Source organism: Saimiri boliviensis, chromosome 2 (assembly GCF_048565385.1).
Source record: "Saimiri boliviensis isolate mSaiBol1 chromosome 2, mSaiBol1.pri, whole genome shotgun sequence".
NCBI classification, from domain to species: Eukaryota; Metazoa; Chordata; class Mammalia; order Primates; family Cebidae; genus Saimiri; species Saimiri boliviensis.
The window spans coordinates 35,111,246-36,264,678 of NC_133450.1; the positions used below are offsets into that span (position 1 = coordinate 35,111,246).

Genomic DNA, 1,153,433 nt, shown 5'->3' on the forward strand with positions numbered 1-1,153,433 from the left:
CAGTTTGCTAACTCTCAGAGCTTGGGTTTTATCAGGCCAAGAAAGAAAGGGAATGCCAGGGGTCCCAGTGGCGGAGGTGATCTGCAAAGCCCTCTACTGTGGCCCCGGAGGGTTCAGATGTAGGGACCGTTAACCTAAAGCATGCAGTCCTCCCTGAGACTGCACCTGCCAATGCCTGCCGAGCCCTGTGGGCTGCCGATACCCAGGCTGTTGGATAATGAGGACTGGCTCCCATGGGATCAATTAAGCAGTACATATTCCCAGTCTAGAGTTTAATACCCTAGACATGGGTGGACATGGGAAACTCAAGGGCCACCAGCATGCTGGCCCAATGCCAAAGTTTAATTAGGCCCTAAATCTCCAGTGATTACACTAGGGGCCCAATCCCCTGAGCCAGCCACAGAGAGAAGCATCCCAAACAGCACTGCATCGGCCGCCTTTGAGTCTTGCCCCTCAACTCATTGTTTGCTGAGACGTTGCTTGTTAGTGCAAAGAATCCCTTCCGAGTCACTGAGTAGCTGTACGGAAAATCAGAGGGCCACTGCCTAACGATCTCAGCCGTCTCCTCAGGTAGGCTGTTTCCCACACCTGCCTGCTGCATCCCGTGGAACCAGGAGTCCTGCAGGGGACAGGGGACAGACGAGCACAATCACACTTCCATTCTTGGGTTTCCATGGGTGTTTGGTCAGAAGTCAGCAAAACTATGACTTGCTCAGAAAACAGAATGATTAGGCTCTTTGGGAGACCCCAAAAGCCCAATCGCTCTGCAAAGCCGGGGCCTGGTACCTGCAAGTGAAGCCTAATCTTTTTGGGAGCCCCTGGGGAGGAAAAGGGTTGTATGAAGTGGTTCTGAAAGGAGGAAGGACCTGAGAATTTCAAAGAACCTCTGTCTTTTCCTTCCTGTCTCTACCCTTCTTTCGGAGCCCCGGAGGGGAGCATTCCAGCTTCTTAAAATTCTGCTGAAGAGGGCCAGCACCAACATGTCACTCAAGGCCCAGGCCCATTTCATGATCTGGGTGGGCATGGGTGAGAATAACATTTCCACAGAACTGATTGATGAAGGACATGGGTACAAGTTTAACGTAGGTGGGGCTGATCTGAAGGAAGGTCGTGAGAAGAAAACCTTTCTTGTCTTTCTCCGACTTTGTTTTCATTTGAAGGGAGCAGGATTAAGTTCTCAGGTCTTGGAGTCACATGGCTGGAGTCTGCAGCCTGGAGGAGACCACCTGGCCATCTGGTCTTACCCGTTTGGGCGCCTACTTACTCACCCCGTCATTCCTCTGCTAGCAATGAGTTTCCTAAACAGGGCATGGCCAGATTCCTACCTTGTGCAACTTCTGCTGTAGCTGGAGAAGGAGCATTTGAGCCTCCTTGGTGTTCATGAAATGAGTTCTGATACGTTAGAATAACGTCCGTCACATAGTATGTTTTGTATGGCAGCATCCTTTCCCCCTCTTCAGTGGGGGGGTTGGTTGGCTATGGAGATTTGCCCACACTGCCACAACTCCTGGCAGCCCCCATGTTCATAGAGTGTGGGAATAGGGTACGGGCCGATGTCCGACGGTCAGCACCACAGTGGGCCATAAAGCAGCAGCAAAGGGAGCAGCCAGCTCAGATAGGGCGCAGGAGATGAAAGCCAGCCGTGTTTTCCTTTCTAAAGTGCCGCCGTGTTCCTGAAGGCCTGCCGCTTCCTCTGCCCTGCTGGTTTTTTTTTTTTCCCCTTCCCAGTTCCTCTCAGTGATATCTTAAGAGGCAAACTTCCAGCACTAACAGGAGGTCCTTTGTTCTCCTTTTCTCAAAGTGGACTTTAACCCAGTTACTACAGACTGAGTCACTGTAAAAACAAACAAACAATAATAATACTCCATTTTCTTAAAGGCTCTTCCATGCCTGCTGACAGAAAAGGGGAACCTGACGCCCTGGGCCTGTGGGGCGCCTCCCTGCCTCTGCCTTCTGGAGGCACAGCCCACGAGAACCTTCCAGAACACACTGGAACCCAGCACCGTGGAACTCTTCAGCTAGGCTCTGGCTCGTTAAGAATTTCATCTGACTTGGAGGGGCCCGTGGACTCTGAGGAATTTGGGTCTCAACATAGTCTGGTGGGATTTACCATAGACAGAGGAATGGTTGTTGCACTCCTGGATCTGCCACACTCTAAATTTGAGACTTGTGTCCCTTCTCCACCCTTTAGTTACGTTATATGTATGTGGATCAGGGTATTAGACACTCCGTGATTTTATCAGAAAGGACTTTACAATGGTAATATCTTCCTACTCTGTAAAGGATGGGGGGGCAAACTGAGCATGCGAGTGCGGCCTGAATCCATTTACTAAACGTTTCACCAGGCACTTAGTTAGGCACTGGGGTGACAGAGATGAGAAAGGCCCTCTTCCTGCCTTCGGGGAGACAGACCTGCACATAAATGAGCATGGTGATTTCCCATACAAGTAACATGGACGTGCGCTAAGGGTGTGGGTACAGCAAGAAGAGGGTGGCCATCTGGCTGGGGAGCGCTGGAAATGTCCTCTTGGAGGAGATTGCGTTTGAGCTGAGTCTTGAACCATGAGTAGATGTTCATGTCTAGGGCAGATTGAGGGAGAGGGGGCATAACCGAGGGATGAAGGCCATGGTAAGCTGGGACCTGCCATTGTGCAAGCCCTCCCAGGCGTTTTTGCCTCCATGCTTGGGTAAGAGCTGGACCTTCAATTTCCTTAGGAGGAGCAGACCCCGATGAACATGCTACTGGCTTCAGGACTCCGGTCCCAGATGTTAATGACATCAGACATTAAGATCTGCTTTGGGCCACGACCCTCTGGACTCATGCCAAAGAGCATAGCCATGGCTCCGAATGGGTGCCGTTGCTTGTGTTCTCCAATAAGTTGTCACCTACTGTGTTCCTGACTCATTGGAGCGCAAATGCACAGTGCAACAATTCATGTCTGCAATGGAAAACCAGTTCAGTTGCCTGGAAAATGCCTACTCACCTCCAACCCCCACTTACAAGTCTCCTTAACTGCGAAGTATCCCCAGAAGCTGTGGGCAGAGTTAGCAGCACTCCCCCCTTGTGCTCCTGTGGCTCGTTCTTCTAACCTTGACTCAGGCTCTAACTGTCATGTCACCTGTGATTTCTCCTTTTCCCTGGGTACGCCGCCTCCTAGCTGAGTTCCTGGATAGGGAATGACACCTAACACATTTCTAAATTCTTGGTCTTAAGCATGGTATTTGGTTCATGGACATACAAGGTGTCCAGTAGACATCTGTTAAATGGACACATAAATGAATGAATGAATGAGGTTTGAGTCTGTGTACTGTGCTTGGTTTGACCATGATATCAACAGGAGGCTTTGCTTCATCATCAATAATAAAATGGTAAGGCTTAGCTTAAGGAATTCTTACTGATACCACCTCTTTATGTAGAAGTAGATTTCTCTTCTTGGAAGCCACTTGTACTTGAGAATTTAGATTTAAAGTCAGACCGAGACCGCCTGGGTCTCTAGGACACTCATCAATTTTTCTAAGCTAGTCCCCACTTTAGCAAATCCCAGGAGTGAAAGCAGAAGGATCTTCATTTACTCTGTTAGGTTTGTGCCCCCGAGATACAGTCCTTTCCATTTCAGCATCAATCATTTGAAAAGTAAACACCTCGCCTTCTTGTGACCTGGCAAGAATAGGGTAGACTTCTCTCCATCAGGGTCAATTTACATCTGTGTCCTTTTTTTTTTTTTTTTTTTTTTTTTAACTTTTAGGTTTGGAGGGTACATGTGAAGGTCTGTTACATAAGCAAACTTGTGTTACAGGAGTTTGCTGAACAGATTATTTCATCACCCAGGTATTAAGCCCAGTACCAAATAGTTATCTTTTCTGCTCTTTTTGCTCTTCCTCTCCCTCCTCCCACCGTCCACCCCTGAGTAGATCCCAGTGTTTGATGTTTCCTTCTTTGTATTTATAAGTTCCTATCATTTAACTCCCACTTATAAGTGAGAACATGTGGTATTTGGTATTCTGTTCTTGAGTTAGTTTTGTAAGGATAATGGCCTTTGGCTCCATCCATGTTCCTGCAAGAAACATGATCTTGCTCTTTTTTATGGCTGCATAGTATTCCACAGTGTATGAAGTCTTATCAAAGACAGGGGCAGTGGGAGTCTCATTTCATAGGGAAAATGTTCCTTGGCTGGTCCTTCCTTCCCAACTCTTCATTCTGTCATCCTCAATGTCCCCTAACAACCAGGAGTGGATGACAGTAAACAATTTCAGTGTTGGGACTGAGTTGGCCACGCCCCGCTGGGTATGGTTCCCCAGACAATGCACAGCTCCTGGCCTAGCCTCAGCTCATTTTTCTGCTGTGGAAGAGCACAGGCCCCATCCTCAGATTGCCTCTTCCAGATTATAGCTTTAAGAGGAGTAAAAAATTCCAGGAACAGGCTTCATCTCAATGGCAGTAGTTGGTTAATTTCTTCTGAGAAAATGGAAACCTTGGTCTCCTGATGTGTGCAATGACAGGCACAAGAGGAATTTTCCAATACAAGATGGGAATGAATTTTCTAAGGACAGCCTGGCCGAGAATAGCCGCCATCTGACCATGAACCAGAATTGGGTAATGTGGCACCCTTGGAGCAGCAGAGGTGACCGGCTGGAACAGTCAGCCAGGAGGACAGCTGCACTCCCCACCACCTTCTGGGTGTGTTGCCAAGGTCTGCCACTGACCGGATTAGTGACTTCAGGACAGCTGGAACATTCGCAGTTTCCTAATGGTGGGAAGAGACATATCTTGATTCTACTTCTGTAGGAGGTGGTAATGAGGAGTAGCTGAAAGCTAGATGGGTTCTTTAAAACCTGTGGCAGAAATGGCACACACCAGGATTATCTGTTGTGTCGGAGCTTTTACAGCAGCCCAGCTGTTTCCTTCTATGAACTCATTTATTACTCCCTTGGTCCACTCATTGGGCCCTACTCTACAGGGAACACGGTCCTATGACCCAGAAAAACAAAGCTGAATTGTCTTAGTCTCTTAGTTTTGTTCTTCCCAATTCCCTTCATGGGGCCATTGTTCTCCCTAGCCCCTTTCTTTCTCATCCCATTTTCAAAACTCTGAGCTTAGGATAGTGTGAAAAGGCCTAGGAGAAGGGACGAATCGCCCCCGTGGTTGAAAACCCACTGAACAGCTGTCAAAGTTTATAATTGTCCTCCAGGAACCCCTGGAAACCTTCTAGGACCCCTTGGAGATGCTCATTACCGATTGGTAAAAAAAGTTTTGGTATGATGGATTCTCAGTGCCAGGTAGAAACGAAACCTTTCCGATGCTGTTACTGTTGGTGAGAAATTCACCCTGGTGGTGACATTTAGGATATCAGATACTCTATGCCTCTTGCCCCATAAGTATCTGTTGTGGAAAGGGCTGAAGAATTTGAATCTCCAAAATAAAATGGAGAATAGACATGGGATAAGAAACAGGAAACACAGCTGCTGGTCTCTCAGATCATCTTTTTTTCTTAATGTATTTTTTCCCCTGATTTTGGAAAATGCATGTTGACGACAGGAAACTTGAAAAAAAAAAAAAAAAGATGATTCCACAAAAGAAATAAAAGTCCAGTATAATCTTATTGCCCAGAGATAGCACTGTTGACATTTTGATACATATTTTTCCAGTTAAAATGTACATAATACTTTTTTTCTTACAGAACTGCTACATTGTATGCATATTGCTTTATAATCTGTTTTTTCTCTTTAATGATGTGGTGTGATCATTTTCCCATGAGACTAAACCTTCTCCTGACACATAATTTTAATCACTACCTAGTATTCCATCATATAGATGTTAATTTAACTAATACCATATGGTTGAACATTTAGGTCGTGTCCATTTTTGCTACTATAAATAGCACGATGCAGACACTGGGGAGACTGACTCAGCCTGCTCCCTTGTTCTGGTCATAAGTCACTTAGTCCTTCCTTAATAGTCATTGGCCATTTGATGGGCCAGATAAACTTCACAAGCCTTGCTCTGAACACAAGGACAAATTTAATCTATTCGAGCCAGGAGTGGCTTTGGATGTTCCTTTAATTCCGCAGAAACACTGTTGTAAAAAGACAGTTATACTCAATTCATTTATTCATTGATGCCTCATTTCAGACAAAACAGGCTCCCTTGACTGATTTCCCTTTGGCCCTGGCCATCTTTTCTACAAGAGAGGCAAGCTTATTGTAACAGCAAAGGAAGCGAAACGTCTTTAGCATGGTAAACCTGTAGAAGCAACTGGAAACATGTCTTCTAGGGTGAATCATTTTAAAATCATCTTCCATGTTCAGGATTTTCCATGTAAATGTTCTGCTCCATTGGAGCAGATGATTGGGAGGGGAAGAGAATAAAAGTCCCAGCGCTCCTAGTATACTGAGGTGTTTACCGAAACGCTGTGGTTCGTCTAGGCAAAGGGGAAGGCATCGGCTCAGATGCGCTGAGCAAGTACTCAGCGGAGAAACGGGGGCAAAATCTAGGCTGCTGGGTCCTAGTTTGTCTCAGCCTCAAGAAACTCAAGCTGCTACAGAGGGTGTGTTGGGGGGTGCCTTAGTTCACCTCCTGTTTCGGCATCCCTGGTCCTTTAGCCCAGCAGCAAGCCAGGGAGAAAATGTACTCCACCGTGGAGGGGCACGGGCCCTGTGCCTGGGACATCTGGTCTGGGGAGGGGCATCTGAGCAGGTCATCTGTCACTTCATTGCCCCCTTTCTCATTCTTGTAGCCGTATACACATCTCCAGCAGTCACTGGATGAGACTGCTAAGGACAACATTCTCATTGGACTGCCAGAATCTTATGCCTGTGACCCGAGTGCTTTGGGAGGCTGAGGTGGGTGGATTGCTTGAGGCCAGGAGTTTGAGATCAGCCTGGGCAAAGTCATGAGACCCCACCTCTACAAAAAATTTAAAAATTAGCTGGGCATGGTGGCACACCTGGAGTCCTAGCTGCTCCGAAAGCTGAGGTGGGGGGATTGCTGGAGCCCAGGAGTCCAGCCAGTTCAGCTTGGGTGATAGAGCAAGATGTCTCTACAGGAGAAAAAAAAGAAAGAAAGGGGTATGGCGTAGGAATGTGCATAATGGTAGACATGTGCAAAAAAGTATGGGTGGGGAACAAATACTCATGTGCGCACACACAGACTCTCTTGCTCTCTCTTTTCCTTTCTCTCTCTCTCTCCCCGACCGCCTCACTCACTCATAGTTTAATGGGGTTTCTGGGAGAGGAAACTGCCGTCTTAAATGTGTATGAAAAGTCCTGCAACAAGCTCTCAAAAGCCCGTGGGGGTGGGGAGCAGGAGGAATCACAAGATTGCCCTTAGGCAAACATTTCTGTCCCACCTCTCTTTTCAGCTGCGCTAATGTGTCATCAGACACCCCTGCCCAGCCTGACAGGCCCACATACACAAACCAAGTGCCCCCGTGAGCCTTTCCTTTCCCAAGCCGCTGAGGGGTCTTCTGGGAGTTGGAAAGGATTCTTTCTGAGCTGCTCCGGCTCTGGCTGATGAGCTCAGCTGTCTCCTCTTCTAGGAAAGATTTACTGCAGCAGAGCACGGCTGCCTTCCAGCCCCTCCCCAGTCATCTTTCTTCCAAGCCAGAGACTGAGGCTGGGGAAGCTGACAGACGGAATGCTGGGAAGAGATCAATATTTCTTCCTTGGGTGGTTGAGGAGCTGCACAGACAGGGAGAGCCTCTCTTCATGCCCATAATGAGACAATAGTGGCATCACTATAAATGCCAGCTCTGATACATTCTCCACTTCTAGCCAGCCCAGGTGCCAGGCACCTGCATCTTGGCCTCTGGAAACTAAGAAGGAAGGGCCCCATGCCCATTTGCCAACCTTTTATACTAATGATGTGAATTCCCTCTTGTCCCATTGGATTTCGTCTCTCCCTCCCCATCAAACCTATAGAGACAGGCCCTAATCGGCTACTACTACTATTTTCTTCTCTCTGCCACGAGGGCAACTTGGCCCCTAGCTGCAGCTTCTGCCCCCTCAGCATCAAAGGGCCCAGTGATCATCAGCTGGTGAGAGCTAGAGAGCCCTCTGTAGGCCCAGCCCTGTTCCAAGGGCCTCTCACGTATTAACTCATTTAGTCCTTAGAACAATTCCACGAAGTGAACAGTTACTATCCCAGTTTTCTAGATGAGATTCCTGAAACCCAGAGAGGTTCATTAACTTGCCCAAGGTCCCACAGCTAAAGAATAGAAAATCTGAACTTAACAGCATAGCTCTGAAGTCCTGCCCTCAAGGCTATGCTGTGGATGGGAATAAAATGGTTCCAGTTCTGCCAGCCCTTGCTGCTGGCCCAGTTCTGACCTGGGGCCTCAGTCTGACCACAGGACTCTGTCTTGCTTCTGTGCCTAGATTCCTTCTCTAGAGACCTGGTGTGTTCCTCTTTCTAGGATACCCTAGGATGCAGGATTCCTACCATCCCTCGTTTCAAGTTCTGGAATCCCACCTTGAGTCCATTCTGATAGCCATGGCTATGGACCTTGCTGATAGAGCGTAGACAATAAGAATGACATCTCACTCAGTCCTGTATCCCACGCAGAGCCGAGAGCATGGTACCCTGCACACCCACAGGAGCTGTTCAAATCACCTTTGCTGAAGGAAATCAATGCCAAAATGCTCTGGGCTTCAGTTTCCCTATCTATACAATGAGGCAATAAGAATAAATCCAGAGTTTTGTGAGAATGGATTAAGTGAATCTGTGTTTATCATGTGGCCAGTGAACAGTGAGGGTTGGCGGTTACCATTATTGATGTAGCGGTCACTTTCATTATTTATGGGCAGAAGAACTTTGAGCTCTAGGATTCTAATCCTGGCCCCGCCACTTCTCAGATCTATGATGTTTGGCAATTGAACCAACTTTTTTCCCATGCATGTTTTCCCATTTGAAAAGTTGCATAGTGATACTTGTACCTCACAGAGATTTTGAGAATTATGAGATAGTATGTGTGACGTAGGGTGCCTGGCACAGAAAAAGATCTCAACAAATGATAGCAAAAGTTACTAGTATTATGATTGTTATCTTAAAACCAGGGTGCATATGCTTACAACATTTGGGGCTACTCAGTATTCCCATGACAGACTCCTCTCTTTGATACACACACACACACACACACACACACACACACACACACACACATATCATTATATACACCTTTGCACTTCCCTGCTCACATTTATGGTGCAAGTAAGACACCCGGGGTTTAGCCATTCCCCATCAGCCCATGAAAGCAGGCCTCTTGCTGCAGGGGAGGAGGTTTAGGAGCTTGTATCCATGGAAAGCATCCATTCTCTCCCTTCTGATACTGAGGGGACACAATATCACAGCCATCAGGAAGGAATGGCTTCACCAGATCCTTCAGGGACTAGGACCATCAGAGGACAGGGAGTGCGAGCTTCTCTTTGACCACCTGGAAGCCACCTGCCTCCTGAGCATGCCCAGCTCCACACAGTCCTAGGTGGTGAGGCAGTTTCCCAGCTCTCCATTCCTCCAGCAGGATCCAGAAGTGAAAGGAGAGAAGAGGAGTGACAGCAGGACTGTGTGGCCCATCCAGGCTGGCCAATCACTTCCACATCCCAGGGGCTCAGGACTGCAAGTCCAGCGGCTGCTCCAGATCCCTAGAGATCTCTCCAGGCCTGCCAGAGCACCACATGGTAGCAGGACCCCACCACTCCTTAGCAACGGGGTGAGAGATCCTTGTTGCAGCTGGTTGTGGGGAACCTTTCATTTTCACTGACTTAAATGAAAAGAAGCAACTCCCCCACCCGACCCGCCACACACACACACAGGGGCCCTGGCTCTGGCAAGGTGCAAATGCCCAGGGAAGAAGACATCAGACACACAGGGCTCCTCAAGTTGATTTCATTTTAATCATTGGAAGGATATCAATTTATTATATCATCATATGGTTGTTTCTTGAGAAACATCCAGAGCATCCATGTTGGGGGTGTATATTCAGAGGGATTTATTTACAGATGGAAAAGCCAGTGAGGTGGCTCCCCTCTTTGTCTTTATTAACGAACATGTGACAAGTATAGCAAACAAGAGGTGTCCTCATGTCTCTAGCATGGCTGTTGTTCAGCGTGTCCAGCGTCCCTGGCAGAACTCGGCATGGAGGACATCATTCTTCTTGCTCCTACTTCTGGGACTTCTTCCAGCTTCCATTTCCCACTGTCCTTGTGTGTGTCACTATGCCACTGGGGACCCAACTCACTCTGCTGTTGCTGTCTTCTCCAGCCAGCCTCCCTTAGCCCACTATGGGAAAGATGCTCCACCTCAGCCACCCAAAACCTGAACTAAGAAGAACCGGAGTTTTGTTTAAATAGGAAGAGGCAAGAGACCGGTCACTGGTGAAACTCACAAGGCCAAACCATCATAATGAATCTGAGCTGGGTGGGGAGTGGGGGAAACTTGGCTGCCTGACCCATCTCAGGTAGGGGCAGTCGCCTAGTGAGAACTTCATGGGGCCATCTAGAAAGGCCTCTCCAGGGTGAGGGTATTGAAGAGGGACATTCTAGAGATGCCACTCTGCCCCGCCACTCATGGTCAGCATTGGGAGGATGATGGGCAGATAGAGTAGTGGACAGTTGGCTGAATTATGAAAATGCCATAAGAGGCGAGTCAGCAGCATCACCCTCCTAGGAAGAAGGGCTGCAGAGACACAGAGAATTTGAGGTTGGATGGCCCCTTGTGGGTAATGGGTCTAACCCCAGATAAGACAGCCAGGTGGTGTCAACATTTAAGATTCCAGATCTATTTATACCCTCAGTGAGAAGTTCAGTTCCAGTCCTCAGGCTTAGGAGGTAATAAAGAGGCCCCCGCCCCAGGCACCTTTGCTGTAGATAGACTAAAAGCTGAAAACCTGACATCGCCCCGCCGGGTTTTCTTTACTCTGAGAACCAGACTGATGATGGGACAGGCAACCCCCAACGCTGCTGGGGAGGTGACTGGAACACCCTGCCATGCTGGCAAGCTGGGGGGAGTTATAGATGTAGATCCAAGACGTGGCCAGACTGGTTTCAAGCCTGCTCATGAAGAACTGGTTCTATTTTTTTAACAACTGTCAACTTGGCCCCCTGAGCCTGGGTAGACTGGCTGGCCAGGCAGAGCTCGAGGAGATGTGTGGTAATTGGAGTCTCAGCACTCGCTCCATCCGTCAGCCCAGACCTCCTTGGAAGCACAGAGCTGGACTGGTGAGTTAGTAAGGCTCTTCACATCTTGCTGGAGACCGAGGCCAGCACTAATTTTTAGAATCAGCATTTGGGTGACACCCCAATCGGCTGCTCAGGGTGACCTGCGTGAGGCTAGGCAGAGGATGAATGTGAGGTGTGGGGGGGAAGGCTTTGAAATGGGCTGGGTCTGAAGTGGCAATAAATGTCAGTGCAACATTAAGAAATACACACCACAGGTACAGACCTGAATGCATATGGAATGTGTGTGTGGTGTGTGTATATGTCTGTGTGAGCTCACGCAGACATACCCAGCTTGATGAGCAAACAAAAAAGCCAAAAACTGAAAAAGGGGGCGGAAAAAAGCCCTTTCTATCCCTCTAACCATTAGAAAGAAAATAAAGTCCAAATTGCGTTCAGGGCTGCTGGGACAGAGGAAGAGAGAGGCAAGAATGGAAAAAACAGGCTATAAAGATGCCAGGGCTCCTTAAGCAGAAACATCTGTTGAAGTCATAAGACTAGGGGCCTGGTCAGGCTTCTAACAAACCCAGGAAGAGGAGAGTCTGTACGGGATCAGGAGTACCCTCATCTGCCCTGTGCAGGGCCCCTGGGACCAGCATACGTGCAGAGGAGATACCTTCTCCAGGGCTCAGCCAAGGCCTGGCTTCCAGCAGCAGAGAAAGGGAGAGGGAGGAAGAGACGTCCCCAGGTCAGGAGGGGCCTGTGGCAGTCAAGGAGGCGGGGATGTGATAGCAGTTTTCAGTGTGTATTTATTTAAAGCTTTAACTCACCGAGGCAGCCTGGTGAGCCACATGTCTCCACTCCTGTAGCTAAAGAAAAAAAAAGTGAAGATGGGGGAGGGGAGGGTCAGTTGCTGACCTGCACAGGAATGGGTGGCTATGCTTGCTGTTTGCAAATGTAGGCCACTCTCTTGTTTGTAATTTTCAGCAGAGGCCAGCTGTTCAAGGCTCACCTCTTCTAAAGACCACAAAAATGGCAGCTACCATATTCCACTCTCTGTACCACGTTCCTTGTATCACTTCACATCTGCCAGTAATTCTGTCATCCCCAGAATGGGTGGAGACATGCATGGCTGTCTTCAAGGAGAATCTCACCTTAGCATTATCATCCCAGGAGGAAACAGGTTTAGAGAGGTTAAGGGACTCACCCCAGGCCACCCAGTCAGTACCCGGGAGCTCACCCTCCCTCCTTTCCTCTACAAAACTTGAAAAGCAGCTTTAGCCAAGCCCCGCTGGAAAGCAGCTTTGCAAAATCAGCGCAGCATTTATGGAGATGTCAAGGTCTCTGCAGACCCTCGTGGTTTGTCCATCCCTGTGTTCCCTTCCATTAGCTTGGAAAGCAGGAGGGACTGTAGTGACAGAATACACCAACCCCAAACAAAGGAAAGCCAGTTAAAACTCCAACCCCCAGGACAACGAGAGAATCCTACTGTCTCTCAAGGAAACTCACACAGTGAAAGAAATGAAATCCAGACTCGATACTACTTGCTTGCGGGGAACCGCCAAGGGGCTATTTATCCATTATGAAAGTTAGATGTTGTATCTCCTCTTCCTGGAACACCCCTGTCCCCAGACCTGACCCTGCCAGACCACATTCATTCAGTTCCTTCACCCACAGTGATCTGTTCTACACGAGACTGCTGGGTCCCTCTAGGGGCACTCTGGATCTTAATTTCACATGGGGGTAGCTGGAATGAAAAGCTACCACTGTTGGCTCTGGGGTTCATGGTCAGGGGACTATAAGTCCCCCAGAAAATAAAAAAGTGAAATGGCAAGAGGACTGACTGAAGCTGCATCTCCTGGGAAATAAAGGATTTTGATGTTCCCTGAGCAATCATCTCTGTGCCTCTAACATTGACTGGGGTAGGAGCCTGCTGGTACCAGGCCAAGCCTCACATCAGCCCTTTATAATAGGTTACATTATCTCTGCTGTAAAGGGGAGGAAACTGAAGCTCAGAGAGGGAGCTTAAGTTACCTAAAGTCACGTATTACTGAGTGACAAAGCTGGCATTAGAATCCACAAGGCTGGGCTGGGTGCGGTGGCTTATGCCTGTAATCCCAGCACTTTGGAGGCTGAGGTGGGTGGATCACCTGAGGTCAGAAGTTCGAGACCAGCCTGGCCAACATGGTGAAACCCCATCTCTACTAAAAATACAAAAATTAGCTGAGCGTGGTGGCGGGAACCTGTAATACTAGGTACTCAGGAGGCTGAGAAGGAGAATTGCTTGAACCTGGGAGGCAGAGGTTGCAGTGAGCCGAGATCAAGCCACTGCACTCCAGCCTGGGTGACAGAGCAAGACTCCGTCTCAAAAGAAAAGAAAAGAAAAGAATCCACAAGGCTGGAGATGAAAGCACCCACACGTTCTTTCCTGTGCTCCACTCTGCCTCAAACTCTAATGTGCCTGTGTCCGCTGGCCATCTTGTTAAAACCTAATCTCTGATTCAGTCGGGCCTGAGATTCTGCTTCTGTAACAAGGTCCCACTCCTGCTGCAGGTTCCAGGCCCGCACCTTGAGGGGCGAGGATCTATACCACACTGCCTTTTTAAATGCACCCTGTCTGCCATTTGGGCTGGCATTTCTCTGCCCCTTCAATGCAGCTTTCCCACCAGAATGCCAGAACTGACCAAAAACCACACTCTGCAGCCCAGTCAGCTCTGCTATGTGCCCAATTCTTGTAACTCTTACTCTTCCCTAGGACTTGGCTGAGTGTTAAAGACCCAACATTAGCCTTGGGTAACAAAGGCTGGTGGAGGCCTGCCTCAGTGCTGCTCAGAAGCTATGGAGGAGGACGCTGCTCTATGGGGCTGGGGTGGGACTCAATATGGTTCTGGATCTCGGAGGGAGGAGGGGGATGGACGTGATGAAATCTCTCTCATATGGCCTCTCCCACAAGCTGATAGGAATTTCCTGCTCAGACCAGAGAAATTAGGGGTTTGCTCCTCCAGGGCCATGCTCAGTGGGAAAAGTAGGAACAAGCAAGAAAGCAAGGGGCTGGCTTTGTGTGAGCCCAGCTGTCTTGGGTTCCTGGTTCTGCTCCATTTATAGCTGGGGGAAGGATCTTCTCCAGCTCATAGTTACAACCTGAGATTCTGCATTTTCCCAGGGCTTGCTCAAAGGTTCTGAGTACAAATCTTTCAGGAGGGCTGGGGTGATCTGCATTCCACAGTAACGAGGGGCTGGGAAAGGCTGGGGCTCAGGTTTGCTTTCCAGCACAAAGGCAAGCTAGAAAGACAACCAGAAAACCCGACCCCAACCTCTGCAGTGCCCTGACCACTCTCCCTGTCCTTTGTGTTGACAGAGGGGTTCCTTCTTTCAAGACACTACTGAGGGCACCTCATGTGCAGGCGCTGTGCTGGATACTGACATAGAGCAGAGTGCAGGATCACTGGCTTCTGGCCCCCACAGCTCAAAAGCTGGAAGGAGCCGACTTTTTTTTTTTTTTGAGACGAAGTTTTGCTCTTGTTGCCTAGGCAGGAGTGTAATGGTGTGATCTTGGCTCACTGCAAGCTCCGCCTCCTCGGTTCAAGTGATTCTCCTGCCTCAGCCTCCCAAGTAGCTGGGATTACAGGCGCCCACCACCATGCCCGGCTAACTTTTGTAGTTTTAGTGGAGATGAGGTTTCACCACGTTGGCCAGGCTGGCCTCAAATTCCTGACCTCAAGTGATCCACCTGCCTCGGCCTCCCAAAGTGCTGGGATGACAGGCATGAACCACCACCACCGCGCCCCAGCCATGGAAAAAGTCAACTTTTAAAGGGGTAACTGGATTTCCATTAGGTACATGCTGAGAATGGGAGTGTCCGTGAAGCCGAGTTATGTGTTCTGTGCATATTCCCTACCTGGCTGTGTTGATCATGACACCTGGCCCTCCTGTTTGGGCCCAACATAGGTCTCCCTTACTCCCTGGCCTGCCCCCACCTCCCCTGACATCACCCTTTAGAACCCACTGGACACCTTGGTTAAAACCAGAGAAACGCATGGGCTTGTACTTCCATGGGCATCTGGAACCGATCGGCACAAGGGCTGGTGAGGTTGTTCCTTGGGAGCTGTGCAAATGTTTGCCTTGGTCAAAAATAAAGGTGTGTGGAGGGGAAAGGTCAGGTCAGGCAGGGAGGTGACAAGAATGGAGGCTGGGTGTGCACCATGGGAGAAGACCGAGCTGGGGAGTTGCCACAGGTCCATCTGGTTACTCGGGGCTCAGGACTGCCCAGCTCTGAACAGTCCTCAGGGCGAATCACTGCCCCCGGAACAGGACTATCACAGCTCTGCCTCTCCACGACAGACTCGGGGAGTTCTGATTGCAGTTTTTCACACCCCCCTCCCCCATCTTTAATTATCTTCTCTTCCATAGGCTGGGAGGTAATGGGGGTAAGGGGAGTTGGAGGAAGACTGATTGCAGCCGATTCACAGTGAAACGAAAAGCGTAGCGTGCCATGGATGCTCTGCAGGGCCTTGATGAGATCTGCAGCAGATGAGCCGTTGCCTTGGCGACGCTAATGAAAAGCAGGCCTCAGAAAGGTCCAAGCACCCCTGCGGGCTGAGTTATCTCCCCCCTTTGCAGCTCTCCTTGCCTCCCCACCAACAGCCTCAGATCAAACTCCCCGAATATTTATAAAATCTCTACCAGAAACAGAGAAAGTCAGCCGCCCAGCCAGGCGTCTGCCCACGTCTTTCCGGAGCTGCTCGGGTGACACTCTCCAACGTGTCTCATTATTCTGTTTTTCATCCTTGCAGTGAGCAGGACAACCCGGGGTGGGGTGGGGGGGCGGTAGGGGGGTGGGGGGTAGGGGGGTGGAGAGTAGGGGGCGGGGAGGGGACCTGAAGAAAAAAAAATGTTTGCTTTGCCCTGTTCCAGCTGATTTTGACTTGGGGAATTAGCATTCAGGGGCCTTACCTGGGACAGGTCATCCCCAGCCCCTCCCTACCTTTCTGCCCTCTAGTTTGTTTTCACTTTATCTCACCTTTGTTAAAGATGGGCTCTGACTTACAGCCTGCTGGGCTATTCCTTGGTTGCTTGTTTAGTCCATCAGCCTCCTGCCTGGGGCTCCTCATCAGCCCCTGGGAAAGTCTGAGGGGAAACTCACTAAGAAGCTCTCTGCACTTCCACAATGGAAATGCCAGGGATGATGGGGATTGGCAGCAAAAGGAGCCAGCCTCCCTGCCATGGTGAACCAGGAATTGGGCTTATTTCCTCTAAAGAAAAGGGAGTTCCTGAAATTCACCATGGGGAGACAGCAGGGAATCGAGGCTGGTCTGAGAAAATCTAGGTGACCATCGCCTTTTTTTGCCTGCTGGTTACTAAAATGCAAAGAACGTGAAAAACAGAGCATACAGAGATGGATGCACCTCTCTGGGCTTTGTCCTGCCAGAAAATGGGAAGACTCCATTTGCCCAGCTGAGTATGTCCCGAGACTGCCCTTTCCTGACCACTGCATCCTATGGGCGACACAGACTTCTACGTAGAAAGGCAGCCGGGGCTTGTGGGTAAGTCCTGGATTGGGCTAAGAGGGTTGAGTGTAATTTGAGTGTAACGCCCAGCTCTGCCAAACCCCAAGGGCTCAGCCTGGCAAGTTACAAAACGTTCCCCTCTCTGTTTCCTCATCTTCAGAAAATGAGGATGGGAGTAGGTCGTCTTTAGGATCTCTTCTAGTTCTATGATTTTTATGTAACAATGGAAGAATAAAAATGCCCTGTGGTATGAAGCACTAACATGGACAGAAATCATGGGCCAAATGTGGGGTCCAGTTGGTAAATAATACAGGTGATAAAGCAGCAGAAGAATTGATGAAAGTGTTGGGAACCTTTTGTGGAGGTGAAACCTCAAGTCACCTTGAAGGATGAAAGGGATTTGGACAGAAATAAGAACAGTTGGCTGGGTGCGGAGGCTCAGCCTGTAATCCCAGCACTTTGGGAGGCCAAGGTAGGTGGATCATCCAAAGTCAGGAGTTTGAGGCCAGCCTGGCCAACAAGACGAAACCCTCATCTCTGCTAAAAATACAAAAATTAGCCAGGTGTGATGACAGACACCTGTAATCTCAGCTATTCAGGAGCCTGAGACAGGAAAATCACTTGAACCCAGGAGGTGGAAGTTGCAGTGAGCTGAGATTGTGCTACTACACTCCAGCCTGGGGGAATAGAGCAAGACTGCCTCCAAAAAACAGTTGGGTAGGTGCAGATGAGCAGATGTTGGGAGCAGGTAAGGAGCACAGTGGAGAAGGTGAGCTGGCTGGAGGTGAGGAAGCATTGGAAGGTAAGGTTCTCTAGGGAAGGCTGATCAGGGCAGGGGGGCGGTGCTACATGAGCATGAGCATTAGAAGCAAAGAGGCTTGATCGAGTGTAATAGCTCCTGCTTAATGAGTATTAAGATTACGATGAATGAGTCTGCTTTGAGTGACTCCCACCAATACCCTGGCTTAAGAGGTGGAAGGAAACCATATCAATAACAAGATAAAGACCCTCAGCTGCTGGCTCACGTGGCCTGGGTTCCTGCAGCTGAGGGATATGACTCTCCAGAGACATGTCCTTTTGACACCTTTCTGCCAAGGAGGCCAGCCAAGTGGCACAGGCTGGTGGGGATTAGAGTCGGGGAACGTAAGAGGAGGAAAACAAACTCTGCACTGTGTCGGGAGCATGAGACGGTGACACCTGAATGACCCTGAGGCATGAGGTGTTAGACAGACACCCAGCTCCAGCATGGGGGAGGTGCCTGGGCATCTGGAGGGCTCTTCTAGGAAACTGCCAAAGCGACTCCCTCCAGTTTTTACTGGCTAAGCTCACCCCACCAGGTCCCTCAACTGGTGTCTGGAGTGGCCAGTGCTGTGGCCTACACGTTAGGGAGTCTGCTCTGGCTCACCTCCAGCTGTGATGACGTGTCCACAGGTTAAAGGAACATGGCCCCTGAGCCCCACACATGCCCTGCTGCTGGACGTTGGACCATGCTTTGTGCATTCTGATCCTGGAGTTCCCTGGTCAGTTCCCTGAGCCTAAGCCCAAGGCCATGGTGCGGGCGGACCATGTCACTGGTATGCACACCCGTAGGTCTCAGGAGGTGACCAGGGATGACTTGGAGGCACTGCGGAGCTTGGACATGTGAGCTGAGTGCTCACACATGTGTGCTCATGGCCCTTCCTAGTGCTAAATGAAGCCAGTGTCTGAAGCCAGCCCAGGTGGGCTCCTCCTAGCCCACCAAATTCCAGCGCGGAACTCTGAGGGATCCATGGGTTCTAAATTCAAGCTTGGCCTTCACCATATCAGGAAGGTGCGTTTGTCAAGGCAAAAGGAGAGAACATTCTATGTAATAGTTTGTTACATAGTAATAGTCTGTTAGCTTGATCTGTAACTTTCAAATATTTGGACATATGAAAGTGGTCTACACTATACTCTTACCTGGACCCCCAAGTTTATGGGGAGTCTCTATATCCTAAACTCATTCTACAGCTTCTCCACCCATGTACGTCACTATTAAGGGATCGCCCTGTCTCCGAAGAGCGTCACCTACTCCTGGCAGGTCTGCAGGTGCTGCAGACAACCCTATCAGGTAAAGCCAATGGACCTGAGGCCTCAGCGAGCCATAGCACCTGCCACCACCAGCTGAGGCCGGACATTTTTTTCTTTTTTATTATACTTTAAGTTCTGGGATACATATGCAGAACGTGCAAGTTTGTTACACAGGCATATATGTGCCATGGTGGTTTGCTGCACCCAGCAACATGTCATCTACATTAGGTATTTTCCTAATGCTATCACTCCCCTAGTCCCTCACCGCCCCCCCGACCCCAACAGGCCTGGGTGTGTGATGTTCCTCTCTCTGTGTCCATGAGTTTTCATTGTTCAACTCCTGCTTATGAGTGAGAACATGTGGTATTTGGTTTTCTGTTCTTATGTTTGCTGAGAATGATGGTTTCCAGCTTCATCCATGTCCCTGCAAAAGATATGGACATCCTTTTTTATGGCTACATAGTACTCTATGTTGTATATGTGCCACATTTTCTTTATCCAGTCTATCATTGATGAGCATTTTAGTGGGTTCCAAGTCTTTGCTATTGTAAACAGTGCTGCAATAAACATACATGTGTATGTACCTTTATAGTAGAATTATTTATAATCCTTTGGGTATATACTCAGTAATGGGATTGCTGGGGGCAAATGGTATTTCTGGTTCTAGATCCTTGAGAAATTGCCACACTGTCTTCCACAATGATTGAACTAATTTACAATCCCAACAGTGTAAAAACGTTCCTATTTCTCCATATCCTCTCTAGCATCTGTTTTTTCCTGACTTTTTAGTGATCACCATTCTAACTGGCATGAGATGGTATCTCATTGCGGTTTTGATTTGCATTTCTCTAATAACCAGTGAGGATGAGCTTTTTTTCATTTGTTTTTTGGCCGCATAAATGTCTTCTTTTGAGAAGTGTCTGTCATGTCCTTCACCTACTTTTTGATGGAGTTGAAACAGCATACTAGGTGCTTCTGGGAGGTCTCTAGAAGCAGAAGTGACCTGCCTTTAGACCCTGGAATTTTCAAGGTGAGTGAGGCCATGTGTGCAAGGGGAAATTGGTGGTGACCTCACCATCACGGAGAGTCAAGAGGGCTGAATTCAGCATCAGTGACTGCCAGGAGACCCTTCTGGACCCTAAGGTGTGCCCTACCTCTTTACTCTGCACAGAACCATGGAAGGGATCAGAGAAGAAGCCACTCAGAGTGGATGGGTAAGGCCAAGCAACTTATCTAGGCCCACAGAGTAGGCTAGAGGGAAAGCAAGCCTATGACCCAGCCCCTTGAACCCTTGAATACTTCCAGAGAGCTAGGTCTTGGGAAGGTTGAATGGCACACCCATTAGCTACCCTTGAGCATGCTCTCCTCCTCTGTCTCGTCACCTCTCTGTCTGCCACGTGTTAGAAGGCGCATGGATCTGGGCAGGGTGCCTGAGTCCAGACCACCTTCCCTGAAATTCCATTCTGGATTTTGGGCTCCATCCTCCTCTGATCTATTCCTTCCAACTTGGCCTCCTTTATATCATTATAAGGGCCCTTTGCCTGTGAATCAACATATGCTTCAGAGAGAGGTTATCCAGGGACACTCAGGACCTGGGCCTCAGCCGTGAGGTGTGTTCTGTTGTTTGTTTCTTTTACGCTAATTGCATAGCAGGTCATGTATGAGGTGGGCTGGCAGATTCGGAAACCTCCATGAAAGCTGCCATGTCATATCACCCATGGAGGGAAAGTTAACTTTATCTTTGCTTTGCTTTCACTTCTGTTAGCAATGAGTTCCAACAGCCATTGCCACATAGCATTGTGTAGGCAGCAACCTGTTTGACAATGTGCCATTGACAAGCACATACCATGGAATCAGGAAGACCAGTAAGTCTTTCAGGAGTTGCCTGATGGAAATGACTCAAGTCTGGGGCCAGCCTGAAGTTCTACAAAGCAGTACTATGTACACCCACCATTCTCCTTGATATGAACCTACCCTTGGGGACATGTCTGATTTCATTCATTCATTTAATGGGTAGTTATTGAACACCCACACCATGGCAGGTAGGATTCGAAGTGCTGGGGATACAACTTAGGGAAAACAGACCAAGTCCCTGCCTTTAACTGTGTGTGTGTGTGTGTGTGTGTGTGTGTGTGTGTGTGTGATGAACGAGGTGATCAACACAAGTGTATCTGGTAACAATAAGTGCTATATAGAAAACTAAAGCAGGGAACAAGAGATGGCAAGTGCTTGGGTTGCCCTATATAAGGCAAAAGGTCTGTCTTATATAGAGGTGAGAGAAGGCTTTTCTGATAAGGTGATGTTTTTGGAGATCCTAAGTGAGGAAGTTAGACATGAGGGTTAGGAGGTAGAGCATTCTACTGCAGATAGGCAGAGGGCTCAGCAAGGACAAGGGCCCTGAGGCAGGACCATGCCCATCTCGTTGGGGGAACAGTGTGCCTAGCACATGCAAAGGGAGAAGAGGTGGAGGAGGAGTAGGGTCACATTATGCAGGGCCTTGTAGCCGTTGTAAAGACATTGGCCTTGACTCCAGGTGTGGTTGGAAGCCCTTGGAGAGCTTTGAGCAGAAGTGGATACGACTGGCTTCTGTTTTTAAATAATTGCTCTGGCTGCGGTGTTGAGAATCGACTGAAAGGCGGGCATGGGAAGACTGGAAGCTAAGACCAGCTGGGGGGTCTTGCAATAATCTAAGCAAGGAACGTGGCTGGCTTTGGCCAGTGAGGTCATGATAGGGGTGGTGAGAGGTTGCTGGATTCTGGATTTATTTTGAAGGAGCTGCCAACAGGATTTGCTGATGGCTTTGGTATGGAATATGAAATTCCTAGAGGAAGTAAGGATGACTCCAAGACTTTTGGCCTAAAATTTGGAAGGATGGAGCTGCCATTTACAGACATGGGGAGACTGAGGGAGGAACGTGTTGTGGGGAGGATGGGAATCAGGAGTTTGATTCTGGATATGTTCATGTGGACATGCCTGGTAGCTATTCCAGTGGAGATGTCAAACAGGCAGTTAGGCATACAATTTTGGAACTTAAGGGAGAGGTCCGGGCCAGAGACCCAATTTGGGAGCCAGCAGACAGATGTCATATAAAGCTACATGATGGCATGAAACCCTGTAGGAAGTGAATGAAGACAGAGAAGAGATGAGGTCTGAGGATGGAGCCACGAGCTCCTCTGCCACTCACTCACCAGCAATACTGCAGAGCCATGCTCAGGGTTCGGTGGCGAGCCAGCTCACCCACAGCAACAGCTACTGCCTTTTCGGTGCAGGCCACCTACAGCACCTTCTGGGTGCGACTTTTAAAATCAAGAATAGGCTCCAAAATAATCTCTAAGATGAATTGTACACCTGTTCACGTCCCTGAACAAGGCAGTAAGGGAGATGGGCAGATCTTAGTGTCTCTGCGAACCAATAAAAAATATGTATTTAGTCTTTATCTGGTTACTGGTACACAGCTCCTAAAAACCTTAGGATCTCCAGAGTTATGAGTGTCTTTTGTATGTGAATGAGATGCCTGGTGGCCCCTGAATAGCTTTAGGATGCAAGCCGGTAGCCAGAAAGACCAAGGTGTGATTAGAGGGTTGGGACTTTCAGCCTCACCCCTGAGCTCCAGGGAGAGGAGAGGGGCTAAAGATTGAGCTGATCACCGATGGTTCATGTTTTAATCAATAGTGTTGACACAGCAACATTTCCATATAAACCCTAAACAACAATAGGGCTCTGAGAGATCCCTGGTTGGTGAAAACATCAAGGTGCTGGAGAGGCCATAGAAGTTCTGGGCCCCTTCTCCTACACATTTCTGTAGGAATCTCTTCCATTTGGCTGTCCCTGAATTGCATTATTTATAAGAAACCAGAAATAGTAAAGTGTCCTGAGTTCTGTGAGTCTTTGTAGCAAATTATCGAACTTAACGAGGTGGTTGTAGAAACCGCCAAATTTATAGCTGGCTGGTCAGTGGAGGGGGCAACGTGGGACTGTGGCTAGTATCTGAAGTGGTGGCAATCCGTGGGACTGTGCCCCAAAACCTATGGGATCTGGCCCTAACTCTGGGCAGTGAGTGTCAGAATTGAATGGAACTGTAGGACACAGTTAGTGTCCAGAGTTGGAGAACTGATTGGTAGAAGAAGAAAACTCACATATTTGATGTTAGAAGTGTTGTGAGTAAAAACAATTCAGACCCTATAGCCAAGGTTTCACCCAGAGAAGCGGGTGGTGAGACTCCCTCTGCATACCAGAAAGCCAGGCTGCATGGGCGGGAGTCTGTGGGCATCGCCACATGAGGAGCTGATTGTGTGCTGGTGACTGACCCTGGGGCCTTGTGAACCCGAGGTGAGGGGTGGGCCAAGCAATGTCTAATGAAGTGGGTCCCAAGAGGCCGAATGCTTCAGTGAGGTAGGGAAGGGTATAGGCAGATGAAATAAGAGAAGGCAGAAAGGACCCTTTCGATGTGGTGGTTAACACAGTGGGCTTTTTAATCAGACAGACTTGGCCTCACTCCTTCAGCAAGTGACTAAATCATACCATAAATAAGGAGCTTTGGCCAGGCCTGATGGCTCATGCCAGTCATCTCAGCACTTTGAGGCCAAGGCAGGTGGATCTCTTGAGCTCAGAAGTTTAAGACCAGCCTGAGCAACATGGTGAAACCCTGTCTGTACCAAAAACACATACATACACATACAAACATACATATACATAAATACATACACAGACACACATACATACCTATATACATATAGAGAAATGAGAGGCAGGGGGAGCAGGGAGCAGCAAGGGAGCTCGTTATGTAAGCCCCGGCATCAGAAAGAGTTTGAATTCTGGCCCTACCCTTTAGAAGCTATGAGAACTGGGGAAAAGTCACCTAACCACTCAGAGACTCAAGTCCCTCATTTTCCAATTGGGAATAAAGAAACTCCATATCCTCTAGTATTGCAAAGTCAGTATTTTTGACAGAAAATCCTGACTGAGGAGCCCTCATTGAGGAGTGCCATCTGAAGGGCTTGGCACAGTGCCTGGCCTGCCAAAGACGTGCAGGAAATGGGACTTGGTATTATCTAAGTCCATCTCCATGGCTTCCTGCTAGAGAAACAGTCATTGTGGAGAAGTTCCTTGGATGTATGAAGGCAATCAGAAAACCAGTCAATGACGTGCTTTCCTTTTCTCTAACCTCAGAGTGGACTCGGATGAGAAGACTGCTCACCCCCAACCTCTCTTGCTCCTGGGCCTATTTCCCCAATCCCCCTACACCCTCCATAGTTACTTGAGACAAAAAAAATCCTTGCTAAATTGGCAGGCTTTCCCCCTTGTCAGGAGCTCTTGGAATTGACTAACGAGGTTCCCACAGGCGCTGCCTTGCTGCCAGCCATGAAAAAATAAAAGTAAACTATTCTCTGTTGGAGAAGTGTGATGGGGGACACATGCCCAGAACTGCTACTGCAAAGATCTCAAACCACAGGGCTGTTGCAGTAATACATTTCTGCTTTGCTGGACCAAGGTCCCTGTCCCATTAGAGTGGGCCTGGTAGATTCAAAGTGGAGGCATGGGGGCTCCAGATGTGGTGCTGGCCCTCTGGGTGCCCCTACACAGGCTGCTAGAGCAGTGGGTGGGAGGACAGAGCTATCTTTTTGGGAGAGATCCACAAAGATGTCTCAGTTGGATTATGTTTAAATAATGTATGTTGGGCTGGACAGGGTTTTAAGGGCTGAGAATTAAGACCTCTGTGTTCGTTGCATAAAGCTGTTAGTGATGAAACGGCTGTGGCTGGGTGCAGTGGCTCATGCCTATGATCCCAGCACTTTGGGAGGCCAAGGCAGGAGTTCTGCTTGAGCTCAGGAGCTCAAGACCAGCTGGGGAACACAGTGAGACGCTGGCACATGCCTGTAGTTCCAGCTGCTCCGGAGGCTGAGGCAGCAGTATTGTTTGAGGCTGGGAGTTTGAGGTTGCAGGGAGCCAAAGTTGTGCCACTGCACTCCAGCCTGGGTGACAGTGAGACCCTGTCTCAAAACAAAACAAAACAAAACGAAGTAGCTATTTCTCACCCTCAGCCTGCTGGAGTTGGGGTGGGGGTGGAGGGTAGAGCATCAGTTCCTTCAACACGTGAGTGTGCACGCCCCCCCCCACACACCCCTACAGCCCACATCCCCCCCACACCCCCCCCACACCCCTACACCCCTCCACACCCCCCCACACACCCCTACACCCCCACACACAGCAGTCAATGAGAACAAAATTCAAGCGGAGCCCAAACACATGTGCTGCATGTTCTTGTTTGCTAAGCTCTGTAGAGGGAACTGAGCACCAAGGTGACGCTCAAGTTTTAATCTGTGGGCTGAATGGAAGGTCTGCCTCCTTGGGAGGCCCAGGAACAGATATAGGTTGGATGGTGGCCTGGAGCCTCCCAGAACCATAGGCTCCTGAGGGGAGTCCTGGGGCTTCATCCACTCACTCATTGAACAAACACCTGCTAGGCACTCTACAAAGTACTGGACACAGATCAGGGGGCAAGGGTGCTGCCCTCCTGAAGCTTTATTCCCCGTGGGAGAAACAGGTCATAAACAACACAGGCAGCTCTTGTGTGTTATTTGGTGACAAATATATGGAGAAAAATAAAGCCAGGTAAGGGGGATAGGGAGACTTTGGGAAGGGATGTCAGCAAAGGCAGGTGTTAAGTTTCTCAAATGTAGAGCATCAGCAAAGATCCCGCTAAGAAAAGAACGGGTCAAGTATGGGCAGTGAGGGGGCAGGGAGCCATCCAGGTGGAAGGCATAGCAAGTACAGGGACATGAAGGCAGGGGCGAGCCAGGTTTCTCTGAGAATCAGTAAGGAGTCCAGTGTGGCCAAGCGGAGGGGAGCGCGAGGGGGCACAGCAGGAGTTTGGGCACAGAAGCAGCAGGACTCGACCACGTGGGCCTGCGGGCCACATCAGCCTCTGGCTTTTACTGAATGAGGTGAGAGCTGCTGGAAGGCTCTGAGCAGTGGAGGACTAATCCATTGTACGCAGTTCACCCTGGCTGCTGGGAGGTGACTGGAAATAGGACAGAGTAGTATGAGGTGACCGTAGCAGAAATCCAGGTGTGAGGGATGATGACACTCCCCGGCCTGGGTTTGAATCCCGACTCCATCACACACGACCTGTGGCACCATGGGCAGGCTGTTTCATCTCTCTGTGCTTCTGTCTCCTCATGTGTAAGATGGGCTCTTACCCATTCTTCATAGGGTTCTTTCTAGGACTGATGAGGATTAAATGAGCGAATACGTGTACAGTGCCTGAGGTGTAGTAAGAGCTCAAGAAACAGTAGCCATTTTGCTGTGATGCTGTTGATACAACACTGGCAATTTGGAGATGGAAAGTCAAGATCGGCAGGGGCAGAGGATATCAAGATTGAAGTCACCACCTGGAAGGTCAGTGATAGAAGCCAGGATACACTGAGAGGTCAGGACAAGCCAGGGGCCAGGGAGACGTGGACAGTCCAGGATCAGGTGGGAGTGGCCCTCGCCAGTGATCTGTGGGGCACCCCAGAAGTTATTGTGGTGGCTGACTGGAATCAGAAGCCCCAGGCAAAAAAAAAAAAAAAAAAAAAAAAAAAAAAGAAAGAAGGAGTTGGGCCTCAGGCAGAGTAAAAACAAGGGGCTTTGCCAAGAAAGCAAACCAAGGAGCCCCCAGCTGTAGGAGCGGCTCAGGACAAGTAAGCAATGTGAACATCTTATTTCAAGCGATTTCATGGGCTCCTTAAAAAGCAAGTTTAGGTTTCTAGCAAGATAGGAAGCAAGGCAGTTGCTGAACAGTCCAGCCTGTAAGATGTGACGTCTGGGAGGCGGCTGGGAAGGGCCCATGACACAGGGTTGGGGCTGATGCCTGGGAGAGACTGAAGCCCACCGTGGGTTTGAGAGACACTAGGGGACCCATGGACACTTAGCAGAACCCAATAGTGTATCTGGATTAGAGATTACATCTCAAAAGGTCGGCCAGACAACCTTTAGTCTGTAGATTACCAACATCCTTACTTCTAAGCCAGAGGACAAGAGACAGAGAACAAGGACTTACTTGCACGGAGTGTGAAACAGCCATGCACTGGGATCTGTGGGGGTCCATGAGCTAATGCTTTTCCCAGAATGGCGTATGCTCTGACTCTGGGGATTGTGCTTTACAGATTGCTAATGTTGGACGGTGAAATAAAATCGATGCCCACTTTCTGTGCCGCCTCTTGCAGCTCCTTCTTCCCCGTAGAGGCTGCTCACTCTCATTTATCTCTTCTTTTAACAAACTTGATCATCTGGCTCTCAGATAAGAACCTGAGCCAAAGAGATTCTCAAAAAACAACAACAACAACAACAACAATCTGCCAACACCAACCAACCAATAACTGAACTAACAATCAACCAATTAACTATACATGGTAGGGAGAATAACAGCCCCTCAAAGGTGTCCACAGCCTAATTCCTGAAGCCTATAAATATGTTCCCTGACAGGGAAAAAGGTATTAAGGCTGTTAATTAACTAACCTTAAAGCAGGCACATTGTCCCGGCCAATGAAATCACAAGGGGGTCCTAACAAGAAGAGGGAGGATGAAGAGGAATCCGAGTCAGAGGGAGGAGTGGCAATGGAAGAATGGCCGGAGAGCTGAGATGTTGCTGGTGTTGAAGATGGAGAAAGGTGGCCATGAGTCAAGGAATGCGGATGGCCCCTAGAAGCTGGACAAAGCAAGAGAACAGATTCTCTCCTGCACCTTGCAGAGGGAACGCTGCCCCGATAACACGGATTTTAGCTCAGTGAGACCCATGTTGGACTTCGGATCTCCAGGATTATAAAGCTAATTGATTTGCACTATCGAGGCTACTAAGTTTGTGCAGCAGCAACAGGAAATGGACACATTAACCGACCACACTGGATCTGGTTTGAGCTGACATGGTTGAGTCCGGTGCTGCAGCAGGCAAGGCCTTGAGCCTGGTTGTGTCGTCTTAGCTCACAGGGTCTCCTGACACGTGTTCCAGCCAATCAGAAAACTTACTGTGGGCTGACAGTTCCGGCCTCTCCCCTCTGCCAATGCTCTCTTTCTGGGAGGGTTGTTAGAACTTACATGTCAGGCTTGCAAAGCCCCTTCACTGATTGAAGTTTAAAGGAAATGCTGTGCATGGGAGCGGTCTGCAAACTGGAAAGCTCATGAAGACGTGAGCTGGTATGTGATTTGATCTGATGTCTAAGTGTGTGGCTCTCCAGCCTTTGAGTCCAAGGCCCCTGAATGTCCTCAGGGCCTTTTCCTTTAGGTTACTGATCACAGTGTCTTCAATTATCATTTCACATATGCACATGTTATTCTCTTACTAGATTTGCAGCTTCTCTGAGGGCAGGGCTCTGGTCTTCAGTGTTTACCCTGGTAGCCCCCATAGGGAGAAGCTTAGCTGGAGGTAAAAATGAGGATAGGGGCTGAAAACAAGAGGGTCAAAAGGTGACAGCAGGCTGCCGAGGGCGCTGGGCCGCGCTCCAGGCTCAGCTGCAGCTCCCAGACTTAAGACTCCCTGATGCTAGGACCTGGCCATGCTTCTGTCCCTTTAAATAGCGTAGGGCATTTAGTAAACAGTTGAAGGGACTGTTTCTCACAGTACCCTCCCCTGGTATTTTTAAGGTCCTACAGTGACCTTCAGATGCCTCCAATCTTGGCTGCCACTGGCCTATCCTATGCAAAGTGACAAGGCGGATTTCTCATTGCCTTGTTTGATTTCAGACCTTCCAACCTTGCAGTCCAAGGACCCCTGGGAGAGAGTCCTAATTCTGGGCCCTCTCCTCATCGCAGGCTCCCCGCACCGCCAGGTCCAGCCAGTGCTTAGGTCCAGGCGGGACAGCCCTCTGGGTAGTCCTGTTCCCACAGGTGGGGCAAACAGATGCAAGACAAGGCGCTCAGGGCAGAGGGACCCAGGGTATGGGGACCCAGGGGCCACCGGGGAGGCTCATTCTTCCCTCTCGCTGGCACAGCCTGTCCTGTTACTCTGGACCACATTAGGTAAACAGGGGAAAGAAAACAATGTGTGTCAGCTACAAAATGAGCCCGTCAGGAAAGGAATGTTATTGCCAAGTGTTCTCAGAGGGCAAGACAAACAAAGAAGGTGAAACCTGTCTTTAACATCAGGCCCGGCTCACAGCCATGCCCTCCAGCAGCCTTTCTATGAGCAAAGGCCCACAAAGAGGGACCCTTCCTACCTGCCTCTCCTCACTTCTGCAGGGTTAGCTTGGCTTACTTCCTTAACCCCTGGGTTGAGGGGGGGCGCTCCCTACTGAACAGCCAGTGGGGAGGCAGAGGCTGCTGGGATGCAGGCTGCTGTGAGGCCTGGCTCCATGGCAAACCCAAGAGCCCATGGTGCTGTCGGCTACTAGCTGGGCCCTTTTAGAGAGGCATTCCCATCTCCAAGGAGGCAATCACATCAATAAGGGACGTTCGGCATCTTGCCCTCTCTGCGGGCAGAGGTGTCCCATAGCAACTGGGGCTGTGATCTGCATATGACAGCACATTGCAGCTATTCAGGACTTGTCTTTCCCCTGCTTTCTTTGAAACAAGCTTGCCCTATATCCAAGTTCCCTGTGAGCCCCATACAATGAAAACAGCAGTTGACAGGTTCCCTGTAACTTGTGAAATTTGAGTGCATCCAAGGGGAGAAAGAGTGCTCATTACTGAAACACAAAACGAGCCTCTTTCAAGGCGTGGTGCGTTGGCCCTTCGGTTTGCTGCCGCTGACCCTGTTGCCCTTCTGAGCACAATAAGCAGAGGGAGGAGAGGGAGAGAGAGGCCTTTACTCCTTAAGTTGCCAACTGATCACCCTCCTAACCCCTATGGGGGCTGCTTCTCCTAAACAATTTGGGTGACAGAGGTCAGGGCTCTGGCCCATTCCTCTGGGGAGATCCTAGCTCTCCCTGCAGGGACTTTCCCAGGTGAAACAAAGACAAGCTCCAGAAGCCTTAAACAAAATCCTGCTGATGACGCAGAAGGAAAATACAGAAAGGGGAAACGAGAGGTGCCCAGAACCACAACATTGGGCCTCAGCTGCTTTATTCAACCAGACCTCAAAGCCCTTTACACACTCTGAGGCTGGGCCATGCATTGTGGAAGCCCAGCCACACCTACATTCCAACATGGTGGCCAAGGACCACTTAGCAACTGGGTTGGGGAGAGGAAGCCATGGAGGGGGAAGAACAACTCTGTTTTTGCCCACACTGGATTTTATCTAATTAACTAGACTTCTTACATCCAGAGAAAGAAAGACAAAGAGAAGGCAGAGGAAGAAGAAAGGGAGGATGAGGAAGAAGAAGAATTGATGCGGTAGGCCAAAAACAGTGCAAGCTTTGAAGGAAAGCCCGTTGAAAATGGCTGCCCATTCCTGAGGTTGCCCAGTGAGGGTTCTAGAGGGACCCAGCGCCCCTACTTGAATGGTACATCCTATTGTGCACAGAGCAACACAGGGTAGTGTACATGAAAAAAATGCAAGGAAGATCTGTGTCTTAACTCCACCCAGCCTTTGGAAGAGCAAGGGATGGCCAGGAAAGATCGGGCTCTATTCTTTCCTTTTGATTCCAGAAGCAGTAAGTGCAGGTGATACATACAATCCTGTGGTGCCAATGATCGGATACAGGTTTGCTTTGGGATCACGGGGAATTTAACCATTGGGCTTCTGGTTTTATCATCAGAAAATAAGCTGTTATCACTTGCAGCTCTCTGAAGGTACCATGTACTTTCACTTTGCCGATGATGTCCCTTCTTGCTGGAATGCCCTCCACCCACTCATCTACCTGGCAAATTCCTGTGGATCCTTCAGGCTGTGTATCCAGTGCCATCTCCTTTACCCATGTTTCTATCTTGGCACTTTTCACATTGAGTTACGGTGGACTGTTTGCTTACTTTTCTGTGTCATAAGACTAGTTTCTTAGAGGGTAAGAATAACCATTTCATTCATTTTTGTTATCATTGGTGGTTAGTACACAGTAGCTGTTCAATAATCACCTGAAGAATTGAACTGAATCATGATCACAAGAATTGTTTCTTTTTCAGGTCCTGGAATGAGTTTTAATTAATCACCAACGACTTGTGAACAGGGTTATAACTTCTGTAACTCCAGGGGCCCCATTCATATCGTGTGAACAGGATCTCTGGAACTATGCAATATGGCAGCTCTGCACATGAACCCTTGCCATAGGCCAGGCAGCATGGTACCATCCAAGTCCAGGAGCTAGAAATCTAGTTACAGAGGCAGGGCTAATATGAAAGGAGGAGACAATAACGGCACCGCCAAGGGAGTTCTTCCTGTGGGTACAGCAGGGATCCTGGGAAGGGGGCGGTCTATGCAGACTACAGTCATTGGGAAAGACTTCATGAGGGAGGTAGAATTTATATTGTCCATGGTGACTAGGGTAGAAAACAGATGATAAGAAGTGGGTATACAAGAGCACAGAGGATTTTTAGGGCAGTGAAAAACTACCCTGTATGATACTACAGTGGTGGATTCGTGGCATTACCATGTTTCTCCAAACCCATAGAATGTACAACACCAAGTGTGAACCCCAACATAAACCATGGACATTGGATGATAATGATGTCAATGGAGGTTGATCAGTTGTAACAAATGTACCACTGCGGTGTGGGGTGTTGATAGTGCGAAAGGCTGTGCATGTCGGGGGACAGGGGTATATGAGCACTCTCTGTACTTTCTGCTCTATTTTGCTATGAACCTAAAACTATTCTAAAAAATTAAGTCGGGCCCGGCATGGTGGCACATGCTTGTAATCCCAGCACTTTGGGAGGTTGAGGTGCATGGATCACCTGAGGTCAGGAGTTTGAGACCAGCCTGGCCAACATGGTGAAACCCCGTCTCTACTAAAAATTCAAAAAATTAGCTGGGTGTGGTGGCGCATGCCTGTAATCCCAGCTACTTGGGGGCCTGAGGCAAGAGAATTGCTTGAACCTGGGAGGTGGAGGTTGCAGTGAGCTGAGATCACACTATTGCACTCCAACCTGGGCAACAAGAGTGAAACTCCATCTCAAAATAAATAAATAAAGTCAAATTTTTAAAAAAGAAGGTATAAGCCTATTGGGGATATTAACAAAAACAAGCATATTTAAAAAAGAAGCCAGCGAAATATATAGGGAAGGCAGTAAACCATGGCCTGGCCATTGCTGGCTGAAGGGAGAATACACTGAAGAGTAGCAAGAAAGAAGGTTCGATAGGCAAGTTGGTGCCAGATAATGAAGACTCTTGAAAGCCAGGCAGAGAAGCTGGGATTTGGTATTGGAGAACACAAGGAGGTCTTGTAGCTTCTAGGGCTGAGAAGTGACATAATGAAAGTGGGATCTGATGAGACTTCAGAGACTAAAGCGATCCAAACATGCCCCCAGTCATTGAGGCACCGGCGAGTTTCTCCCAACTTGGTAGGTCCATGCTGTGAGCCCTGGACTAGCTATGAACAGAGCTGTGGAAGACAATGGTCAATCTGGCAGTGGTGATGAGCTCCTACAGTGCTTCCTGAGTACAGCTTCAGCCATTGGATCAAGGTCACAATTTGAGTGAAGCTGGCGTAACAGGGCATACAAGACAAGCAGTGCTCAGGCTTGAGGGGTTTGCCTGGATTTGCTGCTGACTTGCTGTTAGAAATTTGACCTTGATGTTCTTCTAATTACTAACAAAGGTGATGAATCAGACAGTTCTATGGGAAATAGGCCAGGTTCACCTTATTAATTCTCCAGATTTTTATCACAGAGTGTGAGAGCTGAAGATGGGGTTTTATCAGCTACATCTGGGAAACCAGTCAGCAGTCATTCATCAAATATAGACTCTGAGGACAGGGCAGCAAAGAAAACAGACACACTCCCCGCCCTCACAGAGCTAACATTTTAGTAAAAAAACATGTAACGTTGGTTTCTTATCAGGTATATAGAAGGATGAGTCCCAGAACCGCTTCACCTGGAGAGATCAGGAGTGAGGGTGAAGGGTGACAAGGCCCAGGGAAGTGAGGTGGCTTGGCACCAAGAAGAGGGAGCAAGTTTACCTTATTCTAGAAGAATGGTCCTCAAACTTTCTACTCCAACATCCCCAAGGAATATAAGCAGACACGCTTCCTTCAGTGTGGCTTGTGGCCATACTGGAGCCAGGGAGAAACGAGAGTGGCCAGATACCTCCAGGGAAAAGATCCAGATACCCTCCCCAGTTGCACTGAAACAACCTGATGGAGTGAGACACCATTCTCCAAAATGCATCTTTTTTCGGCAGTGTTTTATAAGATAGTATCGACATGAAGATGTTAAGTCTCTCATGAAAACACATTAGGGAGAAAACAAGAGTCGGTCTGTTCTACATGTAATCAATGTATTAATGATCAGGCATGAGACACAGACAGCAGCAAGGGTTGGGTAAGGGAGGTTAACTCCCTTTCTGTGCCTGCTCTCCCTGGTATTGGAACCTGGCTATACTACTGTCCAGCTCTGGAGAATTATTACAAACTGCATCAATGAATTAAAGTCATTGAGTAGCAGATTCCACCTCAATGTTAGGCCTTTTCTTTTTTGAGACAGAGTCTCACTCTGTTATCCAGGCTGGAGTGCAATGGCACCATCTTGGCTCACTGCAACCTCCACCTCCCAGGTTCAAGCAATTCTCCTGCCTCACCCTCCTGAGTAGCTGGGATTACAGACGTACACCACCACGCCAGGCTAATTTTTTGCATTTTAAGTAGAGACAGGGTTTTACCATGTTGACCAGACTAGTCTTGAACTCCTGACCTCAGGTGATCCAATCGCCTTGGCTTCTCAAAGTGCTGTGATTACAGGGGTAAGCCACCATGCCCAAGCAAGAAAGAATTTCTTGAGGATGAAAAATTTCAAGGAGTGGCTCAGATATCTTATAAGGCAGTGAGCACCCATCCTGGAAGAATGCAAAACCCAGGATGGTCATCTGTTTGAACATCCTGTACTGGCAGAGATATTAGACTCCGTGAGCAACCAGAGCCCTCTGGTAATAGAAGGCAGAAGTTCGAAGAGAAACAGGAGGAATCTGAGGGCCAGCCTTAACCAGAGCCCAGAGAAACACCTTTCAATGACAGTCATAGGAGCCCCAAATCGAATTCTTAAAACTGAATGTCAACAGAATTCCCTGCTGCATCTTCAACTAGGGCCATTCCCTGCACCATTATTCACCATATAGAGACATTTCAAAGATTACTGCAACTGAGATGTGAGACAGTGAAGGGCCTGGTCTAAAGGAGAGACTTGTGTGGAAATTAGACATATTGAGGTCTCTTCTCAAAGGGCTGTACAAAACTCAAACAGAAAGGCTTGGCTCTGAGTGAGCCAGATCCCAAGCGCCCCAGGGTTAGAATGAGCCCCTCGCATTACTGAACAAACACCTCTAAGTCACCTTTTGCTGGAGGAAGCTTGGTCCTTGCAGGAGGGCCTTAGATCGGGCCCTGATAAGGCAGCGCATCCTGTCTGCCTCCCTGTCCACACCCTCACAGCTGGGCCTGCTGCGGTTGCTGCCGACTTCAAAGCACCACTTCCCTTGGATCTACATCAAGGATTGGAATGAGAAAAGGGTCCTCTGACCTTCTTATAGTGAGTGCTTAAACCTTTGTGTTGTGTGCATGTGGGTGTGTGTGTGTGTGTGTGTGTGTGTGTGTGTATGTGTGTGTATTTTTCCTGTCACTATTGTGTTTTTATGCACTGGATGGAGAATGTTTGAAAACAATGATCGGAAATTGTCTTTCACCTATGGTCAGAGGCTGGAGTCTGGCCCAGTGATGGGAGAGGCCGTGTTCACCCAGTGGGAACCTGGTGGCCCACGTGAAGAATGTCAGTAGGGTGGATGGCAGGGCCTTCCCAGCCCCCGCCCCAAACACTGGTGCTCTGAGGTCCCCTCAGCCAGCCAGGCCACGGGCACTTGCTGAGGGTATCTCTGTGCCCCAGCTCTCTCAGTGGGAGACGCCAGCCTGGAGGCCAGACCTCATCCTCAGGCCCATCATCTGCCTCACTCTCAAGGTTTTTCCATTTCAGCTTCAACCCAACCTGATCTTCAACACCATGCCAGGCCTGAAACCCAGTCCTCTCCTGGGCTCTTGGGAAGGTGCCCTTGGGCTGGTGGAAAGCCCCGTGAGGTGACAGCAGCTTTTCCACCCATCCCAAGGTTCAGGCTGTGGGTGCTGGTCATGGGAAGCTGACGAACTCTGTGGCCATAAGTGAGGGACAGGGAAGCTCCTCCAGCCCGAGCTGCCCGCTCAGGACTGCACCCGGCCTCCTCTCTGGGGAAGAGGAACACAAGCAGCTCCTTGTCACCGGCCTGTCCCCTGCTGGGATGCATCGCCCAGCTTCAGGGGCCTCTCATTACCAGAAAGCAGCACAGCAGTGCTAACAGGGGCCGGCCAGGCCTCTGCGGCGTGACCTCTCCCAAAAGGAGCCCAGCCAAGCTGCGGGCCAACACCCACAGGCTGAAAAGGAGACGGGGACTGTTGACGAGGGAAAAAATGAGAAGCGGGAAGATTTGTGCTGAAGGCATATTGGCCGCAGAGAGCCTCTCCTCGGGCTTTCTCAGCCATTCTCGGTAGGCCCTGAGGTTTAAAGGATCCAGTGCAGAAAAATCAGGCCCCAAACTGATTAGGGCCTAGCCTTCCAAAAAGACACAAATCACCCCTTTCCTGCCCCAAACACCAGGCAGAGCAAATGCTATTAATAACCCCAGCCTCTCCCCGGCCCATGCAGGCCCTCTAGTGCGGCCAGCTGTTCCGAAACAGGTTTGGGAAAGTGCTCCTTGGCACATAATGAAAAGGGTGTGTATGTGTAGGGGAGCACCCAAGAGTTCTCTATCAGGGCCAATATTATTTTTAATTGCCGAGAATCAGCCTGTGGCCGTTACTCAAGGCTGCAGAGCACAGGCTTGCCAGGGATCAGAAACCAACTTCAAGAGGAGGTGAAAAAGCGCGTTCCAAGCACTGCTCATTACCGGGCTGCCGTTTCTTATGGAAAATCAGGTTACGCCTCAGAGTTGACACAGTCCTCTCCCCACCACCTTTCCCTCTTTTGCTCCCATTTAGAAAAGGAGCAGTGAATTTGAGCAATCTGGGAATTTTGGTTTCTGCCCTTCCCCCGAAGCATGACCGATGGCCCATTTTTCAAGCCAAATCTCACCCCTTGCAGGCAGCTGTCAGGAAACCACAGAAGGTGCTTGAAGGCACACAAGAAATGGCTGGTTCTAATCTGGAGAAAAAAATGAATTAACAAGGCAGCTACTTATGGAAGAATGTTTTCTTTTCTTCAGCCCCAGCCTGCATATTTTCACAACATGTGTACTCTGTTACCTTGTCACTTCCCTGTTTTCTTTGGGTAAATAACTGGGCTCTGGACTTGCAAGCGGCGGGGGGAAGAAAGAAAAACCCAGCTTGGAGTATCACTGGGAAGGCCTGGCTGCCTGAGCTGGAGGGGAAGAAGGAGCATGCCTGGAGGAGAGAACAGGCCCATTGCAGGCTCAGCTTGGCCCACGCTGGATGGGGCTTTTCATTGAACTCTGCAGGTAATGATGTGGGAATCAGAGACGGAGGAGAAAACTGCTCGCCTCAGCCCCAAAAACTGGGCTTGGCAGACCTGAGGCTCGGGGAAATAAAGAACTTCTCTCCTTCGCCAAGTCAAATGTGAAGCCCTCTCTGAACCCGGCAGAGTCAACAAGGCAGACTGAGGCTTTTCTGCCAGCTTCTGCCCTCCCACTGGCTAGGGTAGCAGCCAGGGTGAGAGAGGTTGGTCTCTTCATGCCCAGCCGTGAACTCTGGAGGGACTGGCAGCAGCGCGGAACTTCCGTGGAGCACAGGAGTAGGATCTTCCTTTGTAGCAATACGTGGTCTGTGTTTGGATGGGGAGGCAATGGGCTCCGTCCAGAAGATGCCTGGAGGTTTCTGAGTTCCTCTTTCCCAGAGCTGCAATGGAGAACTTCACTTCTCCGGCCTTAGAATACTTGCCTTGTGATGTCTGTACCATGCACTGGATGGGTATCTAGCAGGGCATCTTTTAGATATGCCCTAGTGATGAGGGCACCAGGTGGGGGAACTCTAACAAGTCAGTGTCTTTCTCCCTAACGCTATAACAACTCTCCTTTGCTCAGGTGCTCACGGCTGATCGCTAGAAGGGAGAATCAACAATAATATTGCTGCCTCGTTGCTCCTAAGACTGCACAGCACACGAAGGTAGTTTGCCACGTGCCAAAACATGGCTGTGAGTGCTGGTTCCACCCTGCAGAGGGAAACTGAGGCAGAGAGCACTCAGAGGCTGAGACGAGCACAAAAGCCCCCACAGCTGACTTGGCAAAGGCAGGACTGACTGGGTGCAGTCTGGGCCTCTGCATATGTCCATTTCCTTCCTAGATTTGCTCAAGAGCCTTTGGGTCCCACCTTGGACTCCCTGTCTCACCCCGTAGATCACACAGCCTTCGTCAGGCAGAGGTTTGGAGTTCAAAAGCAGCATTTTCAGTTGCAAAGATCTGGTCCCCATCTCTTGAGTGGTTCTTTCAGTATTGCTGGAAGAGCCACAAATGTCTCGTGAGGCCAGGTCACTTGGAGAGGAAAACGGATGCTGTTGTGAGCGTTGCCTGTTCAGAACTGGCACTTCCAGGGTGACAAAGGCTTTCTTAGGGTGAAAAAGGACACACCAAAAGCTTTCTAGGATAATTATGGGCTCTTCAAATTATTCATGTGGTCTAATTCTGCAAAGACAGCCCCAGAGATGTGCTGTGAGGCAGACAGGAGCAGCTCTGAGGATAGAGACAACAGCTCGTGTACATTGCTGTCACGAGGACCAGGCTGAGAACTTTGCACACATCACCTCATTTCATCCTCTCACTCGCCCTCTGCGTGGAAGACTGTTCTCCTTTTCCGGGGGAGGAAAGTACAGAGACCAGACAAGTTGGGCCCCAGACCCACCAGTGTGACTCCAAAGCCTGTATGTTCATTCACCAAGCTGCAGTGCCTTTGAGGACAAAGCTGAAGGGGCTCCAGTCTCAGAATGATGCCATTTAGCTCGAGGGCCTGCTCCCTCTAGCCTGATGACCTGTCCAGAAGGCTCTGCCAGTGTCCAGATATAAACGTCTCTCCAGGAGCGTTGCCACATGGAACCCTCCCACTGCTGGTCCCTGAGAAGCCACACTGGGAACTTGCCTTCCTCTGTCCTGCTCCCAGGCGTACCTGGTTTATATTTATACCTCGGCCTGAATCCTCACATTGCTAGTCTTTTCTTCTTCCTAGTCACCTCCCTTAAGGGTCCCCAGCAGTGCTTTGCAGAGCAGAAGCCCCAGGTGAGCATGCCCGATGAAGAATTAAGCTGTATTTCTCCAAGGGGGCCCTCTAGATGCCTAGCATCAGAATCCCCTGGGGGTGCTCCAAGAATGCAGATTCCCAGACTCTGCCACAGACCTCAATAAGACTTTCAGTGGTGGGAATAGAAATCACTATTTTTCGTAAGCCCCCTAAATGATCCTTAAGTTTGAGGTCCACAATTAAGGCATTCCAATGAATGAGGATATGTTGATCACCAGATGCTGTGGAAATGGGCACTGTGCAAAGAGCTCATTGTGTATTTGGTATCAGCAGGGCAGTTCTCAAGTGAGGAGGCTGGGGGTGAAGGGAAGATGGGAGCGGCAGAGGAAGGTGTAGGAGGCTCGGCAGTATTTCCGCCAAACTGTTTGGAACTCCCGGATGGGTGAAGGCCCTGGCAAAAATATTCTCCAAAAAAGTTCCAAGCAGAAGGTTTCTAGAGCCCTATTTCAGGCATTCCTGAATCTGGCCTATTTCCTGCTGGGAAGCAGTATTCCTGTGTTCCCTGCTGGATGATCCCAGTGAGCAGGAGGGAGAGAGAATCGGGCCCTAGGGCTTCCAGAAGTGAAGTCAAGTAGCCTTGTAGTGTGGAGAGATCAGGGTGGACACTGAGAGAGGAGGGCAGCAGAGTTGGGGGGAATGGGGTATGAGGCCAGTTCATTGCTTCTAAAGGTTATTTTCAAGTAGATTTAGGGGAGCAGCAGCCCCCAACCCCCAGACTCATTAATAAAAGACCTCCCAGGTGGGCCACCGTGTGCCGAATATGAGATGAACCTTTTGGTGAGTCAGTTTGGAGTCTCAGAAAATGAAAACAAAAATCCTTTATACAAATGAAAAAGAAATATTTTTTCCCCGCCTCACCAACAACTCCAAAACAACTGAACACAAAGTACTTTAACCCTGGCGTGTGACAAGATCTCCACAAAAAATCGTTTCTCAGCCCATTTGATGGGAAAAGAGTGCTATTTTTGTGACTACCTATAACATCTGGGTATGTTCAGCAGAAGTCACTCCAAGGAAGAATCCGATTATTAGTTGGAAAAATGGGGCAAGAAGGGGATAGAGAAGGAAGTGGCTCTGCTGGGTGTGTGGCAGTGTGACTTCTAGAACTGTCTATGTGGACTTGGACAGGCCACTTCAGGACTCTGGGTCTGGGTCTTTTCATCCAAAACGAGGTAGGGAAGAGCCGCACAGTCAGCAGAGCTGCTGCCTTCAGCACTGGAGACCCCGGGGCAGATACGGGGCTTCTGCCTTCTGCCCATTCCACACTGGAGTCCTCCTTGGGGTACAGCCTGGCAAGCGCGGGTGTCTGTGGTAAAGACATCCTGCCATCGCTTTAGTGGAAAAATAGCAGAAAAAGGGCTATAAGCAGCTCTGCAGTCTTCCCTGCTGATGAATGAAATCGGGGCATTACTCAGCATTGTTCCTGGGGCAAGGCATACTGGCTCACACATGTAATCCCAGCCCTCTGGGAGGCCAAGGCAGGCGGATCACCTGGGGTCACGAGTTTGAGACCAGCCTGGCCAGCATGGTAACGCCTTATCTGTACTAAAAATGCAAAAATTAGCCAGGTGTGGTGGTGGGGACCTGGAATCCCAGCTACGTGGGAGGCTGAGGCAGGAGAATCACTTGAACCTGGGAGGCGGAGACTGTAGTTAGCCAAGATCATGACACTGTACTCCAGCCTGGACAACAGAGCAAGCCTCCTTCTCAAAAAAAAAAAACCAACAAAAAACAAAAAACAAAAAACTCCTGGGATGTGTATTAATCACAGGTATTAATGACTGACACATTCATATAGTGTCATATGTATGACAGATTATATTTAGATATATTTATGTCACAGGTATGACACTATGTGAATACAAATTACAGGTGTTTGTAAAGATAATTATGTATTTATTACAAATAAGTATTATAAGTATACATAGGTAATTACCTACTATTTTATAGGCATTTGTTTCTATAGATACATATATGTACAGGTTTTTTTGTGTGTATATATATATGCACACATATGTATAACTATATCAGTACAAATCACAGGTATTTGTAGACATATTACAAATACTTATTAGAGATATGTATTAGTAAGTGTCATAGGTATTTATATTATATACACATGTAAATATATAGGTATTTGCGTGTATATGACACTATATAAATACAAACCACAGGTATATATTTACGCGCAGATACAGAGTAACCCAAGGCTCTCCTGTAAGGCCATGGACAATAAGCATTTGACTCCTATAGTGACCTGAATTGTGTCACCCCCAAAAGACAGACTGAAATCCTAACCCTAGTACCCTAGTACCTGTGAATATGACCTTATTTTTGAAATAAAAATATAATTGCAAGTGTAATTACAATGTAGGTGGAGATGAGGTTATTCTGGAGTAGGGTGGGCCCTCAATCTAATATGACTCATGTCCTTATAAGAAGAAGCGAAAGGAACAGAGACAGAGACTGTCATCCACAAGACCATCGCGTGAAGACGCAGGTGCACAGGGAAGGGCCGAGTGAAGACGGCAGCAGTGAAGGGAGCAGGGCAGCCACGAGCCAACGAATGCAGAGGAGTGCCAGCCACCACCAGAAGCTGGGAAGAGGCAAGGAAGGACCTTTACCCCCAGCCTTTGGGAGGAACATGGCCCTGCTAAAACCCCGATTTCACACTTCTAGCCTCTAGAACGATGATGTAATCAATTTCCGTTGTTTTGAGCCACTCAGTAAAGTACCCACTTGGCTAGGGCAGCCCTTAGGAAGTGACTACAGCTCTCGTAGCCAAATGGGACAAAGTGCAGCCTTCAGGTCAGCGTTGGGTTTGCAGCTGCTGAGCCCCCTAGATGGTGGCCCCTCTTCCCAGCTCCCTCCCCGGGCAGGGGTGGGGTGGAGATATTCAACTATTTCCAACTGAAACCAACACTTGGAAGGTTATGAAGGCCCTTAAACCTCCTGCTCTTCCATAGTGATGGCTGACAGCTAAAGCCACCCTGCCACTACCCTAAGCCCACGCTTGATCACCTGGAAATGGGGACTGAGAGAGGGCGAGAACGGCACAGCCTTTGAGCTCTCATGGGGTGGCGTAAATTTACGGTCAGTATGCCTCTGGATCAGAGGTCCTGCTGTTAGAGAGTTTTCTTTTTGTACTTTAATGGTACACAGGAATTCTCCCCCAGCCCCCTCAAAACACTCACACATCTTTTTAAAATTTGCACCTTTTTTTCAGTCTAGTTTCCTATGGTGAAGGGGAGGCTAGGAAATGCCCAATAAATCATCTGTCTGTCCTCACTCAATTGAAAGGCAGGAAATGCAGAGAACAGTCATGCTACCTTTCCACTTTGCATATAACAAGAGCTATCAGGACCCGTTCCTTTGAAGCGGAGGCCCTTCTGACAGCAATATTAAGTTTTCAAGGCCACTGGAGTTTGTTTCTAGGGACCAGACCCAAAGTGGGCAGGCATGCGGCATGCTGGCTGTTTCCCCCTCCAGCCACTTCTAAGAGTAACTTCTTGGGCTTGCCCTGGGAAATTACTCAGTCAGCCATGATTTAGGAGCTCCATGTGTGCAGCAGCATTGGAAGTTTATGCAGGATTAAAGGAATTCTACTCTTGAATCCTAATTTTTAAGGAATGTACATCTACAGACAGTCCTGGACTTACAATGATTCAACTAAATGATTTCTTGACTTGATGATGGTGTGAAACTTGCAATTTTGACACAACGTATAGTATTCAATAAACATGAGCTATTCACTACTTTATTATAAAGTAGGCTTTCTATTAGATGATTTTGCCCATTGTAGGCTAATGTAAGTGCTCTGAGCACGTGTCTGGTAGGGAGGCTAAGCTACGAGGTTTGGTAGGTTGGGTGTATTAAATGCATATTCAACTCACAATATTTTCAACGTTCGATGGGTTTATTGGAACTTAACCTTGTCGTGAGTGGAGATGCATCTTTAGTTGGTGAGACAGCTAATTCATGTACATCAAATAATGACCCCAGACAAGGAAGTTTATAAAAAGTGTTCCCCTCAAAATGTAGAAAGGAGCAAAAGTGCGTCCGGGTGGCCAGCCAAAGCTCCTCGGAAGAGGCAAAGGCTCTGGGCTGAGGCTTGAAGTCTAGGTAGGGCTCCAGTGCCGGGGACTCCTGAGGGACACCACGGAATGGGGTGTGAGGAGGCTTATTCAGAGAACACTGAGAAACTCAGGGTGTGTGGAGAAGGTGGGGCAGGGTGGTAGGAGACAAGGCGGGAAGGGTATGCGGGAGCCATCCTCTGGGATGTTTTGCGGATGACAGATTAAAACTGTGCGTGCGGTCGGGTGAATGGGGCCAGCCCTCCCTGGAAGATGGCCTCCACTTGGTCTTCCATTCACAGAAACATATGTAACTGCAAACACTTTCAGGCCTAATGTGATCTCCATGGTAGGGTTTCTTGAGGGGCCACACAGGGGTTTCCTGCAGTGCATTTCCCAGTGAACCTTTCCTCAAACCTTCTGGGACGTTTGCTCCTCAGGTTTCACACCGTTAAAAAGATCCCTCTGTCTTGTTCTTCTTCCCTTTCTCTTTCTAGCCACCTCCTCTTCTCAGGCCATCCTATCCCCATCCCCCAGGGGTCTCCTCACTTGTCCTCTGGGCAGCCTAAGCTGTACTCCACCTGATGGTTTTAGGAGCCATCTGGGAGGGATCGGCAGGGAGGAAGGGCATGCTGAGGCGGCTGCAGACAAGGTGAGAAGCTGGAGGCTGTTGGTTCTATAGAGAGGCCTGAGCAAGGCCCTGGGAAGGAAGAGAGCCCCAAGATAGGACAGGCAAGTCGGGGTGCCCAAGGTTGGATCTGGTCTGGGTGGGCTTTCACGTTTGAGGTCTGTCCCCCTTGCCTGACTGTGGGGCCATGTGTTGTTCTCTGCTGTTTCCCCATGCCTAGAAGATGTCTAGAACATAGCAGGTACTCAAAAAGTAACTGCTAAGTAAATAGCAGCTGAGGTATTAGAAGAAATAAAAAAGCATTTTTAAGAAGAACACTAGTACAGTGACTTGGCTCATAATAGGAAACCAATGTGCCAATTCGCTTTCTCTCTTCCCTTCTGTGTTAAATGTTTTGTGCTCAGCACATCCATCTTTAGAATTGTTTTCAGAAAAGACAGCACTCTAAGCCCTCACATCTAGTCCATGAAGCAGGTATCACAGCGGAAAAAACCCACACTGGCTCCCAAGGAAGTGGGTGAGTTGTACACAGAACAAGCCAGAGTCTCCCTGTGTGTCTAAGGGGGGAATGGGATGCATGGTCTTGGAGGGTATTTCCAGTGCTGTCTTTGATTTCACCCAGCTGTCAATCAGGGTCATGTCTGTCTTACCCAGCTCAGCACTGAGCACACCGGGACATCTAATACGTTTCTACTGAAGAAATGAATGCTGGGATGGATGAGTGAGTAACTTAGCAGTGTCCTGGCTGAAGAGAAGGGATCCTTTGCAACCGCATGGCTGTCAATGAGCAGACAGCCCAGGGTTCACCTACCCTGCTGTCCCCAAAGGCAGGAACACCAGCAGGTGGAAGAGGGGAGACTACGATCCACCTGGGTCCCTCATGCCTGTTTCCAGTTTCTGCCTACCCTGATTCACAGCTGGAAATACCCTCCAAGATCACGTGTCCCACTCCTTTAGACAGACAGGGACACCCTGGCTTGTTTTATGTACAACTCACCCACTTCCTTGAGAGCCAGTGTGGGTTTTTTCCCCTGTGATACCTGCTTCATGGACTGAATGTTAAGGCTTAATGTGTTACCTTTCCCAAAAATACTTTAATTCCAAAGAGGGCTGTGCTGAGCACATAACATTTAACACAGAAGAAGGGACAAGAGAAAAGGAACCAGCACATACAAATGTCCTATTATGAGTCAGTTACTGTGCTAGTGTTCTTCTTAAGAACACTTTTTGTGCCGGGCGCGGTGGCTCAAGCCTGTAATCCCAGCACTTTGGGAGGCCGAGGCGGGTGGATCACGAGGTCGAGAGATCGAGACCATCCTGGTCAACATGGTGAAACCCCATCTCTACTAAAGATACAAAAAATTAGCTGGGCATGGTGGCACGTGCCTGTAATCCCAGCTACTCAGGAGGCTGAGGCAGGAGAATTGCCTGAACCCAGGAGGCGGAGGTTGCGGTGAGCCGAGATCGCGCCATTGCACTCCAGCCTGGGTAACAAGAGCGAAACTCCGTCTCAAAAAAAAAAAAAAAAAAAAAAAAAAAAAGAACACTTTTTGGCCAAGCACGGTGGCTCACGCCTGTAATCCGAGCACTTTGGGAGGCTGAGGCAGGCAGATCACAAGCTCAGGAGTTTGAGACCAGCCTGGCCAACATAGTGGAACCTCGTCTCTACTAAAAATACAAAAATATAAAAACAGCTGGGCGTGGTGGCAGGTGCCTATAGTCCCAGCTACCCAGGAGGCTGAGGCAGGAGAATTGCTTGAGCCTGAGAGGTTGAGTTGCAATGAGCCGAGATTACACCACTGCACTCTAGCCTGGGCAACAGAGTGAGACTTCGTCTCAAAACAAAACAATGAAACAAACAAACAAAAAAACTTCTTAGTTTCTTCGAATACCTCGGCTGCTATTCATTCAACAATTGCTCAGGTACCTATTATATTCTGGACATCTTCTAGGCATGGGAAAACAGCAGGGAACAAACAGACAAAAATTCTATACTGTCACACTGACATTCTGGTGGAGAAAACAGAAACAAGATAATGAATGAAATACTAATATATTAGAAGGTGATAAATGCCATGGAAGAAAATAAAGAGCAGGAAAGGAAGACAGGAAGTGCTGGAGGAGGGAGTTGGCTGTTGCGGGGTGTGTGGGGGGATGCCATTAAGGTAAGGGGGCCAGGGAAAGCACCACTGGGAAGGTGACTTTGAAGCAAAGACTTGAAGAGGTTAAAGAATAAGTTGTGTTGGCACATGGAGGGAAAGAGTCCAGGTGTAGAAACCACTTACCAAGGGAAAGCTCCAGCAGGAGGATTGTGAAGATTTCAGAGAACAGCAAGGAGACCAGCCTGGCAGTAGGACACTGAGATCACTCTTTTCTCTTTTTTTTTTTTTTTTTTTTTTTGAGATGGAGTCTCGCTCTGTCACCCAGGCTGGAGTGCAATAGTGCGATCGGCTCATTGCAATCTCCGCCTTCTGGGTTCAAGTGATTCTTCTGCCTCAGCCTCCCGAATAGCTGGGACTTCCGGTGCGTGCCACTATGTTGGCTAATTTTTGTATTTTTAGTAGAGACGGGGTTTCACCATGTTGGCCAGGCTGATCTCAATTTCCTGATCTCATGACCCACCTGCCTCAGCCTCCCAAAGTGCTGGGATTACAGGCCTGAGCTACCATACCCAGCTTGAGACCACTCTTTACATCTAGGAAGAACTGGCTTTTCCCGTTAGCTAGCTTGGTTAATTCTCTTTTTTAGGAGGTCGAGGTCACAGGTGTGATCTTTGTTTTGTGACTTTTGTTTTCCAACAAAAGTCATCTTGCAAGGACAGAAGAGATGGTCACATTAATAGATTAATTATCACAAATCTGTCCTTGGAGCTGGTCTGGAGCCTGACTCCACAGCCGACTACCTATTTACACTTATACATATCATCACCCTTTCTGAACCTCAGTTTTCTCCTTTGCAAAATGGGGGACCCACTTGGCAATACCCTATGAGATTGGACTCATGTATTGTAGAAAGCACCTTGTAACTGTGATCTGCTGTAGAAAGTGTTCATTGTTGACATTATTATACCATGGAAGTAACTCAGAGTCTATGTCCAGCTCATGTTGGGTCTGTAAAGCCATTTTAATAGACAAAGCTCATTTCTTAGTTCTGTTTGCTAGGTTGCAGAGATGATTTTTACTTATGTGTTATAGTAAATATTATTATTTTGGGTGGGAAAAGATTTCATGAGGCTCTCACCAGCCCCTCTGACCTTTGCCTGGATCTGTCAGGCCACTTCCCGAACCTGCGATGATCTTACTATCCCCAGCCTTCCCGGTCACCCCCTCTCCACCTCTGCTTTTGACTCTCAGCCTCACTTGAGAGAGCTGCACGTCTGTGCTAATGGCTTCTATTACTAAATCATACAGCATGACCTAGGCGCTCAATGCTGCCAAACAATTTTCATCCTTTGGTTAAGCCCTTGTTTGCTTCCGGTGCTGGGAGCTCCAAACGACTCCACCCTCCCCAAATCCCCAGCCCTACCTCCCCTCCTTCTGCTCGCAGCAGATGGCTTGTCTTCAGCGGCACTAGAGGAGCCAGCTCAACAGTGTGAATCTCTTCCTGCCTGGAAATGCCTTAACCAGACCTCAGTCTACCCTTGACTCTGCCCATCTCTCCTAGGACCAGGACTAATAACATCTCCCCTGTGGAGAGGATGGTTTCACCCTACACTGGCTACCATATTATTCTTTCTATAGAAATCATCTGAGTGATGCCAAAAGGTTTATGAATAAAGAAAGTGATTGCTGTCCTATTGGTCATAGTATCAACTGGGAAGCCACCATGTGTTCAGCAAAAGGGGACTGGTTAAACCGATCATGGTACAGCCACGCAATGGCAAGGAGGGCTTTATCCATAGTACGACCCCGATGTTCTTAGAAGCAAAACGAAATCAGCAACAATAAACGCAAATATGTGTGATTGGGGAAAAAGACTGGAAGGAAATATACAAAAATAGAAATAGTGATTATCTTCAGAGAAGAGTATGAGGGACTTTTACTTATTCTTAGCACTTTACCGTACTCTGAAATTTCTCCTTTAAGCACATAGTATTTTTATACTTAGAACAAAAAGCAAATATATTAACAACACTATTTCTCCTTAGACAAGCTGCATGTGACTCAGTTCCTCTTACTTATCCTTTTAAATGTAGTGTTTCCTGGGGTGGTGCCTGGCTGACAGCTGCACATGTAAGGACTGGAAGCAAAGAAAACCATAACCAATTAACATTACAGCGGGAACTGAGGCGTGGAGAATGGAAATGCCTCCACAGGAACATGTTATTACTAACTTTTTTTTTCTATCATGGGACAGGTGTTAAAGGGAATGCACGAAATTTGCTTCAGATAATTTATATTTTAAAAATACTATGATTATTGCATTGTTCTGCTTCTCCTTTCATGGGAACTTTCAACATGGGAACGATTTGGTAATGGATGTTGCATTTTAGGTCTTTTACATCTATTTAAGGGAGGCCCTACTATGTGCCAGCACTGGTGAGACAAGGGATTATCTGCCAGTGGGTCTTGAAAGGGAATGGTGCAGCACCCCTCACTGGGGGGCTTTGCAGATGTTTGGGGGAGTTTCCGACTGTCAATATGACTGAAGGAAAGGTGCTGTTGATTTAGTGGGTGGGGGCCAGGGTTGCTACACACTCTGCAATACATGGGGCAGTCCTGTATAACTAAGAATGGACCCACCCCAAACGCCGGTGCCTGGGAGGTGAAACACAGACCTGGACAGTAGAGTGCGGAGGATGCACACTCCAATGCTCCCCTACCCCCAGGCCAGGTAAGCAGAGGCTGGTGGTGCAGTGAGGACAGCTGTTTCAAGCAGTGGCCAGCATCCCTACGTGCACATCCAGCATTACTGTATCTCCCAGCCTTCCCAGCAAAGTCAGAAATGTAGATGTAGATGTAAATTTTCCTGATTAAAAACAAACAAACAAACACAGAACGGGACAAACAAAACATATCTATGGGCCAGATTTGACCTTCAGGTGTCCACTTGCAGCCCTGCCTTAGGGAAAGGCATAGTCCCTGTCTTCGTGAGAGGAACAGAACAGAACCCTTATGCGTTCAAATTCAAGTCCTAGAGGGGACAAAGATGGGTTCAAATCGCAGCTCTGTCATTTACTACCTATGATCTTGGCAAGGGAGGTCCACTGAACCCTGCTTTCCTACCCCGTAGAATGGAACTGGTGGTAACACTCTTTGGTTTGTGCTGAAGACGAATTTGGGGAGAGACCCCGAGAGCCTGCACATGGAAAATGATTAATAAAGCAGAGATATTCTTATTATTAAGGACATCACAGTCTAAAATAAGCATCTGCTATGTACAGCATTCTGTGTTAGGTGCTGAGGGGTTGTAAATAAGTGTGAGAGAAAGCCCTTGACCTGAGGTGTCTCCGTTCTAGAAAAAGAGAGAAACCCTGGGTGTAAATATTGTGGGCTGGTCAGATGTAAGAATATGACTGATGTCAGACACTTGCGACCAGAGGCAGGCACTTCTTGGGAAGAGGGAATCCGGCCAAGCAGAGAGGGAGGCAGGGGAATAGCCTAAGCAAAAGCAGGGAGACAGATGACAAGATCATAGTAACTGCGTGCTTATCACAGCCAGGCACGCTCTGAGTCCTACGTGGGGGATACATCTGCTGCTTGGGCATCAAACCTGTGAGGGATGTGACATGGGGCTGGAAGGGGCCCTGGAGCCAGGTCAAGGGGCTGCTGACAGCCAGGCTAGAGCATGGATATTTACTTGTGGACAGGGAGTGGAAACAAGGAAGTGAGCTGTAGGGACAGTGATCTAGGGTCCAAGGATAACGTGGAAGTAGAGATGGGGACAGTGGCCTTACAGGGAGAGCAAGCATGAGGCCTGGGACTGGGTAGGGAGTAGTGAGGAGGGGCTTCCCCAGGCCTCTGGGAGAAGGGCATTTGGGGGTGGTGGGGTAAGCTGTTAAAACTGACTGCCTGGAGGATCATGGGGATTTTATACAGGGAAAATGATTTTAGTCTCTTGAACCCCTCCATGCTATTCTGGCTTGCTTTCTCCACCCTCTGCCAGCATGTCCATTCAGCGGCACGTTTGTTTGCTCTGTCGACTACTCCTCATGGTTATAAATGCCTCTCTTTAACTATTTTTTAAATTTTTGGAAGGAACTCCTTCTCTGGAAAATGTGCTGTTATTTCCCAATCTCTAGAAAATCTGGACTCATCCCCCACGCCTGCCTCTCTAGAACACAGAACACAGCTAGGGTTATTGATGGATTGGGTACAGCAGAACTTCCAGAGTTTTCCCCCATCTAGGCTGACTGATAAGGAATCCCATATTGCATCCAAAGGAACGATGTGCTTAGCAAAGACTGTGAAACAACATTTGCAGGGGAAATTGCTAATCCACTAAAAGAACAAACTGTCTCCAAGCACCCCAACAGCATTCATTTACATTCCAACAGGCAAAATGCTGTTTACACAAGAGACGCATCTATTTTTAAAAGTAGACCAGGCACACCTCTCCTAGGGAAGATTCCGTAAGCTGTGACTCTGATGGATTCTGCAGGATAAAGAGTAACAACGACTGTTTTGCTGGGGATGTCCCATACCTGAGATTCTTCAGACCATAAGCAGAATTGGTCCAAACCAGTGAAGTTTCGCTGCGCTGCATCTTTAGCATGAAAGATCCCATGAACAATCACCTAAGCCCTCCCAGCAGACAACTGCTATACAAGCACTGGAGGGTACCTACACCGAAGGACTATGAACTCCTCCAGGAAGGAAGCCTTTGCTTTGAAAGTCAGTATAATACCCTCATGTCCACATTTCCAGAAGGAAAAGTAAACGAATACAAGTGTGCAGTGACTGGCACCTCAGGGCCAGGCGGGAGCGGGCGCAGCGTGTGCACAGGAAGTGAGCACTCCAGTGAGGGAAAGGGGGCAGAGCCTGTCTGCAGGGGGGCGAGAAAGTCTCTCCCTGCTGCTCCTCCAGAAGAGTCCTGCTAGTTCTTATTCTGTAGCGGGACAACCTATGCTCTCCTTCTGAGCCCCCCAGTCCCCTCCTCCACTGCTAAAACAGATGTTGGGGGACAGCTGGGAAACCTGCAGCAGTGAAGAATTTCTAGACAATGGTCAGAGCTGACCGAAGCTTTAAAAGGCTGCCTTGTAGATGGCAAGTTTCCTGTCACCAAAGGCAACCAAACGCCAAGTTCACCATCACTCAGCAGGGAGAGTGACAGGATTTCGCTGTAGCTTCCTGCAGGACTTCGTAGAAAGAAATACCTAGTAGACTTTTTTTTTTTTTTTCCCTTCTTCTGGATCTTTCTATAAAAATGTGTCCAGGGCAGAGATGAAACACCAGATAAGAGCTAACATTCTTGTGGTTAGCTGGACCCATGATTTGATACAAGCCACTCCTCATTGGTCAAATGAAGTCCGAGGCTCAAAGAAATGTGAGTTGCGGCCCCCAGCCCTTTTCCTCCCCCATCCCTCCCCCTGGAACATTCTGTGACTACAGACAGTGGCTCAAAAATGGAGATGTTCCAAGTCTGGCTCAGTCACCAGCCTTGGAATTAGGGTTGTCCTGAGGAGATGGGACAGACAGCGGGGAGCCTATCTGGTGGCTTTTGAAGAACCTGACCTACTCCTGGTGCTCAAAACCCTCAGCTCCCATTCTGACTCCCAGGGCCTGAAATGCTAGCCTTACAGTCACCCCCTGGGGATCCGAACACACCCCTGCCCACTCAGGGGTCCTGTAATCAAATGCAAATTAGGTCTTTATGCAACAAAAGGGTGGGAGGAGGGATTAGCTGACAACCCTGGGAGTGCCTGGCAGAAGGCCCTGGGGACTGATGGCCCCCCATGGAGGGAGGTCAGGAAAGAAAGAAGAGAAAAGGGAGAGATCTCAGAAGGGGTCAGAGGCCTTGGGCAGCCCCCTACTTAGTCCCCAGTGGGCCCTAGGTGGGGAGCTAACGCTGGGTCATCAGCCCTGGGCATTGTCTCAGCAGGGTCAGGACCCCCACCCTGTGCTTCACTGACTACACTTCCGGCCTCCTCGCCTGTGACGCTCTGTGCTAAGCAGCAGTTCTCCAGGCCCGGGACCCAGAGACATCCACTCTGTCCCTCTCATTTCACCAAGACCCCAAGAAGTCAGGACTCAATGCCAAGAGTGGGGCCTGATGGGGCACAGCTTGGAGAAGAGGCATGCACAGAGGGTGGAGAGCCATTTTGGAACCAGCTCCTGCAGAGTAAATCAAACTGCCCTCCTCCCCAACAACCCACTCTGCAATCCTTTCCAATCAGGGAGTCTAAAATTACCATATTTACAGCATCTGCAGCCAAGCCAAGCACTAAACAAGATGAATAGTGGTGACGCACCGGCCTGAGTGGGGAGCCTGGGTAGAAGCATGCAGCCGGCTGGGCAGGGTTGGGCAGGGCTGGGCTGGGCTGGGCTGGGCCCTTGGGGCGAGTGAGCCACAGAGGGAGAGAGTGAGGACAGTCCCAGGCAGGGGTCCTGAAGGGTGAACTCACCCAGCGCTAAGGGGAGGGAGAAGGGGGTGGTGGGTGAGGAAGCCTTGGTATCTCAGCCTTCTGGAAAAAGAAGAGAGGAGACCTAAAAGAGGGAGAACATGAGAATACACTGCTGACTTCCTCCTCTGCCTCCCTCTCCTTAACTCTCCAGGAGGAACCCACTGAGGCCTCCTAGATGGGATGCCTTCCATGGAGTTTCCTTGTGTGGATGTGGGGTGGGGCACTTCCAGCAGGGTTTTACTCTGAATTCTTCCAGTGGGGACACCCATGCGTGCCTTGTGAGTTCTCTTCCCAAGCAGCCTTGTCCAAGGACGCTCTGTCAACCTACACAGACCAGTGACTTTATTCCTAAAAAGGGCCTGCAGGTCTGGGTGCTTTCATTCTGGAGGAGACTGAGGCCAGGAACAACGGGGAATGTTCTGCTTCAGGGTGTCCCAACACTTTCGTCCCGCCCTGGCTGTTCTCTCCCCTGGAGGAAATACGCCCAGGAAAAGAGGCTGGTGACTCATGACCTGCTCACTTGCCCTTGGAGTTTCAGAGCTAGGAGGGAGTTACAGACAACAGAGAGAGGGAAAGAGACAGGGCCAAGGAACGGGGCTTGCGGAGGCTAAGGCCAGTGCTGTGACCCCTGCCCTGGTGGTTCACCATAGAGTCTGTGATGCTCCTGGGTGCTGAGGAGTGAGCAGGGCTCCTGGACCCCAACACTCCTTCCTTCAGCCATAGCATCTCTGCTTTGAGCTGTTTTGTGGACTGGGCTTCTCTTTATGTTTTCATTTCATTTCCCCAAAATGTTCAGTGACTACACTGAAGTAAAGTCACTGACCTGTATGAGCCGACGGGAAGTGGAAGGTGACAGTGGGTGGCTGGAAGGAAGGCAGAATGAAGTATCTTTAGAAACAGCTGGAATGCAGCAGGGATGCCGAGAAAGGAGGTTAATCCCGACACAAGGTCACGATCAGCACTCACGTGTGAACCAGCCCCCAGAAGAAATCGTCTCCCCTGAGAGATTGACAGCCAGAAGCCACCTGCACTAATCCTGCTGGGACCCGAACCCAGACCCTAAAGTGTGGGCTCTTTGTTAAGCACCGATCTAATCCATGACAGCCATTTGTGATAGGAGGTGAGGAGAGTCTAGATTTGCTGACGCCTGGAGCTGCGTTAAAAAAATGTTTCCAAGCTGAGGACATCCTGAAATAGGCAGACCATTCAGTCCATGACTTAATTCTGGCCTCACCCTCAGGGTGTCCTAGAAGAAGAGTGTCCTGATAAACTACACAGAGGTGTTTCTGCTCTTCTTACTTTCCCAGAAATTTGCCAAGAGTTTGCCATTAACATTAAGATGGTAAAAACTGAGTGGAGTTGGTCACCCGAGATGGCAGCTCCCACTCCCACTGACCTCTGTCCTGTCCTGGGTAGCGCTCATGCTGTTCCATAGTAGCCAGAAGTCCACCTCTCTTCCCTGCCGCCTTTCAGAGCACACCTCGGCCTCCTCCCCCGGCTCCGCTTTCCCATCCTCAAATGGTAGTCCTCCAGTTTGGGGCTTCTATTTTTAATTCCAACTCTAGCTGCTCTCCTTGAGTGACTTTACTCTTGGTTGGCTTCGTTTATCACTGAAAACCTGTGACCTTGGCCCCGGCCATCTTCCAGAACTGCCCACATATATATTTCCGACTGTCTACTGGACATCTCCAGTTGAACATTCTATGGTTGTCTCAAGTCACACATGTCCGAGACCGGTCTCCTTGTCTATGCTCTCTTGCTTCCCATGACAAGCCCCTCTTCACCTGAAGGTTCCTACCCTATCTCCTCTCTCTCAGTCACTGAAATCACCAGCTACTCAGACATCCAAATGGAAGCCTCTAGGCCCTCCCTCTCCCTCACCAGGGCCTGACAATGTTACCTCTGATGAATCCTCTAAATCTCTCCCCTTTCCATCTGTTCCACCGTAGCCCCCATTTAGGCTCTCAGTCCCTCTCTGCTGCCACCAGTCCTTCCTCCAGGATCTCCCAGCCTCGGATCTCCCTCCGTTCTACAAACTGGAGACAACTGTCTAAACACAGATCTGATTATTCAGTAAGTAAAATATTTGCTGGTGACCCACTGTGTGCCAGACTTTGTGCCGAGAACTGGGAATACAGCGGTGGATATGACTAGTAGGGTCGCCATCCTCATGGAACTCACATCCCAGTTAGAAACCAAAGAAACAAGTTCAAAAACAGATACATGAATAAAATACTTCTGAGTTGCAGGGTAGGAAATAATGGGGTGGAGTGGCTATCTGTGCCACCCCTTGCAGAAAGACCTCGAGGCTCCTTATTACCTACAGAACAAAGTTCAGACTCAACCGGGAAGCAAAAGTCTTAGTATGGCCCAATCTATTCTTCAACTCCCTCTCCCACCCCTACCTTCTTCCCCCGAACTCCCTACTCTGTGTTCCATATTCTGTTCATCTCTGAATCCCAAGCCCTTCACTCTTGGCAAATAACAAGCAGATAATGAATATTTAGGGAAATCAATGCATGGACAAGTGGGTGATGGATAGGTGTCTATAGGCACGCCCTCTCCCCCTTCTTACATCTACTCTGGTGAAACTTCTTTACAACGGCCCCTTCCTTTGGGTCTCCAAAATGTTTCTCTCACTGTTTCTGCCCCAGGTACTCATAATAATGTCTTTCCTGCTAGACAGTTAAGGCATTAAGGACAAGGGCAATATTGTTCCATTCTAGAAAAAATGCCTGGCACACAGCAGGTGCCTGAAACATGCCAGTGGAGTTGACTGTGAAGAGTCTGAAGCAAGGAGAAGTGAGTATTGTCTTTCTTTTTTTTAAGACTGTTTCCTACAAATACTACAGTGGCCATCATACTTGGGTGGAAAAAAGAAATGCGAAGATATCCAGTGCCAAGTGGGCAGACAGAGGCATACACCTGAACAGCCTCAAAGAGCCCACCTTTGTGTCTGCCTTCAAACATACTTTTGCACAAGCAAAAGAGGAGAATAATGAATGGGATATATGCCCATGGAATCTGGTGCTCAAAGATATGCCCTTATCCATCTGAACAGAAACTCATGTGGATTAAGAGTTGGTTCTGGGGCTAACCTTATTTCTTCACATCATCTGTGAAGAACTAACCCCATTCATCCTAGTGACAGAATATTTATTTATTCCCAAGGACCTTAAGTGAAACATAATTCCTTTGCTGCTCCCACATCCCATCCCTGAAAACTCCTTAATCATTATTCTCTAAGTCCAGAATAATTGAACACAGGGGTCTGCTGGTTTTTGGCAAACACATTCGGAGTCCCTGCCTTCTTTGGCAGGAGGGGAGGAAGGTAGACAGGTACCCAACCGTGAAAAAACTTCGACTAAAAAATCTGATTAAGGTAAGAATAAAAATAAGAGGTAGATTTTGTGAATTTTTTTAGGCTTGGTGCCTGCTCTCTGAAAAGTACTGGGCACGTGCCAATCTTCCTGGCTCCCCTAGGTCATTGTTGACTCTTGAATTTCACACATGGTCACCTAGTCCTCCTTTCTTTTTCCAGTCTCACCAGAAAGCACCCCACTGCTGACCTGAGCATTTCATTAGTCCTATCTCTTTAGGGGCCATTTAAGATTTCTTGACAGTCTTATTTTATTCACTCTGGTTCAGTGTCGCCAACCCAGTAATTCTCAGCCATGCCTCCAAAGGAAATCCGATCTGCTTGCTGCGTCAGATCACTTGGAAACAGACACAATTGGCTTGGAGTCACTCCATGCGGGGCTGTAAAATTGTTCTCTCCTTCTAAGTGGGTTGGGTTAAGCCCAAGCTGAGGCAAGAGATTTCCAAGGAATACAGAGCACAGGACTGTAGTTAATGGTGGTGATTCAGTCAGTGGTCTTCTTGCTTCTGGGTCAGTTTTAACCTTCCTCCAGCAGCAAGGATGCGTAGGCAGCCTTCGCAGTCAAACAAAACAGTGAGGTCTTCAACACTGGGGTTCATGAAACAGTTTACAAGAGTAGTGGGGATGCAGGCTTAGTGTAAATCTCCTTATTCTTGCCAAGTTCTAGTCTAAATTTTTGTGTTTCCAAGATAAATGAAGGTTAGTTAAATTGATTTCGAGACATGTATCTCATACAAAGTTGGCAGGGTGTCCACACTTCCATTAGGCCAACTCCACCAAATACCATTGAAATTCTGATACACATTTGTCCGAAGGTCTTCTTGGACTTTCAAATGGGGTTAATTTATTCTTTAACTTAATTTTTCAATGTGTCGATATTGTTCTAATTACCTGAGAGGCTGTCTGGTGTAACAAAAAGAGTCCTAGATTAGGAATCAGAACTCCTGGTTATATCATTCACAGGCAAGCCATTGAATGTACCTCAGTTGCCTTATCTACAAAATAGGAACTGTGCTACTTACTTTGAAAACCATAAAGCATCATACAAATGTAGGGAACAGTTGGCCCCAGCGGTGGTTGTGTGGTTGAAAAGGCAGTGATTCTCCTGGTCCCACTGAAGCTGTGGGCCAAATCAGTGTGGCAGGAATATGAACATGGGTGGTCAGGTGAGCAGGACACTGACTGCCCTTTTAAAGGACCTAGTTCCAACTCAAGACAAATCCTTCCATCTCATTAATTTGTATTCTTATATAATCTTTTGTATTAGATAAATTTTAGAAGTACCCAACAGAAGAATTTTTCATCATTTTTTCCACCAGGAACATAATGATAATTCTTGATATTCAATAATATTCCTTTATTGAATCACTTCTAGTCCCAGATTTCTAGCTTCTAGGGAACAGGAATAAAAACGTTTGACCTCAAAGAATTTAGTCTTTTGGCAGGATGTGCTTGTAAATAGACAATCATGAAGAAATGCCAGAATGGCAGTAGTAAGAGTGACAGGTTCTCTAAGGCAGGGGTTGGTAAACTACAGCCCAAAGGCCAAATCCAGTCCACTGCCTATTTTTGTAAAGACATTTTTTTAGAACACAACCATGCTTATTTGTTTACCTATCACCTATGGCTGTCTTTGCACTATAATGATAAAACTGAGTAGTTGGCAGAGATAATATGGCTTCCAAAGCTTGAAATATTTACTATCTAGCCTTTTATAGAAAGTTTGCTGACCTCTGCTCTAAAGGAATCAGGAATCTTACAAAGATTTACCCTGAGTTAGAGAATGGGAGAAGGGCATTCCAGTTGGCTGGAATAGTAAACACAAAGGAATGGAGTTATTAAAAAATATTTCATGGGCCGGGTGCGGTGGCTCACGCCTGTGATCCCAGCACTTTGGGAGGCTGAGGTGGGTGGATCATGAGGTCAAGAGATCGAGACCATCCTGGGTCAACATAGCGAAACCCCGTCTCTACTAAAAATACAAAAAATTAGCTGGGCATGGTGGCGCGTGCCTGTAATCCCAGCTACTCAAGAGGCTGAGGCAGGAGAATTGCCTGAACCCAGAAGGTGGAGGTTGTGGTGAGCCCAGATCGCACCATTGCAATCCAGCCTGGGTAACAAGAGCAAAACTCTGTCTCAAAAAAAAAAAAAAAATTTCATAATTAAAAAGCAATGGGAAGTCTCATTGGTATAAGACAGGGAGCAATGGGAGATGAGGCTGGAAAGATGGGCTGATTTTGGGTGGAGAAAGACCCCGTAAGTCAAGGCTAATGCGTTGGAAATTCATCCTGTAGACCTTTGGTCTCCAAATGGGATGCATGCCCCAGAGTTCCACAAGATGATCCACTAGAATTTAGTAGTCAGGAAGTACTAGAATTTTAACTTTTTTTTTTCCCTAGGAAATAAAAAACACGGTCTTCTAATATCTGACATAAATATTGACAATGGGGTCCTCACATCCATTGTCATGTGTCATGAATTGTTCATGAGATATCCTGTGGCACGATGAGGATCTGCACATTGCAGAGAGGGCAAAGGGTGGCCTCAGTCCTCACTCCCCTGGGGTTTTCAACGATATAGGAATCACTACAGCTTGCATGTTCCTGACTCATTGGGTTATGGATATTATCAAATTTAACCTAACATACACAAAATGGACAAGTGGATTAAAATATTCCCACATGGAAACAATAGGTCAAAGGTGATATCAGTAGCATAAGTATAAGCAAATAATAAGAATGATAGCATTGACACTGCCCTTAGAACAAGTTTTCTTCAGCTATATTACAAGGTGAAGAGAACGACCAAATATTCGCATGTGACAAGAAGTCAAGCCAAAACAATTAGAAATTTTCATAAAAACTATTAGATATAAGGATTTACATCATTTGTGATGGCTCTCCCTGACATATACATTGTGCTTTGAGATATTAGCTAATGACAATACAAAGCCTTCAAAATTGACATTTTAAGCTACTGCTTACTTCATCTTTATCTCAGCCTTTAAAAAATTAATTTTGTGTCTGTTTTATAACATACATAATACATTAGTAAAGTAATACATGTGTATAATTTAAAAAGAAATATATGCATATTGGGAGTACTGATTCAAAATTTTTTACTGATAAGGTGTTAAATCACAAAAGTTTGGGAACCACTTCCATCCAAAATAGAGGACCAATGGGGATCTCAATAAATAATGAGATGAGGTTTGTTTATCTCACAGGCTGCCACGTAAAAGATAGACTCCTGCAGGGTGGCCGCTTAAATCCTTTTTTAAGTGGCCGAAGATCTTGGAAAAAAAGTTGTAAATACTAAGAACTGTGATTGCAAATTCCACTTTGCCAGCTCTTTCTTCTTTAAGAAATGAATGGCTCCTTCAGGCTCACACAAGGCCCCAGAGGACAGCACGGACAATACCGCTTTGCTACAAGCAGTTAGCTGGGTGGCATGGGCAAATTTCCGGGATGAGGAAACATACCCAAGGAATACCGCGTGCCATCTAGACTCAACTTTCCCCTCCGACATGCATGAGTTTCCAAGGCAAAGGGGTCTTCAGTCACGAGGGCTATAGCCAGTGTTTCAGCCACAGGGGCCATTCCTCCTCCTGACAGGCATGATTAATTGATTCTGACACACAGACACACTCTGTGAGGACTGTGCATATAAGATGTGGCTTCTGGGAAGGACCATGACAATTCTCCTCTGGAAAGGGGCCAGGTAGGCCATTAGCCTGTTATAGCCAGTTCTCCTTAGTCACCTATTCTTTGCCACAAAGAACCCAGTGGTCAGACTTGAAGAACTTATTAACCAATATCCTGTCAAATCTTCAAGAAAAGAGGAGCCTGACCTGAGCGAAGCCGAGAAAGGATTTGCAGCCTCTCCCTGGGGATGTAGCTTGGGCAGTCCCAGGAAGGTACCAGCACTGGTCTAGAGCCAAAACCTACACAGACAGCTTCTTTGGGAACTGTCTGTGTAGGTTTAGGAAACATCACAGACAGCTTCTTTCTCTGTGCTCCATGAATGAGGGCATACCCTCTTCTTTTCTGCCTGTCTTCTTCAAGAACTTGAAGAGGGGGCCCGGGCACGGTGGCTCACGCCTGTAATCCCAGCACTTTGGGAGGCCGAGGCGGGTGGATCACGAGGTCAAGAGATCGAGACCATCCTGGTCAACATGGTGAAACTCCATCTCTACTAAAAATACAAAAAATTAGCTGGGCATGGTGGCGCGTGCCTGTAATCCCAGCTACTCAGGAGGCTGAGGCAGGAGAATTGCCTGAACCCGGGAGGCAGAGGCTGCGGTGAGCCAAGATCGCGCCATTGCACTCCAGCCTGGGTAACAAGAGCGAAACTCCGTCTCCAAAAAAAAAAAAGAACTTGAAGGGGAAGAGTGAAAACAAAAACAAATGACAGCAACAACCACCACTTTTTATGGTCCAAGATGCAGTACAGTTGTGAGTGAAAAAAGCATGTCCTGCCTGTTTTTGTAAACATCACATCATCTGGCCCTACTCTTCACTCAACCTTCTTCCCCACATGGAGCCTTCATTACAATCAAGTCTGTTTCCTTCTCTCGAATATACCATCCCAATCCATTCTTTGATCTTTGTTGAAATTATACTCAACCTTGGGGCCCTCACGAGCTGTCATTTCTTCACAAAGTGTCCCTCACTACCCCTAAACCCACCCTCTCTCTCATCTGCTTGGCTAGAGAGATTCACATCCAATTAGGGTCCCCTTGTGTGTTTCTCTAATTGTTTCCAATCTCCCCAGCTGACTTTCTTTGGGTTGGGGGTGTCATTATATATTTGCATAGCACCTAGAACATGCTAAGCCCAGTTTTGCAAATACTTATTGTTTGACAATCCCACTAGTAGCAATAAATAAGTCATTTCCACGTGAAGAGTCAGACCTTGGGAGGGTGGCAGGTAAATCAAATTGAGTAAGGGAGGGCTGAATAAGTCATATGTAATGACTTCCATGGTTCATGTAAGTGGACCTTATCTCAATTGTCAAGGGTTTCTAGCTAGAAGAGGTCTAATGGTCCAACAGTGCTGCGGAGTGGTCTGCAGTAGAGTCCTAGGCTCTTGAGCCTTGAATGGGGTGCAAGGAACGCGGATGAGCCTATGTTTGCCTCAAGCAGATCATCTGAATTCTCTAGATCCTGTATGTTTTTAAGGAGCAGGGTAGGATTCCCTCATGTCCTGGAGGCATCTGGAAAGGGGCTGAGCATGGGCAGCTCTGTCTAGTGGCTTCTCTCTGTCCCTCTGTTGCTTTGGTACAGCTGCTCACAGTGGATGCCAGCACAGACATGCTCTTCTGAAGACACATCCTGCCAGGATGACAGGCCCTAAAGGAGACACTGACACAGAAGAGAATCCTAACACTCTTATAGCATCAATAAAGAACAGCAAACACAGGAGCCAACAGCAGCCTGGAGGATGCTGCCCATGAGAGGCCATAGTTTAGCATCCTTTCACCCAGAGGAGGAAGAAAAGTCCCTCCTTTCTCACCCCTTCCCCAAAATTAAAACAATGAAAATCAGTTCTCATTATCCCGATAATTAAGTCCCATTCAGCCAGCTGACAGCGGCCAAAGAATGATTTTTCTGTGCAGCACTGTGTGGCTGCCCTCCATGGCCTCATTCATGGGCCACTGTGTGCATTTAATCACCCTTAGCTGGGCCGAGCTAATGAAATGCTGGGGCCTTGCCCTGCCCTGACCCTGCTGCTATTTCTATCTGAGCTCAGCACGTCCTTTGCTTGACAGTTGCAACCGAACAAGCAGATTTTTCTCTCCCATCTATGGAGTGTAAAGGGCCTATTTTGGCAGCCTGTGGGGCAGGAAACCCCTCTGGAAACTCAGTGAATGCCCCTGGAGGTTAACGTGCAAAGCTGTTTTCCAGACTGAGAGGCGGGCGGAGGAGGGGTAGAGGGCTGGTGACTTGGAGGCGAGGAGGCTGTGGCTGGGGGCTTTTCTGGGGCAGAAGGGGAAGATGAACCTGGAAGAAGCATGAGGCCATGAGGTGAGGCTGACTGAGCCATCTTGTCGCAAACCTGAACAAAAGCTCTTTGTCAGTTATCAAAAATCTCCCTCCCTCACTGGGGTCAAAGTGAGAAAATCCATTGCACTAGGTTTCCAGTTCGCATGGCATGGAGAAAGGGGGCATCCCTGTGGAGAGAGACTGCTCTCTTGAAGTTCCTAGCTGCTGTTTTAATGATTTCCCAAGATTCAGAAGTTAGGGAATAAGATGGCAAAATTATAGGCATTTATCCTTATTAAAATGTAAGGATTTTCACTTAGCTAATGGGAAAAAAACCCTTTCTTTGAGGGAAGTCATAGAAAAGAGGCAAAAACAATGTGTTAAATGTGATGGCATGGTGGCTTTATATAGAAAGGACATAGCTAAAGAAGAACTTAAATCAGGGGTGACAAACTCAAATGCCCTCAGGGGCCAGAGAGATCAGAGGTCACCGAAATGAGAGAAGGGAGACAGGTGGGAACTGTGGCCAATTAGAAAATGCTGGCCCAGCGCCACCCAGGGCAGGCTGATGCTGCTCAGCCCAGCTCTTTTTTGCCATACAATCAGGCAGGCCCACGATTTTCTGTAATTTTAAAAAAAGAGAAATCAGAAATCTCTATTCTTATACAAAATCTCCCAATTGTTGATGTTAGAAACTAATTTGAGATGTAAAAAAGAAAAGCAGCGTGCTAGCCAAACAAACCACGTGTTGGCATACTGCAAACCTACCCCTAACGTTTGCAGGGCCTGGGGCAGCAGGACAAACAGTGGCCCCCATATCATATGTCTAAATATTTCAAAGGTATAAATCAATCCTGCTAACTGTTAAACCAAATATATTCTGTCTGCCTACAATGACAAAAAATATGCCTTCCTAAAGACTTGGAAGCCAGGTGTGAGAATTCAGAGTTCTGGGACACCTTGGGGTTGCACGCAGACACAAGGCAACAGAGAAGAGCTGGCTCCTGACCCCCAGCCCTCCCCTTCCCACCCCAGCTCCAGCCTGCACACCTGTGGGAGTCAAGCTCTGCCTAAACCCCGACACCTCAAACAGCCTCCCCTTCGCTGCCCCCCTGACTTAATGCTACTCACATCAAAGGTACAGACTGCCCATAGGAGGCCAGACTCAAATGGATGTGGGGACATTTGACAGGACTCTGGGGATCTGGGACCCAGAATGTGAGATGTCTTGGCATTTTGGCCCATGGGACTGGAAAGAGCCGGAGTTAGGCTCTTTAAAGTGTGGGGTCCAAGTTAGGTCCCCTCCTAGCAAGACCTAAATGTGTTACTGGCCCCAGTTTGAGATCACTGACTTAAATAATCAAACACCCAGAAATGAAGACGTCTTGATGCTTAGCCTGGTTTGTTGACCAATTAGCTACATGACCTTGGGAAAATCATAATCTTTTCATGAACCAGTTCTTACACAAATGGGGATAAAATCTCTTCTAACCAATTCATTTGAAAACTAAAATGAGATTACACATGAAAATATTTTGAAGTAATAATGAAAGAAAGAAATTAAAAGGCTGATTAAGAGAAAGACTGCCACAGACATAAATTTTATCAAAGGGAGCATATATGTGAAGGTCTCACTCAAAATATCCTATTAAGAGTCTTTTTGGCCGGGCGCGGTGGCTCAAGCCTGTAATCCCAGCACTTTGGGAGGCCAAGGCGGGTGGATCACGAGGTCAAGAGATCGAGACCATCCCGGTCAACATGGTGAAACCCTGTCTCTACTAAAAATGCAAAAAATTAGCTGGGCATGGTGGCGCGTGCCTGTAGTCCCAGCTACTCAGGAGGCTGAGACAGGAGAATTGCCTGAACCCAGGAGGCGGAGGTTGCGGTGAGCGGAGATCGCACCATTGCACTCCAGCCTGGGTAACAAGAGTCAAACTCTGTCTCAAAAAAAAAAAAAAAAGAGTCTTTTAAATCTCAAGATATGGGCTAAGTCTAGAAGGACTAAAATGATAGTACTTTTCATTAAGCGTTTTTTCTCTTTATTAACAGTCCCTTAGGATGGGTCTCCTATCACACTAATCTTAAAAGGATACTGCAGAGGTAAATAAAAACAAAAGCAAAACCTGTTTCAGTAATTCATGGCTCCTTTTTAAGAGCAACCCCCTTTAAACATCATGAAGGTAGTATCTCTGTTTAGGGACATGTGCTATTATTGTGGCAGTCATTCTAAAAATGTTGGGTGCCATTTATTTTATTTTATTTTTTTGAGAAAGCATTTCAGTCTGTCACCCAGGCTGGAGTGCAGTGGTGCAGTCACAGCTCACTGCAGCTTCTACCTCCCAGGTTCAAGTGATCCTCCTACCTCAGCCTCCTGAGTAGCAGGGACACAGATGCTCACCACCACACCCAGCTAATTTTTTCAATTGATTTGTAGAGACAGAATCTCTGTTTTCAGGCTGGTCCTAAATTCCTGGGCTCAAGTGATCCTCCACCATGGCATCCCAAAGTGCTGAGATTATAGGTATAAGCCAGTTGCAGTTGATCTTGCAACTGGCTGGGTCACAATTTTTAATGAAATCAAACCAATATGAAAAATAGCAAAAGGGAAAAAAGACTATTTAAAAGAGTAATGAAATACTATAGAAATTCCACAAGGATCTAAATCAATAACAAGACCGAATTTTATTTTTAAAGACTGAAGGAAAATTAACTTTAAGCCGCAGAGTAGACAAAATTTTACAAAGGATAACTTGAGCCACCAGGAAACATGTGTGTGACAGTAAATTTAAGAGTTCTTTCTAAAGAAAGACAGTCTGATATAGATATCATGCAAAGGCATGACTGGCCTCATACTGAAAGACATCCTTCCATTTAGACCAGTCTAGGGCTCTGAAAGTACAGCTGGAGAAGAAATACAGTTCTATATATTGTTTAAAAAAATGCAATCAGCTTTCTCAGGTTGAAATGTTTTCTGTATTCTTAAACACCTAGGGAGGGGTTGGGAATGGCGGCTGTCAGAATGCCTAGCACTCATCTCCCTCCTAATAACAATCTCATTTCCTGTTGGAGGATTTTCTTTTCCCAGTAGAATATAGTCTGTGGATATTGCTGGCAGTCAGGAGGTTTTTGACCCAAGTTGGGCCAATCAGATGTTCCCTTCAATGGAAAGTGAATTTTGAACAGAGGGACAAAGAGAATGGAGATGTCAGAAGTTTCATCCCATCCAAGTGGAGTGTTCTGACCAGACCTGTGGGACTCTTGTGACCCTTGTGGTTCCTGCTTCTTAGTTTCTGGAATTTGCCTGCTTCTTAACCATTTCTAAGACTGGTTCTTCAGCCTTTCCTTAATTCTGTGGGACCCCCTTCATCCTTCTTTTAATCTCTGGCTTATGTTAGCCAGAGGGATTTCTGCGGCATGCACCTAAGAACCTTAGCACAGACAAAAGCTACAGTGCACTGTGGTCCAAATCACCAAGTGCTCCTGGAGGCCTTTTGTGTGCCTGACCCTAGCGAGCATGTGTCTCACTGAGGGAATGAGAGGCTTCACACAGAAATAGGGGTACTATCCCAGGCTTCCTCCATCCAGTTATACATGTTCATTTTTTTGCCTTGGTTTTCCTGAAATGTTGGAATGTTCCTTTACTTTTCCACTTGATAGTATGAGCTGTTCATAAAACAGCCAGCATAATCCTAGCACTTTGAAGGGCACTCCCAGAATGACTTTGTAGTTGGAATGCGTACGATAGTGAGTCAGCTTGGTGCTCCTAAGGCGTCCTGTAAGATCGATGTGTCAGTATCACATGCTTCGAAATGAGGTCCCAATGCCCCAGACTGCCTTTAAGAGAAGTCAGTGGAAAAGACTGGCGGATGTGCCAGGTGTCGGGATGGGGATATGCAGGAACTGAAAATAACAAAGAAGAGCAATATGCAGGGCGGAGGGGGGGATTAAAAAGATCTGGGAACTGATAGTAGCAAGTGCCGGGTCACAATCACAGTAAGAGATAAACAAGGGTATAGGACATTAGAGGCAGCAAATGCCCTAAGCTAGCTTTTAGACTAACTTTTGAAATCAGAAATATTATAAACAATTATATTTATTGTTTAACTTTCACTCATCACCAGAGGTCAAACCTCTTTGGTCTTTTGCCATTACCTGGGCTTCTACCTTGAGATTTTTCTGTACGTCCACTAACCATAGGAAGGTGGGGTAATTTGGAATTTAAGAATACAGAGGCTGTAGAACCAAACCACAGCTGGAATATGTTTGAACTTTAGCTCTACAACTTGTTAGTCCTATGGACTTGGGCAAGCTATTTAACCCTTCTGTGCCTCAATGTTCTCATCTATAAAATGGGGGCAGTAATAATAATAACACACATAAAGCACCTAGTAGTAACCCTGGCACGTTAGTGCTCTATAAATATTAGCTACTATTAATCAATTGAAAAATATGTATTGAACATCCACAATGTTCCAGGCACTGTTTTAGTCCTTGGGATATATCAATGAACAAAATAGGCAAAGACCTCTACCCTTGTGGAATTTACAATCTGGTGGGGGTGGCAGTGGGAGGACAGATGATAAAGTAACTTGGTAGTGTTAGTAATATCTGACCCAATATCCACGCACTCCACTCAGCTTTCTGGAAATCCTCTAAATCTTTACCTTCTTCTTTGAACATTCTGTTCATCCTTGTGCCTTCACTGAAACCTGATTCGCCTTGAAGACGTGGTTTTCCCCATAGCACCGAAAAGTGTGGTTGCTTTTTTATCTCACTGTCCCATATCCCAGAGCCTGTACATAGGAAAATGGGCTTCCTTTCTTTCCACTGCTACTTCCAAACCCTTTCTCCTCTAAAAAACACAGCCATTTGGATGCTCATTCCTTCACATTATCTAACTCTTCTCCCACTGAATGGCTGTCATCAACGACCTATTATTCATTTATTAAACACCTGAGCACATAACTCTTCTGTTTCAATCCTATTTTTGCCATCGTTCTTGGGGATTTAAGTATCCTTGGTCTCTGAGTTCCTTGACCTTCTCACTTCCAATGATCTATTCTTCCCCTTTCTTCAGCGATGTTAAAAATAGCCATCGCCTAGCCTTGTCATCACCACCTTTCAAGCTGAGATTTCAACTGTCATATGCTGACCACCATTTTCACCCTTCCAGCCAATCTTCTGTAGTATTTCTACTCCAATAATTTTTTTGACCTCAACAATCAATTAAGCTCACTTGCTTGTCTGTTTTTTATTGTTGTTTTACTTTGCTTTGTTTTGTTCTATTTATCACCTCCTCTCATGTCCTTGTTTTCCCTTTACCCATGATCAATTCCATGGTCCACTATTATCACTGCCGTATACCCCTTTGCCCTCTGTCCTCATGCCAAACTCTCCAAGAAAAATCTTCAAATCTGGTTAAATCCAACTGTTGGCTTAGGCTGAAATAGTCCTGAGGCAATTTAAGACTAAAGCTGAAAGTAATTCCACTGAGTTGACTGATTACACTTTAAATCCATGACTGCAGTCCTCAAATGAGTACTCAACATTGCTCAGAAATGCTACGTTTTTTTTTTCCCTAGTAAGTTTAACTTTTCTAAGGTCACTGTTTATCTCTTCTCCCCTCAGACCTCCAATGATCATCCCTTCTCAACTGATGATCTCAGTTCATGTCTCACTGAGAAAAACAGAAATAATCAGACAGAAACTTCCTCATCCTTCCGCTGCAACATCTGTAAAACTATTGGCATAGGAATTGTCTTCCTTCCCACTGCAGTGGAAGAAGCAGCTCTGTTCCTCCTAAAGGCAAACACCTCTACTTGTGCTTTGGATCCCATCCTCTCTCAACGTCTCCAGGACTGATTCCTAAGGTCATCCACCTCTCTTTTCTGCACAATCAACTTCTTTCACTCTACTGAATAATTCTCAACAGCAAACGAAGTGCTCAGGAACCTCCCATCTTTTAAAATCCTACTTTGATACATTCCCCTCCAGCTACAATCTCAGTCTCCGTCTCCCTCCCAATTAGTTTTACCTAGTGCTGTTAACTTTTGTATATTGACGTTGTATTCAGCAAACTCAATGAAATCTCTTATTATTTATAATAATCTTCCTATCCAATGGATTTTCTGTGTAAATAATCTTACTATTTTTAAAGAAAGATGGCTTTGTCTGCTTTCAATTCTTATACCTCATTTCTCTTTCTTTTTTCATTGCACTGGTAGGACTATCGAATAATAGGGTGACAGTAGGTATCATCTTTTTTCTGATTTTAATGAGAATACATATAAAGTTTTACCATTGAGTGTGTTGTCTATAAAGGTATTGATTATATATTCTTTATCAAGTTAAGGAAGTTCCTGCCTATTCTGACTTTGCTACATTTTGGTGGCTTCTTAAGTACTATCTTCCTATTCACTAATCCTCTCTTCACCTATTTCATGTCTAGAATTTATCTTATCTATATATTTTACCTTTTCAATTTGTTCTTTTTTGTATTTGCCAGTTCTTATTTCTGTCTGCTTTATTTCACAATATCCTTTTTAAAGTAGATGTTATTTCTCTTTGAGTATTTAGACAAATTCAGTTTAAAGTTTTAGTCAGATTGTTCTGTTATTTAAATTTCTTTGGACAAAATTAATCTAGTGAATGTTGATTTTGTTGACTGGTTTTCTTACTGTTGAATATTTTTGCTTGGATACTAATTTTGAGAATGAGTATCTTCTCATTTTCTTCCATCCTAGAGGTTTTGTAGAGGTCTCTAGTTCAGAATCAAGTGATGATTTGAGATCTTTCCCAGCCATGGTGTTAGTGATCTCTCCCTCAATAGTAAGAGCATCCTAGTCTCTGTTTGCTGGGCTGTGATTATTTCTCCTGCCTCCATAGGCCTACAGTTTCCTATAAGCGATAGTCTCAGGTATGATCATCAGCAGCTGTTTTTCAACGTTCTTTCCTAGTAATAAAGCTTTACCTTACAGATTACCTGAGGTCAAATGTTTGAGACCAGCCTGGCTAACATGGTAAAACCCCATCTCTACCAAAAAATATAAAAATTACCCTGGTGTGGTGGCACGCGTCTGTAGTCCCAGCTACTGCTGAGGCTGATGTAAAAGAATCTTTTGAACTCAGGAGGGGGAGGTTGCAGTGAGCCAAGAAAGAGAGAGAAAGAGAGAGAGAGAGAGAGAGAGAGAGAGAGAGAGAAGGAGGGAGGGAGGGGAGGGGAAGAAGGGGGGAGGGAGGGGAGGGAAAGGAGAGGGGAGGGAGGGAGGACGGGAGGGAGGGAAGGAGGAAGTGGGAGAGGAAGGAAGCCCCACTTCAATGTTTCTAATTTTTTTTTTGAGATGGAGTTTTGCTCTTGTTGCCCAGGCTGGAGTGCAATGGCGCAATCTCGGCTCACCACAACCTCCACTTCCTAGGTTCAAGTGATTCTCTTGCCTCAGCCTCCCTAGTAGCTGGGATTACAAGCATGAGCCACCATGCCTGGCTAATTTTGTATTTTTAGTAGAGATGGGATTTCTCCATGTTGGTCAGGCTGGTCTGGAACTCTTGACCTCGGGTGATCTGCCCACCTCAGCCTCCCAAAGTGCTAGGATTACAGTTGTGAGCCACTGTGCCCGGCCCAGTGTTTCGTTTTAAGAAGTGAGCCTCACCTCAGTAATACACTGCACTTGAAGCAATTTTAGTCCCTGTCACTCCACAGGAGCCTCTAGCTGTGCTTCTGGATTTGGAACACAGCCAACCTGTAGCTTCAGCCTGGTTCACCATTTCAACATAATCTACCTAGAAAAGGAAAACCTGTATGTGATGAAACAGAATAGGGTTATGAATGCCGCGGAGTTGGATAGACCAGGGTTTCTTTTGCAGACTTATCACTTACTAGCTGGGAGATTGGGAGCAAGCTATCTAACTTGTTTGAGTCTTAGTTTTCTTATTCTTCAACTAGAAATGATAATGCCTACCTCACAAAATTAAGGGGATAAAATTTTAAACTGTGCCTGACACCCAACAGATGCTCACAGGACACAATTAGAGTAAGTATTAATAGTAATCATTTTAAAAGGTAAATCATGTTCTGAACAAATCCATATTTTCCAGGATTTTTTACCCCCTAAATATGGAGCTTGACTCAGAAGCCTTCTCCTTGCATTTCATGCCTCCCTCCTGACATTTACTAGTCAAGATGTTTAGTATATGAATTTTAACAGGCTGATCATGGGTTTTTACAACAAAATACATCTTCATTTATTTATACTTTATGATTTATGTCCAACTTTTAAAGTGTACTTGAGGTAGTTTACAATGAAAGTCACATATTCAATAAATTAGTTGAATAAGAAAGAGAAAATTAAACCATAGAGGAAGGAGGGAAAATAATTATGCCCAAAATCTGAGTTAATTGTTGTTACTGTAATTGAGCATTACATTTGTTTAAGGTTTCCTGGCAGCTAAAGGGAAAGGAAGAGGAAGTGTGACGAGTGACATCATTCTCAATGGCTGACGTTTTTCTATGAAATCGTGTAGCAAGGTTATGATGGGCTAGAAACCATGCAGGGTTATGCTCCATTCAGGATGTACGATGCAAAAGAGCAGAAGGGATTCTTTACTGGTTGGTGTCAGTTTTTTCTCATGGCTTTAGCAACAGGTTGGACGACTGTGGTTTTAGATGGCTTAGTGCAATAGGACTGGCGCCTGCAAACTGAGATTGAAAACTTAAAAAAAAAAATAAAGTTTAAAAAATTTTGGGTATAAAAAATACACATTTACTAAAGATTTGGAAACTTTAAAAGAATATAAAGGAGAAAACACAAATATCCTTACAATTCCAGTGCTCAGAAATAATCATTGTTAATATTTAGTAAACTTCCTTCCAGGCTTCTTTCTATGCATACTTTATTAGCTGACTTGTTGAAGTTCTTTCTGGCTCGATGATTCTACAAGTTAGGTGGCCTTTGTTTTATTTAATAATGCAAATAGCTACTGCTCATATATCATACATCTGATGTGCTCCAGATACTCTATTGGTGCATTACGTCGTTCCAGTCCTTCCAAGGAAGTTTTCCCTATTTGCAGAGAGGTTATGTAATTTGTCTAAATCACATGGAATGAAAGGAACAGTAAAACACAAATCTGGGTGTATCTGTGCAGCGTATTCTCTTTCTCCTACAATGTGTGACTTCTCTGAGACGCAGGAGTGTCCCTGATCCCTGCCACTTTTTGTGACTCCTGGAAGTGGGAGTGCAGGAGTCTGACATCAGCTCAGTTGGTTCACGGGCCTCAAATGGCCAGTCCAGAAAACAGAAGGAGCTCACTCCTCCCCTCTCACTCTCTCCTTTTGTCCCCCTCCCCCACAGGCCAGAGGTCAAGAAGCTAAACTGTCTAGGTTCCCAGGTTAGCTCAGGCAGCTGTTCAGATGGTTTTTGCTTTGATAAAATATTGCAACTTAAACCTCTTTCATGGGGATAAGGTTAAGAAAAAGTCAAGAAACCCAGTTCCATTGTTTTCAGTCCCAATGTTACCAAAGGGCATGTAGGCCTTTTGTTGTTATTGTTTTATTTTGTTTCCGTTTTTGTTTTGCTTTGGCCATCGTTATTACTGTGGTTTATAATTGAAACTTAGTGCGGATGTAACTTTCTTCTCTCCTGAGCTCCCTGTTCTGCCCAGAAACTTCTCTCTTGGGCAAGTCACAGACCACAGTCTTGCAGCAGTCCCAAGCAGCCACTAAGAGTCACAGATCCAGGCCACACTGTTGTCAGGGCAGGCTGGCTGCCATACCCAGAAGGGGCAGCCTGTTGTGAGTGGCCTTTCTCCAATGCAAGCAGTGTCCAATGTGCCAGGGGCCACTCCTGGCTGAAAATGAGCTACCCCTCTCCTTTATCACTTTTGGGGACGTAAGAACTAAGTCCAGAAGAACCAAGAAGAGGCCTGAATCTCAGAGGCTGTCGGTGGGCCATGCAGTGGGCTAAGATCCTTCGAGCAGAGGTCTCCCATGCAGAGAGCTCTGCAGCAGTCTGGATGAATCAGGCTGGGTTGCCAGTGGGCGTGAGTCAGCAATAAGATGCCCTCTCCCCACTACACTTGCATAACTCTAAACATAGGCTTTGTCTTCCCTAACAATCACTCATCTGGCTGTGGTACACCAGAGGCTACTTCCTGAAGGACATGTTCATGGGAAAAATATTTTAAAAGAGGGTGTCCACACCTGAGCTTCAGTACTGTGTGCAACGGTAATTCATCTCAATTGCTGGAAGTATAATACAATCACTTGTCACTTAACAACCAGGACACGTTCTGAGAAATATATCAATAGGTGGGTTTGTCACTGTCTATCTTAGAGTATACTTACCCAACCCAGATGGTATAGCCCACTACACCCCTAGGCTGTACTGTCCTATATGTGGTCGGTTGTTGACCAAAATACTGTTACGTGGCACATGACCGTATGTAGCAAACCATGAACAAGGTGGTTTTCCAAATGACTTGCCTCAAGATGTGGGACCCATTTAATAATAACAACAGGAACAACAGCAACAATGACAAGTACTTGTATAGCACTGGACATGTGGCAGACAGCTCACTAAGCACTTGATTGATATTAGCTCGTATATTTTCCCCATTTTACAGATAAGAAAACTGAGGCACAATGGTCTTAACCAACTTTTCCAACGTCACAGAGCTAGTAAGAGCCTGAACCAGAGCCCAGGAATTCCAGTTTCTTAACCCAGCTCAGAAGTTTGACTTGGATGCTCATGTTATGAAATAGAGGGGGATGGAAGAAAATTGTAAATCACACGTATTTCCCAGCTGATAACCTCTCAAACCTGAGGAGGGCTCAGGTTGGCTCTTGGCACTCGGCATGTCATGGTTCCATCATGCAAATTCCATGTTCCAGAGCTCACAGAAGTTGTGGCTGGCTATCTGGAAGGGGAGAAAAATACCCCAGACCCTATGCTAGCTGGAAATGTTTGGCATTTTGGGAGAGTCAGGGTGTGAAAAGCAGCCTGTTGTAATGCTAGAGGATGTCTGGACCACTCTGAGGAGGGGATTTGGCAACACTGCTCAGAAATGAAACACCATTTGTCAAGAAGAGACCCCACTGCAGATGTGGCTTAGCCTGGAGAACCATGAGAATTTCCACATGGTCAGTGGGAGGATGCTAAGGTGGCCACCAGGTTTTTCACTTTTCAGCTCACGGTCCAATGTCCTCCAGATCCTACGACCTGGGGATTGAAAACCATGGTAACTTTGAATGACTTTCTTGTTGCTGTTGTAACAAGTTACCACTAACAGAGTGGCTTAAAGCAATGACAATTTATCTTATAATTCTGGAGAACAAATGTCTCACATGGGTCTCACTGGGCTAAAATTAAGACATCTGCAGGGCAATGTTCCTTTCTAGAGGCTCTAGTGGAATATCTATTTGCTGGCCTTTTCCAACTTCTAGACGTGGCCCTCGGTACTTGGTTCATGGCCCCTTCCATCTCCAAAGCTGATACTGGCCCACTGAGTCTTTCTTACACTGCTTTACTGACATTGACTTTTCTGTCTCTCTCTTCCACATTTTGGGACCCTTGTGATTACACTGGGCCAAGGACAAGCTGCCTATCCTAAAGTCAACTGATTAGCAATCTTTTTTGCTTCCTTAATTCACCCTCACTATGTAACATATGCACAGGTTCCAAGGATCAAGACTTGGACATCTTTGGGAGGCCATTACTCTGCCTATCACAAGCCACAGATGCAAAGGGTGGAAACCCCTATAATGAACATTCTTGGCCCAGTTGAGGGCCTGATAAGCAGCTGGTGGTCTCTGCCACATGCTGGAGAGAAATCCCTGGGGACCTGGCTCAGAGAAAAGACTGGGAAATCACACAAACGCCTTTTAAAGAACTACAGATATGTCCATCTTCTGGAGAAAACCCAAAGTCAAAAAACTCATTTCTGCTCCCTGTCAGAACCTAAAAAAGAACCATCCTGTGGGGTCAAATCATTGACACAGGCAGCCTGGAATCCTTCTGAACAGTGACCACAAGGGAGAGTTTGTAGGAGAACGTGAGTTAACTCAGTTCTAAAATCCCAGAAGAACGCTTCCAGAACATGCCTTCATTGTGCACCTTGGATCTGTTAGGCACAGCTTCAAAGCCATTTCAAGCCTGTGGGTGTGTTTAGCCTGTGTGTACGACGGCAGCACACGTAGAACTCACAATGTGTTGTGTTTCTATTTCTTGGTCTTGAAGCAACCTGTCAGGAGTGTGGAGGAGTAAGGCCCGTGATTCAACCCTGTCAGGGTTTACTCTGTCCATAGATTTATCTGTCATACTCTGCTCTGGCCATCTCTCAGTTTTAGTCTGTCCAGCCTGAAACAGTTTAATTTTTAAATTTTTATGCATCTTTTTATGTTTTTTAAACTTTTGACGTGTGTAGCTCACGTGGGGATCGCAACAGCAGCTCTCCCTGTCGGTCAGTCAGGAGCAGTGCACACGCCATGCGCACCCTTGGGAACGTTGCTTGACCTCTCTCTGTCTCAGTGTCCTTGTCTGCAATGTGAGAATAATTACAGCACCTACCCCCTAGGGCTGAAGTAAGGAGTGAGTGAACCATGCAAAGTCCTTAGAACAGTATCTGGTACTTGGTAAAGCTGTAATACCCCATAGCTGTTATTATTATAAAAAGATTAAATAAGACGTGAACCTCTTCTCTTACTGTCACAGAACTGGCCATTTTGATGCCACCAGAACATTCACATTCACTCCATTTTGAGCCTGGCAGATGCATTCTTAAGCAATATGCTTCTTCATTTTGCTTTACAGGAATATAGTTGACCCTCGAACAACATGGGTTTAAACTGTCTGGGTCTACTGTCTAGCCTGAAACGGTTTAATTTTTGAATTTTATGCATCTTTTTATGTTTTGTAAACTTTTGAGATGTGTAGCTCATGTGGGGATTGCAACAGCAGCTCTCCCTGTCAGTCAGGAGCAGATTTTTGTTTGTTTGGTTGGTTTTTTTTTCCAATCAAACACGGATTGAAAATACAGCACTTGCCGGATCCGAACCTGTGTGTATGAAGGGCAACTTTTCCTATACAAAGGAACAGTCCCCCACTTACGCTAAGGGGTATTCCCACAAAGGTGGTTTCTTGTAGACATCAAGGCCCACTGTTGAGTGGGTAAATGACAGGCAGATGGAAAGCTGGGCACTTACGCCAGGGCCAAGAGAAAGCTCCTCTATCCAGCTTGGGTTAGGGACATAAATAAGGCAGAGTGGGTTCTCCCAGGGCTCTTTGGTGCTTGCTGTCTTCCTGACCCAACCCAAACCCAAAAGGGAACCTCCCAGACAGTGTTATGTTACCCTGACAGTCAATCAACTCCTGTTCATCCAAAAGGCCGCTTCGGACATAATGAACAGATCTTGGCCAAGTCCATTCTAATCCAGCTTCAACCTCCCGTGCCCCAACTCCACTTTCCGCTCTGTGCTTTGTGGCAGTGTTGAATATTATGGAACTGTCCTTGGGGGTCTGTTAAGAAGCCTTCAGGCTTCCCATCCCACGGCAGGACCGCTTGCTGGCCTCTGCCCTCAAGCCTGGAATGTGCGTTCCGCTCTCATCACAGCCTGCCTCTGAATGGCCAGATTCTCCCACCCAGGCTGGAAGAACTTCAGGGACCAAGAACCTTAACTCCAAATGGAACACAGGCCACAAAAATTCCTCAAATATGTACCCCAAAAACAAAAGGGTCCCCGGGGATTCACTTTATCTTACCAAGTTTCGGCTGAGGGGGAAACATTGTAATGGTGAGTATGAAAAGCTGTCAGAGAACTGTTCTGTTCAACAGCGATGCATTCCAGGCCTTATCTAATCAGGGAGCCCTCTTCACAGCTGGCGCAGAGGGTGTTCCTGCAAACTGTTCCTGAGTCAGGGAGAGGGGGCTTGATTTTAAACGCAAAATAATGGTCTTTTGGCACAGGCAAAGTTGGTTGGCAGTTGGGGGTTTGGGGTGACCTCTGACCCTCTCCCACAGTTCCGCCCAAGTCCCACTGCACAAAACTAAGCCACCCTCAAATCCCAGGCTCTAATTGGCTCTGGTTTGTTTTGCTTTTCTCTTCTATCCAGAGCTTCAAAAGGCACTTCGATAATTGTTTGAGGCATGAAAAAGGCAGGTTTCGGCTTTCCTAACTGGAATGGAGGTAATTACCATCTTCCACACACGAGCTGGTACATGCTTCAAATCAGATGGCTCTGGGTCGTTTTAGAAAGTGTAGCTGGGCCTCTGAGCCAGGAGAGGGAGGATTATGGAGCCTTCCAACAGCTCCATTCCAGAGAGGGAGGAATTCAGACATCCCAGAAACAGTGAGGGAAACTTCCAGATTCTTTTGCAGTCTCTTCAAGTCTGCCTGAGAGATTTGGCCTGAAAAGATTGTGCCTTCAACCTCATCCTGGAAATTCAGGTAGCATTTTTTTGGTTTTCTCTCCCAGGAGATGGAAGCTGACACCCCACATGACTCCCATCTTGTCTGTAATCAGCAACCAGGGCTTTGACCTGGGCTGTCCTCCTTTCCAGCCTCAGAAAGGGGTCAAACTGAGCCGGGTCTAGTAAGAGCTGCCTCAGAGAACCAGAACATGGATTTGCTTTTGTTCTCTCAGGACAGCAAACCCAAGTGGGGGCAGACTCAGACAGACATCCCACTCACGCGGTCCTCAGTGTGGACTGGGAGCAAGACTCCGCTTCAAATTTCAGCCTGCCAGCTGTGGGTCCACAGGCAGCTAACACCCATCTCTCATCCTGCCGCAGCCTCACCCAGAGTAGAAGGGTTGACCTCACAGCAACTCTGTGTTAAACTATGTTAAGGTTAACTTCATTTAACATAGGGTTAGCACAGGTTTAATATGAGGGGCTAACAATTACATGTAACAATTCCATATAAATGTTAGCTACTGCAATTGTCAGAGACATGGCCACTGGTGCCAATGGAACCACTCTGAAAATTCTGGACATTTTCAAGACTCTGGAGATTCAGAAAGGGAGGAAGAAAAGAAGCTGCTGCAGCAACAGAGCAGGGAAGCTAGAAGGGAACAGGGTGGCAGCCCCAGCTCAAAAGGGCTGCCCTCTCAAGGGCACACCTGAAACGTATTAGGTTGCCTGCAATTCCACAGATTAGAGATTTAGTTTTGCTTCTTCACAATAATATATCTCAAAGAGAACTGGCTGGTTAGACATTATTCATACATCTGTGTGAACTGGTTTATTTGCTCTCTGCCCAATACCTACACACTTAAAAGCTCGAGAGAGCAAAGAGCTTGGGTCTGAGTTAGGGACTAGGAAAGGAACAGAGAGTAATAACGTGGAGTCACGAAGCACTGTCCAAGACATAGCCAGCTGTTCAGATTCTAGAGCCCCAGTTCAAATCACTGTTTGGCCTGCAGACAGCCTGCCTGGCTCATGAGAAGAGAGGAGGGGGAGGTCAGATATGTCCTGGAGGGCCTGAGTTGCTTTTCTGATGTTGGTACTTTCACGTTGCCCACTTGTACAATATCCTTTGCAAATGGTTTCCGGGACTCCCTCTTTTTTGGGAGTGCCTCCTTCCTGAGCTCTGCAGATGGGTGGCCCAGGGAGCAGGCCCCAGCTGCTGCCTCTCCTCAGACATTCCATCCCTATGACCTCATCCAGGTGCAGGGTTTGAGTCACCTCTCCACTCCAGACTCTCTTGATTTGGCTATTCAGTGGCCTACTTGACAGCTCCCTTTCAAGTACGTCACCCAGAACTCTCCATGTCCCCTTACCCCTACCCCATGCCACCCAAAACAATCCAAACAAAAACCCCATCAGCACGGTCTCCATGGACATGTTCTTGATGCAGTCAACCTTTCAGGGCTATTGACATTTCTCCCTGTACCTTGTGCTTTTTTTTCACCGCCCTTAAGACAATGCATAATCACTTACTTATTTTCATGCTGACTTGTGTAATACCTGTTTCCCAATAGACTATAAAATTCATGAGACCAGATGGTTAGTCTCCTGTTCTTCCCCACACCCTAAGTAGCACATAGTAAGTCCTCACTATGTATTTGCTGAATGAACAGTGTTAAAGTGGAGATGGGTCCTGGGGTAAAGAAGAGTTTCTGGGCACAAAGAAAGGCCATGAAACCTGGCAAAAAATATGTGAGCTCATATCTTGTTTTCTTAAAGGGTCATTTGGCTTCTTCCTCCTCCCATCCGATGAAGTTTTATGTTTAACTAAAGCCCTGAACAGTTGGAACAAATGTATAGGAAATGACCACATGATCATGAATTTAGCAAACTTCTTCAAGCATAAGTGTCTAATATGAGGAGTGCCTAAATTACATGGATCAATATGGTTGCCTCTCAATTATCCATTCCAGTGGATAATCTAATAGCCAATAATCTAATCATTTATAATTTACTTGCCTATAACTCCATAAGTTTTACATGTGGCTTTGGATTATGTTTCTGAATTTGTATCAGAATATAGGGGGCTCTGATGGTTTAGGAATTCACAGTACTTGGAGCATATATATGTCCAATGTCACTACCCTAGTTGGCCATTAAGGATTCCTCTGTGTTCCAACTGCATGTAGAAAAAATACCGTATTATACTTGGGAGGAAAGTACATCGGTTTTTGTTTTTTAATTTTGTTTTGGAGACGGAACCTCGCTCTGTCGCCCAGGCTGGAATGTAATGGCATGATCCTGGCTCACTGCAACCTCTGTCTTCCTCAAGCAATTATTCTGCCTCAGCCTCCTGAGTAGCTGGGATTACAGGCGCATGCCACCACATCTGGCTAATTTTTTCATATTTTTGTAGAGATGGGGGTTCCATGTTGGCCAGGATGGTCTTGAACTCCCGACCTTATGATCTGCTCGCCTTGGCCTCCCAAAATGTGGGGATTACAGGTGTGAGCCACCACACCCAGCCTCATTGTTTTTTTTTTTTTGGACATAAAAATTGGGGTCCAAACCCCAGCTCTTGCACTTACTAGCTCTGTTTTCACACTACCTGTCCCAGTCTAAACCACTCCCTCAGGCAGGTGCAGAACAAGTCAAAAACAGAGTTAAGCTCCTTATGAGATTTCTGTTTTACATCTAGGCAAAGAAACTTTCTCTCTTCTCCTTTTCCTCTCTTTTCCTTTCTGCCTTAAAAAACCTTCTCTTCCAGTTCAGAGGGATGAAGTCAGCAAGGTGTTTGTTTTACAGAGTCATGCCTGGTTGTGAAAGCTGATAATGTCTAGACAAATCTGCAAGAAAAACACTGTCCTGGGCAATCGAATATGGAAAACGGACTCTGTCCTTTCCCTGGGCTCCACTGGCCCCACCAATGGTGCAAACGATGGTGACTTTCTCCACGTAGTACATACATCTGGACATTTGCTCATGCTGTCTTGGGTCAAAGTCTCAAGTTGGAAAATGGATTCATCCTGAGTTCCAAGGCAGAACCAGTCGTGTTGTCAGTGGGTAGCTGAGACCCCAGAATTCCCACCTCTTTTTCCTGTCATGAAGTTTATATCTCGAGGGAAAACAGCTGTCCATTCTCAGGCCAACTGGGACTGAAGCCGGCTGTTCCTTCCAGATGCCAAGAGTCAGATGCACACCCACTCTTTTCTCCTACTCCCTAAGGCTGAAGTCTCAAACTTTATTGAATTTATTAATAACCTTAGGGACTTGCTAAAAAGCATTTCCCCCAGGCTCTACCTCCAGAGAATCTGATTCAGTTAATTCAGGTTGGCCAGGAAATCTGCATGTTAAATAACAACCCTCCTGCCCCACCTTATTTCTGATCTCTAGGAAATTCCTAAGTAATTGGTCTGAGAATCATACTTTGAGTGACAATAGCTACAGTGGAAGCATTGGTGTGCCCATAAATGTTTAACAACCGGCTCTGGAGGTGGAAAAGCATGGTTTATAGCTTGCTGGTTTCTGTGGTATAAATATTCCCACCTTGGTCAACTCAAGCTACAAATAGGACATCATGATTGTGAAATCGGGAAAAGGTTTTGTGCAATCAGCACACCCACTGAGTGGAAGTGGCCGGATGCCTTCAAATGCTAGTTCCTAGGCTCTGGCATAGAAGGGCCACTGTCCAGTCCAGAATGTCACATCTCCGAAGTTTTTCCCCTAAATCCTTCATTTTTTGAACAGTTTGTTTTGCTTACTGGCTCCCAGAGACCGAGGAAGGGGGAAGAGGAGCTCCAGGAAAGAAAATGCAATTAGTGTAGGATGTTGGCCCGAATTACACTGCTAACCTTGTTCAACCCAGCTTTCAGCAGGGAAGGGGTTTCAAACACCTGCCTCTGCCTTCATTTGATAAGCTTTCTGGTCAACTCACATTAACCTGATCCTGCTGACCTGGAGAAGGATGAAAAGGCTGAGTGTCGGGGACCTGAGGGGATGAAAGGGGATGGGGGAAGCCTGGGGGGGCGCTCATATGACCCAGGGTCGCCATCAGCTTAAGGCTTCCCCTTTGTCTCCCGGCTCTGGCCCCATGTTTGAAGGTTCTGGTGATTTCCTCCCGCCCCCGACTAGGCGAACAGATGTGGAAAGCTCTCCAGTTCCCAGGGCTCAGGACACAACTGCCTGTTGTTTCCCGCCTGCAGACCGAGGCCAGCAGTCACAGGCGGAGCAGCTACGCAATCACTCGCTGAAGAGCTGAGCCCAGTCAGGTGTGGGCACAAGCCTACTCTGCCTGTTGGGAGTGAGGATGTGTAAGCCTAACTGAACAAGAATGGAAAACAATCATGCCCCCGCCCTGTCTTGCTCCAAGTCCACTGTGTAGGAATTTGGAGGCACTTTAGCAGAGGCAATGGCTTGAGCTCTTCACGGCAATCCAATGCTCACAGGTGCCGTGACCATCTGAACAAACGCAGCCTTCTGGGCCAACGGCTTCTCTTAACCCATATTGCAGGTACTGCTAACATGAGAACTTTGATCACTTCTAGACTGGAGTTGAGGGAACCCTGCTCCTCTAAAAAGCGTTTTCCTCAGCCCACTGAACTTTCGGGGCTCACTGGATCAAGGCGGTAGAAGAGTTACAAAGGAAGGGGTGTAAGTGTTGGCTTCCCTATGTACCTTAATTACTCAACACTGACAGTTTCAGAAATGGCTTAGAGCCTAGCTTCCTCACCATGCATATACCTTTGACAAGTGGGACAAATAAAAGCATAAACATATATCCCTTAAATGAAATACCTGTCTCATATCTAGTCCATCTACAAGAATAAGCTGATACCTAACGACATGTTTTCTAGTTTATGCAATGAACAGTGGTGATTACAATTTTGCATGAAGACCCGGTACATACACATCTTAGCATAGAGCACATTGACCTGTAAATGCTACAAGTAGTAGAATGGCAGCCATCTCCTAAAGCACTGATTCTCCAAGTGAGGTGTGCAGTCCCCAGAGATCCCCAAGACCCTATCACAGGTGTCTGCAAGCGCAAAACTATTTTCATAATAATACCAAGATGTTACTTGCCTTCTTCTCTGTGTTGCCGTCTGGTTAACATTGCTGGCGCTGGACTATACTGGCGTCATGGTATTCTTCACTGCTACAAACTTACAGGGGAGAAAAAAAGCCAGTTTCACTGAAGAATAAAATGAAAGGTTTTTGCTTTACAAAATCATGTCTGATTGTGTAAATTAGACAGTAAAAATTATTACTTTTATGAAATCTTGCCCAAAAGTGTACTCCTTCCTCGCTTTTTTTCTTCCTCCCCCCTCCCTCTCTCCCTGTTTCTCTTTCTCTTTCTTCTGTGTGATGACTTGGAAAGAAAGTATCAAGTATTTCTGGTGCATCCTGAAGTATGATGGTCATCGGGAGGAAAAGCACTTGGTCAGTGTCCCGAGCTGTGAGCGGCACCAGCCACCTGCATGGAACACAGCGTTTACCCAAAAGGACCAAATAACCCATGGTTATTCAGATTTGGTTACTTGACAGGCATTTTCTCAAAAATGAACAAACTGAGCTCATGACTTCAAGAAATACAGTAATTGACAGTATTTTCTGCCAAAATAGAAATATGAAGCAGAAATTAGAAGTTTTAAAAACCTGTCTCTGCCATAGTGAATGTAACACCTTCCCAACACTTATAGAGGTTTTTGATGAGATCAGTGGTGATATTAACAAAGAAGAACTTTTAGTTTTCATCATGAAATATATCAAATTAGAAAAATTTGCATGACTTAGTGAAGCAATATTTTCCAAATGACCCATGCATAGTATTACAAAATCATGCATAGGCAAAGATCTATTCAGAGTACAAGCCAGACAAATGAATTTTAACATAACAGCATAAAAAGTTCATTGATATAGTTTCAGATTCCACATTGCAACTAACCTTAGTAATCTACTATTAGTTGGGTTTTGGTATAATGTTAAAGAATATTCACAATTATCTGAAAAGACTATTAAAATACTCCTCCCTTTTCCAACAACATATCATGTGAGGCTGGGTTTCCTTCACATACTTCAACCAAAACAACACTATCACAGCTGATTGAATGCAGAAGCCGATATGAGAAACCAGCTGTCTTCTATTAAGCCAGACATTCGAGAGATTTGCAAAAATGTAAAACACTGTCACTCTTCTCACTTGGGTTTTTTTTAAAAACACAGTTATTATATAACAAAATGCTATTTTTAATGTTTAAATGAATTAATAAATATAGGCATTTTAATAAATTACTAAATGTTAATTTATTCATTAATCATAAATAAATATTAAATGAACAAATATTATTTTTCGGTTTTAGTTTTTAATATGGTAAATTATTTAATTATCTATTGCTGTATAGCAAAGTGCCCTAAAACAACAGTGGCCTCAGGCAACAGTAATCACGTGTTATCTCTATGGTTGCTGTGGTTAAGCAAGTCAGGGGTGGCTTGGCTAGGCAGTTCGGGGCAGGCAGTCTCTCATGAGGTTGCAGTCATCTGAAGGCTGAACTGAGGCTGGAGGATCTGCCTCCAAGTCAGGCCAGTGTTGCTGGCTGTGAACAGGAGGCCTTGGTCCTTCCCCATGTAGGTCTTTCCCCGGTGTACTCAAAACACAGGAACTGCTTTTCTCTGGAGTGAACAAGAGAGGCCAAGTAGGAACAAGCAGTCTCTTTTAAAGCCTAGCCCCTGAAATCATTTACCATGACTTCTGCCATTTTCTACTTGTCACACAGACCAGCCCTGAGTCAATGTGGGAAGAGACTACACAAGGCCATGAATACTAGGAGATAAGATCTTTGGAGGCTGTTCTAGAAGCTGGCTACCACGGGATCTATCAATAGATACAACCCACATAAACCAAGGCTCTTCAGGATCATCATTAACTGTTAAGGATATACAGAGGTCCTTAAAGCCAAAATAATTTAAAGTTGCCAGCCTAAAGAAATTGGGTGTGGTAGCTCATACCTGTAATCCCATCACTTTGGGAGGCAGAGATGGGACGATCACTTGAGGCCAGAAGTTTGAGACGAGCCTTGTTTTAGAGGTGAGTGAGACCCCATCTCTAAAAAAAAAAAAAAGAAAAAAGAAAAAAAAAAATTAGGCATGATGGTGCACACCCGTAGTCCCAGCTACTTGAGAGGCTGAGGCTGAAGGATCCCTTAATCCCAGGAGGTTGAGGCTACAAGTGAGTTGTGATTGCATCACTGCAATCCAGCCGGGATGATAAACGGAGACCCTGTCTCTCTCTAAAAAAAAAAAAAAAAAAAAATTATTGGTCCATATCTCTAAAACGCCTTTGCTGTCTATCTTTGTCCTGTTTCTCACAGTTATACCATCATTTAGACAACTTCTTGCCCACTCACCCTCCACAAGCTTGGACATAGGTCCTTCTAGCTCTGTTTCTTCTGAACTTGAGTTTGCTGGAGACTCCTTTATGGGTTTTAACACTCCCCATAACCTTTGTCTGATTTGTACATAGAAAAACATCTCCAAAATTACAAATAAATTATTAAACTAAAGGTCAGTAAGATTACTGGACATAAAATATTTGAAAATAAATTATATTTCAATAAGATACACAAATAACCGGCAAACACATAAGAACTATCTTTAGTTAAACTTGCTCTCTGCAGATTCCAGCCACACCTCCCCAGGAACAGAGGTTTCCCGGGCTAGGTCAGGCCCCCCTCCATTACCTGCTTTATAGAAGACAGGGAAGAAAATTACTCACTGTCTGTAATTTTATTTAAGAGAGTGCAAGAATGTCGTATTTGAGCCTTTCACTCTTTTTTCTTTGTATTTCTTATCGGAAATGAAAGAAAACAGCCAGTGGAGATAGGATCTCAGGTCTAGAATTCCTAGCAGGTAATTTGGGAGTTGAAAACAAATCTCCCCTGAAATGCATTAAGCAGGTGAAGGGGATTCCAGTTTCAACTCTTAAACCACACCTTATCCTGGCCTGGCAAATAACTTCCTTCTAGCCCCAGGCAAACCCCAACTTCCACCCTCCAAAAGCCTGCAGTTAATAAACGTTTAAACAACAACAAAAACCCCTCGTGGAAAAAGGAAGACTGACTGGAGGCAGAGATACTAGAAGGGCTGCTTGAGAGCCCCTCTCTGAGAGCCACGCCCACAGGAGGAAAGTTTAGCCAGGGAAGCCAGGGCCTGGAGCCGAGGGACCCAAGGCATGGTGTCTTTCAGAGCATCAGAGCAGGGTAAATATCTGACTTGAATCAAATGATTATTTTTCTTGATCAGATTTGTCCACTTGTTTCATTAGAACTTCATACCGCTAACCCTGGTCAGACCCTTGAAAATGGCCAAAATCTCCAGGTTGCATGATTGAGCTACAGTATGTCCTGCTTCCCGCTAAGTGCTGCAAGACTAGAGTTTCTGAACCCTGGTCTAGATAAGTCAGCTGAGGGCTGGTAAGGAAGTTCTCATGTGTCCAGACAGAACTGAGAAAAACAAGGATCATGTTGTGGGAATGTGCTCCGCAGTACTTTTGATTCCCATTTGACGTATCAGAAAATGGAGGCTCAGAGAGCTTGAATAACTTGTCACAAAGTTAGTCAGCAGCAGAGCAAGGATGGAGATTCACACTGTCAATCACGGTGACTACCCTTTGCTGAGCACCTGTCATGAGACAGGCAAAGCACCTTGTGCTTTGTGTGTGTTAACTTGTTCAGTTCTCATGGATTGCTTCCTATTTTAAAGAAGTGAAACTGTTCAACGGAGCTTCCTGCTGCAAGGGAAATCTTCTTCATCTCACTGTCCAATAGGTGACCACCAGCCCCATGTTGCTATTGAGCCCTTGAAATGTGGTGAGTGAAACTGAGGGACCAGATTTTTAAATTTTATTTCACTTAAATTGATTTAAATGTAAACAGCCACACGTGGCTGGCAGCTACTGCACTGACCGGCAAGCTCTAGGAGGTTCAGTAGCTTTTCCAAAAGCCAGCTAAGTGATGGGGTGAGGGTACTGTTGTGGGGCTGATTGAGCCCCAAATCCATGCATTTCCCCTTTTCTCTCTGCTCCCCTGTGAGGTGGCCTGCCTTTTCCAAAGTGAAAGACCCTGGAAGGAAACTGACCAAACAGTAAGCAGCCAAAAATTAAGCCAGACCCTCTAAAGGTGGAGTCCGTATTTGAGCCTTCTTCTGAATATGTCTGGAAGCCCCCATGGGTGGCCAAACAACCCAGCTGGGGGCTTGAGACCCTGCACCAGTAACCTCCCAGAGCCCACCATGGCCCGTTTGGCTGAGGGTTCTGTGACTCACAGATTCCAACCCTGCAATTTAAACAGTAGTATTTCCTTTTTCTGGGCTTAACACTAATTGGTAGAGAGGTGGTGCGCTCCCAGGCCCAGCCTCACCCTGTCAAAACATGTAGCTCTCAAACGTTCCTACTGGAGGCACCACCCATGAGGCATGGCTACCATTGCCACGTGTCTAAATGCCAGTGCTTAGCCCAAGCTGGCCCCCTGTTTTTCCGTGAGCCTCTCTACAGCCTCCGAATGTTCGTCTTTGCTGCATCACTCTCCTCCAAAGCCTCCAAGGACATCCTGTGAAGCTCAGAACAAAATCCAAAGTCACCACTTCCATGGCTGGCCCCTGCCCCCTGCTCTGACCTCATGTACCACAGTTGTCCCCTTTGTTCACTCTACTCCAGTCCCTGGCTTCCTTACCGTTCCCAAACACATCACACTTGTCCCTGTCGCAGGGCTTTGCACTTGCTACTCCTTCTGCTTGAAATCTTCTGGGTTGAACACTGCTTACTCTCCCTTCATCCAATCTCTGCTCAAATGTCACCTCTTCAGAGAGGTCTTCTTGCGTAAAATAGTGCACCCCTCGCTGCCATCTCTTACCCTGCTTACTTTTTTCAAGGCACTTATCACTAGTATGTATGTTTGTTGATTTGTTTGCTTCCTATCACCCATACTAAGATGCAAACAGGGTAAGAAGGAACAGTGTTCTTTTTTCACCCTGTATCTCCAGTTTCTAGAATAGAGTCTGCCACATGTGTGCTCACTGAATATTTGTTGAGTGAATAAGTGAATGCATGCATGCATGACTGCCTACACAGAGTGTGGGGGCCAGGGGCAGAGGCAGGCTCAGGCTGTCTCCCTCTACACAGACCCGCACTTCCATGATTTGGACGCCAAACCATGAGAAACAAAGAGATTTGCCAGTGTAATTTCTTTTGCCCTGGGAAAGTTAAAGATCACAGATAATCCAGAACTCAGTGCCAAGTTCTCTGATTTATAATCGAGGAATTATCCACACAGAGGTAAACAAGAGCAAAGGACTGACAAGCAAACTGTAGGAGGAGAATGATGAGAAACAGACGGAGAGACCCATGCAATCTGCAGCCTTCAGCTAGCCTGGGTTCCCGCCAGCTCTCACTCAAATTTCGATCCAGAGAATCTCTGCTGATGTTCACTTCCAGATTCCTCTGGGCCACACGGCCAGGTGGCAATTGGGCGCAGGGGTCACTGCAAGTCACCTCTCTACCTGACAATGATATTTTGCACTCATCTTAAAGGCACACCCAAGAGGGCAGGCGTTTCCCAAAGATGCCCCAGGCCCACAAAAGTCACCAGACTTTCCCCAAACCTAGATTTTGGAGGGAAGTCCTTTCCTTCTTTAATGACAGAAATGTGTCTCTTTTATTCCACCACTAAAAACTTCAAAGAAACTAAATTAGCAGTGCCTAGAAGCATCTGACACATAGGAGGCAGTAAAAACTGAATGAATGAATGATGGTATCAACCCAAAAGGGGAACAGTGGTCTCATGAAGAATGGGATAGTCAAGCAAATCCTGGGCTCCCTATGCCTGCTAGATCACTTTGGATATGCCCTGAGGCCTCAGTTTCCCTATTTATGAAATGAAAGCCTGGCCTCGCTGAACTCCAATTTCCCTCCCAGCTCTGACACTCTCTCATTCTCTGAACACGCCTTCAGAGCTTCTTTATTGTAGACTAGTTCTTACACGTGTCCTGCTGAGAGCAAGGCCCGCTGGTCTGGCCTTGTTTTTAAGAACCAGAGGTTATTTAATAGCAATTCTCTCAGAATATTTTTCATGTCTTCCATGAAAGAAGGTTCTGGAAGGCAGCCATCATCAAAATAGGAAGTAACGCCAGGTTGGCGTGCCATTTATCAGATAATACGGGCTTAACCAAAATTCCTGTCACCCCCTATGGTGATTCTGGGAGCTTGACCAGATTTCAGAGGTTTCCTATTCAAAGTGGTGAGAAATCATCTCTGTGGCTTGTGGGATTTGATACCTGTTTCCCTTCTTTCCAGGGCTCAGGGCTGTGGGTGCCAAGTGAAGGCTCCAATAACCCATCTCTTCCTCCTGGGGTCTCAGGGCAGCCCTTCCAGTCTCAGAGCAGCGTTCCGTCCTGTAGGCCGTGGGAATGCCCATGCGGGCCCATATCATTCCTATCTACTTCACATTTCACTTTATGCTGTCTGAATATCTGAGCATTTCTTCCACTCCTAGAGGTGTCCCAAAGCACTAGTCCAGCAGAATTCAGACTCCTTTCCCTTTCCCAACTCTACTCACAGCCTCGACTCACCAGGAAGAGAAAGAGCATCTGACCGAGAGTGGGACCAGGATTCCAGACCGGCTTTAGATGAGCATCTCTCTGGGCCTCAGTGTCCTCGGATGGGCGACACGTGGGGACTGGGTGTGGCTGCTTGTCCTGCCCGTTCCAGCTTTATGATTTTCCCCAGCCCAGAGCCGGAGCTGGCCCCTCTCCAACAAGAAAGCCATGGTTTGTATGTGACGTAGCGGCTACAAATGCAGGGGCATTTTTTTCCTTTTGTTTTTAATGATCCGAGGTACTCTAGGAAGAGACAAACATTTTTATGATCCCAGGAACCAAACAACATAATGAAAATCATGGCAACCATCAGCCCAATAAAACCATGGCAAAAGCCTCCACATTCTCAAACAAGACCCTGGGAATTTAAAGCTCTCAGAAGCTTTAAGTGGCTCAGGCCTTGCTGAAGGCCTCCGGACGCCAGCTGATGGCTGATGAAAGGATTTTAACGCGCCACTGAAATTCTCTTTTCCTGAATAACCACTTTGAAACCTGTTAATTACAGACACACAACCAGCCCTAGCCCCCCAACAGGACCCAGGGCTTCTACCAGGGAGAGCCGGGCTCCAGAGGCTGGCCGCTGCCTTGGCGCTGCACACGCTTTGTGTTGGGTGACTTTGCTTCAGGAAGAGAATCCAAAGTAATGAAAACCACATGGCCACTCCCCCGCCCCCAGCCTCCTACTCTACCTCCCTCCCCTGGAGACAGAGGCCGGCTCAGTCTAATTTGGTCCAGTGTTTTTGTTTCCTAAAATCTGTCTTGGGCCCTGGGCCATTAATAGGTTGCAGCTGATTTTAATCTACATGAATCAGAGACTTCGCTGCTTTAGTTTTAAGGAGATTACAAATTGTGTGTCCCGCAAACTCAGGATGGAGGGGAAGGACCTGGGTGGGGTGTGCAGGGTGGGGGAGGCGGAAGATCCTGGAAGGCACAGAAATTGCTCCCCACTCAGCAGCGGGCTTGAAGGAGCCGGGGATCACTCAAAGCTGGGGGAGGGGGGCTGAGGGGAGGGGAGGTTTTTGCAGCTGTGACTCAGTGGCAAGAACACAGAATCTGGTCCTGCATAAACAGAGTTAAAATCGAGGATCTGGACTGGCAGAGGCCTCTACTCACCTATCTTCAACAAATTAATTTCCCAAGTGCTTGTTGGGCACCCCCCACAAGCTAAAGCAGGGGGAAGCAAACCATGGCTGAACTGGTCAAATCCGGCCTGCAGCCTGATGTAAATAAAGTCTTCCTGGAACAAGGCCATGTTCATTTGTTTACGTATTGTCTGTGGCTGTCTTGCAGTTGTAGAGACCCTGTGGCCTGTAAAGCCAAAAATAGTCACTATCTGCCCCTTTTCAGTAAATGTTTGCTGACTCCTGGGCTAGAGAACTATCTGAAATCTTACTAGGCAGGAATTCGACTTACAAGCCTGTTAACACGGGATGGATTTCGGATTTACTCCATGCCCACCCCATAGCAAAGTCTAGGTTTCTTCCTTCCAAACATCACTCTTCAGGGAAGTATCTTCATGCTTATTTGAGCAATGACAATAAAACGGAATGCCCACACCATGCCACTCAGCTAAGCTTCCAAGTACTGGCCCTGACAGCCCTACACTCCCATTTCACGGATGAATAAACAGAGTCACTGAGATAAAGCAACTCACTGAAGTTCTCTCACGGAACAGCACAGTTAGGAAGACCTGAGCCTCTGAGTCATGGCATGGTCCTCTGTCCATGGGATGTAACGAAGGGAGCTGGGGAGCTTTAACACAGCAAGGCTCCCTTACGTGTGCCACACGGCCACTTGACAACCCAGTGAGGGGCTCAGGGCAGTGTGTCTTCATTTTCAAGGTGAAAAACATAGTACTATCAGGGAGTAGGGATGAGAATCAGAGAGGCCAGACTACACTCACCCCTTGAAAATCCCTTTATCCAGGCCCAGTGGCTGGTGAGCCCAGGCCTTCTGGCCCTAGGCAGGCCCCCACTCAATCAGGACCCGGGGCCCCCTCTTCTCCCAGTGTACCTCTAAGACAGCTCTTGCCTTTCAGGCGCTTCTAGGCTAGTGGGGCAGAGACAAGGAAGGGGAGGATGGTGACCGCATGACAGGCACAGTCATACAGAGGCACATGTGGTGCTTTAGGAAGACAAAGCAGGGTCACCTTGCCCTTCCCTAAAAGCCAACCTTTGTAGGGAACCCTGGGTGAAGAGCCTCCAATGCAAATGCTATTCACTAGAAACGTAAGCAGGCACCCTCATTTCCAAGGCTTTCAGGGGCTAAAGAAACGTTGGGGTCATTCTGGGGACAGGCAGGGAAGCCAGAGAAACTGGTACCCTCCGAGGGACAAGACTGGCAGGTAAACTGATGCACCAAGGAAGCTGCTGTCTTGAAGCAGTAGGAGCTCTCCCTACGGGAACCATTTCCCAGAGGACCAGGCCTGGGGTGGAGACCTTTCCAGCCAAGATAGGATGTCACCCCAGGCTGCAATCTCAGTGGTCTGGATCCCCCCCAGAAGGCTGGTTATGTCTGGGCCTTGAACAGAATCGCAGACCAGTAGCATGCCGTGCTGGCTTACATAGAATGTTGACTCTGAAAAGGTCTCTAGCTAACAGGAGCTGAAAGTGCCTATAAAGGATAGTGAGTGGCCTGTACCTCACTGTCTCTATTTCCACTGCTGCCCTGAAATCCCCTTTCCTTGGTAAGTTTCTCCTCGAATTTTAGGCAGCACCTCAAAACAGTTTCAGAATTCATCGAGGAGCCATGGGTCCCAGTTTTTAGAGTTTTGCTTTGTTCAGAGGTCTCCAAATGACTAGAGGTTGTGAATTGCCAGAGGGTAGCAGAGGACTCTGACTGAGCAGGGACCAAGTATAAAGCAAACTTCCATCACCCTCAGCAACTGAAGCACTGCACTGGACCAAGGCAAAGCCTGGGAAATGACCCCATCAGCATCTTTGGGTCCCCTCATCATGGGGACTCTGCTCAGAAATAGTCTTCAGCAGGGTTAAGCCCTTGGCCAGATGGAGAACATGGCAGGGCACCTCTGGCTTCTGCCTCCCAGGGAGCCTCCAGTGCATCCCCTGGTACCCTCTGCTGCTGGCAGCACAGGCTTGCGGGTATAAACCTCAAAGCTCTGTTGTGTCTAGATTTGGTTTCCAGGTGGATTCAGGCTCTCTATTCCATGGAACCCAAGAGCTAGGAGATTTCTGCTATTGCTTCCTTGAGTCAAGACTGGAAGAAGAGCAGAGGCTCATGACTATCCCACAAATGTGAACCGTGGACCAAAGTGGGTGTTCAGGACAGCTGATTGGACAAGGTCCCAAGCTATGCTGAGGAGTGACGCTGGCACTTTGTAATGCAGTGGAATGAAACGTACCATGGTGAATTAGCAGTCACTGAGTGTCTATTGTGAGCTGCTCACCATTTGGATGAACAAACTGGCAAGGAGACTCTGAGGTGGTCACGTGCCCAGGAGTCTGTTTAGAGAGTGCAGTTTCTTCCCATATTGAGGTGTGCAGAATTTTCACTTGCAGGTGTGTGATCACGAGGTTGGGTCAAACTCCTCAACTTTCCTATGGAATGCCACTCCTAGGACCCTCTGCAATCGGAAGCCCTCACACAAAGAACAGAGGATTTATGTCAAACTCTACCCTTCTGCGCTACCAAACAAAGCTGAGTCAGAATAAAGCAAAGTGAAAAAGCTCATAAACACTTCCTGGGGCTGGGCTTACAAATTAAAGCTCAAAGCAGAGCCAGCTAGATGCGTTTCAAACCCATGAACACACACAAGGACACCCGAGCTGCCACTGGCCCGTGCAGATTGGGTGCTGAAACGGCACCGCAGCAATGAAGGGCGGCGTCATTCTAAAATTAGAGCTCTGCTTTGTCTCCCCTCTGAGCATATATGGGCGGAATTATGGATTACTGTTGAAAATCGATTTCCTTTGTACTTCAAGGGCACCTCGGCGTGATGCCCACACTCCTTCCCCAGCCCCTCTGCAAACGCACTCGCCCTCAACTCACCCCGGAGACCTGGAGCTTTTGCTGCCAATCACATTTTGTGTCCTGTATAAACAAGGCCCGGTAACTAGCACAGGAAATGAACTTCACAAGCACTGAATGTGTACCCACCTGTGGTATGGGGAGTTGCCAGATTTTTTTCTGAGATTGTTCACAGAATCTCGAAACTTTCTTTCGGCTTCCACCTCTGCACACCGGAGTGTGGGCACCTGCCATGCATGCACACATACCCAAGCACAAAATTTCCCTCAGTTTTCCCCAAGACACATCAGCAGTGAGATTTGCCCATACATACACAGGCACACAGCTGTTCCCAAACCTTCTTTTTGTCTCCCCACCCACATTTCGATATATAAACAAGAGCACCTAAGTGTGCTGGGGCTGCGTCTCCCCGCCTTGGATCCGCGCAGAACTTGTGCCTGCTCAGCACAGTCCGGCACACAGGAGCTGGGGAGCCAAGGATGTTTATATTCCCATGTGTGCGCCAGCGTGCACGCACACACGCACACTCACAGCCACATTCCAGCTGAGCCCAGCACAGCTGTGACAGGCCTGGGTCTGTTTGCCATTGTTTTCCTTTGCTTCTAACAGGCATTCATGCAACAGAGAGGGGGTCATGAGAGGTTTCCACCCCATTTTATAAGCATTTACCTCAAGCCTGAGTGCTGGGGAGGTGGCTTTTGAGAATGAGGTATGGGCGGCAGGGTGGAAAGCAGAGAAAAAGGCATTCCTTCCCATCTCCTGCCTGAGCTTCACTCGGTGATGTGCACTGTTCGGGATTGTTTGGAGCTTGCTTTCTGTGTCACCCTGTCTGAAACCTGGCTGGGAGAACGGAGGCTCAGCTAAAGAATCTCTGCAAGTTCTGTCTCAAAGCTCTGCTTTGTCACCTCTTATTACTACAGTTGTTCTAGGCCCAGCCTGCCTGGGGACAAACTGTGTCCTGAGAGCCAGAATGGGAAGCCCCAGCCACATAAGCAAAGACAAATTTGGGTAGAAACTGAAGGAGATAAAAATGGACCCTAAGTGGGCCACTATTCCTCTAGGAATTTTGGCCCACAATAAAAGCTGGTATATAAAGAATTCCCCACCCAACCCTCAACAGCAGCGAATGCTCTCAAGATTCCCTCAGCAGTGCATACGCAAAGTGAACACTATCTTTGCATTGACAATAAGAGTGGCTAATCTGCAAGCTCATTTGCTATTTCTAAGAGCGAGATGGGACTTAATGCCATCTAAGATACTAACAAACCCAGGGTTCTTACCATGTGGATCTGGACCAAGAGAATGTCTCTGTTGCATCACTCACACACCACAGTTCCCTCATAGTGTATACCCCGGGGCGATGTACACTATGAGGGAACTGTGGTGTGTGACAGATTTCTCGTCGTGCCCCACGGAACTGTAGCAAGGGACTGGCTAGAAATACATGTAGTTTGTCTGCAGCCGTTACTTGCAAACTCCATCCTACTCACCTCCCTGGTCCTTTCTTCAAATAAAATCTGACTAGAAAGCCCAGTGTACAGAGTTGATCAAAACAGTCTCTCTGGTTACAGGGATAAGTTAGCTGTGTGTGTGCAGGGATGGGGTGTCACCATCTGCTCCTGCTCCATCCTCGTGCTCCCCCATCTATACTTCAGGGAATCTCTGAGGGGGTCCTTGGATCCCAGGTTGAAAACCGTGATTACAATGCAGGCCTTTCCTTTTAACAGTTGTCAAACTTTGTACCCAGGAAAGCACATAATGACAAGGAGCTGCTAGAAATTTGACAGCCTTTCAAATTAGCCAGAGTTTTATATACTATTGATTTCAGCTGCTGCCCATGTTTGGCGTGGCATTCAGAGTTATGGACCCCTTGCTGAAACTCCCTGTTCTCTAGCAGGTCTGCAGTTCAAAAACTGGGGATAACTGTACAGAAATTAAGAATAAGAAATGAGACTGGAGTCCCAGATGGAGCCAAGTGTGGAGACTGAGCTCCAGCGTCTAGTGAAGAAATTAGTGCTTAAATAGTATTTTGCGATGGAGAGCCATTTAAAAGCCATATGCTATTATTACTATTAATTCTTTTTTAGGCCGGGAAACGATTGAAAATGAACTAGCAAAACAGAAGATGACTCCTTTGCAATTTAAGTTCCCTTTCCCATCTCTAGCTGTCTGAGCCTCCATATCCCGGCCGCAGAGCGCACTGGGAGAGTTTCCCTCCTGAGAGTCACAGTGGGCCCAGCCCAGATGCCTTTCTCCAGTCTTCACGATCGGAGGCACCAATGGTCTGGTGTGGCCTTACCTAAAGTGAGTGGCCAAGCTCAGGCTTTGGCACCCTTGTGACTGAGCAAACTCACTGACGTACGCAAATGAACACATGCCTAAATTAAAGAATGTGCAGATGGGTGAACAAAGCGGGAATTTATATGGTGTGCAGGCCAAAATGGAGACCTTATTCCTTGGTTTTGCCTATCTTCTTTCCTGGACCTTCAGATCTCCCTGCCCCCAAATATCTCAATGAAGTCCTTGGTTTCAGCTGTGGAGTCAAGACATACAACTGGAGGTAGCATGGAATGCTGGCTTGGAGAGTCATTGCTCCTGATCCAGCTCTGTACTCTGCTTGCCTTGGGGGGAACTCCTGAAGCTTTTGGTACTGGAACGTGTCCATACCTAAAGTGAAAGGTGCTATTAACGTGCATCTACCAACTTCAGAAGGGACTGTAGGGATGAAGATATAATTAAAGCCTGTGAAGACTTTGTGCTTCCTGATGAAAGATAACACCACCACCATGAAGTTTTATTATCTACCGACACTGTTTTTAAAATGGTTCCAATTCCTTTCTGTTTTTCCTTTTGGGGTCTGCATAAACTTTATTAGCTATTAATTTAAAAAAAAAAAAAAAAAAGGTCTCCTGGTACCTCAGAGCATGATTTTATTTAGCACCTCAGAGAATTTCTTTCCATATCCCAGACCCTCAAAGGATTCCTCTTGGTCAGGGTGGAAGAGGCCTGCCTGTGTTCAGCTGCTGAGTTCAGTTCAATTTAATAAACGTTTATGGAACATCTACTAACATCTTCTTAGCCCTGAGAGGCAGGGAAGGGCTGAAATGAGTAGGAAAGGTTGTGAACTTTGGAGCCAGGCTGCCTGAGGGTTGAATTCCAGCTCGACACTTCTGCATGGGTCCACTTCCATATGAAGAGGCTCAGTCACCTCTCTGAATCTGTTTGTCAACTGTAAAATGGAGATAACCCCATTTATCTCCCAGGGTAAAGTAATAAAGAGACAGAAATCTATTGAGTGGTGGGTAGGTGCTCAGTGAGGCCTTGCCGCCTGCTCTCTAGCATCAGCCTCTGGAGGAGGGTGAAGGGAGATGCCTCTTCCTCAGCAATGTTTCTCCTCCCTGAGGCCCTCTGTCTACTCTTAAAGACTTGTCCATCATTTTGGAAAGAATGTTAGCCGGTTAAACCAGTGGTTCTGAAATGTGCTCATGTCAATTTCCCCTGTGCTCTGGGCGACCCATTTCCTTCATACACACCCTCTTCCACCAAAGTACCTGCAAGGCCTCTCCATCATTACATCCTCCACCCTCCCTCCAAACCCATTCCCAAGGAAGAGAGAAGAGCTTTCCTATTCTTTTGAGACAGCGAGCAGTGCAGTGGAAGTGGCTTTGCTGTCTGTCTCCACTTCAGAAAAGATAAAACTGCAGGGTCCATGAAGTGTCAGTCCTCCAAAGGAGGCTTCAGGCCACAGGGAGGAGGGGTGAGCCCAGGCAGGGTGGGCTGAGGCTGTCCCAGAGGGACCCGTCCAGGCAGAACCAACACTGCCTTCCAAGGTGCCCTCGCAGGGGCCCACCTCACCCTGGATCTAGCCTGAAAGATGCCCCCTAGAATGGTCCCTGGCAGATAATGGCTGTCCTGTCGGAGAGAACCATGATAAAGGAATCCATACAGGATCCTCTCCTTTTCTAAATGAGATTCTTTTCTCCCGGGTTCCCAGGGAGGAGAGCGGATGCAAAGGGGCCCTTGAATAGGCACCGCAGAGGCCAACACACTTTAAATTAAGCTTCCGATGCTTAGAAGGGGCCACAGCTTCCCCAAATCCCCTGGTGCACGGAGCTTTGAGGCAGAGTGTTCAGTCCGTTTGTTCTTTCAGAAGTGTGCCTTGGAAGCCAGGAGTTATTTGTTTCCGAAAGGTAGGCGCTCATCAGGTGGGTGGTCTTTGCATTTTTTGTGTGCTTTGATTCCCTCCCTTTTCTTTTCAGGACTATTGAGGGGTTTATTTTTCCCTCTCCCAGCAGTGCTCAGGGGTTTGGCTGCGATGCGCATCTGTGCTGGGTTTTCCCACAGGCCCCTGCAAAGGCAGCCCTGTTGCCTTCAGAAAGTCCCCGGCAGCCCGGGGGGGTAGTTGGAGCTGCAGCTGTGTGCCCCCTCCCTTCTGCAGTAGGCTTTGATCAGTTTTCGTGGCGGCTGCGTGCAGCCTGACCTCCCATCTCCAGCGTCTCTCAGGTGGAAAGTTCTGTTCAGCCTGTCTGTGGCTTCAAAGGCCCTCCCTCCTTCAGGCTGGGATGAGACTGATAATGGCTCTCATTTTGTTGTCTGATCTCCCAGCAGCCCACATCTTCCCATTGACAGGCTTTTGCTTATTTGGTTGGGCTGCTTTGGCCAAACTCAAACCACCTTTCTGGTTGAGGAAGCACATTGACGTCCTCTCCCATTGAGGCTCCTTTGATGGCTCAGACATGGCCTTCCAGCCCAAACAAAGGTGACCAGGCTGCAGCAGCCAGGCACCTGGCGAATCAGAGACTGGGCGTTGAGCAGGACAGATGTCTTTCCGTGAGCCCGCAAGTCTGTGAAGAGGAACATTTGGCTCCGCCCTTTCTACCTTTGAAGCCTGAGGCAGCCCAGTGCTTTCTGCTCTAGTTCCTTGCAGGAATCCAGCCGTGGTGGCCGATGTCACACATCACCCTATGCCTGTGCCCGAACCTGGACTGGACACAGGCGAGGCCAAAAGCCCCGATGTTGACAACATTTCCCAAGGGCTTGAGCCATTCACTGTCTTCAGAAGTGGGCACCCGGCCAGCTGAGCTTGGGGAGTCCCTGGTCTGGCCCATTATTTCCAACAGTTGTGGCCTGACAGCCTTAGTTCTCAGGCCAAGGGGCTAACAACAGCAACCTCAGTTGCTCCAGGGCCTACTTCCGGCTCTGGCCCCAAAGCGCTGCTGACCCGGTGCTTGGGCCTTCCAGCCTCCACGATGTGTGTAAAAGGACAGGGCTGCACATCCAAAGTAGCCGTCGGCGGGTTTGTGCAGGGGCTGCTGCCTCACCCAAGGTTCACGGGGCTTCGGCCTCGGCACGTCGCTCCCCATGATGTGGATGGGGTTAGGCTGCATGTTGCCCTTCGGTTTCCTCATATTTAAAATAAGGGTGGCCAAGGGCAACAGGAGCGGTCAGGAGAGCATCCTTCTTCCTCGGTCTGATAGCACAGTCTCTTCCTTCCTTTTGATCATACTCAAAACAACTTCAACAGAACAATAAGTCTGGGAGGAGCCAGAGGGGGATTTATTATGCTGTTGTGCTGTGGCAGAGCCTTGCCTGACTTTATCTTGCACTGAGGTCTGCATGGGAGGAAATCTGCAGGCCTGTGGATTGTCTCCCTGAAGCTGAACTCCCTCCAACCTGGAATCTGGGAGGACAGAGGAGACGCTGCCATGTTGGCCACACCCCAGGGTGAACCACAGCAAAAGGGAGACCAGCGCAGATCTCCCAAAAGTCTGAAAACATGACTGTGAGAGGCACAGGGACCCTAAACAGTCAGAGCCCACCTGGGTTTAGCCCTGTAAGAGGAGACTCCAGAAACTGTGAGTTTGCCCCAGAAGAGGCACTCATGAGTTTTCTTAACAGCCCGTGTCCTCTCTTCCGATTCCAGCAGGAGAGGGAGTTGTGTTGGGAGGTGCCCTCTGTTTGTGGCAAAGCGGAGAAACCTCAGCAGTGGACTGTGAGCTTCTCACACCAGAGAGATCATGTGGAAGGGGGTTCTCTTTCCCCAACGGGGCTGACAGCCAAGAAAGGGCCTCAGAGCCTTGGTGCTGAGAGAAAGTTGACTGGCCCCAGTTTTGACTTTATCTCCCCCTGAATGCAAATGTTTTGACATCCATCTGCTGTTAGCAGGATCCACCAGGTCATCTCAGCAACCTTCACCTCAATCGACCCCATAACTCCAACCCTCACTGACAAAGAGAAACTCTAATGTCAGTGCTGCTAGTAAAATGCATACATAAATAAATACATCCTTTCTCATCCAACAGCTGAGTGCTACAGGATGCTGGCCTGACCATCTCTGTGGAGCTAGAGCCTTTTCTAATAGTGTGGATCACGCACAGGCAAACCTGGGGTCAAGATCTGGTTCCACTAGCATTTGCCAAATGACCTTGAGCAGATTACATGACCTCCTAGAGCCTCAGTTTCCTCCTCATCTGTAAGAGGAGGATGAGTATAGCAACCACATCGGATTGTTGAGAGGATTAAATAAGATAATGTATGTGACAGACTTAGCACATGTTAAACATTCTATAGAGTGTGCTCATTATTATTGCCACCATTTCAAATCGATGTGAGGATCTGATCGAACTCCCTTGGTCCTGAGTAGTGTCCTCAGGCGAACTGTGAGCCCCATCTCTGCCATGAGCAGTTAACGCGTGAGGAATGCAAGAGGAACGAAGCTCCGCAGTATAACGTTTAGTTCACCGCAGACCCTGGCAGCAAACCCAGGGGATGAATTCTGTTTTCTAAATGACCAGATTCTCTTTCTCCAGTCATTTCTTCTCACTGGGCAACCTCACTGCATTAGTTTTCTAGGGCTGCAGCAACAATCTGTCACAAACAGAGTGGCCTAAAACCACAGACATTTATTCTCTATAGTCCTAGTGGCCGGAAGCCCCACATCAAGATGTCTGCAGGGCCATTGTCCCTATGAAGGCTCCCAGGGAGACTTCTTCCTCGCCTCTTCCAGCTTCCGGTGGCTCCAGGTGTTCCTGGGCTTGGGGCTGCTTAACTCCAGTCTCTGCCTCTCCACGGTCACACTGCCTCCTCCTCTTTGGGTCTTTCCCCCTCCGTGTCTCTCCAGGACCCTTGTCATTAGATTTAGGGCCCACCTGGGTAGTCCAGGGTGATCTTATCTCACCATCCTTAATTACCTCTGCAAAGACCCTTTATACAAATAAGGCCACATTTACACATTCTGGGTGTTGGGACATGGACATAGATTTTTGGGAGCCACTATTCAACCTACTGCATCCACTAACCCTGCAAAATAGCTCGTTGGATTATGACCTGGGGCGGGTGAAGGGCTCACTCCTCTCCATGGTAATATCACTGGTTCTCTGCTTAGTCTCAAGGAGGGGTTATGAACTAACACCTTCAAAGAAAAGAAAAATCTAGCTCTTCAGTTTTTGCTCACTGGCAGCGAGTGAAAATAAGTTCTTTCCACTTAGTGAAAAACACGTACCCACTACATCCAATGGGGTACTCAAATTCAAGCTGAGTCCCAGGGCTTCCTGTCCTTAGCTGGAAATGTTGGGATTTCCAAGCCCATTGTGACCCTTAGGCTTATAAGTGCAAAAACTCATGTGTGATAAGCTCCCTCTGGCAAAGTCCCACAGGAAGCATTCATTCTCTCAGTGCTCAAACCCTTCACCTTCTCCTCTTCTTGTCAACCTCCAGACGCCCCAGACTCACTGAAAAGGGGGCACAGCTCCTGTCTTGTCTCAAAGGCCTCCCCTGGCCTTGCTCTCTGACCCTTGTTGTCTGTTTCCTCCTTCAGCCCCTTATTCAACCATAAAGATCCATGTCTAATAGGAAAGACATTTCCCAGGGGTTCTCAGTCCCCTGTCAGGAAGGCCTTTCCTCCAAAATTGCTGACAGATACACTACCAGACTGCAAGGGAAGACAGATCCGAATACAGTGTGTTTTGTCCTTCCAATCAAATCATACTTACATATAAATTTAGTATAGGGCTCAGCTCCTTCCAGGTGGTTTTAAGAAAAAAAGCCAGTGTTGTGCCCTTTCCCTGTGCTGAGTCTAATTGCATGGGGCTCAGGTGGTGGCCCTGCTTTACCCCTCAACAGCGTCTATGAATAACTTTGTGTTTGTAGGTTTCTTTTTAAAGGTGTTCCTCCTATTTCTGGCTCACAGATGTTGACGGGTAACACGTGTAGAGTTCAGTCTGGGATTCTGAACACAAATCTGGGATTCTGAACACTAGATCACATATTCACAGAGTCCTTCACCACTGGAACCTGGCTAGGGGTGGGGAAGTCACCATAACCCTACAGTCCTGTGGAGAGGGTAGAGTAGTGGGGACTAACTGGAAAGAAGTGAAAATAAGACAAAGCAGCCAGTGGAATTCCGGTCTGCCTCTCGCTTAGCTACAGAGAGCGCAGCAAGGCGAAGGGTGACGTCCGCTGCTCTCTGAACCAGCCTTCAACTTACATGCTGAGGGCTCCATTGTCTCCCCTTTCTCTGCCTACAGGTTTGTACAAAATTTGGGTCTTCACATGGAGACTATGAGTTTTGTGGGCATGGAACACAGCCCTCCAGAAGGGTCTTGTGCCACTTTGAAACGTGACTCCCCAAAAATCTGACCTGTGCTCATACATTGCTGATGGAAATACAAAATGGTTCAGCCTTGTGGAGAATAGCATTGCAGTTCTTCAAAAAGCTAAACATAGAATCACCATATGACTAGTAAATCTGCTCCTAGGTACATACCTAAAAACATTGAAAACAGGTAATCAAATAAATACGTGTGTACACAAGTTCATAGCAGCACAGTATTCACAATAGTTGAAGGGTGGAACCAGCCCAAATGACCACTGATGGATGAATGAATAAAATGCAGTATATCCTGACGATGGAATATTATTCAGCCATTAAAAAGGAATGCATGCTACAACATGGAGGAGCCTTGAAAACATACTAGTGAAAGAAGCCAGACACAAAAGGTCACATACTATATGACTCCATTTATATGAAATATCCAGAATAGGTAAATCCAGTGACAAGGCAGATTGGTGGGTTTCCAGGAGCTGGGAGGAGGGGGAAATGGGGAATATTTGCGTAATGGTTATGGGTCTTGCTTTTGGGATGATGAAAACATTTGGGACTAGACAGAGCTGCTGGTTGCACATCATGATGAAATCTACTTGCCATGGAATTGCTTCCTTTAAAGTGGTTAATTTCGTCTTATATAAATTTCACCTCCACAAAAATGAAATGTTTTAAAAAGACAGAGTTAAAAGAAAAAACATACCTGTGTGTTCCACGCACACAACCCAACCCCTGCTCTCGTTCCCATTTCCTGTTCCCTTCCTGGTTAGACCTGTGTGCCATTGTTGGTGCCATGGTTTCAGATCAGCGTACGGTGCAGATTACTGTTGGGCTTGTCTTGATCCCTCTTCTGAGACACATCCTCTAAAATTCCATGACTAAAGCTGAGTCTACATAGTAGCAACCAAACGTTTTAGCAGAGAACAATGGGTGTGGGTGAGAAGACCTTCACCACCAGACTGTTTCCCAACATTTTGCTCTGTGGCGGTAAAGCGGATTTTTCTCAGCAAGATGAACAGGTTTGCACATTTCTCTGTCTCTAGGAATTTCCACAGGCTGCAAGAAGAAAAAGAACACAAGAGTCATGATACCTAGAAAAAGATGTTCAAGGCTTGCATAAAACCCACTGAGACTAAAATTGCTGTTTATCAAAGTTATCGGGGGAAAAATGTTCATGCCCCCATTCTATTTGTTCCAACCTCATTTGAACAGTTGAGACAGAACTCGTAGTTCTGTGTTTCCAGAACAGAGAAGATTTGGAACTTCAAAAAGAAAAATGCCCAAAGGGAGAACTGAGGACGTGGAGACACCCTACATTAACTAGGGTGGAAAGTTACAGTCTGTTGATGGAACTGTCATTCGCTCGTTCACTCGAACCCTTGAAGTCATTCATGACGGTTGAAATCAACTTCTTCCGAACTCCTGTTTATGTTGATATTTTGATCTCCTTCCATGGATCATGAATATTCTTAATGGAATTCATTCATTCACTGCATATGGTCCTGCCATGTGCCAGCAGGCAATGGGCCAGGCCACCAGCGGGAGAAGACCCTGCCCCTACCTTGCTGCATAAGCACCTCAGTGAAAAAGTGTGGCAGACACACCAGGAACATCACAACCATATGGCAGGTGCTCAGACAGAGGTATCAGGCCATGGGAGCACCAAGGAGTCACTGCCTCTGGGCCCTGTCAGAGTTGGGGACAGTGGACCCCAGCATTAAAGGAAGATGGTGACAGGAGATCAGCGTTGCAGGCAAGTAAGCAGAGCATCTACATCAGCCCAGAGGCATGGACACAGGTGGCATATCTGGTGAACATTGCTGTAGAGGGTAGACGGGAAGCTGTCCAGGCAAGTTGGGGCCAGGCTGGGAAAGGCCTTCCATTTGACCCATTTTTTTCTGCTGACTTTTTTCTTTTCATAGGAACGATAGCCAAATATTTGTCATACATCATTTTCCTTCATTTTCTCAATAGCCCCCCTTTACCAATGAATACACTGAAGTTCCAAAAGCTAAAGTAATTCTAAAGAGGGATGCCCCCATCGCCGGAACACTGCTTGTCAATGACTGAGTGGTTGCTGCTGGGGAAGCCCGGATGGAAGGATGGGCCAGAAGGACAAAGGCGGCTTTAACTGCATCAGTAACATTTCATTTCTTAAGCTGGGTATGGGTACATGGATGTTCTTTGTGCCTTTTTGTTTGTGTCAAATTTTCATAATGATTCTTCAAGCCACTGGACTCGTGCATTAGGGTAGCATCTTTGCTTGAAAGGAGGCAGTGTCTGAGGCTGAGGGTCCCTTGAGAACACAGGGGCTGCCCTTAGTGTCCAAATGCTTTACGGGTTTTTCACTGTGGTAAGAGGCAAGTCACTATTTATTTCACCTAGTTGAGGCCACAGAGCTGACACTTCTACAGAAAAGGCAGGACAGACAGGTTTGACCCTCCTGGTTCCCTTGGGCAGGAACTGAAAGTTTCCCATCTAGGGGCTTATGAGCAGAAAGGAAGGGGTCTCAGCTCCACAGTGAGTCCTCAGTTACCGCTTCTACACGGCTTAACTGCCTGTGCTCCAAGTTCCTTTTCAAGCGCATTTCCCTTTAGTTAACACTGTTTGCTTCCTCTGCCAGAGCATCCTGCCCCCTCCAGCGTAGCCCTGAGAAGGAGACCCAGCCCCCTGCCTTCCTGGCATGCAGAGCTTAAAACAAGAGCTCTCTGCCATCAGACATCCTTACCACTTCCAGCTATTGAGTGTAATCAGGTGTGCCAGGATCTGATTTCAAAGCCAAAAGTAAAGGGACTTGGAGGAATCCTCTCTCTCAGTTGCGCCAGTGGAAGACAAAGGGGTCTGAACAAACAGGATGCACTGAGAGCTGTGGAGAGCACTCCCCAAGTGGGGCAGGCGGGATGCAGGCTGGGAATAGTTGGCCTGTAAGCCTGGGTGTTGGCATGCGATGCAGTCGTGCCCAAGAGAAGCAAGGCAGGGCATGACCAGATGCTGATTCATCTGACAGCCTATCTGGAGGGTTCCTGATAGACAGTCATGCTCTTCCAGGGCCCAGAGAGTCATATAATCCCCACCCGGTTAGAACCCAACTCTGGCCGTTCACTTTGCAGAGAATGCTGACATTTCTAGAAATCAGAGAAAACCCACTATGCCTTGTAGGGCAGATGAGTAGTACTTAGGAATCTGCAAGCAAGTCAGAACTGATGCATTGTGAAGGTGGAGAAGACCCACCAGTTGCACCCCAATGTCTGGGTCCTGGTAGATCCATTTATTTCTGTCCCTGTTTCCATCTCTTATCCCATACTCTGCTTGTTGGGCTTGGGAACTTATATCTAGTAAACTCTCCTGATCATTAATTGGATAAAAAGTTGAAAGTCATTCCAGAGAACAGTGCCCTTATTGGAAGGCTATGAGCTGAGGGGAAATTTCAGTATTTCCTTTCTGCTTCCCATTGTCCCCATTTTTATATGGCAGGAATCAGAGATTTAAAAAAATGTTGTATCACGCCTAACTTGAAGGCAAACAAAGATCATCAAAGGCAACAAAACTAGGAAGCAGCTTACAGTGGGAAGGGGGTGCCCATCTAGACTGACCCCTCACTGATTGTGAAATTCAGTGGTGTTTGCCCCAGTTCACCATCTTTCAGAGATAGCCTTGCTGGTGCTTTTAACCAGGAGTGCTTGGAGTACTGGCCACAGGCACCTCTGGCTGTTACAGCGCCTGGGGGGAATGCTCCCGGCATTTTCTGGATAAGGACAAATGTCCTCCAGTACACAGGACAGTCTCACACAACCAAAGAACTACCCTGATCTTTTTCTAATAGAGCAGTACTGATGAAATTGGTCATTTCTTTTCTTTCTTTTTTTGAGATGAGTCTCACTGTGTTGCCCAGGCTGGAATTCAATGGCGTGACCTTGGCTCACTACAACCTCCACCTCCCAGGCTCAAGGGATTTTCCTTTCTCAGTCTCTCAAGTAGCTGGGATTACAGGCACATGCCACCATGCCCAGATAATTTTTTTTTTTTTTGTATTTTTAGTAGAGACAGGGGTTTTACCATGTTGGCCAGGCTGGTCTCGAACTCCTGACTTCAAGTGATCTGCCCACCCCGGCCTCCCATAGGGCTGAGATTACAGGTGTGAGCCACTGCGCCTGGCCAGAATTGGTCATTTCTGACACTCAGAGGAACCCTGAGCTCCTCCAACCTGGAGCCTTTGAACATGAAACCTATAGCGAGTCTCTGAACAAAGAATCCAATTCTAAAGGCCACTGTTGTTTCTAGATGAAATAAAAAGCACACAGAAAATGAAAACCTGCCTGACATCTATAGTTCATCAATTGCCCTTAAAGGAAACTCTTACACAAACTCAAAAGTTCCCAAGAGAAATTCTAACCTGGCATAAAGCATTGAGAGATTTATGGAGATGCTTTCTTCAGGGATAGACTTTTGGGAACCGGAGACTCGGAGGCTGCCTCTTGGCTTCTATAAAATAGATCTGGCACATACATTAGGTGGTTTTGTCCCTATACAGTGTAAATAGCTGGCACGTGACACTTCAGCAATTGCTAAAAAATAAAGTCCCAGCTACTCATGGGTTTATGGAAAGCACAACGAGTGCAAGTTGCAAACGATTTCTATCTATGTAAAATGGCAACATGATTGCGGCTCTTCTGTAGCATGACCAGGGTGGAAGCTGAGTATGAGGTCCTTGGGGGCATTCTAACTACATGAAGTTGACTAAGTAGGGCTGGGTTTTTGTTTGTTTGGTTGGTTTTTTTTCCCTTGGAGTAGGCAGGGGGAAACCAGCAGATATCATTCAGATTTTTCTTAAAAGGAGAGACTTGATGAATCCATCATTGTACTCATAAGCCAATGCCTTTCACAAAGAATTTGAATTCTAGGGAGATTTTGAGCACAAAGCTGCAATGTCTTTGAGAACTTGATTTATGATGCAAGATGAACTGCTGTTAACTCTGGGGTCATTCAGCCAGTGGGGATGGGAAGGGCAGCCCCATTAATCAAAAGGTAGCAGGAGACCCCTCCAGGTGAGCCAAATGCACAAAGGGAGGAAGTGAGTCCATGTGGAAAAAGAGACCCCTCCCCTCATCGCTGGTGTGGTCGGCAGACAGCTCTACTTCAGGAAAGCTCAGAGGGATGGTCTAATGTACATTCTCGCAAAGAATCAGAGAGGCTGCAGCTGGTCTGAGAAGAATTTACATCCTGGCCCCAGTACTCGCAAGCTGTATGGCATTAAGCAAGCTATCTAAATCTGAACCTTGGGCCCTTCCAAGACGGGGATAATAGTGCCTGCCTCAGAGGGTTGTTAGGAAAATAAGCAAGCATTTACTGAGTACCTAATACACGCCAGGCTTGGCAGGAGGTTCTGGGGAGACGGTGGTAGAAGAGCTGAGAGTTTCATGAAAGCACTTCTACAGTGCACTAGGCACACACACTGCCTATCATTTGCAGCTACTCAACAGATGTTACTTCCCTTCTCCTTACAATCTGTACCCGTGGGGACCTGCTATGTGTGAGCTATTGTGTAGGCCCTTGGACCTGGCATCAAGTAGCAATTTGTAGCTTCAAAACTGGTTTTACATATGAGAACAAATGTCAGTGGTTTTTGCCTTTGCTCATGGAGAGATAGCAGGAGGGGTTTGGAGCTCACAAATCCCTTTAGTTGTAGCAGCCCTCCTTTAATTGATGTTATATCCTGGACTTCTTAGAAAGATCCAACCTACTTATTGATGGTCATTAATATATCTGACACTGCTCTAGGTGCTTAAGAAAAAACTCAATGAATAAATCAAAGATGCCTGCCCTACAGAGCTTATATGGTAGCAGAGAAGACACAGAACGAAGGGTAAACATTGTGAGCTGTTGATTATTTATTACCTTGTATGGAGATAAGTGCTTTGGGAAAATATAAGTTGAGCAGATGGAGGTAAGCAGAGCAGGCTGCAATTTTAATTAAGTGGGGTAAGTCTCACAGAGAAGGTGATATCTCAGCAAAAACTTACATGTGAGGGAGTCACCTACTGTGTGAAGAAAGGAGGGGAGGGAGTCAGCTATGGTACTTTGGGGAAAAGGGTTCCAGCAAAGGGTTCAGAAGTGCAAAGGCCCTAAGGTGAAAGCATGCCTGTGACAGGGGTCAGCAAGGAGACAGTGTGGCTGCAACAGGTGAGCAAGTGAGGAGCAGTGAGAGGCTGGGAAGCAGGTGCCACTGGAACCAGGGCTGGTGGGATAGAGGGAGCTTTCTAGACTTATGGAAGGACTTTGCTTTCAGTCCGAGTGCGAAAGGGTCACTTGAGAGTTTCGAGCAGAGGAATGGCATGATTTATGTCTTAAAATTGGAGAGGAGATCACAAAGTTAGGCTCAGGCCTTCCATGAAGGTTGGAAAACCATCCATTTATCTACCTCCTCATCTTCACAGGCCCCCTGGCATAAAGATTAGGCAGATTATTTCTAGTCCCATTTTACAAACTGGGGAAGTGGGAAGGCTACGCACGTTCTCTGAGGATCCAGGGCTGGATGGTGATAGGCTGGGGACTGAATTCTTGCAGTGCCCCCCGACTTGGACTAAGATGGGTTTCTGGACACAGCGAGCTGTCTGCTTCACAGTGTTCATGGGGGTTTTATGCATCCTTGAGGATTGTTTCAGTGGAGAGAAAAGACCATCTGGGGCTACTTTGGTTTTTGAAAAGTTACACATGGAAACAACTCAGTTTTCTTTTAGGCTTTAAAGTTCATCTTATAAATCTTATTACATTCTAGTTATAAATCACAGATGGTCAATGAGAGTTTGTAGATGATATCCCCACATTTCAAAAGATCCTTCCTTACCTTATGCCTCAATAACAAACACGATGCGTTGCACCTAGTACATCCCATGTCATACATCTCAGAGTCAATCACACCAGGAAGGAGGAGGGGTCACTGCTGGGGGCCCAGGGTCGGGGTGCAACTTGGCCAGGCACTAATCCATGACCGGGGCTCGGGCTCCTGGCCTCAGGGTCTGTGGGGTGGGCTTACTGGCAGTCACTGGTCGCAGGGCAGGGTGCCTAGGGAGGTGACTGAAGAGGCGCCTGAATGAAGGGAGAAAGGGAATGTTTTCCCTTTCCTTATCTGCTACCTCCCTTTTTAGCCTTAACTCTGGAGAAAAATTTGTGACTACAAAGTTGTAGGTTGGTTTTGCTTCTACCATGTTGATGAGCAGAGGCTCAAGGGGCAGTTTGACAGTGTAAGGCCCCTCCGAGGAGGCCTCCCATTGCTTACCTCAGGCTTTTCCTAACTCCCCGCCCTCCCCTCGGGCTCTCCGTGGTCGGTCCCTCTTTCTCTCTGCTGTCCTTCCTGCAGCATTCCTCCCCACCCCACTTCTTTTGGCCTTGGGAGCTCTCCACCCTTCCCCTCCCAACCCTCCATACCCCACGCTCTTTGTTGCTGGATTCAAGGTTCTCAATACAATAAAGCTTTGATGATTTGCCCCAATTGAGAAGGAATGTCAGCTGAAATTAATGAGGAGTCTGAATAATAGAATTTTAAAGCAAAGTTTAGTTGCTTTCACGTTAAGACATCCTTTCCAGAGAGAAGAGTTAGCATTTAAATGCAGTAAGAGTTGATGTTGAGAAACGGGGCAATATGTCTTAAAGAATCTTTTCAATAATTTACCAGAAACGCATTGCTTATAATTAGCATACACTTTCTTTGAATCAGAGTGTTTCTGTGTTGAAAACCTTTCATTTTTAGTGACCAACATCTTTAGAATCACTGATTTTTACCAGACTTCTCTCAGATCCACAAGTTTCAACTCCCGAGTTCTTCATGGCAGAGACATTTCCACATTGAAAGTCTCTCTAGAAATTTTTAATTTTCAATGACATAAGCAATGCATTAATATATTCCTGCAAAAAATTAATACCTTAAAAGGAACAAATTAAAATCACATAAATAAAATCATTTTCGGTTATCCCATTTATATTACTTTCTTTAAGGTGGTAACAATGTATTCTCTATAACAAAGCATTCTGCACAAAAATCCCTTCTCCAGGGTCCTACCCAAAAGGCAACTCTCCACACTTGATTGGATCCTACACATTTAAAAAGTAGTGGATGAGGGAGTCACAGCTCTCAGCTTCCCAGTCAATATCTTCATTCCTCAGTTCTCCCCACTGCCTTACCACATCTCTGCATGCTCCATATGCATGTATCTGCCAGGAAATCTCACCTGGTGAAGCACATCTGGCAAATGTGAATAATTCGGAAATCTAGATGAGGGCACTTGGGTGTTCATTATATTATTTTCTCTACTTTTCCGAATATTGAAAATTTTCATAATGAAAAAAGAAAGAAAGAGGAAAAACTCACAAAATTCTAAGAACAACAAAACAGCAAATGACCCCGGGAAGAAGAAAGGACCAGGTTCTAGTTACCACTGTTTCCCTCTTCCTGGAGAGCCCCAGCCCTGCACTGGGAAAGGCTGTGCCTCACCTGTGGGAATAGAAACATAGAAATGCCTGGTGTTTTTCTTAGTAAAACTGGCTGCTTTTTCAAGCTCTTTCATACTTGTTCTTCTTTTACTTGCACAACAAGCCTTTGGGGGTAAAAAAGGCAAGTGGGTTTCCCCTATTTGACGGAAATGATATTATTGGAAACCAAGAGGTTTCATGATACTAGCTAATAATACCAGCTCATAGTTACTGCTTTCTTACTAGACCGCGGGCACTGTTCTAGCTACTTATGTGCACTGAATAATTTTAACCTTACAATAATTTTAAGAAGTATGTGCATAATTGCCTGAGATCACAAAGCTAGTAAGTGGTGGATTGCAGTATGAACTCAGGCAGTCTACTCATGAGTCTAAACTCACAAGCACCTATGTCCTCATGTGATAACATTACAGATGTCTTTCTAGCATCCCAAGAGTGGAAATCTGGCAGCCTTCAGGGTGCATTCAGACTATAAAAGCATTTATTTGGCTTACACAGTATTTTATAATTTTTGAATTTCAAGATGTATTTAAAGAGATTTTATCTGAAAATCCAGATTTCTGGCTTCCCTTGTAAAATCAGACGTTCTGGCAACGTGAGGCCAGCATCCCACAAGATAACAAGTGATTGGAGCTGAGACTGTGAAAGAAAAATTTTCACGAAACTTGTTAAAGACTTTGAGGAAGACTTTATTCAAGAAAGTATACTGCAATGGGGTTTTGCAGTGCTGGAGAGATGGGCTTAACTCAGAATACATCGAGGAAAAGTGGGAATTGATAGCCAAGGAGCAGGGTGGATGTCAGTGGATGACTAAGAAACACCAAGGCTGGGGGATTCTGGCTAAACCGCCATGGCAGGATTCTTACTGAAGGCAGACAAGGGTGACAGGACATAAAGGGAGGGGGCTGAGGAATTTGATAAGCTATTGAGAGTGATCAAATACCAAGGGTGAAGAATTTTCACTCAAGTGACTTAGCAGGATTCTTGCTAAAATTGGACTAAGCAAGCCAAGGACAGAGCCCAAAGTCGGGGTTTAGTCAGAAAGAGGACTCAGAGGAGCCTGACTCAAGTTTGATCAAGGAAGAGTCTGTCAGTAACTGCTGCCCCTTTACATAGGGTATGTTCTCTCTAATCCATCAGTCCCTACAACTCCCTATTATTGCACCTGGACTCTTTTTGCAACTCTTTTTACCCATCTAGCATGAGCATTTGAGTTTGTAACCCCTGTACTATTTAAAAAAAGACAAACCCTAATGAAGCAGAATGTAATTTCTGTCCTGGTACCATCAACACACTGCCTAAGTCATTTATTCATTCATTTGTCTTTCCATGTAATAACCATCCATTCATGTATCCATCCATCCACCTTTTCATTCTTCTTGTCTCATGCACCCTAGCTTAGCAATTGTTAAACTGAACAGTCATACCTGAATTTCTTGGCCAATATCTACTTTTCTCCAAATCGGATAAGAAGGGCAAGATCAAAGGGTAAGGAAAACAGTTATGGTAGGTGTTATGAACTGAGCTATGTCCCTTCAAAATTCATATGTGAAGTGCTAACCTCCAATGAGACTGTGTTTGGAGATAGAGCCTTTAAAAGAAGGTAATCAGTGGCCAGGCATAGTGGCTCACACCTGTAATCCCAGCACTTTGGGAAGCCCAGTGGGGCATATTACCTGGTGTCAGGAGTTCAAGACCAGCCTGACTAACATGGCGAAGTCCCATCTCTATTAAAAATACAAAAATTAGCCAGGTGTGGTGTTGTGTGCCTGTAGTCCCAGCTACTTAGGAGGCTGAGGCAGGAGAACTGCTTGAACCAGGGAAGTGGAGATTGCAGTGAGTCAAGATTGTGCCACTGCACCCCAGACTGGGCAACAGAGCGAGACTCCGTCTCAGAAAAGGAAAGAAAGAAAAGATAATGAATTGTACATCATGGTCAGCAACAGAAAATAAAATAAAAGGATGTAATTAAGGTTAAACAAGGTCATAAATATGAAGTCCTAGCCTCATGGTGATCTCAAACCAATAAACATAGAATGGACACACAGAAAATAAAAACCAAGAAGATGAGGTTCCATACAATGGAACTAGTGTCTTTATAAGAAGTGGACAAGATGCTAGGAGCTCACACACACAGAACAAGCCATATATGGACGCAGAGAGATGATGTCCATCTGCAAGCCAAGGAAAGAGGCCTTCAGAGAAACCAAACCTGCTGGAACCTTGATCTTGAACTTCCAGCCTCTAGAACAGGGAGAAAATAAATTTCTGATATTTAAGCCATGCAGTCTGTGGTATTCTCTTATGCAGCCTGAGCAGGTGCATATGGCAAGGAACTACTGTCCAGGTGCCCTCTGCCTTTTCAATCCCTCTCACCCTCTCCACTTTCCCTGAACAAGCAGTCACCTAACATCCAAGGCCATATGAATAGCTACAAAGAGAAGGTGTTGATAATCCCAGTTAAAAAGGTCTATGGTTTCTCCAGGGGTGTGACTGCACCACCATCAAGATGGGCTTTGAGGGTGGGAAAGGGCTGGGGAGATGCCACTGAAGAATTCTACCAGCGAGATGAACTCAGGCCATTTCACTAAACCCTGTGTGCTTGAAATGGAGAGTTGTTGCTTAATGTGTACAGACTTTGGAGTTGGGGTATGGGCATGAAAAATATTAGCAAAACCCAAGGTAGCTCAAGGAACACTGAGAGGTATAGGTTCAGCCAGCTAGTTGGTTGGGTTTAGCAAGCAGGTTTTGTCTGGAGATCCTGAATCCAGCTTAAACAGTGATGATCAGAATAATCACTGCAAAATTTGCTTCATTTTAAGCCTTCCTCCGGCTTTCCAACAGGTGTTCTAGTTAAAGAGGCTCATGGAATTGACACAAAGGTAGGTGGTTGTTGATTAACTCCAGAGGGGCACAGAAAACTGGGAGAAAGCCAAACTGGCTCTGCTTTATCTCTGCATCCACTTTCAAGCTGTTAGATTGGTAATGACTTTGGGGTTTGGACAATGGTGGTGGCATGACAGGCTGGACAAACCCCCTGTGGGTTCCTGGTCAGCCAATGGCAATACACTTCAACCTCCCATTCTAAATAGAATGGGCAGGGATCTGGAGGTGCTCTGGAGGAACCCCATAGTAGCAGCTCTGGAAACACTGTCAGAATTACCTTCTTTGCTATCATAGGCTCCTAGGAAAATGCTGCAATTTTAGTCACTAGATAAAAATGTCAGTCACAAGACAAAGTTTGATGATTTAATCACCATTGACATACTCGGAGGTCAGGAAAGGGCAAGGAAACACAGACATTTAGACTAGCCTCACTCCTAGACTCATGTCCACTAAAAATAATGTGGGCAGACTGAAATTTGAATGCAGATGGTTTGGGTTTGGCTTTTAGCCATCTGATGGGTTACAAAGGTAATGGTATTTCATGAATAAATGGTAAAACATACTATCACAATTCAGGTTTTCCCCTAAGCCTCTGGTTGATGCATGAATTTCATATAAAGCACAATTTCTCGACTCAGTTGAAATAGGGAAAAACCACACATGACTAGTCTTCCAAAAACCATCATGAAGATTTGTGAATAACTTCCAATAAAGAGCTTTGAGCACTGAGAACACAATTGGCAAAAACTTTATCCAAACCGAATCCTTCCCTTGTGTTCTAAAATCTTAGTTTGAAAGTTATTTGGGAATTGTTAATCAAGAATCTGGGCTTTATGAGACCTGAGGGTGGGGGCTAAAGAAAGGTAAGGATCAGGGATCGGGGCGAGGGATCTTTGCAGGGGCCAGAGAAGACCTTGGGGGTTGATGAAGAAGGAATATCTTCCCACTTGCTTGGTTGGGGTTCCTCAATGGATGTTCCTCTGACTTCTGCTGATACCTGTTTTTTGGGAAAAGGAAGTAACTCCAAAAACTGGGGGAAGGAGAAAAGGTAGCTGGGTCCCATGGTGGGAACACAATTTTCCTTAGCTAAGAGAGGATTTTATTTCCATTCCTTTTTTCATTACATACCTTCTCCAATCTTCTTTATATTCTTAAATAAATCTCAACAGCGCTTCCTTCCCACTCACGAGTCCTATACCTCTGTGATATGGGCACTTCAACAGGGTGAGAAGTAAAATTTTGGAGTCAGGGGCTGGAGGTGAGCAATGATAGGAGATGTCTACTCTGTGACAGTATAAGGGGACCACGTCTACAGTTATGAGCAAGAAGCAAGAGAGAATGGGTATGCTTGCGGCAGTCCAGTTGGAGGGTATACAGCCTGCCCTGGAGTTCATCACTGTCTTGCCCTCCCACAGCCCCTCTATGAGAAAATGCCGGCCCACACTTCCTGCTGTTTGGGCAGCCATGGTTTCAGGGATTGGTTAGCTAGTGACCAATGATGTTGTCTGAGACAAAACACTAAGATAAGCCCTAGATAATGAGATTCTCTCTTCAGAATTGTAACCAAGGAAAAAAGCCAATGGGAACTGAAGTTGAAAGGCTAACGGGTAGGGAGAAACACGAGGATAAACCATGTGCAAACTGAAGTTTTGAGTAAACAGAACTATACAGCATGCAGGACAAATCTGGGGCGAGAGGGAGAACAGCCCTGGGCAGACACACAGAGAAAAGCAGAGACCCCAGGCTCATGAATTTCCAGGGCTGCCTCCCCTCTGGAAGGCTTTCCAATTCCACCTATGTCCTTACCAGTATGTGTCCCCTTTTACCGGAGACAACTGATACTCTTCTTCCCAGTGAAAACAGCCCAACTGTAATAGAAGTTTGTATATGTTCCATGTAGGTAGGTTGAAAACCGAATTATTATCTGAAGACATCAGCAGAAGCAAGAGGATCTCCCCATCTGGAGTTAACTGGAGTAGGCTGGCTCTCAGCAAACACGGCCTACCACCGTAGCTTACTTGGAAGCAGCTTGTGTACTTGAGATTAGGTTTTAGGCAGGAAATAGTGTGACCTAATTTCTCCCTTGTTCTACATCATGTCAGGTTATGCCAAGTCTATGTTTGACATCTGAAGAAAGGAAGTCTTGGAATCTACAAAATATTAGTTTGGTCTGAGAAAGTTAAATCCCTGTTAAGTCACCAAAATCCAGGTCCACAAACCTCTCTGAGAAAAGCTTTAAACCCGTGATTTTTTCACTGGTTGAAAGGAGCAAAGAGGTGTGGTGGTCATGTTGGTTCACCAACAAGACCTGATGAATCATTTGTTCTCTCCCATTTCAAGGCTCAGGAGGGCTAAACCGGAAGGAAAACCAAAAGCAGCTCTTGTCAATATGAGACCTCCCTCGTCTCTCATGTCCACAGCCTTGGAAACGTCCCCAGGCAAGGCTGCCATCAGCACTTGACCAAAAACACATGCAGGCAGCCCATTCAGATCAGGAATTCATTATTGAAAGAATAATAAGGGAAAGTTTTTCTCTCTCTCTCTTGCAAGGAGAGCTGCTTTCTGGAAAAGTCACAGGGCTTTGAAGGAACGTGCATCATGTCTGGTAACAAGGGGCAGAATGGAAATGAAAGGGCACATTTCCAAAAGCCTCTTCACACAGGGCGTGATGGTCTGGGGTCACTCAAAACTAGTTGTTCTATCTTAAATGTGTTATTGAAATCTGGCCATGACTCCCTTTAACCCACTCTACCTTCCCAGAGTTATTTGTGTCTGAAAGCTCTAGAGCAGGCGTCCCCAAACTATGGCCTGCCGGCCGCATGCGGCCCCCTGAGGCCATTTACCCGGCCCCCGCCGCACTTCAGGAAGGGCCACCTCTCTCATTGGTGGTCAGTGAGAGGAACACAGTATGTGGCGACCCTTCAACAGTCTGAGGGACAGTGAACTGGCCCCCTGTGTAAAAAGTTTGGGGACGCCTGCTCTAGAGGAAAAGTACCCAGAGTTAATTAAAGTTAACTGGTCTTTCCTGGCTACCTCTCTATTTCAAAAGGTCACCTGTGGACTAAAATGGGCTGCAAAACTGTTCGGTTTTCCTTACACTACCCCATAAATCTTTGATGTATGCCACGTAATCTGAGGGAAAAGTATATAAGCGTGAATATGGGAGAAGGAAACATTTGCAAGCCCAGTGGGTATAGCTGTGCATGACAAACATTGCAGGTGTTTATCAGTATCCAGTTCCCCTTCCCTTCTGAGTACAGAGTAGGTGGTACCTTCTTGCCTCCTGGAAGTTAGGAGTAGCTGCATGGCTGCATGGCCATGAGAGTAGAAGTAATGTATATCATTTTTGGAGGGAAGAACTTAATTACCAGTACTCAAGTTCTCTCTCCTCCTAGCCACCTCTCCCTTCCCCTACTGTGGATTGTGGCAGTGCATGCTACCACTGAAGTGCAATACTGAGTCCTATACGGAGGGGGGCTTATCTGGAGAGGCTCAGACATACATGGATTTTGCAAGTCACTGAGATTTGGGGGGACTGTTTGATAGGCAACAAAACCAAGTGTGTCCTGACTTACGTCTAGTGATTTATTGGTTTTCTCTCCTCCCAGATCGATTTGGAGTTTTGGAAAATTTGTGTTCCATCTGAACCCTGCCCTCACTGAAATTCAGAAGTAGGCAGTGTGTTTTCTCTCACACTTCGGATGTTTGGCTGAGAAGTGTGATGAGTGCCTTCCCTCCATTTGTGCAAAAGAAGCCTCTTTGAATTCTGGAGTGGAATAAAGAAAGCCCTTTCACAGCCACAGGAGCAAAGTGATGGTGATGATATTGAAACCAAAACTTGGAAAAAATGACCCTTCCAAATGGTTCCAAGACCACAGTTTCGAGGCCAGAATCAGATCTTTTGCACTTCTCCTTGCCTTCGCTTACTTCTCTCCCATTACCTAATCCTTGTCCTCCCTTTCCAGAATTCTCCTTTGGCAGTCCTGGTTTTGCTGGACAAACTTTCACAGCCCTGTCTCTGAGCAGTAATTTTGCTTTGTTCACAACACACAACCTAAAAGACATTATGCACAGAGTTCAAGGCTCTCTGGATTAATCCAAAACGTTCCCCCTGTGGGCTGACAGGGACCACACATTTCTGAGTCTTCACCAGGACTGCAATACCTTCATAGGCTAGCTGGAAGGCTAACATAATTAGGGAGACAAAGTTGAACTCTGACACAGTGAGCTGCAGTCAGCTGTGACTGCACTGCTGCACTCCCGACTGGGAGACGCACGCGCGCGCACACACACACACACACACACACCCCTAAAAAGTCTCTGAACTACATCACTAATTACTTTCAATAAAAGTAATTAATGATACAAGATGCCTCACTAGCATCTCGTGGGTGGTACCAGCTTGGCAGATTTTCAGCTCACAGGGAAGAATGCTACCTGTGTCCTTCTTTCTCATGAACACTTCCTGGGTCAAGTTTCCTGTGCATGCCTTCTAATCGTTAGTAATGATGCCAAGAGAAGGCGGTGATGGAGCCTCTACTATATTCTGAGCATCACTGCCCAGAGTCCAAGATCAAACCACTAGCATTGTTCCTGGTGCTTCTTTTATTTAGAAACTACTCACCGAGTTCTTCACTGCTGTGAGTGTAGTATTGTGCTGAGTACTTGAGTGAATTGAGGCTGAGAGTTGTGATCAGAAATCTTACATGGGCAAGGGATGAGAGACAAAAGAGAGTGGAACTGCCTGAGTTCACATCCACATTTCATCCTTCCCGGTGACAGATGAACCTCTCTTGTTTCAGTGCCTCATCTGTAAAGAAGGAATAATACAAAGTTCTACCTTGTAAGATGACTAGAGGCATTAGAGAAGTCTGTGTATGTAAAGTGTGTGTCAGACACGCAGGAAGTGCTCCGTATCAGAGGCAGTGCTTAGGGCCTGTCCCTGCAGCATGGTGCGTGGCGAAGGCCTGGACGGCCTTGGGTAGGAGAGTACGGCACTGGTTGCTCAATCACTGCATACAGGGCACTCTCTTACTGTTTCTTGGGGTCAAAAACATAGTGTCAAGGAGGAGCCACTTAATTTTTGACATTTGGGATTGGGATATGTCTTCCTCTTACTTTTTTCAGATGCATTTGAATGATCCTTTTTAAGTGTGAACAATTTGGCTTTTTTTTCTTGGCAGACAGTGAAAGCAAAGAGAGAACAAATTAAGAGTTGCAGAGAACAGACATCTTTCCCAATGTAAATGAGAAAAAGGAATATATTTTCCTCATCTATCTCAAGGTTCATGGCTGAGATCTCTATAACAAAATACCGATTAACAAGAGAAAAACATATACATTTACCTTTTTCTTCTTTGAAATGGAAAGTACCTACTAAGTGATTCAGAACCAAAATCAAAACCATGACTTCACCATGGACTAAGAAGGGTTCTCAAAAGAGAGTGCAAAAAGAAGCAGCCCTCCCAAATCCAGAACCACCCCCAAAGACAGTCAGAGATACAAATAAACCTCCCAAGAGCTGGCGATAGTTGGTACGATAGCCACAAACAGGGTGCAACCCACATTTCTCTCCAGCCATATTCTTGAGTGCCCCTCCCCTGAAGTTGGTTGGGGAACTCAAGACAGCGTGTATGTCCCAACAGGGAGAAAATCAAACCAAGTTATCAGGAAAGAAATTGAGACAAACAAACAGAGAGACAGCAGTTCCTGAGAGGGAAGGGATCAATAACAAATGGGTAACTTAAAGCCAGATTTAGCCAGAGAGTCACAATACAGGGGGTGTGTGTGTGTGTGTGTGTGTGTGTGTGTGTGTGTGTGTGTGTGTTTCCTGCTAATCTGAATTTGGGAAGGAAGGTTCAAGGAGAAATTTTTACCTTCTCTCTCGACCAAGCACTACAGAGATGGGGGAGAGCTGATCTTGATAAGAATTCTTATTTTTCCAGCTCTCTTGTTGTTGCCCCCAGATTGCATCTGCAAGATCCAGAATGAGTGGGGTGTCTCAGCCACCCCATATTGGGCACCAGAAGCTGTAGGGGAGAAAAATAGTATCTTTTCCTTACCTATGGCAAGGTTCATGGCCAAGACCCCTATAACAAAAGACAGATTTACAAGAGAAGGCCAAGCTCACACCTGTAATCCCAGCACTTTGGGAGGCTGAGGCAGGCGGATCCCCAACAGACAGGAGTTCAAGCCCAGCCTGGTCAGCATGGCGAAACTCTGTCTCTACTAAAAAAAAAATAGAAAAATTAGCCAGGTGTGGTGGTGCATGCCTGTAATCTTGGCTACATGGGAAGCTGTGGCAGGAGAATCACTTGAACCTCTGATGCAGAGGTTGCAGTGAGCCGAGATCACGCCACTGTACTCCAGCTTAGGCGACAGAGTAAGACTCCATCTCAAAAAACAACAACAACAAAAACATTTACAAGAAAAGCATAAACTTTATTTAATGTAAATTTTATGTGACATGAGAACCATGTGAAATGAAGAACTGGCTGGGCATGGTGGGTCATGCCTGTAATCCCAGCACTTTGGGAGGCTGAGCCTGGAGGATCACTTGAGCCCAGGAGTTCAAGACTTGCCTGTGCAGCACAGTGAGACAGTCTCTACAAAAAATAAAAAATTAGCTGAGTGTGGCAGTTCTAGTCTGTGGTCTCAGCTACTTGGGAGGCTGAGGTGGGAGGATCACTTAAGCCTGGGAAGTTGAGGCTGCAGTGAGCTGTGATTGTACTGCTGCGCTCCAGACTGGGAGACAGAGTGAGACCCTGGCCAAAAAAAAAAAAGGAGAAGAAGGAGAAGTAGAAGAGGAGGAGGAAGAGGATAAGGAGAAGGAAGAAAGACCCCTGCAAACCAGGGAAATCTGTATTTTTATGCTTAAGTTTGATGAAGAGTAGATAGTCATGCAGAAGTATGGTTGGAAGACTAATGAGTATGATCTGGGGGAATAAACTGGCGGAAATTTAGCGAGGCCTGTTTGTTCAGATTATTCTCTGTCCCCGTGTCTTCAGAGATAAGGATATTCCTTTCCTCTGGATAGAGAGTGAACACTTTAGGAATGAACATTTTACAACCTGTTTCAGGAGAGGAGAGGAGAGAGGAAGGTGACAGTGGCCTTCCTGCCTCTGCTGTTTTTTCAGGTGCCAAGGTGCCAGATTTTGGAGTAGCGTATCCTGAACCCCACCACCAACTTCTCAAATAGTCCCTTGATGTTTGAAATTAGCCAATTCATGTCATAAGAATCCACAGGAAATGTATATTTTCTGATTAAACTGATTGCGAATTACCTTGGTTTTCACCAACGTTCTATTGCATATCCCAAGTTCTCAAAATGTACCTCACTCAGAGAGAGACACGTGGTCACAGCCTGGGATATCTGTCTGCTCTGCCTCTTCCGGGTCTACCCAAATCCTTCTTGCCTTCTGATGCTCAGCACACCAACACCTTCCCTGATTCACTCCAGCTGAGTAAGATGCGCTTCCTTTCGCCCTTGCTGCCCGGGGCTTGGATGTGCTTCTGCTTTATATTATAGTCAATCGTTTGTGAGTCTTTTCCCATTCCTTGGAGTACATTTTTGGAGGGCAGGCACACATTGAGCTTTGTTTTCAAGCTTTACCTGAGCACTCGGTATGCGCTCAACAAACACTGAATTGTTAAAGGACTCAGTCGTTCAACCATTCTTCATCAGTCTGCACCTACTTGGTATACTGCACTCTGTTGGGCTCTCACAGGACACGTGAAACAGGACGAGACTTGATTCTAGCCCTCAATGCACTAAAAATCTCTGATGGAGGAGCAGGTACAAAGTGATTCTACACAGCACAGCCTGAGGTCACTAACAACCTGGGTAAGGCGGGTGGCAAGGCCAAAGACTGGAAAGATTTAATGCCTGGCTTTGAAGGGGCTGAAGCCCCCAGACCTTGCCCTGAACCCAGCCTGATGCTTCAATCAGAGCCTCATGGCAGTAAGAGCGAGTAGGCTGGGTGTTCTACTGGAAACGACTAAATTATCCTACGGGTCACCAACTGATTTATTTGCTAATTGACTGGCGCAGCTTTGGGCTTTAAATCTAAAGAAATCATTTCATCCTTTATTAAATACTGCATGAGTCTCACTCTTTGTTCAGCAGGGCTATACACAATATACCAAGGAAACTTGAATTTACACTACAATAGTTATGCCACTAATGACCTACAAATGCCACTAATACCATACATGCTCCACTTCTCAGCTGGATCTGAACCTGTCAGTGAATTCTGAGCCCATCGACCTCCCTCTGACACAGAGCCGACCCCCAGGCCCATACCCGCCCCCAGCCTCCCCCATCATTCCACAATTTCATTTCTGAATCGGTTACTATTTGGAGACTCCAATTCCTTTACACCTACTCTTTTTATTTGGTAGACAATACTTTATTCGGAAATGTTCCCTCCTGTAATTACAAATCTTGTTAGTCATCCTCCTCCTCTCCCCAGGGGGATTGTGGGCTTTAATTAATTAATGTGGTTAAACCCCTTTGAGGTGCCTGGTTGAAAGGTGCTATATAAGTGCAAATTATTATTATTATGGCTGTTGACATCCCATGGCGGCAAAGCTCTCAGCCCTACACATCTAGAGACCTGAACAAAGGCTTCTTCATCTTCACCTTCCCTGCTAGGTCTGAAATCGCAAGCTCAATGGTTTAGGGGCAAATCTGTTACCATCTCAACAGCAATCAACTAATTAATCCCCATTATGTCAGCTTCCGTTTCCTTCTTCCAAGCAGTACGGTCCTGTTTTATTTCACAAATCATGCCCCCATCAACTCTAGACAAAGGTCGCAGTATCCCTATGGCCTCTGCTGGCCTCAAAGAAAAAAAAAAGGAGAGAAAGTAAGTTTGAAAAAAGAAATTGTTATGAAATGCACTAACTTCCCACCAGCAGCCTAAATGGAACTTTCTTCCAACACTGGTCCTCTTCCACACCTACTGCCCACAGCGCCATTGGCCTCGAAAACCAGAGATCCAAAAACACAGCGAAAGTGCAGGTTAGGGTCCCGCAGCCCTGGCTTGACTAAGGAAAGCTGTAGACAAAAGGTGTTGCTGCGCTGGGTGAGAGGTCATCCACAGAAGCAAGCACCCCTCTTCAGCTTTGTCTGTGACCCCCAAGTTTCCCCTGAGAGAGCCAGCTGCCATCTGTAGCTGGGAAGCCCTCACAAAGGCAGGGGACCATGATTTAGATGTTTTGTGCTACACCTAGCACACCACAGCCCTTAACAAATGCCCAATACTTCCACTATGATGGCAGCCATTGAAAGTAGTCCTGTGCGGGAGACTTGGCCTCTCATAGGGACACTGCTGACCAAAACACTCCTTACAAGGTTGTGCCTCAGAGCCTTTGTTAGTGGATGTGGGCAAGCCTCAGGGGGTCATGTCTTCATCTGCCTTCATTTATCCTCCCTATTGAAGGGCTCCTTCAGGACATCGGTCAGTCTCTGTGGGAAATGATTTGGAGAGCGACAAAGGAACTTGGGCTCTTTGGGGGGCCTTCAGAATTCAGTAAACATCTGGACATGGAAGGCCAGGTTCTCAAGCAGTCTAGCGGGGGAGATGTCAAAAGAGAGAAAGAGCTGTGTCTGCAATGCAAGCCCTTAGTTCTGTGGCGACATTTGTTGTAGAAAGACACAGACACCCCAGTAGGTAAATCGGAAGATTTTTCAAAAGCTCCTCTATTTGTTGGGTTTTGTGAGTTCAGTGCACTGTTTGTCAGTTCTCAGGGTATGTGTGAGGAAACAGAAGTTTCGCATGGCTGGCCAGCAGCATGTGATGGATGTTCTGACTCTGTGTGCACTACGAATAACCCAAGGTTGTATAAGCCTGTCCTGGTAGGTTGCTGTTAAGTGTGTCTACTATCCTTGAAGTTTGTAAAGCCCTCACGAGTCAAGATGACTTACTGGATTCTCGTCCACGAGCACATTTTAATTGACAAAAAAAATTAAGCAGTAAGTGGTGAAGTGATTTACACTTCATCGGTGAAATCCAGGATCTGAACTCTTGACTCTCAACGTTCCCTTTATTGTTGACTCAATCCATTTAGAACACATTAGTCAGCATGATTCAACATTCACCACTAATCAGCATTAGTGATGGAACTAATCAGCATTCCCCAGTGTCCCCGAGTCCATCCTCAAATAGCAAAAGAAATTGGCTTCTGTCAAGAGACAATGGAATGCGGTTTTTGTCAGTATTCACATGCTGACGTCCAGTCCAAGTCCCACATACTCTCAGGAACCTTCCTTCCTCAGTCATCCTAGTTGAAATGAGCCTACCCTCTTTATCCTTCCATATTCCACTGTTTGAACCTTGGCAATAGGTACCACAGTTTGCTTTTGATTAAACTTATTTAACTGCATCTCTCCTAACTAGATTCAGGGCTAGTAAAAGGAAGGAACTTTTTTTTTTTTCAGCCTTATATCCCTTGGCCCCTGAACACTATGCTTTGTAAACAATAGATGCTCAACAAATATTTGCTGAACCGAACTCACTGAAATGCAGCTTAAATCATATTCCAGAAAGAACATGAAGTTCTTTGGGAGACTTTCAAAGAAAATCAACAACCTGAATTGACTGAACATATTTTGGTGCTGTTACCTGGCCATTTTTGCAAATGCAAATTGTTAACTTGGCAAAGATAGCCCAGTGGCTTCCAGGTTCTAAAAGAAGAATGTAAATCCAGCCTAACTATAGTCCAGGCCGTGGAACAAAGTTTTTCTCTATAATGTTATTCCAACAAATGTTTTGTTCCATATATATATATGCACATATTTTTTTTTTAAGTAGAGACATGAAAAAACATTTTCCAAAAAAAAGTGTTTGGTCTATGACTTTGGACTCAAGTTCACGTCCTGCCTTGTGCCATAAGCACTAGTAGCTCTCTCATTGACGTTTCTTTCTTGCATACTGCCTACTAGCAAAACATACTGAAGATCCTGCCTGAAGGAGATTCTGTTTTGGGTGAGCAGAACAAGATTTTTGGGTGCTCATCCTTGGTGAAGTGATAATCTTTCTCTTCTATTTTAGAGTCTGGAACCAAAGAGGGTCCTGATGGCACTTTTTAATACATAAGATATTTATGCTGCATTTTAAAAGTATAACTCTATTATGCAACAAGCCCAGCCCTTAGGTCTCTGTACTATTGCATCTTATCTCTGCAACTGGGCTCCTCTGAAAGGGCTGTGTCACCAAATATTCATCATCTTTTCTTTTCTCATGATAACAGAACTCCCAAAACTTAGCTGGGTATAAGGCCACCCAGATTAAGGACTACATTTTTAGGCTTTTTTGTCATATATTTACAGACTTGCCAACATTGTATAAGCAGAAATAATGTATATAACTTGTGGTTAATGTCCTTAAGGGAAGGGGGATGCTTTCCCTCCCACCACCATTCTCTATCTCACGCACATCCTGCTACGTGCAGAGATGGAGAGCCTGATGCTGAACCATTCTGGAACATGGCAATAGCAACCTCCCAGGTGTGATGGAACAAAAAGCCAATGGCCTGGCCTCTTGGAAAGACCCGTAGAGCTGAGCTGCTATACCAGCTCTGGACTGCATTCCTCCTTGGTGCTACATGAGGAAGCAGTACATCTCTATCATGTATACCACTGTTAGTTTAAGTTGTAGTTACACCTGGCCAAACTTATAATCAACCTGCAGTCAAGGAGTTCCTTGAAGGATTGTTGTATCAGTGTGACCCATCCATTTTGGCTTAGGATTTCCAGATTCAATGTCTCAACAGAGGCTCATGAAGCCTGAGAGGTAAGTTGCCGTAGGGGCTGCCATGATGGAAGGTGAGAGGACCAAAACACATTTCTGATTTTCTAAACTCTTAGGAGCCCAGGCTGAGGGCTTAGAAGGGGTTACAAACTGAATTTTGAGGTAGTGAACATCACTTCGCCTTTCTGGAACTCAGTTTCCTCAAGTGAGAATCAGGGTGATGGATGAGACTAAAAGTTCACTTTCTGGGAAGTATTATGTAGTTAGCTTTAGGGAAATGAAGACATTTTTTTCAGAGAGAGAGATGGAGTTTTGCTCTGTCACTCAGACTGCAGTGCATTCCTAAGAACGCATGAGAAGACTGCCTGTGGCAAGATGACAACAAACTTATGATTATGTGAGGCTGCAGAGAAACGGGTCCACTATCTCCAGAACAAGTATAAATTGGTAAAAGTCTTTGGAGAGCAATTTGGGAAGATATAGTAAAAATGAAAATATGCAGAGACTCTGACCAGCCATTCATTTTTTTATACATACCTAGAGAAACCCTCATACCTAAATATCAAGAAACACACGTAATAAAATTGTACAAACAATCAAAATTTCCGTAAGTAGGGGAGTGGGTAGCATGTGGCATATTCATACACTGAATGGATGTGGATACCTAAAGTGAAACAACATGACCTGTGTATCATGTGACCTGTGTACCACGTGACCTGTGTATCACATGGCTACATTACAAAAACAATGTTAAGCAACAAAAGCAAGTTGTGAAATTGTGTACAATAAGCCATTTACACAAATTTCAGAATGCACTCAAAATCAATCATCATCCTATGTGTGGATTCACATGTATGTAGAAAAGTTTTTAAGAATGGAGAGGAAAGATATAGACCAATCTCTGAGAGTTTTCACTTTTGTGGAGGAATGTGGTAAGGAGGGAATGGACCAGGGATAGGTGTAAAGGAGTTCTAAAGTTTGCCAATTTTGTTCCTGTAATTTTAAAAAATGGAACAAAATTTTACTAATTGTTTATTTGGGATGTTAGATTCACATGTTTTCTTTTATGATTTTCTGTAATGTTTTGTATTTAGAATGTCTTTCATATATTATAAAATATTTCCAAATTTTGTAAAATCCCTCTTCAAGGCTAGTGGCCAGAGGAAAAAAAGGAAACAAAGCAGAGCGCCTATGTGAGAAGATGTCACAGAAGGAGGCGATGTACAGTGAATGTGGACAGAGGAGAACAGCACTGGGCAGATGGGAGTCCTTCCTCTCCTTCCTCATCTTCCCGGGAGGTCCCACACTAAGAGGCAGGCAGAAGCAGCAAAGGGCAGTGCCTTGGCCTAGACAAACTTTCCGAGGCTGCAGTGGCACCTGGCAGGCTGGAGACAATGTGACAGACCTGCTCTGCCTTCTTCTCCATGACCTCTGGGAGACGAGTTCACTCTCTTTGCTCCATTGAGTTCCAGGGCTCTTTGCCCTGCCACAAGAATGCCAGGCCGTGCCAGGTGTGGAGGTGGTATTTACCAGAGACACCTCTGTACCTGGATGGAAATAAACTGAGAATCTTCTGGGTCACTTGGAGTCCAGCAGCATAAAACATTTTGATAGGTTACTGATTTAAACTGAAATCTGGTGAACTCAGAAGGTGGTATTTGGGGGAAATTTTTTTTCAATAAATCATCCAGTTGGCTCAGTGACTAAGAAAATGGGGTGGAAGAACTTAATGCAAGTTTATGACAAGGGAACAAACAGAAGAGATTAATGCCTTTCCCGATACGCTTCAAAAGGTGATCAAACCATTCTTGATTGCAAAAGCAAAGCAATAAAGATGAGGCACAACACTTTCCAGCTCCAAAAAAGATCGCTGTTGCTTTTTCTGTTTTCTTGTGCCACCCTATGCCAAGTGGTTGGAGATAGGGGAAACTAATTTCATCTCTAGCACCTTCTCTGGACCTGTCTCAGGGTGCCCTGGACTCCCCAGCTCTCACTCCACGTTTTATGCTGCTCACTCAAACCTACACTAACAGATGACAGCACCAGGATCCAAATTCAACCTGTCATACCTGACCTTGATTTTGCAAATATGATATAAAAAACACACTTCTGTCTTCTTGAGGAACTAAGCCACTATCTTCTGTCCTCAAAACAACCTGGCTTTTCTTTTTCAAATCCTCCCCAGATTCCTGAGGAAGGGAGTAAAGGGGAGGCTGTGCTGGATCAACCCTTCATCCCCCCGACCTCCGCTTGCTTACGTTCTACTTCACCAAGTCTGCAGGTGTTTGTGCCTATGAGACCGTGAAAACTAGGAGGGCTCCCAGACCAGGACCTGAGTTTTCCTCTAGGCCTCCTGCAGCACCAGCAATACAGCCCGGCTGCTTTCAACGACAGAATCTTTATTCCTGGCCTTCAGTCCCAGCTGTGTTCTGGGTGACACATTTGCAGCTTGCTAAGGGAACAGAGGACAGGACCAGAAAAGCCGTGGGTCAAGCTGGAGTTCACTGGAAACTCTCCCTTTCCTTTCTGCTGCCAGCTGCTTCTGCGGGTACACCCCATTAAAGCTGATTCCCAGAATCAACTCCTACTTTTCCCTCTCCACTGGGCCCCAGTGCACCTGAGCATCACTCTAAGAGGCTAGCTAATCCTCTGAGCTTTTTCACTTGGCAGGCACCGAGACTTGCATGGTGAACTCTGGGAGACCAAAGAAAAAAATAGACTCATGAGATCCCCTCCCACCCCCACGTTTCCCACTTCATTGCACAAAGAGGCTCAACTCTCTCACTGCCTGGGATCTAGCCCCCTCTCAGAGTCCAAACCCTCAGGAAACTGGTGGCTGTGAGCTCCCTCTCCTTTGAGGTCTAAGTATTTCCAGCATCCAGGGCCCAGCATCCAGAGGCCAGGATCAGGATCCCAGACAAATGCTGGACAGACAAAGAAGATGCAAACAGGACGGTATTACCATGTTAATGGCCCAAGTTGAGGCCTCCTGAAGATGCTGGGAGAAGGGGGTTCTTTCATTTACTTTTTCCTTTCTTTCTTTCTTTTTCTTCTTCTTCTTTTTTTTGCAAAAGGAGAATAGTTCTGCTTTCTATTTTACTACAACAATAGCATGGACCGGCTCCTTCAAGTGTTTAAAAAGCAGCCTGAGAAATCTCTAACCAGCCCCTCAGTCTCTCCAGCCTGCCGCTTTATTGTCCTTCCCATCCCAGGGAACAAAGCGGAGGGAAGGGTAGAAGGCCCCCAGTTGTTGACTGTTCTCAGCGTCCTAATCCTTGAGAAACGGTGAGAGAAATGGCCTGCGGAGCTGGTAAATCGAATTCTGCCCTCACCTTTTATTCCCTCCCTCTGCCTGTGCACTCCGGAGTTCTTCAGGTATTATAAAGTCTCCTGGCTAGCAGGCCAGTAGGCATCTGGGGGCTCGCTAAGGGATAAAAGGCCCTGAGGGATCATCCCCTACCCCCACGGGTAGCCTGTGTGGTTGGCTTGTTCCCACCATCCAGGCGGCTCTATTGAAGACCGAATGTCAGCCACAGTGGCTGGCAGCCTCCTTCTAGTTGGCAGCACAGGGGCTGCCCTGTCTGTTCCAAGTCCCTGGACATGGGCTGTACATCCCACCCAGAGCTCCAACTTCCATGCCAACTTGGGACTAACCGGCCAGTGCAACTCCTCATGTAAGGAAAGTTACTTGGCCTTGACTGGTGGTACCTTTCCAAGTTTTCCACTCAGGGACCAAGGGTTTCTTTGCTTTAAACCTGGGGAATTGTGCAGGTGTCTTTTAGCTCAGTCATCTGGCAAGAATGTGGGGGGGGATTCGTTTTGATGTTGCAGTATGTGGAGATCTCAAGGGTACAACTGGGCTGAGCTAAGGGAATGATGAGTACATCCTCTCCTAGGAGGATGGGACAAAGTGACGTGACAAGGCTGTTACAGATCCTGCAGGCTGGTTACAACGATCCACATCAGAAAAACGTTTTACACTGCAGCCCCAGACAAACTCATAATGTGTGCGCACATTCACACACAATCACACAGCAAATATTTCATGAAATGATAACAATACGTGTGATGCAACCTGACACTTTTTACTCTCTATTTCTTCTGTCTTCTCTCTCTCTCTCTCTCTGTCTTCAAATGCTGCTTGTGACTCATCAATTTCACTTCACGACCCACCAGTGGGTTGCGACAGTATTCAAAGCCTTGAATCAAGGTTAATATTTTCATTTTCCAGCTGACAAAATCAAGGCCCAGAGATTTTCTCAAAATGATACCAAAGCTGGAAGTAAAATCCAAAGGTTCTTTCTAATAAAGGAGGGACCTGTGTTTTCTGGGGACCTGCATTTTTTGTTTTCCCAAAGTCTTTGGGAGCACACAGCAAGAAAGCACGGCATACCAAGAGGTTTGTTTCAGGGGCTCTGCTGGTAAAAGCAGAGGTGTTCCACTGCTGCTGGGAAACCTCTGAGGGGGCTGTGTCGCTTGGGGAGTGGAACAGAGAAAACAACGTAGAAAGCAACCAGGTGAGGTTCTGAGGTCTCTTAACCAAGCATTTTACTTACCGGTTGTTGTTTTTGAAGCATAAGACATTTTCCTGAATTTCTCTCTCTCTTTCCTAGACACAGCTCCAGGTCAGCCTCCTTTAGTGATCCACTTTCTCCCCCGTTATCCAACTTTTTTGAAAAGTCATTCCTTGCAGTTTTTTAACCTCTACCAATTCATTGTATTTTCAGTCTCTACTTTCTGTAAATAACTGTCTTCCCTGTTAAAATCATGATCCTAGCAATGAGCATCAGAGAGACAACTCAGGGAATCTTGTTCCCACAGATGTTATCCCAAAAGTTATCCAAATTTGACCAGGCTTACAAATGCTATTTAACAAAATGCCCAGTGATCAGGGTATGTGTATCACATCAAGACTCTTGATACAGGTCATCTGAGTAAAACCAACTCTTTTCCTCCTGAAATTATCTTGTAATCTTCCATAGAATTTCTTGAAATCTTCATCTAAATTTGCTACTTACTCTACTTCTAATCTTTCAGGAAAGCCTTCAAAATTGAAGAGCTGAATTCCACACTGTGCACTGGGTAAATAAAAGTCCAGCTTTCTGATTGCTTATTAGCTATACACCCTTAGAGAGTATGTAACAAAGAGGCCTGCTGTTTGCTTTGCTTAATCTGGTCTTAAAATCTCTGTTCCTTTGTCAGAAAACACTATTTGCAATTGTAAAAAAAAATATTTACCAAGGAACTTGGATAGCATAAGTCAAAGGCTAAGAGCCAAAGGTCAGTAGTTCTCACCCCAAATTTTGTGGACCTGAGAGTTCCTGCTGTGGAGCTCAGCTACACCAAACAAACATGCAGCTTTGTGAGTCCATTAAGAAGCAGACATTTTAGAAGGGGAAGGAAAGGGGAAGGCTGCAGCCCATTCCTCAGTTAGAAGCATGGGCTGCCTAGCCTGCCCCACATAATCCCTGCTACATCTTTGCAATGCAATGTGTCTCTACAGGGAAATCACAGGAACTGCCCTGTTTCACAAACCTGGGAAAGATGCTTAACTTATAAAATCCTTCAGGATAGGACTTCTCCCATGGACAGCAGTGACAATATGCTCCTCTAGGGCTCAGGCCAGATGTTCACCTAAGCATCTCTGTGGGTGCGGTCTCCTGCCTGACAGTAGGGGAAAGATATGTATCCCGAGCACTTCTGTGGGGATCCTTCCTCATCCACAAAGCAGTTTTGGATATCTGATTTTGTGGGCTGACTCTTTTAACAGCACTTGAATTTACCCCTTCATGTGAATTGTTTTCTGGAAAGACCTGTAACTGGGTGCCTTTCCTAACCACCAGTGTATCTGGTATCTGGCATCTGGGAATGAACTACCATTATAGATCAGTGAGTTCTAGCCTCAGGGTGCTCGACCCTAAGCAAGAACTCAGCTCCAAGTCCTGGGTTCAGGTCACAAGGTGCAGGTTCTAAAGGTCAGGTCCTCCGCAGGAAGACCGTGTCAGGGCTTAAGCACAAGAAAACGAAACAAGAAAACCAGAAGGAGTGAGGGAGGCAGGGCTCAAGGAGCCATGACACTGCACCCCAGAGGCTGCCAGCCCAGGTGGCTCTTCAGCTTGTTAAGCAAGAAGACTCTGGGGTAGCACTGGCTCCTCACCTCCACACTGGTGTCATATCCATTGCCTACCACGCCATAGGATCTGCAAAGAGGAATGGGGTGGTAGCAATTCCGAGCCTTCTCGGTTTGATCCTCATGTTTTGATCGTCTCATTCTGTTATGAAATTCTGTAGGTCTCCCTCAGCCCTACCTCAATTTTCTCTGTTAAATTCTTGCCACAACTGCTGATCTCTTGCTCTCTTTAGGGTAAATATCACTGGCCAATGCATGTTGGCTTTTGATTCCATCCAGAGCCAGCTTCTGTCAGAACCATAGTAGTAATTACCACTAGCAATGGGTGGCACTGCGCATAATCAGCTTAAAGAAATAGCTTAATCTAAGGATCTTACCTTGAAGAACCAGGCCTTCCTCCTTGATGGTGTAGACAAATGAGGTGAAGGGAGCCAGTGGGGACTTGGCAATGAGAATCTGCACATAAAGCACATTTTTCTAGGGTTAGTCAAAGGATCAGGGATGGGCCTCTATTCACTCTCCGTCCCACTTTGAGACAAAGTGGTAACATATGACTGTAAGTCACAAGTCTTATTTAAAAAAAAATTTATAACCCAATGTTTAAATGAGTGTTATCCTTTCAAAGAGGTCATCTTAAAAGGCTACACATTTATTCCAACTTTTCTGCCATCAAATACCATTCTTGAATTAATTCTTTTAGAAATAAGTCTCATTATTTTATAACACATGCTTAAATTGCTGCCTTTCTGCCCCAAAATAAACCTAACTTGATGCTCTACTTTTATTTATAAATTTAGCTGTTTTACTAAAAAATATTCAAAGCTACATTTAAAAGATTTACTATCACTGCAAATATTCAAAATAACTTGCTAAAGACAAAGCAATAAAAGGTTTCTTTTTCGGCCCTGGTCCTTCACCAAATCCTTTACTATGTGACTACATTTTCTCTTACTTAAGGTGGAGAGCATTTTCCACAGCCCTTGACTGTGGATTTGGGCACGTGACTTGCCAGGTTGCACGACACAGGTTGTGCCGGTTCCCAGTCAAGGCCTCAAAAAGCCTCAAGTATTTCTAGTTGTTCTCTTAATGTTTGTGCCATCATCAGAGAAAAATATGTCCATGCTAGTCTGCTACCTCAGAAGGAAGACAATAGATACCTGAAACAGCTGGCCAGGAAGGCTCAGGCTAAGGAGTTGACCCCCAGAGACCCACATATACACAAGTTAAATATTGCTGTATGCCTCTGAGATTTTGGTGGTGGTGTCATGAAGCATTATTACAGCAAGAGTTAACTGATATACCAGCCAAAATTTCAAAAATGTTTTCAGCAATGGCATTCTGCTAAGAGGACACCTATTTTAAAGGAGATGGTTATTTGGTCATTTAAAAACCAGTATAATTAGGCCATTATCATATCTCACATGGCTCTACAGAACCTCTAACAATTGGTGGATTGTTTTATTATAGTATTTCTACTGAAGGAAGATTAACATCAGTTTCCTGTTTTACACATGAAAACATTATCAGAAACAGGGACAGTTTGAACTCTGAACCATGTAGGTAATCAGGGAGGCAAGAGAGAAGGAAGAAACAATTTCAAATAATCGAAGGGCGTAACTATAATATCTTGACTGTCTCAATTCAACAAATATGTACTGTCAACTATGAGAAGTGGTGGGGAAATGTGATGAAAAGATCGCAGGTTTTAGTGATAGGCTTGGCATCCAGCTCTTGCACTCATCAGCTAGGAGCCTACGGCAAAGCCCACAATTTTCCTCTGGTAGCCATTCCCCTTCTTCCCTTTAGTAAAGAGCTCCCCAACTTTCCACATTTCTCTGCTTCTTTTGCAACTAGGTGTGGCTATGGGACTAAGCTTTGACTAGCAGAATGTGAGTACAAATCACAGGTAGAACTTCTGGATTACATTTTCATGAGAAAACTGCTAAATAAATAACTTGCTAAAGGCAAAGCAATCGAAGGTTTCTTTGTTAGCCCTGGTCCTTCACCAAATCCTTTACTATGTGACTACATTTTCTCTTACTTAAGGTGGAGAGCATTTACTTAAGGTGGAGCGCCCTTCACTTTCCCTTTCACCCTTCCCAAGACAGGACCCAGCTCCAAGCACAGGGGTGTGGACAACACCCTGGGGATGACAAAGCAGAATGAGAGAGGGAAGCTGGGTGGCTTCAGAGAACATTAGTGTCTCCTACCCGGGGTCACAGTCCTCTCAGGACAGAGCCACTTGTCTCTACCACTGTATTTTGGTATCTTTGTTACTACAGTGCAGCCTGAACTCTAAAACCAAAACTGTGACCCTGGACAACCTAAACTATTTAAGTCTCAGTTTCCCCACATGTAAAATGGTAACAAAAATACCTTCCTAAGTGGGATTATTATAAGGATTAAATTAAGTATACAAAACGCCTGTCACTGTATCAAACACAAAATAAGTTCCTAATAAATAATAGGAACATTTTCAACTAACCCATCACATATGCTTCCCAAGTACCCCTTCACCCTCACTCACCAAACAACAATATACTTGGCTTCTACCAGAAGGAAGTCTCCAGTTGAATTTCAGTAATTTTTACAAGTGTTCTAAAGTTATTTGGATAAACTAGTTCAACATTCTCAGAACCAATGAGAAGGAAGTATAGGTGGGCACTTACACTTTCATGTCAAAAATATCTTATTTGAAAATTAAGGTGGATCCTGGATCCCTTTCTGCCTGAGATAGTTTGGAGACAGTTCAATGTGAATTTTAAGAATACCCCTTAGAAGGGGAATGGCATGGTAGAAGAAAAGACTTGGTTCTTGGTTTTAATGTGAGTTTGCCTCACCGGTGGGTCTGCTGACCTACACATTCCGATTCTGTAGGTTTTGAGTGGAGCCTGGGAGAGTCTGCATTTCTAACAGGCTCCCAAGAGACACTCATGCTGTGGTTCACAGACTACATTTTGAGTAGCCAGATTCTAGGCAATGAGCCTGATTGAAGAGTCTAAGACAGAGAGGCGAGAGATGGGAGCTGTGGGGCCAGTTAGGGGGTGACTCCAATAAATCAGTGATGAGATGATAAGGGCATAAACTACAGCTGGGTCAGAATGAGGGGGGAAAAGGAAATAGATAAGAGAAACGTAAATCCTTCAGATCAAATAGCAGTAAAAATAAACTAAACATATCCCAAATCTCAGATCTTTGTTGTCTGTATGTAGCAACTAGACATGAAACCAAAAGGGCATAAATAACTAGCAATAAATAAAGTATTATGCCATATTTTTAAAAATATTACCATTTTTATTTTATGGACTGCAGAAGCTGAGACTCAGAAAAAAAGAATGCCATCTGAGCCGAAGCCTTCTGACTCTGTGGTGCTAACTCCACCTTCTAATAGCCACTCTGTGAACCCCAGCTAAGAGGATCTCACACCTGGAGGGGCCTCCCTGCAGGAAATCAGAGAGTTTGGACAGGTCACTGATTAATGCACTGTCCTTCTAGAGCAGAGTTTAAAATGAGTCATCAAAAGGATGATCCGTGTGCAGTTAGAAAAAGGAAGTGATAAGTTATGTCAGATGAATTCCATTTCCTTTCTTTGGAAAAGAACTTCCAGATTGATAGATCAGACGGCTATCACCAACACAAAATATCTGACTTCAGCAAAAAATGTGACAAACTCTCTTGATAGTCTTCTGGATAAAGTGAAGATAAGTTGAGTTGGATACTAATGTTACTAAGTGGACTTGTGAGTGACCAAAAGGTCAATAGTAACCTGGTGGGGGACAGCAATCTCTAGCAGAATGTACTGAATTCTAGCCTTGGTCTTACTGACTTGAATAAGATTGCTGATGTATTCAAATACATTCATACAACAAATATGAAATCCAGCAGGAAATGGAACTGACAAAAACTGTTGCTCTAATAGAGCTTATATTCTAAAGAAAGACAAGAAGTATAAAATAAATACAATTATATTATGTTCGATGAGTATACATGCAATGGATGAGAAGATAAAGAATATAGAAAGTGTACTGGATTGAAGGTGGGGGTGTCAATTTTGAATAGAGTATCATGAGATCTCACTGAAGAGGTGACATTTGGACTTATGAATCACGTAACTAAACCCACTGATGGAATGCTGAATTGATGGGAAGGTAACAGAAGACAAGGAGTTTAGAGAAAGAGTTCATATATTAGATTAGATAATCATGATATCAAAACAAATCTCAATTTGGTTGGAATGTTGGAACTAACCATACTCATTGTTTGGGATGCAATTTTATTAAAAAAAAATGAAAGGTCTTGTCCTTGAGAACAGAGCACCAATGATTCATTATGGAACAGGAGAAATAAGACTTAGTATTCAGAAAATGGAGTGTTGGTTAACTATAGTTCAATATTAGTCAGCTGTGAGATGTAAATTCTCAAGAATCTAGCATGTTCTCAGGTTATATCAATGGAGATACAGTATGTGGAACAAGGGAGGGGATAGTCCTGCTTTCCTCCTTATCCAGCAAACCATGCCTGATGCAATGTGTTTGGACTGGGGCCCAAATTCCAAAAGAAAAAAATGACAAAAAAGAAGGTAGTTGGATGCCCAAAGCAATCCATGCCCACAAACACTTCAGTGCCAACATCATGGTAAGAGGACTGAGGTGAAGATGCATATTGCTTTTGAGTTTTCTAATCTGAAGATTCTGTAATGTTATATACTAGTATTATATACTATTACATACTATGTGAAGATACATATTGCTTTTGAGTTTTCTAATCTGAAGATTCTGTAATGTTATATACTAGTATTACATACTATTACATACTATGCGAAGATGCATATTGCTTTTGAGTTTTCTAATCTGAAGATTTCTGTGATGTTATATACTAGTATTATATGCTATTATATACTATGTGAAGATGCATATTGCTTTTACTTTGAGTTTTATAACCTGAAGATTCTGTACTATTATACACTAGTGAGGGGAATTGTAAATTATATTTCAATATATTTCAGGAAAAAAAAGTGATGCTTTCCATGTATCTTTGTGGATATATATAGATTCCTCCCTTTTTAAAATCCAAATTAATGCCCCATGACCTTCTGCCATGCAAACTATAAACTATCCTCTTCTAAAGCAGACAACCCCCCAGCAGATAATTTAGGCTGTGCTAGTTCAGATGTTCAGCCATCCCATAAATCTGGGATGTTCTAATCATTGTCTGACTTAGGCGGTTTTCAAGTATCATTCAGTCTTTTCCAACACATGATGCCCTGCAGGGAGGCCTAGCTGCCTAATAAAACACCAGGGCCCTAGTGAAAAATTCTGATCACACTCAAACCTGTGTGCAGTGTGTGAAAGTTGGCTTTGGAACTCTGAGGGTTCACAGAAATATGTAACTGAGCAAGAGTGAGTGTAGACATATGTGGCTCAGAAAGCCTGGGCTTCATGTGGTAGGTATGTGGTATTGTGAGTGGTTAATCCCATCTCCCACAAATAGCCAGACTATTTCTTCTTGAATATTTCCTTCATATCAGACCAGCGCAGCTTTAACTGCATTCTAATGAATATACTTTCTCCTCTTTTTACCTATCCTTGCAAGGAAAGTGGTCACTCACATTTTAAAATTCTTTGGAGGGGTTGGCCCTGTAATCTCAGCAATTTGGGAGTTTGAGGCAGGAGGACTGCTTGAGGCCAGGAGTGTGAGATGAGCCTGGGCAACATAGTGAGACCCTGTTTCGATTAATCAATCCATTGATCCATCCATCCATCAATTCTTTGGAGGAACATTTAAGGTATATCAAATATGTTCAATGCTGAATCCCCAATCCCACTACCATCTGGAAATAATTCTTATTTGTACCATCCACCCACCCATCCATGTACTTTTCAATACACAAATATGTACTGGGTCTTTTCCTCTGTGTTCAGCACTGATCTAGGTGCAGGAGATAGAGCAGGGAATGAGACAAAGAGGTCGCTGATCTTACAGAGCTGACATTCTGGTGGCAGAAGGCAGACAATACAGGGAAGCCTTTGGGCTTTTTCCACTGTGACATTCTACAATGTGCTCCTCACTCTAGGGCATTCAATCCGTCCATCAACAAACATTTATTGAGTACCACACTCTGGACCAGGTAGATTGAATTTATACTCTATAAATTTGCACTTATTAAAATACTACCACCTGTTTCTAACTCAGTTTATTTCTTAGAGACAAACTCTGAATTCTCAGTGGAACTCAGAAGATCTGGGCATTTTCTGTAATCTCACTCTGTTCCCTTCTGCAGGGCCCAGTGTGGTGCTTTTCAGCTGCGGGCTACTAGAATGATGGGCAGGCACCTTCCTCACTGTTCTTCATTTCACCCCTGTGCTGGTATGTGGAGGTTTCTCTCCATTTACAAGTGGAAACACAGAGGCCTAGGTGGTACTCTAAGTAAACCGTGGAAGGAAAATTGGCCTTTGGGGCCCATGGGCTTCTCCCTGCAAACTCTCTCCTCCTTTTATGTCCCTCCCCCCAGGCTTCTGTTTTGCTCTCTGTAAATAAGCTGTCAGCTAATTCTCTCTACCCCTAAAGTGAGGGCTGGTAAACCTTCCCACGTCACCCTTCTCAGGTGTGTCTACATTGTAATACAAGACTCTCAAAAAGAGAAACAGTTCTGTAATGATAGAAAGTGCAATCGAACTGCAGTGGGTAAGGGGGACTTCCAGAGTTCCTACACTAATACTGCTCATGAGAACAACAACAACCAGCAGACATTCATCTTCACAGTCATCCTCGAAGGTAGGTGCTGAAGCTGGGTTCCAACCAAGACTATCTGGTTCTGTACTACCTGGTCTTTGCTTGTAACCACCACGATGGCAGCTCCCAATCTGTCACATACAACTCCACCCACTTTTCTGGGATTATACATCACATGAGGCAGCATACAGAACAGCAAATAAGGACACTTTCTTTTCGGCATGGATATTGCATGACTCAAGACAAAGAAGGGGGCCGGACAGGGTATCCATGCCAGTTGCCTCAGCTGTTCGCAAGCTTCCACGCGGGCAGTCTGCCTTCTACCTTTCCTCTCTGAAAATCCAAATACAAATGTCACCTATTCCAGAAGCTTCTGCCGATTTCTCCAGCCTAAAGTCATCTCTCTCTCATCCCCCCGCACTTTATCCGTATTCTCTAATTACTAGTTTTCTTGACTGCTTGACGGTTCATGTTACCTGAATTAACTATAATCTATTTGACCACTCTCGTTGTTGCTGCTGCTTCTGGTCCCAAAAACCTCTAGTGTGGTGCTATATACGTAATGGAACCTTCATTAGGAAATGCAAGAATGAATGAGGGAATAAATGCACAAGTTGATGAACCACAGAAGCTCTACTGATTCATACCCATTTTTAGGACTTATCTGGCTCTCTCTTCCCAAAGTTAGGGAACTCAGAAAATGCCATAGAAAACGGCAGGGTTCCCAGTCAATCACTGCCAAGACTCTCACATTGGCCAGGCCCAAAGTCAAGTCTTTGGTTTCAGCTTGCTATAGCATCACATGTTTTTCCTGGCCTGATCCCACTTCCAAGAGGCTCAGTAAGTGGAAAAGGAGCCACAGAACAGAAAGTGCTGGGCATAGGAACCTCAGGCCTTCTCCAGGATGGTGACACCTTCTAGGGATAGTGTCTGGGTCCTCCTTTTAAAGTATAGGTGTGGCCCTCATCTGAGGCAACCAAGCCCACCCCTTCTCCATGGGTGGCTAGGAAGGCCAGTGTGGAGCAGACAGCACAGAGATGTCAGGAACCTTGGGCACAGGCTATCCTGGAGGCTGCTTTTTCTTTTTGAGACAGCGTCTTGCTCTTGCTACCCAGGCTAGAGTGCAATGGTACAATCTCAGCTCACTGCAACCTCTGCCTTCTGGGTTCAGCCGATTCTCCTGTCTCAGCCTCCTGAGTTGCTGGGATTATAGGCACCTGCCACCATGCCCAGCTGATTTTTTCTATTTTTAGTAGAAATGGGGTTTCACCATGTTGGCCAGGCTGGTCTCAAACTCCTGACCTCAGGTGATCTACCCGCTTTGGCCTCCCAAAGTGCTGGGATTACAGGCGTGAGCCACTGTGCCCAGCCTGGAGGCTGCTTTTATAGAGTTCTGGTCCTGGCAGTTTACATGAGTTCCTGCAATATAGCCCCAACCTTAGGAAAAAGTGAGTTTTGCCTTTGTGGCCCAGGAAAGCAGACATGAATGGGCAGCCATGAGCTGAGGGTAAGCTGGCACTTTCTCTTCTCTAATTCCTGTGCCAGGAAGGCTTCCTTTGACAGCAGTAAGGAATCCTTTCTCTCTTCTATTTCCTTCCCCTTCCCACCCACAACCCCAAATCTCACATTAGTTGGAGGTGAAAGGAAGAGTAAAATGATCTGGCAGAGGAAAAGTATAAGCAGAAGAGTTTCTTCCTGTAAGGGCAGGTGGTAGGACTGGCTTTCTTTCTATCCCTACTATCTGCTATAAAATGTGGGGCCCAGAGACAGTGTAATATGCTCAGCAAAGAAAAGTACAGCAAGAAGCAACTGAAATAGACAGCTCAGAAACATGACTTTGCATCCATCCACAATTTCCTGTGCTGCTAGTTTTTTAATCCTGTCTCAGTCTCCCTCATGATCAGCAAGATTATGTGGTTGTTGATAAATTCAGTGGGGATTTCCTTGTTGAATGTGTCTGATACTTTTATCTTCATGCAAGGGTCCTGCCGAGAAATTAGGGAGGAAACCCACTCACTGAAATGTCCTTCTACAGGGACCCTATTCTCTGACTTCGGCTGGAGACCTGGGCTAATAAAACCCATTGCTAAGTTAAACAAACCTTTCCTCTAGCTATGCCAAGTGTCTGCGACAGAAATCCTTCATGCCAGGGTTTTCCTCCTTGTCCAAGACTTAGAAAAAATTGTTTTCTCAGCTGCTTTGAAGCTCAGGAAGAGAGCCAGGGAGGCAAACAAACCAGTTAGTCTTGCATCAGATAATTCAACAGGCTCTTGATAACCCCAAGTCTTCTGTCCCTTCCCAGGTTGAGCTGAACTCTCCAAGCCAAAGGACAGAAGGGCCGGAAATGCTCCAGACAGGAAGATCTGTGACTGGAGCGAGGCCATAGGATCAGGGGAGCTTGAAGTGTACCCAGTGATCCTCACAGGAATTCCCCATTGTGTTGCGAGAGCTGGAGGGAAAGGTGGCAGAGGTCCAACTCTCAGTCTGTATTTGGATCTTAGACTGATTAGAATCTGCTTCATCACTTGGAAAATCACTTTGCATGGAACACTGAAGCCTCAACACCAGCAGCCTTGCAGGATTATAAGGAGAGAGCAGAGAATGAGTTTAGTGGCATCTAAACTGCCTTCTCAAAATAGAAGAGCAAGATCTGTAGAAGTAATATAGTGCTGGAAAATGGCAGGGTGGAAAATGCATTTATTAATTTGTCCACACATGGCCTACTTCACAACTTTTTCTACAGAAATTAGGGGGCATAAAATAAGCTCATCTGAATCCCTAAAAATATAATTCTGGTCTCTGGGAAGAGTTTCTTAGGAAGTTTGCCCCTGGGATTATAGGATCTTATTCCCTCACAGAATATCATTATGCTCTTGTATAATATCTCTCTGGTGACTGTTTTCAAAATGTTTACCTATAATATAAATATACATCAGGTTCCCAAAGTATAAGAAAGTATTGCCTAGAGAAGAGCAAGCTCCTTAAAGAAAACATTAATTTCTTCTGATCAGTAGGATATTAACTTAGTAAATGATGGAATAGCAAATAGTTGAGGGTCGGAATGACATTTTGAGTTTACTGTTTTTCTCCCAACATTTTATTATGAAACTTTTCAAACATACAACAAAAGTATAAGAATTTTATTGTGACTATCCATAAATATATCAATCGGTTCTACCATTAACGTTTTATTGCTTGAACCCAGGAATTTGAGGTTTTAATGAACTATGATTAGTTCTCCAGCCTGGATGACACAGCAAGGCCTTGTCTCAAAAAACAGAAACAAAAACCAAAATCATTTTAATACACTTGTTTTTATCACATATATATTTATCCATCAATCCATCTTATTTTTTGTTCTGGTGTTACTACATGTCAAAGTAAATTGCAAACATCAGTACATTTTTCTCTAACTATTTTAGCAGGCATGTAATTAACTACAAGCTTAATATTTATTAATACAATTTAAAAACCAGGTTGGTTTTTTTTTCCAGTGAACTTTACATGTGGTTTGAAAATGTTAGTAATTCTTCCTGAATTATGCCACAATCAGAGAAAATTTATTGACTATAAATACATGGTAGTATGCAAATTTATACAGTCAAAAATATGGGCCACCAATTCTACATTTATGTCAGCTTTATTTAGGTATAATTTACATGCAATCAAGTTATTTTTTTAACATAAGCATTTAAACTATCTATTTCCCTATAACCACTGCTTTAACTACATCACATAAGTTTTGGTATGTTGTATTTCTGTTTTCATCTTCATTCACTTCTAATTTCTCTTGCGATTTAATCTTTGATCTATTGCTTATTTAGGGTGTGTCTGTGTGAGTGTGTTATTTAAATCTGTACACATTTGAGAATTTCCAATTTTTTTTTTTTTTTGAGACAGGGTGGAGTGCAGTGGCTCGATCCCCACTCACTGCAACTTCCGTTTTCTGGTATCAAGCAATTCTCCTGCCTCAGCCTCCCGAGTAGCTGGGACTACAGGTATGCATGACCACACCCAGCTAATTTTTTGTATTTTTAGTAGAGATGGGGTTTCCCCAGGTAGGCCAGGATGGTCTCGATCTCTTGACCTCGTGATCTGCCCGCCTCGGCCTCGGAAATTGCTGGGATTACAGGCATGAGGCACCACACCTGGCCTCCAAATTTTTCTTTTGTTACTTATTATTAATTTCACTCCAGGACTGGGTATGTTGGCTCCCACATATAATACCAGCATTTTGGGAGGCTGAGGTGGGCAGATCACTTGAGACCAGGAGTTCAAGCCCAGTCTGGCCAACATGGCAAAACCCTGCCTCTACTAAGCATACAAAAATTAGTTGGATGTGGTGGTGCATGCCTGTAAGCTCAGCTATTCAGTTGGCTGAGACACACAAATCACTTGAACCTGGGAAGTGGAGGTTGCAGTGAGCCGAGATGGTGTCACTGCAATCCAGTCTGGGTGACAGAGTGAGACTCTGTCTCAAAAAAAAGAAAAAAAAATTCATTTCATTGTGATTGGAGAAGTTTGTATGATTTCAATATTTTAAATTTATTGAGGCTCACTTTGTGGCCTAATTTATACTTGAGAAGAACATATATCTGTTGTTGTTGTGTAGAGTGTTCTGCTGGAAATGGCAGGGTGGAAAATATTTATTAATTTGTCCACACACGGCCTACTTCACAACTTTTTCTACAGAAATTAGGGGGCATAAAGTAAGCTCATCTGAATCCCTAAAAAATATAATTTTAAATAGGCCAGAGGTCTACTTAGTGTAGAGTGCTATTTGAGCCTTCTATTTCTTTTCTTTTCTTTTTTTTGAGACTGAGTTTCGCTCTTGTTACCCAGGCTGGAGTGCAATGGCACGGTCTCGGCTCTCCACAACCTCCGCCTACTGGGTTCAGGCAATTCTCCTGCCTCAGCCTCCTGAGTAGCTGTGATTACAGGCATGTGCCACCATGCCCAGCTAATTTTTTTTTGTATTTTTAGTAGAGACGGGGTTTCACCACGTTGACCAGGACGGTCTCGATCTCTTGACCTTGTGATCCACCCGCCTCGGCCTCCCAAAGTGCTGGGATTACAGGCTTGAGGAGTCTTCTATTTCTTTGTTGAATTTCTATCTAGTTGTTATATCCATTATTGAAAGTGGGGTATTGAAGCCTCCAGCTATTATCACTGAATTTCTATTTCTCCCTTAAATTCTATTAGTTTTTGCTTCATGTTTTTTGGGGCTCACTTGTTAGGTGCACATATGTTTATAGTTATGTCTTCTTGATGGAGCGATCCTTTTATAATTATAAAATGTCTTTTTGTTTCCAGTAATGATTTTTGTCTTACAGTCTATTCTGTCTGATATTAGCATAGCCATTCCAGCTTTCTTTACTGTTTGCATGACATACATTTTTCCATCTTTTTACTTTCAACCTATCAGTGTCTCACTCAAAGTGTGTCTCCTGTAGACAGCATATAGTTGAATCATATTGTTTTTAAAAAAAAATTATTTTGCCAATCTCTGCCTTTTGGTTAGAGCATTTAATCAACTCATGTTTAATGTAATTATTGATGAAGTAGAATATATGCCTGCCATTTCAGTATTCGTTTTCTGTGTGTAACTCCTTTTTGTTCCTCTGTTTTGCCATTACGGTTTTCTGCTATTACTGCATTGTGTTAGATATTTTTCTAGTATACAATTTTAACTCTCTTGTTATTTTTTTCACTATGCATTTTTGAGTTATTTTCTTAGAGGCTCCCCTAATACTGTCATTCATACTTTAATTTAAAACTAGTTCAGATTGATACCACCTTAATTTCAATTGTTTCCAAAAATTTTGCATCAATATAGCTCTATTCTCTTTCCCTCCCTTGTACCGTTGTCATACAGATTACATTGTTATACATTATAAGCCCATCTACACAGTTTTATAACTGCTTTTTGCAGTTATCTTTCAAATAAGATAGTAGAGGAACAGACTTACAAACAAAAATACATATATTGCCTTATATTTACTTATATATTTATCTTTACTAACACACTTTAGTTTTTCATATGGACTCGAGTTACTCTCTAGTGTCCTTTCATTTCAGCCTAAAGAATTCTTTTTAGTATTTTCTATATGGTAGGTGTACTAGTGACAAATTCTTTTAGATTTTGTTTTTCTGGGAATGTCTTAATTTTTCCTTCATTTTTGAAGGATAGTATTGCTGGGTATAGAATTCTGGATTGACAATCTTTTTCTTTCAACAGTTTAAATATGTTATTCTATTACCTTTGCTTCTGTGGTTTCTGATGAGAAGTCAGTCAGTTAATTTTACTGAAGATCCCTTATACATGAAGTGACTTAGTGGTCCACTAATCACACAACAGATTTCCTTTGTGAATCAGTAAATCTTTCAGTCTGTCTGTCTGTCTGTCTGTCTCTCTCTCTCTCTCTCTCTCTCTCTCTCTCTCTCTCTGTGTGTGTGTGTGTGTGTGTGTGTGTGTGTGTGTGTGTGTATGTGTTGGGTCATGCATTCAATACCCCATCAAGCCATATACCTCTGTTTTGTTTAATTCCTTCTTGCACACAGCCTCAAGTGCAGCCAGAAGTGAGAGCTTCAGGTTTTCTCAGCTCTTACAAAGCGCTGGGTATGTATGTGGCCCTCTAGATTCTTTGGTATATGTAAAAGCTTTACAAAACCCCCTGTAGCCATCTTATTCCCCCAGATTGATTTTACATTTTTTTGGTCAGCCTCTTATTGGCCCTACCTGGTAATGGAGCCTTGGGCAGCCATGATGGTAAGCAATTACCACTGATTGTTTTCAACAAATGCTCTGTGGGTAGTGCTGTTCACACTGACCAAGTTCCGAATCTAGATCAAATAAAGACAAGCCCTGAGAATGGAGCTTTTTAGCAAGCTGTTAGGTCAAATAATAGCAAGTCTCTGGGATGGGGTTTTTGAGGTGCTCCAAACCTGTTTTATCCTATCCAGTGGCTGCTACCATGCTGGCTTTCAAAGATGCTACAAATAAAGACTATTGATGTTCAAGGTTACTATAGCACTGATGAAAAGAGAACAGAATTAGGGCGGTTAAAATTCCACAAGTCTTGCTGTTCTTCCTGAGAATCACTTGTTTTGTTTGTTTGTTTTTTCCTCACATAAACACTCCTTAGACTGTTGTGAGCCTTTATTTAATTTCAAGAATTCTGAAGAAGTTTATTTTGACAGTTTTTGTCAATGTTCTTGTTACTTTTATGGAGGTGTAGATTTTGGGAGTGCGTTGGTTCACCATGCTGAAAACAGAATCTCCTAAGTCAAAATTTAAACATCCTGATTTATTCAGTATCTATCTTGGTTATCTCCCCTTTTAATTCTGACTCATCCTTTTTCTGTTTTAAAAGTTTTCACAGCACTAGACAACTGACATTTTTAAATCAACTTAATGTTTACACATAATTTAAAATAGCAAATAATGCCACTTTTAAAATTATCTTTCAGCTCTTTAGTTGAATCTGTCACCTATCATATTATTAATTTCCAGGTACTCTTCCTTGTCTTCCGACCATTTCTAATTCACTGCTTCCTATTTTTGTTCTTATGACATTTTTAACTCTGAGAAATTAATTACACTTTAAGTTTTCTTCTGAATCTTACATTATCTCTAAATCCTCACAGCTCTTTTATTCTGTTTTCTTCTCTCCTTGATATGACAGGCATTTTCCAAAGTCTGGTATTCCTTGGTTTTCAATCATATTTAAAGCATCAAATATTTTTATACTAAAAATACAATTAAAAGCACTGTGTATACATACAGCATTTGTAAACTGGTGGGATCCACTGTAGAGTCAATAAATGGAGACACCTTCTTAGAAGTGGACTGATATTTAAAAAATGAGCTCTTCACTCTCTTGTTTGGTTGCTACATTCTAGAAGCAGGGCAGAGAAAGAGGCTATAGACTCACCATTTGGCAGGCATAATCCTCTGTTTTAACAAAATGCCCATTTTTGTCCTTTGCTTTGTCTAGAGTCCCAAGTCTGTCTCCAAAGATAAATTTTGGCTTTTATCCTGGGTTGGAGATTTGTCACTTGCCTTTCTTGCATGAAAAAGGAGGTTCAGCTACTTTATATATTTCATGTAAAATTTTAAACCAATCTGCTGTTTTTGTCTTTTCTGTATTCTTTGATATCTGGTACTTCTAAGTCCTGAAGAACTCTCGCAAGTGTTCTACTCCTACACTATTTTGAAGGCACCAAAATGTCTCTGTTCTTTCTTGCCAATTTTGTATCATTTCCTGTATTCTATTATTTGCTGAAATCTGTTGATGTCTTAAAAAGATTCACACTCTCTTTGTCTTTTTGGATTAACTTTACTATTTTATCACATGGAAATAATTTCAAATGAATCATGAGAAAGAATGAACATGTGGTCAAATCTCCACATTAAAGTGAAGGCACTCTTTGTGAACTTTAGTTTTTCTATCTTCAATTAGGTAGTGATTTAGTAGTACTGTCATAATAGCAGTTTGAGAGTTACGCACGTGCACACAAGTGTGCACACAACACACATCCTACTGTACATATGTACCAAATAGCTCCTCTTAAGGCTGCTCAATACTATTTTTTAGCTATTATCAAATCATGCTTATAGAGCACTAAAAAAGGTGGCTTGGGGCCAAGTACAATCAACATTATTACAAAATGTAACACATCTTAGATTTTGCCAAACATGTCTTCAAATCTTGGCTATATAATGTTGGGTACTCTAAACTCTTTAAGCCTTATTTTCCTCATCTCTAAAATGAATACAATATCACTAATCTCATAGGCTTATTGTGAGGATTAAAGAGATGAAATTAGTGAAAAATGTGGCACATCATAGGAACCTGAGAAATAATACTTTCTTTGCACTATGATGAGAGAATCTTATGGGGATAAAAAAAATGCAGAAAAGTTGGTCACTTGCTCCATTTTAAGGCTAAAGAGTTAGCTGAATGGTCTAATTGCCTTTCCTTGCTGTCCATGTGAGAGTGCCTATGTGTGTAAGGCTAAAGTACAACTTCATACACAGGCTATCGAACTGTACATTTAGGTTTAAAATGATATTTCTAACCATTACTAAAATTGTTAATGTTACCATTTGTTAATGTTACCATTGGGTACTCTGAAGGAAGTAAGAACTAACTTTATTGCTAGTAAGTTCATCGCCATCAAATACTACATTTAAATTTTATTTTTACTGGTTTTTTAAAAATAAAATGTTAATGTAAGTATCACCAACTTCAACTTTCAAGTAAGTATAAACTGGTTTCATCATGATCTGAATTTGGAAACTTAAATCTAATGCCAATTAAAGCAAACGAATACTGTCAGGCAATTTCAAGCAACAGGAATCCATTCCCTTTCTCTACCCTAAATCAGGAGTATATAAATAACCAAAAAACCAAGATGCACAAGAGCTCTGTCCAGCTGTAAATCCTAAGCTCTCTGGATATCCGGTTAGGCAAGTCTGACTTCCCAGCACCTTCCACAGACCCTTAAGAAACAAGAGTTGGGTCCTCCTGTTCAGGCCTGCTAGAAAATGCAGCCGAAGCGAGGCAACTCTGGCTTTCAAGGGTCACAGAAGGAAGACTGTGGCTATGTGATTATTACAGCAAAAAGATGCCAGGAACACGGAGGGTGTGTCTTGAATTCTGAAGCACACATCCCTGTTACATCATGCTTGGGCCACACGGGACTTTCTTTAGTCTCACAGGAACCGATTCAAGGAAGGCAACATGTTTCTGTGTAAAGAGGCTAAAATGTGGGCTTGACACATTCAAAAACAGCTGGTCAAATGGGACTGGTTTGTTTAATGTACCACATCCCTGGCGCTGCTCTGATGGGTGGAGGAACCAATGCTAGTGAGAAATCAGCATGCTCTTTCTTCAGAGCATGGTCAAATTAATTCTCTCTGTTACTGCGGCATTCTTACTATTTCCCTGAAGTCCTCCTCCAGCAAATGCAAGGGCAAAGGACAAAAAGAAAACACAAGACAGGATTTCAGAGGAGTTGAAGGGTGTAACAGAGAGACAGCAGGGCACCCTTCCCAGCTTTTCCTTTAAGCACAAACTAAATCTAGTTTCAGAAAGATGGAGGAGAGCTGGAACTTTATACAGTAACTCTCTCCAGTGCTGTCAGGGTACAACCAGGAACCTGCCAGCTTTGTCTTTTGTATTTTCAATGTTTTTAATGTGACTGTGTCTAAATCTTACACTATATATAACCATCGAATGACTCACTTATCAACTATTATAGGGGAATTAAGGCATCTTTAATTCACAGAAATAGGCTCACAGACTGAAATAATTCAGGAAACAGGTACGTATATGCACCAGAAGGATCTCAGAAAGAACTTGGTAAGAAGAGCCTGACAGCAACCAGATTGGATATGTAAAGAGTTTAAAATTCTAAAAGTCTCATTAGAATCACCTGTTTGTGCTCAATCTGTGTCTTCAGGCAGTCTACCTACTTAACACACATACCACCAGGCTGAGCATTCTACAGAAGGAGTGAATAGGTTATCTTGCCCGAAACACAGGACCCTGAAGCTGAGAATGCAGATGAATACTGACCATCAAAGGAGTCAAAAACTGTCCAATATAAGGCGTTCCCTGGGCTGAGAAGTCTGGATAGGGCCTTTGTGGGGTGCAGCATGGCCTGGCACTGAGACCCCACAGTCATGCTAAAAATGAAGTCTGCTCAGAATCCTCCCGGGCCTTTTACAGTATCATAATCCCATATTCCCTTCTTACTGTTAATGCTGACTTGACTACACTGCGAGACTATTTGCCAGTCTCAACAAACAATTGATTTTTCTCTCTTTCCCCATTGGTACACTATGAATATGGCTTTATGTTTTTCTGGTAATACCACAGGTTCACCATAAACAAGTCAAGCAAAACAGAGTCATGAGGAATAAAGAAACCCAACCTCCTTCAGTGGTTCTGAGTGAGAAAAACTATGTGAGGAACTACAGAACAGAGTGTGGGGTCTAAGCTCCCTCTCTCCCTGAGGGCCCTTCAGAGGTGAAACAGGAGGTAAGTCCAGAAGACACAGTCTTTAAAATAGTCCTGGCTGGGCACAGTGGCTCACGCCTGGAATCCCAGCACTTTGGGAGGCCGAGGCAGGCAGATTGCCTGAGGTCGGGAGTTTGAGACCAGCCTGGTCAAAATAGTGAAACCCTGTCTCTACTAAAAAATATAAAAACTAGCCAGGTGTGGAGGCATGTGCCTGTAATCCCAACTGTACTATTCGGGAGGCTGAGGCAGGAGAATCATTTGAATCCGGGAGGCGGAGGTTGCAGTGAGCTGAGATCGCGCCATTGCGCTCCAGCCTGGGCAACAAGAGTGAAACTCCGTCTCTCCCCACCCCCCCGAAAAAGTCCTAAGCTCTTTTGGGGCCTTTCTGATGTCAGCTTCATTCTGTCACCCCTCTGCTCCTGTCCTCCTACCAGGCAGGCAACTGCCTCCTGGAATGACACACAGCAACCTTGGGCTTAGTCTAATTAGGAGGCCTAACAATGGGAAAATCCTCTTCTTTGTTCCCCTAGGGTACCCATCTTAAATAACTTTCCGTTTTCTCCCCTCCTTTCCAAGGAGTTAATCATGTTTTAGAAGTAAACTAGAGCTCTGCCTAATTACTATGGAACAGAAGCTTTTATCACAAAGACAAGAGTCCACATGAGTTTTCTTCAATACTCAGCCCTAGTTCTTCTAATCACAAGGAGGAAGAATAAATTAGAGATAACTACCCTAATGACACTGCGGATTCCAGTATGCACAAGCAGGCAGATTCATCCCCAGGGGAGTCAGCCAGAACTCTAGGAGAAATGAGACGCTGAAGAAGCAAGAGAAAAGAGAATGGAAACAAAAACAAAAACAAAAACTAGCTTTAGCAATACGAGAGCCTGGAGGCCTCACTCCTCCTCAGGCACAGCGGCAGGATCTCCAGCTCGAGGAGGGAGACGCAGGAGGAGGGAGGGTGATCTTGGGGATAGCTAGGGGGATGGCCTTAAGGTGTCTCATTGTTCAGAACTTGATATTTTATTTGGTGATCTGGAGCGGTTTTCTGAGCCATCTACCCCTTTCAAATCAGGATCTTAAGAGAAAGGCTCAATGAAGGTGGGCCTTACTAAAAGACATTTAAAAACAACTAGATTTAAAGATCCATTCAGTCCAGATCAGCACAGAATACGCTTTGAGGAGTCTTTGTAAAATGTTTACCATGCTCTTTGGTGTCCCTAGGTAGAAGGATTAGACAAAGTTAATGACAAAGCAAAGCATGGCTATAATATTCATGCACTAAGTTAGCTATTTCTAAAACGAAGCTATATTGCTACCTCTTTGGTTCTTTCGTTTAAATCAATTTTTTTTTTTTTTTTTGAGATAGAGTCTCGCAGGCATGTGCCACCACGCCTGGCTAATTTTTTTTTTTTTTTTTAAATTTTAGACAGAGTCTCACTCTGTCACCAGGCTGTGGAGTACAGTGGTGCAATCTCGGCTCACTGCAACCTCTGCCTCCCAGGTTCAAGCGAGCCTCCCGCCTCAGCTCCCAAGTAGCTGGGACTACAGGCACGCACCACCATGTCTGGCTAATTTTTGTATTTTAGTAGACATGGGATTTCACCAGCCATGTTGGCCAGGATGGTCTCGATCTCCTGATCTCCTGATCCACCCGCTTTGGCTTCCCAAAGTGCTGAGATTATAGGCAAGAGCCACCATGACTGGCTGTTTTTTAAGTAATTAAAAATGAAAGTTTTTAAGAAACACAAAATTTCATTCATTTTTGTGTTATGCTCTTAACTACAATGCTGTATAGCCATACCATGAATACTATGCTGCTATGAAAAAGGATCAGTAATATGTATATTTACATGAAAAATTATCCATAATGTGTAGATCATTTTTAAAGTAGGTTATATGACATTGTATATGGTGAGTACATAAATCTTTTGATATATGCATAGAAAAAGCCAAGAAGATTATATACTAAGCATAGAAGATAATATATTATATTCCCTCCTACTATATCACTTGATTTTTTTTCACAACTAGCATGCATTACTTTTTTGTTTTCCATTTCAGAATAAACAAACAAAAACATCCCCTCTCTTATACATGGAAATTCCAGTTAAAGACAGAGTATGTGCTCTGCCATTCTCTGACAGCAATCAAGCCAGGATATGCAATTCGGTACTCCCAGAGATTTTCTGTTGAGCAGGCAAATTCTAGCTGGGTGCCACTGAAAGCAGACTACACCAAAATGGAAACACAAGACCTAAAAAGGGCAGACATACTTGGAAATTATATAAACCATATTTACAACAAGTATAAACAATGACTACTCAGAACTGAATGATTTATTTAATGTTATATTAATTCAACAAATATTTACCGAGTACCTCCTATATTCTAAGTACTGAGTTAGACATTAGGTAAAACAAAGATGAACACAATGAGGTTCCTGCCCATAAGAAGCTAAATGGCCCAGGTTTGAGGTAACTCAAAAAGACCCAGGAATCCAGGAGATGACATGATAAAAAACACTCGCTTCCTTGCTTAGGGTGAACTGTAGTCTACAGCTTCGGTGACTGAAATGCCTGTACTTCCAGCTTTCTGATTATATACCAAGCCTAGAAGATAATATATTATATTCCCAGTGTATATGAGAATATAATATATTATGTTATATGTATATGGTCAGTGTATCAAAGGGATGTCCTGGTAGACTGTATGGATCATATATTCACGTATCTTAAAGTGAGTTTTCTCCGTCAGACAACTAAGACCTTTGTATATGATCCACAAGGCCACACCAGTGGATTAGCACATTTTTCACTTCCTGAAGACCATCCTCAGCTCCCTATAGTATCTACTTTCCAAAGCCTTCAGTAGGTCCTTCTCAATATGGGCCACTGGCTGCTGCAGTCTCCACCCTCACCTCTGCCCCTCCTGCTCACTCACAATTCAGACTTGCTGATCCAGCTAGATTTTGAAAATTATGTTTTATTCATCTTTGCTTTTTCCAGAGCCTAACCTAGTATACAGTAGATGTTCAGTAAAAATCAGCTTGCTGAATGACCACATTTCCAAAATTATTACTAATTTCATCTTAGTTACTTGTTTGATGCCACTTTTGAAGTGGAAAGAATATTTTACAGCTCATCATTAATGATTAAGTGCAACTAACCCAGAAAAGGTTGCATTTTTGTCGTGGAAGCAATGACATCAAAGCTTAATATGTGGTTTTCTTTTTTTTTAAAAAAAGGCCATGCATAGAATGGCTAAATAAAACCCCAAAATGATTTTGTAATTGCTTTTAAGTCAATATTTTTAACTTACTCTTCATCTGAAACTTTTTCAAGAGCTTTATAAGCCAGAAAAGCTGTTTAATGTAAGTGTCAGGCTTTTTTTTCTCTCTCTGTACTGTGATGGAGGTGAATAATGAAAAGGCCAAAAGGAAACCAGTAAGACAAAGGGCAAATGCCTAAGAAGGAAGAGGAAAAGAAACAGATGGAATCATATAGGAACCAGGAAAGTAGACCCTGAATAATCAGGAATTATCTCTACTTAATGGGAGAAGAAACTCTTTAACTTAGCAATACAGGTTCTCATTATTAGAATTATCCGGCTCACATTTGTATGTAACGATGAGTATCCAATATGTGTATTATTTAGTATTCTTTCTGTTACAAGTAACAGAGATGTGATTGAGACCAAACACAAAGGGAACTGATTGGCTCACTTAACTGGAATGTTCAGGAGCAACTGACCTTAGGCATAGTTGGATCTAGGGCCTCAGATGAGGACCTCATAATCTCCCCTCCTTTCACCTGGAACATTCTCTCAATCTCTTTTGTTTTATTCTAGGTTGATTTATTGTCATTCCCAAGTGGGTTCCTTCATATAGTGGCAAAGACAGCTACAAAGAGCTCTAGGCCTATATACCACCAAATTAGCAACTCTTATTGTTCAGCAAAATTCTGGGCTTACTCTATTCAGGTTAGCTTGGGTTAACCAACTATTGCAAACCAATCTCTGTAGACAGGAAAAGCGATCCTTCCATTGGTCAGACATGAAGCCAGTGGGTATAATCAGCCCTAACTAGACAACATAGGCTGAAAAAAATTGAAGAGGCATGTTTCCTTACAGGAAAATCATGGTGTAGGTATGAGAGAAAAGATGAACAGAAATACCAGATATCTATCACACCGTTTATGAGGCAAGACAACCTAGCAGCTGTACCTCACTTTAGAGTCTCTTTTCCACCATTTACTAGTTGTTTTAACTTCAGAGTACTTCATAATCTCCATAACCCATTTCTTCCATCTGTAAATACAGGGTAATAATACCCACTTCATAGTGTTATTGTAAAAACCCACCTCACAGCATATTGTAAAGATAATGTTTGTATAGCTCTTACCATGTGCCTGGCACAAAAATGGCAACTGATAATATTATCATCAGCATTCCCTGGAGCAGCTGCTATAGAAAGCACAGAGGATACAGAAACTGGTAAAGAAAGAAAGTTGCATCGCTATAACCTAGATGTTAAACCATGACATGCAGCCCCTCTAGAGTCTATTGGTTTATTCTTGGCACTTGAACAGAATCATTGCCTCCAATACCTTAAACCGTTCTCAGTCCAACACCATGTTCGTTTCCACTCTACTGCACAAGTGCTGTAGGACAGTTGATCCCATTCATTCACCAAGTCAATCACTTTCTTTCTTTCTTTTTTTGAGACAGAGTCTCACTGTCACCAGGCTGGAGTGCAGTGGCATGATCTTGGCTCACTGCAACCTCTGCCTCCCGGGTTTAATAGGTTCTCCTGCATTAACCTCCCGAGTAGCTGGGACTACAGGTGCACACCACCACATCCAGCTAATTTTTTGTATTTTTAGTAGAGATAGGGTTTCACCATGTTAGCCAGGACGGTCTCAATCTCTTGACGGTCTCAATCTCTTGACCTCGTGATCCACCCGCCTTGGCTTCCCAAAGTGTTGGGATTACAGGCGTGAGCCACCATGCCCAGCCAAGTCAATCACTTTCTGTATACCTGCTCATGACTTTAGAAAAGTCTTAATTTTAGATTTCCTGATAAAAGGATGATATTACTTAAAACTGGCCAAGACTCAGTTATAGTTTGAGGTGGGTTAACAATTAAGAATGTGCTGATTTTAATTATTTTATTATCTGTGGCCCAGTGTCATAAACTGAGGAAGGTGGCGTTCAGAAAAACCAGTCAATTATAAGATATATCTGTAAAATTACACCTTAAATTGGTAAATAATTATTAAGATCAACAATAACTAACAAGTAACCTCTTTGGGATTGAGTTCCTTTACATATAAAATGGGGATAATAGAACTTACCTTACAAAGATGTGATAATAAGTACATAATTAATAATATATGCATAGCATTTTAGTACTTGGCAAATGGTTAAGTACTTGATAAATGTTAGCTGTTGTTGTTACTACTGTTGTTTTTAAATACTATTGAATTGGAAACCAGTACATTAGTAATCTTACACAGAATCCTTTTTAAGTAAGAGATTTTTTCCTTCTGAAGGAAATAAAGTTTAAGAGGTCTGGCCAATCCTACAGATTTATAGACATGGGAAGCTGAGAAGAGAATTCTGCAGTCTCTTCCCCTAAATTGTCCCTTTGTTGAAAGCCTTGTGGGTTAGCTCTTCAGCCTGCAAGCAGAGTGTGAATGTGGGAAGACATCCTGTAGTTTTAGTTTGCTGTTGGCTTTGGGTTCCATAATGAAGGTCTCTGCCTACCTCTGGACCTCATAAACAGCGCCGTGGGAGGAAAAATTTGCCAAAGTTGAGTTGTATATCAAAGAAAGCCACAGAGCCAGAGAGCTCCCTGAGGACCCACACAGCTGCTTTGTCTACTGCCAAGCCATGGCCCTAATGCACGGATATGCCTGTGAGCCAAGAGCCAAAGCCACAAAGTTCTACCAGTTCATTTGGCCTTGGCATTTCAGTGTACTGAGGGATCTGTTATTTGGGCTGCGTCTCATTGTTAAGCGGTAAAAACAGAAACATGCCCCCCTCACCAGAAAACTGGTTTACTAAAATCACCACCACTACCTCCGCCCCATCCCAGCCCCTACTGTGAGAACAACTCTACTGTCTTGTGTGACAAAATGTAGCAAATGCCAGTTTTTCCCACTGGTGACCCCTGATCACTTTGTGGTCATTCTTTCCCATGGAGCTGACTTGGATGGGCCAGTTTCTGCACCCCAGGGTAGGTGCAGGCCTATCGCCAGTGCCACCACTGCTGAGTCTACCGTAATTCCTCTCCCTCTAAAACACTTTTCATGGTTTAATTCCACTGCAATAGCTTTTCAGATTTTTCCTAAACATCTTTCACCTCCACACACACAGATACACACACACATACACACAACTCACAATTCTTTCCACCTGTGGGATTTGCTTATTTCCTCAAACAATGCCCCCAAATCCAGTGGCTACAACTTTTCTCCCTGGAAGTCATGATAATTTGAGTTCTAGAAATGTCCCTGAATGAAGAGCTATGTAGAGGACTTTGCACAAGAGAATCCTGAAGTTACAAATAGTAGCTTGTCATCTTTGGAGTTTATTTCATTTAAGTCAACAGATGCAAGCTGGGCATCTGCTCTGTGCCAGGCACTGTGCTACAACTTGCAGCTGGCATAAAAGGGAGGTAGTCAGCAGGTAACTGAACTTAAAACCATGTGCAGTGAGAGTCCAGAGAACGCCAGTTCTTCACGGTGGCTGACAAGAATGTAAGAGAGGGAATCACCAAGGCCATGCCATGGAGAACATGCTGAAAAGTTCTAGGCATTAATACACACTGCAAAGACATACTGGAAGCATACAAATATGAGTACATAATGCTTTAAGAGTTAAAAAAAAAAAGGTACCTAGCACTAATATTTCTTATCCATGAATTCTGTTTGAATACTCAAAATTCGTTCCTCAGTAGAGCTTTTATTCTTGAAAGCACAGTTTTTTTTTCTTTAAGACAAATTTCTGTTTTTATATAGGAAAATGCAGTCCTTGAGAAAAAGGCACTTATCCAAGACTAGGCAAAGCTCAGTGTCCCGAAGGCTGAAGGTGGCCAAGCTGGGGCAGCTCTCACAATTCCCATCTTCTACATTACCATCAGACCACCCTGCCATAATAAAACCAAGCCCACGTCTTGGTTTTGGGCATTTGAAAAATGGAGAGAAATGTGACATTTTCCATTTGAAAATGGAAAGAAATGTGACAGGAAATCTTAGATTCCCTGGCTTTCTGATTACTTGCAAATCCACGTAAGGCTCACATATCACCCTCCTCTCATTTTGTCAGCATCTGAATTTTTTGGTCATCATGTGAGTGATGAAAACTTAAAAGCTACAGTGATATGTAGAGCATGTGGAAAACCACTCCCAGGTTCACTCTGCCCTGGAAGAGCCAGAGGCACATGTACACATTTCTTATACACCCAAACAGACCTATTTGTCCACTTACGAACAATTCAACATCATCAGACACTCGTTCAAAAAACAGCATGCTATGTGCTGACTTGATGGGAAGCCACAGGCTAAGTTCTCAGACACTGGCCAAGAAGAGATGGGATCCAACCCATCCCTAGACCACAGGAAAAATACTTTCGACCACAGAGCTGGCCACAAAATATTCTTTTTGTAGGAAACAAAATGTTTCCAGCCCTGGGATTTTCTTTTCTTTCTTTCTTTATTTATTTTTTCAGTCCTTTCACTGTTATTGAGGAGGAAAGGCAAATGCTTAAGCAAGAGGCCAAGTAAACATCGAAAGAAACCAAAACCAGGGCTCCTTTGCTGAAAGAGTGGAACACAGGGTGAATGAGCAGTGTGCTGGATATGGCCCAGGCCTTGTGAAGCTTGAGGGGAGCAATGACCCAGGCAATTCTTTATGTGTTCATGGCCCCAGTTTCATCCTATTTCACTGCAGCTCCACTTATTGACTCAGTGGGCCTGGGCAACTTAAGTTTTCTGAGCCTCCATTTTCTTAAGTGTTAAGTGTAAATAATAATAACAATAATATCACAGGTTAGCATAAAGAATAAATGAAGTGGCTGAGCGCAGTGGCTCACGCCTGTAATCCCAGCACTTTGAGAGGCTGAGGAGGGCAGATCACAAGGTCAGGAGATCGAGACCATCCTGGCTAACATGGTGAACCTCCATCTTTACTAAAAATACAAAAAATTAGCCAGGCATGATGGTGGGTGCCTGTAGTCCCAGCTACTTGGGAACCTGAGGCAGGAGAATCACTTGAATCAGGGAGGCAGAGGTTGCAGTGAGTCGAAATCGCGCCATACATTCCAGCCTGGGCGACAAAGGAGACTCCATCAAAAAAAAAAAAAAAAAAAAAAAGAATAAGTGAAACATACGTAAAAGCTGCACAGGCCAGGTGTGGTAGCTCACGCCTGTAATCCCAACACTTTGGGAGCCCAAGATGGGCAGATCATGAGGTCAAGAGATCAAGACCATCCTGGCCAACATAGTGAAACTCCATCTCTACTAAAAATACAAAAATTAGATGGGCATGGTGGCGTGAGCCTATAGACCCAGACTTGGGAGGCTGAGGCAGGAGAATCACTTGAACCCAGGAGGCGGAGGTTGCAGTGAGCTGAGAATGTACCACTGCACTCCAGCCTGGTGATAGAGTGAGACTCCATCTCAAAAAAAAAAAAAGAAAAGAAAAGAAAAGAAAAAAGCTGTGCAATGCCTACTACATAGTAGGCTCTCAGGAAATAGGATTTGTTAAGGTACTTTCAGTAAACTACCTTAATTTGTTAAGGAGGTTTTCACAGGTTGCTAGGAACCTATTTTCATGACCTGTAAGAAAACAAAGATTCCTTAGAGATTAACACTCCAGACCCCATATTTCATAAATAAGAAAACAGTCCCAGAGAGAGAAACGTTGTGACCAAATCTTCCAGTCGGTAGTAGGCCCTGGGCTAGGACCCTGCAGACTAGACGCAAAGAGTAAAGAGAGTTAAGGTAATTCATATCATAGAATATTTTAATGCTATGTGCTGTTGACTGGCCGTGGATATCAGGCTTTGTGTCTCCATAACCGCCCCGCAATATAGAAATGCAGATTTCTAGTCCCGCCCCCGAGAGCTGCGGATTTAGTCTGGGAAGTCCAGGTATCTAAATTTTTAACAAGCTCTGTAAGTGGATTCCAAGAGGTAGTCTCTGACCACCTGTCAAAAAGTATTACAAGAGGAAGTCATCAGCCAAATAAATAACTGGGCAGAATGCTAGGTTTGTATCCCAAGGTTTAGCACTAACAATGTGGCCAGCCCCCACTGATAATGAGGCTTTTCCCTTTGTACAAAATAGTAAGTGAGATATAGCATGGCATTGTTTCTTCTTCATAGAACCAGAAAGTGAAATCATCTTCTAGATCATGTAATTCTCTTATAGAAGAGGAATCTATGATTCAAAGTCATTTGTCCAGGATCATATACCTAATTAGGCAGAGCTAGAACTTTATTCTAGAATAACATTAGCTTTTTTGCAACGGAAAAATTTTTTCAGGTACCCAGATATGAAGATAGTAGTTTATGTATGTATGTTATATACTAGAATCCTTAAATTAATCTTAACCTCTGAAAGAATTAAAAAATCATGACAGCTTTTTTATACACTCAAATGCAAAGTCTTCTCATGTTATTTCTGGTGCTGTGATTCACTTCATAGGCTCCCTTATAGGCTAATGAAGGAAGCTTGGTCGGAAGAAAGAACTGACAATGTCATACAAAGCTGAACACTTCAGAGACACAGAAACTATAGTTACATTGTTGCACATAACCTACTTGCTCTTCATGAAAATCCTGCTCTTTTTATATAAAACATATATCTGATCCCAAGGTCTATAAAGTTATGTGAGTCATCAAACAATCACGTAAGTATCCTGGTTAGTGATTACTGTGTTAAAGCATTTGCGGACTTCCAAGACACATACCAAACAAATCAATACTGGCTTAGATTCAAGTCCAATTCTCAAAAGGATGAGGTTTCAGCTGTTCCCTATAGTATTAGAACATGTAATAATTTCTTAGCAATTCCTGGAGTTTGATTCCCCACAGACCAGAAATTATGGTTACTTTCCTTTCTTCCTTTCTCTCTTTCTTTCTTTCCTTTTTCATATGGAGTTTCGCTTTTGTTGCCTAGGCTGGAGTAAAATGGTGAGATCTTGACTCACCGCAATCTTCACCTCCCGGGTCCAAGCGATTCTTTCACCTCAGACTTCCAAGTAGCTGGGATTATAGGTGCCCGCCACCACGCCTGGCTAATTTTTATATTTTTAGTAGAGATGGTGTTTCATCATGTTGGCTAGGCTGGTCTCGAATGGCTGACCTCAAGTGATCCACCTGCCTCGGCCTCCCAAAGTGCTGGGATTACAGGCGTGAGCCACTGCACCTGGCCGAAATGATGGTTACTTTCTACTCTTGGCCCAATGCTGAAGAATCTGAGAAGGCACAAGCATAGTTCTTCTACTTCTACTATTCTTTGATGAATGCTTTCAGATAGCAATAATCTCCATCCCTCAATACAGTTTGTTCTGAAAGTTGTCATGAAATGTGGGCAACATCGCAAAGTAAAAGCTACGACCTGCTTGATAAAGAATCAATAGTGCATTCCGCAGTTTGATAAATGCCTATCCTCACAAAAACCTCAGAATGCCTCAATTCATGAAGTCAGTAAGTAACCTTAGACAAGATTTATTATGATTTAGATCAATCTTACAACCATTATTATCAGCCAAATAAGGCCAAAAGAAGGGGGTTATGGAAGTCTCTTTACAGAATCTGAGGTGGAATGTGAATTAGAATCCAAATACATCACTAACCACGTAATAATCCTTTCCCTCCTGGAGAGAGTTCTGGCCTTTGGAGCTGTTCCTCTGCTCCATGTCATTAGGGCATTCAGAGAATGCCAACTCCTCTTCTATGACATGAACCAATTAAAGGGTGGGAGCCTGCCATGCTTTCAATAAGGGAAGGGCAGGCTTGGATGTGTGCATACAGACTCTGGAATATTTCAACACACCTCTTTTAGAGAAGGTTCTGTTGGTTTCAAACCCCCAACTCCCATGAGACATTGTTTCCAGCCATTAAAATGTTTCCTGAGCTTAGATACATCTGGAAAGTTTTGGAAAATCCTACAGGAAGGAGGCTAGGCCAAAAGAGCTCCTTTTCTCATGCCACTCAGGAAGCACAGCACAAATGTTTGCCCTTCAAGACAGTCCAGGCCAGTAGCCCAACTCTCAGGGACGGAGAACCAGAGTAGACAGAAGAGTCTTTTGGGGGAACCGGGCCAATGGAGAACAGATTGCGGGGGTCTTATATTAACCATGTACCAACCAGGGAACTTAGGTAGACCCGTATCTGTCAAGGTCCATTAGTAAAACAGGACTTAGCTCAGTAGTTCAAGACAGAGCATTTCATTTGGGGAGTTAGTTACAAATGTGTTGGAAGAGTTGAAATGAAAATAGGGGACAGCGCTGGGCGCGGTGGCTCAAGCCTGTAATCCCAGCACTTTGGGAGGCCGAGGTGGGTGGATCACAAGGTCAAGAGATCGAGACCATCCTGGTCAACATGGTGAAACCCCGTCTCTACTAAAAATACAAAAAAATTAGCTGGGCATGGTGGTGCGTGCCTGTAATCCCAGCTACTCAGGAGGCTGAGGCAGGAGAATTGCCTGAACCCAGGAGGCAGAGGTTGCAGTGAGCCGAGATCGCGCCATTGCACTCCAGCCTGGGTAACAAGAGTGAAACTCCGTCTCAAAAAAATAAATAAATAAATAAATAAATAAATAAATAAAAATAGGGGACAGTGAGTCAACCCAGAGATTAGCAACGACGAGAAGCTACCACCATCCCCAGGGCTGGAGGAATCAAGGAAGAGGTGCTGTTACTAGAGCCCAGGGGCTGGAGCTGCTCAACTAGAGTTGGGAGAACAAAGGGATCTTGGAGAGGAACTAATGTCACTGCCTGGGATACCACTGGAAGCAGGGCAGAGGCATGAGAGAGAGAGAGAGAGTGAGGGGGGGCAGGGGAGAGAGACAGAGAGAGAGAGGGGGAGAGAGAGAGAGAGAGAGAGAGAGAGAGAGAGTATGTGTGTGTGTGTGTGTGTGTGTGTGTATACAAAAATACATGGCTTCTCTCATATTTCTGCTCTTCATCCTTCCTCTCCAAACCAACTGGACTCAATGGAACGGGAGAATAGAAAATGCAAATTGTAGGGTCAGTTCTCTGTGGTATCAAGTAGAGCAGGGGAAGGGCAGGGAGTGGATCTGAAGGCAAACAATCTGCTGGCTGACATGACCCACTAAGGCAAGGATTCCTGATTCCCATTTTGTAGATGTGGGTCTTTCAGAAAACTTTGAAGGCTGAACTGGTATTTCTGCAAATTAGCTACTGCTGCCACACCCCAGGACTTTACATTTGCTAGAATTCAGTCAAGAGGGAGACACAGCTCTTCATAGGGTCCTCTCCTCCTTGAGCTCAGGGGCTTTACTGAAAATAGTTTGCACCTTCCCTTTCTGCAGAAGGAGTCTCTTAACTTTTCATTTTCCGCACATTCTGATAACCACTGTCTCTATACAGAAGCCAGGGATCCAAAATAAGGAAAGGGCACTGAGAGTGGAGATGGGGTGATGAGCTGTAAGCAGTGGCAGGAGGCAAGGGAAGAGAAAAGTTTGACTCAAGATTCTGTGCAATTATAAATCCTTTCTGATCCCCAACCTAATTCCTGATGGCAGTCATGAGGCCTGGATAGAAGAATGGAAGAAGCCATAGAATGTCCACATAAGCAGGAAACCGCATGTTCCAAGCAGGGCCAGCTCCTGCCTCCCTCCCAGGCCTCCTTCTTCTCTTGTACCAGCCTGTTTCAGTGAGTAAAACCTCATCCACTCACTCCTTTGCCTCAGTAACAACCCCCTTCCCACACCCTTACAGATCTCCTCTCTGTGTTGAAATGCTGTGGATCCTGCCTCCTTACCATCTCAAAACTCTTCCCTCTTTTCCCTCTCCATATCCACTGTCTTGGCTCAGGCCCTCATTTATTTGCATCTTATTTGAAATCGCTCCAAATCTATACGGAAAACTCTTGTCAAAGGGAGACCTGTAAGGTACAAATCTGATGTCACAGCCTTGCTGGGAGTTCTTTAGTGGGGCTTCTGAAAGCCAGCAGGACTGCATCTGGTGTGTCCCTCCTTTCCTTGCTTTATCTTTAACTACATACAGGCCCCATCCTCCCCCATCCCCACCCATTGTACAGACACATACTCTCCCCTGTAGCACTAAAGAAGGACCATTTGCAGGCCGGGCGCGGTGGCTCACGCCTGTAATCCCAGCACTTTGGGAGGCGGAGGCAGGTGGATCACGAGGTCGAGAGATCGAGACCATCCTGGTCAACATGGTGAAACCCTGTCTCTACTAAAAATACAAAAAAAAAAAAAAAAATTAGCCGGGCATGGTGGCACGTGCCTGTAATCCCAGCTACTCAGGAAGCTGAGGCAGGAGAATTGCCTGAACCCCGGAGGCAGAGGTTGCGGTGAGCCGAGATTGCGCCATTGCACTCCAGACTGGGTAACCAGAGCAAAACTCCGCCTCAAAAAAAAAAAAAAAAAAAAAAAAGAAGGACCATTTGCAGTTCCTACCTCAGAGCCTTTGTTCAAACGTCTTCCTTGGTCTCCTACCTCATCTACCTACAAATACCAATGCACTTTTCAAGTTTTGTTTCTAGTATCACACCCTCTTCTGAATCTTTCTCCGGCCATCACTTCCCTGTGAGTGTTCTGACCATCTCAGTAGTGATGGCTACACTGTCCTTTTCCACAATTCCCTCAATTCCTTCTTGAATTTATTTACCTGTCTCCTTCCCTCATATTAACACTAGGTATTCTATTCTACTACTATGGCTTTTCAGAGCAGGAAACTGAGCTTCATTTGACTTAATTTTCCAGGCATTTGCAACACATATGTACCCAGAAAAGATATGAAGGATAAGAAAATGAGGCAGGAATGAAGGGAAAGGGGAGGTGTTCAACATAAATAACACTTAGCTGTCTTGTCTAGATAAAAATAGAAGAGTTACACTCTACAAAGCCAGCATCAGTGTGAAACAAAAACTTGGCAAAGATACAACGAAAAAAGAAAACTTCAGGCCCTGATGGAAATATATGTAAAAATTCTCAACAAAATATTAGCAAACCAAATCCAGTAGTACATAGAAAAGTTAATTCACCACGATCCAGTAAGCTTCATTCCTGAGGTGCAAGGTTGGTTCAACATATGCAAATCAATAAATTTGATTCACCACATAAACAGAATTAAAAAGAAGAACCATATGATCATCTCAACAGATGCAGAAGACGCTCCTAATAAAATCCATATTCCCACATGAAAAAAAATCCTCAATAAATTAGGCATAAAAGTAACATAACTCAAAATAATCAGAGTCATCTATGACAAACCCACAGCCAACATCATACTGAATGGGCAAAAGCTAGAAGCATTCTCCTTAAGAACAGGAATAAGACAAGGATGCTCACTCTCACCACTCCTATTCAACATAGTACTGGAAGTCCTAGCCTGAGCAGTCAGGCAAGAGAAAGAAATAAAAAACATCCAAATAAGAAAACAATAACTCAAATTATCTCTCTTTACTGACAATATGATATACTGAGAAAACCCTAAAGACTCCACTAAAAGCCTCCTTGAACTGATAAATGACTTCAGTAAGTTTCAGGATATAAAATCAATATACAGAAAGTTAGCAGCATTCCTGTACATCAGTAATGTTCAAGCTCAGAGCCAAATCAAGAATACAATCCCATGTACAATAGTCACAACAACAAAAAATACCTAGGAGTACAGCAAACTAAGAAAGTGAAATATCTCAACCAGGAGAACCACAAGTAACTGCTGAAAGAAATCAGAGAGAACCCCTCCAAAAACATTCCATGTTCATGGATTAGAATAATCAATATTGTTAAAACAGCCATACTGTGCAAAGAAACCTGCAAATTCAACACTAATCCTATCAAACTACCAAGATCATTCTTCACAGAGTTACAAAAAAAGTTCTAAAATTCACATGGAAACAAAAAGCCAGAAGCATCACATTACCTGACTTCAAACTATACTATAATGCTACAGTAACCCAAATGCCATGGTACTGCCACAAAAATAGACACACAAATCAATGGAACAGCATAGAAAACCCAGAAATAAAGGTGCACACCTACAGTCATCTGATCTTCAAAAGAGTTGAGAAAAATAGGAATGGGGAAAAGACTTCCTAGTCAATACATGGTGCCAGGATAGATAGCTGGCTAGCTATATGCAGATGAATAAAACTAGACCCCTATATTTTACCACATAAAAATATTAACTCAAGGTGAATTAAATACTTAAATGTGGGCCCTCAAACTATAAGAATCCTAGAGAAAAATCTAGGAAATACCATTCTGATGTTGGCCTTGAGAAAGAATTTATGACTAAGTCCTCAAAAGCAATGGGAACAAAAACAAAAACTGATAAACAAAACCTAATTAAAGAGCGTCTGCACAGCAAAAGAAACTATCAGCAGAGCAAACAGACAACCTACAAAACTGAAGAAAATGCTTACAAACTGTGCATCTGACGAAGGTCTAATATCCAGAATCGACAAGGAACTTAAACAATTCAACAAGCAAAAAATAAATAACCCCATTAAAAAATGGGCAAAATACATGAACAGACCATTCCCCAAAGAAGACAAACAAGTAGCCAACAAACATATAAAAAAATGCTCAACATTACTAACCATCAGAGAAACGCAAATCAAAGCCACAATGAGATACCATCTTACGCCAGTCAGAATGGCTTTATTAAAAAGTTAAAAACAGATGCTGTTGAGGCTGTGGAGAAAAGAAATTGTTCTACCAAAAAAAATAAACACACACACACACACACACCAAAACCACACACACGTATCTGTATGTTCACTGCAGCACTATTCACAGTAGTAAAGATACGGAATCAACCTAGGTGCCCATCAATGGTGGACTGGATAAAGAAAATGTGGTATATACACAGCCATAAAAAAGAATGAAATCATATCCTTTGCAGCAACTTGGATGCAGCTGGAGGCTATTATCCTAAATGAATTAACATAGGAAGAGAAAACCAAATATTGCATGTTCTTGCTTACAAGCACAGGGTACCCATGGACATAAAGATAAGAAGAACAGACACTGGGAACTAGATAGGGAAGAGAAGAATGGGTGAAAGGGTTTAAAACAATACCTATGGAGTAGTACGCTTACTACCTGGGTGATAGGATTATTCATAATTCAAACTTCAGCATCTCATAACATACCCATGTATCAAACCTGAACATATGTTCCTGAATCTAAAATAAAAGTTGAAATTGTATTTTTAAAATTGCAAACTTATCTCAAAGAGATATCTGCACTCCCATGTTCATTGTAGCATTATATACAATAGCCAAAATATGGAAACAATCTAAAGGTGTATCAACAAAGAAATGGATAAAGAAAATGTGGTATAGACATACAATGGAATATTTTTCAATCTTAAAAGACAAGAAAATCCCGCCATATGCAACAAGGATGAACCTGGGGGACATTATGCTAAATGACATAAGTCAGTCATAGAAAAACAAATATTGTATGAGTCCACTTATGAAGTATCTAAAATAGTCCAAAAGATAGAAACAGAATAGAATGATGATTTCCAGTGATTGTGAGAAGCGGAAAATGGGGAGTTCCGTTTCAAAGGATCTACCATTACTGTTGCAATGTGACTAAGTTCCAGACATCTGCTGCATGACAGTGTGTGTGCATACAGTTAATATGACATGGTGTTCTTATACTATTTGTCAAGAGGATAGATCTCATGTTAAATGATCTTGCCACAAAAAATAAAAATTAAAAAAAATTAAAAATGCAAAAAAACTGGAAGAGTTACAAGAGGATTGTGTCTGTGGTTAGAGTACATGCAAAGGACTGCTATAACAGTCTCTAGAAGATTTATTACTAAAGATTTTAAGCTTTTAATTAAAATCTTAATTTTAAGATTTTAATGCATACTATCTTAGTTCATTTTGTGATGCTGTAACTGAATACCATAGACTGGGTAATTTATAATAAACATAAAATTTATTTCTCATAGTCCTATATGCGGGAAAGTCCAAGATTGAGAGGCCATCACATTGCCAGGGCCTTTCTGCTACATTATCCCATGATGGAAGGGCAAAAGGAGGGTGAAAGAGACAAAAGGGGGCCAAACTCATCTTTTCATAAGGAACTCACTCCCATGATAATAAACTCACTTTCACAATAATGGCATTAATCCATTCATGACGGATGAGCTCTTATGACCTAAATCAATTCTTAAAGGTCCTACCTCTTAATACTATCACAATAGCCATTAAGTTTCCAACACATGTATTTTTTGGGACACATTCAAACCATAGCATTCTGGCCCTGGTCCCCAAAATTCATGTCCTTCTCACATATAAATACATTTATTCCATCCCAATAGCCCCAAAGTGTTAACTCATTCTAGCACCAACTTAAAATTCGAAACTCCAGAGTCTTACCTAAATCATATATGAGTGAGACTCAAGGCATGATTCATCCTGAAGCAAATTCCCCTTTGGTTGTGAGCCTATAAAATTAAACAAGTTATGTTCCTCCAAAATACAATGATAGGACAGGCATAGGATAGACATTCCCATTCCAAAAGGGAGAAATAAAAAGGAAGATGGAGTAGCTGATCCCAAGTTAGTCCAAAATCCAACAGGGAAAACAACCTGAAATCTTAAGGCTCCAAAATAACCTCCTTTTACTGTTTCCACTTTCTGTATACACTAGGGAAAGGGTTGCACCCAGAAGACCTTGGGCAGCTCCAATCCCATGGCTTTGCTAGTCTCAGACCTCACAGCAGCTCTTATGATTAGTCTTGCTCCTGCAGCTGTCCCAGGCTGGGGCTGCACATTGGTCGCTCTACAGTTCTAGAGTCTCAGGTGGCTCTGCCATGACAGCTATACTAGGTGTAGAGGAGACTCTTTGTGGTGGCTCCAACCCCACAGTTCCAGTGAGCATTGCCATAGTTGGGGGTCTCTGCCATGGCTCTGCCCCTGTGATAAGTTTCTGCCTGGGTGCCCAGGCTATCCAACATATTCTTTGAAATCTCGGTGGAGGCCACCATGGCCTAAGTGCTCATACATTCTGCATGCCTGCAGAATTAGCACCATGTGGGAACCACCAAGCCTTACCACTTATATCCTCCAGAGTGGCAGCATGAGTCACATGTGGGCCTGCTTGAGCTATGACTGAGTGGCAGAAAAATGCTCCTCCGGGGATGTAGAAGGCAGAGTACTGAGGTGGCACTGGAAAGTCAGCCTGTGGATGGTACCCTGGGTCTGTCCCCGGAAACCATCTGCCCTCCTAAAGCTCTGGGTTTGTGATGGGAGGGGTAGCCTCAAAAAATCTCTAAAATCCCTTCAGGGTCATTCTCCCATTGTCTGGATGAATAGCATCTGGCTTTCCTCTATTCATACTAATCTCCTTATCAAATGGTTGCTTAGCCATACATTTCCTCTCCAGAAAATGCTGTTTCTTTCTCTACCACACAACCAGGCTAAAAATCCTTCAGATCCTTTTTAATTATAAATCCCATCTTTATTTTTCTCTTCTCTCATTTAACTGCATGCAGTTAAAATAAGCCACACAGGTTCTTTGATGTTTTGCTTAAAAATTTCTTCTCCCAGATATCCTAGTTCATTGCTCTTAAATTCTGATTTTTGCAAGGCCTCAGGCATGGATGCAATTCAGCCAAGTTGTTTGCCACTTCATCATAATCATGGCCTTCACTCCAGTTTCCAATAAGGGATAGTCATCTTTTCTGAGACCTCATCAGAATGGCCTTTACTGTCTCTATTTCTACCAACATTCTGATCACAATCACTTATGTAATCTCTAAGAAGTTTCCAATTCTCTTCTTCTGAGTCCTCCTCAGAATTGGTTAATGCTCCTATATTTATAGCAATCTAGGCTTTTGTTACTGCTACTCCAAATTCTTCCAGCCTTTACCCATCACCCAATACCAAAGCCACTTCTGCCTTTTTTTTTTTTCTTTTTTTTTTTTTGCGATGGAGTCTCGCTCTGTTGCCCAGGCTGGAGTGCAGTGGCATGATCTCAGCTCACTCCACCTCCTGAGTTCAAGTGGTTCTCTGCCTTAGTCTCCTGAGTAGCTGGGATTACAGGTCCCTGCCACCATGCCTGGCTAATGATTTTATCTGGCTAATGATTGTATTTTTAGTAGAGACAGAGTTTCACCATCTTGGCCAAGTTGGTCTTGAACTCCTGATCTCATGATCCACCCTCCTTGGCCTCCCAAAGTGTTGGGATTACAGGCGTAATCCACTACACCTGGCCCACTTCCATATTTTCAGGTATTTATTATAACAACCACCCCACTCCTTGTACCAATTTTCTGTCTTAATCCATTTTGTGCTGCTATAATGGAATACCACAGACTAGATAATTTATAATAAACATAAATTTATTCTTTACATTTCTAGAGGCTGAGAAGTCCAAAATCAAGGGCCAGCATCTAATGAGGGTCTTCTTGCTGCATCATTGCACGGTAGAAGGGCAAAAAGAAGGTGACAAAGAGAGAAAAGGGGGCTGAACTTTTCTTATAAAGAACCTACTCCTGAAATAACAAATTTACTTCTCGATAATGACATTAATTCATTCATGATGGCAGAGCCCTCATAGGCTGATCACCTCTCAAAGGTCCTACCTTTTAATAGTTTACAGTGGCCATTAAGTAAACTACTACTTAACATATGCTTTTTTGGGGACACATTCAAACCACAGCATATACCTTTTCATGAGGAAAAATATTAGATTATTAGGATATGAAAAACAGTGACCAAGGTGTCATAGTGACTGCTATGGTAGTTACTCATCCAGCTGATCTCAGTGGGTTTTCTTTGAAAATACTTGGCCTTTGAACAACCACAACATGTAACAAGATTCCCTACACAGAGGGGTCTTAGAGACTATTGTTTAATTCAAACTGAGATTATAGGTATAGTCAGGTGCTATGGCTCATGCCTGTAATCTCAGCCCTTTGGGTGACCAAGGTAGGAGAATTGCTTGAAGCCAGGAGTTCAAGCCCAGCCTGGGCAACACAGTAAGACCCTGTCTCTACATAAAATTTAAGAATTAGCCAGGTGTAGTGATATGTGCCTGTAGTCTCAGCTACTTGGGAGGCTGAGGTGGAAGAATTGCTTGAGCTCAAGACTTAAGGCTTCAGTGAGCTATGACCATGCCATTGCACTGTAGCCTGGGCAGCACAGCAAGACCCTGTCTCTAAGTAAAAAAAGAGATTACAGTGGTTCCTGAGAAGGACTGGCCTCCTCAAGTCAATGGGATCAAATGCTGACACAGTCAGAAGAGCCAGTTACAAGGATCTTGGAGTCAAGGGATTCTTTGAGCAAATCTACATGAGAAAAGCAGAGATGAGAAAGCATGGTATAAAAAGGAAAAGCTAGTGTCAGAATGGAGTCACAAGTAGGAAATAGAGATCAGTCACAAAGAGGAACCTAACATTTCAAGGCAGGTCAGGATGGAACAGTGTATCTGGAGAGAAAACTGTATAAATAGTTACAAATAAGAGAGAACAGCTTGGCATAGGCACAGCTTTTGAAGGGTCAGAAGCCATGCTGGATCTTTATAATAAAATCTTTTTATTATCAAGAGGCACCAGTAAAAACAAAACAAAACAAACAAAATAACAACAACAATCAAAAAAAAAAAAAAAAAACCACAAAACATAGTACTGCTAGAGAGTTTTCCCATTTTATTAGACATTGAATCTTCATTAGGATGCTGGGATAATACTTTCAGAGAAGAATAGACAACTGAGAAAGGATTTAAAGATAAACTGTGAAGTGGATTACTGTATGGAAAAGTGACTTTGCAAGGAAAAAATGAAGAAATAGATATCATTTAAATGTCATTCTGTATCACCCATGAGGGAAGGGATGTATCTACGGGATGCACCACTATGCCTCCCGGGCCCTTAAGTTCTCACTGGAGGAGAGAGATGAACACAGGTCCGTCCCCACTATGGGCAAGATGCCACAGAGACCTCTCTTTCTTCTTTGACAATAAATGCCAGAACACTGAAATCAAATGCAGAACACAGAAAAGGTGCTTGCTGGAAAGGCCAGTACTTGGAACAGAGAGCAAGGGCCAGAACTTCCCCTGACTGAATGGTGAGATTCAGAAGACCATGTCCTGTAGAGCTCATTCTTCCTCAAATGTGTTCAGTTGCCACACAGAGCTACACAGTTATAAGAAATAACGAATCATTACTTAATAACTGAGATGGAAATAGTTCTCCCAAGGCAATGGATCATTCCACTCTTTGAAGGAAGTATTCCACTCAGTATAAGCACTGAAGGTGACCACACCACACGGGTTGAAAAAAATTTTTTCTGCCATTAATTCCAAGTAACGTGCATGAATAATCTTAGATGAACATGGTATTCGTTGTAGAGTCAAGGTTAAGAACTTAGGGATGTAAGAGAGTGCATGTACGTGATGGGGAGGTAGAGGCAAAGGAAAAGGGAAGTTCTGGCTTTGCCCTTACAAGCCATGTGATTTAGAGTAAAACTTTAAAACTCCATAAACTTCAGGGTACTCCAACTATCAAGTGTATCTAGTAGTACCCACCTCACAGAGTTGTCGTGAGGCTTGAAAAAGAAAATGCCCACAAAGCACTTGGCAGAATAACTGGCCCAAAGTAGACTCTCAATAAATGGATGAATAGACTCAGCAAAGCAACCAGAGAGACAGGGCTGCGGGGGCTTTGGGTGGATTGTCTTCAGTCCCTCCCAGATATACCAGGTGCCTCCGCTCTGATTTTCTAAGGTTTGTAAAGATGTGCCTCTTTCTGGAGTTTGACTCTCAGAGAATTCTGTTGGAGAATCACAGATCATAATCCCAGCTCGATCTTTCATTGCCAAATCTGAATTGAAGATTCAGAAAATGGGCCGTGTGATACAACCATGGCAGCTTGGCTTTCCAAAGTGTTCTCAAAATCACAGTCCCTTCGGTAACAGTAAAATGAGAGTCCAACAGTCAAGCACACACAGTTTTTGTCTGAGAGGCAAGAACTCTTAAGTTCTGCCAAGGTAAGAAGAGGACCTTCCAGAAAGAGATCCTCAGCTAAAAAAAAAAACAACAAAAAACCCCTCTGCTTCAAGCATTCTAAGACAGTTGCCAGGAGCCACTGGCTGATCTAGGGAAGCTTGGTGGCAGGGAGGGGACAAGAAGGTGAAGGTTAAGGGAAGGAAGGAGTGACTATGTCAGCTTTGCAGTAACTAAAAATTCCAAATTATTTAGAGTGGCAGAAATCAGAAAAGCTCAATGATTTATATTACATTTGAAAATTAATCATCCATCAGATAATGTGTAGCATATCATAAAATGTTATGGTAACACAATCGGACTAACATAAATTCAAACAGAATGTTAGAGACTTATTTGATTCATTTCTCCTGAAACCTCCATAATGTAAGCCTTTTGTCTGCTTCCATTCCAACACCCCTAATTTTAGAAGCTATTAAGAATTTGGAAGGGCCTGAGGCTCCCCACTCTATTCACTGCACCCATCAGTGACATCAAGAAAGGACTTGAAATACAAACCAGCATTGTATCATGCTGTGTACCTCACAGCCACAACTACCCTAGCAGAGAAGCAGAGGCCACAGGCCCAGGTGGGGCAGCACCTCACAGCAGGGATACTCCCCCAGCAACAGCAGCCAGATCACTAGTGCTCCAAGCTGGACCTGCGTTGGCCACATGTGTGACAAGCTTTCAAATCACACACACAGGAAGAGGAAGGGGCATTTCAGAATCACAGGCATATGCCAGGAGTATTTCTAAGTCAAATAACGCCTACAGCAAGAGAAAAAAAGCAAGAAGCAGCCCATCATCTCCTTGCTTTCATGTTCCTGCCCCAGAGTGGGTGGAGTTATTCTAATATGTAACTCAGTAAGTTTTACAGGTAAACCAAATGACACTCTAGGTCTAGTCGTGTTGGGAAAAAGAAAGGAAGATAATAAGGACCATTTGTTGCAACCCAGCAGAATCATCACTAAGTCAGGGCTGTATTCCCAGGAGGTTAAGCATTCTAAGTCACTGAGACAGGAGGTCAGAACAAGATACAGGTCACAAAGACCTTGCTGATAAAGCAGGCTGCAGTAAAGAAGTTGGCCAAGGCCCACAAAATCCAAGATGAACGTGATCTCTGGTGTCCTCACTGCTCATTATACACTAATTATAATGCATTAGCATGTTAAAAGACACTCCCACCAATGCCATGGCAGTTTACAAATGCCATGGCAACATCAGGAAGTTACCGTATACGGTCTAAAAAGGGGAAGAACCCCCAGTTCTGGGAACTGCCCACCTCTTTACACGAAAACTAATTAAATAATACACCTCTTATTTAGCATATAATAAAAAAATAATCATAAAAATGGCGAACCAGCCCCTTGAGGTTGCTCTGCCATGGAGTAGCCATACTTTATTCCTTTACTTTCTTAATAAACTTGCTTTTACTTTATTCTGTGGACTCACCCTGAATTCTTTCTTGCTTGAGTTCCAAGAACCCTCTCTTGGGGTCTGGATTGGGATCCCTTTTCGATAACACAACCACCACCTTAGATCTCAGAGAACATGGTACAGGAAACAGAACTGAGGGTCTGGAACCATACAAACTTGGTTTCAAATACTGATGCTATCACTGAACACAAGTTATGTGTTATTAGCTAAGTTCCTCTATTTGTAAAAATAGAGATGATCAGATCTATGCTGAAGGATTATGGGAGGAATGGATAGAAACAAAGTAACGAGGGTAAAAAATGATGCCTGCCAACTCATAGGTACTCAGTAAAGGCTAACTCCCTTTCATCACTAGAAAATAAAGAGGGGAGTTTAAATTAGTATCACCTGGTGCACAGGAACCAAGGAAGGGTGCTGTCCATTATCAACTATGGGACCCTGGGATGGCAGGAAATGGGTTCCCACACAGGCTGCTTCCTGCCCTCAGCCTCTCTTCCTCTCTCTGTCCTGCCCTGCTTTTTCAAAATAAAAATTCATTTACTCAAAAACGTGATAACCAAAAAGCTTCTCCCATGCTCACAATATCAGACGTAGTTGGTTCTCCTATTGCACACCTTTAGCCTATGAAGATGGGCACGAGGAAGCCAGGATTTAAGGGGGCTATCCATGAGCACAAAGGCCATCTGTAGGAGAACAGTAGCACAGCTAGCCCCGTGACAAGATGTTGTCTCTAAGGAAAGTCACTTGACTGGGGAGTTCATGCTCACTGTGAAGTTCAACTTGGAAAAACTCATATATTCACATTTGGGTTCAAGAATTTAAAAGATGATTTTTATCTTGTAATTCAATGCATGTGGGGGAGATGGTGCTTACCTTTTTTTTTTCTTTTCCTGCAGAGTTCTTTAGGATCTTTTTATGAACCACTGTAAGTCATGGGAGACATAAATATATCACCTGCAAACCCAATAATTTGATTGGGTTTGGAGACTTTTTTGCCTACAGTCTTTCTACTAAAAGTTACCAGAGTAAAGTGAAAATAGCAACAAATTCAGAATTGAAAGAATTGGATTTCTGCTATTTCCTAGTTGCGTAACCCTGAATAAATCACTGAATCTCAATTGCTTACCCCCATCTGTCAAACAAAGGGGTTAGAATGGAGTAGGAGACTGAAGATCACCTATGTAGGAATCATCTGAAGAGCTTGCTAAAAATTGCAGATTCTAGGCTTGGCCTGAATCCAGCACTGGGGATGGGGCCTGGGATATTCGTTGTTCACAAATACCTGGGATTTTTATATTCACTGTACTTGGGACTCACTGGAGAAGATGATCTCTAGACTGTATCTCAGATGGGCACTGTCATATTCTAAATGCTTTTTGTTCTAGTGAAAGTGCTGATTCATTTGTAAACCAGTTCATAGTTTAGGCAGGTATTGAACCCTTCTTTCCTTTTCAGTTTCCCTAGCCAATGAGGTTGCCCATTTTCTTGTCACTCACAGCTAACCAACTAAGGCTAAAATACAACATCCTGTCCAATCTTCATTCTCAAATGAGCAAAATAAATTTCAAGGTCCTTGACTCTCAGGCCAGCACCTTGTCCAAGAGATCTCATAGCTGTTTCCGATATTGTTTCCCAGCTGAAAATATTTTCCTTCCCAAGCCAGACAACAGAGTCTTCAATTTGGTTCCAAAGCCCTGTGTCTCTTCTGCTTCCTGCAACTGCTCAGATTTCTCTAGAAATCTCTTGCCCAGGTATTTGGCCTAGTTTACTTAGCAAGTTAGAGCAGGGAGGGTCCCTGCACAAAGGGATTTGATACCAGACAAACAGTCTATAAAAATAAAACAAGTCAGAGCTGGAGGAGAACAAGAGATGATAAAATGCTGGTGAAATGAGTGGCTCATTAAAACGTAAACCACCTAGGTGCTCTGTAGGAGGACCGGTCATTTGTCCCGGGATGCTCAGAGCTCATGCTCCTCAAAGAGAGAAGGAAGGACATGTGCTAAGTCTGCCATAAAAATAAATGTTTTCAGTTTAAATACATTAATACATGTATTCTTTATTCATAGATAGGTCCTTTCTACTTTTTGAGGTTAAAGTACCTTTACCTTTTTGAAATGGTGGTAACAGTTAACTTTATAACTCTATTCGATTAAAAATAATGTTTAAAACATCATGGTGGTTCTCTCATCCTTATTTTGTTTTTATTTTATTTGCCTCAAAATCTCCTAGGAAAGACTGACTCTCCCCCTCAGCAAAGGTGCATGGTCTACCATGGTCAAAGCATGCAAAAGAGGGCCCTCCACCTGCAGTGTGGGAGCCATTGTACCTATTTTCAACTGGCAATTTCCAATGGAACCCTCTTAAAAGAAAGTTCTCTCTACTTGAGCTCATTCAGAAATAGTGATTTCTTGGATACACTGACTATTTTCAAAGGAAACCCCATGGGTTTGCTTGTTTGTTTGTTTGCAGGTGGTAGGAAAGGTACAGGTATTCTTATCTCGAATGTGGAGATGGAAGTAGGAGATGTCCACTTGGGTATCTGTGTTGTCCTTTCTCAGTCCCTGCACTGCGAGTACCAGCTTACTAATCATTCACTGGGACTGCACACTTTCAGTAGGATCTCCTCAGATTTTAATACATTCGCCTAGTGCCCTGAAAAAGGGGATCATTTTAAAGTCACCATTCTGGGTTCCCCTTTTATTCATTTCCCCAGTCCACTCAATACCTGCTAGAGCACGTCTATTGGAAGAATGTGGGCAGGGGCGTGGATTTCACACTTGAGCAGCTCTGGAAAGCGAGGGAACGTTTATACCCAAGGCAATGTACTTGACTAGATTTTATGTTCCCTTTGCTATTTCTGCAGATATTTATGCTTAAAAAGGGTTTTTACCGACCCCTAAAGCACAGTCAAACTTCTCTGGTGGGATCTAGTCACACACACACACTCACGTAATTCTCCTTGCCTAAAAACAGCCGATGAGCTGGAGTAGAAAACAAGAGAACAAGTACAATGACCTGGAACCATGCCACCAAGGAGAGGGGTACCGAGAGTCAGCTCGGCTGCAGAGATCCTCGCCCAGGTGGCACTAAAGGAACTGAGAGGCAGACACTCAGATAGAACAACAAAGTGGGTCTACCTGAGGGGCCAGCAGCCTTCCAAGCTGAGAGCCTCAGGGGGAAGACAGCATTCCAGGCTGAAGGCCTCGAGCAGACACTGATCCACACATTTATTATCTTTGAACAGGTGATCATTATTAACAAACAGATGTTCCATATTTTCTCATAACACAAAATATGCCAAGTAGGTAGCTGATGCCTGCTTACCACTGATCACAGAAAAACTAAAAAGTACTCTCCACAAGGGAGCCACAGGGGCAGGGCCAGATATCTTAAAGAATTGTTTTATCTGGTATATGACATTTATACATTGTCCCGCCACTTTGGAATGCCCCAAGTAGTTTTCTACTTGCGGGGGTTGGGAGGGGGATGCAGCTAGGTTTTCCCGGCCATTGTTCTTCCTAGCAAATAATGTATTTTATCATATACTCGGTATTTCTCAATATTTACAAACTGAACATTTCTCAACAGAGGATTTCCTTTTGAGTTAGGGCAACTAAGCCTGAATCCTTCTTTGGAGGAATCTAAAAGTAGGGAGATATACAACTATGACTTACATCAGGTAAAACATCATCCTCAATATCTTTCTTTGGGTGAATATGAATGTAAGCCTGACATGCTGCCCCAAATCTACCCTTCAGCTTATCTGAGGAAAAAAATGTACCAACTTTTCTTTAGTTATTCAGTCTTTCATTAAGCCTGTCTAACCAGAGAGAAAAGTTAAGACTTGTAGAAGACAGCAACAAAGATTTCCTACCCTCCGACTGAAGTCCTCATGCTGTCTGGTCCCTGAAAGCAGCTGCAGAATCCTTTGCTCCCTCAGCCTGGGTCTGTGTTTAGGGCTCTGGCTTACTTACACAAAGGCTATCCCATAAGATTCCAATGGAAGCCTGACTCCCATCCTCCCATAGACTCCAGCAGGCTGGTCTTCAAGAAGTATTCCTATATTCAGTATTTCTATTTAGGTATCTGCTTATAATTCTCAAGGTTTGATGCTAACCCTTTAAACCGACAATTACTAACATTTTAAAGGAATGGTTAAACTGTAAAACTCAATTTCTATGAGGAAGAATGATTTTAAATAAGCAGTCCTTCATCCTTAAGACTGGGTTCATGAATAGCTACAGGAGTATGTTTCTTCTTCTTGATTTCTCTCTCTTTCAAAATAAATGTATTTACTGGGTAAGTGTCAAGCACTGCCCTTACATTTGAGGGTACACAGATAAATTCAGTCATAAACCTCAAGGGGCTCATAATTCAGGGCTCAGAAGTATAAGAAGAGAGACAAGGGCCAGGTGCAAGTGTGGGCCAGAGGGAAGAGGGATGGATCACCGCTGGTGTCAGGGAAGTCTTCGAAGTGATGATATTTGAGTCTTTGAAAATATAAAATGGACACTGAGAATCCCATCACCAGAAAGGAAATACTGAATACTACCAAGATGCAAAACAACCTGGGGCTTTGAGAAAAGCCTGTGGATTCAAGCGTGGATCAGCAGCTTGAGTGATATTGGTTCTGTCAACAATTTACTAGGTATTTTAGACTGGTGCCTCAAGTGTCCCATAATTTCAAAGTGCCTCCTAAATAGAAATGAAAATATTATTAGAGAGTTCATTTAAATAAACCTCCTTTATGGAAAAAAAAAATGACCTCTTTCCAATTTGTTGAAATAAGAGAGTCATAATATTTATTTCATCAAGGGGGCGTGAGGCTTAAGTCAGGATTCATTTACTTCATTACTCCTTCCAGGGCACTTGAAAATTTATATAATCCCATTTGTGGTTTGTAAGACCAGACTTCATGAGGATTTGAGGAGAAACTGTATAAATGTGAATGTTTTTGTCGAGCTTTCCATCCTTCTTTCAAGTATAACCAGCCCTCGCTAGACAGCACTTGGATTCCCAAGTTAAGGCCTCGGCCACTCCTCGGCGTGCTCTGCCTCATTAATCGCTAAAGAACCTTCCTTGGTGGCAGGCCCCCACGTCACCTACACTTACTTCATTCACTGTGCTCTTACTGCAAGTCCTGTTTCCATGCCTATGTTTCCTCAAGTAGACTGTGAACAACCACAGGGTACCAACCATCTCTTACCTGTTTTTCTGAATCTCCAGCAAGTAGTTACACAGTGACTAGCAGAGAAGAGGTGATTAAATAAAGTTTGTCAAATGACTAAGAGCTCAAAACCTCTGCTCTTGTTACAAGGCAAAACCTAGCCCGTGCCCTCTGACAATGCAGCCTATCCTCCTGTTCTTCAGCTGCTGCTCACTCCAGCCCTGCACCTCCCCTTTCTGAGTACCTGAATTTTATCTCTTATTTAAGGCAGAGGTTCCCACCCTTGGCTGAACATTAGAATCACATGGGGGCACTTTACAAATCAACACTGATGCTCAGCTCTACTGGTGGAGATTCTGAGTTTACTGGCCAGGCTGGGGCACTGGCGTTGGTATAAATGCTCCTGTAATGAGTCTTAAGTGCAGCCAGGTTTGAGAACCACTTTTTTTCTTTTCTTTTTTTTTTTTTTTTTGAGACAGAGTCTTGCTTTGCTGCCCAGGCTCGAGTGCAGTAGTGCAATCTGGACTCACTGTCATCTTTGCCTCCTGGGTTCAAGCAGTTCTCCTGCCTCCACCTCCTGAGTAGCTGGGACTGCAGGTGGGCACCACCATACCTGGCTTTTTTTTTTTTTTTTTTTTTTTGTATTTTTAGTGGGATGAGGTTTTACCACGTTGGCCAAGCTGGTCTTGAACTCCTGACCTCAAACAATCCACCCGCCTTGGCCTCCCAAAAGTGCTGGGATTATAGGCGTGAGCCACTGTGCCCAGCTGAGAACCACTGATTTTAAGGTAATACTCAAGTGTCACCTTTTCCTGAAAAGACTTAATATGCCTCCGATGATGTTACCTTCCTTTGGATTCAAAGCAGTTACTGTTTTAAGCACTCATTAGACAACCAATCAAACACCGCCTTGTGACAGTACCTCAGTATTAGTTTGTTAGGACCTCGAGGGCAGGAACTACTCTTCTTCTTTATATCCCCATGCCTTCCACAGGGTAGACCAAAATATATTTTTGATGGTTTTAAACAACAACAACAACAAGTAGGCGAGGCCATTTGAATTCTACTCTAAGAACATGTCTTTGGTAAGAATTAAAATGTTGCAAAAAGGGTGGGGCAGGATTGAAGCAGAGTAGGAAAAGAATAAATAAAAGTCAAATGGAAAAAAAGCTAAATTAGTCCAAAAGAAAATGTTTTCCAGCTTCTTAAGAGGGTTTTTCAAACATTGAAGCAGAATAAGCAAGAGAATTAACTTGGCTTGTGCCCTGATAAGGAGATTTCTTTCTTGGTTATAAAATTTTGTAAAGTTTCCAGAGTGTAAAGAAAATGATCAGCCAGGGAGGACTCCTTCTCTCGGACAACACAATTCAGCTCTTGGGTTAATCGGCTTTAAGGTCTGCTCAGCTTGACCTGACCCCCTTCCAGGCTTGTGATCTCAATCTAAGCCTCACATTCAAGAGCCCTGGTGTAGAGCTCAATGTCATAGAAACAGGATGAAACATAATCTTCATCCCATAGCCTGGATCCCTGGGTGTAGTGGCCCCTGCTTGGGCATTGGAAAACCCTAAAACACAAAAAACTATACCTGTTATCTTCTCCAGGTGGCTGGTGTCCCAGAGGTGTCACTACCCTAGAATGATCCAGACATGTTCTGCTACTACGTGGTGTTATAAGAAAGTACTATTTGGTGCAGTTACCTTAAAGATTAGCTTTAAAGTATTGTTTTGTGCACATATCCCAGAAAAGACTTAGCTTCATATGGCTTCTATAGTTTGTTACAAAATAAGGACCACAGGAAAGACTCAGGGAATCACTAAAGCACACCCTCTGCTAAGGCAAGATAAGGTCACCAGACAGAGACATGTTTTTTACATCAAACTTTATTCTAGTTATTAAGTTACAAATTTCACAACTGGTCCCAAAGGGTATGCACATTTCTATAGATTAATTGAATGTATGTTCTTTGCCTGGGTTGGCCATTTTAACACTGGCCATATTTTACATTAATTTTTAATTATTGTTTGATTAACATGATTCCAAGGCATTTAAGTCTACTCCTTATTGATTAGTAATGACAGTAACAAGTTGTCTTTTGTAAATTAAGATAACATGACTGACCCATCTAATGGGATGTGAGTTGATGAACTGTCACTGGTCCACCCACACTCTGCTCCTCATTCTCCTTGCCACATCTGGGCTGCATTTTACCATACTAGCCAAAAGCCAAGAGCCACCAACATCCTTCAGTCACCAAAGAGACATTAAAAAAAAAATAGGTTTGTCTCACCAGCTACTTCCTGTTGACACTGACTGGTTAATTTATTAAAACAAAAGGAAAATAAAAATACGGCTCTGACTTCTTTATTCACTTATAAATTCTAACTGGAATTAGTAAAACTAGGATTTGGGAGCTTTGAATCCATGATACCATATATAATAGATGAAATCATAAATTCCATGTGTAACAGTAAGAATGGCTTCTAAAATCTAAAACCTAAAACAGAGACAAACTACAAGTTTTCAAGGAGTGGGATCTGATTCACAAGGAATTTTGCTTCCTCTGATAAAGTTTATGTAGGCGTGTTTGACAACCCTTAACGATATCCCTGAAAGCTGCAGTACAGCTATTTAACATGATTTACTACCAAAGATCATTAGGTTCTCCAGGAATATTCTGGAATGTATTCCACTAAAAAGAGAAATAATAGCTTCAGAACCTAGGATACCTGACTCATCAGGGAAAAAGTACCATTGAGGCAGTCCAGGGCCTGAAAACTCAAGAATGTTTCCCTGAGCGGAAACACGCAGCTCCATCTTCTCAGGACATGGCTGACTTGACCACCAAGCTGGAATGCTATTTACACAGTCCAAAGCGAACCAAGAAGAACTCGCTGGTCTGTAACCAAGGGCATGTGAAAAATTATATCTAGAACAGGCGATAGCTCATGCCTGTGTTTGATGATTCCTGCTTCCTTGAAAAAGAGCCAGTTTACCTCATGCAGGTAAAGGCAACAACACCTTTTCTGCCATCTCCTCCAGAAAGGATAACCAGTGTGATATTTCATGCCTCTGTATCTAAATAGCCTGGAGGTGATTTATATTTAGCAAGGTGGGCAAATCTGGCTTCTGAATTCTGTCCTCTCCAAAAAATCAAAATAATCACTCGTCTTCTTCTTCTTCCTGCTTTTAGGAGAAACTGTGATTGAATCTGGTCCTACAGTAGGATAAAACTGAGGTTCGACACTCAGAAATTTTGTCTTATGAAACATTTTACCAAAGAGGTCAGACAGTGGTGTCCTTTTCTTTGGAATCAAGAGAGAAGGCTTAAAAGGAGGTAGAAAGTAACCTTTCTGGATGTAAGGGAAGGATTCTCACTGGGACCAGTATAGAAACCATAAATAGGGAACTCTGAGAAAGTGACCAACCATTTGGAGGTCTCTCTAGTATCATTCAGTACTTTACACTATAGGTGTATGCGTTAATGTAAAAGTACCGAGTATCTGCTGAATTGTTTATTCACTTGGCAGCATCTGTCTGGCCTAAGATTTTCAAAGTACACATACTCCAAGAAAAAGCGCCATCATTATTTAATTCATATGCAAATTATCTAGTCCTCAACAAAATACAATCTAAGTGAAATGATCATTTAGAGACAGAGAATTGGATATCCTTAGAAGTGTGGTCCTTGGTCGCGTACAAATATCAGAGAAATGCTTACTCTGTGGGATCAATTCTTATGTTTTTCCTGTGTGTGATTTGTCTCCCCACTTTATTATAACTGTTGTTGAGACAAGCAGAAATGCTGGTATCTTTATGCCTGACTAGTTTGGCTGGCCCAGCACAGACCATGTGGCCAGGATTTTCAGAAGATGCTCAGGTTGCTGTGTACACCTCGTTTCCTGACCTTCACAGTCAGAGAATACTGTCAAAGCACTCACCTGTCTTCTCTCTGAATCAAGGTACTGGAGGATCAGCCGGGTATTCACACAGTGACTCCAGGTATTTCCTAGTGCAGCTGTCACACAGCTGGATCCAGAAGTGCCTGAAATGAAATGGTAAAAGCATGCTTTCAGATGCCCTTTCTTGAGATGGCATTTCACATGAAGTCCAGTCACCACTCATTGCTCAGAGAATACTTGGCAGCTGAGTTCCTTAACACAGAAGTTGATGAAGTAGGAGAATGAATATAAGATGAATATCAGAATAAAAACCAGCATGGGTTTCCTTCAGCCTCAGTGAAAGTAACTACCACTGGGCCAAACAATAACAGAGTTACATCTCAAAAAGAGGTTGCATTGCAAGACAGCTCAGAGCCATTGCTAATAATACATCTAGCCATTCAATATCCAAGGCATAATGCTACTCCACAGAACCAGTTATGAAATAGTCTTAGTTTAATAGAGTTGTTAGACATTTTTAGCTTGACAAGAGTCTCAACTCAATTTTCCTTATCAATATAGAAATAGTGGCATATACATATAAAATTCCCTTGTCCTCCCACCTCCCTCCCCATATACACACACCCAAAAAAAAGGAATCTGGAGATCTCAACATTTCATATGTAATCTGTTTTAGACATCCCTGTTCCAAGAGAAACATTCCTTTACCTTCTAAGACTTTCCTTTAAGGAGGAGGGTCTGAAGTAAACTTTATCTGAGTCCCTAGTCTCCTCCAAGTTGCATCTTACGTCTCCAAAGCTTTACTGACCCTTCTTGATATCACCAGGAGAAAACCTTTCTGCTCCCTACCCCCTTCTTCCCAGTTGAAGGCGAGCCAACAAATCCTGCCGCATAGAAGCCAGCTCCCGCAATCACGTCTAGCACATCCCGAGGCCTCCTCTGAACGCCTACGGCCTGTGCCTGAGGCCACCTCTGTACCCACTTTGGCTGTGGGCCATGACAGGAATCCTAACCTTAGGAGGGCACAGTTGGACATTTACTGTGCCTTGTAGCCTCCAGATAGGATCATTTTTCAATGAGGAGACTACATACAGGTTGGAGTCCACTGAATTAGCCAAAACACAGTAAGGCCTTGAGTGTCTCATCTGTTGCCCCCTTATGACATTATCTGATTTGTATGCCTCAGTTTGGAGTAGGAATGGGTCTTGTTTTCCAGGGCAGACACCTTTCAGGGTGGTCTACTAACTGTACATGGCCTAAAGCACCTGGGTCCAAATGCTACGACAGACAAATGCAGTTCAGTGGTTCTTGGCTGAAGGGTGATTTTATTGGTAAAGTCTAATTCACAGTGTTACTGGCATCTCGAGGGGAGAGGCTGGTGATGCTGCTAACCATTTTATAACGCACAGGACAGCATCCTATAACACCAACAAAAAAATAACCAGCTCAAAATATAACAGTGCTAAAGCTGAAAACCGCTGAGTCAGATAACACCAACCATATATATATATATTTCTTGGTTCAAGCAGGAACAGGAATGAATGAGATGGACATCAATAACCAAGGTCTCAACAAGCCTGGAGATTTCAGATTGAAGGAAATTTTGTGTAAGAAAGAATAAAATTTGGGGTTACGTCAGTTCATCAGGCACATAATTCAAAATATGCACAAATTAATGTGAAAACAAATAATCTAGATTGCTCTGATCTGGCCATATCATTCCCTTACTTAAATGCCTTCAATAGTCCTTCATGCCTGAGATTAAACACTATCTCCTGAACAACGCTCTCTGAGCACTTTGTCAGCTGCCTCTGCATCTCTCTCTGGCTTCACTTCTCTGAGCTCTCTCACTGGATGGTCTCCCATGACCTCCTGACTGCCCTGGCCCCATCCTCCTTGACCTCTTGTCAGCAGTTGATAAAGCTTCTCCCTTCTTTGGCATCTAATCTACTGGCCTCTTCTGCTTCTCCTTTTACCATGTTGATTATTCCTTTCCTTTCTCTGCCTTTGTTTTCTCTTTCTTCTTAGTTGTGGGTCGACCTTAGGGAGTGGGGCGTGACCACATTTTTTTCTTGTGTAATACCAGATGCTTTCAGTGTCCAGGAAAATAACGTACATTAGTAAAGAGGCCAGGTGCTTGCATATTAACATGCAGAAATTATTTACCCCAACTAAGAGAAACAGTCTTTACCATTTTTCTTGAAATTCACAACCCTCTCAGTCTAACATTTTCCCTTTATAGAAATAGATTTACAGAAAAGTATTTTCTACTATAAGAAAACCGACACTGCAAGGGCAATAGCAACTACAGCTGCATTTTAGAAAAGCGGCTCTATTGAGATAATTTACCTATCATACATCCTCCTATTTCAAGTGTCTAGTTCAGTGGCTTTTGCTATATTCACAGAGATGTTCAACCATCACCGCAATTAACTTTAGAAGACTTCATCACCCCAAAAAGAAATCCCACACCCACTGCTCATCAGTCCTCAAGGTCCCATTCCCTGCCCACCTCCAGCACTTGGCAACCATTAACCTATTTTTTTTCTCTATATATTTAGTAACTGACTTTCAATTAAAGCCTTATGAGATGAGGGGAAGTGGTGAGTACTGTGGTGAGTTCAAGAATTCATCCAGGATCTCAAGGGGGCAGTGTCTGTTTAGCTCCGGCTGTTGTTGTTATGTGGCAACGTGAGTTCACAGTTAGTCAAATCGTATTTATTTATTTATTTAAAAAAATTTAAAAACTTTCATAATCGCATATTTCAATGTTACGATTTTTAATTGCGCTAACATCAAAGTACAATTTTGATTTTTAAAAGGGAAGCCAGAAATCAATGCTTTAAGTATCATTTCCTGATTTTAAAATGTTGGTTTAATATTTATACTTTTAAAAACACAAATAAACATGCTTTTGAGCCAGATATGCTTCATTCCTATCAAGCTTACGGTGTCTGCTCTACACAGCATGGCTACACTCTGAAAAGGATGAGAGCTCCTTCGACAAGGTGGATGGTTTCTAAGCCTTTGTCTCAACCTCTGGCTTGTCTCAACACCTGTCTTCCACTTTTAACCACAAGAACTGCAAGCCTACATCATAAATTTTAGCACTGCAAATTCGGTATCATCAAAGCAAGCTCGTATTTTCCCATATAAATCTACTTCTCTATCTCTGTTCCTTCCTTTGATCCTCCAGTTAAGCTGGTTTAAAACCTCAGCTCCATTTTAAAATGTCTCCTTCTCTCATGCTTCTCACTTGCAATAAATTGAAAGGTCTTATTGATTTAACTGTAAAATCCTACCTATACCCATCCATTCATTTCTCCTACTTCACCCTTAGACCCATTCCCAATCCCCCATTCTTCCTAACTCGGCCTTAGACCCACGTTAGCCTTCACCTGGTGTGACTGCTTTAGTTGCCTGTTGTCCACGCTACTGTCACTTTCTCCCTGTTAAAGCCATCCTCTATTTTACTACCTGATTAACCTCCTCCAAGCACACACCTAAGCACACCTCCCTCCCATTTACAACCAGCATGCTCAAAAACTTTCAGTGGCTCCCAATTGCCTTCAGAGAATTCTAAATTCCTAACACTGGCATTCAAGGACTTTCTACCCTGTGCCCACCTGCCTTTCCATACTTCTTTCCCCCACTCCATTTCCCACATCTGTGTTCCTACTTAATCACTTATTCCCCTTGTCCCTCCCTCATCTGGAATTCCCTTATGTCCACATGTTTCAAATATACCCTGCCTTTAATGCTACTCCCTACGTGCCAGTTTCTCTAATCTTCACAGAAATAATGTCTTCCTCCTGTAAACTTCTAGAATACCTTATTTTACGGTCTCATATAACAATCATTTTCTACTGTGGTAAATTATTTGTGTGCTTTTCTTATCACCTTTAATACAGAGCCATGCTCTGCATAATGATGTTTCAGCAAATGGCAGACTGCATATACGACAGTGACCCCATAACGTTATTATGCAGATGATAAATTCCTATCCCCTAGTGATGTCATAGCAGTGGTAACATCACAGCGCAATGCATACTCACATGCATGTGGTGATGCAGGGTAAATAAACCCACTGTGCTGTCAGTTGTATAAAAGTGCCCGTATAGAGAGATGCAAATCAAAACCGCAATGAGATACCATCTCATGCCAGTTAGAATGGTGATCATTAAAAAGTCAGGAAACAACAGATGCTGTTGGTGGGAGTGTAAATTAGTTCAACCATTATGGAACACAGTGTAGGGATTCCTCAAGGATCTAGAACCAGAAATGCCATTTGACTCAGCAGTCCCATTACTGGGTATATACTCAAAGGATTATAAATCATTCTACTATAAAGACACATACACACATACGTTTATTGCAGCACTATTCATAATAGCTAAGACTTGAAACCAACCCAAATGCCCATCAAGGATAGACTGGATAGAGAAAATGTGGCACATATATACCATGGAATACTATGCAGCCATAAAAAAGATGAGTTCACGTCCTTTGAAGGGACATGGATGAAGCTGGAAACCATCATTCTCAGCAAACTAACATAAGAACAGAAAACCAAACACTGCATGTTCTGACTCATAAGTGGAAGCTGAACAATGAAAACACACGGACACAGGGAGGGGAGCATCACACACGAGGGCCTGTCGGAGGGTGGGGAGCAAGGGGAGGGATAGCGGAATAGCATTAGGAGAAATATCTAATGTAAATGATGAGTTCACGGCTGCAGCAAATCACCATGACACGTGTATACCTATGTAACAAACCTGCATGTTCTGTACATGTATCTCAGAACTTAAAGTATAATAAAAATTTTTTTAAAATTATAGCACATACAATTATGTATAGTACGTAACACTTGATCTTATTATATGTATTTACTATACTTTTTATCATTATTTTACTATAATTTTTATCATTATTTTGTAGTCTACTTATAATAACCAGTTTAGTAAATACAAAAACCAGTTTATGTATTTACTATACTTTTATGTACTATGTATTTACTATACTTTTAATCATTATTTTAGAGTATATTCTACTTATTTTTAAAAGTTAACTGTGAAACATCCTCAGGCAGATCCTTCAGGAGGTATTGCAGAAGGCGTTGTTATCATAGGAGATGGTAGCTCCATGTCTGATATTGCCCCTGAAGACTTTCCAGTGGGACAGGATGTGGTGGTGGAAGACAATGATATTGATGACATTGATGATATTGATCCTGTGTAGTCCTAGGCTAATGTGTGTGTCTGTGTCTTAACTTTTAACAAAAAAGTTTAAAAAGTTTTTTTTTTTTTTGAGACGGAGTTTCGCTCTTGTTACCCAGGCTGGAGTGCAATGGCACGATCTCGGCTCACCGCAACCTCCGCCTCCTGGGTTCAGGCAATTCTCCTGCCTCAGCCTCCTGAGTAGCTGGGATTACAGGCGTGTGCCACCATGCCCAGCTAATGTTTTGTATTTTTAGTAGAGATGGGGTTTCACCATGTTGACCAGGATGGTCTCGATCTCTCGACCTCGTGATCCACCTGCCTCGGCCTCCCAAACTGCTGGGATTACAGGCTTGAGCCACCGCACCCGAAGCCAGGCACGGTGGCTCACACCTGTAATCCCAGCACTTTGGGAAGCTGAGGTGAGCGGATCACCTGAGGTCGGGAGTTTGAGACCAACCTGACCAACATGGAGAAAGCCCATCTCTACTAAAAATACAAAGTTAGCTGGGCATGGTGGTGCATGCCTGTAATCCCAGCTACTCAGGAGGCTGAGGCAGAAGAATCACTTGAACCTGGGAGGCAGAGGCTGCAGTGAGCCAAGATCACGCCATTGCACTCCAGCCTGGGCAACAGGAGCAAAACTTCAGCTCAAAAAAAAAAAAAGTTAAAAGAAGAAAATAGAAACATTTCTATTTTGAGAATAGAAATATTCTCAGCCAGGCACGGTGGCTCAAGCCTGTAATCCCAGCACTTTGGGAGGCTGAGGTGGGTGGATCACGAGGTCGAGAGATCGAGACCATCCTGGTCAACATAGTGAAACCCCGTCTCTACTAAAAATACAAAAAATTAGCTGGGCATGGTGGCGCGTGCCTGTAATCCCAGCTACTCAGGAGGCTGAGGCAGGAGAACTGCCTGAACCCAGGAGGCGGAGGTTGCGGTGAGCCAAGATCGCGCCATTGCACTCCAGCCTGGGCAACAGGAGCAAAACTTCATCTCAAAAAAAAAAAAAAAAAGTTAAAAAAAGAAAAGAGAAACATTTCTATTTTGAGAATAGAAATATTCTCGGCTGGGCGCGGTGGCTCAAGCCTGTAATCCCAGCACTTTGGGAGGCTGAGGTGGGTGGATCACAAGGTCGAGAGATCGAGACCATCCTGGTCAACATGGTGAAACCCCGTCTCTACTAAAAATACAAAAAATTAGCTGGGCATGGTGGCGCGTGCCTGTAATCCCAGCTACTCAGGAGGCTGAGGCAGGAGAATTGCCTGAACCCAGGAGGCGGAGGTTGCGGTGAGCCAAGATCGCGCCATTGCATTCCAGCCTGGGTAACAAGAGCGAAACTCCGTCTCCAAAAAAAAAAAAAAAAAGAAATATTCTCAAAAATAGAAACAAGCTTACAGAATAAGGATATAAAGAAAATGTTCTTGAACAGCTATACAATGTTTGTGTTTTATGTTACTGCAAGATCAAAAAGTTAAAAAAATTATAAAGTAAAAATGTTATAGTAATCAAAGGTTAATTTTATGATTGAAGAAAGTAAAATGTCTGTATCAATTAGTGTAGCCTAAGGATGCAGGGTTTATGAAGTCTACAGTAGTGTACAGCAATGTCCTAGGCCTTCACGTTCACTCATCATTAGGTGCACTCACCGACTGACCCAGAGCAACTCCAGTCCTGTAAGCTCCAATCACGGTAAGTGCCCTACACAGGTGTACCATTTTTAATCTTTTTACTTTATCTCTTCTGTTTAGATGTGTTTAGCATGTGAAATACTTACCACTGTGTTCCAATTGCCTGAAGTACTCAGAACAGCAACATGCTGAATGGGTTTGTAGACTAGGAGGAATGTGTTGTACCGTATAGCCTAGGTTTGTAGTAGGCTATACCATCTAAGTTTGTGTAAATACATTCTATGATGTCCAGACAATGTCAAAATTGCCTAATGATGCATTTCTCAGAACCTATCTCTATTATTAAGTGACACATGACTGTATATTATAAAGAGGCCAAACCCACGTCTGATGTATGCCAACATGCCTGAGTCACTTAACACAAGGTCTGAGACACAGAGGATGCTTATAAATACTGACCACATGACTAATTAAAAAGTTATTTCCACTAAATTTTGAATCATATTATACCCTTGTTTTGGCAGTAAATGTACATCCTTAATTCTATCTTGCTTAGCTAAAATTAAGAGGTTTACATTTTTCAAGTAAACTCTAAAAGTTAGCTGCTTATGCCTTCTAAGTGATGGGATGAAGTGAGGCTGAGCTCTGAAGTTTGTCAAGAAAAAGGTCCACGTGAATAATTGGGAGTTGCTAGTTAAGCACTCAAAGTTTTGTTTTTTTTTTTTTGTTTTTTTTTTTTTGGTGATAAACTGCAGGAGTTTCTCAGGTCTAAAGGAAGACACAGGGTGTCTACAGAGGTCAGAGCCACATTTGGACCAGTAGCAACTATTTAAAGGACTCCACGTTGCCAAACCAATAAGAACAGTACAAAAAAGTTCCCATGTATTTGGTTTTCCAGAGGAAACCCTGAGTGAGCAAGCTTGACTGCAGTCTACTACAGACTTTAAAAATCTCCATTTGCATTTTTAGGAGGGCTTATAAACATTAATCTACCATAAAAGTAATAACAGCAAGGCCTGGAAAGTTAATGATAATGAAAGGCAATTAAAGGTTTTTGTTTTTGTTTTTGTTTTTGTTTTTGTTTAGACAGATTCTCCCTCTGTTGCTCAGACTGGAATGCAATAGCATGATCATAGCTCACTGTAACCTTGAATTCCCACGCTCAAGCAATCCTCCCACCTCAGCCTACTGACTAGCTGGGACCACAGGCACATGCCATTACAATTGGCTAATTTTTTTATTTTTATTTTTGTAGAGATGCAGTCTCATTATGTTGCCCAAGGTGGAAAGGCAGTATTTTTTAAGGTACTATATGATAGACATTATGTAAACTTAAATCTGGTTGAGCTTCGTATCTTAGTTATATCTTTTTTGATCCTTTCAACAATCTATGAAGTAAGTAATATTAACATCCCTACTGACAGAATGAGGCTATGAGAAACTAAGTCACTCCAGATCACACGGTTAGTTATTGACACAGCCAGTGATCGAAACCAGGCCAAGTGAGTCTTAACCACTACTCCAATTAGCTTTCTCTGGGTTTGTCACGTCTCTCGTGTCAAGTAATGTGTTATTCTGCTAGCCCACAACGGCCTTGAGAGCTCAAAGGCCCATCTCTGGGAGGACACTGATGGAGGTGTGTCATGAGGATCTTATCACTCATCTGAGCTCTGCATGTCACTCAGGCTCCATACTCGGCTTCCTCTGTTCTGATGTACAGTGATAACCCAGGGCAAGGGGTTTCCAGAAACACAGCACAGGCTCTGGCTCAGCAAGTTACTTCACCTCACTCAACTGGTCCAGCAGCTGAATTCACCCAAGTTGGGTGGCCTGGAACTGACCCTCTCTGGTTGTAGGATTAAAAATCTGGTCAGGATTGGAAAGATAGTTCACTTAATAGGGCCTTGAGTATAGGAAAGCAATTGAAGGGTGACTGCAGTAATAGGATCACTTGAGAGAGGGCAGTAGGAAAACTGTTAGTGACTATAAATTTGTAACCTTATTTTAAGCTGGAAAACTGAGTGGTCTCTTACGTCTTTGAACTTTCTAGCATTCCTGTGAGAGAGCTGGCATAAATGATTGTTAATGCTGTGACGGGAAATTTAAAGTAGGAGGAATCTGCTATTGGCTTTTAAGAAAAGGTGATTTCCTGCTACATGACCTAATTGGGCAAGAAACAGATAAGTGAACCTTCTCTGTGTTCACTTTAAGAGGCAGTTCTAAAAATTGAGGTGCTTGCTCCCTCTCTCCTTTTTGATGATTGTGATACTGAGACCTGCCAAAGCAGTATGACTTCATTGTCTGGAATTTGGTTCATTCCAATACAAATACAAAAATTAAATACATGAACTGAGCTTTGAAAATATTTTCATTTTTGAGGATTTTCATTGTTATGGGATTGAGCCTGTAGAAGTCTCTTGGTAAGCTACATAGAGCGAATCTAATTTATTCACACTGAAGTCAGGGCTCTCTATAAAAGACTGTGGGAACATTCATTCTCCACTCTCTCAGAGACTCTTTTAGGTAAGTCAAAGCATGTTCTCTTTCTGTGATTGCTAACCCATCTGTAAAATGTGAATAATAATTCTTGCCTCCAGGCAACCAGAGGTTCTTGGTGACCCTTAGATGAAGATATTTGATATGTGTAAGTGACAGGAACAATGATGATCAAACACCGAAGATGAAATTCTAGGGAGGAAAGAAGTTTAATCATTATCTCCCACATTTTTCATCCTGTTAACAATGAGGCAAGATAGTAAATCTTGGTTGCGAAGTGGTTAAAACAACATGATTTGGATTCTGGAATATCCTTCATAACTATCTTTTGGATCCAATTCCTTACTCATTTGGTGTGGGAGTTGGCTATGAAGATGAATTTCTCGCAAGGCAAGGAGCTCTCTGCTCGGTATACATGGGGTGTGGCCCTTGTGCAATCAGACTGGAGGAGGATAACCAGGTTGCTATGTAGCCTTGATTTCCAAAAAGGTGATGGGCTTCTGGTACCAATCCGTGTCAGTATTTAGAAGAGGCCTGTTGGAAAGCTCTTAATGAGGTAGCTCCTTCTCTGAAAACATTTCAATTTATGACTCCTATGCTAAGCATTTCTGGGAGATCAAACTGAATCTCTAGTGCATAACAGAAAAGCGTCTGCCCTGTAGCAAAAGGGTCAAGTTTAAAAGAATACTTTTCCGCGTTTAAAAAAAAAAAGTCAAAAAACAAAGCAATGACTCCCAGAATAGGAAGAGAGAGGAAGGAAAGGTTCACGGCCTTAGAGGACTGGATATTCTGGATATGTGGTCCCTCTAGTCCCTGCAGATGAAAGCCCACTTATTTAGACTAGAAAGAGGAAATTAAAAAAAACAAAGGAATAACAATACCTACAAATGTTTTCAGGACTAAAATAAATCCAGGGAAAAAGATGGTATGTTACCACTGGAACTGCATTCTCCCCTTCTTATCTCTTGTCCTCACATCCTGAAGCACATTCTATGTAATGCATGACAGCCTGTGGCCAGCTGCTGGCTCGGAGGCAGGACCCTCTACTTCTGACTCCATTGTGGGCTTTTGATGAGACCAGGTGGGAGAAGGAGAGTAGTGTCACAAAGAACCTCAGAGCAGACCTCGGTAATGAGTAGTTACATAACCTCATTAAGCCTCAGTTTCCTCATCTGTGACAAGAAGGGGTAAATGACTTCAAAACTTCCTGCCTTATTAAAAAAACTTTGAGTTCTACTGTATTTTGATGACATGAATGAGCTCCTCATTGAGAACCTCACTTGTTCCAGGAAGTCCGAGAATTCTCCCCTTCATAAGCTGTCTTCGAATTGCTGTGCCCTACCTGGCACCCATTTACACTTGAAGACAGCACACACATGGGTTCTTTTGCTGTTAGCAGATTTCTCTCCAGATGAGAGATATTCTTAGTCTACCCTACTTAGTAAAACTTTATGATGGGTAAACATATACCAACCAGTGGCCAAGTCCCAGCAAACACAACTTCATTGTTACAAAGCTTAAAGACGGGAGTCTGAGTGCAAGACTAGGGATCAGAAGAGGGTTATCATCCATTCAGTTCAGCTTCTCCTGTTTAAAACAAGGCCCTGGCACTTGCTGAGCTTCAGCATGGTTCTTTATTGGATCGTTCATTTGAAACGGGGAAGTGACTGAGAACCTGGGTTACCACTCTTGTCAGGTCATCAGTTCTTGTCCCGTACAATGCAGAGTTTCAGCAACAGAAGGTGAAGAGGGTGAATGAGTTTTTAAAGTAGGGAAACTGCCTATAATAGGCTATTTTTAGAATAAAGATTCAAGATGACCTACAAGCTCTATGAGACCACAAGACAAAGGTGTCAAAGAAAAGAGAATGGGATAGGATCAGACATTTATCCTCCAGCAAAATTAATTTCCTTGGGGGCTTGTGGTTCAACTAACTGAACCTGTAAACCAGCTGTCTTTAGGGCGCATTCTACTTCCTTTGGTCTCTAAAACTGACAATGGTCTATAGGTCAAGTTCCAACGGAAGTGATATTTCTGACCTAGCTCTATAAATAGAGCACTGGAAAAAACCCATCAGCTGCAATGGCTCAGGGATCACACACTATCTATTAAGTAAGTAACCACAGTATTTGTGCTGCCATTTTAGACAAGAAAAAAAATATCTTTTGTTATTTATAATCTCCAGAGCTTTGAGATTCTCAAAATTATTAGTTGCTATTCAGATTTATAATATAAAGGATCTGTGGCATAAAACTATGAAATAACTGCTTTAACCAATACCATCTGCCCACCGAGGAAGGCATTTGGCTGGTAAAGAATGGGCTGCTTCACTTCAGTAAAGCAGAAAGTTTCATTCCTGAATGTCTCTTGGCTGGAGGTGAAAGGAGTGAATGTAGTCCAGAGGCTTGACTTGCACAACATACCTACGCTGATCCAAGCCTCAGTAAAACTCGTTACTGAGAAAGGTAAGAAATGTGAAGCAGAAAACAGGAAGAAGTGGGGGCAATCAGAGCATCTGGAATGGAAAAGTTAGGGATGGATCCTCCATAGCAAAAGGTAGGGCCGAGGCAGGGGTGAGCCATCCACTAGGCTAGCGACTGGTATGCACCAGCACAAATCACTCAACAGCTCCACTGGCGCATGGATAGGGAGAAAATACCTTCAGTTTCCCAGAGTCTAACAAAATACTTTAAGTTCTCATCCAACCAGGACATTTCTGAAAATGAAATGAGGACATTTTAATAGTTATACTGGAATAACAGAGATAAACTGAGATTGCTCTGAGAAAACCAAGACATATGTTATCCTACAGAGATACCATGTAGGAACTGTACAGAATCAAGTGAGAATGCTCACTTTCTAAGAAAAGCTTCAGTCTGGAAGCGGGGGATGCTGTACTTGGCTTGTCTGCTGTGTCTGCAGTGTTGATCATCAAGGTCTCAAGATGGCTAGGAAAACAATAGTAGGCATAAGAAGAACAGAACTAGATTGTCTGAATAAAAAGAAGCAATCTCCTCCCATCAGCTCAACTTCCAAATTCTCTAGGAGGCCACGCCCCTGAGCCTTTTCTTCTCCAATAATACAGCTTTCCTCTTGCTACCTTCTACTTAAGGAAAAAAAAAAAAAAATCCTGAATGGTGACCTGTAGTTAAATCTCCTGACCCTTTGCAAAGAAGTTTTTAATTAAAAATAAATTCACTCATCACAGAAAATACATATTACCCTTAAGTAAATACTAGCATAATAAAGAAAACAAAACCCCAACCATTTAAAGAAATCTGTGTCACTTTCTCTTTAAATTTAGGCTTCATTCAAGACAAGCCAGAAAGATGCTTGCATAAAATATGAGATTTTTTTTCCCCCAGAATGTGTTCTATCTGCAGACCACATCTTTCAGCAGTCCTGGTATGAGCTTTGCTTTTCTGCTAGAATCAGAGGCAGAAGGAAGATACCAGATTTGGATCCTCGTAAGACTTTTGTATTATAAATGGTTACCATCTTATTTTTTGACCACTTGATGTTTGTTTCATGTGGTACTGGCTGAGGTGGAAGGAATACAGCTGCTTATTCTGATCTCACACTGGGTATAGCTCTGAGCGAGGGAAAAAAACAACACCCTCGGAAGTGTGCATTCAGCCAGCTACCTTTGGAGAGAGCTGGGGAGAGTGCAAAGTGGCATGTCCTTTACCAGTCACTCTTTCTGGTGAAGATTCAAACTACAGTGAAGTAACATTTGATAGCTTTACATATCTAATGAAGTGCTTTGGGATAAAGAGAAATCTAGGTGACCACCCACCTGACTGAAAAGCAAGGGGACACACTAGCAGTCATGTGGTTTGCCTTCAGGAAAAGGGCTCACAGGGCAAACCCAGGACTGGGAGAGGGTCCTTTGCCCAGGCCTTAGCTGGTGGAGAATCGTGCCTGGGTAAGCCTGCTCTTGCTTCAGGCCCACATAGAATCACTAGCTCTTTGCAAGCAGTGAGGACCGAAGAGAAAAAGAAATGTGGTTTGTTTATTAGGAAATAATGCTCTTGAAGAAAAATATTTATGGAAGAACATCAATGGCTTTAAAAACCATTAATGCAAAAAGACATTTCAACTAAATGCCATGTCTAATCTTGGACTGCATCCTGGAAAAAATTGCCGTAGAGTACATCATTGGGACACCTGGCAAAGTTTGCATATTGCCAGCATATTAGATAATAGTACTGTATCAATACTAATTTCCTGGGTGAGATCACCATACTGTGGTTATGTATGAGAAGTTCTTGTTCTTAAGAGATAAATGCTGAAGTATTTGGGGATGAAGGGATATGCTATCTGTAATTTACTGTCAAATGGTTCAGCAAATTACAATAGGTTAATATTATAAAATAAATTGGTAACTAATATACAAGAGATAAAAACAAATGAGGCAAAATGTGAAGAATCAGGTAAAGGGTATATGGGGAGTTCAATGTATTTTTCTTGGAACTTTTCTGTAGGTTTCAACTCTCCTTCCCCCACCAAAAAAAAATTAGTGTGAAAATGTAGATTGGCCTTCTCTGAGAGATTACTTGGTCACTGATGTAAAATCAAGACATGGGATTGGATCCCTGGAGAAATTACTAGGGCATTCATATGTTTCTATGCAACATAATCATCTGTTAGCTTTTAAAAATGCAGAATCCTAGGCCCCATCCTGAACCTAATGAATCAGACTCTCTTCTCTGGAGGTGATGCCCAGGAGTCCCTATTTTCAAACCGCCCACCCCCGCCCCAGATGATCCTAATATATGTTATCTGCTGTTTCGCTTGCAATTACAGACTCCTCAGATCCTGCAGATGGTCCATGTCCCATCACGCATGCATTTCTATTAGAAAATCTCCACCTAGTAGTATCTTGTGATGTGACTCTGTGTCCTTTTAATCTGGAAGACATCATTCTGGAGAATGCCCTTTGGCCCAGTTTTTAAGACTGACTTAATCCCCCACCCTACTTCCCAAGAGGAACAGAGAGAAGAGATGTAAATACCCTTTAGAACTGCCATAATTCATCTGCTTGGAGTTGTTGTCCAAGGAGACACCCAAAACTAATTCGGAGAGGCTTGGTAGGAGGGGCAGCTGACAGCCTGGGCATGAAACAGGCCAGGGCTGGTGACCGGACCCAGGTCCTCACTCAGAGACCCTCGTTAAGGCCCCTCCTCAGTCATGCTCCCTGACCTGCATTGCTTCAAGACACCAAGCATGGCTCAGCTTTCAGGGTTCACACACTCCTTTGTTTCCTCAGTGAAATTCAGCAGGAGCAGAATGCAAGTAGGGGGACAAAAAGAATCAAGTGGGACAGGAGACAGAAGTGCCGAGGTGCTCTGAAAGCTCCAGAGTGCCTAGGCGCACCTGATGGATTCCACTTAAAGTGCTTCCTTTGATCCCACAACATGGATACAATCCTTATTACCATTTCATAGGCAAAGAAGTGACTTGACCACCAAAATCCACCAGGTCAGCGGAAAGCTGGACCCAGGCCCAGGCCTTCTCCAGCTTTAGCTGTCCCAGCTGCCTGCTGCCCTGGCACTAGGGAGCACATCATGGTGGAGAATGCTTTCAATTATCACCTTACCCAGAGTGTGAGGATTTATGGTTATGCTTTCCTCCCCCTCCCCATCTCCCTCAGCCTCTTTGGGAAGCAGAGGATCCTGATAGGAATCAGCATATGTTCCTGCGTGGGAGGGAATGGAATGCTGGCCTCACATATGTTTGCTGCCCCCGAGGCTCTGAGAAGGGGGTGGGGGAAGAAGGAAAATGTTGACGTTTGGTGAAGGCAATCCCAGTGTCCTTTGCTCCCAGAGCAAGAACCCGGAGGGTTTTCGTTTCCCACACTGGTGAATTCACTTTGGCTGCCGAGTTCCTTCAATGCAGCTTGTACTTCCTTGACCATCTGGAACAGGGCTTTCTGAGGCAAGGCGGAGAGAAGCCGCCACACTTCTCCTTTTGGGGGCCTGCACACACACACATACACACACACACGCACGCACGAGGGGTGTCCCCACGCCACCATGCCAACACAAGGCTCACCACAAACTGGGGCCACAGGAGGGAGGAAAACTCCATTTGTGACGGGAATTCTCGGCTCACAAGTTTCCAGGTCCAAACAATGTGCAGATTACCAGGGTGTGGGGCTTAGGCAATGGAGATGACCTCGCTTTAACTTCCTCAAGGATCTCTGTCACCAGCATGTCCCAATCCCGGAGGAGGGTGGGGTAGGGGAGTCAAGTACTTTCAGCCAGCCGCCTCATGGCAGGACAGGGAACTCATGAACAAAATGTGCTGAGGCTTTCAGGGTTATTTTAATTGGGGGAACTGGTTTTGGTGGCAGTAGACAGTCAGTTCACATCTGCAAAATATGAATTCTTAAGCAAAGCAATTTCCTTCTTCTTCGAAGGCCAATGCTTATCCAGAAACGGGACAGAACTATGGGTTTCCTGCAAATGACCAGCATCAGGGAAGTGATCAAGACCATCAACTTTGGGTAATGAGTCCCACATCTCAGATGTCAGTTGATATAAGACATTACAGTAAAGAATTATGAGGTAACATTTTGGGATAATTATTGTGTTCCAGGCTAAACACCGTACATGCATTATCTCTGTGAGGGAGGTACCATTATCATACCAATTTTCTAGTGAAAGGAGCGGGGCTACAAAGAAAGTGATTTGCCCAAGGCCACCTGGCAACTGGCACAGTCAGGATTTAAACCCTAGAGTCTGACTCATTATTTTTCTTCTCATTGTTTCTTTTGGCCATTTAGAAAGTATTATGAGAATGACCATTAATCTCCCTTTCTAGGAGGGAAAACGCATGGAAACCACCCTCCCCCCAGTTTTCTGGACATCTCATTCATTTTCTTTTCCTCATTCAATTAGAATGTTCAGTTTCTTATTCGGAGTCATCTGGGCCTTTCTAGAAAAGCATATTTTAATAATGTTTTCTCCCTATTGTTGGGAAACTCTCAGTCATATGAAAGGTTTCTAGAAATTGATACCAAAAGAAAAATAACTCTCCAGGTTTTCTCCAACTGAAAATATGTAACGTGATCCTAGTTGCCAAAATCGTAACTGGCTTTCCTTCTATGACGATAATCTCCACATCTGGTTCACCTTCTTTGCCAGAAGTGCATGATCATATATCTTCTGCTATCTTAGGATGTTTCTCTACCTTATGACATTTACAGGTAGAATTGCTGTGTTAATCATCATTATAATCTGATAATTACATTATTTCTTTTATCAGTGTTCATTCTACAATGAAAATATAAAGCGGCAGAAGGTGGATGTGAAAGAAGAAGAGTCCTGCAGAATGCCCATTAGCCCATTGTTTTCTTCTGTAATGTGGTTGTGGGATGGGAAGAGGGAAAAACCACATAGTGCCGACCAGGTACCAGAAACTGTTCCAAGTGCTTTACATGATAAAAATCTCTTAATTGTCTCAACAACCACATGAAGTAGATACTAGCGTTGCCTCCATTTTATAGATGACAAAACCTTACCGATATCTATAGCTAGTAAGCAGGACAGACAGGATTCAAACTGTCAGCTGGACTCCGGGATGTCCCTGACCTGTGATCCTGATAGGCAGCCACTGCCAGGAGTCCTTGTTTTAGATATTTCCCATGTCTGCCACTGAACTAGACCCTAACAGTGGATGTGTAGTACACCCTTACCCAAGGATGGCCCATAAGTTTTCATGACATTACCATGGACTCATCTTGCTTGTGAAACCAAGTAGTAGTACAAACATAAGTATCATGTGTTAAAAATTTTTTGAAGTAAAAGATTCTGTCATCATTGTCCTTAAAGAAAGTGATGTGCCCAAGGTCACACACTTAGTCACTGGGTCAGTCCTGGGACAAACACCCCTTGATGTCCAGCCCTTAAGTCAAGACTATTGCTTCCCCTAGAAGGCACCATGGACACTCTGCCTGAATCCAGGAACCTCTGGAGTTGTATATGGCTCTGTCCAAGACAAAGGAAGCCGCTGTACCAGCTCCATAGCAGCCCTGGCTCTAAATTAAAAACAGCACAACAACAACACTGTAGCAACAACAACAGAATAATAAAATAAAAGGTGAAAAGTCCTCCAGAGCATAAAAATTTCCTTAAACCGATCATCAAGGAAGGGAAAGGGAGGGCTCCTTCTTTAAAGAGGCAAGTGCCTGCCAGCAGAAACCTAAACTCATTATTATGCTGTATTTTCTTTTTTCATGACTAAAAAGTTTTTCTGTCCTCCCCTTCCTAGCCCTATCAAAAGAATACCGCCCCCCCCCCCCCCGCCAAGACAATCACAAACTTTAAAAGTAGCAGGCCCTCACTTCAAACAAATGTAAAAATAAAAATTCAAAAACCCATAGTGTTTGCAAAACAGTTTTGTATGGAGGAAGGGCAAATTTTATCTTAAGAGAGGCTAATTTCATAGGACTGGGCAAAGAGAGGAGAGGTAGAAAGGGCGGGAGCACAGAAGAAGGGGAGGCGGGAGAGGAGGGGATAAAGGAGGAAGAATCGCTGGCTTTAAAAAGCAACATTGTCCAGAGAGGTGAAAGGGAACAGATGGCCGTGGAGAATGTGGCCCTCAAAGCCTGAAGAAAGGGGCGATGCCGACAGATCTTGCTGTTTCCCATTGATGCCTGAATGTTCTGGTGTGGGGAGCCGAGGCCAGTGCAGGGGACGGACCTCTGTTCCCAGCAGCTCACTGGGGCACTGGCGCTGAGGCTCACTGAGAAAAAGAGCAGGCGGGGGTGAGGGGGCTGGGAAGCAGCTGTGGCCGCAGAGGGAAAGGGCAGTGGGCAGCAGTAGGGACGTGCGGCTTCCACCGCCTTCTCTTCTGGCCCGGCCCAGGGAGGTCAGCCCAGTGCTGGTCTCTGCCCTGGCAGAGGTGAAGGAAAGGACAGGACCCAGGGCCCAAGGCCTCAGCATCCTCCCCCTCAAAACCCACTGGGGGAGGCCTGTCTAGGATAAAGCAGATACCTTGGGAGAGGGAAATAAAGAAAATATTCCAAATGCTTTCAGAGGATTGAGACATTCAAATTACAATAAACAAGAAATCTGGGTCTCTGAAAAGGTCAGAGAATCCTGCCAAGTAAAGCTTACATTATTTCATGGAGTCTCAAGGCAGAGAAGTGATTTGCTGAGAAAAACAAAAATGAGTAGGTGGCAGACCCAGGAAGGAATCCAAGAGTCAGTTTCAGAGGACTGAGTCAGCCCCCAAAGAGGTGTAGGGTTCAAGGTGGGCCTGCCCGGTCACTGCTCATAGCTGTGCCATACTGGAGGATTGTTACTGGAGACTCACAAGTCAGTACAGAGCAGCACTAATACAGGAACCTCTGGCCAGCTGGTGAGCCCATTATTCCAAGAGGGAAAAGCCCAGCAGCCCCCTGCAGATTCAGGCCTGAGAACTGGGGAAAGCAGGGAAAGGTTTGCAGAAGCAGCGATTACAAAGAGGCCCATAAACTTTAGGGAACAAAGATGTAATCAGTGTAATTTCCTTAACTTAACTTTGATCACAAAAATGATCGTTCCAAATGACATCTTGACCTCTCCCTACACCTGCAGAAGATGTCGATAAAATTCAGCCCTGCTCCTGCCCACTACAGAGGGAGCCACATTCCGCCTGGCTCACTGTTCAGTCAGCCTACAAAGACTGCACAAGTTCAAAACAAAATTCCTCCGGTTCTTATCTTCCTCTCTCTTCTCCCCTGGCCCTAAAAATGAGAGACACCTGAATTTGAGGCAGATAGTCTTTCTAACAGTGGAGCAGCAGTTTGCAGAGACAGATCCCTCATCAGAACAATCTTTTGGAAACATTTCCACACATTTCCGGCCCCCATAAACATCTCTTATCTAACCCTCTATGAGAGTCAAGGAAGTTAAAAAGGAGCCCTAAATATATTTAGGGACCTGGCATGTTCACCTTTACCTGGGGCTAGGCCTCACTTGCCACGTCAAAGAGCCACCAAGCCCCACGTTCTGCACTGTACATGCATCAGAGTCACTGAGAAAATTCCCATGGAGCGGCTCAATAAAAAAAGATCAACCATGATAAAGACCTTGCCTTTTATTTCCCTGCTTCATCCAAATTGTTTCCCAGGCGCTTTAGATTTAGCAGCTCTACTAATCAACCTTATAAACAGCTGCCCAGCCACTGCATAGAAATTACTTTGTATAGCTCCTAAGCAAAATTACCCCAGGGGATAGAAGATGCCCAAGGCTTTAACAATCATAACACAACACAGCCTCAGTATAAGAATAGAAGACAAGCACACTTTGACATCCCAATTGAAACTCTGGGCTGAATCCGACATAGAAGAATGTAATTACCTTTCCTAGTTTGACGGTGCACTGAAGAAATTGGAGAAGCGGAATACCTATTAGGTCCCCACTAATCCTCCTCCTAAATTCAAAGGAGGGCTAGTCCCTGGAATTCATTTCTGAGTATCCTTGCTCTCCACTATTGTTAAACAGCTCAATTGATAAGTGCTTCCAGCTAATAATGCTTTCTACTGAGCTCACCCCCTCCTCTTTCCCAGCGGCTCAAAGCACTTTACAAATATCACCTCATTATTCTTTATAACACTCAAGTGAGCCTGATAGGTGGAAAGGTTCATTATCTTCTCCTTTCCCAATAGGGGAAATAGACAAAGGAAGGAGAAGTGACTCGCTGAAGCCAACAAAGCAGAGGCAGAACTGGAACTAAAACTCAGCCATTCTCCTGACTCCAAATGCACACATGTCCTATGTCAGCGTGTAAAGCTGTTCTGCTGACAGGGCAGGATTTTCTCCTCGTGGGCTGTGTTGTAGTCAACAGGTCCACAGAACTGGGGCACCAGGTTGGAGGGGAAAGGGCATGAGTTGAAATAGGAGGCCCCAGTCAATGGCCCTCACTAGTGTGGACCAGTTTCTTCACCTCTGAATCCCAGCCTCCTCCTCGGAAAAGAAGATGTGTAGATTATAGGATCTTTCAGGTTCCTCCCAGCTCTTAGGTAATTGGTGAAGTGAGAGTTTCAAAAGAGGGTTCTATTTTTCACCAGCCCCTTGTGACCATCTGGGCCTCATTCCTCTTCTAAGCCTGAAATAGCGTCTTTGTTTATAGAGGGCTCTGTGTCATCTACTGTCCACCCAGTGGAGATCAAATCATTCAGTTCAAAGTGGCAAATGAGAGAGACAGTCCTGTAGGGCATCAAGGCCAAGCACTAAAGAGATATGGAGACAGGCAGGGAGCAGGAAGACAGAAGACTGGAAGGGTCATAAAAGGAAGAATTGGCGAACAACATCTTGAGCTGTGCCTTGATCCTCGCCAGGGCACTCCCTACATTCCAAGGAACCTATGACAAGCCTTCCAAAGCGTAAGAAGGTCCCAAAGAAACAGGGTTTGCTTGGGTTTTTCTAAACACAGGATTTACTTGCCAACCCCCAAACCCATGTGAACAATGCCCCAATGTACCCTGTAGTGGTGGTTTTCCATTTAAACAGAATTTGATTTTAATGAAATAGCATTGATGTACCTTCCTCAAGTTAATTAAAACCAGATTACACACGTGGTTCCATAGTTGATAGTGTGTATTGCTTGAGCCAGATAAACCGGAGTCTTTAGAAAATGTGCAGTATTTCATCTCTCTGATTTTCTACACTTTCTTTTCCTAAATGATGCTTTACTACTCCTCGTTTGCCGCAAAAGAGTTGAAGAGAGAGGACATTTAGTAAAATCAACATTTATTCGTAGGGGAAGCAGCCCCCGCAACCAGAATAATGGCCTTGGAAACAGTTTTGTGTGACGGGGCGATTGCAGTGACTGGATATAAAGGACTGACTGTGCAGCCGCCAGAAAGAAACACATTTTTGTAATATCTGAGTTGTTTCTGTTGGCCTGATCTGCCTTGCATTCACCATGGGAACTGAGTCAACAAGTTTGCTTGCTTTTCTTTCATACAGAGCATTTTCTTTCCCACATACAGGGTAAAAGGAATAAAGAATAGATATACCCTGAAAGGCAAAGGCTTCATGATAAAAAAAAAATGGGTATAATGTTATTTTTCTCCAAGTCCAGCTGTAAAGCAACTGGTCGTAAGCTCTATTTCATCTGCTCTCTCTGAGCACCTCAGCCTGCCCTTGTGGAACCTTCTTTCTGGGAAGTTAAAGAATTTCCAGGATTAGCTCAAGTGCTGAGGCTGCCAACTGTGACAATCTACAAAGGTCTCTTAGGTAATAATTCAGATCCCATTTCTGCTCAAGGCCAAGATGGTCCCCAGTGATTTGGAAATATTCTCATTTCCTGGACCTAGACCATAATGTGAGTTGACCTTCTAACATCTTGGAAGAGCAAGCTCAGCATCTCTGCATACTAAAGACTCAACAACTGATACATCTGTGACAATGCAAATGAAACAGAACTTAAAAAGCAGGGGTTAAGAGGTCATCAGAAACAAGTTTAAAAAGAAATACTACATGAAAAGAAAGAAGAAGGAAAGAGAGAGAGAGAAAGAAAAGAAAGAAAAAGAAAGAATGACAAGCCTCATAAATTTAACAACAATTTATCTCCCACCTAATTCTAGAGGAAGATATCTTGTGAACATATCCTGAACTGAACTTTTGAGTTCTCCAAAAGAAGGCCAAGTTTCCAGTGCTAATTAGATCAAATGCCAAATTCCTCTCACCATTGCAATCCCAAGTTGGGGAAGAATGAATCAATACGCTCAGCTTGTCAGGTATTGTGGAGACAAGTAGGTCTTTAGATCCCATGAGGGACTGTATTAGTGTAATGGGGTCTAGAGGACACCCTAATCCTTCCTCTGATACTCTTTCTCTATATTTCTTAGTAGTGCAGACATCTGAGTACTTGGTGAAACACTAAAGTAAGCTTCTAACCCAGCTCTGTGACTAACTCATTCTGTGACCTCCTTAAGCCTTGGTTTCCCCAACTGAAAAATAAAGTATGACCACTGGGTTTCTGATAGCCCTTCCAACTCTAATATATCCTACTCTTGTAACTCTGCATGGACTGGCTCCAGCACTTTTCCTAGCCACAGTATATTCTCTACCTTTTAGTTTCATTCGGTGCCGGTCTACGTCTCCAAGGGTCCCAGACAGTAAGTGTCTAGAGTCTCACGCTATAAATTCAAGCTTTACCGGCCAATAGGAATATTTATTTCTCTCACCCCTGCAGTATAAACTCAATGTGAGAATACTAGTGTTCCAGGTGACCTCACTCAGGAAAACCAAATGGCATATGCCAATAGATACAATCCAAAATGGGTAAGGATGAAGACCCCACATGTGAAGATTTAGCAAGTAAACGAAAATGATAACAGGCTAAGCTTACAGTACAAACACCTAGGAGTAAATGAATAGGTTTTAATATAAATGACCAGAATTTCAAGGCGTAGATTTTTCCACTACTCAAGATTTACAATCTGGTTATGACCTAGCTCAGCAACTATATCCACAGCAATGGATTTCCACAATGTTAGTTGAGGAAATTTTAGGACCAGTCAGCAATTCCAAAAAAACTTTTCATTCAAGGACTCAAAAATGTTATGTAAGTATTATTTCTTATGATCCCAAACCGAGGTAGAGATAAGGCTCTTCATCTGAGAAATAAGGAACATTGTTTACAGACTTATCTCAGATTATAGAGTAAGCTAGGAGTTGAACGAGTTGAACAGAGATTCTAACAAGCCATTCTCAGAACTATTCAGTTCCTAATCTGTTACATAGCAGCAGAATACCTAGGTTTAAAATAGTAGAGTAATTCAGACGATTCATTGAGAAACAAGGGTCCCAACTTGGTCTCGATTACCAGATTTCCCTAGCAATCAGTGATCCATTTGTTTGCTACCTTTATTTGGAAGTCTTGGAAGTCTGACTGAGTTAGAACAAATCTACATCTGACAAAATGATTAATATAAATACTAACGTGTGTTTAAAAAATAATTTTCTACTTTTCTATATTACCTATTGGTCAATTCAGAATATAGCCTTGTGACAGACCAACATTTAGAACACACTGGTAGATCTGATATATTGAACAACACAGCAAATCACAAAGTAGTATGTGCACAACTGTCTAATTTTTGAAAAAATAATTAATATAGGTATACACATAGAAAAGTGGCTAGAATGACAAACACTGACTGACACACACACACACACACACGCACACACATTTTTGAGGTGGAGTTTTTGTTGTTGTTGCTGCTTTTGTTGCCCAAGCTGGAGTGCATAATTTCAGCTGACTGCAAACCTCCACCTCCTGGGTTCAAGTAATTCTCCTGCTTCAGCCTCCTGAGTAGTGGGATTACAGGCATGCGCCACCACGCCTGGCTAATTTTGTATTTTTAGTAGAAATGGAGTTTCACGATGTTGGTCGGGCTGGTCTTGAACTCCTGACCTCAGGTGATCCGCGCACCTCAGCCTCTCAAAGTGCTGGGATTACAGGCGTAAGCCACCATACCTGGCTGACATATTATCTTAATGTAGTATGATTATAATTTTTATTTTCCTTTTTAGAAGCCATCTGTATTTTCTATTGACTAATAAAACAACATGAATAAACTTCATAAACATAATAGTGAGTAAAACAAAACAAAACAAAACAAAACAAAACAAAAACAGTACCAAAGAGAACCTGCTATATGACTCCATTTATATAAAGTTCAAAATCAGGCAAAACGAATCCATGGTTGTAGAAGTCCAGATAGTAGTTACCTTTGGGATGAGGGTGGAGTGGTGGGGTAGGGATCATGACAGGAAGGGGGAGCGTCATGGGGGTGCTATTAATGTTCCGTTTCTTAATCTGGGTGCTGGTTACACGTGCGCTCAGTGAGAAAGTTCATGGAGCTATACACTATGATGTACACACTTTTTTGTTTACATATTATACTTCATTTAAAAAGTTACTTAAAAAACAAAACAACAACTGAATCCAGAGGCTTCCTCACACATTGTCAGAAAGTCTAGAGGAAGGGCTCTTTTTGGGGGGTGGGGAGAGCCATATTTCCATAGCTCCATTTCTGGATTCTGGGATACGGCTCCACAGAAATGGGAAGAGGAATACAAATTTACATCGTTGAAGGCTCCTGAGTTGTGAATATCAGCATCCTTTGCCATCTCCCTTGACAACATATTGGTCTCAGACAACATGGTGACTCTGAAAATCCAAGTTTTCGTTCAACTCAGACTCATGATAAAGGTCAGTCATTCAGCCTGGACCACATGCAGCCACACTGAGGGGTGCACTTCCCATATCAGGGCTCCATTAATGAAAACAAGCTGAAAGGGCCTGAATCTGCTGGAACAGAAGCTCTGTGAGGGCAGGGTCTTTGTATCCCCACTTCCTGATGTAAGATCTAGCATAGAATTGGGGTTCAATAAGTATTTTTGAAGTGAGCAAATACAGTATTTTCACTTTCAAAAAGAAGAAGTGTGTGTGTTCAGCTCATGTAAAAATTATGATGGACACTACAGAAGAGAGAAGAAGATGAAGTAGAATGGTATATATTTGCTTGGTGATATATATCTCTGATTGTCCCTTCAGTGTTCCTCAACTAAGTTAGGCTAACTAAGGCATGGGGAGATTTATGTTGCTATAGATGTTTAGTAAAACAAGCTAGAAAAACAACAGTGTCCAGGCTGGGTATGGTAGCTCACCCCTGTAATCCCAGCACTTTGGGAGGCCAAGGTAGGCAAATCACTTGAGGTCAGGAGTTCGAGACCAACCTGGCCAACATGGTGAAACTCCCTTTAGTAAAAACACAAAAATTACCTGGACATGGTGGTGTACGCCTGCAATCTCAGCTACTCGGGAGGCTGATGTGGGAGAATCACCTGAACTGGGGAGGCAGAGGTTGCAGTGAGCTGAGATTGTGCCACTGCACTCCAGCCTGGATAACAGAGAAAGACTTAGCCTCAGTTGAAAAAATAAGAACACTGTCTGAAAGAAATACAAGTCACATATGTAAGTTAACATTTTTTTAAAAATAATTCAGTCTTCTTAGAGACTGTCAAAAATTGCCAATGCCGACTGTATTTCAAGTCGTCATGGCGGGGTATTGGGAAAAGTTTTCAATTAGCAATAATCGTGTCTTAGATAAACTTCATTGGCTACGATACTGCCACTGTGCAAAGCTAAGTTAACATTTTCTAGTAGGCACATAAAAAAATAGAAATTGGTAAAACAAATGTCAAATATATTTTAGTTAACACAATACATCCAAAACATTATCATTTCAATGTGTAATCAATAAGAAAATTAAGACATTTTATGTTATTGTCCCTCATACTGTCCTTGAAGTGCGTATCTTACGGCACCTTTTATGTGCTGAGTAGCTGCATGTGGCTGGTGGCTATGTAGTGACAGTGCAGATCTAGGACAGTTACCTGGTGGTTGTAGTGTGTGTGTGTGCGTGTGTTTGTGTTTGTGTGTGTAAGACAGTTGATGGTATTTAACGCTGGTTCCATCTGTTCCTGGAGTCAGCTGCATCCCAGTCCTTTTTTTAGATATGCCAGTATCCTTGTGATAATTTTACTTTCTGCTTCAGCTACTTTGAGTATGGTTTCTGTCACATGCAATAAAGAGACAGATGTACAGAAAACATGCCAGTGGGTGCATCCTGCTTTAGAGGCGCAATGCCTGTCAAACAGTAAACACTAAATTAGCATTGTTGAATTTGTCAATCAAGAAATACAGTTATTAACAAAATTGTGCCACCATCTTATTACTGAAGGTTTTATGCCACCTGCTGTAGGTTGCGCAGTCAATTTGTACATCCCTTTTGAGAACAAATGAACCAAAGTCTAGTTCTTACTTTAAGTATTCCAGGTGCATTTTAGCGGTAAATTCTGAATCAAACAGGAGTTTAATAAGATGCAGGCGCTACAAGTTACCTGGATACTATCCATCTGAGACTGCTGCAATGTAAAAGAAATTAAAATAACAGCCTTTCTATCAGCCAACATACCTCCTGCTTCATCTCAGGGTTTGTCTTTCTGCCAACACACATTTATTTCCGTGTGTCTTCAGTTAAACATGGAACTGGAATTTGAGAGGAAATGGTTCAGTGGTTTGACTTTGCTGAGGGGAAAGCAACAGCCATCCCTGATCTAAAAACCCAAATCACTTGGTGACTTAAATACATAAATAAGTTTGGTATTTCAGTATTGTTGTTCATTCCACTCTATTAGGACCAGACTGTACAGCAGAGGTGCTATCAATGAATGTACAGTTTCATCTCAATTCCAATTTTTCTATGTCACAAACCAGTATTTGGGCATCCTGAATTTCATCTGCTACCCCTGTTTCTGCGATAGCTTTGCAGTGGTGTGCCATCAATAAGTTGGCAAGACTAAATAAGAGGCAGAAACAATCATCTTCCTTCTGCTTGACGGAAAACCCTTCCTGGGACTGGGAAGAAAGATACTCAATGCCATTAGGAGAAGTTCTTGCTTGGCTTTCCGAAACTCCAGTGCAAAAGGCACATGCAATTCAGTGAGATTAGAGGAGAGAGGAAGGGCCACTTGGGTACTAGGCAGTATCAGGGCAGAGACAGAGAGAACCAGAGAACAAACTCTCTGTCATCTCCTGCTGCTAAAATTCTTGGGTAAGCCCTGCATGTGCTACATGTGGGAGGGCATTTGCAGAATTTGCTGTAACTCCTGCTACTGAGAGAGGTGTAAGATATTCAGCAGGTGCCTGACAGCACAGAGAGGACTGGGGAAAGGTATGTTATTGCTACATTTGTATGAATCATTGGTTTGTAATGCCTTTATAGTGGGCATAGATCATTTAACATTTGAGTTGGAAACTTAACCCAATTGTCTATGGAGCTGTTTCGATTTGCCTTGGTTGAAAGGGGTAAGCAGGTCATATCTGAATTTTCTACTCATCCTAATTATGACACACAGCAGATGGAACCCCCAGCACAAAAGCTGGACTCCTGGGTTCTGCCAATAGCTTGTATGTGGCCTTTCTAAGTCCCTGCTTTTATCTTAAAGTGCCCATTTGTAAAAAAAAAAAAAAAAAAAAAGGAGGGGGCAACAATAACCTCCAAAGAATACTGCCCAAAATGTTGATGAGATCACATTTAAGAACCTGCAGACTCTGGAAAAGAGACGGTAAATACAGCAATGAAGTGATTAAGGGACCATCTAAAGTGACAGGTGGCTAAGAGCACAAACTCTGGAGCCAGTCTCTGGGCTGCCACTTACTGCCTTTGCCCTTGAACAAACAACCTCTTAGTGCGGGAGTTTTTCATCTGCAAATCAGAGATAGTAACAGTATCTGCTTCCTACGTACCATTAAATGGTTTTGCATATGTTAAATGCCTAAAGCAGTATCTGGCAACATATAAAATTAGCAAATCATTTTCATACTTAAAGCTGAAAAAGACATCACAAAGTATCTAATCTTTCTCAGAAAATACCCTTTCACAAATGAGAAAGCTGAAGGCCAGAGAGATCAAAATAAATTGATAGAAACAATTTGCATATCCCAGTCTGCTCACCAGCACAGACAATGATGTTTATGAACAACTATTCTCAGAAAGCACCATGAGGGTCATCACTGGATGCTCTTAATGCTAGATTAGGTCCAGAAGTAAGACTGTCCTTCTGGTCTAGTCTTGGGGGACAAATTAGGCCTCACTCATCGGTTCTTAGCTGCCAGATGGGCTCTTCCTCTGAGAGACACAGAAAATGTGACAGCATTTGGCTGGTGGTACTCAGTACCATCAAACTTCCATGAAGGTCAGCCTGAAATTGCCAGTTGCCTTGAAGGGGTACTGGAAGGGAAGGGAGTGCTGGGGGGTGAAAGGCGAAAATCTATCCCACTGCCTAGAAAAGTCTTTTGGAAGAATGAGCTAAGTCCAAAGGCTTCAATTTCTGTTGCCAGGGGCTGGGGAGAAGACTTCAACTTCACCTTGATGTGATGTGGCAGCGAAGGTGGCAGGCCTGCCATGTTGTCGATGCAGAGAAGCTGCGGCCCAGCTGACGGGAGGGTTGAGCTGAGCAGTCTCACTGTTCCCCCGGGACCTGGACCAAGCTCAGAGCCAGGGGAAGTGGGGATTAACACAATGTGGTGTCCGAACTAATGAGTTAGCAAAACAGAGACAGATGGCAATTGAGTAACTTAACTCGCCCATCTCTGTTTGCAATGCACTTCCATAAGCTTCTCCTCTGTCCTCGTGCAGTGTAACTCTGCCCAGCTCTTTCTGTTCATCCCAGAAGATCATGACCATAGAGTAATCATCCTACATAAAAGAAGCTATAACATTACTTTCTAAACACAACTGTCACCCAAAATGGGGGTATGCTGGTGGGGAGGAGGTCTTTCAGATACCCTTGGTGAGATACCTCTGGTTCTGGAGAAAAAGCAGTTATTTTAAAGGAATTCTTGTTATTTTATATTTAAGATACAATTCATATGACGATTGCTTAAAATGTAGACAGCTGTGTATGGGAATGCTAAAAAGGGGTATAACTTGCAACCTGGAAATGAAAACAAGAAAAAGGAACCTTAATTCTGATCCCAAGACAAGTTTCCTTCAGTCAGATCTTCAGGATTGTGCAACAGTTTCCTTCACAGGCAGCAGAGAGAGATGCTGCTACCAGAGGGTATGATAAATGACGTGAGTGGACACTCAGGCCAGACACACCAGCCTTGCCACTTCGGGAGGCAAATGGCTGCTTCACAAATTATCTACTGCACTGTGCCTCCTGTAAGGTTTTTTCCTGGCTTCTTTTCCAACGGTCATTGCTTCCAGGTGGCATTACTGTGCCAGCTAGCAACAAGGCCAGCCAGGAACATAGGCATGTGGGGAAATCCTGCCTTGTACTTTTGAATGTTGGTTCATTTTTATAACAATCTCTGTGATAATAAAGTTCCAACCACGTAAACAACAAGATTTTCCAGAAGAAATGAAGGTTAAAAAAAATTCCTGATTTATGCATTTTGTTAAAAGGTTTATGTTTCCCCTCATTCTTTCTTATTATTTCATTCTGAGGTCATAAGAAAAAAATTAAAATAAACTTCATTGATGCAAATGGATTTCACTTTCACAAAATGAAAAGCTGATTTGAGAAGAAACTTCAGTGGTTACTGAATTACTCAATAGAACAGAACATGTACCTTGACAAAGAAGCCTGTAAGTGGAAAGTGTACTCCCCACTTGCAACCACACTCCCAAGCTCCCCTACCCAGTGACCCTCTCAGGGGCTACCTGCTCACTTCTATCTTCCTTGAATAGCTCCTTGGGATTGACACATCGTAAAATGTGATCAGACTCCGCAGCTTACTAGCTGGCAGTATCAGCTTTGGACTCAACGATGCCTGGGGACATATTGATATTCCACCCTGATTCTAACTCTGATATTGCAGGACAGCAGAATGCACAGGTGAAAAAGGCCCTGAATACTGAGTGCTGACAGCAACACTTGGGGAAAACCACATATGACATTCTTGGAAGTAGAAATTCATTATGTTTTTTTTTTTTTACTAGCTGCTTTGGGAATGAACACACTTTCCAACTCTAAGGCTTAGCTGACTTTCATGGGAAGTAACTAGTCACAATCTCCTTGTTAAAAGAAGAGGATATCCTGAAGACGTGAAACTGGTAAGTGATCAGCATCTACTTCAGTTACGCTTCCGCCAGCATGTACAACTGTGTTATACACCACGTGGTTTCTCAACTTTAGCACCCTGCCAATTTGGGCTGGGTAAGTCTTGGTTAGAGGGACTGTCCTGTCCATTGTAGGATGCTTAGCATTGCCCTGGGTAGACACCAGTAGCATCCCCCGACATCTGTGACAACCAAAATGACTTCATTGTCAAAAGTCCTCTGGGGGCAATACTGCCCTGGGTTGAGAACAACCGGTACACTGGTACACACAGTAAATTCTGAAAAAGCCTCAGTGAGGGATGTTACAATCTTCTGTTTGATACTTTTACAAGTTATATAATTAGCTTCTATATTTTTATGTTGTTTAATGAGAATTCAACTGACACATATCCAAAGAGATTAAAAATACTGAAAGGAAATTCGCACCAAATTACAAGAGGTATTGGTACCTTCTAATGGGGGGAAATTTATGAGCAAATTAAGAATTAATTGATTTTTCCAGTTGTGGTTTCTCTTGTAGAAAGAAGAATCAAGATAAGCTAAGTAACTACAATGAACATAAACAAGGCCATGTGTTACCAGGCAGTACGGTGGTTTGAGTCTACAGGGGGCTGCACGCAGCTGGGACAAAGAAAAAGCCATGTAATACTATGCTAGTGATTTACCAAAAAGTTTTTTTTTTTTTTTTCACTTGTCTCTAAGAGTCCTTTCAGCTTCAACCATGCTCACCTTCATATCCCAGGAAACTATCAACATACCATCAGTAGGATATGTTTTTAAAGTGATTTTTAGAGTAGCCAGGATATATCTGTGCTGGTCCAATCAGTGAAATAGTTGGTCTGAGTTAAAACCAGGTAAGGGAATACCACCTCCAAGTCTTAACTTCATTAGCATTGGTGAACAAGTCAACTATATTGAGTAGAATTTTTAAGAGTATTAAGTTCTAAGTCTTTGTGGGAAGGTTCTGTCTTTTCATCTAGACTTAGCTGAGTGCCTGACATAGTGTCATCTGTAATAACTGCTATTTGAATGAATGAACAAATAAATAAATAATTTGTATGTGCAGTAGATAAGGAATATCTGGAGTAGGCCCTAACTTTTTAGGTTAAGAATTAGAAAGTCCACTCTGTCCTCTCACAGAATATCTTACGGTGCTGATGTCAAAGATCAGTGATTGAGTGAGATCAGTGATTCTCATCCAGAGACAATTCTTCCTTTCTCTCCCCTCCCCTGGCCCCAGGGTATCTGTTAATGTCTGGAGACATTTTTGGTTGTCACAAATGGAGGGATGCCTTTAGCATCTACCCAGTGGGAAGAGGTAGGAACGATACTAAGCGTACTATAATGCACAGGATAGGTCTCTACAATCAAGAGTGATACAAAATGCCAGTGGTGCCCAGGTTGAGAAATGTCAGGCTAGATAAACCAACTGGCCAGAGCCAGATAGACTTTGTCTCAGAATGTGTTTTCTGCCAGTCCCTGTTTTGTGCTTCCTCAGTCCTTTCTCTGTATATCCATCCCCCTTGAGCCTCCTAATCCCAAATCTTACTTTATATGTATTTTGCATCCACTGGCCATTACACCTGATTGTTTCAGAGATAATCTGAAGTAAGGAAAGATGGAGAGTTCCACGCAGGAGAGGTCTGGAGCGGACAGAAACAGAGCAAAAGGTGTTTCCTCCTAAATAAGAACAACCGGAAAGGGTTTGGGGTGGAAACGCAACCGATGATTTTCATTTTAAGCCAGTCCACTTATTGTGGCACTGTTACTGACAAAAAGGAAGAAGTAGTGTTAGAACATCATTATAGAGGCCGGGCGCGGTGGCTCAAGCCTGTAATCCCAGCACTTTGGGAGGCCGAGGCGGGTGGATCACCAGGTCAAGAGATCGAGACCATATCCTGGTCAACACGGTGAAACCCCGTCTCTACTAAATATACAAAGAATTAGCTGGGAGGCTGAGGCAGGAGAATTGCCTGAACCCAGGAGGCGGAGGTTGCGGTGAGTCAAGATCGCGCCATTGCACTCCAGCCTGGGTGACAAGAGTGAAACTCCGTCTCAAAAAAAAAAAAAAAAAAAAAACATAATTATAAAGAAACTCTATGGCTTTGCACCATGATCAATTTAAGGGAATTAGGAAATAGACCAATACTGCTTTAAGTGAAGCTCACGTAAGTAAATTCTCCTAAGAAATAGGTAAAAATACATTTCCCAGGAAAGACTCTCTGGCAAAGTAGAAAGACTGGAAATCTGGTGAGTCAGATTCTAACTAGCTAACTAGCTGTGTAACTCTGTAAAGTCACTTACGGTCATTAGGACTTGGTTTCCTAATCCAAAATAAGAGATCATTTCCAGAAGCTAAATTTGACAATCGACAGGATAAAGAAAACAGGATATGTGGGGAAATGGGAAAGAATGATGGATTTGGAATAAATGTGAACATGATTTCATGGCTAAGACTGATGGCTCTATATTCTGCTCTTTTAATTTAGAAACCTATCAATAGATGCCAATTAAACTGTGCTCACCCTACTGATTGATCTAACTTAAAATATTTGAAGTGCCCACCTCATCTATTTTTACAGGACTGAAGTCATCACTCTTTTAAACTGAAGGTTGTTTTATGTGGCTGTACGCAAATCACAGCCTTGATGAACATGGAATTGTATTCAACAGTTGTCCTTTGCAATCCACATGGTCTAAGCTAATACCAAAATAGTGAGAACCCTGAGATTGCAACAAAAGATTGGGATTACATTTTCACTGAAATGACACTGAGGTGATGGTGCCAGCCAAACTTCTGAGTGAGTTATGGCACAGACACAGCCCAGAGACTTGGCATTTTTCGGTTTCTATTTTTTTTCAACTGATGACTCTTGCTGAGACTGTAAAAGCCAGCGATCCTTCATTCCCCCACTCCATCTCTCTGTGGGGAATTATAATATGATTAAATACTCCTAATTATACACACACTCTGACATCTTGAGGAAACTGATGAAAACTACCTGGCAGAAAACATAGGTGTATATTAACTCTAACCATCTGGGGCCTGCTGGGGCACTAACCACAACCATTGGCTTTTACTCCCCAAGTGAGATGTCATTCTGAGACCATGTGTGTGGTCAGTTAACCAGGTGTGTTTCAGTTTGGCTGGATGAGCAGGCTCTGCAATTTTACTTTGGTTCATCAAACATTCTTAGCTATTCAAGATGACCAACGACCTCTGTCAGAGAGGAATAATTTGGAGGAAAAGTAAGCTCCTCGTTGGTCAAGTGGAGTCAGATAATTTTACATGGTTCCCAGAAGGTACTTAGGAACACACTTTAAGCAAAAGAACATCTCTAGAACCCGGATGCTTTGAGAAAGAGGCAATTTAAGAGAATGACAGCAAAATAAAAGCCTGGAATTTCAGGAAGTGGTTAAAGGAACAATGTGTATATAAAAATGAAGTAAAATCACTTTTTCCAGGCAATCTACTTTCATACACAAAGCAATTGTATGACAATAACTAGCATTTATGAGTATGTGAGTACACGCTCTATGTTTATAGATACCACAGCAGCCGCCAACAACAGAGGGTGAGCGGATTCCTTTGTGACTAGCAGCCTCACTCTTTACCCTGCTAACTTCACCACACCCATGGGAGCCTTGCTTACCAGCCCAGCAAGAGTTGCCTTGATTAAAATGTGATGTCCCTGGTCACTAATAGGTCTCTTGAGAAATAAAGGGAAACTAGCCAAACCATACTACGGGAGGAGCAGACAAATCTCTCTCCCCTTTCCATTCAGACATATCCTGACCACAGAAATTGTCTTCCCACCAACTTTTCTGCTCTCCGTCCTACCTTCCAATGTGATTACATTTGTCTGCCTTTCTACTTAATCTTCATACACCTCTGTCATTCCTCTCTTCTCTACAGTGGGAGTAGGTATTTTGGTTAACTGTAGGCAGACAAAGTGTTACCATTCCCCATGTCCACTCTGAGGCCTAGGATACCGATCATAGATAGGAAGATGGATGAAGCCAGAAAGGGGATTTCTTCTTCTGGTCTGCAGTCACCCCCCTCTCCCAGCAGTTTCCCTATTTTTTGCCTCAAAGCACTTGGCAGTCGCTGAGCAAATCCTGCTGACTTGGAAGCTGAAAAATTTCTGGTAAAAATCTATTAGCAAAAATTATCTCTGATATATAAATTTTAATTAGAGAGATAATTTATTTTAGATTTATTTATTCACTCAATCATCCAATAAATATTTATTGAGTTCCTTTATGTACCAGGAACTAGACTGGGTAAGTATTTTAGCAAATAATGACATGAGACTTATGTCAGGCTGAGCAAGGCCTGGCAATATCAGTTTATCCTTGAATTAGAAGCTCCGCTTGCTATTTCCCGGAACAAATTACAATGAAGCAGCACATATGGCAAATAACAGGCACCTAGTGTACATTTGCTGCTGTAACTGGATGAAGAAGCATTGTTGGGAAGAACAAGTAGGCCAAATCAGAAGACACAAAGCAAAATTCCTGGGCCTGAGTATCTCATCTGTAAAATGGGGATCATGCTACCTACATCATTTATTAGACAAGACTGTAGTGAAAATCAAATGAGATAATGTATATGAAAGCACTCTGTAAATTATGAAAGTAGAATGCATACATAAACTACTGTGATTCTTCTATCTCGAGATTACAGATAAAAGTAGTATAGTCGAGGCCGGGCACGGTGGCTCAAGCCTGTAATCCCAGCACTTTGGGAGGCCGAGGCGGGTGGATCACGAGGTCGAGAGATCGAGACCATCCTGGTCAACATGGTGAAACCCCGTCTCTACTAAAAATACAAAAAATTAGCTGGGCATGGTGGCGCGTGCCTGTAATCCCAGCTACTCAGGAGGCTGAGGCAGGAGAATTGCCTGAACCCAGGAGGCGGAGGTTGCGGTGAGCCGAGATCGCGCCATTGCACTCCAGCCTGGGTAACAAGAGCGGAACTCCGTCTCAAAAAAAAAAAAAAAAAAAAAAAAAAGTATAGTCAACCCTCTGTATCTAGGGGTTCCCCATCTGCCGATTCAATCAACATGGATTGAAAATATTTGGGAAAAAAAAAGCAATGAAAAATAACAATATAAGCCAGACGTGGTGGTTCACACCTGTAATCTCAGCACTTTGGGAGGCCGAGGCGGTTAGATCACCTGAGGTCGGGAGTTCAAGACTGGTCTGACCAACATGGAGAAACTTCATCTCTAATAAAAATACAAAATTAGCTGAGTGTGATGGTGCATGCCTGTAATCCCAGCTACTCGGGAGGCTGAGGCAGGAGAATCGCTTGAACCGGGGAGTCGGAGGTTATGGTGAGCCAAGATTGCGCCACTGCACTCCAGACTGGGCAACAAGAGCGAAACTCCATCAAAAAAAAAAAAAAAAAAAAGAAGAAGAAGAAGAAAAAATAACACTGTAACAATAAAAATAATACAAATTTTAAAATATAGTACAACTATTTATATAGCATTTACATTGTATAAAGTATTATAAGTAATCTAGAGATTATTTAAAGTATGTGGAAGGATGTGCATAGGTTACATGCAAATACTATACAATTTTATATAAGGGACTTGGGCATTTGAGGATTTTAGTATGGGGCTGAGTCCTTGAACCAATCCCTCATGGATACTTAGGAATGGACCACGTATCTCCTCACTTCGACCAACAAAGAAACCTTAATAGAGGAAGGTGATCTCAATTAACCAGGTTGGCCACTAATACATGCAATGATTTGAGTCTTAAAGGGAAAGGGAAAGAGCTATTGGGACAAACATGCTTTTTATAATTTAATATACAGTGATTGAAAACAGGAATCACTATATATTAATGAAAACAAAAGAAGCTCATGTGCTAAAAGACTTAAACATATTGAAGTAGTCCAAAAGTAATTAGGTTGAGTAGGGTAAGGATAAGAAAGTTAAAGCTAATGTTTTATCCTACCTCTACATTCAATTTCTGAGTAGATGAAAACTGAACTGTTTTCACCTACTGGTGTCTTTAAAAAGACTCCACATACCACTCAAACCGGAAGATACGTGGAGTCTTTTTAAAGGGACAAATTGAGACTTGCAAAACTGTTAAAAAATCTCTAGGAGACCTTAGATTAAGTTTCAGAATCACCAGCTTAAGAAACTTAGGACTTATTTTTTGAAAATGACTTTTAATTGCAAAGTATTGTCTTTATGATTTAAAACAATCTTCATTAAAAGTTTAAAATCTCATTGAACTTGCAGACCTCAAGAATCTACAGCTCCCAATTTGAGAAGTATTGATTTTGTCTCACTCCCTCCCTTTATAGATGAAGGAACTCGGGCCTGTGAAGACAGTGACTCCCTAAGCCACAGATGGCTATTAGCAAAAAGGGCGCATAAGCCCAGGCTGCTTGATTTTGTGAGCAGAGCTTTTCCCTTCTTCAGACAAGGCCTTCTCTGTTTGTGGCAGAGCTCACGATCTGCTCCAGACAGATACTGGTATTGTCCTACACCAGAGACAGGGAAGCAGATGGAGGCGAGAAGGTTTGAAGGGGAAGTGATGTGGGTGTGGCTGATGCAGAACGTCATGCAGCTGGATGAGCTATTTGAAAGAAAGGTATTTCCAAGGCTGGATTCTTCTGCTCATCATTGAAACAAAGAAACATTGGACAGGAAACAGTTTTAATAGCGGGCACATTTCTCCCTAACAAGTTTGGGCAGAAAGTAGGAAGAATATGGTCCTGAGCTAAAAACTGGAGAGGAACTAGAGAAGGTATGAGGTTATAATTCAGGGTGGCCAATTTAATCAGCTCATATTCATTAAACACCCACATACACATGGTGCTTTACAACAAACCCTTCCCTCACTCTGAAGCATCCACAGGCCTGTTTTAAATGGGCCACCCTGTACATGTTGGGAATCTGGCCAGGGTGTTAAGGCAACTGCTTCCCTTCCTAAGAAAAATAGGGTAGATTTTTAGACAACCACAAGTAAAGGCTAAAACCTCTAGTTTCACATCCCATCTGAAAGCTGGGAAAGACTTGAGGAATCTGTTTTCCAAGAATCTGTTTGCAAAACTCAGTAATATATTAAACCCTTCTATTTCAGACCTGTAACATCCTATACTATCTACATTCCAGGACTTTTACCCTGCAATTTCCCTGGGTACATTTGCCCTCTTTATTGGAGCTGAACTCAAGTGCTTTATGAATATTCCCACATAATGATTGAAGCATTATGACCCTTGAGTTATGTATAATTAGCCAATCAATGATTTTGGTCACTTCCGGCCCTTGTATAATGGATTCATTGTAACTACAAAAAACATGTTCTTACCATTGCCTGTGTAAGCTGCCAAGAATATTTTCAGTCTTACTGATTTATCAAGCAACTTTTGATTGCAATCTGAGGAGAGGACTGCCTGGGCCTGTTCCTTTGACACTCCCCAGGAGCTGGGCCCAGCAAGCTTCAGGTACTACGTGGTCTCTGAATACCAGGGAGGAATGTGGCACAAATCACCCCACTTGGGTCCTTGCCCAACTCTGTCGACAGGTGCTGTGACTTTTACAAGAAATCTTATACTTCCAAAGATTGTAACCCACACAGAGGGCATGAGACCATTAGGAAAGACTGAAAAGCTTCCTTGACATCAGGCCATTCATTCTTCGATAACTTTTTCATTCTTACATGATGACATCCACTGGGAGATCTCAGGAAGCTAAGGACAAGACTCAAGGTATTCTAATTACAGTTTATAATATAAAGCAAACAGTAGGTGCTCACTTAAGCACTGCTGGGTGGAGGGCTGTTTTCTGTTTTTAATTTGGCATAGTTTCAACGTGTGGTTTAGGGGGAGAAATGGGTTCGAGAGGTCGTAGATACAAATGGGAAGCCAGGATGGTTTGTTCAAAGTGGCTCTGCATGTCTCCAAATAGGTGAGCAAAGAAAAATACAGTATTGTTCAAGGTAGTTAGGTGAACAATCATAAGAGCTGTAAAGTAATAAGCCTACTTTAATAACACCCTTACATTTTACAAAATCCTTAAGTAGCCCCAACAGCTTTGCCTTGGGTGTACATGAAATAAATAGCAAGTGGCTTGTTTGGCATGTCCCTCCAATTCAGGAGTCAGTCTGAGGCCACTGGGTCCCTAGGAGTCCTCCAGCTTAATAAATAGAATGTTATCAATATTCTGGAAGCCTCTTGTGTAATCCTTCTCCAACAGCATCATAGTCTCTCCTACCCAGCATGAACCTTTATTTTAAACTTGGTGATTTTCATTCAAGCTGTTGTCAATGTTTCAAAAATCCTATCAAATGTACCCAGAATAAGGCTCCCCAAGCCAATATAAGGGCCGTATTTCTTTATATTTTTCACTAGAATTAATCAGCTTAATCTAATTTTCACTAGAATTAAATCAGAATGAAAATCAATTTTCATTTCATTAAAAAATGACTTTATTAATTCATTCACCAAATGCGTATCAAGTGCCCACTGTGTATCAAGCAAAGACTTAGGCACTAGAGAAACAGCCATGAACAAGACAGACATGGCCTCCATCCTCACAGCCTAAACATGCAAACGGTTACACAAATAATCAGTTAGTTATAGTTGTGAAAAGAGCTCTGTGGGTGAGGTGCAGCATACTCTGGAAGTTTAACTGTCAGCCACAACCCACGAGCAGGCACAGGGTCTGGGAAGGCAGCCCCGAGAAAGCACCTCTGGAGGAAGACATGAGGCAGAGGATGCAGCATAATGACACATCCTAGGTATCAATGAGAAAATAATAAAATCGTGATTTAACCATCACAGTTTGTTTAGTAGGCTCAAGCCTTCAAAACGCGGGATCTCTAAAGAAAAACAGAAGGAAAAGTAAAAAGTATGGAAGCCACAGCTCCAGAGCGCCCCCCCCACCCCCCACCGCCTCAGGCACCCCAGCCACTGAAGCTGAGAGTCCGGAAGGAGGGTGTTAGGAAAATTCAACTTTACCATTACATACAAAGAGATTAAAGGACATCCTTGCACCCTGGCTCCTGAAGCTCTGTTTCTTGAGATCAAGCGGCAGACCCTTCCCAAGTTTAAATAGGGTAGTGCTAAGTTTTGGTTGTTGAAGCAATTCCATCCGCACTAACCTTTACGAACCATGACTGTGTCAGTTTTTCCAAGCAGGAGAAATGGATGGAAAGCCAGGCCACATCTTAATAGGGCCCTGGTGAGCTAATGGGTGTGATTATTTCATTGTCTCGGATTCACGCCAGCCCAGGCTCATCAGATACAGGCACAATCCAGGAGAAACATGACCTCACTTTCGACATGGGACTGTGCATTCAGATGCCAATAGGAATTTAGCGATCCCTCAGTGCAGGTAAAACTGAGCTCTTTATGGTTTGAGCTAATGAGAAACATACCAAAGTTACCTAAAACAGTAAAGCTAATATTGACATTAACATACTAGATACTGTTAGGGTATGGGAAGCCAGGAAAAACTTCTGAGACCATCTGTGCTAAGTGTGTCACAACTATAATGAGGCGTGTATTTAAGATAAATTGCCATCTCTTTAAATGATTAAGTACCAGATTTATGGAAAGCTGTAACCCCACCAGGACTACAGGGTTGTTAAGTGGTTAGTGCTATAAAGGTGAGAATCTCAAGATTTCAGTTGTGCCACAAATTGTCCACTGACTTGCAAAACCTTTGACAAGGAAACTTTGCCTCAGTTTGCCCAATGAAAGAAAAGGAAGTCTATCACCTATGGTGCATAGCTGTGAGAAGGGCAAAAGTTTTACAGTCAGGAACATGCATGCATTCACTGATTCGTTCTCATTATATCACGTTGACATCCATTGGAAGACATCAGAAAGTAGAACACAAGGCTCAAGGCATTCAAGTTCAGCTTACAGCACATTTGCTCATTATTCATTCAATAATTTTTTTCTGAGTATCTATTATGTGCCTGTTTGAGACCCTGTACTAGGGACTAGGAATATTAGAATTAAAAACAGACTTGCACTCTGCCCCAACAGTGCTTAGAATTTGTTGAGGGAAAGTGCCAGGATTGACTATTAACTCCTTTGTGAGCTGTGTGGTATTGGGCAATTTACTTAATTTCTTTGTTGAGTTTCATTTCCTCATCTGTAAAATGAAGATAATAAAACCTGTCTGGTATGAAAGTGCCTAAAATTACATCACACGCAAATATAAGGAACCCAACAAATGTTGGTTTTCTTCCTCTCTCCAGATTACAAAGTTAAATCTTACAGAGTTTCAGCTCTTCAAATAAAAGGTGCTTCACAAATGCAAAAGACCAAGCCATTATCATAAGAGGCAGTGTGGTATAGTGAAAAGATCTCTGGCTTTGGAAACAAAGACTGAACTTAGAATCTTTTTAAAATTATCTTATTTTGCTTTAAGTTGTGGGACACGTGCAGAACATGCAGGTTTGTTACATAGGTATACTTGCACCATGGCGGTTTGCTGAACCCATCAAGCCATCATCCAGGTTTTTTATTAGGTATTTGTCCTAATGCTCTCCTTGCCCTTGTTCCCCACCCCCTGACAGGTGTATGTGATGTTCCCTTCCCTGTGTCCACGTGTTCTCACTGTTCAAATCCCACTCATGAGTGAGAACATGCGGTGTTTGATTTTCCGTTCCTGTGTTAGTTCGCTGAGAATGATGGTTTCCAGCTTCATCCATGTCCCTGCAAAGGACAGGAACTCATTCATTTTATGGCTGCACAGCATTCCATGGAGTACATGTGTCACATTTTCTTTATCAAGTCTATCATTGATGGGCATTGAACTTGGAATCTTGACTCTCCCACGTACTAGATCTGTGGCCTTGAACAAGCCATTTCAACCTCTCTGGCCTCTACGTTCTCATCTGTAAAACGTCAATGACTGAGCAGTTTTGAGGATTAAATAAGATCATCAATGCAACATACCTAGGATAATCAGTAAGCAGTGGGAAATAGCTGGGTGATTAGCCAATAACGAGGACACACGCACAGAGCCACTCTCAAAGGAGCTAGTTTAATTACTATAGTACTACCTGCACTTACTTTCATTTACTTGTGAGATTCACAGAGATATAAAAGCTAGGCATATCTCCTAGCTCTCCCAGGGGCAGGCTGACCCAGCTTTTTCTGTCCCTTATTGTGGTGCTTAGAGACACTTACCACACTAAGTAAATCATCACCCTACATCCACACTATGCTTCTTTCGTATTTGTGAAAGAGCTCTTGACTCACACATGCATGTACTACAGACCCAACAGTGAGAGCTAGGGAAGAAGAATGTTGATTAGAGAACTTCCCAGATGGTATTTATGTATTATGTTCCCTCACATGTATCTGGATTCTACTCAAATGCTGTTACTTTTCTGTGGTTAATTGAAAATGTGATATTCTATCACATTTTGGTATTCTGGTAACTAGAAAGTTAAAAAGTTGGGTTTATGAGTATACCTTAACTTTTCTTCTGGAGTCCCTGAGAGAGCTAAAGAGAACTTTCTTCCCTCTTTAAGGTGGTGACATAAGTTTTTAACAACCTCTTTTCTGTTTCTCTCCAGGAATCCTGCTGTGATGTACTCCATTCTTAGGGTAATGAATTTGCTTTTGTATCTCTTCATGCAGTCTTCCTTCAGCCTAAGGCCAGCCCTTACACTTGGAGCAGCATCTCAATCCCTTCCTTTACCTTTGAGATCTTTTACCAATGGTTACCTATCCTCTTCCTCTCCGGCATTACTACATGTTCTGTTTGTACTGCATTATGTACATCAATATCAAAATGTGAAATAAAAAACACTCACCTTAAAAAAATACAACCTCCTTTGACTTCCCCAGCCACCACTCCGCTTCACTGTTTCCATATGTAGTAAAAAACCTTAAAGAGCTGAATACCCTGTTTCTCTCTTTAACGTACCCCAGGCAGGCTTATATGCCTTCCACACCACTGAAATCACTCTTGTCAAGGTCACCATTGACTGTATCTGCCAAACCCAAGGTCAAGTCTCAGTCCTCATCTTACTTGACCCCTTAGCAGCACTGGACCTAGCTCCTTGTTTCTTGAAATGTTTGCTTCACTTGGCTTCCAGAAAATCACGCACTCATGGATTTCTTCCCACCTTATCCTCTCCTCTCTGCCGGTCTCCTTTGCAGGTTTCTCCTATTCTAAATGTTGATGCAGATCTAGGATCAATCCTCTGCTATATTCTCACCTACAGCTCAGCCCATTCTCCTGAGCACTAAACAAAGACTCATTTATTCAGCTGCTTTGTCATTGCCCACTTGCTTATCTTTCTCTTTTCAATTATGTATTTTTTGAGACAGGGTCTCACTCTGTTGCCCAGGTTGGAGTACAGTGGCACAATCAGGGCTCACTGCAGCCTTGATTTTCCAGGCCCAAGCCATCCTCCCACCTCAAGCCCCCAAAGTAGCTGGGACTACGGGTGCACACCACCAGGCCTGGTTAATTATGTTTATTTTTTAATAGAGACAGGGTCTCACTGTGTTGCCCAGGTAACTAGTCTTGAATGCCTAGGCTCAAGCAATCCTCCTGCCTCGGCCTCCTAAAGTGCTGGGAGCCACTACACCCAGTCACTCGCATATCTCAAATGCAACTTTTCTAGAACAGAACTCTTAATCCTTACCCTGCTCCTCCCACCCCAATCTGTTCTCTTCAACATTCCTAGATTTTTTTGGCAAATAACTCTAGGAATGGAAAAAATGATGCCATTCTCAATTATTCAAGATAAAAAATACACAATTCTTCATTTTTGTTTTAAATTTTCTTTTCTTTTTTTCTTTTTCTTTTTTTTTTTTTTTTTTTTTTGAGACAGAATCTCACTCTGTTGCCCAGGCTGGTGTGCAGTGGCACAATCTTAGCTCACTGCCTCCTGGGTTCAAGTGATTCTCCTGCCTCAGCCTCCCGAGTAGCTGGGACTACAGGCATGTGCCACCATGTCTGGCTAAGTTATTTGGTATTTTTAGTAGAGATGGGGTTTCACCATACTGGGAAGGCTGGTCTCGAACTCCTGACCTCATGATCTGTCTGCCTCAGCCTCTCAAAGTGCTGGGATTACAGACTTGAGCCACTGCACCCGGCCAATTCTTCATTTTTTTTTTAATGCACTGCATATTCAATCTACTTGCAGATCTTGTAAGGAATGTCTTCAAATTTACCTTGAATCTGACCACTTGCCATCCCCTATGCCACACCCCCCAGTCTGAGCCACCATAATCTCTCTCCTGGATTACTGTTATGCTTCCTGACTTGTCTCTAGGCTTTCATGTGGCCCCCTTAGAGCCTATGCTCCTATAGAGCAGGCCAAATAATCTTTCTAAAATGTTCATCAAGCATGGCCATCGCTGGCTGAAAACTCTGCACTATGCTTAGGATAAAATCCAAGCTCTTTACCTAGTCTGACATACCCTTGACCTCTCCAGTCAACTTACAGGCCTTACTAGGTTGTTGTGAATACAAAACTACATACACAAAGGAAATTTAAAATTATTAGGTGCCATAAGTAGATGTTATTGTTGTTGCTATCATTATTATTGGATCAGTTGCCTCTTGGTAAAGAGTTTTAAACTTGTCTTCTAAATGTAAACTGTAACTTCTGCCAATGGTTACACATCACTACAGACAGATCTTGTAACAGGAAAATCCTTTCCTTTCTTGTTAACCCATTTATGCCAGAGGTTGCAATTTTTGTGTATGAAAAATCAGAACTTGGTGATGACCTTGAGCAGTAGGATATAAATAACTCCCACAAGCTTAGTGTTCCAATAATGGAACACTAGGCATAAATGGGTTAATAGGTTCAGTCATTATCCTCCTACCATATATTAATTTTGTATTTTTTCCCTTCTGGATGTGAGATGTTCCTTGCAGGAAACAGCAGCTGTGCCACTAACCCTGGATATTGTCCAAGGCCATTTCCATATCCTGTGAGAGAATCATCCCCTCTAAGTTTTGTTTTTTTTTTTTTAGCACAAAATAGAAGATCAAAGAAAAAAAAAATATATATATATATATACAGATATAGACATATAGTATGTAGTACTTTTTGTCCAGAAATGACCTCTGTGCAATCTGAAAAATGACTAAGCCATGGTCTCCAACTCAGCAATTGTATTGAGCTAGTCATTATGATTATTCCATTCATCACTTAAACACAAGAGGCTCTGGAATAAAACCTAGCAGTCAGACATAACGTATGATGTATTGATAGGGAAAATGAAAGATGTGGCACCTATTATAAAGAATAGGAGGAGTTTGTGAAAGAGAAATGTCATTGACTGAGTTGCAACAAAATTCCAAAGCCAAGCAGCAAACACTTTGTCCCTTGAGAAAGGTAAAACCCCAGTTTCACATTTTACCCAAGAAGAAACCATGGTATAAGACCAGGACAGAACCTTAGAGGACACAGCAGTGCTTTGTGGATCACCAATACTACTTCCAGAGTGCTCTCATTTTCTTATGGAAGGTTTCCAAACTCAACTCAGTGGACATAATCTGTGCAAGAGCTGGTGTGCTGAAGGGCAATATGCCCAAGCGAATATAGCACTAACAAGATCCTGACGATGGTTTCCTAAATGGTTTTCTAGGTTTTACAAATGGCCAAACTTACAGCCACTAGGCTATTTGCCTTAAGTAATCTTTATTTTTAAATGAAACATCAAACACATAAACAACTGGAGACTCAAGCAGTGAGCAAGCAGTGAGCCCAGTGGGTAATGTCAATATGGAACCATGTCACATCTCCCAAGAGGGATGTATCACCAGGCCTCTTCAGGACAAGCTTCAGGGAAAAGAGCTGGGTACTCTATAGCCAAGAGATTCAGGAAGGCTGTTCGTTTTTTTGTGGTTGCTATCTCACTGCGCAGATGGGGGAAAACCCTAAATAATAAAAACAACCATGACCAGGTTCCGGCAGCTACCCTGAAAATGAGCCACAAAATGTCAACTTAATTTTGTAGTCATGCCTCAGGTGTTTGCAGTCTACTTCATTTAGTCTTATACTTCATTTTCCCTCCTAATTATTAGACTGCAAATCTCTCTTAGAATTTCGCTGCTCTATTTCTTTCTATATACAGCAGCAGAGTGCTTACTACTTTGGGAAGTAGGCATGGCTTTCTGGTGTTAGGACTTTAGATAATTTCCCTCATTCACCACTTTAAGAGTGAAGTAAGATACTAAAGCGGCAGCCTTGGTAGCAGGGATGCAGCACTTGTACCACCACTGCCCCATCACAGAGCATATGGGAGTGGCTGCTGAGCAATTACATGACAGCAGTCCTAGCAGCCACTGCAGACCATCTGGAGTTGAATGGAAGATGAAATCTATTTGCCCTTTCTGGCTAGAAGCATCCAGGCATTATAGGAAAACCACCACAAAAAGAACGAAGTACATCTACTTTATAGGAAGAAAAACACAGTCAATAACTAAACTAAAACAAATACAACACAATTCAAATATTCTGCCTTTACTATGGCAGGTGAACATTAGCTTGAAGACTTAGCTATGATAGGGGGAGAATGGAGGATGAAAGGGACTTGGGCCTTACCATGCACTGGCTGTGGGATTCTGAGCAATTAACTTCTTTGAGGCTGTGTGCTCATTTGTAAAAATGGAGGAAAAACACGTGCCTCACAGGGTTTATATTAATATAAAAATTAAAGGAGAAAAATAAAAATATGTAAATGACTAAAGTTAATTCCTTTCCCATTTAGCTTTCTGGTGTTTTAGTTCTTAGATGCACCTCTACCTAGCTTTAGTAATAGTTCCCTAGTAATAAAATGTCACCTGTAAGCTGATTCAGCAATAAATAAACAGCAGAATTCTATGAATTCTTTTTGGCATCCAGACAGGCCTATAGCTATTAAGATAAGAATCAATTCTAAAATGTTCCCCACAGGCTCCCTTTTCTAAGTGACTGTCAGAGGTCTCAGAATGTCCATAGCCATAAAAATACTTGTCAAAACATTTTTTTCAGAAGCTTTCTCTTGTTTCCCTCCCTGTTTCTACCACAGCTGTGACACCAGCACTTTCTGTCCATCACTAATAATCCCACTTCCTCAGGACCCAACAGAACTGCTTCTTGACCCTTCTTCTTTAAAAGAAGAAAAACAATGTTAACCTACCACTTTTATCTGGGCTGATTAATCACCAGGCTAGCTTTTCTGGGTAACTTTTTCAAGTATTGTATCCTCCTTCTCTATAGAGAATACTCTTCTCTATTTTTCTGCGCTGTCAACTCATTTCTCATTACCTCCTTTAGTCTCCTCTGGATTTTCCCCACTCCTAAGAAGTCATGGTTCCCTTCCTATGTGTTTCAGTCCTCATGAACCTGCATTTCAAATGTCTGTCAGCCTTGCTCTACTTTATACATTTTTATATCCTCAAGTCTGATATATAGTAGGCATTGAATAAATACTGAGTGAGCAAATTAATATAAATGAATTTAAAATTCTCAGCTTTTCCAAAGGCCCCTTACCACTCACACATAAATATGTTACTCTGTCTCAAGTCTTGGAATCCTCATACTCAACTGTAAGAAACAGGAAGATGGTGAACTTTCAAGTTTATAGGTACATAAAATTATTACTAAGGAAGTGAATATCAAGTACAATTTGAAAACATATCATTGTCATCATCTTTTGGTCCCCAAATGGTATATTTCATGAACAGTTTTATTAAGTGGCCATTTTGCAGAGGCTTTCAGGTTGCCTGCCTGTCAGACTGGACCATGCACAATTATAAGGATTCCACAGTAGTCTGCCGTCCCTTCCTGCATTTTATAAAGAGCACTTCAAAATGCTCTGAAAAAAATCTGTTATGTCCTGAAGCTCCTGAGAGTGAAACGTTACAGTTGGAAGCCGCCTGAAGCTCATTTATACACTGAAGTTATTAATCCCCTTCTTATATGTTTGATATAAGCCCTAGGGCACTTGGGAGGGTGATCCAATTACCCAATTCAGAGAATTGCCCTTTTCTTTCAACCAAGTTCAGAGCTCTGAATTTTTGTTCCACCAATGACTTTTTGTTTCAGTCAAACAAGGTCACAGAAGAGGCCAGTATCTGCCAGGGCCAACAGGGGTTTCATTTACATGCCCACTAATGCGAGCAACATAAGAACCTCTTGAGAGCATTAAACTAGGGTGTGGGACAACAAGCCTGTTATTTATTTACCAGTTCCCAAAGCCACCCCTGCCAGTTTCTTGCTATTCAACTTTTTGGTTACCATTTTGGATTTAACGGAATTCTCCTCTGTGCATCTGGAATATGTGGTGGGATTTGTCAATAGGCAAGAAATCTCTAGGGAAATGTTGAGATAAGCCTTCAAAGGCTACTTATTCCAGGGACACGAGGCAGAGTAGGCATAGTCCAAAGTTAGCTTATTTACGGCCATAGGGAGTTTCTTTTGCCATCCATCATCTGTCTCAGACCTTTATTAGTTATTATGTTGTTGTTTCCTTTACAATGAATACTAAATAGAGTTAGTCTTGCTCTAGCTAAGACTGGTACACTTTTATCATGGTCAGAGAAAGGATGGTTTGGCCAGTGTTTTATCACTGTCAGAGACATAGGCTATCTGTTAAAATTGACTATGGTATGTTTATTACTTGAAGCTGATGAACAGTACTTTAGCTGAGAATAAGCATTAACAGATGGTCCCGAGAAATAAGGCAAAATGTTAATTCATTTCTCCAAAATTCCAGTACTCCCACTTCAGAATTTGTGAACAATTTAAAATTAAACTAAGATTGTTAAGAGAAGAGTTAATCTTAGGAATGTTTATTAAAGTCAAGAATAACTAGTTATCAAAAAAAGTATCTTTATCAAAAAGTGACACTAGTCTTTGAATTGTTCTATGTTTGCAATCATCAACAGAAACATCTGGAAAACTCACCTTCCTGCCTAAATATTTCACAAATATATTCAGATTATCACCGAAAAAAAGTCAGGAAATGAAAAGGTAAGTGAAAACATATTATATTTCTTCTAGTGGCCCAATCATAAAGCCAACACTTTTTGAGTCTGATACACGAAAGAGATAACAAAGTTTGTAAACAGTGAAAGATACGATTTATAAAAAGTAAAAAAAGACAGGTTAAAAATACAGACAGTCATACATTTTATACAGATGAATTCTTCTGACACATACTGTTCAGATGAGAGAATGAAAATGTCTTGATTGCCTTAAAATTTTGTTTCTTAGAACATGGAGAAAGAACTTGTAGATCGCACTGCTTAGTTAATAATCTGAAACTAGGAGATCTGGGTTTTAATCGCAAGCTTTGAAATTAATTCATCATCTGGTTTTGGAAAACACTTTAATCTGCCTCATCTCAGTTTCTCCAGATGAAATATCTAGATTGTATGATACAGTATGATTCATCAAATAGGAAGCCCTTACAGATAATGTTTGCGCATGTAAGCTCTAAGGTTGGACTGCCTTCAGCAGCTTGAAGACTTTAAAAACAGGACAGAGCAATAAGACAAACAGGACAGTTCTTTGCTTCCAGCAGTGTTATCAGTGGTAAGTAGAGATCACTTCACATCTTTCCTCTCTGGGCAGTTGCATCAGACACAGAACCTGACTCCTCTTTATTCTACTTATAGGCCTTTTTCTTTCTGCTCATGCCCATGAAGCTCTGGCATTAAAGCCGATAGTCTATTTCAAGGTGGGCCACAAAGTACTTCTCCCTCAGCCTCCACTGTCACTTTGCTGTGAATCCCAGCCCTAGCCACCAGTGCCCTGTGCTCTCCTCAGACCCAGGACAGGATGGGAAATGTGCGGGAGGACCAAATTCCTGCCACGCTAACCTTAGCTCCCTCACCAAAGCTGAGGGCAGTAGAGGCCAGCACCCAGACACGGGCACCTCTCTGTCCCTAACGCCTGCCAATTCCTGCCTGAAAACGATTGAAAGAATGCTGGGATCCAGGGAGCTTGAGCGGGAAAAGGGTAACTCGCAGAAGGGAAAACACAATCCTGGCCTCAAAGCAGCAGTAAAAATAAAATTAAACCCTCACACACACACATAAGATTCTTTATGTCTTCCATTGAAGTTGCCAGAGTACTTCACACTGGAACTACGTGCAAGAGGATTTTCTGAAAAAACAAACCACACACACAACAGACCTTACTGCTCCCTTGAAGGGGCTTATTTAAGGCAAAACAAGGCCTCCCATCATTCCTGTGAGAGATCATTGTCCCCCTTGTTGCCACAGCGCCCTGTGAGGCTGTGGGAAACAAATGACCTCAGAGGCACTGCAGTATGTGTCACTGCAAAAGAAAAAGAGAGTGGAAGGGGCTGGGGGAGGGGGCTGCTGGCGAGCGGAGCCCTCCACCGCGCGGCCGTCCTCCAATGATATCCCTCCAGGCACAGCGGGAAGGAGGCTGGCCGGCCCCAGGAGTCTCCCTCCAGCCTGTAACGGGATTAGGCTCCCGCTCCCTAGAAGCAAAGCGTCTTTCTAGATGTCCTGCTGCTCACCCTGGTCAATGTGTCCTCTAATTGGCCCTCCCCACAAAGTGCCCGCTGACTGCTAGTGTCTGCCTCTGTTTCATGGGTGTCTTGAGTGGAGAGAGGGCTCCCCCGAGGCCCACGAAGAGTGGGCGCAGAGGGAGGGAGGGAGAAGAGGGCGGCCGGGGATGACAGGGGTGGCTGGGGGAGGGGACACAAACAGGGGCCATCGGAGAGCAGGGGGGATGGGGGCGGGAGGAGAGAGGGTTGGGATGAGCGGACCAGGAGGGAAGATGGCGAGGCAAAGCCGAGAGAAACACTCGGCAGCAGACCCTTCCGTGGCCACCCACTGCCCGCCCGGGAGAAGGAAGCCCGTGTGGCCTCGCTCTCACTGGGGTGCGTGTGAGAAAACAAGCCTGCAGTCCAGCCAGAAGCGGCCTTCCCACCACACAACTTCCTCCTGCGGACGCCAACACCGACCGATGCGGCCCCTTCTCCGCGATCTCTGTGAAATGGAGTGGCTGATGTGACTTCCGGCCCACGCAGGGGCGCACAGAAGCACAGTGGCTGGGGGCGGACTCTGAGTCTCACGAAGTGGGCACCACCACCTTCACTGCACCCGCACACGCGTGCGCACACACTCCCACTCCAAGCCGGGAGAAAGACTGTACAGCACCGCATGTGTGCATTTTGCATTCAAAGACGATACCGGCCCCGCCCTCCTCCTCGAGCCACAGAGCTATGTTAACCACAAGGTGGCAAACCAAAACGGCGAAGGAGGACAGAGTGGGCGCCGCGGGAGAGCACAGCACAGTCGATGAGGCTGCACACCTAAAGATGAGCCTACCTCCATAGCGGGAGACATTGAGAACACACTGAAAATAAAACATGACATATTCACAAGTATATACATATATATCATCCAGTTTATCTCTAAACTTCCTTTTATATATGCATATATTTTTTATGGAAACAGGTATGCATCTCTTTTTATTGTTTAACCACTTACGTTAATTCATCAATTACTTTATGCACAGGACAAACTTCTGAAACTATCAGAGTTTCAAAAATTCTGTTGATCCATAGAATTTGTTTTGGCTTCTATAAAGCAAGGAGAAAGTTTGCTGCATATGAAAAACTATCTTGTACCCCAAATTGTTCTTCATGAAAGTCTCAGCTGTGGCAATGCAGATTTTTGCACCAAGTTTGCAACTGGGAAGTACTGCAGTTTGAAAGTAGTTGGGTTCAGGGCACAAAGGCTCTGTCTATTTTCAGTTGTTTCCCAGGAACACCAATGTCTCTAGGCTGCTCCCTCTCCTCCCAGTGGTGCCCAGGACCTTGCAAGAACCCCAGAGGCATTTGCGTTTCACAAACACACTCATTCAAACTAGAGATAAGAGTGAGAAAGAACTAAATACACAGCATTGCGTTATGTTTCTTTTAGGCCTGGTGCTTACTCTTTTCAGAGTAGTGATGATTATGAAGGAATGTAGGCTCTAGAACCAGAAACTTGATGCCAAGCTCCCCAACTCCACCTCTCTGTTTTTGCCTCCTTATCTGTAAAATGGGGCTGATAAGACTCACATCATCAGATTGCTAGGAAAATCAGTTAATAATGAATTAATCTATGAAAAATCCTTAAAACAATGGCTTGGCCATAGTAATAAATATTGGTTGCTGTAATAATTAACATTTTTCTTGGCTCACTCTCATTTAGGAATTTTAGTACCCCAGTCAAAAAAAATTAGTAACAATAACGACAAGAGCTAATATTTTTATTTTTTGTGAGTTAGGCACTAGAGGTCCTTTATATGTATCATACGTATTTAATTCTCACAATAATCCTGTGAGGGAAGTTTGTAGGTATCTTTGTATAACCTTTAATAGAGGTACTGCATTAGTTTGAACCATATGCTATGGCTGATATTTAGCCACCTTAGATCTATAGAAGCAGTGACTTCTTTAGTTTAGCCTAATTTCTTTGGGGCAATTATAAAGACTTCAAGGGGCCAGGTATGATGGCTCATGCCTGTAAACCCAGCACTTTGGGAGGTCAAGGCAGGTGTATCTCTTGAGATCAGGAGTTTGAGATAGCCTGGCTGATGTGGTGAACCCCGTCTCTACTAAAAATACAAAAACTAGCTGAACATGGTGGTGAGCACCTGTAATCCCAGCTACTCAGGAGGCTGAGGCAGGAGAATCACTTGAACCTGGAATGTGGAGGCTGCAGTGAGCTGAGATCGTGCCACTGCACTCCAGCCTGGGAGACAGAGTGAGACTCTGTCTCAAAAACAAACAGATGATCAAAAGACTTCAAGGAAACAAGGACCAGGCCCAGGGAAGAAGATACATGGAACAAGCACTAGGAGATTCTCCTCTTTCTCCATCCTTACCCCCCATAGCTAAAACATGATGAGAGGATATGATTCAGGAAGAATGCAGTCGACATAATGATACTGAGTGCGGAAGAAGAGAAACTAACCCTCCAGGGAGGAAGGGGGGAAGTGTAAAAGCACTGGCTCTTGAAATTCCTGGCAACAGTTCCTCGGCCTTAGAAAACAATTTCAATGCCCTTCATCACTCAGTAGGTACTTATTGAGCATCTAATCAGAGTCCTTGAAACAGGGTGGAAATGAGTAAGACCTGGATTCTGACTTTGGTCCAGCCATTTGCTAGCTATATGACCCTCGGTGAGTTTCTAAACTTGTAAGTGCCAGGGCTCAGAAAACAATATCCCAAACTATGGTGCTTTGGCAAGGTGATTATTCCGAACTAAAGGAAATTAGGTAGCCTCAGAGCCGCCTCAGAAGCAAAGTCTCTCTCTGACCTTCTCCTGCCCTCCTTGTCTCCCATTTCCGTTGAAGGGAGTCACAGAAACCAGAATTCCTCTTCCTCAAGACAGGTCATAGAAACTAGAACCCCTCTCCCCCAAAGCAATCCATAAAACATAGAAAGGTCATTCTCTCCTTTCTCCCTAAAAACCCTCATTCCAGGAGGGTCCTGCCCCCTACCTGGAGGAAGGAACGCTTACAGAGAGGCCAAGAAGAATCTGAACAGACAGGCTTTGCTGTGTCTACCCCTTCAGTCTACACCCTTAGACCATACCCTCTGTTGGCCAGTCACATTTCCACACAGCTGCCCATTCTTCATCAAACCAAAGCACAGAAACGGACCATCTTCCCTGGGCCTTTGAGTCTACATTTCTGAAGACTCCCCTGTCATGTAAAATTTTGATCAAATACATTTGTTTTGCTTTTCTCATCAACCTGTCTTTTGCTAAAGGACTGTCAGCTGTGACCCTCATGATGCGCGAGGAAAGGTATCACATCTTTCCACCCTAAGTAAGTCCCAATTTCCTATTCTATATGAAAAACAGGTAATATCATATATGATATAGAGTTGTTGGGAGGATTAGAGACAAGTATGAAGAAGACCTAGTACACGGCACATGCCCAGTAAGAGTTATTATTACTGCTGCTGGCAATACTAACACTACTGCCGCCACTACTGCCACGGGCACTGTGTTAGCCACTTAAGGTTGGGCCCTGCTGTCACGGATGTCAGCCAGTGAAAGGAAGAATTACAGAAATAATGATGATAAGATGTGCCTAGCGAGGAAGGTCAGTGCATTTAGGGCAGCCTTTTATGGCAAGGAGGACTTCAGCCAGGGAAGGGTGGGGAGAAGGCATTCCAGGAGAGGGAGCGGCAGCTGCAAAGACACAGAAGCTGCAAAGGCACGTGGTGGGCTCTGCGCTGGGAAGCAGCGCAGCCTAGTACATCTGGGGAAGAGGAAGTACAAGGGAAGGCTGGAAGAGTGGCTGGGCCGCAGAATGGAGAACATGGTCTCCCGGCCTTCACCAGGAGTTCAGAAATGAGGAAGACTAGACACAGTTTTAGGAGATTCTTCTTTTAACTGCCAAATATATCATTTTGATTATTTAAGTGTTTGTTGTTCAAGACTCAAGGAGCCCAGCCCAGGCTGACTAGGCCGTTTCCCTGCAAACACTGAGAAAGGTTAAAAGCAAAGTGAAAAGTACCCAGACCAAAAGCAAAGTAGACGAAATTTTTTTCCTTTCTTTCTCCTTGATTCAGTATTTGAAAAGACTAGTCTCTAAAGTCTCTATGTCAAACAAAAAGAACAGACAGTTCCAGCTTCTAAATCCTGGCAGAGAACTGCCACCACTCTTTTTGGAGAGAGAAAAAACACCCCCCCGCCATGACACACAACTTTCAGCAACGTTTTTTGCCAGGAGCATTCCAAATGATTCTTTTGAGGTAGCCAAGAGGAGCCCTCAAAAGGTGAAAGATCCCACAGCTCTGCCCGGCTTCAGAGAGAGGTAACGGCCATAAGACCTGTGGGCCCTGCCTAATGGCTGCTGACCTGGTGTGGCTGCCCAGCATCCTGCAACCATGATTTCAGGCAGCAGCTGTTTGCGTCTACCGCTCACTACCTTGAAGCAAGAAGAGAAGGGACGCCCCCCAACCCCAGTGGTTGCCCCCCTTTCCATTCTCCCTCTCCCTACCCCCGTGATTACCATACTTCTTTTCCCAGCTCTCTCCCAAAACAAAACCAAAAAAACACCCTACTTGCCCCTGAGCTAAAGGAATCCAATCACCCAGAAAGGGAGACTTTATGAGCTTTCTGGGGTTCTGGGCGGATGGAAGGGATTAAAGCAAGGTGTGCTTTATGTCTTTTGTAGTTTACTCTCCTGCTGCCTTATGGAGTAGCCAATTCCCCACTGTTGGACAGGTCTGCTTGTTCCTCTTGGTGGGTTCTGTTTTTCTTTCCTCCCTCGTGGTTTTTCGTAAGGTGGTGGGAGGATGCAGTAAAACTCCATTTCAGATGCATCATAAAATTCAGAGAGGCTGGCCTGTGGCAGCTCCAAGCAGGTGGGGTGTGCTCCACTGTGGCAGCTGCTCCTCTGTAGGGTGGTATGAATTAGGAGAAGTTTCCAACAATTCTGTCATTCTGTGCTGGGACTGAAGCAGAGGGGCATGGCTCAGTCCTACCTTCTCTTCAGTTAGCATGGTGAATTTCTTCTTTTGTTAAGGATACTCAAACTCCATGGTATAGTTAATCATAAAATAGGATATTTTAAAAACATTTTTCAAATAATTTTTAATAATTTGTTTACCATAGGCTTTTATATCATACGATCTGACTGAAGAATAATTTACAGTCCAGATCCTGCATTCCATGGACCAACCAGACCATAACCTTCCAAGAGTTTTCAGACAGGACCTATTGTATTTCACAATAGGAGAAATATTATACAAGTGGGCAATAAAAATACAAAAAGGCGCTTCATCTCTCTAGTAATCAAAGTAAAGCAAACATAAATGACAATAAGACATCGTTTCACTCAAGAGATTCATGAAGACTGAGGAAAAAAATTAACTGCAGTGTAGGGAATAGTGTGGGGGATCAAGAATTCACAAACACTACTGATGGGCATGCAAATGGATACATTCCTGACAGGTAGTTTGGCAATACATATGAAAACTGAGAAATGCCTAGGACCTGTCGATCATTAACATCACTTCAGTAGTACAGGCATGCCTAGTTTTATTGTATGTCACTGTATTGCACTTGGCAGATCCTATGTCTTTTACAAATTGAACGTTTGTGGCAAACACGTTGACAAGTCTTTCGGTACCATTTTTCCAACAGCACGTGCTCACTTCATGTCTGTGTCACATTTTGGTAATTCTCACACTATTTCAAACTTTTCCATTATAATTATATCTGTTACGGTGATCTACGATCAGTGATCTTTTATGTTACTCTTGTAATTGTTTTGGGCACCATCAACCACACCTCTGTAAGACAGTAACTTAGTGTGTGTATTCTGACATTCCACCAGCCAGCCCTTCCCCATCTTTTCCTCTCCTCAGGCCTCTCTATTTCCTGAGACACAACAACATTGAAATTAGGCCAATTAATAACCCTACAATGGCCTCTGAGTATTCCAGTGAAAGGAAGAGTCACGTATTTCTTACTTTAAAGCTACAAATGATTAAGCTTCGTAAGGAAGGCTCACTAAGATGTTGAAAGATGCCTGTCTGTGTTCTAGAAATGGAACGACAAAGTATGGATGGCAGCACATCTGTTTGTAGCATGGTTTACTGAATATTTTAAGCCCACCATTGAGACCTAGTCCTCAGAAAAAAAAATTCTTTCATTCTTTCAAAATCGTACTACTCATTGACGATGTAGCTGGTCACCAAAGAACTCTGATGAAGATATACAAGGTTAATTTTTCATGCCTGCTGTGGCCCATGGATCAAGGAGTAATTTCAACTTTGAAGTCTTATTATTTAAGAAATACAATTTGTAAGGCTATAGCTGCCATAGATAGTGATTCCTCTGACGGATGTGGGCCAAGTAAGCTGAAAAGCTTCTGGAAAGGATTCAGCATTCTATACGCCATTCAGAAGATTTGTGATTCCTAGGAAGAGGTCAAAACATCATCCTTAATAGGAGTTTGGAATAAGATTCTAACCCTCATGGATGACTCTGAGGTGTTCAAGGCTTCAGTGGACGCCGTTACTGGAGATGTGGCAGAAATAGCCACAGAATTAGAATGAGAAGTGGAGCCTGAAGATGTGACTGAATTGCTGCAATGTCATCACAAAACTTGATGAGGACTTGCTTCTTACGGATGAGCAAAGAAAATGATCTCTCTTGAGATGGAATCTACTGATCAGGATGCTATGAACAATGTTGAAATGACAACAAAAGATTTAGAATATCACACAAAGTTGACAAAGCAGTGGCAAGGTTTGAAAGAACTGACTCCAATTTTGAAAGAAGTTCTACTGTGGATAAAACGCTATCAAACAGCATGGCATGCTACAAAGCAATCTTTCATGAGTCAATCCATGTGGCAAACTTCATTATTGTCACTTTTTAAGAAATTGCTACAGCCACCCCAACCATCAGCAACCACCCCCGATCAGTCAGCAACCTTCAACAGAGGCAAGACCCTTCACCGCAAGATTATAAGTTAACGAAGGCTCTAATGATCACTAGTATTCTTTTTTTTTTAGCAATTAAATATTTTAAATTTAGGAATTCGGCCGGGCGCGGTGGCTCAAGCCTGTAATCCCAGCACTTTGGGAGGCCGAGGCCGTTGAATCACAAGGTCAAGAGATCGAGACCATCCTGGTCAACATGGTGAAACCCCGTCTCTACTAAAAATACAAAAAAAAATTAGCTGGGCATGGTGGCGTGTGCCTGTAATCCCAGCTACTCAGGAGGCTGAGGCAGGAGAATTGCCTGAACCCAGGAGGCGGAGGTTGCGGTGAGCCGAGATCGTGCCATTGCACTCCAGTCTGGGTAACAAAAGCGAAACTCCGTCTCAAAAAAAAAAAAAAAATTTAGGAAATCGATATTGTTTTGAAAAAATATAATATTATTGCACACTTTTAATAGAGTACAGTATAGTGTAAACATAACTTTCATACACACTGGGAAACCAATGAATGTGTATGTCTTGCCTTATTGCAATGGTCTGGAACCATGCCTACAATACCCTCAAGATATGGCTATAAAGCCTAAGGAGATAATTAGACAAATTTCGAAATCTGGATATAAAAGGATGTTTATTGCAATTTTTAAATGAGAGTAAGCAATAAAAAACACCAAAATGAATAATAATTGGGAAATGTATAAATAGATAAACAGCATAGCTGTTTAATGGAATATTACATATCATCACTATAATTAATGGTGCCATTATTTATGGACATAGAGTTGTCCACAACGAGAAAATACAGGATGATCTTGTTTTCTAATAATGGCGCAGGGCAGTATAATATGCACATTCTGAGAGTGATCTGGACAGTGGCTCACCAAAATGTTATTTCTCCCAGAAGTATGATTTAAATTAACTTTTCCATTTTTCCTTTGTACTTTTAATCATTTTAAAATTAGAAAACAACAATAACAATAATTCTATTTTCATTTTGGTGGGGGAAAAAAACCCAAACCACTGAACCCATCTCCAACTGTGACCAGCAAGTCTCATGAATTTTATTCAGTCTGGTTCCAGAGAGGTATTTGCCAGAATGACAACCATGGCCAATGGATAGTTAGAAAGAGTTTATTAATATCAGGAATAGATGGGAGAGACTAAATTAGAGAATCTAATAGACCCGCAAGCCCCCGTTCCACTTTACTGTCTTTGGTTTCCAAAACCAGAATGAAGCCAGTAACAAAATGAGGAGCTAAACCTTCTCTAGGCAAATCCTTTTGGGTTCCAGGTAACATTAAGGTGAATTTTAAAATGCTCAACCTATTTTGAGAATATTGGAGCTAATCTACCACCCAATAAAATTTGTATTGATGTTTTCTTTTTGAAACTCAAAGAATTAACAAAAAAATATGTCTCCAAAAATAGGCAACATAAGGAATGGGACATGAAAAATACATCTGTACTAGTCCCACCAAAACAAGAGTGCCATCTCTACAGTTTGGGAGCTCCCACTGGGTGGCTGCCTACACCCCTCCAGTGACAAGATGGGATCCTCTTTACTGTGCTTCACGGTGCCGTCTACAGCTAGAAAGCTTACTCACTAGAATTATTCCTAAAAAGCCTGAAGGTGCTCAGATAGTACTCCAATACTAGAATTACCTTCTCATTTCACAGAAAGGGAAATTGAGTCACAATGCAGCCAAGAGGCTTAAATTTGGCATTTCAGACCTCAGAGCTTGAAATGGGGCTCCTATGTCAAAATTCTGTCCTGAGTCCACTATTTTTCTTTTTGCTACTTAAATCATGAGTAAGTCATAGTTTCCCAAGGGTTACCTTCCCTACCTAAAAGTATAAACTCTTTGGATTCTTAAAATTAAAAATATATATATTTTGTAGAGACAGGGTCTTGCTTTGTTGCCCAGGCTGGTCTCGAACCCCAGGCTCAAGTGATCCTCCTAACTTGGTCTCCTAAAGTGCTAGGATTACTGATGTGAGCCACCATACCTGGCCAACTCTTTCAATGTTTACGCTTTGAAAGTGACAAACTTCATTTTACTAGTCTAAAACATTATTGAAAGACACAAATTTCTTATAATTGGCACACTACCTATGCAGCACCACAAAGAGTAGTGACTACAGCTCCTTTTTCTAATGTGCTTTACTACTTTATAAGTAATCTCTTTATCAAGAAAACATTGCTGCTATCATCAACAGTTCTAAAATATCTTTGTTTCGTGGAAGTGGTGATGAGAAAGGATCATATTTGTTTGCCTAACATCACAGGTGGAACACGTACATGTGATTTAGGCACAACCATTAGAGACTCATGGGCTTGAGGGTACCTACCCCACAGGGTTCCACCACTTGGTTAGCCTGAATTGCTCAGAAACCTCTAATAGAAGCAGAGTTACGTGGAGGGGGAGGTCTTACTGAGCCCTTTGCCCAAAGTGGCAACTTTTTAGAAAACTTCTAAATGAGGGAGAGAGATCCAAGATGGCTGATCACTAGCAGCTCGGGAGTGTAGCTCCCAGTGAAAACGCAAAGAACGAGAGGACGCCACACCTTCACATGAATTCTTGTTGCTCACGCACCAGGAGATTCCCAGCGGAGGAGCCCCACGGGTCGCCAGCGCGACTTTTGTGACCGGCGAGGCAGTTTTGCCGGCGGGCGCCTCAGGGCGTCGGTTCTCGGTGCAGAGTCAGAAAAGCACCACCAATCTTAACGCCGCTGATTTAGTTGGTGCAGTGGGTTGCTCAGATTTCGGCACTGAGAATCAATAAGTTGGACGTCCACTCAGAAACCCAATTACAGAGACGGTAATTATAAAGACCACAGATGGATACATCTACAACGAAGGGAAGAAAACAGTCAAAAAAGGCTGAGAATACCCAAGATCAGAACGCCTCTTCCTCAGCAGGGGATCCCAGTTCCTCATCAGCAACGAAACAAGGCTTGATGGAGAACGAGTGTGTTCCAATTACAGAAGCAGGCTTCAAAACGTGGATAATAAGAAACTTCTGTGAATTAAAAGAACTTGTTCTAACACAATCTAAAGAAACTAAGAACTTTGAAAAAAGGTTTGACGAAATGTCAACAAGAATACAAAATTTAGAGAGGAAAATAAGTGAATTGATGGAGCTGAAAAACACAATACGAGAACTACGTGAAGTATGCACAAGTTTTAACAGCCGAATTGATCAAGCAGAAGAAAGGATATCAGAGGTTGAAGACCAATTTAATGAAAAAAAACTAGAAGACAAGATTAGAGAAAAAAGGATAAAAAGGAATGAGCAAAGTCTCCAAGAAATATGGGACTATGTGAAAAGACCTAATCTACGCTTGATAGGTGTACCTGAATGTGACGAAGAGAATGAATCCAAGCTGGAAAATATGCTTCAGAATATTATTCAGGAAAATTTTCCCAACTTAGTAAGGCAGGATAATATTCAACTCCAGGTAATACAGAGAACACCACAAAGATATTCCTCAAGAAGAGCAACTCCAAGGCACAGAATCGTCAGATTCACCAGGGTTGAAATGAAGGAGAAAATACTAAGGGCAGCCAGAGAGAAAGGTCAGGTTACCCACAAAGGGAAGCCTATCAGACTTACAGCAGATCTCTCAGCAGAAACCCTACAAGCCAGAAGAGAGTGGGGACCAATATTCAACATCCTTAAAGAAAAGAACTTTCAACCAAGAATTTCACATCCAGCCAAACTAAGCTTCCTAAGTGAAGGAAAAATAAAGTTTTTTGTGAACAAGCAACCACCAGGCCTGCTTTACAAGAGCTTCTGAAAAAACCACTACACATAGAAAGGAACAAACAGTATCAGCCTTTCTAAAAAATACCAAAAAGTAAAGAACATCAATATAATGAAGAATTTACATCAACTAATGGGCAAATGGCAGTATTAAACTCACATATATCATTATTAATTCTAAATTTAAATTGACTAAATTCCCCAATTCAAAGACAGCCAGCCAATTTGGACAAAAAACTAAAACTGTATGCTGCATCCAGACCCATCTCACATTCAAGGATACACAAAGACTCAAAACAAAGGATGGAGAGAGACTTACCAACTAACCAGAGAGCAAAAATAAATAAATAAAAAGCAGAAGTTACAATTTTTGCCTCTGATAAAATAGTATTTAAAGCAACAAAGATCAAAAGAAGCAAAGAAGGACATTATATAATGATAAAAGAATCAATGCAACAACAAGAAGAGTTAAAGGTCCTAAATATATATGCACCCAATACAGGAATACCCAGACACACAAGACTTATAAAGAGACTTAGACTCCCACTCAATAATAGTGGGAGACTTCAACATTAATATTAGACAGATCAATGAGACAGAAAATTAACAACGATATCCAGGACTTGAACTCAGATCTGGAACAAGTAAACGTAATTAACATTTATAGAACTCTCCACTTTACACAAAATATACACTCTAATCAGTACCACATCATATCAACTTAGAAGTTTAAACGAAATGTTGGTTGGCTCCTTGTTTGTTACTCTCTTCCCTCATTTTCTTTCATGTCTCCATTATTAAGGACAATTATAGGCATACCCATATTTAGACTGCATTCTAGCCCGGGCAACAAAGCAATACCCCCATTCTCTCTCCCTCTTCCTCCTTCTCTTCTTTATTCTTTTTCTTATTATTCTTTTTCTCTTTCTAAAAAAAAAAAAAAAAAATTATACAATTATATTTCATGGCCACTTTACTAAATATTGAACGATTCACCTAAAAAAAAAAAAAAGAAAACTTCTAAATGAAATGTTGATACTTCTGTGCCCCCTTCCCCCTACTGCGACAGCTAGACAACCATGGCTCAGGCCCCAACCCCAACACCCCGCTCTGTGCTGTTATGACTCAAATGCACCTCCGCCTCCGTGTTTTTATACTCTGCTGTGGATGCCACAGTGCCTGCAAATGCCAAAGTGCCAGTCTGAGACTTACATGGTAGATCTCGTTACTGAGAAAGAAAGATAGACATAGCTCTGTGGCAATCCTCTAGCCCCAATATTCCAGCACTTCCCATAAGTCCTCCCCTCTGCTACCCCATCCCTAACACCTGCACACATAGACGCCCAGTCCAGCTGTTGGGACAGAACACCAAAGAAGTCCCTTGCTGGCTCATATCTTCTTGTTAAAAGGCAGATTGAGATTATTGCAGTCTTTTGTAAATCCACTATTACCACCAGTGCATTACTTTGTTTTTCTTTATGGGGTTACGTAGCATGAGCATAACTCAATGTCTAAACTTTTTAAAGGTGGTACTATTGGCAGTTGTGACAAGATGACAGTTGCAAACCAGGACTGTCCTCGGAAATTGGGATATGTGTTCATCCCGGGCATGAGGAAAACAACACAATATAAGAAAAGGCTAGGGAACGGGCCAAGAGGGGGCTGTTTTGCTTTTAACTTGCTTTTTGACATCGCTAATAATAAAAATCCTTAGAAACTTACAATGGGCTGTGTGCTTGGTTCAGGAGTCAGAATGCTGAGGAAACATTTTATGACTATACTCTGTAGGCTAAATATGGGAGGAAAAATAGTACCAGCATCACTTTCCCCATCAAACTACCCCCCATCACCATGCCAGACTCCTATCTGCTGAAAGTAAAAGCAAGGGACACAGACAGGCCAATTCTTGGGGTTCTCAGAAAATATAAGAAGGGAATAAATGAATTCAAACACAGACCTAGAAGAACCTCAGGGAATTTATACTGGTAAATGTCCCAGAAACCCCTGGACTCCCTCTCTGAAGTCGTGAAGCCCTTGCCAATGATAACAAAGTGATGATTCCTGCTTTCCAGTGCCTGGCAAGTGGGATGGGAGGAGTCTAGGGAAGAGTCCAGGCCTATGTCCTAGGCATCAGTGGGCAAATAGGTTGTAACATCTCAAGGTCGTATTGAACACAATGGCTCACAGAAAGGACTTTGGTCAATTCGGGTCTATGGTGGCATCTCCCTAGTAAAGTAGGAGCTTCTTTTGGGAAGAGAGTTCTACAATCCAAACAACCACCTTCTATGTGAACTCTTAGAGCCTACCCACTGGTAAGGTGGAAGAGTCAGGAGACATGTTTCTATGTGGGCAAGGGGGTGGCCTGGTCACTTCCTAGGTTCCTGCTGGTTTTCTGAATGTGTCCATAGGAGGCATCAGAGCTGGCCAGAGGGAAATCACGTTGTCCATTCTCACAACTGATAAGTAACAGTTACAGAAATACAGTACCACAAAGCTGTTTAAGCCCTCTTGTTACTTTCTGCTCTTTCCTCACCCAATATCATCCATTCATTAATTCTTTCATTCATTCAACTAATATTTATTTATCCACATTTATGATTCAATTATCACCTATCTTCTTAGTTCATCAAACTTAGTGTCTCCAAGGCCAAGTTCATTAACAGCTCTTAAACATATTCCCTTTTCATCCCCATCCTCACTACTCCAGTGCAAAGAAACCAGAATATTTCCCCTGGTCAATTTCATCCACTTTCTGGCAGGGGTCCCTCTTCACCCATCTAATTCATTCTCTACACAGCGGCCAGTGGGATGTTTCCAACTAGCAAACCTCATTACCTTACCCTGTCTTTTGCTAGAAACAGGTCAATGGCTTTTCTTTGCTCTTAGAATAAAGACCAAAACCCCTACTGTGTTCTGCTCCCTGGCTGTGGTCTAATCCTGCACATTCCCTCACTCTTGCAGCCTCTTGCACGTGCTATGTCCACAATGACTCCTCTCCATGGGGCGCTCTCCTCTAATCAATGCCTCCTCCCTCTTCAGGTTGCAGGACATCTCTTCAGTAAAGGCTTGTGAAGTATGTTCCATTCTGCAGTAATGTACTCTCTTAGTCAATGTACCCCTCTCCTTTGAGGTAAGGATCAGGCCTGTAATTTGTTACTTACTTTGGGCTTCTTTGATTCATGGCTGTTCCTCCTCTAGACTGCAGGCTTTGTGTGGGCAGGAGCCGTGTCTGTTTGGTTTACCGTAAGCAATCATCAAATAATTATTGAATAAAGAATAAAGGGAGAAAAGGAAGGAGAGAGAGGAATGATTCCTGTTCTCTCAACACTTTGGGTCTTTTCTACTTTTAGTAAAAAAAAAAGCAGTGCTTTTCTACTTCTGGTCTTTAGTTCATGCTGTTCCCTTAGTCTAGCAGATCCTTCTCTCTCCCACTAGTTGAAACCCTATTTCTTATTCAAAATGCCACTGTCCTATGTCTGCCCTTCATTTCTGGCATTCTTTGAGTCTGGTCTGGATTAGTGTGCTTTATGTACACAGTCACCTTTTGGGCAGAGTCTATGTCTTATTTGTCTCTGTATCCTACCACCACCACTGTTCCCAACCGCAGGGTTTAGGGCAGTACCTTCTACAAGTTTATTGAAAAGAAGTGAATTCAGTGGAGCCACTGACAATAAGGCTAAAGCCATGAGGGAAGGATTCCTTTCCCAGTTAGGGGATACCATGTTGAATAGTCACACTATTGCCTGGTACCATCCTATTTGTTGACTTTACTGGAGTTGTACCGGTAGTTCTGCTAGACTGGTTCACAAAAGAAGTCAAACAGATGCAATTGCTACCTTCCAGTATCCCACTATCTAAAATGAAGAATGATATTAAGGCAAAGTGAAGGCAAATGTGTTCAGTGGGTTTGATGAATAGAGGTAGAGGGAGTTAGATATCCTGGGGCAGCCACCATCTCCCCTTCACTAAATCAGGGAAACTGTCTATCTTCACTTAATTCTATTTACTTAACACTACCCTAAAGAAAACTTGTTTTCATTTATCCATCTGTCTCATTTTCAAATGAAATTTCTAAATGCAGACCACACACGATACTTCAGTGGACCTAACACTGATTTATGCTAAGACTGGGGGAAGGGAGGCACTCTGAAGAAAGATGCTTCAACAGCAATATTCTGACTGTCAGCCTTTGCTTGCTCTGCTATAGTAACATGCAGATGCAGTTTAGTGTCTCAATTACTTCTGGATTTGGTCCATTCCAGAGCCATATCATCTCTGCTATACCAAGTAAGCGTGAAAGTCAAAACTGTGATTCCTGACAACCATGGTGATAGAATATAAATTAAAAGGCCCTTGCTTGCTCAGCCATCATTCTGAAAACATCAGAATGCAATTTGTTGGACAGATTCTATAATCTGCAGATGAAGGCAGTTATAGGGCTCAAGTTTATCCAGCGTTAACAAGCCCTAATAGTCTAGTTCAGCTCAGACATAACAAACGGAAATGGCTTTAAATTATCCTTCCCTAGAGACATGATTTCATAAGAGAACAAACTCTATATGCGCACAGAGAGATTTCCAATGTAAACATGTGGTGGAAGCTAAAAGCTGCAGCCGAGTTTCAAGCCTGGATATGCCAATGGCAGGGTATTTGATTTCAAAGACACCGATTTCCTCCCAGTGCGATAGCATGTATGCTTTTTTTGCTGACTACACTTTGAACTGCAGAATACACACAAGCTTGCATCTATGTATAATTTTATAGTTTTCTTTCTAGCTAGGATATTAATAGATTTTACTTAGCCTTTCCATGCATAAGTATGACTGGGATACAGATGCTTAAGGCATACGGTTCCTCATAGAAAACACAAGGCTCCCTCATCACCTGGGCTGTCTGAAACACAAACTAGCCTTTAAGGCTTTGGAAAACACAGGGTAAGCAGCTTGGCTCTTCCATGTTCAAGCAGGATCTCAACCAAGCTCCCCACGAATATAAAAAAGTAGGAAAGCCAGGCACAGTGGCTGACACCTGTAATACCAGAACTTTGGGGGGCTGAGGTGGGTGGATCACCTATGGTCTACAGTTCAAGACCAGGCTGGCCAACATGGTGAAACCCCGTCTCTACTAAAAATACAGAAATTAGCTGGGCATGGGGCACACGCCTGTAATCCCAGCTTTTAGGGAGGCTGAGGCAGGAGAATTGCTTGAACTTGGGAGACAGAGGTTGCAGTGAGCCGAGATGGTGCCACTGCACTCCAGCCTGGGCGACAGAGTGAGACTCCATAAAAAAAAAATAATAAATACATAAAAATAAAAAATAAAATAAAAAAGTAGGGAAAGGAGAATTCATTTGCCGTATAAAGAAAACAGAACATCCTAGTTTATTCCTTTTAGGCAAATCAAGTCTAAAAGGCCAAAGACCAAGATTTTATAATGACAATCAGCCAATGTCCATTTGACCTATATGTCAAATGAGGTCTGTCTCTTATTTTTATATGGCCCATGAATTCAGAATAGATTTTACGGTTTTAAATGGTTGAAAAATAATATTTTGTGACATGTAGAAATTATATAAATTTCAAATTTCAGTGTTCATAAACAAAGTTTTATTAGAACACAGCTGCGCTCATTTGCCCACGTGTTGTCTCTGGCTACTTTTGCACTAGAGTGGCAGAGCTGTTTAGCTGCGACACAGACCACATAACCTGCAAAACCTAAAATAAATAAAGGCCTAAACTATTCTGGCCCTTTACAGAAAAGGTTTGTTTATCCCAGATCTAAACTATGAGACAAAGTCAATGTTAATCTTCAATTGCTTTTTTTTGTGTTTAAACAAACATATGCATTATGCCCATGAGCTCCCAAGTGAGTTAAATATCCTTTGCATTTATACCAGAATCCATTTTGCCAAAGTTGAATGCGTTTGTACAATTTTCTTTCAAACCATCAAGTCTTGCATGAACCGTTTTGACCTGAGAGCACAAGGAAAGCACAAATAAGAAATCTTAATTTTTTATTTAAAATTTCCCAAATTTGAAAATACTGTATGACTCCACCCCAGAGGGCACCAGCTTACAATATGTAATTTAGTCCACGAATATACCATAGATTCTTCACTTTTCAGTCATTACAAACTGTTCTTGCTACCAGGGCACACCTAAGGAATTTGTTGGTGCTTTGAAAAGTACCAACATTTTTTTAAATGTTTATGTCATTTTTTAAAAATTAGTCTACATTTATCATCAAAGCTTATCACAGAAGATGTATTACTTTCAGTGACATTAAAGCTTTGAACTGCAAACTCTTTGAGGGAATGTCCTTTGCATTTAATTTTTCTCATGCCCTCCCAGAACATGGTCCATACAATGGTCAGTTGGTACCACTGGTGCCAAGATAGGTATGTGCTGACCTTACCAGCATCTTTCATTTCTTGACTTCTCTCTTGCCCTGTTGATGTTCAGGGCCCACAAGGAATATTCAGAAAATTCATTACTTCATCCCTGCCCTGGGGTAGTGCATATTTAAACTACTTTAAAAAGATGAGACTATCACTATTTATTTATTTAGAGATGGGAGTTTTGCTCTGGTTGCCCAGGCTGGAGTGCAATGGCGTGATCTCGGCTACTGTAACCTCCGCCTCAGGTTCAAGCAATTCTCCTGTCTCAGCCTCCCAAGTAGCTGAGATTACAGGTATGTGCCACTACGTCCGGCTAATTTTTTGTATTTTTAGTAGAGACAAGGTTTCTCCATGTTGGTCAGGCTGGTCTTGAGATCTGCCTGCCTGAGCCTCCCAAAGTGCTGGGATTACCGACATGAGCCACTGCGCCCAGCCTTCTCTATCATTTTAAAGTCCTCTCAAACCACACAGATATTTTCTGCCTTGGATTCCCAAGCAATCTTACCGTGTGTGGGTGTTTCAATAAAGATCAAAAGTGACCAGCAGCCCTCTGCACTCTATGAGGAACAAAGATGGCTAGTAGTAGTAGCCGAAACTGCTGATGCTGTTCATGAGCCTGCTTCTTTATTTATTATTATATATTTGTTTGTTTATTTTTTGAAACAGGGTCTCACTCTGTCATCCGGGCTGGAGTGCAGTGGCACAATCATGGCTCACTACAGCCTTGACCTCCCAGGCTCAAGCAATCCTCCTGCCTCATCCAACTCAGGAGGCGCATGCCACCATAGGTAGCTAATATACATGGTTTTTCATAGAGACTGGGTCCTAGCACATCGCTCAGGCTGGTCTCAAATTCCTGGGCTTAAGTGATCCTTCTGCCTTGGCCTCCCAATATGTTGGTATTATAGACATGAACTATCATACCCAGTCGCCTACTTCTTAAAGTCAAATCTTTGCAGTACAGGGGACCCCAATCATTTTGTGGGTGCTAAATCTATTTCCCCATGCTGATAGGAAGTAAAGGAATGCAGCTAACAAACACTCTGAAACTGTTAGTCTTTCATGCACAGATAAATATGCATTTAGTCAATAAACATTTATGAAATACTGCTAAAGTGTCAGCAACGGTAATAGATATTAGAGACAACAGAAGGAACATGACTTGGACTTTGTCCCTATGATTTTTCAGTCTAGTGAAGGCAAACAGTGTTGCAAACAATTCATTAAAAAAAAAGTGTTGAGGATTACAGACATGGAAGGGAAGACAAGGAAGAGAATGTTTCATTCTTCCTGAGGGTGAACCATGAGAAAGGCTTCAGAGAGGTGGTACTTTGATTGAGTCTTAAAAGCTGGGCCAGCTTTGGGGGGTAGAGGGAAAGCAAGTGGGGAAAGGATAAATTATAGGCAGAGGAGCAGCAAAAGGAACAGAAAAATATGAACTATCCTAGACCATAAGAAGTACTCTGAGTAATAAACAATGGTTCTAGTGTATGTGTTTTAGGGGAGGAGGGGTGATGGAGAAATAAGACCAAGAGAGAAACCATTCAGAGAGATACGGCTGGAGAACTGAGCAGCTGCCAGACCCTTGAGGTCCCTGTGTGTGTGCTAAGGAGTCTGGAATAAATCCCAGAGACAGTGAAAAAGACACTGAGGGATTTCAAGTACGAGAGTAACACAATCACATTGTTCTGCTAGGAAGTACACTTTGGACATGGTATAGAAGAGGGACGAAAGGACTACAGAGTGGGACTGCTGGGCTAGTCCAGGCAGCAGCAATCCACGGTGTGAACTGAGATCCCAGATGCAGGGTGGATATGCAAGTTATCAAGGAAGAAATCTTGATGATTCAGTGGTTGTTTGGAGGGACAACGGAACAGAGGGAAAGTTGATTTCCAGCTTGTTGTTTGGTGGCTGGGTGACTAGCTATTCGTCATGTGCAAAGAAATAGAAGAGGAGGAATAACATATTTTTTTGCTTAAAAACAACAGTAACAGAAAGAAATCAGGGCCTTCCTGATTATACTCTAGGCTAGGAAATCATATCAAATGAGGTTGTGCTTCAGGCAGCCTCAGAAAATTCTTTTTCTGTCCTTGTGGCTTTTGAATGTCATGGGTTGGATTACTATGTCAAAGATGAAGCCACTTTAAATCTGTTTTGGAAAAAGAAGGGATATAAATATGTAATATAGAAAACATCAAGATATTTATATTTTAATCTGTTCTCTGCACGTATCCAAAGACAAATATAGGATCTTTTTGAAATTCTTCTGTGAGATTTGAGGGGACTATTAAATTATATACCTTTTCCACAACTGAATTCTGAACCCATTTGTGTTAGTCTGTTCTTGCCTTGCTGTAAAGAAATAACTGCCCAGATGCAGTGGCTCACACCTCATGCACTTTGGGGGGCCAAGGTGGGTGGATCACTTGAGGTCAGGAGTTCGAGACCAGCCTGGCCAACATGGTGAAACCCCATCTCCACTAAAATACAAAAATTAGCTTGGTGTGGTGACACATGCCTGTAATCCCAGCTACTTGGGTGGCTAAAACATGAAAATCACTTGGAATCGGCAGGTGGAGATTGCAGTGAGCTGAGATCATGCCACTGCATTCCAGCCTGGGTAACAGGGCAATACCGTGTCTCAAAAAAAAAAAAAAAAAAAAAAAAAAAGAGAAAAGAAAAGAAATACCTGAGGCTGAGTAATTTATAAAGAAAAGAGGTTTAGCCGGGCACGGTGGCTCAAGCCTGTAATCCCAGCACTTTGGGAGGCCGAGGCGGGTGGATCACGAGGTCGAGAGATCGAGACCATCCTGGTCAACATGGTGAAACCCCGTCTCTACTAAAAAGTGCAAAAAATTAGCTGGGCATGGTGGCACGTGCCTGTAATCCCAGCTACTCAGGAGGCTGAGGCAGGAGAATTGCCTGAGCCCAGGAGGCGGAGGTTGTGGTGAGCCGAGATCGTGCCATTGCACTCCAGCCTGGGTAACGAGAGCGAAACTCTGTCTCAAAAAAAAAAAAAAAAAAAAAAAAAAAAAAAAAAAAAAAAAAGAGGTTTAATTGGCTCACAGTTCTGCAGGGTCTAGAGAAAGCATGGTAAGGCCTCAGGAAGCTTACAGTCATAATGGGAGGCAAAGGGAAGCTAGCATGTCACAAGTTGAGAGTGGGAACAAGAGGAGGGGGAGGTGCCACACTCTTTAAATAACTACATTTCATGTGAACTATCAGAGCAAGAATTCACTTATGACCAATGGGATGGCACTAAGCCATTCATGAGGGATCTACAGATCCCCCATAATCAGAACACCTCTCACTAGGCCCCACCTCCAACACTGGGAATTTTAACATGAGATGTGGAGGGGACAGACATCTAAACTATATCATTATTGCTCTAGATCCCCAAATTTCATGTCCCTCTCACATTGCAAAATACAATCATCCTTTCTTAATAGTTCTCCAAAGTCTTAATTTGTTCCAATACCAACTCGATCCAAAGTCCGAAGTCCCAAGTCTAAAGTCCAAAGTTCCATCTGGAGATGAGTTCCTTCCACCTATTAGCTTATGAGATCAAAAATAAATTATTTACTTCTGAGATACAATGGTAATAAGGGCGTTGGGTAAACATTCCCATTTCAAAGTGAAAACTGGCCAAAAGAAAGGGGCTACAGGTCCCATGCAGGTCTGAAACCCAGCAGGGCAGTCATTAAATCTTAAAGCTCGGCCGGGCGCGGTGGCTCAAGCCTGTAATCCCAGCACTTTGGGAGGCTGAGGAGGGTGGATCACGAGGTCAAGAGATCGAGACCATCCTGGTCAACATGGTGAAACCCTGTCTCTACTAAAAATACAAAAAAATTATCTGGGCATGGTGGCGCGTGCCTGTAATCCCAGCTACTCAGGAGGCTGAGGCAGGAGAATTGTCTGAATCCAGGAGGCAGAGGTTGCGGTGAGCCGAGATCGCGCCATTGCACTCCAGCCTGGGTAACAAGAGCGAAGCTCCGTCTCAAAAAAAAAAAAAAACTTAAAGCTCCAAAATAATCCTCTTTGGCCGGGTGCGGTGGCTCAAGCCTGTAATCCCAGCACTTTGGGAGGCTGAGGCGGGTGGATCATGAGGTCGAGAGATCGAGACCATCCTGGTCAACATGGTGAAACCCCGTCTCTACTAAAAATACAAAAAATTAGCTGGGCATGGTGGCACGTGCCTGTAATCCCAGCTACTCAGGAGGCTGAGGCAGGAGAATTGCTTGAATCCAGGAAGCGGAGGTTGCGGTGAGCCGAGATCGTGCCATTGCACTCCAGCCTGGGTAACAAGAGCGAAACTCCGTCTCAAAAAAAAAAAAAAAAAATCGTCTTTGACTCCATATCCCTCATCCAGGGCACACTGGTGTATGGGCAGCCCTGTGGCTTTGCAGGATGCAGCCCCCATGACGGCTCTCATGGGTTGGAGTTGAGTGCCTGCAGCTTTTCCAAGCTCAGGATACAAGTTGCCCATGGCTCTACCATTCTGGGATGTGGGGGGTGGCGGCTGCCTTCCCACAACTCCACAGGCAGTGTCCTGGTATGGATTCTATGTGGGGGGCTCTAACTCCACATTTCCTCTCCACGCTGCTCTAGCAGAGTTTCTCTGTAAGGGCTTTACCTCTGCAGCAGGCTACTGCCTGAGCACCCAGGATTTCCAATACATCTTCTGAAATCTAGAGGGTAACTGCAAAGTTCCCTTCACTTTTGCACTGGGTGCATCTGCAGGCGTAGGATCCCATGGAAGCCCCTAAAGCTCGCAGCTTGTACCCTTCAGGGCAGCAGCCCAAACTGTCCCTGGGGCCCTTTGAACTGCAGCTGGAGCAGCGTCTCAAGTCTGAGCAGGGCAATGACCCAGGCCAGGACCCTGAAACCATTCTTTCCTTATAGGGCTCTGGGTCCGTGATAGCAGAGTCTGTCTCCAAGATCTCTGGTATGCTTCTGAGGCCTTTCCCCCATTGTCTTGCAAATGAGAATTTGGCTCCCTTTTAGTCATGCTAATCTCTCTAGTAAGTTGTTGTTCCACAACCTGCTTTTATTCCTCTCCTAAAAATGCTTTTTTTTTTTCTTTCTCTGCCACATGGCCAGGCTGCAAATTTTCCAAAATTTTACACTCTGCTTCCCTTTTAAATATAAGTTCCAATTTTAAATCATTTCTTGGCTCCTATATCTGATTGTAGGCTGTCAAAAGAGATGGGGGAAAGTATACAACATTATTCTGGGCAATTATTTTTTAGAACTGACCCTAAAAGTTCACGCAACAAAAGCAAAAATAGAAAAGTGGGATTACATCAAAATAAAAAGCCCCTGTACCACAAGGGAAACAACAGCAGCATAAAGCAACAACCTGTGGATGGGGACAAAATATTTTCAAGCCATACATGCAATTAAGGTTTAATATCCAAAATTTATAAGGAGCTCAAGCAACTCTATAGACGGGTAATATGTTATCTTATTAAAAAATGCAAACTGAACAGACATTTCTCAAAAGAAGATACAGAAATGGGTCTTCTTATATGAAAGATACACGAAAAAATGCTCAATATCACTAATCATTAGGGAAGTACAACTTAAAACTACAATGCGATATCACCTAACACCTGTTAGTTAGGATGGCTATTGATAAAAAGATGAAAGAAAAGGGTTGGCAATGGATGTGGGGAAGAAAAATCTCTGTACATTAGTACGGTCATTATGGAAAACCGCATGGAGTTTCCTCAAAAAACTAAAAATAAAATTACCATATGATCCAGCAATCCCATTTCTGGGTATTTACCCAAGAGATGTAAAATCAGTATGTTGAGATGTCTGTACTCCCAGGCTCATTGTAGCAATATTCATAATAGCACTGTTATAGAATCAACCTAAGTGTCCATCAACAACTGAATGGATTTTAAAAATGTGGTGTATACACACAATGTAATACCATACAGACCTGAAAAAAGGAAATTTTGCCATTTTCAACAACATGGATGGAATTGGAGAACATTATGCTAAGTAAAATAAGTCAGGTACAGTGAGACAAATAGAGCATATTCTCATTAAAATGTAGAATTGTATAAAACAATTGATCTCAAAGAAGCAGAGAACAGAATGGTGGCCACAAGAAGCTGGAGAGTAGGAAGAAAAAGGAGACAATGGCCGGGTGCGGTGGCTCAAGCCTGTAATTCCAGCACTTTGGGAGGCCGAGGCGGCGGATCACGAGGTCAAGAGATTGAGACCATCCTGGCCAACATGGTGAGACCCCATGTCTACTAAAAAATACAAAAATTTGCTGGGTGTGGTGGCACACACCTGTAGTCCCAGCTACTCCGAAGGTTGAGGTAGGAGAATTGCTTGAACCCAGGAGGCAAAGGTTGCAGTGAGCCAAGATTGTGCCACTGCACTCCAGCCTGGTGTCTGGTGACAGAGTGAAACTCTGTCTCAAAAAAAAAAAAAAAAAGAGGATATGATGGTCAAAGAGATAGGATGGTCAAAGAGATATGATGGTCAACTTCAATAGGATGAAAGTTGTTTTTTTTTTCTTTGAGATATATCGTGTGGTGAGTATAGTGAAAAATTATGTACTGTGCATTTCAAAATTGCTAAGAGAGTACATTTCAAATGTGCCTACCACAAAACTAGTATGTGTTTGTGGTGATGGATATCTTCATTAGTTTGATTTAATTATTCTACATTGTATTCATTAATTATAACATTACATTATGCCCATAAATACATACAAGTATATTTGTCAATTTAAAATTAAAAAATAAGTAAATAAAAAGGCAACAGAAATGGAGACCAAGGGCTACATATACTTTAAAGATAAGGAGCAGGTAACTCTCCAGGATTTGTTGCCTGAGTGGATTTGGGGCCGATATCCAGAGGACAACAAAAACAGAAAACCGGGTTACTCATTGCTATTCACCTCAAACTGAAAATTTCAAAAAGTTCTACAAATATAATTAGGTCAACCATGGATACGTGTGAATTTACAAGATGTAGAAACCACAAGTACCAACAGTTACCAAATGATCTGCTCCTCTAAGTGTCCTTCCACATGGTGACGAGGATAAGCCTTTCTGTGCCTTTCTACTGGCTTTCACTTGACGGGCTTTACTTTATGGTAAGGAAATCTTTTGCTCATTAACTCCAAAGCTAAACTCTTCATTAGAAAGACACACACACACACACACACACACACACACACACACAGAGAGAGAGAGAGAGAGAGAGAGAGAGAGAGAGAGAGAGAGAGAATGAGAGAAGGCATGGGTGCACGGCAACAGTGAGCTTCCCCAAAACTGGGTTAGGCACTGTCCCTATCCTGTCCCTCTATGTCTGGAGGAGGACAATATCTGAATGTGAGAAGTTCTTCCTTATCTCAGACTCACCAGTTAGATAAGCCATTCCACTTTCCCTAAGAGCAATGAAGAAGTACAAAGGCCAAGAGTGGCTGAGGGGAAACCCTTCCTCCTAGAGAACAAAGACTTTCCCCCTAAAGCCCTTGATGAGTAGGGGATTTTTTCTTTCCTAACTTAAGCAGTAGATAGGATAGAAGTCAGTAAGACAGTAAGCATTAAGTGGCTTCTGTCTTCCAGGGACTGGACTAGGCACTGGAAATAAAAAGATAAAAGACAAAGTTCTGGGCCGGGTGCGGTGGCTCATGCCTATAGTCCCAGCACTTTGGGAGGCCGAGGCAGGCGGATCACCAGGTCAAGAGATCGAGACCATCCTGGTCAACAAGGTGAAACCCCATCTCTACTAAAAGTATAAAAATTAGCTGGGCATGGTGGCGCATGCCTGTAATCCCAGCTACTCGGGAGGCTGAGGTAGGAGAATTGCTTGAACTCAAGAGGCGGAGGTTGCAGTGAGCTGAGATCGTGCCATTGCACTCCAGCCTGGGTAACAAGCGCGAAACTCCATCTCAAAAAAAAAAAAAAAAGACAAAGTTCTATCTTCAAGTGTTTTCATCCTATTTTTGCAAGATAGGCCTCTAGAAGGAAGACAAACACAGACAGTGTCAAGCCGTAAGCAAATTACATGGGGGGCAAATAGGAAGTACTAATTCGTTGTAACCTAGAGAATTAGAGTGAATATTAAAAAGCATTTAGGCTTTTTTTCTTACACTGTATACAATATTTCAAGCCATCATTTCCTTTTCATTAGTGAAGGATTTTTGTTTGCCACAGGATGTGAAAGTGAATTAGATGCAGTTGTGTGATATATTGGTGGACATATATTATTTCCACCCCTTTTCTAATAATTGAAGCCTTCCTTTCCTTTGGAGAACTGTTCCTGCCCCATCTCTGAGGCCTGTCTTCCTGCCACTGGGGTAGACAAACGATCTAGTGGGCCAACAGGGCTCCTTTTGAGGGTACTGACAAAGTTGTAAAGAAAAAGGCCCTTATGCCTTATGAGATCCTAAGCGATAAGGACCAGAGACTGCTGCTTTGCTACCTACCATATGGCAAAACCTGCTGCAAATAAAACCCAACAGGAGGAAAGCAGAGCAGAGAGATGGAATTACAGCAGAAACGATGATGACGTTGGAAACCCAGTTCGATCCACTCCTTAGACTTCGCAATTACATTGGCCAATAAATTCCACTGGATCTGTCACTTGTATTTATCATAAACTTAGAAATCACTTTATTAATAAAATATTACTTATAAATTGCTTTTACCATACCTCTGACATAAGAAATTAAGGTTCAGACTTCCAAAAAACTTTATGAAAACCCTGACCACTTTAATCCTGGGAATTGCCAATGATTCCATAAACGACATAGTGTTATTTAATGATGAAGCTACTCTGATACAGCATCAGATCAACCATCATTTTAGTGTGAATTTTTCCTATAATATACTTGCATATAACTTAACCCTTCATATTTCTATGATTTATTTTATTCATCATGCATTTTTTTTTTACATTACACATAACTGAAATACAGTTACCTTGATTCTTGTCCTTTAAAGAGATTAAATTCATTTTCAGTTCTAACTTAGTTATTAACACAGTGCTTTGCCTTAACATTCTCTCTGCCAAGCTCATCTTAGTGGCATCTTCAAGGTAAAATCAACTTTGATATGTGAAAATTCTTGCTTCTCACCTTCCCTGAAGGGGAAAATATCAGCAAAATTATAATTTTAAATTGTTTAAATTGTAAAGAACTCTATTTCCCAGCTTCTTAACCTGTAAGGATGAAACAGGACAAGTGAAAACATGAGATCGCTAAGCGCCAAAGGCAGACTGCTCCCCGTTGCTTTCATATTTTACTTCTCTAACCAGATTTCAATCTCTTAGAGAGCGAAGTGTCATGATGTCTTGGGATATCTCAAATATGCAGGATGGTATGGGAGACTAGGGAAAATCTCCCCTTGACCTGCTGAATGTTTACTGAAAATCAACTGACAAAAGACAGATTAATAGGAGAAGAGGCATACAAACATAACTAACTTGCATGCATGTGTATAGGAGTCATAAAAAATAAGAAAAACTCAAAGAAAGGGTCAGATAGTTGAAGTTTTCATCCCGGGGTTACAGAAGGAATAGGAGCGTAGGGCCTGGCAAGACCAGTTATGGGTGAGAGAGAAGAAAAGCATGGCTAGCAAAGGCAGTCTTGTAATGCAGATGAAACCTCACAGGTAACAGCCCTCCAAAAGAGTAAGTTTTCTGTTAGATCCCTAAAGGTGTCAAACTCTCAGTTTCTCTCTCCCAGGAGCCCATCTGTCCTAGATCCAGACAAGTCGCAGCACAGAAAGGCTGGCTGTTTATTTCAGCAATGTAGATTTTCTCTACAGATGCAAATCTCCTCCACAAAAGGCAGATTTACAGGGCTATTCCTGTTTGCAGGCCCTCTGAATAGCCATCTCAAATATGTCAAAGAAGTAGATTTGAGTGTGAAATATTTTGGTTTCCTTTAATGGTAAAAAAAGGAAAGAGGAAAAATTTATTTACCTTCCTTGGTAATTCATGCTATTGGTCCAAAGCCACCTGAAAGTTATTTCTGATAAATACTTCTAAGTAAACACTATAAGTAAAATATTATTGAATACTAACCATGTGCCAGGCACTATGTTATATTCCTCCTAAAAACATTTCTTCTTTCTTTTAACCCTTGTGTAGACAAAAGAAAAAGTAGCAGCCTTCTCTCTAAAAGACTATTAGACAGTCCCATCTCAGCACTGTCTATGATTAAATTACCACAATTTCTTTAAACATACTTTATTGTGATGATTAAATTATATACACTGTAGAAAATGACTGTGCCATTAGAATGCTATCTTACTGTACTACTTTTCAACTTGTATTACTTAGGAGAGGCAGTTTTCCCTAGCCTCTAATTTTCTCAACATTTAGACTGATTCATATTTATAAGAGGAAGAACTAGGCATAGAGAGAGAACAGTACATTCAGTGTTCATCTTAGTGGAATCCATAAGGTTAAATCACTCCTGACATATGAAAATTGTTGCTTTTCACCTTCTTTAGCAGCAAAATAATCATCAATAAAACTGAAATCAGAAACAAAGTTATTTGGTATAATGCTAGATGAAAAATATGGCAAGCACAGCTCTCTCCTCCCGCCACCCAAGATGCCGAAAGAAAAGATCAGGCCAAGGGAAAGAAGGTGGCTCTGGCTCCTGCTGTCGTGCAGAAGCAGGAGGCCAAGAAAGTGGTGAATCCCTTGGCTGATAAAAGGCCTAAGAATTCTGGCACTGGACAGATATCCAGGCCCAAAGAGACCTCATCTGCTTTGTGAGGTGGCAGCAGCAGAAAGCTGTCCTCTGTAAGTGGCTGAAAGTGTCTCCTACCATCTGCCATTAACCGGTTCACCCAGGCCCTGGACTGCCAAACAGCTACTCAGCTGCTTCTGCTGGCCCAAAAGTACAGACCAGAGACAAAGCAAGAGAAGAAGCAGAGGCTGTGGGCCCCAGCCAAGAAGAAAGCTGCCAGCAAAGGGGATGTCCCCACTAAGAGACCACCTGACCTTTGAGCAGGAGTTAACACAGTCACCACCTTGGTGGAGAACAAGAAAGCTCAGCTGGTCGTGATCGCACATGATGTGGATCCCATGGAGCTGGTTGTCTTCCTGCCTTCCCTGTGTTGTAAAATGGGGGTCCCTTACTGCATTACCAAGAGGAAAGTAAGACTGGGACAGCTAGTTCACAGAAAGACCTGCACCACTATTGCCTTCACACAGGTTAACTCAGAAGACAAAGGAGCTTTGGCTAAGCTGGTGGAAGCTATCAGGACCAATTACAAAGACAGATACAGCGAGATCTGCTGTCACTGGAGAGGCAATGTCCTGGGTCTCAAGTCTGTAGCCCACACTACCGAACTCAAAATGGCAAAGGCTAAAGAACTTGCCACTAAACTGGGTTAAATGTACACTGTTGGGTTTTCTGTACATAAAAATAATTAACTTTCCTTCGAAAAGAAAAAAGAAAAATATTGCAAGCATAAAGATACACTTTGAGATAGCTAAATAGCCTCCAATCTTAACCCACACATGGGTGGACCCTTGGCAGCCATGTTGTTTGGCTGGATTACGGGCAGACATATCACCTGTGCCAGACTGGTCAGATCCTCTAACAGGAATTTAGACTCATTGATGCGGGTCTTCCTGGGTTGGGAAATCTAAGGACATACAAACGTAGGTACTAAGGATGCACCACGTTTGGCCATGTGCTCACCAAGCAGTAACAGTGGCTAGCTGAGAAAGAGAAAAGAAAGAAGGCAGATATACAGAGAGAAGCAGAGATCTGAATTCACAAGACCCTAAAGGGAGCCAGGCAGACACAGAGATAGAACCGGGCCACAAAGACCAGTAGCCTCGGTCCTTGCAAATGCTCCAGTTTCAGGCTCTGGTCTCTTATGAATCCCAGGTATATTTCATGCTGTTGGGTTCTCTGGGTGTCCTGATTTCTTATGGTACATTTTTTTGTTGCTGTTAAGAGAGTTTGAGTGGGTTTCAGTTATTTTCAAATAAAAGATTTCTAGGCCTGGCATGGTGGCTCATGCCCATAATCCCAGCACTTTGAGAGAATGGGGCAAGAGGATTGCTTTAACCCAGGAGTTCAAGACCAGCCTGGACAATATAGTGAGACCTCATCGCTAAAAAAAAAAAAAACACACACACACAAAACAAAACACAAAAACAAAAAAATTAGCTGAGTGTGGTGATACATGCCTGTAGTCCCAGCTACTAAGGAGGCTGAGGTGGGAGGATTGCCTGAGCTGAGGAGGTCGAGGCTGCAGTGAGGTGTGATCACGCCACTACACTCCAGTCTGGGGGACAGAGTGAGATCCTATCTCAAAACAAAACAAATAAAAATTTCTAACATAGGAAATAAGCGAGTGGTTCTTAATTTGGGTTGAATATCAGAATGCCTTGAAGAGGGTTTAAAAACACAAAAAAACCCTGCTCTGTCCCCAGGGATTCTAATTCAGTAGGTCTGGGATATAGCCTAGGCAAGTGAAAATTTTTAAAACCTCTACCTAAGAATTATGACCCATGGAATGGCAATAGGTACATAGCAGAAAGCTAGACAGCAAAGGAAAAAGGACATTTCGGATCAAGATAACAGTGCCAATAGGGAAGAAAGAACCACAGGATTCAAGAGCACAGCCACTACCACAAAGCTGCATGCTACAATGGCTAATTTTAGCATCTACTTTCACACTGCAAAATTGTGGTCAACTTTAGACATCTGTCTTGAAAAGAGATGTAAAGTTCTGAGGGGGTATTTCAAGTTTAATTCATGTATCAATAAACTATCCACTGCAGCTTTAAATCTGAATCATTTTGGTAACTGGAAGAATCAAATATTTTTTTAAAAATTATTTAGCTGGACAATTATAGGTTGCAACGGGCTAGGATAGGCACCAATGAAAATAAGACGTGGGTGTGTGCAAAAGAGGTAATTATGTGGGAATTTGGTACACAGAAATTCTCCCCTGCACAGGAAGAAATTGAGTCCAAAAGCTGATTGTATTCATCTGACAGCAAGATTAACACTCAAATTATGGAATAAATTAGTAAGCAAACTACAAATGAAATCATTCTCTTACTAGTTTGACAAAGGAATTCATCACAGTTAGAACATGGAACTTTTCTGAGGTAGATGACAAAAATTACTGTAATATTTGTTAAAAATTTTGTAAACAACCATAAAAAGGAAATGTATAGTATCCTACTCTATATAAATGCATCTTTTAAGAACTACATTATTTGGTTAAAAGTATTGGGAACAAATTTTTTAAAAATGGTTAGCTCCCCTGCAAACCCTGGGAATGAATTCTCCACCACTGAATGGGTTGGTGTCTAAAAGTCACATCAGATTTAACATACAATAGCATTAGTTTCAAGAAACTGATACAGAGACAGAAAATATGATTTGGGCCTTAGAAAACTCCACTATTTAATAGATGCATTGATGGCAAGTAGAATTCTGTCATCGTTTTATATTAAGGTTCAAAGTACTTTTGTCAAAATGTAGGAATTTGGAGTGTAATTTGTTTAAAAACTTGAAGAATTTGCTGGTAATTGATTGGAGTACCTCATAATAACAATCTATGTACTGGACAGCAAGACCCCCGGGGACTGAGTGACTTCTTTGGTCAACTAGATTGCTTTACAACTCAAACGGGTAGCCCCCATGTATACCAAAAGGAATGAATAAGTGTTGAGTGAAATATAATGAAAAGGAAATATAATCATTATTACACATTTATGACATCATTCTAGGCAAGTAAATGATCTTACCATTTTGAATTCTGCTTTCTTTACTGTAAAACCAAGATTCATCCACGTTAAATACAAAGGAAGATATGACAATTTTGAGAGCTAAGTAGTTTAAAGCAAAAGACGGCAGAACCATAATTAAACATTCAGTTTCCTTAATAGTTTCTTCTCCAAATGATATAGTAACAGCTAACATTTCCTCAACACATTATATATTAGACATCATTCTCACATATTTAACTTTTTTAACTCTTTTAACTCTCAGAATAACCCCTGAAATAGGCACTATTATTATTCTCACTTTTATAATTAAAGAAACTGTGGCACAGAGAGGTTAAGTAACTTATCTAAGATAAAAGAGCCGGAAGTGGCAGAGCCAAGATATACACCAATGCAAGTGTGTATAAACTTTCTGATAAACTTTCTCTCAGCCTTTATGCATTACCACTTCTTGAATGTAGTGACCACACAGATTTTTCTTTCTTTTTTTTTTTTTTGAGACAGATTCTCGCTCTGTCATTCAGGCTGCAGTGCAATGGCACACTCTCGGCTCACTGCAACCTCCGCCTCTTGGGTTCAAGCAATTCTCCTGTCTCAGCCTCCCAAGTAGCTGGGATCACAGGTACGCGCCACCACACCTGTCTAATTTTTGTATTTTTAAGTAGAGACAGGGTTTCACCATGTTGGTCAGGCTGGTCTCGAACACCTCACCTCGTGATCTGCTTGCCTCAGCCTCCCAAAGGCCACCTGACTCCACACAGACTTTTAACCTTTCCTTCTCTCTTAAAGTATTGCTAACCTAATGACTATTTCCATTATACCAAATCCATAGTGGGTGCCTGATTGTCCATTGGGAAGGCTCTGCAGAACTTTCTGCTCTTATTACTAAAAAAATCAGTAGCTACAGATTCTAACGCTACCTTTATTTAGCTTGGTGCATCTGAACAAGCCTCTCAAGGCCCCAATTTCTTCATTTAAATAAAGAAATTATATTAGATGATCCCTGAAGCTATTTTCCAACTGTAAAATGCTATTAAAAAAAGTAAAAGATTTCAAGCCTCTTCTACCATTCCCCACATTGTCAGACCTTACCAGCACTGCCTTCACCGAGCTTAGATCCAGGAAGGCGAATTGGTTGCAATGAAACTTATTAGTATCATAGAGGAAAGCCTGTTTAGGGACAGCAAAGAAGCAAATAAGAAAATTACTGAGAGACTAAAGTATGCTGATCATACTAATGAACTGAAAGAGTGGCTATCTTCTTTTTTAATTTTGAGAAAAACGTAAATGCAGAAAAGTACGGAGAAAAAAATAACATATTTTCTGTTTTTTTTTTGTTTTGTTTTGTTGTTTTTTTTTTTTTTGAGACAGGGTCTCACTCTGTCACCCAGGCTGGAGTGCAGTGGCACGATCTCGGCTAACTACAACCTCTGCCTCCCGGGTTCATGGGATTCTCCCGCCTTGGCGTCCCAAGTAGCTGTGACTATAGGAATGCACCACCATGCCTGGCTAATTTTTGTATTTTTAGTAGAGATGAGGTTTTTTTACCATGTTGGCCAGGCTGGTCTCAAACTCCTGATCTCAAGTGATCCGCCTGCCTCAGCCTCTCAAAGAGCTGGGATTACAGGCATGAACAACCGTGTCTGGCCAACATATTTTCTTTATTTTCTTCAGCTCGTCATATATATATATATATATATATATTCAGGAATTTGGAGAGATTATATGTATTACCATGTTATGGAAGCACTATTCACAATAGCCAAGATATCAAGATATGGAATCAACTTAAAGGCCTATCAACAGATGAATGGATAAAGAAAATGTGACCTATATTCATAATGAAATACAGCTGATGCTTGAACAACACAGGTTTGAACTGCAAGGTCCATTTACATGTGGATTTTTTCGATAAAGTTATTCCAACCTGCCTCTCCTACCTCCCATTCCACCTCCTCTACCTCTGCCACCTCTGAGACAGCAAGACCAGCTCCTCCTGTTCCTCAGCCTACTCAGTGTGTAGATAATGTGGGTGAAGACTTTTACGATGATCCACTTTCATTTAATGAATGGTAAATATGTTTTCTCTTCCTTATGAATTCCTTAATAACATTTTCTTTTCTCTAGCTTACTTACTGTAAGAATACAGTATATAATATGTATAATATACAAAGTATGTGTTGACTGGTAATGTTATCAGTAAGGCTTTCAGTCAACAGTAGGCTATTAGTAAAGTTTTGGAGAAGTCAAAAGGTATTGGTGGATTTTTGACTGTGTAGGGTTAGCACCCCTCGTCCCTGCATTTTTCCAGGGTCAACTTTATTATTTATTCAGCCATAAAAAAAGAATGAAATCCCACCATTTGTGACAATATGGATGAACCTGGAAGACATTATATTAAATGAAATCAGCCAGATGCAGAAAACAAAATGCCACATGATTTCACTTCTATGAGGAATCTAAAAAAGTTGATTACATAGAAGCAGAGAATAGAATGGTGGTTACCAGAGGCTGGGGTGTGGTAGAGAGGGGGATGGGAAGATGTTGGTCAAAGGATACACAATTGCAATAAGACAGGAGGAATAAATTTCAAGAGACCTATTGTACAGCAAGGTGACTACAGTTAAGGATATATTGCATTTTTGAAAAACATGGAGAGTGGATATGCTCTTAGCACAAAATGGTAACTATGTGAGATAACACATTTGTTTAATTAGCTAGATTTAACCATTCTGCAATGTATGTATACTTTAAAACATCATGTTGTAGGCTGGGCACAGTGGCTCATGCCTGTAATCCCAGCACTTTGGGAGGCTGAGGCAGGTGGATCATGAGGTCAGGAGTTTGAAACCAGCCTGGCCAACAAGGTGAAACCCCATCTCTACTAAAAATACAAAAATTAGCCAGGTGTGGTGGCATGCACCTGTGGTCCCAGCTACTCGGGAGGTTGAGGTAGGAGAATCATTTGAATCAGGGAGGCAGCCTGAGAAACTCCAGCCTGAGAAACAGAGCAAGACCCCATTTAAAAAAAAAAAAAAGTTGCATATGATTATAAAATACAATGTTATCTAATAATTTTAAAAAGAAAAAAATTGGTGCTCATCCTCCTGGCCTTTTTAAAAATAAATATAGCCTTTTTTGGTCATTTTATCTGTGAAGCAAAAGGCATCTCTAAGGCTCACAGCTAGAAGTGTAGGTATCAGGTCACAGTGCTTGGGCCTGTTCACATCAGACTAGAGGCTACCAGATAGTTCTTCAAAGTGACTGTACCAATTCCTCTCCCATTAGCAGTTTGAGTTCCTGTTTTCTTATATGCTCACCAACATTTAGGGTTTTTGCTTTCTTTTGCCAAACTGATGGTTAAGAGTGGTATCTCATTTTTGTATTAATTTTTATTTTCTTAATGACTTGTGAAGTTGAATGCCCAGGTTTCTTCTAAAAATCACCAGTTTATATCCTTTGTCTGTTTTTCTTTTTTTTCTTATTGATTTGTAGGCATTCTTTACATATGATGATGACATGAAGATTCCTAACTTCTTAAGGTTAGAAGGTCCTAGATTATAGGAGTCCCGGGATGGCCCCAGTTGTGTCAAGGGGACACCGATCTGATGAGTGGCTCCATAGCAGAGACTAAACGTAGACGCAGAAAGGGTGAGAGCACTTTATACAGGGACCAGCTAACTGAGTCCTAGCTGGGTGGGTGGGTTGTGGACAGGGTTCTCTTGTTCTCTTTCATCTACCTATCCATTGTCCTGGCCCCTCTGCTACTCTACAACTCTATTTTCTAGTCAGTAGGAAGGAGAAATATGAATCAGCCATTTCAGCATCACTGATGGAATCACAGAATGAAGAAAAAGTGTAGACTCTCTAAAACAAGGTTTCACATAGATGAGCTGATTTAAAGATGTTTCTTCTTAGCTCACAAAATATTAAAGAAAAGAACAGATGAAACTAAACTGAACTGGAAAAAGAAAGATATCTATCTTTATTTCTCTCTCTGCACTTCAGTTTTTTCTTCTGGGAAAGAGAGGGAAATAGTTTTGTTTTGTTTTGCCCCATGGCTAACTAGAGACAGCCTAGAATTAGAAATACAACAGATTCAAAATCTTCTCTTGTATGGGGTGAGTGAATATATAGTTATAAGCTCCTTCCCCAAGAGAACTTAGATCTTTTAACATGTAGGCCAGGAGGCTGCTCCATGGTGCTGCCCCAAACTTTCTCAGTAGTTAAGAGCCGTGCACCCTATAGAGGTTTAGAAAGAAAACAATACTATGAATGGGAGCTTATTCTCCTTGGCTTTTCTTGAAATAATGATCTCTGTCAAGCTTCAACTGTTAAAATGAATTGTATTTTGATTAATTACCTTTATTCTGTTAAAAAAAAATAAATGACCAAAGTATGTGTTTATATATGCAGAGATGTATAATATATGTGTGTGTGTGTGTATCTCATTTGTGTTTATGTGTATATACCAAGAGTGAAAGAGCCAGCTGTTTTAGCCATTTATATTTGGGGGATGGGTGGGTAATACAGTAAGTTCTGTTGAAAGGAAATTATGGGAGAGAATCTGATATCCTGAATCTTTCAACAAGACAGGGTTCAGAGGGCAAGTGTGGAAATAAACTTAGAAACCAGCTTCTTGTTTCCAGATCAGTTTTTAAAAGTAAGCCTATAATGTGAACTCTTTGGAAGTCAGGGTTCTGCTGCTGTTGTTTGGGGATTTTTGTTTGCCTGCTTGCTTGGTTTTGTTTCTAAGTTAATTTTTCTTGCATGATTCAATTGGAAAATGCGTATGAATGGGATATTGTTAAGATTCCTTTCTGTCAAAATCACCATCTTCAGCAAACTCCCCCAATACTTTCTTTTTTTTTTTTGAGACGGAGTTTCGCTCTTGTTACCCAGGCTGGAGTGCAATGGCGCGACCTCAGCTCACCACAACCTCCACCTCCTGGGTTCAGGCAATTCTCCTGCCTCAGCCTCCTGAGTAGCTGGGATTACAGGCACGCGCCACCATGCCCGGCTAATTTTTTTTGTATTTTTAGTAGAGACGGGGTTTCACCATGTTGACCAGGATGGTCTCGATCTCTCGACCTCGTGATCCACCCGCCTCGGCCTCCCAAAGTGCTGGGATTACAGGCTTGAGTCACCTTGCCCGGCCCCCAATACTTTCAATAACCAGTTTGCAGAATTGATATTCTTCTCCCGTCCCAGTTTTTCCCTGTAACTTCAAAACTACAAATATATAAATTATCTCTAGAATCTATGCAGGATAACTGATTGTGAAGTCAGACAACCTCTGTTATTAGCAGGCTCACTTAAAAGCTGGAAAGCCTTCTGGATAAATTACTTTTAAGTGACCATGTGGGCTCCATGAAGGGGAAATGACTGCTTGAGCAGAACATGCGGAATCTGTCTCAGCAATGTGGCCCAGGAAATTGCAGAACCCAGTTGTGGAGCTAATTAGTAGATATGTGGATGCATGAGCACTACAGTCACAGGAGCTTGTACTTACACAAAACATCCTGACTCACCACATAGCAGAACTCAATGAAATGGCCCAAGAAAGATGTGGAGCAACGTATGGGCTTTAGGTTGTTTTTTAAACTTTAAGTTTTAAATAAGTATAGATCTGTTGAAACCACAATCATGCCAAAGCTATTGTTCTTTAGAATAGCTTTTCCGCCGGGCGCGGTGGCTCAAGCCTGTAATCCCAGCACTTTGGGAGGCCGAGGCGGGTGGATCACGAGGTCAAGAGATCAAGACCATCCTGGTCAACATAGTGAAACCCCGTCTCTACTAAAAATACAAAAAAATTAGCTGGGCATGGTGGCACGTGCCTGTAATCCCAGCTACTCAGGAGGCTGAGGCAGGAGAATTGCCTGAACCCAGGAGGCGGAGGTTGCGGTGAGCCGAGATCGTGCCATTGCACTCCAGCCTGGGTAACAAGAGCAAACTCTGTCTCAAAAAAAAAAAAAAAAAAAAAAAAGAATAACTTTTCCATGTATAAAACCAGAATTGTTTTTAAAACTATATTTTAAAAGTAAAATATAGCCCTTTGAGTCTTGGTTTGTAGTCTCTGGATCCAAAATTATACCAATCAAGTTGTAGTAGGAAATACGCCAGATCTATACTAGAGTTGACATTAAATGCTCCTGACTCATTATGGAATACTTAATCCTACCCGTCCAAACACACTGCCACCAATACTAAGCTGTCCCATGATCTGGCTCACTTATCATATCTAGTTAATGAAGAAACTAATTATAAATTGCTAATAGCTAAACTGAAAGAGTAGAAAATAGAAATCCTCTATTTTATCATTACTTTAACACTAGTATTCCTTTGTTTTGTTTTGATTTTTTTTCTGATATGCTGTTTGTCTATATACAATAGTTACTTCTTCAAAGGCATGTTATGAACGTTGGAAGTAACTCCTGGGCAGAATTGCACTTAAATCAAACCAGCCAGTGTTTCTCATCTTACCTTTTACAATGTACAGCAAGTGGTTAGCAGCTCTTTTGATAAGTACATCCTCTATCGGGTAATCACAGAATCTTAGTGAAGAAAAGTCTTAAACGTCCATCTAGTCCAACATCACACCCAGTACAAGAATCCTATCTGCTTGAAAAAATTCTTCTTTTGTATAAATGAAATGTCTAAAGCAATTTTCTCTTAATATACTCAGTGGAAGAAGGAAACATCTGGCCACCTTTTTCTTTATAAGAACTCTTCCCATACTAAAACATCATTTATTTTCTCCCTTTAATCTTCTTTTCTTTTAGTTAAATAGCCTACTTTCATCGCTCTTTAGAGATCGGATTTTCCATGCTTTTAATCATTTCAGTTGCTTTCCACATCCTCTGAACACGCAGAAGCTCAACCTGGGCATGGCAGCTGAATGATTGCTTTGCTACTGTTTTACTAATGCTGATTATGGTGACTCAGTTTTTAATGCCAGGCTCTTGTTAACATAGCCTAGCATCATGTTAGATTTTAAAGTTTTTTTTTTTTCTTTAATGTAGTTGATTTTTTTTTTTTTTTTTTTTTTTTTTTTAAGAGACAGGGTCTTGCGATGTTGCCCAGGCTGGAGTGCAGTGGTGATTCACAGGCATGATCCCACCACTGATCAGCATGGCAGTTTTGATCTGCTCCGTTTCTGACCTGGGCCAGTGCACCCCTCCTTAGGCAACCTGTGGTCCCCTGCTCCCAGGAGGTCACCATATTGATGCCAAACTTAGTGCGGACACCCGATCAGCATAGTGCACTACAGCTCAGAACTCCTGGGCTCAAGTGATCTTCCCATCTCAGCCTCTGGAGTAGCTGGGACTACAGACACACGCCACCACGCCCGGCAATTTAGTTGATTCCTTACTTCAAAATTTCTGTTACCAAAAGAATATTTTTAACATTAACCTGCTTAAAAGAAAAATCCTCAGATTACCTAGAATGATTGTTTTTTTAATTGTACTTTAGGTTCTGAGGTACCTGTGCAGATTGTGCAGGATTATTGCATAGGTACACACCTGGCAATGTGGTTTGCTGCCTCCATCCCCATGTCACCTACATCTGGCATTTCTCCCCATGTTATCCCTCCCTGATCTCCCCACCCTACCCCATTGTCCCTCCTTGCCCCCGCCAATAGACCCCAGTGTGTGATGCTTCCCTCCCTGTGCCCATGTGTTCTCATTGTTCAACACCCACCTATGAGTGAGAACATGCAGTGTTTGATTTTCTGTTCTTGTGTCAGTTTATCGAGAATGATGGTTTCCAGATTCATCCATGTCTCTACATAGGACACAAATTCATCATTTTTTATGGCTGCATAGTATTCCATGGTGTGTATGTGCCACATTTTCTTTGTCTAATCTATCGTCGATAGACATTTGGGTTGGTTCCAGGTCTTTGCTATTGTAAACAGTTCTGCTATGAACATACATGTGCATGTGTCTTTATAATAGAGCAATTTATAATCCTTTGGGTATATACCCAGTAATGGGATTTTTTTTTTTTTTTTTGAGATGGAGTCTCGCACTGTTGTCCAGACTGGAATGCAATGGTGCAATCTTGGCTCATTGCAACCTCTACCTTCCGGGTTCATGAGATTCTCCTGCCACATCCTCCTGAGTAGCTAGGATTACAGGCGTGCACATCCACACCCAGCTAATTTTTTGTATTTTCAGTAGAGACGGGGTTTCACTATGTTTGCCAGACTGGTCTCGAACTCCTGACCTCGTGATGTGCTGGCCTTGGCCTCCCAAAATGCTGGGTTTATAGGCATTAGCTACCACACACAGCCTAGAATGATCTTTTTAAAGGTAAAAACCATCCTCCATAGGGTTTTAGCAATATTTAATCACAGATGCCAGACACAGTTGGTAATATACCCTGTTATCAGTACGATGTTTCTTCCTTTACACATACATAATTCTGGAATTCTTTATGTATACATCATGCTCTCTGGAACCAAAGAAAAGGAAAGGTACCTTCTGTAGATTTCTGGAATTCTCAGCTAAAGCTGACATTAGTATCATTTTAGTAGCTTGTAGCCTCCACGGGCTGTGGATCCCAGAAGTTGTTGAATTCTCAGATGTGTTAGTATTTTACTCAGGAGTTGGGGTTGTAAGTGACAGAGTGCACGTTCAAGTTGACATAATAAGCCTGGGTGTGGTGGCTCATGCCTGTAATCCCAGCACTTTGGGAGGCTGGGCAGGCAGATGGCTTGAGGCCAGGAGTCTGAGACCAGACTGGGCAACATAGTGAGGCCCCATCACTACAAAAAAATAAAAAAAATTAGCTGTGTGTGGTAGCACATACCTCTTTTCCTAGCTACTTGGGAAACTAAGGAGGGAAGATCACTTGAGCATAGAAGTGTAAAGTTATAATGTGCTATGATCATGTCAGTGCACTCCAACCTGGGCAACAGCAAAACACCTGTCTCAAAAAATACACACATAAATAAAAATAAAAAGTGACATAATAAACAAAATAATTGGAAGGGCTGGGGGTAGATTTAATGCGTCATATGACCAATCAGTCTCTTTCCATCTTTCAGCTCTTCGTTGGAGTGTGTTCATTGCCTGCAGTCTTAGGCAGGCTTCTCCAAAGTGGTGGCTACAGGCTTATACTGTACCAATTTAGTGACCCTAGGTTACAAAGGCTCCGCTTCCCCAGCAGTCTCAGCCAAATTCTTATGGTTGGATTCTTACATGCTCAGCTTGGGTTGCATATTCATTTCTAAACCAAGCACTGAGACTTGTTTGGTCTGATCCAGGTTCAGAGCCAACCTCTAGAGCTGGAGGATGGTATCAGCTCCATGTGAACCACAGAGATGGAGAAGCAAATTGAAGTTCTGTTTCCAAAAGCCAGGGGAGCTGAACAGGGGAGAACACAGAGCTCCTCTATTCCCAGCTCTGTCAACGTCTCCTCATGGCTGCCATGGAATCCACAAATGGTATAGTCCGTGATACGGAGTATGGAACCTGTAAAGGCTTGAAGAACAGATTCACTGGCTAGCTTTGTGACCACTGGCTCATTACCGGCACAGGACCTCAAACACTTAAGGACCACAGAAGCACTGCGTAGCAATGCACAGGAGAAAAGTTGGGTAGAGATGGAAGGAGAGGTGGAGAAAGGGTTAAGAAGATACAGTACTCTCGGTGTAATTTCAGGGAGCAAAACCCAAGAATTAGAGAAATTGTTCCCATAGATCTTAGAAAAAGTATATATTTAAAATCTGTAATAAGCATTGCTTTGTCCCCTGGTTCAGTAATGTTCTAATTGAAATTTTGCAGTGACTTTAAGGAGCTTACTCAAACAAGCAGAGTGGCCACAGAGTAAGGCTGCATAAAGGTGCATGAGTTATATAAGAAAAGAGGGGTCAACAGGGGAGTGAGTGCCCATGGGGCTCCCGGCAGAGGTAGGTTAGCTGGTCCAGTAAATTACCTACCTTTTGACAATGATTTAAAGGGTTTCTTGCTGAATGATAGTAAAATAAATACATATTAGTGAATAATTAGAAGACAAAATCCTATTCTGAAACACAAATACTGTGTTGAAATGTGCCAGGACCATGTTTAATAAGGCACAGTGATTAAATTTTAAATTCTAGTTTATTTTTCCTTTTATAGTTGCAGATATTCCTTTATACTTATAAGTCAACTTTAATTTATGAATATTTTATACTGTGTTTTAATAATACATTCTCAAAGATTAATACCTACTCATAGTGGTCAGAACTTGAAATAATTACAGTCTGTTTATCTTTGGTTCCTTGTTGAATCTTAAGTTAATTATAAAAATATTTGTAAGTAATAAAAATAACCTCATTGGGTAATATGGGCATTGGTATTAAAAGCAAAAGAGAACCAGGAAATTTCTTTGGATTCCCAGAGGAGTTTTTGGCTGAGAAAGGTTTGGGAAGCACCATGCTAGTTAGATGCCTCCAAGCGTAATATACTCTTGGCCTAAGCATAGAAGGAGAAAGCAGTAGACAGAAAAAGGGAAATGGAACAACTCTTTGTAAACAAAAAAAAAAAAAAGAAAGAAAGAAAGAAAAATAATCTCTGAAGAATAGCATTTTTATTCTCTGTATGCCCTGGAGGAAATTTATACACAATTTCTCAACCCTCCCCACCTAAAAAAAAAAGTGTCAGGCGGTCAAACTAAAGACACTGAGAAAATATCTGACATCATCAAATTAATGGTTTAAGAACTATGGCAGAAATACTTTAAATCTATTAAAATTTTAGCTTTCTAAAACAGGTAAAATTAAAATACACACCCTTACCTCTAAAATCAAGTGTGAAACATGTTTTCTTCCTGTGTGTCCCTCTAGATTTACTTGCAATCATTCTTCACCTGCTCTCTGCCCTGGGACCTGGCCTGTGTGTGTCACATCAACAGGACTCTCCTGGGTTGGGCCACTGTGGTGTACCAGCAGGAGACTGGAAGGAGCAGAGTGACGTTTGGCTACAGCCTGGCTGTGCCTCTTGATGGAAGGTCTTGGATCCTGCTAGGCAGTCTTGTCCACACAGCCCCCTCTGTCTCCTGCTTCCAGAAACCAGCCTGTTCCCTCACCTTCTCAGTCTAGGGGCACTAATGGAGCCCCACTGCAATTAGCCTCGGAACACTAAAGTGTGCCATCTCTTTCCTGATGGCATCCTGGCTGATACAATATGTAATGTTTCAGGTTGAAAAAAAATGTCGTTAGGCTATAGAGAAAGTTCTAGTGGCAACCTGTGCTCATTTTATGTCTACTCCTAACATTTACTGCTGTTTTTGATTAGAGTTGAGTGTGGGCCAAGCATAGGCATAAAAAGGTTTACAATCAAAAAGGCTTTAGTTCTCTGTTCATGATCTAGTCATAGATACAGACTGGGCTGGAACAAGAACTACTTGGCTTTTATCACATTGACATAGCCTGTGTCTCCTCTCCACTTTCCTCAAATCCCTACACGTCCTGACAACCTGTCACCTTTTCTTTTCACTGGGTAGTAGTGGGGCAAATAGCACTGTAGTAGGAGTATCTTGGATGGTGCTAAACACACCGTAAGTTCACTTGGGGAGACATGTTTTACTTAAAGAATAATAAAATTATTCAATTAGTATTTAATACAAGATGAAAATAAATTGTTACAACTCAGCACCTCAACAGCAAGAACCTTGTCTCAATCATTTTTCTATTCCCCAGACATAGCACAGTACTTGACACTTAGTAGGGAGCCATTAAAAAACATTCAGATAAATTACAGTGTTAAATTCTAAGGTAGAGTAGGATGGTAAGTACTATGGGTGGCCACAGTTGTGTATACTGAGTGTACATTTATACCGTGTGCCTGGGTTCCCTTTAACTCGTCTTAATAGAACATCACTGATGTCTCCCTTGGCACGTTTTTTAGCCTATTTTGGGTCATGGACTTTCCCACTGAGAATCTGATGAAACAATATACCTACACACCAAAAGACAAATATAGGTCAAGAACTAAAGATTTAAAAAAGACGCTTAATCAAGATGTTTGACATAATACTGAAGGAGACAGAGTCCCTGTGTAGAAAAAGGGCAGGGCACGCAGCACTCTATGAGGAATCTGAAGAAGTTCATTCCAGTCTGGACTTCACAGGAGTATAACCTAGAGAAACTTAACTTTCTATATCAAAACCCCCAGCTCCTTTTTTTTTTTTTTTTTTTTTTTTTTTTTTTTTTTTGAGACGGAGTTTCGCTCTTGTTACCCAGGCTGGAGTGCAATGGCGCAATCTCGGCTCACTACAACCTCCGCCTCCTGGGTTCAGGCAATTCTCCAGCCTCAGCCTCCTGAGTAGCTGGGATTACAGGCACGCACCACCATGCCCAGCTAATTTTTTGTATTTTTAGTAGAGACGGGGTTTCACCATGTTGACCAGGATGGTCTCGATCTCTTGACCTCGTGATCCACCCGCCTTGGCCTCCCAAAGTGCTGGGACTACAGGCTTGAGCCACTGTGCCCGGCCCAAAACCCCCAACTTCTAATAATGGGTACCTATGATGGTGGTCGTTGATGGTAGCTCTCACTACAGGCCAGGCATTGTGCTAAGTGTTTTATATATTTTAACTCATTTAACCCTCAGAAACATATGTTCATTCATTTAATCCTTACTAGGTAGGTACTATTATTATCTTCATTTTAAATATGAAGAGGTTGGACCCAAGGAGAACTAGCAGACGGCTCAAGATCATAAAAGTAGTTAGTGAAGGAGCCAGCATTAAACCCAGGTTGTCTCACTCAAAAGACTTGAGCTCATACCTGCTCCTAACTACCTCACTCCACTAATGGAATTTATTAGAACATGAGGGTTGAGTAGCTAACGGAGCGTAAGGCACTGCGTTAGTTGCCATGGGAAACCCAGAGACATATACAACAGAGTTTTCCCTGAAGAAGGCACAAATGCTAGGGGAGGGGATAGGCAGGTAAAGCCTCATTTGTATTAATAATGCCACATGGTACAGGTGCGGAACAGCTGGGGCAGAGCATCAGGACTACTGAACTAAAGCACGAGTAGATCGGTCGAAAGCAGCCTGGGAGGTGCTATCAATCTCCAGATGAAAGGAAACTTGAACAGGAATCCAGAGACTTTGAAAAACTAATGGTACCAATGAAAATTTGAAAAAACTAGGAGAAAAAATAGTCACACCCTAGAAAAAAACCTTTATATTAAACATTAATATACAACATGAAACACAAAAGTTTATCTCTTAAGTATATTATTTATATAACATAAAAGGCAAAACGTTCTAGAGAGGTCTTTCATGTCATTAGAAAGTGCCGACTGAAAGCCAGGGCACGTGAGGACTGAGCCCCGGGACAGTCCTGGTTCTTGATCCCGTAAGCCAGGAGTCAGAGATAAAGAGATGAACAAGATAGGAGACCTACCCTCAAGAAGCATGCAGTTTATTGGGACAGACAAACTGCTATGCAATTTACTATAAAATGTTGTGGTGCCCATGACAACAGGAGACGAATAGAGTCTATGAGAGGAGGCCTGAATTGCTCAGCAAGTGTCATCCTTGCCCAGATGTGCAGGTTGGGCGTAGATGGTTTGTTGAATCTACCTGGGCTCGAATGGTCCATTATTGAGTGGGCCTTAGAATGTAAAACAAGAGATTACTAGATAACCACCCAACTGTAAGTAAACTACATGCCATTTACTGATAATGCCAGCCACTTATAAATTATGGCATGTATACCTGTGAGTGTGGCTTTATTTATGATCCTCTAAGAGATTTACCCTTCTAGCCACTAGTAACTGGAGGTACCTGCCCTAGCTTTTATTTTCAGCTTCTTTTCCTGCTTTCTTGAACATTTTGCAGCTTCTAAGGCCTCACAATGGTATGCCCTGTTTAACATGTCCTCTGGGCTCTTTTACACACCCTCTTGGAACCTGAATATCACATTTGAAGGTGAAGCTTGAAACCCAAAAAATGCCTCCATTCCCACTTCCATTCTGTGTGTCAAGCATCTGTGCATCACTTTCTCTGACGCAGGGCTGGGTCTCCCCAGGAGTCTCACTTTGTCATCCAGGCTGGAGTACAGTGGCATGATCTCAGCTCACCGCAACCTCCGCCTACCAGGTTCATGCAATTCTCCTGCCTCAGCTTCATGAGTAGCTGGGATTACAGGCGCCTGCCACCACACCTGGCTAATTTTTTTGTACTTTTATTAGAGATAGGGTTTCACCATGTTGGTCGGGCTGGTTTTGAACTTCTGACCTCAAATGATCCACCTGCCTCGGCCTCCCAAAGTGCTAGGATTACAAGCCTAAGCCACCGCACCCGGCCCCCAGTTCTTTCTTGTTTGTACTGTACCTCCTGTCTGGATGGCCTCCCAGCCCTAAGGAACACCACCCTTAGCTGCTAAGGCCTCAGACTCAATGCCCAGTGAGGTCACAAGTGGAGGCTCAGCCCAGTATCTGGTACATAATAAGCACTCAGTAAAAGTTTTTCTGAATGATGAAGGAACAAATAAATGAACGCTCACATCTTCAGGTCTCTAAGAAACTCTGCCCTCGGCTGCTAGCAGCAGTGCCCAGCTGCCACAGACTGACTGACTGACTGTCCAGCCTGTAGCTAATATCAGTCTCATCCTGGATACTTCATCCTTACAATCTGCTCTCACTCCCAGATCCCAGGGCCTCCCTGGGTGCTCCTGTCTTTGGGTCAGGAAGGCATATATAATTTGACCCTGTGTTCTTTTTGGGAGAAAAACAGTTCTGGGCTGAGTGCGCTGGGAAGGCTGCCCCTAGAAACGAGATGTTTTCCTCTGTGTATCTTCTTGCATCCCATTTTGAATTCTCATAGTCACAAATCTACTAGTCAAGGTTATTATTATTATTATTATTATTATTATTATTTTATTTTGGAGATGGAGTTTCGTTCTTGTTACCCAGGCTGGCGTGCAATGGCGCGATCTCAGCTCACCGCAACCTCCGCCTCCTGGGTTCAAGCAATTCTCCTGCCTCAGCCTCCTGAGTAGCTGGGATTACAGGCACGCACCACCATGCCCAGCTGATTTTTTGTATTTTTAGTAGAGATGGGTTTCACCATGTTGACCAGGATGGTCTCGATCTCTTGACCTCGTGATCCACCCGCCTCGGCCTCCCAAAGTGCTGGGATTATAGGTGTGAGCCACCGCGCCTGGTCCTAGTCCAGGTTATTAACACCATGCATCTAACTAACATCTAACTGTCCCTTCTTAACCAACCGTTTAAGGTGCTAGCTAAAAGCATTCCTGGTAATTTTGTGAATTCAATGCCTTAACCTTTCTGCTTGTAGGCAACCCTCTTTTCACCTCACAGTCAAATCCCAGTAGACTCCCCCACATTCCCCTAACTTAAAGGTGGCTATCTCTACTCAGGCCGTCCTAGCTTTTAGGCTCGTAATAATGACAAGAGACAATGGCCTTTCTGCACAGTGCATCTATGAGGCCTGGAAGGCAAGATTCTATCAGATGCCACTTAGCTCTAGGCCAACTATGTCCTAATCTGCAAAGCCTCAAATCAGCCAATCAAAACACATGGATAGAGTACCACTTATGTACGGGGCATGGGAATGATACACAACCATCAGAACCACAGGCCTCGTTCCTCAAAAGCAGCTTATGAATGAGAGAAAGGTTTACTTAAAAACCCAGCATTACAGGCCATACATGCTGACAGCCAACATGAAGTAGAGGCGGCAAAAGCAATTGATACATGTGGAGGGGATGGGGAAAGAAATTTGGATGGCTGTTGGAAGGGGAAATAATTGGGCAGTCTGGCCAAAATACAGGTAAGAAGAGTTCCATCAAGCTCGACTAATTATCAAAATCCCGGAGTAAAATTACGGAATATGCTATCTTATGGTCCTTCAAACTTCCAGTTGGATTTATTTTGGAACCCTTCAAGATATCATATAGAAATCAAACAGTTCTTCCTGCATGAATTAAAAGAAAGACACTATTATTATTTCTTCATTTTATACATTAATTAAATCTAGTGCTTACTACATGTTAAGCACTGCTCTAAGTGTATTATAAATATTAAGTCACTGTGATGGGCGTGGCGGCTATGCCTGTTAATATTAGCACAAAATTTTGGAGGCCAGGGCGGGTGGATTGCTTGAGCTCAGGAGTTTGAGACCAGCCTGGGCAACGTGATGAAACCCCGCCTCTACCAAAAACACAAATATTAGCTGGGTATGGTGGGGCATGCATGTGGTCCCAGCTTCTCAGGAAGCTGAAGTGGGAAGATCACTGGAGCCTGGGCAATTGAGGCTGCAGTGAGCTGTGATCACACCACTGCACTCTAGCCCGGGTGACAGAGCAAGACCTTGTCTCAGATAAATAATTTTTTTTGAGATGGAGTCTCACTCTGTTGCCAGGCTGGAGCGCAGTGGCACAATCTCGGCTTACTGCAACCTCTGCCTCCCAGGTTCAAGCAGTTCTCCTGCCTCAGCCTCCCAAATAGCTGGGATTACAGACGTGCGCTACCACACCCAGCTAATTTTTGTATTTTTTTTAGTAGAGACAGGGTTTCACCATGCTGGTAGGATGGTCTCGATCTCCCGACCTCGTGATCCGCCTGCCTCAGCCTCCCAAAGTGCTGGGATCACAGGCGTGTGCCACCACGTCTGGCCTAATAAATAAATAAATTAATTAATTTATTTATTTATTTATTTTTGAGACGGAGTTTCACTCTTGTTACCCAGGCTGGAGTGCAATGGCGCGATCTCGGCTCACCGCAACCTCCGCCTCCTGGGTTCACGCGATTCTCCTGCCTCAGCCTCCTGAGTAGCTGGGATTACAGGCACACGCCACCATGCCCAGCTAATTTTTTGTATTTTTAGTAGAGACGGGGTTTCACCATGTTGACCAGGATGGTCTCGATCTCTTGACCTCATGATCCACCCGCCTCAGCCTCCCAAAAAGCTGGGATTACAGGCGTGAGCCACTGCGCCCGGCTCAAATTTATTTTTTTAATTAAAAAATTAACTCATTGAATCCTCACAGCAACAATGTGAAGTCAGAATTATTATTTTGCCTTTTTTACGGAAAGGGCAACAGAAGCACTGAGTTTAAGTAACTTGCTCAAGTTCCACCCTTGTGCTGCCTCTCTGGGTACCAAGAAAGAGCAGATTACGGATCAAATGCTGCTATTTGCTAAGTCTCTAAGACACCACAAAATGCTAAGAGCAGACACTCATCAATGATGTCTTCCCAGAGCTTCTGAAATCTTTCAAGTCTATCACTTACTAAATTGTTTCTAAAAGCCCCTGTGGCACCAGCATTCCACACCCAAAGGGAGGGAAACAAAACCTTTGCAAGCTTGCCAAGTGTATAAATTGGGTAAAGTAGACCTGAAGTGGGGAGATGAGTTGGAAAAGAACAGGGGAATGTACGGAGGGAGAATAAAAGGGGAGTGGGCACTCTAGTCTTGGAGAACAGAGCAAGATTACTTTTTTTCAGATGTATAGAGCTAAGAGAGAAGATTATAACATTATACCTCCTACTGTGGCTTTTTCCCCCTAGTTTTACTTTTGTGTGTGTGTGGGGGGGGGGGGCAGTTAAATTTCCTTTTCGAATTGGATAGACTTCATTTTTAAAACTGTGAGAAGTGAGTGGTTAAAGGAAACAGGAAGTAAGGAGAAATGTGGCCCAATGGGGACTTGGAGACAGATGAGGAGAGCGCTGAGGAAAAGAAAAGAGATTTTCGGTACTTCTGCAGGGAGGAAAGAAACATGAGAAGTGCGTTGAGAGTTGGAAGAGAAAGACTGGGAAAGCTTTTAACCAGAAGGAGGCAGTGTTCTAGTGTGACCCTATGAAAGCAATTTTTCCAGACCTTTGGGTCTATAACCCACAGTTTAAGATATGCTATTGGGATACTTGGTAGATCACACCCATAGAGATAGTTCATACTTAACAACTGTGGCCACAGCAGATGATGGGATGGAAGGGCTTAACTTCGTGAACTTTCCCGTTTGGACGAAGTAAAACTTTTTATTTAATGAGATTGAAACACTGACAAATCATTTTATAGAGGGAGTGAACCAGGAAGAATATGTGTTGCTTCTAAAAGAAAACGGTGTTGGCAGTATATTTTCATCACTAACCGAGAGGAAAGCAGGGAGGAGGAAGAGAGGAGCAAGGCTCCTTGCCTTTGGCAGGCAGCGGTCTGAGCACTACAGCAGCTCTGCAGAATTAGAACAGCCATCTTGGAACACGAGCTATGTAAGCTCATCTCAAAGCTGTTAGCTATTTACGGTCTAAGGCTTGAGAGTCTCCTCAGGCTCTTTAAAGATATTAAAATGATGACACATTTTAATATGTCAAATTTAATATTACAAAAATGTTGTAATAAAGTTTCAGGGCTTTCTTTCCCCATTGGTTTAATCATATGCATATAAAACAGGAGGCATCCAAAGTTAACATCTTCTAGTGCCCAGATTTCTGCGTCTACTGCATTGCTGTGTGATACAGATCATGAACAACGATTCTTTAAGGCCAGTTCAGACCAAAAGTACTCTATAAATTCTAGTCAGTAAAGAACAAGGAGAGAAAGGGATGATTCCAATATCAAGCCAAACTGGGGGCTTGGGGAGGGAGAGGAAAAGTGGAGAATCTGAGGGCACTACATGCAGTAGTAAAGTGGTTACTGAAAGGGTTTTGGAGTCAGAGTGATTGGAATGCTTATCCCACCTCTACCTTTCAATGGTTCTGTGACCTGCAGAAAGTTATTAAACCTCTCTGGGTCTTTATTTCCTCATCTGTAAAATGGAGATAACAGTATCTGTCTCATAGGGTTGTTAGAATGCGGTATGAACTCATGTTGGTAATGCCGGAAAGGCACTGGCACGTATTAGGCACTCAGTAAATGCTAGCTATTATTCTCAGAGTCATGTCTAGTGAGATTCCACTTCTCTAGGCTAGGAAGATGTCTTACAGAGGAATTCAAGAGGGTGCAGAGTGACTCTAAAGCAGCTAAGCACTTTAGCTTTCAAAGGGAACCTCAGTTCTGACCTGATCTTCTGAGTTAAAGCTGGAATACAGAAGCGTCCAGGTGATCTACAAGGTATACCTCTGAGCTATAGTAGACCTAGCTGCGCCATTCCCAGTAGAATTGGGTCCCCAGAGCTGGCTACAAGAAGATAAAGGAATGGGAAAGGATTCCCTTCACCTTGGTATGACTGGACTTGATTCTATTTTCAAAGCTTTATCTCATAGATTGTTGGGGTTTTTTTAGGTTTAAAATGGATAGTGATTTTCAGTAATCATAAAAGACCCCAGTCCCTTTGGATAGTTTTTTTTTAATTTGAAGTAACAAAGCATTGCCAGCTTTAGCAAAAAGAAACACAGGGCCCAGTTAAATTTAAATTTCAGGCAAACAATGAATAATTTTAAAGTAGCCAGTACTTTACATTTTTAAGTATCCCAGTACAATATTTCAGGTGTACTTGGACAAAAATTGTTATTTATCTGAAATTCTAATTTAACTGGACATCCTGGATGTTTTTGGGAACCCTAAACAGTGACCAAGAACTTGCCCTTTCTAACATGCAGGGAGGCAAAACAGTCACCAAAACAACAAAAACTCCTCCGTTTCCAGGGCCGTTACTTCTCAACAAATGCAGCACTAGATTCTCAGACTTTTTGTTTGTTTGCTTTTTAAAGATCATTTCTGTACAGAGAGGGTTTTTTTTTTTTTTTTTTTAAGCATCTCAGTCTAGAGAAAAAAATAACAATGGGATGGGACTTCCCCTCTGATGGCATCTAAATGATTACTGGTTGGCTGACGATTAGGCATGATACTTGTGAGAGTACTGACCCCTTGCTTTTTTAGCTTTTCTAGCCAAGGCCAATAGGTTAAGTTATGTTCTTCCAAAAATGTCTCTTCTTTTATTCTTCATGAAAAAAATACACATACAGAAATTATGTTCTCCCAAATGAAACAGCATTTTCTTTGGCAGGTTCAATGCCACTAAATACTACGAAATTAACCTTCGGGCTTAAGGGGCAAGGCCCAACAGTGCTGGCCATTGTCTCTAGCTACAGCTGCAGCCCAGCTATTCACACTGACTCCAGAGAGGGAGGTCCACCATGTCGTGAACAATGCCACATGGTAGGTAAACTGTCCATGCAAACAAATAAATGCAAAACTCCCTGTTTCTTGGTAATATCAAAACCAACTGAGTTCTTTCCTTTCTGATGGACAGTCAGTAATATTCCTTACTTTCCAAAATATCTCCAAACAACCCCAGGTTCAGGGTCTTTAGCAACTTATATTTAGAAACAGGTTTAACCGATAAGGCCCTAGGGATTTTAAGCAAATAGTACCACTCTTCTTCCTCTTTTTTTTTTTTTCTTTCTTCTCAGAACTTGTATTCATTTCCTAAGGATACTCAGGTGCAGTGACTACTTTTTCAAAGGTTAGCAACCAATGTTTCAAGGAGTTGCTGGATTTTTAATCTTCCTGAAAGTATTACATTAAGCTTTTGGGTCAGGTTACAGCAGCCTATGGCCAGGTTGAACTGGACAAAAATAGAATTCACTCCAGTTTACCAATCTGGCACAAATTATGTGCTGGTCAAAAATGCTTTTTAATCACAGGAATCACTAGTGACAATCCACTGGTGCTTTATGTGGCCCAGCAGGTGTGACCACATGATTCAGAAAGAAGAAACTGAAGAAGAAAACTAATCACGTCACCTTGGTGTAAAGCATGCATAATAAACAGGGTGAAATTAACTGTGTCTCTAGGAAGCCTTCATTGATAAAGGTAAAGCAGAGCTTGTGATTCCCCTAATTCCCTTGTTTCTGACTTAACTATATAAAAATAGCTAAACTATGTGAGACACGTGTCAATCAATTTTGGATTACTCACTGTTCTCAGAACACATCCCAAGTTTTCCTGTCCCTGAGCCTTTGCTCACATCTTTCTTCTAGACTGCTTCCCACTCTTACCCATGCCAGGCAAAAGCCTATCTGAGTTTTTAAAAACTCAGCTCAAATGCAATTCTTCCCTGAAATGTTCTCTCTTTCTTTTCCAAATTCCAAGCATTCTTTGCTTTTTCCATCTTTTCACAGATACCTAACTGGAAGGTGTGATGGACTTGTTTCTCTCATGAATGATAAAGCCCCCTGAGGCAAGGACTAGATATCACAGAGCCTCATCCAAACAGAGCAGAGGATAGGTACTCAGTCAATGTCAGCAGGACTCGTGAGCTTATTAACCATGCCATTGATTTCTTAGTAACATCACCTCTAGAAAGTCTTTACTGATGACCTTCCTGATATCACACACAGCACTTTACCACAGAATTTATGACATCATATTGAAATTTCTTATAAACCACTGGACTATTAGTTCTTAAGAGTAGAGACATCGTCTCACTATCCATGTGTCTGCAGTACTTAACACAGTACTTGAAAATGAGAGGGCACTTAAATAAGTATGTGATGAGATCTTCAAAGTGAACTATAAGCTCTTTGAGGGGAGCTTAGATTCCGATCTTCTCCTTCTCTTTATAACCAAGAAACATTAATTGATGCTGACACATGAGGTAGGTTCTGCAGCAGCTTCTCATTTTTTCAAGTAGGTTATACCATTTGGTGAGCAAAAATATAGAATATGTTCTGAAATATAAATGCTAATCTCAAAGTTTCATGTATTTTGAGAAGCTTGAGATTTAATTGTCTCCAATGGCTTCCTGAGTGCGCCTCTTCCTTAACCCAAGATAGCGTCACAAATTTCTTTTTCACTTCAGCATGACCTACATTCCAATTATGATCATTATTTGGTATTTTCAAAATAACTCCAACTGAAGTTCTAAAACTGGATTATACAATGACATGACTTTATAAATTTATGATACTAAAAATCATGGAATTGTATATTTACAATGGGTGAATTTTATGGTATGTAAATTATACCTCAATAAATCTGTAAAGAAAATTAGCTTCGACTAGTCATCAACAGAGAATCCTCTTATTTTTCACTTTAACCTCCAAGGTCTACCATAGTAAAAGATAGCATGGCTGTTCCTCATTAACCAAGAGGTGCGTCCACTCTGGCAGGAGTGTTCAGGCGGGTCACCAAAAGTAAACAGCTCTGTAAAGGTCATCACAAAGGCGCTGTTGTTCTGTCTCACAGCCGAGAAGGAAAGGAGAGTCGCCACAGAATATCTGCTCTTTCTTGCATCCTAATTAGAAACATGTGGAAGAGGGCCCACCCACAGGTCAAATCAGCCAGAAAGGCCCCATTTCTTCTACCTAATGTTGCATGTTGGCTAAAGTAAGACCTCTCCCTGGGCCTGCCATGGGAATGGTTTCAAATTATAAAAGTATCTCCAAAGGCCACCATCAAAGCACCAGTAGATTTTCACTAGTGGCTCCCCATGATTTGAAAAACACTTCCTTGACCAGCACATAATTTGTGCCAGGTTGGTAAACTGGAACCAATTCCATTTGTTTGTCTACTTCAACCTGGCCAAGGGCCTATTGTACCCTGGCCCAAATTACACACTCCCAGACTCCCTTGGGTAGGTGAAATGCAGAACTTGCAAAGTTTAAAAGCTCCAGGCAGCATCTTGGCAATACATATCGTACAAATGTCTGTATTCTTTCTTGTAACCCACTTAAATTGAGCTTAATATTTGATTCTTTCCATTTTACAGATGGAGAATATAGCAGCAATACCCAAACTATCTCGGTGAGCTATCAAGTAAATGAATAATAGGATATATAAACTCTATTAATGCTCTATAAAGAAAATGCCATGTAAGTCTAAGATGATATTTATTACAACACTACCAAAAAAGCAATGCTGCTGTTCTCATTCAGACAAGCCCTAGTTAATAGTCACATTTCTTCAAACTCTGGGAGACAGTAATTTGTTTTAGTAGTAGAAAATTGATATAAAGTCAGTTCAAGTGAAACTAAAGTTTTATTTTGGGCCTAAGAAGCTGCAAACGCTGGCAGACCTTATTATTTACACACACTAAAATGATAATGTTGTTGTTGTTTTTAACATAGAGAGCAATACATGCAAAGACTGTTGTGCTGGCCCATCGTGGGGCCTTCCGTAAAGATTAGATAGTCCAAGAGGCACTTTCATCTGACCAAAGATGGGTATTTAATCTCCTATGTGGAAGAAAACTATAGTTCTTAGATTAATTACCCAGCTACACATCTGCTGCCAAACTGCTCCAAGTCGCTCCTCCTAATGTGAAACAAAATGGCCATTGACTTCAAATCATGTGGTAGAGCCAGCTCATGCCAGAGAATATGCACTCCTCCTTCCCTCATTTGGATACGTAAAAGGTCAGTGCTTTGGGAGCTCAGTCTGTACTCTGAACTTCATTGTTTCTTCTAAGTTTGCCAGACACAGGATGAGAGACTGACAATAGGTAGTTCTCGGAAAGAAACTTTGAAAACTGAAGGGAGTTAATTTTACATGTAGAGAGCTGATCTTCTTGGTTGAGATATACAATTAAAATGAGACAAAGACTGAAAGGTCTTCTGGTGAACCCACGCAAAGTGTCACTAGCTGCCTTTTCACAGAAAACCAACTGGGTTCTGGCAACTGGATGGTGGTGGCAGTGGGTGGGAGGGGAAGTCATAATTAAGAACCTATGGTTCCAGTTAAATTGGTCTCAGGCTCCATACAGAAGCCAGTCTATATTCTGAACCATCACTGATGGTCATAGGAGCCAGAAGATCAAAACTTGGACTCAGTGGATGATCCTGAATGAATGTCTGAGCTTCTCTGTGCTGCCTCAACTCTTAAAAATAAATAAATAAGACCCGTCCACTTTGGTGTGAATGAAGTGGCACCACCGTTTGGGCATCATAACCAAGATATGTCCAGTTAATATGACTCTGCTCCATAGACTCAACTGTGTGGAAGCTTTGGGCTTCCAATGTATGAACAAATACCAGGGGCTGAATGATCAGCAGCCAAATGTGAAATCAGATTTGCTGAAAAGAGGCAAGCATTTTAAGTCTGCCTTTCAAAGACCTGCAGCCCCACCTGACTACTGAGTTCTAAATGGAAGTGGTTAACACTGTTTGGCTGCATTTTCTTTAGCTGGCTCATGCCTTGTTGATCACTGAGAGACATTTGGGCAGAATGAGGGATCAGAATGAGTGCCGGGGTCAGAGGGGTGCAGAGAGGGACGGGAGAGGACACAGTAGAGCAGGAGTGAACTGGGCAGTGGAAGTGCCCTTTGATCAAATGCTTATTTTCCTTGAGGCAGGGCAATTATAGTGAACTTGCTATCGGCACTCTTGGACCAATTTTTCCAGATACTTCTCTGAAGACAGAATGACTCTGATCAAATCCTCCCCAAGCCAGAAGTTGAGGAAGCAGGAGGAGGAATTTTAAAAGTGGGTAATGCACATAGAATTCTTAATAGGAAGCTAGATGAACTGCTCTGGCACACAGCACTTTTCTAGCCCCTAAGCTGAAGCTTCCAGGCCTATAGAGGCTATAGCAATCAGAAGCCACAGGGGTCTTTATGCTCCTTCCTCCTAGATTTCAAAATAGTCAGAGAAAAAAGAGGAAGCTAGGCACAAGAAGCCTAGTACTGAACAATCGTAGCTATTGTCCCCCCATTCCAAATGTGTTCTATCAGAAAAACCATTTATATCATTCAAGACCGATGCCCAACCCCCAATCTCCCTGACTGCCGCTCAACCTATGACAGTTCCAGGGGAACTGCAAGCCAGAGGTGAAGGATGCCTTTGTTTGCATGTCTGTGATAGGGTGACATGTGGTCCTGAGTGCCAAGGTACTAAGATAAGAGGGTTGCCCAAAATGCCCAGATGGCTGGAGAATGAAAACCCAGAGAAGAGAGCCAAGTTTGCACAGCAGACAAGGACCACTGTGGCTGGGGCTGGAAGTGGAGTTCTTGTCGTCCACAGACAGCAGCGGAACTAAAGGAAGCCATCCCCCTACTCAGCTGGTGGGAGTTGGGCGGCTTCCCAGCTGGAAGGGGCTCTCAAACACATCCCTGTAAGCTACCCATGAAAGACAGAGATGCCGTTAAAAACAACAAACAAAAGGAGCCGCTAATCAAGAGGAACTTCAGACTTAAGAATGGGATTCAGTCATCCTTCCAGAAAGATGCATGCCTGGGCCACAGCCCAAGAGAATGACATTCAGCTGCTGTACCCCTCTTTGGGGCCCAAGTTTGGAGGCACTGAAAGGAGAAGAGATTCACAAAGGAGGCAGATGGGACGGCCCCCACAGACATGCAGTACAGTTCCCATACAGAATATTATAATTCACCATGTATAAGCAGTTGCAATTGTGATCAGCTGCTTGAAACCGAAATAACGTTTTGCATAAGAAGTAGCAAAAACCTCAAAATTCATATCATACCCTTTCCCCATAAACTCTGAAAGTTATAATCATTTGGTTGTTGACGCACAGTGCTGGAAATCAGCAACCAGTCATCTTGGCCACCCCTAGTTCTAACTACTCAAGACAACCCAACCAAGGGCTTTTTCTGTGGTTAGGAAAATGAAGATATTTTGCATCAATAGCCCAAATAGGCTTAATTCTTCTTTTCCAAGCTAAATACATAAAACCAGGTTATTTTGCTAATAATGGCTGCTCCCTCTATTTCTTTCCTAATATTTTCAATACTAACCAAATTGCTCTTAACAACATTTTATCTTCCACTAGTTCTTCAAATAGAAAGGCTATAACATCACCAGGTGAACCAGAAAGAACAAGACAGTAGAAAAGAGAAACAATTAAAGTTTGATAATTATGCTGGCAAAATCCATAAACTGTGGGAAAAAACTGAGTTGGGACACTTTAGTTTAATTGGGCTTTGAGAACTATTTGTATGATTACCAGGGCTGGTCTGTTTTTTTTCCCTTGAAAGCCTAGCTGCCTTTGTTCAGTGAAAAAAAGGGAGGTTATACCTGTTGACCCAGCTGCCCTCAGATGACAACAGGGTTAATACTGGAGGGAATCTGCAGGTCTGTGAAGATTGAGCCTTCATCCCACCCTTGCCTTAATAGCTAGATAGGTAAAGCAATAGCATCTTCTCCCTCTGCATTTCAGTCTGCAACATGTTTTAAACTAGAGGACAGCAGGGCAGCAGAAGAGTGGATTATTCTACATTCTGCTCTGAACATGCGTGGATATCACACAACTGAGAGACTCCAGGGAGCTCATTTTTGCTCTTTCCACCTTTTCGGAAGTGTCAGTGCAGGCTAACTGAGTCAATCTTCATAATCAGGAACAGCTTCTATATTTATAAGTTAACCTTGGATACAATACCTTTCATCAGCCCTAAAAAACAAAATGAAACAAAAACACATCTCTCCTCCGTTGTGCTACTATCCCATATGCTACTATCCCACTTGGGCCTTTGTAGAAGGGGAATACTCAGTTATCCCTGAAAAAGGGGAAATTTTTATTTAGTTGATTTGTACAACATGAATTGAAATAACAGTGCTCAGTTTCAATATCCAGTTACCTTTTATTTAAATCTTGTCCTCCTTACAAATCACATCAAGATCTATGGGTAGAGTCTTCTTAACGGCACTAGTGCTGTTTCAAGTATGACAACAGAAGGAAAAAAGATGATCTTGAGCTGAGATAGCTTAAAGATTGCAATAGGAACAGGATTCCCTTTGAAAAGAGAATGCAAGCTCTTCAGAAGAACAGGAATTCAGATGTTCTAGGTCACTGCTGGTGGCATTGTCATTTATCACTAGCTGCAGAAATATGGTGGCCAGATTTCCTGGAAATTTTTTAAAGGCTTTTTTCCTGAATTTTCTCCCCATGTAAACCGTTATTTATTTGCAAGAGATTAGGGGGCGGGGGGGGAAGGCATATACATGTATTAAAACTTCAAGCCTTTAAAATAGCCGTTGCCTGCTTCCCAAATGGCCTATTTAGTAAGTCTCATTCTCTTGCAATGATTTCCTCTTCAGACAAAGTTGCCTAGGGGTAGTCTATTAAATTGATTTTATTGGCTTTTCTTTTCTTTTTTTAACTAGATTACATGTTGGACTGCAGTTAACGACATAGACATGGCACCCACAATCTACTCTGCACCCTCCACTTACAGAAACGTTCTGGAGAGACTGCACTTCATCCTCGCAAAGATGAGGTGTGTGGGGTTTGGAAAATGGGAGCTGAGGAGGTGAGAGGCAGTGGATGAAGGACCACCATCTAAACAGGTTCAAAGGTGATCTGCTTTTTATTTTTTATTTTTATTTTATTTGTTTATTTATTTATTATTTGAGACGGAGTCTTGTTCTCCGTCTCAAAAAATAAATGGAGTGCAGTAGGGTGATCTCTGTTTATTGCAACCTCCGCTTCCCAAGTTCAAGCAATTCTCCTGACTCAGCCTCCTGAGTACCCGGGATTACAGGTGTGCACCAGCACACCAGGCTAATTTTTGTATTTTTAGTAGAGATGGTATTTCACCATGTTGGCCAGGCTGGTCTCGAACTCCTAACCTCAAGTGATCTGCCCACCTTAGCCTCCCAAAGTGCTGGGATTACAGGAGTGAGCCACCATGTCCAGCCATGACCTGCTTTTTAAAAAGACTGCCGCCTTACCCCTCATATCCTGCATCAAGCACTCATATCTATGATGGTGATTCTGACAACAGCATAAGGTTCTCCACTAATATTGTTGTGATCGTATCTGTGGTGTGGTTTACAGGCTCCATGGTTTTGTAAAAAACACAAGCACAAAGAATGAAATGGTAGAACAGTTGAAAATTCATCAGGTGATAAGAGGAAATCAGGTTTGGGTGCCTGAGGAGAATACAGGCCACAGAGCTTTGATGTGATCCCTTCCATCCTACAGTGAGCAGGGTATCTGATCTTACTTCTACCCAACACCACCCAAGAGTGAAGCTGCCAGAGTAAAGGGCCTTTTACACAGGAGAGAGGTGGGCACCCTCGTAAGGCTCTCCAGTCTTCCTAGGAGCCGTCTATCAGACAACTGATTGATTCAAAACCAATTTATTATTAAGGCCTTGAACTACAGAAGACAGGAATATCAATGAAAGTACTCCCATGCCTGAAAATGGCTGCAAACTAACATAAAAAAGCAGAATCAAATAACACCTTATAATCTTCTGTATTCCTCAAATTATGGTTCACATGACAATTTATATGTATCACCGAATATGTCTAAGAATATTTCATGTATAAGGCCATTGCATTCTACTGAAATTGCCTAAGTGTCACAGCTGGAATAACCACTTCCCCATGATTATTCACTTCCTTTGTCTAGAGGAACCAGCTCTCCCAGGGTCCAACACCAGCAGCTCTGTGGTGGTTCCTTCATCATGTCTTTGGCAGACATCCAGCCTCTACCATTAGTTGGGACGTTTTACAGCAAACAACGCTGCATTTAAAGATGCTTATTAGGGAGATTTAATTAAAGTGATTAGCATTATTATTATTATTGTTATTATTAAAATATTTTGGAAGTTTCCAAGTACAGAATGAGAACTCCATGCCCCAGTAATTTTCATCTCCCAAAATAATAAAAGTTAAATCTAGCAGGAACTGTTTGGCTTTAGCGTCTCAGAAGATACAGCGTCTCAGAAGATACAGTGTTGCTTAATGTCTGCTGGATTCATCCTTGGCCCTTCACCTTTCTCTACCTCTCTGTGATTTTTGTTTCTTCTCTACTTGAAAATAAACATTCTTTACCTTCAGGCCTCTCATTTGCTGATACTTGAGTTGTGATCCTCTGTGGATCATTCCACTGCCAATACCAGTGCCATTGACTTGGTTTTTACTTTAAAAACTGGGAAGTAGGAAACAGATACCCACACTTCATGAGGCTGCTCTGTCTCAAATGCTTCCCATCAGACAGATAGAAACAGAGCCTCCTTTCTTGGTAGAGAACATGAGCTATCTTTTATGCCTTCTTAGTTAATGAAGGGTCTTACTGTAAGAATGGCTTTTCCAGTCCATAAGGAAGTAACTCATGAAAAAATCTGCTAACATTTCTAAGAGCTAAATATGAAACACCCATCTTTAAGTGACACAGAAACATCATCAAATAGCGTGGTGTTGCATCAAGGCTAACGTTCATAGGTCTAATACTGAAATAACTGGCATTACGACATAACAGCAAGGACTTTTCCCTCTGTTTTATAAAAGCCTTCTCTCTCCGTATTGTCCATGAGCTGAGAGCAAGGGCAGCCTTTCCAATAGAAAGTACATTTGGTTTCAATTCACTTTCATAACAACAGACACTAACCCTTAGGAAGATGGAGAACATTAAGCTCCATTGTTCAGGCTAAGGACGAATGACTTGGGTGGCAGAAAGCTAAACAGTCTCTTTTTTGAAGAAGAAAATGCCTATGGGTATAGCAAATCTCATTCTCAAACAGCCTCCTTTAAAAAAAAAAAGACATATAAAAGACAGTTAAGGAAAATTAAAGAATCAACTCAAATCATAGAACTGGGAAGGGACCTCAAGAAATTATCATTTGATTCAGCCTCCTCTAGAAAGTTTTGTTTCTTAAATAATTTTATAAACATCAAGACATTGTTATTTAACAAGGTATAAGGGCAGAGAAAAGTATTTTATAAATTATTTTAGTAAGATGCTGGTAGGACCTTTTATTATCTTAAATAATGACTAAATGAATGAAATTCTTGAGATTTGGCAGTTTTAAGGTTGTATAGGTTGTTAAGAGGTAGAAATAGGATCCATGCTGTGTTCCTTTGGCAAAAGAAAATACTCATGCCACTGGTTCATGTCTCAAACAACCAGAACTCACTCTCCATCTTTATAATTTTTCAGAAATAACCTGTCATGTACATTTCCTTTTCTCTCACTGACAGAAAGGAAAGCATATTGGATAAGTAAATACAATGGAAGAATTCTGACGCACAAAATGTCCTAAAAAAGTGTCCTTCAGGGTAAAAAATACTCAAGTTGGAAGTTATGTAATTCTATCCTTGATATTATTTAGAAAACAACAGGGGAAAACACCATCCACTGTACATTCCTCGAGAACCTCCAATCAAAGGCTCTAGCACATTTCCTGGCTTCAGACTGGCTATAAATAAATTTAATAGGGACGGGAAAAAAATCACTGCATCATTTACAGTTCTCTCTTGACTCCAGCTGACAAAAATCCAGTCCAGATGTTTATGTTGCAAGAGCAACAGTAAGAGGGTGAGCCTCAATCATGAGTGTGAAAGCCCAGAGAGAGTGAGTTTGAAGAGAAAGGGCGAGCTAGGTTGGCAGGGAGGGTGTAGACAAACTTGATTTGATACTAACTTATAGAAACACAGTAATTAATTTATTTTGTGTACAAGAAATTCAGTTTATTAGCCTTTCCTCTGCCTCATCTCCCTCTTCAAAGCCACAGGAGCTTGGCTGGTGAAGCTTGAAATGGTTGTTCCATAACCTTTGCTTTTAAATTAAACAAATGACTTCAGATTTTGGAGCAGTTGTTGACTCAGGGGAAAGCATGCCATTAAAAGTGTGCCAGAGACAGATTTAATTGGTACAAGTCCCAAAAACTGCTCGAAAGAGCACAGGCTTCCCGCATATAGATTTCAGGAAAATTACTCAAAGGCTACACAGCTTTGTCAGAATTTGAGATGTGAAACAAGGCAGCTGAAAGACTCCATATCAAAAGAGTAAATTCGATTCAGGAGATATTAATCTGATTACCTAAGTAAGGCTGCAAATCGGATATGCTCCATTGTGTGCTCTCGTTCAACCTGGACAGCTGGAGGAGCCAATAGCTTCCTTTTCTCTGACATATAATTAAGTTTTAAGAGACGATCAGGTTACGGATGCAAAGTTTTAAGAAATATTTCATTCAGGAGTGGCATTTACAGTGCTTGCCTGTTGCAAGAGACATTGTTCACTTTATTTCCTTGAGCCACACTGGAGAGTGTGTGGATCGGGGCCTAGGGGCTTGGTGTTTGTGTTTCAGGCTACAATAAACGCCCTCTGTGCACCTGCCTGGAGGAAAAACCAGTCCAGCCGCCTCCCAAGACAAAAGGGCCCTGTATTAAGTGCCGAAAACCCAGACATGAACTGACCCTGTCAAATTCCAGCTAGGAAAAAAAATCAATATTTTCATCCAATCCAAGAAGCGCTGTCATGTAGGTTTCTGGACTTCCTTTTTCATCTGCACTGAGTCTGAACAACGATGACCTGTCAACAGAAGTCATCTCCTTTCTCATGAGTCTCCTTGTCTTTCTAGATTACTTCCCTGATGGCACAACATGTTCCCTGGCATGCCATAATCTGCCCTCCAGAGGTCAACACACATTCTCCCACTCTTTCTCTACCAGGTCCTTCCCACTGGAATCTCACTTCGGCCATGCCAGTTCATCTTCTAAAAGAGAACATTACTAACTGATGTGTTTTCAATGAGTTTTCCAACACACACTTGTCACAAACTCTAGATACATTTAGAACTGCAAGGATGTTTATCAGGCCAAAGGATCAAGGTTATATTTCTTCCATGCTCATTGTGGTTTCCAATGCAAACTGGTCAAAAGATATGTTGGGTCACACAGAACAATTTCAGATGACTTCCTCTGAGAGCCGTTCAGCTTGGGTTTGTTTTAATTCATGTGTAGAATTAATCATGCTTGTCTCAGCTGCACTGCACATTCTCATGGAGAAAAAAATGATTTCTCACAAATATGAAACCCAGATAGGTGAAGTTTCATTTGTGAATTTCACCAGAGGCATGGGCAACTTTATAGCCTAAGTCATGGGTAAATAAACAGAAAAGAACGAGGTGATTACCTGAACTTGAAAGTGCAAGTTGGTTACAAGACCAGAAAGGTCTTGTGAAATGCAGTCTCCTACTTCTCTAAGCCAACCCTAAACAGAGGGGAAAATTAATGATATTTAAAACTGCCACAGACAGTAAACCTTTGGCTACAAACATTTTTTAATATATTTGATGATGAATAGCTAAACTTTGAAGGTTAACAGTTTTCTCAAGGTTCTTCAATAGCTCCTCCAAACTCTGGCCTAGTGGTGAGGGAAGAACGTGGGAACCAAGATGATCATCACAAGAAAGCCAGTTCCCTAACACGACCATTCCACTGGGATGTGCTGAATTGTTTGTCTGAAGAGAGGAGAGAAACCAAGCAGCAATTTACCTGATTGGCTGCTCATTAAACAGCTAGCCAAGAAAAACAGTCACCCACCACAGGTACTAAGCCACTCCAACCTATACCATGCTACCATGGCCAGCCTGGTGAGTTCTCAGTGGAACAGAGGGCTGGTTAATAGCCTGCCACTTTGTAAGTGGGTCTAACTCAGTGATGGAGGTGGTCTGCTGGCTGATATCCAGGGACTGTAGACACAGTGAATCAGGACAGACCAACCAGGTGGTCCACCTTAGTTCTGCCCTGACATCCTAAGGCAATGGTCCAAGCCTCCATCACAAAGATCACAATGATCTCTCCTTTCTATGAATGCCTCTGATATTAAAAATCTGCTTCTCTTATCCTGGCAATTCATTAGATGCTGTACTACAGTATGACTTTCAGTGTTTCATGTGTGTGGGTTTCATGTTCTGGATTTTCCTCATTTTTGTGACTTTTTTTTGTCTTATCCACTGTATTGCAAGACATATAGCCAGTTTCAAGTTTAGCTTCATTACAATATGCAAGAATTCTAGGGTTCCAACCAGATGAAGCTGACAAACACTAGATGGAATTAGCCTTTATATTTGAGAGGGCAGGGACCAAGCCTGGTATTGTTCTTATGGCCTCCTGAAAATTCAGCAAGCATTTCACATTATAGGTGCCTCATACTTAATGTGCAAACGAATGAAGAATTGAATGAATGGGCCCAGTGCTCAAATTTTGTTTTCAGTCTCACTCTACTTGAGACAGTAAAGAGCTCTGCAGTAAAAACAAGGAAGGGAGAAATTTGAACTATACCAAGTGGTGGGAATACATCACAATGATTCAGTGGGATGTGGGGAAAAAATATTAGAACCTACCTCATATTTTTAAAATTCTAATTCTGGTATGTTTTATACAACAGCAGCAACTTGCCATATTTTGGGGTAATATGGTAAAAAAAAATAATAGATTATAGTCAAAGATTGCTGCTCTAGATCCCCAATAGCATAACAGTGTCAGAAGGAATGTGCCAAAATGCTCATAGATGGGTTGCTTTAGCCTTCTTTAAGAAGTGAACAGAGAAGCCTGTTTGAGGCTTGAAAAAGAACATACGAATTTGCTCACTGAAAACAGAAGGTGACAGAAGGAGCAAACTGAAAGGCCTGCAACCTTCCCCTAATGCTTGCAGGATAGCTGAGGGAACTGAGGTCCAGAGAAGTAAAGTGCCTTGCTCAAAATAGTACAGAGGGTTTGTGGCAAAGCTGGCCCTTGAACACAGGTCTCCCGATTCCAAATGCAGTGCTTTAGTGTCTGTTAAAATACATTGCTTTTCTACTGACTATCAGTATAGAGATTTCAGGGCACATATGAAAAAACAGCCACAATTATACTGATGCATGGAAACCTCTCAACAGAAATATGTGATCATAAGCTACAGCCAGATTCTAGGTTTTGAATGCCAACTAATTACTAGTTCTGTGAGCATCAGCAAGTTATGGAAATACTCTGCACTTCAGTCTCTTTGTTTCTAAATTGAGGGTAGTAATTGAACTCCACAAAGTTGTTGCATTTTTATGTGCTTCCAGCTACAAAATGATTCTGTCACTTCCCTATTTCAATGGTTTCCTATCACCCTCAGGAAAAAATTCAAACTGATTAGCACGAGGAATAAGACCTTTCACAGTCAGGCCCCTGCCTGGCTCTATGCCCTGCCTCGATTCCATGACATGGGCTTTTCCCTCTGCCAGGTGCGCATTCCCCTTCTCTCCGTCCTCTTAGGAACTACTGTTAATTCTTCAAGATCCAGCTCAAATTCCTCCTTGTTGTAAATTTCCAAGACAGCCTCCATCCCCAAGCCAGGACTCCTATCTGTTCCTCCAGAAATATTCCAAACCTAGTGCCATCATGACACCAAGTGTCATCTGCTTACTCGCCCATCATGTGCCACGCCGCTTCCCCTTCCCTGACCGTGAGCTTCCCAAAGAGCAGGAACTGTGGCTTTTGTCTCTGTGTCTGCAGCACCTGCCTAACACATGATCTAGTAGACAGTAGGTGCCTAATAAATATCATTATAGTATATCACACTGTGCTACTCAGTCACGACCCTTGTGTGAATGTGGGAGATTACGCCTTCAAAAGTTGAACTGTTCCGCTTCTGTTCTTTCCTTTCTGACATGGTTCCCTGTATTGCCTATTGCCATTCATCATACAGTATTTATTATCATCAAGTATTTATTAACTGTTATTGTCAAGCACTTGTCTAAGATGTGGGGATCCAGCACTGAACAAAAGTGACAAAAATTCCTGCCTGTAAGCATTTACATTCTGGCTGGGCAGGGTGGCTCACTCCTGTAATCCCAGCACTTTGGGAGGCTGAGGCAGGTGGATCACTTGAGGTCAGGAGTTTGAGACTACCCTAGCCAGCATGGTGAAACCCCATCTCTACTAAAAATACAAAAAAATTAGCCAGGCATGGTGGTGTGTGCCTGTAATCCCAGCTACTTGGGAGGCTGAGGCACGAGAATTGCTTGAATGAGGAAGGCAGAGGTTGCAGTGAGTGGAGAAAAAGAAAAAAAGAACTTACATTCTAATGACCCGAAGACAGGACTTTCTGCTGATTTTCCTTAGTTTTGTATTATCCAGTCAAAGGGCAAACTATTTCTCGCAGTTCTAGTTTGGTCCCTGAAGGAGCAAAAACCTTCTTTCTGGCTGGCCTTGGACCCAACCCTTGGTCTCTGGCAGCCACTTATTCACTGTTGTTCGTTTTCTGGGATCTACATTTAAAGCTTTCAATTGCTTATTCTATCTCTGGTCTAGATTTCTACTCAGAAGGAATTTATTTTGATACTTTTCTAGCTTCATTTACCTAAATATCATATTTTAAAACAAAACAAACTTTGTCTCCTTAGCCCTGTCCACTGGGATTTCATTCATCATCTATAGCTGGAGATGAAATATGATTATCTTAGCCAGGAAATGTGATTATCTTAGCTGCTCTGATGAGCCTATTAGATGGAAGTATGGCTAAAAAAAAAATCAACATCATAACCTAAAAAGACCTTCTATTAAACACAGGAGCCTCCACCCTCAACACACACGCAAACACGGCATATATACACAGACACATCTGCATTTAACCCATAAAACTCAGACACTCCCCTGAGGGTAGAGAGTAATTCTGCTCTAGCATATTGTAAATCACGGAAAGGATGTAACTAACAGACACAGAGTTCTCCACTGCACATATTTTAGTTATCCAGCTGCCCTCTTAGCTTCTCTAGCTTCCCTTGCTCAAGCAGTGGATAGATGATGGCTGACCATGGGCTACAGCCTGTGCTAATGCGCCTCTATTATATGTCCCTGAATATGAGGTAATTTATACATGGTTAAATTTAGGCCTCATATCTCACCCGATAGTAATAGTTTAGAGAAGACAGTGGATTTGGGATAAATGGAATAGACATCTCTCCCTTCCTAAAGACAAATTCAAGGGCTGATTATTGGTATAAAGAAAATTAGATCGAGGAGGAGCCAGGTTATCTGGGGCTAAAAAGAAAATGTTTTTAAATTTCATTTTTAAAACAGTATATTGCCTTGATGGCATGGACTAGTGATAGGTAACTTCTAGCAAAATTTTGATCTGAAAGGAGAGGGCTGGGCATGGTGGCTCATACCTGTAATCCCAGCACTTTGGGAGGCAGAGGCGGGATGACCGCTTGAAGCTAGGAGTTTCAGAGCAGCCTGGGCAAGATAGTGAGACCCTGTCTCTACAAAATGAAACTAAAAAAATTAGCCAGGCATGGTGGTGCTTGCCTGTAGTCCCAGCTACTTGGGAGGCTGAGGTGGAAGGATCACTTGAGCCTGAGCCTGGGAGGCCAAGGCTATAATGAAGGTAACAGAGTGAAACCCTGTCTCTAAATAAATAAACAAACAAACAGACAGACAAATGGAAGAAGGAGAAGATGCTTAGAATGAAAATGACTAAAGGGATCAACAGAGCTACACGGTCCTGCTTAATAAACTTACAATGTCTGCTCAGCTGAACAAAGTGCTTCTATTAGATGTTATGTTTGGGTACTTACCTCCCTTCGAAAAGAATCTGTCCTTCATATACAGCCCCTTATAAGGGGAAAATGCCCCCCATCAATGGACCCTGCTGGAAGGATATTACTATTATGGCCGAATGGATGAAAGGACAACCCATGAACAGAATTTACCAGATATGAAAGATAAAATGGGTCAATTAGATCATAAAGTCAACTGTCAGTGTCATGGAAAGGCACGGCAGAGATGAGATAAACGAAGAGAATAACCTAAGTTTCAACCTTCCCAATTCCCATGTGATCTGGCAGTATTTTAGTTCCTATTTATACATAGTCATGATAATCTCAATTGTATCCTTACAAAAGAGCTTAGTGGATAAAAACGTACCTCTGGAGGCAGTCTCCCTGGGTTGAAATCCTGACTCTGCCACTAACTGTGTTGCCTTCTAAGCCCCAGTTTCTTCATCTACAAAATTGGATAATTAATATAGTTATCCTTCACAATCTGTGGAGGATTAATTCCAGGACCCCCTGCAGATATCAAAATCCAGGGATGTTCAAGTCCTTAATGTAAAACAGCACTGTATTTGCACATAACCTATACACATCCTCCTGGATATTTTAAATCATCTCTTATTTACAATACCTAATACAGTATAAATGCTATGTAGATAGTTGTTATACTGTATTATTTAGGGAATAATGACAAGGAAAAAAGTCTGTATGTGTTCAGCACAGACACAGCCATCGAATTTTTCCATACTTACTATTTTTTTGATTCACTGTTGGTTGAATCTATGGTTGCAGAACCCATGGATAAGGAGGGCCAACTGTGCTATCCTCAGCGGGTGGCTGTGAGGACTAAATGTGATAATAAGCATACAATGCCAGGCACGCAATATATGGTCCATCATGTGTGTATTAATATGCCCTCCAGGTGATTCTGATGCGTACTGAAGTTTGAGAAAATGGAATAAAGGTTTTGGTGGAGAAATACAACCACTCCATATCTTTGACTGAAGAACAGTCCTCCTCTGTCTGGGGAAGATCATCCATCTTCTTTGATCAAACATGCAGCTTTGGAAGGGATAGATATCAGAAACCAGGTCGGACCTCAACTGGGCCCTCCTTGGGCTAGACTGCCTTGCTAGACCTTGTTACAATCCTTCTCCAAATCCTAGTAAACATCACAGATCTGAAGAGACTTCATGCCACATTACAACACAAACTAAACATCATTGGGCATCACCCCTAAAAACCAGCCATTCTTTTCCTCTTTACAATCTGTGACTCAAGAGGCCTCTTGCCCTTCATAGAGCATTCTCTGCAGTGATGGAGAACAGGGATCTCTTCTCAGAGAGTCCTAACTTGAAGGCCTCTGGGATCACACCACCTGTTGGCATCCCATTCTCTCGGCTCTTGGCCCTGGCGTCACCTCTCAGGCTGAGGCGCTGACAAACACGCCTTGGTGTTTTTGTCCCTCCAGCCTTCTTGACGTCGAGAGCTTAACACAAACAGTGCAGATTTGAGAAATCAGACAGTAAATCCTAGACGGTAAAAAGACTTGAGGGTGAGGGGAACGTACTTTCAAAGCTAGCCGAGCTCTCACACAAACTACCTCAAGGACTGTGGCCCAAAGAAACCTCGCTGGCTCTCATCTAACTTGATTGTAATGCATCTCGTGCGTCAAACGTGCCTCCTTTTGGCAAACTACTACCAGCAAAACAAAGCTCCTGACAAGAAGCACTTCCTGGTGGTTGACTTTAATGCTCCCTTTCTCCTTTTGATCTCCCAGTTGAGGCTATATTGCCCCCTGGCCTCCAGGCTGAAAATCCTCAACACATTCCTCTCCCTTTAGAGATTTACAGCTTTTCTGACATTTGTAGGCTGTGCCCATCTCCTCTCAACTCTAGCCTCCCCTCCCTCGCATAATATTTAGGCTTTCTTTAGCCAAATACCACACATTTTTTTTGGTGCTTTTAATCTTTTTCTATAAATCAGGCCTTTCATGGCATCTGAACAGCTGCTGGAAGACATATGCCCAGTCAAGTGCCATGGTCTCCTGAATACCAGGGAAGTAGAGCACTGGTCGGCATGTGCCCTTGTGAATAGAACCATATAAAATCGTGTGTGTTGATAGAGTCTGTGGCTTTGGAAACAAAAACCGAAAGGTCACCAGGACACTTAAACATTTTTATCCAAAATCCACTCCTAAGAGGCAGCAGTAAACCAAATCTAAAACTTCACAGAAGCGGCTCTGACTTCTGTTCCCAGCACACAACCTTGCTCTGTGTGGCCATTCAGCAATTCCCTTCCCTCCTTCATGCTTCAGTTGCTTGAGGTAGATTAAGAAATTCATCATTTTAAGACAATTAAAAATACTATGGAAACGCTAATGTTAATAATGTTGATCACAGTTGTTAATATTAACTTTGCAGTCACATGGTGACACCTTAGGCTTTCAAAGAACTAATTATAGTCAACTTGCACCATATCTCCAAGGAGCGGATTTTTAAAACTGTTCCACTCATATGCATTGGTACATGGCCCTACACAAACCAATGAACATTAAGTTTGAGATTGGGCTGTGGAACGCCTTGGAACTAAAGCGTGTAGAGATTTCTGCTAACTTGACCAACCCACCCCAAAGTCTGTGGTTAATGGATTACAAATTTGGGTAATGAAGGACAATAAATCACAACTATAATAATAAAGCTGAAAGTACACACAATTTAAATAGAAACACCAGTGTTTTTTATCGGAAATGAAAGAAACCATTGATCATAGCAACTGTCTGAGATTAGCAGGGAGCCACATTTTCAAACATCCTGCAGTAAAAGAGCAGATCCAGCTGGAAAGCAAGAAATAAGACTTAAAAATTCATACCATGCTTTGAAGTTTGCTTCTTTCACAACCATGCGTCTCTGATTTCTCCCAACCATTCTGAGCTGCTCTTGCTTGCTGAACTTACTTTAAAAAAGAACACAAGCCACAAACTTGCATATAATCTTTCAAATGGACTCTAGCTTTTTGCAGGGATGGGTTGGTAGGGAATATGAATCCCCAAATACTTTCTTTTGCACATGAAATCAGCCATCAGTTCCCTGACTCCAACCAGAATAGAAAGCCTCCCAACAAAAAAACTAGAAACCACTCTTGGTTCTAGGAAGTACTGCTATTTCTCTTGTGTTCTTTCCTTGACCTATCCACACATTTTACATTTTCAGTTTTCATGTGCTATGATCTATCGAAAACAAGTAACGGCAGTTAAAAGGACACAACATGCCAGATGCTGAGAATACCAAGATGGCAGCCTAATAATGTCTTCTTTTCCATAAAGCCATGTGGAACTCCGAAGTGGGCCACGTCGCCATAGTGAAGTAACTGCTACTCTGTTAAATCATCAGAAGAGAGCAAGCCAATGGTCTTCAGCTTCAGTCTTGCACAGGGCTCACTGTTACCATCCGTCAAATCTCACCTACCACTGTGTCACACTAGGTGGGCACTCACCCAGTTCTGCTCAAATCCCAGGTGACTTCAGAATAGGGTATGGCATCTTAGGCCATTTGGACTGTTAGATCCCTTCACTATTAATCACTATGGGGAAAAGAGATATCCCCTAGGACTAAGGTCCAACAATCCTTAGTATCTCCAATGACCATAAGGAAGAATTCGCAAGGACTAAGAAACATGTCCTTGGCCACAGAACAGTGTCAATAACTAAGCACAGAACTCTACAATAAACTCTACATCTGAATTTCTGTCAACAACATGAAATGTAAAGAAGAAAATACTGTGATTCAAAGTGCCTAGTCTAGAACAATATAGAATATACAACCAAAAAAATCCTTATTTCTACCCCCATCTCTTCTGTTAAATGACAGATTGGATGACTAGAAGATTGCTACCGTCTTTTCCAGCGCTAACAATTAAGATCATAAGGTGGGTCTGAAGATCAGGAACATTCACCCAATGATAGGGTTTAATTCTGATTTACAGAGTGGGAAGAATGAGTGTGTTGCTGATGTTACCCTAGATTAAACACAATAAAAAGGACCTTCAGAAATCTTCGCATTGGTACTTTGGCATACCTGCAACAGTCTCCCCTTCCTATATTGCTGTCTCTTTCTCACTCTGTATACACTTCACGTCTTGCCTCTTGCTCTCTCTGCCTCTCTCCACACAAAGGTATACAAAATCAGAAGTGTGTGCAAACCAGTGAGCACGAGAAACACACTGGGATGGGTGGGCCCGAGGTCTACCCTGTCCTGTAACAGATTCCAGCTGCAGTGCACAGTGCACTGCTTAAACAGTGCTCCCTTGAAAACAGTTGTGGGGTGAGAACAAGCAGCCAAGAGCGCCAGTGATAAAATGATCTGAGTTGACCTGAGAGGAGTAGTACCCAGCAGGGGCTGATCCAGGGAAATGAAGTCCCTTCTGCTCTGATGCAGAGGAGGGAATACAAGTGACCTGGCCCAACTGAGAGATCTCTTCCACCCCAACAGATCCTGTACTATTAATATCTGCCAGCTGCAGGCCCAGAGCATCCCCCTGCTGAGATCAAAAGAGCTCCTATCTTGGCTGGAACAAGGTCATCCGCACAGGGCTGTAAAAAGCGAGCCCTGGCTGGCTGCAGGGACGTCTATGGGGGAGGAGAAGTCAGGAGATGGGAGGTGCTCTCTCACGCTCCTTTAATCTCGGCTGACCAGCTGTTGCCCTCCCAGTGTTTGTAAAGTTGAGAGTTCTTTGTTTTTGTGTTGCTGGGTCTCCCCGCCCCCACCTTATTAAATGTGTGGCCGAGTTGTTGGCTTGGATTAAGTAGACTCATGTTCACTGCTTGACATCATGGTATAATTCCCTTCATTGAGGTTTCATTCCACTGTTGAGTTATCCAGCTCCCAGGTGGGAGAGTTGAAGAAGGGAGAAGTACACCCCAAAGGCCAAGGACTTCCCCGGCACTGCTCCTGCCCTGAGCTTTGTGCCTTGAGAAGGAATGAGAGGACACACCGAATTTTCTCTATTTACTTAAAATACTTCCTCATACGTGCAGTGTGCTTGTCAGTCTGCAGCCTGCCTTTCACAAACTATTCCATTCACAAATTAGAGAATGGAACTTTTGGGACTTATGCAAATTGACCAGAGTTACAAAGTCACCCCATCCCAGTGTGTTTCTCATTCTCACTGGTTTGCACACACTTCTGACTTTGTATGCCTTTGTGTGGAGAGAGGCAGACAGAACAAGAGACAGGCAGATAAGATCCGAAGTGTACACAGAGTAAGAAACAAAGCACACATGAAGGGAAGGCTGCTGCATGGTATGCCAAAGTTATCAGGGCTAAGATTTTGGAAAGATCCTTTTGATTGTGTTAACCTAGGGCAACATCAGTAACATGGCGAATCTTCCTACTCTGTAAATCAGAATTAAAACCCCATCAGTGGGTGAATGCTCCTGACCTTCAGACCTACCTCATGATCTTAGATGTTAGAGCTGGAAAAAAGGCTTTAGCAGTCTTCTATTCATCCAACGTGTCATGTAGCAGAAGAAGAAACTGAGCCCCAAGTGATCGAAAGGCCTGCCCAACATCACAGTTAATAACTCTGTGGCAAAGCTGATACAATGAATGCTTGAAACAAAACAGAACAATTTATATATGTGTGTGCATGTGTGTGTGTGTGTATGTAAATCATAGGAAGTTAACAACCATTGCAATATATTTGTATGGGTATAAATGTTCTAAGACAGTGTCCATTTTAATCCACTAATAAAAACCTTCATTACAGACTTTAGGAATATATTTCCATAGCCTCTTTATCTGCTCAGCTATACAAAAAAAAAAAAAATCTAGAAAAACCAATTGTTTCCATTCCTCCTTGGATTTCTGGGAGGATAAGCTGGTAACTCTTCCTTCGCCGTGAACACGATGTCAGGAGTTTCTCGCGGCAGTTATACTGCAGCCTCAAAGTAATTTCTTTTCTATGTGATTTGCTCTTCTTCTTTGCTTAAGGTAAACCAGGAAGGCACCCCAAAGAAAAGTACTTACTGGTTTTCAAATAAGGAAGAAGTTTATTCTGGTCTCCTCCTCAGAGCTGAATAAATGTGTGTGTGTGTGTGTGTGTGTGTGTGCGTGTGTGTGTGTGTGTGTGTGTGTGTAATAATTATAACAATTTTTAACAATGTTCATAGGTGCTTTACATGATTCTCATGATCACTGTTCTTCCGAAGTATTTACTGTGATACTCATTTGGCACTTACTTACTGCCTAGTATGTGCTTAGAATTTTGCTAGTCACTGGATAACAACATGGATACAAAAGAATACAACATGGTTGTATCTTTAAAATCTGCCAATCGCCGGGCGCGGTGGCTCAAGCCTGTAATCCCAGCACTTTGGGAGGCCGAGACGGGTGGATCACGAGGTCAAGAGATCGAGACCATCCCGGTCAACATAGTGAAACCCCGTCTCTACTACAAATACAAAAAATTAGCTGGGCATGGTGGCGCGTGCCTGTAATCCCAGCTACTCAGGAGGCTGAGGCAGGAGAATTGCCTGAACCCAGGAGGTGGAGGTTGCGGTGAGCTGAGATCGTGCCATTGCACTCCAGCCTGGGTAACGAGAGCGAAACTCCGTCTCAAAAAAAAAAAAAAAAAAAAAAAAAATCTGCCAATCAGACGGAAAAACATAAAAAGTTACATTAATTTTCTTTTCTTTATATAGTTCAGCAGATAGAGCGCCCAGAGAGGAAAAACAGAGAGTGAGACCACAGGCAAGGGGGTTCCGTGAAAGAGGCAGTCTTTAAATAAGCCTTGAAGGAGTGGATGTGGGATGAGAAGAGGCAGTGGAAGTGAAAAAGGGAAGTGCTGATCTGGAGAGGGAGAGCTGTCTATACACAGGCATGGACCTGGGAGTGGGGAGGGGCAGGCAAAGAGCAGCACGCTTGGCATAGGAGCTTCACCTAGGATACTGGCAGGAACTAAATTTGAATAGAAAGGAAATGACAGATTATGAAGGGTTAAAAGCATTAACTTTATTTAGTGGTGTTCTGGAAACCAGTCTACCCAAAGGAGAAACAAAACAAAACAAAACAAAACCACCTGATTTTTAGCATTTGCTGATTTCCATGGTATAAATACTTTTACCATGGCTGATTTCAAGCTAACAAACCCCAAATCCCTAAATATTTTAAAAACAGCTTACTGATTTTAGTTCATTCTCAGGGAAAAAAAAAAATTCTAAGATTTCTGAATAGGAGAGCAACATAGTAGAACAACGCCAGATGGGGAAGTTCAATTTGGTCGTGGCAGAATGGAAATGGTAGAGGCTATATTGGGAAGGTCAATCTGGATGTTATTAAAATAATCCACTTGGGAGTTTAGTAAACCAGCTGATCACAACACACATTACAAAAAAGAGGGGACCAAGGAAAGACATACATGGAAAGAAGTACTAAGCAGATTTGATTACAAAAGTTTCAGGAGGGAGGGATATTTGATGATTCAGGTTTTCAGCCCTGTTGATTGGGGTTATGATGACATATCCTTGAATTTAGAAGGAGGTACACAACATGTTGTACAGTCTTCATAAATAAGCCATTAGTTTTCACCCCTAAGGTCACCACTAAGAAGCAGAGGTGTGGTTCTTGCAATTTCTAAGACCATCAAGCAAAGTTGATGGGCAGAAGACCACCTGGGCAGTCAGTCAGGAGCCTTGCTAGACCTAAAAGTCTCCTGTATTCCATCGTGAACAATTCTCAGGAAGTGGAAAGGCAGAAGGGGTCTGGAAGAGTTATGCACATCTACTCAGGCCTGCAGAAATCTGCATGAAAGATACTAGAGTATAAGGAGAACAACTCAGAAATGTCAAGTAAGCACTTTCAATAAAACTAGAAACCACCCTCTGGTTTACTGATGTTATTTCCCCAGCTACGTAAAGCTTATTGCCATCGAAACCATAGCCAGCCTGACCTTTGCTAGCAGGGGGTGGAGAAAATTTTGCAGATTTACCAACGTGGAGATTTTTTTCTTAATCTTCTGTAAAGCTGATCAGGAATGTCATATCTCTGGCACATGAAGCTGATGTATACTTTTTAGTCAAAAGGAGCTCAGCACAAAGAAAAGGCTAAATTGCTATGGGATCACTGGTAAAGCCAACCTTTGAGCATCAGTCTCAGAAACAAAATCATTTAGCAATTCATCAGCCCTTATTCTGAGGACCTGAAGTAGCTCACAGAGGAGTGATTGGCCTCCAACTGGATCTCACTTATAGAGGCAGGGCAAGAGACTCCCCAAACATAAGATCAGATGCCAGGAAAGGTGGCCAAACCTAAATCAACAGGCTCTGGCTGGGTTCACCAGCCAGGGCCTATTAGCCATATCTCCCAGCTCTCAACAGGAGGTGGAGAAGCAGTAGGGCTGTATGTCAGTGTCAAGTTTCAGCCTCTCTAGGACAGATTCCTTACCTTCAGACAGGGACAAATCATCAGCTGGAGACACCAGGTCTGCCTGAGAAGCCAGGGCTCCACTCAGATGGGTTGTAATCTGATTCGTCAAGATAACCTGTGAACAGACAGGGAGAAGGGAGGGGTAAGGGAGAATAAAGACAGAAAAGACCAAATTAATTATTAGAACTATCAAAAGGTAGACTGTGGTTTAGGAGAAGACTGATAAATACAGAGGTAGGAAAACCCCAGCTCTGACTTTCACCAGCTTTATCTTTAGACCAGAATATCTGGCAAGGCCTAGCAGTTATTCAAAACCCAGAAAACTGAGGAAATAGAATGACTTTTTTCAGAGTAAAGCCTCTATCAATTCATTCTAAATGCTGTGTAAGTTGGGACTAAGGCGTGTTATCCTATCAGTTAAATAATAGACAGCTAACCACAATTAAATTCACATGTACACATTTTATCAGACTTTAATTTTTAAAATTATATCTGCCAGGCACGGTGGGTCATGCCTGTAATCCTAGCACTTAGGGAGGCTGAGGTGGGCGGATCACCTGAAGTTGGGAGTTCGAGACCAGCCTGACCAACATGGAAAAACCTCGTCTCTACTAAAAATACAAAATTAGCTAAGTGTGGTGGTGCGTGCCTGTAATCTCAGCTACTTGAAAGGCTGAGGCAGGAGAATCGCTTGAACCCAGGAGGTGGAGGTTGCGGTGAGACAGGATCGCACCATTGCATTCCAGCCTGGGCAACAAGAGCGAAACTCTGTCTCAAAAAGAAAAAAAAGAAAAAGAAAGTCAGGGTTTTATTTGCAAATTTGTGAAACAGGAATGAGTTTGACTCTAAAGAAATAACACTCCTCTTTTAAATAGTTGAATTCTTTTTTTTTTTTTTTTTTCTTTTTGAGATGGAGTTTTGCTCTTGTTACCCAGGCTGGAGTGCAATGGTGCGATCTCGGCTCACTGCAACCTCCACCTCCTGGGTTCAGGCAATTCTCCTGCCTCAGCCTCCTGAGTAGCTGGGATTACAGGCACGCGCCACCATGCCCAGCTAATTTTTTGTATTTTTTAGTAGAGATGGGGTTTCACCATGTTGACCAGGATGGTCTCGATCTCTTGACCTCGTGATCCACCCGCCTCAGCCTCCCAAAGCACTGGGATTACAGGTTTGAGCCACCGCGCCCGGCTAAATAGTTGAATTCTAACAAAAGAAGTTCAAAGTCTCACTATGTATTTAATACGCAAATTAACATAATCCTACCTGTACAAAAAAAAAGTTCACAACATTTAAAATTCCTGGAAAGGACTTTAAAATTACCTAATTAATGTGATCCAGTGCCACACAATATTTTCAAATTTGTTATAGTCAAGAAACTATTCCTAAAAAATCCTCATTTGTAAAATCTACCTTATTGTTTAGAAGCCTAGAGGAAAAATAAATACAGATTCTTTCTTGGAAAATTATAACATAATGAATACCACAATCATTTTCCAAGGTTTAGATGTTCTCATCATGGGAAGAAACTATGAGCATCTTGGTCACTCAGAGGCAGTGTCCCTTCTGAAAAGGGCACTGGGCAGTTCGTACACAATTCAGTGCTGGGAATATTTGTCTAGCTGGACTGTGCTGGTCTGAACCAAGGGTCAGCTATGGTTATTGCCACCCTGATTTGAGCAGAAATGGAAATCACCTCCATTCTTTATTATCCAGCTTTTCAGTCACACCTCTGTCACTGTATCCTGAATGGACCAGTGACACATTATAAATCCTGTATCAATGGCAGCTTAATAGAGGGCTGAGAGGGAGCAGGACAGCAAGGTCAGGTAAAGAAATGAAGTACTCGAATAGCGAAGACAACCTTTTAAGGTCTGCGTGCCCACTGGGCTTGTGAGCCTCCAGTCACTTGACAGTAATAATCAGATATTGCAGGATTCCACTCAGTATTTGCTAATCTTATCTCTCATATTCTTTTTTATTGCTACTTTCCATCAACCGGTGAGAATCACCTATGTCTTCAGTTAAAATGGCTGGAAATGGTCAAGTAGCCTCCGTGAAACAACTATTCACTTTAAACAACTATTCAACTATATGAGTATAAAGAAGGACTTGTGTTCATTTCTCTCTCTCTCTCTCTCTCTCTCTCTCTCTCTCTCTCTCTCAGACAGGGTCTCACTCTGTTGCCCAGGCTGGAGTGTAATGGCACAATCTTGACTCACTGCAACCTCCACCTCCTGGGTTCAAGTGATTCTCCTGCCTCAGCCTCCCAAGTAGCTAGGACTACAGGCCTATGCCACCATACCCGGCTAATTTTGTATTTTTAGTAGACATGGGGTTTCATCATGTTGGCCAGACTGGTCTTAAACTCCTGACCTCAAGTGATCCACCCCACCTTGGCCTCCCAGAGTGCTGAGCTTACAGGCATGAGCCACCATGCCCAGCCATTTCTCTTTTATAATATAGGGTAAGAGCTTTGGAGTTCAGTAAAACTGGGTTCAAATTTTGATTCTGACCCTGTGTACCTTTGAGCTTCATTTGTTTATAGGTCAAATAATATCTATCTTTTAGAATTTTTATGAGAATTAAATGAGATAATCAATGTAAGGTACTTAAAGTATCTGGCACATAGCAAATATTCAATAAATAGAAGCAACTGCTATTATTATTTCCTTCAGAATGAGGATATACAGGTTAATAAATTAGTATATGTCATAGGCTTCCGACAGTTGGTTCTAACAAAAGAACACTAAATCACAATTTTCTCTATCAGGATACACTTTGGTACCTGATCATTTGTACCTATTTTAGTCCTTCCTAAGTTTGACTTCTTTTATTTTTTATCTTTATCTTTTTTTTTTCTTTTTTTTTTAAAGACAGGGTTTCACCAAGTTGGTCAGGCTGGTCTTGAACTCCCGACCTCAGGTGATCCAACCACCTTGGCCTCCAAAGTGCTTGGATTACAGGCGTGAGCCACCACGCCCGGCCCTAGGTTTGATTTAACTGCAAAGAATTTGTGTAAAAATCTTAGTAAGAAAAATATATTCATTATTTAAATCAAGGCCAATACGATACTAACATTGCTCTGAAAAATGCTATGTGCTTTACCTACCAATGAACTAAATAATATATTTGTCTATCTTAGTAAAAAAAAAAAAAAAAAAAAAATGTGGAACTTCTGAGAGATCTAAATATGTTAGCTCTAGTATTTTTGTGATTCTTCTTAAATGATGGCTTGGTGAAAATGACTGGGACTCCAATGTTATGATTAATAGTAATGAGAAAAAATTTCTTACTTAATACCTACCATGTAAAGCATGTCACCATATACATGGGGGAAATCAAGATATAAAGGTACTGCATGTCTCTAGAAACTTACAAATTCAATGATGAGGCATTGACTAAAATATTTAGACCACTCTTTCTCAATTCACTGGTTCTGTAATGGAAACTTGCACTGAGATGATGGTTTTATTGTACAGAACTAATGAAATGATACCCTACAGAACATAAAACTGAACTACAGATGTACTTCAAAAGATACCCAGCATAATTTCCGCTTCTGGTGAAACAGTAGACAGGGAAGAAAATATTTTCACTCCCCAATGGCAAAAGAACAAGCTCCTAACTGATTTTGCTAATAATCCTCTCCCTTTTAATTATGAGTCTTAAAGCCAAATCGCCAAAGGGATACATAGCAACCAAACTCAAGGCTTTGCTAATCATGCCATCTTACTGAATTGTTGTGGCTTTCTAAATATTTTCAGCAAAAAGGACAGAATGAAAACATTTCCCAAAACAATGATTACAATCATCACAACTTGAGCAGAAGACTATAGGTATATTTTCCTCTGAGGCAATTAGGACACTTGAAAACTCTACTCTTAAAATAACATGAAATCCTATTACAAATTATAAACAGAGTCTTACCAAGATCTGGTTTCTAAAAGTGAATTCTAACAGACACTTCAGGGGGTTTTCCTGTTGCTTTGCTCCATGGGAAAGACTGAGGCTTCTGATGCTCAGTACTAAATTTGTGTAAGAGTAATTTGCACAGTGTTTAGGACAAGGGCTTTGGAATCAGACCTGAACTTAGATCCTGGGATCTACCATTTACTAGCTGTGTGATATGGAGCAAGCTTCATAATCTCTCTGGGTATGATAATACTTAGCTCACATGGTTCTGAGGATTCAGCTGGATAATGCATAGAAAGTCCTTAGCACAGTACCTGGCCTATGGCAAATGTTACTCCATCATTGTCATTAGTTATCCTTTGCTGATTTACACCTTGCTTGTTTAGATATGAAACCCATGCCTGATTCCATTTTATACAGCATATAGCCCACTGCTGACAAATAACAAACATTTGCTGTCAATATGTTCAAAAACAATACAAATTTAATTGGAAGTACATATGCTATTTTTGCTATTTCCCTAAAATATGGCTTATTGAAAACATACAACACACCCCCAACGACACACCAGCAACTACAATGCAAGACTAGAGTGGGATTTTTGGACAAAGGAAAAGATATATATTTTTAATGGTCATGATTAGGTCTGAAGCCAGGAACAGACAGAATCCAACTTAATCAGCTTCTCTTGAGGAAGGATACTATCCACCGACTAGAAGGAACAAGAAACTCTAAAAGTTATATAAAGTAACTTCTGTCTCAACTCAACTTTATCTATGAGAGACTACTTACTCCTAAGCTTCTTTGCATTGCCCTCTTAAACACTGGTTGCTTACAGAGGTGTGTACGTGTATATGAAATGGCCTTTCATATGGTGTCACATAGACCTTGAGTCCCATTTTTAATACTTTCCCACAAGGGAAGATGGGGAGAGATTTCTCCCTTCAAAAGCCATGCCCCGAGGTTTCCAGTTTTCCTCTGCATTATGTAGCTTCTCTAAATACATCTTACTTAACCCTTCTGTGTACTTCAGTCAACTGTCTACACTTAGTTTAAGAGAAAAATTTAAGATCTTTAAAAAAGAAATACAGGTTATAGATTCATAAACAACCCAGCAGGTCCTTCTTTCACAGACAGCAGGATGTATAAGCTAGAGAAAAGAGAGAAAGAGAGGACCAGTTAACAATGAGATGAATTGGTAAGGCAGAAGGCTACGAAATCGGTGTCATTTTGGTCAGAAGGCAGAGGTTCCTGGCCATGAAAAACCAACCCAAACACACATAAACAAAAGTACATGATTTATTTCCACTAAGTATTTAAAAAGGTAGCTTAAGGCAGTAATTAAGAGAGAATAAGCAGAATGAGCTGGTCATTGGTCAGGGGACTGGGCCAATTGAGCCTAATTCTCTGCTAGTCTGTGTGCCCAATGCAGACCCTCTGCCTTTAGTTGACCCATCTTTCTTTAGCTATGCTATGACTAGACTATACCCAGACTACACCTACCTTCTGCTCAGGCTTACTGTTCCTGGTCTTAAGGGGCCACTGTACATGTCTATATTGACCTACTCTACATCGAAGGTTAGAAATATCTTTGCGGGGGCCTCCATGAATAGCCGTTTTGCATATTGGAGCCTTCCGTGAGTACTAGAATGCATTGGTGGAGAGAAAATGAGATAGCCCTGGAGGCCTGAGTGGGAAACTGCCAGGCCTGAAGGCACAGCCCTTGATGGAAGCAGCTCATTTTACCTGACTCTTGGTGGGTGACAAAGAGGAAGTCTGTGATCAGCCAGGGATAGGACAGGTGGGAATGTGATATCTGGCCCTGTTTGGTCAGCAGAAGAGATATTCATGATCAGCAATATAATTATTGATTAAAGTCAGATTTTTAAAGGACCTAAGAATTTGCCAAATGCCATCATCGAGCTTTCTGTGGGGGCAGCTGAGAAGCAAATTTTGTAATACCCATTTTCCACCAAGTGAACTGGTGTCCTCTGTCTAATGCCAATAGTACAGATGAGAGGAGGGCATGCAGGCCTCTCTGCCTGCTCTTCTTCCTAAAGGCAACATGGGACAGAGGAGAAGAGAGAAACTCTCAGTTCAGACCTACTGACAGGTGACTTCTCCAAGACTTAATCCTGCTCTAGAGAATTCCATCTATAAAAGTAATAATGTGGCCGGGCGCGGTGGCTCAAGCCTGTAATCCCAGCACTTTGGGAGGCCGAGGCGGGTGGATCACAAGGTCAAGAGATCGAGACCATCCTGGTCAACATGGTGAAACCCCGTCTCTACTAAAAATACTAAAAATTAGCTGGGCATGGTGGCACGTGCCTGTAATCCCAGCTACTCAGGAGGCTGAGGCAGGAGAATTGCCTGAACCCAGGAGGCGGAGGTTGCGGTGAGCCGAGATTGCGCCATTGCACTCCAGCCTGGGCAACAAGAGCGAAACTCCGTCTCGAAAAAAAAAAAAAAGTAATAATGTCCAGAAATACACTAAAAGATGATCAAGATGCTATACTGTAACAAGACCAATCTTGTGATAAGACTCTTTTCAGACTTTGCTAATAAATATAAATCAAGCAGGTCATTAGCTTCCGTTTCTATGAAAGTCAAGCACGTGAGGCAATCTTATATGAATTCTGACAAATTTTTGGTGGTTTTCAGTGGCCCTTGATAACATGTGGTTATCATTTCCGAGGCCCATGGAAGTTTTGAAACTAAAGTTTTTCATGGAACTCATGTCTCTGTACAACAGAGTTGAAAGGGTAGGCTGGGTTAGGGGATTCATGAAGAAACCTCAGGCATCTCAGGGGCATTTCTAGCCCATAAAACACCTGCTTCCTCCTCCCGTCCACTCACTGGCAGAAACCTGCCACAATTTAATACACATCAGGAAGTTTCAAAATCACTTTAACTGGGCCAGGAGAGCGAGTTGCAGTGAGAGTCCATCCTGGTACTTCCAGCTCTCAAGTAAACAGCAGCCCCTGGATAATCTGGGCGGCGAGAGAGAGATAGATTGAGAGAGAGCGAGAGCGAGAGCGAGAGCGAGAGAGCGAGAGAGAGAGAGAGGCAAAAAGAGAATGTGGGTGCTGACTCTTACTCACCAACCTGCCTGGCACTAAATCCAATGCTTTCAAAGTGACAAGCCACCACCTATCATAATTCTGAAGGCATAGTTAATCTTTTTTTTTCCTTTTTGTACTAAAAATGGTCTCTCTGCTTAATGTACAGCTTTAAAAATGTTACTTTTGTATCTGAAGTGATCCTAATTGCCATATATGACAGTGACCTAGCCTTTCTATCCTTCTATCTGCCTGGAACAGTCAGAAATTCACATTTTAATCCTGGCTCTGTTAAGGGTTACTGAATACCTTGCTTTTAAGGAGACAGAGACCGGAACTTTCCTGTGAGAAATTGTTCAGGTCCATTGAGTCCTTTCATCACCAAGGTTTGAGAGAAAGGCCTGGAGTGGTTTCCCCATGCCATCCTCCTGCTCCCCAACCATGACGGTGTCTGCCCAAACCTGTCTGCTGTGGTAGGAGCTGGAGGTGAGATGGAGACAGGAGGAAGAAAGAGAATAAGGAAAGCAATGAGGGCAAGAGCCAGAAGGAAAAAAGTGGGAACAGGGTAGGTCTAGAAAACCCACGCTCCCAGACACATGCCTTTCCCCACCCCAAGCCCTACCCGTCCATTTTCAGCTTTGGAAAGAGATACCCAATAGCTGTTATGAAGAAAAGTCACATAAAATATTTTGGAATTTGAGCATCACAAAAACAAATCTGGTTTTACTATTTGCTAGCTTAGTTTTGCCAAACTCTAGAAAATAAAAAATCATTCCACAATTTAAAAAAAAAAACAACTTTTATCTTAGCTTCGGCTCAGAAAATATCAACTGTCAGTTCTAGAATAAAAAACTGATAAGGTTTCAATATTCCAGCCTGCCATTTCCATCTTGAAGGACTGCACAACAATTGTTTTCTGGGAAAATCTGAGAGGCTGCGGGGAATTTTTCTTGTGAAATTGTAGAGAAGAAGCCAAACTTCAATTTTGCTTGAAGAAAACATGGGTGTGGGAGTCAGGCAGCCGTTTATTTCTGGCTCTGTCACTAACCTGTGCAATTCTGGGAAATTCTCCTAACCTCTCTGTACCTAAAAGATATGCAGAGAATGAATGTATTACAACTGTTAATGTGTCTGTTTAGAATAAATGTTTCATATATTTCACTCACATTAGGATGAGTGCTGTACTAAAAATTCCATCTTTGCATTGCTTCTTATCTTCAACCTTAAGAAACTCGTCCCACACAGAACGAATTGGCAGCAGCCAAGGAAAAGGGGGTAGAAAAAGGGATGAAGGAACAATCTGAACTAATTTGTGTTTATGGTGAGAATACTTTCAATCTTAATAAATTCACACCTCTTATCATCAGCCCTGAGGAAAATGCTCTTCTGTCGATTTCACTGTGAAATCCATAGGCAAAGCTAGAGAAACCCTCTGCCTAGTAGGGGAGTCCCTAAAGAAGAGAGTGGCTCAATCTGAGGAAATGCAGATGGAGGAGGTGAAAAAAAACTCCTCAGTTCTGCACAAGCACACACTCAATCACAGAGGGAGCTTACGCAAGCAGTGCTTCCACCCTACTTTTGACCACTGAGTTCAGAAAAAAATGCGTTGAAGCAGAATTACGTCTGCCGTTTGGCAAAAGAATTACGTCTGCCACTTGGTAAACACACAAGATAAGCATGTGGCTCCCTAGGGCAGCTTTCTCTTTGGCCTATTTCTCTTGGGGTGCACACACAAGGGGATGCAGTGGAAACTGTGGGCGGGCAGCTACCATGCCATAGACATAGGTGTGGAGAGCTGGTTCCACTGCCGGCTGCTCCACTGGCCCCAGTGGGCTGAGGTTAGCATGTGTTGGTTCCGGATCTCAGATGGGGCCAGCAGTTGTAAAGAGGCCACAAACAGTAAGCTAACGTGCTGTTTCCACCTTCGGCACAACCTCGGCGGCATCCTGTCAGTGATCTTGGGCCCACTGCAGGAAGTAACATGCACAATTGGTGAACTGTGACAATGCAGCCACAGTGGCATCCAATGGTGCATTCACCAACTGTGTGCAATTCTGCAATTAGTATGAGGCCAAAAAAGTCTCTGGCCAGCCAGAACCTGGAAGAGAACAAGGCCAACAGTCAGCTGACTCTGAGGTTCATATGGATGTGAAAGAAACTATCCTACCAGCCTTCCGCCACACTGTACATGTCCCGTGGCCAATCTGCATTGGCACGTAGTGAGTATCATTTTCTGCTACCTGATCACTGCCCACTGAGTCCCACAGAAAGGCAGAGGAGGTGAATTTCCAGTGCCCCCCCACCAAATTTCTACTGACCTTTTTAGGTGTTCTTATTACTTGATGGTGCTTTCTATTCATGTGTACGCCTGGGCTCTGGGGATTCCCCTCCCTTTGATTTGCAAGGAGGAATAGAAAGACACAGCTTTGTGATCGGTCTATCACAGACGACTGGTATTAAGTGATTTCCCCTCTTTAGACTAATTTGAAACCAAGAAAACCATTCTGTTGAGTCACTTGCTCCTTGCAGGTATGAAAACATGGCACTTGGGGGGTCCAACCTGATAAATACCAACATGGATAACCTTCAGCCTCAGCTACACTTCCAGTGGCTTACAGTAGAGCAGAGTTGAAGCAGAGGAGCCTTGGGTCCCACCCGGCCTCTGACAAACCTCCAGCAGAGGCTGGGCACCTCTGGGCTGACTCCTTGTATCTCTGTGCCACCAGCACAAATGGCATCCTAACCACCAAGGGCTCTCCAAACTCAGTGTTGGGAGAGGTGCAACCAATTCTACTTCCAGAGTTATTCTATAGCATAAAATGGGAGCAAAGGCCACTCGCTGTGTGTTCAAACAGAGGTTAACAGGTCTGCCTAGGAACAAATTTCCAAGTTAGCTACCTCATCATTGAATAAAAGTTAATTATTTGATTTCCTCAAGGAAGGGATATTGTGTAAGGTTTTATTTTTAAAAGGGGAGTGGGGGCAGCTGAAGCAATGCTATCTGTGTCTGTACTTAAATAAATGACATCAATATGGACACACAATAATAACCTACAATTCAGCAGAGTCAACACAGGAGAGACAAAAGAAGACTAGGTCCAGAACAAATACATTGAAATGGCTAAATATTTACACGGTGAGTACGGGCAGGCTTCCTCCCATGGTGATGCCCTTGGAGTGGAGATCTTCAATTATGGTTACCAACATTCAAACTCCCAATCATGTGGTACGAGCCCATTAAAAAGGATGTCCTGAGGTCAGGTGCAGTGGCTCATGCCTGTAATACCAGCACTTTGGGAGGCCGAGACAGGTGGATCACCTGAGGTCAGGAGTTTGAGACCAGCCTGGCCAATACGGTGAAACCCTGTCTCTATTAAAAATACAAAAAATTAGCTGGGCATGGTGGCGGGTGCCTGTAATCCCAGCTACTCAGGAGGCTGAGGCAGAAGATTGGCTTGAACCCAGGAGGTGAAGGTTACAGTTAGCTAAGATCATGCCATTGCACTCCAGCCTGGGCAACAAGAGCAAAACTCCGTCTCAAAAAAAAAGAGTATGTCCTGGTCAAAGACAGATAACACTTGAGGCACAAGCCCTACTGCCAGAAGCCAAACAAGATTTTAGTCTCGGATACTCACTCTGGTGGCTTGGAAATGGCCTCCTTGAATACTCTCCAAATGGGAAATGTGAGGCTTTCAGGACTCAGAGTCGCTAAAGATGATGGTGAGGCACAAATGCTGCGCGTTGCCTGAACCTGCCCAGTACAACGGCCTGTGGGGGCCACACTGTAATTTTTCTCCCTCATTTTCAGGTAGCTATTTGTCGTCTCTCATCTGACGTCTTTAATAAGAATAACCATGTCATTTTACACATACATTTTACTTCCCAGGGTATGTTCACAGAATGGTCTTAGCTGATCCTCAGTGCAGAATGAGGGAAGCTGGGAAGTGACCAAAGCAGCTGTCCTGGGTTAGGAGGGTGGCCTCCAGAGTCAGATCCCCTGGGTTTCCATCTCAGCTCCACTGCCTACTAGTTGTAGATTATTTACTTCACATCTACTTAGGTATATTATTTAATCTCTCTGTGCCTCACTTTCTTCAACTGTATAATTGGCATAGCAATCCTACCTATTTAAGGATAAATGAGTTAGCATATGAAGCATTTAAGACAGTGCCTAACACCAAATAGGTGCCTAACAAATATTAATATTATCCTTTTACTTACTATTCTATGAATTCAATTCTTCCAGTAGGAAAACCAAGAGTTGTAACATTCTCATTCCAATTTCTCTACTTCTCACAGTTTACCCATCCCAAATGTCCCAGTTGGAAATAGCCTCCTTTACTCTGTAAGTTTCCATCTTTGAGGGGCCAGTTCAAATCCCATCTCTTCCATGAAATCTTTGCTAACTATTCTAGCTCTAATTTTTCTCTCACTTCTTAATACTCATACTTTATTTATTTTTATTTTTTTCAAATATTTTTGAGACAGGCTCTTGCTCTGCCACCCAAGTTGAAGTCCAGTGGTGCAATCGGGGCTCACCACAGACTTAAACTCCTGAGCTCAAGCATTCCTCCCGCCTCAGCCCCCAGAGGCACATATGTACTACCACACCTGGCTAATGTTTTATTTTTCTGTAGAGACGAAGTTTCCCTGTGTTACCCAGTCTGGTCTCAAACTCCAAGGGTCAAGTGATCCGCCTGCCTTGGCCTCCAAAAGTGCTGGAATTACAGGCATGAGCCACCTTGCCCTAGCTAATACTCTGACTTTAGATTCAATACCAAGTAATTTAGTACAAGACATTTTATATCATTTGCAGTAGTATACATTTCATGAGATTTTTATGTATTTCTTCATCTCTGACCCCATTCTAAAGGATAGGAGGAAAAAAAGAAACTCATGTTCACTAAGCGTTTCCTACGTGTTAGACCTTCATCAACTGCTTGAGATATGTTGGCTTATTTCATCCTTACAACTTAGGAGGTAAACATTATCATCCTGGTTTTGAAGATGAGGAAACAGGTTCAGAGAAGTTTTCTGAGATCCGATAGCTGGCACATGGGAGAGCCAGACTCAGACCAGGTTGCCTGGCTCTCTAGGCTCCACAGGTTCCATCACATAAAAAGATTCCCAACATGAAAACTCACGGTTCCATGGATATTTGTGGATTAATTTCCTCAGCATAAGGCATTTACTGATATTGGATTAACCAAGTCCCATGTGTTTAAGGCAAAATCATTCATAAAGAAAAAACTGTATAAAATGTTTAAGTATAAAACAAATTTTCAGTAGCAAGAAGAAACCAGTCAACTGTTAGAATTCTGTTTGTTAGAATTGGAAACACTGAGTCTTCAGGCAGGAGGAACCACGCTCCAATAGGCACAGCAAGGGAAAGGACACAGACTCCTGGGTTCTATTTCTGTCTTGGCCACCAACCACTCTGCTAATGTTTTCACTTCTGCTGAAATGTGATGACGAGAGTTTCAGAAGAGAATTTGTCACATAAGAACAGAATAAGAACAAGCAGTTAGCTGGTTAAATGTGGTAGAGACACAAACAACACTGGGATCTGTATTAGGGGTTCACAGGTGGGAAAAAATCCATTTGTCTTCTCAGTTTCACTTCAACGCACAGAGAGCAGCACCACTGGGTCTGGAACAAACCTTAAATATAAATGATAGTAGTCTCTGTGTTTTCAGATGCATGTCTCTAAAACTAAAGGTCTTCAGCTTAATAAATGTTTTCTTGCTTTTCCTATTTGAAATGATATTTGTATTTATTTTTCAGATTGGTTACTCTGTACAATAGTAGTGCTAAATAAGAAAAAATGATTCATTCTTAATATATTTGGGAACCAGCTCATGAAGTGTATTAGTGCGTCTGTAACGTGATGGAGGCCCTGGCCTTATGGTAAAGACAGAGCTAGGATGGAGGTCGTAGGGCGAGGGGTTTGTCTTTGGTCTTTGAAGTCACCTAGCCAAGAGGCCAGGCTGTTTAACAACAGGTAACCGAGGAGGGTTTCTGACTGTTCCTGCAGTCCTTCAAGGTATACCATGATCCCTTTGAAAAAAGGGACACAGAACCTGGAAACGCTGACTACCAATCCTATATACCTAAAGTCCCACTGAATTCAGAATCCTGGATTCTGAGCAAGCATCATGGAAGCCGTCCCGCTTCCATCATGGCCTGGAAAGGGGTCACTGCTGAGAACAGATGCCCAGGTGCTTAGGAATGAGAGGACAAGCAAGCTTTTTCTGTCTGGTTATTGACAACATGGTGTTCCTTCTCATGGACTCCTCCTGCCCTCCCCAGGACCACACTGAAATGACTAAATCTGCCTGTTGGCTCCAGTGAATCCAGTCAAATAAGTCAATTCTCTTTAAGTTTGTGGTCTCAACTCCTTGTTGGTTTATTGCAAAATTAAAGGGCACACAGAGTAGAACCATCAATCAGTAACCAGCAGAGGAATAAGCTCTTTGTGGAATGTACCAAGAAGCAGGAAAGAAGAAAAAATGAAAAGAAACCTCATGAAATGGTCATTTGTTAGGAGGACAGAGAAAAAATCTGCATTTCACATGTAACATCATTTAGGAAAAGTCTTATTAAAGGTTTCCTATCTCACCAGGAGAGCAAGCAGAGGAACGCAAACAAAAATCCCTCAAAATGACCTGCCATTTATTAGTGCTGGTTTTTTGTGGGTTTTGCTGTATTCCATAGACACAGCCAAAGATCATGTGGCCCAAGGGCTGGAACAGTGACTCAGCAGGCCCAGGACCAGAAAAAGGAGATGAGAAGCCACTGTTTATTACAAAACAAAACAGACAAACAAATGTAACTGGCTCTTTCAGCCCTCTATCTCCTGCTGACCTTCCCTGAGCTCCTCTTTATTTAAAGTACCCAGTGCCATGTCTCACTTAGAATTTTTAACAAATGCAATTTGATCAGGGTGAAAACTGAAAAGCACTATACAGTCTAGACAAAGAAAACTGACATCTACTGGGTACCCAGTGAGTATCAAACACCATGCTCAGTGCCTTACTTACCTCCTTTCATCCTCATCATGGCCCTATAAAGTATGTGACATGACTCCTCTTTTAAGGATAAAGATACTGAGTGATTTGCCTGGCTTGCAGCAGGCAGCAATATCAATGTGACTACAAAATCACTTCTTTCAAATAGAGTCACCATTTCAAGCATGGCACCAGGAAAACTGCCATGTGGCATTCTAAATCCCTCCGGAAGAAATGAAATTGGCAGTATTGGAAAGAGCCTAAGGGTAACTCACCAGCTGTGTCTATCTTGCACATTGTTCTCTCTAGATAAGTTTCTTCTCTAGGGAATCAGTATTGTCTATTTCACAGGGGAGAAAAGCAAGATGCCAAGAAGTGTAGGAAATTTCTGGCACTGGTAAGCAAAAGAGCCAATAGAACACAATATGTCTTTTTTTTTTTTTTTGAGACGGAGTTTTGCTCTTGCTACCCAGGCTGGAGTGCAATGGCACGGTCTCGGCTCACCGCAACCTCCTCCTCCTGGGTTCAGGCAATTCTCCTGCCTCAGCCTCCTGAGTAGCTGGGATTACAGGCATGTGCCACCATGCCCAGCTAATGTTTTGTATTTTTAGTAGAGACGGGGTTTCACTATGTTGACCAGAATGGTTTCGAACTGTTGACCTCATGATCCATCCGCCTCGGCCTCCCAAAGTGCTGGAATTACAGGCGTGAGCCACCGCACCCAGCCAATATGTCTTTTTTAATCATGATTACAAAAAGACTGATACTTTTCTGTTACCAAAAAAAGAAGTAAAATGAGTATGCAAATGAGCTATAATGAGTAGCAAATAACCGGTGAAAAGAGGGATGCATGGGAAATTAAGAGATGGGAAGGTATGACTTCTCACTGGGGGACTCAGGGAAAGCATCTTTTGATCTGGGTCTCGAAAGAAGGGCCCAATTTGGACATTAAGAGCTATGGGGAAGGTCAATCTAAATGGCAGAGGAGGCCCTGTATTATAAGAATTTGGATCTGCAGACTATTTCAGAGGAGGAACTCTGGAATACTGGAAGTCATTAACAAGGTGACCAATCTTTGTCTTTCTATTAAAAATAGCACAGGTATTATACCAGGGATTCATCTGTCTCAAAAAAGGAGCTCTTTGAAAAGCATGAAAACAGGCACCCAGCTGGGAGACACTGAAGATGACTTCCTTCTCCTGTTCACCTGCATTTATGTCACATGACCCAACTTTCCAGGAAGTAGAGGCAAGATGTCTGCATAATCTCCTCCTACCACTGAACTTGGTTCCTACAGGACAGGTTCTTGCAGTAAGGAGAAAAAAAAATAGAAATAACATGTTAGCTCAGAGTTCAAGGGTAAGAGTGTGTGTGTGTGCGTGTGTGGGGGGGGAAGAGAGAAAGAGAGACAGAGAGAGAGAGAGAGAGAGAGAGAGAGAGAGAGCTGAGTTTCAAACTGTATTTAGAAGCTAAATTCTGCTAAAACACATCAAAGAGTATTAGGCCCCATTACAGACGAAAGGAAAAGCCCTAATTCACATGCAACAGGGTTTAGGAAAAATTTTTGTGAAAGACTTCTCTAAGGTGGTAAAAAACTAAAACAAAACAGCAACCAAAAAGTCCTCAAATGACTGTGTGAGTGGGTGTCATCAATGCGTATCCTGATAGCTTCTTGCTAATTCCCTCACAGGCAGGAGAGACCCCACTGGACTTCAGAATTTTCCTACCCTAGAGAAAGGAGGCATTATAAACCAAAGCAGAGTCCCTTTACTTGTTCCACTACTTTTTTTTAAAAGACCACATTTTCTGCCAGTTACTTTTCAACATGATTGACAAGAATGCTTTCCATTTTTCCATTATGTTTTCAAAACCAACAGCAAAGCTCAACTAGAAGTTCAGATAAAAATGTTAATCAATACGACTATAAGAAAGTGACTTTCATATACATTTAGTCAGTTATTAGGTAGTACATGAGGGTCACAGAGAAGCCCCCTGACTCTAACAGAGACTTGGAAATGAAAATAAGATGGCCTTACGGAGTTAAACTGCATAATTAGCACTCACTGGCTCAGGACAGAACTGCGGAATGAAAGGACAGAATATGTGCCTCATTAAGCAATAGATCAAGGCAATGATCATCAATGGGTGCCAAAAGAATTAGGTGAGAAGTTGACATAACTCTTGGCGATAGGAAGATCAAATTGCCACCATCCTGAACCACTGATCAATTTAATTGCCATTAAAGGTGATATAGTCAGACATTATTGCCTTGTGACATGATAAGATAGGAAGTACTAACACCACCTATCGAGTATTTTTGCCTAAAAAGAAAAACAAACAAAAAACCCTCTAAATCCTAATCTAATAAAACCTCAGCAGTAACCCCCAGTTTATAGGAAATATAAAATCTAGAATAACAAGTTAAAGGACATGGTGAAGAAGCTATCAGCCAAATCTAGAATGTGGGGCATTCAACATCCAATTTCTCCAAATAATTAATGTCACAAATAAAGGGAGGGTAAGGAAGTAATTATTGTGACATTAATTATTAATTATTTGTGACATTATTTATTTATGACATTCTGGGAAGTACTCCAGAATAAAAGAAAGTAAAAGGATATAACAACCAAATACAATTTATGGACCTTATTTAGGTCCTTATTTAAACTAACCAACTGTAAAATGATATCTTTGAGACAATCAGGGAAATTTGATTATGGGCCGAGTATTAGATGATATTAATGAATTGTTAATTTTGTTAGGTGTGGTGAAGGCAAGAGATTATGGTTTCATATGGCCTTAGTGATTTAAAGATGGGGATGTAGGTGGAGAAATGTGTGTTCCCGAGAGAAACTTAAAAATACAAGGAGGTGGGCCGGACGCGGTGGCTCAAGCCTGTAATCCCAGCACTTTGGGAGGCCGAGGTGGGTGGATCACGAGGTCAAGAGATCGAGACCATCCTGGTCAACATGGTGAAACCCCGTCTCTACTAAAAACACAAAAATTAGCTGGGCATGGTGGTGCGTGCCTGTAATCCCAGCTACTCGGGAGGCTGAGGCAGGAGAATTGCTTGAACCCAGGAGGCGGAGGTTGCGGTGAGCCAAGATCACGCCATTGCACTCCAGCCTGGGTAACAAGAGCGAAACTCCGTCTCAAAAAAAAAAAAAAAAAAATACAAGGAGGAAAGGAAGGAAGGAGGGAAGGAGGGAAGGAGGGAAGGAGGGAAGGAGGGAGGGAGGGAGGGAGGGAAGGAGAGAGGGAGGGAGGGGAAAAAGAAGGAAGGAAGAAAGGGAGGGAAGGAGGTAGAAAAGGAAAGAAGGAAGGAAGGAAGGAAATGTAATCATGGTACATTCTGTAGCTCTGCCATGAATGCTTACATTGTCACAGTAAAGCAATTATTAACTGAATATTATGATCCAATCCAGGCGTCCCCAAACTTTTTACACAGGGGGCCAGTTCACTGTCCCTCAGACCCTTGGAGGGCCGCCACATACTGTACTCCTCTCACTGACCACCAGTGAAAGAGGTGCCCCTTCCTGAAGTGCGGCAGGGGCTGGATAAATGGCCTCAGGGGGCCGCATGTGGCCCGTGGGCTGTAGTTTGGGGATGCTTGATCTAATCATACTGGAAGAAACCAGGGGAAGAGTGAAACAGGAGGAGAGAATGGTGTAAATAACTCTATGGTCATCATCCACAGAAAACAGGAGATAATGTTTAAAATTGAAAAATTAAGAAATAGCAATTCAAACATATCAGTTAGAAATGTGGCGGTAACTAGTAGAATCAACAATAAGAGATTTGAAGTGGCTGCTTCCAAAGCATAAGAAGCAAAGGAGAGTGGGGAAATTGGGGCAAGAAACCATTGTTTTTCAGTAAAAATCTATACTACTATTAGATTTGTAAAACAATATACAGGTTTTACTCTGATGAAAAATAAAATTTAAATTAAAAATAATATGTATAACAGGATATGAGGAGTAAAAAATTATACATAAAGGATAGCTTAGTATGGAGGCTCACACCTGTAATCCCAACTACTCAGGATGCTGACGGGGGAGGATCACTTGAGCCCAGGAGTTCGAGGCTGCAGTGAGCTATAACTGCACTACTGTACTCCAGCTATAAATGACAGAGTGAGAGCCCGTCTCTAAGAAGAAAGAAAAATTATACCCGTGCTTGTTCCAAACCTGACTAGAGTGGCCAGGAAGCCCAGTGTGCCCACTCCAGTGGTCACCTGACACACATATCTGCATGTGGAGGGGAACAGCAGGCTAACAGGGCCTGATAACATAAGCACTGAATCACTTAACTCCCCTCTCATCGATTCTGTACTTACCTTGGTAACTGTCAATAATGTGACAACTGTCCAATAATTTGATTTGTCTTAATTTACTTTAAAGGAGAACTTAGGCAAGCTTATCCAGTGCTCAGAAAAACTTAATTTTGCACTATAGAATTAATAATTTGGCATTCTGTTTTTATAGCTCAGCCTGATCTGGAGCTTTGGGACCAAGAACAGGGCCAGGTTCATCTGAGAATGATAGGCTTTTGGCCAAAAGCTGATCACCAGGCAAAAACCACCTTGGGAGACCTCCTGACTCTAAATAGCAGCCTCTTCCTGCTCAGGAGCTGCCCTAACCTTAGTGTCCTCACCATGTTGCCTTAAGTAAAATCAAAACCACCAGTTAATCTTGGTTATTTCCCTACATTACACTAAATAACGGAGAGACAATTGTATCTGAGCACTTTAAGGAAGACACAGTAGTCTCTCGTGGCTCTTTTCAAGCAAAGATATTCTTTAACAGGTGCTTTCAGGACCCCACAGGACATCACGGGCAGAAGCTACGGTTCTAGAACTTTTAAAATAAAGAGTTCAAATGTTTAAAATATCATGGTAATAGAATGTGTAAGGTTTTTTTTAAATAAAGAAAACATAATAATAAGTATTGAGTACTTCCAACGTGCTCTTTACATGCAGTATTTCATTTAATCTTCACAAAACCCTATAGTATAGGAACATTCTATTTGTCATATATATTTATTTATTTATTTATGGAGAAGGAAAATAAGATATGGCAACACTGAATAATTTAGCCAGGGTCACACAGCAAGATGGAGCAAGGACTCACACCTGGGTTGTCCGCTTAGCGGGTGTGGTTCTCAGCAGCAGTGAGTCTTACTGAGACTCACGCAGCAAGTGAGAAGTAGAGCCAGGAAGAAGTAGCTCTTGTCTTTTGCTACAAGTCAGCAGAAGGAAGTGGAAGCCAATGAAACCCTTGAGACATTATCATCTCCCCTAACTATAGCCACTGCAGCCAGTTCCATTAGCTCCAAACCAGCTGAGTAAATACCTGAGTTATATTAAGCCCCCACAGTGATTGCCTGAAGAAGTGCCTCTGTGCAACTGAATCCAAAAATTAGAAATTAAGTTCTGAAATCATAACAGAACTGTTGGTGACAGGGCAAAGAAAAAAGTATGGCACTTAAAAATTGCTTGCTGTTTCATATTCGAGTTGAAACAAGTATCTCACAAAGATAACGCCAAGCAATTGCCTTACTTCACCCTGGAGAAAGGAGAACACAAAGAAAATGGCAAATTTAGGAGGTTCCCAGAGTTCTAGCAAGCTTGTCCTTCATTTTTAATCAAGGCTACCGTTTATTGAGCAATTACTATGATGTGTGAACGATAAAGCTAAGCACCTTTCAAACATTATCATCATCGTTGTCTTCAATTAGTTAGTCCCTTGCTATGAGTTGATCAGTCTGCTAAACACTATGCAAAGATTACCTCCTTTAATCCTGGCCACTCTCCTGTGAGGCAGGCCATAGTATTTTACATCCATTTGACAGGTAAAGAATATGAGCATAGGCTGGGTGCGGTGGCTCACGCCTGTAATCCCAGCACTTTGGGAGGCCGAGGCGGGTGGCTCACGAGGTCAAGAGATCGAGACCATTCTGGTCAACATGGTGAAACCCTGTCTCTACTAAAAATGCAAAAATTAGCTGGGCATGGTGGCACATACCTGTAGTCCCAGCTACTCGGGAGGCTGAGGCAGGAGAATTGCCTGAACCCAAGAGGCGGAGGTTGCGATGAGCCGAGATCGTGCCATTGCACTCCAGCCTGGGTAACAAGAGTGAAACTCCATCTCAAAAAAAAAAAATAATAATAATAATAATATGAGCGTAGAGGGTTTATAATAATTGTACAAGGTAATGCGAGAGCCATAACTTGAAGCTAAAAAGCCCAGAACCCATATCCATTGGAATATAAAGCCTTGCTTCTTATCTACCATGCTGTATTACCTATTTACTTTTTTTTTTAATATTCACAACACATTTTCAGGGTGCTTTAATGTTCATTTTACAGACGAGAAAAATGAGTCTCAAAGAGGTTAAATCACTGTCTAAAGACACACAGCTGGTAAGCAGCACAGCTGGGATTCCAACCCAGGCTTGTTTCACTCCAAACCCCAAGCTCTTCATCAGTACACTACAGTGTCTGTCTTTTCATTGGGATGTCAGTGTGTTCACTTAATACACATTTATCAAAGGCTTACTCTGCATCAAGCACTGCTATAGGTACTTGGGATACAATGTGAATAAAACAGATAGAAATCCTTCCCTGTAGGGTTTACATTCTAGTGGTAGGAGACAGACAATAAACATAATAAATGACAAATGATACAGTATGTTAGAAAGTGATCATTGCTATGGGAAACAAACTAGGGGTAAGGGAGATATAGTTCAAGGTGTGGGAATAGGTTGCAATTTTAATAGGTTGCAATTTTAAAGTGGGCGACAGAGGTTTCATGGGAAAAAAGAAATATGAACATAGAGTTAACAGAGCAGAGGACAGCACACATATGAATATCCAGTCAGTTTTATATCCTTTCAACAGAAATCTGTAAAGAGAAATCCTTTAACATCTTATCTCATGTATAAATACCAAGGAAGCAGAAAAGTTAAAAAGCCAAGGCCCTAGGCTTTGTCCCCTAACTTGCAAAAATGCATACTGCAAGAAGATAAGAAAATACGCACACAGCTCATCTGCTATAAAAGATGGAAATGGTAAGGTTTGTAGCTGTGTCTAGACAAAGAAAAAAAAAAGAGAGAGAGCTAAATATTTTACCTATCAAGAATTAGCTCCCAAAGTCAGTGGTCTTTCCCAGGCAATCTGGGTGATATCTTCATCAAGCTCTCAGTCTACAGATGTTAACATTATAAAACTATTCCCATAAAATTGCACTGCTTAACAGCCAAAGACTGGCTGAACCCCTGTGACCCAAACGTGATATCTCCTGAAAAACCAACAAGGCAAGCTATATTACGCTTTCCACGAGTACACAAAGCCTAGACTATTCTGAGTAAAAGTTCATTACATGGAGAGTTCAGCCTAAGACTGTGGGAAATTACAGAAATCATCTCTTCATCCAAATAAAAAAAGACTTCCTTTATTAGGAAAGATCCGGAGAATACATCCTTCTATTCCAGACTTTCTAATAAGGAAAAGTTAAGGCTAGACACTGAATTTTGGTGCTTTATCTCCTCTGTGAATGGCCTTCAATGAACCATCTTCTCCTTACAGGTCACAAACAAGTTTTCTTGGCCATATCTGAGGATACAACAACATATATTCTATAGGGCTTCTCCTGTATCGGGCTGGATTGCAAGGCATATAACACAGTAGAGGAACTAAAGAAGGAAAACTGTCTAGTGAGCAATGGAAGTTGAGGTTGCAAAGCTATTCCTACGGTTAATATTAGTAAAGTATTACATGACTATGAAATTTATTTCTATTTTTGATTTCCTTGTTGACCCTTTGGAAAGAGGGTGGTTCTACAGAAGATGTTTCCAGTTGGCAGTTGTGTATGACCAAAAGCTTCAGATCAAGTGAGTCAACCAGGACCTTGATCCAAGGCCTGTGTTCCACGACTGGACCACAGCCCTTTTCATGGTACAGGTTTCACAAAAGAGAGACAAAGGAAGAGAGGGAAGGAAAAGCCAGAAGAGAGGTGATAACTTCCAGTTCAATCCCTCATTGAGTCCACATAGGTTTACTGAGCAACTATTGGAGGACAGGCATCGTCCCCGCTTCTGGGTAGCAACAGAGAACAGGACTAAGATGACTTCTGTCTGCCTGTGAAGATGACTTCGCACTGCCTGTGAAGTGAGACCCCCTAGTTAGGGCCCAACAGTAAACAAGAAAACCAGGCAATTTCAGGTCTGATGAGTTATATGAGGAAATAAAATATTGGGTGTAGATACTGATAGGACAGTCAGGGGAGGCCTATCTGAGACAGGACATTTAGGCTGAGATCTGAGTGATGATCCTAGGGTAGCACAGAGTTCAGGGTAGAGTCCCAGGCAGGAGAGATGAGTAGAAAGGTCCTAAAGATGCTTAAGATGCCCGGGGAATCCAGCAAGACCAGCATGGCTGGAGTTACTACAAGAGGTGGTCAGAGCAGTGGGCAGGGCTGAGCCAGGCCGTGCCTTGGAGGCTGGCACCCGGCCTAGGGCTTGGTTGCAAGAGCGGTGGGAGGCCACTGGTGGACTGAAGCAGGAGACTGACATGATCTGGTTTATGTTTTAAAATGTGCTGATTGTGAGGAGTCAAGAGCCAACATTTAATCCTTCCACGAAGGCACAGCTTTTGTGTTCTTTGTAATACGCTTAAAATATTCATGAGTGCTCAATCCCTCTTGGCTGGGGGAAAAAAAAAAAATTATCCACCAAAGCTCTTCTTCTCCAGGCCACTGAGTGTTGGGAGAAGTAGAGAGACAGAAACACTGGGCCCAGAAGACATGCTGGTGGGCCACCCCCCACCTTCTCAGGGTGGCCAAGGCTGATGCCTGAGGGGAGAAGGTGTCTGATCACACTGTGGCTGCTATAGTTGAATCTTAACAGTAACAGTGGCACCAAAGCAGAATATTTCTAGTTGGAAACACTTTCAAATAGAATTCCATTTCATCCAGGGCAGGATGTGGTCTCATTCTATCAGTCGGTAAGTACTTATTACATCTCTACTAAATGCAGTATAGGAACAAACAAAGATGAAAAAGTGAATGCTGTGTAAATTAAAGATGCTCTGTGACTTTGAGGATTTGAAAGTCTCATGGAGAAGAGAAGACAAAAGAGGGAAAATATCCAGTGGTACACAGAACTATCTTCACATATACGTAGATATTTAGACACAGAGCTAAAATCCAGATCTTTTGATTCCTAGTTCACTATCTCAGGTAAACAAATCCACAAAGCCCATAGTTTATGATTCTAATTGTGATGAGATGTGAACATACATTCTGTCAGGAATCTGTAACTCCCACTATTACCCCCAATAAGACAAAGGTCATCCACAAACAGCCACTTGGCAGAATCCACTTCAGCAAATTCAATCTCTTCCAACCCACCATGAGTTTCACTTCCCTGTGGGAAAGATACAAAATGTACATGGGAGGAAGTGAGAGTGACGTGCTGGTGATCAGTTGTCTTTTCTGTAAAAGTGCAATCTACACAATGATATATATGTATACACAGAGGTAAATGGCTGTGTGATGTATACGTATGTGTGTATGTGCATACATATATACATTTTAATAGCTAATCCAAGAAAAATAAGCAGGACTTGGATATGTTAGGTGTGTCTACAGCGTGTCCAAAGTGATATTGCCCAGAATGGTAGGACAAAATTGACGTGGCTTCTCTAGTCAGCAGGAAATGCAATTCTCTTCTTGCTGCTCAAGGAGAAATGTTAGAACTCCAGAGGCTTTATGTTAGTCTCTCCTATCCACTCAATTTCTAATAAAAATGGCATTTAGGTCACTTACTTAAAACAACAATGATTTATAACTGCAGCTGGGAACTGCATGGAATCTGCAGCACATTACTTGACATCTGAAAAGTTCAGCTTTATCTGTGTAAAATAAGAACCATAAAACTGACAATCCCAGAATCAGAACAGGGGAGCTTCAGCGTGAAATCAATTGCTTAATTATGACAAAGCATGGTGAAAATAGCAGCCACTAACATTTTTATATGATATTCATACAGAAAGTGATACGACTGATCTGATGTTAATTCAGATATATCAGTCCAATAGATTATAATCCTCTATTGTGAGCTAGATAGACATCAAACTGAATTATGGGCCCTTAAGCAAAATATTCTTAAAATAAGTTCCCTTACATGTTTGAGGACTCTCCTTCAGTGGTCTTATACATACCACAGGAGTTCTGACATAATCCCTCTACAAAACGGTCCATATCTAGAAGTACTGTTCTTTTCACTAATGTTAAAGTTTGCCGAATAATCAATCAAACTCTACACACAAATTCTTTCATTTGAAAGGATTCTAGAAGACTACTTCTTTCATTTGACTCTCCCAGTGGTAAACACGTTCTCTTTGACATCATCCCTTTGACGTTAAATGCAATGACATCAGACTATGTTTCTAGATTTGCATAAAGGAATTTTTTTCATATAATACCGTATGTATTTGTCTTATCCCAGTTGTACAAATTGAGGTATGTTTTTACTATCTATGGTTGTCACAGTTTTCCTATTATTAGGGCTACTCTGGGGATCTGAATCAGCTGGATTGTTCACCTTCAGAGCTCACAACCAAAAGAGCAAGAATTTCCAAAGAGCAAAAGAAGTAACGTCTTTATGGAAAGCACAATACTCTTCCCCTTTTCAAATTGCTTTTTACCTATCTAAAGACCAACAGGCCATCAGAGGCAGTGCACTGGGTTAGACTTACAAGTCAACTTTTCAGGAGAAACAGCACCTAGAGAGAGCTCAAGGTTCGACCTCTGACTTTAGACCTGATTCAGAATTCTGATTCTGTTTTCCGAGAAGATGAGCCCAACATCTCTGTGACTTTTTGTGCAATGTATAGAACTACAAAAATAAATGGTGTGCTGATGTTTTTGATAAAATAATAACATATTTTTATGACACTTTACAAAATGTTTTCATATTTATTACACATTTGAGGCACAGCCTTGTAAGGTTGGTACTACTATTATTCTTGTTTTATAGAAATATCAGAGTCACCAGGAATATATGTAATTTGTCAAAAGACACTCAGCTCTTAAGTAGTAGAGTCAGAATTTGGTCTCATAGTCTGTCTTCTATTCATTTGTACCTCATTCCCTCTGATAACTTTGCTTAGATAAAAAAGCCATTGCCCTTCCAGGGAAAAGTTGGGGCTCAGAACAGGATACCCCAAAATATGGCACCCTGGCATATCAAGTATTTTAAGCTAAAGGACATTAGAAAACCACAGAAGCAGGAAGGTCACTCTCTGACCTTCTCCTGCCTTTCCTTCTGAAGCAGACCATAAAATAATTTTCTGACCTACCTTCCCTAAAAGGAGGCCTTAAGACCATCATTCCAGAGCAGTCCTACCCTATACCTGGAAGCCAAGAAGAATCTGAACAAACAGGCCTTGCAAAGTTCTCCCTAGTTTCTTACCATTAGATCGTACTCTGTGGTCCATCAGTCACACTTCTGTATGATTATCATACATAATCATAATCACACTTCTGTATGATTATCCGTAGAAACACACATTTTTTCTTGGGCCTTTGGGTCATTTCTAAGGGCCCCAGTGTCACATACAACTCTGTTAAATAAATTTGTTATGCTTTTTGCTTGTTAATCTGCCTTTGCTCTAGAGTTCAGTAATGAAGCTCGCAAAGGGTGAGAAAAAGACATTACTTCTTCTAACCATACAGTTTCTGGTGCCCAGACAGGAACCTAAAGCCTAGCCCCAATTGTGCAAAGACCAATCACTTTGCCAGGCAAAGACTGCTCAGGAGAGGGATATAAATAAAGAACAAATGTGATGGGAATGTCCATCTATAAATCCAGTGCATATACTTAATCCAATTTAGTAGTGTCACATCTTATTAAATGTGCATTTCCTACACTGCTACATTTATAATTCACATTACAAATGAGCACAATTATATTCATCTCTCAAAATGCCAACCATCTACTAGAGTGAATTGTTTTTTTCTCTGTGGTACTTGATTCATACCAGTTAATAGCATTTATCATATTATTATATTAAACAGTTACTTCATTTGTATTTTTTTGAAACACAGTCTTGCTCTGTCACCCAGGTGGGAGTGCAGTGGTGCGCGATCTCGGCTCACTGCAACCTCCACCTTCTGGGTTCAAGTGATTCTCCTGCTTCAGCCCTCGAGTAGCTGGGATTACAGGCGCATGCCACCACGCCCAGCTAGTTTTTGTATTTTTAGTAGAGATGGGGTTTTACCATATTGGCTAGTCTGGTCTTGAACTCCTGACCTTAAGTGATCCACCTGCCTCAGCCTTCCAATGTGCTGAGATTACAAGTGTGAGATACCACACCCAGCTGGCAGTTAGTTATTTTTACACCAGTCTGCCCTACTGGTCTGGGAGCATCTTAAAAACAAGAACCATGTCCCATTCATTGCCAGCATAGCACCTGGTATACCTTAGATCCTGAGGAAATGATTGCTGAATACTCACTAGGGGACCTACTGAGTAGGGGACTAACACGTTTATTTGTCATATACTTAGCCATAAATGAGTGATAAATCTTAAGAGACCAAACATTACTAAGGCCAGACCACCATCTGAAACATACAGTAACTCTGCTATTATAATTCTACCTCTGAATTTGGTTTAAGAATTCTGCTTGTACTACTGATAAATATTATCATAGGTTCATAAGTGTCTATTCACTTCAGACATCAAGGTAATAGGAAGCTCTAATGGTAAAGTGAATTGGATATGGGATAGGAAGGTGAAATCTAAGATTATCCTACTCATTCCAAGACGTCTGGTCACTTGGCCAGTATTCTACCTAAGCCACTTGACATGTACTATCACATTTATTTCACATCAAACCCTGTGGGAAGTATTATAAGCTATTTTAGCAGTACAGTTCTAAGAGAAAAAGAGACAGTTCCCAGAATATGGAGATAAAGACTCCCTATTCCATGTTTTTCTACTACCCAGTGCCACCTCTATGCATATTCCTTTAGTTTGGAATAGGTAATATCCAGGCAAGGCAGATGAGACATGGTAAAGAAGGAAATCAGAACACAATGCTTACCCCGCTCTCTCACTCTCTGCTGTCTACTTTTCTTGGATCCTAAAAGCTTCTGACATCTCATTCAGCACCCTCTAATCCCCTAAATGAGTTTCTACTAATCTCTTCTCTGATTAAAATAATCCTTGCACAACCTCCTGCTCCTTATAACTATCTCAAGGCTCCATAAAAGTCGTAGTAACAAATTTGTATCTACTTCACCTTTACTACCTTTCCTAGCCTCCAGAAAACTAAATACCCTAGGAGATGCCTCCTGTACTTCAAGCATTCCCCCAAAATAAATGAGGTCCCAGATACACCAAAGCAACTCTCACTGGCTTACCCCAAATATTGTCACAAACCCCCGGCCATCCAAAATACTACCTACTCAGAAAACCGTCTCTTCTACTCTGGTAAATTCTATCACCAAGCCTATAAACCTTGGATACTGCCAGGAGTCTGGCTCCATTCCTGCCTGTAAGTCATCCTTAACCCCAGCCATCGAAATCTTAGAAATCTAGAAACTTCTTAGGTATTCCTATTTCCTTTAGGATAGTCCCAAATGGGATAGGCATGTTGACCAACATGACAGCCCCACCCCTGACTACCAGCTTAATTAAAACAGTCCTACTAATTTAAGAGCCACAGTCCTGCATAAACCCGATCCTCGCCCCTGTCTGAAGCAATAGGATTTGCTAGAGCTCCTCTGTTCTCAGTGAATTCGAGGAAGTGGCAAGGAAGGACCATGGACTAGAGGGTGTGTTTACAGAGGCAGCTCAAGAGTCTGGCAAAGTGGGATGATAGCTCACTTCTGTGTTTTGGGGGCCTTGGCTGTTCCCAGAAGAGAAAAGTGTAAGGCAGTTAGAAGACAAGCACCAACACTGGTGAAATTTACCTATAACATAAATTTGTTGTTGACTCCTCTTTGTATATTGCTATTTGGCATCCCTTCAACCTACTATACATTGTTTGTGATTTTTGCATTCTAGTTTCTGATGATCAAGGCTGCCATTAGTGCTTATTTAAACCAGATGTTTTCCACAAGAAAATGTCAGATGAGGGGGAAGGGCTAGACCATTATGAAAGAACATAGGCCTTACAATTTTCCTCTTCCCAGAGACTGCTGATTTGACTCAAGTTTCCGGATCGAAAGTCTGACATATTCATTTTTACTTACAGAAAAGTGTAGCTTTGTGTGTTCAAACAAGACTAGTGTCAGAAAAAAAGCATTGTAAAATATACTTATCTTTACTGCATATGCAACTAATGTTAATTACATAAATCTAAAAATGTGAAATTACAATTAAGTACTGATAATGAATATAATTATGAAATAAGATTTAAGTTCTAAGACTTTGTTTAATTTTTTTGTTGAAAATATGTTGCTAACATCACTGGGACTGTCTGTCCCGTGAGCCCTCACCTGCCTTGTCCCTTCTATGTGGTGATTTTCCTTTTCACTCCTTAGGTCTTCCTTGGCTTCTATAAAACAAGAAATTCTGCTTTTTACATCAGCTTCTTAGAATAGAGTTTTTGTCATTTGTAACAGAGTCTTGAGTAAAATGTTGTACTAAGTATTAGAATTTTTTTATATTCAAACTCTCTTGATCGTTTGCAGTTTGTTGACAGGTAATTTGCAAAAGTTGTGGGAAAATGTTTGCAGGAATCCTGTTCCTTTCAGCCCTCCCAATGCATCAGTGTGGTAGGTATTATTTCTGATGCAAAGGAGGAAACTGAGGCTAAGACACTTGCTCAAAAAACAAACAGCTACTGTGGGAGAGGAAAAGATTTATTTTTCCGCGGCTGAGCCTCCATAACAAAAGCCAGATTACCAAGAGAAAAGCATAACAAATTTATTTATAAATTTTATGTGACACAGGCGGCTTCAGAAATGAAGATCCAAAGAAACAAGTAAAGATTAAGTATTTTTGTGCTTAGGTTTGATGAAGATATGGATAGTTGTAGAGAAGTATGATTGGGAAAAGGGGGTATAATCTAACGGCAGTTAACAAGAGGGAATTTAGCAAGGTCTGTTTGTTCAAACTCCTCTCTGAGTTCCTGTGTCTTCAGAGATAAAGACACTCCTTAGCTTCAAGAGAGCAGGGCAAGGGGAAAGTGACCTTCCTGCTTCTGCAGTTTTCACAAATGCCAAGGTTTCATATTGTGGGGTAGCTTGTCCTGAGCCCCATCACTACCAAGAGTTGTGGAGAGAATGCCAACCCAGGCAGATGTGACTTAGAGTTCTATTAGCCTCCTAAATAAACTGGGTTAGATGGCAAGTGAAAAATCCCACATCCATGAATACAAAAATTTCAATTGCACCTGGTAAAAACCTTAAGTGTGGCATGGGGATGTGTTGTTTACCTTTCTTTATCACCAAATCAGAACATTTTCTGCATCTGATTAAATAAACTCTGCCTTGGGGTGATAGAATGGGTGAGAAGAGCACAAGGGAGTGCCTCCCCAAGGTAGCAGGTGACAGGGGCTACAAGGGTGACCTTCCTTCTCTCACGTCAATATCTCAGGTCCCCTCATCCATTTAATGATACTGCCCCAGCCACAAAACAAAAGAGAGACCTTGCTCTTAAAACCTTGGATGCTAAATCTTCATGCCTTCTCCTCTTTCCACACTGCTACTCTTTCCTCCTATTCTGTCTACATCACAAATACACATGTGTGCACACACGTATACACACATGCCACAGTATTCACATGGAACAACACACAGTAAACATTTCTACAAGGTAAAGAGACTCTAGGGAAACAGGGCTACTATCCATCCAGCGGGGGTTACTCCTATTTACAAACTCTACCAGCTCCATGGCTAGCATGCCCTGAGTCCTGCATTTACTAAACCAGTCTCACCCAAGGACTCTCTCTCAGCGTCCTTCCCTGCCTGACCTGGAGTCTCCAGCCTACTGCGTCCTGCTGCAGATCTCCTTGCTCCTCTGTCAAACCTCATAAGCTCCTTCTGTCTCACCTCTTTTCTTCTCACAAAATCCAATCACAACCTTATACCTGTTACTGGTTTGGGAGCAAGGGGTGAATATGAGGGCAGGTTCTGCTCACTTTGGGATAGCAGGGATTTAAAAATACCGAATATAGAGGATTACATTTTACAGGGGGATTGTATTCTAGAGTTGGCATGTAAGGCAAATTTTACATAGTCAAAATTACCCTGGAAAATCCCTTAAACCTCCCAATACAAAATACCTGGTTTTGTAGTTGCAACGCTGCACAGTATCTGGGTATATAGTAATATGCATAGCATATAATTAAAAGTACAAGTGCAAAATACAATTCTGCAGTATTTTTAATTAAATAAAAGAAAGAGAGAGTACATAGTTGAACTTGAATACATTAAATGGGGCGCTGATGCTACTCTTCTGTATCTTTCACCTCAACTCCCACAGTCTTTTCGCACACTTCTAAATAGGCTTAAGGGCTCCATTTACATGAAAAGACAGACAGCTCCGGGAACCTTTGAGGCCTTCTCTTAAGATACACAATCACCACAAAAGGAAGAGGGAGAGCATTCTTTCACACAGATCTCTTTTCCTGTTTTTGCCTTGTGGCAGGACAAAAGAAGGTTTCTGAAAGAGAAAGCCGGTAAAAACTGCAGGCCAGTAACTTCTACACTAGGCTGTGAAAGATGCCCTGTTTCAAAATGCTTCCTTAAGCTGCAACATCCACAGCACACAGCCTCGAGGAGGTGCAAGGGTCTTCGTGACCAACTGGCCTAAAATCTTTGAAGGATATGAGGCCTTAAGAAAAAACGGAGTCTGTGAAATCATGCAGAATGAATTAAAAGGTGCATTCTAGCTGAAATCTGAGGTAAAACAAAGGTTAGATTAAGCCTTTCAGAATTAATGGAAGAGTAACAATTGTTCTGAATGTACTTACTGTTTTTTAAGAACTTATTATCTAAGTATGTCTTCAAATATAGTATCAGGTAATTGTTTACGTTAGCTGTTCAATGTTCCTCTAAATGTGAGAAAATCAGCATGATGGAGTACAGAAAATGCTACCCCCAAATACGGAACCTTGGCATACTGAGTATTAAGCTGAAGGAAGTTAAGAAAGCTGCAGAAGCGAAAAGGTCTCTCTGACCTTGTCTCTTGATGATCCTCATGAGACAGGTGTCTTATACTCTACCCAGAGGGAAGGAATGTTAAACAGAGAGGCCGAGAAGAATCTGAACCAACAGGCTTGGCTGAGATCCCCCCAGTTTATTATCATTAGGTCACACGTGCTTTTTATCCAGCTATACTTCTACATGACTATCCACTCTTCATCAAACCTAACCATAGAAATACAGCTTTCCTTGGGTCTGAATCTTGATTTCAGAAGGCTCCTGCATTGTGCAAAACTTTGGGTAAATCAATGTGTTATGCTTTTCTCTTGTTAATGTCCTTTGTTATAGAGGTGTCAGCCATGAAAACTGTGAAGTGAAGACGTCACTCCCCTACGACCTCTACCCCACTATCGTCCCCCCTCCCCACATAGGTACATACATGGTCTCTCAGCCACACTGGCCTTCTTTTTGTTCTAGAATACACTAAGCTTTCTCCTATCCCAGAGCCTTTGCACCAGCAATTTATTTCTATTTGAATATGTTTTCCTCAGTTTTCCCATGACCCATGGGATGCTTCTCCTGACTTAGGCCTCAGCTAATGCAAGTCCTCCTCATAGAGGTCTCCTCCGACCACCCATTTGATAGCAGCCAATCTCCACACCTTCCATTACCACTTTCTCTAGCTTTACTTCCCTGGTCAAATATATTGCTGCCCCAAAATACCTTATATATTTGTTATTTTGTTTATTATCTGATTTTTTCCACTGAAATGAAAGCTCCTTGAGGACAGGACCTCTGTCTTTTTCAACACTTTCTCAATGCCCAACACATTCCTGGCCCAGAGTAGATGCCCAATAAACATATGAGGGAATAAATGACTCTCAGGCAAAATAGTGATACAGCCATAGTCACGTGGTTGTAAGCCTCCTGCTTGGTCCATAGCATCATGGTCAAGACACCATGCTTACCTGGTACCTGCTACCTAAGCACTAGAAAAGGGGCTAGGAAGGGAAATAAAGCATTACAAGCTCAACTTGCAGATCTGTGTTGACCTTTGATCTGCTGTCTATCTTGCTTTGGGATCTTAGGAAATTATGGCTGTTTATAACCACATGTTGCAGATTACAACTGGTTTTACACAGTTAACCTTGTCTAATTCTTCTTCAGCCCCTGAAAAAGATAAATGCCATCTTGTTAAATCACACATGATAACCTAGGCAAAAGCTTCTGAGTGCTCTATTTATGCACTGAGAGCTTTTAAATCATCCTCCTTTGCTTCGCATTTGGTTGAAGAACAGGAGCCATGAAGGGGCAGAGCTCTGTGGAAGCTGGCACTGGAGGCTGGACTTCTGCCCCAGGAATTTGCAGAGCCTCATTCACTGACATGTCTCACAAATATGTCTAAGCAGCTTCTTTCAGGCCCACCTGCCACTGGCAAATTCTCCCCTTACTTTCTGCCCTTGACTCAGTTGCTTAATTCTAGTCTAGTTAACCTTGACTGGGGACACGTCACTCTGGTCTGAAAAATGACTACTTAGGTCACTGGCAGTGGAGGCTCCAGAATTTTTACATAGGAAACCTCCTGCTCTTGATTTTCCAGAAGATTCTTCTTTCTTTGCAGTAAACTTTCTTGTCATCTGAGTTGGCTTGAATGGGTTTTTATCCCTTAAGACCTCAAAAGTCTAAGTTGAACAATACAAGTGTGTGACAGAGGAAGAATAATGCTCTCTAGTAACCTATCTCATGGGGATGGTCATGACCTGCCCCCAAACAACAAGCAGTCTCTGGGAAATCCTTGAGCGACAGTATGTTGGAAAAGGTGCAGTGTTCATTGTTTGATACCACACACACACACACACACACACACACACACAGCGCCCACTTTATTAGTCATGAACCCAGCAACTTCAAATTTTATTAAGACACAAAGCCCATCACAACGTTCTTAGGTTATACTAACATATTAATGGTTAAAGATAGATGTTTCTGGAAAAAGAAAAATCAAACAAAAACAATAAAAACTTGGTTTCAAATCCTGTGTGTGTGTGTGTGTGTGTGTGTGTGTGTGTGTGTAGAGACAGGGTCTTCCAGGCTGGAGTGCACCAGCACATATGATCACAGTTCACTACAACCTGGACCTTCTAGGCTCAAGAGATCCTCTGGCCTCAGCCTCTTGGGTAGCGGGGGCTACAGGTACACATCACCATGCCCAGCTAATGTTTTACTGTTCATAGAGACAGGGTCTCACTATGTTTCCCAGGCTGGTCTCGAACTCCTGGCCTCAAGTGATCCTCCCACCTTGGCCTCCCAAAGTGCTGGGATTACTCACCTGGCCTCAAATCTGACTAATCACATCACCTCACACAGCTTACTTATGTTTCTGAATCACAGATACCTCGTCATTAGAAGGTGAGTAGTAAGAAGTTTCTCTTGGGGTTTTATAAATATTCAAATGAAACAAACTAAACATCATAATGTCTATCTCTTAGTAAGTGTTCAAAAATGTCAGTTCCCATGCTCTGGTTTGACTTACCTTCTCCATAACTAATAAACCTATCCATTAATTAAAAACATGAATTATCTGCTTATGGTTCTCTACCATTTTAAAAGCATGGGTTATGGAAGAAATAAATGATATGGACTCCACTTCTATAAAGCTTACAATTGAGTTAAGATGTCAAAAACGGGCCGGGCGCGGTGGCTCAAGCCTGTAATCCCAGCACTTTGGGAGGCCGAGGCGGGTGGATCACGAGGTCGAGAGATCGAGACCATCCTGGTCAACAAGGTGAAACCCCGTCTCTACTAAAAATACAAAAAGTTAGCTGGGCATGGTGGTGCGTGCCTGTAATCCCAGCTACTTAGGAGGCTGAGGCAGGAGAATTGCCTGAGCCCAGGAGGCGGAGGTTGCGGTGAGCCGAGATTGCGCCATTGCACTCCAGCCTGGGTAACAAGAGCGAAACTCCGTCTCAAAAAAAAAAAAAAAAAAAAAAAAAAAAAAGATGTCAAAAACAATTACAGAGAACAACACTATAAAACCTAACATATTTATATAATAAACTACAGAGTTTTATAATACTGTTAAGGTAGAAATCTTTCCATTAAAGAATTTCTCAATCCTGCTACCTTAGCAAGTCAACTCTTTTCACTTATTCATGTTCCCTTCTCACCTTGCTCCACAGATACACATTTTTATAATTTTATGTTTTGTTTTTATTGCTTAACATTATGTAAACATTCTTAATATATAAAATAATCATTTATTTTTAAATTATCAATTAATGTAAGCAAAACCAGTATATTATATATGTCTTAGTTTAATTCTTCCATTATTAGACATTGAAGGAATTTTTCCCTTTACAAATAATGCTGCAATTAATTTTATTTTTATTTTTAATTTTTGGTTCCATTAATTTTTTAAATTGTGGTAAAATATATAGCAAAATGCTTATAATTTTAACCATTTCTGAGTTTAGTGACATTAAATTAATTCATAACGTTATATAACTATTACGATTATCTGCTCAAAATATTTTATTATTCCTAACATAAATTCTGTACTCATTAAAAAACAGCTCCCCATTCATCCTTCCCCAAGCTCCTGGAAACCTCTATTCTACTTTCAGTATCTATGAATTTGCCTATTCAAGATAACCACATAAGTAGAATCATACAACATTTATCCTTCTATGTCTCATTTATTTCACTTAGCATGTTTTCAAAGTCCATCCATATTTTAATGTTGCAATTAATTTGATTAGTGCAGTGGCCATTTTGTACTTGCCTTTTTTAAAATTTAAATTTTATTCCTTTTTCCTGGAACCTAACTCCAGACTTAAAATGTTAAAATATGAACTTGCTCTTGAAATATACTTATATATGATCTCTTTAACTTTATTATCCCTTATATGAATAAATCCAGATTTTATGTTTATGACTTTAGTATTTATCTGATTCTATTCTATTGCTTCCTGTGCCAAAAGTTTTTCCTTTTGCATCAGGTGTCAGATCTGCAAAAGTTTAGGGGCAAGAGAGATTGGTGAAGTGAATAAAACAACAGGAAAGGCTCATGAAAGGTGGTATTTAACCTGGGGCCTTGGAAATACAGTAGGTTAGGCCTCAGAAGGAAAGCAAATTTTACACAGAAGGAAAACAGCTTGAGAAAAAATACTAGGGAGTCATGACTGACCAATCAGTGTGACTTCAGGCCTCTTTCACTGAGAACAGTAAGGCTGTTCCTGGGGAACCACTAGAATGAGCCTGATGAGACAAGAAGGAACATACCATGGAAGGACCGGAAAGCCAGAGTTAAAAATGGAAGCTTTCCCAACTGCAACTAATTCAGAGTCATAGTCATCAAATTAGATGACACCTTTAATGAACTTTCTGGTAAGTCTTTTCTGGGTGCTACAAACACCCAAGTCTACCTGGAAGGATGAAGACAGATCCTTTAATCCTTTCTTAATAGACCACTGAGCAGACATCAGATGGTCAGCTGCATAACAAAAATGACCAGTGAAGGGGCCACCCAGCACCAGCCCTGGAGAGGTGACAATGATTTCTAAGGGATATAACTATGGTGACTAGTCTTCAGATTCAACACCCAAATTGGGTAAATCTGTATCCCCTTGTCAAGCTCACTGTGTCACCTGACCAAATCTAGTCAGAGTTAAGGTGCAGCACATATTTCTTCTGCTGACCACAGTGTAATATCCTGTATTCAGATGGATTTTTGTGTGTGCAGTATTTATTATTCTAATAAACCAAATGGAATGTTTAGAGATGACTAGAGCAATCTGATTGGCAAATGTACAGGGCATTAATTCTTCCAAGGTGACTGGTGCATAAAAAGTGAAACTATAGCACTCATGTAAACAATCCATCTGCCTCATTTCCCTCCCCCAGGCACCTCTAATTTTCAGCTTATATTAGCTGTAAGACGAGCTAATGTTTTCAGTGTAGAAAAATGGCATCATCCCAGACATAGAAATTACTTTAAGAAGGAAAAGCTATGTAGCAACACAGATTGTATAAATAGGCATCCAAGAACAATGACTATTACACTGTGGCAGATAGGTGAGACTATGGTACCAGCAGTTGAGAAACTACTAATTTATTACGGGTATCAAAAGTTCCACTGTAGGTGAGATAATTATGTGGTAACTTTTGTCCATAAATATGTATTTTTTTGAACTAATTCCAAAGAAATGACTGTAACTCAACAATACAGTGTAATTGTCTCAAAACAAGTCCTTCCCTGTAGAACTTTGAAAATTAGTGTCAATGACTGTCTTACAAAAGGAATTAGACAACTAAGTTATGAACGTAGGACTTGGAATTATGGGACCAGAACCAGGATACAAGAGCTTTCCCAGGGGCCAGACCAGCAAACCAGGCAGGTGACCTCTAAGGTCAATTAGTAACTATTTCCAGGTAATTACTTTATATTTATCTTTGACAAATCTTGCTTTCAACTTCTTGCTGATATTATTAACTTTCTGTCAACTTTTTGTTTCTGTCTTTGAATTTTCTTAGACCAGAAAGAGAAAAAGGTTTTTTGAAAATAGTTGAAACACAAAAACTCCTTAAGTTAATAATGTTTTATAGTTGGAGAGGGAAAAAGGAAGAGGAAGAAAAGGGAAAAAGAACAAACTGAAGGAAGAAGAGTGAGAAAAATAAAAAAGGGAGAGTGTGAAAGAAAGAAAATACTCGTGAAAAAGGGGAAGAGGGAAGGATGAAAGGCGAAGGAGATGGAGAAAAAGAGAATACGTAGTTCTCTTTAGGACTTTAAAGAGAATTATTCCAGAAGTGAAAGAATCAAACCATTAGAGAGGAATATACTGGACTATTTTCCAGCTCCTCCTAAACTGCCTCTTGATTACTCAGTACCCAGTGAGTAACTTACAAGGCCCAATGGTACACCTTGCATTCAAATAGACAAGGACTCTTCACAATGCTGATCATGGATCCCTTTGGTGATTTGGTGAAACCTATGAGCCCTTCTCAGAAAAATGTTTCTAAGTGTATAAAATATATACACTTTTAAGTATATAAAACACAGGATTACAAAAAACCAATTTTATAGAAACACAGTTTCCAAAAAAACTTTGAATATTTGAAATATTAATGAATGTGATTCTTAATGCATGAATAGCAAAACCTAGTGGTGGATCAACTTCTATATTGTCAACGTATTGATGAGTATAAAAAAATATTTCCAGGTACCTGGAACAACTGAAATGCAAGATTAACTATCTATAATATGAAGAATCTGTGGTTTAAAGTCCCAGGTACAGCTAGCTAAACCACTACTGTGGTTTTTTGCCCACAATCAAAATTGAAGGAAATAATCCATTTCAGTTAAAGGTTAGTGAAAATGGGCCAGGCTCAGTGGCTCACGCTTGTTGTCTCAGCACTTTGGGAAGCCGAGGCGGGTGGATCACGAGGTCAAGAGATTGAGACTGAGACCATCCTGGTCCACATGGTAAAACTCCGTCTCTATTAATAATACAAAAAAAAAATTAGCTGGGCATGGTGGCGCACGCCTGTAGTCCCAGCTACTCGGGAGGCTGAGGCAGGAGAATTGCTTGAACCCAGGAGGCGGAGGTTGCAGTAAGCCGAGGTCACACCATTGCACTCCAGCCTGGGTAACAAGAGCGAAACTCCGTCTCAAAAAAAAAAAAAGGTTAGTGAAAATGGAGATATAGCTTTCTTCTCATCCAAGTTCATGGATCCCCTGAATTTGGAGGGTTGGGAGAGAGATGCTGATGCTAGGATCAGAACCTCCTGCCCTATTCTTATGGAAAGAATAAAACAACTTGAAGAGATAGTGCATCTTTTTTTAAAATGAATCTTTTAATCTAGGAGCAACATGAGATTCCATAAAATCATTCAGATCAAAGAAACCAACAACTCTGAAGAAATAAATAATTGCAGAAACAAGTAACATGAAGTGGCACTCATTACAAAGGCTTCTTCGAGAAGGCAAGTCCTTTCCAAGTTCCTAAAGATGTGCTAATACATTGGGAACACTGACAAACTGAAAAATTAAATATGAGCTTCACACCTCACACCACATATCAAGATAAGATCCAGACAAAATAGAGTTAAATATAAAGCTATTTGAAAAAAACTAGAAGAAATGATACAATTTTTCTTGTTTTTAGTGGTTGCTAAGACAGAGTAGGATAATACTTGAGGCCAAACAATAATAACAGTAAAATATAGAGCAATATATTGAGTAAGAGTATTGTCCACAATCCCGACCTTGAATCTCATTTATGTCACTTCTATCTGTGACATAACCTTCCCCACGGGGAGGGGGTGGGGGGGTGGTTACTGTAAAGCATAAATAAATATAGATTTATAAGCTGTAGTAGTAATAACGGAAACTTTTAAAAAATCACTTATTAGCTACGATTTTATGTGTTTTACAGAAATGTATTTTGCTCAAAATAAATTATAAAGAAAAATACTGACATATTTGATTACAAAAAAGTAAGACTTTTGCATATAAATGACTGCATAAACAAAATTAAAAGGCAAATGAGAAACTGGGAAAAATAACTGAAACAAATGTGAGACAAAAGGTTAACAGCCTTACTATGTAAGTCAATATAAAAACACACATTAACATTCCAATAGGAAAGTGAACAAAAAACTAAAGAAACATTCACAAAAGACAAACTGCAACATGCAGAAAAATTTTTCCGAAAGACTGTTTTAAGGATGTGAGAAAATACCTAAAGTATAATATTAAATGAAAAAAATGATACAAATAGCATGATATCAATTTTGTTAATACACTGAAATATACTGAAAAAAATCTGGAAATACAATACTACAATATTAAAGGTATCTCTGGAGAGACAATATGACTCAGTGATTTTTATTTTCTTCTTTATGTTTTTCTGCCTTTTGGAATGAAGAATTTGACCAAATTTAAAATGAGGAACATTCATTTTTAGTAGAAAAAAAGAACATAACACTATAACATTGCTTGAAACAGTGAAACATTAGAAGCCACCTAAATATCCATCAGTAATAAATGGGTTTGTATATATATATATATTCAGTATGACTTAATAGGCTACTGTTAAAAAAGAATAAAGTATACTTTTTCCTGCAATGTTGTTACATAAAAAGAAACAAGTTGCAAAACAGTTTGTATAAGTATGACCCTATTAAAATGCCATATGCATTTCTCCATTATATGGCAAAAGACACTTGTGCACATCCATGTATGCATGAGTGATGGAAGGAAGGGTGGTGAAGAAGTAGGGAGGCTTGGAGGAGTGTACTGAATTTCTAGAACATAAGCTAGGACCATATTTAAATGTAAGTTCAAAAATACACATCCCAGCCAGATTTACATAATTTTAGATGGCTCTTATTTCTCCCTCTTCCATTCACATAATTTCTGAAGCAGTTGGCATAAGCAACAGGGAAGACCCACATTTGAGTCTCTATACAGAGAGTATTTCCAGGAAAACCAGAGCCTAATCATTCTTTAAAGCTCAAATTTCCACAGCTAAAGTGTAATTTAAAAATTCACCACCTTGCTGTTTTCCAAGTTTAGCTGCCTGGCTGTACGTATACTCAACTCCTGAAGGCTGTAGGATTAAAAGAGGCATGTGGGTTCATTCTCTTTTGTAGAAATTGCGAAAGATCCTTTAGAAATAAGGGACTCAAAAAGAAAGGCTATTGGTTCTGAAAGACATTCCTCTTAAATCTCAATTAAGGCCAGTTCCTTCCTGCACCTTACAGGTTATCAAGGCTTCCCCAGATGGCAGACAGGTCAATCCTGATGTGCATGACTGAGATAACACGGCTGAGTGATAACTGTGTTCAGTCATAACAGACACTGTTGTTTTTCCCTACATTAAAAAATGGAGCATTTTTACATAACTGTATTAGCATGTCATTTCTAAACAACACTATTCTCTCTCACCATCAAACAAATGGTATTTCACGCTTTGCCAAGGGCTGAGCTGGAAAAGTACAGCACTAAAGTTGGAAAAAGTTCAGTAGAGCAATGAGCAAAGATGTTGGACCCAAGCAGACATGGAAGCAACTGAAATCAGGCTGTTCACCCAGAGGAAGAGCTGTGACACCTGCAGGATGCTTCAGACTAAAGCTTATCATGGGAAAGTCTCTTTTCTTAAAATTATTTCCTTTATTTTGTTTTCTTCAACGTTAAGAGTCAAAGGACAACTCCTCCACATTCTTTCAAAAGCTTTAACAGGTTTCAAGTTGTTTACCAGCATTTAAAATAGAAAAAGGACTGGGACCTCTTTCCTTGTATAGCTACACACTCCCCTTTAAAAAAAACACATGCTTGGCTCTTTTCACCTCATGCTTTTAAGAAGGAATTTTAATGGGCCAGGGCTCATCGAGGTGCATAAACTCAGGAGGGAGGAGCACAATGGTAAATTATACCTTGCAAAGAGTCAGAGCCCACTCCTTGCTGCCAGTGATGTTAAGTCCATAAACAAAATCTATTTTTTTTTTAATTCCTCTTTGAAAGGTGTAACAGAAGAAGATGAATCACTTCTTTTTTTCTCCTGGATCTGTCATACAAGAATCAAGGACTTGTCAATGACTCCAAACAGCAGGGCCTTGACAACTAGTCAAAGACAAAGTTGTTTTGTCCAACATCTCTCCTTTCTCTGGAAATATTTTCCTTGCAATTAATATAAGTTATGAGGCTGTACTGAAGAGCTCAATAAACTGACACTCAAGGACATTAGTTGGCTTTTTTATACTAAAAACCATGGTAAGCTGATACATACAGCTTGTGTCCGTGAGGGTAGAGGTGCTGGAACTTCCGGTAAGCCCTGGCTACATCACTGCTGCTGCTCTGGGGCAGTCACTGTTTGCTGATATTCTCTCCCTTCCTGGGAATGCTCCCTAACCCTCAGCTCTTCTTTCCTATTTATTTCTGTTAGACCCCAGACCCTCAGGTCTCTGGTTTGAGTAGTCATTGAGACGTACAAATGAGGCCCTCACTGAATTAATCCTGGTTGTCCTGGGGCCGTGAGCAGGCCTGTTCCCAGGGAATCTAGGGGAAGCCAAAACAATAATAATACCACTCCCACCATGTTGTTCATTTTGGAAATACAAATCCAAAGAATTCTATAATACTTGAAAATGTCTACTTAAAGGAATTGACTAAATTGTAATTGTCTCCCTTAAAAGTAAACTATACAGCTTGATATCTCAGGCATTATAGTAAGAAAATTGAGCTTCTTGACTCAGAAACAAATATAGAAACAAGCTGTGACTCATTTTTACCATCATTCTACTCCAGAAACTTAAAAGCATAGCCTGCATAGTGAAGATCCACAAAAAAATGCAGACACATTTGCTGCACTGCTAAGAGCAGAAGATAGCAATTAATTAGAGAAGTGTGAAAATCAAGACAGGACAAATGAGAGGGGCTGGTAAGGAGAGAGGAAGAAGTGACAAACAACAGCAAAAATATCATAAATAAATAATTCAGAATGAATGCTAAATACAAAAGTGGGAGCCAAGACGGGGTAAAGTTCAGATGCATCTAGGGTTACTTTGCGCAACATATTTATTCACTAAAGCGCCAAAGCAGCTATTAGAGGAAACAATAAAGAGGCCCTCTCCCCTGGAAATTTGAGTCCTGCTTTGGAATTTTTATGACATTTCTTCCTTAACAAACAAGAAGGTCTCACCACCTTCTCCTGGCTTCAAAGCCTCACTATGGTGGTAGCCTGTGATTAATATCCTTAGTCTGATTTATATATGTGGTTTGAGGTATTTTCAAAAGTCATGTACTTTATAAAAGCACTGCAGCTCTAGCAGGCAAACAAACAAAACAAGATCCCCATATCCCTAACCTACAGATTGCCCTGATTACCGTGACTCACCTTGGTCATTTCAACAATGCCCTTTCATGTCACCTGGGCTGTGTGTTCAAAATTAGGATACTACCTGAACCTCCAGCTGAAACCTAAAAGATCCCCTAGGATTCTCAGTCGGAAAGTGGTATGAGGTGTGATGTAAGTGTATGTGTAAAACTACAGGACAGTTGGTTTTTGTTTTATATAACAAGTGGGTTCCTGAAAAGTCAAGATTTAAATACTTTTTTTTGGTAGATGAAATCATTTACAATTCACATCAGAAACTCACTAATGAGATCTGATTGTGGTTTCAGTTATAAAGTAGAGGATGCTTTTGTAATTAAAATAAAATCTTTTTGTTTGATCAATTTTATACATTCAGACTTGGTTTTACTGGGGTGTAGCATATACTTAGAGTATTATTACTAGTTGGTATCGTTTTACTTTAACACTGTTCTTTTCTTTTTCAGCAAAAATCCAAAGAAGTATTTCCATAACTCAAGTTGATACTCTTCACAACATGAAAGACAGAATTTGCTCTGCTTTATTTAGCTTAGTGTGTCCTGTGGCATGTGAGGCATCCAGGGTAGTAGACACCAGGAAATTGTTAGGAAGAAACTGAGAGGCAATGTCCCACCGACCGTGCGGCAAAGACCTGAACCAGGATCAGACTGCTCTTTAAAAACACCTGCTCTGTAAACCTGAGTTGGTGAGGGCAGCATTTTCCAGCTGACTCCAGACCAGCCACTGCTGCCTGTCTGCCAGAGGGGCTGGTGCCATTTGGACAAGGGCTCAGGTGCCTTACCCCCTTCCCCCCAGACCCTTCATGACCCACTGGCACACAAAGGCAAGAAAGCCAGCACCAATGGACACGTGCATCCCAATCTGCCATTTCAAAGCAGCTGCCTGCAGGCTGTGTCCACCCTCTGCTAGCAGAGTGCAATGGGGCAGACCAATTAAAATCCAAGGGAGCTGGGGAAAAAAGAAAGATGGAACTCTTCAGACAGTATCTTGGAAGCATATGTTTTAGAATCACAGCAGCCAGTTCCCTGTCAAGAAAATATTGGCCATGTTGGTTGGTCCAATCTCATGTAGCCACAGATGGTTTATGCCTCACTATTCAGGTCCCTACTCCCCAGGGTAGTGAGAAACAAAGGATGTGGTGCTTTGTGGTGTAGTTATTCTGCCACCTAGTGTTATGTGTAAAAACAAACAAATAACATTTTTTAAAAAATACAGGCTGTGTTAAAGAGTAAAAGTAGAATCATGAACTTCACTCACTAAATTGCATTTTTTTTTCTTTCCAAACATGAAGATTCTTCACTTACACTGGTGGCCTGGGGAGATATTGTCAGAAACTGCAACAGCCCTTCTCACTTGAATGGAAGGCCAAAGAGCATAAGGTCTGAAGTTTAGGATGTGAAGGAGAAAAGAACATAACCTCAAAAACCCATCTGAATGATATTTAAAAGGTCTGTTCCCTCCAGGTAAGGCAAATGCCATGAATACAATAATACAAACTGGAACAGGACAAGGAAAGCTACAGTTTCTGCCCTGGAGAGGAAAAAGTAAACATAAAAAAATGAGGATTGCTTTTTAAAGCATTATTACTTCTGCAACTTGCACATTATGAAGTAAGAAAATGAGCTACAGGCTTAGAGTGAAAGTCTGAATGTGAGTCCCAATGCAGTAGCTTCCTCGCTATGCTGGTGAGCTGTGCAGTATCTCTGAGCTTCGATTTGGTGTTCTGGAAAACAGCTGTGCCTACACCCATTCCTCCTTTTACAGTACTGCCCTGAGGATCAATTAGGAACATACATGAAGGCATTTTGTAACTATAAAGCACTCTGCAGCACCCTGAAGACCATTTCCCTCACTATATTATTCTCTTTTTTGGGTTATGGCTGCCATTTATATGTATGTGGCTTTCAGTATTGAACTTGTCCTAGACTGCTAGTGTTCATTCTCAAATAAATGCTTTCAGGGTCAAAAGAAGTATTAAATAAGAAAATGTGCATATATGTCACGCAACATGTGAAAAAACATCCCCCCAAAAGACTAATAAAGAATTAGCATTACAGTTTAAAATTAGATTGTTCCAAGTGTTTCTCCTTAAAATTATGTTCCCTTGAGAATGATAAGCAATCTTGATTAGTTGTTTCTACTAAAATTAGTACATTCATGAAAGTTCTTAAAATTATAGGGTATCTCAACTGAACTTTCCTTCTTGTGGGCAGAGCCTTCCATTGTGATAAACCAGGCATCATAAAATAGTTTTTCATTTCTGTTCCTGCACTAACTAGCTATATAACTTTAAGCAAGTCACTTACTGCTCTCAATTTCAGTTTCCAAATGGGCAAAAAGTTAAGAGGTAAACAAAATAATCATGCCTTCCAGTTCTATGATGACAAGTTGTTGTTCTGCTTTTGATAGCAAACTTTAAAGAAAACTCAAAATCCATGATAGACTAGCTATAATGTAATTTTCAGAAGGGTCCTACAAGTGATAAAAATTTTTAGTCACAGGATAGAAAAGACAGCATTAGGTGAGATGGCCACTGAGGCACGGGTGTGTTTGTGTCCTTTATCAGAACTTAGAGCTGCTCAGAAACCACTGTGGGCTAAAACAAACAGTCTGCAGGAAAGTGCTTACCCAGCCACCTACCTGGCCTTTCCAAATTGCAAAGAAAGACTTTACTTCCACTTAGCTCTGAAAACACCCTTTGCTCTTTTTAGTAATATTTTTAACAATGCCAAGAAAAGAATTTTATTTATCCAGATTTCCTCTCTCCTTAGAAATGTCAACATTACTCAGGAGTAAAGCAAAAAACAGCCTGGAGTTTTCATGATGTGAACGTCAGACCAAAGTCACTCTGTGGAGAGATTAAACTTGGAACATGATTGCCAGTAAAGACTATAACTCATGCCTAGAAAAAGCCCAGCTGGTGACTTCTGTTACAGAGTTCACAACCACACTGGGTTCACAAGCCTTTCTTCCCATATGGAAGCCCCCTTTTCTTAAACGTCCCGGAATCTCTCTCCTTTAGGTTGATGCCAGTGCCTCTTCTCATGAAAGTGCTCAGCTTTGCTCTAGCTCCCTCATTTGTACCAACCCTGGCGTATTTTGGCCTAGAAGACTTAGCCCTTTTCTTTCCCCTGCCTACTGGAAGTTCTACTCTCTTTTGTCAAAGAGATTTTTTTTCAAGTCTTTCCAATAATCTGCTGGAGGCCACAGAGACAGATCTAATCACGGTTCTCATTAATCTTTCTCCACTGGCCAAACAGAGCCAGGAATGGTGCTGAATTCTTTTTTCTCCCTCAAGACATACTTCTGTCCAGGGAGTTAGGGCCCACTGTGTGTTCCTGGGAGCTAACATTTGCTGGGGAATGTTCAGGGATTTCACATTTACCCTAAACAAAATAACATATAAAACTTTAAGTCTAAATTCCAGAGAGCTTTTTAAAAGGAGGGGCCATGTCTCTCCTTGGCTTACAGCAGCCCTGAAGGCTTGCCGTATCTCATTCATTCTGGCCATTTTCCAGAGCAGCTGACAAACTGAAAATAAGCACACTGCTGTCTCTCCTTCACTCCCCGCAATACCTTCCCCTGCCCCTGACAACCACCTCTCCTCACACACACAGACCCATGAGGGTCAGCCCCGTTCTCAAAATAATGTGAAGATGAACACTACCTCCACCTCATTGCTCAGACTTTAATACCGATCTTGAACAGTCTTGGTTTGGGATTTCAAATGTAAGTCATTCTTGGCCTAAATCAGATTGTGGGATTAGAGCCCTATTCAACTTGTGAGAGCAGGAATTCGCCTTTTAGGGATATGTGTCTAAAGTCATAAATCGCCTTGGAGACTTGCCCACCTCCACTTCTAAACTGCCTGTGAGTCTCAGTCCTTTTAGATAAGTAACAGGAAAGAGATATAAGGTAACTTATGTTGCATGATTTGAACCAAATATTTGAGGCAGGCCTCTTGGTGCTTGGGAAGCTCTGGTAGAAAGCTGACTTAAAGGAGGGTAAAGCATCACACACTAGCAGATCATACCAATATCATAAAAATCTAAGCGAGGGGCTTCCAGTAGGAACTCAGGGCCCTTACATGAGGCACCACTTCCATGTATTACCAATACATCACAAATCTGATCAACCACAGGTGCAAGTGTATTTGATTCAGAATTTAGCAGCAGCTCCAGTTCCCCAAATTAGCGAGGAAGAGGCAGGCATTCAGCTTATAAATCTTTCCAATGAGAACCACTATCTTTGAAGTACTAAATTTATAGCCACCCCAATTTGTTGGACCCCACCCTGGCTGGGCCTCTTCTAGATTACAATACAAATGGGATTAAGACTCCTAGGACCAGGACAGGGCCTAACTGGTCTGAAGCAGATGGAGGAGACAATGAAGACCGAGGTCATGGTTTTGCGTAGACATTTTCACCTTGGTATCAATGACACATCTGAGCTATTTAGTGTTAGGGCATTCTTTAACACTCCTTCTAAGGGAAACATCATGGGCCTTTCCCACCATGCCATTCATCTACCCAAATGTTAGGACATAGTTTTCTTTATGAAGTGTATGATTAATTGCCAAGACAACACCTGTGCCTTGCCATTTGTGTTAAGGGAAATAGTCTAGGGAATCCATGTATGAGACTACCCAGATATTACCCACCCAGTGGCTTGGAATGCAGTGTGACCAAAGGCATTTCCAGAGAGCTCACAGGACACAATGGCCATGCATGGGTGGATTTGCTGGATGGATCAGACAAACCAACCACAACTTTTCCATCTTTTGTTTCGACTCCTTCCAGTAGATTGGCCTTGTTACCAACACTGATGCCAAGACTACCAATTGCTTGCAACAAAGAATTGCTGTTAACCCCTACCCACTGCTTCATTCACTCTAATTATTCTCTAACAATACAGTGGCTTCAAAAAGCCTCCAACCGTCCAGCAGACACTATGGGCCAGAGGAATCGCTGAACACAAGCAGCCTATCAATAGAAGACAATACTGAAGCAGCTTCTGTCTGAGTGTTTGCTCCATCTTCTCTGAAACAATGGGAGAGAGAGCTCAGGAGAATAAAAAGGAAGTCCTGCCCTACAGATCTTTTGTTTGTCTGCCAATGCTGTATCTGTTCCAACTTCTTGGGCGTATCCTTCACCACTCCCAAATACAGGAAAAAGCCTCGATTTCCTAGGAAATGCAGCTTCTATGTTTTTAATGAATTCTTATTGTACCCAAATCAGACTTCAGTGAGGACTCTGGTTAAGATTTTTTTTTTTTTTTAACTCCTATGGTCAAAACATCTTATATAGTAGGTAGGCTGTTGGACTAATTCACAGCAACAGTAACAATACAAATAGATCTTTCTGTAACATTTTAGATGGCAGCATAGAGCCCACCAACTTATCAGTGGTTGTTTGTTTTTTAACACATAACATTGGTTGACAGAGTCACTGAATAGAAAAGTAATACATTGGAAGCAGGTCATCGTGAATGAAAAGAGAACAGTTTAACAAAATTGAAATCGATACAATAGTCTTGGAGGTTTCCAAACAGAGGGAATATAAAGTCAACAGAAAATTATATGAGAGGAAACCTCTTTTCATTACAAATCAACATATAATTAGATTGGGATACATCCATGATGATGAGATACCAGCAGAAATGAAAGATCAGTTGTTTCCAGTAGGGTGATGCTGTCAGAACCGTGTTTAAAGGAAACAGACCAACACAGTAACCCAGAATCTCAAAGAATCCCAGAATAAAGGGGATTCATTATAGTCTATTTGAGTCATCAAGTAGTGTGAGTTCATATGTAAAGGGAACATGGGGCCTGGAATGTGTACAGTGTGTCAGTTGCTACCAAGCAATTAAAGCAATAAAAACCAAGGCTCCAAACCATACCCACAGCAGAGCTATAAATAAGTGAACAAAGGGAAACTGAATTCCCCAAGGAAGGAAAAGCCTGGATCAAAAAAATAAGCAAGGTCTAAACCTCAGAAAATACAAAATAACATTGACCATGACAATTTAAATAGTGATGTTACTCAATAATTCTTACATGCTAGATGACTTAACCAAAAAGATAAACTATTAGAAGCATTACCGTGTAGAAAGTTGTTTCTGCCTAAAAGTATGCACAATATAAAAAAGTTTACAAAAGGAAAAAATATGAATGCTTTATTTTTTAACCTTTGCAAGTTTAAAAATTTTAATCATCTTGAAAATATTTCCCTATCTAAAAAAAGGAGAGAAATATCATTGATTATCATATGTGAAGCAAAACAGTGAGTGATCTGAAGGCAACAAGTACTTATTTCTCTTAAAATTTCTGTTATAAATAGTCCCAGGTTTTAGATGTCAATTAACTCTGGAGAGCATATCTTAATAATAGTAATAAGTAATACATGATGCTTTTGGTATTATTAGTAGCGTATACATTAAAATGTTCTGCCAAGAGTCTCTTTCAAGGAAGGACTTGCTGTCCAGCTATGGGAGTATGATCAGCAGACAGCCTCTAGCATCAGCTCCTTTACGGTGAGCTTAAGCTTTCTAAGGGCCTCCATGCCTGAGGTTATGTCCTTCCAGGAGCAGATCATATCCCAAAACTAAGAGGCTCCACCACTTACTAGGTAGGTGATCTCAAGTAAGTTACTGACTTCTCTGACCTAGAGCTTGGATAATAACATACTGATAATAATAATATTTTCTTCATGTGGTTGTCATGAACATTAAATGAGATAACATATGAAAAGTACTTATTTAGCATGGTGTTTAGTACCTAGGAAGGGCTCAGTAAATTGTAGCTATAGTATTATTCTTAACCCCAGCAATTAGCAAGCAGGTACTTGAAAAGTATATGTTGATGAAGTAAGGCAAAGTCCTGCTATATACTCTACTTTCTTCTGTTTGAACTTAGAGGAACTACTGAATTCAAAATGAGGAGATAAAAAGGAGCTTTCTTATGCATTTGTTCAACAAATATTTATTATGCGCTGACATGTAAGAAAAACTAGACTTTCTACCTTCAAGGGGCCTACAACCTGTAGCAGGAAACAAGATGTGCTAATATCTTCTATTTCCAGGCAGTCTGTTATAAGTGCTGTCCAAGCATAGACTACCTAGGGGTTCAGAGGTTGGCAGTCACCTCCAAGCACTCCCCGGGTAGGACAGCTAGGGAGAAGGGTACCTTGAAGTATGATGAGAAAAGAATTCATTCTGGGCCAACAGGATGGACTGAGCCAGGTCTAAAGTGAAGAAAACAAATGCATCTTTATGGAAATCCTACTACTCCAGGCTGGCTGGAGGACAAGGGTTGATGCTGAAGATTAGCGAGAGACAGGTCTGGAAAGGGTAGTGTGGAGTAGCCTGGAAGGGGCTCAGATAGCAAGGCACAGGTGGCAGAAACCAGAGACGCTTCAGACTGAGGTACAGCCAGGCTGAGACAAACTGATCTGGCAGCTGTGTACAGGGTCAACATGAGCAGGGGAAGTCTGGAGACCAGGCAGACACTGCCAGAGTCACTTAATCCTCATAACAACCCAGTAAGTATCCTCAGATGGGGAAGCCGAGACAGTGTAGGCCCAAGGTCACACAGCTCAGAAGAGACTGGAGTGGGACCGAACCTCAGTGTGGCACTAAAATTCATGAAGGGAGAAATGACTGGGCAGGGGAGTCATTTGAATGGTCTTGGGAGTGGTAGAAAAAACATACATGAGCTGGACTGCTTGTAGGGAGACTGCGGGGAGATGGGCAGAAACTACTTTTTAAGTATTTAAAAAATATAAAATCTGAGAACTAAAAAATTTTAAATTTAGATGGAACCTATATTAATTAGACTTAGCCAAAATGATGAAGCCAAATATTTTATCATGAAACCATGATTGACAATTTAAAAGTGAATAGGTTTTTCTCACAAGAAAGAAAGAAAGAAGAAAAATAAGGAAAGAGAAGAAGTTTTTTGATTCTAGGCTCCAAACACTTCTTCCAAGAGGAAAGAATATGCACTTTGGGTTTTTCAGCATACCAGAGCCATATTTTAAAGGGAAAGACAAGAAAAAGTAATTGACTAGACCCAGGTAGACTGGGGTGAAAGCTATGATAACATCCAAACAGCTGCTGGCTAACAAATGATAAACAAGTACAGATGGCAGGCTCGCTGGAATTGCTTTTCTTTGTAGACTTGTCACATGTGAATTTGGTTTTATTTTAGCTTAATAAGATAATATATGTAAAGTGCCTTCCCTACCACCTGAGGCAAAGAATATGCTAGCTCCTTTCCTTTTCTTTCTCAACTTCTTCCCTATCTACCCAACAGAAGGGTAAGATAATTTTTCTTTCTTTGATAGCATAACTTGGAGAAATATAAAATAGTCCAATAGTTCAAGAAGACAAACATCAAGGCAGATTTCCTTGGCTTAACATCCTTGAGTCTGGCATTACCTATGAGTGAGTATTAATGGAGATATGGGTAAGAGGAGGGTGGAAAAAGTAACAAGTAGAGGGAGGAGTAGTATGGGTTTTGTGCTTTTGAATTGTCACTTTAGTACTATTAGATGTGGGAAATATTGTTACTGAGATGGAATAAATTAGGCATATATAAAAGTATACGTTGAGTAGAGAGAGAAAAGAATATATCTATATAGTAGAAAAAGTACTGTGGCCATTCAGATGAGCTTCAGGTTATATTGGCACGAGGAAAAGAAAGCCCACGCTACTTGTGGACACCATCTTCGTTTTCTCTCTGCTTTTCCTGAACAGACAATCCCCAGAAGTTCCTGTTTATTGTCTGTTTTCCCCTAAGTGGCTGTATAAGGAAGTGGAGTTAAGGCTGTTAAAGGTTTCCAGCTCCTGGGGTGAAAGGCGCTGTTCTAAGTCACTGCAGTCATTACATACACAACAGGCATGGGCTGTGGCTCCAAATGGTCACAATGAGGTCTGTTCTGAGATGATCTGAGGCAGATCCGAGGCAGTCTCTATTATTGTAGATATAACACCCAGGGTAATAGGGACGCCCTATAAAAACCTCAGCTGCTGACAGACCGGGGCTGTGGCTCCTGGACAGTGTCAGTGTCAGTGTCACACTTAGTGAGAAGGTCTCTTGGCTCTGATGCCTTCATGGATGTTCTCATGGACAGAATGTGGCCTTCTGGGTGGATAGACTGTGTAAAAATAAAGAATATTGTGGGCCAAAACAATGTGACTAATGTAGCTTTTTCACATCCAAGCTAAGACCTTTCACTTTTTAATTCAGATATCAAATTATAGTTATACTGGCCAAATTTTCTCAACTAAAAACCAGGGCCCTTGTCAGCAATGTATATATATATATTTTTTTGAGACGGAGTTTCGCTCTTGTTACCCAGGCTGGAGTGCAATGGCGCGATCTCGGCTCACCGCAACCTCCGCCTCCTGGGCTCAGGCAATTCTCCTGCCTCAGCCTCCTAAGCAGCTGGGATTACAGGCACGCGCCACCATGTCCAGCTAATTTTTGTATTTTTAGTAGAGACGGGGTTTCACCATGTTGACCAGGATGGTCTCGATCTCTCGACCTCATGATCCACCCGCCTCAGCCTCCCAAAGTGCTGGGATTACAGGCTTGAGCCACCGCGCCCGGCAGCAATGTATATTTAAAGGGACAATAGAAAGTACCTGAAATGAGATTGTTGGAACATTTGATAGTTCTATCAGAGCATGCTAGATAAAGAGGCCTCATATAGTTCTTTTGGCTGGTAGAGATGATAAAGGAAACTCCAGGGTCTCAGAACTGAGGCAGTACCACAGGGCTGGGCTGATGAGATGGGTGAGTGAAAGATGACAGAGAACAATGAACAAAAGAAGAGGGCTGTGAGTTGAAGAAAACATATCAAAGTCAGGCACTAGAGTAGAGTCCCGGTGCCCAGTTAAAAAAAGAAAAAGAAAAAAAGACTGTACAGAAGGGCAGCTTCTTGGGAAGCAGGCGCTGAGGCTGGAGCAGGATGACTGCTTCCCTCTCTGGAGGATCAGCGTGTGATGAGAACACTGTTGTGACCTCCATGTCAGGCAGAAAGCAGGGTAGTAAGTGTTCTTGGGCTGACTTGACACACTGAGTACCTCCAAGAGTGGCTGTGGTGCTATTGGTGACACTTTGAGAAAGGGAGTCAGAGAAGGGGCAAATGAGTATGGAAAAAGCCACAGGAAGGCCATGTGTCCACCCACACCCCCCAGGTGCCCATGAGGGAAGTGCAGAGGCATTTTCCTCGGATAACAGTTGTGTCTTATCTTCAACAAGTCTGCCCCAGGAGGCTGTTATTTCTACAAGGACAAGGACCACAGCTTAGTTATCTATGTGACCTTAGTAACCAGCATCGTGCCTTATATGCTGTGACTATTTGATAAATATTTGTGATTTTGTTGTTGATGTTGTTGTTGTTAAGGTGCCAAGGTTTCTGCAGAACTAGTGTCTTCTGAGAGTGGTTCACAGAATGCTACTATAGAACATCACAGCTGAAAAGGACACAAATATCACCATGTCGAGTTCTCTAATGTAGATCCAGAAACAGGCTAAGAGGAGCAATACATCTCGCCCAAGGTCACACTCTATCCCCTGATAGTCTGATACCTGGTAGAATGCAGGAATCTGTTAAAAAGCATCACATCAACCCTAAATTTACAGAATTAAGTGCAGGTGTTCTGCAGACCACAACCCAGGGATACATTTCATTACATTATATGGCCTGGTTTTAAGAGTTGAGACCAAGCTGAGTGTCACAGTGACAAATAAGGGTTAGCATACTCTATCAACAACTTTTCTTTTTTTTTTTTCTTTTTTTTTTGAGATGGAGTCTCACTCTATTGCCCAGGCTGGAGTGCAATGGCACAATCTTGACTCACTGCAACCTCCCCCTCCCAGGTTCAAGTGATGCTCCTCCCTCAGCCTCCCGAGTAGCTGGGATTACAGGGTGCGCATAACCACACCTGGCTAATATTTGTATTTTTAGTAGGGATGGGATTTCACCATGCTGGCCAGGCTGGTCTTGAACTCCTGATCTTGTGATCCATCCACCTTGGCCTCCCAAAGTGCTGGAATTACAGGTGTGAGCCACCATGCCCAGCCATAACTTTTCCTTGTAAAAAAAAAAAAAAAAAAAAGGAATGTTGTTGGGCACAGTGGATCATGCCTGTAATCCCAGGATTTTGGGGGGCCAACACAGAAGGAACTGCTTGAGGCTAGGAATTTGAGACCAGCCTGGGAAACACAGTGAGATCTTTGTCTCTACAAAAAAAAAAAACAAAACTGTAGTCCCAGCTACTTGGGAGACTGAGGTGAGAGAACTGCTTGAGTCCAAAAGTTCAAGGCTGCAGTGAGCTATGATTGTGCCACTGTATTCCAGCTGGGGTAACAGAGCAAGATCTCATCTTAAAAGAAAAAAAAACAACTAAGGAATTCTATTTTGTGAAAAATGTTTCTGATCAAAACCACCATGAAATACCACTTCACAACTACTAGGATGGCTATAAGACTGACAATAAAAAGTTTTGGCAAGGAAGTGGAGAAACTAGAACCCTCAATATATTGACGCTGGGATGTAAAATAGTGCGGTCACTTTGGAAAATGATTCGGCAGCTCCCCAAAACGTTAAAAAAAAAAGAGTTAACATATGACCCAGCAATTCTACTCATAGATATATTCATAAGAGAAATGAAAACACATGTCCATGCAAAACCTTGTAAATATTCATAGCAGCATTATTTATAATAGCTAAACAACAGAAGGAAAAAACTCAAATCCATAGAGACAGAAAGCAGTGTTTGCCTAGGGTTGGGATGGGGAGTAAGGAGGAGAAGTGCAGAGTGACTGCTAATGGGTACAAGATTTCTTTTGGGGGTAAAAATGTTCTCAAACTTGACAATGACAATAGTCACACAACTCAGGGAATAAACAAAAATTACTAAATGGGACATTTTAAATAGGTGAATTTGATGGTCTGTAAATTACGTTTCAATAAAGTTTTTAAAACTATTTTGAAACCAAGGCTCCTAAGTTCTAGTACATCGCTAGGCCTCATCTTGTGATACTTAAAACTGTCTCTGGACTATCTGGATTTGTTTATTTTTCATTGCTTCAGTTAACAGCAGGAAGAAATAAACTCATGGTTTCTCAATGTGCTTATGATCCTCAATTCAAGATGCAACTCATTCTTCCAGAGTCAGGAGGGAATAGACACTTGAATCCAGGTGCTCTGTAGGCTGGAAAAGATTCAAATCCCTGAGTTGGCTCCACAGCAAAAAAAATTTTTTCCAATAATTCTCTTCTGAAGAAATTTCCCAGGACAGAGATTTTTGAGGCATACATTATTGCTTACATAATTGAAATAGCAGGTGCATAAAGGCAGGCAGAGTGTGTCAGCTGGTTTGATGAAGGGTCATACAGGTGTCCTTGAAAATAGGCAAGTGCTGGGGAATCAATTTTGTACTTTCTCAGAGGCTTAAGGAACAGACTGTTACTATTAGTTAAGGGGCTGCATACAAATGACACTCCTTTGTGTGGATGTCTGCAAATCTATATAGAGGAGCCAGCAGTCAATTTAGAATCCAGGTCAGCCAGGGAAAGCTGAGCAGGAGCACGTGTTTGTGTTTCAGAGAACAACTCCCCAATTCCTCCTCAAAGTACACACAAAGATAATGGCCTAGAAGTGGCCAGTGTCTTACTAGCCTTTGACTGAGGTATCAAACCTCATTAAAAAGTCTGTTTAGTCATATGTAGAAGAAGAACAGAATCCAAAGTGTGTTCTGTCATAAAAACAACAAACATGTTGTAAAACCCTGTTAGTGAACTCCTAAAACTCTCTCTATATAGCACGAATAGATTACTTGATACACAATCAGGACAGAATACACAGTCATCAGGCATGGTGCTAGCACCTATAGGTCCAGCTCCCAGAGAGGCTGAGGCAGGAGGCTTGAGCCCAGGAGTCTGGGCTGTAGAGCACAATGCTGATCAGGTATCCCCACTAAATTTGACATCAATATGGTGACCTTATGGTAGAAAGGGACCACTAGGTTGCCTAAGAAGGGTTGAACTGGCCCAAGCTGGCAACAGAGCAGGTCAAACTCCCATGCTGATCAGTAGTGGAACCACACCTGTGAATATCCACTACACTCCAGCCTGGGCAACACATCAAAACCCTATCTCTTATTTAATTAATTAATTTTTTAAACTTTTATTTTAGGTTCCGGGGTACATATCCCAGTTTGTTATATAGGTAAATTGCCTGTCATGGGGTTTGGTGCACAGATTATTTTGCCACCCAGGTAAAATGCATAGTATCTAATAGGTAGTTTTTCTATCATTTACCCTCCTCCCTCCCTTCCACCCCCAAGTAGGCCCTGGTGTCCATTACTCCCTTCTTTGTGTCAATATGTACTCCATGCTTAGCTCTCACTTATAAGAAATAACACATGGTTTGGTTTTCTATTCATGTGTTAGTTCACTTAGGATAATGGCCTCCAGCTTCATCCATGTTGCTGCAAAGGACATGATGTCATTGTTTTTATATGGCTGTGTAGTATTCTACGGTGTATATGTATCACATTTTCTTTATCCAGTCTACCATTGATGAACATTTAGGTTGATTCATTGTCATTGCTATTGTGAATAGTGCTCCAATGAACATACACATGCCTGTAAGACCTCACCTCTTAAAGGAACAAAACCAAAACAGAATACACTCTCTATACCAGGCGTCCCCAAACTACAGCCTGCGGGCCGCATGTGGCCCCCTGAGGCCATTTATCCGGTCCCCCGCTGCACTTCAGGAAGGGGCACCTCTTTCATTGGTGGTCAGTGAGAGGAGCACAGTATGTGGTGGCCCTCCAACGGTCTGAGGGACAGTGAACTGGCCCCCTGTGTAAAAAGTTTGGGGACGCCTGCTCTATACTGTCCTTTGTCCCCTCCTCTTCTGCTTGATTAATCTAATCGGCTGTCTTAGCTTCAAGTATAGTTATGTGCTGCATGGTCAACAATATAATGGAGCTGAAAAATTCCTATCATGTAGTGACACTGTAGCTGTCCTGACGACATAGTACAAGATATTACTCATGCAGTTGTGGTGATTCTAGTGTAAACAAACCTACTGTATTGTTAGTCATATAAAAGCACAGCATATACAATAATGTACAGCACAGAATACTTGATAATGATAATAAATGACTATGTTGCTGGTTTGTTTTTACTATGCTATACTTTTATCATTATTTTACAGTATACTCTTCTTACATATTAAAAAAAAATTTTTTTTTTGAGACGGAGTTTCACTCTTGTTTTTTGTTGTTGTTGGTTTTTTTTTTTTTTTTTTGAGACGGAGTTTCGCTCTTGTTACCCAGGCTGGAGTGCAATGGCACGATCTCGGCTCACTGCAACCTCCGCCTCCTGGGTTCAGGCAATTCTCCTGCCTCAGCCTCCTGAGTAGCTGGGATTACAGGCACATGCCACCATGCCCAGCTAATTTTTAGTATTTTTAGTAGAGACGGGGTTTCACCATGTTGACCAGGATGGTCTCGATCTCTTGACCTCGTGATCCACCCGCCTAGGCCTCCCAAAGTGCTGGGATTACAGGCTTGAGCCACCATGCCTGGCCCATATTAAAAATATTTTATTGTAAAACAGTATTCTGTGCAATGCCAGCACAGCTCAAACATCTCCTGTTTACCTCTTGATTATATATAATTTTCTCTTGTGCTTGATTTGTTTTATTACAAAAAAGTCAAAAAGTTAAAAATAATTAAAAGTTTATAAAGTAAAATAGTTACAGTAATTAAGTTTATTATTGAAAATTTGTAAAATAAACTTAGTATAGCCTTAGTATTTATAAAGTCTACAGTAGTATACAGTAATATCCTAGGCCTTTAAATTTACTCACCATGCACTCACTGACTCACCCAGAGCAACTTTCAGTCCTGCAAGCTCTCTTCATGGTAAGTACCCTTTAAAGGTGTGCCATTTTTTTTTATCTCTTATACCATTTTTTTACTGTTTAACTTCTATGTTCAGATATACAAACACTTGGCATTGCGTTCTAATTGGCCATAGTATTCAGTACAGTAACATGCTCTACAGGTTCACTCCCTACGAACAATAGGCTGTACCACACAACCAAGGTGTACAGCAGGCTATACCATCTAGGTTTGTGTGAGTGCACTCTACGACGTCTGCATAATATTGAAATCACCTGGCTGGGTGCGGTGGCTCAAGCCTGTAATCCCAGCACTTTGGGAGGCCGAGGCGGGTGGATCACGAGGTCAAGAGATCAAGACCATCCTGGTCAACAAAGTGAAACCCCGTCTCTACTAAAAATACAAAAAGTTAGCTGAGCATGGTGGTGCGTGCCTGTAATCCCAGCTACTCAGGAGGCTGAGACAGGAGAATTGCCTGAACCCAGGAGGTGGAGGTTGCGGTGAGCCGAGATCACGCCATTGCACTCCAGCCTGGGTAACAAGAGCGAAACTCCGTCTCAAAAAAAAAAAAAAAAAAAAAAATTTGAAATCACCTAATAACTCATTTCTCAGAACACATCCCCATCATTAAGTGATGCATAACTGTAATTCACATACTTCTCAGCTTTCTTTCTTGACCCATACTATTGTCATTCATTGGACTTCTCCACCTGAATGTCTCTGCTGCTCATTAGTGCCTTAATTTAAACTTAACGTGTTAAAAAATGACTTCATCATTCCCCCAAGGCTGCTTTTCCTCCTCATTTCTTGTTGAAGGCAGCATGACACATCCAGACATCTGAGTTCCTAACTGGAGGTCCCTCTCAAACACCCACCCCTGTATCCAACCAGTCACTGCAGTCTGCTCAACTGACTTCCGATATGCATCTCAAATCTGTCCCTTCACCTCTTCTCCTACTGCTACCACTTCCAGACTATACAGCAGCTTTCCCACTGGTTCGTTTGTTACCACCTTTCCCACCCTACACTATCATCAGAATTCTCTTCCTGAAAAAACAAATCAAATGAAGTTACTCTCTTTCCTTCAAACCTCCATAAGCCCTATTACTTACACAATAATGCCTTGTATGCTATGAGACCCATCACAATCTTAACACAATTTAACCTATTTAGGCTCATTTTCTACTACAACTCATAAAAAATGTCCTTTTTTGCCCCAAATATACTATGCTCTTTCACACCTCTTTGTATTTCCACATGCTGTTCCCTGTATTAATAGGCCTCCTCCCATCCTTGTTGAATCTGGAAAATGTTGATATATTCTTGAAGTTTCAACTCAAATATTTTCTCTTCTCCTTTGCAGAAATATTTGCTGCTACTTCTGTGTTTCCTCAAGTATTTTACTTATACCAATCACTAAGCACAAAATGCAATATACAACTTCAGGTCTGGGGTAACGCCTTAGTTAAAACTGCATCTCCAGTGACTAGCATACTCAGGTACTTAATGAATGTCCATGAACCAAATCAATAAACCAGGAGACTAAATTACTATAAAAGCAGGAGAATGGACCTTCTAGTATGACTTAAAAGTATTTTTAAAAATCTAAAAATGAACAATTCCTCTAAAATAAGCTTCATGATAAGGCATATTAGCCAAACAAAATAATGTAATCAGCATATATGGCTTTGGCTCGGACAACCAGAACTGACATTTCAGTTCTGTCAATGTGGCCTCTTCATGCTTAACTAGTAATAAGCACTATCTGTGTGTTTACTGTTGTTCTTGTTAGGAGGTTATAATCTGGCCCGTACTCCATCTGAATAGATATAAAAATAAGTGATCACAATAAAATTCTATCACCTAAACAACCAGCCTACGATATCTAACATTACATTAAGAAATGAACATACCTAGGTCTCCTAACACACACAAAAATATTCTGCTTCAAATACATGAATGAGCCAATGGCCTGTGGCTCTAGCCCACATCCCAGTATCTGAAGACGGTATGCTTAAAAGCTTTTGGCAATATCTTCTAGATTTTTCTATAGACCAATATCAAGCCAATTTATCTGAACTCCTTGATCTACATAGGCCTTCCAGTACCTACAGCTATTTTTCTAGAGGCCTGAATGAGTCAGAACAAGAAAATGATTAACCAACTTGGAGAGATTTGAAAGCTGGAAGGGAGCCATCCTGTGAGTAAAAGCTCAGAGCTGTGGGACTTTAGCAGTTGGAAAGTTAGGGGATTTCCATGGTTGAAAACATTTGGCTGGCTTGCTGTGGTCCTCTGACCTTGCAATAAGACAGACCAGACCGAGCTGGTGATTTACCTCTGACAATATCCTATGTCTGCTGCCTTTGGCTGTTCACTCTGACTCGACAAAATCAAAGTCATTCCCCCCTGAGCCTTATGACTTTGGAACTGGCTCAGAAAATTTTCCTGTTTTTTCCTCCCAATGGATATAATTCTCAGACCTTGGCTTCACTTTTACGTATAGCAAGGCTTAAATTAAAAGTGTATGCAATGCACCTAGCACAGTGCTTGGCAAAAGAGTTAGGTGGGTCTGCTCCTTTTTAGGCCAGGTTGATTTCCCAGCACCCAGGGGATATAGCACCATCTTCCTTTTTTTTTTTTTTTGCCAGTTGTTAACCTGCCAGTACCATTTAAAATCACTTTTCCTGCTTAAGGTTTGTATCGCTTGCCACTGCTCCTTATTTCATCTATTCAAATTCTTCCAATTCCCTTTACTGGAGACCTGATTTCCAAAGTTGCTTATTTTAAAGAAACTACTCTTGTATTATCTAACTTGTATATTCCAAAAGTACTACAACCCACTGTTGTTGTCCTTTGTTTGCTGTTTAACATGTAATATTTTACTGATGCCAGGAAGGCTTCTCATATTTCCCAACTATTTATCTCTATCAGTTATGCCTCTACTTCCGTTTCCTTGCCCTTTTACTTTGTGTACACTGTCCTCTTTCTTCTTTCTTTCACTTGAGCATACGAATCACTTGGATTATATTACCATTTATTACCATCTCTTTCTTTCCTGGGTCTTATTCTGTTCCACCACTGCATTTATAATACATTCCTGTGTCTATCATCAATAATAAGTTCAGCAAGATAGTCTAATGCCTGTTTATTGGTCTCCTGTCCCTGTTTCTCTCTTTAACATCACTTATGTTCCCTATATGACTTTTCCACTGACTTAATAAAGAAATAGGTTTAGGCTTTCTGCTTTTCTTCTCTACTAGAAAAGATCCAAGTCCTCCATTCAGTAAACATGGTCATATGTCTCATATATATATACAAACATATACATGTAAACTTTCACTGTGAGAATTCTTATCCATTGATTCGTAGATCACAAGGGACTTGTTGAGCAATGACAGCTGCTGCTTTTCAATGCACTGGCATGGTTGGGAGGGTGCTGGGGATTTTGCCTTTTGGCACACAAGTCAGTAAACACATTGGAGATTAACAGTGAAGAGATAAGAAGCTTGGGGTTGGGGAGGACTAGAACGATGGTTCAGGAGAAAAGGAAAAAGGAGGGAATTTCAGGAAAAGGAATAGAAATTATAGATCCAACGACCAGATAGCAAAAAGAAGGGGAGAGATTCAATAAGGTTGGAGGAAAGATTTAGAGAGAAAACAAGATTGGAGGAAGGAAAGTGGAGTGGTTAAGGATAAGAAAGAAATTAGAAACAGAGGCAAAGAGAGAAGAAAAAGGTGGCAACCAGCTGGTCATCCACTTGAAAAAGAAAGCATGAAGGAAAATATTTAAGAATAAGTAAATACAGATGAGAAAACATTCCAAATCAATGTGTCATCCTCCTTTTAAAATCCCCTTTGTTATTATAATATACTATCAACAATATGGCTTCTTGCTACAAATCCCTCAGTGGATAGAAGCAGAAATATCCCTCTTGCTAATTCGTTTGAAGTCAGTTACTCTAGTCAAAGCCCTCAAAGACTCAAATCCCCTCAATCTACACAACTCGTAAGTGAGAAAGTAACTGGGATATCCTTCTGACAGTTTACCTCCACTGACTGGCCCTAATGTTGACCTTCCATGTGTGATAATAATGATGGTAATTTTTCTCACATCAAATAATTTTTAAAATGTATTCTACTTCAGGCAACTACAATGACCAAAGATACTTCTTGCTAGTTACTGATTTACATTTTAAAAGTACTTAGGAAACAAAAGGATACTAAAATCACAGCTAAGAACTCCTAAGCCGGATAAGGGTCTTTTTGGCAACTGCTAAGAATCAGAAATCTCTGCATAGCAGTCCGATTCTTTAGCTGTAAGGTTGAATCTATTCTCTCACTGTAGATTCCATAGAACAGATTTTGTAGTAGACATCTGTTGCCTTTGAATATCTTTTTTTGGTAGTAACACTAAAAGTGCTTGGCTTTGGGTAACCACCCCGACCTTCATTATGGACAGTGCTGGTAGGACTGTCATCTAAGGCACAGGGCCTTCCCTGGCTTGGCTTATAATCCAAACCAGCCAGTTGAATTCTCTGCTGGGAATCTGAATGATTAATCAAACAATAAAGATGTTTAACAGAATATGTCTGGAGTGAACTCATCCGTGGTGGTGCCTTGATGTGACTATTAGTTTCTGTTTCCTGTACTCCCAAAGCTGTCCTATTCTGGAAATGCTTGTTCTACTTTTCCTTCAATTTTATAACATACTCTATATATATCCAAAAATTACTTCTTTCCCTTTCAGTTAGTCAAATTAATTTATATTGCTGGCAATCAAAAAGCATCAACTAATATAATCCACATTACACTGAATGAGAAAGTCACCTGCATATGATTGTCCTACAATTTGATACTTTTCGTAACCTCTCAGCTGGCTACAGGCCGGGTCTCCTCTGTGCCTTCTCAGTGCTGGATACCTAGCTGAAAAAGTGTAAATGATTCTGAAGAGCAGGAGTAGAATTCAGTGACATGCTAGAAATGATATGAATTGCTTCAATCTAGTTAAAGTGAAAATTTTAGTATGCGATGAAGAAGGCAGCCTAGCCCATGATGGCATCAGTAAATAATCAAAGACATGAGGCAGTCTTGAGGGCTACATAGGGTACAAAAATACAATCGATCTATGACACAGCTCTGATCCTGTCCCCTAAATTGAGGGCTTGCCTAACTAAAAGGACAGGACAAATCCCAAACTAGAGCCAGGATCTTGCCCTGTTGTTGACCATTTTCAGGGCCATGCCCTTTGCCTGGAAACAGGGTGACATGCCTTTTGTCTGGAAACAGAATGACTGACCAACTGAACAGGTAGCACTGTTCAGTACACGCCAAGGGCCTTGTAGGGAATGTAGCTAAGCCTAGGCCTAGAGACCAGGGTCTAGTCACTCCCGGTGCCTTGGAGACTGCCTACTCCAAAACTGCGAGCACGTCCTTCTCATTCTACAACATATAAGACATTGACAATGGCAAATTCCTGTCATAATGAAGATGAGTAAGCCAGAGGCATCTTCTATAATGTCACAGTTTCACTTGCACTGGTTCCTAGCACATACTATTCTAAAATGTAATGTGCTACTCATCTTATCCACAGAGGCCCTCCAGAAAAGAGTTTTATGAGAAAACCTAATTGCCAAGAGTTCCATAGGTGGTCCAAGAATACAGTTAGGTCAATAGTGACCAGGTTTTCCAACTCCGGGCTATCAAAACATGTTAGCTTGACCAGCAAGATGACTACAGGTCAACACAAAAGATTAAAATATACACAACTTAATGCAAGATAGAACAATCACTTCTCAGCTGTCGAGAGAAACTTGTTTCCAAATGAACTTTCAAAAAACTTTCAACTTATGAATTTTCATAAATATAGAGCTAGGTCTTTTTGCTGGTGGGCAAAATGTTAACTTTACCCACCAGCAAAAGGTAATAATAACAGTTTCATGAATACTGCCTTTTGGACCTTCTTTTAGAATCTGTAAGTTAAGAGCTTCATTTTTAGAGAATATTAGGTTTTCTTTCCAAATCTGCCAATTTCTGGGTCCCAGATGAGTCACTGAGAAAATCAGACTTTATTCCCATGTTCACAGTCTACAGGAAGCTGCAAAAGCTGGGACCTGAAAGGAACCTTAGGAATCATTTAGATTAAACCCCATCATTCTGCAAAGGATATATTGCATGTGAGGGCCAGTCAAAAGGAGTAGAGACTTGACTTGATGTAAGTCACATAGTTGGTCAGTGCCAGGCTAAATCTTGACTTGTGTCCCTGGCTTATTTCACTATATCAAGTGCTTTAAGTAAAACTGTTTTTAACCAATAATGAATTCTCATTCATTCATGTTGTTCAACACAAATTTATAAAGCATGTCTTACATACCAAGAGCTGTTTTAGGTATGCACACAAAATGATGAATAGCACTAAGTTCTTTTTTAAAAAAAAATATCAAAGAAGTTGGTTTCTAAAAATGGCATCTCTCAGTTTTTCAGCAAATTTTCATACTGTGTTAAAGGCAAGACAATGAAATAGGTTGTATAAATCTAGTAAGAATAATGATTCAACATTTATTTATTTATTTATTTATTTATTTATTTATTTATTTATTTAGACGGAGTTTCGCTCTTGTTACCCAGGCTGGAGTGCAATGGCACGATCTCGGCTCACTGCAACCTCTGCCTCCTGGGTTCAAGCAATTCTCCTGCCTCAGCCTCCTGAGTAGCTGGGATTACAGGCATGTGCCACCATGCCCAGCTAATTTTTTGTATTTTTAGTGGAGACGGGGTTTCACTATGTTGACCAGGATGGTCTCGATCTCTCAACCTCGTGATCCACCCGCCTCGGCCTCCCAAAGTGCTGGGATTACAGGCTTGAGCCGCCGCGCCCGGCTGATTCAACATTTATTAAGCAGAATGTGAATTATTTTGCCAGCAAGAGAAAATATTTTCATTAAGCTAATGAAAGTTTCATTAAGCTAATAAAATTTCATTAAGCTAATAAATATTTTCACTAAGTGAATCATATTTTCACTAAGCTAATCATACTAGTAAGGCCAGAAAACCATTATGATCTCTACCCCCCAACCCAGTGGTAAGACCATCCTGACTAACATGGTGAAACTCAGTCTCTAACAAAAATACAAAAATTAGTCAGGCATGGTGGTATGTGCCTATAATCCCAGCTACTCAGGAGGCTGAGGCAGGAGAATCATTTGAACACGGCATGCAGAGGTTGCAGTGAGCCAAGATCACACCACTGCACTCCAGCCTGAGCGACAGAGAGAGACTCCGTCTCAAAAAACAACAACAACAACAACAAAAAACATCAGAACTTGTGAAACTTATTCACTATCAAGAGAACAGCATGGGAAAGACCCACCCCATGATTCAATTACCTCCCAACAGATCCCTCCCACAACACAAGGGAATTATGAGGGCTACAATTCAAGATGAGATTTGGGTGGGGACAGAATCAAACCATATCAAATGAGATGCTCTATAAGATAATATGTGAAGAAGTCTTGCTCTGTGCCTGTCCCAGGAAAGGCTTTTAGCTTATGTTTACTGAATATTACACTTTCTTACTTTTAAACTCCATTTTGAGCCATTTAGATTGGCTCCCTCATTTTACAGATTAGAAAACTGAAGCAGAGAGGAGTTAAGTGACAAGAACACTCAACTAACTGCAGTACACCAGAGACAGCAATCAAGTTCCTTTGCCTCTCAGCCTAGAGCCCTTTTCTCCACATCACACTGCCCGTAACTTGATTGGTGTACTTGCTCCTCTCTGCTATCTATGAAGAAGCTTCTAAAAATAGTGATATCACACAATGAATGTATTTCCAGCAAGCCATCAACTCTAGGCCAATGTCTTTGAGCAAGATTCATGTTAAAACACTCAAAGGGAATAGAAAATATACATTTTCAATCCTCAGAGATGAAAATTCTACCATATTTCTCAGTAGTCCACTCCAATTTTGCTTGTTAGTAGATACTTTCTTATGCCTATCCCAAATCCTTCATATTGCAGTTTAAGCCTCTTGTGTTGTCCTCGGGTGAGATGGAAAACACTGGTCACTATGTTCCGCTAAGCTTCTCTGTGTACATAAAGACTGCTATTAAATTGCTCTTTATCTTCCTTTCTTTCCAAGCTGACTAATCCCAGTTTCTTTAAATTCCCTCATAGTTCTTTCCCACTCTTTTTATCACCTCTGTGGCTGAACTCTCAGCCACCTCTGGATTCAACCCCTACCTGTTAATTACAAATTGCAGACCTGAGCACAATTTCCAAATATGGTTCTAAATGTTGACTAGCAAGCTGATTGTGTCATGGTTTCTGCAGTATAGTTCCCTAAATTAGCAGCCCATGATCATGCTTTGGTTTGTAAAACTATAGGCCACCCGAATTTAGACTGAAAGTAGATTATTTGTAGCTTCTTCACAGCAAATTTAAACTTGAAGTGCCTACACCTCCCAGTTCTCAGCATGTTTCTAATGACCTCTCCTCCAAGCATAGCAAAGAACTAACTTTAATAAGAATCCAGATAAGACATAAGTAAGAAAGTAAATACACTGAACAGGAATCCTAAAATGTGTATCAAATATAAATATAAATAGATTTGTGTAACAGTGTTCCTCGATTGGTGCAAATAATTCAATGGTATCTAAGAAGCAATGAGTTGCTGAAGTACAATTTACTTATCATATATTGTCCCTACAGTGTTTTCTGACTCTTTGCAAAATTTTTCCAAATTTACAATATTTTAGGAAAAAATTTCTCTGAATTGAACTTTATGTCTAAATTTTAATATCTGGTATGTCTAAATTTTTTCTTAACAATATTTTTTCTCTTGTATTTTCTAATATGTGCTGTTGAGGCATAAAAATAAACTAGCTTTTTAAGATGTCTTTTGTTGTTTACATTAAAAATTCATTGTACTATAAAATTAGCAATTTCTTAAGCCATATATTAACATCAATTTAATATTTAGCAGACATCTACTATGGATACTATACATACTAGAAAACTTAATAAATATGAATAGATCATTAATAATATGAACTGAAAGGCCTTTCACAGAAGGTAATGTTTAAGGTGAATACTGAAAACTAAGTAAAATTTTGACTGCCACTTAAGGTAAAGAAGATATGCCAATCAGAAGTAATACATGAGTGAAAAGAAGGCAGAGCTACATCACTTACACAGCTAATGGACCACTGGCAAAGCAAGCGACAGGGAGAGAATAAAAGTGGATTCCAGAGAGATACTGTTGTACAATAATTTTTCCAAAGTGGTTCTTGAAAAGTTATCCAAGAATTCTAAGAGTCATGCAATTTCAGTGCAATCTCAGGACCAGAAAACAAATAACAAAACAGGCTTCATGCAGAACGGAGACTGCATCAAAGGAGGTGGTATAAAGATTCAGGAAACAAAGTCATTTGCTTTTTTTTTTTTTCAGATAGAGTCTTGCTCTGTTGCCCAGGTTGGAGTACAATGGCATGATTTTGGCTAACTGGAACCTTCACTTCCGAGGTTCAGGCAATTCTCCTGCCTCAGCCTCCCGATTAGCTGGGATTACAGGCGCCTGCCACCACACCTGGCTAATTTTTGTGTTTTTAGTAGAGATGGGGTTCCACCATATTGGACAGGCCAGTCTCAACTTCCTGACTTTGTGATCAGCCTGCCTCAGCCTCCCAAAGCACTGGGATTACAGGCGTGAGCTGCCATGTCTGGCCGTCATTTACTTTTTATAGTTTAAATAATTTCACCTTCCACAGTTTCACCATTTTTTCCTTCATTCTACACCAAGATTGTTTGGTCCCACTCCGCAAACGTGGAACTTCTTTGTGCATGTGTGTTTCTCAGAAGAAGAACAACAACAAAAATGTGGCTGAGGTGGATTTGTAAGTTTTCACTGTGGCTTTCAATTGTGGGTGATATCTGCACAGCTACAGAAATTGGGTTTGTCAGTTAAGCCTCCCTCCCTGCCGGCTAAGCAGTAGAGCATGAAACATAAACCATAAAGAAACAATAGCAGGTCTCAGGGGTTATTTGTTGTTGTTTTCCAAATGCATCTTAGTGACAGAATGGAAAATGGTCAGCTGGGAATCTAAACTCAACAAGGCCAAGATTCTCGTCAAGGCCAAGCTAATTTCATAAGGTAGGTTTTTATTTTCCTTCCTTTTAAAAAATATTTTAAAAAATCTGTTAAGAAAGGAGAAAGAAAATAGTTGAGAAATGTCTGAGAAGGGTTTGGCAGAATGGGATATGTGGCTTAACTCGCCAGAAGGAGCAATGAGTTTTCATGACAGAATTCTCAATCCACATCCCCTTAACAATTACATATGACTGTAGCTTGTGCCATACAACAATCTCACAAATAAACAGACAGTGAAAGGACTCAGTGACCTTGGACGAGTTGGATGAATACTACATATATGTGCTTCCAGGCACACATGTGTTTGTGAGTATGTCTATGTGTGTGTTTCTCAACAGAAAATTTAAATCTACAAAAATTCCTACTCATTAGACATTTACTAAAAACAAACATATTCTAAATCAAGGCTTGGCCTAGGCAAGGCTAATAAGTAATGAGACAGAAACAGTCTTGAAGGAGTTCTGAAACCAGAAGGAGAAAGAGGAATGTAAGCATGTTTGATTAAAAATGGGAGGAAAGGAAGAGGGAACGTTTTTATGCCTCAAAACTGTCATTTAGGCAACTGTGTAGATAATGATTTTCCTATTAGCCAAGGTAGGGGAAGTGCAAGAGACAGCCATTTTGGAAAGAAATACTAACAGTTTAGACTTGGGCATTCTGAGTTGGAGTTAGCATACAACATCTAGTAGGAGATTCTCAGCAGACACTTTGGGACACGTGGGGCTGCAGCTCAGGAGAAGAGCCTGCGCTTGGAGGCAGAGATCTGCAACTGGTCAGGGTATTGTGCTTTCCACAGGAAGGAATGAGAGCTCACCCAGGGAAAATATACAATAAGAAAAGAAGTATAGATGCTATCTAAAATTCTGTAAGAGATAACTATTCAACAAATACATCTTGAGTAACCACTCTGTTAAAGTCATTTTGTGAGGTATTTCCAGGCATAGAGAGGTGAAGAAAATGGAGTTCCAATCTCAAGAAGATTACTTCGCCTATGGGTATTTATTATTTATTTAATAATAAATTAAAAAATAAGCATTTATTTATTTTTATTTTTTATTTCAATAGGTTTTTGTGGAACAGCAGTATTTGGTTACATGAATAAGTTCTTTCGTGGTGATTTCTGAAATTTTGGTGTGCCCATCACCAAAGCAGTGTACACTGTACCTAATGTGAACTTTTTTATTGAGAAAAAGTCTCGTTCTGTTGCCAAGCTGGAGTGCCATGGCGCGATCTTGGCTCACTGCAACCTCTACCTCCTGAGTTTTTTAAGCGATTTTCCTGCCTCAGCCTCCTGAGTAGGTGGGACTACAGGCGTGCATCACCACACCCAGCTAATTTTTGTATTTTTAGTAGAGACAGGGTTTCACCAAGTTGGCCAGGATGGTCAATCTCTTGACCTCGTGATCCACCCACCTCGGCCTCCCAAAGTGCTGGTATTACAGGCGTGAGCCACTGCACCCAGCCTAATGTGAACTCTTCTACCTCTTGCCACCCCAGCCCTTTCCTATGAGTCCCCAAAGTCTCAAGTATCATTCCTATGGCTTTGTGTCCTCATATCTTAGCTCACATATATGAGTGAGAACATTCACTGTTTGGTTTTCCATTCCTGAGTTATTTCACTTAAAATAATAATCTCCAATTTGATTGAGGTTGCTGTGAATGCCATTATTTCATTCCTTTTTATGGCTGAGTAGTACTCCATGGTGTATATCTACATACATACCACATATTAGATACCTAGTACTGGAATTGCTGGATGAAATGGTAGATCTACTTTTAGTTCTTTAAGGAATCTCCACATTGTTTTCCATAGTGGTTGTACTATTTTACATTCCCACCAGCAGTGTAAAAGTGTTCCCTTTTCACCACATCCATGCCGACAGCTATTATTTTTTGATTCTCTGATGATGGTCATTCTTGCAGAAGTGAGGTGGCATTGCGTTGTGGTTTTAATTTGCATTTCCCTGATGATTAGTGATGTGGAGCATTTTCCCATATGCTTGTTGGCCATTTGTAGATCTTCCTTTCATAATTGTCTATTCATGACCTTAGCCCACTTTTTGATGGGACTGTTTGTTTTTCCTTGATGATTTGTTTGAGTACTTTTAGATTCCAGATATTACTCCACTGTCAGATGTATAGATTGTAAAGATTTTCTCCCACTCAGTGGGTTGTTATTCTGATGATTATTTCTTTTGCTGTGCAGAAGCCATCTATTTATCTTTGTTTTTGTTGCATTTCCTTTTGGGTTCTTGGTCTTGAAGTCTTTGCCTAAGTCAATGTCTAGAAGCGTTTTTCTGATGTCATCTTCTAGAATCTTTTTTCTGCTTCTTTGATTCTACTGCTGAGACTTTCCAGTGCATTTTGCATTTCTTTAAGTGTGTCCTTGATTTCCAGATGTTGTGTTTTTTAAAAATTTATGCTATCTATTTCAGAGAAGAATTCTACTACTTTCAAATCCTGCATCATGCTTTTAATTTCTTTTATTTATTTATTTATTTATTTATTTATTTATTTATTTATTTTTGGACGGAGTCTTGTTCTGTTGCCAGACTGGAGCACAGTGGCGCAGTACTGGCTCACTGCAACCTCCACCTCCCGGGTTCAAGCAATTCTTCTGCTTCAGCCTCCCAAGTATCTGGGACTACAGGCGCGTGCCAAATGCCTGGCTAATTTTTGTATTTTTAGTAGAGATGAGGTTTCACCATGTTGGCCAGGATAGGCTCGATCTCTTGACCATGATCCACCCATCTCAGCCTCCCAAAGTGCTGGGATTACAGGCGTGAGCCACCGCACTCAGCTGCTTTTGATTTCTTTAAGTTGGACTTTACCTCTCTTTGGTGCCTCCTTGTTGATTAACTTAGTAATTCACTTTCTGAATTATTATTATTATTATTATTTTGGCAATTCAAAGATTTCATTTTGGTTTGAATCAATTGCTGGTGAGCTGGTATGATCTTTTGGGGGTGCTGAAGAACCTTGTTTTCTCATATTTGTCATGTGTACCAGAGTTGTTTCTCTAATTCCTTCTCATTTGGGTAGACGGTGTCAGAGGTAAGATCTGGGATTCAAGGGCTGCTGTTCAGATTCCTTGGTCACATGGAGTGCCCCTTGATCTGGTGTTCCCCTACGAATGGGGCTTCCTGAGAGCCAAATTCTAGTGATTGTTTTGGCTCTTCTGGGCCTAGCCACCTAGTGCAGCTCCCCGGTTCTGAGCTGGTACTGGGGAGTGTCGGCAGGGTCCTGTGATGTGATCTATCTTCTATCTATCTTGCAGCCAAGGATACCAGCACCTGGTCTGGTGAAGGTGGCAAGGGAGTTAAATGGGCTCTCAGGATCCTTGGTTATGCTTTTGTTTAATGCACTGGTTTTGTGTTGGTTGGCCACTGGCCAGGAGGTGGCACTTTGAAGAGTACATTACTCCTATAGGGAGGATGCAATTGAATGGGATAAAAGAAAAGAAATACTAATGAAAATAGTATTGACTATGAAAATAGATGAAGTCTATCAGGTTAATGTTAAAGTAAATCTCTTTAAAATAATTCCAGTTTCCTAGTGGTTTCCTTCATAGACGGTCCTCATGGGAGAAAAAAATTATCAAATTTTCCTGCTCCAAAGGAACTGAGAAGCTTTGATACACAAGATCATGGCGCTCTGTCTGCAACACTCCTCTGCTGGGAGTTGTAGTTAGTTAGAAGTTCCCTTTCTCTTTATTAATCTTTTCAGTATTTTTCAGGTTTTCTCTAAATCTGAATGTATCTCTGCTGTCAGACTTATATCCATCTACCCAGTCCATCAGGTTGCAGAAATTTTCCAATTGCCCTGTTGTCACCAGACTTGGTATTTTACCAAACCATTCCTGCTCCCATATCACTGTCCATGACAACATTTTTGGCTGCATAATCTATAATATCTAATAGTGTCAGGTTGCAATATTATGCCTTAATAATACAGATATACACTTCCCACTGTCTAACACAGCATACCTTCCATTCATACTGAAAATTTCACAAATTTTAAAAATTTTAGATTCCAGATATTACTCCACTGTCAGATGTATAGATTGTAAAGATTTTCTCCCACTCAGTGGGTTGTTATTCTGATGATTATTTCTTTTGCTGTGCAGAAGCCATCTATTTATCTTTGTTTTTGTTGCATTTCCTTTTGGGTTCTTGGTCTTGAAGTCTTTGCCTAAGTCAATGTCTAGAAGCGTTTTATGTTGTAGATTATGTTGTAAAATTATCTTAATTGCCTATTTTTTCAGCAGAGATGTGTAAGTTTTCTGATATAATCAGGGCAGTTCTTCACAGTTTTTAACTAGATGTTTTTCATCTCTAAAGAAATACACAGATATTGCTATCATAATTATGCATTTGAAGTTTCTGTCTTTTGATTAAATAAATGTAAAATCAATGTTAATGCCACATCAATAACATTCACATTCAGGTAATAGCAAAATTAAGTCATCACATAGACATTAGCAGGCTTTTCAACAAGTAATCATCTCTAGTGCCCATCCTCAGAGTATCAAAAATGTTACTGACAGCCACATAAACTGTTAATGAAATGTAGTGCCAACTGCCAATGATACTTAACAAAAAGTAGGCATCTCACACTGCTGAAGCCAGAATTAAAGTTAGACCAGAAATGAGCCAGGCAATATTACCTCTTTTTCCTAACCCCTGGTACTCACTTGGAAGGGGGATAGGAGTAGGAGGTTAACATCAAACAATCTTTACAAGTCAGAACATAACAGGTCTTAAAATTGTTTTTGGCTTCATTGCCTCTGGGTCAGCTGCTGAAACAGAAGTCAAGCTGTGACTTATAGGCTTACATTAATTTTCCTTATGCTGCTTAATTTTAGTAGCATAGTTTCCACATACTCTAATTTCTTGTTTTCAGTGTTGTATGACATGTCTTGTAAATAGTGTGAAGTTGATTTAACTGTATAACATTAAAGTTATATCCCCACTAGGTCTATAATCTAAAGACCTGTTACTTGAAGATAAGGAATAATTCTGACCTCTGTAACTACTGAGAATTATGAAGAAATCCAACGAGGCCCTCTTACTTATTAGAAACTAATCTTAAACAAGAAGGTTTTGCTAAGGTTGTCCTTTCAAAGTAAACTAACAAACACTTCATACTCTAGACCTTGAGTCTTCCATGACTTTCTCTGTTTTGGGAAAATATTCTACATGAGTACGCAACTCGCTGCTCCAAATTCTTCTGGTTTCATTCTTCTACAAAGACTATGAAAGTCAGGGTTATATTAAATTTCATTTGGCCCATAGCCACACAAGTCCCATCAGGAAAAAAATCTTGAGAATGCCACTTTAGGGCAGAGACTTTACATTTTCAGTGTTCAGAACCTCTTTTTTTTTTTTTTTCTCCACAGTTCTTGACTCTGAGTGGGTGAAGACCTCAACTCTCAGTCAGCCTGATGGGGCTGATCCCACTTACCAAGGACTGCACCCCTCATCATATAGTATTGACTAATGAAAATAGCAATTTATGTTCTTGATCAAGAGGCCATTATCCACTTTCTTTATAAAAGAACCATAAACTCCATATTGATTGGCCAGAAAGATATACCTTTACACTGTGTGGGATTAGGCTCATAGAGGTCTATACATAACTGATAACATGAGATTTGAAGTGGGGCGGGGGCAGCTGGATTTAGAGATGGGGAGATGAAGAAAGGTCTGAAAACAGCAGTGGGGAACAACAAAGAGGATGCTTAGCCCACCTCCAAGGCCTTGTCATAGGAGACTGGGGAAGATAACATTGCCACCACTTAGGAAGTCAGCAGGGGAGGATGCATGTTTAGGTGACAGCTACAGTTTAGTCTAGAGTGGGAAGGTGAAAGGACTGTTCTGAGAAGGGGTTAAGACATAGGAGGTTTTGCCAATGGCAGGCTCGGAATCTCAGGGGACACAGGACTTGGGGAGCAACGGAATAGAACAATTAGAGTTTGGGCGGTAAAAGCTTTCCTACAAGTCAGACATCCGAGAGTGACTAATCTAAACATTGATCAAAGACCTCATGAGATGGGATTGTTTGAGGCAAACAGTGGTGATTACGCTGATAAATGAGTCAAAGAGGCATTACTGTCCAGGCTCCTCTTGACCCCTGTTGATGGAGGTGAGGAAGTCCAAGGATATGGTGACTTATCCAAGTATTTACACCCCTCTTAATCTCTGCTGATGGAAGAGATGATATGTAAATCCACAAAACAGAGGAATAGTATATACACTTTGAAATACTTCTTTATAATTCTAGACTTAATTTTATAGCATGAAATAAAAAGATAAAGGAACCACTGGGATAACAGAACTTAAATGGGATTCTTTAAGAAGACCTTGACAGCCTTATTTCAGAAATCTTTCGGGGAAACTTAAGGATATTTCATGGCTTTGGAGAAACTGAAATGACATATTTGATTTGTTATCCTCTTACCTTTTCCAACACTTCAAGGTAGAGTTCCCTTTAGGAAAGTTATCACACGTCCTTAAGATTCAATTTCCTTATCTGTCAGGAGGGGATAATAATACCTATCTCCTAGGGCTGTCATGAGGATTGAGTGAAGCAAACACAAGCACAGCATCTACCATACAGTTCATTGCCAGTAAACACTTAACAACCTTTTTCGTTTGTCCCCTCAAATAAACCCATGAGTCAAGTGTTACCTCTAGTTTAAAATGTAGAAATAGGTTTTTAGAGAGATTCAGTAACTCATTTAAAGTCCCTCTTTTAGGAAGAGACGGAGTTGGGGTTTCTAACTCTGCTTGGGCTGATGCCGAAGATTGGTCTGAGCTCCTTCCATTGAACCTCACTGACTTTCCCATTTGTTTTTCTGCTGCAGTTAATAGGAGGACTTATTTTCTCCAAATTAGATGAGAAACATATTGCCCTTATAAATGGTAAAAGTAGTAAAATAGGTGTACCTGGCATAAGCCCACATGTGAATCACTATCAGACAAGAATCACCTGCATTTACTGATGGTAAAGAATAAACAGAATATGAAAGAACATTGGGCACTTAACAAAATCCCATAAGAGCTCAGATTATCCTTGGTACTGAGTAAGTTCCTCTATGTTATAAAGGCAAAATTTGGCTTAGCTTTCATTTGTTTCCTCTTTTTGTACTGAAAAACCCCAAAGTTAATGAAAACGAGTGAAGCAGCTACAGGATCTAGAAGACGTGCTTAAGCAGTCTAAAGACATAGGTTCTGGCCCTGCCTCAGCTACTGGGCAGCCAGTGGCTTTGGGCAGGTTCATAACCTCTCCAGTGTTAATAACCTAGTGATTAAGAGTATGGATTTCAGAAACAGAAAGCCCGGTTCCAATTTCGGTCGTTCTAGTTATTACTGTGTGACCTTGGGCAAATAACACTTTGAGCCACAGCTTCCCCATCTCAAAATGGGGATAATAGCACCTAACTCCTGGAATTATTATAAGGATTAAATGTACTACCGCAGGTAGTTGGAACAGACTGGTGCTCAGAGAACATCTGTTCATTGTTCCCACCATCACTCTCAGTTCTATTCTCCTTGTTTCTGAAATGGGTACAATAATATTTGTCTTGCCTCCTCTTCCCTACCTTCCAAACAGGATTATTTGTGATGATTATTGTGTGTAAAAAAACAAAAGACAAAAACCAACAAGGAAGGTAAAGACAACCTTTAAATATTAACAGAGTTATATGATGAGAGAGAGTAGACACTACTGGTGTCTAAGAGGGTCAAAAATTACTTTCTTCTCATTCCCTATTGAGAAACTTCAAAAAATATAAAAGGCCATATTAAGAATATAGGGTTATTGTGATGATAACTCAGGAGATAATTGAATATACTATTTTTGCTATTTGAGACAATGGGGATAATTAATCTTCTTCAAGTTTTTTGAAAATGATAATAAAATCCTATAAGTCCTAAATACCTAGCTGAGGAAAACAAATTGTTCTGCAGCTTCTCAGAACATCAAGTTCTTTTTTCCATAATATAATTAGAACCCCCAAGGATTCATTTAATTCACAGTATAAAGGCAAAACAACAAAGTTGAAATAAAGGAAGGCTGGTTTCACAGACTGCCCACAAAACTGGGAATTTTTTACTACAGCACAACGCAATAAAGAGGTTTACAAATTGAGTCCTGGGGGAAGAACACAGCTATATTTGTTGCATGTGGATATAAGAGGCCAGAAGTTGGGCTTTTCCATTCTGTGAAGTGCCATGTGCATATATTTGTAGATTGTAATTCCCTTTAACTCAAAACACTGGTGAACTAACAGTTGGAACAAAGCCACCTCCAGAACATGATGAGCCATAGCACTTAGAACACTGATAGTCTCTCACTGCTCCAACAAATTAAGCCTTTAAACTACTGGTGTACTTTACTTGGAGTTTCTGTTATTTTCTAATGCACGTCTTAACTGATTTCAAAAGAATCTTAGAGAGTGGGGGGCCAAAGAAGTAATCTAGACATCCCTCCCCCAACCTCCCAACTTTTTAAGACTCTTTTTCACATCATTCTGTACAGAGGCCAAACATTTCAGGAATAAGAGTGCCCCATTGGCTTGGCTGCCCTACTAAAATTAAGGTTGATAAGAACCAGGGGTAACACAATTTTCCTGCCTAAGGTTTTCATGAGTGGCCTCCTGCTAGAGTAACATTTTGACTTTTTTTCTTTGCAGCCCTCTTCAAGGATTCCAAGAAGAATTTTTGTGCAGATAGGAGCTAGGTTCCATCCTGTCTTATTCAGGGTTGAGAAGTCAGGTGCACCCCTGTCTCAGGATGCACACCTTCTCCTTCACACAAGAACTGCCCTGCCTCTACGAAGAACAGTTGCCCAGGGCCTTGCCTGACTCAGAGTGTGTTTAACTGGGGAAGGGTATAAAAAGCCTGATTGTAACTACAGATCAGGCCATGTTTTCTAATATGGTTTGACTGGAATAAAGCTGACACTTTGTTCTCCATCAATCTGATACCAGAGTCCCTTTCTCAACAGGGAATGAGAAGTGATTTTTGTCTCTCTTAGTCACCAATGGCATCTACTCTCTCTCATCATATAACTAGGTTGTTAATATTTCGAGGTTGTCCTCGTATTCCTCTTTAGTTTTTCTCTTTTCCAGGCTGACATTCGTTCACCATTTTTCCTCTTAGGATGTAAATCTAGATCTCTTATTCTCCTGATTATAATGGTCAAGACCTCCTTAATGACTGACCTGACCTAGTACTCTGGACATGGACTCTTAGAGAAGAACTATTGCCACCCATGATCCATGATGCTATATTCTAATAACGCATCCTCATATAGTTGCTCTTTTTAAAAAGTAGGTATGTTAGTATTGAATCACACTGTTTCCCATCAACTAATATCCCTAAATCTTTTCCTTGTTACTTGCTATCAACTGAAGCTCCCTCCTTCAAGACTTAACATACTACTTTGCTAACCTTAGCTTAGGACTTTACATTAATCCATGTAAAATTCTGACTCACTGGTTCTAGTAGCATAATTCAGTGGTTAAGAGTATGGGCTTTGGTGATAGACAAATGGTTCCTGTGCCGTCTGTGCCTCTTACTGGCTGTGGGACTCGAGTAAATGACTTAACATTTCTGTGCCTCTACTTCTACCTATAGAATGGAATATTATTAGTATATACCTCAAAGGGTCACTGTGAGGATTAAATGAGGTAATTCATATAACACACATTTAACATTTTGCCTAGCACACAGTAAGTACTCAATAAATGCTACATTTGGTTGTTATTAGCAAATCCACCCATCAACCTACACAGATCTTTAAAAAATCCTATCTCACTCACTGCAAAAGCACATTATTTGTACTTTCGTCAGAAATTTTTAATGAGAAACTTGGACAGAATAGCATCAGTAGACAGGTTCCTGAGGCTTACCCTGAGGACCCCTCTTCAGAAGGACTACATCCATCAGCTCAAAACTGCCAGTGGACATTTGTGCAACCAGCTATGAATCTACTCAGCTTCAACAAGACAAGAACAGTATCATAAAAATCTTAGCCAAACTCCTCCCAGAAATAAAAATCTACCCCTTGACATTCCCATAACCAATAAGATGAAATGTGAAAGACTTTAAGGACACTAGAAATAGGAAAAAGTTTTGTTTTCAATGAGCTCATATTGACTTCTGATAATCATATTTTTCTCACAAGCAATCATTTAGTAATCCACTCTAAAATTCTGCTGAAGATCAACATCCTGCACATTCTAGAACATGTCTTCTTCACTCAATTTTTTTCAAAATTAGGACAGTGACTAGTGCCATTTTCCATTACTATGGCACCAAACCATGGCTATCATTTCTCATAAATGATGCTACAATGGCAAATTCTGTCACTACCCAATGCTGTGGGTCCAACGGAAAGGCCTCAGTAGTGAGTTAGGAGAGTTCTAAACCAGTCCAAATTGGTCAGACTGGTCAGAGTTCTAAACCAGTCCAAATTTGCTGACCACCTAAAGGACACACAGGGCAGTATTTACCTTGCACTAATGCTGCTGCTGCTGCTGCTGTTAACAGCTCTATGGAAGGCTCTGAGCCAAGTATTTTACATGGATTATTTAATTTAATTATCAAAACAACCCTTGAGGTCAGTGTTATGATAACATCCTTTTTAGAAAGGAAAGTAGGCTTAGGTGTCATACAGCAGGTTAAGTGGCTGATCTAGTATTCAAATACTGTTCAATCAGTTTCTAGAGCCCAAACTTCCAACCAAATGCCATATTATCTCCCTTTTTTACTAAATGGCACTATTTGGCTATACAAACTGTACAGCTTGGGTCCAGAACCAGCCTTGTAGGCACAGAAACTTGACCTTGTCAGCGTCCCAGAGCTGAACAGACCTAGGCATGATGCCTCCCCCTGACAAAGTTCACAATAAACTGGTGGAGCCACCAAGAATGCCAATGTGTTGACTTACAAAAGTTATGTATCTATCACACAAACCAGATACTCATAACAGTCTGACCAGAGCATTTTTCCCTTTGGATGGTTCTACTTACAGAGGCAAACTGTAAACACAAGACATCAGAAAAGGAGGAATTTGCTACAGAACTTGAATGTTAAATTGAATCTCCAACAAAGGATTTTTGCCAGTGACGCTGAAACTTTGAAGACTACCAGCATTCGCATTTCTATGGACAGTTACTGTGGGCAGAGTACACAACCAGCGTTTACCTCTGAGCGCTTCTGATGTTGACCAACACCCTTTCTGACACAATGGTGTATTACTTATGTCCAGGCCAGTCTTTGGCCTAGAGACAATGACTTTCCTTAGGTGACTTTCCACAACTCTGCTCTGATATATTCTCTGATGGTTTTATATATTAATTTATTTCCCAACCAAGTTGTTGAGTAACCTCCCCCCTCCCCGTATTTAGTCTACAATCTACAATATAATTAACTCTGGCCTAAGGCTTTTAATTCATTTAAGACAGCTAGGAGCTCTCCTACTTTATGTTATTTCTTTTTTCAACCTTAAAGTCACGTGTACCAAATTCAGTTGGCAATACAAAAGAGGTACTACAAGAGCAAGGGTGGTATGAAAACAGGACCTGAGATGTTCTTTTCATTCTTCTATCTTTTCCAAACATTGGTTTCAATGGGGAAAGCGGGTACAGGGAGAGCAATGTCATTAGAGAAATTCTTACACAGAGGGAGCAAGGCACTTGAACTAAAAGTGGAAGTAGCCTTATATTCAAATAAATCAGTCACTAGGCATTGGGTGGGGAGGGTAAAGGGTCATAAGGAATGTTCTGAGCTAGGCCACTTTCTGATTTCAGACATGCCTACCTAGGAAATGCACCATGTGGCAATGCTCTCGTTCTGACCACAGCACATTAGTCAGGGAAACATTCTCAGAGAGAGGATCAAGGAAGACAAAGCACATGTTTAAGTATGGGAACACAACTGACACTAAGTGAAGCTTGAGGACTTGAAAATGAAAGTGACTGGAAATGAAGTGAAACCATTCTGTTAGTAAAGAATGGAATGTGAAAATGAAATGAACATTTTAAATTGAACACATTGCTTTTCATTTTGCTTGATGACTCAACCTGGGAGTTTTTGTAATATATACAGAATTCTGTTTGGTGAAGTGACCTACTTGCTCTTTGTGGGCAACGTTATCATGAACAACTAGGGAGTAACTCACTCCATGCCATCATGATACTGATCACAAGTGCATTTCCTTGCTTTTGTAGAGTGCTATGGAGACTTCAAAGCACTTTCCCAAGTATTTTCTCCTTTAATTCTCACACAAACTCTGCAAGATAGTTGTCCATTTTGTTATGGGTAAGGAAACTGTTTTAAGTTCAGTGTTTTTTCCATGATACTACAGCAGAGGCAGTTACTACTACAGCTCACCCAGACTTCACTGAAGGCCACCAAGACATACACAATGGTCATTCCACTACCCTTAAGTAGCCCAAGGCCTGGTCATTTATTTATTTATTTAAGACCGAATTTCGCTCTTGTTGCCCAGGCTGGAGTGCAATGACGCAGTTTCAGCTCACAGGAAGCTCTGCCTCTCCGGTTCAAGTGATTCTCCTGCCTCAGCCTCCCATGTAGCTGGGGTTACGGGCATGCGTACATCCGGCTAATTTTGTATTTTTTGTAGAGACAGGCTTTCTCCATGTTGGTCAGGCTGGTCTCAAACTACCGACCTAAGGTGATCTGCCCTCCTTGGCCTCCCAAAGTGCTGGGATTACAGGAGTGAGCCACCATGACTGCCCGCCCGGCCTTTGTCATGTATATACATAGAAGGGTATGTTGTCTTCCCTAACATCTTTAAGATCAAATCCACATGTACAAGAACATGTTTAAGGTAGTCCTATCTATTTGGCTCCAGAGTATTTGAGTACTGCAACATAAATACTAATCACCTTTTTTGCTTCAAGCATGGTATATAAAAATTGCAGTCCCATTGAATAAATCCCTTGTTACCTGGTCTCAACATTCCTGACTATAGCACTATTCTAAAGATATTCCTGGCTAGGTGTCGTGGCTCACGCCTGTAATCCCAGCACTCTGGGAGGCCAAGGCAGGTGGATCACCTCAGGTCAGGAGTTTGAGACCAGCCTGGCCAACATGGTGAAGCCCCATCTCTACTAAAATACAAAATTTAGCCAGGCATGATAGCACATGCCTGTGGTCCCAGCTACTCAGGAGGCTGAGGCAGGAGAATCACTTGAACCCGGGAAGCAGAGGTTGCAGTGAGCCGAGATCACCCCACTGCACTGCAGCCTGGGTGACAGAGTGAGAACCCATTTCAAAAAAAAAAGAAGAAGAAGAAGAAGATATTTCTAAAGTGTGTTTCACTCGGATTAATACAGTCTGATGAAATTCCAGTGCCAAATAATGAAAAAGATTGTGTGCTCATGGAGGAATATTTCTGCCTGGCAAGAAGCTGCCTTTAATACCACTTAAAAAGATTAGCAGGAGGAAGAAAATCAAGGTTACAATAAAATAACTATTACTAAAATTCCTCAGTGTAATTCCTTTCTTTGATGCCTAAACACAGTACCTTCTATTCTAGCAAGATGGTAGTTAAGGCATGTATATCCAAAGGGCAGGAAATCCCTAAGTGGGTACAGAGTATCTTAAAATCACCTTCCCAAAAGTAGACTTAAAGTGGACTAGTGCATTTTTCAGATCTAAATATTCTCCTTTCTCCTCGCCCTCACTTCAGCTCTTTCAAATGTTGGAGAAAAATAATAATAAAGTGAACAAGGCAACAAAGACAATTTTTAAATGCTTTTAGTGAGGCTGAGCATGGAAAATCTCATCTTCTAGAAGGGAACCTTAGTGGGAGGAACAACTCCTCTTAGAAAGTTATTAGTGAAGCTTTGAAAATACGAGGCCCTGGAAGCCAGAGGTATCACCCAACAAGGCTGTAGCAGGAACCATCAGCAATGGCTGCTGTACCTGCTGTCACTGTCTCAACTTAGAAACTTCGTCAGCCTCATGGTACCTAGCATGGTGCCTACCTCACAGAGAGTTCTATAAATAATTGCTGAATGAAATCAGATGAAATGGAAACAGGTTCAACATGTCCCGAAGTATTAGATACTTGAGTGCTACAGTAGAATTGTTCTCTATTGGAAGAAAAGAAAAAATACATATACTATTTTGAATTACATGTCTTCAAGGCTTGCAATGTGAAGGATGACAGAATCTTCCTGATCCCCAAATTGGGTCATCTATCATGAAAGAAGAAAGCACTTCTGCAAAGTGCTACATCAAACTATTCAACCAAACAAGATTTCACCTCAAGGGAAGCCTATCAAAGATCCCCACAGATTCCATTCAGTTCAGTAAGGATTTTACTTTCAGATTGTCCACAGAGGTTGCCTGTGGGTGCTGGCTACTAAACTGCTGCTGAGCACAGGGCAACTCTATTATAACGCAGCTTGTCATCCCACAGACATGACATCCAGTAGGGTATAATATATAACCCCAACGAGTTTTACTGTTGAATAGAAATGCCATAATGAACGGTGCAGCTACAGACCTGTGTGGAGGATCAGTTAACCTGAGTTCAAGCTCTACCATTTTCCAGCTGTGGGGCCATGGACACATTATTTTATCTCTCTGAGCCTTGCTGTTTTCCTGCGGAAAATAACGAACTTAAAGCGGATAATCTCAACGATCCTCTCTAGCTTCTAATGTTTGTAATACTCCATGACTTTGTAAAGAAAGGCAGCTAAAATTAAACATTTATTGTTTATATATTGCATAGAAAACAGGTCGATACATCAAAAGGTCACACAGACATGATCCTATTAGAAAAGCTCAGCCCTTTTTCTGGCTGAAAGGAATGAGAATATCTTGGCTTTCAAAGTGGGCAAAGATTTGGTTTGGACTTCTCTCCAAAAGACAGCATGTCTCAGCAGTGGTGACGCCAGTAGCCGCAAGCTAGGTCATTGCTTTTAGTGAGGCCCAGCAGGCACAACACAAATTTCTTAATTACCATTACCATAACCTTCACCACACCTTGTTGTTCTTTAATCTGGATTAGATCCAACCCAATTTATGAAATTTGAGGCTTTTCCCACTGTAGGTAAGATTACATGCTATTTTAAGAAACCTCTTGGGGGATGAGGAAATATGTTGTTTTTCTTTTAAATATTATACTGTATATCGATTCCAAATGCTAGCTGAACTTTTAAAGAAAAATATAAGTTCCCCTAAAAATAGTCTGTCTACCATTCCTCTTAGACTTGGGCACTTTATATACATAGTATAACTTGCTTAGCATGTGGTTAGAAATAAAATAATATTTAGTGAACACATTTAAAAGGTTAAGAAAAGCTAAATGTAAATGTCCCAAAGCATTAAACATTAATTAATGTGAGCTGAGTTGTTACTTTAAAGTTATATTCTTAAAAACAAAAAAACAAACAAACAAAAACAACCCAAATGAATTCTTAAATCCAGATTTAAAAACCTTTGGTAACCAAATATCAAATCCAAAGGCCCAGTCTCAGTCTTCAGTCTTCTCTGACCACTCTGCAGTAGTGGACTGCTGGAATTTTTTCTAATCCTGACCACCACGACTCTACCTAGCATTAGCTCCCCTCCTTCTTTGACTTCATTCTCTACATCTCTTTCCCCAGGCTATTCTTAATTTATCACCTTCTTCTTCTACCATAACTTTTTAATGTATCAGAAAATGCAGAGCCATAATTTGCTCTTTTCTCTTTTTGTATTTTTTTCTTACAGTCTTGCCTTTGGATTTGGCAAACTCTAGTTGTATTTACTCCGAACTCTGTGTGGATGACTTCCTAATCTTAATCACTACACTTCACCTTGTCCTGTGAATTTCAATTTTCTATCTTCCCCCACTGCCTGCTGAACATCTCTACCATTTTGCCGTACTATTTCAAAATCAGAAGCCATATAAAACTGACTGAGCAAGTAAGAAACCTGTGGGAATGAATTAAAATTGGATGAATACATTCATGATTTCTAAAATATGTGTATATGTCTATATGTAGGGGTGTGTGTGTGTGTGTGTGTGTGTGTGTCTGTGTGTCTGTGAATTCTCTCCCAGTTCAGTTGAACAAAAGAGCCAAGAGCCAAGATACCTCAATAGTAATGAGCACACCTATGCCCAGAACATGGTCTTTAATACTATTTCCACTAAAATAGAACTGGGGTTTCTTGGGAAAATGGGTAATTTGAAAGCTTAGGCAGGATAGGTACAAGATATGCCTAGGATAACTTATGCCAAAAATCAAGGAAGTGGATCAAAGATGATGGAGATATGACACAAGATCATATGGGCTAAATCTAAGACAGTTTAATTACCAAAATGATTTGGTACAGTATCAACCACTGAAAAGAACAGAGGATTCCATCATCAGTACAAACAGGTAAGAGATGCATGTATAGATGGAGAAAAGAAAAAGCTCATGCTTATTAGAAAATGTCTACTGTTGATAGGCAAATGTGGAAGGAATGTCAGAGTTGGAAAATCATGATTTTTCAGTCATCTTATAACGTTTGGGCTGCACAAGAATCATCAATAGATAATAAATCTAGGGGTAGTGATTAAGAGCAAGCTATTTGTTTCCCACTGATTACTCAGTGCTTGCAAAGGAAAAACAGTAACTATGCAAAGGAAAAATTAGACACTGCCTGGACCTGGTGATTGAAATTTACATCACCAATGAGTGGGAGATGGACACTATGTGCCTGCAGATAGGATAACTTGAGGACAAAACATCCCCTGGATGACAAGGCATAACCTGATTCTAATCATTAGGAAACAACATACAAATTTTTAAAAAGCCAAGCGGGGGGGGGCTTACATTCTTCAAAAATGTCAATGTCATAAAAGATAAAGAAAGGCTGTAGACATGTTCCAGATTAAAGGAGACTAAAGGGACATGACAACTAAATATGACAACTTATGGCAATACCTAAGCCTAGGCTGGATCCTGCCCTGGAGGGAAAAGTGCTATAAACAACACTATTGTATCTTTGAGCCAACTGATGAAACTAGGATATAAATGGTAGATTAGATAGAAGTATTTAACCAAATTTACTAAAGTTTATAGCTCTACTAAGGTTATATAACAGAATATCCCCTGTCTTGGAAATACCACATCGAAGTGTTTAGGGGTAAAGAATCATGATGAATGTAATTTAGCCTCAAATGTCTCAGAAAAATATTATACATACATATGCATATATAGATAGTATAAATTATAAAGCAAATGTGTTAAAATATTAGCAATAGGTGAATATGGGTAAAAGTATTTGACTGTTATGTGTACTGTTTTTATTCTTGATAACTTTTCTTACTTCCAGATAAAAAGTTAAAAAATAAAAATGAAAAAAAAAAAAAAAAACAAAAAAAAACCCACAAAAACCAATCCAAAAAGCCTGGATTGAAACCTTTTATCCCAGTGCCCAAACAAGCTGTCTGTATCTTTTCTTGGCTTTATTCTCCTAAGTAGGTTGAAATATTGTCCTTGTTCTTAAAGAGTCTTCTCTCTCTCTCACCTCTCAGAGCCATTTCACCACCTACTGCCTTTTCCTCCTTCATAACGTTTCACATCTATCCCTTCCTTTGAATTCTTGCCACTACCACCCTATTTCAAACATCTATCATTTTGCAAAAAATTGTTACTACAATTTATCACTCCTAAAATAGGCTATGTCTATTTGAAAACGTCTTACACATATTGATCAGATTTGTCTGCAACCATATTATTTTCATTCTGTCATTCATCTCAGATTTTCACTATTGACTGTATAACACCTAAAATAAGTAAGTGCCCACCTTCTTAGAACTTAAAAAAAAAATAGTGAAATAATACAGTTTTTGGTAGGAAAAACTTGAAAACACCAAAGAGCACACTTGCCTCTCAAAAATCAAAATAGCTCATGGTCTCAGAGTATATATAACCACTGCTAATGACTTGTTATGTATCTTCCTTGATTTTTTTCATTATCATAAGTGTAAATATACTTTACAACATGGGGACCATACTATACATTCTGTTTCATAACCTACCTTTTTCCAATTCTTCCTGTATCATATTTCCCCATTTGAATAAATATTTTTATACAATATGATTTTTAATATTGATACAGCAACACAGTGTATACTTGTAGTATAATTTCTAAATTATTTGGAAGTTTTTCAATTTTTAATTCTTACAAAGAGCACAAGCAAAAATAATTTGTAGACACATATTTGTACTCATGTCTTAATAATTTACCTCCAGTAAATGGCTATTTTGTTGTTGTTTGTTTGTTTGAGACAGAGTCTCTCTCTGTTGCCAGGCTGGAGTGCAATGGTGCAATCTCGGCTCACTGCAACCTCCATCTCCTGGGTTCAAGTGATTCTCCTGCCTCAATCTCCCAAATAGCTGACACTACAGGCATGCACCACCACATCCAGCTAATTTTTATATATTTTTAGTAGATATGGGGTTTAACCATGTTGGCCAGGATCGTCTTGATCTCTTGACCTCGTGATCTGCCTGCCTTGGCCTCCCAAAGTGCTGAGATTACAGGCATGAGCCACCACACCCAGCCATAAATGCCCTTTTTTTTTTTTTTAGATGGAGTCTTGCTCCATTGCCCAGACTGGAGTGCAGTGGTGCAAGCTCAGCTCACTGCAGCCTCTGCCCCCAGGGTTGCAGCGATTCTCCTGCCTCAGCCTCCTGGGTAGCTGGGATTACAGGCACATGCCACCACACCCAGCTACATTTTGTATTTTTAGTAGAGATGGGGGTTTCACCATGCTGGCCAGGCTGGTCCCAAACGGCTGTTTTTAAAAAAATTAAATCACATCTTCCTCCACTTAATGTATGCAAACATGCTAGAGACATACCTTACTTTATTATACTCCACTTTATCGTGCGTCACAGATACTGCAACTTTTACAAATTGAAGGTTGTGGCAGCCCTGCATCAAACAAGTCTAATGGTGCCATTTTTCCAATAGCATGTGCTCATGCATGTCTCTGTGATATTTAGTGATTCTCACAATATTTCTAACTTTTGAATGTATGATTATATTACTATGATGACCTGTGATCAGTGATCTTTTATGTTACTCTTGTAATTGTTTATGGGTGCCATGAACTACACCCATATATGATAGCAAATTTAATTGATAAATATGTGTATTCTGACTGCTCCACTGACCAGCCATTTCCCATCTTTTTCCCTTTCCTTGGGCCTCTCTATTCCCTGAGACAATACCATAATGAAAGTAGTTCAGTTAATAACCTTACATTAGCCTCTAACCATTCAAGTGAAAGAAAGAATCACACTTCTCTCATTTTAAATCAAACGTTAGAAATAATTAAGCTTAGTGAGGGAGGAATGTAAAAAGACAAATCAGGCAGGAAGCTAGGCCTCTTGTGCCAAACAGTTGGCCAAATTATGAATGTAAAGCTAAAGTTCATGAAGGAAATTAAAAGTGTTACTCCAATGAACACATGAATGATAAGAAGGCAAAACAACTTCATTGCTAATAGGGAGAGTTTTAGTTGTTTAGCTATTTGACTAAACCAGCCTCAACATTCCCTTAAGCCAAAGCCTAATCCAGAGCAAAGGCTTAACTCTCTTCAATTCTATGAAGACTGAAAGAGGTCAGAAAGCTATGGATGAAAAGCTGGAAGTTAGCAGGGGTTGCTTCATGATGTTTAAGGAAAGAAGCCACCTCCGTAACATAAAAATACAGAGTGAAGCAGCAAGTGCTGATGTAGAAGCTGCAGAAATTTATCCAGAAGATCTAGCTAAGATCATTGGTGACGGTGGCTTCACTGAAAAACAGATTTTTCACATAGACAAAAATAGTCTCATATTGGAAGAAGGTGCCATCTCAGATTGTCAAAGCTCAAAAGCAGAAGTCAATGCCTAGCTTCAGAGCTTCAAAAGACAGACTGACTCTCTTGGAAGGGTTAATGCAGCTGATAACTTTAACTTGAAGCCAATGCTCATTTACCATTCTGAAAATCTAGGATCCCTAAGAATTATGGAAAAACTACTCTGCCTGTGCTCTAGAAATGGAATGGCAAAGCCTGGATGACAGCACATCTGTTTACAATATGTCTTACTGTATTTTAAGCCCACTGTTGAGACCTACTGCTCAGGAAAAAAAAATTTCTTTCAAAATAGTACTGCACATTGACAATGTACCTGGTTACCCAAGAGCTCTGATGGAGATACATAAGATTAATTGTTGTATCATGCCTGATTCTGTATCCCATGGATCAGGGAAAAATTTCAACATTCCAGTCTTATAATTTAAGAAATAAATTATTGTGTAAGGGTATAGCTGCCACAGAGTCCTCTGATGGATCTTCACAAAATATATAGATTGAAAACCTTCTGAAAATGATTCACAATTCTAGGTGCCATTAAGAACATTCATGATTCATGAGAGGGGGTCAAAATATCAGCATAAACAGGAGTCTGGAAGAAGCTGATTCCAACTCATCCCGGAGGATGACTCCAAAGGGTTTAAGACTGGATGAAGTCACTGCAGATGTGATGGAAATAGTAAAAGAACCAGAATTAGAAGTAGAGCCTAAAGCTGTGGCGGAATTCCTATAATCTCCTGAAAAAATCTTTTGAAAAGTTGCTTCATATGGATGAAAAAAGAAAGCAGTTTCTTGAGATGGGATCTAAACCTGGTGAAGGTGCTGTGAACACTGTTGACATGACAACAAAAGATTTGAATATTACATAAACATGGTTGATAAAGCAACAGCAGGGTTTGAGAGGACTGACTCAAATTTTGAAATTTCTACTATGGGTTAATGCTAGCAAACAGCATGACATGCTACAGAGCAATCTTTCATGAAAGGAAGAGTCCATCGATGCAGGTGAACTTCACTGTTTACTTGTTTTGAGAAACTGTCACACCCACTCCAACCTTCAATAACCACCACTGTGATTAGTCAACAGCCATTAATATCCAGGCAAGACACTCCACCAGCAAAAGATCATGACTCGCTGAAGGCTCAGATAATTATTAGCAATTTTTAGCAATAAATTATTTTTAATTAAAGTATATACATTGGTTTTTTTAGACATAATAGTACTGCATACCAGAGTCTACAGTATAGCATTAACATAACTTTGATATGCACTAGGAAACTGAAAAAAGTTGTGTGAGTAGCTTTATTAAAATATTCGCTTTTTCTCCATATGCACTTTATTGTGGTGGTCTGGAACCGATCCCTCAATATCTCCCAGATGAGCCTGTGTGCGCTTCAACACCCCTCCGCTTTTACTCCCTTTCTGATGTTGCCTTCATGCCTTCTCTATGCCAATTCAAATCAGAAGCAGGCAACATATCTCAAATGTTGTTTTATCAATAGTCTCAAAAAACAATCATTGACTAACATCCTATATATTCTTTTAAGCCTTATTCAAGTCTCTCCTCTACCATAGAGCCTTTCCTACATCCTCCACAAGCCATAGTCATCACTCTCCTTCCTCCTTATCACTGATATAAAAAAGACTGATACACAGTATTTTTTCCCATTGACGGGTGATAAGTGCCTGCATCTCCACTTGACAGATAGAAGAAACATGGCATGAAAAGGTGACTTACTTGTCAATGGTCCAGTTCTAGGACATAGTTCTAGAGCCTATGTCCTAAGATGAGCCATGAGAAGAGTAATCCCTGGGAAAGTTTTTGTGATACCAGAACTGTCCCTGTTAGGTCTTAAATGTCTGATGAAAGTGAAAGTTGATTAGATTAGCTTAAGGTGAAAAACAAATGGTTTTTAAATTAATTATATGCTTGAGTTCTTCAGGTTAATGAGTTCTCTTTCCAGAAATATCACTAAGATTCAAAACTGTCCTTTTCATTCTTTCAGGTAGATAAGTTTACTTAAAAATAAAACTGCTAAAAGCTGTAACTGAGAGATTTATAGAACTTGCTCTCATAAGATGCAAATCATTTACATTTATAAATCAATAAATTGCATACATACTCTTAAAGTGTATAACAGTACATGAGAAAAAAATCTTCTCTTAAATAATTTCAATATGAAACTCCTAATTTGATTTGTGTTTTTAAAAAGATTCATGAGGGATTAAAATAGCAATGAAACTCTACTACTTAAGCAAAGTAGCCAGGACTACCTTGGACTTTGGGAGAGAAATCTTAGTATCACCAGTAGCTTCTGGGGATCCAGCTGCTACCTTTGTACAATTGTAAAGAAAATCATTTAGCTGGGCATGGTACCTAATACCTGTAATCCCACTTTGCGGGGGGGCCAAGGCAGGAGGATTGCTTGAGCCCAGGAGTTGGAAACCAGCCTGGGCAACATAGCGAGACTTTGTCTCTACTAAAAATAAAAAAAATTAGTCAGGTGTGGTGGCACATGCCTGTGATCTCAGTTACTCAGGAGGCTGAAGTGGGAGGATCACTTGAGCCTGAAAGATTGAGGCTACAGTGAGCTGTGATCACACTACTGCACTCCAGTCTGAGTGACAGAGTAATATCCTGTCTCAAAAAGAAAAAATATATATACTGATTTATTTTCAATAAAATAAATCAATTTTACAAGTAAAATTGTATGTATACATTAACTTAGTTTTGCATAAGCCATCACTAAAGCTGTTTTGAGGCTTATGAAAGGAAGGGTCTCTGAGGATATTAAGTTAGACGAAAATACACTTGCAAAATTTTATTCGTCAGCTTTTTTTTTTTTTTGGTCTATTCAAGAATTTTCCCAAAAAAAAAAAAGAAAGAAAAAAAGGCCGGACGCGGTGGCTCAAGCCTGTAATCCCAGCACTTTGGGAGGCCGAGGCGGGTAGATCACGAGGTCAAGAGATCAAGACCATCCTGGTCAACATGATGAAACCCCGTCTCTAGTAAAAATACAAAACATTAGCTGGGCATGGTGGCGCGTGCCTGTAATCCCAGCTACTCAGGAGGCTGAGGCAGGAGAATTGCCTGAACCCCGGAGGCGGAGGTTGCAGTGAGCCGAGAATGCGCCATTGCACTCCAGCCTGGGTAACAAGAACAAAACTCGGCCTCAAAAAAAAAAAAAAAAAAAAAAAAAAAAAAAGAATTTTCCATAGTAAAATGTTATGCACTTTTTCCTCAATTTTTTAAAAAATGAAGTTTTAATGGGTAATACTTTAAATAAAAGCAATGACATAGCACTGTCTACTACCTTCTCCAGGAATGACAAGCTACATCTTATCAAAGAGAGGTAAGAAGGAAGTGGTTAATATTGTTGTAATAATCCCCAAATCAAAGCCACCATTTGCACTGCCTATGTTCTTGGGCTTCCCCATGCCAGATGCTGAGATTGCCTTCATGGACAAGGAAGGTGCCACAAAAGAAATGATTAAAAACAACTAGAAGACGATTACTCCTTTCTGTCTCCTGCCTGAGAGCCTGAAATCTGAGCAGAATTCATCTCCGTTTCTCTAATGAATTCCTCTGCTGCTGTCATGCGGTTAATTCTCCGCATTTTCTACTACCCTGATTATTAAAAAAAAAAAAAAAAAAAGGAGTAAGAAAAAGGAGTCAGCCAATACAAACATCAAAGGGTACTCCCACTTCTGTGGCCTTCAGATATTTTCCAGAGCTCGACTGTGGGGACAAAAGAGATTGGGGGTTGCTGGGGAGTTGTTTTCTGTTTCCTCTGGGAGACAATGGGCCAAACCTGACAGACAATGCCACAGTGCAAGTAGGTGGCATATCACTAGGCAGCAAAGGTTTTCTCAGTGAAGCTGGATGTTCCCTTGGCTTAGCCAAGACAGACTCCAGCTATTATTGAATGGCAGTGGGTGGAAGATGAGAGCCAGGCCCTCCCTAAAGGGAGACTGGCTGCAGACATCCTCCACTGGGCCTCAGACCAAAGCACCAAAGGGGGAGGACGGCATGGGATGAAGGAGGGAGGCAACTGCAGAAACTTAAAACCAGCACAACGTTTTCATTTCCTGAACCTAAAGCAAATAACTGTTTGTGGTAGTCACTGGAGTTTGAGTTTTTTCTTTTGTCAAGCCTATAGAGACTTGACAAAAGACTGACTAGAAGATTGGTCTGAAGTTCATGAGACTGAATGGAAATAAATGTAAACTCTATTACATGAATATAAGAAGGAAAACTATTACATGCCTAAGTTCAGGATGAAAGAATGACCAGGCTGAATAAGAGTTCATGTGAAAAAGATCTAGGGGTTTTAGTTGACAGTGAACATTACATGAGCCAACAGTGTGACTTGGCTGCTGAAAACCCTGATGATATTTAAGGCCAGATTAGCAGAAGTATAGTGTTCAGAGTAAGGATAAAATAGTCCTTCTGTGCTCTGCACTGGTCTGGCCACAGCTGGAGTGCTGTCTCTATTCTGGATGCCAAGTGTTAAACAAAATACAGAAAACTGGAGCATGTCAAAAGAGTCACAGCAAGAGAGAAGATACAAAAATCATGTCACACAAGGAGTAAGTAGAGAAACTAGAATTGTTTCAACAAGAAAAAAGAATTCATTGAGCAGATTAGCTATCTACAAACAGCTGGAGGATATTCTGCAGGAGAGAGGGCAAACTTATCTCCATGACTCCAAAGGGCAGACAAACAGGCAGAAAACTAGCTCAACATAAAAAGAATTTTTCCAACAATTCAAACTGTCCCCAAATGGAAAAGGCTGTTTTGTGTAATGGTTATTTCTCCAATATTGGAAGAGTTCAAAGTCTAATGAACATATGCCAGGGATGTTATAATTGAGCATTCCAGCATTAAGTGGGAGACTGGTATCAATGTTGTATTCAATTCATTCAAACTTCAAACCTGAGAACTGCATAATAATATAGAAATAACAATAAAAATCAAAGGCATCTATTATTGGGTTAATATAGCAGCAAGAAATTTATTCATGGTCATTCAAAATACCACTGCAATCCTCTGCATTGAGAACCATAAGCTATTTCTGAGTGAAATTTTAAAAGACCTAATAAATTGGGAGAGAAAACATGATCATGGTCATGGAAAACCCAATATTGTTAAAGATGTCAATTCTTCCTGAGTTCAATCCAGATTCATTACAATCCCAGTGAAAACCTCAACAGTTTTTTCTCAAAATTTTTAGGCCAATTCTAAAATTTATATGAAATGCAAAGGATTTATGCAAAAAAAAACTGATTTTTTAAAAAAAACTCACAAAGTCAGAAAACTCTCACTACCTGATATTGAGACTTAGTATAAAACCTCAGAGCCTAGACAACATAGGAGTGGTGTAAAGATAACAAATCCTGCTGTGGAACTAAATGGAGGGTCCAGTTAGATTGAAGCATATGCGGTAAATTGATAAGTTTTTACAAAGGCTCCAAGATAATTTAATAAAAAGAGAAAACCATTCAAAGATAGCTAGAGAACAACTGGAAAAACACATAGGAAAAAAATGAACCTTGATAGCTACCTCATGATGCACTCAGAGATTAATCCAAGATTGATCATAAACGTAAGAAACAATAAAGCTTCTAGAAAAAAGTACAGAAGATTTCTGCAACTATGGGGTTGACAAAAATTTCTTTAAAAGGATATAAAAAGACCTAACCATTTTAATTAAAACTTTCTCAACAGAAGACATCAGCAAGAATGTAAACAGACAAGCCACAGACTGAGAGAACCTATTTATAGTACGTATATCTGAAAAAGGACTTACATCTAGAACATATATAAATATATATTTAAAAACCTCTAAAACCAACAATAAAAAGACAAACAGCCAATGAAACTGATCAAAAGATTAAGAAACACTTCACAGAAGAATATGAGTCCTTAATAGGCACATAAAAAGGTACTCAATTATCATTAGTCCCCAGTGAAATAAAAATTAAAATCACAGTGCAAGACTATTTCAAGCTTACTGGAATGTCTAAAATTAAAGAAAAAAGCTCTTAGCAAAATTGTAGAGCAAACATAATTATTTTATATTTCTGTTGGTAATGTAAAATTTGTAAAACCTACTTTGGAAACAGCTTGGCACTTTCTTCTAGAGTTAAACATTTGTCTACCCTATGACCCACAACTTCAAAAACAAAAGAACTTGTACAAGTGTATTCATAATGGCAGTATTTATAATAACCCTAAAGTGGGACTGGCTCACATATCTACCCCAAGAGAACGGCTAATGAGTAATTGTCTTTTTACAGTGGCGTACTACTCAGCACTGAAAAAAGGAATGAACGAAAGATACACGCAAAACCTGGATACATCTAAAAAGCAATGCTGTCTGAAAGAAGCCAGGTATCAGTGCTTGATTTCTACTTATGTGAGTTTCAAGCACAGGAAAAACGAATCTATAGCATTAGAAATCAGAAAAGTGATTGCCTGAGGAGGCTGGATATCGACTGGAAGGGAACATTATTAATAGATTTTTCAAAGCTCATTGAATCGTCCACTTAAGATCTGTGCATTTCACTCTCTAGACATTTTACCTCAATAAAAAATAATATCTCTGCTTCCAAAATCATTGCAGTTCCTTGAGTTAGAATTCTGAGTAAATAAGGAAAACTTCCCTCCAGTGAGAGTCTTAAGCTGAAGAAACCATTGTTTATAGGAATTCTAGCATTCTAATACCCTTTCTAAGATGCTTATTAACCTGTTTTATCTTTTAGATACCTGTCTTCTAACAAGGTATACTACATATTGAAAGAGTAGAACTCCTTGAGAGTAAGGTCTATGTCTTATTCACCTTTGTACCCCAAAGGGCAAGCATAGCGTTTGACACAAAGTTCATATCAAAAACATCTGCTGACTATGCTAGGACTACTAGGTACTGTAGATATAGCAATCAGCAAAATAGAGCTGGTCTTAGATACCAGGGAACCTGTAATCTAGTGAGAGCCACTAATATTGAACAAAAAGTCACACAAACACATAATTTTAAATTATAATAAATACACTGAATAAAAAGAGGAAGAAGAAGAATTATAAGGGGAGATCTAATTTTCTTAAAGGAGTGATTTTTACTCCAGAGATCCAAAGGAAAACAGCAATTGGCCAGGTGAAGACTGGGGAAGGAAGACTATTATTCCATGGAGAGAAAAGAACCTGTGTGAAGATGCTGAGAAGTGGGAAAGAGTGAAGAGGAGGCAGAGTGGGACCATGCAGGACTTTGCAGGCCCTGTGATTATTTCTATGTTGAATTCTAGGGGTACAACCAAAAGCCAATGAAAGTTTGTTTTTTTTTTTGTTTTTTTTTTTGTTTTTTTTTTTGAGACGGAGTTTCGCTCTTGTTACCCAGGCTGGAGTGCAATGGCCCGATCTCGGCTCACCGCAACCTCCGCCTCCTGGGTTCAGGCAATTCTCCTGCCTCAGCCTCCTGAGTAGCTGGGATTACAGGCACGCACCACCACGCCCAGCTAGTTTTTTGTATTTTTAGTAGAGACGGGGTTTCACCATGTTGACCAGGATGGTCTCGATCTCTCGACCTCGTGATCCACCCGCCTCGGCCTCCCAAAGTGCTGGGATTACAGGCTTGAGCCACCGCGCCCGGCCGAAAGATTTTTAAGCAGGGAAATAATATAAATCTATCACCCTGGCTACTGTGTTTAAAAGGATTGGAACGGTACATTTCAAGTCATTAATGGATCATAAAATGAATTTAATTTATCATGCCCAGCAAGAAAAAGACAAAGGAATATAATTTTAAAGTGCATCATACAGCGAAAATATACATATTATTTTGTGAATCTTTGATTTTAGATTTACTTATAGATACATAGCAACACAAGTATATGTACTGGGAGTATCATGAATGTATTTTTTTATTGTGGATCATGCTCAAAAAAGTCTGAAAGCTGTTAATTAGAGGCAAGCAAGAGTGGAAACTGGGAGACCAGTTAGGAAGTGACTGGAGAATTCAAGATGGTAAATATGTTGACACACTCAGTGCTCATTCTGGAGACAGACATTTGAAAGGGTTGGAGCAACAAAGTGGTTGTTTGCTTTTGGAGGGCAAATGAAAGGGGCATGTCAAGGATGACTCGGTTTCTAGCACCCATTAACTTGAAAAATGAGCGAATGGGAGTGAACAAATGAGTAAAGATGCCATAGTAAATCTAACTAAAATTAGTTTTCTTCAAATTTAACTGTAAAATAAAATCTATCCTAATTATTTAAAATAGTAGAAAGTGTTTTTCCCCTTTAGCTTCCCCTCACAAGGTTTTTAGAGATATGGCCCAGGTCTTCTTCAACTTCATATCCCAGGTCCTGTCATAGGGCTTGCCAGGCTTGCCACCAAGTATAAACTTATTTATTATGAGCTGAGTGAATTAATGAATGGAGTAAAATAAAAATGAAAAAGTAGTCAGTCTTAGGAGAAAATAAAGTGTTGTACAGTTCTTAAAGTCAAGGAAGAGGAAATCCACTTAGAATAGACTTTTCTTGGAAGTTGCCACTTAATGATCAAAAGTCACATTTTATAAAACTAAAGGAAGAATAATTACTTCTGAATATTAATACATCTCAAAAGTCCTCTTTTACCACACTGTCATATCTCATCCTCACTCTGTGTTTACAGATTTGCAAAAAGTTCTAAGTTCACGTTTATAAACATTACTTAGATTATTCCTGTGTATTCGGTAGATGGCAGATATAATTCTCTCTTTAAAAGAAAATAAATAGGTCATGGATAATATTCAAGAAACCTAAAGCTACATAGCAGCAGAGTTCACAGTAATCTGTCCCTGGCCTCCTGGTTTGTAGTTAGCTGTGTGGCACTTTTATCACTCCCTAACTAACACCATTCTTTTGTTGATCCTGATAGTTAAGAGTTGTCTATTCAATTTTCACTCCCTCAAGGGCAGACACCATGTCTTCTACTATTACTGTATTGTCCATAAAGATTAGCAGTCCTGAACAAAGCAGATACTTAATATTTCTTGCCTGGACTAGCAGTAAAATTAAAACAAACATCTTCTAATTTAGAGGTTAAACTAGACTCTGCTCCCTTCATCAAGCTGTGTTGATCTTGAATGGAAGTTTTATCTCTAGCGGTCCTTGCCTTCCATTACACAATAGCAATTGTCTCTTTTCAAAATGAAAAACGTTTTCCATTGTAAGTTACGCTTGCAGCTATGAGACGTTGAAATGTTCCTTGAGTGACAATTTTTATCTATACTGGAAAGGAAAAAGTATAACTCATAAGCTTAATTCTTAAAACAAATCCAATAACTGTCATTGGTCCTAGACGACTGTCTTGGCTTGTTTGTTTCTCTCAATGTCCCAAACTACTTCCCCCAGAGTTCGTGGTAGTAAACAGTCCGATGAGTGCGATCACAAGAGAGACAACTGCTGGTATAACGAATGTGATCCCTATTATTTCTAACAGATACCGTGCCATCCTGCACACACAAAAAGCATTGAAAGGTGGTAGAGGGGAAGTCAGAGGTTAAGAAGCTTGAAGGAGGCCTAAACAAACATGTTGAATCGGAAAAGCTTGTTCCCAGCATTCTTGCCTCAACTTGACTTGGTCAAAACAGACTGGCAAATGAGATTAGCTGTACCATCTTTTATTCTGGCTCACTGTTCATCTTAAGTTTTGAGTATCTTTGAAAATCACATATTGTTATAACACATCGGTCACTAACAATTTGATGTAATTATTTTGAGAACAATACTGACTACCTTAGACAGTATTTTGAATTTTGCCAACTGTTTTTCTATCCCTTTAGCGCTTCCTTGTAGCAGTTCTGATAAATCTAAATATCATTGTTTCCATCTATTTATGAGAAAACAAGAGATGTATGCAACTTTGTGCCAAGCCAATTATCTGAGCCTGCTTGAAGATATGGTCCCAGATCTCAGTAAGTTTGCTTCTTGTTGAGGAAAAAAACGTGTACAAAATCAATTAAAACACAAGGTACAGTGAACTATGTGCTTCAGCAACAGGTCAGATAAAGTGGTACAAGGAGCAACATTTAAGTCTAAGTATAAATGAGGGAGGAAATTTAATGACAGAAGTAGCATTTCAGTCTTGTCTGGAAGGATATCAAGTATTGTCATGGAGATGAGAAAAGAATTCTAGTCTGGGGTAACAGCACTATCCAAGCTAGAAAGGATATATACTATATCCAATATAGTAAGTACATGCTATATTCAGGGAACCACATGAAACCTGTGTGGCTAGAGCAGAGGGGTCACATGGGAAAAACAAGTAAAGAATAAAATTTACCTGAATGAAATCCACAAAAATGTTGTCAGTGGAGAGAGATCCAAGATGGCTGATTACTAGCAGCTCAGGATTGTAGCTCCCAGTCAAAGCGCAGAGAAGGAGAGGACGCCACACTTTCAGACGAATTTTTGTGGCTCACGGACCAGGAGATTCCCAGCGGAGGAGCCCCACGAGTTGCCAGCATGACTCTTGCGGCCGGTGCGGCAGTTCTTGGTGCAGAGTAAACGAGACTGGGTCCCCTTTTGGTCGACGTTTGGAGCTCTGGGAAGGCTGAGTCGCCTATTCAGCTGACTGAAAAAGGGACTCAAGAAGGAAACCAGACCAGAGATTTGGGCAGAAAAGCACCACGAATCTTAATGCCGCTGTTTTGGCTAGTGCAGTGGGTTGCTCAGATTCCGGCGCTGGGAATCAACAAGTTGGATGTCCACTCAGAGGCCTAATTTGAAAGTCTATCATTACAAAGATGACAGGTGGATAAATTTACAATGATGGGAAGAAACCAGCATAAAAAGGCTGAGAACACCCAAAATCAGAATGCCTCTTCCTCTACAGGGGATCACAGTTCCTCATCAACAAGGGAACAAGGCTTGATGGAGAACAAGTGCGTTCCATTAACAGATTTAGGCTTCAGAAGGCGGATAATAAGAAACTTCTGTGAGTTAAAAGAACATGTTCTAGCCCAATGTAAAGAAACCAAGAACCTTGGAAAAAAAGGTTTGACGAAATCCTAATGAGAATAGACAATCTATAGAGGAATATAAGTGAATTAATAGAACTGAAGAATACAATAGGAGAACTCCACGAAGTATGTACAGGTTTTAACAGTTGAATTGATCAAGCAGAAGAAAGGATATCAGAGGTCGAAGACCAACTTAATGAAATGAAACGAGAAGACAAGATTAGAGAAGAAAGAGTAAAAAGAAATGAGCAAAGTCTCCAAGAAATATGGGACTATGTGAAAAGACCTAATTTACGTTTGATAGGTGTACCTGAATGTCATGAAGAGAATGAATCCAAGCTGGAAAATATTCTTCAGGATATTATTCAAGAAAACTTTCCTAACCTAGTAAGGCAGGAAAATACTCAACTTCAGGTAATACAGAGAACACCACAAAGATATTCCTCAAGTAGAGCAACCCCAAGACACATAATCATTAGATTCACCAGGGTTGAAATAAAGGAGAAAATTCTAAGGGCAGCTAGAGAGAAAGGTCAGGTTACCCATAAAGGGAAGCCTATCAGAGTCACAGCAGATCTCTCAGCTGAAACCCTACAAACTAGAAGAGTGGGGGTCAACATTCAATATCCTCAAAGAAAAGAATTTTCAACCCAGAATCTCATATCCAGCCAAATTAAGCTTCATAAATGAAGGAAAAAATAAAATTTTTCACAAACAAGCAAGTACTCAGAGATTTCATCACCACCAGGCCTGCTTTACAAGAGCCTCTGAAAGAAGCACTATACACAGAAAGGAACAACCAGTATCAGTCATCCCAAAAACTTACCAAAACGTAGAGTATCTCCATAATGAAGAATCTACATCAACTAATGGGCAAAATAGCCAGCTAGCATTAAACGACAACATTAAACTCACAAATATCAATATTAATCCTAAATTTAAGTGGATTAAATGCCCCAAGCAAAGACACAGACAGGCAAATTGAATAAAAAGTCAAAACGCATCGGTTCGCTGTATCCAGATCCATCTCACAAGCAAGGACACACAAAGACTCAAAACAAAGGGCTGATGGAAGACTCACCAATCATATGGAGAGAAAAAAACAAACAAAAAAAGAAAACAGGAGTTGTAACTCTCGTCTCTGACAAAATAGACTTTAATAGTAACAAAGACTAAAAGAAACAAAGAAGGACATCACATAATGGTAAAAGGATCAATGCAACAACAGGAGTCTATGATCATAAATATATATGCACCCAATACAGGAACACCCAGATACATAAGACAAGTTCTTAATGACTTATAAAGAGACTTGGACTCCTGCATAATAATAGTGGGAGACTTTGACACCACATTGTTAATATTCGACGGATCAACAAGATAGAAAATTAACAGGGACATCTAGGATTTGAACTCAGACCTGGAACAAGTAAACTCAGTGAATATTTATAGAATTCTTCACCCCAGGTCCACAGAACATACATTTTTCTCAGTATCATATTACACCTATTTTGAAAGTGACCACATAATTGGAAGTAAATCACTCTTCAGCATTTGCATAGCATTTCACAGACTTAAATGAAATACTGGTTGGCTGTTTGTTATTTTCTTCCCTTATTCTTTCCTGTCTCCACTGTTAAGCACAATTATCAGCATAAAAGAGGTTTTTATTTTTATTTTTATTTATTTATTTTTTTGAGACGGAGTTTCACTCTTGTTACCCAGGCTGGAGTGCGATGGCACGATCTCGGCTCACTGCAACCTCCGCCTCCTGGGTTCAGGCAATTCTCCTGCCTCAGCCTCCTGAGTAGCTGGGATTACAGGCACGCGCCACCATGCCCAGCTAATTTTTTGTATTTTTAGTAGAGACGGGGTTTCACCATGTTGACCAGGATGGTCTCGATCACTTGACCTCATGATCCACCCGCCTCAGCCTCCCAAAGTGCTGGGATTACAGGCTTGAGCCACCGTGCCCGGCGCAAAAGAGGTTTTTAATACCTATTTTTAGATTGCATTCCAGCCTGGGCAATAGAGCAAGACTCCTGTTCTTTCTTCCCCTTTTTCTTTTTCTTCCTTTCTATTAAAAAAAAAAAAAGTGTGACTATTCCAAATGTTGGTTAAAAAAAAATGTTGTCAGTAAAAAGTAAATATGAATTTAAAGTTTGGAAACATTTTGAGTGTCTCAAAGAAAAGCGCTACACCAACTTTAGTGTTATATACCCAGTTTAGGATGAAGCTGACAGTTAACAAATTTGAAAATATAGCCTATCACTAAATTATTTGATCAGAAAAATCCATTTATATAATTAATCTTTCCCAAAATTCATTCATAAAAAGATCCTATTCAAACTCCTAGGTATGCCAATATTTTAACAAGGGTAACTCACAAGATGAGTTCTCATAAAATAAGGTAGGATATAAAACCAAAGAGTTAAAAAAGGAGAGAGAGATTGACTTACATTTAAGATCTCATCCATCAGGTTCAGGGCCAGTAAACAGAGCTGCCCAGTAAAAATAGCTCTGGTCTGTTTACCTTAGCATCAGCAGAGACATATAGTTACAAATAGCGCGAATTCTGGATAGGAAAGTCTGTTTTCAGAGAGCCAATACATAACTTTTGATTGCTGACATTTGAGATTTAATCAAGCTTGGGGCCAATTAAAAGAAATTGTTTGGAAAGCACAGGCTTAGTGTTTCTATTGTCAACTGCTGAAATATAAAGGTTATAATTTGATCTTTCAATTTTGAAGTTGAAAAATCTGTTTTCAGAGAGCCAATACATAACTTTTGATTGCTGACATTTGAGATTTAATCAAGCTTGGGGCCAATTAAAAGAAATTGTTTGGAAAGCACAGGCTTAGTGTTTCTATTGTCAACTGCTGAAATATAAAGGTTATAATTTGATCTTTCAATTTTGAAGTTGAAAAATCTGTTTTCAGAGAGGCCAATATATATTTTTAATAACTTTTGCAAGTCATATGAACTTCTCTTCTTTTCCCAGTGAAAGAGGAAGGAGCGCCCAAAGAGAAGGCCTCATGAAAGGCTCCTTTCAAACAGTGGCCCTTGCTGTGTCCTCTGGATTAAGGGCTCATAAATAAAAGGACACAACAGCTGCAACTTATGATTAACCATGGTATAGTATTTCAACCAGTGAATAACATTATAGTTATTAGAACCAACAAAACTCCTTATAGTCGTTCAACACATGACCTTGGCTTTGTCTGGCCTGTGGTTGACCTGAATTGAAGAGAGATGTCTGGGTTAAAATTTAACTCAGTGTCTGAAAAGCTATGTCACATGGCTGGGAAGTTTGTAACGTTGCAATTTCAGGAACGCCCCTCCTTTAAATGTGATTTTATGGTATGAAGGTGAATCTGAGTGAATCATAAAGCTAATTGGTCAGTCTTGGACAGCCCTTGAATGATGTCCAAACATTTGTGAACAGTCTGAGTAAACCACTCGGGTTATTCTTACACAACCAAGGTAACTTTACTGCCTGCCGTGGGCAAGCGCTCACTAGATTATAGTTGTAAACAGTTCTCAAGTGATTATGACACATATTCTTTCTCTGCCCTCTATTGAGGGCAGAACTCTCTTAAGGAAAACAGAAAAGGGCTTCACCCGTTTATTTACAGGCTAAGACCAAAGAAATCTGAGTTTCCTCTGAGTATGAGAACCTACTCTGAGTAAGACCTGGGCTTCCAAGAGAGACCACAGAAGACAGGAAGAAGGGGTCTTCCTTTATCTCCTTCCCTCGAAAGTTTACCTGAGTGAAATCCACAAAAATGTTGTCAGTAAAAAGTAAGTATGAATTTAAAGTTTGGAAACATTTTGAGTGTCTCAAAAAAAAGGGCTGTAGCTTTAGTGTTATAGATCCAATTTAGGATGAAGCTGACAATCAACAAATTTGAAAATATAACTTATCACTAGATTATTTACTTACATAATTAATCCACTTACATAATTAATCTATTCCAAAATCCATTCATAAAATGATCCTATTCAAACTTCTGGATGTGCCAATATTTTAACAAGGGTAACTTGCACTGAGAAGTCGCTAATGTCCCTCAAGTATCAGATGGGTTCAGGACAGAATTCTAAGAACTATTTTCCCCATGTCCACAACAGATGAAAACTCAAAGAAGAGGATGACTTTTCTCATTTTAATTGATAAGTAACCATATCACTTAGTTCTTAAGTACTTTCTTATCACGAGGCCTCAAGTAACCTTTAATTGGGTTGTCCCACTAAATGACCTGATCATATAATGGTTTCAAACTCTGTTATAGAGAAGCTCAAGTTTCCATAAAGCAGATCTACAGTCTCCACAGAAACCATGATCCAAGCACATATGCTTAATTTTTGTCTGTTTATCACCAGTTCATATGTTAATACTACAATAGAAGATGAGTTTCCAAGCATGAATACTTAATTATTTAAACAATTACATTTCTACTCCCAACTCTGCCAAGAAACCATGCAATTTCTCTAAAAATGAACAATAACATTTAACACAAATACTTATTATATTTATAACATTCTTTTAAGAAAGAATATTGTCTTTAAAAAAAAGTCTGTAGTAATATAGCATTAACTAATAGTATTTAGTGAATTAATGTTGGGAAATAAGGAGATACATATTTCTCAGGAAAAAGGAGTTTGCTTGAATCTTCCATTTCATTGTTACTCATAAAATGTGTAACACTAACCACACAAAGAACTTAAAATTCATTAGATATTATTTAAATCAATGGTATAAACTGTTATCTTCTAGAGAGATTACAGATTATAATATTGAGCAGTACTGAGCATAGATTAGATCCTATATGGACACCTGTTGAATTGAGTCAATTAACCATAAAAAGTAAAAACTAACTTTTTAACAATAGAGTCAAAAAAAGTTTTAATCTGAACTTTTCATCTTGATGTCTCCAGAACATAGAGTATATAGAATATAAAGCAAATAGAATATAGAGTGCCTCAGATATAACAGGAATCAACAATGACTGTTTATGTCAGACTTCCCCAAACTACGGCCCTCGGGCCACATGCGGCCCCCTGAGGCCATTTATCCGGCCCCCCGCTGCACTTCAATAAGGGGCACCTCTTTCACTGGTGGTCAGTGAGAGGAGCACAGTATGTGGCGGCCCTCCAACGGTCTGAGGGACAGTGAACTGGCCCCCTGTGTAAAAAGTTTGGGGACGCCTGGTTTATGTGAATGAATGAGTTGATTAATTAATGGAAGAAGGGCAGTTGTATACTAAAATTATGATAAGCTGAGAAGGGATAGGGCCATTTAGGTTACTGAATATAATAGAAAAAAAATGTCCATTTGGTGGGCATTTTTTTTTATCTTTTTTAAATACATTTGAAAATCTGTTTATACATGTTTTATCTGTTTATACATGTTTTACAAATCTGTTTCCATATATACTTTTCAAAGAACAGTTTAAAATCTGAATCGGTGCAAAATAAAGGTATTTCAGCCTGGATTTTCTAGCACAAAAAAAGTAACTGGACTAGCTTTTTAAATAGGGAAATGTGTTCATTTTCTTTGAGTGCCAAATGTAAATTAAAGGGATTGATTTCCAGATTATCTTTGAAGGAAGACTACTGAACTCTCTTGTTGAATCGAATTACTCTGAGCAAGTTTTCTGATATGTAGCTTTTAGAAAACATGCATAAATATAATTTCCTTTAATATGTCAGCAACTTTTAGTAGGAGAAGTAATTTTGAAATTAAACATCATTCCACTTCCTTTGCAATGGTAAAAAGCATCCTTCAAAAGGAATATTTAAGGGAATTTAAATTTAAGGGAGTTTGGGTGCAGTGGCTTACACCTGTAATCCCAGCACTTTGGGAGTCCAAGGCAGCTGAATTACCTGAGGTCAGGAGTTCGAGACCAGCCTGATCAACATGGGTAAATCTCGTCTCTACTAAAAATACAAAAATTAGTTGGACATGGTGGCGGGTGCCTGTAATCCCAGTTACTTGGGTGACTGAGGCGGGAGAATTGCTTGAACCCAGAGGCAGAGGTTGCAATGAGCCAGGATCATGCCACCACACTCCAGACTGGGCGACAGAGCAAAATTCCATCTCTAAATTAATTAATTAATTTATGGGAAGGGGCAGTTGCTTTTTTCTATAAGGAATAAATAGCAAGAAAAAGGGAGTTTGAGCCTAACCATATCTCTCTGCTATTTAATACCTCAAGTCTTAAGATTTATAGTTTCTGATAAAACATTATCAAGTGAGTGGAAAAGTTGACGAAATTTGTTTTTAGTCACTGATCTATAATTGCCACAAGGAAATCAGTATTTAGGCTGGATCTCTCAGCTTTTCAGATTAGTGGCAAGAAAGTGAATAAATATTACTTGGTTTGACACTTCTACAAAAAAAACCACCTGTTAATGTCCCCTTTCCATGAAGAAATACACACTGGATGAACTAAGGAATTTATGTAGTGGCCACTCATATTCATTCAAGTACTTATTGAGTACTTCTGGTGATATAAGAATTACTAAAATAACATGATACAATTCCTTGCTATGATCATATTTTTCCTGTATCCTTTAAAATAATTATTTTAATGCTGATAAATTTGCTGTCAGTCTGTAGTAGCAGCAAATAACCTTTAGTTATTGTCTTTGTGACAAATAGATATGCATTTCGGATCTGTGGAACGCCTTCCTCTTGCAGGAACAGCAAACTGAAATGATGAATTCAAGAGATTCAAGAACTTGATTTGCCCTATATAGAAACTGAATTTCTTTCTTTTTTTCTTTTTCTTTTTTTTTTAGAAACTGAATTTCTTTAAGGCTAACATGTTGGCAATACTTTGTTATGTAGCTATTATTTATTTTTCAATGTGCATTGTTATACATTGGTTCATCTGATTTTCTTTTCTTTCTTTTTTTTTTTTTTCTGAGACCAAGTTTTACTCTTGTTGCCCAGGTTGGAGTGCAATGGTGGGATGTGGGCTCACTGCAACTTCCACTTCCTGAGTTCAAGCGATTCTCCTGCTTCACCCTTCCGAGTAGATGGGGTTATAGGCATCTGCTACCATGCCCAGTTAATTTTTTGTATTCTTAGGAGAGATGAGGTTTCATCATGTTGGCCATGCTGGCCTTGAACTCCTAACCTCAGGTAATCCACCTACCTCGGCCTCCCAAAGTTCTGGGATTACAGGTGTGAGCCACCATGTCTGGCCTGATTTTCATAGAAAACCTATGAGGTAGTGGGACTGAAAATCAACCCTATCCTTTTATTTTTCATGATTTTTACATTTTAAGATTTTGGCTGAAGGGGGTAAAGTAGTAAATACAAAAGGAGTGCATTCTCAGTGCAGACAATTTAGAAACAAACAAAACCAGAACCAAATCAAACAATCATTCCTAGTCCCACTACCAGATACAACATTATTAGCACTTAGGTTTCCAATATTTTGAGTTATTCTTTGTATTTAAGCCTGTTTAAAGATGAGAAAATGTTCACATGTATAATAGGAGTCAAAGCCAGGGCTAAAACTCATCAACACTTTTCATCATACTAGGAAGCCTCTTCCTTCTTATTAACCTGTCTCTCGTTCAAAACACTCAAGCATTAAAAAGAATAAAGCTCCAGAAACACAGATTTGGAGATTGTTCATATTTGTTTACATTTACAGGTAAACTTACCAATGGTCTTTGGAGAGAAGCACCTGCAGCACAAAAATCATCAAACACAATGATTTTTAAGACTCTTTTTAGCTCTGAAACAATTCTTTTTTTTTTTTTAAACAGGGTCTTGCTCTATCACCCTGGCTAGAGTGATGCAGTGGCAAGCTCACTATAATCAGCCAGCCACAGTGGCTCACGCCTGTAATTTCAGCACTTTGGGAGGATGAGGCAGGCAGATCGCTTCAGTCCGGGAGTTCAAGATCAGCCTGAGTAAAATGGGGAAACCCCATCTCAACAAAAGAAAAATGAATACAAAAAATCAGCCGGGCATGGTGGTATGCACCTATAGTCTCAGCTACTCAGGAGGGTGAAATGGAAGGATTGCTTGAGCCTGGGAGACAGAGGTGGTAGTGAGTTGTGATTATGCCACTGCACTCCACCCTGGGTGACACAGTGAGATCCTGTCTCAAAAAAATAATACTTGTTTTAAAAAAAAATCTCACTATAACCTTGTACTCTTGGGTTCTAGTGATCCTCCCGCCTCAGCCTCCCAAGTAGCTGGGGCTACAGGTGCATGCCACCATATCTGGCTAATTTTTAAAGGTTTTTGTAGAGATGGAGTCTCACTATACTGCCCAGGCTGGTGTCAAACTCCTGAGATCAAGAAATCCTCCTGCCTTGGGCTTTCAATGTGCTGGGATTACAGGTGTGAACCACTGTGCCTAGCCCAATTCTGAAACAATTCTAATATTCTCTGAATGGAATTGTGGCTAGAGTCAAGAATCAGGATCAATAGGATAATAGATGTGTGATGGTTGTAATACTGAGTGTCAACTTGATTGGACTGAAGAATGCAAAGTATTATTCTTGGGTATATCTGTGAGGGTGTTGCCAAAAAAGTTTAACATTTGAGTCAGTAGACTGGGAGAGACAGACACACTCTTAATCTGGGTGAGTACCATCTAATCAGCTGCCAGTGCGTCTACAAAGAAGCAGACAGAAGTTGAAAGGACTTGACTTGCTGAGTCTTCGGGCCTTCCTCTTTCTCCCATGCTGGATGCTTCCTGCCCTTGAACATCAGACTCCAACTTCCTCAGCTTTTAGACTCTTGGACTTATACCAGTGATTTGCCAGGGACTCTTGGGCCTTCGGCCACAGACTGAAGGCTATACTGTTGGTTTCCTTACTTTTGAGGTTTTGAGACTCAGGCTGGCTTTTTTGTTCCTCAGCTTGCAGATGACCTAACCTTATGATTGTATAAGTCAATACTCCTTAATAAACTTCCCTTCATACATACATCTATCCTATTAGTTCTGTCCCTGTAGAGAACACTGACTAATACAAGATGAGAACAAATTAAGTCAGTCAAAATCCCCCAAGGAAGAAGTTAACCAAACTAAAACCAAAATCATAAACCAACATCGTTAAGTTGGAACAAGGATCAATCAAGGAAAGGAAAGGAGTACAGGTCCAGTAATCAACCTAAAGTTATCCATCTAGGAAGTGGTAAGGCCAGCATTAAGCCCTAATTTAGGTGGCTCAAAGCTTATGTTCTTTTCTATATACCCTTGCTACCTTGATATTTTCATACATTTCTAAGAGAGCTGCAAAACTTCCCTTGATCCTAATATCGTTCCTGGATAGCTCCAAAGATGACTGTCCCATGTCTTACCTCTCTAGGTGCAGTCACAGGTGTCTATGCCCCTTAAATCTCTAAGAAACAAGGCATGTTTGCAAATGCCTTAATATTTTCCCCGGAAGGTGAAACCTAAAAATGTGGTTAGCAAAGGTATTTCAGAATTTGTTTCTGTAATAAATGTCTCTTCCCGTTTCTGGAATGTGTGAGAAAATTAAACATCTTTCTGGCTCTCCTATACCGTATGAACACCCATGAATATGTGGATGCATGAGTGCACACACATGCACATGCAAGTGCAAACACACACAACTTAACCATCTTCACTTCAGATGATCTGACCTTCAAGTCAGGTCACCCGTAATCAGAAACTGGAATATATAAAAAGGATGTATGAAAAAGAAACCAAATTGAATTGAATATTAAAACAGTTACAGAACTCACATATTCTCTGTTCAAGCAAATCCTGCTGCCCTTAACTGTGTGAACACATTTGTCTGTAATATGTAAAATCGTTACATTTGGAGATAAAGTTAAAACCAACATGTTGATCCAAACTAGTGGGAAACAAGCTGAAATGCTTACAGCAGTCAAAATTGGAAAAAGTAAATCACAGAGTTACTCAGGACACTGCATAGCTGTTAATTTAGCTTTGGAAAAATCTCTCTCAAAGGAGAACTTCTAAATTGAAGTGCAAGATGGCTTGAATAGGCAGTGGTTTGTAAGAGAGGAGGAGATCCCACAGGAGTACTGAGATCGCATTAGACACCAAGGCTTCTCAAGCACATTTTCACCTAACCCCCTGCATTCTCATAGCAAAACACCTCAGAATGCTCTAGGGCATGGAAACCATAATCTATGTAATGCATACATCATTATATTCTTTAGGATGGCAACAGATCTACATGAAAAATATACATAAATGTACTGTTTTCAAGCCAGTTGCAATTATTAGCCACACAAGATTGGAAAACAGGATGCCTGACTTTTACTCAGAGTTTTTCCAGTGACTCACCGTGTAATTCTGAGAACATTACCCTTTGATCCTTTGCCTACAACCCAGAGAATTTTAACTGTGCCCCTCTCAACCCCCACCTTTGGAAGCACCCTCTCCAGCTTCCTTTGCCTTCACATGAAAGGATCATAGATGCGGAAAATTGTTGTTTGGTGATTTCCTATAACCTTCTTTCTAGTATTTCAGCCATTCTCCTTTTACATCTGAGGGACGCTGCAGAGAAATCACTGTTCTGCACAATCAAAGCCACAGGCTTAAAATTTCACTGTTGGAGGGGGGCAGGCTGAGAAGGAACAAGTCTGGCTTTAACACCACAAATATCTCCAATTACCAAATGTGGGCAGAAAAATTACAAAAACCAAGGAGAGACAGAAAGGCCCTTGGTATTCTTCAAAGCTTCCCTTTGGGATGGAAGTTCCTTGAGGCTTCCAAGGCAGAAAGCCTGGGTAGTCTGCACACCTGGGGTGCATTAGTGGGCCCTGGACTCAAAGTAAAACAGGCTGAATTTCATCTAGATGCTTCCCACAATCCACTCTCATAAAAGTTCACAGTAATTTACCAGCTTAGGAACATGGCATGGTATTCATGGAGCACTGAATCTGAGGATTACCTTCCAGAGTCACTGGATAAATCCCACTGCTCATCTATGTAAACACACCTTCATCTTGATTACCTTTAGCTCAAAGGGAGTTTCATTTTGTTTGCTGTGGCACACAGTCAAGACTAAAACGTACCTTCAAATCATTCTCATACCTCTCCTGAGAAGTCTTTCCAAGAGCATCCAAATGCTGATGTAACTAACGTATGAGTTTCAGCATTAGGCTATGTGCTCATCTGAATACAAAACACCAACGCCCCTACTGTTTATTTCCCTTCCCTCACCTGCCTTGTGGAGGTGATGATCGCTTGTCCTGCCAGTTCCCCCAATCTGCACGAAAAGGAAGTCTCATGTAGTTACCTGGCAGGTTCCAACCTTGCCACAGCAGCAGGTACGGCTGTTCCTTCACAGAAAAGCCCTTCATCTTCTCATTTCCCTAAGTCTGTCCTGTACATATTGAAGTATAACTCAGCACAGAGCTCACCCAGCCACCCTCATCAGTGCATTCAATACGTCTGCTTGCTGTCTTCCTCCACCCCCAGCTACTTAGAGAAGCGGAGCATAAGGCAATAGCTTTTGCATTCTGGCTCTCCAATTTGCTACCTGTGAGACCTTGGCAAAGTTACTTAGCCTCTCTTTGCCTGGGTTTCCATATTTGTAAAATGGCGATAATGATGGCAGCTGCCACATAAGGTTGTAACCATTAAATATATAATCTTAGACTAGCATCTGAAATGTAGTAAAGCACTCAATAGCATAATGATAATCACGATGACATGTTCTCATTATCCAAGTCACGTACTTTCCTTAAAAAGAGTACTCCTCTACCCTGGCCCTCTCTAACATTTACAACTCCCTCATCTAACAGTGGACAAAATGGCCTCCTACTACTCCCAAACCACAACTAGCTAGAGCAAACTGAGCCATTAGTAAGCAAGCTGTAGGATGAACAGGTTTGGGCAAAATAATACATGAGGGCAAAGTAAAGATGAATGATAGCACTCCCCAAACCATCTGTGCCCCATCACACTAGACACTCTAAACACATAGGCTATGGTTCAGAATCCACTCAAAGCTGGGGTATTCTAAGGTGACCGGTGGCAAAACTTTAACCATTAGGGTGACTTATGGAATTAGGCAATGCTCTAGCTTACGCATGTTATTTGGGACTGAGGAATTGTCAGTGCTACAGGCCAAGCTCTAATATCAGAACGCAAGGTGGGAATAAAGGGTGGAATACAGGGCACGCCTCCCCCAACACACAAATATACATTCTACCATCTGTTTCTACCATCTGTGCAAGACCCAACTGTCTTGAAGTCAGACCTGAACTGGCTGGGGTCTTAGTGTTTGGGGCTCCTTATAAGCCATTCATATCTCCTATGTGATGTAAGTCATACCACTCCTATGGTGTGGTGCCCTGAAAGATGTAACATCTGTTTACACATGTCACAGCCTAGCATTCTAATGCATGCTTTCTATGGTAGTCTTACTCCTACCAGTTACAATAATAACATAGAAGAGCATTTTTCAACTTATGTACCTCTCTATATCACATTATTATTACAGAGGTGTTCTCTGAAAAAAATTCCATATGCCATATAAATATCCATTTCTGTGTGTGCTATGACATAAGAAAGGCTGTGAAGCACTGCTCTGGACTAAGATCAGTGATGCATAAGTTCCAAACATTTACTGAGTACCTGCTAAGTACAAGTCATGTTATGCTACATGCTTTTAATAATTTGTACTTAGATTTTCTATCTGTAGCTCGGAAATAAAATAATACATACATTTGTATCAGAGGAATGATCTCAGGGTAATAATAGCTACAAGTACTTTGTGAACTTTATAGATAAAATATAATAGGTAAATTTAAATATTTATTTTTAATTTGCTGCATAAAATGTGCTTTATCCCCAATCAGATTATCCCCAAGACAACAGAGCCTCATCCTGAAAAGAAAGCCTGAAAACTAGGGATATATGAGAAATATCTGCCACATACCAGTGTAGCAAGGAAACCACATACCAATAAACAGTAATTTAACCGTAAAAGGAACACATAATGAAAGCAGTTCCTTTATCGTCAAAGGAAAAATATTAATGAAGGAAGAAGGGGTTTAGAGTACTTTGCGGGAAGGTGGCACTGATCTTACCTGCCTCCGTATCAAAATGCCAATACAGAAACACACTCCCACAATCATTTTATAATAGTTGGCATCCATCGTGATTCAGACCAGAGCAGAAATTTTATCTACACTTCAAAGTGTTTCCTATTGAAGCCTCTTCAACATAACCAAAAAAGGATTCTGTGGTCATTCTGCCTGAAAAAGTAGGGAAACATGATTTTTTGTTTTTCAGGCTTTTTACAACGTCTGTTTATTCATGTCATAGCCAAACAACATCAACTGCTAGCCACACAAAATGGGGCAATGAAATGAATGTGTTAAAGTGTGGGAGAATTTTAATGCCATTTTACTGAGAACTCCCTTCTCTCTTTATTCCACATTCTGCCAATTTCCAATATGCCAGCTATTTGGACAGCACTAGAGAGAAGTTACCATCCTCCAGAAACAGCACAAATTCCTTTGTGGACTTAAAGGGCTAAGAGAAAACTGAAAAGCCTAGGCTTCGAACTTTTACAAAGAAGGATTTGAGAAGGAATGTGATTCAACAGGATATGCAGAGCCCAATTACTTAGATGACTGATGATCGAAGTCTTAATCCAATCTCCAGTGTGAACTCCTCATGTGATTACTGTCAAGTAGGGAACCCTGTTTCTTTATTCATGAGACTGGAGAGTAGAGACATGGGAAAAGGATGAGAGAAAAAAAGCAAGTATGCATAACACACTACAAAGTGGAAAGTAATACCTAACTAAACAAATGATAAATCGTATGAAACAATAATAATAGTCTTTTTCCCATAGCCTCAGAAAGAATATTTTTAACTAATTGGGTCACTGAAAAACAATAATTTTATATAGCATTTTGATAAATAGGTCCATGAGCTAAATAATTTTTTTTAAAAGTTACTTATCAATAATGTATTCAAGCTGTGTTTGATCCACAAAGAGAAATGGGTTTCAGTTTATACTTGCTGTTTATGAAGCAGCCTCAGGGAGGACAGGAATATGAGAAAAGAAGACAACCCTGATTACTACAAAATGAAGAGGCCAGCTCAGTGTTAGAAAATGGGCATTATAAAAGCAGTGCTGAGACCAGGTGTTCTGCCTACTTGGATGAGCTGCCACCTTTGAAGCCATGCCAAGGTCATGTGCATTGAGCTGTTAAAGATATCTGAGTAGGAAAATGTTTTCAGGCAAGGTAACTTTCTTTAAAGTACCTGGTCATCTGGTCATCTCAACAGTGGCTCAATGATCAATAGACAAGACAGCATAAAGGGTTAGTCAAATGCCAGAAAGCTTGAACATCTCGGCTTGAGAGTTAAATTCTTTTGACTTTTGGAAGGCTTTCTTAAATTTATTTATATGTGTTTCCAGGAGCTTAAGCTACTTTTTTTTTTAACTTAATTGTTTCTTGTTTCCATTTTTTCCCCTTTCTCTTTCTCCCCACTACCCATCTCGATCCGTCCTCATCAATTTAGAGTTGCTTTTATATATTTTCTCCTTAAGCTCTAGTGGACTTAAGCCCTAGCCTAGTGAGAGAAAAGATAAGCACATGTGATTGCATGTTTTTAAGGAAATATCTATAGAGGATATCTAGTTAAACTTGAAAAATGAATTTTGGTGGATGGAAATCAGTAAAGTAGGCATAATTAGATCACTCTGGTACTGGCCAGCAACAAAGAGCATTCTAAAAATTAAGAAGAAAACACCTAGGTGCCTACCTGTGTAAGCGCACACACACACACACACACACACACACACACACACACAGAATTGCATGCACACACGTGTGCTCGAGCAGTGATAGGCATATACTGTTGGGCTGAGTGCCTTTCTGGTACCCAGAAAAAGATGGCGCACTTAAAAGTTTTAAAGGAAAACATCACCAAGTGTTTGTGTACAGAATTACGTGCTGTTTGCCATTGGAAGTCAATGTGGCATTGTACACTCAGTGTCAGTCTCGAATCTGGAAGAAAAACTTTTCTCAGAAACAAGTCTTAGTCCAATGTTAACTTTCTTGGCCCATTCTGGTAGTTATACTCTGGAGGAAAAGGCTTCTTTGCTCATTTTGTGACATGCCTCAATCGTGGATGGCAAACTTGATGACAATATTATGAACAGAGTGATTTAGAACAGATCTCTAGTAAAAAACAGAGCTCTATCTTGGCATAGTGCAGTCGATCAATATGTCCTAGGCCCATGAAATACACACTCTTGCTGCTAACTGAAACAATCCAGAAGCCTTCTGTCTAAGATACGTGGGTGATGTTGTTACATAATCCTACTCTCTTTTGGTACTGCTATAGCTATTTATTTCAATGTTGGTTACCTTTAATTTCTAGAATCAGGGAATGCATGATCCAAAGTTTGCCTTTGTCTGTATTTAAAATGGACCTGCTCAGAAGTCTTCAACATAAAATATTAATACTTTAAGTTCATGCAATGTTCATCAACTCTGGAGACCAAAGGGCTTTTACAGATGCCATTGTTTTAGTTTTTAATGTTCATTCTATCCTCATTTCCTTGTAAAGAAATCATCTAATAATGATTGCATTACCTGAGGTAAAGTCACTGAGGAGTAAACTCAATTTCTTAGGTAAAGCTGAGAAGTAAACTCTAAATTTTCTGATCCACTATTTCACCACTAGAATGTGTTATCTTATTTGATCAATGACTAAGGATTTAAGAGCTAAGTCTGTGAGAACAGCATACTGATTAAGAGTACAGGCTTTGGAATTAGTTGGACCTGGGTTTGAATCCCAGTTCTACTATTTACTATTGTGAATCTTGAATAAGTTTCTTAACCTTTCTGTGCCTCACTCTTCACTCATCCATAAGAAGCCCCAGAAAAATAGATACATGTTACTTGGTATGTTTTCTAAGATGTATGCCTAAGAGATAAAATCTGCCTCCTTGTCACCTCCTAGGAATATTTAAGGATTAGCTAGATTGGTGAGTTGGCACATACTCTGAGACTCCAACTAACAAACACAGCATCCAAATGGAGTCCAGGCCCAGCAGGAGGATCCTGCCTATTATAGCACATGTCTGGAAATGTATTTATGACAGCAGCAAGCAGGCTTCTATATCACCTACTGTGATGGAAGAGAAAGAGAAAGGCAACGTCTTGATGACAGATACCACAAATTTGAATGCAACTATTCTAGGAAATGCTTATGTAGTTGAGAAATTCTTAAGCCACTGGTTTGGAACTGTCAGACTTTACAGATGAGGAAATGGAGGCCCAGAGAGGTTCACTTGATGGAATTCATATAGTAAGAGGTAGTAGAGTGATTTGAACCCAAGTCAGACTGAGTCACACATTTTCTACCAATACTCTGTACTCACTAGGAGATGATGATCTTGTGTATAAATGTTAACTAATAACTTGTCTCAGACATCTGGAAGTTTAACAGATACCATAATTCAACTTGAATTTGGCTGGGGAACCATAAAAGAAACCAAGACCTGTGAAACACCGACACACTTAGTATCATATCCCAGCACTCATTTAGAAAGAAATGCATCATAGAATATGTCAGTAATGGCTCATTTAATACAACCAAAAATAGGTGTTTCTTAGCTATTTTCCACCTGAAGACTGTCCCCAGACAGCTATGCTTGTGAAGTGTGATGAGCACATCTGAAATACTGGTGGGAGAACCGTAAACAAGTGCACCTAGCTGTCTTTATAATCAACTTGCCAACAATGAATGCAATGAAAATAGTCAGTATCACGCATTCAGTACTTCAATTGCTGTGCTTAAATGATGAAAGTCAAATACTATTCCTCTTTAGTATGCTTCATTTCTATTATAAATATACCAACTTTCTTTAAGGCCAGCAAAAGGATGGAAAACGGAGTTTGGAGTTGTAAGTCTCAGATGAAAAAACAGAAATGCAAAAGCCACGAAGAAGAATGCTGTATGTCAGTATTGTAAAAAGATCACCAATGGAATCAATCTGCTGCTTTATGTCATCGACAGTTTGATCTTTCTGGGAAATGCTGATTCCCCAGCATTCAAAGTATGGCTGGAGAAAGGGAGAGAACATTCTGTTCCTTTCTCATGGGCAAATATTATTAATATTTACACTAATTTAATACCATTATTTGCAAGGAGAATAAAGCAAAAAACTTAGATGTGGATTGTGCCACTGGGCTCATCATTAATAGAATTAAATTTTCTTGTGCAATGCAGTTCAGTCTTTGAAAAGAAGATTAATCAACATGAGGCTTCCATTCATTCATTCAATTAATTCCAAGTTTAAATAAGTAGGTCAGAATAGGTTTGCAGACCCATTGAGAAGATAACATTTTAGCAAAGGCTTGAAGTGTGTAAGGGAGTGAGTCATGTGTACATTAGAAGCAAAGCATTTTAGTCACTAGCCTTGAACCAATCCAGTGCCCTCTCATCTTGGCCCCATTGGATGGTCTTATCAACATGCTGTTGGCTTTACTCCAGCATTGTTCAGTATTTCCAATGTATCCTATACATTTTAAATAACATTAAAAGGCTCAAGGTACTATAGCTAAGCTGCTCTTATCTTAGCCTAGAGACACTGAGATCTATCAAGGTTATATCTTTGTCTTGGTCAAAATGATGTTGTTCTCTTTCCTGCGGTTCTTAAATAACCACTTTTTTTTAATTTTTTTATTTTTTTTATTAAGAAGACAGGGTCTCACTTTTTTGCCCAAGCTAGAGTGCAGTGATGCAATCATAGCTCCATTACAGCCCAGAACTCCCGGGCTTCAGGCATCCTCCCACCTGAGTAGCTGCGACTACAGGCTTAAACCGCCACATCCCACCTTAGCATCATCCTTATTTCCTTGACTATCCTGTACTCTAAATAATCTACCAGAAAGTGGAACTTACTAGCACCTCCACCAGAGTCTGAACATGCAGCATAAGAACTAGTACATGCAAAGTAAGAAAAGATAACAAAATGTATAAAAGTCATTAAGAAGATAAGGGAGGAAGAAGGAATTAATAGGCAGATGGGAATCACAAATACAGTTGATGCTACACTGGAAACATCACAATGAAATAATCTAAGACTTGGGCTAGTCAGTAACATAATTACAAAGACGCCCTGCAGGATAAGTTTCTAGTGGTTAAGGTTTCAGTGGCTAGAAGTATGCTTTTCATGGACCAATATGTGGCCACAGATGTCAATATAATGACCTACATAGGAGTAGTTTGTATATTTTACTGATCTTAAGACTTTTACTCATCTTAAGACCATTTCAAAGCTATGCATTCTTCCTTGAGTAAATATTTATCCATGCAGTTGAATGGTTCAAGCCCAAGGAAAGAAGCCAGGAACATGGGTACTACCTAACATTCTGCTGCTGCTTCAATGTGACGTGACAATGAGGGAGTTGTTTCTTCTCTAAGTTCTCTCTACTGAGGAACTGAGACAGTCTATGCACCTGGAATAAGACCTAGAGACCTTTCCACAAAATTACTCATATTGCATGTGATTCTTATCCCGTAGAAGGTGCCTAGACCCAGGAATTCAAATCTGAGTAATCACTAGTTCCTGTCACCTCTCAGATCCTGAGTAGGGCTTCCCGTTTAAAATCTACAGCCCAAAAGTTAATTCCCCACTTAGGTCTCATTGTACTTGCCGGCTGCTGTCTGGGAGAATAAAATCTTGGATTCTAAGACCAGAGTGTTCCCACAGACTGTATAGCAAGATGGCAATCAGCTCTTTGCAAAGAATATACAGAATATAATTCTATCTTGAAGTCTGACCTTGAGTGGAAAAAGATCAAAGACCAAAATGTATTAACTACAAATGGCTCTAGCCAGCCACACTTGGCTTTATATTATAAATAAGAAACAAAACAATGCCTCCGTGAGTTAAACACTGAGCTAAGTATACATGAGTGTACACTCATTTGAATTTGCCACTGACTTGCTATGGAACTTTTGGCAAGTGAAACTTCTCTGAGTTCTACTTCTTCACCTGTAAAATTTAAAAAGATACTTTACTAACTAGGTTTTCACAAGCAATGAACTTTAAAATGCCTTTGAAAAATGCAAATGCCTGGAGCTGTATAATCAGTCACATCGTCTTCAGACTAAAACAAAGGCCCAACTCCCTGTAACCCAGGTGTCCCCTCCACTCAATAATAAGAGACCTTGAAGATTTGGCTCAGAAATGAGTAAACAGACTACAATACAGGAAGGGCAAACTACTGGGAAGGGAGGCCAATGCTGGTTAATCATTCACAGGATTAAGTGTCTTATTTCTCTTTCATAACATAGGCTTGACTAGCTAGAAACTTACCCAGCCAAGCACAAAAAGCCATCAGTGGTTAAAAGAAAATAATTGAATGAGAAAGGAACCATGGTTCGGGTCACATCATTTTAATTCTCTTAAGTTCTTTCTTTAAAGGGCTATTTTTCACTTAAAGTTTGGGAGACATCAGTCATTCTGAATATACAGAAATTCAATTATTCTCCTTGCCTATATAACCTCTTATATAATGTATAAATGAGCTCCCACAAGCTTATGGATTTTTATGGAGGAGTTTGGCAAAAGTTCACAATCCTGTTCTTAGCTTTCTGCAAATTGTTATGTGACTTAGGAAAGCCTCTTAATCTAGCTAAGCTTCTTATTGTCCAAAAATAGAAAACAGAAATTATTAATTGGGCCCTGGCTAATGAAGGGACAAATCCATCAGTATCTGGCTCTGTTTGCATTTTGCAATGTGATCAGAGGTTAAGTCAGTAAGAACAGGACAAATACACATGTAATAGATTAAGAATGTAATGACAGAAAAACATACAGGATCCACATCCTCCTCTAAATGACTGACAAAGGATCTCCTTACCTCTTCAAAATGAGAACTAGGTGTTTTAAGGGAGGAGGGAAGGTACAAAATGAAATTGAGGGAGGTACGGCTGAACTGAAGACCTAACAGAATGTAATGGAAAGAAATGTATTAAAATTGACTGGTAGATATGCAAATTTAAACATGACTTTGATAAAGAGGTGTTGAAATATTAAGTATTTTCATCAGCCTTAAGTAAGAATGAGAAATATGGCCGGGCACGGTGGCTCATGCCTGTAATCCTAGCACTTTGGGAGGCCAGCCAAGGCGGGTGGATCACTTGAGGTCAGGAGTTCAAAACCAGACTGGCCAACATGATGAAACCTCTTCTCTACTAAAAATACAAAAAAGTACCAGGGCATGGTGGTAGCAGGCACCTGTAATCCCGGTTACTTGGGAGGCTGAGGCAGGAGAATTGCTTGAACTTGGGAAGTGGAGGTTACAGTGAGCCAAGATCACACCACTGCACTCCAACCTGGGCAACAGAGTGAGCTTCTGTCTCAAAAAAAAAAAAAAAAAATTAGAAATATGACAAGATGAAAGGTAATCACTGCCTATAAAACACTTCATTTAATATTTTCTTTAGAAACTAATAAAATTAAAATTTCTAGTAAAAGACACTGCAGGCCAGGTGCAGTTGCTCACACCTATAATCCCAGCACTTTGGGAGGCCAAGGTGGGTGGATCACCTGAGGTCAGGAGTTTGAGACTAGCCTGGACAACATGGTGAAACCCCATCTCTACTAAAAATACAAAAAATTAGCAGGGAGTCGTGGTGCATGCCTGTAATAACAGCTACTTGGGAGGCTGAGGCAGGAGAATCGCTTGAACCCAGGAGGTGGAGGTTGCAGTGAGCCGAGATTGCTGCCAGTGCACTCCAGCCTGGGCAACAAAAGTGAAACTCCATCTCAAAAAAAAAAAAAAAAAGACACCGTAGTCTTGAATCTTTTTCTCCAAATAAGATTCTGCTGCAGAAATGCTTTATTTCTTTCTTGTTCTGTCAGACTCTAAAGAAAAATAAGAGAAAATGATGAAGAATAACGTAAGTTAGAAACTCTTCAAGAAAAAGAGAACCTCTTCTATAAATACATGAACTCAATCAGACTGAGAACCTGTCCACCTGTTTACACAGAAAAGTAAGAGACTTTGGCCACTTGGTTTATGGAGGAGGAGCCTGAAACCCCTGGGCAGCAGGGTCTTTCCTTTCAGAAACTCCTGGTAAAAACTTACTTTGTTTTACCCAAAGGCCAAAACCAAGACATGAAGCTTTTATTTCTGGAAACCCTGGTATAAGATTCAGTGAAGTCATCATCCTCAATACATTTTTTTCATCAACATTTTATGCTCAGAAATGAGAATAAAAAGTTGTATAGCCTTTCCAAAAGGCAACTTGCTATTTATAATCAGGAAAAAATAGATCCAGTTTAAATGTCCCACATCTAGAAGAATGGTTATAAAATTTATGTTACAGTCTTGAGATAAATCATTCTGCTGACATTAAAATTCTTTTGACAAAAGTTTTTAATAAGATGAGATAAAATGATAAGAAATACTATATAAAAACTGTAAAATATGAGCTAAACTATAAATGTGTATAAAATAAAAACTTTAAATGTGTATAAAATAAGACTAGTAAAAAATATGACAAAATGTTAACAGTAGTCATTTCAGGGTGTGGTTTTAGAAGCTCAATTTTTTAAATAATAGCTTTATTAAATAAGGAACATAGAGTACTTTTATTATTAGAAAAAATTAGTAATAAAAAGAATATCCTCTGATTTTAACTCTCCTGTGTGCCAGTATTTCCCCTGCCCAATCTTTCATTCTCTCCTAAACCTGAGCCAGACATTTTGTAGTTAATTACTTAAAATGTTTTTAATAAAGGGTTACTCTGAAATGGATCCTGTACTAGGCAAATTAAAGGATATGAAAGCAATAGGAAATGAGGTCTTTGCTTTCAAGGAAAGGATGCTGCGAAACTCTACAGAAAATGCTTGGGAGGGAAAACCACCAACATTAACCTAAGAAATAAAGAAATACAGCAAATTCAAGTAGAGTAGTTTCCCTCGTACAATGGAGAGTGAATCACTCCATCATTCAATTAAATCCAAAGAGTTCTCTTATACCCTAATGAAGAAGTCAGAAAACTGAACTTTACAATCATTACAACCCTCAGTAAGAAAGGCATCTTCCTAATGAAGAATCTAAAGCCAGGAGAATTTAAATGGTTGTTTCCACCACAGCTAAGAGTGCACAGAACAGTATTCTTTGCTATTTTTTATGAGCATGCACACAAAACATACAAACAAGACTTACTTAATTTAGAAAAGGCTGTGTTGTAAGGGCAGTGCAAGCAAGCAGAGAAATGACACTACTGTAAGTTGAACTAGGAGGTCATCTAGAACCTCTAATTCAAAATGTGCCCATCAGTTCAACATATATCCATCCATTCAAATATATCCATCATGGCTACCTTGCAAGAACCCGCTCTTCCATGAATGTGCATCACTAACTGCCTCTCAGTCCATCTGGTCACAGGAAAATTCCAGCCAGCAGGACTCCACAACATCTATGTAGAAAGTTATTTGTGATGTGAGATATCAGACTGGGGGAGGGGGTTAACTTTTCTAAATGTATATGTTATTTAAAATATATTTAAAGTTCCAAAGAATAGCAAATGCCCAAGTACTCAACTTAAGATGTAAAACATTAAGGGGTTATGTTTTAAGGAACAGATAAATGGAAAAATCAAGTTATGTAAAATTAGTGACCAATAATAGAATAAGAAGGTTATCATCATCAATGAGAAGCCTAAGAGTAGATAAAATGCTTTGGGAGCAACAAATTTGAATCGGGCGTTAAACACAACAACAACAAATGAAAGCTGGCTACTTGAGGAGGATATAACCAGAATATGACTGGTCTGGGTACTCCATTGCCCTTTCACAATCTATCTTCCTCCGGAATAAGTTTCTTCCAGGATAGTAGATGAGTCGCCTGTTAGAAATATGAAGAAAGCCCCAGATTAAAAGAAAAAGAGACCAAAGCAAGCTGGAGTCTTCAAGGATCAGAAGCTATATAAAGTGCTGGTATAGTGATTAGGAAAACAACAACAGCTAGAATAATCCCTCCTAAAAACTGAAATAGGAGAGGGCCAGGAACAAACTGCTCTGATGGAGGTGTATGCTCATGTCCTAGAACCTGGAATAAAAGAGGATTTTAAAGGGCAAGTCTGAAATGTACTCACTGAACATGATTTGCCTTGCTAAGCCTGGTTCTTGTCATGGCTATTATGCCCTCAATTTCATGAACATCATGTTCACTTGGAAAGAAAAAAAAAAAAAACAACAGTTTCAGTAGTAATTGCACATCAATATGAGAGTCCTATTATTTCTATTAAGTTAATTAACCTATTTTTGAAAAGTATACAAAATAGGTCACTTAAGTGGGTGTGACCTTATCCACTGAACTATGCTTTTAAACTGTCTCCAACTATTAAGATTTATAGACCCCTTTATCAACATCTTGGTTTGAAAAGGCTGGCTGAGTGAAAGGCATGCAACACCAGGCCAAAACAGCTTTGGTCCCTATCAATCAGCCTATTATTACTTAATGATATTTAGATGATATGATTAGATTTTCAAATAGAATGCTGTTTAATCTAAATTCCAGAGTGCTTGTGTAATCCTGCTACATTTTAAGGTTCAGGCAAACAGTCTGAAGGAGAGAATTTATATCTAAGATCTATAAAAATAGTGCTCCTTGTAGAGAACACTGCTTTACCATGGTACATGGATATAGGCAAAAACTGCTTCTAAATTATCACCACCATCACCATCAAAGACATAAAAGGCCTTTGCTGAGCTGAGCACCATGCTAGACAGTGCATGAAACTTTTGTTTTGTACGTTTGTCCTGAGTAAAAGGAGTAAAATTCTAGAGTTCTGTTTCTATTAAATTTCATACAATTCCATATACAAAGAGATAATGTCCTTTAGAGCCTCTTCCTATCGAGTGTCTGTGGGTCCACGACTATGTGGCCCACCCCAAGGAGTAATATGTGTCCTGTACCGAATAAAATCTAGTGCAAAAATTATGGGAGACACTTCCAAACCTCTCACAGTCTAATAAAATAGTGTTACCATTAGAGTAGTACAAATCACAAAAAAGAATAGCAAGCTATTCTTCAAAGCAATTCACAGATCTGCCTAAGGTTGCAAAATATATTGTATATACTTTAGCCACAAAGCATATACAAGTATATACAATATATTGCATATAGTTTATCTCTAAAGTATATACAATAAAATTCATCTCATAATGTTGTTTTAAAAATTAAATAAGATAATGTTTATGGGAGGACTCTGTACCTATAAAGTGCTAAAGAGGGCAGGGAGTATAATAAGTAGAATATCAGAACTCTAATAAATGACTTTTCATGGTGAAATGTCAAGACTGTCAATGAAATCTTTCGGTAGACACAGTGGTTACAGGCGTATTCCTGTTGTCCCATCAATCATACCAATTAAGTAAAGACTTTATCTACCCATCAGATCTTAATCTAAGTACCTTAAAAAGACATTGTCATGCAACACTGAAAAGGGGGCAGATTTGAGGAGGAAAATACGGGCATAGAATTTTACTCCACCCATCTATCTAATTGATCTACCAAATGCTATCTCTGTATCAACCACTGAGTTGAACATTGAAAGACAAAAATAAATAAGACATAATCTCACATAATTAATCAGAAAGAGTAAGATGTATACAAAATACCTCTATAGGTTTCATAGGAACTACATAAAAAGTATACACAAGGTAAGATGGAATACAAGGAGGAAGTTACAAAAGACTTCACACTGGAATTAGGTTTTAAAATGTAAAACAGGTGTTTGTCAATTAAAGAAGAGGGTGGAAAGAATGTAGAATGTCCAACAACATGGCATGTTTAGGAAGCCGTAAACTTTCAGTGTGGCTAGAACTGAGGTCATAAGAGGATTCAAGACTAGAAACAGGATAAAGATCATTAAGACCTCAATACCAATATAAAGAGTGTAAACCTTGTCTTACAGCACTCAAGAAACCACTAAATATTTTTAAAATGAGACAGTAAGATTTTATGATTTGCATTATGGAAAGGTTAATCTGGAAATAGTATCGAGAGTAGACAGTAATGAGACCAGACTGGCGGCAGGAAGACAACTGCAGCTGCCCAGTAACAGAAGAGCAAGAGCCAAATAATCGGGCGATGGAGATAAGGGGCATCAAGTATTAAGGCAGTCAAATCTACAGATGTTGAGGAAACGGGGTGAGGGTTTTTCAGCTTGAGTGATGGGGTGGATAGGTATCCGATTCAAAGAGAGAAGAAATTCAGGAATAGAATATTAACTTAAGTTTTATACATGTTGTGCTACAAATCATTGCAGGACATCCAGGTAAAGAAGTTGACCAGTTACTGGATTAACGAGTCTGGAGCTCAGGAAAAATATCTGAGCCTAGAAATAAAGATTTGGGAATCAGCAGATTGGTGCTAATGGGAATGATGAATTCAACGGCACTTTTCTAACACTCTCTTCCCTACTATGTAGCCTATACCACTAGATAAGTCTTCTCAGATTATTTAAAATTAAAGACACTTTGAAGATGAAACTTGATTCACAGCTAAAAATATTTAATTGAAAAGTTGGTACAGATAACAAAGTAACTCTTTCTGAAAGCCAAACCATCAATTTTTTACTATACTCTGGGTCTAATTAAAAGAGAAAAAGAATTAAATTTGGCAAATAATTGTTAAATGAAAGTAAATATAATAGAAAATAATTTACTCCAAAGGTTTACTATTCTGAACCATAAAAATAATAATTAGTATTTTGTACCTATTGGTTATAGCACCTTTTATCCTTCAGACTACAAGAACATTATATTTTCATTAGTTTTCACAACATGCGTATCAGGTTGGCTAGTGGACTAGGACTTTTTTGTTCACGTATTGCTGGAGAAACTAAAACATAAAGAGTAGAAATAATGTACCGCGTCTCTCAGTAGGCCATTAAAATGAAGCTGAAATAGAATACAGACCTCCAAACTTTTGGTTTTCATTCTCTCCCCTACACTATTATCACCACCATTTCCATAACAATCAATAGCCCGTTACCGCTGGGTATCGGGCACTATATTCATGGTACTGTGCCAGGCCACCCTCTTATGGCATAAGATATTAATGCAAAGATTATGTAAGGGGGAGGTATGAGTAGGGAACTTTCTCTAAAGCCTTTCAGCTATTTCTTTTATGCACTATACTTGCCAAATTACATGGATTATTATACAGCATGCAAAACTAAAAATAATTTTATAAAGCACTCGCAACTTCCAATACAAAGCCAATGAGAAAATATATTGTAGTAAAGAGAGTTGTTTTTAATCATTACTAAAAAAGGAAGTTTAATGAGGGAGACAAGAGCTGGCATGAAATGTAGAGCCCTGCAATACCAGGTCACCAGTACAAATCCAGTCCAGGCTTGAACTGGCTAGAAGTTACCTTGATATAATACTGTTTTGTTGGTTTGTGTAAAATAATGAGTGTGTTTCATGCCAGCTCTCACAAGACAAGAATCTACCTCACAAAATAAATAGTACTTCTGACCCTAATAGAACCCTTTACCACCCCCGCAAAAAAAATACATATGAATAAAGTGAATTGTTGCCCACCAGCCCCTGACTTCCCCATAAAAGATGACCCCTTTTTCACTGTTCCACCCAAATCAGTAACCTCTAGATGGCAATTATCTCTGTCTGGCAAAGCTCGCATGCCACTGTGTAGTCCTATTTTCCTTCTGAGATGAACCATAGAAGTTTCCAGGTTTTTAAACATAATGTTAACTGGTACCAAGTTCCCAACAAGTTACTAATGGGACAAAAGAATAAATTTCATTTTAAAGTGATTTTAAAATCTCTGTACAGAAAAACATCTGAAAGTACTTAAGAAATATACTTTTATGTCCCTGTTGGTTGAAAGAAAAAAAAAACCCTCTGTTTTATTCCATAAAGATTATTGAAAATACCACGCGATTAATGCTATTTATATGGCATTGAGTTAAACTCCAAAGGTAACACTTAACCACACTCTATTTACCAAGTTAATCTACTAGATTTGTTTACTTTGTCTGATTTACTAAGACAAATACGTTGAGTGTCTAAAATGTTTTATCTGGCCCTGGGAAAGGAAAACTAAAGGAGTGTTGTGCTTTTATTAATAGATAAGTGCAAACAGGCCCTATCCTATCAAATGAACAGCTAGGACCTTTGGCCACTGTTTACTGAAAATAAAATTAGGCTTGGCTGGCAGGTATTTATCAGATCTGAGAATAATTAACTACCCACATCTGGTACATGTTACTGAAAATGCTAGTGGGAACCATTACCTTTGGTAAGGGTTATTTTTCCTGAACAGCTAACATCCCCCCACAAACTACTGGAATGCACTCCCAGACACACTCATAGCAACACCAAAAGCAGTTCCACAAGCTGTTTCCCTACTTCAATCCAACAGAAAAACAGTTTTAGAAATCTAAAAGAAATCACCAAGACATGGCTTGTTCTCACCGCACTCCACAATGCTCGCCAAGGGGATCGCTAGCCCCAGAAAGCCCTCGGAGCTTTACAAATACTTAAGGGTTATCTTAACAATAACATTTTGCACTTTAAATCTTGTTTGCTTTTTAAAGTACCTCAGGGAACTTCACCAATGTAGAATAAAACAAGTATAGTTTTCACAATTCAAAAGGAGAGCCTAGGAGTGCACAGCCTCCATTACTAGGCAGTTGAAAAGGCAATAATCAAATTCGAGTACACTGTGCCTAGTTGATTTTTCTTCTAACAATTTCATTACGAGGTGATAGTCTTCATAATTTTATTAAAGAAAAGGGAATGCTCTAAGGCATTCATATAAATAAGCAATCCAAAGTAAATTGTTTTATATTTATATCACAGAAGAGACAGGAAATTCAAGGTTTCCGTAATTATTTTGCTATGAAATTCTACATAAGTCATTTGTTTAGTCAAATGACCTCTCATCTCTGCTCTGTAAAATTGGGAATACCAAAACCTATCACAAAGCAGTAAAGAGGAATAAACTGCTGATGGCACGAGGGAAATGTTTGTAAACAGATAAGAAAGTCCAAATATTCAAGAACATTTCTTCTCAAGAAAAACAGTAGGATTATATCAATAATATATTAATTAATTGAGCACCACTTATTACAGTATTTTTCCAACTTTTTCATGAGTAAATATTACTGTCCTTCCTAATGTGACAAAGGAACCTGCATCCTAACAAGTAAGAACTTGGGTGATTTGAAGATCAGCAACTGCCTTATTTCCAAGGAAACTGCAAACTGAATTATATTAACAATGAATAGGTGACCTGTCTGTACACACATGCCTTACTAAAATATGCTAGGTGGGTGGACATTAGACACCTTAGTAGATAAGGATATGAATCAAGAAACAAGTAAGTCTAAGGATATGGAGCCAGTAAATAGGGCTTGGAAACAGAAGAAGGTAGGTGTTAGAGGCAAGGAGGAAATTTAATACAGGAGAGGAAAGAGAGGACAAAGAAAAATAGAAGAAACAGAAAAAGCAATGAGTATCCCTGAGATTAGGTAAAGAAGTGGGCCTCCCCCCCGCAAAAAAGGGCACTACAGGCATGAGATGGAGGACCATCAGATAGACTGGAGAGATGGGAAGAAAGTCATCCATGTAAAATATTAAAGCAAGTTAGAATTATTCCGTTGAAATCAGAGGAATGTTCATTGATCTGGGTTGGGTCCAATAAGGTTAAAAAGAACCAGAGAAGGGAAGGAACTTATGCTGCACGCAGTCATGAGAATTTAGAAAACAAGAAAAGTTATTCGTATAAAACTGGCAAAATTAGAAAATGCTAAGCCCCAAATCTTCCAACAATAAATTTGACTGCTGGATTGTAAAAGATTTCTTATATGAATGCCATCTGTAGTATCACTCTAATCATTCAGTTCTTCTACTAGAACATTATCGGTGGTTTGACTACAGAACCACAGCTTTCCTTGGATTCATTCAGATATGCACAATTCAAAAACCACTTGCAAGTCTCAAGGAGTCAGACAGCACAAACTATTTTCATGTCATTTAACAAAAAGGCTGTTTTCGCTGAAGTGTCAAACCCAATAACTGGCAGTTATAATACATTTAATGCACTCTTCTGCTTTCATTATTCTTTCACAAAGCACTTCCTTACAGGAAGAAAATTTCTATATATTTTTTAGTACATTAAATCTCTTACTATCATCCAAATTTTTGGAAATGCTTTGGCGCAGATTTTAAAAAATAATTCTTTCCCCAGTATAGAATCTTCTATATGAAATATTAAAAGGGTTTTGAGGTAAACTTATATATTTCCTTTAAAAGTATTCAGTGTTCAATTTAAAATATCCCTAGATTTATATTTTAAGAAAAAAATTGTATGATTTATTTTAGAATGAAAAATTATGCCTGGGAAGCTAGCTTAAACTTGCATAAAACAGTATTTTAAAAAAGAATTTAAGTTCTACTGCAATTTACTCACTAACCAAGAGAATTCAATATTCTAACGTTAGCTGCTACGAAAATTAAAGGAAGTTTCCCTGAATTAAGAGACAACTTAATTATACCTACATGTTTGAATTATTTCAATCCTGTTCTCTATTATTTCTTTCTTTCAAAACTTATGTTAATAGTAATGCCCTAGAAATTGAACCTAAAAAGCAGAGTTTCTTAGCCTTAGCACTACTGACGTTTTAGGCTGGGTGGTCCTTTGTGGCGGGGGACTGTCCTGTGCACTACAGGATGTAGAGGCATCCTAGCCTCTACGCAGTAGCACCACCCTCACCTCCCCGCACAGTTTTAACGATTTAAAAAAATGTCTCCAGACCTTACCAAATTTCCTCTGGGAGCAAAATCACTCATTTTTGAAGAACACGGCTGTAAAATGAGGGCAACCATCACAGTTTCACATTAAGGGAGAGGAAGGAGCACAGTGTTGTAGGGATACAAGGTGTGGAGAAAAGACAGTGGGCTTTAGATTTAGGCAGATTTGAGTCAACGATAACACCCTATCATTCATTAGCTATGCAGCCTTGTGAAAATTAACTTAATTAAGCCTCAACTTCTTCATAAATGAAGTGAGAATGGTAACACTTTAGTTGACGTTTGTCTTTGTCTGCCCAGAATCTCTTTGGAGGGGGAAAGAGTTAAAAAGTTATCGCTTCCTTTAGAGGAAGCAGATCTCTTCTACTCTCAATCCAGTCCCTGCCCCAGGGTTGAGCACAACAACCAGGCTCAACCAGTAATGTAATTGCATTCCCCAGGCCTTAATACCTGGTGCAGGGATGTACATGTGACCTATGCTGGGCCAATTACACTCAATTCTGAGACTCTGGCTCAAGGAATCAAGAAAGATTCATTCCCTTTCTACTAAGTTTGCTAAGCTAGTAGAGTACACGCCTGGAGCTACTGAGTGGGAAAAGCCTGAATAATAAAGCCAACCAGTAGAAAACAAGAGAGAAAGCCTTGACAAAATGATGTGTAATACCTGAAGTCAGATCTACTCCTTAGATTTTTCAATTACGTTAGCTAGTGAATTCTCTTTTATTTCAACTGAGGTCAATGTGAGTTGTGTTTTATCACTTGGAACCAATAGAGTTCTAGCTTATAAAGTACCTATGTCAAACAGGTGTTGAGAGGACCAAGTAAAATGAAAATAATAGGCCTATAAAGAGCTTCCTTCCCCTGAGTTCCAATTTATAGAAATCAAAACAAACACAATGCTATAAGAGCCTAAAACACAATACTGTGAAGGATCAAACAAAAGAACTCATGTCTTGGCTTTGAGCTCTTTTCAACAAACTGCTAGACATTTCAAGAGAGTTTAAATTCATAGAAGCAAACATGACTATGTAATTACTATGCAGTGTTACCGACAATCAAGCCAATGAAAAACACTTGCAAATTCTGGTTTGTTTTGTTTGCCACCATTGTTTATAAGTGGCCAACAGTAAGGGTTTGCTTATAAAGGTTCCATAGGTTGATTTTATTTTATTGCCAGAAGGCTGAAAAAGGGATTTATAGAGTAAGTAGTTTAAAGGAAAAATAACAGGGTTGGAACCAGGGAGACTCAATCGAGGCACCCACTTCAAATGCAAACTTTTAGAAGCTACTAAATAACTCAGTAGTCAAGATACAATATTTTAATGCAATATTTTTAAAAATCAAAATCAATTCCGCAAATCCATAGTGAAGAATATATCAGAATTTTTTAAAGACAGGATCAATGTCACTGGTCTTTCATTTTGCCTTGGCTCCAATAAGACTTGGCAGGGCATTGCATTGCAAAATAGAGTAAAATTCTAAGTTGTAAGAGGCAGAGACATTTAGTGTTCACAAACAGCATCCAAGATCTGAATGCATTTGAGTGGCAACCTAGTTAAGAACTCTGAATTGAAAGCTAGGAACTCAGGTTCAAGTTCCAGCTCTGCCAGTTCTACAGTATGTAACACTGAGCAAATTACTTGACCTTTCTAATTTTAAGTTTTGGCATAAATAAATGGAAAGGTCTATACCAGATGATTATTAAGATCTTTGTTAGCTGGGCGCGGTGGCTCAAGTCTGTAATCCCAGCACTTTGGGAGGCCGAGGCGGGTGGATCACGAAGTCAAAAGATCGAGACCATCCTGGTCAACATGGTGAAACCCCGTCTCTACTAAAAATACAAAAAATTAGCTGGGCATCGTGGCGCGTGCCTGTAATCCCAGCTACTCAGGAGGCTGAGGCAGGAGAATTGCCTGAACCCAGGAGGCAGAGGTTGCGGTGAGCTAAGATCGCGCCATTGTACTCCAGCCTGGGTAACAAGAGCGAAACTCCGTCTTAAAAAAAAAAAAAAAAAAAAATCTCTGTTAGCTCTAAAGTTATATGATTCCATTATAAAATTGATTTCTTCTGATGTCTAAAGACAAATCACAGTGAGTATGTTGCATTTACAAGTTCAGCATTTTTGTCATCTGGGAGCTTATGAAATAACAAACTTTAACCATGCAAGTCTATCAGTGAAAGTAACTCAGGTTGAGGGTGATTTTTTTAAATAATAGGAGTGTTCTCACATGTTTCAAATGCCGTTTGATTGTAAGTTCTTACAATAGGGAAGTCGGCAGCTTTCTGTTGTGGGTATGGGGTAGCAGGTTGATCTGTGTCTCTAAAAGCTGAAATAATTCACATGGCTACCCACTGACAAGCCCATTGAAGCATGAAGGAATTGGGTTAATAAGTGACTGCTTATAATTTCCAAAAATGGGAAAATTAAAGTCTAAAATTGACAACGACAAAGAAACGGGACAAACATCTGGAACAGGAATAAGAAAAAAACGTAATCTATTTAACTCTGAATAGCATAATATGTTAAAAGTAGCAAATGGTTTAGAAAGCATTGGAAATAGAATGTGAAAACCGAGTATGCAAAATTAAAATGTCTGTGTTCAGGGTCCAAGCACATACTTTATCTCTCTTTAAAAAAAAATTTTTTTTGTGAACTCCAAGAAGTAAATAATTCTCCATGCCTGGGAGGTAGACTCAATAGCATTTTTTTTTTTTTTTTTTTTTTTTTGAGATGGAGTCTCAGCTCACTGCAACCTCTGCTTCCCAAGTTCAAGCGTTTCTCTTGCCTCAGTCTCCTGAGTAGCTGGATTACAGGTGTGTGTCACCACTCCAGCTAATTTTTGTATGTTTAGTAGAGACAGGGTTTCACCATGTTGGTCAGGCTGGTGTCAAACTCCTGACCTCGTGATCTGCCTGCCTCAGCTTCCCAAAGTTCTGGGATTACAGGTGTGAGCCACCATGCGTGGCCTCGACAGCATTTTTAAAAGAACCTTGGAAATAAAAGTGAGCTATTTTTTTATCAATGTTTTTTAACTTTAACTTTTCTTATACAAAATTTCAAACAAAAGTCAACATGATAGTATTAATGATTATCCTCCCTACACAAACACACCCATTACCAGCTTCAATAAGCTATACACCCACCAATTTCCCCCATTCTCATAAAGGGCTACTCATTTTAAGCCCCAAAACAAAGCTTTTGGGGACATTAGTTTCCCTGTTATAAAATGAAGGCAATAAACCTTCTCACCTACAAAAAAAGTTGTGGAAAAAAAAAAATAACCAAATCTGTTGAGGTTCTTCTAACACTTACTGTGGTGTCTGCATATAAGAAGTAACAAGATAGAAAAGAGAATCAACTTTTGTTTAAATAAATCTTTCTTTTAGGCAATTCAAAATGCTTTGAGAGAATTTATCTTTCATTTTCCTGGCATCTCTGTGTGGCCAATGAAAGTATTATTATTCACCTTTAGCAGATATGGAAATTAAAGAAAAATGAAATTATTCAGGCCAGATCAAATGAAGAATCAACAGGAAAGGCAAAAATAAATTCAGGTTTTCTGGATCCCCATGTTCTTTCATTATGATATGCCACTTCAACTCCTATTACAATATATGTGGATGAAAACAATTGTTTTCTCTAAATGAAATGGACTTAAACTCTATCAAAAAGTTTTACACATTTAAAAGTGCTATATAGAGCAGTGTTACATAACACGTAGATATTAAAGTATATTAACTGACTACCATTAAAGTTCACTTTGTAGACTCATATAAGGCCACTCTTTAGTTGGTTCAGCTTACCTAAAGAAGACAGCAAAAAGTAAAGGAAGGAAATTAAACACACCTGTGTTCACTAGCATTGAACAATTACAGTTTGGCATTTCATAGGTTTGAAATCTAAACCATTTACTTGGCAAATGCAAAAATTACTTCAGTGTTACACTTGGGTCCAGTCCATAATGCCACAGGCATGAATGATGCAACTTCCAACTAAGTTACAGAGTATTTTTACAGCACTTACCAACTCATTATAACTTCATATATTTAAGACATTTTCCTTCCCATTCATACAATGGTTCCTGTTCATTGAGTTTAGTCAAGGCAGGTTGGAATGGTGTCTCGGGATGGGAAAAGAAAAAAAAAAATGGCTGTGTGAAGGGTGTGGTGAGAATAGTCTGCCATGAGCTAGATCTCCCTGAATGTGGCCTATTATCCATTTGATGAGATAAATCAGGGCAAAAGCTCTTTCTCTTTCCATAGTCTCAAAAATAGCCAGCTGTGGCTTGGGCAATGTCTTCTAGGATAATCACAGCAGAGATCACAGCTTCCTAAACACTCAAATGAATAGTTTACAAGTTTATATTAGAAGAAGAATCTTCTCCAATGATTTCTCTCTGACTTTGAAAATAATATTAAAGGCCACAAGCTACCCAACACCTGACTCCTATGCCTTTCTGACAAACAAACCAAATAAATAAAAACAAATAGGTTTAAGTCACATTTTTTTAAAAGTTTGTTACTGCCGTTATTATTGTTTTTATTCAGGATATAGAGCTCATGTGGATTGCTGCTTATATAATAAGACAGAAAACAGAATTACAATATAATAGAAAGGACAGTGAAGTGGTAGTTAAGCAACCTAGGTTCATCTATCTGCACTAACTAGCTCTGCTGGGTAAGGCTGATACACTGCAGTACAGAAGTTTTCTATCTATCAAAAGAAATCCATCTTCCAAATGATTTCTAAGACTATTTTAGTTCTGAAATTATTACACTACCTAATTCCATACCTTTTATTTCATTACTTCCATATAATATCCCCATCTTTCACAACGCCATCCCTTTCATATAGCATGCATAAATATGTTAATCATCTCTCTATTGATTAGTTTATAGAAAAAATGTTTAAATCCAAAGCAGAGAAAAGGAAGCCCTTATATTAAGTGAACTTTTTTTTTTTTTTTAAGATGGAGTTTCACTCCTATTGCCCAGTCTGGAGAGCAATGGCATGATCTTGGCTCACCAAAACCTCAGCCTCTCAGGTTCAAGTGATTCTCCTGACTCATCCTCCCAAGCAGTGGGATTACAGGCATGCACCACCATGCCCAGCTAATTTTGTATTTTTTTTAGTAGAGACGGGTTTCTCCATTTTGATCAGGCTGGTCTCCAACTCCCAACCTCAGTTGATCTGCCGGCCTAAGCCTCCTAAAGTGCTGGGATTACAGGCGTGAGCCACCGTGTCTGGCCTTAAGTGAACTTTTAATAGCACTCTCTTATGGGTATAGGTTAAAATGAATAATAATATTTTCTACTTCTCCAAATCCCAAAAGTAAGTCGCTTTTTGGTTTGTTTATTTGTTTGTTTTTGAGACAGGGTCTTGCTCTGTCACGAGTGCAGTGGTGTAATCATGGTTCACTGCAAACTCAACCCCCCAGGCTTAAGCAATCTTCCCACCTGAGTCTATCAGGTAGCTCGGACCACAGGTGAATACCACCATACCTGGCTAAATTTTTGTATTTTTTGTAAAGACAGGGTTTTGCCATGTTGCCCAGGCTGGTCTCAAACTTGAGCTCAAGCGATCTGCTTACCTTGGTCTCCCAAAGTGCTGGGATTACAGGCATGAGGCACCATGCCTGGCTGTAAGTCCTTTTTAAATGGATGGTATCCGCTTTAAATCAAAGAGATGCTACAGAACCAAATAAGAACTCATAATACCAAAGGTTTACATTTTTATGTAAAAAAGTTCAAAATTCTGCCAAAATAAAAAAAATATACCAAGGTTTCCATTTTCAAACTTTCAAGAATAACCTTGAGTGTATTATCATTAATAAAAGGATAATAAACTCATCATAACTCATTATAATTCAAACATTTTATATTTTCCTAAATACTTCATGAATAAACATCACTCAGTGTGCATGACCCTCTTAGAATGAAGTTAAATATGAATAACCATAGAAATTTTTTTAAAAACAGAGCCTTCTGAGCATACTGCCTGCACAACTTAATTCCAAACTATGACCCAAGAATAGCAAGATACACTACTGTCCGTTTCATAAAGGCAGAGAGAGAAATTTTCTGAAGTGTTTTCTTGACTTAAAAAGGATTTCCCCTAATAGTAACTAGATAAAGGAAAAAACCAACCTTCCACACAAAGAGGCATAAAAACCTAAGAATAACAATGTTATAGCAAAATATTCTGGAATTTTAAAACTTAAAATATAAAGCCTTTCCCTGTGAAGATGTACTTCCATTCTGCAAGGGCTCTGTTAACATTATCAACCTCAAACACTTGGCTCACACACACAAAAAGAGGGATGACGTAGGAAATTGTCTGGAAATAAACAAATAAAACTAGTATTCTCTCTCCCTGGAACCAGTGCTGCTCTGACACCACGTGCAGGGCAACCACCATGTCAGGACTTCATTTTACAGTCTGTTTAATTCTTCTATTCCAGTTCAACAGTCTGAGCCCCTCTTCAAAGTGCAAGACAGAAGAAACAAAAAGATATTCCAAGATTTTATCTAGTTCTTACTTCACTAGCTTCTATTGAAGAAACTCTCAGTGCTAATTAGTCACAGAAACTGTGCAGATGAATACCAAGTCTCTCTGTGTTACTAATCTCACACATAGGAAGAAGAGGATGTCTTTGTGCTCTGAGGGCCTAGTCAATCAGAAATTCATACTTGCTGAAAACTGCAAAAACCTTTGTATATTGCATCCTGGATTCACACTTGCATTCTAGTTACTGCTCTTTATCCATGAACTTTTCTGTTTCTCAAACTGACTATTTATAAAAGGATAAAGCAATTGCAGTAACTACCCTATTGCAATCTAGTTGAATTTTGCAACCATTTATTGACTTGGCTGATACTAAAGGAATCATAAGAAGAGGCTTTTCTGTATTTTTGTGCTTATTCTTTAGCCAAAAGTCACTTAGTTCCCTAGTGAAGCCCAAATAACAAAGCAAAACAATCAAAACCAAAAATCTCACAGTTATTTTACTATTATAAAGAAATTAATACAATACTATATTATGATATCAATCCAGCTCCCATTGCGTAACTTCCTTTTATACAACATGTTCAATGAAACTGATCATTCTAGTAGCTTGTGCATATGTTTCCTTCCCCCTAAAATTCAATAATCTACCCACTGATATGGTCAACAATGGTACAAAAAATGTGTTATGCAAATGTTTTTGAAGAATATAAGTGGGATAAAGACTAGTTAATGATAATTCTGAGATTAATTATCTTTCTTAACTCTCTATAATGAAATATCATGAATCTTTCATTTAGAGACTCCCTGTTCTGCGACTGGTCATTTCTATAATCACCACTGAAAACTTAAAGGAAGGTCTCTAAGCACTTTGCGTCTAACAAAGATGAAGTAACAGGGACTAGATTTATCTTACCACCTAAAACAACCAAGAATACTTTTCAAGAAGCATAATATATGGAACAACCCATTTTCAAGACACTGGACATCTGATGAGAGATGGGGGTTAAAAAAAAAAAGGAAGGTTCTACAATTTCCTCAGGTCACTACCTTAAGAGAATGTCTAAGTTGTGTTGCACAAAGAGGGAACATATGTGGAATTCAACAAGCTTCCTGAAGTGAGGAGGAGGAGCTGAAAATCCAGAGAAAAGAAGACAGCTAAAGTTCACTAAAGAGAACTTAGAGGGTCCCCCTTAAATATTCATCAGAGTACTGATTAGTGCATGCATGTAAGGAAACTACCTGAGGCTAGAGAAAGAATGGCCTGAGAGAAGTACAGGGTAGAGTTCTTGGCACTCATACAGGACAAAAAATAATGCCTATTTTTACCAATCAGAATGGAAAACTTTGTAATTCATGAAGCACTGGGTAGAATACTAAGAAGGGTCTTGCTTTGATGGTGGGGAATGATTAGCTTTAAATTAAATGGCTCTGCCTAAACAAATCCTGAAAGCAAGATCCAAAAGGATGTGTTTCCAAGTAATTTAACTGCATCCCAAAACAAAGTTTAAAATTTATAGGAATACAAATATCCAGCACACAAAAAGGTAAAATTCACAATGTCTAGTATCTAGTCAAAGATAACAAGGCATGTAAAAGAAGCAAGAAAATATGACTCATAGTGAGGAGAAAAACAAAACGATTAAAATTAACTCAGAACTGACACAGATACTAGAATTAGCAGACATGGTGCTTTGTATAGTTAAAATAAGATGATCAAAACATGATTTCATGAATTACATGGCTTATTGACAAAGTGATTCTTTTTTCCCCCCACAATGCTTAAAGAGATGGAGAATAATGAGAACAAATCTCTTAGGAAATACACTAAATAGATAAGATACACTAACCTCATAGTGAGTGAGTTTCCATTTCATTTAGAGTCTAATGATTAAGGTCTAGTTGCTCAATTAGGGTGGAGGTAGGCCTCCATAAATGAAAAGTCTAGTCAAAGTTTGAGGCATAACACTATGCATCTGACAAATGTCTACTATCCAGCATATATAAGAAACTTAAATGAGTTTACAAGAAAAAAATAACCCCATTAAAAAGGACACGAACAGACACTTTTCAAAAAAAGACATATATATGGCCAACGAGCATATGAAGAAAGCTCTATATCACTGATCATTAGAGAAATGCAAATCAAAACCTCAGTGAGATAATATCTCACACCAGGCAGAATGGCTATTATTATCAAGTAAAAAAATAACAGATGCTGGCAAGGTTGAGGAGAAAAGGGAACACTTACATGCTGCTGGTAGGAATGTAAATTAGTTCAACCATTGTGGAAGGCAGTGTGAAAATTAGTCAAAGAGCTAAAAACAGAACTACCATTCAGTAAATCAATGGGTACAAAGGAATGATCACTGAAAAGGATAACCACTGGATAATATAAATTTATTTATTATATTTATTTTCTTATCAAAATATATTTTACAGATAAGTGACTAAACAAAATTGAGTGTGGGATTTATAATTAATGTATATTTATGTGTAAGTAAAATATATGACAAGTACTGTAAGATTATTGCAAGGTTCTTACACTATATGTAAAGTGGCATAGTATCACTTAAAGATATTGACCCAGCAATACCACTCCTAGGTATATATCCAAATGAATATAAATCATTCTATCATAAACACATAGCACATGTATGTTCATTGCAGCACTATTCATTATAGCAAAGACATCGAATCAACCTAAATGCCCATAAATAACAGACCTATTAAAGAAAATGTGACACACACACACACACACACACACACACACACACACTATGGAATACTATGCAGCCATAAAAAGGAAGAAATCATGTCTTTTGTGGGACCATGGATGGAGCTGGAGGCCATTATCCTTAGCAAACTAATGCAGAAACAGAAAATCAAATCACATGTTCTCATTATCATTAGGAGCTAAATGATAGGAATTGATGGACACAAAGAGGGGAACAACAGACACTGAGGCCTACTTGAAGGAAGAGGGTGAGAGGAGGGAGAGGGTTTTAAAAAAAACTATTGGGTAGTAGGTTTAGTACCTAGAGATTAAATAATCTGTAGAGCCAACCCTGTGACATGAATTTACCTATGTAACAAACCTGCACATGTACTTCTGAACCTAAAAGTTCAAACAATTACCAATTTGCTAATTAAAACAAACAAACAAACAAAAAACCAAAAACGACATTTGAGGCATATCTTTTTACAAAAGGTTCTAGGGAGAGATGGTTTGACCAACACAGTGGAGATCCACAACATGAAAAGTCCCTCAGCACTAGCAAGTGATGCTGGTGTTGGCAGGCACGGCTTAAGAGAATAGCTCAAAGGCTAACAGAGAGTAGGCCTGCCACAGCCTACACTCTCAAAATGCATCTGTCAAAATCTTGGGTTTATATGTGTTTTAGAGTCCAGTAGTTGAGGTCAATAACTCATACATGTGGTCTGATAAGGTGTGATATAATATTTCCATGGGGAGGAAGATTACACTCCATGTTCTTATTGCAGAAAAACATTTATCACTCATGTAGCAAATTACATGTTTGGATTCATTTCAAAGCTACATAACACAAGAACAATAAAATAGGCTTTATAACTATAGTTCCATGTTTGAAAAGTCAATAGAAATACTAAAAATACCCAAATCAAATTTCTAGAGGTAAAAACTACAATATTTGAGGTGACAAATACACTGGATAGAATTAAAAGTAGATTAAACATTGCAAAAGGAATGTTAAAGAGCTTGAAGACATAACCATAGAAACCATGCAAACTGAAACACATACACACACATACAAAAACCAACAGAAATGAAAGGAGCTGTGGGATATCAGTGAGCTATGGGACAATTTCAATTAGTTTAATGTGTGTGGTAAGAGACCCCAAAGACAAGAAGGTAGAGAGAGAAGAAAAATATTTGAAAAAACAGTTGCCAACATTTTTCCAAATTTCATGAAAATGCTAAACCAACATATCAAGAAAACTCAACAAAACATAAAAAGCATAAAAGGCAAAGAAAATTACACAAAGACACATCACAATCAACTACTCAAAAACAAAGAAGAAAGAAAATCTCAAAAACAAGAGAAGAAAAACGAATTAAATGCATATACAGAGGAGCAAAGATAAGAATCAGCAAAGTTTCTAGTCAGAAATAATAAAAGCCAAAATACAATGAAGTAATAACTACAAAAAGCTACAAGAAAATCTATCAACCTAGAATTCCATACTCAACAAAGATCTTTCAAAAACAAAGGTAAAACAAAGACTTCTCAGATAAACAAAAGTTAAAATAATTCACCACAAGGATACCTACACTACAAGAACTGATAGAGCAAATCTTTCAGGTAAATCTCACTCAGTAAATCAGTTTATACAAAGGAAAGATCACAGGAAATGGTAACCACTAGGTAATAAATATTTATTTTCTTATCAAAATATATTTTACATATAATTGACTAAAACAAAACTCAGTGTGGGATTTATAACTGAAGTATATTTATATTTAAGTAAAATATATGACAACTACTTTAAGACTACTGTAAGATTGTTGTATGTAAAGTGGTATAATATCACTTCAAGATAGACTGTGGTAAGTTAAAGATATATATTGTCAATCCTACAGTCATCACTAAAATAACTACACAAAGAGTTGCAGCTAATAGGACAATAGTGGAGGTAAAATGGAATCACAAAAACAGTAATCCAAAAACAGATAAGACATAAGGTTAATGTACATAAGTCAACTGCTTGTTTATATACCAGCAATGAGCAATTGGAATTTGAAATTAAAAACACAAATGTTATTTAGACTAGCATCAACAAAATGGAAATACTTAAGTATAAACAAAACAAAACATGTACAAGATCTACATAAAGAAATTATAAGACTTTCATGAAAGAAATGAAAGATCTAAATAAGTGGAGAGATAGTCTATGTTCATGGATAAGAAGACTCAATATTGTTAAGAAGTCAGTTCTTCCCAACTTAATCCATAAATTTGGTGCAATCTCAATCAAAATCCCAACAAGTTACTTTACAGACATGAACAAATTGATTCTAAAGTTTATGTAGAAAGGAAATAGACTAACAGCCAACAATACTGACAAAGAAAACAAAGGTGGAGAAATAAGTCTTCAGGCCAGGTGCAGTGGCTCATATGTATAACCCCAACACTTTGGGAGGCCAACGCAGGTGGATCACCTGAGTTAGGAGTTTGAGACCAGCCTGACCAACATGGTGAAACCCTGTCTCTACTAAAAATACAGAAATGGCCGGGCATAGTGACACATACCTGTAATCCCAGATACTTGGGATGCTGAGTTTGCTTAAACCCAGAGGAGAACTGCTTAAACCCGGGAGGTAGAGGTCACAGTGAGCCAAGATTGGGATGCTGAGATTTGCTTAAACCCAGAGGAGAACTGCTTAAACCCAGGAGGCAGAGGTTGCAGTGAGTTGAGATTGCACCATTGCACTCCAGCCTGGACAACAAGAGTGAAACTCTGTCTCAAAAAAAAAAAAAAAAAAGAAAAGGCTTTGACTTCAAGACTTATTATAAAGACATAGTAATCTGTCAGGTATAGTCACATGCCTGTAGTCCCAGCTACTTGGGAGGTTAAAGCAGAAAGATTGCTGGAGTCCAGGAGTTCTGGGCTGTTGTGTGCTATGCCAATTGGGTGTCCGCATTCAGTTCAGTATCGATATGCTAAAAGCAGGGAACCAACCAGTTTGCCTTAGAAGGAATAAACTGGCCTAGGTTGGAAATGGAGCACTCCAAAATTCCCATGCTGATCAGAAGTGGGATCACACCCACGAACAGCCACATATGAGACCTCATGGCTTAAATGAATACATACATACATTTGTAAAGCTATAGTTATCAAGACAATGTGCTACTAGTGAAAATATAGATAACTAGATCAATAGAACAAAATAGAGCCCAGAGACAGACTCACCAAATATAGTTAACTGAACCCTGACAGAGAAGCAAAGTCAATTCAGTGGTGAAGGATAGTCTTGTCAACAAATGGTGCTGGACCAACTAGTTATCCACATCAATCCAAACACTGACCTTGTATCTTTCACAAAGATTAACTCAAAATAAATCATAAAACTAAATATACAATGCAAACTATAAAAATACCAGATGATAACATAGGAAAAAATCGAGGTGATCTTGGGCTTGGCAGTGAGTTTGAATACAACACCTAAAGCACAATCCATGAAAAAAAATTGGTAAGTTAGGCCTCATTAAAATTAAAAGCTTCTGCTCTGCAAAGACACTGTTAAGATAATGAATAGAGAAACCAAAAATTGGGAGAAAATCTTTACAAAACACCTATCTGATACAGGACTTGTATCCACAGGATTCTTAAAACAACAATAAGAAAACAATCTGGTTTTAAAAGTGGGTAAAAGATTTAAAGAGATACTTCTTCAAAGAAGATATGCAGATGCCACTACATACCTACATATCTTCCTCAACTTACAGTGGGGTTATGACTCAATAAATTCATTGTAAATTGAAAATTCGTAAGTCAAAATGCATTTAATATACCTAACCTACTGAACATTATAACTTATATAGCTTAGCCTATCTTAAATATATTCAGAACACTTCCATTAGCCTACAGTTGGACAAAAGCATCTAACACAAAACCCATTTTATAATAAAGTGCTGAATGTCTCATACAATTTATTCAACAGTATACTGCACAGTACTGACGGTTTATCCTTATGACCACATGGCTGGCTGAGACTTGTGGCTCACTGTCACTGTACAATATCATGAGAGTATACCGTAACACATATCACTAGCCTAGGAAGAGATCAATATTCAAAATTTATAGTTTCTACTGCATGCATATTACTTTCACACCATTGAAAAGTCAAAAAGGTGTAAGTCAAACCATTGTTAAGTTGGGGAACATCTGTATCAGAATGACTAAAATTCAAAGCAATGACATCATCAAATGCTGGCAAGGATATGGAGCAACAGGAATTCTCATTCACTGCTGGTGAGAAAACAAAATGGCACAGTTTGGCAGTTTTTTACAAAGCTGAACATACAACAATCCTATAATCTAGCTATTTCACTCCTAGGTATTTGCCCAAGGGAAAAGAAAGCATACCTCTGTTGAACAACTTGTAGTCAAATGTTGATGGTAGATTTATTTGTAATAGCCATAAACTAGAAGGAATCCAAATGTCCATCAACAGATGAATGGATAAGCAAATGTGGTTTTTATATACAGTGGAAAACTACTTTGCAATAAAAATTAATGAATTACTAATACATGCAACAACATGAATGAATCTCAAAATAAATCAGAGTAAAAAAGCAAGACCAAAAAGAGTTTATACTGTATGATCCATTAATAAGACACTGCAGAAAATGCAACATAATCTATTGTGACAAAAACAGATGAGTGTTTTGCTCGATGATGGTAAGGTAGGGAAGAGTAAGAGACATGGATTGCAAAGGTCATGTAGGAACATTTAAGGATGAAGGACATGTTTATTATCTTGAGTGTGGTGATGATCTAATGGGTATATAAATATGTTAAAACATCAAACTGGACTAAATACATGCTGTTTACTGGATGTCGGTTATGGCTCAATAAAGAGCTTAATCTTTATTTAAATTTCCCTTGCTTTATCTTTTTTGGTTCCACGTTTCACTCTCACAATAGTTCCTTCCTGCTGTGTTGTAATCTCTTTCCATAAGAGTTGTTTAAAGTATAAAGAACAACTTCTTCATTCATCCTCGTTATCAAAAATATTTATTGAAAACTTGGTGTATATGAGTCAATGAAGTGGGCACTTGAAGGGGATACAATTGGGCATTATAGAGATAGATATCAGATAACAAGGGATAAATAACACAGATGATGATGAAATGTAGTGACAGATGTAGTTTACCAGAGTAAAAAGGCTCAGGGAATGATTAAACAGTAAGCCAAATATTAGGTCCATGAGGAACTCTTGCCAGAAAGTTTTAAGAAATGGCCAGGCTAGTGTGTCAGAATTTCAAGCAGAACATAGAAGTTGCAACACACAGATTCTTAAAGTTAAATTATTTTATTATGTTCTCATTTATTAAACTGCAATACATTAAATCTCAATGTGAGAACATGAGATGAGCATAGAGCTAATTTTAAAAAGTAGATTCCAGGACACATTTACTCATAGTATGTCTTCCATAGGAAAATTACAGAAACACACAGTCCTAGTATCATCCAATTCAACTATTCCTCCTAGGTTTATAGATCTCAGTTGATGTTTGAAAATATATCAACTTTGGCACTCTTCCCTCAAGGGTCAGGAATCTCTGCCTGTTATGCCTCAAGTGGAAAAAGACTCCTGGAGAAATTCTTTTGCCACCACAACTATTTCAGTGTGGTTCTAAGTGGCAAGTCTCAATGCCTGCCAAATTCCTCTGGTCTGATCCCATCTGGATGAACCCAAAATACAGCAAAATAGGACCTTTTATTTCCTGGTCATATGTGATTATCCAATATCCCTCCAAAATCATGCCTGCTTTTTATCTTTAAGCAAACATTGGCCTAAGGCTCTTAATCTAATCTAAGACATTATGTACAAATAGACACAAGGAACAGCCCCTCCCATTACTGCTATACTTTTACCTAATTGAAGAAGCAATTTTAAAAAATGCTAAGAGTGTTCATAGCTTTTACTTATCTAGCCATAGTTATGGGCCAAATTATATGAGTCTGAAAGTCTCCTGACAATTAATGGTTTCATAGGAAGGATCCACTATGTGCTAGGCACATAGCGCCTCTTTCTAGTTGCACTTAACTTCTGCTTAAAACCTAAGCCAGGGCCCTCTGTTAGAGAAGCAAAATTCCTTCTGTCTGGCTCCTTAAGGTCCTTCCCTCTAACTCAAGCTTAAGACATTCCAGCAAGCCAAGAACACCCAAGCAATCTGAGGGGTCCTCAACTGAAATTCCCCTGAATCACGTCCTGTGAAGATTCTAAACTTTTTTTGGGAGACAGAGTCTCGCTCTGTCATTGAGCTCAAGCAATGGTGCATCTCAGCTCAAGCAATTCTCTTGCCTCAGCCTCCAGAGTAGCTGGGACTACAGGTGCACGTCATCACATCCAGCTATGTTTTTTGTATTTTAGTAGAGATGGGGTTTCACCATGTTGCCCAGGCTGGTCTCAAACTCCTGAGCTCAGGCATTCCACCTACCAAGGCCTCCCAAAGGGCTAGGATTATAGGCATGCGCCACCACACCCACCCTAAACTTTCTTTTCTTGCTCTGGCCTCTGCTAAATCCATCTTAGCCTTTGTTTCCTAACTCATTCCTTCTCCCCACACAACTAGTTAAACAACGTAGTCCTGATTCCTTTTAACAGAACAGTCTGGGTCCCTTTATGTTGAACATAACTTCTGCCTATACTCAAACCAAGTACATATAATTTCACATTGGAGTGTTCATATAATTTCACATTCATATTTCAAATGTGAATATAATTTCACATTTCACATCACATAGTTCAGTAAGTTTCAGAAAAACACTAAATATCCCAAGTTTCTAAAAATGTGAAATAATATTCTACACAGATTATATGTTCTAGATTTATCTAATAGTGTTTAGCCAGATGAAAGGCAGGGGACAAACCCAAGGACTCTCCAAATGTCTCCTTTGGGTGAGTCCAATTTGTACAAAAGTTCTTGGGTAAGATGCAGAGGCACTACAGCTAAGTCAAGAGGAAAGCTGTAAGGAAAAGGGAAATGTCTCCACTGATGGAAAAATCTCCACTGATGAAATATCCCAATGTAATTTTTGTGGTAATTCTTTTATGCAGTGTTCTGCACATTGTAATTCATGGGGCTTTTGTTTATTCATATAAAGGATAAATATTTGGGTCTTTTAAGCTTCTATAAAATATTAAAGATAGTTAAAAAAAGGGAAATGCATGAATCACAGTCATGATATAAATAACTTTCAGTAATTCATTTCCAGACAATTCGCTCAATTCACACATTAATACTGACTTCAAGAAAATACTACTGAATAAGAGATGCTCAGAATACCCAATTATAAAATACCTATTTTAAATGATTATTTACACATACCACATTTTTCTGGCAACAGCAGATTTTTGTAATAACTTGTTAAACATAACATATGTAACAGGTACTTTATATAGGTTATACAATTTAATACCCACAATAACCCTAAAGTATTCTTGTTACTTGTGCCATATTACAGAGGAAAAAACAAGTCCCCAAAAGCTTTGGTTCCTTGCCTAATTTACCCTGCCAAATTTACCCTGCCAGTAGGTGGCAGAACAAGATGAACAAGATATTCAAACCCAGAACTGTCCAGCTCCAAAGCCTGTACCCTTTCCAATAGGATACACTCTCTGATGGAGTTCTCACTAGTGATTTGGAAAACTCCTATGGAGCACAGGTGTTATAATAGAAAACCACTAAACAATAGATCAGAAGGCTTGTGAGCCTCGCTCTGGCATGTGTGTAACCTTGGTCTAATCATGTTCCTGGCCAGGCGCGGTGGCTCACGCCTGTAATCCCAGCACTTTGGGAGGCCGAGGCGGGCTGATCATGAGGTCAGGAGTTTAAGATGAGACTGGCCAACATGGTGAAACCCTGTCTCTACTAAAAAATACAAAAATTAGCTGGGCATGGTGGCTCGTGCCTGTAATCCCAGCTACTTGGGAGGCTAAGGTAGGAGAATTGCTAGAACCAGGACCTGGGAGGCAGAGGTTGCAGTGAGCCGAGATCGCGCCACTTCACTCCAGCACGGGCTACAGAGCGAGACTCCATCTCACAAAAAAAAAAAAAAAAAAAAAAAAAAAAAAAAATCAAGTTCCTTCTGTAGGCTTTTTCTTATTTATTAATACAAAACAGGGAGTTTGAATAGTTAATATTGAATGGCTCTTCCAGCTCTAATGTTTTACCATAATGATTCTATTCTATGAATTGCAGACCATGCAAAATCGTGTAATAAGAAAATGAGTAACAAAAAGTTTAACTGCGTGTTTGAAACTATATAGCCAAACAGGTCAAAGACATTATACAGGCAAAAATGGGGAAAAAAATGGCTTTGTAGTGTTATAGTCCCAAAATGAATAAAAAAAGACTTTATATAGCATAAAGTTAAATAAGATCCTATCAAAAAAGATTTTTTTATCAAATTCACCTGTTTAATCAATTAAAACACAAAATACAGACATGAGAAAACATAGACAAACCCCAACACAAGTATGCTTTGAGGTTTTTTTTTTTCTTTTTGTACTAGCTTCTGAAGATGATATGGAGTTCCTTTTAGATAAACAGAAATGTGGGTTGGCCTTGTCAGGTATAGGGCAAGACAGTTGATGAAGTTTCCAGAAAAAGAAGCAGAGAACAACTCATTGTATCTCAAAAAAGCTCTACCCATCAACAAAAGACAATGCTCCACTACACAAGACAACGGCTGTGGGAGATTTTCATCTTGTTTGGCTTTCAGTATGCAGGCTACAAAGTCAGTCTGTGCACAGTGCACTCATTTAAAAACCTTCATAGTACATGGTGTTTTCCTATATTCAGCCAAGATTCTTCAATCAGGCTTCCTGAGATTCTTCCTTGATTTTCTAAATGATAAGAACCAAGTGCCTCTTTGCTCAGCCACCATCACTAAGAGCCAACATGCAGACAAGCTCTGGGGGGAAACAACACAGGCCAGAGGTGAAAGTACACCAAAACTAGTTTCTCCAACAGCTGGGGCTAGACAGACAGCAAATGGCCAAGAGCTCTCTGAGCCTTAGGAGGCCAGCGGTTTGGTATGAACTGTCAAAACTGAGAAAGGGTCAAGTTTCTAGGCTTGTGAAAGAGTACAGAGGCTCTGGTTATACAGCTTAAGTTTTCTAATTAGAGAAATATGTTTTACGTGGGGGAAAAAAAAAAGATGATGAGCAGCCTGGCAAAAGAACCTTAGACAACGAAATCTTCCCCAGGATTTTCACAGACAGAAAGGCTGAGGAATGTAGAGGAGAAAAAAAAATCCCCAAAGATGAAGGGAGGGAGGAAAAATTAAAGCCATCACTTCTAACATTTGCCAAGGAAGGAGAGTGAGAACACTGTTCAGACAGTCCATAAACCAGGTATAAGTGACTGTTGGTTCTGATAGAGTCCACACACACTTACAGTACCCTTCTACAAATGCCAACCACACTGTGCTTCCTCTGAAGGTTGCAGCTGCTTTTCAAAGCCCCCAGAGAGCAACAGGCAGAATACAGTGACAGCTGGAAGGAAGGAGATTAGGCAAGGACTTGGCTTAAACAGAAGTGTAGCCAAAAGGCACAAATATAAAGGGAGAGAGACAATTTTCCTGTGTGGTTTGTGTGTGTGGTGTCGGGGGGAACTCAAAATAAGAGCTAGCCAAAGTTCTGGCCTTGACGGCCTGAAGGGTTGGCAAGCGCAGCCTTTCTCATGGCAGGCGGGCCAGGAAATGAAGCTTTCAGCTGTCGGCTTCAATGTTTTGCTCACTGTCACCATTTTCATGTTTGGCCGCTGGCCTGTTTGTATTTTCTTCTTCTTTGGAGATTAGCACATAAGTGTGGACAAAGTCCATTTTGGTCATTCAGGACTCTGCCATGTACCACGTCCTTCCACACCATTATCTGTCAACTAGGGACTTAAAGGACAAGAAATCCTGACAGAGGACTAAACAAACTATAATATTAGATTATCTGTAGAAAGGCCCTTGAGATATCTTACTCAGCCTCATTTTACAGATGGGGACACTAATAGCAGCTAAGAGAAGTACGGTGACATGCTAAAATATCACACTAAAACTTAGAGAGTGGCAAAGCTGGGACAAGTACGTAGCTCTCCCATTCTCATCCAGCCAGTGACTTGTCCACAAAAATCACAGTGCTCCTTTAGGACTCCATCTCAGACAGCATCATCATTTGCCCTCAACCCCTTTTTTAGTGGAGACTTGATAAAAACTGTGATGTGTTCTGACTCTCTGATCAATAAATTTGCATATAAGTTTGGTAAATAATAATCCAAAATTTGTGGTCTCCAAAAAGAGAAACAAATGTGGAAGCATAGAACTAACAGCACTCCGAGAAAAGACCCAAACTAAAACCAAGCAAAACACATGGCATTAAAAACTAGCTTCATAAAACTTAGATTCCTACTTTTACTTATTCTACATAATTACCACTATTATTAAATCATGATGATAATGCAGCCACTCAAATAAACTATGGCCGCCGTTTATCCTGTCATGTTGATTTACAAAACATCAAGTCAATTTTAGGCCTTGAAGATGTCTTTTAAATTAAACTAACCATGTATTTAAAATATTATATTTCTAACTCAAGGAACAAATAGAGAAGATAATATTTTCATTTGAAAGAAAGACAAACATGCAGAATGAAAAGTTACTTTTAACCAAATTAAGCCTATATTATAGAAATAATTTCATAACTTTTTTGCCAATGGAAATAATTTCTGATGTTGACAGAAATCACATACTCAGAAATATGTAATCCTTAAAAGGCTTAAAAGAGTCTAACTCTGAAAAGGAGTTTGAGAGTGGAGGGGTAGGTAGATATAAATCAATCTGCACGTAAGGTCATAACAAAGCAATCTATCTTCTTTCTTCAAACTGTGGTTTCTTGTACTCTAAAAAAATTTTTTCTTCTGGTACTACAGAAATCATGTTACATGACATTTTTTTTAAACCACTTCATTAACTAGTTAAAAGTTAAATTAACTAGTTTCCGTATTTATACTCATTTCAATTTAATAGATAATCTTTAATAGTTTTACCAAGCATCATATAATTATGGGAATAAGAAGATTAAAGGATGCTTCTGACATAAAAGTACTCAAAATTAACTGGGGAAACCAACATATAAATAGAACGACCCTGAGTTGTAAGTCTTGTGATAAAAGATGCTTTGAAAGCACATGGGAGGGGCCACAGGCCAGCACGGGAAGGTCCAGGAAGGCCAAATGAAGAAAGTGACACCTGAGATAAAGTGACACATGAGTTAGGCAGGTTAAAAGAAAGGAGTCCTAGTTCTATTATGCTTTATTATGTTTTCTTATCTAACATACTCATTTCATAGGAAATTTGATCCATTCCATAAAACTTTTGAAGGAAAAATGACATCATTATTGTTGTGTCAAAATAAGGTTAACGGAGTACCCAAACATATTGAATATCAGAAAAACAAAGACTGAAACCAAATAATAATGTTAATGTAATACCCAAACATCAGAAAACATAGTAAGTTGTTCAGAGCTGTCACATGAGCTTTGTCTACTCATATTTATGTATTATGGAATACTAACTACATGCAAGACATTTTGCTAGTGCTGTAGCAGATGCAATAATGATTAAGCTGGTCTCTCTTGCCAGAAAATTTAACATTTTGCTTTACCAGTATATTCTTTCCCACTCAGAGAAAAAGCAGCAATTCTCAAAACTTTTAGTCTTGGGGTCCCTTTAAGGCTATAAAAATTATTGAAGACCTATAGAGCTTTTACTTAGGAGGGTTAGATTTACCATACTAGAAATTAAAATAGATGAACTTTTAAAGCGTTTATTTAATTCACTTAAAACTAACACTAATAAACTCATAACATCTTATCATAAATAATATATTTTTATGAGAATAACTAGTTTTTCTAAAACAAAAAGCTTTCATGAGAAGCGTGGCACTGTTCTGCATTCTTGCAAGATTCTTCAATGTCTGACTTAATAAATGACAGCTGGAGGGTGACTCTTGGCACAATAACGAGGGTGACTCTATGCTCAACTTGCTTCAACGGTCCTGGTTTATTGCTGTTATCTCAGAGTAATTATTAATAGAGCCCATTTACTCTCAAAAATATCCTAGTTTTGAGGATAATAATTTATCCTCAAATTATATGGTCACCTTGAAAATGCCCTTTAAAAACAATGCTAGCATTTCACTTCTTCCCACCATGTGAACAGTTCTAAATAAAGCCATGCTGCGTTTGGCTTACATAATAATATTCTACCAACCTCTTCTAAAGAACAGCCAGCCCTAGGTGAAAATTCCTCTCAAACTCTTGATTTCTCTGTTTGTTCATGTGTTTGTTTTGCCTTCTGCTATGGTCTGAATATGTTCCCCAAAGTTCATGTGTTGAAAATTTGATCCCCATTGTGGTGGTGCTGGGAGTTGGGACCTTGAAAAGGTGACTAGGCAGAACCCTCATTAACGGATTAGCGCCATTATCTCAGGAGTGGGTTCCTTATAAAAAGAGGAGTGTGGCCTCCTTCTCTCTCTCTCTCTCCCTCTCTCTCTCCTCTCTCTCTCAGCCTCTCTTGCCCTTCTACCTTCTGCCATGGAATGAAAAGTAAGAAGGCTCTCAATCTTGGGCTGCCCAGCATCTATTACTGTAGGTCAAGTAAATTTCTGTTCATGATAAATTACTCAGTCTCAGGTATCTTCTTATAGCAGCACAAAATGGACTAGACGCCACCTTAAACTATTGACAAAACCCATTTTTGAAAGTTCTATATGATAGTACATGCTGCTTGTTTTCTTGCTATATATCTCTAGTTCAGAGTTTGAACTATAGAATGTCACTGCTTGGTTGTTTCAAATTGACTGAAATATAATCTATAAATTGAGTGCTATCAATTAACCAGATTTGGTTAACCTCTACACTAAGAAACCACTAGTCAAAACCTAGCACATCAATTCACACCATCACCAGAAACTGAGACAATTCAGTAAGACAAGAGACTTCTTTGAAAAAGTATGAAATCTCCCAGACCTAACTCTGTGAGCATAGCAGGGGGTATGAGGAGGACTGGAAAAAAAATGCTGTAAATTCTGATTAGTGAACCTTGAAAGTGACATGAATTTGGCTTTGCATCCCAAGTGGTAGAGAAATCTCAGCAGTTATCCAGCACTTTCAGAGAGTAGGGTGAAATTATAAGAACATTTTTATGAGTTGTGGCTGGCAAGCCCTGGCCTGTTAAAACTCTTTAAAAACCAATGCCTTGGTGGAGGTAACATGTACTGTTTACTGTAGCTCTGGTTGTTAGGGGTTATTGCTAAGGTCCTGGTTTTCCATGACATCAGCAGCATTCCAAGAGAAGTGTGTGTCAGTGACTTTCAGTAATGACTCCCTTTTCCAAACGTTCAAAGCTTCTGCCAAAGCTGCCCTACACCTGCACACCAGCTGAGTTGGAGGAAAAGGAAAAGCAAGATGGATTAAGTGGGATTTTTGTCTGGGCTCCTTAATGAGACTAAAGGCTTTTCTTCCTTCAGTGTTTGGTCTTGTGTAATAAATTGATGCCAACTCCTTTAGGAATGACGTGACTATCCTTAACTTTTTATAAATTGATCTGATTATCTGTCATGACCTCTCACTGTCATATTCTGGAATCGCCTTTTTCAGAGTTTTCTTCTTTAGGAAAAGTTTAGGGCTTAATGAGACAATCAGTGTGGCATGCCAATCCTCTGGCAGGGTTTCTGAGAGGCATCTGCTGCTCCCCAAATTAGCAGGAAGCAGAAGCAGTGAGGAGACATTACTGAGTGGCTGCTTCAATGGTCACCTGGCTTTCAACATTTCAAACCAGATGTGTTCTCTCAAGGTGGCAGCAGCAGACCTGATTCTAGAGCCTGTCCTCGCCCAAAACTGGGATCTGGTTAACCTTATCTGAGGGTGTCTAGTGCCCACTCAAGAAGCCTTAGACTGCTATCAGGGCCAGTGCCAATTGTACTGGCCAAAAGGCTTAGTGTTTTACTAATATTAATTCATCAGTAGTCATGACAACCCCCTGAGTAGAAAACTAGCAAATATTAGTTCAGACGGGAGAAACTGCAGGATGGGATTGAGAAGAACTGAGTGCTCTACTAAGAGGAAGGCAGTGGAGAGCTCACAGAGTCCCATGCCCCACACTGCCACCCCTAAGTAATTCATCCCTTTCAGGGCTTGCTCCAGTTCTGCCTAGTATAGATGAACCTGCTTTTTTTTTTTTTCTTGACTCAATCAAAGGTTTTGAAAAAATAAGCACTGCTGTTAATAAGGCAAAGCCTGAAGCTGTCCAAGGAAAACAAGATCAATTTAATACAAACTGTCTTCTTAAGAGTTTTGATTTAAAAAATGATTTATGCATTCGGTCTCTGCTTCTATGACCAATACAAAGTAAAGGTTCAATCTTTCTTTACCTTAGCTGCCTAATCTATACAAGGAAAAAAAAAAAAAAAAAAAAAAACAGCACTTAGAATATCTCCAGAGATTTTTTCTTTTTCTTTTTTTTTTTTTTTGAGACAGAGTTTCACTCTTGTTGCCCAGGCTGGAGTGTAATGGCACAATCTTGGCTCACCACAACCTCCGCCTCCCAGGTTCAAGTAATTCTCCTGCCTCAGCCTCCTGAGTAGCTGGGAATACACGAATGTGCCACCACGCCCAGGTAATTTTTTGTATTTTTAGTAGAGATGGGGTTTCTCCATATTGGTCAAGCTGGTCTCCAACTCCTGACCTCAGGTGATCCACTCACCTTGGCCTCCCAGAGTGCTGGGATTACAGGCATAAGCCATCACACCTGACCAGATGTTTTGAGATTTTAGTAATAAATGTTTTGAATGGCATAGAGATCTTTGAAGAAGGAACTCTGAAATGTTAAAAAGTGCCCTCTCTTACAGTATATTACAGTTCTAGAAAAAACTCCTTTAATTACTGGTATATATGTTAGGAAATAAAGTTAAATTCATGTGGCCTCAACTGATTTTTAAAAATAAAAGCCTCTATAATTACAAAAAATAATAATCATCTTTATCTTGCAGAAACAAATTTTTTTTTTAAGTGGTAGAGGCAGGGTATTCCATGGTATGTGGAAGCCACAGATAACATATGAATAAAGATGGCTACTTTTCCCAATTTCTCTTTGACTTCATCAAAAAGGAATCAAACATGAGAAAATACTAAAGGAACCATGCTCATTCAACCATAGGTTGAATGAAGATAGGAAAGCACGGCTCTTAGTTTCAAGTACTGAGATAAGCTATAAAAGTCTGTTCAGTGTAAGCTCACATTGAGTTTTGAGCCTTAACTTCCTTGAATATTTTTTAAAAAGAAAATTTTACAACTATACCTTGTTAGCAAAGATTGAGCCGCTTAGAAAACAAGACTTTCAGCAGACTTCCTGGTATGCAGAATTAAGAAGTCTATCCTTGACTAAATTCTACAAATCATTTTCATAAATAAATACATAAGTTAGGAAGCGGAGAGAGAGACAGATACAGAGAAAGACAGAAAGGTTTTATCCAAAATGCTTAAATCCCAAAAAAAGAGAATTAAAAAACAAAACAACAACAACAAAAAACGTTTCTTTTCTCCTTGAAGAGAAAAGATTTAATGAGTTACTAATCCCCTTGGTAAAGTTCTTTGGTAATTGCCCTATTTTAAGCCACACTAATTTTTCTGGGAGCCTTTGCTGTTAAAAGATGTCATTTTATTATATGAAACCCTACACACAAAAGCAATGTAACAAAACGGTAAAATATGCTTCTGCTTTTGTTATGCTACCAACCTACACTTACCCAGAAATTTTAACTGCCAAATGTCTTTTATCTAATGCAGACTTCATCTTTCACCACCCACCCTTTACCACATGAAGCAACAACGTCATTAGGAATGGAAAACTCTGGGAATAAAAACCTGAGCCCTGGGGGGGGGAAAAAAAAAAACTAAATGGGAATCTGCCTGCAGCTCTGTAGATTTTCAAGCTTGTCCTGGCTTCTTGGGTCTGTAAACTAGACTTTTGTGCCCAGACTCTGAGCAAGGCAAGCTCAAATCACACCCTGAGGGCTAGGAACAGAACACACAGTCTAAAATCCTCTGAAGAGTTTTGAGAGCTTGCTACAGAGAATCCTTTCTCATTGGCCCTTGGTGATGTCATGCCCATGTCTCTAGGGCCCAGGAAATGCACCATGACTAATGGAGCACCTCATTTGTGAATACACATGCCTTCTCAGAGGAGCTGCAACTGGCAGTGTCAGGGCAACGAAGAAGGCCCAGTTAGAGAATGCCAGTCAGCCATGCACAAAGGGCTTCAGTTGTTTTGAAATAAATTGCTCTTGTTCACCTTCTCATAAAACTCTCAGCAACTGAATGGACACCTGTGGATTGTAGTACTGCAGGATGGTAACCCTTAAACTGGTTTGCTAGCTTGTTTTTCATTATTCTCTTTAAGGAAATAAAAGTGGTCACTGTAATAAGACACACATCCTTTCAGATTTCTAATGCATTAAGGCAGGGATCAGCAAACTTTTTCTGTAAAAGACTAGATAATAAGAATTTTAGGCTTTGTGTGTCACATGATATCTGAGCTGGCTTTGGCCCAAGAACCATAGTTTGCTGACCTCTTCCCCTGCTATATACCTGGGCCAAAGTACTCTTAAATAAGAATGCAGTAACAGAGGCCGGGCGCGGTGGCTCAAGCCTGTAATCCCAGCACTTTGGGAGGCCGAGGCGGGTGGATCATGAGGTCGAGAGATCGAGACCATCCTGGTCAACATGGTGAAACCCCGTCTCTACTAAAAATACAAAAAATTAGCTGGGCATGGCGGCACGTGCCTGTAATCCCAGCTACTCAGGAGGTTGAGGCAGGAGAATTGCCTGAACCCAGGAGGCGGAGGTTGCGGTGAGCCGAGATCGCGCCATTGCACTCCAGCCTAGGTAACAAGAGCGAAACTCCGTCTCAAAAAAAAAAAAAAAAAAAAAAAATGCAGTAACAGGAAAGGATGTGAAGGAGTTTCTACAATATATCTATGATGACTGTCCCATCTAGAACCTAAAGATAGTTACAGAGAGGTGGTCTAGCCCATGGTTTCAAAATGTAGGCTCAGTCAAATGGCTGAGTATAAATTCTAACTCTGCCATCTCTGGATTTAAGTTCTTGGACAAGTTACTTTATTCCTCTGAGCCTTGGTTTCTTCATCTGCAAAACAAGGTTCCAAATTGTTCCTACTCAGCACAGTTAATATGAAATTTCAATGAGATAATATATGAACAAAGCTTAGGCATAGTACCTAGGACACCACAGTGCTCAATAGACTATTCATGCTAGATTTAAAAAAAAAAAAATGATTATAATTACCATACCTGGCTATAGTAGCCCAAACTAAAGAGACACGGATCACTACAAAAGCTAATACACTGTTAACTTCTTTCCAGTTCTATTAATCCCATCATTATCTGTAATAGTTGCACAGAATTCCATGTGGAATGCACCATAAATGAATCAAAATCTTATGTTGAACATTTGTTTACTGTCTTTTGCCATTATAAACAATATTATGATGAACATCCCTAAACATGTACCTTTGAATACTTGTTAAATTGTATTCATTGGGGTAAAAAGGTATCCACATTTTAAAGAACTCACAGTTGTTCAGCCAACTGGCTCTCCAGAAAGGTTATACAAATTTCTATTTCTACCATCACTAAAAGAGAAGATGTTTCCTAACCTTCTTGACAATAGTACAACTACTATAACACTGAAAAATTTCAGGCCCAGAGAGGTTAAATGATTTGCCCAATTTTCATAAAAAATGTTTAGTGTTCCCTTTGGCCCATGACTTTGCAGATCATTTTATAATAATTTTAATTAATGGTAAATCTTTTGGGAACCCAATTGAGTTGTGATTGTTATTAATAATTCCATTTTATGGTTGAGAAAGCTGGAGTCTAGAAGTTTACTTTAGAAAGCCGAAGTTCTCCAGATAAGGCAAGGAACATAGACAAACACAATCAAACTAGAAATAAATTTTACCCTATTGTTGGGCCATGCAAGACCTGCCACAGTAACGCAGGCAAAATGTAATTTTCAAGTGGCAGAAAAATATATTGCTAACTCAGGGACTAATTTAACTTTTCTTTCTTTTGCAAACAGCAAATCTAAACAGAGCCCTTTTACTTTTATTTTTATTTTTTGCTGTGAAACTAAGCCCATAAACCAAATGTCTTCTTCCCAGAGGAAAAAATCACCTGAGCTTTTGACAAGAAAGTCACAGATCTAGGCATTTGTTAAGGTTTACTTCATTCACTCTGTTCTGTTACCTTGCTTTATTTTCTTCTCAGTGCTTATCTCAATTTGAAATTTTATTATTTATTTGCTTGTAACAATTCTAAGTTCCATGAGGACAGGGACTTTGTCTTCTTTACTATCTTTTCAGTTCCTAGAACAGTACCTGGCTCATAGCAAGTGATCTGTAAACAGTCACTGGATGAATAAATCCTACCAGATGCCATCTGTGTATTTCCCTACCTCTATGACCTTCAAGGCAAAACAAACCAGCTTCCTAGTGGAAAAGAGCAGATGCTCTCTTACCAGCAGGGTCCCTAGCTAATAAAACCCCAATCAAACCTCCACCATTAGTTTAGCCACGCCCCATGCTGGCACATGTTGACATGTCATCATCTCTCACCTTTTCCCTTCACTTACAAGATGCTGCCAACTGTTAGCCCTTGTAAGCATGCACATTGGTTTTACTCATGTGGTTGGTTGGTGGGTTGGTCCCCAAAGCACCCTCCCAGGTAAGTCAGTAATTAGAATGAAGTTCTAAAGACAAATGCATCACCTATTCACTGTTTTATTTAAAGATGTAATGAACATGGTAATTGACCACCCAACATCCATTCTGTCCCAGATGATTTATCTAGTCCTATATGGTCAAATATGGTAGCCACTAGCCATATATGGTTACATAAACTTATAGTAATTGAAAAAAGCAGTTCCGCAATTGCACTAGCTATACTTCAATTGTTCAGTAATTGCCACATGGCTACTGTATTGGACAGCATGGATATAGAACATTTTCATCACTGCTAAAAGTTACAGTGCAAGGTCCACTCAAACAACGGTAGTCCCATTCTCTTACCTGAAACTGATTTTAAAATGGGCATGTAGCAGAACTCAGGTCAACAGAACATGGGGAAGTCTGTTAAGTGGCTTCTGGGCAAGGTTTCCTTATGCCTAAAAGTGTCACATAACAAATGGTCTCTCTTCTGCCTTTGGATAATGTTAGTTCAGGATGTGATGGAAATGTTGCCGCCATCTTGCAAACATGAGGAGACCCAGTCTAACAGCAAAGCCTACCCATTAAAAATGGCAGAGCAGAGTAATGAAAGGGAAATGAACTCTTAAAGAAATCACTGAGCTACTCAACTGTTACCAGCCCTGTATCCTTATTATGTGAGATAACAAGGTGAGAAACTTCCCTATTGTTTAAGCCACTGGAGTTGAAGTTTTTATAATTCATAGCCAGATGCAAACTAATAACAGAGCTTTTATTTATACGTCTCTATTTCTCTCTAACAAAAGAGTTCTAAATCAGTCAATGTACTGCTAAAAATCTAAAAGGACTCTCCACTTTAATGCAGGTCCCTAAGTTTGGCTACAACAAAACCTTTTTCATTTAATCCTCAGCTAAAGAGTACTGCTTCTCACAGATGTGAGCATCTTAGATTTTTTCCCCTCTGTTATTAATTTCTATTTATCCTACCACTTTTTGTCTAAGAAATTTATGTTTAAAATACAAAACAAAAAATATTTTGCAAATAGGATTTCAATGGCAAAAGCTTTTTTCCTTTTGATAAAAGTGAGAAGAATTCAAAGATAGGACTGGAAGTCTCAGCGTTCTTAAAATGGGAAGGATCCTCAAAGATCAGCTACCTAGCCCCTTCATTTTACGATCAAGGAAACTGAGATCCAAAGAGATAAAGTAACCATGGTAAAAGAAGTCTTCCAGAGATGCTCATGCCCTGATCTCTAACCTATTAAACATTTCAAGATAAGGCGATTATCTTAGACTCTCCAGATAGACTCAATGTAATTAATTATAAAGGGACCTTATAAAAGGGAGGCAAAAGTGTCAAAAACAAAAAAGAAATGCAGTAATGGAATGAGATATTGAAGTGATGTACTCTGAAGACGAAACAAGAAGCCGTGAGCCAAGGAACGCAAGTGGCCTCTGGAAGCTGGAAAGGCAAGAAAATGGATTCTCCCCTCAAGTTTCCAAAAGGAACACAGCCCTCCGAATGCTTTGACTTCAAAATTCTCATCTTGAGAATTGTAAAATAATAAGTTTGGGTTGTTTTATATAACTTAAATCTGTGGTAATTTCTAACAGTAACAACTGGAAACTGAAACTAATGTTGTGGCCTTTCCCAAAGTTACACACAACTTGTAGAAATAATGTCAAAATCAAATACTCTAAGTCCAGTGTTCCTTCCCTGAGAAACTTCTTTTTTTGTTGTTATTGTTTTTTGAGACAGAGTCTCCCTCTGTCGCCCAGGCAGGAGTGCAGTGGCATGATCTCGGCTCACTGCAACCTCTGCCTCCCGGGTTGAAGCGAGTCTCCTGCTTCAGCCTCCGGAGTAGCTGGGGTTACAGGCATGTGCCATCATGCCAGGCCAATTTTTGTATTTTTAGTAGAGATGGAGTTGTACCATATTGGCCAGGCTCATCTTGAACTCGTGACCTCAAGTGATCCTCCTGCCTCAGCCTCCTAAAGTGCTGGGATTACAGGTGTGAGCCACCATGCCCGGCCTATCAGAAATTTATATACCTCCATCTGTTCTTTCCATACTGTTTTCTCAAATATAGGAAAATCTCAGTTCAGTGCCTTTACTGTGTTATATGGAAAAGTACCTGATTAACCACAATACAGGACCACTGTATAGTGGTTAAGAGCATAACCTCTGGACTGGTTTTGAATGCTGGCTCTGCCACTTACTAACTATATGACTTTGGGCATGTTATCTAGTCTCTCTCTGTCTCAGTTTCATCATCTGTAAAATGAGGTTAATAATATCTAGCTTATTTAGGTTTATTGTCAGGATGTAATTAGTTAACATTTGGCAAGAACATGAAACAACACATCAGCATGGAATAAGTAGTATGTGTTTGTTACAATAAGCTTTTAAAAGTATGGCTGGTCTACCTTTAACCTGTCATATGTGACCCTGCTCACAGCAAAACAAAATATTAAAGGCCGCTGGATAGCAAATAATTTAACTTAAATTTTCACTTCAGATGGCTGTTTCTTAACTAATTTTGATTTTCAAATTACACAGTCTAGATCCTATTTTGAAAGTTTTTCTATGCTTGGGCAAGTCACATTTAAGCCAGACTACAAATAGGTCAGCCAATTTACAGATAGGAAGTGTCTCATTTATAGCTTAAAACGAACATAGAGTCATATTTTTTATAAATAATAAAAGAAGACCAAGATTTTTAAAAATATGGACTATGCAGACGGCATTTGATTAACTAGCTTGTTCAAATGGCTGAGCTTCTTTTTTATAGAATATGGTGAATGGTGGGCTTTGGGATTTCATATTTAGAATTTTCAGCCATCCCTGAGGTAATTAAGGTAACTTAAGGCTCTACTGAAAATTTCCCTATTTGTCAAGAAAGTAACTAAGTATGAAGATTTCTCTCTTCTGTCATATTCTCCTGTGCATGCTTGTAAGTATTACTTGCTTGGCTTGGTTTTAATCTTAATGGAATGTAGCCACTCCCAAAGCACTGAAAGCATTCACTAAGATTTGAACATGCTGCATTTTAGATGAATGAGAAAGATTCTGTGACAGAAGATGGGAAGTAAGCATATTTAATCAAATCAATGAAATACTGACAGGCAACACAACACAACAGTTCTTATTATTATTCTTATAATAGGAAGAAATGAGAACCAAATTGTAAGCTCCATGAGGGCAGAACCTATGTCTATACGATTCCCCATTATAACCCTGAACCCAGCACAGTTTTGACATGCTGGTAGGTGTGCAGTATTTCTGGAATAAACAAATGGACTGCCAAAAGGAAAAGCTAAAGGCTAAATTTATATAAACAAAGCAACATGGGATGTTGTTGCACTGTCTAATATGGTAGGGATTGTGTAAAAAGGAAAATATTAGTAATGTGAGGTGTTTATTTACAATAATCCATTGTATAAGTAGAATCACATGTCCTCTTTCCAATCTGTTATTAACTCTTGCTGACACTCAAAATAAAACTACCTCTTCAATAGAGTGAGATTTTCCTTTGCTGCATTAATTAAAACACCACTAAAGAGAAAAACAGGTATCAGAATAGAGTAAAACACAGACATTGCACTACATTTAAACACTATGTACTGAATGGTTTTACTCATTTTAAATTTAACTGCATCTGCACTGGTAACACATCTGAGCTGAAAAAGAAGGTGTAACAGGTAATTTGGCAATTTAAAATTCTTAAGAGCAATAAAAAATATGCAAAATGATGCTTCATTCCTTAAAATATTAATCATAAAAATAAAATAAAATCATCTTCATCAAAATGTAAAACTGTTGCTCTGCAAAAACCCTGTTCAGAGGATGAAAAGGTATTTTACAGAATGGGAGAAAATATTTGTAAACCGTATGTCAAAAGAACTTGTATCTGGAATATGAAGAGAATTCTCAAAATTCAACATTAAAAAAATCAAATAATCCAATTAGAAAATTAGCAAAAAATATACACAAACATCCTTTCACTCAAGCAGGATATACAGATGGCAAGTAAGTCATGAAAATGTGTTCAACATCAATTAGCCTTTAGAAAAATGAAAATTTCAATCACTATCACCTACCAAAAATGGCTACAATAAAAATTAGTGATAACACAGAATGATTCTGGATCACTCATACACTGCTGGTGGAAATGTAAAATGGAATAGCCACTCTGGAAAACAGTCTGATAGTTCCTTTTAAAACTAAAAATAGATTTACTACACAACCCAGGATTGTACTCTTTGATACATGTCCCAGAGAAATGAACACTTCTTTTCTCATAGAAATTTGTACATGAAGGTTCATAGCAGCTATATTCACAACAGTCCCAAACTGAAAACTATCCAAATATCCTTAAAAGGGTGACGAGCTAAACAAACTATGGTACATCTATACAACAAAATACTACTCAGCAATAAAAAAGAATTCTATATACATATAACAACGTGGATGAACCGTAAGAAAACTGGAAAAGGCCAACCACAAAATGATACATATGGTATAATTTCATTTGTATAATATTTGTGAAATAACATGATTATAGAGATGGAGAACAGATTCACAGTTACCAGAAGTTAGGGAATATGAGATGGGGTGGGTGTAGCTAGCAGGATGTGGCATGAGAGGCTCTGTTAATACAGTGAGGCATTTTGATGGATGATAGTGGTTATACAAAGCTACAAATGATGAACACACACAGATGAATATATGCATTACTGGTGAAATAAGTTTTATGGGTTATACCCATGTTGGTTTCCTGTTTTTGATATTGTACTTGAGTCATGAAATATGTCAACACTGGAGAAGGCAGGGTGAAGGATGTATATGACCTTACTGTATATTTCTTTGTACCTTGTTAGGAATATATAATTATTTCAAAAATAAAAATAGACACAGCAGCTCAGCAAAGTCCCTGCGGGCAGGCAGTGGCTAGGCGTGCTGCTAGCTGGGCGGGTCCGACCTGAAAGAAAAATCAAAAAAGGCAGTAGTGCAACGGAAACTCATAAAGCTCCAACTCCCTGGGACAGACACAGACAACAGGTGGATAAACCCACAAAAATGGGAAGAAACCAGCGCAAAAAGGATGAAAACTCCCGAAACCAGAACACCTCTCCTCCTAAAAGGGATCACAACTCCTCACCAGCAAGGGAACCAGACCGGATGGAGAAGGAGGGTGATGAAATGACAGAATCAGACTTCAGAAGGTGGGTAGTAAGAAACTACAATGAGCTAAAAGAACATGTTCTAACCCAATGCAAAGAAAATAGGAACCTTGAAAAAAGATTGGACGAACTGCTGATGAGAATGGACAGCATAGAGAGGAGTATAAGTGAATTGATGGAGCTGAAAAACGCAACATGAGAACTTCGTGAAGCATGCACAAGCTTCAACAGCCGAATTGACCAAGCAGAAGAAAGGATATCAGAGGTCGAAGATCAACTCAATGAAATAAAAAGAGAAGGCAAGAACAGAGAAAAAAGCACAAAAAGGAATGAACAAAATCTTCAAGAAATGTGGGACTATGTGAAAAGACCTAATCTACGTCTGATAGGTGTACCTGAATGTGATGAAGAGAATGAATCCAAGCTGGAAAATACTCTTCAGGATATTATCCAGGAAAACTTCCCCAACCTAGCAAGGCAGACCAATATTCAATTCCAGGAAATACAGAGAACACCACAAAGATATTCCTCAAGAAGAGCAACCCCAAGGCACATAATCGTCAGATTCACCAGGGTTGAAATGAAAGAGAAAATGCTAAGGGCAGCCAGAGAGAAAGGTGGGGTTACCCACAAAGGGAAGCCCATTAGACTCACAGCAGATCTCTCAGCAGAAACCCTACAAGCCAGAAGAGATTGGGGGCCAATATTCAACATCCTTAAAGAAAAGAACTTTCAACCCAGAATCTCCTATCCAGCCAAACTAAGCTTCATAAGTGAAGGAAAAATAAAACCCTTTGTGAACAAGCAAGCACTCAGAGATTTCATCACCACCAAACCTGCTCTACAAGAACTCCTGAAAGAGGCTCTACACATATAAAGGAACAACCAGTACCAGCCACTCCAAAAACACACCAAATGGTAAAAGAGCATCAACACAATCAAGAATCTGCATCAACTAACCAACAAAACAGCCAGGTAGCATCAAAATGACAGTATCAAATTCACACATAACAATACTATCCCTAAATGTCAATGGACTAAATGCCCCAATCAAAAGACACAGACTGGCAAATTGGATAAAAAGCCAAAACCCATCAGTGTGCTGTATCCAGGAAACCCATCTTACATGCAAGGATACACAAAGGCTCAAAATAAAGGGATGGAGGAAGATCTACCAAGCAAATGGAGAGCAAAAAAAGGCAGGAGTTGCAATTCTCATCTCTGATAAAATAGACTTTAAAGCAACAAAGATCAAAAGAGACAAAGAAGGACACTACATAATGGTAAAAGGATCACTGCAACAAGAAGAGCTAACGATCCTAAATATATACGCACCCAATACAGGAGCACCCAGATACATAAGGCAAGTTCTTAATGACTTACAAAGAGACTTAGACTCCCACGCAATAATAGTGGGAGACTTTAACACCCCATTGTCAATATTAGACAGATCCTCCAGACAGAAAATCAACAAGGATATCCAGGACCTGAATACAGACCTGGAACAAGCAAACCTAATAGACATTTACAGAACTCTCCACCCCAAATCCACAGAATATACATTCTTCTCAGCACCACATCACACCTACTCTAAAATTGACCACGTAATTGGCAATAAATCACTCCTCAGCAAATGCAAAAGAACAGAAATCATAACAAACAGTCTCTCAGACCACAGTGCAATCGAGTTAGAACTCAGAATGCAGAAACTAACTCAGAACCGCACAGCTTCATGGAAACTGAACAACTTGCTCTTGAATGTTGACTGGATAAACAATGAAATGAAGGCAGAAATAAAGATGTTCTTCGAAACCAATGAGAACAAAGACACAACATACCGGAATCTCTGGGACACATTTAAAGCAGTCTCTAGAGGAAAATATATAGCAATGAGTGCCCATATGAGAAGAAAGGAGAGATCTAAAATTGACACCCTATCATCAAAATTGAAAGAGCTAGAGGAGCAAGATCAAAAAAACTCAAAACCTAGCAGAAGACAGGACATAACTAAGATCAGAGCAGAACTGAAGGAAATAGAGACACAAAAAACTCTTCAAAAAATCAATAAATCCAGGAGCTGGTTTTTTGAAAAGATCAACAAAATAGACAGACCACTAGCCAGATTAATAAAAAAGAAAAGAGAGAATAACCAAATTGATGCAATAAAAAACGATAAAGGGGATATCACCACAGATTCCACAGAAATCCAAACCATCATCAGAGATTATTACAAACAACTCTATGCACATAAACTAGTAAACCTGGAAGAAATGGATAAATTCCTGGACACCTGCATCCTCCCAAGCCTAAACCTGGAAGAAGCCAAAACCCTGAATAGACCAATAACATGGTCTGAAGTCGAGGCAGCAATAAATAGCCTACCACCCAAAAAAAGCCCAGGTCCAGATGGGTTCACAGCTGAATTCTACCAGACATACAAAGAGGAGCTGATACCATTCCTTCTGAAACTATTCCAGACAATCCAAAAAGAGGGAATTCTTCCCAAATCATTTTACGAGACAAACATCATCCTGATACCAAAACCCGGCAGAGACTCAACAAGAAAAGAAAATTTCAGGCCAATATCCATGATGAACATAGATGCAAAAATCTTCAATAAAATACTGGCAAACCGATTGCAACAGCATATCAAAAAGCTCATCCACCATGATCAAGTAGGATTCATCCCGGGGATGCAAGGCTGGTTCAACATACACAAGTCCATAAACGTAATTCACCACATAAACAGAACCAAAGACAAAAACCACATGATTATCTCAATTGATGCAGAGAAGGCCTTTGACAAAATTCAACAACCCTTTATGCTAAAAACCCTCAATAAACTAGGTATTGACAGAACGTATCTCAAAACAATAAAAGCTATTTACGACAAACCAACAGCCAATATCATACTGAATGGGGAAAAACTGGAAGCATTCCCTTTGAAATCTGGCACTAGACAAGGATGCCCTCTCTCACCACTCCTATTCAATACAGTACTGGAAGTTCTAGCCAGAGCAATCAGGCAAGAAAAAGAAATAAAGGGTATCCAAATTGGAAAGGAGGAAATCAAATTGTCTCTATTTGCAGATGACATGATTGTATATCTGGAAGACCCCATCATCTCAGCCCCAAATCTCCTGAAACTGATAAACAACTTCAGCAAAGTCTCAGGATACAAAATCAACGTGCAAAAATCACAAGCATTCCTATACACCAGTAATAGACTTCAAGAGAGCCAAATCAAGAACGACCTGCCATTCACAATTGCTACAAAGAGAATAAAGTACCTAGGAATACAACTAACAAGGAACGTAAAGGACCTCTTCAAGGAGAACTACAAGCCATTGCTCAACGAAATAAGAGAGGATACAAACAGATGGAGAAACATTCCATGTTCATGGTTAGGAAGAATCAACATCGTGAAAATGGCCATACTGCCCAAAGTAATTTACAGATTCAACGCTATTCCCATCAAGCTACCAACGACCTTCTTCACAGAACTGGAAAAAAACACCTTAAACTTCATATGGAACCAAAAGAGAGCCCGCATAGCCAAGTCAATTCTAAGCAAAAAGAACAAAGCAGGAGGCATCACACTACCGGACTTCAAACTATACTACAAGGCTACAGTAATCAAAACAGCATGGTACTGGTACCAAAACAGAGATATAGACCAATGGAACAGAACAGAGGTCTCAGAGGAAATACAACATACCCACAACCATCTGATCTTCGACAAACCTGACAAAAACAAGCAATGGGGAAAGGACTCCCTGTTTAATAAATGGTGTTGGGAAAACTGGCTAGCCATGTGCAGAAAGCAGAAACAGGACCCCTTCCTGACACCTTACACCAAAATTAACTCCAGATGGATTAAAGACTTAAACATCAGACCTATTACCATAAAAACCTTAGAAGAAAATCTAGGCAAAACCATTCAGGACATAGGTGTAGGCAAGGACTTCATGACCAAAACGCCAAAAGCAATAGCAACAAAAGCCAAAATAGACAAATGGGACCTAATCAAACTCCACAGCTTCTGCACGGCAAAGGAAACAGTCAGTAGACTGTTTCCCAACAGAATGGGAAAAAATTTTTGCAGCCTACCCATCTGACAAGGGGCTGATATCCAGAATTTACGAAGAACTAAAGCAGATCTACAAGAAAAAAACAAACAAGCCTATTCAAAAATGGGCGAAGGATATGAACAGATACTTTACAAAAGAAGACATACAGGAGGCCAACAAACATATGAAAAAATGCTCATCATCACTGGTCATCAGAGAAATGCAAATCAAAACCACATTGAGATACCATCTCACACCAATTAGAATGGCGATCATTAAAAAATCGGGAAACAACAGATGCTGGAGAGGATGTGGAGAAATAGGAACACTTTTACACTGTTGGTGGGAATGTAAATTAATTCAACCATTGTGGAAGACAGTGTGGCAATTCCTCAAGGACCTAAAAATAGAAATCCCATTTGACCCAGCCATCCCATTACTGGGTATATATCCAAAGGATTATAAATCATTCTACTACAAGGACACGTGCACACGAATGTTCATTGCAGCACTGTTTACAATAGCAAAGACCTGGAACCAACCCAAATGCCCAACGATGATAGACTGGATAGGGAAAATGTGGTACATATACACCATGGAATATTACGCAGCCATCAAAAACGATGAGTTCACGTCCTTTGTAGGGACATGGATGAACCTGGAAACCATCATTCTCAGCAAACTGACACAAGAGCAGAAAATCAAACACCGTATATTCTCACTCATAGGTGGGTGTTGAACAATGAGAACACATGGACACAGGGAGGGGAGCACTACACACTGGGGTCCGTTGGGGGGAAATGGGGGAGGGGCGGGGGTGGGGAGGCGGGAAGAGATAGCATGGGGAGAAATGACAGATACAGGTGAGGGGACGGAAGGCAGCAAACCACACTGCCAAGTGTGTACCTATGCAACAATCTTGCATGTTCATCACATGTACCCCAAAACCTAAAATGCAATAAAAAAAACACATATAAAAATAAAATAAATAAATAAATAAATAAATAAATAAAAATAAAAATAAAAAGGTTTTTTTAACAAGGCAAAATATCTTTAAAAAATCATTCAGATTTAAGAGTACTGTCTTTGAAGGTAATGTGAGTTTAAATCCACAGGTTCCATTTTTTAAAAAAACATATATGACTTCTCTTCTACCAGACATTCACTTTTAGAAAATAAAACATTTTCCTGTATCTTCAAATTGAAAAATAACTGAATAAGTACTCTTCAGTTTCCAAGCAGAGTAATCCTTAAGTTGAAATACACAGAAAAAGAAAATCCCAAATATAAACCAATATGTGCCTGCCTTACCTGGAAAATAGCTAGAATCACAGCATCTCTGCGTTGGAAAGAACTTCAAGGTCTTCCAGTTCAAACTCCTACCAGCGTAAAATTCATTTCTACAATATTTCTGATTGATTTAACATTTGAATACATAGTTATTATTTTGCCTACCCACCACATTCTTTTCTGGAAAAAGCATCCTTGTTTTTTCTGTGAACTGCTTTTCTCAATTAGATTTCCCGTAAGAGCCAATTTTTTCCATCAGCAGATCAGTCCAGAGAAGGCACTGGAACCAAATTATGGGTCCTACCCCTTGGTCTTAGTTGATTTGCTCAGAATTGGGCACTTGGCGCAACCTGGACCAGAGAGCTCAAGGTTTTTCTCACTGAATGTGCTAGAGAGAGTTTCTCTTCATTGTTGGGATATGTATAAGCCAGGCATGGTTTGCAATCATGTGCGAGAGAGGGGAGAGAGAGGGGAGTGGAGGGAGAGGAGAGAGAGAGAGAGAGAGAGAGGAGACAGAGAGAGAGAGTATGCAGAGGAAAATGAGCTAATACTCTGAGAGAAGCAGAGATGAAAGAAAGAGAAACAAGGAAAGCTGCATTTGAGTCTCTGGTTCTAGTTGTTTCTGGGGCTCAGTGGGATGTGTGCGCTCCCCACAGTTTGGTTGTTCAATCCTTTCTTTGTTCACATGAGGCATTCCTAATATCTTTCCACTATACCAAGCTAGTTCAAGTCACGTTTCTACCACATGCAATGAAAAGAATATTCTGTTATGAATGAAAAGCCCATAACTCACAGTTCAGCCTGTTAAGAGCTCTCACTGTTAGAATGTTCTTCCTCATGTTGAAACAAAGTGAACTTCCGTGGATATTCCAACCATTGCCCTACATCCTTATCAAGTCTCATCCTCCCCTTTCTAATATTCAAAGATTATACTCACATAATCTTTGTGCACATTTGTTACTTTTTGTCTGTACAGTATATATTACCTTACTATTTTGATAATAGCACCCCAATTCTTTGAGGGAAATGAACGCAGCCTAGTGGGGTCATGAGTCAAGACTCCCTGCCATTCTTAAGCCAAAGAGTGAACATATGACCCAAGCCAGATGCCCTAGTTTTGAATCTTAATAAAAACATTGAAAGTTGCTGGAGTGTCATCACTTTGGCAGTGAAGCCCTGAAAAATGTGACTGCCAGCCCTCTTAAGCTGTTCTTTCCCTGTCCTTTCTGTGCCTGATTCTTCCTGCTTCTCTTTGACCTGTAAACAATTTAATATCTTTTCAATAAGAAATGCTATTAACTAGTTAGTTTATATAATTAAACAAGTCTATCTTAAACATATCCCCAAAGTTTTCTCTTTTTTAGGGTAAGTAATCTCAGCTTGTTGAACTGTACTTCAGGTGACTTGATTTCCAATCTATAATCTGATTGGTTCCCTCCTAAATAAACATTTATCAAAAAATCTTTGTGAACACATGGCAGTCAAACAAAAGGTGATCTGACCGGAAGAACATGTCAAACTTTTTTTTTTTTTTTTTTTTTGAGATGGAGTTTCACTCTGTCACCCAGGCAGGAGCGAAGTGGCGTGATCTCGGCTCACTTCAACCTCCACCCCCTGGGTTCAAGCGAGTCTCCTCCCTTGGCCTCCCAAGTGGCTGGGATTAAAGGCACCCGCCACCAGGCCTGGCCAATGTTTGTATTTTTAGTGGAGGCAGGTTTTGCCACGTTGGCCAGGCTGGTCTTGAACTCCTGAACTCAAGTGATCCACTCGTCTCAGCCTCCCAAAGTGCTAGGATTGCAAGCGAGAGCCACCACGCCTGGTGAATATATCCATTTTTGATCTTGACATGTACTTATGTTAATGCAGCTCCAAAGCCCACGTCACAAGCACATGATACTAAGGCAGATTTTGAGTTTATAGCCATCTAAAATCTTAAGTCATTTTTATGTTAACTTCTATAAATTAAATATTTTCAGATATATAGTATACAGTTTACTTTTAAAATTCTACATGACATTGCAGACTGTTAGGCTTGATATAGTTTCAGTTAAGTCTACAAAGGTTTACCATTGTAATGATATGGTTGTCACTGACTTTAGGAATACAGATTGAGTTTTATTCTCTAAGAATGTGACAGAGGAATAAAATAACAATAATCCTGTTTCTCAATCTTCTCTAAAGAAATTTAGTAATTCTAAAGTCAGATATTTGAGTCACATAAAGTAATTAGCTAAATATGTTTGTATAAAAGATCCTCTGAGCCACTGATAAACAAATAGAGCCAGACTTTTCTTAAGAAAACATACCACACACACACACACACACACACACACACACACACATATATATATATATATATATATATATATATATATATATAAAATCAGCCATACAGACCAGGCATTAAGAACCAGTAGATTATGGAGGCTTACTTGGTAACGCTCAACAATTTGTGCCCGGCAAGCACTTTTCTCTGATGTTTATAGGAATTCCCAGGGGAAATGAAGTTGCCACTGTTTCACCATTAAAATGTTATTTTCAGGATTCTTACTTTAGTTCAGAAAGTTTGTAATGCTCAGAGATCTCAAGGCTTCAGTAAAAGAATCAACTTTTTTAAAAAAAGAGTTAGATGAGATTGGCTAAAGAAAAATTATTGAATATTTTGTCTGAATTTCTGAGATCTTTTCCATTTTAATTTTAGCCATGGCTTCAATCCAAGATATGCTAGACAACGAGAAGTTTGAAGAACAAATACAGTTGTAAAGCAATAGAAAGATGACTCCTAAAAGGGAAGGCTGGCTGCCCAGTGTGTTCAACATTGGTTTTCATCTTGTTGAATTTATCTTCATTCCAGGATCTAATTTCAGCTAATCAGTTTCAAAACCCAATCTTACAAACACAGCAAGAGAAGAACCCTATTAAACAGATTCAGAGGCTGATGTAGATAATCAGAATGCTGATTTATTAATCTCCTCAGAGAAAATCAATTGCTACAAAGACCAGGAACACTTGAGTCAGCCCACACTAGCATATTTTCTCCTCTAAAAGTATCCTCTATGGACCAGAGAACAACTGCCAGGAGTTGAGAGCAGTCCCTGGCTGATAGCAAGAAAACAAGACTTCATTTCCATAGCTGCAAAGGAATGAAACCTGCCAATAACAGGAATGAGCTTGGAGGAGAACCATGAGCTCCAGATAAGAATATTGCCAACAAACACCTTGATTTCATTTCAGCCTGAATAGAAAACTCAGCCATACTGTTCTAGATTTCTGATCTACAGAAATGCAAGCTAATAAATAGCTGTTGTTTTAAGCTGCTAAGTTTGTGGTTACACTGCAATAGAAAAGTAACACACCTATAGACCAATGATTCTCAAAATGTTGTTCCCCAACCAGCATAAGTATCATCTAGGAACTTGTTAGAAATGCAAATTCTTGGGCTATAACAATCTGGGGATAGGGCCTAGCAATCTGTATTTTAACAAGGCCTCCAGTTAATTCTAAAGCACATACTAAAGTCTGAGAACCACTGAAGTACACACTGTTTAAGCAGGCCTAGGTAACAAATATGTTACCTATGTGATCTGGTCTTCTTCATGCTTCTATAAATTACCAACATCTATTCTGACTAATATCTGCTATTTAGTTTTGTAGTCAGGGCTTTTATTGTTTCAAGATCATAGTATTTAAGAAAATTATGTAATTTCCAGTGTGATCCCGTGCTTATTGATTTCTAGTTTAACTCTAGGGAAAAACCTTATTACCCCTGGCACCTCACTTCTGTTCCCCTGCAGTATCTACATTGAACTAGATACTAGGTACAATGTAGCAGTTGTAGCTAAACTACTATATTGAAGTTAAACTACATTATTCTCCAGTTAAAGAATAATGTGACATGTGTAAGTGTTTAAGTTTTAGCCATGTGTTGTCACCCTAAACTCTGAACTCAGAGTTCTCAGTCAGTTTCAGCAATCAGTGTTTGCCTGGAAGTGAGCATCCTACCTCAGTGTATAAAGAAAACTCCTAAGGTATAGTAGAAAGAGGTTAAACAAGCAGCCAAGAGACCTAGGTTCCAGTTTAGGCTCTACTATGGACTTGCTGTGTAACCTTAAGTAAGCTGACATCTCAGAGCCAGTTTCCTTACCAGGAAAATAAAAGCCTCTAAGTAAAGGATCTCCTACAGCTAAACTCTTCTGTGGCTTTCTCATCAACAGTGCACTTCTTCCAGAAGCAAGACCAGTGCCCTTGATGACAAAAAAGAGCAAGATACAAAGTAGTAAATGATACTGCAGCTGGCTTAGTCTGTGTCTCATAAGAGGAGGAAAAGCCTAGATACCTTCTCATCTCTAGAAAATTACCTTTCAGAGTAAAGAAAAATTAATATCAATGAAAAACTACATATTAACCCTTTTAAAACAGAGTTACCAAAACTAGCTTGAGAGTTTAAATTAAAATTATTAGTGCTAATTTAGTGAGAGCTGTGTATTTGTTACCAAGTTCATTTCATTTGAGAACAGAGATACACAGCAGGATCTATAAGCCCCACTCACCCTTTTTTTTTTTTTTTTTTGAGACAGGGTCTCACTCTGTCACTCAGGCTGAAGTATAGCAGCATGATTTTGGCTCACTGCAACCTCTGCCTCCTGGGTTCAAGTGGTTTTCCCACCTCAGCCTCCCGAGTAGCTGGGGCTACAGACCTGCACCACCACACCCAGCTAATTTTTGTATTTTTTGGAAGAGATAGGGTTTCACCATGTTGGCCACACTAGTCTCAAACTCCTGATCTCAAGTGATCCATCCACTTTGGCCTCCCAAAGTGCTAGGATTACAGGAGTGAGCCACTGTGCCTAGCCTAATAGCCCCTTAGTAATGAAATGTCTACTCTGTCAAATTTGACCTGAAAATTACAGATAATTTGATTGCTGAGAAACTTTACTCTTGTGATCTAATTGACTTCTCCTCACATTACCTTTTCTTTGATTGCTGAGAAACTTTACTCTTGTGATCTAATTGACTTCTCTTCACATTACCTTTTCTGAAGGTCTATTTCTCTGGGTGAGAATCTAAGCTAAAGATAGAGACACAAAAAGGATTAAGCTTCTAAAGGAATGAAGTTTGATCTTCAAAAGGAAGAACTTGGAACAATCAAAACCAAACCCATATTCTAGCTTCTAAATACCACCATGTTCAGAAGGTTTCTACATTTCTCTTAAAAGCCATTTGGTTCACTGGTGTGATTTGGTGATTCTTCCCAAGCAGCAAAAAGAATTTTCAGTTTAAAGTTAAATAATTTTTATGGGTTTTTCTAATTGTATCACACACTCATTTTTATATTTCATTCAACAGATATTCATTGATCATCTACCATACTCTCCAGGAACTATGCTAAGAACCTGGGCATAAAAGGTATAGCACCTACTCACAGGGAACTTACACTTCTGGGGGACACAAACTAATAGGCAATTCCATCATGAGATACAATGAAAATTCCAAAATTTAAGTCTATCTGATAATAGATCGATTCTACTTAATCTTCTAAGAAATAACAGAATACCATCTCTGGGTTTTAAAGTAAGAGTGTATAAGCAACATATCCTTCTGGTCATGATGGTACCAATATAATCAAGCAGAATATTTCATTGTTACTTGTGGTTCTCTAGGGACAAAAAGCATCATTGCACATATACATATAAATATAATATATATGTGTGTTACAATGTACAATTGTTATTTATGTCTTATTATTACCATATAGTACAGCTAACTTTGGAAAATGAGCCTTTATATTTCCCATTCATATACTCAAGGCCACCATTCACTGAATAAATCCAGCATTCATTCAATACAAATTAATGAATACTCTGTGTTTCAGCACTATGCTAGGCCCTGGGCTAATACAGATGGAGGACTTAGTCCTATCCCTGTGGAATTTGCAGTCTAATAGAAGAGACAGCTATATAAACAAATCATTGAAACAGTATGTGAATGGTGCTTTTAAGAGTATATAATCCTAGCAGAGCATAGGGAGTGAACAGACCACTCAGAGGAGGAAACCAGGTGGGCTGGGTGGCTGCCTGATCTATAGCTACATTCAATGGTCTGGGTGGAGGAGTTTTGGAAATACAAAAATAAATAAGACAAAATCTCCATCTTGATTTCTATGATAAATAGGGAGACAGATGAAAAAAATATAATTTGAGGAAGATATATGAGATAAGCCCTTTTACAAAGGGTCAAAATGCTTAGGAAACGCAGAGCAGAGGATGACTACTTTCTTTTAACAAGGGCACTGGAGAAGGCTTCGCAAAGGTGGGGATATCTGAGGTGGCTCATTAGCTTATACTCTGGAAGGTTCTATTTATACCAACAGACATAAATTATTTCAGCTCTGAAGAGGTGCTTTTAGATTTTCCCTTAGCTGCTTTAAAGTCTTTATAGAGAAATTGCAATAAGCAAATATATTCTCTGTAGAAAGAATCCACCCAAACACCTTGACATTCTCATTCCACATATTTCACACATGATATCTTTTATGTCTGGGAAAGTAGACTAGGAAATGTTTCAAATACTCTAGGGCCTCAAAACATATATGTTGGAAAGTGTACCTAATTTCTAAAAAAGGTCGAAATGCAAAAGAATCCATTTTGATTAGAAAACAAGCTGCTCACTTCTGGTATGGAACAGATGCCATAGTTCAAGCACTAAGGAAGTAAAAAGCACCTCTGCTGTCAAGAAAGTCACTGCACAGTCTCTTCTTCAGCTCAGCAGCAATCTCATGCTGATCAACGTGTCACACATTAAAACCCATTTTCTTTGGTGAGGGGCTATAGTTTTATACAGTTATTCAAAGGAGCAGAACACTTCTGACTGCTGTTTCCAATCTTTGCTGACAATGACTTAGGACTAGAAGACTTGAATATAAAATAATCCATAACAAAGGAAAGTACATTTGCAACTGCTGAGTATGAGACTTTTTTTTTTTTTTGGCATACACAAAACCTAAGTGGCTCCCCTAGAACAAGAACATGCATAGCAACAGAACCAAGGCAGCAAACATGCTCAGTAAACAAGGCTACATACTAAGGAAAGTGCTAAGTATGAATATGAATATTTAAATGCTGATAAAAGAAGGATTTCTGTTGTTACTATGGTAAAAAATTATTAGCACAAAAAACTATATGGCTGTAAACAAATATGTATATAATTCAATCTCCATTATATTATAATTATTGCAACCAAATTATTCATATCAGATCTAACACCAGAGAAATCATGGGAAAACACCAGGATTAATTAGCGTGCCCATCAACATAAATGTTGATAGCCATTACGAAGATCAGGTATGGGATGTCTTGCTTCAAATTCTTAGGTATCATTTTGATAACTCCTTTATAGACTCTGTTTTCATGTGATCCTATGGGACCTTGGTGCTTTCTAAATGAAACCCTGAGAATGAGTTTCAATGGAACTACAGTTCTAAGAACAGAGCCTTCCATAAATTTTCATGGCAGATTACATGATATTTAAGATCAACTGACTAATCATCCAAAAGGGATTTATCTTTAAAAAAAAAAAAATCTCTTAAATACCTAAATGGTTACAATGGCTCCAGAAGTGAGACACTTTTTTCTTTTCCCAGGAATATCCAATTCTCCTGGCAACTAAACTGACCACAGCCAAACTGCACAGATTTTTTTTCTACAAACCTGGATATGTGTGCGTTAACCAAAGTGCTCTGCCACTGCTCACAAATATTAAAGTTCAGCTTGCAAACATAGTCATTTGCTTTGATGAAGGCCTGGTTCTAAGAGCTATCAGACTCAGTTCACATTCAGATGAACACAGGGCACTGAGAATTACACAGCCAATTACTTACAAACGACTGTGTGTGCTTTTCCATTGCAGCTTTTCTTCCAGCTCTCATGGAAACAAGCACTGCCACAGCCCACTGATGAGCCAGCAGAGCCCAGTCATTTGGCAACAATGACAGGTATCTGGCATCTGAGATGAACATCAACTAAAGACAATAATAGGATTAAAAAAGAAGTAAACACAAGACAATTCTTTTTTCTTTTTTTCACCCCCTTAGATTCTGCATTTCCACTTGCTTGATTCAGTACTTACTTTGTTTTGAATGCTGTATAAATGAATGCTACAGCCATATGCAATTTTTAAACCATTTTACTGTGTGTCTCATATGGAGCTCAATAATGTTACTGCTGGCATGAGTGCACCATAAAGCATATGACTCCGTGATGTAACATTTTAAATAAGGATACATTTCTCATCCAATATGACATTATATAGGAAAATTTTGCTTTGTCACCTGTTTGTCATGAGAGCTTGAAGAAGCTACATAATCCCCCTCCCTCCCCTTTTTTTTTTGAGTCAGAGTCCCACTCTCTTACCCAGGCTGGAGTGCAATGGCAGGATCTCAGCTCACTGCAACTTCTGCCTCTCAGGTTCAAGTGATTCTCCTGCCTCAGCCTCCTGAGTAGCTGGGATAACAGGCGCCCGCCACCACGCCCAGCTAATTGTTATATTTTTAGCGGAGATGGGGTTTCACCATGTTGCCCAGGCTGGTCCTGAACTCCTGACTTTGTGATTTGCCCACCTCGGCCTCCCAAAGTGCTGGGATTACAGGCATGAGCCACCAAGCCCAGCCTTACATAATCCCTTTCAACTGTATATATCTTATCATTAAAATAAGAATAAGAAAACCTGTCTTCTTTTTTTCTCCTTAATAACTTGTAAGGCCTATTTATTAATCAAAATGAATGAAAACAATTCACAAACTCAGTGACATCAAAGAGCTCATTCACTGTTTTACTTAAGTATTTAAGGAAGAATTATTCCATGGCTTCAAAATGTAGAGCCATCACATGAAATAGCTAAATACAAAATCACACCATGTTCACAGATTTTTGTGTGTATGGCTGCTAGAACCTAGACGTCACCCAGAGTCTCCTTAAACTGCCATTTTCTGAATAAGACAGGTACCAATACTATGGTACCTCTATTGGGAATGCAAAGGCTTTCAGTAAAACTGGATGAAACTGCTTACTCAGAGTCACTCAACAGCTTTGTGGTAGGAATGGAAAAGAACCCACACTGTTGGATGGTACTATGAGTCTACCATTTCCTCCTTCCATTTAAGGACATTTCCAAAATGACAGCTCCAATCTTCATATGTGCTTATTATACAATGTGCCACCATTACAAAATTTAAATTTTAAAAAATGGGGGAAAGTTCCATTCTCCCAAACATCCATTTGCCAGATGATTTAAATAGCATATCATAGGTCTCTGACGCACAGAGTCCAGGGAGCTAATATATCATTTTGGAATACTTACAGCCTGAAGAAACACAGAGTCAAATTATAGCAGGGCCAACTAGGCTTTTTATCCAAAATGGATAAGTGAAATTCCATGCATTTGCCTGTGCACAAAGTATTTTCAATTAGATTTTTGAAATGCAACCAAGGGTTGATATCATCTAACTTTTGAAAAGACTAAGTTCGTGACTAGGTGTGGTAGCTCATGCCTGCAATCCCAACATGTTGGGAGGCCAAGGCAGGAAGATTGCTTGAGCCCAGGAATTCAAGACCAGCCTGGGCAACATAGTGAGATCTGGACTCTACTAAAAATTAAGAAGAAAATTAGCCAGATGTGGTGGTGCAGGCCTGTGATCCCAGCTACTTAGGAGGCTGAAGTGGGAGAATTACATGAGCCTGAGAGGTTGAGGCTACAGTGAGCCCTGATAGTGCCACTGCACTCCAGCCTGGGGGAGAGAGCAACACTCTGTCTCAAAAAAAAAAATAATAGTAATAATTTTAAAATTAGTTCCTGTCATTTATATGGTTAATTTTATTTTTATGGAACAGGCAAAGCCTGGACATGATATAAACTATAAAAGGATTTGCACTGAAAAGAAAGTCTCTTTTTCCTGTTTCTCATACAGCAAATCCGCTCCCTGGAAACAATCTTCTAACAAAGATAAGCTATGCATTTGTGTGTGTGTGTGTGTGTGTGTGTGTGTGTGTGTGTGTGTGCATGTGTGTGTAATTTATACAAAGTAGAGCATATTAGACATACTATTCTCACTTTATTTAATAATGCAGCTTGGATTTTTTTCTATTATCACTGCAGAACTTCCTTATTCTTTTAACAAGTTGCATAATACATTCCATGGAGTACCATAATATACTTATTCAGTCCCCTATTGATGACAATTAAGTTGTTTCTAGTCCTCTATTAATGAAAATACAAATGTAGAAAAATTCCTTAAGTGAAATTGCTTAGTCAAAGGATATATGCATTTAAACTTTTTTTACAGATCATCCTTCACAGAAGTTGCATCTACCAATTTATCATTCCACCAAAAAGTATAAAACTACTTTCTCAAGCCCTTTATAATCAACTTTGATCAAGCTTCTTTATCTTCAATAACATGATAAATACTATTTTTCATTTAATTATCATCATGAGTGAAGTCTGTCATCTTTTTCTTAAATTTTAGAAGCCACGTATGCTTACTTTTCTGTGATCTGTGCTTATCCTTTACCCATTGCTGGTGATCGTTTTCTTGTTTATTTGTAGATGTTCTCTAGTCAATAAGGAAAATGGTCCTGCTCTGTGATAAATGTGAAATATTTTCTCCAGATTTTCATTTGTCATTTGACTTTGCTTAGAATGGATTTTCTTGTTATGCATAAATTTTGTTTTTTAGTATTTAAAGTTATTTATTTTATGGCTTCTGGGTTTTATATTTGAAAAGACTTTCTAATGTAGAAATTAAATAACCTTAGATGTTTTCTTCCAATACTTTTCTGATTTGATTTTTTTAATTTAAATCATTGTTCCACCCAAGGATTTATTTTTGGATAAGGCTTAAGATATAAATCCAACTCCATTTCCTTGCCTAATGGTAATATTTATTGAATGAATACTCCAATGTTTCTTGTAATATGCAATGCCAACATTATCATATGTGAACTTTTTCTATCTCTATAGCTATCTACCTATCTATATCTTATACTCCTTCCACATTTATTTTTGATGTCCCATTCTTTTCTATTTAACTAACTATACCAGCACCACAGTCTTTAAGTTATTGTACCTTAAAACTTTTTAGAAAAACTGATCTCGTCCCACCTCAATGCTCTTCCTTCTCAAAATCTGTCATTATGGATTCTTTTATTTTTGTCAATTTTTTAGTTGAATCACTTGATTTTTCCAAATATACAATCATATTACTTAAAAGGTATGGTTAATATGCCTCCTTTCTAGTTTTTTTTAATTTCTAATTTCTTTTTTCTTGTAAGACTCCGTTGTCTAGTGCTACTATAACAATACTAAATGACAGTAGGAATAAAGGTGATCAATGGTTTAAGAAGTTTATGGAAATGCTTCCAGCATTCCCTATAAAGCAAGATGTTGACTTTTCAATTTTTAGGTTAGTAAGCGGGCATTTACTAATCTAAGGATTGTGGATCCTGAAATCACTTGACTAGGAGGTAAGGATGGGGTCATATCATATAAACTATGGCTGTTACTCCTCGACAAGGAGGAATAACACCCCTTAGAAGCATGGTAAGCAGATGCCATAAAACATGTCTACTTCAATTTTTCACTGCCTGGAATCATTGGAAAAGTTTCATAAATACCTGCTTTTAGGTTCTTCACTTTTACAATAAAGCTGATAAAGCGTGGCTGCCAAGCTTTTATAATAATTAGAAATAATATATGTAAAATACCTAATGCACAAGAGTCACTCAATAAATGATAGCAGTATGATTAATCTATGAGATAATAAAAGTTCTAATTTGAAACACAAGAGAAAAAAATAACTTCCATGGTGTAAAGAGATAAATGTCATAAACTCAGGGACACTAACTTCCCTATCACCCATTCCTCCATGTTAATTTTCACTTTATATTATACCTTCTCTAAAGAAATTGTTACAGAGAATCATACTCCTAGCAATATGATAGAAGACTAGTACATCACACATAAAATATAAAATACATCTTTTTAAGCATGGTTCAGCTGAAGATTAACAGAAATAAATGTAAGCCAGAAACAACTGAAAACATAACATTTCTCAGAAGGAAAAAAACTTGGGAGAATTATTTCCTGAGAGCAGTTGCCAATCCTTAATGAACTAGAGCCTGGGTTCTAAATGGGCACATGGCAGAGTTGGGAGGATAGCAGACAGAGTCAGGGCCCAAGTAGGATAAAAGATTAAATTAGGACCCTTACTTAAAGCTGAGACTCCCAAAGGGTAACACCCTCAGTAGGCAAACTAGGAAAAGGCCCACCTTGAAGCAGGAGACCTGCCCTTCTCAGATGTAGCTCTGGATATATCAAAGGGAGCGAGGTCCCTCACCATTCATTCATTTTTTTCATTCAATGAATATGTTGAAGGCTTCTTTTTGCCAGGCACCTTTCCAGGAATGGGGTAACAAAGATCTCTGCCCTAATGAGAATTTCTATCTAAAACTTAGCTAATGTGATTTAGGGGTAGAAACCTAAACCACTTGTATGGCCTAAAACCTGCAGCTTAGAATTTAACATCAAGAATTGCAGCCTGGACAACATGGTGATACCCTGTCTCTACAACAAAATTGGAAAAATTAGTTGAGTATGGGGTGGCACATGTCTGTAGTCTCAGCTACTTAGGAGGCTGTGGTGGGAAACCACCTGAGCCCAGGGAGGTCAAGGCTGCAGTGAGCCATGATTGCACAACTTTGCACTCCAGTCTGGGTGACAGAGTGAGATCCTGTCTTGCAAAAAAAAAAAAAAAAAAAAAAAAAGAAAAGGAACTGGTTTGGTGGTGCCCCTGAATTTGAAGTGTTCACAAGCATCTGATGGGAACAAATAGAAATCTCCCCTTAAAGAACATACTTTATTAACACTGGCCTCAAAAAATTTTAAAAGACAATGTTCCTGAAATTAATGAACACAAAGACACACATGCACCCAACACACATGAGCTATTATAATGAGGATCCAGTCAAATGAGAACTCATAATGAACATTTTAAAATATTTTGAACCAAATGGGAAAGCATTATGAAAAAATCCACAGAGCTCAATATACACCTACACCATGGCTATGGACAGATGTGTTGCCCTCACAACTCCTTTGTGCCCAAGTGTATTTTGCCCTTCTTCTCAATTGCTGTCACCTGCACAAATCTGGTACATGGGTTACAAAAAATCAAATAAATAAAAGAAAGAATGGACAAGACAGAGACAGAGACAAAGATATTTTTGGAATTACAATTAAGAGTCTATGGCTCTTTATTCCTTTTTGTTGGGGAGGGAGCACACTTTCTTTAAATATCCTCATTAGGAACTGTCACAGGATGGAAGAGCATAAGGAGTCACCACAATTCAATGCAATGTGGGATGCCTGATTAGATCCTGAAGCAGAAAAAGGATATTAATTGGGAAAATTGAAGAAATTTAAATGATGTCTACAGATTAGCAAATAGTATTTGGTTGGTGTTAATTTCCTGATTTTGGTAACTGTACTGTACTTATGTTAGATGTTAACATTAGAAGAAGCTGTGTGAAGGATATATGGAAACTGCTATTTTGTCTACAGTTTTGTAATGTAGATATTTTTATAAATCCATTTTTTTCAAAATAAAAAGAAAATAAATATCCTTGTTGATGGCAAATTGTTATTTTTATAGAAATGATTTGGAAAAGAAAAAAATTAATGCAGAACAAGGGCTAGTCAAAAGGTCAGTAATCTACTTGGGTAATAAATTTCTTTGCAGGGGAGGGGTTGATTTAAAAAATATGGTGTGACTTTAAGTCAGTGTGAGACTGTTTTCTTTTACAGTCCATAAATGGCTCCTAACGGCGATTCAAAAGGACGAGTTCTAAAAATATTTCTTGCAACGACGGCATCGTTGGATTAGTGTAAAGAGTGGCTATATTGAAGAATTGCACTCATTTAAACAGTGTAGCTTATGGTATATTTATTTTTAAAAATCACTCCTCATTACCTTATGGTCACACCTCAGGGTGTTAAAGCAATTTCTGGGCACTCAGTAAGTAAAAGAAAAGTTAATTGAATGCAATAACTTATCATGTCTCCCTATGCTTTCTAATGTAAGAGTCTAAGTTATTTTTAATCTCTTCAACTATGGAAGATGTTCTAATTGTACCTTTTTGATATTTTGAGCAAATTCATTACTCTTTAGCAGAAATTTGCTATTCTATGAGAGGGAAAGGAAAGTCCTCACAAAAAACGTGGCAGAGAATGAGCAGCCCATATGCAGTGTATGGTCACCAAAGTGAGGTCTCCAGGCTCTGATCTTTTTTGGTCCCATAGTATATCCTATCAATACCAATACTGAGCATCCACCAGACATATTTACCAATCTATTGATCATGATAACTGCAACATTTAATGAAGAATTTATAACCCAGGATCTTATCCTTCAGGTTGTAAGTTCAGATATTCATACATTAAAATTTGTGTTGGAAGGCCTTTGTGTTTCATAATTAAAAAAATAAATAATTTATAAAACTATATAAATATATATAAATAATTACTCAACTAGGCACCATGATCAAGTCTGTAACAAAACAGAAACATTTCATTTCTTTATTTTCCTAATGCAGCAGCATGCTCTAGAATATAGGCCCAAGTCATAGAATAAATGTCTAATGTCTCTTCCTTTCTACCACTTAATTTGCCTATATTTTGCCTGTCTTGCTTATAAAACACATGTAATAACATTGTTACCTTCCAAGGGACTTATGTAAATTAATGAATATGGCTGTAAAACATTTTGTAAACATGAAGTGTTACATAAATACTTACAAATTCCTTGAATGTGCTCATTATATTGCCCATTTTCAACCTTAATATTTACTTATAACTCTACATTTGAGATTTCCCCAAGGAAGAAATTCCAACTTTTCTTGCCTGTAGCTTTATAGACTTTTCTTTACATAAGCAAAGTCCAATTCAATAGGACATAGAACCAGGAATAAACACAACTAACCAAAAACCAAGCAGTATTCACAGATGCTCTAAGCCTGCAAATATAGTTAATCACATTCATTCAGCACTTACATGCAAAATTACAACAGAAATGTAGTAATTTACAGAAAGTTAAACAGTAAAATTTAAAAGTTCACAATATAATGTCATGACTATCAAATTCTTACTTACCAAAGGGCAGAATCCTATGAAAGCTCAAAGAAAATTTTATATCTGAGCAAGATTTGAGAAGTTTAGCTTCTATTGCTCTGATTTCACAATTTTTTTTTTTTTTTGAGACTGAGGTTTGCTTTTGTCACCCAGACTGGGGTGCAGTGACACGATCTTGGCTCACTGCAAGCTGTCTTCCAGGTTCAAGTGACTCTCCTGCCTCAGCCTCCAAAGTAGCTAGGATTACAGGTACCCACCACCATGCCTGGCTAATTTTTTATATGTTTAGTAGAGATGGGGTTTTGCCATGTTGGGCAGGCAAGTCTTGAACTCCTGACCTCAAGTGATGCACCTGCCTCGGCCTCCCAAAGTGCTGGGATTACAGCTGTGAGCCACCGGGCCCGGCCTACATTTTTGTAATGAATCACTTCAAATCATGCTGCTAATGCTCTACATAGCCAGTCTGAAACTATTACACACTTGAAAATCTAGTTTCATACTAAAAATTACTAAGATGATTAAATGAAGTTGTACATAAAATATTATTCACAGTACCTGTTATATATAAACACTCAAGAAATAATACACAAATAATATGAAATTAATTAACTCTGGCAGATCATCTCACATCCAATAAAAATGAAATTATTAAAGACTTGGGAAATACTGTTAATAATATCTCTATTTGTACATTAAACCCATGACAATGAAACACAAGTTGATAACAAGTTAGGCCATTTTTGATAATAAGAAACTTATCACAATGAGAGTAACAAGATTAAGAAAACAAATATTCTTGCTATAACAATTTTAGCATAATTTATATATTATAAATTATAACACAAAAACCATCATATGTATCTGCACAAATTTAATGACAAAATGCTATGTAAAGCCCTCAAAAACTTCAACTGAAAGACTATCACAAAAAGATAATAAAAATGCCATTCAACGGTATGATATCGGATAATGGATCAGTATAAAACAAATGATTTTCCAATAACGTAATGTGGAACCATATCAATTATGTGACAGAAAATAATCCAGCTTCACCTTAATACATTCCGATATAAAACAAAATATAATCTGGTACAAATCACATTGTTCAGTGAGACTGAAGAGTTGGCTGTGGATCAGGACTGGGTGGCTATCACTAGCAATGATCACAAGTGTTTAGAATAAAAAAATTAAACAAGCAGGATACCACAACTCCTTGGGCACTGCTGAGTTCACACAGAAGAGAAACCATATATATGGATTCAGTGTGGAAAAACTCTCACCAAAACATTGTCTTCTTTCATGCCAGAAAATATTCAAACTAGAGAGAAACTCTTTGTACTGAATGTTGGTGGGCCTTCAAACGAAGTCAAAGTTGCCTACTCATCAAAGACTCATACTGCAGAGAAACCTCATGAATGCAAGCATCTGTGAGAAGTCTTTTGCTAAGAAATCGCATCGTCAACCACATCATTAAATTTGTACAGGAGAGAAACCTACATATGAACTAACTGTAAGGAAGCCTTCAAATGTCAAATATGAATAAACACAGAATGCTCATACTTAAGATAAAGCCTATCAATGCAGTAACTGTGATAAGGGCTCCATTCAGTTACGCTGGTATCCAGATAATCAGTTCTCAGTATGCATCAGATCATTCATATATGGAAAAAAAAAAAAAAACTTGTTTCCTGAAAGTCATAAAGCCTCCTCACAGTAATCAGATCTAATCATAAAGCAGAGAATTCATGTTGCAGAGATCATATGAATATTTTATATATGAGAAAGCCTTCAAGGGTCGTACTGCGAGAACTCATTCCCAAGAGAACCTCTAAGAATGGCTGGTATGAGGGAACCTTTCCTTATTTGCACCAGCCTCATTAAGTATTACATTTATGTTGAGAGTTTAATGCATGAGGAAGAGCCTTCTTGTAGAACAAACTAAAATGTGCATTTCTTTAAATATTAGTGACTTCATGATTTGCAAATTAGAATTTTTCATCTATGAACTACTTGTTCCAAACACTTAGCTATTTTTCTTACGAGTTGTTTTCTTTGGTAAAATTCTTAATAATTATGGATATTAGCCAATCTTTGTTATTATGCATGCTGAAAATTGTATTACAGCTTTCATTATAGTATCTTTTACTACAGGGACAGTATTGATTAATCTAAGTTACAAGAATTTTCTTCCTGCAGGAAAGCCAAAAGTAGCTGATATAAATTCTGGTAAGAATTAATTTTTTAAAAAATCAATAAACAATATTTTAAAACATAAATATGGTATTGTATTCAGCATCTATAAAATATTTGCAGGCAAAAATTAGACATCATAGGTCAAAATCTTACAAGTTCAGAGAACTTTAAGACAGCTGAATTTAAGAGCATGTTTTTGTAATTTAGGGAAAACACTGTCTAATTATATAAAGTAAATTTTCTATGTAGCAAATATATTTAATTTGTAAAGAAACAAATGATGACATGTCCACTACACATGAACTATGTTCTTAATACCCTTATAGTGAAGTCTCACTAACTGGGTGTTAATTGCACTAGCTCAAAAAGCATCTAGCAGGTACTGCCTTGTATGACCACCTAAGATTATCCTCTGGAGCTGGCAAGCCTGCTACCACTTTTCCCTCTGAATTCAGCTCTGATTAAACCAGCTGGGGCACAGCTGCAGCCCAGCTGCCAGCTTTGATTTCCTATGGCTGCACTACAAACAATCACCCCAGAGTGATCACATGATAATGAAATCTGAATTACTACAGCTGAGGCTCACAATATTAAACATTTTTTAAGAATTCCAAAAGACTATCTGCATAAAGAATTGGATTTGTTACTAGGTCATCATGTATTTCTATGTAAGTTTTGTCATCTATCTTAGTCCAGGCAGATAGGCACCCTATGAATCAAGTGTCTCTTAACCTCAGCCACAGGAGAAACTGTAAATTTGTATTCTAAATCATAAGAAAATAAAGAAGGTGTGGAGGGGCTGGCAAGGGAGATCTCAAAGGAGAACAGTTGCGACTGAGCCTCAATAAATTATGAAGACCATTGTTAATCAGGGTTGAAAACATAAAAATTCAATGGAAAGAGACACTTCAGAGACTAAATCTCAATGAGTGCAATGTTATACTAGGACTCCTAACTCTGAATGCTAACTGAATTTCCTATATGATGTTATGCCATGAATAAGTTATGCTTCCATAGTAAAGCCCCAAGGGCTTTTAAAAATTCTTTTAAAGGCAGTTCCATGTAATAACACCATACCTACTGCTGAAGGGTGTAGCAGAGATCCTACTATGAGCTAGCCTCTTGCACGAGAGTTAGAAGATTGCAGAGTAAAGCTTTTTGGAGGGTAAGCCACGGGAACACATGGCCAAACAACGAGCAACGAGGTCTAGGGGAGCAGAGAGGAACATCACACAGGTAACGTAACTTCAGTGCCTGGAAAGTACAAAGTACAACCACAAATCAAAGGCTTAATAATGTAATACTTATCACCGCAGGTGACCATCTGCTTTGAGTCTGTTATGGGATATAATTGCTCCTTTCTTGCTGACAGCCATTTCAGGGACCCCGGGGGGCACTTCTGGCAACCTGCCCAAGATGGTCCTTTCCCTTTGTATTTTGGCAGGAACAGAGAAGTATTGGATAAAGGAAATGTTTTGGTGAACATTACTGGATTTTCAGTTTACCCAAAACCAAAGTACGTAGGATGGTATTGTAGTGGGGTTGTGTTGTGTTTACTTCTCAGAAAAGAAAGAACTGCCACACATTCAATATGTGAAAGAAAGCCCTGAAAGCAGACACCTACTCACCAAAAGCAAATAATTTAAGATGGATGAATTGAAAAGACATGTAACAGCACAACCACATGAGAGCTTTTGTGTGTATAAATTTGCTTGTGTTTTAAACCACTGATATCCTGTTTCTGAAAACTTATTCCTAGCCTCTATTCTCCTCTAATAGAACCCAATCAGTTTTTGACAGCTCTTTCCCAAACAGCTGTCTTTCATTTAATTTCATTTAGTGTGCAAACCGTTTCAAGTTGCATGCACAAGCATACTGTGAAGAATTCATTTTCTCTAGTTTCCTGGTGACAATAAAAGAATTTAATAATAAAAAAAGGTGAACTTTGGCCTGAAATGTTGCTGTCCTGATGAAATAGTGAATTATACAAGTGGAAGTGATCCAAAGGTTACTTGGTCCACCCCCTACAATGCAAAAAGAGCTTAGACAGATCCTTTCATGTAATTATCTTACTTGTCTTTTTTAAAATCTTGCAAGAAAAATTCCACATTCTCACTAAATAAATTTGGGCCAGACCTTGATAATCTGAAGAATGAACTTCCTCAGAGATAAATGGAGGAGAAGTAAAAGGATTTAGGACCCACAAACTGGAATTTGTCAGAATACAGAATTGAAAAACTGACTCTAAATGCATAGACAGGAGAGTGTCAGGGAAGATCTTTGTAAAGGAAGCTGAGTTCTTAAAGAAGAGAGACACAATACTGCATAATAGATCCTGGGCTTCAGAGTTTCATAATCACGGAATAAAATTCTACCAATGCCACTTTACGGTATAGTTCTCTTATTTCCAAAATGGGTGTTAACAACAACAATTAATGGGTTCTCATTGTATTTTAGGCACTACTCTAAGTTTTAAGAGCTTTACATGTATTAACATAGATAAATGCTTATACAATAAAGTTGTATGGAATAAATAATGTTATTAGGGTGGTTAGCACAGTTCTTATGTTCAATAAATAGTAATAATTATTCTTCCCACTTCTTCTCATGAAACCATATATGCTCACCAATCTGGTTTCATGAGATTTTTGGGACCCAAAGATCTGAAAAGAGAGACCAAAATAAGTAATACCACTTTGCTCCCTCCCTCTTTTCCTTTCATCCAAGGCAGGAAACAATCTTGAGATAGATGGAGTAAAGGAGACAATTCTGTTTTGTCTCTTTACCTAAATTGATAATGGTAAGAAGAGGAGACTGTGGATCAGTATGAACACCTTTCAGTTTCTTTTAACACAGATAACCACTTCATCCTCTATTTTTTTCTAACCTTCTTATGTTCACTATACATTCTCTGAGTTTCAAATCCCCTAGGATCTTGAATGCCACAGAGTGCCTCAAAGAACAAGCCTACTGTCCCTTACAGACAACTTTGTCCCTATCTTAAATGTCCACCTTTCACAAAAGACATGTTAAGCGTACTTCCTAATTTCTTAGTATAATAACTTCTGAGTATGATGGTCCTTGAGATTAGCAGACATTTATGAATTCAGTGAAATTTGGGCCTAGAGTCTCCAATCTATTGGACAGTACTTACAGTTCAGCAGCATCTTTCCAAGTAATAAAGCCAGGGTTTTCTGTGTGATCTTTCTATGTTCAGTTCAACCAAAGTTTACGCTATATTCTTCTTTAAGTTTTGGTTGAACCAAGTATGCCAAAGATTTGGCAGGCATCGACTGTAGAGATACTCAGCATTCAGTCTGACAAAGAGACTAAAATATCCATATTAAATAGGAAGACCAGACATGAAGCTGGTATTACCAATGCCTCATGTTATCCGGTACTATTGCTCACTCTTTCCCATGAGGCCCTATATTTCCATCACTAGCAAGAATGTCTGGGCCAAACACCACATTCAGAACCATGGCTCCTTGCTGTCTATACTTCAGGCCCCAAATAACTGGTTTCTTTCTCCAATCACCTGGAAAAATAGGGAATATTATCTACCAACTACAGCAGAGGATTCTTAGGCACACTTCTGGAGAAATGCACTGGGAATGCTAATGGGAAAAAAAAATCATATCCGAGCAAAGATTTTATCTTCTCTTTCTAGCAAGCTTCTTATTTCCTTCAGGAAACTTTGCTTGCTGTTACATAATGCTTTGGGTAGGACACTCACACATCTCATTAGCACCAGGCCAGAGCATTCAAGAAACAAAACCTGCTTTGATACAATGTTTACAAAAGAGAGAGACATGTATGAGTTCATGCCATAAGCTGGGCTCATAGCTACATTATAAAAGTCATATTCGACCTGCCTTCATTTTATCAAACCATGAATCATTTCTACACTGACTCCACCCGCAAGACTTTCATTCTCTGGCCAGGGAGCATTTCAAGTGTGTGGCCATCAAGTGCCATGAATAGCAGAGAAACCAGGAAAAGTAGTTTCTAAATCAAATCCATACTCTTGAAAATAAACACGTTTTTGAATGACATAATTACAACAATATGCCACTCTTGGTTTAAAAGTTAATATAACTTTAAGTGTTTTAAAAAAGGAATCAAGAAGAAAATATGATATCATATTGCTCGGTATCAGTTTTTGCCTGTATATATTAAGGCTAGCTAATATAAATTAAGGCAACAGACAATCAGATTGATCAAATAACAAAAATTGAAGGTCCTCATGGGCAATAAAGGTTGAGACTATATTGTGCTTGAATTGCAATAATCCAAACACAAACAAATAATTGAAGTGGCAGACTGAATCCAAACCACCAAAGCCAAATTAGTAGGTTTAAAAAATATATAACAATTTTTTGAGATATTACTCACATATCATAAAATTCATCCTTTTAAAGTATCTAATTCAGTGTTTTTAGTGTACTGGCAGAGTTTTATAACTGTCACTAATATCTAATCCTAGAACATTTTCATTACTCTGAAAAGAAACCCCCACACCCATTGGTAGTCAACTATCCCCTCCCATTCTTCCCTCTCTCTAGATCCTGGCAACCACTTATCTCTCTTCTGTCTCTATGAATTTGCCTATTCTCAACATTTTGTATAAAAGGAATTATACAACATCTAGCTATTTGTGACTAGCCCGTGTCACTTAACAGAATGCTCATCCATGTTGACGCATGTATCACTACTGTATTCCTTTCACTACTAAATAATATTTCACTGTACAAATATACCACATTTTGTTTACCCATTCATCAGTTGAGAGACATTTAGGTTGTTTCCACTTTTTGGCTATTATGAATAATGCTGCTATGGATATTCATGTACAAATTTTTGTGTGGACATATTTCAAGTTCTCTTGGGTATACAGTTAGGTGTGGAATTGCTGGGTCCTACGGTAACTCTATGTTTAACTTTTTTAGGAAGGCAAGTTCCAAAATTTTACATCCTCACTATACTTGTTATTGTCTATCTTTATTATTATAGCCACCCTAGTGGTACAAAGTGGTATCTTACTATGTTTTGATTTGTATTCCACCAATGACTAATGCTGTTGAGCATCTTTTCATGTGCTTATTACCCATCTGCATGTCATCTTTGGGAAAATGTCTAATAAAATTATCTACTTTTAATTATTTGTCTTTGTATTCGTGTTTTATAAGAGTTCTCCATATTTTCTGGATACTAGACCCTTATCATATATTAGATTTGCAATTACTTTCTTCTTTTCTGTGGACTGTCTTTCAAGGTCACAAAGATTGTGCTCTAGGCCTCTTTCTAAGAGTTTTATAGTTTTAGATCATATATTTAGGTGTCTGATCCATTTGATGTGTTGTGTAAAGTACCAATTCAACTTCATTCTTTTGTATATAGCTGTCAAATCGTCCCAGTATTATTTGTTGAAGAGATTACTCCCCAGTGAATTGTCTTGGCACCTTTATAAAAATTCAATTAATCATAAATGAAAGAGTTTACTTTTCAACTCTCAACTATAATTCATGGATCTGTATTATTCATCCTATGCTAGGACCATACTGTTCAGATTACTGTGGTTGTATAGTGAGTATTAAAACTGGAAAATATGAGTCCTCCAACTTTCTTCTTCTTTAGAAGATTGTTTTAAGATAGTTTTAGCTATTCTGGATCCCAGTGAATTTTAGCATTGGTTAAGGTTTTGATAGGAATTGTATTGAATATATAGATCCATGTAGCGAGTATTTCTATATTAACAGTATTAACTTCTAATTCATGAATATGGGACATCGTTCCATTTATTTAGGCTTTTAAAATTTCTTTCAATAATGTTTTATAATTTTCAGTGTACAGTCTTATAACTTTAGAGGTTCAATTTATTCCTTAATATTTTATTTTATTTTATTTTATTTTGAGACAGAGTTTAGCTCTTGTTACCCAGGCTGGAGTGCAATGGCGCGATCTCGGCTCACCGCAACCTCCGCCTCCTGGGTTCAGGCAATTCTCCTGCCTCCGCCTCCTGAGTAGCTGGGATTACAGGCATGCACCACCATGCCCAGCTAATTTTTTTTGTATTTTTAGTAGAGACGGGGTTTCACCATGTTGACCAGGATGGTCTCGATCTCTTGACCTCGTGATCCACCCGCCTCGGCCTCCCACAGTGCTGGGATTACAGGCTTGGGCCACCGCGCCCGGCCTATTTTATGTTTTTTGATGTTCAAAGTACTAGGGTTTAGCATCTCTTCTAGCTCTCATGAAGCACTAACGTAAAAAAGGAGTAATTGTTCATAAACTTCACATACTATGCTATATGCCTGTTAGCTTAACTATGTCCTATCTCAGTATGTCTATACCACTCCTGAATGTTTATAAAAATCTTAATGAAGAGGGAAATAATATTGATCTATCTTGAAGCGGTAGAACACAGCAAAGTTCAGACTGGAATCAAACAGATTGGTCACTCACAGGCTACAAAATGCTGAAAAATCTGTTCTCCTTCTGTAGCCTCAGTTTTCTCATTTATAAAATTAAGACAATATTTGCCTTGCAAGGTTTTATGTGGATTAGAAACAATATATTTATGGGTCAGGACTTTGTCTTAACTATTATTTCTTTGGCCCCTAAATGAATGCCTGGGGCACAAAAGGTAAATACCTGTTAAATGAGTTTTTAAAAAGTATAATGTAGTATCTACCAAAAGTAAGGGCTCAATAGATAACAGCAATAGTTATCATCATCATAAATCCTCACCATGAGATTACTGACTTTAGCATAAATAAACCAATGTCCCAATGAAGTGCTAAGTAAGCTGAATCATAGTACTACCATACCCTGCACAGATTGTAAATATAAATAAATTTAGCCAGAGGCAATGTAAACTTGGTAAGCGCAAAGGAGAACTTTAACAACTCCAATGTGACACAAACACTGCAGTTCATCTTCAAATTAACTTCTACTTACTCAATATTGTTGAATACGGAAAAGCTAGAAAACATTGTGCCACATAGGGCAAAATATTCAAGGTTTGACAGAACAACTGAAAATAAAAAAAACTACCATGTCTCTTTTATATTGATTATAATAATATATTAACCATGCTAGAAAGTGCTCTAATTTTTTTTTAAGTGAAATGATCCTTGAGTTATTTTTTCTGTGTATTTCCTTAAGTTCACTTTTTTAAAGTAAGAAACAAAAGTAGAAATGATAAAAATAAAAAGAACCCCACAAATGTGCCAAGCTAGAAACATTCAGTTTCTAGGTTTTTATAATTTCTCAAAACTTAATAGAAATATTTGTAAAAAATAGGAAAATAGAACAAAAATGAATGCTCAAAATTCAAGTCCACTATATGCAGTCTCTAAAATGCCTTCTGCTGTTTCAACTGACTGCTTTTTCATTTCCTGTAGTTTTATCTTCTAAAAAGATTAAGAGGGAGCTACTGTTTTGCATTTAAAACATGGCAATATGACTCTAAAACACTTTAAACTTGGTTCTAGTCATTACTAACTAATTGGTTTAAAAGCTAATTTTTCCCACTTCTATTTCATTCCCATAGTTGCAAATCAAAGGAAGATGATCTTTTAGAGGACCCAATAAATAGAAGGTATATAATCCTGTCACTAATGTTGCCAAAACCTGCTTCTGTGCTTGTAAATGCTTTTTGTTTCACCAAACAAAGTGGTTGCTTTCACTGAAGAAGAGAATTTAAAAGACCTTTCTTAGTATAATAAAAGCAAAAGTCTACTTATAATTACAAATACTTTAAACTTGGGAGTCTGAAATGAAATTCCAATTATTGCTATCCTGGTATGCATTTTGCAATAATTTGAAAGTCTTTCTTTTGCCCTTTTAAAAATAGTTTTTAAAAAATCTACTTTTTAAATCTTTAAACAATGCATACTTAGTATAAAACAAACAGAAAGTATAAAACAATGTAAAATTATCCCATCCTGAACCCTAGGCTCATAGTACTCCTCCCCAAAATAAATGAGTTTCTTATTAACAACATGAAATTTTCCATATGTAGTCAAGTATAATCAATCACACAAACATAATATATACATAAAATCATGCACGTCTCAATTTTTAAATTATCATTTTATGACTATAACAGAGTAACTAGAGAGCCTAGGAGCTTGAAGCAACGTTGGAGAGCATTTACCAATCCTCTTGTTTTAGACAGTTCAGGAAACTGAAGCCCAATTAGGCAAATTGTCCAAAGCTATTCCTAACCACTTAGAAACTATTCTTAATCACTGAGAAGCTCTGAAATTTTTTACTTTCATGATTTTAAAGATATTGCTATCTGAGATATACCTAACATAGATGACAAGTTGATGGGTGCAGCAAACCACCATGGTATGTGTATAACTATGTAACGAACCCACACATGGATCTCAGAGCTTAAAGTACAATAATAATAATAAATGAAACAAAAAAAAGAATATTGCTTTTTCCTAACAGACCTTAGAACCTCTTTCACACACAGAAAAAAAAAACAAAGAAACAAAAAAGATTCCTAAAGTTCAAAGTAAATATGCTTCAGACTAAAGTTTCTCCAACTATTTCAATTTCCATTGGGGTGGGAGGGTGTGGTCATCAAGTTTCATCTGAAACAACAGTTCTGCCTGGGCAGACTCAACAGCCTATTCACCATCTGTATTCTTAAGAAAACTAGTAAAAATAAAGTGTAAACTTTATTAATTTCTCCAACTCCTGTGCAGGCATAGTAAAATCATAGATTTGATTTTCTCAGTTGAGCACCTAAGAATTCAGAGAAACAAGCACCAACCTGTACCCTGCATAATAAACAAATAACAATATCTCATTAAGTAGCTCAAGAGGTAAAGTTCTTGGTTTCATCAAAAGTGAATGAAATCTATCATGGATTTCTTGTAATCCACTCACAAGAATCATGTGGGCCAATATTCACCCAGTTGGTATGTGAGCAGAGACATGATGTCAACAGTGTCTGGAGATAACCCTATTCCAAAGCCACTGTGTTCAGTGAGACTCCTGCAGTGATGAAAGGTACTTTACTGAATGACTGCTAATAGAATATGCAACGAAGTGCGGAGATTAGATAACTGAATTTTTAAGACACAGAATTCAGTTTTGGTCTCACCATGTCATCCTAGGTCTAAATGCGTTGTTTCTCAGTTTACCTGTTCTTTTAATTGGTAATAATATTATTTATTCATTTGGGGGCTTCAGAAACTTCAGACAACAAAGGCCTTGCTCAAGAACCTACTATGCTTTTTTGAGTTCTTAAAACAAAACAAAACATGTAGAAGCAGCTCTTTGCCCTTCCTCACATCTTTGCAAGCTTCCATAGAAGCCGGAATCTTTATTCTCTATTATCTATTATATAATCATTTACTGATTCTTTAAACCTTTCAGAATCACACAGAAATAGAAACTGCCCCTTAAGCTTGACCTGGCACTAAATACTAAAACTTCTGTAGATTGTTAGCAGTAAAAATGCCAAATAAAAATCTCCCGCATACACTCTCACTCTGTGTACATTGTTACCTTGAGTTTCTGGTATTTGTCTCCAACATAAACAGTACTTGTGTCACATTGAAAGAGGTTACCTCAGCCCTTCTGAAACCTGCGACTGGGTAAGTTCTATTCTCTAACACAAACACTGCAAGAGGGTGGGCCTGGCAAGTCACAACCCTAATACTGAAAAATGCCAAATAGTGCTTCTAATAGGAAAAAAAAATATTGAACACGCAAAATTCTCAACATTTTTACAGAATTAATTACATTTCTCATCGATAAACCACCTGTCTTTGGAAGGGGTATTTGATCCTAACTTTTTTTTTTAAATTAATTTTTTAAACTGTCTCCTGCTAATCTGAAGAGGTCTGAAACAGTCAAGTATATGTTTTCTTCTCCTCTGTCCTTGAGGGTAGGACACATTCTTGTTCAGTCTATCCTCTAATGAAATCTGGAGTGACTTCCCTTCCACAATTTGTACTAACACTAACTTTGCACACTAGGAAAAGGAAATGAGAAACAGGTGCAGACATAAACATTATAATAAAATAGTCACAGCAACCTACACTATATTCATAAGAGTAATAATTTAGAATCTTAGTTATTGGTGTCTAATAATCTAATACTTTCGGTTTTGTTCCTCATCTTCTGGTTGCAGGCCTTTGGGTCACTTCATTTTGTGTTTTTTATCATTATACTCGTCATGGCAAGAAGAGAAACACAAAGTGAAACTCAATGTGAGAATTTATTTCCTAGTTTCTCATAAAAGGTGTGATAGAAAAAGAGACTGAAACTATTATGGTGACTCCGGAGGTTTTGAATTGTACAGGGAATACATTTAATTATTTTATTAATTATGTTTTATAAATCAATAAAGTAAACTGCTATAGTCCACTTATGCAGTATTAAGCTCTAAGCAGCTCAAAAGACATGCATTAGTATAGGGGTTGATAAGGTTTGGCTGTGTGCACACCCAAATCTTTTCTTGTAGTTCCCATAATCCCCATGTGTCATGGGAGGGACCCAGTGGAAGGTAACTGAGTCATGAGAGTGGTTACCACCACGCTGTTCTTGTGATAGTGAGTTCTCACATGATCTGAGGGTTTTGTAAGGGGCTTTCCCCTCTTTTGTTCATTATTCTCTCTGCTTCCACCATGTGAAGAAGGACTCGTTTGCTTCCCCTTCCATCACAATTTCCTGAGGCTTCCCGAACTCTGTGGAACTGTGAGTCAAATCTCTTTCCTTATAAATTACCCACTCTTGGGTATGTCTTTATTAGCAGCATAAAAACAGACTAATATAGTAAACTGGTACCAGTAGAGTGGGGTGCTTCTGTAAGGATACCCAAAAATGTGGAAGCAACTTTGGAGGTGGTAACAGGCAGGGTTGGAAGAGTTTGGAGGGTTCAGAAGAAGCCAGAAAAATGTGGGAAATTTTGGAACTTTTTAGAGACTTGGAGGGCTCGGAAGACAGGAAGATGTGGGAAAGTTTGAAACTTCCTAGAGAATTGTTGAATGAATGGCTTTGAACAAAATGCTGATAGCGATATGGACAATGAAGTCAAAGTTGAGATGGTCTCAGACAAAGATGAGGAACTTACTGGGGACTGGAGCAAAGATGACTCTATTTATACTTTAGAAAAGAGACTGGCAGCATTTTGCCCATGCTCTAGAGATCTGAGGAACACTGAACTTGAGAGAGATAGTTTGGAATGGGAATTTATAATTAAAAGGAAAGCAGAGCATAAGTTTTTAAAAATTGCAGCCTATGTGATAGAAAACAAAAACCTATTTTCTGAGGAGAAATTTAAGTGGACTGCAGAAATTTGCATAAGTAACAAGGAGTCAAGTATTACTCACCAAGACAATAAGAATATGTCTCTAGGGCATATCAGAGGTCTTCATGGAAGCCTTTCCCATCTCAGGCCCAGAGGCCTAGGAGGGAAAAACGTTTTTGTGGGCCAGGCCCAAGGGCCTCCTTGCTCTACGCAGCCTTGGGACATGGTGCCCTGCATCCCAGCTGCTTCAGCTCCAGCTGTGGTTAAAAAGGAGCAAGGTACAGCTCAGGCCATTGCTTCGGAGAGTGCAAGTCCCAAGCCCTGGCAGCATCCATGTGGTGTTGGTCCTATGGGTGCACAGGAGACAAGAACTGGGTTTGGGAACTTCCACCTAGATTTAAGAGGATGTAGGGAAACACTTGGATGTCCAGACAGAATTCTAATGCAGGGGTGGAGCCCTCATAAAGAACCTCTGCTAGGGCAGTGCAGAAGGGAAATGTGGGGTCAGTGTTGAAACAAACCCCACATCTCTATTATCTATTATATGATAGATAATAAAGAATAGTGTCCCAACTGAGGCACTGCCTGGTGGAGCTGTGAGAAGGGGGCCACTGTTCTACAGACCCCAGAATGGTAGCTTGCACAGTGCACCTGGAAAAGCCACAGACACTCAACACCAGCCCATGAAAGCCGGGAGAGTGGCTGTACCCTGTAAAACCACAGCGGGGGAGCTGCCCACAGCTGTGGGAGCCTACCTCTTGCATCAGTGTGACCTAGATGTGAGACATGGAGTCAAAGGAGATCATTTCAGAACTTTAAGATTTGACTGTCTCACTGGATTTCGGACTTGCATGGGGCCCATGGCCCCTTTGTTTTGACCAATTTCTCCCATCTGAAATGGGTATATTTACCCAATGCCTGTACCCCCATTGTATCTAGGAAGTAACTAACTTGTTTTTGATTTTATAGGCTCAGGCAGAAGAGACTTACTTTGTCTCAGATGGGACTTTGGACTTGGACTTTTGAATTAATGCTGGAATTAGTTAAGATTTTGCAGGACTGCTGGAAGGTCATGATTGTGTTTTGAAATGTGAGGACATGAGATCTGGGAGGGGCCAAGGGTAGAAAGATATAGTTATGGCTGTGTGCCATCAAAATCTTATCTTGAATTGTAGTTCTCATAATCCCCATGTGTCATGAGAGGGACCTGGTGGAAGGTAATTGAATCTTGGAGGTGGTTACTCACTGCTGCTGTTCTTGTGATACTCAGTGAGTTGTCACAAGATCTGATGGCTTTATAAGGGGCTTTTCCCCCTTTAGCTCATTCTTATCTCTCCTGCTACCATGTGAAGAAGGATGTATTTGTTTCCCTTTGTGCTATGATTGTAAGTTTCCTGAGGCTTATAGCCCAGCAGAACTGTGAGTCAATTAAATGCTGTTTTCTTTATAAATTACTCAGTCTCAGGTATGTCTATATTAGCAGATGAGAACAGACTAAGAGTGGTCAGGATCTGGGTAGAGTTCCTGCATATATATTTGCTAGCTGAATGTTCCTAAGCCAGCAGTGATTTAACCCTTTTGGGCTTTACTTTATTTACTCTTTGCAAAATGGGGAAGAGGGAAATGATCTCTAAGGCTCCATGTATCTAGAAAGTCATGAATTTTTTTAGCCAATTCAATATTCATAGCCTCTTTCAAGGAAGTCAAGCTCAAGTAAAAATTATTCACAGAGAACAAAAGAGTAAAGCACAATGAAAGGATGAGAGACCAGGGTCCATACCCAGTAAATAAGAGGAGTCAAGTACCACCTGACCTCAAGGCAACTCACTGCACACTACACAGGGTCATACTGAAAGGCCATCAATCTTTACTGAAAAAAAGTACACACTTTGGGCCAGGTGCAATGGCTCATTCCTGTAATCTCAGCACTTTGGGAGGCTGAAACAGAAAGACTGCTTGAGGCCAGGAGTTCAAGAGCCTGGGCAACATAGTGAGACCCTGTCTCTAAAAAAATTTTAATAAATAAAATTAGACACTCAAAATTAAACCTCAGTGCAACAGGTCAGAGATTTTGCATATTCAAAGACACACGAGTATGCAATAAGACTTATAAAATAGTTTTTAAAGCTACTTATTTTCTAATAAAGAATTCATATTTGATCAGTTTCCTTCTATAGTTGAGATCTTTGAAAATACACTTCTATCTTCTTCCTTTCCTATCAAGCTCTCCCATATTGACATGGGCAAACTCTAATCTGTACATGAACAAAGTCATGAGACAAGAGTCTGATCAGGAGAAAGTCAAAAAGAACTTTCCCCTCCCTTTGAAATGTTAACTCTTGTCCTAGCACTCCCTCTCACCCCATACTTCTCTCATAAAATGTGTTTATTTATCTTTGATTCTCCTCAAAGGTGCCTGGAGAAGCCTGTCAAGTTAGCTGCCACCTTCCAGATTTAATCGGTTTTCCTCAGTTGTTTGGCAGTTCTAAATGCAGAAACCAAAAACTCTTCTGCTCTACTGGGCTTTCTCAATACAGGCGTTGGCACAGCCCCACACAATTCCATCTAAGCAGAACAACCGCAGCATTAAGTTCCCTCCCATCACAAGGGCCCAGTGTTACTTGGTTGGGTTGTCACTCTACCTGTCAGCTGCCACCAGAGGAAAACGAATTTGCAAATTCACACAGTTTTCTTAGGAATGTTCTCTTTTTTCTCTCTCTCTCTTTGGACTCTACAGTCCTGTAGCCTCTATTCTTCAAGGGCATGGGAGCTCATTTAAACATAAATTTTACAACATAACTGGAAGAGTGCCCTGCTTGCAAATGGAAAACTGACACAGAGCAGACTTAACTGCAGCAAGCAGGTGACAGAGCAAGGAACAGAATCCAAAATTATGATTTTGTGTGTATGTGCTACTGAACTAAAAGAATTTAAGAAAGTTTTACTCAGGGTCATAGGCTGGGTTGGGAGCCTGGGAAAAGGAAATCATTAGTATCTATATCTAATTATGGTAAGAGAATTTCACAGACATCTACAACCTAGATCAAACCTCAAAGTCATGAAAACCTAAGACATTTGCATACATCCCTGAGCATCATGATTAAATTCAGATAGTTGGGGATCTGTCCCCAGGACCAGGATCCTGTTGTTTTAAGAGCCCCTAAATAATAAGACTTCATGGGTTCTCTTCCACAAAAAGAGTAGGAAGTGATTAGCAGCTTGGAAGATCAAAGAGATTATCCCAAGTCAGGGTTTTTCAACTTCATTAAATCTAGCAATTAAAGAAAGGAGGAGTTTTGAATTATGACATAATACTGAAAAAGAACAGATTGTATGGTTAAACAATAAACAGTGCTGATGTTTATTGTCCACTGCTTGTCAACCTTGTCCACTGCTGTCTCCAGAACCCCTAGAACAGAGCCTGGTACATAATAGGAGCACAGAAATGCTATTCTCTCTGCCCAGAACCACCTCCCCAGCAACACTGCCATGGACACAACACCTCTCCCATTGCATTCAGGTCTCTGCTCAAAGGCTCCCTCTTTAGATATGCCTTGCTTGAGCATATGCTCTAGAATTTCCTCTTCATTTTCTTCCTAACACCGTGATACGGTTTGGCTCTGTGTCCCCACCCAAATCTCACCTTGAATTGTACTCCCGTAATTCCCATGTGTTGTGGGAGGGACCTGGTGCAAGATAATTTGAATCCATGGAGGCTGTTTCCCCTACACTGCTCTCGTGGTAGTGAATAAGTCTCAGGAGATCTGATGGGTTTATCGGGGGCTTTCGCTGTTGCACTGTCCTCATTTTTCCTCTTGCCATTGCCATGCAAAAAGTGCCTTTCATCTCCCACCATGACTGTGAGGCCTCCCCAGCCATGTGGAATTGGAAGTCAATTAAACCTCTTTTTCTACCCAGTCTTGGGTATGTCTTTATCAGCAGAGTGAAACTGGACTCATACATATGTAATGCTACCCAACACTGTATGTCAATTTGTTTACTTTTCAGTTGCCTGGGTAGGTACTGTTTGGTTCACTACAGTATTGCCAATCTCTTAAACAAAATCTGACACATATTAAGTACTCAATAAAAGTTACAAAATGAACTATAATAAACTACAGACCTACTCTATTCTGTATTCAGTCAAACAGCCACTAAACAATCACTGGTTATTCATGGAATTTTGGATACTGTGTAGGAGTAAAGAAACTGTCTTGATTAAGAGAAAGCCCCTAGATAAGTCAGTCAGTCAGTCATGATAACAGTTTAATATGAAACGAGTCATGAGACTGTGCATAAATGCCTACGAGAACGAGGAAAGGCATCTGAATCCAGCTGGCAAAGTGAGAGGGCAGATTTCTCTAGGTAAAGCTTTGGTGAGGTGCTCAGCAGAATGAACAGCATGTGGGAGAAAATGGAGCATGCAGCCACTTGATGAAGCAACAAGGACAGCAGAGAGACAATGTGGGAGGTAGGACCAGAAAGATGCAGGGAACTTAGCATGAAAGGCCTTGGTGCTAAACTAAATGAATCCTGGAATCATATATGTTCGTATATCATTTTAAGAATAATTTGCATTTTAAGAATACCATTCTGATAACTTTGTAGAACATGGGTTAGAAGAGGTCAGAATAAAGGAAGATACATTTTTCCACTGGTCTACACAGGAGCAATGAAATGAAGAATTCTTAGTGCCTGCTTAGGCAAAGTTGTGCAAGGCACTTGGAACAGGTAATAGGAGTGGAAATGGGAAACGACCTGCTTTAAGGCTGTGAACAGATAAAAGATAAAGGACTGGGTGACTGATGAGAGGAGTCTAATTTGACTGTTGTGTATATGGTTTGGGTGACTAGTTTACTTGGGAGGAAAATGATATGAGAAGTTTCAGATGGTCTGAAGTACCATTTGAATACCCAGTTAGAGACATCTACTAAGCAAAAGATGGAGAATTCATTATCTTCATAAGAACAAGCAGAAAAAGTCATTCCATTCTATATAAATGGTCAAAGACTTCTACAAGGCACTCCTTAGAGACTCCAAATTTCCCTACTCCTATTCTCAGATTAAAAACATATTCAAGTTAGTTAAATTTCTTTAGGGAGGCAAATGTTTTCATAAAAAATATAAAATTTACACTTTTACTAAAAATGTGAACTTAAGAAAAATACAAATTACAAGGAGATTAATTTTGAGAAAAAAAATAGCTCTTTGAAAACTGGCATAAGACAAGGAGGCCCTCTCTCACCACTCCTATTCAACATAGTATTGGAAGTTCTGGCTAGGGCCATGAGACAAGAGAAAGAAGTAAAGGGTATTTGAATAGTAAGAGAGGGTATCAAATTGTCCCTGTTCTCAGAAGACATCATTGTATATTTAGAAAACCCCATTGTCTTAGCCCAAAATCTCCTTAAGCTGATAAGCAACTTCAGCAAAGTCTCAGTATACGAAATCAATGTGCAAAAATTGCAAGCATTCGTATACACCAATAATAGACAAAAAGAGAGCCAAATCATGAGTCAACTCCCATTCACAATCACTACAAAGAGAATAAAATACCTAGGAATACAATTAACAAGGGATGTGAAGGACCTCTTCAAAGAGAACTACAAACCACTGTTCAAGGAGATAAGAGAGGACACAAACAGATGGAAAAACATTCCACGCTCATGGTTAGGAAGAAGCAATATCATGAAAATGGCCATACTGTGCAAAGTAATTTATAGATTCAATGCTATCCCCATCAAGCTACCAATGACTTTCTTCACAGAATTGGAAAAAACCACCTTAAACTTCATATGGAACCAAAAAAGAGTCCACATAGCAAAGCCAATCCTAAGCAAAAAAATAAAACAAAACAAAAAAAGAAGCTGAAGCCATAATGCTACTTGACTTCAAACTATATTACAAGGCTACTGTAATCAAAACAGCATGGTACTGGTACCAAAACAGAGATATAGACCATGAAACAGAATAGAGGCCTCAGAAAGAATGCCACACAACTATAACCATCTAATCTTTGACACATCTGACAAAAACAAGCAATGAGGAAAGGATTCTCTATTTAATAAAGAGTGACAGAAAAACTGGCTAGCCATATGTGGAAAGCTGAAACTGAATCCCTTCCTTATACCTTATAGAAAAATTAACTCTAGATGGATCAAAGATTTAAACATGAGGCCTAATACCATAAGAACTCTAGAAGAAAACCTAGGCAATACCATTAAGGACATAGGCATGGGCAAGGACTTCATAACTAAAACACCAAAAGCAATGGCAACAAAAGCCAAAATAAACAAATGGAATCTAATTAAACTTAAGAGCTTCTGCACAGCAAAAGAAACTGTTAATAGAGTAAACCAGAAACCAACAGAATGGAAAAAAATTTTTCCAATCTAACCACCTGACAAAGGGCTAATATCCAGAATCTACAGAGAACTTAAACAAATTTACAAGAAAAAAACAAAGAACCCCATCAAAAAGTGGGCAAAGGATATGAACAGACACTTTTCAAAAGAAGACATTTATGCAGCCAACAAACATATGAAAAAATGCTTGTCATCACTAGTCATTAGAGAAAAGCAAATCAAAACCACATTGAGATACCATCTCAAACCAGTTAGAATGGATATCATTAAAAAATCTGGAGACAACAGATGCTGGAGCGGATGAAATAGGAACACTTTTACACTGTTGGTGGGAGTATAAATTGGTTCAACCATTGTGTAAGACAATGTGGTGATTCCTCAAGGATCTAGAAATAGAAATTGGGTATATACTGGGTATATACCCAAAGGATTATAAATCATTCTATAATAAAGATACATGCACAAGTATGTTCATTGCAGCACTGTTAATAGAAAAGACTTGGAACCAACCCAATGCTCAGTGATAGACTGGGTAAAGAAAATGTGGCACACGTACACCATGGAATACTATTCAGTCATAAAAAAGGATGAGTTCATGTCCTTTGCAGGGACATGGATGAAGCTGGAAACCATCATTCTCAGCAAACTGACACAAGAACAGAACACCAAACACCTCATGTTCTCACTCATAAGTGGGTTTTGAACAATGAGAACACATGAACACAGGGAGGGGAACATCCCACACTGGGGCCTGTTGGGGGGTGGGAGGGCCAGGGGAGGCATAGCAGGGGGTTAGGGGATTAGGGAGGGATAACAGGAAAAATACCTAATGTAGGTGATGGGGGTATGGATGTAGCAAACCACCATGGCATGTGTATACTTATGTAACAATCCTGCATGATCTGCACATGTACCCCAGAACTTAACGTATTAAAAACTAAAAGTGTTGTACTGATCCACAATTCACTCAAACTACATCCTGGAACAAAGCCCAACATTCTTTATAGAAAGATAACAGAGTTCTGCATTCATCACACACTGGGGCCTGAGGGATTGGGGGCTAGGTGAGGAATAGCAGGGGGTGGGGGGATTGTGGAGGGATAGCATTAGAAGAAATACCTAATATAAATGACGGGGTGATGGATGCAGCAAACCACCATCATGGCACGTGTATACCTATGTGACAAACCTGCACAATCTGCACATGTGCCCCAGAACTTAAAGTATATTTTTTTAAAAAAATAGCTCTTTATATTCATACTCAACAATTCCAAAATTGTACGAATGCATTTGTCTAGAGAGCAACCCATAATAAACAACAGAAAATGTGTAGGAGGTAAAAGAAAGGAGGAAAACAAATGAAGAAGATGGATGTATACATGTGACATTCCTAGGAAGAATGTGATTTAACTATCAAGTCAGGAAACCTTAATTGTCCTTATGTATGTTATTTGCATATTTGCTTCTATCACCAGGATAATGATTTGTGGCAGTGTATGACCATTCATTAACAAATAAAATAAATAATTAAGAAACATGAAATCAAAGAGGACCACAGATAAGAAAGTAATTCCAAGAGTAAGACTGGCACACAAACACATATCATTTATTCCTCTGCAGCTATTAGAGATGATCTTGCAAATTTGGATTTAACCTTCCTTACAACCAAAGTAAAGAGGAAAACACAATCAAGTTTAAGATTCATAATAAACATATGATTTTTTTAAAACATGAATCATTGTTTCCTGACCTTGAGATCTGAGAAGAATTTCATCTGTAAGTCCTCTCAAAACTGATGGATGTGGGATACTAGATGGGCTCCTCCAACAAAACTCAATCACAGAGAGAATACTGAATTGTATTCAGCTGTTCGCCATAACATCCATCATTGAAGGCCAGTGATTTAATATCACAAAGGAAAAGAAAGAAGGAAGGAGGGAGGGAGGGAGGGATTTCTGGAAGAGGCAAAAGCAGCTGAGTTAAGTACATAGCTCTCGGATGGTATGACAAGGAAGGAAAGGAGGAAGAAGGGAGGGATGGAGGGAGGGAAGGAAGGAAGAAAACAAGGAAGGAAGGGAGGGAAGGAGGGACTTCTGTAAGAGGCAAAAGCAGGTGAGTTAAGTACATAGCTCTTGGATGGACAACAAGGAAAAAAGAAGGAGGGAGGGAGAGAGGGAGGGAGACTCGTGCAAGAGGTAAAAGCAGCTAAGTACATAGCTCTTGGATGGTATGACTTGGTGTGAAACTAAAATGCAGACAATCCAGATAAATGGATGGAGAATAAGTCATTCATACAATCTTCTATAAATACTTCTTGGAAACAGGCTTTTGAACAATTGAATAGCAGAGATTTCAAAGTACTTATCTCTAAAAGAAGCCTGAATACAAATTTTCTATGGTGCAATTTAAAGGTATCCATATCCTTCAGCAATAGCTGAAGCAAAGGGCAAGGTAAAAGTCCTCTTCAAAGATTCAGGAGCCTAATAAAGACATCATACTCTACAAAAATATGGATTTTGTAGAATATCCAAAAAAAATATAGTATAGTCAAGTAGGAAGAAGATGGGCTTTAGAGTTAGGCTTGGCTTTACATTCTGGTTCTGTTATTTATTGTTCTATACCCTGGAAAAATCACTTAACCTTTCTGATCTGTTTCTTTTATCTCTAATACGCAGGTTGTAAGAGGAGTAAACAAAGTAAATATAAAGTGCTACTATCGTTGAGTATGTGAATACAAAAATAAATGGGGGCCGGGCGCGGTGGCTCACGCCTGTAATCCCAGCACTTTGGGAGGCCGAGGCGGGTGGATCACGAGGTCAAGAGATCGAGACCATGCTGGTCAACACGGTGAAACCCCGTCTCTACTATAGTAAATACAAAAATTAGCTGGGCATGGTGGCACGTGCCTGTAATCCCAGCTACTCAGGAGGCTGAGGTAGGAGAATTGCCTGAACCCAGGAGGCGGAGGTTGCAGTGAGCCGAGATCGTGCCATTGCACTCCAGCCTGGGTAACAAGAGTGAAACTCCGTCTCAAAAAAAATAAAAAATAAAAATAAATAAATGGGGAAGGGGCAAGGCAGATACCAAGAGAACTAATCAGAAAAATCACAACAAAAAACAGTATACATGAAATTGAAGGGAGGGAAATACAGAATCCATATCTAGCAAAGTAAGACTTTTTTTTTCATCCTCATAAATACCAGGGAGGAGACTTCGTTATATTGTAACACAGTTAAGTACGGTCCCAAGAGAGCACAACTTCTATTAATGAGAGTGTATCATACTCTTCAAGAGCACTGGTGGGTTGAAAATAAGTTGAGAACACAGTTCTCAACCAAGACTTTTTTTTTTTACCTTCTTTCAGTTGCAGGTAATTAGTCAGTGTTCAACATTTGTTATAAATAGGAAAAATCTACACATCAAATGATAAATACCAATGAAGTAACTCATTCATCTAATTTCTAAGGAACCACCCACACATTGCTTCTGTATATCATCAAATATAAGATATAGCTAAAAGAACTCTAATGATAAATTACTTAATTATAAACCTATACTTGCCAGGAAAAGAATTTTAATTTAACAAGCAACATAAAAAATAACCAGAGCCTGCTCTCAATAGGAATTACTCAATCTGCCTTGTGGCAGGTGTACACAAGCACTTGAAAAGAAACATCTGCTTTCCTTTTTATAGATAGCTTCACCTCAGGAAAAAAAAAAAACATAAATTCCTGTTTATCATAAAACACTTTAAAAGCTAAGAAAGCATGATCAGATGTAGTCATTTAGGAGCATTTTTCTTCCTTATAGGCATCTTATTCCTGAATCAGAACAACTGAAATATTTTATTTCTACTTTTTTTCAACTAACCTTCTCCAACTCTAACCTATTTTCTGGTCATCTCTCCTAAATTATTTTCACCTTGACTGTGGGGGTAATCACACTCCTCAATCTAGGGTATATCATTATTATCAGTCTGTGCAAGGCCTCTCTGTTGGCTTATTTTTATTGTTTTACCTCCTTTATCACTACTCCCCCATTTTTTCCTAAGCCTACATAAGCAAAAATTTGTCTGGCATCTGTCTTTGGATATAGAGTGTTTCTTTGAAAAATATTGTGTTGTTTTACACATACGTGTGTGTTTTAAATTTTTATAAATGGCAATATGCTATGCATAGCCTTCTTTTATATTTTTCATTAAATACTCTTTCAAACTGTATCCATGATATAGTATGGCCCTCTAGTTCCTACCAAACTATCACATTGTATTTGAGAGTCTGAATGTGCTACCTCAAACAATGCCACTATGTCCAAGAGTGACCTCAAGATGAATTAAAGCCTGAATATAAACGTGGCTGACAGAAAAAAAAAATGTCAGAAAATAACTCTGTGGCCCTGGACCATAAAATCGTAAACTGTAAGTTTTTTAAAGTGATATGTTTGACAAACTCAAAATTAAGATCTACATCAACATGAAATCTTAAATCAAGTCACAATAATAAAAAGCCAAATTGCTAACTAGTATATAAAGAGGTACTCAATGTTGTTAGTAATGAGAGAAATGCAACTTAAAATTAAATGCCACTTTACACCCACTAGTTTGAAAAAATGAGAAAGTCTAAACACATAAAATGTTGGCAAAGAAGTGGGGCAGCAAGAGTGTTCATACACAACGGGTGGGCTGTAGACTGGTGCAGCCATTCCAGGAAGCAATCTGGCAGGATTAGTGACCTTTAGAATGTATATGCTTGATGACCCTACAATCCTACACCTTAGTACATACCCTGAAGGGTACCAGGATGTTTCTCACATCATTGTTTGTGGTATCAAGGAGGAAGAGACAATCTCCTTTTTGTAAATGCAATATAAAATCACATTGACCCAGATTATGAAAATATAAATCTCTTATCTCCATAAACATTTTTAAAATAAAGAGTCTACCATATACTTTCTGTAGAAAATTAAGGCACGTTTGCAAACCTGAAGTAGAAACCAAAAATAATATCACACATTTGCACACATATTATTTGACTATAGAATCTAAGGGAACTTTTGTTTAATAACTAAATATTCTCTACAAACTAAGGCCCTAAGTTTCATACAATCTTAAAAGTATAAATGCCATAGCAATATGTTTTTGAAACTTAGAGAAATTTAGAACAATCTATTAAAAGCTAATCTTACCCTGTTACTGTAACTATGATGTAAAAATGAAGGATAGGAGAGTTGGATTTTCTATTTCTACAGTTACGCTCGTCATTCAACAACAAAAGACCCCTATTTTTATTTGCCCATGTTGCTTTAAAGTAAGTATAGTAATCTGTTCCCAAGAGCTAAAGTACATCAATGCTGGAAGATTAATGTGATATGATGCTCTGAGTACTCCAAGCTCTTGATATAAAGGTCTGATGGACCCTGTGTTCATGTTAGTGTCTCTCTTTAGTAGCATTCACATGCACACACATGGCTCTAGAGTGCCTGGTTTAAAAAATAATAATTTGGCCACTCTGGAAACCAGAATAAATAACTCAAATTTTAAATATGTTACTCAGTTTTTTATAGCACCTCTAGTTTTCACTTACTTTCCCAAATTTTATATATAAATCTAAAATGATATTATTTAGGGCATAAAAGCCCACAGATATCTGCTGCCTACATCTCTTACAGGAAAACTACTATCTTGAAGTGTAATTTAAATACAAGAAGTCTTTGCCAGAGGCTGCATTTTCACACACACATAAACATTTACCTGACAAAGAGGTTACCCGAAGAACCACATTTAGAGAAGGGGGAAAAGGGGATGGGAGGGCATGTACAAATGCAAAAATGGCACTTGGCATGGTCTCAATTTGAGAGGCCCAGGCAGATTGGGATGTATGGCTTTGTTCCATCAAAAGATCATTTGAAGCACAGTATTTTATTTTTATAGTAAGGTATTGAGTTCTGAGGTCTCTGATACACCCCAGGGAACCAGCAAAAGCTAGTCTCAGCCCTGTGCCAGCCCCCTACTGGGTCACTAATGAAGACGGAGAACTGTGAGTGCACCCAAATAAAACACAGGAAAAGGTGAAAAAGGACTCTGAGCTGGGTCCATTCCTTTTATTCCAGAGGAGCAACCTTTTCTGTACTTAGGGACTAATGAGTCGTGAACAGGAGAGGGGAACAAATCACACAGTACATTACCAGGAGGGACAACACCGTCAGCCTTTGTGTTCAGTAGCTGGTTCAGTTTTCAGAGCATTTCCCAGCAAGGACCAAAAGCAACTTAAACAAAGGAAACAGCCGTTAGATACTTGAACTGTCTCCATTAATACCCCAGAGAATTGGGTGCTTCAAAGTTGGAGTGACCAGTGAGAGTGGGCCTATAGGTAAGGGGGCCCAGGAAAATTAAATAATGATGGCTTTATATGAAAAGTTCATGAAAAGCAGGAAATGAGAATTTTTTTTTTTAACTTGTTTTTCAGAGTTGTTATTTTGAAAGTTCTGTCCTTTCTAAGGACAGGAACTCTGATCCCTCCACAGACTTTTAAAGGGAGAACAGAAATGAAGTATAAGAAAGTATTTTATTGTCTATCCTCACCACTTAATTAGGAAGGCATTTAAGGTGTTCAAAATTTTAATTGCCTTCTCCCCCACCCCAACCTCCTTCAGTTACGCCCATACAGCAACTGAGCCAGAGCCAGACAGACATCTGAAGCCTCTCTCATGCAGGAAAAACACCAGCACAATTACCCCAGACACTATTTATTTCTCTCCCCCACTTGCTTCATCCCTCCCTCTCTCTCTCCAACTCAGTCTCCCCCCATCTTTCTCTCTCTGTCACACAAACACACGCGCGCACACACACACGATTCCATTACACGGCTAGTACACAGAAAGCTTTCTTGGCATAATTGATAGCAGCAAATGCTGCAACATGAGAAAGTTTCCAATAATCTGAAGGAAGAAGAAAAAGAAAGGAGGAAAAAAATGAAGAGTTATTAGACAAAAGAGGCTGAAAAAGCTAATTCTCTCTAAAAAGCAAATAAACAAAAATACACCTTCTAACTGAGACACGTTCATGGAAAATGACAGTGATCCAAATTGGTCATGATAAAAAAGTAAATTTGATTTATTTCCATACACCTTAAAAGTCTAGAATTTTGCCTCTTTTCTCTCTATTTACTATGATGGCATGCAGGTCAATAAACGATGTTTTAGTAGGCCCAGGATTATCACAAAACTTTTGTCCTTACAAAAACTTATAGCAAAGACATCACCAATAATTGCTCTTAGACTCATGGAGAAATGAGATCCTTAATTTTGATCTGGAATTCCAACAATAAATTCTAACAATAAGTGCTCACTTAGGGCCCTATAGTAGTAAATAATAGTTTAATTATTTTAAGTCAATAAAAATACTATCAGTTATTTATTTAATATCAACAATGTACTGGTACATATACATGACCTTTAATTCTAACTGTGATGCACAATAGACATTACCAGGTAATCTTACAGAGAGTAAATGGCTCTGTAACATCCTCACAGGATGTTCAAGGCCCTATGGCTCAGTCAATGATGGAGCCAGAGTTTTTTTCTGGTTCCATAGCCTACTTTCTTTCTGATAAACCACAGAAGAAAGTGAGGTGTAGTCAATGCTTCTTAATATTTGAACAGAATATTTTTCTAAGCATAATACTATAATAATCTAGAGTTTTCTACAATCAGTAATCCATCATATAGACCAGTCAATCATGACAAATCATAATGGAAATGATATCTTTGCTAAGTAAGGTAGACTGGCTAGAGGTGATTCATCCCATCTCAAGTTGCCCAATTTTCTCTACTCTCGTATCAACCTCTATGTCTCCTTGACTCCTTATCAACATTAAATATGCTCAAGCCCACATGCCCTTCCCCAACCCCATACAGAAAGGGAGCAGGGAAGTGCTGGTGAGGGGAGGGTGTGGTCCCTGGCGAGGACTCTACCCCCAGGCCTGTGCCCACAGACCTAGGTGAGGACAGGCACTCCTGCCTTGGTGCCCAAATGTTGCATTTCCCAATACCACCCTGGCCCACCATGCCCCCATCCGATGCCTATAAAAACCCAGAGACCCTAGCAGGCAGACACACAGGTGACTGGACGTTCAGTGGAGCACATGAGCTGAGGAACATATAGGCAGCTGGACATCAAGAGGAACGCATCAACAGGCTCCAGCACACCGGCAAGCGAAAGTCATGGGGTTTGGCTGGGACAACGGTAGGAGAGCCTGGTCCACTGGGCAGCCAACTCCAGGGGAAAACCTTCCCACTCCATCCCCCTTGTGTCTTCACCCATCTGCTGAGAGCTACCTCCACTCAATAAAACCTTGCACTCATTCTCCAGGCCCACGAGTGATCAAATTCTTCCGTTATACCAAGGCAAGAACCCTGGGATACAGAAAGCCCTCTGTCCTTAAGATAAGGAAAGGAGTCTAACTGAGCTAACACAAGCCGCCTATGGATGGCAAAACTAAAAGAGCACCCTGTGACACATGCCCACTGGGGCTTCAGTTGTAAACATTCACCCCTAGACACTGCCATGGGGTCAGAGTCTCACAGCCTGCCCATCTGTACACTCCCCTAGAGGTCTGATCAGCGGGACACTGAAGAAGCAAGCCACTTGCCACTGTGGCATGCCCTGCAAGGGGGACAAGGGAACTTTTCTCATTTCAATACCACCTTCACATACCATCTTCAGTCTCCTCTTTACAGCCAGAATTCATTAAAGCATAGCCTCCCACCTCCCATGATTCTGTTACCTCCCACTTACTCTTTAACCAAATTTAATGAACTACTGAAACTACCAGACTACCAAAAAGCCTTTTAAAAAGCCACTGATGCTTTTTAGTTGCAAAATCCAATGGCTTTTTCTTGAAACAATCTTTTTGTTTCCCAAAGTCTTCATTTTACCTGAATTCTTGGCTGGATTCAAAACCATAAAACACTCCCTTCTTTTTGAAACTCTTTCTTCCCTTGGCTTTCTTAACTATACACTGCTGATTTTCCTCATACTTCTCCAGTCTTTCCTCTCTTCAGTTCCTTGAATAAACTGTTCATAATGTTGCTATACTAGGCTGTACCCTCTATGCATTCTCCTTGGATGATGTTATCTACTTCCTTAATTTCAATTAAACCAGCTAATACCTGAAGAATACCTAAACTACACATCCAGCCTAAATCTCTCTGTGACTCTAGAAATGCAGATACTGTCTAAAGAACAGGGGATACGATCAGGAAGAAAACAGACATAATCCCTTTATTTTCCAAGTTCACTGTCTAACCCTTCCTTGTAAATGTTTCAAAGGCACCCCCAATTGGAAATGTGAAAAAGCTGAAGCCAATTATCTGCTCATATTCCAAAAGAAAGGACTGTTTTTCCTACTCTAGTCCCCATCTTAATGAAAGCCACCAATATTCACTGGGAAATTATTCGTGACTCCTTCCTTTCTCCAGTTAATCACCAAATCCTAATGTTTTACCTTCTAAATATCTCTGTATACAATTTCTTATAATTCCACTGTCACTACCAAAACCCAGACAACCATCATTTCTCACCAGTGTTACAGCTAGCAGTTTCTTAACTGGTCTACCATCAGGCTTATTACCCACGGATTTAACATACTGCCATAAGAAACACATAGCAGCATACAAGTCATCAGCATTGAGGCAGGGATATATATAGCAGGGGTTCAATATATTTTTGTTGAATGAATGACTCAACCAACCAACCAACCAACCAGTCCAGACCCCAAGGGCTACCTTTGCTGTTTCTTCAAAATCCCCCCAAAATTGAGCAGTGGTCTTCAGAAAACAAAATATCACCCCAACATTTATGCCTTTGTTTTGCTCTGCTCCTCATGATTACAAATACCAGGGAGGTGCATCAAACTGATGAATGCTGTTTGTGATCCATGTTTAAACTCCAGTTGTGTAGGACCACCATGTATGTCTACATCAATTGTTCTGAACTGGGGACAATTTTGTCCCTCAAGGGAGTGTTACTACTGGCATCTAGTGGGTAGAAGTCAGAGATGCTGCTAAATAACCTACAATGTACAGAACCACTCCCGATGACAAGGAATTATCTAGTAGAAAATGTCAATACTGCCCAGGTATATAGTTTCAAAAATAAGGCACTACCAAAAGCACTATTTCAAAAGGTCACAGGATTAGGGTGTTACAACAAGACAATAAACCTGTTAACTTCCTCTGTAAAATGAGATATAACATATTCCATTTTCTAGGATAAAAGTGAATGGGTTTTTCAGGTTTTAAAAAATAGAGACAAAGTTTAAATAATGCCTTAGCGTTCCAACTTTAGGAATTAAAAAGTATTTATAACAAGTTCTAATAAGATCTATTAATTTCTTTACTGAAGAGTTTTCATTCTTTTTCTGCTTACTCCCAACAAAAATAAACACAATAACAAAATACCCCAACATGCAGACACAATGTCTCATCATTGCTTTTTATAGCTTTGGGAAACAAAAAGATTATTTCTTTCTCATGCTCCTTCTCTATCTTCTTCACTCTCCTTATTTAACAAACCATAATGTTGGGTATAGAGTTGAAGAACGAGTTAATATAGTCCATAATGCAGTTATGAAATAAGTTTTATTGTCTGTTGTACTTGTTAATGCGCTCTCCATTCTAAAGATAAAAAATAAGCAGAATTCTTCACATTTCTCTCAGAAAACAAAAGCAAATGACAAAAACCTAAATTAATATGCTTTCTTTCATGAAAGGCAACTTTTTTCTCTGACAATCAAGAGACATGAAATATTCTTCATTTTTGTCTTTAACAAGTAACCAGCAAACCAGTGCTAATATATATTAATTCTAATGGCTTTTTTTTTCTACTAACTTTCTTTCCTAGATACTACATTTTTAAGTATTGTACAATTTTCTGTACAACATCAGAGTAGGCTAAGAAACCAGCAGTTATGATACAATGAGTGCAAAATTTAGGGGCAAAGAATACTCCAATGATCGAGTATCAAAACCTCTGTTGCTTGCTGTAACAATATTCCTTTTTTGTGCTTCATGCAATATCATCAAGATTTAGAGTAACCTGACATAAGTCAACAAACCTACTCAATGACTTCGTTGTCTGATTATTGCATCCAGTTACTGCCTTCAGAGTTTTTGATCATTAACTGTACCAGCTGTGTCCTAAATGGTATTATCTGATACATGCTGAAATAATATAGAAAGGCCTTAAAATCAAAAAGTAAAACTGCTTTCATAATCTCTACTTCTTTCACTCTAAGATCTCAGGTGGTTCCCATTTTTTTAACCTCCCTTTATTAAAGATAAAGTTTTCATTAACACTATTTGAATCTCACCAAATAAAGGCTGTCTCTTCTAATTGAAACATAGGATATGTCACAATAACTGAAATGACAGGTTAATAGTTGAAACTCTCTAGTCTGCCAATAAGAGTTGTGATCCAGGACATGCACAGCATAAGAATTTGAATAAACAGGTTTTACCTTAGGAGAGTGTCATGGGGAAAGAGACTAGTATTAGACAGTTCAGCAGTGTGCATATGTACCCAGATACCTATATACAAATACCTCAGATGTGTCAGAACACAATAAATACCTCAGTTCTTGGCACTAATATGTAGACTCAGAAAAACTAGGAAATGAATTTAAAAGTGAAAACTGAGCAGAAAACATTAGTCATTGCAATGAGAAGATTGGCAACAACATATATGTCCATCAGTAGTTTAAAAAAATTATAATATAGCTATACAATAGATACCACAAAACCACAAGAAAGAAAAAGGAAGCATTTTATGTACTAACATGGAAGGAATTCCAAGATACAGTGTTAAGTGAAATTAAGCAAGGTATAGAACAGTAGTTATGATAAGCAAGTAATTGTAGTAATTGTATGAAAGAAGAAAGTTTATCCATTCATTCTCACATACATATGCATACACACACACACACACACACACACACACACACACACACACATCTTTCTCCTGTGCATATCAAATATTTATGGAAGGAAGTAAAAGCAACTAGTAACTTGAGCTGCCTTCCAGGGAGCTAGTCAGATGGCTTGGGGAATTGAGAGAAAACAAAATTTCTTCCTACATACATCTCTGTAACCTCTAAAATTCTGAACCAGGGGAATGTATTTCCTACTTAAAAATAAATGCAACTGAAATTTTAAGAAATATTATTTGTCAAAACATCATGTAATTGTTAGGAAAAACAATTATTTATCATTCTGTAACTCAGTAAATTTTGTCAATATGTAGGTGAAAGCATATGCCTCAATATTCGCTGGGCCTTCAGCCGTAAACAATCTCCTCTAGACACTGCCACCGGCTCAGAGCCCCACAGCCTGCCCGTCTGTATGCTCCCCTAGAGGTTTGAGCAGTGGGGTACTAAAGAAGGGAGTCACACGCCCTGCAAGGGAGACAAGGGAACTTCTCCCTGTTTCACTATGACTTCCTTCAGAGCTCTCCTTCCATATCACCATAGCCTCGGAGTTACCTGCAAGAGACTTTTGAAATAACATTCTCCTTCATAATCCAATGTGTTCATTATAAATAAATTAGGAGGCACATATAAACACAGAAATAAGTTTTGACACAAGTGGTTCCAAACTTAAATGCCATAAAATAAGACTCCACCCTCACTCTTCTTTTAAATAATATCTATGTTACTTAACGATGTGATCGAGTAAACTGAACACATGTCCTATGCCACAGCTGGAGGAAAGCTGAAGAGGCTCCTGTGGGCAGGGACCACAGTCCTGCTTGCACATGCTAGGAGGAAGTCCAAGAGGCATTTGAATCTTTGGCCACTTCAGATAGAAAAACAAAAAACAACTCAGTATCAGTTATGCCAACCCCAAACCTATGATATCTGGAAGACACTCTATAGTAGTCAAACATTACTAAACAATTATATACTTTAGCCATCTCATTATAGAACAAAATTTCTTTAATTTTTTGAGAGCCATATCAAAGTGACAGATGCTTATAACTGTTAATTCCTAACTTCAAAATCTTCTAGGACAAGCTAATTTTTCTCTGCATCAAATCAGGACCAGTTTCCTTCCCATGTACAGCCTTAAATAGTTAGACATTACTTTGGCTCTGATCTTCAGTGAAATTCTATCAATGGTGGTTTATTTCTAAGTTTCAATGCCCTCTATTTTTTCTTATGTTGAAATTTAACTGTTAGTAGTTTATATGGAGCTGATGGAGACACCAGATATTGACTACTAAACTGTTTTTCTTTTTCTCAATCAGTATCAGAGACGCCAGGCAAATACATGTTGAGGATCATGGTAAAACATCTGTTTTTCAGATAAGGAAGCATAACTTTTCAGTTAATGCTCCTGAAGAGACCCCTGCACTGATCAAATTCAACTGTCCATCATGGCATTGGTTCCTAACTGCTCATCTAGGTTAAAAGAAAAGAAAGCATCTAGCAGACCAGAGTGAGGCTTTCAGAAAAAGTTTTAACACCTTGGAAACTGATCTGCATTTCAGACTGAGGACACCCCTCATGTTATATGCTTTGATGGTCTGGGGCCTGGATTTTGAAAGACACTCGAAAGCAAATAGAGCTATTCAAACGTTAGGCCATATCTGAAGAGTATCTTGGGTACTGAAGCACATTATGAAATGTGGTTAACATGCTTTGATTTTGAAAAATCCCAGAAAAGGAAAAGAATGTATATAAAAGAATGGAAAACACATATACAATTGGACATTATGGAATCAGAAGTATGGACAGAAAATAAACAAATAAGATTAAGTTGATACATCTGGGGAAGGAAACACTAGCCCATTCATCCTTAAATTCCCCATCAAATAAACAGGAAACAACTGTATCCATCCTTATTTTGCAAATGGGAAAATCAAGACATGAAGCAGGAAAGAAACAGCATGGGAAAAAATGTTATAGGTTTACAAAAGTAATGATTGAGTAAGAACACTAAGGCTAAGTCTCCCGATGTCATACCCTACCGTTCTCATCTTTCTTCATCACAGGAGGCCCCATTTGTTGTTCCTATGTCTTCTACCGGAAATTGGGAAACTATCTGATAACTACCAGTAATATATAATTATCACTTTCATGCATACAGAATGTAATTTTAGCCAAATGTGAAAGATGGAGGAGAAAGAAGAAAAATGATCTTTGACTTCCAGGAGATTTGTGTGTTAGAAAGACAGAGCTTGTGAGATCGAGTATAAGAGCACACATACGCCACCTTGAATCTTTCGTGAACACAGACGGTGATGAATGAAATTAGTTTAAAATAAACAGCACATATGTAGTCTAATCTCCTATACAGTGAAAAAAATACACACCTTTAAAAACTTCTTTTTGTCTTTAATGCTTTTAATATATTTTACATATTCAGATAACACTGGATGTACTAGTAATAAAATAAAAATCCAATCGATTTAGATTTCATTGAGAGAGGCAGATTCATTCAAATTCTAAAATATTTACTGATACTGATACTGATACTACAACTAATAACAAAACGAAAAATACTATTATGCTTTGCTTTCTCAAATGTATCCATTTAAACAGAAGTGAATGCTAAATACTGTCAAATAGAGCTTAAGATCTCTGTGGGATTGATGTGTATATTTTAAATGCTCAAAAACATCATGCAAATCAATGAAACAATGTGTTTCTAAGCAGATTTTGACCACAATTAAAAGATGACTTGCCAAGACTGCATGAAATAAAAAAGAAAAGTAAGCAATAATTTACCTGTAAAAGTTCTGATTGAACATACGACTTAAATGTTCCTTTCCTGAAATTATACCAGCATAGTGGAAAGTTAACAATATGTGAAAATGGGAAACAATTTAATTAAAAGGCACAGTAGACTCTAAAAAAGAAAACAGTTATTTTGGAAAAATAGGCTCCAAGAAATGTCCACGGCAAAGTTAGTATGGTTCTAAGGTCAGAGAGATTCCAAAAACAAGAAGATATGTTATTAGATGTCTATTTAAAACAAATCCGGGGTTTTAAATAGACCAGGTTTTATTTATTTATTTATTTATTTGTTTAGAGACAGGGTCTTTGCTCCGTTGCCAGGCGGGAGTGCAGTTGCACCATCATGGCTAACTGCAGGCTTGACCTCCCAGGTGCCAGCAATTACCCCACCACAGCCTCCTGAAGCACTGGGACTATAGGTATGAGCTATCCCAGCCAACTAATTTTTAAATTTTTTGTAGAGACAGGGCCCCCCTCTTTTGCCCAGGCTGGTCTGGAACCCCCTGGGCTCAAGCAATCCTTCTACCTTGGCCTCCCAAAGTGCTGGACTACAAGCATGAGCCACTATGTCCAGCCCCAAGTAACAGTTAAATATAGTATCTTGATAAAACCAATGACTTATTCAAGTATTCATGGAAATCAAATATCTCTTGCATCATAGCTAAAGTTGGTCTCTTAGAAAACCTCCAAGCAATTTGCTAAGTCGGCTACTAATTATCTTTACAGGATATTAACACGGCATTGCACCTAGACAAGTTTCTTCATCTTTATTTGGAAACTTAAAAATACAGATGAAGGGCTCAGAGCCTAACATATAAGTTATATTGTTTTTACTCTATAATTTTCTGTTCATAAGTCATTCAACTGGTACAAAGAACAAAAGCTGAATGTAAACCAGAAATGATACCTTTCAAATACTGCAAACCTAAATGCAGCTTAAACACAGAATCAGGAGATAAAGAAATATTCTTGGCCAGGCACAGTGGTGCATACCTGTAGTCCCAACTACTTGGGATGCTGAGACAAAAGGATCACTTAAGGCCAAGAGTTCAAGACTAGCCAGGACAATAAGGTCCCACCCCTAAAAGTTTTTTTTTTTTTTTTAAATTTCCCAGTGACTCAATTGAACTAAATGAATATACTCAAGATAATGAAAATAAAAACTATAATTGGATTATATTTTTATGACACTGCACACAATATCTGCATATCATATGCATATTACATATGTGACAGGCCTAGGATACTGGGTAACTCACAGATGCTTAAAATGTTTATCTTCCACCTTATGTACATATAAGAACAAGCACACCTTCTTTTTTTTGAGATGGAGTCTAACTCTGTCACACAGGCTGGAGTGCAGTGGTAAAATCTTGGCTCACTGCAACCTCTGCCTCCCAGGTTCAAGCAATTCTCCTGTCTCAACCATCCCAGCAGCTGGGATAACAGGAGTATGCCATGACATCTTGCTAATTTTTGTATTTTCAGTAGAGACAGTGTTTTACCATGTTGGCCAGGCTGATCTCAAACTCCTGACCTCAAGTGATCTGCCCACCTTGGCCTCCCAAAGTGTTGGGATTACAGGCATGAGCCACTGCGTCCAGCCAAGCACACGTTTTAATGTAACATATTGCTAGCAAATACGATATTCAACTCATATTTTTGTTTGTTTGGGGATAATGGATTGGGTTTTTGTTTCTTGGAGTTTGAGCTTGTGATGGTCTTTTAGGCTTGGTCTACACAAACATTAAATGTGTATATACTTAGAAAAGGCGAACATCTTTAATATTCAACTTGAAACTTTTTCAAAAGTTAGTAAGGCACCTTTCTACATAATCAGTAGGCTAGCCCTTCCAAAGTAAAACCTAAGCAGGATAATTTATTAAATAATGACCAGTCTACTGGACAGAGTGCTTGTAAATACCCTAGGGGCAGGGATATCTTGTATTCTTCATTCTGGCAATCATCTAGCATGGTGCCTTACACATAGTAGCCATATGATAAATACTAGCTGTCTGAAATAGATGAATCTAAATCCTAGTCTTACTTCTACTATGAACATTTTTTGAAATATAATAAATATCTTATGAGATATCTGGCCCATGACTCACTTCATCTTTCCACTTAGAGCAACTGACCACCATCCAGAAAAGAAAGCCCATTCCTATCCTACCACCATTTTAACGCTGTTGCTGTTATATGACCCTTACTCCCATCTGGCAACAGATGACTGAATCAAGGGTAGACTTATAATTAAACTAAATAAATTAGAGCACCTCATTTGAGAATGTTAACTTAAAGACTGGCAACTGGAAGCTAAACATCTCAGTGGCAGAGAATTGAAACAAAGGTTTGGCTGAGTTTCTCAGAACCAAATTGGTCTCTCCTTTCTTAAGGCCTATCTGTACAATATTGTTTTGAATTCTGAGATGTATCATTTCTTATATTCTTAAGTGAAAATTTCACTTTTGGGTAGTAAATAGCAGAAACGAACTAACGCTTTAAGCAAGAAATTGTGGCGAGTCACTTCTCTTTACAGCTGTTTCAACACATGTAAAATATCATGCATATTCTTCAAGTAAAAAAATTCCTCGGGTTTGTTAGTTCAAACAACTTCCAATCAGAAATTTATTTGTGACTCATGCTAATTACTATTTGAACAGAAGAAGCCAGTTCTAATTCCTTAGTCTTTTTTTTTAAATAGATCTAAAAATATGCCTTCTTGTAACTTTGATCCACTGGTCCTACTTCTGTCTTCTACAGAAATTGAAATAAGTTTCTTTTACTTTCCATGTGCTAATCTTTTTTTGTTTGTTTGTTTGTTTTGTTTTGTTTTGTTTTGTTTTTTAAGACGGAGTTTCACTCTTGCTACCCAGGCTGGAGTGCAATGGCGCGATCTCGGCTCACCGCAACCTCCGCCTCCTGGGTTCAGGCAATTCTCCTGCCTCAGCCTCCTAAGTAGCTGGGATTACAGGCAAGCGCCACCATACCCAGCTACTTTTTTGTATTTTTAGTAGAGACGGGGTTTCACCATGTTGACCTCGATCTCTCGACCTCGTGATCCACCCGCCTCGGCCTCCCAAAGTGCTGGGATTACAGGCTTGAGCCACCGTGCCCGGCCCATGTGCTAATCTTTTAGCCTTCTGAAGGAGGTGTCCTATCACCTTCTTATATTCACTCTTTTTCCAATTAAACTTTCTAAGCTCATTCATTATTACCTGTACTTGAAAAATTAACTTGATAAGGTATATATTAAGATATGTAATTTCTACACATGGTTACTGAGATACGATTATTAAAGAAAACTTTACTTTTAGCTCCTCCATCTGTGAATAAAAGGTATTGAAAAAGTTTCTCTAGGCCCACAGAACATTTCTGGATAGAGAGAGAAAATCATTCAAGTCAGGAAACTGACACATAGAAGCCCAATTCCAAACAAGCAATAGTAAAGCTTGCTACTATCCTCAGTATTTCCTTCCATATTCCCAGGTCCATCCAGTATGTCATGGAGCCATGACATTTCCCCATGAAATGATCTTCATTTGTCTGTAGAAAATCCCCCTAATCCCTGCTCATATTGCTCCTCAGTGGGCAGGGCCTCTTAGCCTGGGCCTGAACAATTCCATTACTGGCCGCTCTGCATTTCTCTGGAGAGGACATCCCAAAGACAACCCCTAGCCTCTCTGCCATCACAGCTGCGGCAGGACTGCCCTTACTGCTCTTGGGCTGGGGAGGGAACAAAGGGCCTCGGCTGTTTGCTTTGCTGGCAGACCACAGCCTCCATACAGAGGGTTGCCCAAACTCTCTTCCCTGTGAGCCCTCACCCCCTCCTCTCTACCAGGCAGCGCCCCTGGCTCAGACGCACAAAGCAGCTGTCCAGTCCCTGGCTGAAAATTCCCACTGGGAATGGCTCTGTATTTCCCAGGTGTGCAGCTCCCAAAGGCAGTTAGCAGCCCCTCTGCCACTGCCACTGTAGTGGTACTGCCCTTACTGCTCTGAGACTGAGGAAGGAACAAAGACATGAGTGCCTGACTTGTGCCTCCAGTACTGCAGCCACCTTATGGAGGGGAGCCCAGTCTCTCTTAGCTGTAAGCCTCCACCTTCCTACTCTTCACCAGACATCGCCGTTGGCTTGGTCCCACAACACAGGTGTCCCACCCCCCAGCTGAACATTCCCACTGGCAATAGCTCTGCTTCTCTGAAACAGACAGTCACCTACAAAGAAGAGGCCACTCTGTCTTCCCTGTGAATCTCCCACACCCCTCTGTTTGTCGCCCAGCAGGGCCTCTTGGCTTGGGCCTGCAAGGCAGCCACCCCATCCCAGGCTGATTGTTCAGATTGTCACGCAGCTCTGTGTTTCTCAGGGCTGGAGCCTCAAGAAGCAAGTGAAAAGCTCTCTGCTATTGCCACTGCCAAGGTTCCAAACTTGGGAGGGAACACAAAGCCTGAACTCGATCTAGGGCTACAGTATATAGCACAAGAGTGCCAAACAGATCTGCAGCCAGCACTCAATGGGAGAGGAGCTGACAGTCTCAGACCACTGAAAGGGAGCACAGCTGCACATGCAAAGAAATGCAGGGGAACCACATGGCTGAGCAAGAAACTACCTACAGGCCATTAAGCTTAATGGCATCTACTGGATCATAGCCCAAACTTCAACATGAAAAATGCTTTGCTAATATACACCTCTGCAGAACCAAGGACAAGAATTCAGGCACAAATATAGACCCTGCACAAAGCCTTAGCCCTCTAAAAACATCCAGAAACAAAGTCAACTGACTACACTCAAATTACACCACAGTTAAAGAAACATCACCCACACAGATGAGAAAGAATCAGCCCAAGAACTCTGGCAACTCTAAAAGCCAGAGTGTCTCCTTACTTCCAAAGGACCACAATAGCTCCCCAGAAATGGTTCTTAACCAGAAGGAAATGGCTGAAATGACAGAGAATTCAGAATCTGGATGGCAATGAAGATTGTCAAGATTCCGCAGAAAATTAAAACCTATGCCGACGAATCTGAAGAATCCAATAAAATTATTCAAGAGAATGAAAGATGAAACAGCCAATTTAAGAAAGAACCAAACTGAGCTGATAAAGCTGAATTTTCATAATACAAAGGAGAGTATTAACAGCAGAACAAACAAAGCTGAGAAAAGAATCACAGAGCTCAAAGACTAGCTCTTCAAATTAACTCAGTCAGATAAAAATAAAGATAAAAGAATTTTTTAAAACTGAAAAAAGTCTCTGTGAAACATAAAATTATGTAAAGAGACCAAATTGACAACTTTTCGGCAACCCTGAAAGAAAGAGAGAGCAAGCAACTTGAAAAACCTATCTGAGAATATTGTCAACAAAAATTTCCCCAAACTCACTAGAGAGGTCAACATGCAAATTCAGAAAATTCAAAGAACCGCTGTGAGATACTATATAAGATGACCATCCCCAAAGCACTCAGTTGTCAGATCCTCCAACATCAATATGATAGGAAAAATATTGAAGGCACCTAGAGAGAAGGGTCAGGTCACTCACAAAGGGAACTGCACCAAGCTAACAGTGAACATTTCAGCAGAATCCCTACAAGCCAGAAGAGATTGGGAGCCTATATTCAGCATCCTTAAGGAAAATAAATTCAAACCAAGAATTTCATATCCAGTCAAACTAAGCTTCAGGAGAAATAAGACCCTTTTCAGAAAAGCAAATGCTAAGAGAATTTATTACCTATTATCTAGTGATGTGCCTTACAAGAGGTCCTTAAGGGAATACTAAACATGGAAATGATGGACAGTTACTGACCACTACAAAAATACACTCAAATACATAGACCATCGACAGTGTAAAGCAAATACACAATCAAGTCTACATAACAACCAGCCAACAACATGATGACAGGACCAAACTGCACACATGAGTATTAACCACAAAAAAAACAGGTTAAGCACCCCACTTAAAAGGCACAAAGAGGTAGGTTGAATAAATAAGCAAGATCTAATGTTATAATGTCTTCAAGAGACCCATCTCACATACAATGGAAAAGTAAAGGGATAGAGAAAGATCTAGCAAGCAAACATAAAACAAAAAAGAGCAGGGGTTGCTATTTTTTTTTCAGACAAAACTGACTTTAAACCAACAATGATCAGAAAGGACAAAGAAGGGCATTACATAATGATAAAGGGTTTAAATCAACAAGAAGACTTAACAATCCTAAATAGATATGCACCCAACACTGGAGCATCTAGGGTCATAAAACGAATTCCTAGAGACTTATGAAAAGACACAGATAACCACATGATAATAGTGGGAAACTTCAATACCCCACTGACAGTATTGGACAAACCATTGAGGCAGAATATTTGGGACCTAAACTTGACAGTTGACCAAATACACTAAACAGACATCTACAGAACACTGCACTCAACAAAAACAGAATATCCTTCTGATCTGCACATGGTACATACTGTAAAACTGACCATACCATAGGATACAAAGCAAAAGCAATTCTCAACAAATTTTTAAAAACCAAAATTATACCAACCACACTCTCGACTACAGCACAATAAAAATAGAAACCAATACCAAGAAGATCTCTCAAAAGCATACACTTAAATGAAAATTAAACAATTTGCTCCCAAATGACTTATGGGCAAACAATGAAATTAAGGCAGGAATCAAGAAATTTTTTGAAAAGAATGAAAACAAAGATGCAACAGAGCTGAATCTCTGGGACAGAGCTAAAGCAATATTAACGGAAACGTTTATAGCACTGTGATGGTTAATACTAAGTGTCAACTTGATTGAATTGAAGGATGCAATATTGATCCTGGATGTATTTGTGAGGGTGTCACCAAAGGAGATGAACATTTGAGTCAGTGGGCTGGGGAAGACAGATCCACCCTTAATTGTGAGGGTACCATCTAATCAGCCACCAGTGAATGTAAAGCAGGCAGAAAAACGTGAAGTGATGAGATGGGCCTAGCCTCCCAGCCTACATCTTTCTCTCATGCAGAATGCTTCCTGCCCTCAAACATCAGACTCCAAGTTCTTCACTTTGGGGACTTGGACTCACTCTCCTTGCTCCTCAGCTTGTAGACAGCCTATTGTGGAACCTGTGATCATGTAAGTTAATACTGAATAAACTCATATATATATATATACACACACCAACACCACAGAAAAATGAACATCAACACCACAGAAAAACAAAAAACCTAAGAGACTATTATGAACATCTCTGTACACACAAACTAGAAAACCTAAAAGAAATGGATAAATTCCTGGAAATGTACACCCTCCCAAGATTGAAGTAGAAGGAAATTGAATTCCTGAGCAGATCAATAATGAGTTCCAAAATTGGATCAGTAATACAAAAACTACCAACCAGAAAAAGCCCTGGACCAGACAGATTCACAGCAGAATCCTACCAGATGAAGAAGAGTTCTACCTGTCCTATTAAGCCTATTCCAGAAAACTGGAGAGGAAAGACTCCTCCCTAACTTATTCTATGAGGACAGCATCACCCTAATACCAATACCTGGAAGACACCCAATGAAAAAAGAAAGCTTCAGGCCTATATTCCTGATGAACATAGATGTAAAAAATCCCCAACAAAATACTAGTAAACAGAATCCAGCAGCACGTCCATCAAAAAGCTAATCCACCACAATCAAGCAGGCTTTATTCCTGAGGTACAAGGTTGGTTTAACACATACAAATCCATAAATGTGATTCTTCATAGAAACAACTAAAAGCAACAATCACATGATCATCTCAATAGCCACAGAAAAGGCTTTGGATAAAATTCAACATCCTTTTGTGTTAAAAAAAAAAAACAAAAAACAAAAAACCCTAGGCATCAAAGGTATATACTTCAAAATAAGTAGTGCCATCTACAACAAATCCACATCCAACACCATCTGAAGGGGTAAAAACTAGAAGCATTCCCCTTGAGAACCATAACAAGACAAGGATACTCACTCTCACTGCTCTTATTCAGTATAATATAGGAAGTCCTAGTTAGAGCAATCAGGCAAGATAAAGAAATAAAAGGCATCCAAATAGGAAGATAGGAAAAGCAACTATCTCTGTTCATAGGCAATATATACTATACCTGGGAAATTCCATAGTTTCTGCCCAAAGGCTTCTAGATCTGATTAATAACTTTGGCAAAGTTTCAGGATACAAAATCAATGTCATCTCCGTACATCAAGAACATCAAAGCTGAGAGCCAAATCAAGAATACAATCCCATACACAACAGCCATAAAAAATCAAAAATACCCAGGAATACAGCTAATCATGGAGGTGAAAGACCTCTAAACAAGAATTACACAACACTGCTAAAAGAAATCAGAGATGACACATTCAAATGAAAAAACATTCCACGCTCATGGATAAGAAGAATCAATACTGTTAAAACGGCCATATTGCCCAAAGCAATATACGGATTCAATGCTGTTCCTATCAAACTACCAACAACATTAAACACTAAAATTCAACTGGAACCAAGAAAAGAGCCTGAGTAGCCAGAGCAATCATAAGCAAAAAGAACAAAGCTGGAGTCATCATATTACCTGACTTCAAACTATACTACAAGGCTACAGTAACTAAAACAGCATGGTGCTATTACAAAAACAGACACATAGACAAATGGAACATGTTAGAGAACCCAGAAAAAAAGCACACCTACAACTCCCTGATCTTCAACAAAGTCAATAAAAGCAAGCTATGGGAAAGGACTCCCTATTCAATAAATGTTTTTGGGATAACTGGCTAGCTATATGCAAAAGATTGAAACTGGATCCTTACCTTTCAGTATGTACCAAAATCAGCTCAAGATGGATTAAAGACTTAAATGTAAAACCTAAAAGTATAAAGACCTTAGAAGAAAATCTAGGAAATACCATTCTGGATATCAGCTCATGCAAAGACTTCAAGAAAAAGACCCCAAAAGCAGATGCAACAAAAATAAAAATTGACAAGTGAGATCTAATTAACCTAAAGAGCTTCTGAACAACAAGAAACTATAAACAGAGTAAACAGACACCCTACAGAATGGGAGAAAATATTTGCATACTATGCATCCAACCAAGGTCTAATATCCAGATTCTATAAGAAACTCAAACAAATCAACAAGCAAAAAACAAGAAACCCCATTTAAAAATGGGCAAAGTACATGAACAGACACTTCTCTAAAGACATGCATATGGCCAACAAGCACGTGAAAAAATGCTCAATAACACTGATCTTTAGGGAAATGCAAATAACAATGAAATACCATTTCACACCAGTCAGAATAGCCATTATTAAAAACTTAAAAAATAACATCCAAATGAGGTTGCAGAGAAAAGGGAATGCTGGTACACTGCTGGTGAGAATGTAAATTAGTTTTCAGTCACTGTGGAAAGCTTGGAGACTTCTCAGAATTTAACATAGAATTGCCTTTGACCCAGCAATCCCATTACTGATATACACCCAAAGAAATGTATTAATAAATTGTTCCATCATAAAGACACATGCATGCATATGTTCATCATAGCACTATTCACAATAGCAAAGACATGGAATCAACCTAGATGCCCAGCAATGGTAGATTAGGTAAGGAAAATATGGTACATATATAACATGGAATATTTCGCAGTTATTAAAAAAGTGAAATCATGTCCTTTTGCAGGAACACGGATATAGCTGGAGGTCATAATCCTAAGCTAATTAATGCAGAAAAACAGTATTTGGTTCTACATGTTCTCATTTATAAGCAGGAGCTAAATAATCAGTACACGTGAACTCAAAGACGGGAAACACAGACATCAGGGCCTAGTTGAGAGTGGAGGATGGGAGGATGGTGAAGATTTTAAAGACTACCTAATTGGGTATTATGCTGATTACTCAGGCGACACAATTATCTGTACACAAAACCCCTGTGACACACACACAATTTACCCATGTAACAAACCTGCACAGGTATACCTGAAACCTAAAATAAAAGTTGGAAAGGAAAAAAAAACAACAAAAACGAAAGTACCTCTAAATATACAGAGGCTTTTATTCCTTGCCTCAATTTATAAGCCATAACTCTGATCAAGGCATAGCAGGTTGTACCTCTGCTCAGTAGCCTAAAAAGAAAAAGGAATCCTTATCAATGTCTGGCATCGACCTACCTTCGGCATAAAATAAACAAAAGAGTATTCAAGAGAAGCAACTTTAGAATGGTGGGGTAAGGATCTTAGAAAATCTGCTATTTCCTAAAGCAACAAGAAAACCAGCAAAATTGTGAGAATTAGTTCTTCTAGAGCTCCGGAAATTAACCAAAAACTTGCAATAATCAAAAAGTGTTTATTGAAGAAAAATTAGTGAATCTTGCTAAGAATAGTGAATTCTGTGGCATTTTAATTTTCTCTATTCCCATCTCCATTCTCCAACTTCAAGGTACACTAGAAAACCAACAGTCATGTAATCATGGCAGATATACAATAAGAAGTATTTGTGTGAAAGTAGAGGAATTAGAATCTTCCTGCATTGCTGGGGAGGATGGAACGGTACAACCACTTTGGAAAGCAATTTGACAGTCCCTCAAAAATTTAAACAAGAAATTAACATATGACCTAGGAAGTACACACCCAGCTACACACCCAAGGGAACTGAAAACATGTCCATATAAAAATTTTACACAAATATACAGAGTGGCATTATTCATAACAGCCAAAAAGTTCAAACAGCCCAAATTTCTATTAATTGATGAAAAAGGAAACAAATGGATGTGGTATATCCATACTGTGAAATATTATTTGGCAGTGAAGTCATAAGAATAAAGAGCTGATAAATACTAAAACATGAGTGAACACTCTACAAAGAGAAAAGAGGCTAGTCAAAAAAGGTCACATTTTATATGATACAGTTACATGAAATGTCAAGAATAGGCAAATCCACAGGGGAAAAAATAGATTTGTGGTTGCTAGGGGTGAGAGAGAAGGAGAAATGTGGAGTTCTTTTTAGAGTGATGAAAATATTCTACAATTAGTATTGGTGATGGTTGCACAACTCTTTAAATATAATAAAAAACCACTAAAATGTACATTGAAAGTATTATTTAAAAGCTGGTTTAAAAAAAAAAGTTTTCATTGATCTAAACATGCTCCCATACTTTCTCCCTCTGACTGTATCTTTCCTCTATCTGAAATGCACATCCTTTTCATGAAAAACTGCTGAAATCAGACCCATTCCCTAAGAGCCCATTCAAATACCATTCTTTCCATAGTGTCGTTGTTGTTGTTGTTGTTGTTGTTGTTGTTGTTGTTGCCCAGACTGGAGTGCAGTGGCACGATCTCGGCTCACTGCAACCTCTGCCTCCCAGGTTCAAATGATTTTCCTGCCTCAGCCTCCATAGTGCATTTCACCAAGCCTGGCTAATTTATTTTTGTATTTTTTGTAAAGATGGGGTCTTGTTATATTGCCCATGGTGGCTCAAGCAATCCTTGGCCTTCCAAATACATCATTTTAAATATATTAACTTTATTAGTTCTTCATGACTATCTTTTATCTTCCATACGGAATAGTAAGAACCTTGAGAACAAGGATCATTCATGCCTTCTTAGTGCATAATCAGATGTGACTTCAAAATTTTCTAGTATCAGTCTGCTTATTAAAACACGGTTTGTTTCCTTTTCTTTTCTTCATTTTTTTTTTTAATGGACTCTGGCTCTATCACCCAGGCTGAAATGCAGTGACGCAATCTCGTCTCACAGCAACCTCCACCTCTTGGGTTCAAGTGATTCTCCTGTCTCAGCCTCCCAAGTAGCTGGGATTACAGGAGCCTGCCACCATACCTGGGTAATTTGTATATTTTTTGCTAGAAACGGGGTTTCACCATGTTGACCAGGCTTGTCTCGAATTCCTAACCTCAGGTGATCTGCTTGTGTTGGCCTCCCAAAGTGCTGGAATTACAGGTTTGAGCCACCGTGCCTAGCCAAAACATAATGTATTTCTTTCCAGAAACACAGAAAGGTAAAAATATTTTTACTTTTTTCCCCCACTTCATTCCATTAGGGAGTAGTACTCTTCCCCGCACCTACAACTACAAGGTATTAAGTTTGGTGAACGAGTTTGCTCTTCCATATGAATATACAAAATAAATCACCGTTGGGCAACAGTCTAATGCTCTTTCCATTTTTTCCTATCTTGTTTCCTTTTAGCACCACTGAATGCACTGCATTCCAGTAAAACTGTGTCATTTTATATTCCCAACCAGAGGTATGAGCGTTCCCATATCACATTTAGTATTAGGCATTATGCTTAAACAAAACAAAAACAAAAAACCCTACATTTTAAGTGTGCACCAAGCTGAGATGATACAGCTTCCAAACCACTGAAAACAAGCTGCTCAGGGTGTTCCACCACCAATGAAACACAATTCCCCAGTAACTTATGCACCAAAATGAAAATTTACAAATTGCCAAAAAAGGAAATTGAGGCAAAAATCTTAAATAAACTCAGCAAGGTACAAAATAATACAAATAGACAATTTGATAAAATGGAAAAAAATCATTATCTCAATGAGAAATTCAATGAAGGGATAGATATCATAAAAAAGAACCAAATAGAAAACTTGGAGCTGAAGAATTCAGTGGATGAAATAAAAACAGAACAGAAAACTTCAGTAACAGATTAGATAAAGCAGAAGAAAGAATCCCTGACTTTCAAAACAAGGTTTTGAAATAACTCAGACAAAAAATAAAAGAGAGAAAAAAAGAAGAAAAATAAAAAGAGAATTAAAAATAACAAAGCCTACAAGACTTTGGGGCACCATTAAGTGAACAAATATTCATATTATGAGAATCCCAGAAAAAGAAAACACAGAAAAGGTCCTAGAAAACCTATATAATAAAATAATAGCTGAGAAATATCCAAGTCTTCAAAGAGATATGGACATGTAAATCCAGGAAGCTCACAAATCCAGAAGATGTTTCAACCCAGTAAGGTCTTCTCTGAGGCACATTATAGTCAAACACTCAAAAGTCAAAGACAAAGAAACAATTTTAACAACAGTGTAAGAAAACCATCAAGTCACAGAAAAGGGAATTTCCATTCGACTAAGAACAGATTTCTCAGCAGAAACCATACAGGCCAGGAGAGGATAAAATCATATATTCACAGCACTGAAAGAAAAAAATTGCTAGCCATGAATGAATACTACACCCATCAAAGCTATTCTTTAGAAATAAGGAAGAAATAAAGTCTTTCCTAGGAAAGTGAACACTGAGAGAATTCACTACCACTAGGCTGGCATTACAAGAAATGCTTATGGGAGTCCTACATCTGTAAGCAAAAAAATGATAATTACCATTATGAAAGCATGAGGAAGTATAAAACACTGATAGTGAATAGAAAAATGAGAAAGGAAAAGGAATCAAACCATATCACTTCAGAAACCACCAAAATGTAAGAGAAACAATTTAAAGGAAAAATCCACAAAGGACATAGAAAACAGCAGAAAACAAGTAACAAAATGACAAGAGTAAGGTCTCACCTGTAAATTACCCTGAATGTAAAAGAATTAAATTCCCCAGCTAAAAGATATAAGCTGGCAGAATGGATAATAAAACAAGACCCAACTATATGCTACCTACAAGAGGAGGTGCCACATACTTTTTCTTTTCTTTCTTTCTTTTTCTTTTCTTTCTTTTTTTTTTTTTTTGAGATGGAGTCTTGCTCTGTAGCCAGGCTGAGTACAACGGCATGATCTTAGCTCACTGCAGTCTCTGCCTCCTGGGTGTAAGGCCAGTTGCCTCGCCAGCAGCTCGGACACTTGCCCCCAATCTTGGCACCCAAAACCTACGTCACATCTCTGCACCCCGGAACCTACCTCAGGAGCACATGCTCTCCTGGAAGGATCCGGTTAATGTAACCCGAGCCGCATCTTACATTAGGGAAGTCCTGCCCAATAATCTACCTACCAATAGCAGCTTGCCCCGTCCCCGTCCGGCTCCCCTATAACCAATCAGATCACCCTGCTCCTCCTTGCTCGCTACAGCTATAAAAACCCTATGCCTCAGGAAGTCAGGGTGACTTCTCTGGCCCTTTCCCTGGGACCATGGAACCTCGCCCAGGAGCTGAATAAACATGGCATTTAATTTTCTTATACTGGCCTCAGTTTCCTCATTTTAAACTTGGCAATGACCCTTACACTGGGTTCAAGTGATTCTCCTGTTTCACCGTCCCAAGGAGCTGGGACTACAGGTGTGCATCACCACGTTCTGCTAATTTTTGTATTTTTAGTAGAGACAAGGTTTCACCATCTTGGCCAGGATGGTCTCAATCGCTCGACCTCATGATCCACCCACCTTGGTCTCCCAAAGTGCTAGTATTAGAGGTGTGAGCCACCGTGCCCAGCCAACACATAATTTTAAATGACCAGATCTCCCAAAAATTCATTCACTGTCATGAGACCACCAACGAAGGGATGATACCAAACCATTCATGAGAAATTCACCTCCATTATACAATCACTTCCCAGTGAGCTCCACCTCCAACATTGGGGAATACAATTCAACATGAGATTTGGCCAAGAACAAATATTTAAACCATATGAAAAAGAAATAAAGATTAGAGCAAATATAAACAAAATAAAGACTTAAAAAACCAAAAGACCAAGAAGATGGAAAGTTGCATTTTTGAAAAGATAAACAAAATCAACAAACCATTTAGCTAGCCAAAAGAGAGAGAAAGAAAATCCTCCAAAATAAAATAAAAAATGAAGGAGACATCACAACTAATACAGAAGAAACGCAAAGGATTCTTGTTATTGATTTACATATGACATGAGAATTCATAACTTGGATTATACTTATTGATATGTAAATGATATAATTTTATAACATTTACTGCCTACATTAGGGAAAAATTCTCTATCATAAAAGGCAAAAATTTTTTAAATATTAAGGATGGAAAGAACGTTACAGATAAACTTGGCCAATGCCTTCATTTTTATGAATGTGAAAACTAAAGCCCAAATGATTGTATGTTTAGATAAGTTATATTTGCTTGTCAGGAATGTCAGTTTATTCTTAAATTGTTAAGGGGGATTATTATAATATACTAAGTGGAAAAACACAAACTGTTTTTTTCCGTTTTCACACCATAATCAACACAAAAGACTTCTGTGACCAAATGTGTGGGGATTCTTTCCCCCAAACACCAAGCAAACAATCAATTCTTTAGTAGACACCAACTGAATGTCCACTACTTCAGTTCAATTCTGACACTACCTGGAGATTGTGTCAGATCCCATAGGTTGAGGGTTCAGTCCCCAAGACCAACTGCCCCCACAAACTTGTGATGATTAATCACTTTCCCCAAGTTATTTTGCCTATGCTTCCAACTTACAGAGTTAGGAGTAGAACAGAGAATGAAAAACTAACCCAAGTAACTTTATTTAAAGATACTATTTACATTGTATGTCCTCAGATTAAGCCCCAAAAGAGCCCTAAACAAATACTGAAAATTAGTTAACAGGATTCCTTTTTAAAGATATATGGGTTAGCAATTATGAAATTGCTTCTTCATATCTAGGATTGAGTAAATAAGTAAATTTATTGAGGATAATGGAACCAAGATTCTTGCTGTTGAAGAAAGAAGCTAAAAACATGGAAGGGAGGAATGACAGAATGGACACTGTGGTGCTGAATGGAAATTGTAGTTATCAATATGCATTCATGGTTTTTCATAAGGAAAGATAAAAACAAAATATCAATTCTGTGGTATTATTTTCCCAAATTCATAACCTGAATCTAATCATAAGAAATCATTAGAAAATCAAATGAAGAGTTTTTTTAAAAAAATAAAAGGCCTATACTCACCAAAAATGTCAGGTTATAGACGACAAAGAATAAACTGTTCCAAACTAAAGATTAAGAGGCATGACAAGTGAATGCAACACATGATCAGGGATTTTAACTTGTTATAAAAAGTTTATTACTGGAACTGGAAAAACCTGAATAAGGTCTGTAGACTAGATAATAGTATTATATCAATGTTAATTTCCTGATTTTAATAATTACATCATGGTTGTATAAGAGATTGTCCTTGTTTTCAGGAAACATGCATGGAAACATTTAAGGATAAACGAGTATCATGTCTTTGATTCCAAAAATTCAGAGGGAAAAAGTCTGTATTTCTGTATGTTTGTGTATATTATTATATGTGCATAAGTGAATAATCTATCAGCCTAAATACTGATTATTACCTACCATACACATATATCAGCCTGATCTCAGAGAAGAGTGAGATCAGTATTTACCAACAGAATCATACCAGGGTATTTGTGAAATGCAGTGAACTCTTAGAGGAAACAAAGAATTTAAAATAATCTAAGGAATCCAAGGACCTGAATTATTCAAGATAATACATTCAAGTACTTACAGGAAAATTAAAAATAAGAGGTACTTTATAAAAAATCTAAAAGGTTCTTCTTGACCAGAAAAGTCTAACTTCAGTACTCAAGGACTACCGATGGTACACCCCAGAGTTAAACGCTTAGCTAGAGAGAAGCAATCACTTCCAGAACAACCAACCTATCTTCTCATTCTCAGTCTCTATCATTAAATCACTCATTAATTCAGTTATTCACCCAGGCAATTTATATTTATTGAGCATTTTCTAGAAGCCAGGTCCTATGCTGACACCCTCACAACCCAAAAACATGGAGGTCAGTGTCTGGATACAAAAGATATTCCAAACAGATGGGTTCTATTTGATCCACACAGTTTTTCATTCCAAAGACTAAAGCAAAGACACCTGGACAACTTATGTCAAAGATTCACCTAGGCATTCCCAATAAAGTGATCTAAGGTTTTAAAATAAATTTCTAAAGCCCATTCTTTGGTACAAAATTTAACCTTTCAGAACCTGCTTATAGAAAAAGAGCCTTTAATTCAAAACTATACTCTAAAGGTCTAAAATAAAAGCAGCCCTCCAGCTTCCCAGTTCCTGAAATAACTGTTCTGTTGGAGAACTAATCAGTATTTAAAAGGCAGAGTCTACAGCTCAGTTAAACATCAAGGTAAATACATATTCTATCCAATGAAATGAGCAGTAGATTTGATTCCCTTGTTCTGCAGATGAAGATCAAGTTTGCGTAGGTTAACTATAAATATGGCTACCTGTAAAACTAATGGATAAGAAATAGAACAAAAAGAAGCCGAATAAGGCACAGTTTGGTATCCATACAGGAAATCAGCTGGACACAGTGGCTCACCTCTATAATCCCAGCACTCTGGGAGTCCAAGGCAGGAAGATCAATTGAGCTCAGGAGTTTAAGACCAACTTGGCCAACATGGTGAAGGCTGTCTCTACAAAAAAACACACAAAAATAGCCAGGTATGGTGGCACATGCCCGTAGTCCCAGCTGCTCTGGAGGCTGAGGTGGGAGGATCACTGGAGCCCAGGTTGCAGTGAGATATGATGGCACCACTGCACTCTGGCCTGGTCAAAAGAGCAAGACCCCATTTCAAAAAAAAAAAAAAAAAGAAGAAGAAGAAGAAGAAGAATATGAGATAGATAAAAGACATCAAGAGAAAAAAAGAATAAAGATATCTAGAAATGACTAGAGATGATGAACTAAAACTTTGGAGTAAGGAAAGAATGTATAGAGGAAGTGATTATAGTTACTGGGAAGGGGGCTGGCTCCAGGGCTCCAACCTCTTACTTGATGACTTGGCAAACTAGTGAAATGCTCTGAAAGGTAAGTTTTCCCATCAGTTAAAAAAAAGAAAAAAAATTAAATATTCCATCTCAGACACAATGCACAGTACCTGACACAGCATTTACTGGATATATTAAATGTTAGTTATTATTACTATTATTGTTGATTATAGCAGAAGCTAAAGAAATACACCTTGAAGATGTTACTCACACTAGACCTATGAAGAAATTGTAATTTAAGAGATTTCTGGTACAGAAGGCTCCAAATATCAAAGTGTTGTTTCTAAGTTATTTCAAGATGTGACAGTTAATGTCCTCATTGCCCTAGTGGGGGAGTGTTCTTAGTTTTGAAAGCTAGTAAACTGACCTCTTTATATTTTTTCTAAAAACACTGCATTACATATATATATATACACACACACATATATAAATATATATGTTACACATATGTAGTTATATATGTAATGCAGTTATATATGTAATGTATACATATGTGTGTATATATATGTGTGTAATGTTATATATAAATATATATGTAATGCAGTGATATGTATATAAATACACACATACACACACACACACACACATATGTAAAACATGTTTGGTCTAATAAACAGAGATTTTGATGGGAATTAGATTAACAAGACAGGCACAGTGACTCACACCTATAATCCCAGCATATTAGTAAGCAGAGGTGGGAGGATCGCTTGAGGCCAGGAGTTCACGACAAGTCTGGACAATACGGTGAGACCCCACCACTACAAAACTTACATGACAAAAATTAGCCAGGCATGGCCATCTGCACCTGTAGTCCTAGCTACTTGGGAGGCCGAAGGGGAAGGATTGCTTGAGCAATCAAAGGAGTTTAAGGTTACAGTGCATTATGATTATGCCTATACTATACTCCAGCCTGGGCAACAAAGCAAGACCCTGACTCTTAAAAAAAAAAAAAAAAAAAAGGAATTAGATTAACAAAGTCTGTTATTAGCAAAGTGCAATAATGAGGACTCTTGTGGCAAAAACTTTAAAAATGTGAAAATTCACCTAGCAATTTCACTTCTAGGTTTTTATTTCATAAAAACAACCAAGGTTGTACAAGAATTTTTCCATAAGGCTATTCCCCACAGCATATTTACAGTAGCAGAAATACATATATTGAAAACCAAGAAACAACCTAAATTTCAAAAGCAGACTAGTAAAATAAATGAGAGTGCATTCCTATGCTAAAATATTCTGAGTCATTAAAAGTCATGTTGTAGAATAATTTAGTAGTGCCAAGAAAACATGCAACATGTGTTTTTATTTAAATTTAAGAAGTAGATAATCTTTTTCATAAACTTGTTGGTTCTTTTCAAACATTAATTTTTCAATATAAATTTTAAGAATATTTTATATAGTTTTTAAGAAAATCAGGATTCTAGAAATCTGGTAACTTTCCCTTTTAGTTTACTCTTAAGCATTTTAAAGATTTTTGATACTGCTATGAAAGGAACAATTACTCTTTACTTTTTCAGTTGGTTATTCAATGATACAGAGAAAATCATATATACATATATAAATTTATATATTTATATAAATAAGATTTTCTCTGTATCATATAAAATGGATATAAAATGTTTTCTTGGGGCCAAACATGATGGGTCACACCTGTAATCCTGGCAGTTTGGGAGCCCGAGATGTGTGGATCACAATGTCAGGAGTTCAGACCAGCCTAGCTAAGATGGTGAAACCCTGTCTCTACTAAAAATAAAAAATTAGCTGGGCACAGTGGTGGGCATCTGTAATCCCAGCTACTCGGGAGGCTGTCAGAATTGCTTGAACCCGGGAGGCAGAGGTTGCAATGAGCCGAGATTATGCCACTGCACTCCAGCCTGGATGACAGAGTGAGGAGACTCCATCTCAAAAAATAAAAAATAAAATAAAATAAAAATTTTCTTGGAAGGATTTTCTTAACGTATAAATTTTAAAAAAGCAAGATCCAAATAACTGTATATAAGATGAGCCCATTTAGCAAAATACACTCCCCTTCCTCATTTATACCATTACATATAATGCATTTGTATATAATAAAAAGGCCTTGATGAATGCTTAAATACAAAGCTTGTTAACATAAATGTCTTAAGAGATGGCAGGGAGAGGGGGAGGAGAAGAGGGCAGGTAAACTTCCTTTGCCAAAAAATATCTGCATTTTAAAAAAGATATTCATGAAAATGCAGTATGATACTCATGTCGATGTGTGTGCACACACTTGTGTATGAATAGAGATGCCTAAAAAGACAGTTACCAAAATTTTGATGGTGGACTACTCACAGTGACGGCTCTTCAGGTATTTTTATTTCTTCATATTTTTCTGTAGGATTCAAACCTGTATTACATGAAATTATGCAATACTATGAAAAAAATAAAATCTTTGTTGTAGAGTAAAAAATGATACACACTATGGTATGCTGGTATAATTCATGAGTCAGAAGAAAATGAAAGATGATAGGAGGAAAAGGATATATACTGCAATAATGTTAATTATCAACAGAGTGATGGGGAAGAGAACAGAGGTAGAAAAGAAAAGAAAAAGAAATAAGCTTTTGAAAAGTACCAGCTCTACCATCACAGTTATAATCTCATTGGGGAAAAATGGCTTCCATAAAAACATGACTTCATCTTTATGATACTGCCTGTAAGAGAAGTACAGAGAAAGAAAAGACCTAGGCAGACTGAATCAGGGAATCCTTCACAGAAAAAATAGGACTCAAGATTAGAAAGATTTAAATACATTTAAAAGTAAGGATTTTCTAGACCTGTAAAATACACAATCAAGATATACAAGTTGAAATACATACCACTAGGCTGCAAAGGAAGCTTTATGTTAGAACAGGAAATGAAAGTGTAAGGTTGTGTACAGCCAGATTACGAAGACCTCAAAGGACAAGCTGAAAAACAGGCTTGATGTTCAAGGCCTTGTTGAGCAGAGGAATGACACAGAGAAATGTTTTAGAAATAAAGACCTGGAGATGGCATGGGTATGTGAGGGGATGAGCAGCAAAGGAAACATCAAAAAGGCTGGTGAGGAGGCTGGGGGAGTAATGAAGGCCTGGATTAACAAGGACAAACCCAGGAGATACTGTAAACAATTGTTTGGAAACTCTTACTATACAATCTCCAAGTCTTAACAGTAATTCCAAGGAGACCAGGGGGACAGGGCAATAAGCAACTCTGAGAAAAACAGGTGGAGAGGCCTTGTGTGTTAGCAGAGGAGCTGGGGCCCTTGGCTAGGTTTGCAATCAGTGCAATCTCTGTGCTCTTTGATATGCTCTGGCACCTTTAGGAAGTGCTGGTCTGGCCCAGGGTCTCCAATAGCTAACAAAGTATCCAAGTTACTGATTCCTGGACTCATTTATAAGTTTTAGGAGGAAATCTTAACCTCTTATTAAATATCTAAAGAATGTTTTGATTGCTCACTATGTAGCTATCTAAATACTATAAAATTCAGCTACTCCCCGGTGTATTTCATTTAGACGTTGGAGAAGTGAACACCCAACAAATATTTCCATATCATTTTCAAAGCAGTCTTTCTTCTGATAAGACTTTTCCACAGTTTAGAACTTGTTGACACACTAAACACTACAGATAAGATTTCAGTTAAAAACATTTCATTTTTAAAAGAGGACAGGTTCCTCCTCTTCCTTCCCTCCAAAATGAAGCCAAAAAAAGAAAGAAAGAAAGAAGCATCCATGAAAAAGTCTAGTTCTCTTTTCTGTCTGCATTTTCTTCATACAGTGAAGCCTACTTCAAGCAGTAGACTCATTTGGAGATATTCCCTGAAATAAAAGCTCAAGGCATAACTATACCCACCGTCATAGTGCTGAGAGGAGATAATATTAATATTTGTAAAATGTTTAACACAGTGCCTGGCACATTATAATTACTCTAAATGAAAGTACAAAATTGTAGTCCATGAAAACAATAGCAGGCCAAGAAACTGTTTATTCCATATGATTTCAATTATGTTAAATTACACAGAAAAGATTCGAAAGAAATGCACTAGAAAGCTGTCATTATTTCTGGGTGGTGGTGTTAGAGGTGGTTGCCCTTCTTTATTTATCCTCATTCTTTTCGAATTTCCCACAAAAGGTTTACATTTCTTGTATAATCTTAATTTTAAAATATCTAATATTAACAGGATTTTTACACAGAAGAGGGGCAGATAGAAGGCTTTATTGCCCCAGCAAGTAGAGACTGAACCAAGTTCTCTTCCCATTCTGTTTAGCAGCTTAGCTCCCTCAATAACAAGACCACATTTCTTCTCATAAACTTTATTTTCCTTCTACTTGTTACCTCTACTTCTTTACAGTTGTCCACCTGCTATAATTTCTTTTGTTTTATGGTCTTGAAGAATAGAAGTTTAAAATGTACAAAAACACAAAAACAGTCCCTTAAGAGGCTTCCTTCCAAGTAGAAGCCTTATTTATGTGGATACAAATAAATAAAACCTTATTTAGATAAATACATATTATAGTAAAAGTCTCCAGCAGTTAAGACTGTGATGTGAAATGGTCTCTTAATATTGTGGGAACACAAGAAATGTTAGAATTAAAAAAAACAGGATTCTATAAACCTTTTTTAAAAAATCTTTTTAAAAGTAGACTTCTTATAAACACTATACTGAAATGGAATACCCTACAACCAATGAGCTTAAACTAGACTTCAGTATAATTTTATCTGATTTATAAAGAAGTGTCAATTGTTAGTCCCATCTTACACAGAAAACCACAGCATTTTGCGGAGGCAGGGTGGTTTTGAGACAGGGTCTTGCTCTGTCACCCAGGTTGGGGTGCAGTGGCATGATCATGGCTCACTGCAGCCTCAGCCTGCTGGGCTCAAGTGATCCTCCCACCTCAGCCTCCAGAGTAGCTGGGACTACAGGCTGTACCACTGTGCCCAGCTAATTTTTAAAAAATTTTGCAGACACAGGGTTTCACCATGTTACCCAGGCTGGCCTTCAACTCCTGGGCTCAAGCAATCCACTAGTCTCAGCCTCCCAAAGTGCTGAGATTACAGGCATGAAGCACCATGTCCAGCTAGACAATCACAACATTTGAAGATAGCTCTAAAAGTTTTAGGGCCAGGCAGAGTGGCTGACATCTATAACCCTAGAACTTTCGAAGACCAAGGCAGGAGGATCACTTAAGCAACGGCGCTCAGGGTTAGCTTGAGCAACAAAGTGAGACCTTGTCTCTACAAAAAGAATTAGCTGGCATGGTGGCATGTGCCTGTAGTCCCAGCAACTCAGGAAGCTGAGGTGGGAGGATTGTCCCCGAAGATCAAGGCTGCACTAAGCCATGATTGTGCCACTGCACTCCAGCCTGGGTGACAGAGTAAGACCTTGTCTCAAAAAAAAAAAAAAAAAAAAAAAAAAGCTTTTTTAGAGCAATGGTCTAAACAGGCTACAAGATAAACTATCTACTTCGCAGAACCTTCCTCTCTAGAATAAGATAGGATCCTTCCGCAATTTCCATAGGTGGAGCCAGGACTGCTGCTGTTGTTACGGTTGCTGCCATGTCTAAGGAGAGAAAGAATGAGAAACACTTCTGCTTCCAGACTTGAGAAAAAAACTCAAATATTTATATATTTTTGAATGTAATAATTTTAAACTCTACGAAAAACTATAAAGCTTTTCTAAGTGCCATTAAGCAGTTAAACTATCATCCCTAAAGGCTTGCATATCTTGCTCCTTTTCTCCTACCCCATAGCCACCCTGTCCTTTCTCAAGTCACTAATATCTACTGTTCTACTGTAGAACAGTAATAAATACAGTGTTTTGGTATTTTCAAATTATTGTTTCATTTTTTCACTCATGAAAAAGTTTTGCTTCTTGATTTTATTTTCAAATGCAGAGGTACAGAACACTTTATGCTTTTCTCTAAAAAATAACAACTTATGAAATCTAAATTAAATTATTTTTACTTCTATGATTCTCACTGGGTTTTGTTTCCTATAAGATTAATGGATTTTGGGCAGAAAGTATTATTCATGAGTACTGGATTATATATTAAGATACAGAATTAAATGATCTGCCATCATATTCAAAAATTAACTGAACTAAAATTGGTAACAATTTTATTCAGCCCTTATTGTGTAAAAGGCATTGTGTGTGAGATAAGAAGTAAAAAACATGAGTTGTCCTTAAAATGTTGACCTATATTCTTTATAGAAAAAAAGCTAAGATATGCTCTTAATAATAGAGTAAGTCATTTCAATTTTCTAAAATGTAATAGCATCAGACTCATGGGATGCCACACTTTCAACCTCACAAAAATCTTGCTTTCTGCAACAGAGATTACAGTTAGGTGAAAAGCAAAATACAAAATGTGACGACGTTCCCATTGGTCATTGATAAGCATACACTAATTACATTATAGCCAGTAAGAAAGGGACAAGATTGGGGTGGGGGCAAGATAAGAGGGGTGCAGAGAGAGAAAGAGAAAAATGAGAAAAAAAGAAAAGCTTATCTTTACTAAGTTGTCTGTTTTAAAGTAACAAGGACCAAAGTTTAAGAAGAAAAACATAAATTTTTAGTATACTGAAAGGAATACTTACAGTTATTTAAAGAAAGACATAGAAAGTTTAACAAAATCTTTAAAAAAAATTAGACAGATACCAATGTGGATCTCCGTAGACTACCTAATATTCTGACCAGTTAAGTCAGGGCCAGGATAAGGTCAAGAACTCAAAGTAGATCTTGTGTTTTGGCATTTTAAGCAGTTTGAAGAACACGGGAAACAAGAGAGAAAAGAAAATCATCAACACTGGCCCAATGATATCCTTATAACTTCTTCACCTCACCACTGGAAGCAAATAAAAGTCTCTATCACACTGTCCTCCTTACACTGGTTTATAGAAGTCAGAACTAGAATTTCCAACACTTCATATCCTTTGGTTTAAAAATAACTTGAACCTGAAGATATCCGTGTAAATTTGTTTAAAATGGTTCATTCTTTTCCCGATGGATGCTTGCTTGCACTGCTGTTTTCTCAAGATGACAGTGAGAGCAGTCATTGGACTTGCTGGCACTGTTTTTCCTGGGCTAGTTATAAACAATAGGAAGCTGACAAGTAGATGAGAAGAAACCTGTTTTTGTCATCATGCTTTGTTGCAACCTGATGGGCAATAATGTTGGGTATCTTATTTAGCCATGTGCTTTCCCTGTTCTTTAAAAAGTTTATTGTTTGATTGGGTGCAGTGGCTCACACTGTAATTCCAGCACTTTGGGAGGCCGAGGCAGGAGGATCACCTGAGGTCAGGAGTTCAAAGACCAGCCTGGACAACATGGTGAAACCCGGACTGTACTAAAAATTAAAAAAATACATTAGCCGGGTGTGGTGGTAAGTGTCTATAATCCCAGCAACTCGGGAGGCTGAGGCAGAAGAATCACTTGAACCCAGGAGGTGGAGGTTGTAGTGAGCTGAGATCGTGCCACTGCACTCCAGCCTGGATGACAGAGCAAGACCCCATCTCAAAAAAGAAAAAAGAAAAAAAGGTTATGGTTTAGTACTCATGTGTAAAGTTTTAGCACACTTCCTTCTTTTATAACCTTTTCTGCAAACAGTAATAGAAAAGTTACCTCATGGTATTTCACATAACTTTAGATTTCTAGGAGTTTTACCATCTTTGGCAATTTGGATTTCAAACCAAAGATCTAATTTATGCTTAAGTCTCTTGGTTTGTTTTTTAATTTCAACCTATTTCTTCAAAGAGGGTTACTTTCCCTACTTACTTACTAGAAACCCTTTTTAACATTAGTTTTCAAATTAAATACCAGCCCAAAGTTGCGTATCAACTCTGCAACTTTTCTAAAGATTTGCAGATCAAGCCAGAGAAGTAGTCTGGTTTGCTTTTGTACAGAAAGTGATACAGACACATTTGGAAACTACTACTAAGTTCAAGATTCCAAGTTCCAAATCTCACTAAAAATTATTGGGACTTGAATTCCATTTTTCTTCCCATCTACAAAAAAGCTAGTTCTTAAAAATTGTAAAGCTCCTAATATTTCTGAGTCATCAGGTATCTTTTCCAAAACAGCATTCTGATTGGTATAATGCAAATGAATCACCAATTAAATTCCACCCAAGATATTCCTGTACTAGAATTCAAAGCAAAGTGCTTGGCAAAATGTATCTTAGGATCTGCCAAGCCCCAAACATTTGAAAACAAATAATAACTCTGGGATGTTTTGCCAAGTCCAAAAAAGCCAATGGCCACCCCTCTTTGAGAATGTCTTCATGTTTCTGAATGCCTTCTATTTAGGCTTCACAGTCTAAGTCCTTTGGTGTCAAAGGTCAAGAACCACCAACCAGAGAATTAATAAAACTGAAGCTCTAGGTAAATAAACTTGGAACTCCTAAGCTCTGCTATAAAGTTTCACACATAGTTCATCTGTTGAGAGAAGATTTTTTTTTCCATTCAAAGAGCATTTAGCCTTAGGATTGCCTTTCATTCAGCAAGGATCACCTACATTCTGATTCTTGTGGTTATTAGAGCAAATCATGGGGTGTTGAGAACTTGGCTTCCTCCATGTTAACAAAACAGTTCAAGTCAGAGAGGCAGTTAATCCCTGGAAGGCTTTGTGATCCCATTCCCTGACATGTTTGATAAATATGGAAATTGTAAAATGTCCTGACTTGTTAAAATTTTTTAAGTCTGCTTAACATGCTCTTTGGCCTCAACATGCACAAAGTGCTGACTTGGCATGCCTCAGGGCCTCCATCACCTTCTCTATTGTGTATACACTGACAACCCCTGAAGCATAAATAAGTCACGCTTCACAAAGAATGTTTATTCTACGCTGTAAGAGGGACTCTACTTTTCTCAAGGAAACAAAAGCATGGCAAAGGGGAGGAAGAAAGGGTGTGTACAAAAATATGCGGCAGAAAGGAAAAAAAAAAAACCTTCAATTCTAAATAATTACAAAATTAAAGACCATAAAAAAATCTGGGCTGGGGATAGGTGTGTCTACATTTGGCTTATAAACAAATCTTTCAGAGTCTGAAATTACCATGGTAGGAAACAACTATTCCTTTTTGTTTCTTGCTTTACAAAATGTAATGAATAATATAGTTTTCTTACAGTACCTCCTGTAATTCAAATGAGTCCACTCCCCTTTAATACTATTCAAAGTTAAGAAAATGAATACTATTATGACCTGTATCTGGCCACCAGTGAGTAAGAAAACAAGCTCTGATTACATGAATAGATCCAACTTCTACTCATCTCAAATAACTAATCATCTTGGAGAGTGAATAAACAACTATATAAATACCAAGAAAGAAGGCTTGCAACTGTATGAGCCAGGTGCAGTGTTTAGAAACTCTGCAGACATAAAATTCAAAGGGAAACTCTGAAAAAAACACAATGACAGTATATTCATGAAATGCTGATGATGCACTGGAGTACTTCAAAATATATAGCTAGCTACATTCATCAGTCATAGACATTAATGATAGTCCCAGAGCCAACCATCACATTCGCAACACTTTGTTTCCAGAAGATTGCTTTCATGGGGTCTCCTGTGGCTGCTGCTTATATTAAACTTACAATTGAGAGCCACAAGAGCAAAAGTGAGAAGCAGATAGCCGGCTGCAAGGTGGAATGGAAACAGAGGCCTCATGGATGCAGAGATAGTAAAAAGAAAAGCAGTAGTAATATAGCTGAGTGGCAGATAACTGGTGGGAGAAGAAAAGGAAGCTAAGAGTCAGGATGATATCCATACTATTAAACCTATCTAGGAAAAACTGAGAATTAGCTATAGGCCTGCAGACAGTTCTTAGGGCCTGCTGGTTTCAGGCAGACAGGAAAATAATGACCAGACCATTACAAAGGGCAAGAACGTAACCTGTGGCTGTAGGGGAAGAAAACAAGGATTAAAAAAAAGATTATAAATGTTGACCCTCAGGCTGGTCCTGGTATCCCAATTAAGGAAAGAAGTAGACAAATTATGACTTTAGGAGAAAGAGATAATCAAAAGAATTGAGAATATTATCTCCTACCTTAGCATCAATACCACATTGCTCAAAAACAGTTGCAGCTCAGAATAGCCTGGCATGAAGAAAATAACACTACAGAGAGAAAAAGAGACTGTATTAGTGTATTCTCACACTGCTATAAAGAACTACCTGAGACTGGGTAATTTATTTTTTTAAAAAAGTGAAGAGAGATTTAATTGGCTCACAGTTCCACAGGCTGTTAAGGAAGCATGGCTGAGGAGACCTCAGGAAATTTACAATGATGGCAGGAAGCAAAGAGGAAGCCCGCACCTCTTTGCATGGCAGAGCAGGAGAGAAAGCGAAGTGGGAAAGGGCTAAACACTTTTAACAACCAGATCTCGTGAGAACTCACTCACTAAGACAAGAACAACAAAAGGGAAATTCACCCCCATGATCCAATCACATCTCCCCAGGTCCCTTCCCCAACATTGGGAATTATAATTCAACAAGAAATTTGGGTGGGCACACAGAGCAAACCAGATCACAGAACTACCAAACTAATGACCTAGTCACCCATCTTTTCCTATGAAAGGCAGAAAGCCCAATGTTCAGCTCAGTGCTTCTCAAACTTTAATGTGCATGAGAATCACCTGGAGTATCTTGTTCAAATGCAGATTCCGATTCAGAAGGTCAGGAGTGAGGTCAGAGATTCTGCATTTTCAAAAAGCTCCCAGGTGATGCTCTAATGCTGCTGTGAGGACCAAGGATTCATATGGACCTTACCCAGGTAAGTTCTGGCTTGCCTCATGACCCTGGACAAGTTGTTGAATTTCTCTGATTTTTTGGTGTCTCCATTTATTGAATACAGATAGAAATGCTTAACTCATCACACTGATGTAAGGAACAGACAAAACAATAATGCTTAGCAATTACCATCACTAGCACAATATTTCCCAAAGCATAACAGACATACCATTGATAGCAGAAGGAAAACTTTTTAAAATTTTGTTAGGCAATATTTCAGCAGATATTAGAAAAAAACATAACTATTACCTTAAACCCAAGATTTCCTGAGTATTATCACTTAAGATAAAGCTAAGTTTAAAAAAAAAAAAGTTAACTGTAAAAATTACAAAGTAAACAAAAGTACAAGAGATACAGAGAAAGAGCAAATATGATGAGGATGATACTCAGTTGACTAAATTTGAGACACATCAGTTAACACAAGGTTAGCAAGCTCCTTGAAGGCAGGGGCTTGACCAGATTATCCTATTATAAGGAGCAGGTGTGTGGTAGAATTTTCAATGTACTTCAATTCTTTCTGGTCATTTAAGTCTTAGAAACTGTACTCTAATCAAATGATATTCATCTTCATACTTATTAATATATATTGCATAATTATGCTATCATAAATCATGAAGCTATCCATAAGATTAAGAAAAATAAATTCCTTCAAATACAGCCATTTTCCCCCTTGATACTTAAAGTAACCAATCTAAACTACCTCTCAACAATGGGTAAATAACAAAATTATTCCCCAAGGAAAGGAAAAGCTATGATTTCATGTATCCAGTATTATAATGTTTCTCCTTTCCCACAAAAGTTGTATAACACCATAAGGTAATTTGTGGTGAAAGAGATGGATGTGCATAACTGAACACTTTACAACCAAATCTGTCAGACCTTTAACAGCAACCATTAGAGCAAAGAGGAAGCCTGGGGTCACAGATTAGCAAAAAACAGCATATTGTGAGTAGTGCAGTTTTCAAAAGAGAACTATATAAGGCTTTCTGATCTATGTGGCATTGAATGTCTGAAGTATTTGAAGCAGCATCTCATTATTATAATTTTGCTATAGAAGGCTGATGGTTTTGCTTAGTTAATAAATAAAAGGTAAACACAGACATATGTCCAAACTTCAGTCATTCATTTGTCCATGATGTGAACCACTTCTCCAATGAATTAGATAATCGTTTTCAAACACTGTCCTGAAAGAATTATTTCCTCAAGTTTTTGGTGCTATTCATAGTATAGCAGTTATAAATATAACACATTATTTTTTGAGATGGAGTCTCACTCTGTTGCCAGGCTGGAGTGCAATGGCGTGATCTTATCTCACTGCAACCTCCACCTCTCGGGTTCAAGTGATTCTCCTGCCTCAGCCTTCCAAGTAGCTGGGACTACAGGTCAGTACACCACACCCGGCTAATGTTTATATTTTTAGTAGAGACGAGGTTTCACCATGCTGGCCAGGATGGTCTCGATCTCCTGACCTCATGATCTGCCTCCTCAGCCTCCCGAATTGCAGGGATTACAAGTGTGAGCCACTGAGCCTGGCCAGATATAACACACTTTTAAGTTTAATATGTGTTATTAACAATTTTTCCATTACTTTCTTAAGTTTAGACAATCAGCAAAACAATAAATCAGGCCCTGACTGGTTGTTTTTGCTGATTTTGATGGTGTTAATACTTCCACATGGTGATTTGAAGCTATCCACATGATGTCAGTGAGCACAAAGTTGTGAAAAGATGTACAATAGTATATACCATTATATAGTATTTCCAATACAGATATAATAGACACAAATAACCTCAAGAACATAGACAATAAAATGTAGTAAAACATAATTAAGGATTGAATTTTGAGTATTATCTTTGTTTTAAAATAATTTATTTAATTTTAAGTTTATAGTTTAATTTTTACTGATAACTGGCTCACAAAATTTCTGAAAATGTAATCATTACATCTTGGGAGCTAATGAGGGCTGCCTCCAACACATCACTGGCCACATACCACATCCCACACATTGTTGCTACCACCTGATTTACAAATCAATTTTGAGTGTTCTAAGTTAAAAATTTCTTGCATAAATGTGGCAAATTTTGTGTGTTAAAGAAATGACAATAAAAATAACCATACAGATATTATGATCTGTATATTTTATATAGCCAGGTTTGTAGTCAACAAGGAAAACTTAAGAAATACTTCATAAAACCTTCAGCTTTACAAAATCAAATAATAAAAGCACCATTGCCTCTTAAGGGAGAAAAGTAGGCAACGGATACTTGTTTGGGAAATGAAAAAAAAAAAAAAAAGACATCAAACTATGAATAAAAATATCTGTACTGATTTTCACAAATAAAACTGGTCAGAAAAACTTGATTTGCTAAAGGAACCAGGCTGCTTATAATTGAATTCTAAAGATTATTTTCTATGAGACAACCATCACAACAGAAATGTTTTAGATGCTATCATTACATGCCAATACCAACTTTTTAATTTGTAAAAGATAAAAGAGGAAATTACAAGCAAATCCAAAGCTATTTCACTAATCCCTCTAACTGAAGTAAACCACTCAGAGAATTAGAGAGCTTATTCCACAAAATGGTCATTTATGATGTCAACTAGTACTTTTAAAGACTTTTAAACACTGGTCTGCATTGCACTGGTTGAAAAGCTAAAAGCAGTTAAGTTGTGCTTGATCCCTTGGAAAAGTTCAGTTAACCAGTATATACCAAAAGGATGAACATTCAACTACCTTCCCCTTCATGGAGAATAGGTTGTGTGAATAACATTCCAAAGCCTCCTGTAAAATCCTATGGAATTGTTTATTTTAAAAGTTAAGTCTTCAAAGCTCAGGGAAATACACAGCACATACACTGTTTACCTCTACAAAATGGAACATATGGAAAAATATACAACTGTCAAGTGTTACTATGCTGCAAAACAAACATGTGGAAGAACACAACAGGAATAAACACGGTAAGATTTGTTCACCAACTGGAAATGCTGGAAGCACACGGAAGATTTCACAAAAATTGCAACATTTAAGACATTGGCAGGACAGTTGTGCTAACCTGCACTTTATGACAATACTGTACACAATAGTTCAACTGTTCCTTCTGAACTATAACACGGGTTTAGGCATGTAAGTCAATATGAAAAGTGGCCCTTTAAAAAAAGAAAGAGGTGGCCAGGCACGGTGGCTCATGCCTGTAATCCCAGGACTTTGGGAGGCCAAGGTGGGCAGATGATGAGGCCAGGAGATCAAGACCATCCTGGCCAACATGGTGAAACCCAGTCTCTACGAAAAACACAAAAATTAGCTGGGTGTGGTGGCATGTGCCTGTAATCCAGCTACTCAGGAGGCTGAGGCAAGAGAATCACTTGAACCCCTGAAACGGAGGTTGCAGTGAGCCGAGATCGACTACTACACTCCAACCTGGCAACAGACCGAGACTCTGTCCCAAAAAGAAAAAAAAGAAAGAAAGAGGAAAAACAATTCCTGTCTTCTGTTAAAAATTCTAAATCAGCATTATGGATACTAAAGAAAAACAAGTGAAACAGCTAAAATGATAAAATGAAATAACCACTGGTGATAAATATTGAAATAAAAATATGGTTGAAAACTATTTTTAAAAGTATTTGTCATAGAGCATATAAGTTGTTAGTTTTTTTTAAAACTGTATAGTGATATAGATTGATGAATTAAGTCGATTTTAAAATTTAATCAATTTTTATAATGGCTTTCAGGTTTTAAAAAAGGCACTAAACCTACGTTTTAAAATGTAAAATTTTGCAGACATCTCCCCAAATCCTCTCAATGTGGTCTAGTATTGAAATATATGTTTTCACACATAAAACTTGAATGAAAAAATAATAATTTCCCCCAAATTCTCAATATCAGCAGTACCCCAAAGAAAAATTCCTTCTAAGTATAAAGACAGAAAAATAATTCCCAGGAAATAAAAGCACTCTCTGTCCAAAGCTCACATGTACTAAATGCAGAGGCTGAAATAAGACTTGGATGTTCTTTTTACTTTCTCCAGTCTTGTAGTCATTACTTTAACAGGCAAAGAATAACTAAACAGCGAAACTCTGACGGGAGCACATACTTTCCACACACCCGAAATGTCAAAGGCCTGTTTAGAGAAAGGCCAAACAGTCTACTGCATCTTAGACGTAAGGGCCAGAATTAGGAGATGTTTCTGACTAAGGAGTTTATTTCTGCCTCTACCACTACTTCATTTTGTAACGTTAGCAAAGAGATTTATCTGTTCTTCACTTGGCTTTAAAAATAAAGATGGAGGCACATAACCTTTTCTTAGCTCTCTAAAATATTGTGAGGCTACAATAAATAATGCCCATTAAAGCTTTGATCTTGTAAAGAAAAAAAATTGACATATACAGGAGAGATTTTAGCAATTTCTGAAAGACCAGGGGTGATCAAGATGAAACACAAGGATCTGTCAAGATAAGCCACAGATTACAGGGAAAAGCCTGATAACCTTTCTTATTTATTCTCTAGGTAAAAATTGTCTTTGAAACTTAGTTTCAATAAACTGCCATCTAGATTATATCCAATTTCCACTTATGCCATCATTCACTTATGCCAACATTCACTTATGCCATCACTACACATTATAACTTCTGAACAGGTAAGAGACAACTAGAATAACCACAGTAATGATTAGAAAATCAGAGGAAAAGTCAGGTGCTTGATTTCTAAGGCCTAGCTTCTGACATTAAAAATAAATAAATAAATAAGGAATTAGAAAACTAGTATTACAGCCGGACGTGGTGGCACATGCCTGTAATCCCAGCTACTTGGGAGGCTGAGGCAGGGGAATTGCTTGAACCCAGGAGGTGGAGGTTGCGGTGAGCCGAGAGTGCACCATTGCATTCCAGCCTAGGCAACAGGAGCAAAACTCCGTCTTAAAAAATAAAAAAAAATAATAAAAAAAAAACTAGTATTAAAAAACAGACTTCAGGTCTCTTTATACTCCCATCTGCCTCTTTACTAAGAGGTCATTGATACAACTGCCAAGATTTCTTGGTGGGAAAATAATTTTTTAAGATGAAACAACTACATGTAATTGAACCTTAGTTTGTGGATATACACCAGTATTTACATTTAAGTTACTGAGGAAACAGTGTTTTCAGAAGAATAGAAAACGGTGTTTTCTACTGATTCTTCTCTTTGAAAGAGAACTAGCAGTGAGAATCAACCCTCTGGAGCACTGAAGTATTAAAATAGTAATGAGGAAAGTCTTTCCTTGCATATTAGTACTCAAAACTGGGGGGATTAATGCTCTATTTTTAAATTTCACATCTCACTCAAGAATGTAATGCAGAATATGTTAATTTGTAAAAAAAAAATCTTCACTTTATAAAGATTGGCATTAATTTTCCTTTTATCAGTTGATGTTTTCACAGAGTATTTGGGCATATACATAAAACACAACTCATTCCTGAATGCTGAAAAACAAACATCCTGCCAATCTTCCAAACATACATCTTATTTTTAAAAAGAGAAAGAAAAGAAAAAAGACAGACTCTGTGAATAAGATAAAACAGTAAAATCCATGAGTATAGATCTTCACAGTTTAATTTCTGTAAGGGAAAAGAACGAGGTAAATTAAGACAGAGTCCAAAAGAACCAAAGATTGTATTGTAACCAGGAAGAAGATCTTTCCACAGTATAGAGGTGATATATATTTAATTTTGGAAGACCAAGGTTAATTCCCTTCAATCATATCCTCCTCTTACTTAGGCTTGAAATCCAAGGCGCATGGTGATAAATGTGCACGATTTGCCTCATTTGCAATGTTGACATCCCAATCCCTTCAGATGAGCCCTCCAGAAATTGAGAAACCGGAATGGCTTACTATTTCTCCCTAAAGAACTTTTGCTTTGGGAACATCATTATCCTAATTGTCTATATAACCTTTGTCTGGGGAACTTAAAACAAAAGATTTATCTTTTCTGCTAAAAGTGGTATCTTTTATCTGCCTGAAATTAACACAGGACATCCATTATTTAATTAACTCTATTTGATGTGAATATTTTATCAAATGGGGTTATATAAATAAACTATCTTTTCAACATAAATCTTATCTTAGGCTTAAGAAGGCAAATAGGCTGGGCACAATGGCTCACACTTGCAATCCTTGCACTTTGGGAGGCCAATGCAGGAGGATTGCTTGAGCCCAAGAGTTTGAGACCAACCTTGAAAACACAGTGAGACTCTGACTCTACAAAAAATACAAAATTAACTGGGCATGATGGCAAGTACCTGTAGTCTCAGCTATTCAGGAGGCTGAAGTAGGAGGATTGCTTGAGCCCAGGAGGTAGAGGCTGCAGTGAGCTGTGACTGTACACTCCAGCCTGGATAACAAAGCAAGACCATGTCTCAAAAAAAAAAAAAAAAAAAAAAAAATTCTTAAAACATGTCTAATCTATTCTGGGTCAGATAAGAACTCTGACAAATGCTATATTTTTTTGGTGTAAAAATTCAGTAACTGCAAAATGAGAAATATTTCCAATTATTTTTTATCCAAGGTGCCCCCAAGAATGAACAAAATCCCCCCTGCAAAGCTACATTAACAAATAGTAAGATATAGTCAGCAGCCACCTAACAAGAGCAAGAAAAACGAACATATAGTGATCTGTTTGTATCTCAGATTTTGATTTTTAAAAAGACTTCTTTCTTAGGAACAACAATCAAACGACTGTGATTGTTCTTAAGAAACAATCAAACTCAGTCAATATCAGCTACCTGCCATCATCTTTCACAAATAAACTTGAATAAAATGCATATTAACTGACAGTTTATGCTCACCCAGGTCTTTTCAGAACATTCATTCATCCCCATTGGGGATGATTCAGCCCCATTGCCTACTCCAACTCAATGGTGACTGGGAAAAAGAGGATCATTAATTTTTCAACAAGTTCCACTTGAGTGGTCTCCAAGCCATCTGTGGGAAGAGCTGCGAAGTGGTCAAAACAGTGGAAGCCACAGCCTTCTGCCCTCCTAGTGCTTTCTTTGTAGCTTGTTGGACAACCAGGCAGCTCAGTGAGTTTCGTTATCTTTTAGAATGCACTGAATTGAAACTGCATTATTTATCTCGACTTCTAGTTGGAAATTTCATAAAATTATCCATTTAAATGTCATCCAAATATAGCTGGTAAAATGAATGACAGTTGGCAGAAGTGCTGATAGTAAGTGACACTTTATACTTAAGAGCATCCAAATAGAAAAAAAAAAAAAAAGATTTGATGTTTGTAGTCTGGAATAAAAACAAACATTAAGAAGTTTTAAAATTAAGGAATGTGTGAAGACAGAAAAATAAGAGCATGTGTTTAAAAACAGCATTATTATTTTCCACACTTATGTTTAAAGAAATATTCAAAGTTAAATACAGAAATTCCGTATGTAGCTCTAAACTCTAACATGTTATATAGGATGATTTTTCTCTTACTTTAATTATTTAACATTTAACAAAATTTTAATGGGTGTCTACTATAGGCCAGGCATTGCAGTAGAGAAAGGAAAAGACATGGCTCCTGCCTTCTGGGATCTTGGGAGAAGATAAGGAACTGTAAAGTATATCAAGCATCATGATGATAGAGTAATAAAGAACAGAACACAGAAGTATCTAGTCTAAGGGAAGGTCACTTGAGGAAGTAAAGTTTAGGTTGAAACCAGAGGCCAAGTAATGATCCTCAAGAAGGATCAGGAAGGCAGTAGAGGAACACTATGTGGAAAAGCTAAAATAAGAGAGACTTGAATGAAACTGAAAGAAACTCACTAGAGCCAAGGCATGCACAGGGTAATACTGGTGTAAGATAGAGTTGAAAGAAGAGATAAATAAGACCATATCAAGAAGGGCTCTGCCCTAAGAGCATGAAAAGCTCAATAGAATGTTTACAAAGGGAAATAACATTATCTTGTTATCACTCTATCTACAGTGGGGCGTATGAAACAGTGGGGCAAAGCCGTGAATAGTAGAACACTATTGTCACAATAGTGTGAGAGATGATAGTGCCTTGGACTGGAATGGTAGCACCCAAAGAAGAGATGTAGAAAAATTTAGCAACTATTTACGCAGAATTATCAGAACTCTGTTTGACAATGGAATGTAGGGAGGGAATAGAACCAGGTTATCTCCCAGTTTTCGATTTGAACCATGGGAGATGAATTCACTGGAAGCAGACCAAATTTGGAGAGAAAGGAGTGGGAAAGAAATGAGATGAAAAATAAGATTTGAAATGCTTGGAAAGCCAGGCTGATGTGAGTTCCAAAACAAATAGAAGATTAAAAGTGGGTAATAGCTGTAATGGTGAAGAGAGAGAGAGTGCTAAATACTGAAGTAGTAGAACAATTTCTTAAGTGACTCTTAATAAGTTTAGGAACCAGTAGAACGGGAGGTAAAAATAATACAAGGACCTTTATTTTGCATGCTTACTGTGTACCTGCTATGCTTAGCAATTTAAAGATACCACTTTTGATCTTCACAACAACTCTATGACCTAGGTATTATTATCTTCAGCTAACACACATTTCCTACAGCATGGGGGCACATCTGTGATGCAGGACCACCTGCCTGCCATCTCCTTCCAGGGCCCCTCCCTGGACCCACACAGCAAGAGCATGTGTGCAGTGCAGCCTCTCCTATTTAGCCTGGATGCTTTGCTCCTCTTTAATACATTTCCAGCAGCCTGGGAGCACTTCAGATCCCCCAAAATACCCAACACCAAACCCTGAGGGTCCCATAGATGAGCCACAAGTTAGTCCCAACACCCCAGGGCTGTGGTGGACAGCTTGGGAGTGCCAAGTCGAGTTATGTGGCTGGCCCTGGAGCAGTGGAAGAACCCACACTCAGGTCTTAGAGGAAAACTCAGAAAATAACTTTCTTGATATCAGGCCTTGGCAAAGAAGTTTTAGCTAAGTCCCCAAACGCAACTCCAACAACAACAAAAATTCACAAGTGGGAACTAATTAAAGAACTTCTAAACAGCAAAAAAAACTATCAACAGAGTAAACAGACAACCCACAGAATGGGAGCAACTATTCACAAATTACACATATAGTATAGAGGTATAATCTATAAGGAACTTAAACAATTCAACAAGCAAAAAACAACCCCATTTAAAAATGGGGAAAGGACATGACCAAACACTTCTCAAAAGAAGACATACCAAAAAATAGGCCAGACACGGTGGCTCACACCAGTAATCCCAGCACATTGGGAGGCAGAGGCAGGTGAATCACTTGAGGTTAGGAGTTCGGGACCAGCCTGGCCAATATGGTGAAATCTCATCTCTACTAAAAATACAAAAATGAGCCAGGCATGATGGTGTATGCCTGTAATCCCAGCTACTCAGAAGGCGGAGGCAGGAAAATCACTTGAACCTCGAAGCGGGAGGTTGCAGTAAGCCAAGACTGCACTTCAGCCTGGGCAACAGAGAGAGACTTCATCTCAAAAAAAAAAAAAAAAAAAATTACAAGAAGAAGAAGACATACCAAAAAATAATAGATACTCGCGAGATTGTGGAGAAAAGGAAATGTTTATATAAGCTCCCATTTATAAGGGAGAATACGTATTGTCTGGTTTTCTGGTTTCTGCATTAATTTGCTTAGGATTATGGCCTCCAGCTGTCTCCATGTTGCAGCAAAGGATATGATTTTGTTCTTTTTCATGGCTGTGTGGTATTCCATGATATATTTGTACCACATTTTCTTTATCCAATCCATTATTGGTGGACATCTAGGTTGATACTATATGTCTTTGCTATTATGAATAGCATGGTGATGAACATACGAGTACCTGTGTCTTTTTGGTGGAATGACTTATGTTCTTTCAGGTATATCCCCAGTAATGGGATTGGTGGGTCAAATGACAGTTCTGTTTTAAGGTCTCAAGAAATACCCATCTGTTGTTTTTTGACTTTTAATAACAGCCATTCTAACTGATATGAGATGGCATCCCATTGTGGTTTTGATTTACAGTTCTCTGATTTTTAGTGATGAGCATTTTTTCATGTTTGTTGGCTGCTTGTTTGTCTTCTTTTTTTCTCCTTCCACTTCTTATTTTAGGTTCCCATAAACATGGGAACAATAGACACTGTGGACTACTAGAGGCGGGATGAATTAAGAGGATTATAGGTTTAAAAACTACCTATTGGGTATTATGCTTACTACCAAGCCAGTACATTGATTCAAGAGTCAATCAACAAACTTCATTCTTGTCTTGTTTTAAGAAATTGCTGGCCGGGTGCGGTGGCTCAAGCCTGTAATCCCAGCACTTTGGGAGGCTGAGGCGGGTGGATCACGAGGTCAAGAGATCGAGACCATCCTGGTCAACATGGCAAAACCCCGTCTCTACTAAAAATACAAAAAAATTAGCTGGGCATGGTTGTGCGTGCCTGTAATCCCAGCTACTCAGGAGGCTGAGGCAGGAGAATTGCCTGAACCCAGGAGGTGGAGGTTGTGGCGAGCCGAGATCGCGCCACTGCACTCCAGCCTGGGTAACAAGAGCGAAACTCCGTCTCAAAAAAAAAAAAAAAAAAATTGCTACAGCTACCCAACCTTTAGCAATCACGAGCCTGTTTAGTCAGAACCCATCAACATCAAGACAACACCCTCCATCAGCAAAAAGATTACAACTCATTGCAGGCTGAGATATTGTTAGCAGTTTTTAACTTTTTTTTTTTTTTTGACACGGAGTCTTGCTCTGTCTCCAGGCTGGAGTGGTGCAGTGGTGCAATCTCGGCTCACTGCAACCTTTGCCTCCTGGTTCAAGCGATTCCCCTGCCTCAGCCTCCTGAGTAGCTGGGACTACAGGCACATGCCACCACACCCAGCTAATTTTTTGTATTTTACTAGAGACAGGGTTTCACCATCATGGCCAGGATGGTCTGGATGTCCTGACCTCATGATCCACCTGCCTCGGACTCCCAATGTGCTGGGATTACAGGTGTGAGCCACCGCACCTGGCTTTTAAACCATATTTTTAAAATAAGGCTTGTACATTTTTTAGACATATTGCTATGACACACTTAGTGGACTACAGTACATTGCAAACATAAGTTTTATAGGCATTAGGAAACAAAAAAAAATGTTATTGGTATAACTGCTTTATTGCAGCAATCTGGAACTGAACCCACAACATCTCCAAGGTATGCCCGTAAAGAAGACGAAGAGGAAAGTGGAGGGGAGTTGAGGTACGAATGTCAGTAACAGTACAGAAAAGAAACCACACTTAGTTTAGCTAGTTAGCAATTTGTTTACCCATGTTAACAAAGAGGCAGATTATTCTATAGCAGGTGAAAAAAATGATGGTCTAAAAGTAGCAGGGAAGACTTAAAAGGACAATGACCCTATGAGAGTGAAGATATGGGAAAATGCCAAATATCCTGGCTGTAAGAGAAACAGCACCTCAGGAGAGAGAACCAGACTTTTAATCAGGAAATACCTTCCTGACAGTGGCCTAGCAATATTGAAATTTCAGACACTGCTGCCATCACTGGCATCTGATCCTCGTGTGAAGGCACCACTTCTCAGGGGGCAATGTCCTCCCTCTATGCCTCTCTTGCCCTGACTCCTCTAATAGAACATTAGCTTAGTTGGGACATTCTTTTAGACAAATTAAAAAATAATTATATGTTTAAAAAAAAAAAAAAGGAAAGCTACTATACTGACGTCAAAGCAGTAAAGCTGTTTTTTCAGAGAGTCACTTGAATAAGGCAGACACAGTGTAAGGTCCCGGGGGTTTTCAATTTCCATCATCTGGTTATTTCCCCAAGTCCTCTGCCAGGCATCACAAAGCCCTCTGTAAATCCACTTAACAAGGAAAGAGCTAACATTCCAGTTTATTTGCTTCAACTCCCATCAATAAAAGGTGGTACATCCAAAAGGTAAAATAAATATTCAGCCACAAAAATCATGCTGCAAAAAATATATATATTTACATGGAAAGGTATTCTCTTACCTCTAAAAAGCAGATTCGAAAATAATATGTTGAGTATAATCTCCTTTTTGCAAACAAGCAATGTTTTTTAAATCGCAGTTAAGTATACATAAAATTTACCATTTAAACCATTTTCGACTATACAGTTCATTAGCATTAACTATATTCACAGTCTTGTGCAACCATCAACATTCTCCAGAACCTTTTTATCGTCCCAAATTGAAACTCTGTACCCATATGTAATATAATTTTTTACATATTAACAGAAAAAGTCTGAACAGATGTATACCAAAAATGTTAATTGTGGACAGTTTTAGGTAGTTTTTTCCTACTTTTTAGTCTTCTCTATTTCCCATTTTTTTCTAAAAAGAAGTGTATTTCTAGGGTAATTTTAAAGTAACTTTAAGTGATGCTTTTAAAAAGACACTGATAGTTAAAACATTAAAAAAGCAAAGAGGCTGGTGCAATGGCTCACACTGTAATCCTAGCATTTTGTGAGGCTGAGGTGGGAAGACTGCTTGAGCTCAGGAGTTTGAGACCAGCCTGGGCAAATAGTGAAACCCCATCTCTACAAAAAAATATAGAAAATTAGCCAGACATGGTGGCACATGCCTGTGGTCCCAGCTACTCAGGAGGCTAAGCTGGGAAGACTGCTTATGCCCAGGAGACAGAGGTTGCAGTGAGCTGAGATTGCTCCACTGTACTCCAGTCTAGATGAGATAGTGATACTCCATTTCAAGAAAAAGAAAGAAAAGAAAAGCAGGATTAGAGGCCACGCTCATCACTTTGTATGATCCGGTAACTTTCCCCTCCTTCCTAAAAATAAGAACACCAAAGCTTAGCTGGGTACATTGCTGCTGGCTGTCATTCTTGCAGTTAGTTGTGGCCATGTAACTAAATTTTAGCTAAAGAGAACTATATGTAACTTCCCAGAAGTGTCCTTAAAGGGAAGGGGCACATTCTTCTTGGTTTTTTCTCCTCCTGCTAGCTGTAATACTGATACAATGGCTGAATCTTGAGCAGCCATATTGGACAATGTGCCGATATGGTTAAGACTGAAGAAGACTGTGGGACTTGAACCTCAAACTCTGTCTCTTTCCATGGCAGCCCCAGCCTTCTTCCACCCCATTCACCAAACCATCCCTCCAGGCTCTCCTCAGCACAGGGGCTGCCAGGAACAGGCCAGGAACACGGGCTCAACTATTTGCACTTGGGGAGGTGGATGGAAGATGGGCAGGACTCACTACCCTTCCTCTCCCTCTGTCCCTGGGCGCCTCCCTCCTCTGGATTTAAAAAAAAAAAAAAGAAAAGAAAAAAAAGAAAAAGAAAACTGAAGAAGACAGCTAGGCATGGTGGCTGACGCCTGTAATCCCAACACTTTGGTAGTCCGAGGTGGTCAGATCACTAGGTCAAGAGATCAAGACCATCCTGACCAACATGGTGAAACTCTGTCTCTACTAAAAATACAAAAATTAGCTGGGCATGGTGGTGCATGCCAGACTTGGGATGCTGAGGCAGGAGAATCACTTGAACCCAGGAGGCAGAAGTTGCAGTGAGCCAAGATTGAGCCACTGCATTCCAGCCTAGCAAAAGAGTGAGACTCCGTCTAAAAAAAAAAAAAGACTGAATAAGAAACAAGATAGTTGTATCTTTTTTTGTTATATGCAGTCATCCTAATTTTTTTTTTTTTTTTTTTTTTTTTTGACACGGGGTTTCGCTCTTGTTACCCAGGCTGGAGTGCAATGGCATGATCTCGGCTCACCGCAACCTCCGCCTCCTGGGTTCAAGCAATTCTCCCGCCTCAGCCTCCCTAGTAGCTGGGACTACAGGCGTGCGCCACCATGCCCAGCTAATTTTTGTATTTTTAGTAGAGACGGGGTTTCACCATGTTGACCAGGATGGTCTCGATCTCTTGACCTCGTGATCCACCCGCCTCGGCCTCCCAAAGTGCTGGGATTACAGGCTTGAGCCACCGCGCCCGGCCCCTAATCTTAACTGATAAAATTATAGTCATCCCTTTGCATACAGTCGGAACTGGATCCAGGGCTGCTCCTGCACTACGTATACCAAAATCCACACATACTCAAGTTGACAGTCCACCTCCTGGGATCCACATATATGAAAAGTCAGCCCTCCATACATATAGATTTTGCATCTCATAAATACTGTATTTTCAATGGATATTTGCTTGAAAAAAAATCCACATATAATTGGACCCATGCAGTTAAACCCATGATTTTCAAGAGTCAACTGTACCTTCTAAATCATTTTCCTTTCTAGCATGCCTTATGTGCAGTGCTACACTTTTGTCAACCACAAGCATAAAAAGAATACTATAGAAACTGGTAAATAACAAAGGTGACCAAATCCAAAGATGACCAATTCTCGACCTTCTTATTTAAATTCTCTATAGAATTTGCCACTGCCACCATTCCGGTATTCTGAAACTCTTTTCTTCACTGAGGCAGTACTCTGTAAGTTTTGATCCCATCTCTTTATTTAACCTTTTCAGTCTCCTTTCAAGGCTTCTTTATAAACTGTCAGTTTCTCTAAACTGTTCTGACCAAAAGTTAGTTTTGGTGTGTTTTTTTATACGTGTTTAATGGATGTTTCAGTAAATCAGCCACTCAAATTCTCCCTGAAGCAGTCATCCACTCAATTATTACTGAATGTCTAATAACTAATGATTTATTGAATGCTTACTATATGCAAGGAACATTACATATTTTATTTCTAATCCTCCCAGCAACTCCACAAGCTAGGGATTATTATATCATTTCAGAGATGGGTCTGAGGCCCAAAGAATAATTACCCAAGTTTTCATAGCTAGCAAATGGGAAAATCAGACTTTGAACTCAGGCTTATTTACTCCAAAGCCCATTACCCATTCATTATACCCTATGGCACACACAAGTCTATGACTCAAAATCCAGACACATAAAATGCTGAATAATTTAAAAGGTTTTGCTACTTGACTCAATACATATTTATGATGCATTTTTTATGAGTACTGTGTTGAGTGGCTGTCAGTGATACAGAAATGTTTAAGTCTGCAAGTAAAATGAATAAGATAGGAACAAATTAATGATTTAACAAGGTAGAAAAGGAATACTAAGAAGTTCTGGAAATTCCTACAATGGAAAGATCACTGAGTTCAAAAGATAATGGAATGCTTCAATTGATCCCCTATAAAAATACAGAGAATTAATTTTAAAAACCTAATCCTTGTTGAAACTCATCCATACCAATTAGAGTGGTAATAGATATTACAACCTTAGAATAAAGGTAAAATCTTAACAGAACTTGCTTTGACATTTAAATTAGTACCTTTAAAAAGTGATTAGCAAAGCATTTTCCTTCTACAATGTATGCTACAGATTACTTGTTTCATCACATCTTAATCTTTAGGGAGAAAAATTACACAGAAGCTTAGCTACTCTAAATTATCTATTAAAGTTAACCAATTACTGATTAAAAAGAGACAGGAAAAACAGTTTTAACTATTTTTCTGAAAGTGTGTAAAATTAGATTATCTGTTAATATTTAAATATATTTTGAAAAGGTCTGAAAAATTCCTTCACTAAGTGAGATGAGCTATAAATGGTCAAATAAAATTTTAAAAGTGCATAGGTTAGACAGGAATGTGGGCCACACAGACTCAGACTCAATTTTAGAACAATGTAACTAGCAATTTTTTTAAAAGGGACAATTAGCTACTTAACTACGGAGCAGTGTTTTAAATAGGTAATTCTGGAGTTAAAATTTATTTTTTAATGTAGGATACTTTTAAAAAATTCAAAATCCTCCATGAAATTTTCTATGACAGACTGTATCTGAAATCTAGGGGCAAAATGAATTCAGCATTGATCTCTAAAAAACAAATTCAATTAGTATATGTTCTATTGGTTTTTAGAGGAAATATTTAATTTCTAAAATAAAAAAACATAGGCCAGGTGTGGTGGCTCATGCATTTGGGAGGCCTGGAGGTGGGCAGACTGTCTGAGCTCAGGAGTTCAAGACCACCCTGGGCAACATGGTGAAATCCTCTCTCTACTAAAACACAAAAATTTAGCTGGGTATGGTGGCACTCACCTGTAGTCCCAGCTAGTCAGGAAGCTGAGGCAGGAGAATTGCTTGAACCCAGGAGGGGAGGCTGCAGTGAGCTGAGATCACCCTACTGCATTCCAGCCTGGGTAACAGAGCGAGAGACTCCATCTCAAAATAAAAAAATTAAAAATAAAAATAAAATTAAAAAGATGTATTTTAATAATGCCTTGTAATTCAACAAAAAACTAGAACTATAAATTAGAATTTGGTTTTATGACAAAAATATTATGTCTTCATTATAATTATAAAATACACTTCTTATTAGAAATTTGGAAAACGAAGAAAAGGTTAAAGAAAAAAGCCATGTTCTTTTCAGCTCCAAACACTGACACTTCCTTCTTCCATTAGTACATTCATATTTTTTTATTTTGATCATTCTGTATAAATTAGATATTTAGCATTTTCTTTTTTATTTTCATTGAACTTTATGGCATTTTCCCTTGTTGTTATAAAGTCTTCAAAGAAGTCACTTAATTCCAGAAAACATTCCAATGAATTTACTTAACCACAGTTCACTTTAAACAATGAGGTTGCTACCAACTTTTTGCTACTCTTATTAATGGTATTAATTCTCCCATGCAGAATGTGCCTTTGCTCCTCCTTTGCCTTACATCATGATTATGAGGCCTCCCAACCATGTGGAACTGTGAGTCCATTAAACCTTTTTCCTTTATAAATTACCCAGTTGTGGGTATGTCTTTATTAGCAGCATGAGAACAGACTACCACACCATCTTATGTTGCAATGACTATAATATACCTCTGCCTCCCCCATTATACTATTCATATCTCCTGAGTATTTACCATTGTAAATACATTGGCAAGTTTTGACCATCAAAACTTTTTGACACCAAATTCCTCCATGTTCTCCTAATCAAATATTGTTTTTAAATACCCCAAATTTGCCAATTAGAAAGAAAAACACTATTTAAATATTCAAAAAGGATATGAAACACTCCACCTGAGTTTTGATAATCCAACAAGACTATGCTTTTATCTGGTAACTTGTACTTGCTATACCATGATGTGTAGAGACGAGGAGATACGGTGTGACTGTGTCACAAATGTAGCAGGGTAATAGTCACTCTGGCACATCCTAAAGATAGCACTACTGGGTTCTGAGAGACAAAGAACACTGAAATGCCTCAAAGCAACTTGAGACTGATAAATCTCCAAAGCAGAATCAACAAATATTAAAAAACAGGGCTAGAAATATGTCCAACAATCACTTATACAAAGTTACATTTCTCTATCAACTGTTAATGGGGAAAAAAAGAAAGAAAAGGAGAGGGGGAGAGAAAAAGCAATCTTTGTCCCTGATAAAATATCCTAATAATAATGGAGATTTTAAAACAATCTAAACTACTAACCTTACCAAAAATCAATTCTGATTTCCATACCAATGAAGGAAGACAAAGCCATTAGGTAATATTACCACACCAAGACCAAGATACTCTATTTAGTCTTATAAAAGGACATGAAATTAATTTATCAATCAAGTTTTATCAGTCAGTCCTAGATTACCATCAAATAAAATATTTGACAACATATGTACTCATCTGGGCACTGCTTCATGAAAAAATTCTGACTTATTTACCACATCCCACTTCTAAGAATATGGAAGGATGAAATCTTGGATTCCTGACCTTTGCACTCGTTCAAGACATTACTTAATAGAAACTGCACCTCTCAAATCTATTCTAATATGATGCATTCAGGAAATAAAAATTTGCATTTGAAATATTTTTTAATGTTTAAATAATACTAGACAAATTTTTAAAATTGTAGTAAATTATTTGTTGTCCATCAAGATCAGATAAAGTTGTATTCTAATTAATACAATATTCTGATTTAGTTTCCTCATCTGTAAAATAAGACTTACAGATTAAATGAATTAATATTTGTTTAGTGTTTACAGTAGTCCCTAGCATATAGATTAAATGCTACATAAATAATAATTAAATAAATAATATCATTGTGGTAGATCATTTTTCCAAAAATGGCTTCAGCCATATTTCTGGTCTGGCATGTTCTTCCAAAATCTTGCCACCCCACCCATCACATGATAGAGTCTATTTTTCTCCTCTTGAAACTAGAGGGATTCATAATTATTCTGACCAATAGAGCAAAATAGAAACAATATTCTGTGACTTCCAAGGCCATGTCGTAAAAAGGATATAGCTTCTCCCTATCTTTCTCTTTTTGAAATGTTTGCTCTGAGGAACCCAGTTGCTCCACTTAAGGAAGCCCAAACTAGTTCATTGGAGAGATTACAGGGAAAGACCCATGTGGAGAGGAACTGAGGCCAATAGCCAGTGACATCTGCCAGACATATAAATGAATGAATGATTATAGCTCCTAGCCTTTAAGTTTTCCAGAGAACTAAGAGAAGCCATCCCTGCTGTGCCCTGTCCGAATTCCTGACCCACAGAATCTGTAAGCATAATAACTGATTGTTTTCTGCCACTGGGTTCTGGGGTAATTTGTTACACAGTCACAGGAATGGGAACAATAAAACTGCTACATTTTTAAAATTTGCATTACAACTAAAATAAAAAATATTTTCTAAAGATTTACAAAATTAAATATAATACAAATAGAGCAGAGAATAAACAGAAGATATACACATAAAACAAATTTGAAACAACTGTCAGGCATCCAACATATAATTGTAACAATAGCAACAGCTAGCAAAACATTTAGTATCCCACATGCGTAAGAAGGACCACCAGAAGTCATGATTTAATGCTCCTAATAACCCTATAAGGATACTGTTATATCCTAACACTAAATAAGAAATAAAATACCCTAACACTAAGACTATAATTTCATCCTGTTTTGTTGCTGGCACATTTTGTATCCTTGTAGTATAAACTATTATTACTCATATAGACCAAGGTTTGGAAAACTTTATCTTAAAGGGCTAGATATTTTAGTCTTTGAAGACTCTCTCTCCTCTCGCTCTTTCTCTCTCTAGATGTATATATTATATACATAATGTATATATACTATATATGATATATATAAATCTTTGTTTTATGTTTGTTATGATCACTGAAAACTGTAAAATCATTCTTAATTTCTGAGTGCTACAGTAACATGCTGTGGACCAGTCATGAGCCATAATTTGCCTGACAGACCATGGTAGGGAAATGTTAATACTCTAAGTTTAAATTAATAAACCCATCTTTATTATAATACTCATAATAGCATCTACAGTGATACAAAATTAAGAAGACATATTTTCTTGCTCCAGCTTATTATTATCCACTAAAAGTGTAAGCTTCTTTGAACTATGTCAGTAAATGAAAACATAGATCCAAGCATGAATAATTTCCATTACAATAAATGTTTCTTGATAATTGATATTTATCTACTTTGAAAAAGTCTAGAATACTGTCAGAAAGAAATGATTTTTCTAGGGTCTAACTGCTTCTCCAGGCATCCACATAGATATGTCTATGTTTGTTTACTGTGATTCATGACAGCCCAGCGTGATTGATAAAACACTGAACACTTCTAACCTTTAGCGTCGATGATTTGCAAGAAAACATTTATTATTCTTGGCAGTAAATGATGGAAACTTGTGAGAAACAGCCAGACTAACTTCATATGTAAGTGAACTGGAATTTTTAGGGAACAGTTCCCTCTAGTAAATTTGTCTACATACAGCTTAATCAAGCAAATTTACAGCTGTTAACAGGCTGTGCCTCTGTATTCCTGAACATATAAATAAACTTCTTAATCAGAAAAAAAAAACGGGTTCAGAGTCCAATTATTCAAACTAGAATTGGTATAGCCAGTACCTAACTGTACTTAAAGCAACTGTCAAAAAGAATCATACTCAAAGCAGAAAAAAGTTGTTTTTCTGTTTCCTCAGAGCTACGAAGATGCTGCTCAGTGAACACTTCTGTGATCATCTAAAATCAAAGTTACATGACCTCATTTGAAGTAAGATGCCCAAACTAATGCCAAATAAAACACGTGTTTTCAAACTGAGGTTCCAAATTAGGAAGAAGCTAATTACTTAAATTAAAATTGGAAGGGAAAAGATTTTTGGAAGCCTATAAATCAGAAGGCTCTTAGAAACTGGAATGGATATGGGAGTGAGGAAATGAACTCATGTGTATAAAAACTGTTTATTCACCTTGGTCAGGAATGTAAAAGTAAATAAATTTAAGTAAGTAAAAAATAATAAGTAAAGGTTCATATACACCCCTCTGTACAGACTGAGAATAGATACGAGTTGATTGCTGGTAAGTAAGGTGTTGGACACACCTTGTGGATAGAAATGGGTTGCCCTCCAGAATTAATTAGTTAAAACAGTTATCAGAGAACCAATCCAATCATTAAAAACTCATACTAAAAATTTACATCCTCCATTTTGGTAAATCCTTCAAAAATTAGAAGTATTATTTCAAAGTTTCTGATTTTTTCATTATTTGTGTGGCTCACTACCTTTGTTTCATCCAAAAGATTATCCAAACTACAAAGAAACGTATATTCTTTGTACAAATACAAATATAATTACAGACAAAACCACTGAACACACATAAAACCAACAAAATAGCTCTTTGGAACCTACATTGCTATATAATTGACAAGCTCTATTTATTATAAATTGGCTTTAAAAATGCCATGCCCTGTATAAAACCTAAATTTTACAATAGATACTGAAATTCTATAATATCTGCTAAATTCTACCTTTCTCCAAATTATTCCAGTATGACTTCAAACTAAGTGCTCATAGTATAGGCTGATCAGAAGAAACAGTTCAGGTGTATCCATTTTGAAAGTAATGGAATAAGGTCCAATAACATTAAAAATAATAATATTTTTACAAGAACATCTATTTATAAGTGTCTGAATTTTTCTGACACAAGAAATATTTTTATATTAACAAAACAGAACTCATTACTCTAAAATCTTATGTATTTGTATTAGAAAAACAGAGAGATTGGATCTGAATAAATAAAATGAATAAATGTTACAGGACCCCAAACAGCTATCAGTTTTTCTACTGAAGCTCTCCCTGATAAGCCAAGGTTGCAATGATCTTTTGATCCGAGTTTCTATAGAATCTGCAGACTAAATCACATATAATCAGTTGATTATGTATTGATTTGCATTATTTACAAGTCATTTCTTAGTTTTCTCTATGTTTTAAAATCTTTTTAATATCACAGCAAGCTAACTCCATCTATAAGCAATTTTTACAGCAAGTACTCACCTCCTTACAACTCTCCTTAGTACTAAGGAAACGTAGCTTCCAATTATATAAAGAGATTTGAATATCATTTAATTCAGTGGACGATGGCAAGCCACTGAAAAACAATGAAATGATAATAGCATATTTGAAGAGCAGTAAGCTAGATGTTTTATGCAGGTTGGATTACAGGGTTGAGGAACTAGAGAAAAACAAAACAAAACAAAGAAAACTACTCAATTGTTCACAAAACAGGTGGAAGTTAACTGAATTAGGGTAGTGAAAAAAGTGGAATACGCACAGAAACGAATTAATGTATTGAAGGAGCCTAGAAATAAACAGTCACAAGCTGGTAATTTATTACATATGAGAATAAAATAGAATAGTCTAAGATAATTAATTTCAGTAAAACAAACACTTATGAAGACCCTAATTTTTGCAAGGCACTCAAAAATATAAAACTAAATCAATATTCCTACTTAACAGTCAGTAGTGTTACGTATTATGAAGAAAAAAAGATGAAAAATTTAGAGAAAACTGAAAGGATGCTATTCTACAGAACAAGTTGTCTAACAAGATCTCTCTATGAGGTGATGCTTGAGCAGGGAACGAAATAAGGCATGGGTATAAGCTACACGGATATTATATTGGAAGAAGTTTCCAGAAGAAGAAACAGACTATTAGGAGCTACTATGTAGCAAACTCTACACTAGATGCTAAAAATACGTGAGTAACCAAAAAGGTACATGTCTTCCAGGATTTTACATTATTGTAAATAAATAAACAAAAATATAATGTCTTGGAAGTGAAAACTTCAATGAAGAAAAGGCAAAAAAAGATAAGGAAATAGAAAGCAATGGATGATAGTGCTGCTATTTCTCCTTTACAGATAAGGATATTGAGAAGTTAAATACAAACTGATAAATCAGAGAGCAGGTATTAAACCCATAAAGTCTCACTTCCAAGCTCATTCTTTTTTTACTATGCCATTTTCTCTCTGTGTACTATTAAATCTCCACTGAGAACCACAAAATGGCAAAGATCACAGTGTATTCTTTGTTATACCCCTAATCAGTATGATAGCATACAGTGGATGCAAAATAAGATTGAATCGACTCTGACTTCCACCCTAGATATAATATTAAAACTCCATTACAATTTAAAAAGCCACGGTCCTGAAACTAGGGAGATGGCTCTTCTTATTTAGGGAAATCTCAGTCAATGACAACAATCGTTTTTAAAAATGTATCATTTAAAGGTAAAAGGCCGAGCGCAGTGGCTCAAGCCTGTAATCCCAGCACTTTGGGAGGCCGAGACCGGTGGATCACAAGGTCAAGAGATAGAGACCATCCTGGTCAACATGGTGAAACCCCGTCTCTACTAAAAATACAAAAAATTAGCTGGGCATGGTGGCACATGCCTGTAATCCCAGCTACTCAGGAGGCTGAGGCAGGAGAATTGCCTGAACCCAGGAGGCGGAGGTTGCGGTGAGCCGAGATCGCGCCATTGCACTCCAGCCTGGGTAACGAGAGCAAAACTCCATCTCAAAAAAAAAAAAAAAAAAAAGGTAGAAGTGACAGGTTTCTAAGGAGATCAAGTGAGAGAGAACTACTCAAATGGGCCTGGTGGTGCTTATCTCTACAACAGCAAACTATTTACATGGGCTTGGCAAATGGTGGGATATATAATCAATGAGGGAGGAAAAAACAAAGTTATCACACACAGATGTAAAGTGAACCAGTGACAAGTTAGCAATATATATCAGGACTCATTAATACTATTTGCCCAAGTATTTTCTTCATCATAAAGCATCAGGATTTAAAGTACTTCATTTCAATGCTGCTTCCTATCACTTAACAAACTAGTTCACAACTGTCAACACTTTAAACTCATAAATCAAAGGAAGAAAATCCCAGGGCCAATGGGAAAAGGTCTCACCATGCCATAATAATCCATTTAATCTATCTTATTCATAATTATTTTGCTTTTTTGCTAGAGACTAATACTTGGTCTCTAATCTTGAAAATCTGGAAAATTCAGAACTATATAAAGGAAAAAATAAACATCAACCTTAATTACGCCACCCAAGAATAATCACTGTCAGTATGATGAAACACTTCTTTCCACTCTAATTTGTGGATGTGTGTCTGTGAGCGTGTGTGTGTGGTGGTTTTTGTGTAAATGAATGTTGCTTTTGATGAATGTGTGTGTGTGTCTGTGTGTGTGTGTGTGTGGTGGTTTTTGTGTGAGTGAATGTTGCTTTTGATGAATTATGAATTGTGTGAGTGAATGTTGCTACTTATGAATTCATATATTTTACAGTTTTGTATCTTGCTACTTTTCACTTCACATTAACATTATATAAAGATCAATTTGTCTATTTTTAAAATATAAATTTTAATAATGGTAAAATATTCTACTATATGTAATTAACCATCCTCTATTGTTTTTCTTCTGTGAATTCTTTTTTATATTATTTGGCCATTTTCTATTTGGAAGTTAGCATTTTTTTCTCTCTTTAACATAAAGGAACACTTGATATGAAGATATTTGCCTTTTATCAACACACATAATACAAGTATCTCTATAAAGAATCCTTACAACTCAACAATAAAAAGACAAATTACCCAATTAAACAGGGGGCAAAGGATCTGAAAAGACAGTTTGCTAGAGAAGACATGTAAATATCCAATTAGCACATGAAAACCTGCTCAAAATTATTAGACATTAGGAAAATCAAAATCATGAGATACCACTTCATACTCACTAGAATAGCAGGTGTAATGTAAAAAAAATTTGTAAGGAAAATAAAAAGAGTTCATAAAAATATAAAGAAATTGGAACCTCACACGGCGCTAATCGTGTAGCTACTGAGAAAAACAGTTTGGCAGTTCCTCAATAGTTAAACACAGAGCTACTATAGAACCCAGCAATTCTAATCCCAGATATAGAGTCAAGAGAATGAAAAGCACAGGTCCAAACAAAACGTTGATAGAAGTATTCATAGCAGCATTACTTATAATAGACAAAAATTAAAATGAGCCAAATATACATCAAATAAAATGTGGAATATCCATACAATGGAATATTATTTGACCATTAATAAAAGAAATTAAGTACAAATACATGTTGTAATATACATGAGCCTTGAAAACATTATACTAAGTAAAAGAAACCAGACACAAAAGATCACATTTGTATGACTACATTTATATGAAATGTCCAGAATAGACAAATACAGAGTGACAGAAAATGAATAGATTCGTGGTTGCCAGGAGCTGGGGGAAGGCAGGAATATGGAGTGATTGCTAAGGATTCTTTTCTGGGATGATAAAAATGTTCTGGAGTTACATACTGGTAGTGGTTGCACAACTCCATGAATAAAGTAAAAACCACTGAATTGTACATTTTAAAATGGTAAATTTTATAGTATGTCAATTATATCTCAATTTATAAAAGATTTAAAAGATTAAAAATAAAATATAAACATAAAAGTTAATGCTCTATCATCAGTCCAGGAGTTTATGAGACCAGAAATTCCACTTTATGTATTTATCCTAATATGCAGCTTTGCTTGGTACAGCAAAAAAGACTAGAAGTAATTTAAATTCCCATCAATATAAGATTCGGTAAATATGTTATCATATAATATTATTAAATATTATGAAAGTATTTTTAAAGGATGAGCTCCTTATATAATGAAATGCAAGGATTTCCAAGAAATATTAAGTTAAGAAAATAAGGTACAAGGCATCATGTAAAGCATGCTACCAGTTATATTAAAAATACACACAAATACTTGTATATACTTCTATATACAATATTGAAAGAGACAGTGACTAATAATTTTCTAGAATAATTGAAAGGATACCAAAAATAGATTAAACAACTTTTTATCAGTAGGTTTAAAAATTTAGATAAATCAACAACTTTCTAGAAAAATCTTATGTAAAACGTATCAAAAGGAAATAGAAAGTTTGAATAACTATGTAAAAACTGAATAACTAATAAAAATATACCCAGAGAGAAGCTATTTGTAATATATAAAATCAACAAAGAACTGGTATTTATAATATATAAAGAACTTCTGCATATCATTAAGAAAAAGGCAGACAACTCAAATGGATAAAAACTTGAATAGGCACTTGGTATGGTTTGGATCTGTGTCCTCACCCAAATCTCATGTTCAAGTGTAATCCCCAGTGTTGGAGATGGGACTAGTGAGAGATGATCGGCTCATGGAGGTGGATCCTTCATAAACGGTTTAGCACCATCACTTTGTTGCTCTTCTCCTCATAGAGTTCTCACAAGATCTGGTTATTTAAAAGTGTGTAGTACCTCCTTCCTCTCTTTCTTCCTCTTTCTAAAAGTGTATAGCACATCTCCCCCTCTCTTTTCTTCCTGCCATGTAAGACGCGCCTGCTTCCCCTTTGCCATTTGCTATGATTCAAAGTTTTCTGAGGCCTCCCCAGAAGCTGTTATGCTTCCTGTACAGCTAATGGAATGATGAGCCAATTAAACTTTTCTTTATAAATTACACAGTATTAGGTATTTCTTTACAGCATATCAACAAAATTTCTTTATAGCATATCAAGAAAATTCACCAAAAAAATTATACAAATTACTAATAAGTATATGAAAAAGGTGTTTAATGTTCTTAATCATCAAAGAAAGGCAAGTTAACAGCATACTACGTTATGTTATTCAGCATACCCACTAGAATAGCTAAAATGAAGTAAATACCGAGCCCAACACGAATGTGGAGCAACCAGTACTCAAACACTGTTGGTAAAAATATAAATTAGTTCAACTTAACTGTTTAGCAACATCACTAAAGCTAAATACATGAATAATCTATAACCCAATAATTCAACTCCAAGGTTAAAAAAATGTGTAAATAAGTCCACCAAAATTTCCAAAGCAGCCCTATTTACACTAGGCCAAAACTAGAAAGCACCCAAAACTCCATTAACAGTAGAATGGATGCATAAATATGTAACATATTCTATTGTAGGAATAATCACAAAATAGAATACTACACAGCAAACAGAATGAACCATAACTACATAATACAACATGATGAATCTTACAAATATACAACTGAGTGAAAAAGGCCATATAAAAAAATATTCTATATGATTTCATCTGTATACAATTCAAAAACAAACAAAAATCCCCTAATATATGGTTTAGAAACTGGAGTAGTCGTCACCCACAGAGAAGGCAGTAGATGAAAGGGCACACAGTGGGGCTTCTGGGACGATGGTAATTTTTAGTTTCTTGATCTAGATTCTGGTAACATGAGATTGTTCAGTTTGTGAAAATTCATTGAGCTGTACATTTATGACTTGTGCAATTTTCCCATATATATGTTATATTTAAATGTATAAATTATTTTTAAAAGCCCTCCTACCTAGAAACTTCAAGTACAGAGGATGTGGAAATAAGCTTTACCATATCTTTGTGAAGAGAAAATCCTATATTATAAAATGTTTCCAGATAATTGAAAATGAAGAAAAGCTACTGAGCTTATTCTATAATCTAGAAAGAAAAATTGATACCACAAACAAAAATTACAGACAATTCTTAAACAAAAAATTAACAAAAAATCCACCAATATATTCTTTTTAAATAACTAAGTATACTTTATTTGGCAATGAAAGGATTATTTAACACTATAAAAGCCATTCATAATTTACCACATTAATGGGATAAAAGAAAAACACCATATGATTTATCTCAATAGATATAAAAAATTATAAAATTTTACTGGCAAACTGAATCCAGCAGCACATCAAAAAGCATATCCTCCACCATCAAGTAGCCTTCATCCCTGGGATGCAAAGTTGCTTCAACATATGCAAATCAATAAATGTAATTCATCATAATAAATAGAACTAGACAAAAACCAAATGATCATCTCATAGACAGATACAGAAAAGGCCTTCAATAAAATTCAACATTCTTTCACATTAAAACTCTCAACAAACTAGGTATTGAGGAAACATACCTCAAAATAATAAAACCCATATATGCCAAACCCACAGCCAATATCATACTGAATGGGCAAAAGCCGGAAACATTCCCCTGGAAAATGACACAAGATAAGGATGCCCTCTCACACCTTTCCTATTCAACACAGTACAAGAAATTCTGTCCAGGGCAATCAGGGAAAAGAAAGAAATAAAGGATATTCAAATAGGAAGAGAGAAAGTCAGACTATCTTTGTTTGCAGATGACATGATCCCATATCTAGAAAACCCCATCCTCTCAACCCAAAAGCTTCTTAAGCTGATAAGCAACTTCAGCAAAGTCTCAGGATACAAAATCAATGTGCAAAAATCGCTAGCATTCCTATACACCAACTACAGGCAAACCAAGAGCCAAATCATGAATAAACTCCCATTCACAATTGCTACAAAGAGAATAAAATACTTATGCTAATAAGGGAAGTGAAGGACTTCTTCAAGGAGAACTATAAACCACTGGTCAAAGAAATCACAGATGACACAAACAAATGGAAACACATCCCATGCTCATGGATAGGAAGAATCAATATCATGAAAATGAACATACTGCCCAAAGCAATTTATAGATTCAATGCTGTTCCCATTAAACTACCTTTGACATTCTTCACACAATTAGAAACACTATTTAAAAATTCATACAGAACCAAAAAAAGTGCCCAAATAGCCAAGACGATCCTAAGCAAAAAGAACAAAGCTGGAAATATCACACTACCGGACCTCAGACTATATTATAAGGCAACAGTAACCAAAACAGCATGGTACTGGTACAAGAACAGACACATGACCAATGGAAAAGAATAGAGAACCCAGAAATAAGACCACACACCTATAACCATCTGATCTTCAAGAAACCTGACAAAAACAAGCAATGGAAAAAAAAGTCCCTATTTAGTAAGTGGTGCTAGGAGAAATAGCTAGCCACATGCAAAAAACTGAAACTCGACTTCTTCCTTACACCATATACAAAAATCAACTCAAGATTAATTAAAGACTTAAAAGTAAAGCTCCAAACTATAAAAACCCAAGAAGAAAATCTTACCAATACCATCCAGGAGGTAGGCACAGACAAGGATTTCATGATGAAGACATCAAAAGCAATTGCAACAAAAGCAAAACTTGACAAATGGGATCTAATTAAACTACAGAGCTTCTGCACGAATGACGGAAAAATTTTGCAATATATCCATCTGACAAAGGTGTAACAGCCAGCATCTGCAAGGAACTTAAACAAATTTATGGGGGGGAAAAAAAAAAAAAACAGGCAAGGGACATGAACAGACACTGCTCAAAAGAAGACATATATGCAGCCAACAAATACATGAAAAAAAGCTCCATATCATTGACCATTAGAGAAATGCAATTCAAAACCACAACAGCTCACATGAGTCAGAATGGCTATTATTAAAAAGTCTAAAAACAACAGATGCTGGAAAGGTTTCAGAGAAAAAGGAACACTTCACACTGTTGGTGGGAGTGTAAATTAGTTCAGCCATTGTGGAAGACAGTATGGCAATTCCTCAAAGACATAGAGGCAGAAATACCATTTGATCCAGCAATCCCATTACTGGGTATATGCCCAAAGGAATAAAATCATTCTGTTACAAAGATACATACACACATATGCTGATTGCAGCACTATTCACAATAGCAAAGACATGGAATCAACCTAAATGTCCATCAATGATAGGCTGGATAAAAAAAATGTGGTACATATATACCATGGAATACTATGCAGCCATAATTGAGACTACATCCTTTGCAGGGACAGGGATGGAGCTGAAGGCCATTGTCCTCGGCAAACTAATGTAGGAACAGAAAACCAAACACATACGTTCTTACTTATAAGAACACTTCTTTTTTTTTTTTTTTTTAATTTAGTACTATTTTCTTTATTTTGTAATTCTAATTGTTCCAGCTTTGGCCGTTGAGAGCTCTTTCAGTTGATTCCTGTGTCCCACTGACTCTACTATTGTGGGTTTCTTTGTTTTTTGTTTTTTTGTTTTGTTTTGGTTTGGTTTGGTTTGGTTTGGTTTGGTTTTTTTTAGAGAAAGAAAGAAAAAAAAGAATTAAAAAAAAAGAATAAAAAAGAGGAAGAAAGAGAAAGAGGAAGAGGAAGAGAGAATGGGGGGTGTTGCTTTATTGCTTGGGCTAGAATGCAGTCTAAAAATGGGTATGCCTATAATTGTGCTTAATAATGGAGACATGAAAAAAATGAGGGAAGAAAATAACAAACAGGGAGCCAACCAATATTTCATTTAAACCTGTAAGTAGGTATGATGTGGTACTGATAAGAGTGTATATTTTTTGTATTTAAAGTGGAGAGTTCTAGAAATGTTAATTAAGTTTACTTGTTCCAGATCTGAGTTCAAGTCCTGGATATCGTTGTTAATTTTCTGTCTCATTGATCTGTCTAATATTAATGTTGAATTTTCTGTCTCATTGATCTAATATTAATGTTGAGGTCTCCCATTATTATTGTGTGGGAGTCTAAGTCTCTTTATAAGACTTACATATCTGGGTATTTGTGTACTGGGTGCATATATATTTAGGATCTTTAGCTCTTCTTGTTGTTGCATTGATCCTTTTATCATTATATAATGTCCTTCTTTGCTTCTTTTGATCTTTGTTGCTTTAAAGACTATTTTATCAGAGGCAAAAATTGTAACTTCTGCTTTTTGTTTATTTATTTTTGCTCTCCATTTGGCTGGTAAATCTTTCTCCATCCCTTTGTTTTGAGTCTTTGTGTATCCTTGCATGTGAGATGGGTCTGGATGCAGTATACCGATGGGTTTTGGTTTTTTATCCAATTTGCCTGTCTGTGTCTTTGGATTGGGGGATTTAGTCGATTTAAATTTAGAATTAATAATAATATATGTGAGTTTAATACTGCCATTTAATATTAGCTGGCTGATTTGCCCATTAGTTGATGTAAATTTTTCATTATGTTGATGTTCTTTACTTTTTGGTATTTTTTTAGAAAGGCTGATACTGTTTGTTCCTTTCTATGTGTAGTGGTTCTTTCAGAAGCTCTTGTAAAGCAGGCCTGCTGGTGATGAAATCTCTGAGTGCTTGCTTGTTCACAAAAGATTTTATTTTTCCTTCACTTATGAAGCTTAGTTCGGCTGGATGTGAAATTCTGGGTTGAAAGTTCTTTTCTTTAGGGATGTTGAATATTGGCCCCCACTCTCTTCTGGCATGTAGGGTTTCTGCTGAGAGATCTGCTGTGAGTCTGATAGGCTTCCCTTTGTGGGTAACCTGACCTTTCTCTCTGGCTGCTCTTAGTATTTTCTCCTTCATTTCAACCCTGGTGAATCTGACGATTCTGTGCCTTGAGGTTGGTCTTCTTGAGGAATATCTTTGTGGTGTTCTCTGTATCACCTGGAGTTGAATATTGTCCTGCCTTGCTACGTTGGGAAAATTTTCCTGTATAATATCCTGAAGTGTATTTTCCAGCTTGGATTCATTCTCTTTGTCACATTCAGGTACACCTAAAAAACGTAGATTAGGTCTTTTCACATAGTCTCATATTTCTTGGAGACTTTGCTTGTTCCTTTTTATCCTTTTTTCTCTATAAGAACACTTCTATTCGAAAATCAAGAAGTTCGAGGTGTGGAATGGAAGAAAAACTGCTACTGCAAATATGATTCCATAGAAAATATAAGATACTTTGGAATCCATTTTAATAAGATATGAAGCAGGTTTGCTGGACTTGAAATATAAAAATCAATTTCTGATCCAACAACTGATTTAATTACATAAAAAAAAAGATTTCATTTTTTAAAAACTTTAAAAACCCATCAATAAATCTAACCAAAGTATAATTTGCAAGATCTTTGAGGACAAACTCTAATATTATAGAATACCTAACTAGAGAAATAAACCATTTTCATAAATGAAAAGACTCAATATTATAAATATGTAAATTCTCCCCAATTTATGAATTCAATGTGATTTTAATGAAAACACAAGAGGATTTTTTGTGAGAACTTATCACAGAGAAGCAGAGGAACAGACTTCTAAATTATGGGTCTCAGAACAGAGGATAAAGAACTTTTAAAAACTGAAATCCACATTTCGAGGGTGATATTTGATTTTTGTTTTTCTCATTTCTGGTCTCATCATTTTCAGGGATAATAGCCCTTCTTCATGAGGCTTATTTTTTACCAAACATTCCGTAGCTTCAGAAAACAAATCAAAAAATATCAGATCTAAAGGTCAGATAAAAGTTACCCACTGGAAAAATGAAGTAAACTCAATCCAAAAAGCCAACTGATTTTTAATGATGCAAAACAACTGATTTTGAATGATGCAAAAATTTAAAAGAGAAAATATCTTAACAGTCCATATCTTTTCAAAAGAAGACACACATGAGGCCAACAAACATATAAAAAAACGCTCATCATCACTGGTCATTAGAGAAATGCAAATCAAAACCACATTGAGCTACCATCTCATGCCAGTTAGAATGGCCATCATTAAACAATCTGGAGACAACAGATGCTGGAGAGTATGTAGAGAAACAGGAACACTTTTACACTGTTGATGGGAGTGTAAATTAGTTCAACCATTGTGGAAGACAGTGTGGTGATTCCTTAAGGACCTAGAAATAGAAATTCCATTTGACCCAGCAATCCCATTACTGGGTATTTACCCAAAGGATTATAAATTGTTCTATTATAAAGACACATGCACACGTATGTTCATTGCGGCACTGCTTAACAATAGCAAAGATCTGAACCAACCCAAATGCCCATTGATGATAGACTGAACAAGGAAAATGTGGCACATACACCATGGAATGCTATGCAGCCGCAAAAAATGATGCATATGTGTCCTTTGTAGGGACATGGATGAATCTGGAAACTATCATTCTCAGCAAACTGATGCAAGAACAGAAAATCAAACACCGCATGTTCTCACTCATAGGCAGGTGTTGAACAATGAGAACACATGAACACAGGGAGGGGAGCATCACACACTGGGGTCTGTTGTGAGGGAATAGGGGAGGGACAGTGGAGGGTAGGGAGGTTGGGGAGGCATAACATGGGGGAAAAATGACAGATATAGGTGACGGAGGGATGAGGGCAGCAAACCACATTGCCATATATGTACCTATGCAACAATCCTGCATGATCTACACATGCACCCCAGAAACTAAAGTGCAATAAAATATATATTTAAAAATAAAAAACAGTATATATTTTAACCTAAATGAAATAAAATACTTAAGTTTAGAATTCCCTACTAAAATATATGTAGAAACTATATTAGTTATACACTTTACAAAGCCCTTGACAGTATTTGTACTAAATGTGAACATACCAGAGTCTAAGAAAAGTCTTTATAGTACTTTCACATTATCAATCATTTGGAAACCCTAGGAAATCAATTTTTACAGGGCTAGGAAAAAAAAAAAAAAAAGATGGAAGTTACCCAAAGAAACAGATAACAGAGAAAAGCAATTCAGCAAATTCTTGGAAACTTGGGAATGAGCTCTGGAGTTTAATATTAATGAAACGATCAGCTTAGACTATCAACGTAAAGCAGTCTTGAATAGTGGTTAAGAAAAGATCAGCCCACAGGAATTTTCCACAGGCTTTCCCAAATTTATTAGTCATGGCAATAAATAGAATGGCCTAAGGAAGTATACTTTTACTATGAGGTTAGACTTTGTTTGTTCTTTCTTTCTTCATTTTTACATTCCTACTACTAGGTTTTGTTGTTGTTTTTAAGATCTAAGCTACTTTTCCTAAGGTTCTGGACTATGCTGACATTCATAAGTGTATTTACAGGTTCCCCGTGTTTTACACCTTTGAGCCCTTGTGCATTTAGTTTCTTTAAAGTAGAATGTCCTTGGAACCCATCTAACACATACCAAAACCCTATTCAACCTTAAATGCACAATTTAAATATCATTTCCTCCCTGAAGAATTCTATAGCAATAATAAAAATTAACTGCTCCACCATGCTACGTTTATTCTAAGGGAAAATAAACTCAATACTTAATGAACCTCTATGATATGCCAAGGGCTTTATAAAAGAATTTTAATATAATCTTCTCAAAAGTCCTATAATATACTATTATCTTCTTTCTGCAGATGGAAAACCAAAGATGTGAGAGGTTGCATAATACAATAATAAGTCATGGAGTTGGGATTTAACAAAAGCCTATCCAATTTCAAAGTCCATGGCCTTTATATAATTTCATGCTGCCTTTATCACAAACTGACTTGGAATGTGTTGTTTATATACCAGTCTACTCTTATAAGTTATGAGATCTTTGAAGACAAAGGCATTATCCCATTTAGGTTTTAATCCTCCTATCCCAGCATAATGCCTAATATGTATCATATAGCACTCTAATGCTGCCTGAAATCATGTGAAGAAATTAGTACAGCATTCATTTTTCTCATAACTAGCTTCTATGTAGCTCATGATCATAAAAAAAATAAATACCTGTACTTCCAGCTACAACAGAGTAACTGGTACCAGATCTATCCTAATGTAAACACTGAAAAAACTGGAAAAATATACAAAAGAGTTATTGTCACACATCAGACAAAAGTTAGTGTAGGACTGTGATCCCTAAGAAAAGGAAAATGAACAAGGTCGTCCTGTTGTCTGTCCAGAAGCACTTTCTGAAATGCACCACAAGGAATGATAACCCCAAGAAAAAGTACAGCAGTCTTACCAAATTAGGGTGACAGATTCAGAGTTTAAAGAGGAGGAAAGAGATGGAATCTTCAGGACAGAGTGCTAAAGAGGAGGAGCTGTACAGAGAAAAGCTCAAGAAATCTACATAGGGTTCCCTTGAGACTACGACTGAAAAGTAAGCTGCACATACATAGAGTAAGCAAGCAAAGTACCATGAATGTTAATCTCAACAATTTCAAGAACTCATATAAGACTGTGAGACATTCTGACAAGGTAAAGCAGAGAGACCTCATTGAATGTCTAGAGCACCGAACAGAGACTCCAGAAGGGTCACATCCTAACTAGCTCTAGAGTAGTGGTTCTTGATCCTTTCCCAATTCGCCACTCACCAGTGGCACTTGCAACTGCAGCATCTACCCGAAGATAACTTCCCCATGTAATATCTCATTTTAATTATTATTTTCACATTGCTCTAATATGTCAACTTTGGCAACAAAAGACATCATTCTATTTATACCATTCTGTTTTTAGTAGTGATATATCCATTTACAAAATATAGTAATTCTCAATCGCTAAAAAATGCCACATCCTAGAAAACGCAGGATTCCTACACTTGATGTTAACACTGTTCTCAGCAGTTGTTGGCTAAAGATTCATTTGATGAATCTAATTTTTCCAAAGTAGACGATTCTGATGATTCAGATGATTATGATGTTAGTTCAGTTTAAAAATAACTCCAAGAACTGTTTTTATATTTTATTTTCACATTGAAAATCAGTCAGATCTGCTTCAGCCTCAAAGACCATGTTTATGTAAAGTTAAATAAGCACTGGCAGTAAGCTGCACTTTTTTTTTCTAAAAAGGAAAAAGATTAAAAGTTAAGAGTACACCACAATACTCAGAGATGTATTAAAACACAGACTGCTAAGCATCACTCCAAGGTGACACTGATACTGTTGGTCCAGGTACTACACTTTGAAAGCCAATGCCCTAGAATAAAAAACAATTCTAGACAAACTCTAACAAGCATCAAAAGGGTTATACTGGGACTTCTGCCAAGATGGCCAAATAGGAACAGCTCCGGAGTGTGCAATTCCCAGTGAGAGTGATGCAGAAGGCGAGTGGTCTCCACATCTCCAGTCGAGGTACCAGGTTCATCTCAATAGGACTGGTTGGATAGTGGGTGTAGCACAAGGAGGGCAAACCGAAGCAGGGTGGGGTGTTGCCTCACCTGGGAAGTGCAAGGGACCAAAGAACACCCTCTCCTACCCAATGGAGGCCATCGGGGACTTTTCTGGACGCTCCGGCACTCTGGCTCAGATAACTGCACTTTTCCCACGGTCTTTATAGCCCAGTCACCAAGAGATTCCTGCCTGTGCCAACAACACCAGAGCTGCAGGTTTCCAGCACAAAACTGGGTGGCTGTTTTAGCTGGCGACTGGAACACCTATAAGACAGAATCACCCATTCCCCTGAAAAAAAAGGGGACTGAAGGCAGGTAGCCAAGTGATCCAGCAGGGCAGGTCCTACCCCCACAAAGACCAGCAAACTGAGACCCACTGGCTTGTGATTTTCGCAGCCAGCAGAGCTGTTTGAGCTCCACCTGGAAGATCGATAGCTGGTCAGAGCCCGTGGTAGCTCAGCAAGGCCTCTGCAGGCAGATTGTGACTAGACTCCTTTCTTGCTGGGCGGGGCATGTCTGAGAAAATGCAGCAGCCCATCAGGGACTTATAAATAAAGTCCCATTTTCCTGGGTCAGAGCACCTGGGAAAAGGAGTGGTTGTGAGTTCTACTTCAGTAGACTTAAACGTCCCTGCCCAGCAGCTCTGAAGGGAGCAACAGAGCTCCCAGAACAGCACTTGAGCTCTGATAAGGGTCAGACTGCCTCATCAAGTGGCTCCCTGAGCCCCATGTATCCTGAGAGACACCTCATACAGGAGAGCTCTGGCTGACATCTGGCAGGTACCCTTCTGGGATGAAGCTACCAGAGGAAGGAACAGGCAGTAATCATTGCTGTTCTGCAGCTCCCATGGGTAATTCCCAGGCAAGCAGGGCCTGGAATGGACCTCCAGCAGTCCTGCAGCAGAGGGGCCTGCCTGTTAGAAGGAAAACTAAAAAACAGAAAGAAATAGCTTCAACATCAACAGAAAAAACATCCACTCAGACCCATCCAAAAGTCACCAACTTCAAAGACCAAAGGTGAATAAATCCACGAAGATGGGAAGAAACGGGTGCAAAAAGGATGAAAACACCAAAACCAGAATGCCTCTTCTCCCCCAGGGGATCACAACTCCTCACCAGTAAGGGAACAAAAGTGGATGGAGAATTATTTCAACAAATTGACAGAAGCAGGCTTCAGAAGGTGGGTAATAACAAAATTCTCTGAGCTAAAGGAGCATGTTCTAACCCAATGCAAAGAAACTAAGAACCTTGAAAAAAGATTAAACAAAATGCTAACTAGAATAACTAGCTCAGAGAAGAACATAAATGACTTGATGGAGCTGAAAAACACAGCACCAGAACTTCACAAAGCATACACAAGTTTCAATAGCTGAATCGATCAAGCAGAAGAAAGGGTATCAGAGATTGAAGATCAAGTCAATGAAATAAAATGAGAAGGCAAGATTAGAGAAAAAAAGAGTGAAAAGAAATAAACAAATCCTCCAAGAAATATGGGATTATGTAAAAAGACCTAATTTACATTTGATTGGTGTACCTGAAAGTGATGGGGAGAATGAAGCCAAACTAGAAAACACTCTTCAGGATATTATCCCGGAGAACTTTCCCAATCTAGCAAGGCAGGCCAACATTCAAATCCAGGAAATACAGAGAACACCACAAAGATATTCCTCAAGAAGAGCAACCCCAAGGCATATAATCATCAGATTCACCAAGGTTGAAATGAAGGAAAAAAATGCTACGGGCAGTCAGAGAAAGAGGTTGGGTTATCCACAAAGGGAAGCCCATCAGACTTACAGCAAAAACCCTACAAACTAGAAGAGAGTGGGGGCCAATATTCAACATCCTTAAAGAAAAGAACTTTCAACCTAAAATTTCATATCCAGCCAAACTAAGTTTCATAAGTGAAGGAGAAATAAAATCCTTTATAGACAAGCAATTGCTGAGAGATTTTGTCATCACCAGGCCTGCCTTACAAGAGCTTCTGAAGGAAGCAGTAAACATGGAAAGGTACAACCAGTACCAGCCAATGCAAAAACATACCAAATGGTAAGAACCATCAACACACTGAAGAAACTGCATCAACTAACAGGCAAAACAACCAGCCAGTAACAAAATGGCAGGAGCAAATTCACACATAACAATATTAACCTTAAATGTAAATTGGCTAGATGCCCCAATCAAAAGACACAGACTGGCAAATAGGACTAAGAGTCAAGATCAATTAGTGTGCTATATTCAGGAAACCCATCTCACATGCAAAGACACACATAGCCTCAAAATAAAGGTATGGAGGAAGATTTACCAAGCAAATGGAGAGCAAAAAAAAAGCAGAGATTGTGATCCTAGTCTCTTATAAAACAGACTTTAAACCAACAAAGATAAAGAGACAAAGAAGGGCACTACATAATGGTAAAGGGATCAATGCAACAAGAAGAGCTAACCTTCCTAAATATATATGCACCCAATACAGGAACACCTAGATACATAAAGTAAGTTCTTTATGACCTACAAAGAGACTTATCGACTCCCACACAATATTAGTGGGAGATGTTAACACTCCATTGTCAATATTAGACAGATCAACAAGACAGAAAATAAACAAGGATATCCAGGACTTCTTGAACTCAGATCTGGACCAAGCAAATCTAATAGACATCTACAGAACTCTCCACCCCAAATCCACAGAATATACATTCTTCTGAGCATCACATCACACTTACTCTAAAATTGACCACATAATTGTAAGTAAATCACTTCTCAGCAAATGCAAAAGAACAGAAATCATAACAGTCTCTCAGACCACGGTGCAATCAAATTAGAACTCAGGATTAAGAAACTCATTCAAAACCGTACAACTATATAGAAACTAAACAACCTGCTCCTGAATGACTACTGTATAAATAATGAAATGAAGGCAGAAATAAAGATGTTCTTTGAAACCAATGAGAATGAAGACACAACATACCAGAATCTCTGGGACATATTTAAAGCAGTGTCTAGAGGGAAATTTATAGCAATAAATGCCCACATGAGAAGCAAGGAAAGATCTAAAACTGACACCCTATCATCACAATTAAAAGAACTAGAGGAGCAACATCAAACAAATTCAAAAGCTAGCAGAAGCCAAGAAATAACTAAGATCAGAGCAGAACTGAAGGAGACAGGGACACAAAAAAAAACCCTTCAAAAAAATCAGTAAATCCAAGAGCTGGTTTTTTGAAAAGATCAACAAAATAGATAGACCACTAGCCAGACTAACAAAAAAGAAGAGAGAAGAATCGAATAGATGCAATTAAAAAAATAATAAAGAAGATATCACCACTGATTCCACAGAAATACAAACTACCATTAGAGATTACTACAAACACCTCTATGCACATAAACCAATAAATCTAGAAGAAATGGACACTAATACCCTCCCAAGACAAAACCAGGAAGAAGTAGAATCCCTGAATAGACCAATAACAAGGTCTGAAGTTGAGGTAGCAATTAATAGCCTACCAACCAAAAAAAGTCCAGGACCAGACAGGTTCACAGCCAAATTCTACCAAACGTACATAGAGGAGCTGGTACCATTCCTTCTGAAACTATTTCAAACAATACAAAAAGAGAGAATTCTCCCTAACTCATTTTATGAGACCAATATCATTCTGATACCAAAACCTGGAAGAGACACAATGAAAAAAGAAAATTTCAGGCTAATATCCATGATGAACATTGATGCGAAAATCTTCAATAAAATACTGGCAAACCAAATCCAACAGCACATCAAAAAGCTTATCCATCACAATCAAGTTGGCTTCACCCCAGGGATGCAAGGCTGGTTTAACATATGCAAAGTTATAAATATAATTCATCACATAAACAGAACCAAAGACTAAAACCACATGATTATCACAATAGATGCAGAGAAGGCTTTCAACAAAATTCAACAGCCCTTTATGCTAAAAATTCTCGATAAACTAGGTATTGATGGAATGTACCTCAAAACAATAAAAGCTATTTATAGCAAACCCACAGCCAATATTATACTGAATGGGCAAAAACTGAAAGCATTCCCTTTGAAAACTGGCACTAGACAAGGAAGCCCTCTCTCACCACTCCTATTCAACATGGTATTGGAAGTTCTTGCCAGAGAAATCAGGCAAGAAAAAGAAATAAAGGGTATTCAATAAGGAAAAGAGGAATTCAAATTGTCTCTATTTGCAGATGACATGATTGTATATTTAGAAGATCCCATTGTCTCAGCCCAAAATCTTAAGATGATAAACACCTTAAATGTGCAAAAATCACAAGCATTCCTATACACCAATAACAGACAGAGAGCCAAATCATGATCAAACTCCCATTCACAATTGCGACAAAGAGAATAAAATACCTAGGAATACAACTAACAAGGGACGTGAAGGACCTCTTCAAGGAGTATAAACTACTGCTCAAGGAAATAAAAGAGAACACAAACAAATGGAAAAACATTCCATGCTCATGGTTAGGAAGAAGCAATATCGTGAAAATGGCCATACTGCCCAAAGTAATTTATAGATTCAATGCTATCCCCATTAAGCTACCATTGACCTTCTTCACAGAACTGAAAAAAACACCTTAAACTTAATATGGAACCAAAAAAGAGCTTGCATAGCCAAGACAATCCTAAGCAAAAACAAACAAACAAACAAAAAAAAGCCTGACTTCAAATTATACTACAAGGCTACAGTAATTAAAACAGTATGGTACTGGTACCAAAACAGAGATATAGGCCAATGGATAAGAACAGAGGCCTCGGAAGCAGTATCACACATCTACGACCATCTGAACTTTGACAAACCTGACAAAAACAAGCAATGGGGGAAAGGACTCCCTGTTTAATACATGGTGTTGGGAAAATTGGCTAGTCATGTGCAGAAAGTTGAAACTGGACCCCTTCCTTATACCTTATACAAAAATTAACTCCAGATGGAGTAAGCATTTAAACATAAGATCTAACACAATAAAAACCCTAGAAGAAAACCTAGGCAATAACATTCAGGACATAGGCATAGGCAAGGATTTCATGACTAAAACACCAAAAGCGATGGCAACAAAGGCCAAATTAGACAAATAGGATCTAATTAAACTTAAGAGCTTCTGTACAGCAAAAGAAACTATCATTAGAGTGAATGGCCATCCAACAGAATGGGAAAACATTTCTGCAATCTACCCATCTGACAAAAGCTAATATACAGAATCTACAAAGAACTTGAACAAATTTGCACGAAGAAAACAACCCCATCAAAAAGTTGGCAAAAGATATAAACAGACCCTTTCAAAAGAAGACATTTATGCAGACAACAAACGTATGAAAAAATGCTCATCACCACTGGTCATTAGAGAAATGCAAATTAAAACCACACTGAGATACCATCTCATGCCAGTTAGAATGGCGATCATTAAATAATCTGGAGACAACAGATGCTAGAGAGGATGTGGAGAAATAGGAACACTTTTACACTGTTGGCGAGAGTGTAAATTAGTTCAACCATTGTGGAAGACAGTGTGGCAATTCCTCAAGGACCTAGAAATAGAAATTCCATTTGACCCGGCAATCCCATAACTGGGTATATATCCAAAGGATTATAAATCATTCTATTATAAAGATACATGCACATGTATGTTCACTGCAGCACTATTTACAATAGAAGAGAGTTGGAACCAACCAAAATGCCCATCAATGATAGATTGGATAAAGAAAATGTGGCACATATACACCATGGAATACTATTCAGCCACTAAAAAGGATGAATTCATGTCCTTTGCAGGGACATGGATGAAGCTGGAAACCATCATTCTCAGCAAACTGACACAAGAACAGAAAACCAAATACCGCATGTTCTCACTCATAAGTGGGTTTTGAACAATAAGAACACATGGACACAGTGAGGGGAACATCCCACACTGGGGCCCGTTGGGAGATGGGAGGGCTAGATGAGAGATAGCAGGGGGTAGGGGGATTGGGGAGGGATAACAGCAAAAATACCTAATGTAGGTGACAGGGGTATGGATGCAGCAAACCACCACGACATGTGTATACCTACATAATAATCTGCATGATCTGCACATGTACCCCAGAACTTAAAGCAAAAAAAAAAGGGGGTTGTATTGATCCACAATTCACTCAAACTATCTCCTAGAACAAAGCCCAACATTCTTTATAGAAAGATAATAGAGTTCTGCATTCATCAACATCACATTCACAATTCCCATATTAATATTAATAATGGGATTAATAGCTGATTTGGCACGAGAAAGAGAATAAACTTGAAGCACAACAATAATATCCACACTGAGGCACAGAAAGAAAAAAGACAAAATTAACAAAGATTCAGTTATCTGTGGAATGGTATTAATTTACTGGTTTCACAGGTTTAACTTACATGCAAATAGAGTATCATGAGTGGGATGAGAGGGGCAGGACAGTACCTGATAAATGAATGGCCAAAATTTACGATATTTGACAAAAAATCAAAAAACAGATAAAAGCATCTCAACAAATGACAAACAGGATAAATATAAAGAAAGCCACACAAAGACACATCATAATCGAAATGCTAAAAACAAACAGTTATAAAGAAAAAAGGAAAAAGTTTAAAAGCAGTAAAAAAAAAATGGTATTATATAGAACAGAACATAGCTAAGAATATCATGACTTCTCATCAGAAACAACACAAGCCAGAATACAATGGAATGACAACCTTAAAATACAAAAAGGAAAAAACACAAAACATTGTCAACCTAGAATTCTATTTATAGCAAATATGTCCTTCAAAATTAAAGGACAAATAAAAACTTTCAGAAAACCAAAGGCTGAAAGAATTCATTGCAAGCACATCTACATTATAAGAAATATAAAGAATATAAAGAACATTCTTCAGGATGAAGTTAAATGATTCCAGATGAAAGCCTGGATCTACATACAGTAATGAAGAATACCAGAATGGTAAATATGTGGCATTTAACATTGATATTTAGTTTTAATATTTATCTATGGATATTATTTATAAATTATTTCATTTATATTTAATATTGTAGCAAATATTTTGAAACTAATTTTAATTTAATAAATTTAACTTAAATTGAAATATTAATACTTGATATTAAATTAAATATAAAAGACTTTTTTCCTCATTTATTTAATTCCTTTAAAGATAACAAAGTTTAGTTGAGTGTGGTTGAATATGTGTGTAGTCCCAGCAACTCAGATCCTCAGGAAGAAGATAGCTTGAGACCAGGAAGTTGAGTTCAGCCTGAGCAACAAAAAATAATATTTTAACAAGCATTTGTTTAGTAAAACTTGGATAGTCCTTATCTGAAATGTTTGGAATTAGAAGTATTTTGGCTTTTGAACTTCTGATTGTGAAAAATTTTCATATACACAATGAAATCTCTCTGGGATGAGATCCAAGTCTAAACACAAAATTCATTTATGTTTCATATATACGTTATATACACAGCCTGAAGGTAGTTATATATAACGGTTTAAATAATTTTGTGCCTAAAACAAGGTGTGTACATTCAATCTCAGCCACCATGTGGACTATCTGGTTATTTGCCATCGTCCTCACTCCTGATTGAATCTATATGCAACCACTAAGGAATCATTTTCTTACACTCATTCACACATAAATACTTAAGAGTGAAACTATTATATAAATTGAAAAATAATGTGTTCAGAGCAACTAAGCAGCACAGTAGCATCACCAGGATACTTACGTCAGCTACTGAGCAACAGCAACAACAAACAATGGTAGGATTTTGGTCTCCACCTAGGATATTGTGTTCTGATTAAAAGATTACTACCGTACACTCTATTTTATTTTTTTCGGTGAGAAGAAACATCAGAAGCAGTCAAGAGACCAGGGAGTGTTCCTCACAGGGAGGAGAAGGTATTCTGTTGCATGGCTTTTTAAAATATTTCCTCCAAAGTCATCTGCCTCATTAACAATGGTTTTTGTCTTAAAAGTACCTCTTTGATTTTATAAACTGACATAATTTCTTGTTCTCTGATGAATGTGCACTGCTCTAGTCCTTCAATGTGCCCAATCACACATTTTCACTATGTCTGTGGGCTCTTTTTCTGCAATGTTAATATTGTCATCTTCATTGTCACTATCGCCTTGATTCAGAACGATTTCGGCTATTTCATCATTAGTCAATGAAAGAACAACCAAAGCATCATTATTGATATTAAAAGCTCCTTTGACATCTACTTCTTCTAGCTTACTGATGAACTCTGAAAGCATATATTTTGCATATGTGGGGTCAGACGTTGTTTTTTCTCACTTGACATACAGAACCCGTCAAAGTCATCACCTTGTTCACCATTATTGCTAACAGAGGCAGGACAGAGGCTGTGCCAGACATGCACTGTGTCTTTAGTCACTGTATTCCAAGCATCAGCAACAGCATATGCACCATCCTTCATGCTAAACTCCTTTTGAAAACATTTCACACACACCTCTGTTTACAGCTGTCAGCATGCTATTCAAGAAAGTGTTTTCATATTTACTCTTCATTAATCTAAAGGAAACCCTGGTCACATGGCTGAATTAATGAAGTCATATTTGGCAAAAAGTACATGACATAAACATGATTTTTCATGAGAATTTCAGCTGGAGGATGAGCAAAACAGTTTTAATTAAACAATAAAATCTGGGCCAGGCACGGTGGCTCAAGCCTGTAATCCCAGCACTTTGGGAGGCCGAGGCGGGTGGATCACGAGGTCAAGAGATCGAGACCATCCTGGTCAACATGGTGAAACCTCGTCTCTAGTAAAAATACAAAAAATTAGCTGGGCATGGTGGCGTGTGCCTATAATCCCAGCTCCTCAGGAGGCTGAGGCAGAAGAATTGCCTGAACTCAGGAGGCGGAGGTTGTGGTGAGCCAAGATCGTGCCATTGCACTCGAGACTGGGTAACAAGAGTGAAACTCTGTCTCAAAAAATAAATAAATAAATAAAAATAAAATCTGGCAGTTGTCATCTGATCCAGCTTTCCAGCAGTAAGCACAAGCCACTGGTAAGTGCTGTTTACAAAACCAATCAGAAAAGATGTTCCTGGTGATCCATGCCTTTTTGTTAGCATAATAGTGGACTGGTTAAAAATTCATTCCTTGAAAATAGTGAGCAAGCTTTTGCCTATCACAGCAAGTTTATACTTAAACGTGTGCCTACTACATTAACACATATCAACACTGTTATTTTGTCCTTTGCATCCTTAATTCGCAAATTGTAGTCAGTTATCTTTCTTGGGCAGTAATGCCAAAACAGTGATGTTTCATCAGCATTTCAGATTTGTTCTAGCATAATATCTTCATCAGCAATGACCCTGGCAAATTTATCAATACATTTCTCTGCTGTTTCATGATCAGTGGACAATTTGTACAAATCTTTAAAAATGTAATGCTTTGTCTTTTTTTAAATTTCTGCAACTTGCCTGTTGAATATTCACAGTTCTCTTCAATTTTCAATTCACTGTAATCAATCTTTGTTTCACGATCAGCATAAAATTAAGTGACGTGTGCTCACTGCAATACTGATGGGTCCATTCTTTTCAGTACGTGATCAAGATCTTCATTTTTAACTTTACGCGCTGTTTATCTATTTTGCACTAACTTCATTCCTTTCAGCATAGAATGTCAACAGTTTATCCTTCTGTTTCTTTAGGTCATTCCAATATCATACTCTTCTGTAAGGCATTTCATGCTTATACTGCTGTCCATTTTCTCTAACAACTCGGCTTTCTGTCTATAGATAAACAAATGCTTCCTCTTTTTCTTATCACTGTTACCATGGGGGTATCTGCAGGCTTTTTTTTTTTTTTTAATAACATTTGCAACAGTATCTTTACACTACAGAGCAAAAAACAAGCAAAAAAACACAGTAAGTAACGCTCACAGACCTTAGCCTCATGTGAGGCATCGTGAGGAACCTGCCATTGTTCCAACCTGCACATGTGCCATTTTATTACCCTTTGTGGGCATGCCTGTTGAAGGGGAATCTGAGTGTGCACAGGGTTGTGCACAGGGAAGACATACCACAGCTCAAGATAGGCTAAAAAGGTCTTTTTTTTCCCTTAAAAATGCTGAATAAGGGCTGGGCACGTTGGCTCACACCTGTAAACCCAGCATTCTGCGAGGCTGAGGCAGGCAGATCGAGGTCAGGAGTTCGAGACAAGCCTGGCCAACACGGTGAAACCCTGTCTCTACTAAAAACACAAAAATTAGCTGAGCTTGATAGCGGGTGCCTGTAGCCCCAGCTACTTGGGAGGCTAAGCCAGAAGAATTGCTTGAACCTAGGAGGCAGAGGTTGTAGTGAGCCTCTGTACTTCAGACTGGGTAACAGAGTGAGACTCCATCTCAAAAAAAAAAAAAAAATGCTGTACACGTGTGTTTTGATGATAACCTGTCACATAAGGTTGGGTGTGGAATTTTCTACTAGTGGCCTCATGCTAATGCTCAAAAGTTTTCAATTTTGGATTTTAGATTTGCAGATTAAGGATATACAACTTGTACAACTATGTTTCACATATTGTGCAGGGATATGGAAATGAACTAGAAATACTATTTGCCTTCAAAAAACTCATGAGGGATACAGACAAGTAAATAATAGCAATCACAATTCCAGAAGGAGAGAAGAGACATGAGATAGTATGAGAGTCAATAAATAATTCAATAAGGTAGAAGCAGAAGATAGAAAGAGACTGGAAAAACAGACATGGTAAATCATGAAGATCCACATCATAAAAAATATGGATTTCATAGATAACTGGAAGTACCTGACAAATTTTTAACTGCAGAATTAAATTTTCTATGTTTTTGTGCCTAGTGTGTGTTTTTTGTTTTGTTTTAAAGAACAATTTGATAACAGACAATAGGAAAAAGATGAGGTATAGAGAAGGGGTTGGAAATAGAGCTAGAGGCACAAAGACCAAAGTCAACTGTCATAGTTTGGGAAGTGACTGTGACTAGGAGCTAAACTAAGACAGTAATGAATCACTCTCTCCTCCTCGATACTCTTTATTCACTTGGCTTCCAGAACACTGTACTCTTGATTTCTCCCTTATCTCACTGGTTGCTTCTTCTCAGTCTCCTTTGTTGATTCCCTCTCTTCCTCTACTCTGCCGGAATCCAGATTCTTAATGTTGAAATGCCCTGGGCTGTTTTCGTTCCTTTTCTCCATCTATTCATTCTCTTGGGGGATTTATCTAGGTTTTTGTTTCAAATACTACTTATTATCATATGACTCCCAAATTTACTTCCAATGAAATTCTAAACTCAAATATCCGACTGCCTACTCAATACCTCCACTTAGATACCTAACAGACGCATCAAAGTTAACAAGTCCTGTTCTTCCCTTCTAAACCTGCTCTACCCACAGCGATTCCTCCCATCTAAGGTGATGGAAAATGTACTTACTTGAGGGGGTAGGGGAAGGAAAAAAACACATAGATTTAACTCAACTCTTTCTCTTATATCCTACAGCTAATCTATTAGAAACTCATGTTGGCTCTATCTTCCAAATTCTAGAATCTATAGCTCACTGCCTCCACTGTCACTGACAACTCTGTCTAAGCTACCTTCACCTGCTGATTGAAATATTCCAACAACCTCCCAGCTTGCCTAATTTATGCCTTGCTCATATAATCTAGTCTCAACCAGCAGCCAGTGGTCTTTTAAAAACAAAAACTGGTGTCTCTCCTCTACTCAACGTACCTATTCATTCAGTGCCTCACAAAAGCCCTACATGAGTGGACCACTGTTACCTCTAAGACCTTTCTGCACTTCAGATCTACTGACTTCCTTGGAGTTCCTTGAACTCATCAAACATGCTCTCATCTTAAAAGGCTTTGTACTAACTGTTCTCCCTATTTGAAAAGCCTTTTTTCCAAATATTCTCATGGCTTACTTCCTTCAGGTTTTTGCTGAGATTTCATAGATATGGACACCTTTTTTTTTTTTTTTTTTTTTTTTTTTTTGAGACAGAATCTCACTCTGTCAACACAGGCTGGAGTGCAATGTCACAATCTTGGCTCACTGCAGCCCCGACCTCCTGGTCTCAAAACACTGTTCCTACCTCAGCATCCCACGTAGCTGGGACCACAGGCACACACCACCACACCCAGTTAATTTTTAAATTTTGTGTAGAGGCCCGGTCTCACTTTGTTGCCCAGGCTGGTCTTGAGCTCCTGGACTCAAGTGATTCTCCCACCTGGGCCTCCCAAAGTGCTGAGATTACAGGCATGAACCACAGCACCAGGCCTGGACCATCATTACCACCATTTTAAAAATTGCAACCCTCTCCCCACCTCCCACACTCTCAAACCCCCATCCTACCCTACTTTTTCTTTTTTCACAGAACTGACACCATCTGGAATACTACATAATTAAGTACTCCTTGAATGAATAAATTTTACAGGCAATGTAGAGAAGGCAGATTTTTTTAAAAATGAAGAATATAAAATCAGCAGGGCTTGGTCTCCAATAGTATTCAAAGGGAGAAAAAAGAAGTATGGGTTGACATCCATATTTCTAACTCGGGATGGAAAGAGCAAAGATAAATTTGTGAGAAAAAGATACTAAGTTCACAGTTTGGGACATGTAGAATAGATGACTTAGTTATATCCGATTGTGAACTACAAATCCTGAAGATCCCTTAATCTGCTAAGCAGTCTAGGTATCATATACAAATGGAATCATACATTACTTGTCTTTTTGTGACTGGCTTATTTCACTTAGCATAATGTCCTCAAGGTCATCATGTTGTATATGTGTCAGAATGTTTTTCCTTTTACAAGCTGAATATTCAATTATATTTACCTACCACATTTGGTTTATCCATTCACCCACTGATGACATTTGGGTTGATTCCACCTTTTGGTTATTGTGTATAACACTGCTATAAACATGATTATACAAATATCTCTTCTATTTCTCTGCAATCTTGAGATTACTATGGGAAATGTTAGAGAAAATCATGAGTTGCGGAAGGGAAGACTGATGAAAAGGAGCTAACATTTTTCCAAAGAATTCTAGGAAACCAGAGAAAGACAAACGACAGTAGCAACAGTCTTAGACATGGTAAGATTTGAAGATCAACCAGTGGGGACCCCTCCATGCCTTAAATCCTGCTTGAGCTTAGTCATACAAAGGAGCACTGACTTCTCATGTCATATTTCTAACTGTAAAACTAGATAATTCTAAGTTACCCTACCTGGGCTTAATAATTATTTATAAGATACGGTTAAAAGCGTATACTCTTTTTTTTTTTTTTTTTTGGAGACAGAGTTTCGCTCTTGTTACCCAGGCTGGAGTGCAATGGCGCGATCTCAGCTCACCGCAACCTCCGCCTCCTGGGTTCAGGGAATTCTCCTGCCTCAGCCTCCTGAGTAGCTGGGATTACAGGCACGTGCCACCATGCCCAGCTAATTTTTTTGTAATTTTAGTAGAGACGGGGTTTCACCATGTTGACCAGGATGGTCTCGATCTCTTGACCTCGTGATCCACCCGCCTCGGCCTCCCAAAGTGCTGGGATTACAGGCTTGAGCCACCGCGCCGGCAGGGTATACTCTTAATATGAAACATATTAACCATCTTATATTAAAATAAGTTAAAGATAAAACTTGATCATGTAACCAGTGAATATGTTCAACTATTCACTTATCCTGCAGGCAATGTCTTTGTTGGCTTAACATTACAAAACCTTTCTTTTTCAAGATCATTCTTGCCTACATAGCAATGATGCACATTAAATTTAAAATCAGCTAAAAATATATTTATCCAGGAGAACAAAAATGGCTTTTCTTCTTGAAAAAAACATTGGTTAGTGTGTGTTTTTGAACCACTTACATGATATCTTATTTCTCTTTTCAAAAAAGCAATATGGAAATTAACAACAGTCCAAAAAAGGAAAAGAAGGAACAAAAACCTGAAAAAAAAAAAATCTACCTCAGTATTCAAAGTAATGTTAATATTGAAGTACATAAAGGTATGATTTTTTTATGGATACTTAATAGTTATACTTATTACTATATATACTAATAGTTAAGTTATTAACATATAGTTGTTAGAATAGTTAGCACTGTTTAATATTTAACACTGTTAGAATACAGTCAGTGTTAAAAAATCAGAATTTTCCAGGGTTTCTTTTATACTTATCTTTAGAGGTTACATCATAAAAAATAAAGTAATAATTGTTCACTAGAGAATCCTCATACACTGTTGACAGGAATGTAAATAATTACCAACACTATGGAGAACAGATTGGAGGGCCTTCAAAATACCAAAAATAGAGTTACAATATGATCTAGCAATCCCACTGCTAGGTATACATCCACAAAAAGGAAATCAGTATATCAAAGAGATATCTGCACTCCCATGTTTATTGGAGCCCTAGTCACAATAGCCAAGATTTGGAAGCAACCTAAGTATCCATCAATAGATTAACGGATAAAGAAAATATGGTGCATATACAAAATGGAGTACTATTCAGCCATAAAAAAGAATGAGATCCTGTCATCTGTGAGAACATAAGTGGAACTGGTGGTCATTAGGTCAAGTGAAATAAGCCAGACACAGAAAGACAAACTTTGCTTGTTTGAGGGAGCTAAAAATTAAAACAATTGAACTCATGGAAATAGAGAGTAGAATGATGGTGACCACAGACTGGGAAGGGTAGCAGGTTGGAGGGAAGGTGGGATAGTTAGTGGCTACAAAAATATAATTAGATAGAGCTAATAAAATCTAGTGCTGAATAGCATAACAGGATGACTACAGTTCACAATAATTTTTTGTACATTTTAAAATAACTAAAAAATGGGGTATGCACCCCCTGAAGCATGATTGCCCTGATGTGATTATTATATACTGTGTATCTGTATCAAAATATCTCATATATGCCAATAAACATATATACACCTTGGTGTATATATTTCTTCTTATAGCTGCTATATAGTAGGTATATATATTTACAGAGTACACGAGATATTTTGATACAGATACACAATGTATAATACACCTACTATGTACCCGCAAAAATTAAAATTTTTAAAAATATGTTTCTTGGAGTATTCAATGCCTATTAACAGATTTTTAGGTAAATAAATGGCCAAATAAATTGTAGTATATATCAATTTCCTAGTACCTAGCAGAGCAACCAATACTTACCAGGTATCTGAAAAAAATTTATAAATTAATGAATGAGTAAAAGAACAAATGTATGAACAAACCAATTAACTTGGTTACTCTGATGTATCTGCACATATTCATTTCATAGCACTATCTTCTGATAGCTGCAGTGTGATCACCTTGTTTTTGATGCCAATTTAAAAAGTGTCAAACATAAATAATGCTTCCTAGAAAAAAAAGTTTTTTCTTCTTAACACTTAAGTCCTTTTAACTTCAAAAAGATATTTTAGGAGTAAATAAGAATAAAGCTTTTTGCAAAAGTCACAGACATGTTTTGATAATAACATACACAGATGAATCCTGTTTATCAATTTATGGTCAAAGATATTCTCTGCCTCTTAGCCAAATGACAGAGAGTAAATTGGTATAAACAAGTAGGAAACACACCACCAAAAAGAATCAGACGGAATCTAAACATCAACTAGTTTTACCCACTTTCTGATGAATAAATTTCTTCTATTACCACATGCCCAGAAGGTAGTCTGGCAATACCCTGAAAAATTCACTATTTAACTCCCAGCACAGTCTATTCATTTTTGAGACAACTTTAAGGACCAGACAACTATTCTTTACATAGAGTCAAAATCCATCTTCATGTCACAATTGGTTGTCACTTTGCCTTCTGGAGCTTCACAGTCTCATTCTAACCTTCCTTCCAAAGGGTTGCCCATCAAATACTAGGAGATAGCTATTATGACTCCTTATAGGCTTCTTTTTGTAGCTTTGTTATGTGAAAAATTTCAGCCATTTTCTTCTGGATGTGCTTGAAGTTTATCACTCTTAGAGTATGATAATCAGAACAAAATAGTTGGATACAGAGAATAAAGCAGGACTACTACTAATCTTATTCTAGACATTCTATTAATGATCTAGACATTCCAAAGATCACAATACATTTTTTGAAAGGAACATGACAAAGTTGATCATATTAAGTGTTCAGTTAACTTAGGAATGTTAAGCTTTTTTCTTCTACCCCTACATCTAAGTCGTTTCTCCTTTATTCTGTAATACATAGTATTATATATTATATTATAAACGTGTCCCCAGTAAATTTTATCTCACTGGTTAAGCCCATTATCATGGTATTTTTAGAGCTTTTTGGACTCCTGTCTATATCACCTAATAATTTAGTCATCCTTTCTCAACTGTGTATTATCTACAAATTTAATCAGTATGCCAGCTATATTTTCTTTTAACTCTTTGTTGATATATATAATGAAGCTGAAGACAGATTCCTATGGTATCCCAGAGTTCTCCTTCCAGGTTAACACAGATCATTAAATATCACTCTTTCAGATGGCTGTTCAGCCAACTGCATAACAACATAACCATATTATTATATCATATCACTCTTATCCATCCTGCCCACAGTGATATGATGGACCATGTCAAAAAGCTTCCTGAAATTTACATCCCTGTCTGCTGTGATCAACAATCTAATAGCCTTTCAAAGAAGAAAGAAATTAGGTTAATCTCCATGATAGTTTTTTATAAAATCAGGCTAATTCTTGGAGATCATCATTTTTCCTTAACTACTATCTACTAAATCACCTAATATGAAACTTTACTAAGGATTCAATTCAGATTCACCAGCTGTCTGGAACAAGAAAGAGAGAGAACCTACAGATGCTTAGGGTCTATAATCTGCTTTCTCTCCTCCATCTTTCTGCCTGAAGGCTCTGTCTCTACGGATCCTTCCCAAGCTGCTGAAGCAGTGGGAAAAAAAAGACCAAAAATGAGTTTCCCAGATTTAAGTGCCTGGCTCCTATTTCCAACTGCTTTTACCCATGTTTTTTAATGCAATAAAAAGCAATCATTATCTAATGTTTAACTTATCTGTATTACTCTTCTTTCCCATTCACATATAGTCTGGAGGTAACTACTCTGAAATGGTTTCTAGTAAGGCTTCACCCTTCTACTCCCTCTAAACAGAAACAAATGCTATGATAAGATCTTAACACACTAATAGTCTGTGAGAAAAAAAACAGTAGCTTGATATGCAGCTGCAGGATCATACCTTTCCAGTTTTGCTTTTCATGCTGTCACCTACTTACCACAAACTATACATATTTGTATATTTTAATTTAAAAAAAATCCCAAAGTACTTACAGATAAAACACACTATGCCTCTCTACTAAACAAACTCAAATCAAGCACCACTGTTTAGTTATTAGGCAATAAATAGTCATAACCAATAATTGTATTTGTATGTTTTTAGTTCAAAAAAAAATCCCAAAGTACTTACAGATAAAACATACTCTGCTTCTCTAATAAACTCAAATGAAAGCTCCCCTATTTGGTTCTTAGGCAATAAATGGTCATAACCAATAACTGCATGGGGCAGATCTTTTTTTACAATAAAAGCCCTCCCTACAAAGTTAGGAACTGGTTTTATGGCAAAAAGAAGCAAAATTCAGGATAAAAACACATGGAATATTCTGCTTCCCAATGATAATCTATAATTAGCCACTTTTCTTGCAGAATATTATTAGTTTGTTTCTGCTTTTGTTTGTGCCTGGCTATCCCATTAGGGACATTGACAAAACTGATTAAATGATGTTAAAAGTAAAATCACTGTATATGGCTACCATTTTAAAAGAAAGAATAATTAGTAATTTCCCCTAGAGAATTAGAATCAGGTTCAAACCCTTAAAGACTTCTTAGAACTGCCTAAATTGGGAAAAATCCAAGGTTGAGCATGTAAATGCAAGCAAAGCAGATAATTTCAAAGAAACACTCATATCCTCAAGGCTAAGGTACTGGCATAATACAGGAAATTCCAAATGAAAGTTCTCTCTACAATTGTGGCCTATATGGGGTTGCCCCCCAACTCACTGCCCCTCCCACAAGATGAAAAAGTCATAGTGCATTTTTAAAGTACTTCATTTTCATATTTAAATGCAAGGTCAAAAACCATTAATTCACAAAATATTTTTAAAATATCTTGCTTTTAGAAAATGTGTCAAGAATTAATATGGAATTCTGCATATGTCCATCAAAGACATCATAGAATAGTAGACTCAAAGAATTTCATAATTGAAATCCTGAATATTAAGTATTCTAAGGCTTTCACTTTTCAGTTTCAGAGAACTCAAGTGATTTACCTGTAGTAAAGCAGCCAGTAGTGGATAGATCAGGAAACCACCACATACATATATATTACACCTATTAAAATAAGGCACTAAGTCCCACAGGGTACAGTCCTAATACTTATTGTATAAAAATTATACTTTGTCTGACTATTAAATATTTACATTTTAAATGTCTGTTAATTTAGAAGTCTAATAGTTTCCTCTTAAACGAAACTAAAAACATCACTCTGTAAATTCGTATCTACAGAAAAATCGGTGCTAAAGTTGTTATATACTACAAACTATATTTTAAAAACCACATAATAGTCTAAGTGTAGAGTAATCAAATGTCATCACATATAATTAAAGATAAATTCAATGTGTCAAAACAGAAGATCAAAGCACTTTTAATACTGCGGGGCCATCATTTTCAATGGGCCTGTTCCTTGATCATGCCTTTAATTCACACAATTCAGTGAATCACAGTGCCTCTTCCTGCTGTAGTGGAAATAAGTCCCAGTGAATCCTATTTTTTAAAAAATAGCAAGCATATAAAATATAAAATATTCTCAAGCCAAGTCTGTGAAAAACTTAATGCATCACCAGTTTTCTATTAAATCTGATCCTGGAAAAAATAGACAAAATGTTGTTTTCATTTCTTTCTTTCTTTTTTTATCTTTATCTTTCTTTTTTTTTTTTTTTTGAGACAGTCTCACTCTGTCACCTAGGCTGGAGTACAGTGGTGCAGTCTCGGCTCACTGCAACTTCGGCTTCCCGGGTTCGACCGATTCTCCTGCATCAGCCTCCCGAATAGCTGGGACTATAGGTGCCCGTCACCACACGCAGCTAAGTTTTATATTTTTTGTTTGTTTGTTTGTTTGTTTGTTTTTTTGAGACGGAGTTTCACTCTTGTTACCCAGGCTGGAGTGCAATGGCGCGATCTCGGCTCACCGCAACCTCCGCCTCCTGGGTTCAGGCAATTCTCCTGCCTCAGCCTCCTGAGTAGCTGGGATTACAGGCACGCGCCACCATGCCCAGCTAATTTTTTGTATTTTTAGTAGAGACGGGGTTTCACCGTGTTGACCAGGATGGTCTCGATCTCTTGACATCGTGATCCACCCGCCTGGGCCTCCCAAAGTGCTGGGATTATAAGGGTAAGCAACTGTGCTCAGCCTTTTTTTTTCATTTCTAAATCTTTTTCTGACCTAAGCATACATTTATTTTTGAGTTACAAGAAGAGTTCTTGGCTTCAAATACGGCAAGTAACTAGATAATCTGACTTACCTGGTATTTCCTGTTTGTTGGTTATTAATGGGTTTTTACTGTTTGTTTGCTTGGTTTGGTTTTAATATCTACCATGACAAACGCTAACTGAGCAACTCAATAAGAAATAACCAAGAATAATATCACTTGGCATTACATGAAAACCTCCCACTTCAGTTATTTTATTCCTCTAAACTTTGGCTGAACCACACTGGCTGTTATTTCACTGAGGAAGCGATTGCCAAGTTATCCACAGACACATACACACAGACAAACCACAATATGGTGAATGTCAGCCTTTACTCCTAAGAACCTCTTCACTAAAATATGTGCTGACTAATGAGGAGTTATTCAGTTAAGTTCAGATAAATGTAGAGTTAAAATAGGCCTTCAGAGATAAATAATCAACTGAGACAGTTATTGCCCCCAGATAATACTTATGAAAGTCAATACCAAGAAAACCTGTATATTAAATGTTCTTCATTAAAATAGGAAACAAACGATCTTCTAAGCATTCTTGAAGCGACCAATTTAAAATTCTAAATAATAAGTTCAATCTTACCATGGACCTTTACAAATAAGTTGCAGACTTCAAGGAAATCAGAGCCTCTAAAAGGCTGCAATGTATCTTTTCACATGCTGACTTTAAAAGGAAAAGCTTCTTAATTGTATTAGCTACTAAAAACCAAACAATTGAACTTAGGGGTATAGAGAATAGAAGGATGTTTACCAGAGGCTGGGAATGGTACTGGGGACTTAGCAGAAGGTGGAGATGCTAAATGGATACAAAAAACAAAATAGTTAGAAATGAATAAAACCTACTACTTGATAGCAAAACAGGGTAACTACAGTCAATAATAACTTAATTGTACACTTCAAAATAAGACTGTAATTGCATTGTTTGTAATACAAAGGATAAATGCTTGAGGGGATAGATATCCCATTCTCCAAGATGTGATTATTACACACTGTATGTCTGTATCAAAACATATCATGTACCTCGTAAGTATATATACTGACTATGTACCCACAAAAATAAAAAATAGATAGAAGGGGGCCAGGTGTGGTGGCTACAAACATTAGCTGGGCATGGTGGTGGGTGCCTGTAATCACAGCTACTTGGGAGGCTGAGGCAGGAGAATCACGTGAACCCCAGAGGCAGACATTGCAGGCAGTGAGCCAAGATCTTGCCATTACATTCCAGCCTGGGCAATAGAGTGAAACTCCATCTCAAAATAATAATAATAATAATATAAGGAGCCATAGCAAATCTCTGGATTAGTCACTTTCTAACAACTATGCTTATTTGATAATAAAAGAATAATAAGAGACCTTTTATTGACAACCTAAGATATTTCCAATCTTGAGAAACATGTTTTTAAAAGACAAAGATCTTTTATGCTAACTGCCCACTAAAATACCATGTCAGATGAAAAAACCATTTGGGACTCTGTATATGGAAAAGAGATCGATCATTATTGCAAAGGGTTTCCTCAGAGAAATGATGAAAAGAAATTACACATGTCAATTAGTATAGGATTCACAGTGCATGCTCCATATTATATTATGCTTTGGAGTATCCAATTTCCTTCAAGATTCAATAAAATATAACATAATGCTTCTATTGTTACTATGGTATTCTTTGACATCCTTAATTACTGAGAGTTAATTAATCTGATATGTCCTTCTCTGTTTAAATCATCTCCTTAACCCATGGGATATGTAAGAACTTTTACTTATGAATATTTTTAATTTGTATCACAGGCTAAGTATTATGTGCTTAGGAGTGTGGGGAATAAAAATTACCAAGATAAATCATCTCTGTCTATAAGGAATTTACAATCTAGTTTGGAAAAGAGGACTCAACATTCACACACAGCACCATAGCACGTAGGTGCACACTGTGTGCACCCAAATGCACATACACACACAGAATTAAACTACCAAAAAAATCAAGGTACAGAAGAAACAGTTACGTAAACCCAAAAGAGCCATTATACAAAATTAAGGGCCTTTTCTTTTCTTTTTTGAGACAAGGTCTGGCTCTATTGCCCAGTCTGGAGTGCAGTGGTACGACCTCAGCTCACTGCAACCTCCACCTCCTGGGCTCAGGCCATCCTCCTGCCTCAGCCTCCTGAATAGCTGGGACTATAGGGACACACCACCACACCCAGCTAATTTTTTTTTTTTTTTTTTTGTAGAGACGGGGTTTCACCAGGTTGCCCAGGCTGGTCTGGAACTCAAACAATCCAGCCTTGGTTTCCTAATGTGTTAGGACAACAGGCATGAGCCCGTTTCTGGTTGGGCCTTTACTTTTCAAAGCTCTGTGTCACAAAGGCCAAGGAAAAGTTAAAAAACTGCTATATTAAAAGAAACTAAATAGACATGGCAAGAAAATTCCTATTTCCGCAATCCTTAGATTAGTGAAAAAACAACTATAAAGGTCATACAGGGATAACAGGCAACTTTGAATGTCGATTCTACGTTAAACTATGATATGCTGAACTTGATCAGTTACTGTTATTCTCTGCATACATGTTATATATGCCTTTTATTTACATAAGAGAATGTCTTTATTGGTAAGAGACATACACTATAGTATTTAGCTTAAAGGGTTGCAACCTCTGCAATTTACTAACAAACAGTTCAGAACAAAAGTATAGTAATATGTATACATGTGTATTAGAAGACAAGGAGGAAATATGGCAAAATGTTAACAGTGGATAAAACCATATGAATGGCTGATGGGAGCTGACTGTACTATGCTGGCAACTTTTCTGTATGCTTAAAATTTTTCAAAATAAATTTTTTAACTCCATGAACATTTAAGCTTAAAAAAAAAAAAAAAAAAAAAACAAACATTGGAAATCTATCTAGTCCAATTCTCAACCTAACTTTACCATTGTGGGAACAGACCTGACAATTAGATCAGTGCTTTCTTAGCTTTTGGTTCTTTACCCCATCAATAAAACATTTTGGGCATGCACTCCCTCAACATATGTATTTTAATTATTTGTTTTCTATTTGGGTACCAATTTATTGTGTATGTTATAAGACATACACAAAAAGTAAAACGTATACAGGATGAGATAAAAAATATTTATAAATTTCTTTTTTTTTTTTTTTTTTTTCTTTGAGACGGAGTTTCGCTCTTGTTACCCAGGCTGGAGTGCAATGGCGCGGTCTCGGCTCACCGCAACCTCCGCCTCCTGGGCTCAGGCAATTCTCCTGCCTCAGCCTCCTAAGTAGCTGGGATTACAGGCACGCGCCACCACGCCCTGCTAGTTTTTTGTATTTTTAGTAGAGACGGGGTTTCACCATGTTGACCAGGATGGTCTCGATCTCTCGACCTCGTGATCCACCCGCCTCGGCCTCCCAAAGTGCTGGGATTACAGGCTTGAGCCACCGCGCCCGGCCTATAAATTTCTAATTTTTCTTCTTGCATCAGAGTGGAGTACCATGGAGCATCCTTTCCTCCCGCCCTTACCTTGGTGATCACAGATAGCTCAGCACAAAAGAGGCATTTATAAAATGTATAAATAGAATGTCATGGAAGATTTTATGCTGATGTGATTTATGTGGTACCTGAAGCATTCTAGGGCTTAGAAGAGTAGGGAGAGATGGGAGAAAGACAGAAAATCCAGACTAAACAAAGATTGACAAAAGGCAAAGAAATAGAAAAAGCATAGAAACGTTGACAATTCATACTGAAAAGCAGTGACACAGAGGATTAAAGGGTAGCTCAGTGATGAACTGTGAAAGATCTTGAATATAAAAACCAAGGCGGAATTGCTTAAACCATAGGTAACGAGGACTCTTTGAAGGGTTAGGAGGGTTAAAATAAGAACGTGTCGCAGGCCAGGTGCGGTGGCTCACACCTGTAATCCCAGCACTTTGGGAGGCCGAGACGGGTGGATCACAAGGTTGAGAGATCGAGACCATCCTGGTCAACATGGTGAAACCCCGTCTCTACTAAAAATACAGAAATTAGCTGGGCATGGTGGCGCGTGCCTGTAAGTCCAGCTACTCAGGAGGCTAAGGCAGGAGAATTGCCTGAACTCAGGTGGCAGAGGTTGCGGTGAGCCGAGATTGTGCCATTGCACTCCAGCCTGGGTAACAATAGCTAAACTCTGTCTCAAAATAAATAAATAAATAAATAAATAAGAACGTGTCTTGAAACCAACGTTTACAATAATCAATATGTGGCACTAGACTACTCATCAGAAACTGCCATAACTTCTAAAAACCAAACTAAATCTTTAATAAAAACCCAGCCCTGCCTGATTTTTCTACTTGCCTATATCATATAACTACAGACCTGGGTGGTTTTACATCACCAGGATAGCTTTCCATAAAGAGATATACCTAACAATTTTCAGCACAGGCCACTTGTTTTCCATTGTTATTTCAAATCCAAACTGCCAGCTGGTCACAACTTTCTCCCAAAATATAAGAAAATCAAATGGTTGATGTGCTTGTTGCTATAAATGAGAATTAAAAAAAAACAAAAAACTAAAGACTATTAGCTCTGTAGGTTCATCTTAGACAAATCATTGCTGAGCTTTTTAATCAAGTTTAAGTATCTCTTAAACATCATTATATGTAGTAAAAACCAATCCCTAGTGTCTGCTATTTCCTAATTTGATAATATTTTGCAGTGAGAAAACGCTAACAAATTTGTATAACCTTTGTACACTGTAACATGTTAATACAAAGCTGTCCAAATAGTATCTTTGTACCTCACTATAAATTTATTATTTGCTCTTAGACTGATGCTGACATAAGAAGACCTACATAGGACTACATTAACAATGACATAAAGTGTCTATATCAGCAAAACAGAAACAGCAAAATATGGTGCTTTATCTTTTTTCTCTTTTTCCTTTTTATATAAAGAGACCAATGAGATTTGAGCTTACTTACATAATGGATAAATTAAGCACAATACATTAAATACCAAGAAAATTCTAACCCTTGAGTTGGCTGAGACCCTTATTTTAACCACTTTATCACTTAGTTCTGGGTCCTCACTTGTGATAAAATCTGAGAATTTCCTTTCCCAAATTATGTTATAAATGAGTCACTTAACCAATACAGGAGTAGTATTAGACATTTTCTACAGATTAAGAGACAGGGTCTCTCTCTCTCTCTCTCTCTCTCTCTCTCTCTCTTTCTCTCTCTCCCCCCGCCCCCCTCCCACACACACACACACACACACACACACACACACACGCACACACACCCAGGCTAGAGTGGTAATTGTGATGCGGTAATAGCTCACTGCAGCCTGAAACTCCTGGACTCAAGCAATTCTCACCAGTGCCTCTAAAGTGCTGAGACTATAGGCTCGTGCCACCACACATGGCTAATTTTTAAAATTTTTGTAGATATGTGGTCTCACTATGTTGCCTGGGCTGGTCTCAAACTCCTGGGTTCAAGTGATCCTCCTGCCTCAGCCTCCCAAAGATCTGGGATTAAAGCGTAAGCCACCACACCTTGCCCTCCACTCCCTGTTTAATAATCATTTGGTTTAAAAAAACACAGAAGCAGAAGCAAAATATGGGGCTTTATCAAGAAAGTGAAAGAAGGAAATATTGATAAAGATTGAGATGGTCTACAATAATTTTAACATAAACAAAAATTGCTGTTCTTAAAAAATGACTTAGTGACTTCAGAACCTCTAAGAAAAACTGAAGTACTGGATGGTCAAGGTGTAATGATTTCCTTTATGGTCTTCTCCTTTGATAACATCGTATTAACTCTATAAAACCCAAGATAAAAGATGACATATGGGGCTCTTCAATAATGTATATGTTCATTGTTATGTTTGTAAAATATATCAATTATATTTACATTTATTATAATATGCTAATGCATGTTAAATAATACTGCTTTTGATGGTGAACTGAGTGTTTAACACCTCTTTACGATTGTTTCTTTTTTTAAATTGAGGTATAATTTGCTTGAGCTATAAAAAGCTGCAAATATTTAAAGTGTACAATTGGGGTCAGGCATGGTGACTCATGTCTGTAATACCAGCACTTTGAGAGGCCAAGGTGGGTGGATAACCTGTGGTCAGGAGTTCAAGATCAGTCTTGAACTTCACTCAACATGGTGAAACCCCATCTCTACTAAAAATACAAGAATTAGCTGGGCACAGTGGTGTGTATCTGTAATCCCAGCTACTTGGTAGGCTGAGGCAGAATTGCCTGAACCTGGGAGGCAGAGGCTGCAGTGAGCCAAGATTGAGCCACTGCACTCCAGCTTTGGTGACAGAGTGAGACTCCATCTCAAAAATAAATAAATAAATACAATGAAATGTACAATTGGATAACCTATGGATTATGTATATACCTGAAAAACTATCATCACAGTTAAGATAGTAAAAACATCCTTAACCTCCTAAAGTTTCCTTGTGCCTCTTTGTAATTCCTTTCTCCTCTACTTCTCATCTCTAGGTAACCACTCATCTGCTATCATTATGAATTGTTTTTCATTTTCCAGAATGTTATATAAGTGAAATCACACAGTGTGTATTCTTTTTAGACTGACTTATTTCTCTTGGCATGATTTATTTTAAGTGCCATCCATGTTGATACATGTACTAATAATTAATTCATTTTATTGTGAATAGTATTCCATTATACCGATATACTACAGTTTGTTCATTCAATTGTTGATGGACATGTCGGTGACTTCACTTTTGGCTATTATAAATAAAGCTGCTATGATATTTATGTACAAGCCCTTACATGGACATATGCTTTCAATTATTTTGGATAGAAAAGCTAAATGAAATGGCTGAAGAATACGGTGGGTATATGGTTAACATTTTAAGAAACACCCAAACTATTTCTTTTTTTTCTTTTCTTTTTTTTTTTTTTTTTTTTTTTTTTTGAGACAGAGTCTTGCTCTGTCACCAGGCTGGAGTGCAGTGGCACAATCTTGGCTCCCTGCAACCTCTGACTTCCTGGTTCAAGCGATTCTCCTGCCTCAGCCTCCTGAGTAGCCAGGATTACAGGCACATGCCACCACACTCGGCTAAATTTTGTATTTTTAGTAGAGACGGGGTTTCATCATGTTGGCCAGGATGGTCTTGATCTCCTAACCTCGTGTTCCGCCCACCTCAGCCTCCCAGAGTGGTGGGATCACAGGCATGAGCCACCGCATCTGGCCAAGAAACTGCCAAACTATTTCTTAAAGTGGTTGTACCATTTTACATTCCCACCTGCAGGGTTTAAGAGTTGGTTCCTCCACATATTCACCAACATTTCGTATGGTCAGTCTTCTTAATTTTTTCCTTTTATTTTTAGTTGACACCTAATATTGTACATATTTATAGAATAAGAAGTGGTGTGGTATTGCAGTGCACTTTTCATTTCCCTAACAATAACACTGAGCTTGTCATGTGTGTAAGGTCTCCAACTTCTGAGCTCAGGCAATCCTCTCACCTCAGCTTCCGAAAGTGCTGGGACTACAGGTGTAATCCACCATGCTCTGCCCAATGTCTGTTTGTTGTTGTTGTTGTTGTTGGGTTGTTTGAATCCTTATTGACTTCTGAGAGTTCCTTATATTTTGAATATAAGTCCTTTATCATGATATATGTTGCAAATATCATCTCCACAAATCTGTGGCTTGCCTTCTCATTCTCTTTTCAAGAGCAGAAATTTTAAATTTTGATGATGTTCAAATTATCAATTTGTTCTTTTATGGGTTGTGCTTTCAGAGGCATACATAAGAAATCTTTTCCTATGTCAAGATAACAAAGATTTTATCCCTATGTATTCTTTAAGGAGTTGTACAGTTTTAGGTTTTACATTTTAGTCTATGATCTGTTTTGAGTTAGTTTTTATACGGTATGTGACATAAATAAATTTTTTCACATGAATATCCAATTGTTTCAGCACCATCTGTTGGCCTTTCACCCGTGAATTGTCTTTATATCTTTGTGAAAACTCAGTTGCCCACATATGTATGAAACTGTTTCTGGACTCTGTTCTTTCCCACTGATCTGTTTCCCTACATTTATGCCAATACTCTACCTTGATTGCTCTAGCTTTTTAAGTCTTAAAATCAGGTAGCGTTAGTCCTCTTTTTCCTTTTTTCTTTTTTATTGAGGCCAAGTTTGGCTCTTGTTGCCAAGGCTGGAGGGCAATGGCGCAATCTCAGCTCACTGCAACCTCTGCCTCCTGGGTTCAAGCAATTCTCCTGCCTCAACCTCCCCAATAGCTGGGATTACAGGCACCTATCACCATGCCTGGCTAATTTTTGTACTTTTAGTAGAGAAAGGGTTTCACCATGCTGGCCAGGCTGGTCTCAAACTCATGACCTCAGGTGATCCACCCACCTTGGCCTCCCAAAGTGCTGGGATTACAGGCATAAGCCACAGTACCCACTACTTCTTCCTCTTTACAATATTTTCTTTTGACATAAGATGCTACAGTAATAGAAATAAAATTCAGGAATTTATTTATAACTGCATGAACCCTAGACCTATTTCTCTATTTCAAAGATAAAACTATTAATTTTAAAAGCTAAGCAATAAATCTTAAAAAGACAAAGTGTAGACTTCAGTAGAATTTATCATCTCTACTACCTATTAAGCATTGTGCAGGTAACATAACTCAGCTCTTTCGCTTAATAATTTGTGGTTTCAACAAACAGCCACCATTTTAAACTTGATAATATGTTTTACAGAGTATATATTTAACATCTGTGATGTACTCAGAAGTATAACAGACTCCAGTCAAAAGAAATAGAAGATAATGTTTCTATCACACTGATATCTACTTGGGAAAAAGAGAACAGACATAATACAATTTTTTTTAAACTTTAATAAATCAACATGAAAACAATAACAGTAGAAGCTTGGTTCAAAAGTACTGTGGAAAAATGGGGCCTGATGGGATGGGATTACCACAAAGACTCCTTAAAGAAAATTATCAATCAGATTTGGGAGAAATATTGGTGAGATTAGGGTAAATGAGATCAGTTGGTAGGAAAAGGCATAATGTTATTTAAGAAATATTACCTTAGTAGCAGCAGTAGCACAGTGTTAAAAGGGAGAATTACTAATTTAGAGAAATCAGGGAGAAAACTATTGCTATAATCCACGCATTAGGGGTTGGGGGCCTACCACCCAGAGTAGTGGCTATTAAAATGTCTTGTGATACACAAAGAATCTGAAAGCAAAAGTATTCCTTCACTTAAAATGTTCAGATCTATTAGAAATCATAATTTAGTATTATATTTTAACTGCATTTAGATATTTTTAAACCATACACAAATTACAATTGCATTTTTAAAAATTTACTTTTGTAGGGCAAAAACAACTTTCTATACTCATCTTGAACAGTAGTGAGGCCTGGGGGTTGCAGAGTTGTTTACAGTGAACTCTGAGGGACTCCCATTGCCAAATCTGCCCACATTGTAGCTTCATGTTTATAAAACGGCTAGCCATACTTTCTTTTTTTCTCCTTCAGCAAAATTAGTAGACTAGCTTTTAGCATATGGAAGCATTTTCACATTGCAAGTTCTGGTGGTGGGGGGAAGGAGCAATTTGCAAATGCCATCAAATGAAATGTGCACTTTCAAATGAGGCTGATTAGACAGTTTCATGTGGCAAAAGTTGTATTCAGTAAGTCTCTTCCTTTTTTCAAGAAGGAAGTGCTCAGATTTGCATAAAATACAGCAGGGTGATCAAGGAAGGTGTCTTAAAAACATTACAGATTTTCAGAAAAGCACTTTTATTTGAGTGTCCAGGACTGAAATTCAAATAGATTTAATTTTTATTTTAAACTCCTTTTAAAAAATATTAAAGTAGTGGCAACAGGAACAAAGTAGAATAGGGCAGTGGCTACAGAAAGCAACAGTCTTTTGCGGGCTACACTCAGATTTCTTCCTGATACTTTTTCATGTCTGCCTCTGCACCTCCTTCACACTGTCTCTCCTCCCACTTCTTTATTTCTTTTACCTTTAAATTCACCAGGGAAGAAAAGTAGGATATGTATTGCAAGTATGGGATGAGTAAAGAAGAAAACTAAAAGATGCAACAGAGCTAACATCATCACACTGGTTTTATGAGCAGGCCCTTACAAGTCATCTAGAGGAAGAAACACACAGGCTGGAGGGATTAACTGAGGTGTTATTCAATTGACATTCTTTATTTTCCCAAAGAAATATATTTATATGTCATTACCTATAAGGATAAAAGGTAAGAATCAAGAGCTTAAACCTTTTCACTTTCTTAATTTCTCTAATTCAAATATTCCAATACTAAAGACAGAAATCTTGGCTGAAACTCCTACATACACAAATAAAAAGAAAAACTCTTTTTTGTATAACACCAGTAAGTTAGCACAAGAAAACAAAAAATGTGAAAATAATAGCCCAAATCATAGACTTATATCATAAATCATCCTAAAACACAAACTTAATGGAATTTGAGATAGCTATAAGGAAAAGTCAAATGCTCCTCTTATTAAACTCTATGACCAAACATTCTACTTATGGCTTTAGGGGGAAAATAAAGAAGCGGTACAAAAAGGCACAGAAATAGAAAAAGCCGTAAAAGAAAATACAAGGGAATACTGGTAGAAACTAAAATGTAAATATAATTCTATCTTATCAAGATCACAGAAATAAATTTAAACTGATCGAAAGAACTGGAGCTTTAATTCCCATGGGCTCTCAGGCTTTGTTCTCTAGGGCTTTTACAAAGTGTGCCAAGAATATGATGGAACACAATTAACCATAACGTTATTTTTAGGCACTATGCGTACTTATATTTTGATTGATATCATTACCTGATTTTAACTCTTCTTGGTGAATAAAAAAAGAAGCTAACACAAAATTTCAATTATTGCCCTTTCTTTGTGAATCAAATCCATAAAACTTTCAAGAGGGAGAAGATAAAAGTAAATTCCTTATTCAACTTCTCTTTGCCAAAGGGCTTGGCCAGGCCCATAGCTGAAGCAGGCTAAGGATCAGAGACCTTGAATTGCTTGCTACTTAATACCTGTTCTGCTCTAGGCAACTCTGAAAGTTTTGCTTTGATAGTTCAAGGCTAAAAGCCAATTCTGATATTTGGCCAGAGGGAACTTTTTAAAATTAATCTCTTCATACAGCAATGTTTCTTCAGGAAAATAACAAAATGTAGTTTCCAACTGTCCTGCAGGCCCAGTTCATCCTCATGAATGTCTCTGGCAGTTAAAATTCATTCAAAAAGGATTTTTTACAGCTGAGTCAAGATTTCTAGTTTTTCAATCAACCAGTATACATTCATAGCACACTACAATAAAGATACAAGAAGTAAAAGGATTTTGCTCTCAGAAAATTGGAATTCTAGTTGGAAATGCATATTCACCCACTTAAACTAATTAAAAATAAAGAAAGGTACTGTTTGGTACTGAGTGTTGATAAAATGAGAATTCAAAGATTAAAAACTAGACTTGAGCCAAGTGAAATGGCCAACATGGGAGGATCACTTGAGCCCAGGAGTTCAAGATCAGCCTGGGCAACACAGGGAGACCCCACTACTACAAAAAATGTTTAAAAACCATCTGGGCAAGGTGACATGCACCTGTGGTCCCAGCAACTCCAGAGGCTGAGGCAGGAGGACTGCTGGAGCCCAGGACGTCCAGGCTGCAGTGAGCTTTAACCATGCCACTGCACTCCAGCCTGGGCAACAGAGTGAGAACTTGTCTCCAAGAACAAACAACAACAACAAAAATTAAGCAAAAGCAAAAACAACTGGAGTGGGCCATAGAAGTCCAAATTGTGTTTATGAAAGAAGTAGGGGGAACATAAAGAGATTTCAGTAAAGAACAAGAATCAATAAGATTTGAAAAAGCAAGTAATATAAGCATTACAGGTGAGAGAATAAAGCATTAATAAAGGTAAGAAAGTAAAACTGAACATGGTATAAAAGGGATGGGGATAAGGTTTGGTCTGTTAAATCAAGTTTACCCTAAAGCTGCCTTCTTACATATTTTCAGTTCAGCCTAAAGGTTTTTCTATACAATGTGAACTATAATCTAAAAGGATGTGTAAACAGGATGTAACTTGCTCTTGTGACAATCACTGAGTTTGGGCCAAAGGGTGCCAACTGTTCAAATCACGTTCAGATAAGGCAAATGTGCAGCTATAACAAATCCAGCTGTTTCTTGTACCTCACTTCTGTACTTCTGTATGTCACTTTCCTTTTTCTGTCCATCAATCTTTCAGTACATGGCTGTACTGGAGCCTCTCTGAGCCTACTCTGGTTCAAGAAGCTGCGCAATTTGTTCAATTGAACTCTGTTAAATTTAATTTGGTTATGGATTTTCTTTTAACAGACCTAAGGTGTAAACAACCAGTTTAAGTAAAATAGCTATGTTTGTTAAGGTTTATGGTTGAATAAATATGGTAAGGCTGGTTTATGGAAGGCTTTGAATGCCAAAGAGACCAATAGAAACTTGATTAGGCCAATGAGAATCACAATTGGTTATTAATAAGGGAAGCAGAAGCATAAATTTCTTTTGAAAGGGTGGTTTTACAAACAGCATGCAGGTAAGGATTGGAAGCCAGCAAAGACGATGGAACCTGTTAGGTGCAAAGTGATAAGAACCTGAACTTGAATAATAGCATTCATTTGTGCACCATTCAATAATACTTATTGAAAGTCTGAATGTTCATCACTCACATGTGAACAAGATAGATATGATATTACTAGCCCACAGAAACCATTAGGCAACAAACGTTCATTGTTTTAAGTTGCTAAGTTTTAGGGTAATTTATTAGGCAACAGATAACTAATACAGATGTGAAAACAGTAAAGAAAATACCAAATAAGGTCAGAAAAACAGGAAAGAAAGCAAAAAAGCATACTACCATTGAAGACAAAAATTAAGTTTCAACGTATAGTAGACTGGTAGTCAGTATCAGACATAAAAGAGGAAAACCATCACAGCACATGTATACCTATGGAATGAACCTGTACGTTCTGCACATGTATCCCAAAACTTAAAGTATAATTTAAAAAAAAAAGACATATATAGGATGATGAACATTTTTTAAAATGTTATTAAAGTCGATACAGTTCACAACTAACTAAAAATTACAAGAGATATACAAGTACTTACCATAATTGATGACCAAATTTTTTTTCCTTAAAAAGTGAATGAGTAGGGAAAAAGTGTACAAAGCTGATAAGCACCTCAAATGTAAACAATTTATATTCCTACGTCTATGGGTCAACCATTAACTGATGAAATATCCAGTGAAGTATAAGTCTCATGTATGGTAGTGAGTTTAAACAAAAACTTCACGTCTGTTTTGATCCAATAACCTAACTTTAGGCCTATACTCTCCTTACAACAAAAGCAGCAGCTTTGAATTTATTCAAACATTTATCATATCACCTGCCATATGGTGCTATAAATGATTTACATATTCCCTATCCTAACTACATTATAAGTTCCTCCAAAGTAGGAACCTTTAGTTTATTCATATTTGAAATCTGACTACATAGGCCAATATCTAGCCCATAAAAGATACTCACTTGCTAATTGAAAGTTACTGTATTTAGTAGAAAAACAAGGGATTTCGAAATATATTCACATACCAGCTATCATTTTTGAGGTATTAGGAGTTTTCTACCATTTCTGTCTCTGCTCAATAGTATCTCTTCATTGTAATTCCCTAAAATTTAGCCTTGTCCCATTTGTCTACCTTAGAACACTGGTCAAGGTCCTTCTGCAGGACATTCATGAGCTTCAAGGTCTTCACTTCTGCTGTATTTACTATTCAATCCTAAGAGTTATAATACAAACCTTCATTTCAATTATATTGAACTGAACAGTCTTGAATCCATATTCTTTCATGTTTTTCTTCCCAGATCATCTCAAATTTTAACTTGGAATGTCAAGATATTTATTTGAATCTAAAATTCCATATTCCCCTGTATACACAAGTTGATAATTGCCTGAATAAAGTCATTAAGTGGCTATATTTAGAAGAAACTTAAGTAGAAACATAAGAAATAAGAAAATGAGGTGAAGTTATAAAACTTAACATTTAAAATAAACACTGGATGCTTACTTTTTAAATGTCCATTTGCGAAACAACTAAATATTCAATTTTTAAAATGGTCCTGATACACCAAATTAATCTAAAACTTTGCCACTTAAAATATAAATAGGCTACTACTGATCTTAAAGAGCTGTAATCAGGACAAATTCTTACATTGAAAATGTTTGTGGGCATTTACTCAGAACAGCTGCCACCCAGGATGACTAAAATAACACAAATTAGATGTAATTGAGTTAAAGGACCACACCAGGTTTGTAATTCAATTTGTCCTATGTGGTTTGGATTTGGGTTTTCTTTTTCCCCTCCAGCAAACCACAGTTTGAAAACTTCATCAAATGGGAAGTACAAAGGAATAGGAATATATAATGCAAATGTTTATCATGAACAATTTACATAAAATCCACTTTAACAGTTTAGACCAAGTTTGTGTGTCTGTGTGTGTTTTAAGTGTGATGGCAGCAAACACTTGTTTGAATTTCCTTTGAGGGTCCTATTCACTAAAACTTCTTGCTGCCAATTTCTCATTTTATTACAATTTATCCTAGCTGTAAAGTAAATTTTATTTTGATCTAATTTCCTGACTTTGCACACTATTTACCTAGAAGTACAAAGCAGAATCCAGCTTGAATTCAAGCTCACTTATAGACTTTAGTCCAAAATCCTTCCATTAATGAAAGTCAAGGATAGAGTCAGAATTTTGACTAGAATGTACCTTTCAGCAGCCTTAGATATGGTTGATTATAAGTTGCTGATAGATATGGCTGATTACATTGTCATCACTGTGTTAATTTTGATTTCTATATGTCTAGCCAGCATAGACCTGCCCGTAGAAGAATGTTTAGATAAGATGTCCTGAAACTAACCAATCCCTACCCTTGTTGGGATCTACTTATATAAGAGAATGATCACTGAAGGATGTTTAAGAAAAGAGTTCAGCTTAGAAATTTAGCATTGCTTCTCACCATGCCCTTTCCATTAGAAGTGATGGGTTTGAAGCAAACTTTGAGATAACGAGTTTTCCAAATGAGTGTTTTGTTCAAGCACCTCTCAATGCATGGCACGATAATAGTTCCACATAAACCCAAAGGATCTGATGTAATTAACAGGCTTCATTTCAGAAAATCTTGTTTGACAAGATTTCTCTGATAATTACGGGTTAGGCAGACCACAGCAATAGGACTGTGTATCAACCTGATAACCAATCAAAAATCAAACTTACCCTCTTTTAATATTGATTACGTAGAAAGTATTTGAATTCTTGCCAGTATGTAAAAGTCACTTTTCTCTGTGTAGATAATGTATGAAACTATTATTGAGGCAAACTCTTGCCTCTGCATTTTTTACTTTGGCAGATACAGACATGAAAGGCACCTGGCCTAATAATTCTTCCTTGTATAACATTCCAGGACATACCATAAGCCTATCCCCTCTAAAGTCTAGGCCCTTCCCAGCTTTCCTAAGACTTTAAAACCACACCCAAGAAACTTAAGCTTCTTAGGTTGTTCAGATGATATAGCTGTCAATCATGTCAAATAAAGAGGGAAAATGGCTTTTTAGAAATCATATCTTATTTAACAATATTGATGTCAAGGAGACAGAATTTTTTTTCTAAACTAAGAGAACTAGCTACTCATCTGTCTTCTCCCTGCTATCTGACACGACCTGAGGTATGCCATAAATCTTCCTAAGACACAAGACAGAGAAGTACTACTGGTTAATTACGGGGGTCTCCTGAATAAACCAGATGCTGAGTACAAGATGGTTAAGATTGTTGCCAGTCAGAACACGCACAAGGCACTCAAATGATCTTGGATGCCAAATTCTTGTTTTTGTTTCTCTCCAAAAATGTGGTAACATTTGTGTTACAGGTAGAAAAATGTACTATTGTGGCAATGCTAGCTTCTATCTTAAATTCATTCACAGTGAAAGCCATACCTATACTTTAAAAGTTTGTCTCAATAAATCTAAAATTATATAGCCATTATCATTTTACAGATGGGAAAATTAAGGCATAGCAGAGTGGTGTGACTCATCAAAGGGCAAATATTAAGATTGTGCTTACATACCAGTTGCAGAATAAACGTCCAACTATTCCCCGAGGGAGGATGAACTAAGCAGTCATATAACACACAACAGTCACAAAGAATAAAAAATGTCCAAGAGGAAGTCTGGAATACATCAAGAACTATGTATTCTTCAAGACTGGGCTCAAATTCTGTCTTTTATAGTTCATTCCCATCTTTCCATTTTCCAGATTTTCTAAAATACTATTAAACTGTCTTTATTTTAATAGTAATTTACTTCTAAGTACAAAGCTGCAATTCAGTTTACTTTTGCAGACAAGGAAATGAAAAATAACAGATACAAAGCAAGTCAGTGGTATCCTCTCTAATTTCTCTTCTTGGTTACTTGACTGATTTGAATTATAAAGTTTAAGAAAAATTTTAAAAGTAGCCCTTTTTTTTTAATCTTCAAAGCCATATTCCAAGACCAACTCTCAAATCTGCAGATAGAAAACATAGTCTACTAGTACAAGAAGTGTAACAAATTTAAATTTAGAACTAGCCAAGCACAAGTAATCTTTTTAAATTCATATGAAACTGCTGAATAAGGAAACAGACCTTTCCTTACAATATCAATTCAAAATGCTTTGCCTCAGCTGAGCCTGGTCTGAAGCCCTCCAGAGCAATTTACCTACTGAGCTATAAACATGAACAGTTCATTTCAGTACAGGTTATACTTAAAACAAGTTTCATATGTGTTTATAAATACTTTATGGAATATATAGTTTTAAAATCATAATCTTTAATAGTTTTAACATCATAATAGAATAGTCCACAGATACAGAAAATATACAGCAAACGCTGCTGAGCTTGCGGCAATCAAGTGTTAGTTTTGTTCACCAGTTGGATACTAAGCTTTGAAAGAATTATCATAACATTTGGGGTGACATCATTTTGGAAAGTATGCTGAGAAAACAGTAAATTTATTTAAACTCTTCTCTCAAGTATCTCCTTTGTCTAAATTGTTTTTCCTTTAAAGAGAAAAAATTACTGCTGTTCTGCATCAACAAAAGAACAACAGTGACTTTTTACAGAGGCTAAAATCTGTTAAATGTTTTCCTAACAAACAGCAACCAATCACAAGAAGGTGAGAGTGGAATTTAGAATGAGAATCTAACAGGACAACATCACAAAAAGTGTTAGACCTTCGCTTTTATGTAAGTTTTTAGCACAGTTCTACCTAACATGGAACACTGTTTGCTGCCCTAAGAGAAATAATAAACAAATTCTAAATGACCTATTCTGGGAACTTCTCTCACTTTGAAGAACTTCCTTAAATATGAAATAACCACCCTACTGCTACCATTAATTTGTATAACATCTTTTTATTTATTTATTTATTTTTAAAGCGCTGATACTGTTTATTCGGCAGGAAAACTCCACCAGCCCAGGAGGGGACAGGTGGGTTTAATCCTCCTCCTTATCATCTCTAGTTCCAGCCCCGCCCTGACCCTTCTTGGCATTCTTCCTCTTCACACGGCCCGGGAGGCCACCTCCGTATAGAGCGCGGAAGGAGAAGTCCATGTACTTCTGGGAATCCATGTGCACAATGAAGGACGGGATGTTCACCACTGGCTTGCGGACCCTGATATGGCACTGGCGGATCAGCACGCGTGTGTGGCGGATGGACCTAGCCAAGCTGAGCTTGAAGACCTGGGTCTGCAGGCGTCTAAGAAATCCTCAATCTTCAGGCCCAGGATGTAATCCAGCTTCATCTTGCCCTCATCCGGCACCCCAATGCGGACCAGCCGCCGCAGCAGGGCGTTGCCTTCCAACAGACGCCGTGGGTCCTTCTCGTCAAGCGTCAGCAGCTCCTGCGCGGCCTCGCGGATCTTGGCCAGGGTAAATTTGACCCTCCAGACCTCACATTTGTTCCGGAGCCCATACTCGCTCATCAGCTGCAGCTCTTGGTCCAAATGAGATTTCTCAAAAGAGTCTCCGCGGGGTCACGTAAGTTTTGCAACAAACGCAGCTCTGGGCCACCGGGATTCTGGCTCCGCTTACCTGTCTGCACCTAAGCACAGGACCCCGTCATTGAGAAACAGCAATTTGTATAGAATCTTTATTGAGCAGCACAAAATAACTGGCAGTAGTTATCTTTACTATTTCACAAAACATCCCTGGGTAAGTCAGAAATAATCTACCACACGTTAAAGATGGGAAAATTTAAGAGCAAAGCATGACCTGCAATCACAAAGTGAGACGGTTATGAGCTGGGACTAATTCCCCAATTCCTGACTGCCAACCTTTTGTTCCTGGTATATGACGGTACCTCTTACATATCTGAAAATTCAAAAGTATAAAGTGCAAACATCTTACAAGTATTTTATCCAAAGCTCCCATTCACTTTGACTCAGTCCTACGTTTCTTAGTTTTATACAGTAAAAAAAATTTCAAATACTAGTGGTCTAAATTGATTGTCTATAGTTTTGTGGTTATAATATTTGGCAGTTATCAAATACTTTTGGAAGTTTACTTTGAACATTAAATGATCATTATAAATATCCATAAGTAGCAGCATTAAGTTTTATCTATTTAAATATTATTTATTTACAGTCCTAATTAAGTATAAACTAAATCAAGCACAGAAAGGTTCTTAGTTTATCAGAATGTATCCTCTGAAAATAAATTACCTAATAGAATGCTAGAGCTGTAAAAGCCCTCTAAGTCACCTAATGTCTTCATTTTACATATTTCAAATTTGCTTAATTTGGAAATGTAAATTAAGTGTTCAACAGAAGCAACGGAGGGAGGACTTAGGCATATGGAACAGAGAAAAACACATATATATACAGCAAAGAGTCCTGGTTACATTTAATTCCCATCAATGTAGTAACTGGGTGGAAGTGGGTTATGGAGAAAGAAAGGGGAGACAGTGTTAATGCTAGTGAAGTCCTCTGAACTGGGTCCAACAAGTATTTCTAAGACAGTCTAATTTTTAAGGATAACACTCCTCCTGAAATCAAAAATTGCAACTTTCTTTACATTTAATCAGAACCAATAATTGGTTACTGATATGGTTTGGTTCTGTGTCTCCCACCCAAATCTCATCTTGAATTGTACTCCCATAATTCCCACGTGTTGTGGGAGGGTCCCAGTGGGAGATAGTTTGAATCATGGGGGCAGTGTTCCCCACACTGTTCTCGTGATAATGAATAAGTCTCACGAGCGCTTATGGCTTTATCAGGGGTTTTGGATTTCGCATCCTCCTCATTTTTTCTCTTGGCACTGGCATGTAAGAAGTGCCTTTCACCTCCCACCAGGATTCTGAGGCTCCCTAGCCACTGGGAACTGTAAGTCCAACTAACCCTCTTTTTCTTCCCAGTCTGGGGTATGTCTTTTATCAGCTGTGAGAAAACGAACTAATACAGTAAATTGGTACCAGTAGAGTACAGTGTAGCTGAAAATGTGGAAGTGACTTTGGAACTTGGTAACAGATAGAGGTTAGAACAGTTTGAGGGGCTCAAAAGAAAACAGGAAGACAAGAAAATATGGGACGGTATGGAACTTCCTAGAGACTTGTTGAATGGCTTTGGCAAACTGCTGATAGTGATAAAAACAATAAGGTACAGGCTGAGGTGGTCTCAGATGAAGATGAAGAAGATTGTTGGAACTGGAGCAAAGGTAATTCTTGTTATGTTTTAGCAAAAAGACGGCAGCATTTTGTCCCTGCCCTAGAGATTTGTGGAACTTTGAACTTGAGAGAGATGATTTAGGGTATTTGGTGGAAGAAATTTCTAAGCAGCAAAGCATTCAAAAGGTGACTTGGGCACTGTTAAAAGCATTCCATTTTAAAAAGGAAACAGAACATAAAAGTTCAGAAAATTTGCAGCCTGACAATGCAGTCGAAAAGAAAAACCCATTTTTGGGGGAGAAATTCAAGCTGGCTGCAGAAATTTGCACAAGAAGGAGCTGAATGCTAATCCTCAAGACAATGAGGAACATGTCCGCAGGGCAGGTCATAGGTCTTCATGGCAGCCCCTCCCATCACAGACCCAGAAACCTAGGAGGAGAAAATGGTTTTGTGGGCTGGGCCCAGGGTCCCCATGCTAAGTGCAGCCTAGGGATTTGGTGCCCTGCATCCCCACTGCTCCAGCAATTGCTAAAAGGGGTCAAGGTATAGCTTGGCCCATGGTGTCAGAGGGTGCAAGCCCCAAACCTTGCCAGCTTCCACATGGTGTTGAGCCTGAAGGTGCACAGAAGTCAAGAACTGAGGTTTGGGAACCTCCACCTAGATTTCAGAAGTATGGAAGTGCCTGGATGCACAGGCAGAAGTTTGCTGCAGGGACAGGGCCCTCATAGAGAATCTCTGCTAGGGCAGTGTAGAAAGGAAATGTGGGGCTGGAGTCCCCACGCAAGAGTCCCTACTGGGGCACTGTCTTGTGGAGCTGTGAGAAGACAGTCACCATCCTCCAGACCCCAGAATGGTAGATCCACTGACAGCTTTCACCATGCACCTGGAAAAGCCTCAGACACTCAACACCAGCCTGTGAAAGCAGCCAGGAAGGAAGCTACACCCTGCAAAGCCACAGAGGCAGAGCTGCCCAAGACTATGGGAACCTACCTTTTTATCTGCATGACCTGGATATAAGAAATGGAGTCAAAGAACATCATTTTGGAGCTTTAAACTGCCCCACTGGATTTCAGACCTGCATGTGTCCTGTAACCCCTTTGTTTTGGCCAATTTCTCCCATCTGGAATGGCTGTATTTACCCAATGCCTGTACCCTCATTGTATCTAGGAAGTAACTAGCTTGCTTTTGATTTTATAGTCTCACAGATGAAAGGGACTTGCCTTGTCTTGTATGAGACTTTGGACTGTGGACTTTTGAGTTAATGCTGAAATGACTTAAGACTTTGGGGGACTGTTGGGAAGGCATGATTGATTTTGAAATGTGAGGACACGAGATTTGGGAGGGGCCAGGGGCAGAATGATATGGTTTGGGTCTGTGTCCCCACCCAAATCTCATCTTGAATTGTACTCCCATAATTCTTACGTGTTGTGGGAGGGACCTGATGGAAGATAGTTTGAATCATGGGGGCAGTATCCCCCGTGTTGTTTTCATGGTAGTGAATAAGTCTCACAAGATCTGATGGTTTTATCAGGGGTTTCCACTTTTGCATTCTCCTTTTTCCTCTTGCTGCCACCATGTAAGAAGTATCTTTTGCCTACCACCATGATTCTGAGGCCTCCTCAGCCCTATGGAACTGTAAGTCCAATTAAACCTCTTTTTCTTCCCAGTCTTAGGTATGTCTCCATCAGCTGCATGAAAATGGACTAATAGTTACTAAAATTTTTTTATCTTCTAATTGTCCATATCAGATTGCTACGAGAAGAGGAAAGGGTTAAGCTAGCCCTAAAGATAATACTTACATGTGAGAAGCTGAAAAAACTGTGATAATCTCTACATACTAATAGGAAAAGATATCCAAGATCTACTGCAGAGTCAAAAAAGCAAGTTTGTAGACTGAGAGGCAGAGTAAGTATGATATTGATTCTGTGAGGAAAGCAAACACACACACACACACACACACACACACACACACACACAGAGAGAGAGAGAGAGAGAGAGCGCAATACTACATGTCATAAGCCCATTTACCTATCCATAACATGTATCTCTAACTCAGTGCATAGAAAAAGGTCCGAAGGAACAGAAAACCGAACTGATAATGCTTCTCATTATTGGCATTGGTAGGTAGGCAGCTGGGATTGGGGATGACAGTGGTGAGGGAATGTCAGAGTAGCCTTTCCAAACATTCCGAATGTTTTTAAAATAATATGTTAATATATTACTTATTTAATAAGAACTAATTTTTAAAAAGAATCAGATGTGGATAAAAAGGACAAAAGCAGGAATATGCAATGGTTAGGGAGAAGCATGACTAGGCACAGCATGAGAAGCCTCTGCTTCATCAGTAACTTAAGGTAAAGAGCTGCTATTTTCCTTCATTCAGTTTACTCCTTAAACCCATCATCTCTGGCTCTATCCTGGTGATTTTTAAAAAGCACCAATGTGAATGTGAAGGCTCATAGTCTTATGAGTTTCTAACTGTTCTTTACTCCTTTGGAACAGGAGATAAGGTCGGAGTAGTAGGTACATGAGGGTAATGAGTTTTCTTTTAATTCTTGAAATTAACAATGATACCAGATATCTGCTGTGGTTATTTTTCTCTATCCTTTAGCTATAAAAGTAAGTGCTGGCTTTTGGCTGTATAAATAGGAGGGAGGCATTCATTTAACACTGTTACAAACCAGTTTCATCACTGCTATAACTCCAGTACCTTTTGGAATCAAGTCCTTCCTGGTTTGCCCAGGAGAAATTAGTCTGCAGCCACTAATCTGAAATCTGCTCTAATGGTGGTCCTACTGCTTGGTCTATGCATATGGTTTATTTCTTTTGTCAAGAGAACTCTTTGTAAAATCTTGGCTTCCTCAGTTCCTCCATACAAACAGGAGTTTGTCAGAGAAGAGTGTTCTGCATGTATGGGGCAAGGAAAGGCATGATCAAAAGTACAGGTCTATAGCAAGCTCAGGGAATTATGAGGAAGCTGGTGGGACTAGAATAAATGTATATGTATGTCTGGCAACGGGGAGTGGGGAAAGAGGAAATTACGGCAGATGATGAGATGAGAATAAGTAGATCAGAGCCAGACTCTGAAACCCTGGCATGACAAGCTAAGGAATTTAGACTTTATCCTTTGCGTGTTAATGGGGACCCTTCAAAGGTTTTTAAACCGGAGAGTGATATGATTAGAGCTGTCTTTAACAAAAGAGATTTGACAGGAGTATGGTGGATGGATTAGAAAATGGAAAGGTTGAAAGTAGATAAGCAGCTCTCCAAAAATGGAAGATGAAAAGGGCCTAAACAGGGCAATGGCTAGGAGAATGGAAAGAAGAGTATGAAAAAGCAAAGTCAAAAAGCAATTTTAGTGACAGAAGAGACAGGACTTGCTGACAGATTGGTTGTGAAGACAGAGGGAACATAAATACTCAAGATGAATGTGATGTTTCCAGCTGAGAGGATGGAGAGGCCATTAATGAAGATAGAGAGTATAGGAAAGGAGGTAGGGTGTTTGGAGTATGCCAGAAAAATGGGTTTGGGATTGAATGAACTACTTACTAGGATAGCAACTCTTACTGCGCTCCCAAAGGATAAGGATCTTTGTTTGCTAATTTTCTCTGTGTTGCACCTATTGCAATGCCATATGCATTTAATTCAAGTTTATGAAAATGGTGATAATGCTAATGTATGCCAGGATAATTGAGACTTGACAATATTTAAGATATCTCTTCAAAGTGCCTGTGTAGAAAAGAAATATGAGACAAGGTGGTTTGTTTTACTTTTCTGTCCAATTTCTTCTGTAGTCATTTCCAAAATAAATTCTTAATAATAACAGGGTTTTTAACAAGAAGGTCCATTACTAAGGGCAACCTGTTGCAGACCATCGTATGTCTCACAACTTTACATTCTACACATTCCAATAATCAAGTCACATCACCTCTAATTGTCCTTCTTGTTCAGGAACCTGTACTACCACTTACCATTCTAAAACCTGCCGCACCCAACAGTCAAACATAATCAGAGCCATTGTTAACACTATGGGAAAAAAAGAACCAAATCACGCAGCTGTTAAAAAAAACTTTAGGGAGGTACAGAAAAAAAAAAAAAAAAGCACCATTTGTTCTGGTTAATGTTGTTGTGCAATGTTTTCTGGGGTTTGCCTTGTAGGAATTTTGAAATCATAACTAAATAAATCAGCTCCGGCAACACAAAGAAACAAGATTCCCTTCCCCTTTGGCTGCCTGAAGGAATAATGGGATCTTCTCCATGAGGTGCATACACTTTGGAGCTGCTTTGTTTTTAATCCTCTGCCAAGTCAAGTTTTAGTTTTATGTTAATCTTAGTAACCACAGTAAATTCCAAATCTTTGACAAGTAAATGCTTTCTTCCTCGCCAGAATCCCACCACTTTCCTAACTCCTAGAGCTTAGGAGTTCAATAATGGCTGCACTACTGATCTCTTTTAATGAACAAGAAAATAAATACATTATAAATTAGGCATATTTCCTGATATTTACATGTTAGTTTAAGGGTGAAATGGGTACGATAAAATTGTCATCTTCTTTGCCCATCATTTAAAATGTGTGTGTGTGTGTGTGTGTGTGTGTGTGTGTGTGTACAGTAGGGAAAAGAACAGCATAGAAAATCAGAAGATCTGAGCCCGAGTCTCATTCATTTCAGTTGGCTGTATGACATTAGTTTAAAAACTTTAATTTGGTTTCTCTATGCATAAAAGTTAGGCAAATATACTAGATGTTTTTCAAAGTCCCTTTCACTTTTAAATTCTGATTCATAAGATGTATATTACCAATTTTTTAAAAACACATAAAAAAGTCACTCAAAAAAATTCCTTAAAAAAACCCAAATTTTTGGTGGTAAAATGGAATAAGCCTCAGAAATTATCTAATCTGTAGAGCTTTGAAACTACATTCTATGGGAAATGCCTAAGCCGAGAGTTATAAACTATTTATTTCTTGGAAGGATTCCATAGTTTAAAGAGAAAGATTGCAACTGGCTAATCTAGTTCAGCTCTGTCATTACAGGTGAAGAAACTGAGATCAGGAATGAAAGAAGAAATATAACATCCATAAAATGCTGTACAACTATTTAAAATGATGGTAAGAGAAAAGGGGTCAAGATAAGCTAAAAAAGAAATTAGGATATAAAAGTGTTTGAGTATATATTCATTTTTCAGAGTAATAAACTCATTGTATCACTTTCTTTAAAACATTTTCATTATATAAACTCAAATAATACAAAAAATATGAAGAAAAAAATACAATAAATAATCCAAAATCTCACCATTGAGAAGTAGTCTGTATTAGCATTTAGTGACCATTATTCCAGACAACTATTCACATATACAGATAGAAAACGGAAATAAATGACAGACATAAATGTATTCTTTCTGGGATGAGATTATAGTCACTATTAAAAATAAAAAATAAAAATTCTAATGTTACCTGCAATTAACAGAAGCCAAAATGAAACTGAAGAAATTTTAAATCTTAGACAAATGTTTCTTCACTCAAGAAACATTGTGAAAAAAATCCCTCTAAGTTTAAGAAAAATGATAAAAGCCACAAAGAATAGATTAACTTTACTTTTAAGCTACTTTAAATTTTTGACAGTTCTGACTGAACTGCTGCCATGAATGATAAGATTAATAATCTCTTATTCCCATTTCCCTTCTACCTACCTTCCAATTGTTGTTGTATGTATTTGTTTTACTTTGCCATGATGTAGAGTGTTTACAGTCTGTTCTACTGCCACAGTTTCTACAGTGTCTAAATCTTACATTTATATATGAAGTTATTTAATATCACAACCAGTTTTTGGTTTGATTCTTCTCTTGGTTGGCTAAATTTTAACAAGTAGTTCTTTTTTAGAAAGGTCTCACAGATGCTATATTCTCTGGGTTCTTTCACATTTGAGAACATATGCCTGTGGCCTTTATATCTCAACAACGTCTTAGCTGGGTACACTGTTCTCGGGCCATCATTTCTTTTATCAGAACTGTGTTGACATAACTCCTATAATATTCCACATTGTTATGAAGTCTGAGACCAGTCTGAGCTTCTTTCTTACAGATAACTTTTGCTTTTCCTTACATGACTGAAGAAATCTTTCTTTTGTTTGACAACAATCAGGATATGACTTGATGTTGAACTTTCTCTACCAAACTTCAGGATTCAATTTATCTTTTGATCTGCAGGTTTAGTTCTTCTTTCAGTGAAGTTTTGCTATATCCCTTCTCCAAATACTTTTTTAGTTTGATTTGTTGGGTCCTCTTCTTCATAGACACCCAGTAATCCTTTCAACTTCGTATCAGATCATTGTTAACCAAATTGCTTTCATCTTTGTGTATTATTCCTGTGTTTACTGTATTTTAAGCTTTCACTCCAAACCATTAAATTTTTAGTAACCTCTATTCTATTCCAAACTTGTCCTATATCATTTATTAGTTTTGAACTAGAAGTGTTCTTGTCCTCAAATGTGCTTCCTTAGCTCTACAAACTCACTTTTCAACAATATGAATCCATTTTAAGATGTTATTTGTATGTACATGTGCGTATCTATGTGTATATGTACATATACATGTACTATAACAGTCCAAAAGGCTTTTATCTACTTTACCAAAATGTTAATGCTATTATGCTGCAGTCAATGATTTCTTTTCCTTTTCGCCTATCTGAATTTCCTAAATTTTTTCATAGTGAATGAAATACGCTCACACACTGTTTACAGACACACATATGGAAATGTAAACGTTGTATATATATTTCTAGAAAAAGAGTGGATTTCCAGAAAAAAAAATATTGAGAACAAAAAAATAAATATTTTCACAGAAAATATTGTGAAACGATTTGTCTAAGCAAGTCAGTTGGTAGGATTTTTTCCTTCAACTAACTATGCTGTTTCCAAGATGTTTGCTTCTCACAGGATAGCTACACATTTTCAGAGAACTGAAATATCCAGCCAAGGACTAAACATCTTTATTTCAGTCATGCAAAATGGATAACTTTCCAAGAATAATATTCTTCCTCAAGCTATGTGCACATTGTTGTCTTTGAAAAATAGGAAAGTAAGCTGTATTAGCATTCTGATAGCCAGCATATAATCTGTGCCTGAGACACAGATACACAGTGGATGTGAATGAAAACCTTTCCTACTTTCTTAGCAACCAATTTTGTTCTTCTGTTTTGAGACTGAGCAAGTAGAGGCCTCAGAAAATTTCTTTATCAAGACTGTATCTAAAGAAGGAAATTCCAACTGGGCATGGTGGCTTATGCCTGTAATCCCAACACTGGGAAGCAAAGGTAGGAGTATTGCTTGAGCCCAGAAGTTTGAGACCAGCCTGGGCAACATAGCGAGACTCTGCCTCTAAAAAAATTAAAAATTGTCAAAATATAGATATGCTAGAAATAAGACAACATGGTAAATTTTAACTGTTTTTTCAACTTTAATTATGTCACCTAATAACACTTAGAGATACATCAGCACATTTATACCTGGCTTATCATTATTTTTCAAGGCTAACATAAATTTCAAAAGAAATTCTGACCAAAGGAATTCAGGAGAACCAAACACAGATATTCTAAAAATTCAAAAGTCACAATCTAAATTTCAGGATTGGTAACACTAGCAGGTGATTATTATTTTACATGTATAAACCTCAATAGGTTACAGAATAAAACATAAAAATGAAGAATATAGAAAATCAAGTAATACAAGAAGTTGTATCACTTAAGATGAGTTAATACAAAAAAGTGTGATGTGAAAAACTGACTACAATAAAAGATGTGGCAAGTAAACTACAGATTCATTGAAATATAATAGAAAAATTCATGATCAATCTAGAGAAAGGGCAATAGAGGTAAGGGGAAAGGGGAAAGAAATATTTTTCAAGGAAATATTTAAAAGCTTCCTTATCAGGCTTTTTTTTTTTTGGAGACAGTGTCTTGCTCTGTCACTAGGTGTCAGGCTAGAGTGCAGTGGTGCGATCTCGGCTCACTGCAACCTCCCTCCACCTCCTGGGTTCAAGCAATTCTCCTGCCTCAGCCTCCCAAGTAGCTGGAGTTACAGGTGTGCACCATCACGCCCACCTAATTTTTGTATTTTAGTAGAGACAGGGTTTCACCATGTTGACCAGGATGGTCGTGATCTCTTGACCTCGTGATCCACCCACCTCGGCCTCCCAAAGTGCTGGAATTACAAGCGTGAGCCACTGTGCCTGGCCCCTTATCAGTCTTGTATCTGGAATATCCTAACAAATAAAACTAAACTTAATTGCTGTGTCCACATTAATGACTTTGGATGCCCCATTTTATAATTTAGTTTATAATGCAAGTTTACAAAGACAAATGTTTTAAAGGGAGGATACAATAGTAAAATTTGTTTAGAGCTAGAGCATCTTTAAAAAGCACTGAGAACTTATTCACTTTGGCTACAGTTTCACCTCATCAAATTTACATTCAACCATCCAACACTATTCAAAAGGTTGTCCCAAGTAAGAATAGGAATGAAAATAAAGAGAAATACGGTTTTTTTACTATAGCTTTTATCTGAGTTTTTTGTTTACTGTATTCAGTCTTGACTTCAAACCAAGTTTATTTGACAAGCACTTGGTGGTAAGACTAGACACTAAACTTTTCCTTGATGAAAACCAATGTGGGTGGCTTCTCTGTATTTTTCATCTTTTTTCAAGAGGGTGCCTCTTTGTGGTGGCATAAGATCTCATATTGCTGTGTGAGAAAGACTGCTGTCCAGCCAGGCTAAACACTCAAAAGTAAATTCCACTTCTGAGTTCTACTGGATTAATAGTGATCAGAAGACTCAATCAATCTGAAGCCAGGAAAGAAATTCATAAAGAAAATCATCACTAGCATCATCATCATCAAATAAAAATAAAGCTTCATATATAGAGCTCTATGTTACTATCACATAAAATAAACAGACATGATTCCTGTTTTCCATGAAGCCTCCATGCTAGAGCAGATGATGTGACACAGACATATAAACAGACATTTCCAACACAGACCAGAGACATGACGGCTGCCACTAGTGCAGAAATAAATCAACAACAGCTAAATATTTATAAAATGTGAGAGATTTATTATGTGCAATGTATTTTGTATAATACAGATTATAGTCTCTGTAATGGGTGAGGACTGAATGAAGGTACAATTCTTTTGTTTTCTGATCCTACTCTCTCTCTGACTTCTCATGTAAGTTTTAACCTGACAGTGACTATTTTGTATTCTACAAAAACAAAATAATAGCATTTAAATTTATTCCATATTGTATACACTATAAAGGTATAGACTCATGAAAATACAGTATAGCAAATTCTACTATGGTTTCTGATGAAATGAATCAGGGCAGAAATTCAATTTTTAAATGCCTTATCAAAAAGTATTCTCACATAATATACTTCACATACCAAGTAAACTATTTAGAGGCACTAACTTTTGGAATGGTTGGTGTTAACTTTTGATCAGAGACAGGGATTTGGAGTGTTATAAATGGTACTATCATTCTCCATCAAATATTACCTGTTTTATTTCTCTAAAACTTCCTCTGGCCATCTTCATCTCTTTGGTCCTTCTTTTTCAAATTTCTTCTTCTCACTTTCTTTTGCCCTCATCTGACTGTAGGATCCACAAATATAAAAATAAAAAGCTCCCCAAATAGATGGAAGGAACATGAGGACCCTTCTCCCTTTTGTTTAGAAAAAGGAAGGAGTCTGTTTTTTAGATAGTTTAGACATATCATAATAATGAATGTGAATTAAGAGACCTTAGAGATTATCTGGGCTCCAGACACAGTAAACATCTTTCAGTCCCTCAAATGTGCCATATTCTTTTATATCCAAGCATTTCCTATAGTTGGATTATGCTTTATCTCCAAATTAACCACCCCAACACCTACTCACCTTTCTACAAAAGCAAACCTTATGTTTTGCTTCTCTACTTTTTCTTATGTGTTTTCACAGCTTGTTCACACATTCATTGACTTGATGCCCCAGAAGACTGAAAGCTTTGTGTGAGGAGGAACTAGGACTTTACCATCTCGCTCTATCACAATACCTGGCATATGGTAGGCATTTAACGAGGGTTTGAAGAGATGAAGAACAAGCCTGACCAAAACAATTAAAATATGTTCTACAGCTCTAGAGCTGCACTACCCAACAGAAGTTTCTACAATAACAGAAATGCTCAGTATCTATGCTGTCCACTACACTAGTCACTAGTCACGTGTGGCTACTGAATGCTTGAAATGTAACTAGTGAAACTAGTTGAATAAATAAATTTTCAGTTTTATTTAATTTTCATTTATTTTAATAGCCATATACAGTTAGTGGTTAACATACTGGACACTGCAGCTCTAGAGTTACAATAGAAATATATGCATGATTTGGTTTGATTATAGTGTTTAATATATAGATCGCATTTTAAAATATGGTTTACTGAAATAATTCAGATTTCCTACGTGAAATGTCTCTTAACAGATTACATAATATTCGAGGACAGGAATTTTATCTTGCTCATCATCATCTTATATATAGTAGATACTTGACATTTTATTAATTTTTATTTTATTTTACTTTATTTTATTTTGAGAAAGAGTCTTGCTCTGTCACCCAGGCTGGAGTGCAGTGGCACAATTTTGGCTCACTACAACCTCCACCTCCCGGGTTCAAGTGATTCTCCTGCCTCAGCCTCTCAAGCAGCTGGGATTACAGACGCCCACCACCACACCCAGCTAATTTTTAAATTTTTAGTAGAGATGGGTTTCACCATGTTGGTCAGGCTGGTCTCAAACTCCTGACCTCAAGCGATCCATCCACCCACCTCAGCCTCCAGGCTGAGATTACAGGTGTTAGCCACCATGCCCAGTCAGATACAAAATCCCAAACAAATTCTAGTAAAACTGCATTTTAAAACATTTAACATTCAGTTAAACTGAATGGGAATACTGACTCTTAAAATTTAAAGAATCTGGTGTCTCTGTTTATTTAATTTTCTTCCCAGTTTAAGTATAATGGATGAAAACTAAAAAATCAGATAACCAAGTTAAAGTAAAACAAAAAGGATGTTACCTGGACTGAGTATCCACCACAGTGTCAAGCAGAAAGGGAACTATGGAAAGAATGTTCCCACATATCTCCTACATCTCTACCTCTGTTCCATCTTTGCCCACATTACTTTCATTGCTAAAAGCCAAACTCCTGTCCCAATCCCATCTTTATCTGTCCAAATTCTACATGGACTTCAATGTCCAGTCCACATGTTGCTTCTTAATGAAGCATTAATGTTAACAAAAGTATTTGGATCTGTCTTGTCTACGTAGTCCTCTAAGGTGGTTAATTCTGTTTTGTTCTATAGGGTTTGTCAAGTTCATTAAATAGAATTAATTTTAGCTACATAAAATCTAATATCTTTCACTTTTCTGAACTATCAGCAATTGACATATGTAGTATTTTATTTTTATCACCACCAATTCTGAAAATTACGATCTTCTTGAATTAAGTCAAACATCTTTTACACATTAGGCATATAATTCGATGTATTTCCAAACCTAAAGAATTATCTTTCACATAAACAGAAGAAATCGGAAGCAAGAGTCAGACACTGTGTCATACAAAACAATGTCTTTGACTGACAGAAAAGACATGCTTGACAAAATCCCAAACTACATTCCTAGAACTACTCCCTGATGAAACCGGTTCCTTACAACATTTGAAAGTACCTTCAAATCCTAAGTGCATATTGGCTTTTTGTGATCCAGCCATAAGGAGTAATAGTACTATCATCATTTATATTTCTGGATCTAGGATATGTGTATCAGCATGAATTCGCTGACAATAAAATTCTTCCTATTTCTCAACACAGCCTTCCATGGAACTTTCTTCTGTACTTTTAAGCAAAAACAAATTCTAGTAAAATTGCATTTTATTAGAGAAAGGCAAGAAATTAAATCATCTATCCTCAACTGAGTCCTCATTGACACTCAGCAGCTTACCTCATTTTAACTATTTCCCACTGCAACTATTCTACACCTTTTCTCCTATCTCATTTTTCCTCATTCTTGGCCAATGGCCTTATCTTCTTTAATGAGATGCCTGAGGTCTGCTATATCCTCCCTCAGCATCTGTCCTCTCCCTATACGTCCACCCATCTCCTATCCTCTTACTCCTCTGATCTCTAAATATTCCTTCCCAAGGTCAATAACTCAACCTAAAAACTTCGTATCATTCTTTCCAGATTCCTCCAAGATCTATCAGCCAACAATTAACCACCTACTCCCCAGTACCTTCTTTCTCTTCTTCTCCAAATACTCCTTTACCTCTGCCTACAAATACACTTATTTTTTTCAATTTAAAGAAGTCTTCCCTTGACCCTAGTGATCCTATAGCTAACATTTCATCTCTATCCTCCCATTCATCTCCAAAATCCTTGAAAGAGTAGTCTACATTGGAAAGGTTATTCTTTAACATGCACCTATTCTTTAACTTCCTGGATTCATTCACCCACATCATAGTATTAAAGCTATCTTTTTTTTTTTTTTTTTTTTGAGACGGAGTTTCGCTTTTGTTACCCAGGCTGGAGTGCAATGGCGCGATCTTGGCTCACCGCAATCTCCGCCTCCTGGGTTCAGGCAATTCTCCTGCCTCAGCCTCCTGAGTAGCTGGGATTACAGGCACGCACCATCATGCCTAGCTAATTTTTTGTATTTTTCTAGTAGAGCCGGGGTTTCACTATGTTGACCAGGATGGTCTCGATCTCTTGGCCTCGTGATCCACCCGCCTCGGCCTCCCAAACTGCTGGGATTATAGGCGTGAGCCACCGCGCCCAGCCAAAGCTATCTTCTTAAAGGCCATCAGTGACCTCAAAGCCACCAAACCTAGTGGAGTCTTCTTCATCTCCATCTGTCGTCTCCTCTGGAGAGTTGAGCATATGATACCACTGACTAGCCTCTCACAAAAATTCTTTCATCTCTTGGTTTCCACGTCACATGCTGATTTAGAAAGCAAACATGAGAGCCAGCATATAAACCTACAAAATGGCTAATATTATTTCCCTCACTCATAAGATATAGGAAAATAAGCAACAGACTCACCGAGTCTGTCCTGAGTATGGAATTAAGCACAAAGAATCTTACAGGCCAGATCGGTGGCTCATGCCTGTAACCCCAGCTCTTTGGGAAGCGGAGGCAAGTAGATCTCAGCCTAGCCAACATGGAGAAACCCCTTTATCTACTAAAAATACAAAAAATTAGCCAGGCATGGTAGCACATGCCTGTAATCTCAGCTACTCAGGAGGCCGAGGCAGGAGAATTGCATGAAACCGGGAAGTAGAGGTTGCGGTAAGCTGAGATCACACCACTGCACTCCAGCCTGGGCAACAGAGCAAGACCCCATCTCAAAAAAATAAAAAAAAAAAAGAAGAAAAAGAAACTTACCTATCAGGTAAGGTCAGAAATAGTACATCTATTCTTAACATTGAGAATGTAAGCCTCTGATCCTTCATATCATTCTGTGGATTATCAATCCTAACAGCTTCTGTGATGATTCAACAGAAAGAACAATAGAATTAACTTGAGTTAGAGCACTACTCTAACCACAGAGTACAGAAGAGTCTGCAGGGCAATGAAAACCGCAGCAGTAAAACAGGGTCACACACCTTAAGAGGGACTTCCTAATAATATGCTGTCCTGATTGTCCTGATTTCTTTCTCCCCTCTTTGACCACTTTTGCCACCTTCTTTTCTTCTTTTCAAACTCAAAAATGTGCGTATTTCTCAAAGTTTTTCTTCAATCTCTTCTTCCTGTCTCTTTCTCTTTGCAATTTTCATAGCCCCTACCTATTCATCTCAAACACTCAATACATCTTCTTAATTCCCCAAATCAGCTCCTCTTCTTAATTTTTTTCTTTCTGTTAATGGTACAAGCAGTGCCCTTGTTACCCAGATGCAAACCTTGCTCCAATTCTCTTCTCTCTCACTTCCCACAAATAATCATGGCTAAGTTCTGCCAATTCTATCTACCAAATGCTTCACTTTTCTCTTCCATTTCCACTGCCACACCTTATGTCAGGCCCTTATTCTCTCTCACCTGGACCTCTGCAATGGCCCCTTAATTTTAATTCTTGATTCTAACGTCTCCCGACTCTATTATATCCTTCCCATTAATCATTCTAAAGCACAGCTACTAGCTCCTACCATGCCCTTGCTAAAAAGCTTTCATGGATTCCCCACTGCTAGAGAATAAAGTTCAAATCTTCATTCTCATTTTTAAAACCCTCCATGACCTGGCTCCAAGTTTTATTTGTCATTTCATCTCCCACCATTCTCTTCTGCAAAAGCTATACTTCACTCTAAAGCAGGCTTCCTGTTTCCAAATATGCCCTACATCTCCACCTCTGCTCTATCTTTGTCCATGCTATTTTCTTTGCCAAAAGCCTAACTCCGACCCCAGTCCCATCTTAATCTGTCCAAATTCAACACATACTATAATATCCCGTTCACATCTACCCTCTTCATGAAGCATTTACGTTAACTAAAGGATTAGATCTGTCTTGTCTACACAGTCCTCTTGGATGGTTGATTCTGCTTTTTCTACAGATGTTTGAATATTTATATTCTAACTCTTCCTAGATAAGTTCTCTGAGGACACAAGCAATATCTTATCCATCTTACTCTTTCTGCAATGCTTAGCATAGTGTTCTATACTAGACAGGACTAGAATATATATATGTAAGCCTCACAAAATAGCTGATATAATTACAGGCATTCGGTTTAAGATGCCAAAGAACATCTGATTCAGAATTAGTAAGCATTTTAAAAGAAAAAAAAAAAAAAAAACACTTTTTTTCCTTTGCCTTTAGAATCCTCGGGTAGTCCTGAAGTCACACTCTGCCAATAATCTTTTATATGTTGTGTTCCTAACAATATTAGATATAAATATTTTCAACTATTTCTATTTCTCAAAGAGCTTCTTCCCCTCTTCCTTTTCTTCCCCCTCCTACTACTCCTATTTCTGGCCAATTTTTCAGAAGACATCCTTACTTTACCTCATTAAGTTTAATACAAGGTGATGTCACTTATTTTCTTTTTTTCCTTAAAGCATACAGCATCTGTCCTTCCTCAAAAGATGTTTTTGGACAAGCCAAACTTCAAGATGTCATTTAGGAACAAGTTTAGACCGCGGCATGCACATCATATTGCAATGATACGTTACTAATCTTAATAAGCACTCTAGCTCTGTCCATGTACATTGTCAGAATGTATGACAAGGCTTAATATCACTTCTTCCCATATATCTGTCCATTCATAAACATTGCAGAAACACTTCACTTACTTTTCCATGCATAGATTTTATTACTGCTTAAAATCTCACACTGGTATGTACTTTGTATTGACAATGATACTTCAAAATAGCTTACTATAAGCTTATTATAGTTCAAAACTTTGGACAACTGTTTTTAACTTCCAGTTATCACTTTTTCTATAAATGAAGCCAGGGAGCATTTTCTACAAATGGTTTATGTAACAATAGGTTACCTGAGGAGATGACTCTTGAATCTTTTGTGACAATACTATTGCTAACATATGCACAAAAATTAAAGAAATTCTGGAATTAGAGTGGAAAGAGTGACTAATCTTCACTGGAAACAGTGACTTAGACTTCATTCTGGTTTTCATTTATCCCAATGAAGAACTTTTTGTTCAATACCTGTAGGATATATTAGTTTGATGGTTCTAATAGCATTTGGAAATATCTATTGCTTTTTCAACATTTGTGAGTCACATGGGGTTATTTACACAAAAGAGCATGAGGTCCAGAAATGTTTCCATATGCTAGAAAATGATTCCATCAGTTTAACAGGGCAGAAGAAAAAATGTGATTGATTTTGCAAATGAACACTAAGCTATAGGAGGTTCCTTCAAGGTTAACTTTAACAACTTTGCAGCCACATCAGATCACCTCATAAAACAACAGAATAGTATAAAGTCAATTATGATTTATATGTTATAAAAACATGCAGCATGGTTAAAATACAATTTAATATTCTAAATTCAGATAAACCTGAACTTTCACCTATTGATAAAATAGTAATTTTTCTGCCTACTCTCTTGTGACTCTTAGGATCATATAATCAAAAAAAAGGCAAGTTCCAACTTTCTAACTTCAAAACTTTTAACCATACTGTTACTCTTCTCTGCTTAAGCATTTTAAACCAGGAAGACAATAAGCTACAGGGAAAAAAAAAAAAAAAATGGGACTGCATTAAAGTCTAAAGGCAGGTGCCTTATTTTGGTTAATAAACCATTTAATGTTCAATTTCTGCTCTGAAAAATCTCATAAAAATTTAACTTGATAATAGCAAACTATCACAGAAGAAAGATGATGACTCAAAGTCCACTGACAACCAGATGATATTATTATTACACCCAGCTGCAGACCCAATGAGTGAAGGTATATTTCAATGGATACAAAACCACAGGCACCAACTACATACAGGCATACCTGCTTGTACTTCACATATATTGTGGTCTTTTACACATTGAGGGTTTGTGGAAACCATGCATTGAGCAAGACTATCAGTGCCATTTTTCCAACAGCATGTGCTCATTTTGTGTCTGTGTCACATTTCGGTCATTCTCACAATATTTCAAACTTTTTCATTATTATCATACCTGCTATGGTGATCTATGATCAGCAATCTTTGACATTACTATTAAGGCACCACAACCTGCAGTCCTATAAGATGTCAAACCTAATAGATAAATCTATATATTCCGACTGTTCCACCATGACAGCCATTCCCTGTCTTTCTGCCTGTCTTTGGACTCCTTATTCCCTGATACATAAAAATATGAAAGTTAGGCCATTTAATAACTCTAGATTTCTCTGAATCAGGTTAGAGAAAAAAATGGAAAAAAAAGAAATAACCCTACAATGGCTTCTAAATGTTCAAGAAAGAAGAACAGTCACACATCTTTCACTTTAAATCAAAAGTTACAAATGATTAAGCTTAATGTTGAAGGCATATCAAAAGCTGAATCAGGCCGAAAACTAGGCCTCTTGCACCAAACAGCCAAGCTGTGAATACAAAGAAAAATCCTTGAAGGAAATTAAATGTGCCACCCCAGTGAACACATGAATGCTAACAAAGCAAAACAGCCTTATTGCTGATAAGGAGACCAAATGTCTGGACAGAAGACCAAACCAGCCACAACATTACCTTAAAGTCAAATCCTAATCCACAGCAAGGCCTCAACTCTCTTCAATTCTATGAAGGCAGAGAGAGGAGAGAAAGCTGTAGAGGAAAAGTTGGAAGCTCTCAAAGGTAGCATCATGAGGTATAAGGAAAGAAGCTATTCCATAAAAGCGCAAGCGAAGCAGCAAGTACAGCAAGATGCTACAGCAAGTTATTCAGAAGATCTACCTAAGGTCACTGATGAAGGTGGCTACCCTGAACAACAGATTTTCCATGTAGACAAAACAGCCTCATACTGGGTGTGGGGGAAATGGCACATCAGACTTTCATAGCTAAAGAGCAGAAGTCAGTGCCTGGTTTCAAAGCTTCAAAGGACAGGCTGAGTCTCTAGGTAGGGGCTAATGCAATTGGCAACTTTCTAAGTCGAAGCCAGTGCTCACTGGCCATTCTGAAAATCCTAGGACCCTCAAAAGTTATGCTTAACCTACTCTGCCTGTGCTCTAGAAATGGAACAACAGGTCTGGATGATAGCACATCTGTTTACAGCATGGCTTACTGAATATTTTAAGCCCTCTGTTAAGAACTACTGCTCAGAAGAAAAGATTCCTTTCAAAATATTACTGTTCATTGACAAAGCCTCTGGCCACCCAAGAGCTCTGGTGAAGATGTACAAGGAGGTTAATGTTGTTTTCATGCCTATTAACACGGCATCCAGTCATCAAGGAATAATTTCAACTTTCAAGTCTCACTATTTAAGAAATACATTTTGTAAGGCTATTTCTGCCATAGATTGTGATTCCTTTGATGGATCTGGATAAAGAAAACTGAAATCCTTCTGGAAACAATTTACCATTCTAGATGCCATTGAGAATATTTCTGATTCGTGGTAGGAGGTCCAAACATCAACACTGACAGGAGTGAAGAAGATTCTAACCCTCAAAGATTACTTTGAAGGTTTTAAGACTTCAGTGGAGGAAGTAACTATAGGTATGATACAAATAGCAAGAAAACTAGAGTTAGAAGTGGAACCTAAAGATGTGACTGAATTGTTACAATCTCATGACCAAACTTGAACAGATGAGGGATAAGGTATGAGCAAAGTAATGATGAATGAACAAAGGAGTTATTTTCTTGAGATGGAAACTACTCCTGTTGAGGATGCTAAGAACATTGTTGAAATGACAACAAAGGATTTAGAATATTTCACAAACTTAGTTGATAAAGCAGTAGCAGGGTTTCAGAGGACTGATCCCAATTTTAAAAGAAGTTCTACTGTGAGTAAAATGCTATTAAGTAGCATGATACGCTGCAGAGAAATCTTTCTTGAAAGGAAGAGTAAATTGATTCAAGCATCAATCAATGAACTTTATTGTTGTCTTATTTTAAGAAATTGATACAGCCACTCCAACTTTTAGCAACCACCATCCTGAGCAGTCAGCAGCTATCAACACTGAGAGGACCCTCCACCAACAAAAAGCTTATGACTCACTGAAGGCTCAGATGATCTTTAGCATTTTTAGCAATAAAAAAATTCAAATTAAGGTATGTACATTGCTTTTTTAGGCATAATATTATTGTGCACTTAATAGACTACTGTATAGTATAAACATAACCTTTATATGCACTGGGAAATCAAAAAGATGTATGACTCACATTATTGCAATAGTTACTTTACTGTGGTGGTCTGATGCCAAAACCACGATATATTCAAGGTACGGCTGTGTACTGTAAGGAAATTTGCTACCAAAACCAAAATACTTATAATAGTGCTGCTGGGTAGGATATATCTCCAGACCCCAATTCCTGTTGCAAGAGGTCGCTCTATTTCTACTCTGTCTCAGAAGACATCCAGAGTACACTGTATATTTGTAGGAAATAGGGAGGCAGCATCTCTACAACCAGAGAAGTTCAAAATGTCTCCTATCTGAACTTAATCGCATCTGATCCTACAACCAAGCAAGCCACTGGTTGTAGGATCATCTCTCACTCTTAGGACTAAGAGTCCATCTTAAAATATATATATTCCTTTGGACCATAACAAATTATGCTGAGTCTATGTACACCCAGACTCTAGTATGCAAAAGGAACACAAACATATAACTATATATTCAATTTAGTACTTTATATACAATTCCATAAGACAGACTTTTTCCTTAACAAATAAAACTATTTAACCTAGGCCGGGCGCAGTGGCTCCAGCCTGTAATCCCAGCACTTTGGGAGGCCGAGGTGGGCGGATCACAAGGTTAAGAGATCGAGACCATCCTGGTCAACATGGTGAAACCCCGTCTCTACTAAAAATACAAAAAATTAGCTGCGCATGGTGGCACATGCCTGTAATCCCAGCTACTCAGGAGGCTGAGGCAGGAGAATTGCCTGAACCCAGGGGTCAGAGGTTGCGGTGAGCCGAGATCGCGCCATTGCACTCCAGCCTGGGTAACAAGAGCGAAACTCCGTCTCACAAAAAAAAAAAAAAAAAAAAAAAAAAAACTATTTACCTAAGTTTGTCACGGTACCTATACTCCTTTTTGATCAGTATTGATTTCTGAAAAACCTTATTTTCAATAGTTGTAAATGTTTTGCTGGCTAAAAAAGACATGAACATAAATGGGCTATGTAAAGTTTTTCTTTAAAATAGGAGAGTAAAAAGTGTTTCTTAAATATCTAATTGAAAACAGTGCCTTTTAGGCTACAGATTTTTCCATTATAATATATACACCAGAACACAAAGCAACTTAAGTGTTAAACATCAGGAATTTTCTAACATATATACAAATGAAGATAAGTTATTTTGTTTTTTAGGATCAAATATGAGTCTTTGTACAGAAATACCTTAAGCCTGAATGCTAAGTTTTCTCCCAAGTCATTTGCTTCAGACAAAACAGTCTCTTTCCAAGAAAGATCTGTATTTTAACTAATAATTCTAGGGGAGTCGCATTACTGATTAAATAAGAAATTATGAATATAAAAAATAACTCTTTTTGGAAGCTAAAGAAAGACAAAGAAGAAAACATAGACAGATGACAACAAATACTTAACAGAATGCCTTCCACGAGCCAGACAGTGAAATGGGAGCTAAGGACATAAGGTAAATCAAACACAGTCCCTGCCCTCATGAAAGTTATAATTGATGTAATGCCATTATTATATTTTTCTCATGTCAAAAGAGGTATTTATATTGCCATCAATCCATAAATGAAAGCTAAACATGCCTTACAGGAAAGTATTTCCTAACCCCTGGAATAATCTGCTCCTCTAAACAAGAGGCTAATCAACTGGACCTTCCCATTCCTTTTTGTCTTTGGGTAATTTTACTATTTCTGCTTTATACTGTACATTCGGTCATGGGGATATATAATATAAATGTTTATTAATGATGGTGATAATGGCAACAGCAATAGTTAATATTTAATAAGCATGTGTTAAGTTCAGAGCATGGCATTAAACAGTTAACATTTATAATTTGGTCTAACCCTCACCACAACCCTATTTGATAGAAATTATTATTATGTGTAACAGGGCTAGTACTGAAAGATTACTGTTTTATCAAATATAATAGATCAAAATAAGGGACTTAAATATATCAAATTAAGAAATCTAATTTACTTCTTTATTCTTATATCTAGAACCATAAGTAACAACTTAATCAGAAATATATAACTGCAAGCTTAAGTTATCACTAGCCTGCTCCTCAGGGGAATATACACAAAGCTCAGAATATGGCAGAAGATAGGAAAGACAGAAGTAGTATATCCATCCCTTCTCTTTTTAAACCTGTGTTTTCTTTTGGTTTTTTTTTTGTTTGTTTGTTTGTTTTTTGAGACGGAGTTTCGCTCGTTACCCAGGCTGGAGTGCAATGGCGCGATCTCGGCTCACCGCAACCTCCGCCTCCTGGGTTCAGGCAATTCTCCTGCCTCAGCCTCCTGAGTAGCTGGGATTACAGGTGACTGCCACCATGCCCAGCTAATTTTTTGTATTTTTAGTAGAGACGGGGTTTCACCATGTTGACCAGGATGGTCTCGATCTCTCGACCTCGTGATCCACCCGCCTCAGCCTCCCAAAGTGCTGGGATTACAGGCTTGAGCCACCGCGCCCAGCTGTTTGTTTTTTTTTTAAAGTACAATATCCATTTGTATGATCATATTGCTTACACCGAAGGCTTTTGTTTTATCTAAAAGAACTCTTTTAACCAGGGATGAAATAAAATTTATAAATTAATTGCTAGGCTGGGCGTGGTGGTTCACACCTGTAATCCCAGCACTTTAGGAGGCAGAGGCAGGTGGATCACCCAAGGTCAGAAGTTCAAGGCCAGTCTGACCAGCATGGTGAAATCCCATCTCTACTAAAAATACAAAATTAGCCAGGCTTGGTGGCACATGCCTGTAACCCCAGCTACTCGGGGGGCTGAAGCACAAGAATCACTTGAACCCAGGAGGCAGAGATTTCAGTGAGCCAAGATCGTGCCATTGCACTCCAGCCTGAGCAACAAGAGCAAAACTCCATCTCAAAAAAAAAAAAAAAAAAAAAAAAAAAAAGCACGAGAGAGAAATGTAACAACTTTTCCCCCTTTCCTACTCCTTTCTATTTCATTTTTCAAAAATAATCATTTATCTGATTAAAGGCTGAATTAGAGAAAAGTATATTCAAATTCCCCAAAAGTTATCCCTCAATTCAAAACAGGATATAGCACTAATTGCTGAGAGTTCCGAAACTCTATTTTGGGATTTTTAAATCCCAAATTCACTCCAAATCTCAAGATTACAGTTATTAAAAGGAACTGAAACAGCCCTTCCTCTAAGATGCCTGTTTGAGAAGAGAGTTATCTTTCCACAATCCTGAACTTGAGTGAATGTTGAACACCCCTTTTGATAAAGTCTTAATTACAACAATTTTTAACCATTTAAGGGCTATGAAACACTGCGAAACTGTGAAGGCTATGGACTTCCTTCCCAGAATAATTATAAGTACATACACATAAAATTTTATATAATTTTAGGCGTTCCATACACTTACTGAAACCCAATCATAGACCTCAATTTAAAACTCTTGGTCCAGTCCAGAGGCGGGGGCTCACACCTGTAATCCCAGCACTTTGGGAGGCTGAGGCGGACAGATCATCTGAGGTCGGGAGTTCGAGAGCAGCCTAGCCAACATGGTGAAACGCCATCTCTACTAAAAATACAAAAATTAGCTGGGCATGGTGGTGCATACCTGTAATCCCAGCTACTCAGGAGGCTGAGGCGCGAGCATTCCTTGAACCCAGGAGCTGAGATCATGCCACTGCACTCCAGCCTGGGTGACAAAGCGAGACTCTGTTGCAAAAACTAAAAAAACAAAAAACAACTCTTGGTCTGTTTATTCACCAATCACATATCCTTCAATATCTCAGGAGCTTGGTATCATGTGTGAAAATAATAAAGTGAAACTTTTTGAAGAAAAACTCAATTGAAAGAAAAATGTTTAATGTCCCAAGATGAAAGGCGTAGTTGGCAATTTGAGGTATCACTAAGCTGGCTGTACTCTAAAAAGTCTCACCAGACAATGCTAGAGAAGCCATCTAGAAGTTAACATGGTCTTAGACTGTGCACAAACCACATTAATATCTCAGACTTCCACTGCTGACTAACACCTTCTTGCTTTAGATGTTTTAATAACATTTAATCAGTGGAAAATTTTGACATAATAGTATAGCCAGATTTTCCTTACTATTATTGATTCTTATCTAGAAGTTTAGCCACTCATTGTAGCCAAGGGAGGTCTTGCTTTTTCCTTGGCTTCAAGGAGTACAACTAAAAAGATATTTTAATATAGTAATACATTCAAGGTAGCTATGATTTTTTTCTTTCTTTTTGGTCAAAGTGCTCCCTGGCTTATCCAACAATCACAATGCCTCAAATTCATCTTTGCATCTTCTTGACTCATTCTTAATCCAGCAGATATCAAAAAAATGTCTATTGGGTATCTAATAACTATAAAGTTCATAAGGGCAAGGGCCAGGTCACCTTTGGTCACTATGGTATGCCCAGTGATTAACTGCCTGGCACACAGTAAGTGCTCAAAAAATACAACTTTAATGTGCTGATCAAACTCTTGCAGCAACTACCAGTTCACCCACTAGGTATATGAGCTTGGCAAGTTACTAAGTATCCCTGAGATCGTTTATTTACCTAAAAAAAGTGAATAATGATATTCATACAATTAGTACTAAGATTAAATAAGATCAAGTAAATAAAACACACTACTGTAGTATCGAAAACACTATATTATTCTTTAATGTAAACCTATGTTTTTAAGGCCTGTTAAAATATAGCCGAATTTTAAAATATGACACTATAGTCATATTGATATGGTTCAAATTAACTTTACAACCACATTCTTACAAAAAACAAAAACAAAAACAAAAACAATAAAGGGCCAAAAAAGCTAGGAGCAAAAATATTAAAAACAGAGACAAAGACAGCTAAAAAAACAAAAACTAAAAAAGCCTCATAAATAAGGCAATGTTTTGAAAGAAAATAACTTCCTTATATATTTATGGCTTAAAACACAACTAATACTTTCCAAGTGACAAAGCTGGCACAAACATAGCAATTGGGAGATTTAGTTTTCCTAAAATTATTCTCCAGCTCTGTCAAAAAAAAAAAAAAAAAAAAAAAAAGCTTTACTTCTTAAAGGCACGTACTCTAAAACAAAATTGTCTTGGTGGTACAAAAGCGCCTATTAAAATGTGCTTTAGTTTTCTTCCCCCTCCACACCCCCACTCCCCCTGCCTGCACTGTTTTCTTTAAAAACTAAGTCCTATAGTGCCATCTACTGTGTCTGCTCAAATCACATCACTTTTGCTGGTTTTATCCAGCAAAAGAAACGAGAAATGTAGCAAATTTAGAATCTGTCACTTTATACAACATACTTATATGTAAATACCTACCTACACACACTATCTATATCTATACCTATATCTGTATCTCCACCCATATGTTAGTATCTGAACAACAATTTACCTGCTTTCTTTCCACTTTCTTCTTAAGTGAGCCCGAATTCATTATAACCCAAGTATCATAATAGGAACCAAAATGTTTACCTCTATATATTAGAGGAAAGAGGTACAGTAATAGTAATAACAAACCTTTATTGAGGACTTACTGTATGTCAAATAGTATTCAAAGTGCTTAAGCAAAATAAAGATTCCAGAGAGAAAGCTTGAAAACCATTTACTCCACTCACATCAGTGAAAATGACTGCTGTTTATTTGTTTCACATGGATATACTACTATGCAAATAAAACCAAGCATCTTGAGGAAAAGAGCTGTGATTCACTGTTCTTTTAAAATAAATGGATGTCAACTCCACAGCCAATGGTAAAAAATGATTTAATTGACTGATGGATGGATGGAGGGATGGGTGGAATAATAGATAGACAGTGGATGGATATAGATGACCAGCTCACAGCTCCTGTGACAGTGCCTATCATAGCTTTTAACCCACAGGGTCTTTTTCATTACAAAGATGTAGCCTTTAGCCAGAAAATTCAACACATTAAGGAAATCTCCAGTTAATTCAAAACCTCCTTCTTCCTCCCTAATTGTATATTTAGGGAGCACAAAGAAAAAAATTTTTAAAGGTCACTTATAAAGATGGTTTGTCTCCAATATAAGAAAATGTGTATTAATACAAGCCTCATAACTTACATATCTAAATAAGTGATGTTTGTGAAATGTATCAACCAAGAACTTAATCTAATACTACTAGTACACAAATGTTTTTTGCAATTTCTCACTGATAATTTCCTTTAGAATCTCTTTTGAAAGCAATAAAAGAACATACGTTTTACTACTTTGTATTTTATTATATTTAATATATTTTAATCTGTTACTTAGTTTGACCACCCATCTTATTCATCACACTCAGCTCTAAATGACAGTTGACTGTTTCAAAATTCAAAACAGCCTACAAAAGAAAGACCTGCCACCACAGAAAACTGACAAAAGAACCTACCAAGAAAAGAGTATGCATAAAATGGGTATATATCTTCTATGACCATTTTGAGAGAAAGAACATCCATTTGGATACACTATGCTGACATTTAAAAAGAAAGAAACTCAGGCATCGTATTTTTAAGTCACTGAATTTTATAACTGCAGCTATTCCCATAATAGTTTTCATTTGTTACACTTATAAATGTTCTCTGTCTTAAGTCTTCCTTTCATAAAACTGTAAAGACTCTGTAGTCTTCTTGGAAGACTTGGCAGGCTTTGAAACTTCAGTGCATTGACATTACTCCTGCTACTTCACGTAAACCTTCACTTTAGTGTGCCTGCCACCATATTGCTCAATTCTTCTACTACTCCAAATGCTCTGAAGCAGCTTCCCAGAAATCCTTGTTTGGATCAGCAAAAGCAATTTGGTGTCATCAGCAGATTTCACCATTTCCTTCTGGAGTCGTTAAAACACTAAACAAGCATGATCTTGGTATCAATCCTTGGGTTTCCTATCATTAACTTCTCTTCAGCTGAAGTCAAGCTATTCTCTGCTACATTGTGATTTCCAGAATAGGACCAGGATGTGTTTATTTGCTAGAAGTGTACACATTGATGGATTTTTTAAATGAAAGTTGCAAAATGCATTATGAAAGTAAAAGGGGAAAAAAATCCCAAAGGCCAGTGAAATCAGCGAAGAGAAGCAGCTCCTAGTTTAGTTGTCTCATCCAAGCATACTGCCTCATATTTAACTGATTCTTAAACCTCGACAGGATTTTAACCTTTCCCCTCCAATTACTTATTTCTGTTATAATTATATGAGAGACTGTATTAAACACATTTGAAAATTCTCTGTGAATTATAACCAGCAGGTCCAACTACTTTATTAGCTTTTCCTTTCTTTACTACATTTAAAGAGAGAAAAGCAAACAGTCCTTACCCAGAAAGTAAAAAAGCAAACAGTTTTCTACCCAAACTGGTCTGTACTCTGAACAAGAGAAATCATTCTTTCTTTTATTCAAGTGCAAATCTGTTTGAAGCTTTCATTCTGCTTTCCCAGCCTGCTCTCTGCAACTGCATAAAAGATGAGACATGGGAATAAAAGAAAACTAGGCTGGGGCCAAAAACCAATACTGTCCATATGCAAACTCACTCAAAGAGCAGGAGTTTCTGTACATCCCTTCCCACTAGTTCCATTTTAGCAGACCCCTAGCCAAAAGGAGGATGTACTGTGCTATATCTGTATGTCCAATCCTGTTTAAAACAACTTCTTATATGAAATCAGGGGAAGGATAAGGTTACTAAACCCCTAGTCCTGACAGAGTGCCTGAGGCACTCTCAGGGTCAACTTTTAGCTCTAAGCTGGCTGGAATTAGGCAAGTTTAAGAGAGAAATAGGGAGAGTCTCACAGGTCTCTTACAATGCTCATGACAGAGGCATAGCAGCAGGGAGCAGAATTCACTTTACCTATCATACCCCATGCAAAATTAAGGCAAAATCCTCCCCCTAAGCCAAAAGGCAAAATCTTCCCCCATGCCAAATCTGCAATAGACTTTCAGAATGTCTAGAAACCCATTAGCCTACATGCAAGAGTGTCAGGTAACCTTATAATCCCAGCATTCTCCTCAGGCCAGCAGTGAACCACACACAATTGAAAAAGTTCACCGCCTCAAAAACAAACTCTGCTGGGATCAGAAGGGTATTCTCAAGGGTTTTGAATCAGATGTCATTATAACTCCATGTTATTTTTAATACTGTTCTTTGGATTTTGCTCCACACAGAATTCCCAAGTTACAGAAGGACCATGAACAATGTCCAGATGTATAAAATGCAAAAATACTTCCCTCCTACTTGTGGATTCCAAGATAAACACCACAAGAAGCACATGTGACTAAACTTAGAGCTCATTCCAAATTAAATACTGCATCATGTGCACAGTTTAGGGCTTAAAAAACAAAACCCCACAAATATTCTGCACGGTTCATAAGCCAGGCTTGGGCAAGCACATGACCACGTTGTAAGAGGGAACCATGAATTGAAGAGCAGGGGTAAAGGGTGAGAAAAGTCTTAGTCAAAACCCTTCCCAGAAAATTGGTGCTCTTTTCAGTGAACATTTGTATAATATGGGACACAGATGAAAGAGGAAACTGTATTTTTCTGTGCTTTTTTTTTCCCCTGCTGATACCCTCATTTCTAAAACTGCCCACCAAATTGGGAAACTCTGCAAAGATTTCAAAATTCCCAGCCAAAGCCAAGCACAAACATCATTAAATACAGATACAAACACAAATAGTGAGGTAATGAGAGCTTATATCTCTGACTGAGCAGACCAGACAGAATCTTCTGACATATAAGCTGAGCTCTGGACAGAGTACATGGAACCTTATGGGACAGACCAGAAGAGTCAGGCAATGTGAAAAGACCTCTCCACTACTGTTAATTGTGTTTCCAAAAAAAGTAAAAAATAGATGGATAAAGTAGAAAGACAGCAGAGAGATAGTATGGCTAACTGGGTGAGTTCAGTTTTTCTCCTGCAACTTAACCTGAGCAAAACCTTTCAAGAAATTCAGACTGGGAAATGTCCAGTTACTGAAACATCTTTAAAAACAAAAACAAAAACAAAAAAACTATGTAACATTTGACAGATGCACATATATGTAAAAGATATGTAACATTTGACAGATGTAACACTTGACAGATGCATATATATATTTTACACATATATATTTTACTACATTTAAAGAGAGAAAAGCTTTGTCAAATGTTACATGGTTTTATATATATAACTTTTGTTTTATACATTACATAGTTTTATATATATAACTATGTTACATAGTTTTTTATATATAACTTTTGTTTTATATATATAGTTACATAGTTTTATATATATAACTTTTGTTCCATATATATAATGAGGTTAAGCATAATTATGCTTCAGCATAATTAAAAAATATATACCTAATGAACCCAGCACTGAATTTATGAATTAGAATATTTCCAATCTACTATGGACTAAATATTTGTGTCCTCCCAAAATCAATGTATTAAAACCCTAATCCCCAATGTAATGGTATTTAGACATAGGGCCTTTAGGGAGGTAATCAAGGTTAGATTAAGTCTTGAAGTTGGAGTCCCTATGATGGGAACAGCCATATGAGGACATTACCAGGAAGAGGCCACCCAACCATGCTTCCACCCTGATCTCAGACTTCCAGTCTTCCGAACTGTGAGAAATAAATGTTGGTTATTTGAACTACCTAATCTATATGGTAATTTGCTATAGCAGCCCAAACTAACTAAAACACAATCCCAGTGAAGCTACACATGGGCCTCTACCAAAAACCATCTTCCTGCCTCCCTGCAATGATCATCACTATTCTGAATTGTGCATTTTTTTCATTCTTGTCTTTTTTTAAAAATAAAGTTCTTACCATAACTGTTGGAGTTTTCTTTCTTTAAAGGAATTAAATATTTCACTTACTACTGTCAGTTTTATATATACTATCTAGCTCTGCAAGAATCTATACAAAAGCATGCAAAATTTGGCTTCCACCTTTTTAAGGCTAACATCCTAGAGTAAGATGACATACATTACATATTGGGTACATACATGTATTTAAGATGAATTTGGTATTCCTTTTTTGCTCCTGTTTGTATGTGTTTCCACATTAGAGGGAGGGAAATAGTAAAGCCTTTATCTAATATATCAGAAAAAAGTATCTACCTGTATGTCTGTCTTCCTCCCATTTTAAGTACCTCAAGATATGAAATTATCTCTTACTTGCTCTAATTCCTAGTACCTAGCAGAGTGCTAAATGTCAAATAATTATTTTTCAATTAATCTCTCAAATTAGAGCCCAGATGCACACAGTCAGAGCTGGTTAACAACAACAACAAATATTATTCTTTTGATCAGTGTTTTTCTTACATAACAGATCTCTTCAATTCTCAGGCCCAAGTTTACCAATTATCTCCCTAGATGGCAAATCGTATAAGTCACTAAAATCACTTCCTCACACTAAATAAAAATCTCAGGTGGCAATGAAATTGTCCAGTGAGACCATTTTTTCAAGAGTCATACAGTGCTAAGGCGTCCGTCTGGGCAAGCACACTATCACACACACAAGTTTAACTTAATAGTATTTAAGCTATTCTCAACCACAGATGCCAATATGACATGGAGACATCAATTATTTTCTACTGAAGAACAGCATCATCTACAAAGCAAACTATACACAAAATGACTGAGAAGTTCCTGCTATTTGACAGCAAGGAGTTTCACAACCACCTTAACATTATCTTTACGTTATGTACTGAACACAATTCTCTTGGGTGCTATGTTCTAAAGGATAGGCCTACGCCCTCAATTATGTCACCATTATGCAATATGCTCATGATTACAAATTTGTCCATCAATTTGAAGGAGCAAAACTGACAGTTACTGTCACTTCAGAATCGAAATTAAGTTGTGTGGCCTCCGTCAAAAGTATTATTTGTTAGAAAACTTCCCTGACTCATCTCTTGATTCTACTCAATGCACAAGATTATCTAAAATCTCTCTCTGGGTGTGGAGAGGAACCAGGAAAGAAAGTGCCTGAAGAATTTAAGCCAGTTGCAAGACATCAATATAAAGAATCTTTCTTAAGGGACAACTGCATTGTTATTCCAGAAAGCTTAACAGTTACACTTTAGGAAGTAAAGCTTAGGGAACTATTCACATAAATGTTATTAGTCTGGAATTCATTCTCACATTGTAAAAAAATGAAAATTTTAAAAATTGAAACTCACTGGAGCACATGCCAGACTTCGTTATGAAACTCACACCTTTTCACATAATCCAGCTGAAAAGCCTTGGTCAAGAATCCATACTGATAAGTCATTCTACAGAAAAACCTTGAGAAGGTGGACATATTTCTCAGAAGATGGTAACCTAATTCTGCTTCAAAGAAGATCATCAAGAAAGTAACGGGACAGAATGGGAAAAAATTTGAAAATCAAATATCTGTTAAGGGTCTTAAATCCAACATATAAAATGAGCTCTTTAAAACATAATAATAGGCCAGGGACGGTGGCTCACACCTGTAATCCCAGCACTTTGAGAGGCTGAGGCAGGTGGATCACAAGGGCAGGAGATCAAGACCATCCTAACCAACACGGTGAAACCCCATCTCTACTAAAAATACAAAAATTAGCTGAGCATGGTGGTGTGCACCTGTAGTCCCAGCTACTCAGGAGGTTGAGGCAGGAGAATCACTTGAACCCAGGAGGCGGAGTTTGCAGTGAGCCAAGATCACGCCACTGCACTCCAGCCTGGGAGACAGAGCAAGATTCCATCTCAAAAACAAGTAAATAAATAAATAAATAAATAAACAATAAAATGAACAACTTATTAATATTGGGCTAGAGATTTAAATAGACATTTCTCCAAAAGAGATACATAAATGGTCAGTAAGCACTTGAAAATTCTCAACATCATTAGCCGTCAGAAAATGCAAATAAAAACCACAATGATATAACCACTTCACACCCTACAATCACTAGGATGATTGTAATTTTTAAGAAAAAGATGACAAGTATTAGTGAGGATGTGCAGAAACTGGAACCCTAGCTCATTTCTGGCAGGACTTTGGAAAAGTGGCTTCACAGTTCCTCAAAATATTAAACACAGAGTTCCCATAGCGATTCTACTCCTGAGGATATAACCAAAAGACATAAAAACATATGTCCAAACAAAAGCTTGTAGTGGATGCTCATTACTGTATTATTCATAAAACCCATAATGCAAAAATAAACCAAATGTCTATCAACTAATAAATGGATAAACAAAATGAGTTATATTTACACAACAGTACATTATTGGCAATGAAAAGGAATGAAGAATACTGGATAACATGCTGTTACACAAATTTTGAAAACAATACGCTATATGCAAGAAGCCAGTCACAAAAGAATATATATTATATGACCCCACTTTTTTAAAATTTCCAGAATAGGCAAATCTATAGAGATAGAAAAATAGTGATTTCCAAGAGCTGGGGGAAGGTGGAAATGCAGAGTGAGAGAGTGGCTGCTACTGGGTTCAGAGTTTCTTCTTGAGGTGGTGAAATGTTTTGGAATTAGACTGTCGTGATAGCTGCACAGTCTGTGAATATGCTAAAAAAAAAGAGCCCTAAATTGTATACTTTGAAAGGGTGAATTGTATGGTATCTAAATTATGTCTCAAAAAGCTGTTAAAATTCTTCTGTTTTTTGAAGGCTTTTTGTAATGTGTCCTTTATAAAATAAACCTTTGTAAAAAGGTCTATTAATAAAATAGGATCTATTTTCTAATATGTATTCTTGAATATGAAAGTTCTGGCATTCAACAAATAGACTTTGGCCTACTGACATTATCCTCTGGTGTAGTAGAATTCTGCCATAGTGAAATCCCTCTCCGCCCATCTTTTACTACTCTACTTGACCCTGTTTAGTTCTCATATTCACCTTTATAAGATGAAGTCCTCGGAATACCCTAGATCCTGAAGGAGCAAATAATGGATGTGATCAGTTATTATTTTAGAAATAAGAAGACGTTGCCAGGCGTGGTGGTTCACGCCTGTAATCCCAACACTTTGGGAGTCCGAGGCGGGTGGATCACAAGGTCAAGAGATCGAGACCGGCCGGGTGCGGTGGCTCAAGCCTGTAATCCCAGCACTTTGGGAGGCCGAGGCGGGTGGATCACAAGGTCAAGAGATCGAGACCATCCTGGTCAACATGGTGGAACCCCGTCTCTACTAAAAATACAAAAAATTAGCTGGGCATGGTGGCGCGTGCCTGTAATCCCAGCTACTCAGGAGGCTGAGGCAGGAGAACTGCTTGAATCCAGGAGGCGGAGGTTGCGGTGAGCCGAGATCGCGCCATTGCACTCCAGCCTGGGTAACAAGAGCGAAACTCCGTCTCAAAAAAAAAAAAGAAAAAAAAAAAGAGAGATCAAGACCATCCTGGTCAACATGGTGAAACCCCGTCTCTACTAAAAATACAAAAAATTAGCTGGGCATGGTGGCGCGTGCCTGTAATCCCAGTTACTTAGGAGGCTGAGGCGGGAGAATTGCCTGAACCCAGGAGACGGAGGTTGCGGTGAGCCGAGATCACGCCATTGCACTCCAGCCTGGGTAACAAGAGTGAAACTCCGTCTCCAAAAAAAAAAAAAAGACGTCAGCTGGGTTATTTATCTAAGACAATGCAAGAGAATCCACTTTAAAATTTAAAAGAGTTGGCCAAGGGCAGTGGCTCACACTTATAATCCCACCCAGCACTTTGGAAGACCGAAGCAGAAGGAGAAGGATACCTTGAGGCCAAGGATTTATGACCAGTCTGGGCAACATAGCAAGACCCCCATCTCTACAAAAAATTGTTAAAATTAGCATAGCATGGTGGAATGTGCCTATAGTCCTAGCTACATGGGACATTGAGGCAGAAAAATCATCCAGCCCAGGAGTTTAAGGCTGCAGTGAGCTATAATCAAGCTATTGCACTCCCATTTGGGCAAGAGAGCAAGACTCTGTCTCTGAAAAAACAAAAAATTTTAAGAGCTGTATTTGCAGAAGTGGCACTACAAATTCATTTCTAGCATCCAACTGGTATATCTTCTTGTTATCTTTGAAAGTGCACCATATCTTACACTCAGAGTAATTGCCTAATCATCCCTATATATGTAAAAAAAATGTTAAAGATGGTCTTTCTGGTATATCCAAAAATTAACTGTCTCTGAAAGGATTCCTATACAAATGTATCTTATACCAAGTACACTTTAACTAGTCAGATTTACTCATTCATTTAACCAAAATTTACTGAGCACTCACCTACTAAACACTGAAACTACATAAATAAATCAGAAACAGACTCTATCATAAAAAAAAAAAATTCATCACTGTGGAGAAACACAAATGCCTTGTAAACAGGCAATATGATGGTGTGCTATATATAGCAGAGGAGAGAGCATGGTGCCGTCAGGAAAGCATTCAAAGTCATAAGTCTAATTCTACAACAAACCAGGAAGTATGTGGACTATAACCAGGAGACGCCTTGCTGAGGTTTCCCGTCTAATCCTACCATTCATTCAACATATGAACATTCTCCCCATCAATAAGAGCCAGGGATTGAACAACAAGCTCCAGATTCCTCAATAATATACACTCCCTGCCCTCAAGTGGCTATTTTCAAAGTATGTCAACTAGAGCTTTCCCCCCCCCTCCCCACTCCAGAAACTCCTTTCTCTGATAGTGGGGTGAAACAGAGAATACGAAACAAATAAAACTAAAAATAAAAGGCATTCTTCAACATACTATTTAACATACTCTATAGGAAGGGGGTCAAGATTTTAGTTCAGATATTTTTAACTCCCTTTACGTATCAACTCTCTTATGGTAGAAACAGTATCTTGTATCCTCAGCCAGAATTCCTATTTCTCATTAAATACGTGTCAAATGAATAAACAAATAAATAAAACTATGGTAAGCAACAAATGCCATAAATACCACTTCCCTGGGGTAATTATTCATGGCATTTTACTACTTCCTTCAGGCCTGTTTACTTTCTTCCTTTCTCTTTTCTTGCCCTCCCACTTCTTTCCTCTCTTTTTATCTTTACCTCTTCCTTTCTCTCCTATTTGAAATCTGCATCTTAAAGACTGCCACCAACTGTTCTCACCGGCAACTGCTTTGCTAAGCAGGCCACAAGGATCCTAGTGAGCAATGAGGTGCTCACAGTTTTCTAATTAAAAAGCGCCACCTAGTGGTTACAGTTCCCTTCATCCCGATGGTACCAGGAAACCTGAAAGTTAAGGAGTGTTAACAAATTCCAGGTCTTCCATGGTGCCAGCTTGGTTTTATGGCAGCATCAGATATAGCGAACCCTTTTCCTTTCCCATCGACAACCAAGCTGTCAGAAGTAACTGATGTTGACAGCCTACAAAGCTTTGTAGTTAGGTGTATATTGACTTTATTATACCCTAAAGTTGACAAATTATGTTACTTCAGTTCTGGTAGAATTAAAGGTATAGTCATTGCCTGACTCGGCAGGAGCACAGAGGCAGCTTCTGCTCTTCCTGAACTCCTCAGCAGAGGTGTATTCAAGGTGGCTGACTAGAGAGATTGGACATTCACCCTCTCCAGAAAGAAGAACCAAAATTACTAATAGATAATCAAAATAATCACACCTTGAATAGAACATCTAGAAGAGAACACTAGAGTCCAACAAGCTCTAGCCACAGGAAACACCTGAGGCAAAGAAGGAGAAAGAAGCAAGTGACCAACTCAGCCAAGATCAGCTATGAGCCCCAACAGACCCACTATCACAGGGAAAGGTAAGTGAGAGAACCTTAACAATCTATGTCCCCACTGTGCACTGCTGCAATCCAAACCATGGGACAGCTCCTCCACCCACACAAACACTGACACCAGCAAGGGTGGTGATCTGGAGACCTGCAAGGGCACTGCACCAAAGAACTCATGCTGGGTCAGTCGCACCCCCAAGGCCTAAGCTGCTACTGCAGAGCACCACTGTGAGAGCACAGCTGTCATAGGACTACAGCCTGACCTGGAAATCCAATCTCCCGTATCTCCACATTCTGGGATCTCCCACTAACAACCCCAGTGTTGACCCAAATGGCTACAGCAGCATAGCATCGGCTGGGCTCAAAGGTGTGGCAGGGTCCCCAGTATTCTAGTCAAGAGGCAACACTACACCTCAGGGAATGGTGCAGTGTACCAAAAAGTTACAGTGTACCAAAGGTGCATTGTACCAGAAAGGCAGCACAAATTCTGTGCTCAAGCTCACAAGTGGAGAGATCTTCTCCTGCTCTCTGCACACTGCCATCACACTAGCTGTCACTAGGAACCCAGGTGGATAAGCATGATAGCTGCCGAGCTGGAAGCAGTGACCCCGCCTGCACCAGTGGACTGGCCTCTGTGCTCAGGTTTGCAGAGATACAGCAGGAGCCTCTCTCCTCCTCTGCATACTCCTATAGCCTCAGCCACTGCTGCTGTTGCCAGGGGCTGGGGTAGACAAGCCAGAGGGCTGACTGTCTGTGGCTATAAGTAGGAACCATGTCCCCACTGGTGGTGTGGCCTCCATGCTTAGATGCATACGTGAACATGGGGTCCTCCCCTCCTCAGCACAGCAGTACAGTACTGTTGCCACCAAGAGTCGACAAGTCTAAGTGCTGTGTGTCTGGGACTGCGGATGGTGACCCTGCATCACAGCCACCATCGACATCAGCAAATACTGCTCAGGACCCAGAGGGTCTTCTCATCACTGCTGCTGCCACTGCCCACACCATACCAAATTCTCAGGGACCCGAGAACTTGCTCACCTGCCCAGCCTACCTCTGCCAACCACCACCTCAGCATCTGAGCAAGCCACCTGGAGAACCAAGAATTGAACCTCCTGGTCCCACTAAAACTAGTGACACTGCACACTGTCCTGGGGCCTAAGAACAGGTATGCTCAGCCTACTGCTGCCACCATTGGGGCCCAAAAAGTGGCCTACCTAGCATTCCTGTCCCACCGAACTTCACCATAAGCTCCACTAATAACCACACCATAAACCGTGGAGGAAATCACAAATACTACAGATGTGGTTTATATCTAAAGAAATCATACAGAGACTACACAACTGAATGCATCCAGAATCAAAGCCAAAGAGCCCTACCCAAGTAGCACCACTGATGCATCTCCTACGAAAGAAATCCAAAAGCAGGAGCTAAACATTCGGTACACATGGACATAAAAACGGGAACAACAGACACTGGAAAATACATGAGGTAGGAGGGAGTAGGAATACATTGGATAACATTTTCTGTCCATGTCTGGTAGGTCCATTGGGTCTAAAGTACTGTTTAAGTCCAATGCTTATTTTCTGTCTAGATGATCTCTTTAATGCTAAGGTTGGGATGTTGAATTCCCCCACTACTGTTGTATTAGAGCCTATCTTTTTCTTTAGATCTAGTAACATTTGCTTTATGCATATCTCTTGCTGGATTGATCCCTTTATCATTATATAATGACCTTGTTTTTCTTTCTGTGTCTTTTTTTTTTTTTTTTTTTTTTTTTTAAGAGATAGGGTCTCAGTGTGTCTTCTAAGCTAGTCTCGAGCTTCTGGCCTCAAGTGATCCTCCCATTTCTGCCTCCTGAGTAGCTGGGATTATAGGCAGAAGCCATCATTCCCAGCTTCTTTGTCTTTTATTATTGTTTTTGACTTAATGTCTGTTTTATCATAGTATAGGTATTCCTGCTTACTTTTGGTTTCTGTTTGTGTAGAATATCTTTTTTCATTTATTTATTTTCAGTCTATCTGTGTCTTTTCAGGTAAAGTGCATTGATTGTAGGCAGCATATAGTTAGGTCATTTTTTACAAAAAAATCAATTCAGAGAGTCCGTATCTTTTAAGTGGAGCATTTAATCCATTTGTATTCAAGGTTGTTATTGAGGTTTTGTTCCTTCATATTGTTAATTGTTTTCTGGTTTTCCATGTTGGTACCATTTGAGTTTTTTGTCTTTTTGATTTGTGTATTGCTTTACCAGGGAGTTTCATATTTTTGTGTGTATATTTTATATGTGTACTTTTTTTTCCCACTCCCTTGAGCATTTCTTGAAGAGCTAGTCTAGTGGTGACGAATTTCCTCTGCTTTTGCTTGCACCTAAGAGCAAAATAAAACAGCCTTGTTGCCCACAAAAAGCCTGTTTGGAAGATCTCATTAAATGCGTTTAACATTCGGACTACTGGACACGAATAACATTTGGTGCCGAAACCCAGGAAAGGGGAACTCCCATGGGAGATTAGTCCCCTGTTCCAACTTTCATAGAGATCTACCTACCGACCTGGGGTCATCAGACCAGCCCACAGATGCACACCACTGGCTATTTTGGTAAGCCATCTCTCTTTTTGCTTTCCCATTCTTTTGTCTTTTCCTTTCCACTTCCTACCCTTTTCAGTCTCATCCTTTTTCCACCGCAAAGACAAGGAAAATCAGGTAAACAAGGTTCTTCTATGTGGTTCAGGACCGGAAAAAATCCTAGGTAGGTCACAGATCCACGGACCCAGTTTTCCCCAGGGGTTTGATTATCGTGGAGATGTTCACCCTAGTCACTCAGCCACCAGGCTCATGGCCGATATTAGTGACAGGTCAACATAAAGGACAATCTCTGGCCGCTCACCAATGAGAAGGTTCAACCCAGGCTCAACTAGGGATGCCTATTGTGTGTCTGGGTTGTGTACCCATTTTCCTTGTCTCACAGGCAATTGTCTGTCCTCCATTCCTCCCTTCTCTCCTTCTTTAGCCTGCATTCTGAAAAATCTCAAACCTCTCCAGCTATCACCTAACCTAAAACCTAAGCGTCTTATTTTCTTTTGCAATATCACTAGGCTACAGTATAAATTGGACAATAGCTCTACATGGCCAGAAAACGGTACCTTCGATTTTTCTATCCTGCAGGATCTAGACAACTTTTGTCATAAAATGGGCAAATGGTCTGAAATTCCCTATGTCCAGGCATTTTTTTACACACCAATCACTCCCTAATCTCTACTCCTTCTCTTTCCTTCCATCTGCCCCTCCTTGCTCTGCCAGTGACCCAGAAGCCTCCTTGTCTATTGACTCTTCTAACCTATCTCCTCCCAACCTGTCCGAACTAGACCCTAATCCAGGACCTAACCCCATGCCCCAGAGACTTCCTCCTCTTCCTCTGCCCACAACCCACCTCCTTATGCTGCCCCCTCTACTTCACCTCCCCACCTCATACGCGGCCCAGCTTACAGTGTAGTCCTGCAGCTGCCTCCTCCGCCCCTGCCCAACAATTCCCATTCAAGAGGTGGCTGGAGCCAAAGGCACAGTTAGGATGCACATTCCTTTCTCTTTATCCAACCTTTCCCAAATTGGCCAATGGTTAGGCTCCTTTTCATCAGATCCTCCAATACTTAACCCAGTCCTACAATCTCACCTGGAGTGACTTAAATGTCATCCTTACTCTCACCCCTGAAAAACGCTTAATATGCATTTTATCACCAAATCAGCCGAGGCAGGCAGGACTTCAGACTTTCTGGTTCTAAGCTTGCACATGGAGGCCTGACAGTAATTAAACAACATGCTCCTGAGTGACCACTGGGTCAATGAAAGAATTAAGATAAAAAATTTTTAAATTTCTTGAAACAAAGACAATGGAAACACAACACACCAAAACCTGCGAGACATAGCAAAAGCATGCCAAAAGGGCAGTTTATAGCAATAAACACCTAAATAAGAAAAACAGAAAGCTTTCAAATGAGCAATCTAACCATGCGCCTTAAAAAACTAGAAAGCAAGAACAAAGCAAACCAAAAATTAGTGGAAGAAGAGAAATAATAAACATCAGAGCAAAACTAAAAGAAATAGAGACTAAAAATATAATACAAAACATTGGTCATTGAAAAAGATAAACAAAATTGATAAACCACTAACTTGACTAACCAAAACAAGAAAAGAGACATCCCAAATAAACAAAATCAGAAATGAAAAAAGAGACACTACAACTGACACCAGAGAAGTACAAAGGATTATCAGAGACTATTATGAACTAAATGCTAGTAAAGTGAAAATCCTAGGGAAAATGGAGTAATTCCTGGAAACACACTACCACAGTAGTTAGTAAGAAATAATTTTTAGGCAAGAAGAAAGGGTAAAGGTTCTCAGTGGAAATTTTCCTATAGTAAGAAGCAGTTCCCAAAACATTTCTTTTTTTTTTAAAGACGGGGTTTCATCATGTTGGTCAGGCTGGTCTTGAACACCCGACCTCAGGTGATTCGCCCACCTTGGCCTCCAAAGTGCTTGGATTACAGGTGTGAGCCACCACGCCTGGCCAAAATGGCAGCTTAAAGAGCCAACCAGGCAAGTTTTGATATGCAAATTCAGGTGATTAGAAACTAGGTCCATCCAACATGGTCAACATGGTGATTCCGGTCACTGGCCACCTCCAGATAACTCACAGGTGTTCAGGACATCAAGGTGACCTACATTTGCATATTAAAGGGCTAAGGTGGGAGGGCCAGGTTTTTCACAGGCTACATGAATGACACACCTGCTGAAACCAATCCCTGGGCCATATGCAAAAAAGACACAGCCTTTTCCAGCCTCCTAATATACAACCAACTATTTAGCTGCTGCACACATGGTTTCTCTCTCATAGCTCGCCTCCCTCTGTCTCTGTATGGGGGAGTTTCTTCCTTCTTTCTTGCCTATTAAAACTCTCTGCTCCTTAACACTGCTCCACATGTGTCCATGTCATTTTATCTAAATCAGCATGAGACCAAGGATCTTGGTGTTCCTCCATTCATCCAAGCCATATCAATACAACCCAGTAAGACTGAATGAGGAAAAATTTTAAAAACCTGAACATAATGAGTATCAAGATTGAACCAGGAACAAAAAGTCTCCAAGAAAAAAAGCCCAGTACTGAATAAAGTAACTGCTGAATTCTACCAAATTTATAAAGAAGAACTCATACCAATCCTCCTCAAGCTATTCCAGAAAGCGAAAGGAAGGGAATTCTCCCTAAATCATTCTATGAGGCCAGCATTACCCTGATACCAAACCCAGACAAAGCTACAACTAAAAAAATTACAGAACAATATCCCTGATGAAGATAAATGGAAAAATATTCAACAAAATATTACCAAACTAGATACAACAGCACATCAAAAAGATAAAACACCATGATCAAGCAGGATTCATCCGAAGGATGCAAGCAAGGTGGTTCAATACACACAAATATGCCAAGCACAGTGGCTCACACCTATAATCCCAGCATTTTAGGAGGTCAAGGCCAGAGGACTGCTTAGGCCCAGGAGTTCAAGACCAGCCTGAGTAACAAAGGGACACTCTATCTCTTCAGAAAAATTTTAAAATTAGCTGGGCATGGTGGCATACACCTGTGGTACCAGCTACTCAAAAAAAAAAAAAAAGGCTATATATATGCAAATCAACAAACAAGATACATCACATCAACAGAATAAAGGACAAAAATCATATAGTAATTCAGTAAATGCAGAAAAAGCATGACAATATTCAATACCTCTTCATGATAAAAACTCTGAACAAACTAGGCATAAAAGAACCATACCTCAAAATAGTGAAGGCTATATGTATGACAGCTCCACAGTTAACATCATACTGAATGGGGGAAAGTTGAAAAGTCTTTCCCTTACGAAACAGAACAACATAAGGATACGCACTTTAACCACTCCTATTTTCAGCATAGTACTGAAAGTCCTAGGCAGAGGAATCAGGCAAGTAAAAAAAAAAAAAGTCATCCAAACTGGAAAAGAGGAAATCAAATTGTCCCTCTTTGCAGATAACATGATCTTATATATTAGGAAAACTAAATGACTCCACCAAAAACTCTTAGAATGGATAAATTCCATAAAGTTACAGGATACACAATAAACATACAAAAATCAGTAGCATTTCTAGACACCAATAATGAAATGGTCAAAAAAGAAAGCAAGAAGGCAATCCCATTTACGAAAGGTACAAAAATACATATAATACCTATGAATAAATTTAACCATAGAGGTGAAAGATTTCAAAAAAAAATCAAACTACTGAACACTGATGAAAGAAACTGAAGACAGCCAGGCAAGGTGGCTCATGCCTGTAATCCCAGCACATTGTGAGGCCAAGGAGGGCAGATGGCCAACACAGTGAAACCCCGTCTCTACTAAAAATACAAAAAATTAGCTGGGCATGGTGGCAGTCACCTGTAATCCTAGCTACTTGGGAGGCTGAGGCAGGAGAAACACTTGAACCCAGGAGGCGGAGGTTGCAGTGACCTGAGATCACGCTACTGCACTCCAGCCCAGGTGATGATAGTGCAAGGCCATCTCAAATAAAAAAAAGAAAGAAAGAAAGAAAGAAACTGAAGAGGACACAAACAAATGGAAAGACAACCCATGCTCATTGATCAAAAGAATATTGTTAAAATGATCACACTGCCCAAAGCAATTTAAAGATTCAATGCAACGTCTATCAAAATGCCAATGTCATTTTTCACAGAAATAGAAAAAAATCCTAAAATCTGTATGGAACCACAAAAGACCCTGAATAGCCAAAGCAATCCTGAGCCAAAAGAATGAAGCCAGAGGTATCACACTGTCTGTCTTCAAAACATACTACAAGGCTATAGTAACCAAAATACTGTAGAATTAGTGTAAAAACAGACACATAGATCAGTGAAACAGAATAGAGAACCCAGAAATAAATCCACATATATACAGTCAATTGATCTTTGACAAAGCCCCCAAGAATATACACTGGGGAAAGGACACCCTCTTCAATAAATGATGCTAGGAAAACTGAATGTATTATATATATTTATGCAGAAGAATGAAAGTAGACCCCTATCAATCACCATACACAAAAGCTAACTCAAGATTAATTAAGGACTTAAACATAAGATATAAAAAATAAAGCTGCTAGAAGAAAGCATAGAAGTCTAAGCAAAGATTTTATAACTAAGATCTCAAAAGCACAACCAACAAAACAAAAATAGACAAATGACACTATATCAAACTAAGAAGCTTCTGCATAGCAAAAGAATAGACAGAGTGAAGAGACAAACTCATGAGTGGGTGAATATATTTGCAAATTACTCATCTGTCAAGGGACTAATAACCAGAATATGTAAGGAACTCAAACAACTCAACAGTAAAAATACAATAAGGCCACCTAAAAATGAGCAAAGGGACTGGGCTTAGTGGCTTATGCCTATAATTCCAGTGCTTGGGGAAGCCAAGGAGGATCATTTGAGGTCAGGAGTTTGAGATCAGCTAGGCAACACAGAAAGAACCCGTCTGTACAAAAAGAAAAATAAAAAAATTAGGTGGGCATGGTGGCATGCACCTGTAGTCCCAGCTGCTCAGGAGGCTTAAGTAGGGGGGATCACTTGAGTCCAGAAGTTCGAGGTTGTAATGAGCTATAAACACGCCACAGCACTCCAGCCTGGTTGACAGAGCAGGACCTTGTCTTAAAAAGGGGCGGGGGGAGGATATGAATACACACTTCTCAAAAATGTATGAATACATACAAATGGCCAACAGTGATATGAAAAAATACTCGACATCACTAACCATCAGGGAAATGCCAATCAAACCACAATGAGATATCAAAGTACCCCAGTTAGAATAGGTATTATTGAAAACATAAAAAACAACCGATGCTGGTAAGGATTCAGAGAAAAGGGAACTCTTTACAATGTTGGTGGAAATCCAAATTAGTAACTGCTATGGAAAAATAGTACAAAGATTTCTCAGTAAACTAAAACTACCATACAACCCAACCATATGAGTACTGGGAATCTACTCAAAAGAAAAGAAATCAACATATCAAAGGGATACCCGAATTCACATGTTTATCACAACAACTGTTCACAACAGCCAAAATTTGGAATCAACCTAAGCGCTCACCAACGGATGAGCGGATTAAAAAAGTGTGATATACATATTATATATACACACAATGAAATAATATTCAGCCATAAAAAAGAATGAAATCATGTTGTTTGAAATAACATGGATGGAACTGGAGGTCATTATGTGAAGCAAAATAAGCCCAGCACAGAAAGACAAATACCACATGTTCTCATTCACATGTGGGAGCTAAAAAACTTGACCTCAGCTGGGTACAGTGGCTCATGCCTGTAATCCTAGCACTTTGGGAGGCCGACGCAGGTAGATCACAAGGTGAGGAGTTCAAGACCAGCCTGTCCAAAATGGTGAAACCCCGTCTCTACTAAAAATATAAAAATTAGCCGGGCACAGTGGCAGGAGCCCGTAATCCCAGCTACCCAGGGGACTGAGGCAGGAGTATTGCTTGAACCAGTGCAGCAGAAGTTGCCGTGAACCAAGATCAACCCACTGCACTCCAGCCTGGGTGACAGTGAGACTCTGTCTCAAAAACAAACAAACAAACTTGATCTCATGGACACAGAGAATAGATCAACAGACAACAAGAGACTCGGAAGGGTGGTTCAAGGGGAAAGGACAGGAGAGGTTGATTATGGGTACAAACACATAATTAGATAGAATAAACAAGGTCTAATATTTGATAGCAGACCAGAGTGACTATGCTTAGTAACAATATTACGTATATTTCAGAGTAACTAGAAGAGAGGACTTGAAATGACACCACATAAAAATAAGCACTCATGATGATACTCAGTCATTACACATGCTATGCATGCAGCAAACTCTCACATGAATATACAAAATGTAACAATTAAAGAGAAAAAAACAAATATCCATGTCAAAGGTATATAAAGTGTCCCATTTAAATGAGTAGCTTTCCTTTAAAGTCAATAATATATCTTATAAATAAAATTCAAGCATTATTATACCCTGAAATACAGTCATGGGTATGAACAATAAATACTGATCTTCAGCACAGTTTAAGTAATAGGAATGGGATGTCTCATAGGAAAGTATTACAGTATAAAATACTTTGTAACATGTCATTGGCTAAAATCTATGAGTTACTGAAGTTTTTCACAATCGGTACTTACTATTATCCCTGACCTCAGGATCTATAAATTGTCCAGTGAGCTATATGAACTGAGATTCTTTGCTCAGTGTTAAGAAAACATATCCCAGCCAGATATGGTGGCTCATGCCTGTAATCCCAGCACTCCAGGAGGCCAAGGCAGACAGATCACAAGGTCAAGAGATCGAGACCATCCTGGCCATCACGGTGAAACCCCGTCTCTAATAAAAATACAAAAATTAGCTTGCATTGTTCACCTAGAAAAGCTGCACACACTCGATGCCAGCCCGTGAAGGCAGCCAGGAGGGGTGCTGTACCCTATAAAACAGGAGTGGAGCTGCCCAAGACCATGGGAACCCACCTCTTGCATCAGCGTGACTTGGAAATGAGACATGGAGTCAGAGCTTTAAGATTTGACTGCCCCGCTGAATTTTGGACTTGCATGTGGCCTGTGGCCCTTTTGTTTTGGCCAATTTCTCCCATTTGGAATGGCTGTATTTCCCCAATGCCTGTACCCCCCATTGTATCTAGGAAGTAACTAACTTGCTTTTAATTTTACAGGCCCACAGATGGAAGAAACTTGCCTTGTCTTGGTTGAGACATTAGAATATGAACTTCTGAATTAATGCTGAAATGAGCTGAGACTTTGGGGGACTGTTGGGAAGGCATGATTGGTTTTGAAATGTGAGGACATGAGATTTGGGAGGGGCCAGGGCTGGAATAATATGGTTTCACTGTGTTCCCACCCAAATCTCATCTTGAATTCCCACATGTTGTGAGAGTTACCCAGTGGGAGGTGACTGAATTATGGGGTTAGATCTGTCCTGTGCTGTTCTCGTGATAATGAATGAGTCTCACAAGATCTGATGGCTGTAAGAATGAAAGTTTCCCTGCACAAACTCTCTCTTTGCCTGCTGCCATCCATGTAACACATGACTTGCTCCTCATTGCCTTCCACCATGATTGTGAGATCTTCCCCTGCTATGTGGAACTGTAAGTCCAATTAAACCTCTTTCTTTTATAAATTGCCCAGTCTCAGGTATGCCTTTATCAGGAGCACAAAAATGGATCAATATGCACTTTATACAAAAATCAGGTCAAGATAGATCAAAGACTTAAATCTAAGACCTGAACATAAAAATTCTATAAGATAACATTGGAAAACCCCTTCTAGACATTGGCTTAAGCAAAGTCTTCATGACCAAGAACCCAAAATCAAATGCAACAAAAACAAAGATAAACAGATGGGACTTAATTAAACTAAAAAGCTTCTGCAAACAAAAGAAATAATCAGCAGAGTAAATAGACAACCCACAAAATGGGAGAAAATATTAGCACACTATACATCTGACAAAGGACTAATATCCAGAATCTACAAGGAAATGAAATCAGCAATAAAAAAAAACAAATAATCCCATCAAAAAGTGGGCTAAGGGCATGAATAAGTAATTCTCAAAAGAAGATATATAAATGGGCAAAAAGCATATGAAAAAATGTTCAACATCACTAATTATCAGGGAAATGCAAATCAAAACCACAATGTGATACCACATTACTCCTGTGAGAATGGTCATAATTTAAAAATAAAAAAATAATAGATATTAGCATGGATGTGGTGAAAAGGGAATACTTTTACACTGCTGGTGGGAATGTAAGCTAGTACAACCACTGTGGAAAACAATGTGGAGATTCCTTAAATAACTAAAAGTTACTCCTTAAATAACTAAAAGTAAATTCCTTAAATAACTAAAATCTACTTTTAGTTATTTACTTTTAGTTATTTTAGTTAGATCAAATCTTACTTTTAGTTACTTTAGTTAGATCAAATCTACCATTTGATCCAGCAATCCCACTACTGGGTATCTACCCAGAGGAAAAGAAGTCATTACATGAAAAAGACACTTGCACACACATGTGCACATTTTGCAGCACAATTTGCAATCGCAAAAATATGGAACCAGCCCAAATGCCCAACAATAATGAGTGGATAAAGAAAATGTGATACACAAACACACACACATACACACACACACACACCCCACCATTATTTCATCAGCTATAAAAACCAATGAAATAATGGCACTCACAGCATCCTAGATGGAATTGGAGACCATTACTCTAAGCAAAGTAACTCAGGAATGGAAAACCAAACATTGTATGTTCTTACTTGTAAGTAGGAGCTAAGGTTGAGGACTCAGAGGCATAAGAATGATACAATGGATGCTGGGGACTTAAGGGGAAGGGCAGAAGGAAGGTGAGAGATAAAAGACTACATATTGTGTACAGTGTATATTGGTTGGATGATGGGTGCACCAAAATCTCAGAAATCACAGCTAAGGAACTCATCCATGTAACCAAACACCACAGCTCCCTGAAAAACTTATTAAAAATTTTTAAATTTTTTAAGTACATACTATCTGAAAAAAATAGGCATAATTCTATTGAGATCTTTTACTTAAATGTAAAAGTTAGAAAATAAAAACCTGTTAGGTTTTCTTCTACCTGCAATAATATTTTCTAAACTTACCTACTGATTATCTAACAAGATGTTAAGGGGCATTTTTGCACTTTTTCCAGAATCAGTAACTAGGGCCCACAGCTGACAGCAAGAGGCAATAAAGCCTAAATCTGAGGGAGAATACCAACAATTAGGTTCAGATATTCAGATAACCTCCCCCAAGGTTTGCTGAGAAGTACCAAACTCACTGGTGCACTCAATCAACTCTCCCAAAGAGAGAACTAAGAGAAGCAAGGGAGAGCTTGGGAGTCTGGCACTATGAAGGGTCATTCATTAAGCTGGCACTTCAAGAGACTTGGTCATACAGATTGAGAGGTGAAGATATTTGCAAGAAGGCCACACTGGCAACTTGGTCCAAAGTTGGCTGCTTGCTGAGCTGCAGAAACTGAAAGCACCTGAACACAGAAATATATGAAGCTAATTATCTGGAGATTTCTGAAAGCAAAGCCTATCCTAGAAGTCAGAGCACATGGCAGGAACTGACCATGGACGGGATGTCATCCCATCACAGAGCACACTAAAACACACACACACACTCATAAACACTCAGACAGGGACCATGTTGACACGCTAATTCACCCAGTGTACACATCTTTGGGATAGGGGAAGAAACTGAAGTACCAGGAGAAAACTCATGCAGACATGGGGAGAATGTGCAAATTCCACAGAGATAGTGGCACCAGTTAGGAACTGGTGTTTTTGTTTTGTTTTTTTGGTCATCAATGTTATAACAAAACAACATTATTTGAGGACCTGTTGTAATTCCCTAAATTTTATCCTGGCCTAGACTGTTTAATAACAGAATATATAAGAGTGTGTGTGTGTGTGTGTGTGTGTGTGTGTGTGTGTGCATGTGCACACACACATATATGCACATTCACATTGGAACGTTGTGAGTTATATCCTTGCTATCATTAATAGATGCCAAAGGAAAGTCTCACATCAACTAGAACGTTTGTGGAAAAAACACTCGCTTTATACCCTAATAGGTTGGGCTTGTTCAATAAATTGGTTACAATAATAATTGCCAGAGCTCTTCTTAAAAATATAGATTCCACCAGGCACAGTGGCGCATGCCTGTAGTCTCAGCTACTAAACTCAGCTATTCTGGAGGCTGAGGCACGAGGATCGCTTGAGCCCAGGAGTTCAGGGCTGTAGTGAGCTATGACTGTACCACTGAACTCCAGCCTGGACAACAGAGAGACCCTGTCTGACATGACATGACATAACACAATACAGACTCCTAGCCCTCCTCTACGGATTCTGATTTTCCAGGTCTGGGGTGAAATTCAGGAATCTGTTGGGTTTCTTTGTTTTTGTTTGTTTACAAACTTTGTCAGGGATTCATATTATCACACATATTCCTAAGACCAAGCACTGAGCCTGTCATATAGCACATACACTACTAATGTTTGTTGACTGGATTAACTAATGTTCTCAGACCCCTGGATGACCGCGTATTATAGAAACATAACTACCATAAAATCTTACACAGTATTAGAACTTTAAAATAATAATATACAATTAGATTACCCTTTTCTCCTTTTGAAGTTTTTCTTTATGGGCCATTTATCTGTGCATATATTAACTGGACAAATCAATGATATTAGACATAAACATAAACCATATTTATATGAGAGAAATACAGATGTGATACAAACTGCTATATTTTATGAGTATATAAAAGAAAAAAATGCAAAGATGAAATAGATTTATAACTAGGCAACATTCTTTAAACAGTAAACTTTGTACTTTTTAATCAATCTCCAACAACAAAATAACTTTAAAGTTAAAAAATGTTCCACAAAAAAATCCATTATTAAATTGGAAGAACATTACTTTATTGGCATAAGTCAATGAAGTACAGAAAACATATCTTGGGAGGGAAAAATATTACATAAGAAATTCAGTTATTTTCGTATCTAAAATTAACAACTGAAGTTTTTCCTTTGCACTGCTCTAGTCATTTTAAAAACAAAATATTCTTATAAACATGATACCACCATATATACTAAAATGAAAACTGATAAATGCTTATAAATATATAGATGAACTTTAAATTCTTTAAGCTAAAATAAATGGTTTCCCCCAACTCATTCCCTGGAGAAAAAGAAAAACGAAAAAAAAAAAAAAAAAAAAAAAAAAAGCTTTGTTTTCTAGAATGTGGCAGAAACTGTTCTTCGGCTAACCCAACAGTCAGCCCCAAGCTCTTGGTTTGCCAGTTCATTTACATATCTCAAAGGAGCTAAATACTAGGTTTCTGAGCCTCTATTCCAACTATGGGTGATCTAATAGCAGAGAATTGAAGGGGAGAAAAAACTTTTTTTCCCTCAACCCTCGTAAGTATGTACTTAACACAGACTTCTATAAGAGAAGGCAGATTAACAAGAGAAAAACAGATAGGTTTATTAATGTGTGCAGTGTATATCACACAGGAAAAGCTCTTAGTGAAAAGTAACTCAAGGCAGTGGTTTATGAGTCTGGCTTATACAGTATACCAACAAAGAACAATAAATTTTGAGAAGTGACAAGGCAAAGGAAAGCAGTCCCAGACTTCCAGAGGTGGGAAACCGTGGAAAGGTAAATATATGGAAGGTTCTAATGGAGTAAAGTCAGCTTGCAGATTCCTCTGGCGCCGTCTCTGAGATGATAAAGGCTTTTTCCAGTAAAGGAGAATTTACATCCTGTCTATAGGGGAAAAAGGGAGGAGGGAGGACAGCAAGACCTTTTTTCTCTGTAAATCTGTGTCCTGCTTTTAGGCAGAGAGATCTACTGCATCTTAACTGTCTTCAGCTCAAGAATCCTTTCTATTTTGGGGAGGCATATTCTGGTTTCCTACAGTAATAAACTTTATAAACCTTCACAGAATACTGTAATTGCCTGCCTAATTGTATGTCCCCCTTATTACAGTGTAAGCTCCCCTAAGTTAGGGACAGTTTATTCCCTAATTCTCTGAACGAACTATCAAACGCTTTGAGAATAATCAAACACGTGCATCAGTTTAATTTGGTTTAGAGAGACATCTTCCCTGGAGTTTCCACTTTCCTGCTCCATTCTGTACGAGTCATCTCTAGGCCTGCTACCGGCTGTCATCCTGGACTTTTGTTCACCACCATCTTGCAAATTTCCCCTTTCTTTCCAGTGTTACATTCCCCATTTTCCTAGATTTCATGCCCTCTTTCACATATTTCAATAGCTTCCTGTGGGGAGATATGTTGGAGATACATTTTTTTGGTAACTGGCATGTCAAAAAAATATTTTTAGGCTATCCTCATAATTGACTGACTATTTGGTTGGAATTAGAAATCTATGTTTGTCATAATTTTCCCTCAGGACTTTGAAGGTACTGCTTCCTTGTCTACTAGCTTCCAGTGTTACTTTTAAGTTAAGACTGATAGTCCACTAATCCCTATTCCTTTCCTTGTGACTTGTTTTTACTCTCTGGCACTCTGAAATGTCCTCATAATAGGTCTTTTTTCTCCCTCATTAATGGTGCTGAGCACTTTCAATTTAGAAGGGATGTCCTTCAGTTCTGGAAATTTTTCTTACATTGTTTCACTGATAATTATTTCCCTTCCATTTTCTTTGGTCTGTCTCTCTGAAAGTCTTTTTAGAAAGGAGGTGGGCCTCCTGACTAGATTTTCTATTGTTTTAAATATTTCTGTAATATTTTTACATCTCTCTGGTTTTTATATTCTGGGAGATTTCTTTAACCTTATCTTCCCATCCATCATTTTAAAATTTTCTTCTATCATATTCTGTGAGCTCTTTTTCCCTAAATATCTCCCTTGTGCAATCTCTTATTCTTGTTTCATATAGCAATATATTCACTGATCTCACAGGGATAATTATGTCAGATACTGTGTTCAGTGATTTGCATTCATTGTATTTAATCATCACAAACAACCTATGGGTAGATGTTATTATCCCTGCAAGAAGGCCTAACGGACATCTCAAACTCAATATACATAGGACTGAACTCCTGATGTTCCCCCTAAAATCTGCTCTGTCCACAGTGTTCCTCTTGTCAGTTGATAACAGTCCCATCCATTCAGTTCCTGAGCCAAAAACATAGGCTCCTTTTTGTTTCACATAACATATTCAAATCGTCAGGAAACCCTGTTGTCTCAATCTCAAAAATATATACAAAATTCAATCATTCCACACCATTTTCATTGATACTACTCGTTATCATCACCTTTGATATAGTTTGAATATTCTCCCACCCAAATCTCCTGTTAAATATTAATCCCCAACGTGGGAAATGGGGCCTAGTGCAAGGTATTTGGGTCACAGGTGCAGATCCCTCATGGCTTGGTGCTGTGTTCGTGCTACTGAGTGAGTTCTCAAGAGATCTGGTGGTTCAAAAGTGTTGGGGACTTCACCTTCTACTCTCTCTTGCTCTTGTCACATGATGCGCCTGCTCCTGCTTCCCTGTCTGCCGTAAGTAAAAGCTCCCCTGAGGCCTCTGCAGATGTTGAGCAGATGCTGGCTCCATGTTTCCTATATAGCCTGCAGAGTCACGAGCCAATTAAATCTCTTTTCATTATAAATTACCCAGTTTCAGGTATTCCTTTACAGCAAAGCAAGAACAAAATCTGTTACCTAGGTTAATAGGAAAACCTCCTAATGATTCTCCCTTCTCTTATACTTAATGCCCCTAGAGTCTATTCTCAATTCAGCAGTCTCAGAGCAAGCCTTTTAAAACCTGATTCAATTATTTGCTCAACTGTCACTGGCTCAGTGATGCCAACCCTGAGTACCCTAATTCTGCACCTGCTTTCTTCCTTATTCAGTATCTCCCTTACCCTGCTCTACTTTTTCTCTGCTTATAGCAATTATTATTTTTAACATGCAATTACTTTTTATTGCCTCCTCCCTCCCCTACCATTAGAATGGAAACTGCACAAAGAAAGAGGTTGTCATTATTTTATTCACTGGAATACCGCAACACATAGAAGAGTGGCTAATAATATTGTTGAATAAATTAATAATAACTACTTTATACTTGAGGGAAGTAAGGCCTAGAGAGATTAACTTGTCTAAGGTCACACATCTAAAACATGAAAAAATTGGGTAGAACCCAGGTTGGTCTGGTACCAAAATGCATACATTTAACTTAGAGTTCCTCTTATCCATGTCTGTGGCTAAAATGAATAAAGCCTCCATAGACTTCCAAGCCCAACCTTTGAGGTGGGTTCTTAAGTTTCTAATAAAAAATACATTCCTGCCAGGCACTGTGGCTCACATCTGCAATCCCAGCACTTTGGAAGGCCAAGGCAAGGAGGATCACTTGAGGCCACGAGTTCGAGACCAGCCTGGGCAACATGGTGAAACCCTATCTCTATAAAAAATACAAAAATTAACCAGGCGCAGTAGCATGCACCTGTAGTCCCAGCTACTCAGGAGGTTGAAGTGGGAGGATCACTTAAGCCCAGGAGATTGAGGCTGCAGTGAACCATGAGCACCATTGCACTCCAACCTGGGTGACAAAGTGAGACCAGTCTCAAAAAAAAAAAATCATTTGTGTAAATTTAAAGGGAAAGTGTTAATGTAAATGTATGAGGCAGTAAAATATGATGGCATTTAAAAGGCGGCAGATGGAAATTTCTAGCAAGACTGGAAATTTCTTTAAGCCTTCAACTACCCATATGGGAACCAGATGGCCAGAGAAACTTCCATTTAAAGATCTCTGACCCCCTAATAGAGTATGTACTGCTTCCTCCCACTTTTACTTAGCAAGACATGCCTTTGTGGTACATGATATATTATCTTATTCAGGATCTTCCAATCTTTCTTCTCAAGAGTTAAACACATGCTATTGTGTATTTTAACCGGACTAATGAAAAGTTTTTGGCTACTTCCTCTACTCCTATTTAAACATTTAGATTACATATTCTCCCTAAATAAGAGCTAGGGAGGAAAAAACCTTTAAGCTCTAAAAAGAAATATTAATTTTTTTGTACTGGCAGGCTTAGAAAGTAAGGACAGAGACTATTTACATGTTGTAACTTTAGACAATACTAACCAAGAAAATCCAACTCTTGTGTATGCAATTTGATATACAATCTTATAAATCCAACTCTTACATATGATTGACATATTTTTGCCCCCAAAGTCAAGAGGAACGCTGAGGCAATGCCTTTTAAGTGTCTTTAATGGGCAGCAGGTCTAAAAGGCAAGACTAAAGCTGCAGGCTATCTTCCTTCACAAGCAATACTTAACCCAACGCCGTTTCCCTCCAGCAAAGATGATAAAAGCCAATAAGGCTAGAGGAATCCATTCTGAAAAAATGGCCAGCTATTGCTGGTACTTTTGAGAAAAGAAAATAACTATTCTGAAAGAACTCATTCAAGCCCTTTCCTTTCTGCAAGATCCAATTTATTCATTCACCAATTCAAATCTACCCAAAAAAGCTTACTCAGGTATTACAGTAAACAGTTGTTTCTGACTGACTGACACCTAATTCCCCCACAGCCAACTTCTGATCAACATACCCAATTTCTTTTTTAAAACATAATTTCAACTTTGGTTCTAGATTTGCGGGTGCATACACACAGGTTTGTTGCAAGGGTATGTTGCATGATGCTGAGGTTTAGAATATGAAGGATCCCCTCATGCAGATAGTGAGCATGGTACCCAGTAGTCAATTTTGCAACCCTTGCCCACTCTCTAACTTCCCTCTTTAAAGGTCCCCAGTGTCTACTGTTCCCATCTTTATGTCCATGAATACTGAATGTTTAGCTCTCACTTGGAAGTGAGAATTTGATGTAGTATTCGATATACCCTATTTCTTTTGGAGAACTATTCTTCCACACTCTCAGACCACATGTTTTGGGAGGGGTGGCATTCTCAACAAAAAGAACACTTGTTCACAATATGACAGCTGAAACAAGAAGGTAGAGTATCACGTTATTCAGTCTCAGATGGGAACATGCACATTGGTGATTCAATTTTTTCCTGCTCTGCACATGTCTGCAAATGACCATGAAAGCACCAAGATCATTAATTTGGGTATTACAAATAAACCCTGAGAAGGAGGCAGATATACAAACACCAAGTCTACAAGAAATGAGGATCAACTGTATATGCATAACTGCAGAATACATGAGAGTCTTCCTTTCTAACCTCAGTGCAGTGAAAGGCTTTCCAACTATGACTCAAACTCTAGACATAATAAAAGAAAATATAAATATATTTTACTACACAAAAATTTACGCATAGCAAAAAAGTCCAAAAAGTCAAAAGAAAACTAAAAGAAAATATTTGCAAAATATATTACAGGTAAAGGGTCAATATCACTAATAAAATTTTAAAACATTCATTGATGATTATTACCTAAATATTTTTAGAAGTTGCAAAATGATGGTTGCTTCCAAATTTATTAGTTAGAATTTTTCTGTAAAGAGTTACTACTTGATTTTCCTGAAATAAATTTCACACAGAAGATGGGATAAATGCTTCTTTCCTTTAAATTGCCAATTTCAGACTAAGAAATTTGTGCCATAGTTTCTTCAATGGTTTCCAGTGAGGTGTTGAGTATTTTTTTCTTCGATATATATATCATTTTTATGTATTAAATGTGTTTTAACTAATTTTGTCGTTTTTTTTTCCTTAAGACTTAAATTTTCTCATCCTTGGCTAAAAGGAACCACTCATATTTTCCTCTTCTGGATATTTCAAGCAGTGGAATCATACACAGAAATTGTTTTAGGATGAGTAACCTGGCAGCAGTGAGCAGCATGTACTGATAGAACAAAGCCAAGAAGAAAAGAGAGATGGTTAGCTAATTATAATAGGCTAAATTAGAGATACCCAAACTTTTTGTTCTCTACACCATGTATTAGTTTTCTATGTCTGCCATAATAAAGTACCACAACTAGGTGGTTTAAAATAATAGGAATATATTATCTGACAGTTCTGCATGCTAGAAGTCTGAAATCAAAGTATTGGCAGGGCCATGCTTCCTCTGAAGGCTGTAGAAAAGAATACTTCTTTGCCTTTTCCTACCATATGGTGGTTCCTGGAAATCCTTGGCCTTCTAGCTTTAGCTACATCACTCCAATCTCTACCTCTGTCTGACATGGCATTCTTCCCTATGTGTCTCTTCTGGGTCTCCATATCTAAATCTCCTTCTCTCTCTTATTAAGACACAAGTCATTGGAATTAGGGCTGTGATGGTTAATATTGTCAGCTTGATTGGATTGAAGGATGCAAAGTATTCTGCCTGGGTACGTCTTTGAGGGTGTTGCCAAAGGAGATTAACATTTGAGTTAGCCAGGCATGGTGGCTCATGCCTGTAATCCCAACACTTTGGGAGGCCGAGGAGGGCAGATCACCTGAGGTCAGGAATTCAAGACCAGCCTGGCCAACACAGTGAAACCCCATCTCTACTAAAAATACAAAAATTAGCTGAGCATGGTGGTGGGCGCCTGTAATCCCAGCTACTTGGGAGGCTGAGGCAGGAGAATCACTTGAACCTGGGAGGCAGAGGTTGCAGTGAGCCAAAATTGCACCACTGTACTCCGGCCTGGGCAACATAGCCAGACTCTATCTCAAAAAAAAAAAAAAAAAAAAAAAATTGGAGTCAGTGGACTGGAAGAGAAAGACCCACCCTCAATCTGGGTGAGTACTATTTAATCAGCTGCCAGTATGGCTAGAATAAAGCAGGCAGAAGCAAGCAGAATGTACAGACTTGCTGGGTCTTCCAGTCTTCATCTTTCTCCCATGCTGGATGCTTCCTGCCCTCGAACAACAGACTCCAAGTTCAGCTTTTGGATTCTTGGACTCACACCAGTTATTTTCCAGGGGCTCTCAGGCCTTCGGCCACAGACTGAAGGCTGTCAGCTTCCCTACTGATATGGTTTGACTGTTTCCCCACTCAAATCTCATCTTGAATTATAATTTTCACAATTCCCATGTGTCATGGGAGAAACCCAGTGGGAGGTGACTGAATTATGGGAGTGGGTCTTTACTGCACTCTTCCTGTGATAGTGAATGAGTCTCAAGAGATCTGATGGTTTTAAAAACAGGAGTTTCCATGAACAAGCTCTCTTCTCTTGTCTGCCACCACGTGAGACATGCCTTTCACCTTCTGCCATGATTGTGAGGTCTCCCCAGTCACGTGAAACTGTAAATCCAATAAAACTCTTTCTATTGTGAGAGGAGACAAAAGAAAAAAGAATGGAAAAGAATGAAGCATATCAGCCAGGCATGGTGGCTCATGCCTATAATTCCAGCACTTTGGCAGGCTGAGGCAGGCGGATCACAAGATCAAGAGATTGCGACCATCCTGGCCAACAAGGTGAAACCCCATCTCTACTAAAAATACAAAAATTAGCTGGGTGTGGTGGCACATGCCTGTAGTCCCAGCTACGTGGGAGGCTGAGGCAGGAGAATTGCTTGAACCTGGGAGGCAGAGGTTGCAGTGAGCCAGGATTGAGGCACTGCACTCCAGCCTGGCAACAGAGCAAGACTCTGTCTAAAAAGAAAAAAAAAACAGGAATGAAGCATACCTACAAGTTCTAAAAAAAAAAAGCCTTAAAAGGGCAAATCTGAGTCATTGGCCTTAAAGAGGAGGTATAGAGATAGGGATAGAAAGTTTATTCAAAGGGATAATAACAAGCCGGGTGCAGTGGCTCACACTTGTAATCCCAGCAGTTTGGGAGGCCAAGGTAGGCGGATCACCTGAGCTCAGGAGTTTGAGACCAGCCTGGTCAACATAGTAAAACCCCCATCTCTACTAAATAATACAAAAATCAGCTAGGCATAGTGGCAGGTGCCTGTAATCCCAGCTATTCAGGAGGCTGAGGCAGAAGAATCACTTGAACCCAGGAGGTGGAGATTGCAGTGAGTCAAGATTGTGCCATTACACCCCAGCCTGGGCAACAAAAGTGAAACTGTATCTCAAAAAAAAACAAAGAAAAAGAAAGAAAAAAGAAATAACAGAGAACAAACCTAAAAAAAAGACATCAATATTCAAATAAGAAATTTATAGAACACCAAGCAGATCTAACCCAAAAAATACCTTAAGGTATTTAATAATCAAATTCCCAAAGGTCAAGGATAAAGAAAAGATCTTAAAAGCAACAAGAGAAAAGAAACAAATAACATAAAATAAAGCTCCAATATCTCTGGCAGTAGACTTCTCAGTGGAAATCTTACAGGCCAGGAAGGATTGGCATGACATATTTAAAGTGCTCATGGAAAAAACACTTTTACCATAGAACAGACTATCTGGTGAAAATATCCTTCAAATATGAAGGAGAAATAAAGACTTTCTCAAACAAATAAAAGCTGAGATATTTAATCAATACCAGACCTGTCCTATATGAAATGCTAAAGAGAATTATTTAACCTGAAAGAAAAGTACAGCAATGAGCAATAGAAAATAATCTGAAAGTACAAAATTCACTGGTAATAGTAAGTACACAGAATATCGTTATCACTGTAATTGTGGTATATAAACTACTCATATCTTATGCAGAAAGCTGAAAACATGAACTGATCAGAAATAATAACTACAACAAATTTTCAATGTAGAGTTTAGTATAATAAGATAAACACAACAAAAAGTTTAAAAAGCAGGGAGATGAAAAAGTATACAGCTGTATTAGTTTTATTTTTGCTTATTTGTTTATACACTCAGTATTATCTGTTTAAAATAATGAGTTATAAATACTATTTGCAAGTCTAATGGTAATCTCAAATCTTAAAACATAGACAAAGAGTAAAAAGCATGAAATTATAACATACCTCACCTTCACTGAAAGAAAGAAAGGAGAACACCAGAAGACAAATAACAAAATGGCAAAACTAAGTCCTTACTTGTCAGTAACAATATTGAATGCAAATGAACTAAACTCTCCAATGAATCTATTCAACATAAGTTGGCTGAATAGATGTTTTAAAAAGGAACCCCAATGACCTGTTGCCTACAAGAAATATACTTCACCTATAAAAGCATATATAGACTAAAAAAAAAAAAGGATGGAAAAGATATTTCATACAAATGAAAAGTAAAACAGAGCAGGAATCACTATACTTGTGTCAGTAAAAAAAAAAAAAAAAAAAAAAAAAGATTTTAAGAGAAAAACTATAAGAAGAGACAAAGAAGGTCATCATATAAAATTGTTATAATTGTTATAACAATTATAAATATATATGCACTCAATGCTGAAATATTCAGATATATAAAGCAAATATCATTAGAGCAAAAGAAATAGACCACAATACAATAATGGCTGGAGACTTCAACACTCCACTTTCCACATTGCACAGACCATCCAGACAGAAAATCAACAAAGAAACATCAGATTTAATTTGTACAACAGACCAAATGAACCTAATATTTACAGAACGTTTCATCTAGCAGCTGAAGAATACACATTCTTTTCCTCAGCACATGGATCATTCTCAAGGACAGACCACAAAACAAGTCTCAAAACATACCAAAAAATTAAAATAATATCAAGTATCTTCTCTGACCACAATGGGATAAAACTAGAAATGAAAAACAAGAGAAATTTTGGAAACTATACAAACACACAGAAATTAAACAACATGCTCATGAATGATCAGTGGGTCAATGAAGTGATTACAAAAGAAATAGAAAATTTTCTTGAAACAAATGATAACGGACACACAACATACCAAAACCTATCGGATACAGAGAATGTAGTACTAAGAGGGAAGTTTAAAGCAATTAAGTGCTTACATCAAAAGAAAAAATTCACATAAACAACCTAGTATTGCATCTTAAAGAAGCTAGGGCAAACCAAACCTAAAGTTAGAATAGAAATAATAACTATCAGAGCAGAAATAAATAAAATTGAAATAAAAATACAAAAGATCAATGAAATGAAAAGTTGACTTTCTGAAAAGATAAACAAATTGACAAACTTTAAGCAAGACCAAGAAAAAAAGACAGAGGACCCAAAGAAGTAAAATCAGAAATGAAAAAGAAGAAATACAACTAATAACACAGAAATGCAAAGACTCATTAGAGGCCACTATAAGCAACTACCTGGCAATAAATAAAACCTAGAAGAAATAGATAGAATTCAACAATATTTTTAAAAGATCATTCATCAGGACAAAGTGGAACTTAACCCTGGGATGCAAGCATGGATCAATGTATACAAGTCACTGAATGTGATACATCATATCAACAGAAGGACAAAAACCATATGATCAATTCAAGTGATGCTGAAAAAAGTTTGACAAAAATCCAACACCCTTTCCTGATAAAACCTCTCAAAAAACTGGGTGTAGAAGAAACATACCTCAACATAATAGAAGTCCTGTATGACAGAACCATAGCTAATATCATACTGAATGAGGAAAAACTGAAAGCCTTTCCTCCAAGACCAGAAATACAACAAGTATGCCCACTTTCATCACTGTTATTCAAATAGTACTGGAAGTACGAGCTAGAGCAAGTAAAAAGGAGAAAGAAATAAAGGGCATCCAAATTGGAAAGGAGTAAGTCAAATTATCCTTGTTTGCAAATGACATGATCTTATATTTGGAAAATCCTAAAGACTCCACCAAAAAAACTTACTCGAACTGATAAATTTAGTAAAGTTGCAGGATACAAAATCAACATACAAAATCAGTAGTATTTCTATACATCAACAGCAAACAATGTGAAAAAGAAATCAAGAAGGTAATTCCATTTACAAAAGTTACAAATAAAATTAAATACCTAGAAATTAATTTAATCAGAGAATTGAAAGATCTCTACAATGAAAACTGTAAGACATTGGAGAAAGAAACTGAAGAGGACACACACAAACATAGAAAGATATTCCATGTTCGTGAATTCAAAGAATCAATACTGTTAAAATGTCCATACTACTCAAAGCAATCTACAGAGTCAATGCAATCTCTATTAAAATACCAATAACATTCTTCACAGCAATAGAAAAAACAATCGTAAAAGTTACACAGAACCATAAAAGACCCAGAATAGCCAAAGCTATCCTGAGCAAAAAGAACAAAACTGGAAGAATCACATTACCTGACTTCAAATTCTACTACAGAGCTATTGTAACCAAAGCGACAGGATACTGGCATATAAACAGACACAAAGACCAGTGGAACAAAATAGATAACTCAGAGACAAATTCATACTTCTACAGTGAGCTCATTTTTCATAAAGGTGACAAGAACATATATTGTTGAAATGGCAGTCTCTCTAATAAACAGTGCAGGGGAAACCAAATATCCATATTTAAATTAGCACGACTATGAAGAATAGTTTGGAGTTTCCTCAAAACACTAAAGATAGAGCTACCATATGATTTAGCAATTCCACTGATAGGTATATACCCAAAGAAAGAAAATCAGTATATTGAAGAGAGATTTGCACTCTCATGTTTACTGCAGCACTATTCACAATAGCCAAGATTTGGAAGCAACCTAAGTATCCATCAACAGAAAAATGGATAAAGAAATGTGGTACATATACTCAATGGAATATATTCATCCATTTTAAAAAATGAGAACTTGTCATTTGCAACAACATGGATGGAACTGAAGGTCATTGTGTCATGTAAAATAAGTCAGACACAGAAAGACAAACTTCACACGTTCTCATGTATTTATGGGAGCTAAAAATTAAAACACTTGGCTGGGCACAGTGGCTCATGCCTGTAATCCTAACACTTTGGGAGGGTGAAGTGGGTGGATCACTTGAGGTGAGGAGTTTGAGACCAGCCTGGCCAACATGGTGAAACTCCATCTTTACTAAAAATACAAAAATTAGCTGAGCATGGTGGTGCACACCTATAATCCCAGCTTGTTTGGAGGCTGAGGCCAGAGAGTCACTTGAACCTGGGAAGTGGAGGTTGCTGTGAGCCAAGATCATGCCACTGCACTTCAGCCTGAGCAAATGAGCGAGACCCCATCTCAAAAAGAAAAAAAAAAAAATTGAACTAATGGAGAGAGAGAGTAGAATGATGGTTATCAGAGGCTCAGAAGAGTAGTAGAGAGTGGGACAGAGAAGTGGGGATAGTTAATGGGTGCAAAAAAATAAAAAGAATTCATGAATTTTATAGCACAACAGGTGACTATAGTCAATAATTTAAAAATACTTTAAAAATAATAATTTTAAGTACTTTAAAAATAACTAAAAGAGCATAACTGAATGTGATTATTACATACTGTATGCCTGTACCAAAATATCCCATATACCCCATAAATATACACACCTACTATGTATCTACAAAAATTAAAAATAACATTTAAATACTAATTTTAACTGATTAATTGAAGACGTTATTAAGCAAAACTGGTATGTGGCAGTGAAGAATGCATTGATTACTAATTTGGTATGGTACCACTCTTAATTTGAGCTAAGGCACTACAAATTTTATCCATCACTATTTTCTTCACATTCAGTGCAAATGTCAACACAATGAAAAAGGTAAATTACATCTTTTTTTTTTTTTTTTTTTGAGACAGAGTTTCGCTCTTGTTACCCAGGCTGGAATGCAATGGCGCGATCTCGGCTCACCGCAACCTCCGCCTCCCAGGTTCAGGCAATTCTCCTGCCTCAGCCTCCCGAGTAGCTGGGATTACAGGCACACGCCACCATGCCCAGCTAATTTTTTGTATTTTTAGTAGAGACGGGGTTTCACTATGTTGACTGGGATGGTCTCGATCTCTCGACCTCGTGATCCACCCGCCTCGGCCTCCCAAAGTGCTGGGATTACAGGCTTGAGCCACCGCGCCCGGCGTAAATTACATCTTAATCTAACTATGAAAATAGTTTTGACTTTGCAGATCCCTGATAGAGTACCAGAGATACCCAGCAGTCCCAAGATCACAGTTTGAAGATCACTGCCTTAGATTTCTCAGCTTTGATGAATCACCCATGACCTTAAACTAGTAAGTCAAAATCTCTTTATACTTTGACAAAGCACCATTAGATGATTCATATGCCCACCAAAGGTTGATAATCACTGGCCTAAATGATACAGTGATAGGTAAAACTAGGGTGAAAGCAGTGGGAATATACAGTGGGGAATAATTACCAAGGAACTGTATTCAGTAAGAACTCAAAGGCATTGCAGATTGATAAAATGTAAGGATATGAAGAAAATTAAATAGTCAAAAATGTAAATCTTGATTACTGAAAAACTTAATGTTACCATTAAAAGATTAAGAAGTCAGGAGGAGCTGAAAAACCTAGAGAAGTAGAAAAAAAGATAAATTATTTTTTCCTGATCCTCCTAGTCAGAATTAATCCCTTCTTCCTCTGTGTTCTCACTAAATTGTTTGCATATCTACTTTCACATTTTAATTCATTTAAAATTTTTAATACATTTTGCACTCTATTACAGTGAGCTGTTTCTCTCCCAATCAGCAGAATCTGAAGTCCTCAAGGGGATGAATAAGCTTTGTGAACACCAGCCATGGGTTCCTATAATTATAAAATTCTCTGGATGTTACATAATCTCTCTAGCCTCAATGTTATCACGTCTAAAATAAGGATTAGAGACATATTTTCACAGTATCTAGCATAATGCCTAGTGCACAGTAAAAACTCAAAGGATAACAATAAAAAAATTAGCATAGCTACATTTCCTTTAAAAGGACTGCTTTTAAAGCTAAGACCTTTCTGAGTGAATACAGACCTTTGGTAATTCTCACTATAAAGCATACCACAGAGAGATCATTCTCAATTAATTACAGAATGATAATCTAATTTGTGAATTGAACCATTCAAAATATCTAGCTGCAGACTCATTAAGCCCTCTAAAAAAATGGACAAACAAGAAGTACAATTTAAAATATGTTTTTCTTTTATGGAATGTGGCATTTGGCTTTGTACAAAGAGTAGAAGAAAAAAATTTTCCCAAAATTCCTAGATTCCTGGTGGGTTTAATTTATTCATGCTCTTATATACACAGATACGGCAGGGGGATGACATTCTTTTCTTTATTCATGTAACTGAAACAAACATCTGGTCTAAAAGGCAGCAGTTTATAAGAGTCACTCCCCAGAGAGTAATGGTTCTGGAATAGAGGTGCAGAACAAAACTCTATCTAGCTGAAATAGGAACGGAGCTGAGGAAAGAATGGGAAGGAGTAATCCTAAGGGAGGTAAAATGCAACTCTCAAAGCTGGCTTTTAACCAGCACAGCTAAGGTTACAGCTCCTGACTTGCCAAAAATAACAGTAGGGTCTTTTTTTACCACAAGTAGTAAAGAGTATAGTTTTAGGTTTCATCTAAAAATAACTATTTAAAAAAATGAAAAAAAAAATCAAAGTATAATGAGAACTATTTAAACTGTTTCATGACTAAACAAATGCTGTTTCTATCATAATCAGAAATGGCGCCCCTCCACTATTCACAACAGCATGCCTGGAGAAGGTTGTACCTCTTCAGGAAAAACAAAACAAACAAGAAAAAAAAAAAAAAACTCTAGAATGTCATGTCACGATGCATCCAGTTGCAAGTAAATAAAAATCCAATTCAAAGTGGCTTAAAATAACACTTCTCCAGCTTTTGTGTGCATATGACTTATCTGGGGATCCTATTAAAATGGATTCTGATTCAATTGAATACAGTCTAAAATTCCTCATTTCCAGCAAACTCACAAGTAATGCTAATGCTGCCAGCGCATGCACCACCATTTCAATGCAAAGGACTTAATAAGAAAACACATAGATTAACACATCTGGAAAACCACAGATAACAATGCTCAATAATGTCACCCAGTGCCAAAAGTTTTCCATCTGTCTCTGCCTTACATCCAAAATGAAACTGGGGCCAGGCGCAGTGGCTCACGTATGTAATCCCAGCACTTTGGGAGGCCAGGAGGGTGGATCACTTGAGGCCAGGAGTTCGAGACCAGCCTGGCCAAAATGGTGACAACCCGTCTCTACTAAATATATATATATAAATTAGCCAGGTATTGTGGAGCATGCCTGTAGTCCCAGCTACTCAGGAGGCTGAGGCAAGAGAAATGCTTGAACTTGGGAGGTAGAGGTTGAAGTGAGCCAAGATTGCTCCACTGCACTACAGCCTGGGCAACAGAGACTCTGACTCAAAAAAAAAAAAAAAAAAGATATTGGGTTCACTATTTCATAAGGATTCTATCTTTTATTCAGCACTAATGTTGTAAAGGAAGAATTGTTCAAAATCAGAAAGACGTACAATATAAATTACACTAGGCTATCTTTCAGACACAGGTTTATGCTCTTCAATCTGAATTCAATTGCTACCTAATCAGAGTCATTGCACAAATATGGTACAATACAAATCCAGTAAAATGTTAAAAGGCATCAATAATGACTTTAGGAGTTGAAAAACAAGCAATATGAAACTGCAAAGCAGAATGGCAGTAATTTAGTTTCCTGGATTATATTTAACATATAGTTCACTTTTATAATTCCTTCAGCGAAACATTATTTTTATTTAAATATTTATAAATTAAAACAGAAACAAACAAACAAAAAAAACTAGGTCCATAAGAATAGTAAATATCCTTTCTGAACACCATTATTGCCAAGTACCTCTTAATGTTAGCTATATTTGTATACACAGCTGCACCATGTGCATGGTGTATGCCTAGGCCTACATACAATTTGAAAATGGGCCAAAGACTAAAATGTTTAAGAAAAAAAATTCTGAAAAATTAAACATACTGATTGATCTTAAATAAGTAATAAGAAATAAGTTCTTATAACCATAAACCTCAAACCAATGCCTGTCAAGTTGATAATGGAGAAAACATTATGCAACTGAGGTTTTTATAAAAAGTCTTTTTTGGCCAGACACAGTGGCTCATGCCTGTAATCTCAACACTTTGGAAGGCCAAGATGGGAGGATCACTTGAGCCCAGAAGTTTGAGACCAGCCTGGGCAACATGGTGAGACCTTAGCTCTACAAAAAAATTTTTTAAAGGTTAGCCAGCTGTGGTAGCATGTGCATATAGTCCCTGGCTTAAGCCCAAGAGGTCAGTAAACCATGTTCGTGCTATGCTACTCCAGCTTGGGCAACAGAGTGAGACCCTCTCTCAAAAAATCCAAAACAAAACAACAACAAAAAAGTATATAATTTTCTTTTTTTGAGACGGAGTCTTGCTCTGTCATCCAGGCTGGAGTGCAGTAGCGTGATCTCGGCTCACTGCAACCTCTGCCTCCCGGGTTCAAGTGATTCTCCTGCCTCAGCTTCCTGAGTAGCTGGGATTACAGGCATGCCCAGCTAATTTTTGTATTTTTAGTAGAGACGGGGTTTCACCATGTCGGTTAGGCTGGTCTGAAACTCCTGACTTTGTGATCCACCCACCTCAGCCTCGCAAAGTGCTGGGATTACAGGCAGGAGCCACCATCCCCAGCCAAAAGTATATAATTTTTTACATTAAATATTCACCCACATCATTATTTTTATTGAATGAATGTAATAACTTATTTAATCAAACTCCTGTACTACTTAGGCTTCTTATGAATTTTTACTGACACTACAAACAAAACTGCAAAGATATATTCTTATTTATTTCCTCATGGTAAGTATGGAATAAGTCATAGGAAAGATTCATTTTTAGAGTCTGTAATAAGTTTTGTCAAATTGTTCCTCCAAAAGGCTGGTACTAATTTACATGTTCACTAGCAGTATCCATTTTCCCACACCATAATTTACACTAGGTATTACCAATTTTTCCACTCTTCAGTGTCTACCAAATGTCTCTTCCTCCCCTTTTCATTTGTTATAACTCTAGTTTAAGTTCTTATTACCATGCATTGCTACTCTTTTATTTTTCATGTGTTTTCTCCTCCAATCTATCCTCTGGAACAGTAGTTTTCAAACTTTTTGGTTTCAGCACTCTACCTCCTAAAAAAATTACTGAGGATTCCGAAGAGCTTTTGTTTAGGGGGTTATGCCAAGTTATAACTAAGAAATTAAAACAAAATTTTTAATACACAAGCATGTATTCCATTAGCTATATGAGCAATGATGACATCCCATGTTACAAAGCCTCTGCAAAACTTGTACAGTAAGAGAATGACAAAAAAGTAAACAGTATCTCAGAATTCTTAGAATTATTAAAAGCATTATTATGAAAATATTTTTAGCCTTTTCTCCTTAAAAAGGTCTCAGGGACCTCCAGGGTCCTCTACCCACACTCTGAGATTTTCTGCACTAGACCGTGCTCTTTGATGGCAGGCTCCATGTCTTATTCACCTTTGTATTCCCAGTACATAGAACTGAGTCCAAGACATCACAAGTACTCAAGAACCATTTGTTTAATAACTAAATGTACTCCACTACCACCACCAAATTATCCTCCTGACATACTGCTCTGGCCATGTTACTCTCTATGAAAACTTCTAACGGTTCCTAAGTACCTACAAAATAAAAAACAAATGTTTCTCTGGCCTCTAAGGACCTCCTTAATCCAGTCCTTATTTCCCTTTTAACCTAATCTCCCATCCTCAGTTTAAAAAAACAAAAACAAAAAACCTCCTGCTCCAAGTAACCTAATTTACTCATATAAATCCTTAAAAAAAAAAAAAAAAGTTACACTTTTTCTGCTTTCATGTTATTTGTTGATACCAATTGCTTCCCAATCCTCTCTAAATCTCACCTATTTATCCCAAATTCCATCTTTCCCTTTAGGTCAGCCCTAACCACCCACTCTTCTTTGAAGTCCCAAAGCCCATACCTCAGTCCCAAGACCATAGCATCAAAAACACCAGAGAGCTTGTGACAAATCCAACTTCTTGAACCACATGCCAGACTTAATGAAATCAGCAACTCTAAGATGGGGCCAACCAGTTGATATTTTAACAAGCTCTACAGTGATTCCTATGTATGCTCAAAGTTGACAACCATGACATTTGGGGATTATAATTTGTTATAAAAAAACAAAAACCAGCTAGGTGCGGTAGCTCACGCCTATAATCCCAGCACTTTGGGAGGCTGAGGCGGGCAGATCACAAAGTGAAGAGATGGAGACCATCTCGGATAACACGGCAAAACCCTGTCTCTACTAAAAATATGTGGGGAAAAATTAGCCAGGTGTGGTGCACATGACTGTAGTCTTAGCTACTCACGAGGCTGAGGCAGGAGAATCTCAGGAATCCAGAAGGCAAAGGTTGCAGTGAGCCGAGATCGCACCACTGCACTCCAGCCTGGGTAACATCTCAAAAAAAAAAAAAAACCCTTAATACAGTAATTTAAACAAATAGGTATTTCCACATAGGAAAAAAAGAAGCCTGGAAATGGATCATCCAGGACTGACTTCCAATGATGTCAAAATCCTTAGCAGGTTGGTTTATCATCTTGTGGGCACAAGATGGTTACTGCTCCTTTGAGGCATGAAGAAGGAATAAGCAACAAAGGATCATGCCTAAAACATCATTGACCCACAACCCCCCAACAATAAGCCTTCCCTTAAATGCTGTAGTAAGCTGTATTTTCTAAAGATGGCCACCTCAATATATTTATTCTGTTTAATATGTTCTTTTTATAAAGTGACAGATGCTCCTCTAACTGACAGAAGGGAACAAATTCTCTCCCTGTGGTCTAGGAGGAGATTTCTAACAGTCTTGTCTAATAGAGTACAGCAGAGATGATGCTAAATAACTCCTGAGGCAGAGTCATTAAAAAAAAACAGTTACAATATTAAAACCACATGTGAATGTTCTAGTTGGACCCCCAGCAGGCACAAGCATTAACTAAAAAATGGCATGAATAAGCTTTCATATGACTCCAGATCTGATAAACAACTTGAGCAAAGTTTCAGAATACAAAATCAATGTACAAAAATCAGTAGCATTTCTATATACCAACAACAGCCAAGCTGAGAGCCAAATCAAGAATGCAATACTATTCACAATAGCCACAAAAAAATAAAATACCTAGAAACACAGCTAACCGGGGAGGTGAAAGATCTCTACAACAAGAATTACAAAACACTGCTGAAAAAAATCAGAGATGACACAAACAAATGAAAAAACATTCCACATTCATGGATTAAAAGAATCAATATTATTAAAACGGCTATACTGCCCAAAGCAATTTACAGATTCAATGCTATTTCTATCAAACTACCAACATTTTTCACAGAATTAGAAAAAAAAAAAAACTATTCTAAAATTCATATAGAACCTGAAAAACCAAAGCAATCCTAAGCAAAAATATTATAACAAGGCCAGAAGCAACACACTACTCAACTTCAAATTATATTACAAGACTACAGTAAACAAAACAGCATGGTACTGGTACAAAGCAGACACGTAAAACAACAGAATAGATCAGAAAACCCAGAAATAAATCCACATACCTACCTACAACCATCTGACCTTTGATAAAGTTGATGAAAACAAGCAATCCCAGCAGCATTTACTGAATTCCCTATTAAATAAATGGTGCTGGGATAACTGACTAGCCATATGCAGAAGATTGAAATTGGATTGCTTCCCTTCACCATGTCCAGAAACCAATTCAAGAAGGATTAAAGACTTAAATGTATAAAACCTAAAACTATAAAAACCCTAGAAGAAAACCTAAGAAATGTTATTCTGGACACAGGCCATGACAAAGATTTCATGACAAAGACTCCAAAAGCAACTGAAAAAAAAACAAAAAAACAAAAAAAACCCTGACAAATGGGATCTAGTTAAACAAAAGAGATCTGTATAACAACAACAACAACTGTGAAGAGAATAAACAGATAACCTACAGAAAGGGAGAAAATATTTGCAAACTATGTATCTGACAGAGGTCTAATATCCAGAATCTATAAGGAATTTGAAGAAATATCATTCTACCATAAAAACGCATAGCATGCATATGTCCATCACAGCACTATTCACAATAGCAAAGACATGGAATCAACCTAAAGGCCCATTAACAGTTGACAGGATAAAGAAACTGTGGTACATATATACCATAGAATAATATACAGCCATTAAAAATACTAAGTCATGTCCTTTGCAGCAATATGGATAGAGCTGGAGGCCATTATCCTAGGCTAACTAATGCAGGAACAGAAAACCAAGTATCACATGTCCACACTTGTAAGCAGAAGCTTAACACTGAGTCCTCATGAACACAAAGATGGAAACAATAAACACTGGGTCCTATTTGAGGGTGGTGGGTGGGAGGAGGGTATGCACTGAAAAACTGCCTGCTGGGTACTATGATTATTACCTGGGTAATGAAATAATCTGAACACCAAACCCTCACAACATGCAATTTACCCAAATAACAAACCTGCTCCAGGTATGCCCTGACTAAAATAAAAGATGGAAAGGAAAAAAAAAAAGGAGAGCTAAAACAGACATCAGTGTCCAGAACTCGGTCACATGACTATCTTCAGTTGTAAAAGAAGTTGAGAATCAGGAAACACAACGACTGTCATGAACCAAGGCTGGGCACACGGCTACCAAAACTCGATTAGGGTTCTATTAACAAGGTGAAGATGGAAATAAGTTTTGGGTAGGCAACTAACAGTATTTCCCACAAATACCTAATTAGTGCTTATTATCTACTACTGTGTAATGTTAATCGTTTTAAAAATATGTTTTACATTCATAATATAAACAAGAGTCTTGAAAGCAGACTATTTCATTTTTTAAAAATGCCTTAAGTGGTGGTTACAATAAAAATACTAGTTATTTAACTTCTGAAGGGAAACACTTAGGTTACACTTTATAAAGAAATTCTAGATCCTAGAAGCAGTGAGATTCTGAAACAAATACACAGAAAAGATTTTTATCATTTTGAAAGTATTTTTCAGAATAACTTCTCTGGGTAAATGCTGGTACAAATAAACAATCAAATAAGCTTTGCAGAATACTGACAGTTACAAACAAACCAACTAAAACCAGAGTTAGAAGGTTTCTCAGCCAGGCTCAGTGGCTCACGCCTGTAATCCCAGCACTTTGGGAGGCCGAGGCAGGTGAATAATTTGAGGTCAGGAGTTTGAAACCAGCCTAGTCAACATGGTGAAACCCTGTCTCTACTAAAAATACAAAAATTAGCTAGGCATGTTGGTGGGAACTTGTAATCCCAGCTATTCGGGAAGCTTAGGCAGGAGAATCGCCTGAACCTCGGAGGCGGAGGTTGCACAACTGCACTCCAGCCAGCAAGACTCAATCTTCAAAAAAAAGAAGTTTTCTCAAAGGTACCTATAAACCCTCCCCAAAGCTGGCCATTACAGGCACTTGCCCAGTCCTTTATATAGCAATAAATATTGGTATAAGCTAACTAATAATTGCAGGGTCCTCCATAAACATAAAGTACTAAATATTTATTTTAAAATAACTACACTGATTTATCACTAAATGATCATCTTACTCTTAGTGGACAGAGTACATCACTATAACTCCAAAAATGACACCAGGCCCCAACTACTAACCGCTCATGAATTTTACTGCATCACCATCTCTACATCTTTAAATAATAAGAATAACATAAAAGCCAGATGTCCTTACAATCTAATTTTAAAACAAACTTAACACTAGTCAAAAAACATTCAAAAACTTTTATTTTAGCTAAACAAATTGGGTTAAGTGCATTATTTGAGTTTAGAAAACTCTGATTCATTGTTAAAGTAACTAAAGGTAAAAAACAGTCACTAAATCAGATTTAGCTGGTTATGAAATCATCAACTAATAGTCACATAGTACTTAAGAATTTACAAAGTCCTTTCAGAAATATAAACATATATTATCCCTATAAGATTATTACATATGAAAGTTCTTATAAATTATAAAAACCTCTATAAAGTCTAGTAATTAGAAATATACTATTACTATTCATTTATCAATATTATTAGTAACAATAATATTAAGCCTTATGAGATAGCAACTTTTAGCCACTTTCTACAGATAATGACACTGAGGCTGAGAAATGAGAACTGACTGGTCCAGGACGGCATAGCTAGTTGTAACACATCTGGTACTTAAACTTGTATTTTCTTTTATTTTTCATTTCATTTATATAAATATACGAGATATAGTGTAATTCTGTGACACGATACATTGCATAGTGATTAAGTCAGGACTTTCCATGTATCCATCACCAGAGTAACATACATTGTACTAATTAAGTAATTTCTCATCATCCAATCCCCTCCCACCCTTCCCAGGCTCCACTGTCTAACATTCCATACTCTACATCCATGAGTACACACTATTTCACTCCCATTTATATGTGGTATTTGTCTTTTTGTGTCTGGCTTATTTCACACAATATAATGGCCTCCGATTCGATCCATGTTGCTGCAAAAGACATCATTTCATTATTTATTATAGCTGAAGAGTATTCTATCGTGTATACATACTACATGTTCTTCATCCAATCATCCACTTAGGTTGATTCCTTATCTTTAATATTGTGAACCGTATTGCGATTCTGGGTACCTTCTACTGCTCTCTATTCTGTTCCATTGGTCTGTGTATCTGTTTTTATGCTAGTATCATACTGTTTTATTATTTTGAAATATATTTGGATATGAGAAAGTATTTTGCCTCCAGCTTTACTTGGAAGGTAATTGTCCTAACTGTACTATATTAACTAAGTGGACACATTCAAGAAATGCAAAGGATATGTACCAAAAAACCAAATTTTGTCTTTGAAAAACACAAGAAAGTATCTTTTGACCAAACTCTCATACAGCCAGTTTTCTATTTCAAACTGTGTATTTGAATTCAATTAAACAGTGAGCTGTTATTAGATTCTATTCAACAGATTATCTAACTTCTCTATAGAGTTTTCCTTCCATAAGTTAAAATTCATAACCTAGAATATCATCTGACATAGTTAAACTTCTAAAGAAGGTATTACAGTAATACTCTGTAGAGAGCACTGATGTTAAATTCCCACCTTGATAATCACAGCTCTGTGTATAAAATCTTGGCTGATGTCTCACAGAAGTTCCTGCACCATACTAAATTAAAGGTACAGAGCTGTCAAATTATCAATGAATCTTCTACATTCAGTTTTAAAGGGGTAGGGGAGACACTTAAGTCTTGGTTTCCAAGTATCTTTTCAATTTTTAGATGAATGTTAGAATGCTTTCCCTTTGCCGGGCGGGGTGGCTCAAGCCTGTAATCCCAGCACTTTGGGAGGCCGAGGCAGGTGGATCACGAGGTCAAGAGATCGAGACCATCCTGGTCAACATGGTGAAACCCCATCTCTACTAAAAATACAAAAAATTAGCTGGGCATGGTGGCGCGTGCCTGTAATCCCAGCTACTCAGGAGGCTGAGACAGGAGAATTGCCTGAACCCAGGAGGCGGAGGCTGCAGTGAGCCGAGATCGCGCCATTGCACTCCAGCCTGGGTAACAAGAGCAAAACTCCGTCTCAAAAAAAAAAAAGAATGCTTTCCCTTTAAGTAATGTAAGAATTGAAGAAGGTATCTAATTAGATATGCATTTCAAAAATTGCCTAACTAAAAAAAGTGTGATACATCATTCTACAAATATGTACTAGACACCTACTCAATATACACTATTCAATATAGGCAGCTATGGAGGATGCATAAGAACATAATTCTGTTTTCAGGGAGCTTTATAGTATAACTGAGGAGCTCAGATATACACATGCAAATATTTAGATGACACTGCAAGGCAAATACATGATTAAAGTTCCAATTAGACGTTAGATCATATGTACTATAAAAGAAGGTAGAATTAACTGGGGCTAAAACAGTGATACAAAAATCTCAGGGGAGAGACAGAACTTGAGATCTCAGACAGGAAAGAAAAAAATTAGAAAGGAAGAGATGAAAAAGGAGGACATCCACAGCTAAAAAGACATAGAAAGGTCCAGGGGTAGACCAGCAGTCTGCACAGAAGAGAAATGACAACATGGGAGGAGTAGGTTGGAGCCAGAAGGAAGAAAACTTTAAATATCATATCATATATTAAACTGAGATTTAATCATTCAATAAATATTAGTTAGAGCATACATTATGTGCCATACACCGTTCTAACTGCAAAGGATTCAACTGTGGACAAAACAAATAGTTTATCTGCTCCCATAGAGCTTATAGTCTAGCAGTTTTAATTCTACAAGCATCATGGTACCACACAATGCTTCTGAACATAGGAGGGATGTGATCAGAGATACACTTTGGGAAAATGATGTAGCAACAGTATGTACCCATATGAACTATTACTTGTAATATTGGGGTTCAGGGGTTCAGGGTACTCTCAGCTCCCCTGAGAGGAAGTTTCTCCAGGTTCTTGGTCTCCCGCCCTCTCAAGAATGAGAGAGGGGACCATGGTGCAGTGTACAGTAAATGCCGGACTCAAAAGTATTTGTAGAAAGTGATTTATTTAGAGAGAGAAAAAGGAGGAGAGAGAAACAGCTAACTCTCACACTGAGAGAGAAAGAAAAGCTGCTCTCGCACTGAGTGAGAAGGTTTTCCAGAGGGAGAAAACCAGAGAAGGAAAGCTCCTCTCACACTGAGTGAGAGAATCTAGAAAGATGGATTACAAGAGAGGAAAGCAGCTTCCACACTGAATGGAAGGGAATAGAGACAGATGGAGTTTAGGAGGGGAAGACAGGCTTCCACGAAAGACTGTGCATGGAACCCAAACATGGAGTCCAAAGGGGTGTGGAAGAAGGGGACTTTTAACCTGGGAGGAATCCCCACCTTCTCTAAGACCCCGGGCCAATGAAAGGAGTTCCTTAGAACTTCTGCTGGAGTGATTGACTTTTGACCCTTTCTCCTGCCCACGAAATTCAAACGTAAACAAATCTCCTAGATGGAAGGAGATGGGAGAGGGGCATGGCGCTGGGAAGTCTTGCCCTTATAACTATGCCCCCTTGTGTACCTGGAAAGAGAACACATTCCCTCATACAGATAACAGAAAAGAGAGGAGCAGACCCATTAAGATACTACAGTAACAACCCAGGATAGAAGTGGCAAGTGATATAATTCAATTATCCAAATGGCTCCTTAAGTAATCATAGATACATCACCTCATTCTCTGCATCTCTGGACTCAAGGGAAAACAAGATTGCCACTCAGCTACAACCTTAAGATCTTCAATTAGAAAATTTTACAACAAATCAAGGCAATGTGTAACATATGTAAAGTAACACTAAAGACTAGGAGCTACAGCTGGCCTTCATTTCCAACCTTTTCTTAGCAATACAACTTTAGAATTATGCATGTGCTTTATCAATTTAACCACTACCTATCAGTCTCCAAAAGAGCAATCACTTTCTAAATAAGAATGGGACACTGGCCAGGCATGGTGCTCATGCCTGTAATCCCAGCACTTTGGGAGGCCATGGTGGGCAGACTGCTTCAGCCCAGGAGTTCAAGATCAGCCTGGGCAACATAGCAAGACCCTGTCTCTACTAAAGATCAAAAAAATTAGCTAGGCATGGTGGTATATGCCTGTAGTCCCAGCTACTTGGGAGGTTGAGGCAGGAGGATCACTTGAGCTCAGCAGATGGAGGCTGCAGTAAGCTATGATCACGGCACTGCACTCCTGCCTGGGCAACAGAGAGAGACCTTGTCTCAAAAAAAAAAAAAAAAAAAAAAAAAAAGAATGGGACATTTAATGGTCAAAGCTAGACATGATAAAGGGCTTACCAAGAGAGTACGAAGGTCTGTACTACCTCCCTTTAATTCTCTCTGTATAATCTATAGTCCCAAATAAAGGACAGATAGGGAAGTACCAAGTTACTTACAAATTTGTAAGAAACAGAAAAGGAACAGTAGACAAGATACTTATTTTAGTCTCCATTATATTACAGAGAGCGATTTGTCTCTACAATTACCTTATTTGTAGACGCCTTTAGGGCAAAGACTATGTTTTATTCATCTTTATTATCCCATTGTGCCTAGCATGGAGCTTTGGATGCAAGTGCTAAAGGTGGAATTAAAAAGGAAAGACAAAAAGAGTCTAAGATCCAAAAAATAAATATAAATTAACCAGAAAAAGGAGGTTCAGGTAGTAACAGCCTCCATCAATAAGACAGACAGAGGGGATACAACAGTAAATAAGACATGATTTTTCCTTCTGGGGCACTTGCAGCCTTGTTAAAAAATATATTAGGAGGAGAGAGAGAGCATACACCAGGCATTTAGAATGAGGTAACTAGCAAAATTAATAATTAAAAGCTACTTTTTACTGAATGTGCCAAACATTGTGAAGAACATTACAGACACTATCTCAGTTAATACTCACAGCCCTATGAGTCAGATATGATTATCCTTATTTTTCAAACATGGAAACTAAAAGTTAAAGCTGGCATAAATCCTTATTCAAGATCATAAAATTTGCAAATAGTGGAGCTAAGATTCAAACCAATGTCAACTCCAAAACCAGTACTTTTAACCTCCAGGAACCAGATGATAGTAATGAAGGTGGCAGAATGTAATCAGGTACTGAATGTATTTAGAAAGTGGAGCCAAGAGGATTTGCTGAAAGATGAAGAGCAGGGTTTAAACTGAAGAGGTATTAGATAATATCTATGGGACCAGATAACTAAACGGAAGAGAGCCAATACATCAAAATCAAGTCCCCTTCTCCAAATACAGCCAGTGCTGTTTCCTTATGAGTACCCAGAGCCAACTTCTACTCATAAAACCTGCCCTGCCCTCCTCTCCTATTTATTTATTTTTGAGACAGAGTCTTGCCCTGTTACCCAGGCTGGAATGCAGTAGCATGTTCATAGCTCACCGCAGCCTTGAACTCCTGGACTCAAGCCATCCTCCTGCCCCAGTCTCCCAAGTAGCTATGACTACAGGTGTGCACCACCACACCCAGCTAATTGTTTGTGTTGGAGGGGGGACAGTGTGTGAAGACAAGGTCTTGCTATGTTGCACAGGCTGGTCTCCAGCTCCTGGCCAAGTGATCCTCCCACCTTAGCTTCCCAAATGATAGGATTTCAGGTGTGATCCACCACAGCTGACCTCCTTTTGTTTTTTAAATTTTTTATCTTGAAACAATTTTAGATTTACCAGAAAGTTGCAGAAAGGGTACAGAGTTCCTAAATGCCCTTTACCCAGCTTCTCCTAATATCACCATCTTACATACCATAGCACAATTATCAAAACCAATATATTAAGATTGATGCAATACTATTAACTACATGTTGCCAGTTTTGAGCAATTGCAAATTAAGTTGCCATAGATACTCTTGTACACATGTATTAGTGCCCCAGGATGTCAAGGGTTCCCATGATTTCCTTCTGGCTTGATGATTTACTAGAAGGACTCACAGGACTCAGAAAAGCTGTTATATTCACAGTTACGGTTTATTACAGCAAAAGGATACAGATCAACATGAGCAAAGAGAAAAGGAGCATGAGCAAAGTCCAGGAGAAACCAGGTGCAAGATTCCAGGTGTCCTCTCCCAGTGGAGTTGCATGCAACTGCTTAGTTGTCCTAGCAACAATGTGTGACTACACATGCAAAGTAACATCAACCAAGAAAGTTCACTCAAGCCTACATGTCCAGCATTTTTATTGAGGGTCAGTCACTAGGCATATAATGCCTGCATGTGAATGACTTCAGCTGTTTAGATTGTAGTCCCCAGATCCCCAGAGAAAAATAGGCTTCACCACAAATCACACTGTTTGTATAAACTATCTGATCAAACAAGTACCTGTAGCTCAAGTCCTCAAGCACATATCACTCTTACTAAGCAGAATATTGCAAGGGCTCAGCTCTCATCTCCTAGGAGCCAGTCAAGGGCAATCCTGAAAAGAGGCCTTTTTGGGAATGGCTGGGTGTGAGTAACCCATGCCAGCTGAATTAACCCTTGCCTGCAAAACCATTTCTGAGCTAACTCATTCATTTTAACAATGGCACAATATAATACTGTATGGATATATCAACACTAATTTAGCCAATCACCTACTCATTAACCTTTAACTTGTTTCTAGCTTTTTGCTAGAAACAATAAAAACAAAGTTGCAGAAAGCATAAAGAGCTACACAAAAGAAAGATATACTTTTTCTAGAATTATTTTCACTAACCGATAAAGGTTTAGTCTAGACTATGAGTTTCAGGGACCTGAATGAACATAAGATAGTTTTAAGAACAATCTGATTTCAAATGAGAATGAGCCAACAGCAGGCATTTATGGAAAGGAAAAACACTGTAAAAGACTTTTCTTACTTCAGAAGTCCTGTGGTGCTTGTTTTCAGTAATAAATATGAAAGTAGTAAGAGTAAACCAAAAATCACATGATTTTTAGAAAAGTCATACAACATTACACACAGCAAAATAGAACTACAGAGTTTTAACAGCATATCTATGTCTACATCTAAGGTCTAGGATTCCTACTTTACAATCAGAATAACTTCATCAGGCTTTCACAAAAGTGACAGTTTTGAATATTTATGTTTAAGATAAAAGTAAATGTCAAATTTGTGTACATACATTCTTTTTCCTCTTATCTCGCAAGTTATAAACACAATATTCCCAATTTATAATTAATAAAACCTTAATTATTTTAAGTGAAGTGGTCTAGTTTCTTAGTTTTTAATTTTCAATATTTATTAGTATCTAAGACAAGGTATGATCCTACAAAAATTAAACCCATTTGGCATAATGGGACAGCTCATGGTATAAAAAATAATAAATAAATAAATCCTGGCATACATGAAATTTATCACTAAAAAGAAAACAAAAATTTATGCTTTTGTCAAATAATAAAAAGCTAAACCTTGTAACATCTCCACTTTAAAACAAGAAAAAAATTCTTTCCATTTGTTAATGATTTGAAACTCTGTGTTTAAAATAGCAAAATAAAAAATGTACATATTTTGATTCATTTTTCCAAGCAGGTTTAAACATAAAAATAATCAGTAACATTCCAGAAACCTTGATAAGCAATAAATTAGAGCAATGGATACTCTCAAAAGGCATGTAATCAAGAACACAGATGGCAACAGAAAAACTGATTATAAGCACATCTTAACAAAACAATTTGGATTTTAACAACTTTCAATGGAAATAAGGCATTTCCCTCTTAGAATATTTAATAATATATCCAAATTTTTCTCCATATACCTCTTTTGTAAATAGTGTGAACTGGTACTAGTCCCCTTACACCAGAAAGCATTTGTACAGTATCAAGAAATGACGGAAGTAGAAGATTCAGAGGAGACAAAAAAAGTTTAATATTTTCATATAACAACTGAAATTGACTTGTTGAATTCTCTGAAAAAGTAAAAACGTAGATCTTGGAAATAGGAGTAAAGAGCATTTCCAAAGACTTCAAAAGGTGAAAGTCCTGTTATCTAAGTAATGTATTTTCATTCTCTTTTATTCCAACAACTTATAAAACTCTGGAATGGAAAATAAAGAGATTACAACTAACATGGCATGCTACAAAGGTCAACTTAAAAATTTGGCCGGGTGCGGTGGCTCACGCATGTAATCCCACCACTTTGGAAGGCGAGGCTGGTGGACCACAAAATCAGGGGTTTGAGACCAACCTGACCAACATGGTGAAACCCCTGTTTCTACTAAAAATACAAAAATCAACCAGGTATGGTGGCACATGCCTGTAATCCCAGCTACTCTGGAGGCTGAGGCAGGAGAATCACTTGAACCCAGGAGCAGAGACTGCAGTGAGCTGAGATGGTGCCATTGCATTTCACCCTAGGCAACAGAGCGAGACTCCATCCCAAAAAAAAAAAACTTAACAAGAATTTCAACAGCAAGAATAAAACAATTCAAATTATGTTTTAAAAGATAAAGAAAAATATTATAATGAATGTAAATATGACATACATATTATGGTAAGACTATTTTTAAACCTGAATTATACTTTCGTTAGCTGTGACCTCCTAAATATTAGTTATCCATAGTGCTAGGTCCTGGAAATCAGAGAAATAGAAGACACAATCATGCCATTAAGAAGTCTACCATAATTCCGTATGTCTCAGAAAAAAAGAAATTCTGCCATGGAAAAAAAAATCCCCAAACTGGCATCTAAAAGATCTCTCATTCTACCCACTGCTTGTCCTTTCCTATGCTGAATGTATTGGAGCAAGTCAGGTCACTTTTTGGCCTCACTGTAAAATGACGGGGCTAATCTAAATTTTCTTTAAGGTCCTTTCTGGCAAAAACATCCTCTTATTTTAATCTGATACATAATTTATAAGATGTATAGTAACTATTCTGTATGTGGTAATTAGAAGTCAATGATAAACAGTCAACATAAATAGCCATAACCACAATTTATTTTATAAGGCAATATTTAAATTCTTTTCTGTCATTTTTATCAAGTATCTCTAAAGTCTCAGAGCCTACTGTTTTTTCAATACTAACGTGAACACACTCTAAAAAGACAAAGGTTCTACATCTTCCAACCCAACAGCAGAGTATCACTTACACCTCTTCCATAAACTTCAGGAAAAAAGTTTCTACCAGACTTCTACAGCTGTTTCTCAAAATTGCAGTCTGAGCACATTCAAACATCTATGAAATTCTCTGTGAGAATTTTTAAGTTTTGTTTTCATTTCAGTGATAGCTTCAAAATATTAGTAAAACCATCTTATAATTGAAAACTTCCAAAAGATATTAATATTTCTATTTTCAATCAAGTGATATCAACTAGTTCCTCTTTAATTCTCTTTAATTAGGGACTAATGCAGAAAAAAAGCAACAGCAAACTTAAAACTTAAATGCCTTCAAGCCCACATGAGGGCCAAATGAGGGTCACCCTTCCCAAACAGATGAAAGTTTTTTAGTGCCAGTTCAAATAGAGAAAGAGGTGGAAGAGCTGAGTCATCATGTTTTATATACATAGTTTTATATATATATATTTCAAAACAATCTGTAAGATAAGTTTATATACATATATTATAAGCAATAATTTAGTTTAGCAAATTATCTATAACATATTAAATTGGCATAATTAGAATAGTACTATGGTGCCTGTATATGCAATCCACCTTTATGGTTTTATAAGCACAATTTAATGTTAAGAATTATTAACTAGTCTTATAAATCTGTAATTTCTGTGATATTATAATAAAAATGAAGTCAGCAATGGGGTTTTGTGAGAATATCATTTGCATTTAAAAGGGGTCAATGCCTTAACCTAGTTTGAGAAAACACTGCTCTTATAGGCAGATTGCTGTCTTACTCTTCCTCCTAATTCCTTAAGCTACTGGGTTTGAGGTGGTACCAGCCCTGGGTCCTGAGCCTAGGGAGAAGGGAGAATGGTTGAGATCAGGGTTTTCTGAGCCATTCTAATAGATGAGTAGTGGTATTTCATTGTGATTTTAATTTGCATGTCCCTAATGACAGGATTTTAACTATCTTTTCATGTGTTTATCTGCCATCTATATATCTAGAATGCATGGCTTACCACCCAATGCTCAGAGGCCATCAGACATTCACCTATCATAGTTCTACTAGACTGAGATAAAAATCTCTTCTCTTACTGCCTGGCTCTCTGATACTATCTAAATCTCTAAAGCCTTTTCAAGTTTAAGAATCTTAAGAATTTTTCTTCCTATAAGATGCCAGTATAATTTGAGTACATCTCCAATATAAGACATTCTGCCACTGAAAATTGTATTTTATTACCATTAAAACCAAAGATATATTAAAAATAAGGTTAAAAGCAAATATTAAAACTTAAGTTCAGTACCAATAGAGATAAGATTAATTAAAGACCAAGATGAGAAGTAATATCTACAATTCATACATTCAAAAATATTTGTTGAGTGTCTACTATATGTTAGGCACTATTGCTGGTACTGAGAATAAGGCAGTCCAGGTCCAGTGGCTCATGCCTGTAATTCCAGCACTTTGAAAGGTCAAGATGGGAGAACTGTTTGAGCACAGGAGTCTGAGACCAAACTGCTCCACATAGTGAGATTGTATCTCTACAAAAAATAAAAAATGAGCCAGGTACGGTGGTGGTTCCTGTCTGTAGTCCCAGCTACTTGGGAGGATGAGGTGGGAGGATCACTTGAGCCTGGGAGGTTGATACTACAGTAAGCCATGATTGTGCCTGCACTCCAGCCTAGGTGACAGAGTGAGACCCTGTCTCAATAAATAAATATATATAGAGAGAGGATGAGACAGTAGAAGGAACACACAAATATTAGATATATAACATGCTACGGGGTGAAAGCTGTGATGGAGATGAAACAAGCACAGTAAGAAGGCAGCCGGGATATGGTTAATACTTATATAAGGCCGGGCGCGGTGGCTCAAGACTGTAATCCCAGCACTTTGGGAGGCCGAGGCGGGTGGATCACGAGGTCAAGAGATCGAGACCATCCTGGTCAACATGGTGAAACCCCGTCTCTAAAAATACAAAAAATCAGCTGGGCATGGTGGCGCGTGCCTGTAATCCCAGCTACTCAGGAGGCTGAGGCAGGAGAATTGCTTGAACCCAGGAGGCGGAGGTTGCGGTGAGCTGAGATCGTGCCATTGCACTCTAGCCTGGGTAACAAGAGCGAAACTCCATCTCAAAAAAAAAAAAAAAAAAACTTACATGATTTGGAAAGTCCTCACTGATAAGGTAACAGGATAGAATAAGCCATGTGGATATTTAGAGGAGGAAGGTTCCAGGTTGAAGAACATGAAATACAGAACATGAAATACTCCTCTAACGGGAGTATCTATGGGCATGTGAAAGGAGTTACAAAGAGGCACAGGTTTACTAATTTGCAAAGCAGATGAACCAGACAACAAAATACTATCTTAAGACATTTAGTTCCATATATATTATGGTTTTTAATGGCAAAAACTTAATGGCAATTACTTTTAATGGCAAAAACTGCAATTACTTTTGCACCAACTTAATAAAACCACCTATGCAAAGTATAGTATAAATGTATAAAAGTTCATGATTTCTGTTCTACTATAAGGACACATGCACACGAATGTTCACTGCAGCACTGTTTACAATAGCAAAGACCTGGAACCAACCCAAATGCCCATCGATGATAGACTGGACAGGGAAAATGTGGCACATATACACCATGGAATACTATGCAGCCATAAAAAACGATAAGTTCGTGTCCTTTTTAGGGATATGGATGAACCTGGAAACCATCATTCTCAGCAAACTGACACAAGAACAGAAAATCAAACACTGCATGTTCTCACTCATAGGTGGGTGTTGAACAATGAGAACACATGGACACAGGGAGGGGAGCACTACACACTGACTGGGGTCTGTGCAGGGGGAAACAGGGGAGGGACAGCGGCGGGTGGAGAGCTGGGGAGAGATAGCATGGGAGAAATGCCAGATATAGGTGATAGGGAGGAAGGCAGCAAATCACACTGCCATGTGTGTACCTATGCAACAATCTTGCATGTTCTTCACATGTATCCCAAAACCTAAAATGCAATTAAAAAAAAAAGTTCGGTCGGGCGCGGTGGCTCAAGCCTGTAATCCCAGCACTTTGGGAGGCCGAGGCGGGCGGATCACAAGGTCAAGACATCGAGACCATCCTGGTCAACATGGTGAAACCCCGTCTCTACTAAAAATACAAAAAATTAGCTGGGCATGGTGGTGCATGCCTGTAATCCCAGCTCCTCAGGAGGCTGAGGCAGGAGAATTGCCTGAACCCAGGAGGCGGAGGTTGTGGTGAGCCGAGATCGCGCCATTGCACTCCAGCCTGGGTAACAAGAGTGAAACTCCGTCTCAAAAAAAAACAAAAAAACAAAACAAAACAAACAAACAAACAAAAAAAAGTTCATGAGTTCCTTTTTTTTTTTTTTTAATTAAATCTCAGACCTGTGTGAGAGATTTTTCATTGAAATGCATCAATTTAGCTAGGAAAATTCTGACATTTTCTAAAGGAAGTATTTTTCAAAATTCTTTTGAAACCAATCTTACAATCTTACTTGTCACAAAAAACAGTTATCACAGTTAGGTAAGTACACAGAATAATCTGCATTTATCTCTAAATACAGAAACAAAGACAAAGACAGAGAAATGGGATATTTAGTATCTTTTTTTTTTCAGAGGGTTCTATTAGAAACAAAGAAAAGTAGAGCCCCTTTCTCACTTGGGAAAATAAATCACCCTAGAAAAAACTGAAAAGCATTAGCCTACAGTTACTACTTAAAAGCAAACAAATAGAACTTTTAAAAAGTGAATTTTATTTTGCACAGGATTAAGTCAAGCAACAGTATAAATTAATAATAAAATAAGAATATATAGTTATCCTGCTGTATCCATGGGGTAATGGTTCCAGGATTCCTCTGCAGATATCATAATCCATGGATGCTCAAGTCCCTCATACAAAATGGTACAGCATTTGCATATAACCTATGTAAATTCTCTTGTATACTTTAAATCAACTTTAGATTACTTATAACACACAATACGATTTACATGCTACGTAAATCACTGCTAAACTGTATTGTTTAGGGAAAGAGGGAAATAAAGTCTGTAGATGTTCAGTGCAAAGACAACAATCCTTTTCTTTTTTTCCAAATATATACATATTTTTAGAGACAGAATCTCGCTCTGTCTCCCAGGCTGGAGTACAGTGGCATGATCATGGCTCATTGCAACCTCAACCTCCTGGGTCCAAGTGATCCTCCTGCCTCAGCCTCTTGAGTAGCTGAGAATGCAGGGTCATACAACCACACCCAGTATTTTTTCAAATATCTCCTCTCCTTAGTTGGTTGAATCCATAGATGCAAAACCCACAGATACAGAGGGCCAACTGCATACATAAATTCCTATTCAATCAAGGATCTTTATAAACTATTTCAAAGTTCCCTTATTCTCCTTGACCAGAAAAAATATAAATTTGAATTTATCATTTTAACCAACTACAATAAACTATAAAAGATGAACATCACCCAAGATAAACACTATCATTTGACTTTAATTCAAAATAAACTGAAAAGCCATTAAAGTATGTAGAATTTTTTGAATGCTACATTTTCTCCCTTGACTTCTTCCTTGATTTTATAAACCTCAAAGGCTGTATAGTAGTTTATATCACTTATAGGTATTCTTTACGTTGCAAATAATTTGTTTTAATTTTCCAAAAAGAAATCTAAAAATAATAAAATCGTAACCAAATTTCATCTCAGTTTAAGGAACTGTCTTTTCTTGAGATGAAGCATGACTACAATTGAGAAGCCTGAATGATGATGAGGCTGTGGAACAACTGAAACCTCTGACAGATGGGTATGTTGCAGCTTACACATTACAACCCCTTACAATATCCCATCATCTTCAGATTTCTGATCACAATGCCCACTAGTAAAAACCAAGCCACCAGTAATCTTTCACGATTTTCTTACTGGCACTTTCATTACTATCATTCCAACACCCCTTAATAGTGACCTTTGACCATTTGAAGCAAACTGAATCCTAGCTCACACAAAACAGCACAGAACACAATAATACAGTATCTAAACCTAAAATACTTAAAACAAAACTAATGACTGCAACAAAGAAATGGACCTAGGCAATTTCATGAAGTTTTACTACTTTATATTTACTGCAGTATGACAAATGGGATATAAAGCACACACAAAGAGTAAACAATGAGAAGAAAAGGAGGAACTATATGAACTTTTAAAAACATCATTCAAATCTGCTCCAGGCTCAAATTATTAAAAGAATAAAATAATCTCATCAGATGAACTAAGTTAAGATGATGATGATGTTTGCTATAGCAATCAGACTGTACCACCTTTAAAAAGTCATCCGTTTTACATTTTCCTCTAATTTTATTACTTGATACTGTAAGTCAGTGAATGTAATATAAAAGAAAGGAAAAGAAAAAAGGGTGGAAAAAAACTTACTGGGATTGAAAACTCCTCAGCCAAATACTTCAAGGAAGATGCTTCTCTTGCCAAGAATTTGTTTCTTTCTTTGAGATTGCCTGGAAGTTGTGTATCAAACTCCTTTCTGACCACAGAAGCAACAGAGTCAATAATCACAAGTTTAATTCCTTTTGAGATAATTTCTTCTTCCAAAGATTCAATCCTATAAAAGAAGAATTTATAAAATGGTCAATAAATTTAAGGTATAATAAATAAATAAGGGTGTTGCAATGGCTAAGTAACTTAAAAACAATAACAAACTATTCTTCCCTAAGTTACAGTAATGGATTGCAAGAATTCAGTAAACCTAACTTATTTTCAGCTCTTCTAGACATATCATACTTTTCTGGGAACAGAGGAAACTGTTTCTGTGTAGTTTCAGAATTCTTTGGTTCTCCTAAGATAATGCTAACGCTCCAATTCTGGGGTAAAACTACTTGTGGCAGCCAGTCTGCAAAATGGTCCATACTTACTCCCTCCTCTTGGCATTTCACATCCTTGTGTAGGCCCCTCCCACAGTATACCAGACTTGATCTGTATGACCACAGGCATATGACAAAATGATGGTACTTTATTTCTGAGTGTAGGTTACAAAAGACTACAGCTTCCATCTTGGGTACTACTTCACTTGTCCAGTCTCTCAGGTCACTTATTCTGGGGGAAGCAAGTTGCCATGTTGTGATTTGTGGAGAGGCCCAGATGGTAAGGAACAAAGGCCTCTTGCCCACTGCCAGCAAGGAACAGAGACCTTCCAACAACTACATTAGGGAGCTTGGAAGCAGATAATCCAGCTCCAGTCAAGCCTTGAGATAACTGCAGCCCTGACTACCAGCTTGCGTATAACCTCTTGAGCAACACTGAGCGAGAAACACCCAGCTAAGCCACTCCCAGACATTTAACCCTCAGAAACTATGTGAAGTAATAATATATATTTGCTGTTTTAAGCTACTAAACTGTGAGACAATTTGTTAATCATACAATAGATAAGTAATATACCACTTAAACAATTAAATCTAAAATATTTTATTCATTTAATTTTTTCATTTTTAAAGAAAGACTTCAACCAAAAGGCTATAACAAAGAAAAATACTGAAAAAGTTATTCCAGTAATTCTAACCTGTAAAGACTCTCCTCACTCAGAAGCTGAAAACATAAAAGATAAAACATAAACCTTCAAGGCATTACTAAAAAATCAAAATCTAAAGCAGCATACCTTTGTAGAACTTCATCACAGGTGAGCTCCCGATAAAGATGAACTTTACTACTTGTCAAAAGTAATTTTTCTTCAGTGTTAAAATATCTGGGAAAACGGGATTCTGCTATCTCAACCAGTCTGTGGGTGAAAAAAAAAAAAAAAGCACAAACAAAAATAACCAATTCTATTTAAAGCCACATTGCTGAGTCTCTAATTAATTTTATTTGAGAAACTTATAAGCCTTATGAATAGAGCAGGTATAAGCAAAATGGCTTAATATACAGGTTTAGAATGTAAGGTCACTTTTGTAAGCACTAACAGAGGTTAGCAGTCAGCGCATGAAACCAGCAAGGGGTTTTGGATCTCATCTAACCTTGAGTAAACAACAATGTCTCTGAGATTTATCTTTCTGGGATTAAATATGGTTTTTGTAAATGATATTTAGAGAAGCAGCTATAAGATATGTATACTAAACAAGAATGCTTTCATTTTCTTGAATAAAATAAGTATATTTGAACAAATATGGTATATTATATTCTAATAACCAGGTATTAGTAAGTCTTCATGTCTCAGTCAAGAAAAATACACTTTCTCAAATGAAACAATTCATGCAAATTAATGCCATGCAATAATTCCCTGGTAAACAGAAAATTATGGCCCAAACAAATTAATGTTATCCAATAATTTCTTAGTCAAACAAAAAATGATTTTCTAAACACTAAATTTTAGCCTCAAAGCCAGTTTTTTGTTTGTTTTTACTTTAAGTTCTGGGGTACATGTGCAGATTGTGCCAGTTTGTTACAGTTATACACGTGCCATGGTAGTGGTTTGCTGCATCTATCGCCCCGTCATCTACATTAGGTATTTCTCCTAATTCTATCCCTCCCCAATCCCCCACCCCCTGCTATTCCTCCCCTAGTCCCCCACCCCCGAGGCCCTGGTATATGATGTTCCCCTCCCTGTGTCCATGTGTTCTCATTGTTCAACACCCACTTATGAGTGAGAACATGTGGTGTTTGGTTTTCTGTTCTTGTGTCAGCTTGCTGACAATGATGGTTTCCAGCTTCATCCATGTCCCTGAAAAGAAAATGAACTCATCCTTTTTTATGGCTGCATAGTATTCCATGGTGTATATGTGCCACAATTTCTTTATCCAGTCTACTATTGATGGGCATTTGGGTTGGTTCCAAGTCTTTGCTATTGTGAATAGTGCTGCAATAAACATACATGTGTGTATGTCTTTATAATAGAATGATTTATAATCCCTTGGGTATATACCCTGTAATGGGATTGCTGGGTCAAATGGAATTTCTATTTCTAGATCCTTGAGGAATCGCCACACTGTCTTCCACAGTGGCTGAACTAATTACACTCCCACCAACAATGTAAAAGTATTCCTATTTCTCTACATCCTCACTACTCATCTGGTATCTCCTGATTTTTTAATGATTGCCATTCTACCTGGCCTGAGGTGGTATCACAACGTGGTTCTGAATTGCATTTCTCTAATGACCAGTGTTGATGAGCTTTTTTTCGTATGTTTGTTGGCTGCACAAATGTCTTCTTCTGAGAAGTGGCTGTTCATATCCTTTGCCCCCTTTTTGATGGGGTCATTTGTTTTTTTCTTGTAAATTTGTTTAAATTCTCTGTAGATTCTGGATATTAGCCCTTTGTCAGATAGGTAGATTGCAAAAATTTTTTCCCATTCTGTTGGTTGCCAGTTCACTCTAATGATAGTTTCTTTTGCTGTGCAGAAGCTCTTAATTAGATCCCATTTGTCTATTTTGTCAAAGCCAGTTTAATATATGCAGTATGCCAAACACAAGAGAGTGACAAGTTAAAACACCATCATTCATATTATAAGATATGGAAAGCATTACTAGAAATTTCTCATATTTATGGTTAAAAATGTTAAAACTACAAGTCTTTGAGTTTAACCATCTCATTTCATTTTAAATGTGTTTTTTTTGTTTTGTTTTGTTTTGTTTTCAGACAGAGTCTCACTCTGTCACCAGACTGGTGTGCAGTGGCACAATCTCAGCTCACTGCAATTTCTGCCTCCCGGGTTCAAGTGATTCTCCTACCTCAGCCTCCCGAGTAGCTGGGACTACAGGCACACACCACCACACCCAGCTAATTTTTTGTATTTTTAGTAGAGATGGGGTTTCACCATGTTGGGCAGAATGGTCTTGATCTCTTGACCTCCTGATTTGCCTGTCTTGGCCTCCCGAAGTGCTGGCCCATTTTAAATGTTTTGAGTTTAAACATTGCATTTGATTTTAAATAAAATGTCATTTTATCAGCCCTAGTATTTACTTAGGAAGAGAACTTGGAAGAGAACATCCCAGGGGAACTTGGAAGAGAGGCTGTAAACCTGAAAACCATCCTACATTGTATGTTCCATTTAGAGACTCAAAAATACAAAAGAACAGTGTTTTCATTTCTAAATAGTTAAGAGTTCTGGGTCTCTGCTGAGAACTTTAAAAAGATAAAATAAGTCCTTACATTTGCTATGATCAGAAATAAAAGAGAAAACCCTAAAACAGGAAAAGAGAAGAGAGAACTTCAATAACTTTTTTAAAGTATATTTTTGAACAATTTGAAAAGAAAAATAAACATAGTTAAGTTGAACAGGAAGAGGAAAAAATACTTCATGAGTAAGGAATAGTACCAAAAGAGGTGTGAAGAGTGAGAATAAAATGGATCAAATAACCATCCAGGAAAAGTGCTTAAGAGAGGCACAGGGATTGAAACGGAAGAAGGAAATGAGGTAAGTGAGGAAATCAAGAAATTAGATGGCATTGACACAGACAGAGGAGCCAAATCCTGAGGGTTTGCGGGAAAAGCGTAAATTTTCTGATTAGGGAAACTATGTGCTGAGTTTAGTGCTGGTCAGAGAAGTAGCTAAAAAATCGCTGGCATTTAGAACTTACCAGTTTTTAACAAGATAGGTCTGGCAACATCTTCTAGGAACATGGAAGTTTTTCACACTTTGAATGCCCAGTTGATGAGGAACCAGATTGAGAGTACCTAACTTATGAGCAACAAGCATTGAACAGCTGACAATTTTCTGCCCTCTAGCACTAGGCTGGATTTCCACTAGTGGCTTGAGTAGTGAAAGGCTCTGGAACTTATTGCTGCTTTCTCATTGCTGAAGGCCTCTCAGAAGGAATGGTGGTCAATGGAGAGACATGAACAACCTTTATTCACAGTTACCATGCAAATAATTGTATTAAATGGTTATTTACAAACCAATATGCTGTAATTTTTTTTTAAGACTGAGTCTCACTCTGTCGCCCAGGCTGGAGTGCATGCAGTGGCATCATCTCGGCTCACTGCAATCTCCGCCTCCCAGGTTCAAGCAATTCTCTGCCCCAGCCTCCTGAGTAGCTGGGATTACAGGCGCCCGCCACCATGCCCGGCTAATTTTTTTGTATTTTTAGTAGAGATGGAGTTTCACCATCCTGGCCAGGCTGGTCTTGAACTGCTGACCTTGTGGTTTGGTTTTATTTTTATTTTTTTGAAACAGAGTGTCTCTCTGTCACTAGGCTGGAGTGCAGTGGCGTAATTTTGGCTCACTACAACCTCCACCTCCCAGGTTCAAGTGATTCTCCTACCTCATCCTCCCACGTAGCTGGGACTATAGGTGCACACCACCATGCCCATCTAATTTTTGTATTTTAGTAGAGTTGGGGTTTTACCACATTGGTCAGGATCATCTCAATCTCCAGACCTCGTGATTCGCCCGCCTTGGCCTCCCAAAGTGCTGGGATTACAGGTGTGAGCCACCGTGCCTGGCCAATATGCTATAATTTTCTATAAGTTTCTCCATTTGTTTTTTATTTTATAATAAATATCTGAAAAAATATAAATCAAAAACCAAATATAAATGCAGTATTCGACATGCCCCATATTCACCCTACTAACTTCTCGTGACAATCTTCATCACAAACATCTTCTTTGTTTAAGGCAAAAAAACAGAAAAGAACCTATCATTTGCTCCCAACATTAATTACATAAAGTTTGAAAATAATGCCATCTTATGGATACCTTTTTATAAAAAGCATTCTTTTCGAAATGAGCACTTAAGATTCATTCATTTGATGAATATTTATTAAGGACCTACTATATGCCAGGTGCTGAGAAAATGGCAATGAACAACCGCTACCACCAAAAGAAAAAACAAAACCCTTCCCTCATTGGGTTTACAGTCTACTGAGGAAGACAAACAAATAAATATATATTATATATCAGGTAATAAGGCTCTAGAGGAAAAACAGGATGAGGGAATAGAATATGACAGGTGGGGCAAGTGCTATTTTATACTTTATGGAAAGTGAACTGATAAAGTCTCATTAATAAGGTGACATGTGAGCAAAAGCTTAAAATAGATGAGAAAATGAACCATGTGGATATCCAGTGAAACAGCACACAAGAATAGAGAATTACAGCAAGTGCAAAAGCTTATATGTGGAAAGATGCCTGGTGTGTTTGAAAAACAACAAAGAGACTAATGCACAGTATCTGGAACACAGGGAGCAAGAGGGAGCATAATAGAAAACAAAGAGCTAGCCAAGGCCAAGATCACATTAAGACCTTTAGGTCTATGGTATTTTGTTTAGCTTTTATTTAGTAAAACAAGAAGCCTAGGAGCAGGAACAACATGATCTGACTTCTTTTTTAAAAGGACTGCTCTAACTGCCAAATGGAGAAGAGGCTACAGACGGGCAAGAGTGAAAGCAAGGAGATCAGCTAGCACAATAGACCAGATAAGGGCTGGCAGTGACGTGACCCAGGGAAATAATAGCTCAAGTGATGAGAAGTAACTGGACTCAAGATATAGTTCAAAAGGGAAACTAAAGGAATTTCTTGGCCAGGCAGGTTGGCTCACGCCTGTAATCCCAACACACTGGGAGGCCGAGGTGGGTGGATCACCTGAGGTGTGGAGTTAGAGACCAGTCTGGCCAACATGGCAAAACCCTGTCTCCACTAAAAATACAGAAATTAGCCAGGTGTGGTTGCATGTGACTGTAATCCCAGCTACTTGGGAGTCTGAGGCAAGAGAATCACTTGAATCTGGGAGACAAAGGTTGCAGTGAGCCAAGATCATGCCACTGCACTCCTGCCTGAGTAACAGAGTAAGGCTCTGTCTCAAATAAAAAAAAAGAATTTCTTGACTAATTGGATGAGCATCTAGAAGAATGGAATGACAATTTTATTGAAGTAGAAAAGACAAGATTCAGATAAAAGTTTTGGTTATTGGTGCTATTTGCATGTTTTATTTCTTTCATGGGGGAATCAAGAATGCAGTTTTGGATGTATCAGGAAATTCATGTATGTAAGCCTATCCAAATTCCACATCTTTACACAAATGAATACGAATCTGAAGTTCATGGGAAAGCTCAGAATTCAGATATCAATCCAGCAGTTACAGCCTACAGAAGATTTTAAAGCTCATAAGACTAGATGATATCAGGGATTGAGTACAGATATATAAGAAAAAAGGTCCTAGGACTGAGTTCTGGGATTCCACAAAGCCTAGAAGTTAAACTGATGAGGAAGATCCAGCAAACAGGACTGAGAGGAGGAGGTGACCAAGAAGTAGGTGTAAAATCAAGAGAGAATGGTTCCAAGAAGCCAAGTGGGCTAGGCATGGTGGCTCACACCTGTAACCCCAATACTTTGGGAGGCCAAGGCAGGAGGATTGCCTGAGCCCAGAAGTTTGAGACCAACCAAAGCAACATATCAAGACCTTGTCTGTAGTAAAAATTTAAAAATTAGCTGGGCATGGTGGCATATGTCTGTGGTCACAGCTACTCAAGAGGCTGAGGTGGGAGGATTGCTTGAGCCTGCAAGGTCAAATCTGCAGTGAGCCATGATAGCACCACTGTACTCCAGGCTGGGTGACAGAGTTAGGAGAGACTCTGTCTAAAAAAATAAAAAGAAGTCAAGTGAAGAAAGCTTTTCAAGAAAAAGGGAGTGATCAACTCTTTCAAATGCTACTATTGGGTTAGATAAATTTTAAAGCAGTTGCATTATAGAGCTGGGAACTAAAGCCTGGATAAAGTGAACTCAAGAAAGAATGAAAGAAGGGATTTCCAATTCTGCCCACAAAGGATTAACTGGTACAGGAATTGCACTGAAACAATAAATAGAAAATCAGACAGAATACACGAAATCAGTTTTCAGATACTGAACGATAGAAAGCTCAAGATTGTGATCCTTGAGAGAAAGGAAACAAACACAATGAACCTACAATCACCTCAGCTTGCTCAAGAGGCAGTTTCCAGGCTGCAACACGAGAAAGGGAAAGCAAACAGAGCCTGGTAGACAACCTCAGTCGAGGAGATAGGGATCAGAGTTTGGGAAAGCTAAGGTGGCTAGAACTTATAGGGCAGAGTACCAGAGAGGAAGCAGGTGTGCAGAGTGAGCACTGCAGAGATCTGCAGAGAGGTCCACTTGAGAACTAATCTGAACACACAAAAATGTGTGAAGGGAAACTCTCTGAGGTTGAGGAAAGAACCACCAGAAAGTATTAGACTGAACAATTCCTAGTGCTCACACAAGGGTGGGAATAGTTCAGGTTTACACAAGAGTGAAGAATAAAGAAAACTCATTATACACTGGGCATTGGGCAGAATTCTCAGAAGGATTTTACCTTAGTAGTGGAGCTAAATAAGTTTCAAAATAAACAGCACAGTCATGCACTGCATAACAAATTTCAGTCAATGATGCATCACTTATACAACGTTGGTCTCAAAAACTTACATAGTATATTTTTACCATACCTTTCCTTTGTTTAGATACACAAATATTATTGTTTTGCAATTGCCTATTCAATACAGTCAATCAATACTGTGAATATGGCCATACTGCCCAAAGTAATTTCTAGATTCAATGCTATCCCCATCAAGCTACCATTGACTTTCTTCACAGAATTGGGAAAAAAAAAAACACTTTAAAACTTCATATGGAACCAAAAAGGAGCTCACATAGCCATGACAATCCTAAGCAAAAAAACAAGGCTGGAAGCATCATGTTACCTGACTTCAAACTATATTACAAGGCTACAGTAATCAAAAGAGCATGGTACTGGTACCAAAACAAAGATATAGGCCACGGAACAGAACAGAGGCCTCAGAAATAACCCCACACATCTACAACCATCTGATCTTTGACAAACCTGACAAAAACAAGCAATGGGGAAAGGATTCCCTATTTAATAAATGGTGTTGGTAAAACCAGCTAGCCATATGCAGAAAGCTGAAACTGGATCCTTTCCTTACACTTTACACAAAAATTAACTCCAGATGGATTAAAGATTTAAATGTAAGACCTAACACCATAAAATCCTAGAAGAAAACCTAGGCAATACCATTTAGGACATAGGCACGGGCAAGGACTTCATGACTAAAACACCAAAAGCAATGGCAACAAAAGCCAAAATTCACAAATGGGATCTAATTAGACAAAGGGTTAATATCCAGAATCTATAAAGAACTTAAACAAATGTACATGAAAAAAACCAAACAACCAATCAAAAAGGGGGCAAAGGATATGAACAGACACTTCTCAAAAGAAGACATTTATGTAACCAACAAACATATGAAAAAATGCTCATCATCACTGGTCATTCGAGAAATGCAATTCAAAACCACATTGTGATACATATACACCATGGAATACTATGCAGCCATAAAAAAGGATGAGTTCATTTTCTTTTCAGGGACATGGATGAAGCTGGAAACCATCATTGTCAGCAAGCTGACAAAAGAACAGAAAACCAAACACCACATGTTCTCACTCATAAGTGGGTGTTGAACAATGAGAACACATGGACACAGGGAAGGGAACATCACACTCCAGGACCTGCTGGGGGGTGGGAAGCAAGGGGAGAGATAGCATTAGGAGAAATACCTAATGTAGATGACAGGGTGATTGATGCAGCAAACCACCATAGCAAGTGTATACCCATGTAACAAACCTGTACATTCTGCACATGTACCTCAGAACTTAAAGTATAAGTTTTTAAAAAGTAAAAAAACAAAACAAAACAAAACAAAAAACGCACACACCATATAATGAATTTACTGTATAATAGATAATAGCTAAATAATCTTTAAATTTTCCAGTTTAAATTTCTAATATGATAAATATCAACTGATATAATCCACCTAAACTAGAGTTTAAGGGCCCTAAAAATTAAAACTTTAATAGCCATAAAGGAAAATCTGAAAGATCAACTATCAAAAAAATCATAGATAACAAAAGAGCATAACCAAAGTTAAAAGATAAATTATAGCCTAGGAAAAAAATCATATAAGCATTAATATCCATAATACACAGAGTAATTTATACATATCAATAAGAAAAAAATGGGCAAAGTGTATGTCTAGGTAATTTGCCAAAGAAATATCAATGGACAATGAATACATGAAAAGATATTGGCCCACAATAGTTAAAACAATGAGATGTCACTTTTTCCCATAAGTGTGACAAAAATTAAAGAAACTAAAAACAGTGTTGATGAAGGCTCTCAAAGGACTGTTAGTTGGGATAAAATTACATACAATATTTCTAGAGGAGAATGTGACAGTTTATACAAAAATTTAAAACATATCATTAATGGGTTTCTGATGGATTAAAGATACTGACATAAAAGATAAAACTATAACTATATTAGGAAAAAACTGTAAGACAGTATCTTTGATACCGAATGGAGGGGGAAAACTTGTTAATTAAGATCTGAAAACCAATACCATAAGGCAACGACTTCAAATTTACAAATTTCTGGCCAGGCACGGTGGCTTATGCTTGGAATCCAAGCACTTTGGGAGGTGGCAGTAGGAGGGCTGCTTGAGCCCAGGAGTTCAAGACTAGCAAGATTGTTAAGACCCCAGCTCTCATATCCAACATCCATAGGCCAACTTAGAGCTCCACGTTCCAGGCTGCTCACCGCTTCAGCATTAGGTTCTGCTGCATCCCTTTCAAGGCATTATAACCTTGCAAAGCTGAGTTTAGGGTGGTTGCAGAGATAACAAGCATGTGCCGTGTGAAAACCAACGTGCAACGGCGGGTGGAGGTGGTCGCAGCCCATCAGATTCCAAGATCTGAGAAGGTACGTAGTGCCCAACAGCTTCACACATCCTGTGAGTGGTAGTTATTTGCAAAAGAATTAAAAACAGTACTTGTTCTTTCCAAAAAAAAAAAAAAAAAATACAACTGAAAAAAAAGACCCCAGCTCTACAAAAAAAAGTTTAAAAATTAGCCAGGTGTGGTGGCACTTGCCTAAAGACCCAGCTATTTGGGAGGCTGAGGAAAGAGGATCCCTTGAACCCAGTAAGTTAAGGTAGCAGTGAGCTATGATTGTGCCACTTCACTCCAGCCTGAGTGAGACACTGTCACTAATAAAAAATTTTTTAATTACAATTACAAATTTCTGTTCAACAAAGGACACTATAAAGATGACAGACAACAGAGCGGGAGGAGGTATTTTCAATGCGTAAAACTGATAAACAATATCTAGAAGACACATAAAAAACTTCTGCAAATCAAGAATAAAAACACTAGAAGCCCAATGGGAAATGGGGTAAAGACTTTCTAATTAATAGAAAGCCCTGACATCAAACAGGTATTATTGAAAACACAACTTGGATCTTTTCTTGGAGTCAAATCATTTTTTTCTACCACAGTTCAGTGGGAAGAGGATGTGAGTTCACCTCTCAGCTATCTTACTAGCCATATGATTGTGGGCAAATCACATGGTTTCTGAGTCCCATTTTCCTTATTTCTAAAATGAAGATCATAATACCCCAATCTCTCACCTGGCAGTGCTGCTGCATGTATCAACTGAGATGAACGTCAATTATATCATGCTGTAATATGTTCTAATTAATAAAATATTATTTATAGCACTGTCAGTTTTAATGACCCTCACATTACAGAATGGCTAGCATCCCTAGACCATATCTATTTATTACTGTTAAAAAAAATTTATTCTTGCACTCCCCTACAAATTCCCAAAGTACCTACTAAAGGGGAAACTGCCTGCCATCCTCCCGCAACTGAGAACTATTACATTTATAAAATGGAGGTAGTACCACTGTAAAGGGCTATGCTGTCAAAAAAGCTACCTTTATACTCTTAGTCCATCAAACCCCAAAACAATATACCTGAAAACCTATTAAGATTTCTAAAATGTCCTTCCTCCCTGGATGAATCATTTGCATATCAACTGCTAGTGGAGATGTCTGAGGTCAAACACCATGACTTCCCAATTTCCCCTTCTGTATCATCTAATTTAGCCTACTATACTCAATAACCCTACATCCACTCTCAGTGTCCCGCTGCCCAGAACCCCTCATTTCTGATAGACAATGCAATCCATCCTACAATCAAAGGATTTACTATGGCAGAACCCCTCAGAATATGGTTAGAAGTGCTCCTCTTTTAAAAGAAAAAGAAGTTCCAGACCACATTTTAGTTTTGCCATCAAGTCTCACCTTGCAAGTGACTATCTATGCCTTAATTTGGACTTGATAGCTATAATGCACTTTAAAGATTCCAATTCTGGAAAGAGTTAACTGCTTATGAATACAGATGGACTTCTTTCCTGATCAGTTCCAGAATAAAAAGGCATATGTCAATTAAGAAGCAAAAACCCTGTTCAAAATCATTAGTTCCCTCTGTGACTTCACAGCTCTTTTATAAAAGGAAAAATAAAAGCATTTCATTAGTGACCACATGTCAACTTGAAATAAAACATATGCTTGAAATAAAACGTAAAAAATTTTCCAAAATACTAGTTAAAATATAGCATCATAAATGTGCGAAAACGTAGGCTTATGGCTTCTCAAAGCTTCTTGTACATATGTACTGTTTCCCTGTTTATTCATTCAATATGTGTTACTAAATATAATGATATGAATCTATTAATTCCCCTTACAGATTCCAGAATATTCCAAAGCTTTGTTATAGTAATAAGTACTTATGACAAATTCCACTTTCTATCCTAGAAACTTTTCAGGACTTCCCTCCCCACTAATTCACCTAGATTCACAAATGATAAGGCTGCTGGAATTGAACTAAGGAAAACCTATCCAGTGCAACGAAACCATCTCAAAAAAAAATGATTTAGAAGGAATTTATCTCCCTTATTGTTTCTTTCTGGGTCAAAGATTTCAAATTTATTCCAACAAGCAATTATGTCAATGGCCTTACGACCACACTGGTATTACCTTCCGAATCAGCCTGAGTCATGGCTGGCCACTACCACCGCCCTCAATGCCTCCAATTTTATATACAAATGCAGAAAGAATGACACTCTAAACACAGCTGTATGGCGCATAATAACGGGGATATGTACTGAGAAATGTATCATTAGGCAATTTCACTGTTGTGTGAACATTATAAAGTGTACTTCTACAAACCTAGATAGTATAGCCTACTACACACTTAGGCTACAAATCTGTATATTAACACTCTGTACAGATTTGTAGCCTAGGAGCAATAGGCTATACCATACAGCCTAAGTGTTAACAATTGCCTACAAATTAGCCTCTATGGTATACCAAATGTAACACAGTGACAAATATCTTTCTATCTAAACTTTAAAAAGATACAGAAAAATTATGGTATTATAATCTTATGCAACCACCACCTTATATGCAGCCCATCCTTGACTGAAATGTTGTTATGTGGCGCATGACTGTAGTTTGTTAGGTATTAAACAGAACTATCTGTGGGGAACCTGGCACCTTGAGAGGTGACATGTATACCAAATACAGCAGCTCCTTCAGATCTAAGCTTAGCCACTGCCCACACAGTACCAATACAGGTACCTCTCTTTTGTATACTTTGTAATAATATTTATAATTTCACATTTCAGTGATTATTTGATTAATGTCTTTCTCCCTTGCTGGACTAATTGTCTTCCCAATTTTCAAAGCTTTTCTGATTTCATTACAACTCAGGAATACTCACTTCTATCTCCTAAAATTCCAGTCCTATATCATATCTCCTCAGGTCCCCACCTTCCAGTCCTGGCTCTCATCTCTTACTTCCCTAGATCCCTCAGTTTTTCTCACATACTTATTGATCCCCTTCAATTTGCAGTTCTAAGACTCAAATTTATTTTCCTTTATCCATTTAATTTCTAAAAAAAAAAAAACAACCTTATTTTAATATCTCTATTACTATTTGTCATCCATATTACCTTCATTTTTTATTTTTAATGCATAGTTCCATCTTTGGGTAACTGTCTCTAATATGGACAATAAATTAATTCAGTTCATGTATACTGGAATTCTTGTGATTGCCAAAATTTTCATAGACTAGAATATGGGGGTGGGTCACTGACTTAATCTATTTATCTATATTCTCAAGGTATATACAAGCATATGGTGCCTAAGATTATATCAGATCTTAAAAACAAAACAAACAAACAAAACAGCAGACCTTTTCTGGACCAATCAGAAAAGGATCCAGATCTCTGCCTGAATAGCATTCCCCTCTCCCCAGAGCAGCCCCTCTAACTCAGTCTGGTTAGCGGCAGACTATACAATCACCTAATTCAGGAGACTTTTGACTTCCTTGGGCCACAGAGGAACAAGAAGAATTTTCCAGGGATACACATAAAATACACTAAAACTAATGATAGCTGATGATCTTTTTTAAAAATTACAAAAATCTCATAATGTTTTAAGAAAGTTTACGAATTTGTTGGGCCACATTCAAAGCCATCCTGGGCTGCATGAGGCCCACGGGCTGTGGGTTGTACAAACCCATTCTAATTGTTAAAATAGTCTGGAGATACATTGCAGTCTATGATGAACAAGCATGATTAACAACTATTTTAGATTACTATCCTCTAAAAGACATGTAAAACAAACTAGTTAGTGCATTGCTTCTAAAAACAGAACTAACCTTTCCAAAGTGCTTTTAAGTATATAATCTGCAAGATTTTCTTGTTTTCTTTAATACATTTTAAACTTAAGTAGTTTCTATTTATTCTTTGTTTTCTCTCTCCTTCTTAGTAAAAAGATACCTAGATATTTACAGGAAGAAATTATCTTCTACTTTTTCTCACTTACCCTAAATTCTCTATATGTGAGTCCTTTAATCCTTCCTCGTATTAATCCTTTAAATGTTCTCTCATTTGTGCTGATTATACGGCTGGCTTTGTAAGCACAAAGTGGAGACCTTGCTAAAACATGCAGACCTACAACACAGTCCTTTTTGAGTCTCATATTACCCTGCCTTACCTCTTCACTAAGTCCAGAAACAGCTGGGGCTGAAACAGAAACTGTTAATTACCAATCCAATATCTATTTCCACTTCTTCCTTGCTATGAGAGCCCCAATTTTATTCAGGTAGCAATATTAACCAGGCCCAAACAACTCATCAGGATTGCTATGATGATCTTCTCCCCTCCCTTTCCCAGCCTCTTTTTACACGTAGAGGTGGCTCAGTGAGAAATCTGCAGGAGGATTACAAGCAACAAAAAGGAAATCCACAGATGGGAGAAGGAAGACAGTCTGAATAAAAGTATACTTTCCCAATAAAAGATATACTTAACCCTTTTCCTTCCCACTGACTTGAGCACAGAATGGATCCAATGTCTGAAAATGTACCATCCCTAGGTCTCTCTGTCATCACTGAGCAGTGTGACCAAGTGCCAGCAACCACCTACTAAGGTTATGTTAGATGAGAGAAATAAACTTCTTTTTGTTTAAGTTACTGTTCTTTGGATAGTCAGTTATCTGCAGCAGTAAGCTTTCCTAACCAATTGACCAACCTTCCCTGATAATTCCAAATAGGGATTAGCTGCCCCGTAACAGAATGGATGAAATGTGATCAGACACTACAGGGCCACTCCATTCATGACCCACCATGACAAACTAGAAGGTAGTGTAAGAATGCCAAGTCTGGCATATATACCAAAGAGAACTCGTATTTTTTTATTCGACCTGGCCCTATCACCAGACCTCAAAATCTATTCCATGTGGGAGTCTGATGATCACTCATTTTAAGCCTTGTGGAGAACGGAATAAAAAACCAAATACAATATAAAGTTCAATTCCTATTCTTAAATGACCCTCATAAGAGCTGCTTGTAAATTATGCAACATAATTCCAACAAAGGAGCTAAAATCTTACCTCTTCATTTTCCAACCTGCCTCTGATGTAAATACCAACATGCCCATAGGCAGAAAAGGTTATGAAGGAGAAGTAAATAAATATGGCGAATGCAAAAAGTAAATGATTAAGGCTCTATAAAAAGACAAAAAAACACAAGATTCTCCACAAATTCGTTTGAAAAATGCAGACAAGTCACCTGCTAGTCTTCTGCTACTGTATGTATGCTGATATCACCCAAATCATTGATACAGTTTTTACGCTGCTGTGAATTGTAATACTGATAACAAAAAATCATGCAATAGTTTACTCCTTAAGAAGACATCCTAAACTTAGTTTTGTATGTGATGCAAAGAAGGCAGAAATCCATTACAGTGCACTGACTGCTGTTATAAAAATAATCTTAATCTTTGAATTCTTTACCCAAATTCCCCAAGACTTTTGTAAGAGCTATTTATGCTACTTATAACATAACTGGCTATTTAATACCTACCTGGCTCGTTGGTTGAAGGCTAATGATTGGCTTTTTAAAGAGTACTTGTACAACTTGCGTGAACCACTGTCTTTACCAGCTTTAATCTCAAATATATTTTCATGTTCAAATTTCCAGTGGTCTCAAAGTTTATCCTTCTGGGTTTTTTTAACCATTTATTTAAGTCAAGATCCAAGTAAGTTCATCACTTTGCAACTCATCAATAAGGTTTTTAAATCTGTTTTAATCCAAAGGCTCCCCCTCCAACTCTTTTTTAATCTTACAGTTTGTCAGAGAAACCGAGTTGTTTGTTCTCTTATTTCCCAGTTTGGATTTTGCTTATTTCATTTTCTAGAGTCGTTTGATGTGTTCCTCTCTTCTCTAGCTATGTTGTAAAATGGTGGCTGGATCTGAAGTCTTGATCACATTCAAATTTGATTATTCTTCCATTAGAAGGTACCCATGTAATCCCAGCACTTTGGGAGGCTGAGGCAGGTGGATCACAAGGTCAGGAGATCGAGACCATCCTGGTCAACACGGTGAAACCCCGTCTCTACTAAAAATACAAAAGATTAGCTGGGCATGGTGGCGCGTGCTTGTAATCCCAGCTACTCAGGAGGCTGAGGCAGGAGAATTGCCTGAACCCAGGAGGTTGCGGCGAGCCGAGATCGCGCCATTGCACTCCAGCCTGGGTAACAAGAGCGAAACTCCGTCTCAAAAAAAAAAAAAAAGAAGGTACCCCAATGACTCATCGTCTTTTTGTGATGGTCAATGCCTAGATCCATTAGATTGTTAGGGTTTGTAATTTGGTGATATTCTATCATTCTTTCTTCATTTACTACTGAGGTACATTTATAAAAAGACCAATTTAGGCCAGGCGCAGTGGCTCCCACCTGTAAACACAGCACTTTGGGAGGTCAAGGCAGGTGGATCATCTGAGGTCAGGAGTCCGAGACTAGCCTGGCCAACATGGTGAAACCCTGCCTCTACAAAAACTACAAAAATTCGCCAGGCATAGTGGCACATGCTTGGAAGTCACTCGGAGGCTGAGGCATGAGAATCACTTGAACCCAGAAATCGGAGGTTGCAGTGAGCCAAAATCACACCACTGCACTCCAACCAGGGCAACAAAAGCAAAACTCCATCTCAAAAAAAAAAAAAAGGTTGTTACTCAGTAATATAGTTTATATAGAAACAGAAAAATAAATACTTGACTTCTTTTTTTGCCCATTTTCATAATAATGAGGTACTTCTTCAGAACCCTCCAATGATAATCAATTGGTTCCTTTTCATCTCTTAATGTCATTATGGACTCATTTAATTATTTCATGCTTTAATCCATTGCTATTATTATTCATATCGACGTAGACTTGTTCCATCTTTGGCCAGTGGGAGCCTCTTCTGAGTCTGTTGGACACCTCCCGAACAGTCTTTGTAGTTTCCTTGCTATCTACCATTATGTTTCATACTCAATTTTAAAATTCCCTACTCCAGAACTGAGTTAGCCATTTCCCCCAAGAAAGAACCCTCATTCCTTTTATTAAGAAATGGTATCTGGATTTCATGATTGGAGTCCCATCGTAAATTGAGAAACATCTGTCCTTACAAAGCAGCTAACCTGCTGTTTTTCTTTTCAGTGTACCCTTTCTGTCATTTTCTACTTAAATTCCTCCCTATTTTTTCAACTTATTTCTTACCAACTTTCTGCAAAACACAATTTATCCAAGATCCCAACTTACATTAATAAGAAAGGAATACAAAAGACAAAAAGAAGCTTTCCTGTGTCAATTTTAAAAGAAAATTTTATTTAAAAGCATTCTCTGTTCTTAAAAAAGTGGGGGGAAATGTTAACCTGTGTGTAAATGTTTTATGCTGTATATAAAAGTAAAACATTATAATGGAAAATAAAATCTCATACCTTTCAGCACTAAATGCTGACTCTGTATCAATGTACACCACAGCTCCTTCTAATCCTCCCATGTTGGTGGGTAATGTAGCTAAAATACTCATCATTATACAAAACTGAGTTTTTCCACAACCTGGTGGACCTGTTATCTAAAGAAAAAAAAGAAAAAAAAATGTTGTTTGGATAAACATCACAAGCCAGTCAAAGCAAAATCCTTTTAAGACCTTGCTATATATGCAAGCTCTTAAAAGATATATGCATATATACCTCTGGGCTCCCGAGACAGAATTAAGCCCAAACACCCCAAGACATCCATTGTATATAATGAATTAACTTCTCTCCTCTGAATTGGCACTAGTTATATACTATCCTTAGAAAAATTGAGAAAACAGTCACTCGAATCATCCACTGTATTTTGTAGTTCAGATGGAAAACTTTTAGTTGAGAAAGGCTGAAACATTCACTCATTTATACCATCATAACTTGGTGTTCTGTAACTTTTCCTCACAACGATATTTATGATAGGACTTTGAAAATATTTAAGAGTCTTTAACAAATGGTTGAGCATTTGTTACAAATTGGCATTTCAAAACAAAACTGTACTGGTACCATTAAGGGCTATTTTAATCCATATTTTTAAGAGTATTTAAGGGTGAAGTGTACTGACGTATACAGTTTACTTTCAAACAGTTCAACAAATAAAAATGTGTGTATGCAAACACATATGTGTGTGGAAAGAGAAATAAAGCAAATTTATTGCTTTGCAAACAATTGCTGAGTTTAGGTGATGCATACTTTGAAATAGCTGTTTTGAAATCTTTATTGACAGAAAACTATTTTGAGATTATCAAAGTTGAAATCGCCGGGCGTGGTGGCTCAAGCCTGTAATCCCAGCACTTTGGGAGGCCGAGGCGGGTGGATCACGAGGTCGAGAGATCGAGACCATCCTGGTCAACATAGTGAAACCCCGTCTCTACTAAAAATACAAAAAAAACTAGCTGGGCGTGGTGGCGCATGCCTGTAATCCCAGCTACTTAGGAGGCTGAGGCAGGAGAACTGCCTGAGCCCAGGAGGCGGAGGTTGCGGTGAGCTGAGATCGCGCCATTGCACTCCAGCCTGGGTAACAAGAGCGAAACTCCGTCTCAAAAAAAAAAAAGAAAGTTGAAATCAAAAATATATCCTTTAAGATAAGCTATTTTTCCCATTAGCTGGGGCACCCAAGTTGTTAGGACCAATGCATCATTTATTTGTGAAAATAACACTAAATAACATTTTTTTCACAATGAGAAGGGGAGAGAAGAGGAGGGGAAAAGAAAAAAAAGTCTAAGATAGAAATGAAAAAAACTCCGGGTTAAAACTGAGACATACAATAAGGAAACTGTCTCAGATATATTATGAAGTAGAAAGAAACAAATACAAATGATCCATGAGTCTGAATCATCTAAATCTGTAGTTCTCAGATTTGAGTGAGCATTAGAATCACCCGGAAAACTTGTTAATCAGCATTTCTGGTTCAGTAGGTCTGAGTTATGGCCTGAGAATTTACAGTGCTACTAAGTTCCCAGGTAATGCTAATGCTATTTATACACTTTAAGAACCACTGTTTCAGAATATAGTCTAAAGGTGAACTTCATTTATCAAAGTTCAACCTTAAAACACAAATGTTCAGCACATGCCTGTAATCTCAGCTACTCTGGAGGCTGAGGCAGGAGGATCACTTGAGCCCAGGAGTTCAAGACCAGCCAGAGCAACATAGCAAGACCATGTCTCCAAAAAAAAAAAAAAAAAGAAAATTCCCACATTAGAAATTATGTGCTGGTTTATAATCTTTTACAATGATCCTTTAGACTTTAAGAACAAATAATTACTCCTGTGAATAATAGCTTGCCAGATTATCAGTGATCAGTAAAGAGAGTTCTCCAAACTTCTTTGACCACATACTCCAACAAACCAGCCAAAAAAAGCAATCAAAATGAAATTTAGTACAACCCTCCAATATATGTATATTTATTACATACCTACTATTTTACTAATAAGTCCTATACAGTAAAAAACCCCCAAAAAAAATTAAAAATTGCAAACATTAACAATCATTTGATAATATTTATTACTTATATAAAAGATCTTTTTGCTCTCATAAAAGCTTAACATTTTTAGTAGAGCAATGATAATAATGAAAATAATAAGAAACCAAATTGTATTTTTAAAAAATAATATAAATATTTTGTGATTTGGTGATTGAAATGTGGGGTCCTAAGTTCCATTTATTTCAGTACTTAATTGTAATTCCCTTCCAATAGCTGAGAAGGGGATAATTACAAAGATATAAGAATTAAAATTAGTCGGGCGCGGTGGCTCAAGCCTGTAATCCCAGCACTTTGGGAGGCCGAGGCGGGTGGATCACGAGGTCGAGAGATCGAGACCATCCTGGTCAACATGGTGAAACCCCGTCTCTACTAAAAGTGCAAAAAATTAGCTGGGCATGGTGGCACGTGCCTGTAATCCCAGCTACTCAGGAGGCTGAGGCAGGAGAACTGCCTGAGCCCAGGAGGCGGAGGTTGCGGTGAGCCGAGATCGCGCCATTGCACTCCAGCCTGGGTAACAAGAGCAAAACTCCGTCTCAAAAAAAAAAAAAAAAAAAAGAATTAAAATTAACGAAATACATAATTTGTTGGACTTAAATAAATTATTATTTGCATTTTTCAATACCTTCCATCAATCATGCAAAAGTTTTTGTTGATCTTTAAGAAATTTCCATCTTCCCTTATGTCAATTGATCATTTCTACAGACTAATTAAAACATATCACATTTTAACATTTTCAGCAACTGGCTTAAAAACCCACTGAAACTTTTTTTTTTCTTACATTTATTTATTTTTATAGAAGTATGACACTCAGCTAGAAAAATACACAAATTACATATGACCAGTCTGATGGATCTCTACCATGATACTCATTTGCTACCAGATATGTATTATGGGTTTTGCTTGTTTTAATATTTTTAATTGATAAATAACAATATATATTTATGGAGTTCAATATATTTTGAAATATGTTTACAGTACATTGTAGAATGGTTTAATCAAGCTAATTAACATATCTATCACTTTATATACTTATCTTTTTTTGGTGAGAACATTTAAAATCTATTCTTTTAGCTATTTGAAATACACAACATTATTACTAACTATAGTTACCATGCTGTACAATAAATCACCAAAATTTATTCCTATTGCATAACAAACTTTAAGACTCTTATCAACATCTCTCACTCCTCTATTCCCCCTTCCGCCTACTGACTAAACTCTTCATTTGGAACATTTTTGAAGAGTATACAAAATATTTTTCCAAGTATTTTTTAAGAGTGCAGATAAGTTTTCATAAGACACACATATCTTTGTCAACAAAAATCACATGATAAAAGAAAGATTTCCAGTGATTTTAAAAACATTCTCTCTGTGTTTTCATGACAGCCTTTACAAAAGGCAGTTACATTTTCACTCCTTGTTAAAACATTACCTTTACCTTGAAGGAATGAAGTAAGAGTGTCCATTGATTGGTTGGTTGCTGGGTATTTAATCTACATGCAGATTACATAGTCACTGTCACACACAAAGAATGAGCAAATTTGACATCTCTTATCTTTTCATTTAAAAAACACATGCCTCACCCATCTTTTTTTTTTTTTTTTTTTTAAGGCAGGGTCTCATTCTGTTGCCCAGGCTGGAATACAGTAACATGAACATAATCCACTGCAGCCTCAACTTCACACATGCCTAGCTTTTGTCGATTTTTAAAAATTTTTTGTGGAGACTGGGTTTTGCCATGTTGCCCAGACTGGTCTCAAACTCCAGGACTCAAGCCATCCACCCACCTCAGCCTCCCAAAGTGCTGAGATTACAGGCATGACGCACCGTGCCCGGCCAACTCATCTTTTAAATTCAATAATTCTTTTATAATCTTTCCTTTAAGATAATCAGAGATGCTCTTGTGATTCAAATGATTCTCATGGTCACTACTCATCTCATTACAGAGTACAACAGGAATTTGATACAACAGTTGGGATTTTTTCAGTTGTTTATTTTGTTTTGTTTTGTTTTGTTTTGTTTTGAGATAGGGTCTCGTTCTGTCACCCAGGCTGGAGTGTAGTAACACAATCACATCTTACTGCAGCCTCTGCCTTCAGGGCTCAAGCCCTTTCACCTCTACCACTCAAGTAGCTGGAACTCCGGGCACATACTACCATACCCAGCTAATTTTTTGATTTTTTGTAGTGGCAAGGTCTCACTATGTTGCCCAGGATAATCTTGAACTCCTGAGCTCAAGTAATCTCATCTTGGCCTCCCAAAGTACTAGGATTACAGTCTTGAGCCAACTTGCCCAGACTAACAGTCAGAGTTTAAGAAAAATTAACAACATTGATATCATACTGAAATACTCTTTGCTCATCTGACATCAATCTATGTGTCAGATAACCTACGTATGATGCAACAGAAAAGTTGAAAGACTTTTACAGGAACCATCCATCTACCCACCACTTAGGCTCTGCATTTATAATGTTAACTGTATTTGTTATACTATACTATGACTACACCATATGCTTTCTGTATGATTAATCCATTTACCAATCCATCTTAGAGTTTTTTAATGCATTTCAAAGTAAGTCAAACACATTAATATAGTTTCCCCAACAGTCAAGCATGCATATTATTAACTAGAATTTTATATGTATTATTCCTTTTTTTCCTTTTGCAGTAAATTTTACATGTAGTGAAATGTGCAAATTATAAGTCTACCATTTCATAAATTCTAGCAAGTGTATATATGTATGCAGCCTAAACTCTTATAAAGTCAAAACACTATCATCATCACAGGAAATTATCTCATATACATTGTTTTGCATTCACGAAGTCACTTAGAATTTATTTTCCCTGATACATCTTTATTTTAATGGCACAAAAAGAAATTAGTTCTTCATGTATTTTATTACTGAAAAAAAATATAGCTACTATGATAATCTGGGCCTTGTTAGAAACAGCTGTACTTCAAATATATAGCATCCTCTGACATTAAATAATTTAAGCTCTTGATGTTTCAAATCATCTTCAAAGATTTCTACACACTTCTGGAAGTATTTGTTCACAAAAGAATTCATCTGTTGTTGCCATATTGTTTCCTATGTTTTATTTCATCCATTTTATGAACAAGTGTGTCCCTAATGTTACTAATAATGTACTATATTTGGTCTTTGGCTGTTAAGAAAACACAAAAGAGACTTTTAAATATCTATCATTAATTTTAGTGACATTTTTCTAGATACTGAATAATGTATCACAGAACTTTAAATGTCATGGAAAAACTTTTTTTTTTAATTTTCCTGTCCCACGTTTGTTAATTATGATGGCTTCCTACTATTGTTAGCCAGTGTTTCAAGGAAATAAAATAACAGAAAGTGTTTCTTTGTTAACAATAATGGATATAATTCCATCTATCAATTTGTCTTGCTTATAATTTCACCACTTCTGGACATCTTCTCAGCTGAGATTAAATTGTTGTTGATTTTTACTTCATTAGTCTCATAAGAGAAGCATCCACTTTGTCCTATACGTGTGTGTGGCTCGCTTCCACTCCCATTATTAGTATTGCATACAATTTAGTTTCTCTGCAGGAATCTTTCTTGCCATTTATCTGTTTCATGAACTTTGATTTCATTCAATCCATAAATCCACTGAAGTAGCCACATGCAGACTTATATCATCCCAGTATGTTGAAAATAAAGGTAAAAGCAAGGGGCCTCTGTCAATTCCTGCATACTTTCCTCATGCACTATAACTGATACCTAACAGTCTGACACACAGACCAAGTGAGGATGTCACTGTTGATCCATTTATTAAATGTTAATTAAGGTAAATTTCATTTATTAAATTAAAACAATGAAAGTTCTAATATTTTCTTTCCACAGCCTAATGAAACATCTTACATATCCTGCTTTAGAAATGCTAGTGTAAATTCAGAGCTCTTAACATCTTTTATGGAGCTTTCTTCATTATCAAAAACAACATGGGCCAGGTGTAGTGGCTCACATCTGTAATCCTAGCACTTTGGGATGCCAAAGTGGGTGGATTGCCTGAACTCAGGAGTTTGAGACCAGTCTGGACAACATGGTGAAACCCCGTCTCTACTAAAATACAAAAAAATTATCCAGGCATGGTGGCATGTGCCTGTAGTCCCAGCTACTCAGGAGGCTGAGGCAAGAGAATTGCTAGAACCCGGGAAGCAGAGGTTGCAGTGAGCCAAGATCATGCCACTGCATGCCAACCTGAGCAACAGAGCAAGACTCCATCTCTAAAAAAAGCATCAAATTAATCACCAGATATCAGAGCAAGGAAAACTTCTGTCACTAAAAGTTTAAAGTGTATCTTGAAATAAAGAAATGCTTATGCTTATTAAGGACAGCAACAGGAGGCAGCCAAACGCCTAGGCAGATAGGGTAAGGCCAGGTACCGGGTGAGACCCCACCTCCAAGCCGGATACAGTTCAAAGCCTGAAAGCCAAGCTACAAGTTAAATCCCCGGACCAGAGTGAGAACTTGTCTTCCTGTTTGGCATGCTTTCCTCTGGATTGATCCTCACCCTTCACCTATTTTACATATACCTACCCTTTACTAATTGCTTTTCTACACTGCTGTCTTTGCTTTAAACTTTTTCGCATAATTACAAACCCATCAGCATGCACTCCCCATTCTGTGCCTATAAAGACCACAAACTCAGTAAGTAGAGGAGGAGACAGCTGGACTTTAAGGGAGATGGACAGACCTTGGGGAAGATGGCCAGACTTCGGGGAAGAGATGACCCAACTTGGGGGAAAATAACCTGCTCTTCCCGTCCCCTCTTCAGTTACCCTCTCCACTGAGAGCCATTTTAATCACTCAATAAAATTATCTGCCTTTACTATCCTTCAATTGCCCAAGTGCCCTCATTCTTCTTAGACACCAGACAAGAGCTTGAGAAACAAGCGTGGGAAACACCGAGTGTGGGTACCCAGAAGGCTGTCACACTGGCCCTTTGCTCTCACCAGCAGAGGGCAGCTGCCCCACATAATGAGGTAAGGGGCCAACTGAGCTGCTAACACACCACCACCTGCAGAGCACAGAACTAAGAGAGTACTGTAACACCCACTCTAGGGATTCAGGGTCATGGGCACCCCCACCTAGGTGCCTCCACGGGCCCTGCATGGAGCTTGCTCCTGCCGGCTCCCAGAGCGGGTGGCCAAATCCTACACTCGCTAGCTCATGCCTGGTCTGGCCACAGGCCCCACACAGAGCTTGCTCCTGCTGGCATTTGGAGCCATGCCGACCAGATCCTGCACTCACTCACTCACACATAAGCATGAAGTTTGCTCCTGCTGGTGCCTGGAACAGCCGGCCAGATTCCGCAATCGCTCATTCATGTGCTCTGTCTCGCTAGGGGTTCAGCATGGTGGGCTGGGTAAATAGAGTGCCCCTGTCCTAAGTCCAGCAAAGAAGCTGAGAAAAATCTTGCATTATTAATAACATTAGAGTGCTAACTAGCAGAGGAACAAAGGACAAGCCTTTCTATACATACTATCCATATGCCAGGTTTTAGATATGTTCTCAGATTTAATGAGCTTAAAACTGTTAAATGCTTTGTGATTTTTAAAAGGGTGAAACAAGCCATTATTTTAATTAAGAATATATATATGGAAACATTCAGTAAAGTATCAAGTGCCTTGAAAATGTGATTACTATTCTACCTTTAAAAAACATGTAAAAAATATCTGAAACAAGTGCAACTGGCATTTTCCCTACTTCATTATTTTTATGTACTGATTCAGTATAGTCTTGGAGAAAACAGAATATCATGTGAATAACAGTAAGAGATTTCTGGGTTGGTTGGTTTGTTGAGTTTGGATTAGAGTTTGGATAGTAGCATTTACCTTAAACTATAATAAACAATTTCTAATTTTTTTTAGCAATCTCAGATCCTCTTCATAATTTTTTTTCCTTTCTTCCTAGACTCAAAAAAATTATACATATGCAATTTTACGGGCTGCCTGGAGTTGAATTTCATTGTTTTTTCAGGTTTATTTAGTGGGTGAAAACATTTCAACATTAATAATTTTTAGCTTCAGATAGTTTAGCTCTGAATTCTAGCACCCAAACCACAAAACTTCAAGTTGTGTTCAGTTCCTAGCTTCAGCCCCAGTGGTGGTTAGAAAGAGAAGACATGCCAAACCAGAATAGGCTAAGTTACTTGCTTCTTGGAAACTCAGACTGAATACAACATTTACACACCAAAAACACCAGTGAAAAAACAATTCACTTCATATAGTTAGAGCCAAAGTTTCAATAACCTGCTTGAGAAATGTAAAGGAACCAAAAAAAAAGTCAGTAGTGAACATCATTCAAGTATCAGCAATGAAGCCAATATAATTGGTTTCAAGAGCAAAGAGAATTATTCCCAAGAAAAGGTCTAATTGCACCAAAGTAAAAATGAAGCCTCCTCATCTTAAAGTTATTACATGACTGAAAGGAATGTAAAACCTGGACCAGTTAGGACCTAAAATCTTATCAAGTTAACTTTCCCCACATTCAGGATGAGGGCAACAGGACATGGTAATCTACCAAGCCAATACCTGGCAGAAGACAATTTAAGGACACCTGGCTCTAATCTAAAACCAGTAAGCATGGGGAAACTTCATTCTTAAAAAGCTTCATTTTAAAAAATATTTTTTAGTGACCTCCAGCATCTAACGACTTGTCTCCATGTGCTCAATTATGTAGAAATATGAGTAGGTCTTCGGACCTACTGAATTCATTTTTAAAATAACTAATAATCTAAATCCTAAAGCCAAAACCAGAAAAAGAAAAAGAAAAGAATCTCAGAAAGGCCAGGTTGCATTTTGCCTTGTGAAAGAAACCTTGATCTTAAATTACTTTACACCAACATGTGGAAGAGTTTATGTCTTGGATTCTCTCTACCACTCCCTCCTTTTTCATATTGATAGCTGCTGTTTTGGAAGTAAATGGGAAGGGAGGGAGGAAGAGGAGGGATGAGAAAAGAGCAGAAAAAGCAGGAGGGAATGGAAATGACAAGTACCCCAAGTTGCACCATTAACAAAAATCAACCGTATCAAGGGATATAATCATTCATTTAACAGCAGTCATTGAACATGTGCCACATAAAAGACCCTAGTAAACCATTACAGAGCAGAATGTTTATTTCTAAATTAGAGAGTAAGTGAAGAATTGGGAACAATGGCCCAATCAACCACATATGCTAAATGCCTGTATTAGAAAAGAGGCCTACTTATCTGCCTTTCAAAACCATTGGTCAGGATAAACAAATGTCAGCAGACTATACTCAAGGAACATCCATTTCAAATCTCTCTGGTTTTCCTGCTGCTGTTACAGCTTGTGGGGCACATCTGAACCTGACTACAGCCTGAAGAAAACAAGATCCACCTTTGCAGACCTAGAGACCCATGAACAAAAAAATAAATGTCTGCTGCTGTTGTCAGCAGCCAAAATCAACTAATAAAGTATCTATGTCTTACACTTAAGAGTTTCATGTACTTCTATTACATGCCTAGTGCTTAAAGGCATTAGAGTTTACAACCCCTGCCTTATTATTTCCTGTGGTCATGTAGGCCACAGCTAATCCTGCCAATTATAAAAAGAACTATAATGCTAATTGTTCCAAGGAAAAACTAGGATGCTAAAATAGAATTCTGGCATCCTGCTTCTAACATTTGGGAATAGTAGGGGAGTCACTTCCAAAGCCAAAATGCTCCACTCAAAGCAGATACCTCACCCCCAAAAATCATGAACAAAGCATAGAAATGACTCCAGAAATACAAACAATGTAGAAATGTGCTATGTTACTTCTCATTACTTAGAGTAAGGATTCAGATAGAATCATCACTCTCAGTGTTGCACAGATTTGGCAGTGCCTGAGTTTTACTATCCTAGAGGTGCTCATGAGCAGATATTACATGAGCTATGCAGACATTACATCTTTCTGTGTTGAACTGAGTTCTCTAGCCCTATACTCCAGATTACACTACAATACAAAAACACCATTTGTTTAAGATACAGGATCTCACCTCAGGCTGAAGTGCAGTGGCACAGTAAGAGTACACTGCAGGTTTTAACTCCTGGGCTCCAAGCGATCCTCCTGCCTCAATCTCCCAAGTAGCGAGGACTACAGACATACATGACCACACCTAAATAATTTTTTTTTACTTTTTGTAGAGCTAGGATCTCACTACGTTACTCAGGCTGCTCTCAAACTCCTGGCCTCAAGCGAACCTCCTCCTTCAGCCTCCCAAAATGCTGGGATTACAGGCATGAGCCACCATACCTGGCTGAAAATATCTTTTTTGATGATATCTTTGAATACGTTTTTTTTTTTTTTGGAGATAGAGCCTTGCTCTGTTGCCCAGGTTAGAGTGCAGCGACACGATCTCAGCTCACTGCAACCTCCGCCTCCTGGGTTCAAGTGATTCTCCTGCCTCAGCCTCTCAAGTAGCTGGGACTACAGGAGCATGCCACCATGCCCAGCTAATTTTTGTATTTTTGGTAAAGATGTGGTTTCACCATGTTGGACAGGCTGGTCTCAAACTCCTGGATTCAAGTGATCTGCCCATCTCGCCTCCCAAAGTGCTGGGATTACAGGCGTGAGTCACCGCGCATGGTCTGTATTTTTAAATGCAACTTTCATTTTACTTATTCATGATAGCATCTATCTTCTGACTTCCACTGCACCTACCCCACCCCCACATGAGCATTTCAATCGTGGCCCACAGCCCTATCAAAAGCCTTACCTCCACAGACCTGTGATCTTCCTTGGGGCTCCCACCACCTAAGTGCCCTGCCTGTCCTGCCTGAGAGTTTAGCTGCTCACCCAGGTATCAGCCCTTACCCCTTCCCATCACAGCCAGGACCTGAGGCTCCCCAACAATCCAGCCCCATCAAGACTCATACAGGAAGTCCAGCTGGCCATCTAGGGGCTGGGGAGTTACAGATCTCCCTACCCTACTCCAATTTTGCTAGTACTTGACCACATCTCCCACTGCCTGAGGTTGGACCAATACAACCAGCCAACACCACCACAACCAACATGCCCCTACAGAGGCCCAAAGAAGGAGTACCAGTCCCACTCTTAAATGAAGAAGAGCCATCACATTGGAGAGCAGAGGAGCCACAAAACTACCTATATTAAGCTAAGTGACAAAGTTCTGCCCCAAAAACCACTCCCCTGGAGAATCAAAAATTAGACATTTCCTGAAGCTTTCAACCATATGGTGGTCTGGAGATAGGCTGCAGTGTGTGTCTGATCTAGGAGTTAAGAGCTCTGGAACAAGGGTGTGATTGGGCAACAATCTATGTTCCAGCCTATCTAGAAGGGGCTCATGTAGCACCCCACACCCACAGAGACTGTAGCACAATTCACTAGGAGCTCTTCCTAGCCATAGTAGCTTTCTAGCAATGGTCCCCAATCGAAACGGAAACTCAAAAATGTCAGAGAAGTAATTCAAAGCATGGATTGCAAGAAACTCAAAGACATAAAGGAAAAGACTGAAAATCAACACAAAGAAACTACTAAAACAATCTAAGAACTTAAAAAATGAGATAAACATTTTAAAAAGGAATCAATTATGGCTTCTGGAACTGAAAAGTTCACTTTAGGACTGTCAAGCTATTGAAAGCTTGCTTTATCAATAGACAAGACCAAGCAGAAAAAAGAATTTTAGGCCAGGTGCAGTGGCTCACGCCTGTAATCCCAATACTTTGGGAGGTAGAGGAGGGCAGATCACCTGAGGTCAGGAGTTTGAGATCAGCCTGATCAGCATGGTGAAAACCCATCTCTACTAAAAAAAATACGAAATTATCTAGGCGTGGTGACGCATGCCTGTTATCCCAGCTACTTAGGAGGCTGAGGCAGGAGAATCACTTGAACCCAGGAGGCAGAGGTTGCAGTGAGCCGCGTTTCTGCCATTGCACTCCAGATGGGACAACAAGAGTGAAACTCTGTCTCAAAAAAAGAAAGAAAGAAGAACTTCATAAAATGAACAAAGTTTTTGAGAAGTGTGGGATTATGTAAAACAACCAAATCTATGAATTACTGGCATTCCTGAAAGAGAAGGATAAAAAGTTGAAAACCTGGAAAACATACTTGCTGGAATAATTCAAGAAAATTTCCCTAATCTTGCTAGAGATGTAGATATCCAGGTCAACATGAAGACCATTCCAAAGGCACACAGACATTCACCAAGGTCAACGCAAAGAAAAAAGTCTTAAGGGCAGCAGAGAGAATGGTAACGTCACATATAGAAGGAATCCCATCAGGCTAGCACCAGACATCTCAGCAGAAACCTTACAAGCCCAAAGAGAGTGGGACCTATTTTTGGTGTCTTTAAAGAAAAGAAATACCAACAAAGAATTTCATATCCCACAAATTAAGCTTCATAAATGAAAAATAAATAAATCCCTTCTCAGACAAGACAACACTAAGGAAATTTGTTTCAACTAGAACAGCCTTATAAGAGGTCCTTAAGGAAGTGTTAAACATGGAATAGTAAGAACACCACCTGTTACCACAAAAACACACTTAAGCACATAGCCCATAGACACTATAAAGTAACTACACAGTCAAGTCTACCTAACAACCAGCCAACAACACAGTGACAGGATCAAAGTCTCACGTACCATTACTAAACTTAAATGTAAATGGGCTAAACATCCCCACTTAAAATACACAAAAGGGTGAGTTGAAAAAAAGACAAGACTGGCCAGGCGTGGTGGCTCAAGCCTGTAATCCCAGCACTTTGGGAGGCCGAGGCGGGTGGATCACGAGGTCGAGAGGTTGAGACCATCCTGGTCAACATGGTGAAACCCCGTCTCTACTAAAAGTGCAAAAAATTAGCTGGGCATGGTGGCACGTGCCTGTAATCCCAGCTACTCGGGAGGCTGAGGCAGGAGAATTGCCTCAGACCAGGAGGCGGAGGTTGTGGTGAGCCGAGATCGCGCCATTGCACTCCAGCCTGGGTAACAAGGGCGAAACTCCGTCTCAAAAAAAAAAGAAAAAAAGACAAGACTGAATCATCTGCTGTCTTCAAGGGACCCACCTAACATGTAATCCCATAGGCTCCAGGTAAAAAGGGATGAAGAAAGACCTAGCAGGAAAATGGAAAAACAAGCAGAAGTCACTACTTTTATACCAGATAAAACAGACTTTAAATCATAACAACTAAGACACAGAAGGGTAATACATAATTATAAAGTGTACAATCCAACAAGAAGACTTAACTATCCTAAATATATACCTATCCAACATTAGATGACCCAGATTCATAAAACAAGTTCTTCTTGACTGATAAATAGACTCAGACAGCCACACAAAAATAGGGGGAGACTTAAACACCCCACTGACAGCAACAGAAAGATCATCAAGCCAGAAAAATAACAAAGAAACTCTGGACAATTGAACCTAACGATATCTATATAGAACAATCCACATACCAACCACAGAGTATACATTCTTCTCATCTGTACAAGGTACATATTCTAATAGCAACTACATGTTTGGTCATAAAATAAGTGTCAATTTTTTTTAATTGAAATCCTACCAAGCATACTATCAGACCACAGTGACATAACAATAAAAATGAACATCAAGAAGATCTCTCAAAACTATACAAATATGGAAAGGACAAAACTTGCTCCTGAATAACTCCTGGGTGAACATGAAATTAAGGCAGAAATCAAAAAATTCTTTGATATTAATGAAAATAGGAACATAACTTCCCAAAATCTCTGGGGGGCAGCCAAAGCAGTATTAAGAGGAACATTTTTAACACTAAATTTTTTCATCAAGAAGTTAGAAATATTCCAAATTAACAATTTAACTTTGCACCTAATGGAATTAGAAAGAAAAAAAAATAGAAGAATAAACCAACCCAAAAACTACCATATGAAAACAAATGCCTAAAATTAGAGAGAAGACTCTGAGGCAAGATGACCAACTATATACAGCCAGGAGGAACACGTGCCATCAAGTGACTGGGACTTTGAGAAGACTGGCACATTCTGAGATCTTCAGAGGGAAGGCAATGAGAATGGATGGAAGGTCGATACAGATGCTGGGCTGAAGAAAGAGAAAACTGGGAACGCTGCATGGGGCTACCACACACCAAGACTTACTTCTGGCCCCCAAGGACTCCTGAGGAAGGGGTGAGTTGAAGAGGTGAAAAGCAAACCCCTCTCACCACAGACCTCTAGAACCTTACCAACAGAAGATACCATGACTCCAGGGCATGGCAAGTTGAGCTGGCTGGGAGAGGTGCTTAGAGAGGTGGTAGGGGTAGGACTACAGCCTGTGCAGAACCCAGAGGGTTTGGTGCAGTAATGTCTACAGAGGAGTATGACCAGGGTTGTCCATCCCCCAAGGTTCACCATGCTCTCCTAGGAGACTTTAGCCTTAGGGGAACTGTCAAATCTGAACAGATCATGATGGTTTTGCATGTGAAATGGGACCAGTTCAATCTAAGCACCCCTTGTCTGCTGGCCTCTCCCAGGGACCCAACCTGGTAGAGTGCACTTGCAGTGCACCCTTGGATGCCCAACCGAGGTGCCTCCAGGGGGTCCATCATAGCTCCTTTACTGGCAGATGGTGCCTGACTGTCGAGAGCTCCAGCAGAGCAGACTCCAGTGAGGTGCACCAGACCACTCACACCCTCCACCAACTGCAGCCTCCTATGTGCTGCTTTGCTGGCAGGAACTCACACAGCCATCCCCTACCCTACCATTTTGCTGGCACACACCTCCCCTCCACCGCTGGCACCCATGTGCACATGCATCCCACTGTGCCACAGCTGCAGCATGAATGTAACCCCCCCACTGCGTAGCCATTGACAGTGCGAACGCGCATACAGAGGCCAGCAACCCATACACCACCCTACGCCACCACCAGCATGTACACGAACACACACAGACACTGGCAGCCCTGTATATGCCAGCACTGCAACCCCCCACCCCTGGGCCAACACCACCACCATTGTGAATACATACACAGAGGCTGGCAGCCCCACATCCACCAGCACACCGTACAAGCCAAGAAGCAGGCATCCCACCACAATGCAGCTGCTAAGCACAGATCCCACTGCCACGCCCCAACAAAGCATTTTGGCTGGCACCAGCCATCAGAGTGTTGTAGCCAGCGATTCAAGAATGCCCAGACCCCTCCAGCACAAAAGGTTCCTAACCTCAAGGTGCCAGAGAACAAAGCTGGGGGCCTGAAATCAAATTCGAGAAATGCAGAGAATCTCTGTGAGATACTACCCAAGATGATCATCCCTGAGACACAGTGATTAGATTCATCAAAGTCAAAATGAAGGAAGAACATCTTAAAGGCAGCTAGAGAGAAGAGGAAAGTCGCCTACAAAGAGAACTCCATCACGTTAACAGTGAACCTTTCAGCAGAAACTCTATAAGCCAGAAGAGATTGGAGGACTATATTCAGCATTCTTAAGGAAAAGAAATTCCAATCAAGAATGTGTGTGTGTGTGTGTGTGTGTGTGTGTGTGTGTGTGTGTGTGTGTTTGTCAGGGTTTCACTATCACCCAGGCTGAAGGGCAGTGGCATGATCATGGCTCACTGCAGCAATGACCTCCTGGGCCCAAGTAGTCCTCCCACCTGAGCCTCCCAAGTAGCTGGGACTACAGGCACATGGTACCATGCCCAGCTAATTTTTGTATTTTTTGTAGACACAAGGTTTTACCATGTTGCCCAGGCTGGCCTCAAACTCCTGGGTTCAAGCAATCCACCTGCCTCAGTCTCCCAAAGTGCTAGGATTACAGGTGTGAGCCACCACACCCAGCCCCAACCAAGAATTTCATATGCATCCAAACTAAGCAAAGAAGAAATAAGATCCTTTTCGGACAAACAAATGCTAGGGAATTTATTACCATTAGACCTGCCTTACAAGAGGCCCTTAAGGGAGTGTTAAATATGAAAAGGAAGGCCTTCACCACCCACTACAAAAATACACTTAAGTATATAGACCATTGACACTATAAAGCAATGACACAAACAACTCTGCATAATAACCAGCTAACAACATGACAATATCAAATCCACACATGTCAATATTAACACTGAATGTAAATGGGCTAAATGTCCAATTAAAAGGCACAGAGTGGCAAGCCGGACAAAAAGCCAAAACCCAATTGTGTGCCATCTTCAAGAGACCCATCTTGTGTGTGCAATGACACCCACAGGCTCAAAATAAAGGGATATAGAAAAATCTACCAAGCAAACAGAAAACAGAAAAAAGTAGGGGTTGCTATTATAAAAGACAAAGGAGATTTTAAATCAATAAAGATTAAAAAAGACAAAGAAAGGAATTACATAATGGTAAAGCATTTAATTCAACAAAAAGACCTAATTATCCTATATATGCAGCCAACATAGAAGCACCCAGGTTCATAAAGCAAGTTCTTTGAGACTTATGAAGAGACTTAAATAACCGCATAATAATATTGTGTGACTTCAACACCCCACTGACACAAGACAGATCATTAAGACATAAAACTAATAAAGAAATTCAAGACCTGAACTCAACAACTGACCAAAGGACCTAACAGACATCTGCAGAACTCTCCACCCAAAAACAACAGAATATACATTTTTCTCATCTGTACAGGGCCCATGCTCTAAAACTGATCACACTATCAACCATAAAACAATCCTCAGCAATTTAAAAAACAACAACAACAAAAAAAAACTGCAATCATACCAATCACAGTCTTGGACCACAGCACAGTAAAAATAGAAAATACTAAGAAATCAATAGAAATCAACACTTAAAACCATACAATCATATGGAAAATAACCTGCTCCTGAATGACTTTTGGGTAAACAATGGAATTAAGGCAGAAATTAAGAAATTATTTGAAACTAACGAGAACAAAGATACAACACACCAGAATCTCTGAGACACAGCTACAGTGTTAAAAGGGAAGTTTATAGTGTTAAGTGCCCAGATCAAAAAGTTCGAAAGTTCTCAAGTGAATAACCTAACATCTTGCCTAGAGAAAAAGAGAAGCAAGAGCAAACCAACCCCAAAGGCAGCAGAAGACAAGAAATAACCAAAATCAGAGCTGAACTGAACAAAACTGAGATGCAAAAAAATAAAAAATGAAAAGATCAAAGAACCAAGGAGTTTATTCCTTGAAAGAATAAATTAGACTGCTAACTAGATTAATAAGAAAAAAAAAAGAGAGAAAAGATCCAAATAAACACAATCAGAAATGACAAAGGTGACATTCCACCGACCCCACAGAAATACAAAAACCCTCAGAAAACTACTATAAACACCACTATGTACACAAACTAGAAAACCTAGAAGCAACAGGTAAAGTCCTGGAAACATTCAACCTCCCAAGATTTAACAAGAAAGAAATTAAACTAATGAACAGACCAATAATGAGGTCCAAAATTTAATGAGTAACAAAAAGCCTACCAACCAGAAAAATCCGAGGACCAGACACATTCACAGCCTAATTCTACCAGATGTATAAAGAAGAACTTATACCATTCCCACTGACAACCTTCCAAAAAACTGAGGAAGAGGGTCTCCTCCATAACTCATTCTATAAAACCAGTATCAGCCTGACACCAAAACCTGGCAGAGATACAATGTAAAAGAAAGCATCAGGCCAATATCTCTGATGAACATGGATGCAAAAATTTGCAACAAAATATTAGCAAACGGAATCCGGCAACACATCAAAAAGTTAATACATTGTGATTAAGTAAGCTTTATTCTTGGGATACAGGGCTAGTTCAACATATGCAAATGAATAAATGTTACTCACAGCATAAACAGATTTAAAACAAAAACCATACGATCACCTCCACAGACACAGAAAAAGTTTTCAACATAATCCAACATCCTTTCATGATAAAAACCCTCAACAGACTAGACATCAAAATGAACACACCTCCAAATAAGACTCATGTATGACAAATGCACAGCCAACATCATTCTAAACAGACAAAAGTTGGAAGAACTAGAACAAGACAAGGGTGCCCAGTCTCACCACTCCTATTCAACATAGAACGGCAAGTCCTAGCCACAGCAATCAGCCAAGAGAAAGAAATAAGGCTGAGCATGATAGCACGTGCCTATAATCCTGGAATTTTGGAAGGCCTAGACAGGCAGATCACTTGAGGTTAGCAGTTCAAGACCAGCTTGGCCAACATAGTGACACGCCATCTCTACTAAAAATATAAAAATTAGCTGGGAGTGGTGGTGCATGCCTATAGTCCCAGCTACTTGGGAGGCTGAGGCAAGGGAATCACTTGAACCCAAGAGGTGAAGGTTGCAGTGAACCAGCATCAGAAAAAGTAAAACCATCTCTCTTTACTAACAGTATGATTCTATACCTAGAAAACCCTAAGGACTGCTCCAGAAGGCTCCCAGAACTGATAAAATGACTTTAGTATTAAAGTTTCAGGCTACAAAATCAATCCACAAAAATCAATAGCTTTCCCTACACCAATAACATTCAAGCTGAGAGCCAAGTCAAGAATACATCTCATTTACAATAGCCACACACAAAAATAAAATAAGGAATGCATCTAACCAAGGAGGTGAAAGATCTCGGGACTACAAAACACTGCTGCAAGAAATCATAGATGATACAAACAAATGAAAAAACATTCCATACTCATGGATTTGAAGAATTAACACCATTAAAATAGCCATACTGCCCAAAGCAATCTACAGATTCAAACTACCAATGTCATTTTTCACAGAATTAGAAAAAACTATTCTAACATTCATATGGAAAGTTAGAGGCTGAAAAGTAAAAGCAATCCTCAGCAAAGAGAACAAAGCCAGAGGCATCACATTACCTGACTTCTAACTACAGTAACCAAAACAGCATGATACTAGTATAAAAACAGACACACTGCTTAGTGGAACAGAATAGAGAACCCAGAAAGGAAACCACACACTTACAACCACTGATCTTTGACAAAGTCAACAAAAATTAAGAAATGGGGAAAGGACTCCCTATTCAATAAATGCTGCTGGGATTACCAGCTAGCCATATGCAGAAGAATTAAACTGGACCCCTACCATTCACCATACACAAAAATTAACTCAAGATGGATCAACGATTTAACTGTAAGACCCAAACTATAAAAATTCTAGAAGAAAACAAGGAAAATCCATTCTAGACATCAGCCTTAGCAAATAATTAATGGCTAAGACCTCAAAAACAATTGTAACAAAAACAAAAATTAACAAGTGGGACCTAATTAAAGAGCGTCTGCACAGCAAAAGAAACGATCAACAGAGTAAACAGACAGGAGAAAATATTCAGAATAGGAGAAAATATTCACTGTATGGTCCCCCAAAGATGGTAGCACTGTTGTCAAGCCATTATGAACTCTGTAACCCACACACACGCCTCCAGATAGCTTCCTGGCACCTGAAAGTCTGAAACAATAATACCACAAAGAAAGACAACAGGTTCCAGTTCCAGCCTACTGATCAACCCACTGAGTAAACAACAACCAACCCTGAGCTGTAACTTTCCACTCATTGCCCTGCAGACCTTATAAAGTCTGCTCTGCGCCCCTCTCCACATTAACTCCCTTTTCAGACTCAGCCCGCTCGCACCAGGGTGAATAAACAGCCTTGTTACTAACACAAAGCCTGTTTGGGTGGCCTCTTCAATCAGATGAGCGCTTAACATTCACAAACTAAGACTGTGACAAAGGTCTAACATCCAGAATCTACACAGAACTTAAATAAATCAACAAGCAAAAACAACCCCATTAAAAGTGGGCAAAGGACATGAACAGACAAGAAATAAGGGAAAAAAAAAAAAAAAGAACGTGAACAGACACTTCTCAAAAGAAGATATACATGTGGCCATCGAATATATGAAAAAATGTTCAACATCCCTAATCATTAGAGAAATGCAAATCAAAACCACGATGAGAGATCATCTCACACAAGCCAGAATGGCTATTATTAAAAAGTCAAAATATCCAGAAACAGTGACTCATACCTATAATCTCTGCAATTTGGGAGGCTGAGGTGGGTAGATCACCTGAGGCCAGGAGTTCAAGACCAGCCTGGCCAACACGGTGAAACCCCATCTCTACTAAAAAATACAAAACAATAAGCCAGGCATAGTGGTGCACACCTATAATCCCAGCTACTCAGGAAGCTGAAGCAAAAGAATCACTTGAACCTAGGAGGTGGAGGTTGCAGTGAGCTGAGAGTGCCACTGCCCTCCAGCCTGGGCAACAGAGTGAGACTGTCTCAAATTAAAAAGTAAAAAAAAACAAAAAAACAAAAGATGCTGGCAAGGCTGCAGAGAAAAGGGAATGTGTATACACTGTAGGTGTGAATATAAATTACTTCAACCACTGTGTGCAGAGTTTGGAGATCTCTCAAAGAACTTAAAACAGAACTACCATTTGACCCAGCAAGCTGATTGCTGGGTATATATCCAAAGGAAAATAAATCACTCTACCAAAAAGACATATGCACTTGTATGTTCACTGCCACACTATTCACGATAGCAAAGACATGGAATCACTGTAAGTGCCCACTCATGGCAGAGTGAATAAAGGAAATGTGGTAAATATATGCCATGGAATACTACATAGCCATAAAAAGAACAAAATTATGTCCTTTGCAGCAACATGAATGCAGCTCTTGGTCATTATCCTAAATGAATTAACACAGGAAAAGAAAACCAAAGACTGCATGTTCTCACTTTTAAGTGGGAGCTAAACACTGGGTATATATGAACACAGAGATGGGAACAATCAACACTGGGGATTATTAGAAGAAAGAAGGGGGAAAAGGCTAAAAAAACTACCTATTGGGGACTATGTTCAGTACCTGAGGGATGGCATAAATCGTACCCAAAACCTCAGCATCATGCCATACACCAATGAAACAAACCTGTACATGTACCCTCTGAACCTAAAATAAAATAGAGCACCCAGTTATTAGAGAATAATCATTCTTTTGAAGCACATGTGCAACATTTATCAAAGTTGATCACATATTCAACCTTAAAAGATGTCTCAGGAAACTTCAAAGAATCAATACCATGCAAAGTTATCTGACAAAAATGCAATTAGGTTGATAATATAATTAAAATTAAAAGAAATTTTTTAAAATTAAATAATTTAGATATTTTTAAATTCCAAATAACTCATGAGTCAAAGAAGCAATTGTGATGGGAATGTTTAAATACTTTTAGTACAGAATGAAAATGGGAATACTATATATCAAAAAAGAATGCTTCAAGAAAAATTCAGTCTTAAAAGGTCAGAGCAAAAAGTAGAAAAACTGAAAATTAATAGATTAAATGTCCAATTTAAGAAGTTAGAAAAAATAATAATCCCGGCCGGGCGCGGTGGCTCAAGCCTGTAATCCCAGCACTTTGGGAGGCTGAGGCGGGTGGATCACGAGGTCAAGAGATCGAGACCATCCTGGTCAACATGGTGAAACCCTGTCTCTACTAAAAATACAAAAAATTAGCTGGGCATGGTGGTGTGTGCCTGTAATCCCAGCTACTCAGGAGGCTGAGGCAGGAGAATTGCCTGAACCCAGGAGGTGGAGGTTGCGGTGAGCCAACATCCTGCCATTGCACTCCAGCCTGGGTAACAAGAGTGAAACTCCGTCTCAAAAAAAAATAAGAAAAAGAAAAAATAATAATCCCACAAAAAGTTAAATAAAAGGAGATTAATAAGAGAACAGCAGAAATAAAGGAAGTAGAAGACAAAGAAGTAATTGAGAGGACCAACAAAGAACAACAGCAAAATGCAGAGTTGTTTAAAAAGATGTCAAACCTCTGACAAGATTTTTTTTAAAAGAGAGGAAGAAATAAAGTGAGTAATATCAGAAATGGAAAAGGGGACAAAAACCACACGTAAAACCAGTTTTAAGAGCTGTGAGAATATAATGAATAATTTTATTATAGTAAATTAAAAAACATAAAGAAAATGGACAAATTCCTAAAAATCTCATTCACTGAAACTACCCAAGAAGAAATAGAAAACCTGAGTGGCCCTATAATCATTAAAGGAATTGAATTTTTTAAACTCTTCTCTGAAGGAAAAATACCAAGATCAGACAATTTTTCAGTCAAGGTCTATCAAATCTTCAAGGAACAAATAATTCCCATCATATGCAAACTGTTGCAGAATATAAAAAAGAAGTGATATTCCATAATCCATTCTACCAAACTAGTATAAGATAGATTCTAATTCAAAGACACTACTAAAAGGAAAATTACAGCTCAATATCCATCCTAAACATTGAAAAATCTTAAATATTAGCAAACTGAATCCAAAACAGTTTATTTAAAAAAAGATAATATATCATGACCAAGTTGAACTTGTCCCAAAAATGCAATAGTAGTTCAATATCAGAAAAATCTATTAAATGTTACTCACCACATTATTAGACCAAAGAAGAAAAATAACATAATCATTTCAATCAATGCAGAAAAAAAGGCTTTTGATAAAATTTAACACCAAATTAGTATTTTAGCTAGGAAATGAAGGAAAGGTCTTTATTTCTGATCAGGGATACCTACCAAATACAGCAAACATCATAGGTTTTTTTGTTTTATTTTGTTTTTATCTAGAAATAATTTTTAACTTACAGGAAAATGGTATCAATAAAAACAGAAGGCCAGGCACAGTTGCTCACACCTGTAATCCCAACACTTTGGGAGGCCAGGGCAGAGGGGATCATTTAGGGCCAGGAGTTCAAGACCAGTCTGGGCAACATAGCAAGCCCTCATCTCCACAAAAGATTAAAAAATTAGCCAGGCGTCGTGGTGCACACCTATAGTCTTAGCTACTTTGGAGGTTGAGGAAGGAGGATCCCTTGAGCCCAGGAGTTGAAGCTGCAGTAAGCTATGGTTGTGCCACTGCACTCCAGCCTAGGTAACACAGCTAAACTGTGTATCTCTTTAAATTTGAAAATAAAAATAAATTAAAAATAAAAACAGAATACATATGTAAAATAAAAATAAGAATACAAAATATATGTGTATTATTTTCCCACGTTCACCCACTGTTCATATTTTGCCCCATTTGCTTTATGATTTTGCTTGCTTTCTCTTACTTCTACATGTGTGTATGTGCATGTGCATGTTTGAAATGTAGCATGAAATTAGCATGTCAATCTACACTTCGATTTTTATTGCAGCACTATTCACAGTAGCCAAGACATGGAATCAACCTAAGGGTCCATCAACAGACAAACGGACAAAGAATACGTAGTATATACACACAATGGAGTACTATTCAGCCATAAAAAAGAATCAGATTCTGTCATACGCAACAACATGGATAGAATGGAAAGTCATTATTTTGAGTAAAATGTCAGACACAGAAGGACAAACACTGTATGTTCTCACTCTCATGTGGAAGCTAAAAAAGTTGATCTCATGTGGAGAGTAGAATAGTGGTTACTAGAAGCTGAGATGGTAGATGTTAGAGGAAGATAGCCAAAGGTTGGTTAGCAGATACAAAATTATACCAAGATAGGAGGAATAAGTCTTAGTTTTCTATAGCACCATAGGGGAACTATAATTTACAACAATTTATTGCATATTTTCAAATAGCTAGAAGAAGCGCTTTTGAATGTTCCCAATACACACACACACACACACAAATGGTAAGTATTGGCCGGGAAGGGTGGCTCACGCCTGTAATCCCAGCACTTTGGGAGGCTGAGGTGGGTGGATAACAAAGTCAAGGGATCAACACCATCCTGGCCAACATGGTGAAACCCCATCTCTATTAAAATACAAAAATTAGCTGGGCGTGGTGGCATGCACCTGTTGTCCCAGATGCTCGGGAGGCTGAGGCAGAAGAACTGCTTGAACCTGGGAGGTAGAGGTTGCAGTGAGCCAAGATCACGCCACTGCACTCCAGCCTGGCACCTGGTGACAGAGCAAGACTCTGTCTCAAAATAAAAAAGGTAAGTATCTGAGGTGATTGGTATGTCAATTACCCTGATTTGATCATTATACATTGTATACATGTATCAAAATATCACACTGTACCCCATAAATATATACAATTATTGTGTCAATTAAAAATTGTAGTAAGAGAAAAAAAAAAAACCCTTTCTTTGAACATAAACTGATATACTCCCTGTACTCAGTTGAAAAACAAAAACAAAAAAGATTGAAGAGGCTACCTGTAGCTAGAACAGAAAGGATAGAACTTGCCCCTACTAAGGAGTCAGAGTATTTGTATTCCTATTCCAAGTCAGCCAATTAGATAACAACAAAATACCTAACAGGCTTATAACTTCTGTTTGGATTTTTAAAAATAATTAATAAAAGCTAAGTGAAAAAGTATTGAAAATATTCTAAAACTTAAAAAAAAATTCTTAAAAAGAATTTCCCAGTTAATCTTCCCTAAGTTCAATGTTTTTGCTATTTAAATAAGTAAGTTTATAACTGCAGATCACTATTGTAATAAACTTTATTTAATCAAGTGGAACTTCGACCCAAAAAGTTTGTGTAAAATAGTATGATTATGGCACCACCTGGTGGCACTGTATTCCAAAAGCAGAGGTTGCGCGCGTGTGTGTGTGTGTGTGTGCGCGTGCGTATTTTTATTAATAACAAATTCATTCATTTATTTACTATTTAATAGGCATCTACTAGGCATAGCTCATATAAATCTTTAAATCTCTCTTGGAAGACAGGAAATAAAATAAGGTATTTTATTTCTAGATAAAATACCTTATTTTAAAATAAGGTTTTAGATACTATACCTTATATTACCTTATACCCTGTTTTAGATACTATACCTTATAGTATCAAACAGGGTCTCTATCTCCAAGGAAAAAAATCTACAGTTAAATTATGATTATCAGAATGTAAGAAAAGAATCTGTTCTTATTTCGAAGTTTCCTGAAAGTATTTATGTCCCTGGAACTTTCAAGCAAGAAGTCCTCAAGAGTGTACTGATAAACATAGTCTATCAAGTCACCACATTGTAAGCAGTTTTCAAGGAAAATAACTGCAGTGGTTTTAAAAATGTCCTCAAATTCTTGACACTTCTTCAAAAGGTTGGCCAGGCATAGTCGCTCATGCCTGTAATCCCAGCACTTTGGGAGGCCCCAATGGGTGGATTACCTGAGGTCAGGAGTTTAAGCCCAGCCTGGACAACAGGGTGAAACCCCATCTCTAGTAAAAATACAAAAATTAATCAGGCGTGGTGATGCATGCCTGCAATCCCAACTACTCACTTGAACCCAGGAGGCAGAGGTTGCAGTGAGCCAGGATTGTGCCACTGCACTCCAGTCTGGGCAACAGAGGAAGACTCTCTCTCAAAAAAAAAAAAAAAAAAAAAGTAGAGGCTAATTTCCCTTAACCTAAATGTAGGCTTGACTTGATGACTGATTTCTAAAGACGTAAAGTGGCAGAAGCAGTGGTGTGTAACTTCCAAAGCTAGGTTGCCAAAGATATCACCACTTCCATCTTGCCTTCTTTGAGACCACTCCCCTGGGGGAAGTCAGCAATCATGTCATAATACTCATGCAGCCTGTGCAGAGCCTACCTGGGGAGGCACTGAGCCCTCCTGCCAACCACCAGTATCCATTTGCCAGTCACATAAGTGGGCCCCCTCAGAAACAGATCCTACAGCCCCAACCAAGCTTCAGATGACTGCATCCCTCACCAACGCGGCTTGAGCTAAGTCACTCCCAAAGACACTAAGAAATAATCAAGCACAGTCCTTGGCACACAGTTAGTCCTTGGCATAATGTTTATTGTTTTAAGCCACTTAGTTTTGGCATAATTTGTTATGCAACAGTATTAACCAATCCAATAACCTATCACTTCCTAGAAGAAATTTAATCTATAACAGAAAGTAAAACTAGCTCACTTGAGTTTAATACTGTAATTTTTCTACGTTACTAAAATTTCAAATTGTCCTTCCTAATTTATAAGGAGTGATCCTTTTTTAATTCTCCCAATTGTTTCATAGTATTATTTCATAATATTTACCACTTTCTTTTTTTTGAGACAGGGTCTTCCTCTGTCACCCAGGCTGGGGTACCGTGGTATGACCATGGCTCACTCCAGCCTCGACCTCCCTGGCTCAAGTTCAGCCTCCTGAATAGCTAGGACCGTAAGCATGTACCATCACATGTGACTAAATGGGTTTTGTTTGTTTCTCAGGTTTTTTTTTTTTTTTTGGTAAACACGGGGTCTTGCCTTGTTGCTCAAAGTGCTGGGATTATAGCCATGATATAATCATATAATATATAATGTCATTTATTGTGCATATTACATATATGACATGTATATGTATTACATATATGTAGCATGTGCATGTGTACATATAACATAAATATGTGTGTATATATAACATATATATGAATTATATATAAACATATATATAAACACGCCCAGCAATATTTATCACTTTCTAAGTTAATTCAAAGAAACAGCAACCTAAGTGGATTTTAATCAGTCAGCAAAGATTTTTTTTTTAACGTGTCTGTTTGCAGAGCAACCCGCACTAAGTACTGAGTGAAGAACCATATCCTTGAAGTGCTTATAATTTAATTCAGATTACTGTTCAAGAAATAATTTATGTTTTTTAACTAAACTTTTTCCCTGGCTCTGAAGATCATAGGTCAATGGAAGAAGGTATGAAAAATTTTTCCTTTACCTCTGTGAGGGATCCACAAGCCACACCACCATGCAAGGCTTCATCCAAAGCAGAAAGTGTAGTAGATAAGAATGCTGGTGAGAAATCAGCAGACCTTTGTGCTTTTATTCCATAAGCCTGAACAAGAAAACAATTAAGTTTTATTCAACTTCTAGACATATTCAAAAACATAAACCAACTCTAATTCTCTAAATTTTAGCAACTTTAACCCTAATCCATCCTTTTCCCTTCTATTATTTGTTCAACAAATATTTACTCTGTGCCAAGGACTGTGCTAGATTACGGGGATATGACGTAACAGAAAGAGACCTTGCCCTCATAGTCTTATGAAGTCTGTGGGGACTATGAAATTAGGACTAGAAACCAGGCAATGACACCAGCATTAATAAGAGATATGTAATAGGGAAAGTATAACGGATATGGATTTTGGAAACTTAATGGAATTTCTGGATGCCTGTGCTAAAATTTGAAACAGCTGTTAGGTAAGCAAAGGAAATGTGACTATTCCTGCCAAAGAGGACAGAATGTACAAAGAAAGGTCAAGAAGCAAGAGAGGAAAGAGAGACTAACAAAAACTGTAAAACATACAGTTCATTTAGAATGACTGAAAGATGGAGTGTGGGTGTAGCACAGCAAGCAATGAGGCTAGAGAAGCAAGCACAGGCCTAACCGTGAACAGCTCTGCTGAAGATGCAAAAAGGAGTGACATGATCAAATGATCATTCAAACTTGGGTTCGTTTATGGAGAATAAGGTCAAGGAAGGTGTGATAGGCTGACAAATGACACCCCACTCCCACCCCAGGATATCCAAATCAAATCTCTAGACCCTGTCTGTGAATATTACCTTATTTGCAAAATGGGTGTTTGCAGATGTGATTAAGTTAAAGACCTTAAGATGAAGGAATAATCCTGGATTATCCAGGTGGACCCTAAATACCCTTACTTACAAGAGAGATGCAGAGGGAATTCAATACACACAGGAAAAGGTTATGTGAAGATGGAATAGAGAGAGAAGCAGCTACAAGCCAAGGAATGCTAATGGCCACTAAAAGCTGGAAGAGGCAAGGAAGTGATAATCCACTGGAACCTCTGGGGAGAATGCAGCTCTGACTATACCTTAATTTTGAACCTCTGAACTCCAAAACTGTAAGAGAATAAACTTGTGTTGTCTGAAGCCAACCAGTGTATGATGGTTTTTTTTTAGAACTGCCACAGGAAACTAATACGACAAATTATAATTTCTTTTTTTTTTTTTTTTTTTTTTTTGAGACGGAGTTTCGCTCTTGTTACCCAGGCTGGAGTGCAATGGCGCGATCTCGGCTCACCGCAACTTCCGCCTCCTGGGTTCAGGCAATTCTCCTGCCTCAGCCTCCTAAGTAGCTGGGATTACAGGCACGCGCCACCATGCCCAGCTTAATTTTTTGCACCTTTAGTAGAGACGGGGTTTCACCATGTTGACCAGGATGGTCTCAATTTCTTGACCTCGTGATCCACCCGCCTCGGCCTCCCAAAGTGCTGGGATTACAGGCTTGAGCCACCGCGCCCGGCCAACAAATTATAATTTCAAAGAGATACTCGGATTAGTTTGTGAAGAACAGCTTAAAACTGGGAGATCTGTCAGGAAGACATTACAATCATTCCAAAGAAAAATAATAGTAGCCAGAAGAAGGTAATAGTAGTGGGGATAAAAACTTTTGGTACTAGCGACTATATCTAAAGCCAGGTACACAGTACAACAGTCCTCCCTTATCCACGGTTTCACTTCCCATGTTTCAATTACCCATGGTCAACCTTGATCTGAAAATATTAAATGGATAATTCCAGAAATAAACAATTCATAAGTTTTAAATTGCACACTGTTCTGAGTAGCACAGTGAAATCTCACATTATCCCACCTGGATGTGAAACATTCCTTTGCCAAGTATATACACACTGCAGACACTCCCCACCCCTTAGTAGCCATCTCAGTTATCAGATCCAAAAAACATAGTGTGTATGTATATATATACATAGAGAGAGAGAGAGAGAGAGAGAGAGAGAGAGTTTGGTACTATCCAAAATTTCAGACATCCACTGAGGGTCTTGAAACATATTCCCTGCAAACGAAGAGAGAAACACTACATATCTGAAGTTTTTCCAATATAATAAAATTCTGAAATTCACCTTTTTTTTTTGTTCAGGACAGAGTCTTACTCTGTCATCCAGGCTAGAGCGCAGTGGTGCGATCTCAGCTCACTTCAACCTCCACTTCCCAGGTTCAAGCAATTCTCCTGCTTCAGCCTCTCAAGTAGCTGGGATTAGAAGCACCTGCCACCACGCCCTGCTAATTTTTGTATTTGTAATAGAGACGAGGTTTCACCACGCTGGCCAGGCTTATCTCAAACTCCTGGTCTCAAGTGATCTGCCCACCTCGGCCTCCCAAAGTGCTGGGACTACAGGTGTGAGCCACTGCACCTGGCCTGAAATTGTCCTTTATTATCATTTCTGTTTGTACATAAGACATTATACAAAGGACTTTGGTGATTTTGTTAGTTTTGATCATTCTGATGTATTTAGAACTACAAAATTTAATACTCTATAAGGAAAGTTGTTTTTTAAATTATTTATTAATCTTCTGGGAGATATATATATATATTTATATATACCCAAAGGAATATAAATCATTCTATTATAAAGATACATGCACACATACATTCATTGCAGCATTATTCACAATAGCAAAGACATGAAATCAACCCAAATGCCCATCAATGATAGACTGAATAAATAAAATAAAATGTGATACATATACACAATGGAATACTATGAGGCCATAAAAAGCAATGAAATTATGTCCTTTGCAGGGACATAGATGGAGCTGGAAGCCATTATCCTCAGCATACTAATGCAGGAGCAGAAAACAAAACACTGTGTGTTCTCTCTTATAAGTAGGAGCTGAACAATGAAAACACATGGACACATGGAAGGGAATAACACACACTAGGGCCTGTCAAAGGTTGCAGGGGTAAGGAGAGCATCAGGAAGAATAGCTAACGGATACTGGGCTTAATACCTAGGTAATAGGATGATCTGTACAGCAAACCACCATGGCACACATTTACCTATGTAACAAACCCGCACATCCTGCACATATATCCTAGAACTTATAATAAATGTTTAAGAAAAAAAGAAAAACCGAAGCCAATGTTTAAGGCAGGTCTGAAATGTAAGGAATACTACAAGAATGAATGTAAACCATATGAGAAAGATGGCTTCTTGAATTGTATTTGAAATTGTATTAAGATGGCAGCTGGGCCGGGCGCGGTGGCTCAAGCCTGTAATCCCAGCACTTTGGGAGGCCGAGGCGGGTGGATCACAAGGTCAAGAGATCGAGACCATCCTGGTCAACATGGTGAAACCTCGTCTCTACTAATAATACAAAAAATTAGCTGGGCATGGTGGCGTGTGCCTGTAATCCCAGCTACTCAGGAGGCTGAGGCAGGAGAATTGCCTGAACCCAGGAGGCGGAGGCTGCGGTGAGCCGAGATCGCGCCATTGCACTCCAGCCTGGGTAACAAGAGCGAAACTCCGTCTCAAAAAAAAAAAAAAAAAAAAAAAAAAAAAAAAAAAAGATGGCAGCTGAAGGTAGTGATGGAAGTAGAAATTAGTTGAATTTTGGGACCATGATCTCTTATTTAATTACTTAACTGGAAATATGCCATGCATATTGACCAATTACAACAACAGATGACAAATGAAAGGTTTTCCTGGTGCTTTACAACCTTCAAAATTGTAACAAGTTAATTTGAATCTAGTCACAGAATCATTGCATAGTATTTTAACTTCTATTTTCTCCCATAAAAGAAAGAAAACTATTCAAAGCAAGGAAATCAATGATAAAGCTAAGACTAGTGCCAATTTCCATCTCCAGTTCTGATTCTCCTTCTGACTACCCTGTCTTTCAGACAGTTTCCTCAGATCACAAGTTAAATCTGAACAAAAGAAAATATCTGTTGATCAGCTTGGCACAGTGGCTCATGCCTATAATCCCAGCAGTTGGGGAAGCCGAGGCAGGAGGATCACTTGAGCTCATCAGTTCAAGAACAGTCTGGGATACATGGTGAAACCCCATCTCTACAAAAAAGCCCAAAACTTAGTTGGGCACAGTGTTGTGCACCTGTAGTTCCCGCTACCCGGGAGGCTGCAGTGGGAGGATGGCTTGAGCCCAGGAGGTGGAGGTTACAGTGAGACAAGATCACACCACTACACTCCAGTCAGAGCAACAGAGCCAAACCTCATCTCAAAAAAACAAAAAAAAAAACTATTTGTTGTTCAAATATCTGTTTATCGTTTTCAGAAGTTTCAAATGACACTAACATTCCTTCCTTCTCCCCTTCTTCAGAGAATTGTACTTCATTGTTTGGTGTTCGGTAAATTTCAATATGAGGTAGTAAGGTAAGTAACTTACAGTCCACATAAATAAATAGATTTACAAAGCACTGAACATAATTTTAGGAAAATCTTACTGTGGGAAAACAAGGTATTTTCTATCATGCTCTAAGTCTACGTTTTGAAAAGCTAGTCATGACACAGAAAATCTGAAAAAATATACGATTTGATGAGTGCTTTTGTAAAAGACTTCAAATTTCTTAAGAATAAAGAATAAATATTTAATTATCTTTTATTCAATCAACTAGCAAGTACAATTATGTGTACTTTATAATCTACAGCAAGTGATGATGGTAAAGGTCACTATATCAAAGAAAGGGGCATTCTAAAATTAAGAACATATTACAATTTAACTATGAGGCCCTCAAATACTACCTAATCAATTAGAGAAATGTTTCCTTTTGAACTACTGCTATTGGCTGCAAAAAATAAAAACTTCTGTTGCTCCCTAATTCCAAAATTTAGGAATTGTCTTCCACGAGCTTATAAATTACATAAATTTTTCACATATAGGCTAGGTGTGGTGGTTCACATCTGTAATCCCAGCACTTTGGGAGGCCAAGGCAAGCAGATTACTTGAGCTCAGAAGTTTGAGACCAACCTAGCCAACAAGGTAGAAACCTCATCTTTACTAAAAATAAAAAAATTTTCTGGGTGTGGTAGCACCATGCCTGTAATCCCAGCTACTTGGGAGCCTGAGACAGGAGAATCGCTTGAACCTGGGAGACAAAGGCTGTAATGGGCCAAGATCATGCAACTGCACTCCAGCCTGGGCAACACAGTTGAGACCCCATCTCAAAAAAGAAAAAATTTTCACATGTATTTTCCTTAGAGAAATAACTTCTAAGGTAGGAAACTCAATATTTTTTAGCTACTCATGTCTATTTCTGCATGTGTCTCATTCCTAAAAAAAAAAAGTTTAATGAGATGAAAAACCATTCATAATCAAATCATAATAAAATATACATATACCGTTTGCATCTTTGGGGCACAGGCCTTGCTGACCATACATAGAAGTTCATAGACACCTCGGTAACTCAGACCAGTTACCTTCATAAGCTCCAGTGGGGAAAGACATAGAAAGTCCTAAAGAAACATAAAGAGAGTATTTTAAACATATATGTGTAACAAAGATATTAGAGTTAAAAGGAAACCTTCAGTTGATATTGCTCATGTAGACAAAAGTGTAATTTATTGCAGATCAAAGATTTATGCATTCATTATAGCATTTTCCCCAAAAATATGCCTTAACTAAAAGTTACAATGACACAGACTTATCTTCTAATTGTCCTGTTCAGTTGGCATATATCAGAGGATACGCCAAATAACATCACATAGCAGCAGTATCCTATCCAGGTGTATATGAGCACTACACTATGCCAAAAAGAATTTGGGTACAGCCGGGCGCGGTGGCTCAAGCCTGTAATCCCAGCACTTTGGGAGGCCGAGGCGGGTGGATCACGAGGTCAAGAGATCGAGACCATCCTGGTCAACATGGTGAAACCCCGTCTCTACTAAAAATACAAAAAATTAGCTGGGCATGGTGGCGTGTGCCTGTAATCCCAGCTACTTAGGAGGCTGAGGCAGGAGAATTGCCTGGACCCAGGAGGCGGAGGTTGCGGTGAGCCGAGATCGCGCCATTGCACTCCAGCCTGGGTAACAAGAGTGAAACTCCACCTCAAAAAAAAAAAAAAAAAAAAAAAAAGAATTTGGGTACAAATACATGCCCAGAAAGTGTCACGCTGAAAGAGTTTCTTTCTAAGCTAGAAGTTCACTCAGAGATAATGTTTCATAAGTGAAAAAGAATGAAACTGACTATAGGATGAAATATCAAATTTCATACTTTTAAGAATATTTCCGAACATAAACATGCAAATAATTAAATGTGTGACAAAGGAACCAAAGATATCTTTAACACAGAAAGCAATTCAAAAAAAAAGTTGCAGAATGCTCTGTGAAAATGTCTTATTAAGGATAAAATCAGGCTGGGCACAGTGGCTCATGTCCGTAATCCTAGCACTTTGGGATACTGAGGCAGGCAGATCACTTGAGATCAAGAATTTGAGACCAGCCTGGCCAACATGGTAAAACCCTATTTCTACTAAAAATATGAAAATTATCCGGATGTGGTGGCACACCCCTTAATCCCAGCTACTCAGGAGGCTGAAGCAGGAGAATCACTTGAATCTGGGAGGCAGAGGTTGCAGTGAGCCGAGATGGCACCACTGTACTCCAGCCTGGACAACAAAGCAAGACACTGACTCAAAAACCAACCAACCAACAAACAAAAGGATAAGATCCTAAGATAAAACCTTAAATCTAGCCAGGCTCAGTGGTGTATGCTTATAATCCTAGCTACTTGGGAGTTGAGGCCAGAGGATTGCTTAGGTCCAGGAGTTTGAGATCAGCCTGGGCAACATGAGAACCTAGTCTCAAAAAAATACAAACAACCAAAACCCTTAAATCTTATTTACCCTGCTAAGGAGGATTTGCTTCACTATCTTGCAAGATCTTCCCTATATATTTTTCATGCTTCATCAATAAGAAAATGGTCTAACTATTAATTTCTCTTGCTTTTATAAAAGAAAGAATACTTTTAAATAGTATCTCCTCATTTGAGTTCTATTTCTCATGTAACTACAAACAAACAGCAAAGGTGTACTTCACCTTATGCCATGACCACTCCCCCCTCAAAATGCAAAAATACTAACTTTGGGTAAATGAAGTCACAATTGGAAATGTACCCAAGGAGGCTTGATATGTACAATTAGCCTATGGAAAAGCACCATCATTTATGTTGTTTTCGTAAGCCTACATTCTTAGATTTCAAGTTTAAGAAGTATTAAGGTATAAAGTTAATTTGTGCATAAAACTTCTCAATGGAAATTTTAAATAGAATTTACCTGACAGGTAAGAATCTGATGTCTACTCAGACGGTCACACAGCTCTTCTGATAAACCCACTCGTTTTAGTTTCTTGCTGCCCATGCCTCCAGATCCAGCAAAGAAAAGAAGAACCATGAAAAAACATCAGAATATAACATAAGTGATAGTGAATAGGCTATCCAAAACAAAATAAAAAATTCCTTAAGTTTTTCCATATGGAAAATGAAACATACTGTGTTAAAAATATTACTGATAGGCTGGGCCTGGTGGCTCACTTCAGTAATCCAAGCACTTTGGAGGCCAAGGCGGGCGGATCACCTGAGGTCCGGAGTTCAAGACCAGCCTGACCAACATGTTGAAACCCCACCTTAAAAAATATATATATATATATATATATAAAACTGATAAAGGAATGCTATAGAATCTTTTTAAATGTTTTAACTAGGAAAGACAATTGTTTGTCAAACGGGCACACAGAGAAACAAAGCAAACTCAAATATAATTTCACACAATTATTTGATACTTATTACATGAATATAGTACCACTTCACATTTGTAGAGCATCTCAAAAGGTTCAATGTATGTATAAATTTTATTTGGATATGTAATTAACTTTCAAGGCATATTTACAAACAGAACCACTAGAAAGTCTATTGCACTGTAACAATTTACACTGCACTGTAACAGTAATAGCTGTATTTATTGAGCACCTACCACATACCAGGCACTGTTTCAAAACTTATCTAAATCATTACATTTAATCTTCTCAACAACCCTAGAAGGAAAGTAGATTATTGGCCCCTTTTTTTTACATATGAGAAAACTAAAGCCTAGAAAAGTTAGCTAGTCCATTGTCACCAGAAAACATAAATGACTGATTCAGAATTTGAACCCAGGCAGTCTGACTCTGAAACCTATCTTTTTAATCATTACACTCTATTGCAAGTCCATAATCATATTTAACTTTTTCCTTTTCTAGGAGTCAGAACACACCTTCTGAATCAAATGAAATTTCATCATTGCAGTATTAAAATGTTCATATATATATATATATATATATATTTTTTTTTTTTGAGATAGGGTGTGGCTCTGTCACCCCAGCTAGAATGCAGTGGTGTGATCTCAGCTCACCTCAACCTCCACCTCCTGGGCTCAAGCAATCCTCCTACCTCAGCCTCCCAAGTAGCTGGGACCACAGCATGCACCACCATACCCGGCTAATTTTTATATTTTCTGTAGAGACACGGTCGTGACCATGCTAACCAAATTTTTGTATTTTTTGTAGATACAGGGTTTTGCCATGTTGCCCAAGCCAGTCTCAAACTCCTGGGCTCAAGTGATTCTCCCACCTTGACCTCCTAAAGTGCTGGGATTACAGGCATGAGCTGCTTATATTCTCACATGCAGTTAAATTTCACTCTTGTACCTTGCTAGAAGTAAATGAGGCTCATGAAATATTTATCTTTAGAGAGTTACAAAAGAATTACTGTGGACGAGCATGATGGCTCACACCTGTAATCCCAGCACTTTGGGAAGAGGCAGGCAGATTACGAGATCAGGAGATCGAGACCATCCTGGCTAACACAGTGAAACCCTGTCTCTACTAAAAATATAAAAAATTAGCCAGGTGTGGTAGCACGTGTCTGTAGTCCCAGCTAGTCGGGAGGCTCAGGCAAGAGGATCACTTGAACCTGGGGAGCAGAGGTTGCAGTGAGCCGAGATTGTGTCACTGCACTCTAGCCTGGGAAACAAAGCAAGACTCTGTCTCAACAATAATAATAATAATAATAATAATAATAATAATAATAATTACTGTGAGTCTCTTAATGCATACAAAGAAGAAGTCATATATCTCATTGAGATGGTAAAGAAATATCTTCTGGAAAGAACTGAAACAATAATTCATGGATCCAAGGAATAAAGCAATGTAGTTATCAGAAAAGAATTAACATTTTAAAATGAAAATATATGTATACTGAGGATATACATATTTGTTTATTTCCAATACTATGGCCCACATTTCTATCTAACACCTAAATTCTCTGAATCAGATTGAATCAATCTCTCTCTCTCTTACACACACACAATACATACATACACGCCTCTCAAAAACACAAAATACATCCTCTTCACTTCTCTCTATGGGAATTTGTTAGAGATCTGTTTCCCCCAATAGAAAACCAAGTGATATCTGCTATAACACTGCCTAGTGTCTTTTCAGATCAGGTAGTTTCAGGTAATGACACCGTTTAGACTGAAAAATTCAATTCAATTTAAAAGAAAAAAAAAAAAAAAAGAAAAGAAGGCCGGGCATGCTGACTCAAGCCTGTAATCACAGCACTCTGGGAGGCCGAGGCAGGTGGATCACGAGGTCGAGAGGTCGAGACCATCCTGGTCAACATAGTGAAACCCTGTCTCTACTAAAAATACAAAAAAATTAGCTGGGCATGGTGGCACGTACCTGTAATCCCAGCTACTCAGGAGGCGGAGGCACGAGAATTGCTTGAACCCAGGAGGCGGAAGTTGCGGTGAGCCAAGATCGTGCCATTGCACTCCAGCCTGGCTAACAAAAGCGAAACTCCATCTCAAAAAAAAAAAAAGAACTGTAGGCCACAAGAGATGGCACACGCCTGTAATGTTAGCACTTTGGGAGGCCAAGGCAGGCAAACTTCTTTAGCCCAGGAGTTCAAGACCAGCCTCGGCAACATAGACTCTGTCTCTACAAAAAAAAAAAAAAAAAAAAAATTAGCTGGGCATTGTGGTGCACACCTGTAGCAGTCTCAGAAGGCTCAGATGAGAGGATCATCTGAGCCCAGGAGGTCAAGGCTGCAGTGAGCTATGATCATGCCACTGGACTCTAGCCTAAGGAACAGACAGAGACCCTGTCAAAAACAAAAAAACAAAACTATAAATTCTAAAGTACAGGGACTTTTAAAACAACCAATTCTGCTACTGCTGCGTTATTAGGGCCACTCCCATCACTTGCCTGGACAATTGCATATTGTTTCTGGCCACTCCATTCATTTGTTCCTTAATTTGCTCCTTCCACAGGCATTTAAGTACACACCCTGCTGAGCTCCGGGGTACCAGAATCACTTAAGCATTTCCCCTCCCCTTTGAATACTTGCAGTTAAGAGATGAAAAGGGATGTACACACAAGTAAGTACAGCCATGCAGTAAGTATTGCAACTGCTATTTAAAAGTGCCATAGGAACAGAGAGGAAGAAGCCCCAAATTCGCCTGCAGAAGTCAGATCAGTGTCACAAACCTGCCCTGAGTAAGTTCCTAAAAAGTCATGCTTATCCTTTAACACTTCCCATGGGACTAGTAGACCACAGGATAAATTCCTAACTTCTTAGGGTCACATTAAAAAAAAAACATCAAAAATTGGTCCCTCGCTTCCTTCTCACTCATACATCACATTGCAAGGTTCAGATCCTGGGCTTCCTGGCAGTTACCTCACCTGTCAATGTCTTAATTTCCTTAAAACCCTTGTTTTACAGTCATACAAAGTAGTAAGTTACAGTCATATAAATTTATTACTTCATATGACTGTAGCAGAAGTTAAAGGAGTCAGGTAGTGAGTGCCTGGCACTTAAGGTCAGCAATCATCATTATCAATTCATTCAGCAATAATCATTTACTGACTCTCACATGACCTGCCCTCTAGCCACATGGTATGTGTATTGGCAGGTTACACAACTGTCATCCTGTCTCCCTGACTTCCCTCCACAAAGCCTTCCCCAGAGTATTTTCCTCTCCAGTGTTCTCATCTACTTTGTATATATCTGTTCGATAATCTTATCAAAGTATTATTAAGGCTTGCAAGTTTGTTTTCTCCACCGGAGCACGTAAATTCCTGCTGTGTACGTGTGCAAGAATGCACCTATGTGTATTGCACATGACTGGAGACGGTCAACCCTGGAGAATGGACCCTCTCCTCCTCACCACCAAGAAAAGAAAATTCTTCATGTTAGATGTTCAACTATAACTGTTTAGGAAAAATAATAGCTAATATTTATTGAGCCCTTATTACGTGCCACACTGTTCCAAAGGCTTCGGGTGTTTTACCTCACTTTACAGATAAGGATACTGAGGCACCAAGTTGAGAAACTTGGGCAAAGTCGAACAGCTAAATAATCGGTGTGAAGCTCGCATTCGAATCCTGGGACCGGACTCCAGATTCCACGCTCTCCAACACCACGCGAAGTGCGACAGTCCCTCAACTTCCCCTAATGACAGGCTCCCTTGCTTAAACCCCAAACTACCTGAAGCGGGAAGGGGGCTAGGGAGGAAGATGGGCATCAACAGGCGGAAAAATAATCCAGAATCCCCTAAAAAGAGGTTTTCCCAACAATGAGCAGCTTCCAAGCATTCCCCACAAAAGACTGCCCGAAGCTCCCCCGATTCGCGGCGGGGTTCTTAGTGAAGATCCCGCCCGTCTTAAGGGAGCACGCCCAGCACCCAAAGACGAATACAGCTAATATCGACACCCACGGGCCTAGGGTGGGAGCAGGACATAATGAGCGAACCCCACTTCCCCACAATGGCACCCCACATGAAACTTTCCAATACCGGGTCTGCAGTCTCCAACTTTTAAGTTTCCCCACTCATTACACAGTTCCCCCGCGGAAAGCGCCGCAAAGCAACAACCGAAGCACTGATTGGGTCGTCATCCTTGCTATTGTATCCAATAAGAGGCCGGCAGAGGCTCAAGTTGGCCCCGCAGCTTGCTGGGAATTGTAGTTAACACTGTTATCAGCCCCTAAAAGGTCGAATCTGAAGCAGTTTCTCAATATAATGATTATCAAAATCTGTTGGAGGACCAACACCAAAGAGACTATGAAGCAAGGGAACACTCTGTTTGGAAATACTTTTTTGTATCACCATTTTTAAAAATGGCTTAATGGGGCCGGGCGCGGTGGCTCACGCCTGGAATCCCAGCACTTTTGTAACCGCCCAGTGGGTTCACCTTGCCAGCTGCCTAGACAAAACCAATTTATTAGGACAGGAGAATTGCAATTGAGAAAGAGTAATTCACGCAGAGCCAGCTGTGCGGAAGACCAGAGTTTTATTACTCAAATCAGTTGCCATGAGCATTTGGGGATCAGAGTTTTTACCGATAATTTGGCTGGTAGGGGCCTGAGAGGTAAGGAGTGCTGATTGGTCAGGTTGGAGATGGAATCATAACGGGTCGAAGTGAGGTTTTCTTAATGTCTTCTGTTCCTGGGTGTGATGGAAGAACTGGTTGGGCCAGATTACTGGTCTGGGTGGTGTCAATTAATTAACTGAGTGCAGGGTCTACAAAATATCTCAAGCACTGATCTTAGTGCTTACACTAGTGGTATTACCCCCAGGAGCAATTTGGGGAGATTCAGACCCTTAGAGCCAGAGACTGCAGGACCCCTAAACTGTAATTTCTAATCTTATAGTTAATCTGGTAGTCCTACAAAGGCAGGCTGGTGCCCAGGCAAGAAAGGGTCTTTTCGGAAAGAGCTGTTATCAATTTTCTTTCACAATCAAACCATGAACTGAATTCCTTCCCAAAATTAGTTCAGCCCACGCCCAGGACTGAACAAGGACAGCTTAACGGTTAGCAAGACAGAATCGGTTAGGTTTGATTTCCTTCACTGTCATAATTTCCTCAGTTATAATTTTGCAAAGGCGGTTTCACTTTGGGATACTGAGGGGGGCGGATCACTTGAGCTCAGGAGTTTGAAACCAGCCTGGCCAACGTGGCAAAAACCTCGTCTCTACTGAAAACACAAAAATTAACCTGGCATGATGGCGGGCACCTGTGATACCAGGTACTTGAGAGGCTGAGGTGAGGAGTCAGACCTTACCTCAAAAAAATAAAAATTAAAAAATAAATTAATGAGCTAGAGAGGCATGTTTTCTTAAGAATTGAGGACAATCCACCAATCGCAGAAGAGTTTTTGGACGAGAACGTTCTGTTTGTTTTAATTTGCTCTTTTTAACCACCCCTTGGTGGTGAAATAGTTTGGGAAATGCTGAATGAAATTACTAAACCTGAAACATATATTGAGGAAACCTGATAGTCTATGATTTATAAACGCCAGAGAAACCAAACAGAAGTCTTGGTGTAAAGCAGCTGTGGTGAGGAAACCTAATAAACCGATACTTTTTAAGACTTGGTTTCAGGCCGGGCACAGTTGCTCACACCTGTAATCTCAGCAGGAGGCCGAGGCAGGTGGACCACGAGGTCAGCAGTTCGAGACCAGCCTGACCAACACAGAGAAACCCCCGTCTCTACTAAAAATACAAAAATTCGCCGGGCATGGTGGCGCACGCCTGTTGTCCCAGCTCTCAGGAGGCTAAGGCAGGAAAATGGCCTGAACCTAAGAGGCAGAGGTTGTAATGAGCCGAGATCACGCAATTGCACTCCAGCCTGGGCGACAGAGGGAGCCTCCGTCTCAAAAAAAAAAAAAAAAAAAAAGACTTGGTTTCAGGTTATTATGTTTGCGAAAAACCTTTGCTCATTCTTTGCTCTCTGATCTCTTATGCATACTTCCATCTTATAATTTAGCCCACTGTATCCTAATTTTTGGCCTGCACCTCCCTTAAGGAGAGGAACCTCAATTTACTCAACTTAGAGAATAGGGCCTAAGCCCAGTGTAGTGGCGCACGCCTTACAGGAAGGCCGAGGCTGAGGATTACTTGATCTAGGAAATTCGAGGTTGCAGTGAGCCGAGATCACTCCACTGCACTCCAGCGACAGAGACCCTGTCTCTAAAAAAAATAAAACAAAGCCTCGCACACAGTTCAGTTAACAGTTGTCAGGTAAATGTGCAAATAAATGAATGCAGTGAAGCAGAAGAATATGGAAATTCAGACCTAAGAGTTCCGGAACAAATAAGCCCAGTAGAAAGAATAATAATGGAGGAGAACCCCGTTCTCCTAGCTCTGAGTATCCCCCGCTCCTGGCAAAACACCATCACTGGTTTGCGTTCACTAAACGTTGACCTCAAATATTAAGGAGAAAAGAGAGTGGGGGGAAAAAAATCCAGGGGCACAGCTCTTCCCGCTACCTGCTTGGCGGAATGGAGAACGGAAAGTATTGAGTGCAGGAGCTGCCACAATTAAGAGAGACGGTCCGCAGCCAGGTGGCTGATTTCCTCTTTCCGAGCTTTCCAGCGTTCCCTCCTCCCAGAGGGGTGGCGTCACGTGACTCAAACCAAAATGGCACTTAATTTCCATCTTCCCTGCCTTGAGCCAATAGGAGTGGGGCTTTCAGTCGTTCGCACCACCGCTTTTCGGAGTGGGTTCTGTCACCTGACTCGGCTCAAACATGGCTGCGCTGAGAGCTCTATTGCTTTGGGCGCCGGGAGCAGGTGAGTGGTAGACACCCCTGATTGGCAGGGGCCCCTCTCCACGACCCCTGCAAGAAGCGTCCTTGCGTCCCACCCCTGCACTGCTTTCGACGTCTGACACGGATTCGTCTCCTCATCTCCAGTCTCTGCCTTAACAGAGGGCTCAAAATAGAGAGGTTCCTGTTGAATTTCTCATCCTTGAGGAGGCGACCACCTGGGGATTTTGGAGTCAGGGCTGGGCGTAAAGTTCAGCAGGGAATAAGGACGTAGAGTTATGGGTCTGCGTCCGGGGCAAATATGACTTCTAATATTGTGAAATATAGGAATCGCGTAAAGAGATGGGATCCGCCCCTCGGAGAAAGTGTTTTCAAAAAGTAACGTGGCGAATTAAACTTAAAACGATGCTTCGGCAAGTGAAGTCCCGCCTTTCCCAGACGGGCCAGTAGTTGCTGCTCTGTCTTAATACAGTGCCTTCTGTTTCTTCTCACTGGTGTGTGTGTTGTTTCTAGGAGATATTCCGCGAATGAGAACATTGAGAATGTGTTCGGCGTAAGTCATCTCTTTGTATCTCCCTGCACTCTGTGCTGGGAAAATGAATCATCCATTTGGAAAAGAGGAAGCTGCTTCCCAGAAGCAGCTTTTTGGATTTTTCTGTGAATGTCTACGGAGGGGAGAATGGGAGCTGGCACAGGCATGTGTACCTCAGCTACACGAGGGACAAGGGGACATTCCAAAGAGGGTAGAAGACATACTTCAGGCATTGGTGGTGTGTCCAAATCTGCTGAGGTAAGGAGTCTCTTTTCCTACCCTCTGAAGAATAAGCAGAGGCTTATTCTTATTCACACGTGCTCTGAAATTTTACCTCTGTGGTATACACTCATTACTTAGTCAATACTGGCTTTAGATTATCATCTGCAACTACCTGGCCACCAACGTGTGCCTGAAACTGCGGTTTCTTGTTTATCCTCGTTAATATAGATGGTGGAATTGCGTTGAAAACTATCTTCTTTACCTCCAAAAAAGCAAACCCTGCACTCTTCTTGCTTATGAGATTGAAGATATTGTTGTAGCTTTACTTAAAACTTTTTATTTTGAAATAATTATAGTGTCACAAGAAGTTGCCATAGTCTCACAAGAAGTTGCCAGAATATGAAGTCCAGTGTATTCTTTTCCCAGTTTCCCCCAATGGTGATGTCTCATGCAGCTGTAGTACAATATCAAAACATTGACGACATTGGTACATTTCTCTTAATGACACTACAGACTTTGGTTTTCAGCATTTTCTTAATCTGCCTTCATTTTTTCATTTGTTGTTTTATGCAGTTTTATCCATGTGTAGATTCATGTAATACCACCGTAATAGGGATCAGAACTGTTCCATCGGGGCCAGGCGCGGTGGCTCAAGCCTGTAATCCCAGCACTTTGGGAGGCCGAGGCGGGTGGATCACGAGGTCAAGAGATCGAGACCATCCTGGTCAACATGGTGAAACCCCGTCTCTACTAAAAATACAAAAAATTAGCTGGGCATGGTGGTGCGTGCCTGTAATCCCAGCTACTCAGGAGGCTGAGGCAGGAGAATTGCCTGAACCCAGGAGGCGGAGGTTGCGGTGAGCCGAGATCGCGCCATTGCACTCCAGCCTGGGTAACAAGAGCAAAACTGTCTCAAAAAAAAAAAAAAAAAGAACTGTTCCATCACCACAGAAGAACTCCCTCACTCCTTGGTGCTAGCTACCTGTTTGTATTTATACAACAACTCCTCCTTGTTCCCTGGCAACCACAGTTCTCTATCCTAGATTTTCTTTCTTTTTTTTTTTTTTTTTTGAGACGGAGTTTTCGCTCTTGTTACCCAGGCTGGAGTGCAATGGCGCGATCTCGGCTCACCGCAACCTCCGCCTCCTGGGTTCAGGCAATTCTCCTGCCTCAGCCTCCTGAGTAGCTGGGATTACAGGCACGCACCACCACGCCCAGCTAATTTTTTGTATTTTTAGTAGAGACGGGGTTTCACCATGTTGACCAGGATGGTCTGGTTCTCTTGACCTTGTGATCCACCCGCCTCGGCCTCCCAAAGTGCTGGGATTACAGGCTTGAGCCACCGCGCCCGGCATAGATTTTCAATTAAGTTCCTCCTGGTGATGCTAGTAACCACGAGTGATATAGGAGTCAAATGTACTGTTTTAACTCTTTCCTTGGTTTTTCCTTCCTTTGACTGTTATGCTGTACTCTTTAAATTTTTTTTTTATTTTTGAGACAGAGTTTGGCTCTTGTCACCCAGGCTGGAGTGCAATGGCACAATCTTGGCTCACCGCAACCTCCGCCTCCTGGGTTCAAGCAATTCTCCTGCCTCAGCCTCCCGAGTAGCTGGGATTACAGGCACACGCCACCATGCCCAGCTAATTTTTTTGTATTTTTAGTAGAGACGAGGTTTCACCATGTTGACCAGGATGGTCTTGCTCTCTTGACCTCGTGATCCACCCACGTTGGCCTCCCAAAGTGCTGGGATTATAGGCGTGAGCCACCGCGCCCGGCACCTCTTTACATATTTTATTAGCACATATACAATGGAGAAAAGTAAGTGATCTCTTCGTTTTCTTTTTCTCCTTTAATTTGAGAGCTAGCCAGTTATTATCTAAATTCCTAACTTCAAAGAAAGGCTTATGAATTCCTAAAGTCCTGTTTTTAGCATATAGTTAAAAATAAAACTATATGAAGTTCCTTTTTTAAGAGCTTCTGATTCAGTTTCTGTATTCAAGAATATGCTTTAGACCAGGTGTCCCCAAACTTTTTACACGGGGCCAGTTCACTGTCCCTCAGACCATTGGAGGGCCGCCACATACTGTGCTCCTCTCACTGACCACCAATGAAAGAGGTACCCCTTCCTGAAGTGCGGTGTGGGGCTGGATAAATGGCCTCAGGGGGCCGCATGCGGCCCACGGGCCGTAGTTTGGGGACGCCTGCTTTAGACAGTATTAGCTATTACGGTTTTCTCTATAATATTGTTTTGTTGTAAACTAAGATAGGGAGGTAGAGGTGAGATTGAGGCTTTTTATGAAAGTTCCTAGCTTGTTCTGGTTCTAACGTTTTTTTGTTTTGAAGACAGAGTCTTGCTCTGTTGCCCAGGCTGGAGTACAGTGGTGTGATCTATGCTCAGTGCAACCTCTGCCTCCTGGGTTCAGCCTCCTGAGTAGCTGGGACTACAGGCGCCTGTCACCACACCTGGCTAATTTTTATATTTTTTGTAGAGATGGTGTTTTATCATTGTTGGCCAGTGTTTTATTGAACTGTCATATACATTTAAAAATATCTCATTAGGACAGTGTCTTGCCTGGTCAGGTTTAAAACAGAATGAACTATGAAATCTGTCTTGGATAACAAAAGATGAAAGATCAGTAGAACCTCTTTTTTACAAGTCTTTCCTTTCACCTTTTTCAGATGTGGGCAGGACATTAACCCTCAAAGATTAGCCTGGGTCTGGCTTCTTGTATTGGAGAAATGGTTAGCCCAGGAAAAGGTAAGTAGGTTTATATTAAATTTTCTCCTGAGGCCAGGACTTCAAAGTAGTTGTGGGATTTCCCTTCTGTCGGTTACGTTCTGTATCAAATTCATCATACTTATTCTCAGAATGGCTTAAATTTTTATTGCTGTCTCCTTACCTAAATTCATTCATTAATGTGCTAACATACACTGACATATAATAACATTTGTTAAATACCACAGTGAGTCTTGTGCCTAAAGAGAACTTTTGGGAACTCAGTGAAAGACACAAAATAGCAAATAAAATATGAACCTGTAACATTTGGATCTATTCAACATTTAAGTAATAGAGAATGGGCTGAGCTGAAACTTGTTTTTTTTTTTTTCCCCCAAAACATCTTATTTTAACTAGTTGAATTCCATGAAATCTCATAGATTTAAGTTCCATTAATTTGTAGTGTAATAATTCACATGAATTGAACTGAAAATTATCAAATATAAAAACAAGTAAGCAAATTAATAGTGAAAAAACTGGTAAGGAATTACTTGTTTTTAAAGATAAGTTTCCATTAAAACCCCTTTTAGAAGTATGTGTTAATTCTCAGAAATGGATATTGATAAAAGAATTTATCAGAGATAATTTCATATTGAACCTCAGACTTTGAGATTTAAGTGAGAACCTCTAACTTCAAAATGCTAACCCAAGGACACACCATAAAGTTAGTTGACAGAACTGGTGCTGAAACCAAATCTGACCCCAATCCTCTGCTTTTTCCACTTTAACATTACTTTTTTTTTTTTCAGCCCAGATGGACTTAAAACTAAGAAACCACAAATTCTACTTTTCTTTGCTTTTTGAGTCGGATTTTTGCTCTTGCTGCCCAGGCTGGAGTGCAATGGCACAAGCTCGGCTCACTGCCACCTCTTACTCCCTGGTTCAAGTGATTGTCCTGCCTCAGCCTCCCAAGTAGCTGGGATTACAGGCATGCACCACCAAGCCTGGCTAATCTTGTATTTTTAGTTGAGATGGGGTTTCTCCATGTTGATCAGGCTGGTCTCGAACTCCCGACCTCAGCTGATCCTCCTGTCTTGGCCTCCCAAAGGTAGGCCTACCTCTTGGTAGGTTTGCAGACGTGAGCCACTGCACCCAGCCTCACAAATTCTACTTTTGAAATGTCTATAATTTAGCCTATTTAAAAAAATTTTGTTCCTCTCAGTCACCAGAATGAATTTTGTCTTTAGTTCCATTTTTGTGTGATATTTATCCTTTACATAGCTGTCCAAAAGTAACAGAAATTGCTAATCTGAATATATCTCTTATCCAGGCTTCATCCAGCTGTCTAGGAAAGAAAAGAGACAAAAAGAGTAGTAGGAGGGAGAAGAAAGAAAAGCAAGATTGAAAAATAACAAAACCCAGGATGATTAAGAGTTGGCTATAGTTTCAGATTCAAAAGAGAAAACTTGAGCTAAAATAGTAACACTATAGTTACAATAGTATCTTCAAAGAGAAAGAATGATTGTTACTGATTAAGGATCTCTCCAGTACAAACATGGAATTTGTCAAATCAAATTAACTTTCCCCTCAGTAGAGACTATTTGTTTACTTTATGTCTGCTTGGTTGCTTATTTTCTAGGCAGTTGCTCAACTATGTCAGGAGATGGATTCCACTTCCTGTTCTTGTTTCTTCCAGCTTCACAGATCGTTTGGTCTTTAAAGCTTCAATGACTTGCTTATTTAAACAGTTGCAGGACTGTTTTAGTTCCTCATAGAATTTTAAAATGATATAAGGACCATGGCATCCAATGAATTTTGGGGGTAGTTTTCCAAGTCCAGCCATATCCTGAAGGTCCCTTCATCATCTAGGAATTTACTGGCTGCCTGTCCTTTTCCAGGCTCCCACCTTTTGCCAAAAGCTTCCCTTTTAATTGTTAGATGAAATAGTCGTTCTATTTTTCCTTTCCTCCATTCGTTTTTGCCTTCTGCCTTTTAATCTTGCAGGGAATTATCTCTACATGTCTAAGCATGTATACAAAGATTTCACTACAAAAATGTTCACTTCTATGCCACTTCTATTAGAGGAAAACTGGAAACAAATTCCATGTCCACAATATAGGACAAGTTACTAAAGGGAAGTGTATCTATACGTAAAATGCTACGCCAGTATTCAAAAGTATTTGGCAAATGAGTTTTCAGTAACATAGTGTGCTCATGGTCTGCTGTATAGGAAAAAAGGCGGTTTAGAAAAAAGTACATTTAGTATACATGCATAGAGATGTGCATAGAAAATGGTCTGAATGGCCTTAAACTACAATTTTAATAATTGTTCTTCAGTGAGAATATATATAAAATATATATTTCATATATAAGTGTTATATATTTCCTATATATGTTATATATTTCATATATATGTTATATATTTATATATATGTTATATATTTCATATATAAAACATGTTATATATCATATATTTCATGTTATAGATAATAAATTTCATATGTGATGCATATATATTTCATATAGAATATACAAATTAAAACTATAAAATTAGATAAATAAGCAAACTAATGTATGTTATATATATTATATTGCACTCTAAAATATACATATATTATATATCTCTTTAAGATAAAGTACTTTATCTTAGAGAAATAGCAGAAATAAGACTAACTGGACATATATCTATTTTATATATATATAACATAGTTTACTTATTTGTATATTTAATTTTTCTGCATTGAACATGCCTTGTTCTTATAGTAAGAAAACACGTGCTTAGGCCGGGCGCAGTGGCTCAAGCCTGTAATCCCAGCACTTTGGGAGGTTGAGGTGGGTGGATCACAAGGTCAAGAGATCGAGACCATCCTGGTCAACATGGTGAAACCCCATCTCTACTAAAAATACAAAAAATTAGCTGGGCATGGTGGTGTGTGCCTGTAATCCCAGCTATTCAGGAGGCTGAGGCAGGAGAATTGCCTGAACCCAGGAGGTGGAGGTTGCGGTGAGCCGAGATTGCGCCATTGCACCCCAGCCTAGGCAACAAGAGCGAAACTCCGTCTCAAAAAAAAAAAAAAAGAAAAGAAAACCCGTGCCTAGAAACGCTGAGCAAATTCTTGCCTATTTTAGGAAGATAAATGTTAGTCATTCATGATCCTGAATATGTTTAAAGTAGTTTCAGCAGTAAAATAAGTATAATCTACCCAGTCTTTAGGATTCTAGATAAAATCTTAGCCAGACTATTAAGGACCTGCTGTCCTAGATATCTTACCTATTCTTTTCTGTTAGTCCTCAATGGAAGCACTATTCCTCAGCTTCCCAGTGTGAATTTTATCCACCAACTTCCAATCATAGGCATTAGACAAGCATTCACATGGCCTTGGTGCACATATTAGAGAAGCACAGGGTTAGAATAAATAAGACCAAGAACATATGAGGTCATGTTAGCCTCCGATGTGATGAACAGTACATGAATGGAGATAGGTCTGTGCTCTAAACTCTCCTCACGCACGTGCACCCACACACATAGAACTGCAGGTGTTCCTTGCCTTCCAATAAAACTCATCTGTGGGAAGCTTTAACCAGAAGCAGGATTGACAGATGTCTCATATGTAACTTAGTGTTTGTCAGGATTAGTCTCAGGCTCTTCTTATTTTTATTTGTGTCTGGAGAAAGGGAGACTCCAATTTGCGTGTTAGGGACCAGGTGAAGATAAGTTATTGCCAAACAAGCAGGCGCAGGAGAAGTCAGAGTCTTTCTCTCTATGCATTAGACCTCTGATGGCATATCTCATTAACAAACACCTGGATCGCCTTGTAAAAATTGGAAAAATACTTCCTAACCATTTTGCCTCTAGTAAAGATTGTTTGCAAAAAATATATAACTATGTGCCACGGGTTTGATTTGGAAATTAAATGTGATAATAAAATAGGGCACACAGTACCTGCAAGGTACCAGCATATAATAAGTGTTTAATAAACATTGAATTTCTGCCCCTTTACTGTTGTTCTTCTTTCACTGAAACTCAGCAGATAGTGAATCACAAAAACAGTGGTTTGGACCAAAAGAGGATCATGTGGGCCATACTCTCCGAGACTTACCCACAGCTGAGTATTTTGAACACAGCAAGGAAGATTCTTGGAGAAAGCCCTCAAGTGACAAAGTCAATAAAATGAACAAATCTTGGTACTTACGGCTTATCACTGCAGGCTTTAAATATTAGTTTTTAAGAGAGGAAAGCCGGGCGCGGTGGCTCAAGCCTGTAATCCCAGCACTTTGGGAGGCCGAGGCGGGTGGATCACGAGGTCGAGAGATCGAGACCATCCTGGTTAACATGGTGAAACCCCGTCTCTACTAAAAATACAAAAAATTAGCTGAGCATGGTGGCACGTGCCTGTAATCCCAGCTACTCAGGAGGCTGAGGCAGGAGAATTGCCTGAACCCGGAAGGCGGAGGTTGCGGCGAGCCGAGATCGCGCCATTGCACTCCAGCCTGGGTAACAAGAGTGAAACTCCGTCCCAAAAGAGAGGCGTATGTCCAAGTTCAGCTATTTTTGTTTTTAAAGAATGGTACCTGAAAACATATCCAGGAATGTCGTGTTTAAAAGTACTTTATCGGCCAGGCGCGGTGGCTCAAGCCTGTAATCCCAGCACTTTGGGAAGCCGAGGCGGGTGGATCACGAGGTCGAGAGATCGAGACCATCCTGGTCAACATGGTGAAACCCTGTCTCTACTAAAAATACAAAAAATTAGCTGGGCATGGTGGCGCGTGCCTGTAATCCCAGCTACTCAGGAGGCTGAGGCAGGAGAATTGCCTGAACCCAGGAGGCGGAGGTTGCGGTGAGCTGAGATCGTGCCATTGCACTCCAGCCTGGGTAACAAGAGTGAAACTCCGTCTCAAAAAAAAAAAAAAAAAAAAAAAGTACTTTATCTTAGAGAGGCCAGGCATGGTGGCTCACATCTGTAATCCTAGCACTTTGGGAGGCCAAGGTGAGTGGGTCACTTGAGGTCAGGAGTTCCAGACCAGCCTGGCCAACATGGTAATACCCTGTCTCTACTAAAAATACAAAAATTAGCTGGGCATGGTGGTGCATACCTGTAATCCCAGCTACTCAGGAGGCTGAGGCACGAGAATCACTTGAACCTGGGAAGTGGAGGTTGCAGTGAGCTAAAATCATGCCACTGCTCTCCAGCCTGGGCAACAGAGTAAGACTCTGTCTCAAAAAAAAAAAAAAAAAAAAAAAAGAGTACTTTATCTTAGAGAAATAGCAGAAATAAGACTAACTGAATAACTGTACAGAAATATTTAATTATAATTTGTTAACTAAAACATATATATCTAATTTCTATTCTTCCTTCTTATGATTCTTCTAGAAGTTACTCCCGGTTGTTTTCCGGAGAAAGCTTGAGTTTCTTTTATTGTCAGAAGACCTCCAAGGTGACATTCCAGAGAATATCCTCAAGGTGAGAGAGGGCACTGGTGCCATTTGCCTAGGGTTGACAGTCACTCAAGCAGCTCAGCTTCCAGGGACCCAATAAAGAGAGGTGTCCAAGATGTTGACTATACTTTGTTCTCAGGCAAGGCAACACAGAAGCTCCTTGGAGGAGAGTTTAGAGTTAGGGTAAACTTACATAATTTTAGAATTCTTGAGGTGGTTGTCCAGAAATGCTAAGTATATCTGGGAATTAAAGATTTATTAGTAGATAATAGGGAATATGAAGGGAACAAGGAACTAATATTTGTGGACTATCTTTTCTGTAACAGGTTCACTGAATGTGTTAGTGTTAATTCTCATAACAACTTTCTAGGGACAGATTCAAACTAAGTCTTAATTATATCTTTACAGCATGTATCAGTTACTACTTTAGTGCCTGATATGTATATATTCTGAGGCCCAGTACTTATATTCTTAATGACCCTGCCACCAGTTAGTTAAATACATATTTACAGTAGGATTTAAGAGAGGAACTTTCACTTGTATTAGGTAAAGGACTCATAGTCTTGCAGTCCTTCTCTGAGGCAGTTAATGAAGAGGCATCATTCAATGCCATCTACAGGCATGATGCTCAAGTGTGGGGAATAACCTAGTTCTCACCCCCTTCTCTCCCTGTATCCTCACCCTACAAACAGAGGACAGGCTCTAGAGGTTCTTGCTTTTAGGTAACTGAGGAAGAAGTACTAAAATGTGCACAATTATGTGTTAAATCATATGGTACTAATTTTAAGTACATTGAAGTTGTATGGGTTAGAGGTACTGAAGAAGGTTTTATGGAAGGTTAATGAATGGACTAAAAGCATGGCTAGGATTTAGTTCAAGGATTAAAAAATGATGTTCTTTTAAAAATTGAATGTAAATGCCTTTAGATGGGTATAATGTCTTACCTGGTCTGTGAGTTGGCAGACCTTGATTCACATCACAGTACACATTTTGGAGGTGGTGAGGTGGGACTAGCTTGAGCATGGAGGCCCTGGGCAATTGAGTCCATCTCTCCCAGCCTCCATGTCCTCATCTATAAAATAGGATTACTAGTAGTGTCTTCCTCTGAAGACTATTGTAAGGATTAATTTGATTTTTCTGTGTAAAGGGCCTTAGAACAGTGTCTGACACATAGTAACCACTACAGAAGTTTTGCTACTGCTACTGTTACATAAATAAGCCAAAAAAGAGCACACAAGTGATAACATCCCCACCACCCATCCCTCTCTTCATCCTCTATTTAGGAGCTGTATGAGACCTTAACACAAGGTGCAACAGGCCCCGTGCCTGACGGAAATCCAAGGAGGGAGAGCTGGACTCCTCGTCTCAGCTCCGAAGCTGTCTCTGTGCTCTGGGATCTTCTGAGGCAGTCTCCCCAGCCAGCACAGGCCCTGCTGGAGCTCCTGCTTGGGGAGAATGATGGCACTAGCCTCTGTCATTGGCCTCTGCAGAATGCACTGGTGGACCTCATTCGAAAGGCATTGCGGGCTTTGCAGGGCCCTGATTCAGCAGCAACCCCTGGGGTAGTTGATGCCATCTATGCAGCCCTGCAGACGCTGCGTTGCCCTGCAGAACCATTTGGGGCTGAGCTGCGTCTTCTGTGTGAGGAACTACTAGAGGCCTGCAGGACTGAGGGGAGTCCCCTGCGGGAGGAGCGGGTGCTCAGCTGCCTGCTGCACAAGTCCAGCCGGGGCCTGGTGTCCCTGTACGGCCATACCTATGCAGAGAAGGTCACAGAAAAGCCATCGAGGACTACAGCCTCTGGAAAAGGTGTGTTCCCTCTGCTGCTACTCCTTTAGTTTCAGTAATCCCAGTATGCCCAGCCTCACTGGAGTCTCTAGACTCGTGCCTTCCAGGTTGCTTAGGACATCTAATAGAGGAGGCTAAGCAAAAATGGGTGTGATGCTCTTTTGTAAAAGTACAGGCCTGGCATAGTGGCTCAGACCTATAATCCTAGCACTTTGGGAGGCCAAGGCAAGGAGGATCATGTGAGGCCAGGAGTTTGAGACCAGCCTCTGCAACATAGTGAGTTCTCATCTCTACAAAAAAATTTTTTTTTTTTTTTTTTTTTTTTTTTTTTTTTCTGAGACGGAGTTTCGCTCTTGTTGCCCAGGCTGGAGTGCAATGGCGCGATCTCGGCTCACCGCAACCTCCGCCTTCTGGGTTCAGGCAATTCTGCTGCCTCAGCCTCCTGAGTAGCTGGGATTACAGGCACACGCCACCATGCCCAGCTAATTTTTTTTTGTATTTTTAGTAGAGACGGGGTTTCACCATGTTGACCAGGATGGTCTCGATCTCTCGACCTCGTGATCCACCCGCCTCGGCCTCCCAAAGTGCTGGGATTACAGGCTTGAGCCACTGCGCCCGGCACCAGAAAAAATTTTTTAATTAGCCAGTCTTGGTGGCACATACCTGTGGTCCAAATTACTCAGAAGGCTGAGGCAGGAAGATCACTGAGTTCAGGAGATTGAGGCAGTTAGCCATGTTTGCACCACTGTATTCCAGCCTGCGTGACAGAGTGAGACCCTATCTCAAAAAAAAAAAAAAACCAACATGTTTTCTAGTGTAAGATGGAGGTGATGAGAAGAAAAAAAGTAGTAGCAATATAGGAAAAAGCTTTTCAGAAACTCCCCAAAGAAGTAAAAACTCTTTAAGATAAAGTACGGAAAGCCCAGCCTAAGGTGTTTTTTTGTTTTTTTTTTTTTTTTTTTTGAGACGGAGTTTCGCTCTTGTTACCCAGGCTGGAGTGCAATGGCGGGATCTCGGCTCACCGCAACCTCCGCCTCCTGGGTTCAGGCAATTCTCCTGCCTCAGCCTCCGGAGTAGCTGGGATTACAGGCACACGCCGCCATGCCCAGCTAATTTTTTGCACCTTTAGTAGAGACGGGGTTTCACCATGTTGACCAGGATGGTCTCGATCTCTTGACCTCGTGATCCACCCGCCTCGGCCTCCCAAAGTGTTGGGATTACAGGCTTGAGCCACCGCGCCCGGCGCCAGCCTAAGGTTTTAAAAGAGGAAACTCTCATATCACTTGGTTGTTCAAATGGGGTCTAGCTTAGAAAAGAAGAGGTCTTCTGCCGGGCGCGGTGGCTCAAGCCTATAATCCCAGCACTTTGGGAGGCCTAGGCGGGTGGATCACGAGGTCAAGAGATCAAGACTATCCTGGTCAACATGGTGAAACCCCGTCTCTACTAAAAATACAAAAAAATTAGCTGGGCATGGTGGCGCGTGCCTGTAATCCCAACTACTCAGGAGGCTGAGGCAGGAGAATTGCCTGAACCCAGGAGGCGGAGGTTGCGGTGAGCCGAGATCGCGCCATTGCACTCCAGCCTGGGTAACGAGAGCGAAACTCTGTCTCAAAAAAAAAAAAAAAAAAAAAAAAAAAAGGAGTGGTCTTGGTTTCCTGATAACCATGATGTTTAATGTTCAGTCTCATCGGATCATCTAGACCCCGAGCGGGCAATGCTAGCCCTGTTCTCCAATCCTGACCCAGCCCAGGCTTGGAAAGTGGCCTATTTCTACTGCCTGAACAACAGCAAACACTTCCTCGAGCAGATCCTGGTAAGTCAAGCTTAATTGTTCATTACAGAAGTACCTAGGGTTTCTCCCCAGACTTTTTCATTCCTCATTTCTCTCCCACTCATTTAGCCAACATAAAACAGTCTAATTAGTGTTGAGTCATTTGGTTTTGTCCCTCCCACAGTCCCATGGGAAAGGAGGCTTTGAGAATCAGTATCATTCATACTTAGAGTTGCAGTCATTTTACGTCAGTCCTTTGGCAGAAACTAAAATGTTGAATATGTGTGTGCTTTCTGGAGGATGCAAGAAAAAAAGACGGTGGCAACAATATGTTGCCTAGCTGACAGCACAATTTAATTACTTTAACCTTTTCCTTCCAGATTGCAACGAAACTCCAATTTAATTCAGCAGATATTTATTACTCTCTTCGTATGTGCCATATACTGTAATAGGAGCTGGAGTTACAACAGAAGTTAGTCCCTGCCTTCAAGGAGCTCTCAGTCTAGTGTTTTTGCTTTTTTTTTTTTTTTGAGACGGAGTTTCGCTCTTGTTACCCAGGCTGGAGTGCAATGGCGCGATCTCGGCTCACCGCAACCTCCACCTCCTGGGTTCAGGCAATTCTCCTGTCTCAGCCTCCTGAGTAGCTGGGATTACAGGCACGCACCACCATGCCCAGCTAATTTTTTGTATTTTTAGTAGAGACGAGGTTTCACCTTGTTGACCAGGATGGTCTCGCTCTCTTGACCTCGTTATCCACCCGCCACAGCCTCCCAAAGTGCTGGGATTACAGGCTTGAGCCACCGCGCCTGGCCCCAGTCTAGTGTTTTCATAAACATTTATCTTACTCAGTTCACCACTTCTGTTTTTTTATTTTTGAAACAGAGTTTTGCTCTTGTCACCCAGGCTGGAGTGGCAAGATCTTGGCTCATTGCAACCTCCGCCTCTTGGGTTCAAGCGATTCTCCTGCCTCAGACTCCTGGTTAGGTGGGATTACAGGCATGTGCCACCATGCCGGCTAATTTTGTATTTTCAGTAGAGATGGGGTGTCACTATGTTGGCCAGGCTGGTCTTGAACTCCTGCCCTCAGGTAATCCACCTGCCTGCTTGGTGCTGGGATTACAGGTGTGAGCCACTGCGCCGGGCCAACCACTCCTGTTGTTGTCAGAAACCTCCCTGCTGTACTAAAACACTTCTTTCTCTAATGAGCAATAAGCTAGTACCCATTCTGTCTTACCCACAGAGCTGCCTTTGACAGCTTTCTTTGACTTACAGGTAACAGCACTAACATTGTTGAAGGAAGAAGACTTCCCAAATCTTGGCTGCCTACTTGATAGAGAATTCAGGCCCCTCAGTTGCCTGCTTGTGCTCCTGGGCTGGACACACTGCCAGAGCCTAGAGTCAGCCAAGAGGCTGCTCCAGACCCTGCACAGGACCCAGGTAACACTCAGCACTCAGGCTGCTCTGGAAGTGGGGCTTTGGGCTGAAGCAGAATGCAGAGCCCTAAAATCAGTCATAATCTGTAACCCCAGGTGCCTGAGTCAGCATCTCTTTCTTCTCCCATATTGACATAGGACCCAGGCTGTGATGAGCTCCTCAGGGATGCCTGTGATGGGTTGTGGGCTCACCTGGAGGTCCTGGAGTGGTGCATACAGCAGAGCAGGTATGGCCCTGTGCAGTCAGCACCTGCCCACCATGGGGCACAGCTGACCCTGTGCTCCACATGTGTGGCCATTTCAAGGCATCTTCCACGTAAATGTTTTGAGCTAGCAATATTGGCCAGCCACTAATAATTGTTCCAGCTATTAAACCAAGAAACACAAGTAATTATTACCTTCACCATAGCCGTCAGGTCATAACTAGAGGGTAATTTTGAGATGACAATAACGAAAAGAACAATAGCTCACACTTCCGGTTCACTTAGCACAAGCCAGGCATTACACTAAGCCCTTTATGCGGATTATTTTAATTATGCCTCACAAAAATCCTAGGGGTAGATACCAAAATTATCCTCATTGTAAAAGTTGGGCAACTGAAGCCCAGAGGTAGAAAAACTTGTCCAAAGTCACACAGCTCATAATGTCACCCACATTCTTAGCCTTCTGTTACCTTGGATCACCCTTATTCAACAAATGTTTACTGAACTGTGCATAAGGCCCTGCATTTCTCTGGTAACGTAACGTACACCCAGGTTTCTTTCTTGTTCTTCAGCCACTTCACCAGCACTTGGTGAAGTACAGTGGGCAGAGGGGTAAGTAGCAAGGGACCCTTATTCAAGGTAAAGCCAGAGAAAATTTGTGTTCGTTTGAAGCTAGAAAGGCTGTAGAAATTAGAGAATTCAATCCATGGCACTTTCTAAACCCTACTGACCAGAAAGGTCCTTTCTAGACAACTAGAGCTGGTTTGATAGATGTATTCCCTGAGGATAAATAAATGCTATGTTTGGACCCAAACCAACTAAAATTTGGTTTGTGGGGAAGTGAAACTTGCGGCATTATGGTCCAGAGAGGAAGAACAAGAGGGAATGGAGATTGATCTTTCTTCAGGCAATAATATAAACTGCTTCTCTTCCATCCTCCTGACTTTCCCCTTCAGCAACCCCATACCAAAGAGAGATCTGTTGTGTCATTTACATGGTGGAGACAGCCACTCAGTGCTCTACACTATCCATCACCTTACAAACCTTCCAGCCCTCAGGGAGGAAGATGTTCTCAAGCTCTTACAGAAGGTGCCAGCCAAGAACCCCCAGCAAGAACCTGGTAAGTTGGGATGGAATGACCTGGCCAGGATTTCCTCTTAGGACAGTTTTGCATGTTTCTTCCAGCATGAGATTTATTTACATGTGATTGCTGAGATCTTACAAGAAGGTGGTGAGCAGATCTCTAAATGTTTGTCCTAATCAGACTATGGGATATAGGGCATCCCTCCTCTTTCTTGGTGAGGTGTAGAGAATCCCATGAGCATGGTCCTGCATTCCTTGTCCTTGTGGAACCATCACAGGAAGCACCACTACAACCTCATTCCAGTGAAACAGAATTAGGAACTGCCCTCTGAGTACACAGCATTGTCAGTCAGTGTTTACACAAATTCTCAGAGAGTGATTTCATGTTTTATAAGCTTTCTGATAGCATGTTTTGTGCCTTTTCTCTCATGTCCATTTTATATACATATAACAGATAGGAAATTTAGAAGAAAGACTTGCCTGGGCCCAGCGTGGTGACTCATGCCTATAATCCCAACCCTTGGGAGGCTGAGCTGGGTGGACCACTTGAGGTCAGGAGTTCAAGACCAGCCTGGCCAACATGATGAAATCCCGTCTCTACTGAAAATAAAAAAATAAGCCAGTGTGGTGGTGTGCGCCTGTAATCCCAGCTACTCAGGAGGCTGAGGCAGGAGAATCACTTGAACCCAGGAGTTGGAGGTTGCAGTGAGTTGAGATCACGCCACTGCACTCCAGCCTGGGTGACAGAATGAGACTGTGTCTCAAAAAAAAAAAAAAAAAAGAAGAAAGACTTGTCTGAAACAGGAACAAAGCATTTTCTTTTAACCTAAGATCTTTGCTTACGTTCAAGACCCCATTAAAAAGCTCTTTCTTTTTAAGTTTTGTCTTATTTCTCTCCTCTCTCAAATGAATTCTCACCATGGTTTTTTTGTTTGTTTGTTTTTGAGAAGGAGTCTTGCTATGTTGCCCAAGCTAGTCTCAATCTCCTGTGGTCAAATGATCCTCTTGTCTCGGCCTTCCTAATAGGTAGGACTACAGGCACTTATCACTACACCCTGCATAGTGTTACCCTATTTTTAATTGACTAATAATAATTGCATCTATTTTGGGAATACAACGTGATGTGTTGATGCATGTATACATTGTGGAATGTATACGTTTCTTTCTGTTCTTAAGAAACGTATCATTGTATAGTCACAACCTGCCACACAGGTCAGAGACACTTACCTTTGGGAGACACAAACTTTCTTATATGGCAGTTGAGGTTTCGCAGCCTGGATGTTGCTTTTCTTTTCAAAAGTACCTGCTACTAATTGGAGAACCAGTGTTACTAGATTCCATGTTTTTTCTGGAAAGAGAGGCAGCTTGTTTAGCAGATTTCCAGAGCAGAGTTCCTATTCCTATAGGAAATCTGCTCCTACATGCAAGTATACAGGTCCTCCAAAGGAATACGGTATTTTAAATCCGATCCCTGGACCCACTGGGGCATACTTGGAACTTGAATTTGGAAAAGGCAAAATGAGGCAATAATAAGGCTGTAAATAAGGTGAGGCAAGAGAGATATTTAAGGTACAAAATTTAAGGAGGCACTGACTCTTAGGTGCAAGTCCTGGCCCTGGGCAATAATGCCATGTAGAAGTCATGAGATATGTAGAAGGGAGGTGAAGGGAGGTGTAGGAGGGAACTGAAAGTTGATACTGACTAGAGGGAAAGCTCTAGTCAGACCAACAGAAAGGAGAGAGGGTAAGAACCTATAGGTGGACCTCGAAGTGCAGCACAGCATCTCTTTGCTTCATGCATACTTGTAGCATGAAGGGATTAACTCTCAAGTTCAGCCTGTTTCTCTCTGTAATTCAGATGCAGTTGATGCTGCAGTCCCTGAGCACCTGAGCCAGTCTCAGAACCTGACACTCTACCAGGGCTTCTGTGCGATGAAGTATGCCATCTATGCCCTCTGTGTGAACTCACATCAGCACTCTCAGTGCCAGGACTGCAAAGACAGCCTCTGTGAGGACCTGGCTTCAGCTGCAGAGCCAGCGAATGACTCTCTTTCCTCCCCAGGTACAGCACTTCCCTCCATCCCTGACATAAGCTAGTAACAAGCTATGCCAATAGGGGCCTTATGTGTTGACTCTCTTCTACCAAGATTGGGAGTGGGGTGATGATCTTAATTTTATTTCACCCAGGAATAGTCTCATCCATCTATCTGCCTCTGTAAATCAAAGGGACGTGGGAAAAGCAAGTGATTGCCTAAGTTTTAACAGAATCTGATCACCTAGTGGGGTGTTTTCAATTGCTTTTTTAAAAAACTAATTTCACAGTAGAAATGGCATTTTATATCCTCCTCCAGTTTGCACCAAGGTAAAAACTTTGTGTGTTTGCATATGTATGTGTGTTTATATGATCTATAAACTGAAACAAAATTTTACAAACAGTGCTTACTTCATAGAGCACACTCCGGATTATTTTTCTTTCCTATTTGATCTTTTTTTTTTTTTTTTTTTTGAGACGGAGTTTCACTCTTGTTACCCAGACTGGAGTGCAATGGCGCGATCTCGGCTCACCGCAACCTCCGCCTCCTGGGTTCAGGCAATTCTCCTGCCTCAGCCTCCTGAGTAGCTGGGATTACAGGCGCGCGCCACCATGCCCAGCTAATTTTTGTATTTTTAGTAGAGACGGGGTTTCACCATGTTGACCAAGATGGTCTCGATCTCTTGACCTTGTGATCCACCCGCCTCGGCCTCCCAAATTGCTGGGATTACAGGCGTAAGCCACCGCGCCCAATCTCTGTTTGATCTTTTTAAATGTAGCCTTCTAAAGTGATTTCAGAGGTCACAGCCTACAATGTGGAAAGTACCAACCTAATCATCTTATTCTTTCTCATTTTTCTTAATAATTAACAATTACTTAACTTGCCTTCTGTGACCAGTGATCAGTTTTCCCTCTCTTCTAGCTTTGGAATAGACCTTTACCTCTTAGCATGGTCATTTTTGCCTACTGAGGATTTCTTAAGAGATCTACATAGCCATGATCATCTTCGGTATAAAAATAAGTGGAAAGAGTATTGAAGAGTAAAGGGTCTGCCTGCTACCTTCATTCCTGGAAGTGAAATATGGAGTCATTGTCAGGGATGAGGAACAATGTAATATTTACAAAGCAGATACAAAATAATGAGCTTTCCGTAAGCTGTACTTTTTTTTTTCTTTGAGACAGAGTCTCCCTCCATCACCCAGGCTAGAGTACAGTGGCGTGATCTCAGCTCACTGCAACCTCTGCCTCCTGGGTTCAAGTGATTCTCCTGTCTCGGCCTCCCAAGTAGCTGGGATTACAGGCACCTGCCACCATGCCTGGTTAATTTTTGTATTTTAGTAGAGACAGGGTTTCATCATGTTGGCCAGGCCTGGTCTCAAACTCCTGAGCTCAAGTGATCCACCTGCCTCACCCTCCCTAAATTCTGGGATTACAGGCATTAGCTACCATGCCTGGCCAGCTGTACCTTTAGAATAGCAAAATCTTTCTGCAAATCATGAAGAGACAGCCTAAGAAGTCTCTCTTATTCTTCTCACTGTTACCTCAGTTCCTTTAGAATTAAATAAATAAATGAGCTAAAGTTGTGAGACTCTGACTCTGGGAGGTAATGTTTCTAATGTTTGCATTCTGTCTTCTCTTTCTCTGGCCTCTTCTCTTGTACATGTTTTTGTAGGTGCTGCAAATCTCTTCTCAACTTATCTGGCCAAGTGTCAACAGTATCTGTGCAGTATTCCTGACTCTTTGTGCCTGGAGCTTCTAGAAAACATCTTCTCATTGCTCCTCATCACCTCTGCTGATCTTCACCCAGAGCCTCACTTGCCTGAGGACTATGCTGAGGATGATGACATTGAGGGGAAGAGCCCCACAGGTTTGAGGTCCCCATCAGAGAGCCCTCAGCACATAGCACATCCCGAAAGGAAGTCAGAATGGGGTTCCCTGGGAATCCCAAAGAGCCTTGCTTATACAATGCCAAGCCGTTTGAAGGCAGAGCCAAAAGACAGTTACCCAGTGCCTCATAGGCACAGCTTTTTGGACTTAAAGCACTTTACTAGTGGTATCAGTGGATTTCTGGCTGATGAATTTGCAATAGGGGCCTTCCTCAGGCTTCTCCAAGAACAACTGGATGAGATCAGCAGCCGCAACCTCCCTGAGAAGCCAAAGCAAGAAGGTCAGAACTGCTCCGGAAGCAGAGATGGACTGCAGAGCCGCCTGCATCGACTTTCCAAGGTTCTCTCTGAGGCCCAGTGGAGATACAAGGTGGTGACAAGCAACCGTCGTTCAGGTGAGAGGAGGATGAACTGGTGGGACCAGAAGGTGGGGAGAGAGAAAGATCCCAGGAATGTGGGAGAGAGCTAGGAGTACATGGGAGTCACCCCATAACTCAGGGCATATCATCACCATGGCAAAGAGTGTCAGAACACTGGGGTATGCTCCATGTCTCAGAGCCTAGTGCAAACCTTCCCCTACCTGTTATGCCAAGAGGGGTCCAAATCAAAGTTGATCATTCTCCTATATGTCCCATTGGGTTTGCTCTTTCAGAGGAGCAACCTTCCCGAAGATACCGGCCTGCCCCACGGCACCCCAGTCTCCGCCGGGGTCGTCGGACAAGAAGGAGCCAGGCAGGTAATCTCAAGAGCTCATTCCCATGCACTGGGCAAGTGGTGTAATGTTACTTGTCTAATACTCTTTAAGAAACAGCACATGGTCAAAGACAACAAGTGTTGTAAAATTATCCTATTCCCACTCCCCCAAGGTAACCCTTATTAGTAGTTTCCTATGTATCCTTCCAGAAATTTTCCATGCAATACAAACATGTATTTTCTTTTATATATACACATGCATTATACTATATATTGAGAACTGCAGCTTGATTTTTTCAATGATATCCTTTTATATATACCGATATATTATACTGTAAATTGAGGACTTTTTTAACTTACCATTTTAAATACTCCTAGTGTTCCATTGTCAAAAACACCCTGTTCATGGACATTTAAGTTTTTTACTATTATAAACAGTGCTGTAGTAAACAACCTTGTACATGTCTGTGCATAAGCCCCTAGCAGCAGAATTACTAGGTCAGATGTATGTGGATACAAAATACAGATAGATATTAACCAGTTGCCTTAAAAATAAGGTAGATCAATATATATTTTTTTCTGTAAGAGTTAATATTAAGTAGTTATTATATGCCAGATACTGCTCTACATTCCTTATAATTGCTAACTTATTTAATCCTCACAATACTGTGAAGAAGGTCTTATTATTTTTTCCCTTTTACTTTTTCTTTTCTTTTCTTTTTTTTTAAAGATGGCATCTTGCTCAGTTGCCCAGGATGGAGTACAGTGGCATGATCTCAGCTTACTACAACCTCTGCCTCCTGGGTTCAAGAAATTCTCGTGCCTCAGCCTCCTGAGTAGCTGGGATTACAGGTGCGCACCACCATGCCCAGCTTATGTTTGTATTTTTAGTAGAGATAGGGTTTTGCCATGTTGGCCAAGCTGATCTTGAACTCCTGACCTCAAGTGATCCACTCTTCTCGGCTTCCCAAAGTGTTAGAATTACAGGCATGGGCCACTGTGTGCGGCTGCCCTTTTATTTTTAGTTGGCGTATAATAATTGTACATATTTATGGGATACACAGTGATATTTCAGTATGTTTATAAAATGTGTAATGACCAAATTGGAGTAATATTTATCCATCACCTCTAACATTTGTCATTTCCTTGTGTTGTGAACATTCAAAATCCTTTCTTCGGCCGGGCACTGTGGCTCATACCTGTAATCCCGACATTCTGGGTGGCCAAGGCAGATGGATCACTTGGGTAAGGAGTTCAAGACCAGGCTGGCCAACATAGCGAATCCCTGTCTTTACTAAAAATACAAATGTTTGCTGGGTGTGGTGGCGGATGCCAAGCTCAGGAGGCTGAGGCAGGAGTATCTCTTGAACCTATGAGGCAGAGGTTGCAGTGAGCTGAGATCGTGCCACTGTACTCCAGTCTGGGTAACAGAGTGAGACTCCATCTCAAAAAAAAAAAAATCCTTTTTTCTAGCTCTTTGAGAATATATAATAGATTATAGTTAACCGTATTCATCCTGCACTGCTACAGAACAGCAGAACTGATCCCTATCTAGCTCTGATTTTGTATTCATTAACCACCCTCTCTCCATCCTTCTCTCCCTCCTGTGATTTATAGTTCTGCAAGCTATATGTGATTACCTATTTGAACATACTCTCATCAGTCAGTTGTATTAGATTTTTTAAAGCCTTCACCAGTATGGGTGATAAAATAATGATGTCTTCTTGCTTTAGTAGTATTTTTTTTTTTTTTTTTAGTTTGAGATTGAATATCTTTTCGTATATTTATTGGTTATTTATATTTTTCTGTAAACTGGCTAGTGTCTAAGGTCCATTTTTCTTTTAGGAATTTCTTGTTGAATTGTAGAAAGCTCTTTATACATTAAGGAAAATACTTTATCATCATATTTTTCTCTATTTTGTCTTTTTATTCTGCTTATGGGCTTTTCTTTGAGAAGTTTAATACAGGCACATTATGCAGGAGTACTAAATTTTTAAAGAATCAAGTTTTGCTATGGTTTTTGGTATTGATCTTTTAAAAATTAAAAGAAATGAGGATTTCCTGTGGGCTAAACAATACTAGGTATCTTGAGGGAGGTAAATGAGGCAAAAACTGGGCCTTTAACATCAAACAATCTGTAATGTACCTGCTTAGACAGTAAACGTGAAAAGTTTAAAGTGACCTGACGCCTTGCCTGAAAACAGACATGTCTTAAAAGGGGACATCAACATGACCTGCAGATGTCAGGGCAAAACAGGTTTCATGAAGGAGTTGACTCTTGGACCAAGCTCCAGAGAACGATTGGCCTCTAGCTAGGTGGCAACATGAAAGGTGAGCATACTGGATAGGGTGGAGGATGCCATGAGAGAAACCTTCAAGGTTGAGTTGCTAAGTCCCTTAAGCTGCCACATTAATCAGTTTGGGTCAGAAGGCAGAATTTGCATCCACTCGACCCCTTCAGCCCAAGAATGCACAACCCACCACCTCTTTCCTATAGCTGTTCTTTCTAAAGGGCAGCCCAAACACTGAACTGAGGGGACTCCCTTGTATTAGGCTGAGACAGCCCCTCAAATTACCATGCTAAGGAATAGTGAGCCTCTGTCAGAAAGCTCTAACACGTTAGAAAACGTGGTGTTGAGAAGAGAAGAAGCTTTTTCTCTGAGACTTTGAATATTATGGCCTTCAGCTAGCCAGGTCTTAGACTTTGGTTTCCTATATTTTTTTTTAATAGAGATAGGGTCTTGCTCTGTCTCCCAGGCTGAGATGCAATGGCACGATCATAGCTCAGTGTAACCTCGAACCCTGGGCTCAGACAGTCCTTTCTGTGGCAGCCTCCTGAGAAGCTGGCACTACAGGTGCATGCCACCTTGCCCAACTGGTTTGTTTTTAATTTTTTGTGTGGACAAGGTCTTGCTATGTTGCACAGGTTGGTCTCGAAGCCCTGGGCTTAAGCTATCTTGCCGCAATGGCCTCCCAAAGCGCTCGGATTACAGGTGGGCGTAAGCCACCGCACCCAGCCAGTTGTCTACTTTTTCAAGTATGAGGACACCTTTTTCTATGTCAGGAAATATTGTGTCCCTACTACTTCCTAGTTATAACAGTTGTGCTTTTATTTTTTCAGAATACTGCCAGTGCTTACTGAGCAGGTGCCGAACACTGACTCCTAAAAATAACTTGAAAGTTCCTGTGGCTTTGAGACCCACAGGTTAGGAACCACTGGTATAGGCTACTACCCAAGTGAACCCTGTTGCCATATTAAGCCCACCCTTTGTCTTTGGTCTGTCGGAGTTTGTGTTTTGCTGTAGAAAAAGCAGCAGGTGTCATAGTAATTGTCCTCTGTCTCTAACTACCCAGATCTTGGCTTTCAAGCCAACTTCACACTTCCCACTCTATAAGGAGCTGATAATTGACGTTCTCTTTTCTTCCCAATACCTGTAGATGGCCGAGACAAAGGTTCCAGCCCATCTCTGGAAAGTACAAGTAGTGAGCTGAGCACAAGTACATCAGGTATGCAGATTTCCACCAGCTGCCAATTTTGAGCAGCTTTGCCCTGATAGTGAGTTACCATATACCATGGTGTAAAGCCAGGATTAAGCAGTCAAACTTGTTGTTTAAGGTTGGCAGATGGCCAGATTTTAGCTAGGAAAAGGGAAAGGACTGTTTCATTTTCAGTTTCGTTACCCAGCAGCGGAGATAAATAGAGGTAAATACCCAAGGAAGGTAATTGACATTTACATCTTATATCCAAAGGTAATAGCATAGGTTTGCCCTTCATTTGAGGAAAAATTAAGACCTATTTACAGACCTTTTACAGAAGGATATTGAGGAGATAAAAGTTTGGTGGGAAGTGGCAGCAATATAGCATTTCCTCAATTCCTGTTGCTTCTCTGGCCCCACACATTCATGTGTCCCAACAGAGGGAAGTCTGAGTGCTGTGTCTGGGCAGAATGAGCTGGACAGCAGATTGCACCCCCATCCTCAAAGTTCACTCATCCCCATGATGTTCTCCCCACCTGAGTCACTGCTGGCATCCTGCATCCTTCGAGGGAACTTCACAGAAGCCCATCAGGTGAGGGGAGCCTAGGTCATACCTTGCCAGACCTTAACTGACGTAGTATCAGGTAAGGCTTGGAGCATGTGCAACCAGGGCCACTTGGGAGCACTCAGGGATCCTCATCGACCAGAAAAAGCAGGAGGGGGTTTCCTGCTTCTATGCCCAGGCCCAGGCTTCAGTAGGGTGGATTGAAAGATACTGAATTGTTTGTGGTTCTTAACATAAGCAGTGTTTTACAAAGGTAAAATAAAATATTCAGCCACACTCCCACCACTTAAAAACATAGAAACTTTTGTTTATCTGCTTGACTCCTTTTTTGAACATATACAGGGGTTTTTGTTGTTGTTGTTGTTGTTGTTGTTGTTTTGGAGTTCTTTGAGATGGAGTCTTCCTCTCTTGCCCAGGCTGGAGTGCAGTGGCATGATTTCTACTCACTGCAACCTCCACCTCCCAGGTTCAAATGATTCTCCTGCTTAAGCCTCCCTAGTAGCTATGATTACAGGCACCCACCACAGCACCAGGCTAAATTTTGTATTTTTACAAATACAAAATTTGTATTTTGTAGAGACAGGGTTTTACCATGTTGGCCAGGCTGGTCTCGAACTCCTGACCTCAAGTGATCCACCAGCCTCAGCCTCCCAAAGTGCTAGGATTACAGGCATGAGCCACCATGCCCAGCCTATGTTTTTATCTAGTTAAAAATTATAATACAGACAATTTCCTTTTCTTTTTGGGGAGGGAGGTGGGACCGAGTTTTGCTCTAGTCACCCAGGCTGCTGGAGTGCAATGGTGCGATCTCAGCTCACTGCAACCTCCCTCTCCCAGGTTCAACTGATTCTCCTGCCTCAGCCTCCCAAGTAGCTGGGATTACAGGCATTTGCTACCATGTCCAGCTAATTTTTGTATTTTCTTTTTTTTTTTTTTTTTATTGAGACGGAGTTTCACTCTTGTTACCCAGGCTGGAGTGCAATGGCACGATCTCGGCTCACCACAACCTCCACCTCCTGGGTTCAGGCAATTCTCCTGCCTCAGCCTCCTAAGTAGCTGGGATTACAGGCACACACCACCATACCCAGCTAATGTTTTGTATTTTTAGTAGAGACGGGGTTTCACCATGTTGACCAGGATGGTCTCGATCTCTTGACCTTGTGATCCACCTGCCTCAGCCTCCCAATGTGCTGGGATTACAGGCTTGAGCCACCACGCCCGGCCTAATTTTTGTATTTTTAGTAGGGATGAGGTTTTGCTATTTTGGTCAGGCTGGTCTCAAACTCCTGACCTCACCCACCTCAGACTGCCAAAGTGCTGTGATTATAGGCATGAACCACTGCGCCCAGCCTCAATAATAAATAAAATGCCCGTTCAATTAACAGACTAGAATATCTTTATTGTAGAGAGAAAATAGCACAGGAGTGGTAGTCAGAAAGACTCTGAACCTCTCTAAGCTTTGATATCCTCATTTGAAAATTGGAGTTAAATGTAATAACTGCTTTTTCTACCTCATAGGGACGTTAAGAGGATTATGTTCTGTGAGGAATATAAAAAATCCTCTACTGTTGATTAAACTTAATAGCATAAAACACTACTCTTCTGATTTTTAAAACTCTCTTGGTATATTAATGATACTTTTACTGTTAGTAAAGTATTTGGTAATTTAGCTACTTAATATGTAGGTCAGAATAGTTCTTTCAGCTGAGTTCAGTTGTTGAGGAATAAATCTAGGGAACTCTAGGTGATAGGACAATTTTTACTTAACCTTCTCTGATCATTTTAGATCTTATGCTTTAATGATAATGATAATTATGATCCTTGAAGGAGGTCAGGACCCTCCCCAGCCCCAGGCTTTCTTTTTTTTTTGAGGCAGCATCTTAACTCATCACCCAGGCTGAAGTGCAGTGGCTCTATCTCAGCTCACTGCAACCTTGGCCTCCTGGGATCAAGCGATTCTCCTGTCTCAGCCTCCTGAGTAGCTGGGATTATAGATGCACACCACCATGACTGGCTAAATTTTATGCTTTTAGTAGAGACGAATTTTCACCATGTTGGCCAGGCTGGTTTCAAATTCCTGACCTCAAGTAATCTGCCCGCCTCGGCCTCCCGAAGTGCTGGGATTACAGGCATGAGCCACTGTGGCCGCCCCCTCCCCAGCCTTTCTAATGCTCAAATCCAGAGGAATTTAACTAGGAGTCCCATGATATTTTACCCCTAAATGTCCTCTACTTCTTTTTTCCTTGGGCCATGGTCTTTTTTTTTTTTTAATGAAAACTTTATTTTTTGACCTGAATACAGACAGAATAAGTTGTACATATAAGAAAATAACAGAAAGTATTACAAGAAAATAAAATTATTTTTAACCCTATAGTATGAAACAACCAATATTAAAAATTTCATTTTTTTGGCCAATATTTCTCCAAAATATGTATGACTTTTCAATAGCTGGGATTATTTCAAATCTAACACTTTATATCATGCATTTTTATATTATGATATGAGCATTTGTCTTTTAATCTTGATTTTAGTGACCTTACGATAGTCTAATCAAGTAGATGCATTTAGTCATTTCCCTGTTGCTCAAGATTTAGATAATTTTTAACCTTGTAATAGTTGTTATATATAGTGCCAAGGTGATTACATTTAGGTATTAAGCCTTTTGAATTATTTTCTTAAGAAAGTTCCTCATAAAAATTACTGAGTCAGAAGATAGAAACACTTTGAAAGCTTTATAGATTGCCAAACTGCTTGTCAAAAAAGTTGTGACACTTAATGTTACACCAGCTCCTAAGGATTTGTTTTTGCACTTTGTTATTGTGATGCATGCCAAATGGTATTGTTACTTAAATTCCTAGATTGCTGATAAGGGAAAAAATATTTTCTCACTTATATGTTAGTCATATATATTTTCTCTGAAATTGTCCACAGCTTTTGCCAATTTTTTACTGAGGCTTTAGTGGTTTTCTTTTATGAATTATTTTTTATAGTTGACCTGCTCTTCTAACATTCAGTGCTCTTCTGACCCTACAAAGCACCAAGATATCTTAGGGCCACAGTCTAATGATTGGCAAGGTCTCCTGTCTATAGACATTCCCTAAATCATTGGGACCACCAGGGCCCACACTCTCCCTCTCCCATGACAGGTGCTGTTCACATTCAACCTGAAGTCCTCACCCAGTTCAGGGGAACTGATGTTCATGGAGCGCTACCAGGAAGTGATCCAAGAGCTGGCCCAAGTAGAGCACAAGATTGAAAACCAGAACTCAGATGGGGGTAGCAACACCATTCGGAGAACTGGCAGTAGCCGCTCAACTCTACAGGCCATTGGCAGCGCTGCGGCAGCAGGTCAGGCTTCCCTGCTAATACCGTAAATGACGAGGTAGCCAGGAAAGAGGGGAAAAGGGGAGAAACCACCAGAATCCCAGGCTGCTCGTGAGGGTGAGCAGAAATTCAATACAGGACACCTACCTTGAAAAACAGCAAACTCGATACATCCAGTTTTCCAGCTGTGCCCAACTTCCCTGCCCAGGCTGTTCACACACCACCACTAGACCTACTGCATGAAGCTTATCCTATGTGATATAAACTGAAGCCTATGAATGCTATTTTTAACCTGTGTTTTGATGGCCACTGTCTCTGGCTTCAGGAAATGGTTCGGAGTTTATTTCATTCCCACATAATTATTCAGGGATAAAGCATATTATTTTACTGTTCTATAAAGTAAAGTTGGATATTAAAACGTAAGCCCTAGAATTCACAGGTCTCAATTTCCCAACCTTGGATGCACTGCAAAAGAGCCCATCCTTTCATTATTTCTTGGAGCTGGAATCATCTTTCACATTTTCACAACTCTTACTGACCTAGGCTCTACATACCAAGGTACCATCACATATTGCTCCCTATATATTATCCCAGAAATTTTCTTTGCCTATTCATAAGAACATATACACATCCTTTCTGTTTTTAATATAGATAGGCTCTTAGGACAATACTACAGTCTACCTTGCTTTTTAGCGATGTGTTTTAGAGATCTTTTCTGATTAGCACACACAGATCTACCTCATTCTTTCCGAAACTACTTTGAGACCCCATTTGGAAGAAGCCCTCCTTCATCTGGACCACTCTGAGTTTCTCTTGGTCTTCCTTTCATGCTACTGTTTTGAAGCTACAAGCGTGGGCAGTAATGATAGTACTAATATACATAGAAGGTACCCTGTGCAGATGAACCTCAAACATTTTTTAAATAACTACTTTGCCCAATAAAAGTTGTAGTGAGTATCCTTTTAACTCCTTGCTTTTTATTTCACTGCTGGATGGCCAGGAATGGTGTTTTACTCTATCTCTGATGTGACCGACAAGCTGCTCAGCACCTCTGGAGAGCCCATCCCCACGCTCCAGGAGGACTTTTGGATAAACACAGCTCTGACGGAGCCCACTGCTCCTCTGAGAGAGGTTCTGGAAGACCTCAGTCCCCCTGCCATGGCTGCATTTGACCTAGCTTGCTGTCAGTGCCAGCTCTGGAAAACCTGTAAGCAGCTTATGGAGACAGCCGAACGGCGTTTGAATAGTAGCCTTGAAAGGCGGGGTGAGTGTACTGTGTTTAACTATATCCCTTCATTCTCAAATGAGATGGGTTTCTGAGAGTCTTGATAAATTGTCCAAGAAGAAAGCAGTTATTGGAGGAAGCACATGGCAAATGGATTATGAAATTTCGTCACATCCAATCAGATACAGTCATAGAGCTAAGATTTATTTCAGCAAATGGACACACAGAGAAATCAGCAAAGTAAAAGGCTCATAGGATAAAAATCTGAAGGAAACCAGGTCCAAGCTTCCAAGAGTCCTCTCCCTGTGGAGTCACACAGGACATGCTTATTCCTCCAGCAATGAGTTGTGCCAGCAGTTGCAAGGTGTTGTCTATAGGGAAGCTCATTAGAGACCCAAGGGTCGAGGTATTTTTTTTTGAGGACTGGTGACGAAAACACCCTCTGCTTCGCATGTAGCAAATTCCGGATTCCCAAAAGGAAAGCAGGTGCTCAGCATAAACCATATTGAACAAAGTTTTTAGGCCTATTGAGCTACTGTCACTTAGGGAAAGTTTTATATCACCATAGGAAACTAACCAGTCAAGTCCATAGTGCCAGCCAAGGGCCAACCTTGCAAGCAGATGTTCTAAGGATAGCAGCATCAAGCCCGCTGTTTAACTCTTCTATGCACCCCTCCAAATCACCTCTGAGCTGTCAGTTAAAATGTCCTTTAATATTTACATAGTCCTTTAAAGAAAGTATACAGTGGCTTATACAATGCTGTTTTTGTCCAATGATCTGCCCTTCCCCTCATCTAATACTTATATCCTAAAATAAAATATTTTTCAAGCTCTTAATCACTGAAACAGTTTCATGTCAATCCATAAGGAATTCTTGTTTTTTTAATTTGTGTGGCTACATATTTGGTGTATATATTTATGTGGTATTTGAGATTTTTTGGTACAGACATGCAATGAGTAACAGTCACATAGCGGCCAGGCGCGGTGGCTCAAGCCTGTAATCCCAGCACTTTGGGAGGCCGAGGCGGGTGGATCACGAGGTCGAGAGATCGAGACCATCCTGGTCAGCATGGTGAAACCTCGTCTCTAAAAATACCAAAAATTAGCTGGGCATAGTGGTGCATGCCTGTAATCCCAGCTACTCAGGAGGCTGAGGCAGGAGAATTGCCTGAACCCAGGAGGCAGAGGTTGTAGTGAGCCGAGATCGCACCATTGCACTCCAGCCTGGGTAACAAGAGTGAAACTCCGTCTCAAAAAAAAAAAACAAAAAAACAGTCACATCATGGAAAATTGGGTATCCATCCACTCAAGCATTTATCCTTTGTGTTCCAAACAAGCTAGTTATACTCTTTCAGCTATTTTTAAATGTGCAATTGAATTATTCACTATAGTCCCCATGTTGTCATATTAAATACTAGGTCTTATTCATTGTTTCTACCTTTTTTTTTTTTTTTTTTTTGAGTCAGAGTCTCGCTATGTCACCCAGGCTGGAGTGCAGTGGCACAATCTTAGCTCACTGCAGCCTCTGTCTCCTGGGTTCAGGCGATTCTCCTGTCTCAGCCTCCTGAGTAGCTAGAACGACAGGCACGTGCCACCACGCCCAGCTAATTTTTATATTTTTATTAGATATGGGTTTCACCACCCACCCACCTTGGCCTCCCAAAGTGCTGGGATTACAGGTGTGAGCCACCACACCTGGCCTCTATTTTTTGTACCCATTAACCATCTCCATCTTCCCCCACCCTTTACTACCTTCCCAGCCTCTGGTAACAATCCTTCTATTCTCTATCTCCATGAAGTCAATCGTTTTGAGTTTTGGATCCCACACATAAGTGAGAACATATGATGTTTGTCCTTCTGTGCCTGGCTTATTTTGCTTAACACAATCATCTTCAGTTCTATCCATGTTGTTGCTAATGATTGTATCTCATTCTTTTATATGGCTGAATAGTACTCCTTTGTGTATAGGTACCACATTTTCTTTTTTGTTTGTTTGTTTATTTTATTGCATTTTAGGTTTTGGAGTACATGTGAAGAACATGCAAGATTGTTGCATAGGCACACACATGGCAGTGTGGTTTGCTGCCTTTCTTCCCCTCACCTGTATCTGTCATTTCTCCCCATGCTATCTCTTCCCACCTCCCCACGCCCCGTCCCTCCCCCATTTCCCCCCAACAGATCCCAGTGTGTAGTGCTTCCCTCCCTGTGTCCATGTGTTCTCATTGTTCAACACCCACCTATGAGTGAGAACATGCGGTGTTTGATTTTCTGCTCTTGTGTCAGTTTGCTGAGAATAATGGTTTCCAGGTTCATCCATGTCCCTACAAAGGACACGAACTCATTGTTTTTGATGGCTGCGTAATATTCCATGGTGTATATGTACCACATTTTCCCTATCCAGTCTATCATCGATGGGCATTTAGGTTGGTTCCAGGTCTTTGCTGTTGTAAACAGTGCTGCAGTGAACATTCATGTGCATGTGTCCTTATAGTAGAATGATTTATAATCCTTTGGATATATACCCAGTAATGGGATTGCTGGGTCAAATGGGATTTCTATTTTTAGGTCATTGAGGTATCGCCACACTGTCTTCCACAATGGTTGAATTAATTTACACTCCCACCAACAGTGTAAAAGTGTTCCTGGCCGGGTGCGGTGGCTCAAGCCTGTAATCCCAGCACTTTGGGAGGCCAAGGCGGGTGGATCACGAGGTCAAGAGATCGAGACCATCCTGGTCAACATTGTGAAACCCCGTCTCTACTAAAAATACAAAAAATTAGCTGGGCATGGTGGCGCGTGCCTGTAATCCCAGCTACTCAGGAGGCTGAGACAAGAGAATTGCCTGAACCCAGGGGGCGGAGGTTGCGGTGAGCCGAGATTGCGCCATTGCACTCCAGCCTGGGTAACAAGAGTGAAACTCCGTCTCAAAAAAAAAAAAAAAAAAAAAGAAAAGAAAAAGTGTTCCTATTTCTCCACATCCTCTCCAGCATCTTTTGTCTCCAGATTTTTTAAAGATCGCCATTCTAACTGGTGTGAGATGGTATCTCAATGTGGTTTTGATTTGCATTTCTCTAATAACCAGTGATGATGAGCTTTTTTTCATATTTTTGCTGGCCTCCTGTATGTCTTCTTTTGTAAAGTGTCTGTTCATATCCTTCACCCATTTTTGAATAGGCTTGTGTGTTTTTTTCTTGTAGATCTGTTTTAGTTCTTTGTAAATTCTGGATATCAGCCCCTTGTCAGATGGGTAGACTGCAAAAATTTTTTCCCGTTCTGTTGGTTGCCGATTCACTCTACTGACTGTTTCTTTTGCCATGCAGAAGCTGTGGAGTTTGATTAGGTCCCATTTGTCTATTTTGGCTTTTGTTGCCATTGCTTTTGGCGTTTTGGTCATGAAGTCCTTGCCTACGCCTATGTCCTGAATGGTTTTGCCTAGATTTTCTTCTAGGGTTTTTATGGTGTTAGGTCTGATGTTTAAGTCTTTAATCCATCTGGAGTTAATTTTGGTGTAAGGTGTCAGGAAGGGGTCCTGTTTCTGCTTTCTGCACATGGCTAGCCAGTTTTCCCAACATCATTTATTAAACAGGGAATCCTTTTCCTATTGCTTGTTTTTGTCAGGTTTGTCGAAGATTGGATGGTTGTAGATAGGTTGTATTTCCTCTGAGGCCTCTGTTCTGTTCCATTGGTCTATATCTGTTTTGGTACCAGTACCATGCTGTTTTGATTACTGTAGCCTTGTAGTATAGTTTGAAGTCCGGTAGTGTGATGCCTCCTGCTTTGTTCTTTTTGCTTAGAATTGACTTGGCTATGTGGGCTCTCTTTTGGTTCCATATGAAGTTCAAGGTGGTTTTTTCCAGTTCTGTGAAGAAGGTCATTGGTTGCTTGATGGGAATAGCATTGAATTTGTAAATTACTTTGGGCAGTACGGCCATTTTCACGATGTTTAGGTACCACATTTTCTTTATCCATTCATCTGTTGATGAACACTTAGGTTCCTTCAAAATCTTGGCTATTATGAACAGCACTGCAACAAACATGGGAGTGCAAATATCTCTTCAGTATACTGATTTGGGAATTAATTTAGTGACCACTGTCTTTCCAGATTGTCCCAAGTGTGTGGGAGTATAGGAGAGATATAAAGCATAATCTATGTTCATAAAGTTGTTTATAGTCTAGTTGGAATGTCAAGATACCACTTAAAGCAATTAAAGAAGACAGATGTGATCCCTACCCAAGTTCACAGCTTAGGGCAGTACCATGGCAAATCCATTTGGCTTGGGACAACAATTCCATAGGAGTGCTGGAGATTCTGACTCTGCTGATGTTGTTGACAGCTGAGGCATCTTGCCAGAGGCAGTCCTAGAATCTCAGGCATGAAATTAGTGAAGTATACTGGTTATCATCCCAAATGGCACAGCATGTATTTCCTCCTTAATATTGAAGAGGATAAAATTCCACAGGTACATATAGGACTGAGTGTCAATCTCTGAAAATACCTCAATGTCTTTTTTTTTTTTTTTTTTGCATTCCGTCTTTTTTCATCTATTTCCAGGTCGACGGATAGACCACGTACTCCTAATTGCCGATGGCATTCAAGGTTTTCCAGTTGTTCTTCAGCAAATCAGTAAGATTCTCAATTACTTGCCTATGTCAGCTGGTCAAACTAAATCAGGTGAGTTTCTTTTTTCTCTTTTCTTCTGGATTTGGAACATTAAGTCAGCAGCAGACTTCACTTTTTCTTTCTCATTTGCTTTCCATAGAGAGTGTGGAAGAAAAGGGAGGAGGCCCTCTACGGTGCAGCATCACTGAACTGCTTCAGATGTGCTGGCCCAGCCTCACCGAGGACTGTGTCGCCAGCTACACCGCCCTCTCCCAGCAGCTAGATCAGGTCCTTCAGTCACTGAGAGAGGCACTAGAGCTGCCAGGTACAAGGCTGTCTGCTCAGGAACAGATAAGAGCTGAACTGGGGAGCAGAAACAGCTGAGAGTGACAAAGCACTTTGGCACAGAAGCTTGGGACCCCAGACCTGGGCTCTGTCAGCCCTTTAGTTAGCCAGGTCATGTCTTAGTGTCTCATCACTTCACTGCACCTGTTTTCCCACCTCTCATGTGTGGTGAACACTCCATTAGCTGATACATTTTTCTCACAATGAATGAGAAATACAGCCAGCAGGTGCTCAGTAAATATTGATGAACCCTTCCCCCAAAAATGGCTGTGTTCTTCATAAAGCTGTTCCACCCCAGAAACAAGAGTATAAATAGAACTATACACCCCATAGTCATTTTATACACTCCAGACTCAAAGCTCTTCCTGGCTGAGAATCACTTGTCTAAGTGACTGACTTACAAATTTGTATTTGCCTTGTAAGTGTAGTGCCCAGGCGGCTGTCAGATGCCCCAGGCAGCGTGTAGTAGGCCCAATTCACATATCCAGTCAGAAATTGACCCAGAGCTAGACGCACAGACTGAAGCCTGTGTCCTTTCTCCTGCCATCCTCCTCTCAGAGCCCAGGACTCCTCCACTCTCTTCCCTGGTGGAACAGGCAGCCCAGAAAGCTTCAGAAGCAGAGGCCCACCCTGTGCACATCCAGACTCAGCTTCTCCAGAAGAACCTGGGCAAACAGACCCCAGCAGGCAGCAGGCAGACGGACTACTTGGGCACCTTCTTCAGTTACTGCAGCACGCTTGCTGCAGTTCTCCTTCGAAGTTTGAGCTCTGAGCCTGGTAGGTAGCAAGAAAGAGGCAATAGATTCATGGCAGGCCTTCTAATGTTCAGGGCAAGGAAGAGAAAAGATGCATGATTAAAAGGCTCTAGATAACAGCAGCAGCCAATAACACTAGATTTGTAAGGTCCTCCTCTCTTATTCATCTCTGACTTTGTTGTTGTTGTTGTTGAGACAGTCTCGCTCTGTTGCCCAGGCTGGAGTGCAGTGGCATGATCTCGGCTCACTGCAACCTCTGCCTCCCAGGTTCAAGTAATTCTTCTGCCTCAGCCTCCTGAGTAGCTGGGACTACAGGTGTGCACCACCATGCCCGGATAGTTTTTGTATTTTTAGTAGAAACGAGGTTTCACCATATTGGCCAGGCTGGTCTCCAACTCCTGACCTCGTCATCTGCCCACCTCAGCCTCCAAAGTGCTAAGATTACAGGTGTGAGCCACTGTGCCCGGCCCCATCTCTGGCTATTTTATTCATCTTGTGCTAGTTTAATTGTATAGCACATGGGAGTACTCAATTTTCATAGAATTAGTGACTCAAAAATATCTCTGTCACACCTGTGGTCCACTGTGGATTTGAGGGCCCAGCAGAGGAATCAAGGCTCTGAGTACCAGATTCTTTCCTAAGCCCGCAGAGTGAGTACTGTATGTACTTCAGTCGGGTTGAAGAGAGCAGGAGTTTTCCGTCCATGGCTAGACCTGCCCACTGAAGTTCATCTGGGGTTGGAAGTCTTTAGAGCAGTGGTAAGATATAGATAAACTTGCGGTCAGGTTCATGCTGCGAATACCTTTTACCTAGAATGAATTAACAGAAGGCTCTCAATATTGTCTTCATTTTGACACTGTACTTTTTTCTTGATTCTGGGAAACAGGGCTCTGAACTCTTGCAGTGAGTGGTCATATTCTTTACCTTTGCAGATCATGTGGAGGTCAAGGTAGGAAATCCCTTTGTTCTGCTGCAGCAGAGCTCTTCCCAGCTGGTGTCGAATCTCCTGTTTGAGAGACAAGTTCCCCCAGAGAGGTAGGAGCCACCTGCATGCAAGTCAGCCATGGGCCTTCCTGATTATTTCAAGTTAGCCAGGGGCTCAGAGCAGTTGTGTTTGGGGTTAGTAAAGAGAGTGAGGATTTCTTCCAGACTTAATCTTTTATCTTATACAACTCTGTGAAAATGTAATGTGCCTTTTTTTTTCTTTTTCTCTTGATACTTCTAGCAGTTATATTGTTAAGTATGAAATGGGTGAATCTGTACTTTATGAATAAGCAAAAATCCAAAACTTCAATAGCATGATATTTGGTTAGACTATAGGAAAACAGCATTCTGAGGTTGCCAGTGGGACATAAATGTGTACAGCCTCTACAGGAAGGCAGTTTGTGAATATTTATTAAAATTGCAAATTCATATGCCCTTTAATTTAGCAATCCACATTGGGGAATTTCTCCTACAGCCTTATTATGCATATGATAAGTGATTTATGTGCAAAATCATTTCATTGCAGCCTTGCATATAGTAACAACAGATCAGAAAACTCATTGTCCACTAATAGGAGCATAGTTAAGTTGTGGTTCATCTGTATAATGGAATACTATGCAACTAAAAAACTAAAGAGGGTCCTCTCTGTAGAGGGATGTGGATAGATCTTCCAGATGTGTTCAGTGAAAACACAAAGGGCAAAGGAGTATGTCTAATAGGCTACTTTTTGTGTTTTTAAAAAAAGAGTATAACAATTAGAAACTTTTATTTACATTTGCTCATGTAAGCATAAAGAAATTGTAAGATTGTGTAATAATGCCTATGTATGCAGGCCTAGTATGCCTTCTGCTTCTCCCCTTCTAGACTGGCAGCCCTTCTGGCCCAAGAGAATCTCAGCCTAAGTGTGCCGCAGGTCATCGTTGGCTGCTGCTGTGAGCCCCTTGCTCTTTGCTCATCCCGGCAAAGCCAGCAGACCTCCTCCCTCCTGACTCGCCTGGGTACTCTGGCCCAGCTGCATGCCTCCCACTGCCTGGATGACCTCCCACTTTCTACACAGAGCTCCCCGAGGCCAACCGAGAACCCCACGTTGGAAAGAAAGCCCTACTCTTCCCCAAGGGACTCATCACTCCCAGCTCTCACCTCCTCCACCTTGGCCTTTCTTAAGTCTCGCTCAAAGCTCCTAGCATTGGTGGCTTGCCTGGGGGCTTCCCCGAGGTTAAAGGTCAGCAAACCCAGCTTATCATGGAAGGAACTTCGTGGCCGCAGGGAGGTGCCTCTAGCTGCAGAGCAGGTAGCCCGGGAGTGTGAGCACCTTCTGGAACAATTCCCTCTGCTTGAGACCTTCCTCCTGGCCGCCTGGGGGCCCCTGCGAGGGTCCTCGCAGCAGGATCAGAGTCTGGCTGTGAATCTCTGTGGTTGGGCTGGTCTTTCTACCGTTCTCCTGGGCCTACATTCTCCCATTGCCCTAGATGTACTGACTGAGGCTTTCGAGGAATCCTTAGTGGTCAGAGATTGGTCCCGGGCCCTTCAGCTCACTGAAGTGTACGGGCGAGATGTGGATGATTTGAGCAGCGTAAAGGATGCAATCCTGAGCTGTGCTGCGGCATGTGGTGAGCAGAATGCTATGCCTCCCTTTTCCACTAGTGGTAATATTTGGCATTCACTGGGTGTATCATCACATTTAATCCTCATGGTAACTCCAGAGTAAAGTCCCACCATAATCTCATGTTATTAAGAGGAGACCACGGTTCAGAGGGGTTAGGAAACTTATCTAGGCTGGTAAGTGATGGAGTAGAGCTTAGAACCCAAGTCTATCTGACTTTAAACAGGTCCTTGTAACCAATATTCTCAATACTATATATCACAATTCTGGTGAAATTCTATAGACTACAAATGTTTGGCCCCCACCCCTGGAGGCCCAGGATGAAATTTAGGCAAGTGTTTACTTTGAAATAGGGATCAGCAAATTTTTTCTATAAAGGACTTTGTAATCCACAGTCTTGCTCATAACTACCCAGCTCCTCCAGTATAGTATGAAAGCAGCCAGAGTCAATATATAAAGAAATGAGCATGGCTATATTCTAATAAAACTTTATTATAAAAGCAGATTGTGGGTCTGTTTGATGACCACTGCTTTGAAAGCTCCCCAGATTTTGACGTGTAAGCAGAGTGGAAAGCCAATGAGCTACAACACTATTAGGATTTCTTCTAGGATTTCTACTACTAGGATTTCTAGTAGTGTTGTCCCAAGAGTTGGGTGTGATGTAGGGAATGACTTTTGGGTAGGAGGCTTGGCTCCCTTTGGAAAGGAGAAAATCCATCCTTGAAAAAGTGGAGAAATCCACTGACTGGCCATGTGGTCTTAATTGCTTGGAGTCTGTTCTTTGTATCTCCAAGATCAGATCTGTGAGATGGGTGTGGAAGAGAGAGATCTAAGTCATGATGACAGAGAATATCCAGGGAGTGAAACTAGTCTGCCTGGAATAACTTTCAAGTGGTTATGTATGGCACAGGGTGGAAAGTACAGGAAAAAGGAAAGTTTCCCTGACAAGGTGAGTCTGAAACAGTCTAATATGTTCAGCATGACAAAACATGGAGAGCTTCATCTCGTCTGTCTGTCCCTCCCTCCCTCCCTCCCTCCCTTCCTTCCTTCCTTCCTTCCTTCCTTCCTTTATTCCTTTCTTCCTTCCTTCCTTTCTTCCTATTTCCTTCTCTTCCCTCTGAAAGTGTTGCGGCTATTATCAGGTTTACATAAAGAGAAATATAGGGTAGAGATACAGCATTTTCCTTGTCATATAATGGTTCCAAGTATAAAAACTAGTTAGGTCACATGCATCTTAAGGACCATCCAGGCTCCTCTTTTATGAAATTGAAGAAAGCCCTTTCTCAAGAAGTAACCTGGACTCTTGAGCTCTTCAGGTGCCACAATTGCTGCCTCTGAGTATCTTTTTTGTCTTATAGACAAAGAAGGTTGGAAATACCTGTTTCCTGTGAAGGATGCATCTCTGAGAAGTCGGCTGGCCCTACAGTTTGTGGACAGGTGGCCTCTGGAGTCATGCCTGGAGATTCTGGCCTATTGCATATCAGACACAGCTGTCCAAGAAGGACTAAAGTGTGAGCTGCAGAGGAAGCTGGCGGAGCTGCGGGTGTATCAGAAGGTATGGGCGCTAGCATCAAGAGAAAGGAAACGGGCTTCTCACTCTGTGATCAACCCCAACCTATTCTCATATGATGGGGAACTTTAAGAAACAGAAAATGTAGGCCTGGGTTTTGCCTTGCATCTGGCTTCAGTTCTTAGGTAAACAGCAGGGAGGCCTCCAAGCCGGTTCCTGTGTTACTTATTCCCGTAATTTTAAGTATATTTGCATCAAGTGAAGGTAAGAATAACAAAATTCACATTGGAATTGTGTATTACAGTCCAGAAAGGCTTTTTCACGTCTATTTGAGCTTCGCGTATGTTTTTGTATATTATGTCTTCTATAAAGGTTGTTTTAAATTTCAGCAAAATTCCAAGAGCTATTTTGAAAAGATGCATGAAAGTGACAGTTTCAAAAGTGAAAGATTCTTCTGGGATATTTGTTATGTTCAAGCTCAAGAGGCTTATAGGGACAAATTTAGGAAGCACAGCTATATAACAAGTATAAAGTAGATGCTAATTTTCCCTCATATACTTGGAGCAGACAGAATCCAGGAGCCCTACCAGGGACAGGGAAAATGGCAGGTGAATAAAGGTTTCTTTTCATTCTTCCTTGGCAGTTTTTGTGCAGAGCTAAAATGCTGTATGAAAGGTGATCCCAGAGAGCATTCAAGCCAGAAGAATATGCTGAGTGGAGTTTTGAGATGGAGGAGCATGGGACAGGTGACCTCAGAACAATTTGTGAAGCATGGAAGCACTGTCTTCACTAGTAAAAGGCCCAGTCCTGACCTCCATATTCAGCCTTCACTCCCTGCTTGTTCTTCCTGGATAGGCTCATTCTGCTCTCTAAATAATCTTTGCTCAATTTTCTGTCTTTTCTGGCAAGTTCTGACAGCCTGCCTTTGGGGCAGAGATCTAGGGATGGCCCACCTGTGGGCATGCCAGTGACTTGTTCGTGGAGGGAGAAGCTGTAATGTGGTTTGACGGATATTCCTGTCTTTCCTTAGATTCTGGGTTTGCAGTCTCCCCCAGCGTGGTGTGACTGGCAGACCTTGAGGAACTGTTGTGTTGAGGACGCATCAGCTGTCATGAACATGATTCTAGAAGCACAGGTACCATTTTCCTGGGAGGTGTTCCCCTTCAAGCTCCTTTCAGAGTTGCAACCCCTTAGCTGGCTGTATAGACCCCTTCTGCATGTCAGTGTTCATTTTTTAAAAGAATAACTATACCACATTGTTTTTTTATTGTGAAATTTGCCAAAATCTAGATAAGTATAGAAAATAATACAATTGACTGTTTTGTATTATCACCCTATGTTCATACCTGAGATTTTCTACACTGTATACATTAGGTACAGAATGTACTCCTCAAAGTAGAATTGCTGGGTCATCATTCATTTGCTAGGATATTACCAACTTGCTCTTCAAAACACTCACCCCAGTTACACTCCCACTTGCAGTTCCTGTTATTCCATAACCTTGTCACCTTTTTATTTATTATTAATTTTTTTTTTTTTTTTTTTTTTTTTGAGACAGAGTCTTGCTCTGTCACCCAGGCTGGAATGCAGTGGTGTGATCTTGGCTCACTGCAACCTCCGCCTCCCGGGCGCAAGTGATTCTCCTGACTTAGCCACCCGAGTAGCTGGGATTACAGGCACCCACCACCACGCCTGGCTAATATTTTTGTATTTTTAATAGAGACAGAGTTTCACCATGTTGGTCAGGCTGGTTTCAACCTCCTGACCTCAAGTGACCGACCCACCCACCTTGGCCTCCCAAAATGCTAGGATTACAGGCATGAGCCACCGTGCCTGGCCCCTTGTTACCTTTTTATATTGTCCAACTTTTCACTGTTTGTAATAAGATGACATCTCATTGTTGTTTTTATTTACTGATTACTAATAAATTTGAATATCTGTTCATGTGTTTATTGGACTTTCAAGTGCTAAGTAGGATTTTGTCTGCCTTTTGAGAAGCTGACTGTGGATGCTTATTCAAATGTTCATTGAGGAAATACTTACTGCATGCCTATTATTTGCCAATCACTGTGCTAGATGGTGCTGAAACAAAAATAGTTAAGCTGTCCTTGCTCTGGAGTGGCTCACATTTTGGGGAGGGGGTGATGTATGATGCATGCCTCATAATATACAAATGACAGAAGTAAGCCCAGATTCTGGGAGCACACACAGGGCACCTAACATAGCCTGAGAAACAAGGAAGCATCCTGAAGAAGGCAGTCCTAGGCAAGGTTGTGGGGAGTACATTCCAGGCACCACCATGTGGGAATATTTGAACAAAGCCCCAGGAATTCTATTCTCTGAAACTTCATCTACAGTTCACAAATTGGGGTTGGAGGTAGTGTCAAGAGGAACATGGGTGGAATCCAACCACCAACATGTTTATTTGGTCTTTATAGTATTGGTCTGCAGAATTTTTATTTTTTCATATTGACTTTATTGCCAAAATTTTAAAATGCAGAAATTTTATGATTTAAAAAAAATGTTGTAACTTAAAAGTCTGACAATATTGGGCCTGCTCATTCTTATTAGCAACAGTCAGAGCTGAGCAGGTGCTGTGTCCTTTGAACAGTCTTTTCAGTCTTTCTCAATTCCTTAGAATCTCCCGAGGGATGACACCAAGTGTCTGATGCCACATGTTATCGGCTTTTTTTTTTTTTTTTAAGTAGTGCTAAGAGGAAAGTGATATGAACAATAAGCCTGCTTCAATAATTTTCATCATAATGAGGTTCCCATCAGCCCTTATAAACATTCCTGGGGCTTTGTAGACTCAAGACTGCTGCGAAGAATCAGGCAGTCATTTAAGGGGACTGGAAGCATGTGTGTTTCCTTCCAGGAGTATGAGCTGTGTGAGGAGTGGGGCTGTCTTTACCCTATTCCAAGAGAACATTTAATCAGCCTACATCAAAAGCATCTTCTCCACCTTCTAGAAAGAAGAGATCATGAAAAGGCTCTGCAAGTAAGCCCCCAGTTCTTTCCATTTTTCTTCTAGGGTGGGACAAGTTTAGTCAAATCAGGTGGCTTTATTTTCATGTTGAATCCCCTGCAATCTCAGATCTGCTCCTTTGGGTTTTTCAGGAGCTGCTTACAGTCTTCTTGAGCAGAAGGGGCCTAGCCTTGCACTAAGTGCCAGATGGGGCAGCTGGGTCCAGAATTCTGCTGAATTCTGGTCCTGTCAAAGCCATGGCATTTGGGAAACTACAGGGGTGGTTAAAAAAAAAAAATGAATGTAGAGAAAGGGTTTGTCCAAAATGAGTAAACCTAAATATTCCTTTCTCAAACAAAACAAGGCTGGTCTAAGAGCTCTTCTGCAGGCCTCACCTTCCTCCTCTACCCTTCAACAATAGCTCCTGCAAAGAATCCCTGACCCCACCATGTGCCTTGAAGTCACAGAGCAATCCCTCGACCAGCACACTAGCTTGGCCACTTCTCACTTCTTGGCCAACTACCTCACCACGCACTTCTATGGACAATTGACTGTTGTCCGACACCGTGAAATACAGGCGCTGTATGTGGGATCCAAGGTAAGGAGGAAAAGGGGGTGTTGGGAAGGCATGCCTGAGGGAGAGACTGCAAGCCTAGCTCCTCTTTAGAACTTGCCTTTTCAATGGCTCTTTGGCCAGGCACCTGCCATCCCCGGCTGGTGCTGTATGCAATCTTTACCCTAGCAGCCCACTGTATTCTAGTTGAGTCTCCTAGGACTTGTCATTCTCTTCCTGTCCTGCCTCCATTGTGAATTTTACCTGGTCCTCTTAAGTTGCCTTTATGGTTTCCATGGTATCTGCTATATCAGTGTTTCTCAATTCTAACAATATATTAGAATTACCTGGACTTTAAAAAAAAAACGAAACAAAAAACAGGTTATTCACCTCTACAATTAAAACAGGTCTTGGGATAGGGACTGGATATCTTCCAAAGGGCTTCTGATGTGAGGATTTAAAACTGCTTAATAAACTTGTCTGTGCTAGTGGAAGAGGGTTAGTTGTATATGTAATTAGATGACATAATAAGTTCTTGCCATTGATGTATAACCTTGGAGACTTTAGTAGAAGAAACTGCCAGCTAGAAAAAAGTAATCCAGCGAAGCAGAGTTTGAGGAGAGCTAGGACCCTCTGGCATTCTTCTAATTATTCTGTCTGGCAGTCCTATATACTCCCCCACAAATAAAATGAGTACTAGGAGAGCCATAAATATAACCACTTACCCACTTACTAAGAGTTAAACTACATAACATGTTCCCTAACAAGATGCACTCAATGTGCTGTAGCTAAGTAGGGGAACCCTTGAAAACTGGCAGTGAGCAGAGTCAGTGAACTTATTTCAAACCTAGTGACCGCTACCTCTAAGGTGAACTTAGATTCATCATTAACCTGTAGGACATAGGAGGTGCCAGGTTTCGTCAGACCACTAAAACCACCTTGTATTTCTCATTCTGAGTACAGCCTCAAATAAACAGAATGGTGGCATTAAGGGTCAGGGACAGTTCAATCATACCTGGAGGAGTCTAGGCCAAGGGTCAACAGGCTACCACCTATGGGCCAAATCTAGTTCCCAGCCTGTTTGTGTAAAGCAAGTGTTATAGGAACACAGATGCAACTATCATTTACGTGTTTACCTATGGCTGCTTTCAAGGTACATGCAGAGCTGGATGGTTGAGTACTCTCTGATCCTTTATAGAAAAAGTTTACTAACCCCTCATCTGGTGAAGGTACTTGGAGTACTTCTCAATTACCATCTGCAGAATTTAGTGGGGAGCTCAGCCTTGCTTCCTAAAAGACCACAAGTCCATTTCAGTAGCTGGCTATGCGCCTTTTGTTCTCATGCACCCTTCTCCTTTCCAGTAAGAATCTTGAGTTTCTTCTGAAATTTGTGTACTGTTTTTTACTCTATGGATCTATCCCACAAACAGATTCTGCTGACCCTGCCTGAGCAGCACCGGGCTAGCTACTCCCACTTGTCCTCTAACCCCCTGCTCATGCTAGAGCAGCTGCTTATGAACATGAAGGTGGATTGGGCCACTGTGGCTGTGCAGACTCTGCAGCAGCTGCTGGTTGGGCAGGAGATTGGCTTCACAATGGATGAGGTTGACTCGCTGCTTTCCAGATATGCAGAGAAAGCTCTGGACTTCCCATACCCTCAGAGGGAGAAACGATCAGGTAACTGCTAGCATCCTGGAAGGGGATTCTGCATGGAGAAAGAAATGCCATGCTACATTCTTAGTTTTAATTTTCTCCCTTTTTAATATTTTGGGTTGATCTAGAGTGAACGAATACATTTCAGGACAGAGAGCTCTTTATTATACAGTAGAGATCTTGGTCTTGGAGGAAGTAGAATAATGACCAGAATTAAAAAGTTGTAGATGACCACTGCATGCATAATAACATAAAGGCTTGGAAAACAAAATAGGCTGGAAATGGTCTCTGTCTGGCCTTGATGTAGTGGGCTCTTCATTGCCGTCATTTGGTATTGAGAGTATGCCTTATTCCCAGGATCACATCAGATCACTTGTATATGAGCTGACTCAGCCTCTTCTACGATGAAGAAACTGAAGTATGAACTGATGTTCCCAGCCAGCTCTTTTTTCTTACTCCCTACCCTCCAGGGGCATTTCAGCATCTTCCACTTCCTCCTGGGCATTTTTACATTTACTTTGTAGAATCCTATCTCATATGCCTAAACATGGTTTGTTTTTTGAGGAGTTTAAGAAACATGCATGCTGTGGACTTAGAGGTACTTCCTCCGTTCTCTTAATACCTAGTCGAGTCATGGAATGACAAGCAGAAAAGCCAACAGACCTTTGTTCTAAATGCCTAGGGTGGTGAATCAAGTGCTTATGGTAGAACCATATTTTGTCAGCATTTTCTCTCTCTACAGATTCTGTAATTCATCTCCAGGAAATTGTCCACCAGGCTTCAGATCCCGAGACCCTCCCTAGATCACCATCAGCAGAGTTCCCTCCTGCTTCTCCTGGTGAGAACTGGCTCTGATTATTCATTAACATTTTTCAGCTCAGTCTTGCCTTATTCTGTCTTTCAGAATGTTCAGTTACAACATTATTATTTTATCTTGGTTCATTTCAGCTTTATATATCCCCCAAAAATTCAATATACAGTAAATTCTTGTTATTTGTGGCAGTAGATCTATAAAAGTTTCCACACTGAACTAACAAATCCAGAACTCTTGCTCCTAGGGAAAATATGTACATGTATACACGTATCTCACATAGATGGTAATCTTAAATCCTAAAAATAACTCATCCTAGGCAATTCTATTTCTTTTTGTCTACAAAGGAGGTTCAGAAGTGGTAAGTGACTTGCCTGAGGCCACCCCCCAGGTCCCAGAATTGGGATTCATCCAACTAGCCCCAGCACTGAGCTTCTTGCACTACCCCGCACTGTCCCTACCATCTCTATCTTCTTGTAACTGTTGTTTTTTGTTTTTGTTTTTGTTTTTGTAATGGAGTCTCGCCTGTCACTCAGGGTGGAGTGCAATGGCTCACTGCAACCTCCACCTCCTGGGTTCAAGCAATTCTCCTGCCTCAGCCTCCAAGTAGCTGGGATTAAAGGCGTGTACTACCACACCCAGCTAATTTTTGTGTTTTTAGTAGAGATGGGGTTTCACTATGTTGGCCAGACTGGTCTCAAACCCCTGGCCTTAGGTGATCCACTTGCCTTGGCTTCCCAAAGTGCTGGGATTATAGGCATGAGCCACCACGCCTGGCCAGGTCACTGTTGTACAAAGGTCGAAACAATCTTAGCTGGGAATCTGGGAGTTGAGTGTTGGGTGACTCAAAATTTTCACTACTGCATGTGTTTCCAAATGACCACGAAAGCAAGATGAATATTGTTTTGAGGCTACAAATATTAACAAATAAGCAAGTTCACAAATATGCAACCTGCTATTAATGAGGATTGACTGTACTTAGTCCTCAAGTTCATACTGTCACACACAAAGCACAAGCTCCTTGAAGGCCTCAGCCATGTCTTGGTCACCTTTTTCACCACCCTTCTAGTTCCCTGGTCGCCAACCCCTACACAGCGGCCTACTCTCAGAAGCTCAGCCAAGTGTTTTTTTTTTTTGCCAAATGGTCAAAGGAGCAGGATTCTAAGGTCTCTTCTTCTGAGTGCTACTAAGAGTCACTATGTTTAACAGCTCTCCTTTTCTGTGACCAGCCAACATTGCTCTGCTAAGTGATGAGAAGTCTTTATACATCATAAAGCAGACTGTGGCATTTTCTGGACATACTTTGAGAATTAGCCATGCTTCATGATAACCAGCTGAGCTGAGTGGAGGGCTCAGCCTTGCAAGTATATGAGCAGCTACATGCATCTGCATAAGGCAGCCTGAGCAACTTTGGTGTGCGTGTGAGAGAGCTTTTTGTTTTGTTTTGTTTTGTTTTGTTTTGGAGACAGGGTCTCACTCTGTTGCCCAGGCTAGAGTGCAGTGGTGCCATCAGAGCTGACTACAGGTCAGTTCCTCCAGCCTCAGCTTCTCAAGTAGCTATGACTACAGGCACACACCACCATTGCCTGGTTAATTAATTTATTTTTTGTAGAGACAGGATTTTGCTTTGTTACCTAGGCTGGTCTTGAGCTCCTGAACTCAAGTGATCCTCCAACCTTGGCCTGCCAAAGTGTTGGGATTACAGGCATAATCTGCACCCAGCCTATATGAGCTTTTTTATTATGGAATATTTGCAACCACAAAAGAGAGATTAGTACAAAGAATGCCTCAATTCTTGTTAGCCAGTTAAAATAATTATCATCTCATCATGACCATTCTTGTCTCTTCTATACCCCCACTTCATTCTACCAGACTATTTCGAAACAAATCCCAGATATCATATCATTTCATTTATAAATATTTCAGTATAAATCACTGAAAGGTAAGGACTTTCATAAAACAAAGCCATAATATCATTATCACATCTAGAAACAATAATTCCTTATTCTCAAATATCAAGTCAGTATTCAAATTTCTCCAGCTGTCTCATCAAGGTTTTTTTATGGTTGGTTTTTCTACACTCAAGATCTAAATAATATCCATACCTGGCATGGCATTTGGTAAAATTTCTCTTAAATCTCTTTTTTTCTTTTTTCTTTTCTGAGATAGTCTCCCTCTGTCACCCAGGCCAGAGTACAGTTGTATGATCATGAATTCCTGAGCTAAAACAATCCTCCCACCTCAGCCTCCCTGGTAGCTGGGACTACAAGCACACACCAGCATGCTTGGCTAACCATTGAATTTTTTCTTTTGTATAGTTGGAGTCTTGCTACGTTGCCCAGGCTGGTTTTGAACTCCTGGCCTCCAGTGATTCTCCTGCCTCAGCCTCCCAAAGTGCTGCAATTACTGGCATGAGCCATTGTACCAGCCTCTTAACACCTTTAATCAACAGGTTCCCTGCCTCTTTTCTTGTTTATCCATGCTACCTCCCTTTTATTTGTGTAAGAGACTAGTCATTTGTCCCCTGGAGCTTCCCACATGCTGGATTTTGCTCACTGCCTTCCTGTGGCAGTCTGCATCTTTGTCCTCGGAATTTCCAGGACACTGGTAGTTAGATCTAGAAATGGGACTTGATTCAGGCGTAACATTTTTTAGTAAGTTTACTTGATAGCAGGTGGTGTACATGTCCATCAGGAGGCACACAATGTTCAGTTGTCTCTCTTTTATGACACAACCAACCACTGATGATGATTAACTGGATCTATTCTTTCAATAAGGCTTTGTAAAATGGTGAAATTCTATTATTCCCTCTTCATCTATAAGCTGGTATATTGATTACCTTTTACTCTGACCTCTGGCTCTGCCTTCCAGGTATCTCCATTGTACATTCCCCCAGTCTAAAGGAAAGGAGTTTCCCACCAACCCAGACCCCACTGGAATTTGTGCCCCCAGCAACACCCCCTGCCAGGCATCAGTGGGTACCAGATGAGACTGAGAGTATCTGCATGGTCTGCTGCAGGGAGCACTTCACCATGGTAAGCAGCATTGGTCTCCACTAACACCCTCAGGAGAAGGTAAAGGAGAATTTTAGTTCATGACCTGAGTTTATAGTTACCGCCTGTCCCCAAGAGAATATTGATATTTTCAGAACTGCCAAATCTAAGACGTTGGGTTTATATTTGACCTTACCAGAATGTATTTTCTGGATCCAGACAGGTAGCAGACATCCTCAAATATCCTTAAATTCTAAAATCTTTGCCATTGTCGTGAGATAATAAAAAAGAGGTAGGACAAGTCACCAGATGTCAATTAATCTTGTTTCCAGCTCCCGTGTCTTTGACAGTAAGACCGGTGACCCAGCAGTGGTTATATGCACTGACTCAGGAGACAGAGGACCTTGGTTCTAATCCTGGCTCTGCCTCTTTATGACAGTGTGACTATACACTATTTTGGTCTCATGTGCCCACTTGTAAATTAAGGATGATATATTCTTAGGCTCATGGAACTATTAGGATTAAATATGGTAATACATGTCGCCATACTTAATGCAGTACCTATCCAGTAGGCCACATCAGCTCAGTGCTGATGAAAGTGAAGGTGATATAATTGCTCTGTGTCTATTTCCTCCTCATCTATAACAGAGCTGTAATATTTCTATATCCCTATTAGAATGAAGTGAAGCAGTACTTTAAAGACACTTCGATGCCCATCCATGGTAGACTGGATAAAGAAAAGTGGTACATATACACCATGGAATACTATACAGCCATAAAAAGAACAAGATCATGTCCTTTGCAGGAACGTGGATGGAACTGGAGGTCATTATCCTTAGCAAACTAACACAGGAACAGAAAACCAAATACCACATGTTCTCAATTATAAGCGGGAGCTAAATAATGAGAACACATGGACAGAAAAAGGAGAACAACAGATACTGGGACTACTTGAGAGGAGGGTTGAAGGAGGGAGAGGTTCGGGGAAAAAAACACCTAGGTACTATGCTTAGTACCCAGGTGACAAAATCATCTGTACACTAAACCCCTGAATCATGAGTTTACCTATACAATAAACCTGCACATGTACCCCTGAACCTGAAATAAAAATTAAGATTTAAAAAAAAAAGATACTAGAAAACCAAAGTCAAATTTCCTCATTTAAACTTTAAAGTCTTCAAGGAGGACAATTGGTTGTGGCTTGTTGAGACGTATGACAAGCCACCAAAAGGAGTTATATGTGACAGGCTGTTCTCTAGCTTTGAAGCCACCATATAGAAGGATTACTTACATGTAAGATAGATTATAGAAAGAGTTTCTAATCTTTAGGTTCTAATAATGACAACGGTTGGCCTTTATTGACTGCCTGCTATATATGTGCCAGGCATGATACTAAGTGCTTGGCTTAAGTTATTTCTCTTAAATTTTACAGTAACCTGATGAGCTTGATAATATTATTGTATTACACATGTCAGAATCTGGATGTATAGAGAAAGTATATAATTTGGAGAAGACTGATGAGAAATTCTGAATTGACTGATACAAATTAAGAAATTGTATGTAAAATTAAATTATACCTAAGTGTTTATATTTTTTAAAGTCTGGTTTTTTTCTTTTTTTTTTTTGAGACAGAGTCTTGCTCTGTCACCCAGGCTGGAGTACAGTGGCACTGTCTCGGCTTATTGCAGCCTTCATCTCCCGGGTTCAAGCGATTCTTCTACCTCAGCCTCCCGAGTAACTGGGAGTACAGGCTCCCGCCACCATACCCAAGTAATTTTTGTATTTTTAGTGGAGATGCGGTTTCACCTGTTGGCCAGGCTGCTTTCAAACTCCTGACCTCAGGTGACCTGCCTGTCTCGGCCTCCCAAAGTACTGGGATTATAGGCATGAGCCACTACACCTGGCCTAAAAGACTTACTTCATGTTTATCATGTGTTACAAATGGTATCTGGTAAAATAGCCTTAGGGAAAATAAAGAAAGAAAGGCATTTTGAAAAGAGATACTTCTTAGTCATTGTCATCAACACTGTGTAGAAATGTGATACTCACTGGCTCAGAAAGTGACTTCTTCCTCAGTACTTTTTACTGTTTCTCCATATATTACCTCCATACCCAAGTAGAACTTGTCAGGAGCTACTGCAAAACTCCATAACTTGGCATCTTTGCCTATCAGCTGACAAATATTTTTAAACGTTCGATATTTTAGGGCAAGGACTGTTGTGTCCTTTTTCAGTAGAGACCCAGGCAGTTGGTGTTCTTAATAAGTAAGCCACTGGTAGATAATACCATGTATAAATGGACTGATGGCAATCTCCCCTTCTCTCCTCCCTCTTCTTTCTCTTCCTGATGGCATTCCTCAGTTTAACAGGCGTCATCATTGTCGCCGCTGTGGCCGGCTGGTATGCAGTTCCTGCTCCACTAAGAAAATGGCGGTGGAAGGCTGCAGAGAGAACCCTGCTCGTGTGTGTGATCAGTGCTATAGTTACTGCAACAAAGAGTGAGTGTCCTCCAGCAGGGCTGTTGCTATTGTTGACCGCCGCACCCTCCCCCAGGGCCCTACACTCCTAGGAGTCTCATTATAGAGAGCATTTCAAATCCAGAACACTTATAAAAATATATAACATTCACACTGAAATGCCATGAACTCTACAGTGAACTGTTTGTACACTGACCTTGCTCAGAGAAACCATTAAGAGAGAAAGTAGGGTTGAGGGGAAGAGGTGTTCAAGGCTCTTACATTATGATGTTCTCTCTGAAATCAGGACATTGGTAACTTAGCCCTTCCCCAGACCAAGGCCACTGAGCTTAGTTCACCAACTCACCTATTTTCCAGCCCTTCTTGCTTCAGCTGGTCTCCACTGGGCTCAGATGGACATATTCACACCTGCTGAGTGCTTGGGCATTGCTTAAGTCAACTCTGATCTAGGTACCTTGCTTGTAATCCATAATTAGAAAAGCCTCCATATTTGCCTACACAGAGTTCACCTGCTAACAAATTTCAGACACTGCTAATACCGCTGGCAAGACAGATTAAGACTTGGTTTGTTCAGTGTTGCTCAGTTGTTTCCACTACTCGTAGCAAAGGAGCATGGACCTAAGACTCCTAGAGCATCTGGAAATATGGGCCAAAGCAACCATCCAAAACCAGTTACTTTGAATTCTGCATGCCTTATTTACAAACTTAAATAGAGTTTATATTCTCCTCCATAGCATTTTTATGTTTGTCCTGATATGAACATTTTTGGTCATTATTTACCATAATGATTACTGCTTTCATAGGAAGGAAGACATACCACGCTTATTCTACAGTTTCTGTGACCCTGGCGTGCCACTGCCTCCCTCCTTTGGGAAGGAATTACCCACACGCCATACTGCTGAGATTTGAAATGGACCATTAGTATTGATGGGGGGCTCTTTCATTCAACATTTCTACCCTCAAAGAGCCCTCCACTGTAACAGGGAGACTCTGTAAGCTGATGCTGTCTACTAAGCTCAAAACAAAGAAGTGACTTGGGCATTTGTTTAACAATTTTTCCTTCTCTGCTTTCAGTGTACCAGAAGAAACTTCAGGAAAACCAGAAGGTAAGGCCAAATCCCATTCTCTGTGACTCTTCATTCGCGTACTTAAGTTGACTCGTGTCTTCAGCGTATCACTTGCAACTGATACACTAGTCCAACTTATGCACTCCATTCAACGCGTTTGCCAAAGCAAATTCTTGACATTTCAATGAGCCTGTTTCCTCTGAAGTTCATCATATTAACCTATTACACTGACCCATTAGCTTCCAGCGTTGAGAAGGCCAGCAACCAAAGAATTTGGTTCTTAACTTTTAGTAGGTGATTTTATTTTAGTTTTTCCTAGGTTTCCCTTTACTATCCTACCTCCCCGAGCTCCCTCCTTACCCCTAGGTAATCCCTGTTAACAGTCTGGCCTGTATCTGTTCACAGCAGGTTAGTTTTTAGAGTATCCAATGGCTCAGCTATCTATTTGAGAAACACGCTCCTTTTAAGGTTTCTTGTGTAAAGCGAGAAAGTTGTGTGATGAATGCTGTAACACTCACCGCAGGTCTATGCCTGGGGAATAAGGTTTGAGTTGCTTAGTGGGGTGTCCTAAAGCAAACAAAAGGAACCAAGGAGAGAGAAAGGGGCCCTGAGATAGCAGGCAAGTGTCTACCTGCAACTCATGCCAGCTCACTGGACTGGGTTAGACAACTGCCAGCCAGTGAATGACACATAAATGGCAATTCTCTTCTCAGCGCTAGACAGCTCCAAGAGTGAAAACCCTCCATACTCGTTTGTGGTGAGAATTCCCAAAGCAGATGAGGTGGAATGGATTTTGGATCTCAAAGAGGAGGAAAATGAGCTGGTGCGGAGTGAATTTTACTATGAGCAGGTAACAGCAATAAAATGTAATGGTCACCTAAGTTTCTTTTTGATGTGTAGTAGTATGACGAGAAATACAGAGGAAGGTGAACACACCTGGCCTTTACTTGTTTATAATGCAACAATGTGGGAGCTAAACCAGTAAATCCATTAAGGTAGAAAATAATGAGCATCTTGAGAATTGCAGAAAGGGAGACCAGGAAAGGCTTCGTCGAAAAGGTAGCATTTAAGATTTAAGATGAGCTTTGGAAGAATGGTAGGAGTGTGACAAGCAGAAAGTTGGGAGTCGTGAGGAGACCGGGGATGGGGAAGGACAAAGAATACAAAATTAAAACATCTTAGCAGAGACACCATGTCCAAAATTGCAGGGCATGACTGGAGAAGTGGAAGTTGTTTAATTTGAAGGGAACGTAGAGTCAATAGAGTTAATAAAGAGCTCATAAAGGTAGGATTAAAAAAGGATTATTTATGTAAAGGGCCTTGCATTCTGCAGTAAGGACTATCTACTTGATAGATATCAGAGACCTATGAAAGGTTCCCAGGTGTACTTCAGGAATATTAATTTAGCAGCAGTGTGTCCATGGCTTAAAGTAGAAACTCCTCTAGGTGGTCAGACAAGCAAGCTGACTATTATTGTCCAAGCCAGCAATAAGGACTTGCACTAGTAAACCAGAAAAAGGAGGGGACCTATGGACATAGAAGTACGTGACAAGGCCAGGCACAGTGGGGCCCACCTGTAATCCCAGCACTTTGAGAGTCTGAGGTGGATGGATCTCTTGAGGCCAGGAGTTTGAGACCAGCCTGGGCAACATGGTGAAATCCTTGTCTCTACAAAAAAATACAAAAATTAGCCGGACGTGGTGGTGCACACCTGTGGTCCCCACTACTTGGGAGGCTGAGGTGGGAGAATTGCTTGAGCCTGGGAGGCAGAGGTTGCAGTGAGCTGAGATTGCACCACTGCACCCCAGCCGGGCCAACAGACTAAGACCCTGTTTCAGAAAAGTAAAGAAGTAAGTAACAGGTGGACACAGTGCCCTTCTTCCCAGTAAAATGACAAAACCTAACAGCCAGAGCTTTGGCAGTGCTACTTAGAACATCTGAAATTTGTTTAGTTCCACTTCTGCTTTCTTGTGGAATCTCGTTCCTTCCTCCAGTGTCTTTCAGGCTTTTGAAAGGGGAAAGATAATTTCTGCCACCCAGCTGCCTTTGGAGAATGCTCTGGCCACTGGACTCACCATGTGTTCTCCTTTTTCCACCCCGGCCAGGCTCCCAGCGCCTCCTTGTGCATTGCCATCCTGAATCTGCACCGGGACAGCATTGCCTGTGGTCACCAGCTGATTGAGCACTGCTGCCGGCTCTCCAAGGGCCTCACCAACCCGGAGGTGGATGCCGGGCTGCTCACAGACATCATGAAGCAGCTGCTCTTCAGCGCCAAGATGATGTTCGTCAAAGCCGGCCAGAGCCAAGACTTGGCCCTTTGTGACAGGTAGATGGCAGTGTGTCTCTATTCTTTCACATGGGAGCAATTTCTAGCCAGCTTCTTTTTCTGACCCCGCTATGATTTTTTATCTCACCATCCTCTCTGACAAAACATGCTGAAAGATTTTTCATCTCTTCGATGTTGATAAAATGGTGTTGCTGGATCACAAGTGTTCTTCCTCATCCTACCTGGCACGCTGTGTCCTTTTCTTTTTCGGAGCAGCTCCTCAAAGTAGAGCTTACTCCTGCTATACCCAGTCAGAAAGAAAGTAAAGACTTTCACTGGTTAATTTGTCATTAAAATTAATGTAGGGAAGCACCGTTAGTCTCTATGGGACCTTCTGGCTTTTAAAGAAAATGTGTCGGCCGGGCGCGGTGGCTCAAGCCTGTAATCCCAGCACTTTGGGAGGCCGAGGCGGGTGAATCACGAGGTCAAGAGATCGAGACCATCCTGGTCAACATGGTGAAACCCCGTCTCTACTAAAAATACAAAAAATTAGCTGGGCATGGTGGCGTGTGCCTGTAATCCCAGCTACTTAGGAGGCTGAGGCAGGAGAATTGCCTGAACCCAGCAGGCGGAGGTTGCGGTGAGCCGAGATCGTGCCATTGCACTCCAGCCTGGGTTAACAAGAGCGAAACTCCGTCTCAAAAAAAAAAAAAAAAAAAAAAAAAAAAAGAAAATGTGTCATCCTTGAACAAAACTCTACTCCAATCCTGACCAAATTAAAACTGTGACTTTAGTGAGTTCTGGATAATAGATTTTAAAAAGCACGCTGGGAAATGGTCTATTCCTGTGTCACAAGTAGGAACCTGAGTCATAAAGTAGAAGTGTGTATAGAAAAGGTATGATTAGACCTCCTTCAGGTTCCTGTACAACCTGCTTTGACTCCATCCATCAACCTGACAATGAAAACTCCTAATTCCCTGCCTATCCACCCAGATGTGTGACTCATATTGTGTATTCCCAGCACGCAGTCCTAGCCCGATCTGGGAGCAGGGAGCATAATTTTCTTTGCAGTATCATTGCCTCCCTCAGACATATGCTCAGAATACTTGCCTAAGAACTCAGCAGCCAGCATGGAGCACAGCAAATCCCAGCTTCACGACTTCCTAGTTCTGTTAACCCCTTTAGGCCACAGTTTCCCCCTCCATAAAATGGGATGGTAATGCCGATCTCATGGGGCTGTTACAAGAATAAAATGAGTTCATCCATGTAAATGGGAAGAACTAAGCCTGGTATATGCTGTGTATGCCAAAAATGTTAGCAATTTTTATGATTTTTAGTAACAAACCAGAAGGTTGAGAAAAGCAGGAGGAGGTAAACAGAAAGTAGAAGGAAGTGAAAAGGAACTAATTTGATTGCTTTATATCAAGAAGTAATAGATTCTCACCATTTTTCAAGTTGATACATGAAGAAACAGATATGTGTTAACTTTTCTAAATAATCACGAAAAGAATCAGTAATCTACCAAATTACAAGAAAAGGATAGGAGGAGGAAAAAAACAGAAACCTTTCCGCACACCAGAAGGTGGAAAACAAAAGGAAACATGAAAAAAGACTTAAGGCAAAAATAAAAATATATTCAAATGTATCTCAAATATCAGTAATGTAGATGAGAAAAGAAATAGATACTTAGACTAGGGGGGAAGCAAACTTCCCATCAAGACCTGTATTTCCTTTAAAATGTAATGTAGATGGAAGAAATATCCATTTTTAGGCTGAGGGCGGCAGAAAATAAGGAAGTCCTCACTTGAGTAGGATTCTCACCCACCCCAAGGTGTCATGTGCTTCTTTGACAGTTTACTGCACTGGTTTACATTTATACAGCCGTTTCTCCGACCCTGCATTCAGATATGCCCACTCTAAGAATCCTTGCCTTTGTACCAGTTTGCTGATGGGAGTGGATTCATTGCTTACATGTGTTGCCGTGCAAATCAATTACAAACTCTTGATTTTCAGTGTATTTTTGTAATGTTTCTAACTCATACCCTCTTCTGCTAAACAAACAAATAAATATAGGTTTAAAAACAAAACTCAGGCCAGGCACAATGGCTCACACCTGTAATCCCAGCACTTTGGGAGACTGAGGCAGGTGGATCACCTGAGGTGAGAGTTAGAGACCAGCCTGACCAACATGGAGAAACCCTGTCTCTACTAAAAATACAAAATTAGCCAGATATGGTGGCACATGCCTGTAATCCCAGCTACTCCAGAGGCTGAGGCAGGAGAATCACTTGAACCTGGGAGGCAGAGATGTGGTGAGCCCAGATCTCGCCTTTGCACTCCAGCCTGGGCAACAAGAGTGAAACTCTGTCTCAAAAAAAAAAAAAAAAAAAAAAAAAAACCCTCAGCTGGGTGCAGTGACTCTTGTGTTTAATTCCAGCTACTCAGGAGGCTGAGGGAAGAGGATCCCAAGGCCAGACCAGGAGTTCGAGAGCAGCCCAGGCAATATAGTGAGACCCAGTCTCTAAAAACATCAAAATAAAAATTAAGTCACCACCTACTTCAAATGTTTTCATTTTCCAAATATACAGATATATTATGGGTAGCAATGCTTTTATATACTTTCCTCTCCCCGTCCCTACATTGTTAAGAATGACTGGTGTACATAATCCCTTTCTAGGAAATTGGTGGATAAGTCAGGATCCACAGAGTTTTTTTGCTGCAGTTATAAGACAAGATTCAGGAGCCTTGAGTATAAACTTATCTGAGTAGCACTAGACAGTATAATCTAGTCCTCCAGGCTTTCTGTCTGTATAAGGTTTTTACAAGCATCGGGTGAGATCACAGAAGGCAGCCCTAGTAGACTATAACGAGAGCCCATCCTTAGCCTAGGGTGAGGATGTCAAGTATAGAATATGAGTGAAGGACCAGGATGCCCCCACCCAGCAGCACCTCTAGGAAATGGTAGTAATATGACCTGTGCACTAAATAGGAGTATAGGCCATTAATACTGAATCTATGCTCTCTCACACACAAAGGAGATTCAAAGGGACCAAAAAGCCAATGTGTTACTTGTAAGCCCCCAACATTCAATGTAAAGGCTTTGCCTCAAATAGCCCTGAGCATCCCTACTCTAAACATGAATATCTAACATTGGGTACCAGAAAAGTTCCAGACACTATCCTAAGCCCTTTTACTTGGGTTATTTTATTTTATCCTTAAAACTCCACTGTTACAGTCATGCATGGCTTAATGACAGGAATATGTTCTGAGAAATGCATTATAGGTGATTTCGTCATTGTACAAACACCATGGAGTGCACTTGCACAAACCCAGAGAGAATAGCCTTCTACACACCTAGGTTATGACCTATTGTTCTAGGCTACAAACCAGTACAACTTGTTACTGTACTGAATACTGTAGGCAATTGTAACACGATGGTAGAAAAGGTATAGTAAATATACGGTATTATAATCCTATGTGACCACCATTGTATGTGCAGCTTTTTGCTACCTGAAACATCATTATATGGCACATGACTGTATATCCATTTTACAGATGAGTAAATTAAAGCAGCGAGAGGTTAACTAACTAGCTCCAGGTCATAGAGCTGCTAAGTGATGGAGCCAGGATTCAGTGTGACTCCAGAGTTTTCACTCATGGTGTCTATGCTATGCACCTCTCAATTCTCATGATCATTTTCACAATGAAAATGAAGTAGGCCTGTAATCCCAGTACTTTGGGAGGCCAAGGTAGGCGGATCACCTGAAGTCAGAAGTTCAAGACCAGCCTGGCCAAGATGGTGAAACCCCATCTCTATTTTAAAAATACAAAAGTTAGCTGGGTGAGGTGGCAGGCGCCTATAATCCCAGCTACTTGAGAGGCTGAAACAGAAGAATCATTTGAACCCAGGAGGCGGTGGTTGCAGTGAGCCAAGATTGGACTCTGCCTCAAAAAAAAAAAAAAAAGAAAATGGAGTAGGAAACCTTTAAGCAGCTACTCTTAATAAGACTGTGGGGAGCCTCATGGCCTTGCCTTTTTCCTCCTTGTAGCTACATCAGCAAGGTAGACGTGCTGAATATTTTAGTTGCTGCTGCCTATCGCCACGTGCCATCTTTAGATCAGATCTTGCAGCCAGCTGCGGTAACTAGGCTAAGGAACCAGCTTTTGGAAGCCGAGTACTACCAACTGGGCGTTGAGGTGAGACAAAAACAAAGCTTACTTCCACCCTACTGTAATGAATTGCCTTTGCTTAGCCTTGTAGACAGGTATTGCCTTCTCTCAGTTGTCCTGGCCATGGGGAAGAATCAGGGGCTGAGGAGTAATGGCAGATAGTGGGGATGAGGTGGTTGGCAACTTGGAAATAGAATAGGTCTTCGGGACTTTTAGTCCTGGATGTAGCTGCCACTCACTAAAAGGAGCAATTTTTCTCCCAGGTGTCCACAAAGACTGGACTTGATACCACTGGGGCATGGCATGCTTGGGGCATGGCCTGCCTCAAAGCTGGGAACCTCACTGCTGCACGGGAGAAGTTCAGTCGCTGTCTGAAGGCCCCGTTTGACCTCAATCAGCTGAGTCATGGCTCAAGGCTGGTGCAGGATGTGGTTGAGTACCTGGAGTCCACAGTGAGGCCCCTCGTATCCTTGGTAAGAGAAAAGCAGAAAGAATGCCTGGCTCAGGGAGGGAGGCTCAGGAATAACAATGACCTCGGAAAAGAATCGGCGGAAATTCAGCTGACAGTGTTAGTCCTGGCTCACTGTCAGCCAGGTTTATATATTTTTTGTTTGTTTGTTTTTGTCTATCAATCACATATAGCTAGATAAGTAACTATATATAGTTAGATGCAATTTTTTTAAAAAGAAACTGTAGAAAAATGATTTTTAAAAGATAAAAATGACATATAAACCCATACACAGACTAATTAGTGTTAAGATTCTGGTGAATTTTCTATATTTTGTTTTTTTAATGAAATTGGAGTTGACCCATGTCATAATATATAGAATTGTGTATCCTACCTGTTTTTCTACTATTGACACTGCATTGTGAACATTTTTCCACATTGTTAAATATTTTTTGCAAGCAATATTTTCAGTGCCTGCTGAGAACTTTTTGAGTTTCACATTCTTCTGTCGTTCTTCTGTGCTGTCAGCAAGACGACGATTACTTTGCCACCCTGAGGGAACTGGAAGCTACCCTTCGGACGCAGAGCCTTTCTCTGGCAGTGATTCCTGAAGGGAAGATCATGAACAACACCTACTACCAAGAATGCCTCTTCTACCTGCACAACTATAGCACCAACCTGGCCATCATCAGCTTCTACGTGAGGCACAGCTGCCTGCGGGAAGCCCTGCTGCACCTCCTCAACAAGGTGGGACGCGGACACAGCTCAACTCCTCCGGCTCTGACCACTCAGTCTTAAGGGGGACAGTAAACCCCTGACACTTAACCCTGTGTTGAGCTGTGGGGCCATCTCTAGCAGAGTCAGGTCAAAAATGGAGGACTCTTCACAACCGTTATCCAGTGAGTGTGCAGAAGTCTTAGCCGGATCCCAGATCACTGTCCTCACCGGCAATGACACGTTTCAGTCCATCTTCCGAAACATGCAGCAGAATCGGATAGTGGTTAAGAGCGTGGTCTCTGGAATGAGATGCTCATTGTGAGTCTTGCATGGCCTAAGGGCATATTGCTTAGACTTCCACATGCCTCTCTACCTGGCCTGGGATGGCGTCCAGCTTCTGACCCAGCTGCTGGTCCATTCATTGTTGTTATCACAAGGACCAGGAAGCACCCATGGCACCGATTCTAGTGTTGAGCCCCAAATAGATGATTAAAGGAGAATATGCCCTACTTTTTCTCCTCTCCCATCCTCTGCCCACCTCCCACTGGAAGTAAAGCCACCACTGAAGAGCATTATGTCTTTGGAGCCCCTGATAAGCAATCAGGACCTCATTTTACCATGACCCATTTTTTTGTTTTTGTTTTTTTGAGATGAGGACTCGCTATGTTGCCCAAGCTAGAATGCAATGGCATGATCACAGCTCACTGCACCCTTGACCTCCTAGGCTCAAGAAATCCTCCAACTTCATCCTCCTGAGTAGCTGGAACTACAGGTGCATGCCACTGCACCCAGCTACATTCCTTGTTTTATCTGAATGTTCCATAATAACTTTTGGAGAAATTGGATAACCAAATTTTTTAGAAAATTTAAGGAGCTCAAAGCAGACTTTAATTTCATTCTGCCACCCTAATTCAAAACAGCAGCCAATGCAAATGTTCAGATAGACGTATTTTCTAAGATTGATCCAAGTGAAATCAGCAGTTCACAAAATTATTGTGACTATACCCCACAGGGCAGGGAAGGGGAGGATGTTTTCACCAGTACTTAACTACTGAGTATTCTTAGCTACGAACCAAGTCTCAAGAATAATATGGAAGTCGTTACATGGAGTAGAATTGCTACCTTTTTTCCTTTTCTTCAGTTTCCAAATTAGTTTAGCAGTAAAGATGCTTCTCCCAGGCACAAACTGAGAATGGAAATCACCTAGTTCCATTCCCTCTGACAGCTGTAATCCAGAGACCTAAGCTGCTTACTTCATTAGCTTGGTATAAGCTGACAACAGCAGTGCCCTTGCCTTATATGTGTCAGAGCTAGGAAAGAAGCCTTCTTTTTATCTCCTGTAATCATAGTTACCCTTGAACTGATATATCTTACCTTTATTTTCAAGCAGGTAGGGAGAACAGGAAAAGACATTGTGAAAATTACACCTGAGGCCGGGCGCGGTGGCTCAAGCCTGTAATCCCAGCACTTTGGGAGGCCGAGGCGGGTGGATCATGAGGTCAAGAGATCGAGACCATCCTGGTCAATATGGTGAAACCCCATCTCTACTAAAAAAATACAAAAAAGTAGCTGGCCATGGTGGCGCATGCCTGTAATCCGAGCTACTCAAGAGGCTGAGGCAGGAGAATTGCCTGAACCCAGGAGGCGGAGGTTGCGGTGAGCCGAGATTGCGCCGTTGCACTCCAGCCTGGGTAACAAGAGCGAAACTCTGTCTCAAAAAAAGAGAAGAAAAGAAAAGAAAATTACACCTGAATGCCTGGAGCATGGAAGGCATTCTGTTGATAGCCTTTTCCCTGTGTGTTTTGTCCCTTTGCCCATGCTGCCCCCAGAATGAGCTTGCTAAAACATAAATAGACTCATCTTATTCCCCTCCCTAAAAGGCCTTCAGAGGATCTCCATGGCCACAGGATGAACTCCAAATTCCGTAGCATCCTACAGAACTCACCAGGATCAGGCATCCTTATTTCTTTAATTTATTTTCACCACTAATCCTATCTGTACCTTACATTCCAGACTCATCAAATTACTTAAATTTTTCTGATTTACCATGCACTGTCTTATTTCCACTAGTCTTTTTGTGCTATTTCCTCTACCTAGAATGCCCTGCTCCTCCTTATTTTCTTTAAAAATTCCTGTTTATCCTTTTAGTATCCTTTCAGGCCCTCTCTATTGAGCATTCACAGAACACTCAAGCAGCATTAACCACCATTGCCCCGGTACTGTGTTTATCCTACTGGATTACAACTGTTTGTTTACAATTGAGTCTTTCCATCTGGACCAAGAAGGCCTATATTTTACTTTTCTGTGTATTCAGATACCTGACCTAGTACCAATTATGAATAAGTGAGTGGATGAATAGATGGCATGGAAGTTCTTGAGGTGTGGCTCTTCTGAGGTATTCCATCTCTCCTGCAGAGCTAATGCCCCTGCTTCTTAAAATGTGGCCTACAACTTTTAGATTAGGTCTGGTTTTCTCTGTTAGGAACAACCTGAATCAGGAAAGACACCCCTAACCCCTACCCACTATGAATGTTCTCAAAGCCCAGATCTGTTCTGCTTCCAAACAGCCTGTGCCCAGTGCCACTGTGCTGGCATGGTATACCACCATGACTTTATAGTCATCCTTGACTCTCCACTAATTACTCCTAACCTCAAGTCTAAATGCCAAGATGATTATTAAATAGCCAAGGACTATTCTGGGCACTAAGGATACAGCAGTTAAAAAATAAATAAATAAAGACAAAAGGCCAGGCGTGGCGGCTCATGCCTGGAATCCCAACACTTTGGGAGGCTGAGGCAGATGGATCGCTTGACGTCAGGAATTTGAGACCAGCCTGGCCAACATGGTGAAACCCTGTCTCTACTAAAAATACAAAAACTAGCCAGCCATGGTGATGCGCACCTGTAGTCCCAGCTACTCAGGAGGCTGAGGCAGGAGAATCACTTGAACCCAGCAGGTGGAGGTTGCAGTGAGCTAAGATTGAACCACTGCACTCCAGCCTGAGTGACGGAGGGAGAGTCTGTCTTAAAAAAAAAATAAAAGACAAAAATATCTACCCCCATAGTAGGAAGAGAGATAGTAAATATGAGAAATAAAGTAGGTAGTGGTAGATGATGAATAAGAAGAAGAAAAATAAAATGGGGAGGAGGAAGGCGTGGCTTGCACAATTTTAGACTGCGTGCCCAAGGAAGGTGACATCTGAGTAAAGTGCCAAAGAACATAAGGAGCGAATCACATAGATCTGTGGGGAAGGCACAGTCCAGGCAGAGGCAGTGATGAGGGCAAAGGCCAGGGTGGCTAGAGCAGAGTCTACTGGGACAAGATACTATCGGATAAGGTCAGAAAGGTCACAGGCCAAACCACGCAGTACCTTGTGGGCATTGTGAGGGATGAGAAGGGAAACCCCTGGAAGACTGTGAGCAAGAGGAGTAACGTGATCTGGCTTAGGTTTCAAAAGAGTCACCTGGGCTTTGTGGGCGTTCGACTTACGAGGTAAGAATGGAAGCTGATAGACCAGGGAGGAGTCTGTTGCAATAATCCAGGCAAACAATGATGGGGGGATCTAGTGTGGTCCAAGGGAGGTGGTGGGAAGTGGCCAGATTCTGTGTGCTGTAATCATGATGGTGGAGCCAATAGGATTTGCTGATGAATTTGAAGAAGGAGTGTGAGGGAAGAGATGACTAAGATGACTATATCCAATTGCCTACTCAACATGTCCACTTGTAAGTGGACATGTTGAGTAGGCAATTGGACATAAGTTGGATGTAAAGTCCTGGAGTTCGGGGGGATGAACAAACTGGAGATGGGGATTTAGGCATCATCAGCAAATCAACAATATTTTAAGTAATGAGCCTGGATGAAATCACCAAGAAAGTGAGTATAAATAGAAAAGAGTGTAGGTTCCTCCTAAGCCCTGGGGAGATTGGGAGGGATCAGCTAAGGAAATTGAGAAGGAGCAGCCAGAGACTTAGACAGAAAATCTGGAGAGGACAGTGTGCTGGAGGGCAAGTGAGGAAAAGATTTCTCAATTAAAATAAAAATTTATTTTTAAAAAAGGCTTTTCAAGGAGGAAGAAGCCATCTGTGTCAAAATCTGCTGAACAATCAGGTAGAAAATGAGGATCAAGAATTAACTGTTAGATTTACACTTTAGTGGTCACTGGTGACCTAAGGGGCATTTTCAACAGAAGTTATGGATGCAGAAGCTAGATTAGAGTGGGTTCAAGAGAAAAATCACAGGAGGGAATTGGAGACAGTAAGGATAGATAACTCTGTCAAGGGGCTTCTCTGTAAAAGGAAGGAGAGAAATGAAGCAGTCGCTAGAGTGAGATTCTCAAAGGTGTCTGTGACACATGAAAGATTAAGAAGCACTGCTATGGGAGGATGCTGAAAGTCCATCAATAGAAAGAAGGTCCATCACTGTCTGGATCCCAGACAGTGCCAGAACCGGGCTCAAGACTTCTGACTTCTCGCCCTGCCCTGCTCCAGGAGAGTCCTCCAGAAGTTTTTATAGAAGGCATTTTCCAGCCAAGCTATAAAAGTGGGAAGCTACACACTTTGGAAAACTTGCTAGAATCCATTGATCCAACCTTGGAGAGCTGGGGAAAGTACCTGATTGCTGCCTGCCAACATTTACAGAAGAAGAACTACTACCACATTCTGTACGAGCTGCAGCAGTTTATGAAGGTAATGGCAGCCCCTCCAGGCCTTCGCCCTCTGTCGCTGATGCCCCACCCTGCAGGGGAGGAAGTGCATGATGAGGAAACGAGACTGTCATTGGTCCCTGGCCTTGCTATTTGGCTGACCCTAGAGCAAATCCATGCTACTCTCCAGCATTGTTAAATAATGTTAGGATTTCCATCCTACGTTTGGAGGCAGACTTTAATCCTGTCAGTCATGGCATTCTTTGGAATGCAAGGAATAGATAGGTTTAAAAAAAAAAAAAAAAAAGAAATGTATGGTAGTTTCAAGATAAACATGAGGCATGAATGTAGAATTCACAAGGAATGATGGAAAAGTTAGTGTTTTTAGAGAAAATGCGTGAAGGGAAAAGGAGCACATTCCTCCCAATCTGTCTGAGGATTGTCAGTACTAAATGATAGAGAAATTGTATTATTTAATGCCAAAGTACAAGTAAAGCCAATTTGAGTGGAGAATCAGAAATATCTTCTTGTAGCATCTCTTTGGCGGTAGAATAACATCCTACCCAATAACTCCACCAGTCAGTGCACTTCAGGATCTCTTGGACCTTGGGGTGACGAGCTCAAAATACCAGTTCAGCTGGTGGTGGGAGTGGGTGCTGGAAATGAGGTCTCATAGGTGGAAATCAGATGAGAATTCTCATTACACCCCACCCTCCAAACCCCTGATCTACTTTGACCCGAACATTCACTTTTCTCTTCTAGGACCAAGTTCGGGCCGCCATGACCTGTATTCGGTTCTTCAGTCACAAAGCAAAGTCATATACAGAACTGGGAGAGAAGCTCTCATGGCTGCTTAAGGCCAGGGACCACCTGAAGATCTACCTCCAAGAAACATCCCGCAGCTCTGGAAGGAAGAAAACCGCCTTCTTCAGAAAGAAGATGACTGCAGCTGATGTGTCAAGGTAGCTGGAGGTTCAGGGGACCATTGGTGTGAGGCAGAAAGACTGGGACCAGGTTTCTGTTGGTGATGATGCTACTATTGTCTATTCCCCAAACCATTAAAAAAAAATCTAAAAGGAATCATCCCTGGATGACAGTGTCTAGTACAAGCCTGGAAAGCCTACAGAGGAGCTGATAGGAGGAGTGGAGAGTGGAGGGAGGATTAGCATCACGAGCTACAGTCAGAGCACACTCCAAACTCCTTACAGTAGGCAAAAGGGTCCTGCACGTTCTGGCCCCTGCTGATGTCACCATCTTTAACTCCTGCTACTCTTTTCTTGCTAAGCGTCGATCCCTGGCCTCCTCAGGGCTCCTCAGCACACCAAGTCCTTAATTCCTCTCAGCTTTTATACTTGCCAGGCCTTCTACATAGAACACAACATCTAGAGTAAACGCTCTACCACTGCCATTTATTACCTCCATAGGTTTAATTGCTAACTATTTTATGTGTTTGTTTACTATTCATTTCTCTTCTAGCCTATAAACTCTGAGGGCAGGGCTCATGTCTCCCTTGACCTCTGTTATTGTACCTGGCACATAGGTGCTCATTAAACACTTATTGATTCAATGACTGGACCATATCTGGTTCCACAGTGCACCATAATATTGTGAGTCTGTGCAGGACACGAGGCCACCATTTTTTTTTCTTTTCGTAACTGCTCACAAGGTATTTGGGGTCTCTTTTCCCTCTTCGTCATTTCTTTTACCTTTTCCATCACCATGTTATTCGGCTTCTCAGTCTCCTGGCCTCAGTCCTCTCACTCCTGGGACCCTTCGTGAGGCTGGACTATGCATTTCCTGTCACTACAGGCACATGAACACACTTCAGCTGCAGACGGAAGTGACCAGGTTCTTGCATCGGTGCGAAAGTGCTGGGACCTCTCAGATCACCACTTTGCCTCTGCCAACCCTGTTTGGAAATAACCACATGAAAATGGATGTGGCCTGCAAGGTATGTGTAGCATTTTGGACCTCTGAAAGACTACCGTCATCTTCTAGAATTCTTATCATAATTGCCGTTGTTTAGTGATGATTTCCGTTGTTTGTGTGATGTCTGCCTCCCCGCTAGAACATGAGCCACAGAAGACTGGCGATCAAGTCCATTTTGAACATTCTTGTATCACTAGTGCCTGGCACTTAGCAGGGTCTCAACAAAGAATTTGTTGAATAATGGAATAAATAGGGGCCTTCATTCTTGGTTAAGAGGATACACTAGTAATTCTTAACTTTTTTAAGCACGATTCCCTTTCCTTTTCAGGTCATGCTGGGAGGGAAAAATGTAGAAGATGGTTTTGGCATTGCATTCCGTGTTCTGCAGGTATGACTTGGATTACTGAAATCACACTGAAGACAATCAGCACTTGACCACAGTTCCGTGAGAGATTATTCTTTAGGAAATTCTTATCCCAAGAAAAGCAGATTTACATGCACATTAGGGATGAAATCAAGGAGGTGACTATTATAGAACTGGGTCAAATTCAAGACTCTAGGCCACTTTGCCAGAAGACAAGTAACTCATGACAAATTCATCAAAAGCTACCAAATAAACACCAGGAGCCAGGTCTCAGACAGTTCCCCACAGCTGTTTCCCTGAGAAACACTGCTCGTTCTCACAGGGAGCATGGCTGGAGGGGTGGCCAGGGCTTTCCACTGGCCACAAGGGCTGTTCCCCATCCTCGGTCTGTACAGGAGCTGGCTAGAGGAGTATGTTTTCTGTTGCTTGTCATAAAAGGACACAGGTGCGTTTGTGGCACTGGAGCAGGGGCTGGAAGCAGGGCACTGAAACCATGAAGGGTAGAGTCTCTGCAGACCTGCCCACTACCACAGCTCCATGGAGATACCCCAGGAGCTGACAGCAGGCAGCTTAGGACAGGCAGGGCGTTTATACATTGTACATGTGTCAGTGATCAATGGCTTCATACATGATTAGTCAGGTGTTTTTCTTCCCATCTATTTTCAGTGCTGGACAGAGCTCACCACACACAGATACCCTGGTAGGCAAGCAGAGGGGCAGCTCTGTCCAGGCCCTGTGGCATAAGGGTTCTCCTAGACCAGGTTTAAGGTGTTTATCTGGCAATTTCAGCAAATGAGTCTTTCAGAGAATGGGCCTGTTAATGGGTCTGTTTCTGAACACTAAGTCACCTACCTCTTAACAGAGCACCAGGTGTCCAGGGCAGCAAATACCAGCCCCCAAAGCCCATTTCTCAAGAAAAAGCAGACTTACTGGGGAGAAAATGAACTAGTCTTAGGATTTGGATAAGAATATTTTCAGTAAGTGCCACCACAGCAAGTGAAATGTACCATTTTAGATACTATGACTGCAGTTTTTGTGAATGCTTCCTAAATATCTACCTAATTCCTAAGAGGAATTTAAGCTTGCTTTTTGTTTGTTATATTCATGTTTTCTACTGTGAATCAATATGGCTTACCTACACCAAGCATAGTGAGAGCTGTTAAAGGCTGCCTCCCTCCCCACTGTTAGTGTCCCCTGCGTCTAAGCTCATCACCCCGTGTTCTGTTCAAGGACTTCCAGCTGGATGCTGCCATGACCTACTGCAGAGCTGCCCGCCAGCTGGTGGAGAAGGAGAAGTACAGTGAGATCCGGCAACTGCTCAAGTGTGTCAGTGAGTCAGGCATGGCAGCCAAAAGTGACGGGGACGCCATCCTCCTCAACTGCCTGGAAGCGTTCAAGAGAATTCCACCCCAGGTGTGCTCCCTCCTGTACCTCTCAGCTCCTCCATCAATTTCAGTGTCTTCACATCCCCATCTTCATTCTGTTTCCCAGAATGTGCCTGAAATTCTACAAGATCCTTTTATCATTCTGAACCACTCTGCAATAATGGCCTCACCCTAGCTGACCCCTCCCTCTAAAGAAAATTTATGGAGATGATGTCTATACCCAGAATGTGGCCCTCAACATCCCGTTGTGTAATTTTGTTTGCACCTGGAAATGTCTATGGAGTTGAGCTTCTTGCTGCAATTCTAGAGGAGATCAGGGCAGGCCAGCAGATTACCTTTGAAGCCTGTTACCTGCAGAATTGTCCTCCCATGGTGGCTTTTTGGAGTGAACAGAGCCATATCCATTTGGGAAGGCTGAGGACAGGCCTCTTGGAAACTGTTCCTTCTCCCCAAATTCTGAAGCTTAGTGTTATAATTAGATTTTCTTTCTTGCTCTTAAAGCAGGACTTGAGTTTAAAAAAAAGTCAGCTCTGTGTGATGTCTATAATCCCAGCTGTTCTGGAGGCTGAGTGGGGAGGATCACTTGAGCTGAGGAGTTCTGGACTGTGGTATATTATGCCGATATATACTTAGAGTTAGAACTTAGTGCCTACACTAAGTTCATGATCAATTTGGTGACTTCCCAGGAGAAGGAGACCACCAGATTGCCTAAGGAGGGGTGAACCGGCCCAGGTTGGCAATGAAGCAGATTAAAATTCCTGTGCTACCAATAGTGGGATCCTGCCTGTGAAAAGCCGCTGCACTCTAGCCTTGGCAACATAGTGAGATCCCATCTCTTCAAAAAAAAAAAAAAGCCAGGCAGGCCTTTTCATTCTGGAGTCAGAATGGCTGGGCTCAGGCTGGGTTGGGCCCTGGCTCCGAGGCTGTGGGACTCTTCTCCCTCTCACAACTGCTGTTTCTGTTCTGTACAGGAGCTGGAGGGCCTGATCCAGGCAATACACAATGATGACAACAAGGTAAGCGGAATTGTCTCCAACCCCAGTGCTGCTAATGAATAGTGTCCCAGGCTTGCCTTGTCACCTTTATTCCTTGCTCCCCACGATAGCTACACACAACCCATACCTCAGCTTCTTTATTATCAGAAGTGGAGTTGGGGCTTGGATAGGGGTATAGAATGGAGGGAATAGATGGGAAGCAGGTGAACACGGACTGCATGAGTCCCTAAGACAAACATGTCCTAGGCTTTATCCCCAAGACAAACATGTCCCAGACTGCTCTTGAATCTCCATTTTATACTGATGCTCTCAGAGAGCCCCAGGAAATCCCTCACCTCACCCCCATCTTTGGGTGGACTGATGGAATGAGGTTCCCAGAGTAAGCAGGTGTCTCTTTATCCTAGAGGGAAAAAGGTACAGTAAGAAAAAACCCCACCCTACGCTTTGACCAACAATGTCCACCAGTGTCTCGATCTCCAGAATGAACCTCTCCTCAGGGGCCAAAGAGCTTGTCCCTGTTTGGGAATTGATGAACCTTTGTTTCCTGTTGCCTTTGGGAGGAGTACCAGGCAGAATAAAAATCTTCCCAGATGCCCCCATTTGTGGCTGACCACTGGGCTGATCCTCTGGCTATCTGCAGGAAGGGCCCCAGGCCAGGAGGGCCACGAGAAAGTCAAGCCAGTCTGAGCTGCCCTGGCCAGCAGCAGAAAAGTTATTTGACAGCTGAGTTCCCTGTGATGAAAACTAATGTTAGGCAAAGAGCTTCTTACATGCTTCCCATGGCAGTATTGCTAATCTCTGGACTGAATTTACTGGGCATTTTTCAGTTTCCAGAGTTAAAGAGAACAAGTTCTAAACCTTTCTTCATTTATTTCTGTAACATAATGAGCTCATTGGAAAGGATGAAATTCTGACATCCTGAAATGTAGAGAATTACTTTTCTAGAGTCAGATTGAGACCCCAACAGCCAGGATAGACGCCCAGGTCCTCTGATTCCCAGACTGTGGTTCTTTCTTAAGCCTTCATTGAGCCTCCCACTCAACAGGACAGAGACTCTATTCCTGGGAAAGACATACACTGAAATAGAGACAGTCCTTATTACTTTTTCAGGTATTTTTCTCTCAGTAGCTGTCTCATGCGTTAAATGATCTTAGGCCACGGGGTCTTGCCAAAAAACAGTTTCATTCAGCTCCATTCCAGACTCTCTGGCAAAATGTCCTCCTTCTCTTGGTATTTTGCCTGCCAACTTGTGATATGTATTTAGCTTAGCATATGTACATGCTAAGGGGAGCTGAGGGTCTGGGGAGAGCTGACATCCTAGGGCAGCAAGTGGATCCCAAGCAGCACAGGACTGGATCACTTTAGTGACCTCAGAACATGCCAGACATTGTCTAGCTGTAGGAGATTATCTGTGATTCAGCTTAGAGAGGAAAGAAAGACTTTAGTGACCAAAACAAATAACAGATGGAGCATTGACACAAGAAGCAAGGAGAGTCCCCTCCGCTAACCAACAGGGATTATTGCAGCGGAAAGGCAGCTGCTGGCAGCAGCTCTGTGGCAGCTCATGAAGGCCTCTGCTCACTGGCCTAGAGCACTGGCTATCCAGGGGGTGCTGAAAGACCAGGGCCAGGAAGGAAGGGACTCTTGTCTCCACCAAGCTGGGGATTCTTGAGATAGCGATCCTGGGAGATACATACACACATATGCACATCCTGAAATGGCTGCCTCTGTCCAAACAGGCAGAGTCAAATCAGGTCTGAGTGGGGTTAGACCTTGATTCAACATTTTCCAATTGTGTGTATGTGTCTTCCTCCCCAGATTTCCTGTAATTATAAAAAATAACTTTAGATTCAGCAGACTGAAAGCAGAAAAGTAGAGGAGAATCTCTGCGTCCATTCTAGGATGGATGTTTTAGTCATTCCTGTAATACATATTCACTGAACACCTACTATATGCCAGGCCCTGTGCTAGGCACCAGGAAGACAGAGAATGGAAAAAACAGACACTACTCTTGCCCTCATGAAGCTTAAAGTCTGGTCAAGGAGATAGGCATCAATCACATAATCACCCAAGTAACTGCAAAATCACAACTCTGCGGGCGAGAGCAATGGCCCTGAAGCCCAGAAGAAGCCGGAGAGCCTGGGAGAGTGAGGAGGAGGAGGGTGTCAGAGGGAGTGGACAGAGACCAGACTGCCTGCTGACTTAACTTCTTTTTTGAATTCTTAGCTTATGTATAATAACTTTTTACACTATGAAATAACAGTGTTATAGCTTATTTCCGGAATATTTAAAAAGTTGTTATAGGTCGGTCGCGGTGGCTCACGCCTGTAATCCCAGCACTTTGGGAGGCCAAGGCGGGTGGATCACGAGGTCAAAAGATCGAAACCATCCTGGTCAACATGGTGAAACCCCATCTCTACTAAAAATACAAAAAATTAGCTGGGCATGGTGGCGCATGCCTGTAATCCCAGCTACTCAGGAGGCTGAGGCAGGAGAATTGCCTGAATCCAGGAGGCAGAGGTTGCAGTGAGCTGAGACTGCGCCATTGCACTCCAGCCTGGGTAACAAGAGCAAAACTCCGTCTTAAAAAAAAAAAAAAAGTTGTTATAGTACCATAAAATGCACGAATCCCATCATGAATGTGGCAGGTGACACATGATATCTGTCTGCCTGAGCTTTCTGCTGCAGCTCTGTATACTTGATTTGTCAGTGATGGATGCCTTTCTGCTGTCTCTTTTATAACCGACTGCCAGGTTCGGGCCTACCTGCTGTGTTGCAAACTACGTTCTGCCTACTTGATTGCTGTGAAGCAAGAACACTCACGGGCCACAGCCCTCGTCCAGCAGGTTCAGCAGGCCGCCAAGAGCAGCGGGGATGCAGTCGTACAAGACATCTGTGCCCAGTGGCTTCTGACAAGCCACCTCCGGGGTGCCCATGGCTCAGGCTCCAGGAAATGACCTTGGGCAGCAGGGCCAGGAACACGTGGCCTGAGAGCTGGGCAACAGCAGCGACGGCGATGCCCTCCACCTCTTTCCTCCTGTGGAGTGGGACTTCTATGGCTCTGCCCTAGGTTGGAAAGAGCTGGATTGGACCCTACTTGCCTTCCCAGGCAAGGATAGGACCTTTCACGCAAGTGCCATGTTTCTCTAAATTTGTGGAATCTGTGTGTGTTTGTCTGGAGAGGGCCAGTTCTTTCTACCTCAGAGTGAGTGAGTGTGTGTGCACACACGTGTGCATGTTCCTGTGCACTCATGTTTACGCCCAAGCATTTCTGAACAAATGAAACTCTTCTCCATTGAAAAGAGGCACTTTACTTTAGACTTGCCACTCTGAAAACCTTCCCTGCGTTTTGGTTCTTGACCCGGGTTGTCCTGTTTGTACAGTCCCCTCCCTGTGGACCTGCTTTAGTAGCTCCTCTGACCTAGAGGGCTTTTACAGAGAATTAGAGCAACACCCAAAGGATTCCCTCTTTTCCTTCCTTCGCTTTCCAGAATTCAGAGATGGCTTTGGGGCAAGTGCTACCTGCAGAATAAACCTGTTTTCCAGGTGTCTCTTCTCCCAAGCACAAGAAGTCCTGGAGTCTGTGGATGGTAGTCTGAATAGAAGGGTTTTCAGGTCCAGGCATTTGAAAGCTGTGGGTGCATGTATAAATGATCAGGTCTGCAAGGCTAACATGGGCAAGAGGGTTTCCATCACATTCATCCAGAGGGGAAAGAAAGGCAAACCATCCAAACAGGGATGTAGGGGGCTGCTCACAAGCACAGAGCTGTCTCTTGTGAATCCCCTGCTGCAAAGTTGGCAGGTGAGAGAATGTGACTTCCTCTTTGAGAGTCTGGGGAGAGAAATGGTGGCCAGGATCCTAGGACTGAGTGGCTCGATTTTACCTATTTGATCTGCAGTCCTGTTCATGCTCCTTGGATTGGTTAGGAAGCTGCTTCCTCTTCCCTCTTGTTTCCATTCAGTCTCTTCAGGACCTCAGGATGGATATGCAGACATGTGGGGTCATTGAGAAGGGAGTGTGCTTTTCTCTGTCTTAAAAGAGGGACTCAAGGGTTAGCTTTGTCTTAGAAGGGGGAATCAAGGGTTGGCTTTGGAACTGGGCCTCTGGACAGAGCAGAACAAGGGGATAATGAATAGGTCACATCCGGTTGGTGGAAAACTAGGTGAAGTGCTTCTTTAATATGCACTGGCTTGTCTTCCCACCTAAGATGTGACACTGCTTGAGAAAAGGTGTGTCATACTCAGTGACTTCAATTTGCAAATGAGGGTCCTTAAGAAAGCTCTGCAGCTCTGAACCTCCCACTGGCCAGAGCTCAGCCTATTGGTCCCACTCATGATGCTGAGACAAATAGAAACTGGAAGCTGCAGTCAGTGTCTCTGGTGCTTAGAAACCCTGTGGATTTCCCTCTGAACCAAGATTTTTAGTAGTAAGCAACTCATGGACATCTATCAGGTGAGAAGTTTTGGTCCTGTTAAAGAGGAGAAAGAATGGCCAGGTGTGGTGCTAACACCTGTAATCCTGGCACTTTGGGAGGCTGAGGCAGGCAGATCACCTAAGGTCAGGAGTTCGAGACCAGCCTGACCAATACGATGAAACCCCATCTCTACTAAAATTACAAAAATTGGCCAGGCATGGTGGCAGGCACCTATAATCCTACCTACTTGGGAAGCTGAGACAAGAGAATTGCTTGAACCTGGATGCAGTGAGCCAAGATTGCGCCATTGACTCCAGCCTGGGCAACAGGAGTGAAACTCCGTCTCAAAAAAAAAAAGGAGAAAAACTATAAGGAAACTACTAGATCCATTTGGGCTAAAGTTTGGCTTTTCCTTCCTTGAGTTACAGAACACATCCATCTCCGAGGAAATGCCCTTCTCTGGCATCTGCTTGCCCTTCTGAGTCTGCCTTTTTGCACTGAACATAAGCACTTTATACTAATGAGTCACGAATCTTGCAGCCCTTAATTTGGGATAAGACCAAAATTTCCTGACTTTTTCCTATAACTCATCGAACTGTCAAATTATAGGCAACCACTGACTAGACTGACATAAAATGAGGCTAAAAGCTTTGTACACCGTGCTGTAGTCTCCATCAGAAAAACACCACCAAAACAGATATCCACGTTGAGGGGTTGAATGTTTTACTACAAACAAGCCACAATAAAGTGTCTATCCAACGAGTTTCTCAGCTTCATAACTGCTTTGTGCTGTCTTGCTCCTACCCTTCTCATCCTTTTTCCTTGTGGAGAGAAAAGGTAGGTGGGGAAGATCAGATGGCTTTCAATTCAGACTTATTCTAAACAATCCCCATAATGACTGACTAATGATTCTGCTTAGGATTTATCTCAAGTTTCCTATGTGTTTAAAACTATTAGTGCACCCTCTACCACCAGAAAACTTTTTTTTTTTTTTTGCTTCATTTAGGGGATGGGTAAAGATAGGTAATACGTTTATAAGGTGAAAACTTCCTTCCACCCTGTGGCCCCCAGCCCAGTCCCCTCCCAGAGGCCACCATTGTTATCAGTGTCTAGCGTATAGTTCCAGAGCTACTTATGCAAAAATAAGTATTAATTACTAAAGTGTTCCATCATGAATATGTACTATAATTATTTAACCAGTTTCTAATGATGAACCTTTTATGTTGGTGCCGTCTTTCGCCACTACAGATTATGCTGCATCAAATTATCTTGTCCAGAATTGGTGGGTCAGAGAATGAATGCATTTAACAAATATTGCCAGTTACTCTCCAAAGAGGTTGTAGCAATTAACTCTCCTACCAGCATTGTCGAGAGTACTTGCTCTCTCTACCCTTGCCCCAACAGTTACCAGACTTTCTAGATCTTTGCCAGTCTGATGGGTGAAAGATTTCTTTAGTGATTTTTTTTTTTTTTTTTTTTTTCTGAGACAGGGTCGAGCTCTGTCACCCAGGCTGGAGTGCTGTGGCCCAGCTAACATTTTAATTTTTTTTTTTTTTTTTTTTTTTTTGAGACGGAGTTTCGCTCTTGTTACCCAGGCTGGAGTGCAATAGCGCGATCTCGGCTCACCACAACCTCCGCCTCCTGGGCTCAGGCAATTCTCCTGCCTCAGCCTCCTGAGTAGCTGGGATTACAGGCACGCGCCACCACGCCCAGCTAGTTTTTTTGTATTTTGAGTAGAGACGGGGTTTCACCATGTTGACCAGGATGGTCTCGATCTCTCAACCTCGTGATCCACCCGCCTCGGCCTCCCAAAGTGCTGGGATTACAGGCTTGAGCCACCGCGCCCGGCCTTAATTTTTTTATAGAGACAGTGTCTCACTATGTTGCCCAGGTTGGTCTTGAACTTCTGGGCTTAAGCAAGTCCTTCGGCTCCATCCTCCTAAAGTGCTAGAATTACAAAGCCACTGCCCCAGCCCTCTGAAACTCTTTGAAAAGCTGTTTGTCATTTTTAAAGCCCTATATATGTTTTCAATGTCAACCAAATTTTCAATCTTTGAAACCAGGTGCAGGATCTTTGGGGAAAGCATAACTCAAACTTAGCTTAAACTGTTTTCTTGCCACCCACTCTAGGCATATGTTTGCAGTATGATACTTGAGCCATGGACGGTGGCATCACTGCTTATTATCTCCTTTGCCCAGAAACATGATCTCATCCAATTTCTCATGTAAAAAAATATATATATATTTTATACATTCAGGGATCATTTCTATAGTTCATTACTAGAGAAGTAGAGAAGTTTCTCTGAACATGTAGAGTACCAACTAAAGAGCTTTTGCACAGTGAAAGAAACTATCCGAGTGAACAGGCAACCTACAGAATGGGAGAAAATTTTTTCAATCCATCTGACAAAGGTCTAATATCCAAAATCTACAAGGAGCTTAAACAAATTTGCAAGAGAAAAAACAACCCCATCAAAAAGTGGTCAAAGGATATGAACAGACACTGAAAAAGAAGACATACAACCAACAAACATGAAAAAAAGCTCATCATCACTGGTCATTAGAGAAATGCAAATCAAAACCACAATGAGATGCCATCTCATGCCAGTTGGAATGGCAATTATTAAAAAGTTGGGAAACAACAGATGCTGGTGAGGCTGTAGATAATTAGAAATGCTTTTACACTGTTGGTGGGAGTGTAAATTAGTTCAACCATTGTGGAAGACAGGGTGGCAATTCCTCAGGGACCTAGAACCAGAAATACCATTTGACCCAGCAATCTCATTGCTGGGTATATACCCAAAAGATTATAAATCATTCTACTATAAAGACACATGCATATGTATATTTATTGCAGCACTATTTACAATAATAGCAAAGAATTGGAACCAACCCAAATGCCCATCAATGATAGACTGGATAAAGAGGATGTGGCACATATATACCATGGAATACCAAGCAGCCATAAAAAGGAATGAGTTCATTTCCTTTGCAGGGACATGGATGAAGCTAGAAGCCATCATTCTCAGCAAACTAACACAGGAACAGGAAACCGAACACCACACGTTCTCACTCATAAGAGGGAATTGAATAATGAGAACACATGGAGACAGGGAGGGAAATGCCACACACTGGCACCTGTTGTGGGGTGGTGGAAAAGGGAAGACAGAGCATTAAGACAAATAACTAATGCATGCAGGGCTTCAAACCTAGATGACGGGTTGATAGATGCAGTAAAGCACCATGGTACATGTATACCTATGTAACGAACCTGCACTTTCTGCACATGTATCCCAGAACTTAAAGTAAAATAAATAAAAACTAAAAAACAGCTCTAAAAATAAACAACAGCAATGATTAAAGTAGACCTGAAAACCACCTGGTAGTGGACATAGCACAAAGATATGTCACAACAGAGAAAACTGTAACACCCAATCTAAACCTAGGATAGATGACCTCTATGTTTAGAAACCTGAGACACTCCAAGATTACCAGATACCTTTGGTTGGAGTGTAAGTAAAGTAGATCAAAGGCTATTCGATTCTTCTAATGCCCAAGCAACCAAATATCAATAGTCATGCTAATCCCCAGAGGAAATGGCCTTTTCCTGGTCTTCATCTCTTCTTCCACAGTGATACTGTTGACTGACCTATCCCTGAAATTTCCAGTTCTTCCACAACACATTTATTCAATATCTGGTTACTGAATGGCTTCTTTGGTGGAATGCCTTCCTGCTCGCTAATGCTGCATGTTATTTCTGCTTGGAGCCCTTCCCTCAGCATCTCCTCTACCCTGCCCTCCAGTCTACCATTGTCAAAACTCTTCCTTCAGTCCCACATTGAGTGCCATCTCCTGTACAGATTATTCACTTCTCTGCTTATGCTTTCTCTTCATCTCACTTCAAGACAAATTCCTCAAGGTTCTAGCCATTCCCTCTTGACACTCATACTATCCCATACAATCCCATAGCTTCAGCAGTCATCTTGACTGCTCTCCCTACCCACCACTTAACTTTGCCCCATTAACTCTTTCCCACGTCAGATCTGCCTTTTGACTACCTCCCGGAACTCACCACAAAACTGACCTTCACTTGAAAATATTAGCATGCCCAAAATGGAATGCATTCGATTCTCTCACAAACCTGAACTTTCTTCTTCAGTGAATATATCGTTTTATTTTATTTTACTGAGACAGGGTGTGGCTCTGACACTCAGGCTGGAGTGCAGTGGTGTGATCACAGCTCACTGCATCCTCTGTCTCCTGGGCTCAAGCCATCCTCCCACCCCAGCCTCCTGAGTAGCTGAGGCTACAGTGTGCGCCACCACACCTGGCTAATTTTTGTATTTTTTGTAGAGATGGGGTTTGTTTGTTATGTTGCTCAGGCTGGTCTCAAACTCCTGAGCTCAAGCAGTCTGCCCACCTTGGCCTCCCAAAGTGCTAGGATTACAGGTGTGAGCCACTGCACCCAGCAGTGAATATGTAGAATTTAAAAATGTTATTATTACTGTCATGCATGCTGCCTGGCTAGAAACATCTGTGCTGGCCAGGCATGGTGGCTCATGCCTGTAACCCAACACTTCAGAAGGCTGAAGTGGAAGGATCACTTGACCCCAGGAGTGTGAGACCAGCCTGGGCAACATAATGAGACCCTCACTACAAAAAATAAGAAAATTAGCCAGGCATAGTGGTGGGCACCTGTACCACCAGCTACTCGGGAGGCTGAGGTGGGAAGATCACTGGAGCCCTGGAGTTGGAGGCTGCTGTGATCCAATATGGTGACACTGCATTCCAGCCTGGGAGATAGAGTGAGACCCTGTCAGAAAGAAAAGAAAAGAGAAAGAAAGAAAGAGAAAAAAAAGAAAGGAAGGAAAAGAAAGAGCGAGAAAGAAAAAAAAGGAAGACAAAGAGAAAGAAGAAAGAAATACAGAAAGAAAAAGAAAGGAAAGGAGAGAGGGAGGGAAAGAAAGATGGAAAAAAAAAGGAAAGGAGGGAGGGAGGGAAAGGAAGGAAGGAAAGAGAGAAAAAGAAAAAGACAGAAAAGAAAAAGGAAGAAAGAGAAAAGAAGAAAAAAGAAAGGGATCTCCCTGCTGGACTGTTTCTTCCCCCACCTCCTCATTGGAAAACATTCAAGTGCCTGCCATGCCTCAAGCTATGTCCAATAGAAAGTCAAATCCTATCATTCTACCTACCCAGCCAGAAGAACCTGTCCCTTCTACTTTATCACTGTCGTTCAGGTCCTTGTCACCTCCTCCTCTGACAGCTGTAGAAGCCTTTTCATCGCAAACATTCATCCTTGAGTTGCACCTTCTACCAACTCTGTATGAACAAATAATAATTCTAGATGAATCAAAGGACTTCTCTACAATACTGAGGTATGGAGAGTCTAAGCACATACAGAGCCTAGGATCCTTGAAAGACTTGATATTTTTTATTGTGCTAAAATATACATAACATAAAATGTACCATTTTAACCATTGTTTAGTGTACACTTCCGTGGCATTAAGTACATTTGCGTTGTTGTGCAACCATCACCACCATCCATCTCCAGAACTTTTTCATCCTCCAGCTCAAACTGCACACACTGAACAATAATTCCCCCATGAACCCTTCCTCACAGCCCCTGGTAACCTCTACTGTACTTGTTGTCTGTGAATTTGACTACTCTAGGTACCACCAGCAAGTGGAATTGTACCGTATTTGTTCTTTTGTGTCTGGCTTATTTCATTTAGCCTAATGGAAACTTCAGTTGATGTTAGTGATTCCTAGTAGCTCCAATCTGTGAGACTGAGTGATTTTCTCCAGCTGTACTCTTGGCATGTAGAAATCAGAGAGATGAACTGCTCCATGTGTGCTTGGCCTTCACTAGACAGAGGTGATAATGGGGCAAGTGAATCAGCAAGGAACAAAGTTGGAGAAGTAGGAGGTTGTGGCTAGAGTGGGATGTGAAAAGTTATCTAGAGAGCAGGAAGTTCATGTGATGACAAGATGTCCAGGTGTAGTCTTTGTTATGGGAACTGAGGACTGAAGAATCGTAGAAGAGAAGGTCAGTAATGAGGAGAAGGGCAGAGAACTGAGTCTGAGTGAATATGCTTCACATTTTCAAATAGTAGTGCTCTGGGCAACCCATGCATATCACAGTTATCATACTATTCACTTGGTCTTCCTTCGGTACCTTGTTGTTACTTGATGTGAGTTATTTACTGTTTAATCATACTTTCTCAGATACTTTATATGGCAGAATTCTCATATGTTCAATAAACACTCAATCTTTTATGCCAGATTGACATCGAACCTCTATGGTAGATGCTAGTTAGGGTCTGGTGTCTACCATATTTCTATCTGGCACATCAGAGGGCCCACTTCTCTGGGGTTGGGCCCAGGGTTGGGCCCCCAGTAGATATGTCAGACTACATGAATATGAACTACATGAATAGTATTGCCCTTAGACCCAGGTGAGAAGGGCTCACTCCCTTGGCCAGCCACTTTAAAAGCCTTATATTTCACCAGAATGCACAAGAAAATAATAAATATATTTACAAATACGTGAGGCTCTGGTGCTCAATGCTGACATAACGCAACCTGATACCCTAGACATTTGCTGTCAGGATTAACACTGTTTAGGCCCGAGGGAAGCCCTTGTTAACTGCATCCAAAGGCTTTGAAGGTGTGCAGATTGTGCTTCTGTTTCTGAGTTTAGGGAGGATTTGAATAAAGGAAGAGTTAGGGAAGAGAAAAGACAGATTCATTAATTTGTCAAATTCTTCCCCAGCATTTGTGTAATAAATACTTGCATTAAAAGGGGTATCATTTTCAGTGGTCAGAGGGTCTATATTCTTGCCCTTCATATTCCAATGCGTTGCAACACTTGTCCATGGAGTCTGAAAAACTTTGCAACATTAAACAATTCATATTACTTTTTTTTTTCTTTTGGATATGGAGTCTCACTCTGTCGCCCAGGCTGGAGGGCAGTGGTGGGATCTTGGTTCACTGCAACCTCCGCTCCTGGGTTCAAGAGATACTCCCGCTTCAGCCTCCCAAGTAGCTGGGATTACAGGCGCCTGCCACCACACCTGGCCAATTTTTGTATTTTTAGTAGAGACAGGGTTTTAACATCTTGGCCAGACTGGTCTTGAACTCCTGACCTTGTGATCCACCACCCTGGCCTCCTAAAGTGCTGGGATTACAGGTACGAGTCCAGTAACACTGCGCCCAGCCCGTGTTACTTTTAAATTGGTAGGCATGTAGGTATAAAGGAAACATGAGTGAAGTATGATATCCATTGTGTGCATTAGCAACTAAATGGACAATTAACTTCAGAATTGTGAATTGTTTTATTTTACAAGTCATAGAATTAATTAAATTTTAAAAAATAAAAATATTTAGCTTTATTTAAATAATTTGGATTTAAAATGTTGAGATTCAAAATTATTATTTCTTTTAATTTTAATAGATAATTTAAATATTTTAAAAGAAAAATAACAAAACATTTTTAAAATAATTTTTATTTTTGCATTATTTGATTTCTAATTTTATGAGAATATATTAAATTGTGCATACTTTCAATACATTTATATTGATTTAATCCTTTAAGTAACTGCTGTCATTGGAACGTGAATTATTAGATGATATAACAACATAGTGATTTTATCACAGTGAAAACAGGAAAAACAAATTTTATGGGTATTTCTCATCTGAACATCTTTGGCCCAGAAATGGAATAGCTGGATATAGCTGGGTGCTCTCTTTTGCATCATCTGACAGCTGGATGCAGGGACTCCAATAGAGAACACTGAGGCCCTGGAGGATGGTGGAACCATTGATTTTTTTTCTTGGTTATGGGGAACAGAACCACCCTCCTACCCCCATTCCCGAATTGAAATATGACATGAGCAAGCAATACAATGTTGTTATATTGTGCCACCGTAAATCAGCATTGTTTGTTACAGCAATTAATCTCCTTCTAACAGAGCAAGTTGTACCTCATGTCCTGTGATTTTCTCAGCTGATTGTTTTGGCTAATATAGATTATATATCCATATGTAAAAAAAATAGACTGTACATACAGATAAAAACCTGGATAAACACCTGTGAGGGTGTACCAGGACTCTTAGGATTCTCTGTGCTAGGATATTAGGTCAGTTATCGCCATGGATATCCATCATATTCAGAAATCAATGGAAGATGACAGATCTTGGGAGCAAAATGTAATGAAACATGTCAAATATTCACTTGGCAGATGAGGAAATTGAGGGTGATGAAAGTGGGTCAGTAAGACACAAAATAAACTGCCCTTGTTAAGTCCATTTCCTACTGATACAATCATATTATGTTGAACCATATAAAGTTGCTGATATATGATCATTTTAAACCTACTTTTAAATTTTTTTAACTTTTTAAAATTTACCATCACTGCTAGTCCAAGGCAGATGTCTTCCTGACCTACTTCCTTTTTTAAAGGGAGTGTATTAGTCCACTCTCACAATGCTATAAATGAAGCACACAGCCAGGCATAGTGGCTCATGCTTATAATCCCAGCACTTTGAGAGGCCAAGACAGGAAGATTGCTTGATCCCAGGAATTCAAGGCCAGCCTGGGCAACAGAGAGAGACCCTGTCTCTACCAAGAAAACAAAAACAAAAAAACAAAAAAAAAAAAAAAAGAAGGAAAGAAAAGAAAGAAGGAAAAGAAAAAAAATAAAGCACTCATTCTCTCAGATGCTGGAAATGTACACAGCTGCCAACTCTCAGCTGGGTTTTTCTCTAGGTTTTTCCCTCACCCAGGTCATGCCCCCTCTGGAAGGTGCCCACACCCAGTGACTGGTCACTGTAGGTGTTTAAAGACCAACATCCTTTCCTCAATTCAAGACAGCTCAGCTCCAGAGATCCCTGAGGGACAGGGTCACCTAATCATTTGTTGTGACTGCATCACATCACAGTTCAACTTCACCCTCTGCCCTGTTCCACTTCTCTCACTCCCCTATAGATAACAATCCTAAGAGTCCTCCTAATAAATTTGCTGTGTGCAAATGTCTGTATCTCAAAGTCCATTTTCTAGGATACCTAACCTAAAACCGTTTCAAATATGCTCACCAATATCACTTGACTTTGAACTTTATTTGTGGCATGTTTTTTAGATGTATTCCTCTTTTCCCATATGCTTTTTGCTTTTCATGTCTTAAAAATGCTGTTCCTCTTCCAAAGGCATAAACATATTCTTCTGTATTTTTTTCTAATACTTTCACAACTTTTTTTTTTTGCCTTTTAATCCACATGGTACTCGTTTGTAAGAATGGTATGAGGCAAAGAATTTAACTTTATGCTTTATTTGGATAGTTATTTGTCCAGCACCACTTATAATGTCCATGTTTTTCTGACTGATTTGAAATGCCTCTTCTACCTGACCTTAGGTGATCTACCCACCTTGGCCTCCCAAAGTGCTGGGATTACAGGCATGAGCCACCGCACCCAGCCTTCCCATCATATTTCTATTGGACAGAGTCTGAGTGTTTAACATTGCTGCCTTAAATAAATTATAAAATATTATACAGTCATTAATATCATTAAATATAATAATTTTTTTTTTGAGGCAGAGTTTCGCTCTTGTTACCCAGGCTGGAGTGCAATGGCACGATCTCGGCTCACCGCAACCTCTGCCTCCTGGGTTCAGGCAATTCTCCTGCCTCAGCCTCCTGAGTAGCTGGGATTACAGGCACGTGCCACCATGCCCAGCTAATTTTTTGTATTTTTAGTAGAGACGGGGTTTCACTATGACCGGGATGGTCTCGATCTCTTGACCTCGTGATCCACCCGCCTCGGCCTCCCATAGTGCTGGGATTACAGGCTTGAGCCACCGCGCCCGGCCTAAATATCATATTTTTATATAATATGTAATTAATAGAAATGATAGTTGTAGAAGAGGCATTTCAATACCCAATACCCAACTACAGTTGAATGCTTCACAGAAAGCATTTGACTCAAGCCAAACCTGGAATTTTTTGAATTCTACAAATAGGAAACAGCTGCAGGAACTCTTTAATGGTAGAGGGAGAGAAGTCTAGTGTTGCTTGGTGCTTGAATTTTAGTTATTTCTGAGATACATCTCTGCCCATTCCCACTTTACAGTTTCTATCCTTCCTTGAGTTTATGAGCAAAAATATTCCATGGTTTGGGATGTAAGCTTGCTCAATGTGAGCATCCATTTTATAACTAAAAGAGGCCAAATACACAAAGTATATCCTGCGGGGCTTGGACTGTATGGCAACATTGTATACAGAGTTGAGTTGGATAAGGGCCAAGTGCCAACCAAGGTAATTTGTGACAGCTAGTCACCACCTAAGAAATTTGTGCTCTGAAACTGTTTGCTTCCTGAGTTTCATATGTCTCTTTGATTTCCTTTTCCTATAGTTTCCCACTGAAGTGTTATTTTTAGGAAATTGAGAACAGTCTCAATCAAGCCAAAGGAAAAAGATTTTCCACCCCGGGCTAGATTAGCTAAGGGTGTCAGAGGTCAAGAGAAGCCAGGAATAGTGAAGCCAGAGTGGAACTGGGGCAGTTAGAGAAGCACTGAGGAGGGAAGTCTGGGACAACTGGAATCCCTGAGCTCTTCTCATTCAGGATTCTGTTTCCTGTATCTTAATGGGCACTCCGCCAAGGCAGGAAGCCATATCCAAATGCAAGCAGAAGTCAAAAGCAGAAAAACAGCCCCGATGGTTGCAGGGGGGAAGGTTGAATGGTGGTGTCTCAGCCACCAATCCCCCAGCATTGTTTGTGCAGAGCCAAGGCCTTTCACTTGCTCAGATGTTAAGCAAAGTCTGGGGCAAGTCTTTTCTGGAAACATGATGAGAGGCTAAGGCTGGCACGTTTCTTGCCCAGGCTGAGCAGACTAGACAGTCCTTTTAGTGTTAGGTGAGACACTACAGAGAGGTGAGATGTCGCCTGAGCACGAGGCGATTCTGAAGGGGTAGTGCTGAGGGAGGCTGTGTCTCGTGGGAGCACCTGAACACCATGAGAAATGATGAAGTCTGGAATCTGAACGAGGGGAATAACTATGGTTTAACGTTCTGAAAATGCCAACAACACGTCTAACCAATGCCCATACCTACGGGTGTTTGCTTTTGCATTCTTTGCTGCTCAGCTTCCCAGTATTTGGTGTCACTTGCCATTGGGTCTAAGTGCATCTAATGATTTGGGATATGATGGAAACTTTCAGATTTAAAGTATTTTCTCTAGCCAAATATTTAACAATATGTCTTTAAATGAGACGCAGTACAGCATTGTGGTTAGGAGTATCCACCCCAGCCCTGGGTCACTGTGAGCTGGCCGAGATGTGACCCTTGCTGAGGATGGCAGGAAATGACGCGTGCTGCAAATGGAGCCTCCTTCAGGAAGGAAGAAGATGGGGACAGTGCAGAGAATAGCACCCTTTTCCTAAAACTCAGGGGAAGAGTTTCTCTGTCAGCACTCACATTTTCTAAGGCCATTAAGTCATGGGGGAGCAAAATCCTTTCCTCTTGGGTGCCAGATTCTCCCTGAAACTGCTTTTGTCTATCTGCCTCAGATGGATTCCTCCCAGCAGCTACACACCCTGAGGATCCTACATTCCACCTGCTGTCTTTGCCTAGGCCTGTTCCCTTGCTATTCTCCAGTTCCTGTAGCCCAGATTTAGGCCTCAGCAATTGGCCCTAAGGTCACTGAGTATCTTAGAAAATATCCAAAGAGGTTTTTCTTTTCTTTTTTTTTTTTTACGACGAAGTCTTGCACTGTCGCCCAGGCCGGAATGCAACGGTGCGATCTCGGCTCACTGCAACCTCTGCCTCCTGGGTTCAAGCAATTCTCCTGCCTCAGCTTCCCGAGTAGCTGGGATTACAGGTGCATGCCACCATGCCCAGCTAATTTTTTGTATTTTTAGTAGAGATGGGGTTTCACTATGCTGGCCAGATAGGTCTCAAACTCCTGACCTTGTGATCCGCCCACCTCAGCCTCCCAAAGTGCTGGAATTACAGACGTGAGCCACCACACCTGGCCCAAAGAAGTTTTTTCAAATGTTCAGGTTTCAAATATTTGACACAATCAGGAATAGGATGGCCTTCATTAAGCCTATCATAGTGTGGCAAACTTGAAAAGTCTACAAAATACACTAGCTCAAAAGATTCCAAACACAAATAATATGAGGATTCCATCTATATTAAGGAATACTCTTTTGAATGTGCTATTCTGTTATCTAAGAAAAAAAGATGTCTTATAGAAAGAAGATTCCAGTGAAATAAAAATGGCTCTATTTGAATGTGTGGAAGTGGAGGAACTTAGCCTTGTGAGCAGGTTTGCTCAAGAACCCTATGCCACCGATACCAATACCAGCGTGATGCCCCACATGTGGCAGCTGGAGCCAGCTCCTTGCAGCCCATATATGGCTTGGTTTCTTCTGCCTACAGCCAACACCCTCTGATATGCATAAAGGACCCCACCCCAGGCCAGCCCCCTTGCAGCACCGCTTACAACCATACTCTCTTACATCTGGCATGAATGCCTGGCCCACGTGTGTGAATCCTTGCTCTCACATCCAAGATTTGTTTGCTATACAGAGAGCAGCCCGGCACACTCGCCTTTCATATTCTGTGCTCCTAGTTTTCTGCTTGTTCAGCCCAAGGAAGATATCCGGGATCAGCGTCATCAATACCCTGCGTGCTGTCTCCCACCCTTGCATCACCTTTTCCTCGCTTTCCCCGCCTCCATCTTACCTTTATTCTTTGCCAAGCTTTGCAGTGGACCCAACGATGTATAAGGCACAGGTCATAGGTCCCAGTAGTGAACATATACCGTTGCTTCCCTAGTATTATTCCTTCCCTTGGCCTATTCATGGTCTTGGATTTTTCCTTGTGGGGATTTGCCACTTCCTCCACCATGGGAAGCATAGGGAATGGCCGTTAAGAGTGCAGGTTCTGGAGTCAGGCTACCTAGCTCTGATCTATGGCTTAGCAGGTGTGTGAACTTTGGGAAGCTATTTAATTTCTCTGTGCCTCATTGCCCCCATCTGTAAAATAGAGTTAACAAAAACTATCCCAGAGGATTCTTGTGAGGAATTCTAATCCTAATTACTAAAAGTGTTTTAGATTAGCTATATTCTTCCCCACTGGGTGAGATGAGAGGGATGGACCCCAGCTCTAGGTAGGGGTACTGAGTTACTTAAGCCAATTACCGTAGCCCATCCCCAGCCTCAGTCATTGGTTCAGGAGGGAACCCAGGATTCAGTTCATGCTAATGAGCCATGAGGAGATTTGCTACCGCTTATGAAAAGAAAGGCTTCCTCTCCTTTCAGAAGGACCATTCTCTTTCCCTGATTTGTTAGACAAATGGGGAAACATGAACTCCAAGTATTAAATGATATTCAGGAATTATTAATGTTGTTAGGAGTGATAATGGTATCGTAGTTTTGTAAAAAGCAAAGGTTCTTATTAGAAACACATACTAAAGTATTTGAGTGAATAATATGATACCTGCAATGTGCTTTAAAATATCCCATGCCCACCCCCAACCCCCCAAAAAAATGTCATGGAGAAACAGGATTGATAAAATGTTAATGTTGACGCTGGATGATGAGTACATGAGGATTCCTTATACTATTTGCTCTACATTTGTCTGTTTGAGAATTTCCATAATAAAGGCCTTTTCAAAGTCCACTTGCTATTGAAGAAAAGAACATTTTTGTCACCAGATGCCCTTTGGATGCCTTAAAAATGGAGCCAATAAGCATGACTTCTTTGGTCAATCGTTAGAAAGATTAGGCACATCTCTCTGCCTCTTCATGGTGACTGTCAGCCCTTGAGGCAAGAAGCGGGTCACCTGGGCCACAGCAAAGGAGAGCAGAGAGGCCGGAAGGGGGAGAAGCTATGAATTTAGGACAGGGAATTATCATGGCTTGGTTTTCCAGATGAAGTCCTACATCTGGCCTAATCTGTGGCGGAGCTCAGCATCTGTGTAATTGAAGCCCCTCTTCTGTTTTAGATAATAAAATGTTAGCGCTGAAAGAAAACTGACAAACTACTCAACTGAACCACCTTATTTTGCCCCTAGCTGTGATATTCTAAGAAGGTATGGCTGGCTGGGTCGGTGAAATGCTACTCTCTAAACTAACAGGCTGGTTTCCCTGCTTTGCTCCATTTCTTTCCTTCCCTTGATGCCCTGAGAAAATAAATAAGGCAATAAGAGGAATACAGTCTTTATTTTCTCTAAAAATTGAAAGGTAAAATGAACTCTACAAAAACAAACCATCTGTGTGATTGAAATGGGAAGGTTCAGGTGAGAGAAAAGAAATTAACTTGGCCAGGATTAGCCAGGATCTCTGTGTCGGTCCAGACTCCAGGGTGGTAGCAAATATTTTTAAAAGAAAAGAGGTCAGTCAAGAGTTGGAGTGTATAGAACCTGGAAATATGCAGTGATGATGGTCTTCCTGCCTCAGCTGAGCAGCTGGTGCTGATGAGGCAATTGATCCCATGTCTCAGGCTCTTTTGCCATCCCCATGCCTAGCCTGGGATCTGCCCAGTCCTGCTGCCCCCAGAGGGTTGCTAACTCCCCGCCTTTTAAAGAAGAATGCTCTGTAGGTGTGCACATCTCATGCCATGAGCCAACCTCACAAGAGTGTGGGGTGGGCAAACATTCCCAGAAGGGTGAAGAGGATCAGAGCAGACAGGAGTCGAAGCACCAGCCGGCCAAGTGGACAATCCTTTAGGGTTGGCCTTCTCCTGGATTCCCATTCATTATGGAGCGGATTGGGCCTGATAAAGCTGCAGCTCTTCCACCAGCTACTCCCACTGGATTCCTAGAAGCTCACAGCTGACATTCCATAGGCGCTCAGCTGTCTTGTTATTTCGGGCCCTTGGAGACACCCAGGTCCTCTTGCAGTCACTGGAGGGCAGAGAAAGGGGGTAAATTCCAGGAATGAGAATTAGCAGTCTGGAAATCTTTATGGTCCCTTTCTCAGAGTGTTTCTAAATGTATAAAATCCAATATATGCCAGACTCAAAGAAACTAATTATATAAAATGCATTCTAAAAATATTTTTAAAACAAATTTGTGATGTAGTAATATGCAGGCTTGTTTATTAATGTATTCCATAACAAGATCTAGTACCAGGTCTAATAATCAAAGGATTTTGAAGTTAGTGGTGAGTGGAAGTGACATTCTAGGATATCTGCAATAACTGCAATGTGATATGAAGATATTTATAATCCTGTTGGTGACAAAGTCACAGGCTTCACTACTACTACTGCAGTTCAGTGCCTACATTCATAATTGAAGAAAATGCCAAATCTAAGTTGGAGATTAAATTAAAGATGAAGTTATTTTTCCCATCCAAGTTCACAGACCCCTTGAATTCTATTGGTAGACCCACTTGCATACCATGAACCCCAGACCACACCCTCCATATTTGCTTTGGAATGAGCAGGAGGCCTTAGGACAAGAGGGATAGGGAGTGGGAGCAGAACATAGTTCTCATCATGGTTTTCTTCTTAATGTTCCTTTTTTTCTAATTAAAAAAGTCCTGTATGACATTTGGAAAATGCAATACTGATAAAAGAAGAAAACCTTATCATGGCCGGACGCAGTGGCTCATGCCTGTGATCTCAGCACATTGGGAGGCTAAGGCGGGGGGATCACCTGAGATCGGGAGTTCGAAACCAGCCTGGCCAACATGGCAAAAACCCATCTCTGCTAAAAATACAAATAAACAAACAAACAAATAGACACGCATGGTGGCAGGCAGCTGTAATCCCAGCTACTTGGGAGGCTGAGGCAGGACATATGGCTTGAACCCGGGAGGCGGAGGTTGCAGTGAGCAGAGATCGTGCCACTGTACTCCAGCCTGGGCAACAAGAGCAAAATTCCATTTCAAAAAAGAAAAGAAAAGCCTATCATTTAGTTCCTTTCTGTATAGTCTTTTTTGCTTTGTTTCTATATAAATAGAGATATAATCTCTCTCTCTTATATAAAACTGGGATCATACTGTATCTAGTTTGAGGAGAATATGATTTTTTTTTTTTAGATAGGATCTCACTTTGTCACCCAGGCTGGAGTGCAGTGGCATTATCATGGCTCACTGCAGCCTTGACCTCCCAGATTTAAGCCATCCTCCCACCTCAGCCTGCCGAGTAGCTGGGACTACAGGCATACACCACAATGCTGGGCTAATTTTTTTTTTTTTTTTTTTTTTTTTTTTAGTAGAGATGGTTGTAGAGATGGAAGTTTCACTTTGTTGCCCAGGCTGGTCTAGAATTCCTGAGCTCACGCCATCCTCCTGCCTTGGCCTCCCAATGTGCTGAGACAACAGGCATGAGTCACTACACCCAGCCTTAATTTTTTTTTTTTTTTTTTTTTTTTAGACAGAGTCTTGCTCTGTTACCCAGGCCCAAGCCGAAGTGCAGTGGTGCAATCTCGGCTCACTGTAGTCTCTGCCTCCCAGGTTCAAGTGATTCTCCTGCCTCAGCCTCCTGAGTGGCTGGGATTACAGGCTCCCACCACCATGCCCAGCTAATTTTTTGTATTTTTAGTAGAGATGGGATTTCACCATGCTGGCCAGGCTGGTCTCTCCTAACCTTAAGTGATCCACCTGCCTCAGCCTCCCAAAGTGCTGGGATTACAGGCATGAGCTACCGCACCTGGCAAAATTTTTTAATAATAATTTTAAAAACCCTAGAATAAAAAGATAAAAATCCAAGGCCGGGCGCAGTGGCTCATGCCTGTAATCCCAGCACTTTGGGAGGCCGAGGCGGGTAGATCATGAGGTCAAGAGATCGAGATCATCCTGGTCAACAAGGTGAAACCCCGTCTCTACTAAAAATACAAAAAATTAGCCGGGCATGGTGGCACGTGCCTGTAATCCCAGCTACTCAGGAGGCTGAAGCGGAAGAATTGCCTGAACCCAGGAGGCGGAGGTTGTGGTGAGCTGAGATCACGCCATTGCGCTCCAGCCTGGGTAACAAGAGCGAAACTCCATCTCAAAAAAAAAAAAAAAGAAGAAGATAAAAATCCTCCTTCACACTCTGCTTGGCTCTCCCTAAAACTCCCTGGAAGTAACCACTACTGTCCAGTGGTTGGGTACCCCCCAAGACTGTTCTCTATGTATAAATAACCATATAGTTTTGTATTCTAGTTTTTCTTTACAACATTATATCACTAACATTTTTCTATTAATTACATATTATATGAACATATGATATCTAATGACTGTATAATATCTTATCACATATTTAAGACAGCAATGTTAAACACTCAAACTCTAGTGTAGCAACTGTCCAGTAGAAATATGATAGAAGCTGGGTGCAGTGGCTCACACTTGTAATCCCAGTACTTTGGGAGGCCGAGGCAGGTGGATCAACTGAAGTCAGGAGTTCAAGACCAGCTTGGCCAACACGGTGAAACCCCATCTCAACTAAAAATACAAAAATTAGCCAGGCATGGTAGTGGGTACCTGTAATCCCAGCCACTTGGGAGACTGAGGCAGGAGAATCGCTTGAACCCAGGAGGCAGAGGTTGTGCATTGCCCTCCAGCCTGGGTGACAAGAGTGCACTTTGTGCTAATTAGTATTAAAGAATTCATGAATCAAGTGAGCCAAAAGCTTAAAGAAGGAGAAAAAGGATCCAGAGGGCCTGCTAACATTCTATCCATGGCATAACCAACAGCAACAGTCTTCTTTAAAAGCTTTCAGAAAGCTGCCAAGTTTACATGGAAAAGTGGCCCATAGGTATAAAATAGAGCAAGAAAAGCAACTGTTTCCAACATGTAAGTTTGTGCTGTAAGCTTCCTTAGCAAAGCAACAGCATGCTGTTGGCAGGCCCAAGCAAAACCCGGACTGCATCATCAGGCACGAACTCAGCTGCTCAGGATGCACAGCCCAGTAAGTCCTGCTCCTCCCATGTGCACACGACCAGCTGGTGGAGAGAACCCGCTCTGCCTGCACATACCTGAAGTACTTGCCACTCAGGGGCTCCAGGCCCTCAGCCAGGGCGCAGTGCAAGCTGGTCTGTGCCCCTTCTCGCGCCGTCTTGACAAAGGGGGAGAAGAGCCGCCAGAGCAGGCAAAGCAGGGAGGAGTGCCGGACAAGCTCGGAGCGGACGACGCCTGGGTGCACTGCATAGGTGGTGACCCCTGTGCCTAGGACAAAGAGGGCACAGTGACACCAGGGACATACTCTGAGCCCAGGAAAACGCTTATCTCCTGCAGCAAAATACACAAGTGAAAAGGAGGGACTCAGGAAACGTAATCCCAGGATTCAGCAGGTACCACTCCTGGCCAGGCGGAATTTGAACAGGAATGAATTGATCTCTTTCAGAAAGATCTATAGCCTTCTCAGCCTTCTATGTTCCAAAAGGAACGCCTGGTTCAAGGTCCTTCTATTTCAATGTCATTATTATACTGTGGCTTTAGTACTGGTAATAAATATGGCAACATGTAGTGAGTAGTATCAATGATTGACAGTGGTATCTTTACCATTTCTACAGTAGGAGTTTAAGGATAGCAATCTGACTGGAAGGTGGTGGGTAGGGCCTTATTTTGAGCTGCATTTGCCTGGCAAGCACATTTTATGAGGTATAGATTGAGGGATAGTGATGCAGATTATGGGGGATTAACACACCCCCTAAGACATCCCTGGTGCCATCACTATTTTTCAGTACCTATTATGTGCAAGGGCTGTGTAACATGTTTTAAATGTATTATCTCATTTAATTCTTAAAGAGGCTTGTGAAGTAGAATATTACGATGCCCATTAACAGCTAAGGAAACAAAGTCACAGAAGGTTTAAGGAAATTGCCTAAGGTTATACCTGGCAAGCTGCAGGCCCAAAATCTGAACTCTAATGTAAAGTTAAGAACATGGAATCTAGACCTGGACTGTCTGCATTTAAATCCTGGCTCAGCTAGGAACCTTCCTTGGGCAAATTTCTTAATCTACCAGTGTCTGTCTTTTCACCTGTAGAGTGCGGGAAAATGATCGCACCCACCTCACAGGAATGTTGCAAGTATTAAATGAGTTAAGAGGTGTAGTGCATGGCACACATAAACCTCTCAATTACTGTCATAATTTTTTTTTATGATTACTGTCTTCTACTACCTTGGCAATGTTCCCAAACTCTGATTTATCCACTGTAACAAACGGTCCCCTAGATCCACAGGTGTCAGAGCCACCAGCTCACCCGGTGCTCCGGGGGAGCACAGAATCATTAAGGAATACGAACCGGACTGACCTGACTTTACAGCTGAGAAGACGAAGTCAGGGGAGGTTAAAGGGACTCGTCCACATCCACATGGGGCTAGCGTGTGGTAGAGCAAGAACTTGGACCCAGGGGTCTGACATCCAGCCCTAACTCCCTGAGTCCAGGCAGTGGCGCTCTGTAGCTCAGATCACAGTGTGGACCTCAGCAAACGACACCCAGATGGAAGCACCCTAGGCTTTAAAGCCAAGCACCCAGATTCCAGTTCTGACGCCCTCACGTGCCATATTCTCTTTAGCAGGCCATTTCCTTGGACCTCAGTTCTTCTCTATAAACTAGTAGTGATAATACCTGTTACAAAAGGCCTCTGCCACCAGATCACCTGAGGTTAGGAGTTTGAGAGCAACCTGGACAACATAGTGAAAGCCCATCTCTACTAAAATTAGCCAGGTGTGGTGTCATGTGCCTGTAATCCCAGCTACTCAGGAGGCTGAGGCAGGGGAATCGCTTGAACCCAAGAGGCAGAGGTTGCAGTGAGCCAAGATCGCACTACTGCATTCCAGCCTGGGCGACGAGAGTGAAACTCAGTCTCAAACAAAAACAAAACAAAACAAACAAACAAAAAGCCTCTGCTTGTTGCAAAAAGCTATTGTGAAAATCAAATGAGATAAAGATAAGATGTGACATAAACGTAAGATAATCAAATAGGGGTTCTTAACCCCTATTTGATTTTAAGCTTTCTGTGGGCAAGGACTCTGTTTTTATTCCATTTATAATTCTCCTTAGTGCACAGAGCTATTACTGACACATGCATGTTTGACAGCCTGACTTCACAAGTTTCTGTGGACCTCTAGTCTGGTCTGAGGACCATTTTTGCTATTTTAATCCTGACCCTTTCTCCAGACTTACCTTGGAGTCTCTTGGCCAGCTCACGAGTAAAAAGCACATTGGCCAGCTTGCTGTGGCAATAGGCAAAACCCCTGCTGTAGCGCTTCTCACTCTGGAGGTCATGGAAGCGAATCTTGCCAACGTGATGAACCACCGAGGACACGTTCACCACCCGTGCAGGGGCAGACACCTTTAGCCGCTCCAGGAGCAGGTAGGTGAGGAGGAAGTGGCCTGTGAGGAGAGCCAGCAGGGGAGATTGAAGGTGGAATGGCAGCCCAGGCTCAGCGCATGGGAGCCGAGAAGACTTGGGTGTCAGCTCACTTTCTTCTGGGTGTAAACCAATTTTGATGCCATGAGTAACTCTAATGGTAAGTTGGTCTGAGTTTGTGGATTCCTCAAAGCAAGAGCCAGAGCTAGACTACAAGTAAGGCAATCATACTTAATCAATATTACTTTGTACCTCTGCCCTTGACCCACCTGCTGGCTTTTAACTCCCCCTCTGGCCACGATAGCATAACTAGGGACCCAGGTACACTTGTGTATAGACAGAAGGATGGAGCAGTCAGGGAAAATAACATTAGCTTAGGATCAGAAAACATGTTCCATGCTCTCCTCCCTAAAGTCTCCACCTTGAACTCCACGCCCCAGCCTGCCTCATACCTCAAGTTCTCAAGGATGGCCTACCTCCATGGACCAGCCAATGGCTTGGTTGACCCTCAGGTAGATGTGACCCCTTCAGTCAAGCCCAGATCCCTGCATATCCCCAGGCCTGGCCCTGCCTGGCAAGCCTAGCACTGCCACTTCCCATCCAAGAATGACTTTGCTCTACCTGGTATTTCCTGAAATTTGGGGCCTCTTAATGGTATGGGTAGGAGGATCTCACTTTTTTAGACTGATCAGGAGGACAGTGAACAACACATCAATGTGTCTAGTCTATTGGAATTCCTAGGCTCTGTGAGGGCACCGGGACATTCTCCACATTTACACAGGTTCATCTTCCTAAAGAAAAGAAAGCAGATGTGCCTCATTTTTTAGTCACCCAAAGATACTTACCCAGGTGGTTGACTCCCAGGTGGGTTTCAAAGCCATCAGCTGTCTTGGAATATGGACACATCATCACTCCTGCATTGTTGATCAGAACATGGAGCTGCTTTTCCTCTATAGGGCACAACCAATGAGATCCTGTGGTTAGTGAGGAGCCCCCTGGCTGCCTGTCACACTCCTGCATAATTGCCCCTTGCCTTGGTTCATTAGTTGTCTTTATTGGGGTAAAATTTTGATAGGAGTCACTTGCTCTGCCCTTCCTTCTAAGACAAGGTGTTGCCTCAGCAGTCAGTAACTATCCTCCATTTGGACCCATCTCAGTGACATCCAATAAGCATTGCCATTGGGTTTCTAATGAGTAATTTTAGTTACTCCTATCTTCCTGGACATTGATCCTTCATTTATTCAGCAAGTGTATACTAACTACCAACTCTGGGCCAGGTGCACTCTGCTGGGCACTAGGAATCCAGTAGTAACACAAGCCAGACATGGTTCCAGAATGTCCCTCATGGATTTCATAGTCCTTGGAAGAAACTGGTCATTTTCCAAGATCCAGAAGAACATGCCAGCAGCACAACTTCATCTCATGCCTATGGCCACAGAAGGTGGATTCTCAGGATGAAAGAAGAGAGTGGAATTGTGGCCACATCTTGATGCCAAGGTGCAAGCCCAGACAGGGAGCTGACACCTCCAACATTCTCACTGCCGATGCAAAAAGAAGGTAAGAATCCTGCCCAGTCTGTCTACTCACCATCCTTTTGCCAATTCCCTGTTCTGCTGGTTCTTGTGGCAGAACCTGTCTAGTGGGATAAATGATGGTTCTGATGTAAGGGCCGTAGATGGTCCAGGGTGGAGCAGGCACTCCCATACCTGGTTTCCTGCTTTTCTAACTACTCATCAGGACCTCACCTGCCAGAAAGCCCTCAGCAAAGGCTCGGATAGATTTGGTGTCGGATAGATCCAATTTCCGCACCAGGACCTGGGAGTTCTTTGTATCTGCTCGGATTTCACTGGCAGCAGACTCCCCCTTCAGTACATCTCTGCAGGCAATGTAGACTCGGGCTCCTGGGTCCAAGACAAAAAGAGAGCAGTATGTTCAGATCCGAGGTACAAAAGAGGTACAGTAAGTGAGCTTGGGACTGGTGGACAAGACGTTCATTCTCTCAGCCATCCCTAAAAGGTGGAGTGGCCTGTTGCCACTTTTGGCTTTTCACAGTAGTGCTCTGCAGTCTTTTTTTTTTTTTTTTTTTTTTTTTTTTTTTGTGAGACGGAGTTTCACTCTTGTTACCCAGGCTGGAGTGCAATGGCGCGATCTCGGCTCACCGCAACCTCCGCCTCCTGGGTTCAGGCAATTCTCCTGCCTCAGCCTCCTGAGTGGCTGGGATTACAGGCATGTGCCACCATGCCCAGCTAATTTTTTGTATTTTTAGTAGAGACAGGGTTTCACTATGTTGACCGGGATGGTCTCGATCTTTTGACCTCGTGATCCACCTGCCTCGGCCTCCCAAAGTGCTGGGATTACAGGCTTGAGCCACCGCGCCCGGCCTCTGCAGTCTTCTTGATGTCAGTTTAACCCCAGGCTGGGAATCCTGGTTTTACATTCTAATATCTAATGTTGCTTAGTATCTCCTTTTAGAATAATTGAGTTGGCTACATACAGACATCATTGTTTTCCTCATTTTATTCCATAGAGAGGGAGTAGGGAAGAAGCAGTTTATTGAAGGTCACAGTGTAAGCTGGTGTCACAGCTGGACTTGAATCCCAGGTTCCTTGAATTTCTAGTCAGAGCCCCCAAGCATAGGAGGAAACACAAAGCGATATGGACAGAGGCGCAGTGGAAAAAAGCGTGGGAGGCATGGCCCTTTGGAGACTAAAGGGGAAACACTTACCTCTGCGAGCGAGCTCTCTGGCTGTCTCCTTGCCAATGCCCGTGTTGGCACCAGTGATCACCACTACCTTCCCAGGAAGCTGCACATTTGTTCTACACACTCCACCAGCAAAGAACTTCCTATTGGCAAGGGAAACAAGAATATCACCCACCATCCTTCACAAGCTCACACTAAGATACATTAACTGTATATATGTATATATCCAGCCTCAAAGAGGGATATCTTTAAGTTGCAGTCGGGAGACTCGTAAAAGCTAATCTTCATGGGACAACATTTTTCCATGGGACAAGGTAGTCACCTGCTCCCCTGTGCAAGTGGGAAGGTCACATGCCCAGAAGCCACAGATAATCATATTGGCAAACAGAGTAAATGCTCTTGAGTCAGGGCCAATGGAGGCTTTCCTTGTTAGATAATAAATACATCTAGCTCTTATCTCTAGCGGTTCCAGAGAAAAGCTTTCCCCTCTAACCTACATTCAAAATATAGGCATGATAAACATTGGTGGAGTCAATATTCTATAACCATCATCGTGAGTAACAGATGAAGAGCACTCTGGGGGTTGGCATACACAGGTACTGATCTTAGGCTGCCTCTCCAGTTTTAGGGCGTGGGTCATTTCAGAGACTTTCTGCCATCATATTAGAGATTTCATTCCGTCCAGACAGAGAGAAAAACTCCCTTTTCCAGACCTCTATGCAGAAGCACTCTTTTACATGAAGTTGACATCACAGGGACCAAAACAGAACACAGAGGGTCAGAGCTAATACTTCATGCACATCATCTGACTGCTAGTTACTAGGCTAGGCACTTTCCATATGTAATTTATTTTAATCATCTCAACTTCTCCAGTATTATTTCCACATTACAGTAGAGAAAACTGAGGCTCAAGGAGGTTCCAGTCACATAGTAGTGGCAGAAGTGGGACTTTAACCCAGGTCTCTATGGAGAACCTAGAATAACACTGTCCTTGGTAGGTCCATTTAACCTCCTTTATCATCAGAAATTTTTAAGGCTGAGCCCAGTGGCTCATGCCTGTAATCCCAACATCTTGGGAGGCCAACATGGGAGGATCGCTTGAGCCCAGGAGTTTGAGCCAGACTGGGTAACACAGTGAGACCCCCATCTCCACAAAAAAAATTTAAAAATTAGCTGGGTGTGGTGGCACACGCCTATATTCCCTGCTACTCAGGAGGCTGAGGCAGGAGGGTTGCTTGAGCCCAAGAGTTCAAGGCTGCACTGAGCTATGACCACACTAATGCACTCCAGCCTGGGGTGACAGAGCAAAAATAAAAAAGAAATTTTAAAAGTCTCCGCTCAGAACACATATTTCTTTGCCATCCTAGAAATCTCACAGTGAAAGAGCCATTCCAAGACATTAATTGAGGTTAGTCTCAGAGGAAAGAGAGTTTGTTTCTTTCCCAAACTACCAGATATTTAACAGCATGACAAGCCAGCAGAGCCACCTTGAATAGGGTCAGAATCTCTGAGTTCCTCAGAGACATCCAAAGGAATAACATGTAAAAGCAAGGACTCCCACCTAAGATGTCTGTTGAACTACTTGACAGAGTCACCCATGCAACCTTCTTCGGGCAGCAGACCTCTCCCCAGAGCTCAGGTGGGGCCAGAACTCAGCCCCACCTCTACCTGGCCACAGATGCTTCCTTCTGGTTTTCCACCACGGTATTCACAACACCCCCTTCCTTCCTGCTTTTCCTGCCCGGACTTTCTCTCCATCAGCCTCCTTCCCCTCTTCTTTCAGCAGCCAACAACCGGCTTCCAGTGCAGGTCTTTGTAAACGATTGTTTGAGTTGCTGAAATAAAACAAACCTGATGGATGGAGCTACCACGTACAGGAACGAGAAGAAAGAGGTGAGCAGTCCCAAAGCGACCAGCATCTTTCCAACTTCTATAGCTGCTGTTGCTTTTGCTGCTGCTCCAGCTTCAACCCCAGCTCTGGCTCAGGATCCTGGTCTGGCTCCAGCTCTTGGCTGCTTCTGCTGCTTCTCTGCTCCTCTCCGTCCTGGGTGCTCAGCAACAGCCTGACTCTGAGCAGAGCCCTATTTAAATCCGAGAGCTGTCAGAGCACAGCTTGCTGGGAGATGTAGTCCTGGCAGGGAGGGGACGGAGGCAAGGTTAGAAGCTTACTTAGGCTTACTGGCAAAGAGAACGTGGGGAAACTAAAGCAAGTGCTCCCTAAATCCCCCATTCTCAACTATTCCTCTTCTCTAGAAAATGTGTTCTCCCAACAACTGCCACCTCTACTGCAAGATGGAATATATAGAATATTTCTAACTTTAGCCACAAAACCCATAATGCTTATACGAGTAGATTAAAATAGGATGGGAAGGAAACTCCCAGAGGAATGGCGACAGAAGTCAGAAGAGTGGTTAGCCTTAGGGAGAAGGGGGCGGCGACTGGGAGGAAGACGACTAAAGCCCCTGGAGGGTGGAGAGTGTTCTGCTCTTTCATCCAGCGGCCCATACACAGGTGTGCTTACTTTGTGAAAATCTGCTGAGTCATATGCTTTCTATTTGTTCACTTTTCTGCATTTTATTTTATACTTCCATGAAGTTAACACACACACATGCATATTGCAAGAAAAGGGTATAGTGTTTAAGTGCATGGACTCTAGCGCTGAATCTATTTAAAAGCTCCATGGCCCTGGGCAAGTTCCTAGACTGTTCTGTTAACTCAGTTTTCTCACTTGTACAATGGGCATGATTATATATATATATAAAATCATATATAATATATAATCATATATTATGTATGATATACTATGATAAAATGTATAATATAATCAAATATAAAATAAAATCATATATAATCATATATATTTGTGTATATATAAATATATATGATCATATATTTTACATCTATATAATAGATATGATTATATATCTCTCTCTCCCCACTTAAGTATTTAATTATTACATTGGTGGAAAACAGAAACTAGCATATGCTAAACAGTGTATAAGAATCAGCTGTTATGATTAGCTGTTTTGATTCCTATCCTTTGATTCCTAGCTGTTATGATTAGCTCTTTTGATTTTTCCATTGAATGCTATTGAAGATGAGAGGAAATACAATAAAATGCTGGTAGAGAGCACAAGGTGGGGTATCACTTGAGGCTAGGAGTTCAAGACCCAGCCTAGGCAACATAGTAAGACTCTGTCTCTACAAAAAATTATCTGGGTGTGGTGGTATGCGCCTGTAATCCTAGCTACTTGGGAGGCTGAGGAGGGGGATTACTTGAGCTCAGAAGTCAAGGTTGAAGTGAGCTAGGATTGTGCCTGGATGTGTGTGATTTGGGAGGAGGGTAAGCGGGGTCCATTGCCCTTCCTTGCTCTGTGTTCCTCTCTTGGACAGGAGAGCAGGCAAGGAGCTGGGCAGGATCCCAGGAATAATTTCCCAGTTCCGTTCCTTCCTGTGAAGCCAGAGGAGCCTCCAGGAATAACCATGCATGAAAGAAGACTCCTGTGGCCGGCAGGTGTTCATGTCCTTATAAACGTCAACTCATCCATCCTCTCAACACACATTGAGTGTTTTTCTGCACTAGGAATTGTGCCAAGTACTAGGAAGACTAGTACTTGGGGAAACCCATGAACCTGACCAACAGAACAAGGAGTGATCAGATTCTTCCCAGCAGACAGTTCTTGACTCAAATATAAGATCTTTGCATTTATGAAGATGGTAATCACCTTATCTTAAGCTTGTCCAGGAAGCAGAGAGTCCTTAAGAACAGCATGTAGTCCTCTGGAGAGAAGATATTAGAAGGACTATAAGGCATCTAGAATTATGAAAATACACAAACACTTTGCTAAAATCAAATGTTAAATATTATAATCCAAAGACCACTATCATGTCATTGATAAGTTGTTCCAAAATGTTAAACCATACTACTAAATACAGGTAGGTGAATAGAGAGACAAATCAATAGAACAGAATGGAAAGGCAAGAAATAGACCCAAATACACATGGGGATTTACCTATGATAAAAATGTCATTTCAAATCAGTGGAAGAACAGATGAATTAATTAACAAAGTATTGTAGCACCTAGGTATCCAGTTGGGAAAAAGCAAACTTGATCCTTCCAAAATTCTAATAGCTCAAAGATACAAACATGAAAAATGAAACCACTAAAGTATTCAGAAGAACCACTGGACAAATTTTAAAATAATTTTAGAGTGATAAGACTTTTCTAGCTGGGCGCGGTGGCTCAAGCCTGTAATCCCAGCACTTTGGGAGGCCGAGGCAGGTGGATCACGAGGTCAAGAGATCGAGATCATCCTAGTCAACATGGTGAAACCCCGTCTCTACTAAAAATACAGAAAAGTAGCTGGGCATGGTGGCGCATGCCTGTAATCCGAGCTGCTCAGGAGGCTGAGGCAGGAGAATTGCCTGAACCCAGGAGGCGGAGATTGCAGTGAGCTGAGATTGTGCCATTGCACTCCAGCCTGGGTAACAAGAGCGAAACTCCGTCTCAAAAAAAAAAAAAAAAAAAAAAAAAAAGACTTTTCTAGTAAGACAGGAAGCTGAAAACTAAAAGTTAAAAAATGAACGTGGGCCGGGCACGGTGGCTCAAGCCTGTAATCCTGTAATCCCAGCACTTTGGGAGGCCGAGGCGGGTGGATCACAAGGTCAAGAGATCGAGACCATCCTAGTCAACATGGTGAAACCCCGTCTCTACTAAAAATACAAAACATTAGCTGGGCATGGTGGCACGTGCCTGTAATCCCAGCTACTCAGGAGGCTGAGGCAGAATTGCCTGAACCCAGGAGGCAGAGGTTGTGGTGAGTCGAGATCGCGCCATTGCACTCCAGCCTGGGTAACATGAGCAAAACTCCGTTTAAGAAAAATAAATAAATAAATAAAAATAAAAAATGAGCATGACAAAAACCATCATATACAAAGCAAGATAAATGAGAAACTGGGGGAAATATTCACAACAGGCTTTGAAGACAAGAAACTAATTGATTTAGTAGATAAAGAACTCTTACAAATCAATAAGAAAAAGAATAACAGCCCAATTGAAATAGCGGTTTACAAAAAAGGAAATACGAGTGGCTCTTCACCCTCACGTATGGAGAGATGCAAATTAAAGTTACACTGGAAGCCACTTTTCACTTATTAGATTGCCAAAGGTCAAAAAGATTATAGTATGATCCACTGGCAAGGATGTGAAGAAATAATGCTGACGCATTTCTAATGGGAGAGTCCATTGTTATAGCCTCCTTAGAGAGAAGTGTGGTGATATCTAGTAAAGAGTACATGCACTCATTCACCCAAACATTCCACTTCCATCTATTTATAAGGTTACCATTGTAGTTCTGTATATAATAGCAAAAATTTGGAAACCTTAATGTCCATCCATAGTAAAGCTACGTAATAGATAGCATACAGCTGTATAAAAAGAATAAATAAGAAAGAGAATAAATAAATAATTAAGCAAATAAACATTAAATTTTGGTTGGGCACTGTGGCTTACATCTGTAATCCCTGCACTTTGGGAGATGGAGGTAGGAGAATCACCTGAGACCAGAAGGTCAAGACCAGCCCAAGCAACATAGTGAGACCCCCAACTCTACAAAAAAGAAAACTAAAAATTAGCTGGCCTGGTTACACACACCTGTGGTCCCAAATACTTGGGAGGCTGAGACAGGAGGATCACTTGATCCCAGGAGGGTGAGGCTGCAGTGGCCATGATCACGCTACTACACTCCAGCCTGGGCAACAGGGCAAGACCCTGTCTCTAAAAAAAAAAAAAAAGAAAAGAAAAAATAAAGTTTTCCTCAAAAAGATCCTGATAACCCACAGGTCACAATTCACAGGCTTCCAAATGAACTGCCTGGAAAAGGTCTTAAGATTGATGGCTTACATCCTGTCTCTGAGTAAAGTATCTTATCATGGGCCACTCAATATCTATCTCAAGTTCCTCAAACTATGTATTGATTAATTATCAGTTTACTGATTAAAACCGACATTGAAAAGGACACTTTGGTTTCTAAATCACAAAGTTCTGCTGACTTGTTTTTACTAACTGTCTTGTGCAGAAAGCATTTTAGCCTATACGCTGTCATCCATAGGCAATGATTGTAACCTCTGTCTTGTACCATCCAATGGAAAAGGATAACTCTGATATGAGGAGTCCTCCTTCCTTCTCCTAAACTATCTTATAAAAGCATTCCAACTTGTAACAGATGTTGGAACGTGCCCAACTTTGTTGGTGTGTCTTACTGGATAAATTCTCATATTTGGCTTCCAATAAACCTTTATCAATTTGTCTCTGCCCCAGTGGCCTTAATTTCTGTCAAAAACCCGATCATTTTGCAACAACTCACACGTTTATTCATTGCAGTATCACCAATAAAGCTATTTCTCAAACTGGTATTGAGACATTCTTAGACACGCTTTGTCACATAAACAAAGCCATAATCATCACGCACTTCATCATTGTAGTCAACATCAAAAAACCCAGGGACCTATCTGATACCTGCTTTTTAGGGATTTTAAATCTGAGACAGACATAGATACAAGTCACAGAGAGAAAGAGATGAAAACACTAGAGGAACCTGTGCAGAAATGGGCCTGAAATTCAGCAATGACAAAGCACTCGTCATTTGCAACACCTTTGAGAAAGATCCTCTTCTAGCCTCACCACAAGTGAATCACAGGTCAGGTTCCCAGGTCAGCCATCCTCCCATGGCTGACACTTATGCAGAGCTGTGTGGCGATCACATGCTATGAAGCAGAGCTGGAAAGCTGCTTGCTGATTTGACCTTTGATCATAATTTGTCTAGCAGCTCATACTGTATTGGTCTCCTGGTTAGCCCTGTCCTGGATACCCTACTAAGAATGGAGCCTCTTACAAACTAGAACCAGAGGGCGACCTGTAAACGCTCTTTCTCTTCTTCCCTTCCTCTTTCTCCCCTCCACTATTCTTCAAATCACCAGATGAGACAAGTTTTGGAAGCCAGATGAGACAAGTGGAAGAAGATCATGGATTCCATCTTTCGACTGCAACCCCTGCTCTACTTCCATAAGGAGCCTATACAGCACCAGAGCATTATTTCCATTTCCAGCCACCAGGAACTTGCTGGCTCTTCCCATGCCCCTACCCTAAACAGCAAACCAGAAGGGAAGCACATGTTTTTGTATTTGTTTTAACCAATAATAATGACTTATTGGTCCTTTCTCTTTTTTTTTTTTTTTTTTTTTTGAGACGGAGTTTCGCTCTTGTTACCCAGGCTGGAGTGCAATGGCGCGATCTCGGCTCACCGCAACCTCCGCCTCCTGGGTTCAGGCAATTCTCCTGCCTCAGCCTCCCTAGTAGCTGGGACTACAGGCACGTGCCACCATGCCCAGCTAATTTTTGTATTTTTAGTAGAGACGGGGTTTCACCATGTTGACCGGGATGGTCTCGATCTCTTGACCTCGTGATCCACCCGCCTCGGCCTCCCAAAGTGCTGGGATTACAGGCGTGAGCCACCTCGCCCGGCGTATTGGTCCTTTTTCTTGATTTTAAAAGCGAAAATACACTGTCTTTCACACACACACAAAAACTGATGCTAGTATGTAACTTCCATTGATTTTTTCCCCCTTACTCTTTTTTTTTTTTTTTTTTTTTTTGAGACCGAGTTTCACTCTTGTTACCCAGGCTGGAGTGCAATGGCGCGATCTCGGCTCACCGCAACCTCCGCCTCCTGGGTTCAGGCAATTCTTCTGCCTCAGCCTCCCAAGTAGCTGGGATTACAGGCACGTGCCACCATGCTCAGCTAATTTTTTGTATTTTTAGTAGAGACGGGGTTTCACCATGTTGACCAGGTTGGTCTCGATCTCTCGACCTTGTGATCCACCCGCCTCAGCCTCCCAAAGTGCTGGGATTACAGGCTTGAGCCACCGCGCCCGGCTAGCAGCCCTTACTCTTAACCCACAGCAGGCACTATTGACCTTAAAAAAAAAAAAAAAAAATCACAGATAGAGTTTCACTGTGTTGCCCAGGCTGGTCTTGAACTCCTGGACTCAAGGTGATCTTCCCACCTTGGTCTCCCAAAGTGCTCCGATTACAAGCATGAGCCACCACACCAGCCTATTGACATTTTGAGCCTGATAATTCTTTCCTGTGAGGAGCTGTTCTGTGCAAAGGAGGATGTTTAGCAGCATCCCTGGCCTCTACCTACTAAGGTGCCTGGAGCACTACTGTCCCCTTGTGACAATCAAAAATGTCTCCAGGCATTGCCAACTGTCCCCTATGGGGCAAAATGACTCCCATTTGGGAACCACTGCCCTCCAGAATGTAGGCCTACAGGATAACCCTGGTGTGTGTCGTATTGAAAAGGATTAGAGCACAGTAAGGTTTTACTGAGTATCCGATGCCTTTGACTCAGCTATAGCCAAGGTAACCTGCTTACTGTCCACAGCAAGTTATTAATAGTCTCTCAGGGCCTAGGATGCTGGCCATCTACTAATCCCTTTGTCCTTCAAAACTTTACCTTCTCCCAGCTTAATTCTGTTTACCTCTAACCAATCCATTAGTCTATAATGGCCAGGATCTATGTACACATATACTTCAAAAACACGCCTCTATTGAGTGGCTTTTTTTTTTTCACATGAATGTTTTGATCTCCTAGTGCATATAAAAGTTCTATGTTCACTATAATCCAGCTGATAAAGTATACAATAGCATTATGTCTAAAAAATGTACAGACTTTATTTGAAAACTATTGTATTGCTAAAATAATGTTATAAAACACCTGAGCCTTCAGAGAGTTTCTTCTTTTTGCTGGTGGAGAACATTGCTTTGATGTTGCTGGCGCTGATGGATCAGGGTGGTGGTTGCTGAAGGTTGGGGTGGTTAGGACAATTTCTTAAAATAAGACAATAATACGTTTGCAACATCTATTGGCTCTTCCGTTCACAAAAGGTTTCTCTGTAGTATGTGATGCTGTTCGATAGCTTTTTGTCCACAGTAGAACTTCATTCAAAACTGGAGTCAATCCTCTCAAACCCTGCTGCTGCTTTATCCACTCAGTTTAGGGAATATTCTAAATCCTTGGTTGTCATTTCAACAATGTTCACAGCATCTTCACCAGGAGCAGATTCCATCTGAAGAGGCCACTTTTCATGCTTATCCATAGACACAACTCCTTATCTATTCAAGTTTTATCATGAAATTGCAGCAATTCTCTCCTATATTCAGACTACATTTCTAACTCCAGTTCTGTTGCTATTTCCACTACATGTGCAGTGACTTTCTCCATGGAAGTCTTTGAACCCCTCAAAGTCATCTGTGAGGGTTAGAAGCAACTTCTTCCAAACTCCTGTACTTATTGATGTTTTGACCTCCTATGAATAAAAGATATGCTTAATGGCATCTAGAATGATGAATCCTTTCCAGAAGGATTTCAATTGACTTTGCCCAGTTCAATCAGAGAACGCACTATCTATGGGCGTTATAGCATTATGGAATGAACGTATTAAATAATAAGGCTTGAAAGTCAAAATCATTCCTTAATTCATGGGCACAGAATAGATGTTTTGTGTTAGCAGCCATGAAGACAACATTAATCTCTTTGTATTCCCCATCAGAGTTCTTGGGTGACTGGACACATTATAAATGAACAGCAGTATTTTGAAAAGAATCTTTTTTTCTAAGCAGTAGGTCTCAACAGTGGGCTTAAAATATTCAGAGAAGCATGCTGTAAACAGATGTGCTGTCATCCAGGCCTTGTTTTTCCATTGGTAGAGCACAAACATGTAGATTTAGCATGGTCCTTAAGGCCCTAGAGTTTGGGGAATGGTAAATGAGCAGTGTCTTCAGCTGAAAGTCACCAGCTGCAGTAGCTCCTGACCAAGAGCGTCAGCCCATCCTTTGAAGCTCTGAAGCAAGGCATTGACTTCTCTCTAGCTATGAAAAGTCCTAGATGGCATCTCCTTCCAATAGAAGGCTGCTTTGTCCACATTAAAAATCTGTTGTTTGATGCCACCTTAATCACTGACATCAGCTGGATCCTCTGGAGAACTTGCTGCAGCTTCTCCATCAGCACTTGCTGCTTCACCTTGCACGTTGATGTTATGGAGTCGGCTTATTTCCTTAAACCTTATGAACCAACCTCTGCTAGCTCTGAACTTTCCTTCTGCAGCTTCCTTATCTCTCTGCCTGTCGGTCACTGAAGACCCGAGCTCAGCAGTAGCTTCTCAGCTCTGGACCTTGAGTAGGAGCGGGGAAGACCTCGGTACTCCTAAGAGACCACCAGATTCCCCCGCCCTGAGTTCCCCTCCCAGAGCACTGCCTGGGTCTGGCAGGACTTCATGCATTTGCGTCAATTTCAGCTTCTTCTTACTGAGGTTCCAGCCTGCGCGCACTGTGGGTTTTTCTGTTGGCGCCCTGCTGTTTTCTCTTGAGTGGCTTTTTGAGGTGATAGAAATGTTCTCTCTCCCAACAGGAGTTTGGGTTACATGAGTCTAGCCTTTGTCAAAACAGCAAATATATACTTATATATACATATATATATAGTGGACAGTCGGCATATATATAGTGGACAGACTTGTGGGGCTGGGCATGGTGGCTCATGCCTGTAATCCCAGCACTTTGGGAGGCCGAGGTGGGCAGATCACGAGGTCAGGAATTCAGGACCAGCCTGACCAACATGGTGAAACCCCATCTCTACTAAAAATACAAAAAATTAGCTGGGCGTGGTGGTGGGTGCCTGTAATCCAAGCTACTCAGGAGGCTGAGGTGGGTGAATCACTTGAACCCAGGAGGCTGAGGTTACAGTGAGCCAAGATTCCGCCACTGCATGCCAGCCTGGGCGACAGAGGGAGACTCCATCTCAAAAAAAAAAAAAAAAAGACTTGATTTAACTGCATATAAATTTTACACCCAAAAGAAAAAAAAAAACTGTAAATGAACATTGAACTCTAGTTAATGAATTATATATATATGCTGAAGTTTTTAGAGGGGAATGGATTTTTAGAGGGGATGTAAAGTAGAAAAGAAGCTAAGGGATTTTTGCAATTAAATGTTGGGGATTTTTTTTAAAGCAAAGGGGGCCAATAAACACAGGCCTTACTCCTGCACTGTGGTGAGGTGCTCAGGATGGAAGGGGCAAAACTGTGCAAAATTTCTGCCAACTTAAGGGTTTATAGCAATCGGTGAAGTTGTAGGCAACCAACATCAAGACAAGGATGGATAAAGAAAACAAATGCCTCTTGGACAAAATGTTTTACTATCATCTGTTTGGAGTAAACTAAATAATATAGAAAATCATTTAAAGAATACTCACCATGACTTACTGTCCAGCTAATGAAATAAAACATCATCTGAAGTAGATCTGGATGTTGTAGAGCCTGAAGTCTATTCAATTGTGGTGGTTCTTTTTTCTTTTTTATTTTTTAAACAGCTATTATGCTATTGAGGGACTTGTCTTCCAGGGTCTGCGAGGGGCGTGGTTTCAAAGGCAGGAGTTTTCTGGCTCAACACCTCCATCCGGGAATCAGAGGGTTTTCAAATGTAAAGTTCTTTGTCTGGGTTTCCCACAGGTGGGATAGGTACAAAAGCCAGGTGGGGCTCCTTTGTTCCAAAAATCCCACTGAAAGCTCTGGGAGGAGGGAGCTCTGTTACTCAGTGCTGTGGACCAAGTAGCCAATCCAGTATCAGAGTCAAAGATCAATCACTCCAGAGGAAGTTTGAAAGAACTCCTCTCATTGGATGAGAAATGAATGGGGAGGTAATAACTCAAAGGTTAAAATTCAGCTGCTTCTTACCTGAACCTCTTCAGGTTCCCCTCCCACAAAAACGTGGAAGCTCTTTCTCTCTCTTTTTCTCTCTCTGTCTAATGAATCACTCTCGCACAAAACTCTTTGGGTTCATGATTATTTATTCCAACGAAAAGCTCACCACGCCTCCAGAGCCTCTTTCTCCATTCTTCGGGGTAAGAGAGGCCAAGAATGTCTTCGGAACTGGGCCCTGGGGTCACTCCCCCAGTTACAGCTTTTGGCAAGCCAGCTGGGAAACATCGGACTTCAGAGCGGTGAGTGTTATTAGACTCTTTCGCTTGCTAATCTGTCCTTTACCTCCTTTTGTTAAGAAGGTAAAAACCAGGTGCCTGCTGGCCATCTAAGAGTGGCAGCAGCTGGGCCCAGGTGACGGGAGTGGCAGCCGCCTATGTGAGCCATGCCGAGCCTTTCAGGCCCCAACCTCCTGGGTCCAGATTTCCGTGAGGCAAACTTCTTCCCGGCTCTTTCCTCTAAGATATTTCCTACACATGAGGCTATTACCCTTCTTGCTAGGACTTTGAGGCTCCTGGGGTGGCAGTTTAGGGACCCTTGCCTGTGGTGCCTTCAGGCTTATGCCTATGGGGACCTCCTGCAGGATAAATACACAGGGCCAGTTCCCTTAGTCCGCAGTGCTAGGTTATGTCCTAATGGAGCCGGAGTCTATCAGAGGGTACCGGAAGCTACAGGACATTGGGATTTGTTTGGGTTTTTTTGTCGTCCACAATTTCCCAATTCTACTGAGTGGTGCCAAAATCTGATAAGGTACAATTTGTCTTGCCTAGGATTGGCTGTCCCTACGGCAGAACTTCTCCACCTAGAATACCATAGTCAGACCTGGTCCGAGGCTCGAGTAGCTAATTACAGGCCCCACAATCCTAGGGCATATTCCTATAATGAAAAGTGGAGTGAGGGAGAAGGCCGGGTCTCGAGGGCATTGTTCTGACCTCAGCCATGCAGCCAGACATTACCTTCCTTAAGATTGTTGTGCTTAGAGGCCTTTCTGGAGAAGTTTATCCTCCTAGGGCAGTTTTATGGTCAGGCCTATATTAATTGAACTCTTGCTAGGGAATATTGGCACCCAGTGCCCAAGCCTCACTGGCTTAGTTCTTCAAGTACCCTCTGTGGGAGTACAAGGCCACTAAGCCCAGCAGTCCCCATGTCCTTATGGTGGTCAAAGAGGACATTAGACAGTGAGGGTGTGCCCATGACGCTGGTAAGTGTGGTTAAACCTGGCACATGGGGGTCCCAGAAGATGATCACGCATCTAGGGCGCAAGGAAACAGCAACGTGCTATAACTGGGGGATGCCCCAGGGCTAGCAGTTGCAAGGAAGAACCAGGGATGCGGGCATCCCTGCGTTCAATTTCAGAAGGGTGCTACTCTTCCCAAGACAAAATAACCCTTAAAGTGTATCCTGGATAACTGGGACCAATTTGACCCACAATCTTTAAAGAAGAAGCAGCTCATTTTTTTCTGTCAAACTGTGTGGCTGCAATACCCTCTGCTGAGTGGAGAAACCTGGCCTCCTGAGGGAAGTATACATCGTAACACCCTTCTCCAATTAGACCTGTCCTGTAAGAGAGAAGCTAAATGGATTGAGGTCCCCATGTGCAAGTTTTCTTTTCTCTAAGGGATAAGCCTCAGCTATGTAAGATTTGTAACCTATGCCCTGCTGGCCCCTCCTCAGGACTACCCCACATTTAGGACTCCCTGTGGTTCCTCCCTCCATTGATGCCGACCAGGTCTCCTCAGCGCCTATAACCCAGGAGAAGTCAGGGAAGGCCAAAATGGCCAAGGCACCTCAGGCTACTAGGATGCCCCAACTCTGTCCCCTACAGGTAGTAGGAGGAGAATTTGGCCCAACCAAAGTACATATTCCCTTTTCACTTTCTGACTTAAAGCAAATCAAGGGGGACTTAGGAAAATTTTCAGATGACTGGGACAAGTACGCAGATGTTCTGCAGGGCCTGGGTCAGCCCTTTGAATTGGATTGGAAAGATAGCATGTTATTGCTTAGTCAGACCTTAACCAGCAATGAGAGAGAGGCTGCTCTAGCAGAGGCTCAAGAGTTTGGTGACACCTGGTACTGTAGTCAAGAACATGACCAAATGACATCAGAGGAGAAGGATAGATTCCCTGCAGGTAGACAGGCAGTCCCTAGCGTGAACCCTCTCTGGGATCCTGACTCAGGACATAGGGACTGGAGCCATAGGCACCTATTAACCTGCATACTTGAGGGATTAAGGCAAACTAGAAAAAAAGCCCATGAACTAGGCAATGTTATCACCATAACTCAGGGAAAGGAAGAAAACCCAACAGCCTTCCTTGAGGGGTCACAGGAGGCCTAAAGAAAGTGTGCTCCCCTGTCACCAGACTCCATCAAGGGTCAGCTAATACTAAAAGACAAATGTATTCTGTAATCAGCAGCAGACATTAGGAGGAAGCTCCAGAAGCTAGCCCTGGGGCCAGAACAGAGTCTAGAATCATTACTAAATCTAGCAACCTCGGTGTTCTATAATAGATACCAGGAGGAACAGGCTGAAAGGGACAGGAGGGACGAGAGAAAGGCCACAGCCCTAGTCATGGCCTTCAGGCAAGCAGACCCAAGGGGATCGACAGAGGGAAAGGCTTAGGTTAGCCACCGGTCTGGCAGAGCTTGCTACCACTGCAGCCTACTGGGACGCTTTAAGAAAGATTGCCCCCAGAGGAACGGATTACCTCCTCCTCCTTGCCCACCGTGCCAAGGGGATCACTGGAAGGCACACTGTCCGAGGGGATGAAGGATCCCAGGGCCTGAGGTGGCTAACCAGATGACCCAACAGCAGGACTGAGGGTGTCCAGGGCAAGTGCCAGCATAAGCCATCACCCTCACCGAGCCCCAGGTAAAGCTAACCGTAAAGGGCCAGGAGGTTGATCTTCTGGACACTGGCGTGGCCATCTTAGTTTTGCTTTCCTGTCCTGGAAAGTTGTCCTCCAAGTCTGAAACTGTCTAAGGAATCCTAGGACAAGCAGCCTCCCAATATTTCTCCCAGCCCTTAAGCTATACCTGGGGAAGATATGCTCTTCTCTCATGCCTTCCTCATCATGCCAGAAAGTCTCACTTCCTTACTAGGGCGAGACCTGTTAGCCAGAGCAGGAACCATGATCTATATGAACATTGTCAAGGAGGAAATCCCTCTGTGCTGCCCATTATTTAAAGAAGGAATTAATACCGATATGTGAGTAATAGAAGGACAATTTGAGTGGGCAAAGAATGCCTGCTCAATTCAAATAAGGCTAAAGGATCCCACCTCTTTTCCTTACCAAAGACAGTACCCCCTAAGACCGGAAGCCAAAAAGGGGCTACATGATATTGTAAGGAACTTAAAATCTCAGGGTCTAGTGGGGTCCTGTAACAGCCCTTGTAATACTCCAATTTTAGAAGTACAAAAACCTAATGGACAAATGAGGCTAGTGTAAGATCTGAGGCTTATTAATGAAGCTGTGATCCCTTTATACCCAGCTGAACCCAAGCCATACACCTTGTTCTCTCAAATACCAGGAGAGGCACATCCTTAAGGTCCAGGTTTACAGTCCCGGATCTGAAGGATGCCTTTTTCTGTGTTCCATTACATCCTGACTCCCAGTTTCTTTTTGCCTTTGAAGATCCTTTAGACCAGAATTCTCAGCTCACCAGGACAGTGTTACCCTAGGGATTTCAAGATAGCCCCCACCTGTTTGGCCAGGCTCTAGCCCAGGACCTTCGTCATTTTTCACGTCCAGGTACCCTGGTTCTTCAATACATGGATGACTTACTTTTAACTGCTAACTCAGAAATTCAGTGTCAGCACGCCACTCAGGACCTTCTAAACCAGGCGTCCCCAAACTTTTTACACAGGGGGCCAGTTCACTGTCCCTCAGACCGTTGGAGGGCCGCCACATACTGTGCTCCTCTCACTGACCACCAATGAAAGAGGTGCCGCTTCCTGAAGTGTGGTGGGGGGGCGGATAAATGGCCTCAGGGGGCCGCATGTGACCCGCGGGCCATAGTTTGGGGATGCCTGTTCTAAACTTTCTAGCTTCCTGTGGATATAAAGTTTCCAAATCAAAAGCCCAACTTTGTAGGCAGCAGGTAAAATACCTGGGACTTGTCTTGTCTAAGGTCACTCAGGCTCTTGATGGAGAGTGTCTTCATCCATACTGGCCTTCCCCCATCCACAAACCTTAAAACATTTACAGGAAATCTTAGCAATAACTGGCTTCTGCTGATTGTAGATTCTCAGATATGGTGAAATAGCCAAACCCCCATACACTCTGATTAAAGAAACCCAAAAGGCTAACACCCATCAAATTCAATGGGATCCTATAGCTGAGGCAGCCTTTCAGACCCTGAAGCAGGCACTACTGCAGGCTCCAGCTCTAAGCCTGCCTACAAGGAACAACTTCTCCCTATATGTTATGGAAAAGTCAGGAGTGGCACTGGGGGTTCTCACCCAGACTCGGGGGACCACACCACACCGATGGCATAGCTAAGTAAGGAAATTGATGCAGTAGCAACAGGCTGGCCACACTGCTTGTGGGTCATAGCGATGGTGGCTATATTGGTCTCAGAAGCTGTTAAAATAGGTCAAGGGAAAGATGTAACTGTAGGGACTTCACATGATGTAGCTAGAATTCTGGCCTCTAAAGGAGGTTTTTGGCTGTCTGACAACTGCTTACTCAAATATCAGGCCTTAGTGCTCGAAAGGCCTGTACTTCAGCTGTGCACATGTGCAGCCTCAATCCGGCTACTTTCTTCCTGAGGAAGGAGCAGACAAAGAGCATGACTGTCAACAGGTTATAGCCCAGAACTATGCAGCTCGAGAGGATCTCTTAGAAACTCCTCTACCCAATCCTGACCTTAACCTGTACACTGATGGAAGTTCATTTGTGGAAAATGGAGTTTGGAAGAAGGACATGCAGTAGTCAGTGATCAAACAGCGCTTGAAAGTTATTCCCTTCCTCCTGGAACTAGTGCCCGGCTGGCAGAACTAGCAGCCCTCACTCAAGCTCTAAAATTGGGAACAGGAAAGAGAATAAACATGTACACAGATTCCAAATATGCTTACCTGGTTCTGCATGCTCATGCTGCCATACGGAAGAAAAGAGTTCCTAACCTCGGCAGGAACTCCCATTAAATATCATAAGGAAATTTGAGACTTATTACAAGCTCTCCAAGAACCCAAAGAGGTAGCAGTCTTACACTGCCAAGGTCACCAGAAAGGAGATGGGAAGGAAGCAGAGGGCAATTGCTGAGCTGACCTAGAGGCAAAAAGGGCAGCCAGGCAAGAATTTTTTTTTTTTTTTTTTTTTTTTTGAGACGGAGTTTCGCTCTTGTTACCCAGGCTAGAGTGCAATGGCGCGATCTCGGCTCACTGCAACCTCCACCTCCTGGGTTCAGGCAATTCTCCTGCCTCAGCCTCCTGAGTAGCTGGGATTACAGGCACGTGCCGCCATGCCCAGCTAATTTTTTGTATTTTTAGTAGAGACGGGGTTTCACCATGTTGACCAGGATGGTCTCGATCTCTCGACCTCGTGATCCACCCGCCTCGGCCTCCCAAAGTGCTGGGATTACAGGCTTGAGCCACCGCGCCCGGCCTCAGGCAAGAATTTATAGAAGGACCTTTAATATGGGAAAACCCTCTCCAGTGAACTAGACCTCAATATTCATCAGAAGAGGTAGAGTGGGCAGCCTCCCAAGGACATAATCTTCTTCCTTCAGGATGGCTAGCTATTGAAGAGGGAAAAGTACTCCTACCTGCTGCCAGCCAGTGGAATGTACTTAAAACCCTACATCAAACCTTCCATATGGGTATAGAGAATACATATCGAATGGCCAAATCTACATTTACAGAAAAAGGCCTCTTCAAGGCAGTCCAACAAATAGTCAGTGGATGTGAAATATGCCAGAAAAGTAATCCTTTGGCACACTGCAAAGCTCCTCCTGGGAAACAGCGAACCGGTCATTACCCACATGAGAACTGGCAAATGGACTTCACCCATATGCCTAAGTCTCAGGGATATCAATACCTGTTAATATGTGTAGATACCTATGCAGACTGGGTTGAGGCCTTCCCCTGTATAACAGAAAAAGCCCAAGAGGTAATAAAAGTCCTGATTAAGGAAATAATCCCTAGATTCAAACTCCTTCATTGTCTTCAAAGTGATAACGGCCTTGCCTTCAAAGCTGCAGTGACCCAAGGAATTTCCAAAGCATTAGAAATACATTATCATCTCCACTGTTCTTGGAGGCCTCAGTCCTCAGGGAAAGTGGGAAAAAAATGAATGAATTCTTTTTTTTTTTTTGAGATGGAGTTTCGGTCTTGTTACCCAGGATGGAGTGCAATGGCGCGATCTCGGCTCACCACAACCTCCACCTCCTGGGTTCAGGCAATTCTCCTGCCTCAGCCTCCTGAGTAGCTGGGATTACAGGCATGCGCCACCATACCCAGCTAATTTTTTGTATTTTTTTTTTTTTTTTTTTTTTGAGACGGAGTTTCGCTCTTGTTGCCCAGACTGGAGTGCAATGGCTCGATCTCAGCTCACCGCAACCTCCGCCCCCTGGGTTCAGGCAATTCTCCTGCCTCAGCCTCCTGAGTAGCTGGGATTACAGGCACGTGCCACCATGCCCAGCTATTTTTTTGTATTTTTAGTAGAGATGGGGTTTCACCATGTTGACCAGGATGGTCTCGATCTCTTGACCTCGTGATCCACCCGCCTCAGCCTCCCAAAGTGCTGGGATTACAGGCTTGAGCCACTGCGCCCGGCATTTTTTGTATTTTTTTTAGTAGGGACGGGGTTTCACCATGTTGCCAGGATGATCTCGATCTCTTGACCTCGTGATCCACCTGCCTCGGCCTCCCAAAGTGCTGGGATTACAGGCTTGAGCCACCGTGCCCGGCTGAATGAATTCTTAAGAGACACTTAAAGAAACTGGCACAGGAAACCCGCCTCCATGGCCTTCTCTATTTCCAGTAGCACTTTTAAGGGCTTGAAACTCTCCTCAGAAAATAGGACTCAACCCCTATGAGATGCTTTATGGATAACCCTTCCTTACTAATGATCTTGTATTAGACAAGGAAACAGCAGATCTAATAAAAGGTATAACCTCCTTGGCTAAGTAACAACAGGCTCTTACGACCTTACCTGAAGGACACCCTAGGGAAAAAGGGAAAGACTTGTTCTGCCCTGGAGACTTAGTGCTTGTTAAGTCTCTCCCCTCAGACTCTCCCTCTTTAGGCCCATCATGGGAAGGACCATTTTCAGTTATTCTGTCTACCCCAATGGCAGTTAAGGCGATGGGAATTGACTCATGGATTCATCACACTCAGCTGGCCTTGGACACCTCCTGAAGAAAATCATAGACCCTCTACTCCACAGCCTGAAGTTCCAGGAGACAACCCTTTGTACACCTGTGAGCCGTTAGAGGCTCTACATTTGCTTTTCCAGTGAAATCCTCAGGAAAGTAACTACTCATGAGTCTAACTTACATCCTGGCATTAACAGGACTATCACTCTTGACTTTTCTATTTGAGACAAGACTCTATGCGGTTGCCCCTGCAGATTGGCCTACATCTTATAAACTCTCCCTCAAATCATACGGGGCTTATCGGTCCCTCGGTTACCAATCTACAAATTCCATCTACCTCAAAATTCACTGTGTGAATTCTACTAACAACTCCAATGCTTCCCTATGCCAAGACTGGGTTGACTTACCCCCAGGCCTCAACTGCCTAGCACCAGGCTTATTCTTCGTTTGTGGCACTCAACTTACTGCTCCCTGAACAATACTCCTGAGGAAATACGCCTCCTCTCCTTCCTAGTGCCCCCCCCCACGATGATTTACACCAACTCTCTGGTGCAGCGAATTCTCTTGCCAAGGCCACGCCATACGCAAACCCCAATTATCCATTTCATAGCGGGGGGCCAAAATAATAGGAGGACTTGGTACTGGCATTGGAGGTATTACTGCCTCTACTCAGTTTTACTATAAGCTATCTCAGGAGTTAAATGATGACATGGAAAAGGTTGCTAATTCTTTCATAACTCTGCAGAAGCAGCTTAACTCTTTAGCTGCTGTGACTCTTCAAAATAAAAGGGTCCTGGATCTGCTAACAGCAGAGAGAGGAGGAACCTGTCTCTTTTTGGGAGAAGAATGCTGCTACTTTGTAAACCAGTCGGGTATTGTCTCAAAGTTAAGGAACTCAGGGACCAATTGAATGCAGGGCTAAAGACCTGCAAGAAACAGGATTGTGGAGCTTGTTTAACAACTGGGCGTCCTGGCTCTACCGTCTTCTAGGCCCGTTTATAACCATTCTATTGCTGGCCTTCGGGCCTCTCATCTTTAACCTTCTTGTCAAATTTGTTTCTTCTAGAATTGAGGCCCTGAGGCTACAAATGGTCCTGCAAATGAAACTCTGGATGTCCTTGGCTCATGAGTTCTATCATGGACCTCTGGATCAACCTGCATCCCCGGAAGACTCCCCTCTGGAGGAAACCTCAACTGCAGGGCCCTTTCTATCCCCCAATTCAGCAGGAAGTAATTAAAGAACGATGGACACCCATGTCCCAACAGCAGTTGGACTTTCCTGTTCAGAGGGGGGACTGAGGGACTTCTCTTCCTGGGTCCGCAAGGGGCATGGTTTCAAAGTCAGGAGTTTCTGGTTCCACGCCTCTTTCTAGGAACCAGAGGGGTTTCAAATGTAAAGTTCTTTATCTGGGTTTCCCATGTGGGCTAGGTAGGGAAAGCCGGGTGGGACTCCTTTGTTCCAAAAATCCTGCAGAAAGCTCTGGGATGAGGGGGCTCTGTAACTCAGGGCTGTGGACCAAGTAGTCAATCAGAGTCAGAGATCAATCACTCCAGAGGAAATTTGAAAGAACTCCTCTCATTGGACGAGAACATGAATGGGGAGGGAATCATTCAAGGGTTAAAATTCAGCTGCTCCATACCTGAACGGATTGCCCTCCCACAACAGCATGGGAGCGCGTGTGCACATGCGTTCTGTCTCTCTCTGTCTCTCTCTCTGTCTCTCTCTCTCTCTCTCTCTCTCTTGCTCACCGTGCCTCTGGGGCCCCTTTCTCCATTCTTCAGGGTAAGAGAGGCCAAGACCATCTTTGCAACTGGAAGCTGGGGATGCTCCCCTGGTTACACTATGAATTCATAGGGAATAGGTTCCAGCAACTTAGGCTTTTTTCCATGGGTTCTCACAAGTGTGCTTCTCTGAGTGGAGAAGGTTGACACTGCAGGTACTTTTCTCTTTTGCTTTCTTCTTTTATGAATCCTTTTCCTTTACATGTTTCAGGAAGCTATCTTGGCTCTTAGACTGCTTAATATGCTCAATATACACATTAACTCTCTTCAGCAAGAATCTTGCCTTTAACTTGTTTTGAGGAAGGAGACCCTTAATCACCTTCAGCCTTCTACATTGCATCTCAAAAGGAGAAGTTAGATGTTAGCCAGAGGAGGGACTGGTTGGTGCCACCAGCCTGGTTAAGGATAAGACCCCAGCTGCTAACTGAAATCCCATCTATAGATCATGGATATGATACGGAGGAATCTTTCCAAAGGCATTGTTTTTACTTAAACAGGATCGAACCCCCACCTAAGTCACGTACCCCATGCCTACTTCATGTATCAAGACCCTTTCACGTGTAATTTCTGGAGCTGTAAGACTATAAAAAGGCAGGGTCTTTCTTTGTTAGGTGAGCTCAGCTGTTAGGCAACTATGCCACCACTGCTCCCGGCTGAATAAATCACCCCTTCCTTCCCAGTTTGGTGTTCAAGAGGTTTGTCTTGTGGCTTTTCCTGCTTTATTTGGTTCCCTGACCGGGAAGTGAGTTGCAGTTGGTGGCCAGCCGGCACAGCCTTTCAGGTGGCTTTGGCTTGCCCTGCAGAGCATCCCTGCAGGGGACTCCTGCCTGCTTGAGTGACAGTTGCTGAGAGCACTCCTGGGCAGGTATTGGCCCTGGTGGAAAGCCTCACAGAGCAGAACAGGAAAGCCCCCACAGTGTGGATCCACCCAGTGGCTGAACACCAAGAAGGAACAGGTACTTGGAGTGTCCAGACAATAGAAACACAGTAGGATCAATCCTGGGAAATTTGCCCACTTCCTTTAGGTGGAAGCATGGCCTGATCACCCATGTGTGCTGGATTTCGCACTCTTGAACTTGGCGCTCTCTCTCTCTCTCTCTCTCTCTCTCTCTCTTTCTCTCTCTCTGCAACTAACCTTGGAAGTTTTGCTTTTGGTTTTGATTTGGGTGGAGGGAGGAGTGCGATTGTGTGAGTGATGAGAGAAGTCCAATTGGACTCATCAGCCATGAAATGTGGGGGCCACAGGTTTGTTAGGAGGATCCCAAGCTCCGAGCAAATTGTGGGGCCAGTTGTGATTACAGGCAATCCACATACAGCTGGACAGAGGTGCCCTCAAAATCTAGGCATTGTGAGGGGATTAACGAGCATTCCAACGCCAAGCAGCATCTGAAACCCTCCCCAAGAGGGAGACAATCCTACTGGCCTGAAGTGAAAGTGAGAGAGGGTGTGTGGCATCGTGCTGGGCAGGAACAACTGAGGGTGGAGTAAAACTCTCTTAACTGTCTGTGAGGATGTTTTTCTGTGCAAAACATGGGTCATGCTCATAGCAAGCCCAGCCCTCTAGGGACTATGCTGAAAAATTTCAAGAAGTGATTTAGTGGGCATTATGGAGTAACTATGACATCAGGGAAGCTAAGGACCTTGTGTGAAGTAGACTGGCCAGCATCTGGGGTGGAATAGCCCTCAGAGGGAAGCCTAAACAGGCCTTTTGTCTCCAAAGTATGGCATGAGGTTACATGCGGCAAGCCAGGACACCCTGATCAATTCCCATACATAGATTCATTGCTGCAGCCCATTCTAAATCCCCCACAGTGGCTGGGAGGACAGGCAGCAACCATACTAATGGCAAAGGGACAGACAGCTAGGGAAAAACCCTCCTCCACCCACCAAGGGACACTGACTGCTAAGGTCCTGGCAGATCCAGCATCAGGAACACTGATTCCTAAGGTCCTGGCAGATCCAACAGCAGAAGAGCTTTTACCAATAATACTCTCTCCTGGTCTGGAGGAAGTACTCCTTGCCCCTGGGTCTGAAATATCAACACCCCCGCCAGAATTGCACACCCCTAAACCACCAAGAGTAGACAAGAGAGAATGCAGAGAGACTCCTCCCAAGGCCACCCACTTCCTGGGAGGAACTCCAACCCTGCCTCTAGCAGCCCATCTGCAACCCAAGTCAGGGATGCAGACGCCTTTAAGAAAGCAGAGGTATGCAAAAGTGGATGAGGCTGGCCACATGGTGGAAGGGTGTTTTCACATACCTGCCGTTCCCCTTAGCTGGAAAAATAATAACCCGTCTTATACTGAGAAGCCACAAGCTCTCATTGACCTAGTGCAAACTATTATTCAGACTCATAACCCCACTTGTGCTGATTGCCACCAGCTGCTTATGTACCTTTTTAACACAGACAAAAGGCAGAGAGTACTCCAAGCTGCCTCCAAATGGTTAGAGGAGCATGTTCCTGCAGATTACCAGAACCCCCAAGAGTATGTCGGGGTCCAGTTATGGGGGACTGAGCCCAGTGGGATCCAAACACCCTGGAGGGCATGCAGAGGTTAATCCCGTACAGAGAGGCCTTACTGGAAGGATTTAAAAAGGGAGCCCAGAAGGCTACAAACATCAATAAATTCTCTGAGGTCATTTGAGGGAAAGAGGAATCCTGGCATAGTTCTATGAGAGGCTGTGTGAAGCTTATCATATGTATACTCCTTTCAATCCTGAGAGCCCTGAAAACCAACGAATGGTAAAATGGCATTAGTCAGTCAGTGTACAGAAGACATTAGGAGAAAATTGCAGAAACAGGCAGGATTTGCAGGCGTGAATATTTCACAGTTACTGGAAATAGCTAACCAGGTGTTTGTGAAGAGACGTGGTAAGCCACAGAGAAAGTCATAGGGAAAATGAGCATCAGGCTCGACGAAATGCCGACTTTATAGCTGCCGCTATTAAAAGAGTGCTCCCAAAAGGGTGGGGAAAAGGGGGCTCCTGGAGAGCTACGCAGTCTAATCACCCATGCCTGCAGTGTGACCAGTGTGCTTACTATAAGGAAATGGGACACTGGAAGGACAAGTGCCCCCAGTTGACAGGAAAACAGGATGATCTTAAGCACAAGGCTTCAGATGAAAGTGAAGGAGCTCTGTTCAATCTAATGGAAGGGCCACTGGACTGAAGGGGGCCAGGCTCAACTGCCCCTAAAGAGCCCATGGTCCAGATGACAGTCCTATAACCCCCTTATCAAAGGAAACAACCAATATTGTTGGAGCTACTGGGGTGTCAGAGAAACAGTCTTTCTGTTTGCCTCGTACTTGTTTGGTGGGAGGCCATGAGGTTATACATCAGTTCTTGTACATGCCAGACTGCCCCCTACCCTCTTGGGGAGAGGCTTGCTAAGCAAACTAAGAGTACTACCACCACCTTCACTGATAAGGGCTCCCTGCATCTAAAACTGCTTCAGGCAGGGATTATCATGGCTCTCATAATCCCTTGGGAGGAGGGGTGGAGACTCTTCCTAACTAAACCAGGATGGAAATTAACCCCTTGCTCTAGCCAAGCAATGGCTACAAGTCTGGGCAGAGGATAATCTGCCAGGACTAACAATCAACCAGGCCCATGTGCTCATTAAAGTCAAGTCTGGGGTTCAGCCAGTTAGGCAAAAGGAATATCCAGTTCCCTGAGAGACCCTAAAATGCATTCAGGTTCACCTAAACCGCTTAAAGGACTATGGAATTACAGTTTCTCACCAGTCTCCATGGGGCATCCCCCCTCTTGCCTGTCCCTAAACGAGGGACTGAAGACTACAGGCCAGTGCAGGACTTGGGTTTGGTTAATCAGGCTACAGTGACTTTGCACCCACTTGCACCCAACCGGTACATGCTGTTGGGATTATTGCCAGCAGAGGATAGTTGGTTCACCTGCTCGGACTTAAAGGATGCTTTCTTTAGCATTGGACTGGCTTTGGAGGGTCAGAAACTATTTGCATTTCAATGGGAGAATCCAGAAATGGGTGTGACCACTCAGTACACCTGGACCTGGCTTCCGCAGGGGTTTAAGAACTCTCCCAACATCTTTGGGGAGGCACTAGCGCGTGACCTCCAGAAGTTTCTTGCTAAGGACTTAGGCTGCATGCTGCTCCACTATGCTGGTGACCTTTTATTGGGACACCCCACAGCAGACGGGTGCGCTAAAGGAACAGATGCCTTACTTTGGCACCTGGAGGACTGTGGGTATAAAGTGTCTGAAAAGAAAGCCCAGATTTGCCACCAGCAAGTGCGATATCTGGGGTTCACCATCTGGCAGGGAGAGTGCAGCCTAGGAGCAGAGAGGAAAGTCATTTGCAACCTGCCAGGACCCAAAACTAGAAGGCAGGTGAGGGAGTTCCTAGGAGCCATGGGTTTCTGTAGGTTGTGGATTCCAAACTTTGCAGTACTGGCCAAACCCCTATACAAAGTGACAAAGTTTTTGGGGAGACAAGGACCCCTTTGAATGGGGATCCCAGCAGCAGCAGGCCTATGAGGAACTGAAAGCGAAACTTTTGTCAGCCCCTGCTTTGAGGTTACCTGATTTAACAAAGCCTCTCATGCTGTATGTGTCAAAAAGAAAAAAAAAAAATGGCAGTTGGAGTTCTGACACAAACAGTGGGACTTTGGCCCAGGCCTGTAGCTTATCTCTCCAAGCAGCTACATGGAGTTTCCAATGGATGGCCCCCATGTGTAAGGGCCTGGGCAGCAACTGCTTTTCTAGCACAAGAGGCTAATAAGCTAGCTCTGGGATAAATTTAAATACCAAAGCACTCCATGCAGTAGTGACTCTAATGAATACCAAAGGACATCATTGGTTGACAAATGCTAGGTTAACCAAATACCTGAGCCTGCTAAGTGAAATCACCATTGAGGTCTGCAACACCTTAGACCCTGCCACTTCACCCCTGGTGTCAGAAGGACCAGTTAAACACATTTGTTTTGAAGTATTGGACTCAGTTTATTCCAGCAGGTCTGATCTTTGGAATCAACCATGGACAGCAGTAGACTGGGAGTTGTGTGTGGATAGAGGCAGTTTTGTTAATCCGCAAGGAGAAAGGTGTGCAGGCTATGCAGTAGTAACTCTGGACACTGTAATCGGGACTGTGCCACTGCCTCGGGGTACTTTGGCTCAGAAGGTTGGAAGTAGGTCTAGGTAGTCCCGGGAGGTCACTCTGAAATCCTGTCAGTTATACCATTTTGGGGGGAATCACTTGAGCCCAGTGGGGAGAGTTTGCAATGAGCTGTGATCATGCCACTACACTCCAGCATGGGCAACAGAGTGAGACCCTGTGTCAGGGGAAACAAAAAGCAAAAAACATACTGGGTTTTCTGAGACTCCAGCTAGATACATGTTATGGCCCATTGTTGTGCACATCTTGAAATAACAGATGAATTAGAACTCAAATGGTCCACCCAGAGCCATAGAGTTAACATGTAGGATTTTCTAAGTTATCTGTCTACCTTTACATATTTTTTCTGCCTACTTTGAAACTACTGACTTTTCTACTTGTGTTGAGATAAAGGTCAATGTTTATAGTATTACTAACTTAAGAAGACTTAGAAATTTTGTTTTTCTTATACAATTCTGCCAGTTCAGGCTAAAATGTTAACATTAAAAATCTAACTCTAAACTCATTTGAAACTGAATAAAAGGAAAAAAGATATTTTTAAAATAAAACTGCCATACAACTGCTTTACCCAAAAATTTTGGCTCACAGCCTTCCTTAGATTACCTTTTGGGACATATAAAATGAAGCCATGTGAACTAACAGGTCCCAATTTTTTCAGAAATAATATACATCCAACCGTCTTTTATAGACTGGTGAATTTGTATCACTATCTCATAACTAAAATTCTAAAATGAAAGCTAAAAGGGCCAGGTGAGGTGACTCATGCCAGCAGTCCCAGCACTTTGAGAGGCCAACGTAGGAAGATCACTTGGGCCTAGGAGCTCAAGACCAGCCCTGGCAACATAGTGAGACTCTGACTCTACAAAAAAATTTTTTTCAAGTTAGCTGGGCATGGTGGCATGCACCTGTAGTCCCAGGTACTCAGGAGGCTGTGATGGGAGGATTGCTTGAGCCTGGGAGGTCAGGACTACAGTGAGCCATGATCACACCATTGCTCTCTACCCTGAGCAATAGAGTGAGATCCTGTTTCAATAAACAAAAAAAGAAAAGTATAAGATCTCTATTTGTGCATGTATATATATGTTTAGATGTGTTTACATATATACATGTAATATGTTACATGTTTTATCCATGTGATACCCCATTGACTTATAAATAAATAAATGAGCACTCATAAATTAGTGAGCCCAAAGGACTTCCAAGTTCACATGACTTAAGTAATTTTTAAATAAATAAATTGGCTTTAAAATTATTAGTAAAATAAATATTAAAATGTCTTCAAAATTGTCAACATACATATTTGCCTAGATTTATGGTCAATTTTATACTTATTAAATATTTTACACTGTCAGGGTTTGGCACAAAAGGTATAATAAATAAACCGTGTGATTTTTGATAAGTAAGACTAATTTAATATTGTTGGTTTAAGAAATACAGCTAAACCTTCTGAGTTATTGACAAAATGCCCATATATTTAACTTTAAAGTTCTTGCTTACATGAATATCTGAGATTCACAGGTTGTAAAAATGGTTAATAGAAAAATAACTTTAAAAACCTGGGTGCAGGCCAGGCATGGTGGCTCATGTATGTAATCCTAGCACTTTGGGAGGATAAGGTGGGAGAATCACTTACGCTCAGGAGTTTGAGACCAGCCTGGCAACATGATGAGACCTCATCTCCATTTATATACATATATATATATACACATATATACATATATGTGTATGTATATATACCTGTTATCTTAATGCTTTGGGAGGCCAAGGCAGGTGGATCACTTGAAGCCAGGAGTTCAAAACCAGCCTAGGCAACATAGTGAAACACTGTCACTACAAAAAAAATTTGAAAATTAGTCTGGCATGGTGGCACTTACCTGTAGTCCTAGCCACTCAGGAAGCTGAGGAGAGAGGATTGCTTGTGCCCAGGAATTGAGGTTACAGTGAGCTGATCATGCTACTCCATGATAATAATTTGCCTTACATGGTAAACTATTTTCCTAAAGCCAAATGACCAGTTAATTACAGAAACAAAAGTGTAGGACAAAACAAAAGTTGAAACATGTCATAAATAGTCTATATAAATCATAATAAAGTTCTTTAAAATTTTTAAACATGTATATGTGATTAAGTTGGCTATAATCAAAAAGAAATTATAAGTGTTTCTAAAAATTGAACTTTTATATTAAAAATCTACTAATGCAAAACTAAAAATCTATGGTCCTCTATGTTAAAATAACATTTTCTTAAAGTATAAATTCACTCTTAGTGAATTATAAGAGTTTTTATTTTAAATTCTGTAATCTGTTTCTTTTCAAAAACTTCTCAAATTTATATCTCAAAAAATTCAACTTGTGCTATACCACATTGCACATGATTCACAAGCCACACATCATTGTTGTCTCTTCTTTATACCCTTAAAAAGATACAACTTTTTCTTGGCTGAAATGATAATACTCTTCTTCAACCTTGTTGTCAACTTCTGTAATCTTTGTGGGTTTTTTTTTTTTTTTTTTTTTTTTTGAGGTAGAGTTTTGCTCTTGTCACCCAGGCTGGAGTGTAGTGGCGCGATCTCATCTCACTGCAACCTCCACCTCCTAGATTCAAGCAATTCTCCTGCCTCAGTCTCCTGAGTTGCTGGGATTACCGGCGCCTGCCACTTCGACCAGCTAATTTTTGTATTTTTAGTAGAGACGTGGTTTCACCATGTTGGCCAGGCAGGTCTTGAACTCCTGACCTCAGGTGATTCACCCACCTCGGCCTCTCGAAGTACTGGGATTGCAGGCATGAACCACCATACCCAGTCAACTTCTGTAATCTTTTTCTCTGGTTCTAACTCTGGTGTGGCCTGATGCTAAAATGTTTATCTTAAAGATCTAGAAAAAAACAATTTTTCTCCAGTATAACTTGATTCTGTAGTCTTGGCTTTTCTTGATTTTTTTTTTTTTTTTTTTTTTTTGAGACGGAGTTTCGCTCTTGTTACCCAGGCTGGAGTGCAATGGCGCGATCTCGGCTCACCGCAACCTCCGCCTCCTGGGTTCAGGCAATTCTCCTGCCTCAGCCTCCTGAGTAGCTGGGATTACAGGCAAGCGCCACCATGCCCAGCTACTTTTTTGTGTTTTTAGTAGAGACGGGGTTTCACCATGTTGACCAGGATGGTCTCGATCTCTCGACCTTGTGATCGACCCGCCTCGGCCTCCCAAAGTGCTGGGATTACAGGCTTGAGCCACCGCGCCCGGCGATATGTTTAAACTATTATATATAACCAGGGGACTTCTGATGCTGTTACTAAGAAATATTTATTTTCCTGCTTAATACACAAGTTTTCTTGTTTTCTTTCCTCTAAAATATACTGTACACTCATAACCGTGGACACACTCTTCATGTATTTTAATTGAATCCAAGTATTCTTTTCATTGAGTTTGTCTTCCAGGTTATCTAAAAATATTAGCCTAGCTATTTTTTTTGTATTTTTAGTGGAGACGAGGTTTCACCCTGTTGGGCAGGCTGGTCTTCAACTCCCGACCTCAGGTGATCACACACCTCGGCCTCCCAAAGTGCTGGGATTACAGGTGTGAGCCACTGTGCCCAATCCTTTTATTTTCTTTAGAGTTCTCTTTTCTTTTTCTTAGTTGCACACAGGTTGGCAAAACCTGACCCACAGTCCAAATCCAGCCCATTGTGGAACACATTAACATTTGAAAAGTAAACACAATAACATTTGAACTAATTTGTTCAAATATTATCTATAGCTGCTTTCACATTTACAACAGCAGAGTTGAGTAGCTGCAACAGAGACCAAATCCTCCTCAGAGCATAAAATATTTATTTTTCGTTTCAGGAGAAGTTTAACAGCATCTATACTATCCAGTCCCTCATTACTCCAATCCCATTATAATTAATTTTTTTTTGTTAAACTTTCCCTGTTCAAATTATTGTGTAGTTTCTATCTTCCGATTGAACCCTGTCTGATATATCTCCAACTTTGACTGTTTTCTTAGTCAATTTTTGGGCTCCCCTCCCTCTACTCATTTTATAATGTTAGGGTTTCTCAAGGCTCTCCTCTGCTTTTAGACAGGTTTTTGCTCTGCCGCCCAGGCGGGAGTGCAGTGGCGCAATTCTAGCTCACTGAAGTCTCCAACTCCTGGCTCAAACAATCCTCCCACCTCAGCTTCCCAAAGAGCTGGGACTACAGATGAATACCACCATGACTGGCTAATTTTTTAGTAGAAATAACTAATGCTTTTTAATCTGGGTTTCATTAATGGCTCCAATGTATCTATAAACCACCTGAAATTACATGCAAATTTTATGTGAATATTTCAAATGCACATAAGTATGGGGAGAAATTTCCAGCTTCATCTTTTGGCAGTATAGCTCAATAGTTAAGGACACAATAGACCCTGCACGCAACCTGGGTGACAAAAGTGACTCCATCTTGGATGCTAATCTACCATGTTGACTTCTGATTAGCCCCAGTCCTGATTCCTGCTTTTTTTTTTTTGGGGGGGGGTGGGGACGGAGTCTCACTCTATCACCAGGCTGGAGTGCAGTGGTTCAATCTTGGCTAACGGTCACCTCCGCCTTCTGGGTTCAAGTGATTCTCCTGCCTCAGCCTCCCGAGTAGCTGGGACTACAGGCATGCACCAACACACCCAGCTAATTTTTGTATTTTTAATTGAGACGGGGTTTCACCATGTTGGCCAGGATGGTCTCCATCTCTTGACCTCATGATCTGTCACCCTGGCCTCCAGAAGTGCTGGGATTACAGGTGTGAGTCACCGTGACTGGCCCTGTTTCCCACTTTATTTATGTCCCTAGTGTAAGAACATGTCAACCTGGATGTTACTGCACAAATTATCATCTGTTACACATGTAGCATTCTTGCCTGTTCTGGAGGGCTACGTTTAATGTTCCATGCATTGGAACATGTGTATTTTAACCGAATTGAAATTATGCAAAAGAACCAGAAAATAAGGCCGGGCGCGGTGGCTCAAGCCTGTAATCCCAGCACTTTGGGAGGCCGAGGCGGGTGGATCACGAGGTCGAGAGATCGAGACCATCCCGGTCAACATAGTGAAACCCCGTCTCTACTAAAAATACAAAAAATTAGCTGGGCATGGTGGCACGTGCCTGTAATCCCAGCTACTCAGGAGGCTGAGGCAGGAGAATTGCCTGAACCCAGGAGGCGGAGGCTGCGGTGAGCTGAGATCGCGCCATTGCACTCCAGCCTGGGTAACAAGAGCGAAACTCTGTCTCAAAAAAAAAAAAAAAAAAAAAGAACCAGAAAATATTTTTATATACAACTAAGGAATCACAGACAGATATGGATTGGTTAAAACACTCTCACATTCAACCCTAGGAAATGGCCTCAGATGAAAGAAACTATTGAACAGGGAACCTATTTATTCACAGAGAACATGTTCATGGCCTTAATTCAGGACAGGATTAAATACTTTCATAAGTTGGCAGAACTAACTGTGCCAATCCGAGATATTCATTGCTACCCTGGGAGTTAATATATGTGACCCAAGCCATCAGGAAGACGACATTCTGTCATCAACGAACACTCAAACACTAGAAAAATCATGATAGTTGCCATAATAATTCAAGAAGACACAATAAAGCGATTTTCCTGGGAATGGTGTCTTCAAAGACTTATTTCTTCCTCTCCACTGGAAAAAGGAATCCTCTAGGAGGAAGGGCTTACACTCCCCCACCTTCCCAACTGTCCCACTCCGATCACTCCTCTCCTGTTTAATCCGCCTTTCATTTCCCAGGATGCCCACATCTGATCTCCTGCAGAAACGGCGGTAACTGCCTAACCAGGACTGGGAAAAACTGAACCAAGGACTGGACTTGGGTCTGGGGAGTTAGAGGACTGCAGCGATTTCACAAACACCTCGGGTGGCCATCAGGGAGAGCTGGGTGAATGATCCCACAGGCCCTGGGCCCTAGGTGGTTGGGGATGCGTGGTGTCTCTGGTGCGTAATTCAGCTTTTGCCAGCGTCGGCTGCGGCGCTACCCCGTAGCCAGCCAGAGGCGGCCAAGCTGTGGACTACATTTCCCAGAGGGTTCTGCTCCCTGGGCTGTCGCAATTTGAATTGGGGCGTGTCTAGAAAAAGAAGCCGTAGTCCACGAGCACCGCTGGGGCATCCTGCTCCGGTTCCGCTGCAGGCGGCAGAGATGGTTGAGCTCCTGCTCCTGCTGCTGCTCCTCCTTTTCCCCTTCCTTCTGTATGCGGCTGCGCCCCAAATCAGGTCTGTGCAAATGTATTGCCTTCTCTTGCGAATTCTTGATGGAGGGCGGGAAGGAAACATACAATCCCCACCAAAGCGTTCTTGAAAAACTCCCCTGGGAGGGGGGCTCCAAGATGGCGGGACCCAGACTTCGGTGGGTTGGAGGCGAGGTCCAGATGTCCTGGATGCCAGGAGGAGAACCAAGACCCCAGGCGGTGAGAAGGGCCTGCACTCCGGGCACCCTACTTTTCCCTGGCCCGTTTTTCCTTTGTCTCAGCACCTCCTGATGTTGGCTCCAGGGAATCCCGAGGGTAAGGCTACCTCAGACGCTTGAGTTTCGGACCTGTAAATGGGATATGGCCCCACGCTGTGTCCTCCGTAATTCCCACGCCTTGAACCAGCATCTGAGGTACAAAGGAGCGATTCCACATTTCGCCCTCTGAAACTGGTATCAATCGTAACATCTGCGGCCCCATCTTTGCTCTCTCGTTGCTGTTAGAGTCATTCGTTCTCTGGGCGGATGTTGTAAAGGAGAAAAGTGTAAAGGAAGAGTGTTTGGTTATGAGTTCTATCCTGCCTTGCTAGCAGGAGCACTGGGGATCTGAGTTACGAGCTAGGTAGGGTACGCGACGATGAGGGCTAGGAGAATGGTAGGAAAGTATTGACCTGGTGATAGATCAGCCCAAGGCTGGCCAAGTGCCCCAGTGAATCAGCAGCGGGCTGTACCACCGGCAGCCTGCTGATTGGTTCTAAGTAAGTCACCAGTAGTGACGGACCAGTGACTGAATAGACACACCCTTTCCCTAGGTGGGCGGTCTTACTCCCAGTGGAGCTTGAAGCCAGGCCAGATCACAGTCATTTCTCATCACAATCACTTACTTTGTTTCCTTTATTTTTATTTTCTCTTCTCTCTCTGGTGCCCCTCTTCCAGTTATATTTTTTTCTCCCTTTTGAACACTCAGTTCTCCCGCCTCGGTTGGTCACATTCAGATGAAAACACTGATTTTTATCTTTTTTTCACCACGAGATCCTCTTATCCAAAGAGAATCTCAATGAAAAGTTGAACCAGAACTGAAAATAGTGCTCATATCCCAGTGGGATTTTCCTGGAAAAAAAAATTATACTGCAGGAGCCGTATTCCCAACTCAGCAGGGCCATGGGAATTGGGCCAGAGCTGGACTTTTATGGTGGATTGTAGCTTTCATTCCTACTGATTAAGGAGAAGAAAGAGCTAAATATATGTCCTACTAAGTTGTCACTCCTGGAACTACAGTAAAGGGATGTGGGAAACAACCTGGAGGAGAAGGAAGTTCTGTGAGGAGGAAGGTAATGATTGGTGGGTACCATGACTTTAGTTAATCTGTCTCCCTGTCAGCGTTTTTGCATTAACCAGGTAGCTTCAATGGCTAAGAGTATGTACCTTGCAATTCCAAGTTCAATGAAAAAGGCTGAAATGCTCTTTAAAAATGTAACTCCTAGGAGGCTGAGGCAGGAGAATTGCCTGAACCCAGGAGGCGGAGGTTGCGGTGAGCCGAGATCATGCCATTGCACTGCAGCCTGGGTAACAAGAGAGAAACTCCGCCTCAAAAAACAAAACAAAACAACAAAAAAAAACGTAACTCCTGGTCAACAGATTGTTTTAACCAGAGCCCCAACATTGCCAAGAAGAGAATAGAACAGTCTGAGAACTGCCAATCCATGTCTGTGCATTCATTCATTTGCAAAAGGCAATACAGTACTTAGAAACAAGGACTCTAATTAGAACAAGACTTGAATCCCAGCTCCTCTTTGTATGTACATAATCTCTTTGTTTTGAGTGTATGTCTGCTTGCGTGGGAGTGTTTTTTTCCTTGTTTATTTTGTCCCAGAGTCACAAGCTTTCATAATTTTAACTTTTTGTATGGATTAGCCATTTCTCAGGGCCATAAAAATGCCAGTTGTGGACAGATTGACCTACAGAAACTCATTCTTTCTTCATCTGGGCTGAATCTTGTGATTTCCTAAGCCAAAAGTGCCTTAGAGAGAGCTCAAATCAAAGCCAGGTGCCTGGCTAATCAGATAGTCTTCCAGTTCTTGTGCTACAGGGAGTAGCTGTAAGCTTTGCCCTTATAATAGAATCACTTTTGTCTTTGAGCAAAAGCAGAAAACTTTTATCATCTTTCCTCCAACTTTCCTTAAACCTTTAAAAGGACAACAGTTACTAAAGAACTAAAGCAAACCGCAGCCTGAAGACACAGGGAGTTGCTGGAACCTACTGGCTGAGACAGGAGAATGAAGAATTGATGAGCTCTCCTTCTCTGCAGGAAAATGCTGTCCAGTGGAGTGTGTACATCAACTGTTCAGCTTCCTGGGAAGGTAGTTGTGGTCACTGGAGCCAATACAGGTATCGGGAAGGAGACAGCCAAAGAGTTGGCTCAGAGAGGCAAGTTCACCTTTCAGTTACCTCCTATTACTGCTGTTTTACCCCTCACAGTGATGATGATTCATTCTCATTGTTTCTTGTCAGTTTTGGAATTCAAGAACACTTAAGAATTCCATTGATTTGATGGTCTGAAACTAGTACTATGCTCTGCATATAATGGACTCTTAATGAATATTATTAATTTATTTTTCCTTCCCTATTTGCTAATCAGGTACCTCTGTTGTAAAGGAGTAAAAATGTGTGTTTTTAAAAAATGTTGGAAATAACATCAGATTTATAATGCCAGCAAAAAAACAGAGCTGATCGTTTCTCTTTCATATGTTGGCTGACAGGAGCTCGAGTATATTTAGCTTGCCGGGATGTGCAAAAGGGGGAATTGGTGGCCAAAGAGATACGGACCATGACAGGAAACCAGCAGGTGTTGGTGCGGAAACTGGACCTGTCTGATACTAAGTCTATTCGAGCGTTTGCTAAGGGCTTCTTAGCAGGTAAGTGTAGAATTGGAGAGACTGTGTTGTGGGTCTTGAGATCAACATGGCAGATTTAACTAAAAGGAAAGGTCCCTCTCCCTCATAGAAATGGTGGATAAGATATAGCCAAAAACTTTTGTAGCTGAACTCATAGTCACTGGGACGTGATTTATGTCAAAGGGATATATATCCTCCAGAGGCAGAAACAAAAAAGAAATTCAAAACATCGTAGCAGTGAGTAAGAGCTGAAGCCAGAAATCTCATGGGAGTCTTAGAACTCAGTATGGGCTTTTTAGGGTCTGGGGTCTAAATACCTATACAGGGATAGGAGATGAAGCCACAGGCCCTTGAGATCTGGAGCTGTATTTGAGGTTCCATGCAAAGTTAAGATTCACAAAGGGCCATCTGGTCCATAGTATAGAGGCTAATAAAAACTCAGGGACATGATGAAGCTTACCATCTCTTTAGGATATAGATAGATAGAGTCATCTGCAAAAAATTAGAACCCCCAAGCTGGCATCATCTGTGGGGCCTGAATTCATACCACCAAATGATATGAGGATATTTATGAGTTTGATTTTTTTTTCTTTTTTTTGGTGTAATACTCTGGGAAATTAACATAAAAACCTGTATTGTCTCATCAAAAGCAAATCCAAGAGCACTCTATAGGTATATCCCTTCATAGCCCAGGGATGTAGGCCTCCAAGGAATAAAGTTTCACTGATGTGAACTCACAGTTATAAATTACAAACCACATGAGGAAATGAACCGTGAGAGAGAGTTGGAAGATACAATAAAGAGGTGAAGCAAGGAGGTATTTCTTTGGGGATCTGAATCCCGGGGCAGAGGCACATAGAGAACATTCATTTTTCTCTTGCTTTGGAATCTTTCCATTTGGCTTGGGAAGTCTTTTTATTGGGAGAGGTGGATGGAAGAATTCCCAAAAGCAGTGAGTAAGTAGCTCCTGAACTACAAAGATCAGGAAGGTCATTTGGTAGTGTAAAATGGCATTTTGCCCCATAGTAAAAGGAGGTGGGATTCAACTAAAGTCTTAAAATGAAAAACAATAGAAAATAAGTATGAAGGGACAATGGAGAGAAGATTGAAGTCCTGCATCCTCACTTTCAAAGCCTGAGTGTGAGGCAGGTTTCTAAGGTGTACTAGCTTTGGCTAGCCATTTCCATGTTCCATTGTCTTGTCCCTGCAGAGGAAAAGCACCTCCACATTTTGATCAACAATGCAGGAGTGATGATGTGTCCCTACTCGAAGACGGCAGATGGCTTTGAGATGCACATAGGAGTCAACCACTTGGGTAAGAAATCTGGCCTTATCACAAAGCTAGAGAGAACCAAAATTCTCTTCGGAAAACTTAAGGGTCAGATTGAGCCTTCTTCTGGTGTGATTGAACCTCAGGACCAGAGTAGACTACGTGTGCATAATAATCTCCTACCTGACAGCTGAGGAATACCTGAGGCCTGTTCCAGGTTCTGCCCACTTTTTAATCTGTGATTCAGATTCAGGTGCATTTTTTTAATAGCCTAATTGGTTTAGGGGACTGTGTTCCTTTCTTAGTAGTGATCCTTGTGGCCAGAACCAGGTATAGGCCATCTGCTCTTTTTTTGTAGGGACAGGGTATTGCTATGTTGCTGAGGCTGGTCTCAAACTTCTGGCCTCAAGCACCCTCCTGCCTCAGCCTCCTTAAGTACTGAGATTGCAGCTGTGAGCCACTACACCCAGCCAACCGGCTCTTAAGAATGAGATTAACCAAAGTAGGAATGCGCTGGGACTTCATATTCACGTAGTCTAGAGCTATCTCGCTCATATAAGGATTTCGCATGTCTTTGGCTATTGTTGTTTCTCTGAACCTTCACGGAACTTGTTTTCTAGTTGATAATGAAAAGTTGGAGGGAAAGACTTTATTTCTGAATTCTCTGCCTCCCATAGCTGAGGACTACTCACCGTGACTCCTATTATTCCCATATGGCTCTGAACTTCGTTAATTCTAATACTTCTCAACAGGTCACTTCCTCCTGACCCATCTGCTGCTAGAGAAACTAAAGGAATCAGCCCCATCAAGGATAGTAAATGTGTCTTCCCTTGCACATCTCCTGGGAAGGATCCACTTCCATAACCTGCAGGGCGAGAAATTCTACAATTCAGGCCTGGCCTACTGTCACAGCAAGCTAGCCAACATCCTCTTCACCCGGGAACTGGCTCGGAGACTAAAAGGTGGGCCTGGAGGAAATGAGTGTGGAGGCATGAGTCAGAGAGAGGCAGGTAAAACCACAGGAGTGGAAACTGTTTCCAGAGTCCATCACCTGGAGAAGACCTGTTTCCGTGGCTATAACTGAGTATAGTTTTAGTAAGTAGTCCACAACTGAATATTGGAGGTGGCTAGCTGGGGACGGTGAGACTCTGACTTTGAGTCTGAAGGCCTGGCTTTTCCACTTACTAGCTGTGTGATCTATAGCAAGTTACTTAACTTTTTTTTTTTTTTTTTTTTTTTTGAGACAGAGTCTTGCTCTCTGGAGTGCAATGGTGTGATCTTGGCTCACTGCTGACCTCTGCCTCCAGGGTTCAAGCAATTCTCCTGCCTCAGTCTCCCGAGTATCTGGGACTACAGGCGTGTGCCACCACACCTAGCTAATTTTTGTATTTTTAGCAGAGACAGGGTTTCACCACCATGTCGATCAGGCTGGTCTTGAACTCCTGACTTCAAGTGATCTACCCACCTCGCTTCTCAAAGTGTTGGGATTACAGGCATGAGCTCCTGGCCGTTACTTAACTTTTAAGACTTCCTTCTTCATATGTAAAATGGGACTGTTTCACAGTTTATTGTCGTAATTAATTCAGGCTTCATAAGCAAGATGTTTTACTCAGTGAGACTGAGTAGAAGGGAAGGGCCTGAACTGGGACTAGATAAAGGCAGTAGAATAAAACAGTTACTGGGAATATGGAGGGACAGAGGTCTCCCTTGCAAAGATTCAAATAAGAGGGAAATATATGCTTGGAAAGGGGAGTTTCCAGTCACAAATACACAGAGGTCCTTAGCACTGCGTACTCCGGATTTCTATTAAAGAGAAGGGAAATCAAGGGTGAACTATGCTAGATATTGAGGCAGGCAGAATGCAGGTTCAAGGAATTAGGCATGGGTACCCTGTAGTTGGAACAGGATCATCCTACCAATGTACAGCTGTGAGATGTGAAGGAAGCTGGTGGTTAGCTCAGTCCATGTGCCCAGTTTGTGTCTAGGGTATGACATCGATCAGCTTAGGATAGATAAGGGTTACTGGATGGTTAAAACTATCCAAATAGTTGAACAGAGAGCTAGGGTGGCCTGGAGGTGGAAAGATGGGGCCAATGGTAAGAAGTGGATGAAAGTGGACTAATACGTGAATGAGGTAACTGATAGTTGTGAGGATTCAGTGGAAAATCATTAGGGTGCAGTAAAAGAACCCTGGTATGACAGAAGATTCACTCATTTAATCATTCAGCAGACATGTATTCAGTGCCCATGCTGTTCCATGCACTGGTTTAGGGGACTGGGGATGAGTTGGTGAACAAGATAGGTATAGTCTCTTCCTTGGTTTGGTTTACATCTAATGGGGGAGAAAGATAATTAGCAAGTCTTTATACAAATTGTTACATGTAAATCAGTCTAGTAATGCATGAATAATTCTCATTGTAAAAAGTTCAAATAAGGCCAGGCACAGTGGCTCACACCTTTAATCCCAGGCACTTTAGGAGGTCAAAACGGGAGGATTACTTGAGGCTAGGAGTTCAAGATCAGCCTGGACAAAATAGTGAGACCTCATCTCTACCAAAAAAAAAAAAAGTTGAAAGCATATGGAAGTATATAGAACTAAAGGTGAAAAGCTCCCTTCATTTATTTATTCCCCTCTTCCCCTGCTCTTCTCCCTTCACATGACCATTATCAACAGCTTGTGTGCCCCTTTACAATAATTTTCCTATGCATTTGCATATGTATGTATCATGCACAAGGAACTGAAACTTTAACACAGTATCTTGGAGATCTTTCCATTTAGTACATACGGATTTACCCCATTCATTGTATTGGCTGTGTTGTATTTCATAGTATATATGTGCCTTAGTGTATTTATCCATTTCCTTAACAACATCTGGATTGTTTCCTTTTTATTGTGGCTGTTTAATTATAATTGTGATAAATGTTATAAAGGAGAAGTACCAGGACTTACAATGGATTTTAGTGCAGGGACCTTATTCAGTCTGAGCGTTCAGGGAAGACTTTTCTGAAGAAGTGAGTTGCGTGCTGAGCCCCGAAGGAAGGATGATTATAAATTAAACGGATTAGAGGCACTAATAGAATATGGAGGCTGAGGCCAGGCACAGTGGCTCACGCCTAAAGTCCCAGCATTTTGGGAGGCCAAGGCAGGTGGATCACCTGTGGTCAGGAGTTCGAGACTAGCCTGGCCAACTTGGTGAAACCCTGTCTCTACCAAAAAGGCAAAAATTAGCCAGGTGTGCTGGTGGGCAACCTGTAATCCTAGCTACCGGAGAGGCTGAGGCAGAAGAATTGCTTGAACCTGGAAGGCAAAGTTTGCAGTGAGATGAGGTTGCACCACTGCACTCCAGCCTGGGTGACAAGAGCGAAACTCTTTCAGAAAAAAAAAGAATGTAGAGGCTGAGAAACATTCCAGGCAATAGGAAGAGACTGTACAAAGGTCCGGGCTCCATTTGAGAAACAATGAAGGTTACCGTGGGTAGGTTGTAGAAAGCAAAAGTAATAAAGATCTGAGCTGAGACTGGTGAGATAGGTAGAGGCCAGATCCTTAGAAGCCACAGTAAGGATTTTAGTTTTTATTCTAAGAGCAATGGGAAACCTTTAAAATTAAAGCCTTTCAACATGGGGGTAAGAGAGGTTGCAGCAGTTGATTTCATCAGCGGAGGTAAGAAATCAGGGTAGTTTGGACTAGGTGGTAGAGATGGAGGGTAGCAGACACTCCTGAAAGGTATTTAAGGTAGAAAAACCACAGAGCTTGTTGACTGGAGATGCATGCTTTAAGTGGGCATTCATCAAGAACCCTTTTGCCTGACTGGGCATGTCGGGAACACTGCAAGAACCGGGTTTGGCTTTAAAAGTAGAAATCATTTTGGGACCTCTGAGTCTGCGTTACTATGGGTAGAGTAGGTACTTGGGAATAATACATACTCACAGTGCTGTCTGTAGTTGTCAGTCCACAAAGACCTGAAAAATTCTGTTTCTTCATAAGCTTTACACCAAAACTCATTTGGCAGCAAAACATCTCCTGTACTAGGGAGATTAGATAATAGGCAGTATATCTATGCATTTCGTATTACCTTTCTACAAGCAGGAAAAAATTGAAGTATGTCTGGCCCCTGTGTTTTTAATAAAGGACTGGGGGCCTGAAATTGCATGTAGAAAAGTGTCATTTAGTGGTTACCATGCATCAGGCACTCTTTGTTTTGTTTTGTTTTGTTTTGTTTTTTGAGATTGAGTCTCGCTTTGTCACCTAGGCTGGAGGGGAGTGGCATGATATCGGCTCACTCCAGCCTCTGCCTCCTGGGTTGAAGTGATTCTCCTGCCTCAGCCTCCCAAATACTTGAGATTACAGGCACATGCTGCCACACCCGGCTAATTTTTTGTATTTTAGTAGAGACGGGGTTTCACCATGTTGCCCATGCTGGTCTAGAACTCCTGAGCTTGAGCAATTCCCCTGTCTTGGCCTCCCAAAGTGCTAGGATTACAGGGTAAGCCACCACACCTGGCTGCATCAGGCACTCTTCTAAGATCTTTAACATAGATGAACTCATTTAATCCTCAGACAACCCTGTGAGGTGTAGGTATTATGATTATTCCCACTTTAGGGATGAAGAAATGAGTCACAAAAGGGAACTTGCCCAAGGTTACACAGCTAATGAGTGCAGCCAGGATTTGAAACTGCGCAGTCTACAAACTCCATGCCCATAACCACCACATTGTGTTGATACCTGGTGTGTCTGCTTTTCAGAGGAGCAATTTGGGCTGTGGACAAAATGTGAGCACTGTAGAATTATGGAGAGGGAGTCTGGTGAGCCATGAGAACTCCAACATTTAATGTTTGCATAGAAGATGATGAACTGGTCCAGAAAACAGAGACAGAGCAGCCAGAAAGGTTAGGAAAACCAGAAGTTGTGTAGGCTCATGGAAGCCAGTGAAAAAGAAGACTAAGAAGCAGATGGGTGCCTGCAATCCCAGCACTTTGGGAGGCCAAGGCGGGCAGATCATTTGAGGTCAGGAGTTCGAGACCAGCCTGGCCTGCATGATGAAACTCTGTCTCTACTAAAAATGCGAAAATTAGTCGGGCATAGTGGCATACGCCTGTAGTCCCAGCTACTTGGGAGGCTGAGGCAGGAAAATTGCTTGAACCTGGGAGGTAGAGGTTACAGTGAGCCAAGATCTTAGCACTGCACTCCAGCCTGGGCAACAGAGCGAGACTCTGGCTCAAAAAAAAAAGATGTGTTCACTACAGATCTAACGCTGGAGAAAGAAAGAGTGAGAGAGAGAGGGAAGGAGAGAAGGAAGGAAGGGAAGTGATGGAGGGAGGGAAATGCATTGGGTGTGGTGGCTCATGCCTGCAAGGTGGGAGGATTGCTTGAGGCCAGGAGTTCAAGACCAGCCTGGTCAACATAGGGAGACCCCATTTCTAAAAAAGAAAAAAAGAAGGGGTGGTCAACAATGTTAAGTGCTGCTGAGAGGATGAGTCTTAGCTCTGCTGATTCCTGACAGGGAAGTTTCCAGTTGCAAATGCACAGAGGTCCTTAGCACTGTCAACTCTAGAGCCTTCTTAGATATGTGAGATGTAAGTATAAATTACTATAAGCAGTACTTCTGATGTCACCATGGGCAAAGAGTCCATGTGTGAAGGTTACGTCTTTATTTACATCCTTTGCTGTTTTGGGCCATTCTGCAAAATCAAGGCTTGTCTTCCCCTCTCTTCATGCCACCCCCTACCAGGCTCTGGCGTTACGACGTATTCTGTACACCCTGGCACAGTCCAATCTGAACTGATTCGGCACTCATCCTTCATGAGATGGATGTGGTGGCTTTTCTCCTTTTTCATCAAGACTCCTCAGCAGGGAGCCCAGACCAGCCTGCACTGTGCCTTAACAGAAGGTCTTGAGATTCTAAGTGGCAGTCATTTCAGGTATGAATGTTATCTCTTTTTGAAGATGAGATTTTATTGCTCAAAGGAGATAATTTGGATTTGTCTGGTATACCCTTTTTAAAAAGTACATTGTCTAATATAGCTTTTGTCTTTTAACTCTAGAGTTTTTACCTTTAATAGGGGAATCTGACTGATTTGTTTATGATAACTGTTACCATTTTATTTTACTTATGCTTTTATATTGATAATTATGTATTCTGTTTGTTTTCTTCCTATCTTTGTTATATCAGTCCAGTTTTCTTTTTTGGATTGCTAGTTCTATTGTTTTACATTTAAAAGAATTTGAGGCGGGTTGCAATGGCTCACACCTGTAATCCCAGCACTTTGGGAGGCCGCGTTGGGTGGATCACCTGAGGTCAGGATTTCGAGACCAGCCTGACCAACGTGGAGAAACCCTGTCTCTACTAAACATACAAAATTAGCTGGGTGTGGTGGCACATACCTGTAATCCTAGCAACTTGGGAGGCTGAGGTAGGAGAATCACTTGAACCCAGGAGGCGGAGGTTGCAGTGAGCTGAGATCATGCCAGTGCACTCCAGACTGGGCAACAAGAGTGAAACTCCACCTCAAAAAAAAAAAAAAGAATTTGAATGTGTATTTCTCTGTTGTCTTCAGGATTGAAATACTACCTATGGACTCCCTTCTTGAATAAGTGAAGACTTTTAAAATGATGTAAATATAGAGAACTTTGAACATAACACAGGGGTAGGTAAAATTGTGCACTGAACCTGCATATAACGGAGCCTCAGCTACCATTAACTCATGGCCAGTTCTGCCCTAGCCCCATTCTCTATGCTTTTCAATATTTTTCTTCTCCCATATTATTTTGAAGCAAATTCCAGGCATCACATAAGATCAAAATTTTAACATGTTTTTACCTCTACTTCAGGTTATTATGGAAATTTTAGGAAAGAAGCTGAAAATAGCATTAAGATGGGAAAGAAACGGAGACAGGTTATGAAAGGCCTATGATGCCAGCCTTGTGGAGGAGCCCCAGAAGTTGTTTCAGTAGAGAGACATAATCTGGTCTGTGCTTTAGAAACTTTGTTTCTAGTGAGAGTGAGAGTTCCTGAAAGTTGGAATGAGAGGAATGGTAATGTGAAAGAGGCCCTGAAGCAGCAGAATTTTTATCACTGGATGATTAATTAAATGAGGGGATGGGGGAAGGATTTGCTAACCTGAATTTCAAGCCTGACTGAGGTTGATGATGACATTAACTAAGACAGCAGACACGGAAAAGTAGTGTGGAACTTAGGGTTCTTGGATTCCAAAGCAATGGAAATGGACTTTGGCTAGCTTAAGCAAGAAGGAAGTTATTAAAATATTAGTAGGGAGAGGAGGGACCCCTAGGTTGAAAGGGAAGTCTGAAGAGACAGGCTTAGAACAGAGTGGCAGTCAGCTAGCTGGGGCACTGCTACCAGGGTGAGTGAACGCCAGCTCTCTTCAGTCTTTAGGTTTTGTTGCTTACCATCCACTCTGGGGAGGAAGCGTTGGATCTTCTTCTTTCTCCCATCCCTTCATTTTCACTCTTTGATTAGAGGAAGACGGCCACTTTATTAATGCTCTCTTCAAACTATATTGAGGGGAAAAGGTAATTCTGCAGAAGGAAATCAGGTTGCTGTGGCCGAAAGAAAGAAGAATGTTCAGCCAAAGAGTAACAGTTGTCCACTGTGTAATAAACCTGGCTCTGTACATGTTGAGTGTTATCTATAAGGCATGCAAGTAGAAATGTATAGCAGATAGTTGGAAATGTGGTTCTGAAGTATAAGAAGATAGGTTTATGTAGCACACTGGATTGATTTTCCAAGAGTGACTGGATTCTTTTTCTCTGGAGATTTTAAGAAGAAGAAGAAAAAAATACCCTGTATCTTGGTTTTGACTGAGTGATTTAAAGAAAGTCAGCTGTAAATCCATAACTTACTGTTGAATTGACTTTCGAAGAGCCTTTCTTGTGCTGTGGATTCTTAATTCATTTTGAAGATCCAACAGCAACCATGTAGACCACCATCAAGAAATGAATACACAAGTCTGTTTTGATTGAAGCCTTAAGAGTTTTGCACTGGCTCTTCTTTCTGCCTGTAACCACTAACCTGCTTTATATCTCTAAGAATTTGCCTATATTGGACATTTCATATAAATGGAATCATATGATATGTGGCCTTTTGTGACTGACTTCTTTTACTTAACCTAATGTTATCAAGGTTCATCCATGCCAACGCATGTGTCAGTACTTAATTTCTTTTGATTGCTGCATAACACTTCGTTGCATAGATTTGCCACATCTTATTTATTCATTTATCAGGTGACGGGCATTTGGGTTTGCACTTTTTAGTATTTGAATAATACTGCTGTGACCATTTGTGTAGAAATTTTTGTGTGGACATTTCTCTTGGGTACATAGAAGTAGAATTTCTGGGTTATATGGTAACTGTGTTTAACTGCTGAGGAACTGCCAAATTTTTCCAAAATGACTGCACCATTTTACATTCCCACCAGCAGTGTATGAGTGTTCTAATTACTTCACGTCCTTAACAGCCCTTGTTATTGTCTCTCCTTTTGAGTTTAGCTGTCCTAATGAGTATGAAGGAATATCTTGTTTTTGTTTTCATTTTCCTACTAATGATGTTGGACATTTTTTCATGTGCTTTTTTTGTTAACTTGTATCTTTGTTGGGGAAACGTCTATTCAAGTCCTTTGCCCATTTTTAAATTGGATAATTATCTTTTTATTGTTGAGTTGCAAGAGTTCTTAATAGCCTACATACAAGTTCCTTGTCAGATACATAATTTGCAAATATTCTCTCATTCTGTGGGTTGTCTTTTAACTTTCTTTTTTTCTGTTTTTTTTTTTTTTTTTGAGACGGAGTTTCGCTCTTGTTACCCAGGCTGGAGTGCAATGGCGCGATGTCGGCTCACCGCAACCTCCGCCTCCTGGGTTCAGGCAATTCTCCTGCCTCAGCCTCCTGAGTAGCTGGGATTACAGGCACGCGCCACCATGCCCAGCTAATTTTTTGTATTTTTAGTAGAGACGGGGTTTCACCATGTTGACCAGGATGGTCTTGATCTCTTGACCTCGTGATCCACCCGCCTCGGCCTCCCAAAGTGCTGGGATTACAGGCGTGAGCCACCGCGCCCGGCCGTCTTTTAACTTTCTTAATGGTGTCTTTTGAAATATGAAAGTCTTAAATTTTGATGAAGTCCAGTTTATCTGTTTTTTATCACTTGTGCACTTGTATCTAAGAAATCATTGCCTTACCCAAGGTCACAAAGATGTACTACTGTCTTTAGTAAAGACAGTTTTCTGTTACTGTAACAGAATACCACAGACTGGGTAAGTTACAAAGAAATTTACTTAGCTCATGATTCTGGAGGCTGAGAAGTCTAAGAACATGGTGCTTGGCATCTTGTTGGGGCCTTCTTGCTGTGTCATAACATGGCAGAGGGCATCACACAGTGAGAGGGCAAGCAAGAACAAACCCACTTTCACAATAGTGAAATTAATCTATGTATGGGGGCAGAGCCTTTATTAATCAATCTGTTCACAGGGCAGAGGGATTAAGTTTCCAACATGTGGTTTTTTAAGGGATACATTCAAACCATAGCAACTACTATGTTTTCTTCTAATAGTTTTATAGTTCTAGCATTATATAGGTCTGTAATCTATTCTGAACTTTTTTTTTTTTTGAGACAAAGTCTTGCTCTGTTGCCTAGGCAAGCATACAGTGGTGTGATCTCCACTCACTGCAACCTCTGTCTCTTGGGTTCAAGAAATTCTTCTGTCTTAGCCTCCTGAGTAGCTGAACTACAGGCATACACCACCACACCCAGCTAAATTTTGTATTTTTAATAGAGATGGGGTTTTGCCATGTTAGTCAGGCTGATCTCCAACTCCTGACCTCAGGTGATCCACGCACCTCAGCCTCCCAAAGTGCTGGGATTATAGGTGTGAGCCACCATGCCCAGCTTTGAACTAATTTTTGTATATGATATGAAGTAGGGGTCTACCTTCATTCTTTTGCATGTGAATATCCAGTTTCCTTAGCACCATTCGTTGAAAAGACAGTTTTTTCCCCATTGAATTGTCTTGGTAGCTGTGTTAGTCTGCTCAGGCTGCCATAACAGAATCCCACAGACTGGGTGGCTTACCCAACATAAACTTACTTTCTCACACTTCTGGAGACTGAAAGTCCAAGATCAAGGTGCTGGCCTGGTTGGTCTCTGGTGAGGGCTGCCTTCCTGACTTCCAATGGATGCCTTCTCTCTAAGCCCTTACATGACCTTTCCTTTATGTACACACACTCCTGGTAACTCTTCCTCTTTTTATAAGGACACCAATCCTGTTGGATTAGGGCCCTACCCTGATGACTTCATTTAACTGTAATTACCTCCTTAAAGGCCCTATCTCTAAATACAGTCACATTGGGAGTTAGGGCTTCAACATATTAATTTTGGGGGAACACAATTCAATGTATAACAGTAAGCTTGTCAAAAATCAATTGACCATAAATATAAGTGTTTATGTTTGCACTTTTAATTCTGTTCCATTCATTTGAATGTCTATCCTTATGTTAATATCACACTATCTTGATTACTATAACACTGTGGTCAGTTTTGAAATTAGTTTATCTTTTACCTGTATGAATTGTTAGCAAAAGCCCACTGGAAATATCAATACTGTGACCATGCTGATTCCATAGGCACACTTAAATAGCTCTTACTTGGTTGGGTTTGGTGGCTCGTACTTGTAATCTCAACACTTCAGGAGGCTGAGGTGGGCAGATCGCTTGAGCCCAGGAGTTCAAGACCAACCTAGGTAACATAGTGAGACCCCATCTCTACAAAAAATGTAAATATTAGCTGGGTGTGGTGGCATGTGCCTATGGTCCTTGGGAGGCTGAGGTAGGAGGATCACTTGAGCCTGGGGAAGTCAAGGTTGTAGTGAGCTGCGATCGTGCCACTGCACTCCAGCCTGGGCAACAGTGAGACCCTATCTAAAAAAAAAAAACAACCTCACGCCTATAATTCCAGCACTTTGGGAGGCCGAGATAGGAGGATCATAAGGTCAAGAGTTCAAGACCAGCTTGACCAACGTGGTGAAACCCCGTCTCTACTAAAAATACAAAAATTAGCTGGGCATAATGGTACACGCCTTTAATCCTAGCTACTCAGGAGGCTGAGGCAGGAGAATTGCCTGAACCTGGGAGGTGCAGGTTGCAGTGAGCCAAGATCGTGCCTCTGAACTCCAGCCTGGGTGACAGAGTGAGACTTTGTCTCAAAAAAAAAAAACAAAAAAAACAGCAACAACCAAAAAGCTCTTGCTGTAGTATTTGAAAACTTTTTATAGCCTACAAGGAAACTTCATGTCAATTGTGTCCTCTGCTCTTCACTGTAACCTTATGAGTATAAGGCACAGTGCAGTGGAGGATGCAAAGGCTGACTAAGGCTGAGTCATTTCCAGAGAGTGATACAGAGCCTTGTGGTTCTCACTGATGGTCTTTTCATTAAGAAATGGCAAGCTGTACTGGTCATACTGGTGAGTCTTCTTAAACGGAGGTACTGATAAGACTTGTTTTGTAAATGTGAAGATATTTTGAAACGGTATTTCTCAAACTTTAGTGTGTTCAAGAATTATCTGGAGAGCTAGTTGAAAACAGATTCCTGGACGACGACCCTAAAGATTCTGATTCAGTATGTCTGGAGTAGGGCCGGAGAATTTCTAACAAGCTCCCAGTTGATGCTCCTGCTGCTGGTTTGTGGCACACACTTTGAATCCCACTGTCTTTCTGGACATGGTGTTGAAAGTTTGCATAATATGCTTCTCAACTCTTTCACCTTCAGAATTTGCTTAGAATACTGAGGAAGCAATTTTCTTGAAATAGTATACTTTTAAAAATTGCTTTCTCACATGACTTTAAAGATTGCAATCCATTCACTCAATCATCTTTTTGTTTTTGTTTTTGTTGTAGAGTGAGTCTCGCTCTATCGCCCAGGTTAGAATGCAGTGGCATGATCTCGGCTCACTGCAACCTTCGATTCCTGGGTCTAAGGGATTCTCCTCCCTCAGCCTCCTGAGTAGGTGGGATTACAGGCTCATGTCACCATGCCTGGCTAATTTTTTTATTTTTAGTAGAGATGGGGTTTCAACCAGCCTCAATCATTTTTTTTTTCAACTTTGATTGAAGGCTTACCAGATGTGTACCTCACCCAGCCTCAATCATTTTTTTTCAACTTTGATTGAATGCTTACCAGATGTGTACCAGATCCAGAGAATACAAAAATGAGTAAGAATTGTCCTTAAAAAATTTTTCTGCATCAGAATTATAAAACTTGGAATTACAGGCTGGGTGCAGTGGCTCATACCTGTAATCTGAGCGCTTTGGGAAGCTGAGGCAGGCGGATCACTTCAGGTCAGGAGTTCGAGGCCAGCCTGGCCAACATGGCAAAACCCTGTCTCTACTAAAAATGGAAAAATTAGCCTGGCATGGCGGTGGGTGCCTATAATCCCAGCTACTCCAGAGGCTGAGACAGGAGAATTGCCTGAACCTGGGAGGCAGAGGATGCAGTGAGCTGAGATTGGGCCATTGCACTCCAGCCTGGGTGACAGAGTAAGATTCCATCTCCAAAAACAAACAAACTTGGATTTACAACGAAGAGAGGGTATATAAAACACTTTGCTATAATTTGAATATGTCCCTCAAGGTTCATATGTTGGAAACTTAAGCCTCAATACAGCAGGGTAGAGAGGTAGGACCTTTAGGAAGTAAATTAGGTCACAAGGGCAGCCCTCATGAATGGATTAATGCCATTGTCTCTGGAATGGGTTCATTATCCTGGGAGTGGATTCCTTATTAAAGGATGACTTGGGTCCCCTTCCCTCTCTTGCCCATGTGATACCTTCCATCTTGTTATGACACAGCAAGAAGGCCTTCATCAGATGTCAGCCCCTTGATCTTGGACTTCTTAGCTTCCATAGTCATAAGCCAGTTTCTGTCTGCTCATTGTCATTATGCAGTCTGTCGTATTCTGTTACAGCAGCACAAAACGAACCAAGACACCTGGTACCTTGGTTTTACCATTTCTTTTCTGCTGTCGCCTTTTCCTTTTGTTGTTTTTGAAGCTGGCTTTACTTCTCATATGCGTTTACAAACAGTTACAACTTCAGGTAGTTCAGAAATAAGCTTTTTTTTTTTTTTTTAACCTCTCCAAGCATCTCTGACCAGTGTGAATAGCAGGATCTCAGCTATATAACATTATCCAAGGCCCTGTAGAATGGCCCTATGGACTTACTTGAAGAAGTTGGATATACATGGATGTCAGGCAGGCACTGATATTAGTTTAATTATATAAATAGGGGAATATAAAGACCAAATGTATACATTATATATCAAACAAAGCATTCTGATCAGAATTGATCTAGTGAGGAGATCTAAAATGGCAATTATATTTTCTCTGGGTAAGGACGAGAATGAAGAGATAGGACAAACACTGGCCCTGTGAAGTGCTTGGAGGACATGTGATCCCTGGTTGTTTTTATGTCATATTCCTTATCTCAGGCAGATGGCAGACTTCATTCTTAACACTGTGCTTCATACCTCTCTCTTTACCTTCCAGTGACTGTCATGTGGCATGGGTCTCTGCCCAAGCTCGTAACGAGACAGTAGCAAGGCGGCTGTGGGACGTCAGTTGTGACCTGCTGGGTCTCCCAATGGACTAACAGTGGCAGTGGGAGTTGGACCCAAGAGAAGACTGCAGCGGATTACACAATACTTCTTGCCAAAATGATTCTCCTTCAAGGTTTCCAACCTTTAGCACAAAGAGAGCAAAACCTTCCAGACTTTACTGCTTGGTGTCCAGTTAAAACCCAGTGTACTGCCAGATTCATCTAAGTGTCTATCATATCCAGATTTACTTTTCTTCTGTTGCTGCCAGAGTTACTAGAGATGTCATAATATAATAAGAAGACCCTCATATGACCTGCAGAGCTCATATTTTCCTTCTGAAAGCTACTGCTACATAGGAGAATCTAAGCTGTAGCGGGGATGATTTATGCCAATTTGGACTAGCTTTTTTGTTCACAGTTCAGTTCCTCCCAACCAACTAGTCTTCATTTCATGAGGGCCACACTGCAATCTCAGCTAAACTCCATGAATCACAGTAACTTGGCTCAAGAGCAGGACTTGGCCAGGCGTGGTGGATCACTGGAGGTCACTAGTTTGAGACCAGAATGGCCAATGTGGTGAAATCTTGCCTCTACCAAAATACAAAATTAGACAGGCATCGTGGTGCACACCTGTAATCACAGCTACTTTGGAGGCTGAGGCAGGAGAATCACTCAAACCCAGAGGGTGGAGGTTACTGTGAGCTGAGATCCTGTCACTGCACTCCAGCCTGGGCGGCAGAGTGAGACTTTGTCTTAGGAAAAAAAAAAAAAGAGCAGGGTTTGACCCTGACCTCTTTTAACTGTCATACACCAACTTCTGGATTCTCTCAGGAAATTCTTTTTTTTTTTTGAGATGGAGTTTCGCTCTTGTTACCCAGGCTGGAGTGCAATGGCGCGATCTCGGCTCACCGCAGCCTCCTCCTCCTGGTCTCGGGAGATTCTTAACTGAGGCTGGATTATGGCATGGCCTTGTTGCTGACAACCTAAAGCCACCACTGTTAAGATGCTGTCTTATGTCTAAACCACAGAAGAGCTTCCTTTTCTAAGAAGCTTGTGAGGTTTGGGGAATGGCAGGAATGTAGGGGAGGCAGAAATTATAATCAAGTTCAAACCATCATTTTCGTGTTTCTCAGACCAGGAAGTAGGTAACAAGAGGAACACTATGAAAAGATAGGCCACTGGACTCCAGTTAGTGACCCCAGGCCCATGGAAGCCTCCTTTTTTGTGCCTTAGTTTCTCTTAGAAAATGAGAAGAAAGGCTATTTGGTCATTGTCACTGTGTATATTTTTGTGTGTCTTCCTGTGTATTTATGCCAAGGGAGTATTTTCACAAAGTTCAAAATGCACAATAATCAGAGATGAGGCAAACCAGTGCCATTCTTTATGCAAATAAAACTCCGCAAAGGGAAACTGATTCTGTATATGTTGGGAACCACCCAACGTGGGTACCAAGAGTACATGGGTAGCAGGGAAGTCAAAAAAAAGGAGGAGAATGCTGGGAGATAATGCATGAATTGAAGGGTCTAAAGACTAAGAAAATAACAAAAGACAGTACTATACTAACATAGCTATGGAGGAATTGAGGGCCAGCACCCAAGACTGATGAGGTACTATCTGAACAATAACCATTGTGGCAAAAAAAAATCCTATAAACAAACAAACAAACAAAAAACCCTCAGAAAAATTATCTTAGGGACTGATATTGGTAATTATGGTCAATTTAATAATCTTTTGGGGGCATTTCCTTATATTGTCTTGACAATAAAAGGTCTATGTGCCAAAATTCTTTATTTTATTTGGAGAATCTTTATCAAAAGTAACGCTGCCAAAGGAAGTCTGAGGAATTAGTAGTGTTCCCATCACTTGTTTGGAGTGTGCTATTCTAAAAGAGTTTGTGATTTCCTGGCATGACAATTGTATTTTAATTTTGGTGGGAGAAAGAGTTAATAGGACCACAGTCTTCACTTCTGATATTTGTAAATTAATCTTTTATTGAACTTGTTTTGACCATTAAGCTATATGTTTAGAAATGGTTGTTTTATGGAAGAATTCTGATAATAGTACAGAATAAATGAATTAATATTTTACTTAATTTATATTGGACTGTCAATGACAAATAAAAATTTTTTGATGATTTTTTTGTTTTCATTTACCAGAATAACAACTAAGAAATAAAAGCTTAATTATAGTCAAAAGAAGAAAACACTGTTAATTCTTATAGTTATGCAATGATTTCTCATTCTAAAGAATAATTTGTCCCAGAGTCTAAACAGTGCAGTCTCAAGCCACATACTCTTAATTTAGGTTGTATGATAATCTGATTATTCATTCACCATTTCCTACTTACATTTTTTACACTCTTCACAGACCACTTTTTTCACATTTCTTGATCATCTCGGGCAATTTTTCTTTTCATTTTTATTAGAGTCTTGCTTTGTTGCCCAGGCTTGTCTAAGATCCTACCGCCTCAGCCTCCCAAAGTGCTGGGGTACAGGTGTGGGTCGTGGTGCCCAGCCCCAGGCTATTAACCTTTTTTTTTTTTTTGCACCTTCCCCTTATTTCTGTACGGTGACAAGTCCCAGGATTGTGTTGTGGAACTTACACAGTACACTGACAGTAACCTCAGGCTTGGTCATCTCTGTGCTCAGTGCATATTCAGAGCTCAACCAAAGTGTGCTGAATCAGCAGCCAATGAACTTGATCTAATAAAAATGAGAGCCCAGGAGACATAAATTAGCAAAGTATTTTCCCCTGAGCATTCATGTATCTTTCAATATTTGTAGGCAGTTTAATATTGAGCTCCCAAGCAAGCATTTGAGAATAGACACCTTGAGCAAACTGAAATTGGTGAAAATAGAAATTTAATCTTTTTGAGATAGGGTCTTGCTCTATTGCCCAGGCTGGTGTGCAGTGGCCCGATATCAGCTCACTGCAACCTCTGTATCCAGGGTTCAGGCGATTCTCCTGCCTCAGCATCCCGAGTCACTGGGATTACAGGTGCTCACCACCACGCTTGGCTAATTTTTGTATTAGCAGGGACGGGTTTCACCATGTTGGCCAGGCTGGTCTCAAACTCCAGACCTCAAATGATTCGCCCACCTTGGCCTCCCAAAATGCTGGGATTATAGGCGCGAGCCACCACGCCTGACCTTAAGATAGGAATTTATACCCAGAGAGTGCAGGAAACGACCTTGTAATTGTTAACACGTGACACAGTGGCAGATAGGACCTAATGAAGCCAGGTCCACCTTCCACACCAGATTATCAATTCCCCAAGAGCAGAGAATAAATGTTTTATTCACCAACATGCCCAGATCACTCACAGTTCCTACGCTGGACAAACACCTGTTGTGAACGAGTGCACGAGGCAACCTAGTGCATTAGGCATGCCTGACAGCTAGAGTATTTTGTATCTGCCCCTTATTTATGTACTGTGACAAGTCCTAGCATAGTGTTGTGGGACTTACACAGCACACTGACAATAACCTCAGACTTGATCATCTCTGTGTTAGTATTTCATCCTAACCGGGTTTCTGTTTTGAATTTTTGTTTTTTGGTGTTTTTGTTTGTTTGACTGTTTTGGAGACAAGGTCTCCCTCTGTCTCCCAGGCTGGGGTGCAGTGGTGGGATTTCTGCAGTCTCAACCTTCTGGGCTCAAGTGATGCTTCTGCTTCAGCCTCTGGGGTAGCTGGGGCCAAAAGTGCGCGCCACCACGCCCGACTCCTATTTTAGAGCTCTCACTATTGTGCCCAGGCTGGTCTCGAACTCCTGGGTTCAAGCAATCCTTCCACCTCGGCCTTCCAAAGTACTGCGATTACAGGCGCGAGCCACTCGCCTGGCCGGGTTCCACTTCCGAAAGCGTGGGGAGCCGCTGGGCCTCCCAAGAAAAGTGCTTCACTTCCCGATGGCAAGCACAGCCCCCGCCCAGCTATCTTTCCAGGGCTGAAAAGCTAACATTCAGTGGAGACGCGAAATGATGAAGTCGGGTCAGGATGCCAAAGCACAGCGCGATGACAGTGAGGACCGCGTCTGGACACAAACACACCCCAAACCACCACGCTACCGGGCTGGACTCCACTGCCGCGGCGAGAGCTGAAACTCGCGGCCGGGACAACGCGGGACCCCGGGACAACGCGGGACCCCCGGACGGGACGCTCTCCGAGACAAACTACATCCCCCGGCGTGCACTGCAGCGCCCGCCCCCTCGCCCGCCGAGGGGGTCCGGGAAGAAGGCGGCCGAGCTGCCCGTCTCGCAGGTCCCCTACGGCCCTTTCGCAGCAGCGCCTTTACACACCCCGGACCTGGCACTTCTCGGGCTCCGCGACTGCCGTTCGCCCCGGCGCGGCACCGCTGCCTCAGGAGTCGCCGGGGCCGCGCAGTTCCCTGACTTCCTGTCAGGCTTTCACGCTGGCGCTCCCTCAATCACAGGCTGGAGAGGGTGGGCGTTCCGGCTCCGGAGGACCCTGCCGCGGCCCCGGAAGAAACTCGTCCTGGGCGGCTGTGGCGCGGCGGTCGCCGTGATGGCCTCGGGGCTGGGCGGCTGACCGCCGGGCTAGGAGAGGGCCCAGCGCCCAGAAGCTCAGTGGCCGCTGCTCGAGCGCGGCCTGCGCCATGGCCACCTCCGCCGCCTCCTCGGAGCATTTCGAGAAGCTGCACGAGATCTTCCGCGGCCTCCATGAAGACCTGCAAGGGGTGCCCGAGCGGCTTCTGGGGACGGCGGGGACCGGTGAGGCGGGGGTGGGCCACGCCGTGGGGAGCTCGGCCCCGCGCGCTTCGGGAGGAAGATTCCCCCACCTTCCTCCCAGCCCCGGGCCCGCGTCTGCTCGCTCCGCGTCCTCAGACACGCCCCCTACGACTGGCTGGGTCCCAGCCCCAGGTCTCCCTGCTGCCACTGACAGTGAACTGGGGACGTGCCCAGGGACGGACGTCGGGGTTCAGTTCCCTGGGATCCGTCCATGGCCTTCCACATTTTCTCGTCTCTCTTCGTTGCGGCAAACAGAGCAGTGGGGCTTTTATATCTGCGGTCTTGTAGTAGAATGGGTTTCTTTCGTAGCTGTTTTTGTTTGTTTTTGTTTGTTTGTTTTATGCATTTAAAAGTATTGGTTTCAAGACAGGTCTAGTTTTCACTGTCAGAGGATCTGTGGCACAAAAAAAGGGTTAAAAACCCAAAGGAATCATAATTTGGAGGTGTTGGTAAATAACAAGGGGGCATTTAAAACCCAATTGTGGCATTTAGATGTGGTCTTGTTTTGAACGTTTTATACCGCTGAGACTGTTTACTACCCCTTAATTTCCTGAAGCAGGTTGCTACGAGTTCTGTCTGGAGGAGCTAGCGTTTTTCGGCCCTAAATCCATAGGAAGACCTACTGTAGTTCTTGGCCTCCGGACATACAGAACTTGAGGTCAAGGATAAGACTTTGAAGTTTGAAGTTTTATTGCTTTTACTTAAGGGTCAGAGCTTGGTTGTTTGCTCAACGAATTACTCGAGGTCATAGGAATTGAATGACTGTGGTGAGAATGAAATTCATGTGTTTAGTATATATTGTGATGCTGCTTTGTGCCAGGCACTGTTCTAGGTGCTGGTTAGTATTGCAAATTACAGTGAAAAAGACATGCACATCCCTATTCTAGCAGGTAGGTGTTAAACAATATGTAATTATTAAGAGGCAGTGTTAAAGTATACAGGGCGGCCGGGCGCGGTGGCTCAAGCCTGTAATCCCAGCACTTTGGGAGGCCGAGGCGGGTGGATCACGAGGTCAAGAGATCGAGACCATCCTGGTCAACATGGTGAAACCCCGTCTCTACTAAAAATACAAAAAATTAGCTGGGCATGGTGGCACGTGCCTGTAATCCCAGCTACTCAGGAGGCTGAGGCAGGAGAATTGCCTGAATCCAGAAGGCGGAGGTTGCGGTGAGCTGAGATCGCGCCATTGCATTCCAGCCTGGGTAACAAGAGCGAAACCCCGTCTCAAATAAATAAATAAATAAATAAAGTATACAGGGAAATAAATCGGGGTAAAGGAATAGGGGTGGGACTTCAGTTTTATGTTATTATTTATTTATTTTTGAGACAGGGTCTCACTCTGTCATCCAGGCTAGAGTGCAGTGGCACGATAGCTCACTGCAACCTTTGCTTTCCAGATTCAAGTGATTCTCCTGCCTCAACCTTCAGAGTAACTGGGATTACAAGTGTGCCACCACCCCTGGCTAATTTGTGTGTGTGTTTTTTTTTAGTGGAGGCAGGGTGTCACTGTGTTGGCTAGGCTGGTCTCTAACTCCTGACCTCAAGTGATCTGCCTTCTTTGGGACTTCAGTTTTAAATAGGATGGTTGTGAAAGTCCTCTCTGAGGAAGTAGCATTTGAACAGAGACTTGAATGAAGTGAGAGAGTAAACCAGAAATCTGGGAGAAGTGAGTGTCGGAAGGAGAGAATAGCACAGCAGAGGCTCTTAAGCAGAAGTGAGCTTGGTGTGTTCAAGGAAGAGCAAGAGGTTCCATGTGCTTGGGATGGGGTGAGCAAAGGAGGGAGGTAGACAGGACCAGATCATGTAGGGCCTTGTGGACCATGGTGAAAGACTTTCTCTAAATATGATGGATGCAGTTAAAAGGCATTGTGCAGGCCAGGTGTGCTGGCTCATGACTGTAATCTCAGTACTTTGGGAGGCTGAGACGGGTGGATCACTTAAGGTCAGGAGTTTGAGACCAGCCTGGCCAACATGGTGAAACTCCATCTCTACTAAAAATAGAAAAATTAGCCAGACATGATGGTAGGTGCCTGTAATCCCAGCTACTCAGGAGGTTGATGGGGGGAGAATCACTTGAACCCAGGAGGCGGAGGTGGCAGTGAGCCAAGATTGTGTCATTGCACTCCAGCCTGGGCGACAGAGCGAGACCCTGTGTTGGAAAAAAAAAAAAAAAGAAAAAAAAATGTATTGTGCAGAACCATGGTGGGATCTGATTTATGTGATTGAAAAGTGGGCTGCAGGCCGGGCGCAGTGGCTCACACCTGTAATCCCAGCATTTGGGGAAGCCAAGGCAGGCAGATCCCTTGAGGTCAGAAGTTCAGGACCAGCCTGGCCAATGCAGTGAAACCTCATCTGTACTAAAAATATAAAAATTAGCCGTGCATGGTGTCACATGCCTGTAGGCCCAGCTACTCAGGAGGCTGAGGCAAGAGAATCACTTGAACTCAGGAGGCAGAGTTGCAGTGAGCTGAGAAAAAGAGTGGAAAAAAAAAAAAAAAGAAAAGTAGACTGCATTCCAGGAGTGGTGGCTCACACCTGTAATCCCAGCACTTTGGGAAGCTGAGGCAGGACTACTGATGTGTTGAGAAATTTTGAGACCAGCCTGGGCAACATGGTGAAACCCCATCTCAACAAAAAATACAATAATTAGCCTGGCTTGGTGGTGGGTGCCTGTAGTCCCAGCTCCTGGGGAGTCTGAGGTGTGAGGATCGCTTGGGCCCTGAAGCTAGTGGTTGCAGTGATCCAAGATCCCACCACTGCACTCCAGCCTGGGTGACAGAGCAAAAATAGAAAATTGAATTCATTATTACTCTAGTTTGAATGTCTCTCTAAAACTTAGGTTGAAATTTATTTGCCATTTTAATTTTATTAAGAGGTAGGACTAGCCGGGCACGGTGGCTCAAGCCTGTAATCCCAGCACTTTGGGAGGCCGAGGCGGGTGGATCACAAGGTCAAGAGATCGAGACCATCCTGGTCAACATGGTGAAACCCCGTCTCTACTAAAAATACAAAAAAATTAGCTGGGCATGGTGGCGCGTGCCTGTAATCCCAGCTACTCAGGAGGCTGAGGCAGGAGAATTGCCTGAACCCAGGAGGCGGAGGTTGCAGTGAGCTGAGATCGTGCCATTGCACTCCAGCCTGGGTAACAAGAGCAAAACTCCATCTCAAAAAAAAAAAAAAAAAAGAGGTAGGACTTGTAAGAAATAATTAGACCATGAGGACTCTGTCCTCATGGATTGGATTAGTGTTATCCTGAGAGTGGGTTGGTTGTTGGAGTGGGTTAGTTCAGCCCTCTCTTGCTTGCCTCCTCTCTTGATCTGCTGCCCTTTTACCTTCTGCCATGGGCTGACCCATGAGCATCAAGAAGGCCCTTGAAAGAAACAGGCCCCTCAGCCTTGGGCTTCCCAGCCTCCAGAACGCTGAGAAATACATTTCTTTTCTTTATAAATTACCCAGACTCTGCTTTTCTGTTGTAGCAACATAAAACTAAGATAGTTGCATTCACCTTTGTTGTCTACCCTGCCTTTTTCTCCTTCCTGCAGAGAGAACAGTCAGAAATATGTGATTTTTTTTTTTTTTTTTTTTTTTTTTTTGAGATGGAGTCTTGCTCTGTCACCTAGGCTGGAGTACAAATGGTATAATCCCAGCTCACTGCAACCTCTGCCTCCCAGGTTCAAGCAATTCTCATGCCTCGGCCTCCCGTGTAGCTGGGATTACAGGCGCATGCTACCACACCCCGCTAATTTTTGTATTTTTAGTAGACATGGAGTTTCATCATGTTGGCCAGGCTGGTCTTGAACTCCTAACCTCAAGTGATCCACCCGCCTCAGCCTTGCAAAGTGCTGGGATTATAGGCGTGAGCCACTGCGCCCTGCAGAAATATGTGAATTTCTACTCAACCACAAAATAAGTTGCTGGTAACAGACATAGTTGTTTAATGGATAAGTAAATAAAGTATATCCATATCCCTAGAATTAGAGTAAGAAGTCCAACACCTTTACCTCCTATTCACTACCTCATTCACACTGCTCAATAAATATTTGTTGAATAAATTGAATTTATGTGAGCACATGGTGCCTCATCTCTGAATCCTCTTTTTCTAGTTCGGAGACCGCATCATAAACTTTTCAGAGCTTTAATGCCCATTATTAATTATTAGGCACAACACAATGTACATAATACAATCCTTGCATGTAGCTTATAGTGTGTGATTGAATTCAGTCATTTTTCAGTACTTACTTACTGAGGATTATTATGTATCAGCCACTGTCTGGGCCCTGAGGACTTTCAGAGTTCTTACCTTAAAAGCAAACAAACTTACAACAAAGTGTGTGATTAATCCTAAAGTAAAGTTCTCTGAGACCATAAAAAAGGCTGGGGAAGAGAGAGAAGCCTCACAGAACTTCAAAGTCAATATAATAGATTGAATGGGAGTTTGCTAGACAGAGAGAAACGGGAAGAGGCAACACAAGGAGTTAAAAATGGAACAACTCTGGAGCTTAGAATGCATGTGGGAAAGTAGTGGTAGATGGGACAGGTGAAATACAGCCAGATTGTGAGGGGATATTAGTGTCACATCGAGACATTTGATATGGGAAGGGACTTAAAGCAGTTGATTGATGTGGATTTTCTTTTAGAAGGAGGGCATTAATGGCTAAATACAGGATGAGAGAGAGAGAGAGCACAAGAATCTGCGTACAGGGGACCATTAAAAGCCTTTTGTGCAGTCGTCTTGGTAACGGGAATCTGGAGAGTACTAAATCTAAGTGGTGCTTCATTGTTTGTTTTTTGTTTGTTCGTTTGACACAGGGTCTCACTCCTGTCTCCTGTCACCCAGGCTGGAGTGCAGTGGCACCATCACTGCTCACTGCAGCCTTGGCTTCTTGGGCTCAGGTGATCCTCCTACTTCAGCCCCCTGAGTAGCTGGGACCACAGGTGCATGCCACCAGGCCTGGCTAATTTTTTTTTTAAGTTTTAGTAGAGATAGGGTCTCCCGTGTTGTCAAGGCTGTTCTCGAATTCCTGGGCTCAAGTGATCCACCCACAGCAGCTTCTTAAAGTGCTGAGATTACAGGTGTGAGTCACAGTGCCGGACCCAAGAGGTGGTTTGGAGGCAGAAATTAACCAGCCTCATTGGTTATGAGGAGTGAGGAAGAAGGATTTCAGGGTGTCTGCATTTTTTCACTTGGTCAACTGGTGAATGATGAACTTAAATATATAAGAGGAAGAGCAGAGTTGTTTGGGTTGTGGATGAGAGTATCAAAGGTACCTGTAGACTAGAGATCATAATATATGTCCATCCTAGCCTCACAAAATAGTTGTTCTTCTGCCATTAAAAATAACATATGGGGGCCAGGTGTGGTGGCTCATGCCTGTATCCCAACATTTTTGGAGGCTGAGGCAGGAGGATTGATTGCATGAGGCCAAGAGTTGGAGACCAGTCTTGGCAATATGGTGAAACCCTATCTCTACAAAAAGTAAAAAAAAAGAAAAAATTAGCTGAGTATAGTGGTGCTCACCTGTAGTCCCAGCTTCTCAGGAGGCTGAGGCAGGAAGGTTGCTTGAGTCTAGAAGTTTGAAGTTATAGTGAGCTGTGATCACATCATTGCACTCTAACCTGGGTGACAGAGAAAGATTGTCTCTAAAATTAACAATAAAACATTTATGAAGAACATTATTTGGATTGAGGGACCATGTAGTATAATATTTAACAGCAAGAATTCAGGAGCCAGACTGCCTGAGTTTAAATCCACCTATTAATAGTAGTGTGAGCTTGAACAGGTTACTTTATCCCAATTAGTTTCTCCTGCAAAATGTGGATAAATCATAGTATCTACTTCATAGGGTTTTTGTGAGGAGTAAATGAGTTAATATATGTAAAGTCCTTAGAATACTGCCTGATAATAGAGCCACTAGCCGTTGTTTTATTTAAATGTAAACTAAAAATACCAGCCCTGTATATAACTACTCTTACTTTGTTCTTTTTTTTTCTAGAGCACTTATTTTCTGACACTTTCCATATTTACGATATTTACAGTATATTGTTTGTCTTCCTTTCACTAGGACAGTGGTTTCAGTGTGGTTCATGAATCAGCAGCATCAGCATCATCTAGGAACTTGTTAGAAATGCAGATTCTCAGACCTATAGAATCAGAAACTTTTAACAAGAAGTGTGTTTTCACAGCTCTACAGGGGATTTCTGATGAAAGCCAAGTGTGAAAGCCACTGAGCTAGAATATAAGCTCAATGTTATCTCTGGTTTCTTTCACTGTGTTTCCTAAGCACCAGAACAGTGCCTAGCACATACTAGGTGCCCCACAGATATTTGTTAAATGATGGAATATGTGAATAGTGTGAATTGTTGGAAAGAAAATACTAATATTAATATATAATTGTGATTTTTTTTCTATTCTGTTTTCCATATTTTCATGACTTTAAAAATGGGAATATTCCACCTATTAAAACAACAAAAACAATGTTTCTTCAAAGTACAGTCTCCATTCAGTTTCTGCCTTTGAAGGATATTAGACACAATGTGTCCTATTTTAGGAAGTTTTTGTGAGAGTGATTGTCCATTACCACATACAATAATAATTAATCCATTTAATATTTCATTAAGTACCTGTGGCTATAATTTCTAGTCTCGGTTTTATAACCTCTGAAGAGGTCTCTGCAGTTAGCTCAGAGCACTATAATGTGCTATAATTTCTGAATCTAATCAATATGTTAAATGCCTGTGGTCGTGATTTCTAGTTTTGGTTTTGTCATACTTGAAGACATCTCTCCTTATGTCTTAATGAATATGGTAAAAATACTGAAATTTTTTTCCATTTTAAGTCATTTAGATTTCAGTATGTGTAACACAAGACCCTATTATTTGGGGAGCCAGAAAAAATAATCACTATTGAGTACTATAATCAACTGGCCAATAAACACCAATTACTTACAGACAGTAGAGTTTTAACTATTCTAACTCATATTTTCTACTGAATTTTGTTTTTTGCTCTTAGGTCTTCCTACCCAAGTATTTACTTTCAGAAACAATGGTGGTTCATATTTATTGAGCCCTTATCATATTTGGCACTTGCTAGGTGAATGTTATGTGTATTATTTCTTTTAACCCTTTCAAACAACTCTTATGAGATCAGTATTCTTATAGTGCCTATTTGCAGATGAGAAAACAGATTGGTTGAGAGGGATCTGATGCTTTTAACTACTCTACGCTGTGGGATCCTGTCAACTGCCACGGTATACAAATAGAGGGTGTAAGTCCTCCATTTTGCCACAGTGAGGCGCCAAAAGCAAAGTAACCACATATTTATGAGCTGGGGAAACTGAAGTGATTTCCACAACTTTAAAGGGCCAAGGTTAGTCATTCTTGGGCTGGAAATTGAAACCCCTGTATGGAAGAAAGGCTGCCCACAATGGTCAAACTTTAAGGTAGGCTTTCTGTAGCTCTGTTTTTCAGAGCTGTCTGTTTCCATTTTACTCCATATCCAGGAGATAGTGCCACCATCCACCCAGTTTCCCAAGGAAGACAGAGTTGGTCCCAGAGAGTCCCTCACATGTGACTGATTTGGGCAGGCTTGTGGGGTGGGGGTTAATGGTATTTGAAGTGGTTCATTCTTGCTCATAGGCCCATTCTCCTTAGGATGCCACCTTGCTGTTTGTAGTTGATTGTAGCATCAATTCTAACTCCCTAAAAAGAGGAAGAGGTTTTTTGTTTTTTAAACAGATTTTACCAGTTATTAAAGGCTATAGCCTGGGAGCACAAAAATGCCCCTCAGTTGTATACAGTATGCAGTTGTTTACTGTAATGTACAGACGCCCTGGACTTGAAGTCAGCAGACTCGCACTCCATAACTAGTGCTGCCATACATTTACTCTTCCAGTGACTGTGGGGAGGCACTCAGTTTCTCCAGAGTCTAATGTCCTCAGCAGTAGAGGAAGGAAGTTAGACTAGATGATCGCTGACGTACATCCTAGCTTTAGCATTCATTGGTTTCACAATTCTGAGACTAAAGAATTTTTTTTAAAGCAGTTATTGATCCCTCTCAGTTGGGTAGATCAGCCTCTTGAATTATCTGCCTCCCTGGCTTTTTCATCACAAGAAATGATTTCAAAGGCTTCTTTTTTGTTTTGTTTTAAATCTTAGAAGTCTGGAAAAGATCTCATAAATGTAGTGAAATTCTTTAAAAGTATGTTAAGTTGGCTGGTCACGGGAGGCTGAGGTAGGCGGATCATGAGGTCAGGAGTTCGAGACCAGCCTGACCAACATGGTAAAACTCCGTTTCTACTAAAAATGCAAAAATTAGCTGGACATGGTGGTGCACAACCATAGTCCCAGCCTCTCAGAAGGCTGAGGCAGAAGAAAAGTTTGAACCTGGGACACGGAGGTTGCAGTGAGCACCACTGCACTCCAGCTTGGTGACAGAGCATGACAACGTCTCAAAAAAAAAAAAAAAAAAGTATGTTATAGAGCACTCGTAAGAGGAAATGTGTTTTATGAAATCAGGTAGGAAATGGAATGTTGCAGCACATAGAAGTTAGTGAAAGAGAGGTTCTATGGTCTGCTTCTTCTCCCCCTTCATTTATGTAGTTACTTTCCTGGAATCATTCTAGAATTTGCCTCTTGAGAATGCAGATTTTCTTTGCACTGTTTATTTTGCTGCTTGAAACCTAAGTGACAGTATGCCACTATAATTATGGGGTTTCATCTAAACCTTTACTACACTGCAGGTACAGAAATATACTGACACATTTTTGGAGAATTGACATTTTGCAAAATGCAGCAAACATTTTAATTTATACATGAGAAAAGGAAGTGTTCAAAAGGATATGCATTTCAAGTTATTGCAGGTTATTTGTGAGAGAATTTCTGCATGTAAAACATGTTTAAATTTAACCAACAGTAGCGTGTCAGTGTATTTAAAATCATGACAAAAGTCTTCTCTCTGGTCACGTTGCCCATGACAAATTACTATGATGTTGTATGTTTAGGGCAAGATGTCAATACAGCATAAATCCCATGGTATTTTGGTTTTCTTCTGAAGATTAAAGCTGTTTTTCTTGGGATAATTGCAGCAGCAAAACACAAACCAGTTGATCAAAAAAGCACTTCTGCCCTAACTCCACTAATTTTCAGGACACGATCAACCGACAGTAGTTTTGCCATTCCCAGTTCTTTTAAGGATTACATCTCTGCACTGTTGCCTTAAGGATGTCTGTAGAAGCTTGTTCTCTGTTAAGCCAGTTTACTGACTACAACCTGCTCGAGAGAATTGAGTTGGTTGGTCCATTTATCTAGTGCAGTATATCGTACACCAACCCTCTTCTAATGATCCAGTTCAAGGAGCTGGTTGACTTGATCAATTCAGCCATGACTAGTGTTATCCAATATGCACTGCACCAGCAAGCTCTCCACATCAGCTACATTTAGGTTTAATTCTTTAGAAATAAAAGGAATATGTATTCTTGTGTAAGGCTTAATTTTATAAGCACGTGTGTTCTGATGTTTTGCAAAAGCTCTTCAATGTGTTCTCTTATGAAAGGATCATCCATGATGTTGCTGTGATTTGTTTTTAGAATCTTTTCAAATTCAGTGATGTCATTATTCTGATAGGTACTTATTAAATTTGTCATTGCTAAAATTTCTGGATCATTTTTGTACTACTTGGCCTCCTGTGAGTCAAATGGATTTATTCCTGATTTCATAAGCATATTTGCTAAAACCAAATATTTTAAGCAAGTAGTTCATCTCAGACTTCCAGATTCATCATAATTCTTGAAGGCTTCAAAAAAATCAGTGTGTGCCTTTTCAAAATCACCTTCTCTCGAGTGCATTTTACCACCACATTCTCTGATAACTCCCATGATCAGTGAATGAGGGATGGCAGACTTGATGTGAAGTGACTGTTCATAGAGTGCTTTAAGTTTTTTGTTATTTTTCTGTGCTGTGTACATTTGAATTTCCAAAGCATATATTTCTAATAACTGTGTACCCTTTTTCAGATCATCTTCTCCATCATCAGTCTGGTGGGACCGATATAGCTGGCGTAAAATTTTTTGAAGCTTTCCATACTCCTCTCATTCTAAATAATTTTCCAAGCTTTGTGTTTGTCTTAAAGCACAGTCTATCATTCTTAGCACCTTTCAAAGCCTCCAGAGTTGTTTCATAGAATTCCTGCAGTAAATCCATCTGACATAAAAAATCAGAATTCTGTTTAGAAGTAGAGATATAATCAAGAATAGAATTAATGGATTTTTCAGAATAATTTCTTGTGACTGCACTCTGAATATAGGTCAATAGTTGTTTATATCTTCATCATTTCTGGAAAGTTTCTCAACTTGAAGTTAATCATTTGTTTCAGTGCTTTAAATCTCCATTCTCCTTTTTCACCTTCAAGTTCCAAAACCTTTTGGAAACTGCTTAATGCTGCTTTTGGGTCATCTTCTTTTAATGCTTTGGAATTATAGTACTGATTTTCCAAATCCACATTTGGCTCAGAGTTACTATCTTCAGAGTATTTCAGGTCATAGTCTTCCTCATCGTCACACATGAAATCATCCTCCATGTCAGACATCTTGGCCGGGAGCGAGAATGCAGATTTTCATACCCATTAACAGTGGAAGAATAAAGGAGGAGACTTTATGACTAACAGAGTTGTAGAAAAATCTAGGAAAGGAAGGAGCTAAGAAGGGAATGTACGGTACTGCCTTCTACTGCCTGGCTTGGATCAGGAGTGAGCATGCCTGAGTTTGGAGATGTGCTGACTCAGAGCAGTGATGGCTGCTTAACACTTTTGTGACAGCTTATTACAAAATAATATGATACTGCTCCACAGAGTAGCTGTTTTTGACTGTAGGCATTATTTCGGTACTGGTAGCTAAGAGCACAGCCCCCTCAGGAATAGTAATAGCTGCTTTGGTTCTCATTTCAGTTACGTCGTGGATGGTCAAGAGTCATACTGTTTGCCGTGGGGAACTTTCCCCTACTTTTTTTTTTTTTTTTTTTTTTAAAACAACAAACAGAGCCATGGGTTTTATGAGTAGAATGGAGAAAAATATCTGGAGTATCTTGTGTGTATTAAGGGAGTGTCACATAGCAATGAATGAGACATAGAAAAGGGTGTGTTGTTTGTTCTTTCAGGCAGTAGCCACATCTAAGCTGGTTTATAGCTCTAGAATCTATGGACAAAGTAAAAATGACAAAATAAATTTCCATATTTCACAGGAACTTGGTCTCAAGTTGAGATTATAGAACATACGCATCCAAAATGATTCATGGTCACTTAAAAAGTAAGATACATGGACAAGTGTGGTGGCTCACACCTGTAATCCCAACACTTTGGGAGGCTGAGGTGGGAGGATTGCTTGAGCCCAGGAGTCAAGACCAAGCCTAGGCAACATAGTGAGGCCCCATCTCTACCCAAAAAAAAAAAAAAAGCTGGATGTGGTGACATGCACCTTTAGTCTAAGCTACTCGGGACAATGAGGCAGGAGAATTGCTTGAGCAGATGAGAGGATTGCTTCAGCCTAGGAGGTCAGGGCTGCAGTGAGCTGTGACCATGCCACTGCACTCCAGCCTGAGTAAGACCCTGTCTCAAAAAAAAAAAAAAAAAGATACAACTGACAGATGCTGTTGTGGTTAACAAAATGTAAATCTATAGAAAGCATTACAGTGACATTACATCTTACGTAGGATTGGGTTCAAAAGTCAGGGTGTGGCCGGGTGCAGTGGCTCACGCCTGTTATCTCAGCACTTTGGGAGGCTGAAGTGGGCAAATCACAAAAGGCCAGCCTGGTCAACATGGTGAAACCCTGTCTCTACCAAAAAATAGAAAAATTAGCTGGGTGTGATGGCGCACTCCTATAATCCCACCACTCAGGAGGCTGAGGCACAAGAGTCACTTGAACCTGGGAGTTGGAGGTTGCAGTGAGCTGAGATGATGCCACTGTACTCCAGCCTGGGCAATGGAGTGAGACACAGTCTCAAAAAAAAGTCAGGTCTTAAGATGAAAATCAGAGTAGACAAATCATCTTAAGAAAATCTCAGGACAGCAACTGAATACCCACATGCCATTTCTCCATAAGCCCAGCTCATCTGTTCTCTTTTGCAGCAGAAAAGATTGCTCTTCCTTTAGTAGGTAGAAGTGCTGGCTTGTATTTAGGAGTCACATGGAAAAATACATAGCTGCGGCTGGACAGGGTAGCTCACATCTGTAATCCCAGCACTTTGGGAGGTTGAAGTGGGCAGATCACAAGGTCAGGAGATCAAGACCATTCTGGCCAACATGGAGAAACCCTGTCTCTACTAAAAATACAAAAATTAACTGGGTGTGGTGGCATGGGCCTGTAACCCCACCTACTCAGGAGGCTGAGGCAAGAGAATTACTTGAACCAGGGAGTCAGAGGTTGCAGTGAGCCAAGATCGCACCATTGCACTCCAGCCTGGCGACAGAGTGAGACTCCATCTCAAAAAAAAAAAAAAAGAAAAGAAAAATACATAGCTTTAAAAGACCATATCTCCATACAGCATAGATGAACCTTGACTTTATGCTAAGTGAAATAAGCTAAACACAAAGGACAAATGTTGTATGATTCCACTTAACAGTGTACCTGGAATAGTCAACTTCATACAATGGGGAGGTGTTTAATGGGTATGGAATTTCAGTCTAAGATGATGAACAGTTAGTGGTGATGGCTCCACAACAGTGTGAATGTACTTAAATGCCACTAAGACATATACTTCAAAATGGTAAATTTTATATGACATATATTTTGCCACAATTTAAAAAAAGAAACAAAGACTGTATCCCCAGTCTGTAAACGTAATTCCAAAAGACGCGTTCAAAAAGGCGGAGGTTGCAGTGAACCGAGATTGCACCACTGCACTCTAGCCTGGGTGACAAGTGAGACTCTGTCTCTGAAAAAAAACAAAAACAAAACAAAACAAAAAAAAACATTGTAAACGATGGTAACTTTCTGGTGATAAGTAGATTGTGTGTAGATTTCCAGGAAGAACATTCATTTGGATGTATAAATTTTTTTTTAATCAAGCTCCTCCTAAACGGCGCTAATTTTTGCTTGTGAGTTATTAGGGGATGACCTACTTCCTCATTTTGTAGTCAATTAAGGAAGAGGTCAGGTCCCAAAGAAATGAAGGAAATTATCCAAGCTTATATGCTGAGGCAGGCCCCAACCGGTCACCAGAACCTTACCCCCCTGACTAACCAGGGATTTTTTCCCCATACAAGTGTTTACCAGCATTCTGGTACCAACTTCATAATTTTTGCCAATTTTTGCCACATCCAAGTTCTGTTACTGTTACTTAATCATTTTCTTTATGTCAGCTTATTTCATCTCAAATATATTTATTTAAAACAAAGTTACTTAAAAATGAAACTTGGTATAATTTTAGATGGAAAACCTGTAGTATAAGTGATCAGAAAATAAAACGAAGACAATACTGTTTTAGTTAGATGTTGTTGTTTAAAGCTGAAGCCTGTTCTATTTTTGTTCAAAGGGGAGATTAGTAATTTTTAGGTATTAAAGATACACTCACCAAAGTGACTGACTGGGAAAGGCTGAAAGGGAGCTGAAAGGGGAATGAATAACATTCTCATTGTGCGAGTCACTACCAGTGCTACACCCAGAGAAAAACAGGCACCATACCAGGCAGCCTCCCAGCAAGCAAAGTAGGTAAATTTTTAAATTTGTTTTGCAGAAAGGTAGTAGTTATGAGTTAGCATAGAAGTGGTTCACTGTGGGTGTGAAGGTGGGGGGTTTCAGAGAGTCACTACTGGTAAACATTCTTACTGATAAAAGTGTGTCTAGTCCCTTAGGATGAGGGAAGAGAAAAGGTTGAGAATGGTTAAACTTAAACCTGTAGTATTTCTTGGAGGGATGCTGTTGGCTTTGGGAACCAAGTAATTATTCAGGGCTGTCCAAAATGTGGGTATTCTTGTTCCCTGAGTACTAAGTGCCAATAAGAATAATTTTTTTCTCAGCCAGGCATGGTGGCTCGTGCCCATAATCCCAGCACTTTTGGGGCCTGAGGTGGGTGGATCGGTCAGGAGTTCAAGACCAGGCTGGCCAACATGGTGAAACCCCGTCTCTACTAAAAATACAAAAATAAAATATTTTTTTCTCTTTCTTCTTCCTCGGTCATTGTGATAAGTTCCTGTACATTTTATTTATTTATTTGCTTATTTATTTGAGACAGAGTCTTGCTGTGTTACCCAGGCTAGAGTGCAGTGGTGCAATCTCGGCTCACTGCAGCCTCAACCTCCTGGGTTCAAGCAATTCTCCTGCTTCAGCCTCCCAAGTGGCTGGGATTACGGGCATGTGCCACCACACCTGGCTAATTTTTGTATTTTTAGCAGAGATGAGGTTTCACCATGTTGGTCAGGCTGGTCTCGAACTCCTGATCTCAAGTGATCCACCTGCCTCGGCCTCCCAAAGTGCTGGGATGACAGGTGTAAGCCACCAAGTCCGGCTTGTATACATTTTTAAATGCCTGTTTAAGATGACTGAGTACTACTCTCACTAGGGGAGGAATAAGAAGCTTATTCTAAGCAGAGGGAATGGCCTTTACAAATGCGTGGAAATAGTAATGCACATTTGAAACTTATCTGTCTTTTCTAGAAGAGAAGAAGAAGTTGATCAGGGATTTTGATGAAAAACAACAGGAAGCAAATGAAACGGTGAGAGCGAACAAATATTGTTTCTTCTATCTGGTCTTCCTCTTTTCCAGAAGTAATGCTGTGAAGTGATCACAGATTAACTGTTCCTGTCTGTTGATCTTGATTTTGACTGTTTTTTACTAAATGAAGCCAATTGATGGGGATGGGTATTAAGGGGGTTTGACAAACCCAAATGGGTAAAACCTGAAGACTGTCCTAAAATATGAGTCTTTGATAATATATTACTGATGTGAGTAGTAAGGGCATTCTCATACCTTTACCTAAGCAGTCTTTTAAAGTCTCTTTTTAAGAGCTGGTCATTAAGATAGGTTACTGGCCAGTGTGATGGCTCACACCTGTAATACCAACACTTTGAGATGCCAGGGTGGGAGGATCACTTGAGGCCAGAAGTTCAAGACCAGCTTGGGCAACATAGGGAGCCCACCATCTGTTCCAAAAAAACACAGAAATTACCAGATTTGGTGGTGCATGCCTCTAGACCCAGCTACTCAGGAGGCTGATGTGGGACGATCACTTTAGCATGGGAGGTCGAGCATGCAATTAGCCATGATCACACCACTGCACTCCAGTCTGGGTGACAGAGCAAGACCCTGCCTCAAAAAAAAAAAAAAAAAAAAGGAAAGAAAGAAAGTTACTGTTACTGTTCTTTGTGAAACTTACTGTCACAGAAAATGTAGCTCAGAGGTGATTCTAACCATGTCCCTTTCTGTCTTAAAAGACAGCATAGTAGCTGGACTTGGGACCTCAGGCAAGACATGCATGAGCTTCAGTTGGGACCTAAAGTTTGTCAGAACTTGCTTCTCTTCACCTGTGGCTTTTCTTTAAAGGAAAAAAAAAAAGTTTAGTTTTTTTCCTCCAGCTCTATGGAAGCAAGAGTCCTTTGACTCCATTTCATTATACTCTAGCAAACCCGTTAAGACTGGGGCTAAAATCCTGGTCCCTGCTAGAACTCTGCAGAAATAGTTGCCCCTGCTTTTGCCATCCCAAAGCAGATGGAGAAAAAATTCTCTTTTGGCCAGCGAACTGCCTTCTTGCCTGTTGAAGATCAACTTCTCAATTTCCCAGTTATCCCAATGAAGAAGCACATCTGCATCCTTTTCTCGGTTTTGCATGTGCTTTAAGAAGTACCAGTCTACCAGACTGTGGAAACTCTCTTCTTAATGGGAGTACTAGGAATTTTTCTTAATACCTGTGTACAGCTGGGCATATCCATGATACCTTTTGTAGCCATTCTACTGTTTTGATTAACATTTTGGTAGCATTTTAAAAATCATCTAGTTACTACTGATTTGTTTGGTGCTCAGATACTTGTTTTCTTCGAACTCAAGTAATAATCCTACCTTGACCATTCCAGGCAGATGAAAATAATTTAGGGCTTCTTGTGAATGTCCCCAGGTGTTACATTTTACTTATCCTAGAAGAATGGAAGTCTGATTCCTCTAAAGCACCTGCTCTGGGGTGGGCCCCTGGTTGTCTCTGACATGGAGACAAACGTGACCGATTTTCAGAAAGAGGAGCAGGAAAAGTTTTTAGTACAGTAGACTTCAAAGCACTTCTTGATGGCAGCATTCAACCGTGTATTGAAGAGAGCCAAGAATTTGAAAATTTTTGAATCCTGACTCCTTTTTAATTTTATAGAGATGAGGTCTTGCTATGTTGCCCAGGCTGTGCTCAAATGATCCTTCTGCCTACGCCTCTCAAAGGGCTGGGATTACAAGTGGGAGCCACTATGCCTGGCCCGGACTCCTTTTTGTGTAATCTTAAGCAGGTTTCTCTAAATCATATATGAAATGGAGCATTTGCTACCTTATTGATTTGTTGTGAGGATTAAATGGAGAATGTATAGAAACATGTTTAGTAAGCTATAAAGTATTCTGTCTCTTCATTCATTCATTCAATTCATGTATTTTGAATGCCTGATCTGTACTTGCTGGGCACTGTGCTAGCCATTTGGATTGAGAGGAACATTCCAGAAATGGTCCCGCCTTATGTAGCATATGGTTGAATTATTTATTTGGTGTAGTCCAAGTAAATAAGTAGTTTGATTAATCCAAACTAGGCATATTTCCAAATGAGTGAGGGAAGAACCAGGCCATCTACTCACTATTTTCTGCCTTCCCAGCTGGCAGAGATGGAGGAGGAGCTACGTTATGCACCCCTCTCTTTCCGTAACCCCATGATGTCTAAGCTTCGAAACTACCGGAAGGACCTTGCCAAACTCCATCGGGAGGTGAGAAGCACACCTTTGACAGCCACGTCTGGAGGCCGAGGAGATATGAAGTATGGCATATATGCTGTAGAAAATGAGCATATGGTAAGTTTTAGCTGCCTTTTTTTTCCTTAAGGGCCTGTGGTACAAAAATTAACCGTATTGTTGGATTATTTCACGTTTTCAGTGTATACTAGAAAACATTTTTTTCACCCTTATCCTCTTTTCTGCATCCAGCTCCTGTTATCCCCTTGGTATATGCTCTATTTAATGCAGCCCTTTCAAATCATATGCATATTTAGATTTCTTTTTATCCTTAATACAATACAGTCTTATAATAAAAACAGTGCTTTGTATATAGTAGTATATAAGTGTTACTTATTTTTTCTGGATTCTGACCCATTGATCTAGTTTCTTCTTGATCTTTTTTATTCTTTGATATAAATTTTAGAATCACTTTCTCAGGTATGCCTGGAAAATTCCATTAGGTTTCTAATTTATCAGAGTATTGTTTCAAAATCAATCCAAGCTTTCCTTTACCTTAATGTCAAGATGGCCCAGCAACTGAGATACTGTAGCCAATGCAGGGCGCTTCTCAAGAAGGAGCTTTTTATCATTTTATTCTGTGGTAATGGAAAGTGAGCCAGACTGTGTCGCTAGTTTTCAGGATTCTAATTTATAAGATTGGACTAATTGAACATTTGTATTCTGAAACCATCTAAGAAGTGGATCGTTAAAGGAATAAAACGTCTGAAAGGTTAAATATGCTGCATTTGGTGTATCTTCCATAAACACAACACAAAGTAGGACTTGCCTGGCAAGTAACATGGAAGAGAGAAAGGGGCCCACCAGTGCAGACTGAACAGAGGTAGAAAGGCTCATACTACAATTTTAAGCAAACAACTGTTTTATGATGCATCCTGATTATAGTTTAAGAGACATTCAAAGTGATATTAGCTTGACATTGCTGATGCAAAACTAGACATTTTGAGGATGACGTATTTAAAATTTGCACACGGATGCACAAGGGATCGTCACAGATTAGAAGCTGACAGATCACTTGAAAAGGGAGGCTGGAAAAGGGCAGGCAGGTAGAATGTGATTCTCCTGGTTTTATTTGAACCTCATTTAGTGGTTTCCTCATCTACTGGTCTATATGCTATTTATTAAGTGAAAATGCTACAGAGCACCTGACATGGTGGCTCACGCCTGTAATCCCAGCACTTTGGGAGGCCAAGGCTGGCAGATACCTGAGATCAGGAGTTCAAGACCAGCCTGGCCAACATGGTGAAACTCTGTCTCTACTAAAAATACAAAATTAACCAGGAATGTTGGCAGGTGCCTGTAATCCCAGCCACTCGGGAGGCTGAGGCAGAGGCTGCAGTGAGCTGAGATCATGCCACTGCACTCCAGCCTGCATGACAGTGAGACTTTGTCTTAAGAAAAAAGAAAATGCTGCTTCTTGCTACTTCTGGTCTGAGAGGCAGTCTTTTGGCTTCTTGATGATCCTACTGCCAGTGGTCACCTGCTCTGTAAGAAGCCTCTGTGAGCTGGGTACCTTTTGATTGTGTGTGTGTGCTTTGAACAACTAAGAACTTAGAGCTGCTGCCATTTCTGTCAGTGGTTGTTAATTCTGGCCTGACTTGTTTTCATGCTGTCTGCGTTTAGGATTACAGGTGGAGCAAAACTTTGGAGAGGATTTAGAAAATTAGGGCACTTGAGAAATTAAGGCAGCTGGGGAAGCTTGCCCAAGCCCCAGATACTAATTTCCTTGAGACCAAATCACCCCCAGTGTGGCAGCTCAGGGTTTTTTGTTTGACCTCAGGTGAAGTTCTTTGTGGGGCTCATCAAGAGCGAAACACATGTTTTTTCCAGAATGTGGTAGTGTCTCAGACTTCTAAATGATTTCTTTATATGCTGAAAAAGAATAATTTATTCATCTAGGCAATTCCACCCTGAACACACCCTATCTCAGAAGCTAAGGCTTGGTTAGTACTTGGATGAGAGACCACCTGGAAATACCAGGTGCTGGAGGCTTAAAATGAAGAAAAGAATAGCTCATTCATGATCCCTCAATCCTTGGTACCAGTCAAGTATCTTCAGTGAATTGATTTTTTTCTAGGGCTGCTTAGGTTAGTTGGTTTGCTCGTATTACTATCAAAGTTACAGGCTATAAGCATTATCAGGTAGCTTCTGCACCTGCCGTATCTGGGCTGCCACCTTTCAGAAGTTGATAGTCCAGGAAACACATGGACCAGTTCAAATCATCACAAACATAGGGAAGGTGCTCCAGTATTTTTAATCCATCTTTCCTTGCCTCGTGTAAGTGTAAAAGGCAGTGGAGTAGGGGTATTGTGATCTTACTGATTGGATTTCCAGTTCTGCTTTAGTCTGTAACCTTGAAAAGAATCATTAGCTTTGGTTCTGTCTTAAAACGAATGAAAATTATTGCTTACTATATCCCTTCTTACATGGGGAAGGTCATGAGGAATATGCTGGCAATGAATTTATAATGGAAAAAGTCTTAACATTTGTCTTCCATACTCCTTTCAGAATCGGCTGCAGTCTCAAAGGGCAATGCTTTTACAAGGCACTGAAAGCCTGAACCGGGCCACCCAAAGTATTGAACGTTCTCATCGGATTGCCACGGAGACTGACCAGATTGGCTCAGAAATCATAGAAGAGCTCGGGGAACAACGAGACCAGTTAGAACGCACAAAGAATAGAGTAAGTCTGGGCAGACAGGGAAAGGGGCAAGTATGGGGAAATTGAGGGTCCACTGCACCTGGAAACCATACTAAGGCCAGAAGCTACGGCAGTTCTGAATTCAGGGAATAAGTCTTTTTTAGGTTCTTATGCTTCTCTCAATTTTTATTTATTTATTTATTTATTTATTTATTTATATTTTTTGAGATGGAGTCTCACACTGTTGCCCAGGCTGGAGTGCAGTGGTACGCTCTGCTCACTGCAACCTCTGCATCCTAGGTTCAAGCGATTCTCCTGCCTCACCCTCCTGAGTAGCTGGAATTACAGGCGTGTGCCACCACACCCAGCCAAGTTTTGTATTTTTAGTAGTGATAGCGTTTCACCATGTTGGCCAGGCTGGTCTTGAACTCCTGATCTCAGGTGATCCACCTGGCTCATCCTCCCAGAGTGCTAGGATTACAGGCATGAGCCACTGCACCCAGCTGCTTTTCTCAATTTTTAGTTTGCTTGGCTGAGAGATCTCTGTTAGAAGTAATTTTACCCCTAAGATTTAGACATCATTGGAAATTTTTGCTGCAATGAAAGGAATAAAAGACAGAAGGAACCTGATTTCTGTACTTAAAAGATTACAGGAATTAAAAGCTGCCAATATGAGATTTTAATTTCTCATCTAGTATAATACTCTGCTTTTCTTATGAAAACATCATCTACTTACACCCTGTCATTTAGAGTTGAGGCTATTTTCCAGATTTCATAAAATAGTACCACTGTTTATAGGCAGTTTATAGATTTATAAACTATGGTTCAATTCTGGACTATAACTCTTTACTGTTACATAATATTAAAAAAATAATAATAATAGGGAAAAAAATCTCTAAGGATTATCCAGGAAGGTAAGATGGATCATTGTGGAAAGAAAACAAATATTTAAACCAAGTAATGACTATATCAGGTACCTCTAGTTGGCTGTCACTCTGAGAGACTCTGAAAAAGAACTCATTTATTTTTTCCTTTCCATAAATAGTTAACCTTCATAGGAATTTTTTAGTTTTTAGAGACAAGGTCTTGCTCTGTCACCCAGGCTGAAGTACAGCAGTGCAATTATAGCTTATGGTACTTTCCAACTCCTGGGCTCAAGTGATCCTTGTGTGTAGCTGGGACTACAGGCATTTGTCACTGTGCCTGGCTAATTGTAAATTTTTGTAAAGACCGGTCTTACTGTGTTGCCAAGGTTGCTCTTGAATTCCTGGGCTCAAGTAATCATTCCACTTTGGCCTTCCGAAACTCTGGGATTACAGCCATTGTGCCTGGCTGGAATTTTTAAATTAGTACAGTTTGCCAATAGACTGCTGTATTCTTAATAGCAGAAGGCAAATCAAATTGAAAAACATACTGTGACCAAGATTTGGACAGGAAAATACTAGCTCAGTGTGAAGATTTGAGTAGATCTTTTTTTTTTTTTTTTTGAGACGGAGTTTCGCTCTTGTTACCCAGGCTGGAGTGCAATGGCGCGATCTCGGCTCACCGCAACCTCCACCTCCTGGGCTCAGGCAATTCTCCTGCCTCAGCCTCCTAAGTAGCTGGGATTACAGGCACGCGCCACCACGCCCAGCTAGTTTTTTGTATTTTTAGTAGAGACGGGGTTTCACTATGTTGACCAGGATGGTCTCGATCTCTCAACCTCGTGATCCACCCGCCTCGGCCTCCCAAAGTGCTGGGATTACAGGCTTGAGCCACCACGCCTGGCCCAATGCCCTTCCCTCTTTAGAGAAAATTCACAATAAATACTAAATTCAAGGCAAGCTATGGAGAATGTAACTTGCTTACAGATTATGGGGTTCTGGTTTTTTAACATACCAAGTAGATTGGTTGAATTTAAAAGCCCGGGGGGCCAGGTTCATGCCTGTAATCCTGGTACTTTGGGAGGCTGAGGTGGGAGGATGGCTTGAGCCCCGGAGTTTGAAACCAGCCTGGGCAACACAGTGAGACCTCATCTCTACTAAAAACCAAAAAAAAAGTAGGGTGTGGTGGCAGGCAATTGTAATCCCAGCTACTTGGGAGACTGAGGTGGGAGTATTGCTTGTGCCTGGGAGGTTGAGGCTGCAGTGAGCTGCTACTGCAGCACTGCACTCCAGCCTAAGTGATGGAGCAAGACCCTGTCTCAAATAAATAAAAGCCAAGGAATGAGCTGAGAGATCAGCTTACCAAGGCCACTGGGGAATGGGAACAGATGGCAGGTGGACATCTGCTGGAGGTGAAACATCCTCCAGCTGTCCAGATTAGTAGCAGGCAGTTAAAAGTTCCATAGTGGTTAATTCCTTTCACAATTCAATGTAACTGTCTCTTAAGAGGGTAAAGAAAAAAGATAACCAGATCCCAAAAGCAGTAACACACTAACCTACAAAAACAAATGCCACCAGGCATGGTGGCTCATGCCTGTAATCCCAGCACTTTGGGAGGCCAAGGCAGGCAGATCATGAGGTTAGGAGTTGTAGACCAGCCTAGCCAACATAGTGAAACCCGTTTCTACTAAAAAAATTAAAATACAAAAAATGAGCCAGGCGTGGTGGTGGACACCTGTAATCCTAGATATTTGGGAGACTGAGGCAGGAGAATCACTTGAACCTGGGAGGCAGAGGTTGCAGTGAGCTGAGGTTGCACCATTGCACCCCAGCCCAGGTGACAGTGCAACACTCTGTCTCAAAACAAAAATAAAAAGCAAATGCCACCTTAAGAGGCTGTCCTGAAATCTGGCTGATGAAATTCAGATCTTAAGTTCCTCTGCAGTCACTGGCTGTCCAATCTGCTGGCTGTACTTGAAGGCTTCCCTTTTGGAGTAGCCATTGTGAAAGATTAGCTCAGTCGGAGTCCATCCCCGGCAGCAACCTAGGAATATAATGATTCGTAAGCCTACTTAATGAATACTAAAATATCTTGTCCTTTCCAGGTTCTACTTATACTTGAAGGGCATCATTTAAATTGACTTGATTTCTTGGAATTTTTCAACATATATCCCTTAATGCCCACTGTTAATCTAGGGGTATTAAAATTGTACAGAATCTACTTTTAAAAGGAAATAATCACCATTTTCTCTTCTCAGCTGGTAAACACAAGTGAAAACTTGAGCAAAAGTCGAAAGATTCTCCGTTCAATGTCCAGAAAGTAAGTTTTTAAAAGTCATGAAATTTGTCTTAATGTCTTTGAACCAAAAAGCTTAAAGTAGTGACTTACAAAGGTCCTAATAAAGCACCTCAGCAGTTGACGCCAGATAGTCCCCGTATACTCAGTGCTACCAGCAGAACAGAAGAAATACACTAAGGAATATGGTCTTGGATAGTTAAAGAGTTCAGGATAAAATCATTTGTTAAAAGTATATACTGCTTTGACTTAGAGCAGTGAAAAATTTCTCCACTGAAATGACATTTAATCACAGCTGATGTTCTTTAGAGAACGCAGCACATGGGAATAACAGCTTCCTGTTCCTTGAAATATATTTGTAAAATCTTTATTAGAAAGCAGTTTTCACTTGCATAGTACTTGTTTTTTGGCTCTGCTTGCCCTTCATGGGAGTCAGCACCTTTTCTGGAAGTTCTGTCTTGTTAGCAAGAAGTAGATTTTAAAAAATAAAACCCTTGGGGAGTTGTCAGGGTTGGTGAGCATTAACTGAGCCAAGATGCTGCAGAATCTGCTGGCACTGCCAGATTGCCCAGAGGACCATGAGCATTGCTTCACACAGGCATTTTGAAAATGAGGCTCCAGAAAACACAAGTTGTTTCAGGAGGAGAAAGGAATTCCTGGCATCTAAAGGGTGGTAGAGCCGATGGCCTCCTGTATAGAGCCCCCATGGTTCTCAGTTGGTGAAGCAGCATATGCCATGCATTATCAGCTGGCTATGGTTTCATTTCCCAAGAAACAGGATTGACCAGTCATCATAGCAGTGACTTAATTCAGTTTCATTCAGCTCTCTGTGGACTCTTAGTCTGATAAATAACTAAGCCCTTCTTTGAAGATCAATATTTGAATTGTACTAACTGCCACCAGTAAAGTAGTCTTTACCAAAAATAAAAAAACCCTTGTGCTAATAGCAACAAATCCAGGGCAGAAATCTTGCCACTGAGGTTGAAATTGGGTGTAAGAGGGGATTGTGTGTGACCTTGTGTACGGGTGGCCTAGCATGAAACAAAACTACAACCCAGTCATGTAACTAGCAGGAGGGGTGAGATTTTTCTACAGTGGTAAATTCTTTGTGGAAGAGGGAGAAGCCTAGAGTGAACATGAGAACCAGAGGTTGGATTTTTAAGCTCCTATACTACCTTTATAACATATCCATTTGGGTTGATAGGAGAGCAAAGGGAAAAGTAGGGCAGAGGAATAGACGTTTACAAGGGATTAAAAGGTATTACCCAAGCTTCTAAGTTACTTTATCCTAGGGCAGGACCCATTCTGAGCTGGATATATATTTGATTACTTTTTCTAGCTAACCCCTCTTTCTAGAAAAGCTATTTTTAAAGGAAGTAACTACTATTTGAAGACATTTCAGAGTCAAGAAACCATTTTTGTGCTTTGGTTTTTATTGTCTCAGTTTAACATTTCTGTGAGGTAGACAGTATTATTCCTAAGTGACAGCTAAAGAACCTTATGTGTACTTCCCGCTAAGTGGCTGTGTGATCAAACAAACAGCCTCAGAGTGTCCAGCCTTGGTCCCAGGTCAAACCCCAGAGTAGGTTATCCAAAATTCTGACTACTCCCCACTTTGTTTCTTTGTAGAGTGACAACCAACAAGCTGCTGCTTTCCATCATCATCTTACTGGAGCTCGCCATCCTGGGAGGCCTGGTTTACTACAAATTCTTTCGCAGCCATTGAACTTCCTATAGGGAAGGGTTTGTGGACCAGACTTTGACCTTGTGAATGCATGATGTTAGGGATGTGGATAGAATAAGCATATTGCTGCTGTGGGCTAACAGTTCAGGGATGCACTGTATAGCCAGACTGTGGGAGAGGGGAAGGAAAGATGGAAAGCCACTTAAATGTGAAGGAACAGCAACAAGACCAGTATGATATACCAAGGTAATAAATGCTGTTTATGACTTCTTTAAATTTACATAGTACTGTAGCATGTTAATACCCTGTGAACTGCAAAAAAACCCAAATACATTTATAGTAGTATTGGTCACCAAAACAGAGGGGAAACTTTACAATTGTGAGAATATGCAGATATTCTCATTAAGGCAGTATTGACCAGACAACCATTTAGTATCTGTCCCCTCAAATGCCTCGTAATTCTGGAATGCCTGTTGTGAAATATGTCAGTGCACAGTATCTCCTAAATTCTCACACGTGCTTGATTTTCCGATTCATCTGGTGAACTGGGAGTAGGAAGTTGGTCATAGACAATGTGCCCTCCTTCCCTTGTCTGACCAAAACTTGAAGCAATCACATCCACTGCCAGGTTAGCTGTATTCTTTGCCTCTTCCTCTGAGGTGGCCAACTGAGGATTGACTTCAACAAGATCCAGTGCCGACAACAACCCTAGAAGAACAAAGTGTAACAAAACCTCAGATTCCTTGGGTCATCCCACTGGGACAGGGAGAACAAGCCAAGGTAAAAACAAGAGTCAATTTTTTAGTAAATGCCTATTTTCAGGAAGTCCCTTGCCCCTCATCCTCTTAGCCATGAATTTAATTTAAAATACTGTTATGCTACAGTAGATTAAAAGAAAACTTTATGATAATGAAGTAAACCATCCCAGTTCAACTAACATAATAGGCATAACTGTCAGGCTTTCTGGGAAAGGAAAAGGCTTGTTGTGGGGTCAGGGGGTTTTCAACCTGCTTGTTAGAAGAATGTATGCCATCTCCAGTATGACTAGGAACCTTCTAGAGGCCTGCCTGGAAATGATTCAAGTATGAAGGCAGAGGAAGTCTTCCACTTTTCACTAGCCAGAACTCCATTCCTACTTTTGAACTCTAATGCTATGTCTGTATCTGTTAGAGCACCGCACCATATGCCCTGAAATGTAGTTATTACTGCAACTTCATTCTCACCCCTGCAGGCCTGAGCTCTGGAGGCAGGTTCCACATCTGACACGTTTTTTCTCCCAGCAGACTGACCCAGTCTCTTGCACTTGATCAAGAGAAGATTCAGCCATGTGTTAAGGTTTGAGAACTTGTGTCAAAGCTTTCAGTATTGTTCCTTTGGCCTGGAGCAGGTGGAAGGGAAGCTTAGACCAGAAGAACCTGTACAGACCTGCTACCATGCCCACCTCTCTAAATGCCTCATTTCTCTATAGAATTTAACTTTTTAATTAGTTATTCTGGGTGAAGGGTGATCTGAACAAGCTATTATTCAAGAATACAAGTATCTAAGCATATTTAGGGTGGCCATAAAGTCTGGAAACATGCGTGAATGTACCTAATGGTTTATTGGTATTACACTGTAGTACATGACGTGCTCAATGCCATCATGTCCGTTCAGCATCTTCCCTTATTAGCAATGCATAGTTGAGTGTACAGTGCCAAACTGCAATGAACAAGTATATTACTGTAGCATTTCTATCATTTCCTGCACATGGACCTGTGTTCCTGATTTGTCTGATTTCCACTGACTAAACCTGCACCTTTAGCATATCCCAGAAGTGGTAATCAAGGTTTGCACTATAAGAAATACATGTATGACTTATGTTTCCAGACTGTTGCCACCCTATAAATTAATTTAAGCAAACTGCTTTATGTATCTAGTTGACAGCATTATAACAATTTTTTTTTTTTTTTTTGAGACAAGGTATTGCTTTGTTGCCTAGGCTGGAGTGCAGTGGCGCGATCATGGCTCACTGCAGCCTCAACCTCCTGGGCTCAAGCCACCTCAACCTCTCAAGTAGTTGGGATACCTGGCTATTTTTTATAGAAACAGGATCTCACTATGTTGCCCAGTCTGGTCTTGATCCCCTGGGGTCAAGCAATCCTCCTGCCTTGACCTCCCAAAGTGCTGGGATTACAGGTATCAGCCACTGCGCATAGCTCCATGAGTGTCTTTTGGAATACAATATTTTAGCAGGGGAAGAAAGAGACAAGCCATGGCCACTGCTGCATGTAAGTGCTAGTGATTTTTTTTTTTTTTGAGACGGAGTTTCGCTCTTGTTACCCAGGCTGGAGTGCAATGGCACGATCTCGGCTCACCGCAACCTCCGCCCCCTGGGTTCAGGCAATTCTCCTGCCTCAGCCTCCTGAGTAGCTGGGATTACAGGCACGTGCCACCATGCCCAGCTAATTTTTAGTAGAGACGGGGTTTCACCATGTTGACCAGGATGGGCTTGATCTCTTGACCTCGTGATCCACCCGCCTCGGCCTCCCAAAGTGCTGGGATTACAGGCTTGAGCCACCGCGCCCGGCCGTGCTAGTGGTTATTAACCCCTGCTCTAAGTGGTGTTTTAGGAAGCAAAACAGAGAATTGAACTTCCAGGTTCTCTGGCCAGTAACCTAAGGACCACTGGCAACATCTAAGATTGTGGAACTGAGAATCAGATTGGTACTGCCTTCCTTTCTGTACTACCTAAGGTTCTCTCAGGCTGTAGAGCTAAAGAGACCATTTCTCAGTATCAGTTTCTATCCCAACTAGTCAAGTTGGGATATATCTCTATATCCCTGAACCTTTCAATCTGGGGTCTCTGTCTATACGCTAGTTCTATCAGGTGGTTACTGAAGCAGTATGATTTGGTAGTTCTTTAAATTTTGAAATAGCTTTAAAATCAGAAGCTTCCTGACAGAATTGGAAACTGTTTGCAAACAAGTATGAGTTTTGGGAAAGCGTGGCTAACCCCTTGTAGCCAGTCTTGATAACATAGAATTCATCTTAATACTCTTTCCATCAGCCATTCTCATCTAACGGTTTCCCCCTTGTTAGAGATCTATCAAGCTGTAGTATAAGACCTACCCTACATTAAGGACCCAAGATATTGTCCAATTTGCAGATTTCTTCAAGCGATCAGTTTTAACTCCTAATTCACAACTCACAATGAACCAACCTCTTAATGTTAAAGTGGAAATTGTAGCCTTGCCTTCGCCTTATTATCTTAATCTGCCTTTAGATAACTCAGACACAAAGAACTGCATCAGTTTGACAATTTATTCTTGTATTTAATTGTTTAAATATACAATTTTTTTTTTTTTTTTTGAGGCGGAGTTTCACTCTTGTTACCCAGGCTGGAGTGCAATGGCGCGATCTCGGCTCACCGCAACCTCCGCCTCCTGGGTTCAGGCAATTCTCCTGCCTCAGCCTCCTGAGTGGCTGGGATTACAGGCACACGCCACCATGCCCAGCTAATTTTTTGTATCTTTGGTAGAGACGGGGTTTCACCATGTTGACCAGGATGGTCTCGATCTCTCGACCTCGTGATCCACCCGCCTCAGCCTCCCAAAGTGCTGGGATTACAGGCTTGAGCCACCGCGCCCGGCTTAAATATACAATTTTTAACTCATTATTACCTTACTGTAATTTGGTAAGAGCCATGGCCAAACATTGACTCTAAAGGACTGTATCTTTTTTTTAGCCTGGCCATATAATTTTTAGCTACAAAAGTTTAAACAAAAACAAACTCTGCGATGATGTAGAATAGCAGAAAAGATCTTTGCAGGCAAGAGACTCCAGCATATTTACTTACGTAGTTAACAGGCTGCAGACCTGGTTGCTACATACCTGTGTTGTGTATTTCCTCAGAAATATACATGCCTTCTCGATAGGTTAGTCCTCCTACAACAGGAGTTCCTGTGGCTGGAGCGAGTGTAGGGTCAAATGCATCAATATCAAAACTCAGATGGATTGGCCTTTGTCTCCTAGAAAGGAAGAAGATAAAATAATACTTATCTGGTTGTGCTTGGATACTCATCTTTCTTATGATGGCAGTGCCTTCATTTTGTTGCTATTAGTCCTGGTACTTTGTTAATAAAGCTGTTAGTAAATTTCCAGACTTCCTATTCTTGGAAGTTACTGAGACTGGCATATTAACTTCCTACATACCACTGCATGAAACTGCCATTTGTTCTGCATGCCTCAGACAGACTAACCCCAAGGTAAACTTCTGGCTTACCCTGCGTATTAGAACCTCTTATATTAGTAACTGTCAATAGAGGGATTTCTTCACTTCTGGATGAGATTGGGTTCTGATACAGTCTAATTTAAATTGCCTCAATGTAGGTTACAGTTGCTGTTATTCTCTGAATGTAACAGCAGCTGAAGTGAACTCTCCTTTTAGGTCTGCAGTCTTAACATCTTCCATTTCCAACTTCATTGTAGCCCACAGTGTCCAATGGCTGAAGCTAACAACCAAGTTTCTTAACAGCTTACAAAATGACATCCTACCAGATAATTCTGACATTAATCACCCAGAAGTAAAGATTTGGTATTGGGGAAAATGCTCTTAAAACTACCATTTGATTAGTATTCCTCTGCCATCTTTCTCTACTGCCAAGATTTGCTTAACATAAAACTCAGATGAAACAGTCGTGAGGCTAGTTGAAGAATGGCACAGTTGAAACAATGACATAATGCTTCTCATCTGAGAAGATAAGCATTAAAGATGGAGATAAAAATTCATCAGACAGAGGATCTAGGCAATGATTTAGAGAAAACCTCCTCCCAAAAACTCCAGAGGAAGAATGTAACCTGTGTTTCATAATTTTGCCTTTCTGAACTATTTAAAATTATGTGTACATTTTTGCTTTTTATTTTTAAAGTAAAGCTGTTATCCCCAAGAAACAAGGTAAAATGTGTTACCCACTGAGGGTTTGCCCTGACATCAGTTATAGTTACTTACTTGCCAATCAGCAGATCAAATGTTTGTTCCATGACCTTCTGGATACCAAGTCGATCAATATCTCTCATGGAAAAATACTGGATATCATAGTTCTTTAAAATAAAACTGTGATGAGATATAAAGGAAGGAGTCCTTAGTTTAAAGAGCATTTTTAACAAATGTGTATTTGGGGGAGGGAGTGGGTTTGTTGTAGTGACCTCCAAATAGACCAAGTCAAGCATCAGCCTTTCAAATGGAACATAATTGGCTAGGACAGGCCCTAAATTTAAGCCAGATATGTCAACTTACTGTTCAGGAGGATCCACGTCTCTTAGACCAATATACACAATACTTGGGGAAGAGATACAAGGTTTGATCCAAGAAAATCCTGGGAGTTGTGGTACCTATGAAAGGGCGAATGGACAGGATTAATCAAGAATTCTTGGTCTCACCAAGATCATCACCATGTGCCTCCCTGGGTATGCGGTCTGCTTGCTTCTGTCATCCACAGAGTAACTTTAGAGCAACACAAGACACTTGATCTGGGAAGAAGTGATATAAGATGGAAATGTTTCAGAAGGGCAGCTGAGAAACAGAATTGCTTTCTCATGAAGAATAAAATCTCTGAGGTTGTCTTGGTTTCTTATTAACTTACCTAGTAGCAGGAATACTGCTGATTAGCCCTTTTCTGTCCCCTTGCACACTGCTGACTTGTTTACAGATTGGTTCTTGAAGCATAACTTGGTTGCCGTCTCAAGTTGCCAACAGCCGACTTCTGCCCAATGAATAATCTTTGTACTGTCCTGGTTTGACTTGGTCCCTCACTGATGGGAGGGATATACAGATTCTAGTCTGTGCCTAACATGGACTCCTATATCCCTGAAACTCTCAGGAAAATATTACCCACAGGTCATCATGGTTTTATTTGTCTTCTAGATCAGTGTGTCTGGGAGTATGGCCTGGGAGCCTCTAACCAAGAAGTCCTTAGGCTGTGGGTATATCAGTCACAATAGTTACTACCTGCCCCTGATTTACTTTCTTAAAAGGTTATGAGCCTGCCTTCCCCAAAGAACAGGGACCATGTCCTAGTCTTTATACCCCTAGCATCTGGCAGACTACCTGGCCCATAACAGTGATGAACAAATGAAGGAGTGGTAATCCACACTCAACCCACTCTTCAAAATCTTACCGAACTAAACCTTCAACCCCAGCATAACCCTGCAAGCCATTCACCTTTCTTTTCGTTTTGGCCCACTGACCTTGTCCTGTAGTTCTCTGAGGAGAAATGAAACTGGCTGTCCATGGAGATTTCCTGATGAAGTCGTAAGGGGTGTGTTGATGTCAGCATGGGCATCAACCCAGATAACGCAAAGGTCTGGGCAGTGTCGGGCATGGCCACTAATGGTACCGATTGCCAGGCTGCAAAGAACAAATAAGAATCTTGAAGGCCCTCTGCTTGGCAAACATGACCAATAATAAATGTCCTCAGCCAAAGCAACTTATACTCTCTCCATAGTGCAAAGTCAGGGCCTTGATGGAGGCTGGGCTTGGGTGAGGCAAGATCTGTAGTTGTAGTTCCCAAAGGTTAACCTTGAGTGATTTAGACAGGGAGAAATATAAAGTCCTAGAGATTCCAAGCTGGTGACTGGCTATCCCTGAAGTGTGACAGATGTCACTGCTGTCCCCAAATCCATATAATTTTATTCATTAGCCCTGGCTCAAAAAAGAACCTCAGATATTTGTTCAATGAATGAAATCAAGTTAAGCCAGGCAAGATGGTGTATGCTTGTAATCCTAGCTACTCAGAGGGCTGAGGTGAGAGGATCACATGAGCCCAGAAGTTAAAGACCAGCCTGGGCAACATAGTGACACCCTGTCTCCAAAAATGGAAAAAAAAAAAAAAAACAAAACAAAAAACTAGGTAAATGATATTGTCTGTAGGTAACAACTCACCAAAGACTGAAAGAAAAGCTGTTGGAGATATTAACAGGGTAAACCAATTAAAGACCTCATTTAGACCACTGAATAAAAAGATTTAATTATATATATATTAGCATGGCATTCAATTTTTTTTTTTTTTTTTTTTTTTTTTTTTTTTTTTTTTTTTGGGAGAGTATCTCACTGTGTTGCTCAGGCTGGAGTGCAGAGGTGCGATCTCAGCTCATTGCAACCTCCATCTCCTGAGTTCGAGCTATTTTCCTGCTTCAGCCTCCCAAGTAACTGGGATTACAGGCACATGCCACCACGCCTAGTTAATTTTTTGTATTTTTAGTAGAGATGTAGTTTCACCATGTTGGCCAGGCTAGTCTTAAACTCCTGACCTCAAGTGATCCACCAGGCTCAATACCCCAAAGTGCTGGGATTACAGGAGTGAGCCACCATACCCCGCCTCAAATATTCTTAAGTGTTTTTCTGTTTTTACCTTTCCTTTTCCTCGGGCTCTGCTTACACTAGCTAACTGTCCTGTCTGAGTTCTAAGAATACAGCTGATGAAATGCTGGAAAGCTTCCCAGTAACCAAGGAATTAGACATAGATGGGAAATGCAACTTAAGCATCTTAGAACTGCAACCATCCTTCTTGGTTAATATAGCATGAAGACAGCTGTTCTAGGCTCTGTGTCCCACAGTGGTTGGGTCTTTTGAGGAATAGCATGGTCTAGTGCAAAGGCAGTGGATTAAGTCGGAATACCAGATTTTTAGTCCAGGAAGAGCTGTGTGACTGAAGACAAAGCATCCAATTTCCTTAAACTTCAGTTTCCTTTTCTATAAGAGAGGGATGGTAGTATTTGACCTGTGTAAATCAGAGTTGGCTTGACGATTAAGGTAAGGTGTATGTTAAACTATAAAAGGAGCAGTGACCTAAAAATGCCTCTTCTTCAAAATGTTCGACCCTTATTCGAGTTACGCACTTATCCCTTCCTCTCTAGAATTTCAGATTGCCTAGGTTTTAACACTCAGCAGGCAATGGGTAAGAGTAACATGGCTGCAATAGGGATAGCCACAGGAAAAGAAAGTAAGATCTATGCTAATCACATTGATCAGTGGTCCCCAAACAGTGAGACTTGACCAGATGACAGACTAAATAAATTTCCAGAGACCACACTGAGAAAGGAGGCAGGAGACTTGCCCTCTGCTTGATTTAATTGAATGGCTTAGTCATCTCAGTAGGGAAGCTGGGTGTGACCATTTTCTTCCACCTGAGTTTTTTTTTTTTTTTTTTTTTTTTTTTTTTAAACTCCCAGGGAACAATCTACCTGCTTCTACAGAAGTAACAAAGATTTCATTTCTGTTCAGTGATCTGAAAAGCTCTCTCAAGCAAGCACCTCGGAGAAAATAATCACCACAAGAGTCACACTGGATTTGAATCCCAGCTCTACTTCCTGGTTCTAGACCTTGGATACGTTATCTTTTCTTTTCTTTTTTTTTTTTTTTAAGGAGACCTGATGTCACTATGTTGCCCAGACTGGCCTCAAACTCCTGGGGCTCAAGCAATACTCCCACTTCAGGCTCCTGAGTAGCTGGGCCTGCAGGCATGCACCACTGTGTCTGACATGGATAAGTTCTTATATATCTGCCCCTCTATGCTTCCAGCAGTAAATGATAAAACCATGTCTACCACAGAGCATTGTTAGCAGGATTAACTGAGGATATGTATGGAGTGCTCAATATTCCTAGTACTTAAGTGCCTTTTTCCTGCCAAAGACCTTCATTACTTCGTTCAAATCACATTCCCTTGTGAAGTCTTTCTTAGTCCAGTGATACCTTCCTCCTTTGAAATTCTGCAGAATTAAATATTTTCAGTTGTTTTATTCCATGTATATTAATTTCACCTAGGCCTTAATATATCACCAATTTCACCATCTCTAGCACTGCTGAGAAAATAATCAGAACAGTACTCAATAAAGTATATGCTGATTCAGGAGACAATAAAGTATATGCTGATTCAGGAGGAGACAAAGGATCAAGGGACTGATTGCATGAGTCACTAGGGTTCATATTATGGAGGTAGAACATGTATGCATGGCTGGGCACAGTGGCTCACAGGTTTTACGCCTGAAATCCTGACACTTTGGGAGGCCTAGGCAGAAGGATCACTTGAGCTCAGGAGTTTGAGACCAGTCTGGGCAACATGGCAAAACCCCGTCTCCACAAAAACAAAAATGACCCAGGCATGGTGGTGTGCACCTGTAGTCCCAGCTACTTGGGAGGCTGAGGTAGGAAGATGGCTCGAGTCCAGGAGGCGGAGGTTGCAGTGAGCCAAGATCACACCACTGCGCTCCAGCCTGGGTGACAGAGCCAGACTTTGTCTCAAAAAGAGAAAGAAAGAAAATGTGTTAACATCCCAAAGGGGATTTCTAACAGGTCTATTAGCAGAAATACTAACAAAAACTCCCAAATTCAGCCTACTGATGGATCTTTCTAATTCTCCAAAGTCATAAGATAGTAAGCTTTCTCAAGTAAGCTTTCCAGGAGACAAACATGTAATACAGTGTCTAGAAACCTTGCTTAGTGTACTCTGAACTTGCTGTCTCTGAATGTATATGTTCTTACTATACAACGTGTCATACAAAGAAAACTACATAGTGCCCCTTTAGCAGCTCAGCATCTTACACATTTAAATGCCATTCATTTTAATACCTACCTTAAAAATTCTGTAGGGTGTTTTTCTCCAGATGAGGAAACAGGTAAAGAAGCTAAGTGATGAGCCCAAAGCACCATGTAATCAAGCCCCTCACCATCCCTGGCTCCCAGCTTACCTGTGGTCTCCTCCCAGTGTGACACAGCTATAGCCATCTGACACAGCTCTACTAACCACCTCAGCCAGTTCCTGGTTGGCAAGACCCACTGAGCGTGGATTCACTATTAGGTTGTTGTAGATATCATCTTTGGGGACTGGAGTAAAACTCAAATCTCCAAAGTCTTTTAGGTGGCAGCCTGAAAACAAATGAAGGATGACAAGATGAATTTTCTGTGCTATCTCCAACTCTTACTCACCTGGGCCAAATTGATAATATGTGACAAAGTACACATCATAATCATTTTGTCACAGTAAAATGTTAAATGTCAAATGATTGTGGGAAAGTTATCTTGAGCCTATTATAAACACTGTTTTGCAGATGTTGGAAACTGAAACCAAGAGATGTTGATTGACTTAAACTAACAATAAAAAAAAATGGTAGCTATTAGACCTCAGATACCCAGAGTGATCAAGTAGAAATATCAAAAAGAACCAACAATTTTAAAGAAAATAAGAATTTTTTTAAAGTGCTATTAATTTAGCAAAAATATACAAAGAGATTCTCATTTTTTTAACTTTTTTTTTTTTTTTTTTAATTTAAGAAATGGGGTCTTGCTATGTTGCCCCAGCTGGTCTTGAACTTCTGGCCTCAACTGATCCTCCTGCTTCAGCCTCCCAAAGTGCTGGGATTATGGGGATGAGCCATCATGCCTGGCTAAGAAATTCACATATTATAAACTTTTATAAATAAAAAGCCAATCTGAAACATTCTAAAAGAAATATCTAACATTTATTGATTACTTACAAGATCCCAGGTGTTCTTTTTCTTTTTTTTTGAGACAGAGTTTCGCTCTTGTTACCCAGGCTGGAGTGCAATGGCGCCATCTCGGCTCACCGCAACCTCCGCCTCCTGGGTTCAGGCAATTCTCCCGCCTCAGCCTCCTGAGTAGCTGGGATTACAGGCACGCGCCACCATGCCCAGCTGATTTTTTGTATTTTTGGTAGAGACGGGGTTTCACCATGTTGACCAGGATGGTCTCGATCTCTTGACCTCGTGATCCACCCGCCTCGGCCTCCCAAAGTGCTGGGATTACAGGCTTGAGCCACTGCGCCCGGCCCAAGATCCCAGGTGTTCTAACTGCTTAATATAAATTCTTATTTAAGACTCAGAACAATTCTGTGAGGCAACTAAAATGTGCCTATTCTGTGGATGAGGAAACTGAAGCAAAGAGAAGTAACCGCCCAAGTTCACACAGCTGGTAAGTGCCAGAATCAGGATCCAAATCTAGGCCATCTGGCTCCAAAATGTGTACAGGTTGAGTGCTCATTATCCAAAGGCTTGGGACCAGAAGTTTTAGATTTATTTTTTTCAGATTCAGATTTTGGAATATTTGCACGCATGCTCTCTCTCGTGCGTGCTCTCTATTATTTGTAGAGACAAGGTCTCACTGTGTTGCCCAGGCTGGTCTCCAACTCCTGGGCTCAAGTACTTCTCCCGTGATGGCCTTCCAAAGTACTAAGATTACAGGCATGAGCCACCATGCCTGGCCTAGTTATAAGCATAATACATAATACTATTTTAAGTAAGGTTATTAGAGTAAGTTAACTGCTATAGCAACTCCCCCAAAATAATGGCTCAAACATAGTTTATGTCTTCTTCACTTAACATCCAGGGTAGGTATTCCAGGTCAGCAGGAGGCTTTCCTACATACAGTAATTCAGAGACCTGACTTGTGGCTCCCATACCTAGGGCTTTGCCATCTGTGTGGCTAAGTCTAGGTCTCCCCAGGTTCAAGGCAACAGGAGACAAAGAACTGAGAAAGTACATCTCCTCTTTTCAAAATCCTGGCCTGAAAGTGGCACATTACTCCTGCCTACTTTTGGCACTGGCCAGCAAACACAGGTCTAGCTTATGTCCAGAGGATGAGAATGGATTTTGGTGGACAGCTAGCAATCTGCCTCAGTGAGCACTTTTTTATTCTACTGCTATAATCTTTAAGAACAAAATATGAAAGTCTAGGTTGCTCTAGGATTACAAATTTAAACTATTGTAGTTAATTGCAGAACTGAATCAACAAATATATGATGCCCTCCTGATGTCACCTCGTAAGAGCTTTCTCTTCTAATGCCCACTGTGCCAATAGTATTGAGGTAACCAAAGGACTGGAAGAGCAGAACTCTAGTTCTAGGATTATCTGAACCCTGGTTCTAGTATGCTGTTATAGAGAACATGAATTGTAACCCATCTGCTACAATTTTTTTTAAGAGGAGTGAGGAGGATGATGCGAGGTTAACTTTTTGTAAGAGCAGAATGAATTGAGTAATATTAAAACTATTCCTTTTTTTTTTTTTTTTTTTTTTTTGAGATGGAGTCTTGCTCTGTTGTCCAACTGGAGTGCAATGGCGCGATTTTGGCTCACTGCAACCTCTGCCTCCCAGGTTCAAGTGGTTCTCCTGCCTCAGCCCCCCAAGTAGCTGGGATTACAGGCATGCACCACCATGCCCAGCTAATTTTTTGTATTTTTAGTAGAGACAGGGTTTCGCCATGTTGGTCAGGCTTGTCTCAAACTCCTGACCTCAAGGGATCCTCCTGCCTCAGCCTCTCAAAGTGCTAGGATTACAGGCGTGAGCCACTGTGCCCAGCCGTAAAGCTGTGGCAAATTTCCTTATCCGAGTACTGTGGCAAATTCCTCTGGTTCAGAAATGGTCTTGCTAGTTTTTCAAGAATCTTAGGGTAATGGCGAAAATGCAAGCATTGTAATGTGTAAGGAATATGTGTCTGGCTATTATGCCTGAGGGAACTTTCCCTTTCTCTAACTGCATCAGATCAACTCATCTGTAAATCCAGGTCAGGTGAGACCTAGTATTTCATTGCTGCTCTTTCTTCTAAGAGGACATGGTAGGACAACAGGAGCCTGAAACTTCAAGGAAGTACTTAATGTCAAACAGATTTGGAACCATTGTGAAAGTCTCTCATTTTTCACCTGCTGTTTATACACTGGCACAGCCTCGTTGCTTCTCTCCCAAGTACTGGTAATAAAATACACTGAGTACTACTATGATCTTTCAGGCCGAGATGTTACCTTTGGCCTTGATAAACCTATCCAGGCCCTACTGGAGTGGAACAAGAACACAAGTACATCAACAGAATGATGCAACCAGGCGGTGAGGAAGAAATCAAAACAGCCCTACCTGACCTTAACAATATCTGTGGCTAGTGAAATATCTCTATTTCAGGGCTAAATTCCTGAAAGAAGCCCGAGACAGGAAATGATTAGTAATTGTCTGCCTCTACACACCACACTGTGCTATGCACTCTGCAATATGTGCTCATTCTCACACCCTCTGCTGGTATCACTATCCACACATTGCAGAGGAAGAATTTCACCAATGGTAAATAGCTCCAACCGTTTAACAGCAACTGAATCACCCTTTGGTTAGAGACTCATATACGATTACATGATGAATAAGCAAGTTTTTTTTTGTTTTTTGGTTTTTTTTGACAGCATAAGGCTATCCCATTCTCCCTACTACTGTGACCCCAGTTGCTACTAGGGCTCCCAGCAAGTCAAGAGAGATGGGTTTCAAAATGGGCTAACACACAGGAGGATCTGCTGAGCCACAGGCAGCCCATTGGCAGAATAGCAGACATGGAGAAAAGCTAGGGGCCTCTTACTGTGCAGTTTTTCCAAATTGTTTCTAAATAGGGTAGAAATGTTTGTGACTTGTCGGGAATAACGAGTCAGTGAAATCAGGAGAAAAACAGACTCTGCAACCTCACTTGTGCTGACTGGGTACTAATGGCTTTTAAAATTACAGACTCAAAATACTGTATGTGGCAGATTTAGCCTCACACAAAAGGAATTCCTGGATATTAGTTTACTTTTGCATTTTATTTTATTTTTTTGAGATGGAGTTTTGCCCTTCACCCATGCTGGAATGAAGTGATGCAATCTCTGCTCACTGAAATCTCTACCCACCAGGTTCAAGCGATTCTCCTGCCTCAGCCTCCCAAGTAGCTGGGATTATAGGTGCCTACCACATGTGCAGCTAATTTTTGTATTTTTACTAGAGATGGTTTCGCCATATTGACCAGTCTGGTCTGGAACTTTTTTTTTTTTTTTTTTTGAGATGGAGTTTCGCTTTTGTTACCCAGGCTGGAGTGCAATGGCGTGATCTCGGCTCACCTCAACCTCTGCCTCCTGGGTTCAAGCAATTCTCCTGCCTCAGCCTCCAAGTAGCTGGGACTACAGGCATGCGCCACCATGCCCAGCTAATTTTTGTATTTTTAGTAGAGATGGGGTTTTACCATGTTGACCAGGATGGTCTCGATCTCTTGACCTCGTGATCCACCCGCCTCAGCCTCCCAAAGTGCTGGGATTACAGGCGTGAGCCACCGCGCCCGGCGCTGGTCTGGAACTTCTAACCTCAGGTGATCTACCTGCCTTGGCCTCCCGAAGTGCTAGGACTATAAGCATTAGCCACCTCACCTGGCTGAATTCCTGGAAATTTAAAGGGATGCAACTGCTAATTCTTAGAACAAAGTTGTACCTGAAATACTAGCTTGTTAAAAATAAAGTTGCACATCCCTCCTCTCCCCAGGGTGAAGTGGAGGGTGCTGTGGTGAGCTGGCCCTCCAGAACTGCAGTGCTGCTGGAGGAGTCAGACTACCATGACATTGTAGGGAAGGAGGGCAGATTTTTTTGTAGTTTTTTTCTTTAATTTTACTTTAAGTTCTGGGGCACATGTGCAGATCTTGCAGGATTGTTACATAGGTAATACACATGCCATGGTGGTTTGCTGCTCCTGCCACCTACTTTTTTTGTAATTTTCAATTAGGGTATGGGAGGGGTAGGGAGGTTTTCTATAAACTGTATCATTTTCTGCTGAGGGTGGAGTGTCCCATCCTTTTAATCAAGGTGATTGTGATTTTGACTAATAAAAAAGACTTTTTAAAAGTAAATAAAGTTACAATGTTACTAGAAGTCTAAACTGGAGGGTGGGGGAGGATAGGGGATGCTGGGGTTAATTCAGGCCATTTGAAGTAAGTAGAATTTCTCTTATCCATAAAACGTAATTAGGGTAATAACCTTTGAAGAGACTGTTATTTATGTAAATTCACTTGGTTACTACCAATAAAATGCAGAGATCTGAATTTTGTTTGGTGCATTTAACTCCCAAAGGCTATACAACCTCAAGAACCATGTCTCTTTTTTTTGAGATAGTCTTACTCTGTCACCCAGGCTAGAGTGCAATGGCACAGACATGGCTCACTGCAGCCTCAACCTCTCAGGCTCAAGCGATCCTCACATATCACCCTCCACAGTAGCTGGGACTACAGGCATGTGCCACCACACCTGGTTAATTTGTATTTTTTTTTTTGTAGAGATGAGGTTTTGCTATATTGCCCAGGCTGGTCTCAAACCCCTGGCCTCAGGCAATCCACCTGCCTCGGCCTCCCAGAATACTGGGTTACAGGTGTGAGCCACTGTGTGCCCAGCCAAAGAACCATGTATCTTGAGATATCTGTCCCAATGTACTTCTTCAGAGTCCCAGAGGAGACAGCTCCAACCAGCCCTTGTAACATCTCCTTCCTCCCTACTCTGCTCTCATGTTGTCTCTGCAACAGGCAGGTTTTCTCAGAGACAGTGAGGACCATGACTGAGAAAGACATGGGCAGGACCATGACTAAGACAGGGGCAGAGATAGTGGCACTGGGGACTCAAGGAAAGTGACTGTGAGGATCTAGGCTATCAGTCACTTTGGCGTAATATATCTAACATACACCAGCATTAACCTCAAGAGCAAATGATACAAACATGATGTTAATAGATGCCTTTGCATGAATGTGATTCTTGAGTTACACACACACACACACACACACACAAATACACACTTGAAAATTTAGTTCAAGATGTAACTGAGATGATTTATGACATCAGTTATATGTTTCCTGCTAATTGGTTCTCCAGCTACATCTGTCCCTCTTGTCTAAGGAGAACAGATGCTATCATCTTCTAAAGATAGGTTTTGGAATATACACCACTCTGAACCAAGCTCATGTCAACCCTCTGAGCACATGTAGACCATGATGAGCCACCTCAGGCTTTCTCAGAGAGACTGTCAGCTGATGGCACCCTAGCAACCTGGTTCCAGCACAGGCAGGGGTGGAGGCAAGAGGAGGGTTGCTCTGGCTTCATAAAGTCACATAACCATATCCATTCAGAACAAGACTGTTGAGCTTCTCTGACAAGAAAAGATCTGCTGTTAACATGTTGACAAAACTTCAATCCTTCCAGTAGCTAGCCAGAAGAAGAAATAGCAACAGTCCCCAGGGAAAAAAATACTATTCTTTAGAGCATGTGATGTTTAAAAATGGTTTACACCTGGGTTCAGTGGCCTACACCTGTAATCCAGCACTTTGGGAGTCTGAGGCGGGTGGATCACTTAAGGTCAGGAGTTCGAGACCAGCCTGGGCAACACAGTGAAACCCTGTCTGTACTAAAAATACAAAAATTAGCTAGGTATGATAGCATGCACTTGTAGTCCCAGCTAATTGGGTGGCTGAGGTGGGAGAATCGCTTGGACCCAGGAGGCAGAGGTTGCAGTGAGGCGAGATTGTGCCACTGCACTCCAGCCTGGGCAACAAAGTGAGACCCTGTCTCCAAAAAAAAAAAAAAAAAAAAAAAAAATTTGTTTACACTCGGCCTTGTTCCAGAAAGGATTTAAATGAAGACACATCAGGCTGGCAACTACAGCTTTGCAAGTTACCAGTCCTGACGGGTAGCTCCCTGCCCTAGACCCTGGGCTAGCGTCCTCGTGAGTCTGCCCAGGAAACCTAAAACCAAACAGATTGCATCGCATTCCATACTACGCTGGGCTGAAAGCACAGACTACTCAGACAGCCTCTGTTAGCCAAACGCTATACCAGATGCAAAGAAAAGAATTCCTGTCATCTGCCCCTTGACTTCCTAACAGAGTCCAGATCTCTAGTCAGGTTGTTTCTAAACTTGTCCTACCTCACATAGTGGTTTCAATGAGATAACAAGGAAAGACCTGAGGCATGCTAGAGATTACAGATTAGTTCAACTGCATGAGGCATCTCTGTGGTTTTTCTCCACACCCTATCCTTTTCCTTGAAACTGATGGTGTAACCTCAGACTTCCCAAAATTTGTAATATTGCTATGTCATTTTGATACAACAGTTTCTGGTGAGAAGTAGCAAACAGGCTGGGCATGGTGACTCATGCCTTTGGGATCCAAGGCAGAAGGACTGCTTGAGCCCAGGGTTCAAGACCAGCTGGGGCAAAAAAGCAAGACCCCCATCCCTACTGGGGAAAAAAAAAAGGGATGAACAAATGCAGGCCCACTGATTTCTCACTGGAATGGCTCTTAAAAAGTCCTGCTCTCAGGCCGGTCGCGGTGGCTCAAGCCTGTAATCCCAGCACTTTGGGAGGCCGAGGCGGGTGGATCACGAGGTCAAGAGATCGAGACCATCCTGGTCAACATGGTGAAACCCCATCTCTACTAAAGGTGCAAAAAAATTAGCTGGGCATGGTGGCGCATGCCTGTAATCCCAGCTACTCAGGAGGCTGAGGCAGGAGAATTGCCTGAACCCAGGAGGCGGAGGTTGCGGTGAGCTGAGATTGCGCCATTGCACTCCAGCCTGCGTAACAAGAGCGAAACTCCGTCAAAAAAAAAAAAAAAAAAAAGTCCTGCTCTAACAGATAGTTTGAATTTTCTGTGTTCCCTATGAAAAAAAAATAAAGGCAAAGTCAATTAAATCTAAGAATACCACTTTTCTGAAATCCCTAACCACAATGCCACAACCTGCTGTGACTCAACTCTTGGGTCACGCAGAAAGGTGTTTTCTACTTCTTTTTCTATGCTGTGGTTCTCTTCTCTTGGGGTAGAGAAGCGAGCCAGGAAGAGGCCATTTTTCTTCCCTTCAAAGCTGAGCATTACCACATATATTTATTCTCAATACCAACAAGGTTTGGTCATTAATAGCGATAAGTAAATTTATTCAAAAATTAAATTATTTAAGCCAACCACTGTAATCTCTTAGGTTCTGCCTCTGAATTGTGCTATTTTGGAATTAAAGGAACAATGCAGCATCTGTCTAAAGTAACTAGAGGCCAGCCTTACTTGAAAGAAAGCAGTCATTATCTACTGATGTCCTGGTTTAAAAATATATTTCAAAAAAAGGAGCAATAACTCACCATTATTACCTACTAGCTTTTTGTTGTTGTTGTTGGAAACAGGGTCTCGTTCTGTTGCCCAAGCTGGAGTGCAGTGGTGTGATCACGCTGCACTGCAACATCCATCTCCCAGGCTCAAACCATCCTCCCACCTCAGCCTCCCAAGTAGGTGGGACTACAGAAGTGTAACAGTTAATTTTGGGGCGGTGGGGGGTGGGGTGGGGTGGGCGGATAGAGATAGGGTTTTGTCATGCTAACCCAGGCTGGTCTTGAGTTCCTGGGCTTAAGTGATTCACCCACCTTTGCCTCCCAAAGTGCTAGGGTTACAGGTGTGAGACATTGCACCCCTCCCCCACTAGCATTTAGCTTGAATATGTTTATTAACTTGTAGCCAGCCACCTTGCAGGAGTTAAAGTTTGATATGTGACAATAATCCTTTGAGTCATACATTTTAAAAAATCTGGGAGACCAGGTGGCTTCTTAGTAGCAGGTCTTTTTCAGAGAAACCGAAATACTGATCTGGGAAGACTCATCATGGGTTGTGATGTAAATTAAGTTACAGGAGAAAGTGAAGATGCTTTGCTCCCTTTTTTCCTTCAACAAAAGTGTACTGTGTGCCTAGCACTCCACTAAATCCCAGGGATGCAGAAATAAGGTATGGTGCAGGCTTCAAGGAGCTCACAGGCTGGTGAGATGTCAGGCAGGGAAATTGGCAGCCCAGCCGAGTGCTAACTGCTATGAACCAGCTGGGCAAAGGGTGTGGCAGGAACAGAGATCCAGAAAGAGAAGGGTCAGGAGAACGTCACAGAAGCAGCAATATCTGAGTCTGGAAGACATTAGGAATAAGAGAAGAGGAAATGCTTACCAAAGAGGCAGAGAATACCTTCAGCCCTATAAAACAATGCACAATCGCCCTGGTCCCAGAGTTCATCCAGAGGACTGCAAAGAGAGGCGGCAGGAGGAGGGGGCAAGGCCCAGATCCTAATTATGGTGGGAATAACCAGGGTTTCTAAGCCAGGAGGACACATCAAATCTGCGTTTTGGATCTAGTGCTTGTGTAGAAAATGGCCTGGAGGCCGGGTGTGGCGACTCACACCTGTAATCCCAGCACTTTGGGGGGCCAAGGTGGGCGGATCACAAGGTCAGGAGTTTGAGACCAGACTGACCAACACGGTGAATTAGCCAGGCATACTGGTGTGCGCCTGTATTCCCAGCTACTCAGGAGAATCACTTGAACCAGGAGGCAGAGGATGCAGTGAGCCAAGTTTGTGCCACTGCACTCTAGTCTGAGTGACAGAACAAGACTCCATCTCAAAAAAAAAAAAAAAAAAAAAAAAACAAAAAAAAACAAAAAACAAACAAACAAACAAAAAACCTGGTGAAGCAGAGTGCCACAGGAAGCTAAAGAAAGAAATGAGAGGGAACAGAAAGATTCCAGCAATAGTTAGAGAGGCATGGGAAGGGAGGGAGAACATGATAAGTTCAGTTTGGGCTATGTTGACATTGATGTGTTAGAGACTATCCTGTTGAAAGTACACGGAGACAAGTTAATGGGTAATTCTAGGTAATAGTCAGTGGCTGACAGTATCACTTAAATGTCAACTCTGATGAAGTATATACCACCATAGAACATGTCATAGGATACCACAGGGATCCAAACACAGAAATTCTGCAAACATATGCCCTAGATTCCTGTACAAATAAACTGCAAAAAATTAAAAAAAGAGAGAGAGAGGCCTATGAAAGGTCTTATAATATAAAACAATATGGACCTTATATGAATTCAACTCAAACTTAAAAACCACAAAAGAAATTTTAAAAGTATAAGTTTAATCAGGCAATGTTAACAATACAAATTAAAAATTAAGAGGCTTAGTTCTCCCTGTTGAATATACAGAGACCTCCCTTCCTCCCTTTATTTCATCATTTCTCTGTCCTTTTCAAATGTGTGTGAATCTCCGTAATGACTAAATAAGCCTCTCACCAGTCTGACAACCCAGGAATGCTTCCTGAAGGACCCAGGGAGCCATCTCCTGGAGATGCAAACATTTAGTGAGATAGGGCCTCAACCTCTCAGTTCCTACACAGGGGAAAGAGCCTAACTGCCCTGGGTACAGATGGCGGGTGCCTTGCTCCAATTTGCAAAACCACCTCCTCTGTTAAGATATGAGAAGTTCGTTTCCCCTCTGGGTGGCCATGATAAAGTTAGGATACACTGTGTGCGATAAAAGGTGCTGTGAGGTCCATGATGTCTGATTTACTTCAAAATGGTCTGGAGGTGGTTGAAAAACATTGCCTCATATTGGTGATGATGCTGGCTGACAGATATATAAAGTCAGTTATGATACCATCTCTACTTTCATTATGGTTGAACACTTTGGTAGCAAAAAGTTAAAAAGATAATATACATGGAAGATATCTGTATGCAGGTTTGGAGTTAGGAGGAAAAATAAGTGTTAAAGATAAAGCTTTTGCTAGACAAAGTGGCTCACGTGTGTAATTTCAACACTTTGAGAGGCTGAGGCGGGAAGACTGCTTAAGTCCAGGAGTTCGAGACCAACTTGGGCAACATAGTGAGACCTCATCTCTAAAACGAAAAGAAAAAAAAAATAAGCAAAATTAGCTAGGCATGGTGACACAAACCTGTCAGCTACTTGGGAGACTGAGGTGGGAGAATTACTTGAGCCCAGGAGGTAGAGGCTGCAGTGAGCCAAGATTATGCTACTGCACTCCAGCCTGGGTGACAGAGAAAGACCCTGTCTCAAAAAATTAAAAAAGAAAAAAAGAAAAAAAAAAGAGCTTTAGGTGGCATCAGCATACAGGTAACAGTGAAGCTGTGGAAGTAGAATGCCAATCAAGACAGGATAAAGCTGGAGGATCAAGGACAGAATCCTGAGAATACTGACATGTAAGTAGTAGGTAGAAATAGAGGATACAGGCCAGATGCAGTGGCTCACACCTATAATTCCAAAGCTTTGGAAGGTAGAGGCAGGAGGATCACATGAGGCCAGGAGTTCAACACCAGACTGAGCAACATAGTGAGACCCTGTCTCGAAAACATAAATAAGTTAGCTGGGGTGGTGGCATGTGCCTGTAGTTCCAGCTACTTGGGAGGCTAAAATGGGAGGGTTGCTTGAGCCTGGGAGGTCAAGGCTGTGGTGAGCTGAGATCATACCACTGTACTCCAGTGTGGGTGACAGAGTGAGACCCTGTCTCAAAAAAAAAAAAAGAAGAAAAAGAAAAGAAAGGATCTAATAAAGGAATTTGAAGTTATAGCCAAGAGAGAGTAGTGTTGGTTTCAATTTTAAAAAGCAGGGTTAGTAGTGTAAATAAGGTGAATGTTATACTGTTCATTGTATTAGAAAGTAGGTCAGATACTGCAAAAACACTAGGTTTATTGGAATGATGGCCCATGAAGCCACATTATAACAACCTGAAATGTGAAAGGGCAACGAGGAAGCCAGGAAGGTGGCTTTGAAGAAAAAATAACTAGACTATAGCTAGAAGGCCACCTAAGGTCAAGGGGGATGGTCAAGTGTTGCATAATTAATTACTGAAAGGACAGGAGAGAAAAGCCACAAGAGGAGGGGAGAGGAGGGATAATGCTGGAGCAGGAACTATCAGAGGGGATGGGGTCTAGAGCATAGGGAGAGGGCATTGCTGAGTGTTAGTTGTCTAAAATCCATTCTTCCCTTTTCCCAGAGAGAACAAGTTTTTAGCTGGGAGCATAACCTCTTGGAATAGACTACATTTACTAACTTGCTTGTGACTGGATGTGGCTACTTGAACCACTTCTGGCCAATAGGATAAGCAGAAGTGTCTGGCAACAACTTCATGGGAAGGAAGAGAACTGCCTTTGCCCCTTTATTTGTTCATTTTTCCATCCCGCTGCTGAGGCCACGACAATCTAGCGCCATTAGGCAGAGGCCTTGCCTGTGGCACCAGATAAGAATCTAGGTCTGAGCTTAGAGGAACAGAGCTGCTAAACCAGCTCTGGACTACTTTTCAAACTGTTTACTTGAGAGCCAAGTGAACAATTTTTCTTTCAAGTCACTGTTAATTTCGAGCCCTTACCATGGGCACTCTTATCTATGACATCCGTTTCAATGGCAAAAACTGCAATTACTTTTGCACCAACTTAATACAGGAACTAGACCCTCATCCTCTGAGGAGGGTGTTAAAGGTTCTTTGTCAATACAACTGATTTGGAGGATGACAGGGAGAAAGTTGGAGAGAGTCCATACCTCCACTGGAAAAGCATGAGCTTGAGGATCATGAGATGGCTGTTGTGGGAAATGCAGGAAGGAAGACACCGAGAATGAGGGCTAAGCTGGAGGTGACGATCATGGATTTATGATGATTTTTTAAATGATTTTTGAAATTATTTACATTTTGTCTTACAAATAATCACTTTTAAATGGACTTTCTGTAACTCAAGCTGGGCAGAGCCCACAGCAGCTCAGCAAAGCCTCTGCAGGCAGACAGTGACTAGGCTGCCTCCTCGCTGGGCAGGGCAGCCCTGATAAAAAGGCAGCAGCACAACGGAAACTCATAAATAAAGCCCTGACTACTCGGGACAGAGCACCTGGGGGGGAAAATAAAGGGAGGGGTTTATGAGTTCTGCTGCAGCGGACTTAAACATACCTGCCCAGCAGCTCTAAATGAACAATGGAGATCACAGCTCAGCACTTGAGCTCCTATAAAGAGCAGACTGTCTCCTCAAGCAGCTCCCTGACCCCCATATATCCAAAGAGTCACCTCATAAAGGAGAGCTAGGCTGACATTTGGTGGGTATCCAAAGAAGAAATTGGCAACAACCCTTACTGTTCTGCAGCTGCTGCAGGTGATCCCCAGGCAAGCAGGGCCTGGACTGGACGTCAGCAGTCCTACAGCAGAGGGGCCAGACTGTTAGAAGGAAAACTAAGAAACAGAAGGAAATAACTTCATCACCAACAAACTGGACATCTTCTCAGAGACCCAATCTGAAAGTCAACAACTTCAAAGATGACAGGTGGATAAATCCACAAAGATGGGAAGAAACCAGCGCAAAAAGGATGAAAGCACCTGAAACCAGAACGCCTCTCCTCCTACGAGGGATCACAACTCCTCACCAGCAAGGGAATAAGGCGGGATGGAGAATGAGTGTGATGAACTGACAGAATCAGGCTTCAGAAGATGGGTAATAAGAAACTTCTGTGAGCTAAAAGAACATGTTCTAACCCAATGCAAAGAAACTAAGAACCTTGAAAAAAGACTTGATGAAATGCTAACAAGAATAGACAACTTAGGAATATAAGTGAATTGATGGAGCTCAAGAACACAACATGAGAACTTGCAAAGCATGCACGAGTTTCAACAGCCAAACTGACCAAGCAGAAGAAAGGATATTAGAGGTTGAAGATCAACTCAGTGAAATAAAATGAGAAGGCAAGATTAGAGAAAAAAGGATAAAAAGGAATGAACAAAGTCTCCAAGAAATACGGGACTATGTGAAAAGACCTAATCTACGTTTGATAGGTGTACCTGAATGTGATGGAGAGAATGAATCCAAGCTGGAAAATACTCTTCAGGATATCATCCAGGAAAACTTCCCCAACCTAGCAAGGCAGGCCAATATTCAAGTCCAGGAAATACAGAGAACCCAACAAAGATATTGCTCAAGAAGAACAACCTCAAGGCACATAATCGTCAGATTCACCAGGGTTAAAATGAAGGAGAAAATGCTAAGGGAAGCCAGAGAGAAAGCTCGGGTTACCCACAAAGGGAAGCCCATTAGACTCACAGCAGGAAACCTACAAGCCAGAAGAAAGTGGGGGCCAATATTCAACATCCTTAAAGAAAATAACTTTCAACCCAGAAATTCATATCCAGCCAAACTAAGCTTCATAAGTGAAGGAAAAAGAAAATCCTTTGTGAACAAACAAGTACTCAGAGATTTCATCACCACCAGGCCTGCTTTACAAGAGCTTCTGAAAGAGGGACTAAACATAGAAAGGAACAACCAGTACCAGCCACTCTAGAAACATACCAAATGGTAAAGAGCATCAACACAATGAAGAAGTTGCATCAACTAGCAGGCAAAACAGCCAGCTAGCATCAAAATAGCAGGATCAAACTCACACATAACAATATAAACCCTAAATGTAAATGGGCTAAATGCTCCAATCAAAAGACACAGACTGGCAAACTGGATAAAAAGCCAAAACCCATCGGTGTGCTGTATCCAGGAAACCCATCTCACATGCAAGGACACACAAAGGCTCAAAATAAAGGGATGGAGGAAGATTTACCAAGCGAATGGAGAGCCAAAAAAAAAAAAAAAAAAAGCAGGAGTTGGAATTCTCGTCTCTGATAAAATAGACTTTAAACCAACAAAGATCACAAGAGACAAAGAAGGACATTACATAACGGTAAAAGGATCAATCCAACAAGAAGAGCTAATGATCCTAAATATATACACACCCAATACAGGAGCACCAGATACATAAGGCAAGTTCTTAATGACTTACAAAGAGACTTAGACTCCCACACAATAATAGTGGGAGACTTTAACAACCCATTGTCAATATCAGACAGATCAACGAGATAGAAAATTAACAAGGATATCCAGGACTTGAACTCAGACCTGGATCAAGCAAACTTAATAGATATTTACAGAACTCTCCACCCCAAATCCACAGAATATACATTCTTCTCAGCACCATATCACACCTACTCTAAAATTGACCGCATAATTGGAAGTAAATCACTCCTCAGCAAATGCAAAAGAATGGAAATCATAACAAACAGTCTCTCAGACCACAGTGCAATCAAGTTAGAACTCAGAATTCAGAAACTAACTCAGAACCACACAGCTTCATGGAAACTGAACAACTTGCTCTTGAATGTTGACTGGATAAACAATGAAATGAAGGCAGAAATAAAGATGTTCTTTGAAGCCAGTGAGAATGAAGACACAACATACCAGAATCTCTGGGACACATTTAAAGCAGTCTCTAGAGGAAAATATATAGCAATAAATGCCCACATGAGAAGCAAGGAAGAGATCTAAAATTGACACCCTATCGTCAAAATTGAAAGAGCTAGAGGAGCAATATAAAAAAATCTCAAAACCTAGCAGACGACAAGAAATAACTAAGATCAGAGCAGAACTGAAGGAGATAGAGACACAAAAAACCCTTCACAAAAATCAATAAATCCAGGAGCTGGTTTTTCGAAAAGATCGACAAAATAGACCACTAGCCAGATTAATAAACAAGAAAAGAGAATAATCAAATAGATGCAATAAAAAACGATAAAGGGGATATCACCACAGATTCCACAAAATTGCAAACCACCATCAGAGATTGCTATAAACAACTCTATGCACATAAACTAGTAAACCTGGAAGAAATGGATAAATTCCTGGACACTTGCATCCTCCCAAGCCTAAACCAGGAAGAAGTCGAAACCCTGAATAGACCAGTAACAAGGTCTGAAGTTAAGGCAGGAATTAAAAGTCTACCACCCAAAAAAAGCCCAGGTCCAGATGGGTTTACAGCCGAATTGTACCAGACATACAAAGAGGAGCTAGTACCATTCCTTCTGAAACTATTCCAAATAATCCAAAAAGAGGGAATCCTTCCCAAATCATTTTATGAGACCAACATCATCCTGATACCAAAATTGGGTAGAGACTCAGCAAGAAAAGAAAACTTCAGGCCAATATCCATGATGAACATAGATGCAAAAATCTTCAATAAAATAGTGGCAAGCCCATTGCAACAGCACATAAAAAGCTTATGCAAGGCTGGTTCAACATATGCAAGTCTATAAACATAATTCACCACATAAACAGAACCAAAGACAAAAACCACATGATTATCTCAATTGATGCAGAGAAGGCCTTTGACAAAATTCAACAGCCCTTTATGCTAAAAACCCTCAATAAACTGGGTATTGACAGAACGTATCTCAAAATTATAAAATCTATTGATGGAAACTGGAGTGAACCGAGAGCTTAGTGACCAACATGAGCCTCCTCAACAAGCCCAAGAGTGAAATCACCCTGGAGGAGCTGCAGAAGCGAGAGGAGGAGGAATTTAACATGGATCCACTCTCTGTGCTGACTCAGTCCGTCAAGAACAACACCCAAGTGCTCATCAACTGCCGCAACAATAAGAAACTCCTGGGCCACGTGCAGGCCTTCAATAGGCACTGCAACATGGTGCTGGAGAACGTGAAGGAGATGTGGACTGAGGTACCCAAGAGTGACAAGGGCAAGAAGAAGTCCAAGCCAGTCAATAAAGACCACTACATCTCCAAGATGTTCCTGCATGGGGACTCAGTCATAGTGGTCCTGCAGAACCCGCTTATCGCCGGCAAGTAGGAGCCACCTATCCCTGTCAGTCAACAGAACTCAGTCCCCTGTCCTCCTACAGAGACCGCTGCTGCTGGTGTTGAGAATAATAAAGCTCTGTGTTTTTTTCTAGTAGTTAAAAAAAAAAAAAGGTATTTATGACAAACAGCCAATATCATACTGAATGGGCAAAAACTGGAAGCATTCCCTTTGAAATCTGGCACTAAACAAGGATGCTCTCTCTCACCACTCCTATTCAATATAGTACTAGAAGTTCTAGCCAGAGCAATCAGTCAAGAAAAAGAAATAAAAGGTATTCAAATAGGTAAGGAGGAAGTCAAATTGTCTCTATTTACAGATGACATGATTGTATATCTAGAAGACCCCATCATCTCAGCCCAAAATCTCCTGAAACTGATAAGCAACTTCAGCAAAGTCTCATCTCGGGATACAAAATCAATGTGCAAAAATCACAAGCATTCCTATACACCAATAACAGACTTAAAGAGAACCAAATCAAGAACGAACTGCCATTCACAATTGCTACAAAGAGAATAAAATACCTAGGAATACAACTAACAAGGAACGTAAAGGACCTCTTCAAGGAGAACTACAAGCCACTGCTCAACGAAATAAGAGAGGACGCAAACAGATGGAGAAACATTCCATGTTCATGGTTAGGAAGAATCAATATCATGAAAATGTCCATACTGCCCAAAGTAATTTACAGATTCAACACTATCCCCATCAAGCTACCAATGACCTTCACAGAACTGGAAAAAAACACCTTAAACTTCATATGGAACCAAAAGAGAGCCCGCATAGCCAAGTCAATTCTTTTTTTTTTTTTTTTTTTCTTTGAGACGGAGTTTCACTCTCGTTACCCAGGGTGGAGTACAATGGCGCAATCTCAGCTCATCGCAACCTCTGCCTCCTGGGTTCAGGCAATTCTCCTGCCTCAGCCTCCTGAGTAGCTGGGATTACAGGCACGCGCCACCACGCCCAGCTAATTTTTTGTATTTTTAGTAGAGACGGGGTTTCACCATGTTGACCAGGATGATCTCGATCTCTTAACCTCATGATCCACCCGCCTCAGCCTCCCAAAGTGCTGGGATTACAGGCTTGAGCCACCGTGCCCGGCCTAGCCAAGTCAATTTTAAGCAAAAAGAACAAAGCAGGAGGCATCACACCACCGAACTTCAAACTATACTACAAGGCTACAGTAATCAAAACAGCATGGTACTGGTACCAAAACAGAGATATAGACCAATGGAACAGAATAGAGGCCTCGGAGGCAACACAACATATTTACAGCCATCTGATCTTTGACAAGCCTGACAAAAACAAGCAATAGGAAAAGGATTCCCTGTTTAATAAATGGTGTTAGGAAAATTGGCTAGCCATGTGCAGAAAGCAGAAACTGGACCCCTTCCTGACACCTTACACTAAAATTAACTCCAGATGGATTAAAGACTTAAACATAAGACCTAACACCATAAAAACCCTAGAAGAAAATCTCGGCAAAACCATTCAGGACATAGGCATAGGCAAGGATTTCATGACCAAAACACCAAAAGCATTGGCAACAAAAGCCAAAATAGACAAATGAGACCTAATCAAACTCCACAGCTTCTGCATGGCAAAAGAAACAGTCATTAGAGTGAATTGGCAACCAACAGAATGGGAAAAAATTTTTGCAGTTTACCCATATGACAAAGGGCTAATATCCAGAATTTACAAAGAACTAAAACAGATTTACAAGAAAAAAAAAAATAAGCCCATTCAAAAGTGGGTGAAGGATATGAACAGACAAGAAGACATACATGAGGCCAAGAAACATGAAAAAATGCTCATCATCACTGGTCATTAAAGAAATGCAAATCAAAACTACATTGAGATACCATCTCACGCCAGTTAGAATGGCGATCATTAAAAAATCTGGAGACAACAGATGCTGGAGAGGATGTGGAGAAATAGGAACACTTTTACACTGTTGGTGGGAGTGTAAATTAGTTCAACCAGTGTGGCGATTCCTCAAGGACCTAGAAATAGAAATTCCATTTGACCCAGCAATCCCATTACTGGGTATATATCCAAAGGATTAGAAATCGTTCTACTATAAGGACACATGCACACGAATGTTCACTGCAGCACTGTTTACAATAGCAAAGACCTGGAACCAACCCAAATGCTCATCGATGATAGACTGGACAGGGAAAATGTGGCACATATACACCATAGAATATTATGCAGCCATCAAAAACGATGAGTTCGTGTCCTTTGTAGGGACATGGATGACTTGGAAACCATCATTCTCAGCAAACTGACACAAGAACAGAAAATCAAACACTGCATGTTCTCACTCATAGATTGGTGTTGAACAATGAGAACACATGGACACAGGGAGGGGAGCATCACACACTGGGGTCTGTTGAGGGGAGGGACAGCAGCGGGTGGGGAATTGGGGAGAGAGAGCATGGGGAGAAATGCCAGATACAGGTGAAGGGGAGGAAGGCAGCAAATCACACTGCCACCTGTGTACCTATGCAACCATCTTGCATGTTCTTCACATGTACCCCAAAACCTAAAATGCAGTAGAAAAAAGACTTAAAAAAAAGAAGTAATAAAAAGCACTCAGTGACAGAAATTTTGTATATATTTAAAAAAAAGAATGTGTAACTCAAACATTTGCCAAGTATTTATCAGATCCACACATATCCTTCGAAAGGTTTTCTGTGTAGTTTTCATTAACGCAAGTCTTTGAGAATGTTTCACTTTCACTGGAGGACCTTGAATACATTTCACAATAATGAAGCTACAAAGTTCTTATGCAGTGCATTCGTTATAAACGATAAATAACATTTCTATTAAAAAGAAAGCTGCGTAGTACAGTTTATTCCTTTGCAGTAAGAGCCGAGGAAGCTGAGAATTTGATTGGACAATCTAAGATTCTGGTTTCATATGGCAAGAAATGAGGTTCTTAATTACTTCTCAACTCTACTACTGACCTTGGGAAAGTTTCTCAACCTCCTCACCTCCTCAGGTCATACTTTTTTTTTTTTTTTTTTTTTTTTTGAGACGGGAGTCTTGTTCTGTTGCCCACGCAATCTTGCTCACTGCAACCTCCGTCTCCCGGTTCAAGCGATTCTCCTGCCTCAGCCTCCAGAGTAGCTGGGATTACAGGTGCCTCCCCACCACCACACCTGGCTAATTTTTGTATTTTTTAGCAGAGATAAGGTTTTACCATGTTGGCCAGGCTGGTTTGGCACTCCTGACCTCAGGTGATCCACCTGCCTTGGCCTCCCAAAGTCCTGGGATTACAGGTATGAGCCACCACCCCTGGCCCCTATACTTCCCTTTTCTTTTCTTTTCTTTTTTTTTTTTTTTGAGACGGAGTTTCGCTCTTGTTACCCAGGCTGGAGTGCAATGGCGCGATCTCGGCTCACCGCAGCCTCCGCCTCCTGGGTTCAGGCGATTCTCCTGCCTCAGCCTCCTGAGTAGCTGGGATTACAGGCACGCGCCACCACGCCCAGCTAATTTTTTTTGCATTTTTAGTAGAGATGGGGTTTCACCATGTTGACCAGGATGGTCTCGATCTCTTGACTTCGTGATCCACCCGCCTCGGCCTCCCAAAGTGCTGGGATTACAGGCTTGAGCCACCGCGCCCGGCCGGCTTCCCTTTTCTTAAAAAAAAGAATTCTCAGGCCGGGTGCGGTGGCTCAAGCCTGTAATCCCAGCACTTTGGGAGGCCGAGGTGGGTGGATCACGAGGTCAAGAGATGGAGACCATCCTGGTCAACATGGTGAAACCCCGTCTCTACTAAAAATACAAAAATTAGCTGGGCATGGTGGCGCACGCCTGTAGTCCCAGCTACTAGAAAGGCTGAGGCAGGAGAATTGCTTGAACCCAGGAGGCGGAGGTTGCGGTGAGCCGAGATCGTGCCATTGCACTCCAGCCTGGGTAACAAGAGCAAAACCCCGTCTCAAAAAAAAAAGAATTCTCAGCATTTATTTACAGATCAAAACAATGTGCTGAAAAACAGGTTGAAGAGTTTTCAGATATACAGCATTGTGGTCCTAAGAAGCCAGAACTTCAAGTGACCTTCCTTGTTCTTTTTTTTTTTCTAATTCTCTGAGAGAGAGAGAGAGAGAGAGAGGGAGAGAGAGAGAGAGAGAGAAGTGCTTGAAAGGGAAATCCCCCTTGTTCTTAATATACATTCTATATTTAAATGTTTTCTCTTAAATTGTGATAGTAGGCTGGGTGCAGTGGCTCACGCCTGTAATCCCAGCATTTTGGGAGGCCGAGGCGGGCAGATCACTTGAGGCCAGGAGTTCGAAACCAGCCTGGCCAACATGATAAAACCCCATCTCTACTAAAAATACAAAATTAGCTAGGCATGGTGGTGCACACCTGCAATCCCAGCTACCTGGGAGGTTGAGGCTGGAGAATCACTTAAACTGAAGAGGCGGAGGTTGCAGTGAGCCGAGATCATGTCACTGCATTCCAGCCTGGGCAACAGAGCCAGACTCCAGCTCCAAAAAAAAAAAAAAAAAAAAGTGATAATATACATAAAATTTAAATTCAGTAGCATTAAGTACATTCACATCATTGTGTAACTAACCGTTATCACCATCATCCATCTCCAGAACTCATCTTGCGAAAACAAACTCTGTACCTATTAAGCAATACTTAAGTCCCCATTTCTTTCTCTCACCAAGTCCTAGTAATACCATTCCACTTTGTTTTTATAAATTGGACTGCTTTAAAAACTTCATATAAATGGATTCATGCCGTATTTGTCTTTCTGTGACTGGCTTATTTCACTTAGCATAATGCCCTCAAGGTTCACCCTTAAGGGTGAACATTGCAGCATCTGTCAGGTTTGTTTTGTTTCTTAAACAGAAACGAGGCTTTATTCTGTTGGCCATGCTGGCAGGCTAGAATGCAGTGGTATGATCATAGCTCTCTACAGACTCAACCTACTGGGCTCTAGCAATACTCCTGCCTCAGCCTCCTGAGTAGCTAGAACTACATACATGCACCGCCACACCTAGCTAATGTTTTGCTTTTTGTGGCGATGGGGTCTCGCTAAGTTGCTCAGGCTGGTTTCAAACTCCTGGACTCAAGCAATTCTCCCACTTCAGCCTCCCAAAGTGCTGGGATTACAGACATGAGCCAACCCACCCAGACCTGCTTTTTAAAGACTGAATGATAGCCCATTATGCCACATTTTGTTTTTCCATTCACCCGTCAGTGAACACTCGGGCTGCTTCCACCTTTTGGCTATTGTTAATACTGCTATGAACATCGGTACACAACTACTTCAAAGATCCTGCTTTCAATCCTTTTGGGTACATACCTAGAAGTAGAATTGCTCAATCATACAATAATTCTATTTTTAATTTTTAGAGGAGTTGCATACTGTTTTCCATAGCAGCTCCGTTTTATGTTCCTACCGATACTCCACAAAAGTTCCGATTTCTCCACATCTTCATCAATACTTATTTTCTGTTTTGATAGTAGCCATCCTAATGGGTCAGGTGGTCAAAATTTGCCTTTTACAAATTATGAAAATGGGATAATAGCAAATACCTAGCACACTGTCTAGAAGACGGTAAATGTTAAGTATCAAAAAACTTTTGATAAGTTAAATAAGAGGTATTAAGTTAAAATATTTGCTGTCACAAATGGGAAGTACATGGCTACATTGAAATTTGCCAAATCCCAATAGCGTCTACTATAGATTTTTCTATGTGCAGGTACACCACTGATATAAGTTTTTACTAAGGCATTAGCAAATTATTGATAACATATTCACCTTCCAAAAGGAATCTGCAGCTGAGCACAGTGGTGCACATCTGTAATCCCAGCTACCCAGAAGGCTGAGGTGGGAAGCTTGCTTGAGTCCAGGAGTTTGAGGCTGTAGTGTACTATGTTTATGCCGGAGAATAGCCCTCACACCCCAGCATGGACAACATAGTGAGACCCCATGTATAAAATAAAAGAATCTGCAATATAAAGGGGGCCTGAAAAATGAAAAGCATGAACCCAAAGAAATAGGTCACTATTAGTGACATTTCAGGTGGGATTAAAGAGGGCCCTAAAGTGATGCCATTTCTCAGCTCCTGCTCCTCTGTTACAGGTGACCCATCCCCCAAGGGCACTGTGACACAGATCAAGTCCAAAGCAGGTTTGGTTTTATGCTGGATCCCCATAGGAAATATAAAGCCAATTTACTAGACATTTACTTTTCCAAATATATATCAGAATGACTTTAGAAATCAAAGAACCCAGAACTTTACTAACCTTAAACAAACAAGCGCATTCCAATAATTTAGCTTCCAATCACATACGCAGACCCTAGGCCCTAGGCAAAGACTTTTTAGAGGGAAGTGAGACAGATGCTGTACTTTCATTTTTTTCTTGCTGTGGAAATACACTCTTAAAAAAATGTAGAGATGGGGTCTTGCTACGTTGTTCAGGCTGATCTTAAACTCCTGGTCTCAAGTGATCTTCCCACCTTGGCCTCCCTAAGCGCTGGGACGACAGGCATGAGCCACTATGCCTTGCTTACTAAGTGTTTAATAGAAGAGTGTGAATGGCAGAGGATTGCTGTTGAGTCAACCTAGCAACCAATTCTTGTCCCAAAGATATAAAACCATTCAAAAGACACCTTAGAGACACCAGTTTCATCATTTTCAATGCCCAAAACTAGAGCTTGAAAAGATCCATATCTATCAACAGACATGATGTGTGATGTGTCTTTATTATGTATTTCATAAAATGTAAACACATAAAACTTACATAAATATAATAGATAGTTGTAAACACCCTAGTTACTACCCAAGTCACAAAATAGATCAATATTAGCAATTCAGAAGTTTCATATATGTGTGTGTGTGTGTGTGTGTGTGTGTGTCCTTACTGATCACAATTGCATATCTAGTTTTGTTATTATTGAGATATATATAATTCACATACCATAAAATTCATCCTTTTAGAATTTATAATTCAGTGGTTTTAAAAATATTCAAGAAGTTATGCAGCCATCGACACTACCCAATTCCGTAACAGTTCCATAAAAAAGAATGTTTCCTTCAAAAAAGAAATCCATACCCATTAGCAGTCATTCCCAGCTCCCAGGAACCATGAATCTCCTTTCTGTTTCTATGGCTTTGCCTATTCTAGACAGTTCATATAAATGGAATCATATAACATGTGGCCTTCTGTGTCTGCCTTCCGTCACTTAGCACGTTTTCTAGGTTCATCTGTGTTGTAGCATTCCATTTATGGCTGAATAATACTCCATTGTATGGATATGTCAGATTTTCTTCACCTATTCAATTAATGTACATTTGAGTTTCCACATGTTGATAGCATATGATATCACGTTGATAGTTGCTAGCATGTTGATAGTTTCCGCATTATGAATAATGCTATGAACATTTGTATATAAGTTTGGGTATGGCCAGTTACAGTGGCTTATGCCTATAATCCCAGCACTTTGGGAGGCCAAGGCAGGTGAATCACTTGAGTCTAGGAGTTCGACACCAACCTGGTCAACATCGCAAAATTAAAAATACAAAAGTTAGCTGGGTGTGGTGGTGCTCACCTGTGGTCCCAGCTACTCAGAAGGCTAAGGCCGAGACTGCACCACTGCACTCCAGCCTGGGTGAAAGAGCAAAACTCTGTCTCAAAAAACAAAAAAAAAAATTGTGTGAACATGTGTTTTGAATTCTGTTAGGTATATACATAGGAATAGAATTGCTTGAGCATACAGTAACTATACATTTAACTCTGAGGATCTGCCAGACTGTTTTCCAAAGTGGCTCCACAGTTTTACACTCACACAAGTAGCGTATGAGAGGTCCAATCTTTTCACACCCTCACCAACACTTGGTGTCGTCTACCTTTTTTATCATAGCCATACTACTGGGTGTGAAATGGTATTTCATTGTAGTTGTTTTTGGTTCTGTGTTTTCCTGAGACAGAGTCTCACTCTGTCACCCAGGCTGGAGCAGTGGCACAATCTCCATTCACTGCAACCTCTGCCTCCCAGGTTCAAGAGATTCTCCTGCCTCAGCCTCCCATGTAGGTGGGACTACAGGCATGTGCCACTACACCCAGCTAATTTTTGTATTTTTTAGTAGAGACAGAGTTTCACCATGTTAACCAGGCTGGTCTCAAACACCTGACCTCAAATAATCTGACTGCCTCGGCCTCCCAAAGTCCTGGTATTACAGGCATGAGCCACCATGCCTGGTCATTGTAGTTTTTAATTTGCATTTCCATAAGAACTAATATGTTTATTGCTCATTGGTATAACTTCTTTGGAGAAATGGCTAGTTAAATCTATTGCTAATTTTTAAATTGGGTTGTCTCTCTACAGTTGATATTTTATTTATGTTTTCTGGACACTAGAATCTCACCATGCATATGATTTGCAAATATTTTGCCCATTCTATGGGCAGTCTTTTTACCTTTTCTCTCCTTTTTTTCCCATTACATTGAAAGTCTTTTCACTTTCTCAATAGTGCTCTCTGAAACACAGATGTATTTAATTTAGATGAAGTCGAATTTATTTTTATCACTTGTGATTTTGGTGGGATATTTAAGAAACCAACACTTAACCCAAGGTCACGAAGATCCAGTCCTATGCGCTCTAACAGTTGTATGGTTTCAGCATTACATTTAGGACTTTGGTCCATTGAGTTAATTTTTGTATATGATGTGAGGTTGGGATTTTTTTTTTTTTTTTTTGGAGGGGTGGTATGTGGATATGCAGTTGCCCAAGCACCATTTACTGAAGACTATTCTCTCTCTACTGACTTGTGTTGTTCAAATAAAGACAGCCTTGTGAATGGGCAATTTGACCACCAGACCAGCCAAATGACAATTCTCTGGGGATGATCTCTGAGGAGTATCAGCTCTGTTCTCCCTTTTCCAGTAACTTCCAGCTTCCTGGTTTTACTGTGATTGCAGGCTACTGGTTGTCCAGGCTATGGCTGATCTGGGAAAAGGCAATATGAGAACAGGGCAAGTTGAAATGCCACAAATCTTAATGTTCTTACTGAGATTCAACATGGTTCTTGAATAAATGCTCCCCAGATTGTACAAGCCTTTGGTTAATTTCCAGAGTTCTGAAAAAGCTGATTCTGATAATTTTTGCCAACATTCTTGATATGGTTTGGCTCTGTGTTCCCACCCAAATCTCATGTTGAACTGTAATTCCCAATGTTGTAGGTCTGGCCTCGTGGGAGGTAATTGGATCATGGGGGTGGTTTCTAATGGTTTAACACCATCTCCCTAGTGTTGTCTCATCATAGAGTTCTCATGAGATCTGGTTAAAAGTGTGTAGCACCTCCCTCTTCACTCTTCCTCCTGCTCCCACCATATAAGACATGCTTGCTTCCCCTTCACCTTCCGCCGTGAATGTGACTCTCCTAGGGCCTCCCCAGAAACAGAAGCCTGTGCAGCTTGCATAACCATCAGTGAATTAAATCTCTTTTCTTTATAAGTTACTCATTCTCAGGTATGTCTTTACAGAAATGCAAGAACAGACTACTTATAGTTCTCTTTCCTTTTTTGGAAGCCCTACACCATTATTTTCTTTTTTTTCCTTTGAGCTTCTAACAGTTAGGCATTTATTTTCATGTGTGAGAAGAAAAACATAACTAGCACATGAACATCACTGAATGGATACATGGCTCAGCACAAGGCTAAAGTCAGAAGTAAGTGAAAACAAAATAGCATGTTGATTTAAGTAAAATAACAGAACAGGAGATCTTTGGTTATGGTAACAATTGTGGCAGTTACACCACTATTTTCAATTGCGTCACTATACAGTATTTTAAAACAATATAGATTTCCCATTAAAATGCAAATTTCTGTTTTTTCTTGAAAAACCGGAGAAAAGAATACAAGGCTCACACCTCACATGGTAACAGCTGGCCAGAGCTCACAAATTACCATGGCTATCAGAGCTAATCAAAATCATGTGCGGATATGCTGCTCCTCAGCCTTGCCAGAGCATGCCTTTTCATTTCTTTTAGGCCCTCTTTATACACTAAAATAAGTGGGCCAGGCATGGTGGCTCATCCCTCTAATTCCAACACTTTGGGAGGCCAAGATGGGAGGATTGCTTGAATCCAGGAGTTTGTGTCCAGACATAGTGAGACCCTGTCTCTACAAAAGAAAATAAATAAATAAATATATATATATATCCAGTCCCAGCTACCTGCTGAGGTGGGAAGATAGCTTGACTCCAGGAGGTTGAGACTGCAGTAGGCTGTGACTGTAGCCTGATCACTGCACTGTAACCTGAGTGATCAAGTGAGACCCTCTCTCAAAGAAAAATAAAAGGTTACTTGAGAGAACTACTGAGTGTCCTTATTAAGCCCAAGGAAATAAAACAAGCCCAGACACTAAGTCAAATACCTTCATTCGAGAGAAAACAGGAAGTTTCACTCACGTTATGGTATGTCTGCTGTCACCAGCAGCCTGTGACATCAGAGCAAAGGCAAGGAACAAAGGGATTGTGAAAGTTACCTTTTCATGGGTCTCTCCCTTGAAATTTGACCCCTGCTGCTTATTTGAAAGCGCTCAAAAGACTTAAGGTATTTTGGTATTGTTTAGGAATAGGGCAATTGAAATGTCTCTTGGTACTTTTCTCCAACATAATCCAGATTAGCCAAAACCATACGCTAGAAATCTGCTGAGTGCCACAATGTATTTAATAGGTGATGAGATTCTATTTCAGGTGATACTGAGCTACCAATCAGCTACACGGTAAGGATATAATTGTACAATTAAAGATATTCGAGGAAAAAAATAAAAGAGAAGGTCACATAAACTGAAGCTTCATCACTTTAGGCTGGGAGTTTAAAGAGGAAGGAGTAGAGGGAGTAGTATTTACAAGAGAATGGCTCCACCTGGGTTGGAGTGGAAAAATACCAAGAGCTGTGACAGGAAAGGAGGTCTACAAAGCATGAGTAAGAGAGACTGCTACAAATCTGCCCTTCCCCCTCATTCAGCAGCCTCAGCTGATTATCATAAAGGTCTCCTCCAGAAGAGGCTGAAGCTGCTTCTTGTCAGGAGCCTCTTAAGGCAGAATCTACACACCGTAGAGCAATTTGAGCAATGCTTGGCCAAATGCAGATGGACTACAGCAGGCGTCCCCAAACTACCGCCCGCGGGCCGCATGCGGCCTCCTGAGGCCTTTATCCCGCACCCTGCCGCACTTCAGGAAGGGGCACCTCTTTCACTGTGGTCAGTGAGAGGAGCACAGTATGTGGCGGTCCTCCAACGGTCTGAGGGACAGTGAACTGGCCCCCTGTGTAAAAAGTCTGGGGACGCCTGGACTACAGAGATGTCTCCAGGATTTAAAAATAGTGATAACCAGAGATCATCGTCTTCAGTGTAAAATGATTCTTTTAAAACGGCAGTGTGTACAAGCTATTTTAAGAGACAGTATGCTCATTTATAGGTGGGAATAAAAACCACCTCCCATTAGGTAACTTGCGACACATTAAAAGACAACTAAATCTTAGCAGTTTGTCTCTAATCTTTAGTAGTGAACTTGGAGAGTTATTAAAATGACTAAGAGAGGCCTTAGTAAAGAAGAAACTGCAATTATTTAATAAAGAAACAAGGTTTGAGTATTGACTCCAAGTCAACATATCCATATGTAGGCAGAGGTACATGAAGGACACCTCAACTCAAGGCAGTTTCAGTGACTTCATTATTCTCTGGCTTTGGGAAGGAGATGACTTCACTTGCAATGGACTTATGACTAGCAGAAGAGAATTCAGAGCAACAGTGGGGAGTTAACTTCCATTCTGTGTTACTATCTCCATAATCTCCCTGCTGCCTCACATTTTGCACTTATATCACCAGAAAAGGTACGTGAATGATCCAAACATGAACAGAGCAAATGGCCTTGAACAATGGCTAGAAACATTTAGATTGGATATAAGGAAGAACCTTCCTCCCATAAAGGTGTGTATGTATGTATGTGTGTATTTGAGATGGAGTCTCGCCCTGTCACCCCGGTGGGAGTGCAGTGGCATGATCTCGGCTCACTGCAACCTTCGCCTTCCAGGTTCAAGCAATTCTCCTGTCTCAGGCTCCTGAGTAGCTGGAGGTGCGTGCCACCATGCCTAATTTCTAGTTTCTTTTCTACTAAAATGCCACCATACCTAATTTTTGTATTTTTAGTAGAGAAGAGATTTTACGATATTGATCAGGCTGGTCTCAAACTCCTGACCTCAGGTGATCCACCTGCCTCGGCCTCCCAAAGTGCTGAGATTACAGGAATGAGCCACCGTGCCCAGCTCATAAAGGTATTCCAATTTGGTGCTGTTACTAAGAGAAGGGTTCTCCAATACTATAGAAACAGCATTTATGGCTGGGCACGGTGGCTCACACCTATTATCCCAGCATTTTGGGAGCCTGAGGCGGGCAGGTCACCTGAGGTCAGGAGTTCAAGACCAACCTGGCCAACATGGTGAAACCCCATGTCTACTAAAAATACAATTAGCCAGGTGTGCTGGTATGAGCCTGTAATTCCAGCTACTTGGGAGGAGAATAGCTTGAACACAGAAGGTGAAGGTTGCAGTAAGCCAAGATCACACCACTGCACTCCAGTCTGGGTGACAGAATGAGAGTCCGTCTCAAGAAAACAGACAAACCCCACGCAAAACACAGATATTCTATAAGATCTATAAGTCTATAAGACCTATATTACTGCTTCCAGTAATAAAGCTATTAACCCTAGAGAGGAAATGATTTGAAGACAGGAAACTGACGAGACTGATGAATCATCAGCATCTCAAGATTGAGTCAGGAAAATGTAATTCTAAGAGGAAATGTTGACTGTGCAGTTGAAGCTGGAGCTACTGTTCTTAACATCACTTGCATTCACTGGCAGCTGTTTAGACCTTGCCTCAAGCTACCTCCTTGCCTTCCAACACACTTACTCTTTATTGTAACAAAACTTTCCCTGAGGCCGGGCGCAGTGGCTCACACCTGTAATCCCAGCACTTTGGGAGGCCGAGGTGGGTGGATCACGAGGTCAAGAGATCGAGACCATCCTGGTCAACATGGTGAAACACCGTCTCTACTAAAAATACACAAAATTAGCTGGGCATGGTGGCGCATGCCTGTAGTCCCAGCTACTCGGAAGGCTGAGGCAGGAGAATTGCCTGAATCCAGGAGGCGGAGGTTGCGGTGAGCCGAGATCACACCTTTGCATTCCAGCCTGAGTAACAAGGGCGAAACTCCGTCTCAAAAACAAAAAACAACAAAAAAAAAACTTTCCCTGATGACTCCTTGATAGATCTTAAGCTGCAGATTGAAAAGAGGGTGCATAATGTGGAACTGTTCCTAAATACATAGCTGTGTAGTCTCTAGATGTCAGAGATAAGACCTGAAGTTATCTATTACCAGACTTGCACGAATATCTAAAACTCCAACCACTTACCCAAACTGGAGAGCCTTTTCATCAAGCCAGCTTCTCTTATGGCAGCGGGACCATGCTCCACTCCTTTTCTTTTCTGTCAATCACACAAATTACAGTTAGAGGTAGAGAAGATGACTGAAAAAAAAATTTTTTTTTTTTTGGTACACTTAGTTCCCAGCAGTTTCCTCTGAAAACCCGTGACAGCCTTAGCCCTTCCACCTATGACTGTCCTTTCACCTCTAAGGTCTGGTCATTTCCTCAAACACTTGCAGGGAAGGAGGGGGAACCAACCCCTTTGTTGGAACCACATCAGCTGCCCACGCCAAGACGGGAGAGGCGGAGCCAGGTCAGGATCCGGGAGCTAGGCGTGTTTGGGGCTGGCTAGGGCCGGAGACCCGGCTTCTCGATGACTGAGCGCTCCCGACTGCAGGTTTCCTTCATTGAAAAGAACAAAACAGCCCCTACCGGCCTCCCGCGCAGGAGAGGCCAGCTCCAATTTCCCTCCCAGTTAACGCTCATTCTGAGCGATTGGATCCATAAGACTTAAATCCTCGGTTGCTCCCTTTAACCTCATCCGTCAATTCTCCACCGGGGATTCTGGCCAGTTTCGCCCCCTCCAGCCCCTCCAAGGAATCCTCTTCCTCCTCCTCTCCCCTCCATCACCCCAAGCTGCATCCACCGTTTTCTCGCTCTTTGTGGGGAGGCCGCAGAAACTCGCCCTCATCTCATACAGGGTGCCCTCCAACCCTCGCTCTCCATCCTCTCTCGGGGAAAGTCCCACGTGCTCCCACGGTGCCCAATCGCAGGAACCCGCCAGCTCTTCCCCTCGCCGTTTTTCCCCATCCTCTCTCCTCGCCTCCCAGTCCCCCGCACCCCACCGCCGCTGTCTCCAGGTTCTGGGGGGCGGAGGCTCCTGCCCGGCGGTGCCAGGTGCCAGTTCTCACCTGCCCTTGTGAGAACGGGGCTCCTATGACAGCCACTGAGTGGACGGATTTCTTCAGGATGGAATGCACTCGCGTCTGGAGGAGACGCGAGAGACTTCCCCTTAGGGACATGATCCGCAGCACTGAGAATCTCCCAGGAAGAGGACGCTCAGCGTGGCTGGAAGCCGGGAATGAGCGCCACCGCCAGCTGCTGCGCTTACCTACCCGCGCCGGCCTCCGCCCCGCCCCGTGACGTCACCGCCACCTTGGCCCCGCCCCGGCCCCGCCGCCAGCGTCTCCAACCAGCCCCCGACACACCTTCCCGCAGGCCCCGCCCACCGCTCTGCAGGGCTGGGACACGCCTTCGATGACGTCACCCCACGCTAGCCTGGGCTCTCTGGCCAGGGACACGCCCCTGCCGCTGATGCCAGGAGGCCAATATCCGGCTCTGGCCTGTAAGAGCGGGGTGATCGACAGGTATGTCCCTTTGAGGAAGGCCGTAGGCCCCTGCCAGGTTCCTGAACTTGGTGGAATGCAGGAGCCGACACGAATCTTCATGCCCAGCAGATGCTGACTCTACCGATGGGCTGGCTGGGTCGGGCCTGGTCTGGCCAGACCCCACATAAGTGCCCTGCCTAGTAAGAGCCAGCATCCATCTGCTTCGTTCAATCTCAAAGCTCAAAGTCCAGGAAACACTCTTAGACTTTGGGCATCAATAAAATTTGGATTCGGAGATATAATACAGAGTTTTCTTAGCCCGGCACTTTTATAAAGACCGGTCTACCTTAGGTATTTTGAATGAAAGAGGTTAGGATTTACAAAGCAATTAATTAACTTCTAGATGTTTTTAATTATTTACCTGAATAAAGAGAGCGCTGGTTATTAAAAAGCAAATATAGCAACGTATTTAGACTATTTCTAAATTTGGAGTAGGCTAAAGAACTTAAAGTACTAAGTAACTGCTTAGAATTTTAATAACATAATAATTTAATAATACCCAGCGTTCCCTTCAATTCTATACCACAGGATATTTTTTAAATCAAAGAAGATCAAAGACTAAGTAAATTTCCCAGACCCACATAGCTTGTAAGTGGCAGAGCTGACTCCACATTTCAAGTTTGTTTTTGTTTTTTGTTTTGTTTTGTTTTGAGACGGAGTTTCGCGATTGTTACCCAGGCTGGAGAGCAATGGCGCGATCTCGGCTCACCGCAACCTCCGCCTCCTGGGTTCAGGCAATTCTCCTGCCTTAGCCTCCTGAGTAGCTGGGATTACAGGCACACGCCACCATGCCCAGCTAATTTTTTGTATTTTTAGTAGAGACGGGGTTTCACCATGTTGACCAGGATGGTCTCGATCTCTCGACCTCGTGATCCACCCGCCTCAGCCTCCCAAAGTGCTGGAATTACAGGCTTGAGCCACCGCGCCCGGCTGTTTTTTTGTTTTTTTAATAGAGACGGGATTTCACCATGTTGGTCAGGATGGTCTTAATCTCTTGACCGTGTTGATCTGCCCACCTCGGCCTTCCAAAGTGCTGGGATTGCAGGCGTGAGCCACCGCGCCCAGCCACATTCCAAGTTCTTAACCAAGACACTATGGCAAGAAATAATCTAGGCATTATTTCTTTTTTTTTTTTTTTTTTTTTTTTTTTTTTTTTTTGAGGCGGAGTTTCACTCTTGTTACCCAGGCTGGAGTGCAATGGCGCGATCTCGGCTCACCGAAACCTCCGCCTCCTGGGTTCAGGCAATTCTGCCTCAGCCTCCTGAGTAGCTGGGATTACAGCCATGCGCCACCATGCCCAGCTAATTTTTGGTATTTTTAGTAGAGACGGGGTTTCACCATGTTGACCAGGATGGTCTCGATCTCTTGACCTTGTGATCCACCCGTCTCGGCCTCCCAAAGTGCTGGGATTACAGGCTGGAGCCACCGCGCCCAGCCCTAGACATTATTTCTACCAAAATAATTTTTTACATAAGCACCTGAAATTTATTTCACCTGATGTCAACTTACACGATGCTCTCCAAAATAGTTCAGTGGTATCCATGGCAACACCGTAACTCCTAGGAGCTTTAGTACTCTAAGGCATTTTATTTTTAGAGGCTCTGTTGTATACTGTCTCCCCCTGCTGGTTTAACAATGATGTCTTTGAGGCATTAGCAAAATAACCACTGTAAGGCAGTGGTTCTGAAAATGTGGTCCCAGACCAGCAGCATCAGCATCACCTGGATACATCTTCGAGAAGAAACTGGCTGCACATGGTGATTCACCCCTGTAATTCCAACACTTTGGGAGGCCAAGGCCAGAAGATCTCCTGAGCCCAGGAGTTTGAGACTAGCCTGGGCAGCATAGTGAGATGCTGACTCTACCATAAATAAATAAATAAATAAATAAGTAGCTGGATATGGTGGCATGTGCCTATGACCCCAGCTACTACAGAGGCTAAGATGGGAGAATCTCTTGAGCACAGGAAGTTGAGGCCTTAGTGAGCCATGATCACACCACTGCACTTCAGTCCAGGTGACAGTGAGACCCTGTCACAAAAAATAAAAAGCAGCAAGAAACTTCTTGCTTCTTGAGCACCTACTGTGGGTCATCAGATACTTGTTAGAAGTGCAAGTTCTTGGGCCCCACCCCCAAATTTACAGGATCAGTGACTCTTGGTAGGGCAACAGTAACCTATGTTTTAATAAGCCCTCCAGGAATGGGTGGAGGCGTGGTCAAGGATTCACAGTCACAGATACTGTCATACTTCAGTTAATTGAAATTATCTTGATAATTCGTTCATGTCAATTTCAATGGTTTTCCACTACCTATAGTTTAGTCAGAGAGAAATTACTAGTTCCACTTTATTATGCACTGGGAGAGTGAACAGGAGATTGTTATATAAGTTAAGCACTCTTGATCCAAATATCTAAAATCTAAATCTAAATTTTGAGCACCTACATGATGATGAAAGTGGAAAATTCCACACCAGACCTCATGTAACCAGTCCCAGTCAAAATGCAGTCAGGTTGGTCCGAAGGTAGTGAGTTACCTTAATAGATTGTTCACAGTCAGTTACAAATGGAACACCTTGTTCTACTACTGCACTTGACTAGTTTTTTAAAAAAAAAAAAAAGCTGGGTGCAGTGGCTCATGCTTATGAGTCATGATTGCACCATTGCACTGCAGCCTGGGTGACAGGGCAGACCCTGTCTCTTAAAAAAATTAAAATAGGGCTGGGCTCAGTGGCTCACATCTGTAATCCCAGCACTTTGGGGTAGCCAAGGCAGGTGGATTGACTGAGGTCAGGAGTTTGAGACCAGTCTGGCCAACATGGTGAAACCCCATCTACTAAAAAAACAAAAAAATTAGCCAGGTGTGGTGGTGTGTGCCTGTAATCTCAGCTACTCAGGAGGCTGAGGCAGGGGAATTGCTTGAACCAGGGAGCGGAGGTTGCAGTGAGCCGAGATCATTCCACTGCACTCCAGCCTGGGAGACAGAGTGAGACTCTGTCTCAAGAAAAAAAATAAAAATAAAAATTAAATTAAAAAGGTCAGGTCTGTGGCTCTCCCCTGTAATCCCAGCACTTTGGGAGGCCAAGGTGGGTGGATCATTTGAGGTCAGGAGATTGAGACCAGCTTGGCCAACATGGCGAAATCCCATCTCCACTAAAAATACAAAATTTAGCCGAGTGTGGTGGCGGCAGGCATCTATAATCTCAGCCACTCAAGAGTCTGAGGCAAGAGAATCACTTGAACCTAAGAGACAGAGGTTGCAATGAGCCAAGACTGAGCCACTGCACTCCAGCCTGAGTAATGGAGCAAGACTCTGTCTCAAGAAAAAATACAAATAAAAAATAAAAACAAAAATTGAAATAAAAGAATTCAGTCAAAACTTTTTGTTTCATGAATAAAATGATTTAAAATACTTTATAAAATCATCTCCAGGATATGTGTATAAGGTATATATGAACATAGATAAGTTTCATCCCATTCCCAAGATATCTCATTTAGGGTTGCATCCCAGTACCAAGATATCTCATTATGTATATGTAAATATTCAAAAAATATTCAAAATCTGAAACACTCCTGATCCCAAGCATTTCAGATAAGGAATACTCAACCTGTAATCCTATTATCCTTTAAATTTTAAATTATTATTTATTCCATGTCTGAAATAGTTTATAATTTTTTTTTTTTCTTTTTGAGACAGAGTCTCACTCTGTTGCCCAGGCTGGAGTACAGTGGGGTGATCTTGGCTCACTGCAACCTTTGTCTTGTGGGTTCAGGTGATTCTCCTGCCTCAGCCTCCTGAGTGGCTGGGATTACAGGGACACACCACCATGCCTGGCTAATTTTTGCATTTTTAATAGAGACAGGGTGTCACCGTGTTGGTCAGGCTGGTCTCGAACTCCTGACCTCGTGATCCGCCCTCCTCAGCCTCCCAAAGTGCTGAGATTACAGGGGTGGGCCACCATGCCTGGCTAGCTATAATTCATTTTTTTTTTTTTTTTTCTTTTTTGAGACGGAGTTTCGCTCTTGCTACCCAGGCTGGAGTGCAATGGCGCGATCTCGGCTCACCGCAACCTCCGCCTCCTGGGTTCAGGCAATTCTCCTGCCTCAGCCTCCTGAGTAGCTGGGACTATAGGCACGCGCCACCATGCCCAGCTAATTTTTTGTATTTTTAGTAGAGACGGGGGTTTCACCATGTTGACCAGGTTGGTCTCCATCTCTCGACCTCGTGATCCACCCGCCTCGGCCTCCCAAAGTGCTGGGATTACAGGCTTGAGCCACCGCGCCCGGCCCCTGTAATTCATTTTTTTAAAGGACAACAATAGCAATAAAAAGCCAGGCGCAGTGGCGCTTGCCTGTAGTCCCAGCTACTCTGGAGGCTGAGGTGGGAGGATCCTTGAGCCCAGGAGTTCTGGGCTGTAGTGCGCTATGCCGATTGGGTGTCCACACTAAGTTTGGCATCAATATGGTGACCTTCCGGGAGCGGGGGACCACCAGGTTGCCTAAGGAGGGGTGAACCGGCCCAGGTCAGAAACGGAGCAGGTCAAAACTCCCGTGCCGATCAGCAGTGGGATCGTGCCTGTGAATAGCCACTGCACTCCAGCCTGGGCAACGGCGAGACCCCGTCTCTTAAAAAAATAAAAAAATAAATAAAAATAAAAAAATAGTAATAAAAAATTGTATTTACTTAGAAGCATTCAGAATGTCAACAGCTGCAACTTCTTTTTTTTTGCAATACAGAGTGGTATTCAGTTAACAGAACAACAGTTATTTCATATAAGCTGCATCATAGACAACTGAAGATGAAAAGCTACCATCTCATATATAATTAATTTGTCCTGTGCACCAATGAAAACCCACTTTTAATTTCCATGCCAATTTACAACCCCCATATTATACCAAACAAGGTACAGCATGGGGGCTACTAAAAATATCAACAGGATAGGGCTATCTAAAGACACATTTGGTAGTGTGTTAATTAGACAAAAAAAAAAAAAAGACACTGTGCAGTTTAAAAACAAATCTTATACTGCCTTACATTTCAATTTTTTGTCTTTAAAAGGAGCGAGTTGTGGCCAGGTGCAGGGGCTCACGACTGCAATCCCAGCACTCTGGGAGGCTGAGGTGGGCGGATCATGAGAGTCAGACCATCCTGGCCAACATGGTGAAACACCATCTCCACTAAAAATACAAAAATTAGCTGGGTGTGATGGCATGCACCTGTAGTCCCAGTTACTCAGGAGGCTAAAGCAGGAGCATCACTTGAACCCAGGAGGTGGAGGTTGCAGTGAGCTAAGATTGTGCCATGCAATTCAGCCTGGTAACAGAGCAAGACTCCATCTCAAAAAAAAAAAAAAAAAAAAAAAGGAAGAAAAGAAAAAAGGGGTGAGTTGTGTACAGGGGGGTTAAATGCTTTAATGACAAGAAAAAAAAAAAAAAAAACTGTACTAGAACTTACTCATCTTTACCATCTTCTTCGTCTTCCTCAACCTCTTCTCTTTTCTTGCTTTTTTCAGCCTCAACAACTCCCTTTTTTTTTTTTTTTTTTTGAGACGGAGTTTTGCTTGTTACACAGGCTGGAGTGCAACGGCGTGGTCTCGGCTCACTGCAACCTCCACCTCCTGGGTTCAGGCAATTCTCCTGCCTCAGCCTCCTGAGTAGCTGGAATTACAGACACGTGCCACCATGCCCAGCTAATTTTTTATATTTTTAGTAGAGACGGGGTTTCACCATGTTGATCAGGATGGTCTCAATCTCTTGACCTTGTGATCCATCCACCACAGCCTCCCAAAGTGCTGGGATTACAGGCGTGAGCCACCACGCTCGGCCAACAACTCCCTTTTTTCCTGCATCAGGCTTTCCTTTAGCTCAATATGCAGCAATATCCTTTCTGTATTCTTCCTTTAGCTTCATAGCCTTTTCATAAGGCTGCTTGTCATCTGCAGGAGTGTTATTCCACACCCCTCCCAGCTTCTTCGCAGCATCACCGGACAGGCCAGGATGTTCTCCTATGATCTTTGGGCCATATGGAGAACAGAACAAGAAAAAGGCTGAAGGAGGCCTCTCAGGTGCATTGGGATCTTTGAACTTCTTTTTTGTCTCCCCTTTAGGAGGGATATATGTTTTTATTTCTCTTTCATAATGGGCCTTGTCTGCCTTTGCCATAGCTTCAAATTGTCCTTTCTCTTTAGCAGACATGGTCTTCCACCTCTCCGAGCACTTCTTAGAAAACTCTGAGAAGTCGACTGAAGCATATGAGCGTTGCTTCTTTCTTATGCTCCTCCTGACAATTTTGCACATAAAATACATATGATGGCATTTTGCCTCTTGGCCTCTTAAGATCTCCTTTGCCCATGTTTGGTGATTTTTCCTCAGCGAGGCACAGAGTCGCCTAGTGCCCGTCTGACTCTCACTTGTCCCAGCACTGTCTTTATGGAGCTCAACTCTTTTGAGCTCTGCCTATAATTCATTTTTAAAACCACAGAGCTCATAAAACAGCAACTCAAAGCAAAACAAAAAGCAAACCCCAAAGTTCAAAATTAATACTCTGCTTTTATTTTTGAAACAGGTATTTAATTTAAAAACACGTTTTTAAAAATGAAATTCTGAAGTCATAAAAATGAGTTGGGAGACTGCCTGGGAATACTGGGTGGTGTAGGCTTTAAAAAAAAAAAAAAAAAAGAATGAGTTAAGTTTTAAAAATTCACTTTAAAACTTGTACCCTGTTAGTGCATAGCTCTAGGACCCCTCTCAGGTTCAAACCAGCTTGCTCTATTTGTCTTCTTCCTTTGTAGGAGAATCTAGAGATTCGGCATCTTTTCTTTAATTATGTGGCTGCCAACACACTATCCCTTCATAGGTTGCTGGGAGTTGTGGGTGGGGATCTGTGAGGGAGTGGGAATAGGTGAGACTCAATTGTCAGGTTTGCTGATTTCTATGCTGTAAATACTTTCTTATTTATGTGCTCCCATTGCGATGTCACTGAACATGGAGTTGCCAAGAGGTGCTCACTATACAATATTTCTACCATACAGATACAATCGACACAAAAACCTTTAAGGACATAAATCATAGGAAGACACAGTAAAAGAATTAGGGAGTGATAAATCTGGAGTCTACTATCTTTAGTTTTAATACAATTTAATTGTAAATTTATGTAATTTGATTTTTAAATTTTTTGACATAGTCTCCCTCTGTCACCCAGGCTGGAGTGCAGGGGCACGATCACAGCTCACAGCAGCCTTGACCTCCCGGACTCAAGTAATCCTCCTACCTCCGCCTCCTGAGTAGCTGGGACTACAGGTGCATGCCACCATGCATAGCTAATTTCTTTTTGTAGAAATGGGGTCTCATTATATTGCCTAGACTGGTCAAACTCCTGGGCTCAAGCAATCCTCCTTGACTCAGTCTCCCAAAGCTGGGATTACAGGCATGAGCCACCATACCCAGACTGTAATCTGATTTTTAATGAAGGTTGTGTTTGACAACTGGCTCACAAAATTCCTAAAAATTGCAAGCTGCTAAGAGCTGGCTCTAGTACACTATTGTTTACTGCAAATATGAGGGAACTCAGAGAAGGCTCAACTGTAAATTCTCAAAGGCAGTGTAATGGCAGAAAAATGTGATACCTTTCCTCATCCATCATAAGGAACAGCCACCACTCCTATAGCAAAAGACAGATTAACAAGAGAAAAGAGCCAAGTGCAGTGGCTCATGCCTGTAATGCTAGCACTTTAGGGGCCAAGGTGGGAAGAATGCTTGAGTCCAGGAGTTCAAGACCAGCCTGGGCAACATAGCAAGGCCCTGTCTCTACAAAATAAAATTAGCTAGGTGTGGTGGTGTGCACCTGTAGACCCAGCTACTCAGGAAACAGGAGCCAAGAGGATCACTTGAGCCCAAGAGGTAGAGGTTGCAGTGAACCGTGATCGTGCCACTGCACCCCTGCCTGGGTGACAGAGTGAGATCCTGTCTCAAAAAAGAAAACAAATGAAAATAAAATTATAACAAGGCTGGGAGAGTGCAGTGGCTCACGCTGTAATCCCAGCACTTTAGGAGGCCGAGGTGGGCAGATCATGAGATCAGGAGTTCGAGACTTGCCTGGCCAACATGGTGAAACCTCATCTCTACTAAAGATACAAAAAATTAGCCAGGCCTGGTAGCACATGCCTGTAATCTCAGCTACTCGGGAGGCTGAGGCAGGAGAATCACTTGAACCTGGAAGGCAAAATTTGCAGTAAGCTGAGATTGCACCATTGCACTCTAGGTTGGGCAACAGAGCAAGACTCTGTCTCAAAAGAAGGAAGGGCCGGGTGCGGTGGCTCAAGCCTGTAACCCCAGCACTTTGGGAGGCCGAGGCGGGTGGATCACGAGGTCGAGAGATCGAGACCATCCTGGTCAACATGGTGAAACCCCGTCTCTACTAAAAATACAAAAAAAATTAGCTGGGCATGGTGGCTCGTGCCTGTAATCCCAGCTACTCAGGAGGCTGAGGCAGGAGAATTGCCTGAACCCAGGAGGCGGAGGTTGCGGTGAGCCGAGATCGTGCCATTGCACTCCAGCCTGGGTAACAAGAGCGAAACTCCGTCTCAAAAAAAAAAAAAAGAAGGAAGGAGGGAGGGAGGGAGGGAAAGAAAGGAAAGAAGGGAGGGATGGAGGGAAAGAAAAAAGAAAAAGAAGAAAAGAAAGAAAGAAAAGAAAGAAAGAGAAAGAAAATTATAACAAATTTATTCCATCAAAGTTTCACATGACACTAGAGCCTCCAGAAATGAAGACCCATTATCCCCCAAAGCAGGGCACCACAGTGATTGCAAAGTGGTGTGATTTGTAGTTGTGGATGCTGCACTTGTATGAGATTCTGAACCTCTGTTTGGCAATCTTTGAATCTTCTTGGTTAATATTGTTTTGGCAAATACAGGCTGTAAAGGTTAGATGACGGCAGCATTTACGGGCAACACAGGTGCACACTTGGCACTGATAACCCTGTTTCCCAAATGCTCCCCAGATAAACTTCCTGCAGTAAGAGCAGTAGGTGGGCTGCCTCAGGTGTCTGTTTCCATAATCTCGTTTTCATTAAACAAGCATAATCTTGTTTCCATCAATCTGTTTTATTGGTGGGGGAGAGGGGTGGGTTTGGAGATAGGGTCTCTTTCTGTCACCCATGCTGGAGTACAGGGGTGCAATCATAGCTCACTGTAGCCTTGAACTCCCCCATCTCAAGAAATCCCCCACCTCAGCCTTCCAAGTAGCTGGAACCACAGGTGTGCATTACCACTCCTGGCTAATTTTTATTTTAGAGACAGGACCTCACCATGTTGCCCAGGCTGGTCTTAAACTCCTGGTCTCAAATGATCCTCTCACCTCAGCCTCCTAAGTACCTGGGATTACAGGCTTGAGCCACCACGTCCTGCCCTACTGGGGTTATTACCACAAATACTTTCCCCGCTGGCTGCAGGTTCAGCCAGCCTTCGAAGGTGTCCAGGATGTTGGCCATGCCAGCCATGCATAGCAGCTCCCAGTGAAAAAAAAATAGCTCAGAGCAATCTTTTGAATCTATGCTTCTATGCTGCAATCCTCAAGCTTGCCCCAAATAAATTCTCTAGTTCTATTAATTTTGCCTCAGCTTCTTCCTTTTAGTCCACACTGGAATTGTCAACAAGGCAGCCCTAGAAATATAGCTGAGAAAGCACATTATTTCTTTCCTTTTTTCTTTTTTTTTTTGAGAGTCTCCCTCTGTCACCCAGGAGTGCAGTGGCTCAATCTCGGCTCACTGTAACCTCTACCTCCTGGGTTCAAGAGATTGTTGTAGATTGTTGTGCCTCAGCTTCCCAAGTAGCTGGGATTACAGGTGCCAGCCATCACACCTGGCTAAAGTTTTTTTTTGTATTTTTAGTAGAGATGGTGGGTCTCACAACATGGGTCAAGCTGGTCTCAAACTCCTGGCCTTCCAAAGTGCTGGGATTATAGGCGTGAGCCACTGCATGCAGCCTATTTTCTTAAACTATAAACAGCTGTGAAAGCTCATTATTTTTTCTAAACGGTGTTTTTCTAGTCCTTTTATCTGTAGGTACTTTGCTTAAAAGAATTCCAGATGGCCTGAGAAGCCCCAGGAGCTTCATAACCCTTTGTCAATTACCAGAAGAAGATAAGGCTGGGGCAAAATTGGTGCCAACCAGAACTGGCAGCTCCTTGTTATCTTTAGATCATTAAGATACCATCATCATATTAAAATCCCACCCATAGAAAAAAATCCCCACCATTTTCCGGACATGCATTGTATGAAGATGCATGTTTGTGATTGTGGGCTCCCTTCACATGTTTACATACCTCCCCTTCCCACATCTAACTCCATAAAATTCCTCAGCTTCCCATAGCTCTGGGAGAATGTGTCTTTAGAGCAGGGGTCCCCAACCCAGGGCCATTGACTAGTACTGGCCTGTGACCTGTTAGGAACCAAGCTGCACAGCAGGAGGTGAGTAGCAGGTGGGCAAGCCAGCGAGTGAAGCTTCATATGTATTTACAGCCACTCCCCATCACTGGCATTAATACTTGAGCTCTGCCTCCTGTCAGATCAGCAGTGGCATTAGATTCTCCTAGGAGTGCTGACCCTATTGTGAACTATGCATGTGATAGATCTAGGTTGCATGCTCCTTATGAGAATCTAATGCCTGATGATCTGTCATTGTCTCCCATCACCCACAGATGGGACATATAGTTGTAGGAAAACAAGTTCGGGGCTCCCACTGATTCTATATTATGGTGAGTTGTATAATTATTCCATTATATATTACAATGTAATAATAGCAATGGAGGGCACAATAAATGTAATGCACTTAAATCATCCCCAAACCATCCCCCTCACCAGGGTCTGTGGAAAAACCGTCTTACATGAAACTGGTTCCTGCTGCCAAAAAGGTTGGGGAACGCTGCTTTAGAGCAAGAGCTCTCTCCTCTATTCATGGGCAGGAATAAAACCTGCTTGCCTTTTGTTTTTCCAATTGGGTATTCTTTATTTGCAACCCATACAAAGTAGGGGAAGAACTCAGTTTACCAGCGATAGAATTACAGGGTACACATCCACATGAAGTGGTCATAGCTCAGGGGCATCTCATGGATGATGGCCGCCTTCAGTGGCGTTAGCGTAGAGCTCCTTGGGGTGCATGGGTTTGGAGGTCCTCCATTGGCGCTGGTCTGGCCCACGTGCACCTCATCCACACTCACCATCAGGTAGGGCTCCAGCAGCTGGTGGCCTTTCATGAGCACACGGCACAGGTGTCATAGCCTGATGGGTTCTTCCCTGCTGCCCTGAAAAAACCATCAAGAACAGCAGAAGTTATACTAAAGAAGGACTTTAATAATTGTAGGTAGGGTTAAGCCACGTGAGGAGAACAAGGAGAATTTCTCAAACCCCTCCCTCCAACAATTTGGAGGCTAAGGTTTTTTAAGGGTACTTTGAGAGGCAGGGAGCTGGGGAACTGAAACAATTGATTGGTTGGGGATGAAATCACAGGGGCATCTAAAACTGTCTTTGTACAGCTGAGTCAGTTCCCAGGAACTGTGGGTGGTCTCAGGACCAGGTGGTCTCCCTTGATTTACTGAAATGCTGAATCTGAAAAGGATTTCCAAGACTAGTTTTTTTTTTTTTTTGAGACGGAGTTTCGCTCTTGTTACCCAGGCTGGAGTGCAATGGCGCGATCTCGGCTCACCGCAACCTCCGCCTCCTGGGTTCAGGCAATTCTCCTGCCTCAGCCTCCTGAGTAGCTGGGATTACAGGCACGTGCCACCATGCCCAGCTGATTTTTTGTATTTTTAGTAGAGACGGGGTTTCACCACGTTGTCCAGGATGGTCTCAATCTCTCGACCTTGTGATCCACCCGCCTCGGCCTCCCAAAGTGCTGGGATTACAGGCTTGAGCCACCGCGCCCGGCCCCCAAGACTAGTTTTTTAGGTTTCACAATAGTGAGGTTATCTATAGGAGTAGTAGAGGAAGTTATAATCTTGAGACCTCCATTATGTGACTTTGGAGCAGTAAGAAACTTACAGTAAACAGAGGAAGCAACAGCAGATCATTGTTTAACTGTGTTCAAGCCCTTACCAAAATTCTCCAGTGAAGTTCAAGCTCCTACCATAATTCTAACCATGTCGTATGAATGTGGCCTCGCTCTCTGAACAAGGAAGGGAGTCAGTTCTCCTTGCCTCAAAGTTTAGCTATAAACTAAATTCCTCTTACAGCTATCTTGGCCTCTGCAATGGAATATTAAAACAAACAAACAGGCCGGGCGCGGTGGCTCAAGACTGTAATCCCAGCACTTTGGGAGGCTGAGGCGGGTGGATCACGAGGTCGAGAGATTGAGACCATCCTGGTCAACATGGTGAAACCCTGTCTCTACTAAAAATACAAAAAATTAGCTGGGCATGGTGGCACGTGCCTGTAATCCCAGCTACTCAGGAGGCTGAGGCAGGAGAATTGCCTGAACCCAGGAGGCGGAGGTTGCGGTGAGCCGAGATCGCGCCATTGCACTCCAGCCTGGGTAACGAGCGAAACTCCGTCTCAACAAACAAACAAAAAAACCCAAACAATTTAGCTTATAAAACTAGAAGCAAAATGGAGTCAGTCATGTTATATTTCATTACTTAAAATTCTGCAAAGGTTTCTCAGGAAATGTGGATCTTCGGCTAGCCATTCAACAGCATAGTGCCAGAACATAGGCTGGTACAGTCATCCCCAAACTACATGCGGCCCCCTGAGGCCATTTATCCGGCCCCTCCGCCGCACTTCAGGAAGGGGCACCTCTTTCATTGGTGGTCAGTGAGAGGAGCACAGTATGTGGCGGCCCTCCCAACGGTCTGACGGACAGTGAACTGGCCCCCTGTGTAAAAAGTTTGGGGACGCCTGGGATGCCTCTGCCCCTGGCTGGCAACCCTTGAAACAGCCACAGGAGTGGAGGCAGCCCTGGGGAAAAGCAGCACCCAAGCGGCCCTTGACTAGCCATTCTGCTTCCTCCATTGGGCCTTCTCCTCCCCCATTCCCTTCATCCCTCCCAAGGTCAAAAGGAAGGCTCACCAGGGAAGCGTGTCCTTCTCAATCTCTCAGCGCTTCCAGGGGCACTGTGCAGACTCACCTTTTCTCCAAGGCCAAGAAACTCCTGTCCTCTGAAAGCTGGAGCTATCAGTCCCATTAGCGCCAGCTGCTAGCGGATTCCCACCCACCCCCCACCCCCCACCCCCGCTTCCTCTTCTCCTCAAGAATATGTTTTGTTAAAATATTTGGCCTTTTGCCAGGCGCAGTGGCTCACGCCTGTAATTCCAGCACTTTGGGAGGCTGAGGTGGGCAGATCATGAGATCAGGGGTTCGAGACCACCCTGACCAACAGGGTGAAACCCCATTTCTACTAAAAATACAGAACTTAGCTGGGCATGGTGGCACATGCCTGTCATCTCAGCTACTCAGGAGGCTGAGGCAGGAGAACTGCTTGAACCTGGGAGGCGAAGTTTGCAGTGAAACAAGATTGCGCCACTGCACTCCAGCCTGGGTGAAAGAGTGAGACTCCATCTCAAAAAAAAAAAAATTGGCCTTTTGTTCTTGGTTTCTAAAACAGCCTTGGAGCAATAAAGGAGAAAGAAACAAACAGCTTTGGAGCAATAAAGGAGAAAGGCTCTAGTTATTTATAATGAGCCCCTTTCAACTACACCTGAATTTGTATTAAGGAGGTGAGTTTTGTAAAGTGTCTAGATAACCACAGGTTTAGGGGCTGGTTGCCAGAAGAACCAATCAACTCAGAGGCTTAAAATTCACACACCCCTGCCCCCACCAACACACATCTTCTGGAAGGGGAAGACAGGCTGAAGGTTGAGTTGGCCACCAATAGCCAATGATTTAATCAACCAGGCCTACATAATGAAGCCTCCATAAAAACCCAAAAGAACTGAGTTCAGGGGACTTCCACATATGGGGCACAGGGAAGGTGGTGCCCCCCCAACTCCATGGGGACAAAAGTGCCTGAGCTCAGGACCTTCCCAGACCTCCTTCTATGTATCTCTTCATCTGGCTATTCATTTGTATCCTTTAAAATATGCATTATAATAAACCAGGAAGCATAAGTCAAGTGTTTCCCAGAGTTCTGTTAGCCTTCATGAGCAAGTTGCACAGGTGTCACAGTCTAACCAGTTTTTCTTGCCTGCTGCCCTGAAAAAAACCACTGAGAACAGCAGGAGTTGCAGCAAAGACAGAGTTTAATGGGAAATTAACTGAACCGAAAAGGAGCGGTGTGTGAATGCCAATTAATGGCTGGTTGGTGGGAAGTTCCAGAAGCTTGGACTTGTGACTGATGTCTCACGTCAGAGGCATTTTTGTGGGACTGGGCTGTTGACAAGCTCTGTGGGATCTGACATGACTTCTAGGTGGACAGTGTCAGAATTGAATTGCTTGCTTGGGGTGTGGGGAAATCCCCCCATACACTTGGTCACAGAAGTTTTCTGTGTTGTGAGAAACAACAGGAGAATCAAACTGTTTGTATTTTGTTTGGTTGTTTTCTTTCCAGTGCTCTTGTACAAAAAAAAAGTGCCCAGAGAGCTGCCTTGCCCCTTGTACCATGTAAGGACACAGCGAGAATGTGTCATCTATGAAATGGGCTATTACCAGACACCAAATCTGCAGGCAACATGATCCTGGACTTCCCATCCTCCAGGACTGTGACAAATTTCTGAGGTTTCCTCTGAGGAAGTTTTCTGATTGGGGAAAAAAACTGAGGTTTAGCACCAGAAAGTCCTAATTCAGCTTCATTTGGTATCAAAAAGCCCAATAGAACTTTCCATGTGTTCCCACTGAAGCCCTAAACCTCCTTCCTTTTGTTTAAGATGGTATATACAGTTGTCCCTCTGTATTAGTGGGGGATTGGTTCCAGAACCTCCTTCAGATACCAAAATCTACAGACGTTTAACTTCCTGATATAAAATGGCACTATATTTGCATATAGCCTATGCAATCTTCCTGTAAATCAGCTCTAGATTACTTGTAATACCTAATACAATGTAAATGATATGTTAATAGTCATCCTGTATTGTTCAGGGAATGATGGCAAGAAAAAAGTCTACACGTGTTCAGTACAGACACTATTTTTTTTCTTTTTCTTTTTTTTTTTTTGAGACAGGATCTCACTTAGGCTGGAGTGCAGTGGCATGAACATGGCTCACTGCAGCCTTGACATCCTGGGCTCAAGGGATCCTCCTGCCTCAGCCTCCCACACTTTGACTATATCAGGGTTTTTAAAAATCAGGGCTCTTTTACCTTTCTTTTGAACTCTTCATAAAAAATAGTTACATAAAGGTAACTTATTTCCAAGGCTACACAGTTGTGGCTTGATCAAAATCATGCAACTGAGCTGAGGGAGTTATGGTCTAATTGAAACTATTTGTAAAACCTGTGCCCATCAAATTAGATCCATCTTTTATCTAAACTTTCTCACGAGCTTGGCTTATTACACTTAAAAACATTTAGTGTACAAGAACAAAAAGTCTCCTGGTATTACAAGGGAAGAGAAACATTCCACATAAAAGCCAGGTATGATCCTAGACTTAAGTTGAATATATAAAGCTCTGCTGTCTTAGGAAGTCACAAGATGGAGATGTGACTACATGAAAAAAGCCTCTACTTTGTGCTGTATCAGATTCTGCTAATAGATTTCTTTCTGTTTCCTTTTTTCTATTTTTTTCCCCACTGTCATTCATTCTTCTTTACTTGAAACAATTATTAGCCATTTTCACTGGCTAGGAAAACAACAGGGTGACAGTAAGTAAACTGTGGTAGATTAGTGTAGGGGAAAAATAAGTATTTTTTCTTTTCATTGCTAAGTTAATGGCTAACAAAGCATATGTTAACATGAGAAAAAGTATACAACTGCTGGGCATGGTGGCTCATGCCTGTAATCCCAGCACTTTGGGAGGCCAAGGCAGGTAGATCACAAGATCAGGAGTTCAAGACCAGCCTGGCCTATATGGTGAAATCCCGTCTCTACTAAAAATACAAGAATTAGCCAGGCATGGTGGAGAGTGCCTGTAGTCCCAGCTACTCGGGAGGCTGAGGCAATAGAATCGCTTAAACCTGGGAGGCCGAGGTTGCAGTGAGCCAAGATGGCGCCATTGCGTTCCAGCATGGGTGACGGAGTGACACTCAGTTTCAAAAAAAAAAGTATACCAAAAATAAATAAATAAATAAATAACCAGCTAGGTACGGTGGCTCACACCTGTAATTCCAGTACTTTGGGAGGTTGAGGCACGCAGATTGCTTGAGACTGGCCTGGGGAACAAGGAGAAACCTCACCTCTATTAAAAATACAGAAATTATGCCTTGGGGCAGTTCTGTGAAAAAAAAAATATATATATATAAATTAGCCGGACATGGTGGTACGTACCTGTAGTCCCAGCTACTGGGGAGGGTGAGGCAGGAGGATCGCTTGAGCCCAGGAGGCAGAGGTTGCTGTGAGCCAAGACTGTGTCACTGCACTCCAGCCTGGGCAACAGAGCAAGACTCTGTATCAAAAAAAAAAATTAATATGAGAGAAACATATAAATTTATTTAATATATGACATAGGAGCTTTCGTAAAGAGGAAATACTTAGGTGGCAGGATTATGGATATATTTTGTTTTATAAAATTTCAATTTGATGTTGGGTAAATACCAAATACACCTTACTGAAAAAGAGAATGGCAAGGCTGGGCACAATGGCTTATGTCTGTAAGCCCAGCACTTTGAGAGGCCAAGGTGGGAGAACACCTTGAGCCCCCAGGAGTTTGAAGTTATAGTGAGCTGATATTTGTGCCAGTGCACTCCAGCCTGGGTGACAGAGTGAGATACTGTCTCTAAAAATAAATAAATAAAAAGGGAGAGGTAATAAAATTTTTAATGTACATTATGAAAATATCAGAAAACATCAAATACCTACAAATAAGGTCTAATGAAAGATGTGCCAAATAATTGTTAAGCATTGCTGAGAGAAATTAGAGAAGATTTCAATAAATGGAGAGTCGGCTGGGCGCGGTGGCTCAAGCCTGTAATCCCAGCACTTTGGGAGGCCGAGGCGGGTGGATCACGAGGTCAAGAGATCGAGACCATCCTGGTCAACATGGTGAAACCCCATCTCTACTAAAAATACAAAAAATTAGCTGGGCATGGTGGCACGTGCCTGTAATCACAGCTACTCAGGAGGCTGAGGCAGGAGAATTGCCTGAACCCGGGAGGCGGAGGTTGCGGTGAGCCGAGATCGCGCCATTGTACTCCAGCCTGGGTAACAAGAGCAAAAATCCATCTCAAAAAATAAATAAATAAATAAATAAATAAATAAATAAATAAATAAATAAATAAATGGAGAGATGCCAGGTTCATGGATTGGAACATGTGGCATAGTTAAGATGTCAATTCTCCTTTAAACTGATTGATAGATTCAGTACAATCCAAGCAGATTTTTTGGTGAAAATACAAAAAGCCTATAGTAGCCAATACAATTTTGAATAAAAGGTACAAAATTGAAAGACTTAATAGTATGAGAAATCAAGACCTACTGTAGAGCTACAGTAATTGAAATAGGTTGCTATTAGCACAAGGAAAGACAGAACAGAACATAATAGAGAGTGTGGTAATAGACTGAGAAATATATGGTCACTTACAACAAAGGCACCATCACAATCAGGGAGTAAAGGGTACCATCTTTTCGACATATGCTGTTGGGAAAAAAAATGACCCTTAACCTCTACAAATAAAAACTAATTCAGGCCGGGCACGGCGGCTCAAGCCTGTAATCCCAGTACTTTGGGAGGCCAAGGCGGGTGGATCACGAGATCAAGAGATCGAGACCATCCTGGTCAACATGGTGAAACCCCGTCTCTACTAAAAATACAAAAAATTAGCTGGGCATGGTTATCGTGCCTGTAATCCCAGCTACTCAGGAGGCTGAGGCAGGAGAATTGCTTGAACCTAGGAGGCGGAGGTTGCGATGAGCCGAGATCGTGCCATTGCACTCCAGCCTGGGTAACAAAAGTGAAACTCCGTCTCAAAAAAAAAAAAAAAAACTAATTCAAAATGGATCACTGGCTTAAATATGAAAGGTAAAATAATTGAGCTTTTAGGAAAATAAAGATATGCACAGTTTTTTTTTTTTTCTTTGAGACAGGATCTTGCTCTGTCATCCAGACCAGAATGCAGTGGCTTGATCACAGCTTACTGCAGCCTCAACTGGGCTCAAGCAACCCTTCTGCCTCAGCCTCCCTAGTGCCTAGTAGCTGCGCCACCATGCCTACCTATTTTTTTTTTTTTTGGTAGAGTCTGAGTCTTGCTATGTTGCCCACCATGGTCTGGAACTCCTGAGCTCAAACGATTTTCCTGCCTCAGCCTCTCAAGGTGCTGGGATTATAGGCAAGAGCCACCATGCCCACAACATAGGCAAAGTTTCCTAAACAGGACAAAATATTATACAACACCAGCCATAAAAGACAAGATTGATAAATTGGACTTTATGAAAATTAAAACCTCTGTTCATCAAAAGACCCCATTAGAATATAGAAAAATAAGTCACAGACTGTGTTTTACTACTTGGATGACATACTTGAATTTAAAAATGTCCTTAAGTGAACAGATAAGGAGACTTCCAACTATGAAACATGAAACAGACACACCTTTGCCTATCTATCCCACTAAGACAGCTAAAACTTTGCACCTGTAATCCCAGTTACTTGGAAGGCTGAGGAACAAGAATTGCTTGAACCTAGGAGAGGGAGGCTGCAGTGAGTAGAGATTGTGCTGCTGCATTCCAGCCTGGGCAGCAGAGTGAGATTGTCTCAATAAAACAAAAAGCAAAAAATCCACAAAACAGTAATAAGGATTTTAGCGACTGGGCACAGTGGCTCATGCCTGCAATCCCAGCACTTTAGGAGGTCAAGGCAGGAGGAATGCTTGAGCCCAGGCATTCACGGTTACAATGAGTTATGATTATAACACTGCACTCTAGCCTGAGTAACAGAGCAAGATCTTCTCTCTAAAAAGAAAAAGGATTTTAGAGATCTTACATTACCACAGTATTTATTCCTAATAATTAAATATTTTTTAAAAACTAAGTAAAGTACATTTGATTTTTCTTTCTATGACTCTATAGTTGTGAAACTTCTTAGCCTGCTGGTCATGGTGACTCATGCCTGTAATCTCAAGTCTTTGGAAGGCTGAGGTCAGAGGATCACTTGAGCTCAGGAGTTTGAAAATAGCCTGGAAAACATAGTGAGATGCCATCTCTACAACATATACAAAAATTAGCCTGATGTGGTAGAGTGTGCCTATAGCCCTAGATACTTAGGGGGCTGAGGTGGGAGGATCTCTTGAGCCCAGGAGGCTGAGACCACAGTGACCCGTGACTGTACCACTGCTGCACTCCACTTTGGGTGAAGAGCAAGACCTTGTCATAAGAAAGAAAAAAAAAAGGAAACTTCTTAGCCTAGACAGGTTCTTAACCTTTTTTATATTGTAGACCCTTTGGAAGTCTGGTGAAACAAATTTAAAACATTTATTACAATAATGTTTAAAGTGTCTAAGTACATAGGACTTCTAAGAAAATCAACTACATTAAAATATAGTTATCAAAATATTGTTTAAAATGTGTTATAGTGAATGTTTCTCTTTATTGACACATTAAAAACAATATCTAGTTGTGGATCTAATAATCATTGCAATTTTGACATTTTGAAACAATTATTGTGTAAAGAAAATATCTGTGATTTCTGTCAGTGACAAAAATCACAAGCTCTACAATACTAGTTTTTTGCCTATATTCATAATCAAGACAGATGTTAAATTTTATTTTTATTTAATTAATTAATTTATTTAAAGATGGGGTTTCACCATGTTGGTCAGGCTGGTCTTGAACTCCCAACCTCAGGTGATCTGCCCGCCTTGGCCTCCAAAGTGCTTGGATTACAGGCATGAGCCATCGCGCCCGGCCTAATGTTAAATTTTTTTTTTTTTTTTTTTTTTTGAGACGGAGTTTCGCTCGTTACCCAGGCTGGAGTGCAATGGCGCGATCTCAGCTCACCGCAACCTCCGCCTCCTGGGTTCAGGCAAGTCTCCTGCCTCAGCCTCCTGAGTAGCTGAGATTACAGGCATGCGCCGCCATGCCCAGCTAATTTTTTGTATTTTTAGTAGAGACGGGGTTTCACCATGTTGACCAGGATGGTCTCGATCTCTCGACCTCGTGATCCACCCGCCTCGGCCTCCCAAAGTGCTGGGATTACAGGCTTGAGCCACCGCGCCCGGCCTCTAATGTTAAATTTTAATTAGAAGTTATGGACCTAAAAATGAAACACTGATTCTATTCATGGAGCCCAAGTTAAGAACTCCAGGACTACAGGCTTCCCCGAAACATTAACAGTACTTATCTCTGAGTGGTGGAAATATAGGTGGTTTACATTTTTTTCTTTTCTCTATTTTTCAAATTTTCCACAATGAGCAAACACCACTTTCATAATTATAAAACACATGATATATGTGATAGTAAAAGCAGTGATATGGTTTGGCTCTGTGTGCCTACCTAAATCTCGTGCTGAATTGTAATCCTCACTTGTTAGCGGGGGGGACCCGGTGGGAGGTGATTGGATCATATAGGTGGATTTCCCCCACGCTGTTCTCATGATACTGGGTGATCTCTCACAAGAGCTGATGGTTTAAAAATGTGGCATGTCCCCCCTCCCCTCCTGCTGCCATGTAAGGCACATCTTGCTTCTCCTTTGCCTTCCACCATGATTGTAAGTTTCCTGAGGCCACGCCAGCCATGCAGAACTGTGGATCAATTAAACCTCTTTTCTTTATTAATTACCCAGTCTCAGGTAGTTCTTTATAGAAGTGTGAGAACAGACTAATAAAAGGGGTGTATTAATTGTCAGATTCAGTGCACAGAAAAAAAACTGGAAAAATAAAGAAATGCTTGAAGAAATCTTTTAGAAAAAAAGAAAAGGGAAAAAATCCTGAATGAAGATGAAGAAACAAAACCTGACTTTCATCAGAGAGACTTAAAGCTGGTGAGACCTTTATGCCATTTATATATTTTATTTTATTTTATTTTATTTTATTTTATATTTTTTTGAGACAGAGTTTCGCTCTTGTTACCCAGGCTGGAGTGCAATGGCCCGATCTCGGCTCACTGCAACCTCCGCCTCCTGGGCTCAGGCAATTCTCCTGCCTCAGCCTCCTGAGTAGCTGGGATTACAGGCACGCGCCACCACGTCCAGCTAGTTTTTTGTATTTTTAGTAGAGATGGGGTTTCACCATGTTGACCAGGATGGTCTCGATCTCTCGACCTCGTGATCCACCCGCCTCGGCCTCCCAAAGTGCTGGGATTACAGGCTTGAGCCACCGCGCCCGGCCTATTTTTATTTTTTTAATTAATATAGACACAGTCTTGCTATGTTGCCCAGGCAGGTCTTAAACTCCTAAGTTCAAGTGATTCTCCTGCCTCTGCCACCTGAGCAGCTGGCATTACAGGCATGTGCCACCATGCGCAGCTAATTTTAAAAACTTTTTAGTAGAGACAGGATTTCACCATGTTGGCCAGGCTGGTCTTGAACTCCTGACCTAAGTGATCTGCGCTGCTTGGCCTCTCAAAATGCTGGGATTACAGGCATCAGCCACTGCGCCCAGCCCATCACAAGTATTTTGACAGTCCACACAGCCACTCCTGGGCCACATCCAAAGTAAAAATGGAACCCACAGGCCACTATTACTCATGAGTTTAGTAATTTTATTATCCATTTCTTCTGCATCTGCCACTCCTGCTTACTTCCCAGCCAGGTCTTGCCTGTCTACCACCGTCCAAGTAGTCATTTAGGAGAGAGAACTCCCAGGCAGTGAAATACAAACTCCTTACCAGACTCTACAAGATCCTCTTGGATCTGACCCCTACCTACCTCCCCACTTTCCAACTGTTTCCCTCACACACCAACCTTTTGGGCCTTTTGATTATTTCAATAAGCCAAGCTTGTTCCAGCTTCTAGGGCTTTGTCTTTCCTGGTCTTTCTTTCTGGCAAATTCCTCCTCCAGAGCTCCTCCAGTCCTGTCAGGCTTCTTACCCTTGTAACTCCAGTGTCCTCTTACTCAGAGACTTCCCCTGACTGTCCCATGTAAAGTCCTCAGTCCATTCCTGCCAATCAGCATAGTATTTCCAAAGACACTCTTTGAAGGTATTTCCATATCGTCTCCTACTAGAAAGCAAACTACTCGAGGGCAGAGACTGTCATCAACATCGTTCACCGCGACATCCTCAGCACCTCAAATTACCTGGCACAGGAAAAGAGTAAGTGGAATGAATACCTGTGGACTGTCTCCTTGTGACTCACTCTGGCTTAAAGAAATCAGCTTGCTGAGCAAAAGCACGATTAAAACTGTTGGTTTGGGCCGGGTGCAGTGGCTCACACCTGTAAAGCAGAGTGCTCACGCCTCCAGCACTTTGGGAGGCCAAGGTGGGAGGATCACCTGAGGTCAGGAATTCGAGACCAGCCTGGCCAACATGGTGAAACCCCATCTCTACTAAAAATATAAAAATCAGCCAGGCGTGGTGGTGGGTGCCTGGAATCCTAGCTACTCAGAGGCTGAGGTAGGAGAATTGCTTGAACCCTGGGAACAGATGCTGCAGTGAGCCGAGTTTGCGCCACTCCGTCTCAAAACAAAAACAAAAACAAACTATGGGTTTGTTTCGAGACAGCATCTTGCTCTGTGGCCCAGGCTGAAGAGCAGTGGCATGATCTCGGCTCGCTGCAACCTGGACCTCCCAGGCTCCAGCGATCCTCCTCCCTTGGCCTCCCAAAGCGCTGGAGGCGCGAGCCAACGCGCCCGGCCTAAAAGCGTTTTAATCTGTCCGCTGAATTGTTGCCCCCAACAAGCTTTGTACGAAGACAATTACAGAAGCTGGGCCAAGGCCGGCCGGGAACAACGCACAGCCTCAGACGCCAGCAGGGCTCTTGGCGCGCAACTGAGGCTGCGCGGGCTCAGGGGCGGGGCGTGGTGACGCGACTGCCGGAAGCCGGTCTGGAGCGGGCGAGACTGGGAGAGCGGGCGATCGCGGGGCGGTTTTGGCGGCCGAGTAGGGGCAAGTCAGTCATGGAGGATGAGCGGAGCTTTTCGGATATCTGCGGCGGCCGCCTGGCCCTGCAGCGTCGCTACTACTCCCCGTCCTGCCGGGAGTTCTGCCTCAGCTGCCCTCGGCTCTCGCTGCGTTCGCTCACCGCTGTCACCTGCACGGTGTGGCTGGCGGCCTACGGACTCTTCAGCCTCTGCGAGGTAATGGCTGGTCGGCCCCTACGCGCGCTCGGAGGAGGGGGTTCGGCTTTGGGAGGGTCTTTGGGGTCTTTGATCGAGCCCAGATCTCTGGTCGGCCCCTCCTGCAGTGGTAGGACCAGAGGGGCGGGAACTCGCGGGTTTTGGGGACGCCACTCCGACGCTGGACAGCTCTTTAAATGACGTTTGGTGAATGTGTGCTCCTGGACAGTGCATTCCCCCTCCGTGTCTGTGCTCTGCTCGGTGTGTTCACCCAGCATACATCTTGCACGACGGTCTAAAACTTTGACTTCCACGTGTTCTATGTAATATAGGCGAGTAGTAATTGAATTCCAAGAGTTCAGGGAACTACTAAGTGGGTCTTCCTCGTCTATCACTTCTTCTCCTCAAAGGCAGTGCTGCTAGCAATACCTTATGTAGTCTTCCACAAACTGTCTTTGCCTCCACAGTGTACACTTGTGTATTTGTGTGTATACATACAATGTTGCAGTTCTTCCTAATCTGTTTTTCAATACGGTTTAACCCTCCCTCCTCCCAAACTCTCCCCCAATTTTAGGTACTTTCTAAAGGATTATGAAATTTTGGACGTGTGCAGTATGTGTGCTCAGTTTCCAGATTCATTCCTGTTTTCTCTGAGCCTCAATTTTCTACATCTCTAAAATAGAATTCATGCCTGCCATACCAGCTTCATGATATTGTGAGGGTTAAATGCAGTAACTTTGTAACAGTTGTCAAATAAAAAGAATTATCCTAATCGCCTTTTCAGGATAAGTTCTAGTTTCATATGTAGTGCCTGAATTGAATGTATTATTCCAGAAGTGATCTGATCGGAGTTAAGTACAGCAGGGCTATTTATTTCTGTAACTTGGATAGTGTTTCCGTTTCTGCATCCATTAGCTTTTTTACTGTCAAAGCATATTTCAGAGTATGGTAATTTAGCATAGAAATATGCAGAATTAAGACTGCCCTAATTGTAGAAAACTATCTAAAAGTCTGTTCAGGCAGGGTGCGGTAGCTCATGCCTGTAACCTAGCACTTTGGGAGGCCGAAACAGGTGGATCACTTGAGGTCAGGAGTTTGAGACCAGCCTGGCCAACATGGTGAAATCGTGTCTCGCTATGTATTTGTATTTGTATCACCATGTATTTTGCATTTGTAAAATACAAAAATTAGCTGGGCGTGGTGGCGCATGCCTGTAGTCCCAGGTACTTGGGAGACTGAGGCAGGACAATCACTTGAACCCAGAAGGCAGAGGTAGCAGTGAGCCAAGATCGTGCCACTACACTCCAGCCTTGGCGACAGAGGAAGACTCTGTCTCAAAAAAAAAAAAAAAAAATTGTTCATAAGTCAGTTAAAATGATGATTAAATTAATTTCACAGCCCCTCCAACATTTAAAATATAGTACAGTTGAATTTTAGTACTAGCCTGAGTTGTTATAGCCTATGTAGTGGTCATGTGAGGAGGAGGAGGAAATAGATATTTATTAAATGCCCACTGAGTGCTGGATGCTTTACTGAATTCCTTATTTCAGCCCTAGAATGAAGAAAACCAAGGCTTACAAAGAATAATGACTTAACAAAAGTCTCAAAGCAGTAAATGGCAGATCTGGGCTTCAAACCCAGGGTTCTCTGATTCCAAGACCCTTTTTTTCCTTTATACCATTGTATAGCTGATCTTAGGCAAAATTTAAAAACAAAAGCCTGCTTTTATGCCAGGTCCCCTTTGTACTTACGTCTCTCATCCTGGTGTACTCTGCTGACCCCTATCAAGTGCCCAGGATTTAGTGACCTCATCTTCCTTTAAACTCTACTGCAACACTTCCTAAGGGTTCTGTGTGCCAAAATTTCTTACCTTTCCTATTCAAAACCGTTTATGAGAGTAGTGAATATCTGGAATGAGAAGAAATCTGATTGAAGGAATTCATTCAAACATACAGTTTAATACCAACTCAAATGAATATTGAATTGTTTGAATTCTATACAGAAAAATGAAGTAAAAAAAAAATGCAGGTAGTCATGAAGTTCTAGGCATGGATTGCTTTCATTGGAAAACTGACATGGATCAAATCCCTTAGGATTTACTGTCCTTAATCCCTTCATGTTTTTGAGTTCACAGTCCTATTAAAGTTCCAGGTTGTTCCCTTGTTTATTCCAACCTGGAATGTTCTTCTCCCTTCCCTTTCAACTAATTAGATTGGTCACTAACCACCACCTCCCCTGCACCAAGGAAATCTTATTTCCTTGGATGTGATGGGATAGATTCTTGTGTGCTTTTATATCTTTTTTTTTTTTATATATAAAAAAACTTTTCCTTTGGCACTTGTAGTCAGTATCAGAGTATCCTCCAGAATATTTTCTATGTATTAATCTTGCCTTTAATAAATCTGTAAGGGTCAGGGCTGAATTGTATTCCTCTCCATTCTTCATAATGCTTATTCAGTACAATTAATCTTAATTGCAAAATTAGATCTTTTTAGATCATCGGAGACCCAGTACTGAATCCTCCATTCATCAATCAACAAATAGCACAGAGATCAGCAAACTTTTTCTTTCTTTTTTTTTGAGGCAGGTTCTCACTCTGTTTCCTAAGCTGGAGTGTAGTGGTATGAATACCCCTCACTGCAGCCTCAGTCTCTTGGACTCAAGTGATCCTCTTATCTCAGCCTTCTGAGAGGCTGGGACTACAAGTGTGTGCTGCCACACCTGGCTGCTTTTTGTATTTTTTGTAGAGATGGGGTCTCACTATGTTGCCCAGGCTGGTCTTGAATTCCTAGCCTTAAACAATCCCCCTACATTGGCCTCCCAAAGTGTGGGGATTCTGGGCGTGAGCCACCACGCCTGGCCTAAACATTTTCTTTAAAAGACTAGACAGCAAATATAGCAGGTTCTGTGGGTCTTATGATATTCTTTTCTTTCTTTCTACAGCCCTGTAAAAACTTAAAAATCATTCTTTGCTTGAGACGGGCCAGACAAAACCAGACCACAGGCCCAAATACTTTGCAGATCCCTGATCTAACACTATGGGTTAAGTATAAGGAAGTAGAAAGAGACCATCAAAGAAAACCAGAGCTAGTGAGTAGTTGAAGTGGTAAAAAACAGATTTTATTTAGGAACAACTACAGTAAAGAGACTTCAGTAGAGAATTCCAAATTCCTCAGTTCTGAGTACAGCATGAACAAGTGGAGATTTATAGTCAAGAAGCAGGGTGGGAGTCAGTGGATAGAAAATTACTCAAAGGAAACATCAGGGGCAAGGTGGGATTCTGGCTAAACTGACTTGACAGGATTCTTGTTGAAGGCAGGCCAAGCTGATCAAATACCAAGGGTAGAAGTTCTTTCTGAACTGATTCAGCAGGATTCTTGCTACAGCTGGGTGGGCAGTACAGGCCCAACAAAGATGTCAAGGTCAGAGCCTAGAGGGCTTAGAGGAGCCTGACTAGAGGTAGACAAAGGAGGGCGTCTTGTTAGTACAAAGAATAATAAGACATTTCCTGCCCTCCAGGAATGCAGTCCAAAATTATCAGATTTCTTTGATTTTATGTCATCAGTAATTTTTTTTCCTGTGCCAGCCTTCTAAATAATAGCTTCTGGGAAAAAAAGATAAAATAATGCCACAGGAAAGAAACACACCAATAGGAAAACACATTTTAACTTCAGAAATGTTAAAGATTGTACATGTGTCTTAGAATCAAGGGAATAAATAATAGACACCATTTTTTGAGCCCTTAATACATCACTTAGTCAACTGTAAGTCACAGAACAACTAAAATAGCCTTAAGAGAGAAGGACCTTTTCTATTAACAAGAAGTCATAACGCAGCAGGGCTCCCGAGTTCATATAGAGACTCATATGATTCCGGCTCTTGTAATCTTACTGCTGACACCCTATGTACTCTACTTGTCCTCCATTTGGTCCTCCAAGTGCAGAAACTGCACTTCCACCCTTAGTGTCTTCTAGCTCTCCACTGGGTCTGGCAGAGGACATAGTAGTTCCAGGTGTGTAAACCTCACGATGAAGGGAACCTCTCTTCTGTAGATTTTTAAAGATGAACTCAAGTTTTCCAGAAGCCTCCAGCAGATCTCCCCTCACATCTCATTGGCAGAGTTGTGTCACAGGACTGGGAACCAATCATGATTCACTCCCTAGTTCAATTGGGGCGGGTGGGTGGCTGTTTATTAGGCAAGCCTAGTATCCGCTACACTGTGCTAAGCACTTCGTAATTGTTCAGTCTATGATTCTGCACTATATACAGATGGTTCCTGACTTATGATGGTTTGACTTAGATTTTTTTACTTTAGTATGATGCTGAAATAATACAGTCAGTAGAAACTATAGAGTACCCATACAAACATTGTTTTTCACTTTAAGTACAGCATTGAATAAATTACATGAGATTTTCCACGTTACTATAAAACAAGGTTTGCGTTACATGATTTGCCCAACTGTAGGCTAATGTAAGTGTTCTGAGCACATTTAAGGTAGGCTAGGCTAAGCTCTGATGTTTGATAGGTTAGGTGTATTAAATGCATTTTTAAATTTTAATTTATTTAGTGCTAGAACTCAATATTAAATGCATTTTCATCTTATAATGAGTTTATCAGGACATAACTCCATCTTGTATTCTGCTGAGAGTGTGAAAGGAAAATATTTTGGTCCTTTTTTTTTTTTTGAGACTAGTCTCGCTCTGTCACCAGGCTGGAGTGCAGTGGCGTGATCTTAGCGCACTGCAACCTCTGCCTCCCAGGTTCAAACAATTCTCTTGCCTCAATCTCCCGAGTAGCTGGGACTACAGGTGTGCATCAACACGCCCAGCTAATTTTTATATTTTTAGTTAGAGACAGGGTTTCACCATGTTGACTAGGATGGTCTCAATCTCTTGACCTTGTGATCTGCCCACCTTAGCCTCCCAAAGTGCTGGCAATATAGGCATGAGCCACCATGTTTGGCCGGATCCTTTTTTTTTTGAAGAGGCAGTATCTTATTCTGGTTCCCAAGCTAGAGTGCAGTTGTATGATCATAGCTCACTGCAACCTTGAACTCCTGGGCTCAAGTGATCCTTTTGTCTCAGCCTCCCTAGTAGCTGGAATTACAGGTGTAAGCTACTGCATTCAGCTGATTTGGGCTCTTAAAGTGGAATTTTGGAAGAAAAATTTCTGAGATTGCTGTGATGATGGATATTTTGCTGATGGAGGTTTTCCCTAGACCTATCCATGTGTTGTCTGGATCTGTTTCATTGTTTACTTTCATGGCACCTCAGAACCCAAGTAAAAGCAATTTCCTTTTCCTCCATGCATGTTCCCCTCATCCGACATCAGAAGAAAGGCCTTTTTCTTCATTGCCTAGAGTTGACTTGTACAGCACAGGTATATGCAGAGGACCACTTGGTAATCTTATTGCCTGTATCTGGCTCTCTCTTCAGAACAGCATGATCCTCTCTGCTGCCATCTTCATCACCCTCGTAGGTCTGCTTGGTTATCTCCATTTTGTGAAGATTGACCAGGAGACTCTGTTAATCATTGATTCCCTTGGCATTCAGATGACTTCATCTTATGCTTCAGGCAAAGAAAGTACTACCTTCATAGAGATGGGCAAGGTCAAGGATATTGTCATCAATGAGGCTATTTACATGGTAAGTATTTAAGAGGTAAGTATTACAGGCCTCTCTGGAGGAGGTAGCCAGCCCAAGGGATGTTCCCAGATCTAAACTTAATACCTAAATACCTAAAGTACTTAATTAAACAGTATTAAGTCACAGAATTAAACACGAACACCCTCTGCTCTATTACTTATAGTACTAGAGTTTTCTTTTTGGCTGGCACATTTAATAAAAGTGAAAAGTAAGCTACTGCATTCAGCTGATTTGGGCCCTTAAGTTGGAATTTGGAAGAAAAATTTCTGAGATTGCTGTGATGGTGGACATTAAAAAGGTAAATCGCTTTATTTTTAAAGAGATGCAGCAGGCTTTCATGGATAGGGAATTAACATTTCAACTTTATCTTCAAAATTATCACTGGCATTTTTTCCTTCTCTTTCTTTTTTCTATTTTTTTGAGACAGGGTCTCACTCTGTTGCCCGGGCTGGAGTGCAGTGGCATGATCACAGCTCACTGCAGTCTCAAATTCCCATGCTTAAGCCATCTTCCCAACTCACATCCTGAGTAGCTGGGACTACAGGCACGTACCACCATGCTTAGCTCATTTTTTCTATTTTTTGTACAGATGGAGTCTCACTATGTTGCCTAGGCTGGTCTTGAATTCCTGGGCTCAAGCCATCCTCCTGCTGTGGCCTCCCAAAGTGTTTAGTTTACAGGTTTGAGCCACTATGCCTGGCTCTCTTTTTTCATTTAAAGACTGAGAATATACTTTTCTCCTACTTCAAAAGCTATCAAGTGTTCTACTACTTAGAGATAACATTTATGAAAAAGTGTTGAGCCTTCCCTTAGGAAAAAGGAATGTGGCCAGGTCCGGTGGCTCACACCTGTAATCCCAGCACTTTGGGAGGCCAAGGTGGGTGGATCACCTGAAGTCGGGAGTTCCAGACCAGCCTGGCCAACATGGTGAAACCCTGTCTCTACTAAAAATACAAAAAATTTGCCAGGTGTGGTGGCTCACACCTGTAATCCCAGCTACTCAGGAGGCTGAGGCAGGAAAATTGCTTGAACCTGGGAGGCGGAGGTTGCGGTGAGCCGAGGTCATGACACTGTACTCCAGCCTGGGCAAAAGAGTGAGACTTCATCTCAAAAAAAAAAAAAAAAAAAGGAAAAAATGATTTTCACTTAGACCTTGCTATTTATTTTCTTACAGCAAAAGGTGATTTATTACCTCTGCATCTTACTGCAGGATCCAGCGGAACCACATGGGATATCCCAAGTAGTACCTGTCTTCCAGGTGAGCATTCTCCAATTAATCCTCAGCCTTTTCAGTAGGAGTGTCAGTTCCTTTTGTCAGAGTATTGGAAGATACCTGACAGCTGTTTTGAGTGAGAATTAGGATTTCAGTTGAAAAGGTCCTTTCTGAGGCAAATATAGGCCTTGAAAAATATTAATTAATAATGTATATTTTATTTTATTTTAGACAGAGTCTCACTTTATCACCCAGGCTGGAGTGCAGCGGTGTGATTACCACTCATTGCAGCCTCCACTTCCTAGGCTCAAGAAATCCTCGTGTCTCAGCCTCCTAAGTACTTGGAACTGTATGTGTGCACCACCACGCCCAGCTAATCTTTAAATTTTTAATAGAGATGGTCTTGCCATGTTGTCTAGGCTGATCTTGAATTCCTGAGTTCAAGCAGTTCTCCCGCCTCAGTCTCCCAGTGTTGGGATTACAAGCATGAGCCACCACACCTGGCCTTGTGCACATTTTAAAGAAAACAATTAAATATATAGCAACTTCTACCTACAAATCACCATTCATCTACTTTGCCTCTTGTCAGTCTACTAACGTACAGTTTTTCAGATAGAGGTCATTGATAGACTCACACTGTACACTATTATGTGTCATTGTAAATTAATATGTATGTATCCTACAAAGGCCATTATATTTATTATTTTAAATAATTATATTGTATAACATATTGAAATAACAGTTTAGCCACTCTTGCTAGCTTTTAAAATCATGCTTGGGTTTTTTTGTTCTGCTCTTATAACACTTATCAGCTGGGTGCAGTGGCTCACGCCTGTAATGCCAACACTTTGGGAGGCTGAGGCAGGCAGATCACTTGAGCTCAGGAGTTCAAGACCAGCCTGGGCAACATAGTGAAACCCCCATCTCTACAAAAAAATACCAAAATCAGCCAAGCATAGTGGCGCACATCTGTGGTCTCAGCTACTTGGGAAGCTGAGGTAGGATTGCTTGAGCCCAGGAGGTAGAGGCTACAGTGAGCGGTGATCATGCCACTGCACTCAGCCTGGAGCAAGACCCCATCTCAAAAAACAAAACTAAAATTATACAAACATGATAATAAATTATAGGTAGTTATTTATGCACACATTTATGTATATAGTTAACCCTGCCTCACTGACCTTTTTCATAAAGGACTTAAGATAGCTAAACTAGCCGGGCGCGGTGGCTCAAGCCTGTAATCCCAGCACTTTGGGAGGCTGAGGCAGGTGGATCACGAGGTCAAGAAATCGAGACCATCCTGGTCAACTTGGTGAAACCCCGTCTCTACTAAAAATACAAAAAATTAGCTGGGCATGGTGGCATGTGCCTGTAATCCCAGCTACTCAGGAGGCTGAGGCAGGAGAATTGCCTGAACCCAGGAGGCGGAGGTTGCGGTGAGCCGAGATCGCGCCATTGCACTCCAGCCTGGGTAACACGAGCGAAACTCCGTCTCAAAAAAAAAAAAAAAAAAAAAAAGATAGCTAAACTAAAAAATTATTTTGCATTATAATTCAAAATTATTGGCCGGGCACGGTGGCTCAAGCCTGTAATCCCAGCACTTTGGGAGGCCGAGGCAGGTGGATCACGAGGTCAAGAGATCGAGACCATCCTGGTCAACATGGTGAAACCCCGTCTCTACTAGACATACAAAAAACTAGCTGGGCGTAGTGGCGCGTGCCTGTAATCCCAGCTACTTAGGAGGCTGAGGCAGGAGAATTGCCTGAGCCCAGGAGGCGGAGGTTGCGGTGAGCCGAGATCGCGCCATTGCACTCCAGCCTGGGTAACAAGAGTGAAACTCCGTCTCAAAAAAAATAAATAAATAAAATAATAATTCAAAATTATTTTATTAAATCTTATGAATAGATTATATAGATTTCTAATGTTTAAGATTTCTAGTGTTATAGATTCTGGTGTTTAAAATTTGGCTCCAGAGATTGGACAACTTTACCATACTTGGGGGTTTTGTACTTGTTTTTCTACCATCTTGTCTAATAGTGAATTTAGCTTTGTTAGCTTAATATGTAGGTAAAGGCATTTTAAAGTAGGTGAATTTGTATCTCTTTAAATCATAGGCTTTTTATATTTCCTTGTATTACCTATCAATGTTTCCTATTATTTTAAGCTACCTATCTTCTCTGTTAGGTAGAAACTGAACATTATATATTTGTATAGATTTTTAATATATATTTTTTTTTTTTGAGATGGAGTCTCGCTCTTGTTACCCAGGCTGGAGTGCAATGGCGCGATCTCGGCTCACCGCAACCTCCGCCTCCTGGGTTCAGGCAATTCTCCTGCCTCAGCCTCCTGAGTAGCTAGGATTACAGGCACGTGCCACCACGCCCAGCTAATTTTTTGTATTTTTAGTAGAGACGGGGTTTCACCATGTTGACCAGGATGGTCTCGATCTCTTGACCTCGTGATCCACCCGCCTCGGCCTCCCAAAGTGCTGGGATTACAGGCTTGAGCCACCGCGCCCGGCGATTTTTAATATTTTTAACAATTCTTTATGTATTTTGGGTAGTACACTTTCACATATTAAATATACTTTCACATATATTTTTTCCATTCTGTGGTTTTTCTTTTAATTTCGGTTGTGTTACATTTCATTGTACAAAGCATTTTTCAATATTTACATATTAAACTGCTCTTCTTGTCTTTGAGGGCTATTTTACAACTTGTGACATTTCTCGAGGGTCCGTTTTGTTTTTCCTCTTGCTTACTCTTAGGGATGGAATTCATGAAATTTAGACAGATTAAAAAGCTATCATTTGATCGCTCACCTCGCACAATTCACAAGCTGGGCTGTGAGCCTAGCTGGGACTCTTCCCAGCAAGGTGCTCTGAGGCCTCAACTTAACTCCCTGAGCTCACTGCTGTGCTATTTATACCCCTTGATGTGGGTGAGAGATTGAAATTGCATGTGGGCCCAGCACCTTGGCTCATGCCTTTAATCCCAGCACTTTGGGAGGCTGGGGCAGGCGGATCACTTCAGGCCAGGAGTTCAAGAGCAGCCTTGCCAAAATGGCGAGACCCAGTCTCTACTAAAAATACGAAAATTAGCAGGGCATGGTGGTTTGTGCCTGGGGTCTCAGCTACTTGGGAGGCTGAGGCACAAGAATCATTTGAACCTAGGATGCAGAGGTTGCAGTGAGCTGAGATTGTGCCACTATACTCCACCCTGGGGGACAGAGCAAGACTCTGTCTCAAAAAAAAAAAAAAAGTTGCATGTGGATGCAGCACCACCGTTCTCTCTCATATTCACCTTGACTCTGCGTATCTCCCCTTTGGAATTCAGAGTGCCAAGCCCCGGCTGGACTGCTTGATTGAGATATACAGGAGCTGCCAGGAGATCCTGGCACAGCAGAAAGCCACATCTACAAACCCATGAGGCCCAGCATTCAGAAGGCCAGCATTGTCTTTCACAGGAGATGACTTTTAAGCCATAGTGGCTGGTTTTCCATACTCATCTAAACCATCAGGTGGACACAGTACTAGGAACCAGTATGGATGTAGTGCATCTCAGAGCCATAGAGCAGGTGACTGGAAATCTAACTCAATGTATTTCTGTGTATTATAGTGTTTTCCTTGTAAGGTTTTGCCTACTTTACCAAAGGAGGGGAGACCTTAAGAATTTTGACACAGTATGTCAAAAGTAATGTCAGCAAAGCACTTTGTGAAATTGCTAAGCATGTTCAGGTTTACTTTGTGTTGATGTTTGTGAAGCAGAACAATGGGAAACTACTAGCAACTGTCTTGAGAAAGGTGTACTTACCAATTACATAGCACCCCTGCGTCAAGTTATAAAAAAAAAAAATCGAGCCCATCAGGTACTGGTTAGCAGGAAGAAATGTCCTACAAAAGACGAGTCTGTCAACCTAGCACCTGTGTTCTCTACAGGGCTTGTTTACGACTCTCTTAAACAGATCTCCTTCCAAAACAAGAGTTACCTGGTTCACAGATAGCTGCTTTTTATTGACAAGATCATGGCATTTCAGTCATGGTGTCAAGCACATTAATACCTTTCTGTTACTCAGCATTTTAAAAATCATTTTAAAAGATACTTTTGCCAGGAGGGATGAGACAAAAGGCCAGACAGAAATTTGACTTTGGTTTTCAGACATGGGACTCTCATGTTAACAAAGAATAAATAAGCAAATCATTGAATCCTTTGTTTCTAAGGCAGTTTCTTCTGTATAAAATCAGTAAACTAAAAGAGGATTCCTGAAGGGTTGGGATGGAGAGAGGGTGGGAGAAATAGACTGACCACAAATTCAGTGTGAACACAGCTCCTTTCTTGTTTACTCTTCCTTCAGGCTCCTACTATTCTTTCTCTAGATAGTGTTGTTCTTATTGGCCTTAGAGACACCCAAGATACTGTAAAACCAGAGCCGTTACGTCTATCACCAGCCCTGCAGGAATTGTTCAGGAACCTGTAGTACATGTGACTTGTTCGAGGTAGAAATGTCTCAGCTAAATCCCCAAATCCTGGGGTAAAGGGTGTGAATAGAAATGACTGTACAACTACTTGCCTTGCAAAGTCAAGTACATTTAAAAGAGGCAGAGACTTGGATGTGCTGCTTTTTTCATCATGCTTGTCAGTTTACAGGGTGAAAGAGGAAAAGCTTACAGTAGCTGAGGCGTTCAGATAAACTAGTCCTGGCCTCAGTTTTTGCTGTGCACAATATGCAGATATTATTGGCTAAAGGCTTGGTTTTGGATGCTACTGCTAAATAAACAGTTTTCAGCACTTTATTGACAGATAGTAAGGCTGCCTTAGAGCTATGAAATAGAACTGTTTCTCAAATGTTGGAAAATCAGAGTATGAACTCTTTCGTTTTGTTTTTGTTAGGGGAAGGTGTAGATAGTCTCCTCCACACTCAATCAATAGATCTAAATTGAGAAGGGCTATGGTGTTTTCAGTAAGGCAAAAGATGAAAGAAACTTTCTATTTCTTTTAGCTGCTACTCTTAGGCTAGGGCAACTATCACATATGTATCCTCACCCTCAAACTAATTCCCAGCAGAAGTTTGCCAGAAGTCTCAAGGAGCATATCCAGGCCCACATGCCTGAAATAGTCTTCTGTGTTTCTGACTCATTTTTGGTGGTCTTACAGTAGCAAAAAGCAGAGTGCATTTGCTTGGTCTTTTACAAGAGCAAGGAAACAAATGGTGGCCCACAGTAGTGAACACAGCCTTCACCGAGCCCTGTCCAGTCATTAAAATGAGACAGGGAGAGGTCAGAACTACCCCCTGCCCTTGCTTGCACATTGCATGGGTTTGGCTTATAGTCCAGTGTGAGAGAAAGAGCTTGAATCTTAGCAGGGAGAAGGGGCAGTACCAATGCCTACATACCAATAAAGGGGAAAAGTGAGTCTATTTTTTCTCCAGCTCTGTCAGCACCTTTCCCATTTGGGAAAGGCAGTCCAGTTTAGTGAGTTCTAGGCTTCTGTCAGAGTGCAGGAGAATTGGAAATTTTCGTCCTATTCTGTTTAGTGACGTTCAGAAAACTTCAAGTATAAATAAGACCATATACAATATTAAAAAATTAGCTTCCAGGCCAGGCGCAGTGGCTCACGCCTGTAATCCCAGCACTTTGGGAGGCTAAGGTGGGTGGATCACCTGAGGTCAGGAGTTCGAGAACAGCCTAGCCAACATGATGAGACCCCGTCTCTACTAAAAATACAAAAATTAGGCATGGTGGTGCATACCTGCAATCTCAGCTACTCAGGAGGCTGAGGCAGGAGAATTGCTTGAACCTGGGAAGTGGAGGTTGCAGTGAGCCAAGATCGCGCCACTGCCCTCCAGCCTGGGCAACATAGACTCTATCCTCCCTCCAACTCCAAAAGAAAAGCTTCCTTGAGAGTATCAGTGCAGAAAGCCTTAACTTATAGCACTGATGCCCTCAGTAACAGTGGATCACCCCTGTCTATAGAATCAGGTAGCATCTAGAGTCATTATTCTTACAAAAAAAGGAATAAGTGGTTTTAACACTGGGTCTGGATTTTAAAAAGCTGGGCCCTGAAACATTATAAAGCACCTACATAGTAAAGGCTTCACAGACACTAAGATGCACATTTCACAGAACAAGAGTGCTGGGGGGGCTGTTAGACCCATCACAGTAGTATCATACCCCAGGATATGTATCTCTAAATCCAGAGGCACTAGTGGTGGTAGGGAATGGAGTAGGAGAAATATTCACAGCAACGTTGGCCCCTTGGTAGCACAGGAAACAGAAGCAAAGAACTGTCGTCTATCCAGTTCCCACAGCTGGCGGGCTCCAGGTGGGTGCGTGGGTGGGTTCACAGTTGTAGAGCAGTGGTTCATATAGCTGGCCATGATGAAGGTAGCTTCTGCAATCTAAGAGGAGGTCAGAGATGTGGAAGAATTAACTACTCTTGGCTTGAATCCTGGCTTTCTCACTATTAGCTCTTATATTGAATTCCTGGGCCTCAGTCTATTTAATCTTTTAAAATACCCACCTGGGAGAAAATATCCAAAGAGAATCATGACTGTGCAGTTCAGAGGCCTAGTGATGTGGACCCCTGTTGGTCTGGAGATCCTCTGAGATAGACAGTGCCCTTCTGAGAAAAGGAGGCCCTGTGTTCTGCTCTGGTTAGCTCTACAACCAGGGAAGGGGACCTTCTTGAGAAAGGGATCTGTAGATCCTCTCCTTTGGCAGGGGTGGTATTAAAGGAGGAGTAGGTTTGGCAAACTCTAACTTTAGGATTAAAAAGTGGAGAACAACGGGCTTTCCAGTGAGTCACAGAGGAGTCACGAACAATAAATCAGAACTTAGGTTCCTAAGCCTTTGTAATTGTTATTTTTGCTGGTCAACATTTCCTGTACTGAATAGAACAAAGTCATTAAAGCAAAAGAGGTCTTTTTGCTGTCTTCCCCATGACAAGGAAGAGGGAGCACTGTGGGACTGTCCCACTTTGTAGCTAGCGTTGGGTCAGCAGAACCCAGGGGTAACATGACAGCACCGTAATGAGGAAGCTGCCCTGCCTCGAGGTCTGCTACAAGGAAGAGAATAGAGCAAGTAAGCACCCAACTGAGGACTGCATGATGCTAGGGCTTGAGAGATTAAAAAAGAAGTGAATAGCATAATAGTAGCAATGCCAGAGTTAGCTCCCTCCAAATATGCTCCTTTACCTACTAGCTGAACAGTGATGTTGAGCTGCAACACCACCTGAACCCTTTAGAATACTAATTACAGATAGGGCCCACACTTTTATCTGGGCAGGGCCCTTGTAGAGCACTAGCGTAACCGCAGTTTCCTTTCTAAGCTCCACGCCCACCACATCTTACCAGAGTAGAACGTTAGCAACTGTCACACCTACCTTGGCAGCAGCCATCCGGAAGATCAACTTCTCAACCTGGCTTTTTCCAGAGCTCTGGTCTGGGATAGATCTAATCACAAGCATGAAGTCATCCCTGCAGCCACCAAAGGTTGTCACTGAAGAGTAGGGGTAAGTGATGTGCACTTGCTGTGGAAAGAAACCAGTCAGTTCTGGGGAAACTTTCCACCTGTCCCCCGAGCTAGGCACCTGCACCTCCGTCTCTTCTAGGCACAGGCAGCCTTAACTAGGAAAGAACTCCCAAGTGGTCATAATTTGGAGATCTCTATCTTGAATGTCTACAAATAGTGTCTAGACTAGAGGACAGTGGGGCTAGGGCAGGAGTGGGGCTAGGGCAACCATGGTCACTGGGTTCAGGCTTTTCAGTCCACAGAGGAGAAGAAAAGACCATGCTAAGGAAGAGGAGGGGTCAGGGAGCAGCCTGCATCCTTTCATACCATAGTGTTGTGGTCCAGGATGCTGACGCCATCCTCATTCACAGCAATCCACACCAGAGCGTTCTCCTTGGAAGACAGCTGGGCAGGCTAGGGAAACAGAAACAACCCATCAGATATGTCCACAGTTAGAGATTTTGAACTATAAGAACTTTCTGAGAAAGAAGGCACAATCAGGGATCTGCTAGGCAGTGATTTCCAGCCACCTGACCTTAGAAAACAAAGATGGTATTTGTATGGTGTATGCAGCAAATAGACAAAGCTACTTGTGACAGGAGACACTTGGCCCTGGGGCTCTGGCCACCTACTAACCATCTCAAAGGCAGAGGCGATCTTTCTCTTGGTGTCCCGAGAACCCATGCTGCTACAGCACACTGGATGGAAAGCTCTGTGCTACAGAATAGAGGCCAGCCCTGGCTGCTCTGTTAGGGGGATGGGGAACAGGTGGTTTTCTCCTAGTCTTGGAAACAGCATTCTGAAACCTCTAGTCTCCAAGCTGAAGTGCTTCTGACTTCAGCCAATCTCCTAGGGACTGCAAGAAATAGGAAAGCAAGAATGCAGTCCTGTGGCTTTAGGCCCTACCAGTAAGAAAGTGACTATTTAGTGCACATTCCTGTAATGACTGATTTTCCCTGCCAGGACTACACTATGGCAATCCAGAAAATCTCTCTCTCTTACCCCAAAGGGAGGCAGATAGACACTGGACATGTGGCATTTTTCAGAAGCTTTTCCCAACCTCCCAGACCAAGTGGGTCTCCATTATATAACTTTATAACAAGCTCTGTACATTTCCTTCATAGCACTTGTGATGGCTTATACATATTAAATATGTATAGAGAAAAAAATGAATACAACTATTTGATGAATATGCATCTCCTGCACTAGATGGGAAGCTCCATGAAGGCAAGGACTATGTCTGATTTTCTCACCTCTTATAACCTCAAACAACCAGCACTGGACATAGTAGGAGCTCAACTATTTGTTGAATGAATGAATGGCCATTTTCTGATCTGTGGCTTCAGTAAACAAGATCACTGCCCAGCTTTGAGCTGTAATTATCTATAATGTTTATGCACACCAGACACCAGACACCCAGTGAAGAAAAGTTCCTTCTGAAATTACTATTGCCCACCTGGCCTTCATACAGGGGTGAAATTAACTGTTGCCTGAGTAATGTGATTCCCCTGTATGCCATGTCAAACCAGTGGAGATGCATTTGTTTCAGTTACACATTGTTCTTTCAAACTTCAAAAAAAACAAAACAAAAGCACTCTTGAGAGAGATATTATATTAAGTCTGAAACTTTGTGTGTGAATTAGTTGATCACATCTTTTCAAAGGACAGATGAAGATAAGCAATTACAACTACCTCTGCTCTGGACCGCTGAAATCTGGAGAAGGCCAGAAATGGTGGAGGGATAGTGACCCCTGGTGGTTACTGGTGTGGAGGTGGGGCTGCAGACTGGTCTGGCTCAAACAGAAGCAGATGGGGACACACCTGAGGGTGTGGGCTGCTCCTTCCACTGGCACTTACCTGAGCAGCAAAAAGCTTAGCACCAAAGAAAGGCCATTTCCTGGCCACCGTCAGGTAGATGCGGATGCACTCAGGAGGGGAGCAGCCTTGCAATGCTGCCCATTTTGTGGTCAACATATCTGCCAGGTGCCTGATGTGGGCAGATGGAGAGAAATGGTGCCAGTGAAGTGCCAACATGTCTTCATTCCAGCTCTGAGGCCTCCCCACAGTGACTTGCTGCAAGACCTTGCAGCCTACCTACCTCAGCTGTTCAGGGGGTGCCCCATGTCTATATCGCCTGGGGTAGAACCTGTCCAGGACCTGCTGGAGGAGATGCTGAGCCTTGGCAGGGGATGTGCCTCCAGGGCCTGGCAGGGCAGGCTTCTCCAAGTCCCCATATTCTACCTGTGTAGAAGCACATGGAGACCAGTCAAAATCTGAAGGTGGATGGGCCAGGTGGGAGCTGTTGAGAGGTGAAATAAACCATTATTTTATTGCCCTATTGGTGGGGAGCAAGTGGATGTAAAAAATACTTTGGAAAAACACTTCAAGTTTTATAGACACTAGAGAAACAAACTTAGGGCCCTAGAGTATTAGAGATCACCGACCAACTTTGATTTTGCAGCTGAAGTGAAGTGCCTTTTCCAAAGACAGTTAATTGGTAGCAGACAGGGGAAAACAATGTGGAAATTCTGGCTTCCAGTCAAAAAATATGGCTATCGAATTGAAGATGCTGCAGATCCCAGAGTACAGCAGAGTGTTCTAAATGTGGCCTTTGGAGTTGGACACCTGGTGCAAATCCCAGCTTTGTGTCTCTGATCAAGTTACTTAAACTCGCTGAGCTTCAATTTCCTCATCTATTAGGTGGGAATAGGGTGTATGCTATATACAGATATATATATACACAGATATATATATACGCATATATGCGTAGCACAGGGCCTCCCATACAGTATTGCTATTGATGTTTATAATGATAAAGATCAGCCGTTATTGTTTCCACTTACTTTCCAGCATGTAAATCCAGATTCTTTCTCATTCTTTTTCAAAAAATATTTTTGATTTTCTTTTTTTTTTTTTTGAGACAGAGTTTCACTCTTATTGCCCAGGCTGGAGTGCAATGGCATGATCTTGGCTCACTGCAACCACCACCTCCCGGGTTCATGCAATTCTTCTGCCTCAGCCTCCCAAGTAGCTGGGGTTACAGGCATGCACCATCATACCTGGATAATTTTTGTATTTTTAGTAGAGACGCGGTTTCTCCATACTGGTCAGGCTGGTCTCAAACTCCCAACCCATGGTCTCAAACTGCCATGGCATGAGCCACCATACCTGGCCCCAATATTTTAAATTTTGTGGGTATATAGTAGGTGTCAGACTCTCTTATGGGAGCCATGAAGGTATTCCAGGTACTTTATAAACCATCAGACCTAAGTAGAATTAGGAAGAGGAACATACATTCAGACTTGGACTCTCCTTCCCATTACATTTAGAAGGCCACTGGCCTAATTCTACTTAGGTCTGATGGTTTATAGAGTTTATCACATACACGATGCATTATCCAGGTATCATACTTAATACAACCCTGTGGAGGCTGGCAGAGAAGTATTTATTTTGAGACAGAGTTTTGCTCTTGTCGCCCATGCTGAAGTGCAATGGTGCGATCTTGGCTCACTGCAACTTCCACCTTCCGGGTACAAAAGATTCTCCTGCCTCAGCCTCCCGAGTAGCTGGGATTACAGGTGCCCACCACCACACCCAGCTAATTTTTTTTTTTTTTTCAGCAGAGACATGTTTCACCATATCGGCCAGGCTGGTCTCCAACTCCTGACCTCAGATGATCTGCTTGCCTTGGCCTCCCAGAGTACTGGGATTACAAGCATAAGCCACTGCTCCCGGCCAAGTATTTTTGTTTTTAGTATACAGAGAAGGAAACTAAAGCATAGACAAGTGAAGTGACTTGGCTAAGACTTCACAATTGGAAGGTGTATAGCACCCAAACCCAGGTCTCTGGATTCCAAGTCCAGCCTTCTGCACACATTCTGTATCTGCGGTGAGTGAGGAGCTCTGCTCTGTAGGAGCAAGGCTGCCCTCTTCTGGGCACCACAGGATCTGCAGAATCTCTCCAGTATTTCAGGCTGCATGGTGCATTCATTCTAAACTGGTAACCCGACTCTCCTGTTTCCCGAACAGAACCTTACCTGAGCCATCAGGGCAGCCATCTCAAGAGCCAACTCCTTGTTGACAGGAAACCTCCCTGCCAATATCTCTCTACTAGTTTGAGAGGCAAGGAGCAGCCGTTCTCGGTCGGTCTCCCCTTTGACTTGACTGCGAAAGTACAGCCTGCAGGGAAGAGTAAGAAGCCAGGACTCAGCAGGGATCCCAAACAGGGATGGGGGCTTTCTCTGGGTCTGTTACCTTTATTTCCAAAAAGAGAAACTACTCTTCTCACATTATTTGTGAGCCTATTTTGTATTGCCTCCAGAAACATGTAACCAAGTATGACACAGCAGATGCAGGGCCATACTGATCCCATACCAACAGAAGGACACGGTTCATTCTGAAGACACCGTTAAACTTACTGCATTTGGTAAGGGGAATCTGGTACCTGGAATTATAGATTAGGGGACTGGGTGAGGTAAGACACTATTGGAAACTCCAGTCTCCAGTATGTCTGGAGACATACTGAGATGAAGGGATGGGATTTTCTTACTCGAATTGATAGAAAGTCAGGATTTCTACTTCTGTATTTTCTGGAATTGGTATAGGAGCTACTTATTCTTTAAACAGCTGGTACTCATACAAAATTTCACTCTCACAAAGTAACACACTTAGCCATCCCATGAGGTTGGTCTATTTTCTTCTCCTTTTCCTTTTTTTTTTTTTTTTTTTTTTTTTTGAGGCAGGGTCTCACTCTGTTGCTCAGGCTGGAGTACAGTGGCGCAATCTCAGCTCACTGCAACCTTGACCTCCTGGGCTTAAGCGATCCTCCCACCTCAGTCCCTCCTTCTGAGTAGCTGGGACTACAGGTGCATGTCACCATGCCTGCTAATTTTTCTATTTTTTGTAGAAATGGGGTTTTGCCATGTTGCCCAGGCTGGTCTGGTCTGTTTTCTTGGCAAATGTACATGCATTTGTGCATGCATATGCACATGTGTGTGTCTGTGTGTGTATATACACGTACACGAAGTACAGGGAAGGCTGACAGAAGGCCTCAGCTGCCCAGGGTTTCATAGAGTATCACAGCAGAGCCAGCCTGTGCCCCAGCTAGTGACTGCCAGGCCATGTTATATCTGTGGGCCCCTCCCCTGTATGGATAGGCCGTCTGGTCGAGGAGGTAATGAGCTGCACCCAGTGGCAGCCTTCGTGTTTGGCCCCACCCTTGTGCAGCACTTAGGACCTGTTCTTGTACATCAGCTTCACGACACGTGTCCCGCCCTCAGGCTTCCTGGGGTGCAGCTCCTTCTGGGCTTGTTCCCACTTGGAGATGGCATCACAGATCTTGAAAAGGCAAAAGAAGAAAGTCAGAAAAGTTCCTGATAAGGGGAGAAGGGATCAAGGTCCAGCCAGGGCAGGACTCAGAGCAGAAGAGTAAAGAAAGCTAAGGAAAAGTCCTCCCGGCAGGAGGCCAACCTGCAAAGCCTCATGCTCCCTGGACCCAAGGTGGCCGTGGCTCACTCACAAACAGAGGGAACCCAGGGCAGGGTAAGCAATAAAGTAAGAAATCTGCCCTGCTGGCTTCACCAACTGAGGGGCCTCCCCAGAGGCTAGGCAGCCTGCTGGCCTTTGATCACCAGCTCCATTTCCATTCCACTGACTGCTGTTCTCCTCTTCAACAAACATGCCCAGAGGCCTACCGTGTAACAAAGCCTTACAGATGCCTAGACATTGGCAAAGAAGGTATGTGGCATAGTTTTTCCAGGCAATGTCAAAAGACCATAGAAGCTTTTGTCCTGTTGCCTTAAAGAAAGTACACACTGGAGCCAAATATGCATCAAAGTGCTAGAGCACCTTCTCCCTCATGGCAGTAATCCCAGACCACAATACAAGATTGATTTTAAATCCCATTCAATGGACTTTAGTTATAGGGACACCATAAGGACCTGCCTCTTTAAAGTGTCCAACATATGAGCATGGCATAGGTCCTGGCAGAAAGGGTAAAAGTGAGGTGCTTTACAACATGACATCCAGGGGATCCATGCATATAGCTGAGAGCCTCTGAGTGGGCACGCGTAGGCAGTGGCTTCATGGGGCCTCCATGTCCCTACACCAAGCCAAGAAGAGGCTTTTCTTCTGGATGCTGATAGCCACTGGAGGGACGTAGGATTGTAGACATCTTGCCCCCAGAGACAAGAGCACACAACAGCTTTTTTCTCCCTGCCCAGGTACATTTTAGGATGGCACAGAAATGCTGACTAAGGAAGCACCTTGGGCTCAGCACCAAATGAGCTACCAGTCAGGCAGCCATCAGATGAGCTCTTTCCCCATCACCAATATCCCTGCGCAGGGAGGGGCTCAGCTGGCTTAGTGGGAGGCTGTCACCTTGACACTTCCCTGCAGGCAGTGCTCCAGGTCCCTGCCGGAAGGATCATCCGTGAAGAGGGCAAAGCCAGAGTGGGATGGCTTTCTCATGCCTATCTCCTGGTTCATCCGCTGAAGGAACTCGTCGACCGTGGAGGAGCCATCAAAACCAACCACCTGAGGCGGGAGAAGGTTCCGTCCCAGAGTGAACTTCCCGAGAGGAGTTCACTAGGGCTGGTGAAGGGGTCTGGGTACAGCAGGTGGAAAGGAGCAAGGGCGAATACAAGAGGCCAAAGCAAGTTGGTTTCTGTGTTCATAAGCAAAGGGCCAGTGCATAAGGGATGCGAGCCCTTCCACTGTAAACCAACGGCATAAGCTGGGTCCTTCCTTTACCAACAATCTTTTGGAGGCCCTTTCGTATGCCACTTTCGTGGTCAGCATCTCAGCTTCCCCGTTCATGCAATCAGTTCATAAAATCTTGTGGGGCACCAGTGAAGAATCTGCTAAGCCTAAGGAGGCTTAGCATCCACTTGGCCCAGAGGTATTCGCTGGATGGTGACAGAAGACTAGGGGAAAGCAGCATGCCCAGCTCCTCACCTGGTAAGTCCCATTGGTAAAGTGCACGGGGATGCTGAAGGGCAAGGAGTGGTGGAAGGGGTTGCGCAGCAGGATGGACACCACTTCCATGCGCGATGGCCTGGCTTCCCGCTCCCCGGCCTGCAGGGTCCGCTCCACTGCCCGCTGGCAGTAGGTGGCATACTGGCCAGTTTCATTTCTAAAAAGACAGAAGGAAGAGAGGAATATGATGGACTCTGCTCATCCCTACCACTTTGGCACCCTCAGTCCCTATCCAGACTCAGCCGGGACCAAAACTGTAGCTGGAGCAGGTTGTGAGAAAAGCCCTGAAGATTCTGGTCTGGGGCGTTAATTTGGCATTCGGGACCTTTATGTAGCAAATTACTGGCATGGATATTTCTTCCAAAACCCAGAGGACATAACAACAGAATAGCACTTGGGGACAGTTTGGGGGCAGTGTGGCTTTAGGTGAGAGTTGTCACAGTACATCCGTGGAGGCATAGATTGGTGTGCAGAGAAGCTGAAACATGACCAGATCCCCATGCCCCCATTTGTGCACAAGACGATGGGTCAAGTCTCCACGACCACTGAGCGGTCTCAGAGGACAGGAGTGATCTGGTCTGTACTAGACTCCTCTCATCCTTTGTATTCATGCTGCAGTTGGCAGTGCTCAAATGGCAGAGGAAACAGCCAGGTTCACTCACCTGGGATCTGCATGACGCTGGAGCTGCTGCTTGACATACCAGAGGAAGTGATGCTGAGGCAGGAAAAGTGGAGCACACAGAGCAAGGAGCTGCCAGCACTGCCAGGGACACAGACAGCATGGGGTTAATGCTGGGCCTGCGGTACCACCTGTCCTCACCAGCCCTGAGCTACCAAGCCTTCAGCACTCTTCCCCCAGAACCAGAGCCCTCAACCTGCTGTGGGTACTGGGATAGCCAACTTGGTCAACTGTGTCCAGAATGCAATCAGCAGTCTGTGCACAGACAGCTCAGCCATACTGATGCAGTGTGGAGCACAGAGGCTGCCTGCTGGCTGAGTTCGCAGCACGCCTGCCCGCTCACCTCCTCCCACCTTTCTCACCTGGGCAGCCCCTGCCAATGGCTTCTGTCAGCTGCTCCACCCCTGGCATGCCCACCTGCATGAGGGAGTACTTCTGAGGCGGGCGGCAGCTGGTTTGCTTCATGAGTTGGCAGTAGATCTCACTCTGCAGCTCGGGGTGAACCAGGCAGACCTGCAGCGCGGTCTGGGCCAGGGACACATGGTAGTCCACTGAGGCAGCTTCCACCGGCACATTGATGAAGAGCTGGCAGGACTGGGAGGGAACGACAGTGAGCACAGGCAGACCAGCATCCCCTGGGTTTGGAGAACTGAACGGCTTGGCCATTTTCCAAGCGTTCAAGGGAGGTTCAAGTTCACTGACAGTCCTTTCTAAGACACAGCACTGTTACTGCTCGAGGGCATCTCTGCTTACTAAAAGGGGCTATGGGCTACTTTGGGATAGAATCTTTCCTTTTAAAAATGTTCTCATTACATAAACAAGGCAAATTCATTTGAAAAAAAAAAAAAAAAAAAAAGAAAAAGAAAACTCAGGCCAGGTGTAGTGGCTCATGCCTGTAATCCCAGCACTTTGGGATGCTGCGCCGGGTAGATCACAAGTTCAGGAGTTCAAGACCAGCCTGACCAAGATAGTAAAACTCTATCTCTATTAAAAATACAAAAATTGGCCGGGCATGGTGGTGGGTGCTGTAATCCCAGCTACTTGGAGGCTGAGGCGAGAAAATTGCTTGAACCAGGGAGGCAGTGAGCCAAGATCATGCCACCGCATTCCAGCCTGGGCAACAGAGTGAGACTCCATCTCAAAAACAAGAATAAAAACAAAAACAAAAAAACAAAACTCAAACGTTCACAAAGAACATGCGAAAATAGGTCCGAATCTCTCAGGTCCAGAAGCAACATAAACCTGGCCTTTTCTGCTTATCTATAGGAGGAGGGAAGCTCCTCAAGAAGAGTGTTCATTGGCATCTCCCGAGGACTGTGCATGATGTTCCAGAGCTGCTTCCCTCCCAGTGAGAGGATTATATTCCTGACATCCAGGAAGCAACAGGGACCTCAGGGAGTTTCCTTCCTTTCCTCTCCAAATCCCTCTGTGGGCTGCCCCCCAACTGTACAGGTCTTCTCCGCCCAAGTATTGAGAGTATCCCGCTGGTGGGCCTGGCCTCCACACCAGTTTACCTTGAAGAGCTTGAGGGCCTCCGTCTGTAAGGCCTCCGAGGGCAGGGTGGTGAGGGAGGCGTACAGGCCATCTTTGCTGTAGCACAGCATGGGGTGCCTCCAGAGCGGCGAATCTGCCCAAAGCACAGCACCAGAGAGCAGGGGCAGTTACTACTGAGAGGGGACTCACCTCCCACTCACCCTTAACTTTAATTTGTGGGGAAGATAGCAGTTTATCTTGGAATAAACTTGGAAGACACTTGGGTTGTGCTGGGTTTATCATCCATAGGGGTATGCAGGTGGGCACTGCAATGAGCACCCTCATATACATGGCCGTCCTTATGGAATGGCAGTAGGGGTAAATGTGCAAGGTTGTGGGTGTCTGAGTGCAGATGAATGTATATGCAGGGGAGGCGTCTTTCTTACTGTGTCAGGTCTGGATGGAGGAGCATATGAATGGGTCAGAAAGACACAAGCCTCAGAGCAGTAGTAAAGGGGTGTGTGTGGTATGTGCCATTAATTCGTTCCTCAGGGCCCTGAGAATCAGTAGCAAAATAAAGACTGCAAACAGGTTGACCTGATCCCAATTTAGGCTTCACTTATTGATTAACAAATTCTAACTATAAATTAACCAGCTACCTTCTTTCTTCAACCCGCTGCCCAGCCAGCAATGCTGCAAGTTGATTCAAGTAAAACATTGCCCCAGGTCCCTGGAAAATTGGCTTCCCAGATAAACCCCTTCAGATGCACAGTGGTCACCTCAGTATCTCAGCCGGAGACAGAGGGGCCCTGGAGCTTGGGATGGGAACTTCCCCTCTGTGGCTTAGATGTTTTAAAAACAGCTTCGGGGTACAACACTGTCACCCAGCCACTACCCTCCGACCCAAGCAGTGGTGACCACCGTTGCCTTACCTGGGTCTCCCTCACCATCCATCAGTTTTCCAATGAGCTGCTCATAGGCAGTGCCCACCTTGGCACTGCTGCCACCCGCAGCCACTGTGAGGTGGTAGAGCCACGTATCCTAGAAGAGTGTAGAAAGGCATTGGATGGGGACAGGGAGGGAAGAGTAGAGGCAAGAGCTCCAAAGCGGGCTCCTCGAAGGGGCCAAGCCCATGGTGGGGTTCAGCTAGTTTGGCAGGCATGAGTCAGGGCTACCTGGAAAGACTGAGGAGCAGGTGAACATGAACCCAAGTTTCCAATTTGCGATTCTATCACATGACCTCAGTGAAGCAATGTTGGTCACTGGGAATAAATTCGATATAAAGGAATATTCCCATTCAGAGAATATCAGTTGCCAAAGTGTCCAAAAGGAAATAAACTTGAATTTTGGGAGGCTCAGGGGAAAGAGAGAAGGGAAGATCAGAATCACAGGTCTAAGCTTGGCCCTGGAGGCCCAGCCCCCTTCCTTACCTTTTCATGCTTGGTGCCAATGAGGAGGTAGGTGGGGCTCTGCTCTAGGGGGTGGATCACCAGGGTGCAGTGGGAGGAAAGCAACCGTCTGGTTCCTCCAACCTCATAGTCCTCGTCTGAGTCACAGGATCGATCTACTTCCTCTATGCGCGCGTCCCGCACAGGCAGGCAGCCCAGGGGTCGCTGTGGACAGGAGTCTTCCATGAATCAGAGAGTCAGTCAGGGACAGGGAGTGTCCTCTCTCCGAATACATAGGCTCTGTAGAGCTGGGAATTGTGAATATGGACAGATGACAAGATGGGGAGGTGGAGACTATAGCATCCCAGCCAGGCTGGCAGCAGAACAAGGCTTGCTTGGAGAAGCACCAGAGACCCAGACAGGCAGAATCTCACATTCTGGAGGGATCCAGCCAACTGGTTTTGTATTTATTGTGCAGTTATGTGGGGTAGGGACTTTCATCAGGACATGGAGTGACAGTCATGTGCTTTAGGGGAAGCAGGAGAGTGGGTACTTTCCGGAGGCTGAGGAAGTACCTTGTCCTCATGGCTCCGATAGTAGTAGAAGGTTTTCCCGACAAGAGCACACCAGACCAGCTTGGAGTGGCCATGCTTTACCTGTAAGACAGAAATGAACCGGCATTATGAGAACTGGGTGACTCCAGAAGTAAATCCAGGCCTGGCAAAGAGAAGCCACAGGGAGACAGATTTGACCTGTGGTAGAGATGGAGATGCCATTCAGGCTCCCTGCAAATGTGAACCACTCCTTTCATGTCAAGTGGGCCATGGTGTGCACCATGCAGCACCCCAGCCATATGGGCTATTCAGTGACCTACGACCTGCCATTAAACAATTAGCCAGGCCAATCAGATGTCCCCTCGAGGCATATGAAAATGGGAAGAACTTGTTAGGTGGCAGAGACCACAGTTGTCAGGATGCCATGAGGGAGGGAGGGAAAACAGCAGGCCGAAGCCCGCGGGCAGCCACGAATCCTGAGGAAACAGCAGCTGCACACGGGCGGAGGAGAATGGCACAATGAACGGGAACCAGAGGCACACAGCGAGCCCGCCAGCTCTGAGCCTGCTGAGAGCAAGTAGCTTTGGTTCCTGCTGGTGTACTGGTCTAGCTAATGTACTTCCTTGTTAACTTCCATTTTCTTGGGCTTCAGAAGCACTTCTCTGTTCTTTTCAGCCAGAAGAGCCCTCACAAAAATGTCTTTGAGGCAGGCCTGGGGTTCTTTAAGCCTCTGAGCGGCTATACGTACCTCCCCCACGTACTTTCTTCCCGCTTTTAACACTGGGGTGGGTACGATGTGGGGGTGGGGGACAACCCCTAATGACCTCAAAATGGAGGCAAGGTGCTCCTTTCCCTTCCCTTTCTTGAGAACAGTTGTTCCAACAACCATGATTTGTTTCCAGGGAATCACTCGCCATCACCTCGTGTGGCCTGGCCATGTCTGAGGGCTGGCCAGCGAGTCGCTGTGAGGAAGCTCCCAGAGAAAGGAGCCCCATATGAGGAGGGAAGCCACCACCCTCCGCACCCCACTCCTGGCTCCCCTGGCTCACAGGAGGTGCACATTCCTGCCCTATCACCCCACCCTGTACCTTGGTCAGCCAGCCCTTGACGGTGGGCTTGGTGCCGCCCTGAGGCAGGGCGGGAGGCCCGGTGGCCTGCACCTTCAGCAGGCTCTGGAGTACTCGGATCCACTCCTCCAGCAGGCTGGGCGAATCAGCCGTCAGGTAGTAGGTTTTCTTCTCAGAGATGAGCTGTGGAGGCCGAGATGTTGGGGCAGGGCAGCACTCCAGGAGAATGGAGTCACCAGGACCTGGCTCCGAGGTGGCACCCGTCCCTGAACCCAAGGGGCTGGCCTTCTGCCTGCCCTAGTGCTCCCTCCCTTCTTTTCCTCCTCAGCTTCTTCTCGCTGTCTCTCCTTCCCTCACTCCATCTCTCATGTTTTGTCTCACCTGCCTTGTACTCGCAAGCTAGGATCACATCCAAATGCTGATCTGGCCTTTCATTCATGCTCATTTGGCCCCATCTCTGTCTCACTTATAGACATATCCAAACCCAGCACCTCTTCTGTCTAAAATACCGGCTGCTAGGAGTGTGCTCACCTGAAACGTCTGTGAACCCTCCCCTCGAACAATCTGGCAGCGGGAGTTCAGATCCACTTGGCCTTGAGGTTTCCGGATGACATCACTCTGTAAAGGAATCGGGAGGAGAGCGGTTGAATGTGGAGCCTTTCCGGAGCGTCTCATTTACCCTCAGATCTTACTCCAGGCCATAGGCAAAGGGAACGTGAGTACCAATATTCTGGCTGTGTTATGATGGGTAATTTATTCTAGATTCTGGCTATAGTTAAGTGGAGCCTGAATCAGAAACATGAGTCCTTCTAATCCAAGCCTCGAAAACAGTAAAATTAAAACTGGGTCAGACCAAGTATGGCAAATAAATGGCACATACAGCACCATGCTTACCCTTTCCAGGGCTATTGCAGACCTTCCAGTCAATCACAGCATGCTTTCTCACTGAGCAATACAGGCCCAAAGTCCTTCATATGATGTTTAAGACAGCCACTACCAACCAACTGGAGTTGCACAAGAAATGAGGCCTTTTGCTGTCTTTGAAACATTAAAATTGGGCTGGCCACAGTGACTCTTACCTGTAATCCCAGCACTTTGGGAGGCCTAGACAGAAGGATCACTTGAGCCCAGGAGTTCAAGACCAGCCTGGGTAATACAGTGAGACCCCAGCTCTATAAAATTTTTTAAAAATTAGCCAGGCATGGTGCAGGCCTGTAGTCCCAGTTACTCGGGAGGCTGAGATGGGAGGACTACTTGAGCCTAGGAGGTTGAGGCTACAGTGAGCCATGATCACACCATGGCACTCCAGCCTGGGTGACAAAGCTGACTCTGCCTCAAAAAAAACATGAAAATTGGTTCTGCGGGTGGGGGGGGGTCCTATCAAACTGGTTCCCAATAACCAAGGCTTCTTAATTCCAAACAGTGGAGGAACGAGGTAGAGGAAGCAATTAGAACAATGGTGTATTAGAACCACCCAGATGATATGAAGGCAGCCTGGGAACAGCTCTTTATAGACGAAGAAGGAGTTGCCCAGCCAGCTGGCCTAGAACTGCCTTTGACAGTCTCCACGCCCTATTTCATTCTGAGAACTCACGGCCAGGCTGAGGTCCCCAGCTGTGGCTCACAGCCTCAGTGTGGTTGCCTCTCCCCACCTGCCAGACCTTTGCCCTCTGGCCTTGGGCCACACTTCCCCTCCTCCATCCCATCTGACACAGTCCAGGGTCTGACACAGAGTCCTTTTGACTGCAGTGCTGGGCGGGCAGGCTCTCACCGGGGACTTGTAGTACATAATCTGTCCCTGTCTCAGGACAAACCAGCGCCTCTTCCACGTCTTCATCCGGCTCCCCATTTTCAGCAGGTAGCCTGACTTCTCCAGTGACTCCTGAAGGGTGGAAGGGCATGGGGGGAAGAGGAAGAAAAGGGAAATCACGCAGGGCTCCCACACATCACACAGGTCCAAGTGGTCCAGCTGCCTTACTGCTCTGACATCAATTAAATACAAAATTATTGAGTACCGACGCAGCGTTTTTCAGGGTACCATGCCCTGCTACAGTTTAGAGAAGACTAAATAAAACATGGGTGGTCCTGCCAAGAAAGGGTTCCCATGCTAGCTGGGAGATGCAGCTAGCAGAACAGGGCCTGCTAGAGGGAAAGCCTGGCCAGGGAGAGCCTCAGGAAAGAGCCAGCCCTGAACTGGTGTTGGAAGACAGGCCAGCCTCTCCCTCAAAGACTGGGGGAAGGGAGAAGACCATTCGAGGCAGCACAGTGGGGAGAGAGGGCAAGGCAGGTCTGGGCAACCATGGGCACATCAGCCACACAGGACTGGAGGGTCATGGAGCCAGGGAGATGATGGGGCAGCAGAGAGGTGTAGGGCAAAGAATAGGGAATCACATCTGGATTGAATGCTAGCCCTGGCATGTAGTGGTACAGCTTGGAGCCTCAGGCTTCTCATCCATAAAATGGGGTAATAACCCCGAGAGGATTGTGAGGACAAATGAGACAATGCCTGAAAACTGAGCCCAGTGCCTGGCACGCTCTGAGTTCAATGCACCTTAGCTTGCATTAGCATTCCAGGCGATAAAACAACGTCATATATGGAAAACTCAGGGGGCCTGGTGGGCCATAGTGGGCTCTCAGTAACTGGCCATTGCTGGCATTCCAGGAGCTCTCTGGGCTCTCTCCTTCCTTCCTCATGGGGTCTGTGTGTGTCTGACTCCGTAACTGTACACTCCGCAGCCCACGCCCCCCATCCCCCAATCCTAGGGACCCTTCACCTCATGCAGCTGCTGCCTGTCTTGTGCTGAGGTCCCCAGCAGCCTTTGCTGACATTCTACTCCCACCCTGCCCCAGGCCCGTTTCCTGGCTTACCCCGCCCAGACCCAGCCCGTCGGTGGAGTAGGATGAGGTGCGCTGCAGTTTGTGCTCAGGCTCTGAGTAGTCACCGTCCAGTGAGCAGGCGTCCGGGGGGATGGCGTAGTCACCCTCAGAGCTCAGTGATGACATGGAGACGCCTTGCAACAAGAGGAGGTGTCAAGGCTAGGGTCCCATACCTCTCTGACTCGCAGCCCAGGAGCTGCTGAGCCTTGACCAACCACCCACCAGGGACCCAGTCTCTGGGGCTAGGGGTGGAGTGCTGGGGGTCATGAACCCAGATCAAGTCGGGATTCCTGTGTTCAAGTGCCCATGGGAAGGGTGGGGGGCTCCTTGCTGCTGCACCCTGTCCCTGCTCCCCTTCTCTGTACCTCTCTTGAAGGCCCGGGGGCTGCCTAGTCCGCTGGTCTTCCTGGACTCAGAGCCGGGGACCGAGATTCGAAAACTTGCCTGAGAGCTGCAGTCATCGTCAGACCCAGAGGATTCATCCATAAAGGGCATGTTGCTGATCTGCGTGGCTCTCTGCAAGACAGGTCACCCCCACTCACTGTAGCTCAGGCTGCAAACAGCCTTCTCCCACCCTGCAGCTTGCAGCCCTGCTCCAAGTACCCATGGTGTGACCAACCCCCAGCCGGGACTCTAAACAGACAACTGTCCAGTGTAGGGTCCCTCCTGGCCTCACTACTGTGACGACCTCCGTGCTTCTCAGGCCTCCCTTCCCGCACACTGTCTTCTGTGGCCCCCAAAGTAGCTGCCCATCCCAACTGAATGCCCGCCCACTGTGACTCTCACTCCTTGCCACTAGGGGGCCAGAAAGTTACACCACAGACCAAGTGTGCCACACGAGCTTTAAAAAAATGTGTGGGGACATCACAACAATCAAGGATTGCATCTCAACTGGCAGACATTTAAAGTGACTGATTATCTCAGTGTTGGTGAGAATATGGGGGAAAGAAAACTCTAGTGTGTAAGGCATTTTTAGAAGGTAATTTGGCAGTACCTGTCAAAAATTAAAACATGCATATAACTTGCCCAGAAATCCCACTTCTAGAACTCTGCCCTACACAGAAATATGTATATATAAGTTTGCAAAGATATATTTGCACAGTGATGTTTATGGCAACATTTATTTTAGAGTCATTGGAGGAAAGCTTAACATATTAATAGTTATGGTGCTTTGATACCAAGGGTACTAGACAATCACAGAAGGAGGAGGTAGGGACCAGGCACTGTGGCTCATGCCTGTAATCGCAGGTTGAGGAGGGCAGATCATGAGGTCAAGAGATCGAGACCATCCTGGCCAACATGGTGAAATGCCATTTCTACTACAAATACAAAAATTAGCTGGGCATGGTGGCGTGTGCCTGTAGTCCCAGCTACTTGGGAGGCTGAGGCAGGAGAATGGCTTGAACCCAGGAGGCGGAGGTTGCGGTGAGCTGAGATGACACCACTGCACTCCAGCCAGGAACAGAGCTAGACTCCGTCTCCAAAAAAAAAAAAAAAAAGAGGAGGAGGTAGGGAAGGAACAGGATGACCTGACTGACATGTGGTTAGGTAAACAAGCAAGGCATAGAATGACATGTATATGACTGCCTTTTGTGTGCACACATGAGAGAGTGAGAGTGTGCATGCATATTTATAAATGCATCAGAAGGCCTTACTGAATAAACACTAAAACATTCAATGATAGCTTCCTCTGGGCTTAGGAATTAGGGAAAAGGCATGTGAGAAGAAATGTCACTTTTGTTTTTTTATTATTCTATAAAAAGTTTTATCAAGTATTACTATGATGACTCAAAAACCAATAACAAAGACAAAGATGTCTATGTAAACGTTGCAATATCTGATTTTTGTTTAAATGTAGTGATCTTATGAGAATATAAGTTGGAACATACCTAAATAATTCTAGAAGGAGCCCCACTGCCCTCTGGGACCTGGGGAGTGGGGCAGACATGAGAAAAGATGGGGAGAAGATTCAGAGCGGGCATAGGCTTAGCCTTCTTACTTTACCCACATTCGTACTGATTCAAATTGTTGTAAATGTAGAATTTTTATAACAACCTAATAAACAATAAAGCAAAATGACACATGGCAGGCTGAGCTACGTGGCCAGGGTCACCATGTGCAGAAGCCTGGCCCTAGAGCCCCGCGCCAGTCATTGGATGCTGAGGCCAGGGGCCTTTCCTGATGAGACACCCCCTCTTTGTGCAGCAGTTTCTTACCCCCTTCAGGGCTGTGTAGACAGGCACAGTGACATTCTTGTAGACCAGGCCAGAGAAAGACCCAGGGGAAGCAAGGGCAGGAGGGCTTGAAGCTGAGCAGGGAAGAGAGGAATGAGATTACTCAAGGGCATAACCCAGGAAGGGGTGTGGGGGAAGCAGAGAACTGGGCAACTGGCATTCCTCCAAGGAGCAGGCTGGTGACAGGTCTCAAGAGAGGGGCCAAGTCCCTGTTTATCATCTGGCCTTGACTCCCTTTGGGGACCATGATCTCCACATGGTAAAGGATCCATTACAACAGAATCCAAAAGTCTTACCCTTTAACCGTTTTCTCCTCCATGAGGCTTGCACAGTGTCCCACTATTGCAGATGTGAGTTACAAATCATGCAGCTACGGGACCGCCCCCCAGCCCTCGTTGTGGAGATTTGGTGGCTGGCTAGTGAGGAGCCAGTGAGTGGGGTTCATGCAAATCAGGACACTTGGGGCTCCTCTCACCCATGGCCCTGGCACTGCAGAAGGGAAGCCTGTGCAGGTGGAAGGCTGGGCTGGAGGCCCCCGTCTCAGGTCCCTTCCAGCTCTGTGATGGCTACTTCCCTGTGATGAGCTGAACCTGTAGGACTTCCCTTTCCCTCCTAGGTGGGCCTTGATGTGATTTCACCTTAACTTCACCTGCTGGGGAGGGGAACAGGGTGGCAGGCAACCCTGGCCCTGGGCGTCGCTTGGAGTCTTCTCCTCCTCGCTTGCCCACCCTGCCTACCTTTGATGTTTGGTGCCTCCAAGGCTCACTTGGGACTCACCGCAGCAGGCAGTATTACTTCTGGGAGACGCGTCTGAGAGCCGCATGCCTGATGTGGCCACAGCATAGATCCGGCTCTCCTGAAACAAGAGGTCCCAGGAGGGTCAGGGCCTAGCACGATGCCCACCCCACCCTCTCCAGGCATGTGCAGGAGAAACCATAGCTTTGGGGGTGGGCAGACCTGCGGGGGTCAGTGATTGGCTAACGAATCTTGGCTAAGTTACTTCATTTCTGAGCCTCATTGTCCTCTACTCTAGAATGGAGTTGTAATAATACTTACCTTTCAGGCTGCTGGGAGAATCCAGTGAAATACTTCATGTAAGCATTTAACACCTGGAATATAGTCAGTGCCCGACAGGTCCCTCTCTTGCCTCCACCCTTCATCTTTGGGGCAAAGGAGGTTCAAGAGGAGATGGGTTAGTAACCTATTGCTCTGAATCCTGCCCATTTTAGAGACCCTTGGGTCTCAGGATCTCACCCCCAGATTTTGGGGGTATTGATAATGAGGAAGCCACTGGGGCCACATGACGAGGGCTCTTTTGTAAGCCTGTTGTTTGGAACTTGGGGCATATATATTTTTAATTCTCTATCATTTCTTTTTTTAAAAAATTATTTTATAGGCCGGGCACGGTGGCTCACAGCTGTAATCCCAGTATTTTGGGAGGCCAAGGCGGGTAGATCACCAGAGGTCAGGAGTTCGAGACCAGCCTGACCAACACGGAGAACCCCTGTCTCTACTAAAAATACAAAATTATCCAGGCTTAGTGGTGCATGCCTGTAATCCCAGCTACTTGGGAGGCTGAGGCAGGAGAATGGTTTTAACCTAGGAGGTGGAGGTTGCAGTGAGCCAAGATTGTGCCACTGTACTCCAGCCTGGGCAACAAGAGCACTCCATTTCAAAAAAAAAAAAAAAAAAAGAAAAGAAAAAAAAATATATAATTATTATTATTTGTGTTTTAAGTTCCAGGGTACATATGTAAGGTGTGCAGGTTTCTACATAGGTAAATGTGTGTCATGGTGGTTTGCTGCACCTAATGACCCATTAACATAGGTATTAATCCCAGCATGCATTAGCTCTTTTTCCTAATACTCTCCCCCCACCACCCTACCCTGATAAGACTCCACTAAGTGTTGTTCCCCTCCCTGTGTCCATGTGTTCTCATTGTCCAGCTCCCATTTATAAGTGAAAACATGCAGTGTTTTGGTTTTCTGATCCTACGTTAGTTTGCCAAGGATAATGGCTTCCAGTTCCATTTGTGTCTCTGCAAAGGACAAGGCCTCATTTCTGTTTATGGCTGCATAGTATTCCATGTTGCATATGTACCACATTATACAGTCTACCATTTATGGGCATTTGGGTTGGTTCCATGTCTTTGCTATTGTGAATAGTGTTATAATGAAAACATGTGGGAAGTTAGGGCACATTTTCCCCCTATAGGAATAATGAATGTCATATCATGGCTAGGCTTTAGGGCCAATCTACAAAACCTATTTAGCCCAACAGGACTCCAGCACCCTCATCTGGAAGACACTTGTATGGGAGAATGCCTGGGGCCCCTGGGTCTGAAGTAGGCCTTCGGCCACAGGCTCCTACTTCAAAGGAGCCTTTCCTTAGGCTCTGTTTGTTCATAAACAACCCACATGGCTCCCTGTGCCTTCTGTATCTGTTTGTTCTATTGAGCCTAAAGGAAAACAAAGGTGACTAGTCGGCCAGCCTTTGGAATATTGTCCTGCTGGCTCAGGGAGGCAACTAGATATGCTGTCACCTGGGGGGGTTGGATGGGCTAGGAGATGGTGTTGGAAGGGAGGTGGGTGCCTACTGGCGTGTCTTCCCAGAGAGGAGCAGCAGCCCTGGGGCAATTGGGAGGGGAGAGAGCAGAGCCGATTGCGGCCATGAGACACTGAGATAACTGGAGGGGCAGCAAGGCAGGAGACAGAGGAGCAATGCGAAAGGAGGCCGAGGAGGGCCCCTGCAGCGGGGCAGGGAGTTTCTGGGCTCGTGTCGGGCAGGTACACTGGGGCCAAGTAAAATTAGGCATAGAAAGGATTACTTCTGCCCACAGCGGTCATGGAATTTTAAGCAAGGACAGATAGTCCTCTAACTTTGCAGAGGAAATGAAACTGAAGCTTGAAGGATTTAGGTTAAACAAAACCTAGGACTGTTTGACAGAAGGCTATCTAATGCCTAACTCACAAGGTTGTTTTAAGGATTAACCAGAAAAAGGGCTTTCCAAACTCTAAGGTACAGAAGTATTTCTCATTGCCCTCAGAGGGAGAAATGTCCTCTGAATTTCCAGTCTTTGTTTTCCCCCCAGATGGTTACTGCCCCGTTCTTCTGCCTGGGAGAGAGAGAGAGGCTGGGCTGTCTTGGCCACTGTGATTTCCTAAGCTCTCCCTGGGACAGGAGTGATCATGCCTCAGGGGCCTGGGAAGGAGCTAGCATGGGGTCTTGTTTTTCCCCAGAAGCAAGTTACAAAGGGGACTGTAAACAGGACGAGATCTCCTTACATTCCTTTGGCTGATTCTTTGGTCTTCAGGACCTAGCTGGCAGCAGGAAGGGTCTGTGGGAAGACCTGATGCTGCCCCTTAATACCTTCATTGCCAGAGATCAGCTGATGTTCATGGTGAGAATGTCATTTGGTGCATTTTCTATACAGAATAGGAGGAGAGAATAACTCCTCGTCTCCCCATTCCTCCTTTCCTCCTCCACCCCCTCTCTCGCACACACACTTAACCTGTTCTGATGGAGCACAAAACCCACTCTTTTTTTTTTTTTTTTTTTCAAGACAGGGTCTGGCTCTGTCGCCCAGGTTGGAGTGCAGTGGCAAGATCTTGACTCACGGCAACCTTCACCTCCCTGGGCTCACACCTTCCTTCCACTTCAGCCTCTTGAGTAGCTGGGACTACAGATATGTGCCACCATGCTCAGCTAATTTTTTGTCTTTTTTGGTAGAGACAGGGCTTTGCCATGTTGCCCAGGTTGGTCTTGAACTTCTGGGCTCAAGAGATCTGCCTGCTTCTGTCTACCAAAGTGCTGAGATTACAGGTGTGAGCCCTGCACCTGGCCCAAGACCCACTCTTAAGCTATCATGGTGAATGGCTGTATTCTGGCAAAATGGCAAAGTGAGGAACACTTCTCTCTGGTAACAGCTGCACATTCCTTGTCCGACCACTCCCTACTCCCAACTTCTGTGTTCAGACTCCAGAGCAAGAAGAGGGCCGGGAGCCCAGGGGACCTGTGCTTTTCCATCTCCTAGTCTTCCTGCTGTGTCCCACTCTTGGCTCCACCGGGTCTCCAGTCTTACAGGTGCCCTTTTAACAACCAGAAGCTGGTCAACAGTCACTGCTAAGGATACAGCCCAGAAGTATAGGGCTGTGCACCTCCCAAACCAGCATTTCTTTGTTTTGTTTTGTTTTTGAGACAATGTTTCCCTCTCCTCCGTCAGCCAGGCTGGAGGCCAGTGGCGCAATCTCAGCTCACTGCAACCTCCGCCTCCCAGGTTCAAGCAATTCTCCTGCCTCAGCCTCCCGAGCAACTGGGACTACAGGCACATGCCAACATGCCCAGCTAATTTTTGTATTTTTAGTAGAGACAGCGTTTCACCATGTTGGCTAGGCTGGTCTCAACATCCTGACCTCAAGTGATCTGCCTGCCTCTGCCTCCCAAAGTGTTGGGATTACAGGCATAAGCCACCGCACCCAGATTCAAACCAGCATTTCAGACGGAGGCCCTAGGAGGTAATGCTGAAAATACAGGTCTCCCGAGCAGTGGTGTGGGGTGAGTGTACCCTGATACCACCCCTTCTCCCAAGTGACCTCATTCCCCCTGCTGCCAGGAGCCAACGCTTAGATGTCCCCCATGGTACTGCTCCACAACCCGGCAGAATCTGTGTATGTGTGGGGATTTCTGCCGATAAATAAAAGACTGACATTTGCTCTGGCAATGACCCTTAAGAGGCAGTACAGCTGGACCTACATTTAAAGCTTCAAAACCTCTGGACCTATATTTAAAGCCTGGCTCTCAGGCCAGGTGAGGTGGCTCTCATGGCTGAGGAAGGAGGATCACTTGAGGCTAGGAGTTTGAGACCAGCCTGGGAAACATAGGGATACGCCATCTCTACAAAAAAATTTTAAAAAATTAGCCAGGCGTGGTGGCATGCACCTGTAGTCCCAGCTACTCAGGAGGCTGAGGTGGGAAGATCCCTTGAGGCCAGGAGTTGAAGGCTGCAGTAGGCTGTGACCGTGCCACTGCACTTCAGCCTGAGTGACAGAGCAAGACCCTGTCTCTCAAGTAAATAAATAAATAAAGCCTGGCTCCCTCACTAACTACTACATGACCTTGGGCGAGTACCTAAGCCTGCGGGGAACAGTAGTTTCCTGACCCGTGAAAGGGAGAAACTGCACTGTACTCCTTGCAAGGAAAGGAGCCTTCCCACAGGCTGTATGTGAAGGCCCTAATACCCACATGCCATTCTCACTAGTGACCTGTGACATGTCATTTTTATAGCTTTTCCCTTTTTTTTTTTTTTTTTTTTAGCTTTTCCCATTTTTATTTTAACTTTTTATCATGGAAAATGTCAGTCACAGGGCTGGACACAGTGATTCACACCTGTAATCCTAGAATTTTGGGAGATCAAGGTGGGAGGACCACTTGAGCCTAGGAGTTCAAGACCAGCCAGGGCAACATAGTTAGATCTCATCTCCACAAAATATTTAAAAATAGCTTGGCATGGTGGTACATGCCTGTAGTCCCAGCTACTGAGGAGGCTGAGGTGGGAGGATTGCTTGAGCCCAGGAAGTTGAGGCTGCAGTGAGCCGTGATTGCACCATTGCACTCCAGCCCGGGCAACAGAGCAAGACTTTGTCTCAAAAACAAAAGGTGGGGAAAAAAGTCAGCCTGGCCAATGTGGTAAAACTCTGTCTCTACTAAAAATACAACAATTAGCCAGGCATGGTGGCACACCCCTGTAGTCCCAGCTACTTGGAAGGCTGAAGTAGGAGGATTGCTTGAGCCCAGGAGGCGGAAGTTGCAGTGAGCCAAGACTGCGCCACTGCACTTCAGCCTGGGTGACAATGTAAGATGCTGTGCCAATTAAAAAAAGAATGACCTCATGTTCCCATCACCCAGCTCTGCAAAGATTAATGATGCATGGCCAGTGATGCTTCATCTGTGTCCCTACCCCTGGCCACCAGATCATTGCTTCTGAAGTATTTCTGCCAGACAGATGTCAAGACATTTTATTTACAAGTAAGTTGCCTGTAATCCCAGCACTTTGGGAGGCTGAGGCAGGCGAATCACTTGAGGTCAGGAGTTTGAAACTGGCGTGGCCAACATGATGCAACCCCGTCTCTACTAAAAATATAAAAATTAGCTGGGTATGGTGGCATACACCTGTAATTCCAGCTACTCAGGAGGCTGAGATGGGAGAATCACTTGAACCTGGGAGGCAGAGGTTGCAGTGAGCCGAGACCATGCTACCGCACTCCAGCCTGGGTGACAGAGCAAGACTCTGTCTCAAAAAAAAGAAAAAGAAAAGTCAGGTGTGGTGGTTCATGCCTGCAATCCCAGCACTTTGGGAGGCTGGAGTGGGTGGATCATCTGCGTTAAGGAGTCAGACCAACCTGACCAACATGATGAAACCCATCTCTACTAAAAATACAAAATTAGCCAGGCATGGTGGCACATGCCTATAATCCCAGCTACTGGGGAGGCTAAGGCAGGAGAATTGCTTGAACCCAGGAGGTGGAGGTTGCAGTGAGCTGAGATCACGCCATTGTACTCCAGCTTTGGCAACAATAATGAAACTCCATCCCAAAAAGAAAAATAGCCAACATTTACCCACCACCCACTGTGAACCACGACTGCAAGTACTTTTATAATAACCCTATAAAGTAGGTACTATTATCCCCATCTTACAGTTAGGGAAGCTGAGGCACAGAGGTTCAGTAACATGGCCAAGGTCACGTGGTTAACAGTTCAACCCTAATGGTTTGCTTCTGGGGCCTATGTTCTTGACCATTACACCAGACCACCTTAAAGACTCACAAAGATTAAATGAGAAAAGGTGTGCAAGGCACCCAGCTTGATATCTGGTGCACAGTGAGCACTCAGGAAATGACAGCCAAGCACCATTCACATCATTCTGAACTCTAGCTCTGACCCTCACTGGTTGGGTGTTCTGCACAGGCTCTGTGGTACCCGCCTGCCACGGCCTCCATGAGGATGCCAGCAGCCTCCTCTCCCACTCAGTGCATGGCTGTGCTCAGCCAGCAGTGTTCATTAGCTCTGCTCCTCTGCCTAGCCTGGAGGTCGCCTCTTACCCAGGGTGGTAACTGGTGCAGTGGGGGTGTAGGTGGCTTGTTACCCGGCTCCACTTCCTCCGGCTCAGCTCCAAGAGCCTTTGGGCTCTCTCTTTCCTCCTTCTTCCCTGCTGGGGGTGGCTCCTCCATCTCCATCTTCTCTGGTTCATCCCGGTACCCAGCTCGGGCCTCCAGCTCAGGAAGGCCAGAGGGGTGGAGTGCTGAGAAGGTCCCAATTTCAATGCTCACTACATGGTCAAAGTGTCCATGGCCCACCTGGGGCTGGCTGTGGTGCCTTTTGGCCAACTGGATGCTGTCCCTCGGGGTGCTAGGAGCCCGCACTTTTGGTAGGGTCAGACTGCTGCCAGGGCCACCTTCTCTGGCAGAAGTCTTTGTACCAGGGAGCATCCCTCTCTGAGCAGTAACCAGGTGCTCACCCCAGGAAGCTGAACCACATCTGAAGGTTCGAAGCTTCATGCATGGCTGGTGGGGAGAGCTTTCTCTTCCCAGATGAGGTTGAAGGGGCTTGGCCTCTATTACTTCCCCAGAATGGACCGTGCCGGAACTAGAATCCTCCAAGGGGCTTGCTGCTTCAGAAACAGAGTCCTTGCTCTGCAGGGCACTTGGAGAAGGTGCAAGCACAGCTGCCTTCAGACCCTGGGCCTGAGAGCCACTGTCCTGGCCCACAGGCTGGATGCCTGGCTCTGAGGGGACAGAATCCTGCTCTGCAGCTCCGTGGGGGGGCACCAGCAGCTTCCGTGAAGGAGCTATCTGAATAGCTGTAGTCAGGGTAAAAACAGTCACATTGAGAGCTCCCTCAGCTCAGCCCCATCCCACCACACACCTACCGCACACCTGCACACCCTGGCCTGCCTACCTTCTAGCGCATCTTGAAGGGCTCCCACCTGCTCCACCAGGCACTGATTACAGCTTTTCAGATGCTGATTCTCCATCTCAAGCTGAGCAAAAAAAAAGAAAAGTGAAGATTTAGGACACCTAGCCTATAGGTTCAGACATATTTTTCAATTCTTTTTTTTTTTTTGAGACAGGGTCTCTCTCTGTTGCCCAGACTAAAGGGCAGGGGAACAATCTTGGCTCACTGCAGCCTTGATCCCAGGCCCAAGCAATTCCCCCACCCGAGCCTTCTGAGTAGCTGGGACTATAGAGGCACACCACCAGATCCAGCTAATTTTGTTTATTTTTTGTAGAGATGAGCTCTTGCTATGTTGCCCAGGCTGGTCTCAAGCTCCTGGACTCAAACAATCTGCCCACCTCAGCCTCCTACGGTGCAGGGTTACAGGTATGTGCCACTGCACCTGGCTGCTGCATGTTCTTTTCTTTTCTTTTTTCAGACAACATCTGGTTCTATCACCCAAGCTGGAGTGCAGTGATGCAATACTGGCTCACTGCAACCTCTGCCTCCTGTGCTCAAGCCATCCTCCCACCTCAGCCTCCCAAGGACCTGGGAGTACAGGTACATCCCACTATGCTTGGCTAATTTTGTATTTTTTTGTAGAGACAGGGTTTTGCCATATTGGCCAGGCTGGTCTCAAAGTAAATAAATGAGAAAGTGGACAGAGTGGACAATGGCCTGTGTGGGCTTCCTAGAAAGAAACGGAGGGGGCTTTTCAGAAGTGAGACACATTCCTTCCTCCAAACTTAAAGCCAGCACCAAGCTAGTCAGGAACACCAGGGAGACCCAACCAAGACAAAAGGAAAGGGGAAGTGAACCACGGCGTCTCGGCATGGAAGCTGAGGAAGGGACAAGTGCAGGACAGAAGGAAGGTCAGCCGAGGCACCCCAGAAAGAAGGGGACAGGAAACTCCAGGGGTCAGGCAGGCCCCCAAGATGATTTTCCAACCCACCTCTGCTAACTTGAGTGTCACCCATTCCTTGATCTTTGCAGCTTTTTCTTGAACAGTTTTTGCTTCCTCTGCTCTCATCTGCTTCTGCAAGAAAGAAAGGGCCTTTCGTTAATCCCAGCAGTCACCAGCAGAGTGATTGATTGGAGGTGGCAAACCCCAAGAAGAAACGACAGGTGTGCATGCCACTGACCTCACCAAGCAAGGGAGCAGAAATCGTCTGTGGCAATATTATTTGATAAGGCAACATAAAATTGAAAAACTAAAAACTGGAAATACTCTTAAGTGTTTACTACTAAGGGGTTGGCTGAATAAACATGGCACATCCCTGACATGGAAGGAGAACGCTGTGCTTCCATATGCAAGCAACGTTAATAGTGAGGAGTGGAAATCAAGGATTGGGAATGGAGAGAAAGGTGACTTGTCATTTTATACTCCTCTGGCCATTTTGTATTTGTTTACTATAAGCATGTATGTATTACCTTTATAGTTAAAAAACAAAATATAAGGTGAAATTGCAGATAACTGAGGTATTTCCCTCAAAATAGTCAAAAGAGATGATTGAAAAGGAGGTTTACATCTAAAGAGAAGCCTGGCCCAGCGTGGTAGCTGATGCCTGTAATCCCAGCACTTTTGGAGGCTGAGGCAGGCGGATCACCTGAGATCGGGAGTTTGAGACCAGCCTGGCCAACATGGGCAAAAACCCGTCTCTACAAAAATTAGCCAGTCTTGGTAGCAGGTGTCTGTAATCCCAGCTACTTGAGAGGCTGAGGCAGGAGAATCGCTTGAACCTGGGTGGCAAAGGTTGCAGTGAGCCAAGACTGCACCACTGCACTCTAGCCTGGGTGACAGAGTAAGATTCGGTCTCCAAAAGAAAAAAAGAAAGAAAAGAAAAGAAAAATGTGGCCAGTCATGGTGGCTCACACCTGTAATCCTAGCATTTTGAGAGGCCAAGGCAGGTGCATCACCTGGGGTCAAGAGTTCAGTACCAGTCTGGCCAACATGGAAAAACCCCGTCATTGCACTCCAGCCTGGGTAACAAGAGTGAAACTCTGTCTCAAATATATATATATATATATATATATATAAATTAGCCAGATGTGGTGGCGGGCACCTGTAATCCCAGCTACTCTGGAAGCTGAGGCAGGAGAATCACTTGAACCCGGGGGGGTGGAGTCTGCAATGAGCCAAGATCGCGCCACCACACTCCAGCCTGGGCAAAAGAGTGAGATTCCCATCTCAAAAATAAATAAATAAATAAAATAAATAAAAAGAAGAACAGCTTAGGATAGAATGAAATATAGGCTTTGATTCTACATGTGAGGTCCCTTTGCTATAAGACTGGGCAGGAAGCCTAACCCCTCAGGGCCTGCATTGCTACCTCTAAGAGGGATGATACTCCCCCTTGCTGGGCCATTCTGAGGATTGCGTGAAAGAAAGTCCACAGCTCCAGACGTGGGTATCAACCAGTTCTACAGTGAGAACCAGTACCAGGATCCAAAAAAGCACGCAGACAACGGGTATATACCGAGTTGTCTGGAGACCAACAACAACTCTGGTAGGAAAAACCTGCCTAATACTTATAAGATGATGCACGTAAGTTCCACACAAAGAAACTATGAAAATGAGATGGGAATGTGATGTCAGACTCAGTATTTTAGAGCTGGAAGGACCTTAAAGGTTATCTAGTTCAAGGTGTGGCAAACAATGGCCTTCAGGCCAAATCCGGTCCTCTGCCTGCTTGCCCTCACCCAGACCTGTTTTTGTAAATAAAGCTGCATTGTAATACAGCCATGCCCATTCATTTATGCATTATCCATGGTTGCTTCCAGGTTAAAACAGCAGCTTTGACCAGTTGCCACAGACATCTGTGGCCCACAAAGCCTAAGATAGTTATTACCTGGACCTTTACAGAAAATGTTGGCTGACCCCTGACCCGGGTGGATATTGTCTTTGCACTCCTGTGGAAGGGACAGAGGCAAGCCATTACTTGCTAAGGCCCTACAGTGAGAAATGGCTTGCCTCTGTCCATTCATGGCACAGCTGGGACCAAAACCAGGTCTCTTGACTCACAGAACAGTGCTCTTTCTTCTATGATCTTGACCTATTGATTCCAGTTGTAAAATGACTGCTTTTCTGACCTAAAGAGCTTTAGCAAGAGTCATTTTGTCCTCCATCCTCCAGGACGCTGCCACTTCTGACTATGAGCTACTCAGAAGAGAAGGTAAGGCATGTCGAAAATCGATGGAAGAATTGATCAGAGGTCCCATGTGTCAAAATTCTGTCTTTCCATCGTTTTTCAGGAACACATGGTGCCCCACAGCATACAAAGGCACCTCCATTAATGGCCTGTTGGGTGAATGCTGATGAGTGAACATGAATCTGCCCATGATGGTTGGAGGGCACCACCAGGATTAGCTTCTCCTACATGGAGAAGGCATGTGTAGGAAATTAAAAGTCATCTGTTCAGAATGTAGGGTGTTTAGTTCGAAATGATGGCACTCTGGCACCAGGAGAAAGCTGGGTAGTTAAGACCAGTGGCATTGGAAAGGGACAGAACTGGGATGGAGTTGGTGAGATTGTGAAGGGGAGAAGGCAGGACACAGGAAGTGGAGGAGGACATTCCAGAATCTTCTCAGGCTATATGTGGTGGCTCACGTCTGTATTCCCAGCACTTTGGGAGGTTGAGAAGGGCGTTTTACAAGGTCAGGAGTTCGGGACCAGCCTGGCCAATATGGTGAAACCCCGTCTCTACTAAAAACACAAAAATTAGCCGAACATGGTGGGGCACACCTGTAGTCCCAGCTACTTGGGAAGCTAAGGCAGAGGAATCGCTTGAACCCAGGAGGTAAGGGTTGCAGTTAGCTGAGATCGGGGCACTGCACTCCAGCCTGGGCGACAGAGTGAGACTCCGCTTAAAAAAAAAAAAAAAAAAGAAGAGGCTCAGTCAGGAGTGAGTTCCCTAGCACTCGAGAGCTTAAGAGAAGCAGCTCAGGAATTTGGGGGCCAGTGATACAGACGTTGAAGAGGGCATGGTGCTCCCTTGCACACGAGCCCTTACCTGCTTCTCCAGCTGAGCCTCCAGCTGACGGATGAGCTCATCTTTGCCCTGCATGGCTTTCAGCAATTCTTGGTATTTCTGGTGCAGGCTGCCTGGAGAGTCCACATTCTTCAGATTGGACAGTTTTACCTTCTCTTCCATGACACCCACCTGAAAAGTACAATGATCTCATAGTGTCTCCCATCACTCATGCGGGGTGTACAGTGGCCAGTATGGGATGGGACACCCTCCGATGCCCCAGGCTGTGACTCCCAGGCACAGCCCTTACCCAGGGCAGTCTGGGCCAATTAATACAGTTGTCATTTATAAAGCTCCTATCTGGGCAAAAGAAGGACTGACAAAGAAGAAACACATTTTAGCTACTCTAGGTCATAGTTAGTAGTAATGGAGAGATGGGTAAGAGGAGGGCAGAGGAGACAATAAGCGGGAAAAGCAGCTGCGTCTTTTGCCATCGACCTCTGTGGATCCCAGTAGGAATGAGCTGGGCAGGACAGTCTAGGAGAGCAACTGTCCCATCCCCACCATGGTAGAGATACTTACTGCTCACTGGACAGCCATGTGCTGCCCCGTATTTCTCAAACCTCCTGCAGCTAGATGGGGCCATGTCACTGATCCAACCAATGGACTCCAAGTGGAAATGGTGCATCATTTCTAGACTCAAGTATGTATGCATGTGTGTATATATTTATTAATTTAAAAAATTTTTTTTTAAACAGATAGGATCTTGCTATGTCGCCCAGGCTAGATTCAAACTCCTGAGCTCAAGGGATCCTCCAGCCTCAGGCTCCTAAGCAGGTAGGACCATAGGTGCATACCACTGTGCCTGGCTGGGCTGAAGTATTTAAAAGCTGGTGCAGGCTGGGTGTGGTGGCTCACACCTGTAATCCCAGCACTTTGGGAGGCTGTGGTGGAAGGACTGCTTGAACCCAGGAGTTTGAGACCAGCCTGGGCAACATAGTGAGAGTCTGTCTCTATAAAAAAATAAATAAAAGAAAAATAAATTAGGCAAGATGCGGTAGCTCACACCCGTAATCCCAGCACTTTGGGAGGCTGAGGTGGGTGGATAGCTTAATCCTAGCAGTTTGAAACCAGCCTGGACAATATAACAAGACCCCATCTCTAATAAAAAGTAAAATAAAAATAAATTTTGAAAATAAGTAAGAGCCAGTGCACAGGCATCCAGCTTTCTTTCCTTGCCATGGCAACCAAGAAGGCTGTGTGTTCCAAGTGGTCCAGCTATAAGATACGGGAGCCTCCTTACACCTGGATTCCTGAGTGACTGTGGAAGCAGAATCGCTGGCTAACCCTCAATGGACAGGTACCACGAGTGAGAACTAAACGTGATAAACAACTGAGACGTCACACTCCATTTGTTACCATAGCATAGTCTAGCCTATTGGGACGACTATACCCACTTGCTTCTCTGATCTTTACCCCAAGACTCCATTCCCACAGAAAGCTCCATGCACACTCATTTGTTCAGGTATAACACAGGACTGCCGGTGATGCGTGTGTTGTCCACGTATGTCCGTGGGAAGGGCCTGGAAGGGCTGACGGTCATTCCCTCGCATATTGCTGCCAATCTGCCCTTCCACCGCTGGTTACCTGGGTCTCGGCGTTTTCTGCTCTCTGCTCTGCCTCCAGCAGCCTCTGCTCCAGCTCCTGCATCTGCTCAGTCAGAGAGAAAGGGGAGATGTAGGTGCCATGTCCCTACTGTGAACATGGTATCAAGGCCGCTTTAGAGAATTGCACACACACTGCACACAGGCCAGGCTTCAAGTGCCCATCTCAAGTGGCTCAAGGGTGTCAGGGTAAAGCTTTTCAAGGAAATTCTTAGCTCCCTAATCCTGAGTTCATGGGGCAGGTGATGAGCCCATGGCTGCTGTCCTCCCTACTGAGGGAGCAGAGGTCCAGCTCTTTTGCCCTGATGGAGGGTGTCTGGGGAGGGCAGCAGCCCCACTGTCATGCTTCCTGAGCATCCTGCCCTGGTCCTGCCTTCAAACACCCCTTCCCAAGGCCCCTTTCCTCTCAGCATTGGGTTGCAGGCAGGGCCATGCCGCTGCTCCCATAGGGGCCCTCCCTGGGTCATCGATAGAGAACGTTTCTCCCTACCCAGAATATTTCACTGGCTGGGGACAAATACCTCCTTAACCACAGTCAAGGACATCTCTGCCTGTAATGGCTTCATGGCTATCACCTTATTTGATAACTTTGATCTTTAAGAGAAAGAGAAGGCTCAAGATACATTTTTCAAAATTCTATCCTGTGAGCTGGGCATGGTGGTTCACGCCTGTAATCCCAGCACATTGAGAATCTAAGGGAAGATGACTGGAGCCCTGGAGATCGAGACCAGCCTGGGCATATGTATCATACATGCCCCAGAGGCGCTGCATCCCAGCTGCGCCTTCCATGAGGCTGGACAGGCCCAGTGCCCCTCACTTCCCAAGCTCTAGCCCAACCTCCTCTCTAAGGATTTGGCCTCTTCTCTGGCTTCTGAACCTTCTCCCCTCAGCCTGGACCCTGGCTGATATTCAGTGAACTGATCAGTCCTCTCTTTCCCAGTCTCTCAGCTGAAATTCTGCTTTCCTCAATTAAAAGTCGGATGGGCAGGACCCCCCAGCCTGCTGCTAGATAGTGAGAGGAAAGTTACACAGGAGCAGCAGTTTGTGTTTAGGAACCTGGGCGACCTCTTTGCTTAGGGTGACCTTCTTTCGTCCATTTTTTTCTTCTTTCTGGGGTTGGGGAGACATAGATGCTTTCGGGGCACATTCCCTCTGAGAGAGAGTTAGAGTTATGCTCATCTGAAGATCCCAAGTAAAACCCAAGATTTACAACCCATGGGACAAAAATGCCTCAGTGCTCCCATGGATAGGGCCCCTCTGACAGGCATTCACGTGTTCAAGCCAAGGATGCCCACATCCCTTCTCTCCTTCCTCTCATGTAGTTAATAATGCTGCTTGAGCCTCTCGGCGGAAGCTGAGTGGGTGGGCTGGTTCTGGTCAGTCTTGGGCATCGGTCTGAGCCAGATGGACTGTCCTAAGTGAAACAGTCCTCAAGCCTGTCCCAGAGGAGTTATTTGACCTTCACTCAGTTGCTATGCAGCCACGGGGCAGATAACAGCACAGCATAAATCAATATTATGGCTATAGGGGTGGCTGCCCAGCGCAAAAGGAATTCTGCTTGGTTGTGGGGGAAGGCTGGTTGATACATAGTGGTGGCCCCCAGTGTTGGTACTGCATAACTCTTCCCTCTTTGACACCAGACCTAACTGGGGCAACCAAGTTCTCTCTCTCCGGGAATCTTGACTCAGGAGATGAGAGGCTGGAGCCAGGGAGTTGCCATGGAAAATGTGCACAAACCTCACCAAGTCAGGGTTATTGGATAGTTCCTTCAGTTCTGTGAGCTGTCCCAGGGTCCTTCTAATAAATCCCATTTGCTTAAGCTAGCCAGAGTTGGGTTGTTTAGGACTTTTTACCACACAGAAATAATCTAATGAATGCAGTAATTAGGAGCATTTTCTTTTCCTTTTTTTTGGTGGGGGGGTGGGGGGGGTGGAGTTTTGCTCTGTCACCCAGGCTGGAGTGGCTAGAGTACAGTGGCAAGATCTCAGCTCAATGCAACCTCTGCCTTCTGGGTTCAAATGTTTCTCCTGCCTCATCCTCCTGAGTATCTGGTATTACAGGCACACACCACCACACTCGACTAATTTTTGTATTCCTAGTAGAGATGGGGTTTCACCATGCTGGTTAGGCTGTTCTCGAACTCCTGACCTTGTGATCCACCTGCCTTGGCCTCCCAAAGTGCTGGGATTACAGGTGTGAGCCACTGCATTCAGTCGCATTTTCTTTTTCAAGAATAAAATGAAATACTGAATGGGAAGACCCTGGACCCGCAATAAGTTCCCTACATTGAACTTCAGCAGGACAACCGAGACCTAACATCTGCTCTGTAGCTCAGAAGAAGGCATAGTCTTTCTATTGGAAATGATAATTCATATTTGTGACATTCTGCAATGATTGCATGATATTTTCTAACTTCATGTGATGGGAAAACTTGTCTTGCTCTTTTGCAAATGGAGACCAAGGTAGAGTAGAAGAAAAACTTGGGTCTTACCTCCATTTGGGTCAAGAGTAATAAGACAATGACATTGGTCAGAACCAGAAATCGCTCTGTTGTAGGCCACACAGTGAGCATTTTTTCCCCTCAGGATTTTATTATCTATCCCATGAGCATGCTATTATTGAAGCAGATGGAATGGCAAGGCACCTTTCAGAGCCTGGGGTCTCCCCTGGGGTATCCCCCCCAGCCCTGGGTCAGCCTCTGTCACTGCCAGGGGGTCCTCATCGCTGCCAACCCTCCCAGTCCTTCTTATCCACCTGGCAAGGACACTTGACACTCAAAGCATTTCATATTCACCTTTATGTTGGAGTATTCTTTTTCTCCAAAACTAGTGTCTGAACATTTTAGCCCCAGCATCAACACTTTTCACGAACGCAGATCTTTCTTCCTCACCCTTGCTGAATGAGCCACACCTGGAGCTCTGCAAAGCTGGTGCTATAGGTGGGCAACCTCATTTGGCTGTTCCAGGGTTTTTTTGTTTTTGTTTTTGTTTTCTTTTTTTTGAGACGGGGTCTTTCTCTGTTGCCAGGCTGGAGTGCAGTGGCACAATCTCGGCTCACTGCAACCTCCACCTCCTGGGTTCAAGCGATTCTTCCTCCTCAGCCTCCCGAGTAGCTGGGACCACAGGCACGTGCCACCATGCCCGGCTATTTTTTGTATTTTTAGTAGAGACGGGGTTTCACCATGTTGACCAGGATGGTCTCGATCTCTTGACCTCATGATCCGCCCACGTTGGCCTCCCAAAGTGCTGGGATTACAGGCGTGAGCCACCATGCTTGGCCTGTTCCAGGGTTTTCTAGGACCATGACCTCAGCTGTCCTTTCAGTGTAGGGTCTGGGGTGACACAACAGCCAAGGAGGTGTCAGGTTTAGGTGGCTGACATGGATCTACTTTCACCAGCTGCACATAAGACTCATAAGCTGCCCTAGAACTGGCTGCAGCAACCCGATGAAATGCACTTGGCACCAATCTGGTATTTAACCCCCAAGTGCGCAGCTCCTTGTCACATGCTGTGAGATGCTGTGAAATATTAGCCCACGGTGGCGGAAGCAGCTGGGACTCTCCTGTGCTCCCAGCACAGTCCTGCCATGCTAAGCAGTGGCCTGAGCCAAAAACCACACCATCCTGGGTTTCAACTATCTCTTTGAGAAAAGGGTTCAACATTCTTTTTCTTTTCTTTTTCTTTTTTTTTTTTTTGAAACAGAATCTCACTGTGTCGCCCAGGCTGGAGTGCAGTGGCTGATCTCAGCTCACTGTAATCTCCGCCTCCCAGCTTCAAGCAATTCTCGTGCCTCAGCCTCCCAAGTAACTGAGATTACAGAAGTGCACCATCATGCCTGGCTAATTTTTGTATTTTTAGTAGAGGTGGGGTTTCGCCATGTTGGTCAGGTTGGTCTCAAACTCCTGGCCTCATGTGATTGGCCTGCCTTGGCTTCCCCAACTGCTGGGATCAGAGGTGTGAGCCCTGGCACTCGGCCAGGGTTCAACATTCTTATTGCTGCTTGCGCCCACGGGAAAGAATCGCACAGCTACGAGGTAAGGCTTTGGAACTTGACTGACTCCACCACAGTGTGGCTTGAAATTCCTTAATGCCTCTGTGTCTCAGTTTACTCTTCAGTTAAAATAAAAAGAGTAATGACACCTCCTAGGTTTGCTGTGAAGATTCCACAAGTTGCCCCATGTATAAAGCACACATGCATGACCTGGCATTTGGAAGTTTATAAGTAAAAGCTGCTTGTTGTTCTTTTCTTATACAAAGATGGCACTTAAGAGCAGGGAGACCAGTTTGCCGGGGACAGTGTGATGCTCACCTGTTGTCTCACCATAACAAGTAATAGAGCCTCCTTTCACCTTCTCTCTAGTGTGTCCTGCTTTAGGTGATAGATTACATGATCAAATTACTTAGGATTCACCTACAGAATGAATGGGTTTGAGCCAGAGGTTGCCCACTATTAATTTAAAGAGTGTCCTGTAAGACCTACACTGTGTTGTGGGCATTTAGCCTTTATGTATATAAATAAACAGGGCAACTTGGTCTGTGTAGAGCTGTATATATATATATACAGAGCAAGATTCTGTCTCTAAATAAATGAGTAAATAAAATAAAATGATCTGGCCACACTAGCATTATATTTTTGATGAGCCATATATATATATATATATATATATATATATATATATATATATATATGACATTTAGGCTATACTTACATAGCTAAACAGGGTCACTGTCATAAGCACTGTACATGCATTAGCTCATTTACATTTGACAACAACCCTAGAAGGCAGATACTATTAGTATCCCTATTGTGTGAATCAGGAAGCTAAAATGGAGAGGTTAGGTAACTTGCCTAAGGTCACACAGCTACTAAGACTCAAAGCCAGAATTCAAACTCAAGTAGACGGACTCCAGAGTCCATGCTGTCAGCCACTGTACTGTCCTGCCTCTCACATCCCACTCTCACATGTCACGTAAAAACCAGAGTCCACATACATCTCGATTTCCAGCTTCTCTTAAAAAATCAAAAGATTGGCCAGGCACAGAGGCTCATGCCTGTAATCCTAGCACTTTGGGAGGCTAAGGCAGGTGGATTATGAGGTCAGGAGATCAAGACCAGCCTGACCAATATGGTAAAATCCTGTCTCTACTAAAAATACAAAAATTAGCTGGGCATGATGGCATGTGCCTGTAGTTCCAGCTACTCGGGAGGCTGAGGCAGGAGAATTGCTTGAACCCAGGAGGCAAAGGTTGCAGTGAGCCAAGATCGTACCACTGCACTCCAGCCTGGGCAACAGAGCAAGATTCTGTCTCTAAATAAATGAGTACATAAAATAAAATGATCTGGCCACACTAGCATTATATTTTTGATGGCAGTATGTTGTTTCAGCCCTTCCCCTCACGTTTTCCCACAACTCCTCACTCTCTTCATTGTCTCATCTAAATTAACTGCAAACATTTGAGTTTGCAACCCCCAGTTTAGCCATTAAATTGTTCTAACTCTGTTGTTATCAAAGACAGTGGTTTTGGCCAGGTGCGATGGCACACACCTGTAATCCCAGCACTTTGGGAGGCCAAGATGGGTGGATCACTTGGGCTCCGGACATTGTGACCAGCCTGGACAACATGATGAAACCCTGTCTCTATTAAAAATACAAAAATTAGCTGCTTGTGGTGGCATTCATCTGTGGTCCCACCTACTCAGGAGGCTAAGGTGGGAGGATTGCTTGAGCCTGGGGGGCAGAGGTAGTGAGCCGAGATGGCCTCACTGCACTCCAGCCTGGGCAACAGAGTGAGACTTTGTCTCAAAAGCATAAAAAATATAAATACAATGGTTGGCTGGGCGTGGTGGCTCATGCCTGTAATCCCAGCACTTTGGGAGGCCGAGGTGGGCAGATCACAAGGTTAAGAGATCCAAACCAACCTGGCCAACATGGTGAAAACCAGTCTCTACTAAAAAATACAAAAATTAGCTGGGTATGGTGGCATGCACCTGTAGTCCCAGCTACTTGAGAGGCTGAGGTAGGAAAATTACTTGAACCCAGGAGGCGGAGATTGCAGTGAGCCAAGATTGTGCCACTGCACTCCAGCCTGGCGCCTGGCGACAAAGCAAGACTCTGTCTCAGAAAAAAAAAAAAAGAAATTTAAAAAATTTAAAAAGTAAATAAATAAAGACAATGGTTGTCAATTTTTTTTTTTTTTTTTTTTTTGAGACAGAATTTCACTCTTGTTGCCAAGGCTGGAGTGGAATGGCACCTTCTTGGCCTACTGCAACCTCTGCCTCCTGGGGTTCAAGCAATTCTCCTGTCTCAGCCTCCCGAATAGCCAGGATTACAGAAATGTACAACCACGCCTGGCTAATTTTGTATTTTTAGTAGAGACCTAGTTTCTCCATGTTGGTCAGGCTGGTCTCAAACTCCCAATGTCAAGTGATCTGCCAGCCTCAGCCTCCCAAAGTGCTGGGATTACAGGTGTGAGCCACAGCACCGGACCTCAACTTTTTTTTTTTTAAGCAACAGATCTTTTGTTCAATTGAAATCATACGCTTATTCCCAAATACGTAAAATACATGAATGTGGAGCTGGGAAGAGAAAGGCCTCCAAGTCTTATCTGTGGGCTCCACTACACCCACAACCCTAGAACCTCTCCTGGGCCACAGGGGGCTCCAGGGGTCCACTGGAAAGACAGCTGAATGGGGCTCTAAGGTAAGACCATGGCAGAGGTTAGTTGGTGGAGAGACTTTCAAGGGCATAAGAATCACATGTGGAGCTTGTCACCATACAGATTCCTGGGGCTCTGCTCACAGCGCTTTTGTTTAGCAAGTTGTGGACATAGCTCCAGAAACTGTTTGTAAAGAAAATGCTTGTGGATGAAGAAGGTGGTCCACAGACCACGTTGTAAGAAACAGTAGCTTGGCCACAGAATGCAAAACAAAGCTGACTTCTTCAGGGATGCAGCCTGGAGCCATAGCCCCATCAGCACCTCCTCTCAAATGGTTCACCAGCACTACAGAACTCCTCCATACCATGGTTCCCGAGAAATACTGTGGTGAGCATGACAGCAGCCTTATAAAAAAAAAATAGGGGGTTAGAAAAGCAATTTAAGACTGGAAGCAGGCCGGGCGCAGTGGCTCAAGCCTGTAATCCCAGCACTTTGGGAGGCCGAGGAGGGTGGATCACGAGGTCAAGAGATCGAGACCATCCTGGTCAACATGGTGAAACCCCGTCTCTACCAAAAATACAAAAAATTAGCTGGGCATGGTGGCACGTGCCTGTAATCCCAGCTACTCAGGAGGCTCAGGCAGGAGAATTGCCTGAACCCAGGAGGCGGAGATTGTGGTGAGCCAAGATCACGCCATTTGCACTCCAGACTGGGTAACAAGAGCAAAACTCCGTCTCAAAAAAAAAAAAAAAAAAAAGACTGGAAGCAGTGGCTCATGCATGTAATCCCAGCACTTTGGGAGGCCGAGGCGGGTGGATCACTTGAGGTCTGGAGGTCAAGACCAGACTGGCTAACATGGCAAAATCCCATCTCTACCAAAAATACAAAAAATTGGCTGGGCGTGGTGGCATGCACCTACAGTCCCAGCTACTTGGGAGACTAAAGAAGGATAATCGCTTGAACCCAGGAGGTGGAAGTTGCACTCAGCCGAGATCACACCACTACACTCCAGGCTGGGCGACAGAGTGAGACCCCGTCTCAAAAAAAACAAAACAAAAAACAAACAAACAAAACCTTATCTTAGTTCTAATATTGATGCCTTCATAATGATAATTCCTACAAAGCTCTTTTGTGGATAGATATTATACTCCCATTTTTCTGATAGAATAACTGAGAAACAGGTTTAGTAAGAATGAAAAAGTCCAAGGAAGAACATTTTAATATCCATTTATGTGGCCTCTCAGAACAGTATCAATTTTTGAATTGATCTGAATAGGCTTTGTGGCTTCTCCAGTAGGCCAAGAAAGACAGCTAGGGAAAATGACGTGAGCAGAGCAGGGCAAGATGTGAATCTCAAGTCATCAGCCACTCCCTTAGCCTCCTCTCCTGGAAGGAAAAGGAACCCACATCTAACCTGGCTCCAGAATGGGATGGCCCAGGCAGTCTGGGTGACCATGGCAACAGCACACCAGACCCGGAGGTGTAACAGCAAAGGCTCAGTCTGGACTCTCCTCCCCCTTCATCTGGCTCCCTCTCCCTTAGATGAAGGATTATCTAAGAGCCTTGACGTTTCTTTTTTTAAAAAAATTCTTTTTAGCACAGTTATTCCCTGACTAGAATGATAATTTTCTTTGGGGGAGTCAGGTACGAGTAGGCTGTGTCAAGGTAGGAAGAAGGGCATTCTTCCACGCCTCCGCAGCCGACAGGCAGGTCTGATCCCAAGCAGAGACAGTCCCCCAGGGAAGCACCCAGGCTTTGCTCACCCTGCAGGACAGCTAGCAGTGAGCAGACTGCAGTCATCAGGCCATGCGATGTCCCAGGGCCAGCTGTGTAGAGAGGTAGGGGAGCAGGTGGGTGAGAGGGCTGGCCAGAGACTCAGCTGACATGGCTCCTCTGAGTGCGGGAGGGAACTGGCCCCAATTCTGGACCCCAGCAGGAGCTCCCCTGAGAAACCCAAGCCATCTCTTCCTGCGATCTATAACTTGTCTTGGCTCTGCTAGGGAAAGCATCTCAATAATTGCTGGACCTGTCTTACAGGTTTAGGGACCACTGCAGGGGACAGACACAACCCCAACATTGACCAACGCAGTGTTTATGGCCTTAGGATTTCCTGCTAAGAGGTCCAGTGTCAGGCTAAGGTCCCAGCCCTTTTCTTTACTTAAGTCTCCCACCCCATGGTCCCTAGTCCAGATCTGTGTCTCTCTCCTCTTCCCTGCCACAGGCCCAGTTGTTCCTGCCATGTCTACACCTTTCCCCTTTCTTGACTCATCACACCATGCACCCCTAACCTTTCCATGTGAGGGCATTCTGGTTACATGAGGATCAGAGACAGACTTGAAGACAAGAAGGTGTCAGTATTATGAAATTCAGTTTACCCAGACTCCAGGGGCTGGAGAGAAGGAAGGTATGGTATTTATAATGTGATTAAGGCTTTCCAGTCACTCTGTTGGCCCCTAAAGAATAGGGTAGAGAGGCACTGTAAAACATTGATTATGAAATATTTTAAGGCAAACAGAAACATGTAGAGATCCAGGATCTTGCTGTGTCACCCAGGTGGAGTATAGTGTGATCATAGCTCACTGTAGCCTCAAAGGCCGTGGCTCAAGCAATCCTCCCACCTTGGCCTCTGAGTCACTGGGACTACAGGCATGCACCACCACACCTGATGAGAATAATTTTTCTTCTTTTTTTTTTGTTTCTTTTTGTGAGAATAATTTTTTTAAAACATGTATCTGCCAGTTGGGTGTGGTGGCTCATACCTGTAATCTCAGCACTTTGGGAGGCTGAGGTGTGTGGATCATCTGAGGCTGGGAGTTCGAGACCAGCCTGACCAACATTGAGAAACCCAGTCTCTACTAAAAATACAAAATTAGTCAGGCATGGTGGCACATGCCTATAATCCGAACTACTCAGGAGGCTGGGGCAGGAGAATCGCTTGAACCCAGGAGGTGGAGGTTGCAGTGAGCCGAGATCACACCATTGCACCCCATCCTGGGCAACAAGAGCAAATCTCAAAAAAATAAAAATTAAAAAACAAACAAACAAACATGTATCTGCCTGGCACTTGTCATTTTGCCTAAAAAAAACCCCCAAAAAACCATATATCTACTACTCAGTTTTGTCAATCTTTAATTTTTGTCACGTCTGCTTCTGATGTTTGTCTTTAAGAAATGGACCATGATAGATGCAGTTGAAGCCCTACATACTTCTCTCCAATGTTACTCCCTTTTTTCTAGCATTGACCCTACATTTGGTTGTGTTTATACTTTCACCTCATTTGTATATGATAAAAATACCTGGGGTTACATTTTCTTATGGCAGTAAGTGGCTTCAGTGTGTCCCGTCATGTTCTCCCAGAACCCACCTGGCTCTCTTCACTTCTCTAACTTACCTGACTTTGCAACCCCCAGGTTAGCCATTAAATGGTTCTAATTGCTGTAATATAAGACAGTGTTTCTGACTTTTTAAATTTTATTTTATTTTATTTTATTTTTAACAGCAAAGCTTTTGTTCAGTTGAAATCATATGCTAGGCTGGGCACAGTGGCTCACGCCTGTAATCCCAGCACTTTGGGAGGCTGAGGCAGGCGGATCACCTGAGGTCAGGAGTTCGAGACCAGCCTGACCAACATAGAGAAAGCCTATCTCTACTAAAAATACAAAATTAGCTGGGCATGATGGTGCATGCCTGTAATCCCAGCTACTCAGGAGGCTGAGGCAGGAGAATCACTTGAACCCAGGAGACGGACATTGCAATGAGCCGAGATCGCGCCATTGCACTCCAGCCTGGGCAACAAGAGTGAAACTCTGTCTCAAAAAAAAAAAAAAAAAAAAAAAAAAAGGAAATCATATGCTTGTTCCCAAATATAGAAAATCCATGAGTGTGGATCTGGGATGAGAAACAACAAATAGTACTGCCTTGGCAGGTTTTTAGAATTACATAAACTGTTTGATGCTGTTTATACCCTTCAGATGTTTTTAGTTCAATGCTGATTTTTGAGATTTACTGATCTTACAAATGTAGTTCTACTTGAATCATGTTTAATTGCAATATAGTATTCCACCATACAAATACACTAAATATGTTTATCCATCCCTCCGTTGGACATTTAGAATGTTTCCAATTTTTCATACGCCAATGCTGCAATAGATATGCCACCTTGTGACCAATATATTTGGATTTATTTCTGCCACTTCATTTGTCCCCTCTGTTTACTCCTTTTTTCTTTCTTTTTTTTTTTTTTTTGAGACGGAGTCTTGCTCTGTCGCCCAGGCTAGAGTGCAGTGGCGCCATCTTGGCTTACTGCAACCTTCGCCTTCTGGGTTTAAGCAATTCTCCTGCCTCAGCCTCCTGAGTAGCTGGGATTACAGGTGCAGGCCACTACACCCAGCTAATTTTTGTATTTTTAGTAGACGTGAGGTTTCACCATGTTGGTCAGGCTGCTCTTGAACTCCTGATCTCATGATCCGCCCACCTCGGCCTTCCAAAGTACTGGAATTATGGGCATGAGACACTGCACCTGGCATCCTTTTTTTCGATATATTATTTTCTTGTCCCTATCTAGATTTAATAGGCTTTGCTTTTTTCATTTCCTCACTCTACTGATTTGAGGTATACATACTCTGTTTTTATTTGTTATTCCTTCTATTATTCTAGACTTAAAGACTGCTGGTTTTTCCCTATTATCTATCCTATCTTTCTTTCTTATATAAATAGAACCCTCAACTTTTAGCTTAGCACATTGTTATTCAGAATAAAGACTATATTTCTGTTTGTAGAAATGTACAAACCTTCTTTGTAGCTGGGTATAACCATGTGAATAAGACCTGGCCAGTAGGATACCAGCAAAAGAAAGGTATGAAACCTCTGAGTCACTAATTAAAGGGAAGAGGTTGGAATGTGAATATCAGGTGACCCAGCTTCAAATACCCAGAGGACATTGCAGAGCTGGATTGCTAGAAGGTTTCATGAGAAAGAAAGAAACATCAGCTTGGTTTAAGCCATTGTTATTTGCAGTTCTTTCTTACAGCAGCCAAACAGTGATTTAACCAAACTGCTATTTTAAAAAATTTATCCTGATGCCAGGCACGGTGGCTCGTGCCTGTAATCCCAGCACTATGGGAAGTTGAGGCAGGTTGACTACAAGGTCAGGAGTTCAAGACCAGCCTGGCCAACATGGTGAAATCCTGTCTCTACTTAAAAAATACAAAAGTTAGCTGTGTGTGGTGGCACACACCTGTAATCCCAGCTACCTGGGAGGCTGAGGCAGGAGAATTGTTTGAACCCAGGAGGCGGAGGTTGCAGTGAGCCGAAATCATGCCACTGCACTCCAGCCTGGGAGACAGAGCAAGACTATGTCTCAGATTAAATAAATAAATAATTAAGTAAGTAAGTAAAGTATCCTGGTTAGACTTATTCTGCTTCCTGAATCTGAGGCTTCACATCTTTCATCGTTTGGAAACTTCTCAGCCACTATCTCTTCAAGTAATACCTTTCCTTCATTCTCTTCTCCACTTTTGGAATCTTATTTGGTAGATATAGGGATTCTACTATCCAGGTATCAGCTGCTGTATCTTTATTTCCGTAGGCAGCATTCTGGATGATTTCCTTAGGTCTGTCTTCCTGTCCGTTAAGTCTGTCTTCAGTGGTGCCTAATCTGATGTTTAATCTATCCATTAATACATTTTAATGTCAATGAAAACACTTTCATTTCTAAAAGTTCTATTTAGTTTTCAAGTCTACCTGATCTTTTTAGGTAGTGTCTTGTTCTTGTCTCATGCTTTCAATTTCTTTCTTATATCTTCAAAACTTTTGAACTCATTTTTTTATAGTCTTTTGCCAACAGTTCTATTATTAGAAGTTGTTGGGGATCTAGTTCAATTGATTTTGTGTATGTGGATTCTCACTCACTGTAGATTGTAAATACTAAATACTCAAGTATGTAGTCATGTTTGATTTTATATTCCTCTTCATTAAGGCTTTTTGTGTGTGTGTGTGCAGATCCTGTGTGATCTGAGTTGAGGTCTTATCTTTCCAGAGAGGTATTATATCTATCTCTACCAGGCTCCCTAGGGGTATCACTGGCCCAGAACTTGGGTTTCCTAAACCACACAGGTAGTACAAATCCTAACATTAAAAGTGTTGCCATCAGGTTCTCAGGGGAGACTTCCTCTTGTTTTTCTATCCAGAGCCTTAACTAAGTCTGAGAAGCTGTTGTCATCTCCTGTACCGGTGAATGACTTTCCTTTCTTTGTCTACTCTCTTATTGAGGGTAAGCCCTTCAATAGACCTATTTTTTATTTTTAAATTTTGTTCACATGTCACTAATTAAAAGAAGTAATAGTTTGACTTCAAGTGGAAGTCTGTTTCAGCTCCAACCTCCAGCTGGCCAGTCCTCATTTCTATCCCCACAGATGTTAAAACTCTAACCTCAAACCTTACATTACTCTAGGGAGGCCAGCCACACACCACCTGCTGCTCAGTCAGCTATCAGAGGACCAATGGCCTCTCCCTCTTCATTCTGTTACCTAAGGACTTTTCTTACTTTTTTCAGTGCTCAGCTCTGCATTTATATGAATTTTTAAAATATTTAACCCAGTATTTCCAGGTGACTCATAGCGGGGTTGTTTTATTGTCCTTATTACTAGAAACAGAAGTCTCTTCCCTCTGAGGTAGATCTCACACTGCCTGGCTGAGTCCATCCCTACTTACCCTTTCCTTTCCTCAGGTCCCTCCCACAATACCACAGCCTAAGGCAGGGTTCTCAAACTTCATAGTGTACAGAATCATTTTCTGGGAACTTGTTAAACATGCAGATTATTAGCAAACCCCCAGGAGACTTTGATTGAGAGGCCTGAGGTGGATCCCAGGAATATGCATGCTTAACAAGCATTCTAGGTGGTTCTGGCAAAACGTTTCTGACCATACTTCGAGAATCACCACCTAAGGTCTCCTGCCCTTTCTCGATTCGTCCCTTTCTGTTGGCAGCACCTGCCAGAAGCCCTGCAAGTTTGTTTTGCAAAGTCTGAGTTAGGAGACAACAATGCCAACAGACCCAACGTTCGAGAGTTCTAGTCCAGACTAGTCCAGGACCACTCCCCTCAGCCACGGTGATGCCACTGATTTGTCCTGCTAGACTCCAGCTATCAATAACACAGGCCATCCATTCAGGCTCTACTAATTGAGGCTTGGACATTATTTGGAGAAGGGTGAGATGAATTTTCCCTTTGTACTTCTGAAAGAAGGGTTTGCTAAGCAGATGGATACTATAAACAAAACTATACATATAAAGATTTATTCATTTAATTTTATTAAGTGTACGTCTTCACTGTCTAGATGGGTTATGCTCCAGAATGTCTCTGAAAGTTAGCAGTTTAGAATGTATTCTCCCATAGAAACACTGGGAAAGGTGGTCAGTTTCCCAGATCAGCCCACCCAAACCTGTAAAGAAAATAATTATTCCCATTTAAGACCTATTCTATGTCAGGACCTTAACATATGTGATCCGATATAATTCTCAAAATAACTCTTAGAAGTAGACATTTGTGGTTTTGCCTTAGTGGTGAAGGGACTTGCCCAGGGTCACATAGCCTGTAAGTGGCAGAGCCAAGTTAGGTCTCGTTCCACAACCTGTGTCCTTGTTACCAGGAAAGCAGACCATCACCTTCTGTGGCTCGTATATTTAACAAAGGGTGAGAGGAAGGTCCTGAAACACCATCCTTCCCCACATTGAGAAAGAAATGTTAAGATAATAAATAGAACCTCTCCACTGCAGCCACAGGTGGCTCCAGAAGTGATGGGGAACCCAGAAGATCGGTAGCGTGTCTTTGGTGTGCCTCATGAGTGAGCAGAGCAAAGACGCAAGTAAGATCACAGCTTAGTCAACTGCTCAGAGTTTGGTCTTAAACTACCTTCGGTTTCATTTTGCATGGGGGGAAAAGGCATCTTACTGAAAGTTGACTTTCCCCAACTCTCCCTCTCATGCGGCCCTCCCTCCCATAAACCTCTGCCCCTCCCTGCCATAAACCTCTGCCTGCTTGCAGAGAGGCAGCTCCCTGCTCTGCTCTGCTCTGCAGGACTCACCTTGTCAGCCAGCAGCTCCCTTATCTTACTGGCCTGCAGGCGGAACCGGAAAAGCTGGGTTTCCAGAGCCAGGCAGCGTTTCTGCCAGTCTATGCTGGCCCGCATATCCACCTTGAGTTCTGCCATGATGGGATCAACTTCTGGATTATTCCAGGGAGCCCTAAGAACCAGCATGCAGAAAGAAGAAAAGATAAATAAGTGTGTGAGGAAGAGTTCTGTGGGGAAAAGAGGGGAGGGGAACAAAAGACAGAGAAAACAGGGTTGGGGAGGAGAATTGGTCACCTATCCCCAAAGCCCCATCCCTGCCTTCCTCAGCTCAGTGTGTCCTGCTCCATTGTAAGTTAGCTGAGAGCCTCAGGAAGCAGCGAAACCTGAGACACCTTGAGGAGAACCTAGTCTCATTTGGACAGAAGTGAAAAGTAGGGCTCATTTGTTTTTCAATTATCCATACAACAAATTTATCCATTAAACAGCTACTTATGTGTCTGGCCCTGTGCTCGGCCCTGGAGATGCAAATGGAACGAAGAGAAGTTCCCTGTCTTTGGGTTTTTCAAGGAAATCTTGGAAAAATTTAATTACAATGTGGTTATAGTTGCCAAGTGATAGGCAGATAAATGGGAATGGGAGCTGGGAAAAGTGGGAGGGATGTGTTTAGGGAAGGCTTAAAGAGGGTAACAGATGCATCCCAGGTCACATAGTTTATTAGAGGCAGAACTCAGGTTCCCAGTTTATTTCATATTCTACTTTACCTATATAAGATGTTAGATAGAACAAAATGGAAAGAAAATATAATGCTTTGAATGTCCTTGATAGTCTTCTATTTAGATGGGAATTTGTCTGTTGTTATCATTGAATCATCCATCCCACTTTGGAACAGATCTTTACCATTTCCTTCACGTTCAAAGATGCAAACCAAAAACTGCTAGATATTTTGCTGCAGCCTCTGGAGAAAGCCACAAGTCTTTGGGGGGAAATGTTGTACACATTCAGAACAAATCAGGTATATATCTATAGTATGCATAGCTAGGGGAATTCACCTAGATGCCTCCTGGACATATTTAGAGAAAAAAAAAAAGCCGGGCGCGGTGGCTCACGCCTGTAATCCCAGCACTTTTGGAGGCCGAGGCGGGTGGATCACGAGGTCAAGAGATCGAGACCATCCTGGTCAACATCGTGAAACCCCGTCTCTACTAAAAATACAAAAAATTAGCTGGGTATGGTGGTGGGTGCCTGTAATCCCAGCTACTCAGGAGGCTGAGGCAGGAGAATTGCCTGAACCCAGGAGGCGGAGGTTGCGGTGAGCTGAGATCGCACCATTGCACTCCAACCTGGGTAACAAGAGCGAAACTCCGTCTCAAAAAAAAAAAAAAAAAAAAAAAAAAAAAGAGAGAGAAAAAAAACTGGATGGAGGATGAGAAAAGGAAGAAGGATGCATGAGCATGCATGAGAGAGGAATACAGGCAGAGTGAGCAGAAGGAGAGAAGGCCTGGGAGATACAACCATCATCAGGATTTTTCAAATCCTCCTTCTAAGGTGTTATGATGAATGACACTGGCCAAAAAGTATAAATTTGGTCTGTCCCAAACCATGACACATGGTCACCCTAGATGATTTTAAGGAATAATTTTTAATTGTTTAGATTGATTTTTTTTTTTTTTTTTTTTGAGGGAGAGTCTCACTCTGTCACCCACGCTGGAGTGCAACGGCATAATCTTGGTTCACTACAACCTCCAACCTCTGCTTCCTGGCTTCATTCAAGTGATTCTCATGCCTCAGCCTTCTGAGTAGCTGGATTACAGGCATGCACCACCAAGCCTGACTAATTTTTTGTATTTTTAGTAGAGATGGGGATTCACTATGTTGGCCAGGCTGGTCTTGAACTCCTGGCCTCAAGTGATCCACCTGCTTCAGCCTCCCGAAGTGCTGGGAATTACAGTTGTGAGCCACCACACTCAGCTGATAATATTTTAAAATGTCATCTGTTAGAAATGTTTATGATATATAGGTGAAATGATATAATATCTGAGATTTGTTTTAAAATACTTCATGGTAAGAGGTAAATAGGGGAGGAGATACATGAAATAGGATTCTTAAAATGCTGATAATTTTTGAAGCTGGGTGATGGGTATATGGGAGTTATTTATATGATCTCTCCACTTGAACATATGCCTGGAATTTTCCATAATAAAAATCTGTTGCTTTTTAAAATCCCCCTTTCCTTCCCCAGGAGGCACATGGCCTCAGAAAACCTAGCCACCTCCTGCACTATTGCCAGATATTACCACAGTGCAAAGTTAGCCTCTCTTTGATGGGCTAATTACCAGTAGTGCTTCTCCCCTTGAATGTGACTTTTATTCATATCTTTCTCCCATCATATACTACAAATAGCTATTGTTTATTGAGTCTTTATTGTGTGTCAGGCACGTGTGGCCTCTTTAATCCTTACAACAACCTGTGAAAGAACAGGTAGGTACTGTTGTCCACACACACGAGGACACTGAGGAACAGAGAAGCCAAGTAATTTACAGATAATTGTACAGCTATTTAGTGGTGGAGCTGGGATTCTAGTTGCAAATTCCTAGTTCGTTGGCACTGTATGCTCTTTACCCACCCCCAAAATAAAAATAATTCCAGTTTCACAAAGAATGAGGTAGACTTGATAATGGCAGAAATCGTTTCTAGGATCTTTCAGAAGCCTTAGCACAAGGATGAACCTATATCCCAGATTTTCCAAGACATCTTGGGCTCAAATATTCTGAGACCATAACCTCTCTAAGCACTGACACTTACCATGTGTCCTGACTTTTCATCTAAAAAACAAGACCTGCAGAGAAAAGCCCAACAATTAAACCACTGATGGACTGCGTGAGCTCGGTTCTTGGCTCCTCAGAACACATGACTTCAGTGCTGCTCTCCCAGCCTGTCATCCAAACAATCCCTACATTGAGACCTCCCAGCAATCCCTACCTCAAAAGACTGGGACCAACTGGAACGGGCAGGAAGACAAAAGAAAAAAACAAAACATGACCTTCTCTGAGCTAAGATCACAGCTGAAAAGACAAAACAGAACCTTGTAAGGCTCTCAAAGAAGGCCAGGAGGCTTCATGTTTGATTTTCCATTGCCCTTTAATGAGGGCATTGCTTTTCCTTGTATAAATACGGAAAGTGGCATATCTGAGACTAGAACCTGGGAGTCTTGCAACTCAGCTCAGGGCTAAGAAATAACAGCAAAAGCATAAAAGCAAGGGGCAGGGGAAATGTAATCCTTCTGTGTAGTTGAAAGAGTTTGATTAATATTGATTCCCTCTTACTGACTGTCAAAGCTGCTGCTCAGACAGATTCTATTGGGAGAGTGAAAACCCAAACTATCAAAATCTCTAAGTACTTTGAAAAGATGTCACTGGTGTCTGCCTAGCCCTGATATCTGAGATTATGCTTAGTTTAGGGAATGCTTTCCCCAATCAAGCAACTCCGTGACAACATGGTTCTGAACTGATCAAGTGGTCTGGTTAATCCTCTCCCTGCCTTGGGGATGGAGAGAATTAACCATCCTCTCCCTGGCAAGTTGCTGAGGAGGTTGGGACTCGTGCAAGGCTTGCCTCGGCATGTGAGGAGAGCAGAGAGGTTTTGAAACAGATCAGGAGCAAGGTGGCTGCTGCCAAGCCCAAGGCCCAGAGGCTCTTCCGACAGAAGCAGGTGGTCGGAGCAACAGCAATAACATAAGGGAGGTTAAAGGAAGATACCAGTAAGCTGAGCCTCACCTGCTAAGTCACCTTGCAATTGTACCTTCCATAAAAGTGCACAAGGATGAGCAGAAATGAATACCTTACATTTACAGTAGAGTTTGTAAATTGTCAAAGCATTGCGATGCGTGTGTTATTTCTCTCTTTATCCCTGAGATGGAGGACAAGGACAATTACTCACAATGAACAGATGAGAAAACTCATCACATCTATGACTTGCTTAGAGACTTGCATAGAGCTAAGCAGTAGCAGAGCTGGGCCAAGAATCCTGATCTCCCAGCATCTACAACTGTCCCCTTCCCATGATGATGCTTCAGTAGTGGTAGCAGATATTCATACTAACAGGCTAGTATGACTATTCTAACAGGTACCAGATATTCATGCTAACAAATCAACATTAATGGCAAAAATAAATGGAGAAATGAGAGAGGGGAAGTGAGCTGGGAACAAAACTCAGCTCAATTTTTTTTTTCTACTTTTATTCTAGAATGCTCTATCACACATTAGAAAAAGAGAGAATAGTACAATAAGTCCTTATGTTCCCAATACCCAGCTAAAATTATGATCAGCTCTTGGCCAGTGTTGTAAAACTCGGTTTTCTTGATTCCGTTGGCACCTAGCCTGCTAAACTGCTTGGCAGGTGAGTGGAAAGATTGCCATGGTCTTGATACCTGCTTTGGCATCCCCTGAATCCTCCAACACCTGGGACTGAAATGCCATAGCAGTCAGTGGGGATATGCCTCAGAGGCAGAGGCTGGGAGCAGGATGGATGGGAAGGTAGCACAGGGAGTCATTAGGTGACTCCAGACTCAGAGCCTGTATCAGAGAAATTTGATACAGGATTTGACCTGGGATCTCTCTGGCAAGTTTGAGGATTTGACCAGAAACTGACAAAAATGCTAGGATTACTTTTTTTTTTTTTACTTTTTTTGAGACAGGGTCTTGCTCTGTTGCTCAGGCTGGAGTGCAGTGGCACAATTATGGTTCACTGAAGCCTCAACTTTTCCAAGCTCAGGTGACCCTCCCACCGCAGCCTCCCAAGCAGCTGGGACTACAGATGTGCACCACCATGTTTGGCTAATTTTTGTAAAGACAGGGTTTCACCATGGTGCCCAGGCTGGTCTCGAACTCCTGGGCTCAAGTGATACACCTGCCTCAGCCTTCTGAAGTGTGTTGAGCCACTGTGCCTGGCCTAAGATTACGTCCTTTTTTTTTTTTTTTTTTTTTTTTTTTTTTTTTTTGAGACGGAGTTTCACTCGTTACCCAGGCTGGAGTGCAATGGCGCGATCTCGGCTCACCGCAACCTCCGCCTCCTGGGTTCAAGCAATTCTCCTGCCTCAGCCTCCTGAGTAGCTGGGATTACAGGCACGTGCCACCATGCCCAGCTAATTTTTTGTATCTTTAGTAGAGACGGGGTTTCACCATGTTGACCGGGATGGTCTTGATCTCTCGACCTTGTGATCCACCCGCCTCGGCCTCCCAAAATGCTGGGATTACAGGCTTGAGCCACCGTGCCCGGCTGATTACGTCCATTTTATTTTGAGATGAAGTCTCGCTTTGTCACCCAGGCTGGAGTGCAGTGGTGCAATCTCAGCTCACTGCAACCTCCGCCTCCTAGGTTCAAACGATTCTCCTGCCTCATCCTCCTGAGTAGCTGGGAGTATAGGCCTGCACCACCACACCAGCTACTTTTTGTATTTTTAGGGGGCCGGGCATAGTGGCTCACGCCTGTAATCCCAGCACTTTGGGAGGCCGAGGAGGGTGGATCACGAGGTCAAGAGATCGAGACCATCCTGGTCAACATGGTGAAACCCCATCTCTACTAAAAATACAAAAAATTAGCTGGGCATGGTGGCACGTGCCTGTAATCCCAGCTACTCAGGAGGCTGAGGCAGGAGAATTGCCTGAACCCAGGAGGCGGAGGTTGAGGTGAGCCGAGATCATGCCATTGCACTCCAGCCTGGGTAACAAGAGCGAAACTCCGTCTCAAAAAAAAAAAAAAAAAAAAAAAAAAAAAAATTGTATTTTTAGTAGAGATGAGGTTTCGCCATGTTGACCAGGCTGGTTGAACTCCTGGCCTTAGGTGATCCACCAGCCTCAGCCTCCCAAAGTGCTGCGATTACAGGCATGAGCCACTCACTGCTCCCGACCCTGAGACTAAGTTTAATTCAAACAACTTTAAAGTGATTCCTGTGCGCAAGATTGGGGACAAAAAGATGAATAAAGATCTTGTGGCTTTTGAGGCTCAAGTCTACAGCCTGAATATCCTGGTAGCTCCCTGCAAAGGCTCCTAATCAATACAGGAGCCTAAAAGAAAGAGGTCAGAGGTCATCATAGGCCTCAAAATAGCTCATTGCCTCTAACTTGTGGAGGACATGGGAGGAATTGGAAGGCAACCGGGCTTCTGTTACATGTACAGTTTCCACCAGGCTCTCTCATGTCACCTCAGTATGGTTCATTCCCTGAGTGTGAGTACCTGTATGACTTCCACTTGTTAGTGAGGGGCTACCACCATCTCCTAAAAGTGCTCTGCCAGATGAGGCTGACTACCTGTCCATTGTGGGAAAGAAACAGCTTTGTGTCCCCTTTCTGGGAAAGAGGCTGAGAGAAGGGTGTGAGCGGACACAGGGACAGCTCCTTCTGATCTCAGCACTGTCATCTGATCAAGCTAACAACAGGCGTTTGACCAGTACTGGGTGCCTGCATCACATTCCACACAATGTCAGCGGAGACAAAGAAAAGGCGAGCATGTCCTAGGCCGCAGGGACCTAAATACCAAAAGAAGGGGTCAGGACAACCAGGTACAACATTCCTTGAAAACAAAAACATCAAAGAGAAACAGCTTAGTACCTAAGATCCCATGCTCTGGCATTGACAGCCCTGGGTTAGAATCTGAGCTCGGGCACTAAATAATCCTGTGGCCTTAAGCCATCTGCTTAACTTCTTTGAGACTCAGGTCCATTTTGAAATTGAGGGCAGTAATATTTGAAAATGAGGACAATAATATTTGGTTGAACCACATGGAACTGTCAACATTTAACAATTTTTCAACCTTCAAAATGGCCATTTCATATATCACATCATGCAGGGCTTTTGAGAATTAAAGGAGATATCACAAAAGCCTGGTGCACACTAAGTACTCAATAAATGACTGTTATTGTTGATATCGGTAAGCAAAAGGCAAACCAATAGCATCCAGAACCAAAGAGATGTGGCCCAAAGATGTGCTCACTAGGCTGAGTGTGGTGGCTCATGCCTGTAATCCCAGCACTTTGGGAGACCAAGGCAGATCACCTGAGGTCAGGAGTTCGAGACCAGCCTGGCCAACATGGAGAAACTAAAAATACAAAAATTACTGCTAAAAATACAAAAATTAGCCAGGTGTGGTTGGAGGTGGGGGGGTGCCTGTAATCCCAGCTACTCAGGAGGCTGAGGCAGGAGAATTGCTTGAACCCAGGAGGCGGAGGTTGCAGTGAGCCGAGATCATGCCACTGCACTCCAGCCTGGGCGACAGAGAGAGACTCCAGCTCAAAAAAAAAAAAAAAAAAAAAAGATGTGCTCACTACCAGATCTAACTCTGGCGATCTGGAGGGAAGGTCATATGATTTTTAAAAGTTATTGTATTTATTTATTTTTGAACATTGAACAAAAGGGTATATAGTGCAAAGTAAGGCTTCTTCCCATGCCTGTGCTTCAGCCCTATTTCTCCCCAGAGGCAACCACTGTTACAGGTTTCTGTGTGTTCTCTCAGAGATATTCAGGGCATATACAAGCATTCATATATATGTGGCATACTCACACACAAATGGTTGCACACCATACACACTGTACTCAACAATATAACTTAGAAGTATTCCTACATCAGTATACATATCTGCCACATTTTCCCTCCACGCTTTGTAACGGCTTTAATGTATCCTATTGTGTGGCTATTATGTGCTCTTATTGAAAGAGCCCTTACTGATGGACATCTGGGTTGTTTCCAACCTTTTGCTAAAGTAAACAATGCTGCAGTGAATATTCAATTATGTACACCATTTATATACATCAGGGTATATCTGAGGAATAAAGTTGCAGAAAACGGAATTTAGAAGTAAGTGATAGACACTTTAAATTGCCAGACATTTCTTTGGATTTTTTTTTTTTTCTGGCAGGAATGGGAGGAACATGCTCTCCCCTGTAGCTGGTGACTTCTGAAGAGGGCAGAAGAGGCTCCACGTGTTTTCAGCTCAGTTGTTTCAATGAGTTTGGGGTCACAGGGTGCACCCCACCATTACCCAACTCTGAGCAGGCCCCCTCGGCAGTCTGTGGGAGGGTGGCAGAAGTGGACCAAACCCTACATTAGGAATTTAGGAAGCTTGGGTTTCAGTTATGCCTCTTGTAATTTTTAGCTATGTGACTTTGGGCAAGTCACAACTTTTTTTTTTTTTAAGAGACAGGATCTCACTCTGTTGCCCAGACTAGAATGCAGTGGCAATCATAGCTCACTGAAGCCTCGAACTCCTAGGCTCAAGCAATCCTTCTGCATCAGCCTCCCAAGTAGCTGGGACTACAGGCCCACACCACCACGCCCAGCTAATTTTAAAATTTTTATGTATTTGTAAACACGAGGGTCTCCCTATGTTGCCCAGGCTGGTCTCGAACTCCTGGCATCAAGCTTTCCTCCTGCCTTGTCTTCCCAAAGTGCTAGGATTACAGGTAGCTGGGACTACAGGCCCACACCACCACGCCCAGCTAATTTTTAAATTTTTATGTATTTGCAAACACGAGGGTCTCCCTATGTTGCCCAGGCTGGTCTCGAACTCCTGGCATCAAGCTTTCCTCCTGCCTTGTCTTCCCAAAGTGCTAGGATTACAGGCATGAGCCACCGCAACTGGCCTAAATCACAACTTTTTAGAGTCCCTGTTTCCTCCTTTGGAAAATGGGGCTAATAATACGCAGAAACACTAATACCGATGTTCCATCAAATGTTAAGAGATGGCACCAGTCCAATACACAGTGTCTATCCATAGAAAACAGTCCAAAAATTCTGATGGAGTAACTGATAACTCTTCCACTGAATTTTAAAAATGGTCTTTCAAGCGTTTTAGCTGAACCAAGGCTCTGTCCCGGAAGAGTTTTACGAGGTGGATTCACAGTAAAAGCTATGGAGGAGATATCCTGGCAGGCAGAAATCCCACAGGGAGAGGAGTTTCCTTCCTGAGGGTCTTCACCGCTTCTGCCACCCCCACTAAGGCCCCTGGTTCCTGGAGACCGAGTCCTCGCTAAGACTCCTAGGACACAATGCTCTGTCATTCGGCGCCCAACCTGTTCTCTTTTCTGCTTGGCTGACCTGCTCCTAGCAGTCGAGCCTGAGCCATAGGGTCCCTAAGAACACCCAGAAACCACATTAGAAATAACCTAAGGTGAGGTGGGGAGGGGTGAAAGGGTGCGAGCACCGATAGCAAGGTGGCAGTCTGCACGTCCGCTCCGAGGGCCCTTCCCAGGAGCGGCCGGATCGGGCCAGTCCCCAACTCCAGGTCCTCCTGTGGGAGGCTCCTCCCGGCCTTGCGGCCCGGGTCCCCAGGGGCACCCGGCTCGCCAAGCCGGACCCGCGCTCCAGCGCTCCCCACCGCCGGGAGCTCGCTTCCAAGTAGGGAAGCACCTGCTCCGGACTGTCCTCCCGGCCGAAGGGGCCCCGCATGCAGTCTGACGCCCTCTCCCGCAGCGCAGCCCCAGCCCACCCTTGCGGTGGGCAAGCAGGTCACTCACCTCCGGCGAGCTCGCGGCCGTCCCCGCTGCGCACCGGGCACACGGGCGCCCTCGGGCCGCCGCCGCCGCCGCCGCCGCCGCCGACCTTGCTTCGCTCTCGTCCGAGTCTCGGGCAGCCGCTGGCTCTCGGCTCCTGGGCAGCAGGGGTCGCGGGCGGCGGGGCGGGGCGAGGCTGGAGCAGGAGGGGTGCCCGCGGGCTCGCTGCACAAAGCCGGGCCGTGCCTTGCGGCGCCCATTCAACGCTCCGCCGGGCGCCCTCCTCCCTTCGGCTCCCCGCCCGCTCCTTAAAGGCAGAGCGCTGGCCTCGGCTCTCCAGGCAGCTCGCGGAGAGGCACAGGAAATGACCTCAGCATGCTCCAGCCTCCCACCTCTCCGCACCACTGGGCTCGTCCCTGGGGCGGCGGGGTGTCCCAGGCGGCGGCCCCTGGCTCTCTGAAGAGGCCGCACCAACTGCCACGAGGGGCGACCAGAGCGCCCCGGAGATCTGCTCAGCCCCAAAGAGCGGGGGACCCTCGCAGGGTGCGCGACAAGACCAGACCCTCTCCTCCAAAGGTTCCAGGATTTGTCTGGCCACCTGTGGGAAATGTAAAGCCTGGGTATTTGGAACAGAAGTCCTTTTTTCAGTCTGGCAGATCAAACCTTATTTGAGTTGCAATTTGCAGAGGGAAAAAGAAAAAATAAGTCACGACAGCCCAGAGAGTAACTTGCTTGCTTATGTATACTTATTTTTTGGTGTTGCCATGTTGCCCAGGCTGGACTCGAACTTCCACCTTTCAAAACAGTCTTCTTCCTCAACCGTGCAGGCTCTCTGTCAGTCAAGGCCTGAACTGAAGCAAAATACCAGCAGGGCCTGTTTCTCCAAATGGTTCTTGGAAGACTCATCCCAGGCACCACAAAGAACACCCCCAGCCGGGGTTTGAATCTGAATCTCTGGGGATGGGGTGGGAAATGGCCCATCTAACAAGTTCCCCAGGCAATTCTCACCGAGAACTTTGAGAGCCCAGACACTAAGGAAAGCTGGTAGTGCAGGAGGCCAAAAGTGAAAGTTTAACTGAGCCAATGGGACTCCAATGGCTGAACTTGCAAACGGCTTTATAGCTCATGGGGATTGGGATAGATTAGCCCCATTCTGTGGGACAATGCTCTGGCTATCCACTTTAACATTCCAGAAGTTGCCTAGGGAAGCCCAAAAGCAAGTTCTCTGGATTTTGTTAAGGCGACAGTCATTCATTCACCTTTTTTTTTTTTTTCCAACATAGGTTCTTGTTCTGTTCCCCAGGCTGGATTGCAGTGGCACAATCAGAGCTCACTGAAACTTGAATTCCTGGGCTCAAGCAATCCTCTCACCTCAGTCTCCTGAACAGCTGGGACTACAGGCACATGCCACTATACCCAGCTTTTTTTTTTTTTTTTAATTTTAATTTTTTTATTTTAGAGATGGGGTCTCACGTATGAGACTATCCCAGGCTGGTTTTGAACTCCTGGACTCAAGCAATCCTCCTGCCTCAGCCTCCCAAAGCTCTGGGATTACAGGGATGAGCCACCGCACCTCAGCCCAGAACTCATTTAATATAACTTTGTTATATAGTAAAAAGGGATGAACCATGGAGAGTGGAATGGGAGGAACATGCTCTCCCCTATCTATAGCTGGTGGTTTCTGAAGAGGGCAAAAGAGGCTCCACAAGTTTTCAGCTCAGTTGTTAGTTTCAATGAGTTTGGGGCCACAGAGTGCACCCCACCATTGCCCAGCTCTGAGCAGGCCCCCTAGTCTGTGGGAGGGTGGTAGAAGTGGGCTGAACCCTGCATTAGGAATTTAGGAGGCTTGAGTTTCAGTCATGTCTCTTCTACTTTTTAGCTATGTGACCTTGGGCAAATTACAGCTTTTTTCTTTTTTTGAGACAGAATTTTGCTCTTGTTGCCCAGGCTGGAGTGCAATGGTGTGATCTCAGCTCACTGCAACCTCTACCGCCTGGGTTCAAGCGATTCTCGTGCCTCAGCCTCCCAAGTAGCTGGGATTACAGGCATGCACCACCATGCCTAGCTAATTATATATTTTTAGTTGTTTTTGTTTGTTTATTTTGAGATAGGATCTTGCTCTGTTGCCTAAGCTAGAATGCAGTGGCAATCATAGCTCATTGCAGCTTAGAACTCCTAGGCTAAAGCAGTTCTTCTGCCTCAGCCTCCCAGGTAGCTACTCACCATCACCCCTAGAGCCCGTTTCTTTGGATATTAGATTATTACAAGTGGCCCGACAAAGGAGAATGGAGGACGGAGCAGAGAGATGGAAAGAAAAGCCATCATGTGCCTGAGTTGAAAGATCTGCCAGGGCCCTCTTGTGAGAGGAGATGAAGCCAGGATGGGGACTTGTCAACTGGTCTGAGCTAATTTGGTCCTTTGGTGATTGTATTACCTGCTGTGGGACATGAGAGGCGAGTGGAGGCCATTTGTCTTCTTTTCTGTAATCTCCTGCAGGTGGGATATTAAAAATGGCTAAGGCCAAATTCTACTAAGTATACATGTATTGGTAAGCTGGCACAAAAGAGTCGCACAGCCTGCTTCAAGAAAGTGGGGCAGTTGGCCTCGTCTGGCTCTCATACCCCATTCATGCAAGGGCGAATAATCTTCCTGGGCAACTCCATGTTTTGAAACTGCTTATTTCACCAATGAAAGATTATTTCTAGCATCCCTCAAGCACATTAAGCCCTTGGGTGTATATTTTGATGTTGTTTGAAGTGCTCACGTAACCGTTTTCTGAAGTGCCGATTCCTGATTAGGGCATTTCAGATGCTAACTAACCACTCTAGGGGTTACACGAGAGTCACTTTATATACACACCACCAGGTTTAAGTTGGAATGTCTAAAAAATAAATTCCTACAGAGTCAATATAACAGCATCTTAGTCTGGGCCTCCTTCCTCGGACAGCACTATGGGAGGGAAAGGGGAACTTGGAACTGACCAGAGCTCAGTTCAACTTTATCACTGAAGTGGTGGTGGGACCTTGGGGCAGTTGCTTAAGTTTTCTGAATTCCTCATTTGTAAAATAATGATGGCAATAATTCTGGCCTCTTAGAGTTGTTGAAATGATTAAATGAGATAACATGGTGTCTGCCATGCAGCAAGTAATCTATAAATGGTAGCCTTTGTTACTTATCCTTTGAACAAATATTGGCTGGAGGTCTAGGAGCTCTCTGTTACAAGATTGCAATGGATAAGCAGATGGCTTGAGACAGGAATAACTCTAGGAGAGCTGGTGAAATGGTTGACAATTCATCTTCCCATGTGCAAGCCTTCTAGAAATCCCACTTCCCAACCCCACCTGCTTTCTCTGAGCAGGGCTCTGAGCTCAAAGGAGACCCCTTATTTCACCAAACAACCCTCAAATCAAGGGATCCCCTCCTCCTGCCTTCAGAGCCTGGTTCTCAGTTGCTGTTGGAAGGGGAAGAAAGGGGAGAAGGAGGAGAAGGGAGTCTCAGACTCCCAGGAAACTTAGGGCCAGTCCTAGTCCAGGCTTCTGCTCTCTGCCTTGGGTCACAGAGAAGTCAGGAGGTTACTTCTACTGCTGAATCTTTGGGAGCAATTTGGCTCTTTGGTGACTGTCAGGATTAGCCACTATGGCACTTGAGAGGTGAGGTAACCATGAATTGAAGCAGAGTGTCAAGAGTCACCATCCAAGTGGGGCTTAAGAGGGCAGTGACTGGACATGCAGGGAGAGGCCAGGTAGGAAAGAAAGAAAATGGCCCAGAGGTTAAATCCTCAGAGTTTGTGTGTGTGCGTGTGTGTGTGTGTGTGTGTGTGTGCACATGTGTGCGTGCGCATGTGAGATGGGTATAGAAAGATGGGAGAAAGTGTAAATACGGACTCTTTCATTTATTCATTCAGTTACTCACTAACAAATATTTATTGAGTACTTGCTATTTTCCAGCTACTGTGCTAGGAAGGAAAGTGTAGCAAGTGTAATCCACGAACTCTGGGCACAGGCTTTAGAACTAGACGTGCCAGTCTTTGAATCCTGGCTCTTCTGCCCAGGGGACACAGGGTGGAACTGATGCAGTTACCACATACATCACTGCAAATGATCTGTTCAGTGCAGCTGTGGGTATGGGAGCCAGAGAGAGCCAGGCAGAGGATGAGGAAGGGAGGCATCGACATTTGTAAATCAGGAATCAGAATTCTTTCCTTAGAGGGTTATTATAAAGGTGGAGATAAAGGGCCTGCCTCAGTACTTGGCATATTATTGGCACCTAATAAATATTATGAAATGAGGAGGAAACTTTAAGGTGTGAAGGTGTAAAGGACTAGCAAGATGCCCAAAGACTAGGGGGCTGGAAGGTACCCAGGAGGAGCAGCATGGATGAAGGGCATGGTGGAGAAGGATTCCAGTAAGGAGGTGAGCAGTGATTCCAAATCTACCTTTTGTTATAAAATGCTGTTGTGAAAATATAGATTCCAGGCCACCTTTAGCTCTTCATATCACTGGGCCTGGGAGTCTCCATTGTTGTGCACCTGTCTGGAGTCTGTACTGACTATGCCAGGTGTCATATTCTGACACTTGAGTGATTTTCTCAGAGAGCAAGTGCTAGGGCAGAACTGACGTAATTACAACATATATCAATGCAAAATGCTCTGTCCGCTGCAGCTGCGGGTTCTACAGGCAAGAGAGAGCCAGGCAGATAGGGGCTCAGTGGATAGGGGCAGGAGAGGGAGGGAGAAAGTGCAGCTGAGTTGGGAGCTGGTGGAGCTTAGGGAATGAGGATCAGGTAAATCCAGCCATCTGAACAGCAGTTCTAGATCATTTTAGAATTTGCAACATCCTAGTTTTAAGCCAGCTGTCTTATTTCTCCAACAGCTTTCATTAAAGATGAGAACAATGACTGCTCACATCAACTAGGGGAGGGAAGAGCTGGGCACGGACCAGCTTTAAGTAGATGGCAGGTTCTCCAGCAGCCCAGGGAGTCTGTGAGGGGAGAGACTAGGGCTCTGAGAAGCCAAGGAAACCCAGGCCAGTCAGGAAGCTGGCAGTGGCCCTTTTCTTTTCTGGGACGCATGTGTGGCAGCTATAGACAACGGGCTCTCAAGATGACAGTGGGTTCCACTTCCAGAGTTCATATTCCAGCTCTGGCACCTAGCTCGGCTCTTGGCACTCAGTAAGTACTCAACAGATTCTGGTTGTTATTATTATCTCCTCAACAGATGACAGACCCAACCCCAGAGAAAAGAAAGTCTCCCAGCCCTGCCTCATCCTCACACTCCATTCTGTCTGAGCCCCACCAGCCCATCTCAGAGCTGAAATACAAGAGGTCTGGTGACTCAGTCTGGGGTAACTGGACTTTGGAGGGCCTCTTCATGCTCCTTGATCTCCCCTCCTCAAAGCCACTACTTTTGCTGACAGGAAGAGGCTGGAGGCCTGGGGTGGGGGATCCTACATGCAGGGCTGTGAGTGTGAGTTTCTGCTCAGCCACCACTTTGCTCTGGAATCTGAGGACATCTCAGCAACTCCTTGTGCCTACGCCTAACAGTAAAATAGAAGCAGGACCTTTGTGGCTGCTATCTTCAGCCTGGGATAAGGAAGTGATGGACACTTCACCAGGGCCATGATGGGGAATGAGGGGCTGCTGCAGTACAAAACACATTGTTGGTTGGTCTGAGAATTACTGAATGCGAATAGAAGCAACTTCACCATAACACACTGGGGACACAGCTAGCCATTCCAGGGCACTGCAAACAAATGAAATCTTTCTAATCTACTTAAAAATCAAAACATTTAAAGCCAATATTTATTGAGGGCTGACTTTGTTCCTGACCCACTAAACATTTTAGGAGGAATCATCTTAATTCTCACAATTCTCTGGAGCTGTATTGTTTTCTCCATTTTAGAGATGAGTAGACTGAGGCTCACGAAGACCAAGTGACATGGCTAAGCTCAGGCAGCAAGTAAGTGGCCACACCAGGACGCAAACCCTGCCCCGCCTGACTCTAAAGACCAAGCCTTTAGCCACTGCATTACTCGGGGTTTGCCTCTGCTTCAGGGATGTGTGGGTTCCCCTGCAGGGCACTTTCCAGGCTGAAAGGTTGCCATGAGTGATCCAAAGAACCCTGGGATTCACAGAAAAGGCAAGAAGAATGGACAGAAGGAGAGGGCCTAGCCATTGCAGCTCCCCTCTGCCCTGCCCCTAGTGGTTTAGCCTGAACCAATAGGTCCATTATCTCCCTTGATGGTCAGGATTTGACCTTGTGCTCAGGGTTTTTGATGATGTGTCAGGGCTCATGTCCTACTGGAAGCTCTCTTTACCCACTCCTCTTTGTAAAAGAGGGTGAGTTCTGATGACAAACCTGCCATCCCTGTGGAAGTCCTGGACATGACCCGCCAGCACACTGGAGACTATCTCTCAGCTCCATCTAGTGGCCAGGATGGCTTATTTGTTTTCTTCAAGGACCCTGAGCCCGAGCATTCCAGCTCCCAGTCAGGTATAGGGCCAGATCTGTTCCCTTCTGATCTGACCACTGCATGCTTTGGTCACCTCCAAATGTGGTGATTAATGGGGATTTAAGCTGTGCTTACAGTGGAGACTTTATACTATGCATATTTTGATCCTGTTCAACTTTGCATAGTTTCAGGGGAGGGCGCTAGAACACTTAGTTGAATAAAAGATGAAGAAAAGATGGAAAGAATATTCTCCCCTTCCCTAGTTCCAAGTACCTGGCCCCAAGCAATGTGTACCTCTTCCTACTGTGCAAAGCACAAGACTGAAAGTATGCACAGACTGTCAACTTGGCACTCATTCCAAGCAGGCATCTTACCTAGCCTCATTACATGGGCAGGGGACAGGAAGAGATTCCTCTGCACAAAGCTGCAGGTCAAGGATCCTCTTGACCTTGTGATGGGACATAGAGCTGGAACTAGACCGACTCCCAATTGTATTAGGAGCTTTGCTCATGTACAAGTGAGCTTTGGGGTTTTCAGAGCGGTGGTGTGGAGAATGCACATTTCCAAAAAGGAATTCTGCATTTCCAGGTTTTGGATTTCCTAGTCCAGGTCCAGAAGAGGGAATACTAGAGTGAACCCAATAGAGAGGACCCACCCAAAGGAATCGGGTAGAGCTGACAGACAGGTTTCATATATAAGGTTGGTGATGGAGTGGAACAGGTAGTTTCCTAGGATGGAAAGCCAGTAGGCATTGCTCTAGGGTGACACGTGGCTGCTGTTGCTTCCAAGCACTGCACATTTCCTTACTGGCTATTGGGGAAACTCTCAGATGGCTTCTGGAATGGTTTGATCCTGAAAGTAGAAATTTCCTGGACACAGGGCATCATGGCTGTGTGGATCCAGGATCTCTAGAACAAAAGACACTCCTGAGAAGAACATGGTTCTTTTGGGAGGCAAAATTGTTAGTGTTGAAATAAATATGGCCAGGAGCAGTGGCTCACACCCGTAATCCCAGCACTTTGGGAGGTCAAAGAGAGTGGATCACAAGGTCAAGAGATTGAGACCCTTCTGCCCAACATGGTGAAACCCTGTTTCTACTAAAAATACAAAAAAAAAAAAAAATTAGCTGGGCATGGTGGTGTGCGCCTGTAGTCCCAGCTACTTGGGAGGCTGAGATAGGACAATTGCTTGAACCTGGGAGGCAGAGGTTGCAGCGAGCCATGATTGTGCCACTGCACTCCAGCCTGGCAACAGAGTGAGACTCTGTTTCAAAAAACAAAACAAAAAATCAACAACAACAACAACAAAAAGAAGTAAATCCACTGGAATACTCAAAGTAACTTTCTGTAAATATATTTCCCCTCAAGCATAATAAAGTGCATATGTAGTAATATACATGCAACTGGAAGCCATTTATAGAGGTGAGAATCACTAAAGTGTAACTAGAACCTTCCCCATTCCACATTCCTACTTTCACTGATATGGCTGACATGTTGTGATTCTTGTGTCCTATCTTGAGTTACATCACTACTTTTCACAATTTGTTAGGAGAAGAATGAGGGGTGCCCCTAATATTTATAGCAGCAATAAAAGCAAAAATAAAAGGGCAAAAAAGATCCAAACAAGATGTCCATCAATTGGGACTAGTATTAATATTATGATTCATCTAGAAAATGAAATACTATGCAGCCATCAAAATGTATGATGAAGAATTATATTTATTGACAAGGAAAAATATTTATTACTTAATGTCAAGTGAAACAATGTCTAGAAAAGTATGTAGAATAGGCTTTGTTTCATGTAAAACTGTATACATATAACTATATGTATATTTATATACATAAATATGAGTAGAATTCTTCTTTCCAGAGGTTAACAGTGACTATCTTTGAGGGGAGAAATTTGATACAATGTTGTTAGTTTCTGCTTTGTTCTTTTCTATGTTGTGTAAGCATTTTACAAGGAGTATGAATCATTTTTCTAATAAAGCCATTAAAATGTTTTAAAAGTATTGATCCTCATGAGTAAGTAGAAAGCTAAGATTCAGGGAAGCTGACATCTAACTCAATAAAGCCACAATCTGCCAGTCCAAGAGCCAGAATGTGCCCCCATAACCATGCATTCCTCAAGTTTAGTGCCAATCTTTTGATTTCTGCCTTCTTTCTCCTTGTTAAGATAAAGCGAGGGATATGGCAATGGGGATCTGGGGGAGCTGGGGACCAATGTTCAGACCAGAGGGGCCTCACATCTTTTGATATTATCTGGATCCCTATTATCTCTTCAAAGCAATTACACTGTGACCACAACAGCATTACTGGATTCCTATTATACAGTATGTTCTTGTGGTTTGGTGGTTGTCCAAGACTTGAAGGAGCAGACACAAGTCTGGGGACAGAGTTAAGTTGGGTCCCTACTTCTAATTCAAGCCCATTTCACATCCTGCAAGAGAAATGATGTATTCAGCCATTTTCTCCACTTGAGGAAAGAAGAAAAGTGAAGCAAACTCGGTGTGGTCCATTGGCAGAGCTGTGGGAGGTTCTGGGTGGGAGTGGCACAGCGAATGACTTCAAGGAGGAAGTTCTGAGCCTGTGTTCCTTCCCTCTACCTCTTCTCACTCCTCCACAGCCACCCATGTTTGTCCACACTCCTAACTGCAGCACCAGAGACCCTCAGGACCTGACCTTTGACATTCTTTGAGTTCTGGGTATCATCCAGCTCAATTTAGCCTGGTGAAAAATCAGCAGTTAGGACAGGGATTGGGGTCCAGTAGGCCCAGGGTCTTCCTAGAACATGAATTTGGATGTAAATAGTAAAAACAGAGCCAGGTTTGGTGGCATCCACCTGTAATCCCAGCTACTCTGTAGGCTGAGGTGGGAAGACTAAGCTCAGGAGCCTGGGCAACATATGAGATCTCATATTATTAAAAAAATAAATAAGGCCAGGTGCAGTGGCTCACATCTGTAATCCCAGCACTTTGAGAGGCTGAGAGGGATGGATTACCTGAGGTCAGGAGTTCAAGACCAGCCTGACCAACATGGAGAAACCCCGTCTCTAAAAAAAAAGTAAATAAATAGCAAAAGCTCAAGGTTGTAAAAGAGTATTAATCTTCCATTACACAACTACAGGGCATTTACAAGGTCAAAATGGGTCCCTGGGCTGCCAGTTCCTTTCTTAGCCTATCCACTTCAAACACAGACATGCAGTTCCAGAGTAAAGGATTAATCCCCTCTGTGTTCTTCCTTTGTGTCACTGGAAACCCTCTTTGTGTCACTATTCTTCCCTCTGTCCTGAGATCCCTCTACTGTATTCCCTAGAGAGGTCACAGCCCTATACCTGACATTACTGCCCATGGATATGAAAAAAAGAGATTCCGGAGAGAGATCCAAGATGGCTGATCACTAGCAGCTCGGGATTGTAGCTCCCACTGAAAGCGCAAAGAAGGAGAGGACGCCACACCTTCACATGAATTTTTGTTGCTCACGCACCAGGAGATTCCCAGCGGAGGAGCCCCACGGGTCGCCAGCGCGACTCTTGTGACCGGCGAGGCGGTTTTGCCAGCGCCTCGGAGCGTCGGTTCTCGGTGCAGAGTCGGAAAAGCACCCTCAATCTTAACGCCGCTGATTTAGTCGGTGCAGTGGGTTGCTCAGATTTCGGCGCTGAGAATCAGTAAGTTGGACGTCCACTCAGAAACCCAATTACAAAGACGGTAATTATAAAGACCACAGATGGATAAATCTACAACGAAGGGAGGAAAACGGTCAAAAAAGGCTGAGAATACCCAAGATCAGAACGCCTCTTCCTCAGCAGGGGATCCCAGTTCCTCATCAGCAAGGAAACAAGGCTTGATGGAGAACGAGTGGGTTCCAATTACAGAAGCAGGCTTCAAAACGTGGATAATAAGAAACTTCTCTGAATTAAAAGAACTTGTTATAACACAATCTAAAGAAACTAAGAACTTTGAAAAAAGGTTTGACGAAATGTCAACAAGAATACAAAATTTAGAGAGGAAAATAAGTGAATTGATGGAGCTGAAAAACACAATACGAGAACTACGTGAAGTATGCACAAGTTTTAACAGCCGAATTGATCAAGCAGAAGAAAGGATATCAGAGGTCGAAGATCAACTCAATGAAATAAAACAAGAAGACAAGACGAGAGAAAAAAGGATAAAAAGGAACGAGCAAAGTCTCCAAGAAATATGGGACTATGTGAAAAGACCTAATCTACGCTTGATAGGTGTACCTGAATGTGACGAAGAGAATGAATCCAAGCTGGAAAATACGCTTCAGGACATTATTCAGGAAAATTTTCCCAGCCTAGTAAGGCAGGATAATATTCAACTCCAGGTAATACAGAGAACACCACAGAGATATTCCTCAAGAAGAGCAACCCCAAGGCACATAATCGTCAGATTCACCAGGGTTGAAATGAAGGAGAAAATACTAAGGGCAGCCAGAGAGAAAGGTCAGGTTACCCACAAAGGGAAGCCTATCAGACTTACAGCAGATCTCTCAGCAGAAACCCTACAAGCCAGAAGAGAGTGGGGGCCAATATTCAACATCCTTAAAGAAAAGAATTTTCAACCCAGAATTTCACATCCAGCCAAGCTAAGCTTCACATGTGAAGGAAAAATAAAGTTTTTTGTGAATAAGCAAGCACTCAGAGATTTCATCACCACCAGGCCTGCTTTGCAGGAGCTTCTGAAAGAACCACTACACATATGAAAGGAACAAACAGTATCAGCCTTTCTAAAAAAATTATCAAAAAGAGCATCAATATAATGAAGAATTTACATCAACTAATGGACAAAATAGCCAGCTAAAGACAGTATTAAACTCACATATATTATTATTAATTCTAAATTTAAATTGACTAAATCCCCCAATCCAAAGACAGGCAATTTGAATAAAAAACCAAAACCCATCAGTATGCTGCATCCAGATCCATCTCACATTCAAGGATACACAAAGACTCTAAACAAGGGATGGAGAAAGATTTACCAACCAACCAGAGAGCTAAAATAAATAAATAAAAAGCAGAAGTTACAATTAAGCAACAAAGATCAAAAGAAGCAAAGAAGGACATTATATAATGATAAAAGGATCAATGCAACAACAAGAAGAGCTAAAGATCCTAAATATATACGCACCCAATACAGGAATACCTAGACATATAGGACTTATAAAGAGACTTAGACTCCCACATAATAATAGTGGGAGACTTCAACATTAATATTAGACAGATCAATGAGACAGAAAATTAACAACGATATTCAGGTCTTGAACTTAGATCTGGAACAAGTAAATGTAATTAACATTTATAGAACTCTCCACTTTAAATACACAAAATATACACTCTTACCAGTACCACATCATATCAATTTAGAAGTTTAAATGAAATCTTGGTTGGCTCCTTGTTTGTTATTCTCTTCCCACATTTTCTTTCATGTCTCCATTATTAAAGACAATTATAGGCATACCCATATTTAGACTGCATTCTAGCCTGGGCAATAAAGCAATACCCCCATCCTCTCTCCCTCTTTCTCTTTCTGTTTCTTCCTCTTCTTTAAAAAAAAAAAAAAAAAAAAAAAAAAAAAGAGATTCCTCCAAAGATGTTGTTTCCCTTCCCACATCTGTACTTTGCTGAGGGACCTAAGAGAAAAAAGACGTTGACCTAAGCTGTGGGCAAGAAAGAAAGGCAGAGTCTTTTAGCAAAAAGAAGTGTGTGTTTACAAATGCTGGTCATTCTTGAGCCAAAGCCAGAGTTTAACCTACAAATAAGATATGGTAGAGCTGAGCGAAGTGACAGAGAAGAAGCGGCAGGTCGACAGAGAAGCATACCCTACTTGCAAGCCAACATTTTGTCTGCGGGCATCTTTCCGGGGTTAAATATGCATGCTCCAAACCTCAGTAACCAGGCAGTCACCATGCCCAAATCAGACAAGGGTGGGGGATGGTGTCTGTCTGCCTGGAAGACGGTGACAGCAGGGTATGAGAAAATGGCAGCCTGGGTCACATTTCTGGCCGAGTATTCCCCACATGAAGTGAATTAGTTAGCTGTTCCCAACGACTTCCCGGGTCCTTCGGCCCCAGAATCCCTGAGCACTCCCAGCTCTTTCTGCATAAGTTCAGATCCATGGTCAGATCCAACCAGAGCTGGAGCAGGAGCCAGAACAACTAGAAGCCTCTCCCACCTGTTTGCCTTCTCCTCCTCCTATCACGGAGTCACGTCTGCAGAACGAAAGGAATTTATATCTCTGGAATGGGGAGGGTGAACCCCCTGAGAGCAGGGGCCATGTATCTTCGAGCCTTCGAAAAGAGCCAGCATAGGACTGGTACGAGGCAGGCTTCAACAAATGTTTGTTAAATGGATTTTCTGTCTTCTTACTGGGACTTTTGTTCCTTTGCTCTGTTCTGGAATGAAAAAGTCCGTTTTCATGCTGCTGATTAAGACACACCCAGGAATGGGAAGAAAAAGAGGTTTAATTGGACTTACAGTTGCACATGGCTGGGGAGGCCTCAGAATCATGGCAGAAAGCGAAAGGTACTTCTTAGTTGGCGGCGGCAAGAGAAAATGAGGAAGAAGCAAAAGTGGAAACCCCTGATAAACCCATCAGATCTCGTGAGACTCACTACCACCAGTATAGCAGGGAAAGACTGGCCCTCTTGATTCAATTACACCCCCCTGGGTCCCTCCCACAACATGTGGGAGTACTGGGAGATACAATTCAAGTTCAGATTTGGGTGCGGACACAGCCAAAACATATCAGTGCCCTTCTTTTTCTCAGTTAACGTTTCTTCGTCATACACTTTTTATTTTATATATATATAAAGATACGGTAGAGCTACAGCATGGCCATAGAAACAGCACCATTGTAGAATACAAGTAATTGCACACCTTCCTCTGCATGGAAGTGTAGAATCTAAAGCAATTACTTGGAGCACAGGGTAATGCTTTGTTATAGACCATCTTGTATTGCTCTTATCTTCCATATGCCTAGGTTTCATTCTTTGCTATCTGTATAACCCTATCTATATAATCCTTAGCACAGTGCATGGCACATTAAGGGTTGTTGAATTGAATAACAAGTTGAAGGACTTTCTTTCCTAGCACTGTGCTGTTTTAAGGAGAGGGCTCCTCTTTTTTTCTTTTCTTTTTTTTTTTTTTCTTGAGATGGGGGGTCTCACTCTGTCACCCAGGTGGAGTGCAGTAGTGTGATCTCAGCTCTCTGCAACCCCTGCCTCCCAGGTTCAAGCAATTCTCCCTGCCTCAGCCTCCTGAGTAATGGGAACTACAGGCACCTGCCACCACATCCCCCTAATTTTTGTATTTTTAGTAGAGACAGGGTTTCACCATCTTGGCCAGGATGGTCTCAAGCTCCTGACCTCAGATGATCCACCTGCCTCAGCCTCCTAAAATGCTGGGATTACTGGCGTGAGTCACCACACCCAGCTTGGGCTCCTCGTGAAGTCAGGAGCCCATTTCTCAAAGCAACACAGTGCTAGGCAAGAGAAGACACTTAATACACATTTGTCAATTAATTGGCATCTGAGACTAATTGAACTAATTCCCCGGACAAGATGGCGTCTTTAGGATCATCAACCCTTTGGGCTTCTGCAGCCTTTCCTGAAGGTGGCAGAGTTCTAATGGGTCCAGGACAAGGAGGGTAGGAAGAACAGGGATGGGGTTTACCCCATCCTCTGTGAGGCAGTGGGCACACTGCCTCACTGCCCGCCTCAGACTCGGTTGCCCTTCAGCTGGCTCCTATGGGAGAAAGCTTTTGACTCAGATCTACAAAAACAAAGATTTTCCCACTCTACCCTATCCCAGGACCTAGCTGTGACTTGGATGAGAATGCTGTAATACAAATTCTTAACCTATTAATGTTGCCAAGTCCCAAGATATCTTCCTGCAATCACTGTGTCTGGCTGCAATTTCTCTTTGAACTGATACAGTGAAGTTGGGACAGGCACACAGTGTCCCCCCGCAGGCAGAGTGGCTTAGATAGCAGCATAAAAGCTTTTAGTTGCAAAGCCTTCTCATAATCAGGCTCGCCTCAACAATACTCCTTTGTCCCCCCTCAGACGACTAAGCTTCTTGTATCCTGGCAAAGGGAGGCACAGAGGGGAGGTGACCAGCTTGGAGTTTGGATTTTAATCTCCAGAGCAGAAATTCTTTTAAATTTGCCCAGCATCTGGGCTGACTGCTGAGTCGGAAATGAGAGGAGTAGAGTGGGAGAGGAGGGAGCATGGGGGATACGTGTGGAATGGGGCTCCCCCGAACGGTCCCCAGCTTTCTTTTTTTTCTAAGACAGAGTCTCGCTCTGTTGCCTAGGCTGGAGTGCAGTGGTGCAATCTCGGCTCACTGCAACCTCTGCCTCCCGGGTTCAAGCGATCCTCCTGCCTCAGCCTCCTGAGTAGCTGGGATTACAGGTGCCCGCCACCATGCTCAGCTAATTTTTGTATTTTTTTTTTTTTTTTTTTTTTTTTGAGATGGAGTTTCGCTCTTGTTACCCAGGCTGGAGTTCAATGGCGCGATCTCGGCTCACCGCAACCTCCGCCTCCTGGGCTCAGGCAATTCTCCTGCCTCAGCCTCCTGAGTAGCTGGGATTACAGGCACACGCCACCATGCCCAGCTAATTTTTTGCACTTTTAGTAGAGACGGGGTTTCACCATGTTGACCAGGATGGTCTCGATCTCTCGACCTCGTGATCCACCCGCCTCAGCCTCCCAAAGTGCTGGGATTACAGGCTTGAGCCACTGCGCCCGGCAATTTTTGTATTTTTAGTAGAGACTGGTTTCATCATGTTAGTCAGGCTGGTCTCAAACTCCTGACCTTGTGATCTGCCTGCCTCGGCCTTCCAAAGTGCTGGAATTACAGGTGCAAGCCACCACGCCCGACCTAATCCCCAACTTTCATAGTCAACTCTGTCCTCCAAAAGACTTACCACCTTCACAGTTAAACCCATACTTAAAAGTAGGAGGTGGCCGGGCGCGGTGGCTCACGCCTATAATCCCAGCACTTTGGGAGACCGAGGTGGGTGGATCACAAGGTCAAGAGATCGAGACCATCTGGTCAACATGGTGAAACCCCGTCTCTACTAAAAATACAAAAACTAGCTGTGCATGGGGGCGCACACCTGTAGTCCCAGCTACTCGGGAGGCTGAGACAGAAGAATTGCCTGAACCCAGGAGGCGGAGGTTGTGGTGAGCCGAGATCGCGCCATTGCACTCCAACCTGGGTAACGAGAGTGAAACTCCGTCTCAAAAAAAAAAAAAAAAAAAGTAGGAGGCGATGTGGTTTCAGTGTGTGTTCTTATTCTCACTTTGATTTCTTTTAGCTTTGGCCTTTTCCTCTCTTAATTTACTGCTCTTCTTATCAACCCGTGCTAATTTTCAGGGCTGTCTTAGTGCACACCCATTAATGTCTTAATGCTTTATGGATGAATTCACATGATCACAGAGTCATGAGTTCTTCATTTTCAGGCTCAAGGTGTTCATGAATACTGCATAGTCCTTATCCACTGGATTTTCTTTCTGATGATGAAAAAAATGGACAGGGCCTTTGAATATCCCCAAAGTAGCAAGACACTTTATTTTGAGACTTCTATGAAAGTACCTACCCTTTTCCCACATGGACATATGGATAGGAAAATCTTCTGATAAACCTGCAGGCCTTGGTCATTTCTCCTGGACCTAATGCCTATTCTCCTTCCACCGGTACACTGTTTCATCCCTCTGTGACAATTTATAAACATGCAAGGGCATCCTTCATAAACTTTTGCATTTGCTTCCCCTATCACAATGCAGTCATTTCTGAGCATAGCTCACAGCTGTGCAGAAGTCTGCCTTTGTAATGTAATTTGTAAAGTCACCCAAATGTAAATTATGGACGGATGATAATGATGTGTCACTCAGCTCTATACCAACCTCAGCATAAGAAGTGATATTATTCAACAATCTACATCTTCCTGTCCTTGTACTTTTCAGAGCCTCTTGCTGCTTCTTGAGGCTTACCTGTTTCTCCATTCACCTTCTCTCATAGCCAAGAACTTTATAGAGAACAACAATTAGATACCACTATATACCTATTATAATGGCCCAAATCTGGAAATACTGACAAGTTGAGAATGTAAAGCAACAGAAACTCTCATTCATTGCTGGTGGGAATGCAAAATTGCTACATCTGCTGTGGAAGACACTTTGGAAATTTCTTATAAAGCTAAACATATTCTCACCACACAATCCAGCAATTGTGCTCCTTGGTATTTGCCCAAAGGACTTGGAAATCACTAAAACCTGCATGCAGTTTGTAGCAGCTTTATTCTTAATTGCCATAACTTGCAAGCAACCAAGATGCCCTTCAGTAGGTGATGGGTAAATAAACTGTGGCACATCTAGACAGTGGAATATTATTCAATGCTAAAAAGAAATAAGCTATCAAGCCATGAAATGGCATGGAGGTAACTTAAATGCATATGATTACATGAAAGAAGTTAGTTTGAAAAGGCTATAAATGGTATGATTTCAACTATGTAACATTCTGATAAAGGCAAAACTACAGAGCAGGTGAAGAGATCAGTGGTTGCCAGGGGTTAAGGGGGAGGAAAAGATGAATCAGCAAAGCACAGAGAATTTTACGGCAGTGAAAATATTCCATATCATACTATAATGGTGGATACATGTCATTACACATTCATCCAAACTCATAAAAAGAACAACCCCAAGAGTGAGCCCTAATGTAACTATGCACTTTGGGAGATAATGAAATGTCAAGGCTGCTTCATCAGTTGTAACAAATAGACCACTGTGGTGGGGGATTCTGGTAATGGGAAGTCTATGCATGTGTGGAGGCAGGGGGCTACGGGAAATCCCTGTGCTTTCTGCTCAGTTTTGCTGTGAACCTAAAATCACTCTAAAAAATTAGTCTAGATCAGGTGGGGTGGCTCATGCCTGTAATCCTAGCACTTTGGGAGGCCAGGGTGGGCAGATCACAAGGTCAAGAGATCCAGACGATCCTGGCCAACATGGTGAAACTTCATCTCCACTAAAAATAATAAATAAATAAATAAATAAATAAATAAAAATTAGCTGGGCATGGTGGTACATGCCTGTAGTCCCAGCTACTCAGGAGGCTGAGGCAAGAGATTCGCTTGAATCCAGGAGGCAGAGTTTGCAGTGAGCCTGGATCAGGGAGACTCTGTCTTAAAAAAAAAAAAAAGTAATAATTAAAAAAAGAAAAAATGTGCCTAGGTTAGGCATGGTGGCTGACACCTGAAATCCCAGTACTTTGGAGGGCTGAGGTGGGAGGACTACTTGAGGCTAGGAGTTCAAAATCAGCCTGAGAAACATAGAGAGATCCCGTCTCCAAAAAATAAAAGAGTGAGCTAGGCATGGTGGCGTATGCTTGTAGTCCCAGCTACTTGGGAGGTTGCAGCAGGAGAATGACTTGAGCCCAGAAGTTCAAGGCTGCAGAGAGCCATGATCATGCCACTGCACTCCAAGCTGAGTGACAGAGCCAGAACCTGTCTCAAAAAAAAGTTAAAAAAAACAAAAACAAAAACAACTTACAGGGCCACTGAGTCAGGTACAAATTTCCTATGCTGTTTGCTTCTCCTTGTCTTGGACATTTGCTGTGGGGGGCTACTTGGCACCCTTTCCCTTCTTGCAGTAACAGCCCCTCATTTCTTTCACTGTTTGCCTCTACTCACAGTGTGCAGTGCCTAGTAGGGCTTACACCAGAGTATCCAGTTAGATTCTTCCCTGCCCAAGAGGGAAGATGAATGCATGACTCGACTTAGGAAAATTTGACTCTTTATGCTTGAGCAGAAGTGATGAAAAGATTGGCATCTAGTTACTCTGGCAGCACAGCCCCAAGGAGACTCTTGATTACTTCCCATTACCTGAATTCCCAAAGCTGGTCTTGTGCTAGTCCTTTTGAGCTTGTTTTGCCAGCATTCCCTTTAAATGTGTGAGCCATCTCATCATAGTTCTTTCCAATAAAAAAAAATTTTTTTTAAGACTTAACATAGCTAAAGTCGGTTTCTGTTGTTTGCAAAGAATCCTACGAGATCTGAGTTCACACGCCTTAGCCTCTTTATGTTCCTTTGCTTTCTATTTCAAGAAGGGGCAGTTGCAAAGAGACTCCCCCTATTTTCAACTGCTGGCATATTATCTTGAACTCTTCTCACCAAGACCATACCCATACGCCCCATCCCTCAGTTCTTTCTTAACCAGCTTGTTTTCCTGTAAAGCTGATCCAAATAATTCCAGATTCGAGATTGGCTTTGGCTTCAATGCTTCCTCTGCTTCTGCCTCACTTCTTGCTTTCTTATCATGGCATCTGTGACAGACTGCATGTGGTCTTTTCTTGAGCTCTCATTTCCATGCTCCGTCTCCCTCCCAGACCCTTTCTGATCAGGCTGCAGGTCAGTTCCTCCACTGGAATCACCCTCTTGAGCCACATCTCTCCTGATTTGTGGTCAGAGGGGAGCCCCTGGGAACAAATCATCTCTAACAAGCATCAAGAAATATTTCTAATTCCCTTTGAAAGTCATCAAGAAAATTACATTCAGTGGACAAGCGCAAACCCTTTACGGCTGGTTTGTTTTGGGGGAAGGGCAGAAAACTTCTTGCCTTTCAGAATATATGTCTAAGGACCTAACATGTTCAAGGAACTTTAGAGACTACAAAGATACCTGAAAGACTCTTTTTCCCTGCCTGGTGGTAGAAGAGAACTACCACTCACCACCTACTGTGGTGGGGCTTTTACATGACAGTGTCATTTATTATCTGTATTATATTATGTGCCTGGTACTATGCTAAGAACCTTATATACATTCTCCTACTTTTACAACTGCCCTGGGCTTGGGTATTATTGCCATTTCCATTTTGCATATAAGAAAAATAGGCTGAGAAAAATTAAATGAACTCTCTTAAGACATCCAACTAGGATGGAGAGTCTGAACTCAAACCCAGGTTTGCTTAAGCAAAGCCTGTTCCTGGCCCATGCCACCACACTGCTCTGCTTGCTTTGACAAGACACAAGGAAAAAGCAGGGGCTAGCATCCTTTGGTGTATGTTAGTGCAGCAGGGGTGGTTTGTCCCAGGCCCCTCCATTTTCAACTGTACTTGAATCACTAGAACTGTGATGATTGTGCCTCCTGCACCCATGGTTGCCCTCCCCACCTCGTCCCACAATTCTTCATGTAAGTTTCATCATTCTTTGAGTGAAAAGCCAGGGTGCCTCTCGCTGTTACAGATGCTATTTTAAAGTCCACTTCTACAGGAGACTGCTCTGCCCTGTGCATGCCTAATCTTATTTCAAATCTTCTTGGTGCAAATAGAAAGGGGCTTGGAAGGGGTAACAGAAGACCTGAGTTTGAACTGCATTTTGCCTTTACTAGCAATCTAACGTTGACCAAACCATACAACCTCTCTGAGCTTTAATTCCCTCATTTATTTTTATTGTATTTATTTATTTTTTGAAATGGAGTTTCGGTCTTGTTGCCCAGGCTGGAGTGCAATAGTGCTGTTTCAGCTCACTGCAACCTCTGCCTCCCAGGTTTAAGTGATTCTCCTGCCTCAGCCTCCAAAGTAGCTGGGATTACAGGCATGCACCACCACGCCTGGCTAATTTTGTATTTTTAGTAGAGACAGGGTTTCGCCATGTTGGCCAAGTTGGTTTCCAACCCCTGACCTTAGGGGATCCACCTGCCTCGACCTCACAAAGTGCTGCAATTACAGGCATGAGCCACTGCACTCGACTGGGATCAAGGTTTTTAAGGATTTTTTTTTTTTTTTTTTTTGAGACGGAGTCTCACTTTGTCACCAGGCTGGAAATGCAGTGGCACAATCTCCGCTCACTGCAACCTCACGCCCACCCAGATTCAAGCGATTCTCCTGCCTCAGCCTCCCAAATACGTGGGACTACAGGCATGTGCTACCATGCCTGGCTAATTTTTTTTTTTTTTTTTTTTTTTGTATTTTTAGTAGAGACAGGGTTTTACCATGTTGGCCAGGTCTTGAACTCCTGACCTCAGGTGATCCACCCGCCTTGGTCTTCCAAAGTGCTGGGATTACAGGTGTGAGCCACTGTGCCCGGCAATTTCCTCATTTATAAAGTGGGGATAAAAATAGCTGCCCTCCCCAGAGAGAGAAAATATGTCAATTGTAAGGCATCACTATATAAACTTTTGGGGAAGAAATGATCCCTAATATATAAGGAATGAGAAAAGCCCAGGTCATGGAGATAAGTTCATGGGAGAGCTAGAGAAAGTAGAGGTTGGATGATACCATGCCTTGAGCTTTAGTTCCTAACCCTTCTTTCTGATTCTCTAAGTGATATCTTGGCTTCTACAATAGAGCTTCTATGCTAAAGGATGAAAATATTAACATTATATATTAAAATGTTTTCTTTGACCTCAATGTTTATTTTTTGCCTGAGTTTAGAAGAAATTCAAACATTTTTGTGGGTCCCTAAAAATATTGTGAGCACTAAGCCCAGCACCTACTCTGCCTCATGCATAAGGTGCCAGGAATTCAGATCTTCCGAAGCCTTTCCAGCCCATTGTGCTTTCCTTTGCGCAATGCTGCCTCCCAGAGCCTGGGGGAGAGCCAGCTGCCAGCTGCTGGCCACAACTAGAAAAGGAGATTAGGCGTACTATGCCTTCGTGGCAAGGGGGCACAAGGGATGGCCCTTTTCATCAGGTAGACCTTGCTGCCAGACTGGCTGCTTCTCGCCAACATGTCCCTGAGACACTGTCTTCTGCTTCTTTGACAGTGTCCTAGGGACAGCCTATATGCCTGCCTGTAGCCCTGACTCTCTCTCTTCTCCCTGCCTTATCCCCAGCAAAAAACAAGTTTTCCTGTTCATCCAAAGCCTCCTGTGTACTGAAAACATATGTATGATGTCCTTGGGTCATTATACTATACTTATCATGAGGCAATATCTCCACTTTACAGAAAAGGAAACGAACTCAGTGGGGAAGCCTAGAGTTCCTACCATTGGTAGCACATGGCTGTCAACTTCCTGTACTGGTCTGAGGAACCCAACATGACTCCCTCTGCCCCAGTCAGAAACCTACTGCTTTCTTTCTGAGAAGAATGGCTTGACCAGCCCAAGAACAGGATATGTGTGGGGATAGGCTTAGAAATTCCTTGTCCACATCTCCCACTCCCAGTTTTGAGATGCACCTTTGTTGATTTTGAATATTCTGGCCAGGGACAGGATGGCCATCCCATCACAAGCAATTAGGGGGAGACACAGGATCGGATTAGGGTTAGGTTCAGATAGGAGGAAAGCATCCCAGCTTGTCTCCCACGATGGGGCAAGAGCAGCTGGATGAACCACAGTTTCCTTTTCTTAGAACACTCTGTGCTGCCTTGAACTTCTGAGAGCTCTTTGTCATTGGGGCATGTTACAAAAAGGGGTAAAGGCTTCAGCCTCTCTTGTCATCCCTCTTCTCATTTTCCCCTCCTTCTAGGTTGAAAAGCAGCCATTAGACCCCTCAGATCAGGCCTAGACAAGCATAGGGTTTGTGAGAGAATTAGAAAGGGTGCCCTCTCCCGATGGGTTAGTGACAAAAGGACACCCCCGGAGGGTGTTATAAATTTTCAAAATGTCCTTTCCTCTTGGCTGAGGCACCCAATGCCAGGACAGAGGGTTGGCGTGGGAATGGGGGCTGGATGTCATTCCCACTCCCTGCTCAGCCTTTCTGCAGGACCCAGGACCAGTCCGAGGGGCCTGTCTCAAGTCAGGGCCCCCAGCCGTCGATTTCCCACGTTCGGTATTGTGGAATTTCCACTTTCCAAATGGCATTCATTATTTTCCACCTCCCAACAAAAGAATCTAGACTCACTTCTGAAAGAACATATTCTCTGTAATCTTTATGGTATAAAGCAAACCATGAGCCTTAGAGGTTCAAGCTTTGCCTTAGGCAAATTCCTTAACTTCCCTAGGCCTCAGTTTCTCCAGCTCGGAAATGGGGATAAACAGACGACCATACATGGCTGTTTCCATGAACTGACCGCTGGGTCCACAGTGCTGGCATATAGAGGGTCTGCCACACCACTGGCTCTGTGGCCCTCTGGTAGCCTGGGCCTGCAATGATACCCACAGCTGATGGTGCATGCCTGGTCCCCACAACTCCTCCAAGCTCCGGGCCTGACAGACACAGGCAGGCGGGTTGGCTAGGACAGAGAGGGCCGTAGATCCTGCACCGCAGCCACCTGCGCCGCGGCCCGGACAGGGGGCGCGCTCCTGGGCGCCCTCCGCAGGGCCGATCCCCAGCTGCGAGAGGCGGCGGGGTCGGCGGGGACAGCTGGCCGGGCCGGCGAGCGGGCGAGCAAGGAGTTAAGCCGGGCGGCGGGGCGAGCGCCTGTCAGACGCGAGCATGTGCAGTTTGCAGCGCATCCGTACTATGGGTGAGTGCCGCCGCCGCCGCCGCCGCCGGGGGCTCCGTTCCTCCCGGGCAGCGGCGGCTGCAGCCCCCCGGCCCCCGCGCCGCCGCGGCGGACGCCGAAACACAATGTGGGACTAGGCGCGGCGCGGGAGGGCCAGGCGGCGTGGGGGAGGCACGACCGGCAACTCGGCGCGGGGGGGAGCCCCAGCGCCGGGCGTGGGGGCGGGGAGCAGGCGGCGCAGGAGAGCGCCCCGAGTCCCGGCGCTGGAGGAGGAGCGGGAGCCAGCCCGGGAGACGGCGCTCCTGGCCGCACCTGCGCCCGGGAGGCTGCCGGCCCTGCCCTGCCCCTGCCCGCGGCCGCGGCCCCGGCCCCGCACCGGTAGGTGCCCCCGATGCCCGCAGAGAGGCCTTTCCGCCGCCAGGAGAGGTGGCCGCGCGGGGCCGGGAGCCCGGAGCGCGGGGGGCGCGGGCGATGGGGGCGGTGATGGGGAAGACGGGGCGACCGGACTGGGGGCGCTGGCCGATCCCGCTTCCTCTTTGCTTTCGGTTTCGAGGCGGCTTCCCCGGTTCGAGAGCTAGCTGGAGATTAGATGGTGCCCCCGGGCTTGGATTCCCTGCGGGGGATGGGCGCACAGGGGGGCGTGTTGAGGAAAGGGGTGCGCGTTGGCAACTTTCCCCGCCTGAAACAAAGGGGTGTCAGAGGAAGGCGAGGGGCAGCGGAAGGTTGACTTCCCCTTTTCCTCCGGGCGGAGAGCACCCAGGAGGCCGCCTCGGGAGGGTGGAGGGGGGCGCCGGGGCTTGGGAATGGGAACCACAGACCCTCCTGAGGTTGAGGCTGAGGACTTTCCTGAAGGGGAGGGGACGCTGCCAAAATGACCCCGCCGCCTTCTGCCCGGGGTGTATGTTTGAAAAACTGGGTGATGGTGGACCGCACACCTAGGCGTCCCCCACTCCCCAGGTCCTTGTCCCGGGGCCCAGCCCAGCCCCCTGGGCTGCCAGCTCTTCACCTCCCCTCCCAGATCTCTGGTCCTCCGTTAGAGATGCCTGGCTGGGATGGGGAGTGTTACAGCGCGGTTCCTGGCAAGGGCAGGGAGACATTGGCCTCTTTCCCAGGTGTCTTCCTTTCCCTCTTTCTATGCTCAGTCAGAAATGGACCCCTTCCCTTCCTTCCCCGGACTGTCTCCTTTCTTTCCCCAGGGTTTCCCTGGGTTTTGGCTGCCTTAGGTTCAGAGCTTGGAGGTAGGAGAGCAGGGTGTTCTGGTACTGCTCAAGGCTCTCCCTGGAGGGAAAGAGCAGCACCTGGGGGAGCCGTCTGCTGGTGTAACCTTGGGGGCTCTGCTCGCCAATTCTCCTGTGTTCTCAGCACCCTAGTAGCAAGTGAGCTGTTGCTGTCGCTATCCGCCTTGGATAATTGAGAGGCCTAGGTTTCTCTCTGCTGTACCAGGAAGAGGGGACAAGGGAGGGCCAAGCAACCTGCCCTGGGGGTGGTACAGTGTCTTTCTCTCTAGAAAACAAATGGGCCAGGTTCCAGGTCCCCAGTCCTTGGCCTTGTGTCTCCAGGAACAAGGTGCCTCCAGCTCTGAGCTGGCTTACATGCGATCACCAGTTCCTGTCCTGTGGCAGGACAGCCCTTCGGGTGCTCAGATTTTTTTTTACCCCGGTTGGAAGACAAATACATCTGCTTGCCTGTGAGACAGAAGGCACTGGAAGGCCCTGGACTAGTGGAGGACTCTCCCGCCTGGTCGTGTGAATGAGCTAATGATACAAGTAGGTTGGGCCAGGGTGGGCCTGCCAGGACACCTTGCTCTGGAGATGCCTTGCTCAGGTGTGTGCTGAGATGATGCTTAGCCCCCATCCCTCAGCTTTATATTTGGAGACAGATACAGGCAACTGGGGAGATATCGCGGTAGGCTTTGGGTGGAGACAACAGGCTTTCTTTATTGTTGACTTTGGCCACTTATAGGTGTAGGAGCAAGGGAGGTTCCAGGACCAATAAGGAGGAAACTGAGTCCCCTGAGCTATAGATTTGTGGTCCTGCAATTTGTGGCTAAGATCAGTTGCAGGTGCTAGACCAGAGAAGCACAGCTAAGCCCCCTCCTATGGACCTTCCCACTCTAACAGGGCAGGCAGGGTTGATTATTGCTCAAGTCCCCATTGGAGGAGCTTTATTGGTTTATCCCAAGCTATTTATTCAGAGCTGAGGGTAACGATATGGAGGCCTAACCTCCAAGCCTCCAGTGGTGAGAGAATGGACTTTTCCATGGCATGTTCCTCAATTGTACTGACCTTAAGATAAGAAATTTGGTAATCTCCTAACTTCCTGTTTTGAAGTCACGAGGAATGAATTTTATTTATTTATTTATTTTTTAGATGAAGTCTCACTCTATCACCCAGGCTGGAGTGCAGTGGCACAATCTCAGCTCACTGCAACCTCCGCCTCCTGGGTTCAAGCGATTCTCCTGCTTCAGCCTCCCGAGTGCTTGGGACTACAGGCACCCACCATGATGCCTGGCTAATTTTTGTATTTTTAGTAGAGATGGGGTTTCACCATGTTGGCAAGGCTGGTCTTGAACTCTTGACCTTAGGCAGTACTCGGCCTCCCAAACTGCTGGGATTACAGGTATGAGCCACGGCATCAGGCGAGGCATGAACTTTTACATTTATAAAGTGATTTAAGACCCTCAAGTCCTTGAATGAAAGATATTAAATGAGTTAGTGAGCATTGTACTGTGTTTATTTTGGTTGTAGCAGATTTACATATTGTTTCCGAAGGGAAAGGTGTCATTTTACAGGAAAAGGACCAAGTTACAGCTTTTGTGATAGACAAAGCTCAGTGTTGTTTTAAAAGTGTAGTTTTTAACAGAAAAGCCATTGCTGCAGCACTTAGGCAGCAAGTGTTTTTTTCTGTCTGCCTCCTGGGACGCCTTGGAGCTGCTTCCTGGTGGGCTCTTTCCTGGTAGACAGTTTGCAGCTATAATGTTATTGACTGTCATGCTCCGGTTTCTGAGGAGGGTCTCCGATGAAGTTGGAGACTCTGATGTCATAAGGAGAGACCTGGGTAAGAGCAGTAGAGTGAGGCAGCTTGGTCTTATCAGCAACTATATCCGACCTGGATGTCCTTGCGGGGAGGGAAGGGATAGCTCACCCTCCCAGAGCCTGGCTGTTTTCAAGCTTGTGTCCTTTTACTCTCCTCCTCCCTCTTCTCCCCATCTCCCATATACAGACAAGGTGGTTTGGGTGTATTTTTAATTGCAGGAACATTCCTTTTAAGGTGAGGATAATTTCTGACCTGGCAAACTCTTAGCTCCCTTTGTGGCAACACCTGGCTAAGGAGGGAATATTAGACAGGATTCTCATGTTCTGAGCTGAGAAAATTCAGTCTCTATTGGCCAGTTCCGCTTATGCTACATCACTTCTCAGAAATCAGAGGCTTTGTATTTGAAAAGTAAAGCGTAAGCTGATTTCTAGGGAAGGGGTAGGAGGGGGCACTTTTGGTTTGGTTCCCCTTAGGGAAACTGAGTTACGCTGAGAATGCATGTTTTGGGAAGTTTTCCTTTCCTGGGATTTGAGAGCATTTAAAATAAAGTACCCGAGTAGATCTGTAGGTTAGACTTTTCTGCTACAAGATGAAGATGCACTCATAGAATTTACGTACCAGGGTGTTTGGTTCAGGATGTGTATGTGCCTCAGACTTTGAGCTGTGGAAGGCCCCATCTGCCATGATTCAAGGAAAAGGCAGTGGTTTTCACCCCTGACACATCCATTCATAGATAGAACTGAGGAGAAGTCAACCATCACATTTCCAGGATAGGAAAGAGGGTTTGCTCCTTTCCCTGTTTTCACGTTCATCAGGCTGCAGGTATGGACTTCGGCTCTCCTTCCCTGTGAGGCTGTACTTCATGTTCATTTTAACATCAGTTCCCCTATGTATAAATGTAGTGTAGTTGAGGTCACAGAGTGATGCTGGCCCCCTGCTCCTTCAAAGGATGGTTGTGAAGGGTGACTTTCCACCCTCCTCTGATTTTGGTGTTTCCACCTACCTTTGGATCACAATCCAGTCTGGCAATTTGAGGAACAACCAAAGTCATTGACAATTCACGTTTTTGAACATCCAGCTTTTCACCATCCTTTACTGTGCTGGCTCCCCAGTAGGAACTTTATTTTTTTATTTTTTATTTTATTTTATTTTATTTTATTTTATTTTATTTTATTTTTTATTTTATTTTTTTTTTTTTTGAGACGGAGTTTCGCTCTTGTTACCCAGGCTGGAGTGCAATGGCGCGATCTCGGCTCACCGCAACCTCCGCCTCTTGGGCTCAGGCAATTCTCCTGCCTCAGCCTCCTAAGTAGCTGGGATTACAGGCACGCACCACCATGCCCAGCTAACTTTTTGTATTTTTAGTAGAGACGGGGTTTCACCTTGTTGACCAGGATGGTCTCGATCTCTCGACCTCGTGATCCACCCGCCTCGGCCTCCCAAAGTGCTGGGATTACAGGCTTGAGCCACCGCGCCCGGCTTATTTTATTTTTTTGAGACGGAGTTTCACTCTTGTTACCTAGGCTGGAGTGCAATGGCGCGATCTCGGCTCACCGCAACCTCTGCCTCCTGGGTTCAGGCAATTCTCCTGCCTCAGCCTCCTGAGTAGGTGGGACTACAGGAATGCGCCATCATGCCCAGCTAATTTCTTGTATTTTTAGTAGAGACGGTGTTTCACCGTGTTGACCAGGATGGTCTCGATCTCTTGACCTCATGATCCACCCTCCTCGGCCTCCCAAAGTGCTGGGATTACAGGCTTGAGCCACCGCGCCTGGCCTTTCCCAGTAGGAACTTTAATATTATTTTCAGGATTCTTGGCTTCCAATGTGGCTGGTATTGTAGAAAAGACAGCATCTTTGACATGAGGGCAAACTGTCTATGCGGACAGGTCTTGGGTCCTCAGATTGCTCCTTCCAGCTGCTCCATTTCCTAGGAGCATGGCAGTTTTTGTTTTTTAAATTAAGACTTCACCTGTCAATTAATGTAGGGAGAGCTAATACATATGAAAAGATGAGGGGAGAGACCACTTTCTGCCACTCCTTTGCTTTCCAAAAGTCTCTCATTCAGAACGTACTGGATTATCCACTTCTGACTGTTTTTGCACTTAGACTTGAATGACAAATGCCATCTAGCTGGCCCATTCATTCATTGTTTCCTTTCAGTTATTAAGAGGCACCCCTGTCACATGAGCTTCTGGAATGATCTGTTTCCATCAGAAAGGTCACTCGCCCTGAGTTTTAGTAAGGCCTTGACATGAGCCCTGAGGAGCTAGGGATGCCAGCCAACGAGGTCGAAGGACCACAAAGAGAGGATTCTTTTCTAGACTTCTGAGGGGTGATTCATGCTTCAAGATAAAATGTGCTTCCTGGGGCTCCGTGGTTTCATTGCTTGCACAGTCAGTGGACGGACAGGCCCTGGTAAAGCGAGAAGCCCACCTTGCTGACAATAACTGCCATTCTTCAGAGCACCCACAGGGACTTGTTTTTAGCCCACTGGCAACCCCCATCTCCTTTTTCATGACCGTCCTTGGCCAAACCCCATTTTAGTCCCTAAGTCCTTAGGATCTCCCTCCTCCTTGCTCCTAATCAAAAAGGCCTTTTCAAAGCCAGGAATGAGGCAGCCAGAGCATTGGTCTTACTTTCATCTACTTTCTTAGAACAAATATGTATAAGAAGTACCATTACCACTGGTAAATACAAGAAGTGGTTCCAGATTTTTGTCTTTTTTTGTTTTTTTTTGGCTTGGCATAAGCAATGAGACAACCTTCTTATACTGACCTACAGATGCTGTGAAGCTTTCATATAGCCTGTTCAGTTTCTAACACATGGTGAGTACTTATTAAATCACCAGCTGTGGTACTTGGATGTGATCAGATACCCGGATTTCTAGGTCATTGGGCAATGATTCGTTTGTGTGTGAGCTGATGGTTGGCAAAGGCTTCAGGAATCAGGAAATCTGGGATCTCTCCCTGACTCACTCACTTATGTGACCTTGGACAGCCCATTTCAGTCCTTTGAGACTTAATTCCACATATAGAGCTTCAGTTGGCTTCAGTGATCATGGCAATAACAATGACAGCCACCATTTATTAGGCTAAGCATTTACATATGTTCTTTTCTCACAGCAATGGGATCGTTATTAATTATCCCCATCTCACAGCTAGAAACACTGAGGCTTGCAAGATAAAGTGATTACACGTATCATGCAGCTAGTAAGTGTCTAAACTGGGATTTGAACTGAGATCTATGTGATTTTTTTTTTTTTAATAAAAAAAATTTTTTTAAAGATGCGTTCTTTCTCTGTCACCCAGGCTTTAGTGCAGTGGCACAATCATAGCTCACTGCAGCCTCAAGCACCTGGGTTCAAGTGATCCTCCTGCCTCAGCCTCCCTAGGACTACAGGCATGTGCCACTATACCTGGCTACTTTTTAGAGGGGGTCTGTGTGGAGACAGAGTCTATAACTCACTCTGTTGCACAGGCTGGTCTCAAACTCCTGCCTCAGCCTCCCAAAGTGCTGGGATTACAGGAATGAGCCACATCGCCCAGTTAGTCTGAATCTATTGTGTTCTACAAGCTTGGATCAGATGATAGAACAAATATTGGGGAGAGGGCAAAAGTAGAGGCAGTATATGTTAACATATAAAAAGAAGAACTGGCCAGGCACAGTGCTCACACTGTAATCCCAGCACTTTGGGAGGCCAAGGTGGGTAGATCATCTGAGGTCAGGAGTTCAAGACCAGACTGACCAACATGGTGAAACCCTCATCTCTACTAAAAATACAAAAATTAGCTGGGCATGGTGGTATGTACCTATAGTCCCAGCTACTCAGGAGGCTGAGGCAGGAGAATCACTTGAACCCGGGAGGCGGAGGTTGCTCTGAGCCAAGATCGCGCCATTGCCCACCAGCCTGGACAACAAGAGCAAAACTCCATCTCAAAAAAAAAAAAAAAAAAAAGAGGAGTTGATGTGGATTAAACAACTAGTTAAAAGGAGACAGAAGTACAGATTCTTATTTGAAAAACATTATCCCAGTGAATGTTCAGTAAGAAGAGGTCTGTACCCTGCAGTGGGGAAGTAGACCAGATGGCCTGGAAGTTACTGTAAGGGGAATGTGCTTTCTGCTTGGCATAGAAATATATCTCATAAACCCCACTGCATTTTGATACCAAAATTTTCCTCTTGCTTAACGGTCTGTTTGGGCAACAGTTTTCTTTCTGTTACTTTACTGCTAGTAGTCATAGCAGCTTATCTTTGCAGATTCTTGACCCCAATCCGCATCCTCCAACCTAGTTTCTGAGCCTTGTCCTGCTCATCATTATACTCAGCTGTGGAGACCTGATTATGACTCTGGGGTCCCAGGTACACTGAGCAAAGTACAGCAAGCATTAGATTATCCTGTTCTGAGAAAGTATTTATGGCCACTGATTTCTCCATTCAAAGGTGACCAGCTGGTGGACTGGGATCCATTCTTGTTTGTTCCAAGCAAGTTAACGCTCTTCTGCCTTTTTTTTTTTTTTTTGAGGCAAGGTTTTCCTCTGTCACCCAGGCTGGAGTGCAGTGACACAATCCTAGCTCAATAAAGCCTCAATCTCCTGGGCTCAAGGGATCCACCAGCCTCAGCCTTCCAAGTAGCTGGAACTACAGGTGCACCACCATACCTGGTCTCTTCCACCATTTTGAAGTATTCAGGGAAGAGGAATGAGGGTTGAGGTGGTGGCCCAAGGAAGTTGAGCTGACCCCTTTTGCAGAGCTAGCATGATGTTGTATGATGGATCAGTGTGCAAGGGGTCAGGAGACTTGGGTTCTCCTCGCGGCTTAGTGACTCTAGGCATGTGATGTGAGTTTTTTGGCCTTTAGTTTTCTTATCATTTGGACAAGATATTCTCTAACATCTCTTCTGGTAGTAATACCAGATGATCCAGTAGCATTGATGGTTCTGGGCCAGGCATGGTGGCTCACACCTGTAATCCCAGCACTTAGGGACGACAAGGCAGGCAGATCACCTGAGGTCAGGAGTTTAAGACCAGCCTGGCCAACATGGAGAAAACCCATCTCTACTAAAAATACAAAAATCATGGTGATGGACACCTGTAGTCACACCTACTTGGGAGGCTGAGACAGGAGGATGGTTTGAACCTGGGAGGTGGAGGTTGCAGTGAGCCAAGATTGTGCCATTGCACTACGGCCTGGGCAACAGAGTAAGACTCCAACGGTTCTAGCCATTCTGAGGAAATAACTCAGCTCGTCTGGAACTGTTAGAAGTCAGAGCTGGGAGGGGAGAGATGGTGTTGAAGGGGAAAGAAGCCAAATTGAGGACAAAGGGACAAAGTCAGAGATGGATGAAGTCCCTTCTCAAGAAAGGGGACTAGGACCGGTCATTGCTCCTTTAATGGCTTCAGTGGGGCAGCTGAGAGGTGTTTATACACCCTTGTACTCACCATTTCTATGCCATGGGAGCAACCCTCGTATCTTGTCTTAAAATGTGAACTGAGCCAGGTAGGGTGGCTCATGACTGTGATCCTAGCACTTTGGGAGATCAAAATAGGAGAATCACTTGCCAGTTCAAGACCAGCCTGGGCAACATAGTGAAACCTTGTCTGTACACAAAATTAGCTGGGCATGGTAGCACATGTTTGTACTTCCAGTTCCTCGGGAGGCTGAGATGGGAGGATCGCTTAAGCCCAGGAGGTCGAGGCTGCAGTGAGCTGTGACTCCACCACCGCACTCTAGCTTGGGCAACAGACTGAGACCCTGGGGACTCCAGGGCTTGCTTTAGTCCAGGATTCTTCCCCCTATCCCTGCTCCTCTGCCACCCAGGTTTCCAGAACTTGAGGTCTCTGGTTGATGTTTTCTTTTTATTTATATATCTTTTTTCTTTTTTTTTTTTTAAGAGACAGCATGTTGTTCTGTCACCCAGGCAGGAGTATAGTGGCACAATCATAGCTCACTGTAGCCTCTAACTCCTGGGATCAAGTGATCCTCCCATTTCGGCCTGCTGAGTAGCTAGGACTATAGGTGCACATCACACCTGGCTAATTTAGCTGATGCTTTCTGGGCAACTCAGAGTTAGTGAACATATACCTCCTCTGTTGCCCTAACTACCTGAAAGGGCAAGGCTAAAGCATATACTCAGCCCAGGAACTCAGGGCATATCTTCTTTCTCCATAGAATTGGGCTATCTTCAGTTCCCGTTGAACAAAGCCATTTTCTAAGGATCCTTGGATTCTTTCATTCCTAGGTACATCTTCTATTTTCAGTTCATCATATTCAAGGTTGAGGAGCAAATGAGTTCCCATTGAACCCACCAAACCAATATTTTCCATCCCTGCCTGTCTTATGTTCTCCTCAACTCTTATTCCCCTATCCCCATTATTTCTAATGGTGGGTACCATACCACTGGGGGGATGAGAGATTATTTTAGCTGGGACAGGGACAAACATTTCATTTAAATAGCTGTGTTTCTAATGAGTGTAAGGAAACATGGCTCATTGGAATGTACGCATCAAGCAATTTAATTTTGCCTCCCACTGTCTCTTTATGTTTATCCAGTGGGATTGGTTCTTTCCCTGGTCTGGGGTGAAAACTCAGGCCCTGTAACTTTTCTGGTTATTCATAGGAGAACATTCTATGATCACCTTAAGTCTTATAGCATCATCTCAACTAAATACATAATACATTCCCTCTATGAGGCAGAGTCCCATGGCAAAAATTTAAAAATAAAATAAAAACACATCCACTCTTTTGTCACTGGACTGAGAGAGGCAGGAAAGTACTCGCTGGGTACATTGTCTGCTGGCTTCCAGCTTCCTGGTCCATATTTTTATTGGATTCTGAGAGAACACTCTCTACCCTCCCAGTTACTGGGGTGTCTCCCTTCTATTGTCTTGAAAAGAGCAAATTATTAGCCGGGTGAGGTGGCTCACACCTGTAATCCCAGCACTTTGGGAGGCCAAGGCTGAGGTCAGTAATTCGAGACCAGCCTGGCCAACATGATGAAACCCCATCTCTACTAAAAATACAAAATTAGCCAGGTGTGGTGGCAGGCACCTGTGATCCCAGAAGACTGAGGCAGGAGATAGGCTGACCCCAGCTCAGCAATCTCCCTTGGCTCCTTCAACAGCAGATGGCCAACCTGTGTCCCACCGTTTGGATGTCTCAAGAGATGGTCAGATGCTAGGCCACCATATCCTCCCAGTTGCAGGGAACAGACATCAAGTTTCCTGAGTGGTCTTGTTGACTTCCCCTCTCATCAGCTTGACAGGAGGGCCAATTCTCTATGGGGATAGGGTGAGATACCACAGCACACTAACAGCAACCCCGAAATTCCTCCACAAAGATTCTTCCCCAGTCTCTGCCCATTCTGACCCTCTTTACCCTTAGCTTGAGGGAAGGGCCCTTGCACACCTCTTTTGAAAATGCACATCCTTCTTTGGCATCACACTTAAGAGCATTAAACCTGTTGTATCTTGATACCTTAGTTAAGACTTTTTGATTTAACATCTTGTTATATGTGTATGATCAAAACCGTAATTGTCACAATAAGCCTATGATTTTATGGATACTATTGCTTAGAATAAGGCTACAATACATATTTAACCGAAAAAAAAAACTGACTTTTTTTCTTTTTTTGGAATCCACTAGAGAACAAAAAAACTGACTTAGTGACAGCTGGGCGCGGTGGCTCAAGCCTGTAATCCAAGCACTTAGGGAGGCCGAGGCGGGTGGATCACGAGGTCGAGGGATCGAGACCATCCTGGTCAACATGGTGAAACCCCGTCTCTACTAAAAATACAAAAAATTAGCTGGGCATGGTGGCACGTGCCTGTAATTCCAGCTACTCAGGAGGCTGAGGCAGGAGAATTGCTTGAACCCAGGAGGCGGAGGTTGCGGTGAGCCGAAATCTCGCCATTGTACTCCAGCCTGGGTAACAAGAGCAAAACTCCGTCTAAAAAAGTAAAAAATAAATTAAAAAAAAAAAAAAGGTTAGTGACAACAACCGACATGTATTGAGGGCTTATACCAGTTTGCTATTTGTGGTACGGTAAACATGCGTTCTCACTTAATCCTCATGAGGAAGGTACTTGTATTTTCTCTATTTTAGAAATAAGTAAACTGAGGCCAGGGACGGTGGCTCATGCCTGCAGTCCCAGCACTTTGGGAGGCCAAGGCAAGCGGATTACTTGAGGTCAAGAGTCCAAGACCAACCTGGCCAACATGGTGAAACCCCATCTCCACTAAAAAAAAAATACAAAAATTAGCCGGCATGGTTACAAGCGCCTGTAATGCCAGCTACTCAGGAGGCTGAGGCAGGAGAATTGCTTGAACCTGGGAGGCAGAGGCTGCAATGAGCCAAGATCGCACCACTGCACTCCAGCCTGGGTGATAGAGTAAGACCCTGTCTCAAAAAATAAAAATAAAAACGTAAGTAAGCTGAGGCAGAAAGGTGAAGCAGCGTGTCGAAGTCACACAGTTGGTGTCAAAGCCGGGATTTGAATGGAAAGAATCTGACTCCAGAGTGTGGACTTTTAAACTACTACCCTCTGTCATTTCTTGCAGGGCAGTGGGCAGCCATGCCGAGTCATGAAGGTGGCAGGCAGGGATGGGAAATGTGGCCTTAGGAGGTAATTGGAGGTCTTTTGCCTGGCATTCAAGCTCTCCATTGCCTTTACACACTTTTCCAAACGTATCTCCCCGGCGCCCCCAGGAATGCTTTCTATGCCCTTTCCCAGAGCCTAATCCACTTCTATAACTAATCTGGCATACACACGCCCACCCCTGCTTCAGTTGTTCCACTGCCTGAAGGGCCCTCATCTGCTTTGCTGCCTACCCAAATTGTAGTCCTTTAAGAAGCCAGAGCCCATCTCTGCTGTAAAAGTGTGATTAACCAAAACCACTTCTGCTGGGATCTTTTAACTCCTTTTGTCATTTTATCACCAGGTCAAAATTCTTATGTGCTTTTATGCAAAGGACAGTGAATCACAGTTGGCAAACACAGATCCTGATTGCTGCATGCACTGCCACTATCTGCTTGTTAGCTTACCGTTATCTGCTTGTCTGCTAATTTATGCAAGGTTCTCAACTTCTCTGAACATTGGTTTCATCTTTAAAATGTGGGTCCAGATGATTTAATATTCTATGGTTGTTTTGTTTACTGTATTGTCTCCACTAATTTTTAAGCTCCTGAAGGCTGGAACTTTGTTTTGTATATCTTAATTCATTTCAGGACTCTGCACAAGGTTTTACACACAGAAGGTATTTAATAAGGTTAGTTGGTTGGCTGCTGGGAAATACACCTTGTGATCACTCTGCTCTGGCCTTGACTGACCTTTGGAAATCACCTTCTGGGGCTGGGCGCGATGGCTCACACCTGTAATCCCAGCATTTTGGGAGCCCAAGGTGGGCAGGTGGATCACCTGAGGTCGGGATTCTGAGACCAGCCTGACCAACATAGAGAAACCCCCGTCTCTACTAAAAATATAAAATTCGCTGGATATGGTGGCACATGCCTGTAATCCCAGCTACACAGGAGGCTGAAGCAGGAGAACTGCTTGAACCCGGATGTGGAGGTTGCAGTTAGCTGAGATCATGCCATTATGCTCTAGCCTGGACAACAAGAGTGAAACTCCGTCTCAAAAACAAAAAGAAAGAAAGAAAGAAAGAAATCACATTCTGGGTGATCACCAGCACGGACTTTGCAATTCTCTTGTCAGCACAAGTTTATAATAAAAGTTTGGGTCCTATCTGTTGTCTTTTTTTTCTTTTTCTTTTTTTCTTTCTTTCTTTTTTTTTTTTTTTTTGAGACTGTCTCTCTCTCTCTCTGTCAACACTGGAGTGCAATGGAGTGATCTTGGCTCACTGCAATCTCCACCTCCCGGATTCAAGAGATTTTCCTGCCTCAGCCTCCCAAGCAGCTGGGATTACAGGCACTCGCCATCATGCCCAGCTAATTTTTGTATTTTTAGTAGAGACAGGGTTTTGCCATGTTGGCCAGGCTGGTCTTGAACTCCTGACCTCAGGTGATCTGCCTGCCTAGACCTCCCAAAGTGCTGGGATTACAGGTGTGAGCCACCACGCATGGCCTATTATTATTTATTTATTTACTTTTAGGAGACAGGGTCTTACTCTGTTGCCCAGGCTAGAGTGCAGTGGTGTGATCATAGCTCAAGGGGTCTTCCCACATGAGTAGCTGGGACTACAGGCAGAGACACTGTGCCCTATTCACTTTTTTTGATGCAGGCTGTAGAGGAGCTGTGACTGGGAGTTACAAGTGACAGTGGAAGAGCCAGGCCGAAAAAGTTTTGTTTCTGGACCTTCCACTGGCCAGGAGACCACTCCTCTCCTTACTCCCCAGCCCCGAGGTGTCCTCAGATGCTGGAGGACACGTGAATCAGCTATCCCCTCCATTGAAAGGGGATTTTTTTCACCCTTTGTCCCTGTTTAGCAGTGATGGTCATGCCTGTGGGAATTGAGGCTGCCTTTCCCCCACCATTAAATAACCAGCCCTTCTCAGAGTCTGAGCCATAAGTATTTCTGGCACTGCATTTTTAACCTATTGGAGGCCTTCTGGGATCATCACTTCTCTACCCCTGTTCCTGTCCATGCTTCCTCACGATATAATATTTTCCATAAATATACTTAAGCATCCTCTTATGTACTGTTTACTCATCTTCTTGTCCATTAAGGAAGATATTTCGCAGACCAAGCCTGGCACCTATTTATTTGACTTCATCTAAACACATCGTTGCCTCCAGACATTGAAACATTTATCATTTCCCTGGCCCCTACATATAACTTGTGGTCTTTTACCTATTGTCATTACACTGGAAAATGCTGAGACATAGTGTAATTTGAATTAATCAGGGAAATGAAATTTCTCGAAGGTGCCAAACTGAATAGTTTTTTTTTTTTTTTTTTTGAGACGGAGTTTCGCTATTGTTACCCAGGCTGGAGTGCAATGGCGCGATCTCAGCTCACCGCAACCTCCGCCTCCTGGGTTCAGGCAATTCTCCTGCCTCAGCCTCCTGAGTAGCTGGGATTACAGGCACGTGCCACCATGCCCAGCTAATTTTTTGTATCTTTAGTAGAGACGGGGTTTCACCATGTTGACCAGGATGGTCTCGATCTCTCGACCTTGTGATCCACCCGCCTCAGCCTCCCAAAGTGCTGGGATTACAGGCTTGAGCCACCGCGCCCAGCTCAAACTGAATAGTTTTCTTAAGCTCCATAGGTTGACTACATTGTCTGTGTACCCAGTTGATATCAGTAAAAGACCATTAGTCAGGCACAGTGGCCCATGCCTATAATTCCAGTGCTTTGGGAGGCCAAGGCAGGAGGATCACTTGAGGCCAGGAGTTTGAGACCAGCTTGAGCAACATAGCAGGACTCCATATCTACAAAAAAAATTAAGAAATTACCTGGATATGATGGCATGTGCCTGTAGTCCTAGGTATTTGGGAGGCTAAGGCAGGATGATTGCTTGAACTCAGGAGTTCGAGTTTACAGTGATCTAAGATCACACCACCAAACTCCAGTCTGGGCAACAGAGCAAGACCCTGCCTCTAAAATTAAATAACTAATAAATAAATAAAGCCATTACCTTGGCTGGGCTCAGTGGCTCATGCCTGTAATCCCAGCACTTTGGGAGGCTGAGGTGGGCGGATCACCTGAGGTCAGGAGTTCAAGACCAGCCTGGCCAACATGGTGAAACCCCATCTCTACTAAAAATACAAAAAAATTTAGCTGAGCATGGTGGTACAGCTGCAATCCTAGCTACTCGAGAGACTGAGACAGGAGAATCGCTTGAACCCAGGAGGTGGAGGTTGCAGTGAGCCGAGATCGTGCCACTGTACTCCAGCCTGGATGACAGAGGGAGATTCTGTCTCAAAAAAGAAAAACCAACAACAAAAAAACCCATTGCCTTTATTCTGGAGATTGATCACTTGAAACCACTCTAATTCTGCTCACCCCTTCATCTTTTCTCTTGACGTTGCAGTTTCCCTCGCTTTTAGGGCACATTATCTGAAATGGTAGCTGTCTTTTATTTGGTAAATATTTGCAAATTAAGTGTTTTTTTTTTTTTAGACAGAGTTTTTGTTCTTGTTGCCCAGGCTGGAGTGCAATGATGCGACCTTCGCTCATAGTAACCTCTGCCTCTTGGGTTCAAGCGATTCTCCTGCCTCAGCCTCTGGGGTAGCTGGGATTGTAGGCACCTGCCACCATGCCCAGCTGTGTGTATTTTTAATAGAGACAGGGTTTCTCCTTGTTGGTCAGGTTGGTTTCGTACTCCTGACCTCGTGATCTGCCTGCCGTGGCCTCCCAAAGTGCTGGGATGACAGCATGAGCCACCGCACTTGGCCTGTGTAATGCCTCAATCATACTCTAAAGGAAAAAGAAATAAAGGAAAAGTTAGTTATAATACTGTAGGGGTCAACGCAAAGTCTCCCCTTTGCCTTCTGAAGGTTTGCTGAAAAATAAACTCACAGAAGGCAGATTAACTGGAGAAAAGGCATATAAATTCTGTCCATGTCTGCACAGGGAGACAGGGAGAATCACAGAGTGATTGCCCACCCCCAATTGTGGCTCTGAAGCTTATAGAACGTCTTGGCAAAGCAGGTATGGGAGGGGGCAAAGAGGAATTCTGTTGATGGGTAACAAAAGATTAGGGAGAATGAATGGATCAGGAACAGAGATTAACTTGTAAAGGGTCTGTTCAGGTATGGTTTTCAGGTGTGGTTACATTCTTGGTCTTACAGAGGAGAGGAACAAGCAATTGTTTTCTTTGGTGGGTCTGGATCTTAGGCAGATAAAGGAGCTTCAGAGAACTTCATCCTCCTTTGGGAGAGTTGACGGGTAGTGGAGAGAAGGTCAGAGACACCTTGATGTATTGGTTTCTGAGCCCCAGCAATACATCATTATGTATTCTAATACGGGATTGCTTGGACACAACCATAGAGAAGGCAGAAGGTAGTCAGATGGTAGTCAGATGCTTGAACCTTTACATAGACTCATCGAGAATGCAACATCCACAAATAACCAAAAGATTCAGGTGTATTGTGTGGATGACTCAAATACCAGGAGAGGTGCTGCTGGGGTTGACACGACTTTCCAAAATGATGAACCATCCCTGGTAAAGTTCCAAAGAACACAAAGTACAGTATCCCCACCGTTTGCATGCCAAATGGTGTTCCTAGACAACTTAGCGTGTGTTAAAATCCTGTAAAAATCTCCTGTGTTTATTTTAGAAAGGGAGTTAGACTCTCAATACAGATCATTATAAATGGACATTTTACCTCTGTGATATCCAGTAGAATGTTCTGAAGTCATGTGGGAGAGTTTTTTTGTTGGCTGTGTGGGAACTGCATTCCAGGTCTCCACTTGTGAGTACCTGTGGCATTCCCCACCTACCATGGTGCTGACAGAACTGCCCCTCAGCTCTTCCTCATCACGGTACTGGAAGGAGGGCCCAGGACTGGGATACCTGCATTCTCATCCTGGGCTGCAGTGTCTCAGTATTTATATGACCTTAGGCAGGTTACACTTAAGTCCACATGCCTGGGTCTCCTCTCTGTAAAGGGGATGACAATGTCACATGCATCTGGCCTGACTTCGGGACAGATGCTCACTATGCTGCCCTCCAATGACCCCAGACAACCCAGGGTATTCATGTGTGCCCTTAGCATATACCCCACCCATAAGCTCTCCCTAGCTGTGATTTCTCCTTAGCATTTAAACATCCTTAGGCCTCTCTTATCTTGAAAGAGAGAGAGGCCGGGCACGGTGGCTCAAGCCTGTAATCCCAGCACTTTGGGAGGCCGAGGCGGGTGGATCACGAGGTCAAGAGATCGAGACCATCCTGGTCAACATGGTGAAACCCCGTCTCTATTAAAAATACAAAACATTAGCTGGGCATGGTGGCGCGTGCCTGTAATCCCAGCTACTCAGGAGGCTGAGGCAGGAGAATTGCCTGAACCCAGGAGGCGGAGATTGCGGTGAGCCGAGATCGTGCCATTGCACTCCAGCCTGGGTAACAAGAGTGAAACTCCGTCTCAAAAAAAAAAAAAAAAGAGAGAGAGAGAGAGAGAAGGCAGGAAGGAAGGGAGGGAGGGCGTGAGGAAGGGAAGGAAAAAGAAGAAAGAAAGAAGGAAGGAAGAAAGAAAGGAAAGAAAGAAAAAGAAAGAAAGAAAAAGAAAAAGAGAGAAAGAAAGAAAAAGAAAGAAAGAAAGAGAAAGTGGTTCATGCCTGTAATCCTAGCATTTTGGGAGGCCAAGGTGGGTAGATCACCCAAGGTAAGGAGTTCAAGACCAGCCTGGCCAACATGGTAAAACCCTGTCTCCACTAAAAGTAGAAAAATTAGCCAGGCATGGTGGTGGGCACCTGTAATCCCAGCTACTTGGAGATTACAGTGAGGCAGGAGAATCACTTGAACCCAGGAGGTAGAGGTTGTAGTGAGCTGAGATTGCACCACTGCATGCCAGCCTGGGCAACAAGAATGAAACTCTGTCTCAAAATTAAAAAAAATAAAAATGGAGGAAAGGAAGAGAATAGGAAGAAAGGAGGGAGAGGGAGGACACCTCTTTCACCTCTGCTTCTCTTCTAGCAGCTTCTTTGTCTCCTTTTCTTCCCAAACTGATTTCTCAAGAGTCTTCGCACACGCTATCTGAGTTAGCTCCCTTCACAGTTCTCCATCTTTTCTTTTTGTAGAGTTGGGGTCTCATTATATTACACAAGCTGGCCTTGAACTCCTGAGCTCGTGATCTGCCTCAGCCTCCCACAGTGCTGGGATTACAGTCATGTGCCACTGCACCTGGTCTAAAGGAAGCATTTAAAAAAAAATTCTTAAAAAAAAAAAAAAAAAAAAAAAAAGCCGGGCACGGTGGCTCAAGCCTGTAATCCCAGCACTTTGGGAGGCCGAGGCGGGTGGATCACGAGGTCAAGAGATCGAGACCATCCTGGTGAACATGGTGAAACCCCGTCTCTACTAAAAATACAAATGTTAGCTGGGCATGGTGGTGCGTGCCTGTAATCCCAGCTACTCAGGAGGCTGAGGCAGGAGAATTGCCTGAACCCAGGAGGCAGAGGTTTCGGTGAACCAAGATCGCGCCATTGCACTCCAGCCTGGATAACAAGGGCGAAACTCCATCTCAAAAAAAAAAAAATTCTTAAAAAAAATTATTCTTTTTAGATAGGGTCTCACTCTATTGCTCAGGGTGGAGTGCAGTGGCATGATCACAGTCACTGCAGCCACGACCTCCTGGGCTCAAGGGATCCTCCCAAATAGCTGGGACCACAGGCCTGCGCCACCATGCCTGGCTACCTTTTAAATTTTTTGTAGAGACAGGGTCTTGCTATGTTATCCAGGCTGGTCTCAAACTCCTGAACTCAAGCCATCCTCTCACCTCGGCCTGCCAAAGGGCTGAGATTATAGGCGTGAGCCACTGCGCCCAACCCACACTCTTCCATCTCACATGGTCTTCAGTGAGCTCTGTGCCGCTTAAGTCTTCTCCGTCCCTGTCTGGCTCGCCGCTGCAGTTGACTATGGCCTCCAGCACTCTTCTGTCTCCACTTCCCTGCGTGTCCTCCTGCCTCTCTGGCCCCTTCAAAGCACCTTGTCCTCCACCAGCCCCAGATGCCACCCCATGCATCTTCTCCACAGTGTGCTCCTCCTCTGCAGTGCTCCATCCAGCTGGGGTCCCAAACTAGCTATTCCTACGTGTTCTGGAGCACCTCAAACTTGGAGCCTATGAAAGGCAGCCCATTGTGGTTCCCCGGATTCATGCCCCTTCTTGTATCTCTTCTCTTGGATGCCATTGTGCAAGTCAGGAGTCTGAGTTTCAGGCCAGGCATGGTGGCTCACCCCTGTAATCCCAGTACTTTGGGAGGCTGAGGCAGGCAGATCACTTGAGGTCAGGAGCTCGACACCAGCCTGGCCAACATAGTGAAACCCCGTCTCTACTAAAAATACAAAAAATTAGCCCCCCAGTTGTGGCGGTGCACGCGATCATCTTAGCTACTCAGGACGATCGGGGTGTCCTCCTCAACTCCTCCCTCTCAATCTCCCTCACATGAAATCATTCACCGAGTCCAGTCAGTCTCAGCTTCTCAATAGACTTCACTAATTTGTGCCATATTTCTTTCTTTCTTTCTTTTTTTTTTTTTTTGGAGACAGGGTCTTGCTCTGTCACCCAGGCTGGAGTACAATGGCGTGATCTCGGCTCACTGCAACCTCCACTTCCTGGGTTCGAGTGATTCTCCTGCCTCAGCCTCCTGAGTAGTTGGGATTGCAGGCATGCACCACCATGCCTAGCTAATTTTTTAATTTTTAGTAGAGATGGAGTTTCGCCATGTTGGCCAGGCTGATGTGCTGTGTTTCTTTCTTTCTTTTTTTTTTTTTTTTTTTTTTGTGAGGCAGAGTTTTACTCTCGTTACCCAGGCTGGAGTGCAATGGCGCGATCTCGGCTCACCCCAACCTCCGCTTCCTGGGTTCAGGCAATTCTCCTGCCTCAGCCTCCCGAGTAGCTGGGATTACAGGCACGTGCCACCATGCCCAGCTAATTTTTTGTATTTTTGGTAGAGATGGGGTTTCTCCATGTTGACCAGGATGGTCTCGATCTCTTGACCTCATGATCCACCTACCTCGGCCTCCCAAAGTGCTGGGATTACAGGCTTGAACCACCGCGCCTGGCCTGTGCTGTGTTTCTTAATAACCTTCACTAATTGTGGTGGCTACTTGACCCTTGTTAGCATTTTGGATCGCAACCCCTGATCCAAACAGGACTGAGTTAGAGGCCCTCAGCACTGATGATATTAGGGTCCCATAAGTAATTAATAATAACATAATTATAAATTATAATATAAAACTGTGTTTTCAGAAACTAGAGAATTTATATGTGTGCTGAAGCCAAATTGCTTCTCTTTTATTTTCTCTCATTTTCTCTTCTTTAGAATAATTTTGGTGCCCCATGGTGGCCGGTGCCCTAAGCATGTGTGTAGTATGCAGATGGGCCATTCAAGACCATATGGAATGTCAGCTTCTTTTGGCCGTGGGCTGGGGTCTTTGACTCTGTGGTCTTTGAATGTACCTAGTGACACAAAATAGATGCTGAGTAAATGTTTAATGAAAGTGTGAATGAATGCATGAATGCTGAGATGAACATGAAAGGCCTCGCTTAAGTTAAAGATTCTTGAATTAATAAGTCAATGAAACAGCTGGGTGTGGTGGCTCACACCTGTAATACTTTGGGAGGCCAAGGTGGGTGGATCACGAGGTCAGGAGTTTGAGACCAGCCTGACCAACATGGTGAAACCCCATCTCTACTAAAAATACAAAAATTAGCTGGGCGTGGTGGTACATGCCTGTAATCCCAGCTACTCAGGAGAGAATCGCTTGAACCTGGTGGGTGGAGGTTGCAGTGAGCCAAGATCGTGCCATTGCACTCCAGCCTGGGTAACAAGAGGGAAACTCTTTTTTTTTGTTTGTTTGTTTGTTTGAAAAGAATTTATTTATTTATTTATTTATTTATTTATTTATTTTATTGCATTTTAGGTTTTGGGGTACATGTGAAGAACATGCAAGATTGTTGCATAGGTACACACATGGCAGTGTGGTTTGCTGCCTTCCGTCCCCTCACCTGTATCTGTCGTTTCTCCCCATGCTATCTCTTCCCACCTCCCCACCCCCCGCCCCTCCCCCATTTCCCCCCAACGGACCCCAGTGTGTAGTGCTCCCCTCCCTGTGTCCATGTGTTCTCATTGTTCAACACCTGCCTATGAGTAAGAATATACGGTGTTTGATTTTCTGCTCTTGTGTCAGTTTGCTGAGAATGATGGTTTCCAGGTTCATCCATGTCCCTACAAAGGACGTGAACTCATCATTTTTGATGGCTGCGTAATATTCCATGGTGTATATGTACCACATTTTCCCTATCCAGTCTATCATTGTTGGGCATTTGCGTTGGTTCCAGGTCTTTGCTATCGTAAACAGTGCTGCAATGAACATTCGTGTGCACGTGTCCTTGTAGTAGAATGATTTATAATCCTTTGGATATATACCCAGTAATGGGATTGCTGGGTCAAATGGGATTTCTATTTTTAGGTCCTTGAGGAATCGCCACACTGTCTTCCACAATGGTTGAATTAATTTACATTCCCACCAACAGTGTAAAAGTGTTCCTATTTCTCCACATCCTCTCCAGCATCTGTTGTTTCCAGATTTGTTAATGATCGCCATTCTAACTGGTGTGAGATGGTATCTCAATGTGGTTTTGATTTGCATTTCGCTAATGACCAGTGATGGTGAGCATTTTTTCATATGTTTGTTGGCCTCCTGTATGTCTTCTTTTGTAAAGTATCTGTTCATATCCTTCGCCCATTTTTGAATGGGCTTGTTTTTTTTTTTCTTGTAGATCTGCTTTAGTTCTTTGTAAATTCTGGATATCAGCCCCTTGTCAGATGGGTAGACTGCAAAAATTTTTTCCCATTCTGTTGGTTGCCGATTCACTCTACTGACTGTTTCTTTTGCTGTGCAGAAGCTGTGGAGTTTGATTAGGTCCCATTTGTCTATTTTGGCTTTTGTTGCCATTGCTTTTGGCGTTTTGGTCATGAAGTCCTTGCCTATACCTATGTCCTGAATGGTTTTGTCTAGATTTTCTTCTAGGGTTTTTATGGTGTTAGGTCTGATGTTTAAGTCTTTAATCCATCTGGAGTTAATTTTGGTGTAAGGTGTCAGGAAGGGGTCCAGTTTCTGCTTTCTGCACATGGCTAGCCAGTTTTCCCAACACCATTTATTAAACAGGGAGTCCTTTCCCCATTGCTTGTTTTTGTCAGGTTTGTCAAAGATCAGATAGTTGTGGGTATGTTGTATTTCCTCTGGGGCCTCTGTTCTGTTCCATTGGTCTATATCTCTGTTTTGGTACCAGTACCATGCTGTTTTGATTACTGTAGCCTTGTAGTATAGTTTGAAGTCCGGTAGTGTGATGCCCCCTGCTTTGTTCTTTTTGCTTAGAATTGACTTGGCTAGGGCCGGGTGCGGTGGCTCATGCCTGTAATCCCAGCACTTTGGGAGGCCGAGGAGGGTGGATCACGAGGTCAAGAGATCGAGACCATCCTGGTCAACATGGTGAAACCCCGTCTCTACTAAGAATACAAAAAAAATTAGCTGGGCATGGTGGTGCGTGCCTGTAGTCCCAGCTACTAGGGAGGCGGAGGCAGGAGAATTGCTTGAACCCAGGAGGCGGAGGTTGTGGTGAGCCGAGATCATGCCATTGCACTCCAGCCTGGGTAACAAGAGCAAAACTCCATCTCAAAAAAAAAAAAAAAAAATTGACTTGGCTATGCGGGCTCTCTTTTGGTTCCATATGAAGTTTAAGGCGTTTTTTTCCAGTTCTGTGAAGAAGGTCATTGGTAGCTTGATGGGAATAGCATTGAATCTGTAAATTACTTTGGGCAGTATGGCCATTTTCACGATGTTGATTCTTCCTAACCATGAACATGGAATGTTTCTCCATCTGTTTGTATCCTCTCTTATTTCGTTGAGCAATGGCTTGTAGTTCTCCTTGAAGAGGTCCTTTACGTTCCTTGTTAGTTGTATTCCTAGGTATTTTATTCTCTTTGTAGCAATTGTGAATGGCAGTTCGTTCTTGATTTGGCTTTTTTTTTTTTTTTTTTTTTTTTTTGAGACGGAGTTTCGCTCTTGTTACCCAGGCTGGAGTGCAATGGCACGATCTCGGCTCACCGCAACCTCCGCCTCCTGGGTTCAAGCAATTCTCCTGCCTCAGCCTCCCGAGTAGCTGGGATTACAGGCACGTGCCACCATGCCCAGCTAATGTTTTGTATTTTTAGTAGAGACGGGGTTTCACCATGTTGACCAGGATGGTCTCGATCTCTCGACCTCGTGATCCACCCGCCTCGGCCTCCCAAAGTGCTGGGATTACAGGCTTGAGCCACCGCGCCCGGCGATTTGGCTCTCTTTAAGTCTATTACTGGTGTATAGGAATGCTTGTGATTTTTGCACGTTGATTTTGTATCCTGAGACTTTGCTGAAGTTGAAACTGAACAACTTGCTCTTGAATGTTGACTGGATAAACAATGAAATGAAGGCAGAAATAAAGATGTTCTTCAAAACCAATGAGAACGAAGACACAACATACCAGAATCTCTGGGACACATTTAAAGCAGTCTCTAGAGGAAAATATATAGCAATGAGTGCCCACATGAGAAGAAAGGAGAGATCTAAAATTGACACCCTATCATCAAAATTGAAAGAGCTAGAGGAGCAAGATCAAAAAAACTCAAAACCTAGCAGAAGACAGGAAATAATTAAGATCAGAGCAGAACTGAAGGAAATAGAGACACAAAAAACTCTTCAAAAAATCAATAAATCCAGGAGCTGGTTTTTTGAAAAGATCGACAAAATAGACAGACCACTAGCCAGATTAATAAAAAAGAAAAGAGAGAATAATCAAATTGATGCAATAAAAAACGATAAAGGGGATATCACCACAGATTCCACAGAAATCCAAACCATCATCAGAGATTATTACAAACAACTCTATGCACATAAACTAGTAAACCTGGAAGAAATGGATAAATTCCTGGACACCTGCATCCTCCCAAGCCTAAACCTGGAAGAAGCCGAAACCCTGAATAGACCAATAACATGGTCTGAAGTCGAGGCAGCAATAAAGAGCCTACCACCCAAAAAAAGCCCAGGTCCAGATGGGTTCACAGCTGAATTCTACCAGACATACAAAGAGGAGCTGATACCATTCCTTCTGAAACTATTCCAGACAATCCAAAAAGAGGGAATCCTTCCCAAATCATTTTACGAGACAAATATCATCCTGATACCAAAACCCGGCAGAGACTCAACAAGAAAAGAAAATTTCAGGCCAATATCCATGATGAACATAGATGCAAAAATCTTCAATAAAATACTGGCAAACCGATTGCAACAGCATATCAAAAAGCTCATCCACCATGATCAAGTAGGATTCATCCCGGGGATGCAAGGCTGGTTCAACATATGCAAGTCCATAAACGTAATTCACCACATAAACAGAACCAAAGACAAAAACCACATGATTATCTCAATTGATGCAGAGAAGGCTTTTGACAAAATTCAACAACACTTTATGCTAAAAACCCTCAATAAACTAGGTATTGACGGAACGTATCTCAAAACAATAAAAGCTATTTACGACAAACCAACAGCCAATATCATACTGAATGGGCAAAAACTGGCAGCATTCCCTTTGAAATCTGGCACTAGACAAGGATGCCCTCTCTCACCACTCCTATTCAATATAGTACTGGAAGTTCTAGCCAGAGCAATCAGGCAAGAAAAAGAAATGAAGGGTATCCAAATTGGAAAGGAGGAAATCAAATTGTCTCTATTTGCAGATGACATGATTGTATATCTGGAAGACCCCATCATCTCAGCCCAAAATCTCCTGAAACTGATAAACAACTTCGGGAAACTCTTGTCTCAAAAAAAAAAAAAAAAAAAAAAAATCCAGAAGACTGTGGTTTAACAAGTGTAATCTGACTCATTATTATGGGCTTGTGGACAATACAGGTGTCAAAACATCTCCAAGGAAATATTAACTACATATACGAATAGATTCCAAAGTTTAATCCTGTCTTCTGGCATTAGGGTAGAGGCTTTCTGCAAGATTGCTGATCTTGGGAGGAGGAGGGAGTAAATCAATGGAGAAGCAAGGAAAAGGAGGGCCAATTGGAAAAGGAAATACTTCCAGGAGGGATTTGGCAGGTGAAAATCCCAGACCTGGAATTTTTGTGCCCAGTGGAGACCTCCCCAGTGTGGTTCTCGCTGGATTTCCTCCATGTCTGTTCCACCTGGGCCCCACCCCTTTTCCTAATAAGAGGGTCCCTGATGTTTTTTTCCTCCAAAATTTTGTTTTGAAATAATTTCAAATGTACAGAAAAGTTGCTGGAACAGTACAAAATACTCATATACACTTTGCCCAGATTCACCTGTGATTAACATTTTGCCTCATTTGCTTTATTTCATTTTAAATTTTTTATGTAGAGACAAAGTCTCACTACGTTGCCTAGACTGGTCTCAAACTCCTGGCTTCAAGCAATCCTCCTGCCTCGGCCTCTTAAAGCGCTGGGATTACAGGCGTGAGTCACGGCGTCTGGCCACTTCTGTTTTTAAATTTGGTGCTTCTTCGGTGGCCTTGGTTCTTGTCAAATGTTGGGTGAGCCTTGGTTCTGTGTTCCTCTTGTTGGATCTTGAATTCTTCAGATCACCTATCTGTGAACGCTGATTCTGTGCTGGCATGATCTCAACACTGGGGTTGAGAGGCAGGGGATGCCTAGACCAGCTCTTGCCAGTGCCCAGCTCTTGCCAGTGCCCAGCAGGTACATCCCATCTGGTGGGCAGGGGTGGGGCTGACTGGCTGGCTGCTGCAACTTCGATAACCACCAATTCAGGGCCCTTCCTGTGCCTGGATTTGCTGGCTTCTGAAACCTCGTAGCCCCCCCACAGCTGCTTCTCTGATAGAGCACAGAACCCATAGGCAAACTGCCTGGCTTCAAATCCTAGTTCTGCCCTTACCAGCACTGTGACCTTGAGAAAACTGCATAACCTCTTTGGGTCTTATTTGTAAATTATCTTCTCTGGGCTTTTCCTAGGCTGGTTTGAGGCTGTCCTAATGAATGTAATGGGTCCTCTGTATTCTTTGTCAAAAGGAATGTTAATTATTTTCAGCAGTCTAATTACGTGGCTAATGAGAGGCTGAGATAACATTCCCTTTAATTACTCTTGCCTAAGTGCTGTTTGGAGCCGTATTTTGAGCATCAGCAAGGCTGGGTGCTTTCTCAGTAGACGGAGCTGTCCAGCAAGGGGCTGAGTGAAGAGTGGGATTGTTGGGTTTAAGGCTCATGGTGGAGGTGCCAGGTGTGGCTGGGGTCGGTGTCCAGCTGAGTGCATGCTGGCCTTTCCTGTGGGCTGTTACTTAAGGAAAGGGACAGTCCCGATGTGTTCAGATGGAGAGCAGATAGCAACTGTCACAGATTCCTCAGAACAAGTCTCGTCCTTCAGTTTTTAAAAACTTATTTATTTATTTATTTATTTTTTTATTTTTTTGAGACGGAGTTTCGCTCTTGTTACCCAGGCTGGAGTGCAATGGCACGATCTCGGCTCACCGCAACCTCCGCCTCCTGGGCTCAAGCAATTCTCCTGCCTCAGCCTCCTGAGTAGCTGGGATTACAGGCATGCGCCACTATGCCCAGCTAATTTTTTGTATTTTTAGTAGAGACGGGGTTTCACCACGTTGACCAGGATGGTCTCGATCTCTCGACCTTGTGATCCACCCGCCTCGGCCTCCCAAAGTGCTGGGATTACAGGCTTGAGCCACCGCGCCCGGCCAAAACTTATTTATTTTTAATAAATAAATAATTTTATTACATGTGTGAGCCACTGTCCCTGGCCTTACCCAATCAATTTCAGACTGACCTCCTTACAGCTCCAAGTCCAAAGGAAAAAAAAAAAAAAAAAGGATGCCTCTTTTGTGATCATTCCGACAAGAATCCCGGGATTGGCTGTGATTGGAGCATGTATCCATCTCTGAACCAATCACAGAGCCAGGGGAATGTGGAGCTGTGATTGGGCAGGCCAGGGTCCGATGCTCACCCCAACAGGCAGGGTGTTGATTGCATCCAAAGCACACTGACCCCAACTACTCTGGCCTTGCTGTTTCTCAAATGTGTCTAGCTTTCTTCTACTTCAGGATCTCTTTGCTAACTGTCCTCTCTGGCTGGAATGCTTTTCCCAAAGTTCTTTGCATGACTTCTCATCTTTCTGACCTATGCACAAATGCTACCCCCTTAACATTTAAGACTCACCCTCCGGCATTTGGTTTCTTTCTTCCCCCCGCCTGGCCTTTATATTAGAAATTAAAGTACGTATGGGGCTGCTTAGTTATTGCCGATGTTCCACCTGCCTGTGAGCTCCAAGGGGGCAGGAACATTGACTTATTCACACATGGTATAGTGCCTGGCCTTCACTGGGTCTCAATAAATATTTGTTGACTGCTGGAATACAACACCTTGAATAAACAAACCAGCTACCACAGGACTTTTTGGACTAAATTCTCTGGTTATTTAGAAATCCCTGGGTGGCTTGGCTGTACAGGCTGTGAAAAGCAGAGTCCTGGTGTCACACCACAGGAGTGGTCTAGGCCTGTCTTCTGAAAGCCCCGCTGGGCTTCTTTCTGCCTCCCTGGTGAGGCAACAAAGGGGCTGGGTCCCTGTCACTTCTGAAGACGAAGTGTGGTGGAGTAACCTCCAGGACACCCTAAGGACATGGGCGGTAATGGGGAGAACACAGATAAAATCCTGGTCACTCTGCCAGCGAGGCTGCGAGGTTGTGAGGCTGTGAGGCTGCTGCCTCTCTTTTCTGGCAGGCAGAAGAAGGCTTGCTGGTCTAATGTGCCGAGTATTCTAGGGCCCCTCAGCCACTGCCTGATGGGATCTGCATAGGGGATTATTGATGAAGGCGAGGTGAGGCAGTTCTTTACAGTAACACACGCCTCGCTCTGGGACGGCAGCCAGGCAGCTAATTAGAGAGCCCAGCAGCTGTCCAGCCTTTCAGGCAGTGAGCAGCAGCTACTGAGTGCCAGCGGTGGGAATGGAAAGAAAGGGGCATGGGGCCAGAGACCACCGTTCAAGGTGGTGGAGTTGGGTGGGCAGGGTTTGCTCAGAGGAGGACTTTGGGAGGGGCATGTGAGATACAGTGGGCTAGATAGGGAAGATGAAGTTGGGGAGGAGATGGACAGGACAGGACAGGTGGCCTCCAAGTGAGACAGAAGACAGTGGGGCAAGATGTCGGGCAGGTGGGGCAGTGCAGCTTCCAAGCCCAGAACGAGGGGCACAGAGGGGAAGGACAGAGTCCAGTGAGGCTGGGGCCTATCTCCCATCTTCACCCACCTTCCCCATGCCAGGCAGGCCCCCAAGGCCTGGGCCTCTCCTTCGTCCCGGGGGAGCTGGACAGACACAGGCTTTCCCCTCGGGGGATGTGGAATACTGATTGCATCTGTAGTTGAGCTTGGCCCCTCCTTGGTGTAGGAAGTTGCCAGATCCATTTGTGCTCAGGGTTTTCTTACTCCAGGATAAGTAAAAGTGGTTGTTCTGAGTCACATGGGAAGAACTGGGGGCTTTGAGTAACCAGGGGGCTCCCAGTGGGCCTTTGGGCATCTTCTCTACTTTGTGGGCACCTGGGTTGGAGAGGGTGGAGTAATAAGAAATGTATTTGGTCTTTGTCCCAGGTCCCTGTCATAGAGCTCCTAAAACCCTTGAAATTTCCTGAGTAGGCCGGGCGCGGTGGCTCAAGCCTGTAATCCCAGCACTTTGGGAGGCCGAGGCGGGTGGATCACGAGGTCAAGAGATCGAGACCATCCTGGTCAACATGGTGAAACCCCGTCTCTATTAAAAATACAAAAAATTAGCTGGGCATGGTGGCATGTGCCTGTGATCCCAGCTACTCAGGAGGCTGAGGCAGGAGAATTGCCTGAACCCAGGAGGCAGAGGTTGCAGTGAGCCGAGATCGCGCCATTGCACTCCAGCCTGGGTAACAAGAGCAAAACTCCGTCTCAAAAAAAAAAAAAAAAAAAAAAAAAAACCTTGAAATTTCCTGAGTAATAGGAATGTCTTTTGTTATTCATAATAAGCCCCTCTGATAACATCTGAATTTATGCTAATGAAGTTACTTGGGAAGTGGCAGGTGGGGGAGAGGCTGGACAGCCCAGGATGGAGCAAGTCCCCAGAAGGACCAAATGCTTAGAGGATTAGAACATTCTGCCCCACCCTCCAACCTCCAGGAAAGGTGTGGGAGGGTGGAGATCAAGCTATATAAAAGCTCTTGAACAAGATTTGATGAATTTCTGGGTGGCTAAACATGTGGAGGTGCTGGTGCGTGCCCTCAAAGACATCACCCTATCCATCTCTGCATCTGGCTGTTCATCTGCACCCTTTATAATAAGCCAGTAAAGGTAAGTGTTTCCCTGGGTTCTGTGACCCATCCTAGCAAATTAATAGAACCCAAGAAGGGGGTCATGGGAACCCTCGTTTGTAGCCAATTGGTCAGAAGTACAGGTAACAATCAACCTACTTGTGACTGGTATCTGAAGTGGGGGCAGTCTTGTGGCACTGAGCCCTCAAAATGTAGGATCTGTTGCTATCTTGGGGTAGATACCAACAGAGTTGAAATGAACTTTAGTAGACCCGGTTGGTGTCCACTGGAGAGCTGTTTGGTGTGGGGATCCCCCTCCACGCCCACCCCGTATCTGGTCACAGAAGTGTTCTGCTTTGAGTGTGACAGCAGAAGGAAAAAACTTTTTTTCCTTTACAGGGAGTTTTGGGGAGGGATAAGGAAAAGGAGAGTGGGGGTAAAGAAACAGGTAGTGTTTGCCTGGGTGCTTTCTGGCTCCAATCTTAGGTTCCAGGCCAAGGAGACGATGTGGGGGCGGGGGAGTGAGATCTGCTTTTTAGGTTCCGGTCAGAGAGGCAGAGACTCAATCCTGCAAGTCCAGCTTACCTTAAATAGTTATAGGAAAGAAGAGAAAATGATGCAAAGGGAATTTCCTGCCAGTAGCCTCTTTGGGAAGTGAATCCTGCGTGCACGAAAACTGATGTGGCTTTTGAGAGTGCCAGCGCATTGTAGAAAGAACAGGCATTGTTATTCTCTGATCTGAACCTGCACTTGGCCCCTTGCCCACGTAGGAGCCTGCAATGTTTCCTCTTATGCCTGGAATGCTCTGTTCCTGCCCCAGCCTTCCTTGAGTTGATGTCGGACATGTCTTCTGTATTGCCCAGACCCAGGCCGCCCACTCTGTGTTTCTTCACACTCTGGTTGTGCAATGGCTCCTGGAGATGGGAGAGAGGAGAGGAGCACTCTCCTTGCTTCCTTCACCTGCAGAGACAGGCTTGCCTGTAGTAAACCAACATGTATGGTGCTTTGTGGGAGACAGCCCATCTGTGACGGTGGCTTAAAAATTAGAGAACAACATGAGACATTGCTATGTTTGATTAATAACACTGGATGTCTCAGTTGCCCAAGAATTTAAATGTAGCTGGGCCCCTCTCCACCTTGCCTGTCCATCCATCAGCAGAAATTCTATGATCTCAAGGAATTTATTGTGTGGCAGAGGAAACAGACACAGAGAAGGAATTTTAAGATGGGACGACATGTTTCAATTGAAGGATGGTCAGAGCCCGCCGGGAACATCAGTGATGGAATGACCTGGAGGCTGTGGAATGACATCGCCAAGGAGTGAGGCAGGAGCAGGTCTGGAAGGAGTCAGAGCGGTGGCTGCAGAGGAGGGCAGGAGAGGTGACAGGGCTTGAAATAGGGCGGTGGTCTCTGCGTCTTCACGATCCCAGCAGCGTCTCAGGCATATTGTCGAGAAGCTGCATGGACAAACTCAGCTGTAAGTTTGCAGAATAAGCGGCTTACTTGGAGTGGACTAAGTAGATTACACTGACTTGAAGACCCTTGTGTGCAGACATCTGCGTTAAGGATGAGATTTGGGTGGGAAGCAGTTTGAAGGCACGCCGTATGGGAATAGGGTGATTCTGGAGGCTGAGGACTGGGATTTGTTTTTTTGTTTTTTTTTTTTTTTTGAAGAGGAAGAAAGAGAAAGAGGAAGAGGGAGAGAGGATGGGGGTATTGCTTTATTGCCCAGGCTAGAATGCAGTCTAAATATGGGTATGCCTACAATTGTCCTCAATAATGGAGACATGAAAGAAAATGAGGGAAGAGAATAACAAACAAGGAGCCAACCAAGATTTCATTTAAACCTCTAAATTGATATGATGTGGTACTGATGAGAGTGTATATTTTGTATATTTAAAGTGGAGAGTTCTATAAATGTTAATTACATTTACTTGTTCCAGATCTGAGTTCAAGACCTGAATATCGTTGTTAATTTTCTGTCTCATTGATCTGTCTAATATTAATGTTGAAGTCTCCCACTATTATTATGTGGGAGTCTAAGTCTCTTTATAAGTCCTGTATGTCTAGGTATTCCTGTATTGGGTGCGTATATATTTAGGATCTTTAGCTCTTCTTGTTGTTGCATTGATCCTTTTATCATTATGTAATGTCCTTCTTTGCTTCTTTTGATCTTTGTTGCTTAATTGTAACTTCTGTTTTTTATTTATTTATTTTAGCTCTCTGTTTGGTTGGTAAATCTTTCTCCATCCCTTGTTTAGAGTCTTTGTGTATCCTTGAATGTGAGATGGATCTGGATGCAGCATACTGATGGGTTTTAGTTTTTTATTCAAATTGCCTGTCTTTGGATTGGGGGATTTAGTCAATTTAAATTTGGAATTAATAATAATATATGTGAGTTTAATACTGTCATTAGCTGGCTATTTTGTCCATTAGTTGATATAAATTCTTCATTATATTGATGCTCTTTTTGATAATTTTTTTTAGAAAGGCTGATACTGTTTGTTCCTTTCATATGTGTAGTGGTTCTTTCAGAAGCTCTTGCAAAGCAGGCCTGGTGGTGATGAAATCTCTGAGTGCTTGCTTATTCACAAAAAACTTTATTTTTCCTTCGCATGTGAAGCTTAGCTTGGCTGGATGTGAAATTCTGGGTTGAAAGTTCTTTTCTTTAAGGATGTTGAATATTGGCCCCCACTCTCTTCTGGCTTGTAGGGTTTCTGCTGAGAGATCTGCTGTAAGTCTGATAGGCTTCCCTTTGTGGGTAACCTGACCTTTCTCTCTGGCTGCCCTTAGTATTTTCTCCTTCATTTCAACCCTGGTGAATCTGACGATTATGTGCCTTGGAGTTGCTCTTCTTAAGGAATATCTCTGTGGTGTTCTCTGTATTACCTGGAGTTGAATATTATCCTGCCTTACTAGGCTGGGAAAATTTTCCTGAATAATGTCCTGAAGCGTATTTTCCAGCTTGGATTCATTCTCTTCGTCACATTCAGGTACACCTATCAAGCGTAGATTAGGTCTTTTCACATAGTCCCATATTTCTTGGAGACTTTGCTCGTTCCTTTTTATCCTTTTTTCTCTCGTCTTGTCTTCTTGTTTTATTTCATTGAGTTGATCTTCGACCTCTGATATCCTTTCTTCTGCTTGATCAATTCGGCTGTTAAAACTTGTGCATACTTCAGGTAGTTCTCGTATTGTGTTTTTCAGCTCCATCAATTCACTTATTTTCCTCTCTAAATTTTGTATTCTTGTTGACATTTCGTCAAACCTTTTTTCAAAGTTCTTAGTTTCTTTAGATTGTGTTATAACAAGTTCTTTTAATTCACTGAAGTTTCTTATTATCCACGTTTTGAAGCCTGCTTCTGTAATTGGAACCCACTCGTTCTCCATCAAGCCTTGTTTCGTTGCTGATGAGGAACTGGGATCCCCTGCTGAGGAAGAGGCGTTCTGATCTTGGGTATTCTCAGCCTTTTTTGACCGTTTTCTTCCCTTCGTTGTAGATTCATCCATCTGTAGTCTTTATAATCACCGTCTTTGTAATTGGGTTTCTGAGTGGACGTCCAACTTACTGATTCTCAGCGCCGAAATCTGAGCAACCCACTGCACCGACTAAATCAGCGGCGTTAAGATTGAGGGTGCTTTTCCGACTCTGCACCGAGAACCGACGCTCCGAGGCGCCGGCAAAATCGCCTCGCCGGTCACAAGAGTCGCGCTGGCGACCCGTGGGGCCCCTCCACTGGGAATCTCCTGGTGCGTGAGCAACAAGAATTCATGTGAAGGTGTGGCGTCCTCTCCTTCTTTGCGCTTTCAGTGGGAGCTACAATCCCGAGCTGCTAGTGATCAGCCATCTTGGATCTCTCTCAGGACTGGGATTTGAATCAAATGTTTGGATTTGGCCAAATCTCTTAATGTCCTGAACCCTTTATGTTTTCATTTCTAAAATAGAGGTGACCATTTCTGCCTTCCCTGCCCCACAGAGTCTTGAAAAATCATGAGAGATGATGTAAGTTCTATCCATATGTTAGTTGCTATAAAGGCTCACCATTCATTCATATGCTGCAAGAATCTCTGATTCAGGTCCTGCTGTCCACAAAGGAGCCTCATGTCCCCTGTCCCCTGGGACCTACTCTTGGGGAATAGGGAGTGTCAGTGAGGCCTAGGGACAGCTTACGCACTTGGAGGAAGAGGTGCGACCTCTGTAGCACCATCATCTCATCCTCCCTGCAACTAAGTTTTTCCTGGGGAAAAAGCCTGCAGACCAGGAAGCCGGAGGTGTCTAGTGGAACACTGCCCCCAGTAGGAACCTGTTCTGAGCCCTGGGGCTTCATCTGCCAGGGCTGCACCCCAGCAGGCAGTGGGCTTCCAGAGTTGGCTGCAGTAACCGGCAGGCTGTGCTGGCAGGATGTGGTCTTTGGTTTCTGTTTCTGTTTCTGTTTTAGTTCTGACTTGTGCCGTGGATGTGGCTGAAGGGCCAGGGTCGGGGAAGTGCCCAAAGGTGGGATTGAACTCCCCACAGGCACAGGGTCCTGGTCATGCTGGTGGAGAGGGAGGCCTGGAGGGTTTGGACATGCCCTGTTAAAGCCCTTTCCTCAAGGTGATAGGTACGTGCCAAAGTGACCCCTGTCCGCCATCCGGCAGGCTGGGAGAAGTGGGGAAGATGGACAGGTCCGGGAGAATTGGAGGGTCCCCTTTGGAGGAGCTGGGGAGCGGGAGGCAAGGCTGAGCACAGCAGCCCACTGTGATGTTCTCAGTGCAGAGGCCCCGAGGGGAGTCCCAGAGGAGGCACCCCCAGAAAGCACATGTGCATATAGTGAGTTTCAGGCCCCATACTCTTGCTCTTTCACTCCTCCTCCTTGGCTGCCTGCCTGCTTCACAAGTTATCAGCTTGAGCAAAGGCTCAAGTGGCTTCTACTCAGAGAGCCTGGGGGTCAGAGGGGAGGGAGGAAGTTGGGCATGGGCATTAGAACAGGCCAGCACCTCTGGTTCGTCCTGCCTGGTCATCCACGGGGGAGTGCCAGCTCCCACCCCCAGCCACATACTGTTCTCAGCTTCTGAGTGGCTGGGCTGTCCCAGAGGGCCATGCTGGGCCTGAGTGCTGTCCTTGGGCATACTCAGATGATGCTACCTCCAGGGGGTTTTCAGAGAAGCTTTAGCACTTTCATATTAAAACAAAAAATGTTGGAATCTCCATTAAATAGTCAAGCCTTAGGGATTTTTTTTTTTTTTTTTTTTTTTTTTTTTGAGACTGAGTTTCACTCTTTTTGCCCAGGCTGGAGTGCAGTGGCACAATCTCAGCTCACCACAACCTCTGCCTCCTGGGTTCAAGAGATTCTCCTGCCTCAGCCTCCCAAGTAGCTGGGATTACAGGCATGAGCCACCATGCTGGCTAATTTTGTATTTTTAGCAAAGATGGGGTTTCTCCATGTTGGTCAGGCTGGTCTTGAACTCCTGGCCTCAGGTGATCCACCTGCCTTGGCCTTCCACAGTGCTGGGATTACAGGCATGAGCCACTGCGCCAGCCAAGTCTTAGGGATATTATTAAAAATGTGTACATGGCTGGCCAGGCACAGTGGCTCACGCCTGTAATCCTAGCACTCTGGGAGGCTGAGGTGGAAGGACTGGCCAAGAGTTTGAGACCAGCCTGGTCAACATAGCAAGACTTGTCTTTATTTGACTTTTTTTTTTTTTAAAGTACATTATAAAGTAATGTAAAGGGCAAAGGGCATTATAAAGTAAGATTTGTATTTGCTTGTAGCTAGTTACTGATGTTCACAGGAAGGGCCTCAACCATAATAATGGTAAAATAATAAAGTGAGATGAATAGATGAGAAGTAGAATTGCACATAGAAAGGTTTTTCACACATTTTGTTTTTCTGCATGTATGCTTGTTCTCTGCTCTCAAAATGCTGAAACAAATGTCCTACATTGTCTGCCTTCCATGAGGTTCTGACTGCCCTTGAGAACAGATGTACTCACTACAGGGTGAAGGTGAGAATGTAATTTGAAGCTGAATGAGAATGGAGCTAGATTCTAAAATTATATCCCCTCTCAGAGTCACAAGTGTGTGCACATTCAGGCAAGAAGCCCTAAGTCCTAACCCCCGACATGTGGATTGTTCAGGACCATCCCAGACTCTTGTGGCTGGATTAATCAGACCTAAGCAAACCAGATGCAGAGGAGAGGGGGCAGGTTGCAGGAGAGGGGCCCTGGTGGCCAGGGCGGGAGGAGTGTCTGGTGCTGAGCCCAGAGCCCAGGCCCTTGCAGTGTTTGCCTTGGATCTGCTGGGGGCCGTTTAAGCTAATAAAGCCCTCCTCGTTTATTCCCAGGGACACAAGGAAGCTGCCAGCCAACCAGCCAAGGATCAGCTGAGCCCTAGGGCTGATGCTTGCCTATGTTGCTGACTACGGCACGAAGGTCCAGCCAAAAAGGTTAACCCGGGACACTCCTGGACAGTGATCCTGATGTCTGTTCTGAGCTGCGCACTCAAGGGTGTGATAAGTGAGTATGTTACAAGCACCCAGGGGATCACCAGCCTAGCGATCCTGCCTGCTCAGCATCTCATCAGCATGGGCACAAGTCTGGACGTTCTAGTTCTGAGTCTGTTTCCCATTCTGTGGTTCTGCAGTGGGAGGGGAATGTCAAGCAATATTGGGCCATCACATGCTGGAGCTGTCTTATGGCTACGTGGCCTCTAAAAACCAGGCCAGACCCAGTGTATTAGTTCGTTTTCATGCTGCTGATAAAGACATACCTGAGACGGGGTAATTATACAGAAAAAGAAGTTTAATGGACTCACAGTTTCACATGGATGGGTAGGCATGGAGGAATCACAATCATGGTGGAAGGCAAGGAGGAGCAAGTCACATCTTACATAAATGGCAGCAGGCAAAGAGAGAGAGCTTGTGCAGGGAAACTCCCTCCTTATAAAACCATCAGATTGGCCAGGCAATTACAGGTGGCTCACACCTGTAATCCAGCACTTTGGGAGGCCGAGGTGGGTGGATCACGAGGTCAAGAGATCGAGACCATCCTGGTCAAACATAGTGAAACCCTGTCTCTACTAAAAATACAAAAATTAGCTGGGTGTGGTGGCACATGCCTATAGTTCCAGCTACTCAGGAGACTGAGGCAGGAGAATTGCTTGAACCTGTGAGCCGAGATTGTGCCACTGCACTCTAGCCTGGGGACACAGCGAGACTCCATCTCAAAAATAAAAACAAAAAACAAAAGACACCCATCAGATCTCATGAGACTTATTCACTATCACAATAATAGCATGGGAAAGACCTGGCCCCATGAGTCAGTTACCTGCCACCCAGTTCCTCCCACAACATGTGGGAATTCAAGATGAGATTTGGGTGGGGACAGAGCCAATGGTATCACCCAGATTGGCTGACATGAGTAAAGTGAGCACCCACACCTGGGAGACAGTGTCTACTTTGGGCTTCAGATCTGTGCAGTGTGCATCACTGTGCATCACCTGGGACTGAACTCTGCCCAGAAGCCATGAGCAATGCATGTGGTGCTGGTCCAGGAGGCCTTGAGTAGGGCATCCAGGGCCCTGGGAAGTGAGGGAATTTGTGAGCCTTAGCTGCCATAAGAGTGAGCACCAGGGGATCCAGAGGAGCAGGTCCTCTTGCTTTTGCCACATGTTAGCAGCAGCATCTCCTCCTCAGCAAGACAAGCTCCAGGTGGGATGAGAGGCTCCTAACTTCATAGCCCTGCCTGTCCTCACAGGCCTTTCTTTCCAGCCTCAGCCCCTGGCTTTTCCTTGATGATGCCTTAAAAAATGACAATTGGCTGCTTTCCCAACCCTCAGAGGCCTGTCTGGCCTGAAGGCTGTTATGTCTGTGCACGGCCCGCAGCTGGTGGGATCAGAGGCCTGCAGGAAGGAAGCTCCCCAGAAGGCATGACAAGCAGAGCTGGGTTTTTGTAATCTTGAACAAACAAACTTTTTTACGAGTTCCTAGGCTGGTCCATGGGAGTCCAGAGCTTCAGATTCCATGCAGGAGTTTGCAGGGAGTGGAAGAGGGGTAATCAGGTCTTCCTCCACTTTAGGTAGATCTTGACTCTCCTAGTTGAGAGTTTACAATTCAGAGCCAGAACTGTTTTCCACTCAGCCTGGGCTTGCAAAATCAGTTTGATGAGTGTTTTTCAGGAAGTGTGTTCTTGAGTTGATTTGTAGCCAGGGTGGTGTGAGCAAGGCTAGGCTGTAGGAGGCAGGGTGGAGAAGGGGGTTGAGGGTAGAGAGATGGCCATGGATGCCTCTGTGGGAATGTGGTGACTCAGATGGGAGACATCACATGACACATCTCCTTGGAGCAATCTATGCCGTCAGGCTTAAGACTTTGGACCGTTTGGTTCAGTGATTCCACTTCTGCAATTATTCATTAAGAAATAGTACCAGAGAGGAAAAGGGCTGAATTATTCTGTTACAGGTATTAAGGTACTTCCTGTTGTGTCATCTGTAGTAGTAGAAATGGGAAATAGTTGCTCCCTTTGGACACCTAGGTTAAGTAAATTACAATTTTCCACTTGGTGGAATAGTTAGTACACAGCCATTATAATAATGAGCACAGAGGCTATATAACAACTTGGAAAGATAGTTATAACAAGTGAAAATGGCAGGTTGCAGAATAAGTATATTATGGTGACTGGTAAAATACACATATAGGAAAATATTGCAAGGGAGAAATGATCATCGCTGCTAGTTTGGAATTATGAATGCTTTTTTTTTTCTTTATTAGAAATGAGGTCTTGCTGTGTTGCCCAGGCTGGTCTCAAACTCCTGGGCTCAAGTAGTCCTCCTGCCTCAGCCTCCCAAAATGCTGGGATTACAGGCATGAGCCACCATACCGAGCCTATGAATGCTTTTTCTATGATTCACGTATTGGCTTTTTTTAAAAATAAAATTTAATTTGGATGACTATACAACATACCATTAATAGCAACTTTCTCTAAGATGTATTTGCTTTCTCTTTTTTTTTTTTTTTTGAGACAGAGCCTTGCTGTGTCACCAGGCTGGAGTACAGTGGCACAATCTCAGCTTACTGCAACCTCCACCTCCTGGCTTCAAGAGATTCTCCTGCCTCAGCCTCCTAAATTGTTCACCCAAACCCCGCTTGTGAAGCTGTCCATTGCTCTCCAAACTCTGTCCTCCAGCATTCAGTCTTGCTCACACTCTCCTCCTCTTCAACCCACCCTGAATTTCTGTTCCTGGGCTGTCCTATCTTCACGTCACAGGCTTCAGGACAGTTTTGCACCTCAAGACAGGCACATGCCACCATGCCCAGCTAATTTTTGTATATTTAGTAGAGACAGGGTTTCACCATGTTGGCCAGGCTGGTCTCAAACTCCTGACCTTGTGATCTGCCTGCCTCGGCCTCCAAAAGTATGGGGATTACAGGCGTGAACCACCATATCCCACCTGGAACTTTTGCTTTCTATGTCATTATGCAATGTTTAAATTTCAGCTGTGAGCATATGTTACTTTTATACTCAGAAAAAAATTTTAAATGCTAAACTTAAACATTTTAGATGGCTATATTTCTCAAGAAAGGAGGGAAGAGAAGCTGAGGCAGCTAGCTGCTTATACCAGCCCTCATCAGTGTTTAAGGGCCTGAGCCTGTTTGGGCCCATTCATCCATCCATTCATTCCGGAAGTATTACTAGATATTATTGCCAGACACCACTCTAGGCACTGATTACACAGCAGTGAACAAGACAATGCCCCTGCCCTTATGAAGCTTGCATTCTAGTTGAGGAGAGACAGATCACCATTAAGTAGCAACATGTCAGAAAGTGAAAGTGCTATGTAGAAAATAAAATGAGATGATGTGAGTGACAAAGGCTATTTTGGGTTGTGGAATCAAAAGTCCCTGAGATGTGACAGCTGAGCTGAGACCTGAATGGTAACAAAGAGGCAGCCATGTGCAGGTCTGGGATGCCAGCCTGCCAGTCCCCCGTGCAGGACATCCTTTGCTTCCTGAGCCCCAGGGACCTCTGTGCCAGAACTGACTCCATACCCCAACCTCACTTACCCTCTTCCGCCTCCTGCTGGGCTTTGCTTGGTATCCGAGGCCCCCTAAAATCCTCTGTGTGAACTGTTGCTCCTGACACGCTAGCTGTTGCACTTTTGGGTAGCAGGCCCCTACTCTTGGCTGGTGTTTCCATGGCAAGGCTGGGCCATCTGAGACTCCCAGGAGCACTGGGGTGGGCTAGCAGTCAGGGGGCGTCTGGGTTGTGTGTGTCCTGGTGAGGGGCCTTTGAATGGCACATGCCTTGAGGCCTGAGGGTTGGTTGCTGTCATGGTCCTGTGACTGTCAGCTTTGACCTGGAGGGCCTCTGTGTGGATCCTGAGGAACAGGCTGGGAGCCTTTGGGACCTCTGACACCCAGTTGGGAAGTTTGTTAATGATCCACCCAAAAGTTCACAACCTTCTCCTTGCTTCCTATTGTCTCTCCACATACCATCCCAGCCTTCCAGAAGCAGAAACTCAGAAAACTATAGTGCCTCGGAAGAGCCTGTAGTCAGCCTCAGGGGAAGTGCAGTGTGTTGATTAGGTGCTAAGACTCGAGTCAGATTTGTGGGGTTTGAACCCCAGCCTTGCCTTTTATAGTTATAAGAATGTAGGCTTGGCCAGGCATAGTGGCTCATGCCTGTAATACCAGCACTTTGGGAGGCTGAGGCAGGCATATCACTTGAGGTCAGAAATTCAAGACCAGCCTGGCCAACTTGGCAAAACCCCATCTCTACTAAAAATACAAAAAAAAAAAAAATCAGCTGGGTGTGGTGGCTACTCAGGAGGCTGAGGCAGGAGAATCACTTAAACCTGGGTGGCAGAGGTTGCAGTGAGCCAAGATCATGCCACTGCACTCCAGCCTGGGCAACAGAGCAAGACTTCATGAGAAAAAAAAAAAGAATGTAGGCTCTTTCTGCCTCACTTTTCCCAACTGTAAAATGGGCTTGAGGATTTTTTGAGTTAATACATGGAAATACTGAGAAGAGCATGTGGTTATTATTATTGTGACTTGGGAGGTGGAGGGAGGACTCCATCAAGGCCTGCAGTGTCGCTGATCCCTGGGGCTTTCCTGGGGGGTGCCCACAGCACGAGGGTGGAATTCTGTGGCATGTGCACCAGCCAGTGGCTACAGGAGTTTCCCTCCACTTGCTTCCCTTCTGGCCCTGAGCAAGCCCTATTTTCCTCCCTGCTAACTTCATGACCACAGGGGACGTTCAGGGAGGTTTCTGCCCTTATTGAAGCCACTCACCTTCAGCACAGAGCCACCCAGGGACTCCTGAAGCTGTCCGCCACTGCCTTGTCCTCAGGGGCCTCCTAGAAGGGCTGTGGGTCTTCCCAGAACATGGAACTGTAGTGACGGGGTCCCTGGGGATGGGTAGTGAGGCTTGGGAAGTGAGTGGGGTGAAAGCGGAAGGCCTACCCAGGCAAGTTGCATGGGAGGGGAATCCTGATTTCCTGGCAAGATGCTTCTCTGGACAGAAATTCCCAGTCATTGTGTTGTGGCACCTTAGCCCCCAGAAACAAGATGGGTGTTTGTAACAAAACCAAGGGCAGTCATTCCATCTGGTTTTGCCTTCAGCCTGTCTTAGACTTTTTTTTTCTTTTTCTTTTTTAATTGTACTTTGGGCTCTGGGGTATATGTGCACATCCTGCATCCTGCAGGATTGCTGCGTAGGTACATATATGCCATGGTGGTTTGCTGTCTTCATCCCCCCTGTCACATCATGCTACCTGACTTCAAACTATACTACAAGGCTACAATAATCAAAACAGCATGGTACTGGTACCAAAACATCCTGTCTTAGACTTTGATATCAGTCTCTTTACCCCCTCTCAACTGCTGGTGGTGTTCCCTGCCACCCTATGGAACAGCTCAGCAGGCTCAGAGAGCAGCCAGTGAGATTCTCTTAGCAAGCAGGGCTCTGAAAGCTAGCTCCCCCTCCCCATCACCTGTTCCCTTGGAGGGGTATTTCCCGGATCTCACAAGTCATCTTGAGTCCTGGCCCTTCACTGGGACTGTGTTTGCCCAGGCCCTTTCATCAGGTATGAGGACTCTTGGATTTGAGTGTTGTTCACCCAAACCCTGCTTGTGAAGCTGTCCATTGCTCTCCAAACTCTGTCCTCCAGCATTCGGTCTTGCTCACACTCTCCTCCTCTTCAATCCACGCTTAATTTCTTTCTTTTCGTTTTTTTTAAAGGTGGGGTTTCACCAAGATGGTCAGGCTGGTTTTGAACTCCTGACCTCAGGTGATCCATCCACCTCAGCCTCCCAAAGTGCTAGGCCACCGCACCCGGCCAATCCACCCTGAATTTCTGTTCCTGGGCTGTCCTATCTTCATGTTACAGGTCTCAGGACAGTTTTGTTTGTCACCAAGAGAAACAGGCCAAGGTGCACTGAGCTGCTGGTTCTTCCTGTGGCAGGCTTTCCCAGGGCTCTGATCCCAGAGCTGAGCAAGGAGCTAGTGGAAGGGGCTCAGGGGTACAGGAAGTCAGGTGGGCGGATGCCAGGGCAGGGAATAGAGGCCTGTCAGGCCCTGGATGTGGTGGGCGAGCCTGTCCTAGCTCAAAGTTAAGCACAGCTCCTGTGCTGACTAGAAATGGGTTTGGAGAGTGGGGTTCTGAAAATGCATCCGAGTCAATGCCCAGCGTCTAATAGTATCATCTTCCCCACCACACTGGTAGCTGCCACCTCAGCTGATGACACCGTCTCCTATTCCTTCTCTTCAACCCCATCTTCTGCCCCAAGCCAGGTCTTTCATTTTCCCTGTTGGTCTTGCATGGACCCGCTCTGTTCTCCTAGCTCCACCATCGGACACTGACCTCGCTGTGCTGTGCTTCCCCGATATCTACCACCATGGGCTTCCTGCTGCCCAGAAACAGAACCTGGGCCTGGGGCACACTCTGTTTCTCTCTCCCCCATCTCACTTCTTTATATTTCTTTCCTTCTTTTTCTTTCTTTCTTTCTTTCTTTTTTTTTTTTTTTTTTTCAAGAGACAGGGTCTTGCTCATTGTCCATGCTGGAGTACAGTGGCACAATCATAGCCCACTGTAGCATTGAATTCTTGAGTTCAACAAACCCTCCTGCCTTCGAATCTGGGACTACAGGCACACACATCAAACCAGGTTGCTTTTTTTTTTTTTTGTCTAGAGATGGGGGTCTCGCTATGTCACCCAGGCTGGTCTTGAACTCCTGGCCTTAAGCTATTCTCCCACCTCGGCCTCCGAAGATGCTGGGACTACAGGCATGAACTCCATCAACTCTTCTATCCAGGAACTTGCTGTCTCTCACCCTAGGTTTCTCTCTCCCTTTGACAGCTACCCCTTTCATCTTGCTTCTGCTCCGAGGGTTTTGGGGTCTAATTCTCCCAAGTTACCTGCTGGGGTTGGGGAAGAGACTGGACCTTCCTATCTGTTACCAGCTGGGAAGCCATTCTGGGCCGTCCCAGAGAGATCAGAGGCAAGAAGAGCAACGTTTAAAGTCAGCATCAAGGCTAAGGGGCTGGCCTGAGTGATGAGATCCATACAGTCATTTCAGGCTGCTGCAGGAGAGCCCTGTAAGTGAGGTTCCCCTTCCTTCAGCCTGGGCCCTGGGGACTGGGAGAGCCAGGGGTGTATGTGCAGGTCACGGGGCCTGAGTCAGGGCAGGAGGTTCGGGCGTCTCTGCATCCCTGCACTGTGCCATCTGTCTCAGGCCATCAGCCTGCCTCAGTGTGCTCCCCTGGAGCCTGGGTCTGTTCTCTCTGCCTGGCGGTGGGAGGCATAGGATAAAATGAGGGGGTGACAGGCTGTGACTCTTTCAGTCTACCCTCTTTTCAAGCCTCCACCTCGGGCTGGCTGAGACCCTTCCTCTTCCATTCATCCCTCAGTAGCCACAGGGAAGCTGGAGGCTCAGGCTCACTCTCTCGGGCTGTCTGTGGGTTTTGTTCTCCTGAGGGCTGTATGTGGTAGTATTGTTGCCACTGGATTTCTCGGCTCCCTAGCTTGGTGCTCAGGGTGGGGATGAAGACCTAACCTGCTGGACAGGAAGGGCTTTCCTAGAGACTGCCGAGAGCAGAGGCACAGCCACCCTGCATCAGGTAGGAGGTGGCATAAAAGCAGGAAGGGCTGTCTAGAAGCCTGGCTCTGTGCCGGAAATGACAGCTGCCCTTTCTGGAGTCTTGGCTGTGTTCTAAGTGGTGTATGTGTACTGGCTCATTCATCCTCACAACAGCATTCTGTGGTCATTACTTCCTTTATCCTCACTTTACCTACAAGGACCCTGAGGCACAGGGTGGTCAAGCAGCCTCTATTAGGTCCCACAGGTGGAAAGCATCAGCCAGGATTCCAACCCAGGCAGTTAGAATCATCTGGGGCCCCTGAGCTTAACCAGCTGGCCATATCCAGACCTGAGAGGTATGGTTTGTTGTTGGAAGACCCAGGAAGGAAGAACCTGCATTAATTTTGCGTGACTTCGGGTTTCTTCGGGTTCATTTGCTTAGCAAATTCATTGAACACCTTCTATATATGAGGTATGAACATGGTGAATACATATTCATTTCACAAGCAATTTTAAGATGAAATTTTAGTTTTATAAAAGTTATATATGCTTGTTAGGAAAAAAGAGTACGATGAAAAATATTCAAAAAATCAATGATATCACCATCCAGAGATGATTGTTTGATTTTTTTGTATATGTGCATGTATGCATGGCTTTGCAGAATCGAAGTTAGGTTGAATATTCAGTTTTGAATCCTGCTTTTTTCTCTTACCACTTATTAAATAAGCCTTCCTCAGGAGGCTGCCGGTGCTGGCCTTCAGATGAATCCAGCAGAGTGCTCACTGTCACCACAGAGAAGGGAGGGTGCAGAAGTCAACAGACAGCTCTGGAGTCACGGTGCTTAGGAAAGTCCTCACAGAGGAGGAGCTGGGTCTTAAAGGAGGATTATGGGTTCACCAGTCCTGAGAGGGGCCCAGGTAGCAAAAATAGCAAGGTGGAGATCTGGAGGACAGGATTGGAGTCAGGGACAAGTTGTCAAGGGCTTTGCCAGCTGTCCCCAGCTGGGGTTTGAGCTTTATTTACCCTATAGATGTTGAAGATCCACTCACAGGTTTTAAGGGGCAAGAAACGTTGGATTTGTACTTTAGAAAGGTTGCAGTTTTTTCTACACACTCTTTCGTCCTGTGTTGAGTGAATCAGAAGGAAGAAGGCAAAGCTGGGAGACCTTTGGAGTCATCCAGGTGAGACATGATGAGTGCCTGAACCAGAGCAGTGGTAGCAATGCGAAGAGGAATGAAGAGGAGGGGATAGATCCCAAAGATATTAAAGAGGTAGAAAGGGTGGGTGTTAGTGGCTGACTTGGTGGCTTTCTCTTAGCCAGTGGGATGGTGGTGGGCATGCCTTAACCAGGGTCTTGAGTTGCACTCATGCAACTGGGCTTGCTCACCTTTGTGTCTCTGCCCTTGCCATGAGAAGAATATGCCCAGGCAAGTCCTCTGGGCCTCAGAGGAGGATGAGAGACAGGTGGAGTGGAGCTACATTGCACCAGCCATCTGCCAACCACAGACACGTGAGCTGTAACAGTAGATGGTATTTGTTTTAGGCCAGGGTTTTGGGGATGATTTGTTATGTGGCAACTGCTAACTAAGAAATGCCTTTATTCTTGTCTTGAATGCTTTCTGTGTGCTGGGCTTTTTGCCAGGCACTGAGAATACTGTGCTGAACCAGGCAGGCAAGCCCGTCACTCTCAGGAACTCATGTTAGGGTGGGGATGTTGCAGAGGAAGCCAGAGTGACTTTGAGGCCTCTAGTTCTAACTGGGTGCATGGTGGTACCATTAATTGGGGTAGGGGTCTTAGGAGGGAAACAGGTTTTGGTGAAAAGATAATGAGTTTGATTTTATTTATATTTTAGAGACAGGGTCTCACTGCACTGCGTAGGCTGTTCTCAAACTCAAGAGTTCTGGGCTTGAGCGATCCTCCTGCCTCCATCTCCCGAAGTTCTAGGATTAAGGCATGAGCCACTACACCTGCCCATGAGTTCGTGGGACATTAGTGGGAGCTGCCTAGTGAAGAGCAGGAGCTGTACGTACAGCACACAGGAAAGAGGTCCGGCTGGGGACTGAAATTCTCAACATAATGTAACAGAAGATAACCTGTACCAAAGGGAGTGAGACAGAGTAATTGCTGTAGAAATTCAGAGGAGGAGGAGAGGACTTGGGACCTGGGAAGATGAAAGAGATTTTGTTCTGAAGGTAATCTGTAAGCTGGTTTATACTCACGGAATTGAGAGGAGAAAGGCACACCCCACAGAATGAACAGGACCTGCAAAGGCATGGAGATGAAAGACAGGAAGAGCTGGTTTGTGAGGAAAAGGCTGAAGAGTCAATCAGGGCGAGGTCATGAAGAATCTTGAATGGCAGGCCAAGGATACTGTTGTGTCTCATTAGGAAATAGGGAGCTATCGAGCATTTTTGAGCAGGGGAGTGGCATTCAGTACATATGTCTAAGAGATGGGCAGTCATGTGCAGTGGGGTAAGTTTTGAAGTAGAAAGCAAGAGATACTGGTTCTAGTCTAAGTCATTTACTGGTCCTGGGATATGGGGCAAATGATGTCTGCTCTCTGAGCTCTGTCTCACTCCAAAAAAATGGGAACAAAGTTATGTGGCATTCATGTGAATCTTAATTATGTAAGAAACATGACAAAATATGAATGAAGTGCTTGGAAGACCACATAGCAATGCACAAGGATGGGTAGGTATTAATGTGACCAGGACTGCTTCAGCTGAAATGTGAGGCTGGGATTCCCAGACACTGCAGATTCATGTCCTTAACCTCAGTCTCTTGTCCCTCCTTGGAGAAGGGATGGACAGATATGTGAAACCTCTGGCAGCTGGCAGAGCTGGGATTTATGTTCTCAAGCCATACCTTCCCATTCTTAATGTAGTCCCATGCTACCCTTTACATGACAGGACATGTCATTTAGAGAGGGCCTGCCCAGGAGAGGCCCATGTCAAGGCCACAAAGCACCAGCCTGTGCAACAGTCACTGTCCTCAAGGAGTTCACAGGCTAGTTGGATTATGAGGGCACGTTCTTCAAAAAGCCATTGAGGTAGCACCTGATAATGGGCCAGATGAGTGGTGCAGACTGTTGCTGGTGGAGGGCGAGGAGAAAGTAGAGAGAAGCAGCATGGGAGCGGACCTTGAAGACTGGTGGGGTTTCAAAGAGGGGAAGGGAAGGGAGTCAGAAGAACAGGGGAGGACTCTTTCCTGTGTCAATCCATTGGTTTCCCCTCAACACTGAAACCAAACACTAAAACCCCATTTAATGGAGCAAAGACAAATGTGACCACAATGAGAGAACCACCTCCCACCCATTAGGATGGCCATTATAAAAACAAAACAGAAAATAACTAGTGTTTGGGGCGGATGTGGAGAAATTGGAAGCCTTGTGCATTGCTTATGGAGAATGTAAAATGGTTGTGGCCACTGTGGAAAACAGCGCAGCGGTTCCTCAGAAAGTTAACTATAGAATTACCATAGGATCCAGCATTTCCACTTCTGGGTATGTACTTGAAAGAGTTGAAAGCAGGGATTCAAACAGACCTTTGTACACCCGTGTTCACAGCAGCCTTATTCACAGTAGCCAAAAGGTAGAAGCAACCCAGGTGTCCATCAATGGATGAAAGGATAAACAAAATATGGTGATATAGGCAATGGAGTATGATTCAGCCTTTAAAAGGAAGGAAATGCTGACATGTGCTGCAACATGGATGAAACTTAACAACGTTACGCTAAGGGAAAGCTAAGCCAGTTATGCTAAGCCAGTCACAAAAGGACAGTGTTTGTATGATTCCACTTATATGAGGCATCCAGAGTTAGTCAAATTCACAGACACAGAAAGTAAAATGGTGGTTGCCAGGGGCTTGGGGTTTGGGGAATGGGAGTTTGTGTTTAATGGATACAAAGTTTCAGGTTGGGACAATGAAAAAATTCTGGAGATGGTTGCTGGATAGTTGCACAACAATGTGAATGTACTTACTGCCACTGAGTTGTACACTTAAAAATGGGTTAAAAAATGGCACGCACACACACAAGGACAAATGTGATAGGTCACTTACATCTCAGAAATATGAGTGAGGTGGAACTGTTTGAGAAGCTGGGGCAGAAATGGGGTCCCCAGTGGATAGGCCTGCTGAGAAATCAGCAAGTAGCCTCGAAATGGGGAGGACCGGTGGACCAGGACAGCAGACTCTTCAACTGACCACAGATAATCCAAAAAAGCTGTAGGGAGTAGAGACACCTCCCTCTAAGTAGCATTTGGGTGGAGTTGGAGAGGCAGTCAGCGGGGTGGATAGGTTGTTCTGGTCTTTTTTTTTTTTTTTTTTTTTTTTTTTGAGAGGAGTCTTGCTGTCTTGCCCAGGCTGGAGTGCAATGGCACCACCTCAACTCACTGCCACTTCTGCCTCGTGGGTTCAAGTGATTCTCCTGCCTCAGCCTCCCAAAGTGCTGGGATTACAGGAGTGAGCCACCGCGTCGGGCCCTCACCTGTCTCTCTTGTGCCCACCCGCAGCCAGCCCCAGTCGGCGCCATGGCGTCTGCCGAGCCCCTGACGGCGCTGTCCCGCTGGTACCTGTACGCCATCCACGGCTACTTCTGCGAGGTGATGTTCACGGCGGCCTGGGAGTTCGTGGTGAACTTGAACTGGAAGTTCCCAGGGGTCACGAGCGTGTGGGCCCTCTTCATCTACGGCACCTCCATACTCATCGTGGAGCGCATGTACCTGCGGCTTCGCGGCCGCTGCCCGCTGCTCCTGCGCTGCCTCATCTACACGCTCTGGACCTACCTGTGGGAGTTCACCACCGGCTTCATCCTGCGCCAGTTCAACGCCTGCCCCTGGGACTACTCCCAGTTCGACTTTGACTTCATGGGCCTCATCACCCTGGAGTACGCCGTGCCCTGGTTCTGCGGGGCCCTCATCATGGAGCAGTTCATCATCCGCAACACCCTCCGCCTCCGCTTTGACAAGGACGCCGAGCCCGGGGAGCCCAGTGGCGCCCTGGCTCTGGCCAATGGCCACGTCAAGACTGACTGAGTAGGGAGCGGCTGGGGGCCTGGGGATCTCTCATGGAACTCATGGACCAAGAGACCAAGCTGGCGAGGTTGCCCCGTCCATGCCGCACAAGCCCTGCCTCGGCCAGGCTCACCCGTGTAGGGCACACACAGCCCCCTAACCTCCGTGGCGGGCGGTGGTCAGGTGTTGGGGGACGGGGTGTGGAGGTCGCAGAGGGACATTTGGAAGGGTCCACGGATCCTGGCCCAGCTCAGAGGCTGGCGCCGGGAGGCCTGTGGCCCAGCAGCAATGGACTATGTAGTTGACTTTGGAAGCAGCAGGCCCTGTCCTGGCTAAGGGACGATGAGAATGGGGCTGCAGGTGGGAGGCAAGGCCTGACCTTCTTCCCTCCCGTCTGGATTTAGTTGGGCTTTGGCTGGTTCCATTAGGCAATATTCAGGTGCTTGCTTGCAACCAATACCTCCCCAGGGGCCTGCTGAGCTGCAGCTGAGGAGAGACTGGGCAGCCAGGAGGCTGCGTGGCCGCAACGCTGGTCTGCAAGGGCTGGGAGACCCTTCCTTGGCTCCTCTCCCCTCCCCCAGGGCCCTGCGCTGCTCCCTTGGCCTTCTGGGGCCCCCCGTGGTGCTGGATTCCCACCAACCTTGGGCTTTTGGAGGTTTCAATCCCTGTGTGTTCGGTGGCGTTTCCCCCTTTACTCGCTTGTTTTCAAGGCCTTTACCATTAGCAGCTCTTTATCCATGTCGGTCACCACAGCTGCCCCACCCCAGCTCCCTAGGCAGCACAGGAGCTGGAGATGGAGCCCTGAGACACCCCCAGCTCCCACCCCCGGCAGCTTTCCCTCCACTGTTCCCGCTGGCCTGATGCCTGGGGAGTTCCTGAGTTGCCCCTCCCTGCCCCTGGTCTAGTGGGCCGTGGCAGTGCTCCCTTCTCATAGTGGCCCAGCTGAGAACAAATGATGCCCTCCAATGCACAGGCAGGCTGGGATAGGCCCTGTGGATCCGCAATGGGGACCTAGGGGCAAGTCAGTTTGGTGGGGAAAAGGCAGAGTTCTAGATCATCTATTCCCTGGCTGGTTTATGTTGAAGCCAGAACTGAGCAATCTAGCTTTCTATGGGATGGAGGAGCCAGGTAACCAGCATTGGAGACTGGTGGAGAATGAGAAGAAGAAAGAGAGGAGAACCTTGTGGCTGTAGAAGGCTCTTGGAGCCTCCTTTCTGGCAGGGTATCAATTCTAGTTCTGCCAGAGCCCCAGCCCTGTAGCGAAACATCGAGGCTGCCCCTCTCCCCAAACTCCTCCCAGCAAGGCTGACCCTTTGAGCTTACTCCTTCAACAGTATTAACCCTGCCACACTCATGGGCATTGGCACCTTGGTTCCCCTGACTCACTTTGCCCAATGACAGGTCCATTGCTGGCAGTGGACAGGTGACATACTCCAGCCTACTTGGCTCTGACCTTCACTCCCCAAGGGGAAGGGTCCATTAGAAAGTGGCCCATCCTATGGTACATGGTCTCTTCTTCACCACACTAGGACTCTTAGGTAGAAATTAGCTTTTCCCTTTTTATGGATCATTACAAAGTGACGATAACACTTGTGGAGAGAATGTCCTCTTCCCTGCTGGCTGTCCTGCCCAGACTGTGCAGATAGCACGGCCCAGGTTGCAGGGTGTGGTGGGGTGGGCCACAGTTGTGTCCTAGGTCTGGAGAAAAGCGTGCAGACTCTGCCTTTGGCAGGATTTTCTGCAGTTAGCCCTGTCCAGAGCAGAATGAAGGGTATTTCCTAGCCTATTTCCTGGGCAGGCTCTTCAAATCCAGGGATTAGCTACTTTCTTCAGGGGCCAGCCCTCCTTTTGATTGTATTTTGGCCCCAATTCCAGGGCTTTGGGGGTTACAGAGAATCAGACTTCTGGTGAAAGTAGACTGTTTTCCATCTATAGGTGGAGAAAATTCCAGGAGGAGAATATTGTCTGGCTTCCCTGTTCTCTCTGGGCAATTGTCTCCTTGGTTCTCTCCCCAACTCCATGTTGTCTCAGTCTCCCGGCAACGCTTCAGGCCTTCCATGCGGGCTCCTAGACCCCACTACCTGTCTTTACATCCCCATTCCACAACTGAGTCCAGTGACCAGCTATTTTCAGCCAGAGCAAGCCCTTGAATGGTCTACCAGGTCTTGCTGCTCCAGATGTTGCCTTGTGGGCATTCCCTGGCACCATTTACTCTCTGGGTCCTATAAGCTCCCAAGTGCAGGAGGTCCTGGGGTACACCTGTGTGCCTGGCAACATCCAGCATTGTGTTTCTGCTCCATCTAGGTGTCCTATTGCTCCAACTGCCCTTCATAGGGCATCAAACCTCCAGCAAAGGAAGGCAACAACCCATGACCTGACCACAGGATCTACGGGTTCAGATCTCACCAGGGATAGCCCAGACTTCAACTCTTGCTTTTCTGGGTATCACGGCCCCAATCCCTTAGTGCCCAGGGACTCAAAGTTTAGAATAATCCCAGCCCTGCCAAGCATTAAGGGTGCTGGTGGGGAGTGTTTGCCTGCTGTTTGTGAACCTCTGGTGTCCTGGGCCTCTCTCCACTGGACATGGCAGCATCTCTGATTACAGATTGCAATGTGTGGCCCTGCATGGTTGAACTGCTTCAGATGTCTGTGAGGCATCCTGTCCCATGTGCCCTGTCCCCTCTTCAATGCCGGTGAGTCACAATGGCCTATGCTTATTCACAGCAATAATACCTAGGGAGTGCCCGTGAGGCCCTTTTGTCCTGGTCCCTCACTCTGCATGGGTCTCTTGGGGAGGCAGCTGCTGAGTGGGTCAGTTCATGAGAACCTGCATTTACGAAGCCCTGGACTGCAGGCATTACCCTGGGATGCAGAAAGGTGAGAGGCCCAGCCCTTAGAGGAGCCATGGCAGGTAGCATGCCTTCCACCCTGGGGCCACCCAGACCTGGAGGAGCTGCAGGCGCCAGCTCTGCTAAAGGGCCTTTGAAGTGGGTGGGACCGTCTCCCAGCTGGGCAGCTCTTGAGAAGGACACACGACAGTTTGTGCGCCCATTGCCTGCTCTGTGTCTCCATTGGTCCCTCTGTCTCTTCCTTTTCACATTTGTGCACATAAAATATACTGGTGTTTGTGTTCCAAGACTGGCTCTGGCCCATCTGTTATTCATCTTTTGGAACCACTTTTCAGGGGGCCAGGCCCTTTGCACCCTGGCATCATGCACTCCTGCACCAAGAGGGCTGCTGGGTGGATCCACCCGATGGAGGGGGCAGGTGACACTCCCTGCCAATCCTTCTTACTGTCTCTGCTCTGACACTGTCTGGTAACCTGAAATCACCCACTGACCCCAATTCTCAGGTAGCATAATGTAATCCAGGCCTTACTTTGGTCCCATGCCCCCAGGCAGAGGGCAATACCAGGCAGTATACAGGTTGGCTGCACCTGCCCATGAGACAAGCTCCTCCTGGAAACATCAGCCATGACCTGGGACATCTCATGGGGCAGGAGGGACCCCCAAAGACATACAGGGCCAGAGCCCTTTACTTTGTGTTACATTGAAAGTCATGTTTCGAAGAAATAGCTCTGCACTCCTCTCTGGCAGCCCTGCTTTTTCTGAGAAGTGCATTTGGAAGGAGTAATCTCTCCCTCTTTATGTACCTCTGCTCCATTGAGCTTCCCTGTCTCCCACCACCACCAAGCCCCTGTCTACTTTCCTACTTCCAGGAAGAGGATGGAGGATTCATAAGTTGCTCAGTCAGGCCGGGCATGGTGGCTCACACCTATAATCCCAGCACTTTGAGAGGCTGAGGTAGGAAGATTACTTGGGCCCAGGAGTTTGAGACCAGCCTGGGCAACATACAGAGATCACCATCTCTCCAAAAGAACAACAACAAAAAATTAGCCAGGCATGGTGGCACACACCTATAATTCCAGATACTGGGGAGCCTGAATCGGGAGGATCACATGAGCCCAGGAGTTGGAGGTTGCAGTGAGCTATGATTGCACCACTGTACTCTGGGTGACAGAGTGAGACCATGTCTTGAAGTCGCTCAGTCATTTCAGCAAACACAAATGGCCTGGGCCCCCTGTCACAGCTGGGTTATAGAAAACCCACTGCTTTTCTGGATGGAGTAGGCGGTGAGCTGTCTAAATCATTGGGAAGGCCCTCTGCCTCCCTCACTCACTTGAAGGTTTTCATTTCTTTGACTGAAAGCTTTTTCCCTTTTGAAAATGAGCTAGCATAAATCTTCATGTTAGCATAAACAAATGTATAAGGTAGTTCCATTAGAACAAGATTTTATAGAAAGAAAGAGGCAAGCAAAGTGAAACAGGGTCTCCTTTATGGAGCTTCAGAGAAGAAGTGAGAGGCAAGTCCCTTGCTTGTGAGAAGACTGAGAGAGGCTGAGACTCTCCCCACCTCCCGGCTTTTTTTGGACGGAATCTTGCTTTGTCACCCAAGCTGGAGTCCAGTGGTGCGGTCTCAGCTCACTGCAATCTCCATTTCCTGGGTTCAAGTGATTCTCCTGCCTCAGCCTCCCACATAGCTGGGATGACAGGTGCATAACACCACTCTTGGCTAATTTTTGTATTTTTAGTGGAGACAAGGTTTCGCTATGTTAGCCAGGCTGGTCTCGAACCCCTGACCTCAGGTGATCCACCTGCCTCAGCCTCCCAAAGTGCCAGGTACTTCCCCACTCTACTCAGTGGGTACCTGCCTTTCCTGACACTTTGCTTCCTCACCTCCGCCTCCCCTCACCCAATCCAAAGGGCGCTAACAACACTGTTGAGAGAAATGCCCCAGGAGAGGTAACACTAAGCACTTCAGCCACATCTTCTGGAGTCTGCCCGGAGGTTGTGAAAGCCTAACGTTTACTGACAGTGAGTACATGACCTTAGCCGTCCCTTGTCTTCCTGGGTGCTTATCTGAGAAGGGTGCGATGTTTACACTGCCCTGGTAAAACTAAGAGAGGAAAACAGAGGAAAAGGGAGTGACTGATTCCTCACACAGCAGATTAGAGGAGACAGGTTTTCAAAATTAAAACACTGGCCAGGCATGGTGGCTCATGCCTATATCTCAGCACTTTGGGAGGCCGAGGCGGGTGGATCACCTGAGGTTAGGAGTTTGAGACCAGCCTCGCCAACATAGTGAAATCCCATCTCTACTAAAAATCCAAAAATTAGCTGGGTGTGGTAGTACGTGCCTGTAATCCTAGCTAATCGGGAGGCTGAGGCAGGAAAACAGCTTGAACCCAGAGGGCGGAGGTTGCAGTGAGCCGAGATCACACCATTGTACTCCAGCCTGGGCAACAGAGCAAGACTCCATCTAAAAAAGAAAAAAAAGAAAAAAAATCGAAATAGCAGTTGCAGTTCCAAGGCTAGCCCCAAGACCACTGGCATTGTGACCGCGGCCAAGTACTGAGCTTCGTGCCCTACACGCGTGCTCTCATTTCTTCCCATTTCAGATGCCCACCAGTATTTCTCTATTTTACAGGAGAGGTCTGTTTAAAGAGTCTGCCACCCAGATTTACCACCTTTCTCAGTAAAACACTCTTCTGTTCGATATAAACAGAGACCTTCCACAGGGGGCAGGATTTGTGATGAGTCCAATGGCCCTTTGTACTTGATGAGTTTCTGGATGCCTTTGAGTCCAGCTCATGTGGGTGCTATTTGCAGTTAAATTAAAATGTTTGGGAATGAGAGGGAAGGGAGAGAGAGAAGGAGTTACAAGGAAGGAGGTGTAGGATGCCCTCTTAGCCAGGACTTAAGACAATTGGCACAAGCCTAGTGGAGGAGAGTTGTAGGATTGTGACCTCTAGCAACGCTGACTTTGGGCTTTACACCCTCTCTCGTCTCTCCCTCCCCCCCACCCACAGCCTTCTTTTTGTCCTGGGCCTCTTCTCTTTGTCCTATTTCCTTGTCTTGGGATGAAACCTGGGCCCCTGGCCGTCAGTGCCCTCAGAGTGCTTGAAACTACCTGCTGAAACCTTTCTCCCAGCAAAATAAGAACCTTCTGCAGGTGCCCTCTGAAAACCCAGATGGGCCTGAAAACTGGCCTGTTAAAGTCATCAACTCCTTATTAGATACCTACAGTGAACCAAGGACCAGGCTAGTTCCTGTGAGGCTGAAGATGTTGAAGGGGAGCCTATAACATTACAACGTTGAGCAATCTTCCAAAAAAGAAGCTCTAACAGAGAACCCTGGCTATCTACAGGGTTGGATAAGGATTTTTCCAGGACAAGACACTTATCACACATCCAAAGGTTAATTACTGACACTTTCAGAGGTAGGCTGGAATCTTTTTTTTTTTTTTTTCTTGAGATGGGGTCCTGCTCTGTTGCCTAGGCTGAAGTGCAGTGGTGCGATCTCAGCTCACTGCAACCTCTGCCTCCTGGGTTCAGGCAGTTCTCCTGCCTCAGCCTCCTAAGTAGCTGGGATGACAGGCCATGTCACCATCCCCAGCTTTTTTTTTTTTTTTTTTTTTTTTTTTTGTATTTTTAGTAGAGATGGGGTTTTGCCATTTTGGCCAAGCTGGTCTCAAACTCCTGACCTCAGGTGATCCACCCATCTCGGCCTCCCAAAGTGCTGGGATTACAGGTGTGAGCCACTGCACCCGGCCCAGCCTGGAATCTTATTGCCCAGAAATGCAGACATTTACTGTACCCTTCGAGGTGCCTAGCTGGATACAGTGCCGAATAAAGCAAGCATGTAGTGGGTACTTTAAGAAACTCTTGATAAGTGACGTCTTAGTGAACCCACCCTAAAGGCCAGGCTGAGTGTTCTGGAACACGAGTTCCCAAAACCACCAGGTGCTTTTGAACTTGAAGCTAGGAATCTGGAATCTATTTAGACGACAACCATCCCCGCCATTTCTGTGCCCACCACCATAGAGCACTCACTGTCCTCCTCCCTCTTTCCAAACCATTAATCCCTGCAAAGTCCTGCCAGCATTTCCCTCTTAGAGTCTTCTGGCCTTGGCCAAAGACCCAGCTCCACTGATCTGTCCGTTGTTTCATTCTGGTTACATACTTTCTTGGTTTGGTCAAAGGTGGCGTTTTAGTGACAAACCGTACAAAGAAGGAGATCCACAGATGATTTAGTCTGGCTCTTTGCCTCTGTCACAATTACAGCTTCTAAACAGACAGGAAGTTATCTGGTTTAGAAGGGTCCACCAAATGGCGAAGGGTCCTGGAAGCTTCTTAGTGAGAGTATGGGGTTGTATTAGTGTCCTAGGACTGCTGAAACAAATTACCACAAAATGAGTAGCTGGAAACAATGGAACTGTATTCTCTCACACTTCTGGAAGGCAGAAGTCAGATCAAGGCATCAGCAGGCTGCATCTCCTCTGAGACTTTAGGGCAGGATCCTGCCTTGCCTCTTCCAGCCTCTGGTGGCTGCCAACAATCCTTGGCTTCCTAGGCATCATACCCATTTCTGCCGTGGTCACATGGCCTCCTCCTCCTCTGTCTCTTAAAAGGATACTTACCATTGCATGTAGGGCCCACCCAGGTAATCCAGGATGATCTCATCTTAAGATCCTTAATTACATCTGCAAAGACCCCTTTTCAAAATAAGGTAACACTCATAGCTTCAGGGGGCTTGGACATGCCTACATCTTTTGGGTGGGCCATCATTCAACCCAGTATAGGGGTCAAGGAGCAGATTTCTGCTGAAGCCTTTGCATTTTGTACCCACTTAGGAATTCTGTGAGGAGAGCTGGAAGCACAGCGTGTGGTCATCTGGGAGGGAACATAAGGATTTAGGTTAAGGATACAGTTCTGCATCCCAAGATATACCTGTAGCTGCTGTGAAGTTTCTGTTTAGATGCAGATCTGACCATTTCACTCCCTACTTTAGACTCTTTAATGATTTCCCATTACCCTGAGGATCAAGCTCGACACCTTAGCGAGGCTTACAAACCCTTTGTGGTTTGGCCTCACTTCTCGCCTCTGCCCCAGCCCTGTGCCAACCAGGGAGACTGACTTGTAGTTCTCCCTGCGGCTCCTGCCTATGGCTTCTGGGCCTTCAGCCCCTGTGTCTCCTCTCCCTGGAACACTCTTTCTCCTCTTAGCCCATCTGGAGACTGATGAGCTCACTTAAAGCCGGCAACATTGGTTTCTGTTTCCGTGGAGCTCCCACTCACCCTGCTCTCAGTTTACAAACCCAGTCCTGGCACCTGGAAGTCCTGTGTGCCGGTCACCAGCAGAGTGGCTACATTCTTC

General features: G+C 41.8%; 9 protein-coding genes, 1 non-coding gene and 3 pseudogenes across 19 annotated transcripts; 6 read left to right on the top strand and 7 right to left on the bottom strand.

Annotated features, from left to right (window-relative positions):
* Positions 1 to 18,798: 18,798 nt before the first annotated feature.
* On the bottom strand, positions 18,799 to 766,003 carry RAD51B (RAD51 paralog B). Of its 8 annotated transcripts, XR_012516148.1 has the most exons (16): positions 763,429 to 763,503; positions 758,872 to 758,957; positions 756,941 to 757,054; positions 751,540 to 751,656; positions 724,782 to 724,918; positions 708,275 to 708,394; positions 707,041 to 707,224; positions 303,993 to 304,089; positions 179,083 to 179,186; positions 128,918 to 128,996; positions 115,282 to 115,467; positions 87,809 to 100,340; positions 86,669 to 86,938; positions 82,055 to 82,151; positions 80,132 to 80,211; positions 18,799 to 19,128 (listed from the first exon to the last, which is right to left on the bottom strand). XR_012516148.1 is itself a non-coding variant. In XM_003924464.3 (11 exons), the coding sequence occupies exons 2-11, from the start codon at positions 758,953 to 758,955 to the stop codon at positions 100,324 to 100,326; spliced, it is 1,053 nt and encodes a 350-aa protein (XP_003924513.1). In that variant the 5' UTR covers positions 758,956 to 758,957; positions 763,429 to 763,503; the 3' UTR covers positions 99,681 to 100,323. The 8 variants fall into 8 exon arrangements, 3 of the variants coding, with proteins under 3 accessions (XP_003924513.1, XP_074249190.1, XP_074249189.1); XR_012516149.1 differs by lacking the exon at positions 18,799 to 19,128 and having other exon boundaries at positions 67,889 to 80,211; positions 99,988 to 100,340; XR_012516150.1 differs by lacking the exons at positions 18,799 to 19,128; positions 80,132 to 80,211; positions 82,055 to 82,151; positions 86,669 to 86,938 and adding an exon at positions 761,315 to 761,572 and having other exon boundaries at positions 99,681 to 100,340; positions 763,429 to 763,506.
* LOC120364040 (U4 spliceosomal RNA) lies at positions 204,402 to 204,542 on the bottom strand. Its single transcript, XR_005579398.1, has one exon. It is a non-coding gene; the product is annotated as a U4 spliceosomal RNA (small nuclear RNA).
* A 121-nt stretch (positions 766,004 to 766,124) lies between the features above and the next one.
* Positions 766,125 to 838,975, top strand: ZFYVE26 (zinc finger FYVE-type containing 26). Its single transcript, XM_039469164.2, has 42 exons — positions 766,125 to 766,205; positions 766,694 to 766,970; positions 769,614 to 769,692; positions 775,023 to 775,112; positions 776,371 to 776,896; positions 778,558 to 778,688; positions 779,919 to 780,083; positions 780,218 to 780,306; positions 781,239 to 781,402; positions 783,223 to 783,426; positions 785,069 to 785,677; positions 785,935 to 786,018; positions 789,414 to 789,482; positions 789,893 to 790,044; positions 793,164 to 793,365; positions 794,342 to 794,605; positions 799,119 to 799,238; positions 799,327 to 799,491; positions 800,070 to 800,288; positions 801,199 to 801,301; positions 802,115 to 802,860; positions 804,212 to 804,408; positions 805,394 to 805,498; positions 807,239 to 807,361; positions 807,750 to 807,926; positions 809,312 to 809,558; positions 810,277 to 810,372; positions 813,217 to 813,380; positions 815,699 to 815,835; positions 816,889 to 816,920; positions 817,595 to 817,731; positions 818,987 to 819,207; positions 823,197 to 823,344; positions 823,581 to 823,790; positions 824,294 to 824,512; positions 828,971 to 829,168; positions 829,888 to 830,087; positions 830,935 to 831,076; positions 831,383 to 831,442; positions 832,649 to 832,831; positions 833,775 to 833,819; positions 836,552 to 838,975. The coding sequence occupies exons 2-42, from the start codon at positions 766,777 to 766,779 to the stop codon at positions 836,753 to 836,755; spliced, it is 7,620 nt and encodes a 2,539-aa protein (XP_039325098.1). The 5' UTR covers positions 766,125 to 766,205; positions 766,694 to 766,776; the 3' UTR covers positions 836,756 to 838,975.
* A 13,436-nt stretch (positions 838,976 to 852,411) lies between these two features.
* Positions 852,412 to 863,345, bottom strand: RDH12 (retinol dehydrogenase 12). 2 transcript variants are annotated; one of them, XM_010335190.3, is made up of 7 exons: positions 863,066 to 863,345; positions 861,239 to 861,357; positions 860,259 to 860,414; positions 859,359 to 859,463; positions 858,327 to 858,536; positions 856,171 to 856,360; positions 852,412 to 853,113 (listed from the first exon to the last, which is right to left on the bottom strand). In XM_010335190.3, the coding sequence occupies exons 1-7, from the start codon at positions 863,131 to 863,133 to the stop codon at positions 853,011 to 853,013; spliced, it is 951 nt and encodes a 316-aa protein (XP_010333492.1). In that variant the 5' UTR covers positions 863,134 to 863,345; the 3' UTR covers positions 852,412 to 853,010. The 2 variants fall into 2 exon arrangements, with proteins under 2 accessions (XP_010333492.1, XP_010333493.1); XM_010335191.3 differs by having other exon boundaries at positions 863,090 to 863,288.
* A 30,049-nt stretch (positions 863,346 to 893,394) lies between these two features.
* RDH11 (retinol dehydrogenase 11) lies at positions 893,395 to 912,816 on the top strand. Its single transcript, XM_010335189.3, has 7 exons — positions 893,395 to 893,531; positions 895,814 to 895,932; positions 896,265 to 896,420; positions 897,610 to 897,714; positions 898,422 to 898,631; positions 903,400 to 903,589; positions 911,221 to 912,816. Exons 1-7 carry the CDS (start codon positions 893,458 to 893,460, stop codon positions 911,321 to 911,323), a joined length of 957 nt encoding a protein of 318 aa, XP_010333491.1. The 5' UTR covers positions 893,395 to 893,457; the 3' UTR covers positions 911,324 to 912,816.
* Positions 912,817 to 915,519: 2,703 nt separating this feature from the next.
* VTI1B (vesicle transport through interaction with t-SNAREs 1B) lies at positions 915,520 to 940,734 on the top strand. Its single transcript, XM_003924456.4, has 6 exons — positions 915,520 to 915,995; positions 930,659 to 930,717; positions 932,840 to 933,031; positions 935,480 to 935,653; positions 938,733 to 938,794; positions 940,400 to 940,734. Exons 1-6 carry the CDS (start codon positions 915,881 to 915,883, stop codon positions 940,494 to 940,496), a joined length of 699 nt encoding a protein of 232 aa, XP_003924505.1. The 5' UTR covers positions 915,520 to 915,880; the 3' UTR covers positions 940,497 to 940,734.
* On the bottom strand, positions 923,880 to 927,898 carry LOC101037128 (COP9 signalosome complex subunit 2 pseudogene; annotated as a pseudogene).
* Positions 940,186 to 981,313, bottom strand: ARG2 (arginase 2). The gene is made up of 8 exons (XM_003924454.4): positions 981,101 to 981,313; positions 980,178 to 980,250; positions 950,178 to 950,355; positions 946,680 to 946,839; positions 945,730 to 945,824; positions 945,442 to 945,546; positions 944,325 to 944,461; positions 940,186 to 941,162 (listed from the first exon to the last, which is right to left on the bottom strand). The coding sequence occupies exons 1-8, from the start codon at positions 981,209 to 981,211 to the stop codon at positions 940,957 to 940,959; spliced, it is 1,065 nt and encodes a 354-aa protein (XP_003924503.1). The 5' UTR covers positions 981,212 to 981,313; the 3' UTR covers positions 940,186 to 940,956.
* LOC120364010 (small nuclear ribonucleoprotein Sm D2 pseudogene) lies at positions 966,212 to 966,772 on the top strand (annotated as a pseudogene).
* Positions 981,314 to 987,309: 5,996 nt separating the features above from the next.
* LOC101048602 (high mobility group protein B1 pseudogene) lies at positions 987,310 to 987,999 on the bottom strand (annotated as a pseudogene).
* A 16,607-nt stretch (positions 988,000 to 1,004,606) lies between these two features.
* PIGH (phosphatidylinositol glycan anchor biosynthesis class H) lies at positions 1,004,607 to 1,015,912 on the top strand. 2 transcript variants are annotated; one of them, XM_003924461.4, is made up of 4 exons: positions 1,004,607 to 1,004,872; positions 1,010,288 to 1,010,497; positions 1,011,672 to 1,011,755; positions 1,015,044 to 1,015,912. In XM_003924461.4, exons 1-4 carry the CDS (start codon positions 1,004,693 to 1,004,695, stop codon positions 1,015,134 to 1,015,136), a joined length of 567 nt encoding a protein of 188 aa, XP_003924510.1. In that variant the 5' UTR covers positions 1,004,607 to 1,004,692; the 3' UTR covers positions 1,015,137 to 1,015,912. The 2 variants fall into 2 exon arrangements, with proteins under 2 accessions (XP_003924510.1, XP_074249191.1); XM_074393090.1 differs by lacking the exon at positions 1,004,607 to 1,004,872 and having other exon boundaries at positions 1,010,036 to 1,010,497.
* PLEKHH1 (pleckstrin homology, MyTH4 and FERM domain containing H1) lies at positions 1,015,692 to 1,074,657 on the bottom strand. Its single transcript, XM_010335186.3, has 29 exons — positions 1,074,316 to 1,074,657; positions 1,064,822 to 1,064,981; positions 1,050,067 to 1,050,129; positions 1,048,462 to 1,048,611; positions 1,045,404 to 1,045,487; positions 1,044,416 to 1,044,497; positions 1,043,560 to 1,044,317; positions 1,037,240 to 1,037,318; positions 1,036,445 to 1,036,536; positions 1,034,594 to 1,034,744; positions 1,034,220 to 1,034,362; positions 1,033,123 to 1,033,233; positions 1,031,883 to 1,031,969; positions 1,031,373 to 1,031,534; positions 1,030,306 to 1,030,386; positions 1,029,773 to 1,029,955; positions 1,029,275 to 1,029,383; positions 1,028,384 to 1,028,496; positions 1,027,287 to 1,027,463; positions 1,026,853 to 1,026,950; positions 1,026,170 to 1,026,347; positions 1,025,594 to 1,025,749; positions 1,024,452 to 1,024,552; positions 1,023,253 to 1,023,394; positions 1,021,314 to 1,021,456; positions 1,021,073 to 1,021,202; positions 1,019,543 to 1,019,629; positions 1,019,088 to 1,019,234; positions 1,015,692 to 1,018,104 (listed from the first exon to the last, which is right to left on the bottom strand). Exons 1-29 carry the CDS (start codon positions 1,074,549 to 1,074,551, stop codon positions 1,017,943 to 1,017,945), a joined length of 4,365 nt encoding a protein of 1,454 aa, XP_010333488.3. The 5' UTR covers positions 1,074,552 to 1,074,657; the 3' UTR covers positions 1,015,692 to 1,017,942.
* Positions 1,074,658 to 1,132,482: 57,825 nt separating this feature from the next.
* TMEM229B (transmembrane protein 229B) lies at positions 1,132,483 to 1,149,183 on the top strand. Its single transcript, XM_039468746.2, has 2 exons — positions 1,132,483 to 1,132,648; positions 1,144,719 to 1,149,183. Exon 2 carries the CDS (start codon positions 1,144,737 to 1,144,739, stop codon positions 1,145,238 to 1,145,240), a length of 504 nt encoding a protein of 167 aa, XP_039324680.1. The 5' UTR covers positions 1,132,483 to 1,132,648; positions 1,144,719 to 1,144,736; the 3' UTR covers positions 1,145,241 to 1,149,183.
* Positions 1,149,184 to 1,153,433: the final 4,250 nt, after the last annotated feature.

Coding starts and splice junctions, on each gene's coding strand:
- RAD51B (XM_003924464.3), bottom strand. CDS start 758,955: ATGGGCAGCAAGAAACTAAAACGAGTGGGTTTATCAGAAGAGCTGTGT. Junction 757,055..758,871: donor ATCAGATTCTTACCTGTCAG/GTAAATTCTATT, acceptor ATGTTTCTTTAG/GACTTTCTATGTCTTTCCCC. Junction 707,225..708,274: donor TGTGATGAAGTTCTACAAAG/GTATGCTGCTTT, acceptor CTTCTTTTATAG/GATTGAATCTTTGGAAGAAG.
- ZFYVE26 (XM_039469164.2), top strand. CDS start 766,777: ATGAATCATCCATTTGGAAAAGAGGAAGCTGCTTCCCAGAAGCAGCTT. Junction 807,362..807,749: donor ATCATGAAAAGGCTCTGCAA/GTAAGCCCCCAG, acceptor CTTCAACAATAG/CTCCTGCAAAGAATCCCTGA. Junction 823,345..823,580: donor ACTACCAACTGGGCGTTGAG/GTGAGACAAAAA, acceptor TTTTTCTCCCAG/GTGTCCACAAAGACTGGACT.
- RDH12 (XM_010335190.3), bottom strand. CDS start 863,133: ATGCTGGTCGCTTTGGGACTGCTCACCTCTTTCTTCTCGTTCCTGTAC. Junction 861,358..863,065: donor GTGGTAGCTCCATCCATCAG/GTTTGTTTTATT, acceptor CCTTGCCAATAG/GAAGTTCTTTGCTGGTGGAG. Junction 856,361..858,326: donor GCTGGCCAAGAGACTCCAAG/GTAAGTCTGGAG, acceptor TCTTTGTCCTAG/GCACAGGGGTCACCACCTAT.
- RDH11 (XM_010335189.3), top strand. CDS start 893,458: ATGGTTGAGCTCCTGCTCCTGCTGCTGCTCCTCCTTTTCCCCTTCCTT. Junction 896,421..897,609: donor TGCTAAGGGCTTCTTAGCAG/GTAAGTGTAGAA, acceptor TTGTCCCTGCAG/AGGAAAAGCACCTCCACATT. Junction 897,715..898,421: donor CATAGGAGTCAACCACTTGG/GTAAGAAATCTG, acceptor ACTTCTCAACAG/GTCACTTCCTCCTGACCCAT.
- VTI1B (XM_003924456.4), top strand. CDS start 915,881: ATGGCCACCTCCGCCGCCTCCTCGGAGCATTTCGAGAAGCTGCACGAG. Junction 915,996..930,658: donor TCTGGGGACGGCGGGGACCG/GTGAGGCGGGGG, acceptor TGTCTTTTCTAG/AAGAGAAGAAGAAGTTGATC. Junction 930,718..932,839: donor AACAGGAAGCAAATGAAACG/GTGAGAGCGAAC, acceptor CTGCCTTCCCAG/CTGGCAGAGATGGAGGAGGA.
- ARG2 (XM_003924454.4), bottom strand. CDS start 981,211: ATGTCCCTAAGGGGAAGTCTCTCGCGTCTCCTCCAGACGCGAGTGCAT. Junction 946,840..950,177: donor ACACTGGGAGGAGACCACAG/GTAAGCTGGGAG, acceptor TGTTCTTTGCAG/CCTGGCAATCGGTACCATTA. Junction 944,462..945,441: donor TTTGATCTGCTGATTGGCAA/GTAAGTAACTAT, acceptor CTTCCTTTCTAG/GAGACAAAGGCCAATCCATC.
- PIGH (XM_074393090.1), top strand. CDS start 1,010,036: ATGATGGATATTTTGCTGATGGAGGTTTTCCCTAGACCTATCCATGTG. Junction 1,010,498..1,011,671: donor TCAATGAGGCTATTTACATG/GTAAGTATTTAA, acceptor ATTTTCTTACAG/CAAAAGGTGATTTATTACCT. Junction 1,011,756..1,015,043: donor AAGTAGTACCTGTCTTCCAG/GTGAGCATTCTC, acceptor TTTGGAATTCAG/AGTGCCAAGCCCCGGCTGGA.
- PLEKHH1 (XM_010335186.3), bottom strand. CDS start 1,074,551: ATGGGCGCCGCAAGGCACGGCCCGGCTTTGTGCAGCGAGCCCGCGGGC. Junction 1,048,612..1,050,066: donor CAGAAAACGCCGAGACCCAG/GTAACCAGCGGT, acceptor TGTACTTTTCAG/GTGGGTGTCATGGAAGAGAA. Junction 1,019,235..1,019,542: donor TCCTGGACCACAACACTATG/GTATGAAAGGAT, acceptor TTCTTTCCACAG/CAAGTGCACATCACTTACCC.
- TMEM229B (XM_039468746.2), top strand. CDS start 1,144,737: ATGGCGTCTGCCGAGCCCCTGACGGCGCTGTCCCGCTGGTACCTGTAC.